General features: G+C 41.1%; 5 protein-coding genes and 1 non-coding gene across 9 annotated transcripts; 4 read left to right on the top strand and 2 right to left on the bottom strand.

Annotated features, from left to right (window-relative positions):
* Window positions 1–28,865: 28,865 nt before the first annotated feature.
* LOC122563695 (perilipin-2-like) lies at window positions 28,866–37,205 on the top strand. The gene is made up of 8 exons (XM_043717790.2): window positions 28,866–28,931; window positions 29,133–29,169; window positions 29,623–29,818; window positions 30,986–31,068; window positions 33,268–33,532; window positions 34,661–34,851; window positions 35,291–35,425; window positions 36,621–37,205. The coding sequence occupies exons 2-8, from the start codon at window positions 29,143–29,145 to the stop codon at window positions 37,014–37,016; spliced, it is 1,293 nt and encodes a 430-aa protein (XP_043573725.2). The 5' UTR covers window positions 28,866–28,931; window positions 29,133–29,142; the 3' UTR covers window positions 37,017–37,205.
* An 8,396-nt stretch (window positions 37,206–45,601) lies between these two features.
* On the top strand, window positions 45,602–105,975 carry haus6 (HAUS augmin-like complex, subunit 6). Its single transcript, XM_043717754.2, has 17 exons — window positions 45,602–45,855; window positions 51,570–51,665; window positions 55,414–55,492; window positions 58,976–59,105; window positions 65,980–66,124; window positions 68,180–68,245; window positions 70,975–71,020; window positions 72,027–72,200; window positions 78,308–78,495; window positions 82,082–82,211; window positions 85,157–85,259; window positions 86,422–86,530; window positions 89,486–89,543; window positions 89,927–90,115; window positions 94,089–94,383; window positions 98,086–99,189; window positions 103,541–105,975. Exons 1-17 carry the CDS (start codon window positions 45,719–45,721, stop codon window positions 103,597–103,599), a joined length of 3,108 nt encoding a protein of 1,035 aa, XP_043573689.1. The 5' UTR covers window positions 45,602–45,718; the 3' UTR covers window positions 103,600–105,975.
* Window positions 87,762–87,891, top strand: LOC122539755 (small Cajal body-specific RNA 8). Its single transcript, XR_006309175.1, has one exon.
* Window positions 105,976–109,132: 3,157 nt separating the features above from the next.
* On the top strand, window positions 109,133–149,923 carry LOC122563673 (stabilizer of axonemal microtubules 2-like). Of its 2 annotated transcripts, none has more exons than XM_043717727.2 (4): window positions 109,133–109,228; window positions 142,055–142,234; window positions 143,977–144,179; window positions 145,619–149,923. In XM_043717727.2, exons 1-4 carry the CDS (start codon window positions 109,191–109,193, stop codon window positions 146,668–146,670), a joined length of 1,473 nt encoding a protein of 490 aa, XP_043573662.1. In that variant the 5' UTR covers window positions 109,133–109,190; the 3' UTR covers window positions 146,671–149,923. The 2 variants fall into 2 exon arrangements, with proteins under 2 accessions (XP_043573662.1, XP_043573669.1); XM_043717734.2 differs by lacking the exon at window positions 109,133–109,228 and adding an exon at window positions 109,869–110,039.
* A 605-nt stretch (window positions 149,924–150,528) lies between these two features.
* LOC122563665 (ADAMTS-like protein 1) lies at window positions 150,529–722,256 on the bottom strand. 2 transcript variants are annotated; one of them, XM_043717704.2, is made up of 30 exons: window positions 721,646–722,256; window positions 599,066–599,182; window positions 413,789–413,916; window positions 377,542–377,587; window positions 361,274–361,510; window positions 355,941–356,067; window positions 347,085–347,159; window positions 344,353–344,510; window positions 341,040–341,151; window positions 336,319–336,457; window positions 319,310–319,360; window positions 310,992–311,196; window positions 297,754–297,901; window positions 292,786–292,870; window positions 273,909–274,210; window positions 265,066–265,195; window positions 241,783–241,993; window positions 228,180–228,359; window positions 226,804–226,957; window positions 223,849–224,989; window positions 204,865–204,992; window positions 204,383–204,511; window positions 191,380–191,562; window positions 189,952–190,086; window positions 174,042–174,254; window positions 172,719–172,902; window positions 167,282–167,489; window positions 158,441–158,550; window positions 156,835–157,055; window positions 150,529–154,949 (listed from the first exon to the last, which is right to left on the bottom strand). In XM_043717704.2, the coding sequence occupies exons 1-30, from the start codon at window positions 721,715–721,717 to the stop codon at window positions 154,843–154,845; spliced, it is 5,436 nt and encodes a 1,811-aa protein (XP_043573639.2). In that variant the 5' UTR covers window positions 721,718–722,256; the 3' UTR covers window positions 150,529–154,842. The 2 variants fall into 2 exon arrangements, with proteins under 2 accessions (XP_043573639.2, XP_043573649.2); XM_043717714.2 differs by lacking the exons at window positions 599,066–599,182; window positions 721,646–722,256 and adding an exon at window positions 434,653–434,800.
* Window positions 722,257–785,869: 63,613 nt separating this feature from the next.
* sh3gl2b (SH3 domain containing GRB2 like 2b, endophilin A1) lies at window positions 785,870–953,006 on the bottom strand. Of its 2 annotated transcripts, XM_087995375.1 has the most exons (9): window positions 952,735–953,006; window positions 820,916–820,984; window positions 810,454–810,526; window positions 808,046–808,189; window positions 799,928–800,061; window positions 792,112–792,270; window positions 790,326–790,429; window positions 788,782–788,903; window positions 785,870–786,614 (listed from the first exon to the last, which is right to left on the bottom strand). In XM_087995375.1, the coding sequence occupies exons 1-9, from the start codon at window positions 952,777–952,779 to the stop codon at window positions 786,415–786,417; spliced, it is 1,050 nt and encodes a 349-aa protein (XP_087851501.1). In that variant the 5' UTR covers window positions 952,780–953,006; the 3' UTR covers window positions 785,870–786,414. The 2 variants fall into 2 exon arrangements, with proteins under 2 accessions (XP_087851501.1, XP_087851505.1); XM_087995379.1 differs by lacking the exons at window positions 820,916–820,984; window positions 952,735–953,006 and adding an exon at window positions 819,001–819,019.
* Between the last annotated feature and the right edge of the window lie 74,541 nt (window positions 953,007–1,027,547).

A 1,027,547-nucleotide genomic window follows, 5' to 3' on the forward strand; every position in this document is an offset into this window, starting at 1 on the left:
AGGTTTGAAACACTCAAAGTTAAAAGACACCCAGGACAATTGAGGAAAGCAAGATTGCATATAGCAGAAAATCCAACAACAATTTTGAAGTTTCTTTGGATATGGTGCCACAGGACTGGAAAATTGTGAAAAAGATGGATAAATTTAGGATGGAAATTCAACAAGTTAGGAACTGAAAGCACAGCTATGGTGCAACAATTAAAATTGGAAATGTGTATAGGGCCAGATTTGGAGGAGCACAGATCTCTCAGAGGTTTCTGTGACTGGAGGTGATCACAGAGGCGGTGAGAGAATTTGACAGAAAAATTATGAATTTTAAAATTAAAGTATTTTTAAATGAGACCCAATGTAGGTGAGTGAACACAGAATGATGATTGAACTTGGTGCAAGTTAAATTACAAGTTTTAGAATGTTGGTAAATCTAAAGTTTACAGAGAGTAGAAGGCATTGGGAATAGTCAAGCCTCAAGACAAAAAAGGTACAAATGAGAGTGTCAGCAGTGAATGAGCTCAGGCAGAATTGATGGTGAGAAGCTGTGGGTTGAAATTTAACTCATGATCTGATATGATAACAACACTGTGGTCAATCTGGTTTACTTGCAGACAGTCCATCAAAACCAGTGATGGAATAAACTGCTAGAGAACACAATGCTGTAGAATGTTGTGGAAAATGTTATGCTCCAGAGAAACCTAATTATTACTTTGTGGCTGTTTGCATAAGGAAGATACAAGAAATCTCCGAGAATTAGAGATCCAAATGACGAGAGAGTGAGGAATTGAAGGAAATTAATATTAGTACGAAAGCTGTGCTGGAAAAATGAGTAGGGCTGAAATTAATTATTCCTTGAGAATTGATAGTCTATATCCCAGAGTGTTGGAAGAGGTGGCTATAGAGATGATTGGTAATCATCTTCCAAATTTCCATAGATTCTGGAATGATTCTTATGGATTGAAAGCTTGCAAATGTAACCTATTTTAGAAAGGAACAAAGGAAAATTAGGGATGTATAAACCCATCAGCCTTATATCAACAGCATTGAAAAAGCAAGAATCTATCAAACTAAAGAATTTGCTCAATGGCTATATGAATAAAAATGATTTCGTGGGGATAGCCTATATAGATTTGTGAATGGAAAATCATGTTTTAAGGATCTGCTGGAGCTTTTTTGAGGATGTTACTAACACAATTAATAAAGGAAAGTTGAAAGATGTAGTATATCTAGATTTTCAGAAGACTATTGATAATGTCCCCCACAGGAGGTTGGGCAGTAAAATTAAAAGTCCTGGTGCAGGCAGTAATATACTGGCATGGATAAAAGATTGGCTAACCGACAGAATACAGAGAATAGAAATAACTGGGTCATTCATGCATTAGCAAACTGTGACTAGTGGAATACTGCAAGGATCAGTCTTGGGGTCCAGCTGTTCACGATATATACACCTATATCAATTATTTGAAAATGGGGATCAAATGAAATATTTTCAAATATGCAGATGATACAAAGTTAAGCATGAATGTGTGTTGTGGGCAAGATGTAAAACATTTTCAGGGCCACATCTGGAGTACTATGTGCAGTATTGATTTCCTTATGTCAGGAAAAATGTTATGCCATAGAGAGAGTGCAATAAAGGTATGCCAGAAGTATTACTGTGATGGTAAGATTATCCTATGAAGAGAGAGCTTCAAACAATGAAAAATGATCTAACTGATACTCGCAAAATGCTTAAAGGGGTATACAGGATAGGTCCAGATAGGATGTTTACCCTGGTTAGGCATTTTAGAACAATGGGCATAAAAAAAGAGTGTTGTCATTTAGATTTCGGATCAACCTCTTTCATTCAGAGGTTAGTGGATCTTTGGAAATCTAAACCCCAGAGGGTGATGAAGCTCAATCTTTGAGTATATTTAAAGCAGAGGTTGATATGTTTTTGATTATTAATGGCATAAAAGCTCATGGGGATAAAGTGGGGAAAATACATTGAATTATTCGATGAGCCATTATCATGTTAAATGGCAGAGCAGACACAATCGGCTGAATAGCCCGCTCCCGTTCCAATGTCTCATGTTAGGGAGAATCAACTTACTTAGGGAGAATTAAAAAAGAAATCTGAAAACTTTCTTCTTCAATTCCAAGTGCAATGCTTGGTCTCGAACATTTTTGCCATTTTTAGCACCTGCTTCTAAAGCTAACTTCACCTTTTCTTCTTAATGCTATTAACCTAACTTTAGATAATGATTGCCAACCATTCAGTGATAAATCTTCCCTTTGCAGAAAAGTTTTAGAAATTGATAACACCAGAACTGCATCTCAAAAAATAAAATAAAGATTCCTATTGAAATTTTGTTAACTTAAACTTTACTCAAATTCCAAGTGCAACTTATATTTAGTTGCATGTTGGAAATCTTGCTGAAAGTCCCCAACCTTGTTCCATTCATTTTATATACATTTAAAAAAAACCTGCACACCTTGTCTTAACAAATACAACTAAGCCTCAAGATTGAACTTCTATTTCAAAGAAAACAACTTTTATTGCGTGTAAAATACTTAAACAAAATGAACACTATTAACAATATGGTTGATAAGCAGGGAGGTTATTGTCTTAGGTTTGCTTCTTGCCTCACCAAAAATCATCTTATATGACAAGTCAATCTTAAAGTTGTTACTTCTGCAGGGTCCATCCACATGTACTTCACAGAGATCTGGAGAATTCTCCTCAACTTCAGCTATTCCTGTAGGTAAAACTTTAGCCTTCATAGAGTCATCGAATCATACAGCATGGAAACAGACCCTTCCGCCCAACGAGTCCATGCCAAACAAGATTTCCAAAGTAAACTAGGGCCTGTGTTGGCCCACATCCCTCTCAACCTTTCCTTTTCATGTACCTCTCTAAATGTCTTTTAAATGTTGAAACTGTACCTGCATCTAATACTTCCTCTGGTGTTCATTCCACATATTAACTACTGTCTGTGTGAAAACATTGCCCCTCAAGTCCCTTTTAAATCTTTTTCCTCTCACCTTAAAATATGCCCACTAGCTTTGAACTCCCCACTCTAGGAAAAAGACCTTTGTTATTCAGCTTATCTTTGCCTGTCATGATTTTATATGTCTCTATAAGGTGGCCTCTCAACCTCCTATGCTCCAATGAAAAAAGTCCCAGCCTATCCAGCCTTTCCTTTTAACTCAAATCCTCCAGTCCTCAGGCAAAATCTGGTAAAGCTTTTCTGAACCTTCTCCAATTTAATTATATCCTTTCTGTAGCAGGGAAACCAGAACTGTACACAGTACTCCAAAAGTGTTTTCACCAACGTCCTGTACAACATCAACATGATGTCGCAACTCCTATACTAAATGGTCTGAGCAATGAAAACAAATATGCTAAGCGTCTTCTTAACCAATCTGTCTACCTGTGATGCAAACCATGTACCATGAACCCCTAGGTCTCTCTGTTCAACAACACTACCCAGGGCCTACTATTAGCTGTATAGGTCTTGTTAATTTTACCAAAATGCAATACCGTGCATTTATCTAAATTAAACTCCATCTGCCATTCCTCAGCTCATTGGCCAAATTCATCAGGATCTCTTTGTAATTTTGGATAACCTTCTTCACTGGAGGAGAAAGTGAGGTCTGCAGATGCTGGAGATCAGAGCTGGAAATGTGTTGCTGGAAAAGCGCAGCAGGTCAGGCAGCATCCAGGGAACAGGAGAATCGACGTTTCGGGCATAAACCCTTCTTCACTGTCAACTTTGGCACCATCTGCAAACTTACTGATCATGCCTTTTAAATTCTCATCCAAATCGTTCATATCAATGACAAACAAAAATGGATGCAGTACCACTGGTCACAGGGCTCCAGTCAGAAAAACAACCCTCCAACACCACCCATTGAGTCCTACCATCAAGCCCACTTTGTATCCATTTGACAAGCTCCCCCTGAATTCCATATGATCTAACTTTACTAACCTGCCTACGATGCAGAAACTTATCAAAAGCTTTACTGAAGTCCATGTAGACATCATGTAACTCTCTGTCCTCATCAATCATTTTGGTTATATCCTCCAAATATTCAATCAAGTTTGTAAGGCATAATTTCCCACACACAAAACCATACTGACTATCCTTAATCAGTCCTTGTTTCTCCAAATGTATGTAAATCCTATCTCCCAGAATCCCATCCAACAAATTACCCACCACTGATGTCAGACTCACAGGTCTATAGTACCCAGGACTCTCCTTACAGATTTTTAAAATTAAGGCACAACATTAGCTACCTTCCAGTCATCCAGAACCTCATCCCTGGCTGTAGATGATAGAAACATCTCTGCGAGGGGTCCCGCCAGTTTTTTCTTAACTTCCCAAAATATCCTGGGATAGATCAGATCAGATCCCAGAGATTTATCCACCTTTATGTTTTTCAAGACCTCCAGCATTTCCACTTCTGTCATGTAGTCTGTTTTTCAAGTCATCAATATTTACTCAGCTCAGTTCCCTAGCCTCCATTTCTTTCTCCACATTAAAAACTGGTGTGAAATATTCATTGGCATCTCTCTCATCTCATGTGGTTCCACAGGTAGACAACCTTGTGGATCTTTAAGGGGTCCGATTCTCTCCCTAGTTGCTCATTTGCCTTTAACGTACTTGTAGACTCTCTTTGGATTATTTTTAACCTTAAATGCCAAGGCTATTTCATAATCCCTTTATTATCCTTCTGATTTCCCTGTTAAGAATGCTGCAACATCCCTTATACTCTTCAAGAAATTCATTTAAACACAGTTGTCTATACCTAATAAATGACCCCGTCTTATTCTTAACCAGAGCCTCAATATCTTTATTCAGCCAATATGTCCTACTCCTACCAGCCTTACCCTTCACTCTATTGGGAACATAATGCTTCTGAACTCTCATTATCTCACCTTTGAAAGCATCCACTCGCCATTCACCCCTTTATCTGTGAAAAGTCTACTCCAATCAACTTTTAAAAATTCCTGTCTCATAAAATCAAAATTGGTCTTACTCCAATTAAGAACTTTAACTTTTATATAAGGTCCAACCTTTTCCATAACTGTTTTAAAATTAATAGAATAATGACCACTCGTCCCAAAGAGCCCTCCTGGCAACATTTCAGTCACTCATCCTGTCTTAGTTCCCAAGAGAAGGTCAAGTTTTGCTCTTTCTCTAGTAGGTACATCTACATATTGATAAAGAAAATTTTCTTGAACACGTTTAACAAATTTCTCACCATCCAAGCATCGAACACTATAGTAGTCCCAGTCAATGTTTGGAAGTTAAAATCCCCTATTATTCTTACACATATCTGAGATCTATCTAAATATTTGGTCTTCAATTTCCCTCTGACTATTTCCAATAATTCCAAGCTAATTAGCTTGAAGCTTTCTTTGACGTAAGGCTCTGTAGGGAACCATTGTAGATTCTTCTATTAGTTTTCAATGAGGCAATCTTCTAGTTTTCTGTGTTCCTCACAAAATTCAAACTAAAATTAACCACATCCATTATCCACACAGTTATTGACAAAGTTAGTGTTTTAATCTGCTTACAGTGTACTTCTATCTAATTGTCATTTACTTTATCTATTTTCTTTCTTTGAACTGTAGAACAGACAAGATTTCACTGTGAAGAAAAATATCCAACTTAAATAAAAATAGACAGCCTTCCCAAAATCCACCTATGTCTATCTTGATGTCGCATACTGTAGAATATCCTCAAACCTTTAAATTAATTATCCCTCATTTACAATTTCTTCTTTGAACTGATGAAGTAAATGAGTTTTACAACCTCTTGGGGTTTATTGAATGATTTTTATACTAATTTGGCCCTAGTGCAAAGACAAAAACATTTGTCTAGACTGCCCTCGTTCTTGGCAAGCATTGCACACATTATGTCTCCAGCTTTTATAGCTTTGTAAGTCCATCTTTAGTTTTATAGCTTTTTTCTCACAAACTGTTGGCCTCACAAAAATTTATGGGCATGTCACCTTAAGCTTGATAGACTCATGTTTGTATTAGTTGTATTTATTCCAATTTAAAACTTTAATGTCCAAAACTAAGAAATACTTTAAAATCTTAATATGTACCCTGAACAAGATATTTATAGGATATGACCGCTAAAGTGTGGGAGCAAGCCATTCAACCCATCAAGTCCACACTGACCCTCCAGACAGCATCCCACCCAGATACCCCCCCATCCCTGTAAATCTGCATTTCCCATGTCTAATGCATCCAGCCTGCACATCCTGGACACTTTGGGCAATTTAGCATGACCAATCCATCTACATGCACATCATTGAACTGTGGGAGGAAACCCACACAAACACAGGGAGAATACGCAAACTCCACACAATCAGTCATCCAAGGCTGGAATCAAACCCAGGTCCCCAGCACCGTGAGGCAGCAATACTGAGTCACCTTGCTGTTCCATAACACAGGAAATAAGACAATGGTTACCATGGTAATGCAGTAGCCAGTAAGTCTCAGACAATATTTAGCAGACACGACAATTAAACTGTTACAGTTCATCTCTTGTGATAAATCAGAATTAATTTTAATCGAAAATCTTGGACAATGAAGTAAACAGAAGTAAACAAGACACTTGACTGTCAAGTGCTCATGTGTTTTAATATGAAGGTTCTGAGTAACAAAATACTGTAGAACAAGTACTGAATCATGATAATGGAAGTGACCATAACATGTAGATCAGGTCTTTGGTCAGAGAGAGAAAAGAAACAGAATCACCCGGAGTGTTCAGAGTATATTCTGAAATGTGAGTTAAGCGTAACTAGTCCTGTTACACAAAATAAAGAAAGATTTGCATTTCTATAATACAATTCATAATCACTGGGCATCTTCGCAATCAAAGGTGTATGTTTTGAAATACAATGCCTATTGTTGTGCAGGAAATGCATTCAATTTTATGCATAATGAATTCCTACAAACAATAATTTGGCAATGACAATAATTTGACAAGGACCTGATCAGGTGTACCCGAGAACTCTGTGGGAAGCTAGAGAAGTGATTTCTGGGCTTCTTGCTGAGATACTTGTATCATCGATAGTCACAGGTGAGGTGCCAGAAGACTGGAGGTTGGCAAACGTGGTGCCACTTTTTAAGAAGGGTGGTAAAGACAAGCCAGGGAACTATAGACCGATGAGTCTGACTTCGGTGGTGGGCAAGTCGTTGGAGGGAATCCTGAGGGACAGGATGTACATGTATTTGGAAAGGCAAGGACTGATTTGGGATAGTCAACATGGCTTTGTGTGTGGGAAATCATGTCTCACAAACTTGATTGAGTGTTTTGAAGATGTAACAAAGAAGATTGATGAGGGCAGAGCGGTAGATGTGATCTATATGGACTTCAGTAAGGCGTTCGACAAGGTTCCCCATGGGAGACTGATTAGCAAGGTTAGATCTCATGGAATACAGGGAGAACTAGCCATTTGGATACAGAACTGGCTCAAACATAGGGTGGTGATGGAGGGTTGTTTTTCAGACTGGAGGTCAGTGACCAGTGGAGTGGATGGAGTTTTAATTCAGAAAAATGCGAGGTGCTGCACTTTGGGGAAGCAAGTCTTAGCAGGACTTATACACTTAATGGTAAGGTCCTAGGGAGTGTTACTGAACAAGGAGACCTTGGAGTGCAGGTTCATAACTCCTTGAAAGTGGAGTCGCAGGTAGATAGGATAGCAAAGAAGGCGTTTGGTATGCTTTCCTTAATTGGTCAGAGTATTGAGTACAGGAGTTGGGAAGTCATGTTGCGGCTGTACAGGACATTGGTTAGGCCATTGTTGGAATATTTCATGCAATTCTGGTCTCCTTCCTATCGGAAAGATGTTGTGAAACTTGAAAGGGTTCAGAAGCGATTTACAAGGATGTTGCCAGGGTTGGAGGATCTGAACTACAGGGAGAGGCTGAGCAGTCTGGGGCTGTTTTCCCTGGAGTGTCGGAGGCTGAGCTGTGACCTTATAGAGGTTTACAAACTTATGAGGGGCATGGATAGGATAAATAGACAAAGTCTTTTCCCTGGGGTCGGGGAGTCCAGAACTAGAGAGCATAGGTTTAGGGTGAGAGGGGAAAGATATAAAAGAGACCTAAGGGGCAACTTTTTCACGCAGAGGGTGGTACGTGTATGGAATGAGCTACCAGAGGATGTGGTGGTGGCTGGAACAATTGCAACATTTAAGAGGCATTTGGATGGGTATATGAATAAGAAGGGTTTGGAAGGATATGGGCCGGGTGCTGGCAGGTAGGACTAGATTGGGTTGGGATATCTACTCAGCGTGGATGGGTTGGACCGAAGGGTCTGTTTCCATGCTGTACATCTCTATGACTCTATGACTAGATAGCCTCTTTTTAAGGATGTTGATTAAGGAATACATACTATTTGGGAACCTTAGGGTAAATCCCTTGCTGTTGTTTGAAATGGTGCCCTGGGATCAATTTCATGCACCCAAGCAGGCAGTGGGACCTCTGTTCAGTCTGTTCTGAAATAAAGCACAATAATGATGCAGCTGACACTAATTATTCTGTAGCCAACAGCATATCATTAGATAGAGGACTTTTGTGGCACAGTGGTAGTATCACTACCTCTAAACCTAAGAGGTCTGGGTTCAAGTCTCACCTGCTCCATAGGTGTGTTGTAACATTAGATTAGGCTGATTAGAAATCAGCTGCTGTGTAATTTGATTTTGCAACATCTTTGTAAAATTTCTTTGATAAGTTGATAATGAGAAACATGGAAATAATATGGATCTTAGTAGTTGGTACTCCTATTCAGAGATTAATGTGGATGATCATAGTATTGCAAAAGGATAAAATCCAGAAAGTGCTGGAAATATATAACATAGCTTGTTTACTTCAGATTTCCAGCATCCATAGTATTGCATGTTTGTATTGCCAAAGATATAATCAGTTGCTCCATGAGTAGCGTGTCTGCCGATTTCTAATGGATTTCATAATGGTAAGTAATGAATTACGCTGGCACTTTAACTTTGGTCAATTTTATTATGGTTGTAAAATAGAACTGCTCATGTTTTCAGTGAACTACCACCCTAGCTGTATTTGTGATAATGATAATTAAATAAACTCACTAAAAGCTACTAGGTAAGCATGTAAAAGTCAATTCTCTTACATCACTGGTTTCACTGGTCACAAAGTTTTTATACTATCCTGACCTGTCCACTATATAGACTTGTTACGTCTGAGATTACAGTTACAATTGAGTTATCAACTTCATCCACCCTGCATTTCATTTTAATGTAACATTCTCAGTTTGTGCCATATGAATGGTTTTATTTTTCTACGCTTTTCAGTTTATATATAATTTTGTTTTATACATGGACCTTTCAGAGAATTCCAAGAAAGACAGAAAAGGAAAATACAAGTGAGAAATAAAAGTAAACATGACAGTAGGAGCGAGGGATTGATCAGCAGTTAAGAATGACATAAAATAAAAGGGGAGAAAACATTAGAGGTATTTGTGATTTACTTGGATCCAGAGTGGTAGCCAAACTCTATAATGGGAATGAACATGGGATAAAATGATATTCCCTAAGAGAATGTCTACTGACATCCCCAACACGCTTTCAGTTCATGAGCAAAACACACCTTCTCCTATCCCTGCCAGTACTGCCAGTGATGTCATTCTATCTTGTTCACTCATATTTATTATGCTTCTTTTTATTGGTAGGGCGTTTCACAAAATGTGCATATGCAGAATTTCCTGCTTATGCAACATGAACATTTTGGGTGTTTCAGATACACAGTCAGATTCAAGCAGTTAAAGCAATTTCTCTGGTGAGGAAACTTCTAGACACCACTACCAAGGACAAAAGCTCATTCTAACTTAAACAGGCAGGTGACAGTAATGGGCAACCAGCATGGATGTATTGAAGTAAAATTACATCTGAGCCATGATTTAGTTATTTGATAAATTAATAAAGAGGATCAAGGAACATAGTTCAGTTGATACTGTATTTATTGAGTTATTAGCCTTTCAAACCTTAGTACTTACAAACTTCCTCAGAATGTAGAAATATAAGATATTAAGTAGCTCATGGTTATTATATATGCAGTGGTGAAGGGAAATGAGGTAAACTGTAACGTCACTACAGTCCCACTCTCTCAATAAAGAGAGAGACAACTGGTGGCAAGTTTTACTTGACAATCCCACACCTCAGGGAAAGAATGATGTCAAGAAGACAAGACCTACATCGTGACTGCAGCAGGTGGGGAATTGAACCCACAATGTCAGCATACAGACCAGCCATCCAGCCAACTGAGCTAACTAACCCACTATGCTAAGCACTGATGGTGCACAGATGTTCTTCAGTTTGGAGAAAATGATGAGAGGGTGTTCTGCAGGTGTCAGTGTTGTGATCATTGATATTTCCATTGGTTTAAATACATGAATTTGTGTATGATGGGTCCAGTTCCAAAGTTTGTAGATGATATAAAACCTGTAAGCATATAAAATAATGAGGCAAATTGAAAAGTCTTCAGGGAGATTGAGGTCATACATCCTATATGTTCTAGAGTTTAGAAGAACAAGATTTGATCTCATTGAATCATACGAAGTTCCTGCATGACCTGACAGGGTGGATGAAGAATGGATGTTTTCAGTGACTGGAGAGTCTAGAACCAGACAGCATAGTTTCAAAATCTGAAGATGGTCCTTCAGAAGTTTCATCACTCAGGGGTTGGGGAATCTTTGAAATTGTCAACCTGGGAGGGTTTTGGATGCTCAGTCATTAAGTATATTCAAAGATTGATGGAATTCTTAATATTAAAGATATAAAGGGATGAGAAGCAGTGCAGGAAATTGAGATTGAGGTAGGAGATATACTAATATTTTGTTGAATGGCAAAGCAGGCTAAAAGTCTGAAAGGCTTACCCCTGTTTCTATTTCCTATGTTTCTAAGTGTATCTTCTTGTACTTGAAATAGGATATTGAAGATATCGCAGGAACTGTAAACCAGCTAGCTTAATGTCAGTAGTAGGCAAGATAAAGAAACATTAAATCTCAGACATAATAGCAAAGCATATAAAAACTGACAATATAATGAGCAGCAGAGATTTCATAAGAAATTGTGTGCTTGATCAATATATTGAAATATTTGAAGAATCAAAGGCGAGGGAAGACAAGACTAATGTGGATTTTCAAAATAACATTGATATAGTATTATATAATAAATGCATGACTAAGAGAGGATTTATGGTTTAAAGAAAGTTAACAGAACAGATAAGAAAGCTGGGAATCAAGGCTAGATACTCAGACTGTTAGAAAATGGGTTGATTTCACAGGGATCAATGCTTGAACCATTGTTGTTCACAATTTACATGAATAATTTGGAGCCAGGAATTGCTAGTATAATTTCAAAATTTATAAATGGTTCAACTTGAGTCTCACAGTTAGTACAGGTGAAGAACCTGAAAATTTTGCAAAAGAAGAGTGAAATTGGCAAATTAATTTCTATTTGATTAGCCTTAAATGGTGAATTATGGTAGGAAGAATCAGCAACGATGTACTGCTTGAAGCACAATCACATTCAGAGAGAGGATTACTAAACACAACAATGCAGGCTAATAAGTTTTTTAAAAAAGTTCACCTTTTACTGAGAAATAACATAACACAGAACTAGATCAGACTGCCAGCACTTGAGCTGTGAGGTTCATTGTACCATGAAAAATGGCCTGTTAATAGGAGGCATCTGACTGTCTGAGCATGATCTTCACATCCCTTTATTTTTAAGTTACACTAGGAAACTGGCTGAAGGAGAAAGTGAGGTCTGCAGATACTGGAGATCAGAGCTGAAAATGTGTTGCTGGAAAAGCGCAGCAGGTCAGGCAGCATCCAGGGAACAGGAGAATCGACGTTTCGGGCATAAGCCCTTCTTCAGGAAACTGGCTGAAGGCCTTTCGAATATAATAGTGGCTTCTTTCTACCTAAGTCCTTTCCCTCTCGTGATAAAGGCTAATAGCAACACACAGCTTTAAATTAGAATAGTTTTCTAACATGTTGTCCATTCAAGTACAATCAATAGAATAAGATATTTAAGACACCTTCTTTACTTATCTTTCCTGTTTCATCCAAAAATGACATCACTAAATCTGACATTAAGGATGAGTTGCTGCATGTGTCAGGAAATATCTTAAGAATCCTAATTAGCTATATTTTGTGACTAAGAAGTCCAAATTCTATAAGAATATAATTTGTACTTCTCATTCACATATGGAGATAAAATTGAGTATAAGGAACGAACATTTGATTTCAATTATTTATAGAACATAGAAGAATACAGCGCAGTACAGGCCCTTTGGCCCTCGATGTTGCGCCGATCCAAGCCCACCTAACCTATACTAACCCACTATCCTCCATATACCTATCCAATGCCCGCTTAAATGCCCATAAAGAGGGAGAGTCCACCACTGCTACTGGCAGGGCATTCCATGAACTTACGACTCGCTGAGTGAAGAACCTACCCCTAACTTCAGTCCTATATCTACCCCCCCTTAATTTAAAGCTATGCCCCCTTGTAATACCCGACTCCATACGCGGGAAAAGGTTCACACTGTCAACCCTATCTAACCCCCTAATCATCTTGTACACCTCAATCAAGTCACCCCTAAACCTTCTTTTCTCTAATGAAAACAGCCCCAAGTGTCTCAGTCTTTCCTCATACGATCTTCCTTCCATACCAGGCAACATCCTGGTAAACCTCCTCTGCACCCGTTCCAGTGCCTCCACATCCTTCCTATAGTATGGCGACCAAAACTGCACACAATATTCCAGATGCGGCCGCACCAGAGTCTTATACAACTAAATATTTATTATGTAATTTAAACCTCAGAGGTGTACATAAGGCTCGTGGCCATAATTTAAACCAATTGAAAAGGTTAATACAAGCACAAGAACTTTAAAAATTAAGAATGGATATCAAAGGATTCCATACATCTTTGGCACAGAATTACCGTCATGTCTGTGGTAACAACTGTCCTGAGCCACACCTCACATCAGGACGAAAGCTGTCAATAACTGAGAGATTACAGGTTCCTGGAGTGACTGGGGGCAGCATAGAGGCTCAGTAGTTAGCATTGTTTCCTCACAGCGACAGGACCTTGGGTTCCATTCCAGACTTCAGTGATTGTGGAATTTCTACATTCTCCCTGGGTGCTCTGGTCTCTTCCCAAAGTCCAAAGTGAAATAACTCCACAGAAGCCAGTACCCCGCCACCAAGTCACCCTTTATTTACACATGGAAAGTCGTTGAAACTGATCCAGCTTCTCAGAGCCAGCTCTTGGAGTGAACAGAACCTCTGACACTCCTGTTTATCTCTGTCAGCCAGGGCTCTCTGATTGGACTAGACTAACGACCCCAAACAGGGAACTCATATTCTATTACCTTGTTACAGTCACTACACAAAGATGTGCAGATTAGGCAGATTGACCATGCCAAATTGCCTCCTGTAGTATCCAGGGATGTACTGGATTAGCTGAGTGGATTAGCATGGTAAATGCAGAGTTATGGGGATAGGTTGGGAGGGGGCTAGGTCTGGACACGATGCTTGTCAGAGGGTTGGTGCACTCTCAATGGGTGCAGCCTCTATTTGCACTGTGGGATTAAATGAATACTAATATCCTTACTGCATTTTGTTTAATATATTTACCACTTTTGCTCAATAAGTTCTACTTTGAGTCACAACATTTGATTGTCTCCATCACTTACTTGTTCCTTATAGGTCAGTTCCTGATCCAGTCCAACATTCTGACCTCTCACCAAGCCCAACATTCCCTGTCCCAGACATGACCTGAATCATTGCCCCCTCTCCATGATGATCCAACATCCCAGCTCTCATTAGGTCTGACAGGCACACCACCCCCCCCGAAGTGACCTGTCACCCCAACCTCTAATTAGCCAGGACATCTACCCGGCAATCCAACCAACTTAACCTGGTACTCTATCCAATTAGTCCCGAAATCCTCAAAACGTCGACCTGATACACTAACTACTACCCCCTGCTTTCCCACTTCCTGGATCTGAAACTACAACACCCACCTCTCCGTGAGCCAAATTCGGTATACATTCATTATATTCATTCGCATTCATTGATATACACAACCCACCAGATATTCATGCCACCCAAGACCTGACACCCCCACAAAATATGACTGCCACCCACACTAAGAGACCTCCCTAGGAGGTGAGACAACCTGACACTGACCCCTGATCCAGCCCAACCTATCAAAATTACTAACGTGGCACTGTATCTACCCGGCATTCTACCCACCTCCCGATCCACCTCACACATCCATTTGGCACCATACTGTCTTTAGCCATGTGGCACCTGACCCAACTCATCCAGCTGACTCCCCAGCCATCAAGCACGCCACTCACCTCAGCCATTGACGCCCAGCTCCCTCAACCATGTCACACTCTAACACTCTCATTTACCTAACCGTATTTACATTAAGTCAGCTACTGTGAAAATGCCTTCTGGGCATGTGAAGTACTATAAAAGAGCTATAGTTTCTCTGATGATCTTCTGCTGGCTTGAGGTTTCATGGATAGGTTTGCGACAATATCCATCTGTTCAGGAATCTCCAGTACAGAAACCATCTAAAGGTATGTGGGTGGATTTTAATCCTGAATAACGGAAAATAGGATTTCTGACCCTGATTGGAACATGTGGGCCAATGTGGTAATCCAGACAGGATTGAAGATGGGTGGGAGGAAGCTTGCCTAGAGAAAAATGTCACACAGATTCTTACCCAAATTCACAAAAACCTCCATACCTAAGCTTAAAAAAAACAACTGACTCTCATGAATGAGAATCAAAGCTCCATGTAAACTACAAATCTGATCAAAACACTTTTATGATGACCAGTTACAAAATTAACTAAGTCACAGGAAATAGACAGTAATGGTTACTTAATGTTTCTCAGTCTATATGAGGGTTTGCAGTACAGTTCCCCATGTATTTTTCTTGCTGATGTATTTTAATGACCAAGACCTGGGTGCACAGGACACGATTTCAGAACTTGTGACTGGTGTTGTTATCATTTAGGTTGCTATTACTATTTGGCAAGTCAGAACACACACTGGCTTGATAGATCATATTTTGTTAGGTTTTTAGTTTTTAGCAAAGTGGGCGTTCACTGAAGCACAAATATGTAATGCTGCAGATTTGCTTAAACAATAAAACAGAAGTGAGAACAGGTTGAAAATAAAATAGGATAAATCAACCTATTTACATATGTCGAAAGCTAAAGGTTTAGAAACATTTACTAAAATACAATCCCATGTATCCCCACAGCACTGCCTTACCTAATGCATTGGGAAAAGAGGATCTGTCAGAGTATTCCTGTTTAGAGCTTCCACTAGAAAACTAACATATCAAAGCGCTGTAGATAAAGTTTAAAAACTCGCATTAATGCAAAGTTTTCCCTTTGTCTAATGGGACAAAACAAGCTGGGAAGGCGAGAAGTTAAAAAAAGCAATTATAACTGATAGAAAGTATTTTCTTTCAGGTCACCATTCACGACTCCTCAGATATGAAAGCAATCCATGTTCAAATACAACAACACCTAAATAATATCCAACCATGAACTAACATGTGGCAAGAAATATTTGGGCCATACAAGTGCCAGGCAATAACCATCTCCAAAAGCTGAGAACTCAAACTTATCTCTTGACATGACATTACCATCACAAAACCCCACTATCAACGTCCTAGAGGTTACCGTTGACTAGAAACCGAACTGGATTAGCCATACAAATGCTATGACGACAAGACCATGACAGAGAAATAAATTCTGAAGTGAGGAACTCGCTTCCTACACCTCTCCACCATCTGCAAAGAGGAAGTCAGGAGTGTAATCAAGTACACTTGTCTGGATTGGTGCAGGTTCAACAGACTTAGGAAAGTTGTCACCATATTCAAAAATCCACACCCTCCACTACTGATGCTCAATAGCATAAATGTGTACAATCTACAAGTTATAAAGAAATTAATCATGGTACTTTAGATAGTACTTTCAAACACAGAGCTATTACATTTAGAAAAACAAGAGCAGTGTGTATTTGGAAACTCCAATGTCCTGCAAGTTCCCCTCCAAGCCACTCATCATCCTGGCTTGGAAATATAACATTGCTTCGGTGTTACTGAGTCAAAAACCTGGAACTTCCTCCCTAACAGTCTTATGTGACTAACTACATCAAATGGCCTGCAGTGGTTCAAGAAGGCATCTCTCCACCACCTTCTCAAGGGCAACTATAACTGAGCATTAAATACTTGCCCAGCCAGCAATGTCCAAATTTCCTGATTTTTTTTAAGGTACTGCAGAGATCTAGGAAATGGCTAGATCAGCCCTTTAAACAACCCTGATGAAAATTAGAAACTCAGGAAATGAAGTTGGGAATGAGGAATTCTGGATCAAGTATCATACTCTATTTTCATTCTTCCACACAGTCTTCCCGAATCCATGAAAATCCAAGTCTTTATTTCAGATTTCCAGCATCTGTTGTATTTTTGTTTTGGACAGAGACTAGCAGCTGCTTATCAGATAATGGCTTCTTGCCATGGTTAACTTTGGACTCGAGTCCTAGTTCCAGATTTCAAACTCAGTTTAACAAGGTTGATAACAAAAGCAGTAAAAACAATAATTTATATATCCTTGCATTTTGCCAGTTTGCAAAAGTCAAGAAGGAAAAGTTACTAATCTAGATATGGCAAACTTAAAGCGAAATTGTTGGCAGAATTTTCTGGTAGTATTGAGGTTATCGGCATTGTGACCAAAAATACATTTCATTTCTGCTTGTAGGCAGCACTGCAGTCCACATGCGATCAGCCAATTAGCCATTGTCAAGGAGAAGCAGGCAGGAATTTGATGCCAAGTCCCCATCATTACTTCATGGGATCAAAGGTTTGGATGTCAAATTCAAAGAGCACCCAGACAGACAACACATTCCCTTTAAGCCTGGACAATCATTACCATTTTCGGAGAAGGTTTTGGAAACTGTGACTGCTGCCACCTGCCATCCAGGCGCTTGGAACTGCTTCCACCCCACACTGAAGTGAGAAATGTCTGAGTGCAGTCCTTGAGGAATGCTCCCATGGTTCATCGATGCTGCCGTTATTTCTCCAGGCTGCCTGGAACAATTGAAGGTCGTGTTTCCCAGGGACCACAGGCAGGGGATCTACCCATTTGATAAAGGCATCCAGAACAGAGGTTGTAACAGTTGTTAATAGTTATAGAATCCATGCAGAACCTGCCTGAAGTACAAGGAGAAGGATAAGTTTCTGGAGACCCTCTGTGGCGAGTGCTGCAGCACTCCGTCTGAGCAGACCAAGCAATGGAACTTCATTTTCAGCAGTCCAATGGTTTGTTCTATTATTGTCCTTATTATAGCTTACACAGAATTGTACCTTTCCTCTGTTCACCTTTCTGGATTCTGCATTGGCATCATGAGTTATGTTTTCTGCGGATATCCCCTGCAGTTGCTGAGAGGGATCTTACAGTTGTACAATCTGAGTGTAAGTAAGGATCAAAGAGTCATGAAAACACCCTGAGAAGTGAGAACACAAGTATTTGTTTGCAGTGATCATAGACTGCTTGGATGTTGACAGAGTGAAAGCCCTTTTAGCTTTGGACTGAACAAGATGTGGGAAATCAAGGGATGTATGGGGAAGGCCATAATGCCACAAGACATAGGGGCTGAAGTAGACCATTCAGGCCATCATTCACTTAGATCTTGGTTGAGCTGACAATTCTCAAATCTACTTTCCTGCCTTTTTCCTATAACCCTTAATTCCCCAACTGATTAAAAATCTGTTTATCTCAGCCTTAAATATACTTCATCACCTAATCTCTACAGCCCACTGTGGTAAAGAATTCGACAGATTCACTACCCTCTGAGAAAGGAAAGTCTTCTTTATTTCTGTCTTAAATGGGCGAGCGCTTACTCTGAGATTATGGTATCTGGTCCTAATCTCTTCCGAAGCAGAAACAACCTTTCCGCCTCTACCCTGTCAAATCCACTAAGACTCTTTCTTATTTCAATAAGGTAACCTTTCACTTTTCTAAAATCCAATAAATACAGGCCCAACTTTGTCACCCTCTCCTCATAAGATGGTTCCCCCATATTTGGTATCAGTACAATGAACCTTTACTGGGCTGCCTCCAATGCCGATACTCTTTCCTCAGATATGGGGTCCAAAAATTGTTCACTGTATTTCAGCTGTCGTCTAACTTGTGCCTTGTATAGTTTAAGCAAGACTTCTCTATTTTTAGACTAAATTCCCTTTGAAATAAAGGTCAACATTTCACTTGCCTTTCCTATTACGTTATGAATGTATATACTAGCATTTTGAGATATATGCATGAGGATTCCTAAATTCCTCTGTGCTGTAATTTTCAATGGTCTTTCCCCTCACTATCAAAGTACATGCATGTGCAAAATTGAGGAGTTCTATTTATGAATCACCTATACACTTTCAGCTTTTGTATGCTACTTGCACCGTAGTGTTTTGGATACATAACTTTATTCTTAGCAGTTGATCCACCTGGTCTATCTATTTTCATGTTTGAAGGCTAGTATCTAGAACACTGTGTTATGATCCAAGCTGATATTACTGTTGAACAAATCAGATTCTAAATTGAAATCTAGCTTCGTCGATTTTTTTTTCATTAGTTGTCTTTCACTAAGACTCATATGCACAATGATACAGATTTGGTTTTCATGGTAAAAGAGAAATTTGCTACTCAAAAGAATGGAGGATAAAATAGAGTAAACCAAGTTATTAACATACAACATAAGTTGAACAATTTGAAATGCATAGCAAAACAAAATCCCATCTATCCCAATTCTTTTACTTTACTGTAACAAAATATCATACAGTGTTTTTCTCTATCCCATCTTAGGGTTTTTTTGTGTTTGTGGGATGAGGGTGTCTCTGGCTGGTCAGCATTTATTGCCCATCCCTAATAACTTGAGAAGGTGTTAGTAGGCTGTCTTCTTGAACTGCTGCAGTTCACCTGCTGTGGGTTGATAGACATGCTATTAGGGAGGGATATCCAGTCTTTTGACATGGTGAAGAAACGGCAATATATTTCCAAGTCAGCGTGGCAAGTGGCTTGAGGGGAACTTGAAAGTAATGGTATTCCCATGGATCTTCTGTCCTCGTCCTTTGAGATGGAAGTGATCGTGGGTTTGCAAGATGATGTCTGAGGATCTTTGGTGAATTTCTGCAGTGCACCTTGTAAATGGTATACACTGCTGCTACTGAGTATCATTTTAAGCTAACTGGTCCTTTTAATTCCATTCTTGACAGCTTGATAGCTTCTTCCTTGATTATTCACACAACTGAACGTAAATCTTCTTACCATAAATAACCTCTTAGCATTCCTACCAAACACTTCTGGTTTGGAATTCACAGAATAAAACTGTTACATGTAGATAATGTAGTTCTGAACTAACTTCTTTTTCCAAGAAGAAAATGTTCCGACATCTGATACCTGCCAGGTCTTCTGCAAACTAAAACCCAAAAATTTCTATGTGTTTTGCGTAAGTAAAAAAAAAAACTCACTTCTTTATTCTTCTAAACCAAAAACTGGCTAATCCTTTCAATGTTTGCTCCCTGCAAATGTAAAACTCACACACAAACAAAATGTGGTTCCAGAAAGACTGACATGTTAATTTTTAAACTCCCTCATACACATTGACCAAAGCCGACATGCCACCTGTTCAAAATCCAAACCCAAACATTAATGATATTTAAGACACAAGTGATACGCATTGCTTTATCAAACTTAAAATTAACAAAATATCCATTGACATAGATTCTATGCAACTTGAGTAATTTGAGTCACTAAATTTATTAGCAGCTCTAATTTCCTCCATGAATGCTTTTGTTATAATTTTGAATTGAGTTATATTTATCCTTTGAGGCTTTTTATTCTTATTTGAGTGGCCTGACTTTTTTTCCTTGCATGGCTTTTTTTTTAAAAAAAATAAGCTTCTTTGGCTACAGTCTTAATAAATCTTCCTATTGAAATCACTTTAAATTACTACTATCCAATCTTATTAATGTAGTAAAATTCTGTTAACTTCCTTCATCTGTCAGAATCTTCCTTCAAATTTTCCTTTGCATGATTATTAATAAACTCTGTGGTCTTTACAATACTGCAGTCCCATATAAATTATTTTTCTGGTTCTTGCTCTATCATCATCTGCATCTGTATCATATGGATTCTACTCAGGATTGCAGCCTGCTCATATTGAGAGATGAGAACTGGTTTTACACTCCTGCCTAATTTTTACGCCAAGTTTCTAACCATCTTCCTCCTTTCCCTTAGGTATCTCTAAGTATACTGATGGAATCTTCAATTACTCCCTCATAGGCCACCTTCTCTAAAGTTCAAGTGTGGCCACCTACCTTTGCCCAGCCCATGCAGTTTCTCCTGTGACTCTTACCAGATTTGAAGTGAATGCTTTCTTCTGGGCAAACCACATTTGCCCTGCTGATCCTCCCTATTTTGATCCGTCAGTTATCACAGTTTGGCTGCTGAATGGCTCTGTGTTTTCCTAAAGCAGTAATATTCTTAAAGTGGTAAAGTTATTTCTTTGCTCATCATGAAATTGGAATCCACATTGCTGCTCAATATGTCATAATGGATTTTGGGTAACCCGCCCCCCCCCCATTGACATTTGGAGGTTGGGGTCATTCTCCTTTCTACGGCGAAAGTGAGGACTACAGATGCTAGAGATTAGAATCGAGAGTGTGGTGCTGGAAAAGCACAGCCAGTCAGGCAGCATCCGAGGAGCAGGAGAATCATGTTTCGGGCAAAAGCCCTTCATCAGGAATGAGGCTGTGAGCCGAGGGGTGGTGAAATAAATGGGAGGCAGGTGGGGGGAAGGTAGCTGAGAGTGCAATGGGTAGAAGTAGGCGGGGTAAAGGTAATAGGTTGGAGAGGATGGTGAAACAGATAGTTGGGAAGGAAGATGGACAAGTAGGACAGATCATGAGGGTGGTGCTAAGTTGGAAGATTGGAACTGGAATAAGGTGGGGGGAAGGAAAATGAGGAAACTGGTGAAATCCATATTGATGCCATGGGGTTGAAGGGTCCCAAGGTGGAAAATGAGGCGTTCATCATCCAGGCGTCGGGTAGTAAGGGAGTGGCAGTGGAGGAGGCCCAGGACCTGCATGTCCTTGGCGGGGTGGGAGGGGGAAGTTGAAGTGTTTGGCCATGGGATGGCAGGATTGGTTAGTGCTGGTGTCCCGGAGATGTTCTCTGAAGCGCTCTGTGAGTAGGTATCCTGTCTCCTGAATGTAGAGGAGAGCAACGGATAAAGTAAATTACAATGGGTGGAAGTACAGGTAAAATTCTGATGGATGTGAAAGACTCCTTTGGGGCCTTGGACAGAGGTGAAGGGGAGGTGTGAGTGCAGTTTTGGCAATTCCTGTGGTGGCAGGGGACGGTGCTGGGTGGGGGGTGGTTGGTGGTGGTGGTGGTGGGGGGGATGTGGACCTGACGAGGGAGTCGCGGAGGGAATGGTCTTTATGGAAAGCGGATTGGGGTGGGGAGGGAAATATATCTTTGGTGTTGGGACTGTTTGTAGGTGGCAGAGATGGTGGATAATGATGTGGTCTATACGGAGGTTGGTGGGGTGGAAGGTGAGGACTGGGAGTGGGGGGGAGGTTCTGTCCTTGTTGCGGTTGGAGGGGTGGGTTTCGAGGGTGAAGGTGTGGGAAGTGGATGAGATGTGCTGGAGGGTACCAAACAATGTGGGTGGGGAAATTGCGGTCTTTATAGAAGGAGGCCATCTGTGGTGTGTTCTGTGGTAGAACTGGTCCTCCTGGGAGCAGATGCAGCGGAGGCGGAGGAATTGGGAATAAGGGATAGTGTTTTTACAGGAGGCAGGGTGGGAGGAGATGTAGTCCAGGTAGCTGTGGGTGCCTGTAGGTTTGTAGAAGATGTCAGTGTTGAGTTTGTCACTGTTGATGGAGAGGTCCAGGAAGGGGAGGGAGGTGTCTGAGATGGCCCAGGTGAACTTAAGGTCAGGGTGGAATGTGTTAGTGAAGTTGATGAACTGTTCAACCTCCTTGTGGGAGCATCAGATGGCGTCGATACAGTCATCAATGTAGTGGGGGAAAAGGTGGGGAATGTTGCCAGTGTAACTGTGGAAGACTGTTCTTCAGAACCGACAAAGAGACAGACATAGCTGGAGTCCATATGGACACCCATGTCCATCTTCCTTCCCACCTATCCACTCCACCCTCCTCTCTGACCTATCACTATCACCCCCACCTCCTTCTACCTATTGCACTCTCAGCTACGTTCCCGCCATCCCCACCCACCTCCCATTTATCTCACTACCCACCGCCCAGCTCACAACCTCATTCCTGATGAAGGGCTTTTGCTCAAAATGTTGATTCTCATTCTCCTTTCTATGCTGAGTCCAAGTGTGTGTCTAATTATAAAGAATACAGAATGGATCACTAGAAAGTACTAATAGGAGACATATGTCTTGTGTATCAAAGTGTAGTTAACTACATGACAGAAATAAGTGCACAACCACAACCATTAGGATCCAGGTCTGTCATATTAGTCTTCATCAGGACCTCATGCAAGTCTACTATATTGCCATCCAAAGCCTGTGTTACAACATCAGAATGGGTGGAGCAATGCAACTTCAACATTAATGTTTTCAGAGTCATTAATTATACAATAAATGAGATATGATTGCTATACCAACAGCACTTTTACTCTGATAATTTTTCATTTTGATTTGAAGTATTAATATACCATCTCTGTAAAACCAAGCAATTGAGCTCCCAGCAATTACACAAGGATTGAGACCCCACTGAAATCGACCTCTGATTCTGCCAAAGTTCAAGAGGTCAGGAATGGGGTGAGGATGATGAGCCTTTAGCAGCTTGTCTGCAGCAAAGATTCACTGGATTGCAGGGATTCCCCTTGATTGGCAAATTGGTTTCGTTTTACAGGGGCACTGGATCCACTGGGTACAACAAATACTTCTAAGTTCTGGGAGAGATGATTAGGGTGTTCAAGAAAGCATATTTAAAAACTGACTGATTTTTCTCCATTTGAGACTCAGACTCTCCTCCCCTATCAAGTATAAAACTGAAAATTGTCACATATTTGACATTTGACACACTTACACAAGTTTATTGATAGCCAGCTTTGTTCATATCCTCAAATATATTGCATCATTTCCAACAAACATTGCGATAGTCAAGTACACTAAAAGTTAATCTCTACAAAGATTCAATTTGTTCAGTTATTTATTAGCTCACACTTTTACTTCTGTTAATCTTTTCTAGAACTGAGGTTGTTTTCCAATTTCATTTCATTACATTTATAATAAATTATATTTCTTTGTAGGTTTAAAAGCTGTGCACACAACACAATGAATCATTAAATTTGTAAATGGAACAGTGATGGATCTCAGTATATCATAGGAGAAAGTGAGGACTGCAGATGCTGGAGATCAGAGCTGAAAATGCATTGCTGGAAAAGCGCAGCAGGTCAGGCAGCATCCAAGGAGCAGGAGAATTGACGTTTCGGGCATGAGCCCTTCTTCAGGAATGAGGAAAGTGTGCCAAGCGGGCTAAGATAAAAGGTAGGGAGGAGAGACTTGGGGGAGGGGTGTTGGAAATGCGATAGGTGGAAGGAGGTTAAGGTGAGAGTGATAGGCCGGAGTGGGGGTGGGGGCGGAGAGGTCAGAAAGAAAATTGCAGGTTAGGAAGGTGGTGCTGAGTTTGAGGATTGGGACTGAGACAAGCTGGGGGGAGGGTACATTGTCTATGTCTTCATTTTATGAACATGCTGCCTATGCAGACCATTTCAAACAACCTTTACTACATCATGTCTGTAACCACAGTTTAATATGATATTTTTGGCTCTAAAATACTTTCAGACATCTGGCTGAAAATGCCATTTCCAAATTAATATGCAACAATACTCTTCTGTTTTGCAAAGTCAGATCATAATAACCTGTTGTGGAAGTCTATTTCCCCTAACTCTTACTGTGGATTTCCTTTTCTGCCAATCCTCTGGTTACTGGCTCTCTAGCTTGGAGAAATAGGGTATTCTTATTTATTCCCAATCTTGTACAATTCCACTAAATTTCCCTTTAGCTTTCTCTACTTAATGACGAACAATGTTTGACTGAAAATTATCCTGCCGTTAGAGACAGCCTACTCACTGACTATTGAGAGTGACATCTCCTGAAACCATCAGCTGTCTCTTGGCCACCGAAACACCAACAGTGACTTAATAGTTCTCCACTCACCTTTGTGCACTCCTCTCATAATGGTATCATAATGGAATGATTTCTGTCCAATTTCTGTTCCAATGTCCTATCCTAGAAACATGCACTTCAGATTTCTAGGTTGCTGCGTGTTTTAAATGAAAAACCTAGAACTGGTAAAATGGATAACCAATGTTAAGTGTATATACTATAAAGAAGACAAGAAGGTAACTACAGAAAGGTGGCATTGAGAAATAAACTTGACACAGAAGCTTGTTTAAGAGAAATGTTGGATCCGAGAAGGCAAAACCATTACAGAGCCAATCTTTTAAAGGGTAGAACAAAGTTGTTCCATATTCAGTAAAGGCTGAATGTTAAAAACTGATAATTGACAAATCAAATACGAGGTGCAATATAACTCAGTTTTACTGTAGTCTTGAGCTGTAGGACATATTTCCCATCATTTGAAGTGATTTCTCCTCAGTTTCAGATCAATGTGAGGAGGAAAAGGGCAGATTGAAAGACCATACCTTTCCTCATCAAGATGCCTATCCAAAGGTTCAAGTATCCAGTGATCAAGGGGGCTAATTGGCCTAACTGTCTGCCTTTTGTCGAGACATATTTCTGCTGCTGTATGGCCTGGAGCAGGAACATATAGTCACCAATGGAATTCTCAAGGTCTTCTCCAGTCAACGGGAAACTGAAATTTACAGTAGGCACAGTGGAATTCTTACTTAAGCTTCCTTTTTGCAGTTTGGGTTTATTGTTTCTGTCTTTTTTCAACATGGCACTCTTAATTTGGGTTGATGGCACCTGAAGAACCCAGTGTAAACCTAATTGACCAATAGGAAGAGTGGAATCAGCTCTGGATTACTGTTAATGAGCAAAATCTAAATGTGGCTCTGACATTATTAAATTTTGGTAGTGTCAATGATAATAGTTGCTTCAGCTGATTCTTGACCAAGCATTGACCTCCAACTTCCAAGGACAACATCAGCTTCTTGAGCTGGACAAAAGTTTGGGTTCGCTTCAAGAACAGAAATTGCTGCAAAACCTCAGGAGATCTTGTAGCATCTGTAGAGAGAAAGAAGAATTAATGTTTCAGGTCCAGTGACCCTTCTTCAGAACTTGATTTTTGATTCAGGTTGTTCTTTCTAACAGAGTGAGGGATTCATGAAGAGCACAAATGAAGGCAACCAAATGACTTGACCTCCATTGGTAGATGAAGTTTGACTGAGTTATTTGTTAAAATATTCTGCCCTTTATCCTTGAACTTGGGCTTTGTCTATGAGATGATTTGACCCATCAGCACCAAGGATTGGTGATGAACCAGTAGTTTGGGGTCTTTAATTGGATTTCACAGCATTGTAGAATTTCTTCCAGTCTCTGGTTTTGCATCTGACTGATGTTTTTCTGCTTTCTGATTTAGCCAAATTATGCCTTGCATTTCTCTGAGCTTGTCCTTTTGGGATTTTCATTGGACAATATTCTGGGGTGGTGGACAAAAGCAAAGTTAATCTGTCCAGTCAATGAGCTATCATGATGAATGATATTTATTTGAAACATTAACTCTGTTTCTCTGCACAGATGTTGCTTGACCTGCTGTATTTTAATTTTGTTGCTTCAGATTTCCAGCATCTGCAATGCTTTGCTTTAATATTATTGCTTGGATGATGATGACTTGTCATGAAAATAAACTCTGAAAAAGAGATTTCTATGGTAGTTTCTGGACTACCTCAATATTTTCATCAAGACAATGCTTAGGAGAGATAGGGCCAAAATGAAAAGAAGTGGTGTGGGTAAATCACCACAAATAACCTTTAATTTGGTGACTTATTAAGAAACCTCACAGACAATCAAGTACAGAAACAATGATTTAAACTTTATTAAGATTCATTAAATAAGCAAAGATAAGCCTGCAACTCAACTTAGCTATCACCCGATTAATGGTGAAATTTGACCAGGATTTCAGCCGACAGTGATCTATCTCAGGAATTTTCCAAGGCCTTGTGCAATGTTGTTCTTTGAAGGTCTGCTGTTGAGTTGTTCCACTGTTGGGTTTTTGTACAGTTTTCCCTCTTTCTAGTTTGTGGTGTGACGTTATTGATGATTCAATTGGTTTTGTTTTCATCCCCAACATTGATTACAATTCCAGACACCTCAAGTTGGCAGCTGGACTTCTCATCAATAATAGTTCCTTTGTTCATTGTTACACTTGGAGTTGGCTGTCTGTTAAAACACAGCCTTTTCCAGCAATTAACCCCTTTACTTCAGAACACTGTCTCTGCCGGCAGATCTTAACTGCCCAATTGTCACAAAAAGCAGATTACCAAATAAATGTTACTTCCTTTCTTCCAGGAACCAGCATGTTTATGTTGTTTCTGTAACTCCTTCTTTCTAGGGAGGGTTAATTCACATGTTGTTGCAACTCCTTTCATAACAGTTTCACATTTTTCTTTTCATCTCAACAAGCCCTTCTCTAAAAAGAATTATTGTTGAATCTTTCAATCCATGTATAACAGTTGATTTTTCTAACCCATGAACAGTTAATAAAATTCTGAAGTTTACATTGTCACAGAAGTATAATAAATCTTCATTACGGTGAGCATCTATTCTTACTGTAGCAGCTAATCTCAAGTTTCGCTTAGTAAGTTTCCTTCATGACTGCCGGTTTGAAGTTTGACATGTTGAAATGCTTCTGAATTTTCATGCCATAGTTTAAGAGATCTTGATGGTCAGCTTTGAAATGAAAAGAGATTGGTCAATGCAACCATCAGCATCTCAACACATAAAAAATTTGACAACATCCACGACAAAGCAACCCGTTTGATTAGCACCACATCTACAAATATTCAATCCCTCCACCACTGGCACTCAGCAACAGCAGTGCATACTATCCACACAATGCACTGCAGAAATTCACCGAAGATTCTTAGACAGCACCTTCCAGACACATGACCACTTTGACCTAGAAGGACAAGAGCAGCAGTTACATGAGAACACCACCAGCTGCAAGTTCCCCTCCAAGCCACTCACCACCCTGACTTGGAAATATACCAGTGTTCCTTTCACAGTTGTTGAGTCAAAATCTTGGAATTCCCTCCCTACCAGCATTGTAGGTCAACCCACAAGGGGACTGCAGCAATTCAAGAAGGCAGCTTACCACCACCTTCCGAAGGTCATATAGGGATGGGCTATCAATGCTGGTCAGCCAGTGACGCCCAAGCTCCACAAATGAATTTTTAAAAATCTCACATGGCCTTTGTAGCTCACACACCTTTTCCGGTCCTCTGTCTGATGATTAAACAATCAATTAATTGCAAATGCATAAAATGAGGAGGTAGTGAGGTGCAAAAGGCACAACTGGAGGGCTGAAACAATCTACTGATGATTAAGAACTTATGCTAAACACACGTCTTCAATGAAAGGCTGTTCCAGTTGGTTTCTGAAGACCTCTCCCCATGCTTCAACTAATCCATTGAAGTCACCAAGAATGATTAGCTTGTCTGAGTTTAGTACTGTAGTAGTCAAGGTTTGGAGTTCCTCCCAGAATTTATTCTTCACTCATCAGGATTGGTGATGTACATACCAATGGAGGTTGCTTACCTATTGCTGTGTGTGTGTGTGTGTGTGTGTGTGTGTGGGGGGGGGGGGGGGGGGTGGAAATATAGGTACGACCAGCTGTTCCTCACAGAATCCGTATAGTGTGGAAGCAATCCATATGGCTCGAGTCCACATTGACCCCTCTGAAGAACATCCCACACAGACCCACCGCCTAACCTATCCCTATAATCCCCCCATGGCTACTCCGACACATCCTTGGACACAATGGGCAATTTAGCATGGCCAATCCACCTAACCTGCACATATTTGGATTGTAGGAGGAAAACAGAACACCAGGAGGGGACCCTTGCAAATGGAGGGAGAACGTGCAAATTTTTTTTTTTATTTTTTTCTCTTTTAACCCCCACACTACCACCTAAGTGCGGTAGTGCTTATTTTATCCCCAGCACCCATGGTGTGTGTGTGCAGGTGTGAGACACAGTGAAAGACACAAAGTGCACCAATCTTTATTCAATTTCCACCACCAGGAAGATAGGAAAACACCCGGGTGGCCAGTGACAAGCACTGCCCTTGGAGAACGTGCAAACTCCACACAAGCCATGACCCCATTGGGCAGAATTGTACTCAGGAACCTAGTACCATGAGGCAGTAGCGCTAAACACTGCGCCACCTGCTCATAACAACACCTATAGAGTAGCAAGTCAACTCCCAGACAAGGTTGTGAGAGCAAAGGGCGGTGCTGGCTTTGTCTCGTTGTTCCACAGTCAATCACATCGATTCACCACCCTCACCCCCAGCCCTTGCACACTTTATTGGAGCTGTGAGAAGATAATTTCAATCTGGGAAATATGCCACACTTGAAACAGCGACAAGGGGTGAGATAGGCAGTGGAAAACAGTGACAAAAACCTTGCAGAGGGTGTTCCTGATTGAGGTGCTGATGACTGGGGTTTGCACTGGCTGACGTCAATGGGCAGGTTTTCCGGGAGCAGAGTCATTGCAGCCAGCGCCAAGTGCGGCGGAGGATCCGCGAGAGTCCGATAATCAGTGCAATCGGAGCAGAGAGAGAGAGAGAGAGGTTTAATCGGTGAGTGAAGTGCGTGTTAGTTCCGGATAAATGCTGGCTGCTTTCTGTTGTTAGACCACATCAGACACCGTTACTCTCTGTGTCCTGTTCAAGCTCCGATTCTAATTGAATTGTGAACACCGAACCAGGGTGAAGGGAATGGCCAATATAGCTTGACGCTCTTTTGTTCTGAAACTCGATTTCACTTTTTTTTTAATGTAGAGCGGAAGCCATGGCCTCAGCAGTGGAAGTGCCACAGGTACACTTTTCTTTCTGTTATGGGTTGGAATGAAATGCAAATATAACATTGACAATTCCGTATTCACGAATGCTGGCTAACTATAATTGAACCTGCTGATAAAATATGTTGGTTTTCACTAACAGCCCTTAATTGGTCAGTAAATTCTAGTAACGTCTCAATCAGGATTGATCCCTGTTTGCTGACTTTTCCCAGGTTAACAGTAGAATGTGCTTTGAACTTCTCCTCAGTGAGGATTTGGGTTTGGCTGTAGGTGATCTGAATATCTGGGGGAAGAATATGCTTTTTTTTGTTGTTGCAATATTTTCCACGCTACTAACAGAACTCTGGCAGATCTCACTTCCTCTCAAGTGACAGAAACTGAACTGGAATGTACATACAGTGTCTCAAATGAAATTTATTTGTGCACAAATAACATATTTTTCACTCTGGATTTTTAAAAAATCCTATTAGAATGTGGTTGTTCGCGTGGCTAACTTGCCATTCCTCAGCACTGCCTATGATAAGATGACATCTGTATACAACAGCACAAAGGAGAATCACCCCTATCTGAAGTCTTTGTGTGAAGTTGCAGAGAAAAGTGTGACTGTCATTTCATCCGTAGCCATCACCAGTGCTACACCAATACTTCATAAACTGGAACCACAAAGTAAGAATGTTCTCTTTTGCAGAGTTGGTCTTGATTTTGTTCCTTGAATTCTATTATAAACATACTAAAAATGAATCAAACAGAAGTAACTTCTATGATGCTCACTAGAATTGTATATTTAACAGATCCTGATCTAATAATGAAACTATTACTGTATAAGCAAGACATAAGCAAGCTATGACTGCTGTAATTGAGCATTACCAAGGGTGTGGTCAGATTGTACTATTCAATAAATGTTTATATTGGACATCAGTTGTCATTTTGTGACTCATGCCAGTGTTCAGCAAATCAGTTTCAGTACTGAAACAAATATCTTCTGAAAGACATTTTCAACTCCTGACCTTTTACCTAGTTGTGAAGTGGCGTTGCTGAATTGCAGTTGTTTTACCTTTCACCTAGTGCAGACAGTCTGTTCTATTTATATAATAAATTCCTGAGAAAATTGCTTGTTGAATGCAGTATAAGTATTCAACTCTGGCACAAGGCAAGCCACCAACTTCTTGAAGAGTTACCATTTATTCTCCAGACTTAAATGTAATCTTTTAAAAACTGCAGATTTAAGGTTTTGGTTTCTAAGAGCTGTAGACAAAACATTTTTTGCTTTTGATAATCCTTTGCATGAAACTAGGCTTAAAGTACAGAAAAATAGCTTCTATAGAGGATGCTGATTTTTTTTTAAAAAAGTGATTTAGAATTGCAACAGTGCGGAAAGAGGTCATTCAGCCCATTGAATCAGCACTGACCCTCTAACCAGCGTCCCACTATCTTTGTATCTCTGCATGGTTTTTTTTAATCCATGACTAACGCAACTGACCTGCAGATTATGGGGGAATTTTTAGCATGGCCAATCCACCTAACTGCCAGTCTTTTGGACTGTGGGAGAAAACTGGAATACCAGAGAAAATTCATACAGACACAGAGCTAACCTGCAAATTCTGTGCAGGTGGTTGCCCAAGGCTGGAATCTAACACAGGTTCCTGGTGCTGCCCAGTAAAGAGTCCTTGCTTTGATTAGTAATTCCTTTGTTTTCATATAAGTACACATTCCAAGAGTAGCTGCATTACCTTGGCTGATTGATATCAATATAGTGTTTAACATTCCTTGAATTGACAACTCTGCATGTTATGCTTTAAACATTATCTTGTATACACTCTTTTTATGTTTTAGTTGCATTTGCAAATGGTTATGCCTGCAAAGGGCTAGACAGAATCGAAAAGAAGTTACCTTTTCTCCACCAACCGACTGACCAGGTACTGACTTTATTATAAATTTACCAGACCTATGCAATCAAACTGGCTTGTACAAAATCAAACGAGCACAGAATGTTGAAGAAACTCAGCAGGTCTGGCAGCAGCTGTGGGGAGAGAAACTGAGTTAATGGTATGACTTCATACCAAACTCAAAACATTAACTTTTGTTTCTGTCTCCACAGACGTACAATACTACCACACCTGCTGAATTTCTCCAGATCGCCTTTCTCTTTTAGATTTCCTGCATCCACAGTATTATTTTATATAAAATCAATGCTTAGTTACTTGATGTTAATACCTGAGACAGCTTCATTCTTGCCCAATTTTTCACTGATTACACATGGAGCAGGATGATACTAGAGACTTGTTGCTCTGCTTAAGAATTGCTGAAAAGAAGGAGTGACATGCCAATGCCGAGTGAAATTTAGTGAAAGTTTATATGGCGAGAGAAAGCTATGCTGATTATTTGGCACTGACTGACTGACTGTATTCTCCATGCCAATAACTCAATCATTACCACCTCACCGAGCAGTCAGCACTCTTTCATTACACAATATGATTTGTTGCTCCTTTGAAATTTGGCATTCTTTTGTCTGTTCAGATGCGTGCACAATAAAAGGCTTCAGCAATGCCTATTTTTGCTTTCTTGATTTATGAGAAAGCTTTACCAATCTGCCTGTGGAGAAAGGTGATGGAGTGCATGGGTCCTGGTATGGAGTGCTCATCCTTCACAAAATTGCAAGGTCTATGGAGGTGCAAAGCTAATCTCCAACAGTTCAATTGTGCATTTACTTACCAGAACTTTCAAATCTTTAGGTGAGCATGGTACATTAACGGACAGTAGGTTGGTATTTTCAGGACTATAAAAGGAATAGATCTTGATCAGATGGGCTGAGGAGTGGCAGATGGAGTTAAAGTTAGATAAATGTGAGGAGCTGCATTTTGGAAAAGCAAATCTGGGCAGGACTTATACACTTAATAGTAAGGTTCTTGGGAGTGTTGCTGAACAAAGAGACCTTGGAGTGCAGATTCATAGCTCCTTCAAAGTAGAGTCGCAGGTAGATAGCATAATGAAGGTGGCATTTGGTATGCTTTCCTTTATTGGTCAGAGCATTGGGAATAGGACTTGGAAGGTCATGTTGTGGCTGTACAGGATATTGGTTAGGCCGCTTTTGGAATATTGCATGCAGTTCTGGTCTTCCTGTTGGAAAGATTTACAAGCATGTTGCCAGGGTTGGAGGATTTGAACTAATAGGGACAGGCTGAATAGGCTGGGGATGTTTTCCCTGGAGCGTCGGAGGCTAAGGGGTTACATTATCGAGGTTTGTAAAATCATGAGGGGCAATGGATAGGATAAACAGACAAGGTCTTTTCCTGGTGGGTGGGGGACTCCAGCACTAGACGGCATAGGTTCAGGGTGATAGGGGAAAGATGTAAAAGGGCCCTAAGGGGCAACTTTTTCACACAGAGGGTAGTGCATGTGTGGAATGAGCTGCCAGAGAAAGTGGTGGAGGCTGGTACAATTAAAAGGTTTTGAAAAGGCATCTGGATGCGTATTTGAATAGGAAGGGTTTGGAGGGATATCAGCTAGTGCTGGCAAACGGGACTAGATTAGGTCAGGATATCTGAGCGGCTTGGACGAGTTGGACTGAAGGACTTGTTTCCGTGCTGTATTTCTCTATGACTCTAAACTTAGATGTGTTTGTAATTCAGATCAACCTGCAGATGCTGAAAGGTGGCCAGGTGCATTGGCAGGATTATGCAGATAAGTTGCTAATTTGATATTTTGAGACAGATATGAAGCAAGTATTAAGATGCTTGTAAGTGTCCTGCTTTGTACCTTTTTTTAACTACATGTCTTGAGACTTGCTCCTATGATGACCAAGAGTTGTTTTTATTTCTCTAAAATTGTTGTGACCCTGTAAGCAGGTGGAGGTTGTGGGAAGTTGAAAAATCTCTTTTTATAGCATATTTAAGGCTGAAATTCCAAAAGGTGGGGTGCCAAGATACTGAGACATGGAGAGCAGGTGAGAAGGTGAAGTTAAAATCAGCAATCGGATGTGATTTCTATTAATTGATCAAACAAGCTTAAGCAGCTTCATGGTTTACTCATTTATTGTATTCCAGGATCTAATACTTGAAACTGTTGAAATTTTGGTAGTGCAAGGCTTGTGACCTCTGGCTGTTTTTTTTCAACAGGTTGTTGCTAAGGCAAAGGAAATTGTAACACATACTGTTACTGGTACCAGGGAGACTGTAGCAAGTAAAATTACTGGGGTAGTGGACAAGACAAAAGACACTGTCCATGAGAGTTTTGAAATGACCAAAGCTGTAGTGAATGGCAGCATGAACCAAGTACTTGAATCACGTATGGGTAAAGCATTGAGCAGTGGAGTAAATTCAGCATTGATCACTTCTGAATTACTTGTGGATCACTATCTCCCTCTGACTGATGATGAGCAAGGTGAGAAGCAATATGAATGCTCCCAATAAAATCTTCTGCATAATTTCCATATTTTCCTTCACTTTCTCTACTAATCCTACTGGTTATTCTTACCAGGAAGTTGCTTGTTAACTCAATTGACAATTGAAGTTGAGGAACACTGGGGTTTCTCTGTCCGAAGTAACATTAACATTCCATGTCTAATCTGGATTGGTATCTTTGGTACCTAATAGTTGACCAGGAGTAATGTAAGACTGGAATGTTGATACTTTTACATAATAGTGAGAACATTTTTTAAAGTTAAAATAGTTGTGACTAATTGGATACAGCATTGATGTGATTAATATTATGCAGTGAAGCAAATCATTCCATTCTATTTAGAAACATTTTTATGTAATAAGTATTATTTAACTGTGGCATTGCATCTAGAAAGCATAAATTTCATGCCTTTCCTACGTTCTTAACATTATTGGTATCTAAGGAATTTAGCATCCTTTTGCAGCTGGTCTGTGTGTAGGATTTTGATGCATGAGGCTCCTGTAAATCCTGCACAACCTTTTAAATTGTGGAAGAGGCAGAGAGAAACCTGGTCATGAAAGTGGAGTGCCTCAGCATCTCCTTGACTTCTGAAACAAATTTTAATGTCACTGCTGTTCTCTCTGAAGATGCTGGAAATTCTGCTGGTTTTAGCAACCAGCAGTGCTTCATCAGTGCCATAAATATAGGCTCAAACCAAGATGTTAAAATAACAAGTTTTTTTTGCTAACAAAACAATGGTTTTAGTGAACTTTCCAATATATTTTGCTGAGATGTGTTTAAAATGTGAGTTGCAAAGATTAGGCATCTTTTTCTTCTGAATACATGCTTGCCATCATTGCAAATGAACAAGATAGCCACACTACAATTTTGGGACACTATCATGAGTATTTAATGGAAATAAATTAATTGTGTAATCAGTGTGGATAGGCAAACTGTTACTTTTCCTTGGCCAGTCTCTTCCTAGCAATAATAGTATGGTTTTGAGTATGGACAAAGCTTCTTATGTTCTCACTGAAGCCATGGCACAATTTGCTCATAGTTTTGATACTGCAGTTGCCAGTTTCGTGTTAAATTGGGTTCTAATAGTAGACCAAATTTTGTGCTTTGCAGCTAAAGAAGAAGAGAACAAGGGAACTGATGAATTTGAAATTGATCCTCTGAAACGGAGTTATTTTGAGAGGCTGGGATCACTTTCGACCAAAGTACGACAGCGAACATATCAGCAGGCCATGGTCAAAGTTCACAATGCTAAGCAACGTGGTCAAGAGGCCATTTCTCAACTGCACCATACTATTGATCTAGTGAGTATACAAGTCAATGTGTTGGTTAGTAAGACAGGCCAATTTACTTTCTCCAAGTTTTTTAAGCCAACTGAATTTCAGCATTTCCAATGCAAAAGGATTTGCTTGCAAAAACTGAACATTTCAGTAAGTAGTTTTAATCTTTACCTAACAATGTATTTTCTGATCAAAACTCTCTCAACTTCAGAGGCAATATTAACTTGCTGGTAATTTACATAGGTTTGTAGTCAGTGAATCTAAAATGAATTGACATGAAGAGAAAAGTTGAGTCACAATGTGAAATGAATCTTAATTGTTATTTCCTAGGTCAAATTTTTGCACAAAACATTACTAAGTAGGTTGGGTGCATCAGTATATCCAGATTTTAATCCTGTACCTAATTTCAGATACAATATGCCTTCATTTTTTTTTCAATGCTAAACTGTCCTTCATGTTCTAGATAGAGTATGCCAGGGAAAATATGGGTACAGCAAATAAAAAAATCCATGATGCCCAGGATAGGCTATACCAGACATGGATAGAATGGAGGAAGTCTAATTTGGAATATGAAGACAATGAATCTTCTGCTGCAGAGGTGAGTGTGCATTGTGACAATCTCTTGTAAGTTATTGGCCCATAGAGTCAGAGGTTTACAGTACAGAAAAAGGTTCTTGGGCCCACCAAGTTTGCACCAGTCAAAAACAAGTACCTAATGATTCTATACCATATTCTCACACTTGGTGCATAGCCTAGTATACCTTGGCGTCACAAGTGCATATCAACATGTTTCTTAAATGTTATGAGGGTTTGTGCCTCTACCACCCTTTTATTGGCAGTAGATTCCAGGTTCCGACCATCCTCTGGATGAAAAGATATTTCCTCATGTCCCCTCTAAACCTCCTGCTCCTTACCTTAAATCTATGTCCCCTTGTTTTTGATGCCTTCACCAAGAACTACAACAGCTTTGGCTTCTGGCATTTTTTTTTTTTTTGCCTGTGTTTGTGTATCCAGTAAAACTTGCAATCATTTTATCCTTCAAATTTCATTCTTCATTGCCTGGCTTTTGTAGGACACCACAGCTTTTTTTTTTATTAAAAGAACTGAAATATACAAGATCAAGAAGGAAAAGGCAGCCAATTTATTAAGTCTTTCTCATTCCTGATGGGAGGAATGTGGCCGGACGCATGTAGTTACCTCCAGCAGTCATGTCAACTGGAAATAGCTCAAAATTGAGCACCATAAGGAGAAAAATGTTTGAGGAAATTTTCTCTCTAATGCTCTGGGGAGATGGATACTGGTCGAGGAGATTGCTTGGATTAAAAGTTCTCAGACACTTGTCTTTCATGTAATTGTGATATTGAAAGATGAATCTGCATCAATTACACATCAGCTGGTGACAAATTCTGGAGGCTCTCTTTGAAAAAATAATCACCCCCATCCAGACTCTCCCTGTTCTTGCACAGTTTAAACTTGTCACCTGTTCTACACATCTGTTGAATTTGATTAAACTATCACAACAGACACTGTCCACCTCTTTAATTTTATATACCATTATCTGGCCTTCTCCTAAGTCTGTACTGTGCAGTAAGTAGATAAATGCCCTTTTGAGCCAGATGTTCTTTTGACTGGGAATTATTGTCATGACTCTGGATCTCCTTGCAAGGCCATTTATATCTAGGAAGTGGAGAAGGAGGGATGTGTGGTAAAGAGATGAAGAATGTGTGCAGAATACTGAATTCCACGCGAAAACTCTGGGCTGTTCAAATGTATCTTTTTTTAATTATATATAGCAAGTTGAATCACGTACACTGGCCATTGCTCGGAATCTGAGCCAACAATTGCAGACAACCTGTGTTGTGCTAGTGAGCAGTGTTCGGGATTTACCACAGAATGTTCACGAACAGGTCCAGTACATAAATCTTCTGGCAAGGGAGATGTATTCCACATTCAAGTCTAAAACATCCTTCAGAGAACTTTCTAGCCAGATCCTCTCCACAAGCAAGGATCAACTCACAAAGATGAAGGACTCACTGGATGGAGTGATGGATTATTTGGTGAATAACACACCTCTGAATTGGCTGGTGGGTCCCTTTTACCCGCAACTGACTGCGTCCCAACAAGAAGGGGAGACTGAGACCATGGAAGGGATACCGTCTGAGCAGGTGCACACTTGTCATGATGCTTGATCATCCTTTGTTTGTTGTAGCATCTATTTCTGTTTAACCACCTTCTCTCCATGGAAGTTTCCTTTTCTTGTCTTTTGGGAAAGGGATAAAATACAAATCCAGATCTGAGGAGTGGCTTTTCACTTTCTTTTGGTGCTTTCTTTTAAAATTTGTTTCATTTCATATGTACTTAATAAATCCTTGAGCAACCATGGTTTCCACTGTTTAATCCTTTAGCTGTCAGTTGGCTTTTCCTTGAGGTTTTACTACAATAAACTTTAATGTTTCAGATTCATGGATGAAGATGGATCTACGCTGTTAAAATCTTAAAGCAGTTGCTGTTGATCAGTCTGATCTCTTGCTCTCTCGCACTCACTGTGATGTTTAACCACTAAATAGAGTTGCTGAAGGAGTTTATATAATACTAGCTGAGTCAAATTCAATTTGTTGTCTGTTTGGAATTTCATTTTGGGTGCATTAAAATGCCTGATCACAAGCCTGTCATACTTCCCAATAACACAAGATATGCTGATAGCAATTGCTAAGGTCAAGATTCTGAATCTGTTGTTATTTTCAATTTTTACAAGACTGATTGATTATGATCTAACTTGTAAGCCCTGGTCAAATCAAATAACATGTACTTCTTCTCTAAGTATCACTATAAACGTCAGGAAACTGGCTAAAGTTTGCAAAATTTGAACAACCATATTATTCCAAACGTGCTTTGATAACATGGGTTGGGATGTTGCCATGCTAGATGGTGACATAGATAGGATCACAGAAATTATGGATGATTATTATTTTCTGAAAAGTTTCATGCCCAAACCACAATTGAGATCCATCCAAATGAAAAACTGAATTACAAAGGTCTTATGAGTAAGAATGAAGAAAAGGAAAATACTAGTCAGTGTTGTGAACCAAGGCAAACTTGATGAATGAACAGTAAATTCAGATTGCAAAAGATGCTTATGGAGATGAGCTGCATACTTGTTTTGGGATACAGTGGGTTGGGGAACATCTGGTTGAAAAGAAAGGAAGACATATCTGAGGTGCTATTGTGGGAAGTTGCAAAATCAGAAACAGATGCAAAGTAGAAACTGAGAGAATGGAGTCCTCACAGGAAACTGGGTGTGAGCAAGTGCGGTCCATAAGATTTAGCAGCAAATGTAGGCCATTCAGCACATTGAATCTGTTTTACCATTCAATGAGATCATGGCTGATCTGGTAATCCTCAATTCCATTTTCTAGTCTTATCCCCATAACCTTGATGCCCTTACTGATTAAAAATCTGTCTGTTTTCAGCCTTGGATATATATAACCAGTCTTAACAGCCCTGTCTGGTTAGGAATTCCATAGATTCACCACCCTCTGAGAGAAGAAATTGTTCCTCCAACATAACTAGGCAACCCCTTTGAGATTATGCCCTCTAGTCCTACACTTTTCCACAAGGGGGAAGAAAACCTTTCTGCATCTACCTTGCCAAGCCCTCTAAAGTCACCTTTCAATTCTAAACTTCAAGTACAAGCTTGACCTGTTCAACCTCACCTAATAAGAAAATCCCTATGTACCCAGGATTGGCCCAATTAACCTACTCTAATGTCTTTCTTTACATGAGAAGATCAAAACTTCACTATGTTCTGGGTGTGGACTGATTAGTGCTTTGCATTATTTCAACAAGACCTCATTATTTTAATACTCTATTCCCTTTGAAATAAAGGCCAGAAGGTAACTATGAGTATCCGTGGGCTTATAATGAAGATTACTGGACAGCCCATCCCCAAAGAGAGAGAGAGAGAGAGAGCGCTTTCAAGGTAGGGAAGTGACAAAACTGGACTGTGTGAAGGTGGGAGAAGAATTGAAGAAGTTTTCCAATTCTGTTGCCAATACAAAGCTCCTTAGCCAGTACCTTCCAAATCCACCATCTCTACCATTTGTAAGGAGAGAGGCAGGAGACAAACGTGAATACTACCAGCAATAAATTCCTCTCACCATACAGTACATGATTTATAAACATTATTTCTTCTGTTACTGGGAGAAAAGTGTGATTACTTTACCTAACCATATATTTACAATCCAGACCAGCAGTTCATGAAGGTAGCTGTCCACTAGCTTCTCAAGGGCATCTCGGATGAACAATACATGTCACTCTTGTTGGGTGATTGCTGTATCCTGTCAAGTAACACAAAAGAAGTGCCAGAATTCCAAATTCTGAAGTAAAATGACAGTAAAGTTTCACATTGAAACTTTGTTCAATTTTTGTTTGTTCAATTTTTAATATACGACCCACACATACTGTACAGTTATCTATACAGTCATGCCCACTGAAAGCATAAGAAAGAGGATGAGGAAAACTCCACTAGGCCATTTAAGCCAGCTCTATAATTCAATCAGATCATAGCATATCATCTATTTAAGCATAATAAAACATGGAGCGCATGCTATGAGAGGTTTATTGGACTGTCTTTTATTTAAAATGGCTGCCAAAAGGTTGCATAATCTTTGCTTGTACAACTCAGAGTATCCCAAGTTCTTGGAAATGTCTTAATTGAGTAATTCTGGATAGGTCTCTTCCTCTGGAATGAACATGCTTAGAAACTAAAAACAGAAATTACTGGAAAAGCTCAGCAGATCTGGTAACATCTGTGCAGAGAACTCAGAGTTAACGTTTTGGGTCCAGTGACCCTTCCGTGGAACACAGGTTATAGTTTATTCCAACATCAAGTGGTATATGCAACCTCAGGCAATTACATATGCACTAATCCAGAAACATCATGCATATGATTCCAGACAGTATGGCCTCACATAGAATTTGTGTGCAGTCATATGCAAATACCACACCGCATGCTTTTAAAACTGGGTTCAGCAGAAGCAATGAGGACATGAGATGAGAGGAGGGAGAGCATCAGTATGAAGGGTTTAGGGATTCAGGAGGAGGAATGGGGGAGGGGGTTTTCAGGGGGAGGCAGGAAATCCGTGGAATGAGAATGGGAAGAGTGATGATGGGGATAAATGCCCTGACCCCTTTTCTCCCCAACCTGGTTTCAACCCCATTCCTGCCCTCCCCTCCCAGATCCCAGGCTGCATTTCCCAAAACCATTTAAATGCACACGCACAAATTAAAGTGGCGTATGGCACGTATTCACTGGTGTCCACAAACACAGCCATCATTATTATGTCAGATTAGTCAGTTTCACATCATTCCAGCTCTATTAGTCACCTCCACTGTAGAGCCATTGGAATTTTTCTGACCTTCCTTGCCATATTTAACAGTAATGTAATAGTCCCTTAATGTAAGTGTCTCTCTCATTCTTTCTTCTCCACTTCAACCTGTCAAGACAGGTAATTGCATTACGGTATTTGAAATCTCAAGCACATACCTAAGGTGTAAAATGTATGGGACTTACCATAGGGTTGGAGTATTCAAATATGTGACTGGTTACACCAATAAACCTGATTTCACTATTTTAGCTTGTCCATTTGACTGTTTATTTTATGCAGGGGCTAAACTTCAACTAGCAATCAATGGAGAATTTCTGAGGAATGGTTTGAACAAATATGCATGTCTCATCTTCTATTTTAAAGTCTTGTTGATTGAATTTAGAAATGTCCTTGTACTTTAGCTAAACTTTAAATGTTCATAAAACCTAAGTGCAAAATTCTTTGTTTCCTCATTGGTTTAATAACTAACATTCTTGATCTTATATTTGTAATCTGTAGAACTATTAACTAATAATTCAAATGACATCATGATGGAACTTTTGTTTATTGAACAAACATGTTTATTTTGAGATGAATTCAGAGGCCACATTTGACCTTTGCCTGCAGTCAGTCAGCATTCTTTGCACGTTATACAGCTAAGCTTCCCTGACAATAACTATGGCAACTGGTAAAAAACCAAGATAAATGCCAAGGCAGCAAGAGATAATCACCAACAACACTCAGCTCTCCTAAACTGAAGCCAACTGATCTTCAAAGCTCTCTGCCCCAAAGGTGCCAACTATCCCTATTTGAAGAAAAGCTGTGCAAGAATAATTCCTTAGCATTTCAAAATGATTCAGCTATTTAATCTCCATAATCATTTACAGCAAAAACCTTGAAGCAATAATTTCAAGGTGGATATTAAGTTAGTTACAACATGCCTTCCTCTTCTAAAAATTAATTAGGATTAGACTTTGTATTTTGTACAACACAAGTTGAATACAGCAAAGGATCAGGCCATTTGGCCCACCAGGCCTGCATTGATACCAAATCCTTACTTAGATTCACTACCTATTGCCTGTCTATCCCTCTGTTTCTGTGTCTATCAAGGTATGCCTTAAACATTGCTAAAGCACCTGCTTCCACAACATTCACTGGCAGTGCCTTCCAGGCACCTACCACCCTTTGTGTGAAAATGTTTCCCTGCAATTCTGCCCTAACCTTTTCCCTCTCATCTTGAATCTGTGTCCACTTGTAGTTGACCTTTCCACCCTGGGAAAAAGTCTCTGATTATAATTTTAGACCTCTATCAAGTCACCCCTCAGCTTCTTTCTTTCCAGTGAAAACAATCTTGAGTTTATGCAACCTCTGCTCATAACTAAAACCTTCCAGACCAGGCAACATTCTGGTAAACCTTCTCTGCACCCTCACCAAAACATCCACATCCTTCTGGTAGTGTGGCAACCAGAATTGCATGTAATATTCCAAATGTGGCCTAACTAAAATTTTGTACAGCTGTAACATAACTTGCCAACTTTTATACTTGATTCTATGGCCAATGAAGGCAAGCATGCTATATGCCTTCTTGACCACCTTATCAACATGTTTTGCCATTTTCACGGATCTGTGGCCCTGTACAGTCAGTACCCTCTGTATGTCAATGCAGAGGTTCTGCCATTTATTGTACAATTCGCACCTGAATTTGATCTTCCAAAATGTATCACTTCGCATTTATCTGGATTAAACTCCACCTGCCATTTCTCTGCCCAAATCTGTAATCTATCTATATCCCACTGTATCCTTTGACAATCCTCTATAGTATCCGCAACTCTGCCAATTTTGCTGTCATCTACAAACTTACTTATTAAATCACTGACATTTTCCTTCAGATCATTTATATACATTACAACAACAAAGGTCCCAGCACTGATTCCTATGAAATATCACTAGTTTCAGCTCTCTATTCCGAAAAGCTCTCATCCACTGCTATTCTCTATCTTCTGTGACCAAGCTAGTTTTGTAACCATCTAGCCGACTCACCCCAGATCCCATGAGACTATCTTCTGTACCAGCCTGCCATGAAATACTTTATCAAATGCTTTACTAAAGTCCATGTAGACAACATCCATCATCAATCATTCTTGTCACCTCCTCAAAAAAGTCAATAAGTTTGGTGAGACATGATCAGCATCAGACAGTGTCAGAGACAGTCACTCAGGTATAGTCATTTACTTTAAATGTCACTCAGAGGCATTCATTTTCAGCAGCAGTTTCATTGAGTCAGTTTCAGTCACAGTCACTCAGCAACAGTCAGTTTCAGACACAGTCACTCAGCAACGGTCAGTTTCAGTAACAGTTATTTTGAAAGACATTCACTCAGAGATTCAGAGACAATCACTTTTGATACACATAGTTTCAGAGACAGTCAGTCAGCCAATCAGTTTCTGTAACAGTCACTCAGATACACTCAATTTCAGAGGTAGTATGAGAGGCAATCACTCTGACAGGTGCGGAGACTGTACGTTTCACTGGCAGCCATTTTCATTGACAACCATTTAGATACAGTTTCAGAGATGGTCAGAGACATAAACTGAAACTTTGAAGTCCCCTTGCCACATTCTAGATCAGTCCTGTCCTCTTCCACTGGCTAGCCAATCAGACCAACTGAGATTTTGTAGTCTCTCTTTACCGAAATCAGGCTTGTGTGAAACCTGCAATTGGCCAGTGAGTGGATGTAGGGTTATGATTGGCAGCAGTGCTGAGTGGAGATGTTTATGATTATAATAAATAAAACAAAGATCTGAGGATGCTGCAAATCTGAAACAAAAACAGAAAATGCTGCAGAAATATCGAGAGACAGATCAGCAGATCTGGCATCATCTGTGGACTGAAAATAGAGTTAATGTTTTAAGTCTTGTGTCTTTTCTTCAGAACTGATAGCTGGGAAAAGGTGGTATACATTCTGAATTTAGGGGGTGAGTGAGGAAAGAGGAGTGAGCAGATAGCACAGATGGAGCTTGAGAGAGAATGACGGTTAGGGAGTGAAAGGTATGGAGGATGGTATGCCAAAGAGAGAGAAAAACCTGATAATGTGGCCCATAAATATGTCAAAATGGATTGGTTGTGCTGCAAGAAGCCCATGGCACAATAGGACCTGGAGTGTGGAAAATAAAGGACATGGAAGGACGTGTTCAGACCTTAAAATTATTGAACTCGATATTGAATCCTGAAGACTGCAGGGTCCCCAAGTGGACATGAGATGCTGTTCTTCCAGCTTGTGCAGAGCCTCATTGGAGTACTGCAGCAGACCTAAGAGAAATGTTGGTAGGAACGCGGTGGTGTGTTGAAGTGGCAGTCAACTGGAAGCTCGGTTACGTTTTGGAAGGCCAGAATGTAGACTTTCTCCAAAGCTGTCACCCAGTTTTGTCTCCTGGTGACACCACATTGTGAGCAGTAAGTGCAGTAAACTAGATTCAGAAAATTTCAGGTAAATTGCTTTTTAAAATTTATTCACAGGATGAGGGCATTGCTGGATAGGCTAGCATTTATTGCCAATCCCTAATTACCACATTGCTGTGGATCTGGAGTCACATGTATTCCAGACCAAGTAAGGATGGCAGTTTTCTTCCCTGAAGGGCATGCTTTAGCTGGAAAGCGTGTCTGGCGCTTTGGATAGTGAGGAGGGATAATATAACCAGGCGGGTGTTACACCTTCTGGGATTATATCTGGAACTATTGGGGTTTGGGGGTGGGTGGGTGTTAGCAACGGAGAAGGAGTGGACCAGGATATCCTGGATGGAATGGTCCCTGTAGAGTTCTGAGAAGGGAGGGCTGAGGAATATGTGCCTGGTGGTTGCATGCTCTGGTGAAAAAAGTCCATGTTGATTCTGTGTGGTTGAAGGGTCCTGAGGCAGAATATGAGGCATTCTTCCTCCAGGTATCGGATGGATAGAATCTGGCGGTGGAGGAGGCTATAGACTTGCAAATGGGACTAGCTTAGGTTAGGATAACTGGTCAGCATGAGAGACTTGGACCAAAGGGTCTGTTTCTATGCTGTACATCTCTATGATTCTATGAATTGGCCTCCTATCTCCCCAGTGTAAGGGAGACCACATTGAGATTTTCCTGCACATCCAGACACCTCATCTGTTGTGTCTGTTGCTTTTGAAGTGGTCTCCTCTACATTGGGGAGACAGGATGCCAACTTGCCGAACATTTCAGGGAACATTCCTTGGATACGCACCAAACAACCCCACTATCCTGTGACTGACCACTTCAATCCCCCTCCCATTCTGGTGGACATATCAGATAATGATCCTTTGGATGTGGAGGATGGTAGGTGAGGACTAGGGAAACTCTATCGCTTTTTTGGGAGGGAAGAGGAGGGGCTAAGGGCTAACATGTGGGAGATGGGTCAGACACATCTGAGAACCCTGTCAGCCTTGGTAGTGGAGAATCCTCAGTTGAGGAAATGGACATTTCTGAGGGACCATTGAAGAAGGTGACATTATCAGAACAGATTCGATGGAGTTGGAGAAACTGGGAGAATGGAACATAAAGGAAGTAGGGTGTGAGGATGTTTGTCAAGGTAGGAAAAAGTTGGTTTGTAATGGATATTAGTGGCCAGCCTATCCCTAGAATGGAAACAGAGGCGTGGAGGAAGGGAAGAGTCAGGGATGGACCGGGTGACAGTAAGAATAGGTAGAACTTGAATTTAATAAATAAAATTAAAAATTCAAATCCAGGTGAGAGAAGGAAAACCCAAGAGCAAGTGGACCATGTTAGGATTGGCTGTGTAGGAGACAGATTTGAATATTGTGCTATAATTTGGAGGTACTGGTGTTGAATCAACCACCTGATGAAGGAGCAGCGCTCAAAAGCTAGTGCATCCAAATCAACCTGTTGGACTGTAACCTAATGTTATGTGATTTTCAAATGGGTTATCATTGACGAAGTGGATCAGAAGGGGAGTACTGATTGGCTCAGCACGAGATAGGTCGTGATATGCAAAACGGGAATAGAGGCGGATTCGTAATTGGCTGAGCCGGAACTGGGTAATGATTGGCTGAGTGGAGGAGAAGCCAGGATGTGAATGGCTAAATATCGGAGTTTAGTTACGATTGGGCAAGTGACCAGAGTGGGTGTTATGATCGGGTAAACAAGAGGATGGTGTTGATTGGATATCCGTTGTGGATACGGGATTGTGATTGGCTAAATGGTAGAAGGCTTAGTTGCGATTGGCGAAGTGCTTCGGAGTCGTTGTTATGACTGGCTGAGCTATGAATGGTGATTAGCTCAGCGGGTGTAGGAGCGGGGTTGTGATTGGTGGATGGTATGGGGTGGGTGGGAAGGTAGAGGGTTTGTGTTCGTGCGCCGTCGGCGGAAAACGGTTGAAACGATGGAAGCGGGAAAGTGTGAATATTAAACAGAGCGAATAAGGGAGAGTGTGTGTTAGTGAGATAGAGAAACACAGGGGCAGTGTTACACAGAGCCGGGTCACGGCCGGAGAGCGGGTCCGAGGAGCCATGGCCGCCTCAGGGCCCGGTATCTGGCGGAAGGAGCGACTGTGGAGCGGGTTGTTGGCGCTGGGCTTCAGCCCGTCCGGGGATGAGGGCCGCCCGGGGGCACGCGGCGCCGGGGGAAAGCGTGTCGTGTTCAGCCGGTGAGAGACCCCGGGGCACAGCCTAGGCCTGTGGGCGGAAACGATTCCAGCTTCCAACCGCCTAACCCCCCCCCCCACCCGCACACATCACCCCACACATCACCCCCACCTCCCCCCACCCGCCCGCACACATCCCCCCCCCCCCCACCCGCCCGCACACATCCCCCCCCCCACCCGCCCGCACACATCCCCCCCCCCACCCGCCCGCACACATCCCCCCCCACCCGCCCGCACACATCCCCCCCCCACCCGCCCGCACACATCCCCCCCCCCCACCCGCCCGCACACATCCCCCCCCCCCCACCCGCACACATCACCCCACACATCACCCCCACCTCCCCCCACCCGCCCGCACACATCCCCCCCCCACCCACCCGCACACATCACCCCGCACACATCAACCCACACATCACCCCCCCACCCGCCCGCACACATCCCCCCCCCCCACCCGCCCGCACACATCCCCCCCCCCCCACCCGCACACATCACCCCACACATCACCCCCACCCCCCGCACACATCCCCCGCCCGCCCGCACACATCTCCCCTCCCCCCACCCGCCCGCACACATCTCACCCCCCCCCACCCGCCCGCACACATCTCCCCCCCCCCCCACCCGCCCGCACACATCCCCCCCCCACCCGCCCGCACACATCCCCCCACCCCCCACCCGCCCGCACACATCCCCCCCCCACCCGCCCGCACACATCCCCCCCCCACCCGCCCGCACACATCCCCCCCCCCACCCGCCCGCACACATCCCCCCACCCCCCACCCGCCCGCACACATCCCCCCCCCACCAGCCCGCACACATCTCCCCCCCCCCCACCCGCCCGCACACATCTCCCCCCCCCCCCACCCGCCCGCACACATCCCCCCACCCCCCACCCGCCCGCACACATCCCCACCCCCCACCCGCCCGCACACATCCCCCCCCCCACCCGCCCGCACACATCCCCACCCCCCACCCGCCCGCACACATCCCCCCCCACCTCCCCGCACACGTTCCCCCCCACCCGCTCGCACACGATCCCCCCCCCCGCCCGCACACATCCCCCCCCCCACCCGCCCGCACACATCCCCACCCCCCACCCGCCCGCACACATCCCCCCCCACCTCCCCGCACACGTTCCCCCCCACCCGCTCGCACACGATCCCCCCCCGCCCGCACACATCCCCCCCCCACCCGCCCGCACACATCCCCCCCCCACCCGCCCGCACGCATCCCCCCCACCCACCTGCCCGCACGCATCCCCCCCCCGCACACATCCCCCCCCCCCACCCGCCCGCACACATCCCCCCCCCCGCCCGCACACATCCCCCCCCCCCGCCCGCACACATCCCCCCCCCCCGCCCGCACACATCCCCCCCCCGCCCGCACACATCCCCCCCCCCCGCCCGCACACATCCCCCCCCCCCGCCCGCACACATCCCCCCCCCCCGCCCGCACACATCCCCCCCCCCCCGCCCGCACACATCCCCCCCCCCCGCCCGCACACATCCCCCCCCCCCGCCCGCACACATCCCCCCCCCCCGCCCGCACACATCCCCCCCCCCCGCCCGCACACATCCCCCCCCCCCGCCCGCACACATCCCCCCCCCCCGCCCGCACACATCCCCCCCCGCCCGCACACATCCCCCCCCGCCCGCACACATCCCCATCCCCCCCCCGCCCGCACACATCCCCATCCCCCCCCCGCCCGCACACATCCCCATCCCCCCCCCGCCCGCACACATCCCCATCCCCCACCCGCCCGCACACATCCCCATCCCCCACCTCCCCGCACACGTTCCCCCCCCACCTCCCCGCACACGTTCCCCCCCCACCTCCCCGCACACGTTCCCCCCCCACCTCCCCGCACACGTTCCCCCCCCACCTCCCCGCACACGTTCCCCCCCCACCTCCCCGCACACGTTCCCCCCCCCACCTCCCCGCACACGTTCCCCCCCCCACCTCCCCGCACACGTTCCCCCCCCCACCTCCCCGCACACGTTCCCCCCCCCACCTCCCCGCACACGTTCCCCCCCCCACCTCCCCGCACACGTTCCCCCCCCCCACCTCCCCGCACACGTTCCCCCCCCCACCTCCCCGCACACGTTCCCCCCCCCACCTCCCCGCACACGTTCCCCCCCCCACCTCCCCGCACACGTTCCCCCCCCACCTCCCCGCACACGTTCCCCCCCCACCTCCCCGCACACGTTCCCCCCCCACCTCCCCGCACACGTTCCCCCCCCACCTCCCCGCACACGTTCCCCCCCCACCTCCCCGCACACGTTCCCCCCCCACCTCCCCGCACACGTTCCCCCCCCACCTCCCCGCACACGTTCCCCCCCCACCTCCCCGCACACGTTCCCCCCCCACCTCCCCGCACACGTTCCCCCCCCCACCTCCCCGCACACGTTCCCCCCCCACCTCCCCGCACACGTTCCCCCCCCACCTCCCCGCACACGTTCCCCCCCCACCTCCCCGCACACGTTCCCCCCCCACCTCCCCGCACACGTTCCCCCCCCACCTCCCCGCACACGTTCCCCCCCCACCTCCCCGCACACGTTCCCCCCCCACCTCCCCGCACACGTTCCCCCCCCACCTCCCCGCACACGTTCCCCCCCCACCTCCCCGCACACGTTCCCCCCCCACCTCCCCGCACACGTTCCCCCCCCACCTCCCCGCACACGTTCCCCCCCCACCTCCCCGCACACGTTCCCCCCCCCACCTCCCCGCACACGTTCCCCCCCCACCTCCCCGCACACGTTCCCCCCCCACCTCCCCGCACACGTTCCCCCCCCACCTCCCCGCACACGTTCCCCCCCCACCCGCTCGCACACGTTCCCCCCCCCCCGCCCGCACACATCCCCCCCGCCCGCCCGCACACATCCCCCCCACCACCCACCCGTCTACCCCCGCCTCCCCACCGTCTCCCCTACCCGCCCAACTAACCCCGCCGTCTCCGCCCGCCTCCCCCCGCCCGCCCGCCCCGCCGCCTCCCCCCCCCCCCGCCGCCTCCTCCCCCCCCCGCCGCCTCCTCCCCCCCCCGCCGCCTCCTCCCCCCCCCCCGCCGCCTCCTCCCCCCCCCGCCGCCTCCTCCCCCCCCCCGCCGCCTCCTCCCCCCCCCGCCGCCTCCTCCCCCCCCGCCGCCTCCTCCCCCCCCGCCGCCTCCTCCCCCCCGCCGCCTCCTCCCCCCCCGCCGCCTCCTCCCCCCCCCGCCGCCTCCTCCCCCCCCGCCGCCTCCTCCCCCCCCCCGCCGCCTCCTCCCCCCCCGCCGCCGCCTCCCCCCCCCGCCGCCGCCTCCCCCCCCGCCGCCTCCTCCCCCCCCCCGCCTCCCCCCCCGCCTCCCCCTCCCCCGCCTCCCCCTCCCCCCCCGCCTCCTCCCCTCCCCCCCCCGCCTCCTCCCTCCCCCCGCCTCCTCCTCCCCCCGCCTCCTCCTCCCCCCGCCTCCTCCTCCCCCCCGCCTCCTCCTCCCCCTCCTCCTCCTCCCCCCGCCTCCTCCTCCCCCCCGCCTCCTCCTCCCCCCCGCCTCCTCCTCCCCCCCGCCTCCTCCTCCCCCCCGCCTCCTCCTCCCCCCGCCTCCTCCTCCCCCCGCCTCCTCCTCCCCCCCGCCTCCTCCTCCCCCGCCTCCTCCTCCCCCCCGCCTCCTCCTCCCCCCGCCTCCTCCCCCCCTCCTCCTCCCCCGCCTCCTCCTCCCCCCCGCCTCCTCCTCCCCCCGCCTCCTCCTCCCCCCGCCTCCTCCTCCCCCCGCCTCCTCCTCCCCCCGCCTCCTCCTCCCCCCGCCTCCTCCTCCCCCCGCCTCCTCCTCCCCCCGCCTCCTCCTCCCCCCGCCTCCTCCTCCCCCCGCCTCCTCCTCCCCCCGCCTCCTCCTCCCCCCGCCTCCTCCTCCCCCCGCCTCCTCCTCCCCCCGCCTCCTCCTCCCCCCCGCCTCCTCCTCCCCCCCGCCTCCTCCTCCCCCCGCCTCCTCCTCCCCCCGCCTCCTCCTCCCCCCGCCTCCTCCTCCCCCCGCCTCCTCCTCCCCCCGCCTCCTCCTCCCCCCGCCTCCTCCTCCCCCCCGCCTCCTCCTCCCCCGCCTCCTCCTCCCCCCGCCTCCTCCTCCCCCCGCCTCCTCCTCCCCCCCGCCTCCTCCTCCCCCCGCCTCCTCCTCCCCCCGCCTCCTCCTCCCCCCGCCTCCTCCTCCCCCCGCCGTCTCTCTCCCCCCCCCCCGCGTCTCTCCCCCCCCCCCGCCGTCTCTCCCCCCCCCCCGCCGTCTCTCCCCCCCCCCCGCCGTCTCTCCCCCCCCCCCGCCGTCTCTCCCCCCCCCCCGCCGTCTCTCCCCCCCCCCCCCCCGCCGTCTCTCCCCCCCCCCCGCCGTCTCTCCCCCCCCCCCGCCGTCTCTCCCCCCCCCCCCGCCGTCTCTCCCCCCCCCCCCGCCGTCTCTCTCCCCCCCCCCCCCCCGCCGTCTCTCTCCCCCCCCCCCCGCCGTCTCTCCCCCCCCCCCCCCGCCGTCTCTCCCCCCCCCCCCCGCCGTCTCTCCCCCCCCCCCCGCCGTCTCTCCCCCCCCCCGCCGTCTCTCCCCCCCCCCCCCCGCCGTCTCTCTCCCCCCCCCCCCCCCCCGCCGTCTCTCCCCCCCCCCCCCCGCCGTCTCTCCCCCCCCCCCCGCCGTCTCTCTCCCCCCCCCCCCCCGCCGTCTCTCCCCCCCCCCCCCGCCGTCTCTCCCCCCCCCCCCCCGCCGTCTCTCCCCCCCCCCCCGCCGTCTCTCCCCCCCCCCCCGCCGTCTCTCCCCCCCCCCCCGCCGTCTCTCCCCCCCCCCCCCGCCGTCTCTCCCCCCCCCCCCCCGCCGTCTCTCCCCCCGCCCCCCCCCCCCGCCGTCTCTCCCCCCCCCCCCGCCGTCTCTCTCCCCCCCCCCCCGCCGTCTCTCCCCCCCCCCCCGCCGTCTCTCCCCCCCCCCCCCGCCGTCTCTCCCCCCCCCCCCCGCCGTCTCTCCCCCCCCCCCGCCGTCTCTCCCCCCCCCCCGCCGTCTCTCCCCCCCCCCCGCCGTCTCTCCCCCCCCCCGCCGTCTCTCCCCCCCCCCGCCGTCTCTCCCCCCCCCCGCCGTCTCTCCCCCCCCCCCCCGCCGTCTCTCCTCCCCCCCCCCCGCCGTCTCTCCCCCCCCCGATCTTGTCAATCATGACCTCCTGTTGATGAAACCATGCTGACTTTGCCCTATCATTCCATACACCTCCAAGTATTCAGAAATATCTTCCTTCTCAGTGAGTTCCCATTGTCTTCCCAATGACTGAGGTCAGGCTAATCGGCCTGTAATTTTCTGTCTTTTGCCTCGCTCCCTTCTTAAACAGGGGTTACATTAGTGATTTTCCAGTCCTCTGGGACTCTCGTTAACTGCAGTGATTTCTGAAAGATCGCTGCTATTTCTTAACCTATTTCCTTAAAAACTCTGGGGTACAGTCCATCTGGTCCAGGTGATATATCCAGCTTCAAACCTTTCAGTTTTCCTAACAACTTCTCCTTGGTGATGATTACCATATTCACCCCTGCCATACGACACTCTTGAATTTTTGGGATATTATTCATGTCTTCCACTGTGAAGACTGAAGCAAAATACTTATTCAGTTCCTCAACCATTTCTTTGTTCCTCATTACTACTTTTCCAGTGTCATTGTCCAACAGCCCAATGTCCACTTTTGCTCCTCTTTTGCCGTTTAGATATCTAAAGAAACTCTTACAATCTTCTGGTTATTTTCAAACAGGGATATGTTTGACAAACCAAACATGGAAGCATTTCAAGTTGTCATGCATTTCTTGTTCTTACAATTGGACCAAAATCGGGCCAACTCTCTCTTCAGGTAAGCTGGATATTTTATTGTTACTGTGATACCAACTGACTGAAACTTTCTGTTCTCTTAGGTTTGTTTAGCTCACTTTTTACGTTGACGATAAGTATGATAAGGGCAATTCAATCATTATCATTGACATGGGCAGCTAGTTATAGTGACTGTCAAAAGCAAAATGTAAGACGTTCATGTTGCAAGCTAATGAAGATTTTCCATCAGCCAGACAGTTGTCATGCCAGTGTTGATAAGAGTTGCACATAGGGATTCTCTGAAAACCCCATCATTATAGGTTTTAAAAGAATTGAACAAGAGTTTTAAGATTCTGCATGGTAATTCCTATACACCTCGAGCTCTCCCAAAGTATCAATTTAAATCTATGGATTCTGATAATGTGTGTGGTTACTCAGGAAAAGCTCATTCCTGAAGTCCTTTTAAACTGATTACAATCTTTGCACACCTCCCTCAGAATTCTTTTATCCCCTCTATTCCTAGGAACTCAACTGATATGAAAATGCAGAGCTGAAAATGTGTTACTGGAAAAGCGCAGCCTGAAGAAGGGCTCATGCCCGAAACGTTGATTCTCCTGCTCCTTGGATGCTGCCTGACCTGCTGTGCATTTTCAGCTCTGATCTCCAGCATCTGCAGTCCTCACTTTCTCCTAGAAGATTTTAACCTGCTGTGAAAATGCAGTCATGGTTTGCCTTTCCCTAGTAATTCTACCCTATAAGTTATTTGTCAGATTTAGAAACAATTCTATGTTTTTACTGGAGTCCTGACAGGAATTTCTTAACATGGGAAAATACCTGGCAAGACAATGATTGTGATTTTCAATCTTGGAAAATCTGGACTATTGTTTTCGTGTCTTCTGAGGTATTAACTTAGTGTACAGTTCTTGCAAATTAATAACTGGAGGATTTTGAGTAACTTTTCCCAAAGGCTAGTTTTGGATATCTGACAAATTATGCTGGGTAGTTAGCTGCAGAAGGATACAGCACTTAAGAATCAAATTACTGTGCTTTCCTAAAGCTCACATTTTTTGAGTTCAGCTAAGAGCTTGGTGGCCTTGCTGTTTTTACTTCAGTTTCAAACTATGCAACAAATTTATATTAGATGTGACGTGGAGGTGTTGGACTGGGATAGACAAAGTTAGAAGTAGCATGATAGGAGCAGTGCTGTAGAACATTGTGATTTCAAATAAACCTGTTGTGCTATGTCCTGGTGTTGTGACTTCTGTCTCTATTAGATGTGGCTGGGCTCCTGAGATTTGATCAGAGGGATATGCCAAATTTGAGGTTACAGTTGAACAAAATTGTGCTTCTCATGGCCTACAAAGTCTTATGGATTCCCAGATAAGATACTGTACCTGTTGAAAATCTGCCCACATTTAGAATTGTAGTTATGCCATGCAATGAGTGAGTGCTGCATGTGGAAATGGTATGACATTGTCTTCAAAAGGTTCATTCACTGATCGTTGAACGGACAGGTGCATCTGTGATAGGTAAATTGGTGAAAATATGCCTAATAGCTTTTTTCTCCTCTTGGTGGTTCTCTCCCTATCTGCTTTAAGCCCAGACTGGTAGTGCTTGATCAATGGTGGTGCTGATATAGAGCTCTGTGATGGTTTGTGTGACCTTGTCCTACTGCTTTTTCCAGTTTATGTTCAATGTGGAGAAGTACTAATGTCCTCCCTCAGCAGATACATTACTTGTTAATTAACAGGTTACCATGCCCATGTTTAACCTAATGGTTGAGGACTCCGAGGTCAACTCCCTCATGACTCTGTAATACTATGTTACCCTTTCCACTGAGTCTGTGCTGTCAGTTGGTTAGGACATATCCAAGGATGGTCTGGGACATTCGTTATAATGTATAATTTCGGTGAGAATGACTATCGGGCTCTTGCTTGACTAAGGGTTATGCCTGAAATATTGACTCTCCTCCTTCTTGGATGCTGCCTGACCTGCTGTGCTTTTCCAGTGCCAGACGTTTCGACTCTGATCTCCAGCATCTTCAGTCCTCATTTTCTCCTAGTTTGCAGAGTAGTTCTCCCAATTTTGGAGCAAGTCACACCATTGTAAGAAAGGCTTTGCAAGATCAATGGGCTGGGTGCACTTTTTTCATTTCCAGTGTCCAGGTCAAAGCCAGTTATCCAATCCATTTTAATCTATTTTGATTTTTTTTTGTTGACACAATTGACTGACTTGCGACATTTGGAATCTTATTGATTTGAGCAGTTGAGATTGTCACATCATGTGTTGAGTCACATCATGTAGTTTTTTTTTAGAAGCCTGAAGATGTCATTTGCATCTATGGGCTATATATCTTGAAACCTTTCTACTCTGCCGCTATAACTTGCGCAAATTTTGGTGTGTCCAATTCATATTAACTTATGCCAAACTGCAGGGGAGAAAAGCTCTGAGGAAATTTATCCCTTTTGCCAATCTGTTTAAATAAATTCTAAATTTCTTGTAAATGTAGATATATTTCGGAGAAGGGCAATATAATTTTAAGATTGGAGTTTGCAATAAGAAAACTAACTTGTATGTGTAAATTGGCTTCTAATGTTTGATCATATATATCATAATTATGAGGTGAGCTTGCTGTTTAATTCTTTAGCTGGGTTAACTTTTCATGGTTGAAAAACTGCTGGGTCACAATCTACAATATTGAAGTCAGGTTTTTTTTAAAAACACTTTCTATTGTAATTTTGAAATTTAAAATGTTTTCTTTTAATTCTCAGAAGTAGAAGTAGTTGCTTTTGAGCTAATTTTAAGGCTGCTTGCACAACTTTACATTTTATCGGATAATATAGTTTATTTTTCAGATTTAGTGCAACTGTTAATATTTTTCTTTTTGAGGTACTCTTTTCACCATGTGCATTAATTTGAGTACCCTCTTAATTGGGTGTCTGACTGAGATTGCAACTTCAAGCTATGAGAAGTTGAACTTTGCCACTTTTCCTGCAAAAAAGGAATGTCCCATTAACCATTTCCTTGATTTTTTTTTCTGGAGGCTGCAAAATAAGATTTATTTGAATAGATTCTTTTGACTGACTTCTAAATTTGAGTCTTATTGCTCAAATCAAATATCATAAATCAAAGAGTTGCTTGTAATGGAGTAAATGAGTTAGCTGTTTTTAATCTCCTGTAATGAGTGGACAATCACCAACAAATTTCATTGTTAGTCACAAATGAGTGACACTATCACCTTCATCCCCTCCCCCACTCACCCATTGTACTCGATGCTACTTTCTCCCCACCCCCACCCTCCTCTAGCTTATCTCTCCACGCTTCAGGCTCACTGCCTTTATTCCTGATGAAGGGCTTTTGCCTGAAACGTCGATTTCGAAGCTCCTTGGATGCTGCCTGAACTGCTGTGCTCTTCTAGCACCACTAACCCAGAATCTGGTTTCCAGCATCTGCAGTTATTGTTTTTACCTCGATGACAGTAATTGTTTCCTGGGCTGTATACTACTAGACGGCAGAGTAGGGCGACACACGTTTTACCATTGCCACCCATAATGGCTTCTGGAGCATGCAGTGAGTTGGGCAGTAGTATGTTTGTTGAGCTTCCTTTTCTCTATTCAAACCTGTGTAATTAGCATTCAACTCGCTCAACTTCATGTCTAGACTTTAATGGTTCTGTTTTAAAATGTAGAACTTACTTTGTACAACTATTATAATTAGCTAATTTAAATTTGCTACAAATTTTAAGTAATGCTTAACTTTTTTTTGATGTCATTTCTTAATTTTTTTTTAAGGGATTGTTGGCCTATTTATGATAAGAAAAGTGCTGCATCCTTTAGGAAAATGTGCTTTGAGTGGATGAAGAAAATTGCAGTAAGTAAACAAAAACCTAATATAGGTGAAGGTAATCGCTTAGTGCTATTATTGTTGGACTATTAACTCAGACCCAGGTAACACTGTGGTAGGTTTGATTTCTACCATATCAGATAGTGAAATTAAAAAAAAGTCTGGATTTAAGACTCAAATGATGAGATGGTTCCTTTTGTCAATTGTTGGGAAGACCCTCTAGTTCATTAATGCTTTCTTATTGAAGGAAATTGCCATACTGACTAGCCTGGCCTACAGTTGACACTCAAGGCCCTTTGAAATGGCCAAGCAAGTCACTCACTTGTATTAATCATCACCTAAGCCTCAATCATCTGACATTGACCTAGGCACAATAAAAGACAATGACCCTGTAAAATCTTCCTTTCTAACATCTGGGGACATCCCAGAATTGAGAGAAGTCTCTGTCTTTCTCTCTCTGTCTGTGTCTGTCTATCTCTCTCTCTCTGTCATATCAAGTGGCAATTTGATATAGTCATACTTATGGAATCATACCTTACAGACAATGTGCCACACACTACCATCACCATTCCTAGATATGTTCTGTCCGACCTGCAGGAGGCTGAGGTGTGACCTTTTATAAAGGTTTATAAAGTCATGAGGCATGGATATGGTAAATAGACAAGATCTTTTCTCCAGGGTGGGGGAGTCCAAAACTGGAGGGCATTGTTTTAAGATAAGAGCGGAAATATCTAAAAGGGATCTACTGGGCAACCTTTTCATGCAGAGGCTGGTCCATATATGGAATGAGATGTCAGAGGAAGTGATGGAGGTTGGTACAATTATAACATTTAAAAGGCATCTGGATGTGTGTATGAATAGGAAGGGTTTTGAGGTATGTGGGACAAATGCTGGCAAATGAGACTAGATTATTTAGGATATCTGGTTAGCATGGAAAACTTGGATCAAAGGGTCTATTTCTATGATATATATCTGTCATTGACAGACCCAGCAGAGGTGGAAGCACTATGGTGTGCAGTCAGGAAGGGTTTACCCTTGAGTACTCCTTTTGACTTCGGACCCCATGAAGTTGCAAGTTTCAGGTTAAACATTGCAAAGAAACCATGCTGATTACCACATGCCATCTTCCCATGGCTGATGACTCCCTGTTCCTCTATGTTGAACAACACTGAAGAAACACAAAGTCCCAAGGGCACTAAGTATACTCTGGCTATGGGATTTTAATGTCCATAACCAAGAGTGGCTCAAAAGGGTAAGATTGATCAGGCTGGTTGCGTCCTAAGGACTGAAGTGTAACTCTGGGACTGTTAGGTGGTGAGGAAATAAACAAAAGGGAAAAAGATATTTAACTAATCCATACCAGCCTGCCAGCTGTAGATGCATATACCCATGACCGTGTCAGGAATAGTGACTCCTGCACTGTCCTTGTGGAGGTACAGTCCCATCTTCACTTTGAGAATACCCTCCATTTGGTGTGGTGCTATCACAATGCTAAGTGGGGAAAACTGAACAGATTGAGCAACTCTAGGCTGGGCATCTATAAGGCACTATCGGCTATCAACAGCAACAGGATTGTACTGCACATTCAGCAACCTCATGGCCCACTTATCTCTCACTCAGCCATTATCATCGAGCCAGAGAATCTGTAATAGTTCAGCAGAGAATGCAGGAGGATATGTCAGGAGCAGAACCAGGCATACCTAGAAGAGGTTCAATCTAGTGGAGCTACCAAACAGGACTATCTGCATGCTGCACAGCATTTGCACCATGTGAAAGACAGAAAAGTATCCGACGACCAAGGGAACAGATCTAAGCTCTGTAGTCCTGCCAAATCTGTTCTTGAATGTTGGTGGACAAATAAACAACTTACTAGGGGAGGTGTCTCCACAAATATACCTATACCTAATGATGGAATAGTCGAATATGTCAGTGCAATAGATAAGGCTGTAGCAATCAGCAAAGATCCATCTCTGCTGCCTCCAGTGGTCTCCTGCCAATTTGATTCACTCCATGTGATATCAAGAAATGATGGAGGCGCTGGTTACTGCAAAGTCTATGGACTCTGACAACATTCTGACAATAATATTAAAGGCATGTGCTCTAGAAGTTGCTCCTTTAGCCAAGCTCTTCTGTTACAGTTGCAGCACTGGCTTTGCCAATGTGGAAAGTTGTCTAGGTATGTCCTGTACACAAGATAGGGCGAGTCCAACTGGGCCATTTACCTCCCCATTAGTCTACTGTCAATCATTAGTAGTGATGGACGGTGCTATTAAGCAACACTCACTCAACAGTAACCTGATCAGTGATGCCCAACCTAAGTTCTGCCAGGGGCACTCAGTTGATCTCATTACAGCCCCAATTCAGACATGGGTAAAAGTGCTGAATTCCAGAGGTGATCTGAGAACAACAGCTCTTGATATTAAGGCTGCATTCAACTGTGTGGCATCAAGGGCTCTTATCAAAACTTGTGGGTATCAGTGGGGAAACTGTCTGTCGGTTGGAGTCATACCTGAAATGTAAGAAGATGAGTGTGATTGTTGGAGTTCACGCTAGGACATCTCTGCAGGAGTTCATCAGGGTAATGTCATAGGCCAAACCATCTTCAGTTGCTTCAACAATGACATTCACTCCATCCTGCTGTCACCAGAGTGTGACAATTGCACAATATTCAGCATGTATCCAGACTTGAGTGACAGTTGTAAGTAACGTTTTATGCTGCCCAAATACCTGGCAATGTCTCTTATTGGAGATGGTCAATCTAAACACTGTACCTTGACACTCAGTAGTGTTACCTTCTCTGAATTCCCCCACTATCAACATGTTTGGAGGTTATCATTTACCAGAAATTTAACTGTACTTGCTCAAACACTGGCTACATGTGCCAGTCAGAGGCTGGGAATAAAGCCGCAATTAACTCACCACCTGACTCCCCAAAGCTTATACACCAACGACAAGGCACAATTCAAGAGTGTGATGGAATACTGTCCACTTGGCTGTATGAGTGCAATTCCAACAATGCTCAAGAAGCTTGACACTGGGATAAAATCAGGGACCACAACAACTCTAGATTCTGTAGATTTTAGTTGTGGCATTGTTCGAGATAGGTATGGGATTTTTTTCAAATCTGAACATAGATTCCTTTTTGTCATCAAGTGTGACATCTATAAAATCAGCATTGTGCAGTTGCAAGGGAGGACAATGGCAATGTGTCGGAAATTGATGTTGTTCCAAAGAGACAACCTCTTACTATTTGATTGGAAATTTCTATTCCCCCAGTCCCATAGTCTGACAATTTAATATTGGAAGATGAAAGGCGATGTTGGTAAGGTAGAACTGTCTTTTTATTGTAGATGCTAAATATCACATTGTTTTCATGTTGAACAAGTGGTAAGCATTTCAGTCCTGTTGAAATGTAATTCTTAAGTGTTTTCTCCAAGGTATGAAATTGATCTGTATTTATAAGGAAGTTAACATCATAAATGAGATTATAATTCTTTGTCTCTCCTCCAGGAAGAAGTTGGAAATGATTTTCCTCAAGTCACAGCATCATTACTTCTGTCTCCTGGAGGCCCTAAATTTAGTAACTTAATATACCATTTTATAAAATATGTGCTCATGTGCAAGTTTCATGAAGCTGCAAGTAAGTATTTTTTGAGTGTTTTAAAATAGTATTTTTATTTTTGTTTGAATGATTGAGCTGTATTCACTTATTCTGTAGAGAATTATAAGTTAGTACATTGGCAAAGGAGGCCACTTAGTTCGTATGGCCAGTTAGCTTAACATCAGTGATTGAGAAAATGTTACAATCTATTATAAATGATATAACAGCAAAGCATTTAGCAGAGTCAACATGGCATCATTAAGGAAGATTGTGTATGACAAATTTATTAGCATTCTTGAAGTAACAAGCAAAATAAATGGAAATCAATAGATGTCATATTTGGATTTCCAAAGGTATTCCATAAAGCTACTTAAGAACCTGTGATGTTAGTGGTAGTATATTAGCATGGAGAGAAGAATGGCTAACTAATAAGACAGTGAGTTTGGGTAAAGGAATATTTTCAGGATGGCGACCTGTAACTAGTGGGGTGCCGCTGGATCTATAGCAGGGCCACGATTGTTCACAATATATTAATGACTTGGATAAGGGAAGAGAATTTGATATCCCCAACTTGTGGGTTACACAAAAGTAAGTGAGATGGCAGGGAGCGGGAATGACCTGAGGAGTTTACCGAGAAATATAGGCAATTGAGTGTTCAAATACCTAGAGATGGTATGTAACGTAGGAAAACTTGAAGTTGTGTATTTTGGCAGGAAGAATAATTGAGCTGAATTTTGAGTGCAGATAGGACAAGAAAGTTTTGGCACTCTTAGAGTCCTTGTGCATCACGAACTAGCATCCAGGTTCAGATGATAGGGAAGGCAAATGCTGAATTACAATAGTTTTAGCAAAATCTCCCAATAAGACATTAGTCAGTCAAACTTACAATACATTGAATATTTTTGATGTTTTGAAATTTTATTAATGAGATATGGGTGTCATTGGTTAAAGCAGCATTTAATGTCCGCCTCTAATTGGTTAGAGGACAGTTAAGACATTTCCACTGTGACACTGCTTATCCAAGAGAAAAGATACTGGTTTTGGAGGCAATTCAGAAAGCTTTCTATGTATGAAAGAATTTTCTTATGAGGGAATGTTGTGTAGTTTAGAATTGAATTAATTTTTAGAGTTGAGAATAAAGTGAGGAGATCTCAATGAAACATATCTGCAAGAATCCGATGTTTTTTAGAGTGAATGTGGAGAGAGAATTTCTCCTGCGGGAGAGTCTGGATCAAAGGGCACAATCTGAGTAAGGGGGCACCCACTTAAATGCGTAATGGATTGTTGAGGCTAGGTTGTTGAGAATATTTAGGCCTGTGATGGACAGATTTCTGATCATTAATAGAATTGAAAATGTGAAGAAGTGGAGTTGTGGATTTGGATTAACCATGATTTTATAGAACATAGAAGAATACAGCGCAGTACAGGCCCTTTGGCCCTCGATGTTGCACCGATCCAAGCCCACCTAACCTATACTAACCCACTATCCTCCATATACCTATCCAATGCCCGCTTAAATGCCCATAAAGAGGGAGAGTCCACCACTGCTACTGGCAGGGCATTCCATGAACTTACGACTCGCTGAGTGAAGAACCTACCCCTAACTTCAGTCCTATATCTACCCCCCCTTAATTTAAAGCTATGCCCCCTTGTAATACCCGACTCCATACGCGGGAAAAGGTTCACACTGTCAACCCTATCTAACCCCCTAATCATCTTGTACACCTCAATCAAGTCACCCCTAAACCTTCTTTTCTCTAATGAAAACAGCCCCAAGTGTCTCAGTCTTTCCTCATACGATCTTCCTTCCATACCAGGCAACATCCTGGTAAACCTCCTCTGCACCCGTTCCAGTGCCTCCACATCCTTCCTATAGTATGGCGACCAAAACTGCACACAATATTCCAGATGCGGCCGCACCAGAGTCTTATACAACTGCATCATGACCTCAGGACTCCGGAACTCAATTCCTCTACCAATAAAAGCCAGTACGCCATATGCCTTCCTCACCGCACTATTTACCTGGGTGGCAACTTTCAGAGATCTGTGTACATGGACACCAAGATCCCTCTGCTCATCCACACTACCAAGTATCCGACCATTAGCCCAGTACCCCATCTTTTTGTTATTCTTCCCAAAGTGAATCACCTCACACTTAGCTACATTGAATTCCATTTGCCACCTTTCTGCCCAGCTCTGCAGCTTCTCTATATCCTGCTGTAACCTGCCACATCCTTCCTCACTGTCAACAACTCCTCCGACTTTCGTATCATCCGCAAACTTGCTCACCCAACCTTCTAACCCCTCTTCCAGGTCATTTATAAAAATGACAAACAGCAATGGTCCCAAAACAGATCCTTGCGGGACACCGCTAGTGACGGCAGTCCATGAAGAAACTTTGCCATCAACTACTACCCTCTGTCTTCTTCCATCCAGCCAATTCCTAATCCAAACCTCCAACTCACCCTCAATGCCATATCTCCGTATTTTCTGCAGTAGCCTACCATGGGGAACCTTATCAAACGCCTTACTAAAATCCATATATACCACATCTACCGCTTTCCCCTCATCAACCTCCTTCGTCACCTTTTCAAAGAATTCAATAAGGTTTGTGAGGCACGACCTGCCCTTCACAAAACCATGCTGACTATCCTTGATCACATTATTCCTATCCAGATGTGCATAAATCCTATCCCTTACCATTCTCTCTAAGACCTTGCCCACAACAGAAGTGAGACTCACCGGCCTATAGTTACTAGGGTTATCCCTACTCCCCTTTTTGAACAAGGGAACCACATTTGCTATCCTCCAGTCTTCTGGCACTACTCCTGTAGACAAAGAGGACATAAAAAGCAAGGCCAATGGCTCTGCAATCTCCTCCCTTGCTTCCCAGAGAATCCTAGGATAAATGCCATCAGGCCCAGGGGACTTATCTATTTTCACCTTTTCCAGGATTTCCAACACCTCTTCTCTACATACCTCAAAGCCATCCATTCTACTTATTTGTGACTCAGTATTCGCATCGACGACAATGCCCTGTTCCTGAGTAAATACTGAAGAAAAGTATTCATTCAGTGTCTCCCCAATCTCTTCCGCCTCCACACGCAACTTCCCACTACTATCCTTGACTGGACCTATTCCTACCCTAGTCATTCTTTTATTCCTAACATACCTATAGAAAGCCTTAGGGTTTTCCCTAATCCTACCGACTAAGGACCTTTCATGTCCCCTCCTTGCTGCTCTTAGCTCTCTCTTCAGGTCCTTCCTGGCTACCCTATAACTCTCAATTGCCCCAATTGAACCTTCACGTCTCATCTTAAGATAGGCCGCCCTCTTACATTTAACAAGGGATTCCAATTCCTTATTAAACCACGGCTCCCTCGCACGACCCTTTCCTCCCTGCCTGACAGGTACATAATTATCAAGGACACTCAATAGTTGCTCCTTGAACAAGCTCCACATATCATTTACACTCTTCCCTTGGAGTCTACTTTTCCAAGCCACACATCCTAAGTCATGCCTCACCGCATCATAATTTCCCTGACCCCAGCTATAACTCTTGCCCTGTAGTACACACTTATCCCTCTCCATCACGAGAGTAAAAATCACCGAATTATGGTCACTATCCCCAAAGTGCTCACCTACCTCTAATTCTAACACCTGGCCTGGTTCGTTACCCAGAACCAAATCCAGTATGGCCTCACCTCTTGTTGCCCTGTCTACATATTGTGTCAGGAAACTCTCCTGCACACATTGAACAAACACTGACCCATCTAACGAACTTGAGCTATAGCTTTCCCAATCAATATCAGGAAAGTTAAAGTCCCCCATAACAACCACCCTATTACTGTCACTCATCTCCTGAATCACCTTCCCTATCCTTTCTTTAATGATTCTAGGACTATTAGGAGGCCTGTAAAAGACTCCTAACAGGGTGACCTCACCTTTCCTATTCCTAACCTCAGCCCAAACTACCTCAGATGGCAAGTCCTCATCCATCGTCCTTTCCACCACTGTAATACTATCTTTGACAAGCAATGCCACACCTCCCCCTCTTTTACCCCCACCTCTGACCCTACTAAAACATTTAAATCCTGGAACCTGCAACAGCCAAACCTGTCCCTGTTCTAGCCATGTCTCCGTAATAGCCACAACATCGAAGTCCCAGGTACCAACCCACGCTGCAAGTTCACCTACCTTATTTCGTATACTTCTTGCATTGAAGTATACACACTTCAAGCCACTTTCCTGTTTACAGGCACCCTCCTTGGAAATTGATGCCATGTTCCTAACCTCCCTACACTCCAGGCCCTGCACCCTGAAGCTACAATCTGGGTTCCCATGCCCCTGCAGAGTTAGTTTAAACCCCCCCCAAGAGCACTAGCAAACCTCCCCCCAAGGATACTGGTGCCCCTCAGGTTCAGGTGTAGACCATCCTGCTTATAGAGGTCCCACCGTCCCCAGAAAGAACCCCAGTTATCCAAAAACCGGAATCCCTCCCTCCTGCACCATCCCTGTAGCCACGCATTTAAGTGTTCTCTTTCCCTATCCTCTCCTTCGCGCTTTTAAAGGGGGAAAAAACCTACCCAGGTAAGCTTACACTAACTGCTTCCGGGTCTCGGCTGCCCCTCTGGTCGTCGTCACTTCCCCCTGGTGCTCCCGCTCTTTCTGTGAAGAGAGAGTGAAAGAGAAAAAAAAACACCGCTGCCCGCTACCGGTAAGCACTTTTAAAACCAAACGGTCTTACCTTCGCTGCTGCTCGCACTGGAAATTTTGTTGAATGGTAAGCATATTTGATGAGCCAAATGATGACCACCTTTTGTCTTATGATCTTTTTTCCTCAATTTTCTTTTGAGGGACAGTCTGAAATGATCCACTTCTTCCTTATGTCTCTACGTTTTTGGTCTCCTTTCTTTAATGTAATTCCCTACTGTTGACTTGAATCACCAATAGGTAGATGAATCTTCAAAACTGTTTTTAAGCAACAGAAATCAATTTTGAGCATTGTACAGAACTGATTTACCTTGCCAAGAGAATGGACTTTAGTCTTTGTATTTTTTGTCCTGTAGCTTCTGCAGTTAGTAGAGTTGATTCAGAACAACATTTTTGTTCTCTTATTCAGGGGATAGGTGCTAGTGCGTTATTACATTTCTTGATTGCACGGCACATAGTTTTTTTTTTGTAGATACCACAGAACAGATCCTATCTTGGACTGCTTAACTGGGTTCCAGATGGGTAATCTTCAAAATTGTGATATGGAAAATGAGGTTATGCATTTTAGCAGAAAGCATAAGGGATTTTTTTAAAATGGAGAAACTACGGTGAGGCATTTGGGACTGCTTGTCCATTGGTTTTTAAAAAGAAACCTAACATCTTCCCATTTAGTAGATGATCAGGCAAATGCTACATCGAAGTTTATTTTAAAGGTAATGGAGTATAGAATTAGGGAGATTTTGCTCAAACTGTCGAGGCATCAGTCAGGCAGTAGCTGAAATATGTCAGTTTTGGGCACCTTACCTATGGAAAGATATGCTGGCATTGGAGGAGCTCCAAAGAGATTCACCAGGTTGATACCAGGTAGGAAGTGACCCTCCTGAGACATTGAGTAATTTGGACCTGTGCTCGTTGGAGTATAGAAGAACGAGAGGTGACCTTATTGAAAAATGCAAGATTCTTAGAGGATTTGACAGGTTAGATATGGAAAAATAGTTTCCCCTTGTGGGAAAGTCTAGGACAAGAGAGCAGATGTTGGAACAAGGGGTTGCACATTTAAGACCATGATCAGGAGGAGTTTCTTTTGAAGGTTCCGAATCTGCAGAATATTTTTTACTGCAGAGAGCTGTGGAGGTTAAGTCGTTAACTGTATTCAAGGGTGAGAGAAATGGATTTTTGATCAGGTAAGGGAATCGAGGAGAATTAAGGCAGAAAAGAGGAGACTAAGATTCTGATTAACTGATCTCATTGGAGCAGACTTGCTGAGCTGACTGGCTGACTTTTTTTATGTCTTGTGGTCTGAATATAATTTGGGTATTTCTTTTAGTTTCCACATGTGTACATTATGGGCAAGTACTTTGTTTTGAATGTCATTACAGCTTCGGGGTCAAGTTTGCTCCTGGGAAAAATTCTGGATTGCTTGTGCTTGCTTCCATAATGAATATCATTGCTTACGGTAACATTAACCATGAGGCCCCTCCGGTCTGCTCCATTATTCAATACGATTGTGGCTGATTCATCCTCAACTTTCCTGTCTACTCCCTGTATACCTTGCTCGATAACATGAATTTGTCTCTGGTGTTAAATATGTTAAATGATAATTGAATCAACAACACTGGCATAGACTTCTAAAGATTTCTAACCCGCTAACTGAAAAAAATTCTGCTTGTCTTATTCCTAAATGATCAGCCACTTATTTTCAGAAATACGAAATATGAGCATCAGGTCACTTGAATGTTCATAATGTCATACATTAAGACTTTCATGTATTGTTGAAAATTCAAAAATCGATGTATATTGAGATGAACTGCCAGATGTATTTGCATTGATTAATAATAATTACTAGCTTCTGAAATTCACTACACCAAAAACAGCCAAGACCAAAACATTTCAAGATATAATTTCAAGAAGGAATTGGAATTAGCACTTGGGGCTAAAGGGATCAAAAAATATGGGGCAAAACAGAAGCAGACTATTGAATTAGATGATCAGTGACAATCATAATGAATGAACAGCACAGCAGACTCAATAGGACCCACGGCCTTTTCCTATTTTATATTTCTATTTACGGTACTTAAATCCAATTTGCAGGGTGTCCTGTGAATGTGTAAAGTGTCAATTTTAGAGTGAAACCCCTCTCATTTAATTGAATTAATGTTGTTTTTAATTTGTTTACCCCACCCCATGCTATTAATAAAAGACGACAGCACTTGGAAAACCATGACATTCAAAGGAAAACAAGATTCCCATTTATCGGCAATGAAAAGTTGTATTGCAGCCAACCAGTTTTTGGAAGGAATTCAGAGAGAAGCTTTTGTTGTTGGAGAGTACAAGAGAAGAGAAGAGTAAGTTATATTTATGCTTGAATTGAAGATAAGTACAGAAACTTGTACTTATGAAGCTTAAGGATACATGAGAGTTGTTTGCTTCCCTTGGCGAGTCAGTACAAATGTAACATTGGAATCTTAACCAGAAATATAAAGCACCTATTTATTTTCTTTTAAATCATATAATTTTCTTTTAGCTTTTTAGCTTTATACATCTCCAAGCTCCTTCTTTTTTTTTTAGTTTCCATGTTCGAATATTGGCTTCTTAGACATTTTCTCTACCTCTGCAACTTCTCCTGACCATTTGTGTCTTTCACCAAGCTTTTGATGAACCTAATTTTTGTTTTTGAGTGTGGCATTCACTTTATTTGTGCTTCTGTAAAATACCTTGGAGCACTTTATCCGTGTCATGTTGTGGGCATATTATGTCTCTCCTTGTTCTCATCACTAGATCAAGAATGATTGATTTTTAAAAAACTTTTCTTCCCTTTTTACGTAGATGAAGAGCTACAGATACTTTTTTGCTCTCAAATCTCAAGATCTTCTGAGGAATATTGCTGAAATGTAACTTCTTTTCAGAGGGAAAAAAAATTCACTTTCATATAGCACTACCACTAGTTATTGGTTGCTGTTTTACTGCTTTTTCTTGTAGCCTGGCATTCCAGGTTTTGAAATTGATTTGATTTATTATTGTCATATGTACTAAGCTACAGTGAAAAGTATTGTTTTGTCTGCTAACCAGAGTTGAGAGTGTGTTACTGGAAAAGCACAGCAGGTCAGGCAGTATCTGAGGAGCAGGAAAATTGACGTTTCAGGCCGGAGCCCTCAATTTGTCGATTTTCCTGCTTCAGTGATACTGGGCATATTAGCTGAGCTTTTCCACATAGTTTGGACTAGTCTCTTGTTATGATGTACTGTTAAAAGGGAAGGTTATCTAGCCAAAGCAATTGGCCATTTGGCCTGGCTTCATCAGAATTCAGAGTTTGTGCATGTGGGAACATTTGCTTGATTAGTCAAATGTACTCCGACCTGTTAATGACTTTCTCTTCCTTTGTAAACTTTTTTTGCCATTTTATTGCTGTTTATCAGCTTAAGGACAGGGTGTTTTTGTCATTTTAATACCAATTTCTGTATAAAGACAGCTTGTTTGCAGAGGAGTAGCCTGAGGGAGCTCTTTGGAGCAAAAGTTGGTGCTGCTCTCTGCTGATGGTTTTAAAACCTTAGCTCAAGACTGGCTTGTAGGTAATCCGAAATGCTCAGGACCAGTTGGTTTTCGGAATTCAGCATTTCTCAAATTTCAGAATAAGTGGCAGTTTGGTGAAATTTTTAAAGAATCATTCAAAACAACAGACTTATTGTGAGAAAAACTGGTCCTGAAACAAAATTGAAGCCTGTCAGTGCTGGACCACGCCCCCACCTGTCGCATCTGAGTGACATGCATTGAGTGGATGTCGACTCAGGTTAACTGTTTGTTTGCAAAAAAACTTAACAAAAAGACCTTTGGATTTTGGAGCTTTTCGGATTTCAGATAGAGGATTGTCAATCTGTGTCTATGCTATAGTGTAACATTGCCATTGGTAAATAAAGATAATTTAAATTTACTATCTATAAGAATTTTATATTCCAGACTACCACAGTGTATGATCTCTGATGAACCAGGAGAGGTTTACAGGTAGAGTCCAACAAGAATTCCCTGAGCTGTCCTGAATAGGTACTTTATAACATCAGATGTTTATTGGCAAACTTTGGCTCATGAGAAGCTCCTGCAAGGTTATTGCTAAGTCCAATGACACAATTATGACAGTCATCTTTGGCTTTTTGATATGCATTTAAAAGAAATCACTATGTTTTAACATTGGCTTGTAATCCTTTCATGATTATCTTCGAGAAGTACTGACTTGGTGTTATTAGGAGACAGACAGGAAAGAGAAGATAAGTCCATTGTTAAATCAGCCATTTTCAAATGGAGTCATTTCAAGCGACCAAATGGCTTACTCTGTTTCTTATGACATGCACTTAACTAGTCATTTGTTATAAACTCTCATTGTTAACCATTGTGATTTTTGTCTCCAGGTTAATGGTTAAAGAAAATTCATTTCTGAAGAAACAGAATGCAGAAATGAAGAGTCATCTGGAAAAGTAAGCCACTAGGGCTATTTTGATTTTTCACTCCATTGATGGATCTATACCAGATCACACAACTAACTTGCAAGAATCGTTGATCCAGAGGTAGTCAGTCTGCATATTTCAAAAGTACATCAGTAGTTCATCTGATCATCTGTCGTAATTTTTATAGATTCTGTGCAGCAAAAGGTTGTGAAACAAAAATAGCCTAAATCTCTTGATCTGAGTCTCAAACCATAGATCAGACAAAAACGTTGCTTACCTAATTTCAGGCTTTGTCGGCCTGACCTCCATGTAGAATCCATCCCGACAGATGCAGGCACTGAGCCATGTAGGCATTACCAGAGTAAATCTCTGCAGAAGCCATGCCCCTATTTTGTGATAGTTTCTCACGTTGCAGTTGGATATTCAGTTTAAAGGTCCGTGTTTTTCTGCCTGTTGCTAATAGAGTAAATGAATGACCAGGAAAGCTGGCAGATGACTGGGTGAGGAAGGGATGTTACTATTGGTGGCCGGGTTGGGGAATGGCACACATCGCTTGGTAATTATTAAAGCAAGTTGGAACCTTCTGAATCTGACTCCAAACTAGAGCTAAAGACTCTGGCAATTACCCAGTCAGAAGCTTCAATGTTTCGCGCAATTACCACGTAACTGCATCCAAAGTTCAGAAAGATTGATGCTTATAGATTGAGTTATACGGCACTTAAGCAGACCCTTCAGTCCAATCAGGCCATACCGATCATCATCTCAAACTAAGCTACTCCCAACTGCCTGCTCCTAGTCCCAATCCCTCCAAACCTTTCCTATTCATGTATCTATCCAAATGTCTCTGAAATGTTGTAATTGAATCCACATCAACCACTCCTCAAAGTTAATGCAATATGTGAACCACCCTCTAAAAGAAATTTCCTTGTCTTTTTGAAATCTCTTTCCTTTCAGTTTAATGAGCAGCCTTGTCCTGAAATCCCCCATCCTAAGGAAGCGACAACTACCATTGACTCTTAGCTATATGTCTCATTATTTTATCTTCCAGTCTTGGGTTGTCCAAAGATTGAAAGGTCTGGGCTGTCACCTTGCTTTGTTTTTGTTTCTCTCCCCCCGAATTGCTTGATATCCAAACCGGGTGAATGAGCTCTCCTCTTTCCTGACTCCTTGTTGGGTCACAGAAAGATTTGAATTTTTTTAGCACCAGGTTATGGAGCTTAACTGGAAGTAATTAGGAGCCAATCACAAGGTTTCCCTGTGTTTAAAAGCAGAAATTATTACTTGCAACACAAATGAACTAAAAGATGAATGAACTAAGATGAAACATCCAACATTTTGTCCTTTGTGCAGGACAAGTAGTGTAGGCTTGCATTCTTGCCTGTGTACATATACCCAGATGTAAAGCTAAAAACACAAATTAAGGTAAAATAATATATGGCATAAAGTCCTTCAGTTGTTTCTGACAAGAGAGTTGGTTGTATGGCTTTTTAGGTGCAACCAGCAATAGTCAATGTTGTAGTTAATCTTAAAATGATCTGTTCCTAATGTTTCTTCCCTGGTGTTTTTTTCCATGGCTACAAGTCAGTTCCTTAGAAAGAGAGATGAGAATGCAGCAGCTCAACTTTTAGCCATGTCCAACTTCTCAATATCCCTTAAAATTCTAGTTTTACTTGTATATCCAAGACGTTGTTTACTAGGTCCATCCATGACATCTGTGCTGTCAGTTTCCAGTACTTTTGTTCCAGAGTGTAATACATTTCAATACGTATAGGCTGTGTGGGGTATCTCCCTTTTTGCATTCTGCTCCAGTCCTGGGAGCAATTAGTTTGTGTTTTCTCCTCTATCTCGAGGTGACTTTACATTGTTGTTTGTCTTTTCTCATTGCAATTTGTAACAGTTGTAAGTGCTTAAAAATCATTTTTTCCAGAATTAAAGGCAAAACTTAATGACAAAGCTATAGCCTCATGCAAAATTGCATGGTTATCCTATATAATTCTCAATTGATAGTCTCAGGGATTATCTTGCATTGAGTAAGAAATGTTGTTGGGTAGGTTGAATATTTAAAATCAATTGATATTTTATGGTCTCTGTTTGGATATGTTTGAGATTTCTCATTATTGATTTCTCCTCTCACTCCAAGATATGACATTCCTGTTGGAAAAGTGATTCAAATAAGTCTTTACATGTTAATTGCTGTTGAGTGGCAGAGATTTGGGGTTATAACATATCAGATGCTTGATCTGTCAAAGGATTTTAATCTGTCATAATGCTTAGTCAAACATAAACTGAAATATGACATCTCAAAGTTTTGTGTATAGTGTGCAAAGCTTCTATGAAATAATGAAGTGCAAAAAGTCTAAACAATTGTGGGGAATGAATGGTGGCATTTTAGAATAGTGTTTGTAATGGGGCTGTTTACAACACTTAGGTTACAATCATAACAAGTTAGAATCTATTCACGTGTACATTGGAGAAAATAGCTGGCATTTTAAGTCTGGTTGTTTACCATCACTAAAAGGTCATTGCTCAGGTCCCTTGTCGTTTACCTACCACCCCCCACCCCCACCCACCAGTTCCACCACTGCCAAAAGGTCACTACTCAGGTCCCTAATAATTTTTTACTGCAATCTCTCAAATAATTCACTTGCTGATGTCAGATAGAAATGATGAATAAGAAAATTTTTTCCTGAAATGACTTTAATGAATTTTAGAATTTCTTAATTTTAACAAAATTCTTACAGTTTGACTTCTTTTGCTAGGGCTACTTATGGCTTTGCAGAAGCACGTAATCAGAAACAAGAGGAGGTTTGTACAAAATCTTTAGCATTGCATCTTTTGTTTTACTTTTATGTTTTTTGTTTCTTGGTTTAAATTAGTGTGTGCGGCACCCCGTACTGCAAGGGTAACTAATATTAAGAAGTAATGGTTACAGTTTTTCTTAATGTTTGAATGACTTCCAATAAATCTACAAGCTTGCTTACAACAAGCTGCCATGACCTTTTTCGATTTTAGAATTGTTGCCAATGTCTTTAAGTCTAAATGGCTAAATTATGTTCTATCTGTGCTACACCATGGACCATTGTATACTCTTTCTTGGAAAAAAAATCAGTGCTATCGTTGTGTGTAAAATCTCTTATGGACTTTTGTTTTCTTGCCAGTCTATCCAGTCAGTTTTTTCTTTGGAATGTATGGAAGTGAAAAAGACGTCTTAAAATTTGCTTATATTTCATATTTAAGTTTTTGACTTCAGTCAGGGTCACTAACCTTTCCATTTTGTATTCTGTTGGGTTTATAAGGCAAGTGTTTGCTTTCATTAATTTTTCAAATTTGTCTTCGATTTTCGTACAACTTCGAAGGCACTCCCTGATATAATATCAGCTAAGGAATCTATACCTGTTTGTCTGATACTGCTTTCACTGATTATATTTTTCCCAGACTGGTCAAAGGCTTGCGTAGAAAGAAAGTTTTCCTGTTGTGGTTCTGGCTGAGGTTATTTGAATTAAGTTTTTTTTAACTGAAGTACCTCTTCCATCATTTAACAAAGAAACTGGATTTTGTTAAAATGGTGCATTTCTCACAACTGGACATCCCAACATGTTTAACAAGCAATATAGGAAATATGGCAGACCAACTTGCATACAGCAGACTCTCAAATAGTGGTGTGATGAAGATTAAATCTCTTTTGTGATGTTAAATAAGAGGGACCAAAATGGTAGTTGCTCAGTTTAGAAGTTGTGCAAGTAAACATTTATTAATGTGAGCGCTGGTGAGACTTTATTAATTTATTCAAACACAAACCTTTGTTATTCAGGTCCGTGAAATGTGGAATATTGTAACAGACATATTGTCTGAATTAGAAGAAGAAAAGGAAGTAATTGATTCGTTATTGGAGGGGCGAGTGGATCTGTACACACTTGATGGAACAGATGTCACATTAAAAGTACCTAGACAACTCCTAATTAAAATTGAAGATGAAGCCGACCAAGTGAGTACATTTTATACCATCTCAAATGATAAGCTTGGTAATTAAGTTTTCCATGGCATTAGGATTCTACATTATATCCTTATTTTTGTAGAGTGTAGACGCTAATGGGTCATTTTTGAGTTGGCAAGCTTGAAAATGCTGTGCCGCAGGGATCTGTGCTACGGTCTCAACTGTTTATAAACTATATTAATAATTTGATTGAAGGATTGAGGCGTATGGTAGTTAAATTTATTAATCGCCAAGAATAGGTAGGAAAACAAGTTGTGAAAAGGACATAGGAAGTCTGCAAAGGTATATAGATTTGTCAAGTGAGTGAACAAAAATTTCTTTAAATTGTAACATGAGGAAAATGTGAACTTGTCTACTTTTGACAGGATGAAAGACCAGCAGAATGCAGTCTCTCCATTTAAATAACAGAACTCCAAGATACAGAGATCTGTGTCCTGGTGGCGCTCATAAAAGTTAGCATGCGGATATGACAAGTGATAGGGCAATTCTGGATTATTTTAGGTTTTGTTTTTCAGAAATGGAATATAAATTAGGAATCTTTTGCTAACAATAGTACAAATCAATGAGACCACATTTAGAGTATCATGTACAATTTTGTTGGGTTCGTTTAAGAGTGGACGTTATTGCATTAGGATCAGTGCAGTTTCCCTCGACCTACTTCTATTTTCCTCAAATGTATCAACAGTAACCTCATTAATGGCTACTGAAACTCTTCAATACAGAAAGCCTCTAAGTTGCTTTGTTTTAATGTTGTGGATGTAATGGGGTCATTATGCACATTTAGCATGTGAATTGCCACATTATCTGTCTGACTTGCTGACATGACTATGAAGCAGCCCTGCCCACTCCTCAACCTGTTTCGAAGACCTGGGGGTTCATTTCATTTACTGGTATAGAAATTCAGGAATGTACAATACCTTGGTTTTCATGATATAATGCTCTAAGTTTTTCTGAGAGATTTTGAAACACAACAGCTTTTACATTATTTGTAACAGAAAACTCCAATCCACGTGATTTCGTGCAATTTAAGTGAAGTTTCAGGAATGTTACTACAAAAATAAATGAATTAGTGAAGATTTGTCTGTGCTACACCATGGACCATTGAATGCCCTTTCTTGAAACTAATCATTACTATAGTTGTAATCTTAGTATGTAAAATCTCTTATGGATTTTTGTTTTCTTGCTAGTCTGTTCGTTCTTTGGAATGTGCGGAAGTATTTTTTGCAGGTGCGCATAAACTACCTTTTGTTTGAAGAGATTTCACAATCTCATTTTTCCATCCACCCAAACATTTACAATAGGGTTATCTGGTGGAAAGAGGAATTTTGGCCTTTATTGCTAATCATTGAATCATAACTGCTTTCCTTTTTAGATCCATAACTTATCTCAGGATCACACATGTGTCTGGGTTATGAGCTGTGCACTACAGTAGAACTGTGACTTTTGGAATTAAATTTTGTTGCTTTTCTGAGCAAATGTATAAAAGTAGCTTTGTGCTGATGAATTTGCTTGCTATTATTAGATCATTTGTCGGTTGAGAAAACTCATGAATTGGGAAAACAGAAACATGGATTCCATAGTTGGTTACAGAAAAGTAGGAAAAACAGGTTTTTTTTTTCTTGTGTGGTACGTTGCAACTAGAAGGGTGTGCATGAATTAACAATTAGTGATGTATGTCAATAACGGAAATTAAAATACAGTGCAGCATATCCAGGTTTTCATATGATCCAAATTAAGTGGTAAATTTAAGTTGTGAGAAGTCTATAAAGGGATATGGACAGATTGTGATTTGCTACTTGGTAGGAAGAAAAATGGATTTGGGGAATAGGCATCACAATCTCACATTTAAAGTCAACCATTTTGAACAAAGACGACAAAAATCTTCATATCGAACTTCCATAGATCAATCTGAGACGGGTACAGTTGAGAACAGAAGTGAGTCAAACAGAGCAGGCAGACACAAGGTAGGAACTAATAAATTAAACTGCATTTATTTCAATGCAAGTGGCCTAACGGGGAAGGCAGATGAACTCTGAGCATAGTTAGGAACATGGGACTGGGATATCATAGCAATTACATAAACATGGCTCAAGGATGGGCAGGACTGGCAGCTTAATATTCCAGGATACAAATGCTACAGGAAGGAGAGAAAGGGAGGCAAGAGAGGAAGGGAGTGGTATTTTTGATAAGGGATAGCATTACAGCTGTGCTGAGGGAGGATATTTGGGTGGAACTGAGAAATAAGAAAGAGATGATCACCTTATTGGGGTTGTATTATAGACCCCTAATAGTCAGAGGGAAATTGAGAAACATACTTGTAAGGAGATCTCAGCTATCTGTAAGAATAATAGTGGTTATAGTAGGGGATTTTAACTTTCCAAACATGGACCGGGGCTGCCATAATGTTAAGGGTTTAGATGGAGAGGAATTTCTTAAGTGTGTACAAGAAAATGTTTTGATTCAGTAAGTGGATGTACCTACTAGAGAAGGTGCAAAACATGACCTACCCTTGGGAAATAAGGCAGGGCAGGTGACTGAGGTGTCAGTGGGGGAGCACTTTGGGGCCAGCGACCATAATTCTATTTCTTTTAAAATAGTGATGGAAAAGGATAGACCAGATCTAAAAGTTGAAGTTCTAAATTGGAGAAAGGCCAATTTTGACGGTATTAGGCAAGAACTTTCGAAAGCTGATTGGAGGCAGATGTTCGCAGGTAAGGGGACAGCTGGAAAATGTGAAGCCTTCAGAAATGAGATAACAAGAATCCAGAAAAAGTATATTTCTGTTAGGGTGAAAGGAAAGCCTGGTAGGTATAGGGAATGCTGGATGACTAAAGAAATTGAGGGTTTGGTTAAGAAAAAGGAAATATATGTAAGGTATAGACAGGATAGATCGAGTGAATCCTTAGAGTATAAAGAAAGTAGGAGGATACTTGAGGGAAATCAAGAGGGCAAAAAGGGGGCATAGCTTTGGCAAATAGAATTAAGGAGAATCCAAGGAGTTTTTACAAATATATTAAGGACAAAAGGGTAACTAGTAAGAGAATAGGGCCCCTCAAAGATCAGCTAGGCGGCCTTTGTGTGGAGCTGCAGAAAAGGGTGAGGGGGTTTCTAAATGAATATTTTGCATCAGTATTTACTGTGGAAAAGGATATGGAAGGTATAGACTGTAGGAAAATAGATGGTGACATCTTGCAAAATATCCATATTACAGAGGAGGAAGTGCTGGATGTCTTGAAATGGTTAAAGATGGATAAATCTCTAGGACCTGATCAGGTGTACCTGAGAACTCCGTGGGAAGCTAGAGAAGTGATAGCTGGGTCTCTTGCTGAGATATTTGAATCATCAATAGTCACAGGTGAGGTGCCAGAAGACTGAAGGTTGGCATACGTGCCACTGTTTAAAAAGGGTGGTAAGGACAAACCAGGGAACTATAGGCTAGTGAGCCTGACCTCAGTGGTGGGTAGGTTGTTGGAGGGAATCCTGAGGGACAGGATGTACATGTATTTGGAAAGGCAAGGACTGATTAGCGATAGTCAACATGGCTTTGTGTGTGGGAAATCATGTCTCTCAAACTTCATTGAGTTTTTTTGAAGAAGTAACAAAGAGGATTGGGGGCAGAGCAGTAGATTTGATCTATATGGACTTCAGGAAGGTGTTTGACAAGGTTCTCCATGGGAGACTGGTGAGCAAGTTTAGATCTCTTGGAAGAAAGGGAGAACTCGCCATTTGGATACAGAACTGAATCAAAGATAGGAGACAGGGTGGTGGTGGAGGGTTGTTTTTCAGACTGGAGACCTGTGACCAGTGGTGTGCCACAAGGATCGGTGCTGGGTCCTATACTTTTTGTCATTTACATAAATGATTTGGATACGAGCACAAGAGGTACAGTTAGTAAGTTTGCAGATGACACCAAAATTGGAGGTGTAGTGCACAGCGAAGAGGGTTACCTCAGATTACAACAGGATCTGCCACAGTGGGCTGAGAAGTGGCAAATGGCGTTTAATTCCGATAAATGCGAGGTGCTGCATTTTGGGAAAGCAAATCTTAAGACTTGTACACTTAATGGTAAGGTCCTAGGGAGTGTTGCTGAACAAAGAGACCTTGGAATGCAGGTTCATAGCTCCTTGAAAGTGGAGTCGCAGGTAGATAGGATAGTGAAGTAAGTGTTTGGTATGCTTTCCTTTATTGGTCAGAGTATTGAGTACAGGAGTTGAGAGGTCATGTTGCGGCTGTACAGGACATTGATTAGGCCACTGTTGGAATATTACGTGCAATTCTGGTCTCCTTCCTCTCGGAAAGATGTTGTGAAACTTGAAAGGATTCAGAAAAGATTTACAAGGATATTGCCAGGGTTGGAGGATTTGAACTATAGGGAGAGGCTGAACAGGCTGGGGCTGTTTTCCCTGGAGCATCGGAAGCTGAGGGGTGGCCTTCTAGAAGTTTACAAAATTGAGGAGCATGGATAGGGTAAATAGACAAAGTCTTTTCCCTGGAGTCAGGGAGTCCAGAATTGGAGGGCATAGGTTTAGGGGGAGAGGGGAAAGATATAAAAAAGATCTAAGGGGCAACTTTATCACGCAGAGGGTGGTACGTGTATGGAATGAGCTGCCAGAGGAAGTGGTGGAGGCTGGTACAATTGCAATATTTAAGAGGCATTTGGATAGGTATATGAATAGGAAGGGTTTGAGAGGGATATGGGCTGGGTGCTGGCAGGTGGGACTAGATTGGGTTGGGATATCTGGTTAGCATGGACTGGTTAGACTGAAGGGTCTGTTTCCATGCTGTACATCTCTGATGCTAATACCCTAAATGCCACATGCTGACAGTATAGAATGCAGTTTGTTTGAAGCATGGTACAAGAGGGAGGATGTTTGATTGTTGGGAACTGGGAGCAACGCTAGGACCGAAGGCACCTATTCAAAACTGCTAACTTTAAACTAAACTGAAGTGGACTGGCAGCAGTATATCTTGTCATATCATCATAGAAATGTAGCGCATAGAAACAGACCCTTTGGTCGAACTCGTCCATGCTGACCAGATAGCCTAACCTAATCTAGTCCTATTTGCCAGCACTTAGCCATATCCCTCTAAGCGCTTTCTTTCTATTTATATACCCATCCAGATGCATTTTAAATGCTGTAATTGTACAAGTCTCCACCTATTCCTCTGACAACTTATGCCATAGTGTGACAAAGTTGCCCATTAGGTCCCTTTTTTTTAAATATCTTGCCCCCTTCACCCTAAACCTATGCCCCCTCGTTATGGACACTCTCTCTCTTTCCCCCTGCCTCTGAGGAAAATACCTTGTCTATTTATACTATCCATGTGCCTCATGATTTTATAAACCTTTTATAAGGTTACCCCTCAGCCTCTGATGCTCTGGGGAAAATAGCCCCAGCCTATTCAGCCCCTCCTTTTCGCTCAAATCCACCAACCCTGACAACATCCTTGTAAATCTTTTATGAATCCTTTTAAGTTTCATAACATCCTTCCTGTGGGAAGAAGACCAGAATTGCACACACTATTCCAACAGTGGCCTAACCAATGTCCTATACAGCTGCAACGTGATTGCATAACTCCTATACTCAATGCTTTGACCAATAAAGGAAAGCATACCAAATGCCACCTTCACTATCCTATCTACCTGCGACTTTACTTTCCAGGAGCTATGAACCTGCACTCCAAGGTCTTTGTTTAGCAGCACTCCCCAGACCCTTACTATTAAGTGTACAAGTCCTACTCTGGTTTTCCAAAATGCAGCACCTCACATTAATGTAAATTAAACTCCATCTGCTGCTCCTCAGCCCATTAGCCCATCTGAGCAAGATGCCATTGTACTGAAGTAACTTTCTTCGCTGTCCACTACACCTCCAATTTTGGTGTCACTTGCAATATGATGGAACAAAGAAATAGATATGTAGATAAGTCTAGTCAGTGCTAAAGAATTTAAGAATATGTAATATGGGCATGGACTAAAATGGATGGGAATGCAATGACAGGATTTAAAAGCTTGAAGTCCAAGCCCACGAAGCGTGTGAAAACATAGTGATGTTAATGGAAGTAGAAAAATAATTTTATAACACAATGCTTATTTACAGATTGGTGACTTGTACAAAGCTGGTAAACTGAATCTTGCAGCAATAATCCAGCTATGCAATTCATGTCTCGGTCTTCATGAAGATCAGCGTAACCAAGTGGGCCCAGCAGAACTCAAACAACATCATCTTACTTTGGAAAAATCCGCAGAGTTCCTGAAAACCGAATTCATTGCAATGAAGGAGAAAAGGTAATTGCACGGCTTAACCAATTAGGGGTGCATTACTTTCTCAGTCTAGTTGTTGGAGAAATGTGACCTGGTGCTACTTAGTGAGGAACATTCTTATTGTGCTCTATTAAAATCTGCTAAATGTGACTTGTTAGTTATTAAACCTAACTTTTGCATTTTGACAAATGTGTTTAAAGACTTTAGGGTGTAGGTTTGCTCGCTGAGCTGTAGGTTTGATATCCAGGCGTTTCATTACCTGGCTAGGTAACATCAGTGGCGACCTCCAAGTGTAGCAAAGCTGTTGTCTCCTGCTTTCTATTTATATCTTTCTCCTGGATGGGGTTCCTGGGGTTTGTGGTGATGTCATTTCCTGTTTGTTTTCTGAGGGGTTGATAAATGGCATCTAGATCTGTGTTTGTTTATGGCGTTGTGCTTGGAGTGCCAGGCCTCTAGGAATTCTCTGGCATGCCTTTGCTTAGCCTGTCCCAGGATAGAAGTCTTGTCCCAGTTGAAATGGTGGCTTTTTTCATCCGTGCTGAAGTTTAATTAAAACACTGTTAATTCACGAGTGTTTAGTTTTAAATAATTTCTCATCCTAATTATTTTCTTGTATTCATTGTTGAAATGGAACCACTCGAGTTCTATTCCCTACTCATAGTTTTTTCAAAAGTCTCCAGCTGCACACTCATGCACTCTGTCAAAAATTATTAAAACCAATGTGTATTTAAAAGTTTGAAAATCTGTTCCTCACCGGGATGACGTGAGCATGTTCTGCTCCTCTTCAGATGAAGGCCTAAGCATTCTCCATCTACCATATCCTCCTCCACTTAGTTGAGCTTGTATTTACTTCGAGTAGCTTCTCCTCCTTCAATTTCACTCACCTCCCCCAAATAAAAGGAGTTGCCGTAGGCCTTGCAACAATGCTTCAGTATTGTGGCATGCTGAAAATCAAGCCCTACTATTCCCAGAATAATCACAAGTTTAAAAAAGAATCAAAATATGCAAAATGGTGGATTGTATATCAGACACAGGCTAACAAAAACACAGACCAGATCTGTGCTTAATAATAATATCTATTAACAAATAATGGATTCTAACCACAGGTAAGCTACTGTCAGCAGTTGATAGATTAACTGTTGCCACTTACTAAACTACCCTCTGCGTTCTTGGGCCAAAATGATTAGTGTCATGGATAAATGCAAAAGAATCTGAAAAAACAGTTCTCCCAATCCAGTGATAACTGAGCTCTTTCAGATTACAAGGAATTTCTATACTTCGATCTCCTTCTTTTTAATTTATTGCAGGAGACACAGGCAATTGGTATACTAACTGCAAAATCTCATACTTTCCAGTTAAAGGCCACAAATGGTGAGGAAAAATAAGTAGGCATGTTGGGGATGGAAATACGTTTGTCGTGGGTGACTCACTCGTAGCCGTCCAATTTATATAAGTAATTGCACCACGCAAATCTTGAGTTATTGACTGTGTTTATTTGTGAGCTGAGAGGGAGAGACCAGTTGATCCAATGGTCACATGTCACTCCGAGTCACAGAGTTATGTGATATAGATTACAATCGTTTAACAATTAACAATCTGTTGATTGCAGGGTAATGAGCAAACTAGACACCCTGTCCAGTCACTAGCTTCAGTCACGTAGTGTCTGGACAGTGTTAGTATACAATGGGTCCTTGCAAAGAGAAGAATATTCCTATGCAAGGAAATAATTTGTCAGGTATCAATACAGCTGCAAGGCCAACCACCTCTGCTGAGCATGGGAAAACACAGGCTTTAGCAAGCAGGCACAAAATGAGAATCAAATGTTTTTCAGGCTTTTAGAATGTGACAAAATGGCTGTGCCAAATCAAAAATATTCTCAAGGCTGCTTCAGGCTTCCCCTTATCCTCCTCTTTCACTGTCAGAAACTGCATTCAAGAGATCATTCTCTGCCATTTTCACCAACTTCAGACTCCTCCTCCTTTTTTTTGAGGAGGGAACAAGCCCTTTCACATCCCTGCATTGTTTTTCAACTGCCTTCAACATCTTTCCCTCCTTATTTGCAGGAAATGTAGCATTTTGTTTTTTTTATTTCCCCACGCTTTACAACCCAAATATCTCTTTGAAATGAAACCTAAGTATACGCTAACTTCTGTTCATGTGACCTAGTCAACATAAGTGATGAAATATAGATTGGGTGACCACATGTGGAATATCTCTGGTTCAGTCCATTATTTCAGAGCTTCTGGTCAGCTGTGACATTTAATTCGTCTCTTTTTTTTTCTTTGATCTCTACTTCCTGCAGTGTTCCAAAGAAGCACTACCTAATCTTGAGCGGAGGTTGTAGTACTGTACAGATTTCCAAACCCAGCATTGAATTTAACAAATTCCGATCACAATTTCTGCCAATAATCATACTTTCTTTTAATTTTGCTGATTAGTTTTTCCCTTGAGAAAAATATTAGTTTTTTGAACACCGGCTTATCTTCATTCTGCCATTTACATCTCCAGTCTCCTTATTTTATATAAAAAATATATTGTGCTGGAATTTGGGCATTTCCAGCAATATGGTAACATTTTTTTGTTTCTTTGCTTATTCCATTGCCATCCAATTTGGTTCTTTATCACTAACTCTTGTGATGTAATCTTCCACCCTATCTTGTCTCTTTTCCATCTTTTCATTCCTCTATCAATTGGTTAAACTGCATTAGTGTTTCTAGCCTTTCCCCATTCAGATGAAAGATAATTGACCCAAACTATTAATTCTGTTTCTTTCTTCACTTAGTACCTGGTTTGCTCAGTTCTTCCAACATTTTCAATGTTGTTATACCAGATTTCCATGTCATTCGCCGTGTGCATTTGAGAATCTAATGTTTTGAATAAAAACTTGATTGTTAATGTAAAACTAATCAATTTATTTGTTTCATGAATGTGTTCTGGTGTAATAGTTTAAGGTCTGTTATTTTGGGTATTTTGAAGCCTTACGTTGAAGCTGCTTCATTGAGTTGTATTTGTTGGTCTCCATTGTTTTTTCAGTTGCACAGTCTGTTTTTTTTTGTAAATAGATATGTAATTACTGGACTTAATTTTTATTTCAGTTTGGGAGCTAAGACTTGACATAATTGCATCTATTAAATTTTGATCTATTTCTTTAGATTGAAATAATGGTCTGATACATTTTTAGTAACTTTCAAGAGTAAACGACCAAAAGTCTTGTACAGGAAAATGTGGAAATGTTCATCGGCAAACTTTTCCAGGCTTAGTGATCTTTCCTTTATAATTTCTTTGGATCATGAATATAATTGCTTCAAATGAAAATATGATGTCTTTGAAACCAAGTAGAGTTTTCGTTTGACTACTTGCAGTTTTACTTGTGCAAGTAAAATCCATCAAACATAACTAATCACAATTATTCATCGTGTTTTGAAACTATAACAGTGTGTAATTTTTTTGGTGTTCAGTTAGTCATAACTTTTATGTATAGCTAATGTGTGATCAAAGGATGCATTCAAATCACTGTTAACAGTAAGCATTTGTAAAATAATAAGTATATGAAAGATAATTTTATTTTATTAATGTTTAGCTGCTGAATTTTTGAAACATCTATTCTCAGCCAGAAGATAACACAAGAAATTTTGCCATCAGTGCAAGCTTCGATAGTTAAAATGGATACTGCATGGGATAAGAAATGGGAACAGTACTCCAATAGAACTGGTTATTCCCCAATGAGGAGAAAATATCCTGTGAGTAGTAAGATTTGAATACTTTCTCTCTTTTTTTTCAATTGCCAGAATGTTGTTGCATTTCACCACAAATATATTTTCGGTGATTGATTCTAAATATATAATGTGTGTGTCAGAAGAAAATGTAGAGTTTTGATGTAAGGAAGATCAGAAGACTTGAATATATTAACCTCACTAAAATTTGTACGAGAAGGGATATTGCAGTATATATGAGGGGTGGGGGAATAGTGTTTAAGTTTTTTGTTGGGAGAGTTTGATGCGGGACATTTTTTTAATGGGTTGAGCAGATTTCCCAGGAAGTGGTGAATGAAGAGAGCACCACATTGAGATTCTGCTCAATGCTCCCTCAAACATGGAGTCATATGTCCATTCTGACTGTACATTAGTAGCGCAGACTCAGAAAGACAAACCATGAGTCCTTTCACAGCAGCCTGCTGATGTATTCTGCACTTTTGTTATCAAAGGGTAACCAAATAATGTGCGATGTTGAGCTAGATCAGTAGTGTAAAGCTAATTAAGATGCTAAGTGGGAGGAGTTAAGGTACCAGTTGGTAAGAGGGGGTAGGTAACTGATAATATTTTTAGGGTAGATTATTGTGGACTAGAGAAATTTGGGTCTGGCAAGATTTGGGGAATGACTGAGTTGAGTCTGGAGGGGTTTGGATCCAGCAGTGGGATAGTTAGGAGAAAGTGAGGACTGCAGATGCTGGAGATCAGAGCTGAAAATATGTTGCTGGAAAAGCGCAGCAGGTCAGGCAGCATCCAAGGATCAGGAGAATCGACGTTTCAGACATGAGCCCTTCAGGAATGGGTCAGTGGGATAGTTCGGCCCAGCAGTGGGGTGGTTGAGTCATATCTGAATTAGAAGTTGAAGTTGGGGCTAAGAGGAATTCATGGATCGTGGAGGGAGGGATGTTCAGGGGTCTGGTCAGGCCCAAGGAGGTTTAGAAGGTTCGGGGATTAATTTGGGTCAAATCCAGTCTGGATCTGGGCAAGGTGTTACGAAGTTGAAAGAATATATGCTTCCTTTAAGATAGGAACTGTTTTCTGAATTTTAAAATAAATTTTAAGTACGGCCACACATGCCAGAACAGAATAGCTAAGAGATGTACTGTTCTAGAATAGATACATATAGCAAATGGGTATTAAATAGATAGCTGAGTTTTGGTGCTATTTTAACAACAATTCAAATCTAACCAATTAATTTCAATTATGCTTACGATACTAAGACTTAATTGAGTTTGAATTTATTGTATTGATAACATTTAGACCAAATGAGATGGAAAGATGTTGGGGGTATAAAAAAAAAATGCAGGCATCTTGAAAATTGGTCAGAGCAACTGCCGGAGAGCAGAGACCATCCAATAAGCATTTAACACTCAAAGAAATTTCAGAAAGCACTATCTATCAAAAGATACCCTTTCCTGTAAAAATACTCGCAGTAAAAAGAAAAGTCCCAGGGAGAAGACAGCAGAATTGGAAAACCAGAAGGAAGACCGCATAAGAGACTGTGTGGACTTGAGATTAGGATAACGTGATGTTTAATGATTGTGTTATTGGAAAAACATATTAATAGAATGGTGTTCAATTAAGGGATAGTGGTTGATTAGAGGCAAGTGTTTGGTTTGTTAATAGTTTGTTTAGTGTTCACTGTTAGAGTTAAGAAAATTATTTTTCTTTTTAAATTCTGGAAATTAGGGGTTCTCTTTCCCTTACTTTTTTAGCATATGCCGAGGTGACCTTTTTATGGATGTTTGGTTTTTCTTAGCAGTGGAGTTCAACCTCTGCGTTGTAATGAAGGGTTTGGGGGCATGGTCTGATCGATTCTGTTTGATCTGGTCCTGCTGGGGTCAGGGTGTTTGAGTCCCAGGATAGGTTGGTTTGGGCATGGTGGATGTAATCTGATCTGAGGAAGGTGTAGTTAGGGACATGAGGTAAGCATGCTTGGGTTGGAATGTGAAGAGGTGGCAACAGTGCAGTTGGTTTGGATCTGGTGGGTGGAATGGGAATGAGTCGTGTCCAGTGATGGAAAGGAGAGGTTGGGTTCATGAGTATAGTGTGGGTAGTTTAGCTCTGGTCTATTGGATTGAATCTGGGGTTGGGGTGTGTTGGAGTTCATGGTCTATTGTGGTGGGAAGGGCATTTGGATGCTAGAAGGTGGAGTATCATGGATTTTATAAGTGTAGTTTTAGGTCTGTGCAGGAAGGAGTCGGTTTAATAGTTATTTCAGGAGATAGACCACATATTTATAGTCCAATTTTTCCTGAATCATAATTTTTGCTTAATTTGATTGGAAATCTCAGATTTAAACAAAGATTTTTAAACTGTTTTGGCATAGAGAAATTGCCCTGGAGAAAATTCAATCGCTGGGGCAATTATTTCAGAATGTGCTACATTGGGAATTCTGTGTAGTCCCCATGTGCATCTGCTATCCAAGATGGAATAATCATCTGTCCATTGGAAAATCTACCATATTGTGTGTTTTTTTTTGCTCAAAGGCTATTCTAGCAACGGATCTTGAGAAATACAGAATGTAGTTGGACACTTATTTGAAGAGGAATAATTTTAGAGCTGTGGGGGAATAGGTGATGTGATGGATACTTGCACAGATTCAGTGCATTACATGTTCAGGCGAATGGCTGCCTTTGGTGTCTGATGCAGTGCAAAGATCAGAAAATTGTGGAATTCCAAGGATGAGCTTAACTGTGATTTTTGACAGTTCTAGAAATGATACAATTATTTTTGTTCAAACTGCTCGAGGTCAGATACTCCTCCTCAAAAACCATGTGTTTTTTTTTCCATATATTAACATGGAATGGAATGAATTAGGACTTTTTACCAAGGTAAATATTGAATCATGAATTGAAGGCAATTTTACTTGACACTTACTTAGTAATCTTGAATTGACTGTTCACTTAACGGGGATATTTTCATTTTTTTCATAGGTCCTTGATCTTTTCCCAAATATGCCGCCATTGTCTTTTGAACCATCTTCAGAAGAAGCTTACAAAAGTAGTATATTTTATACACACTTTGCTACACTTCCAGGTGGGTTCAGAAAATATATAAATTGCACTTTGGGCAATCCCTGTAGTTTGCTTCTAACATTAAAGGCAAAATGCTCCTGATTTTAAAATTAATGCTTGAAGATATTTCTAGCATTTTGGGGTTTTTTGTGCTTGTTTGTCTGTCTTGTGTTAAGATGCAATTTGTTTGTTTTTCTAATCCCTCATGGCATCCTCCTTGTCTGTTCCTAGTTTTACTCTAGCTCAGAATATTGTGAATTCATTGTTCCTCTAATTCTGGCCTCTGGAGCATCCGATTTTTTTATTCTGTCCACAGTTGGTACATGTGTCTTCCTAGAAATGTTATATTCCTGCCCCAGGTTTGGCCTCTTTCAATCCTACGTGCCAATATGCTCTTTTAACCCTTGGCTCACTTGTGCACATCCTCCCCAGTCCGTACCTTCCTTGAATGTTGCTATGGTGGCAGCCTGCAGAAATTGGGGTCCCAGTTTCTAGAACACTACCTAAACTATTCTATCCTAAACTATTCAGCTGACTGCCACTGTTTTCATTCCATCATTTAGACGAGAATCCAGAGTTAGTATATTCCTGTTAGGGTGAAAGGAAAAGCTGGTAGGTATAGGGAATGCTGAATGACTAAAGAAATTGAGGGTTTGGCTAAGAAAAAGAAGGAAGTATATGTCCGTATAGACAGGATAGATAGTGAATCCTTAGAGTATAAAAGCAGTAGGAGTAGACTTGAGAGAAATCAGGAGGGCAAAAAGGGGACATGACATAGCTTTGGCGAATAGAATTAAGGAGAATCCAAAGGGTTTTTACAAAATGCATTAAGGACAAAAGGGTAACTAGGGACAGAATAGGGCCTCTCAAAGATCAGCAAGGTGGCCTTTGTGTGGAGACAGAAAATGGGCAAGATACTAAGCTAGTATTTTGCATCATTATTTACTGTGGCAAAGGACATAGAAGATATAGAATGTAGGGAAATAGATGGTGACATCTTGAAAAATGTCCACATTACAGTGGAGGAAGTGCTGGATGTCTTGAAATGCATAAAGTTGGATAAATCCCCAGTAGAACTCTGTGGGAAGCCTGGAGCTGGGAAATGTTTAATTTGTTACGTAGACTGGAATAATCCTTTATGCAATTTGAAGCCTAAATCTTCACATTTTTTCCATTTTGAATAGGGCTTGAAGAGTCATGTGCAAGAAGTTCCAAAAAAGGTGATAGTGGTATAGAAAGTCTTACAAGAAGTTTTAACGACCTAAGCACATCAAAGTTGCAATGTTCTGGAAGGTATGGTCTGTAGTACTCTGAACTGTTAATTCAAACATGTTGTATTCTTGAATCAAAAAAAGGTTACACAGTTTGCATATTTTATTGCTTGTAGCTTTGTCTCAAATAACGTTTAATGTACAATAGTTCGCCCCCACCACCACTACCATTCCCATACCCGCGGGGGATATTTTTCAGGTCCTAACCACGTAAGCCCGAAACTGTGGATATGAGCGAACTCATCAAATTAAATGGGAAACACATCTTCCTGGCGGCCTCCTGGTCCCTGGTTCCAGAACTTACACTATAATATGTTCCAGCCATAGGAAACCATGGAAAACAATTCCGCGGATATGGGGCCCCCTGTACAATTTGAAAATTTATTTTGCTGTTCAATGATATGTAGTCTATACATTTTGTGTGAAGCACAACTAATAATTGTTTAGCTGCTTTCAGTTTTAGTGTTGATTTGTGCTGCTTATTTTGTTTTCAGAGAATACTTTTTTTTCAAAAGGGAGCAATCTTTATTATTTATAAAATCTGTAGTTTCTCAGCAGTTTCAATTTTGTGTTGTATATCTTGTGAACATTTCCCAACATCATTCCTTTTCTTTCTGCAAAGCATTCAGTCCTTCTGACGTGTATAATTCAGTTTTTTTTTGTCTACGAAGATGGTAGTTGTGGTGAATACAGCATGTAGGTAGAACATGAGAAAGGAGTAGAAAGCAGGTAATTTGGCACCTCGCAGATGCTCAGCTGTTCAGTAAGGTAATGTCTGAATTGACTGTGGCCATAAATGCACTCCTACCTATGCCCATAACCTTAGATTTACTTTCAGATCTAAAATCCACTTAATTCAGCTTTTGATTATTCCAATGACTCAATCTCTACTGTCTGTAGATATGCTGAATTCTGAAGATGTTCAGACACAGATTTTCCTCCTTTCTAGTTTGAGACCTCATTTTATTATCTGTAAATCAATTACCACTTAGCTTTGTTCTACACATTTGAATACTGAATCCCACTATCTGAAATTTAAGATGAAGTCAGCCTGCTAATGTTTTTAATGTATAAATTAAACACACTGATAATAAACATTACAACTTAGTTAAAAATGAATCCTGTAAATTGCAGTATGTGCCTTGCTGCTCTCAAACTCAAGAACAAAGTGAAAAGTTAACTCCATGCAACATTAATCCTCTTAAGGACTGAGTAATTCTGTATACTACATACGTTACATATTCCTAATCCACTGGGAGATTGATACGCAATTAGAATCAAACACACTCTAATTGTCACTAATATCTCCCTAAAATAAAAAGCCTTTTGATGACCGAGCCAACTTGAGAGAAATTGGAGCGGACAGATACGGGGCAAACAAACAATCAGTTGTCATCTGTATGTGGCAAATTCAGCTTTGCAGCAGTAATTTGATTCTTGTACAAGTTGTATAAGTGCTTTGTATTGGTGTCTGAAAGTAATGCTGTGTTGCCTTGTTTAGTTTTGGATATTTTCTGTGTGGCAATTGAGATTTCTGCTTGGCATGGTGAAACTGAGGTAGTCAATTTCTCAGATACTGTTAATGAAAAGTGAAAACGAATAGGTCAGATAAAGGTGTGTGAGGTAGTTCGGTGGCAAGCAACAGCTGACACAGGAAGGTTTCTTTTCATGTAACCTATTTTCTAATCAAGCTGTTCAAAAATTTTATTACACACTTCTGGAACAGTTGAGACTTGAACCTTGTCCTCCCCATCCAGGGGTAGGGATGTTACCAATATGCCACAAGAGGGCCCCACGCAAGAAAGTACTTAAAGCCTTAATGGCTTTAAACCTTGGCAGCTGGAGAACCCATGTTTTTTTTGAAGTGGGAATGAAGGCTGAAGAAATTCTTGCTGAAGATGGTTTTTAAATTGTTTTAAATAATGCAAATCTGTATGGAGTGCAGTTGATTAACTTGATTGAGAAGTGACATGGTGGGAGGCGTTTGCCTCTCTGACCCTTACTGGAAAAAGAAACATTTGCCTAAATACAATATGATGTGGAATGAAGACCAACATAAAGTATCGCCAGGTTATAGTCCAACAGATTTATTTGGAAGTACAAGCTTTCAGAGTGCTACTGTTTTGTCAGGTAGCTGGTGGGGCAGGATCACAGGACAGAGAATTTACCATAAAAGATCAAAGTGTCCTACAACTGACGCAATGTATTGAACAAACCTAGATTGCTGTTTAGTCTTTAACCACTTAGAATGGGGACTTAACAGCAATCTAGGTTTGTTCAATACATTGCATCAGTTGGATGACACTTTGATCTTTTATGGTAAATTCTCTGTCCTATGTTCCTGTCCCACTAGCGACCCGATGAAGGAGCAGCGCTCTGAAAACTTGTACTTTCAGATAAATCAATTGGACTATTACCTGGTGTTATTTTATTTAAACTTCAGCCCAGTCCAACACTGGCACCTCCACATCAAGATTTAAGTAAGTCAGTGCTAGTGAAGAAAGTTGGGAATACAGGTAGTGGGCAAGTGGAAAATGATGGTTTTAATGAAATTGAGAAAATAACAATTTGTGGACTGTTGATGTATTTTGATGCACTGTTAACTGTTCATGACCATTTTACATTGTGGAAAGAGAGAAACATTGTTGACCATGACCAAGGAGCGTCCCCTCTACTGACTAAGTTCTGGTTGGATTACCGTAGCCGCCTCATTTGCCGAGTTTATTGTTTGCACTCACTAAATAAAATGGTTAGATACAATGTGATAGTATTTGAGCTGGAATTCAAGTGGACTCAACTATAGGCCAGTTCTGAGAAGGGATTAGTGCAAATGTTGCTTATTATCTCAAAGTGCTGTTAAATTTGAACTTTTATTTTTTCTTTTATTAAATTTCTGATTTCACCTTCACTTAAAATACTGTTCAGTCTCAGAACTAGCAATAGAAATATTCTCTTAATTCAAACTTTAATCTTCCAGGTTCAGCATTCCGTTTAGAGATCCAACTGAGGGAACTCATTTTACATCTCTTGGAGAGGTAAAAAATATTTTAACACATGACATTTGTGAAGGGTATGATTGGAATCAGTTCTATTATGTTCATGAAAAATATAAGACTTCATTTAGCTCACTTGGCTGGATGACTGGTTTGTGATGCAGACTGAGGTCAACCATGCCGGTGCAATTCCTGTACTGTCTGAAGTCACCATAAAGGCCCTACCTTCTTGAGGTCACCCTTTGCCTCAGGTGTAGTGATCCTCCGGTTAAACCACCAGCAGTCGTGTCTCATGGGTCTTCTGCAACTTTGGTGACTTTGCCCTTTTTATTATATTCATAACTGTGCTAAGAATAGTGTTTCTAAAGATGGGGATGGGCATTTTTATCAGTTTTAAACTGAATTTGAAAAATGTTTGTTCTCAGGAATCTGTTGAAATCTCTTGGAATAAAAGACAATGTCTTGAAAGAAAGTCACAGAATTCCTATGCAAATGCAATGGAAAAACAGCAACATACTAAAACTCCAAGTTCGTCACATCTGACTAAACCTAAAAATCTCTCTAAGAAAACAGAAGAGCCACTTGAGAATGCTGTTGATCAGTTGGCAGAAGACGTAAGTAAGCATTTTTTTTTTTGTAAGAGCTACTGAATCATACAGTAGTCCATCCAGCTCGTGGACACCTCCTACTGCCCCCTTGACCATGACCCCACCTCCCACCACCAAACCATCATCTCCCAGACCATCCATAACCTCATCACCTCAGGGGATCTCCCATCCACAGCCTCCAACCTTATTGCCCCACAACCCCGCACCGCCTGTTTCTACCTCCCGCCCAAAATCCACAAACCTGACTGCCCCGGCCGACCCATTGTCTCAGCCTGCTCCTGCCCCACGAACTCATCTCTGCATACTTTGACACAGTCCTGTCTCCCTTCGTCCAAGAACTCCCCACCTATGTTCAGGACACCACCCATGCCCTCCACCTCCTCCATGATTTTCGCTTCCCCGGCCCCCAACGCTTTATCTTCACCATGGACATTCAGTCCTTATACGCCTCCATCCCCCATCACGAAGGCCTCAAAGCCCTCCGCTTCTTCCTTTCCCGCCGACCCAACCAGTACCCTTCCACTGACACCCTCCTTCGACTGACTGAACTGGTCCTCACTCTGAACAACTTCTCTTTCCAATCCTCCCACTTCCTCCAAACCAAAGGAGAAGCCATGGGCCCCAGCTATGCCTGCCTCTTCGTTGGATATGTGGAACAGTCCATCTTCCGCAGCTATACTGGCACCACCCCCCACCTTTTCCTCCGCTACATCGATGAATATATCGGCGCTACCTCGTGCTCCCACGAGGAGGTTGAACAGTTCATTCACTTTACTAACACCTTCCACCCCGACCTCAAATTTACCTGAACCATCTCAGACTCTCCTCCCTCCCCTTCCTATACCTCTCCATTTCTATCTTGGGCGACCGACTCAACACGGACATTTACTATAAACCGACCGACTCCCACAGCTACCTAGATTACACCTCCTCCCACCCTGCCCCCTGTAAAAACGCCATCCCATATTCCCAATTCCTTCGCCTCCGCCGCATCTGCTCCCAGGAGGACCAATTTTAATACCGAACAACCCAGATGGCCGCCTCCTTCAAAGACCGTAATTTCCCCTCCGACGTGGTTGACAATGCTCTCCACCGCATCTCTTCCACTTCCCGCTCCTCCGCCCTTGAACCCTGTCCCTCCAATCGCCACCAGGACAGAACCCCACTGGTCCTCACCTACCAACCTCCAGATACATTGTATCATCCTTCGTCATTTCTGTCACCTCCAAACAGACCCCACCACCAAGGATATATTTCCCTCCTCTCCCCTATCAGCGTTCCGGAAAGACCACTCCCTCCGCGACTCCCTCGCCAGGTCCACACCCCCCACCAACCCAACCTCCACTCCCGGCACCTTCCCCTGCAACCACAAGAAATGCAAAACTTGCGCCCGCACCTCTCCCCTCACTTCCCTTCAAGGCCCCAAGGGATCCTTCCATATCCGTCACACATTCACCTGCACCTCCACACACATTTACTGCATCCGCTGCAACCGATGTGGCCTCCTCTCCATTGGGGAGACAGGCCGCCTACCTGCGGAACCTTTCAGAGAACACCTCTGGGACACCCGCACCAACCAACCCAATCGTCATGTGGTTGAACACTTTAACTCCCCCTCCCACTCCGCCAAGGACATGCAGGTCCTTGGCCATCTCCATTGCCAGATCATGGCAACATGACGCCTGGAGAAAGAGCGCCTCATCTTCCCCCAGGAACCCTCCAACCACAAGGGATGAATGCAGATTTCTCCAGCTTCCTCACTTCCCCTCCCCCCATCTTCTCTCAGTCCCAACCCTCTGACTTTGAACCACCGCCTTGACCTGCAATCATCTTCCTGACCTCTCTGCCCCACCCCCTCTCTGACCTATCGCCCTCACCTTAACCTCCTTCCACCTATCGCATTCCCAATGCCCCTCTCCCAAGTCCCTCCTCCCTACCTTTTATCTTAGCCTGCTTGGCACATCTTCCTCATTCCTGAAGAAGGGCTTATGCCCGAAACGTCGATTCTCCTGCTCCTTGGATGCTGCCTGACCTGCGCTTTTCCAGCAACACTTTTTTCAGCAGTCCATCCAACCTGGTGTGTATATTTGCTGTAGCAAAGAACCATCCAAATGATAACTCTGTACAATTTTTAAAACCCTCAATTTCTCACCCTTTGACTTCTCTTCCCATTCTTAAATTTATGAATTCTGGTTACAAGCTCTCCTGCAAGTATATCTCTCACTCTATAAATGAAAATTTGCTCACCATCTACTCTTATTCAGACTGCTCAGTTTTGAATACTTCCATTAAATCTTGCCTTAACTGCTGCTATAAGGCAGCTATCCCACCATTCAATCTATTCTTGTTGAAAATTAATTCCTGGAAACATTTTGGTAAATCTCTACTGTAGCCTCAAGTCTTGACATCTTTGTTAATGTATGAGCCTAAATCTGGATGTACTGTTCTATCAGGGCTCTAACTTATAATTTGTGTAGCGTTGCCACCTCTTTCTGCCTTTTTTGAGTTCTATATTTCATTAATACCAAAGATTCCCTATGCTTCTGTTTTTATTTGGAGGCCTTTTCAACTTGTATTGCTACCCACATATGAACCACTTGGTCTCCCTGAAATAAACTGGCTCCTCTTTGTTCACCTACCCATTTGATTGGTTAGAACAATGTTAATTTAAAAATTCACCCTTCCCATGGTGGGACCTTTCTCCCAGATCGAAGAGAGCTTCTGCTTAAAAAGGGGCCAATTTAATCAGCCATTCTTGAGGTAATAAAAGTGACCTGAATTAGTTACTAAATGTGAAAAGAAATAATAATGCAACATGCATAAACACAGATTAGGAATGGGTAGAGTCCAATAAAAAAATTGATCCAAGATCAGTCTCTGGATTGTTCCTGAGAACAGATAGTTCAACATTGGTAGTTGAACAGTCAGTTTTGAGATTCTTGGCTTTACAGTTAGTTAAAATCCTTTCAGCCTGTTTTTCTTTTCATGGTAATTGGCTGGCAACACGAGTGCAGTTTTTGAACTTTTTGTATGTTCGTGCAAGGTCTGATGGAGATGACTTTCTGCTAAGAGGGGAGAGATGGTCAGTCTCCTCATTACCACCACCTGTTGAATCTTTCTTGAAATTTCCCTCCACTTTTCAGATAGAACATTGTGTTGGTCCCATGCAGGACTTTTGGTCTTTTCTTTTATCTTTATAAATTTAAAAAAAAACTTATTTTTTGTAATTGAGTTCTAAATATCCATAGTACTTTGGTTTCTGATCCATCATGACACAAATTAACTCCACTATCCTGTGACCATCTTTTTTTTAAATTACTTATATTTATTAAAGACTTCCACTTGTGTTATCTGCTGATCACTTAATCGATTCTCTCATTTGAATGTTTGCATTTCACTGCATTTTATCAATTTTATTCTCTACAATGGTATCAATTTAATGTTTTTATTTCATTACAGTCGGTTCTGCTATAACGCGGTAGTTCTGTTCTCATGCAATCCCGTGTTATGAGAAAATTTCATCATAGCAGCACCATTTAAACTAATGGGGCTGAAATCGCGTTATCACCAACACGCTTTCAAAGTTCATGCTTTAGAATAGTGCCCCCAGTTCATCAGTTGTGTTATAGCGAATTCGCATTAAGAGATGTGCGTTATAGCAGAACAACCTGTATGGGTTTTCTTAAGCAGCTCAAGACACTCCAGTATTTGATCCCCTTCCTTTCCCGATCGAGGAAATGTGGGTGGTCTGCATTCAAACTTTTTCTTCCCTTAAACAATGAGGTGCTTTATAAACACAGTCATCTCTCCCACTTCAGATGCATCATGAAGTGATCTTGTATTCGGAACAATTAAGATAATTGTAGTTCAGATCATCTGCATTTTCCCTGTAGAGGGATTTTACCCATTGCAATGCCAGTTGGTGCAAACGGACAACTTCGCACATTGAGAATGCATAGTAATATTTTCTCTCTTACAGGTAGCAGATACAGTCACCAAGGATTCACTTGGGTTAGCTGAAAAGACAAATGTCATCCTTGATGACCTATTTGTCTCACCAAGAAATCCTTTCACTGTACAAACAGAACTGCCAAGGACACCTGAAAGTTTGAATAAGCTTTCTGCTAATGGTCTTCGGTTTGTAGCAGATACTGTCACTAAAGAATCATCTGTATTATGTGCAAAGGAAGATGTTGCCCCTGATGACTCATGTATCACGTCGAAAAATCCTTTCACTGTACGAACAGAACTTCCAAGGACACCTGAAAACCTAAGTAAGTTTCATTTAATAGTCTTCCTTTTGCAATTGAACTCAACTCAACGTGCTCATTAATGTAGACTTTTGAAAACTATAATTGCCTTCTAATATCATAAATGTGTACATTTCTACAGCCGTACTTCTAAAATATTTGAAAAATTAGCAAACAATTTGAATGTGATGAGGAATATGATGGCAGTTTGCACAATTTTAGCAAAGCTTCATGTTACATGGGGATTGAGAGAACAAAGTTGCATTCATACCATGAAGACCGAATATTTCCCACAGCAGTTTATTTACTTCTAAAAGACTAATTCATGGAAGGAACATTGGTTGTGTACAATCTGCAGTCAAAATAACATGAGAATTTCCTTGTTGTTTTGATTCAATATTGTTGATTTTGAAAGTTTGTCTGGCAGCGCATTGGCTGTCTGAAGTATATTCAACTTCCATTTGGCATGTTACAGACCAGGCCAGACCCCTCAACATTTCAACAAGGTAACCCAGACCATAACATGGGTGGTTGTTTTAAGCAGGTATAAAGTGAATATTCCAGGAGAGATGCTGCTGGTCAAACCACTTAATTTTAAACAAAACAGAATTTATTTGCAAGATTGCCAAATGAAACACAGACGAAAGAGAACAGAATACAGACTAACAACCTATCAGAAAGTTCAACAAATGATTCCACCTTAGTGATGCTGTTCCCTATACTGATATCAACACCCCTTGGTACAAAAGGTAAAATCAAACACAGGTTCTTATAGGAGGGAAGTCAGAGAGATCAGCATGGAGCTGCTTCTTTGGGTCCAGCAGTTTTTGCAACACTACTGTACTAAAAGCCAAGCCAAACCAAACCAGAGAAAAGCTGAGCTGGGAGAACTGGACACTCCTGTTTCATCGTGCAAGTGTTTTTTCAAAAAACTTGAAAACCTATTGCCTGAGGCACTATCTGTTAGGTCTAATCAAATTGGCCCTGAAACTCTTCAATCCCAGATTTTTCAGAGTCTGTGTCTTTTACAACCTCTCTTGTAAATAAAAAGCAAGGGCAACATAACCTTGCTAAAGGGATGGCATCATCACAGACATGCCACCTGAATACAGTATGCCTTGTAGTACTGTATTCAGAATACTTTCTGGAGGACTTTGCTTAAGCAATGTTGACTGACTTTTGTTGAGTGCCTCTCTTGGACAGTAGAATACTGTAAAATATATTCTATTTAACTTTCATGAATAGCATATTAGTGCGAGATTAATACAACAACAATTTGCATTTGTAAAATGCTTCAGATTTTAAACTTTAAAAGAACTGAGCAGAAAAAGCTTGTTCAAAGGAAAACCAAATGCTTAGCCAGGAATGAAAGTTTTAAGGGGATATAAAAGTAATAATGGAGATGGCTGAAGGCTAATCCTCAAACAACAAGGCATAGGGTTGAGACTCCAGAAAATGTCATGGTTAATGGTACAATAGTTTAGACTTTGCTGCAAAATATTGTTTGAAATCTCAATGTATTAGGTGAGGACAAGATTTACCATCTGCATAGTCACTAATTGCACTCATTTGCGGTTTTTGGTTTGAAGAAACAAGAACTTGCTGACACAAGTGTGAATTCAGCTTAGCAGAAAGTTTGGACTTTTTCTTCAGTTGGTTTATGTTCCAGTGGCCTCCCACATTGATGGTGACTTGCTCAGCTCCCACCATGTAATCTATGCAGTCAAGATTGTGTTAAACTGGGAAAACAAATCCTTTTTGGGTTGGGGGCATGGGTGAATATATTTGGGAGTACATAATGTGAATGGAATGAAACAAAGCCACTTTTTAGTGGACACAGTTTTGTTGGTTTTTGAGAATGTGCAGGCTGCTTAACTCGCTAAGTCAGTGTTTGAGCACGAAGAACATCAAATATCAAATTTGATTTGTTGCTTCTAGGTCAGTGCTAAATTAATTTCAGCTGGTTTAGGTTTGATTGCATTTACTGCACTGCCTTCTGTCAATCTAGCAAACCTGTGTTTTTTTTGAATATCCATAAAGCAAGTTCTAAGAACATGTAAAGTCATGTTACTTTTGTTAGAGGGCTATCACTTAAATTTTGCCACCACTTGTAAAGAATAAACAATCTCCATATTGATTCCACAAGTAACATAATGATTGAATTGCGCGAAAAGTTTCACCTTCATGAGACTTGTGTTTTCTTTGAGGCTCATGAATCTGTGGAATTTTCTTCAAAAAACTGGATGCAAGGTCATTGAATATTTTTTAGGTTTTAAGAAATTAAGGGCTATAGGGAATAGACCGGGAGATGGAGACCACAGTTGTCTCGGCCATGATTTTTTTCAAATGGCTGGGTAGGCTCAAGAGGCTGAATGGCCTACTGCTCCCAATTTGTATGTCTGTGTAGGTGGCTGTGACTGAGTTCCTGAATTTGATAGACTGAACTTTGGGTAGGGGATACTAATTGATATTGTCATCTTAAGCAAAGTACTTAAAACTGAAGTTTTACTCTATTTAATGTTGTGTTTTCTATGTTGTTGGTGAGTTTTGAGAAGATTTGTAGCTCAGGCTCTGGGTATACGTTTGCTCGCTGAACTGGAAGGTTCATTTTCAGACGTTTCAGCGCCATACTAGGTAACATCAGTCAGCCTCCAGTGAAGAGTCCTGTGTGCTCTCGTAATGTTTCAACTCTTTAAACTTCACTAATTAAAATTATAGAGCATTATTCCCAGCTGTCTCATAGTCAACAGTCTGGGGCATATAATTTGAGACAACAGGCAAGAAAAGAAATCGTAGCTGGTGGCATTTGCTGCAGAACGCCTTGCTCTTAGAAATTCTGGCCAATTTGTTTGCTCAGGATTGAAGTACAATTGGATATGGTGAAGGACAAGTCCATGAAGGGATTTAAGCTCAAGCATGAAAACTTCACATTTGAGAAAAGCCAATGTGGGCCATTTAAGATAGGGGAAATATGTGAGAAGCCTGAGGCAGGAAAGCCTGCTGAGCTTTGGAGGAGCTGAAGTTATTGGACAAAAGCTGAATGAATACCTACAAAAACATGTAAATTAAACTTGCAATAGTCAGAAACTATTATACGTGAAATTAAGCTGAGGTGTTGCACCTGTCATTTTTTTTTTGTTTTCAGCGATTGCTCTGAAAGTAGCCGTTTGAGAGCCTTTGTGTTGGGAGCTACAAATCTGTTGACTTTGTCAATCACTTACATGTCTGGTCTGTATGGAACAATCAAAAGTTTATTTTAAAATATGGAGTGATCATTGTTATATCAGTGCAAGTCTGAGTCAGCTCTGATGTCCAGTGTTCTGTTTGTCTTTAGTTCAGCTTGAGCATTTGCAATGCTGTTTTCTTAAAAAAACAAAGTTCATTGTTGGTGTCGGAGGACTGAATTATATGGAAAAGGATTTCAAAACACTTTGCTTTAAAACCTTGCAAGTAACCAAATGAATGGAAACCAGTTGGAATTTTACAAGATGCTAAATTGTGGTTAACCCAGGGCCTTATTTCAAATTGGTTCCTAGCAGTATCTAAGCCAGAGAACTTGAGAACAAACTGTGAGTCTGACAAGATCAGAGTTGGTGCTATGGAAGACATTACACTGAATATCTTGGTTTGAGTAAGATTAATATGCTGAGAATCACATCTGTGTAAGGATATTATTTCCATTTTTACACGTTGATTTTAATTTTTGTTTTTAATGATTTGTTACAGTTACAGACATCAGGAACTCCTGGAGATGTGCAGTTCAGGAATCTGAACTTGAATTAAAGAAACATCAGGAAGAGTCTGTTTCGATACATCCAAAACATGGAAATCCTGCAAATGGCCAAGTTCTGTTGGAGGCTGAAGGATCTGCATCTGCTGCAAGTGAAAATCAAACAGGATCTAATGAGAATACACTCAAAAGCATTACTCCTCTGCCTTGTTCCAAGCAGAGCAATTGGGAGGAATCCAAAATCGATTGCTCAAATGTTGGATCAGAGAATGAGCCACACCACTCCAGTAATAAAGTTGCAGGTAGTGATGCAGCTGATACATTGATTCATAAAAATCAATGTCCTCATGATTCCCAAAGTTTGGGTGAGGATTGTGCCTTCACTTCTAAAACAAGTGCCACGAGCAATGCAACTATAACAAATGAGACTGTTTCTGATCACCTCCTACAATTCTTGGCACTTGACAGGTTAAGTTCCAAGTCTCCAATTAAGAAGGAAAAACTATCAAAAAGTTTTGTAATGGAAATGTGTAAATATGATACAAATTCTGAAAATGTTGGGTCCTTTTCATCCTCTGAGTGTGACTTAGACCGGACAGTACCTTGGAATGGATCACAAAATTTTGATTCTGATCTCTCCACCTCAACAAAGCTGAGGTTTGGAATTTTGCAGGAGACTATTCCTGATGTGCTCGATGATGAAAGTTTGAACAGTTCCAGAAATATGGAGGTTGGTCAGCTGGATGACTACCATTTGGACATAAAGAATTTGCGCAGTAGATTTGAGCGAGTGTGTAAAGGTTTAGCCACCACAGTGTATGATGGAAGTGAAGAAAAATGTTCAGTTGAACATACGGAGACTTCTGATTTCCATAGTAACGGCAATACTAAAAACGATTATAAGGCAGAACATGACAGTGAAATTGATTCTATCGATGATGAAACTGGTTCAGATAAACTCTTTTCCTTAGAAACAGAATTTTTGAAAGATCTTTCACTAGTGTCTTTGGAATTTCCTCCTTCATTGGGAGGCTCTCTTTTGAATGACCCAGTGGTTGAAGATGACGTCCTTGGTTTTTCCGAGCACAGTTTTTCCAAGAGTAAGTGTATGCAATTGTTTATCATAGATATAAATAGTTGTCAACATAAAATAGGTGACTGGAACTTTATTAATTGATGTTGGGTGATGGTTCAGTGTCCCTTTCATAGTTAACAAAGCTTTTCTGAGCACGGAGTGATCCATTTCATGCAGATTAAGAACAGGAGGCAACCATTTAGTCGCTGGAACCTCTTCCTCCATTCAAATTAAATACTAGCTGACTGACTTAACTCTACGTTCCTGCCTTTGCTCAATAATCACTTGATACCTTTTGACAAACAATTTTTGTAATCCTAACCAATAGCTTTTCAATCATACTAAAAATTATTTTTAACTTTTAGCTGTCACTTGTAGGTGAGTTAGGCATTTGAGCAACATGAGAGGCAAAGGAAGTTGGGGTTTTTTTTCATTCATGCATGGAATGTTGTTGCTGCTGGCTGGGCCAGTATTAGTTGCACTTAAGATGGTAGTGAGCGGCTGCCTTGAACTGCTGCAGTCCATGTGCTGTAGGTTGACCCAGAATGCCCTTTGGAAGTGAATTCCAAGATTTTGACCCAGTGTCAGTGAAGCAACAGCGTTATATTTCCAAATCAGGATGGAGTGGCTTGGAGAGGAATTTACAGGTGGTGATGTTCCCATGTTTGTGCTGCCCTTCTTTTTCCAGTTAGTAGTGGTCATGGGTTTTGAAGGAACTTTTCTTCTTTGGGCATTACCTTTCCACATAACTGTCACCAATGATTCGTGTTTGGTGGTGCTACCTCCACAATAATAAAGCTTGGATCTGTTAAACCAGTCCATCAAGATGGTTTACTTGCATTTGTATTCATGCTTCTACTATTAAAACCCTCTGCCTTGTTGGTCAAACCAGAAAAATGTGGTATGTTGTAAATGATCCATATCATGTGCTCATGTATCAACCTTTTTTTTTTGAACCCCAGTGGCTTTTGATGCTTTTTAATTTTCGAAATCCTAAATCCTAATTACAAGTCCCTCACTGCCTTGGCCACATACAAATTTTTTTTTCTCATTTGCTCATAGCATTTATTAATGGTACAAATCATCGCGAATGAATATGATTTAGTTGCCATTGTGGAGACATTTGCAGGATTGTCATGACTGGGAGTTAAATATCCAGGGGTAACAGACTATAACGTTGAATCCATTTGGGTGGAAATTAGAAATAAGAAAATGTCACTGATAGGTTTGGTCTATAGGCCACCAAATAGTCATATCACATTAGGGTGGGCAATAAACAAAGAAATAACTAGTGCTTGTAAAAATGGTATGGCAGTTATCCTGGGGGATTTTAATCTACATGTTTCTTGGTCAAACCAAGACTGTCAGGGTAGTCTTGAGGAATTCATTGAAATGTATCTGTGACTGTTGTCTTGAACAGTATGCAGTGGAACAGACGAGGGAGCAAGCTATCCTAGATCTGGTCTTGTGTAATAACGCAGAAATAATTAATGCCATAGTTAGGGATCTTCTTGGAAGGAGCAATCAGTTTGGTTTAATTTAGATGGAAAGCGTGAAGATAAAATCCAATACTAGGGTCCTATGCTTAAACAAGAGAAGACAATAGGATGAGGGAGGAGTTAGCTAAAGTAGACTGGAAGCAAAGACCATAAGACATAGGAGTGGAAGTAAGGCCATTTGGCCCATCGAGTCCACTCTGCCATTCAATCATGGCTGATGGGCATTTCAACTCCACTTACCCACATTTTCCCTGTAGCCCTTAATTCCTTATGACATCAATAATTTATCAATTTCTGCCTTGAAGACATTTAGTGTCCCAGCCACACAGACTTTTTATGGTGGGACAGTTAATGAACAGTGAAAAGGAAGGACTGTAGGAAAAGGAGTAATTTGCTATGGGTGCTTAAGAAAATAAGGGAGGCTATCAAATTGAAAGAGGCATACAAAGTGACCAAGATCAGCACAAGCTCGAAGATTGGGAAAGCTTTAAAGGTCAACAGCCACAAAAAGCTATAAAGAAAAGTAAGATAGATTATTAGAAAAAACTAGTTCAGAATATAAAGACACATAGCAAAGTTTCTAAAATATAATACAAAAAAAGTAGCTTAAGTAAACATTCGTCCTTTAGAGGATGAGAAAGGGGATTTAGTAACTGGATATAAGGAAATGGCCTCGGCATTGAATAGGTATTTTGTCGGTCTTCACACTGGAGGACACTAATAACATGCCAGTAATTGACAGAGAAGAAGATAGGTCAGGACCTGGAAGCAATCATTATCACAAAAGAGGTAGTGTTGGGCAAGCTAAGGGTAGACAAATCTCCTGCCCCGATGGAAAACCTGCCAGGGTGCTAAAAGAGATGGTGGAGGAAATAGTAATAGCACTTTTTTTTTTCAAAATTCACTGGACTCTGGGGACTCAGTTCTAGCAGATTGGAAAACAGCAAATGTGATGCCACTGTTTAAAAAGGGAGGTTGACCAAAGATGTGGAAATTATAGACTAGTTAGCTTAACATCTGTAATGGGGAAAATGCTTGAGTCTATTAGAAAGGAAGAAATAGCAAGGCAACTAGATAGAAATTGTCCCATTGGGCAGACGCAGCATGAAGGGCAGGTCATATTTAATTACTCTTTTGGAATTCTATGAATTCCAAGGTGGACAACTGGGACCCAATAGATGTGGTATATCTAGGTTTCCAAAAGGCATTTGACAAAGTGTTGCACAAAAGGCTGCTGCATAAGATAAAGATGTAGGGTGTGATGGGCAATGTAGTAGCATGGATGGAGGGTTGGTTAACAAACAGGAAGCCAAGAGTGAGAATAATTGAGTGCTATTGTGGTTGGCAATCAGTGACTAATGTGCCTCTGGGATCAGTGTTGGGACCACAGTTATTCACAATTTACATGATTTGGAATTGGGGACCAGTAGTGTATTGAAGTTTGTGGATGACACTAAGATGAGTGGTAGAGCAAAGTGTGCAGAGGACTGGAAAACTTTGCCAAGGGATGTAGTTTAAATGAGTGGGCCAAGGTCTGGCAGATGGAATACAATATTAATAAACGTGAAGTCATCCATTTCGGTAGGAATAACACTAAAAAAGATTGTCACTTGAATAGTAAGAAATTGCAGCACGCTGCTATGCAGCGGGACCTGGGTGACCTTGTGCTTGAATTACAGAAGGTTGGTCTGCAGGTGCAACAGGTAATTAAGAAGGCAAATGGAATTTTGCCCTTCATTGCTAAAGGGATTGAGTTTAAAAGTGGAGAGATTACATTGCAGCTGTATAGGGTGCTGGTGAGGCCACACCTAGAGTACTGTATGCAGTTTAGGTCTCCTTATTTGAGGAAGTATGTGCTGACACTGGACGGGGTGCAGAGGAGGGTCACGAGGTTGATTGTGGATTTGAGGGGATTGGCTTAGGAGGAGACTGAGTAGACTGGAATTGCCTTTGGAATTTAGAATGAGGGGAGATATTATATAAACAAACTTTAAGGGAATAGATAAAAGTAGAAAAGATGTTTCTCCTGGCGGATGAAACTAGGACAAGATGGCATAGCCTCAATCAAGGAGCAGGTTTAGGACTGAATTAAGAAGAAACTTCTTCACACAGAGGGTTGTGAATCTATGGAATTCCTGAAGTGGTTGAGACTTTCTCAGTAAATGGTCTTTAAAGCTAAGAATTTTTTGAACAGTAAACAAATTAAGGGTTGTGGTGGGAGGGTGGGTAAGTGGAGCTGAGGCCACTAAAAAGTCAGCAATGATCTTATTGAATGGCAGAGCAAGCTTGAAGGGCCAAATGGCCTACTCCTGCTCCTAGTTATGTTTTTGTTCTTATTTTCATCCTTCCATGTTATTTGCAATCTTGAACCAACTGTTGCCTCTACGTGAATATTTTTCTTGCAATTTTCATTTTGCCTTATCTCAACTTTTTAAAAACTGTTTTGGATGATCTGCCCAAAGCTTCTCCTCTTCCTCCCCAGCAGCCTGACTGTCATACAAGCTGTTTTTAATACTGCATTTTTGTGGATGGATATTTGCTTAGAATGAAACAAATTTATCCTGCACTGTGAGAAGAGAGTGTTCAAGTTTTTTTTTCCCTCCAAAAAGTCTAATAAATTAATAGTATCGCTCCAGAGGTTGAGGCAAGACCCATGAAGAAAGTTAGTGTTTCAAACCTTTATGGTAGAGTTGCAAGCTTGTGTATCCTGTATTTTCATCAAGCTCCAATGTACTCATTTCAAACTGTTCCAGTCACCTACAATTGATATGTTTTGTTTATAGCTTCACTGCTTATAGTGATGGTCCTTCTTTCTGGTTATGTTTTTGGTTTCTTTGTAAAGAATGAGCTTTAATTTTTATTCTTTCTCATTTTCAGATGACCAATCTCTAAGTGCTATTGATTGTGAAAAATCCTGTACCAGCGTGGGACAATAAGTAAACTTCTGGCAGGGCCTGAGTATTTCAATAAGAACTTAGGAAATAGCTGAAGAAACATAGGAGTTCCTCAAGCCCAGTATGTCATCCTGTATTTTCATCTTCTGCCTCCTTGCCACTTGTCTGCCTTCCAATTCCTTTACTGAGATCTGAAGTCTTGATCTATTTCAGCCTTTAATACATACAATGATAGAGCATCCCCAGTCCTCTGCAGATAGTTCCATAGATTCACAATCTTTTAATTGAAGAAATTTCTCCTAATCTCCGTTTCAAATGATCAATCCCCTTGATCTGAGATTGTACGCCTCTTTCTAGGTTCCCCAGCCAGTGGAAACTACAAAGAAACTAACAAAGCCTATGCTATATACCCCTTCAGGAATTATTTTGCACTTGCATTGCCTCTCATTCCAAACCTGGGGATTGTGTACAATCTATTTACTTGGCTATTCAGTCCTTTAATTGCAGGGACCAATCTAATGAATCTTTGGCTGTACTCTTCATAGTTTCGTTAAATATGGAGACCCAAAGATGTACAAGTAGTTTAGATGTCTCACTAAAACCCTGTGCAGCTGTAGTGAGATACCAGCATTTTCTTGATGACTGATGTCAGGTCGGCTGGTCTGTCATTTCCTGATTTCTCTGCTCCCTCTTTTTTTTTGAATAGTAAGTGTACATTTACTACCATCCAATCCACTGGAACCTTTCCAAAACCCCTGCGATTTCAGGAAATCTTAACCAGTGTATGTTGTATCATTGCAGCTACCTGAGTGCAAACTGACCTAGAGTGTTTGGATGAAAGGGAAATAGCATTGGATGGCCCAAATGCCCTACTGTTGTTTCTTTTATTTTTTTAATGGGTGGCGCAGTATTACTTTTTATATCTGCCTTGATTCTAGTTAAGAATAATGAAATGTGTCCATCCAAAATTACATTTTAAGGTCCCCTTCCCTCCAGTTTCAAGTATGAGTATAGGAAGACTTGTCGTTTTTAGTATTTGTTCGTAATCTTTAAAATATCACACTGGATTGAAACTTTCAAATTAGTAGTTTGGCATTCAGGCTATAGGAGCATAGATCGAGATTGCTCCTATCTAATTGAAACCCAACCTCTAGCTTGCATGGAAATGCTGAACACTGACATTGTATGAAAGTTGAAAATATACCCATGGTGATAACATCCTTCACATTGGAGGTGAATTTTAAAGAACGTAAACATCTTACAACCGGATCACTTTCTTGGTCACCATTTCTTCCAGATTTTGTGTGACTTGACTTTTGTACTTGTAATTAATAAATAAAGCATTTTATAGCTAATGAAGTAAAAGTGAGTAGAAACTAACTATTATTTACTTTGGTTTCTTTGTCTTGTTGATATTATGCCAGACTGGCCTTTCCTCACTGTGCCTTGGTAGCAGCTACCCCAAACTTTAATGCATCCCTCAGACTGGAATGTGCCAGTCTGCAAAATCCAGTCCAGGAAGGTCAATACGTTTCAGGAAAGGCAAGATCTTTCATGGAGTTGATGTTCCTTTACATGTAGTTTGTTTTTGTCCCAAGGAAAATGAAGATGCTGAGGAAAACCACTGCATCTCTCTCTGTACCTTCTTCACAAAAGCATATTCCAGAAGGAGACAGCCATCTTGAGCACAGCATACATTGTGATTCTGTGTGTGCATGAAAGATCTCGCCGCCAACCAAGTTGTCTTGTACTTATTGAAAAGTTTTTGAGATGAGGCATTCTGTCAGTCTGCTCAGGGAATTCTCATAGGACCCATCATCTTTCCCTGCAGGGCTTTGGAATGCTGTCAAATGGACTTTTGGTCATGTGTGTAAAAGCTTTTACAAAAAACAATGGACAGGTGATTATAGTTCAGTCCAACTTGAAGTGTCCTGTGGCAATATGGTCAGACCTGATAAAACTTTAGGGATTCAGGAGTCCAAAAATCCTATTATAATTGCTTACTGTAATGTTTTAGAGTATTCTGAATTCAGCAGTTTAAAATCTTATTATAGTGGCTTACTATAATGGTTGACAGTGTACCTGTCCATTGGCAGGCTGAGACCAGAAATCACAGCAGATGTCTGGCTATCTCAGAATTGTAGGAATTATCTGGAGCCATGCGTGTGTTTTGCTCCCAGCCCTCTGGCGAAGCTAATTGTTTCCTTGGATAAGACTGTCTGCCCCGACTCTCGCTTTACTGACTGTCTGTCTCCTTTCCTATCAACGTACTTCCTTACCTATTAACAAGAGTATGTGAATACTGACAATGACAACAATTCAAAATCCTATTAGCTACATTTTTATCTATTCACACAAAATTATGTGAATAACACAGTAACAGGCTCCTGTGAACAATTCAGTATTTAACAGGGGGGATTGTAAGTCATTGTAAGGTTAAAAAATTCCTGTTTTAATAATGTATTAGCAATTAACCATGTAATGTTAAAAAATTTGTATCAACCACACCCAAACGTGATAAAGTGTACTGCTTGCATGTAATGTTCAGATTCATCAAGGGATGCCACCACAAGAAGGCCATGAGTTTCCTTTGGTATCACCCAGAATCTCTGGCTGGCTGTCCAGAAATAAAGGTTTGTTCTTTTTACACTGAAATTTGTGCTGTCCCGAATTGAGTCTTCTGACCCAACTGTCACCTTTCTAGGGACAAGTAGAACCTCATCACGTAGTGACATACTGTATTGTGGGTCTATACACATATTAGTTGATGCAGCCAAACGTTCGGGGCAGCACGGTGGCTCAGTGGCTAGCACTGCTGCCTCAGTGCTACAGACCCAGGTTCGATTCCAGCCTCGGGTGACTATCTGTGTGGAGTTTGCACATTCTCCCTGTGTCTGCATGTATTTCTTCCGGGTGCTCCGGTTTCCTCCCACAGTCCAAAGATGTGCAGGCCAGTGAAATGGCCATTCTAAATTGCCCATAGTGTTAGGTGTGTTAGTCAGAGGGAAATGGGTCTGGGTGGGTTACTCTTCGGAGGGTTTGTGTGGACTTGTTGGGCTGAAGGATGTGTTTCCACACTAGGGAATCTAGTCATAAAGATGGCATTGAAGATTTTTTTTGAGTATGTTCTTTCCTCCCTGCGTATTCATTGATTTTTATCGCTTTTTTTAAGTTTGTTTGTTAAATTTTTAAAAATGGTGTCCCTGCAGATGTGATCTATTTCAGACTTCCAGGTAAAGTAGAAGGGGGCTCTGATGACTCCTGTGACACGGATTTGAGAAATGGGCCATACCTGCACCACACAGAGCAATACAAAGCACCTTGTTCCTAATTGTTTTTTCTGTCACTGCAGGGTGAGGGATTAACACTTCCACATGCCCAGTTCTGCCTCACCTCAGCAATACACTCCTTCCAAATTTTAATGCATGCCCTGGCCCCTGAATAATGTGCCCAGTAGCTTTAGATAATCTGACCTGATTCTGAAGAGGATAAGAATTGCTAGGTCCAGTTCCCAAAAACCATGGCTTAATTCTTAATATACCTTGAGTCCCTGAGGCCAATTGAAACTGATCACAGATGCTCATTCGATCTGAGCAGAAAATGGTGCTATCATTAATGTGCAGGTATGCCTTGACCTGCTGGCTGCCTCCCCTGCCTGGGTAAGCACCTTTTCTCAAGTTCATATCCTACCTTATGGACTCGGCAAAAGATTCTCATGCAACAAACCAACAAAGCAGGAGAAAAAGGATAGCCCTGCCTGACTCCATTTAATCAGGAAGCTTTTTGACTTCTACCCATTACTAATGTGTGGAGAGAATGTTCATCATTCTGTCAAATGTTTTCTCATGGTCAAGGCTGATAAGGATGGTAACTAGCCCCTGCTGTGCACATAGGCAATTGTATCCCTCAACCCTGCAACCACATGGCATCAGCATTGACTTAGTTTCCAAATCTCCCCATCCACTTCACCCCACATCCAACCCTCCAGTGTGGCACAACCCTCTTGACCTGTCCTATCAGTCCCATCTTCCTTCCCACCTATCTGTTCCACCCTCCCCACTGACCATCACAATTGCATCCCACCTGCATCTGCCCCCTTCCCCCTCCACATCCTGAAGGCCTTATGTCTGAAATGTTGACTCTTGCTCTTCAGATGCTGCCTGACGTGTGCTTTTCTAGCACCACGCCTTTCGACTCTGATTCCCCAGCATCTGTAGCCCTCACTTTCTCCTAGAAAGCTAAGATCTTTTTGGTACAAAACAGGTGTGATCAGGGCAGGTCACCAGCCCTAGAGCAGACCTAATCCAGTTGTCGATAACTTTAGACGAAACTTTAGTTTCGGTCAGCAGTGAGTTGCCAGTTCAAAATTTCCCCACTCTTTTCCCTCTTCTGCTTGTAGATGAGGTTGATGATGCCCTTGTGGATTCTCGCATTCTCCCAAAAAGTATACTCTTGTACTCCTCCAGCAGATTCTGGCTGGTCAGGTCATACAGAGTCAAATACAACTCCTCCAGTAAGCCATTGCTTCCTGGAATTTTCTCAAAGAGCTTGAGGCCCAAGGACTTCCAGACCATATTTGGTGTCATCTGGAAATGTTATTGTGTCCACAATTCTGTGCTTAAAAGAGTTGGTGTCAGCAATGAAGAGTGGTCCCAACTTGTTTGTGGAACTTCAGTTCCCACCTTTCACCAGTCTGATCACGAACGTTTTTTTTTATTTTGCAGCAACTTGCTGTCTATTCAGGTAGTTGGCCACTGACCCCACAATGTGGTAATTTTACCATCATGATGAATCAAAGGGTAGAAACCCTGAAGCATTTATGAACTACTTAAATGAACTACTTGAATGAAAGGTCATAACATGTAGGACCAAGTGTGGGGAAAATGGAATTAGAATAGGTAGAAGTTTGACGACTAGCACGAAGACGGTGAGCTGAATGGCTTCTTACTGTGCTGATTTTTAACCGTGTAATAGCCAAGATATTTAGGTAATCAAATTGGTCAAGTCCTTTTCATGAAATATGTTTTGAGTCACGTTCTCCTTATTCATAACAAATCTGTGGCGGAATGATTTTCCTGATGAAGGGCTTTGCCCGAAATGTCAATTTTCCTGCTCCTTGGATGCTGCCTGACATGCTGTGCTTTTCCAGCACCACTCTATTCTAGACTAATTTCCAGCATCTGCAGTCCTCATTTTGCCTGGATTTTTTCCCTTTTTTTTAGCTATATAATGGGCAACCTCAACCAATATCTTTTTTTTAAAAAAAAGTCTTCCCCAAGATAGCAAAGGTATTCCATGCTGCTTCATTTATCACCTGTGCCCGATGTTGGCTCAACTTCAAAGCACCTGGGTTTGTCGGGATTGGGCATTGGATTTTTTAAATTGCTCTTTTAGAAAGCTTTTTGTTTGGCTTTTGTGTTTTGGGTGAAAAGAGAATTGATTTTGTGACCACCAATGTGTTGGATCTATTTAATTTTCAATCCTAATTAAAAAGGATTACGTTCACCATGTGATAAATTCGCGGAATGCAGGGTGAGGTGTCCCTGTTATTAGAGCCAATTGCTTAGATACGCGGCGCGCATTTATAACCAATACAGTGCAGAGCAAGATTCACATTGACTGCAATCTACACCATGAAGAGGAAATGTATCTGTGAGCTTTGCACCTGTGGGTACGTATATAAGAAATTGTTAGGCCAGTGTTTAGTTCACAGCAATATTCCCCTTTGAGCTGCCTGAAGATTAAGTGCGGCAGCTAAAATTAAGCGGTTAATACGTAGCAACGACTTAGAGTGACATCATTTAGTTCATAACCTATAAAATCGAGCAGCAGTAATGTGCAAGTAAATTGCAGCTTTTTGCTAACATTGTGTGACCTGCAAATTAGCTACCGGTTATTAAGATTAATTTCCCAGATAACGCACGTCTATCTGATGGGATTTACGACTGGGAATTGTTTGAATAAACCTGTCGCCTCCCTTTTTAAAAACATTAGTTTCCAAGAGATTTTTTTTATAAATGCTGCAAACTACAAATCTTACATTAAATTGAAAACGTACACAGGATGGCGTTGGTAACTGAGTTACAAATAATCTCAAATGTAACCAGTCTAGTTGCTCATTTTTATACAAAAAAAGGGTATGGAATTCGTAACCGGTGAAACTGTAATGTAAGGGGATTGACTTTTATACGCAACCCGTAGCCATAGAAACACTTACATAGTTGTTGCTATTGAGTTTTATTTAGTATCAGTATCACAAATAGAACTAGCATGCTAAATCACTGATACCTAGAACAGTTTCCATTCGCAAATGCATTGAAGTCGATCAAAAGCCAACGTCCTTTTCATTGTTTACCGTTATGAGATCACCTGGAGATCGCCAGACACGGTCCACGTGTGGACCAACCGGTTGTATCCTTTATACTGTTGGTGTCAGCAGCATTTAATCTCCAAACTGGGACAAAGGGACACCACGCTAAAATGTATGTTGTTTTATGTGTTTCTAATTATCAACTACAAAGGATTCTGAAATTGCTGGGAGAACTATTTAAGTTGTATGTGTTAGTGATTATAGGATTCTTTGGAAAAAAATGAATTAAAATAAAACTTGAAATGGGGAAAAACTGATCTTCTGTAATACTGTGAGAATGAGGAATTTTTCGAATAAATTATTTTTCCTTACAACTATCCAAGAACCATGTGAAAATAGGGAAATTATGCTTGTGAATCTTTCATGTGCCGTGCTACTGGCAAGTAAGCAGTAAAGGTGACTGTTACAGATCATTCAGGAAGTCTAAGTTGCTGTGGCAACATGCATTTTTTACACATGTACGCCAGAGCTATGAATTGTGGGGATAGAAGCTCCAATGTTTTTTTCACGGTGTGACTGATCAGGAGTCTCACCTGCTCTTTGTATGTGTTAGCTTGATTTACACGTTGATACGCAACCTGTTTGGTCATCGAGCCTTGGGGTGGGACTTGAGCCCAAAGCTTCTGCCTCAGATGGAAGTATGCTCTTCTCCGTAGTACAAGACCTGAAATAAGCATAGCCATGTTATTCTCTGAATTTCTTTCCATTTTCCATTTGAGGCATTCCTTGATCTTGATGCTTCCTGATGTCATGTTTTGCTCTTTAGGCAATTGTTTTTTTTTCCATTTCCTGGACTATTACAGGTTCATTATATTCCACTGGACTTGTACACATGTATAGTTTTATAAATAAGTCAGTTTAATGTACTTTATAGAGATGGAATCTCCTAAAGGTTAAACTTTCCATTGCTCTCCAGCTGAGGTCTCAGATGAAATTACAGCGTCATTGTGTCATGTGATTCTAAGATTTTAACCAAGGAGGTAATTCAGTTCATAAACTCTGTGCCAATTCATTCAGTTGCCCAACTTGTCCCATTCCACTGCTCTTTCCTCAGTTCTGCAACTTTCCTCCATTTAGTTCTTTAAACTGCCTGTAAATTGAGTAATTTCTCCTTTTTTTTCCAATCACTTTAAATCTGGTTGCTGATTTGATAAACTACTGGAAATCATTTCACCTTACTTATCAAAACACTTAAAGATTTTGAATGTCTCTAAGCCTCTCCTTCAATGTCAAAGGAAAAAAATTCCCAGTTCTCCACTCTTTATGTAACTCTAGTTCCTCATCAGAAGTGTGCCTTCTCTAAGACCTTGACATCCTTCCCAAAATGTGGTGTTTAGAATTGAATACTAGCTGGTGCATAGCCAATGATTTTTATAAATGTTTAGATTACTTCATGCTTTTTCTTGTTTTTAAACAACATTCTCAAAATGTCAATGTTTTAAAGAAATTGTGATGCTGCAATGTAAATCAAATCATGTTAATTTAGTGGGCGGCACGGTGGCACAGTGGTTAGCACTGCTGCCCCACAGCGCCAGAGACCCGGGTTCAATTCCCGCCTCAGGCGACTGACTGACTGTGTGGAGTTTGCACATTCTCCCCGTGTCTGCGTGGGTTTCGTCCGGGTGCTCCGGTTTCCTCCCACTGTCCAAAGATGTGCATTTCAGGTGAATTGGCCATGCTAAATTGTCCGTAGTGTTAGGTAAGGGGTAAATGTAGGGGAATGGTTGGGTTGCGCTTCGGCGGGTCGGTGTGGACTTGTTGGGCCGAAGGGCCTGTTTCCACACTGTAAAGTAATCTAATCTAACACACATCCAATGGGAACAGTTGAGAAGGAGTATTTGTCAAGGTTGTGGGAGTGTTCCCTGCTCAAATACTGTGTGGGATTTTAAATGTGTTAGAACAAATTGACAAAGCAGCAAGGACTGGGTAGTGTAGTGCTTTCCAGCAAGTGCATTACAATACAAGTAAACAAACATATCAGGTGAAAGTATTGACCTTGTGTAGCTACTCTGTTTCTTAGAGAGAAGTTTATTTGATAGATGGAATAATAGAGGTATGGAGGTTTAATGTGTGTGTGTGTGCGTGGAATGGTGGGGGGTGGGATGAAAATTTAACTCCAACCTATTTAACATAAAAATATGAAGATCTGTAAGCAGTATTAAAAGATGACTTAAATTTTTAAAGTCAAATGGTTTGAAAAATTAAATAACCTAATATTAATTTTAAAGTTATTGAAGGGACCACTTGCCTTTATCTCTTTCAAATAACAAACACTAAAATCGTAGTCCAATACTGCTATGTAGCTTAAAAGAATCGAAGTTTTTGCAACTTGAAGATTGAGTGGGATTGCTTGGTGTACGTCTGTGGATGTACAACATTGCTACTTCCGTAACAGTGGCACCAAGTGTGTCTGAATTAAGGAAAAATTGTCTAGCAACCTTGTGGTCTGGACCAAATCTCCAGATTTTGCTGTTCCCTGTTTGGACTTTTCCAACTATAATACTTGTGTCAAGCTGTTTCTGGCTTATTGACAAATAAGCGCCAACCCTTTAAAACCCCAAAAAGCTCAGGTCGTGCAGTGCCTTGTTAATTTGTTAAAGAATGCACTTATAATAAATATTTTCCTGTTAATGATGAAACCTGCTGTAAATTATTTTTATCCTGAATAACATCTGTCGGACAAATTGATCAGCTGGATGGTTCAGTCGAATTGTTATGCATTTGATGATGACTTGTGGAATTATCAGCATACGTTTTCCAATTCAGCCATGACAGTTAAGTTCCATAGATAATATAGTAATATTACACAAGCATTCCGGTGCAGATAATATTCTGACTGAAAACTATAGTTCAGATTGAGGGATAGATTCACAATTCGAAGAAATAGAATGGAAGTTCTCATCACCCAGAATTGAAGTAATGCCATTAGTAGGAGAAGATAATTTCACTCCTTTTGAGCCTGTTTTGCCATTTGATAAGATCATGTTTGATTCAGTAGGAGTCTCAATTTCTTGTCTGCTTCCTATAATCCTTGATTTCTCATCTATTAAAATCATTATAATTTGGGTGGTCAACTAGAACTATCTATCTTCACCATTAGAGATGTTCAGATTATAGAAAGCTTGGATGCTTTCAGCACAGAAGATTTGTTTTGTATTTATTTATTCATTCATTCATTCTTGTGCGAGCTCTCTGCAAGAGTTACCCAGCTAGTCCCTTTCTCCTGTAAGCCTATGATTCTTTCCCTTCAGCTGTTTATTTATTCCTTTTGGAAGCTCTAATTCAATCTGGATCCACCCCACTATCGGTCAGTGAATTCCACAAATTTTAATAACTTGATGCACTGAAACATTATGCTTGTCATCTTAAATCAATGTCCTTTTGATTCTTTGCCTTTTCACTGTTATGAAGAGTGTCTCCATATGTTTGAACCTCTAACAGTTTTGAATGCTTTTATCAAATTTCCTCTCCATCCTTCACATCACTGAGGAGAACAGCCCCAGCCTTTCTAATCTATGTAGCTGATGTTCCCCATCCTTGGAACAACTTTCATCAACCCTCTTTACGTTCTCTGTGCCTTCACATCCTGCTTGAAGTGTGATGCTCACAATTGGACACATTGTTCCAGTTGATGCCCAGCCAGTGTGCTTTTTATAAAGCTAAACCTTTTACCCAAAATCCATCTGCCTTAATTCCCCATTTGTAGCCTGTCACTTTCTTCAAAATTCTGCACATGCTGTGAAATATCTTTTTCTTGTACCCTTTTTTTAAACAATTATATTCTTGTCATTACTCTTTTCTTGTTCTTCCTGACAAATGTACTATTTCACAGAACTCTGCCTTATATGTAATCTGCATTCTCTTGACATCTATTGCTGTCATTTTCAAAGTTCACAACATTTAGAAGTTTTGTTATCGACAGATTTTGAAATTGTCTTGAATTTCCAAGTTTACACTAATTATTAGGGACACTATTTGATCTATATACTGACCTCCGGAGAACACAAAGGGAAAGTGAACAGCCAGAGTTCATATTGATATTCACAACATGAGAGATGAGGTCTTGCAAAAGGAATTTAGGGAGTTAGGTTGGGACCACTAGGGATGTAATCTTGGGATTACTGTCTGTGCCACATGCTAGTGATGCCAGAAATAGGTAGTCCATGCATTTGAATACATGGCTAAAGAGCTGGTATAGGAGGAAGGGCTTCAGATATGGATCGTTGGAATCTCTGAATCCCAAACAGGGAGGTTTGCTAATGCACCTCAGGAGGGTTTAAACTAGTGTGGCATGGTGGTGAGAAACGGCACCAAGCCAGCATGTGGAGTGATTTGAGGAGAAGGTTGTTTAGCCAAGTAAGTCTAATAGGAAAAACAGGCAGGGCCAGGTTAACATAGCGAGATTGGCATTTGAAGTGTATTTATCCCAGTGAAAGGAGTGTAACAGGTAAGGCAAATGAGCTTAGAGCCTGGATTAGTACATGGGACTGTTGATGTTGTAGCCATTGCAGAAACTTGGTTGAGAGAGGGCAGAACTGGCGGTGAAAAGTTCCAGGGTTTAGGTGATTTCAGGTGAGATGGAAAGGATGTGAAAGTAGGGGGAGGGGGGAAGGGAGAGTTGCATTACTGATTAAGGAGAATATCACAACTGTACTAAGGACATCTTGGACGCTTCACCAAGTGAAGCAATATAGATAAGAATTTAGGAATAAGAAACATGTAGTTGCTATGATGGGGTTATACCATAGTCTTCCCAATAATCAGCAGCAGATAGAGGAACATATATGCAAGCAGATCATGGAAAGATATAGATTTTAAAAAAAAACAGGTTATAGTAGTGGGTGATTTATAACTTCCCAATTATTGACGGGGCAGAATTTTGTTAGGTGCATCCAAAAGGGTTTCTTCAAAGAATATGTGCATAATTCAACTAGGGAAAGCACCATACCAGACCTTGTATTGGGAAATGAGTCTGGTTGGGTGATTGAAGTTTCAGTTGTGGAGCATTTTGGAGCAGTGATCATAATTCTATAAATTTGAAGATGGTTATGGTAAGGAAAAGTCTCGTCCTTTGCTGCAAATGCTAAATTGGGGTAAGGATAATTACAACAGTATTAGGCAAGAACTGGAGAATCTAAGTAGGAGAGGGGTGTTTCAGGGTAAATCCACAACTGGCAGAGTCTTTTAAAGGCCAGTTGATCAGAGTTCAGAACCAGCATCTTCCTGTGAAGATAAAAGATAAGGATAACACGATTTATGAAATATTGAAAGATTAATCATAAAGGAAGCACATGAAAGGCCAAGGAAACAGACAGAAGACTGGAGAATAGCCAGTGTTGTTTCTTCAAGAAGGGCAACAGGGATAATCCAGGAAATTATGGTGAGCCTTCCATTAGTGATAGGGACATTATTGGAGAAGATCCTGAGGGATAGGATTTACAGGAAAGAATGACTTTTTGTGGGGGAGGCCTTGTCTCAAACTTGATTGAGTTTTTCTTTGGTTTCAAAAGTTATTTGGTCATAGAGGGTAATTGAGGGGTGTTTTTCTTTTCTGACTGGAGGTCTGTGACCAATGATGTTCCACAAGTGTGGAGTCCTCTGTCTGTAATATATATAAATGATTTGGATGAAAAAGGTGGTCTGATAAGTTGCAGACACCAAGAAAATTGATGGGAGTTGTGGATAATGAGGAAGGTTGTCAAAGGATACAGTAGAACATAGGTAAGTTGTAAGGTTGGGTGGAGAAGTGGCAGATGGAGTTTGATCTGGACAAGTGTGAGGTGATGCATTTTGGGAGATCAAATGCAAGAGGAAAGTAAATGGCAGTACCCTTGAGCATTGATATAAAGGGGGATTTTGCGGTACAAGTCCATAGCTCCCTGACAGTGGCAATACAAGTGGAAAAGATGGTAATGAAAGTGAACAAAAGCTTGCCTTCATCAGTTAGGGCATTGAACATGAAGATTGGCAAGTTCTGTTACAGCTGTATAGAAGTTTAGTTTGGTCACATTTGGAATATCGAGTGCAATTCTGGTCACCGTACTATAGGATGGATGTGGAGGCTTTGGAGGGGATGCAAAAGGGGTTTACCCAGATGTTGCCTGGACTGGAGTAGATAAGAAGAGGTTAGACAAACCTGGATTGTTTTTGCCAGATTGTCGGAGGTTGAGGAGCCCCCTATCGAAGTATGTTAAATTACAAAAGGTATGAAGAGAGTGGACAATCGGAGTCTTTTTAAAAGGATGAAAATGTCAATTACTAGGGGCATAAGTTTAAGGTGAAAGGGGATAAGTTTAAAAATATGGGAGACAAGTTGTTTTAGAGAGTGGTCGGTGCCTGGAACAGGCTGCCAGAGGAGGTGGTGGAAGTAGAGGCGAGTAGAATGTTTGAGGTGTTAGTTTAAAATGGCACAAAACTTGTGGGCTGAAGGGCCTGTTCCTGTGCTGTGCTGTTTTATGTTCTATGTAATTATGTATCTTTCTCCAGTCTGAACAACTGTTCATCACCCCTCTCTTTCCTATATTCAGCCAGTTTTGTATCCCTGTACTTTAGTCCTTTGCCAATCTCTATCTAAGACACATCAGAAATTATGTTGAATACCTCCACAATATCTCTGTTTGCTTTTCGTCTGCCTCCATGGATGCATCTATTCAGTCCTGGTGACTTTTAAACCTTTTGTAGGTCAACTCTTTTAATAACTCTTCACTTAGACCATCTCCATTACCCCTCTTTCTCTTACCATTACTTGGGCAGCATCTTTTGGGAAAAACAAGTGTAAAGTATTAATTTAATATCTTGGACGTGCCTCTACCTCCATGTGTAGTCTCCCTTTTGATCACTATTTGCCCCCTCTCTCCTCTTACCACAATTTAAAAACTTTTCACAGGTGGTTAAATAGTATGATCAATGCCAGTTCCTCCTTTTATACCCTCGCTTTGCCAACTTCCTTTCTCATTTCTTCTCTGAACTTTCTACATTCAGCCTGGTTCTCACTTAACCTACAACCTGCCATATGCCCCCTGCTCCTTGTTCTATTTAACCTTGCTTTCTCTAGACTTTTGGGATCTCTGGAATTGTTTATCTGATTAATGCCTCTAAAGGCAGCCCATTGTTCAGTCGCAGTTTTGCGTGGCAATGTTTCATTCCAAATTACCTGGGAAGGACAAGTCCATTCTTGCCCCACTGAAATTGGCCTTCCTCCAAACTCGTGTAGCTTTGTTAGATTCCTGCTTGACCTCTCTTTATGGCTTGTGATACTATGGTCACAGGCCAAGCTATTGATATTATCTAATCAACCTGTTCAGACTGAGATATTATTACAACTCTCTGGAACTGGTGGGTCTTGAGCCTGATCCTCCTGGCCCACTGCCACTGAACCACAAGGATCATCGCAAAACCATCATATCAAAAGCAATTTTCAATGGGCAACACATACTGGTCTCGGCAATATATCCTATAACTGAATTACAAAGATGAGCCCAGAAGAAGTTTTGACATTTTTCTCTTAGTGTCTCATAAAACACATTAAAACGTTAGCAAGCAAGTTGTAATTTGTATCTCCTTTTGTTTGAGGTAACATACCTAATGCAAAAATTGTGAGATACATATTGGATAAGCTGGGATTGAACTTCAAAGGTTTAACGGTAGTTGACAATAGCAAAGACACACAACTATTTCGTGGTTTTCAATTTAACACTGAACTGGATATTGGTTGTAGTTAATCTCTGTAAAGGTATGAGGAAATGATTATAGTTGCATTTGATTTTTTTATAAAGGGTGCATATTAATGTAACTCAGAACACAAGAACGAATTGGTTGTCTGCTCACTTTGCACCTGTTTGTAGCTACCAGCATTGAAGGGTTATATTAAGAAAGATTGTCAATGTATCTGAATAAAGGAACTGATGAATAACCATTCCAAAAATTGGATCAACTTTTCATATTGGTTAGAAAAGATTGATACAATTTGCACGTGTCGCATAGGTTAAATTGCTGCAGTACTGATTTTTAATTCAAAATGAACATAAATTTGGTTTATTAATTGAGATGTAGCTGTTGGTGGTTGGGCTAGCATTAGTTGCCTGTTAGCACCTTACCTAAAAGCTACAATGTTCAGAGAAATTGATTAATACTTGAAGCTTCTTTCCAGAAAAAAGTATGTTTTAAAGGTAATGCCCATGATGATAATGACCAGGTGGAAAATTGGACATTGCCAATCACAGGTGTAGCAAAACCAAGGAGAGAATTTGTGGATTATAAATCTGACATTTTGCTTTAAATTCAAGCAATATCTTTGTGGTTAATATTGATGATTTTTACACCTTGGATGTCATCCATAGTTTGTCAACACAACTTGGGGTATTAGAATGAGTTGAAGGTAACACTTTACAAATTGCAAGCTACTTTTCTGTTAGCTTGGATCAGTGTAAAACAAAGAAAAAGCAGTATTTTTTCCTTAACCATACGATTTTAGCTCAAGACAGAGGGCACAGTCTAGAACAGGCTTCAGGCTTGGACTTCAGTGTAATGTTATTTATTACACATTCATAAATACTGTTATACATGATGATAAATATATCAGGCTTTGATTTAAATTAGGTCATAGCTAATGCAACTACCTGCTTGATGTGCTCATGAATCTTTCTAGCCTAGAATATTCTAACTCCGTATCCCATTTATACTCTGTGACATGCACCTCCATGACAAAATCATGAGGGTCCTCCAGGGCTCAAAAGCCCTTGTAAAATAAATGATTTTGATATTTATTTTTGCAAGCCTAATCAATGGCTCATGGACGTAAACTAGACTTCATTGCTACAAGTGAGATTGTAAGAGTTAAAAGTTTTGTTTGAATTAACAAGGGAGTTGGAGAGAGTTTTTTCCTCAATAATTTGACATCCATTTTTTTTAACAAGTCTACAGTCCCAACAGTCTCAAATAATGATTGCAAGAGACTTGCACCAACTGACCAAATTACATGAATACCACCCTCTCAAGCAACTAAGATTCTAAAATGTCATTGATAGACATCCTCCTATCTCTAAGACAGCAGAATATAAAATCTGTCCCATTTTTATCATTTGAATTGCTAATTTGTAACCAAAAGTTTGCTGCTATATTTGTCAAAATAAATAAAATGCATTCGCAATTTGTATTAAAGTATAATTGAATAATGAGTAGGTGTTTCGGGAAGTAAATATAAACTGTGGCTGTACTGAATATCACCATAAGGTGGCAGCATATACTTTAAAATGGCATTGGCAAAAACCCTGATCTTGAGGGAAATTGAGTGGTATCCCAGGCAATTGTGATCCATCAATCAATGCTGGAATACTCAGAAGAGCAGGGTGGGAGATGGGTGAGTTAGAAGAAGTTGGGGCAGTGATGATACAGAATGCACTTTTCACAAAACAAAATTGTATGAATAAAAGATGCATTTAAGCAGCATCATTCTCTCTCCTGTTTCCATGTTATTTGGCTATAAAATGGTACTCTGCTCCGCTACTGTGCCTTAATTACACATACTCCTAGGACACAACACACACACACTGCTGTTTTATTTGAATATAATTTAGTAGGATCACAAAATGATGAATAGAACCTTTTGTAACTGTCCTACAAGCTGGATTTGATGCCAACATGGGAATGATTACTGCAACAGGTTGCAGCAATAAAGAAATGATTTGGTTTATTTCCATGTCATTCAGATACCCTCAGGCAGAAGGACTAAAAATATCTAAAAAAAATCAATGTGCAAAACAATTTGCCTGATTTATGTAGAAAAATAAAAATTACACTGTCCCAACTTTTCCCTTTTAGCTTTAACTTTTTCTCCCCATGAAGAATTAAAAGAACCCCATGTAAACACTGAGAATCGAACCACACGTCCTCTGTTGTGAATTATTTGCACCAAATTTGTTTCATTGAATCTTGTTGAATGAAAGACTATTCATGAGATGGAAAATGAAATATACTTAGTGATCGATAACACTTGATTTACCTTCTATTTCATAAAATGCTTTCAATTCCCATTCCTTCTATATACTCTATTGTTAAAATATTTATATTTCTACTACACAGCTGAGAAATTTTATACATAAAAATGCAGGTATGCAAATACTGCACAACAAAGTTTAAAGAACAGCACTCGTGAGGCATCTTACAGCTTACATAGCTCACCATAACAATAGTTGTGGAACTCAATAGTGCAGTTGAAAAATGTGGTGCTGGAAAAACTCAGCAGGCCAGGCAGCATCCGAGGAGCAGGAGAATCAACGTTTTGGGCATAAGCCCTTCTTTAGGAATCTGAAGAAGGGCTTATGCCTGAAACGTCGATTCTCCTGCTCCTCGGATGCTGCCTGGCCTGCTGTGTTTTTCCAGCACCACATTTTTCAACTCTGGTCTCCAGCATCTGCAGTCCTCACTTTCTCTGAACTCTATTGCAGTCAGTTCTGCTTATATCGTGGCAGTTCCATTCTTGTGTAATCCTACGTTTATAAGAAAATCGCGTAATAGCAGCACCATTTAAAGTAAGGGGGCCAGAATTGCAATATAATCAATACACACTTTAAAAAAGTTTACACTATAGAAACGCTGTCCCCAATTCATCAATTACATTAGTGTGAATCTGCATTAACAAAATGCGTGCTATAGCAGTGTGACCCATATGTGTCATGGTCAGGATGTCAAGATACCTTTTTAAGAAGAATGGTCATGATATCATCACTATCACACAGCATGTGACGTAAGGATATAATTACCTCATACTCCATTTCATCTATGGTCCATTGAAGCATGGCATGCTTTTGAAAGCATGCTATACTTAATTATAATCTAACAATTTAAGTTTAATCCAGACAACGTGAATGTAATCCTTATATATTTTGGTCACCAGTTTTTTTTCTAAAAAAACATCTGTTGTTCTTCAGTACCACAGTCTCCATTACGGTTTGTTAAAGGAGATAACATTGCCACATCCAGTGAAAACATCCTGCGGGAGGCAAATCTGTAGCAAATACAGATTGTAATCTGTCTTTATTCATTTTGACAATATTGAATATGCTTCTGCTATTTCCATTCACCCCTGTTATAGATTTTCTTTTCTCATTATTTGTCCTGGTACCATCCTCATTCAGCATGCATCATTGTCCTTTTTAGTTTGTCATTTGTTCCATTTAATCATTAGCCTTCCCCGTTCTTTCATTTCCTTCTTCACTCAAAATCTGTTAAATCAAACTCCTTCCAGTTCTCATAAAGGATGAGTTATGACCTGAAACGTTTCCTTTCTGTGCTGATTTTTGCCAGATCTACTAAGTGTTCTCAATGTTTCCTCTTTCCCTCTATCCAGTGACATGACTTCAGAGTTTGAAATAAAATTATCACTGCTTTCCTGCCTTTTATCCAAGTTTTAAAAGAGCATATTATATCACGTGGCACTTGATGTTATCTAAAATAACCAACTCCAATCACTCTGCTGGGTTTTGACTTGGTTTATTCATTAGCTCCATTGCTTTCAATTCATATCCATTCTAGAAAATTCTATTGTCAAAATATTTATATTTCTTGGATTGAACAAAATCTGAAGTAAAGTGGAATTGTGGGAAAAGAGCTGAAATGGTGTGTTTATCTTTTGAGAACATATATTATGCTTTTAAAACCTTTTACACAGGTGGTTGGCTGTAATATGTGATAAAATATGGCCAAGTCAATGCAATAGTAGAATATTGATTTAGGATAGCTTTCATCCAGATTCCTACTGGTAAAAATGTCACTGCACTATGAACTTGTACACTCCACATGTGTGTGAGAGAGAAAGACAGCAGGTGAAATGAAACCAAGCAGACTGGATCCCTTTACAGTTTTGGAATGTTTCACAATCAGGAGAATGTCTTTGGAATGTTCCAATGGAAAAGATGAATTGTCTGACTTTATCCCCAATTTCTTTTTTTATATATAATTTATAGCTTTCCCAGGGAAGAATAAAAGCTTTATTTTGATTACAATGAATTTAGCACCACAAGTCAGACAAAAGATATTGAAAATTTAATTTGCTGTTATTCATATTGAGTAACACTGGTTCCGATGACTGAATTCTGAGTCACTGCCTGTGTCTTGCTGCCTGTTTGTTGCAGATTTTATACTACCGTATCCTATCCTCCCCACTTCACCAGTTCCCTCCAACATTGGAGAATATGTTCTTTTTCTGCTTCAGTCTAAATAATCAGTACAAAGGAGGCTACTTGGCCTGTCATGACTATATAGTTATGATCTGATTTTTGGAAAAACTGCTTTAAAGATCTTTTTTAAAAAATGGAAAAGACTATTAAAATAGGTGTAGCCCCAGGACAGACTTGTGGATTTGGATGAATTTTGAGGGGGGAACAATCCATAATTTAATTACGTTTCACTGGTTTGATCAAGGAGTTAACGATTGTTTATAACCAGACCCCAGGCAAGTTTCCCCAAGTTAACACAGTTCCCAATAGACATCCTGGTGAGGAGGGATTAATTGGCTCCCCTTCTTTTATTCAGCCACTCTCTTGGTTGACTGCAACAAGGTTAGTTTGAAAAGGGTCCCCTTTGTATTTGTGCCATTCTGCCAAATCAAATGAATTTGTTTAAGAGGAGCCAATATGATCAGGTTTTGAGTTAACAAAATGAGTTTTATTAATTATGAAATGCACAAATAAAGTAACTCATAGAAATTAGGAATAACAAATGAGTTAAAAAGATAAATGTAAAAGATATACAGATCAGTCTGTTTGGGTGGTTATTGAGGAGTTAATAGTGGAATGTTGATATTTGAAATGTCTGTCTCATGGATTTTCAAGTCATTTGAAATATTTTTGTCTTGTTTCCTTTTGCTAGCGATTGGCTGGCTGCAATCAGTAAGAGTCCTTCCTGTTGCCCTGCATCCTTTTGACTGTCTTGTTAGTTAGCTGGCTTCTATCCTGAGTGAGAGAGTTATTACATCTGCAATGCAGGGGTGACTGATGAGAGGTTCTTAGACTGAGAGTCTTGAGGCATATTTTTCCCATGAATACTGCTTTTCTTTTAGCACACCTTTCTATCAGTGGTGCATACAGAACAGGGTTGCAGTCTTTTGGTTTAATCTCCCCCCCCCCCCCCCCCCCCCTTATTCCTAAAAGGGCAAACTACAACCAATGTTTTCAAGAGGTGGCATTTTGCTCTGTTGGGTTTAGTAGTCAGCACCTTTTATTATCTCTTCTTGTGTTTGTTTCTGTTTTGAACTTGCCCTGACACAAAGGTACAATATTCCCTGGGTCCCACACAAGACTTTGCCAGACAGCATTTATTTTTCAACTGTAGTCTTTTTTTTTGTTTTCTGTAGTAGTCTCCTCCTTTTCTTAATTTTAAAATTAGTTTTGCTTTTAAAAGTTTAAAGCATTCATATAGTACTTTTGGGAATCTGCTCTGTTATCACATGATGTGTTGTGAGTGTGTAAATTGGGCACAGGCTAAGATGAAAGTCTATGGGAAAGGGCTGATTTTTGAAGTGCTAGTGTCTTAATTGGAGCATAGCCTAGATTTTTGTATAGGTCACATTAACAGTAGCAAAGGCAAGCAAGCTATCTGCACAGGGAGATTTAACCTTCAACCACTTGAAAGAATTTCTTTTGGTGAGGAGAGAGAGAGAGAAAAATACATTCTCAAAATACAATGACCTGCTGTAGAACTATTGGGTCGCAAAAAATTACATCTATAGAAGCAAGTCATTAATCTAGTCATTTTGCCTTCCATTCATTCCAATGAGAGGTCACCAATGAACTGTTAAGTTAGTTTCTCACTCCATAGATGCTGCCTCACCTGAATGTTCTCTGTATTTTGTGGGTTCAGCACCAATCAGAATGTATTTTTCCACTTTGCATTTTTTTCTAGTGTTGATCTGATTACATCTTTCACTTTTTTTTTGGAAACACAGAAATGAGCAATGTAATAAATGTTGGACATAGGATGTAGATATCCTCTTCCACTCGAGAAACAGTTGATTCTTCTTGTAGTTCCAAGCCAGGTTTTTCCAATTCACTCTAGGGTTAGGAATTTTATGCAGTTGTTGCCAAGGGCTGGATTTGTTTCTAAAGATTTAGTGAGACCTATTATTACTGAAAATGTTTCCATTGCCTGAGAAGACTGGAGTAGTGTTTTGAGTTTTGCTTTACCACAGGGATTAAATGCTCATGATACAATGAATAAAACTGTCCACTATTTATAATTTGCTAAACCGCATGTGTTAATTATATCAGAGTATAATTTTAATAAAATAGTATGCACGTATTAAACAATTCCAACTTCACATCTATATTTTTGTTTTTAAATATGACATAATATGGAGTTGGAATTGTTTTTTAATATCGTTGTCTCGTTTGAGTGTGCAAATGTGAATGTGTTTACGTTAAGAGGTGGTTTTTAGTGTGTATTTCAAATGGAAATAAAGTTTGAAATACCTAGCAGTTCTCTTGTCTTAAATTTGAACCCAAAACTTTCAAACAGTTGCATCTCAATTGCCTGTCTGGGAAACACTGTGAATCCCCCAGAGTTTAGTTAGAATTGGAAATTAGATCATAAGACTGTGTACACTTGGATATATTAACAACTGCTGACTTTAACTTTTAGGTACCTCACATACTCAAGATGCATTTTAAACTGATGATCTATAATGTTCATTCCTACCAGAAACTTATTGAACCAGGAGTTCTCATAACTTAATGCCTATATATATATATAGGCATTAAGTTATGAGAACTCCTGGTTCAATAAGTTTCTGGTAGGAATGAACATTATAGATCATCAGTTTAAAATGCATCTTGAGTATGTGAGGCTACGTAAACCTTGGCCCAGAAATATACTACTTCTGCACTTGCCTCAGCGATTTGCTATTGGGATAGCCAGAATCTTTCCAAAACCTCATCCATCTGCTTGTGCACCTGCTCTAACTCAATGTTAACCACCAACAATCAATCTGTGAAGTTTAACTGATTTATTATTGTCTAGGTAGCTGATGTTCAGTGATGCATTATTCTGATTGGATACTGTTAAATATTATGCTACTATCATCTCTCTTGCTGAGGTCCTCTCCCGCTGTGACACTTCCACCTGACTGACCTCAATCCCCAAAATTAGATCCAGCAATTCTAGCACAGGGTAAAGATTCTCAAAGAATAGTCACCAGTTATTACTTGACTTGTGGTATTCTCTGGGCCACCAGTATAGTAGATTATCAAAATATTACTGAACAATACATGAGTGATATATTATCAATTGTGGGATATATGTTAATTGATATTGAAGCATGCCTTGTTCTTGTTAATTCCAGTACAAAATAATTCAAAAATTGTGTTTGACTGAAACCTGGTGCAAGAATGTGATTTATATTCTAATTTAGTAATAGTTGTTTGCAAAAGCAAGAATATTTCTGCAGCATTTTTGTAGATTGATAAAATATTTGTACTGTGTCATTTTGGTCTTTTTACTTCATTCAAGGGTGTATTCTATATTTGGAATTTCCCCCTCTAATGTAACTGCACAAAATTTCCCAGTAGTCAAATTGTCATAGTAGTCTGAAACATGAATGTTATTCTGTCTGGCCAAAGAAATGCCAATCAAATTGCCTAAAATTAAGCTTCAAGAAACCTACGTGAATGCTGATGCATGCCTCAGGTTTTCTGTTAAACTTGTATCCTCCTGAAACTCATTGACATTTGTTGTCACTCCCAGAATATTTAGTCGTGATCCAGAAATAAAGTTGCTCCATTTTAAATGTTAGTCTTTTTAAAGCAGGCGGAAGAACACGAACCCTCCTTGGTGAGTATTTTGGCTCTGATTTAGAAACTGTTGGCATGTCAGAACAAACATTTCTTGTCAGAAGTTCAAAACAGTTCCATGGTAAATTTCCCACTACTATGAAAACAAAACTATTCTTTATGAAAAGTTGTCATTCTACACGGTGTACTTTCTAGTCAAGAAGAAATTATTGGGGCATTTTTACATTGGAATTACTGAGAGGTGCATGGATCATACTGTTGTGCTAATCAAGAACTTTAACTTACCATAATATTAAATAGGGAAACTATTATTTTAAGAGCGGAGAAGGAAGAATTTCTAAAGTGTGTTCAGTAGAACCTCCTTAATATGTATAGTTCTTGTTCCAGGAAGGCAGTATTACATTGTCTCATGCTGGGAAATGGAATAGGTCAAAAGGAGAGTACCACAGTTGAGCAGCGTCTTGAGAATACTGATCATAGTAGCAAAAAGTTAACATGAATTATGGAGAAGTGTGTGAAATAATGTGGTATAAAATTCCCGGTACTTGGAGGATTAATTTCAGTAAATTGAGGGATTCGTCTTTTTGTAAATGAGTTAATAAGTGGCATGAGAGATATTGTGAGGCAATGGGTGACATTTTTAAGGAAGAGATGCTTTTGATACTGACCAACACTTTATTCTATTCTCTCCAAGGGGGAATGGATGACAACAAAAGATCAATTTGTGGTTGACAAAGGAATTAGATATTGGAATGAAAAGCACTGTATCATATTACAAGGGTGAATGAGATTGAATACAGGAAGTGCAGAGAAGGGAAAATGGAAATAAGCCAGAGCATTTATTCTAGCTTCCAAATTCATGCTAAGGAGTTGAATAAGTATATTGACAGTAAAGGGATTGTCAGAGGAGAAGCTGGACTGATTAGAGACCAAAATTGAATACTTTACATTTGAGTTTACTAAGGAAGAGGAATTTCTCCAATCTACAGTGTAAACATACAAACATATCAAATGGAGCAAATGAAGCCCACTCACCACCTTCAGCCTGTCTTACTATTGTTTTTTTAAATACCACATTCCCATTTACACTGGTAACCCTTCATTCCCCTGCCTAACAAGAATCAATCTAACTCTGCCTCTAGAGAAAACGGAGGCAAAGGGTGCCAGTGTCTTGCATCCCTCTGAGAGAAGAAAATTCCCCTCATCTGTCCTGAAAGGGCAACTCCTGATTTTATAAAGTGCCAACTATTTCTGGACTTGTTGACAGAAGGAAATGTCCATTCCATGCCTACCTGGTCTAAATTTTTTTTTTTGAGATCTTATTGGCTTCAATCAGGTCACCTCTTACTGTTGTAAACTCCAATGGAAACAAGCCAAGCCCAAAAGCCAATCTACTTGTTCTAAGTATCAAGCTAGTAAATCTCCTTTGAATCACTTCCCAATGTATTTACACCATAATCTTAAATAAGGAGACCAATGTTGCACACAATATTTGGGATGTGACCTCACCAACGTCTCATAACTGAAGCATAACATCCTTTTTCTATTCAATTCCTCTTGCTATATAGACTAGCATTCTATTAGCTGCCTGAATACTTGCTCTACCTAGATATTAATTTTATGGTTCATGCACTAAAACACAATTTTCCACACATTGGAATTCACAGTAATTCTCCATTTAAATAATACTCTGCTTTTCAGTTACCAAAGTTAACAATTTTGTGCTTTCCCACACTATATAATCCAAATGTGAGATTTTTCACTCAACCTATCTGTGTCCATCTGCAACTTTTGTCTTTTGCAACATACTTTTATACTATGGCTTGTGAATTAATCTAATGTGCCTTTATGTTTCTCACCCCATTTGATGTGCCATCTTATCAAATGCCTTCTGGAAATTCAAGTGTAGTACATCTATGAGCTCCCCTTTATTCACACCATCTGTTACTACTTCAAAGAGGTCCAATAAATTGGTCAAACCCTGATTTCCCTGTGATGATACCGTAATGATGACTCCTGATTATTTTGAGCTCGAAATATTTTGAGCAGAGAGCGGCGCGAGCTGGGCGGAAGTGAGGTTGGAGCGCAGAGCTGGTCAGGAAGGTAAGTGACTGATATATAAAGAACTTACCTCGACGCCAACGGTCTTCTCACAGCAGAGAGCGGCGCGAGCTGGGCGGAAGTGAGGTTGGAGTGCAGAGCTGGTTGGGAAGGTAAGTGATTGATATTTGAGTAGGTGTGTTCTAGACCCCAGGCCCTACATAGTAGGGCCTGGGGTCTAGAACACACCTACTCAAATATACATACTCAAATATACACACCTACTCAAATATACATAGGGCCTCCCTCCCATCCTCCTCCTCTAACCTAATTTTAAAGTCCACAGGTAAGCTACTCAGTGTTCTCGTTTTCGGAGACGAGGTGTAGAGTAATGGCAGCGCAGGCAGTGGAATGTTCCTCCTGCAGGATGTTCGAGGTAGGGGTGACCACCGATACTCCTGCCGACTTCATCTGCAGGAAATGCAGTCAGATCCTGCTCCTCACAGAACGAGTTAGGGAACTGGAACTGGAGTTGGATGAACTGAGGATTATTCGAGAGGCTGAAAGGGTGATAGACAGAAGCTACAGGGACATAGCTACGCCAGAGAACAGAGGTAGCTGGGTAACAGTTAGAGGTGGGAAGGGGAGGAAGCAGGCAGTGCAGGGATCCCCTGTGGTCGTTCCCCTAAACAATAGGTATACCGCTTTGGATACTGTTGGGGTAGCAGGGGTAAGCTGCAGTGACCGGGTCTGTGGCGCGAGGTCTGGCTCTGAGACTCAGAAGGGAAAGGGGGAAGAGGAGGAGAGCGCTAGTCATAGGAGACTCTCTAGTTAGAGGGACGGACAGGCGATTCTGTGGACATGGGCGAGACTGTCGGATGGTTTGTTGCCTCCCGGGTGCCAGGGTCCGAGACAGCTCTGACCGTGTCTTCAGAATCCTTAAGGGGGAGGGTGTGCAGCCAGAAGTCGTGGTACACGTTGGCACCAATGACATGGGTAGGAAGAGGGGTGGGTAGGTCATTCAAGAGCTCAGGGAGTTAGGCTGGAAGCTAAAAGCTAGAACAGACAGAGTCGTCATCTCTGGGTTGTTGCCGGTACCATGTGACAGTGAGGCAAGGAATAGGGAGAGAGTGCAGTTGAACACGTGGCTGCAAGGATGGTGTAGGAGGGAAGGCTTCAGGTATTTGGACAATTGGACTGCATTCTGGGGAAGGTGGGACCTGTACAAGCAGGACGGGTTGCACCTGAACCAGAAGGGCACCAATATTCTGGGGGGTAGGTTTGCTAGCACTCTTCGGGGGGGTTTAAACTAATTTGGCAGGGGGATGGGATCCGGACTTGTAGTCCAGCAAGTAGGCTAGCTGTTTGTCAGGATGGCCAAGAATGTAGGGAGGCTGTGAAGAAGGTAGCACAGACAGTGAATACTTGCAGACACAAAGATGGGTTCAAGTGCGTATACTTCAACGCAAGGAGTATCAGAAATAAGGTGAGTGAACTTAAGGCGTGGATCAGTACCTGGGACTACGATGTTGTGGCCATCACGGAAATGTGGATAGAAGAGGGACAGGAATGGTTATTGGAGGTTCCTGGTTACAGATGTTTCAGTAAGATTAGGGAGGGGGGTAAAAAAGGAGGGGGGGTGGCATTGCTAATTAGAAATGGTATAACGGCTGCAGAAAGGCAGTTCGAGGGGGATCTGCCTTTGGAGGTAGTATGGGCTGAAGTCAGAAATAGGAAAGGTGCAGTCACCTTGTTGGGTGTTTACTATAGACCCCTCAATAGCAGCAATGTGGAGAAACAGATTGGGAAACAGATTTTGGAAAGGTGCAGAAGCCACAGGGTAGTAGTCATGGGCGATTTCAACTTCCCAAATATTGATTGGAAGCTCTTTAGATCTAGTAGATTGGATGGGGCGGTGTTTGCGCAGTGTGTCCAGGAAGCTTTTCTAACTCAGTATGTAGATTGTCCGACCAGAGGGGAGGCCATATTGGATTTGGTACTCGGTAATGAACCGGGACAAGTGATGGGCTTGTTAGTGGGTGAACATTTTGGTGATGGTGACCACAATTCTGTGACTTTCACCTTGGTTATGGAGAGAGATAGGTGCGTGAAACAGGGTAGGTTTTACAATTGGGGGAAGGGTAATTACGATGCTGTAAGACAGGATCTGAGGAGCATAAGTTGGGAGCATAGGCTGTCAGTGAAGGATGTCGTGGAAATGTGGAACTTTTTCAAGGAACAGATACGACGTGTCCTTGATATGTATGTACCTGTGTGGTGAAACGGTTAAAAATTATGTCCCAATACATGTGTGAATCTAACCGGAATGGAGGTGTTGCTTAGTCCCGTGTGAATCTTATTACACACCTCCCCGTGTGAATCTTCTTATCTGTATGTAACCAGAATGGAATGTGTTTTTTAGCCTTGCTCTGCTGTTCACATGAATGTTTATATCTGGAAAAGAGTATATCAGCTGGAAAAGTCTCCAGTTCGGGGAGTCTGCTCCGGGGTTACGTTTAACCGCCGAGCGTGGGTTGTTGGCAACCGCTCTACGAGAACTGACGGCTCCCAGTTCCGGTAACATGTAGAGTGAGTATAAGCCAGACCCGGGAGTCTGCTCCGGGGTTACGTTTAACCGCCGAGCGTGGATTGTTGGCAACCGCTCTACGAGAACTGACGGCTCCCAGTTCCGGTAACATGTAGAGTGAGTATAAGCCAGACCCGTTGTAAGTATGAGACCTGGTTGTGGCGACGCTGCGGGGAATAAAATGCTCATATTCTAGCAGACTCGCCTCTTGGTCGTTTGTTCTGTGTCAGACTACTCTCCTACGAACCTGACCTTGAGAATTTTTTAAAACATTTGGCGCAGCGAGCAGGGTCAATCGCAATTGAGGAGAGATTTTGATACAGAACAATGTTTTGGAAAAAGACTAAGAAACCAGAAGAACAAACTGTGGAGGTCCCGACCGTCCCGGGATGGCATGGATGTGGGCATGTACGTGGCAGTTTGTTTGAGAAATGGTGGGGGGCGACCGGAGGAACCCCAGGGTCGCTGCTGTCCACCCTTGAGAGGATCCCAGTCCTGCCGAAGAACCCCTTGCCTGGGGTACAGCGGAGGATGTGGGCATGTCCAAAAAGCTGAAGCGGAGTTAACAGAATTGAATGGGATTGAACTGAACTGAACTGAGTGGAACTGAAGTGAATCAAATTGAACGGAACAAAATGGAACTGAGCTAAATTGAATTGAAATGGACGGAACTGAATTGAACACAATTGAATTGAACTGAACAGACCTGAACTGAGCTGAATTGAACTACACTGAATTGACTGAACTGAAATTAACTGAAACGAATTGAACTGAATTAAGCATAATGTAACACATGTATTGGGCCAAGCAGTGGAATGTGGTGAAACGGTTAAAAATTATGTCCCAATACATGTGTGAATCTAACCGGAATGGAGGTGTTGCTTAGTCCCGTGTGAATCTTATTACACACCTCCCCGTGTGAATCTTCTTATCTGTATGTAACCAGAATGGAATGTGTTTTTTAGCCTTGCTCTGCTGTTCACATGAATGTTTATATCTGGAAAAGAGTATATCAGCTGGAAAAGTCTCCAGTTCGGGGAGTCTGCTCCGGGGTTACGTTTAACCGCCGAGCGTGGGTTGTTGGCAACCGCTCTACAAGAACTGACGGCTCCCAGTTCCGGTAACATGTAGAGTGAGTATAAGCCAGACCCGGGAGTCTGCTCCGGGGTTACGTTTAACCACCGAGCGTGGGTTGTTGGCAACCGCTCTACGAGAACTGACGGCTCCCAGTTCCAGTAACATGTAGAGTGAGTATAAGCCAGACCCGTTGTAAGTATGAGACCTGGTTGTGGCGACGCTGCGGGGAATAAAATGCTCATATTCTAGCAGACTCGCCTCTTGGTCGTTTGTTCTGTGTCAGACTACTCTCCTACGAACCTGACCTTGAGAATTTTTTAAAACAACCTGTCAGGCAGGATAGAAATGGTCGTGTGAGGGAACCTTGGTTGATGAGGGAGGTTGAATGTCTTGTAAAGAGGAAGAAGGAGGCTTACATAAGGTTGAGGAAACAGGGTTCAGACAGAGCAGTGGAGGGATACAGGATAGCCAGAAGGGACCTGAAGAAAGGGATTAGGAGAGCTAAGAGAGGGCATGAAAAATCTTTGGCGGATAGGATCAAGGATAACCCAAAGGCATTTTATGCGTATGTGAGAAACATGAGAATGACGAAAACGAGGGTAGGTCCGATCAAGGACAGTAGTGGGAGACTGTGTATTGAGTCGGAAGAGATAGGAGAGGTCTTGAATGAGTATTTTTCTTCAGTATTTACGAACGAGAGGGACCGTATTGTTGAAGAGGAGAGTGTGAAACGGATTGGTAAGCTAGAGGAGATACTTGTTAGGAAGGAAGATGTGTTGGACATTTTGAACAACATGAGGATAGACAAGTCTCCTGGGCCTGACGGGATATATCACAGGATTATGTGGGAAGCAAGAGAGGAAATTACAGTACTGTTGGCAATGATCTTTTCGTCTTCACTGTCAACGGGGGTAGTACCAGGGGACTGGAGAGTGGCGAATGTTGTGCCCCTGTTCAAAAAAGGGAATAGGGATAACTCCGGGAATTACAGGCAAAGTAATGGAAAGGGTATTGAGGGATAGGATTTATGAGTATCTGGAAAGACACTGCTTGATTAGGGACAGCCAGCACGGATTTGTGAAGGATAGGTCTTACCTTACAAGTCTTATTGAATTCTTTGAGGAGGTGACCAAGCATGTGGATGAGGTTGGAGCAGTGGATGTAGTATACATGGATTTTAGTAAGCCATTTGAGAAGGTTCCCCATGGTAGGCTTATGCAGAACGTCAGGAGGCATGGGATAGAGGGGAATTTGGCCAATTGGATAGAAAACTGGCTAACCGGTCGAAGTCAGAGAGTGGTGGTAGATGGCAAATATTCAGCCTGGAGCCCAGTTACAACTGGAGTTCCGCACGGATCAGTTCTGGGTCCTCTGCTGTTTGTAATTTTTATTAATGACTTGGATGAGGGAGTCGAAGGGTGGGTCAGTAAATTTGCAGATGATACGAAGATTGGTGGAGTTGTGGATAGTGAGGAGGGCTGTTGTCGGCTGCAAAGAGACTTGGATATGATGCAGAGCTGGGCTGAGGAGTGGCAGATGGAGTTCAACCCTGCCAAGTGTGAGGTTGTCCATTTTGGAAAGACAAATAAGAATGCGGAATACAGGGTTAACGGTAGGGTTCTTAGTGAGGTGGAGGAACAGAGGGATCTTGGGGTCTATGTTCATAGATCTTTGAAAGTTGCCACTCAGGTGGATAGAGCTTGTAAGAAGGCCTATAGTGTATTAGCGTTCATTAGCAGAGGGATTAAATTCAAGAGTCGTGAAGTGATGTTGCAACTGTACAGGACTTTGGTTAGGCCACATTTGGAGTACTGTGTGCAGTTCTGGTCGCCTCACTTTAGGAAAGATGTGGAAGCTTTGGAGAGGGTGCAGAGAAGATTTACCATGATGTTGCCTGGAATGGAGAATAGGTCATACGAGGATAGGTTGAGAGTGCTAGGCCTTTTCTCATTGGAACGGCGAAGGATGAGGGGTGACTTGATAGAGGTTTATAAGATGATCAGAGGAATAGATAGAGTAGACAGTCAGAAACTTTTTCCCCGGGTGCAACAGAGTGTTACAAGGGGACATAAATTTAAGGTGAAGGGTGGAAGGTATAGGGGAGATGTCAGGAGTGGGTTCTTTACCCAGAGAGTGGTGGGGGCATGGAATGCACTTCCTGTGGGAGTGGTAGAGTCAGAATCTTTGGTGACCTTTAAGCGGCAATTGGATAGATACATGGATGGGTGCTTAAGCTAGGACAAATGTTCGGTACAACATCGTGGGCCGAAGGGCCTGTTCTGTGCTGTATTGTTCTATGTTCTATGAAATGTGCAACTACTACCTCCTAAACTCTCTCAAATCTGTCCCATTACAGATACTAATTTAATTGGCCTATTACTTTGTCTCCCTTCTTGAGTTGAGGTGTTATATTAGCTACATTTCACTCCTGAATCTAGGAAAAATAATACTAATGAATCTACAGCCTCATTGGCCACCTCTCTTAAAACCCTAGGATGAAGTTTGTATAGACCGGGAGATTCGTCAGTTTGCTGTTCCATCAGTTAGCTTGGTACCACTTCCCTTGTGATTGTAATTTTGCTAAGTTCCTCTCCCTCCCTTTCACCTCCTGATTTACAACAATTACTAGACAAAACATTCTACCATTTAAAGTGAAAACAAGCAAAATGTCGTCTGCTATTTTCTTTACTATTAACTCCCCATTCTCGCTCTCTGGAGGATGAAAATTCACTGTTTTTTGTTTTAAATAGCTGTAGAAACTCTTGCTATTTTTCTTTTACATTATATGTGGCGACCCCTTATTCTCTCCCTAATTTCTTCCTCTGGATTAATCTTTTAGTCATTATTGGTCAAGTGACCGAGAATTGACGTTTATTTTTGCACAGGGTTATGATTTTATTTTTCGTTGCTCTGATGCATTTTCGAACTATTTAGTAACCGCAGATAGTGGGTGCTCCTTTTAGACAACCATGAGCCAGTTCAAGATCATGATTTTGGACATATTAGATGAGAAGAAAGAGTTCCCATCAGCAAAATGATTGAGAACTAGAGAATATATAATTTCAGGAGAATGGCAAGGTAAAGTATCTGAAATGTTTAAGCAACAAGTGAAATGAACTGTTTCATGTTGTTACTATAAAACGTGATTTGCCACTAACAGGGTGCTGCTGTCAAACCAGAGATTATGATAACTGTAGAAATGAATACCATGGTGTATGAATTTCAGTTCTAGTGTGGTGCTAGGAATGTAGGCCAAATGTCCCAAAGACTGACGGGTCCCATCAAATGGTAACTCTCTCGCGCGCGCGTGCTCTCTCTCTCTCATGCGCTCTCGCGCTCTCTCTCTCACTCATATTAATGTATTTGGCCTGTTCTTCACATACAGAAAGAACAGACACAAATACTGCACTTGTTTCAATGAAAAAAAAGTAACAGCCATTTTCTGGCTCACCTTTCAGAGCAACAACTTGACCAATCACAGTCAACCTGCCTTGTTTAAAATGTAAGCAAAGCTTGGCAGTTAACTGTTAGCAGTCATTAAGTAGGACATTACCCACTCCAACAAATTACCCAATTTCCAACCAATCAGCACTTTTTTAATAGAATAAATGTTGTTTTCTTCTTTAAATGTTTTTTGCAAATTGTCTGATTGAGAGCAAGATAAAAAGCTTTGAAAAGTTGCCTTTTCTTCATTCCGTAATATTCCAGTTCTATTCACCAAACAAACATTAATTGTATTGTGTTTCTTTTGTTGCTATGGCTGCAGCTCTCAACATCAGAACATACTTCTGGATAATTTTGATTTCACATTTATCAACATAAAATCAAAAACATGTTGACACAGTATTAACCATGATTAGAAAAGAAAACAGACTCCACAACAATGCTGTATGTTTTGCCAAAGATGTGGCTTTCATAAGTGAAGTTAATATTTGCAATGCTTTACTTTATTTTTGTCTTAATTGTTGAATATAAACGCAATTCACTGATCGGTTTGGTTTTGCCAGTAGTTAAGCTTAATTATAAACAATATCAGTGCAAAAAATCTACTTGGAGCAATGATTCACCCACACTAGCTTTGTCATGTGGATTGATTGCCTGGAACATGGAGGGAACAGTTTCAATGACATTCAGATAATGCAGGAACTCAGAAATAGCCGCATACCTTGCAACCACCCATCATAAATGCAAAATTTTGCTTTGCTGATTTTAATAGGGAGAGAATTGGCATCACAGGGAAAGTCTTTTGAAACATGCCCAGTCCTAAAGTGAAGGAGTATAAGTTTAGGAGAAAAGGGAAAGTTTGAAGTTAGCAATGAGGAAATTTGAACAGGATGTGTGTTACACCATCATGAAAGGTGGTGATAGGGAGAAATTTCTTAACTACACTGACTAACAATGGTGCAGCCAACAAGTCACACTCCAATTGGACTTTGTACAATGAAGCCAGGACATAGAACATAGAACAATACAGCGCAGAAAGGCCCTTTAGACCTCGATGTTGCGCTGACTTGTGAACTATTCTCAGCTCGTCCCTGACACTATCCCAAAATCATCCATGTGCTTACTCTTCATCTGTTCTATTTACTAATACTTTGACTCTCATGGAAGGAAAAACTAAATCATTTTCTTGCTATGGGCTTGGCTACATCATTTGAAGAAAAATGGGTTATTTTCCCTTTTTAGTCAAAAACACTTCCAATTTCTCATCTACTCTTTTCTATTCTGAACCCTTAGCAGTGTTTATTTCTGGTTTCTTAGCTGTAGTTAAAATACAATTAATTCATGGCATTTTTTTTCTTTTGCGTTACTTTTTTGGACTCATTCTTATGAACCCATCCAAGTCCTATAGCTTTGCTTGCAACTTCCAGCATTCTTAATGAATGTGTCCCAGTTTGTACCAAAGGAAATACTTAGGCCTTTAGCTTTCATCTCTGTACTTTTGTTTTCTGATCTGAGGAGATCTTGGGATATTCCCAGCTTCTCGCTTCTTACCCTAATGACGACTTAGTTTTACACTTAATTTCTTTTTGGAATTAATGGGAATTTTTGGGAAAATTTTGATTTATGGATTAACTCACAATCAGCTATTACTGTGGCTTGTCTACCATTTGCAACCTTTTGATTTTCAACATGGATTGTTAGTACAGATGGTAAGTTTTTAAAACATTTTTCAGAGAATGATCTAAGAACTTTATGCTTCCAACTTCTAATGCTAATTAGTAATGAATTTTTAAAAATACAAATATCCATAAAATTGCCCATATATGTCCTGTACACAAAAAACAGGACAAATCCAACTCCGCTAATCACCATTCCATCTAGCTACTCTTGATCATGAGTAAAGTGAGGGAAAGTGTCATCAATAGTGCTATCAAACAGCACCTGTCCAGTAATAACCTAATCCACTAATGCCAGTTCGGGTTTTGCCAGGGCCACTCAGCTCCTGATCTCATTATAACTTTTGTTCAAACATGGATAAAATAACTGAATTCCAGAGGTGAGGAGAGAGTGACAACCCTTGACATCAAGGCCTCATTCAACAGATTTGGCAACAAGGAGCTCTAGCAAAACTGGAATCCATGGGTACCAGGGACAAACTTCCCACCAGTTGGAGTCATCCCTGGTACAAAGGAAGATGATTTGTGGTTGTCGGAGGTTCATAATCTCAGGGTGTCATAGGCACAGCCATGTTCAGCTGCTTCATCAATGGACTTCACTTCATCATACAGCCAGAAATGGGGATGTGCAATTATCAGTGAATGATGTCAGCACCATTTGCAATGACTCAGATTTGCGACATCAACCAGCCTTTTGCTGAAACATGGCAAGTAACATTTGCACTTCGCAAATGCCTAGCGATGACTATCTCCACTAGGAGACAATACAACCACTGCTCCTTGACATTCAATGGTGTTACCATCACTGAATTCCTCCACTTCTGCTGGTCAATATCCTAGAATCACATCCATAACCGCATTGTGGGTCAACCTACATCATATGGATTGCGGTGGTTCAAGAAGGCAGCTCACTGCCAACTTCTTGAGGGCAAATAGGGATGGGCAAAAAATACTCCCAGCCAGCAAAACTCTCTTCCTGTGACTGAACTTCTCTGTTTTTTAAAAAAAAAGCTGCAACTTTCAAATTCCCATCTGAAATGCATCTGCATCTGCGTCATGGTTGGTGGGGGGGGAGGGGAGGGGGTAACTGAATAGACAGTCCAAGTAATAAACATGAATTTTCAGTGGAGAAAAGATAATGGAGAAACCCAGTTCAATTAAACCAGTCCAAAGGACTGGATGAGGTGATCCTTCTTGCTTCCTTAAAGATCTTCTATTCTTCTATTCTTCCATTTCTTTATTTCTAGATTTGTTTTGGTGTTTTCAGTTTGCTGAAAACTCAAGGCAGTTAGCATATGAATATCTATCTCTCTCTCTCTCTCTCTCTCTCTCTCTCTCTCTCTCAAAACAAAATCTGGAGGCATCTGTCACCTGTATTGTTAACACACTTTTTATGTCCACCTGCCTAGAAGCCAGTCTGTGATATTGCCATGCTGATGACCTCTGCTCTTTGCAACTGGTTCTTACTGCTGATTTGCACAAACCAATCTCTCACTAGGCAAATCTGTCTGCACACCATCTCTCCCACCCAATCCCTTGCCATTGTGTTGTAGGCAACAGTGTAAACACAACTTGATGAGGTACAGCAACTAACTTATTTAAAATGTGCAGTAATTCCTTCCGCAGACCTTTTCTCTAAATCAGCCCATAATCCAAAATAATGAATAATAAAGAGTAGCTTTACACATCATCTGCATTTAATTGCGGTGTCTACAGTTCTAATATGTTACAGTAAGGATAAAAAACAGATTTAAAATGCCCAGCACAATAGTTGTCTTCGGTAACTTGTATGTTTGTAATCTTATTACTAAGATGTGTATATTTCAGTTTGGTGGTTAAGTTTAAGTTTTCATAAGCCACTACTTGATTCATTTGTTGACTTGACTCTGCCTGAAATAAATTACTTACTAATTGCTTAGAATTGTGGAAACAATATGTTCATAAGAGAACCTAGTTCTAGCCAAATGTTAAAAATAACTGTACATTTAGTAGTGTCTCTCAATCATTGCCTTGTGGTTCCAAGAGCCACTCCAAATAATATATTAAAGGGAGATTCTGACTTCAGGACTACACATTCCATGTTTATGATGCTTTTGAAGCAGAATATCCTGAATGTAAAAGCTTAAAACGGTGAATATAAGTGATGTCTCAGATATAAGTATGTGTGACATTTTATTTAAAAATAATTGGAATTAAGGAGCTGCACATTCTTTATTAGTCTAACTTTATATACTTTTGGCGATGTGAGTTTGAGTCTACACACAGAGGTTCAGGAAACTATGACAATGCTGCCACTTTTAAGAAGTTGTTTTGTCCTGTTTTTGTTTTGAAGAGAAGTTGTAATGCAGAGGTGCCGACCTGGCTAGTTAAGACCAGTGTGTAAACTGCTTGGGAGGCCTTGGGTCTTTCTAAACGGGCTGCATGAGTGTGGCCAGCTCTCTCTGACATTGGGAATTTTAAGTAACATCAGAAGCAACTGGGATCGCAAAAGAGTTGGAAGCTTCAGTGGCAGTCTCCTGGCTGCTGCTACTCTGAACTTTCTTGATACTTTTTCCTTCTGCACTGAAGAACTGCATGTAAGAATCTGTATCTGAATTTTCCTTTTTTTTTGCTGAGGAGTGTGTTTATGGGATGTTACTAAATTGAACAGTTAATTAGTAACAGTTACTGCATCTATTATTTGGTTAAGTTTACCAATACAGTTGTTCTAAATTCCTCTTTTGTATTTTAACTACAGTGTTTAAATTTGTGTTTTGCTTAACTCTTGAGTATTTTGACCAGTTGCATTGTATCTGGGATAGACACTTTACATATGCCTGTAAAATAAGAAAAAGTTAGGGTCTAGGTTTACCACCTTTAAAATATTTTGAGGGAGTCTGGTCAGGTCCATAACAAAACAATCACTGAAACTCAAGTCTAGTTGTGCCTGTTAGCAAATGTGAACTAAAACTAAGTATTTTTTAAACTCCCTGGAGGATGGGTGCCACTGACTGGGCCAGCATTTTAATGCCCATCCCTAATGCCTTGAGATAGTTGTGAACTGCCTTCCAGAATGGCTACAGCCAAAGTGCTATAAGTAGACTCACAATGTCATTAGGAAGGGAAGTCCAGGATTCTAACTCAATGACACTGAAAAACGGTGTTATTTTCTGTTAGAACCCATGCCGATTTTTCCATTTTTATAAAAATTACTTTATCAATTTTGCCTTGGAACTGAAGCTGATTTTTGGACTTTGAAATAGCTGTGATAACTGGAAAGGACCAGATCAAACAAGATTTTGTTTGTTTGTAAGGCCAGACCTGGAGGTTAATTATAAGCTGAATCTTGATTAAAAGGAGTCCAACAGAAACCAAGAAGAGCATTGTGTTTAAACAGAAAACAGATGTTGGTTATTAATAATGTTAGTATCTGGGAATTGGTTCCAGCAAGTCTGGAAGATACCTTATATTCAAGCAGATGACAGATATTAAATGATAATTGAGGCTTGGGAAAAGACAATTGTTCTTTGTCAAGCCAGAGTTGAATGGAGAGTTTTTGAAGCTGTTTTTCTGGGAGGTGAGCTTGGCTGCTGACAAGACAGCATGAAGATTTGAAATCTCCCTGACAAATCTTCCACACTGGTTTTTGGAAGTCCAGGGAGTAGAAAGCTGTGTTCGAAGTATTACTGCCTTTTACCTGAGTAGAAGAAGTGACCCTAATCGGTTCCAGAAAAGTAACCCCAAGGAGTCCACCTCTCTGCCTGTGAAAAAAACATATTGTCAAAGCTACTTAAGCAATCGGGCCAGTTTTGTTATCTTCTTTTTATTCCTTAAATGTTTGTTTGTCTGCCTGCCTTTTAAATGAGGGATGAAAACAAGGGTTTCAGGTTTTAAACCATAGACATTGATTAATTATTTAATTTTTCTCTGCTAAAGGTATTGTCTATTTAATAAATCATTAAGTACTTTGTTTAAGATGCAAAACTATTGTCTGGAAATTAATTACTCACCAAAGTCTGAGATTGGTTATTCAAAGGTCTGGTGGGGAACCATTGGAGTAAGTATCAGGGGTTTTGATGGTTTAATTTCACTGTGTTGTGAAATAGAGAGGTAGAAAGGCTGATTTTGTTTGGTTTTCTGTCTCCATGTCATAACATTTCCAAGTCAAGATGGTAAATACTTCCAGGTAGTGGTGTCCCCATGTATCTGCTGCCCTTTGACCTTGTAAGTGGTAGTGATCATGGGTTTGGAAGGTAACATTATCAGGTGGTTTACTCAAACTATGGAGACCAAAATGAATTATTTTGAAATATCCTGTTTCAACATCCAAAACAAAATTGAAGCCAGTGGTGCAGGAGAACAACAATCGTTCAATTTGAAATATCAGAAATTTCTAATTCAAGTTTTCTGATCCATTTGGTTCTAAACTGCTTCTATAAGTGGCATTACAAAGGAAATTTAAATTAGGAGAAAGGAGCTTCAACCTTAACTTGGACTGGTCAAATGAAACCATGAAATAGTCAAATCCCTCCTCCAGAATTGGGCATTACTTCCTCAATGAAGTCAAGCAGGGGTATTGACCTTACCTATATATGCATCATGACCTTTTTCCTTGGAATAACTGCTTGTGCTGGGTGACCCACCTGCTGACTTTATTTCCCTCTGGGCCTGAAGGAAAGCTGCTGGATATGATTTGGACTTTTATTCAGGCTGAACAGTCCTAACCAGGACCTATCCAAATGAAGAATTAGGCTCAACACACATGTTGACACTGAAGCACAATACATTGAACTAGTAAATATTGTTAACCAGTGGCAGAGGGGGTTTCAGTTAACTAGTGCTGATATTTCTGTGCAGCTCTTTCATTCTGTATCTCCCTGCTGCCTGTAAATGTATTTGTGAAAATAAATGCTTCAGTAATTAGTAATATAAATTTAATAAAACCTCATTTATTCTAGGAAGGTCTGCAGGATTTAAGTCTCTTGTTCATTAAAATAGACACCATTGCACAGTGTTTTATGGTACATAGTTTTGGTGATGTGTCTTACTTCTATGTTAGTATACCTTAAAAGACATGCTTGTATCACAAAATGTCAACTGAGAGTGTAAAATGTCTCAGACGCCATCTCAATTTAGGCCAATTAAAGCATGATATGGCGATGGAAGCATATAAGTCTGTGTAACTGAGCAGTTTAAATGTTAGCCCCCGGCAAGGATGTATCTGTGAATGTTTATATATATATATAATATATATATAGTGACCTACAATAAACTGATGGATCTGTCAATAATATTAATTACATGCTAGTTCCTTTTGTTGTGACAATAACTTAAGCATTGTCACATTGGACAAAGGTACTGTTCAGAGGCAAAATGCACATCAGTGGACTCTGATTTCCAAGTATTTCCATTTTCAAGGTCTGTTAGTTATAAACAACACTAATAGCTAACTAATTAGAGTTTAATTTTAGAAAAGAGACAAATGCCTCTGGTTTAAAGATTTTTGGGAGTGATCATTGTCTTAAATATTTTTTCTGAATAGGCGCCATCGGTGTCCACATCTTCCCACTGTAATTTATGAAAAGATTAATAAACCGTGCTTGATTACGGAGTATGTGGAGAAATATACTTCATATGGATATATTCAGCCCAGAGAATCCTACAAACCACGAGAGGAATATCAGCGGCATGAAGGCAAGATGCAAAGCATGACTACGTTCAGGTATTTGTTTAATCCAAGTCTGCTCAAGATGGAAAATGTAGTTGTTCTAATTTTAATGCATTATTTCTCCCTGCCAATGGATAGGATATGGGAAGGAGTTCAAAATTTACAAATTTAATAATGTTAGTGCCAGTTGGATTGTCTTTCAAGTTCTTGATGTAAAAGTGGGAGTTCAAGTATTGATATTTACAACAATGATGCTAAACCAAATTGGAAAGAAAGTCTTGATAATATATTCACATTAGATTAACAGCAACATATTCTGTGGAAAGAGTTTTATTTAAAAGGGTTGCTAATCTTATTACTTCATGTAACGTGTGAAATGGGCAGATGGAATTGTATACATGTGATACCTCCTGACAGGAAGATTGAAAAGGACCAGAAAATGAATGATACAATTTTAAAGGAGATTCAGGAACTCAGTTGAATATATAAGAGCAGGTCAGAGACTAGGAATCTTGCAGTGAGTAACTCATTTCCGGATTTCCCCAAAGCCTGTCCACCATCTAAAAGACACAGGACTGTGGATGGAAAGTCAAGAGTGTGATGTAGTGCTCTCCATTTATCTGAATGAGTGTAGTTCCAACAACACTCAAACATTGACACCTTCCAGCTCAAAACAGGACTTGCACCCTATCCACTTCTTCAACACCCAAGCTAAGCAGTGTGTACTGACTACAAGCTGCACTGCTGAAATTCACCAATGCACTATTCCTTCTTTTTAAACAGCAGTTTCCAAACCCACAACCACTACTATTTGGAAGGACATAGGTAGCACAGACGTAGGAACACAACCACCTGAGAGACACACCATCCACCCCCACCCCAAATCCTCAATCAAAGTTATTCACCAACCTAACTTGGAAATATATTGTCATTTTCTTTCAGTGTCACTGGGTCAAAATCCTGGAACTCTCTCCCTAATAGCACCATGAGTCTGTTTACACACAATGGACTGCAGTGGTTCAAGATGGGCTATAAATCTAACCACTGCCCCTAATTTTAATGGCTTTCACTGTTACTGAATTCCCTATTATCAACAGCCTGAGAATTACCATTGGCCAGAAACTCACTGGACTCACCACAAGCACAATGGCTACAAAAGCAAGTAAGAGGCTGAGAATTCTGTATCAAGCAATTTGCCTCCAGACTCTTGAAAGTCTGTCCACCATCCATAATGTGCAAATCAGAATTGTGATGGCATACTCCCCACTCACCACTCAAGAAGCTTGTCACTGTCTAGGACAAAACAGTAACCACATCCACCCCTTCCACTGATGCTCAGCGGCAGTGTGTACTATCTACAAAATGCACTACAGAAATTCACCATGGCTACTTGTACCTAGAAGGACAAGGGCAGCAGATAAATAGGAAGCCCACCAGCAGCAGGTTCCCTAGCAAGCCGTTCAATCATCCTGACTTGGAAATATATTACTGTTCCTTCACTGATACTGGGTCAAAAGCTTGGAATTCCCTCCCCAATGGCATTGTGGGTCAACAAGCAGTAGTTCAAGAAGGCAGCTCACCACTGCCTTCCCAAGGGCAACTAGGGATGGGTAATAAATGCTGGCCAGCCAGCAATGCCCATGAGTGAATAAAAGAAATAATGAGCCTATTTGATGGGTATTTATCAGAAATAAAGTGAAATTGTTTTTCCTCTTCTGTAGTCTGTCAATAAACTACAGGAAGTCAAAGTGTGTCTTATTTCAGTAATGTTTGTGTATCTTCTCTGCCATCAATAGGGCAGATTATACTCCACATGATAATCAGCCTAGACCATGCAGGCTGAGCGAGGAATTTAAACATTCCCATGGAGTTATGAATCTGAACACCACGTACAAACGAGATTTTAACATACTCCCAATCCAACCAGTAGCTCCAGCACGACCGTTAGAACAAATAAGCAACTCTACAGCAAAGATGGAAACAATCCCTACGTACAAAGGTATATCACGACTTTTATCTTTTGCATTTAGTAAAGATTTGAAACAGCAGCTTGGAAGTATACAGTACCTTTTGCTAAAGTGATTAGAAATCTGGGAGTGTGATCACACGCAATTTGACACTGGCCCTATGCAAACATGTTATTGCGAATGAACAAGGGTGAGGGAGATGAAGGCCTCCACCTGTGAGCTTGTCTAACAGGTTTGAGATTCTTGCTCAATGTGTCGATGAAGGTGGGGGCTGTAGAGAGGATGAGCAAACTGACCATAGCACCATGCTACAGTGAGCCATTCAAGTGGCGGAGAGGGGGGCGGGGGCGGGGGGGTGGAAGAAGAGAGAAGTGTAATTGCAGTTGGAGATAGTATAGTCAGCGGGAATACAAGCTGTTCTCTGGAGCTAGGATTGAGAATCCCAAAGCCTGTGTTGCCTGCCTCATGCCCAGGTTCAGGATACCTCATCTGGGCTGCAGAGGAACTTGAATTGGGAGTGGAAAGATCCAGTTGTTGTGGTCCATGTAGAGAGAAGACTGGGGGGAGGGGGTGGGGAGAGGGGGGGAAGAGGTGAAATGGGAGAGGAAGTGGAAAAAGTGAGAAATGGGGAAGGAGGAGAGGAATGAAGGGAATGGAAGAAAAGGGGGTGGAAGAAGAGAGGATGGTGGGGAGGAAGAGGTTCGAGGAGGTGGGGAAGAAAAGCAAGGGGGAGAGGAGGAATGTAGGGATGGGGGGGAAGAATGAGGGTGTAATGAAAGAAGAGGGAGGGATGAATGAGTGGACTTGCAGGAAGGGAAGGAAGAGGGGGTGAAGGTGGCAGTGGGTCTCTGGGTTAACGCACTGGCATTTCCGGTCTAATACTTTCTCAGGAGCAGCATCAGACTTTAGACTGGTGTAATTTTAAAAGGAAGCACATCCTTCTGGGTGACTAGTGTGGGAAATAGCTCACTCCAGTGCTGTCCAGGTCCCAAACTCCACCAGTTCAAAACAAAAGCCTTGCTGTGAATAAAATGGTTATCACCTACTTTCTGTAATTGGATGAAAGCAAGGGAGCGAGATGTTCCTGTTCCTATTTAATATGAAGCCTTGAAATTGATGTCTGGTTGCAGGATTATCCTCATTAGATTAGATTACATTAGTGTGGAAACAGGCCCTTCGGCCCAACAAGTCCACACCGACCCGCCAAAGCGCAACCCACCCATACCCCTACATTTACCCCTTACCTAACACTATGGGCAATTTAGCATGGCCAATTCACCTGACCTGCACATCTTTGGACTGTGGGAGGAAACCCACGCAGACACTGGGAGAATGTGCAAACTCCACACAGTCAGTCGCCTGAGGCGGGAGTTGAACCCGGGTGTCTGGCGCTGTGAGGCAGCAGTGCTAACCACTGTGCCACCGTGCTGCCCACAATAATAAAATATTAATAATTCTCTTTTTTTTTCAGATCATTTCAAACAGTGGGAACTTCCTAAAAGAGAAACTTCTAAACCAGAATATACATTCAAAGTACCGTCAGTCAAGTTCGCAAATAAAACCACATCTCACGATGACTATTCTTTTAAAGTGCCCATTCCCAAAGAGAGTGTTAGGCCTCCAAATTCTGCCAGGGTGTCAAATGTGCCCTTTGATGACATGACCAACTATCGGCAGCATTTTGTACCGTATACGTATGAGCCCCGGAAAAGGCATGAACACGAGCAATACAAACGAAATGATGAACCCTTTGATGATCTTACTACTCACAGGAGAGATTTCAAGGGGCAAACAGGAGAGCTTACGGTACCTATTCGACCTTCATGCATCAAACCTGACTCTGATCCGCAGTTTTGTGATTTGACTGAATTTCGTGACAAGTACCGAACTTGGGCAGTGGATCGACCAGCAATGCACAAGGCTGTGGAATTTGTGCCTCCTGGAGGCACGATTAATCTGAGCACCACTACTCACACAGACTACGTTGAACATAAAGTCCAACCTCTTGTTCCAGCCCGGCCTCTGCCCCAGAGGAGTAGGTTAAACATTTTGTTTGAAGGGCAGTCCACCATGAAGGCAGACTACAAACCTTGGGATTCTGTACGGGAGCCTATGATCAAGCCACGTCAAGAACTACAGAAAGCCACTGGCCAACTCGATGATATGACAACATTCAGGGCTCATTATGTACCTCACCCAATTAACCTGGTACATTCCTTCAAACCCCGAAACTCCTACAATCCCAACATAGTGCCACTGGATAATGGAACCACCTATCAATTTAGTTTCACACCAAAACCAGTTCAGCTCTGTCCTGCGTCATTCGCAGTACCCCCTGGTTATGAGTATGTGGAAACTGACCCTCAAGGTCATAAATTGTATTGCCCAGTGTCTGAAAAGGAGAATGTCCAGCCCAAATCACTAAACACCTCCACAGAATTGGTTCCAAATATTCATGGACATGAAAAACCTGCAAACGATTTGAAAACAGGTTTCCCAACGAATGGAATAGTTGCAGCCTGAAGAAAGCAAATATGGCCCCAACAACCCAAAAAATTATAGTCATTTTCTGGTGTTCTTTATCATGAATTACACATATATATCCTTTCTGCTTTACTTAGTGGAACTGATAAATAGGAAGAATGTTTTTTATGTTGATGGTTTCATTCCTGTACAAGTCTCAGCTAGTCGGCAATTCCTAAAGTTGGGAGACAAGTGGACTTTCCTTGCAATTAAACACAGCAAAACTCTGGGCCTAGCAAAAACTCCTAATCTGCATTTCCTTCCAGCTCCCTGTTTGAGAATGGAGTTTTTGACCTCTCCACAACTTGACTGGAATGTTCTATAATCAATGCAGTAAAATGAATTTTAAAATCAACTGCTTCCACTGACAATGCTGTAAACTTTATTCAGGCAATTCATGTTGAACATTTGTTCTGAAATTACAAAATGCAGTTCTATACCTTTTTTGCGGTATTACATCTGATTGCAATGTACGTTGTGAAGGCAGAGGATCGTGGATTTATTTAAAATTGTTGGATGTGGTCACCTAGGGGATGGGGGTTTTCCTGAGAATGAACAGTGCTGACACTAATCTTATCCAAGTCAATTTTGTGATCTTTACCAGTGTAAGATTGAGATGTCTAGTTTATTCAAAAAAACATTGTGAAGGTGCAAAACATCTATAACTGTATACTAATGTTCCTTGAAATGTTACATTCCACTACAGATGAAAACTAAGGGAATTTGGTCAGCAAAGAAATTAACATCATAATTTCACTTCAGAAATTATTTTTACTGAAGCAGATATAATCCTCCTGCTCAACCCGAATTTAAGAACCAGAAAGATCAATATTTTTGTATTTGGATCTTGTACTTTTTGAATATTGATAATTGATTTTAATATTTTGTAAAACTTGTCCATCTATTGCTGTCACAAAAAAATATAATTTTACATATGTCTCAACCCAAGTAACCAGTGAAGTTGATCAGTTGCTTAAAGCACCAATTGATTAGTTCCCTAAAACTATATTAAGTTATAAAGGCTGACATTCAAAAAAAACACTTACTTCAGTCATCTTATTTTAAAAGTGCAGATAAAGTTGCTATATTAAGACTAAGGTTTTTATGTTACACAACACTAAGTGAACCATAGCTAACACATCCCTAGCTATTTGATTTACTTTGTGTCCATCGTATACAGATATGAACTGACTGATTATGACATTCAGAAGAACGTTATAAAAGCTTGTATTAAGCATGATGTTTTAAAACCTTTTAACTCATTTGCATTCAGTGTAGCCCACTTTCTATACATTTGTAATAGATATTGTAGCTCCAATACCTGTAGTTATGCAGAACCTTAAGTGTAAGCTGTTTTGCTACACAAAATGTGTCCCCCATAATATTCTCAGGAATGTTTCTAAGTTTCCTATTATTGTTCATATTAAGACTAAAATTGTTTTAATGTGTACATTTTGTTGGATTTGTATTGTCTTTTTACAAATGGGTTGTTCTGCAATGTGACTCCCCCAGCATTTTTAAAATTTTAGCCTGAATTTTTAAGTGCATGATTGCATTGTCCTTTGTATTGTCTAGACCCTGACTTTGCTTTAGTTAATGGAGTTCAGTTTGTAGATGTGCTTGAGCAAAATAACAGAATTTTAAAAATATATACAGTGCTGCTACCAAATGTTTAACTTGGTTGTGAAGTCTGCTGTATCGGTGTTGTGAAATTTTAATACCATTCAATTTGTACATTTTTGGGTGGCTCTTGATAATTCTGTCAATCACATTCAAATAAATGCCAGGAGCGTGATTTTCTTAATTACCTATTACACAGCTGTCCCTCTACGAATGCACACTGGTCAATCTGATAAATCAGGACTTTACTGATGAATTTTATGATCTATCCTATCAATGCTAATTCATCTTTTCCTTTACACTGTATGGGCTAATCAGGTATCACAGTAATTCCTTTTAGAATTTTATACTGTTTTTCTAATTCGCAATACACCATTACTTGATGCCTGGTATTTCTAATCAAAGCAAACTTAATTAGGTATACAAATAAAGAGTAAAGGATTTTTTCCATCAAAAGTTCAGGGAGCTGTTTATATAAAAAAATTATATTAATCCCCCTCCATCTTGCATCTTGTCCCTAATCCACATGGTCTGTTTAGATTCCATTATAGTTCTTTAATAAAAAAGAATCTGAAATATCAATCCAAATTTTCTGATCAGCATTTTTGCAATCCACACTGATCACTCAGAAACCTATGTGCTTACCTGAATACTTCTAAAAAGATGTTAACTTCTGATGTATCATCCGGAAGCGCACACTCAGCACAATGATCCATGCTGAGACCTACAAAGATGATCAGCCTAAAAGATAACATATTATTTGGCAGGTAGTACCATTAAAGAAGTTTACGGATCAGTCTTTTACTGTAATTGAATGCATGAGTGGGTGCATATAGATTGAGGTTGATTTAGAAAGTGAGGTTAAGGGGATTACAGTGGGTTACGAGTTAAGTTGGAGAGGTATGTAAGTCGCTGGGACATAGTAAATTAGGAGTAGGAGAATAAGTGGATAGTCAAGTAGGGAAATTGATTAGGTTGGTTGTAGAAGGTAGTTACATTGGGGGGAAAGTTGGCTGATTAGGTCAAATCAGAAGGTGGTTGGGGCCAGGAGTGTACGGTTGTCAACTGTATTGTTACCGAGGTGTTAGACTGTTTTAATCGGTGTAACATTTCTCAATTGATATTCACGCCTCAGAAGTGGGTACTTTCTGGGCAACTCTCAAATCTATTTGCATGTTAAGACTTTTGCAGAAAGATGCAAATTCAATTGCACATCTGTCTGCCATGATCCAGAAATGTTAAACCATTATACTTTTTGTGTAGGCATTTGGCCCCATCCTCTGACCTGTTTCCATTTATTATTAAACATTACCCATCTTCTCAATTAGTGGAAATCAGAAGTTTACCATCTGGTTTAGTAGGTAGAAATGTAATTAGAAAACCCATTTGCAAAACAAACTTTACACAGGACTAATACCACATACCTTTAAACACTGCTAGATTAAAATAATGTGAAGTCTGCTTTTTCCTCTGTAAATTTTTTTTAAACCTTTTTTGAACATTGTTATTTAAAGCTTTTAGTGATTTCAATGCATCAATGACAAATTGATTTCATTTTTCTTGGACCAAAATATTTCTTTGCCAATAATTCAATATTTTCCTCCTTTGATATGGCCACAAAAGAAATTTTAAGAATTTGTATTTTTGATGCTATTTTTCCCTGAACACATCATTTCCTTTCTCCCTTTACCAATTTCTACAACCATTTTTTTTCTTCATTTATTCCCCCTTTTCACAGGACATACAACAAAATGTAATGACTATTTCCAAGCGTGAAAGAGCTTTTTCAATAAAAGTCTTTGGCGTATCCCTGCCTAATACAAGTCTCCTATATCCACCCCGCCCCCCCCCCCCCCCCCCCCCCCCCACCCCAAAGACTTACATGGCGAAGTCTAATGCAAACTTTTGTCCCATCCATTCCCAATGCAACTACTACCAGGGGCTTACATGATAACAGGCACCAGAATCTGCAATGCTCAATTCCTGGTGCATTGTAATCTTTATTCCAGTGTGTGGCAGCATTGTTCCACCAGTTAAAATACAGGCTATTGCCTTGTGATAATACCTAAAATTGGCAATCTGTCTTCAGGGAGGGAGGAATTTTCTGGAATGTCCCTTAACCCATTGCCATTAAACCTGGAAGAAGGCAAGTTGCAGTCACTTGGGAATGGAAACCAGTTTTTGTGAATGTATTGGAATTTGTGACTTGAAGAATGAGGTAACAGGAGAACTAGTGGCTGAGCTTCAACACTTTCATGTTGGTGTTTAAGTACTGATTTTACATAAATCAGAGAAAAGTGAAACACAATTAAATAAATATTGTACTTGAGTACAGCTGGTACAAAACAAATTACATACAGTGGCTTCTGGTAAGTAACATCAGACTTTATCCAGTAACACTGTTTAGAAAATGTATTACTGGGTCCTTGTCACAGACTAAAATGTAATGTACATTCGCAATTACTGTAGGAGTAGAAAATCAACTGATGAGTCTATGACTACACCCAGGCTGCACAGTTGGATAAGAAGCACAAAATGTTACTTTGATATTTAATTCATGTTTCCTCTGCCATTAGCTGAAGTAAAACACTACCAAATATTCCAATTGACCTCAAGTTAGTGAAATAAGCAAATTCTTCCCACAATATCAGGGAACATTTTCTACCACAGACTGTTTACTGATTTGCAGTGATCATCTGAGAGAAACATAATGTGTTTATCCTATGTACATAGCAACTAGTCCGCTGAATCAGTCATTAGAAGGAATGTAAGTGGAATTAATGGAAAGAAGGATTGGGAAAATCATTTTGGTTTTAATAGACCAGCCCTAACATATTAGGAATGCATCGCTTATTTCACACACCCCATTAGTTGGGAATGAAACTCTCTCGCAGTGCAGTGTAAGACAAATAAAAGAAAGAATATTCAATGGAAGTGCTATTAAAATGAAAAATTCAACTTCTTTTGCAAAAATAGCCAACAAAAAAAGCTTTGGTTACAAGAAATTTCCCCCAAAATAGTATTTTCTGGACAAGATAATATACAGTTAGAAGTATATTGCACTGTTCAACATAACTTTCTAATAAATAGATACAGAGCATATTTTACAAAGATCATATCTTAAACTATACATAAATTTCAAGATCTAAGTTGCTTAGATTTCAGACCCACCTTCGCTGAAAATGAGAACTGCTGTTCTATTCTGCATAAAGCTGTGGTAATAATTTTTCTTTAAATGTTAAATTACAATGTTGTAAATAGCCTGGTCAGCGTTTTTAGCCAGGTCATAATTATTAACCTACACTTGATCACATCAAGATGTCTTCTGGGACTAAAAGCCTATATATACCTATCTCACAATTACTGTTAAACAGCATGAGAATCCTATTCATTCATGTAAGCAGTATCTTAAGTTTTTTTAGCAATGCAAATATTATACAAAAAGAACAGCAAACTACACTGATGGAATCAGGAACCATATACATCCACCTTAACATGTTATTTGAACTACTTGATTGCGTATGTGGATGACATATTTCCAGAAGAGGGCTCTTGTGGTGCAGTGGTAGTGTCCTACCTTTATGCCAGGAGGCCTGGGTTCAAGTCCCATTTGCTCTGGAGGTGTGGAATAATGCCTCCGAATCAGTTGATTAGAAAAGATATATATTTCCAGAGACTGTGTGTGGCTCATGAAGACATGAATAAGCATGAACATAGCGTTAATGCAGTACAATGCCATTAACAAGACAATGCACTGTATCAAAAGATTGTTGGATGTAGCTGAAAACCCATTTTCCCCCCATTTAAAGTGAATTCTTTATCTGTGGGAAATGAAAGCAAGGCACTGGCTCCTCTGCACATTTTGGACTGGGAAACGGTATACGGCATGAGGAGATAGAAGCAAGATCAAGAATTTAAATGCCTGACGTGAATTGGATTTTTCTTTTCAAATGGTGAACTGTTGGTGTTCACAATCATTAATCAACTCTCTGACCGTGACCACAACACAAGGAATTAGCACATGTGTAGATTAACATGAGAAGCTAGTCTGTCACTCACTACTCTGCCACAGGTGGTGCTGAGGATTAAAGTACCAACTACCCTCAGCACCAACAATCAGTCAAATCAATTAATTATATGCAAGAATTTTCCACTTCAAATCTCATATCGCTGTTTGAAATCCTGCCATTGTATACCCTAGCAATGTCTATCTTTTCCAATTAAGTAAACTTCGATTTTTAACTTTGTTCATAGCAAATTCTATTGTTCAGCAATATTTTTATTCATAACAAAATATGTTAAATGTCTCTGATTAATTACTAGATTTCCTTAAAATTTAAATAATTAATTAAAATCTAACTTTAATTTTAAGCTTCTATCTTCATGCCACATTTACATCCCAAACTTTTTTTTTATTGTGGAACATTTTTACAAGTATTTAGTTTATATTCTTCTTTCCTGATTGGCCATGAGAGTTCTTAGCTTGGTTAAGAGTTTGGACAGCTGAATGATATTGCTGGACTCCATACTGAGAATTGACCACCATAACTGAATAGTTGAAAGGTGTAAATTGCTCATCACAGAGATTGTGAGATCTCTGAGATATATTCTTCAAGATCAGTGGCAAGTATTTTTGCTTCATTGTTGAATCCAAGCCCCAGAACAAAGTAATTATGTTGTTTCACAGCAGATTGTGATAACGAACCTGCAGCTGAAAAGAGCTCTGATTATTTTAATTCCACCATTGTCTCTGAACAGATCAGAGGATAGGAGGTTTCCCTAAAATTTGTATCTGATGTTACTGTTACTACATAACTGAATCATAGGACAATTTATACAACAGAGAGAGAGAGAAAGGCCATGTCAACCAAGATTAGGCATCGCTTTCTCTAGTTAATAGCAATACTAAAGTTCACGAGAAGGCACCATGTTTCCCCTTGTGATTGGGAAACAGTTGGTTGATTGGATGATTAGTTGGAGGAAGGACTTAGGGAATGGTTGGTAGTGGGACTATAATATATTGAGAAGGGGAAATGACTGGGACAAAATAGAGCTTTAAATAAATGAATTGTAATGTTCCTATTTTACAATCCATGTCAGAAACTCAATGATTGGCTATAACAGGTTCACAGAATTGCAATGGTATAGGATGAGACCATTCCACCTCTCATTACCTAGTGCCAATCTACTTCCTTTTCCCCATAAGCCTGCACACTATTTTTGTCCAAATAATCATTCAATTCCCTCTTGAATGCCTCATCAAACCCACCTCTACTACCTTTCCAGGCAGTACATATCATACCCTTAAGTTTTTTTTCCCTCTCACATCACCCTTGCTTCATTTGCACCTCACTTTAAATAGGTTAGCTATCAGGTTGACCCACAATCCGACATAAACGATCAAAAATGCTTGATAAAAGAGGGAGTGGGAGAGAGGTGGCAGAATGTTGGCGGGGATGTTTTGGAATTGGAGAGGAAGTCCTTGAGTGATTGCAATTGAAGAGGAAGAACTTTGTAATAAACCCCTGATGAATTGTGAGGAGTAAGGGGATAGGGTGACGTTTATTGTCCGAATATTGCTAACAGTGCCCAAAGACCTCAGAACACATTACTCCAAGAAGATGGATGTGAATAGACAGTACTAGCACTTGCATTAACTATTCATCCCATTTACCTTCCAGATATAATCACTGAATAATTACTCAGTGCTGATGCCTGCTTCTTATGCATTTAAATTGTTCCTGAATTCCCAGTCTGCGGACCTAATTTCAGTCAAAGAATCCCCTTCTTAATTCCAGGGCTATGTTTTGCCTGTGATTCTATACCATTCAAGTGGAACTGCGTTCAAGGTTCGGTAAATAATGCTCACTTGACTAGTTGGTTTTGATCTGAGACAGATGTTGAAAGAAATAAATAACAGGTTATTCTCCAATCCCTTTCTCTCAACAATACTGCAGATATTGTTTTCCCTTACAGTTGCAAGGGGTAAATTCCAACACCAATTGTCGTGTTGAAGTACATTTGCTTCTGTTTCCCCTTCGGGGACACAGCACTGTGCCTGCTGCTGGGAATCTGTCATAAAGTTGGATTTGTTGCAATATTCCACAAAAGGTCTGAGCAGAAATTCCCTCAAAATAAGTCAAAGTACAATATATTTACAGTTTCTTTGGGGCTTTGAACAAAGATAGTCAGTCTCATTCTAGAACTAGCCCTTCACAATCACTGTCATCCAGCATCACGTCAGTGCTATAAATAGCACTCGTCAAAACAACTGATGGATTCATCCAAAGTACAATAAGTAATGAAGGGGCAGACAGTGTGTCTAAACATATTGTAATTGCTCTACTACACCCAGAATGGCAGCTGTCAGATTCTTTCCTATTCAGATGCAGATTCTCTCTTCAAGCAGCCACAGAAATATTTGCCCCTCCAGAAGAAAACACAGGGAGCTGTAGAAATTTGAAAACAAAGCAACCACTTTAAGTGAGTTTCTCCCCCATCCCCACCCTTCATCCTTTCAACGTGAGGGGATAAATTATAGAATTATAATCTTCAGATGTCCCTGCAAGATTCACAACAGCGTAGTTTGTACTGGGACAGGAGGCACAGTTTTAGTCGCTTTACCATTTCACAGTATCTGGTTGTGTCTCTGCATTCCGCTGTGGGTGAGCAAAAACAAAACAATTAGACAATAATAAGTTTGCTAAAAATGCCAACAAATTTGTTATTATTACACAAGGGCATTGATCATTCACAAAAAGAGTTCATTCAATGTGAAACAAAGTTGATCAAATACCAGGATGATTGTCATTCTTTTAACTTTGTGGAATGATTGGTGAAATCAAGCGTGAATATATTAAAGGGAATTTATCTATTGTGGTTGTGCTCAGTGGGAGTGAGGATTGGAAGCAGGATTGTCTTCCCACTGGGAGAAGTTAGCTACAGATTATCCTATTGTCTGCAATTGTGCATACATTTTATTTGTAGTGGATTTTAACTCTGCTTTCTCTCAACAGATTTTATCAGACCTGCTGAGTTTCTCCAGCACTTTCTGTTTTAATATGTTTCAGATCTCCAACATCCACATTTACTTGTTTTATTTTACATTTATAGAGGATAGTGATGCACTGAAGACATTGTATGGCAAAGTAATGTAGATTATTCTGAAGCTTTCAAGGCAGATCTAAGATCCTTCCATTGAAGAAATAGGATGAAAAGAGACAAGGCTCGTGTCCTCAAAATGCCTGGAGTAGGCATGCTGTTTTGGTAATTAACTTTAAACTCCTAATTTTGCACTAAAACGTTACTTAAAATCAATCTTTCCCTCAAGAGATTCATTAAGTTTCATAACATACATGTTCTTTGCAAGCAACAGCCAAGATCATTTCTACCATTTTGAACTTTATGTTAGAATTTCTATCTGCCTGTTAATTTCAGTGATTCAAGTAAAGTAGCAACAGATTTAAGTAAATCTCAGAGTGCAGACTCCTGTCAATCATTAACTTTCAACAGTCATTTTTTAGAAATTCTGGAGACAGGAATAACTGTTGCTTCTTATCAGACACTAATGAATTTGACCAATAAAACTTTATCTTCTTTGTAGTTGCTGTTGGTCTATTACAGAGTCCCCACTGACACATCTCTAATATGCTGCACAGAACTCTGTGTTCTTGTGGCCTTGAACCTTTTACAGGGATGAAATTTGAGATCCTTCTGGGTCAGAAATTGAGGTGAGTGGGTCCAAAGCAACGGTATTAACTGCTGTTCCAGGCTTTTGGTTTTGTTTATTCTGCAGAATGTGGCCATTGATGATTAGACATCATTTATTGCCCATGACTTAATTGTCCTGAAGAAGATGGAGGTGAGCTGTCTTTTGAACTGCTGTAGTCCGCATGATGTAATACAGCCATAATGCTATTGTGCAAATTTTGATTCAGCGACAGTGAAGGAACAGTGATATATTTTCAAGTCAGGATGGTGTGTAGCTTGGAGAGGGACCTGCAGTTGTTGGCGTTCCCATGCATCTGCTGCTTACGTTTTTCGAGTTGGCAGTAGTTGCTAGATTAGAAGATGCTGCCGAAGAGGCCTGGTGAGTTGGTGCAGTGCATTTTGTATAGAGTGCTAACTTCTGTCATTGTGGATTGATGGTTCTTCCAACACTATTCCTACCACCATGTTCATCACGGTGGGTGATCTCACGATCTTGCCAAATTCACTATGCAGGCAAATACAGATGGTTAACAGACACATTAAGAGCTCATCAATAGGTCATGTTGCAGCTTTTGAAGGTGGCATCTTGGGCAGATCTGAATGGACTCTTCCCTAAAACTTTCCCTCCTGGGGAAAGCTTCAAATTGCAACCAGAGCCTTTCATGAACAGGAGGCATGATTGCTTTTCATGGTTTACTAACATGGTTAGTAAATAATTGCTGTGCACTAATATTCTACCATTTTATGTCAGTTTTCACTTTTATGCTACTGACAAACATCAGATTAAATACGTCTTTTTCTTACATTTTAGTTTGCTGTTAAGTTGGAACTTACATTTTTCACATGGGACAATGTTACACCTCTGCCAGTTCACTGGCCTCTGCTTCCAAGAACAGAATTGTTCTCTCACTTGTTGGCCTGTCTGCAGATGTACACACTCCACTCTTCTGGACTGAAAACCATAATTCCCACAGGAAGAGGTGCACGATGTCCAGGAACTAGTGCGCCATTGGACAGTACAAAGATCTGACGTACAGTTCCGTCTGCTGTGTGGCCTAAAAGCAAAGTGTGCTCATGAGAACATTATGATATAAGCAGAGCATATTTTCAGTTCAGTTCTGGGCTTTGCCACATCTCGTATATTAGGTCCTGCATCTTCAGACTCAGCACAGTTGCTAATTAATACAGTCAGTTCTGCTATAATGTGGAAGTTCCATTCTTTGGCAATCCCACATGTTATAAGAAAATTGCACAATAGCAGCACCATTTAAACTAAAAGGGGTCGGAATTGTGTTGTAACCAAAACATGCCTTAAAACGTTGCACTTTAGAATCAGTGTCCCCAACTCATCAATCGTGTTATAGTGAATTTTTGTTAACAAAATGCACGTTATAGCAGAACAATCCTTTACAAAGTTAGGCACAACCTTTTTTGTGAAATTTTGGGAACTCAGGAAACTCTAATTTACTTCCCATGGGACTTTTCAATCAACAAGATGGCTACTTCTTCCCCTGGTTATCTGACAGGACTTGAACTCAGGCTGAAAAGCCACTACCCAAACTACTGTCCCAAGTTACAAATCACACAACACCAGGTTATAGTCCAACAGGTTTAATTGGAAGCACACTAGCTTTCGGAGCACCGCTCCTTCATCAGGTGGTTGTCCCACCATCTCTTCCAAAGCATTATTTGAGTCCCAACTGACATATTAACTCTTTCTTACAGTTATGAATTGATCCCCTATGAATTGAAACAAAAAATGCAGGAAATGCAGAGTTGCATTTACTTTTCTGAAAAGATTCCATCGCCTTGTGTGAACTTGTACATGTGGTTTCAGGGTGTGACCAGAAGTGACCACAATGTGGGACCACAGACTAATGTGAACCAATGGTGATGCCCAACAACATAGAGTCTACATTCCAGGTCTGGGGCATAATTTCAACCCAACTAGAGATTCAATGTCGATAGATACTCCCTTGTTAAACTTTCAAGTTTCTTGAAGGGGAGGAGCCTTAAGTTGAGAAAAATATAGAAAACTCTGTCTGAGAGACTGACAGAGAAGACTTTTTTCTTTAAAAAGTGATAAACCTAATACTTTTTTTACATGAGGAAACAGCATAATAGCAAATAACAATGCTTCCAATGATAGGGTGCTGTAAATAATCTGATACCCGAGTAATTATGATAAACATTTGCTGCTTGTGCAATTGCAGCTTAGAATCTGTTTAAACATTAATCGGTAGAATTTGGAGTTTAGGCTGATTTTTTGTTTTAAAAATCACATCGGTCCCATTATATTTCAGATCTGTCAGATAACAATAAAATATGCATCACGTGGATGGTTTGTGGTGTCATTACTGAATGTTACACTACATTTTGATGTCAATTGCATTATCTTGTATTGTCACAAGGGTCTCATTACAAGTTGAGAATAAGGTACCTGGTATTACTGCTGCATTGCTGGGAGGGTAACTTGGTTCCATTCTGTGACTGACAGAAGACATGACGACGTTGGATTCCCAGCCTCAGTCCCACACAATGGTTAGTGCACTATTCAAGGGAACATTTTAAGCCAGAGTTTAATCTAATGATTTGCATCACTTAAACCTTTATTGTATTTAACAAGAAAAAAGTGAGATAATTCTCAAAAAGTCCATACTTTCCATTATTAGTTGAGTATCTTTTGCAGTTTAGTATGAAAATAATTTTAGTGGGAAGGGGAAATGGAGGGCATAACCTTTAATTCATCCAAATAAGCAGTACCTCTTAAGAGTGCAGTATTCCCTTCGTAACACATTATGAGGGTCAGCACTGATTTCATACATTTTGGGAGGAAGAATATGGTCACATATTTGCAAATAAGAATGGTAAAGGTAGAGGAACAAAGTGATCTGGAAGCACATATACTCAAATCACTAAAGGTAGTAAACTTTGGGAATGTTTCCAGCTTCAGTAATTCTAATTACTGCTGAAGACCCTGGGAAGTATCTTTAACTATGGAGCTATATAATCAGATGTCAGCTGCATTAGTGAGGGATGAGCAGTAGATTCCCCACGAGGTTCACATGCTGGAGCTTGGTCAAGCTTCAACATTACATTCTGAAAGGTTTCTTCAAGGACCCACGTGGAGCTGGAGTTCTCTGAGCCAGTTAGTGAAAGTGGAAATGATAGCTGTAACTCTTTACATCTACCAGGCATCTGTCCCTATTGCTTGACTTGGCATCCACTCCCAATCCTATTTTCTACAAACCCTCTCTTTGATCTCCCTTCCCCCCAAATCTGACTACCCAGGATGCTGGCCCACTCAGCTCCCACTCCTCAAAGTCCTACAGCCCACTTCTCACTGTCTCGCTGGTCTGTTTCCCCACCCCCACCCAACCTGGAACACCACCTCTTCTGCCTAAATCTCCCCAGCCCACAATTCTCAGGACCTCAGTAAGGCCAGCACTTGACAGTACCCTCACCCCACCCAAGCTCTCCTCAGCATCCAACCAACCACTTGCTCCACTCTCCAGCCAGGTTCCCCCCTCCTCCTGATGTCCCAGGTTCCTCTTCTTTCAGTCCTCCTCACTTTCCATCTATGCATGATCCCACTCAAAGTATAATCTGGTCACCAGAAGTATTTATGCGACTGAAACTTTATCATGTTAATCGCAATAGAGACCAGCCTTCACTGTACGTTTCGGACCAAGAGCTCCCTGGATAATGGAGAATATTACAGATGTAATAGACAATTTCATGACACTTACATCATCTATTTCAACAGACATGAAGCTAAATAATACGAGTATTGTGTTTAGCAAATGTTTAAAGATTTGACTGACATGACACAATTTTCAGAAGCTAGGTTTATCAGTAGAAGTCAAAGAACTGTCTGGTTTTATTAACATTCAGTGAGTGGTGGTGGGGGTGGGGACTTAATGTTATGTTTGATTGAACATCTTGTGCAGATGATATTAGAACGTAGGTGAAATCCAGGCTCTATATTTTACACATTAACTTTAATACATAAACACCCAACATCATTCCTAGAATGACCTGTGGACCTGGAAAGCTGCTTGTGGAAGAAGCAGATGCAGCAAATGTGATAGAAGTTAATTAAAGTCATGTGCTTTACTGGGAGCATTTTACTCGATTCATTTCCTTGTAGTTTCAGGTTGTCAACGTTCTGGCTTCTTGGTAACACACACAGAGTAAGTTTGATGAGTTTTATGCCCCATCCTTAATCCAGCACAGGAAATGAAGATAACGGATTGAAAAACAATTCCATCTTCATTGAAACCACCTTCACTACTTTGTTCAAATGAAAATAACTCACTGCTGTGGCCAGACTGCCGTCATGAATAACACTGTCGCAGCTATTGAGGCAAAGTTTTGGATCTTGCTGAGCTCAATGCAGGGAGTGGGATTTCAGGATCTTGTGTGTGTGTGTATGCATGAGAGAGAGAGAGAAAGAGAAAGAGTGTGTCCAGGATTCAATCTCACACTGAACAACTCCAGTTTGGTATAATAGAACATACAACATAGAACAGTACAGGCCCTTCGGCCCTCGATGTTGTGCCAGCCTTTTATCCTACTCCTATATTTTGGGGAGTTAATATTTCCTGATGTTTTGTAGCTCACTGAATGGAGGCCACAGCTATCTTGATCATTACCTGTTGAATCCTGGAGACACACTCCATAAAGGAATTAATAACGTGCTGTTGAATCAGAGCCGGCCATGGAATGTTTCTACTGTGCAATTATGTGATTTGGAAACACCAGGGGAATAATACCAGCATTCAAACTAGCAATTTAAAACACTAGGCTCACCTGCAAGTGGGTAATAGTTCATTTCATTTCAGTCACAACTGCATGAAATGATTAAATTCAAATTGACTTTTACATACGACAATGATTAAATCAATGCAGGTGGCAAAACAGAAAGAGGCATGGATTCTGGCTTAGATTTAAATTGGTATTAGGATACCGTACATAAATGTTCACAGAAATGCCGGAGGATCTTTTGTAATGTTAATATAAAAATAGATGTGAAGCAGCTGGCATCACAGGAGCTCCCACTGTTCAGGCAAACAAGAAACTAGATTTTACTGGTAGCCCCTGATTAGATTCCTGATTGTTGGCCTAATGTTACAAACTACAGGCAAAAATAATCATATTCCCCATTATAGCATTTTGATTTTTTTTTCTCTTTTACAAGTGAAAAATCAAACTAAGTGAGTATAAGTCCTTAAAATGTCTCTGTCTCACTTCATTTACTTAACAGCGTAAATTATTTATTTCCTTCCCTGATCATGAATATTTTGAACCCTTGAGTGAATCGTATGATGGTTAGAGCACAGGGAGGAGGACAATTATGGTCAAAAACATAAGAAGAAAGAATATTATGGCCGATTTAAAGTGAAACTCAGTAAACCATTCATGCATGCATTCCATTAACACATTTAATACTAAAGAGTTAATTATAGGTCCATAGTTTAGTGTCAGCTGTAACTATCATCAAATGTATCTGTTATTTGCTTTCCAAAAGCTTTGACACATCAATGATCTGAAGTCAAACATAATCATTGCCCGAAGTTAAATTCCTTAATCTCAGGAGCTCCAGCTTCTGATAGCTTAAGTAAGTAAATAACGTTTCCTAATTTAATACTGCTGTCTGCAGAATGATGCTGTTTAAATGTGGGTGAGTTTCAGATGTAATAATTAGCCATTTCTCCTTCAATAGTTTGCAATCTAACTAAGGTGCTCAAAATAGCCCCCATTTTTAGTAATTTTACTTTTCAATTGTGTTTCTTTTACTACAATGAATTGTTTAAATCTGTTCAACTCAGATATACTGGATTGGACTTTCACTTTATAACTGCACAGACTCAAGTTCAACAGTTAAAAAGCAGATCATTTTTTAAAAACTTTACGACAAAGATTGGCCCTGTAAAACTACTTGTCATTTGAAGCCAGGATGTTCAAATGCCAGGTTACTTAACTGGACTTCTAATCCTTCGATATGTTTAGAGAGATTGAAAACATTAAATGCTAATTGCTAAAAGACAAATACATAGCCAGAACTAATAAATGTGGGTTTTAACAGCACAGCTCAATTATCTATATATCACAGCTATTAATCAAATAAACTAGCTCCAGGTCAGTGGAAACATTAAGGAAACTTCCTGCACCTTCCCACAAAAACATTTCAACATCTAATATTTAGTTATCCTTCAGTAACCTGGTCAGTACCAGTAAGATCTAATTTCCTTGTTGGTTTGTACAGTGGGAGTTCGGATTATGCCAGCCATCCTGCATGTATTTTTAAATTAACATAAAAGACCCTTGTGCATGTCTGTGAACATTTTTGTCCAGTTATCCTAATACCAATTCAGCTATAACACAAGGAATGTTCCCGTATCTTCCTTGAGTGATAAGTTTTAACATAGCTCACTAGAAATATTTACTACAAATAGATGTAATGTTTGAACCCTTGCTGATTTTTCGTTAGTTTTATTTTATTCTTTGGAGCTATGAACTGAGAACTGTGAGCTGAAAATCCCCTTGGACTGTGGGTAGCAATTGTGACAAAAAAAAGCAAGCAAGCTATTGTTTGTCAGTGAGGCCTGGTCCGGAAGTTAATTGCAGGTTAGTTCTTGATCAAAAGGTTCTACAAACGCTTTGACACTGGGTAAGAGCAGTATGTTTAAACAGATAGTAGATGTTGGTGATTAATAAGGTCAATACATGGGATTGGCTCCAGCATATCTGGGAAAGACCTTATGTTCCAGTAGGTGTTTAATGATAACTGCGACCTATGGGGAGACAATCAGCCTGACAGGGAAAGGCCAGAATGTGATCTCGATGTTGGATTCTGCTTTCTGTGAGGAGGAGTTTGGCTGTTGAAATGACAGCATGAAGATTTTGAAAGCTCCCTGCCATTATCAGCTATTGGAAGTTTAGAGAATAGAAACTATGTTGTAAGTATTATTAACTTCCCTTGACTGAGCTGAAAAGATGGACCTGATCAACATCGTCAGAACAATGCATCATAAAAAATCACCTTAATAATTTAGCCAGTTCTGTTATTTTATTTATCCCTTAATTGTGTTTGTTTATCTGTCTGCCATTTGTGTGAATGGAGCTGGAAACAAAGGTTATTGGGTTTAAATATAGACATCAAATAGATCAAATTTATTTAAATTTGCTTTGCTAAAGTTACTATATTGTGAATAAATTATTAAAATCTTTGATTAAACTACAAACCAGTGTTGACAATTGATTATTCGTGGAGTCAGGGGTTTGTTAATCCAAAAAGAGGAAAATCAGGAGGGCAAAAAGGGGACATGAGATAGCTTTGGCAAATAGAATTAAGGAGAATCAAAAATACATTAAGGACAAAAGGGTAACCAGGGAGAGAATAGGGCCCATCAAAGATCAGCAAGGCGGCCTTTGTGTGGAGGCGCAGAAAACAGGGAGGGTGGGGGGGGGGATCTAAACAAGTACTTTGCATCAGTATTTACTGTGGAAAAGGATATGGAAGATATAGAATATAGAATGTAGGGAAGTAGATGGTGACACCTTGCAAAATGTCCATATTACAGAGGAGGAAGTGCTGGATGTCTTGAAACACAAATGGTAGATAAATTCCCAGGACTTGATCAGGTGTACCCTAGAACTCTGTTGGAAGCTAGAGAAATGATTGCTGAACCTCTTGCTGAAATATTTGTATCATTGATAGTCACAGGTGAAGTGCCAGAAGACTGGAGGTTGGCTAGCGTGGTGCCACTGTTTAAGAAGGGTGGTAAGGACAAGACAGGGAACTGCCCCAGCTACGCCTGCCTCTTCGTAGGATATGTGGAACAGTCCATCTTCCGCAACTACACTGGCCCCACCCCCCACCTTTTCCTCCGCTACATCGATGACTGTATCGGCGCCGCCCCGTGCTCCCACGAGGAGGTTGAACAGTTCATCCACTTCACCAACACCTTCCATCCCGACCTCAAATTCACCTGGACAGTCTCAGATTCCTCCCTCCCCTTCCTCGACCTTTCTATTTCTATCTCAGGCGACCGAATCAACACGGACATCTACTACAAACCGACCGACTCCCACAGCTACCTAGACTACACCTCCTTCCACCCTGCCCCCTGCAAAAATGCCTTCCCATTCTCCCAATTCCTTCGTCTCCGCTGCATCTGCTCCCAGGAGGACCAGTTCCAAAAACATACAACCCAGATGGCCTCCTTCTTCAAGGACCGCAATTTCCCCCCCGACGTGGTTGACAATGCCCTCCACCGCATCTCTTCCACTTCCCGCTCCTCCGCCCTTGAGCCCCACCCCTCCAACCGCCACCAGGACAGAACCCCACTGGTCCTCACCTACCACCCCACCAATCTCCATGTACAGCGCATCATCCGCCGTCATTTCTGCCACCTCCAAACAGACGCCACCACCAAGGATATATTTCCCTCCCCTCCCCTATCAGCATTCCGTAAAGACCACTCCCTCATGACTCCTTCGTCAGATCCACATCCCCCAGCAACCCAACCTCCACTCCCGGCACCTTCCCCTGCAACCGCAGGAGGTGCAAGACTTGCGCCCACACCTCCACCCTCACCTCCCTCCAAGGCCCCAAAGGAAACTTCCATACCCGCCACAAATTCACCTGCACCTCCACACACATCATCTATTGCATCCTCTGCACCCGATGTGGCCTCCTCTATATTGGGGAGACAGGCCGCCTACTTGCGGAGCGTTTCAGAGAACACCTCTGGGACACCCGGACCAACCAACCCAACCACCCTGTGGCTCAACACTTCAACTCCCCCTCCCACTCCACCAAGGATATGCAGGTCTTTGGACTCCTCCATCGCCAGACCACAACAACACGACGGTTGGAGGAAGAGCGCCTCATCTTCCGTCTAGGAACCCTCCAACCACAAGGGATGAACTCGGATTTCACCAGTTTCCTCATTTCCCCTCCCCCCACCTTGTCTCAGTCAAATCCATCGAACTCAGCACCGCCTTCCTAACCTGCAATCTTCTTCCTGACTTCTCCGCCCCCACCCCAGTCTGACCTATCACCCTCACCTTGATCTCTTTCCACCTATCGCATTTCCGACACCCCTCCCCCAAGTCCCTCCTCCCTACCTTTTATCTTAGCCTGCTGGACACACTTTCCTCATTCCTGAAGAAGGGCTTATGCCCGAAACGTCGATTCTCCTGTTCCCTGGATGCTGCCTGACCTGCTGCGCTTTTCCAGCAACACATTTTCAGCTCTGATCTCCAGTATCTGCAGACCTCACTTTCTCCTCAGGGAACTATAGACCAATGAGCCTTTTCTTGGTGGTGGGCAAGTTGTTGGAGGGAATCCTGAGGGACAGTATGTACATGTATTTGGAAAGGCAAGGACTGATTAGGGATAGTCAATATGGCTTTGTGCGTGGGAAATCATGTCTCACAAACTTGATTGAGTTTTTTGAAGAAGTAACAAAGAGGATTGATGAGGGCAGAGTGGTAGATGTGATCTATATGGACTTCAGTAAGGTGTTTGACAAGGTTCCTCATGGGAGACTGAATGGCAAGGTTAGATCTCATGGAATACAAGGAGAACTAGCCATTTGGATACAGAACTGGCTCAAAGGTAGAAGACAGAGGGTGGTGGTGGAGAGTTGTTTTTCAGATTGTGGAGTGCCACAAAGATTGGTGCTGGGTCTACCTCGTTTTGTCATTTACATAAATGATTTGGATGCAAGCATAAGAGGTACAGTTAGTAAGTTTGCAAATGACACCAAAATTGGAGGTATAGTGGACAGTGAAGAGGGTTACCTCAAATTACAACAGGATCTTGATAAGATGGGCCAATGGGCTGAGAAGTGGCAGATGGAGTTTAATTCAGATAAATGCGAGGTGCTGCATTTTGGAAAAGCAAATCTTTATACATTTAATGGTAAAGTTATAGGGAGTATTGCTGAACAAAGAGACCTTGGAGTGCAGGTTCATAGCTCCTTGAAAGTGGAGTCAGAGGTAGATAGGATAGTGAAGAAGGCATTTGGTTTGCTTTCTTTTATTGGTCAGACTATTGAGTACAGGAGTTGAGAGGTCATGTTGCGGCTGTACAGGACATTGATTAGGCTACAGTTGGAACATTGCGTGCGATTCTAGTCTCCCTCCTATTGGAAAGATGTTGTGAAACTTGAAAGGGTTCAGAAAAGATTTGCCTGGATGTTGCCAGATTTGAGCTACAGAGAGTGACTGGACAGGCTGGGGCTGTTTTCCCTGGAGTGTCGGAGGCTGAGGGGTGACCTTATAGAGGTTTACAAAATTATGAGGAGCATGGATAGGGTAAATAGACAAAGTCTTTTCCCTGGGGTTGGGGAGTCCAGAACTAGAGGGCATAGGTTTAGGGTGAGAGGGGAAAGATATAAAAGGGACCTAAAGAGCAACTTGTTCACACAGACGGTGGTACGTGAATGGAATGAGCTGCCAGAGGAAGTGGTGGAAGCTGGTACAATTGCAACATTTAAGAGGCATTTGGATGGGTATATGAATAGGAAGGGTTTGGAGGGTTATGGGACGGATGCTGGAAGGTGGGACTAGATTGGGTTGGGATATCTGGTCGGCATGGACGGGTTGGACTGAAGGGTCTGTTTCCATGCTGTACATCTATGACTCTACAACTGTCTGATTGGGAACTTTTGGGATGAATTTTGAGGGTCTTTGACAATATTAATTTTATAATGTTGTGAATATAAAGGTGGAAAGGGTGATTTGGTTAGTCTGTGTGTCTTGTTTTATTACAGTAAAAATCTCAAAATTACTTGAGCATGCTGGCAGATTTGTGCTGCAAGTTTGGTGAGGACCTATGAGCAATGGGGATGCCCTGATCCCAAAAGATTATTCCTTTAAAATGATTTGCTGAAAGAGGACAGAAGAGTGAGCTTTCTGGAGGGAAGAGAATCAGTAAAACCATCACAGAACCGAAGAATGAACTAACCTCAGGCTGAGAAGTATTGCAAATGGGATAAACGGGGTGCCAAATGCATACCCTCTCACTGGCAAAACATTTGCTGCTTTAATTGTGGGCCCCTGGACCTCTCAACTTTGGGTCTGCTCCAATGCAACGGTAGTGAGCAAACAAACTAAAAATCTTGTTCAATGACTCATAATATAGCACATATGCATTTCAGCTTGTAGAATACCATTTAGCAACAAATATAAAATTAATGAATCATGCACTATTTTCAATAGATTGCAGGTATCACTATTAGCATTAAGTTTCACAGCTAGTACAAACCTGTCCCCAGTTTGAAGTGAACCACTCTGAACAAGGTTGCTTGTTACAGGTCTGGGAATCTGCTGGTTTCTTTCCTGACTGAGCACAGAATCCAGGTGAGAGATCGACAAGTATTCCAGCTGCTGTGACCTTCTGACAACTGACCAGGCGCCTCCGTGTTCCTCCTCCGCAATGCTGGGTACATGGGGACCAGCTACTCACAATCCACCTAGCAAAATCCCATTACAAAAAATCAAACACTTTTTAACTAATCCAAGTTATGTCCTACCACACAATCCTGGTTTAGTTCTAAATAAAAGCAAAATTCTGTGGATGCTGAAAATCTGAAGTAGCAATAGGAAATACAGGAGGTTTGGCAACATCTGTGGAGAGAGAAACAAAAATTACTCTTTTATTCTCTTTCTACAGATGCTGTCAGGCCTGCTGAGTTTCTCCAGCATTTTCTCTTTCTAATTCTGTTAATTCTGTCATCTTCTTAACATTCCCATTTTCCCTTATAACATATTTCTCTGATCACAATTGCTGTCAGCTAGGAGACAGTCCCAAACTCCCTCTCTGTTTGTGTGCATTCCAGTTTCAGTAAATTTCAGTTTAACAGCTTAATGTTAGTTTCCATTCTGAATTCAATTGCCTTGCCAAATGTAACAACTTATCAAGAAGACCAGATGAAAATGTTCACATTGATCCAACTGAGTCAAACACTCTGAAGTAAAGTTACACTTGCACTCGAACATATAACCTCACATTAATGAGCTAAAGTTTTCTGCATTGCTTTTTCACCTGAAATTTCCTCCCTTCTTCTTGAAGGTACTAAGCCAGCTGGGGTGCCTGGGTAAGTTGCAGCAAGTTAGTTTGCATTTACACAGATGTGCTTCTTTTTAATGATCTGGTGAAGTACTTGATTACACTCGATCTAGGATGTAAAATTTTCATTTTCAAAGACTAAGCCTTGAATTTGAGATATGTACATGTAAGAGGTATCACATTTGACATTAAGTTCCCTGAAGATTCCTAGACATACGAGGGTTTATTTTAGATTAGATTCTCTACAGTGTGGAAACAGGCCCTTTGGCCCAAACAGTCCACACCGACCCTCCGAAGAGTAACCCACCCAGACCCATTTCCCTCTGACTAATGCACCTAACACTATGGGCAATTTAGCATGGCCAATTCACCTGACATGCACATCGTTCGGACTGTGGGAGGAAACCGGAGCAACCGGAGGAAACCCACGCAGACACGGGGAGAATGTGCAAACTCCACATAGGCAGTCACCCGAGGCTGGAATCGAACCTGGGACCCTAGTGCTGTGAGGCAGCAGTGCTAACCACTGAGCCCCCGTTCAGTATGGAAGTGCACCTCACCATCAAAATAACAGCAAGCCAAGGGAAGGACAAACTCTTGGAACAAACACAGAGATCAAAGGCAATAAAGATAGTCAAATATTAGGCATGGTATTAGCATTTAACCTAAACTATTCAATACAGATTTTTCTTTGGTGCCTTCTCCAATTATTTCCAAATCCTGGATCTTTGTACTTATTCTATGCAATCTAATTTAATTTTCTGCAGTGAATAGACAGTTTACAGTCTGAGGTTTCCTTCCCCTCCTCCCAAGTGAAACACATGGAAACCTCGGCCCTGCAAGCGGATTTTGGTCTTGATCATTACTGCAATCTCCCATCCTCTAAGTTACACAATTCAAGTTGAGAGAAAGAGAGAGATAGAGAGATACAGTTCTGTTTGATTTGAAGGGTATTTCTTTGGCACCATTTTTAAACCAAAATGTGAAGGGCAATTCCATAAGATGACTATTAGACCATGAGAATTCAGAACAGGAGTAGGCTAGTTGACCCCTCAAGTGTGCTCTGCCATTCAATAGGATCATGGCACTCGTCATATCTATTTTCCTGCCTTTTCCCTATGAAGCTCGATTCCCATATTGATGAAGAAGCATTCCATCTCAGTCTTAAACATACACAAGGACTCTGCCCTCATTGCTCTGTGGCACAGAGTTCCAAAACCACTCAAACCTCAGAGAAGGGATTCCTCTTTATCTCATTCTTAAATTAGTGCTTGTTATTTCTGAAACTATTCCCTTTTGGTCCCACAGTCTCTCAGGGTTTACCCTGTTGAGCCGCTTAAGAATCCAGCATGTTTCAATATGATCACCTCTCATTCTTCTAAATTCCAAAAGGTAGAGTCCCAACCCATTTGACCTCCATACCAGGAAGATTAAGACAATCCCTCAAACAGAGATCATCCCAGTGAACTTCCAATGAAAGAGGGCCAAAACTGCTCACAGTATTCCAGATGTGGTCTCACCAGCACCTTAAACGGGTGCAGAAAGATTTCCATACCCAGATTCCCAACCCCCTTCAAAAAAGGATCAACATTCCATTGCCTGCTGCACCTGTGCACAAGCTTTGTGTTTCATTCACAAGTCCCTTTGTGCTGCAGCTTTCTGCAGATTTTCTTCATTTAAATAATGTGATTTTTTGTTCGCTCTTCCAAAGTGAACAATTTCACACTACACACAATTTGACAACTTTTTGCCCACTTACTTAACCAATCAATATTTCTCTGTAAACTGTCTGTATCACTCCAGCAACTTGCCTTTCCATCCATTTTTATATCACCCGAAATGTAGTTATAGTTACAGTACATTTACTTCCTTCCTCCATTACTGAGTAATGTGTCAACAGAATCTGGATAGGTAACCCACTTGAGTCAGCTAACTAGGAGCCCAATTTTTAAAAATCTAATTATAAATAATTTTATTGCTTCAATTGTTATCAATTAGTGAAGATATTAGCTTTATTAAAATGTTGTTGAAACTTCCTGACACCAGAGCGCACTGTGATGTAATATAATATAAATGAAAAATATATTAATACAGAAGACTTAGCATATTTAAAATAGACAAACTTAGAACTTTCTACAAAACATGATTTGTCTGCTGGTTTAACTGCCTAAATCTCAGGAATCAGGGTTGGCCTTGTAACATTCTGTAAAGAAAGCTTATTAGTTTATTATTACAACTGTAAATATAAAGATGTGGTTCGCAACTTCATCCTGAATTGATAACTCGGGCAATCCTCCTCAGAATCTGCAGTAGGAATTAAGCTCACTCTTGCAGACTCTTAAGCCCTGGTAATAATTCAGATCTTTGGTTTGTTCCAATAAAGCATGATATTTTCAGGCTGGATTTTCACTATAGAAGCAGAAAGCCCAAGTCAAGAAATCTAATGCAGCAGATCCATCTCCATGGAAACACCTGTCACATGCATGATTCTTGCTCTAGGGAATGCGGGGCATGATTGATTTGGGCTTGCTGTTTCTGGAGGACGTTTGAAAGTTGCTCAGAGCTGACATGGTTTGGGAAGAAGCCCATCATGATCCTCTGAAACTTTGGCCCAGTTTAATAAAATGGGTGGTATGTGTAATAAAACGAGCTGCCAGACAAAGTGGTGGAGCTAGTACAATTAGAACATTTAAAAGACATCTGGATGGATATATGAATAAGAAAGGTTTGAAGGGATATGGGCCAACCGCTGACAAATGGGACTAGATTAATTTAGGATATCTGGTTGGTATAACGAGTTGGACCGAAGAGTCCATTTCCGTGCTGTATGACTCTATGCTGTTGAGCCCTCAGGCCCTCCTTCCACTCCTCCCCTATAGCATCTATGCAATTCATACCCTCAGAACTATCTCTTAAACCCACTATTCACAAAGCCGCTCATCCACTATCTACTGTAGGTATACCTCAGGAACCATGTAATGGATGATAGGAAAAAAAGACTTCCCTCAAAACCCACATGCCACTAGTTCAAAATATAAATTATGTAGTAGGCTGGGAATTTAAATCACTTCAAACTGAGATTTAAACACATTTCTGTAGCATTAATGTCCCCTCCATAATTTTGTAATTTCCATTATGTAGGTTAAGGCTTCTCATAGAATAGAATCATAGAATCCCTACAGTGTGAAAGCAGGTCATTTGACCCATTGAGTGCACACCAGCCTTCCGAAGAGAATCCAACCCAGACGCACCACCCCAACCCAATCCTTGTAACTGTACATTTCTCATGGCGAATCCACCTAACCTGCATATGTTTGGACTGTGGGAAGAAACCAGAGCACCCAGAGGAAACCCATGCAGACACAGGGACAATGTGCAAACTTCACACCGGCATTTACCAGAAGGTGGAATCAAAACTGTGTCAGTGGTGCTAAGAGGCAGCAGTGCTAACCATCGTGCCACCCTTGAAATAGCAAAAATAATGTCTGTTTGAGCTCAATGCTAACTTTTAATGGCTCTACTAAATTTGTATCTCGGGGCTTTGATTCACATTCAAATGGAATTTGCTGGAAATGGGACAGAACTTGCCATCCCTTTTGAGCCTGCCATTTTTCTAGACCTCCAGAGTCAGATTGGCCCTATAAAGGTTGGACATAAAGTGAGGACTGCAGATCAGAGTCGAGAGACTGGTGCTGGAAAAGCACAGTCAGTCAGGCAGCATCCAAGGAGCAGGGGAATCGATGTTTTGGACATCAGCCCTTCATCAGGAATGACGCTTGTGGGTTAGGGTGCTGAGATAAATGGGACTAGGGTGAGGTTGGGGGGAAGGTAGCTGGGAATGCAATAGGTAGATGAAGGTGGGGGAGAAGGTGATCGGGCAGAGAGGAGGGTGGAGCAAATAGATGGGAAAGACGATGGACAGGTCAAGAGGGCAGTGCCAAGTTGGAGGCTTGGGACTGGGATAAGGTGGGGGGAGGGAAATGAGGAGACTGGCTAAAAAGGTTAAGCCCTTTTTCTTCAGACAGAATTTTCAATTATATTTGATCAAAATATTACAAAAATCCAGTACTTTTTAATCAAGCTTGTTAATCCCAAACAGGAGGTGTTCAAGTGAGTACTGGGCCCATTGGAGACTGATAGAGAGATGCACCTGTGAATGACAGCACAAATCTGTGAGGCAACTCAGAGGGGAACCCCACTGAGGCTGGGCAGAGGGATCACCCATGAGTATTAGAGGGGAGGCTCATCTGGATTAGTGCCAACATCCAGCCCATTTTAATGGTTGAGCCTCATTAGAAAACTAATAAAACTAAGCAACAAAATACTAATGAGCCCGTAATGTATATCCATGAATTATTGTACTTTCAGACATGCATGTGTGGCTTAACTTGCTTTCAGTGAGAAGATCTGTGAAGTTTGTAACGTAGCATCAAGGCCAGGATATTGGATAACTCACTTTCTTTGCCATATTTCAGCAATGGACCAATTATAATGCTTCAGTATCAGAACATGTATCAAAAAATGAATATTAACTATTTGTCAAAACTATACAGAGAACTAGGTTTGGCTACTATCAGTGGAAGTAAATGGTAAGATGTTTCATGACCCTCAGATGTTCTGATTATTTTCTCACCGTGGAGAACAGTCCCTCACATTGCATGGAACTGTATGGATGTCTGGTTGAGGCTTGTCTTTGCAGTGAGACTTGTCAACCTCAGTGTTGTTATCCTGCAGACACTTCAGCTTCGGAACCCGCACACCCTTATTCCCACATGGTGCTGAGCATGGTAGGAGTTCGCCAATCAACCACTCATATTCTAACACAAAGACATGGAAACGGACATTTTCACCACAATGGAAAACATCTCAGTATTTAACAAAACAAATAAATATTCTAGAAATCTTCACTTTTTTTCTTCTTCACGTTAAACAATCTGACAAAGTTTCTGATGTTTCTCAAAGGACAGTGCTTTTTCATTTTGTTGATAGAAATATAATAAATATTACAATCTTTTAAATAGTTTTACTGTTTTCTTAGTCTCCATTCTTTCCTTACATCTCCCTTATGTTTTTATAATATTGATATTGAACGTACAATGGGCTAGATTATTCTTTAACTGTTGTTACCCTTTTCTCAAGTCAGATATTTGAAAGTGTACACTCCCTGTGTTTAAAGACTTCTGGTATCAGGGGCTGAGGTAGTTACCTGATTGGTAGTATACGTGCAGAAATGATCATCCAGCGAGATAAAATCTAATCAGTTCTCCTTGACATTCAATGTCAATACCACTGCTGAATCTCCCTGGTGTCAACACTATCATTGGGGATTACTATTGACTTGGAATTGAACTGAACTGGACTAGCCATAATAAACTGTATAGCTACAAGAACAGCTCAGAGACAGAATCAGCACAGAATAACATCTCCTGACATGCCTGTTCATCAGTCAATTGGATTCTCTTGTTAGAGAGAATTTAGGCCTGGTATCATGTGGTGTGAATGTTACTTGTCAATTATCAGCTTAAGTCTGACTGTTGTCTAGATTTTGTTGCATCTGGACATGCACTGCTTCAAGTATTGGAGGAGTTGTAAATGCTGCTGAACAATTTTTGTTTTCCTTTAACCAACACTGATTTATTTGATCATTGAGCACCTTGCAACTGGAAAAAGACATCACGTGTTATGACATAATACAATTTTGCCATTTCCTTAGCAAGGACAATGTACTGCTTTCTCCACATTTCACCACCATGACATCCCCAACCTATACCCACCAGACGGAAAAATCAATAATTTTCTGTTTTCTCAAATTCTCAATGCTTGTATGACAATCTGCTGACAAAGAAATTGAACAACTTCCTGTATGCTTTAGGGAATGTGCTGCAAATCCTGAGTAGTGAGAGGGAAGCACCATATTATTAATTTATGTTACTGTCATTAAATATAAGAAACATACCTGCTATCTCCAGTATGACCTTTAGTGTGAGGGACCCAGCATCATTTTGAGCTATACAGCTGTAATTGCCTTGATGTTCTTTGGTGATAATTGGGATTCGAAAGACCTGCTGTGAAGCTTGGATTTGATGTTTCTGTCCTAACCTTGTGCTTATGAATTTGCCATTAAAAAACCAGGTGATGCTTGGTTTTGGATAGCCTTTAACAGGGCAACCTAGAATGGGAAAAGAAAATTATTGGAATTAGTAGCATTTCATGCATAGAAGATGGTTGTCATATGATTAAGTTTTAGTCTTCCTAATCTCATTCAAATATAGCTAATCAAGATTCTTCACTCCTTAAGTTGTTCTTCCAAAAACACCTTAGTCACATCTAATATATAAAAGTGTGTGAGGTTGATCAGTATTGCAAGTCAACAAACAGTGGCTATTTGACATGATGTGTTGACAAATCCTTTATTCTGCAGAAATTTCCAAATCTTTGACAGAAAGTGGAATTTACAATAATATGACACTCAGCAGTTACAACGTGATTTATAAATATAAGATTATTCTAGTAATTGTGGTATTTTTCCAGATGACCATTTCTGGCAACTTGTGGTAATGTCTCTATAGGTTGTTCCGCTATGATACGACAGTTGTGTCCCTCTGCAACCTCATGTTATAGAAAATCACGCAATGGAAAACCACTATAGAAGACCACGCTATGGAAAACTATTATAGAAAAATATGCTGTAGAAGATTGCTATTAGAAAATCGCTATACCCTTTCAGTAGAAAGTTCATGTTATGCAAACAACATCTGCAATTCATCAATTGTGTTATAGTCAATTCACACTGACGAAATGCGTGTTATATCTGTATCTGTATGACTTACTGAGTAAAGGGGGATGGAGGTAATTCATAATGAACAACCATCGTTCTACTTCAGTTAGGTCTATCTAGTGATTAGTGGTAGAGGATATAATGACAAAGACAATTTATTTAAGACACAGAGGTTTTATTGCAATATAGCAATAATTGAAAAATGTTTGGACAGGTATAATGACTAAGATCTTAGGGAACTGGTACAGATACATTTGCTCCCTCTGAAAGGAAGAGTGAAGTTCCTTGCCTCCTTCTAGGACATCAATAGATTGGGTGGAGTCAATCCAGCATTAACATTAGCCCCTTCTTTCTACATTATCCTTTCACTCCCAGAATAAAACTACATATAGAATTCGGGAAGATGCAGAATACTGTTGGAAATACATATTGATGCTCTATGCAAACAAATGGAAGATAGAGAAATGTTTGGACATTTTCTGATGTGGAGGTGCTAGTGTTGAGCTGGTGTGGACAAAGTCAGAAGTCACACAATACCAGGTCCAACAGGTTTATTTGAAATCACAAGCTTTCAGAGTGCTGCCTCTTCATCAGATGAAGTCTGTGAATGTTTACCTGATGAAATGGCAGTGCTCAAAAAGCTTGTGATTTCAAATGAACCTGTTGGACTATAACCTGATGTTGTGAGACTTCTGACTTTGGACATTTTCTGGATTGGAATGGTTTTCACCATGTGACTTCTTGGAAATGAAGTCAACAGTTTAACATATGCTGTGCTTTACATGCTGATAACAGAAAGTTAAGGGACTTTAGAGAAAAAAAATCTATTTAGGGAGATACAAGATGGAATTTATGTTCCTTAATTGCTTAAAAACCTGTCATTAAAAATATTATCTGGGCTTTTGTGCTAAATGGTGCCTAGCAACACTTTCTGGACTTTGTTTTCTGTCCGACAAACATAAGCAGCCTTTCTACCTGTTTTGGTGGAGGCTTCAGGGAATCTGTAAGGTTCACTAATATCAATTTTTCTAACTATCTTATATACTCTGAAAGGTTTGAACTGTGGATACTTTCAAAAACTCAGATCCTGCTTGATTTCAGTCTGAACTGAAGGCCTTCCATCAGTCTATCCCTGTCATCAATTCAATATCATCAACATGAAACACAGTGGACTGTGGAGAATCATCACATCATATCCTTTGTTTTCAGATGCTTGGCCAACATGATTTTAATTTGTCCTTTCTTTTAAACATCCTCTCTGCAGACATATTGGCTTTTGTATTGAGTGTGTGTGTCTCTGTTTGGGATTTAGGGGATATATTTCCAGATTATAGTTTACATAATATTATCTGTTTGCCACTATTTTAGGAATAAGTTTTGTTTGTGATAAAAGGATTATTGAGAATCTATTAAAGAAGCCCGGTGAATGTCTATCACTTAGGGCAATAGCACAAGAGATAAGCAATTGACTATTTTGGAGACTGAACTGAAGCATTTACACTAACTATGTGACTGGTGGAGCAGTGAAGATTGAATCCAGCCCACTTCTCCCACCACAGTAAAAACAACGTGTCATTCAGATTAATTGGTGCTGGTGTTATTAGTGTGCAGATAATGGTGTATCAGCCACACATTCTTAAAAAAAAGTGCATAACACAACACATCAGTGACTCTGCTGTTTATGGCAGGGGTCTTTCTGAAGTGTTGACGTGCTGAATCACAGAGACTCTGTGGAGGTTTCATGATCTAATATGTGGGTAAAGAAACCTGTTCGAAGGGATATTTAAAAGATCTTAGTTAAAAATTACACCACACCAGGTTATAGTCCAACAGGTTTAATTGGAAGCACACTAGCTTTCGGAGCGACGCTCCTTCATCAGGTGATTGCACAATCACCTGATGAAGGAGCGTCGCTCCGAAAGCTAGTGTGCTTCCAATTAAACCTGTTGGACTATAACCTGGTGTTGTGTGATTTTTAACTTTGTACACCCCAGTCCAACACCGGCATCTCCAAATCATAAAAGATCTTAGCCATCCCCACCATGCTAAGGTATGCCCTCCATTCACTCCCAATGCTTACTTATATCCTCCATATCAAGCTATGTCCCATATCCAACCTCCAATATTCTTCCGACCCTCCATGCCAAGCTGTGCCCTCTACAAATCTCTTTTTGCCCCACAGGCCCATTCACACACTATAAACTCTGCACAGAACCAATTAACTCTGTTGAAACATTAACGTGCACAAAAGGTTTTACAAGTAATTCATTTATAACTCCTACTTTCTTTAAGAAACTGTTTTACTACAGCCCTATAAAGTGTCAATCATTGAGATGTCACCATATCAACTGCAAAAATGCATGAGTACTTGACACCATTTTATACAATGTAAATAAACATTATGAAATTGACAGACTATATCACAATGCAAAAACTGTCAATCAAGCACATGTTCCATGAGACACTGATGTTCCATTGGAGTAATAGATGCCTGGACTCTTGGCCACACTTTGCTTACCTCGGAATATGCAATAAGTAGGATGCAGAATAGGCTCTCTCTTCCTTACAAGCATCATAAACTATAACAATTGATCAGCAGTCAGAATCTAATAGTCTCATGACAGGTGAGGGTCTAGTGGAGAAGGAGCTGGTTTGCTTGTTAAATATTATAGATTTCTTTGCATTGGAAAGTCACTCAAAGAAAAATACTTTACTTCTGAACACTATATTTAGAAGTATGTGCAAGTTCTCTAAACATACCGACAGCAAACAAATATGCCAGGCTGCTTTGTGTGCAGGGACATATATGCATCTCTTGTGTTTGCATAGGATGCATTGTGTGTCTCTTCGCATGCTTTTTAGCACACACTCACTTTGGGATGACTTCTTTGTCACTGGCCTTGCTGTTCAGCAAAGAGAGATAGGAAGGAAGGGAGCTTGTCATAGTTCAGAACACCGAACAATAAAGGGGTTGGTCATGTGGCTGTCTTGCACTAGGCTACATCAATGTCAGAATTTAGCATGTATCAGCAGCTTATTGCATGTGCTTTAATTAAATGGCCATATCTGAAAGTCAAAGAGAATCAATCCTTATTGGGGTAAAGAGGGACTATGATCAGTCAGAAGCTGCTGCCACATTCGGTTAAGGGTCTCATCTGACCCCAGTTAGGATGCTGGCCACAATCAGCTGATTTGACCAGGTCAGGGATCGGAGTCCTTGCTGTTTGTGGATTCTGCTACAGTGAATTGTACAGGTCTAGTGCAACCATTTTGGGGCAAGCTTGTTGGGTTGCTGGAGAGACATCTTTCTGAGGGATGAGCCTGCTCTATGTGGGATGACATAGAGGGATGGAAATCTACAGTAGAGAAAAAGGGCCTTTGGCCCAATGTGTCCACACCAGTCAAAAACAATCACCCACGTATTCTAATTCAATTTCCTGGCACTTGGCATGGAGTCTTCCATACGTTGGCATCACAAGTAACCATCTAAATACCCACTGAATGTTTTTAGGGTTTCCACTTCTACCATCCTGACAGACATCAAGGTTCAGATTCCCACCACCGACTGGGTGAAAAAGGTTTTCCTCCTATCACCTCTAAACTTTCTGTCCTTTAGCTTAAATCTATGCTTCCTGGTCATTGATCTCTCCATCACGAGGAAAAGTTTCTTCCTGTCTACCCTCTCTATGCCTTTCAGAATTTATACATTTCAATCTCCTCTGCTCAGACGAAAGCAACCCAAGTAGATGTCAGGTGGGTGGACTACAATCAGTCCTGGGGCTTGAGATATTAATGGTCAGTGCCTTTAGCAATGACAGTCCGTGCAGTGTTAGGGAAAGTGAGATTGGACAAATCTGGGATTAGGATGAACTAGATTGGTTACTGAGGGAAGGCAATGGCTAAACAGGGTAAATTCTTAGAAGGGTGGCATCTCATTGAGAGTAGGATTGAATGGGGAGCAGTGAGAGTAAGTGCCCAACAACAACATAATTCACAAAACCATGGGCTCAGCGAGTAAATGCAGAACGTTAACGGTAAAACGGAGGAAGGGCAGAAGGTCATTATGTTAATGCGTAGACATTAACATAAAAGGAAATATGAAAGATGAGGGGAATCATCATTAGTTTCAGGCATAACCTGCAACTCCCTCACAACGACACCAAGCTGAGACTTCCATCTTTGCAACAAACTCAACTGCACAATGAGGAGACAAAAACTACTGCAGAAAGAGTGAACACAGTATGTTTTTGTTTTCTCCTCAGTGGCAGAACACAAAGTTTCACCTGGTTTTGTCATTTCTGAATTACTTTTCCTACCTGACACTGGAACACAAGTTTCAGAGGCATCCATGTTCCATATCTAATGTATTCAATATATTTCACACTATAAGTATTCAGTGACATAGCCTGTGAAGTTGAAGGGGGATTTGTTTGGGAGGGAATGTGATCACAGGGGAGACGTACACGCATCAATGTCAACCAATGTAGCATTAGCACTTCGATTCTGCAGTATACATTTGCATAAGGTTGCATAGCTGACAGCATGTTATCAGGGCATGACATTGGCCTTCTTGCCATGATAAGAACATAGTGGAGAACTCTCAGGTTCTGGACTCATCTAAGTTTTTTAGGCTTTACATAGAGGGTGGTTCGTGTGTGGAATGAACTTTCTGAGAAAGTGGTGGATGTGTGTACAATTACATTTAAAAGACATTTTGATGGATACATGAATAGGAAAGGTTTGGAGGGATATGGGCCAGGAGCAGGCAGCCAGGGCTAGTTTGGTTTGGGATTATGTTTTTGGCATTGGCTGGTTGAACTGAAGAGTCTGTTTCTGTGCTGTATGATTCAATGACTATGACTCTATGAAGCCAGTGAGCAATATCACAATATATACCATGCTGACTAAGGGGCAGATTTCACCATATACATCAGTGTCTTGGAAGGGGAATGAGCATGAATTTAAATTATGATAGCTTTCACCTTCTTAAACCTAAGACAGCAGGGTACTGTTTGATTTATTCCGCTCTCTTTTTGCTCCCTTCCCGGTTGAGTTAGGCCAAAGGATGTTCCCTAATTCCTAGTTTTTGGATTCCAATTTTGAAATAAATCTATAGAAAAAAATCCTTTAAGATGAAATAAAAGCTAGTGATTATTTTAAAAAGAACATTCCAAACAGTCAGGAAACTAAGGAAGACAGGGCAAAAGGGGTGAAGGATTACAACCTATGAGTTTTGATAAATCAGAGGCTTGAAAATCAGTTTGCATGAACTGCAACTTCCTGGAAGCTACTATCCAGTTTCTTTGGTGAAGTTTAGGCTTCTTTCTGGTGAGCAACTGGGAGACAGAGATGGAGGGTTTCAGACAGGCTGCCAACTCACCAGAAGTCTGGTTTTCCCTCTGGTAATCAAACAGCAACTGACTTCACTATTAGAGAATCTCCACAGTGTGGAAGCAGGCCATTCAGCCCATCCACACCGACCCTCCGAAGAGCATCCCATCCAGACCCAACACCCTGCCCTAACCCTGTAACCCTGCATTTCCCATGGCTAATCCACCTTTAGCATGTACAATCCACCTAATCTGCACATCTTTCGAATGTGGGAGGAAACTGGAGCACCTGGAGAAAACCCTGACACGGGGAGAATGTGCAAACTCCACACAGACAGTTGCCCGAGGGTGGAATCGAACCCGAGTCCCTGGCGGCAGCAATGCTAACCACTGAGCCACTAAGCCTCAGCATTATATATTTAAGTAATACAATCAGTTCTAATTTCAGTCATGTGACAAGGAAAGGTATTTTAGGTACTGATGTTGTCCTCAATGGGCTAATTGGAAGGTCATTAAATAAACAATGTAGCATTATTTCCCACATTAGTGTTTCCATTGCTAGGTGACAACATAGCTGTAAAACCATTGCTGCTCATTTTGGTATGGTGGATGTTGACATTTTTTCTTTATTTTAGAACTGGCTGGACGTTGGCTCATCTCCATGTTCTTTGTGTTAGCTTTCGTTGGAATTTCAATGCAATGGAAACATAGGAGTGGAGTAGGCCATTCAATCTGACCATGACTGATCATCCAACTCAATTCCCTGTTCTCACTTTCATTCCATTCCCTTTGATCATTTTAGCACTAACAAGAACATTAATTCTTTTTTGGAAAACAGTCAATATTTTGGCCACAATTACATTCTGTGGCAGATAATTCCACAGGCTCATCATTCTCTGGGTGAAGAAATTTCTCCTCATTTTAGTTGTAAATGGCCTACCCTGATTGTGACCCTTGATTCTGGACTCTCTAGTCATCAGGCACATCCTTCCTGCATTTAACCCTGCTTTGTCCTAGTGAATTTTATAGTTTTCTATAAGATGACCCCACCCTCATTCTAAATGCCAGTGGATATAAATTTGTGACTGTTTCAGCGTCTTTTTTCTTTAATCATTCATGGGATGAGGGTGTCATTTGCTAGGCAGCATTTATTGACCATCCCTTGTTGCCCAGAGGGCAATTAAGGGTGAACCATATTCCTTGGGTCTGGAGTCACATGTAGGCCAGACCGGTTAAGGATGACAGACTTCCTTCTTTAAAGGATATGAGTGAACCAGATGGGTTTTTCATGACAATTCACAGTGGATTAATAGTCATCATGAGATTCTTAATTCCAGATACTTACTGAATTCAAATTCCACCAGCTGTTGCAGCAGGATTCAAACCCAGGTCCCTAGAATGTTATCTGGATCTCTGGATTAACAGTCCAGCCAAAATACAACTTGGCCATCATCTCCCCTATATAGCTTTTTATATATCAGTTCTGCCATCCCAGGAATCAGTCAAGTATAATTTTGCTGCACTTCCTCTATAGCAAGACCATCCTTCCTCTGATAAGGAGGTCAAAAGTACACACAATAATCCAGCTGTGCTCTCACCAGGACACTGTACAATTGCAGGAAATGATCCGTACTCTTGTAGTCGACATACTATTTGCCTTAGTGGAGTTCAGAAGCTTCTGGAAATCTTGTGACCAGCCTCAGCCATTTTATGAATTCAGCAGGAATGTCCATTTTAAAAATAAAGGGAGTATAATTTTCTCTGGGACTTTTCTTCATGTACAATGGGTATAACACCATTGACAACATGAAACTATACAGATTCATTGAGTCATAACATGTTGAGAGCTTGGAGCTGCAGGGATCATAGAGACCATAGCTTTGGTTCTGATTTACAGATGTACTTGAATCAAGTTTCCTATTATCTAAAACTTAAATGTAATTGTTCAGCTTTTGATGCAACTTAATCAAAGCTATTTACATTTGTAATCTTAGTGATCAATTAACTTGTTATATTTTGATTGTTTACACAGCCACATAAAACTGCATCAACATTGAGCATAATTATTACTTATATTCCTTTGCTAGCTGTGCAAAAGCATGAAAGTCTTAGGCGTCAATCCAGGGTAACATTTTCCAATTTTAAATGAGTCTTCAAAGTGTTAAACTGCTCACATACTCTCCTATGTTTATTTCCCTCCAGGACATCCCATGTATGAAGCAGAATAAGATAACAATGAAGTCTCAAGCTGCAAATCATAACAACAATTTGAAATTACAAGCACAAAACTTTTATTACTGGCTATGAAGACAGAAGTGTGGAACAGAGTAACACGAGGGAAATGCTGACTCCAATTCTTGTTTAGTTGTATGATGTAAGATAAATGGCTTCATGCAGAGCTCCTTCTAACCTGCTAACTCTCAGCCTGATACACCATGGTGATTGAACATGAGAGAAGATTACACTTCAATTAATTACCAATATTGTGTCACTTGCCCCCATCATCATCCAGTTTCAATCATTATTTTCTCAGTTTAAGCTTGCAATTAGATTAGATTACCCACAGTGTTGAAACAGGCCCTTTGGCCCAATTAGTCCTTACCAACCCTCCGAAGAATAATCCACCCAGACCCATTATTTCCCTCTGACTAATGTACCTAACACTATGGGCAATTTAGCATGGCCAATTCACCTGAACTGCACATTTTTGGACTGTGGGAGGAAACCGGAGCACCCGGAGAAAATCCACGCAGACAATGTGCAAACTCCACACAGACAGTCGTCTGAGGCAGTAATCAAACCTGGGACCCTGGTGCTGTGAGGCAACAGTGCTAACCACTGAGTTACCGTGCCGCCATCACTTGGCTGTATACATTTGTCACCTTGCAGTCACTTCACATTCAAATATATATCAATCTGAGTTTTCAAACCGCACTGATATTCCTTTGCCAAACCAGGAGCAGCATGCAAATAGGGGGAGATATGCCCAACATGGAAGATTAGCTTGATCTGGCTCTGAGTACATTTGTCACCATGATTGCTTGGTTTGCTGATCATCAATGTAAACATGTAATGTGTAAAATGGAACATTAAAATTATTCGCAAAAACAGCACTTTTTAGATGTTCACAAATACAAATGTAACCAAATACAACTGACTGAAATATAAATTGCAAAAGCAACTGTTATTAATATGGTAATTTTGATCACATTTTAAACCTTTTCTTCAAAGTCAACAGCCTAACTTTCACTTAGTTAAAAATCACACAACATCAGGTTATAGTCCAACAGGTTTAATTGGAAGAACTAGCTTTCGGAGCGCCGCTTCTTCATCAACCAGCTGATGAAGGAGCGGCGCTCCGAAAGCTAGTGCTTCCAATTAAACCTGTTGGACTATAACCTGATGTTGTGTGATTTTTAACTTTGTACACCCCAGTCCAACACTGGAATCTCCAAAACATAACTTTCACTTAGCTAGTATGAATAAAAAGCTTAGGAAAAATTACCGAAGTCAACAGGTTGAGTAATTAAGCATTGAACCAGTAATTTAGAAATGATAGGAACAAGTTGGCTCTACATTATTCCTAGGCTGTACATCGAAAGAAAAGCTCTATGTATATATTGCAGAATTTGCTTAAGTCTGGCACTCCCCATTTCCATCCCCAGAGACTGAACTTTTTTTCTAATCGCTGGGAATTGTCAGCGCCTATTGACAAAGCATTGTGACTACGTACATGAGTGTCTGTGAGTGTACATGGATGGGTGAGTGAACACGACAGTGAACAAGACAACAAGTGAGACAGCAAGCAATCAGTCAGTGTGTTAAGTGAGAGTGAAAGTAAATGCACACATCAGAGAGCATGTTAGGAAAGCATGTGTTGGGTGAGAATGTGTGAGCAAAATTGTTAGTGAGTGTAATTAAACTTTTCTCCTCCTCAAAGTATAAATTGAGCAAATCTCATGATGTAATAGCCAGAAATAACTTAGAAATGTATTTTCTTCCTGCTTCTGATACTGCCTGATCAACGTATTCCCATCATACTCTACAGTATTTATAATTTTTAAACATGCATGTTTCTTTTTACCCTAGCTTTATTAGATAAATAGTTTTTTAAGTTAACATTTCAGTTTACAATAGTCTGAGATACATCGGACATAGTTTTCAAAAATATCATTCATAGGGTGTGTCACTTGTCCAGATATAATTGCCCTGGAGTATCAAATAACAAATCTTTGATATTCTTAGATTATGGGATGTTGATAGCTTGCTGGCAGTTACACTAGATGCTGATAGAGATCTTAAAACATTTGTCTACAGTCTTAATAATCCACATGGAATTTACACTTTAAAATGCATTCATCTAGAATACCATTTTGATTTGAGTGCACGTATGCGCCTAAATTAAAATATTAAAGCATGTCTTTCTGGTACCTCATCCAGATAAAGCTACATAAAATATTTCAAGAGAGATGTGTAAGAAATCAAATATGTCATAAACTTATTTCATGATATTAATTGGTTAAGCTTAGTCCCTAAAGAGAGGGTACTTTCTTATCATCAGAAGTCACAACAGAATGGTATAAACAAATCCTTGAACTAAAACTAAGATAGTTAATTTACAATGAGCATTAGAGTACACAGATGTTCTATAGGTCCCTTATTGTAATAACAGGAGAGGATGCAAGAACATTTAAGGAAAAATGACGATAGAATAATGGAAACCCATTTATGTTCATGGATGACAGTAAAGTTGGAAGCAACCTACAGTCCTGTCTGGAAAACAAAACTAAAATACAAGGATTCTGCAGATGATACCTACAGTTATCATGGATATAATGAATAAATTCTGAACAGAATGTAGAAAGAGAATTGCCTATGTTACATTTTTGAAATTGCAACAAGAATAATTATTTCAGATGGACAATTAGTTTGATTTTATGAATATTAGCTCATGGTAATCCTACACATGCCAATTTCGAGATATATTTTACTGAACTGCAGAAATATATACTAATCATAGGGTCTTTCGTGGAACTACTTCTTAAAGTGCAAAATAAATTTTTTCTAACAATGATGACTTGTTTTTCATTTTTGCATATTGGAAGATAATTGTGTTTAGTTGCAATATTATTAGAGATGTGACGTTAATTTTTATGTGCTTGTGATTTTTTTTTTCCTGAAGCTCAATTTATTCCTGTAAGTGATGATAGTTTACTATTTTGAGTTTTGACAGTTTCTTTTTAATTAAAAAATAATTAACTTGAATCATCACATATCTTATTTACATGGCTGCCATTTAGGTGCAAAGCTACACAGTAACTTAAAAGCATTCCCCAAACATGCTGATGGGTTTCAGTGACTTGTAGTTATACTGTTAAGTATGACTACAATTGAGAGGCAAACCTGGTTCCTCACTTGTCCATTCCACAGCAACAAGCTACTGGTTAAACTATGGGAGTTATATTATTAGTAGCCACACTGATTTTTTAAAAAATGACTGATGGGAATAACAGACAACCACTTGATGATCCTTGTGTGGTTTGACACTTAAAGTACAAACATATAATTTCAATTTTAAAAGTCCTGCAAATATTGCCAAGCCATAGTGTCATTCATTGCTATTAATACTTAGGGAAAAAAATAAAGAACATTATTCAAAATTATACCACTACTAAATTATTTTACCTGTATTTAAGACTAATCCAGTACAAGCATAGCTAATATTGCTTCAATGACAGTTTCATAAAGCATAACGATTTTTAAACTGTTATGATGCCTTTCAGAGCCAAGGTTTTTCAGGTAATATTTTAATACACTTAGGAATACATCAGTTTTTTCTGGAAAATGGAATTTAAGAAGTTAAAACTCCTGAGACTAAAAGGAAAATAAAATTTGAGCTTATTTATTGCATGTTAACAACATCATCTATTTCCTCTTCCTCTTCTTTCCAGTTCAATTTCACTGTTTACTGCCAAAGTCTGGGACTCTGAGCATTTCAATCTAATCAGAAAATATAACACTCTGGGAGAAAAAGCTCCACAAATAAAAACTAAAAATAACAAGAATAGTCAGGTATTGTCAAAGGAACAATGATAGTAGTCAATCTTGGATTATTTTACAGGTTTATTAGTCATATAGTATTGAAAAGAAATGATTTAAACTGAATAGCTAAAGTGACAGCTTGGAGTTCAGAGTTAAATTTTAAACAGATAAATTCAAAATTCAAGATGGGGCAGTGGTTAGCACTGTTGCCTCACAGCACCAGGGACCTGAGTTTAATTCCACCCTCGGGCAACTGTCTGTGTGAAGTTTGCACATTCTTCCTGTGTCTGCGTGGGTTTCCTCCAGGTGCTCTGGTTTCCTCCCATAGTCCCAAGGTGTGAGGGATAGGTGGATTGGCTATGCTTAAAAATTGCCCATAGTGCCATAATAGGGTTACAGGGATGGGGTGGGTGGGATCCTCTTCGGAGAGTCAGTTTGGACTCGATGGGCCAAATGGCCTTCTTCTACACTGTAGGGATCCTATGATTCATCCTTGTCAATATAACGTTTGCACTTGAATGTTGTGGTTACGTCAGGTGATAGTTCTAATTATTGAGAGTCGCAGTTAATACAGCTGAAATAAAACTTACTTCAATAAAACTGTTAAATCTGAAACTTACACAAACAGACTTGAAAATATCTCAAAACAAACATATCTGTTCTGGAACAATTAAATATTTAGGGATGCAGTGCCACTAATTACTGAGAATTGCCCCAATTTAACCCCCAACCCAATATTGTTCTTTTTAATAGTAAGTCTGATTCCCTCCCTTCACCTATTTCTCATCAACATGCATCTCTCGGTTTCATTAATTATACTCACTACTTAAATCCACCTAGTGACTTTTCATGCAGGACTTTATTTAATGCTCTCTGCAAGTTTCGGCATACACAATTGAACTTCTGAACAATCGTTCAAAACGCTCCTTGCTAACAGTAGGTTGGAGGAAAAGGCACAATCTCCTGTTCTGAAACCGTGCTGACTCCTATTTCTGAGACGGTTTTTCCAATAATGGTTACATTACTATTTCACTTTATTGATATGAGTAATGGGCCTGGACATTTGGTTTAACAGCTTGTTTGGTGCCAAGTTAGTCTGTCTATAATCCAATAGGTCTTCCTTACATTTAGCAACATCGCCATGATAAAATTAAGGAATAGGAGCAGGCATTGGTCACATGGCCCTTAAACCTGCTCTGTGCAGTCACATAACTGTCATCACATTATATATATTTTTGTAATACTGTTTAGGATCTGTGTTTATACATTGTCAGGCTGAGGAATTCATTAAAGAACAGCACAGCAGCTAATATCCCTGTAGCTGATATGCATGGTTTGGCATCTTGCATTGATTCTGGGAAAAGCACAGAAAATGAATCATTGGTGGAAAGTTAATTAACATTCCGTCTTGAAGCGGAGTGGAAGTGAAATGTTTCCCAAGGAACATTTGGGATGGCTCCAAACTGTATAAAGCAGGTGCCTGTATCATAAGGGCAAAAAGTTACAAATGCATCCATGAGAAGATCCAAGTACAAACAGGACAGTGACCGTTACTAATTAAATTCAGTGACCAGCATATGTGCAGTGCCTAAAGCCATTAACATATAGTGGAAAAGTTGAGAAAAGACAGGACAGCTGAGGAAGCTTCTGTCCTTTGACTGAGACATTAAACATCCCATTCCTGTATTTGAAACAAAATTAGATTAGATTAGATTAGATTACTTTACAGTGTGGAAACAGGCCCTTCGGCCCAACAAGTCCACATCGACCTGCCCGAAGTGCAACCCACCCATACCCCTACATTTACCCCTTACCTAACACTACGGGCAATTTAGCATGGCCAATTCACCTAACCTGCACATCTTTGGACTGTGGGAGGAAACGAAGCACCCGGAGGAAACCCACGCAGACACGGGGAGAACGTGCAAACTCCACACAGTCAGTCGCCTGAGGCGGGAATTGAACCTGGGTCTCTGGCGCTGTGAGGCAGCAGTGCTAACATGGAGAATTCTCTAAAAGTTCTATCATTTCTTCCCCAATCCAAAACAGATTTATTTGATTTTTTCACTCCTTGGCTGTTTGTCAGATTTTTTTAGGACTAATTAAATGGATATTTCGAAGAGCGGAAAACCTGGCAAAATGGACTCCAAGGACTCCTTCTGTGCTTTATGACTCTTTTAAGGATATGCTGCTCTGCTTGGCCTAGGCAATAGATTCAATTAATTAACTATATCTGAAGCAATTTGAGATACTTCACATGACAGACATACAAAGATTTTATTTCCAATAGACAGGAGCTCTATTTTATTTGAAACACCACAAATTCTACTTTTACGACATTTCAGCATGAGAAAACACACTTCTTTGTGAACCTCGATTCTTTTAAACTTTGGATTCTCCCTGCTGAGTTGCTATGTCCCAAACACTTCCAGGTTACCAGGAATTTTAATGTCTGGCATTTTTGCTTTCCGCTAAAGGCTGGAAAGATGATGGAACAGATGCTATAAACTGACCTGTTGACTCTGTTCATTTTATAGAAACAAGCTCTCACCCAGTCTTCTGTTTCTGATCACAGTTTCTTTTAGCATGAGTCTTGCATTTTGCCTGAGCATGAATGATAATTATTGCATGAACAATACTGTAAGTTGCAATGAAAGGTGCGTGATTTATTGGGATATTAAAATCATTATATTAATAGAATTTGGATTTCAAACTAGAGCCAAGTGGTGTTGTTTACTTTTGTGAAGGGTCTTCAAACAACAAAACTAAATTAGATAGCCTTTCTACTATATATCCAAGAGCAGGATATATAGTAGCACCCCCTGAAGTGTTAATTGAATAAATGCTGATATTGTTGGTGAAAAAGACTCCAAGAACGCATGTATCCCCTCACCACGTCATCCTTTATTTGACTAATACTTGACACAGGTCCAGTTTCCTCAGAGCCAGCTCTGAGAGTGAACAGAACCTATGACACTCCTGTTTATATCTGTCAGCCAGAGCTCCCTGATTGGACCAGGTTAACAGTCCTAAAAGAGAACTCATGTTCTATGAAGTCCACCTGGCTGACCTTGTTCCAATCACTACAATAGGTAAAATAAACATAAAAGTCCATCATCTTGTTTTCAATTCAGAGTAGTTAAGGATTGATTTTAGTTTCAAAAATCTACGGACTGAAACCTTTGAGGGCAGTTCACAGGATATCTGACTGTGGTCAGAAGACAGTATAATCAGGGAAAGCACAGCCATCACACTAATAAGGCATAGTTGGTAAAACTTCCAAACCAGGATTGTTTGATGAGAAATCAGTATTAAAAATTGAGAAAGTTAAACTTTCAGTTTTGATAGTATTCATGTAAGAAGACTTCATAGTTCACATTACAGAAACTGAAGAGATTCAGTTAAGTAGAATTGCAAAAACTTCAACAAATTTGGGACTCTATAAAAGACAGTGGTTGCAAACTGGTAAAACTTTGTTTTGAGCTGTGCTTTAAGAACTTTCTGTTTCCCTTGATGAAGAACTACTACAGCCTAATAGGACTATATTTCACCAATTGACCATCATGTGAACTAAAATTTTGAAAGAAATTACCTTTCATGTCAGACTTCATTCTGGATCTGACTTGCCCAAATAGATATATTTGATGTATTTGATATATTAAATTAGATGTATTTGATATGAAGAATCATTCCATTTCATAAAACGCAGCACTTACCAATCACAACACTGCTTCCAGAACCCAATACTTCTTTAGTTCCAAGAATAGTAGCAAATACTGTTTGACCATTAGACCCAGAGACTGCAAAGAGTGGGACTAAGTCTTTTGATTCCAAATAGCCTCTTGGGGGATCTGTAACACATTAAATTGTCGAATAAAGCAGCTAACTGAAAGGAATATTTAAAATATTTAAAGATTGAGGGAGAATCGGCATGACGTGTCTGAACTGTCCTACCCATCACAGGAATTTGAAAACTGCATCTGTACATTTTATATTAATATCGCAAGCTCATTAAGATGCTGCAGCAAGGCTGTAGTGTCTACTCAACACACTTCTTCAATATCAAGCTGACATAATAACTGTGGGCACATAGAAGAGCTTTCAACAGAAGCAATACCTTAGAGAATATGTAGAATCACTACAAAATAAAGGACTAAGAGCATTGTATGGTACAGCTTGAATGCTAATGTTAACATCGAATTTAATAAACGTGAAAGATGGTGGGGGAGGCAATTTGAGAACACAGTGGTAGCGGGAAAATAGACAGGGGAATAGAGGGAGGTGGGGAAAGATGAGAGTAGTGCATGTAGTGTGGGGAGGGAAATGACAAAGAAAACAGAGTCGGCGGAACGGGGTGAAGATGGGGTGGTGGGAACAGTGAGTGATGGGAAATGGGCCAGAGGATGTTTGAAGAATCCAGAGCAACACTGAAACAAAAATGAATGTTTATATTTTGATACGGACCAATCATGGGCACGTTAGGGAGAAATTAAAGAGAAACCATCAGAAAGCTTACAGGAATGAGCTGCCAATAGAAAATGAATTCTGAAAACAGAGATAATGTGGGAGAAAGCAACGACAATTTGTGTTTTTCTTTAATTCACTCATGGGGTGTGGGCATCACTGGCCTTGCCAGCATTTATTGCCCATGCCCTTGAGAAGAAAGTGGTGAGCTGCCTTCTTGAACTGTTGCTGCCTATGTGCTATAAGTGGACCCATGGTGCTATTAGGAAGGGCATTCCAAGGTCTTGACCCAGTGACACTGAAGGAGCAGTGATATATTTCCAAGTCAGAGTGATACATGGATTGGAGGGGAATCTTGCAGAGGATGATGTTCCCATGTATCTAATGCCTTTGAGAGGTCAGTGGTCATTGATTTGTATGATTGGGAACTGCCCTCCATGAGCAATGAAATTAATCATTGGAAAGCTGAACTGATAGGTAATTAATTACAGTTACAACATTTAAAAAGCATTTGACCGGGTATATGAATAGGAAAGATTTAGAGGGATATCGTCCAAACGCAGTCAAATGGGACTAGATTAGTTTGGGAAACTTGGTCAGCATGGACGAGTTGGACCAAAGTGTCTACTTCCATGCTGTATGACTCTATAATTAGTAAAACATTATGTGTTTTTCCTTACCTTGTAATAGCAGATTTGTCGTTGCCTTCACGTGGCCAAGAGCATTTGATGCATGACAAGAATATATTCCCTGATTTGTTAATGTGACATTTATTATTGAGAGAGATCCATTGTGGAGAGGCTGAACATTCTCATCAAGTTTCCCTTGGTCTCTTCTCCAGCTCACTGTAGGCTCAGGGACTCCTACAAAATTAGAAATTCATGAAGAATGAAATGAAAATAACATCGTTAATTTTTATGAAGATTAAAATATGAAGATATGTTACTGCATGGAAAAATTATGTTAAATGATCAAATACAAAGTTAATAAATTAATTAGTTCTGCCCTCTGAATTTATAGACTTGTGTTTCCTAAATAGCAAATGAATGACTTGGAATAATTCTTTTCTCTGAACTTGTTTATTGATAACCACTTACTCCATGTTTACTGTTGGTACTAACATTGTGTGTTATTTCCTGCACTTGATGAATTTATTACAAAGAAACTAAAATAAAGAATATACTGGCTGGTCATCTGTTTCTACATCTTGAGATTAGCCTATCTTCCTAGAACCTATCTGACCATATTTTTCTCTGTTCTTTCAAGTTTAAATCATCAATATTATCACAAAGCTGGAAATGTGAACATATACAACTAGAAATTATAATATATACTGTGATTACCATAGAATGTGATTTATAGAACTTTACTCATTCACAGTTTGAATTGCTGATATTTCAATACACAAATATGAGTATAAAATATGAAAATACAAAAATATGGAATACAAAAATATGGAATACAAATGTTTATCATGTTTTAAAGATTGAGATAAATTGGCATTGCCTGTGAAGACACATTTCCCACTTCCTAATTATACATTGCTTGCCTTCACATATGTAAAATTAACATTGTAAAGAAAAAATGGACTAATTTTAAGAGCTGAAAAGGTTATGGCTTAGGTATGATATTTATTACGTACTTGTATAAATAGAAAAATAAAGCTTTAACTATTTTGAAAAGCATGAAAAACATTGATTGATTCTTTACTTGGCGAATTGGTAACCAAACACACTATACCCTGAATGGAAACAGGGACAACGTGTGCACATAAGATTCACCCAGACCAAAGAGAAAGATGGAATCCAGAAACATTTAGCTTTATGTTTTTGAAATATTTGTTTTCCTTGGAAGAGTGTTGGTAAGACTAATCTTGGAAATTATTTGTAAAATATTCAACATTGTTTCAGCCAGTTAGGTTTGACTGACTTTATCATCAGGCATATTTCCAAAAAAGATGAGCTGTGCTTGCTCTACATTCCTGAGATACCAGTAGATGGAGGAAGCAGATGACACAAATTCACAGCTGCAGCTGTGAACATCTGGACAATAACAACACCTGGTTACAATGTACAATAAATTGGAGCTTAATTCATAAAGCTAATGTTTCCAGAGAGTCAATTTCCTGCTACCATGAAATTAGGAAGGAGGAGGAAGAATACAGTTCATGGGTCACCTTGTATGAGTTGATGCAGAACTAGGGAGGGAACTGCAAGCAGGTACTATAAATATGGTGTCAAGGACTCAATGTAGATGATTCACTTAGCATGGAAATATTGAATGCAAGAGTCAAAAAGATCATTCAATATTCTCATAAATCTCTTGTTCATTTAAGTTTAGTATCTATAATTATTTAGGTATTGGAATTAACTTTAACCCTAAAAAGTGGATAAATGCAATTAAAGCAAACTTAGAGTTCATTAACCTTCAAAGATTGAGTTATTTAGTATCATGTGGCTCATAACTAGCAAGGTAAGATCACTAAACAGTAAGTCAGTTCACTTGGCTGAAGATCTAAGAGTTTGATGTCTGCAATGCTCACGTAGAATTGCAGTTCAGAGAGATGATTTATTTTTCAAAAGTGGAGATAGATTAAGTTAAAGATATTGAAGAATTCTGAAAGGTTGTAAAATTCAAGTGATTACTTCATCAGATCAGAGAAAAACTATAAATGATGGATAATTACTGTAAAAGTTAGTTTGAGCAGTCAACTGCAGGCTATGTCCCCATTGAGATGGGTGGAGCCTGGATGGGTGGGGGTAAGATAGCAGGTGGGGTCATTTCTGCCTTCAATTTATCTGCATCTTGTTCCTAAGGCTTCACTTTCAATTTGAGCATCATATTTGAATTGCTGCTCACTGAGGGACATTAGCTAAAATAAGTGCAAGTTACAGACCTGTGTTGCAGAAAACAGTGAAATATCAACTTCATTGTTGACCAAGAGAAATATGGGTGAGATTCAGTCTCAGTTTGAATGAGATTATGAAGAACAGAAATTGGAAAACTGCACAGTTTGAAGTGAAAGGGAGAATTTAGTTGCTTCACAATTTCTTGCTGCAAAGTGACCAACAGATTAGCTTGAACCCTTTGGAAAAGTATGATGTGGAGGTGCCGGAGTTGGTCTGAGGTGGGCAAAGTCAGAAATCACACAACAGCAGGTTATAGTCCAACAGGTTTATTTGAAATCACAAACTTTCTGAGTGTAGCTCCTTCATCAGGTAAAGTGAAGGGAAAGCACGCATAACACAGAATTAATGGGCATTTTTGTCTCCAGCACCATGTTATTTTTAATTTATTGTAATTATCTGTCTGCCTCATTTAATAAGATTACTGTATAGGTCAGCCCTTCGGTTGTTATTCAGCTATTGACACTTTACTCACTCCATCTAGCACCCTTGCTCACCTGCAGAGAAATATTATTCAATACTCCATTCACACCATTTGTATGATCTTTTGATCTCTCTGCCCTTAAATTCTGTGTGCTTCCCTCTCACTTCACCTGACAAAGGGGCCATGCTCCATAGCTTGTGATTTCAAGTATACCTGTTGGAGTACAACCTGGTGTTGTGTCATTTCTGACCTTGGAAAAGTACTCAGAGCAAATCACAAAGGGAATAAAAGCAAAATATCGCAGATGCTGGAAATCTGAAACAAGTATAGAAAATAGTGCAGAAATTCAGCGGGTGTGGCAGCATCTGTGCAGAGCGAAACAGACTTAAAGTTTCAAATCCATTAGGAGCCTTCTTCAAAACTGAGTAGTCTGTTAGGATATTGTCACAATCGCATTCAAGGGTGTTAATTTTTTTTAAAAAATCCAAATGCCTGGCTTTAACCAGTAGAAGTGTACTGCAAGACTTCCCTTTCTGAATGGTTCAATTGTGAAGGAGAGTCATACTGGACTGAAAATATTACCTCTGTTCCTCTCTCCACAGATGCTGCCAGACCTGCTAAGTTTCTCCAGCATTCTCTGTGTTTGTTTCAAATGATTAAGGGTTTCACAGTCAAGGAAAAGTCAATAAATGTTTGGCCTCTGAAAATACTTGAAGTTGAAGGAAGTTTTTCAGAGAACTGCAGCATACCTATGGGTGGTCCCCATGGAAGTAAATATCTGAGATTGCTGTGTCTTCCAAGAGAATTTTTGCAGAAGCAGAAAATAGACCTGACTGCATAACATATGCCAAGTTAACAGTGGCTGTTTTGTTCAATTCTTTTATATTCTACAAAATTTGTGTTTGGTTAAGAAAGGAAGTCAAATCTTGTGGAATAGTTCTGTTGATTTAAACAAGGCATTTGGATTTTAAAAAAAATTGTTAACCATCCCGAATAGAAAAATGACAGTATTCCACCAGACTGTCAATGAAAGATTTCAGCCAATTCCTTTCACAAGGGATCCACTTGGAACAAGTTACATATTAGGTGCCTTCCATCAGTTTGAAGTAATTACAATAGAAAACACAATGTAATTTCAAGATTGGGGCAATTGCCTTTGTTTTGGATTTCCTTAGCAAACAGCTAGCATGTACAAGAGGCTGAGTGATCTCATCCTTTTTGCAAATGCCTATAATTCCATAGGCAACACAATTTGATGAAATTGTATTTCAGCACTTGATTTGAACATCTTTTTGGCTTTTCACTATTTATTCCAAGACCTTTCTTCATAATGTACACTGTCTAAATTTTTTTTCAAGACATGCTTGAAAGTGATTCATGCTAAGAACGCCCTCTATGTAAAGTATATTATAGTAATTCATTCAGCGATTGTAACAGGAAGAGCCCTATAGATCACAGCTCTGCAGACAAGCATAGATGGAATGCTCAAACATTGTCACTGTTCCTCATGTAACCCTTTCAGTCATCAGCCAGTCAATTAATGTACCACATGGTTATGGGTATCATTCCGTATCATGGACAACAGATACTTAAAAATAGAACATCATGATATATATAACAAAGTACAGTTTCCAAGAAACCGGGTGATAAAAAGAATATATTTCTGGTAGCGGAATATCAATAAATGAAAGATTAAATGACAAAACACCATCTTTGAAAAGAAAATCTGGATTCTAAAGTTCTTTACCATGGAATAATCCACAAATGAATAGCAGATGAATACGGACAAAATATATTAATTCCAACTGTATACCTATTACCATTTATAGATGGCTCCAGCAGAGGGCAGAGAAGTATTTGTAGAAATGAGAAAGGTTTTCGTGTGTAAATATTATATTATATTATACGTATTAAATACTTAACCTTATAGATACAGAAGGAATTATGTAAGATAATTCATAGATGCAAAGAATAATAAAAAAGGTCTTCATGTTGAATTGCACCAGTTTTGTTCAGCTGTGTTTCCCCGTCCAAATGCTGCATCTTTTTTCCTCTGTCACACTTTCTCACTATTGTTCATTTCTGTGGAAACTTACACATCAACAGTACAAGATCTCCATATTAATTAGCTCCATTGCTTCCTCGACTTCTTCCTGCACTTACAAAATGCTTGACTACTTCTCTCTATGCTACCCTTTAGTCTTTCTGCACATTTAATCTTAATAGTGTCATCCTTTTTCTCTTCACTTCCATTTTCTACATTTCACTTGATTTTTCTTCTGGGTTTCTGAGTTCAGAATGGGCCTTGGGCACTTCTTCAATCTGTCTTTAGAGGCAGACTTTTATAAAGAGGCATTTGGATGGGTATATGAATAGGAAGGGTTTGGAGGGATATGGGCCGGGTGCTGGCAGGTGGGACTAGATTGGGTTGGGATATCTGGTCGGCATGGACGGATTGGACCGAAGGGTCTGTTTCCATGATGTACATCTCTATGACTCTAAATGAAATGAGGAAGATTCTCTGCACGCAAAGGACATTAGAAGTTTGGAACTCTACACAAATGACAACTGACAATAAATCAATCAACTGAAATTGGTAGATTTTTGCGAACTAGAGATATTAATGGATACAGGAGAAAAGCAGGTGTATGGAGTTGATTCGCAGCTCAACTGCAAATCTTATTGAATAATACAACAGGATCAAAGGGGCAAATAGCTTCCACCTGCCTCAAGCAGAATCTTGTTGAGGCTGCAGAAGTCTTACCTGGCTGGAGACCTGTGCTGACTGCTCAACCAAAAGCAAATCAGGCCACGAGGAGGATACTAGTGGGACTTCTCCATGAAACAAGACCTGAGGGGGGATTTCTCGCCTATTGAGAATTGCCAGCCAATCAGAGGCTGGCAGAATTTGCTCAGCAACACCACAAGGAAGAGCACCCACTGGAGTCCTAGGGTCAGGGAATGACGCAGGGGCACTGTTAGATTAACAGATGGAGGGGTTTACAGAATCTGGGTCACAGGGTGAGAGAGCTGCAAATGCCTCAGTGGCTCTACGTTGCCCACTCCCACCTTTCCCGATCTCCAGTCTCTTGATCAGGAACTGCAATGCTTCTGAATGAGGAATCCCTGCTCTGGGAATGTGTTTCATTCCATCCTCCTCAAAATTCCAAACGTGCGAGTTGGGTGAAAAACCAAACCCACATTGGGTGGAGTTTTATTTTGAGAGTGAGGAAACTGTACTTGTGTGTGCTGTGAGCCTTTTTAAAGGCCAATAGCATTAAACAGACTCACATGCAGTAAAGTTGAAAGACATCAGGTATCGCAGAACATTTACTGTATGTGTACTTCAAGTATTGACCTACTGTGTCAATTAAAAAGCTTGACCCCCAAGCACTGTCCAACTGCATCATCTAACATTACAAATCAATCCTACTAATGGTTGTGAGGCACAAACAATGTGTTGCAACCTGAAAACTTCATCCCAATTGCCAAAGTAGCAATCACCTTCGAAGGTTCTATAGCCTGTATGAGGTATACCTGTAGCATATCACCAAATGTAATACCAGTCATTTATTGGGTACTGTGGGCATTGGGGGCTGGGCAGAGGCCCTCATTACTGTTGCCACATGTACAATCTATTACTCTGTGAGCGTCAAAAGGCTAAAATAATGTGTGTCTGAATCAAGGCAATGATGTACCAACACATTTTGTATTCATTCATGGGATGTGGACATACTCATTATCAATCTCTAATTGCTGGAGGAAAGTTGAGAGTCAACCACATTGCTGTAGGTCTGGAGTCACATGTAGTCTAGACCAGGTAAGGATGGCAGATCTCCTTCCCAAAAAGACATTAATGAGCCAATTTCTGGCAACAGCTTCATGGTTATCTTTATCAAACTCAAATTCCAACATATGCCGTAGTGGGATTTCAACCTGAATCTGCAGAACATTACTTGGGTCTCTGGACTAATAGTCGAGTGATAATACCACTCGACCAATGCCTCCCTTGGGGAGATCTAAGGAATGTTCTTTCACTGGTGTCTTCACCTGACCTGCATATCTTTGGAGGAAACTGGAGCAAACCCACACAGACATGGGGAGAATGTGCAAAACTCCACACAGACAGTTGCCTGAGGCTGGAATTGAACGTGGGTCCCTGGCACTGTGAGGCAGCAGTGCTAACCAATGAGCCACCGTGCCACCCTGTACTGAGCCACCGTGCCACTATATACTAAGCCACCTTGCAACCCTGTTGCTTCGTTTCTGATATTACCAAGATACAGTCATTAGAACCATCCCAAATGGAACCAGATACAAACATTGTCAGTACTCCTGCATCTGCTGCAAAAAAAAAAAGGCTGCTGCCTAATTGAACATGAGTCCGCAAGTCCAGGGCAAGCATCGACCTCCAGCCACTGTGGAGGTGCCCCTTCTGCAAACAGCCAACCATAGGTGTCCTCATGGCATAGCAAATAGCGACCCATAATCAATGGCCTTCCATTGAATGCAATGCAAATGAGGTGGGAGGGGTGTGTGGCAGGGTTGCCACAGAATGTCGAGAGGTGGAGGTCAGAACACCATGTCATGATGTCTAACAATGCAACCTCTTGTTTCACTGGGACCATGGGATGACCCCCTCCACATCAGGTTTCCATGCAGGTCATGTCTGGGCCTTCTCTGTGGTACCTGCCAAACAGAGGGTGCCACTTGATCTTCAGAATCTCCACTCCACACAATGAGAGGCAGAAAACTCACTGCATGAAAACGCCTGTCGGGAGGCTGCAGGAGTGTTCCATCTGCTGACGACCCCATCTGCTTGACTGATTCTCACCCTCTGCCTGCTTGAGCTGCTCTCCCCCAAAATGGCCCACCGAACACATCCCTTGGTATGCTCAACTGACACATCCTCCATTCTGGATTAGTGGTGCTGGAAGAGCACAGCAGTCCAGGCAGCAGATACATCCTCCAACCAATGCACTTGAAATGCCCCTCAGCCCAGTCTCAATTTAAAGGTCAAGCCTAACCAGCCTATCTTGCCCGAGGATTCCTGTACTGAGCACCTTCTTATCCTGAACATGGACAGAAACAGAGTGTACTGTACATCTTAACCTGCAAAATAAGTGTGCCTCTCACCTGCCTACATGTCTGTCATCAATGGAAGTGGTTTCAGGGAAGGACTCCCTCAGTAGGTGAGATGAGAGTGAGATAGTCACTTTTCGTGAGTCCATTGGGACTACTGGGACAGTCACTCTCAGTGAGTCTGGGGGGTGGGGTGGGGGGGGGGAGGAGATGGGGGAGAGAGTCACTGCCCTCTCAGAGTCTGATGGAGCAGGGAAGAGTAATGTCAACACTCTCAGTGGTTCTAGAGGGAGTGTAGGGGGCGACAGTCATTTTTATTTGGTTAGGGGCAAAATCACTCTCAGAGGCTGTGGAGCAAAACTTCTTCCCATGAATGGGTGGTACAGTGGTTAGCACTGCTGCCTCACAGCGCCAGGGACCCAGGTCCGATTCCAACCATGCTAAATTGCCCATAGTGTTAGGTGCATTAATCAGACGGAAATGGGTCTTGGTGGGTTACTCTTCAGAGGGTTGGTGTGAACTTGTTGGGCTAATCTAATCTATTTGATTAGTTGTTGCTTTGCTTCCTGCCATATCACAGCCTTGAGAATCTCCCCCATATGCTATTTTTCATATTAACATGCAAACAAATTTTTGAGCCATATCTGACAACTAATAAACATCATAATATAGGCTGCTATTTTACCGTTGTTAACAATTAACAAAGTGCCATTCATTTTTGTGCTGAACGAGAAACTCACAGGTGAGTTAGTGATACTAGAATTGGGTTGGAATGTAGTCCCAGGAACAATCTGAGAGCACCAAAACCATAATGCTTGATTTCTTCCAACAATATTAGAGCTCAAACGTCAGCTAACACGAAGGGTCTGAATTCAGTAGCAGTTTCAAAGAGTAACTGTGCTTTGAAAATAACCTCAGTAATAATCATCACTAGAGTACAGCAAAGGAGTGCAAGAAACATGATCTTGTGATGGAAATGAAAGATCTATTAGTTTGTGGCGTTGTATTATTGCTCTTTAAAAAGGATTAGAGGGTACAAACAAAATTTGAAACAATTCAAGTTCAAGAATCAATAAAAGAAATAAAATCACGCCTTTTGAATAGTTAGGCAAAACAATTCCCATTGCCAAGATCCTTATTCATTCTCATTCCATATAGAATTACACACAGATGCCAACCAATAACCATCTCCAAGAACAATAACTTGTGTTTACGCAGCACTTTTAGTGCAATAAAACATTCCAAGCTGCTTCACAGAGGTATTATAAAACAAAATATGACACCAAGCTGCATAAGGAAATATTCCGACAGATGACAAAAAAAAACTGGCTACAGGGCGAGATGAGAAGTGGGGGGTTCAGGAGAGAATTCCAGAGCTTTAGGCCTCAGCAGCAGAGGTTATGACCATCAATGATGCAGTGATTGAAATCGGGAAGGCTCAAGAGGTCAGAATTAGATGATTGCGGTGATCCCAGAACGTTGGAGCAATGAGGAGATTGCTCAGTTATGGAAGGGTGAGGCAATGGATGGATTTCAAAACAAGGTTAAATATGTTAAAATCCAGGCATTGCTCATCTGGGAGCCAATTTAAGTCATTGTGCACGGGGAATGATCAGGTGAGTGGTTAGGACACGGACAACAGAGATTTGGATGACCTCAAATATGGGTGAAAGGAAATTAGGTAGTTGGAAATGTGGAGTAATCAAATCAACTATAAACTTATTGAATGGGAGAGCAGGCTCAAGAGGCATATTTGACTCACTCCTTTGAAATCCTAAACTTTTCTGCTCAACAAGTCCATATGACATCATCGTAACAGGAAGTATTCCTGATTCTGAGACACTCCTTTAGTTTAACCTTTTCCAATACATTCAGACTCATGTAGAACATTTTCCCTCCCAAGCCTTATTCTCTCACTGTTGACATTTTTCTACATAATCACATTCACCATTTCCCTCTCAAGTCTCTCACTTTACATATTCAAGCAATCTAGCAGTTTCTCTATTCTTCTGACATACATCCTCTCTGAACTTGAAAATCTGGTAGTTTACAGGGTCAAAGATCATTAACTTTGATTTTCTTCCTAACAGTCTGAGGTTTGTCAGTCCTTTTAAGATAGAGCATGATTAATCGAATGGATTTTCTCTGTGGAAGACATCTTTCTTCTCGACTCAGGCAATTTCTTCTTTGCAGTGTCTCAGATCAATGGACATTGGTCATGTCTGCTCAGTGGTAATTTCCATGGAATTGTATGCACCACACCTTCAGTATTTGTCAACAAATATTTTTTTCTCAACCCATCTGTAGATTTGCTCTGATTTTATTGACCCATTTGTAGGTTTCTGCTGAAGCTTGCAATTATTTACTTCGGGCAGCACTTTGGCTCGTGGGGCGACACGGTGGCTCAGTGGTTATCACTGCTGCCTCACAGTGCTACAGACCTCGGTTTGATTCCAGCCTCAGGTGAATGTCTGTGTGGAGTTTGCACATTCTCCTTGAGTCTGCATGGGTTTCCTCTGGGTGTCTGGTTTCCTCCCACAATCCAAAGATGTACAGGTTACAGTGGATTGGCCATGCTAAATTGCCCATAGTATTCAGAGATGTGTAGGTTAGGTGCATTAGTCAGGGATAAATGTAGAGTGATGGTGTAGGGGAATGGGTTTGGGTGGGATACACTTCAGAGGGTTGGGGTGGACTTGTTGGGCCGAAGGGTCTGTTTCCATATTTTGGGATTCTAAGGATTCAATGTGTGACTGGATTTGCCTTCAGTGATTTCATTTTTGATGAAACCAACAAATTCATGTATTTTATTGGTAGGGTGATTGAGTTTTGGAGCCTTGAGGTCAAGCTTCAGCTCTATGAGACACTGGTAAGGCCGCACCTGGAATATTGCATACAGTTCTGGTCACCGCATTATAGGAAGGATGTGGAAGCTTTGGAAAGGGTGCAGAGGAGATTTACTAGGACGTTGCCTGGTATGGAAGGAAGGTCTTATGAGGAAAGGCTGAGGGAACTGAGGCTGTTTATATTGGAGAGAAGAAGGTTGAGAGGTGACTTAATGGAGATGTATAAGATAATCAGAGGGTTATATAGGGTAGACAGTGAGAGCCTTTTTTCCATGGATGTTGAAGGCTAATACAAGGGGACATAGCTTTAAATTTAGGGGTGATAGATTTAGGACAGATATCAGGAGTAGTTTCTTTACTCAGAGTAGGATAGACTCGCCAACGTTAAGGGCATTTATATGGGCATTGGACATACATATGGATAATAATAGAATGGTGTAGGTTAGATGGACATCAGATTAATTTCACAGGTCAGCGCAACATCAAGGGCCGAAAGGCCTGTTCTGCGCTGTAATGTTCGATGTTCTATGCTCTATGTTTATATACTCAGTTTTGCTATTTGAGAATGGCATTTGGATTGGTGCTCTCTCCGTCATAGTAAAGATTCTTTCGGGAAAAATAAGGAAGTCACTTCTCCTGATTGCACTTAATTCTTCTGAGTCACATCATCAGATTTGAGACTTGTTTTCTGAGTTACATCAGGTATAGATTTGTCAATTGCCTCAAATGGGGTTTGCTGTTCATTGACTCTCATGCTCATCTTTCCTCACAGTTCCACCTGATTTCCTGGATAATATGAAACAAATTTATTTTTCCAGCATAACAAAGCTCAATGAATCCCAACATGAGTCTACCAAGCCCTATGAATGATGCTGCCAGCTGTCATCTGACCAGTTATTCCATGATCAGTTTTTTCTTCACCATTGTATTGTTTGTAACTGCTTTGTCATTCGAAGATAATGACGATAGAGATGAGCCTTCCAATTCAAGATGGAGAATTCTTGATTGTGAAATACATACATGTTATCAACTATTTGAGAGTTGATTGTAGCATACTTTTGCCCTGTTGTTGGTAGTGGATAGTTTTCTTAACCATGGCTCACTATCTGATTATATAATTAAATGTGCTCCAATGCCTAACTTGAAATTTCTGAAAATGACCATAGACATAAATATTAGCTTGCCAAAATGTAATGGCAAGATTATTTATTTCCCCTATGAACACTTTAGGGGTTTCTGATGTTATAGACTTTCTACTTCATTAATATAACTGTGGGTATCAGTTCTTTCCTTGCTTTTCTGACAATGAATTATTGTGTGACAGATAAGGCATTTACCTTTAATAGCTTGACACTGTCTATATTTGAGAGATTTCTTTGTTTTACAACAGTGAGAAGAATTGAGTTTCTAGTTCCTGTCCCAATCACTGTACTCATGTCTCATGTGGGTCTTTTGAGGTTTTTATTCTTACCTCTAATGCCAAGATGTTCTCCTCTAAGGAGTGATCTATGTTGTTTCCAGACTTTCTCCTCACTCACCATCTGAACTTCTTTCTCAAGATTCAGGTCTTCTCTGGATTGCAATAAATCTGATAAAGAGTCATCAGCAACTCCTACAACAATTCTGTACCTTATGAGTTCTGACAAAGTCACCATAGTTGCATTTTGACAATTATCATTAACAAAATCATCTGAGGATTCCCCTAGATACTGAACTCTTGTAGTGAATCTTACTCTTTGAAGAATTGAGGTAGTTCTGTGGTTGAAGTAGTTGTCAAGGGCTTTCAGTATCTCCTTGAGTAAGTGCGTTTTTGGATGTATAGGGGGATGTCCACAGTGAACAGCACAATAAGGGCTCCCTTACTAAAGGACATGAAGAGAAAGTTTTCCCAAGCTGTAAATGCTCAAAGATAGCTTTCAGAATCCTTTCTTAGTGCCACAGCTGAGTGTGGATATTTGTAATGACTTCATTAAAAGCTAATACTTCAGAGAAAGTTTGTAGACAGAAAGCCTTTGAACTCCACCATGTCCAAGTATGTGAGTAAAATCATGAAGGTAACTCACTTAATGTTCTACCATTTCAACATCATTCAGGTGCAATTCTGATGTAAACATTAACACACTTTTCCCTTCGAAAGCTTAGAATTTCTGGACAACCTTCTTTGTCCATTTTTATCATACTATTTAACTACATTCCAGAAGCAACATCTCATTGAAAAGCAAGCTACAATCAGCTTAGTGTTTTGTGGAATACTATTCAGCAAGAGAGCATGTGTACACATTCTTTGGATACACTTAATATTTTCTTGTAATGTACAATTCATGAGAAAGCATTATTCCTAAGTCTTTAAAATGTAAAACAAAATCTCAATAACTTTCTTAATTATCACGTGAGATAACATGCAGTAATTTAATTACAGTCTTACCATTGACCTGACAGTTAATTGTGATATTGGCTCCCAACCTTGCTTTCACAACGCTTCCCACATCCACATTGACCGATGTTGAGTTAAAGTTGACCAAATCATGTTTGGACACTCTAATTACTGGCTTCCCTACACAAAATAAAATGGATGACACATCATGTAACTACTGTATGCTGGGGAATGTCCGTTAATGAACCATATTGTCCAAACAACAGCATTGAATTGAGTGTAGGTATCACCACCTGTATCAACAATTGTAGTTTTCATGATTCCATCAGTTGTAGTTTATTGTTTTGTCTACTACTGTTGTTCAGGTTCAATTGATCTGAGAACTGAAATCCTTGCTTTTGCGTTTTCATGCTCCATTAGAAAGTGATAAATTGTTACTGTCCACACTGGTAAAATTGTCAATTACTTCAGCAAACAAAGACAAATGTTTCTTTCCAAAAAGGGGAATATAATCAATTATAATTGCAACAAACCTGGTATGGCAACTTTGGAGGACAAGGAATCCCATCCTATAGGACTTGTAGCAGTGCAGGTGTAGACTCCCACATCAGACTTGTTTGGAAAAAATATTTGCAAGGCTTGGTCTGAAAGAAGTTTAATTCTGCAAGGGAAAACTGTACAATGAGGATTGCTGGCCTGAAAACAAAGTGTTTACACAGCTCAAGTTTCCCATCAATAGGAAGACAAATACACTCACAATATACTTGATGACTGAAGTTAAATTGTATATTTGTTATGACGTAAACAGCTAATCCTTTGTAAATTTCCTATACAATTGTGTAATCTGGACTCTCAGGGTCTTGTGACAGAAACCAGGGGTGCTGGGGCACAGTGCTAGAGTCCTCTCTTCTGGGCCATAAGGTACAAGTCCAAGTGACATCTGCCCAGGATGTATGTCATAACATGTCCAAACAGGTTGGTTAAATCAGACCGATTATCAATATGTTTAAAATATATTGTGAACACTACATCAGTGGTCAACATCTTCTGGAGTGTAGTCTGTTGTGGGAATTCTAGATCGGAGGCAGGGGTGCTACCTACTGAGACACAAGACCTCCATGTGTTACCTTTTCTACAAATTAAGAACTTTTTACAAAAGCCTATTTACCATTCCAAGGATTGTGGTTCCAACTTCAGCAGTGATCCATTTGAACCTCCTGAAAGTCTCTACCACTTTTCTATTTGCTAAATATTTAATTGTAAAATTGTTATCAACTGCTGTGTAATCTTGCATGTGAGTAAGGAAAATGAGCTCCACTATACAGCATTTTTGCTATGTCAAAACATCAATAAAAGCCCTGCTTCAGTGGTAGCATTTGTGTGACTATGTCAGAAGTTTGAGCCTTCAAGTCACACTCCAAGCACCAAGCACAAAAGAAAATCGCGGTTGACAGTTCTGTACATTACTGAGAAAATGCTGCATCGTTCGAGGTTTTCCTGGTGAGATACTAAATGGAGACTCTGTCTACCTTCTTAGGTGGATATAAAAGATCCCATGGGAATTTTTCGAAGAATAGTAGGGGAATTACAATACCCTGGTCCCCTCGTCAATACTGAATGGAGGAACAGGCTTCAGAAAATGAATGACCTCCCTATGTTCCAATATTGCTACTGGTAAATATAATTGCAGGAACAGATACCTCCATTAGTTACTAGCTTCAGTCTTCCCTGGTTAAAACAGATCTCAAAACAATAAATTTAGCATCATATTGTTGGTGCTTAGGCTTTTCATACTATCTTTTTGAAAATCCAAGTAAATGGCCTCTACCAGATTGCCCTCCTTCTCTAACTAATTTACTTCCCCAGAAGAATTCCAGACACTTCTTGGGCATCATCCAGTATTTCTCATTACTTCCTATGCTACCTCTGCTTCTCAGATATTATTTACAGCAACTCATTTATCAATCAGAAGTATGTCATACATGGTGCATTAACCGGCCTGTAATTGCAAAGGTTTTGCCTTACTCGTTTTATAAATATTGGATTACTTGCCATGCTCCATTACACAAATGCTGCGTCAATATTTATGGAACTCTGCTAAACTAGCAATCTATTTCCTGCTTTAATTCTTTAAGAGCACTAATCTATATCCCATCTGGCCTAGATGTCTTGTATATATGCACTTTTTCAATTTCTGTGAGACATTTATTATTAAGTTGCTTAAATGCTTAAATAACTAGCCCAAATTCCCCTGATGGCTTCACTGTATTAGTTAATGGAAATCCCTCAAAACATACAGCAGGAGGCCATTCCAAAAGGCTGGATAGGCTGGGACCTTTCTTTCACTGGAGTGTAGAAGGTTGAGAGGTGACCTTATAGAGGTTTATAAAATCATTAGGAGGATAGATAGAGTTAATGATCAGTGTATTTTCCCTAGGATTGGGGGATTTCACGACTCGAGGATATATTTTTAAGCTGAGAGGAGAGAGATTAAAAAAAGACATGAGAAGCAAATTCTTTTTTTTACACAGAGAGTGGTTCACATGTGGTTCACATGGAATGAATGTCTTGAGGAAGTGGTGGATGAGGTCACAGTTAAAATGTTTAAATAACACTTGGATAAGAACTTGAATAGGACAGGTTTGGAGGGATATGGGCCAGGAGTAGGCAGGTTGGATTAGTTTAGTTTGGAATTATGTTCAGCATGGATTGGTTAGACTGAAGGGTCTGTTTTCATACTGTATGGCTCTATGACTCAATACCTATACTGACACTTTGAAAGAGCTATCCAATTATTCCTAGTCCCGATCTGCCTTTAACTCCGTACCCCGTGAATTCTTGTTTTTAAGTATTTATCCATTTTCTTCTTCCAAACTATTATTGCTTTTTAGATCACACCCGTTCACTGTGTAAAATCATTTCTTTTCATTGCACCCTCAGGTTTATTCCCAGTGATCTTAAATTCATATCCTTGGGTTCCTGACTTGTCTGTCACAGGAAACAATTTCTGTTTAGCTATTCCATCCGTCACAACTGCAAACAACTCTATTAAGTCTTTCCTTCATCTTCTCTACACTAAGGAGAACAGTTCAGCTTCTTAAGAATCTCGATGTAATTGAAATTTCTCATCCCTGATACCATTCTGATAAAATAGAAGATCCAAAGGAGATTGAAAAAAAATGCAGTGCCCAGAATGCATCACAATATTCCAGCTGTGGCCTAATCACTAAGTTGTAAGGACTCAAGCTAACTGTGTTGTTTTTGGACTCCATGCCTTTATTCAATAAGGCATATCAACTTATTCTATCACCTTCTTTTTCCACTTATATCCACTTAAATTCAACCATTTAATTTCTGTTACCTCCTCTCATCTTTCCTTCCTAAATGCATCATTTGTATAGAACTTGCACCTAGCCGTCCTTTGTGAAATCAATGAAGACTGCTCGAATAATTAATATAAGTTATTCCTTCCATGTCCCTACTTATATCTAACATTATTTTAATGTTTATATGGTTAGAAGATGTTTGTTTTCTTTTAAAATTCATCTAACTCTATTTTTGTTTCGTTTCAAATACTTTCCTTTGCTATCTGTAACCGTGTCTTTTCCTGGAAACCTAATTGCATCATTTCATTACTTGCCATGTTTATAAACAATTCTGCTCTTTTTGAGATTAAATTGCCATAACTGTAATGTTTCTATAAACCTCTTTTGACAAACATATACACTCACGTTGCTCCCTTATAGTTACCTGAAGTACATGTCCCTCGTTCTATTTTTGAATATAGTTTCCCATCACTTTTCCCTGATGTTTTTCACAATTCTAAAAATCAGTTTTTCTGCAGTCTCTTGCCACTTTTTATTTTAGGTCTGGAAAACAATATAAAATCTAACAATCCTTTTCTGTAGCTAATCGAGTCAGGCAAACCACATACATCGAATAGAACTCGGCAAATTGAAATCTATTCATTTCAATGTATTCTGAGAGTGTGCATTCCACCCTATTCTAGCAGGCAGGAAATCTGCTCCAATGGATTATTAAATGCCCAATCCAATACATTTGGGTCCAAACCCATCATTCTGTTGCACAAATACTGCAAGAATCAATTGGTAAATAACACCATTTCTATCTGATACTTTGACATTTACTTTAAGGATAGAGAGAGATTCGAACAGATCTGATTTATAAAATAGATTATGATGAACACAGTTAACAATTTTGTACTTATGGAAATGCTCGTTGTTGGTGATGTGACAGACTGTACAAATACCATATTTGTCAGAAGTTTAACAGCTAGACAGTGTCTTGTTCCAGTTATTGTTCAAATTTTAAAATGTTTAATTTTTCAACCTTATTGTTGCTTCTTGGTCGGGAGGTAGCAAGTATCAGTAAGACTAATTCCAGCCAAACCCAAAAGAAGGGGCACCTGCAGGAACTAAACTACTAGCCACAACCAGTACGAGGTTCCCTTGATGATCAGAAATGTGAACTGACAATGCTTGTGTCTCTCCAGCTCTATTACAAAGTGCTCACTATCCTGGAATTGCACCCATACAGATTCTTACCTTGGGGAGCTGGTGGGAGAACCCAGGAAGTTTGATTGTAGCTGGTTTTGGTTGTTTAGTTGGTCATTACATTAACCATTTACTGAACAGCTTTCAAAGGATACCAGAGAAGGACAGGTCATTTGGTCCCTTGAGCCTGCTTCATTATTTTGTACAGGTGATCTAGTTATGGCTTCAATCCCGCTTGTCTGTCTGTTCCTCCACAGCACCCCCCTCTCCAATATGTCTTTGTAAAGTACAAGGCTGATACATTGGTATCCATTTTTCAGTCAGGTATGCTGAGTGGATCATATCCCCTTCATTATAGGATTGAAGGGTGCATGACGACACAATATTCAGCACCATTTGCGACTCCCAAGTTACTGAAGCAGTCCATGTTTATATGCAGCAAGACCTGGACAATATCTAGATTTGGAGTAATAAGTGCTAAATATCATTGTACACACAAGATTCAGATCTTACTCATCTCCAACAAACAATTACCCAACCATTATCCCACAACACAGAAACTGCAGCTAGCGACAGTTTGTAAATTGCTGAAAAAGAAAATGTGTGTTATTGTTTTTTGAAAGAAGAAACGAAATACCAGACATAAGTGTAAGTCGGGGCTGATATCATAAAGTAATATAAGTAAGCCAAAGTAGGATGAGGGAAGGAGAGTAAAGTTAACATAAGGGAGATAAGTTTAAGAATTAGAGTAAGTATGGCTGAGGAGCTCAGCCCCATGGCTTGCAGTATGTGGAATCTTAGGCCCTCCTTATAGTCTGAATGACCACATCTCTATGAAGTTCCACAGTTTGATCAGCTTGTGGTATCAGAGTTAGAACATCATCTGGAGGTAGAGCAGTGCATCTGTTCGGCTGGGAGTTTCACGAAGAGCACATTGTGAAACATAATTACTCTGCAGCTGAAGGAGCACAGTCAGAGAAGGAATGGGTGACCACGCAGAAGAAAAGTGGCAGACAGGAAGTCAGGAAAGCCCCAGAGCGCATCTCACTCAGGAACTGATTTTCTGTGTTAGTAAATGATGAAAGTGACAGTTCCTCTGGAGTGTGCAGACAGAGCCCAGATGCACAAGGGGATGAGCAGAAAGAGAGAGAGAGAGAGAATAACAGTTGCAGGAGATTCAAAAGTCAGAGGCACATCCAGGCCCTTCTGTAGCGACAGACATGATTTCAGGATGGTGTCTTGCCTCACTGGGACCTGAACAGCTGAAGGACATTCTGAAGGGGAAGAGAGAACAGTCAGAGATCATGGTTCAGACTGCGATCAACAAAAGGAGGATAAGATCCTGCAACAATAACTGAGAAAGGCAGGAGGCAGATTAAAAAGTGGGATCATGGGTTGTAATTCCTGGATTTTCCCTGGTGCCAAATGCTAGTGCATATAGGAATAGATAGATGGATTTGATTTATTATTGTCACATGTACCTATATACAGTGAAAAGTTTGTTTTGCATGTAGTACAGGCAGATCATACCATGCAAAGACTATTGGGGTAATAGAACAGAGTGAAAAGTACAATGTTATTGCTGCAGAGAAGGTGCACAAAAAGCAAGATCAACATTTGAATTTAAAATGTAAGAGGTCCATTCTGAAGTCTAACAATAATGAGGAAGATGCTGTTTTTGACTCTGTTCATATGTATGTTTAAGCTTTTATATCTTCTGCCGAAAGAGGTTGGAACATATGGGATAACCGGGATGGGAGGGATCAGTGATGATGCTGGCTGTCTTTCCAAGGCAGTGAGAAGAATAGATGGAATCAATGTTGGCTGGTGTGATGGACTGGGCTGTACTCACGGCTCCCTATAGTTTCCTACAGTCCTGGACAGAGCAGTTGCAACAGATGTATGCATGGCTGAAGAGTTGCAGCGGGGTGGGGTGGGGGCTTTAGACTCCTGGATCACTGGGTCCATTTCTGGGAAAGGTGGGACCTGTGCAAGTCCAATAGATTGCACCTGAACTGGAATGGGTCCAACAGTCTTATGGGGAGGTTTACTCATGTGATTGTTAAGGGTTTAAACTAATCTAGTAGTTGGCTGGGACAAGGAGTGGAGGTACAGCAGGAGGTAATGCATGTATAGAAGAACCATCAAGTCAATTTAGAAGGTAGCATGAGTACAGTCAAGTTAACATGAAGAAACACAGCAAGACTGGATAGTATTAATTTTAACTCAAGGAGTTTTGCAGGTAATGTAGATGAGTAGAGGGTACTGATTAAAATAAGAGGGAGGGACATGACTGACAGCTCAATATTCTAAGTTATGAGTCTTTAGGTGAGACAGGTGTTATGGATCAGGTCAGATCCCCTCAAAACATTTCAAATAGGTAGCCCAGACCCTAACTTTTCCAGTTGTTTTGAGCAGGTATAAGTGGATATTCCAGGAGGGATGCAGCTGGTCAACACCCCACTGTTTTAAACAAAACAGAATTTATTTACAGAGTACTGAATGAAATACGAACAAAAGAGAACAGAGTACAGAATAACTTAACCTAATTGAAAACCCAATAGTCTGATCCAACTTAATGATGCTGTTCCAAAGTCCTGCAACGATCCCCATAAACACCCCCTGACAAAAAAGGTAAAATCAAACACAGGGTCTTAGAGGAGAGAGAGAGAGAGAGAGAGACAGACAGAGAGACATAGCAGAGAAATTCAGCATGGAACACCTTCTTCCATGTTGCTGGTTTTTTTTGTCCAGGAGCCTCAAAATCTGACTGCTTGTTAAAACCAAACCAAACCAGAACTAAGCTGAGCTGGGAGAACTGGCCACTACCCTTTCATTGTACTATTTGTTTTTAACTTGACTGCCTTTTGCCTGAGGCAGTATCTGTTAGCGAGAATCAAAGTGGCTCTAAAACCCTTTCAAACTAGACACCTTGGAACCTGTGTCTTTACGACCACTCTGGGGAAAAAAACAAAGACAACATAATCTTGTTAAAGGAGCAGCATTACCACAAAGGGAGGAGTGTGAAAGAGGAGAGAGTGTCACAATATTGATCAAGGAATCAATTACTGCAGTAAATAGGCATGTTATCTTTCAAGCCTCCACAAATTAGACCATATGGATCAAACTTAAACACAAAAAGCTGCCAATCACTTTGTTGACAGTATCCTGTAAACAAGTTCACCTTGAACCCACATGTCATCCTGACTTGGAGCTATATCACTGTTTTTTCACTGCCAGTAGGTCAAAATCCTGCCACTTCCTTAACAGCACTATGGTTGTCCCGACACTCCAATGACTGCAACAGTTCCTAATGAATGCTTAACACTGCCTTCTCCAGATTAATTAAGGCTGGGCAACAAACATTTGCTTCAAGATTAGAGTGCTGCTAGAAAAGTGTAGCAGGTCAGGCAGCATCCGAGGAGCAGGAAAATTGACATTTCAAGCAAAAGCCCATCTTTCCTGATGAAGGGCTTTTGCCCGAAACATTGATTTTCCTGCTCCTCAGATGTTGCCTGACTTGCTGTGCTTTTCCAGCATCACTCTAATCTTGACTCTAATCTCCAGCATCTGCAGTACCCACCTCCACCTCACAAGATTTGCTTGGTCAACTATTCTCATGTCTTATGAAGGATTACAAAAAATAAGTAGAATTCAATAAGTCCATTAATCTAACATACATCATCAAAGAATAGCCAGACTCAATGAAGGTTTTTCTCTTTTCGAATCTAGTTAGTGGACAGAATAATACAAGAAATCACAAAGTTTGGCAGTTTTGTGTGGAATGCCTCAGGGTTAATATCATACTGCCTCAGAAAGGCTTAATTGTTAAACAGTCTGTGAATCATTTGAAGGATTCTGCTATTTTGAGGAGTAGAGTTGGCATTTTTTTAACGAATTCTGAAAGACCACAAATTAATTAACACCCTTCCGATGATACTTTTAAACATCTTGATCTGGTTAGTTTTTCACTGCATATGTAGAAACATGAAATTAATGCTAAGAAGTTGAAAGTATTCAGTAGCTATGAACACCACAACATTTTACTATTAAATTGATACAGCACATGAATCATCACTTGCAGTTTCTAAAGGAAACTGTTTCATTGTCTGGTTAAGACTGGGGGATATTTGTAATTTCCTGCATGTTTAACTTTTAAATAACCCTGAAATACACATGGAGAGGACCAAAGAAACTAGGAGATTGTCTCTATTACATTAGGTGTATATTAATCAGTTCAAAGCCCCATTAGAAAGGCTGGACTTTATTACAGCAGAAAACAAAATAACTTTTTATTCAAATGTAAAACATACGATAATTCCTAAATCATTAAAAGTAGCAATACAGGTAAAGCCACAAAAAGCAAACACTGTAGTTCGTTTCTAAAGTTGAATAGAGAGAAGCTATTTAAACTTACATGGAACATATGTAAATCACCTTGTTGAGAAAGGGACTGGAGAGACTTGAGACAGTGCAAACAAGATTCGTGGAGCGTCGGAGGCTGAGGGGTGACCTTATAGAGGTTTACAAAGTTATGAGGGGCATGGATAGGGTAAATAGGCAAAGTCTTTTCCCTGGGGTGGGGGAGTCCAGAACTAGAGGGCATAGGTTTAGGGTGAGAGGGGAAAGATATAAAAGAGACCTAAGGGGCAACCTTTTCACATAGAGGGTGGTACGTGTATGGAATAAACTGCTAGAGGAAGTGGTGGAGGTTGGTACAATTGCAACATTTAAGAGGCATTTGGATGGGTATATGAATAGGAAGGGATTGGAGGGATATGGGCCGGGTGCTGGCAGGTGGGACTAGATTGGGTTGGGATATCTGGTTGGCATGGACGGGTTGGACCCAAGGGTCTGTTTCCATGCTGTACATCTCTATGACTCTATGAGGGACTACCAAATTAGAGGTCTTTAAGATTATGGAAGGGAGCATAGCTTCAGAATAAGCAAGTTATTGAGATGTTGGGATGATTGAGGTGATGTTAATATAGTCATAAAATCAGTGGACTACTAATTCAGAGCCTAGGCTAATAATCCTGAGGTATGGGTTCAAAATGCCACCATAGCAGCTGGTGACATTTACATGCAATCAATGAAATGTGAAAATCCAAAGCTCATCTCGGTACTGGTAACCATTGACTGTTGTAAATGCCCATCTATTCACTAAAGTCCTTTATGGAAGGAGACCTGCTGTACTTACCTGGTCTGGCTGAAATATGTCTCCAGACCTACAACAACATTAACTGCCTTTAGAAATGGTCTTTGGAAGCTAGTCAACTCAATTGGGAATGGGAAACAAATGCTAGCCTTAGCAATAATGCTCACATCCCATGAAACAAGGTGATAAAATCTTTGGAGCTCTCTCCCCAAGGGCCTTGCAGCTGCTCCATCATTGAATGTAGTTAAGAGATGGATGTTTGGTCTTCCAGAGAATCAAGGAATATGTGGAATTAATGGGAAGGTGGATTAAATTGACAGAACATTTACAGGATATATAGTTTAGTCCTGCTCTCATTTCTTGTGTCCCTGTGGTTCATTAGAATAGAGGCAGAAAAAATAAATCACCTGCTGGGAGATAAAAATTGGGCCCATAAGGATAAATTGCCATAAACATCCCCAGTAGTTAATTCAGGACAAACTTATTTACCCAGAGAATGGATAAAATGTGGAACCCACCTATTGAAGGGAGTACTTGAGGTGAACAGCATTTATACATTTAAAGAACAAGGCAGTAAATATATTTATGAAAAAAAAGAGGAAAATGTGATAAAATTAATCGAGTAGAGCAGGAAAGGAATTGTGTGCTGTATAAAAACTGGTTTGAATAGAAAGCCTGGCTATTTTTCAGCATGCACAAATCTGGTTTGAGAACACAACTTTGTTGCAACAGGTACATTTCACAAAACTAATAAAAGCTGAGGAAAATAAAGAAAAAGTGGACAAGAAGCAGTTTGGGGAGCAATGATGTTCACATTTTGGATCACATTCCATCATTTAGATTTTGGAATCAAAAAATATATAAGTTCTAAAGTTGTGGATTACAGCAAATGGGGTTGAGGTGTGGGTAACAATTCTGAGAAGGACTTAACAAATAAGACAATATTCATCAACTTGTAGAATGGGCAAGTAATCAGCAAATGAGAGTCAACAATTAGGTAGTTCAAAAAGGGAGGTCACTTATTATTTGAAAGATCTAAGTCCAGATGGGGTGAAGGAACAAAAAAAAACCGTTAAAAGTTGCTCTACAAGTTAGAAAGACCTTAAAAAGTCCCACCCAAGCACTCAGCTTTATTTCTAAAATAACAGAATAGAAAAACAGGAATATCATGCTGAAATGTATTGAGCACTGATCAGATCACATTTGGAGTTCTGTGCGGAGATCTCGTCACCATATTATTAAAAGAAATAAATACACTCTGGACTAGCTGCAGAGAAGATTTACAAAGATGATATCAGAAAATATGGAAATGATGGACAACTGGGCCTCTTTTGTCTTGAAACCACAAGGCCAAGGGGTGACCTAGAGAGTTATTGAAAACTATAAATAATTTTGATAGAGTGGATGCAGACAGAATGTTCTCTCTTGTGGGGAAGAGCAAGAGGCCACCAATGTAAGATAGTAACCCTAGAAATTCAGTAGGGAATTCAGAGGAAACATCTTCATGAAAATAGTGATGGGGCTGTCGAACTTGCTTCTGCAGAGAGTGGTTGAAGCAAATAATTTGAATCCATTCAAAGAGAAACTAGACAAATTCATAAGGGAGAAGGAAACAAACGGTCATGATGTCAGACATGGGAAGCCACTCAACCCCTGCTGAGGGCATGGAACTCAAAAATGTATCAAACTTCCTGTGGAGGAAAGATGGAAAGAGGCTCAAGAGAAACATAAATACCAGCATGTACTGGTTGGACTGAATGACCTTTCTTTTTGTGTTGAAATCCCTGGGTAATGCTATGTAACCAGGGCCTATCTGAACTTGATTGTTCAGTGAGTGGGCATTTAGAATCAATGACAATACTCAATGGCTAGGATTCCTCAAGAATTCCACCATCTTTAATCTTCATCAACTCCATTCAGGAAGTAGCATCTCTTGCATTAGTAAGAGATATTGAAATACATTCCATTTTTTTCTATAAATGTATGATTGGTCATTGGGTATAACCATAATTATAACCAGGGGCCTAAATTGATTGGACAATGATTTTGACTGTTTGGACTTCAACAAGGCTTTTGATAAGGTCCCACATGGGAGACTGACAGCAAAAGCACGAGTCCATGGGATCCAAGGAAATTTGACAAATAGGATCCCCAACAGGCTGAATGGCAGGAAGCAGAAGCTGATGGTTGAGGGATGTATTTTCCAACTGGAAGTCTGTGTCCTGTGGGTTGCACAGCAGCCAGTGTTGGTCCCTTGCTGTTTGTGGTTTATATGTATGATTTAGATTTGGATATAGGAGGGTGGATCAGTAAGTTCACAACAGTACAAAAACTGGTGAGGAGGATAGCCTTAGACTACAAGAGGATATAGAAGGGCTGGTTAAGTGGGTTGATCAGTGGCTAGATTTATCATGCAGGTCCTTCTAAGAATGCTTTGGCCTTTAATGGCCCAAGATCCCACCATCATCTTGCGAGTTGTCCTCAAATCTCTCCTGGGGATGTTGCAAGGGGACATTCACTTGGTGGTTACTGATGGTTTCACTACCAAAGTTCCACTCCTGCAAATACTTTCATCTCTCACTCACCTCCCCTTAGGATCCATTTACGTCTGTTTCGCTGTCACTGATATACATTTTTGAGTTCCTTGCCCTAAGCAGAGGCTGATTGCCCTCCTGGGATGATTGGAAACTGGATGAAAAATGTCACTGTTTCACCACATCCTATTACAGTAGGGAGTATGTATTAATTCATTAAAGAAGAATATGGAATGTCTGCTGATGCTCCTCTGTTTAGACAGGTTTGCAATTGTGACATTCTGCTTCAAAGATACTTTGACTGGGTCACGTAGTCTCCAACCCACCATCTCCACTGAAAGCCATGTGCAAAATCTACTTCAGGTTGCATCTTATCATCAGCTATTTCAAGAAAATGTAATACAGTGATAGGATGTGGCTGAAAATCATTAAAAATATACAGGTTACTTCCTTGACAGCCTTTATGTTCAACATTGTCACTGAAACCCTCTCCATCTACATCCTGTAGTATGCCATGATTCAGTTATATCAACCACATAAATAGTGTGGCAACAGGAGCAGGTCAGGGGCTTGGAATTCTTTGGCATGTAACTCATCGCCTGACTTCTCAGTATTTGTCCATCATCTACAAGGCACAAATCAGGAGTCTGATGGAATTCTGTCCACTTGCCTGGATAAGTGCAACTCCAACAACACTCAAGCAGCTCAATCACATCGAGCTTAGAATGGCCACATGAATAGCACCTCACAACATTAACTCCCTTCTGTTCTGCAGCATTTGCCAAGCCTCTTTTCTTCCTACTTCCCAAGTCCACAATCTTTACCACCTTGAAGAACAAGAGCAACAGATGAATAAGAACACATTATGTGCAAGCTTCCCTCTAAGCTACACACCACCTTGACTTGGAATTATAATTACCTAACTTCAGTTACATTGGGTCAAACTCCTGGAACTCCCTTCCTAACAGCACTGGCTACATCAGTATCTGCACCAAATGGACTACAGCTGTCCAAGAGGTAGTTCACCATCATTGTTGTCAAGGGCAACTAGGGATGGGCAATAAAGGCTAGCCAGCTAGTGAAGCACAATTCTTGGGATAAAAATTAAACATGACAGCAAATAACTCTCTTCTAAAATAAATTAAACTGCAAATTATGCAAAAGTAACTTGTATTTATATCATACTTTTCAAAAACATTGGGTGTATCAAAACAGTTTGCAGCCACGCAAATACTTTTTGAAGTGTAATAACTATTGCAGCGTTAGCAACACAGCAGCCAATATCTATATCGTGAACTCCCACAAGCAGAGACAATATTGTATTGGTGATGCTGATCGGGGGATAAATATGAGTAATTACACCAGGGATAAATTCCCTTCTCTGCTTTGAAATGCTGCCATAGGATCTATTACTTCCACTCAAGCAAATAGTAATCTTGGTTTAACATCTCATCTTAAAGATGGAATGCTGGAAATTAGAATAAAAATAGAAAAAGCTGATAAAAATTGAGGAGGTCACCTTTGATCATGAAGAAAGGCAGGTTATGACACATATGTAAAACTCTATCGGAGCATCATCTCCTTTGAGTTAACTTTACTTCACCTTATAATTATGTTTCTTAGTTCTCTTCAACCCTGTCAACCAGAAAAAGGTCAATGTGACTAATCCTAATCACAGTTTAACTGGATACAATATTTCAAGCATGGTCTTACAGCGTACCTGTATTTCTGTTCAGTCCAGCAATAGCAGACATATTAAGGGATGCCAATATCAGATCCTTTGGACTCTTTGAGGAAAGATGGGATGATGATTATAAAGGGTCCCTTCTTAAACCTAAACACTGAGAACTTTCCATTTCACACTGATACTTGGCAAGTGGAATGTACAGCAGAAACAGGGAGCTCTCCTTCTCAGAAGATCAGTTTTGTCATTTTTGTTGAGAGGATTCTATGATTTTATAATTTTCAGCCAGCAAGCAACCTTTAAGATATGCTACTGCACATCATGATACTGCACTGAAGTAAAACAACAGAAATATTCTCTGAATTATGCCATTTTGTAGGAGTACAGTCTAATCCAAACCACATACATAAATCTCTGGAAAAGAAAAGATACATAAAAATAATTTTGAACATGTTCTGTGTTTCAGTTTCTTAGTCAGAGATTCTGTTAAAGGTGACTGACCCGGGAGAACAGATTCCTGACTGTTGGTAATCCAAGGAGCCTTTCTTTTTATGCGAACTGAAACAGTGAGCATTGGCAGTCTGTTCAATCACAGGGGACCGCAAACATTGATTCTGGCCTCATCCGATTTCTACATTTGTACACATTCTGGCATAGATTGCTACGTAGCCATCAGGAATTGAAAGGCTTACTTTTTTTCCGTTCTGTAGCCCAGGGGCATGGAGACCAATTATTGCAGCCCCACCACTGTTCTAGTGAAGATCAACTAACTCAACAGAGACTTAGGATTGAACTTGAAACCTTCTTGCATGGTTCATTGCCAGATTTTACGGCGCCCTTATTGGGGGGATCTCTCTCATATTTAAACAAGTGACAGGCATGCGTGTGGTTTTGGACTCAGTCCAATTGAAAGGAATAACTTTTCACCTCCCAATGTTGCTATTCCGAAGACCGGGGAAAATTTAATTTGTCTTCATTGTCATCTTGTGACCTTTTGTGCAGCTGTGGAGAGGCTACAGAATAGCACATTTAGGAAGGGTACAGGGCTGCATCCTTTACAGAGTGCAGAGGACATTTACTAAAATGGTTGCAAGGATGATGGATTTTAGCTACAAGGTGAAACAAACCAAACTCCTTAGAGAAAAAGGAGATTGCGGGGAGATTGAATAGAGCTGCACTGGATGGTGACAGATTTTTGACAAGGTCGATGAGGGAAACCTGTTGCCACTAGACGATAGCAGAAGGTCAAGGGGACATAGATTTCAAGCTCTGGGCAAAAAATGCAGGCGATGTGAGGAAGAGCTTTTTTTTACATAGTCAGTGTTAATGACCTGGAAACTGCGGTGTAGGAGACGGAGACAATTAATGATTGCAAAAGGGAAGTGAAAAAGCACCTGAAGAAAATAAACTTAGAGGGTTACAGGAAAGAAATGGGCAGAGGAGAAGAATGCGAATGACTGAATTGTGCCATCAGAAAGTCGAAGCAGACTGATCGGCTGAAAGGTCCCCATCTATGCTTTAATAATAACCCATTCTATTCATTATTATCACAGCCTCAAGAAATGTACTATTTTATAACTTGTATCTTGATTTAGCTCAAATACTTAGCTATGAATTTTACTATGACGTTTTCCCGGCTACCAATGACATTGTACGACAATTAGATGTGGGCAAGAAGAGAACTCTGAAAAGAAGTACAGCATTCTATGAAAGTTGCAATTTAAAGTGTTCTCAAAGAGACAACTTGTGTAACAAAAGAATATTACCTTGTGAATCTTGCCATTAGAATAACAATTTCATCCTCTGAGGTGAATTGCACTTACCAATGGGGCATATGCATGCAGCAAGTTGACAGGAACATGGTAAATATGTAAAACTATGACCTATGCTTAATCATTTCTACTGCAACATGATTAAAATTCAGGGAACAAAGCGAGAGAAAACCAACTTGACACCTGGTTTATTCTAAAAACCTCCATTTTGGTTCTGACTTCACAAAAGAGGACACAAATAATTTCCCAGAAATGATTGGGAACCAAGGATCTAGTGAGAGGGAAGAAAATCAGTTTTAATAAAAAAAAATTTCATGGGGTTAAAGGTTGCTGATCTCCAGTGCCTAATAAACTGCATCCAGAGTAGTAAAGGAAGTAGCCCTGGAAACATTGAACTTATTTCTGGTCTTTGTCCAATATTCTACAGTCTCTGGGGCAGTTTCAATGGATTGAAGGGAGTCAAATGTAATGGCACTAGTCAAAAAAGGGAGAGAAAGAAAAAACAGTAAATTAGAGATCAAACATTAGTAATGAGGCAACAGCTTAAGTCTATTATGTAAGACTTAATAACAGAACACTTGCAAAGCATTAGGGGAATTAGATAAAGTCAGCATGGAATTGTGAAATGGAAATCATGCTTAACTAATCTATTGGCATTTTCCGAGAATGTTTCTAGTAGAAATAGATAAGGGAGAATGAGTGGGTCTGTGTAGTTGGATTTCAAGAAGGCTTTAATAAGACTAGTGGGAAGAATTAAGAAACACAGAATTGGGGCAATATAGGGGAGGCGACAGTGTAGTGGTATTATTGCTGGACTGTTAATCCAGAAACTCCAGTAATGCCCTGGGGAGCCAGATTAGAATCCCGTCATAGCGGATGGTGGATTTAAATTCAATAAAATCTGGAATTAAGAGTCGAAAGATGACCATGAATCCATTGTCAATTGTTGTAAAAACCCATCTGTTTCACTAATGTCCTTTCGGGGAGGAAACTGCAAACTTTACCTGGTCTGGCCTACATGTGACTCCAGACCTACAGAAATATGGTTGACTCTTAACTGCCCTCTGGGAAATTAGGGATGGGCAATAAATGCCGGCCTGTCCATTGATATCCTCATCCCATGAATTAATAATATACTTGCATGGATTAAGAATTGATTGACAGACTTGAAACCAATAGTGGGAATAAATGGGTATATTTCCAGGTGACAGGCAGTGATTAGTGGTGTACCACAGAGAACTAACTTTAGACAAATAACTTGGATGAGGGAATGAAATGCAATGTTTCCAAGTTAGCTGATAACATGAAACTAGGTGAGATTGAGAATTGTGGGGAGGGTGATCTAGTTGAGGGCATCCCATGGCAAATGCAGTTATAGCATGGATAATGTGAGGTGATAGACATTGGTGTGAAAAAGAGAAAGACAGTATTAAAGAAATTGTGATACACTGAGAAATGTGGATTTACAAATCAATCTGAGTGTCACTCTATCCTAGTCAATGAAAGTTAACAGGCCAGTGCAGTAAAGAATTAAGATGGCAAATGGTACATTGTTCTTCATTGCAAGATGATGAGAGTTCAGAAGGTGGAATAAGACCACACCTGGAATTATGCAGTTTTGGTCTCCTTAGCAATGAAAGGATATACTTGCCACAGAGGCAGTGTCAGCAAAGGCTCACTAGGTTAATACTGGGGATGGTAGGACAATGAGGAGGGATTGGTTTGACAGGCCGAAATAAACAAGAGTTTAGACAGAAACATACATAACTCTAACAGGAATGGGCAGGCTAGATGAAGGAAAGACATTTCCCCTGATTGGGGAATTTAGAACCAGAGGTCATAGCCTCAGGATTTGCAATCGGCCATTTCGCACTGAGATGAGGAGACTTTTCTTCGGAGGGTGATCAACCTGAGGAATTGGCTACCACAGAAAGCTGCAGAGGTTGGATCACTGAATACATCCAAGAAAGAGAGTGATTTAAAAAAAAGGTATTAAGATATTAAGGAAAATGGAGAGAAAGCAAATATGGAAATGGGCTAGGGGATTAGCCATGATTATTTTGAAAGGCAGAGCAAACTTGAAGGGGTAAACAACCTACTCCTGCTCCGATTTTTTAACAGTTTGATGTAAGTTTCTGTAAATGCCAATAAGAGAGTATGCACTCAAGAAAATTCAAAAGTAAAAACATATGTGAAGTTAAGCAACATTTGCCTTATCTGTCAAACTGTTATAAACAAGATATTTTAAAGCACATTTTATGGTAATTATTTGAATGTGGCCAGGTAATTTAACTAACATCAATTCCCAACATCTGCAGTGCAATTTAGTTATTATCACAGGATCTGCTGAGTTTTCGAACTGGCCTAAAACATCGAGGGATTATTCCTCACCACAGCCAAAGTGTATGCACTGGCTTGTTGAAAATCTATTTACTAATTGGGAGTGAGTACATAAAATGGATCACCTGAATAAATAAAATTAAAGTCATTAATACCCATAAACCAATGCCACACTTGTCTCAGAAAGCTGATCGTATTGTGTTAATAATGATAGAGTATCAGAGAATTTATATCTTACTGGATCACATGGCCCCTTTGATATGAATAAGATGAATAAAAAAAACTCATTTCCGAAATAATTATTGCATGTTTTCCTCCAGTTCGACGTCACTAGATAGTCCACATATATAGGCATAACATTGGATCTCAGTGACACAAGGTGAGTCCCAAACAAAAAGTGGCAATTAGGTTGTTTGTGGTTACACTATTCAACTAGGATCTAACTTTCCTAATTTAAAACAGGGTTTCTGCCAAGGTGCAAAGTGTCACATCTGCAAGTTCCAACTCCCAATGGACAATTGAGGAAGGTGATTGAATGTTTAAATACAAGATAATATATATAACAAAAAAAAGATTGAACACAGGTTGAAATGTTGTTACAAATGAAAGTAAAGAATATGAAGTGAAAAGGAATAAGAAAGAATACAGTAAACCTTTAGAATCGTTAAGTCAATCTAAATGTTTTATTATTTAGTCATTTACAAAAATTCCAAAAGTCTGAGCTACTAATTTCAATGTTGTGCCACCTCAATAAAGGCCATTATTGTATAATCACTTTTCACCAATGAATCAAGCCTTCTTGCACATATTTCTATCCAGTCACCTCTTAGCTAGTTCAGCAACATTTCACCAGATCACATGCTGGGGCTGAAGCACTTACATCATGAGGGTAACACTATTTCCTTAGGTGTGAAAACTGTCTCGCCAGGCACTAATGCTCAGATTTTGAGTGTGTCTAGTGTCTTTAACTAAAAGGAGAGCATGTGAAGTGTTTTTTTTTTAAGAAAATGTCTATAAAATACTGTATGATGTTGCTAGATGTAAATACAACAACTTAAAAAAAATTTTAGATAATGATTCTGAAGTTGAAAGTTGAGAGCTTAATGTGGATATCTAATAAAACACATTACGACAAAATACTTCCAACTATCCAGAACTGGCTTTTTTCTTGTTTGCACCGACTGTTGGCTATTTGCCAAACATGGTAGAACAGATATAAAAAGTGCTGTAAAAAAATAATTTGACAAAATGATTGCTCATTTTACATTTTTGTACAGTGTTAGATTTTCTTCAAAAACATTATTCCTAACATAAAATTACACTATAAGCCAACTTCCTGATTGTAATTATAATGATTCTTAATGATTGGAAAAATCACCAACTTAGGGTGTGGGGAATTCTTAGAAGTTATTAGTTCCTGAGGATTAAGATACACGTGTGAAGAGAATGAATGGTGATGCATGCATCAACACATTTACTGATGACCATAAACATATTGAATAAAACTGATCATACCTGTGGCTGTATTTCAACATTTGGCCATTCATTGTCCAGCTAATGACAGGTTTTGGGTTTCCCTTTGCTTCACACCTCAGCACCAATGTGTGGGTCCAGTCAGTCAGCAGTACTGTATGGCCCACATTAGCAATCACCTCTGCCGACAGAGACAATCCTTTGTCATTGGCCTTCTGCAGTATTACTGGTGCCTTGAATGGCTCTTTAGATGTATGAATAGACTCCTTCGAATTGGACCGATCTACTGGGTATAATTTTGATACTCCATGGCCATTGGTAGTGATTTTATGGAAAGAAGGTTTCACTGAACTGGTATCTGAGTTTCCCTCTTCATGTTTCAGTTTAGATTCAACAGCATCTAGTTGGCTCTTAGAAATCTCAGCAACCAGTTGGCCAATAGCGTGAGTAGCAAAAGCATCCTTTAGGTCTTCAGTCTGCTGTGATATAGCCTGACTAATTTCATCCAGTCTTTCCTGATCAATTACATACGTTAATGGAATAATAGATTCCACGCTCGCATCCTCCAAAGAAGTGAAGTCCTTCTCTATGGACCACTGTGACTCTCTCGAATCTAGGCTCTCACGAGACCAGCCTTTTATCTCCAACAGTTTATGAATAATTCCATCATACTGATTTTGGTGGTTTAAGAAGAATCGATTTTTGTCTGACTTGCTACCGTTCATCTTCAAACCTGGCATGTATTTGTCCTTTGGACTTACTGCTTCATTTGAGATTCCTTTCCCTATGGCTTCTTCTTGTTTACTGGATGGGGGCTCAATCAGTTTATTATTATTTCCAATTATTTTAATCACAAAATCATCACGTACAAGTCCTGCTATACATGTATAAGTGCCAATATTTATTGGTTTAAGACGATTTATTTTGATATAACCAAAATGAGTAACAGTGACATGTGGTGAGCTTGACAAATGTTTTCCATCTTTCTCCCATGTTATCATGGACTTCCGGAATCTTCTGACAGGACACCTGATGACCACTGATGTTTTGGGAAGCAGGTAAGCCTGCCCACCAGTTGTGAACTGCAGTTTCCTTTCTTTCTTTAATTGAATATAAACTTTTCGAAGACCGAGTATGTAAGGTCCTTGGCGTTCAGAAGATTTGTACTCCTTTCCATTCAATCCTACAGCCAAAAAAATACATTTGACGCTAATTAAATTTAAGCAGAAAAATGGGGCATTGTCTTGTCTGAAAGCTTAGTGGTTTGAAATGTGACCCCACAATTGGAAATTTGTCTAAATGAACATAGAGACAAGTAGGAATAATGGATTCAATACTAAAGCAATCTCAAATCTGAGGAATGGAGTCCTTGGCTTCATAAATGGGCTCAAATCTACACATTCACAAGATCTAACACTTGGACCCCCGCTGAAATATGAGCCAGATCTGCTCACTCACCATCTCGCTGTAACCCAAAGTTTTTTTTAGTGTAGGAAACCACTTTCTCTGGATCTAGGTGTAACCAACGTTTGATGGATTCCAAAGGAGTTGAGATCAGCATTTTTTACTTCCAAAAGCCTTTAATGGCGAGGTGCTCTGGTGCAGGCAGGTGGTGGTATGACCAGCAGCTTACTATTTTCAGATGAGGCCTGACAACTTATTTTCAGATACTTTCATGCCTCTTGCTTAGGGCACGTGCTCCCTTGACAGCTCAGGGCCTGGGTCCAGACAATGGACTAATTTCTACCCCTCTCCCACCCGCTGCCAACTTTGTGAGAGAAACAATGAGTTCAAATAGACAAGTTTGAATACAGTTGCTCAAAGTTAGCACTACTGCCCTGCAGCACCAAGGACCCAGGTTTGATTCCAGTCTCAGCTGTGTGGGGTTTGCACGTTCACCCTGTGTCTGTTTGGGTTTCTACTGTGGATTCCAGTTTCCTTTCACAGTCGAAACATGTGCAGGTAAAATGGATTAACCACACTAAATTGTCCATAGTGTCCAGGTATACCTAGGTTAGGTGTATTAGCCATGGGAAACGCAGGATTACGAGGATCGGTTGGGGGCTGGGTCTGGATGGTATGTGCTCCAAAGGGTCAGTGCTTCCACACTGAAGGATTTCTGTGATTTCCAAATGATACAAAATACAAATGTACAACTTGTCAGACACTCATGAGACAACTAAAATGGTTTTGTAGTTGAAAAGGGTGGCACTGGAAAAACACAGCAGGTCAGGCAGCATCTGATGAGCAGGAGAGTCGACGTTTCAGGTAAGCCCTTCATCAGGAACGTGTAGGGGGAAGGGACATGATAGGGGGTGTGGGTGGGGTGGGAGTGGGCCTGGGACGTAAGGTAGGTGGGAAGGTGATAGATGGATGTAGGTGGGGGTAATTGTGATAGGTCATTGGGGAGGGTGGATTGGATACATAGGAAGGAAGATTGACGTGTAGAATAGGTCAAGAGGGCGAGATTGGATCTACCCTTTTCGACTCTGACTGCAGCAGTCCTCACTTCCTCCTAATTAAAGTTGTTTGATAAGGCAACATACAGGAATATTGATTTGGCTGAACAAGAAACTGGAATGCTTGGTATCTCCAACTGATAAATCAGAAAATAATACAATAATGATCACAAAATAATTCATAATCGAGAGTGTCCTGAAGGATTGAAAGCAGAGTTGGTTTGAAAGTAAATAACGACTGTAAAATGATGCTTGATTAAAAATATCAAAACAGTTGCAAAGTCTAAACAGTTGAAAAACATAAATATTGGGGCTTGAAGTTTGAGATTAATAAATAACTTAATGCTTTAGGAATTTTTATCTTCTTGTAAATAAAGCTACTGAAGAGAATTATCAGAACTGAATTAGAACTGAATAAAACATTTTTTGCATATTAAGTAAGATAGCAAATTATTAAACCTTTGAATTTCAGTTTATATATTAAATGCAACATTTAAAGTTATTCCAAAATGGTTAAGCAGAAAATCATTAAACTTACTGGCACAGGGTGGGAAGGAACAAGATTTGAGCAATGGTGGGTGAGGTAGGTGCGAGCAATTAGCCTTGTGTAGAATGTTGGAAACACCATCTTTACCCACTTTCCTGCAAAATAAATCACGCCTCTGTGTGCCTTCCCCACAGGTTGTTGAACACTAGGATAGATAAAGGGTATTTCTCAGTTAGGTCATCAAGAAAAACTGGATGTCTGTACCAACATGATCTGTTTACAGGCTGTAGTCACTGCAACAAGGTTGATACATCCCAATTAGGAGAAAAAGCCATATTAAAATCAGTGATTCAAATCAGTCTTTCAAAATGATTAATGCACCTAACACCATGGCCAATTCACCTGACCTGCACATTTTTGTGCCTGTGGGAGGAAACCCATGCAGACACGGGGAGAATGTGCAAACTCCATACAGACAGTTGCCCAAGGCTGGAATTGAACCTGGCACCCTGGTGCTGTGAGGCAGCAGTGCTAACCACTGAGCCATCATGCCACCCTATTATTGAAATAATACAACTGAGGTCAATATCCATCACTCAGCCACCCTTTATTTACATGTGGAAAGTCTTTGACACTGGTCCAGCTCCCTCAAATCCAGATCTCAGAGTGTCTGAATGTCTGACACTCCTTTTTTTCTTTTTTTTCTCTTTTTTAGGCAGCTCTCAGAGTGTCAGGATGTCTGATACACCTGTTTATTTTTTTCATTTTTATCATTTTTCTTTTTTTCCCTACACTACCACGTGACAGTAGCAGTGCTTATTCTTCCCCAGCACCCGTGTTGTGTATGTGCAGGTGCAGGACACAGTAAAGAACAAACTCCTCTTCTTTTTATCTGTCAGCCAGGGCTTCCTCATTGGACCAGATTAATAGCCCCAATCAGGGACCTCGTATTCTATGAGGTCCCCCTGGCTGACCTGATCACTACAATTATCCCTAACCAACATTAACACACTGATAATCTTATATTACCTTACTGCCAACTTGAGCACCAGCATTTGCCTTTGTACATCTTAGTCGTCATTGATTACAGAAGTGCCAACACCTTCCGCCATTAAGACTCTGCTAATCCTTTAATCTGCCTCTTTGGGTAATGCTTTGTTGTTTCCCTGAATGCTGAGTTGGTGCGTCAAGAATGTCACATGAAACAAAATATCGCCACTGTGAGAATATATGCCTCTCAATTATTTACAATTCACATAAGCCTTCTCTGTATTCAAATAGTGACCACAGACAATGGCCATTCTCAATCCTAGAATTGACTTTATTTGAGTGAATACATGCTTGCTATAATTCTTATGTAGAATGAATCCCAATTCGAAGTCAGAAGCTCAAAATTGGTTCATTACATGAGCAGTAGATGATCCTACCTCTAGCCATTGAGAAGCCAACCACTCGGCCGGACAGTCCACATCCCCACAGATCCGATGGTCGTTTGGCTTAAGAGAGAGGCAGAGTTCCTCTGCTTGATCCATAAAACTCCCATCTGCCAGTCTCTGCTTGCAAAGGACCTGTCGAACCTGCACACCACCTCCACAGCTCTGTGAACACTTCAAGATGAAAAAGATAGTTATTTCACAAACATTTTTGCTGAGAATATGCAGAGATGCATTTCAACCCCATCATTACTGACATTTGGGAAGGTACGTGCAGGTGGACTGGAAGAAGACCGGTTGAGAGATTTTAAGTGCACAGGGAACATATATGTGCAGTGCACAGTCAGAAAATGTGTCTGTTAAATAACAGGTAAAATAGAATTAGTGCAGAAAATAACATATTTAAATCAGCCATAATTCTCTTGATAATATGAACACCATTGAACAAAGGGGAACAGTTTTCAAAACCTCATAAAAAACCATAATAACTATCAAAGGCACAACACATAAACTGGTAAACGTGCCAAAATATTATATCAGAATAAAGCCAGAAATCATGCTTTCAAAATAGTGATGAAATTGCATTTGTCCAAGCTTGTTTAATTAGACTCTTCCACTAATGCCACTTTATCCAAACGCAATATGTAATTTCAACAAACCTATGCAGATCCACTTGAAAAACTGAAATTTATATAAGTTGTATAATGTCTGCACCTCCTACCCTTATTTCTATTCTAAAATTGTATCCCTTATTAGGTCATGAAAACATCTTGTGTAAAACTGTCATGTCACTGTGATATCCTTCCATGATAGAAAACAACACAGCAGTTCTAGTTTTATATTTCAATTTCAAAGCATGTACTGTAGAGAAAGCCAATTGTACTCCTTTGCTTCCGAAATTATTAAATATTTATATATTTCACCACTAACCACAATCATTAAAGAAAGCATTGCAAGATAAAAAGAAAGAAATGTGCGATTTTGAAATGGTGACTACACTTTTTATTGCACACTTGGGATATGAATCTTGGGATGTGCTATACTGAGGTGGGGTCTGTGGATTTATGTGAAGTTGCTGATAGGGGATCTTGGGGATACTGAGGTGTCTCAGTTCACCAGATCAAGAGCAGACAGATTTGTCAAAGAAGATGAACTATTGCTGTCCCTTTTTGCACGCTTTATATACGTTGAGAGTAACAAACCAACATTTACAGTCAGTACTTTACTTTCCAAGTGGAGCTTCAAAAGAAAGTAAGTTATATTAATCTACATGAAAAAAAATTGCCAAAGAATTGGGAGTCAGCCAAGTTATGTGATACCAATAACCAGCATCTGAGTAACAATAATCAGGAACATAATTAATTTCCAGATGTTTTGGTCCTACTGTTTTGTCTTTGTCTTCCTAAATCTATGTTGGTAACTTTCCTGTGCTTTGTCATGATATTTTGGCAACAACTAAATTCCTTGCCATCTTTCATTTCACAGCTGGATAACACCCATTACCTCGTACTGTGAACATCAGCCTTGGTTAATCCAGACAGTCAGTCAGTTATCTACTAAAGTCAGTCATCAGATGCCTTTTAACAATTTCCAAAGATGTTGCGCTCTCATGGTTAATAAAAGCAGTCACTCCAGCTTTTTAATGCTTGCAGGAGTGGCTCAGTTTTAATCAGCCATGAAAACATCTGATGGGGCCTGTGATTGAAAACGTCTGTAAGGAGCTGTAACATTCCAAAATGACAGCTTATGATAAATTCTTATAGCTCCTGTGTTACAAACAAAACCAGTGCTCTTGGTAAGCAACATACACGAGACTCCCCTCAGCAGGAAGCTTCTATAATGAGTAACACTTATCTTTTGTTTCATTTTTAGATCTTCTTTACAAACAATATGTTTGGATTTTCATGTGCTCCACTGTATTTAATATTCTACTTATTCATGTGCAAGTCCCCATAATATATAATGATAGATTTAATGAGGTCAAAGTTGAGTCGGTCTAACAGACTATTGAAAACTGAAATGACCTTTTCCAAAAATGATGTTAGTTTTTTCTCCTTACCATGAGGCTTGGCTTGCGTCCACCATATGTCTTCATATGTCAGAAAGTAATGGAGTACAAATTTACTAGAAATTTTTGAGGCTTCACTGCATTTTTCCACTCAATCCCACAGTACCAGAAGTAACAATAAAATAGATCTAGCATTTTTTTTAAACAGATATCCATCTGTGGGAATTCTCCATAATCACAGTATTTCAGTTCAAAATAGATGTTCTCAAGCATTTTCTATCAATTAAGACAGACTTGCACTGTTATAGCATTGATAAAAGAATTAAATTGATTGAGTGTGGTTAAGTGATTGAGTGTGGTTAAGGTGTGAGCAGCACTTTCTAACATCTGGCTTGATTTAGAAAGTTTTGTCTCCCTTATCCAACTGCTCTGTAAAGGATAATATGGGGGGGGGGGGGGGAGGCGGGAGAAATACACTTGCATTTCTATAGTACATTTAATAAACTCAGCACATTTTGAAACATGCTATAGGTAATTAAACACTTGTGAAATATAGTCATTGTGTTATGGAAACTGCAGTCATCAAAGTGTGCACAGTAAGATCATACTTTGCTTTGTGATAATGATCAGATTATCTGTTTTAGTGAGGCTGATTCAGGAATCAATATGAGTCCAGGACAACCACTTCCACATGGCTTTTGCTTAAAAAAAATGTTCCTCCAAGCAGGAGCATTGAGTTTGCTCTGGAATGAAAATGGATGGTCTCTGAGCTAGTGAAGGAAACCATTATCCAACATGGTATTTGATAAAATAATGGTAGTGAAAGAGTCTGAAAATATGGACTGAATGAAGGAGATTTGGGAGGCTGGCAGACGTTGTGCAGATATGAGCCTGTCTGTCCACATTTATAAATGTCCACCGTACATCTGTAGTTGTAGCTGCACAAGTGCTTTAATGTTCCTGCTGGATTTGCAGAAGTGGCAAATTGGGCTAATGTAGCAGAGGAAAAGCACTTACTGTCTAAGTAGAAGAGGATCTTGAATTGAATTAGTAGTCATTCGTTGCATATTAGTAACCAGTTTCATTGAGATGATGAATAGAGGCTTACAAAATTAAAAATCACATAACACCAGGTTATAGTCCAATAGGTTTATTTGGAAGCGTAGCTTTCAGAGCGCTGCTCCTTCATCAGGTGGTTGTGGAGTATAAGATCATAGGACACAGAATTTATAGCAAATGTTTACAGTGTGATGTAACTGAAATTATATGTTGAAAAAGACCAGGATTGTTTGTTAAGTCTCTCATCTTTTGAAATAGGCATGTTGGTTTCAGTTCTTTCATATCCCAGAACTTTCGTAAAGTTACATTCTCAAATGAGGGCAGCACAGTGGTTAGCATTGCAGTCTCAGTGCCAGGGACCTGGGTTCAATTCCAGCCTCTGGTCAATGTTTGCACATTCTCCCTGTGTCTGCTTGGGTTTCCTGTGGGTGCTCCGGTTTCCTCCCACAATCCAAAGATGTGCAGGTCAGGTGGATTAGCCATGTTAAGTTGCCCATAGTATCAGGTGCATTAGTCAGAGGGAAATGGGTCTGGGTGGGTTACTTGTTGTTGGGGCTCAGTGGCTTGTTTCCATACCGTAGGGAATCTAATCTAAAAATAGGTGTCATGTCAGCCCAGATAATGCATTGAAGGTGTGAGGTTGTGTGTGCCCCAGTTCAGACTGATTCTAATCTAAAACGCGGATTTACAGAATCTTATATGGATTCATGCAGTTTTTGAGGAAAATAAAATGTAATTCTGCAGTACAAATTCACCTCACAAACTTATCTGGGTGTATGTGTGCAGTGGGGGTGGATGAGTGTCTGCGAGAGAGTGTGCATGTGTGTGAGTGTGAGTGCAAAGGGGTATAAGTCTGTAAGAGGGTGCGTGTCTGAGTGTGGGAGTGTATGTGTGAGCAAAAGAGAGAGAGTCTATGTGACAGAGTGTGTGTGTATGGGTCTGAAAGCCAAATTCGGTGCCCATGGGGATGGCCTCAACCAGAACCTTTTTTCATGTTACACTACAGGTGACCCCACTGCACTACACACACACACTCACACTCACACTCTCTCAGAAACTCATACCGCTCTCCACCCCCTCCACCATCACCACCCACACACACACAAGTTTGTGGGGTGAATTTGGACTTGCAGAATTACTTTTACTTTGCTCAAAAACTGCATGAATCCATGTAAGATTCAGTAAATCCCTTTTTTAGATTAGAATTGGTCCAAACATAGGGACACAGACAGTCTCACACAGGGCACCTCACACCTTCAATGCATTATCTGGGCCAACATGGCACCTATTACTAAAGCTCACTTGAGAAAGATCTGGAATTTACATATGAAAGGACTGAAACCAACATGGTCATTCGACAAAATGAGAGACTTAAACAATTCAGATCTTTTTCAAAACATAATTTCAATTACATCACACTGTAAACTTTTGCTGTAAATTCTGTGCCCTATGATATTACATTCCACAACCACTCGATGAAGGAGCAGTGCTCCGAAAGCTACGCTTCCAAATAAACCTGTTGGACTATAACCTGGTTTTGTGTGATTTTTAACTTTGTACACTCCAGTCTAACACCATCACTTCCAAATTGTGGTTCTAGAGGCTATGAGCATTATTTTCCCCTTTTCAGTTGTAGTGTTTTATGCAGCAAGGTTCATACTGCCTGGCCTACCATAACTCACAGGCACTTTTGTCATGCAAGCTTCAATTCAATAATTGTGCAATTGTTTTCTCAAATGCCCTTCTTGTGGGATCATGCATCAGGAATGGTGGAACTGCTCTCCACAGCTAGGACCTTACAGCATTCATGCCTGTTAAGACATTAGATCCAGCAACTCCTCATTTCAGATGCTGGAAGTCAAGAACTGCCTATCATAATGTTGTGTTCTATCATCATCACTGAAGGCATGGACCGAAAGAAAAGTTAGCTTCCTACTTTGTGGGCAGGGATCTGGAGGTTCTGTTAATTCAGGCAGCTTTAACACAGACTGCAGCCCAGCTCATTGCAGTGCCTCAAGTTAATGATCTACTGTCTTCAATCAGACTAAGTCCATACCTTCTCTATACTACCTCATACTCTCAGGGCCACTACTTAATTTAACTTTGCCACTGCAGGCGCATATCACCAAGGCTCACAGACTACAAAACTCACTATTGCATGCATAGTGTCAACTTGATGGCTTTCACTCACCCCATCCTCCAAAACTAATAAGCCTTCCCAACTATTGCATTTCCTACACACTCACTTCGGACACCTCAGCAGCTCTCCTGCTTTTGCATTGTCACTAGCTGCTCTTCCATCCACTCCACCAGACACAGTCATTCACTTTGTCTCATTGTGAAGGGCAGGTCGTGCCTCACAAACCTTATTGAATTCTTTGAGAAGGTGACTAAGGAGGTAGACGAGGGTAAAGCGGTAGATGTGGTGTATATGGATTTTAGCAAGGCGTTTGATAAGGTTCTCCATGGTAGGCTACTGCAAAAAATATAGAGGTATGGTATTGAGGGTGAGTTGGAGGTTTGGACTAGGAATTGGCTGGCTGGAAGAAGACGGAGGGTAGTAGTTGATGGTAAAGGTTCATCTTGGAGTGCCGTTACTAGTGGTGTTCCACAAGGATCTGTTTTGGGACCATTGCTGTTTGTCATTTTTATAAATGACCTGGAGGAGGGGCTAGAAGGTTGGGTGAGCAAGTTTGCGGATGATACGAAAGTCGGTGGAGTTGTTGACAGTGAGGAAGGATGTGTCAGGTTACAGCGGGATATAGATAAGTTGCAGAGCTGGGCAGAAAGGTGGCAAATGGAGTTCAATGTAGGTAAGTGTGAGGTGATTCACTTTGGTAAGAGTAATAAAAAGACGGGGTACTGGGCTAATGGTTGGATACTTGGTAGTGTGGATGAGCAGAGGGATCTTGGTGTCCATGTACACAGATCTCTGAAAGTTGCCACCCAGGCATATGGCGTACTGGCTTTTATTGGTAGAGGAATTGAGTTCCGGAGCCCTGAGGTCATGTTGCAGTTGTATAAGACTCTGGTACGGCTGCATCTGGAGTTTTGTGTGCAGTTTTGGTCGCCATACTATAGGAAGGATGTGGAGGCACTGGAACGGGTGCAGAGGAGGTTTACCAGGATGTTGCCTGGTGTGGTAGGAAGATCGTATGAGGAAAGGCTGAGGCACTTGGGACTGTTTTCATTGGAGAAAAGAAGGTTTAGGGGTGACTTGATAGAGGTGTACAAGATGATTAGGGGTTTAGATAGGGTTGACCATGAGAACCTTTTTCCACGTATGGAGTCAGCTATTACGAGGGGGCATAGCTTTAAATTAAGGGGTGGTAGGTATAGGACAGATGTTAGGGGTAGGTTCTTTACTCAGCGAGTCGTGAGTTCATGGAATGCCCTGCCAGTAGCAGTGGTGGACTCTCCCTCTTTATGGGCATTTAAACGGGCATTGGATAGGCATATGGAGGATAGTGGGCTAGTGTAGGTTAGGTGGGCTTGGATCGGCGCAACATCGAGGGCCAAAGGGCCTGTACTGAGCTGTATTTTTCTATGTTCTATGTTCTATTGCAAGAAAATCTTGGGGCTAACACCAGTGCTGGTGGTGGTGGGGTGGGCATATTCCTTTGAAAGAAAAACTGCTCTGTTAGATTGGAGACCGAACACGACCACTCAAATGCAAATGGAGAATCCTCAGATATCAACTAACAGAATTAACCTAATTGTGCAGAGCTCTCTCATTATCACCACTGCTACTTCATTTTTAATCAGCACAAGCTTTCATCCCTTTAAAACTACAAATTCACTTCCTTCTCTCAGGCAGGCAGTGATGACTCTGAGCGAATCTCTACCTCAAAGAGTAAACAGTGGAGACCATTGCCTCTACCTTGAGGAGGAAACAACTGAATCTTCAGAGAATGCACTGGCAAGCCTTTCACCTCCATGTTCCAGGAGCTCCAAAATGGTCACTGCGGAGGGTACCCTCTCTAGGATAGACAAGAGCACAATCTGGTGAGCATGTCACTGGTGTATGTCCAAGTCTGATCAAGTTGTGTGGTCCATCTTTGCATTCTCCAGGCATGTCCAATATCCTAGGTACTAATCTTTAGTGATTCAAATCACTCCACATGATATCAAGAAACATTTGGAGGCACTGGGTACTGAAAAGGCTATGGGCTCTGACAACATTCCAGCAATAATACTGAAGACTTGTGTTCCAGAACTTGCCGCTCCTTTAGCCAAGCTCTTCCACTATAGTTACAACACTGGCATCAATCTAATAATGTGGAAAATTGTCCAGGTATGTTCTCTGCACAAAAACCAGGACAAATTCAACCCAGCCAATTACTGCCTCATTAGTTTACTACTGATCATCAGTAAAGTGATGGAAGATATCAATAGTTCTATCAAGCTGCATCTGCTCAGCAATAACCTGCTTAATGATGTTAAAAATCACAACACCAGGTTATAGTCCAACAGGTTTATTTGGAATAACTTGATGTCTGTGTCGATACGTGCGATCTTCTTGGAGATTCTCTCCACTTTGAGCCGGCAGTTAGTTAATGATGCCCAGATTGGGTTCTGCCAGGGCCACTCCATTCCAGACTTCATTACAGCCTTTTATCAAACACGGACAAAAGTGCTGAATTCCAGAGGTGAGGACAGAGTGACAGCTCTTGACATCAAGGCTGCATTTAACTGACTGTGGCAAGAAAAAGCCCTAGCAAAACATGTGCCAATGGGTATCGGAGGCAAACTCTCCACTGTTTGGAGCCATAGCTGGCACATAGGAAGACTATTGTGGTCACGGGAGATCAGCCGTCTCAACTCCAGGACATCTCTGCAGGAGTTCCTCAGGGAAGTATCCTAGGCCAGACCATCTTCAGCTGCTTCAACAATGACTTGTCTTTTATCATGAGGTCAAAAGTAGGAATGTTCACTGACGATTGTGCAATGTTCAATAGCATGTGTGACTCCTCAGATACTGAAGCAGTCAATGTTCAAATGCAACAAGATCTGAACAATATCCAGGCTTGGGCCAATAAGTGGCAAGTAGCATTCATGCCACACAAATACCAGGCAGTGGCCATCTCCAATAAGAGACCATCTAACCAACGCCCCTTGATAATCAATGATGTTACCATTACTGAATCCCCACAATCAACATCTTTGGGGTTACCATTGACCAGAATCTCAGCTGGGCTCACCACAAACACAGTAACTACAACAGCAAGTCAGAAGTGAGGGTGGCACTGGGTAACTCACCTCCTGATTCCCTAAAGGTTGCCCTCTATCTACAAGGCATTAGTCAGGACTGTGATGGAAACTGGGATAGCACCTTCCAAACTCATGATCACTCCCATCTAGAAGGCCAAGAGAAGTAGATACATGGGAACTGTCATCTGGAAGCTCCCCACCATCCTGACTTGGAAATATATCATTATTCCTTCACTGTCACTGGGTTAAATTCCTGGAATTGACTCCCTAATGGCATTGTGGGTCTACCAGCAGCACTTGGACTGCAGTGGTTACAGGCAGAGGCTCACCATCACCTTCTCAAGAGCAAGTGAGTACAGGCAATAAATGCTGGCCATCCAGTAATATCTATGTCCCATGAATGAATAGAAAAAAGGAAGAAATCCTCAAGGTAACAGGTACGCGGAGGACCTCCAGACACCAGGCACTGCTTATCGCTAGGGAGAAGATGATTACATGGTCTTGGCCTTCTATGACTTTGTGGAAAATGCACAGACCAGAAACACCAGCCAGGTTTGTCCGAGGCTATCACTAAGCTGGATCAGAGGATAGAAGAATCCACCAACATTATCAACGCCATGTTGGCACCAGGACACCTGCATCGATCAGTCTCCAGAGACAGATTGATGACAGCCATGGAGACTAAGTACACTCTGTTCTTGCTGGATGTGTGCATAGATTTGCACTCCATCCTCTAGTCACAGAATGAATCATGAGGTGGAAGTGGGTAGGGGAAACAAACAAGTTCAGACTTAATCAAAGTGCTCCATTCTCTCTGGGAGAGTTTGGTACCAGAGGGCACAGATCAGAAGTAGCAACCACATATTGGCCTCCCCTAAGGCTTCTTTACAGTAAAGTCAAGAGGTGCCAGACAATGGGGCAAAGGGATGGAAAAGGTCATTGGAGGCCACCAGACAGCAGCAAAGGATGACAGAGAGAGGCTGACAGTGAAGGTACGGTGTACAATGGAATACCGAGGGGATCAGTAATATGGCTCAATCATAGCAATGTGACATCAGGTTGGATGGAAATTGGGATGGAAGTTATTTTTTCATTAATTAAATGCAGGCTTGAATTTCTGAGGTCCTTTTTCTTAGGATGAACACACCCTCGCATTAACCGTGTGATTAGTCTTGACAGCCTAAAGGTGAAAGTTGCACAGGTATTTTAATGTTACATCACCATAAATCCAACTGGTTTTAGATCAGCATTTTTTCACTTGTCACAATGAATCAAAAGCCATTAAGGTTATCACAAAGCCATTCTGATAATGCAAAGGGGGTAAACCATGAAATGCAAGACCTCAATTGTAAACAGGAATAGGTGAAGACTGTTCCGCTGTAATGTACAGTGATACATTCTTGAAGTTTCAGTGAAAATTTAAAATTTATTGTGGATGGGAAAAGGCCGTTGATCATACAAGTCTATCCCTGTCCTGTGCATCACTTCAGGCAGCTACCTTTAGATTGTACTCCTCAAATTAATGCTCTAGAATCATTGAACCATTTATATGCATATGCTGGAGAATAATTCCAATAATGCCATGGGATATTTCTATTGCAGAAAATTGGGACTAGTGTAGGTAGTAATGTATCGTTTAGTGGTATAAATTCGATGGGCCAAAGGGCCTATTCTATATTGTATAATTCTTTGATTTTAATGTTTTATTCTGCATGTGCACCAAGGTTCTCTGTGGACTTGATTAACATTGAGCTTGGCTCTTCATAATTGATGATCTTTATACAAGACAAATATCTGGAATGTGAAGATTCACACAAATTGGTACCTCTGAAGGTGTATTCAAACTAACAGAGTTCATATTATAATTGTTGGGTCAATGTGTTACATATTTGTTAACTTAATTACATGATAGCCATTTTCCTAAAACATGAAACCAAAAGATCAAGAAATATGCATTTAGATGCGAGAAGTAGATTAGCAGTTAACCTGCATGGGCAGGGAATCAGTTTGATTGTGTTGACAGCAGTACTCTGAGCTATGAGATGACTCCATCCATGGAGTTTATTTTCGGCTGGGGCAATCAGTGATGGGCAAAAAATGCCAGCTGGGCTGATGGTGGCCAAACCCAATTAATGAGCTTGGAAAAAAAATTGTTCCATGAGACTGACATTTTAAAAGCAGAGATAAATATGAGAAATATATCAGTTCTGTAAAAACGTAGAGCCTTGTGATCTAAATCAGCTCATGAGGACTTGTTCTAATTCAGTTCCAGAGTTTACTTTATCAACTGGCTTTCGATTTGGGGTCTAAGGTTTAACTCAGTGCCCTTAGGAAATGAAGATAAATTTGTCATGCAAAAACATCAATTTCTAAATCCACCATAACTACTATTTACAAACAATGAATAGTTAACATTATATAAATATTTCTCAGGATAAACTGCATTATTTTCATCGAATAAAGTTTAACAGGTCTAAAGTTGTTACATCTGTCATTTTGAATACAGATGTTATACATGCCTGCATCTAACTTACCAATAAGTCCCCAGTATCTTGCCAAAAATGTATCCTCCAGTCAACAGCATGAGAACAGATTATCTGCTTTTAATATCTTATTGCTGTTTATGGGAGCTTGCTGGGTGCAAATTGGATGCTACATTTCCTACATTTTAACAGCTATTGCATTTATAAAGTAATTAATTGCATATGAATGGTTTTGGATGCCCAGTGGCCAATTAAGGAATCAGTGAAATTCAAAAAACTGAATGCCATGAATCAACACAAATCTCAGTGTCACTGTCACTCTGCTCAGTTCCTGACCCAAGCTCTATTTCATGGGGGATGCTAAGTGGAAGCAACTTTTAGCAAGAAGTAGTAAAATCCTTGGCAGCATCTCTAGGTTACAAGGGAAGTATTGCGAAGGATGTGGATCTGCCTGTACGCCTCTCTTTTCAACAGCAGGTACACTAATCCAATGATACGGGATAACTTGAAAAACAAGCAAGCACTTAAAAAGAATTGTTATGATCCTAGTTGATATTACTAATGGTTTAACCAGATCCCAGAATAAAATCTGGCTTGATAGATCACTTTTGTTTATTAATTTAACCTGGCAGTCTTTCATTGAAACTGAAACACGCAAGGCTGCAGATTTGGATATAACAATAAAACAGAACATTTAATGCACAAAGGAAATTAAAATAAAACAAATCAAATCAAGTTATCTAAACATGACAGTTGAAAGGTTACAAAATACATAGCAAAACAAGATGCCCAAATTTCTCTGCAACACTGTCACTTTGCAGGTAATCAAAACCCAGGGAAATTTTCCTTCTCTGTCCAGTCTATGGGTTTGACTGAACTGCTTCTTCTCAGTTCCTGTCCTGCGAACCTTTTTCACTTGACTGGCCACAGGGCTGAGATCTTAGACTTTCTAGTCTGTTAATAATCTGCAGAGTTTCAATTAAACATTCCTGAGACTGGAAGTTTCACAACTAAACTCTTTTACTGACATAACGTATTCTCTTAACTGATCCAACCAAGATGAGAGACAGCACTTACTTCAGCCAGCTTTCCTTTGAACTGAAACAAAAAGTCTTTGAGCTTAGTAAGAATTGTTTTTAAAAACTTGCTCATCCGAAACTCTGCTACAGCTAATAGCTGAATGTTTACTCGAACCTGTCATAAACCTACATATTATAAACAAACCTGCATGAACACTGTTGGAAGCTTTGCAGTCACCTGCTCTCTGACGCATACTGGTTTTAAAGACTGATCTAATTAACATTTAAAACCCTTCACAAAAATCAACGAACATCCAAATATCTTTATTTTGAAATCCAATGGTTTCAAAAAAATGTCTATATATATTTGCATACATATAAGATTCACGCACTGTTTTTCAAAGATTCCAAAAATATATTTTTAACTTTTAACATTTATCTTTCATGCATTACAAACAAAATTGTTCATTCTATTTGAGCATTAAATGTTAAAAGTTACCAGGGAAATATACAGAACTGAAAGCTAATCATATGCCACAACTCTTGGATTGACTTGAAAGCAACTTTGTAATTTTATATCGGCAAGCCAACTGAAAGAGAGATGTAGAAACATCTGGAGATATAGAATCCCTACAGTGGAAAAAGAGGCCATTCAACCCATCAAGTCTACACTGACCGTCCAAAGAGCAACTCACACTGACCCCATCCACCTAACCTACACATTCCTGAACACTACAGGACAATTCTTAGCATGACCAATCCACTGAAACAACATATCTCTGGTCTGTTGGAGGAAACCCAAGCAGTGATGGGGAGGAATATGCAAACTCCACACACACAGTCACCTACTGCTGGAATCGAACCAGGGTCTCTGGTGCTGTGAGGCGGCAGTGCTAACCACCGAGTCACCATGCCATCTTCTGTTTTCAGATGCGAGCAGCAGTAAACGTGGAGTATATAAAATTGACCATAGCGTAATATTTAGGCCAATCCCATTAGTAACTATGGTATATACATCCATAGATGGATTTCTAGAGCATGCATTTTCTTTTTAGTGAAACAGCTATTACCTTCATAGATCGCTGGCTTTGTGTCCAGTTCTAGATATCAAACTTCAGGAAAGATGAAACGGGTATAGATAAGGTTTATCAGGCTGATACCAAGAATCAGGTGATTGCATACGTGGAGAGACTAGAATAGCTGAGTTAATTTTCCTTTGAGCAGGGAAGTCTAAAGGAGACTTAATAGATGTATCGAAAAATATCGACGACTTCTTATGGAGCAAGCAGGAAGAAATCATTCCTTTCAGCAAGTGGATCAGTAACATTAAAGATTTAAATAATCAACAAAGATTCTGAAGGGAAGAAGTGAAGAATATTTTTAAATGCAGAGAAATGTTAGAATTTGGAATAGACTACTGAAAAATATGATAGAGTCAGATTCAATGGAAAATTTCATTAAAAATTTGGACATGTAATTGAAGAAGATTAATTTGCAGAGTTTGGCAGATAAAGCTGGGATGCAATTTTAAATTAGGAGACATTGAGGTCTGCAGATGCTGGGGATCAGAGTTGAGTGTGTGTTGCTGGAAAAGCACAGCAGGCCAGGCAGCATCTGAGGAGCAGGAAAATCGATTTTGTTCCTGATGAAGGGTTCTGGCCCAAAACGTCAATTTTCCTGCTCCTCGGACGCTCCCCAGCAACACACTCTCAACTGCAATTTTATATTGTCTAGGTCTTTCAGTGAGCCAATATCAGGTTGATTGGCCTAAATTCAGTGTCACATGATACAAAGTTCGAACAGATTGTAGGGAGTACCTGTTGCCAGTCTTCAGAGTGCCAGTCTGGAGGGCAGTTGAACTGATTGCAGGCTTGCACATTGTCAGGTTTTGGCTGAGGACAATTCTTCTCACTGAGGATAACCGTTTCACGACTTTCACGAACTAAAAGGTGCATACAGTACACATCCCTGGTCTGTAGACCTACTCCACAGCTGGATGAACAGGTACTCCATTTTCCAAATTCCCACCTGTCGGAAAGACAACACACAAGTATTATCAATTTGCTTTAAATTGGAAGATTAATGGCAAGTGTGCATTTCTCACACTTCTTGGAGGTAAAAACGTAGTTTTCAACAAGAAAATGTGGCTGTCTTGTCAGAAGTGGTCACCTGTAAGTCTAGTATTCTATGACTAAACGTAAGTATAATGATTCTTGACAAATTGCAGTTGTGGTCTGGCAGGATATCACAATATCTTAAAGCCTTTCAGCTTATTGGCCCAAGCAGTGGCAAAGATTACGGATTGTCAACCTTAAACAGAAATTTGTGGGCAGCGCAGTGGCTCAGTGCTTAGCACTGCTGCCCCACAGCACCAGGGACCCAGGTTTGACACCAGCCTCGGGTGACTGTCTGCGTGGAGTTTGCACATTCTCCTCCTGTTTGCGCAGGTTTTCTTTAGATGCTCTGATTTCCTCCCACACCCAACTTTTTGCAAGTTAGGTGGATTGGCCATGCTAGATTGCCCTTAGTGTTCAGGGTGGAGGCTAGGTGGATTAGCCATGGGAAATGTAGAGCTATGGGGATCCAGTAAGGAGCTGGCTCTGGATGGGATGATCTTCGGAGGATCGGTGTGAACTTGATGGGCCAAATGGCCTGCTTCCACATTGTAGGAATCCTATGATTCGCCAACTCAACACTGCTGTGCATTTCTGCTGGGATCGTTGGAGCCAGAATTTCACAGGGATGCTGAGCCTCTGTGGGGGAATCCCCTTCAGAGTAAAGTCACGCAGGATGGGGCACATCACACCCTACCCCTTCCTACGGCCCAAGTTGCTGTATGATGACTTTAAAGGTTCAGTTTGAGTGTTAGTAAACAAATGTTAGTGGGTGAAGTAGACTGCGGGGTAGCCAAGTCTGAGGGTGAGGTCGCCAGTGAGGTAGGGTAGGGATATCTAGGGAAGCTGAGAGATGTGGGGATAGGCAGGTTGGGTGGGTCGGTAGTGCAATTAGGTTGGGTGTGGACAGATCAATGGGAGTTGACAGTCTGACTAGGGGTAGCTGGGCAAAATTGTGGGGGTATTCAAGACTGCTCAGGGAGGTCATCGGGTCAGGAGGGCAAGTCTTATCAAGTCAACCAGGTTGTCAAGTAGTCACTTCACACAAGGGTACCTCAGAGATTACGTGCATTTCAAGTGCAACCTTTCCAAACACTTTTAGAATAAGTGCTTCAAAACTTAGTGGAAACAAATTGAATTTGACCTGAATGCGTCTCACCTAAACCAGTCCAGAGTAAGACACCAAAACTAAAAGGTAAGATGATGTTCACAGTTTACATGGTCGTTGGGGCGGGTGTGGTAGTCACGTTTGAGGGTGATATCCATGTCAGATTAGCAGAGTAGTTAGGTCAAAAAGTTGGGATGTGAGTGTGGGATGATGGTGGGAATCAAGTATGTAACTTTCCAAATTATATATTAGGTTTTAGTCTGTCTGACGTTTCCTGGATGATTATCGAGGTAAATACTGTGAAGCTCTCTGAAATTTCTGAATCTTGGATATATCTGCGTAGGGTCCCAGAAAGCTGAAAATATTGCCTATTGGAATCTGAATCTGTCCAGTTAATTCCCACGAAGGTGCATGCATTAGGTATTCCACAGAATCATGTTGTGCATCTTCAATTGTACATCTAGTCTCTGATAATCTGAGAATTTAAAGATTGGATGCATTTTGTGTGATTCCAAGGGTTTAACACTAATCTGTGCAATGAAATCCTGATGTGGATGCTGTTGGAGTCTGTCACGTGCAAGTTCTGCTAACCCTTCACTGTAATGAATGAACAAATTTATCAGCCAATTCTGGTCACAAGGCATTAAAAATAAGGCAAACATTGCAGTTAAGGAAATCATTGTTGCAACACATCTGCCAACAGAATAGTAAATTCCTCATCACTTGGTAGATAGAGAGAAAGGAAGATATGATTGGGGATATTTGAAAATTAATTTATTTTGAGAGAAATTAAATCTGGGCAAACATTTCATTTTCAAAGTACAGATAAATCAGACATAGATCCTTTAGTCAAGACTGATTGGTCTATATCAAACTCTGACAGGGCTCCGAGGAGGTGAGAGTCAAAAAATATGGCACTAAAAAAGCACAGCAGGCCAGACAGTATCTGACGAATTGAAGAATTGACGTTTCAGGCATAAGCACTTCATCAGGAATGCATCTGCAATCCTCACTTTCTCCTAGCCATTAAAGAGGTGTGATAACTTATTAAGTAATATTAAATAATTATTTTTACATTGTTTTAAAGAGATGTGGTCATCATCGTTGAACATGAATGCAATGCAGTGCAATGCTGTTCACATTCAATGATGCATTCTTGCCCAATGCTGTTAGCTAAACCCATCAAGTCTGACTTCCCAAACTTCTCCAAATCTCAGATAGTATTATGGAAATGTATTATTTCAGTTGGAATGTGGTAAATAGTTTTAAAAGGAAATTACTATGAATTTTATTTGGTTATTATTGATGACAAAAGTGACAGTTTTTAAATTACTCTGCACGTACTAAAGCTTGACAATTAAGAGGTGTTTTGGGCTAGTATTGCAACACAACCGTTCCTTCTAAAATTATAAGAAAGCCCGTTAGAAACCTTTGATAAATCAAGTCTATACAAATCACTATGTTTTGTTCACAGCACAAACTAATTGAAGGTGATGACAGGCGGTTTCCTCCCTGGTCTCTTCTAAGCAAGCTTAGAGTTGACCATCAGCAGCTTGAGTCAGTTTTCATTATTTCACTTCATGGATTTCTTCTGCTAAGCAGATTGATTGATTTAATATTTTGATGCGAATACAATTCATCCTCAAATTCATCAGTGGATTGCTTCAAAAATCGATTGGTGTCTAGAACAGTAATGTATCTAAAGGTGTGTTTACTGTGATTTTGTATTTAACTGTATTTCTTTGCTACTCAACATAAAGGTAGCTGCGATCTGGCATTATTGAATTTGCCCACATTTTTCACAGCTCTGAAGTCTCAAGCTCCGACAAATTTGGTCTCTGTTCCTTTCATATATGAGATATATGAAAAATTGCACAACCATTGCCCATGATAACAATGGCTGTGGAATATTAACCACCTTATAGACAGAGTTCATTGGAATTCCAATTTGACACGCATTTCACAACAGCTGTAATCTGCATTCTAGTATTTCTAAGTGGCTGAGACAACAGTTGAAGGTTTGTGGAAAAAAACCAAACTCCTTCAAAGCTTAACATTTATCACCATATTAATTGCTGCAGTTCTCTAGATTTATCTGCATTAACACATACCTTCTAGGTGTCAGATTCACTTTGAGGTAACTGAATCTTCCAATTTTTACACAGGTAAGATTACTGCTATAATACCCAATCATTTTCATGTCAGATTATTCACTCTCATGTCAACTTATGTTAATGTAATTTAATATCAGCTTATAACATCTCAAAACAAAGCCCTAATATACAGTATCACACAGCAGGCCTCAGCTTATATCTTTAGAGTTCTAGCTATTGTAAATTAGGTTGATAGATCATACAGAATTAGCTGTGAATAAAACATCCACTTTTCTTTTAAAAAATGATATCAAAATAATGTCCTCACTCCATTTTTAATGGTTCAATCTACATGATCTGTTGCAGCAAATCCCAATCCTTGCATTTCTCCAGAAATACTATGCAAGTAACAGAAACATCATGAAATGTCTTGGCAGGTTAAAAACTGTAAATTACCTTTTTTTTGATATGCATGACACCAGTTGCATGATAGTCATTTCAAAGCTACTTTTGATGAGCAGGTTTATTCAGAAAGAAACCCCACTTTGATTTTAAGTGGTGTAGTAATATTGTAAATGTTTTTGTAAAGAACTGAAGTCGCCACTTGCTTTATTTTTTCATATTAGTACGAGAAAATCAGGATGAGGCGTCTTCCTGTTGCTTTCTTCCCAACACTTCCACAAAATGGTCTTCAAAATTTTACTCTTAAGCACAGCTCCATTGATAATTATAACTGACACTCAGCCTGCCTAAAACAAAGTTCCAGTCTCCATTACCGAATGTCCCAAGCTTATGCTGGAAGTGCTGAGCATGCCAAACTGCCCAACTGCATGTTTTCAGAGGAGTGAGGAAGCTTAGCTGTTCTTCCAATTTTAGCCAATTGGAACATTAATTAACATTGGTAAATATCAGTATTAAATTGGCAGTAGAAGCAACTCAGACATTCTGTGGACAGGTACCAAAGTCAATTGTTTGAAGACATGGGATATTACTGGAGGCCTGGCTGAACATACCCGCCAGTATTCAAACTTAAAAATCATACAACACCAGGTTATAGTCCAACAGGTTTATTTGGAAGCACTAGCTTTTAGAACATTGCTCCTTCATCATGATATAACCTGGTGTTGTGTGATTTTTAACTTTGTACACCCCAGTCCAACACAGGCACCTCCAAATCCAGTATTCAACACCTGCAACAGGGAGCAAGTTTAGTGAAGAGTCTAGAGTCCAACCAATTCAGCAAACAATTGGGATGGTAAGTACCTCCTTTCAATTGGGACTGAATGGGACTGAAGCCGAGGCCAGCAAAGGTTTCAAAAGTACTTATTTTTAGTTGTTTGTTGTATAACTACGTAACTCAAAGAGTTACAATGACAAGACAACAATGAGGACTATACGCAAGAGGGTGAAGGAAAGGATCTCTATGCAAAGGTTCTCCAAATTGGTTAAGGGGAGTTACTGAATAACCCATTGAAAGTTTGCTAGATCAGCAGAGAATCGCCTGTAAAGTGTGGAACATTAATATTAGATTAGTTTAGATTACTTACAGTGTGGAAACAGGCCCTTCGGCCCAACAAATCCACACCGCCCCGCCGAAGCGCAATCCACCCATACCCCTACATTTACCCCTTACCTAACACTACGGGCAATTTAGCATAGCCAATTCACCTGACCTGCACATCTTTGGACTGTGGGAGGAAACCGGAGCACCCGGAGGAAACCCACGCAGACACGGGGAGAACGTGCAAACTCCACACAGTCAGTCTCCTGAGGCGGGAATTGAACCCGGGTCTCTGGCGCTGTGAGGCAGCAGTACTAACCACTGTGCCACCGTGCCACCCAAATATGAAGCAATAACAAGGTGAGGAAGTCACATAAATAGTCTTTTTCCAAAATAAAGTATCAATAACAAAGTTGAGTCTGGGTTACATTTCAGAATTATAACCCCAGATTTTCTCATCTCCACCCACGTGGTCCAACATCAGTTCCTGTTCCCCATCATAAAACAAGGGCAATAGAAGGCGAGTATTTTCAGTGACAGTTTTACTATAACATCAGAGAATTGGGATAACGTATGCTTCAATAACATTAGCCTCTCTCAGATTACTGCCCATTAGTATAGACTGCTACAGTCTAGAATAAAGATCCCACAGGAGGAGGTTTGAGAGAGAGAGATACAGCACTCAGCTGATCCAGATGGAGATGGGATTGCTGTTCGCCATCCCAGCTTAAGCCTCACCAGAGCTTGGAGGGAAAGGTTCACAGCTCATATATACATACATTTTGGTTTATGAATGGAAGTAGTTCACATTTTTGGCCAATATGATTACACCTGTGAATACAATTCCAGTAGCCTGGGTGTTAATGAGTATTCATGATATGCTAATGAATGCAAAACATGACAGTGCTGTGCCTTTGAGAGAGATTTGTGCTTTCTCTCTTGTAGGGAGGCATTGCTACAGTGATACGGAATGTCTGCTTCAGAAGCAATGCGTAAACAGCTTTGAGCTCCCTGACTGTTTTTTAAAAATTTGATAAAAAAAACATGGGTTGTTGGAGTGAGACTCACACAGAGCCAGGGTTTTAGCTGTGGTTTCAGTTGGGGTTTAGAGTTGGCTGCTGAAGCTGTTAGATATAGTTCGCTGTCTGCTTCTAGATTGTTTCTTTTGGTGTTCCTTTCTTCTGGACTGGAGGAGATAGCTCATGAGAAAAATTGCTTTTACTAAATATGCCTTTGCCAAGGGTATGTTAATGGGATGCTATTATATTGGAACAGTCGATGATTCACAGTTAAATAATATATTATTTTATTAAGTCTTTCAACTGAGTTTATGTTTGCCAATTTTTGGGGTTTTTTTGTTTGCATTTTAATTGTGTTATAAGAATAAAGTATGTTTTGCTAAAGCCTCGCAATGGATTGATCAAATCATATCTGGAATTTTCCTCTAAATAAACTAGAAGTTTGGGTCTAAGCTGTCTCCTTGATTTCGAAGGGGTTTGCTCAGGTTCATTACCAAAACAGGTTCCCACCAACAACTATTAGGAAAAACAACCCACCTGCAAAGTTCTCAGAACCAAATAGTAAACATGCAATCTGCCATCTGGGAGCAGAACCTGTGTATGCCATCCATTACATTCCTACACCTGCCCTTCCAAACACTCTGGGAAGGCCTGGGAGATTCTGCCCATCATCTTACACTTAGAAATAATGTAGCCAACATATTTCTGGTATAAAAGATAATAGGGTTTGATTAATAGTAGATTAGTAAAAACTGAAGAATTACTAACATGAAAACAACTTTTTATATAAAAAAAAGTGTTTCAGGTATCACAACAGGTATTTGTATCCATTCCCCTTCTGGGAGTTTCTAATCTGAATGCCCCCACCTGCAATCCTCAAACTTGGAGCTCTCAATCCAACCACAAAGGAGTTCTCAACTGATCTTCCTTGGGAATTCCAAATCTAATGGAGTGCTTTTCTCACAGAGAGTTCAGTGCGTTGTCAGCCCAGGAAAGCAGGCAACACTGTCAGCTTCGAAACCAAAATCAAAGCCTGAATGCCTGACAGGTACAAACTACATAATAATCTATCCAGTGTCCTCTTCCTTCCTCAGGGATTACCTACTGCTTGTGTTGTACATTTAATGTACTGGGATGAATTGACATACAGGGACAACTTTCATAACCCATAAACTAATTGTCTAAGCAGCTGAACCACAGAGTGAATAACCGAGATGAGTCACAATGAGTCTCATAAATTTCCAAGTAATCTAAATATCTTTTCAGATGCTGAGAGGTTGGTCGTACTTTTTCTTTCAGTTTACTTTATTTCAACTTCTGGTCTGCTCTCTCAATGTGATTTATTTTGTTTGGGACAATTTCAAGTCCTAACATTTAGGCTGGAACATTCCAAGCTTAATTCGACAGTATTAAGAACTCATAACCATCTTACTGATTCTACAACAGACTCCTGTTTCATAAATATGTAGCTTTGGGCTTGTGTTTTATTGTTCACATTTAAGTCTATACGGATAAAAGAGGATAACATTAGGAAATTGAAAATTGTGTTCAGGGGTTTAAATAGAAAATGTCCAAAGATAAGCCCAGGCTGATACAGCTATGCACATGTCAAATCTATTTTCAATTTAAAGCTTTACTATCACAGTCAACATCAAATTTTGAAATTTGCACATGAGTCACAGTGATCATCATTAAACTCATTGTTATTTTAGCAGCAAAATCTGAACAATAGTCTTTCCATTTTTTACATCGCTAGAGTTGGTATCACTACCAGCAAAATTGGCCACTAATTTGTTTTGTAGCTCAGACTAGGACAGTAGAGATGAACAGTTTTCTAAGCAGGCACGCTGGTCAGATGGTATTGTAGCCACTATTAAAATTACTTGAAAAGAAGAACATTTTCAGTATTGATGGGAAACTGCAGGAGTACTTTTCACCCCCACTGCCATGCCATAATTTAATCACCAACTTACACTCTTCATTACATTGCAACTTTCCAGTTCAAAGGTCTTGTTTCCAATAAGTATTTACCTTTCTCACTTTCATAAGTTTTAATCCTCTGAATGCAGCAGAAACAGTGACAGCAGAACTTCAGGATTTGTTCAAGGACATTAAAGTGGCACCAAATAGAAATTGAATGAAACATATTTCCATACTCAATTTCTACCTTCATTAGTGCTGGGAGAAGGAAAAGATTGCAGAAGGATTGGCAGGGGAATGAGGTTGCAGGACAGTGGGGGATAAGAGACTGCACAATGGTGAATGGTAGGGAATAAGTTTGGAATGGGAAAGTCCATTGTTTGAAGGGTGGTGGGGGAGGAAGAAAAGGTGATTGCACTTTTGGAGTTAGAAACTGCAGCACCAGAGAGAGACTGCAGAATGGGAGGAAGTTATAATGGATGAAGGGGGAAGAAAGAGGTGAGAAGGTCTGGAAAGATCAATCTTTCATTTTCTGTTTCATGAACCTCTCAGAGAATTCTACTTTGAACACAGCAGTAATTGATTCTGAACTCAAATTATTTAGCACACATATGGGACAAAACAATCTGTCTCCTTTATTTGGGTTTCACTTTTCTGCTTTCAGTTATTCACAAGAAAGAATTTTTACCTAGTTTGGCCTAAGGCTTTGGCCTTTTATTGCTCTTTAACTCATACATGATGTAGAGTAATTTCTTTGTACCCAGCAGTTAGCTTGAATAAAACAGTGGTGGGTTGATGGGATGGTGGTGGTGACCTGGTAACTTTGCTGGTTCACTCAAAGTTCTTCTGGAGAAAGCGGACAAAGAAACTTCCTGAGGTACTGTTCCCTGCCAACAGAGGCATGTAAATCACCTCATTGGTAATACAGTGTTGGTTTTTTTTTGATGTTGAGTTCTTTTCCTTCTTTATCACATTTCAGTCAGAATCTTTCTCAAAATATATAAGACTTCTCTAGAATAATGAGGGCTTTGTTAGGATTATTCACGGTACCTCATTCCCTAGATATTTATAAATAATATTTTTTCAAAGGTTTTGGTAACATTAATCTCTTAACTGCAGGTTCTGACTACATGCATTGTGTTTGCTGATAGATTGACTGAAAGGCCAGACAAATGGAGACAGACTTTGTAACGAACAAAAGTCTTTACACAATGCAAGTTCAATATAAATTTCTCAGTGGTTCTATCATTTTTCTGTGCAGCCACCCAGAAATACAAACATTATTATAGAATTTGCTGCAGTTGATAGATATCGAAGGCCAAAATAAATTTCTCAAAATGGAGTATCGATTTTGAAATCAGTCTATTCTACGTTATTCCCAATTCATAGTTGCAAAATATAAAATCATTCTCTGCTCTGAAATTTCCTCATTAATATTAAATTATGGATCCCAGCAGATATTTTGGGGTTTTTTTGCACATAAGAAATGCAATGAAAACAAAAATCACCAAGTGGTACTCCTACGTGCTAAGTTACGGTGAAAACAAATGGATTGCCGAAAAAGTTAGCAAGAGGAGTGAAGAATCTAGAGGAGCATCACCCAGAGACAATCCCAAAAGAGGTGGTGGCATTATGGTAGAGTCACTGGATTAGAAATCCAGAAATCCAGGCCAAAAATATGGAGACGTTGACTCGTAACTTACCAAGGTGGATGATGAGATTTAAATTCAATGAAAAAATCTAAAATAAAAAGCAAGCCTCATGTTAACCATATAACTTATTATTTGTGATAAGAGCTCATCTGGTTCACTAATATCTTTTAGGGAGAAAATATGCCCCCCGTAAGAGGTCTAGCACACATCATAGCTCTCGGTAGTGTGTTTCACTTCTGGACAATTAGGGATGAACAATAAATGCTGCCCTGGCTTGCAATACTTGAATCTCATGAATGAATAAAGGGAAAAATAAACTTATGCACTGTCTTTATATCAATGTTGCATGTAGGGATTCATTCTCTTGAGTCTTTCCCATTTGTCTGTAAGATTTCTACCAACTGTACTTATCCACCCGCTTCCATAAGTTTCAAATCCCTGCAAGTCCAAAGGTCTGTCAATCTCAGTCTTGAATATACAATAATTAAGGACTGAGCTTCAAGAGCAGTCTGCAGTAAAGGTTAACTACTTTTTGAATGAAGACATTTCTCCAATCTCAGTCCTAAATGGCAGAGCCGTTATCCTGAGACAGTGTCCCTGTTTTCGAGAATCTCCAGCTAAGGGAAAACAGCTGCGTGGCGATTAATCTATTAAATCACTCAAAAAATCTGACATGTTCCAATGCTGCCTATGTTCCATTAAACTTCAACAAACATAGGCCTTATTTGGCCTCACCCCAGGAATCATTTCAGTGAAACTTTGTAGCACTCACGCTCAAGGGTAATTACTTCCTTCCTTAAATAAGGAGACCAAAACTGTGCACAGTTCCTCAAATGTGGTCTCACCAAAGTCCTGTACAATTGCAATATGACTTCCTTAAACCTATATTTCAGCCCTCCTGCAGTAAAGGCCAAGATACCATGCATTCTCCTCAACACAAGCTGTAACTTTACAGCAAATTCCTGTGTTTTAATCAGCCGCCTCACCCTCTTCACACTCTTTGCCTCACCCAACTTCCTCCTGCCCTAGCCCTGAATTCGTATCATTCTCTAGATTCTCTTGTGCATTCCCTTATGCCCTGTTCAATCTCATTTGCTCCCTCAGACCTACATCTGTTTCCTCAGCACTGTTCCCCAAAACTGCTGCTGACTCCAACTTCTATTCATGATTTCCACCTTGACTGATAACGTTCATCATTCTCTATTCTTATGTAATGTCTCACTTTCCTACAAGTCTGCTGATATTACTCTTCCCCCGATTGACCATACTATCTTCATACAATGTCTCTCCACTATCAAACAGCTTGGTAGGATTGTTCACACTTAGTTCCATTCTTATCAGTCCAAGCATAGATAGATTATACCATGCAGTGGCTTCTCTTCTTGCTTCTGTATCTGATCTCTGATGTTTCCCCAGGAGCAGTCCTTGGCTCATTCTATTTCTCAATTCCTATTATGCTTTATAACATCATCTGAAAGCATAATATCAATTTCTACATATATATTTACACCCAGTTCTACTTCACCACTACCTTTCTCAACTCCTCCACCATTTCGAAATGATCAGAGTGCTTATCCAACATCCAATATAAAATGAGCAGAAATTTGATTCAATTAATTAATGGAATACTGAAGCTGTTGTTTTCAGGGCCCATCACAAGTTCCACTCCCTAATGACTGATTCTCTTCATCTCACAGTGACCTAACTGATGCTAAACCAAACTGTTTTCAGAACTGGCATCAAGCTTGACCTCAAGGAGAGATTTGGACCAGATATCTACACCATTTACTAAAATCACCTTCTGTTGCTAGAAACCTCTCCCATGCTTTTCGCACTTCCTTACTGGTCTATTCCAATGACATCTTTCTGGCCTTCCATATTCCATAACATTGAGGCCATCCAGAAGTCTGTTACCTGCTTCCTTACTTGTACCAAGATCTAATAACTCAGCTAATAATGTGATTGCGTTAAGCAACTTCTTGACCTTGATATTCTTGTCATGTTTTCAAACCCCTTGCTTTTTCGCATCTCTGTTATCTCCTCTTCCTCCACAGTCTCCTGAAGTGTTTGTGCTCCTCCAATTCTAGGCCACTTGAACATTCCCAATTTTTACTGCTTAATCATTGATGGCAATGTTCTAAATACTGAAGTTCTGTCCCTGTACCTGTATCCCTCACTTTCCATCTTCAGAACACTCCTTAAAACTTGCTTCTTTCTAAACAATTATTTTTACATCCTTCCCATTTGTAGAATACTCTATCTGTAAGCAGGAGGATTCTACCATTTAAATTTCTTCATTTTCAGCTAGTGCTCAGTGGAGGCAGTTTACTGAATCAAATTACGTCCAGAAGTGGTCATCCAATCTCTCAAACACAGATCTCCAGGAAGACAAAAAGGCTCCTCTGTTCCTTCCCTCCAACCACTGACAAGTTGGTGCTCCTTGATGTTCTTTTACCTTACCATTTTCTGTTCTTTAACAATCTGCCCTTTCCATTTTGAGAAAAATATCTCCAAGAAAACTCAGCATGTAAGCACTAAACAAAGGGGAAATCGTGCTGTGTAACACAAATGCCTTTACATCAGACTGGTACATAATATGGCTCTGTATAGCTATGGCCCTTTGAAGGATCAGAAAAGAACTCAAAATAGAAATATCAAATGGAAGGAGATGATAGCACAGTAGTATTGACCTGGGACAAGTAATCCAGAGGCCCAGCTATTGCTGTGGGTATATACCATCTTTATCTAGCTCCGTAAGCAACTCTAGAGTGATAGCAATGCAGTTGACTCTTAACTCTGAAATGTCTGATCAAGTCATTCAGTTTCAGGACAATTAAGAATGGGAAACAGATTTTGGCCTTGCCAGCTTTATCCCATGCAAGAACAGAATAGAAAGAACTTTCAATTAATAGTGTTGCTTACAGATATCATATTTTAAAATGATTTCAGTCATAGCTAATGAGAAGTGTCAATATAATATCACTATATTGTATGTTTTCAATACATACAATATTTTCAAGCAAAGCATAATATTAAATCTCTCATCTGCAAACCCCACCAGATTAAGGGACACTGTTATATTTACTGAGTCACTGCATTTTAAAGTTACTGAGAAATATTTATATTCAGATATAACTGTACAAACATTTGGAATTTAGATCATCTCTTCAGGATATTAAAAACAACAACTACAGGGATACATTACCTGGGGATACAATACCTTAGTCAAAGACTGAATCATAAGGCCATCAGATTTAGGAGCAGAATTTGGCTTTTTGGCCCACTGAGTCTGCTTCACCAATCAATCATATTTGATACCTTTCTCAGCCACATTCTCCTGCCTTTTCTCCATAACACTTACAAAGCAAGAACCTATCTTTATCTTAAATACACTCATTGTCTTCTGTGGCAATGAGTTTCACAGATTTGTCAGCATCTGGGTATAGAAGTTCCTCCTCATCTCAGTTCCCAGTGCCCTCAGGTCCTAGTCTCTCCTATGAGTGGAAACAGCCTCTATATGCTCGCTCTACCCAGGCCTCTCAGTACTCTAAGTTTCAAGGAGATTCCCTCATCATCCTTCTAAACTTCATAGAGTACACATCAGTGTTCTCAACAATACAACTGCCAACTAAAGCTGCATGTAAACCTTAAAAGAATCCCAAACTAGGACTCTTAAATCACTTTACTTTTCAGATTTCTAAAGCCTTTCCCTATTTAGAAAATAGTCTATGCCTCTATTCTTCCTACCAAAGTACATAACCTCACACTTTCCCACACTGTATTCCAGTTGTCACTTCTTTACCCACTTTCCTAGCCTGTCCAAGTCCTACTGCAGCCTCCACAACAATATCTATCCCTCCACTGACCTTTGTATCATCTTCAAAGTTAGCAAGGTTGCCTCAGTTCATTTGTCCAGGTCATTAATGTATAACTCGAATAGTTATGGTCTCAACACTGATCCCTGTGGAACTCCACTAGTTACTGGCTGTCATCCTGAAAACGTCCTCTTTATACCAACTCTCTACCTTTTGCCAGTCAGTCAATCCTCTACCCATGCCCATCCCTTGCTCCTATCACCATGGGCTCTTGTCATATTTAACAGTTTCCTGCAGGTCAGCTTGTCAAAGGCCTTCAAGAAATCCAAATAGATCATGTCCACTGGCTCTACTTTGTCTAACTTGCTTGTTACCTCCGTAAAGAATTCTAAGAGATTTATCAGGCATGAACTCCCCTTGATGAAGCTTACTCAGGCTTATTTTACCATGTACTTCAAAGTACTCTGCAGTCCCATTCTTAATAATGGACTTTCAGATCTCATCTATGACTAAGGTCAGGCAAACCAGCCCATGGTTTCCCATATTCTGCCTCCCTATCTTTTTTTCAGCAGGAATGTTACATTACTCATTTTCCAGTCCTCCAGGACCCACCCTGACTCCAGCAATTCCTGAAAAATCACCACAACGTCTCCATAACCTCCTCTGCTATCCCCTTAAGAACTTCCAGCTTCCACAGCAGCTTCTCTTTAGTGATGGCCACTACACTCACCTCTGTCCCCTGACTCTCTTGAAGTTCTGGTGCGCCGGTTTCTTCCACTGTGAAGATGATGCAAAATACATGTTAAGTCCCTCTGCCATTTCTTTGTTTCCCATTACTACTTCTCCAGCCTCATTTTCCAGTGGTCCAATGTCCACTCTTGCTTCTCTCTCTTCCTTTATATATGTCTTTAAAAAAAAACTCTTGTAATCTTGTACGGTATTAGTTAACTTAGTATTGTATTTACCTTCTCCCTCTCTTATTGCTTTTTTAGTTGTTCTCTGCTGGCTTTTAAAAGCTTCTCAATCCATTAGCTTTCCATTGATCTTCATCTCATTGTATGTTTTTTCATTTACTTTTATGCTGTCCTTAATTTCTTTTATTAGCCATGGCTACCTTGTCCTCCCCTAAGCATATTTCTTTTTCCTTGGAATGAATTTCTGCTGTGCCTCGGAAATTACCCCCAGAAATTGGCTGCTCCACCATCTTCCCTGCTAGGTTCCCCTTCCAATCAACCCCGGTCAGCCTTCTTCCACACCTTTGTAGTTACCTTTACTCAATAATAATACCATTACATCTGATTCCAGCTTCTCCCTCTCAAACTGTAGGGCGAATTCTATCATATTATGGTCACTGTTCCCGAGAGATTCCTTCAACTTAAGCTCCTTATTCACAGAGTCATAGAGTCATAGAGATGTACAGCATGGAAACAGACCCTTCGGTCCAACCCATCCATGCTGACCAGATATGCGAACCCAATCTAGTCCCACCTGCCAGCACCCGGCGCATATCCCTCCAAACACTTCCTATTCACATACCCATCCAGATGCCTCTTAAATGTTGCAATTGTACCAGCCTCCACAACTTCCTCTGGCAGCTCATTCCATACACCCTCTGAGTGAAAAAGTTGCCCCTTAGGTCTCTTTTATATCTTTCCCCTCTCACCCTAAACCTATGCCCTCTAGTTCTGGACTCCCCGACCCCAGGGAAAAGACTTTGCCTATTTACCTGATCCATGCCCCTCATAATTTTGTAAACCTCTGTAAGGTCACCCCTCAGCCTTCGACACTCCAGGGAAAACAGTCCCAGTCTGTTCAGCCTCTCCCTATAGCTCAAATCCTCCAACCCTGGCAACATCCTTGTAAATCTTTTCTGAACCCTTTCAAGTTTCACAACATCTTTCCGATAGGAAGGAGACCAGAATTGCATACAATACTCCAACAGTGGTCTAACCAATGTCCTGTACAGCCGTAACATGATCTCCCAACCCCTGTACTCAATGCTCTGACCAATAAAAGAAAGCATACCCAAACGCCTTCTTCACTATCCTACCTACCTGCAACTCCACTTTCAAGGAGCTATGAACCTGCACTCCAAGTCTCTTTGTTTAGCAACACTCCCGAGGACCTTACCATTAAGTGGATAAGTCCTGCTAAGATTTGCTTTCCAAAATGCAGCACCTCGTGTAAATCTGAATTAAACTCCATCTGCCACTTCTCAGCCCATTGGCCCATCTGGTCCAGATCCTGTTGTAATCTGAGGTAACCCTCTTCGCTGTCCACTACACCTCCAATTTTGGTGTCATCTGCAAACTTACTAATTGTATCTCTTATGCTCACATCCAAATCATTTATGTAAATGACAAAAAGTAGAGGGCCCAGCACCTGATCCTTGTGGCACTCCACTGATCACAGGCCTGCAGTCTGAAAAACAACTACCTTTGTCTTCTACTTTGAGCCAGTTCTGTATCCAAATGGCTAGTTCTCCCTGTATTCCATGAGATCTAACCTTGCTGATCAGTCTCCCATTGGGAACCTTGTCAAATGCCTTACTGAAGTCCATATAAATCACATCTACTGCTCTGCCCTCATCAATCCTCTTTGTTAATTCCTCAAAAACCTCAATCAAGTTTGTGAGACATGATTTCCCAAGCACAAAGCCATGTTGACTATCCCTAATCAGTCCTTGCCTTTCCAAATACATGTACATCCTGTCCCTCAGGATTCCCTCCAACAATTTGCCCACTACTGACATCAGACTCACTGGTCTATAGTTCCCTGGCTTGTCCTTACTGCTCTTCTTAAACAGTGGGACCACATCAGCCAACCTCCAGTCTTCTGGCACCTCATCTGTGACTATCGATGATACAAATATCTCAGCAAAAGGCCCAGCAATCACTTCTCTAGCTTCACCTGATCAGTTCCTGGGGATTTATCCACTTTTATGCATTTCATGACATCCAGCACTTCCTCCTCTGTAAAATGGACATTTTGCAAGATGTCACCATCTATTTCCCTACAGTCTATATCTTCCATATCCTTTTCCACAGTAAATACTGATGCAAAATATTCATTTAGTATCTCCCCCATTTTCTGTGGCTCCACACAAAGGCCGCCTTGCTGATCTTTGAGGGACCCTATTCTCTCCCTAGTTACCCTTTTGTCCTTAATGTATTTGTAAAAACCCTTTGGATTCTCCTTAATTCTATTTGCCAAAGCTATCTCATGTCCCCATTCCCCCACCCCCCTCCCCGATTTCCCTCTTAAGTATACTCCTACTTTCTTTATACTCTTCTAAGGATTCACCCGATCTATCCTGTCTATATCTGACATATGCTTCCTTCTTTTTCTTAACCAAACCCTCAATTTCTTTAGTCATCCAGCATTCCCTATACCTACCAGCCTTCCCTTTCACCCTGACAGGAATATACTTTCTCTGGATTCTTGTTATCTCATTTCTGAAGGCTTCCCATTTTCCAGCTGTCCCTTTACCTGCTAACATCTGTCTCCAATCAGCTTTTGAAAGTTCTTTCCTAATACCGTCAAAATTGGCCTTTCTCCAATTTAGAACTTCAACTTTTAGATCTGGTCTATCCTTTTCCATCATGATTTTAAAACAAATAGAATTATGGTCCCTGGCCCCAAAGTGCTCCCCCACTGACACCTCAGTCACCTGCCCTGCCTTATTTCCCAAGAGTAGGTCAAGTTTTGCACCTTCTCTAGTAGGTCCATCCACATACTGAATCAGAAAATTGTCTTGTACGCACTTAAGAAATTCCTCTCCATCTAAACCTTTAACACTATGGCAGTCCCGGTCAATGTTTGGAAAGTTAAAATCCCCTCCCATAACTACCCTATTATTCTTACAGATAGCTGAGATCTCCTTACAAGTTTGTTTCTCAATTTCCTTCTGACTATTGGGGGGTCTATAATACAATTCTGGATTAGTGGTGCTGGAAAAGCACAGCAGTTCAGGCAGCATCGGAGGAGCAGTAAAATCGACGTTTCGGTCAAAAGCCCTTCATCAGAAACCGAAACGTCAATTTTATTGCTCCTCCGATGCTGTCTGAACTGCTGTGCTTTTCCAGCACCACTAATCCAGAATCTGGTTTCCAGCATCTGCAGTCATTATTTTTACCTGGTCTATAATACAATCCCAATAAGGTGATCATCCCTTTCTTATTTCTCAGTTCCACCCAAATAACTTCCCTGGATGTACTTTTGGGAATATCCTCCCTCAGGACAGCTGTAATGTTATCCCTTATCAAAAATGCCACACACCCCTCCTCTTTTGCCTCTCTCTCTATCCTTCCTGTAGGATTTGTATCCTGGAACATTAAGCTGCCAGTCCTGCCCATTCTTGAGCCATGTTTCTGTAATTGCTATGATATCCCAATCCCATGTTCCTAACCATGCCCCGAGTTCATCTGCCTTCCCTGTTAGGCCCCTTGCATTGAAATAAATGTAGTTTAATTTATTAGTCTATCTTGTCCCTGCCTGCCCTGACAGTTTGACTTACTTCTGTTCTCAGCCCATCTCAGATCGATCTCTTTCCTCACTGTCTCCCTGGGTCCCACCCCCCAACCTTACTAGTTTAAATCCTCCCAACCAGTTCGAGCAAATTTCCCTGCCAATATAATAGTCCCCTTTCAATTTAGGTGCAATCCGTCCTTTTTGCACAGGTCACTTCTACCCCCAAAGAGATTCCAATGATCTAAAACTGTGAATCCTCCCATACATCAGCTCCTCAGCCATGCATTCATCTGCTCTATCCTCCTATTTCTACCCTCACTAGCTCGTAGCACTGGGAGTAATCCAGATATTACTATCCTTGAGGACCTCCTTTTTAAATTTCTGCCCAAGTCTCTGTAATCTCCTTTCAGAATCTCAACCTTTTCCCTTCCAATGTCGTTGGTTCCAATGTGGACAATGACCTCCTGCTGCCCCCTCTCCCCGTGAGAACATTCTGCACCTTCTCTGAGACATCCTTGATCCTGACACCAGGGAAACAACACACCATTCTGCTTTTTCTCTGGTGGCCACAGAAACGTCTGTCTGTACCTCTAAGTACAGAATCCACTAACACAATTGATCTCTTGGAAGCCGACGTACCCCTCGTTGCATTAGAGCCATTCTCAATACCAGAAATTTGGCTGTTCTGCTACGTAAAGGCTCTCCCTGTCCACCCTATCTAACCCTCTGATTATCTTATATGTCTCTACTAAGTCACCTGTCAACCTTCTTCTCTCCAACGAAAACAGTCTCAAGTCCCTCAGCCTTTCCTCGTAAGACCTTCCCTCCATACCAGGTGACATCCTAGTAAATCTCCTCTGCACCCTTTCCAAAGCTTCCACATCCTTCTTATAATGTGGTGACCAGAACTGTACACAATACTCCAAGTGCGGCCGTACCAGAGTTTTGTACAGCTGTAGCATAACCTCATGGTTCCGGAACTCGATCCCTCTATTAATAAAAGCTAAAACACTATATGCCTTCTTAACAACCCTGTAAACCTGGGTGGCAACTTTCAAGGATCTGTGTACCTGGATACTGAGATCTCTCTGCTCGTCTACACTACCAAGAATCTTACCATTAGCCCAGTACTTTGTATTCCGGTTACTCTTATCAAAGTGAATCACCTCACATTTGTCCGCATTAAACTCCATTTGCCACCTCTCAGCCCAGCTCTGCCACTTATCTATGTCTCTCTGTAACCTACAACATCCTTCATCACTATCCACAACGCCACCGACCTTAGTGTTTCAGCATTCAAAGCTTGAACTGCAGCTAATCAACTTTGAGTCAAAGTTCCACAAGCACCAACTCTTGCTGCTTGGGTCACTCTGAACCACAATGGGATCCACCAGTTCCTACATCATGCAGGTACAACACAATCATCTGGTTCTGCATCACTATTTTATGTACTTAGTTCTTAATTTGTTTTTAAAATATCCTGCTAGTCTTTTAGCTTATAGTCTGTGAACATTTCTCCCATTAACATTCAATCAGAAAGTAACCGATCATAGGTTGTCAAATTAACAGCTGTTCGCAACCACTGAACTTACAATTTTCCTGCAATGTCCATTTAATTTATGCTTATTCTGGGCTTCAATTTATCCTGTTAAAACCTTGCAAACTATGTGCCAAAAAAACAAACAGCATCTCTTTCCCTCTGCACCAAATTCCCATGCAGCCTCGAAAGTCTGCAAACAACGTACTCACTTGGACCATCTCTTACTCTGAATGTGAACTCTCCTTCCTGACCATGCAAAGCATATTGAGAATCTAACGTGTCCTTATCCCAAATTTAGATGAGTGAGTCTTTGTGTTTTATTGAGTAACTCACCTTACAAAAAAGCTATCCGCTTTGCTAGTTCAATTGCACTCAGCATTTCAAGTCTTTATCACAGCACAACTTTCAATAGCAACCATTGACAGCATGCAAAAGGCTGCAAAGGGACTGCAGCAAAACGTTGCCAGGGATGGAGCAGTTTAGCTATGAAAAGAACTGGATAACTTTGTATTATCTCTTTGGAGCAGAGATGGTTAGTGGTGGTGGTGGTGGGGGGTGTCGTGTGGGTGGGTTGGAGAGAGGCAAAGGTATGTAAGATCATGAGGGGCATGGACATCGTGAATGGAAAGCAGCCTTTTCCCTTAGTTGAAGGGTCAATAACAAGGGGGCATAACTTTCAAGTGAAAGGTTGGAGATTGAGAAGGGATTTGTGGAAAACCTTTTTCAATCAGGGTTAGTGAGTACTAGCATATACTGTCTGAGAGGGCAGTTGAGGTGGGAAACCTCAATGTTTAAAAATTACCTGAATGAGCACTTGAAGTGTCATAATATTCAGGGCTATGGGTCTAGTGCAGGAAAGTTAGACTAGTGGAGGTGATTGTACATTTTTGATGGTATAGGTCTAAGTGGGCTAAGGGCCTCTTCTACGCTATAAGATTCTGTGATTCTATGGGATCAGAAATGCAAAGGAATGTGGGATTAATTGGATAGTTTGCTAAGAGCTGGCACAGGTACATTGGGCCAAATGGTTTCCTTGTGTGTGCTGCAAAATTCAATGATGGCAGAAAAAATAAATATACGTGAACACTTAGTGTAGATTAAACTATTAATAAGGCTAGAAATAACTTCAACTTTTCATTCATTCAAAACTTGTATTTAAATCACGAATTCATCCCCATACAGCCCAAGAAAAAATTGATGAAGTATTGTCGTTTTGATACATTAGCTGTTTCCAATTCAGACATTTCAGCATATTAGTTCTTTTTTTGTATATCCTTCTGGGTACTCACAGCTGCTTTAGGCAGTAAAGTGTTAATTAACAATTATCTCTGGCTTCACTTCACTCTTTTTAACAAAAGGAAAAACAATCCACCAAATATAAAATACCCTAATTGAAAGGGTGACGCCACTTTAATCAGACGGAAAAAGATTCTGGACGAAGAACTGAAGATTCTTACAGACTCAATGACAACAAAAATAAACATTTCATAAATTGTGATACTGCTCCAAACTGGCAAAGCTCCAGTCCAGCAAACTGCTGCACAGCAGAGATAGAATAATGAGAGGCAGTGCAGACATATAGATGACTGGGATCATATGCTGTTGACACACATTCGATGAGTGATTTGAGTGCCAAAAGTGGAGTTACAGATACATCTCAAACTCTGATCTCATTGGAATCTTCAGCTCCATTATTCTGTAGTATGCAGCACTTAAGCATACAACCATTAAATAAGAAACATAAGGAAAACTTAGGATGATAGTTTATAGCATCTAAATTCTGAACGCATTTTCTTGAATCCAACATTTTCACATGCATTCTTACAAGTAGTTTAAAATAGGTGAGTGGGTTCATTTAGTTCTAATGTTTCTACTTTATATCAAAAATGTAATTCACCCATAAGAAATACAAGCCTCCTGCTCTCTGAATGCACTACTTTTGATTTTTAAATTATGATACAGAATGAGGGATGTCTAAAAGTACTTAGTGAACAGTCATTTGACAGAGATGTACAAGTGTCATCACAAATCAGAAAACAAAACAATATAATTTCTGCTTGTTCTGAAGAAAAGTCACTGGACCCTAAACATTAATTCTGCTTTTTCTCCACAGATGCTGCCAGACCTGCTGAGTTTTTCCAGCAATTTCTGCTTTTGTTACAATTTCTGCCAATGCTTTCAGACTCTTGTTCACCCACAGCAAGCTACAGGTACAATAACCTTCTTATCTTCTCAACCCTTATATACCTATACTTCCGAGAGTGAGTATCATCAGGCAATATTATCAGAATTACTCCTTAGTCACATCCGATCCTTAGACAATTTCACACATTTTCTGCAGTATCATCAAATTCTGTGCAGAAACTGGGATCCTTGGCTGATCTTCTCAGCACATACACTGAGCCAAGCTATTATTACACTGTAGCTGCCATCAGCAATCTCAGAACATACCAGGAATTTTATAACAAATTTTCATAATGTCATTAGCTTCCCATTTCTTTCCTTAACGGATGATGCAGATATTGCATATACTGCTAGATGGCATAAAATTAGCTACAGAGTTAGGTAGAGTGGTTATTTTAGCCAAAAATGCTGCAAACCTAATTGACATTCAGATTTTTAATTTTAACTGTGGTTGGTTGAGATATCCAAGTCTTACCACATCCAAATGAACATTATTATATTCAGGAGGTGAGGCCTACCTGGGCAACACCTGAAATTGAGGATCCCACCAACATTACTACAGTCCTATTTAGAATGATGAAGTGGCGCTCCGAAAGCTAGTGCTTCCAAATAAACCCGTTGGACTATAACCTGGTGTTGTGTGATTCTACCTGGGCAACACCTGAAATTGAGGATCCCACCAACCTTCCTCCATGTCTCCAATTCTCCTCTATCCCCTTCCATGAGGTCTCCAGACATCCATCTGAAAGTCCCCAAACTCTCCACCCCAAAGATTCCCTTGCCCAATATTCCCAAGGAAATAATAGGCAGCCTAGGATTTCACACTCTCTGGCTCCACAATTCCCAATCAAACATCCATTTCCTTCTCTCTTCAATGACATCGTTCTCTGCTGAGAACAGACCAGTGCCTGTTCATCCTTCCCCTTCCCCCAAATGCAGTGTTGTCCTCCCTGGTCTTGCAGCAGGCATTATCCTGCTCCACATCTGACAACAAACCAAATCGATCAGGCTGACTTCCAGATAAGGAATTGAGTGGTTGCATTACACTTCACACCGTGTGGAGATACAACTTTATTGTGTTCAGGGAAGATGCAGATTTCCATTATCATCATCTACTAATGCCTAGCAAGAATGCCAAAGGCTCAGTGGAAGTAGGAGACAGTTCATATGTCAGTCAAGGATAATTGGGAAAGAACTGAACGGTTGTATACAGTAGAACTTCGATTATCCGAACGAGACAGGCGGGGAGTATTTTGTTCGGATAGTTGATTGTTCTGATTGTAAACAAGTGGTAATTTATGAGTGCCAGTTATTGAACAGTTCTTGGTTATCTGGCAATGCATGCCATAATGCCGCTTAACTGATAACTGAATGCTGAGTTGCCAGATGCTGTTTTTACGGGACCTTGAGATCTTGTCCGGATAATCCAAAATGTACTGTATATCAGGGAAACAAGTAATCAGTGGAGTTGGAGTTGGTGGCATGCAAGACTAGCATGCACTGATGAGCTAGCCAACGCACAAGTAATACGCATTTGTTTTGATAGTTAAAAACAAACTAAACAAACTCATAAATGAACGTGAGATGACCTTGGATGAATTGTGGATGCTGCCACAGGTCACAACGGCCAATAGTGAAAGATGGAAGCTTATTACAAAACAGAACAACTTTGAAAATTAGTTACCTTGGAGGACATGGTCCTAGGTTGCAGCCTTTAAGGAGCTGTGGGGGATGGCGATGCATGACACAAAGACTTTCATCTGCTTTCTCTCGAGTTTGTTTATTCAGGCAAACCACATTCGCTTCTTGGACACCTAGTTAGAATTTAAAACATCACATAATTTTCAGTCAAAGTAGTAACATGGGAAGGAATTATTGACAAACGTAGATTACTTATCAAAAGCATGTAATCAAGGGTCTTCTATCGAGCTTCCTTTCACAGATCATAAGAAGTGTTTCAAAGGCATATTCCTTGTATTGCATTTTGAAAAGCACATTTTAAGCAACACTGTATATAACTTCTCTTAGCTTACTTTCTTTAACTTAACTGTGTTTCTGTGTTATTTCAGCATGCTGTCTCTCTTTTTTTTGAAAATGTCAAATTTGACACAGAGATAGTGGAGAGTAACAGGTCTGAAGCTTCCCAGGAAACACTAATTGCATGGGCAAAGGAGTATGAAGGGGGCCTGATGTGCTTGGAGAACTTCAGTGACAAAGGTGGAAATGAAGAGGCATGCGCCATCTTAAAGCCATATTGTTTGATTTGTTCAAAATAAGCCACAATTAATAACATGCATCTTTTCAAATAGTTCTGCACAAATACCTGCCAGTTCATTAACAGACAGTTCAGCAGGCTGCTGGCAACCGGTATTGGATGAAGACTGCCCACATCAAGCTCAATATAAGTGTCTTAAGGCCAGTAGATTGATTTAGTGCACCTTGATTTATTCAAGGAAGTCAGAAACCAAATTGACAGCAGTAAAATCTATAGTACTGTGTACTTGGATTTCTTATAAGCATTTTTTAAAAGTGTACCTAAAAGCTTTCTGAGTCATTAAGCTCAAAGTAGTTCGAATTGATGGCAGTTTTTTGGTATGGACAAGACTTTGCCTGAAGTTATCATGAACTGGTTAGATGGATGATGTCCAATGGGATATCCCAAAAGCACTTAGATCAGTGACTTTCTTTTGGAAACTTAGTGTTAACCGGTTAAATTTTCAGGTGATACCAAACAAGAGGCAAGAATATTTTTCAAAACTGCACAATATAAATAAACACATATGTTATGCAAAGTTATGTTGTACTTACAACTGTCAAGATTATCTCAAGTATTTCAACATTTTAAGCTATGGACTATTTTATGACTATGAATTTTATATCAACTGAAATTCTAAGAGATCTGACATAAAATAAACTTCAGATCAATTCCAAAGAGTGAGGCCTCTAATTTTCATTTGGTTTTAATCAAAATATATCCAACTTACATACATAGTACAATTCCATTGCAAATTCTGGTTAATTGCACTGAAACTCAGACCGATAAACAGTAATTTCAGTTTGTGTAACTAATAATGCCTGCAACAGTAGTTCCCTTACACCAGCAAATGCAAGATGCATTATGACTTGGACAGGACGCTGTGCTTCTGCTAGGATGAGTAATTCATCTCAAAAGTCATTCTGTTTTGTCGTAAACTTCTTCACTCCAGTATTGGCCTGATGAATTGTCATGAATTCTGGGAAAGGTGTAGCATACAGCAGAAAAGGGTAGATAATTAGCACTGGCCTAGTTCTTCAAGGATCAGGATCTGAACTCAAAGCAAGTGAAATTGGCCTTAAGGCAGATATATTGAGCTCAATTTAGGCTGTCTTCACCCAATACAGCCTGCCAGAGCTCTGCTGAACTGTCAATTCATGAACTGGCAAATATTTGTGCAGAATCATTGTGAAAAATTGAAAAAATAGTCAACATTCTGCACGATTAATTCTTCAAGTTATTCATGAGGAATCATTTCAGTGGCATGTTGTCCTCCCAGGATGAAGAACTGTGTTTTGTTTGGCCTAAATGAGATAGAAGCCCAGAAGAGTTGAAAAAGTTTGATGCATCTTATACAAACTGGCAGTTTGAAGCATCTTTTAATGTCTCATCTCTTCTTTGATCGGCTTTTGCCATTGCACTGCAGAACATTTTTGGTGCTGTTCTTCCACAAATATCAGCTTGTCTCTTAATGAAATCATTTACTAATTCCAAACTCTTAGGGATTTCCCCAATTTATAATTGGTTAATTAAAATCAACAAACAAAATAAGTCTCACACCCTCTATTTCTTTGCAAATTAAACTGTCCGTTATATTCTGACCTGGACCTATATTTGGTTTCCACCCAAAGTTATTTTCTCTACCTAGCACCTCCTTCAGGAACAACTTTATTTAACTCAAAACCATGCTTCTCTAAGCTCATTTCTCAATTGTCCTTACACTTTAACAATAATTTCCTTTTTCTGAATTTAGCCATAGCAATCCTGTTAAAGGACACAGAAGGAGGAGGAGGCTATTCAGCCCATTGAGCCTGCTCCACCATTTGTTATGATCACGCCTGATGCATCAATGCCTCTTTCCCCACAGTCCCCTCATTTGTTTGTGTCACTAAAATGTAGAAATCTGCTAATCTTTACTTACATGCAACTAATCCTCCCATACCTCTATTATTTTGTAAGCTTCAAGGTGATTACCTCGCATTCTTCTAAATACTCCTTTTAGGACTGTCTTGTCATCCCATGAACCAGCAGTAATCTCCTTGCTAAGAAGACCAAAATTACTCACACAACTTCAGGTGTAGTCTAATCAAAAGGCTATACAATTGAAGTAATACTTTGCTACTCCCATACTCAAATTTTCTAGTTAAAAGGTTGACAAACGATTAGATTTCTTAATTGCATACTAACCTTTTTGACTCATCGATTAGGACATCCAAACCCTTTGTACATCTACACTTTCTAACTTCTCACCGTTTAAGAAATATTCTCTACCATCTGTTCCTCCTACTCAAGTTGATTACCTCTCATTTTATGACAAGGTAGTGCATCTGCCAAATTCTCACTCACTAAGTTTGTGTAAATCTTCTTAAAGCAGCTTTATATCTTTCTCACAACATACATTCCTACTTAACTTTGTGTCATATGAGAGCTTGGAAATACATCATTTGTCTCCAATATGCAAATCATTAATATTATATTGTGAATACCTGGAGTCCAACTATTGATCCTTGCAATACTTCACTAGACACAGTGAGAATGGTGTGAGAAGGACCTGTATATTTCAAATGACTGTTTTCTGCCTTGTGGCCATTCTTAATCCATACCAATATATTACATCCTATCCCATCTGCTTTAATTTTGTTTAACAAACTTCTGTGCAGTTTTATCAAAAGCCTTCTGAAAGGCAATATTTATTATGGCTACTGAATCCCCTTTATTAGTTCTATTGATAACATTTTTCCATGGGTTATTCAATTTGAATTTCTCATTCTTAAATCCATGCTGACTTTGCCTGATCAGATTATCAATATTCAAGTGTACTTTATCTCATCTTTTATCATAGATTCTAGTATTTTCCTTTTTACTAACACAAGGCAAACAGTCTGAACTTCAGAGATTCCTCTCTCCATTCCTTCTAAAAGAGTGAGAGTGAGAGACATTTGCTACCCTCCAATCTGCTAGAAACATTCCAGAATCAGTAGAATTTTGGAAGATTATCACCAATGTGTCCATCATCTCAATAGTTACCTCTGTTAACATTCTCAGATGTGAAGTGTCAGATCTTGGAACTTAACTTTCAATTCCAATAATTTCTCCAATACAATTTTCTTACTAACATTAATTCCCTTAAATTCCTCAAACTCCCTATTTCCTTGGATTTCTAATTTCTGGAGATTTCTTTTATGTTCTTTAATGAAGACGGATATAAAATAATCATTCAACGTCTCTACTTTTCAATTCCTCCCATTTTATTTCTTCTGACTTGGCCTGTAATTTGCATCACATTTGTCTTGGTAAATGTTTCCTTTTTGTATGTAAAGTACCAATGGAAGTTTTTACAATCCACTTTTTGCTTTTTACTTCATAATCTATTCTTCCTTTATCAGTTTATTTGGTCCTCAAATGCTGTATTCTAAAACGTCCTAATCCTTAGATTTAATACTAGTTCTGACTTCTTTTTGGCCTTATGTTTTAATGTTATACAACTCTTTACATCTTTATCAGCCACAATTCAGTAACTTCTCTTTACGAGGTGTGGGGTTTGTGCCCTGAGCAATGTACAGTTTTGTAAACTAGATAATAATTCTTTGTAGTCTCAGCATTACTTATGTATGATCCTACTCTTTAATGTATTGTCCACCTCAGCTAATTTTCTCCTCACACCTTCATCATTTTCTTTGATCAAATTTATTACTCTGGCTTCAGATTGAACCACCTCATTTTCAAACAAAGTAAAATTCTAGTAAATAATGATCACATGTTTTTATTGTGTCTAGAATTTATATAGGCGTACCTACTTCTATGACTTGCCCCTAGTCAGCTTATTCCAAATCTCTTGCAGTTCATTCAAGGCCAGTGTTTTCATGGCTAAATGTTCCCTTGATGTTGAGAGGCTTGTGATGACACTTTGGGAATTCCTCCTTTCACTATACGGATAACTGCCAGGAGGTTGTTAAGACAACTATCAGGTAAACATTTTTGTAGTTCTAAACATGTTAGAGTCATGTTCCATGTTCTTGCATAGATATCATTGTTGACTCTACTGAACAGCCTGGCTGAGGAAACAGCAAGATTTGGTTCCTGGATCTTCAGCGTTCTAGTTGCCCTGATACCAAGGCTGTCAGCCATTGTCCAGTGACATGAATTACAATAACTAACAAAGGCATTTAGGCCTGGAGACAGACTGAGGGAGGTGAAGACGCTGCCACATGCTTTGCCTGAGTGCTGCTGCTGCGACCTATATAAATGTAAAGGTAAATCCACCATAATCTCAAAGGGGACTGGGCTGTTCTCTCATTTGTGAGTGACCTTTGTACATACACATGTTTAATTACCTTCATTTCACCAGCTTGCCTCCTGAGCACCACCTTTTAGGAATTATCACAGAACAGACAGAAATACATTCCAGTGCAGGACTGCTAGAAGTTCTTGATGGTCTTTGCAATATTTGTATTATCTGGAATTATATATCTCCATTCAAGATAACATCTATTTTGCAAATGAGCCAGCAGTATTTAATCTACATAAAGCTTCCTGTGCAAACATCGTACCAGTGAAATGGACTAAAGATAGAATGATCGAGTTGTGGATATTTCATCACATTCCCTCTGCAAAGAGAGATTGCGGGCATCTGCACACTTCAGAATAAAAAACTAATTGTTTTGTGACATGTGATGACAGTTGTAACTGTTCTAAACACTAAGTGGATGCCAAGTGAGTAACTAGTTCCTTCTGAACAGTACCTCCTTGAGGTCAGAGACTGTCTCTGGAGACAGTATAAGAGTGTGATTACACTAACATGTTCCTGCTCACCAGTGGCTGTGTTACATCTATACTCTTTATACCACTTCCACTCTCCAGAAAATATTCAGATAATAAAAGGAAGAATCACATCTAATAGGAAAATTTTACTGACTGAGTGACCTGTGCAACATAATGGGAGCTTACTTGGAGAATTCTGAATTAATCCATGTTTCCTGCTCAGTTGAACACAACTTCAAATTAATGATTGCCTTTAAGTTCTGTGTGAAAACATCTTTTCTGAATAAATTTGATTCCTCAGTTAACAATACTTACTGTGGAGTTTAGACTATGTTTCACTCAGCAAACAGTTTTTGTTTTGGTTAGCAGTTTAAAATTACTTCAGTAATTAAAGTACATTTGACTTTCATTAGTTATTAGTTATTAAGCAAGGCTACTGAATATTTACCAATTTAGTCAGCGCTTGATTCTTTATTGCTGGCATCACAATACTGTTTACAAAGTAATGTCACCACAATAGTCACAGCTCCATCCCTGCTAGTCAAGCAAAATAATTTGCAAATCTGAACTTGCAACAAAATTTTGGAAATACTGAAGAGATCTGGAAATATTGCCTGACTAGCTGAGGATTTCCACATTTTCTGTTTTTATTCTATTCGCTCATTGTTGAGCATCTCTCTTTAGTTAGATTAAGTGAGGAATTAATTCACATAGGGCAAGGTACAAAGCACATTATAGACCAGTGAGCCTTACTTCTGTTGTCGGAAAGGTTTTGGAAAGGATTACAAGAGATAAGATTTATAATCATCTCGCAAGCAACAATTTGATTTCAGATAGTCAACATGATTTCGTCAAGGGCAGGTCATGTCTCACAAACCTCATTGAGTTTTTTTGAGAAGGTGACCAAGCATGTAGATGAGGGTAGGGCAGTTGACGTGGTATACATGATATTCAGTATATGGTATTCAGTAAAGCCTTTGATAAGGTTCCACATAGTAGGCCGTTGGAGAAAATGCAGAGGCATGGGATTGAGGGTGATTTAGCAGTTTGGATTAGAAACTGGCTTTCTAAAAGAAGGCAGTGAGTGGTGGTTGATGGAAAATATTCAGACTGGAGTCTGATTACTAGTGGTGTGCCACAAAGATCTGTTTTGGGACCACTGCTGTTTGTCATTTTTAGCATTGGTGGATGGATTAGTAAATTTGCAAATGACACTAAAGTCGGTGGAGTAGTGGACAGTTTGAAAGAATGTTACTGGTTGCAGGGGGACTAGGATAAACTGCAGAATTGGGCTGAGAGGTGGTAAACGAAGTTCAATGCAGCTAAATGTGAGGTGATGCACTTTGGGAAGAATAACAGGAAGGCAGAGTACTGGGTTAATGGAAAGATTCTTGGTAGTGTGGATGTGCAGAGGGATCTTGGAGTCCCCGTACATAGATCCCTCAAAGTTGCCACCCAGGTGGATAGAGCTGTTAAGAAGGCATACGGTGCATTACGTTTCATTTGTAGAGGGATTGAGTTCCGAAGCTGGAATATCATGCTGCAACTATACAAAACGCTAGTGCGGCCACACTTGGAATATTGTGTACAGTTCTGGTCGCCATATTTCAAGAAGTATTGGAAAAGGTGCAGAGGAAATTTACCAGGATGTTGCCTGGCCTGGAGGAAAAGTCTTATGTGGAAAGGCTGAGAGACTTGGGTCTGTTCTCATTGAAAGAAGAAGGCGAAGACGGGATATGATAGAGACATACAAGATGATCAGAGGATTATGTAGGGTAGACAGTGAAAGTCTTTTTCCTAGGATGATGACGTTAGCTTGTACAAGGGGGCATAACTACAAATTGAGGGGTGATAGATTTAAGACCGATGTCAGAGGCAGAAGGTTCTTTACTTAGAGAGTGGTAAAATCATGGAATGCCCTACCTGCCAATGTAGTTAACTCAGCCACATTAGGGAGATTTAAACAATCCTTGGATAAACACATGGATGATGATGAGATAGTGTAGGGGGACGAGCTGAGAATAGTTTACAGGTTGGCGCAACATTGAGGGCTGAAGGGCCTGTTCTGCATTGTATTGTTCTATATTCTATGTTCTACATAACAGGCTAACAGATTGAAATGTTTTGGAATCAGAACTTGACAGCTACCAAACAATATACTTGTAAGATGATTGAATAGTTTACTGTTTTAATCTATTTTCCCAAATGACTAAAGTTATTTGGTGTTACAGAACTTGAGCACTGCTGTAAAAAAACCTCACATTTTCATCAAAGCGCTCTGTCTCAAACAAATCAGGACATACACAAGAATGAAGAGGCAAAATGGAACAACATTTTGTACCACATTTTCGTTGGTAAGCGGATTCTATTTGGTAGAGACATTGCCATTGAGAATGAACCATTAGATGATGATTGAGTGTTAAATGAAGTTTAAACCAGGCAGGTTGACTATGATTCATCAAGACATTGCTCTAAGCAATGAACTAGAAACTTGCTGCAGACTATTTTGTTCAATTGTAACAGTTGCAATACTAGTACATAGTTTTTGCTGTCTAAAAAAGCAAGGCCTTGCTTTTCAAATATATTTATACACCTTTTAAATATATGTAGTGAGGAAGATTATCAAATGCAACAGGATATAGATCAGTTGGAAAGTGGAGAGAAATGTAGCAGAAGGAGATTAATCCAGACAAGCATCAGATGATACCTTTTGAGAAGTCAAATGCAACAGGAAATTATACAGTAAATCATGTGATCCTTAGGAGCATTGATAATCTGAATGATCTTGTGGTGCAAGTCCATAACTCCTTCAAAGTAGCAACACAAGCGGCGAAGGCGATAAAGAAAATATATAACATACTTGCCTTCATTGGTCAGGTCACTGAGTATAAAAGCTGGCAAGTCATGTTGTAACTGTGTAAAACTTTAGTCAGGCCACATTTGGAGCACTATGTGCAGTTCTCGTCACCCCACACTATAGGAAGGATGTGAAGGTTTCAGAGAAGGTACAGAAGAGGTTTACCAGGATGTTGCTTGGATTGGAGTGTATTAGCTTCAAGGACAGGTTGAACAAATTTTGACTGTTTTCGCTAAAGCATCGGAGGCTGAGCGGTGACCTGATAATGGTATGTAAAATTATGAGATGCATAAATAGAGTGGATAGTCAGTGTCATTTTCCCACGGTGGAAATGTCAAATACTAGGGGACATAGGTTCAAGGTCAGAGGAGGAAGTTTAAAGCAGATGTGTGAGGCAAGTTTTTTTTTAAATAGAGGATAGTAAGTGACTGGAACATGTTGCTAGGGGAGGTGGTAGGAGCAGACATGATAGCAATGTTTAAAAGACATTTAGACAGAGATTAACTGGCAGGAAATAAGGGATATGGATCCTATGCAGACAAATGTGATTAGTTAGAATGGCACAATAGTTGGCACAGGCATGATAGGCTGAATGGCCTGTTCCTGTACAGTTCTATGTTCCACTACTTGCAAGATATGTTAGAGTGCTTCTTACCTCCTGCACATGATTCTGAACATTCCGTGAAACCCTCATAATCCCAGTCATACAGCTCATCAAAATCCTGCAAATTGGTGTACAGTAATTCTGCATCTTCAAGGTCATATTCTACTGCTTCCCCACTGCATGGTCCAGCATAGCAGGCTCGCTCCATCGGTGGTTTTGTACCTTCACACTCATCATCTGGCAGGTCTTCCACTGACTGAGAAAATGCCAGAAGCACTTGGCATTTGACCTTGCGACTCTGATTGCCAGCTCCACAGGTTTTGCTGCATGGAGACCAGGACTGTGGAATAAACCTGAGCACAGAATTTATTGAATGCATCAAGAGTCAGCCAAAATAATAAAATTCTTCTAACAGTCTTAAAAGAAATGGTAAATAATTTTATTTATAGAAACAAAAATATCTGCAGTACTTTTGAAATTACAACCAATACAACAAATCTCAGGTGCACGATTAATAACTTAAACATTTGGAAAAATAAGTGCATAAAATTATCAAATATTCTGTAATAAAAGCCAAATGCACTCATATCGTTAGTTGTGTCTTTGAAACCAAAGTGTAGATTTTGTAGAGACTCTGTGCCGTGTTCATAATTCAGAAGTCCCAGCCACATTTCTGACAAATCCTATTTTTGCTGGCAGAGGTACAAGGAATGGGATGTGACTTGCATAATGTGGAAACCCAAATCCAGGAAGGCCATTTGAACTCAGCGTTGAGTTCAACAGACCTCAATTTCAGTGGAGTGTGGGCTCGAATTTTTTCGTGTATACATAAATGCTTATAAAAGCAGATAAAGTACATGTAAGCTGTCTGGCTGTGAATTATGGACATCCTTGTTCTTTAAATATTGAAAAGGGGACAACCTGCCTATATCTGAGCTGAGAAAATGTAGGGCTTACAGTTTAAATTACTATTTATTGACAAAACCAATTGTGCTATCACTATAACTGCTTAACTTCTTCTATAATCTGTCACTGTCATAGTGAATAGATATAAAATTCCCAATTTACTTCACAAGTCCAAAATGTTATGATGGGATGAGCTGACTGATGTGTGTTTCTGAACATAAACACTTGTTTTTATAAGGAATTTAAGCATGGATTTAAATCTATTGAATGGCCGTTCATCAATGACTTCAAAAATTTGGTGAAGTTTATAACACTTACATGAGATTTATTTTACTTCATCTTAGCATGGTTCTTGAGATCTGACCATCATGATAATGTTGGCATGGTGTGTGGAAAGGCAAAATGTGGTGCGTGTAGAATTTTGGTTTTCAGATGAGTTGGCACTAAATTAACATGGGCAGCTTTGCGCCCTGAGAATGAGTTGGTGGGGGGTGGGGGGGGGGGGGGGGGGGGGGGGGTGGAGGGGATGTTATGGGTTGATCATGAGTTTGCATAAAGGACTGGGGTGGGACTATTTGGAGGCTCATGGGTGGCTTGGAGGATATTAAAGTCCACTGGGGTGGGTGGACCATGGGTTGGCTTGAGTTGGCATGGAGAATGGGTGAAACAGTGAAAGCTAGAGATCCTAGCACTGAACAATGCAACGAGGATGACCTCCCAGAGAATTGAGCCCAACTAGACTTTTGGCAAACCCTTTGCCTCCCGCCACACTATTCCTGGGGGTAATGGACCAGACTGGAGAACACGGTCAAAATGTCGATCTCACTATTCAGGGCATTTTTATTTCCACTGAGGCAGGTGCAGTGAGCCAGAATATTTCCTAGTGTTGTGCATCTGCCCAGGGAACAAAAACAGAGACATTATTCTGACTTTGGGTATAGTGATTAATGATTGCAGACAACATTATTTTCTTGAGTACCAGTCAGTTTTGGGTACCACCCCACATTTCCATTTCTCACTGATGCACCTAGTTGGCAATTGCATCCACAATGCAAGGCTAATCCTCAGTTGAGGCCCATACATGCTCCAGAAATGGTTCGTGCAAATGACCAGGGCTTTAGCTATATTTCCTTTCGTAATCTAAGGATATGAAGGATAATTTTTACTATTATTCCCTGGGAAATACTCTGGTGAAACAATCATGATATAATTCCAAAAAAGCCTTACTTTCCAACCATTATGTATGGCAACTTGTACAAATGGATGAAATAATACCCTCTCTGAAAATACTGTCCCTGAATTGAGATTGAACCAAACTGTATCATCTCGCTTTACTATGGATGAAGACAGCTAATTCACACAGATTCAAAGGCTATTTATAACATCTCATTGCTCACTATCATATCTTATAGTCAAACTATCCATTGGGATGCACCTTGATGGTGCAAATCAGGGATTGAAAGAGCTGAAGTAGAACAGTCAACCCCCTTCCTATCTCCATCTGACCAATTGCAATTTTAACATTCATTCCTCAGCCACAAACACCCAGCTGAAATAGTCAGCACTATTTGTTGAAGGTCACAGGTGAAGTTTGCTTTCAACTTTGTCCATATCATAGTCACTGCATGTTAAAGTAATTAATCATGGGTGGCATGGTGGCACAGTGGTTAGCACTACTGCCTCACAGCGCCAGAGACCCGGGTTCAATTCCCGGCTCAGGCGACTGACTGTGTGGAGTTTGCACGTTCTCCCCGTGTCTGCATGGGTTTCCTCCGGGTGCTCCGGTTTCCTCCCACAGTCCAAAAATGTGCAGGTTAGGTGAATTGGCCATGCTAAATTGCCCCTAGTGTTAGGTGAAGGGGTAAATGTAGGGGGGTGGGTTGCGCTTTGGTGGGTCGGTGTGGACTTGTTGGGCCGAAGGGCCTGTTTCCACACTGTAAGTAATCTAATCAAAGAGAACATTTGTGCGAAAGTAGCAGAACAGAACAACATATTAAAGGTACTTTTTTAATAATGATAAGTAAAATAATTCTATTTCAACTTCTTTACGTTATAAATGCTTTTGCAGTAAAAAATCAAGTCCACACGTTGTGTGTGAAATGATTCCAGTTTTGCTAACACTGGGAGAGTAGTAGTCACACGCTCAGACTGGAGCTATTCAAACCTTTTGATAAAGTCAGTGAGAGCAATGTGTTCTCTCTGTGCTCTGGATTTCATTCTCAGACAGAGGGCAGTAACAAAACAAAACCACAGAAAAAAAAATTACTGCAATTCTGAAACTCAAGCTGCGAAAACTTTTGTTTATTCATGTCGCAACAGGCAGTAATCTTTTTTTCTAATCAACTTGTTCAGAGATGTTAGTACACACAAGACTCGAACCCAGGCCTCTTGGTTGAGGAGTAGAGGCACTACCATTGCACCAAAAAAGGGATAAGAAAACAGGCAGTAACAGTAATAGGCAGCATTAGTTTCAACTACATGTAGTCTACACTTAGCTCACATTTACATGGGGTAGCCAATATCCTTGATCATAGAAATTCCACAGAAATAGAGCATATGTGTTCCATGTAAAAAGTGAGCACAATGAACACTTCCACATTAGTACCTGTAGTATTCAACTAATATTAAAAAAAAGTGAATACTATCATATCATATTCACAAAAAATTTAATTTAATTGCAGTTTTTATAAACAGCTCAACAGAGGTGATTTTGTTTGTGTTTGATTATGAATGAATATCAATGCAGATAACAATCTTAAAAGGACATATTTCTGTTGGTGATGATGGAATTAGTAAATACTTTGTTCTAAAGGTGAGAGACCCATGCATATGTTTGGTTATAATGGTGTCATTTGGATTTGATAGGTTATATCTCAACTTTGCATTTGCTATATTTACTAATCCATTGACTTTAGGAAAAGGTTACGGCTTTCTACAACTCTGAAACTACTTGAAATACTTGTTAAGTAAGACATCCAATTTTTAAGCATCCAATTTTTAATCCACAACCTACAATTCTGATAATTAGCCATTGCTGAACAAATTATCCCTATTGCTATGTTTTTTTAAGATATATTTTTGCAAAACTATTCTGAACATAGAGCTAATTACCAGTATGTCTTTTAACAAGGCTTGTTTAGTTTCAAAGTTGTATTTTAGTCAAAGTACAAAAAAGTTGCATTGTATAACACTGTTGTTTTATATTGACCACGTATACAAAATAAAATTTGCAAACAACTTTAAATGATTATATTCCACCCTCTTTCCATGCCATTGGAAGCCAAGTGCTTTCTATGTAATAATGAGGTGCATACTGTAGTCAGAATTCCCCTACACAGCATGAAATGAAACTGGAAACTATTGGAAACAATGACCAACAGGCCTGGCACAGTGTAACGCACAGCATTAGAGAATGGGAGCATCAAATTTTATATTTCTTCCTCGCCATCTTCTGATACTGTGTAAGATAGAACCATTAAATACACAAAATAGTGGAGGTGCTTTTGATAATATTATGCCACTATTTTCTCCCAGTTTATATCTAACCCATTCAGGTTAGACATCACTCCTTATCGCACTCAGAATAGGTTCAAATCACTCCATTCACCCACTGCCTGCTTGACAATTATACAGTTCTGAGACAAAATTAGAGGTGAATTGAATGGATGCAGATGACATGGGGAGGAAAATATTGCGCATGAGAATTGTGTCGGTCTCATAAACATTGAAAAGAAAAGAAGAATCCTATGGGCATCAGGCAGACAAACCTTATAGGATCAGAGTGGAGAAAGTTGGTAAATTTTCTTTCAATGGGGTCAAAGTGTAGATTGAAAAGAGCATCATGGGGAACAAATGGCAGCCGACTGTCTCTCCCATATCACTGACAACATTGATCCATTCTGGTCAAGAGAAGGAAGTGGCAATTACAGAACAGATGATGTAGATTTTCACATAGTGCAGTTGCCATGGTGACAGACTACCTCACAGGATTATGGAGGTTGGACCACATAGTTGTAGCTGGGCACTAAGGTCCCTGCAGCAACTTGTCAATTCCAGCACAATATCACATGACCTGGCTTCTGAATGTAGTGGGTGAACGGGGAAACTGGAGTTAGTTAGAGAAGGCCAGGATGGAATTGTGGGGTCTGGGCGTGAATTCCAGTCTCCCCGAACCATATAGAAGAAGTGAATAGTTTATATCAGTTTTATTTTTGGCTCGGGCAGAAAGTAATGGCCAGTGAACAGGTCTGTTGCTCTATTTGCACTCTGCATAAGACAGAGTTAGAGAGATGAAGAGTAAAAGAGAGCAGCAAAGGGAGAGAGAAGACAACAGACATAGAGGATGGAAGTTTGGGAGAAAGAAAGAGACTGTGTTGGGGGTGGGGGGGGGGGGGTGTTTGTGGGAGTGTGCCTGTGCATGAGTACATGCTTGTGTGTGTGTGTGCAGATGTGTCAATGCACATGAATCAACTAAGAACATGAGAGTAAGTGGATGCACGCATGCACGTACATGCAAGCATCTATCGTGTGTGAGAACTTCAGTATAAGTTTGTGTTCAGGGAGAGTGCTAATGAGAGCATTAGACTGGACATACAATGGAGCAATGTCTGGCCTGAGTTAATTGGATGTCAACTGGGAGAAGACAGTGGCTTAACATCAGCAATATTATCAAAAACACCTCCAGTATCTTGTACCTTTAATGCTTCTATTGTGCACAGTATCAGAAAATAGGGAAAGGGATCTGAAATAAATACTTTACTTTGTGCCAGGCCTGTTGGTCATTGTTTCCAATAGTTTCTTGTTCCATTTAGACTGTGGAAAAGAGAAACATATCCAGAAGAACATATCAAGATGCAGGGAAAACACAATGGTTGGGTCAGATTAGGTGCAGCTGTTTTTCTCCAAATAAACTGGTTGAAATCAGAATGAGAATTGTTTCCAAAGGAATAACAAATTCTTACATTTATCAAAAAACTGAATTCCTAGCCTCATTATTTTTGATGTATGCTTGTGGTTTTGAAGGACCTGTTTTTCTGTGGGTTTGTTAAAATATTACTGCCATCTATACACATTGCTGGTCAATATAACACATTGTGTATGACAACAAAACTGCTGTCCCATTTTAGCATCAACATATTTCTGAATCATAGTGGAGTTTAAGGATCTGTGTTTTGCTTTTATTCATGTGTATGGATATCTGAGAATATATTTCAATTTCTTTTCATTAAAGAGCTAATAATATCCTACATATGGTTTCCAGATTTAAATGTTAGTTTAATGCTTACAGCACAGAAGCGTAGTGTTATTTATTGCTCTGCTCTTGCCAAAACTATAACAATTTGAACAAAAATCTTAAATCACTTATAGTCAAGAATTTAAACCATAGAAATTATTTCTAAAGATACCTGTTTAGTAACATGACTTCTGAATGCTGTTGTGACATGAAGGGTTCAGATAGATTAAGGAATACAATGTCTGTTTCCAATCAGCAAATAATAAATATCTATAATCTAAACCTCTTGCATTGCACACATACCGCAACTAGTAATACTGCTCTGAGCATCCTACATCAGATATACATACCAAAAACACTGTACTGAACATACCACATACTGCACTTGGCACACTGTACACACAATGTTCCATATGTTGGCTTCAATGATTACTGCCTCAAGTCGCTCAATAGAAATCAGAGATCACATGGCTACTGTAAGTCACAATTCACAAAGAAATGTATTTCTCTTCAGAGAGCAAACAACAAAACATGCATTATCATTTGCATTAAAAGTTGCTCCAAAATACATACTAAATTATTAAAACGAATTCATGAAGAAAAAGTAATTATTCTATCATGTTCCACTTCCATCCATCCATGAGTGCACATTGCATACACAATCTTTAAAAAAATTTAGATCTTCTAATGGCATGCCTGTGCATTGTTGTTGGCTGTTTATTTGGAGTCTGCTCATTACTGAAGTGATGTACCTTCTCCAGGAAATGATATTGCCAAGTCTTGTTGCCATGGTAATTGTTGTTGTTGATCCATTGCCCTTTTTGGGGAATGGCCAACCTCTGGGAATATTGTCATTCTGTACCCCATGCACTTGGTGACCTCACATCTGCTTCATCAGTTGTATGCAGTGAAGTATCATTTTTCCAGTTGTACGTTTATTTTTGCGAAGACGATACAGCTACTTGTTTATGTTCACAATTTCTGATAAAGCTGACAACTTCACCAAAAGATTGATAAATCTGCAGTTCCAGATGAAATGAATCCCAAGCTACTGAGTGACACAATGGAGGAAATAGCTGGGGCACTGGCACTAAACAGAGCATCTGGGGCACAAATGCTGAGAACTATTGCTGGAACACTGTCTGGGTCCCTTGCCTTTGCAGTATCCAGTGCCATCAGCTATTTCTTGATATCACATGGAATGAATCAAATTGTTGAAGATTGGGCATCTGTGAATGCAACCAGAGGTCTTATCTTATGCTACATTGCAACTTGTATTTTTGTCTGCTTATGTAGGTCACAGAAGTCAGGTCAATTGTTTATCTTTTGTCATTTTCCACATCTTTACCTGAGTGAGTTTTAAAAATAAAAGTAACTGCTTGCTTATCTAGCTTACAGGACTTTGCTTATTTCCATACATTGAGTTACTCATAGTTAAGCACATACTGAATTGATAGCAGGTCATCCTTTTAAAACACTCACACTTCATTATAACTAAACCAGCGTGGGACAATGAGGGGAATCTGTTCACTCCTTCTTACCTGGTCGTAACAATCCTTTGGTGATGTTCACTCTTGCCTCAGCCTTTCTATTTAACTGGGGCTACTGTGGAGATGATGTGTGGTGCTAAATTGCCCAATCATTTATGGAACACCTGAATCCTTCACGAATAAATTTCATTGTCACTTTTCACAATGTCTAAAATACGCTTTTAAGCATTTACTATCCACCGATAGCCAATAACGTCAGCTGCTCCAATTCTTTGTGGTTATTTGAGATGAGGTCATTAATCCTGTGAAGAGATCTTCTTCATCCATGATCTTTCTGGGATGATGTATCAGAAGAGGCTCTTTAGCTTGCTTCACTTTATATGCATTGCACTGAATGAAATAATTGATCATCCTTGACCAGTAGAGCATTTTTCTTATTTCCTTAAACAGGATTTGTTTCCTTGACTGTTTGCAATGGATACACTTCAGCACCTCCTTTCTTATCTCCTTCAACATAGTGAATCTACAGTTCCTTTACACAATAACCTTTGTCAATAATTTCATGCCTTTAAGTCCAATACTGTCCGGCATCAACAGTGTGTCATTGATGGTTGTGGCCATCCTTTCATCACTACTTCCTGTAGCATAACATTGTATTAATTTGTTTGCATGATCTGGGCATAACACTTGTTGTCAGATTCAATATTTCTACTGGATTGATTAATTCCAGACAATCTTGAATCTGAAGATTTCACAATCTGTATTAGCATCCTAACTTCCTCCATCGGGAATATGGCTCTCAACAGCATTTTGGTGATGACCTTCTGCTTCCCTCGCTTGTACATCACTTCCAAATGATATATTTCTACAAGTGAAATGACATTCTTTGCAGATGTACTGGATCAGGTAAAAATAATTTGAGGTACCTGGTGCATAGACTCTACCATCATTTTGTTTCTCTCAAATAAGTACAGCCCAACATTCTCATGATCAAAAAATAATATCCAGACTCTCTTTCTCAATCTTTGTATTGTGTGGCTCAGTGTGTTCATGCTCTACATACAAAAAACAACTAATTGACTTTGCTGCATAAGAGTTCCTTCAATGTCTTGTCTCACTAACAGCATACTGCAGGGCAACTTCTTCATCAATTTTATAGTGGCTAAGCACTGGCATTGACATCACTACTTATTTGATGCGAGTGAAAATTGTCACAGTTCTATGCCTCAATACCGCTGGCTGTCCTGTGAAGTGAATTTGCATAGCGGACTCGGATGACAATTTAGGCAAGGCAGTTCATATCTTATGATACTTCATATAGCAGCATTGTCCATCTGACATTTCACATTCATTTGATTTTCTCCTTCTGCAGTTATAATTCTAAGGGTCATACATTATTTATCACTTTGTCTTACCACAATGTCCATAAGATCATAAGACATAGGAGCGGAAGTAAGGCCATTCGGCCCATCGAGTCCACTCCGCCATTCAATCATGGCTGATGGGCATTTCAACTCCACTTACCCGCATTCTCCCCGTAGCCCTTAATTCCTTGTGACATCAAGAATTTATCAATTTCTGCCTTGAAGACATTTAGCGTCCCAGCCTCCACTGCACTCTGTGGCAATGAATTCCACAGGCCCACCACTCTCTGGCTGAAGAAATGTCTCCACATTTCTGTTCTGAATTTACCCCCTCTAATTCTAAGGCTGTGTCCACGGGTCCTAGTCTCCTCGCCTAACAGAAAAATTTCCTAGCGTCCACCCTCTCCAAGCCATGTATTATCTTGTAAGTTTCTATTAGATCTCCCCTTAATCTTCTAAACTCCAATGAATACAATCCCAGGATCCTCAGCCGTTCCTCATATGTTAGACCTACTATTCCAGGGATCATTCATGTGAATCTCTGCTGGACACGCTCCAGTGCCAGTATGTCCTTCCTGAGGTGTGGGGACCAAAACTGGACACAGTACTCCAAATGGGGCCTAACCAGAGCTTTATAAAGTCTCAGTAGCACAACAGTGCTTTTATATTCCAACCCTCTTGAGATAATTGACAACATTGCATTCGCTTTCTTAATCACGGACTCAACCTGCATGTTTACCTTTAGAGAATCCTCAACTAGCACTCCCAGATCCCTCTGTACTTTGGCTTTACGAATTTTCTCATCGTTTAGAAAGTAATCCATGCTTCTATTCTTTTTTCCAAAGTGCAAGATTTCGCATTTGCTCACATTGAATTCCATCAACCATTTCCTGGACCTCTCCTCCAAACTGTCTAGATCCTTCTGCAGCCTCCCCACTTCCTCAGTACTACCTGCCTGTCCACCTAACTTTGTATCATCGGCAAACTTCGCTAGAATGCCCCCAGTCCCTTCATCCAGATCATTAATATATAACGTGAACAGCTGCGGCCCCAACACTGAACCCTGCGGGACAATGCTTGTTACCGGCTGCCATTCCGAAAAAGAACCTTTTATCCCAACTCTCTGCCTTCTGTCAGACAGCCAATCCTCAATCCACACCAGTAGCTCACCTCGAACACCATGGGCCCTCACCTTGCTCAGCAGCCTCCCGTGTGGCACCTTATCAAAGGCCAAAACTGGACACAGTACTCCAAATGGGGCCTAACCAGAGCTTTATAAAGTCTCAGTAGCACAACAGGCAACCAGTTCTAAGATATAGAGTGATTTTTCCAAATCATCATCTGAAATCATCTCATCAACCTGCTCCTTTCCAGTAAAACACTTGCATGCCAAATGATTCAGCTTCTTTCAGTTAAAGGATTAAAAGGACACATTTCCTTTTCTTTTATTGGGTGACTGCAATATTTGCATTGTGTACTCTACCTCTCATCTTCCTGCTGGCCCTTCTGGAAACCTTTCTTCCTGAGTTCCAATGCTTGAATACACATTGTTGAGAAATAGCATAAGATGGTACAAAATGAGCCTTCAAAGCCTTCAGAATTTCTCCAGCTTGAATTTCTACTCCTCAGCAAAGTCTAGAGGGTGGTACTGTTTGTCACACGTCATCCCCTGCACTGATAATGAAGTTGCTACTCTGATTGTTTTTAGATTTTCTGTATAACTTTGTGGCTCCCTCATAGTTTTGCTTTTGAGACTTGAAGACGTTTCTGGTAAAACAGCATCTTGTACCAAATTTAAGCTTATAACACAACGAGATGAGAAGGACGGCATAATTTGACAGTGGAGTTACGATTGCATTTGTTTATTAAAAGCAGGATGTTTAGAAAGTTATTATTGCTATTACCTCCTGTATTGAACAAAACTGAGTTATCTTTAGATATGCAAATGCCAGAAAATTTCTGGCAAAAGTTTCTCCTCAATCTAATACACCAATGTCAATGTAGAAAATCTATAATTAGAAAAAATGTATGGTGTGTTTTTTTAACCTTCATGGGAATTGACATTTTATACATTTCCTCCATAAATCCATTTGGGAGACAGGAATCTTAGAACAGCCTGAAGCAGGGACTTATGATCCAACATAACAATTGCCTTGTCTTTATATATATAATAAATTGTTCTGTGGCACGTAACAGTAACATTCTGTGTCCATGGGATGGGAAATCAGTAAAAACAGTAGGCTTTAACAAGGTTGGCAACAGATTTATGAAAAAAAGATTTAAGCTTTTTCTACACTGAACCTGCATATATGTTCAGCCTGCCTTATCCAGTAGTCTCTTAGAATGGAGGACATTGATCACCTCATCTCAATATGGATGAAATTTATTAAAAAGAAAACCATGTACATTCTCCAGACTTGAATCAGCTCAATTTAATTCTCACTGAACAATCTGGGGAGCAAGACTTTTTTCATGACTTCTCTCTTTAAAATGATCTGGACACTCCAAACATTTCAATATAGGAATTTCTGTCCAGTGTAAAACTGCTTTTTCATCTATCAGGTTCTGTTTCACAGCTCTAACAATCAATAAACCTATTATCCATCTTTAAACAGACTGTTTTGATTTTTTTCCCAATTTTTTTTAAATAAAGGTATATGTGAAAAGCTGGCTTTGCTAATTACCAAACCGGTGAAAATTGTTTTGTGGACAGGAATTGTGAAAAAGGAAATTTAACCCTGGGTGTTTTACTTCCTGACACTGAATATATGGATAGGATTTTACAGATTGGTGTAGAGTGCTGGTTGTGCGAACAGACTAAATAATGCCTGTTCCTGTTCAGTGCAGGAATAAATACAGCCTCATTATTTCAAAAGGTATAATTGGAGGCAGCAGCTGGACAGAGTAACACAGTAGCTATCCTTATGCTGCTGCCTTAAGCAACACAAGAGGTTAAATTGCACCATCTGCTGTTAACACACTTTTTTTTTAGGAGATTTCTACTCCTCTTATTGGTGTGAGAAATGGTGTGAGATGGAGTTTGAATTGATTACTGTTGTGCCACCTGATTCCATTTCTCTACCACCACTACCGTGACTCAACTAGTAGGAATGCACTGATAATTGAGCTCCAATATTCCACTAGCTGTCACAAATGTGTAACGCCCCAATGAAAGCAGCACGATGAACAATTTGTCTGACAGACTAACATTCAGAACAAAGTCAATTCACACCACTTTCCATCATGAAAAGAAAAATGACTATCATTTTGAAACAAACTGATTTTTTTAATAATTGGCAAAAAAGATTACTAACATGCAACTTAGAGTCATAGAGATGTACAGGATGGAAACAGACCCTTTGATCCAACCCATCCATGCCAACCAGATATCCAACCCAATCTAGTCCCAACTGCCAGCACCCGGCCCATATCCTTCCAAACCTTTCCTATTCATATACCCATCCAAACGCCTTTTAAATGTTGCAATTGTAGCAGCCTCCACCACTTCCTCTGGCAGCTCATTCCATACACGTATCACCCTGTGTGTGAAAAGTTGCCCCTTAGGTCTCTTTTATATCTTTCCCCTCTCACCCTAAACCTATGCCCTCTAGTTCTGGACTTCCCCACCCCAGGGAAAAGACTTTGTCTATTTATCCTATCCATGCCCCTCATAATTTTGTAAACCTCTATAAGGTCACCCCTCAGCCTCCGACGCTCCAGGGAAAACAGCCCCAGCCTGTCCAGCCTTTCCCTATAGCTCAAGTCCTCCAACTCTGGCAACATCCTTGTAAATATTTTCTGAACACTTTCAAGTTTCACAACATCTTTCCGATAGGAAGGAGACCAGAATTGCACGCAATATTCCAACATGACCTCCGAATTCCTGTACTCGATACTCTGATCAATAAAAGAAAGCATACCAAACACCTTCTTCACTATCCTATCTCCCTGTGATTCCACTTTTAAGGAGCTATGAACCTGCACTCCATGGTCTCCTTGTTCAGCAACACTCCCTAGGACCTTACCATTAAGTGTATAAGTCCTGCTAAGATTTGCTTTCCCAAAATGCAGCACCTCACATTTATCTGAATTAAATTCCAACTGCCACTTCACAGCCCATTGGCCCATCTGGTCAAGATCCTGTTGTAATCTGAGGTAACCTTCTATGCTGTCCACTACACCTCCAATTTTAGTGTCATCTGCAAACTTACTAACTGTAACTCTTATGCTCACATCCAAATCATTTATGTAAATGACAAAAAGTAGAGGGCCCAGCACCGATCCTTGTGGCACTCCACTTGTCACAGACCTCCAGTCTGAAAAACAACCCTCCACCACCACCCTCTGTCTTCTACCTTTGAGCTAATTCTGTATCCAAATGGCTAGTTCCCCATGTATTCCGTGAGATCTAACCTTGCTAACCAGTCTCCCATGGGGAACCTTGTCAAATGCCTTACTGAAGTCCATATAGATCACATCTACCACTCTGCCCTCATCAATCCTCTTTGTTACTTCTTCAAAAACCTCAATCAAGTTTGTGAGACATGATTTCCCATGCACAAAGCCATGTTGATTATCCCTAATCAGTCCTTGCCTTTCCAAATACATGTACATCCTGTCCCTCAGGATTTCCTCCAACAACTTGCCTAGCATCGACGTCAGGCTCACTGGTCTATAGCTCCCTGGCTTGTCCTTACCACCCTTCTTAAACAGTGGCACCACGTTAGCCAACCTCCAGTCTTCTGGCACCTCACCTGTGACCATTAATGATACAAATATCTCAGTAAGAGGCCCAGCAATCACTTCTCTAGCTTCCCACAGAGTTCTAGGGTACACCTGATCAGGTCCTGGGAATTTACCCACCTTTATGTGTTTCAATACTTCCAGCACTCCCTCCTCTGTAATATGGATATTTTGCAAGGTGTCACCATCTATTTCCCTACATTCTATATCTTCCATACTCTTTTCCACAGTAAATACTGACGCAAAATACTCATTTAGTATCTCCCCCATTTTCTGCGGCTCCACACAAAGCTGCCTTGTTGATCTTTGAGGAGCCCTATTCTCTCCCTAGTTACCCTTTTGTCCTTATTGTATTTGTAAAAACCCTTTGGATTCTCCTTAATTCTATTTGCCGAAACTATCTCATGTCCCCTTTTTGCCCTCCTGATTTCCCTTTTAAGTATACTCCTACTGCCTTTATACTCTTCTAAGGTTTCACTCGATCTATCCTGTCTATACCTTACATATGCTTCCTTCTTTTTCTTAATCAAACACTCAGTTTCTTTCATCCTCCAGCATTCCCTATACCTACCAGACTTTCCTTTCACCCTAACAAGAATATACTTTCTCTGGAATCTCGTTATCTCATTTCTGAAGGCTTCCCATTTTCCAGCCGTCCCTTTACCTGCGAACATCTGCCCCTAAACAGCTTTCGAGGTAACTTAAAGTATGCCTCTTAAAAAATCCAAACACTGCTCTTTACAGGAATTACATCTGCTGCTACACAGATCAACAACCAACCCTATCCTCAGGTCCACCCTCGTTTTCCATTATTCCTTCATGGAATGCAAGCATTGCTGGCAACACTAGCATTTGTAGTTCATCGATATATGCCCTTGAGCCGAGGGGCCTGATTGGAACTTTCAAAGGATTGGTAAAAATCAGCCACGTTACTGTGGGTCTGGAGTCACCTAGGTCACAGCAAATAAGATGCCCTTTCCTGAAAGACATTGGTGAACCAGATGGGTTTACATAATAACAGTTGTCATGGTCACCATCACCGAAACCAGCTTTCAATTCCAGATTTACCGATTGACTAATTTTAAATTGTAGTTGCCAGCATGGGTCTTGAATTCTTGACCCCATGACATAAACCTGGATTTTAAAAATAGGAGTACAGTCACATTGCCAGTAGATCATCATCTTCCTCTACCGCTTGCAGGCTCCCTGCCCTGTCCACAATATCGCAATGGCCCACAACTGGTGACCTACCATGAGACATCTGCTTGAAATGTGTGGCTGATAGGGGTAGCACAGCTCTGGAAGTGGGCCAAGCTTTCCTTGCCTGAGGGCTTGGACTACTTTCGTAACGCACTATAATGTTTACCCAAATACAGCAGTACGAGAGTCATATGACAGAGCCGTGCCTGGAACACTGGCCAGCTCAGAGAGGCTGTCCACACCTGTATTGAGCTGGTTATGATGATATTTCAAATCTCATTGACTAATCTCAAAGCAATGATTGAGAGAAATACAGTTAATAATGGGCTGTGACAATTCAAAATGGCAGAAGTCACCTGACATGAAAATAGCTAATCTCTCAGGAATTTCCAGTGGAATTTCTCAATATCGTGACTGATGTTCACACTTGGAAAAGTCTATCCAAAATGTTATTAAACAGACATTTAAATTCATTATCTGGAATGTTCAGTTCACAATAAGATTTACAAACCTTTTGGGGACAAGAAACTTTCACTACACATATTTCAGGAACAAAGACTTAAATCTGAAACTGATTATGCTAAGAGAAGGATGGAAACCCTATCTATCTATACAGGGGGATACTTGAAAATGGACTACCAAAACTCTTTACAAAAATGGACTGTCCACATTGTGGGCTAAGAGACAGTTTTAACATGTAAAAACTCCCCATCACGTATGAAGCCATGGTTACAAGCTTGATGTTTCTGCTGCAAATGCACATCCAAAACTGATCTATTCAATAATGGCAACATTCTTAGTGACTTAACATAACCAAAATAAATTACAGCCTATCCAATAAAGGTCGCAGCTTAAGAATACATACACCTCAAAAACACCCAAAGAATTGTATGCACGCTACTCTTTTATTTCCTTTTTATTGGACAATCGCCCTTCAGGTTTGTACTTGCATAAATTTCAATGGAGAGTGCAGGAGAACATGCTAGGAGCAGCACCAGGAATATTTAAAAATGAGGTGTCAACCTGGTGAAGCTACAAAACAGGACTATGCACATGCTAAGTAGTATACACAGCAAGCGAGACAGAATTAAACAAATCTACAACCAATGGATCAGATTTAAGCTCTGTAGTCATGAATGGGTGAAAAATTAAACAACTCATTGAAAGAGTCTCCACAAATATTCCCATCCCATTCAAGATAAAGCTGAAGTCTTAGCACTGATGAGTAGCTGATCCATCTTGGCCTCTTTCAGAGATCCTCAGCATCATACATGTCAGTCTTCAGCCAATTTCATTCATTCCACATGATATCAAGGAACAGCTGAAGCACTGGATGCTGCAAAGGCTGTGGGCTTTGACAACTTGTGCTCCAGAACTTGCCATATACACAGCCAAGCTATTCCAGTTAAGTTACAACACTGACATTTACCCAATGATGTGGAAAATTGCCCAGGTACATCTTGTACGCAAAAAGCAGGACAAATCCAACCCAACCAATTACTGCCCCATTAGTCTACTCTTGATCATCAGTAAAATGATGGAAGATGTTATCAACAGTGCTATGTTGAGCAGGTGCTGCTTGAATAACCTGCTCACTGATGCCCAGGGTTGGGTTCTGCCAGGGCCACTTTGCTCCTGACTTCAATACATCCATGGATCAAACAAGAACAAAAGAATTCTAAAGGCAAGAGAGAGTGACAACCCTTGACATTGATGTTGTATTTGACAAGGTATAGCATCAAAGCGCCCTAGTAAAACTTGCATCAATGGGAATCAGGGAGAAATCTCTTCACTGGTTAGAGTCATACCTGGCACACAGAAAGATGGTTGAATTCTGAATGAGGGTCACTCGCCCCAAAACATTAACTCTGGTTTTCTCCACAGATGCTGCCAGACCTGCTGAGCTTTTCCTGCAATTTCAACTTTTGTGGCTGATTTACAGCATCCGCAGTTCTTTCGGGGTTTTTTTTAAGATAGTTGTGGTTGGAGCAAGTCAGTCATCTCAGCAGGAGGTCCTCAGGGTAAGCACATTCTAATCAACCAGTCCAGAGATACTCTTACACACCTCTGAAGTAGATGGCGCTTGGTGTCAAGCCTCCTAGCTCAGGGGTACAGATACTATCATTGTACCACAAGAGCTCCTCAGAGAGTTGCTTGGGTATATATTTTTAAATCAATCTTTCTGACATGTTACAACACACCTCTTCAGCAGGTGGGAATTTCACCAGCACTGTAGCAAGCACCTTTGTAGCTCCTCAGGATAGTGTCTTAGGCCCAAATATCTTCAGCTGCTTCATCAACAACTTTCTCTCCATCATAAGATCAGAACTGGGATGCTAACTGGTGATTGCCTAATGTTCAGCACCATGATTGCTCATGTCAAAATGCAGCCAGACCTGAACAATATCTATGTTTTGGCTGAAAAGAGGCAAAGCAATATTTACACCACACAAATGCCAGACAATCTCATCACCAGTAAGGGATAATCTACTATTGACCCTTAATATTCAATAGCTTTACCATCACAAAATACCCCACTATCAACATGTTGGAGTTCCTATTGACAAGTAACTGAACTGGACTAGCAACTATATAGTATCTGCAAGAGCAGGTCAGAGGCCATGCTGCAGTGAGTAACTCACCTCTTAACCCTCTCCTCAAAGTTCATTCATCATCTACATTGCCGAAGTCAGGATTGTGATTGAATACTCCCCATTTGCCTCGGCAAGTACAGTTCCAACAACACTCAAGAAGCATGAAACCATCCAGAAAATAACAACCCACTTGATTGGCACCATATCCACAAGTATCCACACCTTCCACCACTGATGCTCAGTAGCAGCAGTGTGTACCAGCTACAAGATGCACTACAGAAATTTATCAAAGATCCTTAGACAGCACCTTCCAAATCCATAAATACTTCCATCCAGAAGGACACCAACAGCAGACACAAAGGAACATTGTCACCTGCAAGTTCCCTTCCAAGCCATTCAACACCTGACTTGGAAATATATTGTGTTCCTTCAGCACTACTGGGTCAAAATCTTAGAACTACCTACCTAATGGCATTGTGGCAATATCTGTAGAACACAGGCTCCAGAAATACAAGAAGGCAGCTCACCACCAACTTATCAAGAGCAACTAGGGATGGGCAATATATGCTGGCCCTACTAGTGACTCTCCCCATCCCATGAGTAAATAAATAATAAATATATACATGCGCGCAGGCCGAGTGATGATAGGGAAGCCATGCCTGACCCCAGTTAATTGTTACTTTTTTCTTGTTTAACAAGTGATAAATCTGAACTCTCTTTGAATCAAGAAAACTCTGATTGGCACCTTGCTGCTCACAGCAAAACATCATTAACTCCATTTTTAATTGTGGAGAAGTGTTGCCACATGCAAAAATGAAGAACGTAAATCTTTATTGTGAACAACTGAGGAGAATGAACAGAGAGGAATGGGTTTAAATCTTTTCACCTGGCCCTAACAGCATGCTACAATGACCGTTAGTAAGATTGTTTGTCTCACATATCCTGTATTCAGATATTCCATTATTCCAGTCACTGTGTGAATGGTTAAACATGAATACAAGACACATAGGTGGTATTCTGGAGTGTGTCAGCATTCACTGAACAGTCACAGCAAAGCCTCAGGGGATAGAGAGAGTAAATGGGAATTTAAACAGCAGCAGTGCTCTGTAAGAAGTCAGATGGGACTATTACTTCTTGTTAGTTGGCTGATTCAGAGAGACAGCCAATTGGTAATGTGTGCTACTTTGCAGAAAGAGAAAATGGTTAACATGAATAGTCTACCCACGCTGGAAAATTGGAATGTGACTCTGGCTTCCTGTAGAAGCATGTCTGGTTATACTTGTTAAACCATATTTACATGATCTGTGTGACAGGCAATTTTCAATGCAATTTAAGGGCCCCATTCTTATTCAATTTGATGCTTCCTGCAAAATTCATATAAAATTTCAAAAGACTCACGAAGGTTCTTCAGAAACAATCAGTAATTCCTCCAGCTCTTGGGCCTGCTTATACCACGGCAACTTAGCTTCCACGGGGAGTTTCTCTGCAAACCAAACAAATACAATAGATTCACCTGATGGGTTTAGAAAGACAGTCTTAGTGAGCAGCAACACATTTTGACAAGATTACAGCCCTTAGACCAGATCAGTTGGTATAATAAAATTAGATGATTTATATTCAAAGATAATTTATTTTTCATTGTCTTTTTGTGCTTCTAGTTGGTTCTTTATTTCATAATTGTTTGATGAGCTGCAAATTGTCAGATCTTATGTTTCAAAATGTATTTACATCTCTGAACTAACCAAAAATTCAGCAGTAGGGTAAAATAACTTGGTATGTGTGCATTTACTTCACAATGGCAATGCTTTATCTAAACACTTTCATTGTCTTGCCCCTTTGTAGGTCTATAACATAATCTTCCCACCTACCCTCACCTCACTGTTTCCCCAACACAAGATGTTTTTTTCCTCTCGTCTTTAACCCCACTTGCCTATGTCATTCAGGCAGAAATTTTCTCCAAAAATCTCTCAATCACTTCCTTTTCCATTAAAGTCTAGAACCACCTCTTGTATTGATTGAATAAGACAAACTGAGACTTTATTCAATAATAACATTCAACAATTGAGACAATATAGCATTGGTTAGAGAAATTTGCGGCCCAGAACTCCATGGATTCTCAAAAACTTCTGAGATAAGTAAGGATGGAACTTTGAGCTGAAACATTGGCTACATTGACACTGCATGTTCAAACAATGTAGTAAAGCTCATGCTTGGAATGGCTACCTAAAGGATTATTAAGGGGCTGATAAAGAATTAAACTACCTAATATTGCTGAGGTCGCATAGCACACTAGTAGAGAGCACTTGGTATAATGCCATCTCCCAATGACCACTTGATCAGGTGTAAACTAGTTACTAAGGATTGAATGCTAGTTGAAGGTAAATCACCTTTTACTTCTCAGTTCCTCCTTGAAGTCTGAAATGTAATTTTGAAACTCAGCAGCAGAGTTTTCTTGGAGAGTGTGTGTATATTTATCAACAGTTGACATTCTATCAGCATTTAGACTGGCAATTCTCTGATGATTTTACCTAAAATGAGTGAGTGTTGATCTGCCTTATAGGAGTCACCAAGAGAAAGGGAGTATGTGGTGATTGGCATCTTGAGGGCCCCTGGTCTGGATGAGGAATGGCGTTGGGGATAGGGGGGATGGAGGGAATGAGGGGTGGGGGGGGCAGGCGCATGAGGCCAAGCACAGCTGCACTAGTTGCTGTGGAGTTCTGGCCCGCAAGGAGGCCTGCTATCACCCTCAGACTATACCCCAGCCCTCTTCAGACATTACTGGCAGATTTATCTCCAATACTGGCTTCCTGCAATAATATAAAATAAAAAGAATTGCAGATACTGGAGGTCTGTAACAAAAACAGAAAATGCTGGAGAAACTCAGCACATCTAGAGCTTCTATGGGGAGAAAAGCAGAGTTAATACATTGAGTCCACTGACCCTTCACAAGAACCGTTTTGACAAAGGGTCACTGGATTCAAAGCATTAACTGTGTTTTTCTCTTTCCAGGTGCTGCCAGACCTGTTGTGTTCTTCCAGCACTTTGCCTTTGATTCATTGGCTTTCTGTGCACTGCCTGATGTAATGGGTTGCCATACTTTCCATCAGTTGGTTGCATAAAAAGCAAGTTGGATTCCACTGCATTTGTCAGGACAAAATGATTAACACGGTGATCAGACCTTTGCAGCTGCTGATATATACTTATTACATAGACATTTGTGTACAGGACATTTCAATTTGGAAGTATTATGAACCAAAAGGATGATGATGTAGATTGAGACAGGTTGATGGAATGGGCAGACAAACGTCAAGTCAAATTTAAGGTGGCTAAATGTGAAGTGATTCATTTTGGTAGGACAAACAGACAACATAAAATAAAAACTACAATTCTAAAATGGTGCTGGAGAAGGTGGATGTATATGTACCCAAATCATTGAAAAATAGGTTGAGAGAGCAGTTAATAAAGTACACAGCATCCTAATCTTCACTGATATGAACATTGCGTATAAAAGCAGGCAAGTTATAGCAAACCTACATAAAATACTTGTTCAATCTCAAATGGAATATTATGTCCAACCAGGGTATAACTCTTTTGGATGGATATGAAGACATTCAAGAGAATGTGGAAATAATAGATAACACTGATTCTAGGAAGTGGAGCTTAGTTTATAAAGTTTGAAGAAGAGAAATCTGTCTCAAACCCATAAGAGAGATAAACTGTTCACATCGATCACAAAAATCAAAAGTTGTTTTAAAAGTTAAAAGATAATTAGTTTATATTTTTAATTGGAACACCCACAAATATGCCAAATTACCATGGAGTGGGGCTAAAGGTGAGTGGAGAGGTTTTGTTTCTTAAATTCATCTTTGTGTCTTTGCTCACAGAAAGTAAACAGATCAGCTTCAGTGTGGGAACTCACAGAGAACAAGATGGAGTCGATCAAAAGCTGACTGAGGGAAAAAAAACCTGTATACAGCCTGTCAAAAAAAGTAGTCCTTATTAGGAAGCAGTGATTTTCCTAACAGTTAAAACACTAAGCACAAATGCAGTGAGGCCCAACTTTATGCTTAGTTGTCCAAAGCTGTGGAATTTTGAAAGAAAATTGGAGAGTTGCTTAGCTGAAAGCTAATGGAAAGATCTATATGAAATCTCACACCTCCAAAAATAATAGGGTTACTGAGAAATTATCATGGATTTCAGGGCCATAGTTCAATTGCTTAACCACAAGTGAGAGAACTTTGTAGATACCAATGTTTAAGGCAACTTTTGGGTGGAATTAGAAAGCAAAAGGGTATTGGATTTATACTTCTGAGTTTTGACAAACTCAGAAAAGGGCAGTTATTATTACTTCTTTATTTAGTTCATACATACAGTAAAGTTTGTTATTTGTTTAATGACGGAGCAGATGCGATGGGCTGAATGGCCTAACTTCTGCTCCTATATCTTATGATCTTATGGTCCGAAAATGTATTTGTGGCATATTTCTTTCAGTTAATCAATGGATGTTTGAATTTCTCCTTGTATGTTAATACTCTCGACAGAAATCATAGCACCATACATTGTGACACTGCTAAAACTCAGCAAGAGCCCAGTCACTGCTTGGTTTGGATATCTGGGGAGTCAGGTAACTCTAAGTAGCTCGCAGACATCTTCTCATGTATAAATTAAAGCTCCAATAGAGACAGTTCATGTTCTTGACCCTTGTGTGATGTGAATGTGTGATTGGGAAACCTGAAAGAAAACAGAGGAAAATATTTCAAATCTAATCTGCTAAAGGATGTGAGGATAGGTGTGATAAGTGGGGGAAGGTGATTGGTAGGGTCTATCATACATTATCGCTTATACCCTGAAATATAAGTTTGTACATTGCTACATTAACCATTTATTTCTATCAGTTCTATTTTTCAATGTTATTTGCCGTCTCAAGGTATTTGCTAACAACAATGGATTCCAGACACAGCTTAACTCATTTAGGTGAATTCCCAAATTACACAGCATGATGCTATAATTGCATTTTTTTAAAAAGCTTTTGGAACAACTTATTAGAAAAACAAAAATGTAGCTTCTATTTTAGAATAAATAATAGTTTTTCCATTCACATTCTAGTTCAGAGTACTCTAAGATCAAAACATTTCCATGGTAGATTGATCCCAAAAGTCTGCAGGGACCAATTTGGAAATATCTTACTTCATACAAATTGAATGACAAATGGATGTACATGGATAGGAAGATAATCTTAGTTCTCAGGGTGAATTTTATGATTTTGTTCTAGCACTGAGATTGTAGTCATCAGAAATTCAGGAATGAGATCACCAATGATAGGTCACAATGTACATTTTTTTCATCTATTGTGAAATTCTTCTACACTGGAGGCAATATATAAACTCACTGTCTGAACCCCAATGGTTGGGCTGCAGTTAGCTCACTCCTAAGCAATATTGAAGCAAGCTTCAGGCTTCAAATTGGTGTCCCAAAACCACTCACTGAATTCAGATTTTTGGCTGCGCAAAACAATTTCTCATTTGAGGCTTTTGGCATCACCATCAATAAAGGTGGTCAGAGAGGAGCCAAAGTCACACTGATCAATGGCCAGAGAGCAGACAGAGTTACATTGACCATTGGCCAGAAAGGGGACAAAATTACTTTAACCACTGGTCAAATAGGAGATGAGGTTTCACTGATGCACTGGTTAGAGGGAATGGGGTCTCATTGAGCAGTTACGTCTTTAAACCAATGAAAGTCTCTGTGAAAGTGGCAGTTGGCTGACTGCTGACATTAACAGAGCTGAGGTCATCTCTTTAAGGCCAGGGTGTTAAAATTGAACTCCACCAATATGCAAAACTCACTGGATAAATATTTTATGGCACATATACTCGAACATGGAGCATTATTGTAAATACAGTTTTATCATATTCCAAGTTTTACGGCAGATTTCTTTTCAATAAAATATAAGGTAAGTAGACAAATGTCTGTAGGAATAAACGAGTGTGTGGAAGTGAGACACACAGCTTCTTGAACTGACTCTTTGGCCGAAATCGCTCTCCTGTTGGAATGTTGTGGGAATTGTGGTAAAACTCTGTTTACATGGGAGCAGCTCCAAGGAAATTCTCCACATGTGTAATCACACTGATAAACTGTTCAACAAATATAACATTACCTCAACATTTCAGTCAAGCAATTGAGGCATGCAGTATTATTGTAAGGCCACTATGCATCTTTGTACAGCGTTTCTCAGCACACAGTGTTAATGGGGACATTAACACATTCTTTAAAATCTATTAAAGCATTTGCTAAGCTAAAGACAAAGGAATTTGGTTAATGAGTCAGGTAGAATCACTCAGCTTTACCACCAAACAACCATTTTACCTTTTGGTTTATAACAAGGTACAGTGACAATACATTCTTCCTTGATGTGTGGTTTTGTCTTTGCATTACAGCCGCCTGCGTGGAGTCCTCTGTGGTCAATACACAGGACCACTCTATATCTGAGGCCCTGTCCACATGTTACAGTGCACTAGAGAGAGAGAGAGACAACAAAATACACATGATCAGTGATCATACCACAGTGATCAACAGCGCAAATAGAAAGTGAATTAAGTAAGCGAGTGTATTCAAAATAAGTTGACATGAGTCAATGCGTATGATTGTTATTTCAATGATTCCTGCCAAAGAAAAGCACTTAAATATAAATTAAGCAGGGTACGCCATACTATTAAAATGTCACGGTCTTACATAGTCAATAAATTATGTGGCTTAATAGTGTATGAGCCTGAGTTATAAATTCTACATGTTACTGTCTTGACTTTCATTGGAAGGGAATACTGACTCAAGTAATGCTGCAGTTCCGAAGGTAGATGAAAAGGCAGGATGAGCTAGGAAAGGAATTTCAACATTCATAACTGAGAGCTTCTTAAAATCAAAGGACCATATGACAAAGAACAAAGAATCTTGCAGCACAGGAACAGGCCCTTCAGCCCTTCAAGCCTGCACCGACCAGATTCTCTATCCAAACCTACCACCTATTTTCTACGGATCTGTATCACTTTATATCTTCATGTCTAGATGCATCTTAAATGATGCTATCATTCCTGCCCCTACCACCTCCGCTGGCAATGCATTCCAGGCACCCACCAACCTCTGCATGAAGAACTTTCCATGTATATATCTCCTAATTTTTTCCCTTTCACTTTGAACTCATAAATTGAGTCCTCCAATCTCGGAAAATGTTTCTTGCTATCCACCCTGTCCACACCTCTCATGATTTTGTAGGCCTCAATCAGGTCCCCTCTCAACCTTCATCTTTCCAATGAAAATAATTCTAATCTATTCAACCTCTCCTCATAGCCAGCACCCTCCATACCAGGCAACATCCTGGTGAACCTCCTCTGCACCCTCTCCAAAACATCCACATCCTTTTGGTAATGTGGCGACCTGAATTGTACGCAGTATTGCAAATGTGACCGAACCAAAGTCTTGTACAACTGTAACATGACCTGCCAATCTTGTACTCAATACCCTGTCCGATGAAGAAAAGCATACTGTATGCCTTCTTGACCATTCTACTGACCTGCGTTGCCACCTTCAGGGAACAATGGACCTGAACATCCAGATCCCTCTGTACATCAACTTTCCTCAGAGGTTTTCCATTTACTGTACAGTTCGGTCTTGAATTGCATCTTCTAAAATGCATCACCTCACATTTGTCTGGATTGAACTTCATCTGCCATTTCTCTGCCCAACTCTCCAACTGATATATATTCTGCTGTATTCTCTGACAGTCCCCTTCACTATCTGCTACTCCACCAATTTTAGTATCATCTGCAACGTGCCAATGAGGCAACCTATACTTTCCTCCAAATCATTTATGTATATCACAAACAACAGTGGTCCCAGCATGGATCCGTGTGGGACACCACTGGTCACAGGTCTCCATTTTGAGAAGCTCCCTTCCACTACTACTCTCTGTCTCCAGTTGCCTGACCAGTTCTCTATCCATTTAGCTATAACACCCCGGACACATGAAACTTCACCTTCTTCATCACCGTACTATGGGGAACCTTATCAAACCCTTACCAAAGTCCATGTATATGACATCTATATCCCTTCGCTCATCAATCAACTTTGTCACCTCTTAAATTAAATCAACTTTTGATAATAGCACAAATAACTTTGTAATACATTCAATCCAAATGCTAAATTGTTGTTTCCTTAAAGTTGACACAATTGCAATTATTGAACATACAAAGATCAGCTGAACAGATGGTAAACATGGGCATGAACAGAAATGCCCAGGAGTATGAGAAAGTATTTAAAAGTCAGCAAAATAAGATGCGAAGGCTGTTAAAAGAATAAACCATCTGAAATTATTGCCTTTATAAATATTAAGCAGCAGTCATACAGTACCGAAACAGCCCCTTCAGCTGAACTCATCCATGTCAAACAGGTTTCCTGAACTGAACCGGTCCCATTTCCCTGTGTTTGGCCCATTTCTTTCTAAACCTTTCCGATCCATGTATCCGTTCAACTGCTTTTTAGATGTTGTAACTGTACTTGCCTCTACCAGATTGGTCATATATGCATCACCCTGTGTGAAAACGTGGCTGCTCAGGTCCCTTTTAAATCTTTCTTTACTCACCTGAAACCTATGTACGCAAGTTTTCGACTCCCTTACCCTGGAGTGTAAATACTTTGACTATTCAGCCTATCAATGCCCCTCATGATTTTGTAAATCTCTATAAGGTCACCCCTCAGCCTCCGATGGTGGAGGGAAATGAAAGTCCTTATAACTCAACCGTCTAGTACTCCAAATGTGGCCTTACCAATCTCTTGTACAGCCAACTCCTGTATTATTTATTTCCCAGAGTTCCCTAGCTTCCATATCTTGCACCACAGTAAATACCGAAGTGAAATATTCATGTAGAATGTCACCCATCTTCACACATAGATGGCCTTGTGCATTCTTACAGGGCCATATGCTCTCCCGAATTATTCTTTTGCCCGTAAAATAATTGTACAGTCTCTTTGGATTCTCTTTTATCCTGTATGCCAAAGCTATCACACGTCCCCTTTTTGACCTCCTTATTTCTCTTTTCAGTGTTCACATTCCATCCTCATCAAGGGATTCACTTCAGACCTTTTTCTTGACCAAATTCTCAACATCTCTAGCCAAGCAATACAGAACCTGCCAAACTTACCCTTCACACTAACAGGAACATGCTGTCCCTGAACTTGCATTATCTCACTATTGAAAACCTTCCACTTGCCAGATATCCCTTTAACCGTGAACAGCCTCCCCCAATCAACTTTTGAAAGATCCCATCTAATACCATCAAAATAGGCCTTGCCCCAATTTAGAACTTTAACTTGTAGACCAGGTCCATCCTTTTCCATAACTACTCTAAAACTGATACAGTTATGGTTCCTGGTCAGAGGAGGCAGAGGACTAACTCCAGTGCTGTCGGGAATCGGCTGATTGGGTCATGTTCAAACAGTCCGCAGGTACCTTGGACGAGTACGCCACCACCGTCACAGACTTTATCAGCTAGTGTGTAGAGGACTGTAAATCGAGGAAGTCAATCCGGGTGTTCCTCAACAGGAAACCCTGGATGAATTAGGACATACAGAACCTGGCAAAAACCAGGTGTGAGGCCTTCAGATCAGGAGACCCACTCAAATATAAGGAATCCAAGTATGACCTTTGCAGAGCCATTAAGACAGCTAAGGACCAATACAGATGCAAATTAGAGTCCCAGACAGACACCCGGCAACTATGGTAAAGACTGAATGACATCACAGGTTCTAAAAAGAGACAGTGCATGATAGCAGATGATGACACATTCCTCCCTGATCGTCTCAATGCCTTCTATGCTCGCTTTGAGCAGAATGATCGGTGGAATTCAGACTAGTCCTAATGAACCTATCCCAACAGTCACGGCGTCAGAGGTCAGATTAGTTTTCCTTTGTGTGAATCCAAGGAAAGCGATGTGACCAGACAGAATACCAGGCCTTGCATTCAGAGCATGAGCAGATCAACTGGCAGAGATCTTCTTGGACATCTTCATCCACTCTCTGCAGCAGGTCACTGTCCCTGCCTGTTGGAAGAGGGCCAACATCAACCCTGTGCCTAAGAAGGCTCATGCAGCATGTCTCAATGACTACCGCCCAGTGGCCCTAACTTTGGTGGTCATGAAGTGCTTTGAATGGCATTAATCAACTCCAGCCTCCCCATTCCTCTTGACCCACTCCAATTTGCCTGTTGGACCAACAGATCCAAGTCAGATGCCAAATCACTGGCCCTTCACTCCTCCCTAGAACATCTGACACCAAGAACAGCTATGTAAGAATCCTACTCATTGACTACAGTTCAGCCTTCATCACTATTATCCCCTCGAGACTGATTACTAAACTTAGTGATCTCGGACTAAGTCCCACACTCTGCAACTGGATCCTCAGTTTCCTGACCCACAGGCCACAATCAGTGAAGATTAGGGACAATATTTTATCCTCACTAAGACTCAAAACTGGAGCTCCCCAGGGGTGTACTCAGCCCCCCACTATACTCACTGTATACCCATGGCCAAATACCAGATTAATGCCATTCACAAGTTTGCTGATGACATCACCATAGTTGGTCAAATCTCAGATGGTGACGAAACAGACTATAGACGAGAGGTGGAAGACCTGGAAAAATGGTGTACTGAGAACAACCTAGCTCTCAATGCCGGCAAAACCAAGGAACTCATTATTGACTTTCAGTGGGATGTTACTCATGCCCCCCCCTGCACATTAACAGCACAGATGGGGAAAGAGTGGAGAGTATCAAGCTCCTGGGAGTGATCTTCCACAACAAACTTTCTTGGACTGTTCATGTGGACACACTGGTTACAAAGGCCCAACAATGCCTCTTCTTCCTCAGGCAGCTGAGGAAATTTGGCATGACAGCGAATACCCTTGCCAATTTTTATAGGTGTGCCATCGAGGGCATTCTTTCTGGATGTGTACCATTCAAGATTGGAGATGGTTACAGAGAGTGGTGGACTCAGCCCAGACAATCACAAAGGCCAACCTCCCACCTATAGAATCCATCGACCAGGCCCGTTGTCAAGGAAAGTCCACTAGCATTCTCAAAGATTCATCCCACTCTGACAGTGTTTTTCTACAATTTCTACCATCAGGGAGAAGGTACAGAAGCCTGAACATATGCACCAGCTGGTTTCAAAACAGTTTCTATCTTCCTGTTTTTAGAATACTAAATGGACTCACAAACTCTGAACATTCACCTGTAACCTGTGTTTTTGTTTTTGCCTCTGTTTACCTATTATTTACTTATCTATGCTATTTAATCTGTAATCTGCATGTATTGCTAACAAGACAAAGCTTTTCACTGTGCCTTGATACACATGACAATAAATTCAATTCAATTCAATTCAAATCTTAGCAGGACTTATACTCTTAATGCTAAGATCCGAGGGAGTGTTGCTGAACAAAGAGACCTTGGAGTGCAGGTTCATAGTTCCTTGAAAGTGGAGTTGCAGGTAGATAGGATAGTGAAGAAGGCGTTTGGTATGCTTTCCTTTATTGGTCAGAGTATTGAGTACATGAGTTGGGAGGTCATGTTGCGGTTGCACAGGACATTGGTTAGGCCACTTTTGGAATATTGCGTGCAATTCTGGTCTCCTTCCTATCGGAAGGATGTTTGATTAGGTTCCCTACAGTCTGGAAATAAGCCCTTTGGCCCAACAAGTTTACACCGATCCTCCAAAGAGTAACTCATCCAGACCCATTTCCTTCTGACTGATGCACCTAACATTATAGGCAATTTAGCATGGCCAATTCACCTGAGCTACACATCTTTGTCCTGTGGGAGGAAATCGGAGCACCCGGAGGTAACCCATGCAAGCACAGGGGGAATGTGCAAACTCCATACAGACAGTCACCTGAGGCTGGAATTGAACCTGGGACCGTGGTGCTGCGAGTCGGCAATGTTAAGCATTAAGCCACCGTGCCGCCCTGGAAACTTGAAAGGGTTGTGAAACTGGAAAGGCTTCAGAAAAGATTTACAAGGATGTTGCCAGGGTTGCAGGATTTGAGCTGTAGGGAGAGGTTGAATAGGCTGGGGTGGTTTTGCCTGGAACATCGGAGGCTGAGGGGTGGCCTTATAGAGGTTTATAAAATCATGAGGGCATGGATAGGATAAATAGACAAGGTCTCTTCCCTGGGGTGGGGGAAGTCCAGAATTAGAGGGCATAGGTTTAGGGTGAGAGGGGAATGATATAAAAGAGATCTATCGGGCAACTTTTTCACACAGACGGTGGTACATGTATGGAATGAGCTGCCAGAGGAAGTGGTGGAGGCTAGTACAATTGCAACATTTAAAAGGCATCTGGATGGGTATATGAATAGGAAGGGTTTGGAGGGATATGGGTCAGGTGCTGGCAGGTGGGACTACATTGAATTGGGATATCTAGTCGGCATAGACAAGTTGGACCAAAGGGTCTGTTTCTGTGCTGCACATCTCTATGACTCTATGACCCTATAATCAAAATGCCATTCCTCCTCCTCCCTTGCCTCCCCCTCTATGCTTACTATAGCATCTGCACCTTAGACCATTGAGCTGCCAGTCCTGTCAAAACAAGGAAGTTATTGTAAATCTTTATAAAACATTACAGGAATAAAACACAGAAAAACAGAAATTGCTGCAGAAACTCAGCGTGACTGGCAGCATTTATGAAGAAAAAAAAGTTAACATTTCAAGTCCAGTGACCCTTCTTCAGACACACTGACCTCAGAAAAAAATGTCAAGGTCTTGGAGAGGGTGTCGAAGTGAGTTACTAAAATGATACCAGGGATGAGGGACTTCAGCTATGTGGAGAAGGGAGAAACTAAGGCTGTTCTTAGACCAGAAAAAGTTGAAGAAGATTTCAAAGAGGTGTTCAAAATGATGCAGGTATTTGGTAGAGTAAAAATGATTTTTTTTTCAGTAGCAGGAGGGTCAATAACCAGAGGACATACTTAAAGGTAATTGCCAGAAGTCCTGGGCTGGAGGTGAGGAGCAAATTTTGAAACAGTGATTTATGATGATCGAGAATATGCTGTCATGGTGACAGTACAAGTAACTTCAATAATAGCATTTAACTCGAAATTGGATCAGAGTGCAAAGAAAAAATTTGCAGAGCTCTGGGCAAAGAGCCGGGAACCGTGGGGTCTTTTCAAGAGCTGGCACTGGAATGATGAGCTGAAGAACCTTCATCTACGCAGCATAACTTCACGATTTTCCATTTGCCTTCACTAAATTAACAGAGAGGAGTTGTATAAAGGAAAATCTGTATGGTAGCAATGAAAATGCAATTTCATCATATTGCTGCCATATTTGCATGTGTAGATTGTAAATGCAGAGGGCTGATCTCTCATTAGAGACAGAGGCAGAGAGAGAGAGAGAGAGAGAGAAAGAGAGACACACAACTGGTAGTAGTTTAAATTGAGACTGCCCACGTTGCAAGTAAGGGGACAGTTTGAGAAAAAGAGTCTTCATGATAACCTCAGGCAGTGGGGGAATTAAGCCCACACTGTTAGTGTCACTCTGCATCATAAGCTAGCTGTCCAGGCAAGTGAGCTAACCAATCTATGGACTTAACCACTTCCTGAAGACAGAGAAATTGGAGCTGCATAGGTCAATAAAAATAAATTTAGAAATAATGAATGAGAAAAACTCCTAGTATATGTGATTGAGCAGAATTCAAAGTCTCTGGCTACTGCATCTTCAAACAAAGACAATGCAGGAAGAGTGATGTGCCAATTATCCATTGTTTTAGCAGGTCTGCTAATATTTGCCTCAGGTTTCAATATTTAAATAATTGGCCCACAGACACCTTTAAAAAGCTACATTTTCTGATTGCATGTTTTGCTAAAGGTTTATGATTATTTCCCGGATTTCCTCATTTAAGATTCAATGGAACTCAGTAAATAATTTGTAGGAAAAAGGTAAACATTGTCAAATGAAAGTCAGAAGCCCCCTGTTCATACAAAATCAACTTTAGAAGAGATTTGAAATTAATATGCACTTTGAACCTATATTGGAATCAAATCTGAGTTGAATGTCAGGGCCAGCAATGGAAACAAGCTGGCAGTGAATGTTGGAATGTTATTTGGATATCTAACACGTAGGTGCAGATTTCAACAGCTGGCTACTTGAGTGGTTTATTTCTCCCATGTGCTGTTGCTAGAATTTCCACTAAACTATGTAACTTGGGCTGCATAAACAATCCCTCGGTAGCAAATTGCAAAAACCATTATGAGACCTCGCTACATTAATTATCCAGCCTCAAAGCCGTTGTGAGTTTACTCTTAACCCAATGGGTCATTTTCACTCTTTAGAAGTATGCATTTGAAAGTTTTCATTTCTGTGTACATGGTTGTCCCATCAGGTCATGTTTAGGCAGATTTACGGGCAATTAGTAAGAGTTGTTTTGATGGGTTGAGCTGTCTAACAGAGTGGGGTAATGATCTTTCAATAGCTGTGACAGTGTTGCTTAGGAAGCCCTGGTTATTAGAAGGATATGACTAAGGATAATCTGACTAAGGATCACTGGACTGAAATATTAAATCTGTTTCTCTCTCCACAAATACTGCCACACCTATTGAGTTTCTCCAGCATTTTCTGTTTTGTTTCAGATCGCCAAAGTATACTGTTCTTTTTAATGTTACTAAGAATACCCTTGGTAATATAGCACCAGAGCTAATTCAACCCAGGGATATCTCACACTTAGCCATGACCAAGTTTCATGATGGTTTCCGATCCAAAATATTATCAAGACACGACACAAATGATGAGGATGGGTTAGAGTTGATAATGTCATGCTTGAATATTCCAACAAATGTACACACACAAATCGAGAGCAAAGACTGGATATGAGACCAACTTGTGCTGCAGTGGTAGCGTCTCTACTCTTAGATCAAGATGCCTGGGCTCAAGCCTAGCTGCTCCAGTGGTATGGAATAACACCTCTGAACAGGTTGATTAGAAAAATAGGTTAATTAAAAATACTGCACATTTTTGATACTAATTCAACACCAATTATATATAGCTCAAGATAAAGACCGGTAATGTCATCTAAATATACAGTCATACTCTAACCAACCCTGTTCAGGGATGTTATTATATACCTTGAGAGCAGGTGGAACTTGAACCTAAACCTTCTGGCTCAGAGGTAGGGACACGACCATCGTGCCACTATCCAAATGTACAGAGCTCCACATGTAATTATATATTTTTTAAAAATTATCTTATTTTTCTAATCAATCTGTTCAGAAATGTTATTACACACTTCTGGAGCCTCTGGACACTACCACTGTGTCACAAAAAGACCCTCACATCCAATTATGAGCAGTCCCATTTAATTACCCAGTTACATCTAATTACATAGAGTATAACCCTATTCTATACAACTATGATATATTGTAGACAGCATCCACAATTGGAACTAATTACATGCAACCATACGTGATTGCACATAATCTTAAATGATTACACATATGCTTGCATGTCATCGCTTAAGGTTAAGTGATTACACGTGATCTAGGGGGTGACACAATCCCATTTCTTTTCTATCACACCCCCGTTTAGATATTTCTATGCAACCTGTTCAGAAGTATTATTACACACTTCTGGAACAGGTGGGACTGAACCCAGGCCTTCTGGTCTGAAGTAGGGACACAACCTCCATGCCTCAAGACCCCTTTTCCTGATCCTTTGATGCACAATCCTGTGAGACACATTGCTGTTTAAGTTTTTCCCAATCTAATTACAGTAGCACTTAATTTCTCACTGTTTGAATTACAGTTATGAATTATTGCACATAACTTCTAAATAGTTATGTACAATTTAGAACTAATTACACACACCTGTAGATAATCCTCCATCATGTTGTGGAGCACTACCACTGAGCTAAATAGGATTCATTCAGAACGTATCTAACAACCCAACATTTCTCATCCACAAGACCCTAAACTGTCAACAACAGCAGATTTATATTCAAGTACGATCTGTGACATCATGTCCTGGCATAACCTCTCTACCATTACCAAGAAACCTGAGGTTCAATCTTGCTTTAAGAAGCATGTAGGACACTATTATTCAAAACAATTTACAATACTAACCATACTGTTCGAATACAGTTAAACAACTGATATCTATTTGACTGTATGGAAAATTGTCCATGTATGTTTAGTCACAAAAAGCACAACAAATCCAACCCAGCCAATGTTGCTTGATCAATCTACTTCCAAGTCTGCACTCAATCATCAGCAAAGTTGTGGAAAGACTCATCAACAGTGATACTAAACAGCACTTTCTCAGCAATAGCCGGCTTGCTGGCATTCAGTTGCATTCCACTTGCCCACTCAGTTCCTGACCTCAATATAGACTTGGTCCAAATTAACTGACCTAAAGAGGGGATGTGAGTGACCGCCCTTGACATCACAACAGAATTTGGCAAAGTGTGACATAAAGGACCCCTAATAAATTGGACTCAATGAAAATCAAGGAGTGGGGTAAACTCTTCTTTGATTAGAGTCATACCTAGCACAAAGAAAGAGGGTTGTGGTTGTTGGAATTCAGTCACGTCAGTCCTAGGACATCACTGCACCATTCCACAATGTAGTGTCTGGGTCCAAACATCTTCAGCTGCTTCAACAATAATTTTCCCTCCATCTTAAGGTCAGAGCAGGGATGTTCACTAATGATTGCCTAATGCTCAGTATCATTCACAACCCCCAGAATCATTCTACACCTAAGCACAGCAAGACCTGGACAACACTCAAACTAGGACCCATGTGGCAAGTAACATTGTATCAGACAGGTTCCTGGAAAAGACAGAATCTAATCATCTTCCTTGACATTCCATGGCATTATCAACACTGAATTCCCCACTATCAATATCCTGAGGATTAAAGCTGAACTGGACCAACAATATATGTACATAATTAAAGAAAAGTGCACAAAATTAGTTATTTTCAATTGTCTCATTGTAGATATTCCTTGAAAAGCTGTTTCTTCTAGCTGAGTCCAATAGTTAACTGGAACCGATTAGAAATGTTAATTAGTACAGGAAGATTCAAGACAATGGACCAAAGTTTCCTGGGTGAATTTAGCTAGCAGAGAAAGCAGGTTAGAAGTCAAACTATAGTTTATCATGTGTATTTTTCACTGAAGCGAGGAACCTTACTGTTTTAACATTTTCAGCTATCATTCATGTGTATAATGTTTAACATTGAGTTTGAAACGAATAGTTTCAGAGAGAGCACTGGTTATGGCATAGGCAAAACCACTATTCTGTTTCAAAGTCACTACAGTGAACGTTTTACAATTTTCAATGAATTTTGGACAAACTGAGTTTCATTAATGCATATGGTGCCTTTCTTCTGAACATGAACAAAGATTTATTTTGCAGGATGACTACTTTCACCTGGATGTTTCTGTATTAAGTCGTGCCGAATAATGATTCTTATATGGGAAAGTCAGAAAGTAGGAAAGAGTGAGCATTGCAGATGCTAGAGATCAGAGTCAAAATGTGAGGCACTGGAAAAGCACAGGTCAGTCAGCAAGGATCAGCACAGGTCAGGAGCAAGACAGTCGACGTTTCAGGCATAAGCCCTTCATCAGGAATGTCAGAAAGTAATCAACCTGTTCAGCCTGTTTTAACTACATTTCTGGCAGGATCCTAGCCAGTGTTCAAAAGGCTGCCTGAAATCAGAAATAAAGGTGATGTCGGCTTCCCACAGGCCATACAATGGGAATGACAGTCTCTGATATTGATGTCTAGCTGTCACACTAGGTAATTACAGATTGGGTGCCTTTATACCTTTGCCCAGCACTGCCCATTTTAGAGAGGCACTAGCAAAACTCTAGCAATTCTGTCCAAGTGCTTGCCCTGTGAATAAGTTCATAGAGTCATACAGCATGAAAACAGGCACTTCAGTCTAATTCGTCCATGTTTCTTAAATTAAACTCGTCCCACTTACATGTGTTTGGCCCATATCCCTCAAAACCTTTCCTATTCATGTACCTATCCAAATATCTTTTAAATGTTGTAACTGTACTGGCATCTACCACTTTCTCTGGCAGTTCATTCGACCCTAGAATCACAGAATCCCTGTAACTTGGAAGCAGATCATTCAGTCCATCGAATCCACACCGACACTCTGAAGAGCATCCCACCCAGACCCATTCCATCCAATGCATTTACCATGGCTCAACTACCTAGCCTGCACGTTCCCAGACACAATGGGCAATTTCCCATGGCCAATCCACCTAGACTGCTCATCTTTGGACTGTGGGAGGAAACTGGAGTGCCTGGAGGAAACCCACACACAGACATAGGGAGAATGTGCAAACTCCACACAGACAGCCACCCAAAGGTGGAATTGAACCTTGGTCCCTGGCGCTGTAAGACAGCAGTGCTAACCACTGAGCTGTGCTGCCTATGACCAACACCCTGTGTGTGGAAATATTTCCCCTCAGGTCCCTTTTATATTTTTCTCCTCTCACCTTAAAAATATGCCCCCTAGTTTTGAACTCCCCTACCCAAGGGAAATGGCCTTGGCTATTCATTTTATCTATGCCCTTCATGATTTAATAAACTTCCAATGCTCCAGAGAGAAAAGTCCCAGCCCATCCAACCTCTCCTTATAACTCAAACTCTCCAGGCCCGGCAAAACCCTGGTAAATCTTTTTGAACCCTCTCCAATTTAACAATATCTTTCCTAAAGCAGGTTGACCAGAACTCCAAAGGTGGCCTCACTATGAGATATCAAACTTGACTGGACTAGCCACATAACTACTTTAGTGACAAGAGCAGGTCAGAAGCTAGGAATTCTATGGTGAGTAACTCAATTCCCAATTCCCTAAATCTTGTCCACTATCTAAAAGCCAGGAGTCTGATGAGTGCCTTGATGATTGAAGTTCCACCAATGCTTTGGAAGACCAACACAATTTGGGAAAATGCAGTCCATTTAATCTGCACCCAATCTATTATCTTGACAATCTATTCCCTCCACCACCAATGCATAATGGCAACAGTAGTTGCCATCACTCACCAAGTGATGCTTTAACAGCATCAACCAACTTATGAGCTCCACTGCCCAGAATAACCAAGGCAGTGGTTATGGAATGGAACACTGCACTCCACATGTTCTCATCCAAGTCAACACCAACCTGGCACGACATTCCACGCTTCTTCACTGCGTCGGAATCCTGGAACTATATTCCTAACAGGACTGTGGGTGCACCTATAACAAAGGACTTCAGAGGTCCAAAAACATGGCTCACTATCATTTTTCAAAAAGGGAATTAATTCTGGCCCCAACAGCAAGGCTACCTGTCAAACTAACACATGAATCTACAAGTAACAGAATTAACTTTACTTAAAACAGGATACGTTCTTGCAAGAAACTTGCATGAAAATGAATGTGATTTTCTATGTGCTGCCAACCATGATGTCAGTAAATATGAAGTTTTACTGTATTGATTGTCTCTGCTGACTCTATTAGGAATTCTGCTGGACTTCTGTCAACACAATCTAAGATTATCATATTAAAGTGTTCCTTACGGGAGACCATTCCTGCGCCAGCCATTTTGGGCAGTCAAAGAGGTTACAGGGCTGCATGACAGGAAATTTCTGTATATACATGCACTTCCACTCCTCGACGGTGTTGACTTGTCCATTAATGTCTTCCTCCACACAGGAGACAGTGCGGAGTTGAGCACCTCCGCCACACGAGCTGGAACAGGCAGTCCAGGGGCTACTATCCCATCTGATAACACAGAACAACAGTCAGTGTCTGGCAAACAGAAACTCCAGGTAATGCACAATATTACACAATGCAAGGAATACAATTTCTTTTGTGGGTTGTGAGGGACATGCACTCTCTTTTGCGTGATACATAAAGCAGTTAGGAATTAGAGTTTGCAAAACAGTTAAAGAACTTTAGTTTCCAGGAGATAAAATGAAGAAACATTAAATGCTGGAAATTGGAAACAAAGCCAAAAATTGCTGGAACTACATAACAGTTGGAATGGATTAGTGTTTTGGTTGGACTTTCCAACAAAGCTCAGAAGCCGAAATCTATCGCAGCGTCACACTTAAAAGATTGACCCATTTTTCTCAGATGCTGAAATGACCTACTGCACATTCCGAACATTCTCTGGTCTTGTTTTTCCATCTTCCTCATGTGCTAGAAACTATTTGCCAGAGAATAATGTTATTGTGATATCTAAGAGAAGCAAACGAACAATCCAGATGTCTGTAACAGCATAACAGACACTGTGGCAAACTACAAGGTGATTTTTGCTACATACAATAAAGTAATAATACAGGAAGAAATTTTGAAGCGATTGTTTAAAAATAATAAACTCTTGAAAATTCTAAATTTTGCAAGAGGCGAGACATATTGTGCGAGTGCGTGTGTGTTGGGGATTATGTCAGTGTGTGCGAGTGACTGGGGTGGGCGGTGTGTGTGTGTGTGTTTATGGAGAAGTTCTGTCCATGTGGAGAAGTGTATTCATGTTTGTCCTTGTTTGCCTGCCTGTCTACATGTCCCTGTCTGTGTGTCCTGACAGTGGCCATAACTTCAGTGTTTCAATCTTACAAACAATGAATATCAGGGGTTCTGGGAATATAAAATACATTTAAACTTCAGGCAGACCCAAGTTAGGGCATACTGTTAGATTGTTGACATCATGATTTAAAAATAAGAAATTATTGTGCCGCTTGTGTCATTATTATTTTAAATTGTTAGGAGTCGAAGGAAACTTTGAAACCTGCTAAAGAAATTGTGGCTCAGATGTCGGTCATTCCATCCATACTGCATTACTAATCAAAGCAATATCTAAAATATAAGCACTACCACAGTTATGCGGTAGTGTGGGGATTAAGAGAAAAAAAAAACAAAGCAATTTCTTTGGTATTAGTTGTGAAGATTTATTTATGTACTTGTTAATATGGAAGTTTTATGGAATCCTAACCAATCACACATGCTGACAAGACAATTATAAAAGGGAAGTCTTCCATCTCAGGAACACAACCGCATAGTGATATCAGCTACACAAGTGCTGAGAAGCTTTGAGAAATTCAAACAAAAAAATAATTTTTGATGTGCAAGTCCAGACACTGAGTGACAGTAGATGATTTTCATCCCCTGCAACTCTTCTATTCAACAAACCTTGGAAAATGAAATGGATATTTCCAAATATATCAATTAAGGAGACTTTCCATATCAACAAATATAATTTCATCTGATTTTGGAGTAATTTAAAGATTTTTGTTTGTTACACAACAATTTATCAAGGGCTATCTAAAATAAAACGGTTTTATATGCAATCCTGGAAATGAGCCTTTGCTCAAACTATCAGAGCCAGAATTAGATCTTAGTTTTAGACTCACCAGAGACACAGTTCCAAAGTTTAAATCTTTCAGTTTATCTACCATTTTTTCTAATTTATGATCTATAATCACTTTTGTAAAGAATATAGTGGTTAACAAAAAACATGAATTAGTCATTCTTTTACTCAATTCAGAGGACAGGATGCAACCAATTTCCTTGGAATATAATGTTCTGCATCACTCCCAGAGCAAAACCTTCATCAGAATCAGTGTGGAATGCCATAGAACACAAACATTCTTCAGAGAACATTATGGGATTCAATGACTGAGTAAAAGTGTCTTTGAGAATTCAGTGGTGAGCTGCCTTGTTAAACTATTGCAGTCCACATAGTATAGTTACAGGACATGGACCTCAGCAGTTCAGAAGGGAAATAAAGGATTTTGACCGAGTACTTGTGAAGGACCAGCAACATATTTCCAAGTTAGGATAGCGTGTGAAGAGAACCTACAGATGATGGTGGTATTCCCAGACATCTGCTGCTCTTGTCCTTTTAGATGGTAGATGTTACAGGTTTGGAAAATGCTGCTAAACAAGCCTTGTCAAGTTGTTGCAATGTATCGTGAAAATGACATAATACTTCTACAGGAGAAAGTGAGGGTTGCAGATGCTGGAGATCAGAGCTGAAAATGTGTTGCTGGAAAAGCGCAGCAGGTCAGGCAGCATCCAAGGAACAGGAGAATCGACGTTTCGGGCATAAGCCCTTCTTCAAGAATGAGGAAAGTGTGTCCAGCAGGCTAAGATAAAAGGTAGGGAGGAGGGAATTGGGGGAGGGGCTTTGGAAATGCGATAGGTGGAGGGAGGTTTAAGGTGAGGGTGATAGGCTGGAGTGGGGTGGGGGCGGAGAGGTCAGGAAGGCGGTGCTGAGTTCGAGGGATTTGACTGAGACAAGGTGGGGGGAGGGGAAATGAGGAAACTGGAGAAATCTGAGTTCATCCCTTGTGGTTGGAGGGTTCACAGGCAGAAGATGAGGCACTCTTTCTCCAACCGTCGTGTTACCATGGTCTGGCGATGGAGGAGTCCAAGGACCTGCATGTCCTTTGTAGAGTGGGAGGGGGAGTTAAAGTGTTGGGCTACGGGGTGGTTGGGTTGGTTGGTCCGGGTGTTCTCTGAAACGTTCTGCAAGTAGGCGGCCTGTCTCCCCAATATAGAGGAGGCCACATCGGGTGCAGCGGATGCAATAGATGATGTGTGTGGAGGTGCAGGTGAATTTGTGGCGGATATGGAAGTGTCCCTTGGGGCCTTGGAGGGAAGTAAGGGGGGAGGTGTGGGCGCAAGTTTTGCATTTCTTGCGGTTGCAGGGGAAGGTGCCAGGAGTGGAGGTTGGGTTGGTGGGGGGTGTGGACCTGGCGAGGGAATCACAGAGGGAGTGGTCTTTTCGGAACGCTGATAGGGGAGGGGAGGGAAATATATCCCTGGTGGTGGGGTCCGTTTGGAGGTGGCGGAAATGACGGCGGATGATACGTTGTACATGGAGGTTGGTGGGGTGGTAGGTGAGGACCAGTGGGGTTCTGTCCTGGTGGCGGTTGGAGGGGTGGGACTCAAGGGCAGGAGGAAGTGGAAGAGATGCGGTGGAGGGCATCGTCGACTACGTCTGGCGGGAAATTGCGGTCCTTGAAGAAGGAGGCCATCTGGGTTGTACGGTTTTGGAACTGGTCCGCCTGGGAGCAGATGCAGCGGAGACGAAGGAATTGGGAATATGGGATGGTGTTTTTACAGGGGGCAGGGTGGGAGGAGGTGTAGTCTAGGTAGCTGTGGGAGTCGGTCGGTTTATAGTAAATGTCCGTGTCGATTCGGTCACCTGAGATAGAAATGGAAAGGTCTAGGAAGGGGAGAGAGGAGTCTGAGATGGTCCAGGTGAATTTGAGGTCGGGGTGGAAGGTGTTGGTAAAGTGGATGAACTGTTCAACCTCCTCGTGGGAACACGAGGCAGCGACGATACAGTCATCGATGTAGCGGAGGAAAAGGTAGGGGGTGGTGCAATGTAGCTGCGGAAGATGGACTGTTCCACATATCCTACGAAGAGGCAGGCATAGCTGGGGCCCATGCGGGTGCCCATGGCTACTCCTTTGGTTTGGAGAAAGTGGGAGGATTGGAAAGAGAAGTTGTTCAGGGTGAGGACCAGTTCAGTCAGTCGAAGGAGGGTGTCAGTAGAAGGGTACTAGTTGGTACGGCGGGAAAGGAAGAAGCGGAGGGCTTTAAGTCCTTTGTGATGGAGAATGGAAGTGTACAGGGACTGGATGTCCATAGTGAAGATAAGGCGTTGGGGACCGGGGAAGCGAAAACCATGGAGGAGGTGGAGGGCATGGGTGGTGTCCCGAACGTAGGTGGGGAGTTCTTGGACTAAGGGGGACAGGACCATGTCGAGGTATGCAGAGATGAGTTAGGTGCGGTAGGAACAGGCTGAGACAATGGGTCGGCCGGGGCAATCAGGTTTGTGGATTTTGGGCAGGAGGTAGAAACGGGCGGTGCGGGGTTGTGGGACTATGAGGTTGGAGGCGGTGGATGGGAGATCCCCTGAGGTGATGAGGTTCTGGATGGTCTGGGAGATGATGGTTTGGTGGTGGGAGGTGGGGTCATGGTCAAGGGGGCAGTAGGAGGAGGTGTCCGCGAGCTGGCGTTTAGCCTCAGCGGTGTAAAGGTCGGTGCGCCTCAGCGGTGATTAAAGTAATTACAAGTGATTAAAGGAGTGAAGGTGGTGGATGGCAATGACAATCAAGCAATAGTTTTGTCCTGGATGGTGTTGAACTTTGAGGGTTGTTGGAGTTGCACTCTTCCAGTTCAGTGGATAGCATTCCAAAGCACTTCTGACTTGTATACCTTGTACTTGGAGGGGCAGACTTTGGGAGTTACTCACTGCAGGATTCCTAGCCTCTGTTTCACTCTTGTAGGCACAGTACTTATATGGTTGGTCCAGTTCTGTTCCTGGTAACCCCCAGTATGTTGATAGTTGGGAATTAAATGATGGCGATGCCGTAGAATATCATGGAGTGATAGACTTTTGTCATGTTGGAGATGGTCATCCTTTGCCATTGCGTGGCGCACATATTACGTGGCACTCATCAGCACAAACCTGAATGAGATCCAGGTCTTCCAGCACATCTGGGAAATCATGAATAGTGCTAAACATTTACAGTCAGTAAACATCCCTACTTATGATTGAGATAAGATCATAGATGAAACAGCGAAAGATGACTTGGGTTACTGAGCAATTCCCATAGTAATGTTCAGGACTGAACAGGCCAAGTGTCTGCATGCATTTCTGGCTGACAGCCTAAGCATCCATTAACCTTTAGAAACAGTCGTGCCCAGGGGAATACAGTGTTTGATGGACAGTTTGTTCACATATATCAGTTTTTCAATTGCTCAGCATTTATTTACACAAGATAAAGGGTTATCAATGCTTGCATTTTCTCTTGTTACTTTTGAGGTCTAGTTGATTGGCACTTCTGTAGCACGCGGCAGAAGTAGGGCAGTTGAAAAAGCAATCTTTCCCAGAGAGACATGAATGAATGAATGAATGAATGACTGGTTTATTAAAGATTTAACACATGATATTTTTATTACATGGTTTGTTTATTCTGTACAGAGTACATTCTGGGTCCACAGGCATGGTACTGCAGCAGGTTGCTACGGAATGCATAAGGGGCCATGACTGATAGAGAAGCATAATTTGGCATTGAGGATATCAGGGGATATGGGAGGGACTTCTGGGGGATAGGTTGGCATGATGTGGATGATAGTACATCGGTCACTTTTGTGAGTGGGATGGGGGGAGCTATAGGTGGGGGAGGCCTTAGCTAAGATGTCTTGAACATACCTTACCCAAAGCATGGATCAATACCCTTCCATGCAACTGTGAACCATGACTTAAAAGGTTTGCTATATATGACCAGCAAAACTGCTTGAGACGAGCAGATCCTTATCCTCACCACAGAATCAGCCAGTTTGGGAATGCAGGACATGTGATCACTGTTCCCTGACCTTATTAAAATCATGTTTGACCATGTCTGCTGTAAACTGTGCCGGGGGAAATGAAAAAATAATGCAAGTCAAAGTTAAACAGATGGGAACAATTAAATAAAAGAAAAGAAAAGGTTCCTGAACACTTCAGAAAGCTTCTGGAGAACATAAAAAAAGTATTGTGTCAATACAATGGCTTTAAGAGATGTGTTTTGTCCAGTTTCCTTTTCCTAATGAAGCAAGGTTGTGTCAGAGGTTTCGAGCAGTCTGCTCAAAGCCGATAAAGTAAACAGCTTGTGAGGCCGTGGGTTTTTTCCCCCCAAAGTTTGTAACAATAGAAGGAGCCTGAATGGGTGAGTGGTCAAGCTCCTACAGAACCAGGATTTTAAATTTTAGCTTTCAGCAGTTGCTGGGGTATTGAAGCTGGATGTGGAAGGTCTTATTCCTCTTCCTGTTACAGCTAACAGCTGGAGTTTTCTTCCTGCTACTAGAATTGCATGTGAAACAATCTATTTTACTGAATTTGTTGTTGCCAAAGTTGTGTTTATGGGAAGTTGCTATAGTGGAACAGTTAATTAGTAGTAGTTAATACATTATTTTGTTAAGCGTTTCAATAGAGTTACAGTTAAGCCAATTCTTTCCTTTTATTTTATTTTGTCTGTATTTGTAATGTAAAGTAGTGTGTTTTGCTTAAAATCGAGTAGTTTAACCAATTGAATTGCATCTGGAATGCAAGACTTATGCTTACCTTTAAATTATGAAAAAAGTCAGGGTCCAGGCTCTCTTCTTAATACATTTTGAGGAGTTTGATCAGGTCCATAACAGTTGCTCAGTCAATTAGTGACCTCAGCAGAAGATGAATGGGATTGAGAAATGGCCAGGAGGACATTCTTTAAGGACAAAACAGTCGAGCATATGGATCCTCAAGTTAGTGCTACAGGAGAAGCCTTTAAGAAAGGCAGATTATCGCAGTCATGCTCATTCTGGTTTTCCTGCATCCGGAGAGATGGTTGGTGGTATGATGCAGCTCAAAGTGGAAACACAGGCTACCTAGAATCCAGCATTACCTTCTTCCATGCTGCATTGTAAAGGCATGAAATGCAATGAGCGGCAACTGAGGGACCTTTTAGTAGAAGAGTAATACAGGACTTCACCTCTATGGACACAGATGCCTCAATTAGCATCACCTCAAATACAGGAGCTTACAACACCCATCCCAGGTTTGATCCAAATATCAAACTGGAAACTTAGCAAATTTGCTATCTGCTGGATTTCTGGATTTATGAACTATAGGGAAAAATCAAATGAGCTGCAGCATATCAATATCTATCACAAAAGAAAATGGTCTGTTAGGGTAAATTCTTATTTTAAAAAATGTATTTCTGACTCATCAGCTGTGTCTAGCCAAGTACCTGCATGCTTTTCAGTGACTGGTCACAAAGGAGGAAAGTGAAAGTGACTGCTGAAGATTGGTGGGTTAAATTTCAGCAGCTAAAATTTGGGGCTTGGGGGTGTTGGGTAGAGAAAGAGGAACAAATAGGCACATTTATAATAGTGCGAATTATAACTAACTGTCTCCTGATGATGGATAATCTGAAAACTAAAGCTTTTACACTATCTTTATAAGCATGTTGAACACCAACAGCAACTTGTTTTGTATTACATCTTCATTGCCGCAGACAATTGAGCGTGGGTGAAAAACTTCATGGACTGGACAGTAATAGCGATTGTAAACAGAAATCAAGACAGCTATAAGCATTAAATCCTGAGACACATTGTGAACAAATGCAGAGCAATGCTTTACAAGTCTGTGCGCAGCACCATGCATCAACTGATGGGAAAATGAACAACAGAATGATAATTATACTGTGATAACGAAAGCAGAAGACAGATGAGGAAAGCAGCACTGGATCAGTCACATTTTGACAGCTTGTGCCAAAGCACCAGCAACCTGTAATAGCCAAGTGCATGATTAACAATAAGAACAGCCGACAGCTTGAATTGGTGAATGAGACATTTCATTAATTTGTTGATTAAGCTCAGCGGCTCATTGCTTTCTACTAATTTGCTTCCTCCACGGCAACACCACTGCTTGTTTAGAGAAGTGCATTTCCACAAAGCAGTGGCATTTCATGAGATGGTCTCATTGTACTTTGCCTAATTACCAAGTACATACATAAATTTGGTAGGTCATTAGCCAATTATTCAACAATCAGCACAATGCACTAACAAAAAACACTTGACAAAATCTCCATGGAAGTTTTGCTCAATACAAAAACTTTCCTAAGATTTTCTTAAGTTCTGTTTCAGCATTTTAAATTCAAAGCACTTTCAAGAAACTTGATCAAATGCTTAATTCACGGCAAAGCAATATCTTCTGCACCTTTGTTGGTTCCCACTCTCTCTCACAATCTGTCATCCACACTTACTCTTTCAATCTCTCACTTTCTCTCATTTTGTCCAGGCTGAAGCTGTCTCACCAATTGTATCAGTATCATTGATTTTAATCAGCTGTATTACGTACCGAGGAAGAGGATGGAAGTGGTCGAAAGGGATGATCTGCTTGTAGCCATCACTGTGAGGAACAATAATGCCAACTGTCTGAGTGAAGGGTATACACAACAAAACAGACACAAAATAATTCAACGTAAAACATCAGTGCATTCAACTGTTGTTCTCTGACTAGAAAATAAATTGGAACGCAATGGAATTATTTCAATTATTTAAGTAAAGACATCAATGGAACAAGAACATAATATTGATACTGATGGTCAAACTTTGTTTCGTAAAAACAATTGTTTGAGTATTCATCAAATTGAGAAATACTAGAATATATTATTTTCCAAAGCTTACTGAAATTCTCAAGATGGTGCGAACTTTGCTTTGAAACAGATGAAGCTTATGGTCCAATCTGAGATTCTGCCTCTAAGCTTTGAAAATATTTATCATGATCATTCAATGCAAGTGGAAGTAGAGGTAAATAGCCTTTCATTTGTAACACTAGACAGTTCATCAATACCCATTAATCTGATTGCTACCATATATATCATTTGGATTGTACTCTGCTCCATACTGCATTGTAGGATATTAACTGAATGTATATACACATACATGATCAATTCTGCAAGTATATCTCTGTGTAACATAAGAGCCCTTTCTCATAGCATTAACCAGAGCAAAGACAGAGAGTAACTATTTCACCTAAAGGTCAATTTGAGGACAGTCCAAACTGATCAAACGTGATCAATGCTTCTAAAATTATGGTAGGCTCTGGGAAGTATTATCAAAGCGAGAGACCTAATGGTATAGGTACTTTGTACCTTGGAGGTGGCATCACAGGTAGACAGAGTGTTGAAGATGATGTTTGGCACACTTGCCTTCATCAGTCACAGCATTGAGGACATGAGCAGGATGCAATGTTACAAATGTAAAAGACATTGGTATGGCCACATTTGGAGTACTGCGTACAATTCTGGTCACCCTGCTATGCAAAGGATGTTATCAACCTGGAAAGGGGTGCAAAAAAGATTTACCAGGATGTCACTGAGATTTGAATTATAAGGAGAGGCTGGATCAGCTGAGACTTCTTTCCCTGGAGCGTCAGAGGTTGTGGAGTGACACATGAGGGGCACAGATTAAGCAAATAACCAAGGTCTTTTCCCCAGGATAGGGGAATCCAAAACTAGAGGACATAGTTTTAAGGTGAGAGGGGAGAGATTTAAAGGGACTTGAGGGACAACTTTTTCACACAGAGGATGGTGCACATATGGAATGAGCTGCCAGAGGAAGTAATAGAGGTGGGTACAATTACAACATTTAAAAGACATACCAGTAATGCCACCAGATGAGTAACTCCAAAGTCCAGGCTAACATTGTTGGAATATGTGTTGGAATCTGACCATGGCAGATGATGAAATTTGAACACAAAAACATGGAACAGAATGTTTGCCAACTGATAACTCTCTAACTACTGTCGATTGTTGCAAAACTCATCTGATTCACTCAAACCCTTCAGGGAAGAAAATCTGCCATACTTACCCAATCTGGTTGACATATAATTCCAAAACTACCGCAATGTAGTTGGCTATATGGGCAATTAAGGATGGGAAACAAACAGCAACCTAGCCAGCAATACCCACATACATGAACAAGTTTTTTTAAAAAATTAGTTGGGAGCTGCAGCCAATCAAATCAGGAGTTCAGTCTTCATCATAACAATGCAACTCAGATCATATCTGCTGCATCCAATTTGTTCTTATTTTGTTGCATGTTTGGAGTCAAACTATTTATTCTCCCTCAGTAATATTGCTAAAGAACTATTTACTTACAGCCTAATCCAGATAGATATCCTCTTCACATCAGGTTACAGCTTCCTATCCCTTCCAGCTCTTCCTAATTAATCACTCTGACCATTACTATATACTCATCATGTATGGTTCTGATGTTAATGCCATTATTCTCCATCCTCCCAAGTCTTTAACCCCATGATATTTATATTCTGAATACCTCACCCTGCAGTTTCAGACTTCACAAGGTTAGTCACTGCGGTGGTTAGTCTAAACTCCCTTATCTGGTTGTGGTTTCATTCTGAGGTTGGGGATGTTCGCCATTATCACTTCTGTTGGGTGGTTGGAGATCTTTCTTCTTCTTCTTCATCTGAGAAATAGATCTAGGTTTCTTTTGGTTTCAGTCATGTTAGATTTTAATGTCTGAGTCAGAAATGAAAGTTGTGTTCTCATCCGTCTGCCCATAGTGATTCTGATGGCGATAGCACATTCTGTAACAGGGAGGATCAGTAATAGTGGAAGATGCTTTTATTGTTTACACTCCTTGCTTAGCTTCTCCATTTATTTGGAAACAGTGAGGTGAAGTGGTAGCATGAATGAATAAAAACCTCAAACCGCTCATTTGCTAATTGGGATCATTGTCTGATATCAGAATGCCTGAAATTCCATGCATGTAAATCAAGTAGTTTTCTTTGGATTGAGTTTATTATTGCCGACTGTGATACTGTGTAAACAAATGACTTCAATCCACCCAAGTAACAGTTCATGAGGATATGAAATGAGAATATCCTTTTTGAACATGAATAAATCCATTCTGAACACTCCCATGACTGATGGAGAAGATTAAGATAATAATGATTCTTCTTTCTCTTGGTTATTTAAAGCACACACAATGCAATTAGTAATTATTTATGCTCCTTACCACCACATTGGTAATGCTTTCAAGACACTTGTAATTCCCAGTTGTCCTTGATAAATTCTTTGATAAATCTCAAGTTGAGAGTTAATCATTCTACTAATCTCTTCTTCAAGGGTAGCAAATCATCAGTGACAGTGTCGTGTTTACATTGTTCCAAGTACTGGCATAGCACAGGATAGGTGGGTACATTATCTCCTGATAATACTTTCAGGTTTGGATACATTCTTCATCCTGTTATTGGGATTCTTACATCTCTTACACTTCCTTTAAGTAGCTGGTGATTACTACCTTCTGATGTGTAGGGTTCAAATTCTTCAATAGAGTCTAAAATCCTAATGTTTTGTTCCACTTGTGTGTTTCCTTGAGAGTATCTGTTTGTTGTTGTTTGGTATATACCCTGCATGTATTCTATAGTTTAGTCATACCTTAATATGAACCAACGAGTTATGGGAAGCACCTCAGCAATATATTTTGTGCTCACAAACGTAACCAATGGTTTATGGTCATTTGCAACTTTGAGCCATAAGCCCACTACAATCTGAATGTTTTTTCACAAACCCCAGATTACTGCAAAATGTTCTTTCTCAATTGTGGTTTAATTTTTGTTCCCAATCTAGAGACATAGTAGTCCGGTCCACCCCTTCCATCTTTCAGCTCTTGAAAAAATATTGCCCTCAATTTGTAGGGAGATGCACTGACTGCAGTGAAAGTAGACAAAAACAGTGGTGATATTTCTGAAGAGATCTGGAATTGATTGATTCTTTCAAATGCATTTTAATGGTCTCATTGCAGCACCTGGCAAAAGGCTTGTTCACCTCTGCCAAGTCTGGTATAAACAAGTCCTCTTCATTTACAATCTTGAGTGTTTGAAGATCTGTGATGTTCCAAGGCAGTGAATTTTTTAAAAAATTGTAGATGAACTACGAAACTAGTAACTTGAATAATATGCACAAGATTTATTGTAAGGTTTGTAAACTCACACTTCAGTGTTTTACCTGCATTTCATCACTGTTCTAAATTTGTGGTTATATTTCTGTTTAGTGGATCCATATGTTGGTATGTTGTTTATTTGGTATATTATACTATTGATGCCTTCCAACATGTTCAACATCATTCTCTAAACTATTCCTGCAGCAAATGCTCTCCAAAAGATAATCCATTAAAATAATAATGCCCAGATAGGTGTAATAAATATAGTTAACTTTGTGGTGTCATCACTCAGTGTTAATTGCCAAAATCCACAGTTAGTATCCAGTTTGATCAATAGTGTGCTCTCGGCTAGTTTTGCTAGGCTCATCCAACGAAGCCACTCGATGAATTTCACATTCCACTATTTTGTTTAACTGAGTCCAATCCAAACAGATTCTTTCAGAACAGTTTTGTTATAGTGTTGTAACCATACCAGAGCACCATTCATTTTTGGTGTGTCTGTAACATCTCTCCTTGTCAGTGACAAAAGTAAAGCAGAGATAGAAATGATACTAAGAGTGGGTAAGGCATGTAATAACAGAACGGTTTAGTATCATCTCATTTGGCAATCCAATACTCCATCTTCAACTTCCCCAAACCAGAGAACAAGACTTAGAACTCTATTAAAAAGTAATTTGCTCACTCTGCACCTGCAATTACATCAACTTTACAGATTAAATCTTAAGGATGCCTCTCTGCTCAGTAGAGAATTCTTTTGAATGCTGAGTGACAAGTAGTTTCATTTGCCATGAGTGAACCCTTTATTTTTAATGGTGTTCCTCCAGGACCTTGCAACTTCATACATATGGGTTGCAATGCAATTTTTTTTAGTCATTTAGATTGATTTGATAAAATTGAAACAGACTGCTGTGTTGAGTTGAAACTCTGTGGGGTGTAAAATTTAGTTCCAGTTTTACACTCCAATATTTATCATTCAGAACTTCCAAAAGGTCAATTATCTGATCTTGAGTTTTCAACACCTTACCTTCAGGAGTTCTCCCTTTGTTTTCCAGTTGTAGATGTTTTAAAATGACAGGTTGCTTTAAGATGGCCTAGTTTTCCACAGTTCTGGCACAGTGCTCAACTTGTTAGACATTCTTCCTGTTTGTGTGGCTTGTTCCTGTCACACCAGAGACATTTCAAAATGATGGTTGGCATGATTCTCTCCATTTTGGCAGGCTACGGTTTTCGTGTGATTTCCTCTTCTTGGCCTACCAGCTAATATGTCTCGGTTGATTTAATCCATGACACATTACTTTTCCCCTCAAACAAATACCCTGTTTCATTTCTGAAGTTGTGTTTGCCTAACGATTTGCACTGGTTTTCCTAATGTGAAAATGTTTTGCTAACTGTCTCTAGCTTATAAAAAAGGTCTGACAAAGCCAAACTGGCCATCACAACAATGATCGTCTTTAGGTATGTGTCTGATGTTGATCATATTGCTCTTTACATTTTCTCCTGCTTTTCAAGCTAGAAGAGATTGAATAACTTCTCACTGATTTCCCTCAGCATACCCAAGTTTCTAAGCAATTTATTTCTGAATTCAAAAGTTGCTTCACTAGAACTAAAGCAGCAGTAAAGTTCCACTTTGTCTGCTATTTCTGTTATTTCATTCAAATTCTTAGGTAATTCAAAATGTTTACTACAAAAAAAATCAAATCAATCAGTAGACGGAAGTGGCCTATCTGTAATGTGAAAGAGGGCGTTTGACATTGAAAAGTGTTCTTTACAATTTACAGTGAGTTTTAGCTGGCTGTAATATAACTACTACTGTTCCACAGGATCTCAAGTTTACTGATGGGAAGCTGAGCTAAGCAGTGTTAATTCTCCTCTCTCTGTGCAATAGTTAGTTTTGGAAACAGGAGAAAAAGGAAAATGAAAACGAGAAGAGTGTGGTTCATATAAAGTTCCACATATTTTAAGATGAGAACAGTATTGGAAATTGTCAAGCTCCAAACAACAGGGTATTTGTATATATATCTCTCTCTCTCGTTCTCTCTCTACTTAACTCTGATTCAGCTCAGTCAGAGAATATAGCAGTAGTTGTGCTGCCACTCATCTGCTGTTAAACTTATCACTGCATCCCAACATTATCCATTTTACATCAAATCAGGCCCAACCATACAGAACATGGGCAACTCTCTAAAACCACATCACTCCATCTTACACTTACAGTCAGCAGCATACATTATCTTATTCATTTGTGCAATAATATCGCTGGCTGGTCAGCATTTATTGTACATCCTTAGTTGCCCTTGAGAAGGTAGTGGTTCACCTTCTTGAACCACTGCAGGCCATGCTAAAGGTAGACTCTCAATATCCTAAGGGAGTGAATTCCAGGATTTTGGCCCAGCAACACTGAAGGAACGATAATACATTTCCAAGTCAGGATGGTATGTAACCTTGAGGGGAACCTGCAAATGGAGGTGTTTCCATATATCTGATGACCTTGTTCTTCTAGATGGATGTGGTCATGGTTTGGAAGGTGCTGTCTGAGGATTACCTATGACTATACTGGCCCGAAAACACCCAATCTTGTCTAATCTTGGAAACTAAACAGACTTAGGCTGAGATAGTACTTTGAATGGGAGACCATGTGCAGTAGGCTTTAAAACAAAATTAGGTCAAACAGTATACTTAAGTTAGAGATAGATAGGTTCTTCGTTGTCAAGGGGATCAAAGGTTACAGGGAGAATGGGGTTGAGAAGCTTACCAACCATAATTGAATGGCCGAACAGGCTGGTTGACCTAATCTCTGCTCCTCGGTCTTATGGTCTTATGATTTTCTGCAGTGCATTTGTGGACCATCAGTGGTGGTGGTGGCAGGGGGTGGTAAATATCTCTAGATGTGATGCCAGTCAAGTGGGCTGCTTCTTCCTTGGCAGAGTCGAGCTGCATGAGTGTTGTAGGAGCTGGACTCATCCAGGCAAGAGGGGGAGTATTTCATCACATTCCTGATTTGTGCCATGTCAATGATGACCAGGCTTTGGGGAGTCAGGAAGTGAGAGAGTTACTTGGTGCAATATTCCTAGCCTCTAACCTGGTCTTGTAGCCATTGTATTTATGCGGTGAATTCAGTTGAGTTTCTGGTCAATGGTAACCACCAGGATGTTGATAGTGAGAGATTCAGTGATGATAACACCACTGAATGTCAAGTGATGGTGATTAGATTGTCTCTTATAGGAGATGGACATTGCCTGGCATTTATGTGGTGCGAATGTTACTTGTCTCTTATCAGCCCAAGTCTGGATATTATCCATGAGTTGTGTCATTTGACCATGGACTACTTTAGTATCTAAGGAGTCAGGAATGGTGCAATCAATCAACTATCAGTGAACATCCTACTTCTGACCTTAAGATGTATGAAAGGTCAGTGATGAAGCAACTGATGATTGGGGCATGGTACTACCATGAGGAACTCTTACAAAGATGCCCTGGAACTGGGATGACTGAGCACCAACAATCACAAGCATTTCCATCTGTGCTAGGTATGACTCCAGCCAGAAGAGTTTGCCCCCTGAAACACACTGACCCAAGTTTTGCATCGGCTCCTTGATGACACACTCAGTCAAATGTAATCTTAATGTTAACGGCTCTCACTCTAACCTCACCTCTAAAATTCAGCTCTTTGTCCATGTTTGAACCAAGGCTGTAATGAGGTCAGGAGCAGAGTGGCCCTGGTGGAACCCAAACTGAGAGGCACTGAGTTGGTTATTGCTGAGCAGGTGCTGCTTGATACACAGCCAATGTTCCCTTACATCACTTTATTAATGATTCAGAGTTTACTGATGGAATGGATGCCACAGTGGTTAGCATTGCTGCTCCACAACATCAAGGAGCCAGGTTCAAATCCAGTCCATGTGGATTTTGCACGTTCTCCACATGTCAGCTTGAATTTCTATCTGGTTTCCTGTTACAGTCCAAAGATTTGCAGGTTATGTGGATTGGCCATGCTAAATGTGGTATTACAGGGATCGGGTAGAGGGCTGGGTTGGATGGGATACTCTTTAGAGGGTTGGTGCAGACTTGATGGGTTGAATGGCTTCTTTCCACACTTTAGGATTCTATTATTCTGGTAATTGGCTGGGTTGAGTTTATCCTGCTTTTTGTGCACAGGACATACCTGGGCATTTTTTCACGTTGTTGGTTAGATGCCTGTGTTGTAAATGTACTGGAACAGCTTGGCTAGAGGAACTGCAAGTTCTGGAGCACAGATTTTCCAGTAGTGTTGCTGGAAGTGTTGTTAGGAGCCATAGTTTTTGCAGGATCCAGTGCTTCCAACCATTTCTTGATATCACATGGAGTGAATTAAATTGGCTGAAGACTGGTATCTGTGATGCTGGGGATCGCTAGAGGAGGCCAAGGTAGATTATCTACTTGGCACTTCTGACTGAAGATTGCTGCAAAAAAGCTTCTGCCTTATCTTTAGCACTGACGTGGTGGACTCTTGCACCACAGAGGATGGAGATATTTGTGAAGCCACCTCCTGTACTCTTTTGTTGATGTCTTGGCTTGATGGTAATGGTTGAGTAGGAGATATGTCAAGCCATGAGCTTGCAGAGTGTGCTAGATGCGTTTGACTGAAAATCCAGTTTTGAGTGGCTGAATGTGTTTGAAGTCTGTCCCATTTAGCACAGTAGGAGTGCCATGTAACACAATGGAGAGTATTCACACTGTGAAAGTGGGACTTGATCTCTACAAGGACTGTGCGGTGGTCACTCTAACCAATAACATCATGGACAGATGCATCTGCAGCTGGCAGAATGGCAAGGATGAGGTCAAGAATGTTTTTCCTTCAAGACCTGTTACAGACCCAGTCCAGCAGCTATGTCCTTTAGGACCTGACAAGCTTGACCAGTAATGCTGCTGCCGAGCCATATTTGGTGATGGACATTGAAATCCCTCATTCAGAATCCTTGCATCCTTGCCACTCTCTGTGCTTCCTCAGAGTGTTGCTCAAACTGGAAGAGCACGGAGTTGTTAGTTGAGGGAGGACAGTATATGGTAATTAACATCGACTGAACATCAGGAAGTCTCAAGGTTGAGGACCCCAGTGCAATGTTTCTCGACTGTAAACCAGCATGTCGTCACCTCTGCTAAGTCTGTCCTGGGACAGGACATATTCAGAGATGGTGACGGTGCTTCTTGGGCCATTGACTCTAAGGTATGATTCCATGAGTATGATTATGTCAGGTTGTTGCTCGACTGGTCTATGAGAAAGCTCTCCCAAACATGGGGAACTTACTAAAGTTAGAGGAGTTGAAACTCTGATTCACTGGACATGGAATCGTACAACAGGATGAGCTGGCTCAGCAAACAGGTGACACTGGGCCAGCTCATGCTCAAAATCTGCTAAAAGGACAGAGTTTTAAAGTTTAGGAAATCAACCTTCTGTACACCTGAATTCCTGAATATACAGTATTGGGTAACATGTCAGGGATCTTCTAAAACATGGCAGAATGAGGGAAGGAGTCCATAATCATCATGCAAAAAGATCTGGTGCATGGCATCGATCCCACACAATCAAGCAGGAAGAATACAGTCACATTAAAAGTTGCTGCAGACAGGGTTTCCCTGCAGGAGCCTGTAACATCCAGTATAACTTTTCTGTGTATTCAGGTATATCCTCGATTATGTTTAGGGAACTAATTGAAAAAGGTTTGGCAGTATCAAGAATATCATATAGCCTGCTCACTTGATAGAGTCTGACCACTGTATTTGTGTGGAGAGTCCAGTTGCATTTCTGTAAGTATTAATCATCATGATGTTGATAGTGGTAACACCACTGAATGCCACTTGGCATCACTCAATCAACATCTTGGGGGTTGCCATTGACCAGAAACTCAATTGGACTAGTAACATCAATACAGTGGCAAAAGGGCAGGCCAGAAGTTAGGAATGCTGCACTAACTAACTCGCTTCCTAACTTACCAAAGCCTGTCCATCATCTACAAGGCACAAGTCAGGAGTGTGACGGAATACTCCATATTTGCTTGGATGAGTGCAGATCTAACAATGTTGAGGATGCTTAACACCATCCAGGACAAAGCAGGCCACTTGTATGGTGCCATATCCATAAGCATCCAGTCCCTCCATTGTCGATGATCAGTAGAAGCAGTGTGTACTATCAACACGATGCACAGCAGAATTTCACTAAAGATCCTGAGACAACACCTTCCAAACCCATGACTAATTCCATCTAGAAGGACAAGGGCAGCAGACATCTGCAAGTTCCCCTCCAAGCTACTCAGATCCTGAGTTGGAAATGTATCATCGTTCCTTCACTGTTATTGTGCCAAATTACTGGAGATCCTTCCTTAATGACATTTAGGCTCCATGAACTGCAGCGGTTTAAGGAGGAAGCTCACTACCATCTGCTCAGGGTCATCTAGGGACAGGCAATCAATGCTGGCCCAGCCAACAAAGCCCACATCCCATGAGTGAAATAAAAAGGGTAAAAAAAATTGGTGCCAGAAATGCAAGGGAATGTATCATATCACCAATGACAATTGTCGACCATGTACCACCTCAATTTGTTTTGATCTAAGAACAGTGTTTACCAAAATAATCTTTTTCAAAATACTGAACTATTATGATACAAAAACACTCAGTTGAAATTAGGCACAAGAGAGTGTGTACTACTCACCAAACATAAAATGAAAAAATGTTACAAAATCTTATAAGAAAATGCATTCTTTTAAATTCAATTTTGTGAAGAAACACAAACAATCTGCCAAATCACACTCATTAAAAAGTGTTCCATAAAAATGAATAGAATATTTGTACCATTCAATCACAACTGAGCCTCCTTCTCCTGCAAAAACAATGTTGGAACCACCATTATTTACAAAGAAAATTGTCCCAGTCAGAATTAATTTATTCTCTCCATTAATTATATTCTTCCTTGCCACCTTGAATGCTCGTAACAAGCCGCATTCAAAGACTCACAAACCATTGCAATTAGAGAAACAACTGTTTCTCAGCATATCCCAAATGTTCTCACTCGGTGCTCAGGGAGCAGTGTCTTTAAAACCCACCAATAATCTACTGCACACCAGCACGCAAATATCACAAAGCTTAGATCTTTTGTGCAAGAGGAGAACAGTGAGAGTGAAGCTGCAGAATAAATTGCAGAAAAAAGGTGACTGAATCAGATAGCGAATATGGTTTCAACAGGCAACTTTGTGAATCGCTAAAGGGAAAATCCAGCTGAGCTGATGGTAGGAAAACGGACAAATGGAGTTTGGATTAACCGGGATGGGGAAGTGGTTTATTAAGCCAAATGGTCGTCTTCTAAAAGTGCTAATGCTCTTTCTTGTACATCAATCTGCTTAGTTTTATTATCTGTTTTGAACTGTTGACTCCCTGACTCAGGTATTGTGAACAGCCGTTAAAGGCAGCATTGAAAGATAAATGAGAAGCAGGAAGGAAGGGCAGGGAAAATGGAGAGGAGTAATGTAAATTTTAAGAGACAGATTATAAACTAGACATTTATTGTTGTTGTAATATCCTGCAAACTAAATTTATTGTATAGAAAATTGGCAAGTTTGCTTTAAATTGTTTGCACCCAGTGAGCAGAAATGGTCTTGTATTGTTCTGATAAAATGGTTTCAAAGCCTGTTCTTGTTTAAAAATGCCCTTAGCTGAAACAGACAGTGAAGGGCTGTTTTTTGCGATCACAGCAGGTAGTTTAAGTTGGCAAGTTTCCATAATTGACAAAACCACCTGTTTGAAAGGGGCTGTCACATGGTATTTCAAACTAGGGATACAAGGGACAGGAGATGCTGGAGATCAGAGTTGAAAATGTGTTGCTGGAAAAGCACAGCAGGTCAGGCAGCATCCAAGAAGCAGGAGAATCGCGTTTCGGGCATGAGCCTTTCTTCAGGAATGAGGCCTCATTCCTGAAGAAGGGCTCATGCCCAAAACGTTGATTCTCCTGCTCCTTGGATGCTGCCTGACCTGCTGCGCTTTTCCAGCAACACATTTTCAGCTCATACAAGGGACAGGGTCAAATCAGGTCTGTCAAACCAGACAGCAGATCCTAGGTGGCCAGGAACTGGTGAATGCCCAGTTAAGCTCAATTCTTTGGGAGCTTGTCTCTGTTATTTTAGATGTTGTTCGACTATCTAGTCCCCATCCCTCACACACATCCTCATCCCACATTCTCACCCACTCCTCAAGGCCTTCTTACCAGACCTGTGTCACCTCAATGTCCATATTGCATCTCAAACCTCCTCACATGCAACTTTCATGTCATCCACTTATTCCCATAGTCCTTGATACATCCATGCCCACCATTCACCCTCATCACAAATTCAAAACCAAAACGTGCCTTCACCTACCACATGATTCCTCATATCCCCTTGCCACCTCCATAGTCCCTCACCCAGTATTTATCTTAGGCAGAAGATAGGATACAAGCACTTCAAAAGTGTAAACTTCCAAATCAGATACTTCTCACATCATTGATCATGAAAACATCCCACTTAAGGGACCTATAAATCTTCCCAAGTGGTTAATCCCTTTGAAAAACAAGCTTCCATATATTGACCTTCCAAGCACAGCATCTTCAAACTGTCAATCAAACTATGAATTCAGAAGCCTGTGCTGAGAAAACCTTTGAAACTAATGACATTGTAGCATCTATTGGGGCAATGTCAACAAGTATCACTATTGAAACCACACCTTGTGCAGCAAATAGCCTGTGAATCAAAGCAATCCAGAGGAGATTCTTGATTTTAGCTCTCACTGACAGTTTAAAATTGTTTCTTCATACTGCAAGAGTGGGGATTTAACATATTTCAGATCTTCAGACTTAAACAAACCTTATCTGCCCTTCAAAAACATTTATGTCTAGTCAGTTTCAGACTCCCAAATTATAGGTTAAGGCCCTGGGAACAACCAAGATGGAGCAGACCTTCACACCATGTTTAAACAGCCTGCGGAGTTCAGGTTTCTATCTTCCATGAACCATATACTGTCCTTTTCCTCCTACTGGCAAAATTGGATTCGATCAGAAATAGGAATGGAGTTTCTGCATGTGGACCAAAGGATCTTTTCAACTATACAAAAATCCAATCTTAGGCTCAGGTTTCGGAGAGACATTTGTTAAGTGGCTTTCCTGACTTTAAGGAGAAAGTGAGGACTGCAGATGCTGGAGATCAGAGCTGAAAATGTGTTGTTGGAAAAGCGCAGCAGGTCAGGCAGCATCCAAGGAAGAGGAGAATCGACGTTTCGGGCCTAAGCCCAAAACGTCGATTCTCCTGTTCCTTGGATGCTGCCTGACCTGCTGCGCTTTTCCAGCAACACATTTTCAGCTTTCCTGACTTTAACCAACTTTTGAGAAAAGAAAATGAAACCATCAGTGGGATGCAAGGGGAATGGAAGGTAAGTCAAAGACCAGCCTTCAGCTTGTAGTCAGCACAGTCAGAGGGGATCTTGAAAGATGTGCATGTAAGCCACCTGAAAATGCAGAAACCTCAAAGACTATCTGTCCAGCCCAATCCTGTTGAGGAGCTGAGTATTCATTTACCAGAGCCAACCATTTTGTGTCCTTGAGTATAATTGACTTGTAACTCTGGGAAAGCCATGGTATCGAGACTATCATGTACCAAGTGGAAGAGGTTCTTCAGATATACACCATGTTGTTGATAATCATAGCTGTGGAACTTGGATAGAGTAAAGCTGATGAGCAAGTGGTTTCCAACAAAATGTCATGAGTGATAAAGAGAGTGTGAACTCTACCAGAGAAAGACAGAATGATGAAACACTATGTGGCGACATACGTGCTGAGAGCACTTCCTGAGAAATCAGAAATTTTTCTTTATTGTATCAACTACTTAAACTTTATTTTTACTTTCTATTGAATACAATGTGCCTGCCAATTTATATTCATTTTGGTTTCGTTGTTACAGTAAAGTGAACTCATTCGCTTGGGATCATTTGCAAATTCAATTCTTTCAAATTGTGATCTCCACAGGGAATCATAACATTATTCCAAATCTCAAAAGGAATTATATGGAACTGTTCAATGTATTTCCACAGTAAAGATGTCAGCACAGAAACCATTTATCTCATGATACAGCACAAAGCCTTTATCGAGTTATAGTCATACAGCACATAAAAAGGCCCTACAGCCCACTGGGTCTATGTCAACCAACAAACATCAAACTACACTAATTCCTTTTACCTCTACTTGGTCCACAGCCTACTATGGCCCCAGCATTTTAAATAGTCATCCAGGCGCTTCTTAAAAGTTGCAAGACTACCTGCTTCAATCACCCTTTCAGTCAACACGTTCCATTTTTTGTACCACCCTCTGGATGAAAAGAAGTTTTCTTCTCAGATCTCCTCCTAACTACGCACTGCTCACTTTAAACTTGTTTCTAAGCCTAGAAGACATATCTGTCATGAGGAAGAGATTTTCACGATCTATTCGGTCTATGCCTCACAAAATTTTCTGTACTTCAATCAGGTTTCCTTCCAGCGTCCTCTGCTCCACAGAAAACAAACCCAGCCTATCCAATCTCAGGGTTCAGAGAAGATTTACCAGAATGCTGCCAGGAATGGAGGGTTGGAGATATAAAAGTAGGCTGGGATTTTTTTTCAAACTGGAATGTAGGCTGTTGAGGGGTGATCTTATAAAATTTTATAAGATCATGAGGGGCATAGATAAAGATGGAAAGCAAGGGTTTTTGCTCTAGGTTGGGTGAGCTCAAAACTAGGGGAGCACATTTTTGAGGTGAGAGGAGAAAGGACATGAGGTGCAACTTTTGTTTTTTTACACAGAGGAGTTCATGTGTGGAATGAACTACCATAGCAAGTGGTGGATTCAGGTAGAGTTATAATATTTACAAGACACTTGGGTAAGTACATGAATAGGAAAAGTTTGAAGGAATATGGGCCAAAAGCAGGCAAATGGGACTAGTTTAATTTCAGAACATGGGTGGTGTGGATGAGTTGGACCAGAGAGTATGTTTTCACATTGTATCATCTAAGAGGCTTGTCAACCTGGGCAACATCCAGGTGAATTGCCTCTCCGCCATTTCCAGTGAAATCGGATCCTTCAGTGAGTGTGGCAATCAGAACTGCACACAGTATTCCATCTGTGGCCGAACCAATGTTTTCTAAAGTTGTCACAAGACTTCCCTGCTCCTATATTCTATGACCTGGTTAACGAAAGCAAACATCCCATCACCTTCTTCACCACTCTATTTACCTGTGCTGACACATTCAGGGATCTATAGACTTAGACACCAAGGTTTCTCTGTTCTTCAATGGTCTCCAGGGAACTAACATTCATTGCGTACATCCTTCCCTGATTACAGCTTTCAAAATGCATCAATTTGCAATTATCAGAATTAAATTCTATCTGCCATTGTTCTCCCCAATTTAGCAGCTGTTCAACATCATCCTGCCCACTATCAATACCACCAATTTTTGTGTCAACTGCAAACTTACCAATTATACCGACTACATTCACATCTACGTCATAAATGTTTATAAAGGAAAAATCCCATCACCAATTCTTGTGGTTCACTACTGGTCACAGGTTCCTAATTACAAAACAAACCTCCTTCATCACCCTTGGCTCTTATTTGTAAAGCAATTTTAGATCCAGTTTTCCAATCTGCTTGTATCCCTTGGGCTATTGTCTTTTGGTCCAGCCTACCATGTGGGACCTTGTCAAAGGTCTTACTGAAGTCTATGTAAATCATAACAATTGCACAACGCTCAATGTATTTTGGCACATTTTCAAAATATAAATTAATCAAACAGGATCTCCTTCCAAAAAGTCTGTGAGACTATCCCAGAGTTGTGAAGCAGTTAATGACCTGGAGGGGAGCAGAATGGCCAAAGACTGACGGACTAGTGCAGAGCGAGGCAGCCAGTGGGCTGGGGGCTGGGGGCCGCGAGTGGTGCAGCCAGCGGGCTGGGGGTGGGGCAGGGCACCAGCTGGGGGCTGGGATCTGGGAGTGGGGCGGCCAGTGGGCTGGGGGTCGGGGCAGGACAGCCGGCTGGGGGCTGGGAGTGGGACGGCTGGCAGGCTGGAGGCTGGGAGTGGCGCCCCTGGCGCACTGGGGCTGGGAGCTGGGAGTGGAGCCCCTGGCACGCTGGGGGCTGGGGGATGGGGTGGTTTGAGGGGAGTCTGGTGGCCAGGAGCAGCCCGTTACAGATAGTGGTCAGCAGCTTGCCAGCCCAGTGGCAGTAGGCCCAGGTGAGGAGAAAAGCCCCCAGCGTGGAGCGACTGCAAGCTATAGAAGAACTGCAATGTTTATTTTTAAATTGTTTACTTTCCTAATTTATACAATGAAGAACTGTAATGTAGAACTTTTAACTTTTATTTGTGTATCTCATCTATTTTAGTACCGAAGACTTGTAATTAGGTATTTTGTACCTAAGGTTGCACCGTATGTGGAAGTACTGTACATTTTTCACTATAATCCTGTACTTTTGTACTAATTAAAGAACTTTGTCAGCAACATCTCAGTTCTTATTCAGCATGAACCCTCAGCCCTGAAATGTTGCTCTTTCAGAGAGAGCTTATAGAAAGGTTGATATGGCATTGGAGAAATACCTTATTGGTGTATTAAAGGAGTCTCCTCAGATTGGGGCTGAAGGAGATTGTAAGCAGGGAGAATGAGCTATGTTATAACTGACCTGGCACTGCCTGATACCAATACTGTAATGGAAAGTGATCTATTCTTCAGCAATCACAAAAACAAGCAATAAGAAAACGTAAAATCAGAAAGGAAAATCAGAACAGAAACACTGACTCAGCTTTAATAGGGTTCATGCCCAGCATCTAATGCACTCATTGGTCAGTTAGAATGAGTTAACTACCCAGAATATTATAACGTTACTCTTCAGATTTTGCCAATAATGCAATCTGATCATAGAGATATGAACAATGTGCTAGGTATATTGTATAGTGTCAAATAGCCAGCTCTCATACAAGGTCCCTTGTCTCATCAAAAAACATCAAAAGTCCTGCAACAGAATCCCAGGCCTGAAATGATCCTCACTCCGCAATGCCTGTTACTCAAACTATTGTTAATTCTGCCAACATTATCAAATGGCATTATTCTGCACAAAAAAAAAGACAGGGAAACTAATGATGAAACCAAATCCTGCTGTAACTTCAATCTGCTACAATTGAAGCAGTTGAAACAGGAAAGGATTTGCTTTTTTTGGCTCATTCACTGACCACTTTATACATGTTGAGACATTTATTGGTAAACTGGGAATCTACATAGAAACAAACCAGATACTTGTGGAGAAGTGGTGTATCATTGTGAAGAAAATAGTGTGGCTGTTTGACAGTATAGACTGCCTTATAAGTAGCTAAGTCACACTAACCTGGCTGGACAGGGATCCATGCTGCACTCTTGCAGTTTTGGTTTGGGCTTTATGTTTTCAGGATAATAATGACAGTACTGATCCGACACCACACGACCACTCCGCAGATCATAGCATTCAGCAGATGTCAGCTGGTACCCTGGCAACAGACAGACAGTAAGAGAAAACAAGCTACCATAAAAGATTTCAAAAAATTAACGTGTCCTCTTCAATTAAATCCATCTCTTTTGAAAAGATGTTCCACTACTCAGTGTGAATATGCAGGCACTTTAACATACATAAATATATGCAAAGAGAGTCCTCTACAATATGTTCACTCATTCCTTTGAGTTCTGCATTTTATTCAATTAAAAATTAGCTACCTAGCTCTGGAAAGCTCTGTAATCCCATAACTAACCTCTCCACTGCTCTCAAGCTTTTACTTATCCATTGTCCCCTGCTTTGGCTCACTGTCATATTTTGCTCATGGGCTGAGGTTCCTATGAAGCATGTTGGAACATTTTCATATGCTAATTGTGCAATACAAATACAAATTGTTTTTGAAACGAGCCAAATTGCAGCTAGGACAACAAACAAGACAGGAACCTGATCATCTTACTCTTTTTTAATTTTCTGAACATTAGGGTCAAATGATGTGTGATTTTGTGGATCTCACTTTGCATTATCTTATTTCTATTTTACCAAAAAAAAAGCAAATTACATTACATTTGAAAATGTAATGTCAAAGGCAATCTTCACTGTTCACTGGAAAGTGACAATTGTGCTCAATCAAAAAATGATTATTTGCTTGAATCCAGACAGTATGTAAATATTGTCCACTGAAGTTCCAAGACCAGGCACATTTATCAGGCCTCCTCTATATTGGGGAGACAGGCCGGCTACTTGCGGAACGTTTCAGAGAACACCTCTGGGACACCCGGACCAACCAACCCAACCACCCTGTAGCTCAACATTTCAATTCCCCCTCCCACTCCACCAAGGATATGCAGGTCTTTGGACTCCTCCATCGTCAGACCACAACAAAACGACGGTTGGAGGAAGAACGCCTCATCTTCCGGCTAGGAACCCTCCAACCACAAGGGATGAACTCGGATTTCTCCAGTTTCCTCATTTCCACTCCCCCCACCCTGTCTCAGTCAAATCCATCAAATTCAGCACCGCCTTCCTAACCTGCAATCTTCTTCCCGACCTCTCCGCCCCCACCCCAGTCTGACCTATCACCCTCACCTTGACCTCTTTCCACCTACCACATTTCCGACGCCCCTCCCCCAAGTCCCTCCTCCCTACCTTTTATCTTAGCCTGCTGGACAAACTTTCCTCATTCCTGAAGGGCTTATGCCTGAAACGTCGATTCTCCTGTTCCCTGGATGCTGCCTGACCTGCTGCGCTTTTCCAGCAACACATTTCCAGCTCTGATCTCCAGCATCTGCAGACCTCACCTTCTCCACATTTATCATGCTTCACAAGTAGATGCATTGTGAAGTGTGTTTAATACCAGTTGGAACTTGTAATGTTGTATTTATATCTTACAACAAATTATATGTCCTCCTTCTTCTTAGGTAGTTCCCTGGAATGGAGGTTGACTTATTTCCACTCTAGTTTGATGGGTTCCAAAGTGACTGATGAGTACAATACATTGTCTGAGGCATTGGTCACGTGAAGTGGATGCTACTCCAATGATTGGACAAATAGGTTAGTCGGAGATTTGAGAGATTTCTCTAATTCCTCAACCTGAACCTTGTGTGCAACTGATGAAGTCTCTCTATGCCTTTCCAAATAAGCCACAGACAAGCTTGGGACTCTCGTGAGCTGGCAGGGACACTTGACCTCTTCAGGGACGCAATGATGATATCCCAAAAGATTTTATGCTATCCTCTGAGGAGTTTCTTCCCACAACCTAGTCACTGACATTTTAATTCTTTACAGTAGGTCCCAGCATTGGTCAAAGACCTCTAGTTTTAATAATACCCCTCCATACTATGCTCTATCCTCTACAACCAAGCCAATTTTGTATCCAACTTGCCAACTCAGCCTGGATCCCATATGTTTTAACCTTCTGGACCAGCCTGGCATGAGGAACCTTATCAAATCCTTCAGTAACGTCCATTTTAGACAGCACCCACTGTGCTATCGTCTTTCTTATTTCCTCAAAAGACTCAATCAAGTTTGTAAGACTAGGCAGCACCCACAAAGTTATGCTGATGACCTGTAGCAAGTCCATTCTTGTCCAAATCTGATAAATCCTGTCTCTAAGAAACTTAAGCAATGATTTCTCCACAACTGGTTGCAAGGCTTACCAGCCTATAATTTCCTGGATTATTTAACCCCACCCCTCACTCCACCTACCCTCCAAACCTACTGGTTTTCTTAGACAAGGAGCAACATTGCCTAGTCATTGGAAAGAGGGGTTGTATAACGTAAGCTAAATGAAGGAAGACTTTGGTTTTTTGCATATTTCATGAAAGGTCCATTTCTAAAATGCCTCAGAGAGGGAATTGACAATGATCTGCAACTCACACAATCCAATATATTGAAGCTCATTTCGTGAATGTGGATTCAATGGAACTCTGTTTATAAAGAAATATGCAAGTTTTTTTTAAACTTTAGTTTTTTTCTGATTCTGAACATGATAAATATTGCTGTATGAATGTCATCATGTTGCTGCATTGTCATGTTTAGATTCTGAATAAAACACAATTTTCGTCTGAATGCAGTTACTGTTTTTGTTAATCAATAGCAATTGGGCAACAGCTTAAAGTGAGACCAGGTGTGATTCTTTATTTTCTGTTCATTTTTAGCTCATAAGTATCCTGGTATTACCACAATTTTATTTTGCTCAAAAACTGCATGAATCCATGTAAAAATCTGTAAATCTGTTTCTTAGATTAGAATCAGTCTGAACGTTGTGGCACAGACAGCCTCACAAGGGCACCTCACATTTTCAATGCATTATCTGGGTTGACATGACACTAATTGTTAAAGTTCACTTGAGAATGTAACTTTTAAAAAGTTCTGCAAGTTACATATGAAAGAACTGAAACCAACATGGTCATTCCAAACGATGAGAGACTTAACAAACAATCTAGGTATTTTTCAATATATAATTTCAGTTATATCACCTGTAAACTTTTGCTATAAATTCTGTGTCTTATGATCTTATACTCCACAACTACTTGATGAAGGAGCAGCGCTCCAAAAGCTACTGCTTGCAAATAAACCATTTGGACTATAACCTAGTGTTGTGTGATTTTTAACTTTAAACACTCCAGTCCAACACTGGCATCTCCAATTCATTCCTCTAAGACTCTTTAATATTTCATTTGGTCAAATGCTGTCTTAATGTCAACATCACTGAAATTCACCTCTTCTGCCTACAAGAGGTCAGAGCTGTAATGAGCTCTTGAGTTGCATGTCCTTGGCAGACAATAAACTGAGCATCAATGAGCAAATTATGACTGAGCAAGAGCCCTTGATAGCACTGTTGGCCACATGATCCAAGTAGAAAGTGCATTGATGGGCTGGTAACTGTCCTTTTTTAATTTATCTGGTGCTAGAGTTGTTGTGTAGTGCAATAAACTGACTATTAGCTCACAGCTGGTTCTGGAGAAAAAAATCTTTAGTACAACCACTATGACATTGTCAGGGCCCATAAATACTTATGCCTTTGGTGACTTCTTGATATCAGCGAGAGTGAATCACGTTCACTGAAGATGACAAACATGTGATTTATGAACAGAAATAAGCCGTTCACCATTTCAAGTCTGCATTTATTCAATAAGGTCATGGTTGACCTGATTGTAATGTAAAATGTGGATTCCCACCTACCCCTGATAGATCATCATTAAGCAAGGGGGTGAAAAGTTATCTACCTCTGCCTTACAAATACTAAAGGCCTCTGCTTCCACTACCATTTCAGGATGATAGTTTAAAAGATTAATGACGTCAAACTTCTACCTAATCTCTTGTTCATGTTTGACCTCATGGTATGAGACTGGAAGAGTTTGCCATGTATGTTGAGACCATGGAAGACTTGTTCCTTTCAACTGTTTACCATTTCCTTTCACTTCTGTGGACCTTTCCTACCAATGGGATAGAATACACCCTGGGATGGTACTGATAGTCTCTGGGAAATTTCCTGAAAGATAAGATTGTGAAAGTATGACTATGACAAGTTCTGGCTCAGTTAGATTGTGGCAAATTTGGACTTAATCCATATCGGTTAACGAGAAGCATTTTGCAGGGTCACCCGAAGTGGGCATGCCGTTTTTTGTATTTGAATCTAGTGTCTCCATTAATGTGGGTGGTTTACATAATAATATGCTGCTTTCCTAATTTAATCCAACTGTTAGTTAATACTGTCAGCTGAAAGGATGCCAATATTTCTCCTCCCAAAGCTGATCATATGAAAACTGAGAATTCGTCACTTGGGAGACTGTCAGTGTAGCAATGGGTGGCCTTTTGGCACTGAGGCAGTTATGAAATAATATTTCTGTTATTAATAAAACATTCACAAATTTGGTATCTTAAACATTCAGGCAAATTGTTTGCACTCAATATATCTCACCTCGTGCCTCAGCTAAAGTACAGAACTGTAAAATTGGTTCCAACATGTTGTATAAATATTAAATATGTTCTACAGCAACCTCTTCTCTATATTGAGTACTTATATTAATTGAGGCAGAGTTGTTGTAGTAAATGAATATAACAGAAATGAAAATTACCTCCACCACAAGTGACGGAACAAGGAAAGAAATCAGTTTCTCGCCATTGATGTATGATAGGCTGGTAAAAGAAAAACTGGACTATACTGTCTGCTTTTCCCACATATTGTATCTGAAAGAGACAAAAACACAGTTACTCTCCTTACATCTTAGGAAAACGATTCATGTCATCTCCTCAGTTACCAGGTATAACTTTAATACTGCAGTACAAAGACTGAAAGACCGAGATAACCCTTAACAAGGGTAACTCCCGAGTGCACTACATGTTGTATGCTCACACATGTGATGATACTGTAGAGCATGAGGAAACAATATATCTGAATAGTGGAAGTAGAAGCAGAGCATTTCAGGCATGGAAAAGCATGGTTTCATGTTCTATTGTGTACAAAACCTGGTTCGAATAGCAGGTTGTAACACAACTTGTGGCTCAAACAGCTTTCTATCAAGATGCTATCTGGACAATTGTGCTCCAATTATTATTCTATGAGCTTCTGAATGCTGAGCTGCATCAGAATATCTCAGAGATTTATGGAAATTTGATCATTCATTCACCTTCCTCAGAGAACAACAGAAACCTGTTCCCTTTCTGAATGTTTTGAAATAATATCATCATGAGAGGCACATTTTAAAATGTCTCTCAGGAATGCTTCTTAAAATTCTGAAATACAGTGGAGGCCCACCATTCCCCAAGTAAACAATTCCTTTAAATAAGTACATCAGATATTTTGGCAAGCCTGCTGTTAATATTGGCATTTCATTGTTCTGTTTGTGTGTCAACGCTGCTCACTCTATCATTGCTTGGATCCAATGTCAGTTACTCAAATCTCTTAAATGCTTTCTCTCATTTCTTTTTTGCATACACTTTTAATGGAAATAAGATGGCAAGAAGCAAGAAAAACAGAAGAAAGTAAGGTGCTACAGGATAATTTTTATCTGACTATCCTGCAACTGTTACTTTATCAAGTAATTAATGGTGAAGCAGTTTGGCCTGGGGTGGGTAAAGTATCTTCCCAACCCAATTTGTTTTAATAACTTTAACCACAGGAACAGGAAATATTGAAGAGTGTTAACCAAATTAAAATGCTCAACGGTATGCAGCCGCTCCATTTTGATAGCTGCATATTTCTGAAATTGATTTGACGTCCCATGTCAATATAAAACATTATTCCTGGTTCGGATAAGTGAGCGTGTCCTGGTTCAATGAAGCTTTCTACATTCTGGGTTGGGCTTGTACAATAAGAAATTAGAAAAATGAGTGGTGACCTTACTATGACACCCAGGTTTCTTAGGAGATTTGACACAGTCAAAGCAGAGAGGTTGTTTGCCCTTGTGGGAAAGTCCAGGACCAGATGGTAGAATCGCAGAACAAATTACATCACACACTTATGACAGAGCCGTTTCTTCTCTCAATGTAATAAATCTGTGGTGATCTTTTCTACATGGAGCTGTTGAGGGTGGGTCATTAAGTGTATGCAAAGCTAAAATAACACGGCACGGTGGCACAGTGGTTAGCACTGCTGCCTCACAGCGCCAGAGACCCGGGTTCAATTCCCACCTCAGGCGACTCTCTGTGTGGAGTTTGCACGTTCTCCCCGTGTCTGCGTGGGTTTCCTCCGGGTGCTCCGGTTTCCTCCCACAGTCACAAAGATGTGCAGGTTAGGTGAATTGACCATGCTAAATTGCCCGTAGTGTTAGTTTAGGGGTAAATGTCGGGGTATGGGTATGGGTGGGTTGCGCTTCGGCGGGTCGGTGTGGACTTGTTGGGCCGAAGGGCCTGTTTCCACACTGTAATGTAATCTAATCTAAGCTAAGCTAAACGTTTTAATCAGTAACTGAGTAAAAGGTTATAGGGAAAAGACACGGCAAAAGTGAGTACTGCAGATGCTGGAGATTAGAGTCAAGAGTATGTTGCTGGAAAAGCACAGCAGGTCAGGCAGCATCCGAGGAGCAGGAAAATCAACGTTTCGGGCAAAAACTCTTCATCATGATGGAAGCTGGGAGCCACACCCTAACCACACGACGCCTGGAGGAAGAATACCTCATCTTCCGTCTCAGGACCCTTCAACCCCATGGCATCAATGTGGATTTTACCGGTTTCCTCATTGCCCCTCCCCCCGATCTTATCCCAGTTCCAACCTTCCAGCTCAGCACTGTCCTCAGGACCCATTCCATCTGTCCATCTTCCTTCCCACCTATCTGCTCCACCCTCCCCTCTGATCTATTACCATTACCCCCACCTCCATCCACCTACTGCATTCTCAGCTACCTTCCCCCAAGCCCCACCGCCCTCCCATTTATCTGTCCACCCCTGGGGCTCTCAGCCTCATTCCTGATAAGGAGCTTTTACCCGAAACATCAATTTTTCTGCTCCTCGGATGCTGCCTGACCTGCTGTGGTTTTCCAGCAACACACTCTTGACTATAGAGAAAATACAGTCAAGTTGAGCTGAGGATTATCAAATCATCCATGATCTCAATGAATGGTGAAGCAGACTGAGAGGGCTAAATGGACTACATCTGTTTCTACACCTAATAGTCTTATTAACATGATACAATCTGTGTGAGAGTAGTAGAAAGTCAAAGATTATCTTGCAATAAAATGCTGACACACAATTTGCTGAATCTTCATTATTGGCAAAGATTGAAAAAGGAAATTCTGGTCATTTCAGCCAAAGTTGATAAATTCAGACAATATCTATGAATTCAGGGGCTTTTCAATCACTTCTGACTTCGGGAAGTCATCTAAGTAATCTACCTCTTTGTATACTTAACTTCACCAGGTATATTCTGACTCAAAAATTGGATTTTCTGAAGGATAAAATGGGATCAGCATGATCCCGTCACTTGTCCGCCCTCATCTCCCACAGGAATCTCGTGTAGATTTTAAGAGTGCAAGTCTAGTGCATCTAATATATCTGCAAACTGTGTTTACCATCACCCCCCCACCGAACCTGACCCAAGAAGTAGCCCAGCTATGTTCAAAAAAGAAGGCAGAACTTATAGCTTCTTGTTTTTGACAAAAAAAATTACCCTGCTGAACGTAAAGGGAGATGTTTAATGGATTCATATTTAATGACAACCTCTGTGGGCAAAATTGCAAAACTGAATTGGCACATATAAGAAATGAAAGCTTGGATGAATTTTCATGCTGAATGCTTAAAATTAAAGCATAGACTTTTTAAAAAATGTTTAAAATTAAAGTACAGAAAACTGGAAGATAGTTAGATCATATTCAACTTGTAAGAATAAAATCAGTTCAATTAATAATTAGTGTTACTATTAATAGAGCTAACCATAAAAAAACAATGATTCACCTTTACAGTGAAATCTGCTCCAAGAGGGCCATTTGCTCTCAATATCTCCTTCTCTGAAAATTTCTGGAACTCGATGCTGGTATTTTCAATGGTAAAGGTTCCAGAAGAGCTCAGGCTGTTTTCTCCTCTTTGGCCCAACAAAGTCTTTGTTTCCAAATCTTGATGACATAATTGAAATAATTTAGGAGAAAGTTTAGCTCCAAATTGTGTTCCAAAACCTAAAATACATCACATCTGTCCCCCAGTTACAAGATAATTATATCATTACTATGGAGACATGAGAAAAGAACAAACATTGAAACCTTCCCTTACTACAACTTTGTCTTTGGTTTCCTGCCACCTTTGTTACTAAATTTTTCCCACCCTCTACACTCACCCAGATCTTCTAGTTTGTTTTCCTTCTCCTCACCATTTTCGACAGTATAAAATCCAACACATTTCCACTTCCTTTCAGTTCTGTAGAAAAATCATACTGACTGGAAAAAGACTTCTTATTGTTTTATTCCTAATTAACTATAATAACTACTACAGTCACAAAATGGCTTCTATCACTGGTACTGAGCGTGTCCAGCTTTTATGAGATGGGCTGAAGATGATCCAATGGCTTCTTTTTTTAATCCTCAAGCTACAGTTCCTAAATGTTAGAGGGATAAAATCTGTTGTCCTTCACATAGCAGGGTATGTTCCTTTTTGTTTAAAATGGGACTGGATCTTGCCATAGTTTTGGAAGTGGTGAACTGCAGGCCAAAACAGCCCTGTTAAGTTTATAATTAATTAGGTTGCATATTTCTGCCTCAGTTTTACAATCTCACTCCTTATTACACTGTGCTAATAAATTCAAGATCACAGTTTCTTTTGTCTCTCATTGGAGATTAAAAAAGCCCAAAAAATGATGTGGAGTCAAGGCTACCTCATCATTCATTGAATTAGTGAAAGAGCTCTTTCAAAACGATAGCTAACTTTCTTTCCATATTTTTCTAGTGCCTCAGCATTGGTGTGACTGGTAGCACTGTTGCCTCATTCAGAAGTTTACGGGTTTAAAACGGCTTTACGCTCCAAGATTCGAGCACAAAATCGGGCTGATACTATTGTGCGGTACTGAAGGAGCATTGCACTTTTCAAGGAGTTGGCTTTTAGATGAGATGCTAAACTGAAGCTCCATCTGGATTTTCAAGTGAATGTAAATGTCCCATTGCACTGTGCTAAAGAACAGCAGGGTGATTATCACCAGCTTCATTAGCAGCATCAGTCAACAACTCAAAAGCACAATATCTGAGCATTTTCACTTTGCTAATTTTGGAAACTTGCTGTGCACATGTTGGCTGCAGGAGCCCCTAGTTTACAGCAGTGACTACATTTCATTGTCTGTAAAGTGCTTTGGGATGTCCAACTGTTGGTGAAGGAAGAGGGAATCTATCGAAATGCAAGTTCTTGTTTTCTTAAATGGAGTAAATTATGGAACGTACAAGATGAATAAATTGGAGAGGCTCTGCTCATTTGACAATTCCTCAAAGTTGGAAATTTTCAATTACCTTGTAGCTTTAAACTCACTGGCTCACTTTAAATGGAACCCACAATGACAAAACTATATTTTTTCAATGTTTTCAGAAACTTATTACGAAACTTCCAAACAATGTTTAATACATTTCCCATAGTTTTTATTAACCTTCTCCACTAAACGTTTCAACAGGCTGAGCTGCTGCTGATTGACCCAGAGAAGTTCAGTCGGAGCAAAGTATTCCCAAACCTACTCGTAAAAAAAAGATGAAACAAACTTCAGGTGCTTCCTCTGAATACATGAAGATGATGTGAGGAAAATCCATTTGTTTGTGCTATTTGCAGCATTGGAGAGGAGGGCAGATGTGTGAGTTTATGTAACTTTGACATGCAAGTTTCTGTGGACAGACTCATAATTGCTTTTAAAGAGATTGTCATTAGTTTATGACTATCTGGGTATTTGGATGCCTTTGATCAAATATGTGCATAATGCTGTATACAAGGCAATCTCAAAACTACAATTAGATTTTAAAATAAAGCTATGAGGAAGAAAATATATTCCAATGATACACCATGGTTGAAAAAAAAAGCTAGCACAAATACAAATAGAATCATAGAATCCCTATAGTGTAGAAGCAGACCTTTCGGCCCATTGAGTCCACACTGATCCTCTATAGACCATCTCACCCAGATCCACATGCCCACCCCATCTCTGTAAGCCTGCACTTCCCATTGCTAATCTACCTAGCCTGCACATCTCCAGACACTATGGGCAATTTAGCATGACCAATCCACTTAACTTAAACTCTTTGGACTGTAGGAAGAAATCCACACACACCCAGGGGGAATACCTGTGTGGAATTTGTTCAGTCACCCAAGACTGGAATCAAACCCGGTCCTTGGTGCTGTGAGGCAGCAGTGCCAACCACTGAGCCACCATTCCACCCCTCATAATTACATTGATTTGATTATTCAATCTCCTGTGACTGACACACATTTACAACATGAGTCAACCCAAGTCTATTATTATCACAATCACACCCACAAACAATTCTGACCATAAAAAGATAGCTAAGATGTACATTTCAACAGATGTTATCGGATTACTGCAGGTGAAAGATTATTTCTAACTACTGTTAAATATTTCCATAATATCTTTAAGGAGGTTCAAACAAAAACACAGCAGCAAACAGCAGATGTAAAGGAGTTCAGTCATAAAATTGGTGTCTACTTACACAGATGGTCTGGGCCTTTGAGTACTATTCGGACATGTCGACTTCCATATGGAATGGCAATGACCATGTCGTCCACTGGGAAAAGAAATTTGAAGAATGAGACATTTAAATGAAAAACATATCTGGGAGAATTCTCCATGGCATGTATTGTATTGATGGAATCCATTTAAAAAGTATTTTTTCTACTTTCCAAAGGCTGCATTGAAACATAGAAACTGCTCAATGCTATTGTCCACCTCACCAGAGTGAGTTGTGTTTATTTATTTCTCCTTTATTAAGACACTGCCAAATATGGTTAATCTTTATTTTTCAGAACAAAGGTGTTATGGAAATTCTAATTCAAATAGATTAAACACATGGCACCTGTTTTAGTAAGCATGTCTGGTCTTCTTGCAAATTTAAAATCAATAACGCTCATCAAATTTAATAAGATAATCTTCAAAATAACAATTGCAGAGTTGTAGAATTTTTGTCCCTGAGTCAGAGGGCACACAGTTAGAACAACTCCCAGTTTTGCAAACCTGTCCTGGAATGAAAAATGCAACTGGGGGCAGGTGGGGGGTGGCCGGGTGGAGAGATGTGGTCACGCTTTATGGGAGTCATGGTTACTGACCCTGAAAATGCGTGTGTAGGCTTGCAAGCTGCACAAAGACCAGCCTCAGTGCATTGGTGTTTTGCTGAATTTATGGAAAAGAACAACAACAAAAAATACACTCCAGCCCCACACAATACCCAAGTCCCATTCATATTAACCAATGTTACATCATGCCACCCATTAGCCCTCAAACCATCCAAAACCAACATATGGCCCTCTAGATACCCTTCATCCCTCATATTCCCATGCCAACCTATTCCCTTTCACACATTCTAATGGTCCAATTATATCTTTCATGCCAACCTGAGTCAATTCACCAATCGCATATTGACATTCATACACTTGCTAGCCGTTAGGCCTCTACGTACATCTCCTGACCTTTATAAGCAACCTCTTCACCTACGTAGCATTAACTTAGATCAACCAATCCTCCCACCCATACCCTTTCCCCTTACATGGACCATACCTACTCAGTCAGTATGCATCATTGGGTGACCTCAGGCAGAGATTAAATAAAATGCTTAAAATGTCTATTGATTAATTGACTTTTTTATTAAAAAGCAACTCCTTGATTAAAATCCATTCACTACAATTAACTTCCTTTATTTCTAATTGAATATCAAACATTGGAATTCATCGTCCCACCTCAAAGAGTTCGCCAAAACTCGGAACCATCAATCAAACTATTCATCCTACTCTGATAACCAAACGTTATACAGTTGTATAGAACTAGCCCTGCATTTGGAGCCTTTTGCCTTATTTCAACAGTCAACAAAATAGCAAGCACTATCTTTTTAATAATGAAAGCAGATTTCTTTTCAAAGAAATGACAGTTTTAAAATGTCTTAACATCCTGGCAGTACCTTGATAGTTTCAATGCCCAAAGTCATTCTCCCAAAGTGCATTTTACTCCCGCAAAGGTTTCCTAGGGTCAGAGTTTCCAAAAAAAAGCCTTTAATTCTCCTAAAAGTATGCTAACACTTCAACAAATTCCAGATGCTTTGGACCTTTTCCTCACCAGGTCCAAAGCGCATAGATCATAATTTGGTCATTTCATTAATAAAAGTTACATCAGTCCAAGACAGCTGCACTTTTAAGTTGTGCAGTTGCCTCTGTGAACCAAGCCCCATTCCCATCCACTCTCCTTTCCCACACATGGAAGGCTCTGCATTCACGGTCAGAATTTCCGTGCTTGGGCCTCTGCCATCACTTTTATAATGATGAAGAAGCCACCTGCACGAAAATTCAGACCAAAATTTTTGACAACCCATAAACAAATGCTCATGAAACATAAACAGAAATGGCTGGAGAAACTCAGCAGGTCTGACAGCATTTGTGGGCAGAAAGCAGAATTAACATTTCAATTCCCCAGTGACCTTTCTTCAGAACTTCTATTTCTCAGTTGAATTTTGCTGCCGAGTCCCATTGTTTAGTTTAAAGTTCATTAGGATTTATAGCTTCAAATTTTCACATTTTATGGTCCTCCTGCTACAGAATCTGATGCAACTAAAATGTTCTGTGGATGTTTTAAGATTCCTTTTTATTTTGTGTAAGTAACATGGCAGAAGACATTTTGTTTCATGTTTAATTTACTTAAGAAATAAAGGTATATCTATAAAACACTTCAACATTAATTGACTGTGAAGCATTGCAATCTATGTCATGAGGTAAATGACAAGTTAATCTAACTTTGAGGAAAAAGTGAGGTCTGCAGATGCTGGAGATCAGAGATGGAAATGTGTTGCTGGAAAAGCGCAGCAGGTCAGGCAGCATCTAGGGAACAGGAGAATCGACGTTTCGGGCATTAGCCCTTCTTCAGGAAACTGAAGAAGGGCTAATGCCCGAAACGTCGATTCTCCTGTTCCCTAGATGCTGCCTGACCTGCTGCGTTAATCTAACTTTGGTCATATTGTTTAACAGAGGCATCTTGTCCAATGCACTAAGTACGTACTGACTTTTCTAAAATTAAAACCTTCTTTTACTGGAACAGACAAACAGGAACTTAATACATCCTTTTATGTAAAGGGCTGTAGCTCCAACAATGCAGCACTACCTTAGCAGTATGTTAAAGCACAGGACTACATCATATGTGAAAGGAATGGAATAGGATTTGAACACACAATCTTCTGATGCAAATGCATGATTTCTCCCAAGTGGAGTAAGCTGATATTGTGCAGGAAAATAACGGAAATATTTGTGGTCGATTACGAAGAAAATCTAATTCTGTTCATTTTTTAAAAAGTCAGTAGCAATTTCAGTATTGTAGCACCTGATATCTATAGCTGTCAGACCTCTACTCTTATTGCTAGCTATTATCCTGAAGAAATTGTTCACAATCATGATGGTTGGACAAGAATAAATTTGAACATAAGTGTGACACTCTCTATGTTTAACTAGCCACAATCACTGGACAAACACAAAGAATACATGGTGAGAAATTAAAGGATCACCAATTACAAGAACGTAAATACTAGCATTTTCAATAACATTATATGAACTGTTGTTCAAATATATTTGAGTCATGAAGAACTAAAAGGCTGATTCAAACCAAAGATGAAACAGTAATCAATACAGAATCCTGATTGAGGAGCAGATTAATTATATGTTTGATGATTGGGTTTGCCACAGATATAAACGTCCAAATGTCTGGGCTTATTTCCAAAGTTTGTGTATTTCTGAATGATTTTTTCCATTCCTTTATTCAGATGATGGCCATCAATTCACAAAACAAATCCGCAGTGCATGTTTTATAATTGTAGAAATACTATCTGTTTGTTCAGCTGCACACAAAAACATGAGAATAGAATGGGAATATAACACTGTCGCGGGTCTGTTCTGCCATTACATTTTTATAATTCATTGCTTTCATTTATGGAGATGTGGGCATTACTAACAAGGTCTGTATTTATTGTCCATTCATTAGTGCCATTGAATTTGCTAGTTGAGTAGACAATTAAAAGACAAACAACTTTGCTATGGGTCTGGAGTCACAAACTCCACAGCAGGGAGTGATGGCAGATTTCCTTCCTTAAGTTATGTTGGTGAAGATGTTAAATTTTACAATAATTGATTTTGGTTATCACCATCACCATTACTGAGGCTAGCTTTATATTTCAGAATCATCAGATGATAATCAATTCCACCACCTACCATAGATAGATTTAAATCACAACTCCAGCTTGAGCCTCTACAGTACTTGTCCAATGACATACCACAGTACCCATATGCCATCATCTCTCCATCTTCAACATTGACCAGGGGCTTTAACTCCAAGTTCTCCTCTGTTTCCCATATCCCTTGATTCTCTGACAGAGCAAACTTCTGTCTATTTCAGTCTGAACTTCATTGAATGACAGAGTACCCACAACCCTTGATAGAGAATTCTAAAGGTAAATAAACCTTTGAGTGAATAGAATTGTCTTCATCATAGTCATAAACCATCAAACCCTTGTTCTGAAACTCTGCCCCCATGTTCTAGTTTCTTAGTCAATCAGTGAAAACAATCTTTCTGTGTGTTCTGCAAGACTCTTTAGAATCTTGCACACCTCAGTCACCTCTTTCGTCTGATCTCCATTATCTATAGGACCAATAGACTGAAGCTGAAAATGTGTTGCTGGAAAAGCGCAGCAGGTCAGGCAGCATCCAGGGAACAGGAGAATCGACGTTTCGGGCATAAGCCCTTTTTCAGGAAATGGATGCTGCCTGACCTGCTGCGCTTTTCCAGCAACACATTTTCAGCTCTGATCTCCAGCATCTGCAGACCTCACTTTCTCACCAATAGACTGAAGTCTATCATAGAACAACCTTCTCATCTGAGGCATCAATCGAGTGAACTTTCACTGTATTGCCTCTAATGCATTATTAATTGTACTTTTTAAAAATTGGCATTGTTAAATATATAGCTACAAAAGGATTTAATATTCAGAACACTCATAGCTTCGGATTTATTTCCTGAGGAATATAGTCTTATTTTTTTGCAAAGTAGTTCTGTGTTTGTAAACATTTTATTGCCACTTAACCTTGTGTAGAGATAAGTATACACTATTCACTGGCAATGATACATTTTGACAGGTCAGGTAAATCTAGTCAGCTTTTTCCATTTATAGTGTTATGACATGGGATAAACCCCTCTGCTAATCTAAACCTGACACACAGAGAAGCTCACCTCGCGCTGTAATCTGTTAAATTTCGAGAGGCAAAGAACTATCCCAGATCTCACTTTTAAAGTAAAAATTAACAATTTTGTTCTTTATTATGTCCAAAAGAGAACATTAAATTAACAAGTATTTGCAACTCCTTTCTCTTAAAACTATCTTTTACCTCCCGCTCTACAACACTGGTCTGATTAAAAAAACCCTGATTAAGATTTACAAACAAAAATCACGTTTCAAAATCAGCAATCTTTGTCAATTTTCCTTTGTCGATTTTCCTCTGTATTTTCCAGGGTGTCTTTTCTTCGGACTTCTGCTGCACAACTTTTCTTATGGACAGGTACCTTTCAGAGAGCTATTCAGCGAGCAGTCTGTACTTTCTGGTTCTCCCCCTAACTGTTCAAAATGTCCAATTTTATATCCCAAAACATTGGATTATTTCATTGGTATGATGTAATCCCAAACAGTAAAATTCAAATTCGATTGGATTTTGGTATCCAGGGCATAATTTAAACTGATTGGCCAAATTTGAATTTGGTTTTGTTCCATGGCAACGCAACTCCAGCTATTTGTTTCAACCAAATGTTACATTTTTAGATTGTTCAGCACACTCTGTGCTTGCAGTCAGTCCTTGCCAGCTTCCTCTCCCTCTTAAAAAGGCACAGTACACCTACACTTTCATAACAATAGCTACTTCAATTATTTTAAAACATAATGCCATAATTGTTCAAATGGATCAGCACAGTTCATTAGATATTACACCACCCCAGTGCGTCCCAGTAATTTGTAGTGAGAGCCAGATGCAATGCGGAGTTGAAGAGAAGTCAGTGGTTCAATCTTCTTAGTCAACTTTAGTTTTATTGCTTTTGACTCCTGACAGTAGAATGGTTCCACCTAATGTCTTAGAAACAGTATGCAGCACATAGAAACATAGGAATGACATGCCAATTTGCACAGATTATAACGACCATAAATATCCTCTAAAAACCCATACAACCAAATAAGGCAAGTGAAAATCTGCAAAATAAAGTAAGCAATTTAAGTTTGTCCTGTCTCCTGAAGGACTCACTCACATTGATACACCATCATGACCTGCTGGTGTTTCAAGAGGTCACTCATGGAGTTTGAACCTCAACATCATAGTATGAGTTCATCACAAGGGAGCATGATATTCCTTGCACATTTTTCAGTTCAGACATCAAAAATGTGAATTTCTCTTGAACTCATTGGCCTTAAGCTGTGCCCCCAACTGGATCAACTTAATCAGGACAACCAAGCTGTAAAGATGGGACTTTCTGTTAGTAACACTAAAACAATTCTCTTTTGACTGGAGCATCAATATTGTACTCTGAAGAAAGAACATCATTGTCTCTTACTCCACTTTTGTGGAATTGTAAATTTGGATTTTAACCTTCTCATCCTTATTTGCAAAACTCTTCTCTAGATTTACCTCCCTCGTCCTAAAGTCTCCTCAAGCTAGAAGACCTGTAATATCTATAATTCTCCAATTCTGTTCTCTTGACCATCCTTGACATTTCACAATACAACAACCATGCTCGCAACTGCCTAGACTCTAAGCTCTAGAATCTCCTTTTGAAGGCACTCCATTTCTAACCTTCCTATTTTAAGAAGCTGCAAAAAACTTCTCTTTGTCCAAGCTTTTGTAGCTTCATATCAAATTTTGCTTCACAAAACTACACTGAAGTCCTTTGGGACAATTTTTAAAAATAAATACCATTTGCTATTGCTAATAAAATTGGAACCAATTAAACTTAGTAAAAACATAATTAACAGACAGCAACTAGAGCAGTACTCCGTTGAATGATTGCCTTTTTTGATATGGTTAAATCTGCTTAGTTTGATTGGTATCTTTCAGTTATTTTGTTCATGCATTGTTTTCCTTTGGCACCTGTAAGTGCAGCTAGAACCACACTCACAATGTGGTTTGTTTTAATATTGCTTAATATCTAACTACATCAACATGTCTGTCTAAACTCTGAAAAATCACTGGTCAAAATCACCTCTGTATTCTGTAAAGTTGAAATGATTACCAAGTTAAGTTGCAAGTTTATGAAATGCACATTGAATTCTTAGCATGCTTCCAGGATATCATGGTCAAAACTGAAAGTATTAAAAGCATTATTATCAGATAACTTTACAGCTATGGCCAAGATTGTTTAGAAGACTGAACAAACTAATCTGCACTTGCTTGGATGGGTGCAGCTCCAACAACATTCAATAAGCTTCACACTATCCATGACAATGCAGCCCACTTGATTGCCACCACATCCACAAGCATTCACTCCCTCCAGCTCTGATGCATATTAGCAGTGATGTGTACCATCTACAAGATGCACTGCAGAAACTCACCAAAGATCCTCATCCAACTTCTTCCGAACTCATGACACTACTATGTGGAAGGACGATAGCAAGAAGCTGCAAAAGCTTGGTTAAAGAGATACTTGGGAATACTACCACCTGTACATTTCCCTCCAAATTACTCACCACCTTGACTTGATAATACAGAATATCACTCTACTTTCAGTGCCATTGAGACAGAATGCTGGAACTCCCTCCCTAATGGCATTGAGTCTACTGACACCAAATGGATTGCAGCAGTTCAAAGAGGCACTCACCACAACCTTCTCAAGGGCAATTAGCAATTGGCAGTCAATGTGTTGCTCACATTCCTTAAGTGAATAGAAAAAAATTAACAGCAATGATAATGAATAACATGTTTTAGAATGTGGTAAACAGTTAAGCTTCATTTGTCCTTTTATAGATAAGTTGCTGCAGCATCTAGCTTAGTAGGATAACAAAGCAGATTGCATGCATGCACAAATTCCTATGTGTATTACATCTACATTTATAGTATCGTATAAATACAGAATTGGATTCATAGAACACCTCAGCATCTTTTTCCCCAACTAATTTGCATTAACAAAAGAGAGGAACTCTGACCAGGAAACAGAGAGAACTACATTTTTTTTGAAATTGTGTAATCATATTTTTAACATTCTCTGTTTACCTCCTCAGCTTCTGCTTAAATCATCCAGTACCATCATCCACATCCTATCTTGTCTTATTTCCGACTACCAACCACCCTATGCTAGTCCCTTCCATGTCTCTTCTGTACTTCATCACATCAATTTGAAGATCCTTTCCTTCTTTCTCAGTATTCCTTATCTATTTTATCATGGATGTTGCTGGCAAGACCAGCATTTGTTGCTCTGTCAATATTTTTCTTCAGGAGGTGGTGGTAAGCTGCCTCTTGAACCGCTGCTGTCCATGTGGTGTCAATACATTCCCAGCGCATTGAAAAGGGACTTCCAGGATTTAATTCGGCCACAGTGAAGGAACAGTGACATGACTTTATGCCAGCTTGGTGTGTGACTTGTGGAGAACTTGTTAGCAATGTCCTCCACTCTGCCATCATTTACAAACTGTGTTTTCTCTTGCTTCAGGCTCTGGTGGAGCCTCTAGCCATCTTGTCAATACTCTCTCACTAAGCACCTCTTACCTGGTTACTCTCTCCCTACCTTTGCAAGATTCCTTAAAGTCTACTTTAGGGCTGTAAGTGACAGTGGTCATTAATCTTCCTTCCACTATAATGTCAGCCCTTGAAATAAGAAATGACTATCACAAATCATGAATACTGGAGAAGATCAGTTAGGATAGAAAGCCAATTGCGACGAGATTCCATTCTAGATCAGTGATTACATCTTTTTCATTTCAGGAACACATGACTCTCTCAAAAGGATCCTTATGTTGCTGCTGCCACGGGCATGTTCGCTGATGACAGGATTGTTTGACAATCTAGATTAACCTTAGAAAGCTGCTTAAATTGCTGATCAATTAAAAGAAACTGTATTCAGTGGATGTGGATTATTTGGGAACTTGCCCTATTCTCATGTGCACTGTAACAGGCTGAAAGACAGCTTGTTGGGCTTGAGTGGTACACAGATTTTTTAAAAAAGCTTGTAAATTTATAGTCTCTGCTTCTGTAGCCGTTTCCATCTGGCTATCAGAACCCCAACAAACTGAAGCCCAGTAAACAAATATTATCTGATTTCAAGTATTCAGCAAGATAGTTTTTCCAACAATGCTTACGCTTGTTCGATGATCCTTGAGATTTATGTTGTCCTCGTACAAGTCTGCATGTTGAACCATTCCCATTGCAGACTCCACAGTTGTCTTCCTTGGCATTACTTCCAAGTTGATGGTCACAGCCAACAACCTGCCAAAAAGCAGCATTGGGAGGAGAGCATTGGTACAGATTGATATGTTGCATGTGCACTGAAAATTACAATCACATTTACAGGGAAGCATGACATCCAAGCAAAGTAGACATCCTAGACATTTTCCTCAATATGGATATAATAGTTAACTTTGTGAAGTATAATGCGAGAAAATGGGAAGTTGTCACTTGGCAGAATGAATAGAAAAGTACAGCATTATTTAAGTGGAGAGGGATTGCAGAATGCTACAGTAACAGATAGCATGGGAAGAGCTCTTGTAGTGCAATGGTAGTGTGCCTAGGTTCAAGTCCCACTTATTCTAAAGCTATGCAATAACAGCTTTGAACAGGTTGATTATGAAAAGTACCTGAAAAAGAATGAACCTGGGTGTGTTCTCAAAACATTAGCATGCAGAAAGAGCAGATAAATCGACAAGCAAATAAATATTAGTATTGATTGCAAGGCAGGGGATTAGTGTCTAAAAGTAGGCAAGTATCCTCTAGCTTTTGTTCACTTTACTGAAGGAGGAACATACTTGCATTGATGGCAGTTCAGAGAAGATTCACTCAGCTGTTTCTTAGGATGAAGGGTTTGTCCCGAGCCAGATTTTAGCAGGTTGAGTCTACATTCAGAGTTTAGAAGAATGCGAGATGATTCTATCAAAACCACAAGATTCTGAGGGGGGCCTGACATAGTAGGATATTTTTCCTTGTGATAGAATCAAGGACTGGTTGGCAGAGTTTTAAAATAATGGGTTTCCTATTTAAGACAGTGATGATGAGGAATTTATTCTCTTGGTGGTTGGAATTCTCTTCCACAGCTAGAAGTGAAGAGATTTGAATTTATTCAAGCCAGAGTCAGATATCTGATCAATAAAAGATCAATGGTTGTGAGGAACAGGCAGGAAAGTGGAGTTAATGCCACATCAGAACAATCCTGATCTAATTGGCTGGCACACTGGGCTTGAGAGGCCAAAGGGAGGTAACAAGAGCTGGATTGGGTCATTCAACCCCATGAAACTTGTACACCATTCAACTTGATCATAGCTAATCTTCTACTTCAACATCATTTTCCTGCACTACCCCTATATTCTTTGAACACTCTAACATCTGGAAATATATTGCTCTATGTCTTGAACATAATGGCTATACCTCTACAACAGCATCAGGTAAAGAATTCCAGAGATTCACGATCCTCTGAGTAAATCAATTCTGTGCCTAAACATTCTATCCCTTATTCTGAGACTGTGGATCCTAGTTCTACAACTCCAAGACAGGGAAGATATGTTTCCTGCTTTCCCAAATTGAGTCCTGCAAGAATGCTTTATGTTTCACTAAGATCGGCGGAAACATAAGCCTGGTGTCTTCAATTTCTCCTTAACTAACATCCCACCCTGCCAGGAATTAGTCTAATTAATCATCATTATGTCTCCTTTATAGTTCTGCAAGAGAATTAGAAGCTGAACTAAGCACCATCTAAATGATGTTATAGAAACATTGTAGCACGAGATCACAGTGTTGACAGACACATTACCTCTGCTGTTATTCGTCTTTGTAATTATGCCTAACTAGTCAATCCAACTTGTCCAGCATCCCGGAGAATTAATAAACAATTTCATTCATGACCTCTACAGATTAGTAGAGAACTGTAATTACATAGTCATGAAATCAGAGCTCAGGATTGTTGGAATTATTGATGAATTTTTGTTAGAACTATTATGTCCAATGAAGATTTAACTTTGGAGAAAGTTATTCAAATTGTGTTAGAAGCAGAAACCAGGAAGACTCTCACACAAATATTGAGAAGAGGAGTAGAACAGGAGGAGATCAAACCTATTCAATTTACAAAGGTGTAAGCATTCTACAGGTACATTTGAAAAGCCAATACAGTATCTCCTGTTTGGCCTACTCCAAGAGTTAATGTTAGTGCTTTGAAACAATAAAGACTACACAAGCACAAGCAGTACTGAGCTGTGAAAAAAAGAAATGCTATATCTCTAAAGCTATATGTCAGCTCAAGAATATGAGTGGAATTAGAATAATTTGAGGACAGAAAAAAGACAAATGCTTTCTTGTGCAAAGAGGTTAATGCAATAGAACATCCGCATTTAAAAGATATATCTTCATTAGAAATAAATCTTCATTCAAAAAGATACCAGAGGCATGCTTGGGGGTAATTCATGCTCTAATCAATTTGAATGGGACAATTTGTGGACGTTAATAGACATCCTGTTAATTTTAAACTTGATATACATGCATATATCACTGCCTCAACAGATCAAATACCACAGCTGAAGAATCAAAAGTTACAATCTTTGGAGAGACTGCATGATTAAAGTGGAACAGCTCTCAAGAGCAACTGTATGCTACAACTTACAAATGGAATACAAATGACTGAAAATGGTCACAATAATTTGCAAGCAAAAGTTCTCACATTTGAGACTGTGCATATCTTGACCTCAAAATACTTAAGGTGGCAGAAGGAGTTCAATTTGTTGCAGGAGAAGAATTGGTTGATAAACAACCACTATCAGTCAGTCAGTGAAGGAACAGTAGGTAGAAGATATTACTGGGGGTTCTAAGCCATGGCAGAACCAAAACAGAAAGGATCTAATGAGATTACCATTGCTGACATCAGAATTGTTTCACAATTTACTTTAGCTCACTTAAGGATTTTTAAATTCTTTAGCTAGCAAGTCATTTTCAAGCTCGAATTGACATAATTGATTTGACTTTGATACTGGAAATGAGCTGACCAAGTCAGAATTCAATTCTTTGCCTTCTGAAGTAGGATTTTACTCCCAAACTGAGCAAAATCTTCTTTACAGTTTAATGTTGGGTCCCAGTCCTGGCAACGGATTTCCCATAGTCCAGCCTATTGGCATTGAGAATTAGGCCCGCAAAACATTTTTAAAAAAACTTTCATTATGGCTGGCACAGGGCCAGAAGAACAGAGTTTTCCCCCTCTGTTGCACAAGAAAAGCTTGAAACTCTCTGCCACTAGCTGATCCCTTCCCACCCTGAAACGCAGAGGTCCCACAGGGTAGCCCATGGCTAATATTGAGTCCTGATAGCTGTCAGATGGAAGTATGGAAGTGGGTGGGACAGAACCACTAAGCCAGGTAGTTTTCCTTATGCTGCTGCAAAGTGCCTTAGTCCATGAGTTCAAATCACAATTTAGATACTAGAGCACAAACATCAAGATCAACACTCCAGTTTGATACTGAGGGAATGCTGCATTGTTGGAGTTATTGTCATTCAGCTGAGACTTCAAGCTGAGACCAATGAATAATACACAATTCAATCTTTCAGTCCCAACTTACTAGCACTACACTGATCTCCATTTCACAAACCCTTCAATTTAAATTCTTGCTTTTGCCTTTAATTTCATCCATAACATTGCTCCTCCCAATCCCTGTCATACCATCAGAACCTTAACCTCTTTGCTTCTATTCCTTCAACCCGCCATGCCTTTATTCGCCAGTTTTCCACCATCTGGGATTCTCTCTCTTCATTAAAGGCATTCTTCAAAATGCAATTTGTCACCACTCATTTTCCTTTGTCATTATTTGTTGAGTACCATGTTGAATCAAAATGCCTCAAGATTTTTTCCACATCAAAGATAGGTTAATTGTTACTTAATTCCAGATATTAATTCTTGTTAAAATACCAATATTTAATGAAATTTACTTTAACGTGTTATACAGTGTCCCACTTTGCTAGTTTAATGGGTTGTTACTTTCAGGAGAGGGTAGGAAAAAAAGGATGAGATTTGGAATAAATGGACCAGTGGAATATATGGTAATGTGACATTAAAGGTAAACACCATTAGACTGAAAAATTGAATTACTCAATAAAGATCTCAATTAAATAGTAACTTAAATCACTGACTATTATTAGATTAGATTGAATTTAAAGATTTCAATGTTTTATTTAAAATAAAGTGGAAGGGAAATTACAGAGAAAACAGTGTTAGTACCAACAACTTCTATTAAAAGAAACCTTAGAATACATGGGTATGTTCTTAACTTCATACTTTAGGAATGACTAATATTCAAATATTCCTCTATAGTAAGTGTATGTTAATAATATCAAATTGCAGGTGAATGACTAGGTGGGGAAGAGTCAGTCGTGGAATGCCACAGGGATCAATGCTGGGGCCACAATTAATTACAATTTAGATTAATGAGAATTGAGTGATGGAAGTGAATGTATGATAACAAAGGTTATGGATGACAAAGGTGGAAAGGTAAGTGGTGAGGATAACAAAGAGTCTGCAGAAGGATTTAGACAGGTTAAATGACAGGTAAATACTTGGTCGATGGATAATCATATGGGAAAATATGTGTTATTCACTTTGGCAAGAAGAATCAAAAAGCTGTATTAATTGAGAAAGATTGCAGAAAGCCACAGCACAAGGAGGATTTGGGTCCTTATGCATAAATCATTGAAAGCAAGCATCCAAACCCAGCAGGCAATATGGGAAGGTAAATGGAATGTTAGCTTTTATTTCAAAGGGGATTTGATGTAAAAATAGGGAAGTCTTGCTGAAACTACATGAGGTACCCATCAGACCACATCTAGAATGCTCTGAATAGTTTTGCTCCTTATCTAAAAGGAAAGGTATACTGGTATCCCAGACAGTCCAGAGAAAGTTCACTAGATTGACTCCAAGTGCAGAAGGACTGTCTTGAGGAGAGGTTGAGTAGGGGCCTCTATTCACTAGAGTTTAGAAGAATGAGAGGTGACTTTATTGAAACATACAAAAGGTTCTTGAGGTGCTGGATAGGGTTGATGCAGGAAAGTTGTTTTCCCTTGTGGGAGATTCTAGGACTCAAGGGAATAATCTCAGAGGAAGGAGTGACCCATTGAAGTCGGAGATGAGGAAGAATTTCTTTGCTCAGAGGACAGTGAATCTGTGGAATTCTTTACTGCAGAGGATTAAAAGTATAAGTATATTCAAGGCTAAGATAGACATGTTCTTAATCAGTAAAGAGATCAAGGGTTATAGGAAAAAGGCAGGAAAATGGAGTGGATAATGATGATTGAATAGTGAAGACAACTTGCTGGACTGAATCTCCTACTTTGCCCCCACGTCTTATAGTCTAAAAAGACAAAACTAACAGATTTTACAGCATATTATTAAATAATAAAAACAATTGTTCATCATATCTCTTTTCTTCCAGTGTAGGCTCTAATTACTTACTTGGCAGTTTCCACTAATGCACATGTGCAAAGTCTCTGTGTAACATCGTGTGCCATCGAGCACTTTAGGTGCCAGTTCCACAACTAATGCTGTCCCTTTCGCCAAACACTTCAGTGCACAGGGTCTGTCAGGGTCATTGTAGATAGGTAGCCATTCATAGTATTGTCCTTGGTACTTGACATCATTGTGAGCAGAGCATTGCTGAGCACGGAAGTCACCAGCTTCTGGAGGGCATTCCTCGATGGAAATGGAAAAGACAAGTAAAAAGCACTGACTTGCATAAAGTTATGAAATTTGAATTCACTGAAAAGTGATCAATTGATGGAAAAGTAGGAAAAGAATGTTTCTGAATGCATTGACTTAATCGCTTAACTAAACACTCAGGTACATGTAATTGCAAATTAGATTAACTTGATAGAATTCACGAGTGTAATTGAACACTTTGCGTTTACAAATAATTGGTGAAGGGAATAAATTGAGAGTGAATACATTTATAACTGACTGTATAGTGATCAACCATTATTAGTAGAGTGATCAAAATAGTAAAATTAGAATTTGACTTATTTCTGATTATTTTCACATGACTAAAGTGCCATATCTTTAGAGATTTGTAATTTCTGCACAAAGTATCAGATTTTGCTGAAGTGGACAAATGACCTCTCACAATACCTCAAGTGAAAACATATTAAAGTCACTGCAGATAGTTGGTTGTCGTGTGATGCTCATTCAAAAATATGCAAGTAGTCCCAAGTTCAAAACTTGTAGAAACCCAATGTGACTTCATTGTTGTCTGAGTCGCAGGTTAAGGTTGACTGTGGTCCTATAATGTACATGCTTTTGTATGTTGTCTAACACAAAAAAACCTAGTTCAGTACTGGCCAGGTTTAACTGGTGAGATTATACTTTTATACTGTTACCAACACTGATTATTTTGTTAATGAATTTGCACTATTTCCAGCCACAGAAAACAGCGAGAAATTATCTTTCATTTCCAACCTAAGGACGAATCAGTTAATACTTGATGTGTGTTGACAATGTTTCCCACTGCTCACACTAAGGTTGGAGGCTTTATAACCATAATATTTATCCATTCGTGGCCAATTTATTCAATCAACAGTGGCTGTTGGTTCAAAAATCTGGAAAATCTTGACATCAGTGCCAACCAGTGAAAGTAACATGATCTGCTATAACATTACAGTGAATATCCTCAGGAATAATTCAGCAAAGAAATGATAAATGCCTCACAGATAGAGGTGACAGGAAGCATAGCTGATCTAATTCCAGCAAGTACCTAGCCATGATTACAAACATGAAAGAATAGCAATTATTGTAGACTAAATTTATCATAAATTCCATGGTATTCCAGGTGTAAATCTCACTCAAACTGAAGAATCAAACTTATACATCTGTACTAATGATTATAGAGACAAAAAATACTCAATTCAAAGTATCCCTACAGTGCAAAAAACAGGTCATTCAGCCCATCAAGTCCACACCAACCCTTGAAAGGGCACCCCACCCAGACCCACCCCTGTAACCTTGCATTTCCCATTACTAATCCACCTAGCCTGCACATCCCTGGATAGTATGGGCAATGCAATGGCCAATTCACCTACCTTAGTCATCTTTGGACTGTGGGAGGAAATTGGAGCACCTAAAAGAAACCCACACAGAGATGGAGAGAATGTGCAAACTCCACACAGTCACCTGAGGCTGGAATCTAACCCAGGTCCCTGGTGCTATGAGGCAGCAGCGCTAACCACTGAGCCACTGTGCTGGCCCATATTGGGTAAATATGTCATTTGTACACTTCAAATTACATAGGCATTAACATTTCATTTTACAATTCAAATTTTAAAGCAATTTCATAATGCTGTATAATGGCATAATGTTGCATTTAATTTTACAACAATTCCATAAAATGGTCAATATAATTTCCAGCAAGATTAAGTTTTACAATTGCATGATTGGGTCTTGGCAACAATCATAAATCCTGATAAAGTAAACACCTTAAACTCTAAATTTTAGTTGCCACGTCTCTTTGGCATTTGGAAATAATTATTTTAATATCAACTATTATACTAAATTCAATACCACTGTCACTGTTTGAATCCTGCCAGTGTCAGGCACTGATTAACTCGATGTAGAAAGATTTTCTGTGCTCAGGCTATGGAAATACTACAAAATCAGAAGTAAGCACTAACTCAGGAATGTTTAAAATATAATTCAGAACTTGCATCTGGACTTAATGTATATTAGTGAGTCTTGGTTGCCTTACAGCTATTTATATTTAAAGGGGTGGTGTCTCTACATTGGGGAGTTTTCAGGAAGGTTGAGTCTCTAAAACAAACCGCTTTGAATATCCAAGGTTTTGGTTACTATGGTCACCAAGGGGAAAAGGCTGCATTCCAGAACACGCTACGCAAACTAGTGCAGTAAAGCATGTGTAACTTTATATGAAGAAAATCATTTTAGGATGGCCCTCAATAGATCAGTGGGTAATTGTGATGCCCAGACGTTTGGACCTGATTTGTGATAGGTTAGCTGATCCCAGCTGTTGAGGCAGTGAACATGCAACAATTAGTCTCATAGGCTATGGAGTACAAAAAGGAAAATCATCTGGGATTTCCACTCCAGCTTTTGAGCTGGAAAATATGGATTTATAAACATCAAGCAAGAGTGTACTGCCTGCCTATATTGGCCCCCATGATTGAAAATTCATCGACTTTCATTATCTAGCATGGCATAAGAAGAATGACCATTTGGACTAAGGACTTCCCAATGGATTTACCCTCAAAAGATGAGAGCAAAAATGTGGCATAACAAAACATTCCAGCAGCAGAGAAGCCAACAATGTCAGTATTTTAACAACTGCACCACCATTCTCCTTGGGAATAAACAAATGTGAGCAAAGGCTTCTTTGGAATTAAGCAACCCCAGACAATGCAGATTTGATGGAAAATTGGAAACAAATTAACTCTATCAGGCAGATTCTAATTGACTATCTGAATCTAGGAGATCTACATTATGCCAAGGATGTCCGAGCTAAGGATCATTGGACAGTTTTCACTCATAGGAAGAGTATACAAATAGAAGAAGCGTATCAATCTCTTAAACTTGTTCCACCGTTCAGTGAGATCATTGCTGATATGTATCTTATCTCCATTCAGCTGCCATGATTGAATATCCCATCATATGCTTCTTTAGCTAAAAGCTACCAACCACAGATATAACATTATTAATGAGGTGAAATGTACATTTTGTGCAGGAATTGATGCTTCACTTTTACTACCTCTTGCATTAAGAAGCATTTAATTTCTCTTTCAGTTTGCTAGCTTTAATTTTAAGAAAATATTGCCTTGTCTTGGGCTTCCAAGTGGAAACATTTTATCTAAATAAATTCTATCAATTCCTTTCAAATGCCCAACAATTATAAATCATAAAACCAAGACAATTATGTTCTACATGTGCTTTCATTATTCATTTGCTTTTGGTGCTAGTTGAATGGTCTGGACTCAGAACTTCATAAAAAGATAATTTGTTGAACGTAACTAAAAGAAGACACAATGTTGAAGCCTTTCATGTAGTATCCACTAGGACTAGGAAGTAAGAAACCAGAATTAACAAAAAATAACATATCATATGAGACCAGGGTGCTGATTTGTTAGGCCAACATTGGCAAACTGATGTAACAGGAAGCAAGAATCAATCTTAGCAATTCAACTCTCATTGGTCAAGGTGGTTCCATAGAATGCAAGGATTAGCAGTCTCTATGACTGATTTTCCAATGAAAAATGTGTAAGTGGGACCTGAACACTCACTTTCACTCAAGAGCCCTGAAAATGTCTAACCAATTTGTTCAGCAATATTATGACACACCTCTGGAACAGGTTTGACTTGAAATAAAGCCACCTGTCTCAGAGGTAGGGACATTACCACAGGGTCACAAGATCCATTTTGGAATTTTCAAGGTATTTCAAAACCAACTTGCTTAGGGATGTTAATACACACCTCTAGAGTAGGTGCAACTTGAACCCAAGCCTCCTGGCCCAGAGATACCAACAATACCTCTGTGCCACAAGAGCCCTTCTTGAAATTTTCAACCTATTTTTTCAATCTACCTGTTCAGAGATGTTATTACAAACCCCTGGAGCAGGTGGGACTGGAACCCAGGTCTCCCAGACCTCTATTAGGGACACTAACACTGTACCGCAACAGCCCTTTCAGAATTGTTCCACATTTGATCATATTGAGAGGAGGTGATGTTCTCATTGTATTGTCATTGGACTCTTAAGCCAGAGACCCAGGTAATGTTCTGAGGACCCAGGTTCAAATTCTACCAGATGGTGGAATTAAGAGTCTAATGATGACTTTGAATCCATTGTTGATTGTTAGAAAAACCCATCTGGTTCACTAACATCCTTTAAGGAAGGAAATCTGCCATCCTTACATGGTCTGGCCTACATATGACTCCAGATCCACAGAAATATAGTTGATTGTCAACTGCCTTCAGGGTAATTAGGGATGGGCAGTAAATGCAATGCCCTTATCCTATGAATGATTTTTTAAAATTGAACCTGTTTATTATTGATTTTTGCTCTGTTTAACTGGTTAAGTGTAATGCAGACTCAGAAAAGTACAGAGGAACCTCGATTATCCAAAGGACATGTGTGGCAGTATTTTGTTCAGTTAATCGAATTCCGGATAATCGAATGCCAGATGACATAATTTAGCCGAGCATCGGAACCTTGCGATCTTGCTGGATAATCCGATATTCGGATAATCAAATGCCGGATAATCGAGGTTCTTCTGTATGTAAATTATACAAGGTACTATAATTTAGAGCTTCTGAAAGTTTGCAGACATTTTGTGATTACAGAAGTATTTTAAAACTCTTATAAATCAATATCCTCCACACAAAAATTTGGGGTGCATAAGCCCTGGATTGCACTGAGATTTTAAAAAGTACAAAACAATGCAATGAACATAGCATCAGTGTGCCACATTACTGGGTTTTTGAGGTGGAAAGCTTTCATTGAGAGTTGGGGTATTGCCACTCAGGTCAAATGAAAGCCAGTGCTGACCAAGTCTGATTAACTTTGTTGGGCAGCAAGTGGTATCTCGCATCAGTCCATCCGGCCAGCTAAATAGCTGTTCCACTGTGGGATAAATGTATTTCCTTTTTGGGAAGAGCAAACTCTGACCTGTGTGCATCTCTCAGTTGTTATTATTTGAGATAAAGAGCAATAAGCAAGTAGATGGCCACAAAATTCCTATGTTGTATTTCTCACTATTTAGAACCATGCAATATCCAATACACACATTTCACAACAACTGTTATAACTAAATGAAAACAAAAATATCCAAAGCACTGTAGTTTAAAGACAAATTAAGGATGTATTAAATCGGGAGTTCTTTTCATTGTTTTAATAGTTTTACAAATTGTGATGTAGAAACCATATTTATTTTGTAAAATGCATATCCCTTCCAAAGTATGTAATAGATTCCAATTGTATATTTTCCACAATCTCTGATCGGTACCTGATGCATAGATGGTTTATTTTTAAATTAATATCCATTTTGTTAATGGACCCAGATTGCCATGTCACAGCATCACTTTGGTATCTCTATGGTTCAACACCAGCGACATCAACATTCACTCATGTGTAGACAGTTTTAGGGGAAAATTTGCAGATCCCAGAGATACTGTGGGTTATTGTTTATAGTGTTATAATTGCAGCTGAAACAGGTGATTTGGGATGGAAAAGCAGAAATCTCAATTTAATGTTTGATACCATAGAAGAAAATGAAAGCCTTAGTTTGTGACAGGCTTCCTGTAGTCAGTCCACAACAATTCTACAAATCTAACCCCAAGAACTGATATATGCTCCAAGTGGAGATGTGTGCAGCTTATGCAGGAATGGTGCCAGCAGCAAAAGATATTGAGTCTAAAGATGGCAAGAAACAGATGTCTCGGCACATCGAAGAACCATTTCCACTACAACTGGTTTTCCAACATAAACTGTCCATTAGGAAGCTTAGGAGTTTCCAAAATACACATCTCTTTATCATACGCATAGATGAAATTTTCCTAAAATGCCTTGATATTAATATTACAAAATGAAATGACAGTGTGTTATATTTTAGTTCAGTTTTGCAAAAGACTTAGAACTCATTAACCATTAATGTTTTAACAGACTAAACGTTAAAATCAGCATCACCACCTCAGTAAAATGAGATTATGGCTGTGATCCTTTCCTTAACAGATCTATACTTCAGTACTCATGACAAACTACAAAATAATCAAAGATCTTCAAGATCTTACAGCTGTGAAAACCTTGGCACTAAACAGCCTCATATGTAGTTTTATGATAGGGGAAAACAGTCAGTCATATTGAATTGTAGCACAACACAGGTTTACTGTTACCTGCACTCCAAGTTACTCAGCAACAAAAACAAACACCTGGTATGACTTCGAGCAGTGAACAGGCTCCAGCAATACATTCCAAGGCAGCTTTACTTGAAGACCCAGAGTTACAGATTTTTAACGTTTTGAGGCCTGATCCCCGAGCAAGCATAAAGCCAGCACAAATAAATAATTTTTTGATACATATTGCATCATGAATTTGGTATGCAAGGGAGACAAGGGAATAATTTCAGCTCCCAGCAGCCTGTATAAAGAAGAAGTTTTATTCTTATGGAAATGATCGCCACTAGCTGTCCTTTCCATGCTCAAATAAAACCTTGCCTAGCATCTTAACATTATTATCAACTGCGATTTTACGTAGTCACTTATAGAACTTTAATCATCTTTAATCAAAATCCGAGCATAGACTCCCTGATCCCAATCCTCAGTTCTATGTTAACGTCCTGGCTGTACACACACATTAGATCCCAGTTCAGGTTATGTTTGGCCTTGGATCTCCATTTCCTGAAATTTCTGAAATTATTATTGGCTTCTTTATTGAGTATATTTTCCAACAGCTTGCCTCTAAAAAGCAAAACGTACATATAGAAGAATTAAAAACCCACAGCACAGAAGGAGACCATTTAGGTCCTTCCACCAGCTGACAAGTAACCATCCAATTGAATCCCACTTTCCATCCCTTGCTCCATAGCCTTCCAGGTTATAACTCCTCGAGGAACTATCCAAGTACTTTTTAAATATTGAGGACTCCTGCTTCTACCCATCCTTTCAGTGAGGCAGTGGGATCCAGACCTTTAAAGTGAAAGAATTTCCTCTAACACTTACCATAAATCTCTGGAAGGCTTACAGACAGATCATTTTAATTAACCTGTTTAGACATGTTATGACACAGCTCTGGAGCAGGTGAGGCTTGAACCCAACTCTTCTGACTTGGGGAAAGGGACACTAACACTGCAACCCAAGATTTCCAGAGTTACAGATATCTTGAATGTGATTACAGACTTCAGTACAAATTTACAGGGTCCTGCTATTGGAAATCAACCCCAGTGATTTGTTCCCCTAACGTGTGAAATCTTCATAATGTGTAGCTGGAATAAACACATCTAGCTTGAGCCAGATCAGAAGCAAGTGAGCAGGATGATCTGATTTTCATTCTGGTGATTGAGGATGGGGTTAGGGCGTTGGGTGGTGGGGGGTGGGTGGTGAGGGGAGGAGGAGGTGGTGCTTCACAGAAGTCAGATCTATCGCCCCGGAAACAGTGCAGAGGCAGTACCTAGAGGTGCTGAGGCAGTAAATAAAAATCCCAATTCAGCTCCAGCAGTTAAATTAAAAATAAATCTCTAACACTCATACCCTCACACATTTCCAATACACTACCCATGCCACCTCACCCAAGGCCCTCATATCCTCTGTGCAAATCTATGGACCCTGTACCAGCCTCCATAGCACTTTACAGCTCCTATGCTAACTCACTGCCATGTCTCACCAATCCATTTTCCCTTTGTCCTTGCACTCTTGATGTAAACTCTCACAATACCGCATACGGACAGACCTCAAGGGTCATGCAGAGATGAAATAAAGATTTAAGTGTCCAAAAGCACACTCATTCAATGAAATACATTTAAATTCTTTCATTTCATTCATGTAATTGATCCATTATATGTAAAAATAACATATGAATGGTAGGACCCAGGGAAGTACTGAAGATCAGAAGGATCTTGTTGTGCAAGCCCCTCATAATTTTATATATCTCAGGTGGCCCACTTTGTATACAGAGGGCATTTCTGTCCGCACCTCTTTTCTTCTCTCCTACAACACCAATAGGATTTCAGTTTCCACCCCACCGGTATCTGCATCCAAAGCACCATCAGCTGCAATTTCCGCTTCCTCATATGAGATGGCACCACCAGACACATATTTCCCTCCTCTCCCTTGTTAGCATTTGACAGGTACATTCCTCTGGGACACCCTGGTCTACCCCTCCTCCATTTCCAACAACTCTCCACATTCCTATGGCACCTTCCACGCAATTTCAGAAGATGTAAAACTTGCCCTTTATATTCTCCCTCCTTACTAGTCAAGGCCCCAGTCACACCTTCTAGGTGAAACAGCGATTTACCTGCACTTCATTCAACCTAGTCGACTGCATTCATTGCTACAATGTGGTCTTCTCAACCTTGAGGAGACAAAGCGTAGATTGGTTGACCACTTTGCAGAACACTTACATTCTATCTGCAAAAATGACTCTGAGCTTCCAGTTGCCTGCCACTTAATTCCCAAGGCTAATGCAAACTGAAAAAACAGTATCTCATCTACTTGGGGACCCTGCATTTTCAGGACTCAATACTAAGTTTAATAATTAGAAAGCCTGAAACCCTCCTTCCACGTCCTTTACCCATCCTCACACCCCAGGCTCTGACATGCCATGGACTGCTTTCAGCATAGCCAATTCTTTTATCATTGCCTCTGTTATCAGTTCCTTTCCTTCTATGTCTTACTATCAGCCATCCCTTTGTCAGTCTAACTTTCTTTTTCTCTCTCTCCACCTATCCGCACTTTCCTTTTCCTCCCCATGGCCAGTCATCAGCATAAAATACCACCTTTTCCTAGCTACTATCAGTTCAGAAGAAGAGTCACTCAACTCAAAACATTAACTTTGCATTCTCTTACAGATACTGCCAGACCCAAATTTCTCCAGCAGTTTCTGTTTTTGTTTCAGATCTTCAGCACCCAGAGTTCATTAATTTATTATTATGTCATGGAAAGTGCTCTTTTCAGTTTCTTTCTACTATATTAATGTAATAATCAAGCCATCATCATGGCAACTGTGGGTGTGTTCTAAGCCCCAGGTCTGACACAGTACAGCCTCCCTCCCACCCTCTTCCTCTAACCTAAATAAGAGTCCACAGACTTGCAGCAGGGAAGAGCAGGAGCATTGATCAGGGGTCCTGCAGGGAAGGTGAGTCACCACTTTAAGGTTTCAAAAAAACTTACCTCAACTGGCGGAACCCTCCATTTCTGTTCAAGCAGCAAGAAGAGTGGGAGCTCTAACTAATAAGGACTCTCGTGTGTTGTTAAGGTAAGGCTTTTCAATTTATATTTCTTGTGTATCATGTGATTCTTTAAAGCATTAATTGGTTAATTTATTAAGACCACAGCAGAGAAGTACTAGAAATTATTTAATATATAAATTGTAAAAGTTAATTAAGTAAGTAGCTATGGCTGGACAGGTGATGTGCTGTAGCTGTATGATGTGGGAGCTGGCCGATCCCACTGTGAACGGCAGTGACCACACCTGCAGCAAGTGTTGGTTGCTGGAAGAACTCCGGATCAGAATTGATGATCTGGAATCTGAGCTTCAAAATCTGCAGCACATCCAGAAGGGGGAGAGTTACCTGGACACTTTGTTTCAGGAGGCAGTCACACACAGTAGATTAAGTAAATCAAATTCAGTAAGTGTTCAGGGACAACAAAATGTGACTGTATGTGAGGCAGGTAGGGGGATTCTGAGTTCAGGAGTGGAGGAGCCTCAGCCCTTGACCTTGTCCAACAGGTATGAGATTGTTGCTCCCTGTACGCATGAGGAAAAGGGCTGTGGCCAAGATGAGCCAGCTGACCACGGCACCATAGTGAGAAGGCCATTCAAGGGGGGAGCAAAAAGACAAGTAGTTGTTATAGGGGACTCTATAATTAAGGGGACCGATGGTATCCTATGTAAGCTGGATTAGTAGTCCCACACAGTGTGTTGCCAGGGTGCAGGACATTTCCGACCGGCTTGATAGGATATTGGAGTGGGAGGGAGAGGATTCAGTTGTTGTGGTCCATGTTGGGACTAACAACATAGGCAAAGCTAGGGTGGAGAATATGTTTGGGGATGATAAAGCACTAGGAAGGAAATTGAAGTACAGGTCCTCAAGTGTCATAATTTTCGGATTACTGCCCGAGCCACATGCCAATTGGCATAGGGATAAGAAAGTTAGAGAAGAAGTAAACACGTGGCTAAGGGATTGGTGTGGGAAAGAGGGATTCCATTTCATGGGGCATTGGCATCAGTTTTGGAAAAGGGGGGATCTGCACCATTGGGATGGTCTCCACCTAAACCGATCTGGAACCAGTGTTCTGGCAAAAAGGATAAATAGGGTGGTCATCAGGACTTTAAACTTCTGAGTCAGGGGGAAGGGAAAGCAAAAGCGATGGCGAATATGGAGTTAAATTGAAAGATATGCAGCAGGATAGCATGTGTGCAGGTGGGTTTAAACTCGAGGCTGACTAGGAATGCAGCAAAAAGGAAGGATAACTTAGGACATCTTATGATTTCCAATATCTGTAATATTGATAAGAAAGTTAGCATTAAGGCACTTTACATGAATGCTCGTAGTATTCGTAACAAAGCAGATGAATTAATGGCATAAATTATCGTGAATGATTATGATGTGGGTAGGGATCACAGAGACATGGTTGCAGGGAATCCAGGACTGGCAGTTAAATATCCAAGGATTTACAACTGATCGAAAAGACAAGGAGGTGGGCAGAGGGGTGAGCTACTGGCATGAATTGAGGATTGGCTGTCTGACAGAAGACAGCTAAGTGACAAGTGGTTTCCCACAGTGTTCAGTGTTGGGGCCGTAGCTGTTTACTTTATATATTAATGATCTGGACGATGGGACTGGGGGCATTCTGGCAAAGTTTGCCGATGATACGAAGTTAGGTGGACAAGCAGGTAGGACTGAGGAGGTGAGGAGCCTGCAGAAAGATTTAGACAGTTTAGAAGAGTGGTCCAAGAAATAGCTGATGAAATTCAGTGTGAGCAAATGCGAGGTCTTGCACTTTGGAAAAATGAATACAGGCATGGACTATTTTCTAAACGGTTAGAAAATGCATAAAGAGATCTGGGAGCGCTAGTCCAGGATTCCCTAAAGGTCATCTTGCAGGTTGAGTCCATGATTATGAAAACGAATGTAATATTGTCATTGATCTCAATAGGTTTGGAATATAAAAGCTGCAATGTGCTCTGAGATTTTGTAAAGCTCTAGTTAGACCCCATTTAGAATACTGGTTCCAATTTTGGGCTCCACACCTCAGGAAGGACATACTGGCACTGGAGCGTGTCCAGTGGAGATTCACACGGATGATCCCTGGAATGGTAGGCCTAACATACAATGAATGGCTGAGGATCCTAGGATTGTATTCATTAGAGTTTAGAAGTTGAGGAGAGATCTAATAGAAACTCACAAGATAATGCATGGCTTAGAAAGAGTGGATGCTGGGAAGTTGTTTCCATCAGACAGGCATACTAAGACCCATGGGTACACCCTTAGAATTAAAGGGGGTCAATTTAGAATGGAAATGAGGAGACATTTCTTCAGCCAGAGAGTGGTGGGCCTGTGGAATTCATTACCATGGAATGCAGTAGAGGCCAAGTCATTAAATGTCTTCAAGGCAGAGATCGAGAAATTCTTGATCTTGCAAGGAATTAAGGGCTACAGGGAGAGTGCCGGTAAGAAATGCCCATCAGCCATGATTAAATGGCAGAGTGGACTCAATGGGCCAAATGGACTTACGTCCACTCCTATCTTTTATGGTCTTATGGTCTTAACTCAACAGGACATTCAAAACCAGTAAACTACCACCCAGAAAACCAAGGGCAGCAGATGTATGAGAATATCACTACCTACAAATTCCACTCCAAATCAAACATCATCTTGACTTGGAAATATATTTCCCTTCCTTCACCGCGCTGGGTCAAAATCTTGGACTTAAGCTCTTAAGGAGAGGAGCATATCTACAGCATAAGGACGGAACATCTTACAACATTCACATCAGTGAGCAGTGCAGCAAATAATTTCCTAGACTGTCAGCTCACAGTGAGTGTAAACAATTGGTCTCGTGTTCTCTATACTGTGTTTCAATGTGTTATTGAGTAAATGTAGAGAAAGGTCTATACGATGAAATAATTTAATATTTGCTGCATTTTCCCACCATTGGTATTAAATAATTTCTCCTTGAAGTGTAAGGAGACGCTAAGGACACTCACCTGTCACAACATTCTTTTCCTGACACTTTCAATTCAAGGAGAATTCAACTTCCCCCAGCTTAAAGAATGCATAGTTTGTGCAAATATACCACTGACCCTGTTCCTGACTGCAATGCCCTTGCCAATCATACAATCACAGTCCAAGAGTGGAGCGAGGAAGAAGGGGTGTGGAGAAAGGGCAGAGATCAGAAATAAAAATGCAAACTGGAAGATTCATAAATTGCTTCCTATTGTGAAAATTTCCAGTGAGACCGCAGCAGTGACTGTTTGTTTATAAGAAGTGTAGGAAGTGGGTATTCCAAACTTCAAACCAATTCATCAGAAAAGAAACAAGCAACAAAAGTTTTCTTGTTCCTGGGATGGAGGTATGAGTGTCATTTATTGCACATTTCTAGTTTCCCTGAAGACATTGAGGATCTACTCTTGAGCATGGCACAAGAGAAACATGTAGGCTGAACCACAGCTCATTAGGAAAGCATTCATGAACAAGCTGCTTTCATACACATCTACATTCTGGGGAAGTTCAGAAGTGATTCTCTTTCATTGGATTTACTTTCATAAGTAGCTATGGGGGAGACTGAACCCACAATCTCAGGATCACTTGTTTACAGCATTAACACACTCCCTTTATAATAATCTCCAGGAGGCAGTGACTTTGAGTAATGATCGCACCAGCTATCTATTGGGAAGTTTATTTCAGTGCAATTCAGCACTGTCGGAAAAAAAGAGAGAGAAAATTGTTGAGGAGCTGGGGTCACTTTGAAAATAAAGAATACAAGTGTTGGACTGAAGCTTGACAAACCTTAGAATTGCTCGCAAACACTCTGTACACAGTAACAACAGGAGGACAGAGTGTCACAGTATGTTTCTTTCACTTCAACAAATGCTCACTTCTGAAATTATAACATTTGATGGCAGAGATAACCAGGAACATAGCAATAAAACAGTCACCATGGAAATTAAAGGCTGAACTGCAAGACATGCGGACACTGCATCATTAACTATATTCTTCCAGATTCCATTTAGTAGCCTGGTAAGGAAGGAATAGATCGTCTAATGTTTGAATGAGGAAAGGCAGTTTCCTGAATTATCAAGCAAATGCATAGCACAATCAAACAAGCAGCAGCATTAAATAAAGGCAATCCAGGATCAACAATCTTTCACATCTGGTGAAAATTCGGATGCAATCCCAGCTGTCATGCATAAATAATTACGTCAGTATCAATGCATACCGAAAGGTCACAGAACACACAAAAAGATGCAAGAGATTCCAGTGGCCATGCCTGGAGATTCCCACAGGAAACCTGCATGCTCATAAGAATTAGGGAAAACATTTAGAGCCCGGCTACAGCATTAAAACAATGAAACCTGACTTGCTCCTTTAAAAGCATTAACTTCAAAAGCTTATTTCCATTATTTTTGTGATGAGGAGATTTTTCACACAAACAGTCAGGTGAAAGGGCAGTTTCTTTTGAATTTACAATCAAGTTTAATTGCAAATATTATTCTATTAAAAACCTATTTCAGTGTGTGGTTCAAATTTCAAACATCAAGATGGAATTTTGCCTCAGTGACAAGGGATCAGATTTTTATTCTGTGGAAATGAATGGGCTTCATGTTGGTTAAAATTTTGCTTGGAATATGAAAGTCTCTGTGAAAAATTTTATATTTATTGTAATTAGTGGTCAGAAGAGTCAAATGAAGTTTCAACACATTACAATGCTGAGATTTTTATTTCTTTTAAGGCATTTTGGGATTTTGTTTTAAACTTGAACCTCTAATGAATACATTAATTGAAAATGCAGGATTTCAGTAATATACAGAATCTGGATAAGATGGAGTTGTTCTTCTTGAAGCATGGAAGGCTAAGGGAAGATGTAATGGAGGTGTTCAGAATTATGAACTGTTTTGATAGAGTAAATAAGGAGCAATTGGCAGAGAGTTTACAATCTCAAAACACAGATTTAAGAAGATTTGCAAAAGAACCCGAGGGAGAAAGTAGATACTATTGCCTTGATCTGGAATGTGCTCTGTGAAATGGAGCTGGAAACAGACCCCAAAGTGCCAAGAGGGAATTAAACACATGAAGGGAAATGTTTACAGGACTATGGAGAAAGAGCAGAGGAGGGAGTGATCCTAATCAGGTAACTCTTTCAAAGAACTGGCACAGCCACAATGGGGCAGATGGTCTCCACCTATAGTGCAATTGTGGTTGATGGATATAAATCCAAGATTAATGTCAAACATATTGAACTTCAAATTACAACATGTATATTTTTAAAGATGCGTATCAGCCAAAAAGTTGTAAATTTAAAGTTATTTGTGTGTTTAAATTCGATGGCTATCTGGTTATGCTGTGTGTGGAGCAATGGAATGTTACACCTGCAGAATCTCATGGAAATGTCAAAGAGAGGAACTTAAAAGGGAGAAACACAAGGGTTGACCATTCCCTATGACATAAAACCAAATCCTAAGGGTTAGGTCCAAAATTGCAGGCACGTTTGTGTTTTACCCTTCCCAAACATACAAAAGAGGTTGCTTAAAAAAAATTACAATCCCAGGCAAGTTTGCGTTACTGGCATGATGTGTTATTATGGACTGGTGCGCTATGAAGGTCTCAGCTTGAGGACACAGCCATTACAAACCCCAGTACTACAAGGAGAAAGAAAAACAATCTGTCTCGCTCAGATTGCTGGAAGGCAGGCTAGCCTGTGAAGTCACCATTTACTTTTCATTGAACCCAGAGACTGATTTGTATATCTTTTTAACTATTAATTTTTAACTGTAATCTGTATTTGTTTATGTGTTCTATTTTATTTTCTCATGATTAATAGCTAATAAATTCTTTTACACAAGAAAGCTTGATTAATTTGGCTCTTTTTAAAGCATAAATACAGTTTGACTGAAAAAAAGGTGTCCATGGGAGAACAAATGCTTTCTAAACAAAAATTAACCTTGTTGTGACTGAGATATGGGTTGTATTATAGAAGGAAAGATTTACCCCTCCTCACCCAGGTGGATAACCAGTTGGAGTATACCATTTAGAATCATAACATGTTGGAGATGCTCATCTGGGGTCTGACTGTTAACATTAAATTATAAAGAAGTGTATCAAACATTTATAAATTGGTACCAACAGCTTTCTAAGCCTGTAGAAATGAATCCAAATATTATTTATTTAACAATCATTGAAAATAAGCATTGAAAATTAATGTTAACCTCATCCAAAGCTCCAGAAGTCTCTCTACTTAAAAAAAGACACAACTAACCATGTGTTATTATCAATCACTTTATTGATTTCCTAATGTCACTTAGCATTGCTGTGAAAGGAGATACTTTATAATGCACATAACCCTCCCCTCATTTGAATTGCTAGAAATGAAAAGATATCTGAAATATTATATTTCTATGATGCAATATTTTATTGGATGATATATATTTTCATTTTTTCTTTTTTTTTGAGATTGAGTTTGGGAGTGCACTTTGAGTAAAACAAGTATTCACTCCAGACTCTGCTCAGTGAAATCATTGATTGAACACAAGTGACTAGTGTGAATTATTCCTAATTTGTTCTGCTCATTTTCACCACAGTCAGATAGAATAGCAACTTCAGTGCCTGTCTATCTCCCTGCTAAAACCCAGTGAGAGCCACGATTGACAGTAGCCCCAGAACCCTTGTGGATAGCAGAAGCTAAAGGTTGCATGTAACTATACAAAGCTGGTCACTGTGTTTTTCATTATGGTGTAGTTCACCAGAGGGGAAAAATACCTAAAAAAAATTTGTTGATTTCAAAGTCAAAGACTTACCACACTGCTACAAGTCCTGTACCGTATATTTAGCCCTTCACAGTTCCTGTTGGAAAAACAAAAGACATCAATTAACTGCAACAGGATGGGGAAATAATAGTGACCTACCAAAATGATTACTGTGCATTAAACGCTGGATACTGGGTTACATTTGAGTAAACATCTTTAACCCATTTCATAATAATTTATTTTATCTAATCTATCCTGCTTTTCAGATTGCTAAGTGTGGTTCCTGCTTCCACATCAACATCAACAGAGTGGTAGATTGCTTTATTAGTGTCATCAATGAAGGGTCAATAAGACAGAGACCTGGGCCATACTAGCTACAGTATATTGAAGGCTTTAGAAGGATTTTCGAGTTTTCTTTTTCAGGCAAACACTTTCTATTTCCAGATTGTCGTGATAATGGTAAGTATGGACTATCAACTTTCAACTTTCATCATTTGAATTTAATGCCCAGGACCTTAATGGGTTAAAATGGTTTTAGAAAACATGGACCTGAAAGGACTGCAATGTTTACCTGGCCACATATTGAGGCAGGTTCAAGAAAGCAAAGTGGAATGTACAAAGTTGCCCGAACTGAAATCACCCTTTCTTCTAAAGACATAATATATCTAGTGTTAATTAATAAATGCATTAGAAATTGCACATATTGGACGTGGCAGTGCTGCCTGCAAACATCCAGCTTGGAAAGGCAATGGAGCCAGATTCAGGATTCCACAAGTGAACATATTTTAGTAGTTGCTTTAATAGAGCAGCAGAGAAGGGAAGAAATATGGATTGATAAGAACAAGAACTGGAAGCCTCTCCGTCTCTCAGTGAATTAGAATTAGAATCCCTACAGTGTGGAAACAGGCCCTTCAGCCCAATGAGTCCACACTGACCCTCTGAAGAGTAACCCACCCAGACCCACTCCCCTACCCTATATTTACCCCTGACTAATGCAATTTAGCACAGCCAGTTCACCTAACTTGCACATCTTTGGATTGTGGGAGGAAACTGGAGCACCCAGAGGAAACCTACGCAAAGACGGAGAAAGCAAATTGGAGAAACAACTATTCATCGAGAACTCTAAAATATCTATAGATTTCACCATATTTGAGGATAAAAGTCAATCTTGAAAAGTTGGGATCGCAGTTTAAAACATAAAACATCAAGGATTCTAAGGATTTTTAAACTGCATAGCCTTCATTCTTCCTGTCAGTACCAGAAACACTGTAAAATTTCCAATCTATGTTTGCAATGGGTTCAATGTCACATTTTACTATTTTCCTCAAAGCTATTAAGACCATTTTCCTTACTTTCAATCAAGACAACCTTGTAATTGACTCCTAAATTTTGATTAGTACATTTTAATTGAAGTATGAGAAACTTGTGTGCTAACAAGAATTCAATTTTTTTTTGTGACCATCTGAGAGGGTTAAATAGAGGACAGGTAATTTCCTTCTCACTTAGTTGTAACAAATTCCTTATCATGAACTACCCAGCTCTATCCCCTCCCAAAAGGTTGGATGTTGGTGAATCTCAATGATTAGATATTGGTGAATATCAGCATGATAGAAATGGTATAACGGCTGCAGAAAGGCAGTTCGAGAGGGATCTGCCTTTGGAGGTAGTTTTGGCTGAAGTCAGAAATAGGAAAGGAGCAGTCACCTTGTTGGGTGTTTACTATAGGCCCCCCAATAGCAGCAGAGATGTGGAGAAACAGATTGGGAAACAGATTTTGGAAAGATGCAGAAGCCACAGGGTAGAAATCATGGGCGATTTCAACTTCCCAAATATTGATTAGAAGCTCTTTAGAGGAAGTATATTGGACGGGGCAGTGTTTGTGCAGTGTGTCCAGGAAGCTTTTCTAACTCAGTATGTAGATTGTCCTACCAGAGGGGAGGCCATATTGGATTTGGTACACGGTAACGAACCGGGACAAGTGATGGGCTTGTTAGTGGGTGAGCATTTTGGTGATGGTGACCACAATTCTGTGACTTTCACCTTGGTTATGGAGACAGATAGGCGCATGCAACAGGGCAGGTTTTACAATTGGGGGAAGGGTAAATACGATACTGCAAGACAGGATATGTGGACCATAAGTTGGGAGCATAGGCTGTCAGGGAAGGATGTCATTGAAATGTGGAACGTTTTCAAGGAACAGAAAAGACGTGTCCTTGATATGTATGTACCTGTCAGGCAGGAAAGAGATGGTCGTGTGAGGGAACCTTGGTTGACAAGGGAGGTTGAATGTCTAGTGAAGAGGAAGAAGGAGGCTTACATAAGGTTGAGGAAACAAGGTTCAGACAGAGCGTTGGAGGGATACAGGATAGCCAGGAGGGAGCTGAAGAAAGGGATTAGGAGAGCTAAGAGAGGGCATGAAAAATCTTTGGCGGGTAGGATCAAGGATAACCCCAAGGCCTTTTATGCGTATGTGAGAAACATGAGAATGACGAGAACGAGGGTAGGTCCAATCAAGGACAGTAGTGGGAGACTGGGTATTGAGTCAGAAGAGATAGAAGAGGTCTTGAATGAGTACTTTTCTTCAGTATTTACAAATGAGAGGGACCGTATTGTTGAAGAGGAGAGTATGAAATGGACTGGTAAGCTAGAGGAGATACTTGTTAGGAAGGAAGATGTGTTGGATATTTTGAAAAACTTGAGGATAGACAAGTCCCCCGGGCCTGACGGGATATATCCTAGGACTATGTGTGAAGCAAGAGAGGAAATTGTAGAGCCGTTGGCAATGATCTTTTCATCTTCACTGTCAATGGGGATGGTACCAGGGGACTGGAGAGTGGCGAATGTTGTGCCCCTGTTCAAAAAAGGGAATAGGGATAACCCCAGGAATTACAGGTGAATTAGTCTTACTTCGGTGGTAGGCAAAGTAATGGAAAGGGTACTGAGGGATAGGATTTATGAGTATCTGGAAAGACACGGCTTGATTAGGGACAGCCAGCACAGATTTGTGAGGGGTAGGTCTTGCCTTACAAGTCTTATTGAATTCTTTGAGGAGGTGACCAAGCATGTGGATGAGGGTAGAGCAGTGGATGTAGTGTACATGGATTTTAGTAAGGCATTTGATAAGGTTCCCCCTGGTAGGCTTATACGGAAAGTCAGGAGGCATGGGATAGTGGGAAATTTGGCCAGTTGGACAGAGAACTGGCTAACCGGTCGAAGTCAGAGAGTGGTGATAGATGGTAAATATTCAGCCTGGAGCCCAGTTACAGGTGGGGTTCTGCAGGGATCAGTTCTGGGTCCTCTGCTGTTTGTAATTTTTATTAATGACTTGGAAGAGGGAGTCGAAGGGTGGGTCAGTAAATTTGCAGACGATACGAAGATTGGTGGAATTGTTGATAGTGAGGAGGGCTGTTGTCAGCTGCAAAGGGACTTAGATATGATGCAGAGCTGGGCTGAGGAGTGGCAGATGGAGTTCAACCCTGTCAAGTGTGAGCTTGTCCATTTTGGAAGGACAAATAAGAATGCGGAATACAGGGTTAACGGTAGGGTTCTTAGTAAGGTGGAGGAGCAGAGGGATCTTGGGGTCTATGTTCATAGATCTTTGAAAGTTGCCACTCAGGTAGATAGAGCTTGTAAGAAGGCCTATGGTGTATTAGCGTTCATTAGCAGACGGACTGAATTCAAGAGTCGTGAGGTGATGTTGCAGCTGTACAGGACCTTGGTAAGGCCACATTTGGAGTACTGTGTGCAGTTCTGGTCACCTCACGTTAGGAAAGATGTGGAAGCTTTGGAGGGGGTGCAGAGGAGATTTACCAGGATGTTGCCTGGAATGGAGAATAGGTCGTATGAGGATAGGTTGAGAGTGCTAGGCCTTTTTTCATTGGAAGGCAAAGGATGAGGGGTGACTTGATAAAGGTTTATAAGATGATCAGGGGAATAGATAGACTAGACAGCCAGAGACTTTTTCCCCCGAGTACAACAGAGGGGACATAAATTTAAGGTGAAGGGTGGAAGGTATAGGGGGGATGTCAGGGGTAGGTTCTTTACCCAGAGAGTGGTGGGGGCATGGAAATGCGCTGCCTGTGGGAGTGGCAGAGTCAGAATCCTTGATGACTTTAAGTGGCAATTGGATAGGTACATGGATAGGTGCTTAAGCTAGGACAAATGTTCGGCACAACATCATGGGCCGAAGGGCCTGTTCTGTGCTGTAATGTTCTATGTTCTATGTTCTATGATAGAATGTCTTATATGCACTTTGTTTGGGCAATTTAGCAGTTTCTACGAAGAACTTTAATTTCTCTGTTAATTCATCAACTAGTCTAGACCTTCAATTCCTTGTTTGCAAATATTTCCATTTATAAATAGTATTCCATGTTGCTCTGTGTTCCCTGTACATTATAAATGTTATTATATAAAATAACCTCTCTGACCTGAATTTGTCAGCACCAGCCAGACTGTACACTTTGAGTAACCAAGCAAGCCAGTGATTAAGTAAAATAGAAATTGCTGGAAATATTCAGTAGATCTGACAGCTGCAGGGAAGAGAGAAGTAGAGTTACAAGAACCTAATGCTCAACATAAAGGAAGAAAGTCTGACTTTCCCCTTAAGGTTTAAAGAGCAAATTCTGAACCTCATCTGTCAGTGATGACCACCATATTTGCATGCACTTGTATCTCATTAATAGCAAAACTCAAAAGATAGGCAATTTGTCCCAGTTGCCAGCACTAAACAATCAAGGGGGTGGATAAGGCAATGTGCAATCTTAATGTCACACCACTTACCAGCAGCTTACACAGAAACACACTGCATGTGCATCAATGAAACAGCTATGACTAAAAGTCAAAGGGGAATAGTCCTTAGTGGATGAAGGGAGTCTATGGTTGGCCTGGGGTGGCACTTACATTCAGTCATGGCATCATTCAGCCTCAATCCATCGAGCTGATTATGGTCAGTCAGGCAGTTGGTCTGGCCAGGGTCCAGAAATCTTGCAACTCAGGGATTCAGCCATCGTCAGTCCTGCAGTCCATGTCTAACCAGCTCAGGGATCACAGATAAGATAAGTGGGGATCTAGGGAGACATCAGTCAGGCCTGTACTCACTAGTCAATCTGAGGTGTGGGCCACAGTTAGTTCTCGGAGTTTGGACAGCCATAGCCAAAGGGGGCAGTCCATGCATTGTAATGTAAACTCCAAAGCTCAAGCTTGAGGACAAGGTCTTATGATAATGGCAGTAAAATGGGCAACTCAAAATGTAAGGGTAGGATCTGATACAGTGTAACAGGGTGTAGAAAACTGTAAAATTAATAATAAAAACTGGCTCGCCAGTGATACCATGCCCCATGGATGAATAAAATAAAGGGACTATTTTTTCACAAATCACTCCAATGGATGGTCAGTGGATTGCAATAGGTGGGCATGGCAATGAGTCAAACCAAAAGCTAAGAGGGAAAACTGGGAATATTAAATGTAAAATAAAAGGATTGGATGGAAAAGTGGGGAAATGCTGAAGGGGTTGATGGGAACAGCTACACAAATCAGTACATGAAGGAAGGAGGGGGTGGAAACTCTGATTATCAGATGGAATTCACTCATAGGACCATGACCTGGATAGAGTCACATCTTTGATCAAGCTTCAAATACACACTAAGATTGAAAGCCTAGCAGCCAATACATTCACAGTGGGTGGACTAACTTGCATTTTACTTCTTGGAGTCTGGAAGGGTATGCACAATGATGTGTCACCCTTACTGCCTATGTATGCTCAGAGCTAGTTTTTGTCTTGGCCCCCCACTATGTCTTGCTGCACTCCCAGAGTCAATAGTGACAGAAGCCCAATCTGTAGTAGACCTTGATGGTCTGGAGGGTTTGGATGGGTCACACTAGGGGAATTTGTGGCTTTAGGACCCAGACAATGAAGCAAATGTCCTGCCCAGATTCAGGCTCACCTTCCTCAGGTGCAATATCCATAGGGTTGGAGATTGCAGGCAGGGTGCCGGTGGAAGGACCAGGTGTCTCTGATCTGTCCTGAAGAGAGACTTCTGAGGGTCCTGCATCTAGTTCTTCCTTTGTCAAAGTGCATCTTGACACCACTCATTTTCCTCGAGAAGAAGGTTAACCTCGGGTGGTATCCAGGTCCTGAAAGACCTTGTCACCTTGCCATGAATGCTGAGCATCAATATCTAATGCAATGGAGTGCAGATCTATGAGCATTTCTTGGTGCTGTGTGATGGCCACCCATCTGTCCATGGAGACAGCTAGGTGAACGTCTGCCAGATCCAGTATGGTATTGATAATGTTGGTGGGCTCCTGCAACCGTGGAACCAATTTGCTCCGTATCTCTGAACCATCTACCCACTGTTCCTGTGACTGCCTGTGGATTTGTACGAAGTCACTAATGGTTGACACTATGGGGTCATCTTCTACCTGGAACTGAACAGGTCTCTTAGTGTCTCTTGCCCTCATAAACATAGAGTCATAGAGATGTACAGCACGGAAACGGACTCTTCAGTCCAACTCGTCCATGCCAACCAAATATTCCAACCCAATCTAGTCCCAAGTGGAGCCAGTGATTTTGCAATAGGCATAGAATCTCCAATATCTTAATAATACTCTCACAGTGGTGATAACGGAGGAGCAGCACAGCACATTGACGTCCACTGGCTGCTTTGGCATGATGGTCTGGGCACCCCTACAAGCAATCTCAGCCTTCTCCAGTTATGAGAATCTCCTCCTCATAGGGATCAATGAGCCACACTGCTGCCCATCTTGTCCCCCTTCTCCCAATTAGGAGACAGTTTCTCCTGCAATGATACAAATGGAGGGATTGGGTAAGATGAAAGATTATGGAAGAGCTGTTAGTTGTGGCACAGGAGTAACAAAGGCAATGTTTCTAGGTTGAGTGAGTAGGAAGCGCAGAAGGGTTAGCAGTTTATGAGGTAAGGTGAGTGAAAGCCATCGAGTGGTCATGCTGCATGCAACAATGGTAGACCATTAATCTTGGTGGTGTTTGGAGATATCTGTCTCAGAAATGGGAACTGAGAGCTTGCAGATCATTAGTGTCAGAAAAGGTGACTGAAGATAAAGAAATGGGAAGCTGTAGTTATACAATTAAGGACTGGAATTTAGAAACATCTTCATAGACACAGTTGTGAGGCTATGTGATTCACTCCCAGGATTAATGGCTGAAACAAAAATACTGTCAATATTTAACATTAGATGGTGGACATAGATGAAGGGAGATAGAAATAGAGTTGATCACAACTGTTCTATCATTGGAAAGGGAAATGCTAAGATGGACCAGTTTAATTGAATGACATTCTGCCATGCTGTAACTTCTACTCATTTGAAGTTTAGCAAGATCACCAGTACAGGCTGACTGAACAAGAAGAACAGAATTACATTCTGGTTAACAGCAAAGTAAACATGAGGATGTCGTACACACCCAAGTACATTTTCAATAAGCACTGCCCTGTATATATAACTTGTTAAAGTGAATAGTTCTGTACAATAAATCTATTACATACACAGCTGTAGCACAGAGATTATCCAATTAAGCTGCTAGTGTCTGTTTTTGTACTATTTTACATTACACAATGGTATTGTTGAATGAAACAATACATGTGGGTCCAATAATCCAGCTGGTCATGGAACATACATTCACTGGCTGCTCTAAAAGCTGAAAATATGGCTATTTCACCCATTTTCCATAAGCAGCAACTATTTAAATATGTATAGCACCTTCAACCTATGAACACAGTTTAATCCCACTGCATAAGAGCGCGATAAAACAAAATGTCACCAAATGAACACTAAATGAACCAGGTTTTTTGCACTGTATAATGATTACAAGTAATTCATCAATTACATCTGTCAGAATTTCAAGAATTTAAATAACAATCATTTGTTTTAATTTGACATAAATTATACATATCATTAAAACAAGTTGGTGCTTTGGGAAACCGGGAGCATCAATTAGGGACCTTTCGTGAAACGACATTACTTTCTAATGTGTAAGACTATGAAGTAAATTTAGAGCTGTCAATGCCAGCACTGTGAAATGTAAAGTTTAATATAGGCTGTAAATCATATTTAAGCATAGTTTTCATAAAGCAATAATTCATATGGTGTGAATTCAACTTTAACTTAAAGTAGATCCATGCAGTGATTTACATTCAAATATGTCGGAGCTGTATCCCTGCATCCTAAATTTCACAATTGCCCAAATGGTGAGAGGAAACCACAATTCTGATCAGGTAAGTTATAGGCCCCATTGCAATTCATGGACCTGCTTTAAAGTGACTGTCAATGACATGGAGTTTTGATACAATGCACCCCACCCACCCCCATTTCACTTCAATTACCGAGCCTCACTTTGACTCTTTCAACTAACCAGGTTACTGCCCTGATGTTTTGCTGCCCCTGCCTTTCCATTAGATTAAAATTCAATATATATTTTTAAAATTATGTCAAAAGTGAGGAATGCACCTAACCTTTCAATCTATTTATTTCTTCCCCTCTCACTCTTGAACTTTCTCAACCATCTTCTCTCTTAACATCTCTTCCCTTCCAACTCCCTTCAATTAAATGGAATTCTCTCCCAATGGACTGTGAGTCTACCTACACCAAATGGAGTGCAGCAATTTAAAGTGGCAACTCAATATTTCCTTCTCAACGGCAACTAGGGATGAACAATAAATGGTCAGCTCAGTTAATGATGCCCACATCAAATGAATTATTTTTTTTAAAGAAGTATTTTGGCAATTCACCTCTATCTCTCCCAAATCCCAAGATTTCCTCTCCTCCTCAGTGACTCTTCTATCTGTCAAACCCCTTTTTTTCTCTCTTCCCCTTAATGCCAGTTTCCTCTATATTCCCAGTCAAATTATTTCCTCTATGGTTCAAATTCACCATTCTCTATGAAATATCCCCTTTCAACCCCTCACTTCAAATGAAAGCATAATATTGCAAATGCTGAAAGTCAGAAACAAAAAGAAAATATTGTAATGAAACTCATCATGTTTGGCAGAATTTGTGGAAGGAAATAGTTGACACTTAAAAAGCAACATTCATACCACACAAATGCCAGCTCATAACGATGACCAATAAGAGACAATCTAACCATTGCCCCTCGATTTTAAAGGTATTATCTTCACCGAATCCTCCCCTATCAACATACAGGGGGTTACCGTTGACCAGAAATTCAACTGGACTCACCATATAGTTACAATGGCTACAAGACCAGTTACTGCCCCAAGTAACTCTTGTGTGAAGTTGTGTTGAAATTCATCTTTAAAGAACCATGTTCTTTGGTGTATCATATTGTTTCCCTGCTCACTTCCACAACAAAATAAAACTTAGACATGGTCAAAAATCAAACTCTCTACAAAAGCTCAACCTTTGACTTCTCAAAACAGAACAAAAATGTTGTCAGCTACAACAGACATACCTCAACTCAACTAACTCGGAACGAATGTTGACTGAGCTGCAACCAGGTTCAGCTTTTGCAAAAGGTAACCTTTATCTCATACTGAAAATTTTGATTAGGGTGGACATAAATACTGCTTACCATCTGTTCACATCTTTTGGTATTAGTTACTACGTAAGATAAACTGAGAGGAGTGTTATAGGGCTACGACTTGGTAAAGCTATAGTTTTGTTTGGCTCTTGCAGTGCAGTGATAATGTCCCTATCACTGACCCAGAAGACCTGAGTTCAAGTCCCACCAGCTCCCAAGGAATGTAATAACACCTCTAAATAAGTTGATTAGAAAATGTAAAAATGGTTTAGTTTTGTGTGTAGTAACACTACTGGACATAAAAAGAAACAAAACATGGTTTGCAATTTTAACATCAAAATACGTCTGCAAGTTTTAGACACATAATGCTACTAGGAATAATTTTGCATTTTAAAAACTAACAGAAGGGTAAATAGTTAATTGTAATGATCAAACAAGACAAAGTAGATAAAGCAATGTCCACCAGTATTTGATTGTTAAACCACACAATAAATTAACAGCACTTCGCTTGGCATAGTCTTTGATTCAATTGCAATCTTTGCCCAAAGGTACATTAAAAGTAGAGGTGGCAAATTCCAACGAGGTCTGTTACGTACATTGCTTCAGAATAGTAGCAAATTGGGATAATTATTCAGTTATATGGAAAAGGGTTATTGGTGTCAAGTAGTTGATTAAAAATGTAATCTGACCCTTCTGTGGAACATTACTGAATAAAAGAATTTGAAGTACTTGACCCTTTGATGCAAGGAACCTGAGTGGGGGTGCGTGAACAATTCGACCATTTCAAGGAAAAAGAAAACAATGGCATTATAGTTTATTACCTCACCAACTCTGCTTTGTTGCAGTTGTGATTGTATGTAATTAACAGATGTTATACTTAATGACATAGGAAATGATCAACGGCAGTAAATGATCAAGAAACTAATTCTTTCATTAAGATAAATACTGCAGAAAAAAGGTCAGTACCTTCTAGCAAGGAGTCTATTTTAAAGTTCAACTTGTAACTTTAAAATTCTTGAGTTTGTACAAGTGACCACGGTGTCGTAATTTTGCACATAATCTACCATGAAAGTAGTGCAAAGCCAACACTTTAAAGTAGTCTCTGTCAATGCCAGCACAGATTCAGCAGAGTAATGTCAAAAAACTTTAGTAATTTGCTGCCAAAACTGCAGCGTACGTGGCACAGAAGATGTTTCTCAAGATGTTATAAAAGGATTATGGGTTGAATAGTCATATGCAAATACTCTCACAGAATGTTTCTGAAGATTTATCACTGAAGTTACAGTGGATGACAAAGAGATGTGCAGCAGAAGTTAATGATGCCCAATGATCTAACACAGCCATTAAATCAATACATCCATGAAACCAACATACATAACACACCAATACACACAGCAAACAACAGCAGGGGAAAAAAAAATCAAAATGCAAATAGAATGCCTGTCAAGAGAATCGGAACAGGAAAAAAAAGTGTAAAAGTGATTTTTCAGCTGTGAGGGAACTTGGTCAGGCTTAATTTAGATAATGTATTTATTTTGGGGCACTGTACCTCAAACAGGGTTTGCTGGCTTTGAGAGGGTACAGAACACTGACTCCAAAGTCATCAGAATTAAGCATTAGATTATGAGGACAGATTACATAAACTTGACGTGTATTCCTTCAGTTTAGAAAATTGACAGATGATCTATGATGAGGTTTAAAATTTTAAAGGCATTCAATGAGGTAAATGCAGATAAATGTTTTCTGTATTGGGAGCATTCAGAAGATGGGGAAAATACAGCAAATTGATTAAGGAGTGACATCAGAAAACTCTTCTGTGCAAGTATAATGGAAATCTGGACCTCATCCCCCAAAGGGCTGTGGATACTAAACATTAATTAAATTTAATGATGGAGATAGCAAGATTCATTTTGGGTAAAATCATTAAGGGAATATTGATTAAAAAGATTAAAAGATTTGAATTTACATGAAATATTTCACAACCTCAAGATGCTCTAACATGTTTTGCAGTAAATGAAGAGCTTTTGAAATATAGTCCCTGCTGTAATATGGAAAATGAAAAAAAAAACTAATTTCTGCACAGTAAACTCTCACAAGCAATGTGATACTGATTAGATAATGTATTTTGTGATATTGATTGAGCAACAAATACTGACCAGCACTGGAGAAACCTTATTTGAAATAATGCCAGTGGATCTTCTACATGCATCCTAGTAAGTTGGTGAGTCCTCAGTTTAATATTTCATCTGAAATGTGGGATCTCCAACAATTAAACAGCCCTCTGTACTGCATTGGAACATTAGTTTTGATTTCCATAATCAAATTCTGAAGTGGGTCTTAAACCCATGCCCTTCTGGTTTATGGAGAAGACTGATACCAAATGAGTCACAGATGAAAAACACACAAATAAAGATTAACTATGACCTCAGTGAATGGTGAAACAAGCTGGAGAAGTTGAATGGCCTCCTCCACTTGCCCTCAGCCTAGGTTTCAATGAATTGTTGCTCATCTTTTATCTAACTGAATTGATTTGCTGGATAAGAAAAAGATTATGATCTCAGTGTGAGGACCTCGTGTTTACTCAATTCAATTGCTTTTTGGAAGTTTCTCTGGAATCTGTTTTCACCACACTTACTGGTGTTCATCCAGATTTTATCAAATCTCTATAATTTTAATAATTTCCCATCTGGAGTTTTTTGTTCATTATTATAAAACTCTCCATTTTGTTTCCATCCCACTTGCCAGAGAAAACAGTTTCTTCTTATTTATTCGATCTAAACTCAAAAGTTTTAAGTAACTCTATTAGGTTGCCACCTAATAGCTTCTGCTGTAAGGAGCATAATCCCAGTTTCTCCAGTCTCCCAAAATAAATATTTTCCAGGCAATGTCACATTTATTCAATGTCACATTTTAACCAATATACTTAGGGGACATCACTCTTTAGCGTATTGTGAATGTTGTCATATATATTTCAGTTGCCAGATCCTCGGCAGGAGATTTACCAGTAATGTTCTGCGTTTGAAAATTATGGAGTTATGTACTCCAGTCATCTGCATTTTCACACAAATCCACTAATTATCAGGAACAGTTGAAATAAATTAGTTCCTCATGTCTCTCAAATCAATGCACGGACATGTATGCAATGTGTAGTACCTTTTATGTCCATCCAGCTCCAAGTTACTCCAGCACTTGGTCTCATAGCTTTCTCTCAGTGCCATCACACAACATGCAAGGACAGCAGTGAATCTTTTAAAAAATACAGGTTCCTAAAAACAAAACAGCTAAAGGAACTGGAGTTCAAATGAAGCACACAAAGGACGGACTGCTTGGTCATTTTAACTCAGGATTAATCCTTGTTTTTCTAAAGTACAAGCTATATGGCACTCAGCTGTTTTGCCAAATGACACAATGCTAATAATGAGTTGCACAGCTGTGCCTTATTAAGCTTTCGAACAGCAAATAACTTCTCCCCACAATGCATTTCAATGTGTTACTGAAGCAGATTCGAATCCACACTGTGTAAGTGGCAGTTTGAAACTTGAATTATTATTCAACCACAGAACTGGACACAATCTTAGAACAAGATTTTTATTTTATTCATTCATGGATGTGGTTGTCGCTGCATGGGATAGCATTTATTGTCCATCCCGCTTCATCCTTGAGAACATGATGGTGAGCTGCCTTGTTGAATCACTACTGCCCATGTGCTGTAAGAAACCCATAATGCCATTAAGGTGGGAGTTCCAAGAGTTAACCCAGTGACAGTAAAGGAATGTCAACACATTCCCAAGTCAGGACAGTCAGTGCTTGCGAGGTGAACGTGCAGGTGATGTTCCCATGTATCTGTTGCCTTTGTCCTTCCAAATGTTATGGTTTTGGAAGGTTCTATGGACCCTCGATGAATTTCTGCAGGGCATCTTGTACATGGTACACACTGCTGCTGCTGGGAGTTGGTGATTGAGGGAATGAATGTTTGCAAGTATTGTGCAAATCAAGCGGGCTGCTCTGTCCTGGATGGTGTCAAGCTTGAGTGCTGTTGAAGCTGCACTTATCCAGACGTGTGGAGGTATTCAATCATCCTCCATACTTGTGACTGGAATTTGGGAAAATCAGGAAAGGAGTTACTTGCTGCAAAATAACTACCTCGGCTTCTTGTAATTATTGTATTTATATGGCTAGTATTGTTCAATTTCTGGTCAAGAATAACCTCAGCATACTGAAAGAGTGAGAATTCAATGATGGTAATGCCATTGAATGTCAAGAAACAATGATTATATTCTCTCATGTTGGAGATGATCATTTCCTGGCATTTGTGTGGTGTGAATGTTACTTGGCAATTTTACATCTTCAGGAAAAAGTGAGGACTGCAGATGCTGGAGATCAGAGTCGAGAGTGTGGCACTGGAAAAGCACAGCAAGTCAGGCAGCATCCGAGGAGCAGGAGAATCAACATTTTGGGCATAAACCCTTCATCAGGAATGGTTCAATCAGAGGGTCACCATGCCTCAGGTGAGGGGAAAGGTTGACAAAGAAAGTCCTTAATGCCAGTGTGAGAACTGAACTCACAGTATTGGCATCACACTGATTTGGATATCTGGTATGACTCCAAAACATGAAGAGTTTTCCCCGGATTCTCATCAACTGCAGTTTTGTTATGAGTCCTTGATGCCATGTCAGTCAAATGCAACCTTAATGTCAAGGGCTGTCGCTCTCACCTTACCTCTGCAATTCAGCTCTTTTATCCAGGCTTGAACCTAGGTTGTAATGAGGTCAGGAGCTGAGTTGTCTTGGCAGAACCCAAACTGTCCATCACTGAGCAAGTTTTTGTTGAGCAAGTACTGTTTGATAGCACTGTTGATGATGCCTTCCATCACTTTACGATGATTGTGAGTAGACTATTTAATTAAAATCCTCAATATTGATTCCAAATCCCAATTGGAGGAAGCACTGAGGTGGCAAGAGTGCAGAACGTACTCTGGGTGGGGGATTTTTACATGCAACACCAAGAGTAGATTAGCAACAGCACCACTGATTAAGTTGGTTGAGTCCAAAGAAAACATTGCCCTAGACTTGGTTTGTGATAGGTGGTGAGGGAATCTGCGATCCCATGGTCCAGCATAAACCCAATTCTTCCATTACCATCATGCGAGAGGACCAATCCTGGTTCAGTGCAGGAGGATATGCCAAAAGCAGCAACAGGTGAAACTACAAAACAGGACAACTTGCATGGCAAACAGTATAATCAGGGTGTTAGAAACAGAGCTAAGCAATTCCACAACCAATGGGTCAGATTTAAACTCTGGAGTCCTGCCACATCCAACCATAAATTGAAGGGACAATTAAACAACTCACTGGCGGAGGCGGCGGCTCTACAAAAACCCCCAATTTCAATGCCAGAAGAACCCAACACATTAGTGCAAGGGGTAAGGCTGAGATATTTGCAACAATCTTTAGCTAGAAGTGCAAAGTGAATGATCCACCTCCGCCTATTCCAGAGGGTCCCAGTGTCACAAATGCCAATCTTCAGGCTGTGGGCTCTGACAACATTCCAACAAAATTACTGTTTTAAGGAAATAGTGATAAAATGGATAAATATGTGATCACGATAGATCTAAACTTTTCAGATTATAATCATTTTTTGTAATGGTTTGGGATAAATTTACCACATGGTGGAGCTGCACCATTGTGTCAAGGAAATTGGGGTGGGGGGTTATTGACCAATCTGCATGGTCAGCTCTGAAGGTTCAATATGATGATTCCCAGAGGAATGAAATCAAGCAGAGTATCTCTTGTCATCACTACGCAGTGACACCTGCTTCTGTGTAATTAGCAGGTGAGGACAGAATAGAATTATTTTATGCCTCACGCACTTCCTTATATTCACACAAAGTATCGGAGAGCTGTGGTGTTCACCTCTGATGAAACCACCTTCAGGAGAAAAGCAGAAATGGATAGTTGAAATAAAAAAAATCACTCCAGCATCTCCAAATCTATTTTGTCATTGTAAATATTTGAAGCAGACAATAGGATAGAGCTGAAACTCTGACCATGACCAATCCAGCTTAGATGTAACCCTTATTGACAGAAAATCGCCCTCATCTGATGTAAATATTTGGTTCTACAATCATCCAGTTCACAGACAAGGTGGGAGATGAATCAAGCTCAAAACAATAGGCTCAAAACATCCTTCCTTAAATGAATTCTTTTGTGTCATTTAATCACAAACAAAGAGATGTGGGTCCAATGTGCTTCCCAGAATCATTCCATAATTCAAACTGTGTTGATATCTCTGTGGTTGAGGGAAAAAGAACCTTTCCAAACCCAAGACGACCCATGTAGGGGAATGGGTCTGGGTGGGTTGCACTTCAGAGAGTCGGTGTTGACTTGTTGGGCCAAAGGGCCTATTTCCACACTGTAGGGAATCTAATGTAATCTAATCAAAAGACTGGTCCCACAGTGTGGCTGTCTGATGTTGATGATGCTTAGCCATGAAAAGAAAGAGGAGAAAAGTTGGCCAGAATTACTGTTTTGAATGCATGTTCCATAGAGCTCAAAGAAATGTGTTCAGAGTTGCTGCAACTTCTCCAGAAGAAAATAAGCCATTAGCCATGAGACTCAAGCATTAAAAACTGGCCACTTCAGTGAGGCCTCAGAGGCTAGCTAAAAACTGAAGTAACCATTATTTCCTGATGAGTCTGTGGCATATATGAATGAAAGTACACACTGGACTTTTTTGTTCTTAAAACAAGTGGTGTGTTTATTTAGTGCAAGTGTTCACTGTCACTTGTTCATTGTGTTTATTGAGAGGAATGTGGAAATGCTTCAGGGAGTGGGATTGAGAAAAATGCCTCTTAAAATCACCTTAAAATCTAAAGTAGTTAATAAATTTAAGATTTTGAGAAAATACCAGTGTTGCAGTCATGTTTGAAATTGTAGCTCAAGAGTATAATTATATAAAAGTATTAAATTTATTTTAATGTCACAGTGATAAAAAGGGGTTCCCCGAGATTTAGAGTACTGGCTGGCTGCATAGTCCTGGACCTTAAGCCAAATCTTTGCAATTTTACGGCAAACTTGAGGTTACTGCTTTAACTCGACAGGCAATATATTACAACTATATAAAGCTCACATGTAGTCAATATGTGCAGTTGCACTTCACCACAATACCCTCCAGTACTGACAAAGGAAGGTCAGCTTCATCCAGAGGGCTAACATTTATTTGTATTCTTCATTAACTCAGTGTTGAAGTGGATTCTGAGACTGGCATATAACTCACCTCAGTAACAACAACCAATTACTTATACACCAGCCAATAGCAACTGCTGTTTAACTTGGGGCTTGATTTCTGACTTTATTTTTAAACATTGCTTTCTTGTCACTTCTTTCTTCTTCCAGCCTGACTCCCATACAAAACCTTCTGTAAATGGTATGCACAATAACACATCTGTACTCATCAAAACTCAAACAACCAAGCATTGTGCATCAATATTGACATGTAGAAAATGTAATATTTTTTAATGGCTCCACACAGGAGTATAATGAAAGCAAATTCATGGAATCCATGTTAGAAATGATGAAGAAAAACAACATTAAGAAAAGATAATGGCTTCACAGAATAACAACTTGTATTTATGTAGTATCATTAATGTAGTATCGTTAATGCAGTAAGACACCAAGGCTCTTCCCATGGACTTTACCAGTTACATTTGATTTTGAGTCACATTAAGACCCGACTGATTGTTTGGTCAAAAAGGTTGGCTTGAAAGGATATCCTTAGGACAGAGAGAAGTGAGAATGAAGAGAATTCTGGCATGAAATCCAGAGCTTATGATTTAAGCTGCTGATGACATGATCACTAATGATAGAGCAATTGAAATAAGGATGCTCAAGATGCCAGAAGTAGAGAAGGGCAGAGATCTCAGGGGGTGGTAAAGATGACAGAGATTGTTAAACATTAGCTCTGATTTTGCTATGGTAATAAGATTGAGACTATCAGCATTGTCCCTCAACAATGGGTAAATTGTATAATAACGTCCAAACAGGATCCATGTGGTGAAATGCAGAAATCTGGAATGGACTTCAAGATCATTGTTAACAATCACTTGCTAATGAGTATGATTATCTGCCGAGGAAATTCTATGTCACTGGTCATTGGTTCTGTGGATCCTTCTGTGTGGTTGGTGAAAGGCTCCAAGATAGCCACACAGAGAGGTGCTGACATCTACTTCTAATTCTGAAGTCAGGGACCTTGGCCATAAATTTCCAATTAAAGAAGCCTGAAAAAGTTGGCACTTCTTCCAGCAAGATTGAGTTTTTAAACAGTGATATAGTTGATAGTCATAACTGTCAACATCACTGGCCATGAAATGTAGTGTTAAAGCGTAGAGTCCCATTCCTTCAGACCTTTTTTCAGTGTGACTTCTTTAATCTGATTAATTAAAAGTAGCTTGTGGTTATCTGCCCTGTCCATACACCACAGATGTCCTGTAAAAGGTGCTGTGCTATGTCAAAGAGTCCAAAACTTTACAGCCAATCAAAGAGTACACCATTGCAATGAAGGAAACTCAACAAATGTAAACATAGCAAGTTCCCACAGAAAGAAATGTGACTAGACCGTGACCAGGTAACCTGTTTTTGTGACGCTGATGACAGCATATGAAAGAATCATGGCACAATTTGAAGCTGGATATATTTTGGAAGCTTTTTGCGCACAGTGACATGTGTTGTGAATTGAATACTCTTTAACTCTGTTCTGCACTTGGAATATAACTTGAGCAAGGTCTGATTTCTCAACCACAATGCTCAAAATATTTTCTCTCCATTTTCTCTCCTTGTCTGAATTCCTTAGTATCAAGTAAGTAATTTATTTTAAATCTGATTATGCAAATAGAAAAAATAATTCAGGTCAGACCTGCATTGTTTAAGCTATTTCTGCTCTGTGCCAGCTGGTTTTGTGGCATAGTGTGGAACTCCCTGACTCAGAGTCATAGAACTGTTGTGGCACAGAAAGGTACCATTTGGCTTATTATGATTGCACCAGTTCTTCAAATGGCATTAATTTATAATACAAATTCTCTTGTCTTTCTACTATTTCTATTTAAATAATCAGTTAATGTTCCCCTAATTCCCTAGATTGAACCTGCCTCATCATACTTGCAGACTAGTGACACTTATTTCCCTCAGATCACATTTAGTTCTTACACCTTATCGTTCTTCACCCTTTTACAAATGGAAATAGTTTCTCCCTATCTACACTGTCCAGACCCCTCATGATCTTGAAAACTTAAAATCTCCTCTTAACCTTTTCTTCTCAACAAATCTCAACTTATCCAATCTATGTTTGTAGCTGAAGTTTTTCATCCCTGGAACCATTTTTCTGCACCCTCTCTGATTAGTTCACACCCTTTCCGAAATATGGCACTCAGATGGTACAAAATACTCTCACTGAAGCCCATCTATTGTCATATACAAATTCAAGCTAACCTTCTTGCTTTTATCAATGCCCTATTGATAAACCTTCAGATACTGAATGTATTATGCATGTCCGCACCCAGGTCTCTCTGTTCCCGCACATCCTTTAGAATAGCTTCCTTTATTTTATACTGTCTCTCCATATTCTTTTGACCAAAATGTATCACCTCTCATTTCTCCGATCATCTGTTATTCATCTGACCACTCCACTGATTTGTCAATTACATTTTAAAGTTCAACATTGTCTTCTTCACAGTTTACTTCAAGGTTTTGCATCATCTGTGATCTTTGGAATTGGAATCAGCAAAATAAATCTATACATCATTTATACTTATCAGGTAAAGCAATGTTCACAACACCAACTTCTGGGGCATTCCACGACAATCCCTCATGCAGTTTGACAAATATACATGAACTATTATTCTATTTCCTCTTAACAAAAATTTTATTCAAGTTTTAGTCCATGAGCTGCAACTTTGTTTACACATCTGTTAGGTAAAAACAATGACGGCAGATGCTGGAAACCAGATTCTGGAAAAGCACAGCAGGTCAGGCAGCATCCGAGGAGAAGGAAAATTGACGTTTCAGGCAAAAGCCCTGCATCAGGAATAGAGGCAGAGTGCCTGAAGGGTGGAGAGATAAATGAGAGGAGGGTGGGGGTGGGGAGAAAGTAGCATAGAGTACAATAGGTGAGTGGGGGTGGGGATAAAGGTGATAGATCAGGGAGGAGGGTGGGAGAAGGTAGCAAAGAGTACAATGGGTGGATGGGAGTGGGATGAAGGTGATAGGTCAAAGAGGAGGGTGGAGTGGATAGGTGGAAGAGAAGATAGGCAGGTAAAACAGTGCTGAGCTGGAAGTTTGGAACTGGGTGAGGTGGGGGAAGGGAAAATGAGGAAACTGGTGAAGTCCACATTGATGCCCTGAGGTTGAAGTGTTTCGAGGCGGAAGATGACGTCTGTTGCACAGCACAGTCTCACATGCCTTCTGATAGTCCATATACCCATCCATAGCATTACCCTCATCAACACTTACTGTTACCTCTTCAGAAATAATCCATCAACTTTGTGAAGCATGATTTTCCTGTACCGAAATCCAGTTGCTCTATTATTATCCCACAGTTGCCCGTACGACTATTAATTCTAGCTTGAATAATTGAGTTCCTAGACACTGAGCCAGAAGCTCAGGGTCCATGTCCCACTCCAGCACTGTTTCCATCTATACAGATCCTGCCAGACTTGCTGAGTTTCTCCAATACCTTTTTTTTTCAAGTTCTCCAACATCTATAATATTTTGGTTTTATCGACTCTAGCAGAAGAGAAGTAACCTCTTACATGGAACATACACACATGCTTTGTCTTCCTGTTCTGTCATTACATATGGGTGAGAACCAAAGAAGGAAGGGGTCTATGCCTTAGGTCTATCTTTTGATGTAAACAAATAATGTCATTAACATTCATAATGTTGTGTTAGGGCCTCAGCAACAACTCATTATGGGTGTATCAGTGACCTGGATGGCATTAACAGTTAGTCATAATTTCCAATTCAATACCATCGCCTCAAGAAATAATGGAAAAACAAAGGAATGAATTAGGTCTTTGTCTGAATGAAGCACTGTATGAATTTATCACCAACCTTAAAACAGCATATAGCAGCTGGAAGATTTCAGAGCAAAGAAAAACAGCCTATAATCAAGAGAAAACCAATGAAACAAGAGGCTGCATAACATAAACATTTTCCCTTCTTTAATGCAGTCTTCTTTTGGCTTTGAAAAAGAACATTGTGAACACGTTCATGAGCTATTAGAACAGATCACATTTGGAAATAATACTGAAGTGAATTAATTAATTGTGTAAAATTGAACGGGTATAAACTCAGTTTTAAGCAATGGATGTTAAGCCACAATGGCACCTTCTTTAGATGACACGTACAGTATAAAATATTTGCTAAAGTATGAGAGGATAGAGGCACTGGAGAGGGAGCAGAGAAGATTTACCATGAAGATTTCTGCTAGAAATATATGCACATACATACCAGAAAGTATTGACAAAACTGGGATTCCTTTCTCTTAAAATAAAAGATGGGTGATGTAGATGAGGTCTTAAATTATGAAAAGGTTTTGATATATTGGATACAGACTGAAAGGTTCAAGACCATATGATGTCAGAGCAGAAGTAGGACATTGAGTCTTCTCTGCCAATCAATACAATTATGGTCAATCTGATAATCCTGAATTCTACTTTCCTGGCTTTTCCCCATAATCCTGGATTCCCTTATTGATTAAGAATTTGTCTATCACAGCCTCTATAGCCCTTTGTGGTAAAGAAATTTCATCAATTCAGCACTCTTGCAGAAGAAATTCTGCTTCACCTCCATCTTAAATGGGCGATCCCTCACTCTGAGATTATGCCACTGGTTCTAATTTGTCTAAAAAGGGATAACAACCTCTCCGTGTTTACCCTCTCAAACCTCCTTAGAATTTTATAAGTTTCAATGAGGTCATCTCTCATTCTCAACTCCACCGAGTGCAGGCCCCACCTGCTCAACGTCTCCTGTCCAGACAGTCCCTCAAAACCCAAGACCAATTTAGTGAACCTTGGCTGGACTGCCTCCAATGCCATTATCACTTTCCTTAAAAAAGAGGTCAAAAACTGTTCACAGTATTCCAACTGGGATATGACTTGTGCCTTGTATAGCTTTAGTAAAGCCTCCTTATTTTTATACTTCATTCCCTTTGAAATAAAGAGCAACAGCCCATTTGCTTCCTTATCAGCTGCTGATCTGGATGCTAACATTCTGAGATTCATGAATGAGAAATCCCAAATTCTTCTGTTCTTTAGCTTTCTGCAGTCCTCAATTTAAATAAAATTAAGGTTCTCTATTCTCCTTGTCAAAGTTCATAACCACACATTTTCTTACATTATATTTCTACAGTGTAGTAGATTATCAATACCTTCTGAAAATTCAAATACATTATAATCATCATTTTCCCTTTATCTACTTGGTTTGTTAGCTTATCACAGAATTCAGACAAATGTGTTTGGAAGGATTTCCCCTCTTTTAAACTACAATGACGCTGCTCAAACATATAACTTATTTCTAAATGTATTGCTTCCATTAGACTCTTATATTTTCTCAATAAAGGGTAAAGTCACCCTAGTTTAAGAGGACCATAGGGACTGCTCTTTTATTAGAGAGAGATGACTGGTGGTCTTTAAACCAAAGGTAACCACACCTCAGGTGAGCGGAGAGGTTGAGAAGGAGTGTACTCATGATAACTTCAGCTGGTGTGGGAATAGCATTGATGACACTTTGCATTGAAAACCAGCTGACCAACCAACTGAGCTAACTGACACTCCGAGAACAGATGTTAAATTAACTGGTCTATAGTTAGCTGTTTTTATTTTTGTCTCATTTTCTTTTAATTAAATTTGTTACATTGGCAGTTTCCAATCCTTTAGGAGTTTTCTGGAACCTAAGAATTGTTGGAACATTACTATCAGTGCATCTTCTATCTCTGTATCTGTTTCATTAAAATTTCAGGATGCATCCCATCAAGTCCTCTTGTAGGAAGGCAATTGAAACAACATTGTCACCAGGAAATCCAAAAGGGAATTTAAAAGAAACTTATTTGGACAAAGAATGGTGAGAACATAGAATGAATTGCCATTGGAAATAGGGAATAGCATGGATGCTGCTCTGGGAAAACACTGGACGAGCACATGAGGGAAATGGGCCCAGGCAGTTACAATAGGAGATTTTGAAGAGGAAAGATTAAGCTGAACTGGTGCATTATCAATGAGACACAATGGTTAGGCTAAATGCCTGTTTCTGCAGTATATCCTATGTAATCTAGCAAAGTGCAGGAAGCAGGGTGAAAGCAGTAATCTGCTCAATCAAGGAGATGCTTTCGGGAGGAAAGGTGTGTCATGTCAGAAAGAGACCTCATAGAGAGAGGGAACAACAAAGACAAGATTTCCTGTACTAGTTGTGAATAACATACTTAATTCCAAGTAAATATCAAGTCATGCTTGGAAAGAACTGATATCAGTGGAATAAGGAATCTCTATTTCATGACCTTCTGGGTGCCTGTGTGCTTAAACCTCCCATTACATTCCTGAGAATAGTTGACAGTTGCTTCAAGTGGTGACAGATGAGGTTGGAATGCACCTGGTTGAGGTGCAGCAGCTAAGGGAATACTTGAAATTGGCAATCCCATGAATGACGCTGATGCTGCTCTGGCATCGTTTGAGACTCAGACATTGACATGGGATATCAAACCTTTAGACCAAGCTCAGGCAGAGACTTCCGATGTACATTCCTTTGTTGCTATGGCGAATGGAAGTGGTACTCCTTATTGGTATTCTACTTGCTGATAAGTTGGAGGATGGATATATTTGGGGAAGTCCAGAAATACTCAATAATCTTGCACTTGAAGACTGGATTGAGGAAGCATATTTCGTTATAGTGTTCCAGGGATTCAACATGTGTTGGCTGGCAATGTTCACATTGGAGCATCTGTGCGAAAAGGCCAGGAGGAAACACTGCGAACAGGTGTAGATGTTAAAGTAATCTATTTCAGATCTCTGAGGTACTGACAATGGTTGAGGGAACAGCAATAACCTGACACAGTTACAGCACACATGTAAGTCAAAGGAGAGGATCTCCTCACTTTTGTATCTTGGAGCTGATGAATTTGTTTAATTGCATTATTCAACCAGGGATAAGCAGCTGAAGGACTGTCGAGCTGAAGCATAAGGGACGTTCAGATGGAGTTGAGGAGGACCAGGGCCTCTCGTGATAAGTCTCTCCTGCCTTCTTTTAACGTGTGGATCACATTATTCAGATCAGGGGGAAGATTGGACTCTCAAGACCAGGAAAGAGGCTAACATCAGGGAGGTGAGATTAGAGTGGTGTTGGAAAAGCACAGCAGGTCAGGATGCTGCCTGACCTGCTTTGCTTTTCCAGTACCATTCTAATCTTGACTGATCTCCAGCATCTGCAGTCCTCACTTTCGCCTAACATCAGGGAGGTGCCTATTGATGTGGACAAGAATGGAGATCTCAAGCTGAAGAGTTAGGCAGAACCGACTACTGCACAGCAAGAATAGATCCAATTCTTGCTGCCAATCCTGCCTGAGGGATGCTTTAAAGTAGCATTGGAATTATGACAGGGCTGGGAATTTCAAAGGCGACTCCCTCAACAAGCACAGCCCCCACAGTCATCAGGCATCAGATTCTATCCTCTGCAATGGCCTTCCCTTCACACCACACACTAAAATAGTTTGGTCTCTCACCATTAGCCAGCATGGGGCGAGGTTCCTTCAGAAAGAGGCTTGGGTTTATTATAGAGCAATGGATACAGAGCAATGCCCTGCAATGTGGCTTAAATTTGGCAAGATAGTAGCATTATGCTTAATTGACACAAGAAGGGTGATGTCAACCATCACTCACCAGATTTTCCGAGACCATCTTGCTAAGGTGTATGATTGATCAATGTCTCTTCTCTCACCCAGCTCTCCATTTTGCAGGGATTGGCCAACCTGCACAGTGTAACCCCAATGCCCTACTGTGAAAGTTTTTTCTTTCACCCTATGATCTGTATGCCCTTGCTACTATGATTTGCCTGTACTGCTCATTAACAAAGCTTTTCACCATACCTAGGTACATGCGACAATAAATAAATCCACTTAAATCAAATCAAAATCCTTTATTATCACTAAATTGAGCTGTCTATGTTCTCAATCACACTTTTCAAAGTCTGGGGATTCTGGTTGTTCTTGACATGATTAACACTACAATGGAAGTAAATAAGTTGAGAATGCCTATGGGGTTGAAAGCATTAAAAGATATCTGGCAATCCATGAAAGGCTGTGAGGTAACCAACATTGGCAGCATAATATTCTGTCAGCCTTGGGTCACAAGGGTCTTTGACATGACTCCTTGCACTCAAGGTGCATCGGATTATATGGGACTCTCGAATTGTTCAGGTAGAGGAAATCAGTTTGTTCTTTTACCCATCAGTTTCATCACTGTTCTTGATGGCTCATGCTAGCTATCTCCTATTGGTCAATATGGGGGACTTTAACTTTCCTGATATTGATTGGGAAAGCTATAGCTCTAGTTCGTTAGATGGGTCGGTGTTTGTCCAATGTGAGCAGGAGGGTTTCCTGACACAATATGTAGATAGGCCAACAAGAGGTGAGGCCATACTGGATTTGGTTCTGGGTAACGAACCAGGCCAGGTGTTAGAATTAGACGTAGGTGAGCACTTTGGGGACAGTGACCACAATTCGGTGACTTTTACTCTAGTGATGGAGAGGGATAAGTGTACACTGCAGGGCAAGAGTTATAGCTGGGGGCAGGGAAATTATGATGCGGTGAGGCATGACTTAGGATGCGTGGCTTGGAAAAGTAGGCTTCAAGGCAAGGGCGTAATTGATATGTGGAGCTTGTTCAAGGAGCAACTATTGAGTGTCCTTGATAAGTATGTACCTGTCAGGCAGGGAGGAAAGGGTCGTGTGAGGGAGCCGTGGTTTAATAAGGAATTGGAATCCCTTGTTAAATGGAAGAGGGCGGCCTTTGTAAAGATGAGGCGTGAAGGTTCAATTGGGGCAATTGAGAGTTAAGGTTGCCAGGAAGGACCTGAAGAGAGAGCTAAGAGCAGCAAGGAGGGGACATGAAAGGTCCTTAGTTGGTAGGATTAGGGAAAACCCTAAGGCTTTCTATAGGTATGTCAGGAATAACAGAATGACTAGGGTAGGAATAGGTCCAGTCAAGGATAGTAGTGGGAAGTTGCGTGTGGAGGCTGAAGAGATTGGGGAGACACTGACTGAATACTTTTCGTCAGTATTCACTCAGGAACAGGACATTGTTGCCGATGTGAATACTGAGTCACAATTAAGTAGAATGAATGGCTTTGAGGTATGTAGGGAAGAGGTGTTGGAAATTCTGGAAAGGGTGAAAATAGATCGGTCCCCAGGATTCTCTGGGAAGCAAGGGAGGAGATTGCAGAGCCATTGGCCTTGATTTTTATGTCCTCGTCTACAGGAGTAGTGCCAGAAGACTGGAGGCTAGCAAATGTGGGTCCCTTGTTCAAGAAGGGGAGTAGGGATAACCCTAGTAACTATCGACCGGTGAGTCTCACTTCTGTTGTGGGCAAAGTTTTAGAGAGAATTGTAAGGAATAGGATTTATGAACATCTGGATAGGAATAATGTGATCAAGGATAGTCAGCATGGTTTTGTGAAGGGCAGGTCGTGCCTCACAAACCTTATTGAATTCTTTGAGAAGGTTACTAAGGAGGTGGACAAGGGAAAAGCGGTAGATGTGGTGTATATGGATTTTAGTAAGGCGTTTGATAAGGTTCCCCATGGTAGGCTACTTCAAAAAATGCGGAGGTATGGCATTGAGGGTGAGTTGGAGGTTTGGATTAGGAATTGGTTGGCTGGAAGAAGACAGAGGGTAGTAGTTGATGGTAAAGGTTCATCTTGGAGTGCCGTTACTCGCGGCGTTCCGCAAGGATCTGTTTTGGGACCATTGCTGTTTGTCATTTTTATAAATGACCTGGAGGAGGGGCTAGAAGGTTGGGTGAGCAAGTTTGCGGATGACACGAAAGTCGGAGGAGTTGTTGACAGTGAGGAAGGATGTGGCAGGTTACAGCGGGATATAGATAAGCTGCAGAACTGGGCAGAAAGGTGGCAAATGGAGTTCAATGTAGCTAAGTGTAAGGTGATTCACTTTGGTAAGAGTAACAAAAAGATGGGGTACTGGGCTAATGGTCGGATACTTGGTAGTGTGGATGAGCAGAGGGATCTTGGTGTTCATGTACACAGATCTTTGAAAGTTGCCACCCAAGTAAATAGTGTGGTGAAGAAGGCATATGGCGTATTGGCTTTTATTGGTAGAGGAATTGAGTTCCGGAGCCCTGAGGTCATGTTGCAGTTGTATAAGACTCTGGTGCGGCCGCATCTGGAGTATTGTGTGCAGTTTTGGTCGCCATACTATAGGAAGGATATGGAGGCACTGGAACGGGTGCAGAGGAGGTTTACCAGGATGTTGCCTAGTATGGCAGGAAGATCGTATGAGGAAAGGCTGAGGCACTTGGGGTTGTTTTCATTGGAGAAAAGAAGGTTTAGGGGTGACTTGATAGAGGTGTACAAGATGATTAGGGGTTTAGATAGGGTTGACCGTGCGAACCTTTTTCCACATATGGAGTCAGCTATTACAAGGGGGCATAGCTTTAAATTAAGGGGTTGTAGGTATAGGACAGATGTTAGGGGTAGGTTCTTTACTCAGCGAGTCGTGAGTTCATGGAATGCCCTGCCAGTAGCAGTGGTGGACTCTCCCTCTTTATGGGCATTTAAGCCGGCATTGGATAGGCATATGGAGGATAGTGGGCTAGTGTAGGTTAGGTGGGCTTGGATCGGCGCAACATCGAGGGCCAAAGGGCCTGTACTGCGCTGTATTCTTCTATGTTCTATATCAGGTTTTGCTGGACGGTCACACCTCAAATGTAGCAGAACTGCCACTTGATGTAATTCGGAGTTCCCCTCATCACTCCTGGAACAAGGTAGCCACGCAGTCTGTCAACTTCACCAACAAATATGTTTGCCTCCAAACAAAAATGCCCAGAGGTATACTTAAGCCTACCTCATTTTTTTTTCTGAGGACCAACACCTTGAAGCTCATCTCAAAGATAAACATTGTTGTGTTGGAGGAGACCCTTCAGAGACAGTTTGTTTTTACTCTTGCCAAATCCAGGGCAACTTTCACCAAAGATGACCACAGGACTGTAACTGAACATCCCTTATGTCAAACCTCATTTCATCACTGGGACATACTTCAAATCCATCTGCAGAAGTCTGTGGAGCAGTGTGATATCAATTGAACTATCAAGGATGGATTAATTGATGTTTCTTCACAGTATCAGGGCATTGAGTAGGACGAGATGCCTAATTAACATAATTTGAAGATTCATTTAAAATCTGAAGTTTTACTTCCACATTTCCTGTGCTCCAATTTGTTACACTTCTAATCGGGTTTCTATATAGTTACTAAACCTCAGTTTGTGTACACTGAAGCTCACTTAGAATATGAGACCTGCAATGGCCAGTTTCTCTCCTAACACTTGGAAACAGCCACCAGTTTCAGGGATCTAGCCATATAAACTCACTGTTTACTTTCACAGGCTGTTGCTGAGGCCAATGCAACTGATCATGATCAGGAGGTGTGCAAGAGGTAAAAGCACAAGAGAGTTACATTAAGTAGTCAGCTCCATGCTGTCTTTGTATGGTTGTGCTCAAAATAAGGGCTGTTAATTTGTAGCCACCTATCCACTGTCAACAGTCATTCCTGATTTACAGGAAATATTTCACTTCCTGTATCACAATCAGAATTCAACATGATTCACATTCTCAGAGAAGCTCCCTCTGCTGCATCAGCACAATAATTCTGATTTCCATTCTGATCATCCTTGGGTCCACTTGAAATCATGTGGACAAACTTGTACCAAATTTTTCTGAATTATTGCCGAGGTCAGTGATTTATAATTTGTATCAAAAATCCAAAATGTTGGTTCAAATCCCAGACCTAATGGGAATAAAACAGAACTTGTTTATGAAGCTACTGAAAATGCTGGGTCAAATCATAAATGATCAGAATTACTGCCATAATCTGCAAACACTGGTAAGAATTCGAGAATCTCTTGTTAATATTCTGGCTGATCTTTCTGGTACTGGCTGATTTTGTCACAGGAAGTCAGCGATTGTATCTAATCATTGTGTCCAATAATGGACAAGAAGTTGGTCAAAGTTTTACTTTGAACTTTAATATCAATTAGAAAAGCACAGACTGAACATGATCTCACATAGGTAATGGTCCTGACATGTTGTCTGAAATTTAAAGTCCTCTCCCATGGAGAATTTGGTGGCGGGGTGGATAATTGGGCAGGAGAATTGCCAGTTAGATCCCACTACCTTCCCTGCTGACTAATGGAAGGCTATTGATGTCATTCCAAACAATCACTCGGCTTTTATCTGGCACCACTAGTAGGCAAGGGAATCGTCATGCAGCGTGCTGGAGAGGTAAATCTTATTGAGGTTGCTTATAGGTTTTGGGGGCAGGGAATGGGTGTTGACACGTTATTAGGCATGGTGCCTGATCAAGGGATGCAGCAGCTGGAAGGGAGTCCCCGCTGACAGCAAATCCCCTAATATGGCTGCAGATCCCATTACTTACACTCTCCCTACCACCAGCACTGATCTGCAGCCTGGGATTCCAGACCTCAGGCAGACATAGTAACAGCAGTAACATTAACATTTCGGGTCCAGTGTATCCTCATCTGATATGGACCTGAAACATTAATTCTGCTTTCTTCCTACAGATGCTGCCAGTCCTGTTGGGTTTCGCCAGCAATTTCTGTTGTGGTTTTAGATTCTTCAGCATCTGCAGTTCTTTACTTCATTACAGCGCTATAAGTATTGCCTCGCCAAGCATCCTGTAAAGTCCAAACAGGACTTCCCTATTTTCAAACGCTAAACTCCTAGCAATAAAGGCCAAAACTCCATCTGCCTTCTTAATGACATGATATACCTGCATGCTAACTTTTTGTGTTTCACACACAAGAACACCTAGATTGCTCTACATAGCACTTTTTTTGGAGTGTCTCATTATTTAACTATGTGTTTGCCTTTTGACTCTTCCTACCAAAATGCATGACCTCACACTTTCCAACCTGAAACTCCATCTACCATATTTTGCCCACCCAGTCAACCTATTTATATTCCATTAAAGTTTCCTTATCTCTCATCACAATATGCCCTCCCATCTAATTTGGTACTGTCAAAGTTTGAACCTTATTAAATGCCTTCTGGAAATCCAAATACACTACATTCATCAGCTCCCCTTCATCAACTTCAGTTATATTCTCAAAGAGCTCGAGAAAACATGTCAAACACGATTTTGCTTTCACAAAAATATGTTGATTGTGCTTGATTATATTAGCTTTTCTAAATGTCCAATTTTGTACTTAATAATGGATGCTCACACTTTTCCAATAACAGACTTACTGCCCTGCTTTCTCTCTTCTTCCCATCTTAAACAAGGTGATGTCACATTAACAGTTAGTTTTATAATCCATTGGAAACTTCCCAGAATCCATCGTCTTCTGGAATATTTTGAACAGTGCCTCCAACATTCTTCAGCTAATTTCTTTCAAGCATTGTCCATGGTGGCAAGTGGAGTCCTTTCTATGGTCCTGGTGAGGATGGTAGGTGGGGGTGGTCAGACAGATGGCGATGAATACTGATATGATCCTTCTGTTGATTTATTATACTTAAACCCCTGAGCAAGCTTTACAACTGTTATTATGAAAAACTCTTCATAAATCTGTACAAAAACCAATGTAAGTATAAGCTAATTCTGCATGATTCTGAATGTCTGGTCCTGTGGTCATTGGAATCAAAGAGTATTTCAGGCAAGGCAAGATCAGCAGTCAGATGTTTAAATTTCTTGTGCAAGTACCACAGACATACACACATCAGAAAATGTCTCATAGACCCAACTCACATCAGCAATTTAAGTAGAGTGGAAGAACTCTCTCCAAACAGAAATATTAAATTTAATAATTAGTGTCATTCAAACTTGGAAGGATAAACAATAACTTGCACTTCGATCATCTTTAAAGTTGAACATGCTCCAAACCTGTCAAGCCCAGTACAAATTCTGCATGTTTCAATCAGACCAGCTCTCATTCTTCTAAACCCTAGAACAACAGAGGACCATTGGACATAGCATAATCCTGCCAAGTGAGGAATCAGTCTGGTGGATATTTGTCACATTCCCTCTATGGCACATATATGGTTTCCTAGGAAGGGAACCAAAGCTCTACTTCAAATGTGCATTTATTGAGGCTCTCATATACCTTTTCTCATTCCGTTGTGCAATAAAGGCCAACTTACCATTTGCCTTTGTATTTGCTTGCTCATGAACAAGAAAAACCCAGGCCTCTTTACACATCAACATTTCAGAAATCCTCAGCATTTCTGTTTCTCCTACCTAGTGGATTATTCTATATTTTTCCACATTACATTCAATCTGCCATGTTTTTGCCCAACTGCTAAGCCTGTCCAAATCATTTTGAAGCCTCTTTTCACCCTTCTCATAACTCACATTTCCATTATACATTAGGTCATTCGTAAACTCAGATATAATATACTTCATCCCTCCATCCAAATCATTGATATAAAATGCACTTTTAATCTTTCCATTTCCTTTTGCATAGTCCTGGTTCCTTCTCTTTTTTGAACATTTCCATTTCTTTTATAATAACTATGTGCTAACATTTTTCTATTTATTCTATTTATTTTATTTGTCCCCTTTCACGTTGATATCTTTATTTTATCTTTTTTTAAGTTGAATTGTCCCTCTCCCTTTGCCTTTCACCTTCAATATAGCTTTTTCTGTAAGTTAGCTCACTGAGCTTGAAGGTTTGATTTCAGATGTTCCATCACTTTACTAGGTAACATCATCAGTGCGTGCCTCCAGTGAAGTGCTGGGGCTAGGTCCCACCTCTCCATTTATAGGTCTTGGTTTCTTAAGGTGGGTGATGTCATTTCCAGTTCTTTTTCTCAAGGGAAGGTAGATAGGAAGGACAGCACTTTGACTGGGAAAACACACACATCCGAGGACAGGTGAAACAAAACATGCATGAGAATTCTTAGAGGCATGGCATTCTAACCAGAACTCCACCAATAAACACATCAATTTAGATCCTACCTAACATCCCTTGAAAAAGGAAATGACATCACCCATCTTAAGAAACCAAGACCTATAAATAGAAAGGCGGGACATACCACCAGTACTTCACCACAGATTCTCACTAATGAAGTTACCTAGCATGGTGATGAAATGTCTGAAAACAAACCTTCAAGCTCAGCAAGCTAATGTACTGACTTATCATCAACCTGAGCTACTAATCTTCTCAAAAGTCACTAATATAGCTTTTTCTTCTAGCCCATCTCTAAATCCATCCTCTCACGGTTTACTTCACCTTTTGAATTTCATAAAGTCCCTACAGCGTGGAAACAGGCCCTTCGGCCCAGCAAGTCCACACCAACCCTCCAAAGAGTAACCCACCCGGAGCCATTCCCCTACCCTATTACTCTACATTTACCCCTGACTAATGCACCTAGCCTACACATCCCTGAACTCTACAGGCAATTTAGCATGGCCAATTCACCTAACCTGCACATCTTTGGATTGTGGCACGAAACCAGAGCACCCAGAGGAAACCCACGCAGACACGGGGAGAATTTCCTCTTCCAATTCTATCTCTATTTTTGTGTTATTTTCTTATCAAAAGTTAAAAATCCAGCATTGGAGACACCAGCAGACACAGACATTTAAAAAGCAGACAAAAACAAATAATTGTACTGAAAGGAATTCATCTCAGTAATTACAGAGATTCTACTGAAGTAAATTGTACTTCAGATAAAGGAATCAATTTTTTTTTACAACTAATATATCATCACAACATTAACCATGCTGACACAAGAACAAATTAAACTAGTAGCATAAATGAAGACAGACATCAGATGTTGGATTCCTCTCTCAACATACAACTAATGGGCATTTAAGAGGGCATTGGATAGGTATATGGAGGATAGTGGGTTAGTGTAGTTTTAGGTGGGCTTGGATCGGCGCAACATCGAGGGCCCAAGGGCCTGTACTGCGCTGTATTCTTCTATGTTCTATGTTCTATGTTCTAAACCTGCTCGTCGACATAAATTATGACATACACAGACAAGATGCAGACAAGCACAAACAAATAAAGCCGATTAGACAACAAAATATACATCCCACAACAAAATTTCAAACACAAAATTAGGGAACAATATGAGACAGGGTGGGGAGGGGAGAGGTGCAGGGAAAGGGTGTCAGCATGTGTGATGAAACGAGTATCAGATGGTGTTTGGTGCAGAGGATAGGACAGAAGAGGTTGTCATAAAGTTGGCTGTGATTAACAATAAATGGGAGCTACTAATTGACCATATTGTTGGTAAAATCACCACTGCTGCGAAGTTGCAAATTGTCTGGCTCACTTAAACTGCCAGTCCAGAAACAGGGATTTTAATTATTATTAATTGCCAACAGCAAAAATCACATAGTTAACTGGAAGGAGGGATTTACCATTGACTCTGGGGAGGGGACTGCTGGCATTATGCACAGGGCAAGCTGGAGTCCAGTGGAAGCTGATACGTCTTAATAGCTATACATTTGGAAGCAATTTTCACCAACAATAAGATACGTAATTGTATATGATCCTTATTAATAAATACACAATGCACATTTTGAAGTTATCTGAGTAACTTTATAACATGAAAGAAATTGCAGTTTAGGCTATTAATTTTAACAGAATCCTCACAACCTTTAAAAACATAAACAATCTTGAGCACCTTTCCCCATATTTCCCCCCATTAAAACACACCCAAGCCTTGTCTTTCCACGATCTGCTGCCATACGCTCCCCCCCACCCATTCTCAGCCACTAATTATCCCCATTAACAGCTACTCATTCCCTTAAACTGATCTTTAACCACTCCTTTGGCTATCCAACAGCTTTTTCTCTCTGTCTTTGAGCTCTATCTTCACCTATCATTTACTCTTGCCCCACCTCCACCTCATTGTCTGCATAAAACCATCCTTTTCCTGGCTACCATCAGTTTTGAAGAAGGGTCACTGGACCAGTAATGTTAACTCTGATTTCTCTCCATAGATGCTGCCAGACCTGCTGAGATTTTTCCAGCAAATTTTGTTTTATTTCAGATTTCCAGTATTCACTGTTCTTTTTGTTTGTAATCCTTAATTCTGCCTCCTTTGTGGAAATAATTTAATTTATTCTCTTCTTACTGTGCAGGCTGAGGAAAGCCATCCTCACTCCCACCCCCCACCACGCCACCTCATCCTCACCACATTCTACAGAGGGTTCATTGAGAGTACCCTGAGCTGTTACATCACTGTCTGGTTCAGGAAACACACCATCTTGGATCGTAAGACCCTACAACGGCTAGTGAGGACAACTGAAAAGATCATTGGGGTCTCTCTTCTACCATGACAGACAGTTCCACCACATGCTGCATCCAAAAGGTGAAGAGCATAGTGCAAGACACCACACACCTCTCACTCAAGCTCTTCTCCCTCCTGCCGAGATACCGGAAAAGATACCGGAGCAGATACCGGAGCAATCGGTTTCTCACAGCCAGGCTGTGCAACAGTTTCTTCCCCCAAGCCATCAGGCTCCTTAACACTATGATCAGACTATTTTCCATCTGAAATTCTTTCCACGACTTTGAATTACTGATAGAAAAATGTCTATTATTTATCATTCTTCTATTACAATGTAACTTGCATGTTTTGCACTTCTTATGCACTTAATGCCACATATGATTGTTTAGTTTGTGCTGTCCATGTAGCACCCTCGGTCTTGGAGGAATGCTGTCTTGTTTTTACTGTATCAGTTGTATCTGGTAGAAATGACAAATAAAAGCTACTCTACTCTACAAACCCTACCTGCAAGGAATTGCATGTATCAATGATCAGAAATGGACAGTCAATACAGACTTCAAACACATCCAATAATGCAAAGACACAAACAGAAGTCACTCATTATAGCACATTCAATACCCAACAGTTTACTTGCTTATGTCAGAATACTGCATTTCAAATATATTTGCCCTATGTCAGCACAATAAAGTTCCCAACATCTCTCAATGCAAGGAAAGCCTCCTGTCTTTCTGCCTAAATAATGTGTTACTTTAGTCAACTTCAGTTTGGCCACATTTGGAATATTGTGTACAGTTCTGGTTGCCACACTACAAGAAGGATATGGAGACTTTGGAGAGGGTACAGAAACAGTATCAGGATGTTGCCTGGTTTGGAGGGTATTAGCTATGAGGAGACATTGGACAAATTTGGTTTGTTTGCACTTGAATGTTGAAGGATGAGGACAGACCTGGTAGAAGTATATAAAATTACGAGAGGCAATGTATGGACAGCATTAATGTTCATCCTCGGGTAGAAATGTCAATTACTAGGGGGCATAGGTTTAAGTTAAAAGAGGGTAAGTTTAAAGGAGATGTAAAAGGCAAGTTTTTTTGTACAGAGGGTGGCAAATGCCTGGAATACACCCCCAAAGGAGGTGGTACAAGTGGAAACAATAGCAGTGTTTAAGAGGCATCTTGACAGGTGTATGAGTAGGCATGGAATGGAGGGATAGAAACTGCACAAAGGCAAAAGTTTTTTAGTTTAGAAAATCATCATATAAAGGAGCTGACTTAATGGGCCGAAGAGACTGTTCCTGCACTATACTATTGTTTGATCAATGCTGTAAATAACATATTGTACAAGTATCCACTTCCAATTCTTCTTTCTGACATTGAGGAGAAAGTGAGGTCTGCAGATGCTGGAGATCAAAGTTGAAACTTTATTGCTGGAACAGCACAGCAGGTCAGGCAGCATCCAGGGAACAGGAGATTCGACGTTTCGGGCACAGGCCCTTCTTCAGGGCCTGTGCCCGAAACGTCGAATCTCCTGTTCCCTGGATGCTGCCTGACCTGCTGTGCTGTTCCAGCAATAAAGTTTCAACTTCTTTCTGACATTGCCATTTATTCCCAATATGTGGGCATTTGCTCCCCGCAAGTTTGACTTAGCTTTTTAAATGCAAACTGTTTATATCCTAAGTCAAACTTGCGGGGAGCAAATGCCCACATATTGGGAATAAATGGCAATGTCAGAAAGAAGTTGAAACTTTATTGCTGGAACAGCACAGCAGGTCAGGCAGCATCCAGGGAACAGGAGATTCGACGTTTCGGGCACAGGCCCTGAAGAAGGGCCTGTGCCCGAAACGTCGAATCTCCTGTTCCCTGGATGCTGCCTGACCTGCTGTGCTGTTCCAGCAATAAAGTTTCAACTTCTTTCTGACATTGCCATTTATTCCCAATATGTGGGCATTTGCTCCCCGCAAGTTTGACTTAGGATATAAACAGTTTGCATTTAAAAAGCTATCAGGGGGGTCACTTTGAATCCAAAAGTGTGAATATTGAGGTTTAAATGCTTTCCTGTTCATTGAAGAATTGACAATCTCAATGACAGGCCTCAGACCTGACTGAAACAGTCACAGTAGTGAAACTACGTGTGGTTGAGGCTATGGGATACTGTTGGGACGGAGCAACTAGTTTTACACCTGCTCTGTTTTTCACTTGCAACACTGACATCACGGTCACGAGATAAGAGAACAGACGATGAAGTAGAGGAAAATGTTTACCGGTTGCTGAGGCATCGTCGCAGAGAGTATGATGCTCCCCCTGCACAGGTCCTTGAGCACTCACTCCAAGGACCCCAGGCATCCCACTGAGAGTCTCCATCCTCCTCAGACCGAGCTATCCGTGAACTCTGCAACACAAGTTAATCTTTGTCTGAAAATGCACTTATACATTCAAAGCAATTAATTTAAAACTCTACAGCATCAGCAGACATGACATCTTCTGTTTTAAGTAAGATTGAGTGTAGTTTAGTTGGTGGGGTTTTAGCCCCAAAGGTAAATTAAACATTATTAAGAATAATATGCGGTTATTTATCTAAGGATAAGTGAACCTTTCATATTCAACTTCAATCCTTTTAATGTGTAAACTTTGATCTTTTTTATTAGATTAGGCTCCAATGTTACATGTCAGTATTTTCTTGGGAATTATATTCCTTGATGAGGGCAATTTAACTTTCAGAAGTAAAAATTTACCTGACGTTTCAGAAAGAAATGTTTCTTTAAAAAGTAGCATCAACTCACAACTGTTGAAATGTGAGTCATTGCTGGATTATTTCCTCATTTCAAAATGCCTTCTATTTGTTCACATTCCACTCTCTATCATTCATTCTGTCTCGTCCTCCATCCGCTCTCTAGTGCAGCAGGTAGAGAAGTGATGGGGATAATCCTCTCGTTTGTACTAATATTTGAATTGGAATTGTTCTGCAACTTCGCAATAAAGTTACTGAAGCCTCAGATTCTATCTATTGTGCTAACCTGCAAGGTTAGATGGTAGATTACACATTAGTGGGGCCCATTATATTATTCTAGAATCTCCAGGATACTCCTACATATTAATGCGCCATCCATAAGAACAACAATTAACATGAACATTGACCTGTGTACCTTCTTGCACAGTTTTTAAATTACTTGAGGTCATCAGATTTAGTTCTCTTTATGGCCTTGTACCTCAGCCAGATTTCAAATGGGGTGTGAATATGGTTAGTGTGAGACTACAGCAATGAGGGAACTCAGTCAAGAGATGAAGGCCAAGTGAATTACTGATTGAATCAGATTTCCAATTGTAGGCAAAGTGTGAATTTGGTGTATAGGGAGAATATAGTGCTTCAACTGGGGTTTACTGCAAGAAGTAAACGCTCCAGAGAAAAAAGGGGAGTGGGAGAGGATTAAAGGTGTGGATCAACAAATTGATCTGCAGTGAGACCAGTGCGGAATGACATCACAAATAGCAGCATGACAGGAGTGCATGGAAAGAAATGTCTTGGTGAGTAAGATTGGAGAATATTTTTAGTTTTTAAAAGTAAAAGCAAGCTCTTCACTTTGCACTTACAGGTCCAAAGTTTTTCTTCTTTCTTTACTTAAAAGTAACTGTTTAAGTATGACATTGATACTGGTGATTTTTTTTCTATTAAAAAAAGGACTAATTTGCCAGGTCCACTGCTTTAGTGGTGCAGTGAACAGTGAAGAAGGTTTACAATGGGTCCTTGATCATATAGGCCGAGACGTGGCAGATGGAGTTAATTTAGATAAATGTGAGATGCTGCATTTTGGAAAGGTAAATCAACACTGGACTTATACCTTACCTTAATGGCAAGGTCCTGGGGAACAAAGAGACCTTGGAATTTAGGTTCATAGTCACTTGAAAGTGGACTTGCAGGTAGACAGGATAGAGAAGGCGGCATTTGGTACACTTGCCTTTATTGGTCAAGGCATTGAGTATAGGGTTTGGGAGGTCATGTTGCTGCTATACAGGACATTGGTGAGGCCAATTCTGGAATACTGTTTGCAATTCTTGTATCCGTGCTATAGGAAGGATGTTGTGAAACTTGTAAGGGTTCAAAAAGGATTTACAAGGATGTTGCCAGGGTTCAAGTATTTGAGCTATAGGGAGAGTCTGAATATTTTTCCCTGGAGCATCAGAGACTGAGGGGTGACATTACTGAAGTTTATAAAATCATGAGGGCCATGAATAGGGTGAATAATCAAGGTTTTTTTCCCCAAGGTAGGGGAGTCTAAATCTAGAGGGCATCTGTTTAAATTGAGAGGGGAAAGATTTAAAAGGCAACTAAGGGGCAACGTTTTTACACAGAGGCCAGTGCGTGGATGGAATGTGCTTCCAGAGGAAGTGGTGGAGGCTGGTTCAATTGCAACAAATAAAAGGCATCAGGATGGATACATGAATAGGAAGGGTTTAGAGGTATATGGGCCAAATGCTGACAAATGAGACAAGATTAATTTGTAATATGTGGTCAGCATGGATGAGTTGGACCAAAAGGTCTGTTTCCATACTGTACAGCTCTATGACTCTAATACAATGAACTGTAAAGAGCAGGAAGTCTTGTGTGCTTTATTTAAAAGTTATTTCAAATAAGATAGTGATGGCAGGCTAGTTGCTGTGTCATTGCTACAACATGGATAAGCTGCTGAACACCAATGTAACACAGGACAAACACCTCTGTAGGAAATACGTGAAGCTCCGGAAACCTCAGATCCAAGATAAGGACCTGGAGTCTGTGGCATGTTCACTGCTACATCAGAGAAGGGGAGGTTAACTGGTCACTTTGCTGCCGAAAGCAGTCATGTTCTTCAAATTAGGTAATTCAAAATTGGCCCGTGATCTGAGACAGGAGAGTGTGCCTGCAGGCAAAGCAGGGTATGAGGACTCAGCAGTCAAAATTGGCCCCTGGTACTGAGATTCTTGCAAGCTGTGTGAATAGGAGTGGAGACTGCAGGGAGGATGAGCAAATTGACTTTGGCTTAACCTTGGTTCAGGGAGCTATTCAAGTTGAGGAAGGAAATTGCCATCCTTACTTGGTCTGGGGGTCAACATGTGATTCCAGACTCACTGCAATGTGGCTGTCTCATAACTGCTTTTGGGATAACTAGGGATGAGCAATAAATACTGGCCTTGTCAGTGATGCCCTCATCCTGTGAATGAATAAAAAAGTCAAGGAGTTAAATATGTGCTTCAAAGGTTGGTTTGGATGGAATAGCTTTGAGTTCATGGGACACTGGCAGAGTACTGGGGACTAAGAGAATTTGAGTACTTCAGAGTCTTGGAGGCATTCAGACAGCCCCTAAGCCTTGACTTTAAAGATTACAAGATGAAAACTTTGCTTGTCTGTGTCACATTTGACTTACCTCCACATATTAGTGTGGAAAGCACCAGGGAGTGGGGACACAGTTTAACATGCACAGATAGGTTTCAGCTAAGCAATCCTACATTTACTGCAAATACCTTCAGGTCATGGCAGTACAGGTAAACATAGCTTTCCAGAGGTTGCCCAACTGTGTAATCCACATTCAGTCCTTCAATTCACTTCTGGCCAAATCAGGAATTATTTTCAGCAGAGACAGAATCATCAGCGGTGAAAATGATACTCACCCTTTGTCAAAGAAAAATGTGTGGATCAATCTGCAGTGAAATATTTCCAAAATTTGGACACATTGTTCAATGAATACCTTTGTGACTATACAGACACTTCAGTTTTCTTGATTATTGTTCATGAAATTCAAAATACTTCAAAGCACAGAGAAAAAGCCTATTCCATCACTCTTTCCTCCAAAAAACCTCAAAATATTGTCCAAGAACAATCCATAATTTAATTACAAACAGCAGTGGTACCCTGTCCCGTGTAACGTGCCAGCATTTCTAGCATTGCAGAAAGGCTCCTCAACTTTGTTGAGAAATGAACCCTTTTTTTCACTTGTATGTTCTTTGTAGTAAGGTTGTGTGGGGCTCCGGGTACAGCTGGGAAAAGGGGGTGTGATGTGGTCACTGTAGGGCTGTGGGTGAGGCACAGGGGATGGGTCAATGCGGGGCTCTGGTCAATACTGAAGATGTTACTTCTGTTTGGGACTCAGCTTTCTTCAAAATTGTGTTGTTCGATTTGTATTTAAACTATTTCAGAATTAATGAACAAGAACATTTCTCAAACGCTGAAGTCATTCACTGGTCTTTTATTTCATATTTAAGTAGTACAATATATAAAAGGACAAATTACAGTATTTTAAATTCACTACTCTAATTGTCCAAAAACTGTTATTCAGAACAGATGAAAAATAAGTTGATGTTTAGTGCTCTTGATGTGTATAATGATAATTTGGTTCTAATTCTGAAAGGTATGCAATGAATAGAGAGAGCTGAAATGTGATCTCCCATCTTGGCATGTTAAAAATATGCAGCTACACGCCAACACTTCATACTCTGTACTTAGAAAAGCATTCACGCACCACATGATTCTTTTCCCCACTGGCCATTTCCAAAGCTTTAGTGAATCGTAATTACCCTCAATACAGTCTTCAGTCATGGTCATTAACTGCCTCAGTGGTTATCAGAAGATGCTCCCTCACAATCCATTGCCTCAGGGCACTGATTCACCCTCACTTTCTCCCACTACATTCACATCATTCTCATGCTTCAACTGTGCTAATACAGCTCATTGATGCAGCTGCTCCTGAATTATTTTAATTCGGTCAAAAAGAAACGTCTTTGATTTAAAGAGACACTGCGTTTTTCTAACAGCAATTATACTATAAACTACAAAATGCCCAGTTTTTTTGTTCAAATTCCAGGTGGAAGCACAAGTACTGATTGTCTCAGACATAAGGCAATCAGAGGACTGATGTCCATGGGTGTCCTAAACTTGGATGATTGGGACTGTAGTTTTCAGTAATTTATCAGCAGGCTAGCCACACTCATGGCACTACAAATGATCTGAGTGACAGTTCAGGGAAGACAATGCAAAGAACTTTTCAAAATCTTTGTCACTGTGCCATAAATCATGATTCCTGTGATATTGAGAAATTAAAAAAGCTTGGTGAAATATTTTTATTACTGTATGCTTAGAATATAGATTTCAGTAGCAGAATTATCATTTTATTGTCTTTCACGGGGTTCAGGAAATGGTAATGGGTTGCCTTTTAAAACTGTTGCAGTAGTGTGTATTCAACATTAGTGAGTGGCTTGCTGGTTAAGGGTCAACCATATGGGTTTGGAATCACAGACAGGCTCAGACCAGGTAAGGATGGGAGATTTTCTTCTTCAAAGTTGGAGTTTTACTACGACTGACAATTTAATTTGCAGATTTATTAACTGCATTCAAATTCCCAAATTGCTTTGACAAGTTTTGTTGGATAATTGTCTAAAAGGGTTAACACTGAGGAATGTCATAAGTACCACCCACTATGATGACAGCATACAGACCTGTGGACAAAACAGCTTGGTCATTTTCAAAGTCTGTGACAATACCCATTATCCCACGTAATGTATAGCTAGTTGCTAACATGCAATAAACAGTACCTGTCAACTAGAAGAGATCCTAGTTAAGTGAAGAAGTGTTTTCCTTCTCCCATACTCCAAGGAAGAGAGCCTGCAGTTTCCTATATTTAAAGATGATGGAGGAGGCAACCTTCATCTTCAGCAGTTATGTCTCACAATTTAATGAGCTAGCCTCCACACCCAACAAGATTGGGAAGCAGTAAGGTTATGGGCAGAACTTTCATTGTCAGGGGAATGATGATGCACCTTCAAGCTGAAACGCAAGGCTGATGACAGATCTGCCACAATGGTGAGTGTTTTGCCTCCAACAGCATCATTGTACCTAATGCAGCAATGCTTATGTTCACTCTCTTAACAGAAGGATCAGACATGAGTAATATGGGACTGAAAAATTCAAAAGATGCTTCTTACAACTCCATATAAATGGCAACCATGTGCACTTCAGCATCAGATCTGATGTTAAGTTATTTAATTACGAACACTTTCATCAATATGTCATGTTTGAAGTAGCCCCTGTCCAGATAGAGTTTGACATCTGGTCACATGCTATGATACAGTTATGAGTACATCTATAGATTTAGATTAGATTAGATTCCCTACAGTGTGGAAACAGGTCCTTCAACCCAAAACGGCCGTCCGAAGAGCAATGTTTTGGGTTGAAGACCCATCACCCACAGACTAATGTGCCTAAAAATATGGGCAATTTAGAATGGCCAATCCACCTGACCTGCATATCTTTGGACTGTGGTAGAAAACCAGAGCACCTAAAGGAAACACACACAGACACAGGGAGAATGTACAAACTCCACACAGATAGTCAGCTGAGGCTGAAATTGAACACAGGTCCCCAGCAGTGTGTGAAGCTGCAGTGCTAACCACTGAGCCACCATGCTACCCTTTCCAGTCATACTGTATATGAACTGAAACATCACACAATGTCTCCCTTTCTCTAAAGATTAAAAAAATGCCAAACAGATTTACATGGGCACCTGTTGTCAATTTAATGATCATATGTATAGGTAAACACAAAGCTAACAAGATTAATAATTCAAGCTTCAATATAAAGATTTGGAGATTTGGAAACAAGACCATTTCTGTACCCTAATGGAGAGGTACATGCTGTGCTTAGTTGCTGTTGGTTGAGAGATTGGTGGTCTTTCTGCCTGTTGTCATCACACTATAACACTGCAGAATCATTCATTGTTAAGAGTTTTCATCCTCACTCTCGATGCATGATTATAGCACCATACATTGGCTTGAGCTGATTTCTGTTCTTTCACAATGTAAAACCATGCTCAGTAATGACTGCATGATCTGGGATGAATGCATATTTGAGAAACCTTTGCTGGTGTCCAAGTATTTGAACTTGGATTTCAGACTCAGTTCCAGTAGTTCTTTACATATTCATTGGAAAAAAGGAAGAGAGGGGACCTAATTGAAATGTACAAGATAATGCGAGGCATAGATAAAATTGATAGCCAGAGACATTTTCCCAGGGCAGAAATTGTTAAACGAGGGGTCATAGTTTTAAGCTGTTTGGCGGAAAGTACAGAGGGGATGTCAGAGGCTGATTCTTTATGCAGAGAGTTGTGGGAGCATGGAATGCATTGCCAGCAGCAGTTGTGGAAGCGAGGTCATTGGGGATATTTAAGAGACTGCTGGACATGCATATGGTCACAGAAATTTGAGGGTTCGTACATTAGGTTTACCTTACATGAGGATCAATGGTCGGAACAACATCGTGGGCTGAAGGACCTATTCTGTGCTGTACTGTTCTATGTTCTATATTCACTGATTATGTATCCCTTCATTCTCCCCCATCCTTGAAGCTGAATGTCCTGTGTCTTAGAATTGTTCAGCAACTGGTGGCTGGACAAAGTTTTCACACCTGAATAGATGCTGTGGAACTGTTATTCCTTCTCCATTGGTGTTACCCAAAAATGCAGGAATGCAATGTAAAAATACCACTTTTCCACTTTACATTTTATGACCAGTGAATTGATAATCTTGCAGAGAGTATGCAATGCACTATCAGAGTGAGGATAGGGGAATGACAATATGAAATGGGTCAGTCCTCACATTGTGTAATGCTTAGCAGTGAAGTGTGGTCTTTGCCAGACACTACCTTTGGTGAGACAATGAATAATCCGAGAATAGTGGCTACTGGATCAATGTTGGCTGCAGCACTCATGGTACTATCAATGCTGCAAGGATGTAATCTTCCTCTCACACCATCAAGAAGTCTGTTGTTATTTTCATCTGAGAAGCTTCGAGAACATTGTGTGGGTGTAAAGTTTTCCTTCACTGATTGTGTTGAGGCACACCAAATGTAAAATGAATATCCTGATTCATCTCTGCTTGTACATTGATTCTTGCAGAAGACATGAATTTGCATACAATAACTGTGTGTACCTGACATAAAATGGTCATGGTACCATGGCATAATGCTTTGAATATTAGAACTTGAAAATCACTAGCCATGATATACCAAGTTTGCTTTGTATGTCTAAAATGAATCAATCTTCCTGGGATTTTGTTCAATGCTATCAGGCTATCCTTGGCTAACACAGCTCTTGGTAACTGCTTATCTTCTGGCACTTGTAGATTTTAACAGTCAACACTGGCTCTGGGCAAAATGCAACAGATCTGTCCAAAGAATATCTTCACCCCCATAGTTGCCAGAATCTATGTGTAGATCAAGAGGAGTATATTAACCTGCGTGAATTGGGAACCTGCTCAGAGGGTCAGATGGAATTTTCGACAAGTTTTAGTAGCTTATGAACTATTTCATCATTAAATGCCTTGCTGGAGAAGCAGGTGGGAAACCATATGATGTTCAATAGCAGAGTTAATGTCTCACAACATCTACTCAGAGGCAAGTGCAAAAACCTTGCCCATCAACCAAGTGCTGAACCAATCTAAGGCACAGGACATGCAGCCTCAATGACATGGGAGAATGAAGCGATACACAATCAGTGAGCAAGAAGAGAACATGGGTAGATCACTTGTGCAGGCGGCTGGGTTTTGTAACCAAAAGCAATAGGTTTCTCGGCTCAAATCAGTCACTGCCAAGGCCTTTACATAATACATCACATCATGAATCACAATTTCCTGGAGTTCACAGTGTTGTAACAAGCAAATTTTCTTTTTTGACAGAGTCTGCTTGAAAGAATCAAAGATGTATTGATGATCATGTTGCCACACATCATGCACATCATTTAGTAAATTTCGTAGTGAAGATAACTTGCCACATGTTGGACAATATGGTGGGAAGTTGCAAAATCTGATGCAATGTTGCAGATCTCCTTTATCATGCTGAGCTGACATTTGCTTAACATCCTCAAATTATCTACACCAGGAGAGGTTCCCTGGGCTTAATATCTGGATGCAAACTTGCTAATCATGGTAACATTTATCTGATACATTTTGCTGCACCAATCCATGTTGTTATATCACTACTATCAGCCAGTGAATAATAGGGTCATGCTCTGCCTTTTTCGCAACCATAATCACAGTATCAGTAGCTGTGAAAATATACTCAGGTACATCTTTAAGAAGGAGGAGAAAGTAAGAGCTGCAGATGCTGGAGATCAGAGCTGAAAATGTGTTGCTGGAAAAGCGCAGCAGGTCAGGCAGCATCCAAAGAACAGGAGAATCGACGTTTCAGGCATAAGTCCTTCTTCAGGACCTCTTTAAGAATGAATCCATTTGTTACTGGAATAGCCAAAATGGCAACCATCAGAAACAGTACCATCCAAACAATGTTTGTAATGATGTGAGCGCCTGGGATTCTTTTACAAACATGGATAGACATCTAGCCGTCCTTTACGTCTAACTTGGAGAAGAACATGGCTCTGAAAACTTCAGGATATAATTCCTCTAGCATCAATATTTAATGTGGATACAGTATAAGTAAAGTTGAGGTGTCTTAGACATTGGCATAACCTTACGTTGCGATCTTTATGTTGCATGCAGTGGAACCATATAAATCAGTATGGTGGTCAATTTTTCAAATGATTCCATTTCACCCCACCTTATTCAGTTCCACTTCAAGATTCTCTTCAACGTGAGCCCACTTACTTGAAGGAACAATAAATGAGGCATCATCCCTGAACTGCAATATTGCACCATTCATAAAATTGCTAATGATGTCAAAGCACTGGGTAGATTTGTTTGAGAGTGTTGATGAATTCTTTTGTGCTACATCTAGTCTATTCTCCCAGAGTGGGTGTTGTTTGAAACGGAACTATTGTGATGTTTTGGAGTATATAGCATGTAGAAGATTTCAGGAAGCCAGCAGCAGCTCACATATTGGCACAGCAGTGTGATTCTGACAATGCACACAACTGGTGATGTTATACTCTGGGAGACAATCTCTTGTAGGTTGTACCATGAACTATCAGTATGCTGCGTTTCATGACTTTCAGGATGTGCAGTGGTAATACAATGGTACCACTTGCTGTGTTACTTCTAGTTTTCAGGATGTGCCACTGATCTATTCAGCACACATGATATAAATGATCATAAAAGCTTCTGATCAACTTATATTAACAACATGGTGTGAGGTTAACAATATGAAAAACTTAGACATCTTCCAAACTTTATTGTTCACTCAGTCAACTGTACACTTCCCTTTTGTGTTGATGGTTATGCAAGCTCTTAATACTTTGCTTGCTGCCAGCATCGTGATACTGCATTGACCTCTTGTCACTTGCATTTGTCTTGGGGTCTGGCTTGGTTTTTCAAGCCAGATTTCCTGCGCACACACACACATACCAATTATCTTTTGGTGCAACTGTGAAGAAAAGCTGAATAGCTTTTGGGTAGTTGCATCAAAACACATCTTGTTAGTTTGGCGTGCTTTGCCGACCATAGCAATAGTGTTGGCTGCCCCTAAAGCGTGTAATCTTTGCTGGAATAGATCTTGAATTATTGATAGCCAAAATTCATGCTTGCATGCATCTTCAAGTAATGCATTAATGAATGGCTGTTTTTTTTTCCTTGCCAAGAAGATTCGTCCTAAAGGCTTTAATTAATGCAGAGGTGATCATTGATGAGTGTCTCAATGTTCTTTTTCTAAAAAGTCTAACTCATCGTTTTTGTCACATCTTTTGAAAAATCCATCAAAAGACTCTGGGGTTGCTGTTTCAATGACGAGTTGGGGATGTGTTAATCCTTGAAATTAAAAAATTCTTACCCCAAATTGGTGTTCGAGTACATCCAAATCTTTTCTGTATCTTGCTGATCTTCCACAGGAGGAATGCATATATTAAATCTGTAAAGTCCTTTCTTGCACTTGAGTAAGTAAAATTTTTAGAGATCTCTTCTTCAGGTCATTCCTTTCTTCATCGGAAAAATAAAATGGCATATTTTATTTGAATTTCAGTAATTCATTAATGGTATCAATGACAACCCAATTCAAAAATAAATAATTTTTTTTCTCCATTTATTGTTGGTTTTCTACTTTTAAAAGTAGAGTGCAGTATATATTTTTAAAAATTGCTTTTTCCTGCTTTATTTCTGTTCCACTTGAATTTTCACTGTTGCTGCACCATCTTGATTTTTGGTCACTTTTGACTATTCGTTCAAAGTATAACCAAAGACTTCCCTCTGCATTGGTGCGAGCTGAAGCCAGAACAATGATGTCAATGAATCTCTGTATGCAGCTGAGTTGGGCAATGTAAAAAAAAAACTGCAGTTTATTGTTTGAATAGCTGAATTTCTTTCAGGAGAGCTTAATGCTTTTTCCATAAGTAGCAGACTGTCAGTTCATTCGTTTTTTTCAAAAAAGATAGACTGAGCATCTAGATTGGCAGAACTTCTATTTTAACCAGAAAAATGTAGCTCTGCCTTTTGGTTGATAAATTTACAGATCCCTACTCAGAAATCTATGCTAAGTCCAGGACTGCCATCTAGCTGATGTTCAACAATATTTCCAAGTGTCTACCACTAAGAACCTGGATTGTTTTATAAATGGCCACGATTTCTTATAATGATCTGCCATCATGATGTGAGCTTTGCCTTCAGCTAGGCAATTGCACCTGATGCAGAAGTGCTGATGTTAGGTCCTGTGAAATAAAACCCGAATGCAATATTAAAACTATCAACGGATGCGGATCACAGTTTCTGCTAGATACATTTGTTACAGTCAAAGACACTTCAGTTCAGGGCTAATATTGAACTATTCAGTTACCAGTAGTAACACACTTCCATCAATATGTGATTCTTTTAGCAACACCAGTTAGGATGGAGTCTGACAGCATGTGATCTGAAGATTAAAAATAAGACACAGTGATCATATCTTGAGCATATTCCTTCGAGGAATACAGTATACTTGCTGAGAACATAATACAACAATAACTGTCACACCAACAGCCCTGAGAGTTTCTTTTCTTCATCCAGATAAAAAGTCAAATATCAGGAATACCAAGCAATACAAATAAATACAAACAATTATTTATGGGACAGAGTGTTCAGTCAGTGTGTGCTCTCACCGTACTCTTTTAAAATATGGATTTGGGAGGAAACAACAGAAATGAATCATCGGAAATTCATAGGTTCATTCATCTTGTTCTCTTTACATAAATATTCTCTTACAATTGACTTTGAGTAAATCAAAATTTATGGAAATATTAAATATTCAGTATTTATTTTGAATAAATATAGCATACTTTATACACTACATAAATACAATTGATTATCTGCTACACAAATACTGCACAGTGGCTTTACCACTTAGCTGCAGAACATTAATCCTTTCAGCCAGTAATGTGCCACAATCCTTACATTGATTACTGACTGCAGTTCACCTCCCTGTGCTAATTCAGATCAATTCTCCAGTGATCTTAATGTCCAATAACAATCAGAGGTTGTACCACATGGTGAATTAATTTAGGGGAGTTTGTTGCCAAATTAGCCATTCCAGGAAATTGCCATGCTTTATTTTGGTTGACTATTGTCACAATCCATCTAACCCAACCTTATCCTAACACATCCACAGAGGCAATTGTAACATCTCAGAGATTACTGACTTAAGACAGACACAGGGTCAACCTGGAAATGCTCAGCTAGAAGTTTAAGGGAGTAGGAATCCTAATCCTAGTCCTAATTATTTGAGGTGGGAGGATATAAACCCCCAGATTTCATTTCAATTTTCTTCCCAGCTGCATGGATTGCAACATGTGCAGTCATGTAGCTTAGAGGGAATGTTGATCAGACACCTAGGTGACTGTAATTCTTATCAGTCAGTAATAAGTAAGAAATAACAGAGCATGCTAAAGCTATTAAAGTCCCCAGCAGAGTTTGCTATATTTTCCTCTGTGTAGTACAAAGTTAAATTTTGTTGTTCCCTCCCTAAGAACTCACCTGGCCACTTCAGACCACTAGCCTGACCTAAGATTCTCCATTTCATCCTTATGAGACTGGAGAACTCACCCTTCCACCGCACCACCATCACACTCAAGATCTTCCTCCCTCAAATACTAAACTCAAGACTTCCTCCTAAATCCTATTCAAGTGCTCCTAATACATTTTCTTGTTATTTATACAGTCACAAGATGAGGACATTGCTGGCTATGCCAGTAGTTGTTGTCCATCCCTAATTGCCCAGAGGGCAGAGCCACAATTCTGTGGCTCTGGAGCCACAAGTAGGCCAGACCAGGTAACGATGGCAGTTTCCTTCCATGAAGGTCATTAGTGAACCAAATGGGTTTTCCCAACATTTGGCAATGGATTATTTTCTATGAATCCAAATTCCACAGTTAGCCATGGTGGGATTTGAACCAAAGTCCCAGAACATCATCTGGCTCTTTGGATTAACAGTTCAGCAATAACACCACTAGGCTGTCTCCTCCTTTCCCCTCTTGAACACCCCAGCACCTTGTCAATATCCCTCTGCCCAAAATATGATACATGTGATTTGTCCTGCCTTACCTGACCATAGAAATACATGTAGATCCACTTCCACTGCTTGACCACAAGACAAGACCCTCCTATTAGCACCCCCGGCTCTGTCACTTGCAAGCATTTCCTGGAAGTGGCAGCTGCATTCAAACCATTCTCTGATCGCTAACTATTGGAGTTAGACACATTAAACACATGGTTTAAACTCCAATGAGTTTAGCTGGACACTGGCAGAAGTCTATCTGAAACCCATGCTCAATTAATGTCATATGAACAAGGTTGATAATGGACAGCTTGTTTCATAGGGTCTGGGAGCCATAGGATGTACAGCACAGAAACAGATCCTTTGGTCCAACTCATCCATACAGACTAGATATCCCAGCCTAATCTAGTCCCATTTTGCCAGCACTTGGCCCATATCCCTCTAAACCCTTCCTATTCATATACCCTTCCAGGTGCCTTTTAAATGTTAGAATTGTACCAGCCTCCATTGCTTCTTCTGGCAGCCCATTCCATACATGTACCACCTTCTGCTCAATACAAGTTACTCTTATGTCCCTTTTATATCTTTCCCTTCTAGCTCTGGACTCCCCCACCCCAGGGAAAAAGACCTTGTCCCTCATGATTTTATAAACCTCTATAAGGTCACTCCTCAGCCTCCAAAGCTTCGGGGAAAACATATGCTCCTACTGCTTATCGTGAATTACCAGCTAGCACCAACTTCTATTGTTATTTTTCAACACGCGTAAAACAACACTGCCTTTTTAAACATGAAGGGCATCTCCATTTGGCAGGGAATATAATTATGGTATCAATACTTTAGGCATAATTGATAAATTACAAATTAATAAATTGGCAGATTACTTCACATTACTAAAAAAGATCTAATCACTTTATTTCAGATTACTCTGGCAATATCTTTCAAGTTAAAATGGTTGCAACCCATTTCCCCAATACTGATGCAAAATAAAAAACTCAAGGTTAATAAATATCAAAAGTACCTGCAAGTTCTTCCATGAAAAAAAGCTGCAAGATTAGTTTGACTTTTCTCAACTCTTGCATGTTAAAAAAAATGTGTAAGAATTGTAGTTTGTCACATTCCTAGCTCATTACTCAATGCTGAGTATAATATTAACCTGAATTATGTCATGCACTTCATTCCTCATTCCAAATGATAGGGGCAGAGACTAGGTCACCAAATTGCAGAAGCTATAATTTCATGACCTGAGGTGGACGGCAGGGAAGAAATCATAAATTGGAATTTCTTAGTAACGGAGCTATAAATAAGTCATTGGATTGTCACAGAGTGCAAAGATTAATGGGGCATTACTTCTACATACAAGTTCAAACTAGATGATCACATCTCCTTGTGACTTTCATTGGAACAATGTATGATTGATCATTCTAGTCACTCAAATTATTGCATTTTTGTAATCATTGGAAGACCTCCATGGAGAGGCAATTCCTGAGAAAATGTATCACAGTCTTTAGTCACAAAGACTTCACAGCAGTATCTCATAACAAGGCTAAAGGTAAATCTTTTGTGTTTGTCAAACTTTTTGAGGTATTGTATCCTGCCTGCTGCCAGCAAATCTTAGAAAATTTCAGGCTGCATGTTCGTGATTTGCTGCCTTTTAATTTGAATGGATTTCCAATAGACAGTGAGACAGGTATCTCAGCGTTAAGACATACTTGAAAGATTTGTAGTAATTAGTTTCATGTGCACTGCGAATCTTGCAAGAAATATATTATTCTGATCCTGTAAGGCACTTTGCAATGGAAATGTCGCATTTTAAGACCCGAAGCAAATATATGAAAGAACTGCAAAAAATTAAGACAAAGCCTAGAATTTTAAAATAAAATCAACCACCTTTACAATTCTCTACAAAATCAAAGGAAGCAATTAACTTGATTTTGCTACATTAGGCAATGGAACAAATTAACTGTACTTAGCATCTTAACAGCCAGTAAGAAATTAACAGAGTAAAGCTGCAAAGTAATTTAGTGAGCTGTAGAGTAAATTGAGACCATTTTCCTTTCCATACAACTCCTCAACAATCATTCTAAGTTGAAACCAAGCAGGTCTATAACTATTTCATTTCACAGCAAGGATCAACACAGGGAAGCCACTTTTCAAGATTGAACTACAATCAGGTCCCTGGGCACAGTGACCTTGCCTAACATCACACATTAATTTTGAGATATTTGCTGTTGAAATTACTATATCTGTTGGCCAGAAATAAGTTTAGCAACAAAGTCATTCTTCTGTACCTTTTAAATGAAATCACAAACTTAACAAAAGTTGCAGAAAACCTATTTTACAAATCTATCTGAAATGAATCACTTTCCTTAAATAAAGCTAGCTTTTCTATCTATTTGCAGATGAATTATGAACAAGAAATTTCATTTCAAAATTCAGTAAAAGCAAACAATTGGTATCAACTATATGATGGAAAAAGGAAAAAGGAAAAACATTTGATGCAAACTTAGAATATTTGAAATGATACCTTAATCAATAACTCTCGTACCCTAAACGTGTGCTTTGTCACAGCTGAAAAGTTTATTGTGTATTTGTTGTGCATAAATTTTCTGCACAGCACGAATTCCTTTTGTTTTTAAATGAAATACAGCCTGATACTCCTCATCAGTTCCATTTCTCTCAGGGCAGTTGCACTACAACATGGATCCTTAAGATGGAGATGGCCCATTGATGCCAGGTGCAGTTTGATTTCTCACTATATCGTTAGTTTTAATGTCTGAATTTCAATACTAAAATACAAGGGATTATTTTTACTTTCCTGCATCAGCACAACCAGTCACGGCAGTCCAAAAATGACCAATCCTTTCACAGCTTATGTTATAGAAAAATCAACGTCTTACCCTTAAAATATTTATATCAGACATGCTACGTGGCATCTGCGAGAATTCAAATATCAGAAGAAAACTGACAAAATTGCAACAAATCTGTAAATATGTGCCATCAAGTCCCTCATTAATCACACAATAGAATTTCCTGAGAGCATGGTGGAACAAGCTCTCCTCAGCAGTACCCCTACACACAGTATAGACAGTGTACAGTGTCATTCTTCAACAGCGAAGAAATTGCATGACAGAAATGGGATCCTGAGATTTCTTTGCCTGCAGGTGCTGTCAAATATAGTTTTCACCCATGCACACCCAGCCCTGCAGAGCCACATCAATTGCCTGTCATCCAGGCATAGTGATGTGTCAATGTGCAAGTATGTATGGAGTGATTTGCATGATGTTTAATGAAACAAAAATATTGTAAAGTTGTCTTTTGCATATAAACATGTTGATCATTGAGACACACATTAATGTTGGGAAAGAAAATTTGTTAACTCTTCATGCACAGAAGAATGCAATAATTATTTTTCTGAATTTTCTTCCTCAGAAAATGCTTTATTTTTGCAGGAATCAAGGGGTAAATCCATGTTCTTCTGTTCCTAATGGGGTACCACACTTGAAGTGAAAGAAGTTGTTGAAGGTTCAACACAAAGTTGCTGTTGGGAACTAATCACCCACCAATCCTTCACTAGAGTAATCGGTTGTCAATTTGACAGAATATCATTAGGCAATTCTATCACTTGTTAAATGAAAGCTGAATGTCAAATTCAGCTGACAGTCCGTCCAAAATGATTCCACATTCGCCAATGTAATTAACTCAAGGTCCTAATTGATAGTTCAAAGTAATGATATAAGAAGTGAAGAGTAGTGCAAAGTTCTCTCTGTGTCTCAGCCACCATTCCTCTTCATAAAGGTCACCAAACATTGATTAACAAGCCATTCCTCATACTCTATATGGGATATTTACCATGTTGTCTACATAACAATAGTCACTGCATTCCAGAAATGATGTATTGTATATGTCGCTCTTAGGTATTTCAAGGCACATTATTATTCAGTTCTATTGTAAAGATTCACTAATCCCAACATGGCACATAATGCAAAATCTAATTATGCAGTTTCTGCATTGTGTGCCTTTTTTGAATATTCAGTGCATTAAAGGCAAAGTTAAATAAATTACATGAAATAGTTCAAGTACTAACAAAAAAATCTATTCAGCTCAAATGATGCATGTGTTTATCCTCTATGAGCCTTATTACTCAAATTCACCTATCCTATCTCCCTCTCTCTCTCTCTCTCTCTCTCATGTTTATTTAGCTTCGCCTGAAATGCATTGGCAGAATTCACCTCAACCATTCCCTCAAGGTACTGGATCCATTTTCTCACCACTGTCTGGATGAAATTTTTTCCTATTTTTCTACTGGATATATGATGATTAGTTTTGGACTCACCACACGTGGAAACACCTTTGCTGTATCCACCCTACAAAACCATTTCAAAACTTTGAAGTTCTCAATTGTGTCACCACACAGTCTTCTCTTTTCTAGAAAAAGAGTGACCAAGCCTGTTCGATCTTTGCAGCTTGCATGACTCACCATGTGCCAATCCCAACTTTATACAAGTGTAGATGTTCTGTTAGTATCTGACCTTTGGCTGTGAATGTCAAATAAGAGAGGGGGCTTGATCAGTGCTATGCTGTTGCTGTCTCTTTATCCCCTGCAATGGCTGAGCAGGTGGCCACTCTTGGGTGCCTGAAAGCAAAGAAAATAAATCAGCAATGTGGCGGAAGGAGAAAGCAGGGGATGAGTGGAAAACAAGAAGTCCATGGTTACACTTTATGCCAGATATCACAACGTGGGCAAAGTAGGAGTGAAGAAGTCTCATAGGAACATACCATTATCTTCCATGTTCTCACTGACTTTGGATGTCGTAGCTCTGTTGCAGATTTGGTGAACGATCTTCTCTCTATAACTCAAGAGATGCAGGTCTCCTTGTCCACTGCTATTAAGTGCTACTTTGAGGGATAGAAATTGTCAGCAGGTTTGTAACACTGGGTGAAATCTTACTGTTGGGAGCTGGTCATGGTGTCTCTCTATGGGAAGGCCCTTGTGCCACAAGCCAATGAGGCAGTGGCAATCCTATTGGTAGGCACTCCCTTGGAACCAAGAGTGCAGAGGCACAAAACTCACCCACAAAGGGAGGCACCTCTAGTGCTCAGCAGCACCACTAAGAAGTCATGGCTGCTGTAGGAAATGCACCCCTTGGAATCCCAGGATCACAGCAACCCAGCCATAGGTGGGTAATGTGGCAGGTGATTTTACAAATGGTGGTGGGGGGGGGGGGGGTGGCACGGAAGCAAAGGCAAGTTTCTCAGCAGCAAGGCCAGGCACTGGCTCTGAGCGGTGCCCCTTTCTCAATGTCCTGTCCTTGAATCAAGCTGGGAGAGAAACTGCCTGCATGGTTTCACCTACCACGGACGCTACACGTTGACACAGCACATGCACCTCAGTTAATCCTAATTTGGGAAAGTGGTGACTAGGTGGTCATTGAAGAGCCTCAACAGGTGGCAGGATGGGAAGGTCAAACATGGGCCATCCCACCAAGAGCTTTGTTCTGACTGAGGCAGGAACCAGAAGGGAGGTGGGATGTGGCTATCCCTCTATCACACCTAAGTGTTTTTTTCACTGCCAAGCTCACCATTAATCAAAGCAGAGGATTCTGCCTGCCACAATTGAATGGCTAGAGATGCAGTGAGAGTTGGACATAGAGTGGGCACTCTTGGAATGTACATATGTGGATGAAGTGGAGTACCTGAATGTTAAGCACAAATCCGGAGCATTAGGCAACATTAAGCAAAATGGATGACTGATGAGGTTGGTGTTGCATTAAGCAGTGCAAGAGGTTCTTGGTGCAGTGATGACAAGTGAAGATGCATTGACTGACCTTGACGGGTCTGTCGTTGATGTCTTTACTGCTGACACAGCTGTGGGTAATAAATTTCTGTCTCTGCACTTCCAATTTCTTGGGTTTGGAGTGTGCATTCCTTGACTGGTGCAAAACCACTGTCCTTTACTGGGTTTACACATATGTGCCCACTCATCCAGAAACAGACACCTTTCAGGCAGGAGTCGAAAGCAGAAATTCTCAGATTGTCTGTAAAGCCCCTGTTGGTGCCCAGGCTTTCACCCAGTTAATTCAGCAAAGGACAGGAATGAAAATGAGGACTGCTGTGCTCTGTGTAACTCAGTTCCACATTCAGCCATGGGGCACTGTCTGTTTTTATATTAAGTTTGTAGAAATCCAGACTTTAACTATATTCTTGATCCAAGTATAAAATTCTTGGCAAACTGGTTACATATTGATTGCAGTTCTCTTCTACATACTTGTTAAACCACAATTTCTTTTTCCTCATTGGACTGTAAAGGAGGGGAAAAAAATACCCTTAACGATTTCCTAAATAAAGCTAGATTTCTCAATGCTGACTGCTGGATAGCAATCTTGACACCTTTACAGGTAAGAAAACCTATCATTGATATATTTGGCCTCACTATTGTAACTAATTTCTATCAAAAAGGCTTGCCATGTGTTTCTTTTATTTTGTCTAGTCAAATCCCAGTTTCCCTTCACTTTCTCACAAGTTGGTAATGTCTAGGTATAGATTAAACGATATGACTTCACTGACACAACCTTGCCAATCTCTTAGCCACTCAGAAAAAAAAACAAACAGAAAAGGTAATAGATTGGACAAGAAAGACAGTTTCGCTTTAGCAAACACTAATTAATGAATTGTATTTCGCTATTTCTCTTCCTGCCAAGGACAGATGAACAATGCTTGCAGCCTGCTTCAAACGTCGGCTAATATTACGCTAACAAAGCTCTCCAGGGGAAAGCTGTCGGCACCAACTCTGTACAACATTATTAGCTTCCGTGCAAAAAAATTAAAGGGTGGGGCTAGACTGAGTAACTTGACATTGCAGCAACAACAACCTGCACTTATTTAGTGCCTTTTACGCAGAAGAATGTTCCAAGTCACTTCACAAGAGCACAGCTCTTTCCTCACGCAGCGTGTCAGTTACGCAGTTACCAGACGTTAGCTCTCCAGAGGATGGAAAGGATGCAATGAAAGACTCCCGGAGTAGCAACTATCATATTAAAACAAATTGAAAGCAATAAATTGTTCAACAACCTCAACAGTGATGCCACTGATAGCAAAACAGTTAAACTTTTTTTGTAAAGTATCACTAATTAACTATTAAGCTTTTACAAAGTTTGTTGTTTTCGTATTATTCAAATATACTTCGCATTAAGCCACCTTTAAAACATTCAAAGGCAGGGTCCAGTCTTTTCGAAAACATCAAAACCCAGCACAACAAATGATTAAATGAAAACAAGAGTCAATCTGCTGTTACTTTGGCAAATACCTCAGTAAGTATTTGTAGGCTATGCTGTTGTATGTATGGAATGTATGTGAGATGTACTGTTATTCAACAATCCGATTCTGTCTTCCTCACTCTCCCCAAAAATCACAAAACCCATGTATCCCATAAAATAAAAGACGTTCACCGGGAAAAACATTTGCACTTCTCTAAACTATCAACAGATGCCAGTTGCTTAGTAACAATTGCATTTTAAAAGGTATAATAGAAAACCTGCTCTCATTTATGGAACAGTACCAATGCTAAATAAATAATTCTTCTACGCATAAAGCTGGTTCCAAACTCCAGGAACTAAACGATACGATAAAATAAAAAGTCCCCTGAAGACAACTGAACTCAGGAATTAAATTAAAATAGGAAAATAATGCTGTGATTTAATTTACCATCGCAACACAGAGCAGGATCGGAAGAAATGTAGCAGTTGCTGTCCAATGACATGGGTCCATGACTGGAGATGCTCTGGCGTCCCTGCTATCTGGAGTCAATTGCACACTGTTCCACTATGCACTTTCACAGAAGGCTCTGCTCACACACTACGTCTCTGTCTCTCTGCTCCCATCAGCAACACTCACGCTTCCTGAACAACGGACTGCACGCTTCTCTCAACTTGGAAATTCAGGCACAGCGGCTGCCCAATCAGGTTTTACCTTATCAGACATGCAAATAAAGGAAAGAGGGGCGGTGAAGGGAGGGGGGAAATTCCTGAGCTGGAGGCAGCGTGTGTGTGTACAGTCCGCTTGACTAACAGACCATCAGTGAGCACGAGGCACAATAACTGCTGCCGCAGCTATAGTAACCTTTGCCCCATAGGGTCCTCTCTCATCTGCACTGCCCCTCGTTTGAACATGACAAGACTCTTGAGTGACTTCAGTCATCAATCAGACATGCCAGCTGCTCCAGGGGTATTGCTAACACCCAGGTAGTGGGCAGCCTGTGTATAATTCTGTTATGCCATGTTCTAACACTAGGGAAAATAATAGAAAGCTGTTAAAATCAATCTTGCCTGACAGTCTGAGCTCCTGCTGTGTTTAAGCAGTGTTTTTTTTTCTCTCCAGCCCTTCAGCAACGCATTTGTATTAACCAAAGAAGCTCATTAGCCACTTCTAAGATTAAAGTGATTGTTAGCAGCAGATTTGACTGCTCTAAATGTTCTAATGATACAAGTTGTCCATTTCGCAGTCTTTCATAACTTTCATCAAGTTGATGTGTATTTTATTACCAATGACCAGCTGAAGACAAGTTTGTAGTTGCTGATTTTAACTGCTCAGAACTTTCCTCGGTGAGATGGTGCTAATGCACTGCATCTCGGAGGATCAAACGTGTTATAAATAAATGTGAAATTTGGTCTGATCACTGTTTCACATTGTATCAGAACAGTTAGCTCGTTTTTGTTGCATCTTAAATTCAAACCTATCTAAATAATAATATTAACTGCTAAACACTTCAAAGACTTCTTTTCACAGATTAACCTAATAAACACAACTAATTTAAATGTAGCAAAAAGTTAATAATTTTAAGTTGCATTTTTGTTTCACACACTTTTATTAATGGAGACACACAGACATACTTCTCATAGTTTTAAAAGATGTGCATTTCTCCAATGCTCATTTTCTCACTGAATGGCAGAATTATGAGGGAAACAATAGAATCATATTTTCCATATGCTGGATTTGTATTTCAAAAGAAGGTTCAAAATATATTTTCTATTTAATTTCCTGATTGTGGTCATACTTGCATTTGTACATTAACAATGATGTTTGCATTTTATACAACTCTTTCCTTCATTGTCATTTTTCTCCTTCCATAAAGGTTCCTCTTCTCTAATGCTCAGTCCCACATGAACCGTGAATATTTCATCCAAGTCGTTACTTCACATGTGTGAACCCAATCAATGTACCTATCAACCAGTAGACAGGGAAGACAGTAGAGGTTTTATTGCAATGTCCACACATTTTCACGCTCAGCATGAGTGGAAACTTTGGCTGGTTTTCCCTGCATATGTGTCTCAGTATTTCACTGAATAAACCTCCCCACACCATTAAGGACAAAAGTTCGCTAAAAGTAAGTTCTTTAGAATGGAAATTTTTTTATACAAGATGAATTGTTTTTCTTATCCATTGATTGTATTATTTTACTGTTTTCTCTTGCTATCGCTCAGTTTTCCAAATGATTTCCAAAATCAAATAGTGTGGCACTGGAAAAGCACAGTAGGTCAGGCAGCATCTGAGGAGCAGGAGAGTCAATGTTTCAGGCATAAGCTCTTCATCAGGAATGGGAATGGATTTCCAGTCAAGCGACAAATTCATTTTAAAATTCACAACCTTGTATCCAAACTCCTCCACAGTCTTACCTCTTCCCATCTTTGTTATCTCATCTATCCCTGCAACCCTCAATGATGAAAGTGTTCTGCTAGTTCTTGCCTCTTGTACATCTCCAGTTTTAAGCATTCCGGTATTTGTGGACATGCTTTAAGCTACCAAGGTCCCAAAATCTGTAGTTTGATTCAAAATCTCTGGAAAAGCACATTTCATCAACGTGCAGCTCACAGATACCAATTTACCAGGACAGGCAAGCTGTTCAGAACAATCTGAGAGAATCACAGGGGTGATCACAATGTCCTTGCTGTTCCTGTGTTTGCATTTAGTAATGGTGTTTGATATATTCATTCATACAGTGGTTGTAATGTTGGGTACCTGTGCATATTCATGATTGGAATGATAATTTGCTAACATTTACAATTGATCAGAAATTTCAAATGAACTTGAATAATATATTGGACCAAACTGAATTTAGAAATTGTAACTCTGGCCCACAGAGGAAGAGGTACCTTCTATTTTCATCATAACTGTACCATTCTCAATGGTGCTAAACAAGTTTTGAGAGAGCAATTTAATTTAATTAAGCGATGAGAGAAGAAATTTCCCAATGATTACTGAAAAGAGAATGAAATGTTTTATTTTACTTAGGTATTGGGTAGAAATTGTGAGGCCTAGTTCTTTAGTTACATACACGATGCCAGGCAGCATGGTTACTTTTTGGCCCACAGCCTCATGGTCCTGAAAATAAATAGTCCTATAATTAGTTAGCGATTATTTTTAAAAGTGCTTTTTAGAGAAATCCATTACTGGAGATCTCAACCAAGTCATGGAGGAACCAAAAGAAAGGAACCACTGATGTTTCTTCATAAGGATAGTATGAGTACTGTAAGATGTTCAGACTACTACATACTCACATCTTCCATAGGACTGCCTCAGAAAATAGATTGCACATTTTCTCACTCTTCGTTTTATAGCCATGAGAACAGTAATTTTCAGAATCAGGCCAATGACAGAATAATCAAAGTTAATTCACAAATTATTTAAAAGATGTGATTAACTATAGCTCTTCACACCCACATGCTGACCACATGTTTCTATTACAACCTTCCCACTGGGAGAGTGGGAGACAGAACCATGGAATCCTGCTTTTCAAAATTGTTCATGTAGATTGAATAGTCATGAAAAGGATGCTTGGCAATGCCTCTCTCTGTATGAGGGTATTAGCTACAGTAGTAACATGCTGGGAACCTGTAAAATCTGACTGGATAGAGGGTCTTCTACTTGCAAATATAGAATAGGAAGGAAGGTAGGGGAAACAAAAAGGCAACAAAAGGACACCTCATCACTGACAGAAATGCTGGCCTTTATTGTAGAAGGACACATAATAGGTGGCCCTGGGCCACTGGTGTGAAAGCACTTACCTTAAATTAGGAGGTCACAGGACTGCCTGTCACTCAAAGCCTTTCACCTCACTCAGCTGCTTGTTGGCAGGGCAATGTGATGGAATGCTATGGGAAAGTGAAGCTTTCTACTTTGGGATAATGAGCAGACATATAACTGTAATTATTCAGTGTGGCCTCAGTAAAACATACATTTTGCTAGCTGATAACAAATAAGAATTGGAAACAAATTCAGGGATATATCTTCTGTCTAACAAAACTCACCAACTGCTAGCAAGAGATGTACAGACATTAGAAAGCTAGTGGGAAGGAAAAAATGCACCATAGATATATGATTGCCATGCAACAATATCTTGAAGAGTCTATAGGCTTGTTGTTAGCTCAGTGGTAACTGCATTGCATATTGCAGTACTGAAGCAGATAGATCATTAGGATCTGAAGTCAAGCCCCTGACCTGTGCTCAATGACCTGATCTTATGACAAGCAATGATAAAGGCAATATCAAACTGTGCTTTACATTTCCAGGCAATGGAATGAGAACAAAAAATAACTCAGCTAGAGTTCTTGCTTCAGTGAAGCTAATTAATAGAAGCAATCAAATACCAATCAATGCTGTTGAACTAGCCCAAGATCTAGTGCAAGCTAGAGAGAAAATAAACAGAAATAACAACATAAAAACAAGTATGATAAAGATTTCATTTAAAAATTCACATTGCTCAATCAAATGGACAAGAAAGAGTAATGAAGCCAAATAATGTGGCCCTCCAGGTACAGGTTCAATTTGTATTTTGAGGTATAGAAGCCTGGAGATAAGTTTAGTTTTAACCTCTGCTGGCTCTGTACCTAGTAACTGGTGAGAGAGTGATCTTGTGGTAATATAATTGGACTAACAATCAAAGATAAAAAAGGTGAAAATCTGGAATTACAAGCAGATCTCAATAATGAAACACTGAAACCGTTAATTGTTGCCTGCTCCTTTCAGGAAGGAAAGCTGCTGCTTTTACCTGGTTTGGTCTATATGTGACTCCAAACCTACATGAACTTGGTTGATTCTTAAATGCCCTCTGAAATGGCCTACTAAGCCACTCAGTCACAACAACTGAAACCCGATGGACCATCAAGTATCTCAAGCCACTCAAAAGGGCGCAGTGGTAATGTGGCACACCGGACTCTACACGACTGAAGCCAGGTGCCTATTCGTGGACACCTCCTCCTACTGCACACTTGACCATGACCTCACCTCCCATCACCAAACCATCATCTCTCAAACCATACACAACCTCATCACCTCAAGGGATCTCCCATCAACAGACTCCAAGCTCTTTGTCCGTGAACCCCGCACTGCCTGATTCTGCCTCCTACCAAAGATTCACAAACCTGACTGCCCCGGTTGGGCCATTGTCTCTGCCTGCTCCTGTCCCACTGACCTCATCTCTGCATACCTTGACACTGTCCTGTCCCCCTTAGCCCAGGGACTCCCCACCTACGTTTGGGACACCACCTGCACCCTCCACCTCCTCCACGACTTTTGTTTCCCCAGCACCCAAAGCCTTATCTTCCCCATTGTCATCCAGTCCTTGTACACATCTATCTGCCTTGACGAAGGCCTCCAAGCCCTCCATTTCTTCCTCTCACGCTGACCCAAACAGTACCCTTCCATTGAGACTCTCGATCAACTGGCTGAACTGGTCCTCACCCTCAACAACTTCTCCTTCCAATCCTCCCACTTTCTCCAAATCAAAGCGGTAGCCACGGGCAACTATATGGGCCCCAGCTATGCCTGCCTCTTCATCAGGTATGTGGAACAGTCCAGCTTCCGCAGCTACACCTGCACCATTCCCCACCTTTTCCTCTGCTACCTTGATGACTGTATTGGTGCCACCTTGTGCTCCCACGAGAAGGTTGAATAGTTCATCAACTTCACTAACACCTTCCACCCCGACCCCAAGTTCACCTGGACCATCTCAGACACCACCCTTCCCTTCCTGCATCTCTTTGTCTCCATTTCCAGTGACCAACTCAACATGGACATCCACTACAAACCCATGGACTCCCACAGCTAACTGGACTACACCTCCTCCCAACCTGCCTCCTGCAAAAATGCTATCTCCTATTCCCAATTCGTCCGCCTCTGCTATATCTGCTCCCAGGAGGACCAATTCCACCATAGAACAACACAGATGGTCTCCTTCTACAAAGACCGCAATTTCCCCTCCCATGTGATCGATGATGCCCTCCAGTGCATCTCCTCCACTTCCCACACGTCTGTCCTTGAACCCCACTCTTCCAACTGCAACATGAACAGAACCTCCCGGTCTTCACCTTCACCCCACCAACCTCCAGATATACCTCATCACCCTCTGCCATGTCCGCCACCTACAAATCGATCCCAACACCCCGAGATATATTTCCCTCCCCACCTCCATCTGCATTTTGGAGAGACCATTCCCTCCGCGACTACCTTGTCAGGTCCATGACCCCACCAAGCCACCCTCCCCGCCAAACCTGCACCCATACCTCCCCCCTCATCTCCGTCCAAGACCACAAAGGATCCTTCCACATCTGACAAAAATGTACCCATTTCCACCAGTGTCATCTACTGCATCTGTTGCATCCGATATGGTCTCCTTTATATTGGGAAGACAAACCAACTTGCAGATCGTTTCAGAGAACATCTCTGGGACACCCGCACCAACCAACCCCACCATCCTGTAGCTGAACACTTTAACTCGCCCTCCCACTCTGCCAAGGACATGCAGGTCCCGGGCCTCCTCTATCCCCAAACCCAAACCACCTGACGCCTGGAAGAAGAATGCCTTATCTTTCGCCTTGGGACCCTGCAACCACATGGATCAATGCAGATTTCACCTATTTCCTCATTTCTCCTCCCCCAACCTTATCCAAGTCCCAAACTCCCAAGTCAGCACCAGCTTAAATTGTCCTACCTGTCCAACTTCATCCCACCTATCTGCTGCACCATCCTCTCTGACCTATCACTTTCACCCCCACCTTCATCTACCTATCATATTCCCAGTTTCCTTCCCCCCCAGCCCTGTCCCCTTCCCATTTATCTCACAGTCCCCTTGGTCCACAAGCCTCATTTCTGATGAAGGGCTTAAAACATCAACTCTCCTGCTCCTTGATGCTGCCTGACTGGCTGTGCTTTTCCAGAAATACACTCTTCCACTCAAAAGGACCAACACAAACCCTGCTGACTCTGAAAAATCTTCCTTATCATCTGCAGGGTTTGTGCCAGAATTTTATGTTTGCGGTCAACGGTTTAGGAACCAGTAAGAGGGGAAATCCTAATTAACTTCATTCTCACCAACAACCTGTTGCTATAAATATGTCAATACCATGAGTGACCACCACTCAGTCCTTGTGGAGACAAATCTTCATGTTGAGGATACCGTCCATCATGTTGTGTGACACCACCATCAAGCCAAATGAGATAGGATTTAAACAAATCTAGTAACTCAAATCTGGGCATCTCTGAGGTGCTGTGGACCATTAGCAGCAGAGGAGTTGTATTTAACTGCAATGTGTAACCTGGCATAATCCCCACTCTACTATTTTCACCAACATAGGGGAAAAAAAATTAGCTCAGTGCAGTTAGGCATGTCAGGTACAGTCCAGGGAGAGTGAAAGGTGAGACACTAACACAAAGAAGTTACAACACTGGATTATTTCTTACATGCAAACATTGGAAGCAGCATGCGATAAAAAGAGTTAAGCAATCCTACAACTAACGGATCACAGCTAAGCTCTGCAGCCCTGCTACAGTCTGGTCAGAAGAAGGACAATTAAGCAAGAAACATCCCTGTCCTCAAAGTTAGGGCAGCCCAGCACATCAGTATAAAAGGCAAGGCAAAAGCATTTGTAACCATCTTTCAAATAGACATGTCCGGTGTATGTTCCATTTCCACCTCCTCCCACCATCACAGATGACAGTCTTCAGCCAATTCGATTCACTCAGCATGACATCAGCAAATAGTCAAAGGCATAAGATACTGCAAAGGCAATGGGACCTGACAAAATCCAGCAATAGTATTACTACTCCAGAACAAGCTACAGCCCCAGCCAAGCTGTTCATGTAGAGCTATAGCACTGACATCTACTGACATTGTGGAAACTGTCCAGGTAAGTCCTGTTCAGTCAAATTAAGACAAATCTAACCCAGCCAGAAAAATGATGCAAATGGTTAATGACAGGACTGTCACTCAGAGTTTGCTCAACAATGACCTGCTCACTGATGTTCGGTTAGTTTCTGCCAGGGCAATTCAGTTCCTGACCTTATTACAGCCTTGACCAGACTTCACCTGATGAAGAAGCAGTGTTCCAAAAGTTTGCGATTTCAAATAAACCTATTGGACTATTATCTGGTATCATGTGATTTCTGACTTTGTCCACTCCTGTCCAACACTGGCATATCCAAATCATGGCTGTCAAATATTGACAAAAGAGGAAACTAATGCACCTAACACTATTGGCAATTTAGCACGGCCAATTCACCTGCCCTGCACATCTTTGGACTGTGGGAGGAAACCAGAGCACCCGGAGGAAATCCACGCAGACATGGGGAGGATGTGCAACCTTGCATGGCGGCTCAGTGGTTAGCACTGCTGCCTCACAGCACCAGGGTACCAGGTTCAATTCCAGCCTCGGGCGACTATGTGGAGTTTGCACATTCTTCCAGTATCTGCGTAGGTTTCCTTTGGATGCTCCGGTTTCCTCCCACAATCCAAAGATGTGCAGGGCAGGTGAATTGGCCATGCTAAATCACCCATAGTGTTAGGTGCATTAGTCAGAGGGAAATGGGTGTGGGTGGATTATTCTTCGGAGGGTAGGTTTGGGCCAAAGGGCCTGTTTCCACACTATAGGGAATCTAATCTAATCAAATCTTATGCGGTCAGTGTGACTGCCCTTTGCATTAAAGTAGCACTGAATAAGTACGGCATCAGGGGGACAAAGGAAAATCAGAATCAGTAATAATTAGGAGGAAACATTCCACCAGATGGAAAGATATCTAACAGAAAGGAAGATTTTTGTGGTTGTTGGAGATCAGTCATCAGAGTACAAGGATATCACTGCAGAACTTCCTCAGGGCTTTGGCCCAATCATCTTTAATTGCTTTATAAATGCCATTCCATGCTTCATATGATCAGTAGTGGGGATGTTCACTGATCACACCAATCATGACTTCTCATATGCTCAAGAAGGCAACATCTATGCTTAGGCTGATAAGTTGCAAGTAATCCTTGCAGTACATGAGTGCCAGGCTGCACCCAACTCCAACCAAGAGAATCAAACCATCTCCCCCTGACATTGCATCTCCCCCTGACTATTGCTGCATCTCAACTGTCAACATTTTGGGGTGCCCTTGACTGGAAACTGAATTGCATCACTTTGCGCATACTACAGCGATAAGGGCAAGTCAGAGTATAGAAATCTTATGGCAAGTAATTCACTTCCTTAGTCCCAAATGCCTGTACACCATCCACAAGGCACAACTTAAGAACATGATGTAATACTCTCAATTTGCCTGGAAAACTGCAGTTCCAACAATAGTCAAGGTGCTTGACATTATTCGAAGTGAAGCTTTCTACTTGACTGGCACCTCATTCACCACCTTCAATATTCACTGGCTTTGCCACCATTGTTCACCATCTCAAAGTTGAAACTTTATTGCTGGAACAGCACAGCAGGTCAGGCAGCATCCAGGGAACAGGAGATTCGACGTTTCGGGCACAGGCCCTTCTTCAGGAATGAGCAGAGAGTGTTCAGCAGGAGAAGATAAAAGGTAGGGAGGAGGGACTTGGAGGAGGGGAGTTGGAAATGTGATAGGTGGAAAGAGGTCAAGGTGAGGGTGATAGGTCGGAGTAGGGTGGAGGCGGAGAGGTCAAGAAGAAGACTGCAGGTCAGGAAGGCGGTGCCGGGCTGGAAGGATCCGGCTGAGACAAGGTGGGGGGAGGGGGGATGAAGAAACTGGTGAAGTCCAAGTTCATCCCCTGCGGTTGGAGGGTTCCCAGTCGGAAGATAAGACGCTCCTCCTCCGACCGTCGGGTTGTTGTGGTTTGGCGGTGGATGAGTCCAATGACCTGCATATCCTCGGTGGAGTGGGAGGGGGAGTTGAAATGCTGTGCCACAGGTTGGTTGGGTTGGTTCGTCCGGGTGGCCCAGAGGTGCTCCCTGAATCGCTCCGCAAGTAGGCGGCCTGTCTCCCCAATATAGAGGAGGCCACACCGGCTGCAGCGGATGCAGTAGATGATGTGGGTGGAGGTGCAGGTGAATCTGTGGCGGATATGGAAGTTTCCCTTGGGGCCTTGGAGAGAAGTGAGGGGGGAGGTGTGGGCGCAAGTGTTGCACCTCCTGCGGTTGCAAGGGAAGGTGCCGGGAGTGGTGGTTGGGTCGGTGGGGGGTGTGGATCTGACAAGGGAGTCGCGGAGGGAGTGGTCTCTGCGGAAAGCTGATAGGGGAGGGGAGGGAAATATATCCTTGGTGCTGGGGTCTGTTTGGAGGTGGCGGAAGTGACGGCGGATGATGCGCTGTACATGGAGATTGGTGGGGTGGTAGGTGAGGACCAGTGGGGTTCTGTCCTGGTGGCGGTTGGAGGGGCGGGGCTCAAGGGCGGAGGAGCGGGAAGTGGAGGAGATGCGGTGGAGGGCACCGTCGACCACGTCGGGGGGGAAATTGCGGTCCTTGAAGAAGGAGGCCATCTGTGTTGTGATGCGGTGGAGGGCACCGTCGACCACGTCGGGGGGGAAATTGCGGTCCTTGAAGAAGGAGGCCATCTGTGTTGTGATGCGGTGGAGGGCACCGTCGACCACGTCGGGGGGGAAATTGCGGTCCTTCTTCAAGGACCGCAATTTCCCCCCCGACGTGGTCGACGGTGCCCTCCACCGCATCTCCTCCACTTCCCGCTCCTCCGCCCTTGAGCCCCGCCCCTCCAACCGCCACCAGGACAGAACCCCACTGGTCCTCACCTACCACCCCACCAATCTCCATGTACAGCGCATCATCCGCCGTCACTTCCGCCACCTCCAAACAGACCCCAGCACCAAGGATATATTTCCCTCCCCTCCCCTATCAGCTTTCCGCAGAGACCACTCCCTCCGCGACTCCCTTGTCAGATCCACACCCCCCACCGACCCAACCACCACTCCCGGCACCTTCCCTTGCAACCGCAGGAGGTGCAACACTTGCGCCCACACCTCCCCCCTCACTTCTCTCCAAGGCCCCAAGGGAAACTTCCATATCCGCCACAGATTCACCTGCACCTCCACCCACATCATCTACTGCATCCGCTGCAGCCGGTGTGGCCTCCTCTATATTGGGGAGACAGGCCGCCTACTTGCGGAGCGATTCAGGGAGCACCTCTGGGCCACCCGGACGAACCAACCCAACCAACCTGTGGCACAGCATTTCAACTCCCCCTCCCACTCCACCGAGGATATGCAGGTCATTGGACTCATCCACCGCCAAACCACAACAACCCGACGGTCGGAGGAGGAGCGTCTTATCTTCCGACTGGGAACCCTCCAACCGCAGGGGATGAACTTGGACTTCACCAGTTTCTTCATCCCCCCTCCCCCCACCTTGTCTCAGCCGGATCCTTCCAGCCCGGCACCGCCTTCCTGACCTGCAGTCTTCTTCTTGACCTCTCCGCCTCCACCCTACTCCGACCTATCACCCTCACCTTGACCTCTTTCCACCTATCACATTTCCAACTCCCCTCCTCCAAGTCCCTCCTCCCTACCTTTTATCTTCTCCTGCTGAACACTCTCTGCTCATTCCTGAAGAAGGGCCTGTGCCCGAAACGTCGAATCTCCTGTTCCCTGGATGCTGCCTGACCTGCTGTGCTGTTCCAGCAATAAAGTTTCAACTTTGATCTCCAGCATCTGCAGACTCACTTTCTCCTCACCATCTCAAAGGCACACTCACCAAGGCTCCTTCAACAACATCTTCCCACAACCTCTACCAGTTAGACTGACAAGGGCACTAGATGCAAGGGAACACCAGCAAGTTCCCAACTGAGCAACACATCATTCTGGCTTGGAACTATGTCACTATTTCTTCACTGTCACTGGGTCAAAATCCTGAAAACCCTGCCCTAACAGCACTCTGGATATTCCCAGAACATAAACTACAGCACTTCTATAATGTGCTCAGCACCACCTTACAGATGGGCAATATCGAAACTGAAAGAATTGTGGACTCTGTAAATCAGAAACAAAAACAGAAGTTGTTGGAAAAGCTCATCAGATCTGGCAGCATTTGTAAAAAGAGATCAGAGTTCACGTTTCGGGTCTGGTGACCTCTACTCGGATGGGCAACATATGCTGCCCTAACCAGCAATGACTACGCCTTGTGAAAGAATAAAGTAATAAAAACAGTAACTAGGGACAGCAAGGGTTCTGGATCTGCCTGATAATGAGATAATTCCAAATCTTCATGGAACCATGACTTCTACTGTACTACACAGCCAGTGAATCAAATATTTGCATTTTCAGAACAAAGTGATATCTGATCTGGTCAAAGAGGATGTTAAATGCAAGTAAATTGAAATATCTCTGGTCTTTAAAACTAATCTGACTAGTTAAGATGCAATGACGACAGCTCAGCAAAATTCACAACTGAATTAAATGTTATTTTATGAACAATAAACTCTTGTAACTTTTTATTTTTCTAAGCATTGCAAATAAATGATCTCTATTTATATATGTAGTAATGGAATTTCTTGACAAAATAGAAAGATCATCTTTCATTCTGACAAGGGTTTATACAGCGTTCCTCTGCCTCAGTGCATTTTCCAGTGTTTCACATTATCACCCCACTTTTGCATATTGAAATAAATAATGTACAATTTCTGTGAAAAAGATGATAACCTCACACGCCCCAATGCTCCTAACAACACTAAAGTTTTTCATCTCTTCTTACAAAATAGAAACTTAGAAAATTACCATACTAATATTTAATAAACTGAATAGCAATTCAGGAGACCATTAACCCTTCTGTTTCCACCAGATTGTAGAATGTCATCTATGTGGGAAATGACTGAAATTATTAAATTCTGTTAGCCATACACAGGAATCACTCAAACCTTTTCAGGCCTCATTGAAAAGCTGCCAACTGTAAATGTTTAAAAAAAGGATTGTGCTGAATCCCAACATTTTATCCATGACTGTTTCTTTTGATTTAGGTGCAGATAAATATCTGCAAAGGGATTGATCCCCCAGAAATGTCAGTTTATCTTTAATTTGGGTCTGGATGCTCTCCTGGCATTTCTTTAATTTCATGTGACATGCTCTTTCATCAGTGAAAGCAGTTTATGACATCTAAAATGATGCACAGATGTTAATAATAGAAAAACTAAATAAAAATCTTTTCATCTTCTTCTTGATATGTTACAAACTATTTTTTAAAAGTTTTACTATACACTCTCAAACACATAGAGGAGCAACAATACTAACAGGACAGTCTGACCTAAATGGTGAATCTTGTTAAAAATATTTGAGTGCTGAGTAACAATATTCCATTAACAGCAAGCAAACAGTGGAGTGAACACAAGAAATAGGAGCAGGAGCAGAGTGCAATCTATTCGAATAATTTTGACAATTCATTCTGATTGACTAAAATGACCATATATTTTAATAAGTAGTGTAAATTAAGATTTATAAAAAGCCATAATGATACTTAGTCTGCACACCTTACTGAAAACAAATGGATATGCCATTACCTCAACAACAATGGTTTCAATGGTTGTACAAAGGGACAACTTAAAGGCATTAGAAAGTCAAACTTCTTCATAATAATAAAAATATTAATAACAATGTCAAATTTATTTTATGTTTCTTCAGTGACCCTTGTATTGTTTTGAATGGCCAACTGAAAACCCGTATGCCCAAACGTTGTTGAATGCAACTAATATTTTGGAACTGTTAAATATAACAACCAGCAGTTGCAACTGCAAATGTAACAACTCCTTAAAACTATCCCCTGAATGTTACAGCATTCACCATAGGCTGGATCTGACAGTACTAAGTGCACATTACAGTCGGAGCAAACAGGTCTGCTAATAACTACAATCTAACTATTCAAATATCTCAGATGTATTCTTAGTGGAAAGTAAAGCTCCTTTGCTGGAAAACTGGTAAAAATAAACTATGAATGCTATTTTCTACTCTTGTCTAATTCAATTTTAAAAGCCCTGACAATCAGAATGTAAAGTTTACAGATGTTACACCTGATTTTCAATCACAACTCTAAAAATCCCATGATTGATAGGCAATCCAGAACTACCGTGCAGTCTAGGAATCTGCTGAACTTTTGATTTCAAGTACTTACCGCTTTAGAGAACTAGTTTGTTGAATGTATTAACATCTTTTATCTCACTTGAAAACCTAGACTGATCAATGAAAGACTTTTGAAAACCACTGATATTAGGATTGGATGTGAAGTGAGTTTGGGTTTAGCTTGGGTTTGACAATGCTACTTGGTGAAGTCACTAGTTTGTTGTATAAGAATTTTGTAGGCAATTAACAGAAAGTGTGGACTTGAAATAAGGTACATTGTAGGGATAGACACATACAAACAAATGTTTTGGGGCAGGAAAAGCAATTCAGCCCCTTGAGCATCCTCTGTCATTCAATAAGATTGGGTGGCACAGTGACTCAGTGGCTAGCACGGCTGCCTCACAGCACCAGGGACCCAGGTTCGATTCCAGACTTGGATGACTGTCAGTGTGGCATTTGTACATTCTCCCCGTGCCTGTTTGGGTTTCCTCCAGTTTTCTCCCACAGTCCAAAGATGTACAGGGTAGATGGTGTGGCCATGCTAAATTGCCCATAGTGTCCAGGGATGTGCAGGCTAGATGGATAAGCCATGGGAAATGCAGGGTTACAGGTAGAGGGCGGGGGGGGGGGGGGGGGGGGGGGGGGGGGGGGGGGGGCGGTGAGTCAAAGTGGACTTGTTGGGCAGAATAGCTTGCTTCCAGACTGCAGGGATTCTATAATTCTATGATTCATTGCTGATCTGATTGTAATCTCAAATCCTGATTCCAACCTGTTCCTAATAACATCTCAACTTCACACTTAACAAAAATTAACAGAAGAATGGAAGATGTTTTACCCTCACATGAAATATCATGGTTATATTAAGAGACACACTGCAGTAAAAGATCAAGCATACCCAGTAATAAGGTTGTGGCATGCACATCTATATATAACATGGATAGAAAACTTTCAGCCCATCAAGTCCATGGAGGTCATCAAATATTCATCGAATCAATCTCAAATTTTCAGAACTTGGCTTGTAGCCTTGTATGCTACAATGTTTCATCTAAGTAGTTGTTACATGTCTCCAGGGTCCTGGCCTCTACCACCATTTTAGGAAGGGATGCCTACAACTCTCTGGGTGAACATTTTTTTCTTAAATTCTCTCTAAATCTCATGCTCCTTACCTCATCGCTGAGCCCTTGATTATTGATTCCACTACTCAAAAGTGAAACTTCTGGATCCAATTAGCTAAACTTACTTGAATCCCAAGGGCTCTTACCTTCGCTATCAGTTTTGCATATTGGACCCTATCCAAAGATTGAGATGTAGAAAGTTATAAGGGGCACAGACAGGGTAGACAGGAAGAAACATTCCCCTTGGTGGAGGGATTAATGATCGGGGGCATAATTTAAGTTAAAGGGCAGAAGGTTTAGATGGGATGTGAGGACTTTTTTTCAGAGGGTGATGGGAATCTGGAACTTACTGCCTATAAGGGTGGCAAAGGCTGAAACCCTCATAACATTTGAGTAGTTGTTAGACATTTGCTTGCACTGCCAAAACATACAAGTCTATGGGCTAAATTCCCGAAAATAGGATTAGAATAGTTAAGCGATTGTTTTGACTGGTGCAGGTCCAAAGGGTCATATGGCTTTTTTCTGTACTGTAGACATCTATGAGTCCATGATCTGCCATATCTATGCCTCTCAGAACTTTGTGCACCTTATAAGATGTCCCCTCTGCTCTAAGAGCCTTTTATGCTCTAAGGAAAACAACCCAAACCTATTTTGTCTCTAGTCATAGCTGAATCATTCCAGCCCAGGGAACATCCTGGTGAACCTGCACAACAACACTGCCTCTTCCGCGGAGGTGAAGAAAATTCAGCATGTCCATAAGGATCCTCACCAACTTTTACAGATGCACTATAGAAAGCATTCTATCGGGGTGTATCACTGCTTGGTATGGCAACTGCTCTGCCTAGGACTGTAAGAAAATACAGAAAGTTGTGAACATAGCCCAGACCATCAAGCAAGTCAACCTCCCATCCACGGACTGCATCTACACTTCTTGTTGCTGTGGAAAGGTAGCCAACATCATCAAAGACCCCTCCCACCCTGGTTATACTCTCTTTCAACCTCTTCTGTCAGACAGAAGATACAGAAGCTTAAACACATATAATGCTTCTTCTTTGCTGTTATAATACTGCTGAATGGACCTCTCTAATTTGAAATCTAATGTTGATCTTGATTTTGTGCACCTCCTGTGCAGCCACAGCCCTGTAAGCCTCATTCCGTCTAAACTGATTGAGGATGATCAGCCATGATCATAATAAATGGTGGTGCAGGCTCAAAGGGCAGAATGGCCTACTCCTGCACCTATTGTCTATTGTCTATTGTCTATTGTCTAAACATTCTATGATCTGTATGTCCCTGTATGTTATGATGAGCCTGGACTGCCGCACAGCAATACTTTTCTTCATACTTGGTCACATGTAACAACAATAAATCAAATCAAATTAAATCAAATCTCTTCTGCACCTTCTCCAGTACATTTACATCTCTATTATAACGCGATGATCAGAACTATACGTAATACACCAATTGTGGTCTAACTAACATTATATACATCTTCATCATAATCCCCTTGCTTTTGAATTCAATACCTTGACTAATAAAGTATCCCATAGACCTTTTAACTACTTTACTTATCTGACCTGCTGCCTTCAAGGATCTATGGACATGCATACCTAGGTTCTTCTAATCCTCTGTACTTACCATGGTCTCTACCATTCAACATGTACTCCCTTGCCTTGTTAGTCCTCCCAAACACATAACTTCACACTTTTCAGGATTAAATTCCATCTGCTATTGTTCAGCCCAACTGACTAGCTCATCTATATGAGCCTCTGGGACACCCGGACCAACCAACCCAACCACCCTGTGGCTCAACATTTCAACTCCCCCTCCCACTCCACCAAGGATATGCAGGTCTTTGGACTCCTCCATCGCCAGACCACAACAAAACGATGGTTGGAGGAAGAGCACCTCATCTTCCGCCTAGGAACCCTCCAACCACAAGGGATGAACTCGGATTTCACCAGTTTCCTCATTTCCCCTCCCCCCACCTTGTCTCAGTCTAATCCATCGAATTCAGCACCGCCTTCCTAACCTGCAATCTTCTTCCTGACCTCTCCGCCCCCACCCCAGTCTGACCTATCACCCTCACCTTGACCTCCCTCCACCTATCACATTTCTGACGCCCCTCCCCCAAGTCCCTCCTCCCTACCTTTTATCTTAGCCTGCTGGACAAACTTTCCTCATTCCTGAAGAAGGGCTTATGCCTGAAACGTCGATTCTCCTGTTCCCTGGATGCTGCCTGACCTGCTGCGCTTTTCCAGCAACACATTTTCAGCTCTGATCTCCAGCATCTGCAGACCTCACTTTCTCCTCAGCTCATCTATATAGCCTTACAGTCCAAGACCTTCCTCCTAACTATTCACCACACCACTAATTTTCATGCTCTATATTAAGTTACAGATTACACCTCCTACACTCATATCTAGGCCACTAATGCATACAAGAAACAATAATTTCTCAGACCCTTTATCTTCATCAACTGATAACTCATCTCAGCTCAGTGGTGTGGTAGAGGCTACAGTTTTAGACATGTGAATTTTTGTAATTATACTTGTGAAGAAAAAGGTATAAAATTATACCCAGAAGTTTAGGCAAAGTAGGAAATAGTAATTTTTAATTTGTAAATTCAAGTACAAAAAAAAAACTTAGCCAAGATCTTCTTTTTCATTCAATGCTCTTCAAAGTCATGAATGCAAGTTACATGAAAAATGAAATAGCTTCCCTGACTGCATACTTTTAAAGTCTCTGTGCCAGTCAGCATGGAAGTTGGTTCAATAGCATGTAAACTTAACTTAGAACATAGAACATAGAACATAGAAGAATACAGCGCAATACAGGCCTTTCGGCCCTCGATGTTGCGCCGATCCAAGCCCACCTAACCTACACTAGCCCACTATCCTCCATATGCCTATCCAATGCCCGTTTAAATGCCCATGATGAGGGAGAGTCCACCACTGCTACTGGCAGGGCATTCCATGAACTCACGACTCGCTGAGTAAAGAACCTACCCCTAACATCTGTCCTATACCTACCCCCCCTTAATTTAAAGCTATGCCCCCTTGTAATAGCTGACTCCATACGTGGAAAAAGATTCTCACTGTCAACCCTATCTAAACCCCTAATTAACTTCTATTTAAAGTGGGAATATAGGGTGGATTAGCAGGCTAGCCTGATTCTGTTGACATTGACTGCACTTTATATTCTATGTTGTTTATGATATTGACAGTAAATGGGCATGAATAGAATTAATCCATGATCGAGTGTAATTTTCATGTGTCCCATCCCAATTAGAGCCCCTGCAATGGAAATAAAGTCTGCCTATCCCTCATCTTGCTGGACACATAAATTCACAATGGAGAGAAAATTAACAGAACTGGATGTGTAAAATAAGTTCTTTAAGATCTAAAGAAAATATCATGGGTGACCCATTCCAAATTGCCATTATTAAATCCTGCAATTTGGTATGGATCTCAGGATTCGTCACAGGATTAATATGGCTCTGGCAGGTTATGCATCTAATGACCAACCAAACTTCTTAAAAATAACTGGGTGAGGACTGAGAGAGATTAAATGGGGATTATTTGGATCCCAGAGACTCCAAGATATTGCAAAAGTAAATTAGGACTGAATCACCCTCAAATGGTAGGCTTCGTAATTCAATCAATACTTAAGCCAAAGCACTGCTAAATAATTAACCAGCCATCCTACATAAGTTCCTTCATCGGTCCTGAAGGCTGCTTCACGTCTGGATTGGTTCCAGGTAACATTGCTAGTCAGCATTCCAAAGGCTTGTATTGGTTGAACAGTGAGAAATAAACTTTTGTCTGATCCAATAAATTGGTGTCCTTGTATTTCCTCATTCTCAATATGGGAGCATCACTGCCAAGGTGGTATTTACTGCCCATCCCCAATTTATCTTGATGTGGTACAGCTGAAGGTACTAGATACTGCAAAATTTATGGGCCATGACAACATTCCAGCAATAGTACTGAAAACTTGTGCTCCAGGACCAGATGCTCCACTGGACAAGCTGTTTCTATGTAACTATATCACTGACATCTATCTGGCAATGTAGAAAATTGCCCATCTTTGTACTGTCCATTAAAAACAGGACAAATCCAACTCGTCCAATTACTATCCCATCAGTCCACACTTGATCATCAGTAAAGTGATGGAAGTAGTTATCATCAGTGCTGATGCTGTGGAACTTGTGAGAATGCTGACAAGGAATATTCACTTGGCATTTCTGACAGATGCAGACTGCCTTGCCTTTTACACTGAAGTGCTGAGTTCTGCCATTTTTGAGATTGTTAAGCTTCCTTCTCCTCTTGGTTATTTAATTGCCCACAAACACTCATGACTGGATGTAGCAAGACTGCAAAACCTGTATCAGATTTATTAGTTATTGGATCACTTAGCTCTGTATATCGCAGCTCAGTCCACCATTTAAAATGCATGTACTCCCTGTGTTATAGCTTCACCAGTTTGACACCTTATAAGTCTGCTGCTGCACTAGGCCCACAGGACGTCGTAGATGCACAAGTTTGAGCAGCTGATTCAGTTCTCAATCTATTCCATTTAGCTTGATGGTACACACACACACACAGAGACACACACACAGTGTGGAGATGAGACTTGGTCTTCAAAAGTGGTCATTTTTGACCAGTATTGATAATATCATGTTCAGAAAGAAATACCTTTAAACCAACATTCTATGCTCCTCCATCACCATCTGAGGGTATGGCTTTCTGGAAATTTTTTCTCCTGTGTCCAATAGATTTTTCTGTTGGCTCACGCAATATTGGGATTAGAAAGAGCAGGTAAGTGTCTTTGGATTGGCATGGACAAGATGAGCTGATTAGCTCCCTTCTGTGCTGTATGATTTCTATGGTTCTGTTAAGCAATGACACCCACCATTGAAAGGTAGGATTCTGAGTATGCAACTACAACGTGACTAGTTTGTGGCACAGCTCTCCCAATATGACAAAATTTATCATATGTCAGTGAAGAGAAATTTACAGAATCACCCAGACAGTTTGTATAATTTTTGACGAGTGCCAGGGATAATGCTGGGTAGTTCATCTAATTTTACTCATTTAATGCGATGGCCTAGTTGTATTATCATGAGACTAATACTCCAGACAACTAGGTAATATTCTGGGGACCCAGGTATGAATCCTGCCATGGCAGATGGTAGAATTTGAATTTTCAATAAAAATCTGTGATTAAGAGTCTCAAGATGACCATGAAACTATTGCTAATTGTCAGAAAAACTCATTGGATTTACTAATGCTTTTTAGGGAAGGAAATCTGTCAGCCTTACCTGTTCTGGCCCCATGCAATTCCAGACCCAATGTAAAATGATTGATTATCAATTTGGTAAGTAGGGATGGGTAGTAAATACTGGCCTGGCCGGTATCCTGTGAATAAATGAAAAAAGTAACTTTCTATAGCAATGTGACATTACTGAGTGCCTTGCTCGAGCGACAAAGGACTCTGTGGTGAAATGTTAACCTCATTTCTGCAGGCTTGGAGTCTCACATAGGCTGAACCAGGAAGATTTGGAGAGTCATTTCTCTGAAAGGACACCAATGAACTAGATTTTTATGACAATCCTGTAGTGGTCACCATTATTGCTACTAGCTTTTAATTCCTGACTAAGTTAACTAACCAATCAAATGTAAATATTCCAGCTGCCATGGTGAGATTTAAATTTGTATATCCTGGACACTTATCTGGTTCATGAGTCCAGTAACACTGTGTTACTGTACCCTTGTTTCATTTGGCTGAATATCCAACAGTTTCAGTGGAGATTTTTAGGGCTACACAAATGTTAGCTTTGGCCAATCTCAAGCTGACCATATGTGATTAGAAAATTGAACTATGATGATTTCACAGTGACTAGTTTGGTAAAACAGTAGCAGATTTCTTGGTATGTTCAGCCCATGGCTGACCAAAATTATATGCACCCACCACCCCCCCCCCCCCCCCCCCCCCCGAGGTATTAATATTTTGGAATGTGAAAAGATAAAGTGATGAATAATAAAGGCTATATTTTTCAGAGATACCATGGTAGATATTCATCCAGTAGCTAGATAGGCATAAAGGTAACCACTTTTCTCCCCATCCCACACATACACTGAAAATTGCAGCAAAAACGCATAGAGTCATAGAGCCATACAGCAGAATCAGACTCTATGGTCCAACTCATCCATGCCAATCAGATATCCCAAATTAATCTAGTCCTATTTGCCAGTATTTGGCATATATCCCTCTGAACATTCCCTGATCATATACACATCCAGAAGCCTTTTAAATGTTATAATTGTACCAGCCTCCACCACTTCCTCTGGCCATGCCTTCCATACACACACCACCCTCTGCATGAAATTTGCCCCTTAGGTTCCTTTTAAATCTTTCCCCTCTCACCTTAAACATATGCTCTCTAGCCTTTGAGCTCCCTGACTCTAGGAAAAATACCTTGACTATTCACCCTACCTATGCCCCTCACAATTTTATAAACTACTAATAAGTTACCTCTCAGCCTCGGAACCTCCAGAGAAAATACCCCAGTCTGTTCAACTTCTCCCTCTAGCTCAAAGTATCCACACCCGGTAAAATCCTTGTAAATCTTTTCTTAACCCCTTTAAGTTGAACAACGACTTTCCTAATGCAGTTTTCCAAAAAAGGCCTAACCAGTGTCCTGTATAGCTGCAACATGACCTCTCAACTCCTATACTCAATGCACTGACCTATAAAGGGAAGCGTACTAAATGCCTTCTTCACTACCCTCTCTATGTGCAACTCTACTTTTAAGGAACAATGAATCTGAACCCCCTAGGTCTCTTTGTTCAGCAACACTCCCCAGGACCCTAACATTAAGTGTGTAAGTCCTGCCCTGATTTGCTTTAGCAAACTGCAGCATCTCACATTTACCTAAATTTAACTCTATCTGCCCCTCCTCAGCCCATCGGCCTATCTGATCAAAGTCCCGTTCTACTGAGGTAACCTTCTTCGCTATCCATTATACCTCCAATTCTGGTGTCATCTGAAAACTTTCTAATCATTCCTCCTATGTTCACGTCCAAATCATTAACGTCAATGAGAAAAAGCAATTGGCCCAACACTGATTCTTGCTTCACACTACTGGTCAGATTCCTCCAGTCTGAGAAACAACTTTCCATTCTCTGTCTTCTACCTTCAAGCCAATTTTGTACCCAAATGGCTAGCTCTCCTTGGATTCCATGTGATCTAACTTTGCTAAACAATCTACCATGCAGAACCTTGCCAAATAAACATTGCATGGTTTAACACATTGAGGTATTTTGTTTAAAACTGATTTTGAGTGGATAAACAATACAGTAGAATCTATAAGATACAGAAGTTGACATGTTAGTTTTTTTTGATCAGTTTAAAAATGTTCTTCAAGCTCATTCGTTCTAAATTGAGCAGACAGAGGAAAATCTTTCTTCAACCTCACAGCTAGGTCAAGGACGCAGAACCTAATACTTCTGCTCACCAGTCTAAGCAATAGGAAGAACTGTCATGTAGTTTTGATTGAAAAAAAAGCAGATTGCCTTTCAGCCATGTGTTTGGCTTCGCCCTCCAGGCCTGGCTATCATCAAGATATTTTATATTGAGGCTTTCGTCAGAATCAAAGCATTCAGGCTTACAACCATCTTGTTGGGACCTGAAGCTTCTTTTGCTTTCTTTCTAATTTCAGCTCCATGGCACTTAAAGGAAAAAGAAACTACATGTTTACTTCAGGACACTTTGCCTTTAGAGCAGAAAAAAAAAAATCAGTAACTGAGTGTGCTGATTTTGCAACGCCAAACCATTCTGGAATTCTGATGATGGGCTGCAAATGCTCCATATTATTTGTTCCCAATCTCAACTGCACTGCTGGAAAAATATTGGGGAATTTCACAAACTGCTCAAGTGCTCTTTTATTTGTTCACAGTCTTAGAGCATCAACATTTATTGCCAATCACTGATTAATTTTAATTTAACAAACAGATGGTCAAACCATTTTAGAGGGTGGTTAAGATTCTGTGGCATTGCTGTGAGCTTGGAATATAGAGGTCAGACCAGCTAAACACAGCAGATTTCCTTCCCTAAAAGACATGAATGAACAAGATGGGTTACATGGCCACCATTACTGAGATTACCTCTTTTTTTCCCAAATGTATTAAATTAACTGAAGTTAAATTCCTATCTGCCATTGTGGGGTTTGAATTCTAAGTGCTAGATCATTAATCCCAAACCATTAGGTTACCATTAACACAATTAAGATGCAACTGCACATTGTACTCAAAGGTATGAGCTGCAAATTACCGGAAATAGATTTTGCTGATTTTCATATTTGCTATTTTTTGCGATTTACAGTTGCCATGCATGGCTATAATGAACAATTCTGCTGGATTATATGAGCAAAGGAAATCTCCAAATATTGCACGATAAGCTCAACAATATCGATGAGTTCAAAATCTATTGTTGCAAATGATAATTCAGGTCAAATTTTGTAAATGCTTGAGAACTCGTACAGAAAAACAATGCAGAATATCTACCCTGAGATTAGGAAATATCCCTTGCATGGCACTCACTATGTAGCTCAAAATCAGATATAATATTTAGATTCTCCTAACCACACTGTCTCAATGAAACATTTACACCCATAATTATTTATCCTGAAGGAAAGATAGAGCCACCAGGCAGGGTACAACTTAAAAGGAAATAGTCTAGTAGAAGAGTTATGATAGGCAGATTGAAAGAAATTAGTGGAAGTAAAAATGAGACAATATCAATGCTGGATGGTTTGAAACTTGAACAAAGTTATTTGGAAACTAAAAAGCCTGGCACAGAAAAGACAGGCATGGAGAAGATCATGAGCCAAGGACCTGTCTTCAGAAAGATCATTCACAATGATAATGATGGGCTCATGCAGTGCAGAAAATGGGTCAAAACTGTCCTGACTCATTACTGATAGATTCCTAGCAGTTAACAGAGAAAGGAGACTATCATTTCATCTGTTTGAGATGAAATGAATCCAGGTCAAGGGGATAGAGATAAACAGCATGACTGCTGTGTAGAAGTTAGTAGAATGGGACAGTTAAGATGAGAAATAATAATGATCATCTGGTGAAATTCCATTTTTCCCTCAATATGGTTATTGTAAAAGACTGGTTACAAACCAACAGAGACATGTCAAAAATGCCCTTTTGGACAGAAGTTATGAAAATAACTCTTTATTTATCCAAGGTGATAATGAAAAACATTTGTAGGGTATTTTCAAACTGGAATGATTAAGCAGTTTCTTTTAAAGAAAAATGGAATCTGGCATCATTGGCTAAGCCATCATTTATTCCTTACCTAACTATTCTTGCAAGGGTGTGGTGAAGTGACTTCTTGAAATGCTTCAATCTTTCTGGTGTGGGTTGCAGGATTTTGACATCAAAACACTGAAGAAATGGTAATGTAGTTCCAAGTTAAGATGGTGAGGTGCTTGGGGGAGAACTTGCGGGTGGCAGTGTTTTCATTAATCACTTTTCTTTCCATGCAAGAAGAATTTGATAAAGGGCCATATAAAAAGTTATTGCACAAGTTTGGATCCGAAATTGACTGAGTGACAGGAGACAGAGGGTGGTGGTAGAAGGCTGATTGTGTAACAAGAGGTTGTGTACAGTGGTGTACCACAGGGCTCCGTGCTGGGTCACTTATTAATTGTAATATATATATATATATAAATGCTGTTGATGAGAGGGTGTGTGTCTGTATGCAAAGGGATACAGATAGATTAAGTGAATATTCAAGAAGGTGTCACAATATAGGGAAAAGTGAAGTTGTTTATTTTGGTAGGAAGAATAGAAAAACAATGTCTTTTGAATCATGAGAAGTTATTAAATATTAGCTCTCAGAGAAATTTACATGTGCTAGCATGAAAAACACAATGGTGACATGAAGGTATTACAAACAATTAGGAAGAAAAATGATTGAGCTTTATTATAAGGGTGATGAGGAAGACTGCATAAGTCTTGCTGCAGTTGTATATAGTTTTAGTGAGATCACTCTTGGAATTGTTCTATTTTGGTCTCTGTGCAAGAGAAAAGGTATATTTGCCTTTGAGGGAGTACAACAAAGGCTTATTACATTGGTCCCTGGGATGAGAGGGTTGTTTTAGGTACACAGGTCATCCTGCTATAACACGACAGTTGTCTTCCTCTGCAACCTCATGCTACAGAAAATTGCACTGTGGAAAACCACTATAGAAAATCATGCTGTCGAAGATTGTTAATAGAAAATCACTATTCAGTAGAAAGTTTGCATTCTCCAACAATGTCCACAAATAATCAATCATGTTATAGTCAATTCGCACTGATGAAAAGCACGTTATAGCAGAATAATCTGAAGAGAGTGACTAGAATAGGAATACAGAAGATTCTGTATTCTGGTTTAACAGATTAGATGTCTGGTTGGAGAATATGGAAGATGGGGGCACTGTGTCAGGATAAGAGATTGGTCATTTAGGACAGAGTGAGGAGAATTTCTTCACTGATTTGGATCAAATTGTCTCCACCAGAGAACTTGGAATATTCAGACACTAAACAAATTCAAGAGCAAGATGGAAATGGAAATTAGCACCAACTTCCAACAGAGCAAATTCACTCTGGGTCCACCTGGGGAGAGGAACCTACTGCCTGTATAATTTTTTCGTAATAAGTATAAACAATTGAGAAACTGAAGTTGTGCTGAACACAAGTTTATATATACAGAACAGCCCCAGATCAATGAGTTAATCATTCAAACAAAGCTATCTGGATTTTGGCTGTGTTGTAACTCAGACTGGAGGACAGCACTGTTGTCATTGTTGATTGAAGCAAGGATCACAATCTTCAACAAACATACTTTTAACTGTTACCAAGATGCCTAGTGAAAATACTCTATCCAAATCTCTCTAAATACCCAAAAACACATATATCCACACATATTTTTCAGGAAAAGAGAAATAAAAGCTTTTTTTGTGGAGATTGGCTTTCTGAAATCATAAAGAAAAATGCTTTAGCCGATGGATTATTCTTGAAGCCCAAAGGATGAAGTATAGGCTGTTCTAAAGTCTGTAACTCTAATGTTTTATCTGTTGTAATTAAGTCACAAATCATGTATGTTCATCTTTGATATCTTGCAGACATGGCTTGCTCAGAAAATGCAACTGAAAACGTTTCATCATCCACTCTTTTAAATAACAAACAGGTCTCAACAAAGGAGTCTTCTATTTTTAGAAATGGCATCAGCTGGGCAACTTGTCCTTAACAAGCTCTCCTCCAATTCAGTTTGTTCTTTGCAGGTTTCCCTCTAACTGAACTGATAAAAAATGAAACATTCCAAGATGTGGAGTCAAAAACATCCCAAACAGACAACAAAAGCAAATCAAGCAGCTATCACCAGTCATATGATTTCTAGGTCATCTTGCTTTCAAATAAAATCAAAAGTCCACAGTGAACCTTCAATGACCTCTTTAAAAAAACATTTCTGCTATGCCCACAAAACTTGAAACAAATCCATTCTTCATAATCCTTCAAAATGTAAGTCTTCCAAGCAACATTATATATAAAGCATCTTTGTAACAGCTGTGTGTTTATGTGTGAGGACGAGTTTCCAATATTTGAAACCTTAGCCTCTCCTTCTTTGGCACAGGAGAAAGAATGCATTCAGAAGGAGGGCCAAGAGTTCAACTTCTCAACTCTTTAAAATGGCAGTAACAATAGAAAATATCACTGGGTCCTTTTCACACTGTTACTGCAGTGAGGGAGTAATATCTTCCACTGGCAGGCTGCTATCAATCCAAAATGATGCTCTTCTTACCACACAATTAAATAACTGATACTGAATTTCAGTACCAGTGTGATGCCAACTACATAGAACTGCATGTCCCAATAATTGGCCGAGTAAATCCAGCAGCATGTAGGAAAAGTACAAACTACAAAAATCAAATCAAAATACTTACTGTTGGATGTGATTCTGTGATTGCACAGCACTAGCTGAACAATCCAGAGTATACCGTTGGCTATGCTCACAACCAATTTAAAATAATCTGTCAGTCTCAAAGTCTGGCTCATTTATGCTACTAGAAGCAACATAAATTCCTTTGATGCGACTTGTTCTCTGTAAACAAAAGGAACACATACAAGCCTTGTGAAATGTTTGAATTATACAGGAGCTTGGGGCACCTATAATTCCCTGAGTATTGAAGTGAAATTCTTACAGATTCTGTGCTATAGACTCTGGGCCAACTGATCATGTGTTGTGTTAAAGACATGAGAATCTGATGGAAGTAATGTTCGAATGATGACTTAGAAACAAAGCTATATCATATTTCATGCCTTAATCAAACTGTTCTCCTCTCCTAAAGATACCTGCATTTCTTAAGATAATATTCATAAGCCTGTAATCCTCTAGGACATGAGGTCATGCTTTATTTTGGGGTCAAGATAGTGATCCTGGCCAGTTTTAAATATATAGGACTATACTAAACACCCTGATTTGTGTTTTTCTGCAATCATTGTGCAGACCTGCATTGTCTACCATGGAGAGTGATGTGGATATGCTATACAAATCTTCATTCATTTTCCTCTTAAACATATCATTTCCCTGCTGTGGAAGATGTATAAAAATGATTTACAAGGATGTTACTGAGACTAGAAGATTTGAGTTATAAGGAGTGGCTGGATAGGCTCGGAATATTTTCCCTGGAGCGTAGGAGGCTGAGGGGTGACCTTATAGAGGTTTTCTTAAATCATGAAGGGTATAGATAAGGTGAATAGCCAAGGTCTATTCCCCAGAGTAGGAAAGTTCAAGAGTAAAGGACATAAGTTTAAGGTGAGAGGGGAGAGATTTTAAAGAGTCTTGGGGGAAACCTTTTCCCATGGAGGGTGGTGCATATATAGAATGAGGAAGTGGTAGAGGTGGATAGAATTACAAAATTTGGACAGGTACATAGATCGGAAAGGTTTAGATGGATATGGTGCAAATGCAGTCAAATGGAACTAGTTCAATTAAGGAAACCTGGTTGGCATGGGCGAATTTGGTTGAATTACCTGTTTCTATACTGTATGAGGCGAAAGTGAGGACTGCAGATGCTGGAGATTAGAGTCAAGAATGTGGTGCTGGAAAAGCAGAGCAGGTCAGGCAGCATCTGAGGAGCAGGAGAATCTGATGAAGGGCTTTAGCCCGAAATATTGATTCCCCTGCTCTGCGGATGCTGCCTGACCTGCTGTCCTTTTCCAGCACCACACTCTCAACTTTGTACTGTATTACTCTATGGTCACATACTTGGCTGTCACTTTCAATCAAAAATATACAAATCTAAACTTGTGCAATTTTCTCTCAGATTCTCAGAATGTAGGATACATATACAATATCTAAATAATTAATAAAACAACTGTCCAAACTTCAAAACAACAATGCATTAACAACCAGAATAACTGTATCCTGAAGCACTTACAGTAATGTGAATATTTTTAGGAAGTTGTGACTTTCAAAAATGAAATTGTAATCTTTCATACACTGATAAAAACACTGTAAAATCCTAGATTCCAAGATAGTAAAATTAAATTTGATATTCTGTTGCTGTGAATTGCTGCCTCTGGATAGAATTCTTCCAGCATAGGTTTGTTTGACTGCCGAATTTGAAGAATAGGTATAAGTGGTCTGACTCACAAGTGGAACAAATGTAAGATAATAGCTACATGTAATGGGGCATAACAATCTTGTCAATGTTCTAAATGTTGCTCTTACAGCCTAATACAAATAAAACCAGGAAGATTAAATTACTACCTTGTACCTCACTGTCAGACAATTGTTATTCTTTACATCATAGCCTGTCCATTTTATATTCTTTGGTAAATTTTAATTATGTGCCAATTACAGTGGAGGCAGGCATGTCACAGACAAATGGACAATGAAGATGACAGTAGTACATAAACTGAAGGTTTACCTTCATCTCTGATGTCACTATATTACTGCTGTCAAGCTTCTTTCAGCAGTAGATGTCATTATCTTGCTTTGTATGTTAATAATCAATCTTTGATAGCAAGGAGGAAGTGGGAGAATGTGAACTCCCTCTTACCTGTCTCTGGTGTCTGTGTATTGGTTCCTTGTCCCTTCTCAGTGTAATACTTATGCAGTCAAACCATGATACAAAGTAATTTCTAACAATAGTGAATCACACAAAGAAACTGAAAATACTAAAAGCATCACTGCATAACTATAATGTCATATCTAATGAGTTTAAACTAAGCCGTAGCTCCTGTACCTAATTTATTACATAATCAACTCTGATTTAACTCCCTCTCTACAGGAAACTGACTTCTGCCCTTTGCCCATTATAAAAGTGCAATAAAAAGTCTTTTAGCAGTCTTACTCATAATCTTTGCTCATAATTGGTAGGAGACTTTTCAGGTGTCTTAAACATACTGTCCGGAATTAACTGTCTAAACCCCTCTCTATCCAACTTGTCTCTGATGCTTTAATATTTTTAAAAGTCCAGTTTTCACTAATCCTTCAGTCACCTTGCCTAATCTTTTCCTCTATAGCTCTGTATTCCATCCATTTTCACTTGAGAAATGCCCGCAGACATTTTCTACGTTCCAGCTGTTACCGAACACAGGTTTGTTATTATGCCCTCATTATATGCGGAGTTTTTATTTGAGTCTGTCCAAGTGGATGCAGCCAAATAGCTTTCCACGATGTTATGCATTCTTGCATTATAAATAAATGAATTGTCATTTTAAACACAATAGTACAATGAGTATATAATTATAGCAAGTTTCACCATGCTGACAGCTGAGCGACTTGATTCAATGAGTATCTGAACAATATAGAATAGCAAGATCCAGTCTACAGACTGTATAGGTTACACAGTATCAGTCAGGAAGAGAGTGGGATCAGGGTGAGATGGATATCAATCCTCTAAATTAGATCTATATTGTCCTGAGTTCCCACTCAGATTTATAGAGAAGTACAGCACAGAACAGATCCTTCAGTCCAAATCATCCATGCTGATCAGATATCCTAAATTAATCTTAATCCCATTTGGCTCATATCCCACTAAACCCTGCCTATTCATATACCTATCCAAATGCCTTTTAAATGTTGTAATTGTACCAGTCTCCACCACTTGCTCTGGCAGCTCATTCCATACATGCACACTCTCTGCGTGAAAACGTTGCCCCACAGCTCCATTTTAAACCTTTTCCTTCTCACCTTAAATCTATGCCCTCTACTTTTGGGCTCCCCTGACTGGGGAAAAAGACTTTGACTAATCACCCCATCCATGCCCCTCATAATTTTATAAACATCAATAAGGTCACCCCTCAGCCTCCGACTTTCCTGGAAAAATAGCCCCAGCCTGTTCAGCCTCCCCACATAGCTCTAACCTTCCAAACCTGGCAACATCTTTGTAAATCTTTTCTGAACCGTTTCAAGTTTAACAACATCTTTTCTATAGCAGGGAGACCAGAATTGAATGCAGTATTCCAAACAAGGCGTAACCAATATACTCATTCTCATTACTATGTAAAACGCCTTCTAGGTGCACATAAGGTGCCGATATGATTGAGCCTTGCTCCCTTATCTTCTGATCAATAGCATGCCTATACTGACACTATAGAACAAGCATGAGAACCAAGTATGAACAGCAACAGCTGACTATGAAACTACAATCCAGAAAAGATCAAAATATGCTGGACGAGACAGAAGAAAAGTCATGAGGGAAAAAAAAACTGTGTCTTGGTCTTGTACTTTGAAAAGAATTCAGAAAATAAAAATTGTTGGCAGTCCTTCATTTGTTTGGCCAGAAAGCAAAAGTAAAAGTGTGCCAATTTGATTTTGATAATGTCCAAGTGATGCATCCATACAATGTGCCTCACTGTGTAATCTCTTTGGAAGAATATGAATAAAATAAGTACAGCACCTTTAAAACAATATCAAAGTATTCAGTAAGTTCTCTTTGTATGAATTATTTTACAATATTATGCAACAGATTAGCTTTAAAGGAGCTAAACATGCAATGAAGATTTAAAAAGACTTATAATTCTTCAGCTATATCCAGTCAGTAAATGTAGCACAATGCCAGAAGTCACCAATTGCACTTGGCAGGTCTGAGAGCAATGACATATGATTGAAATTTGCAGAGTTAGACCATAGTTTTAAATTAGAAAGTGATGAGTGTGACATACAGTTGATTTTTGCAATGATTCTCTACTATAGCTAACTGTGGGGTCAGAAGAATAGACAGTTATCGATTGGTAAATTACTTGTGGTTGCAGTGAGAAAGCTACATTTCAGTAGTTACAGTCTGATTAAAGCTGAACATTAGTGCAATTAGTTTAGCAAATTTTATTGGTTATTCTTAGTACATCTTGAAGTTATGACACTCATTAGGGAACTATTAGTCAGAGATTTTAATACAGTTCCTTTTTCAAGAAAGGAAATTCTGTGAGATCATGAAAATTAATTCTCATTTTATTTGGTAATTAGAACATTGTTGAATCATTAAAAAACTGAAATTAAATGAACAAAAACAAAGCATTCTGGATGCTGGAAATGTGAAACAAAAACAGAAATTGCTGGAGAAACTCAGTGGGTCTGGCAGAATCTGTGGAGAGAATGCAGAGAGCAGCATTAACTCTGCTTTCTCTCCAAAGATGCTGCTAGATCTGCGGTGTTTCTTCAGTAATTAAATTAAAGTGTCTTGACAAACTTTACACATAAAAATGAAAGCTAATTGCTGCAATTTTTCTAAAAATTATGATGTACTATCAGAGGGCTTTATTTTCAGATACTGACAGACATCTCTTTTAATACTGGTTGGCTGTTACTTTCTGTTACGAAATATTTCACTTAATTATATTTCAGAGTTCTGATCAACCAAAACAATTAATAGTTTCCTGAGTGAAAATGTCTCAATGATATTTGCATGCGTATGTAATAATGGAAAGCCTTTCTGTAATGCCTCTTAATTATTACATGACATTAAAAATATGCTGGTGAAATGAGAAGACACATGGCAGATAAATAGGTGATGCTTTTTACTAAGAAGAACAAAGAAAGACAGTACAAGCTAAGTAGAACAATTTTAAAATGGGTCCAAGGACAGTGACACCTGGGCATATTTGTGCAGAAATTATTGATGTTAATAGAGCACACTATAGAAGAAAATTGATCCTTGCATTTTATTAACAAACAGCGTGCAAAACCAGGACGTTATGCTCATCTATAACCATTGCTGCAGCCTCAGCTGGGATATCATAAGCAACCCTGGATGTCACACTTTCGAAAGGATGCAAAAGCATTAAAGGAGGCAAATGAGATATTTCAAAAGGCTGCAAGGATTATAGTGCACAGTCATGTGAACAGATTCTTGTAACATAGATGTTCATCTCATGGCAGTTAAAGTTAAGGGGACATTTGATAGAGGGTTTAAATCTTTGAAGGGTTCAGATGAGGAGGCAAATGAGATATTTGAAAAGGCTGCAAGGATTATAGTGCACAGTCATGTGAACAGATTCTTGTAACATAGATGTTCATCTCATGGCAGTGAAAGCTAAGGGGACATTTGATAGAGCGTTTAAATCTTTGAAGGGTTCAGATAGTGCAATGAAAATAAATTATTTTCAGTGGTTGAAACGTTGCTTCCAGAGTGCAGACACTTCATTAGCAAAAGAACCAGAAGATCATGATTTGGAAAGGCGCTGCCTGATAAGGTGCTGCACACAGATTCAACAGAAGACTTCAAAAGGAAATTGGATTGATACTTGGAAGAAAATATTGATAAAATATGCAGAGAGAATGGAGGGAGTGGCACTATCTGGAATGCTCTTCAAAAGAGGTAACATGGATTTGATGGACCAACTTGTCCTTTTGTGCTGTATTGCTGTATAATCCCATAAAGGACAGACATTTTTCTCTGCAAAGCCCTAACAAAAGTCTTAACAGTGTCAGGTTGGTAAACAGAGTGTGGGATTCTTAGAACAGAATAGGATGTCTTACAATTCTGATCTGTGTTAGATTTTGAACTATGATGTCAGTTTATTTAAAATCTACATTACAGACATGCAGCTGATAGACTGCATAAGAGGACTCCAAATGTTATGATGGATACATTAATCCAACGTTATGAGTTCTATAATTCAATTATATTTCTGAAACTTTAATAAAAATGCAGAGTCAGTAAAATAACAAGCTATCATATTTATTCTTAATAACTTACTGAGTCACATCTGGAATAGGCTGCCTTTAAACATCAATGCAGAAGAAAATGCATGGATGGATAGAGATTGACAGAGAGTAGGGTCAATACTAACCTGCTGAAAACTTCAGGCTGGAGTGAGCATAACATTGGACTAAGCTTTAGATATTTTAACAAATGACACAGACGCAACTGCTGACAACTTGCAACTAAATGAATGGGAGAAAGTTTCAGGATTTAGAACTCTATCAAGCCAGAATATGGCTCTGTATTTTGCATTAAGTAAAGTATTATGTTCAATATATCCCATATTTAAAAAATGAGCCTCCAGGGTATATAATCAGGACATTTCCTTCTTTAAACTATGAGTTATTGTAATCAATGCATGCACTAATTTAAGTTGCAGCTACTTACCTTTAAAGTTGCACATGGACAGAAATCATTGTTTAGCATGTGGCAATAGACTTCATTAATTATCTCAAAACATAACTGTAACAAAATACTGCATGAAGTTTAAATTTTATTTTAAAATTCTTTGAATTTTGCATTCATTTAATTCAAGGCTGTATAATGCTCAATACCAACTACACTTTCCTATTGGTTGCTCATTTTGAACTTAAGGCAATCTGAAGAATGTTCTACAAATAGAGTAATTAGCCTTTTTCCTGTTCAAGTAGTAAACTCACTTCACCATTAGAATAATATTCCTCGCTGACTCAATGTGAATGCTTGCAATATTAGCTAGCCCCCTGGCCTTCTGTTTAACTTATCAAATTATGTGATCCTTTGCATTTTGGCCTTATACTGATAGTAAACTGAGTTGAACATGCCTACATTTATTCTCTTATAGGATTCTTGTGGCTCTCAGAAAGATTAGGCTTTATTGCCCGCAGTCTGAAATAGATACTGTTATGACGAGACCCTGGGTGAGGTTGCCCAACTCATCACATTCCAGGTAAAATACCCCAAATCACTAAGCTCCCAGATGAAGAGGGACGAACTGGCTTCCCCTCAGTTCATTGCAACAAGATTAATTTAAAAAGGATCCCTTTCATTGGGGCACCATTCTCCTAAGCCACATGAACTTATTTTTTAAAAGAAGCGAACTCAAACAGGCTTTCTTGAGTTAATGAAGAATAAGTTTATTAATGATTAAACATGAGAATAATTAATAATGCACACAAATTAGAAATACGAGGTGAATCTAATAAGATTAAAAGGCTATTATAAGAAATATATGAATCAGTCTCTGAATGGTTCACAAAGAGTGGATAGTTGAATATTGCAGCTGTTTCAGTGGATGTTACCAGTAGCATTAATGTTAGTAGTTGAACAGTCATTTTTACAATCCTTAGTTTTACAGATTGCTTCAAGTTCTACAGTTTTGATTCCTTTCAACATTTCCGTGATTGAATATCAGCATTCGGGTGCGATAGGGTACTTTGTGTCCTGATTATCTTTGCGTGGTTTGCAACTCCCAGAGTGAGAGAGGATCTTTACCAGAGGATAGTTTTTGACTGTGAATTTCACAGCATACTAGCGCTCTACCTCAAAGCATGAAATCATTCAATCCCACTAGCCCACTCCTGTAGAGTTGAAACTGGATTTTTAGCACATGTCCTTTAGTATTCTTCAAAGGGAGAAATACTAAATGGTTTGGAACATTATCGTCATGTGGAGGCTTGCTGTCAAGCATGGGCTCATCAGCCCCTTGTTATTGTTGTCACCACGAGCGATCACAACCCCTGTGTGTCTTTTCCCACATTTTGATGGGCAGTTATTTGACATTCTCTTCAAGTCCAAAGTTGATATTCCATGGGGCTCTTTCTCCAGACAGCCACTTCATTTACATCCACAGCTGCTTCTGGCAGAAGTGGCCTTTCATCTTTCAAAAAACATATTTTGGAATTACAAGATAAAAACCTCCACAGTACTTTGAGACTCTGACTCCTGGGCATGTCAACTCCTCAGAAGTGGAAAGCCAATGAGCTAACCCATAGCAGAGCCAAGTCTTTGATACATTCACTTTTGACAAATGCATGCAAAAATTTAAAAGCAATAAATACAATAAAGGAATGCAGTACAGTATCTACAAAAGTTTCTGCTATGTAAGGTAACATTCAACTAATCACTACTTCAATACTTACAACAATCCTTTTAGTCTATCTGAATTAGTTTCCTTCTGACTGCATACATGCCAGTTCTCTCTCTGACAGTTCCACAGTTCTGCCTTCTGTTAACTGTATAACAATTGAGTTAATTGTTTTTATGTGATGGGTATTATTTGGTGAATTTGCTGTGCTCATGCAAAGTGGGAGTCTGATTTTAGCAGGTCTAGAGTTGCAGAGGTTGTCCATATCTCTGAGTCAGAAGGTCCAGGTTCAAGCCCCACTTGGCATTGGATTCATAAAAAGTGGGTAACCATAGGGTGCTTACTCTAACGCCTATTGTAGAACAAATATTGCAACCAATTATTAAGGAAGTACCAGCAGAACACGTGGAAAATCATAATCTCATCAAACAGAGTCAGCTTGGCTTCAAAAAACGGAAATCACATCTGACTAATTTATTAGAGTTTTTTGAGAGCATCTAAACCAAAGTTGATTGAAGAAAACTAGAAGATGTGTTGTATAAGGACTTACAGAAAGCTTTTGACAAGGTAGCTCGCAGAAGATTAAGTCCTAAGATCAGTGGCCATAGTGTTGGAGGTAGTATATTGGCATGGATAGAGAATTGGCCGACAGGCAGGAAACAGCAGGGTGGAGGGAGGGGATAAGGAGTTCCTTTTACCTTTTCAGATAACTTGTAACCAGAGGGGTTACACAGTGTTGCAAAATATATTAATAACTTGAAAGAATGAAGTATATGTACTGTAGGCAAATAGAATCATAATCATAGAAATGTAAAGCATGGAAACAGACCCTTCAGTCCAACTCTTCCATGCTGATCAGATATCCTAATCAAATCTAATCCCATTTGCCAGCACTTGGCCCATTTCCCTCTAAACCCTTACTATTCATATACCCATCCAGATGCCTTTTAAATGCTACAATTGTACCAGTCTCCATTACTTCCTCTGGCAGCTCATTCTATACACACACAATCTTCTGCGTGAAAGTGTTGCACCTTAGGTACCTTTGATATCTTTCCCCCCTCACCCTAAACCTATGCCCTCTAGTTATGGACTCCCCCACTCCAGGGAAAAGACTTTTGCGATTTATACAATCCATGCCCCTCATGATTTTATAAACTTTGATAAGGTCACCCCTCAGCCTTTGACACTCCAGGGAATACAACCCCAGCCTACCCAGCCTCTCCCTAGAGCTCAAATTCTCTAACTCTGAAAATATCCTTGTAAATCTTTTCTGAACCCCTTCAAGTTTCGCAACATCCTTCCAATAGGAAGAAGACCAGAATTGCACGCAATATTCCAAAAGTGGCCGAACCAATGTCCTGTACAGCATCAAAATAACCTCCCAACTCCTATACTCAATACTCTGACCAATAAAGGAAAGCATACCAAGTGCCTTCTTCTCTATCCTATCTACCTGCGACTATACTTTCAAGCAACTATGAACCTGCATTCGAAGGTCTCTTTGTTCAGGAACACTCCCCAGGACTTTATTATTAAGTACATAAGTCCTGCTATGATTTGCTTTTCCAAAATGTAGCACCTCACATTGATCTAATTAAACACCATCTGCCACTTGTCAGCCGATTGGCCCATTTGATCAAGATCCCATTGTACTCTGAGGTAACCTTCTTCGCTGTTCACTACACCTCCAATTTTGATGTCATCTACAAACTTATTAACTACACCTCCTATGTTCACATCCAAATCATTTATGTAAACGACGAAAAGTAGTGGACCCAGCACCGATCCTTGCGGCACTCCACTAGTCACGGGCCTCCAATCTGAAAAACAACCCTCCACCACCACCCTCTGTCTTCTACCTTTGAGCCAGTTCTGTATCCAAATGGCTAGTTCTCCCTGTATTTCATGAGATCTAACTTTGCTAATCAGTCTCTCATGGGGAACTTTGTCAAACGCCTTACTGATGTCCACATAGATCATTTGCAGACAACACTGAAGTAGGTAGAAATGCAAATTGTAATGGAGATGCAAATGGTCAGAGATGTTAAGTATGTGGGCAAAAACTTGGCAAATGGAGTATAATGTGGAAACACGTGAAATAGTTCACTTCATAGAATCCCTCCACTATGGAAGCAGGCCATTCAGCCCATCAAGTTCACACCAACACTCCAAACAGCATCCCTTCCAGACCCAACCCCTGAACATAGTTTCTAGGAGTTTCAGGCTATGTAGATTAGCCATGCGAAATGCAGGATGACAGGGATAGGATGGGATGCTCTTTGAGGGGTCGGTGTGGACTAAATGGGCTGATTGACCTGTTTCCACACGGTAGGGATTCTATGATCCCTGGACACATTTGGGAAGTTAGCATGGTCAATACACCTAACCTGCACATTGTTGGACTGCGGGAAGAATCCAGAGCACCGGTGGAAACCCATACAAACACAGGGAGAAAGTGTAACTCTGCAAAAAGAGTCGCTGGAGGCTGGAATTGAATCCCGGTCCCTGGCACTATGAGGCAGCAATGCTGATGACTGAGCCATCATGCTACCCATTTAGAACAGAGAACAAAGGAATATGGTATTTTAAGTTGAGAAAAACTACTGAAAGCTGCAACACCAAGGGACTTGGTGGTGGTGGGTGTAGGCTTGAGGGCAGGGAGGTAGAATTGTGCATAATATACAGAAAACTAGTACACAAGTGCAGAAGGTAATCAGGAAGACTAAGGAATGTTGGCTCCTAATCCAGAGGGTTGGAGAAGAAGAATAGGGAAGTCTTACTGCAACTGTATAAGGTGCTGGTGAGAGCAGATCTGGATTGCTACGAGTAGCTTTGGACCCCTTATCTGAAGGGAGATATAACATCATTGAAAGCAGTTCATAGCAGGCTCACTATGATGTCACACAGTCTGTCTTATTAGTAAAAGCTGCGACTCTACTCTATGGAATTTAGGCGAATGACAGGTGATTTGATTGAAACAAGTAGGATTCTTAATGGGCTTAACAGGGTAAATGCTGAGAGGACTTTGTCTCAGAATAAAGGGGCAGTAATTAAAGACAGAAATGATGAGGAATCTCTTCTCTCAGAGGATTCCATGTGTTTGGAATTCCTTGCCATATAGAGCTGTGGAGGCAGAGTTTTTGTATATATTTAAGGCTGAGGTAGATTCTTGACCATTAAGGGAATCAAAGGTTATGGGGAAAATGAATATGAGGAATCTTGGATTAGCCACAATCCTATTCAATTGTGGAGCAGGCTCAAGTCGCCAAATGGCATACTTCTGTTCCTATTTCTCATGGTCTTGTGGAGTTCATTGAGTCATAGAGATGTACAGCACAGAAACAGACCCTTCGGTCTAACTCGTCCCTGCTGACCAGATATCCCAATCTAATCTAGTCCCACCTGCCAGCACCTGGCCAATATCCCTCCAAATCCTTCATATTTATATACCCATCCAGGTGCTATCTAAAGGTTGCACTTGTACTAGCCTCCATCACTCCCTCTGGCAACTCATTCCATACACGTACCATCCTCTGCATGAAAAAGTTGCCCCTTAGCTCTCTTTTTTTCCCCTCTCACTCTAAACCTATGCTGTCTAGTTCTGGACTCTCCCACCCCAGGGAAAAGACTTTGTCTATTTATCCTATCCATGCCCCTCATAATTTTAGAAACGTCTATAAGATCACCCCTCAGCCTCCGACGCTCCAGGGAAAACAGCCCCAGCCTATTCAACCTCTTCCTATAGCTCAAATCCTCCAACCCTGGCAACATCCTCGTAAATCTTTTCTGAACCTTTTCAAGTTTCACAACATCTTTCCGACAAGAAGGAGACCAGAATTGCATGCAATATTCCAACAGTGATCTAACCAATGTTCTGTACAGCTGCAACATGACCTCCCAACTCCTGTACTCAATACTCTGACCAATAATGGAAAGCATACCAAATGCCCTCTTCACTATCCTATCTACCTGCGACTCCATTTTCAAGGAACTATGAACCTACACTCCAAGGTCTCTTTGTTCAGCAACACTCACTCAGACTGTGTATAAGTCCTGCTAAGATTTTCTTTCCCAAAAGGCAGCAACTCACTTTATCTAAATTAAACTCCTTTCTTGAAATGTACTCTTTTTCACTACCACACCTGCTGAGTGTCTCCAGCACTTTGTTTTTATTTCAGTCCAAAGGCAATTAGATGTGGACAACAAATGCTGGTTTTACCTGTGTTGCTCAAGTCCTATAAAAGAATGAGAAATAAATAATTATCTTGGTTTTGTAAGAAGGAACGCATTAAAAAAAACAAGGTACGCCTAATTATAAACTCTAAATCATAAATGCAAAGACAACAAGGAACAGAATTGCAAAGATTTGGCTGTTTGTGATTGTTCAACGAGCCTAGATTCAATGATATTCCCCCCTTTTCTGTACATAAAAAAAGTTGCTTTTCATGAGGAAAATTATGTGAAATTTTAACACAGAGAAATTTTAATTTGCTACAGTATTTTTATTTGAGAAAACAGGGTACTAAATATTTGGGATGGACGTTTCTTCCTAAAAGCTCTCATGTTTAACATATTGTTTATATTTTTCACTTTAATTTTTCAGACACACAGGGCCATAACCTGAAAGAGTGATTCTCCAGTCTCTATCAATGACAATTAGATGAAGTGATAAAGGCTAAAGAACAATTTAATTTGTTTCTACTGTTCTTTTTCAATGCATTTCACCAATGCAATAGATAGATTGATTTTCTGATGTGATACCATTAATAATAGAGTACTTTGTTCATCAAATGTTTAAACCTCTCTAGACATTTACATGGTAATTTAGTTCCATGCACACTCAGCACAAAATGAAGTCTACCGAGGCCAGTATCCTGTCACCAAGTCACCCTTTATTTACACATGAACAGTCCTTGCTTATAGTACTGCGTCATACAGAGTCCGACACCAGGGTGTCAATACTCCTGACACTCAACTTTTTTTTTTCTTTTTTTTATCCCCAGCACCCATGGTGTGTGTGCACAGTCCTGTTTGTTTTTTTTTCTTTTTTTTTTCTTTTTATTTTAACCCCCACACTACCACCTAAGTGCGGTAGTGCTTATTTTTTCCCCCAGCACCCATGGTGTGTGTGTGCAGAGGTGAGACACAGTGAAAGACACAAAGTGTACAAATCTTTATTCAAATTCCACCACCAGGAAGATAGGAAAACACCCGGGTGGCCAGTGACAAACACTGCCCTTAACACTCCGTTTTTTTTTTGGTTTTTTTTGACACCGCGTGCTCCTGGTTATTTTTTTTTTCTCTTTTTTTTCCTATCCTGTTTTTTTTTATTTTAACCCCCACACTACCACCTAAGTGCGGTAGTGCTTATTTTATCCCCAGCACCCATGGTGTGTGTGTGCAGGTGTGAGACACAGTGAAAGACACAAAGTGCACCAATCTTTATTCAATTTCCACCACCAGAAAGATAGGAAAACACCCGGGTGGCCAGTGACAAGCACTGCCCTTCACATCAAGGGACAGTGCTGTGTGATCAAAACAGTGAAGGGGAGGGGAGGGACTAAATCAAAATAGAATTGGAGGGAGAAATGATGCACTCCACTCCCTGCGGCGCCCACCTCTCCCTGAACGACACTCAACTTTTATATGTCAGCCAATTGTCCCTGATTGGACCAGTTTAATAGCCCCAATCAAGGAGCTGATATTCTAAGATGTCCAGCTAGCTGACCTCTTTACTATCACTACAGATAGAGATTTAAAGAATAACATATCTCAATTCATTTATATTGACAAGTCTTCATCACCTGGTACAAATGTGGATCTACCTATAAATGTTCACAGGGTTAATATCAACTTTAAACATTATGTGAACATCTTTTTCATAAATTCTGGCTAAGTTCTTGACTTCTATTCAAATATTTCCTTCTCATAAAATAACTGAAAAATATAATGATATTTTGGAAGTCACTATAGTCCCAGAGGACTTCCAGAATTGCATGGCCTTCTTTAGGTTGTAACTTTAAAATTCTCTTTGAGCTCCAGGATTTAAACTATCTAAAATCCAAAAAGTCCAGTCGATTGGTGTCTTTTCAACATTGGAGAAATTTGATAATTGCTTTGTCACATAGTTCATAGAAATGGAAATGTACTCTAAAACTGGACAATTATAAGTTGCATCCTGCTTCCTTAATAAATGAAATTAATAGGGAGGAAAATGAAAATGGAACACAAAGCAGGTCCTATTAAGGAAACTGGAAAAACTTCAACAAAAATGATAAGAGTTCCCTTCCATATTTGTTTTGCAGAGGCAGTGATATTTATTTCTCCATGTGTAAGGCCACATGTTTGAAAGTGATGCACAGCCTTAATAATTTGGCATCAGCAACATGTGGATATTTTTTGTATTTATCTGAATTGTCCAGTGGTTTGAGGGTGGGGGTGATCCGAATGTTGAAATTAAAATATCTTCTCCAATTCTATTCGATGTCAGCATTAAATAATATAAGAATGAATGCTTTCATGTTGAATAATGTTCCCTTTTTATCCAGTTATTTGATTATTAATATCTTTCATGAAATCAGTTAACATGCCTAAAATGTTTATAATGATGAGGAACTGAATTAAATTATTTCTTGATGAAATGATCATTGACCTATCTAGTAAAGAATGATGGCAGGTTGAAAACTGATGATTTTTCATTGTGTAATATTCAGTCTCTTGCCTAAGGGTGGAAATAAACAAGAACAAAAACTTTGTTTGTGAAGATCTTACATGAGTCTGTATGTACCAAATGAAACTAAATTTTTACTTAATCCTTAAGACCAAAACTGAATCCAAGCTGTCAGGCTGTATTTGCAATTTGCTGAATTAATTTATAATATTAAACGAGCTTAGGAACAAATGCACTTCAAGCAAAATTTGAAACATGCTTCCTATACTAAAAGTAACTGGCACATACATATGAGTACAACATTATATTTAGTATTTAAGACGTTTTTCTTCAAGGTTCTTGTGTGAAAATGTAGTAGTACTGATGTGCTAAAGGAGGTTACTTAATTGTCTGCTATCTTATCAAAGTAGTGTTATTTGTTAATTTGTGTACTGCATGTGTGGTCTCTAAAGACGCACAATAAAGTTAAGAAAGTACTAAGAATTTGTAATATTGACTCCAAGCTTTATTTTCAATGTTAAATTGGTCTCAATATGAAAATCATTAAAATAGAAACAGACATTAATTTTTCTTCTTCTGCAGCAACTCAAGAGCCAACTTGATGAAAAGAGCAAGGTCAATTCCAACATTACCTAACAGAATCAGATTCATTCAGCAACAAGGTCAACAACTATGTAGGTAGTGCTCTTGTGGTACAGTGATTATATCTCTTCCTCTGGACCAATAAGGTCTGAGTTCAAAGTCAACAGATGCAAAGCTGGAAAAGCACAGCAGATCAGATAGCATCCGAGGACCAGGAAAGTCAATGTTTCAGCCTGAAACGTTACCTTTCCTGTGCCACGGATGCTGTCTGATCTGCCTTGCTTTCCAGCTTCACATCTAATGATCTGGCTTTCAGCATCTGCAGTCCTTACTGTCACCAGTTCTGAATTCAATTCCCACTTGCCAACAAGTTGTGTCATGAAATGTCTGGTCAGGTTGTTTCAAAATGCTTCTTTTTCCATATGTAGGACCCAAAACTGAGACAATGATTTGAATTTTCTTGACTCTGGGTGGGCAGGTGTGGATGGAAGAGGCAAACCAGATAATAGGAGAGCCCTGTCCCCATGCCAGGAATAATTTCTGGACACGGGCTGAGAGTTGCTCATGTCTAAAGAAGCTGACATCAGTCAACATTAAATCAGGGGTGAACTTTCAACCCTGCCAGCATTTTGCTGCAATGGAGCAGCTTTGGTTCTGACGACCATGATCTTAATGGGGACAGCTTCCCTTTAGCACGTAGGCTGGCTCTTGGAGCCCCAATGACAGACTGTGGGCAGGAAAGACCACACTCCCGGTCAAAACAATTCTCCAGGGTAGGTTTCCCTTCACTTTTCACGGGCTTAAGGGCTTCAGTGTTCCACATGTTTGATTTGAATTCCTGTCCCCAAAGTGCCTCTAGTTCGTAGGGTGCCCTCTTGCCCTCTTACTAGTGCCCACCATCCCAGGCCAACAGCATCATAGATTACCTGCAGGATCGCACATGATGAAGTTGCCAACTATAAGCCTATTTATGGAGGACTGCACTGTTAGGTACACTGTTGAAAAATTCAGTCTTGGGACCAGCTGTTGGAGTTTTTAAACTCCAACCTAATATCTAAATATTTTAGCATATTTAATACTGACTGCTAAGTGACCTTGGATTTTATTCACCAACTGAGTGGTCCAGCAAGCATTTTTACATCAGAGTGGCACATTGAAAAGGGTATTGCACCAAAAGACTTCACAGCTTTTGATCACACCAATTCCTGTTAGTCAACCACTCCTATAACCACAATGTCTCCGACCTGCAGAAACTCATCTAGCACTCTTTCCAGAACTTTGAAGGATTTCACATTCATCTCAAGTTCTGAATACCAATGTCAGAAGTTGAAGACTCTCTACTTGTTCACATCTAACTCAGCTCTATGCTATTTTGGCTGACATCCAGTGTCATTGTCCAAATTTTCAGGATGATTTCACTGATAAGTCCAGCAAATTCTGAAAGCACTAAAGTAATGAGTTAGTGAAGGAAAATCCAAAAGATGTAAAAGTGACAATAACCTGTTGAGATCATCATGTCGAGAACATACTTCCAATGTCTGAAACTCAGCACTGCCAATTTCAGATTTTCCTGGATTTTCAATTAACCATTACCCAACCATCACACAAAACCCCAATAGAGATCTGTACCTAACTCAAGCATTTTCATTAAGGTGTGTGAAAATGCAACCATTTTGATTAGTTTAACTCTGTATTCTTTAAACACTTGCCCCTACTTTCAGCTATAACAAAAAAATTCCATCTTTGGTCTTACTCTTGATACAAAGTTTGACAAGAACAGACTTTTACAAATAAAAGTGGATGACAGAAACAAGGAATGAAAATGTCGAAATGGTGCTGTTTTAATTATAACTCACACCACCAAGTCCTAATTACAGGGTAGTGCTGAATACTGGTACTTGGGGCACATGTTATTCGATGTGATAACATAGAAACGGACAAGCTAAATGATGTAAATGTTGTAAATGTTGAGCAGTACTCATTTAAAGGAAGTTCTCTTTTTGTCTGAATAATTCTAGTTCTCAGACAGGAAGGTTTGAGCTCCGATACCTGAAGTAGGAAGAATCCCCAAGTATATTGAGTGGGGGACAGTTGATCCAATTTAAAATTCAATTTTATTCCTATTGGTACAACAAAGTAGATCAATGTGTAAAAGATTATTAGATCTAAAAAAATTGTGAAGCCAAAACCTCGCATTGAATATGAGAGAAAATCACTGGACCTTGAGAGTGGAATGGAGCGGTCAGAACATTTCTGAGAGCACTGTGATTCATCAGTCAGTGAACCTCTTCCATGACATTACTCAACTGTTTTTTATAGTGCATTTACAGAGTTAAAGTTAATTGTGGTATTTGAAAACCCTGGTCTGAGTTTACAAGACACAACAACAGATATGGGTGAACCAGGATCCAAATCAAGCTAACGGAAAGGAGAGAGTAAGATATGAATATCTGCCTGAAAAAAGCAATGATCAGTTATGGCATTTACTCCAACAACTCGAAATAGTTTCTTTATCACAGTGTCGCCATAATGCGGTGGTACTAATTTCAATCCACAGACTGCTATTAATAACAATTATGCACATTGACAGTTAACGCCTCCAGTCTTGGGACTTGCAGTATATCTTTCTAAAGCAACTGTTTGGAACTGTTGTTGTAAATGTGAAATAATCAGAATAGTTTTGTGATGTTGTTATGCAGATGATGGAAAGTAGCCAGTGAGATCAATCAGTCAATTAATGGAAGTTAACTTCAATTTCTTGGTGTGGTCATAAAGTGTGGTCAGGGGCCTAAGGGCTTCAGCGTTCCACATGTTTGAGTTGAATTCTCTGCGGTATGGTGTGAGCTGGTGTATCCTGGAACAGCACACTCTCTCTGCGGCACAGTGTGAGCTGGTGTATCCCGGAGCAGCACACTCTTTCTGCAGCACAGTGTGAGCTGGTGTTGCCCGGAGCAGCATACTCTCTCTGCGGCATGGTGTATCCCAGAGCGGGCTATTCTCTCTGCGGCACAGTGTGAGCTGGTGTATTCCAGAACGGGACACTCTCTCTGCGGCACCATGTGAGTTAGTGTATCCCGGAGCGGAACACTGTCTCTGTGGCACGGTGTGAGCTGGTGTATCCCAGAGCAGGACACACTCTCTGCGGCACGGTGTGAGCTGGTGTATCCTGGAGCAGCACACTCTCTCTGCGGCAGGGTGTGAGCTGGTGTATCCCGGAGTAGCACACTCTCTCTGCGGCACGGTGTGAGCCGGTGTAGCCTGGAGCAGCACACTCTCTCTGCGGCACAGTGTGAGCTGATGTATCCCAGAACGGGACACTCTCCCTGCAGTATCGTGTGAGCTGCTATAGCCCAGAGCAGCACACTCTCCCTGCAGCATGGTGTGAGCTGGTGTAGCCCGGAGCAGCACACTCTCTTTGTGGCACAGTGTGAGCTGATGTATTCCAGAACGGGACACTCTCCCTGCAGTATCGTGTGAGCTGCTATAGCCCAGAGCAGCACACTCTCCCTGCAGCATGGTGTGAGCTGGTGTATCCCGGAGCAGCACACTCTCCCTGCAGTGCAGTGTGAGCTGATGTATTCCAGAACGGGACACTCTCCCTGCAGTATCGTGTGAGCTGCTATAGCCCAGAGCAGCACACTCTCCCTGCAGCATGGTGTGAGCTGGTGTATCCCGGAGCAGCACACTCTCCCTGCAGTGCAGTGTGAGCTGCTGTAGCCCAGACCAGCACACTCTCTCTGCGGCACGGTGTGAACTGGTGTGTCCCGGAGCATCCCACTCTCTCTGCGGCACGGTGTGAGCTGGTGTATCCCAGAACAGCACACTCTCTCTGCGACACAGTGTGAGCTGGTGTATTCCGGAGCAGCACACTCTCTCTGCGGCACGGTGTGAACTGGTGTGTCCCGGAGCAGCACACGCTCTCTGCGACACAGTGTGAGCTGGTGTATTCCGGAGCAGCACACTCTCTCTGCGGCACGGTGTGAGCTGGTGTGTCCCGGAACAGCACACGCTCTCTGCGACACAGTGTGAGCTGGTGTATTCCGGAGCAGCACACTCTCTCTGCGGCACGGTGGGAGCTGGTGTAGCCCGGAGCAGCACACTCTCTCTGTGGCACAGTGTGAGCTGGTGTATCCAAGAGCGGGACACACTCTCTGCGGCACGGTGTGAGCTGGTGTAGCCCGGAGCAGCACACTCTCTCTGATGCACGGTGTGAGCTGGTGTATCCAAGAGCGGGACACTCTCCCTGCAGTATGGTGTGAGCTGGTTTATCCCAGAGCGGGACATTCTCCCTGCGGTACGGTGTGAGCTGGTGAAGCCCAGAGCAGCACACTCTCTCTGTGGGATGGTGTGAGCTGGTGTATCCCAGAATGGGACACTCTCCCTGCGGTACGGTGTGAGCTGGTATATCCCGGAGAAGCACACTCTCTCTGCAGCACAGTGTGAACTGGTATATCCTGGAGCAGCACACTCTGTCTGCGGCACGGTGTGAGCTGGTGTATCCCGGAGTGGGACACTCTCTCTGTAGCACGGTGTGAGCTGGTATATCTTCGAGTGGGACACTCTCTTACTGGCATGGCATGGGCTAGTGTAACCTGGAGCAGCACACTCTCCCTGCGGTACAGTGTGAGCTGCTGTAGCCCAGAGCAGCACACTCTCTCTGCGGCACAGTGTGAGCTGCTGTATCCTGCAGCAGCACACTCTCTCTGCGGCACAGTGTGAGCTGGTGTATCCCGGAGCAGCACACGCTCTCTGCGACACAGTGTGAGCTGGTGTATCCAAGAGCGGGACACACACTCTGCGACACGGTGGGAGCTGGTGTAGCCCGGAGCAGCACACTCTCTCTGTGGCACGGTGTGAGCTGGTGTATCCAAGAGCGGGACACTCTCCCTGCGGCACGGTGTGAGCTGGTGTAACCCAGAGCAGCACACTCTGGCTGCGGCACGGTGTGAGCTGGTGTATCCCGGAGTGGGACACTGTCTCTGCAGCATGGTGTGTGCTGGTATATCTTCGAGTGGGACACTCTCTTACTGGCATGGCATGGGCTGGTGTAACCTGGAGCAGGACACTCTCTCTGTGGCACAGTGTGAGCTGGTGTATTCCGGAACAGCACAGTCTATCTGCAGCACGGTATGAGCTGGTGTATCCCAGAGCAGGACACATTCTCTGCGGCAGGGTGTGAGCTGGTGTATCCCGGAGTAGCACACTCTCTCTGCGGCACGGTGTGAGCTGGTGTATCCCGGAGTAGCACACTCTCTCTGCGGCACGGTGTGAGCTGGTGTATCCCGGAGTAGCACACTCTCTCTGCGGCACGGTGTGAGCTGGTGTATCCCAGAGTAGCACACTCTCTCTGCAGCACGGTGTGAGCTGGTGTAGCCCAGAGCAGCACACTCTCTCTGTGGCATGGTGTGAGCTGGTGTATCCCGGAGTAGCACACTCTCTCTGCAGCACGGTGTGAGCCGGTGTAGCCCAGAGCAGCACACTCTCTCTGTGGCATGGTGTGAGCTGGTGTATCCCAAAACAGCACACTCCCTCTGCGGCACATTGTGAGCTGGTTTATCCCTGAGCAGCACACTCTCCCTGCAACAAGGTGTGAGCTGGTGTATCCCGGAGCAGCACACTCTCCCTGCGGTACAGTGTGAGCTGCTGTAGCCCAGAGCAGCACACTCTCTCTGTGGCACGGTGTGAGTTGGTGTATCCCAGAGTGGGACACACTCTCTGCGGCACGGTGTGAGCTGGTGTAGCCCGGAGCAGCACACTCTCTCTGCGGCACGGTGTGAGCTGGTGTATCCCAGAATGGGACACTCTCCCTGCGGCACGGTGTGAGCTGGTGTATCACAGAGCGGGACACACTCTCTGCGGCACGGTGTGAGCTGGTGTAGCCCGGAACAGCACACTCTCTCTGTGGCACGGTGTGAGCTGGTGTATCCAAGAGCGGGACACTCTCCCTGCGGTACGGTGTGAGCTAGTTTATCCTAGAGCGGGACATTCTCCCTGCGGTACGGTGTGAGCTGGTGTAGCCCAGAGCAGCACACTCTCTCTGCGGCACAGTGTGAACTGGTGTATCCCGGAGCAGCACACTCTGTCTGCGGCACGATGTGAGCTGGTGTAGCCCAGAGTAACACACTCTCTCTGCGGCACAGTTTGAGCTGGTATATCTCCGAGTGGGACACTCTCTTACTGGCATGGCATGTGCTGGTGTAACCTGGAGCATGACACTCTCTCTGCGGCACAGTGTGAGCTGGTGTATTCCGGAACAGCACAGTCTATTGCGGCACGGTATGAGCTGGTGTATCCCGGAGCAGCACACTCTCTCTGTGGCATGGTGTGAGCTGGTGTATCCCGGAGCAGCACACTCTATCTGCAGCATGGTGTGAGCTGGTGTATCCCGGAGCAGCACACTCTCTCTGCAGCATGGTGTGAGCTGGTTTAGCCTGGAGCAGCACACTCTCTCTGCAGCACGGTGTGAGCCAGTGTAGCCTGGAGCAGCACACTCTCTCTGAAGCATGGTGTGAGCCAGTGTAGCCTGGAGCAGCACACTCTCTCTGTGGCACGGTGTGAGCTGGTGTATCCCAGAGCAGGACACACTCTCTGTGGCACGGTGTGAGCTGGTGTATCCCAGAGCAGGACACACTCTCTGTGGCACGGTGTGAGCTGGTGTATCCCAGAGCAGGACACACTCTCTGTGGCACGGTGTGAGTTGGTGTATCCCAGAGTGGGACATTCACCCTGCGGTATGGTGTGAGCTGGTGTATTCTGGAGGTGCACACTCTCTCTGTGGCACGGTGTGAGCTGGTGTAGCCCGGAGCAGCACACTCTCTCTGTGGCACAGTGTGAGCTGGTGTATCCCAGAGTGGGACACTCTCTCTGCAGCACAGTGTGAGCTGTTGTATCCCGGAGTGGGACACTCTCTTATTGGCATGGCATGGACTGGTGTAACCTGGAGCAGGACACTCTCTCTGCGCCACAGTGTGAGCTGGTGTATCCCGGAACAGCACAGTCTATCTGCAGCACGGTATGAGCTGGTGTATCCCAGAGCAGGACACTCTCTCTGTAGCATGGTGTGAGCTGGTGTATCCCAGAGCATGACACACTCTCTGTGGCACGGTGTGAGCTGGTGTATCCCAGAGTGGGACATTCACCCTGCGGTATGGTGTGAGCTGGTGTATTCTGGAGGAGAACACTCTCTCTGTGGCACGGTGTGAGCTGGTGTAGCCCGGAGCAGCACACTTCCTCTGTGACACGGTGTGAGTTGGTGTATCCCAGAATGGGACACTGTCCCTGCGGTACGGTGTGAGCTGGTATATCCCGGAGAAACATACTCTCTCTGCGGCACAGTGTGAGCTGGTGTAACCCAGAGCAGCACACCCTCTCTGCAGCACAGTGTGAGCTGGTGTATCCCAGAGTGGGACACTCTCTCTGCGGCACAGTGTGAGCTGGTGTATCCCGGAGTGGGACACTCTCTTATTGGCATGGCATGGACTGGTGTAACCTGGAGCAGGACACTCTCTCTGCGGCACAGTGTGAGCTGGTGTATCCCGGAACAGCACAGTCTATCTGCAGCACGGTATGAGCTGGTGTATCCCGGAGCAGCACACTCTCTCTGTAGCATGGTGTGAGCTGGTGTAGCCCAGTGCACACACTCTCTCTGATGCACGGTGTGAGCTGGTGTATCCCGGAGCAGCACACTCTCTCTGATGCACGGTGTGAGCTGGTGTATCCCAGAGCAGCACACTCGCTCTGCGGCACAGTGTGAGCTAATGTATCCCGGAGCAGCACACTCTCTCTGCAGCACGGTGTGAGCTGGTGTATCCCGGAGCAGAACACTCTCTCTGCGGCACGGTGTGAGCTGGTGTATCCCAGAGCAGCACACTCTCTCTGTGGCACGGTGTGAGCTGGTGTATCCAGGAGCAGGACACTCTCTCTGCGGCACAGTGTGAGCTGGTGTATCCCGTTGCGGGACACTCTCTCAGCGACACGGTGTGAGCTGGTGTATCCCGGAGCAGAACACTCTCTCTGCGGCACGGTGTGAGCTGGTGTATCCCAGAGCAGCACACTCTCTCTGTGGCACGGTGTGAGCTGGTGTATCCAGGAGCAGGACACTCTCTCTGCGGCACAGTGTGAGCTGGTGTATCCTGTTGCGGGACACTCTCTCAGCGACACGGTGTGAGCTGGTGTATCCTGGAGCAGAACACTCTCTCTGTGGCACAATGTGAGCTAGTGTATCCTGGAGCGGGACACTCTCTCTGCGGCACTATGTTAGCTGGTGTATCCCGGAGCAGGACACTCTCTCTGTGGCACAGTGTGAGCTGGTGTAGCCCGGAGCGGGACACTCTCTCTGCGGCACAGTGTGAGCTGGTATATCCCCGAGTGGGACACTCTCTTATTGACATGGCATGGGCTGGTGTAACTTGGAGCAGGACACTCTCTCTGCGGCAAAGTGTGAGCTGGTGTAGCCCGGAGTTGGACACTCTCTCTGCAGCATGGTGTGAGTTGGTATATCTTCGAGTGGGACACTCTCTTATTGGCATGGCATGGGCTGGTGTAACCTGGAGCAGGACACTCTCTCTGCGGCACAGTGTGAGCTGGTATATCCCGGAGTGGGACACTCTCTTATTGACATGGCATGGGCTGGTGTAACCTGGAGCAGGACACTCTCTCTGCGGCAAAGTGTGAGCTGGTGTATCCCGGAGTGGGACACTCTCTGCAGCATGTGGTGAGCTGGTATATCTTCGAGTGGGACACTCTCTTATTGGCATGGCATGGGATGGTGTAACCTGGAGCAGGACACTCTCTCTGTGGCAAAGTGTGAGCTGGTGTATCCCAGAGCGGGACACTGTTGTGGCATGGCATGGGCTGGAAAGCCCGGAGCGGAACTCTGGCAGCGTTATGCTGTCGCAGCAAAGTGGAAAAGTTGGACTCTCTAAGTTATCATTGTTCATTTTATTCTGTGAATGGTGCTCATTTATGAGCGACTGTACACACTTTTCATTGTATTTTATATTGAATGCAGGTGACAATAAAATATATTCAATGGTCAGACCCTTTCTCAGATGTAAAGAGCTTGGTTTGATAATCAACATACTTTAAATGAATGTCATAGTCCTAGATATTGCCATACCACTATCTGTCAGCATTGTGATACCACAGGTTGGTATTAGCTCTACAACCACTATTAAATGATGTCAAAGTCAGTACACAAATCACAAATGTTGCAGCTGTTATGTCCTAGCTGCATAAAAGCACATTAACCTGACTGAGGATATCAAACTAACAGTCTACCAAACCTGTTTTCTCAGTGCAGTCCTCCACAATACTGGGAACTTGACTACACATGTTTATCTGGAGAAAAGGCTGGAAAGTTCCAAAAAATGCTGTCTCATGTATCCTGGGCATCTCTTGACAGGATAAGGTCACCAATGCAGAGATTCTTTTGGATAGCGCTAATTTAAGTATGCACTCAATGGTAAGCCAACGACTTCTGCACTGCCCGGGCTATGTTCATCTAATGGATGACAGTCTTATGGTAAACATACCTCTGTGTGATGAACTGGTTACACAAAGTCCTAGACATCCACATTCTGCTGCAAGGGCACCTGCTAGCAAGATATTGCACATTGACAATGACAAATGGGAAAGTGCCACTGACAGCTGTGACGGCCATAGGCTCTTTGTTCAAAAGAGCATTGGAAGAGGCAAACAGACACAAAAAGCTGAAAAGGCAGTGAACCAAAGACCAGAGAATTGTGTATGTTATCAGCACACTATCTTCTTTGCAGCAAATGAAACAGGCAATGCTATATCAACGTGACACTCTAAAGCCACACCATATGATGATTAACAGAATGAACATCACAAGGTAAACGGTTGTCTGTGGATGGCAGAAAGTGGCCAAAATTGTGGTAAATTATTTTAGTTTCTTTTCTCTCTAAAATGCTCTCTCATCAACGTGTGCAACTAAAGTGGCAAATCCACCCAGAAACCTGCTGAGGAGGCCAAGAGGTCTTATAGCAATGTGATAAATATTTAAACACTGAAATACTTTAGTGCCTTTTGCACAAAGATGGAAATACGTTTCTCTGGAGAGGTCAGTCTCAAATAAAGCACTTTTATCAATTAATTTAATATGCTCAGCTTTATTCAACTTACATGCTGTCAAAGGCATAGTAGAGCAAAGATACAGAGCAAACTCCTCCTACTTATTCCTAATATTCATGTTTAATATTTCGGCATTAATCTCAGAGAAACAAGTTGCACTGTAATAGTTACTTTCTGCATCACACAAAGCATCTTCATGAGGATGTTAATAAAATGTCAATCCAGTACAAAATTAATTTAAGAGCTGGAAATTCCCCAAATCTCAGAAAACATTGCTACATAACATTACTTTTGAAAGATCTCCTGAAGATGATTGCATCACTGCCAAAACCAGCATTTTGTTTTACCCAAAGCTTGAACTTTAACCAGCAGTTTGATTTTTTTTTCTTTTTTTTTACACTCACTCACACTGATCCAACTCTCAAAAGGGAAAACACCCAAGTGGCCAGTGACCAGCAGTGCCCTTTACATCAAAGGGCAATGCTGTGTGATCAAAACAGTGAAGGGAGGGTAGGGACATCACCTGTTTATTTCTTTTTTTTCTTTGTTTTCGCCTAACTGCGGTAGTGCTTATTTTTCCCCAGCACCCATGGTGTGTGTGTTCAGGTGTGAGACACAGTGAAAGACACAAAGTGCACAAATCTTTATTCAATTTCCACCACCAGGAAGATAGGAAAACACCCGGGTGGCCAGTGACAAGCACTGCCCTTCACCTCAAAGGGCAATGCTGTGTGATCAAATCAGCGAAGGGGAGGGTAGGGACTAAATCAAAATAGAGTTGACCAGCAGTTTGATACAAGTGATTGACTCGTTAGGAAATTAAGGGTCAATTCCATTGATGTGGCAGTGCAATCAAAGTGGCTTACCACCATCTTCTCAAGTGCAAGGACCTCTGTCAGTTGTCAAATCCAAACTATTTAATTATAGTTCCTGTGCAGCAAGACAATAGCCTGATACAGAAAATAAGCACCATTGCTATGCATATAATATGTTGTCAATGGCATATTTTTGTTTCATGTTTATGGAGAAGTTATTGATTCCAGTAACACAGTTTAGGGAACTGCTTTGGAATAGTGATTGTATTTTTTTCTTTACAGTTACTCTTTCCAATATGAGTTGAATGAAATCATGGTCAGCACCTACACCATGCTCTTAATCATCCAAAACTAAAATAATAACTAATGTGAGGGTGTTACTCTAAGCATAATAGGGTGATGGAACTGACTTTACAATCAAGGAATGTTTATTGCCCTCACGTCACTATTGATGTTATTTGATAGCAGACAAATGGCAGAGCTAAAACAGTCTAATTGGGCAGATTCTTGAAAAGTGTCAAGAAGCACCCTTTGCTTAGTTCTCCTGTCGCCTTGATAACAATTTTTAAAACTAAAATGTGCCATTCTGACTTTTTTCTTCAAACTTTCCACTGCAACTGAAAAAAAAAACAGGCAAACAATAAAACTGTGTTTTCAGAACTCCTTTGGATTCATATCAATCTCTTTGGACTATTGAGATTATTTTTAGGCGTATGATATTTGCAACAGTTTCCTCCAAGAAATCTTATCAATGACCACAAGAATGCGCTTAAACAAAAACATCAGTAGTTCTGAATTAAAATTCTGCACTCAATAACATGCTGCGAAATATTTTGAATTGTCAGCTAAAACATCAAAGCTGAATAAAGAATAACTTGATTCCTTATTATTTTGGCGACACACACTGCCTGGAAATATTTTCATTATACAGCCTCTGTCTGAAAGCCAAGAGGTTTGACTGCAGTTTTAATGGGGAAAATTTTTGAAGAAATTGCTGAGGATCACCATTTACTTTTTTAAAACATATTGTAGACTAGGTTTTGACAGTTATTTTTATGTATCATTCAATAATTCAAAGCTTTGATAGTGAACCAATAAGCCATAAATATTTCAAAAATATTATTTTTCTTACAATACTGATAATAACAACACATAACAACAAATACTAAAGTCTTAATTTTCAAACATTTCCATTGCTTTAGATTGCAGGAGTAGACAATACAACACATTTCTTTTTGAATTAACTTCTGCCATAATGCAACAACAGGATTACACATTTATATAGCACTTTTGACAAAACAGGATGGCACAGTGATTAGCACTGCTGACTCATAGTACCAGGGACCCAGGTTCAATTTCAGCCGTGAGTGACTGTCTGGGTGGAGTTTGCACATTCTCCCCGTGTCTGCAGGGTTTCCTCCAGGTACTCTGGTTCACTCCTATCGTCTAAAGATGTGCAGGTTAGATGGATTGGCCACACGAACTTACCCCATAGTGTCCAGGGATGTGCAGGCTAGTTGGATTAGGTAAATGTGGGATTACAGAGATAAGGTGGGTTTGGGTTGAATGCTCTTCGAAGGATGGGTGCAGATTTATTGGTCCAAATGATCTCTTTCTGGATCCCAGTTAGTATATTAAACAATAAACTGAAAAGTAGTGCACACCTTGCGTTCTTACACCCATTTTGGGTTCCTCCTCAGCCACTCAACTCCTGATTTCATTACAGCCTTGACTCAAACATAGACAAAAAGCCTTAATTTCAGAGGAGAGGTGAGAGTGAATGCCTTTGACATCAAGGTTGTGTTTCACCAAAAGCCCGAGAAAAACAGAAATTAATGGGAATCAGCTGGCAAACTCTCCATTGGTTGGAGTCATACCTGGCACAGAGGAAGGTGGTATGGTTGTGCTCCAGGATATTTCTACAGAGGTTCCTCAGATTAGTATCCTTAGGCCAACTATCTGGAGCTGTTTCATGAATGACTTTCCCTCCATCATAAGGTCAGAACTGGGGATAATGGTTGCACAATGTTGAGCATCACTTGCAACTCCTCAGATACTCAATCAGCCCATATTCAAATGCAACAAGTCCAGAATAATATCCAAGTTTGGGTTGACAAAAGACAGGTATCATTTGCACCACACAAATGTCAATGACAATTTCAAAGAGAGAATCTAAATATTGCCACTTAATATTCATTGGTACCACCATCACTGAATCTCCCATTTACTAGAAATTGAATTGAAGTCATCATATAAATACAGTGGCCACAAGAACAGGTCAAAGACGAGGAATCCTAGCACATATAGCTTGCCTCCTAACTCCCAAAGCCTGTCCACCATCCAGAAGGCACAAGTCAAGAATGTAATGAAATATTCTGCATGCCTAGATAAGTACAGTTTCAATAAAACTTAGTAAGCTTGACACCATCAAGACCAAATCAACCTGCTGCATTAGCGCCACATTCAGTCACTCGATCACTGATGCTCAGTAACAGCAGTGTGTACTAGACACATTGCAGAAATTTACCAAATTCCTTCGACAACACCATCCACGTAAAAGGACCAGGGATGAGATACATGGGAACACCAACACCTAAAAGTCCCCTTTCAAGCCTATCACCACCCTGACTCAGAAAAATATCACCTTTCCTTTAGTGTCACTGGGTCAAAATCCTGGAATTTCCTCCGTCATGGTATTGTGGGTCTACATACACCAAATCAACTGCAAGAGAGTCATAGAGATGTACAGCATGGAAACAGACCCTTCAGTCCAACTCGTCCATGCCAACCAGATATCCCAACCCAATCTTGATACACATGCCAGCACCCAGCCCATATCCCTCAAAACTCTCCCTATTCATATATCCATCCCTTCTAAATAATGCAATTGTACTAGCCTCCACCACTTCCTCTGGCAGCTCATTTCACACACACACCACCGTAAAGTATGTAATACAGGCAGTATTGCTTCACCAAATATATTCAATTTGCTGCTACTCATCCAGTCCATTTCCATTACAATGTGGCATACCACTGTACATTAAGTAACAAAAATGAAGTATTTTCTTGACTACCAGATAATCCTTTTAAAATGTGGATTAAATATCGCTGTACTTTCCAACCTAACAAAATCGCAATTATGTACAAAGTATGGTGTTTCAGGTTTTTAAAAAAATTTACAAAACTCTCAAATTTCACTGATCCAGTTGATAGGATCATCAAAAGGCTGACCCGATTATTCTCTGCTGCCTCCTACTCTTGTAGCTTCATTCACAAAGATGGACAAAAGCACCAAGTGATTTTGAAATGTTTAAATCATCAGTGACTTGAATCTAACAAACTGAATCAGCCTTCTAGTTTGCTGTTTATGAGGATGAGGTTATTTGGGGATTACACTGAACAAACAATATCCTACCTCCACAAGGCATTAAGTAAGGATTGCCAACACACTGGCAGGTCAAGGCTCAGAAACCTGTTCCAATAAAGTTCACTGAAGAGACAACACAATAGATGCTATTTTTTGCAAATATCTTGCAAAAGTTATACTTCAATTTTCATTGGTGTAGATAGGTTAGGTGGCATCAGCAGTTTGTAAAGTTGAGAAAATTTTCAATCTGGGTAATGAATCTCCAAAGATAAATTACAAGAGGATAAACTACAACTGTCACTCAAAATATGAATTGAAAGTTAGTTAAAACAAACTAAGGAATTATTAACATAAGCTGATATCACAAAGGACTCTTCAGGAAGCTTTGCACTTTTTTAGATTAGATTAGATTACTTACAGTGTGGAAACAGGCCCTTCGGCCCAACAAGTCCACACCGACCCGCCGAAGCGCACCCACCCAGACCCATTCCCCTACATTTACCCCTGCACCTAACACTACAGGCAATTTAGCGTGGCCAATTCACCTAACCTGCACATTTTTGGAGTGTGGGAGGAAACCGGAGCACCCGGAGGAAACCCACGCAGACACGGGGAGAATGTGCAAACTCCACACAGTCGGTCGCCTGAGGCGGGAATTGAACCCGGGTCTCTGGCGCTGTGAGGCAGCAGTGCTAACCACTGTGCCACCGTGCCGTGCACTGTTTGGGATTCAGTATTGAGAGACTGCTACACAGTCAGAAGGTCAATACTGATGAGTGCTGTGCTGTCAGAGAGACAGTATTGAGGGAGTGCTGGGCTACTGGAGGGGCAGTACGGAGGGAGTACTCACTGTCAGGGAGTCTGCACTGTCAAAGGGTTACTGCTGAGGAAGTGCGGCACTATCAGAGATGCAGTACACAGGGAGATTTGCATTGTAAGAGGGCCATATTAAAGGTGCATTGCACTAACAGAGGAGTTATCTCTAAGATGAGACATTAAACCAGGATCCCATTATGTTTTTTCCAACAGGTCCTGGAGAAGAACCTTAGCCCTGATCTCTTTGGTGATGGGATCCCACTGCCTTCAGAGTGTATGCCTTGAGGGTCTCTGAGAACTTGCAATGCTACAGCTCCCCCCTTTCTTCTCATTTTTTGTGTTAAGTCTACTAGTACTGCACAGGAATACCTAGAAGTCTATTCTCTGACCTACTGTTGCATCAATCTGATTTACTGATGCTCAGAAGCTGTTTCTAAGCCACTTCCAGTACCTGCTTCAGCCAGAAATGCACATCTCCTTGAGGAGGGACAAGTTGTTTTTAAGTAATGCAAACTGATGAATTGATGCTAACCTCAATTGTACCTGGAGCACATCACTCTAATTCCATTGCCATGTGCTCGTGATGATTTAAATTACTGCATTAAAATTTAACAACATAATTTTTAATGGACATTATTGACAAAGCTCTGTTAAAAACTGTTGTAAAATATATCTTCCTTTCACTGTTTTTATTTGAAGCATGTCTTTTATAAAAATAATTGATTTAAATCTTCAGTGAGGTATCTTGTCACAAAGCTGGTCCTTTTCTCTAAAAGCTGTTCCTTTTCCCAAGGATACTGTGTCCTTGATTTTTTCAGAGGGGTTGTAAAGCACTCTAGGCTGTGAAATGACTTGTTCAGAACAGAGATAAAAGGATATTGACAGGCCTTTTTGTTTATATGTAAAAAGATGAGACTTTCAGCCACAGCTTACGTTTTAGAAGTGACCTGTATAATGAAAGAGGAGTGGTCAGTCCTAGAAATTGAAGTCTTGGCTGAGTCAGTTCAGCAGTGGGTTGTGTAGAAACAGGCTACTGGACCCTCTCTCCTTCTGCCCTTCTAACTTTGACCTGTAAGCCTTTGTTTCATTTTTTTTGCTCTGTGTTTAAGGGATTTATTTATTGGGAGTATTGTGTATGTTCGGAACAGCATAATTGAGTCTAATGTGAGATAATCTGCATTCTGTGGGAATTTTATATTTTGTTCTTTGTGGGTCATTCCGTATTTTTGTGAATGAATTTTCATCTGTTTTAAAACCTGGTAGTCAACCTAGCTAACTTACTCTGGGTAATTTTCACTGACTGAAACAAATTGCAAAGTTACGGTCTGGGCTACCTGCTTAAGAATGTTTTGACTAGTCCATAACAATCTCATCTCCCTGATTTGAGCCACACTGTCTGAGGTTTACTGTTTATATTAGCAACTAATCCCACCCTCCCATTGCTTCGGCTGCTGTTGTTGAAATAAATGGAGTGTCTCCCTCAGGTGGCGAACATCAACATACACAGAGGTTAATGGTGATTTATTTTAAAAACAGTTCTCATGATTAGCAGCAAATGATGGTTGTCACCGCTGATCTTGAACAAAGCTGTCAAGAGAGATTTGGTGATCTCTGTGAAATTTGTTTCGCTTGACTTGAAGTTAATTTGTATGTGGAATCAAGGGAATCTCCAGGCCATTCGATAGCCGTCATATCTTCAAACGGAGTAAACAGTCAATCACACTGAAGTATTCTCACAGAGAGGAAAACTCAATTTTTTACCTTTAATTACATGTGTGCCAAGAGTGGAAGAGGTAATCATAGCATTATTATGAGATTAATCTAGAATCTGAAAAACCAGAAGCCTTGAAAATTGTTTATAAAATGTTTGGCTTTTTGAACATAGAGCATTATAGCCCAGGAATGGGCCGTTTAGGCCACAATGTTGTGCCAAATTAAGCTAATCCCTTCTGCCTGACCTTGATCCATATCCCTACATTACATGTAAATTCATGTGCTTTTCTAAAAGTCCCTTAAATGCCCCTATTGCATCTACCTCCTGCTGCCCATTACGGACTCCTACCACTCACTGTGTAAAACAACTTATCCTTCACATCTCCTTTGAACTTCCCCCTCTCACGTTAAATGCCTGCCCCTTAGTATTTGCAAAATGAAAATGGAGAAATTTGTCAATTCCAAATATAAAATTAGCTTTTCAGGGTTAATGAGGTTGTCCATAAATGTCGTAAGCATTAAAAATGCAGTGCTTTCTGATGAAACACCACATAACGTTTCAAAGTTTTTTTTAATGGTAAAACTTATAGCACTAAGAGTGAGAGCTTTCACTAGTTCAACAACTGATTGCACCATAGGAAGACTCAAACACCTTGTGGAATAGAATCACTGACAGTAACTTGTTTAACTGCATATGAAGTTGTTGCTGTTTGAGGAGTGATAATGATGAATGTTGACACTGTCATTATTTTGCTCAAAATTAAGCAATTGTTCATTCTAGCTGGAGCTGTCAATGTTATTTTGAGTATTTGTTTATTTACTGCATTAAAACATTCAACCAATGTATCATATCTCATTGTCCACATATGTGCAACAAACAAATTCAATCATCAGTCTGTGGAGGGGATGCCTTTTCTATTAAATTAGCTTAACGTCGGTGCTAGGAAAAATAATTGAATCCCTACTCAAAGAAGTAATAGAAAAGCAGCTTGAAACTATAATCAAGTGTAGTTAGCCTGATTACAACATGGAAAAATCACTCCTCACCACCTTCAGTAAATTCTTTGAAGTAACAGCAAGAGTAATTAAGAGTAACATGGTAGACATAATACACCTAATCTCTCAAAAGCCTTCAATAAGAAACAGGATTGTAGACCCATGACATATGGAGTCAGAGAATAATTAACAGAATGGAAAGCAAATTGGCAACAAAACAAAGAATGGGTTAAAGCTAAGGATTCAGACAAGTAAAATATGTTTTACAAAAGTCAATGCTGCATTTCCTCAGGTACAATTTGGACCCACAAATCAGAGGAAAATTTCAGAATTTGCAGATCACAACAATTTGGTGGATGCTGTTAATACAGAAGACGACTGTAACAAAATATGGCAAGACATTATTAAACTTGCAGAAGGGAGTGTAATTGATAAATTAGCTTCAACTATTATGAGCAGTCCCCAGGCGAGGTTCCCAGTTTATAATGTTTCCATACAGGATACCCCAAATTGTCAACCAGCACTGACACCCCATATTCATTCCCCCACAACCTTGGTTGGTCACTACAAAGTTAAGTTAAAAGTAATCCAGTCCTTAAGGATGTCTTAGTCATGGAAAGTTTAATTTATATTTTAAAAGGAGCCAAAATGCCTAAGCGTTTTTGAGTTAAAAAAAGATTATTAGTTACTAAATGTAATAAGAAATAATATTGTAATAAACATATCCATTATTTGCAATGATAGGTGACTCTAAAAGTTAATTAAAGATATATAAATCAGTTTCTGAGCTCCAAGAAGTGTAAACAATGGAAAATTGCAGCTATTACATTGGGTGGTACCAAAAGCATTTAGGTTAGGAGGTGATGAGCTTATTTCAAGATGCTTGCTTGCAGGTCTACTGAAAGACTTTTGTACTCTTTCATTTAGAATGTGGTTTCCCATGCACTTCAGATTACAACAAATGGGAAGGGACTTTCTTTATGCTAATGTAATGCAGGGATACCACAGGTTATTATAACTGCTACAGCACAAATCTTTGCCAATGAATACACACAGTCCAGGGTTGAGACTGGCTCTTATCCATGTATTTATGTATTCTCAAAAAATTACCAATATGTCTCTGGTGTAAACTCTTCTTTTTTCTTCTATCATGTCCACAGTCTAAGATAATTCTCAGGAAATTACAGTTCAGTTTGCGGTGCATTTCTACCTTTGAAGTCCTTCTCTTTGAAGCTTCCTTGACACCATCAAGTGTGACATTCCAGGGTCTCCATTGAGGCTGAGGATAATTCTCACAGGCTTTCCAGACAGTCACTACATTACACCGCTCTGAACTTACATTCTCAGTCATTTCCTGGCAGTAAAAATATTTTAAACAATGAGCAGTGTAATTAACAAGTCAATTAATGATTCAATGTTGTGATTGGTGATTATGACATAACATAGATAAATATTGATGGTATACCTTCACAGGAAGATGGTGGAAGCCATATAATCTTTGAATAACAGAAGTCTAAGTGGGGCAGAGGAAATGGGAAGGATAGAGATACAAAATCCACTAAATGAAGTGAGATGGGTGTGTAAAGTTCTAAACCACGTTCACCCACAGATGGCCCTACTGCTGAGAAGTCCAGGGCAGGCCTTCAAATCATTGTCTGAAGAACATGTATGTATAACAGCATGAATTTGACAGGATATCCTCCTCCAATCAGAGGCTGATTGGTGAACCTACCAGCAGTAAATGTAGAGAAAAACAGTTTGTGATTGAAGGACCAGCAAGCAGTACAGTGCGAACATTTTAACACAGCCTGAGGCTTAGAGCCACATTTGAGTCTGTGTGATGGGGGCTGTGAAGTTTTCAGCAAGATTCCAGTTTGGGGAAGAGAAATGGCATGCTGTTATACATACATGTTCTTCAGACAATGGTTTGAAGGGCTGCCCTCAACTTCTCAGCAGTAGGGCCATCTGTGGGTGATCTTGGTTTAGAACTTTACACACCATGGTGACCTGCTTCTAGGGCTGAGAATTCAGTGGGTCATTGGTAAATGGGTGGGGGGGGGGGGGCTTGAGCATTATTTGGGCCACGGCGAGGGCAGACTAAGAGTTGGGAGGAGCATCAATGGTGGTGGGGGGGTGGGATGTGGATTGAGATCAAATGAGTGGCAGTCAGGTGGTGTGAGTGATGGGCAAAGCGTGGGTGAGTGAGTGACTGGGCTGACGATTGGGTGAGTGAGTGACTTGGGGCAGAGTAGATGAATGGGTCAGTGAATAAATGATGAGCAAGTCCTGTTGGGTGCTCTCTCTCTATCCTCCTCTTCTCCCCACACTTCCTATTCTGCAAAACCCTGTCAACAAAGCAGACTGGGAGAAGGGGAAAATCCAGTGTGAAAGGCAACCGACTTCAAACTCCTACCTTCACATCATTTTTGCTGAGGTCAGCTCAGACCGTACCCCACCAGATTTGAATGAAGATCAGCGTGAGTTAAACCCAACTGCTTAGCTGAGCTCCAATCCCCATTCCCTCCAATGGTGGTCAGGACTTGAGATCTTTAGGAGAAAGTGAGGACTGCAGATGCTGGATATTGGAGTCAATAAGTGTGGCACTGGAAAAGCACAGTTGATCAGGCAGAATCCGAGGAGCAGGAGATTCGACATTTCGAGCATAAGCTCTTCATCAGGAATGAGGGGGTGGTCCAAGGGGGCTGAGAGATAAATAGGAGGTAGGTGGGGCTGGAGGAAGGTAGCTGGGAATGTGCTATGTAGGTGATGGTGGGGATGAATGTGATAGATTGGAGAGGGGAGTGGAGCGGAGAGATGGGAAGGAAGATGGACAGGTAGGACAGTTCAAGAGGGTGGTGCTGTGTTGGATGGTTGGTTCAGGAATAAGATGAGAGAGGGGAGATGAGGGGAGATGTGTTCCTTTAAAATTGTTGGAGGAGCTGCCTACTCAATATGTGCAGTTTTCAAACTAGTACAACTCCACCTGTTTTTGTCTTTGGTTTCTTGAAATAGTCCCATGTGATTGGAGGGTCCACATTGATCCCATGTGATTGGAGGGTCCCAAGGCAGAAGATGAGAAGTTCTTCCTCCAGGCATGTGGCAGCTAGAGTTTGGCATTGGAGGCAGCCCAGGACTTGCATGTCATTGGCGGAGTGGGAGGGGGAGTTAAAGTGTTCAGCCACAGGGTGGTGGGGTTGCTTAGTGCATATGTCCCAGAGATGATCTCTGAAGCGTTCCACAAGTTGGTGTCCTGTCTCCCCAGTGTAGAGGAGACCACATCAAGAGCAATGGACACAGTAGATGACATGTGCGGAAGTGCAAGTAAATCTCTGTCGGACGTGGAAGGGTCCTTTGGGGCCTTGAATGGAGGTGAGGGGAGAGGTGTGAGTGCAGGCCTTGCACTTCTTGCAGTGGCAGGGGAAGATGCTGGGAGTGGAGGGTGGGTTGGTGAGGGGCATGGAACTAACAAGTGAGTCGCGTTTGTAGGTGGCGGAAATGGCAGAGAATGACAGTCTACTGGAACCTACTGGAGTAAACAGTGTGGGAGGCTTTGGGTTTTTTGAACAGACTGAATGAGTGTGGCCAGCTCTCACAGATCAGGATTTCTGGGAGGGTTATTATGTTTATCTTTAAGCAGAAGCTATTGGGATGTCAACAGAGTTGGAAGCTTCAGTGAATGTCTAATGGCTACTACTCTCTCTGAATATTCTCTTGATGTTTTTCCTCCTGGATTGGAGAACTGCATGTGAGAATCTGTGTATGAGATTTCCTTTTAACCAAGGGGTGTGTTTATGTGATGTTACTTTATTGGAACAATTAATTAGTAACACTTACTGTGTCTATTATTCTGTTAGGTTTTCCACTAAAGTTAAGTTATTCTAAATTCCTCTTTCTTTGGTTCTATTTTAACTACAGTGCTTAAATAAATTGTATTTTGCTTAACTTTAAGTAGTTTGACCAGTCACATTGCATCTTATGTTTGCTTTTAATCAGAAAAATAAGGAACAGTTAGAGTCTGGGTTTCCTTCTTCAAATAGTTTGAGGAGAGTCTAGTCAGGTTCATAACATCATTCAATAAAAAGCTTGCCAGGTCTCTGCTGATACTGAGGCCCCAAGAAATCTAGAGCTTTGTCACAAGACCAGAAGATAGAGGAGCAGAATTAGGAGAAAGTGAGGACTGCAGATGCTGGAGACCAGAGTTGAATAGTGTGGTGCTGGAAAAGCGCAGCAGGCTAGGCAGCATCTGAGGAGCAGGAGAATCGATGTTTTGGGCATAAGCCCTTCTCCCTTCAGGAGCAGAATTAGGCCACTTGGCCTATCACGTCTGCTCCACCATTCAATCATGGCTGATCTGTTTATCAACCTCATTCTCCTGCCTCATGTTCATTATCTTTAATCTCCTCACTAATGAAGATCCTATTGATCGCTTTCTTAAATACACCCAATGACTTGACCTCCATTTTGTGTAGAAAAAAAATGAAGCATTAATTAGTTGCTCATCATAACTTTTAAAATGTGAACCTTCCCTGAGATTAACATTATTTTCCTTCTAAATCCTGTCATCATGGCTGCCTATAAAATGTATCAGATGTTTTAAAGGGAAGCTGGACAGATAAATGAAGGAGAAAAGAATAGTTGGATTTGTGGATAAGGGAAGATGAACAGGGGATGGTGGAGGTTTGTGTGCAGCATATCAGCACGGACAGTTGAACTAGATGACCTTTTCCTGAACTGGAAATTCTGTGTAAACTTACCCTAAATACCTCTAATATCACTGAAGATTTACAAATCAGCTGATGACTTTTGATTTCCCCAATCTTTAAATAGTCCACACAGAAGTCATATCCCCAAATTTGTTTTATAAATAAAGCTAGATATGGTTCAATTAGTTCCTATTTATCCAAATAAGCAATGAACTTAAAAATATAGTAAACTTAATCATGTACCTTAATAAATTCCAGCCAACTTCATTGTTGGATTTATGATCCGATAATAATTCTCAGGTTAAATTAAAGATGTGTCAAAGTTTAAATACAGAATATACTTTTCTTCAAACTTATAAACTTGTAAACATGAACAGCTCTTCTGAATCCTGTTAAAATAAATTAACATCCTATTGATTCTCTATCCACTGCAGCAGCTAATGATTTTCATAGGGCTGGGTCATACTTAAACAGAAAGTCTCGAGATAATCTGGCAGACTCAAAAATACATTATGCATGGTATACCAAACTATCTCTTTTAAATTTATTATTAATGTTGGCTACATAATATTAGAATGTGTAAATATTCAAACTCTATGCTGACAGCTCCAGTATAAAGCAAGAGTTTCTGACACTGTGGCACAGTTGATGACATCCACCTCTGAATCTGGAACAAGGTCTCATCCCAGGTGCAGAAATCTTACTTTTTTTTATAACTGAACATGGCATCAGACCTGTAAAAGGATAACATTCCACTTGGGGGCAGGTTGGGTTTTCTTGTATGATTTCATTTCTGTCAGTTCACTACACATGCACGCATGGACAAAATGCCAAACTTTATCAGCTGTTCTGGACTTTCTGAACTTCAACGTCTTGATCCTACATTTAAAAGGCATCCAGCCAGCACTGCACTCTCTACAGCTCAGGAACATTATTCAACCTCTGCTCATCACCTCATATCTACTGCTGGAGATGTCTGGGCCCAGGCAGAAATTGGTGCCAAGCTTCAGTCTCACTACAGATTCTGCTCAGTAATGTGCAGGTGAGAAGCACCATTCTTTTCCTTTGGGATCACAAAAAGGGGACATCCCAAGTGGCAAAGGCAACTTGGACAGAGGTGACTGTGGAGGTCAGTGCCTTGGCAGCTCAATAGAATCTGATCCGATGCTGCAAGAGGATGAATGATCTGTTGCTTTCTGGCAATGTCTATTCCAATGCTTCATCCTTCGATGAGTGTGAATTCGCATTATACGATTGCTTCTTGACTGTCACTAATTGGGTGCCAAGCATCTCCATCAGATACTCAATATCTGCCAATTCAAGTCACTGACCATTCAAAGCTAGGAGAACATACACTTCTGACAGCTTTTCATGAAGGCTTGCACAGGATATGGACACAGCACAGGAGATGTTCTCAGGATGAGCACCTCATGGGTACCTCAAGCACATTTATCATCTAATGGCTTTATTGTTTTTCATCAACGGAAGCTTTCATAACACTGAAATACATTTTATTCACAGCCCTATTACACCTAATCCCCATACCACAAACACAATTTTGGGGACTGACAACGCTATCTATACTTATCAATACAGGTATAATGGTCACATGCGTTCATGTTAAGAATTTCTCTCCTTCTGTGGAAGAAATATGTATGCAATGAGCTTTAGTTTGTACCTTCCTGGGAGGACTGTGGGGGAGGTGAAGAGTAATATTTGACATAAGACTCCTGACCCTTTTGAAGAGCAGGCAAACAGCAGGACAGTAAGGAAATGTGCCTGTGCTGAAGGCAAGATCTGATATCATGAGTTATCTTGAGAAAAAAGGCTCTAATCTTCTTCCCCTAGTTGCCCATCAAGCACCCACATCACATCAGAACCTTGGGTAAGGGTGGGAATTCATAACACTAACAAACCTAAGTACACAGCCTGCAGATACCACTCCCAGACATGAAAAAAATGGAAGACTCAGCCCCACCTCTCCCAACCCTTCAAAACAATCTGTGGAGAAAGAATGATAACAAGCCTCAGCCAATGTATTTTCAAGATTTTCCTTCCACCCTCCACAGGCCTTCACTTCAATGAAGTCATGTTTCACATTCTAGCGAGCACAGCACTGAAATGGTTCCACAGCTGGGAGGAAGGAGATGTGGCCGAGGTCTCTAACACGCAGTGGACTGCTGGAGAAAAAAACGTTGCGTGACAAGGACAGAATGATGAGCCTCAAAACTTGGCCATTAATAGACTCATGGAACTTTACAGTGCAGGCCATGGATAGCATTCAGACGATCATGTATGCACCAGTCTACAGAGATCCGACTGCACCAATCCCAGTTTTTAGTCCATGGCTCATAGTTCAGTGGTGATGGTAACACAAGTAAATATCTAAACATTGCTTCAATGTTATGAGTGTTTCTGACTTAGCCATTCTTTCAGACAGTGACTTCAAGGCTCCCACCACCCTCTGAGTAAAAAACGTTGTCCTCAACTCCCCTCTTAGCATTCTATCGCTTCCCTTAAATCTATGTCCCTGGTTATCAACACTTCTACTATTGGAAAAAGTGCCTTCCTCTTCATCATATCCACATCTCACATAATGTTAAATATGTCTCCTCTCAAGTTTCACTGCTCCCAGGAGCACAGCCCCAGTTTATCCAAACTTTCCTCATGTATCATCCCTCCATCCCAGGTTGCATCCTGCTCAATCTTCCCTGCACTCTCTCTAATATAATCAAATCTTTCCTCTAATGTAGTGACCGGAAATGCATGTAGTAATCTAGTTGTGGCCTGACCAGCATTTTACAGTTTCAGAATAACTCTTTGCTCTTGCATTCTACACCTCAGCTAATAAAGGCATGTAGCCCATTTGCCTTCTTATCCATCTTATCAATCTGCTGTGCAACCTTTGGAAATTTGTTAGTATGAATACCCTTGTCTTCAGTACTTTCCAGGGTCTGACCATACTTAGTGTAATCCATTGCTTTGTTAGCCCTCCCCAAGTGCATTGCCTCTCATATTTCTGGGTTGAATTCCATTTTCCAGTGCTCTGTCCACCTGGCTGCTCCATAGATAACTCCTGCAGTTTCTAGCCATCTTCCTCAATATTCAGCACGTGATCAATTTCACGTCATCCGCAAACCTCTCTATACATTCCCTATATTTAAGTCCAAGTTATTAACATATTCCACAAGCAGCAAGGGCCCCAGAAATGAGCCATCCACAATCTCACTGGAAGCATATTTCCCATCACAGAAACATCCTTCTACCCATGATCTTCTGTTTCCTGTCTCTCACCAATTTTAGATCCAACATGTCACTTTGTCTTTGATCCCAGGAACTCCAACAATTCAACTGGTCTGCCTTATCAAAAGCATTGCGAAACTTCACTTAGGTCACATTAAATACTTTACTTCGATCAACACTCCGCGTTACCTCATCAAAAAATTACAGCCAAATTCATCAAACATAACTGCCATTTAACATATTCATAGAGTCATAGCATCAAAGAGATGTATAGCATGGAAACAGACCCTTCGGTCTAACTCAATCAGATATCTTAACCTAATCTAGGCCCAATTACCAGCACTTGGTCCATATCCCTCTCAACCCTACCTATTCATATACCCACCCAGATGTCTTTTAAATATTGCAATTGTACCAGCCTCCACCACTTCCTCTGGCATTCCATACACGCACAACCCTCTGCGCGAAAACGTTGCCCCTTAGCTCCCTTGTATATCTTTCCCCTCTCACCCTAAACCTATGTCCTCTAGTTCTGAACATCCACACCCCAGGGAAAAGACTTTCTCTATTTATCCTATCCATGGTCCTCATGATTTTATAAACCTCCTATGAGGTCACCCTTCAGCCTTCAACCCTCCAGGGAAAACAGTCCCTGCCTATTCAGCCTCTTACTATAGCTCAACCCTCCAACCCTGGCAACATCCTTGTAAATGTTTCGGATCCCTTTCAAGTTTCACAACATCCTTCCGATAGGAAAGAGATCAAAATTGCATGCCATATTCATAAAGTGGCCTAACCAATGTCCTGTACAGCCGCAACATGATTTCCCAACTCCTATACTCACTGCTCTCATGCTGACTATTCCTGCTTAATCAATGTGTAGAAGTATATGTGTGTGTGTATAGTGCAATGGTGGTCACCTATAATGTGACATGAACTCAAGTTCCCGGTTGAGGCCCTCCCTGTGGGTACCAAACTTAGCAGGCAGCAGTGAAAAGTGGCCGAGCAGAGGCTGCTGGCTAAGTTCGGTACCCATAGGGATGGCCTCAACCGTGACCTTGAGCTCATGTCACATTACAGGTGACCACCATTGCACTATACACACACACACAAATACTCCTACACACACACACTCTCTCACACACACAGGCACTCCTATACACACATACACATGGACACACATATACACAGACGCGCACACAGCCACCCACATACACCCTTACAGAGACACACATACATTCCCACACTCTCACATGCACCCCCTCACAGACTTAAGACACTCTGCACTCACTACACACACACATACACTTTCTCACATTCAAAACTACCAACCCAAACAGACACACACACACACAGACAGACAAAGCTCCACATGCACACATATATTTTGTGGGGTGAATTTGTACTTGCAAGGTTATATTGTACTTTGCTCAAAAACTGCATGAATTCATGTAAAACTCCGTTATCTCACTTTTTAGATTAGAATCAATCTAAACATCATGGCATAGACAGAGAACACAGGGGGCCAACACCTTCAACATATTGTCTAGCTATCACCCATTGTTAATAGATAACCTGAGAATGCAACTTTTTTTAAAAAAAAAGATTTTGTGATTTACACATGAAAGAAGTGAAATCGTCATGGTATTCTAACAGATGAAAGGCTTAACAGACAATCAATCTTTCAATGTATAATTTCAGTTACATCACACTGTAAATTTTAGCTATAAATTCTGTGTTAGGATTGAGCCCTCCACTATCACCTGATGAAGGAGCGATACTCCGAAAGCTAGCGTGCTTCCAATTAAACCTGTTGGACTATAACCTGGTGTAGTGTGATTTTTAACTTTGTCACACTGAGTAGGTTGCGCTTGCGTCTGTGCAGCGGATCCTCTGGAGGTCGGAGCCTTTTGGGACCCAGATTACCAGAGGCATCTGCGACAAGTCAGCAAAGCACTCTGAGTGTAGGTGAGATGAGGTGAGAGTGACAGCCCTTGACATCAAGGGTGTATTTGACTGAGTGTAGCATCAAGGAGTCTTAGTAAACCTCAAATCAAAGGGAAAGCTCTCACTGGTTTTAGTCATACTTAGCACATTGGGAGATGACTGTTGGAGGTCAGTCATCTCAGCCACAAGAAATCTCTGCACGAGTTCCTCAGGGTAGTATGCACAACCATCTTTCATTGCTTCATCAGTCAACCAGAAGCAGGGAAGTTTGCAAATGATTGCACAAGGTTCAGTGACCATTTGAGACTCCTCAGATACTGATGCAATCCATGTTCAAATGCAACAAAATCTGGACAATATTCAGACTTGGGCTGACAAGTGGCAAGTAACATTTGCACCATTCAATTGTGTTACTATCACTGAATCCCCTATTATCAATATCCTGAAGGTCACTATTGACCAGAAACTTAAATGGACTCACCATATAAATACAGTAGCTTCAAAGCAGGTCAGAGGTGAGGAATACTGCAGTAAGTAACTCACTTCCTGACTCCCTAAAGCATATCCACAATCTACAAGACACAAGTCAAGAGTGTGATAGAATACTCCCTATCTGCTGGATGAGTGCAGCTCTAAGAACACTCAAGAACACGAAAGTCGGTGGAGTTGTTGACAGTGAGGAAGGATGTGGCAGGTTACAGCGGGATATAGATAAGCTGCAGAGCTGGGCAGAAAGGTGGCAAATGGAGTTCAATGTAGGTAAGTGTGAGGTGATTCACTTTGGTAAGAGTAACAAAAAGACGGGGTACTGGGCTAATGGTTGGATACTTGGTAGTGTGGATGAGCAGAGGGATCTTGGTGTCCATGAACACAGATCTCTGAAAGTTGCCACCCAGGTAAATAGTGCGGTGAAGAAGGCATATGGCGTACTGGCTTTTATTGGTAGAGGAATTGAGTTCCGGAGCCCTGAGGTCATGTTGCAGTTGTATAAGACTCTGGTGCGGCCGCATCTGGAGTATTGTGTGCAGTTTTGGTCACCATACTATAGGAAGGATGTGGAGGCACGGGAACGGGTGCAGAGGAGGTTTACCAGGATGTTGCCTGGTATGGTAGGAAGATCGCATGAGGAAAGGCTGAGGCACTTGGGGCTGTTTTCATTGGAGAAAAGAAGGTTTAGGGGTGACTTGATAGAGGTGTACAAGATGATTAGGGGTTTAGATAGGGTTGACCATGAGAACCTTTTTCCACGTATGGAGTCAGCTATTACAAGGGGGCATAGCTTTAAATTAAGGGGTGGTAGGTATAGGACAGATGTTAGGGGTAGATTCTTTACTCAGCGAGTCGTGAGTTCATGGAATGCCCTGCCAGTAGCAGTGGTGGACTCTCCCTCTTTATGGGCATTTAAACAGGCATTGGATAGGCATATGGAGGATAGTGGGCTAGTGTAGGTTAGGTGGGCTTGGATCGGCGCAACATCGAGGGCCAAAGGGCCTGTACTGCGCTGTATTCTTCTATGTTCTATGTTCTATGTAAGCTTGACACATCGATGCAAGATGCCCTACAGGAATTCATCAAAGGTAAATTCTAAAGAAAGCACCTTTCAAAACCTCAACTACTTCCATCTGGAAAGACGAGGGTGTCAGATAGACAGGCACACCCCCATTTGTAAATTCCCATCCAAATGTCTGCCAGCTTCCTCAAGCTCAATGATGGCTGCTAAGATTGTACAATAATGTAGCCACAGGAAAAGAAATTTTAAACAATATCAAAGTAATTTAGGGTGCATGGGTATCGACCTTGGCATAACCCAACACTTCAGAATAATATAGCACTTTTTTGCCACAGTCATGTCATGTCTTTTGATATGTTAAGTCTTCTGACTATTAATGTTTTCCTTGCAGACTACCTGGAGGGGAGCATATTTTCTACTGCCCGCTGGGAGGAACCTAACCTCTGAAAAACAGAAAGCTTCATTATTTGTTTCAGTTTCAGGAGTCAATCAGCATCATATAGTCCCTGCACAGCCGTATCATAGAGAAATTTCCCTTGCAAACTGAGATTTGAGTCACGTAAGCACTGCTCCTATGTAATTCTGCATAACTCCATAGTGTCGCTCTTGTCAGGAAATTAAACAGGAGATTATTGGTACCAAAGGAAACAAATGAACTTACAATTAGTGTCAAATAAAGTAACTTAAAATTTTAAAGATAAATTACAAGCACTCCTTTCTGGGTAGGAACACTTCTCAAATTTAATCCTATTCATACTCCTTGATTATACCAAATAGCATCGGAGAAGGAAAGAACCTCACCATCTATGTGGTACACTGTATTACTATCTGAGAGTCTGGGATCACTTCCCACCTGACTATAGGCGTGCCATTACCCATCTGAACAAGTTTTTTAGATATGTATTAGCAAGTCCATGGAGTGGCTTCAGTATACCAATTGTATTTTCAAACTGCGTGTCAGAAAATCACCAGTTGAATGCATCTATAAATTAGCAAACTCAACTTTATTGGCTTAATATTGCAATTTGATTAAATGAAAGGGAAGCTGGATAAGCATATGAGGGAGAAAGTCATTGGGCTGAATGGCCAGTTTCTGTACAGTGCAATCGATGCAATTTCAATAACATTTTTTAAGGCATCAAGTTATAACACAAGTTAGCTGCATATGATAAAGGCTTTGTTGCCAAATATAAATGATGCAAATTTTGTTTAATAGTCCAACTGAGGGTTCAAAATCAAGGGGAGGAAGCCGGTGTTTAATGTGGTCAAGGAGTCAAGTACCAAAAGCACAAAGGATAAAAAAAATCTATGGAATGAGTTTGTAAGATTCAGTTGAGGATGAAAATTGGTTTAGCAAACAATTAGATGTGTTTTTGGTTTATTGGGATTATTAAATCTGTAAGGGAATACATTTATTGAGTTTGCTCGTTCCAGTGACCCTTTCCCTGTATGAAATCTTTTTCTGTCCCTGTACGATTGCAGAATGCATTTAGCCAAGCATTGTTTTAACGATATAATAGGTGGTAAGATGAGCTCTACAAGCATTTATAGTAACAACTCCCGATAGCTAAAGGCTTACATATAATGAAAGAATCTTGCAGATCTAACAGAAGAAAAAAAATAATGAATATTACATTTGATGATGGAATGTCAGAACAATCTACAGCCAATCCCAAGGCACACAGGCAAAAACATTGAAGGTAACAAAGTATCTGGCTTCCTGACTCCACCTCATGGAATTCAATTGAAAAAATTCCTGTGGGATGTGTAATCCTGAGCTAACTTGCATATTTTTACACTTCTCCTACACTTGAATATCATTGTCCTAAAAGATTTTGAAGCACTCGCTGCCATTTGGTTCTTGTGTCAATTAACTGGAGTATTCTCAACCTTGTTGCCTCTGAGGCCACCTCTCCAGTTACAAAACCATTCACAGACCCACTCTGATGCAAGTATTTTTACTGCATCAGCCAGTTATATTTATATATATTTAGTACCATTTTTGTTTTACGTAATGTGAAACCCATCACAGGTGCAGAGTAACAATGCTGTCAAGTCAAAGGCTGTAATTTGCCAGACACAAGTGTCATGTTCAACATTCATCCTGGCTCAGTACGTATAATAATGTCAATCACTTAAGTATGTTGTACAGTATCAGAGCAACAATTTTGGTGGTGCAGAACAAGTAGTGCTATACCCATTAGAGAAATCATACACACAATGCTGAGTGTCTCCGGTTATGTGAGCCTTTGTTGCCTCTGATCACGGGGGCCTTACCATCTTCAATACCAGGACCATTCAGGCCTGTGATACCAGGAACCTCACTGTCTATATTATCTGGTGCCCTCCCTGCTTCCAATACCCAAAAGGAGAAAGTGAGGACTGCAGATGCTGGAGATCAGAGCTGAAAATGTGTTGCTGGAAAAGTGCAGCAGGTCAGGCAGCATCCAAGGAACAGAAGAATCGATGTTTCAGGCATGAGCCCTTCTTCAGCTTCTTCGGGCTCATGCCCAAAACGTCGATTCTCCTGCTCCTTGGATGCTGCCTGACCTGCTGCGCTTTTCCAGCAACACATTTTCAGCTCCAATACCCAAAAGTCTATTATGATTTGAGAATTTGGACTTTTTAAAATGAAGACAAAAGGATTTCGTTCCAGCTGTATGAAACTCATCCTTATTTTAAGATTCATAAAGTCATTTGGAATAATGAGGCAAATACATCATTTCTAAGAAAGCATGAGATTCAGTTATGTGTCTAGCGAAGTTAGTTAATAAAATATTTGTCCTGCTGATATAGAAAACAGACTGGGACCATTAATCCAATTTCAATTTTAAAAAAGAGTTAACTTCAATTCAAGAGAATAATTTCATCCCAACAAAACGATTCTAGTTTGTGAAGTCTCCATGCTGAGGGGATCTGCAAAGAATGTTTTCAAGTTGTCAGAACTGAAACAAATCAGGTTCAGGCGAACAAAATTAGAAATAAGTCATAAAACTCGCCATTCTTGACAGTCCAAAAAGGAGAACAGGGAAGAGCCAGTTAAGTAAGAAATGGAGGATTACTATTTCTTTGGGATTGAGTATCTCTGAAGGATATTGTTGGGAAATAGGGTGAAGCTTTGTTTTACGGTTTATACTAAGATTTCTCTAAACCATCTTACATATATACCTTTATATTCCTTTGCATATTAAACTTGTGTTCTTGTGTCTCTGACACCCAGAGCTTTCACTGTCTCCATTACTCTGGAATCCTCACAGTTTATCTAAGTTGGACTCCATAATTTCTCCCATATTAAGAGCCCACAGTGGGCTCTGTTTCCCAGAACAGTCACTGTCCCTGATTCTCAGAGCTCTTACTGTCTCTGATTTCTGGACCCTCGCTGTGTTTGATGTATCAGAATTCTCAATATATGCTATACATTGGAAATCTCACTGTCCTGGCAGCCTGTGTGCCATCAATGCCTACAATATCCAGAGCATTTCTCCATTATCTGCAGCCCTCGCCACTTCTGATACCTGGACTTTGTCTTCAATACCCAAGAATTCTCAGCATAACCGATACCCAGAGCCCTCATTGGTTCGGATACCCAAAACCCGACACCTATTACAGGGGCTTTTACTCACTTGAATGCTCTATCCCAGCATGCACAAATAATTCAAACTGCACGTTGGGCTTATGACATCCAGAATCATGCTCTGGTGGCAGAAGAGAAGCAATTGGAAAGAACTATAATAAATATCACACCACCATAAAGCTACCATTCATCATTCAACTTAAAAACAGAAACTATATGTAAAACATTGTCAGATATTCCGTTCTAAAATCAATCTTCACTTTTGAATCTATCACTCATGAGTGAGTGATGTGCGATCAGGCAGGTCACATGTCAGCAATGGCTCCAACAGAGAGCACATGGTCAGCTATGGGTGTCAGTTGTGCCATTGGTTGGTTGGAGCTGTAGTCGAGGATTTGGGTTTGAGAAGGCAGTCTCAGTACATCATTTGGATTTGAGAAGGCGGTCAGGGATTGGTTTTGAGAGGGTGGTGACACTGTAGGAGATACAGTCAGGGATGGGTTTTGAGGGGGTGATGTCACTGTAGGAGAAGCAGTCAGGGTTGGGTTTTGAGGGGAGGGTTTCGCTGTAGGAGCTGCAGTCAGGGATGGGTTTTGAGGGGGTGGGGACACTGTAGGTGCTACAGTCAGAAAAGGGTGTTGAGGGGATGGTGTCATTGTAGGAGCTGCAGTCAGGGATGGGTTTTGAGGGGACGATGTCACTGTAGGAGATGCAGTCAGGGATGGGTTTTGAGGGGGTGGGGACACTGTAGAAGCTGCAGTCAGGGATGGGTTTGGAGGGGGTGGGGATATTGTCGGAGCAGCAGTTAGAAATGGGTGTTGGGGGGCTGTCATTGTAGGTGCTGCAGTCAGGGATTGGTTTTGAGGGGGTGGTGTCACTTTAGAGCTGCAGTTAGGGATGGGTTTTGAGAGGGAGGTGTCACTGTCGGAGCTGCAGTCAGGGATGGATTTTGAGGGGGTGGTGTCACTGTAGGAGGTGCAGTCAGGGATAGGTTTTGAGAGGGTGGTGTCACTGTACCAGCTGCAGTCATGGATGGGTTTTGAGGTGGTGCTGTCACTTTAGAGAGGCAGTTAGGGATGGGTTTTGAGAGGGAGGTGTCATTGTAGGAGCTGCAGTCAGGGATGGGTTTTGAGGGGGTGGTGTCACTGTAGGAGCTGCAGTCAGGCATGGGTTTTGAGGGGACAGTGTCACTCCAGGAGATGCAGTCAAGGAGAGAGTTTGAGGGGGTGGTGTCACTGTAGGAGCTGCAGTCAGCGATGGGTTTTGAGGGGATGGTGTCACTTTAAGAGCTGCAGTCAGGAATGGGTTTTGAGGGGGTGGTGTCACTGTGGGAGTTGCAGTCAGGGATGGGTTTTGAGGGGGTGGGGACACTGTAGGAGCTGCAGTCAGGGATGGGTTTGGAGGGGGTGGGGACACTGTAGGAGCAGCAGTCAGAAATGGGTGTTAGGGGGGTGTCATTGTAGGTGCTGCAGTCAGGGATTGGTTTTGATGGGGTGGTGTCACTGTAGGAGATGCAGTCAGGGATGGATTTTGAGGGGGTGGTGTCACTGTAGGAGATGCCGTCAGGGATGGGTTTTGAGGGGACAGTGTTATTGCAGGAGATGCAGTCAGGGATAGTGGTGGAGGGGGTGGTGTCACTGTAGGAGATGCAATCAGGGATAGGTTTTGAGGGGGTGGTGTCACTGTAGGAGCTGCAGTCAGGGATGGGCTTTGAGGGGGTGGGGACACTGTAAGAGCTGCAGTCAGGGATGGGTTTTGAGAGGGTGAGTACACTGTAGGTGCTGCAGTCAGCGATGGGTTTTGAGGGGATGGTGTCACTGTAGGAACTGCAGACAGGGATGGGTTTTGAGGGGGAGGTGTCACTTAAAGACCTGCAGTCAGGGATGGGTTTTTTAGGTTGAAGTGTCACTGTAGGAGCTGCAGTTAGGGATGTGCTTTGAGGGGGTGGGGATACTGGAAGAGCTGCAGTCAGGAATGGGCTTTGAGGGGGTGGGGACAATGTAAGAGCTGCAGTCAGGAATGGGTTTTGAGGAGATTTTGTCAGTGTCGGAGATGCAGTCAGGGATGGGTTTTGACAGGGTGGTGTCACTGTAGGAGCTGCAGTCAGGCATGGGTTTTGAGGGTGTGGGGAGCTGCAGTCAGGGATGGGTTTCGAGGGCATGGGGACACTGTATGGGCTGTAGTCAGGGATGGGTTTTGAGGGGGTGGTGTCACTGTATGAGATGCAGTCAGGGATAGTGTTTGGGGGTGGGATCACTCTAAGAGCTGCAGTCATGGATGGGTTTGGAGGGGGTGGGGACACTGTAGGAGCTGCAGTCAGACATGGGTGTTGAGGGGTGGTGTCACTGTAAGAGCTGCAGTGAGGGGTGGGTTTTGTGGGGGTGGTGTCACTGTAGGAGCTGCAGTCAGGGATGGGTTATGAGGGTGTGGGGTCACTGTAGGAGCTGCAGTCAGGGATGGGCTTTGAGGGGGTGGTGTCACTGCAGGAGATGCAGTCAGGGATGGGTTTTGAGGGGGTGGTGTCGCTGTAGGAGCTGCAGTCAGGAATGGGTTTTGAGGGGGTGGAGACAATGTAGGAGCTGCAGTCAGGGATGGGTTTGGAGGGGGTGGGGACACTGTAGGAGCAGCATTCAGAAATGGGTGTTGGGGGGGGTATCATTGTAGGATGTGCAGTCAAGGATGGGTTTTGAGGGGCTGGTGTCAGTGTAGGAGATGCAGTCAGGGATGGGTTTTGAGGGGGTTGTGTCAAAGTAGGAGTTGCAGTCAGGGATGGGTTTTGAGGGGATGGTGTCACTGTAGGAGCTGCAGTCAGGGATGGGTTTTGAGGGGGTGGTGTCACTGTAGGAGCTGCAGTCAGGGATGGGTTTTGAGGGGGTGGTGTCACTGTAGGAGATGCAGTCAGGGATGGGTTTTGAGGGGGTGGTGTCGCTGTAGGAGCTGCAGTCAGGGATGGGTTTTGTGGGGGTAGGGACAATGTAGGAGCTGCAGTCAGGGATGGGTTTTGAGGGAGTGGGGACACTGTATGGGCTGTAGTCAGGGATGGGTTTTGAGGGGGTGGTGTCACTGTAGGAGATGCAGTCAGGGATGGGTTTTGAAGGGGTGGTGTCGCTGTAGTAGCTGCAGTCAAGGATGGGTTTTGTGGGGGTAGGGACAATGTAGGAGCTGCAGTCAGGGATGGGTTTTGACGGGGTGGTGTCACTGTAGGAGATGCAGTCAGGGATGGGTTTTGACGGGGTGGTGTCGCAATAGGAGCTGCAGTCAGGGATGGGTTTTGTGGGAGTAGGGACAATGTAGGAGCTGCAGTCAGGGATGGGTTTTGACGGGGTGGTGTCACTGTAGGAGATGCAGTCAGGGATAGTGTTTGAACGGTGGGGTCACTGTAAGAGCAGCAGTCAGGGATAGGGTTTGAGGGGTGGTGTCACTGTAACAGCTGCAGTGAGCGATAGGTTTTGATGTGGTGGTGTCACTGTCGGAGCTGCAGTCAGGGATGGGTTTTGAGGGGTTGGTGTCACTGTAGGAGATGCATTCAGGGATGGGTTTTGAGGGGGAGTTGTCGCTATAGGAGCTGCAGTCAGGGATGGGTTTTGAGGGGGTGGTGTCACTGTAGGAGATGCAGTCAGGGATGGGTTTTGAGGTGGTGGTGTCACTGTAGGAGATGCAGTCAGGGATGGGTTTTGAGGGGGAGTTGTCGCTATAGGAGCTGCAGTCAGGGATGGGTTTTGAGGGGGTGGTGTCACTGTAGGAGCTGCAGTCAGGGATGGGTTTTGAGGGGGTGGGGACACTGTATGGGCTGTAGTCAGGGATGGGTTTTGAGGGGGTGGTGTCACTGTAGAAGATGCTGTCAGGGACAGTGTTTGGGGTGTGTGGTCACTGTAAGAGCAGCAGTCAGGGATGGGTTTTGAGGGGGTGGGGACACTAAGAGCAGCAGTCAGGGATAGGTTTTGATGTGGTGGTGTCACTGTAGGAGCTGCAGTCAGGGATGGGTTTTGAGGGGATGGTGTCACTTTAAGAGCTGCAGTTCGGGAAGGGTTTTGAGAGAGCTTTCACTGTAAGAGCAGCAAACAGCGATGGGTTTTGAGGAGGTAGTGTCACTGTAGGAAATGCAGTCAGGGATGGGTTTGGAGGGGTTGGGGACAATAGGAGCTGCAGTCAGATATGGGTGTTGAGGTTGTGGGGTCACTAGGAGCTGCAGTCAGGGATGCGATTTGAGGGGGTGGTGTCAGTGTCGGAGATGGAGTCAGGAACGGGCTTTGAGGGGGTGGTGTCACTGTAGGAGCTGCAGTCAGGAATGGGTTTTGAACGGGTGGTGTCACTGTAGGAGATGTAGTCAGGGATGGGTTTTGAGGGGGTGGTGTCTCTGTAGGAGATGCAGTCAGGGATGGGTTTTGAGGGGGTGGTGTCACTATAGGAGCTGCAGTCAGGGATGGGTTTTGAGGGGTGGGGACATTAAGAGCTGCAGTCAGGAATGGGCTTTGAGGGGGTGGTGTCGCTGTAGGAGCTGCAGTCAGGGGTGGGTTTTGAGGGGGTGGGGACACTGTTAGTGCTGCAGTCAGGGATGGGTTTTGAGGGGGTGGTGTCACTCTAGGAGATGCAGTCAGGGATGGGTTTTGAGGGGGTGGTGTCGCTGTAGGAGCTGCAGTCAGGGATGGTTTTTGAGGGGGTGGTGTCACTGTAGCTGATGCAGTCAGGGATGGGTTTTGAGGGGGTGGTGTCACTCTAGGAGATGCAATCAGGGATGGGTTTTGATGGGGTGGTGTCACTGTAGGAGCTGCAGTCAGGGATGGGTTTTGAGGGAGTGGGGACACTGTATGGGCTGTAGTCAGGGATGGGTTTTGAGGGGGTGGTGTCACTGTAGGAGCTGCAGTCAGGGATGGGTTTTGTGGGAGTAGGGACAATGTAGGAGCTGCAGTCAGGGATGGGTTTTGACGGGGTGGTGTCACTGTAGGAGATGCAGTCAGGGATGGGTTTTGACGGGGTGGTGTCGCTATAGGAGCTGCAGTCAGGGATGGGTTTTGTGGGAGTAGGGACAATGTAGGAGCTGCAGTCAGGGATGGGTTTTGACGGGGTGGTGTCACTGTAGGAGATGCAGTCAGGGATAGTGTTTGAACGGTGGGGTCACTGTAAGAGCAGCAGTCAGGGATAGGGTTTGAGGGGTGGTGTCACTGTAACAGCTGCAGTGAGCGATAGGTTTTGATGTGGTGGTGTCACTGTCGGAGCTGCAGTCAGGGATGGGTTTTGAGGGGTTGGTGTCACTGTAGGAGATGCATTCAGGGATGGGTTTTGAGGGGGAGTTGTCGCTATAGGAGCTGCAGTCAGGGATGGGTTTTGAGGGGGTGGTGTCACTGTAGGAGATGCAGTCAGGGATGGGTTTTGAGGTGGTGGTGTCACTGTAGGAGATGCAGTCAGGGATGGGTTTTGAGGGGGAGTTGTCGCTATAGGAGCTGCAGTCAGGGATGGGTTTTGAGGGGGTGGTGTCACTGTAGGAGCTGCAGTCAGGGATGGGTTTTGAGGGGGTGGGGACACTGTATGGGCTGTAGTCAGGGATGGGTTTTGAGGGGGTGGTGTCACTGTAGAAGATGCTGTCAGGGACAGTGTTTGGGGTGTGTGGTCACTGTAAGAGCAGCAGTCAGGGATGGGTTTTGAGGGGGTGGGGACACTAAGAGCAGCAGTCAGGGATAGGTTTTGATGTGGTGGTGTCACTGTAGGAGCTGCAGTCAGGGATGGGTTTTGAGGGGATGGTGTCACTTTAAGAGCTGCAGTTCGGGAAGGGTTTTGAGAGAGCTTTCACTGTAAGAGCAGCAAACAGCGATGGGTTTTGAGGAGGTAGTGTCACTGTAGGAAATGCAGTCAGGGATGGGTTTGGAGGGGTTGGGGACAATAGGAGCTGCAGTCAGATATGGGTGTTGAGGTTGTGGGGTCACTAGGAGCTGCAGTCAGGGATGCGATTTGAGGGGGTGGTGTCAGTGTCGGAGATGGAGTCAGGAACGGGCTTTGAGGGGGTGGTGTCACTGTAGGAGCTGCAGTCAGGAATGGGTTTTGAACGGGTGGTGTCACTGTAGGAGATGTAGTCAGGGATGGGTTTTGAGGGGGTGGTGTCTCTGTAGGAGATGCAGTCAGGGATGGGTTTTGAGGGGGTGGTGTCACTATAGGAGCTGCAGTCAGGGATGGGTTTTGAGGGGTGGGGACATTAAGAGCTGCAGTCAGGAATGGGCTTTGAGGGGGTGGTGTCGCTGTAGGAGCTGCAGTCAGGGGTGGGTTTTGAGGGGGTGGGGACACTGTTAGTGCTGCAGTCAGGGATGGGTTTTGAGGGGGTGGTGTCACTCTAGGAGATGCAGTCAGGGATGGGTTTTGAGGGGGTGGTGTCGCTGTAGGAGCTGCAGTCAGGGATGGTTTTTGAGGGGGTGGTGTCACTGTAGCTGATGCAGTCAGGGATGGGTTTTGAGGGGGTGGTGTCACTCTAGGAGATGCAATCAGGGATGGGTTTTGATGGGGTGGTGTCACTGTAGGAGCTGCAGTCAGGGATGGGTTTTGAGGGAGTGGGGACACTGTATGGGCTGTAGTCAGGGATGGGTTTTGAGGGGGTGGTGTCACTGTAGGAGCTGCAGTCAGGGATGGGTTTTGTGGGAGTAGGGACAATGTAGGAGCTGCAGTCAGGGATGGGTTTTGACGGGGTGGTGTCACTGTAGGAGATGCAGTCAGGGATGGGTTTTGACGGGGTGGTGTCGCTATAGGAGCTGCAGTCAGGGATGGGTTTTGTGGGAGTAGGGACAATGTAGGAGCTGCAGTCAGGGATGGGTTTTGACGGGGTGGTGTCACTGTAGGAGATGCAGTCAGGGATAGTGTTTGAACGGTGGGGTCACTGTAAGAGCAGCAGTCAGGGATAGGGTTTGAGGGGTGGTGTCACTGTAACAGCTGCAGTGAGCGATAGGTTTTGATGTGGTGGTGTCACTGTCGGAGCTGCAGTCAGGGATGGGTTTTGAGGGGTTGGTGTCACTGTAGGAGATGCATTCAGGGATGGGTTTTGAGGGGGAGTTGTCGCTATAGGAGCTGCAGTCAGGGATGGGTTTTGAGGGGGTGGTGTCACTGTAGGAGATGCAGTCAGGGATGGGTTTTGAGGTGGTGGTGTCACTGTAGGAGATGCAGTCAGGGATGGGTTTTGAGGGGGAGTTGTCGCTATAGGAGCTGCAGTCAGGGATGGGTTTTGAGGGGGTGGTGTCACTGTAGGAGCTGCAGTCAGGGATGGGTTTTGAGGGGGTGGGGACACTGTATGGGCTGTAGTCAGGGATGGGTTTTGAGGGGGTGGTGTCACTGTAGAAGATGCTGTTAGGGACAGTGTTTGGGGTGTGTGGTCACTGTAAGAGCAGCAGTCAGGGATGGGTTTTGAGGGGGTGGGGACACTAAGAGCAGCAGTCAGGGATAGGTTTTGATGTGGTGGTGTCACTGTAGGAGCTGCAGTCAGGGATGGGTTTTGAGGGGATGGTGTCACTTTAAGAGCTGCAGTTCGGGAAGGGTTTTGAGAGAGCTTTCACTGTAAGAGCAGCAAACAGCGATGGGTTTTGAGGAGGTAGTGTCACTGTAGGAAATGCAGTCAGGGATGGGTTTGGAGGGGTTGGGGACAATAGGAGCTGCAGTCAGATATGGGTGTTGAGGTTGTGGGGTCACTAGGAGCTGCAGTCAGGGATGCGATTTGAGGGGGTGGTGTCAGTGTCGGAGATGGAGTCAGGAACGGGCTTTGAGGGGGTGGTGTCACTGTAGGAGCTGCAGTCAGGAATGGGTTTTGAACGGGTGGTGTCACTGTAGGAGATGTAGTCAGGGATGGGTTTTGAGGGGGTGGTGTCTCTGTAGGAGATGCAGTCAGGGATGGGTTTTGAGGGGGTGGTGTCACTATAGGAGCTGCAGTCAGGGATGGGTTTTGAGGGGTGGGGACATTAAGAGCTGCAGTCAGGAATGGGCTTTGAGGGGGTGGTGTCGCTGTAGGAGCTGCAGTCAGGGGTGGGTTTTGAGGGGGTGGGGACACTGTTAGTGCTGCAGTCAGGGATGGGTTTTGAGGGGGTGGTGTCACTCTAGGAGATGCAGTCAGGGATGGGTTTTGAGGGGGTGGTGTCGCTGTAGGAGCTGCAGTCAGGGATGGTTTTTGAGGGGGTGGGGACACTGTATGGGCTGTAGTCAGGGATGGATTTTGAGGGGGTGGTGTCACTGTAGGAGATGCAGTCAGGGATAGTGTTTGAAGGGTGGGGTCACTGTAAGAGCAGCAGTCAGGGATGGGTTTTGATGGGGTGGGGACATTAAGAGCTGCAGTCAGGAATGGGCATTGAGGGGGTGGGACACTGTAGGAGCTGCAGTCAGGGATAGATTTTGAGGGGGTGGGGACACTGTTAGTGCTGCAGTCAGGGATGGGTTTGGAGGGGGTGGTGTCACTGTAGGAGATGCAGTCAGGGATGGGTTTTGAGGGGGTGGGGACACTGTATGGGCTGTAGTCAGGGATGGGTTTTGAGGGTTGGTGTCACTTTAAGAGCTGCAGTTCGGGAAGTGTTTTGAGAGAGCTTTCACTGTAATAGCTGGAGTCAACGACGGGTTTTGAGGAGGGAGTGTCACTGTAGGAGATGCAGTCAGGGATGGGTTTTGAGGGTGCTGTGTCACTTTAGGAGATGCAGTCAGGGATGTGCTTTGATGGGGTGGGGACACTGTAGAAGCTGCAGTCAGGGATGGGTTTTGAGGGGGTGGGGACACTGTAGAAGCTGCAGTTAGGGATGGGCTTTGAGGGGGTGGTGTCACTGTAGGAGCTGCAGTCAGGGATGGGTTTTGAGGTTAAAGTGTCACTGTAGGTGCTGCAGACAGGGATGGGTTTTCAGTGGGTGGTGTCACTGGAATAGCTGCAGTCAGTGATGGGATTTTAGGAGGTGGTGTCAGCGTCGGAGATGCAGTCAGAAATCGGTTTTGAGGGGGTGGTGTCACTGTAGGAGCTGCAGTCAGGGATGGGATTTGAGGGGGTGTTGACACTGTAGGAGCTGCAGTCAGAGATGCGTTTTGAGGGGGTGGTGTTACTGTAAGAGCTGCAGTGAGGGGTGGGTTTTGAGGGCGTGGTGTCACTGTAAGAGCTGCAGTCAGGGATGGGTTTTGAGGGTGTGGTGTCAGCGTCGGAGATGCAGTCAGGAATCGGTTATGAGAGGGTGGTGTCACTGCAGGATATGCAGTCAGGGATGGGTTTTGAGGGGGTGGTGTGAGTCTCGGAGATGCAGTCAGGGATGGGTTTTGAAGCGGTAGTGTCACTGTAGGAGCTGCAGTCAGGGATGGGTTTTGAGGTTGCTGCGTCACTTCAGGAGATGCAGTCAGGGATGTGCTTTGACGGGGTGGGTACAATGTAAGAGTTGCAGTAAGGGATGAGTTTTGAGGGGATGGTGTCACTGTCAGAGCTGAAGTCAGGCATGGGATATGAGGAGGTGGTGTCAGCGTCGGAGATGCAGTCAGGAATCGGTTTTGAGGGGGTGGTGTCACTGTAGGAGATGCAGTCAGGGATGGGTTTTTAGTAGGTGGTGTCTCTGGAATAGCTGCAGTCAGTGATGGGATTTGAGAAGGTGGTGTCAGCATCGGAGCTGCAGTCAGGGATGGGTTTTGAGGGGGTGGTGACACTGTAGGATATGCAGTCAGGGATGGGTTTTGAGGGGGTGGTGTGAGTGTCGGAGATGCAGTCAGGGATGTGTTTTGAGGGGGTGGTGTCACTGTAGGAGCTGCAGTCAGGGATGAGTTTTGAGGGGTTGGTGTCACTGTAGGAGCTGCAGTCAGGGATGGTGTTGAGGGGGTGGTGTTACTGTAAGAGCTGCAGTGAGGGATGGGTTTTGAGGGGGTGGTATCACTGCAGGATATGTAGTCAGGGATGGGTTTTGAGGGGGTGGTGTGAGTGTCGGAGATGCAGTCAGGGCTGGGCATTGAAGCGGTGGTGTCAATGTAGGAGATGCAGTCATGGATGTGCTTTGAGGGGGTGGGTACAATGTAAGAATTGCAGTCAGGGAAGGGTTTTGAGGGTGTATGGACACTGTAGGTGCTGCAGTAAGGGATGGGTTTTGAGGGGATGGTGTCACCATTAGAGCTGCAGTCAGGGATGGGATATGAGGAGGTGGTGTCAGCATGGGAGATGCAGTCAGGAATCGGTTTTGAGGGGGTGGTGTCACTGTAGGAGATGCAGTTAGGGATGGGTTTTGAGGGGACAATGTTACTGCAGGAGATGCATTGAGGGATAGAGGTGGAGGGGGTGGTGTCACTTTAAGACCAGCAGTCAGGGATGGGTTTTGAGGTTAAAGTGTCGCTCTAGGTGCTGCAGACAGGGATGGGTTTTCAGTGGGTGGTGTCACTGGAACAGCTGCAGTCAGTGATGGGATTTTAGGAGGTGGTGTCAGCGTCGGAGATGCAGTCAGAAATCGGTTTTGAGGGGGTGGTGTCACTGTAGGAGCTGCAGTCAGGGATGGGATTTGAGGGGGTGTTGACACTGTAGGAGCTGCAGTCAGAGATGCGTTTTGAGGGGGTGGTGTTACTGTAAGAGCTGCAGTGAGGGGTGGGTTTTGAGGGCGTGGTGTCACTGTAAGAGCTGCAGTCAGGGATGGGTTTTGAGGATGTGGGGACACTAGGAGCTGCAGTCAGGGATGCGATTTGAGGGGGTGGTGTCAGCGTCGGAGATGCAGTCAGGAATCGGTTATGAGAGGGTGGTGTCACTGCAGGATATGCAGTCAGGGATGGGTTTTGAGGGGGTGGTGTGAGTCTCGGAGATGCAGTCAGGGATGGGTTTTGAAGCGGTGGTGTCACTGTAGGATCTGCAGTCAGGGATGGGTTTTGAGGGGGTGGTGTCACTGTAGGAGCTGCAGTCAGGCATGGGTTTTGAGGTTGCTGTGTCACTTCAGGAGATGCAGTCAGGGATGTGCTTTGACGGGGTGGGTACAATGTAAGAGCTGCAGTAAGGGATGGGTTTTGAGGGGATGGTGTCACCATTAGAGCTGCAGTCAGGGATGGGATATGAGGAGGTGGTGTCAGCATGGGAGATGCAGTCAGGAATCGGTTTTGAGGGGGTGGTGTCACTGTAGGAGATGCAGTCAGGGATGGGTTTTGACGGGGTGGTGTCACTGTAGGAGCTGCAGTCAGGGATGTTTTTTTAGTGGGTGGTGTCACTGGAACAGCTGCAGTCAGCGATGGGATTTGAGGAGGTGGTGTCAGCGTCGGAGATGCAGTCAGGAATCGGTTTTGACGGGATGGTGACACTGTAGGATATGCAGTCAGGGATGGGTTTTGAGGGGGTGGTATCACTGCAGGAGATGCAGTCAGGGATGGATTTTGAGGGAGTGGTGTCACTGTAGGAGATGCAGTTAGGGATGGGTTTTGAGGGGACAATGTTACTGCAGGAGATGCATTGAGGGTTAGAGGTGGAGGGGGTGGTGTCACTGTAAGAGGTACAATCAGGGAGGGGTTTTGAGGGGATGGTGTCACGTTAAGAGCTGCTGTCTGGAAAGCGTTTTGAGGGGATGGTGTCACTTTAAGAGCTGCAGTCAGGGATGGGTTTTGAGGGGGTGGTGTCACTGTAGGAGCTGCAGTCAGGAATGGGTTTTGATGTGGTGGTGTCACTGTAGGAGATGCAGTCAGGGATAGGTTTTGAGGGGGTGGTGTCACTGCAGGAGATGCAGTCACGGATGGGTATTGAGGGGGTGGTGTCACTGTAAGAGCTGCAATCTGGGAAAGGTTTTGAGGGGGTGGCGTCACTGTAGGCGCTACAGTCGGGGATGGGCTTTGAGGGGGTGGTGTCACTGTAGGAGTTGCAGTCAAGGATGGGTTTTGAGGAGGTGGTGTCAATGTAGGAGCTGCAGTCAGGGATGGGTTTTGAGGGGGTGGTGTCACTGTAGAAGTTGTAGTCAAGGATGGGTTTTGTGGGGGAAGGGACAATGTAGGAGCTGCAGTCAGGGATGGGTTTTGAGGGGGTGGAGACACTGTGTGGGCTGTAGTCAGGGATGGGTTTTGAGGGGGTGGTGTCACTGTAACAGCTGCAGTCAGCGATAGGTTTTGATGTGGTGGTGTCACTGTAGGAGCTGCAGTCAGGGATGGGTTTTGAGGGGATGGTGTCACTTTAAGAGCTGCAGTTCGGGAAGGGTTTTGAGAGAGCTTTTACTGTAAGAGCTGCAGTCAGCGATGGGTTTTGAGGAGGTAGTGTCACTTTAGAAGATGCAGTCAGGGATGTGCTTTGAGGGGGTGGGGACACTAAGAGCTGCCGTCAGGAATTAGCTTTGAGGGGGTGGGGACAATGTAAGAGCTGCAGTCAGGGATGGGTTTTGAGGTTGCTGTGTCACTTCAGGAGATGCAGTCAGGGATGTGCTTTGAAGGGGTGGGTACAATGTAGGAGATGCAGTCAGGGATGGGTTTTGAGGGTGCTGTGTCACTTTAGGAGATGTAGTCAGGGATGGGTTTTGAGGGGGTGGTGTTGCTGTAGGAGCTGCAGTCAGGCATGGGTTTTGTTGGGGTAGGGACAATATAGGAGCTGCAGTCAGGGATGGGTTTTGAGGGGGTGGGGACACTGTATGGGCTGTAGTCAGGGATGGGTTTTGAGGGGGTGGTGTCACTGTAGGAGATGCAGTCAGGGATAGGGTTTGAGGGGTAGTGTCACTGTAACAGCTGCAGTCAGCGATAGGTTTTGATGTGGTGGTGTCACTGTAGGAGCTGCAGTCAGGGATGGGTTTTGAGGGGATTGTGTCACTTTAAGAGCTGCAGTTCGGGAAGGGTTTTGAGAGAGCTTTCACTGTAAGAGCTGCAGTCAGCGATGGGTTTTGAGGAGATAGTGTCAGTGTAGGAAATGCAGTCAGGGATGGGTTTGGAGGGGTTGGGGACAATAGGAGCTGCAGTCAGATATGGGTGTTGAGGTTGTGGGGTCACTAGGAGCTGCAGTCAGGGATGCGATTTGAGGGGGTGGTGTCAGTGTCGGAGATGGAGTCAGGAATCGGTTATGAGGGGGTGGTGTCACTGTAGGAGCTGCAGTCAGGGATGGGTTTTGAACGGGTGGTGTCACTGTAGGAGATGTAGTCAGGGATGGGTTTTGAACGGGTGGTGTCACTGTAGGAGATGCAGTCAGGGATGTGCTTCGATGGGGTGGGGACATTAAGAGCTGCAGTCAGGAATGGGCATTGAGGGGGTGGGGACACTGTAGAAGCTGCAGTCAGGGATGGGTTTTGAGGGGATGGGGACACTGTTAGTGCTGCAGTCAGGGATGGGCTTTGAGGGGGTGGTGTAACTGTAGGAAATGCAGTCAGAGATGGGTTTTGAGGGGGTGGTGTCACTGTAGGAGCTGCAGGCAGGATGGGTTTTGAGGGGGTGGTGTCATTTTAAGACCAGCAGTCAGGGATGGGTATTGAGGTTAAAGTGTCACTGTAGGTGCTGCAGACAGGGATGGGTTTTCAGTGGGTGGTGTCACTGGAACAGCTGCAGTCAGTGATGGGATTTTAGGAGGTGGTGTCAGCGTCGGAGATGCAGTCAGAAATCGGTTTTGAGGGGGTGGTGTCACTGTAAGAGATGCAGTTAGGGATGGGTTTTGAGGGCACAGTGTTACTGCAGGATATGCAGTAAGGGATAGAGGTGGAGGGGGTGGTGTCACTGTAAGAGCTGCAATCAGGGATAGGTTTTGAGGCGGTAGTGTCACTGTAGGAACTGCAGTCAGAGATGGGTTTTGAGGTTGTGGGGTCACTAGGAGCTGCAGTCAGGGATGGGCTTTGAGGGGGTGGTGTCACTGTAAGAGCTGCAGTCAGGATGGGTTTTGAGGGGGTGGTGTCACTTTAAGACCAGCAGTCAGGATGGGTTTTGAGGTTAAAGTATCACTGTAGGTGCTGCAGTCAGGGATGGGTTTTCAGTGGGTGGTGTCACTGGAACAGCTGCAGTCAGTGATGGGATTTTAGGAGGTGGTGTCAGCGTCGGAGATGCAGTCAGAAATCAGTTTTGAGGGGGTGGTGTCACTGTAGGATATGCAGTCAGGGATGGGTTTTGAGGGTGTGGGGACACTAGGAGCTGCAATCAGGGATGCGATTTGAGGGGGTGGTGTCAGTGTCAGAGATGCAGTCAGGAATCGGTTATGAGAGGGTGGTGTCACTGTAGGGGATGCAGTCAGGGATGGGTTTTGAGGGGGTGGTTTCACTGTCGGATCTGCAGTCAGGGATGGGTTTTGAGGGGGTGGGGTCACTGTAGGAGATGCAGTCAGGGATGAGTTTTGAGGGGGTGGTGTCACTGTAGGGGATGCAGTCAGGGATGGGTTTTGAGGGGCTGGTATCAGTGTAGGAGCTGCAGTCAGGGATGGGTTTTAAGAGGACGTCTCACTGTAGGAACTGCAGTCTGGGATGGGTTTTGAGGGTGTGGGCTCACTGTAAGAGCTGCAGTCAGATACGGGTGTTGAGGGGGTGGTGTCACTGTAGTAGCTGCCGTCAGGGATGGGTTTTGAGGGGGTGGTGTCACTTTAAGAGCTGCAGCTAGGGATGGGTTTTAAGAGGACGTCTCACTGTAGGAACTGCAGTCTGGGATGGGTTTTGAGGGTGTGGGCTCACTGTAGGAGCTGCAGTCAGGGATGGGTATTGAGGCGGTGGTGTCATGGTAGGGGTGGCAGTCAGGGATAGGTTTTGAGAGGGAGGTGTCACTGTAAGAGCTACAGTCAGGGATGGGTTTTGAGCGGGTGGGGTCACTAAGAGCAACAATCAAGTATAGGATTTGAGAGGGAGATGTCAGTGTAGGAGATGCAGTCAGGGATGGGTTTTGAGGGAGTGGTGTCACTTTAAAAGCTGCAGTCAGGGATGGGTTTTGAGGGTGTGTCGTCAATGTCGGAGAAGCAGTCAGGAATTGGTTTTTCGGGGGTGGTGTCACTGTAGGAGCTGCAGTCAGGGATGTGTTTTGTGGGGATGGGGTCACTAGGAGATGCGGTCAGGGATGGGTATTGAGGGGGTGGTGTCACTGTAAGAGCTGCAGTCATGGATAGGTTTTGAGGCGGTGGTGTCACTGTAGAAGCTCCAGTCAGGGATGGGTTTTGAGGTGATGGTGTCACTGTAGGAGCTGCAGTCAGGGATGGGTTTTGAGGGGGTAGTGTCGCTGTAGGAGCTGCAGTCAGGGATGGGTTTTGAGGGTGCTGTGTCACTGTAGGAGCTGCAGTCAGGGATGGGTTTTGAGGGGGTGGGGACACTGTATGGGCTGTAGTCAGGGATGGGTTTTGAGGGATGATGACACTGTAGGAGCTGCAGTCAGAGATGGGTTTTGAGGGGGTGATGTCACTTTAAGAGCTGCAGTCTTTGATGTGGGTTTTGATGATGGTACATTGTTCTGTGGCTAAAGAATTCCATGCACACCGTACTCTAGAATCATTTATGATCTCTGCTGACCTACGAACCACTGTTTGAAATCCCTAGAAATAAGTGACATACAGTACACATGCAAGACTGATCCTGAAACATCAACAATTAAGAATATAACATTGGAAAACAGCAATAGAGGTGCAACTGCTGCTGACCATGTGCTTGGTGCATGATTTACATTCATAAGCGGCAGATTGTCAAAACCTCTGGCTGTCTTAATTCTGCTGCTGCTAACGCACAGAGATTACTTTTAATATTCAATGGTGCTGCTTAATCTAATGCCAGTGTGGTAAAACTCTCAAAACTCATAGTTTACATTAAAACCTGTATGGATTTCCAAAAAAATCAATAAAATATCTCACATGAGATTTATAACAAACCTCAAGTGTTAAAGAGAGAATGGAGCATGAATCCAAAGTTTGTTAATGGAGAGAAAATGTAAGGCTAATGTCAACCACTGCTCAGTTTGAAGGAATTTGGATGTGGTAGATCAAGGGGCCAGTTTTAGGTCTGTGCATTTATCGTCTGATTTAGATTTTGACAAAGGGAGCATGATATTGAAATCTGATAATAATACAAATGTAGAAGTTTGGCAAACACCAACATGGAGAGCAAAATATTTCAGGAAGATCTTGCAAATGGGTGTGCAGGTGGCAGATAGAATTTCATGTGAAGAATTATGAGGTAATATTCGTTGGACGGAAAAGCACGTAATGCGAGTAGACACTCACTAAAAATATTTTGCATCATGTTCAAGAACAATGAGTCTCAAAGATTCAAATATATAACTTGCTAAAAGTAATTTGAGACAATAAGTACAGGCGTAAAAAGCTACTTTTCTATATTAATTATTCAGACACATTCTATGCACAATGGGTAGTTTTGGATATTCCTTTGCATAAAACACATGAAACACATAAATTGGTGTGGCTTCAGTAGGATGATGGCAAGAATGAGAAACTACAATTATGGGAAAAGACTCAAGAATATTGAATGCACAGTGGCTCATTGGTTAGCAGTGCTGCCTCACATGACCAGGAATTTGGGTTTGATTTCAGCCTTGTGGAATTTGCACAATATCCCAGTGTCAGTGAGGGTTACTGTCAGGTGGTCTGGTTTCCTCCCACAGTTCAAAGATGTGAAGGTGAGGTGGATTGACAATGCTAGATTGCCCCATGGCGCCCAGGGATCGGTAGGCTAGCCATGGTAATTGCAGAGTTTTGGGATAGGGTGCAGGAGTGAGTCTGGGCGGCATGCTATTTGAAGGGTCAGTGCAGACTCAATGTGCCAAATGGCCTCTATCTGTACTGCAGCGATTCTACAAATATTTCTTCTAGAGTAGGGTGAGAGCAAATTTAACAGATTTTTGAAGTTCTGAAAAGTTTGTCAGTGACTATGAAGAGGAAGGATTATTTTCCTTGATTGAGACGTCAATGACAGGACTCAATATAAAGTTAAGAAAGCAAGGAAAGACAATAAAATTACTTTGAAGACAATTTTAAAGCAGGTAACATTTTGCTGCAGCAGGAGGTTGAGCCTGAGGCTCCAGAAATATAAGAGACATATGGTCAAATGTTTGAAACAGAGAAAAATAGGGTTAAGGAGAGTGCATGAAGCACTGGAATTAGTCTTGGATTCCTTTAATAAAGAGTTTGCATGGATATGATGAGCCAAATAAGCCCTTGACAAGGTTCCACATGGTAGACTAATTAGTAAAGTTACACCACATGGGATTCAGGGTGAGCTTGCTAATTGGATATAAAATTGACTTTATGGTAGGAGCAAAGGGTGATGGTGGAATGTTGATTTTCAGATTGGAGGCCTGCGATCAACGGTGTTCCACAGGGATGGGTACTGGGTGCATTTTTGTTTGTCATTTATATAAACGATTTGGATGAGAACACAGGAGGCATGTTTAGTAAGTTTGCAGATGATACAAAAATTGGTGGTATAGTGGACAATGAAAAAGGTTATCTCAGATTACAAAGACAGTTTGATCAATTGGGTCAATGGACTGATGGAGTTTAATTTGGATAAATGCAAGGTATTGCATTTTGGTAAAACAAACAAGGGAAGGGCTTATACAATTAATGGTAGGCCCCAGGTAGTATTGTAGAACAGAGATTCTCAAGGGTTTAGGTACATAATTCTTTAAAATTATCAGAGCATGGGCACACTCTCCAGTATATTGTATATCATCTATTCTTTATGCGTGGTTTGTACAATGTGTATAGGCAGGCCATTTAATCACAATGCATCACAACAAGATAGAGTGGTTAACATGCTTGCTTTCATTGCTCATACCTTTGAGTATACAAGTTGGGATGTCATGTGAGGTTGTACAGGATGTTGATGAGACTTCTCCTGAAGTACTGTAAGTAGTTCCGATCGCTCTGCTATGAGAAGGATATTATTACATTGGAGAAGGTTCAGAATAGATTTACCAGGATGTTGCCAAGAATAGAGGGTTTGAGTTATAAAGATAGGCTTAGACATTTTTCACTGGAGCATTGGAGGTAGAGGGGTGACCTTAAGGGGGTTTATAAAATCATGTAGAGCATAGATAAGATAAATAGCAAGAGTCTTTTCCATAGAATGGGGGAGTTCAAAAGTAGGGGGCATATTTTTAAGGTGAGAGGAAAAAGTTCTAAAAAGGACATGGAGGGCAACTATTTTACTCAGAGAGTGGTTCATGTGTGGAATGAACTGCCAGAGGAAGTGATGGATGCAGGTACAGTTACAACATTTAAAGACACTTGGGTAAGTACATGAATAGGAAAGGCTTGGAAGAATATGGGTCAAATGCAGGCAAGTGGGACTAGTTTGGTTTGGGAACATGGTCAGCATAGACTAGTTGGACCAAAGGGTCTGTTTTTATGCTCTATGATTGTATGACACTAAATGGCTTCCTTCTCTGCTGTAAAAATTTATGGTACCAACACATTTTGGAAATGGAAACTAACCAAACATATTTATTTCATTGTGTTCCAAATACTTTATAAATCAATTAGTCGCAGTTGCCTGATCCAAAGAGAAGTTCTAACAGTAGGGTGACATTCTAAAGGAAACTAGAAATAAATTATACCTCAATATTAACATTTTTCAAGGTCATTCATTGTTCATATTTGAATAAAATGTATTATTATACATGATCAGGATTGGGTAATAATAACCCAATTGCAAGTTGTCCTGAGCTGGTAGTGATAGGATTTGCTCAAACTGCTTGACTTGTGGTTCGGTACAACTGAGCAGCTTTCTGGTCTATTGCTCAGGGCAGTAAACAGTCAGCTAGGTTGTAGTGGGACTGGAATCATGTAAATTTTACAATGGGAGAGGATGTCAGATTTCCTTCCAAAAGGGCATGAGCCAATTTTTCTTTTAAACACAGTCTAACAGCTTCCTTGTTACTTTAGACTGAGCACTGTGGATTGCTCAGCCAGTAACATAACCACAGCACTACAGAACCCCAAAGCTATTTCTTTTCTCAATTTCCTGGCAGGTATTGGATGAATCATCAGAGCATATGCACACTCTTCAGTATATTGTACATCATCTATTCGTTATGCATGGTTTGTACAATGTGTGTAGACAGACATTTAATCACAATGCAAAATCAAAATTGAAACTGATTGGCCTTGGTCTCAAATTCACACAATGGAGAAGATCTTAACCATTTATCCTCCCACAGTGCAGTGCTCCCTCAGTACTCACCCACTGATAGTCCAGCACTCCCTCAGAACTGCTGCTCTAGCAATGCAGCACACCCTGGGTATTGCTACTCCCAAAATGCTTTCTGGACTATACTTAGGTGTTTTACTGAGATATTGACTTGATGGGAGTGATTAGGAGAGGGACTGGAGTGAACAAGGAATGCTGTGTTGAAATGTAACATGTAACTTTCAAAGAACAAAAGCTTTTTATTCTTACTTGTGAAACTGTATTGTGTACAAGGTTAACATTTTCTGCACAGTGTTGAGAGTCTGCTGAAACTGTCTGAAGCTTCACAAACTCAACTTACTGTTTAAAACAGTCTGAATTGCACAAGGAACAAGTATGGGAACAGATGCAAGAAACTGTTCAAAACCACTTTGGTTATTTATGTTGGCTGTGATTTGTTCTACTTCTCTTTGTTTTTATGATTTATGAAAATACACACATTGAATCCAGTCTTTGAATCATTGAAGGTGATTTTTTGGGGAGCATCAAAAAAATATTAGATAGTCACTTCCATATTCTCATGCAGCCCCAGATTTCTTCATAGTCGATATGTGCTGTTTATAGGAAACCACAAGCCAAATTTTCATAGTCATGAGGTGTAGGTGTCACTGGCTTGGCCAGCATTTATTGTCCATGACCAATTGCCATTGAGGAGGTGATGAATAACTTTCTTAAATTGCTGCAGTCCTAAAGGTGTAGGGACACTCACAGTGCTGTTAGGAAGGCATTTCCAGCATTTTGACCCTGAAGAATGATGATGTAGTGCTAAGCACAAGTTGTGGGAGAAAGTGAGGATTGCAGATGCTGGAGATCAGAGTCAAAAAGACATTCCTGATGAAGGGCTAATGCCCGAAATGTCGACTTTCCTGCTCCTCGGATGCTACCTGACCTGCTGTGCTTTTCCAATGCCACACTTTTTGACTCTAAGCACAAATTGTATCAAGTATTTTGGAAGGATACTCATTCAAGGTCCAGTGAGATTTCTCACTGTATCCTATCAAACCCACCTCATTAACTGCCTACCCCACCCCTGTGGTGACCCGCATGTACAATTCTAGACTGACCTTACCACACACCATTCCCAGAATACCACATCACTCATCGGATATCCACAAAACAACCAGCATCCTTTGCACCTGTGCCATCTTCAAAAGGCCACTGTGCACCTGAACAAGCAGTGATAGTTTGCCATCACTCCTCATTGACAATGTCATGGAACAGCAGCCACAACCCTTGTGGCACATTGCTGACTCTGTGATGGTACTACGGTGTGAAGAGTTATATTTTGTCCTGCTTTCTTTTATGGAGAGAGGTCAAGACAGAGGCGCCGAGAGGTCTGTTCCAAGCCAATAAAGTAAATAGCTTGTGACGCCTTGGTAATTTTAATAAAACTTTGAACAATACAAGCAGCATGAATGGGTGGAGTCAGGCTTCCACAGAACCTGGGTTTTATTTAGATGTCAGTAGTTGTTGGGGATTTGATATTGGTTATGGAAGCTGCGGCATCTCTGCTACAACTAAAGCTTGCGTTCTCTTTGCCAGAATCACAATTAGTGTTGCTGACTTTTCCAAGGCTGTGTTTATGAGATGTTCCAATATGTGTAGTGTAACCAATCAAATTACATCTGGAACACAGTACCTTACACTTGCATTTCAATGAGATAAAAGTTAGGCTCTAGGCTATCTCCTTGATATATTTGAAGGGGGTTTGATCTGGTCCATAACACCCCATTCTCTCAACTCTGTTTAAGCTACTTAAACACAATGCCAAGTATGTTCTTAGCCACACCCCATCAAAACACCCTCTTTACGTTGCCACTACTCTGTCTCCAGTACCCACTGAAGACCAGCTGCTTGTTTAGTAGGAGAACATCCAGGCAAGCAATCAGACAATTCTAAACATGAGCTCTTTTTTTCATAGCTATCAAAAGCAAACAGGAACAAAACCAGCAGACACTGGAGCTTGTTCCCACTATGCCAACCAAATGCTGGCCAAAGACTTGTCAAGAGTCCATGATGGCCTTCTGCACTCAGCTCTCCTCAGCTAGAACTGGATGTCAATCATGTTCTGTCTGGCTTGTGGAGACCAATGCAGCAGAGCTCTGCCATACACAAGGAGATCTTTCTCAAGCTCACAGTATTTATCTTTCTACTCAGAAGGCTCACATGTTTTCCAGCTTCTCAGCATCTATCGCATCACTTCGATATCTGCTTTAAATGTGCAGAGCAGTGTGCTCCAGGGTGATGAGGAATATTCTGTCTGCAATATAGAAGGGGAACTTCCCAGACAGGTCTGAGCAGAGGAACTAGATTATCAGCCATTGTTTGCTCCACAATGGTCAAAATCAAAGCAATGAGCAGAATCGTATCTGTGCTCTACATGTTTAGGAGCTGTGAAATGGTGTCATGAGCCATGGCTGTAATGGATGAACCTTGTCCCCCAGTAACCAGCTTAATAAGGCACATGGACCCTCAAACGTACCACGTACACCAGAGTACTTCAAGATGTAGGAGTCGAGCCAGCTGCCAAATAAGTGGGTACAAATCTGCAGGAAGTGATAATGGTCAGCACAGAGTTTCCTGAGCATCGATGGAAAGGAACCATTCTTGATGATAAATGCCACAGCTTGTGGTAAGGCCTTCTCAATGTTACCTGTGTGCAGTCACTGGCACCGGAACCTAGCTATGTTCCTAAATCCTACTGCACAGGCTGCCGTATTGACTTTGTCATTGAGAATATAATGAACTGACGTGATATTGCATAGATGACATTGGTCACTATCCCGATGCTTTTGTGTGTGAGATCCCACACAATTCACCTATCATCCTCTGGAAGGAACCAGCAGCACTAAAGTTTAAAGCAGCTGCCAACTTCCTAGCCACTAGGAAAGGAATGGTCTCCTGCTGTCCTCAGTTACCACCCCCTGCATCTGGCATAGTTCGGTCACAGTTTCCTGGGATATACAAAGTTTGCACCGATGCTGTACCCCACACATTCCAGGAAATGGAGACATGGCTGAAAAGCTCTGCCTGAGCTGGATGCTCCTCAGGGGGTTCTGCTGTTGTTTCTGGAATGACAATTGACCCTGGTCCTCCTACATGCATCTTCACCTTCTTAGGAAGGCAGCCACTGTCACTAACATCTCACTGGTGGGCAGACGCAAGGCCCCTGCTGGAAAGGACCTATATTGAGACCTTAAGGAGTTGAAGAGGTTCTTAAGTTTCAGAAGAGCCAGAAGTGTCAGGTGAGGGTTGTACACACTCCACCATTCAATGAGACATACTGTACCCCAATAATGATAGCCATATCTCCATGAATCATTGAACCTCTGCATGTGCAGATTCTGTGCCCTTGATACCTTCAGTGCTTTTTCCAGTTGGTGCTCAACATGCAGGAGTAGTGATTCATCAGCAGAGGGGCTGGCCAGTGGTAAATCAGCAAGAGGATTCCTTGTTCACATTTGACCTGATGCCATGAGACACTATGAATTCAGAAATCAATGCTGTGGACTCCCAGGGCAACTCCCTCTGAAAAGCTTACATATCACTGTGCCTGCCCCGTACATGGCATATACTGAGATGGTGAAGGTAGTGTCCGTGACAATGATAATTTTTGGCTGTTTTTGACTAGTTTATATTGTAGTTCAGTGCTCCCAATTTTGTTGTGAGCCTCCAGATGTTAGTAAGGAAGATGTTGCAGGATCCGCAGGGTTAGGTATCATTGTTGCTAGTTGATGCCAGATGGTCAGTCTGGTTTTATCCCTTTTCTAGCATTTCATTGCAGTCTGGCACAATGAATGACTTGCCAGGTCATTCTCGATGTCATTTCGGAGTCAACCACATTGCTGTGGGTTTGGAGCCACACATAGGCCAGACACAGTAATGACAACAAATTTCCTTTCTACAGAACATAAGGAAATGCGATGATTTTATTAACAATTGACAATGGTTTTATGGTCAACATTAGAATAACTTTTAATTCCAGATTTATTAATCAAATTCAAAACTCACCATCTCCTATGATAGGATTAATCTATGTCGCCAGAGAATTAGCCTGCAAAAGCCACTTTGCTTACAGTACAACAATGAAATTATCCATTATTTATTTTTTGGAAGTATGAACTATAGAATAGAGAAGATTTTATTTGTAATTTCTACCATATACAACTGATACAGTAAAAGAACGAGACAGTGTTCCACCAGGTTCTGGATTAGTGGTGCAGGAAGAGCACAGCAGTTCAGGCAGCATCCGAGGAGCAGGACCAAGGTGCTACGTGGACAGCACAACTACATGATCATACAAAGGATGGCATAAAGTGCATAGAAGTGCAAAACATGCAAATTACAGTGTAATAAAAGAATGATAATTAATAGACATTGTTCTAGTAGCAATTTGAAGTTGTACATAGGATTTCAGATGGAAAAGAATCTGATCATACAGTGATAAGGAGCCTGATGGTTTGAGGGAAGAAACTGTTGATCAGAACCCTAAAGCTTTGCTCAAAATCATGGCACACGGGTCTTTTATATACAATTGATGAGGCAGGCAATGCAATGGGTAGGTAATTTTAATTAACCCCTTACCCCACTGTAAATAGTAGCAAGGACATTATGATATTAATGTACGCATCATTGTTTCAAAACAGGCAGCATACCAACTTTGTGTTGCCTCCTCCTAGACATGATTGTAATGGGCAGCTAACATGAATTGCACTGTTGCAGGCTGCACTTAGAGTTTCCAAAATCATAAAAATTTAACACTAATTGAAGGTAACTGCACTATCTAAAACAAAGATACATTGTGAGAAAGAGCAAGTGGAAACTGTAGAACACATTCTAGCATGGGAAAAAAACCAGAATAATGGCACTATGAAGGTGACAGTGGACACCAAGATGTTCTGAGAGTTTGCACAGGAGGCAAAGATGTTGTCCCTCCTCAGGAAGTCAGGACACTGGTTCCCAGAAGGCATGGAAATTGACACAACGGCAGACAGCTGAAACAAATCAGGCTTCCGACTTCTGTGTTTGCAATGCAGTAAAATTGAAACCTTTGAATACCCTCAGAATTGATCCCAATAATTCCTAACCAGATATTTTTGAAAATCTAATCCCAAACTCTATAAATAATCAATGCTTGACATTGGTTTGTAGCTTAAACAAAAGATATAACAATTTATTAACAATGCATTAAATTTAGCTGAGCATTACAAAGTAATCTAATAAATGCCTATGTTTAAACCTTTGTTTTCAACACACAAAAGACCAACAGACTAAACACGCACAGTTCAGGGATAAATAAAAAAATTTCCAAAACTGGCCAGATTACATAGGTGGTTTTCACAATGTGTTGTTCCACAGGCCTGTTTTTTTTTCTTTAGCTGATTTTCTGAAGATGTCGATCAGGCCTACCTTTTCAGTTTACTCAGGCAAGTCAGTGATACATTTTTGATTTCATTTATCATTGTCACACTTACCAAGATACAGTGAAAGGTATTGTTCTACGTACTAACCAAACAAATCATATGTTCAGTCTGTTTTTGTGCTGGATGATTTAATAACCCGATCAGCGTACCGGAACGGAATGCAGAATATAGTGTTACAGTGACAGAGAAGGTGCAGAGAAAGATCAACTGTAATATATCAGAGGTCCATTCATAAGTCTGGTAACAGCGAAGAAGAAGCTGTTCTTAAATATGTGTTTTCAAAGTTTTGCATCTTCTGTAGAGGGTGGATGGGAGCATCACTGGAGTGGGAGGAGTCTTTGATTATGTTGGCTGCTTTCCCGAGGCAGTGGGAAATGTAGGTGGAATCAATGTATACCTTAGTTTCTGATCTCTAAACTTCCAATAGCTGAAAATGGGAGGTCATGTAGACAATTTTCAAAAATTCATGCTGACGCATCAACAGCTAAACTCATTCTCACAGAAAACACAGTTCAAACCTCTGTTCAAAATCTGATCTCCCTGACAGACTGACCACCTCCCCATGAAATGCCAGTTACCATTCGACATCTACTGGAGCTTAAGGTCTCTCCCAGACTTGCAGGAAATAATGTCATCAATAACCAACATCTGTTATCTGTTTAAACATACTGCTCTCCCTCATTGTCAAAACACCTGTAGAACATTTTGATCAACAGTCAACTTCAATTAATTTCTAGGCTAGGCCTGACAAGACAAACCACAATTTGTTTGTGCTGTTATTTTTAAACCAAGCTACTGCTTATAATCCAGAGGTCATCTTTAGCTCACAGTTCTCAGTTCAAAGCTCCAAACCAAAATTGATCAAAATAGTAAAATATGATAATGAAAAATCAGCAAGAGTTCTAACAATGGCAGCAGATGGTTATGGAGGTCAATGCCTTAATTTAAGCCCTAAGAACATGGATGCAAGTCACAAATAGTGCATTTATCTCACACATTGCTGCCATTGTGCATTGATGCTGGTGGAAGGGAATGTTTAAGCTGGTAGATGAGGAGCATTTCAAGTGAGCTTCTTTGCTCTGCCATTGAAGCTCGACCTGTTCAAGAAAGTGGGCATTATTCCAGCACACACCCACTTGCATTTTGTAGATAGTGAGCAGGTTTTGGCGACTCAAGAAATGAGTAATTTTCTGTGCAGTTCCCAGTTTTTGATTGACCTTGTAGTTGCATTACTTATATGGAGAAAGTGAGGTCTGCAGATGCTGGAGATCAAAGTTGAAACTTTATTGCTGGAACAGCACAGCAGGTCAGGCAGCATCCAGGGAACAGGAGATTCGACGTTTCGGGCACAGGCCCTTCTTCAGTCATTCCTGAAGAAGGGCCATTACTTATATGGCTGATCCAGTTAGGGGTCAGATTAATGCACAAGACCCTAACAGTGCTGGATACAACTCAGCAAGCCAATCAATGTAAAGGAAAGATGATTAGAAATTGTCATGATTGAGAATAATAATTGCCTGGCATTTCAGTGGTGGGAATGTTATTTTCTATTATCAGCCCAGGGCTGAATATTGCCAGGTCTTGCTGCATATTGAAACCGATTGCTTCAGTATCTGGGAGAGTGCAAAGAATATTGAACATGTTTGCTAATGGTTGCACAATCTCCCCCTCTGACCTCATGATGGAGGGAAGGCCATTGATGAAGCAGCTAAAGATAATTAGGCCCAAGACATTACCCTGAGGAACTCCTGCAGTGTTGCTTTGGAACTGTGATGACTGACCTCCAACAACAGCAACCACCTTCCTTTGTGCCAAGTATGCCTCCAACAAGTCGAGAGATTTCCCCCGATTCTCATTGACATCAGGGCTCCTTGATGCAACACTCGGATAAGTGCTACTCTGACGTTAAGGATAGTTATTTTCACTTCGGCTATGAGTTCAGCTCCTTCATCCATGTTTGAACCAAGGTTGTAATGAGGTCAGAAGCTGAGAAGCCCTGGCAAAGCCCAAACTGAGTGTCAATGAGCAGACTATTGTTATATAGCTGCCGCTTCATCAAAAATCGAGAGTAGACCAATGGGATGGTAATTATTTCGACTAAAGTCATCTTAGAGTCATAACTGGAGCAGCATGGCTTGGAGTGCAGCTAATCTGAAGCTAAGGTCTTTAGTACCAAAGCTCCGTTCAGTGTTTTCAATTGTTTCAGTGACTGAATTGAATTGGCTAAAGACTGGAATTATGATGTTGGTCACAAGAGGTGACCATGTTGGATTTTCCATACAGCACTTTTAGTTAAAGACATTTACAAATTCTTCAGCCTTGTTTTCTTCACTGATGGCTGCAGCACCATTGAGGATGGTTTTTTTTTTATGTCGCTTCCTCCTCAGGTTAACTTTCTAACTATCCACCTAGGGACCCAGATGAGAATCAGTTGGAAATTGAGGTCCCCTTTAAAAAGCTGGGCTCGAAATACTCCATGTTTAGTATATTCCGTGTTGCATGAAAAATCATCCAAATGTATTGGAACAGTAATTGGCCTTCTAGAGCGAGTAGACTAAACATGAGATTTATTGGGAACCAACAAACTATTATGAGAGTAATATTTTTGAAAATAAGAAGGTTTTGTACATAGAAGAAATTAAAAGTAAGCTCCAAATGCAGGTGGGCAAGGGGATAATTGTCATCTAACGTCATAAATAGCTGACCCATTGTCATTGGCCAAAAGGATTCAGGCAATTGTTGGACACAGCTATTTGCTGTTCGAAACAGGACATTTCAACTAGTCCTCTGGAGAAGAGAGTGGTCCTCACCAGGCAGACGTTGTAGCAACAGTCCTCACCAAGTGGTCCTATCCAAACTGAAGACAAACCTGAAAAGGAGGAGGAAGACCCAGATAAGAGCTTCCTAACACCTTGGCCTAGGAGGACAGCATTCTGCTCTCCATTTTAACAGAACTTAAATGTTCCACACGGACAGCCTGTTTGTCCTCTGATACCATTCCGAGTTGTCTCTGGTGTATACTTTTCTTTATCTAATTAGCTAATGCATTATAACTCAACGATTGCTCAGCAAACTCAGTAAACTAATTGCTAAAAATAGTCAACTGGTTATTCTGGGTAACTGTGATGGCCAAACCTCCAAATTCAACAGATCTGATCAATTAAAAACTGATCAATTCTGAGGAAGGGTCATTGGACCCGAATATTTAACTCGGATTTCTCTGCCATCTGTGAAGGTTTTTCATTGCTGAGTTTTTCCAGCAATTTAGAGTCATAGAGATGTACAGCATGGAAACAGACCCTTCGGTCCAACCTGTCCATGCTGACCAGATATCCCAACCCAATCTAGTCCCACCTGCCAGCACCCGGTCATATCCTCCAAACCCTTCATATTCATATACCCATCCAAATGCCTCTTAAATGTTGCAATTGTACCAGCCTTCACCACATCCTCTGGCAGCTCATTCCATATAATTACCACCCTCTGCGTGAGAAAGTTGCCCCTTACGTCTCTTTTTTATATCTTTCCCCTCTCACCCTAAATCTATGCCCTCTAGTTCTGGACTCCCCGACCACAGGAAAAAGACTTTGTCTATTTATCCTATCCATGCCTCTCATAATTTTGTAAGCCTCTATAAGGTCACCCCTCAGCCTCCAACGCTCCAGGGAAGACAGCCCCAGCCTGTTCAGCCTCTCCCTATAGCTCAAATCCCCCAACCCTGGCAACATCCTTGTAAATCTTTTCTGAACCCTTTCAAGTTTCACAACATCTTTCCGTTAGGAAGGAGACCAGAATTGCACACAGTATTTCAACAGTGGCCTAACCAATGTCCTGCACAGACGCACATGACCTCCCAACTCCTGTATCAATACTCTGACCAATAAAGGAAAGCATACCAAATGCCTTCTTCACTATCCTATCTACCTGCGACTCCACTTTCAAGGAGATGAACCTGCACTCCAAGGTCTCTTTATTCAGTGACATTCCCTAGGACCTTACCATTAAGTGTACAAGTCCTGCTAAGATTTGCTTTCCCAAAATGCAGCACCTCGCATTTATCTGAATTAAACTCCATCTGCCATTTCTCAGCCCATTGGCCCATCTGGTCCAGATCCTGTTGTAATCTGAGGTAACCCTCTTCGCTGTCCACTACACCTCCAATTTTGGTGTCATCTGCAAGCGTACTAACTGTACCTCTTATGCTCGCATCCAAATCATTTATGTAAATGACAAAAAGTAGAGGAACCCAGCACCGATCCTTGTGACACTCCACTGGTCACAGGCCTCCAGTCTGAAAAACAACCCTCCACCACCACCCTCTGTCTTCTACCTTTGAGCCAGTTCTGTATCCAAATGGCTAGTTCTCCCTGTATTCCATGCAGTAGTGAGTATAGTGGATTCTTTCTTGATTATATGTTCTTGGCAATAAGTCTCTTGATTAAACTTAAAATATAAGCCATAGCTATTAATTTAACCGAGGGCAGTGTTTGTAGAGAAATAATACGGTGTTACTTTCTGGGTCTGTAGATTGTGAAGAAGCAAAAATGGCCTTTGCAGTGATGTGTACTTCTTGTCAGATGTGGGAGTTTAAAGAGAGCTTAAGGGTTACTGCGGATTATATCTGCTATAAATGCTGTTGGATGCGAATCTTATCAGATTGACAGATAGAAGTGATGAGGAATTTGCAACAGCAACAGTATGTGATGGATGGCAGTTATAGGAAGGGGGAAAAGTCTCAGATACAGTCACATAGATGGATTTACTCCAGGAAGGGTGAGAGAGGTCGACACCTAGGGCAGGAATCTTTTGTGGATATACCCATTTCAAACAGGTATGCTGTTTTCGAAAATGTAGGGGGTGATGGATTCTCAGGGGAACGTAGCACGGACAGCCAAGTTTCTGGTATTGAGACTGGCTCTAATGCAACGAGGGGTATGTCAGCTTCCAAGAGATCAATCGTGTGAGGGGATTCTGTACTCAGAGGTACAGACAGACGTTTCTGTGGCCACCAGAGAAAAAGCAGAATGGTGTGTTGTTTGCCTGGTGCGAGGATCAAGGATGTCTCAGAGAAGGTGCAGAATGTTCTCACGGGGGAGAGGGGCCAGCAGGAGGTCATTGTCCACAATGGAACCAACAACATTGGAAGAGAAAAGGTTGAGATTCTGAAGGGAGATTACAGACAGTTAGGCAGAAATTTAAAAAGGAGATCCTCAAGGGTAATAATATCTGGATTACTCCCAGTGCTACGGGCTAGTGAGGGCAGGAATAGGAGGATAGAGCAGATGAATGCATGGCTGAGGAGCTGGTGTATGGGAGAAGGATCCACATTTTTGGATCATTGGAATCTCTTTTGGGGTAGAAGAGACCTGTACAAGAAGGACGGATTGCAGCTAAATTGGAAGGGGACTAATATACTGGCAGGGACATTTGCTAGAACTGCTTGGGAGGATTTAAACAGCTAAGGTGGGGGTGGGGGGTGGGACCCAGGGAGATAGTGAGGAAAGAGATCGAACTGAGGCAGGTACAACTGAGAACAGAAGCGAGTCAAATAGTCAGCGCAGGCAGGGACAAGGTAGGACTAATAAATTAAACTGCATTTATTTCAATGCAGGGGCATAACAGGGAAGGCAGATGAACTCAGGGCATGGTTAAGAACATGGGACTGGGATATCATAGCAATTACAGAAACATGGCTTAGGGATGAGCAGGACTGGCAGCTGAATGTTCCAGGATACAAATGCTACAGGAAGGATAGAAAGGGAGGCAAGAGAAGAGGGGGAGTGGCATTTTTGATAAGGGATAGCAATACAGCTGTGCTGAGGGAGGATATTCCTGGAAATACATCCAGGGAAGTTATTTGGGTGGAACTGAGAAATAAAAAAAGGGATGATCACCTTATTGGGATTGTATTATAGACCTCCTAATAGCCAGAGGGAAATTGAGAAACAAACTTGTAAGGAGATCTCAGCTATCTGTAAGAATAATAGGATAGTTATGGGAGGGGATTTTAACTTTCCAAACATTGACTGGGACTGCCATAGTGTTAAAGGTTTAGATGGAGAGAAATTTCTTAAGTGTGTATAAGACAATTTTCTGATTCAGTATGTGGATGTACCTACTAGTGAAGGTGCAAAACTTGACCTACACTTGGGAAATAAGGCAGGGCAGGTGACTGAGGTGTCAGTGGGGGAGCACTTTGGGGCCAGCGACCATAATTCTATTTGTTTTAAAATAGTGATGGAAAAGGATAGACCAGATCTAAAAGCTGAAGTTCTGAATTGGAGAAAGGCCAATTTTGACGGTATTAGGCAAGAACATTCGAAAGCTGATTGGAGGCAGATGTTCGCAGGTAAAGGGACGGCTGTAAATGGGAAACCTTCAGCAATGAGATAACAAGAACCGAGAGAAAGTATATTCCTGTCAGGGTGAAAGGGAAGGCTGGTAGGTATAGGGAATGCTGGATGACTAAAGAAATTGAGGGTTTGGTTAAGAAAAAGGAAGCATATGTCAGGTATAGATTAAGTGAATCCTTAGAACAGTATAAAGAAAGTAGGAGTATACTTAAGAGGGAAATCAGGAGGGCAAAACGGGGACATGAAATAGCTTTGGCAAATAGAATTAAGGAGAATCCAAAGGGTTTTTACAAATATGTTAAGGACAAAAAGGTAACTCGGGAGAGAATAGGGCCCCTCAAAGATCAAGAAGGCGGCCTTTGTGTGGAGCCACAGAAAATGGGGGAGATACTAAATGAATATTTTGCATCAGTATTTACTGTGGAAAAGGATATGGAAGATATAGACTGTAGGGAAATAGATGGTGACATCTTGCAAAATGTCCAGATTACAGAGGAGGAAGTGCTGGATGTCTTAAAACAGTTAAAAGTGGATAAATCCGTCGGGCCTGATAAGGTGTACCCGAGAACTCTGTGGGAAGCTAGAGAAGTGATTGCTGGGCCTCTTGCTGAGATATTTGTATCATCGATAGTCACAGGTGAGGTGCCGGAAGACTGGAGGTTGGCAAACGTGGTGCTACTGTTTAAGAAGGGTGGTAAAGACAAGCCGGGGAACTATAGACCGGTGAGCCTGACCTCGGTGGTGGGCAAGTTGTTGGAGGGAATCCTGAGGGACAGGATGTACATGTATTTGGAAAGGCAAGGACTGATTAGCGATAGTCAACATGGCTTTGTGCATGGGAAATCATGTCTCACAAACTTGATTGGGTTTTTTGAAGAAGTAACAAAGAAGATTGATGAGGGCAGAGCAGTAGATGTGATCTATATGGACTTCAGTAAGGCGTTCGACAATGTTCCCCATGGGAGGCTGATTAGCAAGGTTAAATCTCATGGAATACAGGGAGAACTAGCCATTTGGATACAGAACTGGCTCAAAGGTAGAAGATAGAGGGTGGTGGTGGAGGGTTGTTTTTCAGACTGGAGGCATGTGACCAGTGGAGTGCCACAAGGATCGGTGCTGGGTCCACTACTTTTCATCATTTATATAAATGATTTGGATGTGAGCATAAGAAATATAGTTAGTAAATTTGTAGATGACACCAAAATTGGAGGTGTAGTGGACAGCGAAGAGGGATACCTCAGATTACAACAGGATCTGGACCAGAAGGGCCAATGGGCTGAGAAATGGCAGATGGAGTTTAATTCAGTTAAATGCGAGGTGCTACATTTTGGGAAAGCAAATCTTAGCAGGATTTATACACTTAATGGTAAGGTCCTAGGGAATGTTGCTGAACAAAGAGACCTTGGAGTGCAGGTTTATAGCTCCTTGAAAGTGGAGTTGCAGGTAGATAGGATAGTGAAGAAGGCGTTTGGTATGCTTTCCTTTATTGGTCAGAGTATTGAGTACAGGAGTTGGGAGGTCATGTTGCAGCTGTACAGGAGTTTGGTTAGGCCACTGTTGGAATATTACGTGCAATTCTGGTCTCCTTCCTCGCGGAAGGATGTTGTGAAACTTGAAAGGTATCAGAAAAGATTTACAAGGATGTTGCCAGGGTTGGGGGATTTGAGCTATAGGGAGAGGCTGAACAGACTGGGGCTGTCTTCCTTGGAGTGTTGGAGGCTGAGGGGTGACCTTATGGAGGTTTACAAAATTATGAGAGGCATGGATAGGATAAACAGACAAAGTCTTTTCCCTGGGTCCGGGAGTCCAGAACTAGAGGGCATAGATTTAGGGTGAGAGGGGAAAGATATAAAAGAGACCTAAGGGGCAACTTTCTCACGCAGAGGGTGGTAATTATATGGAATGAGCTGCCAGAGGATGTGGTGAAGGCTGGTACAATTGCAACATTTAAGAGGCATTTGGATGGGTAAATGAATATGAAGGGTTTGGAGGGATATGGGCCGGGAGCTGGCAGGTAGGAATAGATTGGGTTGGGATATGTGGTCAGCATGGACGGGTTGGACCGAAGGGTCTGTTTCCATGCTGTACATCTCTGTGACTCTACCTAACCTTGCTAATCAGTATCCCATGGGGAATCTTGTCGAACGCCTTACTGAAGTCCATATAGATCACATCTACTGCTCTGCCCTCATCAATCCTCTTTGTTACTTCTTCAAAAAATTCAATCAAGTTTGTGAGACATGATTTCCCATGCACAAAGCCATATTGACGATCCCTAATCAGTCCTTGCCTTTCCAAATACATGTACATCCTGTCCCTCAGGATTCCCTCCAACAACTTGCCCACCACCGAGGTCAGGCTCAACGGTCTATAGTTCCCTGGCTTGTCTTTACCACCCTTCTTAAACAGTGGCACCACGTTTGCCAACCTCCAGTCTTCCGGCACCTCACCTGTGACTATCGATGATACAGATATCTCAGCAAGAGGCCCAGCAATCACTTCTCTAGCTTCCCACAGAGTTCTCAGGTACACCTGATCAGATCCTGGGGATTTATCCACCTTTAACCATTTCAAAACATCCAGCAATTCCTCCTGTGGTTTTGTTTGAGATTTGATCAATTGTTTGCTTTGCTCTGCCTATTGCATGCTACTCCCACATTTTAACATGGAAGTTGTCCTCTGTTGGAGCTTCATGAGTTTGGTACCTCGATTTTATTTATTCATGGTGCTGTTCTTGGCATGACCTTATATTCCACAATGAACCAGGGTCGATCACTTGGTGGGATCATAAGTCAGTGCTTTAAACTGAGTATAGTTTGGGCCCATGCCACTCAATATTTAATCATAGTACAAACCTCTCATCGGACAAAAGTTAGATAAATTAGAGGGGTAATCCTTGATGGGGAGTTTGCAGAATGTGATTGTTTTTGTCATAAACCTGAGCGACAATCTGTTAATGTAGCAGATCTGGTTGACAATATGTGGTCTTGCATTCTTAGTCTAGCAATGTTTACACCATTATTTTTAACTTTGATCTTCACTGCATGACTTTAGATTTTAAAAATTCATAAACAGAATGAGGCCAGTATTTATTTTCCATCCTTAATGACTCTTGAGAGGGTGGTGGTGAAATGCTACAGTCCATTTTGTGTAGGTGCACAAATAATGTTGTTCGGGAGGGAATTGAAGGATTTTGATTAAACAACAGTGAGAGAACAGAGATACATTTGCAAATCAGGGATGGTGAAAGGTTTGGAGGGGAACTAGCAGGCGGTGGTTAACTCATGTATCTGCTGCCCTTTTCCCTTCTAAGTGAGAGAGATTATGGCTTTGAAAATAGCCTTTATGAGTTATTGCAGAGCATCTTGTAGATGGTACATATTGCTCTCACTGTGTGTCAATATTAGAGGGTGTGAATGTTGAAGGTGGTAGATGTGGTGTCAATGAATTGGGCTGCATTGGATTGGATTGTAGTAAAGATCTTCTTTTAAAAAAAGTTTAACCTCTTGACCTTTGGAAACTATTTCTCATTTTTGGCTCAGGAGATGTTAAATAACCTAAAGAAAAACAGCTTGATTTATCTTTAACAAAAAGCCTCAAATTGTGCCTATTACAAACATGTTGTTGGAAAATAATACATTGGGAAATGTTTTTGAAAGATGGTTCCAATTTGCAATTAGTCATTTTAAAATGAGAAGATCCTTGTATTAATTATAGTATGTCAGTATTTATTACATCAAACGCATTACACAAAGAATTGATTATTCATTAATAACCTTAAAATAGTATGTAACATGAAAAATTCTTGCCACAAAAATGCTTTGATAAACAACAACTCTTCAAGATTCCTTGATTTGCTGTTGGGAATCAAGCACTTTCAATTAATGATGATCATAAGTCTGGCATTAATTGTCCTGACATAGTTTCTACCCAAAGCTATCCGTTACAATAAAAAACAGATTAGTGGGCAGACTGCATGTAAGCTAAAACTAGGCCACTATTAAAAACCACAAGAAAGCAGAACTGCTTTGTAAAACCATGTTATCAATTACACAAGCACTTTGACAGAAATGTAACATGTTTGAAGTCATTGAGTATAGAACCTGCTTCAAAGAAAATGACTGAAACTGCAATTCGATTAGACCGAATAGATCGAGGGATAGAGAGGTACAGAAATATATTGATAGATAGAATAGTGAGATAAATAGAACAAAAGAGACAGAAAGATAGAGCAGATTTCCTCAACCTTTTCAGTTGAGATCTCCCATTTGTATTATAAAAGGTCCATGGATCTACTGTAATACAAGCAATTTTTTCTGCAAGATACATAATTCGTACAGTTAATCAGAGATATTGATTATCTTTATGTTACATACTGGAAGATTGGTCAAAGTGCAGCTTGTGAGGGAGTGTTAGTTCAAAGGTTTGTGTAAGAAGTGAATGTTGAGTTTACATATCTTTCCAGGAAATGGATGGTGGTCTCAAAATCACTACACATAACAAACATTGTTGGACTAGTAAGCTACAATTGATAGGCATTGTGGATTTCCCTAAAAGTTCTGTTTGTGGCTGATGCAACTAAGGCGACTAGCATTTCAGAAACAATACTGCAATGAACATTAGCATTAGGCCATCCAAGAAGATTTTCCATGAGTGTGAATTAGTGAAGTACTAATTAGTAATGTATACAGAGTCATTAATTCTAATTATCCTACAGATTATTTCAAATTTATTCTTGTACTAGCTCCACTTCCCTTTTAACTGAAATTTGATGGAATATTAAGTTTACAATTTTATTAGGTAAACCAATGCTCAATGACCTGATCATGGCTTTATGCCTTAGTGTTACTGTTACACTTTGGAGTGAATTTAGTGGAGTGAATTTAGTGAAGAAGCTTTCCTTTAGTGACTCTATTGTTAACAAATAATCTCAGTATTCGATGTACTTCACCTTGTAGCATAAGTTGAAGAAATTCTACACCTTTATTGATGATATTGATAATCTCAACATCTTCCCTGTTAGTTCAGTTCTGCTTTGGTTCCTCTGAAATATAACAACATTCCTTAGCCCAACTCAAGCAGACCTCATAAGTAAATCGATTGAAAAGACTTTTTTTTAAACTTTCCAGTACTTTTTGTTGTGGATTGAAATGAGAAAAGGGCCATTTTAAAAACCAAGATTATGAAAGGGATTACAGCACTTTTAAAAATTAACCTACCAGCCCATATTCTAAATGTTTGTACAACCAGCAGGAAATTTAGATGTAGATAAACTGGAGTGAATAGGTGAAGAAGAGAAGTCTAAAGCAGCAAACCCTTGCAAGCTAAAAGGATAATTTCAGTCAATCCTGGAGACAGGAACCATTGAACAGCCTTCCCAAGATTTCACTCCATCTGCAACATCATTTTGCTTTCCATCTATTGTATCTGTCTGTTTGGGACAGCACTGCTGCGTCACAGCTCCAGGGATTCAGATTCAATTCTACCCTTGGGTGACTGCCTCTGTGGAGCTTGCACATTTTCCCCGTGTCTGCATGGGTTTCCTCCCAAAGTCCAAAGATGTGCAGGTAAGGTGGATTGACCATGCTAAACTGTACATATTGTCCAGGAATCTATAGGTTATGTGGATTAGCCATGGCTAATGAGGATAGGGTGGGGTGGCTCAGTCTGGACTTGGTGGACCGAATGGCCTGCTTCCACACTGTCAGGATTCTATGATTTTATTCTATTCTATGAATGCATGTGCAGTGAGAGTTTGCAAGGGGTTAGAGGTTCAACCAGTGAAGTTATATGTAAATAGTTTATAATTGTTTACCTGTCGCTAGAACCTATTTAATTATAATAAATAAATAATATTACTTGTTAAGTACAGAAAACTAATCAGTGCTTTCTGTCAACTTGGGTCTAAATTGGGGCAGGGAAATTTTGCATAACTTAGGTGAAAACTCTGAGAACAGAGGGTGCTGCCCCAGCGAGACATGGCATCAACCATTTATTTGGTTGGGTGATGCACAGTCAACCAAAAGATAAGGTTGGCTACATCTAACCTCAAAGAACAAAGATTATTGATCAGAAAAGCAGTGATTTGACAGGACATTATGAAAATGAAAGTTTCTAGTGGCTATTTCTGGCTGGCCCCTTGCTACATTTTGCAGAGTCTTACTGAGATACAGAGATTGTCTGAGAGATACATTAAGAGAGATGAATAGAAAATATTAGCTTGAGCAATGACCCTGTATTTCCACATGAAATAAATGATAGGAGGAGGGAGGTTACACAGAACATCTCTATGGTTATCAGCCTTTATGATGTTCCATGCAACTTTGTCTCTGGTATGAGATGCAACTATCATCAGTCTACAAGACATATTTCTTTTTTCCATATTCAGCTCATAACGTTACAAACTTACTAAAATGAATAAAGCTGATGGCACAGAAGATCAATCACAATTTTGCCAGCATTAGGCACCTGAATAAAATTGACTGAATTCCAGTAAGTTATATTTACTTTCAGAGTGTCACAAACACAGGATCACAATACAAAGGATACACTGAAACAAAAATGTCAAACTTAAATCCAGTCAGCAAGATAACAGTAAAACACCATGGTCAGCATTTTGTTTTGCTGAGACTAAATAAGGTAGTACCCTAACAGCAGGCGGAAGGAGGGGGGGTGGGCGGGGTTCATCAAAGATTACATTTTATTCCTATTAAATGTCCACGTGCAGGTAAAACATCAAATTTTATGGGTAGGCAGTTCTGCAACCTTCCAGCCACCATATTTAAAAGGCATCCAAACAGCAATCCTCTCTCTGCAACCCAGGAGTATTACTCGGCTTCTGCTTGTCATTACCCACACCCACCACTGGAGACATCAATGTTCAGGCATAAAGTAATCAAGGAGAGAAAGGATGTTCTTTTGCCCGTGGTATCCTGAATGATGAAGGCAGTTCTGAACTGAGGTGGCTGGAGACGTCAATGTCCAAGTGTACCTACTGCAAGAAGACTAATGACCTGCTGCACCAAGATATATACTGCTGTGTATCAATGCTCCCTGCCCCTCTGAGTGAGTGTTAGCACTCAATGTTTGCCACTGCTCAGATTTATCACATCCACCTCCATCAAATGCATCATGTGCAATCAATGTCTTCCACTTCATTGCAGCTGTCAATTTGGCATAACTAACATCATATTGATACTGCCTGTCACACATCTGCCAAGGTTAAAACATGAAAACATGAACTGTGTGGAGTTTGCACATTCTCCCCGTGTCTGCGTGGGTTTCCTCCGGGTGCTCCGGTTTCCTCCCACAATCCAAAAAATGTGCAGGTTAGGTGAATTGGCTATGCTAAATTGCCCGTAGTGTTAGGTGAAGGGGTAAATGTAGGGGAATGGGTCTGGATAGGTTGCGCTTCGGCGGGTCGGTGTGGACTTGTTGGGCCGAAGGGCCTGTTTCCACACTGTAAGTAATCTAATCTAATCTAAAAAAAGAACCATAACATTCAGTAGCTCATGCACCATCAGTTTATTGATCTTTCTTCATAACCAGGAGACCATACATATCTATTTGTTTTTCAAAGGTTTGTATGGAACCAGAACACAAACACAAGAGACAACTCCTAAATGGAAACTTCATGGGGATCTCCAGAACGCACATATTATAATGTTTCATTGGTATTCATCAATTCTAGCTTTTTGATGACGTTGAACCACCTACATTAAAAACCCTTCAACATCTAACTTGTGCCATACTACATTTTTCTTAGTAGTAACACACACAGAAAGTCACAGCATTGGGGATTGATATCTCTATGTGAATTTGTCAATGCAGGAATGGTGTATATGCATCCATGCTAATGTCTCTCAATGCTTCTCTCCAGTTGCAGGAAAAGACCATAAGACATTGGAGTGAAAGTAAGGCCATTTAGCCCATCAAACCTACTCATGGCTGATGGGCATTTCAACGCCACTTCCCTGCACCCTCCCTGTGTCCATTAATTCCTTGCAAGATTAAGAATTTATCAATCTCTGCCTTGAAGACATTTAACATCCTGGCCTCCACTACATTCCATGGCAATGAATTACACAGGTTCACCACTCTCTGGCTGAAGAAATGTCTCCTCATTTCTGTTTTAAATTGACTCCCTCTAATTCTAAGGCTGTGCCCACAGGTCCTAGTATCCCTGCCTGACGGAAACAAATTCCCAGTGTCCACCCTTCCTGAGCCATGCATTACCTTGTAAGTTTCTATTAGATTTCCCCTCAACCTTCTAAACCGTAACTCTAAAAGAACACATTAGATTAGATTATTAGATTACATTACAGTGTGGAAACAGGCCCTTCGGCCCAACAAGTCCACACCGACCCGTCGAAGCGCAACCCACCCATGCCCCTACATTTACCCCTTACCTAACACTACGGGCAATTTAGCATGGCCAATTCACCTTACCTGCACATCTTTGGACTGTGGGAGGAAACCGGAGCACCCGGAGGAAACCCACGCAGACACGGGGAGAACGTGCAAACTCCACACAATCAGTCACCTGAGGCAGGAATTGAACCCAGGTCTCAGGCGCTGTGAGGCAGCAGTGCTAACCACTGTGCCACCGTGCCGCCCACAATACAATAAGCACAAATATGTATCATATGGATCAATGCAAATAGATCTAAGTGTTGTCCATTGCTGCTCCCAGAAGGCATAAAACTTCTGGAAAGCTGAAACCGAAGCTAGATGGGCACTTCAGAAGTCAATTAGCATAGTTTAGCCTCCGTACATCCTTAGAACCCAGTAAGGTGCCTTTCAAGCTAACCCTGCACTCATCCCTGGAACATCTGGACAACAAGGACACGTACGTAAGACTCCTGCTCATTGACAGCTCTGCCTTCAACACCATTATCCCCTCCAGACTGATCTCAAAACTCCGTGACCTTGGTCTCTGCTCCGCCCTTTGCAACTGGATCCTCTGCTTTCTGAGCCACAGACTGCCGTCAGTGAAGATAAATAACTGTATTTCCTCCACAATAACAGCCAACACTGGAACCTCCCAACGCTGCATCCTCAGCCTCCTCCTGTACTCCCTGTACACCCATGACTGTGTTGTCAAATTCCAAATGAATGCCATCCACAAGCTTGCTGATGACACTACCATGGTAAGACAGATATCTAACAATGAGGAGTTAGAATACGGAAAGGAGGTAGAGGGCTTGGTGATGTTGTGCAATAATAACAACCTCTCCCTTAATGTCAGCAAAACTAAAGAACTGATCATTGACTTCGGAAAGAAAGCAGGAGAACACACTCCCAACTACATCAATGGAGCTGAGCTTGAGAGGGTGGAGAGCATCAGGTTCCTTGGAGTGATGATAACCGACAACCTGTCCTTGACTGCCCATGTGGACACGATGATCAAGAAGGCACAATAATGCCTCTTCCTCAGGTGGCTTGGGAAATTTGGCAGGTCCACAAGGACCTTCACCAGCCTTTACATATGCACCACTGAAAGCATACTGTCTGGGCGCATAATGGCCTGGTATGGCAACTGCGCTGCCCAGGACCATAAGAAGATTGTCTGCACAACCCTGGTCATTACGACAATGCTCATTACCATGGAAAGGCTGGCAACATCATCAAAGACACCTCCCACCCCAGTAATGCTCTCCCACAACCTCTTCCGTCAGACAGAAGATCCAGAAGCTTGAACACATGCACTAACAGGTTCAGGAACCGCTTCTCCCTGGCCATTATTAGACTGAAGAATGGATTCTCTAACTTCAAATGATTCTGATCTTGCTAATGTTGATCTTGCCGAGTGCATGCCCTGTCAATGTAACCGGTATGCCTTTGACTAAGTATTTTTTTCACCCTAAGATCTGTATGTCCTTGCTTAATAAGCTCTGCATGTACTGCTCATAAACAAAGCTTTTCACTGCACTTTGCTAAACGTGACAATAAATAATTCAAATCAAATCAAAGCTATGCCATAATGATGTTCTTGCCAGAAAACGGTTCTTGCCAGAGAACAAATTAACTTACAATTAAGGGCAGATGAAGTAACTTAATGTTGTAAAAGCTAGAAAGCAAACATTCCTTTGAAGGTGGAAATGCCTCTGAGCCAAAAAATATCTTGTAGTTCTGGATTTCCCTATATGTTAATACAAGTTCATTCACCCTTAAATCTAGCTGTTGTCTGTTTCTTTTGGACCTTCTGCCTCACCTCAGAACTTCCCTGAATTCATCACCTTCCTCATCATCATTCCTGGCTTCATCAGTAGCTGCACCAAAGTCCCCTCCTTCCTCATGAGAAGACAGCTGGCTGGTCTACCTTCCCTTACTCTACATTCTCAACCTGTCATTGAGCTTAGTTACGCAGACCTCAGAAACAAGTGCAATTCTGAAAACCTTGCCTGGTGATTACTGCAATTCTTCTCCTGAGTGTCCCAGTGAATTGAAGCTTACCATTAGAAAACCAATCATCTGTGCAATAATGTCTTAGTGGATGTATGGTCTGAAATGTAGTGCAGTTCACCACTCTGGGAATTTCACATTGGGTTCATGCCTTTCAGGGATATCGTTTGATGCCAACAAGCCAGCCATGGAGATAACATGGGGAGGCGCAAACATCTGAAAAAACTAGTTATGTAGAATGGAAATGTCATGCCAATTCTACTGACAGCAGGCACCCTTCTATAGGAAGTGTTGCCCATGGTCACAAGCACGCTGGATGGAGAGGGAATGAAATCACTATCGGTTCAGGGATCTGCCAGGGGGCTTGGAGTATCACATGCTTGTTGTCAATGGCCTATTTATGTGATTGAACCACTATTGGCTGCAAATCTGATGGCTCTGGCTCTGGCCTCGATTCTCTAGGCCCTGGTGAAGTGGACAAACTATTGTCTTCTTCTATACAGGCATCAGTGAACTCATTAATGAACTGGTGGATTGCCATTTGGAAAAGGTCACGTATTTTCCAAGTTGAGGTTAGATAGGAGCTGAAGGACATTATATGTATCTCAGACATAAGTTTCCTTCAAAGCTGTCTGGCTGTGGGCCTGCCTGTAGGTGGCATCAGATATAAATCTTCCCTAGTTCAAGGTTTGTGTAAAGATTTGTAGCTCAGATGCTGGTTGCAGTTGTTGTGGGTTTGTTCGCCGAGCTGGGAAGTTGGTTTGCAGATGTTTTGCCACTTTTCCAGGTGACATCCTCAGTCCTATGGAGCCTTCTGTGAAGCACTGCAGTACTGTGTTGGTTGGAAGTTATGTGGTTTAGTTCCCGCTGCTTCTGGTTGCTAGTTCCAGTTGTTCATTGTAGTAGTCGGTATATTGGGTGTATGTGTTTATTGATGGAGACTATGGACGAGTGCCATCCTTCTAAACATTCTATGGCTGTCCTCTGTTTGGCTTGACCTATTGTTGTTGTGTTGTCCCAGTCAAATTTGTGGTCCTTGTCATCTGTGTGTATAACTGCTCAGGACAGCTGGCTGTGGCATTTAGTGGCTAGTTGATGTTCATAGGGACATCTCTTGCACTGCCTTTCACTCAACTGAATGTAGCTGCAATGCAATCAGCAGACTCTTTCTAGGTGTACACCTCGGCAGTTCTGAAGGTCCTGGTTCTTTTCTTCAGGTGTTGCCTGTTCATCCACAGCTGCAGGCAGCACAGATACATGGTTGTGTTGGCACTGGCATTCTTCCTTCTCTTCCTCTTCTTCGTATTTTATTCAATCATGGCATTTATGAGAAGGGAAAACCACATATTGCAGAAGTCACAATACTGAACATGATAATACTCAGTGAAGCTTGGAGGAAGACGTCTACACCACCCAAAAGATACCACTCATACAGAACTGGGTTTGTGAACACATATCCCTCATTTGCCCATGAGCATAGTTCCAAAAGCATGTGTGTTAATCCAAAAGATATTTTGAATTCTCAAGGTCGTAAAAGCTGACCCACCCGAAAGGTTCTGAGAACCTAATCCCAAAACTTTAACCCACCATTAGGAACCTGAATTTTTATCTCCCACACAACTAACTCCACGATGTACCCTTCTAAAAGTTCCGGGCAGGCCCAGGAGCTTCCCTGCCATGCATTTGATCTATTGGGTCAAAGTGCTGAGGTGCCAGTGAGGGTTAAAAGGTTCAAAAATAAATGTGTTGGGTTGGCTAACCAATACCTTCTTCCTCTGAGTGATCTTATTGATTTTGTCTCCATTACCTCAGCATGGACCCTCTGGGATGTGATGGTTACAATTTCATTGCTGGTCAAACTGCGCAGCAGATACCCCAGTACAATGATGGCTTGACAGCTGTAGTCAGTCATGATGTTTTCTTTCCAACTTTTCCCAAAGCAGCAGAGGTCATCTCCACTTTTCAGTTGTTCTCACCGTCTCTCAGTGGGGCTCTCTCAGTGGGGTCGACAATTAGGACAGCATGTAGTAAAAGGTGGAGGATTGTTTTTTGGACTGGAGACCTGTCCCCAGGCATTGGGTTCACTTTTGTTTGTCATTTAGATAAACAATTTGGAGACAGTTTAGGAGGCATGGTTGGTAAGTTTGAAGATGGCACCAAAATTGGTGGTATAGTAGACAGTGAAAAAGATTATTTAAGAGTACGAAAAGATTTTGATCTATTGGGTCAAAGGGCTGAGGAGTAGTAGATGGAGTTGAATTCGGATAATGTGAGATATAAAACAAACAAGGGCGGGACCCATGGTAGTATTGTAGACAGTGGTCAAGAAATTCAACTACATAATTTTTTGAAATTACTTGTAGACAGGGTGGCTAAGGGGGCATTTAGCACGCTTGCCTTCATTGCTCATGCGTTTGAATGTAGAAGTTGGGATGTCATGTTGAGGTTGTACAGGATGTTGGTGAGGCCTCTTTTGGAGTACAATGCACAGTTCTGATCATCCTGCTATGGGAAAGATGTTATTAGATTAAGGAGGGTTCAGAAAAGATTTACCAGATGTTGCCAGAAATGAAGGGTTTGAGTTGTAAAGACAGGTTGGATAGGCTGGGTCTTTTTTCACTGAAGCATAGGAGGTGGAGTGGTGATCTTAGAAAGACTTATGAAGTCATGAGAGGCATAGATATGGTGAATAGAAAGGGTATTTTCCCATGGTGGGGGAGCTCAAAACTAGAAGGCATATTTTTACAGTGAGAGGAGAAAGATTTAAAAAGGACATGGGGGTCAACATTTTTATACAGTGGTCCTAATGTGGAATGAAAGCAGGTACAGTTGCAATATTTAGAAGACATTTGAATAAGTACATGAATAGGAAAGGTTTGGAGGGATATGGGCCAAATGCAGGCAAATGAGACTCTAGGTAGTTCTTCTACTACACGTGTTTCGTCAATGCGAATTGGCTATAACGCAATTGATGAATTGTGGACATTGTTTGCATAATGCGAACTTTCTGCTGAATGTGTCTTGTGGTTTTTCCTTAGCGTGATCTCTATAGTGGGAGGTTGCAGAAGATCACAACTGGCGTGTTATAGCAGAATGACCTGAAGCATGGTTTGGGAATATGGATGGCATGGACTAGTTGGACCAAATGGTATTTTTCCATGATCTATGACTGGATTCTATGAATTTGGCTTCTCAATTCCCTGGTACCTCCAACAACCTTAACTGGATATCCTCCCCCTCCAAGGGTCCACCTTCTCAATGATTGCAACCAGTGTCACACCACAGCCAATTCCAGTTTTCTAATCGGATTTGTGGCAAACATCTTGATTGAGACTCAACTAGGAAAATTCAGTCCTGTCTCTGTCTTTTAATCAACTACAGATTTGTTAAATATTTTAATGCTAGACATTATAATTTAAACACTATTGATAGAACTAAAGTTTGTAAACTCTTTGCATATGTGGACTTTAAAAGTTGTACATATTTTTAGTCCTGGTTGCGTTATGAGTGTTTCAGTACTTTTGATGGTAACTATCACTACATCCAGTTACTGCTGAGCTATTGGTATTAAATTGTTGGGCTGATAGATTTTTGATTTATCAGTGGTAGGATTGCATCTTTCTAATTACTAAATATCAGTCATATCCAAGGTTAATTCTGAGAATTAGATGTGAGGTAGTGGAACTGTGTATGTTATAAAGTGGGAGAGAGATGATTGAATTTATTCAATCATTTTCCACAGATTGGTGCAGGGCTAATGTCAGAGTAATCATGTATGAATTGATCTCCAGAGGAAAGTATTACAACAGCAGCACATCATCACCCTAGGCTACTGTTGGTTCAAAGAATTAAATAATGATAAACCATATATTTAAAAAGCTGATGAAATAAATCCCATATTAATTTTTTTTGGTTTCATTTCATTTCTGTGAAGTCTGTGTGTACACAGAATAATAGAGCAGCATGGTGGCTTAGTGGTTAGCACTACTGCCTTGTAGCACCAGGGTCCCAGGTTTGATTCCACCCTTGGGGAACTGTCTGTGTGGAGTTTGTACGTTCTTCTCATGTCTGTGTGGGCTTGTTCCAGTTTCCTCCCACATTCCAAAGATGTGCAGGTTTGGTGGATTGGCCATGTTAAATTGTCTGTAGTTTCCAGGGATGTACAGGCTAGATGAGTTAGCCACAGGAAATGCAGGGTTATGGGAGGTGGGTCTGGGTGGGATGCTTTTCTGAGGATTGGTGTGACTTGATGGCCTACTTCCAAGTGTAGGGATTCAATGAATACCGACTGGCCGTATTTGGGAAAAACAACAAAACTGGCCTTCTCTTTCCCCCTGCACCACATACTGGTTCGTTTTCGCCACCCCCTTTTCCCAATGCATCTGAAGCCTGTGTTCTTATCACTTTGAAATCCAGCCTTATTCCTGGTGCCCTCCCTCCAAAACATACAATTTATTCACGGGAAAATGTGACTTCTCATTCCACCGTGTTTCTAGCTCCACCAGATTCCCATGTAATGTCACAATCATCTCAAAATTTCCTTTCTCACTCTTTCATCCATCCATTGCAGTATTCCCTTCTATTTTCATTGTCTTTTCCATCCTTTTGTTCCCAAACAGAGGCCCCAACTTGTGCCCATCCCTCCTTTTTCTTCCCTCAATCCTTTGCGCCGTCACCTTTAAAAGCTCCTCCACCCATTACATCCCTGGGAGGTGATTTCTAATTGGCACCTACAGTGCAATCATTGGAAATGGATTAGGTGCCTAAAGACAAATGTGATCACAAATTACTTTTAGAAAGCCAGTGTTTCAGTATAACTTTTGGCAAAATTCCACATATGATAATAGCATTGAATTTAAAGATATGGAGCTGTAACTCATGAAATGTGATAATAACTATTTTTAATTTATTTGGATGATAGGATTACTTTCTGTTCTTTTAGAAAATGATCAACAAGAGTTGCTGCTGATAGCGTAGTGTTCCACTTCAGCTTTTGCAGTCTACCAGCACTGTGATTGTGTCAAATGTTAAATGATGATGGGATAAGTGCCCCGCTTGTGTCAGCTGTGTCTCACTATGTAATATTCTTACATCTGAATCAGAGGGTTTTGTGGACAAGACCCATTTCACAGACTTGAGCCAGAATTCTAGACCAACACTGCCCATGCAGAGTACAAGATCTACATAGTCAGAGGGTCACTACTGAGGGAGTTTTGCACTGTTGGAGAATCAGTTCTAAGAGGGAACTGTACTGTTAGAAGGTCAGTATTGAGGGGACACTGCACTGTCTGAGAGTAAGAACTGAGAATTACTGCACTGTCCGATGGTCAGTTTGAGATACCATGACAGTCATGGGAGATCAGCAAGTGTCAGATACCAATGTCTGTGGAGGAGAGATGCTTGTGGCTGGTTCCCATGGATCATGCCCTGAGAGGCTGTTTGATGCTGAACAACTTGGAGTCAGGTCACAGCCATCAGCAAACTGAAATCGCCAGATAGCCACTCTGACTTCCAAGTCGAGTCTTCTCAAAGTCCACTTTGAGAAGTTCAATTTCAATGAGCCAAGTCAGGCCATTAGTAAGGTGTTTAACATGATTGAATTCACCTCAGCTGACAACTCACAGCAGCCAAGCAAGAAAATTGCCTGACTGCTCAGCAAAAACATTATAAAAAGATCAAAATCGTACAACATCAGATTACAGTCCAACAGGTTTATTTGGAAGCACTAGCTTTCATGGGGCTGCTCCTTCATCGGGGGACAACCACCTGATGAAGGAGCGGTGCTCTGAAAGCTAGTGCTTCCAAATAAACCTGTTGGACTATAACCTGGTGTTGTATGATTTTTTAACTTTGTACATCCCCCCAAAAAAACACCGGCACCTCCAAATTATAAAAAGTTCATGACACTTCTCATGTCACAGTAAGCCCTGTAGACTTTTTGTCTGATTTGCCACAAATCTCACTGCAGCCCACATTGCTCAGATCCCAGTAAAATTCCACCCTCTACCCATAAGACAATAGGATTTTTGAGCAGAGTAGGCCATTCAGCCCATCAGTTTAATCTGCCATTCGACAAGATCATGGTGACCTGATGATCCTCAACTCAACTTTCCTGCCTTTTCACCATAATCCTTGGGTCCCTTACTGATTAAAGATTTGTCTATCTCAGCCATGAATATACATAACAAGTCAGCCTCAACAGCACTTTTCAGTAAAGAATTGGACAGGTTCACTACTATCTGAGAGAAGAAGTTCTTCATTTGTTTTAAATGGGTGATTCCTTACACAGAGATTATACCTTCTGGCCCTACACTCTCCCACAAAGGGAAACAACCTTTCCACATAATCGACTCAACCTTTCTTCATAAAGCAGTCTCTTCATTACTGAGATGCCTCCAATGCCAGCATATCTGTCCTTCGATAAGGGACCCAAAACTGTTCACAGTATTCCAGCAGTGGTCTAACCATTGACTTGCACAGTTTTTGCAAAACCTCTTTATTATTTAATCAATGTTCTCAGAAATAAAAACTAACATTTCATTTGCCTTCCCTTTTACCCATCAAACTTGGACTTTACTTTTATTTTATGACTCATGGACAGTGTTGTAGCTTTCTGTATTCAAATATCATTCAGCTCCTCCATTCTTCCTACCACAGAGCATAACTTCACGTATTCCCACATTATATTACATCTGCCAAGTTTTTGCCTTATCACATAATCTGTCCTATATCCCTCTGCTGATTCATTGTGTCATCCTCACCACTTGCCTGCTCACTTATTTTTGTGTCATTCACAAACCTGGTACAGTACGCTCACTGTCCTCATCAAGTCATTCAGGTATATTGTTAATAATTGTGGACCCAACATTGACCCCCATAGAGTTCCACGGTTGTAGGTTGCCAGCCTGAAATTGCCTTATCACAAATCTTTCCTTATCAAGGGTGGTAATGGGGAGAAGAAGTGGTTTCTAACACGGTCAGCTTTAGGACTTCAGCAGAGCTATAGGAGGAGTTAGGGTTACCAATGTAGGCAGATGAGCAGGATGGCATCTCATCATGGAAATCTCTTCAATTGTCTGCTAAATAGTGATAAACTAAAGAAACCTGAAGCTTTCAGGGGCATTGGAGTTGAGCAGAAACCACTTTGCTAAGGTTTTTATGGATTGGGCTATGACAAGACTTCTCGAGTGGGCCGGGAGTCTTCAGCTCAAAGGCCACTGGCCTGTCACTGGGAGCCCACAGCTTAAGCTCTGCACACAACAACTGCCATTCCTCTTCTGCTAAATATAAGTATTGACGCATAGTAGACAAGAGGAGTAGATTTAACTGTCTTAATTGACTACCCACTTCTGTACAGTAGAACAGCAGATCTTGTCTCTAACCTGCTCCCAGAAGTTGAAATGCTTTGGGGATCCATCCTGTATGGCTAACCTTCTTTTCACATCTTGTCCCCGTGATATTTCCAAGTTCATCTTCATAATACTGGGAAAATTCAACTCTATCCCCCTTAAATATTCCATTGACTGTGAAGTGCTTCAAGACCGCCTCCAGTTGGGAAAGGACCAGAGAAATGTAGGTCCTTTTTTTTCATTCTGTCGACAATTTTACAACTAAAAAAATGTAGATTTCTCCAGCTTCCTCATTTCCCCTCCCCCTACCTTATCTCAGTCCCAACCCCCGGATTCAGCACCGCCCTCTTGACCTGCAATCTTCTTCCCGACCTCACTGCCCCCACCCCCTCTCCGGCCTATCACCCTCACCTCCTTCCACCTATCGTATTCCCTGCGCCCCTCCCCCAAATTCCCTCCCCCCTACCCTTTATCTCAGCCCGCTTGGCACACCAGCTTCATTCCTGAAGAAGGGCTTATGCCTGAAACGTCGATTCTCCTGCTCCTTGGATTCTGCCTGGCCTGCTGTGTTCTTCCAGCACCACATTTTTCAACTCTGGTCTCCAGCATCTGCAGTCCTCACTTTCTCCTCCTTCAGCTGGAACCTGGAATCATCCTATTTGGATGAACTGAAGTTGATTTCCATTGTGTTGTTGCTATTGATGTAAAGTAAAACTACTTTGGCACAGCAGTGATAATGTGCTGTAAAGCTTGGCCTGTTAAATCATTCAAATTCAATCATATGCATAATCAATTAGAGATTTGTTTCTGTGCACTTTAAGAGGTAATGTAAGGCATGCACACATATATTGCTGTGATAGACTGAGTTTGTAGTGCACCTCTAAGTGCAAATGGAAGTGATAATATCAAGGAACAAAACTGAATTTCCCCCCGGAACTTTGTTTATGCTAATATACCTGTACTTCATTAACTCCCAGCACAGAGCAAATGAGCCAGATGTTTTTAGGACACTTAATCCTTTAAATATTTGTGGGACACAAGTACTGCTGGTTAGGCTAACATGCATTCTCCATCCCTGATGATACTTAGGGAGGTGATATGTGAGCAATCTTTTTGAATTGCTGCACTCCACGTGGTGGAGGTATACACACCCTGCTGACAAGTAGGCAAGTCCAAGTTTATTATCAGATAAATACTGACCTCAAAAGAATTACATTCTGGATTAGTGGTGCTGGAAGAGCACAGCAGTTCAGGCAGAATCCATGGAGCTTCTGCTGTGCTCTTCCAGCACCACTAATCCAGAATCTGGTTTCCAGCATCTGCAGTCATTGTATTTACCTCAAAAGAATTACAGACCAGCGTCAGCCTGAGAAAGGAGGAAAGGAAAGTCAGATAATTATAAGGGTAAAAATAGGTCACCAATGTCCTTTTGGTAGCCAATAAAATAATTCACACATTTAACTCTTTATGCATCTCTTGCAACCGTCCAAGTGAAACATTGCAATAAAAAAATTCATGTGTTTCTGGACAGAACACATGAGTGAATGGTAAAATCATTTCAGAACAAGTAAGAGACATGCTGCAGCAAGAGAGTTAGTGAATCCGTGAAGAAGGTGAATTAGTAGCTCCAAAGCAGAAGCAGTTTGAGTTGTGAGTTGGTGGTCTGTGCGAACAGTCTCAAGTCAGAGCTCAGGAATGAACGAACAAATGTTGGAAGCTCAAAATCCCTGGTGAACCAGGGGAAACATAAAAAAGGTGCAATAATCCAGGCTGGGAAAACGAGAAGTTAAAAACTTCCTTTTGGCTCAGACCGTTTGCTGTTGCCGTAGTGAATGAGCACAACGAGGAATGGCTACAGAAGTGGAGTAAAGGACCATGAAATATTAATCTGAGGTCACAGGACTGGGAAGATCATATAGCATATATTTAAAGCGATATGATTGGGCAGATTAGAAACCTAAATAAACCAGATCTAACAGGGACAGAATGTTTGGAAGACTTTATTCAGACCACCAAGGAGGTCATAGAGCCATTCTAGGAGATGAAATTGGGTGGGAATGATTTATTTAAAACACAAGGGGAAGGAATCATTCAGTAAAGCTGTAATGAAAGATAGAATTATCTGTTAAATCAGCGACAGTTGAATTCATAGAGTTAAAGCGCAGAAAAGACAGAAGTTGATTAGATTAGATTACTTACAGTGTGGAAACAGGCCCTTCGGCCCAACAAGTCCACACTGACCCTCCAGACAGCAACCCACCCAGACCCATTCCCCTACATGTACACCTTCACCTAACACTACAGGCAATTTAGCATGGCCAATTCACCTAACCTGCACATTTTTTTTGGGAGGAAAACCGGAGAACCCGGAGGAAACCCACGCAGACACGGGGAGAATGTGCACATTCCACACAGACAGTTGCCTGAGACGGGAATTGAACCCGGGTCTCTGGCGCTGTGAGGCAACACTGCTAACCACCGTGCTGCCGAGCTGCCCCTAATACAGTAATACAGTAATAAAGTTTACCCAGGAAATGTGGAAATCCTCCACTGTAGTTAGAAAATGCAGCAACTGCCATGCCCTAGCATATAAATCATATCAGGAGGACATTGCATTGGACTCAGCCCCCAATTGACTCACTGTATACCCATGACTGCATTGCCAACTACCAGACTAATGCCATTTACAAATTCGCTGATGACACCACCATAGTCAGTCGAATCTCAGATGGCGATGAAACAGGTGACAGACGGGAGGTGGAAGACCTGGAAAAATGGTGCACTGAGAACAACCTAGCTCTCAATGCCAGCAAGACTAAGGAACTCATTATTGACTTTCGGCGGGATGTTATTCATGCCCCCCGACATATGAACAGCACAGAGGTGGAAAGAGCGGAGAGTGTCAAGCTCCTGGGACTGGTCTTCCACAACAAGCTTTCTTGGACTCTTCATGTGGACACATTGGTTACAAAGGCCCAACAACGTCTCTTCTTCCTCAGGCAGCTGAGGATATTTGGCATGATGGCGAATACCCATGCCAACTTTTCTAGGTGCGCCATCGAGAGCATTCTGTCTGGATGTATCACTACCTGGTATGGCAACTGTACCATTCAAAATCAGAGACCATTACAGAGAGTGGTGAACTCGGCCCGGACAATCACAAAGGCCAACCTCTCATCTATAGAATCCATCTACCAGGCCCGCTGTCAAGGAAAGGCCGCCAGCATTCTCAAAGATAAATCCCACCCTGGTAATGCTTTTCTACAACCTCCACCATCAGGGAGAAGGTACAGAAACCTGAACACATGCACCAGGCTGTTTCGAAACAGTTTCTACCTACTGTTGTTAGAATACTGAATGGACTCACAAACACTTAACATTCGCATGTACCTGTGTTTTTGTTTTTACCACTGTTTACCTATTATTTACTTATCTATGCTACTTAACTTTGTCATTAGAATAGATTACTTACAGTGTGGAAACAGGCCCTTCGGCCCAACAAGTCCACACCGCCCCGCCGAAGCGCAACCCACCCATACCCCTACATTTACCCCTTACCTAACACTACGGACAATTTAGCATGGCCAATTCACCTGACCTGCACATCTTTGGACTGTGGGAGGAAACTAGAGCACCCGGAGGAAACCCACGCAGACACGGGGAGAATGTGCAAACTCCACACAGTCAGTCGCCTGAGGCGGGAATTGAACCCGGGTCTCTGGCGCTGTGAGGCAGCAGTGCTAACCACTGTGCCACCGTGCCGCGTCATCTGCCTGTAGTGCTCGCAAGACAAAGCTTTTCACTGTGCCTCAGTACACATGACAACAAATTCAATTCAATTCAATAATGTTGCCAGGAATACAACTGTTTTTATTCAAGAATGGGATGTGAAGTTTGCTAGCTGAGCTTATTTGCCCTTGAGAAGGAGATGGTGAGCTGGCTTTTTGATGTAGATAGAATTGTTGTACAAATTGCCAATGAGCCTTTATAAGATTTATTATTTTCCAAAAAAAGATCTGACTCTTAAAAAGAGCTATTCAGAGAATGAAGCACATCCTGAAACAATGCTGACCAATCTTCAGAGGAGAAAATCAACCTTGGCACAGTAGATCAAAGCCCACACAATTATTGATTAACACAATCACAGACAGCACTTGTAAGAAACCAATACAGTGATTAAGACAGACAGCAGACACTAAGGCTTTTGCAGCTTGTGGTGCAAAGAAAGCTCAATGGCACAGATAACAACCAGCTACTGAAAGTGAATGCTTTTGCTGTCACACAATAGATCATTTCAAAGATTGCGGAACAGTGTTTCAGGATGGCAAGAAATCAAATACCTACCCACACAAGGAGGCTAAAAGACACATTCTATCACATACAAATGCACACACAAACACAGTGATTCAGTAACTAACATGCAAAAGCATTTCACTCATACATATAGCTACACACATTCATTCAAACACACACACATACATACACACTCTCTCATTTAGTGTCAAATGAATACACAAACACACCCCAAATCATTTTTTTAAAGAGTGAATGAAAGAGGATAACTAATGCTGCAAATAATGCCAATGCACCTGCCATTGCATATATTACATATGTACAAACCACATTCAAAATGGATAAACCTTTTTTAGTTTCCTCATTCCTATTCAGCTCAGTTAAAGTACTAGAATAACAGTAAACAAAAATATAACAGGACAGTGTGTGATCACTTGTACTCCACAGACTGTCAGAATATTCATGCGTTCCTTCTTTTGTCTCCAAAGCTTGGGATGGGCATGGACATAATTTGTCATGATTAAGTTGATTATATAACATTATACTGATTGTAACAGACACATAGACTGACACTGTGCTATAACATTAAAGAAATTGTATATCTCTTTATCACATTAGCTGTATTTTTTTTGTTGCAAATTCTGTTTTCTGCAAGCTGAAATATTTTCAAATCTTATCTATCAAGCCCTTGTACATTTTTCAATTATTTTGGTGAACCAGCATATCATTGTGACCACAGAAATTTAGAAAATAGGAGCAAGAATGGGCTACTTAGCCTTCCAAGCCTGCCTCACCATTCATTATGATCATGGCTGAACATCCAACTTCGAAGCCTGGTCCCATTTTCCCAGTTCCCTGTATCCTTGGATCCCTTCATCCCCAAGTGGAGAGCATGGTGGCTCAGTGCTTGCACTGTTCTCTCACAGTACCAGGGACTCGGGTTCAATTCCAGCCTCAGGTGACTGAGTGTGTGTGGAGTTTGCACATTCTCCCTGTGTCTGCATGAGTTTCCTATGGGTGCTCCAGTTTCCTCCCAAGGTCCAAAGATGTGCAGGTTAGGTGGACTGGCCATGCTAAATTGTCTATGGCATCCAGGGATGTGCAAGCTAGGTGGGTTAGCCATGGAAAAGGTGAGCTTACAGGGTGACAACTGGATCTGGTGTGGGATGCTTTTTGGAGTGGTGATGCAGACTTGATGGGCCAAATGGCCTCTTTCTACAGTAGGGTAATTTTATGATTCCATATCCAAATCCTTCTTGAAATCATACAACGTTTTGGACAGAACTGCTTTCTATGGTAGTATATTCCATAAGCTCACCACTCTGGATGAAGAAACTTCTCCTTATCTTAATCTGAAATTATTAACCTCAGATCGATAGATAGTGATCTGGATTCCAGAGTATGGGACTCCCTTGCCACCAGGAACATCATTCCTGCAACTGTCTTATCTTGTCCTGTTAGCATTTGATAGGTTTCTGTGCCAATCCAGAAAATAAAAAGGACGGAAAGGCATCTTTGCTCAGACTGTGTGTCAGTCTCTTACATATCAGGCAATCCCAGTCTGTGATTTTCCAACTATTAGGTTTAATGAGTGGTTGGTTATGGTGACTGGCCTGTGACTCGCTGTAATTCACTGTTGGCACACAGTGTAAAAACTGGCATTCAGTATAATCCTCCCTCACAATTTCCTTGTGGAGCGAAAAATACAACAGATTCTACCACAGCAATATTAGATGACAGCTTAGAATACGAGTTAACAGCCTAACTCAGCACGCAGCAATCAAAGGATTAATGCTGTGATTTGGTGGTCATTCATTCTTCTCTGGTGCTTTGTTTTACAGTATTAGACAGCTGAATTTAATATGGCTATGGAAGCCAAAGTATAGAACAAACTATTGCACATAGCTATATTACTGATAGAGCTCATTCACCAAATTGTGAATGTTTTGAATGGTTCCACACTGTACATTTACTATATCACTTGCAATTATGGATTATACTTTCTCATAAATGACATGTTTAAGAATTAGCTGCCCATACAACACACTTAAGCTTATTATTTCAATGGATAACTTGATGGTTTGATGGATAAAATGATGATTTAGTTCTTCATTATTTTCAACATGAGCCAATAGGAACCAATTTCACTCAAGACCCTTTGCAATTCTTTCTCATATGGGATTAAAGAGATTTTGTCAGTTTACATTAACACAGCCCAGGTTCATCAGTATTAACACGAGTCATCCACTGGTATTGATGCTCAGTCTAGATCCATTAGTATTAGGACTCATAGAATAACTCAGACTGGACCTATTAGTATAAGCAGTCCTTGTTCAGTGAGAAGCATAACCAGCATCATTAGTATTAATGTTCAGCAATTGACTGAGCTTGGATCTATTAAATGATGACTCAATAATCAAATTCTAAGATGTCTGAATATAGGGCCCTCTTGTGACACAGTGACAGTATCCCTACCCCTGGACTGAGAGGCTCACTTGCTCCAGAGATGTGATTAGAGTGGTGCTGGGAAAACATAGCAGGTCATGCAGCATCAGAAGAGCAGGAAAATCGACGCTTTGGGCAGAAGCCCTTCATCAGGATTCCTGATGAAGGGTTTTTGCCTGAAATGTCGATTTTCCTGCTCCTCGGATGCTGCCTGACCTGCTGTGCCTTTCCAGCACCACTCTCATCTTGATTCTAATCTCCAGCATCTGCAGTACCCAACTGCTCCAGAGGTGTGTACAACATCTCTGAACAGGTTGATTAGAAAAATAGATTCAATAAAAAAAAATGTCTGAACATATGCATGACTTTATCCAAAGCCACTAAAACAGAGTCAGGCTTTCAAGAAGAACCCATCAGAAGCAATCACCTTAGAGGAATGTCAATGACATATCTCTTGATCCATTCACACAAAAAAAAATCCAGAGAGCTTAAGTATTCAATGATGTGGAATAAGCCATCAGATCCAATCAATTTGGACAATGGACCCTGATTGAAAATGGATCTCTTCCAGCCATAATCTAATCATTTCTAAACCATGGTCTGGAATCAACTTGCTCTGGCCATATTTGGGTCACTGGTGAGTTTGTGAGGGGAGATCATGTGATGAGCCAAACAGCCCTCTTTGGTATCTTAAGAAAATGTTTTTCTCCAGGTCAGTGAAACAAAAAAAAAACAATATCCTGAATGGACAAGCACTCTCTCTCTCCAGCCAGCCTCAAGGTTGAGGCCTGCCTGTTGCTTGACCAGCAGGAGACAGTGTCTAAACATTAATACAGTGTCTGCTGACCCCAGGAAACTGAACAGAAATTATCTATATTCTTAAATCATTCCATTACAGAATTCAGAATAACCAGTATGAAACCATCCAAGGCATTCTGGGTAATCCAAGATGGAGGCCGGGAAACTTTTCTGGCTGTAACAGCTGCTCCATTTTTTTTGAAGTGTTTTAGGTGTTGGAGGTGATTTTCTCGAATTCCAGGAGCAGCAATTACTGGTTTATATGCTGTTGCGTTGTTTTGGAAACTTTGGGAAAAAAAAGGCAAAACAACAACAGTGTTAAAAGGGAGAAGAGCAGACAAAGGAAGTACATGGTGAGGACAGCGCAGAAGAGAGAGAGAGAGAGAACTTGCAGAGTTACTGCCTTTGTTGTTTTTGAATTCAAGTATCGCTGGACATCAGAGTGTGTCTGGGAAAATTAACAGTGAATTTCACAACTAATCTTGGAGGAACCTGTTTGGCAAAGTTCACAACACAGAACCAGATAAGTTAATCGTTGTTTTCAGGAGAAAGTGAGGTCTGCAGATGCTGGAGATCAGAGCTGGAAATGTGTTGCTGGAAAAGCGCAGCAGGTCAGGCAGCATCCAGGGAACAGGAGAATCGACGTTTCGGGCATAAGCCCTTCTTCAGGAAGGGCTTTTCCAGCAACACATTTCCAATCGTTGTTTTCAGTCTGTCCAATAGTAAGGCTGCAGTAGTGAGTACAGTGGGTTATTTCTTGATTATATGTTTTTTGGAGACAAGTCTCTTGATTAAACTTAAAATATAAGCCATAACTATTCATTTAAACTGGTGCAGTGTTTTGTTGAGGAATAAGACGGTGTTATTTTCTGGGTCTGTAGATTGTGAAGGAGCAAAAATGGCCTTTGCAGTGAGATGTACTTCTTGTCAGATGTGAGAGTTTAAAGAGAGTTTAAGGGTTACTGTGGATTATATCTGCCATAAATGCTGTTGGATGAGAATCTTATCGGGTTGAATGGATCGGTTGGAGAGACTGTTAGAAGCAATGAGGAATTTGCAACAGTATGTGATGGATGGCAGTTATAGGAAGGGGATAAAGTCTCAGATACAGTCACATAGATGGGTTAACTCCAGGAAGATAAAGAGAGGTAGGCACCTAGGGCAGGAGTCTTTTGTGGATATATCTATTTCAAACAGGTATGCTGTTTTTGAAAATGTAGGGGGTGATGGATTCTCAAGGGAACGTAGCACGAACAGCCAAGTTTCTGGTATTGAGACTGGTTCTAATGCAACGAGGGGTACGTCAGCTGGAACTGACAACCGGAAGCGGCAGATACAAATCACTATAAATGCTGGAGGAAACATCACAGAAGCGCTTCACAGGAGGCTCTCAAGCACTGAGGATGTCACCTAGACAGGGGACAAAACATCTGCAACACAAATTCCCAGCTCGGTGAACATAACCACAACAACGAGCATCCGAGCTACAAATCTTCGCACAAACTTTGGGGGCTACGTCGGGCTTCCAAGAGATCAATTGTGTGAGGGGATTCTGTAGTCCAAGGAACAGACAGACGTTTCTGTGGCCACCAGAGAAAAATCAGAATGGTGTGTTGCTTCCCTGGTGCCAGGATCAAGGATGTCTCAGAGAGGGTGCAGAATGTTCTCACAGGGGAGGGGGCCAGCAAGAGGTCATTGTCCACAATGGAACCAACGACATTGGAAGGGAAAAGGTTGAGATTCTGAAGGGAGATTACAGAGAGTCAGGCAGAAATTTAAAAAAGAGGTTCTTGAGAGTATTAATATCTGGATTACTCCCAGTGCTATGAGTTAGTGAGGGCAGAAATAGGAGGATAGAGCAGATGAATACATGGCTGAGGAGCTGGTGTATTGGAGAAGGATTCACATTTTTGGATCATTGGAATCTCTTTTGGGGTAGAAGTGACCTGTACAAGAAGGACGGATTGCACCTAAATTGAAAGGGGACTAATATACTGGCAGGGAAATTTGCTCGAACTACTCGGGAGGATTTAAACTAGTAAGGTGGTGGGGGGGGGGGGGGGGGGGGGGGTGGAATGGGGGTGGGTGGGACGCAGGGAGACAGTGAGGAAAGAGATCAATCTGAGACTGGTACAGTTGAGTACAGAAATGAGTCAAACAGTCAGAGCAGGCAGGGACAAGGTAGGACGAATAAATTAAACTCCATTTATTTCAATGCAAGGGACCTAACAGGGAAGGCAGATGAACTCAGGGCATGGTTAAGAACATGGGACTGGGATATCATAGCAATTACAGAAACATGGCTCAGGGATGGGCAGGACTGGCAGCTTAATATTCCAGTATACAAATGCTACAGGAAGGATAAAAAGGGAGGCAAGAGAGGAGGCGGAGTGGCATTTTTGATAAGGGATAGCACTACAGCTGTGCTGAGGGAGTATATTCCCGGAAATACATCCAGGGAAGTTATTTGGGTGGAACTGAGAAATAAGAAAGGGATGATCACCTAATTGGGATTGTATTATAGACCCCCTAATAGTCAGAGGGAAATTGAGAAACAAACTTGTAAGGAGATCTCAGCTATTTGTAAGAATAATAGGGTAGTTTTGGGAGGGGATTTTAACTTTCCAAGCATAGACTGGGACTGCCATAGTGTTAAAGGTTAGATGGAGAGGAATTTCTTAAGTGCGTACAAGACAATTTTCTGATTCAGTATGTGGATGTACCTACTAGTGCAAAACTTGACCTACTCTTGGAAATAAGGCAGGGCAGGTGACTGAGGTGTCAGTGGGGGAGCACTTTGGGGCCAGCGACCATAATTCTATTTGTTTTAAAATCGTGATAGAAAAGGATAGACCAGATCTAAAAGTTGAAGTTCTAAATTGGAGAAAGGCCAATTTTGATAGTACAAGGCAATAACTTTCAAAAGCTGATTGGAGGCAGATGTTCGCAGGTAAAGGGATAGCTGGAAAATGGGAAGCCTTCAGGAATAAGATAACAAGAAACCAGAGAAAGTATATTCCTGTCAGGGTGAAAGGGAAGGCTGGTAGGTATAGGGAATGCTGGATGATGAAAGAAATTGAGGGTTTGGTTAAGAAATAGAAGGAAGCATATGTCAGGTATAGACAGGATAGATCGAGGGAATCCTTAGAAGAATATAAAGAAAGTAGGAGTATACTTAAGAGGGAAATCAGGAGGGTAAAACGGGGACATGAGATAGCTTTGGCAAATAGAATTAAGGAGAATCCAAAAGGTTTTTAAAAATATATTATGGACAAAAGGGTAACTAGGGAGAGAATAGGGCCCCTCAAAGATCAGCAAGGCGGCCTTTGTGTGGAGCCACAGAAAATGGGGGAGATACTAAATGAATATTTTTCTGGGCCACTTACTGAGATATTTGTATCATCGATAGTCACAGGTGAGGTGCCGGAAGACTGGAGGTTGGCAAATGTGGTGCCACTGTTTAAGAAGGGCAGTAAAGACAAGCCAGGGAACTATAGCCCAGTGAGCCTGACCTCGGTGGTGGGCAAGTTGTTGGAGGGAATCCTGAGGGACAGGATGTACATGTATTTGGAGAGGCAAGGACTGATTAGGGATAGTCAACATGGCTTTGTGCGTGGGAAGTCATGTCTCACAAACTTGATTGAGTTTTTTGAAGAAGTAACAAAGAGGATTGATGAGGGCAGAGCAGTAGATGTCATTTATATGGACTTCAGTAAGGTGTTCGACAAGGTTCCCCATGGGAGACTGATTAGCAAGGTTAGATCTCATGGAATACAGGGAGAACTAGCCATTTGGATACAAAACTGGCTCAAAGGTAGAAGACAGAGGGTGGTGGTGAAGGGTTGTTTTTCAGACTGGAGGCCTGTGACCAGTGGAGTGCCACAAGGATCGGTGCTGGGTCCTCTACTTTTCGTCATTTACATAAATGATTTGGATGTGAGCATAAGAGATACAGTTAGTAAGTTAGCAGATGACGCCAAAATTGGAAGCGTAATGGACAGCAAAGAGGGACACCTCAGATTACAACAGGATCTGGACCAGTTGGGCCAATAGGCTGAGAAGTGGCAGATGGAGTTTAATTCAGATAAATGCGAGGTGCTGCATTTTGGGAAAGCAAATCTTAGCAGGACTTATACTCTTAATGGTAAGTTCCAAGGGAGTGTTGCTGAACAAAGAGACCTTGGAGTTCAGGTTCATAGCTCCTTGAAAGTGGAGTCGCAGGTAGATAGGATAGTGAAGAAGGCGTTTGGTATGCTTTCCTTTATTGGTCAGAGTATTGAGTACAGGAGTTGGGAGGTCATGTTACATCTGTACAGGACATTGGTTAGGCCACTGCTAGAATATTGCGAGCAATTCTGGTCTCCTTCCTATTGGAAAGATGTTGTGAAACTTGAAAGGGCTCAGAAAAGATTTACAAGAATGTTGCCAGGGTTGGAAGATTTGAGCTATAGGGACAAGCTGGACAGGCTGGGGCTTTTTTCCCTGGAGCGTCGGAGGCTGAGGGGTGACCTTATGGAGGTTTACAAAATTATGAGGGGCATGGATAGGATAAAAAGACAAAGTCTTTTCCCTGGGGTCGGGGAGTCCAGAACTCGAGGGCAGAGGTTTAGGGTGAGAGGGGAAAGATATAAAAGAGACCTAAGGGGCAACTTTTTTACGCAGAGGGTGGTACGTGTATGAAATGAGCTGCCATTTGTGGCGGAGTCCGGTACAATTACAGCATTTAAGAGGCATTTGGATGAGTATATGAATATGAAGGGTTTGGAGGAAATGGGCCGGGTGCTGGCAGGTGGGACTAGATTGGTTTGGGATATCTGGTCGGCAAGGTTGGGTTGGACCGAAGGGTCTGTTTCCATGCTGTACCATCTCTATGACTCTATGACTCTATCAATCTGTAAAGCTTGTATACAACTGATGTTTTTGAACTTTTAACCAGTTTTAATTCAAAATAAATACAATTCTTTCTCCTCTTAAAAAGCTTACAAGAAACTTGTCTGTCTTTTACTATCATAATTCTGAAACAATCGAATGCCCACTGAATTGTTTTCTTTTATAATTAAAATAATACTGCAATCAATTGAGGGAAGAAAGAAGGAAGCCATTGTTCCACTTGCCACTTAGCTCTAACAATGTCTTTGATTAAAACAGATGTAGTGAAAATATTTGCATGAAGAGAAAACCTTTTCTGCCTACTCCAATTGTGCATTGTCCCTGTATGTGCTGGGTGAGACAATTTCTCCCCTCCCCCACACCATCCCCACCCCAAATCCAAGAGCAAGATAGTGCCTTCTGTTTACCTTTCCATGAGTTAATTTTGCTGAAGGTTGTTAATGTACATGATACTTTACTGCAGAATACAATAAGGCATCTCACATTTACATGTAATAAAAATGAGAATACTAAAAGGTATCATAATAAATCAAGAAGGTATCTTAATGGCAATTTGAAAGGACCAAATACAGTCACAAAAGCATCTCATTCAGACATATAGAATATTTACTGTTAACTTCACTATGAGAAGATCTGCACAAGTTTGTTTGATGCAGTGCTGCGTAGGATCTATACTGTACACATAATGTGCTGACATCAATTTGTCAGCAAGCCAGTGGTATTTGATGAAATAGTAAAAAGTATGGTGCACAGCAACTAGTTCGCAGAACCTACAAGGAGAGATGGGTTTAGTCCTTGTAGTATGTACCATGATGAATAGGCGTATTGTTAACTCACATGGTAAGTGAATACCTTGAGTATCTGGGAGTTATGTAGTCACACTAAGATTGCAATTGTCTGAAATTAAGTGGAAAAGTAGAGAAACTTTTCAAAAAGTTTGAAAGGCTAACATTATTACAAACCAGAACACTTCATGTATTATGCTCCATGTTAATGTTTCATCCAAGTGAAAACAGGTTGGATCTGTGAAATAACTCCACAGAGGCTGGTATCCTATCACCAAGCCACCTTTTATTTATATATGGAGTGTCCTTGACACTGATCCAACTCCCTCAGAGCCAGCTGTCAGAGTGAACAGAACCTCTGATACTGTATACATTTTCTGTCAGCCAGGGCTCCCTGATTGGACCGGGTTAATAGCACCAATCAGGCAATTCATATTCTATGAGTCCACCTGGCTGACCTTGTCACAATCACTACATTTGTTTTCTCAATCTTGATTGATGAATAATCTTTACATAGATTTCAAATAAGACATTATTCATTTGACATTGTGTTAATCAGAAGAATCTGACCATTGGTAGAATCTTGCAATACAAAAGGGAAATGGACAGCACGCAATAGATCAAAACCCACTTGATTTTTTTTCTACATAGCCAATGGAAACTGAGACCAATCATAGGAGCAAACCAAAGAAAATTGTGTGTGCCATCGCTATGCCAGTACTCAAGTTCTTCAGCAAAAAGCAGGAATCAATTTTGGATCTTTCTCAGTCTAGCTAGGACCACTAATGTCAAAACTGGAAAATCATGAGCAAATAATTGCTCCACAAATCATGTTCTTCAACAAAGACGCACATTTTCAAAATCTACCCATGTGGCGGCACGGTGGCACAGTGGTTAGCACTGCTGCCTCACAAGGCCAGCAGACCTGGGTTCAATTCCCGCCTCAGGTGACTGACTGTGTGGAGTTTGCACATTCTCCCCATGTCTGCGTGGGTTTCCTCCGGGTGCTCCGGTTTCCTCCCACTGTCCAAAGATGTGCATTTCAGGTGAATTGGCCATGCTAAATTGCCCGTAGTGTTAGGTCAGGGGTAAATGTAGGGGAATGGGTGGGTTGCGCTTCGGCGGGTTGGTGTGGACTTGTTGGGCCGAAGGGCCTGTTTCCACACTGTAAAGTAAAGTAATCTAATATCACAAGCTTAGAAAATTCTTAGTACATAAATACAAAAGCAGAGGTAATAGTTGACCAGCTTAATTATACATAACAATTCTGCTTCCTCATTTAAATGAGCAAGTGTTTGCTTTCACAGATCTTGAGGATTCAAGGGATGGACTGATTTGCAATTAGATTAGATTAGATTACAGTGTGGAAACAGGCCCTTCGGCCCAACAAGTCCACACCGCCCCGCCGAAGCGAAACCCACCCATACCCCTACATTTACCCCTTACCTAACACTACAGGTAATTTAGTATGGCCAATTCACCTGACCCTGCACATCTTTTGGATTGTGGGAGGAAACCGGAGCACCCGGAGGAAACCCACGCAGACACGGGGAGAACGTGCAAACTCCACACAGTCAGTCGCCTGAGGCGGGAATTGAACCCGGGTCTCTGGCGCTGTGAGGCAGCAGTGCTAACCACTGTACCACCGTGCCGCCCAATTCTCCAGTCAGAACTGTGCCTAAATCATTTATTTTATTACTTTTCATGGACAGGTGTCAGTGTTATTTAACACAAAAGGGTTGATGTAACCCTTATTTATTCTCAATATTAATGACCTGGACTTGGATAAATAAACTCAATAGCTTGTAGATGATGCGAAACTCACAAATAGTGACATTCTCCCAGTTTCCCTGCTAACAGCCATCCCTCTGTTAGTGTCATTCCTGTGGGACTTGGCTATGTGCAAACATTGATCACGTTTCGAAATTTGCCTATTGAGGATCAAATGCTATGGCATAGTCAGAGAACAAGCAAGTGCTTTCTACTGAGAATACTGACCAGTTTTCAGTGAGAATCCTTCCAGAAAAATATATTTGTTTGAAAATTATTGAAAACGTAACACAATTTTTCAAATATTCTCTACAGGAAAATCCAAACTTGGCTCAGTAATAGGAAACAAAGGGTAATGTCCGGTGAATGATTTTGCGAATGGAAAGCAGTTTCCAATAGTGTTCACAGGGCTCAATGTTAGCTTCCTTGCTCTTTATGGAATATATTAATTATTGGGGTACAGGTTAATGATTAATGTGGGAGGCGGGATTGGGAAATTTGCAAATGGCACAGCAAGTTGCCAGGCGGTTGATAGTGAAGAGGATGGATGTTGACTGCAGGTAGATAGCAATGTGATTGATTCCGTTGGTCAAAATGTGGCAAATGGAATTAAATCTGGAGAATGTGAGTCTATGCATTTGTGGAGAGCAAACTAAACAATAATTGGGAGGGTACTGAAAGGAGTGGGAGACCTTGGAATCCAGGTCCAAGATATCTGAAGGTGGCAGGATGAGTAACATGATGATAAAAAGGCACATGGAATATGCCTTCAATACCCCATCAAGCGTGGGGTATTGAATATAAGAGCAGGAATGTAATGTTAGATCTGTATTAGAATTCCTACAGTGTGCAAACAGGCCTTTCAGCCCAAAACATTCACATCAATCCTCCTAAGAGTAACCCATCCAGATCCATTAATCTACATTTACCCCTGACTAATGCAACTACCAAGAATAATATGGACAATTTAGCATGGCCAATTCACCGAACATGCACATCTTTGGATTGTGGGAGGAAACCATAGCACCTGGAAGAAACCCACACAGACACAGGGAGAATGTGCAAACTCCACACAGACAGTTGCTCGAGGCTGGAATTGAACCTGGGTCCCCGGTGCTCTAAGCCACCATGCCACCCCTAGCTGGTTAACCCAGAGCTGAAATTTTATGTACAGTTCTGGTCACCATGTTAATGGAAGGACATTGCTGTTCCAGAGGCAGTACAGTGGAATACATTGTCAAGAATAAAAACTTCAATTACGAGGAAAGATTGTCGAAATAGGGTTATTTTCCTTAGGACAAAGAAGGCAGAGGGATGACTTAATTGAGATGTGCAAAATAACGAAGAATGTCTGGGATACAGTGAGCATGAAATATTTGGACTTCCCTTAGAGGAGACATAGTCATAAAGTCATAGAGATGTACAGCATGGAAATAGACCCTTCGGTCCAACCCGTCCATGCCAACCAGATATCCCAACCCAATCTAGTCCCACCTGCCAGCATCCAGCCAATGTCCCTCCAAACCCTTCCTATTCATATACCCATCCAAATGCCTCTTAAATGTTGCAATTGTACCAGCCTTCACCACTTCCTCTGGCAGCTCATTCCATACCCGTACCACCCTCTGTGTGAAAAAGTTGCCCCATAGGTCTCTTTCATATCTTTCCCCTCTCACCCTACACCTATGCCCTCTAATTCTGTCTATTTATCCTATCCATGCCCCTCATAATTTTGTAAACCTCTATAAGGTCACCCCTCAGTCTCCGACGCTCCAGGGAAAATAGACCCAGCCTGTTCAGCCTCACCCTATAGCTCAAATCCTCCAACCCTGGCAGCATTCTTGTAAATCTTTTCTGAACTCTTTCAAGTTTCACAACATCTTTCCGATAGGAAGGAGACCAGAATTGCATGCAATATTCCAACAGTGGCCTAACCAATGTCCTATACAGCCGCAACATGACCTCCCAGCTCCTGAAGTCAATACTCTGACCAATAAAAGTCAATTACCAGGAGGCGTAGATTTAAGGCGATTAGTGGAAGAATTACAGAGGGTAGAGAAGATATGAGGAAAAGGTTTTTCACCCAGAGTATGTTGGGCATCTGGAATTCACTAGCCATGCATGGTGGTTGGCGCAGAAATCCCCAGCTCACTTAAGAGGTATCTGTATCTGCATCTGAAGTGCAAGTCTGTAACCTGTAAGGTACTGAAAAATGAAAGTAGAATAGGCAGTTAGTTTATTCATATGGTGCAGGTATAACAGGCTGAATGGCCTCTTTCTGTGCTGTAACTTTTCCATGGTTCTAACGGTCAAAAATTCATAAATATCTTGCATACCACCACAGATAAGTCATGACATGATTATTCCTTGCACAAGTAGGTGACAGGTTTTACGCCTGGAGCGTCGTCGGAGGCTGCAGGGTGACCTTATGGAGGTTTATAAAATCATGAGGGGCATGGATAGGATAAACAGACAAAGTCTTTTCCCTGGGGTAGGTGAGGGCATAGGTTTAGGGTAAGAGGGGAAAGATATAAAAGAGACCTAAGAGGCAACTTTTTCACACAGAAGGTGGTACATGTATGGAATGAGCTGCCAGAGGAAATGGTGGAGGCTGGTACAATTGCAACATTTAAAAGGCATTTGGATGGGGATATGAATATGAAGGGTTTGGAGGGATGTGGGCCTGGTGCTAGCAGATGGAACTAGATTAGATTGGGATATTTGGTCGGCATGGACGAGTTGGACCGAAGGGTCTGTTTCCATGCTGTACACCTCTATGACTCAATTACTCTATTTAGCGGATCTATTGAAGCCCACATCCAAGTCTATTCCAATGCTTTTCTGGTGAGTCTCCCACATCACACTCTCTATAACCTTAACTTAATCTGTAATACTGCAACCCTTTTCCTAGCTCACACCAAGTCCTGTTCACTCATCAACCTCCGCTGGCTCCAGTTAAAGCAATGTCTTGATTTGAAGACTTTTGTCCTTATATTCAATTCTTCCCATGGCTTGACCATCTAATTGTCAAAACTGATGACTGATAATTCAGTGGTCAGATTCTATCTGCATACTAATTGAGGTTGACCTATTTCGGTTGAGGTTTCATGGAGTTTGTGTGAGGTACTGATTCTCTGACCTGTGTCACCCACAATCTGCGCATTCAAGGGAACTGTGCAAGTTTAGTCTTGGGCTCTGTCCAGCCAGTGGTTCCACTTCACAGGCTATATGTTTTTCCTTCAGAAGCAGCATCTGAAATTTGTTTAATATTCTGCAGAATGCTTTATGGCACACAACGTTTCTGTCATTATTCAAGTGGTCATCTTCATTCCAAGGCAAGAGGCTGGCTAGTTCTCAATGTTAGAATTAGAATTAAAATCCCTACAGTGTGGAAACAGGCCCTTAGGCCCAACAAGTGCACACTGACCTTCTGAAGAGTAACCTACCCAGACCCATTCCCCTACGTTTACCCCTGACTAACTTACCTAACCTACACATACCTGAACCCTATAGGCAATGTAGCATGGTCAATTCACCTTACCTGCACATCTTTAGACTGTGTGAGGAAACTGGAGCACCCAGAGGAAACCCACAAAGACATGGGGAGAATGTGCAAACTCCATACAGACAGTCGCCCGAGGCTGGAATTAAATCCGGGTCCCTGGCACTGTGAGGGAGCAGAGCAAAACACTGAGCCACTGTGCCGCCCTGAAAGAGTCTTCATGATAACCTCAGCCAGTGTGGGAACTGAACACACACTATAGGGGCTTCACTCTATCATAAACTAGTTATCCAGCCAAGTGAGCTAACCAATCTGTATACTAGCTAGAAGTAATGCTGCAGTAGCTGATAAGGATGCTATCACTGGCTCTCCATCTGTCAGGCTTTGCAAAACCATAATGTGTTGATGTGTTTTGCAATAAACAGTGTTCAACAGGTATCTTTTGCACTTCTTTGTGATTTTCTTCACTTAAAAATGATTATTTTTCCATCGTTTGATATCTCAAGTAGTGATTAATTGATATCATTAATCAACTGGCATCAATTGAAATTACTCAGTGCTCAAGCAGCAACTTTTGTAAATATTTGGCATCATTGAATTACCTTCCATGGAAATAGAAGCATTCAATTGCCATCAAAAGCGATCAGAGCTTGCTAATGTGAAAAAGTTCTAAGTTTGTGCAATCATGACACAAGTTGACTTTGACAATATCTTGCCATGGATTCTTTTAAATTCCATTTGATGCTATATGTGAAGTAAGAGACGTGTAGATTGTACTCATCCAGAGCAGCTTGAGGCACTCTGCAATTTTTGGATTTTGGCATAAGTGAGCATGCCAGAATTTACAATATCATTGTGGACCTCAATGGCAAGAAATGTCCCAATATTCACTGCTATAGGGAAAGGAAACCTAAGCCATTAACAATTATATAGCCACAAAATTATCCTGACTTCTGCATCCAGGTCTGGACACTGTCAACCAATCTGATTATTTGAACTGTGGCAATAAGATGAAGATTATGCTTATGTTTTTACCTTTAGATTCTCTCATAGGCTATAACATCTTTGACCCAATATGCTATCCACTACCACGTCACAAAACATGTTCACATTTTATTTCTTGACACAGCCATCCTTGTCCAAGACATCAAAAATTGGCAGCAATGAGAGAGACATATTTAAACAGAAGAAAACTCAACTTTTCAACTGTATAAGCACACAAGGCAACAAAAAAGTTATATTTTCAGCCCCTAAAACACTTCTTCACTTCTAGTAAAACCTTACTAGAATTGCACATGTTATAGACATATACACATAGACACTGGTATTGCTAGTTAAGTTTGAAGCATGATGAGTTTTATTATAGCACAGCAGAATACGTATCTCTCTTGCTGCACGAGCTCTTCTATCAGTGCAGGAGCATCTTCTTGTCAGAGTTGTCTGTTTTGGATAAAATTCAATGGTGCATCAAAAGTACCTCCGAGCTTATCATAGTCACCAGACGTCTACCACGAGACTGGAGGCATTCAATTTGTAGCTAGTTTTAATACAGTCACAGCACAGGCCAGATTGCTACCTTGTGGAAATGCTACAAGGTCCAGTCCATGTATTCAATGCCTGACGTTAGTCAATCCCACAGGTAATATCACAACGATTTCAATCAGCAACAAAGTTGAGCAGCATAGATTCAGTTGTCAATCAGTAGCTGAGAGTTTTGATTTAACAAGTCTTGATGTCTTTGTTGGTTTGAAATGTTTGCTTTGGTTGCCACAGGCATGCAGGTGAGTAATGGCTGATAGATTGTTCACAGAGCCAAAACTTGACAGGGTCACTAGCTAAAAGGGGAGGAGGTGACCGACAGATAATCAGAATCAACAGAGTTGGAAATGACTATGGGGTGGGTACACTGGCAGCACAGCATCAGAATCCTGTTCCAGTTGGTCTACACCAACAGCTCTCTCAGTATATCGAAAATAAATGGAAAATAGGCAGGAAAACTGGTCTGGAAAGTTGGACTAAATCACTTTAAGTTGAGACAGTGTTGACAAATGTCACTTCTTCAACCTTGTGCTCGTGCTGTGTTGGGGATTTGATGTGTTCAGTGAGCTGGACCAAGCTGAGGTGAACATTACTTCTTGTCAATAACAAGGGGACATAGTTTTAAAGTGAAAGGCAATCAGTTTAAAGGGGATTTGAGGAAAATATCTTTCACCAGACAATGGCAGAAGCCTGGGATGCTGGTTGAGACAGGAAACCTCACAACCTTTAAAAAATACTTGGATATACACTTTATGAGCCTAGTGCAGGAAAGTGGGATTAGTGTTGGTAAGAGTAAACTTTTAGCAGTACATGATGGATCGATAAGTTCTGGACTGTACAATCCTCAGCAAGGGAAGAATGAGGGTTTGGGGGTGAGAAGAATTCCAGTTCCTGACTGATGACTGTTATACTTCTAAGTGTAAATGAACCAGATTAGCTGGTCAAAATCAGCTACTCTGCAGAACCAACTTGTTCAAATATCAGATGATCTCGCAGGTGATTTTGCAATAGTGATGCCACAGGGTGATAAAAGTCCTCTTGATGTAGTGATTTTGTGTCTGGGTGAAGGGAGGCAGCACGGTGGCTCAGTGGTTAGCCCTGCTGCCTCACAGTGCCATGGACCCAGGTTCAATTCCAGCCATGGGTGACTGTGTGGAATTTGCACATTCTTCCCCATGTCCATGTGGGTTTCCTCTGGTTTCCTCCCACGGTCCAAAAATGTGTTGGTTAGGTGAATTGCCCCTAATCTCCAGGGATGTGTATTAACTATGGGAAATGCAGGGTTACAGGGATACAGTAGGAGGGTGGTTCCAGGGATGCTATTCGGAGGCCAGTGTGGACTCGATGAGCTGAATGGCCTGTTTCCCTAGTGTAAGTATTCTGCGAAAAAAGAGAGGGTCTGTGGCTTGGGATGGAGATCAAGGCCAGAGTGATGATAGTGGTCTAGAATTCACCATCTGAGGGTGGGGAGCTCAGGGTAATCTCCTACATCCTAGCAAAGCAGAGATATCCCAATGGGGTTGGGCTGGAGAAGGAGGGGTTTGACTGAGTGATTGGGAGCCAAGGAAGGAAAGAAAGACATAAGTGAAGGAAGGTGTGTGAGTGAGTGGGGACTCAGGGACAGAGGCAGACAGATGATGTTTGAGAATGTTGGGGAAGAGGTCCAATGATTGTTTTTAATGCCTTGGTCACTTTTGATCATATTTGAACAAAATGGGAAGACTTCTGATGACAGATGAAAACTCATTCCAATATATGTCTTTTGACCTTAGATGAAGTTCAATGATTAATGATAATTTTCAAGTGCATTTAAGTTCACTTGAATGCTAAACAATGTTGAGATTTTTCTGGTAGAGGGGTCAGACACTATTAAGTTGTATAAACCTCACTTCTACCAACCTTCTCAAAGACAATTATAGTGGGCCACAAATGCTGGCTTTGCCAGCTATGTTTACACCCCATGAAAACGTTAGGAAAAATGTCAATGGGTGAGTTGGAGACTAGTTCTCAGTGTTAACCATGCAAAGCCACATTAAAAATGGTGGGTGGCACAGTGGTTAGCACTGCTGCCTCACAGCGCCAGAGACCCGGGTTCAATTCCTGCCTCAGGCGACTGACTGTGTGGAGTTTGCACATTCTCCCCGTGTCTGTGTGGGTTTCCTCTGGGTGCTCCGGTTTCCTCCCACAGTCCAAAAATGTGCAGGTCAGGTGAATTGGCCATGCTAAATTGCCCATAGTGTTAGGTGCAGGGGTAAATGTAGGGGAATGGGTCTGGGTGGGTTGCGCTTCGGCGGGTCGGTGTGGACTTGTTGGGCCGAAGGGCCTGTTTCCACACTGTAAGTAATCTAATCTTAAAAAAAAATCTAAATTTAATCTGACACTGCTCATATACTATAATCTCACTCTAATCACAAACACTGGGCATACAGAGAAGATGTCAGTGCTGGTTATAATCACAAGTAACAGCATTTTAAAAATTGATTAATAATTAACTCAACATTGTCAAGGGAACTGCTGATTATATTTTGATGCATATATATATTTAAAAAATACTGTCTGAGGGTAATGATGATGTGGATAAACTGCCTAGATTGCTTTGCTGTTATCAATTCAATCTACAATGTTGCGTTTTGTGCAAGATGGCAGTGTCATTCCGTAATTAAGTGAAGTCAGTGTCTGCAGAAAGTACAGACAGCAAACAGCATCACCTACTGTCCAAAAGAAAAGCTGTTACATGCAAAACTACTCGACCAGGTCCAGCCTAAAATCATTTTCCACTGCTGAGATACCGATGACACATCTTGGAAAATACTTTTTTCAGATTTCACCCGATTCATGTACAAGCTTCCAGCAAGATGTGCAACAGCATAATTAATTGTTACACCAATACAATGTCAACTTCACCCAAATAAACCATGATTTGGAGATGCCAAATTTGGACTGAGGTGTAAAAAGTTAAAAATAAAAATAAACCAGGCAGTGTTGTTTTATGCACATTGCTGATGTTCAGTGAATGGATTTTAAGACAGCAACCTGCTGGATTTAATGTAGAGTCACCACTGATCGCATGCATATAATTTGCATGTTGGACTGCAAATCAGGGAAGCAATTCCTCATCAACCTGTATTTCATTTCTTGCTTTCCTGGATTTTTTTAAGCAGAAAATTCAAACTCTGGATGTGGAAAGTATTTTGTATGTTTGTTTATTAAGGGTTGTTTTAGGTAAATGAAGAATCCAAACTTGAGCTAATAAGTGGCAAGTAGCATCCACACCACACAAGTGCCAGGCAATGACAACCTTCACCAACAGAGAATTCAATAAACATTGTCAACCCAGACATCATTGCCATTGTTGAATTTCCTGCTTTCAATAACTTGGGTTACCACTGACCAGAAACTGAACTGGACCAATACTGTGGCTACAACAGCAATGTCAGAGGCTCGGAATTCCACAGTGAGTAACTCACCTTCTACCTTCCCAATTCTGTTCACCAACCACAAGACACAAGTCGGGAGAATGACAGTGTCCTCCCCACCTGCCTAGATGAGAACAGTGAGAGCAATATTCAAGAAGCTTGACATCATGCAGGACAAAGGTGCGTGCTTCATTAGTACCCCCATCCACCACCCTGAATATGCATTCCATTTACCACCAATACACAGCGGCAGCAGTGCATCTCGTCTACAAGACGTACTGCAGCAAATCAACCAAGGGTGTCTAACAGCATCTTTCAAACTACAATCTCTACCATCTAGAAAGATAAGGGCAGCAGATGCATGAGAACACCACCTGTAGGCTCCCTCAGGCTACACACCATTCGACTTGGAACGATATCACAGTTTCTTTGTTGTTGCTGAATTGAAATCCCAGGTTTTCCTTCCTAACAACACTGCTGGCACCATGTACCAACCACACCATGAACTGCAGCATAACTAGAAGGCAGCTCAGCATCATCTTGTCAATTGCAATTATTGATTGGTAGTGAATGCCAGTCCACCCAATGATGCCCACTCTCTTTCAACAAATATTTAAAGAAATGAAAGGATGGACAGCTGACTGACTGATTCACTGGCACAATAAGCGACTGCTCACAACTCCCTACTCATTTTGCTGTGCTTAAAGCCTGTGTTAATTCACTGGAGAACCTACAAGGAAGGTGACATCACTTGGCTGCCACTGGATGTGTATCTGAGTGATCTGTAATACATTACCATTACGCTAAGGAGCTGCACCATATGCAGGTGCCATCCTCTTCAGGTGAATCACTCTCTGAAGAAATACTCAGTTTCATGAACAATGTTAATCCATTAATGATGGGTGAAAGCGGTCAATCTCCATTTGCTGTTGGTAAGAACTCACCATCTTCACAGCAGTCGGAATTTTACTTCCTCCTTATAAAACTTGATGCTGGACTTTCAAAGCAGTATCAGAAAAATAGTCAGAAACCCAATGCCATTCTTGGAGACTCTGGCACCTCTGGTCACAAGTTTCCATTTTTGAGATGAAATGTGGGGAGTGAGCATGAGGGGCACCAAATAACTCACCTGATCATGTGTCAAACAACTTGTTCAGAGGTGGAAGGTGGGCTTTGTGGCTGATTATTATTTCTAAAAATATGCTTTGAGATATTATCAGTTATCTCCTTTACAACGCTGAACTTATTATTCACCAATTTTTAAAACGTTGCTACTTGTGATAGCATCTTGGTCCCTCAGAAGCTAGCTGGCAACTTTTGAATCCTAGAGATTATTTATTGAGACCCATCTCTCAGGGATCCAAAATTGAGAAGGTAGCTCTTTCCCTTCTCACATGGTGGAAGCCATGGAGGGAGGGGTCTTGGAGGCAGCAGCAGGTGATGGCTTTCAGAGGTCACCCCTTTTTGTGTCTCTGATTGATCCCAAAATTGGGCAATTGCAGATACACACTCCCACCTTTCCAATCAACCCAGCAGGCAGGTTATCCTGGTTACCCAGTTGTGAAAGCAGTCACTTTTCTTGCCTGCAGAAAAGCAAATAATCGGGGGGGCTGGTGGGTGAAGCCCACATGTGGTTGTTAGTTGGCTACTCATGGCTGCTCATTGGTGGCAGGTCAGGAAAATGCGCACTGACCCTTCTCACACAGAAATCAATTAGTTAGGTGGCAAGGACAGGGTGAGTTTCTCTCCAGAAATAATTCTCTCAATTATTTCTCATTTTCATGAATGTTAATCTGTGCCACTGATTTGATTTGATTTGATTTATTACCATCAGATGTAACCTAAGTTTTGTGTGCAGCACAGGCAGATCATGACATACGAAGATCATAGGATGATTGAACAGAGCGAGGAATACAAGTTATGGTTGCAAAGGTGCATAAAAAGCAAGATCAATATCAGATTTGAAATTTGAGAGATCCATTCAGAAGTCTAATAACAGCAGGAAAGAAGCTGTTCTTAAACTTGTTGGCGCGTGTTTAAGCTTTTATATCTTCTGCTTGATGGAAGAGGGTGGAAGAGATTATAACCGGGGTACGAGAGGTCTTTAATGAAGTTGGCTGCCTTTCTGTAGCAATGAGAAGTGTAGATGGAGTCAATAGATAGAAGAAATAAATATGAAATAGTAATGTGGCTCAGGGGTACCACAAGTGTATTAGTGGGAGATGGAAAATGCTCCATTAGTGCCATAGCTTCTCAGAATAATAAGACAGAAGCTGGCCATTCAGCACATTGTGCCTGTTCCATAGGGGATACAATGTGAGACAATATGGACAGGATGTTGCTCCACAAAATGCAGAGAAGTTAACTTTGCATCTAACAGGAGGTGCTTATATATATCTTTATATATATTATATGTGTGTGTGTGTATATATATATATATATATATAAAATGTACTGCCAACTGGAATTAGTAATGGAGGCTAACATCCAAAAACAATGCAAATCACAAGAGTGAATATTTAGATGATAACACCAGTCATAACTTGAAATTTTTAAAACTTCTCATATAATGAACACTTCATTGGCATAGAACTGTTAATTTAATCTGGTACCAATGATCACTTTGATTCAGCCAATTCTTACATCAACTAAAGTGTCCCTTTTATAGATGTCAAATATGAAATCATAGCTTCCTCTCTCTCAGTACCTTTCCATCTGATTGTCTACCAGCTGTCTCTCTCTCTCTCTCTCTCTCACTCTCTTTATAAAAGTCCAAACAAGCAATACATTCATGAAGCTCTCGGATCCTAAGGACTGACATTGTTAGCAAAGCGAACCCTTGGCTGAACAGATTTGAAAATAATAAAGGTAAACCAAAATGTCACATCTTCCAGACAATGTACGGGTGCAGATAAAAGTGACATAGTATCTGCATTGTCAGATAAAAGGGATGCCATTAAACATGAGAATAATATCATTTGTTATAAATTAGGAGATGTCACCAAGTATTAGTGATAATCACAACCATGTGATCTGCCACTACAATGCACCTGTAAATTTAATACCTTCTAATGTCACAGGATCTGAAATTGTAACTTTTTTGTTCAAATACCCATTTACTTCTAAGTCTAATGGAATCATTTGTTTTGTTGTCAAATTAAACTTCATGTCTTCAAGTTTTAAATATCTCGACACAATCACCCTCTTCGATGCTGGTGTAGTTTTGAATGTTAGAGGGATTCATATTCACTTCGAATAAAGATCGTGTTCACAGGAGATTGCTGCTTCTCAGATATTTCTAAGACTCATCTCAAAAGGCCAAATTTTCAGGAGTTATTGTTACAGTAAGATTTCCTTTCATTTCCATCCTTTTTTCCACCTAATCATATGAAACTAAAAGATTCAGAAAGCTTAGTAACCCATACCTTGTGGTGACTGATGCCAGATAATCTGTTCATAACCATCAGGCTGGCCATTTTTGTTTATAACTAGGTCACCTGTTGCTTCCTTTGTTCTTACAGCTCAGGAAACACAATGACATATTGTTAATTGTGGAAGCCCTATCACGAAGAATTGGTGACCTACTTCAGTCTCCATACAAGAGAGAGTGGGACAACTACGACGTTTGGAACTGATGAGGCTAAGCAGCTACTTCCAGAACACAATATTATCAGTTGTTGTGCCCTCGGGATTTGCCTTTTCAATGGACTAATTTTGGCTCTTCTTCATTTCCCTTCAACAAATCAAATGCATAAAATGTCACAAGCATAAAAGTCCTGAATTGATATTATACATAGTGAATTTTACATTACTAAAGATAATGGAGAAAATATTTGATGGAACCTCAAAGATTGTAGTCTTTTATTAATCTTGTGCCCATTCCTGTGAGCTGTGCATTGTTGATGATTTGACAGTAAGATGTAACTAGTGTTAAATGAGTCTTTCAATGGCAGCACACCTCAACAGTGGGCCCACATTTGAGAGAGGCTAGCACTGCTTAAAACTTGCTGGTACCTTTTAAAGGGGTGAGTGTTCTGGTTGCAGCAAAGGCTGCAGCAAGAGGAAAATTACTAACTAATGGGGCAACAGGCAAAAGATATGGATACAGTGCTTCAAAAGTTCAATGCCCTCATGAAAGTCAAGTTCAGAAAATCCATCTTCAAATATCAAATTCTATCATACCACAAACTTCAGCCATCGCTCTATGCACCACACCATGTGAACTCAACTATCAACAATTTCTCTCAATCATGATACAAACCTTACAATCACTCACTCACCCTCACATACATGGCATTTCGACTAACCTCTCATTCACATCCTACATCTTGCCCACACACAAGCCATTTAACCCTCATAGAGATATCAGCAAATCCATCGGATTAAAACCTATTTCTGTATTTCCCTCTTTTTTTTGTACGACATAAAAGCAAATAACCAGAGGAAGCAGCTAACCGGAGGGGAGTAGGCATGGCTACAAGTTCTCAGCCTTCACGGAGCAGATGGAGCATTCAGCATCAATACAGCAACTAGGACCATTTAGGATGATGGTATTCTCATACCTAATCATGAGAATGCTGGTGATGCAGTATTGTGTCCTTACCTCTGGCGTGGATTTAGGCCACTCCTGCTTTAGAGTTGAGTGATAGCATCTCTGTACATGTTGATCAGAATATTTTCTCATGCCTAATATGCCCTCTCACATCCCAATTCTCCTTTAACCCAACAGCTCTTCTGATCTCTAAGATGTAAATGGTGTCAGCAAGTACTTCATGCTTTCCTCTTATCCCCACACCCCTTACCATGAACTTAGCCTTGTGTCTTTCCCTTTAAGAAATCTGAGGGCTACAACTTGACCAGGTCATGATGGAAGATGAAGAGGTGGTCAAGCAGGAAAACAATGATAAGGAAGAAACACAACCGCTCTCCTTACCACATAATGGGCACCTTAGAAATGGTTATTACACGCAGTGGCGCACTGAACAGAAGACTCCACACTTCAAGAGAATGCTGGTTCTAGATGGTCAGCAGGCAAGATTTGTGGGATTGACATATCTGTTAAGATGAAAGCCATATTTCACACTTTGTTAACTTCAACAATTGGAAAAATTGGAAAATGTTGGTTGTGTGTAAAAGCAGTGCTACATGTAGCTGACAGATTGCACTCTGCTACAAATATTGCCCACCACTTGATTGAACAATAAGCCAATTGAACATTGGTAAACTGGAGTACAATGGCTATCTTTAGCTTGTCATCTATTTGTGCAGAAGCTACATAAAGCTTGAGATGTCAGCTGACATGCCTTTTGCAGGAAATGAAAGTGTGAACAATCTTTCTGTTCATAGATCACAAACTTTGCTGCTCAGGCAGATGTTTTTCCAGGTTTCCAGATGATAATTCATCTCAGCAAAGGATTTCTGGCGTTCCAATGCCCTGTTAATCCCTTCAAATAAAGTTATAGGTTTAACAATAGCTGGAATAGAGAAGGATAAGACCAGGCATTGTAAAGAAAGCAAGGGACAATCTCTAAACTGTTAGTAATAGCACACTTTGTGCAGCTGAAGACAGCTATTTTTGACATGGTGTACAAAAGCAGGTGCGGTATAACTATGGACCATTGTCTGATTTGCTTTAAAAGACTGTTCTTTGCATGCTGCTTAAATTACAGTTCTGCACGGTGATTTTCCAATTACCTTCACTACAATGAAAGATTGCATGGTAGGAAAAATTGAAACGTAAACTTATCAGACATCTGGGTCGATCCCAGGGTGGGTGTTTTATCACAGGGAGTAACTCTGAAGGTCTATTCCTCCAACCAAGCTGGTCCAGTACTCGGTTTCGCAGGATTTTAACAATGACTTTTGATCTTTCAAAATAGTACCTCAAGTTTCTTTTTTTTTCATCCCTGCGTAGCTTTTTGGTTGGTTAGCAATAAAGTCTTGTAATGTTCAATTAGGTTTGATGAAATTGTTAGCCTGTGGAATTCAGTACCACAGAAAGCAGTTGAGACCCAAACAGGATGATTTCAAGAAGCAGTTGGATAGAGTACTTGGAGCTCAAGGGATCAAAAGAATTTGGGGGGGGGGGGTATGAAAGCAGAATCAGGCTAAGAAGTCAGATGATCAGATATGACCATAAGGAATGGTGGGACAGGCTCAAAGTGTTAAATGATCCTATTTTCTACATTCTACATTACTACATTTTTTTCTATACGAGCATTATGTTGTTAGGTATACGATTGGTCAGTCATACTAAAACTGTCAAGGCTCATTTGATTGACAGACAAAAAATGTTCTAGATGAGTGTGTAGATCAAAAGCACCTTCAATTTGCAAAGAGTAAAATAAAGGCACTCAAATTTGAAATAAAAATGGAAAATGCTGCAGACACTCAGCAGGAAGGCAGCATTCTGGGGGAGAGAAAAGTAGGGGTTAATGATTGGTTCTGATAAGGGATAATCAAACCAAAGTATTAATCCTACTACAGCCACTGCGAACGCTGGAGAAACTTAGCAGATGTGACATCACCTGTGGAGAGAGAAATAATTAACATTTTGATCTGGTATGATTCTTCAGAAGTGAAAGGTGTTAGAAAACTGGCTCTTTTTTATACTTTTGACAGAGGCAGAGGAGAAACAAGACAGCAGACATCACAGAGTCCCCAGTGCAACAGACAAGGGGGTTGTTATCAGTGGAGAAAGGGGCAAAAAGAGCTGTCCATAGGCTGTAAATTGAAGTATGAAAGGAAAAGAATGAGTCCCCGCTTCTAAGTGCAGAGTAGACAAGATAAAGCTGTAGGAGAAAGGAGGGAGGAGACAATGTAAGAAAGATGGAAGGTAGCCTTAAACATCCAAGCATCCTGGCTACATATACAAACACGCAAATTAGAAACAGGACAAGCCATTTGGCCCTAAAAGCTTTCTCTGCTGTCTTGCATGTGGCCTCAACTCCACTTTTCTGTCTGACCACATAACTATTCTTTAACAATCAAGAATTGCAAATGCTGCCTGCATTTGCTGGATTTATTTTGGATTTCTTTTATCTCATTCTCTCTTCATTTTATTTTTCGCTTCTTTTCTCTTGCCTCTTCTCGTTCAAATTTTCTTGAGCCTTTCTTAATATGCTTGTAAGAACATGTTCACCACTTTATCTTAACAGTTTTCTTTCATGCTTGCTCGACCACAGATTGACGTAAACCCACAGTGCGTGCCACATGAAAAGGTGGCAATGAGCAGTGGAAATCCATGAAGACCTATGACAAGAAGCTAAACAGAAGTTGCTCTAGCTAATGAAGGCACTAGTGGTACTTAAGTATAGGAGGAATTTCCAAAAGCATTTCCGCAAGCAATACAATTTTAGAAAAGACAGGACTGTGCACCAAGAATAAGATGCACACGAACAATTGATTTGCTGAGCGAAGGAATTCTGTAGGATTGATAGAAGGGATACCTGTTGGGCAGTTGTAATAATAGTGAAAGGACCACAAGATCTTTAGGGATTCCAAACACTGGTACATGTATCCCCAGGGCACAAAATGCATACACCTGATGGGAGGGGTGAAGGGATGTGGGAGAAATTGTCTCATAGATCTTTTCTCAATCCTTACACTTGTGTGTGCTCTTGCATACTTGCTTTTTTTCTCAAATTTTCACAGTAACTTGTTGGATTTGCATGAAAGTAGGAGCTGAAAATTCTCAATCATTAACATTAACAGCACTGTGGGTTAGTTAAATGAAACAGGGCTTTTGGTTTGGCAGCAGCATTTAACTGGGTTTAATGGGAAGGTGATGGCCTAGTGGTATTATTGCTAGACTATTAATCAAGAGACTCAGGTACTGTTCTGTGGAACCATCTTCAAATCCTGCCATGGCAGTTGGTGGAATTTGAATTCAATAAAAATCTGGAATTAAGGATCTAACAATGACCATGTTGTCAACTGTTGAAAAAAAACATTCTAGTTCACTGATGCCCTTTAGGGAAGGAAACTGCTATCCTTGCCTAGTTTGGACTACATGTGACTCTAGACCCACTACAATGTGGTTGACTCTCAATTGTCCTCTGGGTAATCAGGGATGGCAATAAATGCTGACCCAGCCAGTGAACCCCACATTCCGTGATTGATTTTTAAAAAGTCCTTTTGATAAATGCCACTGCAAATTGCTTTGCCAAGTGTGTTTAATATTAAGAGAAAGACTTGCAATTGACATTACTAACAAGATCAGTATGACTGGACTTTATAGGAAGCAATGGGGTAGTTCACAATCAAGCTTGAATATTCCTTGGTCCAATGTTCAGTTTTTAAAAAGTCGTGCTTTCTGCCGTCCAAGTATTCTTCCCCTTTAGTAGTATCCATTCTGCTATCTTCCAAGCTGTTACTTTGGTTTTTATACAATGTCTTTTGGAAGGAATTCAAATTTCTTTATGTTTTGAAAGTCGATATTTTATTGAGAAAGTCCTGATTTATCATCAGTAACGTTAGAAACTGAGTGGTCTAAGTTGATAATTGGCATTAAATCCACACTGATCCCACTTTAGATTTGAAATACACAATTTGAGTAAGAAACACATCATTAAAACGTTAAACATAATCTAAAATGTTACAAGAAATCTTACAAGAAACAAAATGTTCAAAACAACTGTTAAGCAAACCTATTTTTAGGTGTACCTGACATGAAGCATAATAGAATATCTAAAAATGTGTAAAAGGAAAGAAAACTCTCTTAAAAAGACAACATATTGTCAATAGCAGATACAATGGTTACAAGCCTGAAAGACAGTCAGTTCTGAGAATTGCGGTCACCAAAACCCACTTGGGATAAATTGGCTCCTGGGAAGAAACATTCTTGTATATTAAATCTTTCTAGGATAGGTAAAATCGGAGAGGGTTATCAAAATTGCAGCAGTAACTTGACTGTTAATAGGATCCGTAGTTCAAAATGACATTTCAGGCTTCATAAATTTAAGTGAAATTGGTGGTAGAGGTACAATCTATACAAAGTGAATTATTAACAGTTGAATCTGCTACTTTCTGACAGATGTTGTTGTCCATTCCACAGATCTGTCTTAGGCATCATAACAGATTGTGCTCCAACCAATATCCCCTTTAAAATGCTTATGTGTGAAAGTTGATTTTCACATGCATTTATTGAAATTAAATCAGTCGAAGAAATATTCCCAGCACCAAACATACATGGGCCATGGCAAGAAAAGTTTGGTGTTATGTCCAACAATGAGCTTCTCAAAATCAAGAGCACAGAGTCCCACTTTCCAACTAAACATTTGATGGCGAGTGAAGATTCTCACTTGTGAGAAGCAAAAGCCTATCTACGTTGATTATCACTCATTAACAGCCTCATTATTATGTAATTTCATCTCATTGTCATGCAGAAAAATAACAAAGATCTGCACATGCTGGAAATCAAAAATAAAAACAGAAATTGCTGGAAAACTTAGGAGGTCTGGCAACATTGTTTTTTAATAGAATTCTTACAATGAGGAAAGAGGCCATTTGGCCTATCGGGTCTGTACTGACCCTCTGAAGAGCATCCCACCCAAATCCCTCCACCCCATCTCCATATTAATCATGGTTAATCCACCTAGCATCCCTGGGCACCAAAGGGGCAATTCAGCATGGCCAGTCCACCTAACCTGCACATCATTGGACCGTAGAAGGAAATCAAAGCTCTTGGTGGAAACCCACACAGACATGGGGTGAACATGCAAATTCCACACACAGTCACCCAAGGCTGGAATCGAACCTGGATTCCTAAATCCATGAGGCAGCAGCACTAACAATTGAACTATCATGACTCCTGCGAGAAGAAAGGTCACTAGACCAGAAACATTAATTCTCCTTTCTCTCCACTGATGCTGCCAGGCCTCCTGAGTTTCTCCAGAAATTTCTGGTTTTGTTGCATCATTATGCAATTTCGTATTCTCCCACCTGACAGATTAAAGAAGCCATCAACAGTTCTTGACGTAAAAGTCAGAGCAGTTACTAGTGACTCTAGCTTATCACTTGCTCCTCCACCAATTGCAATTCAGGCAGCAGCCAACAGCATCTCAGGTACCCCATGGCCACAGATATTGGCATTTGACATGTTTCAGTCTCATTGCATAATCATAGCATATCTTAAATCTATTTATAGTGTATGTCTGCATTTTAATGCTGATCTTTGGAGCATACTAGCATTTTTCATTATAATGCTGCTCCCTCAAAACTTCAATAAATATGAGGTGGTGCATTTTGGAAAGGCGAGTCAGGGCAGAACTTATATACTTAATGATAAGGTCCTGATCAGTGTTAGTGAACAAAGAGACCTTGGAGTGCAGGTTCATAGCTCCTTGAAAGTGGAGTCACTGGTTGATAGGATAGAGAAGAAGGCATTTGGTATGCTTTCCTTTAATGGCCAGACCATCGAATATAGGATTTGGGAGGTCATGTTGCAGCTGTACAGGACATTGGTTATTTTGGAATATTGTGTGCAATTCTGGTCTCCCCCTATCGGAAGGATGTTGTGAAACTTGAAAGGGATCAGAAAAGATTTACAAGGATGTTGCCAGAGTTGGAGGATTTCAGATATAGGGAGAGGCTGAATAGGCTGGGACTGTTTTCCCTGGAGCATAGGAGGCTGAGGGGCCACTTTTAGAAGTTTATAAAATCATGAGGGGCATGAACAGAGTAAATAGATAAGGTCCTTTCCCTGTGGTGGGTGAATCCAGAACTAGAGGGCATAGGTTTAGGGTGAGAGGGGAAAGACTTAAAAGGGACCCAAGAAGCAACCTTTTCATGCAGAGGGTGGTGTGTGTATGGAATGAGTGGCTGGAGGAAGTGGTGAAGGCACCCGAATGGGTAAATTAATAGGAAGAGTTTAGAGGGATATGGGCCAAATGCTGGCAAATATGACTAGATTAATTTAGGATATCTGGTTGGGATGGACAAGTTGGACCTAAGGGTCTGTTTCTGTGCTGTACATTTCTATGACTCTATAATTTTGCACCCACTGCACACAATTTGCACCAAACTCATGGATTGGACCAGATGCATCTCAGAGTTCCTTGCTTGCCCTCTTAGAGCTCACTCACTTTGTGTCTATTTCAATGCTCACGACATCACTGCTTTCCTTGTGTCTTTGTGTTTTGCTCCCTCAGCCACTGTTTGGAGTCTCACAATTCTTCTGCTTTGCATTGTGTTTCAGTGCAGACCCAAAGCCAGGTAGCTTGTCATGGTCCATCAGCAGTCCATAGTCAAGTGGGTTGAAATGTTGCTGAATGTCAGCATATTACTTCAGTCTGACATCTCACTATGTGCCTGTCACATACACAGCAAACTAACTGAATTTGCACTAATCGAATAGCTGTGCCTCAAAGTCTAAAGGGAGTGCTCCTCAGTCAAGAGAAGGGAGTCATCCTTCAGTGAAGGGGCTGTGAGACACAAGTCATGGGCAGTCTTCAATATGTAGGGTTTTGGGCACAGTCAGCTGACTGATTGGGGCGTTCAAAGTGAGGGCCTGTATTCTACAGTCCAGAGAATGGACCACAGTTAGCAGTATGAGTCCAGTGCAATCAGTCCAGTTGGGGAGCTTTGGGCATGGTCACTCATCGTTCGGGGCTGTCCATCGTTATTGCTCAAAAGGGTGGACATGATCAGCCCTTGCATCAAGGTGTGTTATCGGGAGTCAATGCTGCAGGAAGGAAACTAGAGAAGTTAATTATGGAGTTTGGAGGTAGCATGATGAGATATAGAGGGGATTACAATTGAGCAAAGAGGGCAACTCAATAGATAAAGGTGGGAGACAATAAAGCATTGAAAGAAAAGGGGGTAATGTGGGAGGGGTATCATTGGGAGTCACCAACACCACGGATTCCATTGCAGAAATAGTGCATGACTGAATCTGGCATGTTTACTCGATATGCCTCAGATCAGGGATTGAAGTGTGGAGATGAAGACTTCAGTAGATGGGGTTGGGTGAGGATTTGGGGAGGTTCAAAGCCTAAGACATTGATTAGATTAGATTAGATTACATTACATTACAGTGTAGAAACAGGCCCTTCGGCCCAACAAGTCCACACCGACCCGCCGAAGCGAAACCCACCCATACCCCTACATTTACCCCTTACCTAACACTACGGGCAATTTAGCATGGCCAATTCACCTGACCCTGCACATCTTTTGGACTGTGGGAGGAAACCGGACCACCCGGAGGAAACCCACGCAGACACGGGGAGAACGTGCAAACTCCACACAGTCAGTCACCTGAGGCGGGAATTGAACCCGGGTCTACAGGCGCTGTGAGGCAGCAGTGCTAACCACTGTGCCACCGTGCCGCCCACATATGCCACCGTGCTGCCCACAGGGAGGGATCCCAAGATGGGAATATATATATATATATATATATATATATATGTGGGGGGGTTCACCAATTGAAGGAGGTTAAGCCTGAGGCTCACTGGTTTCGTTCCATTGTGCTGAATATAACGTGCCCATTGGAGCTAAAAATGGTTGTCACCATACCTGAGTAAGTGCTACATTTTGAGAAAGAGGGGTCTTAAATTTTGAGTGATGTGAGGCCATTCAAAGGGCAACAGCACTATACAATGACCCTTACTTTGAATTAGAATCACTCCTCTATATGCTGTATCGGTATCTGTATCCTCCTGTGTGCAGTCCAAATCTTTGCCCTAAGCACTCTTGATCACATGATGCACTGTGAGGAATCAGTCCCATTAATGGCTGTGATTTGCATTGCAGTTCAGATCGATGAAGACCCACCAAACTCAAAAAGTTAACTCTTTTCTTCTCGCAAATGCTGCCAAACATGATGAGTTTCACCAGCAATTTCTGTCTTTGTTTCAGATCTACAGCAACCACAACTTTTGCTTTTATTTTAGCATGCCTGAGACAGTTGGGCCCCAATGGTGTTACTGCAGTTCTATGGCCTTTGTGTCAGTTTGCTGAGTGCCCCGAAAACATGCCAGTTGCTCCTGTATCTGCCCACGCATGTCAATGTTATGTATTGCCAACAAGACTGGATCCTCGTGTTGTTGGCAATTAGTAACAGGTTAAAGGGTGATGGGGAGCGAGCAGGCAAATGGAGCTGAGGTCAAGATTAGATAAGTCATGGTCACAATAAATGGCAAAGCTGTCTCAAGGGGCTGAATTGCCTACTCCCTGTCCTAGGTCTGATGGTTTTTTTTTACTATAGAGATAAAGGAAATGCTCTTTTTACCTGCAGGTTGTAAATGAGAGAATACATCATGAACAAGGAGTAGGAATTGTAGCATGTTAAGAATAATTCAGATTAGAGATAATAGGAGAGTGCCACAGCAATGGACGATGTCTCTTGGTTGGCAATATAAGGATGTTTCAGGAAGTCCATAGGACCAATGCTGATCCTTGTTGGCAGGTGCCAGAATCCTCTCTTTATAGCGGGAGAGCAGTTGAATGTCAGACACCTCACCACCTATCCTGTCTCTTTCTAGTGAAGAGGATGGCCCTTCTCTACACCTTCCCTTTCTCTCAGACCACCAGATCTCTGCCTACAAAGTCAGGTGTCAATTTCTCCTGAGTCAATAAATGGTGGAGCTGGAAAAAGCATACAATTCAAGCAGCATCAAAGCAGCAGAGTAGTCGACATTTCAGGTCAGAACCTAACATCAGGATCTTTCAGTACTCCAGCTAATTTCTCCTGGACTACCATATCCAAGGCAAAGGTCTCAAACTATGCAGGGCGGCAATGGTACGTTCATTTGGGTGCACAGCAGCCTTTTAAAGATTTGGCTTTGGTGGCAGGGATCCTGGGATATCCCGGTAATAGCAAACAATTCTGCCTACAGCACGTGAGGGTATCTGGCTAGTACCAGTGGCATAGTGACGTGGCACACATCAGATAAGGTGAATTTAGGACAATAGTGCAAGAAACGCTCGCCAGGCCTCATGGAGAGAAACCCCCTCCATGAAATCTAACAGAAATGACAGTTACCTGATTCATGCTAAGATTCAGCCCAATATATTGTCAGCACCTTTGAGTAGATAACAACTTCAAACAATCACCTATAACCACAAGCATTACACTTTATTTATTCCTTCATGGGATATGGGTGTCACTGGCCAGGACAGCATTTGTTGCCCATTCCTAATTGACCTTGAAATGAATGACCATCCAGACCATTTCAGAGGGTGGATAAACCATATTACTGTGGGTTTAGAGACATAGGCAAAAGTGAGGGCTTAGAGACATGTAGACCAGACCATGTAAGAATGGCAGATACCTTGCGTAAAATGAACATTAAGGAAACTATGTGGATACTTACAACAATAATTCAACGGTCACCATTACTGAGATCAATTGTATATTCCAGACTAGTTAGCTTAATTTATATTCCATCATATGGAATGAAAAATGAGTAAAACCTGCAAATTCTGCACATTGCCCGAAACTCATCTTGTGTACTTCAAAATGGAGTGCAGTAATCCATTTCCAAGCATTCCTGTTTTTTTCTCCCCATCTGGGTAAATGCTATGGTGGAATTTGAACCTATGTCCCCAAAGTATAACCCCAGGTCCCTGGATTGTTGGTCCAAATGCATAGCCACTGCATCATCATCTGTCTCATGTCTATGCTTGAGCACATAGCCACATCTATAACTTTAATGACATGTAGCACTATCAAGTCATTATTTAAGATATACACGTACATTGTAACCTGTACATTTTTCCACAATGTTTGGAAATGAAAGGGGTTAAAATTTAAGCTGTCTGTTGGTAGTGGTATATGGACAGCTGGTAGCTCAAGAAGAGTTCACGAACTAAGTTAATTTTGAGAACCTCTGGCCTGTATCACTTACAGCACTTCATAAAAATATGAAACCTTTTCTCCAGTTCTGCTCAAATATTAAAAATTTCTTGCCAAGAGCTTGAGAAAAAAATCCGAGTACATTCACACACTCAGCCCACATAGCCGAAACTTAATCTCAGGAACAACATTTAAATAGAATATTGTTACTTCAGACAATTTGCCAAAAGTTATTATTTGGGAATTGACACAGCAAAAATGTTTGGGGTGGATTTGATGGCTTCCTCAATTGACAACTGTGCCTGAGGAGACAAAAAGACTGTGTAAGTTATAGAATCTCTTTTTCAGGATAAATGACAAGCTTGTCTCTCTCCAATGATCTTTGGATTAACACTTCCCAACTCTGATGGCTGTTCACATCCAGACATTTTTCTCTTGATCTTGTAAAGATGAGGGAAGGGATGGTAGTCAATGAACATAAATAATATACTAATTACATCACCATAGTTTAATTTCAAATTCCCAGTCACAGTACCCTACAACAATAAGCATATATGTGGACTTCAACCTATCCTAGTCCCACAAAGCTGAAGGGTTTTAAATTTTTATGAATAGATGGAGTTTGAGGATACTATTTTCAAGGCTAATTCATCTGCAATGCTAACAATTCAGATCTGAAATACCAGGCTGATAAAGCAAATCAAAGACACTATGCTGCCTTCATTAAGCACATTTCCAAATTCCAATTCCAAGTGCATATGGTATTCCCCAACTGGTAGTTGGTATAGTATCAGCAGATGACTATATGCTATTTATATTTTGACAGTCACAGACATCCCAATGACAGTAAAATTCCTCTTTTTTTTCATCTCTGCAAGCTGGGAGGCTCAACAACAACTGGAAGCAAAACTTGTCTTGGGTAATGACATAAATGACTGAAAACAAATTGAAGCTAGTCTTGCTTCATGCTCAATTTCTTTCTCAATTAATTGAATGGAGAGCAAAAAAGGCTTACTGCTCATGATGAACTTAGCCTCCATTAAATCGAATATAGAGTTGCAAAGAGTTCAATAATTATTCAAAACATAGAGCAGGAAGAAACGTGGTACTAGAAGCTGGTGATTAACATTCTAAGAAAATGTTTTCTTATCCACTACAGAACAGTGAGAATGTTTGATTCCTTAAGTTGCTTAAAGTATATTTTAATCACCCTTTCCTTGTAGATGGGCATTGCCCATTTAGGGCCCATCCCTAATTACCCATGAAAAGTTGGTAGTGAACCATCTTCTTGATCTGCTTCATTCCATGTGGTATGATTATACACACAGTGCTTTTTTGGGAGGATGTTCCAGGTTTTTTGTTCAATGACATTGAAGGAATGATGATATATTTTTAAGTGAGGATGTTGTGAGACAACTGCAGGTTGTGGCAATGCCATGGGCTTGCTGCCTTTGCCCGTAAACTTTATGGGTTTGGAAAGCACTGTCTAAGGAACATTGGTGAGATGCTGCAGTGCGTTTTGTAGATGACACACACTGCTGCTACTGAGCATGGTGGCAGAAGGAGTGATTATTTGTGGATGTGGTGCTAATCAAAGCAGACTACCTTGTCCCAGATGGTATCAAGTTCTTGAACGTTGCTGGAGTTGCACACATTCAGGCAAGTGGGAGTCAGGAAGTGAATTATGCACTGCAGGATTCTTAGCCTCTGGCCTGCTCTTGCAGCCACAAAACTTATGTAGGTTGTCCAGTTCAGTTTCTGGTCAATGATAACTACCAGACGTATGAAGGGAAAGCTATTAATTTGATGTATTTATTGTCTCATTTTACTTTATCACCACTTTGAACAGAATAGCCAACAACTGTCACAGAGACATTTCTTCAGTGGCAAATTATTTGCTTTTCGCCATCTAACAAACTAGCACTGTTGCTTCATGTTAGATTTTTCAACCTACTATTGAAGTTACTCCTCCGTGCTTCATAAAATATAAAATCAAATACAATGAATGCAAAAAAAAGTTTGATTGACAGAATGGAATATTTAAGCCAATAAGAATTCAAGAATTGCATTCCTGGGGCAGAAATTTGTTGGAAGATCTTGCTTTTGCTTTGGGCAATCAGGTAGCTCAGGCATTCCAGCCATCACTTTTCATTTAAGTTCCAAAGCAGTTTAACACTCAAACTTTCTTTCTTTGGTTGGATGAATCTGATTGATTCTCACTGAGGCTATACCTGAGAGAAGCATTCCACTGTAGACAGAAAGAAAGTGGTGAAAACAATGACTATGGAATTATAGTTCAGGTTGACCAGAAACAGACTAGCATCAAAAGGAGCTAGGGAAAAAAAGTTAATTATCCAGCTCAGAATACTTTCAATGTACAAGCCAAAAAAAAAAGCATTGTTTTAATATTTATTAGAAATTGCAGTAATATCAGTGCATATCATTGCTGCATGCTATCTCATCACTTGCTAACCTGATCTTCAGATTTGTGGTTCAAGACATCTCCCAGTGGCTCCTCAGGATAGCTTTCCCGACGGATTAACGTGAATTCAGGAAGAAACTCTGCTCCTTCTACCAATACTGCAGGTCCCTGTAATCCAAATGTTTAATATAAGGTTAATGTTTATCACAGTAAGGATCATCCCTTGTCAACTGCAAACATCAAACTCCCAATTGTCAATAACTTCTCTTTTTATACAAGATGACACATTTTGCTTTTGTTCATTCATGGGTTAGGGATGTCTCCTGCAAGGACAGCATTTTTTGCCCATCCCTAAATGCCCTCGAACTGCTGCTGTCCGTGTTTTGTAGGTACACCCACAAGACTGCGAGGAAGGGAGTTCCTGAATTTTGGCCCAGCCACTACATCAGTCAAGTGGGGGTATAAATAGCATATAAAACACAAAAGAAAATGTCTTTGTGCTTGTAGAAACTTGGCAATATTTCCAACAGCCTTGCATCAATTTTAAATTATTTTGTATTCCTTTTCCAATCTGGGAAGGAAGTAGCCTCTTTATTTTCCCTTTGACATGTAAAGTGTCTCTAATGACTAGATTAGATTCCTTACAGTGTGGAAACAGGCCTTTTGGCCCAACAAATCCACGCCGACCCTCTGACAAGTAACCCACCCAGACCCATTTCCCTCTGACTAATGCACCTAATGCCACAGGCAATTTAGCACGGCAAAATCACCTGCACATCTTTGCGATTGTGAAAGGAAACCAAAGCATCAGGAGGGAGCCCATGCAGACAAGGGGAGAATGTGCAAACTCCACACAGGCAGTCGCCCAAAGCTGGAATTGAACCTGGGTCCCTGGTGCTGTGAGGTAGCAGTGCAAACCGCCAAGCCACCATGCTGCCCCTAATTCTAAAACTAATCTGCCATAATTCTAGGACATTAGAAATTCATGCAATTTTCTTCAATCACATCAATTTAACAGTTCTGCAGCTTGATGAATACAACATCTGTGAGTGTACAATGTTACACAACAGCTAGAAGAGAACAAGATTGTGCTTTGTAATGATATTCAACTAAGAATCTGTAATCTCTAGATGGATAAGCTCTTGCACAGTCCAAGTTTCAACATGTAATTACTATTTTCTACAGATTGGATATAAGGATATACATTTAGTTAGCCTTTCAAACAATTATAAACCCAAAGAAAGTGGTTCATATCAGTGACATATCAGTTTAAATAACAGTAATGCACATAAACATATAAGAGTACTGAGTTGGGAGTAATTCAAAGCCTCAGCAAAAGAAAATAATAAAACAAAATAAAGAAGCACTTCAGAACTTACCAGTTAGCATAAAGGTGTTCTACCTTGGCAGTAAACATTATGGATGAAGCTCGTACCAAAATTATATCTATCATGCTTACATATGTCAGAAGACACATGACACCAGGGTATGGTCCGAAGGGTTTAGTTAAAATCACAAGTTTTCAGAGCACTGCTCTTTCACCACCTGATGAAGGAGCAGTGCTTCAAAAGCTTATGATTTTAAACAAATCTGTTGGACTATAATCTGGTGTCATGTGACTTCTGACTTTGTCCACCCCAGTCCAACACTGGCACCTCCACATCATGGCTTACCTATGTGGTATGGGATTTCATATTTCATACAAATATGCTGTCATAGCTTTAGAGTTTTGAAAATTCTTAAAGACTGAGTGGAAGAAAGTTTGAAGGACATCTGCTCAGATCAACAGTTTATCTGATGATTAATCTCTTTGTGAAACCACTCTGCTGTTTACTACTGTCCATATTCAGCCATCACAAATAATATTTCAGCTATAAAACAACAATTTGAATCAAACTAGAGGTGGAACCATGAATCAATTCTACATTTATTTACAAGGTAATTACATGGTATCTCCTCAGGGGTCAGTTAGGTCAGTTGGCTGGAAGGCTGGTTTGCAATGCAGATTAATGTCAGCAGCGTTGGTTCAATTACTGCACTGGCAGAGATTACCATGAAGGACTCTGTTTCTCAACCTCTCCCTCACTGAGGCATGGTGACCCTCAGGTTAAGTACCACCAGTCATCCCTCTCTAATGGGAGAGTAGCTCTCTGGTCTGATATGATGGTAGCAACTTTCCCTTTTACCTTGCAAACAAACAACTGAACTAAGACATCACCAGATCTTCTCATTTATTACCTTTACAATATCAATCAGATCAGTTTGATTTCTGGGAATCCCTATCAAACAAATGATTTGTCGAAATTGCATTTTGTTCAAGCCCTATACAAGTTACAGTCTATAAATAAAAGTTCAATCATACCATATGTGCAGAAACAAGATTCCATGTTATACAGAATGACAAAATAGGAGGGGGTGAGGGAGGTAAAGGAAAATCAATGCCATTGAAAAGAAGTAAAATGGATAGAGTGAAGATAATAGTTGCTGAAAATGAATGTTGAGTTGGTGCTAAATAAAAAGGAAGAGTGGCAGAATTGGTTGGGGGTGGGGATAAGCAGTTAAAGTGCTATGACGGTGTTGTAAGGTGAGAATGGACAAACTGACAGTAGCTATGTAACCTGAAGTCTCTGTGACCAACCAACTTGTCATCCTTTCCCTTGTACATTATCTTTGCAAAATGAGACAGGACACTGTGTTTCTAATGTGAGATGATTGAGGTAGAATGTAGATGTTCTTTCATGGTCACCGGGTCAAAATTCTGGAATTTCCTCTCAAACAGAACAGTGCATGTATCTATGCCAGATGAATTGCAGCAGTTCAAGAACGTAGCTCACCACTATCTCCTGAAGGGCAGTTAAGGGTGAGCAATGAATACTGGCCCAGAGCTAACAACAGAAAACATGAGGAATTGAAACCATCATTGAAAATTGAAAGAGGATGTGACTTTTATATGAGTGTTGTCCAGTTTACAGTACTGCATATCCAAGGTAGTCACATAATATTCAAGGGTAATCAGCTATGATCATTTCCAAGGAGTTAATTCATACTAATTCAGTCTCATAACAATTGTTGTTACAAACAGACTGATGTTTTAAAATATGAAGAACAATTTTTATTGGTGATCCAGCTCCAATTTGTTCATACTGTTGCTACCAGAAGGTTCACAGAATTTGTACTGTACGCAGATCTCTAATTGTTTGAACATAAGTTTGCAGTGCAGGATCATTGGTTTTGCAGGTACAGACACACTAACAGGGACCGAGGTAAATTGGAAACATTAGAATCTGCTGGTGATGGATTACTTTTGCATGGAATTTGGATTTCAGAGTGTACAGGTCTCACTCTATCTGGATTCCTTTGCTGCACATTGTATAAAATCTACAAGATTTAAGTTATAGCAATTTACTGTTTGTTTGACCTCTTTAATCAATTTAACAAAGATAGTGATCTATACTTTTTGCATTCTCCAATAGTTTATGGCTTACCACCAATTTAAAAGATTAAAAAAAGCATTAAAGTGTATAGATTTATTAGGTATTTGACCCCAAGTTCTGAAAAAAACATTAACATTTTTTGTTTTGTGACTTATTTTGGAATTTCAAAGTTTATTCATATTTAGCTTACTTCATTGTTAATCAGTATGAGAGAGTGTGAAGTATGTGATTGAATTATACAGTTCAATTATACACAGTCAGTCAGCTGTGTCTCAGGGAGTAGCAGTCTCCCTTCAGAGACACAAACCTATGGGTTCAACCCTTCTCCAAGGACTTGATTGTGTAATTCATGATGACACTTCCTGTGTAGCACAGAGATAGTATGTTCTCCCTGGTGTCCTACCCAATATTAATTCCCTCAAACAACATCACAAAGTAGACAATCTGAACATTATCATTGTAGCTCGCTGCAAGCAATTAACTGCCACACTTCCAGCTTTATAGTGTTAAAGGTTGGGTATTGCATGCCCCCAACAGGTGTGCTTTTTTGAAGCAGAGGTATGTAAAACCATGTCAGGATCCCAGCCCACTACCTTCCCATCCATCCCTGAGCTCACCCCTCCCATAAGACAAGGAGCTATATTGACCATCCGCCACCAAATGTGAAGACATAATCAGGGGTTACTTGAGCCTGCCAAAAGCTCAAGTGACCCCAGTATTGTACTGGACACACCATAACATTGTCAACATTGCCAAGCAGGCATGAATGGACAGGCCTAGTTTTTATAAACATGGGTAAAAATATCTGGGCTCTTGTGGCCATGCCTCTGGGACATATGTCCGGGTTCAAGTCCCACCTGATCCAGATGTTGGGGATTAAAAATATCTAAAGGTGGTTAAGAAGTGAGTTACAATCTTTGGAAGGTGCTCTTTACCAAAAGATGACAGCATGCCCTTTTCTTCCTATATTCTTGGCCTTTAAAACCACCTTAGTGGCTAAAGTGGCAGAATGGGCAGAATGTAGTCATTGGCCATCCCCCGCCACCCCATATGACCCTGTTATACTTCCCTTCCACTTCCAAAGCAACTCACCGAATTGTCACCATGGGTAAACTTCAGGAGTCTTTGGAGGATGAAAAGAAAAACTTCTAACAACCGAATACAACTCTTATTTACGCACACTTAATATGAAACTAAAAACTCCCTATTCATGAAACACATTCAAAGCTTTCAAATCTCCTCATAAAAACATACAATCTTCAATTCAGTAGCCATCAAAAACAGCTAATCTTTCAAAACTGTCTCTAAGCTGCCAATCAAACTGAACTCAGAAGGACAGAAAGTGAGGACTGCAGATGCTGGACAGTCAGTGTCAAAGAGTGTGGTGCTGGAAAAGCACAGCAGGTTATGCAGCATCCGAGGAGCAGGAGAGTCGACGTTTCGGGCATAAGCTCTTCGTCACGCATTAGTCCTTAATTTCTGTTGAAGGGCTTATGCCCAAAACATCGAATCTCCTGCTCCTTAGATGCTGCCTTACCTGCTGCGTTTTTCCAGCAACACACTTTTCCACTGTGAACTCAGAACATCCTGTTAAGATAACTGAAACTTTGGAAAATCTGCTAAACACTCAATGATATTAGGAAACTTCAAAAAGACCTTTTACAAAATTTTAACAAACTTCAGACCAAATCATTTAAGCAGATCTGTCCTTCAAGAGCATATCCATCAACTCCCTGTATTTGTAGGTCACGCATTGCAGGTTAAGGGCACTGCAATGGCCAAAATGGGATCTGTTTTAAGACAACACAGAATTCAACTGGTCCTGCAAAGTGCACGTTTCCAGTCTAGGTGAATCATGTCAAAAAACAAAGTAATGTATCAGAAATATCTGCAATGTTTAAAGGTTCACAAATTGAAGTTTGCTTCAAAATCACAACGAGAGAAAAAAAATCATTTAAATGGCAGGCAGCAAAAATCAAAGTTTTGAGAACAATCCAGCAAACATAAGGAGAGCAATCTACACCAAGTTAAGTGAGACAGTTCTGATATAATCAGGGAAGCCTGCAAACATGGAAACTTTGGACTCGGAGACATCAGAGGATTCTGCTCCTCCAAAATAACAGGGCAACCTTTAAAAACAAGACTACTTAACCTGGTTGTGAAGCGGTTGAAGTTTTATTTAAAATTGGTTGTAACTGATACAAAGGCTATACCACTCGAACACACAGAAAATTCTGTTTTCACAAATAGTTAATCAATGAGTCGGTTGAACGATTGATAAAGAGGTGAAACCAGTGCAAATAGCTGCTTTTTCATTTGATAATGCTTATGTTTTGATTATTTTGACAGTTATGAGAGAACAATGACTCACAAGCAATCTTTCCATTTGGAATATTTTTCAAATGTATGTTCTACACATGGATTAGATATTAAACACAGAATTTTTAAATGTTATGATCACTCTTTGATAAAAGTGCATACTATAGAGATCAACAAGGAGTCAAGCAAATTGATTTCAGTTATGTCAGTGGTAAAGCCCATTACAATTGCCAACCACACCCTGGCAAACACAGCTTGCGGAAGGAAAATTGTAAATGTTTGAAGAAGCACCATAGTTCTCAACCTAACTAAATCTCTATTAGGTAGGTTATTGGAATAAAGGAGTTGTTTCTGATATGGGCTTATTTAAGACAAATACAGTATGAGAAAATGGAAAATTGTTAACAAATCGTGATCCAGGAAATAAGCCTATTCATTCGAAATCTATGAGAGCAAAAAAACTATTAGAAAGGAAATACTAAAAAGAGCAAAGTCATTAAATTAAATCTGCATACTTCCTAGAAACATTGTTGTCTCTAATGAATTTCTTGGTATTCCTTTGGAGTGTAGCAAAGTTTTCAGAGGAGAGTAATTTAGTGAGTATTTTATATCTTAATTTTCAGAAGTTGCTTGCAGAGTTTTCCAACCAGAATCATGTCAAATTACTTGGAATCTCTGATGACATTTTAAAATTATACAATTGATTTGCCAGCCAATTATAACTAGAATACTTTTTAATTCAATAACACGAAAGGTTATTTTTGTGATTATTCTTATCAGTTTTTTAATTACCTGGACCATTGCTTTTTAAGATCCAATCTGCAGATGATACAAGCTTATTTGGATATAATGTTGTGGCACAGATGTTTAAAGGTATAGTTTAAAGGGTGAGAGTGACTGAGCAGCTGGGCTGATTCATATCAAATGGTGTTTCATATTTTCTTCACGTGACTAATTTTTGACAGTGTTGGGAGTTATCAAGTGAAAACAAAGTGGTTCCTCATGGTGCTAATGATTGGTTGGACAGGTAGGAGAAATAGAGATGCCCCTAGACTAATGTAACCATCTTTCAAGGGATGAAATCAATATTAGTTGAGGCATGGGAGCATCTCAACTAAAATGGAATATACATATTTAAAATAAAATAAAATCAAGTTTCCAAAAGTCTCGTAATAGGTGACATATAAAAGTCCCAACATTGGCACTAAGTAAATAATCATTAACATTTTCAATAATGATCATTGGTTCACAATGCAGTCATATTGTCTTTTGAAAGATAAGGAGAACTTTAAAAGTATGAGTGTTAGCATGTTTTACCTATCATCTTTCATTTTAGCATGTAACTTTAATTATGGTTACAGTTCCAGCTCTTGATGGTCAACAGGAACACAATGAACCGAAAACCCTCCTTCAGTAACCAGTCTACAATTCTAAGTAGTTGAAATAAGCATAGTGGACTCAATCTTTGAGTGACATTGAGTGGTCTGATTACTTCTCAGTACAACGATGTGCTGTTTTTAGTTTGATTTAACCCACAGCAAATCAAAAAGAAATGCTGACTATATGTGAACTAGCACTTGTAACCAACTTAATAGTTCACAATTTAACACACAAGGCATGAATTAAGTTGGAGGTGCGTTGAGGAAGGTGGTACATCTGTTGTGAAGCAATTGCTACAAATTACAAATTGTGACAATCCTTTCTGTGACACAGACACTAAATTCGTGCTCATTTTCAAAATAAATCAGTCGAGCCGTGGAAGGTAATATAGTTGCAATCAGTTTCAAACTGTTGCACTGATCTTGAATTGAATCAAAGAAGTGTTTTTCATCTTGACCCATAATGGATTTTCTCACACTATTCTCTGCAGCTCATCAGTTCTGGTTCATGCTATCCCTCCTTGGAGTCTCCCTCTCACTATCTTCCAATCAGAAATGGTAGAATTACTTACCACTGCTGGGACCTGCTAGAATTCCCAGTGCCAGCCCCATTTTTAATGACCAGCTGTCCACCAGGCCCAACGTTGCCAGCCCAAGAATTGCCCTTCCCAGCGCTTATAGTTGAGAGGGAATTAAAAATAAATGTTTCTGAGGGCACATAGCTGGCACAGCTGACACATCATTGCAAAAACTAGTACAATAACATTTGTATATGGATTGCTATTTAAGAATCGAGCTACACAGGTTACCATCCTTAGCATCATTCTACCTTAGAACCCTATCTGAGGGAGTGTTACTCTTTATCTCATGCCCAGTGTAATCTAATATGTTCTCATTGTTTAGTTCCACTTGAAAGGAGAACCTGAAGTGCAAGAAGTGAACTTGTTTTTCAAAAAGAAGTCAAAGAACCTTTCAGAACCACTTTCTAAATTACATACTAAGTAGAACTGTGTACTGTGTAATATACACCAGTTTGTTTAATACAGTGGTTTTGTACTGTACTATATTTAAACAATGGAGCATCACACACTGGAAAACCTTCATATGGTTGAAAATGTTTATTTTCATTCAGCAACAGTACAAGATGGCGGACGAGAGGAACAAGCAGTAAGCTGGGGACACAAGGTACCTGCTCTGATTTTCACATCAGGAGTAGTTGCCATCTAGTTTCTTTGCACTGAGTGGAAGAATGGGAAAAAGCACATTAACGAGGTGAAAATAGGTCTTTTCCTGCTGATTAATGAGATTCTCATCTCACCGTTCAAAACTTGGTTGCAGAATCAGAATATTCCCCTTAACATTGAAACTCTCATTACTGCTGATCTTCCATATTTTCCCAACTACCCTGTCATTGAGGGGCTGGGAAGATTCCGCCCATTGAATTAACTCTCTGCGAGAACAATTCAGCTAGTTTCACTTACCAGCCCTTTCCCTATAATCCTACAATTAGTTTACTCTGCAGGTGTTTAACCAACTCCCTTTTGAAAGCTCAATTAAACCTACCTCCATCACACACTCAGGCAGAGCATTCCAGAACCTAACCACTTATTAGACTGAATGCAATCCCTCAAAATTTATACTGACTGACGTTGAGATTGAGATTATTCACCTGGTTTTAAATTACAAATCCCATGCAAGTGTTGAGTTTCTGTTTCCCAAGGAGTTTGACAGACTTGCCTCAGCATTCTATACCAGTGGGATTCAATCCTCTGCCTTAACCCAGGTAACATGATGGGAGTTCTAAAACTCTGAAATGCAATGGGAATTAATACCTCCTTGTGGCTTTTTAGTTGTCCAAATAGCATGGGTATATCACTTGTCAATTTTCGTCACCCACAACTCTGTAGCTTAAGTTTAACAAGACTGGGGATACACTTTACAGCTGGTTTCCATGTGGAAACATTAACGCATTGCGGAATACGCACTAGACTAATCCACAATTTACAATTATTCATATTTCAAATCACAATGTTTATTACAAGTTTTCTAATCCCATATATTAATGGAGTATTGTGGCCATGGGATAATAAAGTAGCAATATTCTCTAAAACAATAGCAGCCAAATTGGAAACTCTGTAGGTCACTGATGCTGATGTAAATACCGTAATCCAGCCATAACTATTGACACTAATAATACCAGCAATATAGCATTAGTATGACACTGGCTGCCTTTGTCAAGAAGCTGAAATTGAATACTAAATATTTAAAGATCTTCAGGAACACAGCTACGATGCAGAATTGAACCCGTATCCACTGTTTGGTAGACCACAACTTCTTGTCATCCCAGAGTGCAATAGTCTGCTCATGTACCAGCCTGGGAGTTCCTATTCCACAAGCAGTACTACTCCCTTCCATTATATTTGCAGAGTAAATGGTATACTTTCAAATATGCTCAGTTATAAGATGAACTTGGTTTGATATAATATTGTAATGACCAATCTGTACCCTGCTATCTTGCTGCACTTCTCATTTGTACAAAGTGTATTGGAAATAATATACCAAAGACACCGACTAAACTACACTAAAAATAGCCTTGTAGAATGTTGCTGTTTATTGACAGAGAGGGAAGACAGGTGAATAACTTTCCCACATGAAGGTTGAAAATAGAGGCAGCAGTAAATTCATAATATTTCTCATGGCACTGATCGCAGGTCCTAAGTGCCAAACACCATGATTTGATTTCCCTGCTCAGTTATTCGGACTCCCTGCTGAAGGTCGTCCTGAAAAAGAGTTACCTGGACCTTGACAGAACCATCAAGTCTCTTCTGTCCATCTCCACCATTAATGCCTCCAGCACCATTTCACTCAACTTGAAACCTTCAATTGCTTTGGTGTTCCATTTCCATATTTTGAATTGCAGCAATATTCTTCAGGATAGTTTCCTTTTAAGAGGGACAGATTAGCTTTAAAATCAGAGGGCTGATTGCACCATATGTTATCAGAGCCATTGAACATTGAGGCAGCCAACAGTGAGAGCCATCCAGCCTCATGCTCCAACCTTGATACTGAGGCAAGAACACCACTTTACACATGGTCTGCATGTCTGGGTAGGTCATGAATCATATTGGTGAAATTCCAACCTTAATTGTGATATAAATTCAGTGCTATTCTCCTAGTCATAAGATAATACCAGGAGCACTAATGTACAGCATGATTACTGATGGAGAAAGCTGTTAACTGCCATTCTGCCACTGATTGTGACTTATGAGAAATATCTATTCTGAGAAATGGAAACAGAGTAGCTGCATATATGGCAGGCAAACTCACTTAACACTTTTACTTTCCCACCCTCTCATCCTCTGTAATGCCTATATTCTGGAATATTTGTCTGAAAAATACATTGTCACTTCCGATGTTCCTGTCAGCTTATGGCATTTGGAAACAAATCTTCTGTGGTAGTTGCACTCTTCATGACAGTTATCAATTTTGCTCAATTTCTGGGACAAGTCATAAAAACCTGATATTGTTCAGCATCTCTGCACCTTTCCGTCCCAGGATTCATTGCTTCCAGTGGAGTGGGGAGCAGGCGCTGCTACATAAAATGGAGTCACAATGTGTTATGCTTATCTTTTTCAAAAAAATTGCTACAAATATAGGCAAAGGAGACCAGCTAGGTGCATTTTTTTTTAAGTTTAACTTACTTTTTAAAAATTGATCTTAACCAGTTCATATGATTCCAGTTGAAGATAATATGAGTCAAGTCAGATCTCAGAGTGAAATCTGATTTGATAGATCATACAGTTTGGTTACGATGGTGATCAGTTACTGAACATATATAAATGATGCTGCCAATATTCTTTTAACTTTAAATTTGATTACACAAAAGAAAAATAAACAAAACCATATGAGATTTTAACAAATAACAAAAGGAAAGATTCATCGCTTTTAACAGCAATGTATCAATCCCAGCAAAGTTTCACTCCTATCCCAACATTTTAATTACTTATGTAAATGGCTCAAGCCAACTCTGCTCCTTGGATTGCAGAAATAGTTTAAGACTTTCTTTTTCATTTCTGCTGGTCTGAAAACCTCCTTTCAGCTCTGATGACATTTCTATTCAAATTTGAGACTTAAATAAAAATTATCTACTAGGGTGACTTCTCCTTTTCTGAACTCAGCCTACTGGTTCATTCCCATAAACGGCCAACTTCATGAACATTCAGCAGTTAATGTCCAGATCATTGACTGGGTTATAAAATTTAAATTACGTGTTTCCTTGGAAAAGCTATCTTAAATTCACTGCTCAAAATTGCTTTGGTTTAAATAGAAAGTCCATGAGAAAAATTAAAACCCATCTTCTGCCATTCTTGAATCCAATTTTTCAATTAAACCCAACATACTACAAACCTACATCACAGGATTTGTTTTTCCACAATCCAAAGATGTGCCAGTTAGTTGGATTGGCCATGCGTTGCTCCCGATGCGGTCTCCTCTACATTGGGGAGACTGGGCGCCTCCTAGCAGAGCGCTTTAGGGAACATCTCCAAGACACCCGCACCAATCAACCAAATCGCCCAGTGGCTCAACATTTCAACTCCCCCTCCCACTCTGCCGAGGATATGGAGGTGCTGGGCCTCCTCCACCGCCGCTCCCTCACCACCAGACGCCTGGAGGAAGAACGCCTCATCTTCCGCCTTGGAACACTTCAACCCCAGGGCATCAATGTGGATTTCAACAGTTTCCTCATTTCCCCTTCCCCCACCTCATCCGAGCTTCTAACCTCCAGCAACTCGATCCCCTGACCTGTCCGGACTTGTCCGACCTGCCTAGCTCCTTTTCCACCTATCCACTCCACCCTCTCCTCCCTGACCTATCACCTTCATCTCCTTCCCCACTGACCTATTGTACTCTATGCCACTCTCTCCCCACCCCCACCCTCCTCTAGCTTATCTCTCCACGCTTCAGGCTCTCTGCCTTTATTCCTGATGAAGGGCTTTTGCCCGAAACGTCGATTTTGCCTGTCCTCGGATGCTGCCTGAATTGCTGTGCTCTTCCAGCACCACTGATCCAGAACATGGTAAATTGTCCATAGTGTCCAGGATGTGCAGACTAGGTGGGTTAGCAATGGTAAATGTTGGCCACAGAGATAGGACGGGGATCTGGGTGGGTTGCTCTTCAGAGAGTCGGTGTGGGCTTGATGGGCCAAATGGCCCATTTCCACAACTCTACAATAATTTTATGATAAAGCCATTGCAGAATCTTAACCTTGAATTTTGTCACAATATCTTCATGGATGTAATGTATGTGAAATCTTTATATAGGGAGAAATATTTTTGTTCTTTGCTTATTGAACAAGAAAGGGCTTGAAAATATTAATTGCCTGTTCTTTAAAGACTGAAAAAGAAACCTTCTTCACAAACAGATCCATCATGCTAAGTTTGTTCACCTCAAATCTGTTCCAATCATATTCTGGATAAGGAAGATCTCTTGGAACTGCTCCACTGAATATAATGGGGCTGTGAATCAAGAACAAGATGGAAGCTGCCCAATGATACCTAGCCTCAGGAAAGCATGGTGCTGACAATGGACAAGAAGCCAATAATTCCATCATAAAGAGCACCACCCTCCCCACTTCAAGAAGAGCATTCCTTTCCATTGAAGCTAAATTCTGACAAATATCAGCATGTCTGTATGATTGATGTTGATCAGCTGAACTGGCATAGTTCAGCATTCAGAAATACAAACAAAGCTATGCCTTAAGCTAGGGCAAGACTTTGGGGTAAAACTGTAGATTTGAAATTGTGCAAGAGGAATAGAAGTGGATAAATGGCAGAAGGTGACAATTTTAGTCAAAGGTTATATACAATAAGCAGTATAATGTACAGAATGGAGAGAAAACTGTGCCTGTTTCATTTGAGTTAAGGAATAGAAAGAGAACTGTTAATTGCTGAGAGTATGTTCTAAGCTACCAAAACATCTCCTGGACATAGGAAAACATATGTAGCCAAATTAATAGAAACATGTCCATAATTGCCAATAACCTTACCAAAGACAAGCTTGACTTGGAGTAATGAAGATCACAAAGAGGGGAGTTGTATTTGAGTAAATTCACTTTAAATTGAACTAGGATTAAACAGTACTGCATTTAATTCATCTTCTGGGCAAGTGGGTAATCTTATGCACATCATGCACATATCAGCTGTAACACAATGAGGTTCAACATATTGAAAAAGACTGGGAGCAAGAAAGACAAATGACTGGAAAAGAATCGCTACAGTAAAACAAAGAAGGAAAGTTCTCCAGCATATAAAACAATGCAAACATTCAAAGCATGAGATGAATACAGTCTAAAGTGAACATGTTAATAAAAGTTGGGGTTATAGAAAAAGGAGAAGAAGCTCGGTAGATAACTGAAAATGAAGTTTAAAAAACAAAAGAGGCAATCAAATCAAATTAATCATTACTCTATAATACAAAGTAAAATTAAATATAATAGAGGGAATGCAAGATCTAGAAAAGACTGGAGAAGATGAAGGAAATTGGTAGAATGAAATTGCAAAGAATTTTATAAATACATTAAAATAAAAGAATAGTTTAAAAGATGTAAAGTCAATTCAAACAGCAAACAGAAACCTGATGGAAGAATGTAAAGATGCAAACTGAATATTCCATCTCTTGTTCCTGAAAAATACAAAATGAGAGGATCAGATAATTGTAGGTGAGTGAATATTACTGAAAAATGGATGGAATACAAAATAAAAAAGGTAGTGAGCCCTGTTGCCAACCATGCTGGAATGCTGACAGAGATGGGTGTACAGTTAGCAAGAGGAGCTGGCCATAATCTGCCAGACATTCTTAAATATGGAAGTTGGACAAGAAGAATGTATAATTATGAACACTATTTTTCCATTCACAAGGAGATAAAAAAAAGTAATTTAAATGACGACAGGTCAGCCAAACTAACAGGATGAGTAAGTAATCTTCTCAACACTATCACACAGGATCAAATTAATACTCCTGGATTACGGGTTATTATGGGCTCATTAAGCAAAACCAGCATGTGTTTGCAAATTGAGATGACTACAACTGTTGCAGCAAAGGAATCCATGAACTTTTCACCAACATTGTAGCGGAAGAGGGCAAAGGAAGCAGGGCGAAGGGTTTAAAGAGACATTAGGTAGTGAAGAGGAGAGAATTTCTTTTTGCAGTTCAATATTCTGGACAAATGAGGATTTTAACAGAAGTCAATCATGACCACTAATCTAAATCAGATAAAATAATTGATTAATACGAAATTAATTGTTTACCAGAAATACCACAGTCTTTGCCTGGAAGGAGACAACCATGACTGAAAGGAGAAAGGTTAGTACCTGTAGACATATTCTTGTGAATGGATTGACAGACAAGAATCTGAAGGTGCTAGTGAAAGTGATTGCAGTGGGCCAAAGTTATTTCAAAGACAGATGCTGAAGCACATGGTGCTGAAAGGGTATAGTAGAATGCAGGTAGTCAGGGAAACAAATAACTGATTGTCATCTCAATGACAGACGATGCAATGTCCAGTCATTGCTCCAGATATGCAAATCCTTAAAGCCAAGCCATAGTCTCCCAATTTTGTTTTGAGTTTAAGATGAATAGTCTATCACTTATTCTGCAAAGTGGACATGCCTAGGTAAGTTACACTATAAGCATAGAAGGGATTTGTACTGAGGTCCCAGAAGTGGAAATTGGTTGCGCAGTGGCCCTAGTTTGCCCTGAATCTCTGATCGTTCAAAGTCTGTCACACAACAGATGGGGTTTGTCATATGAAACTTGTTAGTGACTTCCTGCAATTGATTCAAAGGATATCTGCTGGTAGATCTTGCTCAGGAATGTTACTCCATACAGAACACTGAGATCGAAGGTGGGCAGTGGCTGAGATGTTGAATATCAGCACTCGAAATCCATTCACCTTATTAAGTTGCAGACACAAAAATTCATTCCTTGATAAAATGGTTATAGCATAGAGGGAGGTTAGTCAACCCACTGTATCTAAGCTGGTTCTCCAAATCACTACATAATTGTCACTTCTTCATTTGTGAAATCAGTCAGGTCCCGTTCTTAGATATATGTGCCCAACAATTTGCATTTATTGGTATTGTTCTGATAATATAATCACATGCACACAAACAACGCCTCCACCCCCACCCACCACATCATTTCTACACTGCTGTACAGCCCATGGACACTCATATGGTGAGTATTCAGATTCAGATGGACAATTAGAGCAGGGGAAAGAAAGTTATTGGTAATTCTCTTCAAAGCCTTTATGCAAACATCCTGATGATGGATAGGGTGAGCAAATGGTCAGTGTGAACTATGGGAATTCAGTGGTCAAATCAAGACAATGGTCAGGGTGAGACAGTCATTAGGATGTGCCACTAGATGGAATGAAACAGTGCTCAGAGTCAGTCGGTGATCAGAATGAGACGATGGTGAGCCCAAACCAGTAGTCAGAAATGGCCAGCAGTAAGAATCAGTATCAGAGTGAGCCAGTGGTCAGTTTTAGTTGAAGGATGGTCAGTGCATGTCAGGGATGGTAATATATTCGCATTTTACACCTTCAAGGGTTAGTCTGATCATTTTGAAATTCAAATGTTAGAACTGTAATTGCAAAAGTCAGCAAAATATGTTGATGTTCCTTTCCCAAAGATTTCATTCTCTACCTTTTTTGGTTAAATGTACCCCTCATACTCCACTGGCCAAAGTAATGTTGATTATTTCAATAATCAGTGAACTCAATGTTCCCTTATATTTAATTAACTCTGATTATCTTCCTGAAGTCACTTCGTTTCAGCCAAATGCAGGAAGTGGTCCCACCCAGAGCAGCTATAGGAGTTTGGCGAATGTTTCGTTTATGGGGCAGGGATTTTTCCTGCTTGCCAGTAGATAATTAGTTTATGAATAAAATCAGACTGCACCCATTTTATATAATCAAGTTCAGCATATCATTGTAGAATCCTTAAAGAAGCAATGTTGTCTGGCAATGTGTTTAATGAGGATTGTTAGCATGTGCAACAGATGATGTTTTAAATGAGCCAAATGAAATCCAGTTTATGTGCAGGTTTTCAAATAAGTATAGTACATTTAGTAAAATGGGTTAGAGAACAGTACAGGAATGAACATTAGTTATAACTGGAAGAAAGAAACATTATTTGTGATTTGGTGGTATAATTAACTGATTTAAATTAACATAATTTAAATGCATTCATAGTATGTGGGCATCGCTGACTAGCCAGAATTTATTGCCTGTCCCTAAGTGCCCAGAGGGAGTTAAGAGTCAACCATATTGCTTTGGGTTTGGAGTCACATCTAGGCTAGACAAGACAAGGACGGCAGACTTTCTTCCCTAAAGGAGTGAATAAAGGACATTAGAGAACCGGATGGGTTTTTTTTTTCCCCAACAATCGATTCATGGTCTTCATTAGACTCTTAATTCAACATTTCTTTTACTGAATTCAAATTCCACCATCTGCCATGGTGGGATTTGAACCCCAGAACATTACCTGAATCTCTGGATTAACAATCTATCGTTAATACTACTAGCCATTGTGTTTCCAGGTTGCATAAGTTACTTTATATGCCAGCACATCAGATCTTTTGAAACATTCAGCCATGATATGGAGATGCTGGTGTTGGTCTGGGGTGAACAAGGTCAAAAATCACATGACAACAGGTTATAGTCCAACAGGTTTATTTGAAAGCACAAGCTTTTGGAGCACTGCCCCTTCATCAGGTGAAGTGAAGACAGCATCCATGCACAGGCTATATAATCAGAGATCAAAAGATCATACAAATAGTGTGGGTGGAATACTGACAGGTCAATTAATAGGTCTCTGCAGCTGATCAAGAGTGTCAAACAGTGTGAGTAAAGTGTCAACACCTGAGTACCAAGTGAAGGATTGATATATAATCTGATTAACTGAGACAGAGAAATAATTACAAAAAAAAAAGCTAATGCTGGAGACAAACTAAATGACTGGAATAACATGTTAGGTATAAGAGTCGCATGCTGAGGGTCTAACCAAAGTAATAAGTAATCCAAAACTGTACAAACTAACTAAGGTAGACAGATCATAAGTTATCAACGTGATGGTGTCAAAACAGACAGGAAGGTAGATTTCACAGAACAGTACAGTAGGGTCACATGTAGTGAGACATCATGATTGAGGCTGTCTTCATGGGTACAGAACATGGCTGTCAGTTTCTGCTCAGTGATTCTGTATTATTGTGGAACTCGAAGGCCACCTTGGACAATGGTTACCCAAAGACCAGAGGCTCAACGTCCTTGATCATTGAAGTGTTCCCTGATTAGGAGGCATCATTCAACAGCAGATCACAATATTAGGTTCAGTTAATTTATATTTAAATAAAGCAAAATGCAGCATAAATATAACTAATTACAGATATTCTCTTGTTTTAGGTGCTACTGTATTCATTTAAAGTAGCAATTAAAAGTGACAATTCCAAATTAATGGTTTCAGGGAACATAAAGGGAAATTGTGGCAATTACAGGAATATCAAAAGTGATCCAGAAACCGACACTAATTCTCTGCAGACAGGGACAGAAAACCCACCACAATAACTTGTGGAATCTAAATATAATTTAAAAACAAATGTGGAATTCATAGTCTCAGAAACAATGACTGTGAATCTATCCTTACATTGTCAGAAAAACCAATTTGACTCATAAATGTCCTTTCGAGAAATAAACCTGCCATCCTTATATAATCTAGTCTACATATGACTCCAGAACAGTACCAGTGAGATCAACTCTTAACTGCCCTCCGAAATGACATGGCAAGCCATTCAGTTGAATGACAATTAGGGATAGGCAACACATGCTGACTTGCCAGTGGTGTCCATTTTCAATGAATAAAGAATAGAAATGAAATCGCAAGTGTATCACTTTGAGTAGCTGTGTGTTATGCATTATGCATTCCCTACTTATTGCTTTCGATATGCTTGCAAGCATTTGAAACTTTAACCAAAATACATGAGATAGAGATATGGAGTGGGAGAGGTGTCAAGGTTGATGGTGACATCTGGTCCTGTTGAGGCAGGTATCAAGCAGACTTTTGCTCACTTCTCGTCTAAATTATTCAGTGTGTAGTCAACCTCAGAACCTGTTGTTGACTGGCTGCTTACTCAGGAAGACTTCCAGCAACATTTGTGGATACAATGATGAACAGCTATTCTGGGTTCCTAAAGACATCATGTGCCTGTGGAAGACTTAGCTGAAAGGATAGCAGAGGAAGTGCAGCAACAAAGCGTAGAATGGATTCCCAGTTGCCTGATCTAATGCAGGAAATATTAGTGATGTAGGTAAAAACAGATTATATTCCTATCAGGGCCAAGGAGATCCTCAACGTATGCTCTGCAAAGGGAAAGTCAATTACCAAGGTCTCGCCTCGAGGGCCTGGATACAGTGCTGAAAAAAAATTAAATGAGCTCACACAAATTGTCAAGATCAGTGAATGTATCTTCTCGAGACATCTCTTATTTAGCACCATACTAGCCTTTCCTACTACTCAAAAAAATTACGCCCTCATCTATTATCTGTGAGCAACCTCCAATAATCAGCACTGAGGCCTAATATTCCATTTCAACTGAACACATACAAATGCTGTCAGTATCATTCTCCTGATGATACCTTTGGGATACAAGAACTCCCATTTGTGAAACTGGCCAGCATCTCTTAAGGATGCTTGTCTTATCTGCAAGCTGTTAAATTGTCTGCTCAATACCGAAATGTCGACTTCTCCACCTTCTGATGCTGCCTGACTTGCTGTGTTCTTCCAGCCTCCTGCCTGTTAACATAAAATTCAGCCAGGAGGGATCTTAAGGCACGAAGTGTTCCATCTACTCCAAAGATACATCATAACATTTCTGAACGTGTTGGTTAAAAATAATGAGTGAAATCTTCTCAACCCCCTGAATGTTGAGGGCATTGGAAAATCTGGCGAGATTAGCAGAATTGAGATAGAATCACAGAATCATACAATACAGAAGAGGACCTGTGGCCCATCAAGTCTGTACTCCAAAGCTACATCAGTCCCACTTTGCAGTTCTAGGCTCTGAATGTGAACGATATTCCAAGTGCTCATCCGTGTACTTTTAAAAGTTGTGTGGATACCCACCTCAATTATCCTCTTTGGCCAATGCATTCCAAAACCACATCACCGTCTGGATATTTTTCCTCAAATCCTCTCCAAACCTCCTGGCTTTGACCTTAAAACTATGGCCCTTTGTTGTTGACCCTTCAACTAAGATTAGCAACTGCTTTCTATTTACACTCTGCATGCCCCTCATACTCTTATACACCTCGATCAGGCCCACCTCAACCCTCTCTACTCTTAAAAAAAAAAGAGCTTATCCAGCTTCTCTAGAGCTAAAATACTCCATCTCAGGCGACACCCTGGTGAGTCTCCTCTGCACCCCTCCAGTGCAATCAAAGCCTTCTTACCATGTGGAGACCAGAACTACACACTGCACTGCAAGTGTGGCATAAACAAAATCCCACAGCTCCAATATACCCTCCTTGCTCTAATAATCCATGCCTTGACTAAAAAAGGCAAGTGCCCTGTTTACCTTTTTAGCTAATCCATTAACCTGTCCTGACATCTACAGAGATTTGTGCACAAATACCCCAAGATCCCTCAGTTCTGAGTTTTCTCGTATCTTTCCAAACATGAGATATTTGACATCAAGACAAAAAAGTCTAATTTACCAACTACATTTTGAACAGATGAACATAAGAATTTTGCTCATGAGCAGTGAGAGGTCTATTTGCATGCGTGAGAATGGCATTATTACCTAATCTCACCTCATTGATATCCACTTTCCCGTTCTCCTAGTGAACCCAGCTTGCTATTGCTTCTCCAGGTCTTCATCTTGGACAATAATCACCAACATCAAGGCACACTCCATGACCATCCAACTTACCCCATGTATGGATGTTGGCATCAGACACATACCAACCTCATTGCAAGCTCACTGCATAACTGTGACCAACTTACAATACAGTTTTTGCAATTTAATGCTGCACATTGGAGTGCACCAGCACATCTCATTGAATGCTGCTGTTGCTAGGACACTTTGCAAGCAGATGTGCAACTCATGGATTGAATCAATGTACATCTCAGGACTCTTCACTTGCTCTCTTAGCACTCACTCATCTTGGAAGCTCACAGCACCTCTGTCTTGCCTTGACTTTTTTGCTTTCTCCCTCAGCCAGCGTTTAAACTCTCACAGTATTTCTGTCTTGCCTTGCTGTTTAATGCAGACACAAATCCAGGCGGCATGTCATGACTGTCAGCAACAATCTGTGAATATGTTGCTACATAGCACTATGCTCACACCTACACATGTGTCAGCAGCAGACATGGCAAACACATTGTGTGTGCTTCAACCAGATAGCCATGACTCAAAGTCTATAGGGAATATTTCCTAGTGAAGCCACTGAAGCTGGCCTTCAGTCAGGGGTTTATGGCACAATAAGCAATGGGTAACATCTGCTTTCAGCCCAGGACATAGTCATTCAGCTGCCTGGGGAAGTCAGTGTCAGAGAGTCCATACTTTCACAGTCCAGAGTCATAGTCAGTCCTGAAGGTTCAGTTCAATTTTGGTAAATCAGTCAGAGAGCTCACAAAGATCAGTCAGTGTTTTGATCAGTCAATGGTTGGGGCTGGCCATCCAAGTTGGCCAGGAGCAGTTGCCAATCAGTCCTGAGGATAGTTCAATGCAAGTCAAGGGGGTTTATCAGGGAGCTACTATTGTGATAGGGAAGTTCAGAGAATAAATTCTGGTGATTAGAGATAGCATAATGGAATGCTAAGGGGACAATAATTGTGAAGGAGGGAATCGCAACATATAATGGGGAGACAATGGTGCATTGGAAGGGGTGGGTTACAGCAGATGAGGACATCATCAACAGTCATAACCACCCTGGCTTTGACAGAGTCTACAATGCACTACAATGGTGGCATGACTAAGCTTTAGGCTACACTAGACATTGAGGGAAGAGCAGCCATCCATTAGGCAGAGTTTTAAGGTGGAATGATGCTAAGGATGAATAACCTGTGTAGCTCGGTTCTAAAGTAAGGATACATTTCTGAATGCGCACTTCCACTTCTAGTAAAATGTCAGCTGTGCCACGTCTGTGCCACCAAAAGCATGAAATGCAACTCCTAGCTGGCAGCACTTGTCCGGGTGTAAGGCTGAATTTTCAAAAACGATGCCAACATTGGAAATCCTGTGAGGTCTCAGGATTGGGGAATAATTTCACCTCTGGCAAGGGAGAAGGTAAGATAAGTGCAGCACAGGTAATGAGATGGGGTTTCAGAGGATAACATGAGATATCCTGCTTGGCCTCAGAGAAACCTTCCATGAAATGTATAAAAATTGGTGCTTAGCAAAAGATATCAAAATTGGCACAATGTTTGGTAAACCTTCAGCTCAATTTTTACGAAGAATTCAAACAGTGCTGCCATTGACTTGCAAAGGTAGGGTTGCTCTCAAGTTTCTATCCCTAAGTATGCTGCCCCCACCCCATCCCACACCCCGTCTCCTTCTTCCCCCTCCCTGCCCTCCTCAAACAATCTTGACAAGAAGACTGCTTGCCTTCAAAATATTCAAATCTATGTTGTTTAAGAGGAAGGTGGTGGCTTAGTGGTAATGTCACAGACTAATGATCCAGAACCCCAGGCTGATATTCTGGATTTGTGTTCTCATGATCAATTTTTTAAAACATCTCTTTTCCATACATTACTCAGCTGACTTCAGAATGTATAATCCATTACAGAGTACACAGCACACCATATACAACTAATAATCGCAAGGAAAAGCCTCTATTCCAAATGTTCAATGTAAGTTGCAACATTATACTACACTTGCACATGCTGAACTGTAGTTGTCAAAATATAAATGTATGCTAGGGTAATTTTTCATTACATCATATTTCCTTAATTAAAAGCACATATCTAAACCCTGTGGCTTAATGTCTAAAGGCACTATGCGAGTTCTAACGATCGACAAGATGCTTGATTGAGTTAACTTATCAAACCTTGGGGCAATGGGAGGGAAGGATGAAGGAACAGTAATTGGTCTCTGCAATGATGTATTCGACATTCCATGAACACTGTCTAATATTACACATGAATAAACATTTGGCTATGGCATTGGAAAGCATCAAGATCCATGAAATAACACACCAGCGTGAATCACTGCATTCAGGAACAAAACTAGGATTAAAGCAAAACACATATTTGAAAGGTTTTGTGATGGGAGTATCAATGTGCTGTTGGCCCTGCAGCATTTCTTAACACTGAGTGAAACGCCTAGTTAGTTCAATTCACCTCAATCATAGGATCCCTTCTCTGAGGAATAGGCTTTAGCCAGGACTGGGTGGGGCTCCCCAGATGACAGTTTGGCAAACAGCATGTACATCTGCATTTAGTAATAATACAAAGTATTCAAGTTTCACTGATCCCTGACATGGGAAGCATATAGATTATTAACATTATTTTGTTTTTGAACTGCCTCTATTGGTTGTAATTATTTCTGACAGTGATGAATCCTCCCATTGCTGCAGCAAAGCATAGTGAGAATTGTGTGCATATATAGATACTGTACAGAATATGTTCTTTTTTTGCTCTGTGCAAATTGTGTCTCATTTTTGCTTATTTTACAGCAGAGACTTCACTCAAAGGTAATTTATAGGGAGTAAATCACTTTCAGGGCCTGAAGATATGAAACACACTAAATAAATAAAAATATATTTCTGTTGTTTAACTTTACACATTGCTGATGTATAGGAATGGACCGCACTTTTGACCACTTCATGATAATCCTACTTGGATCTGAGAAAATTGCTGCCCAGTGGCTTAGGGACTCATTAAGGAACTCAAATGGAAGCAGATTGGGAACGTGGAGCTTGAGACTTATTCCCACCCAGAACTTCATTCAGATAGATACATGAGGATGGCCACATTCTGGTAAGCCAACACCCCACCTAATTAAGTTGCCTTCATGTCCACAAATTCTTCACCTCCAGGGCAGGAAGATTCCACCCTCAGCTTTTAATTCCTGCTGTGGTACATTTGAATCCATTGTGACTCGTGGTCACATGTTTTGAAGAGGCATGCTCATGATACGATCACCGTCTCATAGCATGTGACCTGAGGGTATAAAGGCTTCATGCTCCATCTTGCCTCAGGTCAACTGAAGGATTCAGCCTCTCCCAAAGCTCAATCCCTCCAACTCTGGCAATATCCTTGTAAATCTTTTCTGAACCCCTTTAAGTTTCACAACATCCTTCCGATAGGATAAAGACCAGAATTGCACACAATATTCCAAAAGTGGCCTAGCCAATGTCCTGTACAACATGACCTCCTAACTCCTATACTCAATGTTCTGACCAATAAAGAAAAGCATACCGTACACCTTCTTCACTATCCTATCTACCCATAACTCCACTTTCAAGGAACTATGAACCTGCACTCCAAGGTCTTTTTGTTTAGCAACACTCTCCAGGAACTTGCCATTCAAGGTATCAATATACTTCAAGGTATGGTTTTCAAACCACATTACTCTGCTCTGAAGTATCTGCAAAAAATATGCAGAAATCTGCAAAAATATGTTTTGAATCCAGTAGGACCAAGGTTAGAAGATGATACTAGCAGAGTGTGAAATCTTCCACATTCATCAAGAAATTCAACATATTCTGTAAATCATCAAAACTGAAACTGACAGGCAAGCATCTGACAGGAAAGATGTCTGGAAACCATCAAGGATACATTGTAAGAAACTATTGGGCACAGAGAGACAAAGTGACTTCTCAAGATGGCAATTTGAACTAAGGAGTAGAGACAGTATTCCTGAGAATATGAGAAAACAGCTGAAATATAGACAGGTACATGAAAGTCATTAAGAAATCCAGTCTTGTCTGAGGAATGCAAACCAAGTGCTCTACTGGACAAATATAAGCATTGAGATCAAGGATCACATCAACCGGGACAGTATTTTAAATAAACATCCAGCTAAGCAAGCTAAAGAGCTGCTTATGACACTGTAGACAGATCATGAATGCAGCCTGGAGTAGATCTCTGAGGTTATGACATTACATCTGGTCATTCATTTTTACTGTCTACAATTAACTTTGGTACTGAGGTTCACAGGCTGACCAGGCTGTTGGCATCACCCACCAGTGAGATTGTAGGATGCCGAAAAGCAAACTTTATTTCAACATTGTGATGAGTGACAATGTCCCACAGTTCTGGAGTGAAGAATTCAGTCACTTCCCGAATGATTGGGAAATTCAGCACTACATACCATCTCTGAGCTATCCCTTGTCAAATATGAATAACTCAGGCAGTATCGAAAATTACCACAGAGATTATCAATAAATCAACGAGCTGTGGCAGAGATATATGCAAGACAACCTTAGAGTGGTGAAATATACCTACTAAAGACAGGGAACTATTTCAGTCCAGCAAACAATGTCGTGTCTCACACAAACTACTGTTCAAGTAGCTTTAAAAAAAAGTTGCTGAAGCAAGAAGTGATATAACATGAATGTGTGATAAAATCAAAAAGCAAACTTTTGCACAGAGAAAGCTGCCAGATCATTGCCAAAGCTGTACAGTTAGGGAGCTGGTCACAGTGCAAATATTCTATACACTCAACAATCCTACGTCCACTTGGCAAATTATAAAGTTAATTGTAGACAGTAAAAATGAATGACCAGATGTAATGTCATAACCTCCTACATGGGTGCACAACTACAGAACCCATTCATTCGCATTAGGTAGCTAAGATAATTTGATTTCCAACTGAACAAAAAACCAATGGAATGACTATCAGTCCCAGAGGCCAACTGCTCCACAATAACACTCATGAAGCCAATGATATTCTCTGAAAAGCCAATGTCACCCCATGAATCAGCAGACATCAAATAAACAGTGGCTTAGTTATTAGCACTGCTGCCTTACAGCACCAGGGAACTGGGTTTGATTCCAGCCTCGGGCAACTGGCTGTGTGGAGTTTGAACATTCTCCCCGTATCTGCGAGGGTTTTCTCCGGGTGCTCTGGTTTCCTACCACAGTCCAAAGATATGCAGGTTAGGTGAATTAGCCATGCTAAATTGCCCATTGTGTTCAGAGATGTGCAAGTTAGGTGCATTAGTCATGGAAAATGTAGGGGAATGGGTATGGGTGGGATACTCTTTGGAGTATCGGTGTGGGCTTGTTGGGTCAAATGGCCTGGGTCCACACTGTAGGGATTCTATGAAACAACCAGGATCAAACCATACACACACCATTTGAAGACCCAATGACTCTGCATGTAATGCATGTGTAAAGACAAATGAGCATGAGGCATACTAGAATGAATAGTGTTCACATGCAATGACTCTGTTCATAAATCATGCCTATGGGTAACTTACCACTGCAATTTTCTTTTAAAGAAAAGGGGAATGTTTTGAGCTAAACTTTCAAAATCACTGAGCATCCTTTTGTAAAACTGATTGGAAAAAGTCAGACGTATGTAATATGAAAGTTTATTAACCATTTTCATGCAAATCATTCCATTCAAGGATTGTACTTCACTGAGTGGCTTTTCCTAACAGATGATTATTAATATGTAAGTTACCAACATCAATCCATAGTATTATCTTCCAAGGAGATTGGGAACAAATCCTTTCAGTCTTTCCATGATCTGGCCACAGCTTCACACCAACCAGTTAATGCAACTCCTCATAACACAGTATGGGTGTGGTTTCCCCACAAGTCTAAGCAGCATTTGTCCTACAACTTACAATTACTCTCTTTCCAGCATTAACTGTAGAAATGGGCTGTGTACAGGTGTTATAGTTTGCCTCTGGTTCAGAGCCAGTGCCAGGATAAATGGAGGAACAAAAACCACAAGGAATAAACTCTGGCATCTTCTTATCCCTTTTCAAGATAGAGGGGCAAATACAAGTTTAACCTTTATGCATTTCAGCAGGCTTGATTTTTTAAAAAATTGATTTATTCTATTCAAATCTCATTATTCTTAATCAACTCTTTGTCAACAAAGTGGTATTTTTTAAATATGTAAGTATTTTATCATAAGTATCTTCTAATTTCTGGTGCTATTGCAGTAAATTTATTGCACCACATTCAATGCACTATTGTGTTAAGAACTGAAGCACTTATTTTGACCAAAGTATCATTGCTTCAAATGCTTGTTTCACAGTTTAAATTATGTACCATTGGCTATATATTGTGGCATCTGATTCTCATTCTATCCCATAATGTCTGTAATACAAACAAAGGCGAACATGCTGCTTTCCCATTGTCCCCAGTGCTTTGATCCTTTTCCTCTGCTCCCTGGCAGGGAAACTATTGTTGTTGTAGTGTAACCTCAGATAGAATCCTCCTCAACTCCTATCGATTTCCTTCCTGAAACTTTGCAACTCCCAAAGAGATTCAAAAAGCTTTTAGTATGATATTGTGTCAGCTGAAACTCTGGCACATCTTGCTCTTAAAAATGGGATAATCCATTGCATTAGGATATTCATGACAACAGCTGTTTAACCTCATCATTTCCCCCAGTCAAACAAGATTATAACAGTCAGTGTTTTGACAGAGCTACTGTTCTTTTAAGCTTGTATCTATTATGAGGGCACAGGAGAATAGGCCCACCCAAATTTCACACACAACCTTTGACCAAAAGACAACCACAGCTCAATTGATAACTATGATGACAACTTAGAGCATTTGAGACCCTCCCTGTTGTGATCAATACAGATACACAAGTGCTTGGCGACAATGTGTATGTATAAGACTGAAAACAGCTGTGCATATCAGATGTCTGGAATTAATCAGAAAGATGTCAGGATGAACAAAAACTTCAAAGTATTCATTTCCAGCTAAATGAATGGATCAAAAATTTCATTCTCAGTTTATTCTACATAATATGGACAATGGCTGTGAGGACCCACCTCCTCTGTGTTTGCATGACACCATTGTGCATTTGAAATTTATGGCTGATTAGTTCAGAGACATCTCTGCACCCATTTCAAGGGAAAAAGGGAGTGTTTACGTGTGTGTAAATGTATGTGTGAGAGAGAGACAGAAAGACAGAGAGAGAGAGAGAGTGAGTGAGTAATCATAACTTTTATTTGGGGTAACTGTCATAAAGCATCTTCAAGGAAGTTACTTGTTAAGATTGTTACTATCATCCAAACACAGTTATTGCACCTTTAGTCAAAGAAGGGAAATGACTCAATGGAGGTAAATTAGATAATTCACATTTCAGAAATAGTTCTTTTAAAATTATTCGAGGAGAAAGTGAGGTCTGCAGATGCTGGAGATCAAAGTTGAAACTTTATTGCTGGAACAGCACAGCAGGTCAGGCAGCATCCAGGGAACAGGAGATTCGACGTTTCGGGCACAGGCCCTTCTTCAGGATTCCTGAAGAAGGGCCTGTGCCCGAAACGTCGAATCTCCTGTTCCCTGGATGCTGCCTGACCTGCTGTGCTGTTCCAGCAATAAAGTTTCAACTTTTAAAATTATTACCATGTTTATAAATAAAAAACAGCTTGTTCATAATTAACAAGCTTTTTTGGCTAGATTGCTATCACCTAATTAGGGAATAAGGAAAGGTGCAGTGTGAAATTCTCAACAAGGCAAAAGATATGTTATCTGTACGTAAATCAGATTGCTTCAGCAATCTTGTGATAATGTTTTTTCTGTACTAACAACAGGAAGATAAGAGCTTAAAGCAATATAGAAATATTTCAAGCTTATTTAAAGAGAAAACAATCAAAACTATAATCAAAACAATCCCAATTTTTTTTTGCTTTTTTTTTTATGATGCTAATTCAATTGTCAACTTTAAATCTGAGGTGGATATTTTTTATATCAAGCAAGAGTATCAAGGTTTATGGGCCCAAGGCAGACACATGGCATTAGGCCACAGATCAGCCATGATCTTATTGAATGGTGGAGCAGGCTCAGGGCCTATGCCTGTTCCTCTGTTCCAAGCTGCCTCACAATTCAGACCCGCTAACATGGTGATCTCTTTCATCATAAGATCAGTTTTCACCACTTCAACATCAAAAGAAAACAGTAGAATTATATAGATGAATTATAGTTCTCCATCTCACTTTGCTGTACTCCATGCTCACAGACTGCTGCAAATTGAAGTTCATGGAGTTTTAGATCACATATTAGAGGATGGGCTCAAGGGACTAAATGACTTACTCCTGTACCTATATTCCTAAATTACTATCATCCTAATACACTTCTACCTAACGCATGTCCAACAAAGAGGAACATCAGGGTTGAAAACCATTACTCATAGTAGAGGTCTGAAACAGTTAATAAATCTCTGGGACCTAGATCAGCTCATAGACATGGGAATGAAGTAATATCTTTATTAGTTTTAAAGGCTCTCTCAGGAAATCTGAATTAAATTCCTCATGGATTCTGGTGAAGAGTACAAAATTGTCAGTTCAACTTCCTAATGTCACACTGTTTTTAAATGGGAATGTTGCATTGGTTAAGATCTATTACTGAGACACAATGGAAATCCTTAAGCTGTGCTATACTGACCAAGGAATGATACTTGACATTCCTCAATTTGACAAGTTCTTCATTTCCTAAAAAGTGCAAATTTGCAAAGTACTGTGGAATGCTTTCTCAATCTGCCACTTATTTTGAGTAGTAACGGCCATAGATCTGATCCTAAACAGGGTGACCAAGCTGTCACAGTTTGTAATTCACAGCAATTTAACTTTAAAATATTTTAAACCAAGATCATTGTGAATCAATCAGTTCCTGCTAAAGATCTCACTGCACAAACATTACTCCAGATTTACGTTTATGCTGCCAAAGGGAGAGTACAAATTTAAAATGTTGTGAAATGCTTCAATAGTGTGACACTGTATGTATCAAAGTGCCAAATACTAAGCCTTAATTAAACTGAGACAATCTAAAGCTGCAGTGCTTCTTGAACATTCTCCTTTTATTGGCAGTAGGTTTCATTGGAATTTTCACACTGTCTGAGTGAAAGGGAGAGTCCCACAAGACATTGCCTCGTCTACCTCTGAGGAAGAAGCGACAGATGCCTCACAAGATGCACTGGCAAGGTTGCCTTCTGCACTCTCCACCCATTCAGATACTGAACCTTGATGGGTACATTAACTAGATGGTGATAGACACCATGATGGTGGCAATTCATAACTTCATACAAATGCATTTGTCTAGGAGCAGCAGGTAAGTTGGTTAAAGGCACTTGGCATACTGACTTGAAGTTTGGAAGACTCTACCAACACAATTTAGACCACGCTGCTTCTGACATGTGATTGCCTGACTGCATCTATGGACAGATTGACAGCTGCCATGGACAGCCCAAGTTCTGCCCATTCTCTATCTGCTAGATATGTTCATAGATCTCTAAACATTGGTGTTCAGCATGTACAGAAAGAAGACAAGGAATGGGGGACATGGATCACACTCCAGGTGCCCTTTCCTCACAAGGAGACAGGATAGTGCCAGTAGGGACTCAGCCAGAGGAGGAAACACATAATGAGCCGACAGAGTTCTCTTCTCAGGGCACTCCAGAGGTAGCCGGCCTTCCACCTCCAACCAGTGTACCATTCTCAGCCCTGTAGGCGTTCAAACTGAGGAGGATACATTTGCATCTGAGCAGGGTATGTGCAGCAAGTCTGGGCTCTCTATTGACAAAAGCCCCGGATCGCTTGACCAGGACTCCAAAGCCAATGTGCTCCATTGTAAGGCAGGCTACCCCAATGACAGCTGCAGAGCCAGGGACTGTACTCAGAAATGGAATGATAGAAGTAAGATGACCCTCTGAGAGAACATTGGTAGAATGGGTGACACTTTGTTGTAAATATGTTCTCATATTTGCGACTATATGTTTATTTTTCATGATCAGCTGTGTCAACAAATGTCATTCTAGCCAAAGCTACAAAAGTGAGAGTACAGAGCCTAGCCATCCTGAGCACTACACCAAAATATGATGTGAGCAGCCTATGCATGTCACTGGCAAATGGTGTAAATGTGAGACTGATGTGGCAAAATGACAATGTCCACCTCCATGACTGATCATTGCTGACAAACATCCTAAGTTACTTAGTTTTGGGACTGTGCTAAAATGCAAGTCAAGACAAAATTTATGTGAACCTTTAAAAGCTTGATGGGGAGGTAATTGCAAAAAGACAAGACATGGTAGGGTAAGGCAAAGATGGCATGAGCATCAAAGTAGGCACAAAGTAAATCAGTGTGAAGAAAGCAAACCCAGAGTCTGGAGAAGCAGCCTGGTAAACTCCATGAGAGGATACCTATTGTGTTCCAAAAGCAGCAAGAAGTTCAGAATCATTGGCTCAGATGCACAGGAGCCATGCAAAGACTGGTGCGTGAGCCATGCAAATATCTGTAGCCAGGGGGTGTGGGCAGTCACTACCCATGGACCATGCTCTGAGATGATGGTGACTGCTGTCCAAGATGGAGGACTGGAGGAGCAAGCATCAAGCTGGAGTCACTAGGTAACCACTCTGACCATCACATCTGGAATTATCACTGTCTACTTTCTACTTGGAAGGTGGGAATGGGGAAACTCTATTTCAATAAGGTGAGCATAACAAATCCTGAGATATTAATGAGTAAAAATACATGCAAACAGGCCATGTATCACTCATGAATGAGATTAGTTCTTGCCATTCAATACTTGGTCAGAAAATGGGACCTTTTACTCTCGACATCAAAAATTTAATTCCCTCTGCTCTTAGCCAATATTCCCAACTTTCTCTTTGTCACCCAAATTGTTTATTGCAGGTGCATGAAGTGGCGTAATCTCTATTAACACCTATTCATTGGTCTGTATGGAAATTATGACACTGTATAAACTGGAAAATGAAAGTAATATTTCAATTTAATATAACAGAAGTAATTTTTGGTCAAATATCTTTCTAGTCAAGTATTAAGCCTGTTTTCTCTACAGTTTGGAAATTTCAGGTATGATCTGATAAGCCGTCAGGATATTAACAGGAAAAGATAGGGTAGATAAAAATAAACTATTTCCACTGGTTGGAGATTCTCGAACCGGGGGCACAGCCCAAGAATTAGGGCCAGACCATTCAGGTGAGATGTTAGGAAGCACTTCTATTCACAAAGGGTGGTAAATATTTGGAACTCCCTTCCACAAACATCAGGGGATGGTGGATCAGTTGTTACTTATCTATTTCATATTTAAAAATGTATGTTAAGCAAAGGTATCAAGGGAAATGGGCCAAAAGAAGGTATATGGAGTTAGGCCACAGATCAGCTATGACCTCATTGAATGGTGAAACAGGCTTAAAGGCCTACTCCTGCTCCTATGTTCCTATGTGGCTCCATCTGCAAATAGTTTTTGCAATTTATCTGATTACATAATTTCCACTGGCAAATCAGTTGACTCGTTGGGATTCAGCTATTATGATTAAATAATTATGTTTAAATAATTGAATTACATTATCAGGATTTAATATTGGAAAGTAAACTATTGGGATTCAATGATGGAGATTCAGTTGTGATCATCATTTTAGGGTTAAATTCCATTTTCCTCTTGGCCATTGCTTTTAACATCATTCTGCAGGACGATGAGTAATCCCTAGAAAAGCTCAGAAGTGGATACAGAGGGCCTGAGAAAGAGATCTCACCTACTTTTGTTATGTCCCCACACATGATGAGCCATCATTTAGAATTGCTTTGGGCTGATTGCTTCTTTGGGTATCTTTCAAATCCCTTTAAAAGGTGCAGTGTTGAAGCCACTGCTGTGTCACAGTAGGTTTTCTAGGAGCCAAGGGCAGCAGGAAAAAATAACTCTTGACCCAGGAAATTGGAATAGATTTAAACTTACAGGCAATGACCCAATACTCTAAGGGCAGAAAAAGGGAAGTGTAATCCAACTCCTCTGGGAATTGTAATGATTGAATAGCATTACTGAAGCTGTTTCTTGCACTTCATCATGTCACCTTTGCACTCAATGTGTTGCAGTTTTTTTTTCAACTACGTCCAACGGAATAATATTGAAAGGAAGTTTTGTCAACAGTAGATGACAAGAAAAATGAGCAAATTCTGGAAATCTAAATTAGAAACAGAAATTTCTCTTCAGCCTCCCCAATGTAGAATGCTTGGATAGTGTTCAGCGCTTGAATCTTTATCATTATATAGCCACTTCTATTCCGAATGAGTTGCGTCACCTTATTTCATGTTATTTGTGCATATTTCTCCATTTCTGACCCATACGACCATTATGAATGGGTTCCCCTATGCAGTAGAATAACTTCCTTGCATTCCACAATATATACACAAATGTAGAATTTAATATTCAGATGCACAAACTGTGGGGTTACATAAAACCTGTGAATAAATTATGATAAACCTCCACCAAAATCAATGAAGATCAAAAGATCAAAACAAGGCTTGTGGGGTGGAACTAGGTGTCAATTCATTACTGTCCAGCTGTTTCTCATGCTGCCATGATGCCTTTCACACTGTGCCACACTCATGTGCCTTCTTTGCATAACTACTATACCTCACCAAGACAGATAAAATAAACACCCACATAGATTCAATCCATTACAGGATCCTGGGTGGTGTGCTTGAGAGCTGTCCCCACTCTGAAGCAGAAGTTTAAGCCCCATTCTAGAACATGATGGCCACAGAAGAACCCAGCCACTGGAGCAGACATGCCAGCATACGTGATATAGTCTGCATAATTGGGGATGGTGGGTGGCAGACAGGACTTCCAGCTATAAAACCACTTACCAAATCCAAAAATAACAGTCGATCTGAAGAATAATCAAGGAACATTGTGATGACTCCATGTAATATGGGAAAAGCTAAGAGAGGAAGGAAAGGAACCATTACCCAAGCATGTGCAAGCGGGATTACTCCTACTAACTTGTATTTATATAACTTCAGCTGCCAGCAAGGGATCATTTCCGTTGTTATTAGCATAGAAATCAGTCTTTTTCCTGAAATTCACAGATTCACAGAATGGTTACAGTACAGAAAGAAGCCATTCAGCCTATTGAGTATCTGCTGGTCCTCCAAAGGAAAAATTCCCTTTGTGCCTCTCTCTTGCATTGTCATCGAAGTACTGCAAAATGTTTCCTCTTTAGCTAGTGATCTAATTCTCTTGAAAACGTCAACTGAACCTGGCTCCGCATCACTCTTATACAGTATGTAATGTTATGCCCCAGTGAATATTCAATACATACGTTCATGGTATCATCACTTTATTATGACATAATCTGTCAGTATAAACATCTCACATGCTTTCTTACAGGGAAGCACTTGAAGCATGACATGCAACTATTGGCATTTTGCTTAATGCTGCTCTATGTAAACTATTAACTTAATATTAGTCCAACACTGATGCGCCCACAAATGTAATGCTTGAATGTAATGGCTGGCATGCTGTTGAACTCTTCAATAACATGACATCATGCTTGGTCTTATGTTACAAGAGATATTATAAGCATTGCCACATCAAGTAAGCAACCCGGCTGCGGGAAAAAAAATCACATCATAACACATTCCAGACCTTAAATATTTGATGCATGAAAATGTTTTACTCATGTCGCCATAACTATTTTTGCCAGTTACCTTAATTCTGTGCCCTCTGGTCTCAACATTCCCATCAATAGGAACAATTTCTACCCATGTAATTTGTCCAGAGTTCTCACAATTTTTAATCCCTCAACCAAACATCATCTAAACATTCTCATTTTGAGGGAGAACAATGCTTGTTTTCCCAATCTGTCCCAGGAAACATTCTCACAAGTCTTTTCAACACTCTCTCTATTACATTTACATCCATCCTTAAAGTGGTAGCCAAAACTGGATGCTATACACCAGTTATGCCAAACCAAATTTTATACAGTTTTATTGTGGCTTCCTTGTTTTTGTACTCTACACTCCTGTTGATATAGCCAGGGATATCATGATCCTGCTGGCAAAATCAACCACTTTGCACTTTGCTCTGTGTTAAGTTTCAATTTGATATTTGCCAGTTTTTTTCACCAACTTGTCTATATCCATTTGAATTTCAATGTTATCCTCATAGTACACACTGATTTCTGGGAAACACCACTGTAGGCTTTTCTTAAATCACTTTAAGAATCAACCATTCACCTCTAGTCTCTTTTTCCCCGTCATTCAGTTGCCACTGTCCCTTTCTCCAAAAACTATCACTTTCCTGAAAATTCAATGCTGCAAAGATAGCACAAGGCACTTTTGAAAACTGCTGGAAAGGATATTTGTATACCACATAATTCAGAAGAAGATATAACTTGTCTGTATGTCCAGCCCATTTCTTTGTACTATGGCTTCTTTCTTTGGTTTTGATGAATCCATTCCATATAACTTCAGCTTTATCTTTGCACCATTACTATTGAAGGCCTTTTGCCGAACATAGGTTATCCACCGTGACCACATCCCCAAACCCAGCCTTTGTGGAAACCAATTAACTCTGGTCTCATCTCCACACAATACCTGCACCAGAAATGAACCCAATTCAAAGTATGCTACTGTAAATAATTAAATGCTGTTGTAAGGAGTTATACACCTACTTGTATGGCTCTCGTTCAGAAAGTTATGTGTTGTTCTTCCTTTTGGATTCTGACACAGCAGCACATAAGTATGAAAGCACAGAATTTGATGATTCAATTCACCATGCTCTAGATCTGCTGTATCGATCTAAAACTAATTTAATTAAGCCCCACCTTCCCATTACCCCTTTTATAGTTCTTTGTAAAGAGATTAAGGAATGAAAACAAGAGGTGGCCACTCAACCATTCAGTAAAATTATATTGATCGACATAAACATATCTTACTTTTAGCAATTTTTGAGAAGATTTGTAGTTCAGGTTGATGACAACTATGCAAGTTAGCTCGCTGAGCTTGAAGGTTTGTTTTCAGACGTTTCGTCACCATATTACGTAACAACATCAATGAGAGTCTCAGGTGAAGTGCTGGCGGTATGTCCCACCTCTCCATTTGTAGTCTTGGTTTCTTAAGATAGGTGACGTCATTTCCGTTCTTTTTTTCCAAGAGAAGGTAGATGGGATCAAAATTGATGTATTTATGCATGGAGTTCTGGTTGGAATGTCATGCCTCAAAGAATTCTCATGCACATCTTTGTTTCACCTGTCTTGGGATGTGTGTGTTGCTCCTGTCAAAGTGGTGTCCTTCTTTGTCAGTATGTATAGAAACTAGTGATAGTGGGTCATGTCTTTTGGTGGCCAGTTGGTGTTCATGTGTCCTGATGGCAAGTTTCGGACAAACAAGCAGGAAACTAGCCACCAGGATACATGAACACCAACTGGCCACCAAAAGACATGATCCACTGTCACTAGTTGCCATACACACAGACAAGGAAGGACACCACTTTGACTGGGACAATACACACGTCCTAGGACAGGTGAAACAAAGACATGCATGAGAATTCTTAGAGGCATGGCATTCTAACCAAAACTCCATCAATAAACACATTGATTTAGATCCCATCTACCTTCCCTTGAAAAAAAAAATCAGAAATGACATCACCCATCTTAAGAAACCAAGACCTATAAATAGAGAGGCGGGACATACCACCAGCACTTCGCTGGAGACTCTCACTGATGATGTTACCTAGTTTGGTGATGAAACGTCTGAAAACAAACCTACAAGCTCTCGAGCTAACTTACATACATATCTCACCGTCTTATTCTCATTTGCCTCAACTCTGTCAGTGGCCAAAATCTATTGACCTGTCTTGCATATAAAAAATCAATATGGTACTCACAACACAGTGCATAGAATTCTGAAGATTTAAACATCCTGAGTAAAGAAATTTCTCTTCATCTCAATCCTAAGTGTCCTACCTCTGAACCCTAATTCTGGACAGTTCAACCAGGTCAAACAGCCTCTCAGCATCTATTTATCCAATTTCCCCTTTGAAGCTGCAATCATCCCTGCCTCCTCTACTTCTTGTGGCAACACTTTTCACACTGTAACCAATTTCGATAAAGAAATTCAGTGCTCTGAATCATTCATCTCACTCTTTTCTAGAGAATGATGGTCCATCCCTCAGAGTCCATAACCATGAGGAAATAATTCATTCCTTATTCACTTTAAAACAATTCAATTAATTCCTACTTCCCTATTACTATGGACTTAACCTGTAACTTCCACCTCAAAGCTTACGGTTCTCCAACTTTGACACTTTTTCCTGGCGTCAGGCATAAATGACCAGACCTAACAAATACAATTCCATAATTTGCCATGGCGAAAGTTAAACTTGTGGACTCTCGCCTGTAAATATTAAATGGCAAAAAGGTATGCAGTAGCTTAATGAAAAGTTGATTCCACCCCAGCTTGTTTTATGGCTTGAGTTCTATGATTAGGCAACTGCCTCTCTGAGTAATGCACAGCCTCAAGCTATTAATCCTCATGTTACAGTTAACAGCTGTAAAGCTTCAGTTGCAAAGTGTACAGCCCAAAGACTTGCTCAGTGCATTGGATAATTACACCAACAAGGCAGCACAGATCATCAGACAATCCACTGCCCTGCTATCTTTTCAGCTACCTCTGCACATGTTCTCAAATGTCCTCTCAGCACATGGATATGTAAAATACTCTGGGATCAAGGGAATATTGCAAAGCTGCTATTAAGTCCACAGTGAGCACTGTGAGAAAAGCTATGCATAACACAGAACATTAGAAAATCAGGAATCTCGAGATGATAAATAGAGCCATACAGACTGCCAAAATAAGGAATTAAAAGTTATTTTGTTGTCAATATAAAATTGCTCATTCATTTTATAATTAGTAACCTGAAAAATGCACTTGTTCTAAAGTTTTATTTAACATAGTTTATTAATAGGGATGAAGAAGTAAAAAGATTCAAAATGTTTTGTCAGTCACAACATTTTTGGGAAGTCAATCAGGCTTACACTCAATGGGCTGCTACCCCTCCTCTCAGTCTGCCTCCAGTGGTGCAGAATAAAATCTCATCCTGTCTGTTATTAAAGTCTACCCAGGTTGTATGTCTCCTGCATGCTTAGCCATGCTGGGAGAAGGGAAAAGAGTGGAATTAATAAGGATTCCTGCTCCTGATTAATGTTATGTGTCCTGACAAGACACGCCTATGTTGATACCAGTTAGAAAGCTGGCGAAACTCTATGTCACTAACATTACCAAAATGCAGTAAACATGAACCCTGTGTATGGTGCATACTTACTGGTAAAATAACTCTGAAATTAGATAAGAAAACAATTTTCCCATTACAGGGTGTGATATGGCTATGTTACTCTGTGCTGCTGTGTTGCAGAGGTTAACAAAACTCAGTTGGTTGTCACAGTGAAAATCATTTCAATTTCAGTCCTCTGATATTTATCATTAACATAACTACAGGTCAGAACTCTGAATTATGGTGAACATTTTTAACAAACAATTCCACAATTGAAAAGGGGGCAGTTGTTACTCAAAGTAGCTGAGAATGTAATTTAAGTGGCTCAATAATATGACCTTCCAGTTGATTATCATTTCAATTTGATAAGTTTTGTGGAGTGTTTTAAAGATTGTTTTCTAGGTCAATATGTTGAAGAGCGAACTGGATGGCATGTTATTTTGTAATGGAAAAAGGCTAGCTAATAATTTAGTTGTAAAAGGATCTTCAGGGATAATAAGGAAAACTAGACTAGAATATGAAAGCAATCTAGAAAAAAAACATAAACATTGGACTGTTACAGCTTTGTAAAATGGAAACATTTTGGAAAAAATGAATGTGGATCCATTAAAAACAGAGACAGGGCAATATATAATAGGAAGTGGAGAAATGGCAGAGAAGTCAAATTATTATTTTGTGTCTATTTTCACTAAGAGTGATATGAGAATTTTCCCAATATTGGAAATCTAAGTGATTAGGAAGAATGAGGAGTTGAAGGAAATTTGTATGAGCAAGAAATTTCCACCGGAGAAATTAATGTGGCTATAAGTGGATAAGTCCCCAACATGTGATTATTCACATCCAAGAGTGCTAAAGGAGATCGCGATAGACATGGTTGATTTATTGGTAATCATCTCCAAAATTCCATAGATTCTGGAAAAATTCCTACAGGTTGAAAGCTAACAAATTCCACCTGTTATTTAAAAAAGCAATAAGAGAAATATAGGGAAGAACAAACCCTTTAGCTTTACATTAAAAAGCAAATATGCAAGAAGCCATCATATACAACATGATAAATGGATACTTGGATAAAAATAATCTCATTGGACATAGTCAGCGTAGATTTGAGAATGGGAAAATTGTATTTGACAAACTGGAAGTATTTTGAAGTTGTTGCTAACACAATTGAAGGGGAGTTAATAGAAGTGATATATTTTGATTTGCAGAATGGTTTCGATAAGGTCCCCCACTGGAGATTTTGTTAGCAAAATGGTATAGGAGGTAACAAAAACAGAAATTGCTGTGAAATCTCAGCAGGTCTGACAGCATCTGTGGAGAGAAATCAGAGTTAATGTTTCTGGTCTAGTGACACTTCTTCAAAAGGTTCTGAAGAAGATGTACAGAGTATTTCAAAAATGGTGAGGGATTGGAAAGTGTAGATGTGCATAGGGACTTGGATATATATCCTGAAGGCTAAGATGCAGGTGCAGCAAGATATTAGGAAGGTTAATGGAATGTGAATCTCTCTCACAAGGTGATATGAGAAAAGGTGTAGTGAAATCTTTCTTCAATCATATGGAAATTTGGTTAGATCACACCTACAGTTATATAGAGGTACACTATGGAAACAGATCCTTTGGTCCAACTCATTTATGCCGACCAGATATCCCAAATTAATCTAGTCTCATTTGCCAGCATTTGGCCTATATCTCTGTAAACGCTTCCTATTCATATACCCATCCTGATGCCTTTTAAATGTTATAATTCTACTAGTATCCACCACTTCCTCTGGTAGCCCATTCCATACACATACCACCTTCTGCGTGAAAAAGGCCCTTAGGTCCCTTTTATATCTTTCCCCTCTCACCATAAGCCTACACCCTCTACAGTTTTGGACTTTCATACCATGGGGAAAAGACCATGACTATTCATCTTATACATGCTCCTTATGACTTTATAAACCTCTATAAGGTCCACCCTCAGCCTCCGATGCTCCAAGGAAAACAGCCGAAGCCTATTCAGTCTCTCCCTATAGCTCAAACCCTCTAACTCTGGGCAAAATGCTTGTAAATCTTTTCTAAACCCTGTCAAGTTTCACAACATCCTTCCGAAAGCAGGGAGAACAATATTGAATGCAGTATTCCAAAAGGGGCTTAAGCAATGTGCTGTCTAGCTGCAACATGATCTCCCAACTCCTATATTCAATGCACTGACCAATATAGGCAAGCATACCAATGCCTTCTTCATTACCCTATCTACCTGAGACTCTACCTTCAAAGAACTATGAATGTGCAACCCAAAGTCTCTTTGTTAAGCAACAGTCCCCAGGACCTTACCATTAAGTGAATAAGTCCTGCCCTGATTTGCCTCACCAAAATGCAGCACCTCACATTTATCTAAACTGAACTTCACCTCCCAGTCCTGGGCCATTTGCCTATCTCATCAAGGTCCCATTGTACTCGGAGCTAACCTTCTTTATTGTCCACTACACCACCAATTTTGGTGTCATCTGTAAACTTACTAACCATACCTCCTTTATTCACAGCCACCTGGAGTAATCTGTGCTGTTTTGCTCTCCTATCTCAAGCAAGTTATTATTACCATAGAGACAGTTCAACAAAGATTCAGCTGACGCATTTTCAGCATGGTGGAACAGTACTAGGAAGAAAGCTTGGCAAAACTGGGTCTGTATTCTCTAGATTTTCAAAGAATAACAGGCAGTGTCCTTCAAACTTACAAAACATTTAAAGGGACAGACAGGGTAGATATAGATTAGATATTTTCCTTGCTTGAGAAGTCTTGAATCAGAAAACACATTCTAAAAATAAAATTGGGAAACTATTTAGGACCAAGTGGAGGAGATTTTTTTTTCTTTACTCAGAGGTTGTGAATTTTTGAAATTCTCAATCCCAGAGAGTTGTGAAAGCTCAGTCTTTGGAGAATATTCAATATAGATGCTGATCATTTTATTCTAAATGGAGTAAAGAGTATGGGAAGAGCGTGGTAAACGGCATTCATAAAAGGTTTGACCAGCCATGTTTGGATTATTTGGCAAAGCAGGCTTGATGGGCTGAATGGCCTACACTTGTTCCTATGTTCCTCAAGAGGCAAGTCAAAACAGATTGGGCTGTGATCTCTTCTGACTACAACGTTAACACATGGCTAACAACACCCTCCTCAACAGCAAACCACCCACGGTCAATTATGTCACATATTTTGTTTTTCCTTTTGAGGCATTCGCAAACAGGCAGGTTGAAAAGTCAGTTTCAACTGTACTCAAGTGTACTTGTAGGACAGAGGAACTCAGGTGCGTGTATGGTTTTGAGCATTAGCATGCTATGAGGGTCACAGTAAAAGAACTATTCTGTAGTCAGCACCTGTTTCAGGTGAAGGGAGAACTGCCAGAGGAAGTGGTAGATGCAGGTACAGTTACAACATTTAAAAGACATTTGGACAGGTACATGAATAGGAAAGGTTGAGAGGGACATGGGGCAAATGGGACTAATTTAGTTTGGGAAACCTCATCTGCATGGACAACTTGAACCAAAGGGTCTTTTTCCGTGCTATATGACTCTATGACTATCTTGCTCTGGGTGCTTGAAGTCAGCCAGTGAGCAAGCAAGACTGAAGGAAACAAAAGGACTCTCTCTCTTATGCTGGAATGCTGGAATTCAGTCACAGTCGAGAGGAATTAGAACATCAGAATCTCAAACAACTTGCAAAACAAGGAATCTCAAAATCGACTGTGCAACTGCCAATGTCAATGCTACGGATAATCTCCAGTCCAACAGTCACAGTGTTCAACAATCTGCTCCTCATAAACAATTCAAAGACTGATCTGAATTTTTTAAAAACATTTGTCTTTTTCTCTCACCTCTTATACATGTCGCTTTATTAATTCTTCTCACCATTTAGTAATCAACAAACCCACCTTTTTTTGTTAATTCAAGAAAGCCTGATTAAATCAGCTCCTTTTAAAACATAACCACATTTGAATCTGGGAGAAAGGCATCCGCAAGGGAAGGGATCCATTTTTAAAATAACTTTATTGCAGCCTACCAAGGGGGTGAGTGAATAAAGAAGGGGAGTTAGTTTATCTCTCTTCATCTGGGAGCTCAATGATCTGGGGTATCTCATCTGGAATTGTAATAAATTTGTGATCTTTTTCTGGATCTGGATATAATACAATGCCAAATGCTCAATTGGAATCTTATTCCAACAATGCAAATTGCTTTCAGGAGGGATACGCTTTGAAAAAAAAAATCACTTGTTGCTGAATGGTCCTGAACGGCTTGTTGAAAATGAGGGTCATCTTGTGCTTTCCAGTTAGAGCCCAGTCCTCCTTCCAAGCTTTTAATGATGCACTCCAGCAATGAGAAATATTGAAAGGAATGCCAATGCACTGAAAAAAAATGTATTGCCTATAGATATTTGTTGCTAACTCTCAGTAAATCCCATTCACCTACCACCCCTGTGGTCACTACAATGACATCCATTCAAACAATACTACAGTTTCAAAACTCTTATTCACAATTTCAAATCATTCCAGGAGCTCACCTCTACATTTCTGTCCAGCCATACAATACTCAGAGACAATGGCACTCATCTACTGTCCCTAATTTTAACAGTTTCCTTTACGAAATCACTCTGCTTCTCTTCCTTTAAAAAAACCTTAAAATGTCTCTCTTTGATCAAGCTCTTAGTAATTTGCCCTAATATCTCCTTACTTGGCTCAATGTCAAGTTTTGATCTTCATGCCTGTTATAGATAAACCACAAGGCATACCCTCACTGTCATTGATTCAAGAGTATAACAATTAAACTTGTTAATGTGAAAGAAACCGTGTGATTATATAATACATCATCTTACTGTTGTAACATACCAAAATATTTCATCTCAATTTGTATTTTGGAATACAGTAGAACTGCATATTTATGAGAGATCTACATTGAGAGGAATTCTTTTAATCCTGTTTATCCTGATACTATTAAGAGGGGAACACAAGTTAGGGTAATATGAGAACGCCTGTTTTCTCTTCTGGTAAATACTTAAGATTTACATGTGAATCAAGAACAGGAGTAAGCCGTTTCACCCCTCGTGCCTGTTTTACCAACCAACAAGATCATGTCCTAGACCCCTACCACACACACCTGACCTTGTTATCACATTCCTGATGAAGGGCTTTGGCTTAAAACTTCGACTTTCCTGCTCCTCGGATGCTGCCTGACTTGCTGTGCTGTTCCAGCACAACACTCTCAACTCTAATCTCTAGCATCTGCAGTCCTCACTTTCGCCTTGTTATCACAGAGCCTGCCATTACACAATACCTATTGTTAGCCACTAACAGTCTCCATTTACAGCCATTCACCCTCCTAGCCAGATTGGTATCAACTCCTGTATCAGTCTAACCTGTCATTCTCTCTATAGAGGAGAAAGTGAGGACTGCAGATGCTGGAGATCAGAGCTGAAAATGTGTTGCTGGAAAAGCGCAGCAGGTCCGACAGCATCCAAGGAACAGGAGAATTGACATTTCGGGCATAAGCCCTTCTTCAGGAGGATTCTCCTGTTCCTTGGATGCTGCCGGACCTGCTGCGCTTTTCCAGCAACACATTTTCAGCTCATTCTCTCTATAGAGCCCATCCCCATCTATCATTTACTTCTTACGTCCCGTCCCCACCCTATCTTCTGTATATAAACTGCATTTTCCTAACAACTATCAGTACTGAGGGTCACCGGGATCCAAAACATTAACTGTGATTTCTCTTCACAGATGCTGCCAGACCTGGTGAGCTTTTCCAGCAACTTCTGTTTTTGTTTCTGATTTACAGTATCTGCAGTTCTTTTGGTTTTGAAGATTATAACTGATGCGATTATAACATCAGATTCACATTGTTGCCTATGTCTGACAATCATTCACCTTCTTGCTTGACACAAATGTATCTACCACTGCCTTAAACATATTCACAGACTCTGCTTCCACCACCTTTTCGGAATAAGACTCGAGACTCTCAGCGTTTAAAAAAAAGTCAGGTCTCTGTTTTAAATGGGCAATCACTGATTTTAAAATAGGCACCCTAAGTTCTAGATTCTCACGAAAGGAAACTTCCTCTCCGCTTCTAATCTGTCAGAATTTTATATGTTTCAATAAAGTGACCTCTTACTCTTCCAAACTCAATGGGATATACACCTAGACTTGTCACTGAATATTTTTAAGGCAAATGGAGATATACAGAGGAGCTTGATTATCTGGCATTCGATTATCCGGCATTCGATTATCCAAATTTCGGATTATCCGGCAAGATCACAAGGTCCTGATGCTTGGCTAAACTGTGTTATCCAGCATTCAGTTAATCTGAACATTCGATTATCTGACAAAATACTCCTCGCCTGTGTTGCTTGGATAATCGAGGTTCCTCTGTATTCTTAAAAAGCAAGGGACTCAAAGAGATAAGCCAGAGTGTGAAGTTGAGACCACAGTCAGGCCAGCCATGATCTTACTGAATGGCACAGTAAAATGAATGGAAAATGGCCCAAGTCTCGCTGTTAATTAGTATGTTCAGATATGTACTTCTATTATTAGTATCAACCTGATTGATTAACATTAATTATTATGCATCTATACAAGTATGCAAAATGACACCACAGCAGTTTTGTTGAATACTTCAGACCTTCACAGTTCAGTAAGAAAACAAAATCAATGACGTCTTTATTAATTTATTTATGATTAAATGAGACCAAACTGTCTCAATGGTGAACCCACAAACTATTTAAATGAAAATGCTTTTTGAACAGAATTTATACTCATCTGTGGGACCACAAGTGCTCTATCCCTCTCCAGATGTTGCTATCAGTCTACTTTACTTTTGTAGCTGAATACTGATAGCAAGAGGAACTTGTTTTCATTGCAGTGGAACATTCACAGTTGTCAACAGATCATAAAATATTGTTCACTCTACTTTCTCAGAAAATATTGAACAATTCAAAACTGATTTGGAGTGGTCTTTTGAAAAGGTTTGAGCACAAATTCTTGGTGAAAAACATTTACTTTGGCAATTAACCATGCTGCATGTGGCCCTAGATATCCTGACTAGACTGTCCCGATGGGAAACCACGTGAACTCCCCCGAAACTATAGGCATCGAGAAGTGACAGTGATTAATTGGGGAAAATTAGCAAACAAAGCTCTTGCAATAACATGTGCACACAATAAAATAATGAGACCCTAATGCTTAAATTATGCTTAAATTTTGATTTTTTTTCTAGAATCCAGTGTGACAACTTATTGTTATAAAGCGGAGATGATAACAGGAACTCAAATCTGTAATTAAACATCTCATTGAAGAACTAGTCAGAACAGTGGGATACAATGTATTACATAAAATACTGTTCACTGCACATCAAAATGAGTGAAATTGGTAAATGAAAAGTCCTTGCAATGGACTTTCTTGATGCTTAGTATTTAGTTCTCATATTGGAATAGATAATACTCATAAATGCTGTGATCTCCACAGGCATGGCTACCAATTGTAAAGTTACCCTAATTGCATAAGCAAAATAAAATGCACCATTTTTAAAAAAGAGTTATCAAAAAAAAGAATTCATTTACATATTCGCTTCCACAAATGCAGACAATTAAGTAGTTTTGAAACAAAGAAGCCAAATTGACCCAAAGACCTCGGTGTGACCTGATGATCACTGCTATTAGTAAGTGGTAGGTGGCAAGTGTTGTTTGAGGTAGTTCACTGCTGCCAATCCTCTTTTTAAACTAATTAATGGGATGTTGGCCTTGCTAGCTTGGCCAGCATTTATTGCCCATCCCTAGGTGCCCTTATATTTATGTTATCTTGGGCCTGTCTGACGATCATTAGTTAAGAGCATGCTACTGTGACTTGGAAATATAATTAACTTTCCTTCACTGTCACTGGGTCAAAATCCTGGAATTCCCTTCCAAATGGTATTGTGTGACTACCTGCAGCACATGGACTGCAGTGGTTCCAGGAGGCAGCTCACTACCATCTTCTCAAGGACAACTAGAGACTGGCAATGAATGCTGGTCAGCCAGCGATGCCCATGTCCTATGAGTGAATAAAATAACTGATTTGAATTTGTATTTATAAAACATCTTTGTTGTTGTACATTTTAAGGAGCTTCTTAAAGGTGGACAGAAAGCCAGAGAGTTGGAGAGGTTTTGGGAAGGGATTCCTGAACTTCAGGCCTAGGCAGCTGAAGATGCAGCTACCAATGGTGGAGTGATTAAAATGAGAGATGCTGAAGTGGTGAGAATTTGAGGTAAGGTCAGAAGTCACACAACACCAGATTATAGCCCAATAGGTCTATTTGGAATCTATTTTGTAGCACTGCACAGTCATCAGATGGAATGAGCAGTGCTCCGAAAGCTTGTTGCTTCAAATAAACCTATTGGAGTGTAACCTGGTGACATGTGACTTCTGACCTTGTCCACCCCAGTCCAACACCGGCACCTCCACATCAAAATTTGAGGTGGGCAGTCATCTTGGAGTGTTCGGAGTCTGAAGGTGATGACAGAGGTAAGGAAGAGGTGGTCATAATTAAATGTTAATGAAATCAATTTCTCTTTCCTAACTTCTCATGTTGCACAGGAACATAAGGTGGGTTCAAGGGTGGGGATAATTCATGGCTACCCACAGGAATGTGCAACATGTGTGTAATTGGCATTTTAATAGAGCCGCCACATTGTCGTATAACCTCCGAATTTCATAGCTAATCAAAATCAGTGGATGCGATGACAACATGCCTATGTAATCTTAATGCCTGTAGTGAAGTTGAAATAATTCAAAGGAGGGTTTCCTGACACAATATGTAGATAGGCCAACAAGAGGTGAGGCCATACTGGATTTGGTTCTGGGTAATGAACCAGGCCAGGTGTTAGAATTAGAGGTAGGTGAGCACTTTGGGGACAGTGACCACAATTCGGTGACCTTTACTCTAGTGATGGAGAGGGATAAGTGTGCACTACAGGGCAAGAGTTATAGATGGGGGCAGGGAAATTATGATGCTGTGAGGCATGACTTAGGATGTGTGGCCTGGAAAAGTAAGCTTCAAGGCAAGGGTGTAATTGATATGTGGAGCTTGTTCAAGGAGCAACTAGTGAGTGTCCTTGATAAGTATGTGCCCGTCAGGCAGGGAGGAAAGGGTCGTGTGAGGGAGCCTTGGTTTAATAAGGAATTGGAATCCCTTGTTAAATGGAAGAGGGCAGCCTATGTAAAGATGAGGCGTGAAGGTTCAATTGGGGCGATTGAGAGTTATAAGGTAGCCAGGAAGGACCTGAAGAGAGAGCTAAGAGCAGCAAGGAGGGGACATGAAAGGTCCTTAGTTGGTAGGATTAGGGAAAACCCTAAGGCTTTCTATAGGTATGTCAGGAATAAAAGAATGACTAGGGTAGGAATAGGTCCAGTCAAGGATAGTACTGGGAAGTTGCGTGTGGAGGCTGAAGAGATTGGGGTGATACTGAATGAATACTTTTCGTCAGTATTCAATCAGGAACAGGACATTGTTGTCAATGCGAGTACTGAGTCACAATTAAGTAGAATGGATGGCTTTGAGGTATGCAGAGAAGAGGTGTTGGAAATTCTGGAAAGGGTGAAAATAGATACGTCCCCTGGGCCTGATGGCATTTATCCTAGGATTCTCTGGGAAGCAAGGGAAGAGATTGCAGAGCCATTGGCCTTGATTTTTATGTCCTCGTTGTCTACAGGAGTAGTGCCAGAAGATTGGAGGCTAGCAAATGTGGTTCCCTTGTTCAAGAAGGGGAGTAGGGATAACCCTAGTAACTATAGGCCGGTGAGTCTCACTTCTGTTGTGGGCAAAATCTTAGAGAGAATTGTAAGGGATAGGAATTATGAACATCTGGATAGGAATAATGTGATCAAGGATAGTCAGCATGGTTTTGTGAAGGGCAGGTCGTGCCTCACAAACCTTATTGAATTCTTTGAGAAGGTGACTAAGGAGGTGGACGAGGGGAAAGCAGTAGATGTGGTGTATATGGATTTTAGTAAGGCGTTTGATAAGGTTCCCCATGGTAGACTACTGCAAAAAATACGGAGGTATGGCATTGAGGGTGAGTTGGAGGTTTGGATTAGGAGTTGGCTGGCTGGAAGAAGACAGAGGGTAGTAGTTGATGGCAAATGTTCATCTTGGAGTGCCGTCACTAGCGGTGTTCCGCAAGGATCTGTTTTGGGACTGTTGCTGTTTGTCATTTTTATAAATGACCTGGAGGAGGGGTTAGAAGGTTGGGTGAGTAAGTTTGCGGATGATACGAAAGTCGGAGGAGTTGTAGACAGTGAGGAAGGATGTGGCAGGTTACAGCGGGATATAGATAAGCTGCAGAACTGGGCAGAAAGGTGGCAAATGGAGTTCAATGTAGCTAAGTGTGAGGTGATTCACTTTGGTAAGTGTAATAAAAAGATGGGGTACAGGGCTAACGGTCGGATACTTGGTAGTGTGGATGAGCAGAGTGATCTTGGTGTCCATGTACACAAATCTTTGAAAGTTGCCACCCAGGTAAATAGTGCGGTGAAGAAGGCATATGGCGTACTGGCTTTTATTGGTAGAGGAATTGAGTTCCGGAGTACTGAGGTCATGTTGCAGTTGTATAAGACTCTGGTGCGGCCACATCTGGAGTATTGTGTGCAGTTTTGGTCGCCATACTATAGGAAGGATGTGGAGGCACTGGAACGGGTGCAGAGGAGGTTTACCAGGATGTTGCCTGGTATGGTAGAAAGGTCGTATGAGGAAAGGCTGAGGCACTTGGAGTTGTTTTCATTGGAGAAAAGAAGGTTTAGGGGTGACTTGATAGAGGTGTATAAGATGATTAGGGGTTTAGATAGGGTCGACAGTGAGAATCTTTTTCCACGTATGGAGTCAGCTATTACAAGGGGGCATAGCTTTAAATTAAGGGGGGGTAGGTATAGGACAGATGTTAGGGGAGGTTCTTTACTCAGCGAGTTGTGAGTTCATGGAATGCCCTGCCAGTAGCAGTGGTGGACTCTCCCTCATTATGGGCATTTAAGCGGGCATTGGATAGGCATATGGAGGATAGTGGGCTAGTGTAGGTTAGGTGGGCTTGGATCGGCGCAACATCGAGGGCCGAAGGGCCTGTCCTGCGCTGTATTGTTCTATGTTCTATGTTCTATGTTCTAAAGATGAGATGAAGCATTCAGACCCATTGATATAGATTTATGAAGGGAAAACATTTGACACAATTCAAATAAATCTTGCCACGAGACAAGCCATTGGAGAATGTGAGGATGTGGCAGGACAGACCTTTCCTTAGTGATGGGAAGAGGAAACCTGCTGGGCACACCCAGGAAGCGAGGTTCCACAGGAAATCAGTGACAGACGTTTAGAAATAATCTTGTAGATTCAATGCAGAAAGCAGTTTAATGGCCTCACCAAGGCAGGAAAGGCAAGCACAGAGCCCTATACATTACGCCCTGTTCATCTTAACCCCTTTCCCAGCCCACACCAGCAAATCAATCTTCACACCAACTTACTTTTCTGTCCCCCCAACCTCTTTGTTTATGCAGATCAGGAACTAGTTCAGATACTCACCGCTCAGTGGGACCTTCCAACTTCTTCAGTCCAAATCATTGTGTTTTGCCTTCTGGTTGCCTTGCTCTAGGAAGGATGTTAGTAAACTGGAAAGGGTGCAAAAGAGATCTACAAGGATGTTACTGAGACTAAGTTATAAGGAAAGGTTGGATCAGCTGGGACTTTTTTCCCTGGAGTGTAGGTGGCTCAGGGTTGACCTTGGAGAGTCCAAAACTAGAATGAATAGATTTAAGGTTGGGGGAGCAAGATTTAAAAAGGACTTGAGGGGCAATGTTTTCATATAAAGGATGGTGTGTATATGGAATGAGTTCCCAGAAGTGGTAAAGGCAGGTACAATTACAACATTTTAAAAGATGTTTGGACAGGTACACGGATAGGAAAGCTTTAGAGGGATATAGGACAAATGCAAGTAAATGGGACTAGTTCAATTTAGGAAAGCTGGTCAACATGGAAAAGTTAGGCCAAAGGGCCTGTTTATGTGCAATATGATTCTATGACTGGCTGTCCTGTTTACTGCTGATCAATGATCAGTCAGCAGAAGTCTCCTGCTGCTGTTAGCCATCTTGGTCCTTATTTGGTATCCCTTATCAAATGGTAAAGCAGGATAGAAGAGCTGAGTAGTCTATTCCTGCTCTTAATTTCTATGTGCATATGTGTGTCTAATACAAAACAGCATTAGTAGCACCAAAATGCAGTTATGATCTACAAATATCCTAACTGTGCAAGATACCTCTGAATTGTGTAATGTAACTTTGGCACAAGACAGTAAACAAACATTTTTTCACCATCAGGTAAAAATGCAGCAATTACCCTTCCTGTATTGCCACTGCATTCTCAACTTGCATTCACAGCCACATTCCAAGAAGCCTGGGCAACCCATATCCTCCACAGTTAAAGGAGTTATGGATATGAAGTCTAACAAACTGTAACGAAACAAAAAGAGAAATTGTTGCAAAAAACCCAGCATGTCTGGCAGCATCTGTGGAGAGAAAGCAAAGTTTATGTTTCCGTGTCCAGTGACCTTCCAGCCGAACTTAGAAAAGCGGACATCATTAAACTGGAGTCAGCTTCCTGATGCATTCAGAATTGTTCCAGATTTAACTCCTAATCGCATCCAATTTCATATGCTCACCGGGATTAACCTCATTCCTCCCCCAAGTTAGTATTTAAAGCACAGACACAGGTCATTCAAGTTCATTGGTTTCTGTCAGATTTATACTGACTAGTCATTTAACACTGTTAACAAATTGTTATCATCTTTTGTCCCGAACTGGCTTTCCTCAAGTACACAAATGCTCTTTGGCTCTAATATTTCATATGGAAGCAAGTTCCACAATCTTACTGCTTTCTGAATGAAGGCATTTTCCCCCCAAATACCCTATGATATTTATGATTGAATATCTTACATTTAGGGTTTTTAGTTTTGGATTTCCCAATTGGAACATATACCTCTTCAGCTACCTTATCAAACTTTGTAATAACCTTAACAATCTCAAATGACAAGTCAGTCTTCTACCCAAAAAAAACCTAGTCTAATAATTCTTTCCTGATGGGTATGAATTCTCGGTTCTGTTATTATTCTAGTGAAACATTTTTTAACACCTTCTCTAGTGTCTCTGCATTCTTTTTATAATTCAGACCAGACGTTTCCCACAAGGTTAACATAACTTTGTTGCTTTGCATCTCGATTCCTTTAGAAATGAAATTCAGTGCTTTGTTCGCTATTTAACTGGGCTTAATAAGTTAATTTCTGTGATTGGCACCTCTGGATTCCTCTGCTCCTCTACCTTCAAGATGAAAGAAAACAAATTACTCAAAAAAAAATTAGACTCTACTCACAAAAAATGAACTGTAACAGGTCCTGGAGTGAGTTGAGAAAGTGAGATTAGATAGGTGATTACATGGTAGCAACAAGAGCATGGACTAGATAGACAAAATGCTCTGGTTTTGCTTTCTTATCTTCTGTGATTCAGTGTAAAGAGATCTAAAAGTTGAAGTTCTAAACTGGAGGAAGGCCAATTTTGACGGTGTTAAGCAAGAACTTTCAAAAGCTGATTGGGTGCAGATGTTCGCAGGTAAAGGGACCGCTGGAAAATGGGAAGCCTTCAGAAATGAGATAACGAGAGTCCAGAGAAAGTATATTCCTGTCAGGGTGAAAGGAAAGGCTGATAGATATAGGGAATGCTGGATGACTAAAGAAATTGAGGGTTTGGTTAAGAAAAACAAGGAAGCATATTTCAGGTCTAGACAGGATAGATCGAGTGAATCCTTAGAAGAGTATAAAGGTAGTAGGAGTATAGTTAAGAGAGAAATCAGGAGGGCAAAAAAGGGACATGAGACAGCTATGGCATATAGAGTTAAGGAGAATCCAAAGGGTTTTTACAAATACATTAAGGAGAAAAGGGTAACTAGGGAGAAAAGAGGGCCCCTCAAAGATCCACAAGGCGGCCTTTGTGTGGAGCCACAGGAGAGGGGGGAAGATACTAAGAACAAAGAAAATGTACAGCCCAGGAACAGGCCCTTCGGCCCTCCAAGTCTGAGCCGATCCAAATGTACTGTCTAAACCTGTCGGTCAATTCCTAAGCATTTGTATCCCTCTGCTCCCCACCTACTCATGCATCTGTTCAGATGCATCTTAAATGAATCTACCGTGCCTGCCTCTACCACCTCTGCTGGCAACGCATTCCAAACGCCCACCACCCTCTGTTTGAAGTACTTGCTGCGTGTATCACCTTAAACTTTCCACCTCTCACCTTGAAAGCATGACCTCTCGTTATTGAATCCTTCACCCTGGGAAAAAGCTTGTCTCTATCCACCCTGTCTATACCCTTCATGATTTTGTAAACCTCAATCAGGTCCCCCCTCAATCTCCTTTTTTCTAATGAATATAAACCTAACCTACTCAACCTCTCTTCATAGCTAGCACCTTCCATATCAGGCAACATCCTCGTAAACTTTCTCTGCACCCTCTCCAAAGCATCCACATCCTTTTGGTAATGTGGTAACCGGAACTGTACACAGTATTCTAAATGCGACAGAACCAATGTCTTGTACAATTTTAACATGACTTGCCAGCTCTTATACTCAATACCCTGTCCAATGAAGGCAAGCATAATATATGCCTTCTTGACCATCTATCCACCTGTGCAGCAACCTTCAGGGTACAATGGACCTGTGCTCCCAGATCTCTCTGCCCATCAGCATTTTCCAAGGCTCATCCACTCATTGTATAATTCACTCCAGAATTAGTCTTGCCTAAATGCATCACCTCACGTTTGTTTGGATTGAAAGCCATCTGCTACTTTTCCGCCCAACTCTCCAGTCTATCTATATCCTCCTGTATTCTCTGACAGTCCCTTATACTTTCTGCTACTCCACCAATCTTTGTGTCATCTGCAAACTTTCTGATCATACCAACAGTGCCCTCTTCCAGATCATTTATGTATATTACAAACAACAGTGGCCCCAGCACTGATCCCTGTGGAATACCACTGGTCACCTTTTTCCAATTCGAGAAACTTCCTTCAACCTCTACTCTCTGTCTCCTGTTGCTCAACCAGTTCTTTATCCACCTAGCTAGAACACCCTGCACACCATGTGACTTCACTTTCTCCAGTAGTCTACAATGGGGAACCTTATCAAACACCTTACTAAAGTCCATATATATGACATCAACAGCCTTTCCTTCATCTATCAACTTGGTCTCTTAAGTTGGTAAGGCACAATCTCCCCCGCACAAAACCATGTTGCCAATCCCTGATAAGCTCATTCCTTTCCAAGTATAAATAGATCCTATCTCTCAGTACTCTCTCCAGCAACTTCCCCACCACTGACGTCAGGCTCACTGGCTTGTAGTTACCTGGAATATTCCTACTACCCTTCTTGTACAGGGGGACAACATGACCAACCTTCCAGTCCTCCGGCACCTCACCTGTATTTAAGGATGCCACAAAGATATCTATCAGGGCCCCAGATATTTCCTTTCTCGCCTCCCTCAGCAACCTGGAATAGATCCCATCCAGTCCTGGGGATTTGTCTACCTTAATAACCTCCAACATACCGAACACATCTTCCCTACTTATGCCAACGTGATCCAGTCTAATCAAACTTCTATCTCTAATCTCAACATTCATCATGTTCCTCTCCTCAGTGAACACTGATGCAAAGTAATCATTCAGAATCTCACCCATTCGCTCAGGTTTGGCACACAGCCTTCCTTCATTATCTTTTAGTGGACCAATCCTTTCTCTAGTTACCCACTTGCTTCTTATATAAGAATAAAATGCTTTGGGATTTTCCTTAATTCTGCTTGCTGAAGCTATTTCATGAGCCCTTTTAGCCCACTTGATTCCTTGTTTAAGACTTGTCCTACTCTCCCGATATTCCTCCAGGGCCTGTTCTGTTCTTAGCTGCCTAGCCCTTATGTACGCTTCCCTTTTCCTCTTGGCTAGTCGCACAATTTCTCCTGTCATCCACGGTTCACAAATCTTGCCCTTCCTATCCTTTGCCTTCAACCGGACATGCCTATCCTGCACTATCTTTGAAAGCCTCCCACATCTCAAATGTGGACTTCCCTTCAAATAACTGTGTCCAATCCACATTTCTCAGCTCCTGCCTAATTTTGATATAATTGGCCTTGGCCCAGTTTAGCACTCTTCCTTTAGGACCACTCTCTTCTTTACCTACGAGTATTATAAAACTTACAGAATTGTGGTCACTGTTCCCAAAGAAATCCCCCAACGCAACTTTTACCACTTGTCCTGGCTCGTTCCCCAGTACCAGGTCCAATATGGCCCCTTCCCTCGTCGGACTATTGACATACTGCTCTAGAAAACTCTCCTGGATGCTTCATACAAATTCTACTCCATCTAGACCTCTGACTCTAAGTGTATCCCAGTCAATGTTGGGAAAATTAAAATATCCCATCACCACTACCCTATTGCCTCTAAATCTATTCATAATCTGTTTACCTATTTGTTCTTTTACCTCACGCTCACTGTTGGGAGGTCTAATATACAGCCCCAACAATGTAACTGCACCCTTCTTATTTCTCAGCTCCACCCATAATGCCTCACTATCCAAGACCGCCATAGTGGTATCGTCTCTGACCAGCAATGCAACTCCACCCCCTCTTTTACTTCCCTCCTTGTCCTGTCTGAAGCGTCTATATCCTGGAACATATAGTTGCCAATCATCATGCCTTTCCTTCAACCAAGTCTCTGTGATGGCAATAATGTCATACGCCCAGGCACCAATCCAAGCCCTAAGTTCATCTGCCTTGTACACTATACTCCTTGCATTAAAGTAGATGCATTCCAGGCCACCAGTCCTTTTGCGCTCATTTCCTCTCTGCCTATTCTTCCCTTTATTAATGCTATCTTCATAATTCTTACAGTCTCCAGTCTCCACCTCACTGCCTACTTGTTTTCTCTTCTGGTTCCCAGCCCCCTGTCACATTAGTTTAAAACCTCCCCAAAAGCAGTAGCAAAAAGTCCCCCAAGGACATTGGTTCTGGTCTGGTTCAGATGTAGACTATCCCTTTTGTAATAGTCCCACCTTCCCCAGAACCGGTCCCAATGTCCAACAAATCTGAACCCCTCCCTCCTAACCATCTCTCAAGCCACGTGTTCATCCTCCCTATTTTGTCATTTCTACACTGGCTAGCACGTGGCACTAGTAGTAATCCCGAGATCACTACCTTTGAGGTCCTTCCCTTTAACTTCTCTCCTAGCTCGCTGAATTCTTCTTTCAGGACCTCATCCCGCTTTCTACTTATATCGTTGGCGCCTATATGCACCAAGACAACTGGCTGTTCACCCTCCCCTTTTAGAATGCTCAGCAGCCGATTGGTGACATCCCTGACCCGAGCACCTGGGAGGCAACATACCATCCGGGAGTCCCATTTACAGCCACAGAACCGCCTATCTACTCCCCTCACAATAGAATCCCCTATGGCCCTACGAGTCTTTTTCCCGACCTTCTGAACAGCAGTGCCCACCACGGTGCGATGATATTGACAACTGCTGCCCTCTCCTGGTGAGTCATCTCCCCCAACAGTATCCAAAATGGTACACTTGTTTTGGAGGGAGATGACCGCAGGGGATACCTGCACTGCCTTCTTACTTTTTTTCTGTCTTTTGGTCACCCCCTCACTGTCTCCCTCAGCAACTCTAACCTGCAGTGTGACCAGTTCACTAAACACACTATCCACGACCTCCTCAGCATCGCGCTTGCTCCACAGTGAGTCCATCTACAGCCCCAGAGCCTTCATGTGGTCAAACAACAGCTGCAGCTGGACACACTTTCTTGCAAGTGTAAGAGTCAGGAACGTCAGACATGTTCCTAAGCTCCCACATCAAGCAAGAGTCACATGCCATGAGTCTGGGGTCCACTGCCATTGTAAGCTTAGCTTTATATGAACTAACTAAAACCAAACAATGCACTTAAATAAATGAAAAAGAAGGATAAGAAATAAAAGCCTTACCTTACAGGGTCTTTTTCTTCCGGTTAGAGGAGGGGAGCAGGAGGGAGATAATACACGTGTACTATCTCGGGTTTTGCCACTGCCCAAATATAAATTAAGCCCTTACCTTCCCGGCAGCCCCCGCTTCACTCCTCCATTCTCTCCTCGCCGCTCTGGCAAAATGGAGGCCCGACTCCTGAGGTAAGTCCTTTTTTATGTGGGAAAACGTCCCTTCCCGGCAGCCCTCGCTTCACTCCTCCTCTCTTCGCTGCTCTGGCAAAATGGAGGCCCGACTCCCGAGGTAAGTCCCTTTTTATGCAGGAAAACTTACCCTTCCCGGCAGCCCTCGCTTCACTCCTCCTTCCCTCCTCACCACTCTGGCAAAATGAAGCTAAATGAGTATTTTGCATCAGTAATTACTGTGGAAAAAGGCATGGAAGATATAGAATGTAGGGAAATAGTTATGGTGACATCTTGAAAAATGTCCATATTACAGAGGAGGAAATGCTGGATGTCTTGAAACGCATAAAAGTGGATAAACCCCCAGGACCTGATCAGGTGTACCCGAGAACTCTGTGGGAAGCTAGGGAAGTGATTGCTGGGCCTCTTACTGAGATATTAGTATCATAAATAGTCACAGGTAAGGTGCTGGAAGACTGGAGGTTGGCTAACATGGTGCAACTGTTTAAGAAAGATGGCAAAGACAAGCCAGGGAACTATAGACCGGTGAGCCTGACGTAGTGGTAGGTAAGTTGTTGGAGGGAATCTTGAAGGACAGGATGCACATGTATTTGGAAAAGCAAGGATTGATTAGGGATAGTCAACATGGCTTTGTGCATGGGAAATCATGTCTCACAAACTTGATTGAGTTTTTTGAAGAATTAACAAAAAAGGATTGATGAGGGCAGAGTGTTGGATGTCATCTATGTGGACTTCAGTAAGGCATTCAACAAGGTTCCCCATGGGAGACAGGTTAGCAAGGTGAGATCTCATGGAATACAGGGAGAACTAGCCATTTGGATACAGGATTGGCTCAAAGGCAGAAGACAAAGGGTGGTGGTGGAGGGTTGTTTTTCAGACTGGAGGCCTGTGGCCAGTGGAGTGCCACAAGGATCGGTGCTGGGTCCACTACTTTTCATCATTTATATAAATGATTTGGATGTGAGCATAAGGGATATAGTTAGTAAATTTGCAGATGACACCAAAATTGTAGTGGACAGTGAAGAAGGTTACCTCAGATTACAACAGGATCTTGATCAGATGGGCCAATGGGCTGAGAAGTGGCAGATGGAGTTTAATTCAGATAAATGCGAGGTGCTGCATTTTGGGAAAGCAAATCTTAGCGGGACTTATATACTTAATGGTAAGGTCCTCAGGAGTGTTGCTGAACAAATAGACCTTGGAGTGCAGGTTCATAGCTCCTTGAAAGTGAAGTCGCAGGTAGATAGGTAGTGAAGAAGGCGTTTGGTATGCTTTCCTTTATTGGTCAGAGTATTGAGTACAGGGGTTGGGAGGTCATGTTGCGGCTGTACAAGACATTGGTTAGGCCACTGTTGGAATATTGCGTGCAATTCTGGTCTCCTTCCTATCGGAAAGATGTTGTGAAACTTGAAAGGGTTCAGAAAAGATTTACAAGGATGTTGCCAGGGTTGGAGAATTTGAGCTATAGGGAGACGCTGAACTGGCTGGGGCTGTTTTCCCTGAAGCGTCGGAGGCTGAGGGGTAACCTTATAGAGGTTTACAAAATTATGAGGGGCTTGAATAGGATAAATAGACAAAGTCTCTTCCCTGGGTTTGGAGAGTCCAGAACTAGAGGGCATAGATTTAGGGTGAGGGGGGAAAGATATAAAAGAGACCTAAGGGGCAACTTTTCACACAGAGGATGGTACGTGTATGGAATGAGCTGCCAGAGGATGTGGTGGAGGCTGGTACAATTGCAACATTTAAAAGGCATCTGGATGGGTATATGAATAGGAAAGATTTGGAGGGGTATGGGCCAGGTGCTGGCAGTTGGGACGAGATTGGGTTGGGATACTGGTCAGCATGGATGAGTTGGACTGAAGGGTCTGTTTCCATGCTGTACATCTCTATGACTCTATAGCAAAGGTGGAGGGATTACCAAATACTCTTACAATTAAAACAGGAGAGTTGGGAAGCCATAGAAAATGTTGGGAGGTATGATAGCTGCCGTTAGCTCAACTCCTACATTCCTTCCTCCTTTGCACTGAGTACTAAGATGCATGAGTGCCTCTCAGGAATCACTTTACTGCTACAACAATCACTTTTACACATGCAGCCTTCAATAGAAAAACGTGAGATTTGTGTGCAGACACAAATCAGCTACCTTAGCTTCTAAATGACTTCCTGTACTCGCCAAGAGGGAAAACCAGGAACGTGATACCATGGAAAATATAAAATATAAAGTGAGAAGGAAGTTTAACATTTAACAGGTCACCACCTTTTTTATAAACTCCCTGGGCTACAATAAAACAATAAAGTATGTCAGAAATTAAATCATCTGCATCCTCATTGACTAGCCCATTATACTTCCCATCACGAACTTCACCCACTTTTAAAATGAGTTTATTTATAAATGTGTGTTCAGCTGTTTTGCAGTTCCCAAAGTGTTATATTTCTTTTTCAAATAATTTGTCGTGCTCAACAATGTCAGGTAAAATTTTGACACTTGAAATAAACCAGCCTATCACATCCTACTGAGAACTGGATTGCCAGTAAATAGATATCTGCGATAAAATTTAAATCATTTTATAGCATTTCTTCCTAAAGCTTCATTTACAGTTTATATCATGGGGTGCATACATAAGTACAATCACTTTTTGGCCATTAGCAGATAATGAAATAAATTTTTATTGCCTGGATCACCAAAAACTATATTGCCAGATGTGCGATGTATCTCAGTGGGGAATAAATGAAGTTGCATTGTCGATAATGAAGCATACAGTGTAACTAAAGGGTGGAGCTGTTTCTTTGACCTTCAGAAACTACTATGATACCAAAGCGGAGCACAAGCGTGCAGTCGCCGGACTTAAAAATGAGTCTGCTCCGCCATTCAATCATGCCTGATAAGTTTCTCAACCCCATTCATCCACTTTCTCTCCGTAACCCTTGATCTCCTCGATACTCATGAACCTAGCTATCTCAGTCTTAAATGTATTCAATGGCCTGGCCTTCACAGCCTTCTGTGGTAATTTTTGTATCATCTGCAAACTTAGCCAGAATGCCCTTAGTTCCTTCATCTAAATCATTCATGTCTAAAACACTGAGCCTAGTGGAACATAATTTGTCACTGGCTGCCGTCCTGAGAAGAACCCTTTTATCCCCACTCTCTGCTTTCTGCCAGACAGCCAAGCTTTTATTAATGCTAGTAACTAACACCTCCTGTGCGGCACCTTGTCAATGGTCCTCTTGAAGTCCAGGTCGATAACATGCATTGGCTCTCCTTGGTCTAACCTGCTTGTTACTTCCTCAAAGAATTCTAGCAGATTTGTCAGGCATGACCTCCCCTTGATGAAACCAAACTGACTTTGCCCTAGTTACCATACACTTCCAAGTATTCAGAAATCTCATCCTTCACAATGGACTCCGGGATCCTACCCATGGCCGAGGTTAGGCTAATCAGTCTGTAATTTTCTATCTTTTACCTTACTCCAATTTTAGCAATTTTCCAGTCCTCTGGAACCCTCCCTCATTCTATCAATTCCAGCAAGATCATCACTAACGCCTCTGCTATTTCTTTAGCTATCGCCCTTAGAACTCTGGGGTGTAGTCCATCTGGTCCAGATAATTTATCCACCTACAGGCCTTTCAGTTTTTCTTGTACCCTCTCCTTGGTGATGGCCACCATACTCAGCTCTCCCCCCTCACACTTTTCAATTTTTGGGATATTACTTTGTCTTCCACCATGAAGACAGACACAAAGTCATTATTCAGTTACTCAGCCATTTCCTTCTTCCCCACTACTATCTCCAGCATCATTTTCCAGCAGTCCAATGCCCACTTCTGCCTCTCTTTTGCCCTTTACATATCTACAGAAACTGTTACAGTATTCCTTCATATTACTGGCTAGTTTACCCTCGTATTTAATCTTCTCCTCCTTATTTCTTTTTTTGTTGCCCTCTGTTGACCTTTGTAAGCTTCCCAATCTTCTGGTTTCCCACTGTCCTTCGCCATATTATATGCTTTCTCGTTTGCTGTTATGCTATCCCTGATTTCCCTCATCAGCCACAGTTGCCTCATTCTCCCTGTACCATGCTTCTTTCTCGTAGGGATGAATTTTCGCTGTATCTCCTGAATCACTCCCAAAAACTCCTCCCATTGCTGTTCACTGTCTTTCCTGCTAGGCTCCTCTCCCAGTCAATTCTACCCAGCTCCTCTCTCATGCTTCTGTAGTTGCCTTTATTCAGCTGTGATACTGCTACCTCTGATTTTATCTTGTTCCTCCCAAATTGCAGACTCTTTGTCAGGTAATGTTAACAATAAACAGCACATTAAAAAGGGATAGAACAAGGGAAGGCTTGGTGGGGTTAATATAATAGACACACATACACACATTCACATTTACATTCATACTGATAAACAAAAAATAAAATTGACAGACCTGCAAAATGCCAGAGGCCATTATCAATATATTCATCACTTGAAAAAACATGTGTTAATAAGGCACAACCAGTATGGATTGTTTAAAGACAAATCATATCTTGCTAATATGGTGATGATTGATGATGTTTGTCCAGTAGATGTTGTGTATATTGTCTTCTAAAAGGCATTTCATTACTTATGACAGAGTAAGGTGAAGTGCCTTACACACAATAAAGATTCAATTCCTCCTTCTGGGCTAAAACTCATACATTTTCATCTTGACTCTCTTTCCATAAGACCATGGGCCATAAAAGATAGGAAGTTAGGCCATTCAGCCCATCGAGCCCACTCCATCATTTAATCATGGCTAATGGGCATTTCAACTCCACTTGGTGGGCGGCACGGTGGCCCAGTGGTTAGCACTGCTGCCTCACAGCGCCAGAGACCCGGGTTCAATTCCCGCCTCAGGCGACTGACTGTGTGGAGTTTGCACGTTCTCCCCGTGTCTGCGTGGGTTTCCTCCGGGTGCTCCGGTTTCCTCCCACAGTCCAAAGATGTGCAGGTCAGGTGAATTGGCCATGCTAAATTGCCCATTGTGTTAGGTAAGGGGTAGACGTAGGGGTAGGGGTATGGGTGGGTTGCGCTTTGGCGGGGCGGTGTGGACTTGTTGGGCCGAAGGGCCTGTTTCCACACTGTATGTAATCTAATCTTACCCGCACTCTCCCCATAGCCCTTAATTCCTTGCGAGATCAAGAATTTATCGATCTCTGCCATGAAGACATTTAACGTCCCAGCCTCCACTGCGCTCCGTGGCAATGAATTCCACAGGCCCACCACTGTTTGGCTGAAGAAATGTCTCCTCATTTCCATTCTAAATTGACCGCCTCTAAATCTAAGGTTGTGCCCACAGATCCTAGTCTCCCGACCTAACAGAACAAATTCCCAGCGTCCACCCTTTCTAAGCCATACATTATCTTGTAAGTTTCTATTAGATCTCCCCTCAACCTTCTAAACTCTAATGAATACAATCCCAGGATTCTCAGCCGTTCATTGCATGTTAGGCCTACCATTCCAGGGATCATCCGTGTGAATCTCCACTGGACACACTCCAGTGCCAGTATGTCCTTCCTGAGGTGTGGAGCTCAAAATTGGGCACAGTATTCTAAATGGGGCCTAACTAGAGCTTTATAAAGTCTCAGAAGCACATCACTGCTCTTATATTCCAACCCTCTTGAGATAAATGACAATATTACATTCGCTTTCTTAACCATGGACTCAACATACAAGTTAACCTTTAGGGAATCCTGGACTAGGACTCCCAGATCCCCTTGTACTTTGGCTTTATGAATTTTCTCACCATTTAGAAAATAGTCCATGTCTGTATTCTTCTGTCAAAAGTGCAAGACCTCGCATTTGCTCACATTGAATTTCATCAGCCATTTCCTGGACCACTCTCCTAAACTGTCTAAATCTTTCTGCAACCTCCCCACCTTCTCAGTACTACCTGCCTGCCCATTTAACTTGATATCATTGGCAGACTTCACAAGAATGCCCCCAGTCTCATCATCCAGATCATTAATATATAAAGTGAACAGCTGCGGCCCCAACACTGTACGCTGCAGGACACCACTTTTCACTGGCTGCCTTTCCTTCTCATACTACATTTGATCTGCTTGCCTTGCCTCAATGTGGCCAAAACATTGATTTTGAAATGAATTCTAGAAATGAATCACATATACCAATAGACAATTCACTTCTTGCTCTTTAAGGTATTATTCCTTCATGTGCATGATCTCGTGAGTCCAAGATGTACTTCCAACCATATAATCACACCATCACTTAGGCCACCTATTTCCTCCCCTTTAGTACAGCTTGGTTTCAGCCCTATCTCAGTCTATGTGCTACTTAAACTCTCCAGTGATACAATTGTTACCTCCTTACTAGATGATTCCAGCAAAATGCTGGCCAGCTTCTTATATTCTACTCTCCATGAACTCACGGCACCCTTTAAGTCTTAACTTGCACGAAGTTCTATTCACCCATCATCCCTTAGCTCACTAACCTACATTGGCTCTGAGTCAATGTGTTGCATTATTTTAAAACTCTCACCTTTGTTTCCAAATACCTCCATGATCTCACATCCTTGTCCCTATAATCTCCACCACACCACATTCCTTAGATTTGTCAATGCCTCTCTTGAATATCGCCAATGTTTGTCACTCTGCCATTGGTGACCATGCCTTCTATAATGCTAAGCTCTGAAATTCCTTTCCAATACCTCTTCAGCTCTCATAAGAAAATGAAAAAAAAGAATAGGACATTAGTTATCTCAATATGCATCAATATGATCATGGCTGATGTAAGACAATATTAACTCCACTGTCCTTCCTCTCTATATAATCTTTGACTTTTGTGTCCATCAAAACGCTGTCCAACACAGTCTTAAATATATCCAATTACCAGTCTCCTGCACTGCTTGCTAAAGAGAATTCCAAACAATAACAATTCTCCAAAGATAAATTCCCTGTCTTAATTGGGAGACCCCACATTTCAAAACTGTGTCCCTAGTTCTATAATGCTGTTGTCGCAATCCAGAGAAACCTCACTAATAGAAAATGGCTTAATAGAAATAATGGGGCCTATGGAAGTGGGGTTATAGGCAGATCAGTAAAAATATCACTCACAATTGTTCAGAAATCATCCATAAGTCTAACACAAAGTATAGAACAGCCTGAATAAAGGTATAAATTCAAATTTATCAATGAAACAAAAGTAAATTTAACACAGTACATTTAAAAAACATTGTTAATGCAGGGACAAAGTAAGGTCGACTCCCTTGTTCCTGTTAAGTGAGCTATATCACATATTCTTTCCTTATGCTCAAATACTTTATAATATCTAACTTCTCTTCTAGTATTATAACCTTTCTTTCGCACTCACCACCTGCATTTTTATCACCAGGACATTTCTTGCTAACATTCTTATCACTATGCCCCTCCATTTTTTCAAAAAAAGGGGATAATATAAGAGTTTTGTACCTTTCACAGGAAGCTGATCAATGTATCTCTCTCAGAAAGCTGCTCTCTGGACAGTAGCTCTCACAGAAAGCTGCTCTGTCGGCGGCTGACACCAGCGCATCCACAGAACAGCACAAAGACTGGCGCTGACATCAGCACAAGTGCAGAATGAAGCATGCAAAACGATCACCGCTGAAATCATGCTATTGCAAACAGAGGTAAGCATTCTCAAAAATATCGTTTCCTGATTCTTCACTATCATTATAAGCAAATTACACAGCCGGAGCATGTGTTATCCGAGAACTATCTGTAGAGGGAAACCACATTTAAACATTTACACTGTCAAGCCACCTTAGAATCTTTCATGTTCCAATAGGCTGTGGGGCAGCATGGTGGCACAGTGGTTAGCACTGCTGCCTCACAGTGCTAGAGATCTGGGTTCAATTCCCACCTCAGGTGACTGACTGTGTGGAGTTTGCACATTTTTCCTGTGTCTGCGTGGGTTTGCTCCGGTTTCCTCCCACAGTCCAAAGATGTGCACGTTAGGTGAATTGGCCATGCTAAATTGCCTGTAGTGTTAGGTGTAGGGGAATGGGTCTGGGTGGGTTGTGCTTCGGCAGGTCGGTGTGGACTTGTTGGGCTGAAGGGCCTGTTTCCATACTGTAAGTAATCTAATCTAATTCTTCAAAATGCTAATGCATATAGGCCTAAACTGCTCAAACTCACATTCCGTCTTTAAGACATTCTATGAACGCTAACTCTTGGACCAATCTTTTGGTCATCTTCTTCCCTATCTCTTTTTATTGTGGCTTGGAGGTGTTTTTTTTTGCTTTGTAATGCTCGATCAAGTTTCTTAACATATTTTAGCATACTTATGTAATATTGTTAATCTAAGTTTATGATTTATTGCCCACTGCATTTTGTTACAACTTCCATAAAATTACAGTTTCCATGACAATGGCGTAGACTAAAATTATTCTAATGTAGTGCAGGCTATCATGATGCCATATTGTAAATATTGCTCCTAATTTTAAGCATTTTTCTTTCGAAATGACTGATGAAAATATGGGAACAAAGGTGAAAACTCACGTGGATGTGTATTCCACTCTGGTAAAATCTCACAAACATCAAATGTAGCTAAATAGGTGAGCACAGCAAAAAGAAACTGCAATTGTAGAATTTCCTTCTATATTTACTGCTGCTTGCTAGTTTGTTCCCATCACAACTGTCAATGAACATTAGCACCTACTGAAGGAAGTGTTCATCAAGGATTCTGAAATCCACAAATACTAAGATTAACTCTTGCAGCTTTGCTCAAGTGATGAAAAATATGCAGATTGACTTCATTGCTGCGATTTAGATGTTGAACTTAGTTTTACAAAGGGAGGGTAGAAGGCAAAGTTTAAGCAGAGAACTGACAGCAGCTCTGGGCTTGAGCAACTGTAGATAGATCCCCTTATTAACCCGACTTAACCCATCAATCCTGAGCAGCTTGACATCTACCCAACTATCACTCACAGCTAGAATCTAAGCATAACCCGAATTACAATCCATGTGTTCAACTGAAAAACCCTTTAGCTCAAGATCTACCAAAGAACAATTCAACTCAATCTTGCAATTTTTATTTATTTCTTATGCAAGCATCAATTCTGTACTTTCTTATCAATTACCTCATCACAAGCGGTGGGCTACTTACGCATAGCTTCAGTAAGTGACATCAATCATTGGATCAGGTCGGCCATACAGTGCAGCAATTCAAGCAGGCAATTAGGGACAAGGAAGAAATGTGACCCACCCAGAAGTGCCCACACCCCATCAATGGATTAAAAAAAGGTCAAGACTTGTGATTGGAATCTAATTAATAAGTGGATTATGATTAACATTCGCCAATAAATCAGCAATGTCGATAATGGCATTGAAAGCGTTAATGTTGGAGACAGCATCAAGCTTCATCCAATCTGATGACGTTATACAGTCATGGTTAGGGAAATCAAGACAATATCTTCAGATCTTAAAAGGGACAAGCATTTCATTAATGTCTCCAAAAACTCTTAGTCAGTAATAATGTCTAAATAGTTAATGTAACTGTAACATAACTACTATCATGTTATGAACTACTTCTTGTTAAGACAAGAGCCTGTTCTTAAGTCTCAGTCACAGTTGTTCCTTTCCTACTGTGAGCAAAACAGGTCCTTGGATCCAGTTAACAAAAAGTAATCACAGCAGCCTTAAAACCACAAATAACGCAAAATCTATGACTGATTGCTGCCATGTTGTGTTTATTGATTGTTTTCTGCCTAAGAATGTAATCATGTATTTTGATCACACTTCCAAATCAACCCTGAATTCCAATTTGCAAAAATCAAGATGTCGAAAATCGTCACTCTCACACACACACGCCACTCTCTCACACACATCCCACTCACACCCCCCACTCTCTCACACACACCCCACTCTCTCACCAACCCCCACTCTCACACCACCCCCCGCTCTCTCACAACATCCCCCACTCTCTCACAACATCCCCCACTCTCACACAGCCCGCACTCTCTCACACACCCCCCACTCTCTCACCACCCCCACTCTCTCACACACACCCCACTCTCTCACACACCCCCCACTCTCTCACCACTCCCACTCTCTCACACACACCCCACTCTCTCACCACATCCCACTCTCTCACCACACCCCACTCTCTCACCCCCACTCTCTCACCACCCCCCACTCTCTCACCCCCCCACTCTCACACCACCCCCCCCACTCTCACACCACCCCCCCCCACTCTCTCACACCACTCCCCCAATCTCTCACACCACTCCCCCACTCTCTCACCCCCCCCCCCCCGCTCTCATATCATTATTAAGGTGTGATTTATTTAATATAGGTCTGAAGGAGTCTGAAAAGGTTATTCCTTGTGTTACTATGGCAGTTGATGTTATTACTGAACAATTCAAATCCCAGTCTGAAATACCACAAATCCATAAGACATAAGAGTGAGAAGAGACTAGTTGGCCCATTGAGTCTGACCTACTATTCAATGAGATCATGGCTGATCCAATAACCCTCAATTCCATTTTCCTTGATAACGCATAACCCTCGATTCTTTTACTGAAAAGAAGACTATTTTATCATTGAATATACTTAGTGATCCAACCTCTACAGCCCTCTGTAATAAACAATTTCATAGATTCCTTAACCTTAGAGACAAAATTCCTCCTCATCCATGTCTTAAATGGGTCATACCCAACTCTGAGATTTTGCTCTCTCGTCCTGGACTCTCATGCAAAGGGAAAGAGCTTCACCACGTCTGCACCGTCAAGCGTCCTTAGAATCTTGTATGTTTCAACAAGGTCACTTCTCATTCTTATGAACTCCAATAAGTACAGGTCCAACTCCCTTAACTTCTTCTCTGAAGAAAATCCCTCCATTCCCAGGATCAACTTAGTGTACTTTCTCTCAACTGCCTCCCAAGCAAGTCTACCTTTCCTTTGAAAAAAAGGATAAAAACTGTCCAGCTATGGCCTGACCTGTGCCTTGTATACTTTTAGCAAAACCTCCCTATTGTTTAAACTTTGTTTCCTTAGAAATAAAGGCTGACATTCCATTTGCCTCCCATATTTCCCACTGAACTTGGTTGCTGGCCTTTTGTGATTTATTTATGAAGATGCTAAATCCCTCTGTTTTGTAGCTTTCTACATCTTTTCTGCATATGAATAACATTCAGCTCCTCCATTCTTCCTGCCAAAAAGCATAACCTCACATTTTCCCACATTATATTACATCTAACAAGTTCGTGCCCACTCACTCAATCTATCTATATCCCTCTGAAGACTTTATGTGTCATCCTCACCACATCCCCTTTCACTTATTTTGTGCCGTCAACAAACTTGGCTATAATACATTCACTTTCCTCATCCAGTTCATTAATACGTATTACAAATAACTGTGGCCTCAGCACTGATCCCTGTGGCATTCCATTAGTTGCAGGTTGCCATGCTGAAAATAAACTCCTTATCACAACCCTATGTCTTCTATTAGCTAGCCAATCCTCAACCATGTTAATGCAATAGCCCTGCAACACACTGGTTTCTGCATGGTTCTTGGAATAATAAGAGTTGCTATTTGATCATGTTGTCACAATACATCTATGTGCACATAAGTAATTAGAAGTTCAAAACCATTACTATACCAACTTTTCATTTTTTGGCAATCTGTCAGGGTTAAGGATAACTTGCTTCCACTCGGGGGTGGGTGGGCAGTTCTGTAGTGAATGAATAGTCTGATTGTGGAGCTGCCAAGTTAGGGGGGGGGCTATGGTGCTTGATGCTGTGAGTGGGTAGGAAACTCAGGACTCTGAGCACTCATTCGGTTGGTGCGTTCTCAAATGCTTCTTGTTCAGTTTATATGTTCTAGGGCAAGCAATTCACACCTGTCCGGAGGGGGTAGATGTTTCATTTGTTTAGCGAGGCTTTCAGCATTTCCGGCAACCACATTTGGAAGGCAGAGTGCCCACTTTTAAAACAAAAAGAAAACTCACTTGCAAAAGGTCCATTTAGGTTAGAGTCCATTTCTTGAGTTAGGAATATGATATCTTTACTGGTCAGGACACTCTACATCTCATCCTCAATGATTTCAACCTCCATCTCCTTGAATTTACCACTCTGTGACAACCCCAAACCTCTCTCACCATAGAATCTTTCCTATGTATTCACAGCCATTACTTGTGAATGATTTTGATCACTGCCAAGGCCATCTCACACTCTTTCCTTTCATTATTACTCCTGCATTTGTGTTCCACAGTAACAAGTCCTTTCCTTTGTATAGCACCTGGAAAATTATTGTCACCAAGTTCAATTGCAGCTACACTTTCAAAGTTTGAAATACTCAAACCCTGGTTCTTCACTCAATAAGATATGTTTACTGCTGCCAAGTTATGCAATTACTCCTGTACCTTGGCCTGAGCAAATCCTTTAGTCTCCCATTTCCTCGTTGCTCCCCTTGTTTGATCAACATCTTCATTAAACAGTTACAAATGTGCATATCTGATGGACGTCTTGATTCATTAGGTCTGACTGAACCACATTAAGTTTCAGGTCTCACCCCTCTCTGCCAAAAGCAGCATCTATTCCAGGGTTAACTGACTAAACAGAGATAAATCCTAAATTCTCTTCTCAACTACAAAGCATCTCCTTAAATCATTGCCTCCTCCCTCCACCCATAGTTTTTTTTTAAAGGTATCAGTTAGAAGGACTAAGTAAATACCTGGAACTAAGAATGGTCATTGTGCTAAATGCAGCAAAATTGTAAAGGCATGAGGATATTCTGGAAAGCATTGAGTGGGTTTGAAAAGCTGCGATGGCATACTGATCCTATATTTATTCTTGGTTGACCACAAACTTTTTACACCATGCAGTGCCGATCACTATACTATAAAAAAGATATAAAGGCACTCAGAGAGAGTGCACAAATGATTTACCAGAACGACACCAAAAATGTGTTGATAAACATATCAAGAAAACATTGATAGGTTAGATTTATTTTCTCTTCAAAACAAAAGGTGAAGGTCATTAAAATTGGGGAAGGTTTTGGCAGAGTGGATACAGAGAGACAGTGTTCCCTCTTGTGGACAGCAACATAACTGGAGATTATCAATGTAGGTTAATCGCCAAGAAATTCAATAGGGAATTCAGAAGAACATTTTCACCCAAAGGGTTATAAGACTGTGTAATTCATCCCCACAGGTACTGACAAAAGTGAAAAACATAGATGATGCATTTAAAGAGAAGCTAGTCGCATATAGGAGGGAGAAGGGAATACATGGTTACAATAATAGAGGTAGATAAGGAAAGATGGGAGGCGCCTTGAATGGAAACATAAACAGCAGCATGGAGTAATTGGGCTGAATGGCCTCTTTCAATGCTACATATCCGCTTAATCACCCATATTCGTGATGGATAAACAAGCATGTTTTTCCCCAGGTGACAGGTCTTAAAAACGTCCTATTCTTTTTTAATTCATTTCTCATCAATTTCATTATACATATTGACTGCACCATTTCTCATAACTGAGGTAAGGTTAGCTGTAATGGCCCTAAGCTTCAGAGAAATATTGAGGAAAAAAAAATTGGTTCAAGAAGTCTAGACACAGAATCAAGCTAAAAAGCAGTAAGCATTACTGGGAGTTGTCTCTTCACCTCTGAACAGTGTGGTATTGGCAATAATATGGCGGCAAACAAATTCCTCGCGTGCGTACAAGATGTTTATTTTAGATCATTACATGAAGATCATTCTCCTATAACGCGACAGTTGTATTCTTCTGCAACCTCATGCTATAGAAGGTTGAAGATTGCTAATAGAAAATCGCTATATCTGTTCAGGAGAAAGATCACATTATCCACACAACGTCCACAATTCATCAATCGTGTTATAGCCAATTCGCCCTGACAAAACGCGTGTCATTGCAGAATGACCTGTAGAGATCAGGCTGTTCTACACTTGAAATTGTACAATGAGAAGGGGTTAACTTGGAATCTTGCGTGTAAGGCAAAAACCTTAAGTTCAGACTGATCATAACATGAGAGAATTCTTATGGGAATGGAAAGTGAAGTCGTACAATCTGAGACTAGAATCCCAAATATAAACAAAGGTATAAGCAGGGAGCTAACTTTGATTGATTGGGTAGATTCATGAACAGGCAGCAGAATGGACAGGCAACGGCTATTATTTAAACAACAGATGCATGCATTACAACAGTTATACATTCCTTTGTGGAGTGAGAAAGCAACAGCTTTCAGGACCAATTATAATTAGCAAAATAAAGTAGGATAAAATTAAATCCATGGAGGAGACATAAAAACTTGCTCAAAAATGGAGGAAACCTGAGGACTGGAAGCAGCTTCTAATTCAGTAAAGGAGGAGTTACAGGCGGTTCCCAAAGTGGAGGGCAGGACCCCAAGTGGGGTCTTGAGCTGATACTTTGGGGTTAGAGTTCAGACGTGGCAATGGCCAGTATGTACTACCACTGATTCACGGGTCTTACCACTAACCCAAACCCCCTCCTCCCCTACAAAACCTTCAGCTTCCACAGTAGGGTTCTGACAGTTATAAACTATGAAATGGGATCACAGTGGGGAAACATAGGGGAAGCATTAGACTAACGATCATTATGAGAGGAAACAAAAAAAAATATGCAATAAACTTGCAAGACACATAAAAACATACTGCAAAAGTTCTATAAGTAATCAAAAGAAAAACAATTAGCGAAGACAAATATTGGCCACCTACAGTCCAAAATTAGAGAATTGATGATGGGAGCAAGGAAATAATTAAACTACTTTAGTTCGATCTTCATGGAAGATAGCTTTCCAGAAGCGTCCAAGAACAAAGGGTTCAGTGAGGAGGAAGAATACAGTAAAATTAGTATTAATGTAAAAATAAATTGGAGAAAATAATAGGAGCAAATGCTGCTAAGTCTCCAGAGCTTAAAAATCTATATCCCAGGGTACTAAAAGTGGTGGCAATGAAAATAGTAGATAAGCTGGTTGCCATCTTCAAACATTCTGTGGATTTTAGACATATCTCAGCAGAACAGAGGCCATAGAAATCCCACCATTTAAAAAGAAAGGGAGAAAACAGTCTATTATAAAGGAGGTAATAATAGGGGACTTTAAAAATATAAACAGGACTCAACAAGTTGACACAGATTTACGAAAGAGAAATCATATTTGGCAATCTATTAGATTTTCTAGGACATAACTAGTAAAATAGATACGGCAGAACAGGTGGATGTGGTACATTTGAATTTTCAGAAGGTTTTGGACAAAGTCCTACAAAAAATGTTGGTGTATAAAATTAAAACATATGGGAATGGGTGTATGATACTAATATGGATTAAGAATTTGTTAGCAGGGATGAAATAGAGGGCAGGAATAAGTGGATCTTTTTTAGAGTTCCAGTACTAGTGAAGAACTGCAGGTATCTGCAGGTGTCTGGGTCCTGCTATTTATGATACATTTTTCATATCAAACATTTGGACAAGGAAATAAAGTGTAATATTCCCAATTTTGCTAATGACAAAATACTAGCTAGGATTATGCGTGGTAAGATGTCAAGAGGCTCCAAGGCAACTTAGATAAGTTGAGTGAGTAGGCAAATACACTGCAGATGCTATATGTGACAGATAAGTGTAAAGTCATCCACTTCGCTATGAAAATAATTACAGAGTGTTACTTAAGTGGTGATAAATTGGGAAATGTTGATTTTTCAAGGGACCTGGGTGTCTTGTATACTAGTCACTGAAAGCAATCACGCAGGTGCAGCAAGAAGTTGACCTTGTTTGCAAGAGTATATGAGTACAGGTGCAACTATGTCTCACTATCTAGTTTTGGTCACCTTACCTAAATGAAGATATTCTTGCCATAGAGGGAGTACAGCGAAGGCTCACTAGATGGATTTCTGTATTCGTAGAGATAATATTTCCTCTGTCCAGATCTCTCATACAAAGGATCACAGCCTCTTGACATGAGGTAGCCATTTTGAGTTGAGATTAGGAGAAATTCCTTTGCTCAGTAGATGGCAAACTTGTGGAATTCTATACCACACAAGATAGTAGTGCTCAAGTCACTGAATACATTAAGAAATAAATAGATTTCTAGACAATGAAAGGTGTCAGGGGCTAGGGGAGAGAACAAGAGTATGGCATCGAGGTAGAAGATCATACTGAATGGCACAAGATGCTCGATGGCCAAATGATCTAGCCCTACTTGTAAGTTTCTATGTTTCTATCACATTCCATAGCAGACAGGCAGTGTACCTTTAAGGCAGTCAGGCGATATCTCAACATGTGACACTGAATTATAAAACAGAGCTACCTCACCTTGAGTTGTCATTAGCAATAGTCTATCTGCAGTTACTGTAGCTTGGACCAGGTCACCGGCCTGCTCCAACTCCTATTTTCTATGTCTGTGCTATAATGAGAAATACAGGGAGAACTGATGGAATGCTATGTGCAATATGATCACTATTGAAATTATTGATACCAAACTTACTAACATAAATCACATAATTTCTACTTTTAACCATACAGTTGGAAACAAATTAACTGATTATGCATTTTATTGCTGTTTTTGAGGTCAACAATTGACTACTTCTAGTCCTTCCCAAAATAGATTTTAAAGAACTCCTCTGAAGCTACCTGTTCCAATTTTAGTGATTAGTTTCAACACTGATTTCAAACTTTATGATTTCCATTTTAAATCCCCCATCCTGTCATGCCACTCAGCGAGAATGATGAGAAGCAAGTGTTTATTTTTTAAGATTAGCTTAAATTTATCTTTGGCCATCGTCCACCATATTCCATCTGCATCACCCTTTAGGTCAGCTAAGAACCCCACTAAAGGCTCACACAAACTCACTTTGAGTTCTAAAGCAACGGCAAGTCATGGGTTTTGAGATAGTCAAACCCAATAGAATCTAAAAATGACAGGTTGCCTGAATTCCATTAGCACAAAGGAATGGTTAGTGAGAAAGCAAGCAGGCTCCACCAAAGGATTTCTGCTCAGTCACAAATAAAATTATGTAAGCACCATAGCTTCAACTTGCCAAGCATTTGGCTCCTGCCTGACTATAATTGTGTCATACTCCACTGCTTTCCATCTGCAAACTTATAAATATTATTTGAAAATGTCAAAGGACCAGCATTTCAACAACTCTATAAAAATCTCCAGTGCATATGACACTTATGCACAAATCAGGTGACAGAAGTTGCCTGAGGCAGAAGGTAAATAGCCTCATGCCTATAGCTACATGTTTAATATTTTACTAAGTAAAAACTGGACACCCTTCGCTAGTAACAGTGAAAACAGATGTGCTGTTATAACACATTTCAGCTTGTTGTATTACATTTATTAGCATTACTTTTGCTATGTATTTGTAATAATCAACATTTTTTTCTGTCATTTTCTACTAATATTTCTGCAAGTTTCTTTTAAAACATAAATCTAGGCTATAGATCTTTTTTCAAAGGCAAATCAAGATGCTGTTTTATGTCAACGTGAGTGTTTACTGCAGTGAGACACTGAGAATAGACTTCTCAGACAAACTGGCCAAGAGGTGGGTCTCCTCAGTACTGCCAATACATCTGCTGACATAAAACAGTACCACCATCAACCTTGGAACCCATCAACAAGGGTAAAAACTTAGAAACATCAGAGCGCAATATAAATAAGCAACTCATCTTGGAAAGAGAGACGACTTACAACCACACCTCACTCAATAACATTTCTAAAAACTAAGGTCAAGCTAGTACAATTCTATAAAAGAACCTGGACTTTACAACCACAGGCAACTTAGGTGTGGACACTGTGACTTAAATCAATACCGACAAAGTATTTCCCCTGCTGTAAACTGCTAGTGCTGGCATTACGTTCAGGAAAGGTACTGTTTACAGTCAATTAATCTTTAGATTCAGATTTTCCAGAGGATCTGCCCGTCTATATTCCAATGTTCCAAATAACACCCAAATAACTGAATAGCAGCTTCCAGTTTTATAGGGGACACCAATTATCATGATATTCATTTTCTATCAATTATAAACAATAGGAAGGTGAATTCCTGCATGGAGTCATCCGTGGGAGCTTGTGAAGCCCTAGGGAAACTGTGCAAACAGAGGGTCTCTACCATCAAGCCACAAAAAACTATCATTAATATTTTAGATCATAATTATTTGACGAACCATTTGGCATAATTGCAAGCCAAATCAAAAAATTACCAGAGTGCACTGTTGGATTACAGGAGTAAATAATTTAAAGGAATTTTGTTTGCATCCATCTTCAATCTCCTCCTCCTCCTCCTCCTCCTCCTCCTCCTGAAGTCCCCAACATCATAGATTAAAGTCCTCAGCCAATTCGTTTCACTCCACATGATATGAAAAAGCAGCTAAATGGTGCTGGATACTGCAAGGGTGATGGACTCTGACTGTTGTGCTCTGTCTTGCAGCGGATGTGCAATATACCTTTAAGGGACATGCTCATGATGCCATCAATGTTGTGGCATATGGCCAAATGGAAGAAACATGCTCATGTCTCCATCTTACTGAGTCCCTTTGCAGCATGACAGACAGATAAAAGTGCTGCAGTACATCCAAAATGCTTAGTTGAAGCCCAGCATCTATGATTGTAGTGCAGTACATATATTAAGTACAAGCAGCTGTAATAAAATTTCATTAAATGATCACTTCACCTTTGTGTGTCATAGGAGCTAAAATAAATCAGCAAAAGTTAAAAATTGTCAGCTATCGTATCTTACTACTACATCATGGTGGCAGCATGGTCATAAGTACCAGTTACTGCTTGTAAAAGAATTTCCCCTGAAGATTAAACAATCTTGGATCACAAGGCATTCAGTGGTCCAATCACAATAACTTTAGTTGAGTACAGATCTCCATCTGAAACCAAGAGGTTTCTACTTAAAGCTTTAGGACCCATTAAGCTAATAGCTCTTTAATCTCACTTGCAAAATGAAAAAAGAAGATATTTCAAGATCAGTTTCTTGATCCAAAAGTTAAGGTACAGCAGTGAAAGAGACTTTAAAACATTTGAAAGAAAAACTAGAAGCCATAAGCGTCACTAAGCGTTAAAATTAACATCAGCAGTCAGAAGAATACTGTCAGTTTAACTCCATAGTAATGATTTTTTTAAAAAAAGGTTATTTGCTAAGGACTCTGCCCTACAGCTCTCTGTGGCAAGGCATTCAAAGACTCACAATATCCTGAGAGAAGAAATTCCTTCTCATCTCAGTCTTAAATCGGCATCTCTTTATTCTGAGACTTTGTCCTTCAACAACATATAGATATTTGGGGCCTAGATAAAACTCTTTTTCATATTTATATTGATTGCTTTGTTTTGCAGTCCCTCTTTAGTTTTTTGAAAGGACTGTTCTTAAAATTTCTGGTTGCACTTCAGCCCCATATTCCTAATCTCAGAGTACCCCATGCAGGAAGGGGGGAAGATCTTCTCATCGGCCTGCTCTTGGGCTTGGCCAAAATGCCGTTAATCGGTAGAGGCAATGGGCCATAGAGAAGGTCATTAGTCCTGACTGCCCTCCCCTCTTCTGCAGTTACATCCATGCTCAGATATCCGGGGACAGGGAGCATACAGTGTCCAGAGGGATTTAGAGACCAATGGGCAAGACAGGGGCTAGGATGCTTCGTCACCATAGATAATGATATTTTGATTTAATCTGTTCCTGTTCTAAAAGTTTCCATTAACTATTTCATTTTGTTTCTGTCACAGTGCACCAGCAGAGACTGTTTAATAAGTTAAAGTTTGATATTTTAAGAGAGTACAAGAAAGGATTGAAAACTGTTGTGATCCAGTGGTAATTCCGTGCCTCTGGGTCAGAATATCTTGGTTCAAGTCTGACCAGCTCCATACAATATATCTGAATAGGTTGATTAAAGATATTTAGAAAGGAGGATTATTGGTAGCACAGTACCTCAACCATCCAGAGCCAAAAGTGATAGAAATATTCCCCTTTTGCTGAGATAAGGATAGTTCAAACAACAGCTGCCCACAAATTGCCCACAGTGTTAGGTGCATGAGTCAGGGGTAAATATAGGGTAGGGAAATGGGCTTGTGGGTTTCTCTTCAGAGGAGCAGTGCGGACTTGTTGAGCTGAAGGGCATGTTTCCACACTGTAGAGAATCTAATCTAATCTAATCTAACACTCAAGAAACTCAAAGCCATCCACTGCCTAGCAATCCTCTAGATTAGTGCCTCAACCACTACCTTCAACATTCACTCCCTTCAGCACTGACACAAAGTAGCAACAATAGCACACACTGCATTAAATCACCAAGGTTCCATCAACAGTACCTTTGAGTCCTTGGGATCATCATCACTTAGAAGGGTAAGGACAACACATGAATGGGAACACCAACACTTGCAAGTTCCCTTCAATTGCTAGAAGGTGAAGTGCATCTAATGTGTTACACTTGCCAGGTAATGACTGACTCAGGTTCTCTTCCAAGATGCACACGATTCTGATTTGGAATTATATCTCACTTCCTTCACTGTCATTGGAGCAACAGGATAAATAGGCAAAGTCTTTTCCCTGGGGTCAGGGAGTCCAGAACTAGAGGGCATAGATTTAGGGTGAGAGGGGAAAGATGTAAAAGAGACCTAAGGGGCAACTTTTTCACGCAGAGGGTGGTACTTATATGGAATGAGCTGCCAGAGGAAGTGGTGGAGGCTGGTACAATTGCAACATTTAAGAGGCATTTGGATGGGTATATGAATAGGAAGGGTTTGGAGGGATATGGGCCGGGAGCTGACAGGTGAGACTAGATTGGGTTGGGATATCTGGTCGGCATGGACGGGTTGGACCGAAGGGTCTGTTTCCATGCTGTACATCTCTATGACTCTATCTTGGAAGTTCATTTCTTACAGCACTATTGGTGTATCTATGCCAAATGAGCAGCAGCTCATTATCACCTTCTCAAAAGCAATTATGAATGGGCAACACATGATGACCTAGCTGCGGATACCCACATCTTTTTTTAAAGAACTGGACAATGGGGCACAATGGTTGGAAAGTAAAATGGATGGTCAAGTCAGAGGCTGATGAGAAGATGAAGAAAACTAAAAGGAATGATAGTTATAGTTGAAAAGAATGCTGTTTATAAAGCAAGGAGAATTTAAATATGATATTGGTTGATCCACCATCCAAGTACTGTGTAGAGTTTTATTATATCAAAAACCTCATTACCTGACCTTTACATTTATTAGTTGGCCAGCTAATATGCATATAGATGCAAAAAAAAACTAAACATGGAATTTGTGGTCAATCAGTGCACTCAACGAAAGAGATTTCTACAATTCCTCCAATATTTAAACAAAGAATCATGAATTTCTAACTGTGAAGTGATCTTCAAGACTGCACTCTTTGGAACTCTATATCCCTGAAGACTTCAGATGTTCAGTCACTGAGCAAATTCAAGGCTGAGATTAAGAGATTATGACACTAAGTAATGAGGAGGACCATAGGATCAAGTGGGGAAGTAGAGCTGAGATAGTACATAAGCTCCACAAGTTCAAGGGGTTGAATGACCTGCTCCTGCAGTTATTCCTTAAGTTCTTATAATGAGCATCAATGATAACCAGGAAAAAATTGCAAAGTTTAAATCTCCTTCTAATCATGAGATTAGGTTAAAATCTTTCAGTAATTTTCATTCTTTTAAAACATTAGATTCTACCCAAGGTCATTAGCAATTGACCTTAAAGTAACAGAAGCATTTTAAAAAGTTTTTGTAAATTAATTGCTTTTTTTGGAACTTGAGTCTGGAGCACGTATAGAATTCCCAAAATTGCTATCAGTTGCACCAAGAGTCAATTTTAAGAGTTCTAATAATAGAACATTTGATTAAAACTCCAGACTGTGCTAATGGATATGCATTTACAAACATGACTTAATATATTAAAAGAAATGTGTTCTTTTCCTAATGCTTAATATACTGTCCAAATTTCGTTATTCATTGATAATGCGGTTGAAGAGCAGATGAAGCCCACAACACTGTGCTAAACCACCTACAACTCACAAAGTAGTCAAAGCCTGATAGAATGGATGATTCTCAAAGTTCCAACAATGCCAAGGCAGCAACATTCATCAATTCGCTATGTAACATGGACATGTGTGTTGGTCCTATTTCATGGCTCTCAAAACTATCTATGGCTGAAGCTCACTGCCCTCATCAGCTTACTGCAATCCATAACTCAGTGAAAAGAGACAGAGTCAATGGGTGGCGAAACATTATTTGCCAATCAGATCCTGCCTACTTTTTAAGGTTGATTTTCTCACACAGCACACTATTCATTTCCGATTCCCACACAAATGAATCACTTGCACCCCTGCAATTCATCTAAATCTTAACTGACAAGAAAACAGCTACTCCCAGAAAATAAAACAAAACGTGCAACTCTTTGCTGAAGAGTTCAGTTGGCAACAATCCCACTTGCAGACTTGGGACTGAGACTCAGAGAGAAGGGGGGGAAAAAATCCAGTAATTGATGGAGATGTGAAATATATGGTGTGAAAGTGGAAAGGTTAATTGCAAAAGGAGAACTAGTACATGAACATTTAGACAATGAGTCCTTGATGTTTGCTCTGAATTTAATTCAGGGTCACTCTTAGAACAAAATGAGATTTTATTTATTTTGCAAAGCCATTAAATAGCATTAAGATGATTAACAGCATGACTAAAAACAAGATACTTATTCTTCTTGCCCATTCTCCTCCCACCATCATGCTGTTTTTTTACTAAGATGGCAAGAACAGACATGCCCTCAGCCATAAGCATTTCCATCACTATATTTGTGTATTCTGATATTGCATGGTACTTTATAGCTTGATGGAAACACAAACATTGGCGGTTTTGTTTTTAAGAAGTAACACTGAACAAGACAGACAGCTCAGATTAACAGTGCTGGAATCAATGTGACTTTTATGCTTTTTGATTCTTTTTTTTTCTAAAAATTGTGGAGCCTAAGTGATTAACTGGCAATAATCCACAATGCAGAATTTTGACTGTGATGTTCACAAGCTAACTTGAAATTGATTGGTGTAAAGAGTACATTAATGTACTGAGAGTTCCTTAACTGAGAGAATAATCTTGGGAAGGAGATAATGAACTTCCATTGCTATACTAAGAACTCAAACCTGTAGAATTCCTTTCCATTATGCACTATTTTGTCTCAGGCTTCAACTAGAAGTAGTTTGTGACATATTCATGATCTTCCATAACTTCCTGCATGTAACCAAAACCAAAGTAGATTATTGCCCCATGTTCTAATTGAGTCTCAATGATAATTAAGAGTAGGTCATCAATAGTTTTCTGTGAAAACTGGAACAAGCATTTTTGGGTGACCATTTTTTAAACTCATTTTTTGAAGTGCGTATTTCACTGTTAAGAGCAGCATTTGTTGCCTATCCTGTTGTGTGAAGTAATGGTTCTGATGGGTTAAGTGTTCAAGACTGTATTAAATGCCACTCAATCTGATGATGCCATTACTTGTTGGGTGGGGAAATCTCTGGACATTGAAGGGGACAGATGTGTCATTTATGTCTCCCAATATTCTTAGTAACAAGTTCGTACTAACTAATGTAGAAATGTTTAATCAAAATGTTCAAAGAAGTTATGACTCGTGTGGGGCAGGTGAGACTTGATCCTTTTCGCCCAGAGGCAGGAAAACTGTGTCTCAACATGCTCCAAAAATTCTGAGTAACAATGTAGATTTAAAAGGGACTAGAAGGCCAACTTTCTCACGCAGAGAGTGGTTTGTATGTGGAGTGAATTGTCAGAGGAAGTGGTAGATGCAGATACAGTCAAAATATTTAAAATGACATTTGAACAGGTGCATGGACCTGTTCAGAGGGATCAGGGCCAAACACAGGCATACAGGACTAGTTCAGTTTGGATAACTTTGTCGACAGAGATGAGTTAGGTCGAAGAGTCGGTTTCTGTGCTGTATGACTCTATGCCTAATGCAACTAGTACCTGATTGCTATCATTGATACCATTGCTAGGCAGCATGATGGTTCAGTGGTTAGCACTGTTGTTTCAGAGCACCAGGGACACAGGTTCAATTCCACCCTCAGGAGTGGAGTCTGTTTGGAGTTTGCACATTCTTCCCATGTCTGTATTGGCTTCCTTTGGGTGCTCCAGTTTCCTCCCACAGTCCAAAGATGTACAGGTTAGGTGGGCTGGCCATGCCAAACCAGAGGAGGATTCTGAGAGGAGTCATCTCAGTCACTGCCCAAGAGTGAATAAAAGGAAGGCAAACTATGGCAGAATGGCCATTTTGAGAATTACTGCTTTGTGGTGGATGTGCTGCTGGAGATTTAAGTGTAGGCTTAAACAAATACCAGACTTCGGTGAGGAGGGTGACCAGCACTGAGGTAAGGTAGTCAGCAGAGGATCAAACTACTGCAGTTTCTGAAGACATAAGGTTAAAGGTAAAGTTGAAACGTGAAGTCACAGGCAGCAGGTGAGAGTGTGACTGGTGAGTAGTTTTTCTTCTCTCTTATTTTCTCATGACTTTGATACTGTTGTTATTAAGTTAACCTAAGGGCTAAATCATGGCAGGAGATGCCAGACCCATGACATGCTCCTCCTGTGTGATATGGGAACTCATAAACCCTTCAGCATCCTTGAGGCGGAAGAAATCGTGGGTAGTGTGTTAACTACATTGGTCACACTGCAGATAAAAATTACTGACAAAGAAAGAAAATGGGTGACCAACAGGCAGAGGAAGAGTTGGAAGACAGTGCATGGGTCCCCAGCGATCATCTCCCTCCAAAACAGGTATACCGTTTTAGATACTGTTCGGGGAGGTGGCTCACCATGGGAAGGCAGCAGTGGCCAGGCTCATGACACCGTGGCTGGCTCTGCAGCGCAGGAGGACAGGACAAACAGAGGCAGCACTATAGTGATTGGGGATTCAATTGTAAGGGGAATAGATAAGTGTTTCTGTGGTCGCAAATGAGAGGGCAGGATGGTATGTTGCCTCCCTGGTGCAAGGATGTCTTGGAGCTGCTGCAGGACATTCTGGAGAGGAAGGTGAACAACCAGCTGCTGTGGTACATGTAGGCACCAATGATTCAGGTAAAAAAAATGGGATGAGGTCTGACAAGCTGAATTTAAGGAATTAGGAGTTAAACTAAAAGATAGGACCTCAAAGGTAATAATCTTGGGATTGCTACTTGTGCCACATGCTAGTCAGAGTAGGAATGGCAGGGTAGCTAAGATTAATATGTGGCTTGAAAGATAGTGTAAAAGGGAGGGATTCAAATTCCTGGGACATTGGAACTTGTTCTGGGGGAGGTGGAACCAGTACAATCCAGGGGGTCTGTACCTGGGCAGGACTGGAACCAATGTCCTCAGCAGAGTGTTTGCTTGTGCTTTAGGGAGGGTTTAAATTAATATACCAGGGGACTGGGAGCCAATGCAGGATGTCAGAGGGAAGTAAAGTGGGAATGGAAACAAAAGACAGTAAAGGGTAAAAGTGAAAGTGGAAGACGGAGAAACCAAAGGAAAAGATCAGAAAGGGCCACGTTACACCATGATTCTAAAAGGACAATAAATGTCAAAAAATTTGACTGAAGGCCCTGGGTCTCAATGCAGCGAGAATTTGACATTAGGTGGATGAATTCACTGCATAGACAGTTTTTAATAGATATGATGTAATTGGGATCACAAAGACATGGATGACCAAGGATGGGAACTCACCATCCAAGGGTATTCCATTTTCAGAAAAGGTAGTTGGAAAGGAAAGTTAGCATTGCTGGTTAAGGAAGAGTTTAACACAATAGTACAGGATGACGTAAGCCTGGACAATGTGGAATCTGTAGGGTGGAGCTGCAGCACACCAAAGGGAAAAAGACAATAGTGGGTGTTATGTACACCAAACAGTTGTTGAGAGGTTGCGGATCAAATGGAAATTAGAAATGCATTCAGTAAGAGTACAGGAGTTTTTTTGGGTGACCTCAATCTACATATTGATTGGACTGACCAAACTGATAACAATATGAAGGAGGAAGATTTCCTGGAATGTGTGATGATGCTGATCCTTTAACAAGGTTATGTTGTTCTTGGTTTTTTGTTCAGAGATCGTAAAAGCCACAGACTCCAAAAAGTCTGGGTTTTGATGGGTCTTAGGGCCAATTTCATTATAGCTAGCAGATACTGCTCGGATAAATGGCTTTCAAGTTTAACAAAAACACTTGCACAATGAAAGAGGAGTGGCCAGTTCTCCCAACTCAGCATTTCTCTGGTTTGGTCTTGCTATTCACTGAAAGCAGTCAGGCAGTTGCAGCTAGAGCCATAGAAGCAGATCCAGGCTGATCCTCCTCTCTCTGACATCTCTCCTGTAAGACCTAATGTTGATTTTGTGCCAAGGGGTGTTTATGGGGATTATTGTAAGTATTGGGAACAGCATCATTAATTTGGGATAATCTGCTGGGTTTTCAGATAGGGTAAGTTATTTGGAATTCTGTTCTGTTTTATTGATGTTTCATTCTGTAATCTTGTAAATAAATTCTGTTTTGTTTAAAACTACATAGTTTGACCAGCTGCATCTCTCCTGGAATATCTCTCTGCTTTACACCTGCTTAAAACAACTAGCAAAATTAGGGTTTGGGCTACTTTCTTAAAGGTTTAAGGGGGGTCTGGCCTAATCCGTAACAAATATGTGAGGGATAGTTTACTTGACCAATATGTTGAGGAACCAACTAGAGAGCAAGCCATCCTAAGCTAGATATTGTGTCATGAGACAATTAATTAGCAACAATGTGGGGAAAAGTGATCATAATACGGTAGAATTCTTCATTAAATTGGAGAGCCACATGGTTAATCTGAGACTAAGATCCTGAACTTAATAAATGTGAAGTCATCCATTTTGGAATAACAGTAAAAAGGACGATTATTTGAATAATAAAAAAATTGCAGTATACTGCTGTGCAGAGGGACCTGGCTGTCCTTGTGCATGAATCACAGAAAGCTGGTTTGCAAAATGCAGCAGGTAATTAGGAAGGCAGATGGAATTTTGTTCTTCATTGCTAAAGGTATTGAATTTAAAAGCAGGGAGGTTATATTGCAGCTGTATAGGGTGCTGGTGAGGCCACAGCTAGAGTACTGCACGCAGTTTAGGTCTCCTTATTTGAGAAAGGATATGCTGACACTGAAGGGGTGCAGAGGAGGATCACGAGGTTGATTCTGGAGTTGGACGGGTCAGCTTTTAAGGAGAGACTGAGTAGACTGGGATTATATTCATTTGAAATCAAAAGAATGAAGGGGGACCTTATAGAAATATAAAATTATGAAGGGAATAGATAAGATAGACTTGGAGAGAATGTTTCCACTGTTAGGTGAAACTAGAACAAAAGGGTATAGCAGCAAAAGTTGGGGGAGCAGGTTTTGGACTGAATTGAGAAGGAACGTCTTCACCCAGAGGGTTACGAATCAATGGACTTCCCTGTCCTGTGAAGTAGTTGCGGCTTCCTTATTGAATGTTTTTAAAGCTAAGATAGGTATGTTTTGAACAGTAAAGGAATTAAGAGTTATGGTCAGAAGGTGAGTAAGTGGAGGTGAGGCCATGAAAAGATCAGCCATGATCTTATTAATTGGCGGAGCAGGCTCAAAGGGGCAGATGGCCAACTCCTACTCCTAGTTCTTATGTATGTTCTAACTTTGATGGTATGAAGCATGCATTGGCTAGTATAAGCTGCCAAGAAAACTTAAGGGATTGATGATGGATAGGCGATGGCAGATATTATACTGTACACATTGATGAATTTCAACAATTGTACATCTTTATCTGGTGTAATAGTAAATGAGGAAGGTGGCTCAACTATGGCTAACAAGAGAAATCTGGGAAAGTGTTAAAGCCAAAGCAGAGGCATATAAATTGGCTAGAAAATGCAGCAAACCTGAGCACTGGGAGAAATTTAAAATTCAGCAGAGAAGAACAAAGGATTCAGGAGAGGAAAATAGAACATGAAAGTAACCTTGCTGAAAACATAAAAACTGACTGCAAAAAAAATCTATATATACATGAACAGATAAAAAAACTGTTGAAGGCAAATATGGTTCCCTTGCAGCTACAATCAGGTGAATTCATAATAGAAAAGATAGCAGACCAGTTGAACAAATACTTTTGATCTATCTTCCCTAAGGATGACATAAATAACCTTCTGGAAATGCGAGGGGACAGAGGGTCAAGCATGAAGGTGGAACTGAAGGAAATCCTTATTAGTCAGGAAACAGTATTGGGGATATTATTGAGGAAATTGATGGGATTAAAACTTGATAAGTCCCCAGGGCCTGATGCTCTGTATCCCAGAGTACTTAAGGAAGTATGCAAGCCATTTTACACAGACATTATCAGCCATACAAATCCTTTACACAGGTTGCAGCATGAAGCAGATTGGACATGACAAAAAGGACAATTTAAGTGTTAAATCAGACAGTATCCAATAGATAAGGTTAGGTAGAAGATTTTTGAAGCCACGATGAGGTGAAAAATCCATTATTTAAACTACAGTTCTGGCAGGAAGAATTTATTAAGGCCACATACACAAGGATTTATTGGAGAAATCATGCAATTATATAAGCTCAGTGTAGATTGTGAAGAATGGAAAATTGTTATTTTGAGAGAGAGGTGGGAAACTTACATTTGATAACCAAAACTCGAAGGGCAGAATGGCCTACTCCTGCTCTATTGTCTATAAAACATGGGAAACCACGCAGTCAGCATCAAATCCAACATCATTACTATTTAACAGATTTCAAGGATTCACTACACTGCATAGTGATGCTACATAGTAAGCATCACTACACTACATAGCTTAAAAGCTTTAAGACAAAGAAAATAAAACAGTGAATCACTATTTACAAAAATTAAAGGTCTTCAAGGGAAAGAGGTTAGAATAGAATTGAGACACTACAGAATTGCAAAGCATTAAAGCAAGAATAGATAATCTCATCAGGATATAAGAGAAAAATAATACTATCCAAAAGATTTTATATCAGTGATGGGTTAAATAGAACACAAGATTGGACAAAATAGATTTAAAACTATAAAGTTGCTTCAAACCTATAAACTAAATTACAAACTAAGCACATACACTATCATATTCAATAGAATCTAAAGCTGACCATTGGAAAATATAAAACAGCAAAAACCTCTAAGTATATAAAAGAAAAAGAGTAGCTAAAGTGAATGTTGATCCTTTAGAGAATGGAACTGGAGAATTAATAATGGGAAACACAGGAATGGCAGAGACACTAAATCAATACTTCCAGCCCCATTTTCAAGATAGAGGAACTGAAATCATCCCAGTAGTAACAGGTGATAGAGAGGTTATAGAAAAGGAGGAACTTGGAGCAATCATCATTGATAAAGATCTAGTGCTGAACAAGTGGCTAAGGCCTGATGGCTTACATCCTAAGGTCTTCAGGAAAGTGGTAATAGAGATACTCAATGCATTGATTATAATTTTCCAAAATTCCCTGGATGCAAAAAAGATTCCATTGGATTGGAAAGATGCTAATGTAATGTCCTTAATCAAAAAGAAAGGGAAACAGAAAGTAGGAAGCTGTACATCATTTAGTTTAAAATCTGTCATTGGGAGATTATTGGAATCCACAATTATAGAAGTAGTGACAGGATATTCAGAAAGTTGAAATCCATCAGAGTCTGTATGGTTTAATGAAGGGTAAATCACATTTGATTAATTTACCAAAGTTCTTTGAAGATGTAACAGGACTTCCAGAAGACATTTTGATTAAAGCTCAAACAAAATGATAATACACAAGGCAAGATCACATAGGATTGGGGTAACATATTAGCTTTGATAGAAGATTGGCTAACCAAGAGAAAGAAGACAGTCAAAATCATTTTTTTGTGATACATAAAATGCAACAAGTGCAGTGCCACATGGTTCAGTCCTTAGGCTCCAACTATTTACAATCTATCTTAATGACTTGGATGCAGGGATAGAAGGTATTATAATCAAATTCAGATGACACTAAAATAGGCAGGAAAGTGAGTTGCAATGAACAAATAAGAAATTTATAAATGGTATAGGAGAAAGTGAGGACTGCAGATGCTGGAGATCAGAGCTGAAAAATGTGTTGCTGGAAAAGCGCAGCAGGTCAGGCAGCATCCAAGGAGCAGGAGAATCAACGTTTTGGGCATAAGCCTGAAAGAAGGGCTTATGCCCAAAATGTCGATTCTCCTGCTCCTTGGATGCTGCCTGACCTGCTGCGCTTTTCCAGCAACACATTTTTCAGTTTATAAATGGTATGGATAGGTTAGGTAAATGGGACAAAATTTGGCAGATGGCATTTACTGTGGAAATTGTGGTATTATCCATTTTGGTTGGGATAATGAAAAAGCAATTTCTTATGATAGCTTTTAATTCTTCTCAAAATATTTTGGTGCTGAGGGATCTGGCTGTCATTTTGTGTGAATTGCTGAATGCTAGTATGCAGATACAGCAGATAATAAAGGCAGGCAAAGAGAATTTTGGCATTTATTGCCAAAGGAATAGAGTGCAAAAGTAGAGAAGATTTGTTGCAACTGTGTAAGGCATTGGTGACACTGCATCTGGAGTATTGCGTACAGTTTGGGTATCCATACTTGAGGAAGGATGTTATTGTATTAGAGACAATTTAGAGAAAGTTTACTAGATTAATTCCAGATATGAAAGCTTATGAGTAGAGATTTAGCACCTTAGGCTGATACGTTCTGGAGTTTAGAAAAATGGGAGGAGATCTGATTGAAGTAGATAAGATGCTAGATGGGACTGACAAAGTAGATGTACAACAGATGGTTACCACTATGGAGCAACTTAGAAAGGCCATAGTTGTAGGGTAAGGTAGGTGCAGATTTAAGACAAATGAGAAGGAATTATTTCTCTCAAAGTGTCATCAATCTGTGGAATTCACTACCCCAAAATGCAGTGGACTTTGGAATACTGAAGAAGTTTGAGGAGGAGATCAACAGCTTTGTTCATTAGTAAAGTGATGAAGGGTTATGGAGAGGAAAGCGAAGTTGATGTTGAGAAAAGATCAGCCATGATTGTATTAAACAGCAGAAAAGGTTTGAGGGGCTGAATTGCCTACTCCTGCTGCTAGTTCATGATGTTGTAAATATCCAAAACAAAAGACAATGCTGTTACTTCTGAGGAAGTTCCATAAGCTTTTGGCAACTACTTTAATCTGAGAACAAATACAATTCTTGAACAGCCAAATTTAAAACATTTAAGAATCAAGGAAAATCTGTAGATAGTTTCATTCATCACCTCAACAAATTATTGGAAAACTGTGACTATGAAACATTGAAATCAATATTCACTAAGGACAGATTTGTTCTTCCCATTACTGATGACTCTGACACCATAGGATATAGGAATAGAATGAGGCCATTTGGCCCACCAAAGCTGCTCTACCATTCAATTATGGTTGATATGTTTCTCACCCTTTTTTTTCTCCCGTCTCATTTCTTTTTACTTTACTTATTCACCTTATCCTGAGCTTGGACGGCATTGTTGGTGGTGAAAGCGCAGCACGTGGTTCTCAAGCAGGCCCAGGGTACGGATCTCGAGCAGTCTTGAGGGGCCCAAGGCACAGATCTCGGTGGGCCCACCGTGGACCTTGATGGGCCACAGGGCACAGATCTCAAGCAGGAGGAGAATAAGCCCCTACTTCCTTTTTTGGAGCAACCACAGAACCTGAAATTGGCAGCTGCCACATCAGCAGAGGGGACATCGGTAAGGTGACCCAATGGCAAAAGATGGCACCTGTGGATCAGCGACCTTGTTGTTAGGAGTTCCTTTACCTTGAGCTCCCTAATCAAGTCTGCCATCAGTAATGGTGCCAAAGTCCCATGAATTTGAACATATTTGATTAGATTACTTACAGTGTGGAAACAGGCCCTTAAGCCCAACAAGTCCACACCGACCCTCCAAACAGCAACCCATCCAGACCCATTCCCCTTTATTTACCCCTTCACCTAACACTACGGGCAATTTAGCATGGCCAATTCACCTAACCTGCACATTTTTGGACAGTGGGAGGAAACCGGAGCACCTGGAGGAAACCCACGCAGACACAGGGGGAATGTGCAAACTCCACACAGACAGTTGCCTTTGGCCTATAGCATTCTTTGATCCAAGTATTTATCTCTTCAATCTTGTTGACACTAGGTGCCAATAAATTTGTGTTTGAGGTAGTAATCCAAAGATTATTACCATTTTGATTCTGGTTTCTTAATTGAGCCCCTAGCTGTTTGTATTTTCCCAGTAGAATCTCTCTTCTCTTTCTATCAATATCTTGGGCACCTACATGAATCATAACAACTTTCCCCTCCCAATCCAAGTTCCTCTGCAGCCCAGATGAGATATCCTGAACCCAGCAACAGGCAGACAACAAAGCTTTTGGGATTCTCGATCCTGGCAACAGAGAACAATGCCTATTCCACGGACTATACGATTCCTGATTTCAAATACATTTCTCTTTTCTCCCACCTGTTGAATGCTTCCCTACACCATGATGCTGTGGTCAGTTTGCTCATCTTCCCTACAGCCCCTGCTCTTGTCCATGCAGGGAGCAAGAATCTCAAAATTGTTAGACAAGCTCAAATGCTGAACCTCCATCAGCAGTAACTCTTGAATCCCTCTACCTGCCTTGCTTATAGTCACACCCACCTATTCATAGAATCATACAGCATGGAAACAGACCCATCAGCCCAATCAGTCCATGCCAAACATGATCCCACAATAAACTAGGGCCACCTGCCTGCTCTGGCCCACATCCTATTCTATCGCATTCCCAGCTACCTTACCCCCAGCTTCAACTCTCCCCCCCTCCCATTTTTCTCTCAGTCTCCTTGGAAGCCCCCACATTCCTGATGAAGAGCTTATGATCGAAACATCAACTCTCCTGTTCCTCAGATGCTGTCTGACTGGCTGTGCTTTTCCAGCACTACACTATTTAACTCTTATCCCTCCAAAACTTTCCTTTTAATGTACTTATCCAAATGTCTTTCAAGTGTTGTAATTGTACCCACATCCACCACTGCCTCAGGAATTTCATTCTACTCACAAATCAGCCTCTGTATAAAAATTTACCCCTCATGTTTTTCTTAAATCTCTCTCCTCTCACCTTAAAATTGCGCCCCCAGTCTTGAAATCTCCAATCCTGACCAAATTTGAGAAGGTTAATCTAAGGGGTGTGACTGACTCCTGAAATGCTGTGGCCAGGTAATTCTTACCCCCTCCCACTGTTGCAGTGTTTGATGCTCAATCTCCAACTCTGAGCCAGAATTGCTCAAGAAACCAATACCTGCTACAGAAGTGGTCACTCTGAACCACAATGTGGCTCCCACATCGTGCAGGTACAACAAAATTATCTGGCCAGGCATCTTTATTTTGTTTGCTAAGGTTCTTAATTAGTTTCAAAAGTATTTTAGTCTGCTCATTTAATTTGTAACCTGTAAATATATTTCAATCTGAAAGCAACCTGTAATAGATGGTCAAATTAGTAGCTACTACCAACCATTGAACTTGTGCTGTCACTCTTTCTTTTGCACTTGGCCCCCGATTGTGGTCTTCAGTTGATCCAGTTCTATTCCTACTCTGCCTCCAAATTCCATGAACTATATACTCACTCAGGGCTGTGTCTCACTCAGGATGTGATCGCTCCTTCCTGACCATGCGCAGCTTACTCAAAAGTAAACACTGTTACCTCTCACAGTCATCATAGAATCATAGAATTCCTACAGTGCAGAAAGAGAGGTCATCCAGCCCATCGAGTTTTCACCAACCCCACGAACAGCATTCCACACAGAACCAACCTTCACCCTACACCCGTAACGCTGCATTTACCATGGCTAATCCACATAGCTTTCATTAAAGGCTGAATTGCAAGAAAAGCATTGCTGAGAGTCTTTGTCAGATTGATTATGGTCCAAAGAAAACCTGACTTTGAAGAAAGGTTTTTCTGGCAAAGTACAACAAGAGTCCATTCAGTTGTCAGACTGTCTTGTTTGCTCAAAATGTATGTAAATAGTACCCTGCATGTGTAAAAAAAATGCCTTTATTCGCAACTGCAGAGAAACCCTGAGGAATGCTTGTTTTTTGCCTCTGCAAAGATTGTACACAACTGTTTTAGTACCTTAGGTACATGAAGCTTTTTTTTAATGAATAAAGGATATTTTTGCAACATAAAAAATATTCAGATTGCATTGCAATTAAAGGTCTCAGATGAATCACTGAAAAGAATTGCAAGGACAATCTTATTATTGGACAGCATATGAATCCATCCACTTCCTAAGATAGTAACAAAAGGATCCATGATAATCCAACACACAAATTCTGCCAAATAGCAGAGGCTAAGAATCAGCTGCAGAACAAAATAGCTTCACAGACACTGGCAGTGCCCACCTATAATAAAGAATACCATATCTACAAAACAATAGGTCACATTCAGAGGATGTACAGAATGAGCACACAGTTTCAGAGGAGCAAGCAGTCCAATGCCTACTCATTTACAGATGTCAATGGCATTAAAAAAGCCAAAGCATTCCTTAGGGAAATTGATGATCCAACCAACTCAAGTTTGACAGAACCTGCTTATTTCAATGAACTGTTATTTTAACCATAACATAGAGGTTTGTAACTGGTTTATCTTATCAACTACCATAGCTAAAGAAACAGAAGTTCCAGTCCACAGAGATGAAACTATATGGTCCAGGTGGCAGCACTTTCATGATTAAAGGTATACTACAGCAACTGTTAATTACAAAGTGCGTAAGGGAGTTGAGAAGATGATACACACTTTTGAGCCTGCATACATACCTTGACGTCAACAACCTTTTAGGTAGGAGGAGGTTTCCAACTACAGCAAACTTTGTTTTAACTGACACCTTATCAACCAGTACACTAGATAAACTGGCGAAAATTAAATACCTCAAATACTGCAATCTAATGTGATGTCAGAGTGTTTACGGTATAAACTAAGTAAAACAATGATGTATATACCCCTTGCATTGCATTTCTATTATTTACTGTGATTTTAGGAGGTGTGTTGATGTTTTTACAGAGTTTTGTTTGAGGGATGTTATTGTGCAGAAGCTTCATTTGATCAGGGTTTACTACAGTTATGCATACCTCTTAATTATTTGGAATATTTGATCTACTGGCACACTCCTGGTCCCCTTGGTGCCAGTTAACAAAAGCCTGCTGTAGTTCCAAGACACAGTGATAACATCAAGAGAATCCAAGTTATGTCAAGTCGATCCAAAGAAAAGCCAGTCAGAAATCAAGGGCACAGAAGGGTTCCTAAATTGTTTTTAGAAGAAATTTCTAGAGTACTTCATGTCCAGTACCAAAGAAAGCTTGTACTGCTTTTTTTGGAAATAAGATTGGCCCAAGTTTATTAAGTGTCAGTGGAAGAATCTTTAGAGGACAGAGACCATTGTATCATAAGGTTTAGACTGAAGATGGAAAGGAACAGTGGGAAATCCAGAGCAAGAATAATTAATTGCAGGAGAGTTGACTTCAATGGGACAAGAATCAATCTGGACCAGATAGACTGGAACCACTCAGCAAAGGTAGGGGAGGCAAATCTAAAGCTTATTTGATTAAAAGGGAAAAGAATTTAAAGATAGAGAATAAAATGTGTGTTTATAACAAGTGTCAAGTAGAAAATACAAATCAAACTCAACCTGAATTTCAAAGGTTCAGAGGGAGGAGGAAAAGCAAAATAGAGAAGCAATGAGGAATTATGAGAAAAGACTGACAGCTAGTACAAAGGGGAATCATAAAATCATAATCAAAATCTTCCTTAGGAACATAAATATTAAGACAGGCAAAAGAGGAGATGTAGGGACAATTAGGGACAAAAATGGGAAGATTTACACATGGAGGTAGTGGATTTGGCTGAGATGTTGAACACATATTTTGTATCTGTTTTTTTACCAAAGATGCAGGTAACAGAGGAGGAATCTTACCACTAGACTTAAAATTGATGGGTAGGGAGCATTGGGTAAACAGTCAGAAGGGCCAATGCATCCAAAATATTAACTCTGATTTCTCTCTACTGATGCTGCCAGACCTGTTGAGCTTTTCCAGCAATTTCTATTTTTGTTGTTGGCTATTAATGAGATCATGAGGAGTTGGTTCTGGCAAGTCTGGAAGAGAATTTATGTTCAAGCAGATGGCAGTGTTCAGTAACAATTGAGGCCTCAGGAACAGGCAATCAGGGTAGAACCAGTTTTTGAACTATGTTTTCTGGGTGATGTCTGATGCTGATGCAGCGTGAAGATTTGAAAGCTGAATTAGAAGTATTGCTGCCTTTGCTTGGATGAACTGAAGTGATTCTGGTCAATGTTACTGAAAAAAACAGCCAAGGACTCCACGTTTATACTTGTGAAACAAGTAATCATAAAAGCCATTGAAGTAACATGGCCAGTTTTGATATTTTGCTTCACCCTTAACTGTATTAGTTGGTCATTTTGTGTGAATGGAGGTTGAATGGAGGCTTAAAGGATATTAATCAATTTAACATGCTGATTAATTTTCTCTCTGGTAAAGTGTTGGTATTTGACAAATAGTTAAGTCCTTTGTTTAAGATACAAACCCAGTTTATGGACGTTAATTATTCATGAAGTCTGGCTTTAGGCATTCAAAGTCTAGTTAGCGACTAATTTAATTTCAATGTGTTGTGAATAGCAAGGTAAAAAGACTGATTTGGTTCGGCTGTCTGCCTCCATGTTGTAACAATATTCTTAGCTTATCTTGCTCTCAAAATCTGCGTTGTGCTTCTTTAACTTTTTAATCATTTTTTGCTGGCTCTTAAACCTGTCCAATCCTCTGACCTACTGATTAACTTTGCCGATTTAGAGTCATAGAGTCCTACAACATGGAAACAGACCCTTTGGTCCAACTCGTCTACACCAACCATGTTCCCAAACCAAACTGGTCCCACCTGCCTCCATTTGGCCCATATCCTTCCAAACCTTTCCTACTTATGTACTTATCCAGATGTTTTTAAATGTTGCAACTGTATCTACATCCATCACTTCCTCTGGCAGTTCAATCCACAAACCAGCCACTCTCTGTGTAAAACAATTGCCCCTTATGTCCTTTTGAAATCTTTCTCTCTCACTTTAAAAGTATATCCCCTAGTTTGAACTCCCACGCGAGGGAAAAAGACCCTTTCTACTAAGCTTATTCACCTCATGATTTTATAAACCTCTATGAGGGACATAGATAAGGTGAACAGCAAGGGTCGTTTCCCTAGGGCGGAGGAGATTTGGTACAGTGTTTATTTTAGTTTAGAGTTATCTTTAACTATGATATTTAGTCACATTTGTGGTGGAGGCAGAGTCAATAGTAGCTCTTAAAAGGGATTAGCATAGAAGATGAAATAATCTAACACGATTACAGGAAAATGGCAAGGTTAGATGGTTGGGGTTTGCAGAGCACCACAAGGATACAAATGGCTTAATGGTCCCCTTCTATGCTGTAAGCAGATGGAATGCTGATGCTTTCTGCAAAGGAGTGGATTATAAGAATAAGGATACAATGCACTGGTGAGAGTACATCTGGAATACTTCATACAGTTTTTGTCTCCTTATTTAAGAAAAGGACATAATTGCTTTTAAAATGGTTCAATCAACTGATTCCTGGAATACTGAGTTTTATGAGGGAAAGTTGGACAGGTTGGGCCTGCTTCCGCTTTTAATTTACAAGAAGAAAAGGCAATTTTACTGAGACTAATGAGATCCTAAGGGGACTTAATTGACAGGGTGGATGCTGAGAGAATGTTTTCTCTTACAAAATTCACAAGTTAATTTGAAATTGACTGAAAATAGTGAGGGGGCATTAATATAATGAGAATTATGGTGAGAATTATTAAGGGATAAGCATAGTGGACATGCATTATTGTACAAAGAGCCCTCTATCTTATAGAATTCCTTAATTTTATGTTCTATTTTGTCTCATATTTCAGTTGAAATAAGTTTGCTTTACATCAGATTACTTTAGGTTAGATTAATTACTTTACAGTGTGGAAACAGGCCCTTCGGCCCAACAAGTCCACACCGACCCGCCGAAGCGCAAACCACCCATACCCCTACATTTACCCCTTACCTAACATTAGGGACAATTTAACATGGCCAATTCACCTAACCTGCACATCTTTGTGACTGTGGGAGGAAACCGGAGCTCCCGGAGGAAACCCACGCAGACACGGGGAGAATGTGCAAACTCCACACAGTCAGTCGCCTGAGGCGGGAATTGAACCCGGGTCTCTGGCGCTGCGAGGCAGCAGTGCTAACCACTGTGCCACCGTGCCGCCCATGCTTCATGTTCACCATCTTCCAAACTTCCTGTGTTCCATCACTACTGAGCCAATTGGATAAAACTATGTGGTCTCTAAATGACACTCAACACTAAATGAGAGAAAGTCATCTGTAGTTTGCTCTAAAGACGTCCGGCTTTCTTCGATGAACTTTATTTTTGTACTATTCTTTGGAGTATGAATGTCACTGGCAAGACCAAGATGTAAAGTCCATCTAACCGCTCTCAAATTGAATGGAGTGTTAGGCCATTTCAGAGGTGAGTTAAGAATCACCTAAATTTCTGTGGATCAGGAGTCATGCATCAGCCAGATTAGGTAAGATTAGGACATTAAAGTAAAAATGGATTTTTGTCAGTTAATAATGGATAACACTTACTTTTTGTTCTAAATTTATTCATTTAATTTGCATTCTCACAAGTTGCTGTGCTAGGAATTGAACTTATATCTCAAAAGCATTATCCCCACTTTGAGGATCACAATCCAATAAAATTATATCAACACTACCAATCAACTTGTGCTTTCAAGTTTTCATCTCTGTTCTGTTAAAGCACGATTGAATTTAATTAAACAATAATTTAATGAAAATAATCTTTTCAAAATAGAACGCAACCTCAAGTTTCATTAAAAACAAATTGCTGGCACACTGTGCTTACAGAATGTTAAATCTGGATTGTCCAACATACAGCCCGTGGGCAAGAATCCAGACTACCTCTCAACTCCAACAGCTAAATGTTCAAAATACTGGTAAGTAGTTGTGACATATCTGGAAGAAGCTATTCCTCCCATCACAGTCCAGTTCCCTTCCATGTTTACTGCTAATGGACTCACAACTGAGTCAATCGGCAGCAAGTACAGGAGAGAAATACTCTGTGATTTGAGTTTCAATGAAGCTGCGAAACAAGACATAGTGTGATCAGAATAAGCCTCAACATTTGCCAAAGCACATCTCTTGAATTTCAAGATAATAGACTGGGAACTGGCAACTTCTCTCCCACCCAAAACTACCTACCTCCCACATCTCAGCCTCATCTGAAGGAAATCAGAACATTCCCAAACTACTTGGGTCGTATTAGAAGGAGAAGTTGCATGTTCAACATACTTAACATTTACCCATTAAGAATGATAACCCTGTGGCTTGATTTCCCTCAATTAGCAGGAATAATTTTCACCATGATCATGTAATGTCAGTCAACAATTGACATTTCAATGCCACATTACCCATTGAGATGACCAAATTTACAATTCAGGCAAGTCTTTTGCACTCATGCAAAAATTATTAAAACTGACAATAAATAGAATGAAGTTTAATGTAGGCAGTAATTTTAGGATCATCAGCTAAATCCTTTTGGAAGTTGTATCCCACAAAACCACAAAAATAGTTCTTTATTTCAAAAGCTGCCTTTGACAGATTTGTTCTGGCAAAGTAAATAACATCTCCTAATAGCCTCCCTTGATAACTAAACATTGGAACAGGATTGGAGTTCAACCTGCTCCAATATTTAATACAATCAAAGCTGATCAAATATTTCAATGCCTTTATCCACACTGTCAAATGTCACATGACACCAAGTTATAGCCCAACAGGTTTATTTGAAACCACAAGCTTTTAGAGACCCATTCCTTCTTCAGGTAGCTAGTGAGAGAGAATACATCGGACACAGAATTTTTAAGTAGAAGATCAAAGTGTCATTAGCTGATGTGAATTATCCACACTATTCCCCTAACTCTCAGACTGAACTTCCTTAACCCTATGTAGTAGAGAATTTCAAGAAATCACAATCGTCAGTCCTATAGAGCATCTCCTTAATTGTTTTTTAATTGTTCCCCACTTGTGTTCCACCTCTATTTAAAGATTGTATAAAAAGGTTATTAAAATATGATGATGGTGAGAATTAGACACTTCACATTTCCCTTCCTTACACAACCATGTATACATTCAACATATTGGGCTGAAAGAAAATAATGATCAGAGTTACAATGGAGCATCATTCAATAAGGTTTATTTACATCAACTCTGGCAGTAGCAATTTGTCTTTAAATCATTACATGTATAGGCATTCCAACCAACTTGCTCAGACATGTTATATCAACCCCTGGGGCAGGTGGGAATTGAACTCGGAACTTCTGGAGCACTGTGCCAAAAGACCCAAATCATTATACATCTTCTTCAGTTCACTGCCTAAATGCAGGTCTGGCTCAGAACCATTACCACATGCCCAGCAAGGAGACAGACCCCAAAGTTCCCGTCAGCTGGTTTTTTATCCCAATCTGACCAACACCAGCTATCCAGCCAACTGACAACACCACTCTCCATACCCCCCAAAACCATTTCAATCACTTCCTCCGAGCTCTGACTAATGATGGAAAAAAATTTGAAGGCTCTCCCATCTCATGGTGAACCAAGAATCTCTCCAATTCCCAACACCCACCATTGACATATGTTAGAAAGATTTATTAGCTGCATCATGACCATAACTTCCTTGGCCATCAAAACCCAACAGTAGGCCTTGAGCCTGGAGCTTCTGACTCAGAGGCAGAAATACTACCATGGCACCACAAGACCATCTACATGTTTGTTATATGTCAACTTATTTTAAAATTCCTCATGTCCTTTTCCTCCTAATACAACCTAAGTAGTTTGGGAATGTTCTGATTTCCTCAATGTCCTTGTGAAAGTGACGGTGAGCCATCTTCTTAAACCATTTATGTAGGGACTAACACACTGCTGTTATGAAAGGTGTACCAGGATTTTGACTGACACAATGGTGAATGAATTAAATTAAGGGTTGCTAAAGGTCAGAATAAGAGAAGCACAGATATATTGGAAATTTGTGTGACCAAGGTAGAGGTAGAGAAGGGACAAGTCTATAGAAGGATGTGAAAATGAGGATGGGAAATTAAAAATTGGTCAGGACTTAGGATTGGGCAGCAATGTCAGGTTTATTTTGCAAAAATATACTTTGAGAGTAATCACGTTTAAAGGCAATAGACATGAATGAGAGTTTCAGCAGTAGGTGAACTGCTGCAGAGCCAGGTTAGGTTAGGAATTAGAATTAGGAAGACTAAGTGATTGCAAGTATTGTAGTCCAGCACTTAACACCAAGGAGGCAAATTGATTGGTGCCGGCTCAGACCACTACCAGAGAAAGAAACATGACAGAAACAAGGGGGAATACAACCCCCTTTCCCTATCACAGGAAAGTGATGACCTTTGTTGGAACCTGGAGCAATAGGCTAAAAGGTAAGAAAAATAAAGAACGGAGCGGATAGAATGTGATAATGTCTGCGTCATGAGTAATAATTCTACTCTTTATTCTGTGACCACTCCAACTTCTGAGTGAATATTTGTCATCTATACATAGCTGACTTTCTGCAATGTAAATTATATTGGATAAATATATTTACTATTAGGAAAATGCAGCAACAACTATAAGAATTAGCATGAAATTTCCATTGATCTAATTAGTAACAAAAAATCAATGCATCATTTATTACCAAGAATAGTAAGTTCCTTTCATGTTTTTTGGGCTTTTAAATATTTATCATATTCAAAGGGTAATTGTAAAAATGATGGAATTAGTTTAACACTTATACTGCCATTGAAACAGCAATCAAAAGCAAATGATCTCATCCTGAATCTATACAAATGTGATATTCAGTGATTAGAGAATTGAACATTTGCACCCAGATTCACCACCCAGTATGTGTAACAGTAAAGATCTCTCAAAATTGAAAGGACAATTTTGGCAATTCCAGAGAGTCTCTCAAGACTATAAAGCCGCTCATATGAAGGCCTGAAGAGGAAATATGGTCATTATCCTTTAAGTTCACAGCAGCATCACTTTACTTTTTAATTGCAGTTGAGTGCAATGCTGATTGCAGTGGTTGATGAATGAGTGTATACTCATACTGGCAGTAGATTCTTTCTCGTTATGTTTAGTGGTAATGATATCATACTGAGTTGGCATACAGTCCTTTGACCCAAGATCAGAATCTGAATCCAGCCTTGAACAGATTTCAATCAAGATCAAAATTTACCAATATGTACTGTCTGCAAAGGAAATACAACAGGGAATTACTAATAATTTCATAAATCCTTACTCAAAAATATAGGCAGACAATAAAACTAACAGAATAACAAGAAATAGTGACAATGGATTATTAAACTGTGCTACGCATTCTTACCAATCAAAACAGCTGTTAAAATGTTGGGAAAACATATAATTGACCATGCTAAGGGTCTGTGAAAGACTACAAATGAGCAAGAAGAATGTAGCTTTCGCCACTCTCAGTAAACATAATACTAAACCAATTGAACTGTCTTTTAAAAAAAGATTTCTGTGGCATTGCTTGTGAGTCGTGTGATGTTTAAAACACAGAGTATAAAAGAATGGCCACTGTTCAGTCATGCCTTGTGGGATTTGAGGTAATTGTAGCTTGTATAGACTAAGTTAGTAAATTACTTATAAATTGTAGGCTCCAAGTCAAAGCCCACAGAGGTTCATTTCGAAACAAAAACTATTTTGCATATGTAATAAAGTTAAAAATCTAGTGCGTAATGTCAATTTCTTGCCAGTACATAATGCATGCAAGATATCAATTGACAGATGGTTTGCACATGCATGTAAGTCTCAAATTGCACTGTTACAATGGGGAGCTGGCATGAGATAGTGGGCAAGGCTAAATATGACCACAGAAGATGATTTGGAAAAGGCTTTGGGTGGTTCAGGCTGACAGTCAATCAAATAAGTATATTTTGGTACAAGTTAAATGTTCACGATGTCTCCATACAATCTGGAATGAGAGATGTAGACAGAATACTAGACAACAAAGCAACTTTTAAATCCCAAATGGACTGCAGTAATCAATACTGCTGTGGGGCTAGAAAATACCCAGAAGAAAAGGTTTAACTCTAATGCAGCTGTAGACAAGGCCAATGTAGGCATGAAACACACTTGGTAAGCCTGTGGGAATTGGGCCTGCATTTCCCCAGAACAAAGGTCCAGAGCTGAAGGCTGTTTGCTGAACAAGAAACCCAAGGACTACAGCACAAAAAAGGCTCTTTGGCCTATCGAGTCTGTGCTGGTCAAAAAAAACCTAACTATTCTAATCCCATTTTCCAGCATTTGACCCATCACAGCTGTGTATGCCTTGATATCTCAAGTGCACATCTAACTACTTCTTAAACGTTATGAAGGTTTCTACCTCCACCACTATTATAGGCAGTGAGTTCCAGATTCCCACCAACCTCTAGATGAAGGTGTTTTTCCTCACATCCCCTCTAAAAGTCCTGCCCATTAGCTGAAACCTAAACCCTCTGGTCATTAAAGGATAGTGGTGTACATTCTGCTAAGGCAAGTGCCATTATAGGACTCCAGTTCCTCAGGTTTGAGAGAGTGATATATACCAGGATGGAAGACTAGGTGGAATTAAGGACATAATAGACATGAGGGAGCCATTGAGAAAATTAATCTTTACATTATTTACGTTCTCACAAACTGATAGAAAATTACATCTGCAATTATTTAAAATTACTGTTCATGTGAAAATAGTAAAAATAATCAACAGCTACCACCGTAAACGTTTTATAAGTTGTCACACTTCTTTGATTAACTAGAAGATACGTGAAGCTCTTACTCAGCATGACTTGCCTTTTAGCTTTCCTGCCAGTAGACCCACTTATTAAGCAGCTGCTTTTAATATTCTTACATTAAAAGTTTGGAAATTGACAGGTTGACTAATTTGCGAACAGTTGGTTGTCAGTAGCGACTGATTACTCTGCAACAACTGTTGATGCAGTGTAGTTTATTCAGGGCTCATTCATGCAATTTTTCTGCTTTATGTCAGAGTTGCTCAGAAATGTCCAATCAAAGGCATATTTGTGAAAGATTGATCAATGGATTGGTTTCCAGGTCAGAATAGTTAAATAAAAATGGAAATGTCAAGCCAAATATCTCAGGGTTCACATTTATCACCATTTCGACTGCTGGCTCACTCTACACTTCAGCACTGAAGCTGAAAATTGTGTCCTCACAATTTACTTTCTGATTGGCAGAAAGTTGAGAAACTCCAGTTGGATCAACTCCAGATTTTAACTTGGCTCGAAAACTAAATAAAATCCTCCCAGACAAAGTAAATGTTGGGAATTTAGATAATATAGAATCTTTCACGTGTTTTCTTTTCTCGTATATGATCATTTTTCTTATTTTGTAATGGGATGGTGTATTTACGGTGCTTAAGAATGTCACAGGGATACGCAGGTGTGAGGTCGTAGAGGGATCTGAAACGTAATGAGAATTTTAAAATATTATTACTTAACTGAGAGTCAACTTACGTTAATAAACATATATCGGTGATGACTGAACGATAAATGATTAAGACATGGGCACAAAAGTTTTAGATAATCTCAAGATTACTGCGAGTAGAAAATGGGAAACCAGCCAACAGTGCAGTGAAATACCCGAGTCAAGAGATGAAGGCATGGTCAAGAATTACAGCAGTAGATAAGGTGAGGCAGATCGAGAACTGAACAATGTTACAGAGATGGAGATACGCTATCTTGGTGACGGTGAGGATACGTGCTTGGAAGCACATCTCAGCATCAAATGTGACACCAAAGGTTGAATATTTATGTCCCCACTACATGTGAGGGCATATAAAATAGGTCAGATGGATAGAATACCACCTTCCCACACATCCCTGTGCTCAATCCTTAATACAAAAGGTGCGTGTTCACTGAAAATGGCCATCAATTTACCGTCTGCAAATAAAAAGGGGTTAATTGAGCTTGTAAGAAATTCAATTGACCTCAATGTTATTGTGACTATACCAGGATATTATGTTTGGTGTGAGAAAACTTTTTTTAAACCTTTTAAAATGTCAGGAAGAGGGGTATTATTTTTGGAGGGAGCTGTTTACCCATTATTAAGCAACAACTAGCAAATAGCAACCTTCACCACTGTCCATTCTTTCTTGCTTGCACGACTGTTAAACTCCACCTTTCCAACACTCCCGTACCCCTTCCTTAAGAGGTAAAACCAGTCTTGCCCATTACCTCAATTTACATTGATCTGGTATCCATGGGGCCTCCTCCCTGCACCTGCATGCAGTCCTGGCAATGCCTGGTAGAGAACTTTGGCACTGTCAGGTCTATTGGAGCTCCTGGCAGATTGGTCAACAGCTCCAGAGGATGGAGCTTTTTCCTGTCAAGAGCAAAGGTCACACATGCAATAATTTAGCTGCCTGCAATCAATTATAGGCATGGTGCAGGCTTTTAATCCATTTCACTGCTGACGTTTCTTCTGGGAAGGGTAGGTCAACATATTTCATTCCCTATAAATTGCCCCAAGTTTGCAAACCCACTAGTTTAACCTCTGAGAGTTACCAAATTGAGCCAGTACATTCGGTTCTATTATAATGCAATAGTTCCATTCTCGCGTTATAAGAATATCGCGCAATAGCTGCGCCATTTTAACTAAAGGGGCCGGAATCTCGTTATAGCCAATACAGGTAAGGAAAGTTTACATTCTACAAATAATGGTCTAAATTCTTCAATAGCGTGAAAGCAATTTGCGCTGGAGAAACATGCATTATAGCAGAACCAACCATAGTTAGAAAACAAAGTTTGTCCATAGTTATAGAGTTTACAGTTATTATTTGTATGAATTTTTATGTTTCTATTGCATATTATACAATAAAACTGCCTTTCCAAAAAGGATGTATTTCCAATATGTCATTTCTTTGCATCTCTTCTAAACTTGTAACTTCTACAATACAGTTATGTTAAACTATCTTAACATTCTTGATCCTGAATTTCTGTAGCGTGCTTCAAATCAGTCAGGGAATGTTCTGCTGAAGATATGTTGAGAAATTGGGGAACCTCTTAGAGAAATGGTGACTTCTTATTGCAGTTCAGGATTTGAAATATGTAATTAAAGTGGGTTCAGATCATAACATTGACCAGTAACTTTGATGATTGATCAGAGGGAGGTTGGTACTGCAGAATAAAGCATTACAATTGTTGTACATGCATTGTCAGCATTAATCACTGATATTAGGTAACAGCACAGACTAGACCCCATCTACATTTACCCATTTCATGCACTTAATCAGCTGCCCTGAAGAGACTACCAATCTCATGTTGAACGATTAACTCATTTTCACTAAGAACTGAGATGTGTTTGCTCTGAATTCTTAGAACAATTATATCCATTAGGGCAAGGCTTTCATGCTATTAGCCTGAAATCAATTTAAGTCCAGATCCCAAAGGTAGATACTCGTATCCTACTACTCATTCATTTCATGCTTCCCACATACATTTGCCATTTTTGACAGCTAAAATTTGTGTTTGCACAAATTATTCTTGTCTCTCTTTAATCCTCGCTAAAAATAAATTGCCCCAAATTGTGCATAAGATATCCAAGTTTCCATGTGCTGCGTCTGTTTTTAGCAAGAGATTAAAATTTCCTTATCATTGTAATTGTGATGTAGACAATGGGTTTAATTTTTTTTTAGATTAGATTAGATTCCCTACAGTATGGAAATAGGCCCTTCGGCCCAACAAGTCCACACCGACTCAGACCCATTCCCCTATATTTACCCCTGACTAATGTATCTAACACTATTAGGTCTGTTAGCACTGTGTCCTTTATATAAAACCAAAGATCCCCTTGGTTTTACTCATATAGTAATCTGCTGGGTGCTGCTCAAGGATGTTACCTTTGATAAATGGCATGCTTATATATACCTTCATGCATCGGAGTTAAATTGTTTGTACCAAACAGCTGAGAGTTACTGTTTTGTGTCAACTTTTTCTTTATTACTTACATCAATATCTGACTACATTTACAGGGACTGATAGTATTCAGTAAAACATTCTGCACATTTCAAATACACAGCAACACAAAATACAGAAGTGCATGAAATTAGAATACTCCACTTGCAGTATCTACAATGATGGATAATACAATAAGTTAAATTTCAATTATTTGCTAGATTTCAGTTTATTAATCACAGGCTTTCCACATTAGAGGTGACAAGGATTATCAGCAGTGGCTCAGCAGACAATACACTCATCCCTGAGTCGGAAAGTTACCGGGTCAAGTCCCACTCTAGAATTTAGGTGATGTGGGCTATGGTGAAATCTATAATAAAATTGAACAAGTTGTCAAGCGAAACCTATTCCAATGTTGAGAGCATCTTGCTCCAGCTTTTGTGCCTTTGTCAAACGGTGTACTGACTTTCTCACTGGGCAAAAATGGAGGATTATTGCCCATCTTACCTCATTAATAACTATCCAACAAGCATGTCAAACAAGTTGGATGTCAAGAAAAATTGCCATGGAAATCATTCCGAAGGACCTCAATGTTGCTAAGCATCAATTAATACCTCCCGTTATGATTCATGGACACCAATTACACACATATCTCTCAATCAAAGACACTGGCATCTAGTGTTTGCCAACTATAGCATTTCTCTAAGAGAATCGCAGGCCATTCAGAAAGCACAGATTTACATTGCAGATGGCACCACCAATGAAAGGCTTCAGCAAGGCCACTCTACATACATAGACTGGCACACAGCTCACCAATTGGACCAGGCTGTATCTCAAGTTTCTTAGTGCTCAGCCTGATTAAGCACCTACCTGCATGCTTGCAACATTCGTGACTTGCAGGCTTTTAGTGTGTTGGCACTTTAGCCACAGGAATTTCCAGAGGTGGGGACAAGGATAGTGATGCGGGAAGGTAGGGAGAACAGCATCAGCTGCATGATGGGCTACAGGATGGGTATTAAGTGCAACCACTGTGGCTTCCAAAGGGGACAGGAGCAGATTTTGCATCATTAAGGTGTAATGCAACATTGGGGTGGGACGGTGGCTAAGTGGTTAACATTGCTGCCTCACAGCGCCCAGGAACCCAGGTTCGATTTCAGCTTCAGGCAACTGTCTGTGTGGAGTTTGCACATTCTCTCCGTGTCTGCATGGGTTTCCTCTGGGTGCTCCGGTTTCGTCCTACAATCCAAAGATGTGCAGGTTAGGTGAATTGGCGATGCTAAATTGCCCATAATGTTCAAGGATGTGTTAGTTAGGGTAAATGTTAGAGTAATAAGTAAGGGGAATGGGTTTGGGTGGGATACCCTTCGGAGGATCGGTGTGGACTTGTTAGGCCAAAGGACCTGTTTCCACACTGTAGGGATTCTATGATCGCTGAGGGGCAGGAAGGTCAACTGAAAGAAAAGTTCAATGTAGTTGGTCTTCACATTGAGGGAGGAAATGGGTGGAAATAAGTCATTGGGGTGAGGTAAATGGGGAAATGGAGACTCCAAGGGGAATCTGGTGACCAGACTGAGCCCAGTGCTCACTTTGTTTCCTGCCATCATATGACCTTCTCCAGTTGTAAACTGCCACTAGAAAATGGCTGAGACAACACCCAGAGGAGAAAGAGTCAGAGTCAGTTTGATGTACAAAAGCACAGGATCCACATTTGCTGGGTGCTAGAACTTTAAAGGTGCAATACATGAAGAAGTCATTTGCAAACTCCAGCAACATTCCATTTGCAATCATTCCTCCGCCCATTTGTTATGCACGCAGAGTTAAGCTGCTGGTCGAAGCCAATTTGCACCATGACATTGGTCCTTGCAAATTCAACAATTGGGCATCTCAATAATCATGAAGTTAACAGCAATAATTTATAAACAAGCCAATGCTGGCCAAAGGCTGGGCACTGTGGGAGCCTCCCACCATCACTTCATTGTCTGTCATGTAAGTTTAAGGAAGGTTTGCACTGAATACGATGAATGATTTATCTGGCTCTGAGATTGTTTCAGAACACTGCAGGGACTCCTTCTTCGTTCAATGTGCTGTTCACTCAGCCAATGCGGCACATGCAGAGGCTGAAGCTGAATGAATTATAGAGACATGGTCCTTGTTATCAGATTCCTTCCAGCATGTCTCATCTGAGGAGTGGCATGCTCAGCCCTCATCTGCAGGCTTACCAGTGACACTATTCTGAGACCCAAGAACCTCTTTCACTCCCCTTCTTCCCAAGGTCGGTCATTTCCATTGACACTCTTGTACCTTCTCACTGGTGACATATTGGCCACTGTCACTGCCTTCCGAAGAAGGTGAAGGCAGATGCAGGAGGAATGTGCAGATGGAAGGTCCAGGAATGGCAGCAGACCACCAAGAAAGACAATCAGCACCCAGATGAAGGAGAGACACTGCCGCAGGGTCCCTCAAGAAGACTGGGCTCCACAGAAGGACCAGAGATCTTTGGTCCCAACTCTATTTCCTGGGGATAAGTGAAGTGCAGTGCCAGTGCAGGAATTATTTGTCCCCGAACACTGTGATGGAATTGTGCCAGATGCTGGAGTTGGGACCGAAGAATAGAAAGCCATCCTCTCCCAGTGGCTGTGCAGGTGACAGCCAATATGAACCTCAATATGAATGGTTCCTTCCAGGGAACAATTGCTGACCTGTGTGGGACCTCTCAGGCATGCACCCATAAATGCATAAGTAGAGTGACAGGTGGCACCTATACAAGGTCACACACGTTTACATCATTTCCAAATGATGAGGTCTGTAATGGGCAGGAGGTTTCAGGAACATAGCTGGCTTCACCCCTGGTGCAGGATGCCATCGAATGTACATACAAGTGGCACTGAGTGGGCCATATCATAACACCGTGGAATTCATCAATAGGAAGCTGCTTCATTCAGTTAATATTCAGTTGATTTCCAATCACCATTACCATTTCATGGAAGTGTGTGCCTTTTATCCTCATAGCTACCTAACTCCTACCTCCAACAGCACTCTGGTGTTTGAGCATCCAGATGCCTAACAAGTTATAGGTTAGTGGAGAACAAAGAAGTATAGCTTATAACACCTTTGCACAACTCCATAACTGATAGAGAGCACAGACACAATGCTGCCCATGCATCGACCAGGGCTGGATGGAGCAGAAAATGGGGCTGCTGAAGATGCAGTTCCATTATTTGGACTGGTCTGGGAGGTGCCCTCCAGTTCATCCCGGACGGAGCATGCTGCATCATCCTAGCATTAAGCGCCCTACATAACTGGAGTAGGCAATGAGGCGAGGTGCTGGATGCTGAGATGCAGCTCCAAGTAATTTGTGGGAGCATAAATCACTGCTGCATTTCCCATGTTACAACAACAAGGGCCCTTCAAAGTACTTCATTGACTTAAAAGGCACACTGGGATGTTCTATGGTGTTATATCGTTGCAAGACTTTCTTTTCTGTTCTTTTGAACTTTCCATCACCAAACCAGCCAATGTGTCAGTTTTCCTCCTCAATCATGCAGTTATTGTAAATTGGCTCAGTCAGCCATTTCATATAATACTCCAGTGGGTGGCTGTCTCCACTGTTGTCCAGCCAAACCTGAAAGTGAAATTTAATCCCCTTGTTTCTTTAGTCGTGATGTTTTCTTCAAATAAATAGGAAGTAAATTCAAAAATATTAGACCTGAACCAAATAGTTCCCAGAAATTCTCTGCGTTTGGTATTATTCGTAAAAGTCAAATATTAATAGAATACACTGAGTTAGTTCCAGCAAACAAAGGAGGTATGTAAATATACTTTAGAGAGTTACAAAATTAAAAAGCTACTTTTACGTAACTTATTTAAATATTCTACTTGATATTTACAACATTCATTCATTCAAGGAATACAAGGGAGCAGTCATGCTGAGAAATGTCAGAAATGACACTGGTGCACAATCATGCGCTGTAGTCATGCTCCACTGCACTTTGCCTTGCACAGCTTCAGTGCCGATACTCAACATGCACAATTCCAGTCAGTTTGGTTCAGTCAATGATACCTTTGCATTTGAGCAAGCACAGTTGTGGATTCAAGGCTCAGTTGATCAGATCATCTAAGCTGCCACTTCAATATTGTACTATACTCTTCTTCAGAAGTCTGCAACAGGAAAAGTCTGGCAACATGAAGAATGTCTTGACAACCAGCATATGTCCAAAGATCACGCTTTCTGATGGCCATTTGTGTATTCACATTTGTTATCCCAAATAACATACACACAGTCAGGTCCTCATGGGTTAGAAGTCTATAAGTTTATTTATTAAGCTTGCTACTTACAAGTTTATGATATCACAGTCTTTAGACACATATGGGCAGATTTACCACTGGCCAGATGGTTGTTATTCCAGAATAGATTGGAGTTGTGCAGGAATAGACCAGGAAATTGAATTTTCCACTGGGCATTTCCTCTACACCTGGAATCAACTGAAAGTTCTATTTAAATTGGAGACATTGAATGGTTCTGATGAAATTACACAGGAAAAGTTTGTCCAATACCTGAGTTACTATGAAACTAATTCTATACTTAATTCATACACACCCAATTACACTACCCCTAGTCCACTTACATCCAGCTCCTCCAATTCCAACCTATTCCCTGGAACCTGACTCCCTTTCCACAACCTCCTCCCCCACGCCAACACCACCACCCCAGTGGACCCAATCCAATTGTCTCCACAACCATGACAGCTCTATTCTCCACCTCCTTAAAACTGATCATCCCTTTCCGTCCCAGAATCTGACCCGAGCCCACTCTTACTTCTTCTGCTAGACATAAACCCTCCCTACCTGAAGCTCTCCCTCTCCGGATCTGCTTTCTTCCACCCACCCGACCTATCCTGAACCCTACATCTGGGCCCAACCCTTCCCTGCACCCCTTCCATCCACCTTGGACCTTGGCACCCTGACCCGTTCCCATGGCATCTCACACAGCTGAGACCTACCCCCTACCCACCTGGTATCCTACCAACTGGCACTCTATACACCTGATACCCTAAGCCCCTCAAGCACCTACCCTCCTGGTATACTAGCATCACACTTACCTTACATACTCACCCTTCAATAGCAGCTGTCAAAGTTGCTATCAGGACCTTCAAAGTTCAAAATAGGCAGCTGACTGCTTCAAATGTGGCATGTTTTGCCTTCATCTGACTGTTCTACCCTATAAAGACTATCAGAATGGAAGTACAGTTCCACAATTCAGAAGAAATCCTGAGCGGAAATGTGCAATTCCCATCTTTTGTTTAAAAAAATGGCCAGAGTGGGAATCTGTGAGAGATTTCCATTCCTTAGAAAATCTCCGATAGTTTGGTTTCTATTCTTACTACACATTACACACACACACAAAACCGACTGACTAGAATGACTCCAGTCTACAGGCAGAATGACTGACAGTGAGACAGGTGTCTCTACACCAGAACATCACCTGTCACAATGTACACTAACTGTTTTAAAGAGACAAGTCTATAACACCATGCAACACAATTGCTCCTGCATTACTGCAGCATAGCTTACATAACAATGGTAAGTCACTAAAGCAGTTATAAAATGAACTGCATAAAACCCACTGTACGACATGCTGCATGTGTACGTGGGTGTATGCACACTCTGCTCTATATTTTACAGTTTGATTATATTTGCTCCAATAATTTAACAGTTTCTCCTATCACTAGTGGAGTTCAGTAAAATAAACTCAGTAATCATTACTGTTTCAGTGAAGAAAATTCTTAATTTATAGCCCTTCAAAGTATTTGCTTTTAAAGTATCAGTTAGCTTGGTGTTGGCACTTTCGCCTGTGTCAAATGGGTTCCAGTCCCACTTTAGGACTTAAACACAACCTTGAGCAATATTTCAATCTCATTTAAGTTAGTGGAAGTGTTATCCTTCAATGCTAAAGTGTAGTCCAAAATGTCTGTTCAGATATTCATCTTTTACAAAGAGGAGCAGAGAATATGTTTGATGCCTTAGACAATATAGCTCCCCAAACTAATGTAATCAACTGGTAATTGATCTTTTTGCTTTTTGATCTTGCGCACATACTGTCTATAAATCAATAGTGCCTCCACTCCAAAAGTAAATCAATGATTGTGAAACTTCTTAGGATATCCAAGCACAAGAAACTGCAATTTGCACAAGATGCAATTTGCACAAGATGCCCTTTCCCCTCCTCTCTCCTCAGTATCCAAGGCACTTTCTAGATGAGGCAGCAATTCACATGTGCATTTTTTAGTTCGATATTATTTTCTAATAATACGTTATTCACAGCTTAATCTGCTCCTCAATGTGGAGACTAAACAAGAAATGGGTGACCACTTTGCTCACACTTCCATTCAGTCCACAAGTGTGATTGTGAACTGCCAGTCACCTCACATTGCAATTCTCTATTTGCTCTCACATTGTTCTTGGCCTTCTTCATGTCCCATTTAAGTCCATTATAAGCATGGGAAATGATACCTCATCTTCCAGTTAGTAGCTCTACACTCTTCCAAACAATTGTGGACTGTAATCTCTGCTCCCGTTTTATTTCCCTTTTTTTTGGACATTTTCTTTTTAGTTTTATTTTCTTACTTGGCTTTTGGACAGCAGTGTTGATAATTACCGTATTTCAAGATATAATCCACTTTGAAACAGTTCCAATGGATTGGAGGGTAGCTAATACAACCACACTTTTTTAAAAACGTAGGTAGAGGTAACAGAGGGCTGGACTCATACACTTAATGGTAAGGTCCTGGGGAATGTTGTTGAACAAAGAGACCTTGGAGTGCAGGTTCACAGTTCCATGAAAGTGGAGTTGCAGGTAGATAGGATAGTGAAGAAGGCGTTTTTGGTATGCTTTCCTTTATTGGTCAGAGCATTGACTATAGGAGTAGGGAGGTCATACTGCTGCTGTACAGGACATTGGTTAGGTCACTTTTGGAATAGAGTGTGCAATTCTGGTCTCCCTCCTATAGGAAGGATGTTGTGAAACTTGAAAGGGTTTAGGAAAGATTTACAAGGATGTGGCCAGGGTTGGAGGATTTGAGTTATAGAGAGAGTTGAACAGGCTAGGGCTGTTTTCCATGGAGTGTCGGAGGCTGAGGGGTGACCTTATAGAGATTTATAAAATCCTGAGTGGTGTCGATAGGATAAATAGACAAGGTCTTTTCCATGGAAATGGGGTGTCCAGAACTAGAGGGCATAGGTTTAGAGTGAGAGGGGAAAAGATTTAAAAGGGAGTCAAGGAGCCACATCTGCACATAAAGGATAGTACGTGTATGGAATGAGCTGCCAGAGGAAGTAGTGGAGGTTGGTACAATTGAAACATTTAAAAGGCATTTGGATGGGTATATGATTAGGAAAGGTTTAGAGGGATATGCACCAAGTGCTTGCAAATGTGGCTAGATTAATTTAGAATATCTAGTCAGCATGGACAAGTTCGACGAAGGGTCTGTTTCTGTGCTGTACATCTCTATGACTATATGGAATTGACAGACTATTTAATCTGATATAACTATTGCGAATAAATGCTGGAGTCCATTCTGAAATAAATAATAGCCGATCACTTGGAAAAACAATGACAGGATCGGACAATAAATGCTGGCCTAACTAGTGATGCCCTCATGAATTAATATAAAACATCTGCTAACCTTACCAGGTGTGGCCTGTATTTGACTCCAGACCCACAGAAATGTGGTTGACTCTTAACTGCCCTCTGGGCAATTAGGGATGGTAATAAATGGTGGCTTAACCAGCAACGCCCTCATATCATGATTGAATTTTTAAATATTCACTGGAGTTTTAGAAGAATGATGGAGAATCTCATAGAACGCTATAAAATTCTAACAGGTCTAGACACAGTCAATACAGGAAAGATGTTCCCAACGACCAGAACTCCAAAACTAAAGGTCACAATTAAGTTATGCCATTTGCAATTACGATAAGGAGAAATTGCTTCATCGAGAGAGTGGGGAGCCTATGGAATTCTCTGTCACAGAAAGCAGTTGAGGCCAAAACATGGAATGTCCTCAAGGGAGTTACATATAGTTCTTAGGGCAAGAGAGATCAAAAGGTGTGGTGGGAAAGCGGGAACAAGCTACTAAGTTGGATGATTCGCAATGATCACATTGAATAATGGAGCAGGATAGAAGGGATGAATGGCCTATCCTGCTCCTATATTCTATGTTCCTATGTGTCTATTTGAATTGCTTTTGACCTTGTAATGTTCTCCTCTAATTTCGCAATGCAATGTATTTAAATTAGGAGTCTGGATGAAAATAACATCTATCACATGGAGCTTTCTTTTTAACACAGAGTGGCTTTGAGATTAGCATCAAGATTAATGACATTATAGTTCTATATGTGAATATTTCATCACCTGCAGAGCTCCGCTTGAGTCAAAATATTTTTAACTCAGCAAAGTCCATTAGGATTATTAGCATTTTTTCACTCTTGAAAAGATGTTTTTATATGTTGTACAAGTATCGATAAAGTCAGTACCTTTACAGTAATTTGGAGTTTCATCAGAGCAAATTTATATTCAAAGTGGTAGAATCATCCCTTAACTAAAGTCTCAGGCCATTTGACATTAGTGCACATGGATACCTTTCTCTCACTTCAACTTACTTTTAACTGCATAAGCAAGTGTATGAATTGATTTAATAAGAGTCATTGCGTATATATCAAACTATTGACAGTTTGTATAAATCTGCCATTGAGGTATGATACTTTATTAGTAAATTGCCTGAGATTGGATGATTATGCAATTCAATATTAATGACACATTACTCTCTTTTATGAAATATGCAAAGAATATATATTCTTGCAAAATACAGAACAATAATAGAAGTGAATTTAAACAGTTATTTTGAATTGGCTATATCAGGTGATCTTTTCTCTCTTGCTCTTAGATAAGTTATACAACTGACTTAACTGATGTATATACACAATCTGAAAAAGACTACTTTTGATTTTAAAAATTTCATGCTTCTTAAAAATTGCATTTATATAATAATTTTCTTAAGCACAGACATTCCAAAAGATTTATGTTAAATACAGCACTTTCGATATGTAGTTCTGGTTGTAGCATAGTAACCAGAGCAGGCAATTTACACATGGAAAACTCCCGCAAACATGATAATGGCCATTGTTTTTGATTGACGGCTACATATTGTCCAGGATATCAGAGATAACACTCCTGCTTGCCTTCAAAACAAAATTGACTGCATCTACACTTTTTGATGCCTCAGGAAGGCAGCCAACATAATCAAAGCCACCCTCCCACCCTGGTTACTATCTCTTCCAAACTCTTCCATCAGGCAGAATATGCAAAAGCTTAAATATATGTACCAACAGTTTTAAGAACAGCTTCTTCCCTGCTGTTATTAGACTTCTGAATGGGCCTCTCAAATTTCAAATCTAATGTTGATCTTGTTTTTGTGCACCTTCTTTGCAGCCATAACTTTGAATTCCACTCTATTCAATCATCTGATGATCCTTGCATGTTATGATCTGCTTATACTGCATGAAAAACAAAAACGCTTCACTTACTTGGGTGTATGTGACAATTATAAATCAAATCAAATACAATATCCCATTCATCCAAACAAGGGCTGGATTTAACATCTCCATAAGACTACAAGAAGCAGAATCAGAAGGCTCACTGAATGACAGCAGATCCACGCAGAGGGTTATCAGGCTGATCTGACAACCCTCAGATCCACTTCCCCCCCTTCTTCCCCTAACCTTGGATTATCTCACTGATTAAAAATGAATATACCTAGATAGCCCTCTGCAGTAAAGAATTTCTCAGATTGACTACCATCAGGGGAAAAAAAATCCTCCTCTTCCCTGTGTTAAATAGGCTACCCAACTCTCTGAGGTTATGCCCTTTGGTCCTAGACATCCCACAAAGGGAAACAGCCTCTCCATACCTCTCTTGTCAAGTTGCCTAAGAATCTTATTCATTTTGATAAGGTCACCTTTCATTCTTCTAAACACCAATGAGACAGTTCCAACTGACTCAACCTCTCCTCATAAGAAAATCCTTTTATTCCTGCAGTGAATCTAGTGGGCCTTCTCGGACTGGCTCTGAAGCCAGTACATCTTTCCTAAGGGGATCATAACAGTATTCCAGGTGTGGTCTGATTAGTGCCTTTCCATAATTTTAGCAAAACCTCCCTATTTTTATACTTTATTCCCTTTGAAATAAGGGCCAACATTCCAATTCCTTCCTTATTACCTGAACTTGGATGCAAGCATTTTTGTAACTTCTGCTTGAGGATCCCTAAATCTCTCTGTAACTACCATCTCTGAAGCCATTTCTTGAAAATCCTAGAATCGTGTATCGTCAGGCCCAAGGAACTTATCAGGTTTCAGGGCTATTTCTTTCCCTCGCACTTTTCTCCAATGGTGGATATCATATTTATTTTCGGCCCACTTTACACTTCTTGCTTATTTAGAATTTTGAAACACTGTTGATGCACTCTACTGCGCAGACTGATGCAAAGTACTACTTCAACTGCTCATCCAACAGGCAGACATATAGCACCCCCATGCCATTGTACTGGTATGTCTGCCTTGTCAGTTGTACTGTTAGAAGATTGGCTGGCTGGCAGAAAACAGAGCATAAAGAAGTCTTTGGTTGAATTGCTGGATGTGATGAGTGGAGTCCATAGAAGTCTATGCTGAGGCTTCAAGTTTTACAATTTACATCAGTGATTTGAATAAAGGCATGGTCGCTAAATGTATAAACAATACCATGACAACTAGGAAGGTATGCTGTAAAGAAGGCAGAATGACATTTTAGGCAGATCTGGATAAAGTTGAGAGAATGGACAAAACATCTGGCAGATGGAGGATAGTAATGTGGGAAAATGTAAAGGTGTTCACTTTGGCAGGAAGAGTTGTGCTTGTGTGATGAGAATGGGGGAGGAGTGTATATTTTTGTGGAGTACTCCTGGAGCTCTCTGATGTAGAGTGTGGTACACCAAAATGATCATCATCACCTCCTGAGTTGATTAGGTTCAATTCAAATTCAGCTATCAGAATCGTCCGAATAAAGGGAAGGCAAAAACTATTTTGGTGCAGGGGTACCAGGCTTTACTAGTGCTTTCCAAAAGGACTACGGTGGCCCAAATAGATCATCATGAGTTCTTACATTGATTAGACCAATGAAAATGTAGCTACCATAATCCCCTGATTAAAAATAATTTTCTTTGTAGGGTTTAGAGGGATATGAGCTAAGTGCTGGCAAATGGTGGCACGGTGGCACAGTGGTTAGCACTGCTGCCTCACAGCGCTGGAGACCCGGGTTCAATTCCCGCCTCAGGCGACTGACTGTGTGGAGTTTGCACATTCTCCCCGTGTCTGCGTGGGTTTCCTCCGGGTGCTCCGGTTTCCTCCCACAGTCCAAAGGTGTGCAGGTCAGGTGAATTGGCCATGCTAAATTGCCCATAGTGTTAGGTAAGGGGTAAATGTAGGGGTATGGGTGGGTTGCGCTTCGGCGGGTCGGTGTGGACTTGTTGGGCCGAAGGGCCTGTTTCCACACTGTAATGTAATGTAATCTAATCTAAATGGGACTAGGTTAGGTTAGGATATCTGGTCAGCATGTTTCTGTGCTGTACACCTCTATGACTATGACTCTATGACATGGTAAGGATGTTCCCTTTTGTATGTCAGTCTAGAACTAAGAGGCACTGTCATAAATTAGGGGGCACCCTTTCTAGACAATTCTTTTTTTCAGTTGGTTTTGTGACTTTGGAACTCTCTGCCTTTAGGAAGTCAACATGGTTTTGCAAAAGGGAAATTCCATGTTATTTGAGAAAGTAACAAAGTATCCAAGATGGATAAAAGAGAACCTGTAGAAATGGTGTGCTTGGATTTCCAATAGAAATTTGCTTAAGTGTCATATCAAAGCTTACTAAGAGAAAAAAAAGATAACTTATCAGCATGGATAAAGGATTGGTTAGCTAACAAAAATCAGACAATCCATAACTAGTGGAGCATCACAGGAATCAGCAGTAGTGCCTCAATTATTTAGAATCTATTTCAGTGACTTATATGAAGGGATTGAATATACGGTATCTACGGTTTCCAACAATACAAAGATAAGTAGAACAGTATGTTCTCAAGAGGACATAAAGCATCTGTTAAGAGACTAACTTAAAGGAAATGTGAATCTACACCCAAAGTAGTGTAACTTGTAAGTCTACAGACCAGATTTGGTAAGTGGGATTAGAATGGATTTGAAAAGTGTGGAACTGGATAAGCACAGCAGGTCGGGCAGCTTCCGAGGAGCAGGAGAATCAATGTTTCGGGCATAAGTCCTTCATCAGGAATGTGTGGGAGGGAGGAGGGGAAGGACGCTGAGGGATAAATAGGAGGGTGGTGTGGAAGTGAAGTAGCTGGGCAGGGGATAGGTAGGTGCAGGTGGGGATGTTGGAGCGGATGGGTGGGAAGGAAGATGGACAGGTAGGACAGTTCAAGGGGGCGGTCCCGAGTTGGAGGGTTGGATCTGGGATAAGGTGGGGGCAGGGAAGATGAAGAAATTGGTGAAGCTGACATGGATGCTATGTGGTTGAAGGGTCCCAAAGTGGAAGATGAGGTATTCTTCCTCCAATCGTCAGGTGGCTTAGATTTGGCAGTGGATAAGGGTAAGAACTTGCATGTCCTTGGGTGAGTGGGAGGGGGAGTTGAAGTGGTCAGCCACAGGGTGGTGGGATTGTTTGGTGCATGTGTCCCACAGAAGTTCCCTGAAACCTTCCCAATGTAGAGGAGACCACATCAAGAGCAATGGGCACAGTAGATGACGTGTGTGGAAGAGCAGGAAAATCTCTGCCGAATGTGGAAGGAACCTTTGGGGCTTTGGATGGAGATGAAGGACCCTTGGTGCAGGTTTTACACCTCTTGCGGTGACAAGGGAAGGTGTTGGGAGTGGAGGGGGGGTTGGTGGGGGCGAGAGGAACTCACAGAGGGATTAGAATGGATGAATAGTTTATTTAGCTGATACAGACATGATGGGCTGGGAGGTGTCCTTCTATGCTGTAACCTTTCTATGATTTTATATTTACATGTTAGTGAGCAGGTATGTGGTAGATGCCGCAACTGGGAAGAGATTTTATAGTAGTATGGTAAGGAATCTGGGTAACCATATGCATGAATCACAAAACGTTAAAATGCAACATAGCAAATAATTAGGAAGGCTCGTGGACTAATGACATTTATTGCAAGGGGAATGAAATATAAAAGGAAAGTTTTACAGAAGCTATACTGGACCTTGGTGAGGTCAAATCACTCTGAACAGCTTTGGTCTCCTTATTTGAAAAAGGATACACAGTAACACATTAGAATCAGTTCTGAGAAGGATCACTCAATGAATTCCTGGAATGAAAGGCTTATGTTATTAAGGTAGATTGAATAGGCAGCAACATCCTATGGTCATCACTGACCAGAAACTGAACTAAACCAGCCAAAAGCAGATCATACACTGAGAATTTTACGTTATTAACTCAGTTTCTGAGCCTTCACAGTCTATCCACCATCCGGAAAACATATGTCAGGAGTGCAATGGGATACTTTCCACTTGCTTGGATGAGTGCAGTTTCAACAATACTCAAGAAGTCCAATCCAATTCAAGACAAAAAAAAAGCCTGATTGATACTTCATTCACCCGCTCCTTTACCACCTACTCTCCATGGCCGCAGTGTCTGACACCAACCAGAACACTGCATCAACTCACCAAGGCTCCTTCAACAGTATCTTGCCACACAATCACTGAAGTTATAACACTTGCCCATTCACTACCTCCCACCTCACAGTCCAAGGCATCAAACACATCTTCCAGGCAAAGCAGCAATTTACTTGTACTTCTGTATATTGTTGAGAGCAAACACAGACTTGATGATTGCTTTGTAGGAATGACACCCACCTTTCAGTTGTTTGCCTTAAAACACCTTAAAAGGATTCAATATTGAATTCCAAAATTTCAGAATATGACCTCTGTTTCATATTTTTCTGACAGGGGGCGGCACAGTGGTTAGCACTGCTGCCTCACAGCACCAGGGTCCCAGGTTCAATTCCAGCCTCGGGCAACTGTCTGTGTGGAGTTTGCACATTCTCCTCGTGTTTGCGTGGGTTTCCTCCGGGTGCTCCAATTTCCTCCCACAGTCCAAAGATGTGCAGGTCAGGTGAATTGGCCACGTTAAATTGCCCATGGTGTCAGGTGCATTAGTCAGAGGGAAATGGGTCTGGGTGGATTACTCTTCAGAGGGTCGGTGTGGACTTGTTGGGCCGAAGGGCCTGTTTCCACACTGTAGGGAATCTAATCTACATGTTAATTTACACCCATTTTATATCTATCTTTCTTTCACTGACATTAAAAATCACATTGCCTTGTGCTCTGGATACCTACAAAATATTCCATTCAGTCCTCCTCCGCCTCTGTTGACAACATAAATCCGTCATTTTCCGAACACTCAGTCTGAAGAAGTGCAAAATGGATTCTAAACATTAATTCAGTTTCTTTCTCCAGAGATGCTGTCAGGCCTGCTGAGTTTCTCTAGCAAATTCTGCTTCTATTTCAGATTTCCACAGCCACAGTATTTTGCTTGCATTTCTGTTTACATGGCAGATTCACAATCATATGTCATCTCAGCCGAAATTATTTACAGCAAGGTGTGTATACATCAAATGTTTCATGCAAATCTGTATCAAATATTGAGAAAAGTTTACATCTTTACTCTGATGTGTTGTGTATTGAAATTCAGATGACATGGTGCGTAATTTTCCAATTATTTTAATTAAGAACTAGAAGATTGCCCACTAAGGACACCTGTGTTCTGAGTAGGTACTAACAGTGGTTATGTCGACCATCAGATCCACAAAGGTTAAAACAAACATAGAACAGATACCAAGGAGTGAACTGAATTTATGTTACATTGTTCCAGAATTGGACAGTAAGAACTCCATACCAAAGATGAGTTTATTATTCATCAAGACAAGTTCAAAATATTTAAACCTAAAGCAACATGCCCATCCGGCATCGGTCAATTGTAAGCAGAGCTCAGGCCGATTTAACCACCAATTATCCATACCAGACAAACAAGAAACTTAAATCAACTGACTGTATTACATTCATCAAGTTACTGTGTGCAAGAAAATGTATGATGTAAAAGACCACAATATATAATAATACTCTAAAATGATACTCAAAACTTTATCACCAAAAGCAGGTCCTGCTGTCTAAATATTTCCAGAGCAATATTTCATCAAGACGGAAGAGTCCAGGTACATTCCTTGGTCGTATGCCATCAGCTGGGCTGGGATAGAAGGAAGGAAACTAGCAAGATTTCCTGTGTTTAATCAAGGCTATTGAAATCTATGATTGGTGAGTGAGACAGAAACTGGTTTGAATTTTAGTGTGATCCCCTTCCCCTACATGGAAACCCTGTACTCTGGGACAGCACCTGTCACTTTGGTACAGTATTCTCATTCAGTATGTCATGACCAATGAGATAACAATAGTTAGAGCAATTCCTCTCAAACCCACCGAAGGACCAAAATGTTCAGGACAAACCAATGAATGAGATGCATAAACAGAAATAGGAAGGAGCTGCCTCAGCTGCAAGGGCTAGATTATCTCAACTTGGTGACCCCTCATGAGAAACGATTTGTTTGCTTCATCTGTAAAAGAACCTAATTGTGCTTGAAGTTTTCCATTCCTGTATTAATCATCAATGTCACGAGAGAAAATAAATAAATTACAGAGCATCTGGAAGCACAGTGCTTGTATATAAAACCATACCAATGTCATTTGATTATGAGGGAATCTTAGACCTAGATTGTGAAGAGACTAAACCAAATCAGGACAATGACAGCTCTTCATTACTGTTATCTGAAATTAGGAAGTTATTTTTCAGATACATTTTAATATGCTTTTGTGATTTGTTTGGACATTCTTTTCAACAGCTAAGAAAATGGGCATGTCATGCTTGTCAAAATATCCGCTCTCTGAAGAAACATATTAAATTTTATTCCTATTACCAATCATAACTAACAATAACAGTTCATACGTATATAAAGTGTCCTTTAAAGAGTAAAACATTTCACAGGAGCATTACTAAACAAAATGTAACACACAAGATGAAAGAAAAATACTACAGACGCTGGAAATTTGAAATAAAAACAAAGTGCTGGAAAAGCTCTGAGTGTGGCAGCTTCAGCAGAGTGAGAAATCAAATGAACATTGTGTTAAATGTGGCTCTTCTTCAGAAACCTGCTGAGCTCTCAAGGTAATAAACTATATGAATGTACAAGCAAAAACATAATTTAGAAGCAGGAATAGGACATTCAGCCCCACATACCTCCCCCACCACGTGATTGCTCTGATTGCAACCTTAACTCTACTTTTGTGTCAAACCCATCCACGCTTTAACTGCCTTGTCAATCAAGAATTCTGTTGAACTCAGCCTTAAAAATATTCATTAATTCAGCCTCACTAGTGGAGAAAACATCACAAGCCAAAACCCTCACAGAACAAATTTCTCCTTACCTTCTTGTTAAAAAGGATGCCCCCTTTTAAAAACTGCTCCCTAGTTTGTAGTTTCTATCACAAGTGGCAGAATCCCCTTCACACCCATATTGTTGTGGTCCCCTCAGAACGTTTTTCCAAGATAGGTGATGAAAGGGTTAGTTAAAAAAGAGAGGTTGTGATTGGGGAAGAGTTTAGGGAGGGAGTTCTCGAGTTTATATCCATGACGTAGCCACCAATGATGGAGCAATTAAAATAGTGGATGTTCCAAAGACCAGAACATCTGAAAAAGCACAAAATATTTTGTTGTAACTTTAATGCAAACAACATATTATAATAATGCTAATGGTACAAGCAAGCTGTTAGTCAATGGACAATAGACAATAGGTGCAGGAGTAGGCCATTCTGCCCTTCGAGCTTGCACCACCATTCAATATGATCATGGCTGATCATCCTTAATCAGTATCCTGTTCCTGCCTTATCTCCATAACCCTTGATTCCACTATCCTTGAGAGCTCTATCCAACTCTTTCTTAAATGAATCCAGAGACTGGGCCTCCACTGCCCTCTGGGGCAGAGCATTCCACACAGCCACCACTCTCTGGGTGAAGAAGTTTCTCCTCATCTCTGTCCTAAATGGTCTACCCCGTATTTTTAAGCTGTGTCCTCTGGTTCGGCACTCACCCATCAGCGGAAACATGTTTCCTGTCTCCAGAATGTCCAATCCTTTAATAATCTTATATGTCTCAATCAGATTCCCTCTCAATCTTCTAAACTCAAGGGTATACAAGCCCAGTCACTCCAGTCTTTCAGTGTAAGGTAATCCCACCATTCCAGAAATTGACCTCGTGAACCTACGCTGCACTCCCTCAATAGCCAGAATGTCTTTCCTCAAATTTGGAGACCAGAACTGCACACAGTACTCCAGGTGTGGTCTCACCAGGGCTCGGTACAGCTGCAGAAGAACCTCTTTGCTTCTATACTCAATTCCTCTTGTTATGAAGGCTATTAGCCTTCTTCACTACCTGCTGTACCTGCATGCTGTACCTGCAGTCTCCTTTTTCTGTGAGCAAAATGTTTAATTTATCCTAGAACACATAGGATTGTCATTTTTTTAATGAAAGGAACTGCAATTTTCAAGCTAATCTAACTAATCCAACTTTGCCTTTCTAAAGTAACATTCAGCTTAGCTATGGCTCTGATTGGATATTCACAAAACAGACTAATTTTTAAGCAGCTGACAGTCACCACATCAAGGAGTCCTGTAACCACAAGTCGCCTGTTGAAGCGGGAACATTGGCAAATCATCTTATTCTCACCTATTCTGAATTGGCTATTAACACATTCCAAGGCTTTTGTTAGAGGACTACAGACGATTTGTATGTGATTAATGAGCTCGACTATAGAACAAAAAGAGGTGCAAGGTCACTTTAAACCATGAAGGTTACACACAGCAGCTCGTCTTTACCAAGAATGGGATACTACAAACTTAAAGAGGAAAAATATTTGCAGGTTGTTCAACTTTCATACATTTTTTGCTGAGATTAGTTCACCTGTGTTTACTGATTTTCAACAGTACAACCTGCAGCAGAAAGTCACAATCTCAGAATGTACTGCATCAACTCTAATATGACTAATAACGTCTGTAGTGTGATGACATATCACAGAAAGCACTCAAGTCATGTTAACTGGTGCACCTGTAACATGTCAGCATGGTACTGAATGCACCTTACACCACAGGTGTTCCTGCTATTCATACATTCAATTGGCAAGAATTAAGTTCAAGCATTTTACTAATCACATGCATTTCAAAATTGTCTGAAAGGCAGTTTAATAAATTTTTAAGATTATCATTTATTCTTCTATGTTTCAATATGCTTTGTCTAAAAATATACCCTAGAAGAATCTTTAAGAGATTTGCCTTGTTAAAGCATACTGTTACATTTGCTCTTTTGCTCTACATTTAACCCTATCAGTGCTTCAAAGCTTTAAGGAATTTCCCTCCCCACCACTTCCCCCCACCCACTCACCACCATCACCCCCACCACCCCACACCAACCCCCCACTACCACCACACCCCCACCACTACCACCCCCCACCACCACCACCACCACTCCCCCACCACTACCCACCCACCACCACCACCACCTCCCACTCACCCACCACCACCACCTTTGGAATGGTCAATGCAGGACAGGATCAGCAAAATGTACTCAGGGCAGCAAAAGTTGATTGCATACACTATTTGCATTTCTTGGAAACACAGAAAGTTAAAAAGAGAGAGCAGACTGAACATTGATTTAGGACTGTGAAAAGAATTGACAGGATGGATTAAAAAGGAACTTTCTCACATACAGGACAGGGAGCCATAAGAGCCAAGCCCTTCAGTCGAGAAACACTTACAGGATAGTGGTAGCGTGGAACTCCTTCCTATTAGTCCTATTGGATTCTTGTTTAAGGACACCTCCTGTTGAGGTGCATCACCTGTCCTACATCCTTCACCACTGGAAGAAACTTCAGGCGTTTCCAGACAGTTTCACCAGTGGGACGGATACACATACATAAGTAGTTGCGGTAAGAATACAGGATGCGACTCACCCCACCAATAAGGCCCTAACTTGACAAGGCTTGGACCTCAGCAATTCACGCACAAGCCAGCTCAGTCCTGCCACTTTAAAGTCCACTCGCTTCAAAACTAAAACTACGCCTTTCATCCATCATCAGGCCAGTAGCCTGCCCCAATTCAAAGAGATGCTTCCGAGAACGAAGGTTTTTTTTAAAACAAATCTTTTTGAGGTAGGGGGTCATTTCAAAGGACCTATGCGGGGTAAGGAACATAATTCTGCTATATTGAATAACAAATACATTTCTGTGATGAGCCAGGAATCCTCTCCATTAGAGGCAATGTCAACCTTGGTGTAATACAGAGATTCTGCTTTTCCAAATTTATTCCCCTGACAAGCCCAAGGATTTTTTTTCTCTCGAAGAGCTCCTTCATTGCCCTCAAGACTAAGATCCTTTTTTTTAACCACCTCTGAACATAAAGATTTTACAATTTTGAATTCAGGCAGCTTTCTTTTAATGAAACCATGTGTTAAAAACTAAACAAGAGTAAAGTTCCCTGTCTGCTGCGATCGAACACCTGTCCGCTCAGTGTACATCTGTAAAAAAAAAATTTACTCTTCACTTTCCGATTCCTAATAAGATGAGATTCCTGTTCAAGGAGTGGTGGGTGAACCGTGATGGGTCCGATCCCGCCCGGCAATTAAGAAACAGACCCCCGCAGACATTCACTCACTCTCCGCACCTTCGGGGGTTGAGGGGACTTTAGAAATGGCTCACCTTAACTGCTGAACAAACCAGCAGAAATCTGAACAAAGTCCACGCGGTGGTCTCGAAAGGGGACCCAGGCATCTCGCGATTGCAGATAGTATATATTCTGGGGTGTATTTTTGTCCACAAACGTATTTTCTTCTCCAGTGTTTATGTGTGTGTGTGTGTTTTATCCTCTAAAGTCACCGTCGAGAATGTCAACTGGAAAGTGCTTGCAGTTCACTCCGGGGGGAACTGCCCCCCCAGGTCACTCCCACATGTGTCTCTCCGTGACTGGCATCATTCCCAGAAGAATCGCACCTCCTCGGATGTCTGTCCGAAACAGCGCGGACAGATGAGCTGCTCTCGGGATACTGCCTGGACACTCCGACTGATCAGATGGCTGGAGTTATCGGTTTCTGTTGCTGTCGGAGGGGGTGTGTGTGTGTGTGTAGGGGGAGGCTTGTGACGGAGCGGCCGTGCTCTCTCAGCTTCTATCACTACACACAAAACACATCAACGTGGTGCTTTAGTGGGCGAGGCCCCTGGTACGCACTCCCTCCCTCCCCCCAGGATCTTCATTACACACCAATCCCTGGGAGAGACAGAATTACAGCCAATGGACAGAGCAACACAAATATTGATCTGGGATTTCACGAACTTCACCGCTCTCCTGCCTGACTTTCAGTCTTTCAATAAAAAAAAACACAGTAAAATACTCAAGTAATAATAAGTCTCACGCCATATCCCCTTAATTTCTGCAGGCGGGGTGAACGGACAGGTGGAAAGAGTCCCAAATATTAGTAGGAAATCTTGAAGGATAGTTTATATTCAGCATCTCTTCTACACACACGCCACTCCCATCTCCTAATGTTTTTTTTCCCCAGATGTTTTAGCGCCTGTGGCCATTGGAATGCTTTAAGAAAAACAATCTACTCCTAGTTTCAGAGACAGAATCAAAGTACAGTGTTCTATTGTTCTCCAAGTTTTTTTTTGTTAAACTCAGTTTATAACACTGACAACACGTTTGATGTTAATGGTACGAGGAGGTTTTGACACCAAAGATATCGCTTTTGAGGTAGAGGTCGCAATGATAAAGAGAGGTATGTCAGGCATGGAGTATCTGTGTGCAATTGGCTCGCTTTGAGAATGAGATTCCGCTGTCGGCGCAGTCTAGGATTACTGGGACAGGTACAAGAATGTAAAAGTGCGCTTCGTTTCTGACCCCGATATTCTATGCTGCGAGTGAGGAAGTTGTAATCTCCAGGTTTAAACTCACTCAGGATTCACAACCCGTCTCTTCGAACTTTAACCCTCACCCTTCTCTAAACAGTTCCCCCAAATATCCGACACCAGGCGTTCAAGTTAAGTGTTCTGTTTGCGAAGCGCTGCACTGGTAGGTCCAAGACGTTCCCGCTGCTATTCTGACTGAAGATTTTTTTCTATATATTTTCTCTCTCTCTCTCTCTCCCCCTGTCCCGTTTGCTCAAGTCCACTTGCTGCTGACGTACCTAATTGTGAGTAACTGGTTTAGCTTTCGGCCGCTTTCCAACTCGCGACCCAGTTTAGTTTAGTTTTTTTTTAAAAAAATGGGTTACTTTGGCTAAATTTGCAACTTCGCTTCAAAACTTTGCTGACGACGTTTATTGACGTAAGATACACATCGTTTGTAAGCTAACAGACTGATTAAAGGGTACAATTTGCAGTGGCCTGGGAGAGACCAGGGTGAAGGTATTGTTACCAGCAAGATAGTGACAGATAACCTTCATTCCTTTAATCCACATAGATTATCATTTCCTACTTAACTGCAGAATTGGTGCAATATCACAGATGAATTTAAATTGCATATTTACCATCTAGTAGATATTTTTACTGAGAATAAAATATAGTTCAGGTATTTAAAGACCACAGGTCTCAATACTTGACTTGTTGTTTTCTAAGGGGAAATGTTGGAGATCAGAGCTGAAAATGTGTTGCTGGAAAAGCGCAGGAGGTCAGGAAACATCCAAGGAGCAGGAGAGTCGACATTTCGGGCATGAGCCATTCTTCAGGAAGGGCTCATGCCCGAAACGTCGATTCCCCTGCTCCTTGGATGCTGCCTGACCTGCTGCGTTTTTCCAGCAACACATTTTCAGTTGTTGTTTTCTAACACCAGGCAACCAAATTACCCACTCAAATCCTTCACCTGGTGTTCTCTCTCCATCTTGGCTGTTACCACCCTCTTGATCTTTTCACTGAGAAACTAGCCTTGTGGCATCATTCAGCTCAATTTCTCTAGTCTCCCCACCAGTCTAACCTGCCTTCGTCTGAACCTGCTGCACTCTATTCTCTCAGGTCTAATCCCAACATTGTTGTTGAACCTGTCAAAAAGAAAGTGTTATTATACTGACCGCGACCTAGCAGAGGCCAAATACCCACTCTGACGCTTTCTCTTTCATTGCCCTGGGTCAAGACCCTGCAACAAACACCAAACCATTACATCCAGGATTGTCACTGACCTCATCTCCTCTGGAGATTTTCCTTCTGCAGCTTCCCAACCCATAAATTCCCCCAAACCTGAACTTCTACCTCCTCCCCAAGACCCTGCAAATAAGATTGACATTGTCGATCCATTGTTTCAACCAGCACCTTCCCCCACCGAAGTGATTTCTGCCTGTCCCAATTCTAATTTTTTCCTTTTTCTCTTTCTCTTCTCCACCTGTATCTACAACTCTTCCCAGTCCCTTCACCCGTTTAACAGTTTTCAATTTTCTAATCCTCACTGTCCCCTCTTCACCATGTATATCTAATCTGAAGCCTCCAACAAGATAGGTTGAGTGTTCTCGGTTTCATCTTTGAATGGACCAACCAATCTTCATTCACCAGCACCGGCTGAGACTTGTTCTCAGATTCAACAATATGATCAACATCATTCACTTTCTCCAATGAAAGGTGTTGCTAAGATTACCCTGCATGGGTCTCAGTTATGCCAGCCTTTTTGTGGGGTGCATGGGACTTTACTTGTTCCAGTTATTCATAGGGCGTACTCTCACTTCAGGTACATGGATGACTGTATAAGTGCTAATAGAGATGTCAGGATGGCTCAGTGGTGAGCACTGCTGCCTCACAGTGCCAGGGACCAGACTTCAATTCCACCCTTGGATGACTGTGTGGAGTTTGCATATTCTCCCCATGTCTGAATGGGTATCTACCCAGTACTCCGGTTTCCTCCAACAGTCTGAAGATATGCAAGTTAGGTGGATTGGTCATGCTAAATTGCCCCATAGTGTCCAGGGATGTGCAGTTTAGGTGAATTAACCAAAGGAAATGCAGGGTTAAAGTGGGTCTGGGTGGGATACTCTTCAGACGTTTGGTATAGACTTGATGGGTCGAATGGCCTACTTCCACACTGTTGGAATTCTATGATGATAATTCATGCCTTTACTTTGAACTGGAAAACTTCATCAAATTTGCTTCCAACTTCCACCCTTCACACAGTCAATCTCTGACTCTTTCCTTTCTCAATTTTTCCATTTCAAGAGACATTAACCAATATTGATTCGATACCCAGTCTCCCTGCAGCTATCACCACAATACTTCCTCAAGCCCCATTTTCTGCAATGACTCTGTACTTCCATTTCCAATGATGCAACCTTTCATGCTCATGATTCTGATACTTCTTCTTTTATCCTCACCCGACAATTCAACTTGCAACTGCTTTTCAATATAAAGAGCCCAATTGCACTGGGGCATGTTCAGTATTCAGTTAGCAGCAGTGGAAACAGCTTGGAGTCAGAATGCAGGGCTTTTTGAAAAGGCTGTAACTTGTCTTGCCAGTCACTGTGGAGATGGCATCGGCAGGTTCAGAGATGACAAAGGTTCACAGGACTGATAAGAATCCTTTGAAGCCTATCTTGACCAAGAGAGTCACTGACAGGCAAAATATTTTGTGCCCAGCATCAGGTAGAAGAAATTTGTCCACCCCACAGAGTTAAGAAAAGAAGTAGTGACAGAGGTCAGGGGTGGATGAGTGAGCAATAAAAGAAGTCCAGTGTAGTAAAAAAAAATCAATGATCTTATAAGATCCAAAACTTTTGACATGGTGAGCTCAGCACACTGCCTGTTATTACCTCTTTCATTGTTCGTGCAAGTGGCCAATTACATCAGAGAAGCAATTCACAGGAGGCATCATTGAGGAGCACAACATTTCATATTAATGTATTGCTAGAATATGTAACATTGACCTGACTAGTCATAGATCATTCTCTCCTCATCCTGTAGGAAAAAAAGGATGCGCACATCATGTCATGACTCATACTGGAGGTGATAAGTTGAACCTTCATTAACTGGACTCTATATTGTGGGACAGGCAAGAGTGGGCATCATGGTATGCCATCAGTGATGGTGAGATATGAGATTTAAGGTTGTGAAGATCAGGACCATTTTATAGCTCTATCTTTAGTTAAAGGGTATGCATTGTGGCCCTTTGATCGCTGTAGTATATGGTGTTGGATGTGTTGAGGCACCTCCTTACTAGCCAAATTCAAATCACCATCCTATGCTTCCCATGAGAGTGCAGCAGAGGTAGAGCTGAATGGTTCTGCACTTACCAGCTCCATGTTGCAGGGAGCATGCCATAATCCCTGTTGTATCATGTCATGCTTCTGCACTCACAAGCAGCAACAGGACTAGAAAGGTGAGGCAACTTACCTTTCTAGGTGAGGAGGTGGCAAATGAAACAGAATCAGCGGTCGCCAGTCTCACTCAGTGGACAGATAGTGAGATGTTCCATTCAGTGGAGATTCTGGGCTTAAGGCATCACAAATGAAGATGGTCTTGCTGGAGTATCAAGGCAGATGAGATACTCAGGCATTGTAGAACCATTGCAGAGAACAGAGATGTCTATGCTGCACATGTACTCCACTGGCAGTGTGACCATATTGTTGGAAATTCAGACACAACCCTGTTCTGGGTGGGAGGAGGAGCAGCATTTTAACATTTATAGAGACATTGAGATAATCTATTGTCTGGCATCAAAGTCAAATGCTTTGTGTCTGCAGTCCCTTGTCTCAAAATAAATGTATCCTCTGCTCTTCAGAATATGGTATCCATGATCTGCCAGATGGCCCGATGAGCTGCCAACTCCACAGTGCCACTATGTTTGCTGTAGATCCCAGGAATGATCCAGAGTATTAAAATTTAGGTCTGTTGTGACCTCATTGGCTGCAGGCAGAGAACTGGCATGGGGCCAAAAGGCATCAGTTCACTGTGGACCAAAGTACAAGTGTCTTAGACAGTCTGCCTGGATATGAGTAGCCTTCTGCCCAAAACTGAGATGCTTTCATTTTTAGGTAGCTGACTCTGGGGTGGTACATCCAAAATCTTAGGCAGAACTTTCTTCCTTCCGTGCCTCTCTGGTCGCATAATCATGAGGATGCCTCTGCTGAGGCTCTTCCTTGCCACTTTGTCCAACGTCAGAGAAGTCTGCTCCCATTTCTACTCCCTCAGCTGTCAACCATTCATTCACCAGGGTTTCCTCCACCAGTCTCTGCTGTCCAATTGATGCCAGTGGCCTGAAATCCTTCAGGATTCCCAGCACTCAATGTCAACAAATACACACTCTTCAGCACTAGCATTGGCAACACTATCACTGGTTCAGTCCCACTTCTTAATCTCATTGACGAGGAAATCCATCAATCTTCATAGCTCCTTGCTATAGTGACAGCAGCTACACCCTGACGTATCTCAGATAATGTGCATCCCATGCCTTCCAATTGAAAATTTTATATTTTTCTCAGATGCTTATTTATTAGCTCAACATGTAGACATGTGCATTTCTACCTTTCCTCCCATCTGTTTACATCATTTTTTACAATATCCTCACAAGGCACCGAATCCAACGGTTCTCTCCAGGAACATAGATTACAAATCATGGCAGCACCAGCATTTGAAATTCCAACCCCAAATGATCCAGAGAGTGGTAGCTAACTGAAACTCTAGCTTTAAAAGGTGGTAAAGACAGGAACCCTTTACTTCAAATCCTCTCAGTTGTATTTTAGATGACCAGAAAGACCATAAGATATAGGAGTTGAACTAGGCCATTCAGCCCATTGAGTCTGCTCCACCATTTAATCATAGCTGATACACTTTTCAATCCCATTCTCATGTCTTTTCCCCATAATCCTTGATCCCCTTACTAATCAAGAACCTACCTATCTCTGTCTTAGATATATTCAATGACTTGGCCTCCACAGCATTCTGCGGCAATGAGTTCCACAGATTGATCATTATCTAGTTGAAGAAGTTCAACTTCATTTAGTTCGAACAGGTCATCCCTTCACTCTGAGGCTGTGCCCTTGGATACAAGTCTCTCCTACTCATGGAAACATCTTCTCCATGTCCACTCTATCCGGGCATCTCATATTCTGTAAGTTTCAATCAGATCCCCCCATATCCTTGTAAACTCCACTGAGTACAGACATAAGAGTCCTCAACCACTCCTTATATAACAAGCCTTTCATCCCCAGGATCATTCTCGTAAACCTCCTTTGCACTTGAAGTACAAGGATATAGGGCAAATATTAGGAAATGGGATTAGAGTAGATAGATATTTGATGACTGGTGTGGCCAGACTCTATGACTTGTGAACTTACTAACAGATGAAAAGTTTCAGCAATAATCTGTTGCTGCTGAGAGAGTGGAAAGGAAAGCTGTAATGAAAATAGCCTATTTAAATGTCATGACACCAACATGTTGAATGACATGATATTGCAGATTACACTGTGATGTTTTAATGGTATTAGGTTTAGCAAACTTCAGTCCTTAAAAACTGAGTTTTTTTAAAAATCTGTCACTATTTAATAATGTCAGTTATTTTGCTTAAAACATCTTTAACTGTTTTACTACATTACAGCTGAACAATTTTTATAGAATGAACATAACGAGTAATCTGAATTGCTCGACATGTTAATACTTTAATTAGATTTTTTCTTAGTAGTGGTGAAATTAAACAAGTGTTTAGTACATTTCCTTCAGAAATTATTTGCAGAAATTCAGAAATGAATTAATTTCCATAGTTCAGATTTTGTCATCAGCAACTCTTATTTCCTGAACTATACAAGGTCTTTGAAGTACGAGTTAAGATCTACTTACTTTATGCGCAAACATAAACACACTTCTGGGTCAGAAAGTCTGAAATAGAATCCCACTTTATTCTCAATTTAATAATGCACCATCAAAAATAAAAACAAAGTGTTGACAAAATACAGAGCACTTCAGTCAGCCTCTGGAAGGAAGATAATTAGAATTGTGAGTGTGATTTTTCATCAGATAAAGCCAATAAAGAGTTATTGTCAAAATATTAATCTTTCTTTTCAGTTATTGATTGTTTTCCATTCTCCTCCATTTTCATCCAAGGTACCTGTCAGTCATGACTCAATAGGTAGTCCTCCCTTGAGTCAGAAGGTTTGAGAATTTAAACCCTACTTTGAAATGTATAGATAAAGTTAAGACTGCTGCTTAATAGCCTGTATTAGGGAACGTGGTACTGTCAAAGGGGGATGTATTTCAGATAAGGTGCTAAACTGAAGGATGCTGAAGGTCACGTGGTAATCAGAGTAGTGGTGTTGTCTATCCTATGTTGATCAATACTCAATCAGGTTCACAAAAATAAAATGATTAGTCGGTAATCATGACTGTTCTGGGAACTCGCTTTGCACAATAACTGTGGTCCTTCTGACATTACAATAGCAACTACACTTTCAAAGCAATTCTTTGACTATAAACTATTTTGGATACTTTGTGATTATGAGAGGTGCTATATAAATGCAAGTTTTTCTTTTGTCTTATCATAGCATTCTGTGTTACATAAATTGGTTGGGAGAATTTTGACCCTGTCTTCCTGGATGGGAAATTATGTGGATGTTGATTTTACACCCATTCTGATTTAATCTCTATTGATGGGAGCAGATTATTAGACTGAATGGGATGGATATTTGATATGTTACAGAATCTCATTAAATTCCTGCTTGCTGAGTGAAATTAATATTTTAGTTTCTTATTTGATGGTGAGATATACAATTGCTCAAGCTATATCAAAATATCCAAAAATATGTCCGTGTGAATTTGTTTAATTGCCAAACTTTATCTTAGTTGATGGCCCATAATTTGTGATCAGGTATCACTGTTTTAGTATATATAATCTGACAGCACATTCTGGAGTATGTGCATATACAGTTATGTGCAAAAATCTGAAAGCTGCTTTTGGAGATCACTTATCTTCCACAAGGTGCATATGAACAGGTGAACAAAGGAAAAAGAATAGGCCTCTTGGCCGTTTGAACATGCTCTGCCATTCAATAAGCTCAGTGCTGACCTGATTTTAACTTAAATTCTACATTTGTTCTGCAACACTTGTGAAGAGAATCGCCAATTGAGACAGACAATGTTGTCAGCTTTAAGACCTCAGTCCCTGGTTTCTAGTCTAAAATTTATTGAAAAAATATAAGGTTGGTGCACTGGGAATTGAATGAGTGAGAGATCTTAATGGAATGATAAACAATAATGCTGATGAATAATCTCTCTGGCCCTGAAAAGAAATGATTTGACAATTCTTGAGTCTTGCTTCCTCAGAAGGAAATTAGTGAAGCAGGTAGAAAAAAAAATCCAAAGTAATTTTTTTCAATGTCTCTTTTCTTAATCGCATCTGCATTTCAAATCTGTACTTTTCATTTTGAACATGACTTGTAAATAAATGTTATCTCATTTATTTAGTCTGGTTTACTCTATATCAGTGAGAATCTTTCCATCTGATTGGTTGATGGGACATATTCATTGTTTCCTGCCCTGCCCTGATGATGTCAAAAGTCCCCTGCAGAGGGTGTTGCATTATATCAAACTCTCAATGACAACATGTCCTGTTCAAAAACTCAAAATTTATGGGCACCCAGAAACATGTGAACAGTGAATACCATTCCTTTCCAACTAATGGTTAAAATCTGTGCTACTAGCTTTTCAAGAGTTTCAAAATGTTCTGCATTCCTTACTATTTCATACGAGTACCTAGGACACAAACCCAAGCAGTATTGGGAGCGATCAAAGAGTAAAATTGGGTCAAAGATTTATGAACATTCAGAACCTGAACGCTTGCTAACACAACAGTTGACTTCACAGATTATGTACATTGGTATGCAGAATTATCTGCTGTAACAATTAGAATGTTTTTCTGTCCTTGCGAGTGGATTAGTCAGACAACTGTGAAACAAAGGAAGACCACTGGTGAATCATGAAAGTGCAAATTGGAATTGGAGAGGTCAGTCAGGAGGATATTGTGCAGTTGGGGAGTCAGCTAGCATTCACTGGATGGCAATGAATAAATTGTCGAAGAATATGTCAAACTCTTGTCCAATTGAGTTCTGATGTTCTTTTCTAGTCTACAATTGAATCTGTGCCTAACTCTGCTTGAGTACAGAGAGCTCACTTATCAAACTGAGCTGTAATCATAGGCAGATTCTTGAAAAAGGAATTCTTCAGCTTAGAAACAAAGTCTGCATACCTTTGATTTCTTTTCCTTGTCTTGTACTGAAAAGCTTAACAACATAGCAAAGAATGTGGTTTAGGTGTACATTTCAATCTTGATAAAAAACAGTAAGAATCACGAGACACATTATCACCAATTTCCATCAAATGCTGACAGTTGCTTGTAAGAGAATCTGAACTTTTGGAAATTTACTATAGCTTATACAAACAGGACTGACAAGCAATCAGTATTGAGTTTGAGGGCACTTGGGGGTGAGAAAAGGTTCTATTTGCACTGTCACTGTAGAAGCTTTCAAAATAAAGCAGTTTACCATGGTAATATGAAATACAATTAACTGTTTTTGCTGATCCAAGATGATGATAGGGTAACTAGATTTTTGATGGAGTAGAAATGTTATCTCTAACTTCACTTTAGTTATATGTTGGATCACAATAGTGAAATAAAAAGAGAGGATGAGTTTTCCGAAACCTTAGAAACCACACATGCCTTATTACCACTTATATGTGGGATGAAAACAATGTTTTTTTATTTGTGCCACCACTAACCGATGTCTTGTCATCACATTATTTCTCAAACAGTACCTCTTGTCATCACTCTTCTTGCTAGCATGTACCTCTCAGCACTGGCTTTCTCTTTCCAACCTGTTGTCTACTCATGCTGACAATCAGTAATTTTTCATTACGAAAGTATATTAATTTGAAGTTGTGAGATGCTACGATAAACTGTAGTAAAAACCAGTTACATAACACTACTCAGTGACTTCTGGCAAAACTAACCACCAAATGCTTGAGCATCGAAGCTCATTTGGCCTCAGTCATGTGGAGTAATAGGTTAATACTGGCACAGACCCACAAACATTGGCAGTGCAATTAATCTCAATATTGCAATAGTGCTCTTAAATCCTCATCCTCCTCACATCATACCCATCCCCTTCCTTTTATTTCTCTCACATCATCCTCATTTTATTTTACATCTAATGTCATCTTCCAATACCATCTCCCATTCAATGTATTCCATTGTAATCCCTCCTCCTATGGAATTGCATTCCTAATTCAATTCTCACCTTACTATAGCCACCACTTCCTCACCCCAAACAACCAATCTCCTCCACAGCCATTACATTATTTCTCACCACCAGCAATCCCTCTAATGAGGCTGACTTTGTTCCTGGCATTGCCTTATATTCCATGCTTTTTTGTTTCCTCCACTCTTCCCACCTCCTCCATGGAAGGCAGTCTCATTCTCACATTTCCAAGATGATATTTTAGGGTTTGTGTTTGCAAATATACTTTCCAAAGGTTAAGTTCTTCATAACTTTATGAGGCTCATGTCCTTATAAGAAAATTATGTCATTTGCTTCCCCAGTCCTTCTATGTTAGAAGTATAAAAGGAGTGTTTGTGAAGCAGATCATGGAATAGGACATGGAACCAATCATTAAGAGTACCCTGTATAGACAACATGGCAGCATGGTGGCTCAGTGGTTAACACTGCTGCCTTACAGTGCCAAAGACATGGGTTCGATTCCAGCCTCAGGAGACTGTATGTATGGAGTTTGCACATTCTCCCTTTGTCTGTGTGGCTTTCCTCTAGGTGCTCCAGTTTATTCCCACAATCCACAGATGCACAGGTTAGGTGGATGAACCATGCTAAATTGCCCACAGTGTTCAGGGATGTGTAGGTTAGGTGCATTAGTCAGGGGTAAATCGAGACTAATAGGGTAGGGGAATGGGTCTTGGTGGGTTACTCTTTGGAGGGTTGGGTGTGGACTTGTTGGGCCAAATGACTTGTTTCCATACTGTAGGGATTCTATGATGTACATGATTAAAGGTTTAACTTAATAAAATGGATGGAATTCTGTTTTTTTTTAAAGCAAATCTCTTTCCTGAAGCAACGTTTTTATAGATTTGTTACACAATATATCCAACTAAATAAATTTCATTTTCACCATTAGCCTTTATCCAATCGAAAATGGTAGAGAAAAATCAGCAAATATGACCCACCAAATGTTGCAACCTTTCAGACCTTATTACATTTTAACAATAAGGTACCAAGTGTCATGAATGAAACAATTTTGATTCATTTGATAGAATCAACCTGAATAAAGGATGTTCCTAAACCAATCAACACAGTCAGGACAAATAAAATCTGCATGATGTAATTAAATATTCTTCGTTGTAGAAAATGATTGATTTCTGTGTGTGCAGTATAGATTATTTCTAGACTGTTGGTTTCTGAAAATCTCCAATAAAATGCAAGAAAGGAGTCTGTCATGCTGGTAATATATGTAGTAGTTTCCAAAGTCTTAAATGATTTCTGAACCAATGCTCCGAGATGGAGGACGGGAAAATTTTCTTTCTGTAACAGCCTGCTCCTTTTTTTGAGGTATTTTCGGTGTTAGAGGTGACTTCCTCAAATTCCAGGAGCCGCAATTATTGTTTTATTGTTTTATATGCTGTTGCATTGTTTTGGAACTTTTGAGAAAAAAATATCAAATCAACAGCACTTTTGAAAGGGAGAGGAACAGAAAAAGGCAGCACATGGTGAGTTCAGTGCTGGAGAGAGAGAGAGAGAGAGAGAAACCCACATTGCCAACTGACACAGCAGTGAACCTGTGCAGTTACTGCTTTTGCTGTTTGAATTCATGTATCGCTGGACTTCCGAGTGCACCTGGGAAAATTAACAAACAGTGAAATTCACAACTAATCTTGGTGGAACCTGTTTGGGAGAGGTCACAGCACAAAAACAGCTAAGTGAATATTTTTAAGTGTGGCCTTACAGTGAGTCTGCTGTAGTGAGTAGAATGGGTTCTTTCTTGATTATATGTTTTGTCAAGATATGTCTCTTGATTAAACTTAAAAATATAAACCATAAGTAATAACTTAGTCTGGAGCAATGTTTTTATAGAGGAATAAGACAGTGCTATTTTCTGGGTCTGTAGATTGGAAGAAGCAAAATTAGCCTATAGTAGAATGACATGCTCTTCTTGTCGAATGTGGGAGTTTAGGAAGAGTTTACATGTTACTGAGGATTTTATCTGCAATAAATGCCTGGGTTGCGAATCTTATCAGATCAAATGGATCAGTTGGAGGGACAGAGGCAATGAGGAATTTACAAGTGCAAGGGGATGTGATGGATGGCAGAGAGGGTGCAGAATGTTCTCAAAGGGGAGAGGGACCAGCAGGAGGTCATTCTAAATTGGAGGAAGGCTAATTTTGACGGTATTAGGCAAGAACTTTCAAAAGCTGATTGAGGCAGATGTTCACAGATAAAGGGACGGCTGGAAAATGGGAAGCCTTCAGAAATGAGACAACGAGAATCCAGAGATGGTATATTCCTGTTAGGGTGAAAGGAAAGGCTGGTAGGTGTAGGGAATGCTGGATAATGAAAGAAATCGAGTATTTGGTTATGAAAATACAGTTAAGGAGAATTCAAAAGGTTTTTACAAATACATTAAGGACAAAGGGTGACTAGGGAGAGAATAGGGCCCCTCCAAGATCAGCAAGGCGGCCTTTGTGTGGAGTCGCAGGAGATAGGGGAGATACCAAATGAGTATTTTGCATCAGTATTTACTGTGGAAAAGGACATGGAAGAGATAGAATGTAGGGAAATAAATGGTGACATCTTGAAAAATGTCCATATTACAGAGGAGAAAGTGCTAGATGTCTTGAAACACATAAAAGTGGATAGATCCCCAGGACCTGATCAGGTATACCCTAGAACTCTGTGAGAAGCGAGGGAAGTGATTGCTGGGCACCTTGCTGAAATATTTGTATCATCGATAGTCACAGGTGAGGTGCTGGAAGACTGGAGGTTGACTCACACGGTGCCACTGTTTAAGAAGGGTGGTAAGGACAAGCCAGGGAACTATAGATCAGTGAGCCTGACATCGGTGGTGGGAAAGTTGTTTGAAGTAATCCTGAGGGACAGGACGTACATGTATTTGGAAAGGCAAGGACTGATTAGGGATCATCAACATGACTTTGTGTGGAGGAAATCATGTCTCACAAACTTGATTGAGTGTTTTGAAGAAGTAAGAAAGAGGATTGATGAGGACAGAGCAGTAAATGTGATCTATATGGACTGGAATAAGGCATTTGACAAGGTTCCCCATGGGAGACTAGTTAACAAGGTTAGGTCTCATGGAATACAGGGAGAACTAGCCATTTGGATACAGAATTGGCTCAAAGGTAGAAGGAGACAAAGGGTGGTGGTGGAGGGTTGTTTTTCAGACTGGAGGTCTGTGACAAGTGGAGCGCCACAAGGATTGGTGCTGGGTCCACTACCTTTTGTCATTTATATAAATGATTTGGATGTGAGCATAAGAGGTATAGTTAGTAAGTTTGCAGATGACACCAAAATTGGAGGTGTAGTGGACAGCGTAGAAGGTTACTTCAGATTACAATGGGATCTTGATCAGATGGGCCAATGGGCTGAGATGTGGCAGATGGAGTTTAATTTAGATAAATGCAAGGTGCTGCATTTTGGGAAAGCAAATCTTAGCAGGACTTATACACTTAATGGCAAGATCCTAGAGAGTGTCGCTGAACAAAGACACCTTGGAATGCAGGTTCATAGCTCCTTGAAAGTGGAGTCGCAGGTAGATAGGATAGTGAAGATGGCATTTGGTATGCTTTCCTTTATTGGTCAGAGTATTGAGTACAGGAGTCGGGAGGTCATGTTGCGGCTGTACAGGACATTGGTTTGGCCACTTTTGGAATATTGCATGCAATTCTGGTCTTCTTCCTATCAGAATATTGTGAAACCTGAAATGCTTCAGAAAAGGTTTACAAGGATGTTGCCAGGGTTGGTGGATTTGAGCTATAGTGAGAGTTGAATGGGCTGGGGCTATTTTCCCTGGAGCATCGGAGGCTGAGGGGTGACCTTATAGAGGTTTATATTATCATGAGGGCATGGATAGAATAAATAGACAAAGTCTCTTCCCTGTGGTGGGGCAGTCCAGAACTAGAGGGCATAGGTTTAAGGTGAGAGGGGAAAGGTATAAAAGAATCCTCAGGGGCAACTTTTTCACGCAGAGGGTGGTACATGTATGGAATGAGCTGCCAGAGGAAGTGGTGGAGGCTAGTACAATTTCGACATTTAAAAAACATCTGGATGGGTATATGAATAGGGAGGGTTTGGAGGGATATGGGCCAGGTGCTGGCAGGTGGGATTAGATTGGGTTCGGCTATTTGGTCAGCATGGACGAGTTGGACTGATGGGTCTGTTTCCGTGCTGTTACTTCTCTATGACTCTATGCTGCAGCTGACTGGCTGATTGTATGTGCAGCTGAGGCTAGTGAAGCACTGTTGTTAAAAACTCAAAAAACATGTTGTGTAATAATTTTTAACATTGTTTCATTGTTTTATATGGATAAAAGCTCTGTATATTAATTGCATCTGTCATGTGACTGCCCATCCCGCCAATCTATCCAAGTCTTTCTGAAATCCTTCTCACTATTTACACAATTCCAAGGTTTATATCATCTGCAAATTTCCAATTTTTTTGTGCTTTATTTGCTTTTTGTTTCCAGTTTAGCCAGTACTCAGCAAAAAAAACTTGCTAGCGTTCAGATGTAATAGGTTAGAGATAGGATTATCAATCTGTATTCCGAAGGGCAGGTACAGAACCACATTGCAAGGGTCAGACTGTTTCAAAACTGTGCCTCGTATGGGGTTAAATGCTTGAGGCTGTTGGTTTTTGGAGTGTCAGATGCTGACACGTCACAATTTAACAACCCTTTTTTTCCTGGGGCTATCTTCTGGAGTTGGGGAAAAATAGCTTTTCTGAACAAAATCTTTGTTCCTTTAATTTCATAATAATAATTATATTCTTGAATTAAAGCAAGCAATACAAAAGTAAAGCGTGAAGGCCAATAATTCTGAGTTTAACAATGTCCTGGGCAGGCATTATTTGAGAGGGAATTCGAGAGCAGCGGGCCTAAGCAGCTAATGGTACAGCCCCAATCGTGGCATGATTCAATTCAGGGATGGATGAAAGGTTAAACTTGTTGGATAACTCAGAGGGCTCGAAGACGTTGAAAGTTCTAGAAGTACAAATGCATGGAGGGATTTGAAAACGAGGGTGAGAATTTTAAAATTACGCATTCAAAGAAATATTAAAATAAATCAGAATATTGGGTGGCCTTTGCCTTTCCTAACAGTGTGATGAAAACATTGCAATGTTAATGAAACTGTTAACTGTTCCCAATGCAACGAACCACAACATGTACAGGTATCTATTTCATTGTTATAAACCCTTGGCTCTGAGCCTGTGGAAAATCCACATAGAGCATTGTAGACAATAGCTACTTTGCGGGTAAGAGTCGCTGAGAATTTTCTTTGTTGATAATTCCTCTTTGAGGCTCCACTAATTTCTATTTTGCATTCCTTGTTCATTGTGCAGGGAACCTTGTGGTTGCTATCATATAAAGTGATATTTAATGGCAAACATGCAAGGGCTGGATCACTATACATGGGAAAGCACGTCTCACTGCAGTAGCTACACAAGGGACATAAAGGCTTATAACTGAAAAGTATGTCAGGAATTCAGGTGCTCTGCTGCACAGAATAAACTTATCAGGCAAAATCTTTGAGGCAAAATACTTTCAAATGCTTACCTCATTAAAAACCTGTCAGACATTTACCTGATCTTTATTTTATTTAATGCAAATTATGTATATTTGTGAATAAATTTAGGCTTATGATAAGAACTCTGAAAGCCATTGGTGTGTTTTTTTAACTCATTCATGGATGTGGGCACCACTAGCTAGGCCAGCATTTATTGCATTTTCCTAGTTGCCCTAAAGAGGACGATGAGCTGCCCTGTTGAACCTATATTCCGTTTGATGTACATACACCCATAGAATGGATAGAGATGGAATTCCAGGATTTTGATCCAGCAACACTGGAGAAATAGGAATCATATTTCCAAGTCAGGATTGTGAGTCACTTGGAGGGGAACTTGCCAATGGTGGTGTTCCTATATACAGCTGCCCTTGTCAGGATGGATGGTAGTGGTTGTGAATTTGGAAGGTGCTGTCCAAGGAGCCTCGGATGAATTTCTTAACTGCATCTTGTAGATGATACACACCGCTGCTACTAAGCTTTCATGACTGGATGTGACAGCACTGCAGACCATATATCTGATCTGTTGGTTGTGGAACCATTTAGCTCAATCTATCATTTGCTGCTTATGCTGTTTGTCATGCAAGTAGCTCTGTTTTGCAGCTTCACCAGGTTGACACCTCATTAGGTATCTCTGGTGCTGCTCATGGCATGCCCTGCTTGGAGCTAGAATTGAACCTCACGGCTTGTTGATAATGGTACAGTGACCGATGTGCCCACTCAAGGAGAACAATTTTGATGCTACTAATTACTCTCAGTACCTCATGGGTGTCCAGTTTTGAGTTGCTAGGTCTGTTCAAAGTCTAGGAGAATGTGAGGACTGCAGATGCTGGAGATCAAAGTCGAAGAGTGTCGTGCTGGAAAAGCACAGCTGGTCAGTTAGCATCCGAGGAGCAGGAGAGTCGACATTTCGAGCAAAAGCTCTTAATCAAGAATGTGAATTTTACCAGTTTCTTCATTTCCCCTCCCCTCACATTATACCAGAATCAATGTGCATTTCACCAGTTTCCTCATCTCCCCTCCCCTACCTTATCCCAGATCAAACCTCGGCACCACCCTCTTGAACTGTCCTACTGGTCCATCTTCCTTCCACCTGTCTGTTCCACCCTCCTTTCCGACCTATCACCTCCATCCCCACCTTCATCTACCTATCGCATTCCTAGCTACCTTCCCGTCAGCCCCAACCCCCTCCCCATTTATCTTTCAGCCCCCTTGGGCCATTACCTCATTCCTGATGAAGAGCTTATGCTCGAAACATTGATTCTTCTGCTCCTTGGATGCTGCCTGACTGGCTGTGCTTTACCTGCACCACATTTTTTGACTCAGTTCAAAGTCTATCCCATTTAGCATCTTTATAGGGTTATACACAACACAATGTAGGATATTCTCAATATGAAAATAAGACTTCATTTTCACAAGGAGCAGTCACGGTTTCTGGCAATGGACAGATGTTTCTGCAATAGGCAGATTCATGAGGCTGAGGTTAAATATGTTTTTCCTTTTTTTTCAATTCCATCACCATCTTCTACAGATCCAGTCAAGCAACTGTGTCCTTCAGGAGTTAACCAGCTCTGTCAGTAATGATGCTACCAAGTCACCCTTGGTGATGAGCATTGAAGTCCCCCACCCAGAGTACATTCTTCACCTTCGCCACCCTCAGAACTTGTGTGACCCCCTAAGGATTGAAGACTGTTAATTTTATTTAAGAATATACCGTTATTGGTTATTCATGTACTTCTGAAATACAGCCATTTACTGACATAGGACTCAAAGATATCATGAACAAACTTGAGTCAACCTATTTTAATTTAGACAGATATTCACATAGCTCTAACAATTCTTGGACTGCCCTGCTGAGCATCTTTAACAAAGCTATTTCTCCATTGCTTTCTCCTGATAATATTGTAACACATCTCTAATTGTCTGCTGCCAAACTGATCAGCAACATTAGATTAGGGTGGGTGTACATGTGTGCCACGCTTCATCAGGATGTTGATGTGGTTTCCAATGGCTGGGCTGGGATATGAGAACTTCTGGGAGTGTTAGCTCTCTAAATTCAACAATAGCTGATATTCCACATCACTGGGTATGGGGAAGGGGAGGAGATGAATCATGTATCACAGAGAAATGGAATTGATGATGTTGGGTTTGACTGCCAACACAGAATAAATAATAAGAGATGACTTGCTCACCTTTGGGTCGACTTATCACAAGATAAATAGACTCAGGGTCCCAGTCACACCTCAATAAACTCAGCTAGCCAATAAATATGGCCTTATGTACAAACTGATGTGATGCTATTATTGTTTTACCTCTTCCAGAATTGACTGTCACCATTAGATCTGAAAGCACATGACTGTTTACAGACTTAGCTGAGGAAATGCCTGATACTTTTAGACAAACATTGGCTGTGGAACACGCCTGTTTACAAGGGTGGGCAGAGGAGGGTATTTGCAGATTACACATTCATATACAATCCAGATTTTCCAAACTAACTAGGTTAAAAGGAATTATTACATTTTCACAAGATAATTATAGTTGAAAAAGACCTTTTAGCTCATCTTAACATCTGATTACGGTGCAAGCAGGTTAGTTGAATAATCTTTTTGTCAGTATTGTAAAACCTATGTGTTTAGCTAAATATATGATATCTCCTGGAAACCCATATCATTAAAAGGGAACTCTGCTTGTTTGTTCTCAGAGGCCATCTATTGGGATACTTATCTTATAAGCTTCCAACCAACCAAACCTACTGGTTGAAACACTAACTATTCCAAATAGCATCTCAAGTCAATGGCTCTCACCCACCAAACATTTTCAAACAACTAACCCTCCTTGTGCTCTGTGTTTCCTATTCACTCACTCAGGACACTTCACCACCTTCCCTGATCCCCCATCACCACTAACAGCCCATTCAGCCATTTCTATCTCATTCAATCCCTCCTCATTGCAAGAAAAAATGCCACCCAATCTGGCAGAGAGGGCCCAATAGGTTACTGTCATGTCTTTGCTCCCTGTGATGTGAAGAAGCTGCAAATGTCTGGAAAGAATGTGACTGCTCATCTGCAGATGCTGAGATTGCCACATTGACGTGTGCCACTAAGCTTCATTGTGCTGTGCAGCCTATTCTACCATCACTGAAAGTTCTAAAATCTCCAGTGCACAAATAATGGCCTCTGTTCCACCCTGCAGGCACAACACCCACATAATCTCTGTCCCAAAGAGAAAAACCCCCATAAGCCTTCAGCTCCTCCTCCAACTCCAAGGAGGATCTCTCAACAAGGCTTTCTCCAGCAGTGTCCGCCAATTTAGAAACTTTCACCACATTAGGATTCTCAGTGAAGATTCAATTTAGGAGTACATGCTGGTGAGCACATTGGTGGCACGTCTGTGCAGCTGGTCATGGAAGAAACCCACCAGATCTCTTGCACTCAAACAACTGCAAGGCACCAGTTTAGAATTCTGCAAGCAGAATTTGTGTCAGCCATTAACAAATTTGTGCATGTGCTTAGACAGTCACAGTAACAGATTTATCAAAAACATTCCATAAACTGGATCAAAGGCACGCCATCCATGTCATGGTCCTGTGAGTGTGTTCCAGGGTCTGCCTGAAAGTCAAGACTTGCCCTCCTCTACCCTTAATGTACCCTTTTGTGTAGCTGTCCCTGTCTGTTAAGGGCTGACAACTAATGACAAACTGCCTGCTTTTCTGTCCACGTTAAAAGCGAAGCAAGATAGAGATGCAGTGAGCTTCCAAGTAAATATAAAGAGTGGTCCTTAAAGCTAAGAGCCTTTAAGATGCACCCTATGTAGAAGTATGAGACAGATGTGAATTCCTTCATGCAGAACAACCTGACAAGAGCATTGCAATATAAGATGTCCTTGAGCTCCAAAGTGCAGTAATGCAATGCTGCAGTGCATTATGAGTTAGCACAAGGCTAGCCGTAATGATATGGTGGGGTGGGCATTTTGCTGATGGTGATATGCTTGGATAAAGGATGGAGTATGTCATGATATGTTGGTGAATGGATCTGACTGTGGAAAGTCAGGAACTGCATCCACCAAGCAACCACTCCAACTTTCAAGTCAGGAATTGTCACCATTGCATTTCTAACCAGCACTGAGGGCAATTGTGAACTGCATATAACTAAGGCAAAATGACCCGAATAATTAGATGCAAGCATGGGCATAAGATGCTCTTGACTTATGAGAAAGATTCTTATCTAGCCTTAAAATAAAGGGTTAATCAGACCTTTCTCCACATTGAGAATTCAGATTTTTAAAAAATTTTCACCATATTCTCCCACATTTCCTGCCATTGCTGATGCTGCTCAAGGCTGGGAAAATTCCACCCACAGAAGCAGGATGCTATTTATCCCCATAAGCCTGATCTCTGATGTGATATAGATTAAGGGTTATCTGTGACCCGAGTCCATTTATCCACACATATTCCTCAGTAGTTTCCATTAGCAAAAAAAATCAAAGTCTTATGATAAATAACTGGTTTATCATCAATTCATATTTGCAAAAGAGACTTCCAGATTTCTACCAGGCTTTGTGTAGAGAAGGCTTCTATCGTTTCACTCCTGAAAGATTTGGTTCTAATGTTTAGTTCTGTTCTAGTTAGTCTTAGACCCTAAAGTGACGATGCTGTCACTTTAGAAAGGTTAGTTTGTCCTATGATTTTTTTGAGAGAGATTGTAAAGGCAGAGGTGCCAAAGTGGCTAAGGTACTAGCCTGAATCAGTGGTTTTTTTAAACAGTTTAACAGTGGAAGGGAGTGGCCAGTTCTTCCATTGGGTTTCTAGTTTTTCTTTAGCTGTAGTAGTGACAAGATATTTTTAGTAGCAGAAGGGTTGCATCATCTTGGGTAAAGGATTCCTGACTGACTTTCTCTGAAATCTCTCTGGATGTTATTCCCCACTACCTGTAAGAACCAGTGTTTGAATTTACCTTTTTGCTAAGGGATGTGTTTATGGGATGTTGCCACATTAGAACAGTTACTTAGATAAATTGCTGTATCACGTTAGTTAAGTTTTCCAATAATTTTCTAAATTCCGCTTTCTTTTGTTTGAGTTTCAACTATAATGTTTAAATAAATTCTGTTTTGCTTAAAGTCTAATTGTTTACCATTTGCATCACACCTGGAACACCCACTTCACGTCTTGTTTAAAATAAGAAAAGGTTAGAGTGTAGGCTACCTTCTTGGTCCATAACGCTCCTCAACCACCAAAATGGTTCCTATAGTTAACAACTCACTACAATACAAAACTTTGATAAAATCAATCTTTAACCCTCCAAATCTAAATCTTGAGCCACCTACATGAGCATTACCTTTTAACCCTTTTTTCTGTCACTTTGGAGGACAATAGGCTTGAAATTATGTCATAGTTTCTGCCTCAAGGGTAACATGTAACCAGGACTTTTGTGCTTTCATTAATTTTGTTTTAGAGAAACATCTTGTAGTTTTACCCTGACTATCTTTATTGTTGCTGCTTATTTTGCGATTCCTATACATTACCATTAGGTCTGAGTTTTAGGACTGGCTATTGTTGATGCAGAATTGAAGGGATAGTCTCAGTTCCCAAGGTTATACAATAAGTGAGAACTTTGCAATTTTGTGCAGAGACAGGGTATTTTCCTTCGGACTCTTTTTACCTTGCAGAGTCTGTTGGTGTGAATTCTGATTGATCAGGATTTTGACTTCTCTAGTCTTTATCAACAAAATTTCCATAAGTCAAATTATATTTTCTCCCTTTTTGATTGAGTAGCTGGTACAAGCTGTTCTGTGATTAACATTGTATTTCTACATCGCTCCAGTAAAGTTGCCTTATTCCAGGTACAGGTTTATGCGTTTTTATATAAAATCCTTTGAAAATCTGCAGGAATTGATTTTTATTCCTGGTATGTTTTACTTTTAAAGCTCTTATCACTGGTAGTGACAGGAGGCCTGGGAAACCTCTGGACAATGTTTAGCATCAAGATTTACAAATCCATCTGGGGAGCAACTGAGAGAAAAATATATTTTATAATTATATACCTAACTTGATAAAGGGCAGAAGAAAAGACAACAAAAAGCATTTGATTAAAGAACTTGTACCATAAATAAACAGAGGAAATTCATTGTGGGAGTTAAATCTCAAAACAAGTATTTGATGTTTAAGAAGTGAGAAGATTAAAGATACTATTTGATATTAAGCAAGTTTTGGTAAACAGTAGTTAAATAGATTTGTACCTTTTTTGAGTCTGGTTTTCTCTTTGAGTATCTACAAAATATTTAGTATTTCTAATTACACTAGCTATGTGCTGTCAGCAACAGGTGAACTGTGTTATACGTCCACAAGGAGGATAGATAAAGATAACCACCTATAAAATATGTATGTAATGTTCATATGGATTTTCAGGCCTCATATTTTCAGCTTTTGCTCTGATTGAATGTTAACTGTAGGGATCACCAGTTATTGCTGGGAATACAGCTATGCCAACTGGGAGGAGGGGGCACTGGGGTGGGGGAGGGACACATGTGAACACTGCTTTTTTTTAAAAAAAGTGGTCGGGGGAATCCAAGATGGTGGCGATCCCAAAGATCACGTAGCAGAGCTCTGCACCATAGTGCATACGGGACAAACTTTTTACTTGCCCCACCTGGACCACTCTGGGAAGGTCATGGAGTCCCAGGAAATGGTTAAAAATCAACTTACCTTGGTTCTCGCTATCCAGGGATGCGAAGAAGGGAGGAGGAATGTCCGAGACTGGGCCCATGGCCCAGCCTGCAGGATCCTCAGACTCAACTTCTTACCAGGCCCTGGGTGAAGGAGCTCATGAAATCTTGTGAGATGTTGGATGAGCAGATAGAGGAGAAGCTGGCCCGGTCACTATCATGCTGCAGATGTGTGAACAGCAGCTGGGAGACCTGGAGAAAAAGGCAGATGAGGTAGAACACAGAGTCGCAGTGATGGAAGCTGATACTGGTTCCTCCAAAGATAGGATCCAAGCCCTGGAGACGCAGGTCCGTAAGTTGCTTGACCAAGTTGATGACCTTGAGAACAGGGGAAGAAGAAGAAATATTCAGACCCTCAGTCTGCTGGAGGGTAAGGAAGATGAACGACTAGTGGAATTTATTGAGGATTGGTTGCCGAAATTCCTTAACTTGGAGGCTGGAATGAGAGGCTTGAAGATCAAGAGGGCTCACTGGGTCACGGTGCAGAGGTCAGGTCTGGACGAATGTCCTCGTCCTATCTTGGTGCGGTTTCATCACTATAGAGATAAGGAGAGAATTGTGGAAGCTTCCAGAATCCAGGGGAAGGACCCGAAGTCCCTAGTTTACGAGAGCTCTCAGATCATGTTCTTCCAGGATTTCTTAGCGGTGGTGATCCGGAAAAGAAAATCCTATGACAGCGTCAAGAGAAGACTGAGCGAGCTTGGGATCCAGTACTCTCTGAGGTATCCGGCGGAGCTTTGGTACACCTTAGATGGATCTGTACATTTCTTTGACATGTCAGAGAAGGCAAGAGACTTTGTGGACAAATTAACTTCATCTGAACAATTTAGTATGTACAAATAATAGTGTTGATTGGGTATGTCTCTGTTTCTCTTTCAAAAAAAAAGAGGAAGTCCGGTTGGAGCTTTCTTTTTCTATCTTTTTTATTGGCAATAATCTGGTCTAAACTATGTTTGGTGACTGTTGAGATGTGTACTTCTAAGGTAAGCTTATACCAAAGCTTGGGTGGGGTACTTCCCCTTTTTTTTCATAATTCCTTTATCCACAGTGTTATCTCATGGTGTATTTTCTTTCTTTTCAGCTTGTGTTTGTGGTGCGGCTCTAGCTAGGAGGAGCGAAAATGGTTGGGATAGCTGGATGCCTACTTACGGGCAGTTTACGCTCAGTTCAGGTATTTAAATGCACGGGCTGCAGTATTGGCAGCGGGATAGGAAGTTGGATTTTGAGATGTGTAGTTGCCCCCTTTGGGCAGGGGGTGAGTTCCCCTATTCAGCACCATTGGTGCTTTATATGTTGGGTTTTTTTTGGATTTTGTTGTATATAATCTTTGATAGCTTTGGAGGTTTGTTAACTGTGGTGGTTTTCGATTATGTAGTTTTTATTTTCGATGGATCTTGCAACACGAAGGCTTGGTGGTTTGTATTTTGAGTTCATCCTCTCTGGAATTTATATGTTACTGTAGAAGGTTATGGCTAATTAATTGATTAAATGGTGTACCTGGAACATCAAGGGCAGTCACTCACCAATTAAAAGGAATAAGGTACTTTTGAATCTTAGAAAGGAAAGGGTGGATATTGCTTTGTTGCAGGAGACACATATGGATGATAGGGATCATTTGAAACTACAGCAGAATGGCTTTGATTGGGTTTACTTTTCATCTTTTTATACCAGAAGTAAGGGAGTGGCTATATTGGTTAGAAGGAATTTCTCATTTAAGTTATCAGAGTATGTTAAAGACACAAATGGGAGGTTTGTCATTCTCAAAGCCCTGATAAATAAGGAAAGATATGGTATTTAAATGTTTATTGCCCTCTGGCCCATCACCTCAAATTTCTGGTAGATGTGTTCTCTAAATTGATCAGTCTCAAGTCCCAGCATACCATTATAGGGGGAGATTTTAATTGTCTTATGGATCCCTCAGTAGACAGATTGCCCAAAGACCCCCTGATACCCTCTGTACAAACTAAACAATAGTGGATGTGTGTGTGAAATTAGGGTTGGTGGACGTCTGGAGGCGTCTCCACCCTACAGGCAGGGATTTTATAATTTTTACCAATCCACACAGATGTCACACCAGGACTGATGTTTTTCTGACCCCCCATGGCAACTCTGGACTTGGTGGCATCTTGTATAATTGGTAATATTACTTTCTCTGATTACACTCCAGTGTACATGTTGGTTACGATTAAGGATGTTACAGGGTGCCTGAGGCACTGGCAAATGGATCCCTTTATCTTTAAGGATAATAAATTTGTGGAGTACGTCTCCAGGGAATTTTGGGCGTTCCTAGACATTAGCTCAGACTCAGTTAGTAGCCCGTTCATCCTTTGGGAAACTGCCAAAGCCTAGGCCAGGGGGTTAGTTATTTCCTACTCTGCCAGTAGGAAGCGGCAGAAGGGTGAACAGCAACATCTCCTTGAAGGACGGTTGAAGGCAGCCGAGAAGGCTTACTTTGACAGGCCTTCATTGGCCAAGCTACAGAGTATTACAGCGCTGCGGTCTGCATTGAATTCCTTGCTCATGCAGACAGCAAAGAAGGAGCTTACTTTCGCAAAGCAAAGGTTATATGAGCATGATGACAAGCTGGGCAAGTACCTAGCATAGCTCGCCAGGAAAATGAGTGCCCCTCAAACCATTATGTCGATTAGGGAAGGGTCTGGGAACCTAACATGATTCCAAAAATATTAATGTGGCATTCCAGAGATTTTAGTCTAGGTTATACCAATCTGAGGGTTGTGAGGATGATTGGGCCAAGATGGAGTCCTTTTTCAAGGATCTGGAGCACCTGGGTGTGAGCCCTGAACTAGAGTCTTTTCTCAATGCCCCCTAAGCAGAGCAAGAGGTGCAGGAGGCAGTGAAGCAACTTCAGAATGGAAAGGTGCCTGGTCCTGATGGACTTCCCAGCAAATTCTACAAGGAATGTATGGACACATTATCAGGCCTGATGCTCAACATGTTCAATGACTTGTACAGTCATGATCATCTCCTTCCATGTCTAAAAGAGGCCAATATTTTGCTTATGCTTAAAAAATGGAAGGTCCCGGAGGACTGTGCTTCGTACAGGCCCATTTCACTCTTAAATGTGGACTTCAAAAGCCTCTCTAAGACTCTGCGTTAAGGCTGTAGACTGTGTTACCTTCTATTGTTAAAGAGGACCAGACAGGTTTCATAAAGGGCCACAGATCTTCCAATAATGTGAAGAAGCTGCTTAATGTAATTCAAGCATGTCAACAACAGTCAATACAGGAACTGGTGATTTCTCTAGATGCAGAGAAGGCAGTTGATTGAGTTGAGTGGCCGTACCATTTTTTATACTCTGGAATGGTTTGACTTGGGCGAAGCCTTTATAAGATGGGTAAAGGTTCTCTACAGTGAGCCTCTCATTGCAGTCATCACCAATGGGGTACAATTAATCAATTCTAACATTTATAGGGACAGCCGGCAGGGCTGTCCCTTTTGTCAATGTGTTTTACATTGTGACTGAACCATTGGCGAACGCCATTCATCGGGATCCTAAAATACCAGCTCCAGAAGTGGGGTCAAAATTGCATAAGATTTTGTTGTACATGGACCGTGTCCTCATTTTTTTGTCAAACCCAGCAGTTTTGGTGCCTTGCCTGATACAATGCATCAACATGTTTCGCCTTTTTTCGGGTACAAGATTAATTTTGCAAAATCAGAAGCAATGCCTTTGGCTGGTCTTCGGAAAGTGCTAGGTCTTGAGGGTGAATCTTGATTCCCATTTAAGTGATCACAGATGGGTTTGTGTGTTTGGGCATAGTCATCACTCCAGTTCTTGATCAGTTGTTTAAAGCTAATTTTGTTCAATTATTCAACAAAATCAAACAAGACTTTTAAAGATGGGAGGCACATCCGATCTCATGGTTCGTTCGGATAGTGCTTATTAAGATGAATATTCTCCCCCGTTTGTTGTACCCTATAAGGATGCTCCCCTGATTTTTGATAAGCAAACGTTTAGGAGACTGAATGGCTGGTTCTGCTCTTTTATATGGCATCATAAGCAGCCCTTTATTAAATTAGCTAAGCTGCAATTACCTCACAGATTTGGGCAAGTGGATCTCCCGGACATTAAAAATTATCACCTAGGCTCGCTTAGTTGGGCCTGTGAGGACCTTTTTCAATATGGTTAGATATGAAAACCTCTCAGGCAAAATGCCCCCTTACTAGCTTGTTGTTTTTGGACAAAATGAGGACAGTTAGGGAATATTGCCATAACCCAATAGTTATCAATATTGTTCAAGCTTGGAGGGCAATTCGGCAGAGGGAAAGCAATATTGGCAAAACATCATTCATAGTGGGTATGCCAGATTTTCAACCAGGGATGATGGATTCAGGATTCAAATATTGGGCAGCTGGGGTGTTTCTTGCATGGGCAATTTATTTGAGAGAGGTAAAATTATGTTCCTTGATAAGTTCGCAAGGAAATATGAGCTATCTAACAGGGACCTCTTTCGTTTTTTTCAAGTTAGGGATTTTATTCAAAAAAAGACTACACTTTTGACTGATCCCTACAAATCCGACATAGAGAGGAGGGTGCTCAGTGCTAAGAGTACACTTTCTGTTCGGACTTTATATCATCAATTGGGGGTGCCCCCTCAGATGAGTTCAATCAACTCTGCAGGGTGTGGGAGAGAGAGGTAGGCATTGAAGTCTCCTCAGAGGCATGGGAAGATATTTGGGAAAACACAAGAAAGGTATCAATTTGCAATAGGACCCATGCTTTACAGTTGAAGATTCTCCACAGGATCCACTTGGCTCCAGGTCATTTGTCAAAACTTAAACCAAGAGGATCTTCAACATGTCCCAAATGCAAGGTTTGTACGGGCACTCATATCCATCGTCTCTGGTCCTGTCATAAGCTTCAACATAGTGGAGCACTGTGGCAGGTGCAATAGAGGAGATTTTGGGTGTAAGGTTGGAGAAGGACCTGATCTCTCCTCTTCTTGGCCTGCCCAGAATCGATGCAGATGCGCATAAGAAAAAGCTTTTCAACATCCCCACTTTCTGCACAAGAAACAATATCTTGTTAGGTTGGGTATCCAAAAATCCCCTAGGCCTGTCGAGTTGGTGGAAGATTATTATCGAACATATCCCCCTTGGATTTTCTCACAAGTATGATATACCACAAAACTGAGAATTTCTATAAGATATGGTGGCCCTTTTTGGAATACCTGGGCAGAGATTTATCTGCCACATTAATAAGGGCTTTTATATGGCCGTAATGACTGTGCTTTACGAGTCCAATATCCAGAGAGGGGGAACTGCAAACATATGAATATGTAAAAACTAATGCTCTCGATATTCGATAGTGAGTGTTTTGTTTGGCTGATCTGCGTTATTATTATTTATTAGTTTGTTCTTAGTTATTATTTATTTAGTTAAGTAGTTAGTTTGAGTTTTTTTTTACATATAATTTTCTAAACATATTTATACATTGGTACATGAGGGTGATTTGGGATTTTTACATTTTTTTGGTGTTCTTTCTTTGTATTGTTTTGAATTGTATTGTTTTGTATTTGTTGTAATATTTTTAAAAGTGGCCAGTACAAGTGCTTCCAGAATTACTTCTCTGCACGTTTGCCCTGACCTGTCTCACTATCGCTTTCTTATGGGCTAGATTTGCCAAATAGTGATCTCACACAGATTGCCACATCATTCCTTTTCTGTGAAATGAAAGAGCTCTGCATTTCCCATGGGAGATTTTGATCAGGGCTCCTTCAGAAATATGTAATAGTGTTTCCATACTATCAGGATCCCCTATAATATAGAGCAAATAGGAGATGACAAACCATACCCGCTTTGTCACAGCAATCAGTTGTTGCATTCTGTAACTGAAAGGCCCAGCATGACATACTGATGCTTTTCGTTAACTATGTAAGGCTAAGTATGAGACAGTAGGGTACCAAGTAAGTAAGGGATGGGCAAGGTGCCACCTAGGTAAGGGTAAAAGTGCCAGGGTGCAAGTTGACAATAAAACCAAGTAAGAGATGGAGTGTTTAGCATAGATGAGGGTGTGTGGGAGATGTCAGGTATGACGGGGAGTTGGATGTGGTTGGGGGTGTAGGAAATAATGTGGTTAAGCCTGATTGTAGAGGTTGGACATGGTTAGGTCCAGAATGGGAGATGGGGCTTGTGTCAGCAGCAGCAAAGGATGTGTGTGTGTGTGTGTGTGTGTGTGTGTGTGTATGTGTGTGTGTGTGTGTGTGTGTGTATGTGTATGTGTGTGTGTGGTATGTGTGTGTGTCCTTTCCAGTGGCAGGGCAGGTGCGTTAGGTCCAGCAGCAGAGGAGAAACTTCAGATCCCAGGGGTTCTGTGGTCCAGGATGTATGTGGGATCATTGGGCATGGATAGGATGTGGTCTGTTCAAAGTCTGTTGGCTAATTACTCAAGAGTTAGACTGGGTTTTTAATAGTCTAACTATTCCTGACAGCTATTTATTTAACTGCACCAGATGTTTCCGAATTCCCTGATTTATAATGGATTATTTTGGAAGATTCCAGGTGTAGAGAAATTGCCCAGTGGAATATTCAATTTCAAGGTAAAGTTCTTTAGAATGTGCTATGATAGCCTGCATGTGCATTAGTTCGGGTTGATGTGTGCAACTCTTCAGGATGTTGATATGGTTCCTAGTAGCTGTACTGGGAAGGATGTGACCACTGACTGAATTCTTAGCTCTCAAATTTTAGCAGTAGCTGGTGTTCCATATCAGGGCAGACTCAGAGAAGGAGTTACACTGAGTTCATTCATAAAGTTAGTATTCATAGAAGTGTGTTTTCCTATTGATGATTCTACCTATGAAACTGAAAAGGTGAAAGCCATTGTCAATTAGGACTCCTAACTACCTTGAATAATGAAACAATGCAGCCACATTTGTGGGGGAAATGATGCAAATGTCTGTGGTTTTATCCCTACGAACATTTTAATTAGGAGCAGGAGTAGCCATTCGACTCCTTTAAGCTTGTTGCACCATTCAATAACATTATGCTGATCTGACTATGACCTTCACTCCACTTTTCTCCCTATTATTTATATCAATAACTCCTTTGTTAGTCAAGAATTTATCTATCTCTTGTCTTAAAAGTTTTCAATGTCTTATCTCCATTCCTGTCTGAGAGACGGAGTTCCATAAAGTCACAATCTTCTGAAAGAAAAGTCGTCTCTTTTCTGTTTATAGAGAACCTAGGTTTTAATTTGTGTCTCCAAACATTCATCTCTCTTGCCAGGTGAATCATCCTTTTGGTATCCATGCTTTCAAGTCAACCCAGGATCTTGTATAATCCTTTAGAATCGTTTGATTCTTGTAAAGTCTCAATACAGACCCTGACTGTGTAATCTTTTCACAAAGGATAAACTGCAACTTTATCCCCAGCATCAATCAAACCCATCTTCTCTGGACCACTTCTACCAAATTTATGTCCCTTTTTATATACCAAATATTGGATTTAATACTCCAGAAATGACCTCATCTACGCTCTATCTAACTGCAACCACATAGCCCAACTTTAATACTTCATTCCCCTTGCTATGATTAACATATTTTCCTTCATAATCACTTGCTGTATCTCCACACTAATGTTTTGTGATTCTGTACCAGAACACACAGTGTATTAAAGTTCTGTATTTTCCCTGCATATAAATAATATGTTGCAAGATTCTAGGATGAAGTCTGTCAAGACTAGGGACTTGTCAGTTTCCAGTTGTACTAAATTTTTCAGTACTGTTTTGCTGGTGATTGTAATTGTTTTAAATTAGTCCCTGCCTTTCATCTTCTATTTTACAATGACTTGGGATGTTATTTGTATCCTTAACAGTGAAGATAAGTGCAAAATATTTGTTCAATTCATCTGTTTTTCCCTACTGCCCATCATTAATTCCCCAGGCATCCTCTCTAAAACGTTAATACTTACTTACTATTTTCCTCTTGCAGTCAATTTTGCAAGGCCTGTGGTAGAAAGGGCCATTGGCAAGGATAATGCACTGGAGCAAAGGCTGATGCAGCTACAGTGAGCCATGGAACAGACCATGCACAAGGTGTATCTTCAAGCCACAATAAAGACCAACTTATATCCACTAGATGAGAATACATGAATTGAGCCACAAGCCAAAGCCCGATGTACATGATGAGACAAAGAGCAGTTACTTTTCACATTGTCAATTTCACGGAAACATCAATGTCATCCAACCATTTGAAGTGTTTCCAATCATGCAAATGCTGTCCTCAGAGAACTGGTGACTCTTCATTTTTGCCAAGATTGGCACAGGGCTTTTAGAATTTGCAAAGATAGTATTTTGACAAATGGGAAGCCATGACAAAATCCATGTTCATAAATGTTTCCGTGTGCAATGGTTCACCTATTCTAAGTTCACGCTTTGTCGTGCTGGAGTGTAAGTACAATTGGCCTGCCTGGATATCCACATTATACCATTGCTGTACCAGCAATTGCAGATATACCAGTATACATCCATGGGATCAGGCAAACATCAGGGATATGACAGACTATTCTAGAAACACTTTCAGAGTTGAACAAGGAAGAAAAGCAGCACACATCACTCTCTCTTCTGAACTTTTGTAGCCAAAATTTCATTTGATTGCTGTAGAGGAATAAATGAAAGTCCAAGAAGAAAAGGCTGAACTTATTATCTCGAGATAAACCCAAATTTCAGGACAGCATCACAAAAATGACATTTTTGGGGGCTATCTCCACTCTGTTCACAAAGAGGAATGAAGAGCTGGAAGTAAACTAAAGGAAGCAGCATGAACCACAAACCCTGCATCATCAATCCAATGAAAATATTATTGGATTACAGGAAGATATGGAGCATAAAACAAATCAGACTTAACAGATACATCTACAGATACAAACTTTGGCTTGAGCACAAAGCAAATGCTGGAGAAAATGATAGACCTGCAAAAATAACCAGAGATGCAATTCACTCTCAAGACATTACTTTCAGATACAAAAGCCACAATGACGCATGAGTTAAAGAACATGAGCAAGGCATGGAGGAACTCAACCAATCATTAAAGTAACAACTCAAAAAGTTCCAGGTTTAAAAGAAAATAAAAATAACAAAGTTGGAGAGGCAGCCGGTTATTGGAGCAGGTAATGAAAAAGAAAACAGCAACAGAATAGTCAGAGACCTTTTCCCAGGGCAGAAATGGCAATTAGAAGATGGCATAATTTTAAGATGATTGGATGAAGGTTTAGGGGAGATGTCAGAGGTAGGCTGTTTACACAGAGAGTGGTGGGTGTATGGACTGCCAGAGGTGGTAGTAAAGTCAGATACATTAGGGACATTTAAACAACTCTTGGATAGGCACATGTATGTTAGTAAAATGAAGGGTATGTAGGTTAGTTTGATCTTAGAGTAGGGTAAAAGGTCGGCACAACATCAAGGGCCGAAGGGCCTGTCCTGTGCTGTACTGTTCTATGTTCTATGTTTTATGTTATTGAAAACTAAAACCTGAATACAATTAGAAGAATCCATGCTGTAAAACTAAAAGCTTAAAAATGAGCTGGAAGATCTTAAGGAATAAACAATAAATGCCAAGATCTGAACTGCTAAAAACAGCTTGAGGAACATGATCAGTCAGTCGCTAATTTGGAACAAACTTTCACTGTAGTGCATCAGGATAAGCACATCCTACAACAGCAACTGCAGCCAGTGAAGGAAAATCTCGACAACACAAACAGGAATGACAAACAACATTGCTGATTTTGGAAATCAACAGCACTTGAGATAAAGTCACCACCTGAGATCTGGACACATCAACAAATTACCAATACATTGTAGAGATTCCATCGGCCTACTCATTATTGTAAATAGTTGAATGTGGTTTTAAAAAGGAGGACAACTGTTTTATATGTACTTTGTCTTTACGTGTGTTCTTCTTTAAGGAATCCATGAGTTGTGTGAATATAAACCAACAATACAATCTAAAAGCTGTCCATGCAGGTTTGCTGTAATTTCTCCTGCACAACTTGTAATGTGTTTTAAATATACTGAGCTACACAGTTAACAATCCCTGATGAGTGATTGATCATTAGATGTATTTTTATGTGACCTCTTTGGACATGTTATGCTACACCTCCAAGGTAGGTGAAACTTGAACCTGGGCCTTGTGACCCAGAGGAAGGGACACTACCATTGCACCACAAGATCCGAAGGTTAAAAAAAACCTTCAAATATTTTTGAATTAACCTATTCAGAGAAGTTATTATACATCCCTGAGCATGAGGGGCTTGAACCAGGGACTCCTGGCCTTTTAAACATCTCAGGCTCTTCCCACTCATGCTACTTAGCTCCTCTTTGGCCTCCCCCTTTTTCTGCTGTTCTCACCTTTCAGCCTGTTCTGAAGCTTTCAGACCTCTATCCAGCAATGTTGTTTTGAAGTGTCTTGGCATCTCCTCTTTGCACTATTTTGAAGTTCTTGAACAATTTTTTTTGAGCTATTTTGAAGGCTCCCTCTCATGCTGATTTCAAGGTCATACATCTCCCCCTTATCAAATCACTTCCATGTTCCTTGCTCTCAACCTCTTGTGATAGTTTCAGTCTCTTTTCTATTTGAAAGCAATAGTTACCTTTTTTTATTTTAAGTATTATTTTCCTGTCATTTGCTGATTGTTTCACTTGTCTTGGTTATGATTCATGTGAAAGTAAAAGCTACAAAAATTATAATCTTGTTAATTTATTTGTTTGGGGGTGTGATGTAAAGTCTGTGATAAATATACTTTCAAATGGCATTTGTTTTTGAATTTTGACGAAGTGGCACCAAGGTTTTCTATGGTTATTTCTCTTCAAAATAGTATCAGAGAGAGACTACCAGAAGAGTAATGGGGATTTGTATACTCTGGGAGAGTTTACAACTGAACAAAGATAACAGTGTAATGCATAATGCTTTCAGATAGAAGATTTCTTTTTCAGACTTAGGAGAAATATACACAGCTTGGGTAAAAGCATTTTTAGTTTCATCTGGAGTAGGTTTACAAAAGTCTTGGCTGAAGCTAAATGTGTAAACCAGTCACTCCTAAGAAAAGGAAGTAGTTGTATGACTGTTAAGAGAGTGGTTGTCAGTATAAGAGTTAAAAATCACACAACACCAAGTTATAGTCCAACAGGTTTAATTGGAAGCACACTAGCTTTCGGAGCGACGCTCACAATCACCTGATGAAGGAGCGTCGCTCCGAAAGCTAGTGTGCTTCCAATTAAACCTGTTGGACTATAACCTGGTGTTGTGTGATTTTTAACTTTGTACACCCCAGTCCAACACTGGCATCTCCGAATCATCAGTATAAGAGAGTTTAGTCTAAACATTCCAGAACAGAAGTGCTTAGTTAAAGCCCTAGAGAAGTAATTTGAAGCTGAGAAACTCAAAACTCAATTGTGTGAAGTCTCCAGGAAGATGCTATCAGATTCTCAAGATGGGGAATTGGCGACACATTTAAATTAAGTCTTATAGATGTAAATAATAAGGAATTCTCTTTCTCTCCCATGAGACAATAAAGGGATATCATTAGAATTTATGGGTTTTGTTTACTGTGTTTCAAACTTTAAATTTGTGTTATATGTAAATAAGTTGGGGTTATTCTATTTTATCTTCATTTATTATGCATAATAGACTTTGTTTTACTGTTAAACCTGAATCTGCATCATTGTGGCTTGCGTTTCAGTGAAAAAAAACCCATCTCATTAACTGCAAAATAAAAAAAACTATGGTCTACCAAGCCAGATTTCAGTCTGGAATCTGAATTGTCCAGATGTAAGATGAGCAAGGAATACATCAGATGTCATTTAATAAATTTTGATTATTCTGACTTACTATTTCTCCACAGGGACCATAACATAGCACATTCAGGAAAAATGGATTAAAATCTGCCTTTTATGTCTATAGTTTTACATTTTTGAATGCCCTCTGTATTGGACATTCTTACTTATATGCATCAGAGTAGATTAATATTTGTGCAAGTTAACCCTATTAGAGCTGGATGGAGTACAATATCACAAAATGTAATTAACTCATTTGTCAGCATCATCAAAGCTGAAGTCAGACATAAGAATTCATTCGTGAAAAACTAACATCCATGCCAACACAATTCACTTTTACAAAGTCAAGTGTCAAGGACTCTAATAAGTGCTTGTGACATTATTATTGTCTCCTAATACAAAAGCAAAGGCTACAGTTGCTAGAAATCTGAAATAAAAACAAAAAAAAGCCAGAAAAAATCAGGTCAGGCAGCATCTGTTGGGAAGAACAGTTAACACTTCTGTCCCTGATTATTCATCAGAAATGAAAAGAAAAGAAAGCAAGAGTTCCTCCTGTTAACAATTTTTTAGTGGATTGGTAAAGTTGAGCAACCTAATTAAGTTATTCCTTCTTGATAATCTCTAAGACTAGTACAACTTTTCCTTGATCAGTATCTTCTTTAAACAGATATCTAGCCAGCAGACATTGGAAAACCTGGTATTCCCCGATATGTAGAAATCCTCTCTGAGTTTCAGTTCCACAGAGCTCAAGGATGGACAATTTTCATTATAGGATTTGTATAAATTGGATGGATTAGATTGGGTATCTCTGCTACAAATAAAACATAATTGCCATAAATATCAGAAATTGTTCTGCAGATTTCAAAATACCCATCGATAAGACAGGCATTACACAGATAACAAGATAGACCTATGAGTCTGCTTCCAGTTGTGGCTAATTATTGGAGGAGATTCTAAAGGATATGAGTTATAGACATTTCAAGAGGCAAAAAATTGCTTAGGGATAGTCAGCATGGTTATGTGTGAGGATAATTGTGTCGCACAAAGTTGGTTGAGTTTTTTGAGAAAGTCACCAAAAAGATTGATGAGGGCAAAGCGGAGACATTTACTTGGACTTTAGTAAAGCCTTCAACAAGGTTCAGCATAGTGGACTAATTAGTAAAGTTAGGTCACATGGGATTCAGGATGAGCTACCAATTGGATACGTAATTGGCTTAACGGCAGGAGGCAGTGATGGTGGAGGGTAGCTTTTCAGACTAGAGGCCTGACACCAGCGGTGTTCCACTGGGATTAGTTCTGGGTTCCCTTTTGTTTGTCATTTATATGAATGTTTTCGATGAGAATACAGAAGGCATGGTTAGTAAGTTTGTGGATGATACCATAATTGGTGACATAGTAGAAAGTGAAGAATGTTTTCTAAGATTACAAAGGGATCTTGATCATATGGATCAATAGGCTGGAAAAACAGATGGGGTTCAATCTGGATAAATGCGAGGTATTGCATTTTGGTACAACAAACAGGCACAGGACTTATACAATGAATGGTAGGGCCTTGGGTAGTGTTGCAGAACAGAGGGACCTAGGGGTTCAGGGACATAATTCTTTTGAAGTTTGCATCACATACAAATAAGATGGGTAAAAAGGCATTTAGCGTGTTTATCTTCATAGCTCAGTCCTTTGAATATAGGAGTTAGGATTTATGTTGAGTTGTACATTACATTGGTGAGGCCTTTTCTGGAGGACTGTGTCCAGTTCTGGTTATCAGTTACAGGAAGGATATTATTAAGTTACAGAAAATGTTCAGAAGAGATTTGCCAAAATATAGCCAGATATGGAAGGTTTGCATTATAAGGAAAGGCTGGATAGGCTGAGATTTATTTTTGGTAAAAACAATGACTGCAGATGCTAGAAACCAGATTCTAGATCAGTGGTGCTGGAAGAGCACAGCAATTCAGGCAGCATCCGAGGACAGGCAAAAATCGACGTTTCGGGCAAAAGCCCTTCATCAGGAATAAAGGCAGAGAGCCTGAAGCGTGGAGAGATAAGCTAGAGGAGGGTGGGGTGGGGAGAGAGTAGCACAGAGTACAATAGGTCAGTGGGGAAGGAGATGAAGGTGATAGGTCAGGGAGGAGAGGGTGGAGTGGATAGGTGGAAAAGGAGCTGGGCAGATCGGACAAGTCCGGACAAGTCAGGGGATCGAGTTGCTGGAGGTTAGAAACTAGGATGAGGTGGGGGAAGGGGAAATTAGGAAACTGTTGAAATCCACATTGATGCCCTGGGGTTGAAGTGTTCCGAGGCGGAAGATGAGGCGTTCTTCCTCCAGGCGTCTGGTGGTGAGGGAGCGGCGGTGGAGGAGGCCCAGCACCTCCATATCCTCGGCAGAGTGGGAGGGGGGGTTGAAATGTTGAGCCACAGGGCGATTTGGTTGATTGGTACGGGTGTCTCGGAGATGTTCCCTAAAGCGCTCTGCTAGGAGGCGCCCAGTCTCCCCAATGTAGAGGAGACTGCATCAGGAGCAACGGATACAATAGATGATATTAGTGGATGTGCAGGTAAAACTTTGATGGATGTGGAAGGCTCCTTTAGAGCCTTGGATGGAGGTGAGGGAGGAGGTGTGGGCGCAGGTTTTACAGTTCCTGCGGTGGCAGGGGAAAGTGCCAGGATGGGAGGGTGGGTCGTAGGGGGGCGTGGACCTGACCAGGTAGTCACGGAGGGAACGGTCTTTGCGGAAGGCGGAGAGGGGTGGGGAGGGAAATATATCCCTGGTGGTGGGGTCTGTTTGGAGGTGGCGGAAATGTCGGCAGATGATTTGGTTTATGCGAAGGTTGGTAGGGTGGAAGGTGAGCACCAGGGGCGTTCTGTCCTTGTTGCGGTTGGAGGGGTTGGGTCTGAGGGCGGAGGTGCGGGATGTGGATGAGATGCGTTGGAGGGCATCTTTAACCACGTGGGAAGGAAAATTACGGTCTCTAAAGAAGGAGGCCATCTGGTGTGTAGGAGGCCATCTGGTGAAGGAGGCCTGTCCTCGGATGCTGCCTGAATTGCTGTGCTCTTCCAGCAATCTAGAATCTGAGACTTATTTTTACTGGAGTGTGGGAGGTTGAGAGGTGACCTTATAGGGTTTTATAAAATCATGATGGTTATAGATAAGGTTAATGGAAGTTGTTGTTTCCCTAGAATGGAGGATTTCAAGACCGGGGGGCATATTTTTAAGATGAGAGGAGAGAGATTGAAAAAAGACATGAGGGGCTTTTTTTTACTCAGTTCATGTGTGGAGTGAACTTTCTGAGGACGTAGTGGATGTGGGAACAGTTAAAGCATTTAAAAGACACTTAGATAAGTATGAGAATAGGAAAGATTTGGAGGGATATGGGCCAGGAGCAAGCAGGTGGGACTAGTTTAATTTAGGATTGTGTTTGGCATGAACTGGTTGGACTGAAGGGTCTGTTTCCATGCTGTATGATTCTATGACTCTAAGCTACAACAGATTGATTTCAGAGTAATTGTCAAATCTTGGATTCAAATAGTGGTCACCAACTTCTTAAAATTCATTCTCATAGTTCATTATGTCCTCTGAATCACTTCAGAAGATTACTGCTTTATGTTGGATAGAATCATAGAATTCCTACAGTGCAGCTACAGGCCATTTGGCTCACCAGGTCTGCACCAGCCCTCCAAAGAACATCCCGACCAAATTCCACGACCCCACATTTAGCATAACTAATCCACGTAACCTGCACATTTTTGGACCGTGGGAGGAAACCAGAGCATCCAGCAAAAAACCCACACAGATACATGGACAACGTGCAAACTCCATGCAGTTCCAGATTGGAATCAAACTCAGATCCCAGTTAGTATGAGTTAGCAGTGTTAACCACCATGCTACCATCCTTGGTATTTACTAATCTCTCACACACCAGCATTTTGTTTTGAAATATTTGTGATTGTCCCTAACTCACAAGCCTTCACGTAGACTATAATATGAATTCAAAAAGCAAGCATTTATGACAGATAGCTACTTAATAAAGGAAAACAAAAAGTAAAGAATTGTGGATGCTGCAAGTTTAAAACAAAATCAGTAATAGCTGGTGAAACTCCGTGGAGAGAAGGCTTCTCTGGATCTGAAATGCTGATTCTGATTTCTGTCCATAGATGCTGTCAGGCCTACTGAGTTTCTCCAACTATTTTTGTTTTTGTTTTAGTAAGGGAATAAAAACAGCTTCTGATAGAGAACACAATGCCGGAAGGCACATTTGAAAAGACATTAGCAAATATTTTAAATAGAAAAATAATTGCCTACACTGATCAACTCGGTGCTGAATGTAGTTTGAATGCTTTGAATAACAACAAAAAACTATCACACCATAACACAAAGAAAATAATTAAATGAATTCATAAACTAAGCCTTTGCAATTTCTGCAAAGAACCTAAAATAATTATTAATTAAAAGGCATGCATTAATTTGCTGTAGAAGTATTTACTTGTGAAAGAGCAGTCCAGTTCCCAATAATCTTCAGTATTTTGAGGGATCATCTGATGTAATTTAAGCACACGTACCTGATCTTCACATCTAACAATGTTTTTTAAAAAGTATTGTTAACTCGTTATTAACATGACTCACTCAGTAATTATCAAAGTCGCCATCAGCTGAAAGATTGCAACATAAAAAGCAAAAAGCAAAGCTTACAGAATGCTGCTTAAGGATTTATCAGCCCTGGAAGAGATTTGTTCTGATTTTCACATGTACAGAAGAGGTTTTACCTCCATTTGGCCCTCCTTTTCTGAAAATGATAATGAGATTTATTATTGACATACATAAACAGCTTTTTTTAAAAACACGTACTCCCATGCAGCAGTTGTTAGCATCACTACAGTGTCCATTTCTCACTTAATATATATTCTCATTTCCCAGAAAAACATGGAAGTATCATCATCCTACCAACAATGTAGTGTACTTTGAGACATCTCATCCAGCTGATTGATTTGTCACCTTTGCAGCCCCTGTGGAGATTCATCCAATTACCCCCTCAAACATTGACATCTTGCCCGTAACATTGATTTATCAGGTTACGTTTTGACTCTGCTTATGTGAAGGCAGTGTAATGAAAGCTGCATATTACATTATATTATTCATCAAATGTGTTTTCTTGCCACAATCATCCCCTATTGTATTCTATCATCATTCATTTTGTGTGAGTATGATGAATCCCCAAAGTCAGATATTCCACATTCTATACTGTTGAAAGAGGTAGCTGTGGAGATAATGGATGCATTGGCAATCACCTTCCAAAACTTGATTGATTCTGGAATGATTCCCACAGATTCAAAGATAGCAAATGTCAGTCCAACATCTGGGAAGGAAGGGAGAGAGCAAACATGAATTACAGACCAGTTAGTCTTCCAGAAAATGCAGTTACCTAATGTAAAGGATGTGATGAATAAACACACAGTTAAGTAATGATCTGAATGGTTACAACCAGAATGAATTTGTATGCGGAAAACCATGTTTAATGAACCTGTTGGAGTTTCTTTTGAGAATGTTACTAAAATAATGGGGAAAAGCAATGGGTAGATTTGCGATAATTGGAAGTGAGGAACACTTTTGATAAAGACTTCCACAGGAGGTTGGTTCATAAAATTTAAGCCTGTGGGATAGGAGGTAATAGATTGGCATGGATTAAGGACTGGTTAGCAGGCAGAAAACAGACAGTAGGAATACATGGGTCATTCTCATGTCGGCAGTCAGTGATTAGTGGATTACCACCCAAATCAGAATTGAGCTATGCACAGTATAAGTTGATGATTTGGACATGGGACAAAAGTTAATATTTCCAAGCTTACAGATGACTGAAAGCCATGTGGGAATATGTGCTGTGAGGAAGATACAAAGTGGTTTTAAGAGGATTTGAGCAGAATTAGTGATTGGACACAGGTCCGAGATTTCTCTAAAATCTCTTCATAGCACAATCACACCAGCCCAGGAAAAATCTGGTGAACCTTTGTGGCAATTATACTGATCTGAATCGAAGGGAACCAAAACTCCATACGTAGTCCAACCAACATTCTACACAATTGAGACTTTGCTACTCCTGTATCAAATGATCTTGTGATAAAGCTAACGTGCTATTAACCTTCCTAATTGCTTGCTACATCTACAGATCAGCCTTCATGGAAGCTAGATGGGAAAATGTGCTGTGTGGAAGATACAAAGTGGCTTTAAGAGAATTTGAACAGAATTAGTGAGTGGACAAGGATGTGGCAGTTGGAATATTGGTAGTAAGCATAAGTGGACAGAGAATTTCTCAAAAGGTATGAGGTTGCAAAATGTAGATGTAGAAAGGGATCTAGGAATTCTTGCCAATACGTTATTGAAGGCTAACATGTAGATGCAACAAGCAATTAGGAAGGCTAATGGTATGTTGGTTTCATGCCAAGATGATTTGAGTACAGGAGTAGCAAAGTCTTGCTTTAGTTGTGTAGAACGTTGATTGCATTACATCTGGAGTTTTGGTCCCCTTACCTTAGCAAGGATATCATCGCCACAGAGATTCACCAGATGTATTCCTAGGATGATGTGACCATCCTATGAAAATATTTTGGAGATACTGGACTTGTGTTCTTTAGCAGTTAGAAGAATGAGAAATGACCTCATTCAAATTTACAAAATTACTTAAATGGATAGACAGGCAGTTCAGGTGGTTTCCCTTGGTTGAAGGGTGTATAACCATAACACCATTAGACCATAAGAGATTGGAACAAAGAGTAGGCCATTTGAGTACACTGCACCATTTAACAAGATCATGGCTGATCTGATAATTCTCAACTCCATTTTGCTATACTAACTCCTAACCCTTGATTCTCTTAGTGGTTAGAAATGTGTCTTTGTCAGCCTTAAATATTCTTAACAGCCCAGCCACGACAGCCCTCCATGGTAAAGAATTCCACAGATTTACCACTCGCTCAGATATAAAAGTCCTCCTAATCTCCGTATTAAATAGGTGAACTATTACTATCAGGCTATGCCCTGTGTTACTAGATTCTCCCACAAGGAGAAAAAGGAACCCTCTCCACATCCATCCTGCCAAGTTCCTAAGAATTTTCTATTTTCAAGTAGGTCGCTTCTTATTCCCCCAAACTCCAATGAGTACAAGACCTCTCCGCATAAGAAAATTACTCCATACACAAGATCAACCTAATGAACCTTATCTGGGACTGTCTCCAAAACCAATATACCTTTTCCTTGATTAAAAGGATCTAAACTATGCACAGTATTCTAGCTGTGGTCTCATTAGTACCTTGTATAGTTTCCACAAGACTTCCCTATTTTTTATACACCATTCTCTTTGAAATAGTGGCCAAATTCCATTTGCTTTTCCTGTTACCTGCTGAACTTGAACGCTTGCTTTTCTTGACTCATACACGAGAAACCCCACATCCCTCTCTGCTGCAGCTTTCTACAGTCTTTCCCAATTTAAATTAAATTCATTGCTTCTATTCTTTCCGCCAAAGTTCATTAACTCACATGCTCACATACTGTATTCTATTTGCCAAGAATTTGCCCACTGACTTAAATTACTTGTATCCCACTTGTAGACTCCTTATGTCATTTTCACTTGTCTTCCCACATACTTTTAGTATGATCCATAAGCTTGGTGATACCACATTCATTTCTGTCATTCAAGTCATTAATATAGTGAACAACTGAGGCCCACCACTAATCCTTGTGACACTCCAATAATTGCAGGTTACCATTCTGAAAATGCCAATTTTATCCCAACACTCTATTCATCCTAAATCCTATTAGTTAGCCAATCCTCTAACCAGCAAATTCAGTTTCAAAATAAGGGGAAATCCAAATAGAACTGAGATGAGGAGAATGGTTTTCAACTCAGAAGGTTGTGAATATTTGGAATTCTTTACCGCAGACAGCAATGGAATCTCAGTCATCAAGTATGTAGAGATTAACAGATTTCTAAGTACTACTGACATAAAGACATATGGGAATAGTGTGAGAAAAGGCATTGAAATGGTTGATCAGGCATGATTGTTAGTGAATGGTGGAACAGGTTCAATTGGTTTAGTGGCCTGCTCCTGATCCAATGCTCCTTTGTGCTGGATGATTTAGGACTGTGAATGGGTTATTGTAATGTTCAGGACAATCTTAGAACTGACTTTGTTTAAGTTGCTTTTTAACATACAATGGTCCAACTTTCATGGAACTATTGCTCCTTTTACTGACAGTAAGTAGTTACACTTCTCCGTGGGATGGGTTGTCAAGGATTCTGAGCTACAATCAATAGAAATTGCGATGTCAAGACCTTCTATTCGTACAATATTAGTCTCAATGTTAAAAACCCTCAAAAATGTTGCATCTTGTTGAATGAGATGTGACTGGACTTTAACAATGTCCTAAGTTTCCAATTACCACCAAATAGCCAGATTGAACAAACAATAAATTACTCTTTAAGGCCCAATAACAAATTTTTCCAATATAAGAAAAAAAGTAAGTTACACAAATTTAAAATTTAAAAGACGTTTGTGACATTTTGTGTACCAAAAAACAAGACATTTTGAAACTTTTTTATCTTACTCACGCCAGGACATTGTGCAAGAATACCAATTCAAGGAAGCATGTTTGCACTGCATGGGATAGCAGATTGATTGACAGGTAGGCTCTGATTGGTAATGACATGGTCATGAGGAATGCTGACTAGGAGTTACCAGCTAGGCTGTGTTTACATTTTATACCAGGCAAGTTGACTCTGATTAGTCAGGGTGTTTCCCTGAGAAATTAATGTGTGAATGGCTGTCACCTATTTTGTCAAACTGAAACAGGTTCAGTATGTCCAGATGCTCTGTCTGCAACTAGCAGGGCCCTGTGAATTAATGTTTGTAACTCCCTGTCCATGCAAATACTCCATTCTGCAAGCTCAGTTGACAATGCTAAACTGGTTGTCAGCATAGAATAATAGAATCCTTACAGTGACAGGGAGATGTCATTTGGCCCATCATGTTTGCACTGACACCCCCCCATCCCCACAACTTTGCATTTACAATAGCTAACTCACCTCACCTGCATCAGCCAGACCCACAAGGTAGAGTAAAAGATCATCTGATCAAAATGCAAAGCCTTCCATGCTATCAAAACCAATTACAACATTGTCATCAAACCAGCAGATAAAGGAGGAGCCATCGTCATTCAGCATACAACAGATTACTGCAAGGAAGTGTACTGACAGCTGAACAACCAGGAACACTACAGGCAATTACCGGCCGATCCAACCAAAGAACATATCTGTGAACTAAACAGATTTTTGATCTAGTCCTGTGGCATTCCCTATGCACTCTCATGCCACATACTTCTCGAATAGGGAATTTCTACTGCCTTCCAAAAATACACAAAGCCAACACACCAGGACGTGCCATCATATCAGTCATTGGGACCCTATGTGAGAACCTCTCTAGCTATGTCAAAGGCATCTTGAAACCCATTGTACAATAGGCCCCCAGCTTCTGTCACGACACTACAGATTTCTTACAGAAATTCAGCACCCATGGACCAGTCAAACCGGGAACATTCCTTGTCACAATGGACATCTTGACACACTACACCAACATCCCCCACAATGACGGCATCACGGCACCCTCAGTACTCAACACCAATAATTACCAATTTCTGAGCAACATCCTGCAACTCATCTGTTTCGTCATTGACAACCAGTTCTTCATTGAGACACACAGAACAGCCATGGGGACCAAATTTGCACCCCAATATGCTAACATTTTCATGCACAAGTTCAGACAAGACTTCTTTGCTGCACAGGACCTCTAACCAGCACTATGCACCAGATACATTGACAACATTTTCTTCCTCTGAACCCATGGTGAGGAGTCACTGAAACAACTAGACAATGATATCAACAAGGTTCATCACGCCATCAGACTTAGCATGAACTACTCCTTAATATCTGTCTCATTCTTGGACACACAGTTCCATCAAGGATGGACAACTCAGTACCTCACACTGCTGCAAACCTACTGATAACCTCACAATGCTCCACTTCTCTCGCTTCCACCCTGAACATATCAAAACAGCTATCCCTTGTGGACAAGCTGTACGCATGTACAGGATCTGTTCAAATGAGGAGGAACATGACAGATACCTGAAGGTGCTGAAGACGCCCTCATAAGAACAGGATACGATGCTCAACTCATCAATCACCAGTTCTGATGTGCCACGGCGAGAAACCATAATGACCTCCTCAGGAGACAGACACAGGATGCGACCAACAGGATACCCTTCACTGTGCAGTACTTCCCGGGAGTGGAGAAAGTGTGCCATGTTCTTCGCAGCCTGAAATACATTATTGAGGTGGATGACAACTTCAGCAAGACCTTCCCTACACCACCAGTTCTCACTTTTAAACAACGGTCAAACCTTATACATACCATTGTTTGCAGCAAATTTCCCGGCCTTCAGGACAACATCGACCACAACACAATACAACCCGGTCATGGCAATCACTGCAAGATATGTCAGAGTGTCAGCATGGATACCACCAATACAGGTGGGGACACCAACCACCATGTATGCGGCAGGTGTTGTGTGTTGTATGCGGCATGCACCATGTATGACTCAGCCAATGTTGTCTATCTAATACGCTGCAGGTAAGGATGCCCTGAGGCATGGTACATTGGCGAGACCAAATAGACGCTACGACATCAGATGAATGGACACCGCACAACAATCACCAGACAGGGATGGTCCCTCCCAGTCAGGGAACACTTCAGCGGTCAGTGACATTCAGCCTCCGATCTTCGGGTGACCATCCTCCAAGGCAGACTTCAGGATACGCAACAATGTAAAGTAGCTGAGCAGAGGCTGATAGCCAAGTTCAGCACCCATGAGGATGGCCTCAACAGCGTTCTGGGGTTCATGTCACATTACAGGTGACCCCACTATACTACACACACACACACACGCAGATTGTCTCATACACACACACATACACCCCCCCACTCACACTCATACCCTCTCACAGGCTTATACTCCATCATACTCTCTCTCTCTCTCACACACACACACACACACACAGACACACACACATGTCTACGGGGTGAATTTGCATTTGCAGAATTGTATTTGTAGATACATTCTATTTTGCTCAAAAAGCTCACAATCTGCAGGCAGTCAATGCAGGCAGGCAATCCATGTAACATTTTATAAATTTCTACTTTGGAAATAGAACCAGTCTGACTCAAGATTGAAATACAGACAGACTTAAACCTCACACCTTTAATGCATTGTCTGAGCTGAGCTGTCATCTTTTTTTCATAAAACCTTAAGTTATCTCAGGAATATGACTTGAAAGAAATTCTGGGATTTACATATTAATTAATCGAAACCTGCAACCCCATTCTAAAAGACGAAAGACTTAACAGAAATCTAGGTTTGCACAATATATCATATCAGTTGCCCGACACCATGATCTTGTGCTATGAATTCTGTGTCTTATACTCTTGCCTCACTAGCTACCTGACGAAGCACTCCAAAAGCTAAACCTGTTGGACTAAACTTGGTGTTGTGTGATTTTTAACTTTATCCCTGGATGCCACAGGGCAATTTAGCACAGTTAGTCCACCTAACCTGCATATCTTTGAACTAGGGAGGAAATCATAGAAATCATAGAATCCCTGCAGTGTGGAAACAGGCCATTAGGCCCAAAAAGTCCACACTGACCCTCTGAAGAGTAAACCACCCAGACCATTTTCCCTGTCCTATTACTCAGGAAACCAGAGGAAACCCATGCAGACATGAGGAGAATGTGCAGTCTCCACATAGGCAGTCATCCAAAGCTGACATCGAACCCGGGCATAGTTCTTTGTTCATTTATCCAGAAAATGTCCAAGTTTAGAATCATATCTAATGTTGGATACTTTGTTGTGAATTTTGCAACCATGGGTTGGTTAGGTATGATCATTACCTTGTTTGCTATCAATAGCCAAAGGGATATGTTTGATAAAGCTGCTTAAAATAAAGTCTAGCTGTTAACTGTCAATTTACATTAATGGGTGCATTCTCCATGGCAATGCCACTACCATTTAGACTCCACTGTCCAACTAATCAGCACTCACAGACATGGAAAAAGCCAGCTTAGTACAAGGGTGAATATCAACCACAGGGACGCGGATAAAAAGGACTTCCTAGCAGCACTGGAATCCACCCTGAAAGACAATGGACTTCTAGAAGAAACCCAGCAAGCCATCAGACAGACATTAGCATTAACACTAAGCAGAAAGAAAGAAGGGAACACCCTCAACACACGGAAAGGAAAGCCATGGAAGGACTCAGAAAAAACAGAAATACCATAATCCTACAGGCAGACAAAGGGTGCATGAACCATTATCCTGAACAGAACATAATACATTGAAAAATCACCACACTACTCGCTGATACCAACAAGTGGTGATGAACCCAACTCCACAAGTCGAAAACTGCATTCCAGCAAACCAGAGGATAATACACAAAACAAGTAACATTAACAAGACAGACCTCCAAAGAATGAAATCTGAAGGATCCAACACACCCCGTTTCTGCAGATTACCAAAGGTAATAAACAATGGGCTCCCCGCAGACCGACAGTCTCACTTTCTGGCACACCGACATACAGACTAGCAAAGAAACTCCAACATAAACTGAAACACCTGGGAGAAGACACAACCTACTCCATCCCCTCAATCCAGGAATTCCTTAACACCAAAGACACCAAGGTAGAAGACAACAAGGTCATGGTTTCCTTTGATGTGACAGTCTTATTCAAATCAATAAACATCACCCTGGCCAAAGTAACACTAGCCTCACTGCTAGATGAACAGAGGACACAAATACCTGACGACATCCTCAAACTCGTAGACCAGTACCTCACAACCCACTTCACCTTCAACGACAAGATCTACAAACAAATCAACGGGATACATATGGGATCACCAATATCAGGACTTTTAGCAGAAGCAGTTATGCAGAGGTTAGAACAAATGTCCCTTCTCATAATCCAGCCCAAGTTTGTGGATGGCACCTTTGTCATCATGAAACACAACAAAATAAGACAGGACAGGTGATTGAGGTGACAGTGGGGGAGCACTTTGGGGCCAGCGACCATAATTCTATTAGATTTAAAATTGTGATGCAAAAGGATAGACCAGATATAAAAGTTGAAGTTCTAAATTAGAGAAAGGTCAGTTTTGACGGTATTAGGCAAAAACTTTCAAAAGCTGATTGGGGGCAGATGTTTGCAGGTAAAGGGACGGCTGGAAAATGGGAAGCCTTCAGAAATGAGATAGCGAGAATCCAGAAAAAATATATTCCTGTTAGTGTGAAAGGAAAGGATGGTAGGTATTGGGAATAGTGGATGACTAAAGGTTAAGAAAAAGAAGGAAGCATATGTCAGGTATAGACAGGATAGATTGAGTGAATCCTGAGAAGAGTATAAATGCAGTAGGAGTATACTTAAGAAGGAAATCAGGAGGGCAAAAAGAGGACATGAGATAGCTTTGGCAAATAGAATTAAGGAGAATCCAAAGGGTTTTTACAAATACATTAAGGACAAAAGGGTAATTAGGGAGAGAATAGGGCCCCTCAAAGATCAGCAAGGCGGCCTTTGTATGGAGCCACAGAAAATGGGGGAGATACAAAGCGAGTATTTTGCATTTACCATGGAAAAGGACATGAAAGATATAGAATGTAGGGAATAAATGGTGACATCTTGAGAAATGTCCATTTACAGAGGAGGAAGTGCTGGATGTCTGGAAACGCATAAAGGTAGATAAATCCCCAGGACCTGACCAGGTGTACCCTAGAACTCTGTGGAAAGATATGGAAGTGATTGCTGGGACTCTTGCTGAGATATTTGTATCATCGATAGTCACAGGTGAGGTACTGGAAGACTGGAGGTTGGCTAACATAGTGGCACTGTTTAAGAAGGGTGGTAAAGACAAGCCAGGGAACTATAGACCATTGAGCCTGACATCGGTGTTGGGCAAGTTGTTGGAGGGAATCCTGAGGGACAGGATGTACCTGTATTTGGAAAGGCAAGGACTGATTCAGGATAGTAAACATGGCTTTGTGCATGGGAAATCATGTCTCACAAAATTGATTGAGTTTTTTGAAGAAGTACGAAAGAGGATTGATGAGGGCAGAGCAGTAGATGTGATCTATATGGACTTCAGTAAGGCGTTCGACAAGGTTCCCCATGGGAGACTGGTTCGCAAGTTCAGATCTCATGGAATACAGAGAGAACTAGCTATTTGGATACAGAACTGGCTCAAAGGTAGAAGACAGAGGTTGGTGGTGGAGGGTTGTTTTTCAGACTGGAGGCCTGTGACCAGTGGAGTGCCACAAAGATCAGTGCTGGGTCCACTACTTTTCATCATTTATATAAATGATTTGGATGTGAGCAGAGGAGGTACAGTTAGTAAGTTTGCAGATGACACCAAAATTGGAGGTGTAGTGGACAGTGAAGAAAGTTACCTCAGATTACAACAGGATCTTGATCAGATGGGCCAATGGGCTGAAATGTGGCAAATGGAGTTTAATTCAGATAAATCTGAGGTGCTGCATTTTGGGAAAGCAAGTCTTAGCGGGATTTATACACTTAATGATAAGGTCCTAGGGAGTGTTGCTGAACAAAGAGACCTTGGAATGCAGGTTCGTAGCTCCTTGAAAGGGGAGTCATAGGTAGATAGGATAGTGAAGAAGGCGTTTGGTATGCTTTCCTTTATTGGTCAGAGTATTGAGTACAGGAGTTTGGAGGTCATGTTGTGGCTGTACAGGACATTGGTTAGGCCACTGTTGGAATATTGCGTGCAATTCTGGTCTCCTTCCTCATGGAAGAATGTTGTGAAACTTGGAAAGGGTTCAGAAAAGATTTACAAGGATGTTGCCAGGTTTGGAGGATTTGAGCTTTGGGAGAGCTGAACACGCTGGGGCTGTTTTCCCTGGAGCGTTGGAGGCTGAGGGGTGACCTTATAGAGGTGTACAAAATTATGAGGGGCATGGATAGGATAAATAGACAAAGTCTTTTCCATGGAGTGGGGGAGTCCAGAACTAGAGTGCATAGGTTTAGGGTGATAGGGAAGAGATATAAAAGAGACCTAAGGGGCAACCTATTCACGCAGAGGATGGTACGTGTATGGAATGAGCTGCCAGAGGGAGTGATTAGATTAGATTAGATTACTTACAGTGTGGAAACAGGCCCTTCGGCCCAACAAGTCCACACCAACCCGCCAAAGCGTAACCCACCCATACCGCTACATTTACCCCTTTACCTAACACTACGGGCAATTTAGCATGGCCAATTCACCTGACTTGCACATCTTTGGATTGTGGGAGGAAACCGGAGCCCCCGGAGGAAACCCACGCAGACACGGGGAGAACGTGCAAACTCCACACAGTCAGTCGCCTGAGTCGGGAAGTGGTCGAGGCCAGTACAATGGCAACATTTAAAAGACATTTGGATGGGTATATGAATAGGAAGGGTTTGGAGGGATATGGGCTGGGTGCTGGCAGGTGGGACTAGATTGGGTTGGGATATTTGGTCGGCATGGACTTGTTGGACTGAAGGGTCTGTTTCTGTGCTGTACAATTCTATGACTCTATAAATTAGAAAAAAACCACAAACACATAAACAACATCCTTACTGGTATACAGTTCAATAAAGAGCAATAACAAACCTCCCTTCCTGGACATCATAGTAGAACGAAAAGCCACTGGAGAGCTGCAGACCAGCATTTACAGGAAAGCCAAACACACTGACCAGATATGAAACTATAGGAGCAATCATCCCAATGACCACAAACGGAGTTGCATTAAGACATTATTTAAATGAGGCACAATATACTGCAGCACCCAGGAACTATGAGAAGCCGAGGAGAAACACCTATACAATGTATTCAGAAACAATGGGTTCCCGATAAGTGCAGTTCAATTCCTGCACAACAGACTTAAACAGGAAGACACAACACACCCAGTGATTCTAGCCACACTACCGTACATCACAGGAAGCTCAGAGATGACAACTAGACTACTCCAGCCCCTAGGCATCATGGTCGCCCACAAACTTAACACCAGACTGAAACAGTTCCTGGTGAATTTAAAGAACCCCATACCAACAACCAGCAGAATGAACGTGATATACAAAATATCCTACAAGGGCTGCAACAAACATTATATTGGACAAATGGGCAGGAAGCTAGCCACCAGGATACATGAGCACCAACTTGCCACCAAAAAACATGACCAATTTTCACTGGTATCCATATGCACAGATGAAGAGGGACACTAGTTTGACTGAGACAATACATCCATCCTGGGACAGGCTAAACAAAGACACACAGGAATTCTTAGAGGCATGGCATTCAAACTGGAATTCCCTTAACAAACATATAGATTTGAACCCCATTTACCAACCTCTCAGAAACAGACCTTGTAGTGCTATCACCTACCAAAACAAACCAAGACAGATAAATAGCAAGCGGGACAGAACATCAAAGATTCACTGGAGGCCCACTGATGATGTTACCTAGCATGGTGACAAAACAAATGTACCAGCTCAGGGAGCAAACTTACAACCTAATCAGCACTCTCCTTCCATGTAGTACATACGTTGGACTACCCTTGGAGTTGGCATTCTGGCATAGTGTCCAGATGGTGGAAGATGAAAAGCTTCAACAAACATTTCTCTCTTTCCCCTAAAAAGGTTCTGGGTGGGTTCAGTCTGGAGGAAATGAGTTACTAGCGTAGCACTGTTTCTTCCTCAGGATACACTCTCAAAGCCATCAAGACTTTCTTTATCCAAACATGGAGCCACCTCTGAAACATGATTCATACAGACAAAGATTTTTCAGCAATACTCATGCTCTGTACTATTACGTTTAGTTTCTTCTTTAATCCCATGGGGAAATCTCAACCATTTATTTCCCTCTCAGTAAAACAGTGAAGTACAGAAATTTAAATATTTAGTACTTGTGAATTTAACTTATTTATAATGCTATTAAGTCGGGTCTCTACATGCCTGATGAAGTAAATGAGAGAAGTAGCAGAGCTGGTGCAATCTTTTGGATTATCAAAAATACTGTTCTCATATTTTATCATACATTTACATTTTTAAAGTACAAGTGCTTTCTACATGTACACAAGCAGTTGTACTTGATACTTTCCACCATCGCTTTCATTGATGGAATTTATCCTTGTAACTTCCAACTTACACCAGACTTTCCTCTAATTACGACGTTGTTCTCCCTGAATGAGTAATCTGCTTTTGTTTCCATACAATCTGATAAAATTGCACCCAAATGGTAGATGGTCAAAAGCATTAGAAAGATGTTTCTGAAACGCTATATTCCTGTGATTTAATCAGCATGTCTTTCATTGATGTGATATTTTCCTCAGATTATAAATGTTCATTCAAATTTATCATGGAGTGATGCGCCATCTAGAGGTATGCTTAACAATGATCAATAAGTTCAAAGATAACCAATAGCTGGGGAGACAATGGTAATGTTAAAAATGTGACCTTTGTCAAGTGGTGTTGGATTTGTAAGTTTTGACAGAAAGTAGAGGACTTGGTTTATGCTGGTAAAAATCTTGCTGCGGACTCTTATGCTGCGAGATCATCTGAACAAACATCTGGCCCTGGTGGGTGGCATAGTGGGTCAATAGTTAGCACCGCTGACTCAGAGTGCCAGATTCAACACCAGCCTTAGATGACAGTCTGTGTGGAGTTTGCAAATTCTCCCCAGTGTCTGTGTGGATTTCCTCCCACTGTCCAAAGATATGGAGGTGAGGTGGATTGGCTGTGATAAACTGCCCTAGTGTGTTCAGGAATGTGTAGGCGAGGTGGATTAGACATGGGAATGCAGGGTTATAGGGATAGAGTGGGGGGTAGTGGCTGAGTGGGATGCTCTTTGGAGGGTCAGTGCAGACCCAATGGGCTGAATGGCCTCTTTCTACACTGTGTGGATTTTATATTGCACTGAAGGTTGAAGCAGTAAATAGAAGCTTTCAAAAAAAATAACGTCTGTCAGAATTAATTCTTTGGTACCTGGTTTTGGTTGCCTTGGTGATGCACCATGCTGCTGACCATTCTGATCTTTGATATCCATTGTCCATTGCCAGGTGTGTGATTCACAAGTGCAGAGAGTTGAACACTGAAATGGGTAGTTAAAGCCTGGTACGAGACAGAATCTCTATCTGTGTGAGTCATGTTTCGGAGCAGGGTCCATGTCTGATTAAGAAAAGTCTTGATGAATTTGCGAGTGTGTATTGAGGGAGAAACAGTACAAAGGTAGTAATTTACTTCTTCCAGTTTGAAGCCACCAAGAACCTCTTGAGGAGAAAGGAACTAATGAGGCAAGATAAGCGGATATAGCACAAGAGCTGCCTGGCTTTGTTCTGGTGTCTGTTGGCTGGCAAGGTCTTAAGATGGCCAGCAGAACATAATTTCATTCCCATACCATGTAGTTCTATGCCATAGACTATAACATGGCTGCAGTATTTCCCCAAACCTACCTTCTTCATTCATGATTCACAAATTTCTTAGTGTTCTGTAACAACCAAGGGGTACAGATCATTCGAGGAAATTATTTCACTTTTACTCTTCTCAACTTGCATTGGTAATGGACATCTAATGCTGTCCTCATTTGGCAAAATGTCCCTACTTCTGGGCTAGAAGCTGTACATTCAATCATCACCCTGGGACTTACCTGAGAATGACCTTAACTTTGAAACCTGGTTGTTTAACTCTCTCTCTCTCTCCATGCCCCCATCTGTCTTCATTAATTCATGTGCTCATCTCTCTTGGCACCAGAAAATGCCAAGAGATTCTTCCTCTGTCTCTCTCTCTCCTTGTAGTCTTTCCTCAGCTCTCAGGCACCTCTCAGAACCATGCCTTGCTCAGACTCTCACCCTCAGCAATGTTTGAAATTGACCTGAAAGTGCTTTAATGCAGCCAACACGTCTCACAGCAGATTAAACATGCCCAAGAAGAGAGAAATTAGGGCAGAAATTAAGAATGGGCAAGAGAAACATACACACTAAGGAGCAATAAAACAAGAGTGAATTTAATTCCAAGATGGTTCTACTCCATGAATTAAAGCTTTTGAAATTAACATAGGGAGGGCAGGCTCCTCAGATGAGTAACCATTGAAATTACTGCTTTCAGCTTAACATGCAGTTGGAGACAAAGAAGTGTTGATAAAACCTTCTCCCATGTTTATTTCATGATGTTGAGGTGGCAGTGTTGGACTTGGGTGGACAAAGTTAAAAATTTATCCCAGTCCACCATGACACAATAAAGGCTGATTTCTACAAAAGTGGTGCTTTTCTTACCGAGCTGGGACTTGCAAAACAAAATAATATTGACTCCAGGCAAAGCAGTCTCATTTTGTCACTTTCTTCAACTCCTCCACAGGAAATTCAAATCCAGAATTCCATCCAACCCTCATTTGGTTGATCAACAGCAACTTATGCTGCTAAATGATTGGCTAGTAGACATGCAATGGGACTTCTACCAGCCAATAGCGATGGTAAGGGAATGTGCTGAGTAAGAGAGGTGAGTAGTTCTCCAAGACCTCCACAAGCAGGTGGCAACAATAAGTGAGGGCAACTCAGCATTCAAAATAACTCTCACTGGAAAGAAAGGGTGTCCTTACTGGGGAAGGAAGAGGAAAAAGGTAAAGTAATTCCTCAGCCCACTGTAGCCCAAAAGATCATGCAATGTATAAAGAGTATATGGTTCTGATTAATCATTAATTTCCCTTGCTGTTTGTAATGACATAACGCTAAAGGAATAAATATTCCTTGCTTTATGATCTTTGGGCAGTCCAAATGTGATGTTGCACATACATTTTAAAAGCCTGGCTGCATGATCTTGATGTCATGTTTGGGGCAAGGAGCTCTGAAAACTCACAACCTTACCTTCTGTGAGAAGAAATTCCTTCTCATCCAAGTCATAAGTTGATACTCGTTTATTGAGAGATTATGTCCTCTGATCCTAGACTGTCTCATGAGGGGAAACATCCTCTCAGCATTAACCCTGTCAAGCCCCTTAAGAATCCAATATGGTTCACTTTTTATTCATCTATGTTCCAGTGAGTGGAGTCCCAGTTTGGTTAACCATCGCTAATAAGACAACTCCTCCATACTGGGGAACAATCTCAGAACTGCCTTCAATTAAATAATATATTTTCTTAAATAAAGGGACCTAAACAACTTTTAGTACTCCAGATGTGGTCTCTCCAGCATTTTGTACAATTGGTGTTCCTTGCTCTTATACTACAATTCCTTTGAAATAAAATATAACATTTTTCTAAAATCAACCCATATAGGTATATTATAACTGACTTCTTGAGCAGGTATGACTTGAGCCAAGGCCTTCTGAATCAAAGATAAGGACACTACACTGCACCAGAAAAGCCCTAGGCCAACATTCCATTAGCCTTCCTGCCGCACCTATCTGTTAGCTAACTGTGTTTCATGCACAAGTACCCCCAAGTCCCTTTGTGTTGCAGCTTTCTGCAGTTTTTATCTATTTAAATAATATTCCGTTCTGCTGTTCTTTCTGCTAAAGTGACAACTTCACACTTTTTCCACATCATATTCCACTTGTCAACATTTTGGCCACTGACCTAACCTCTCAATATCTCCTTGTAAACTGTTTGTATACTTTCACAACCTGTCTTTCCACCTAATTTAGAGTCGTCTGCAAATTTGGCTACAGCATATTCGCTTCTTTCCTCCAAGCCATTAAAGTATGTTGTAAACTGTTGCAGACACAACACTGATCCCTGTGGAATCCTGCTGGTCATAGGTCACCAACCTGAAAACGAACCCCTTATCCCCATTCGTTTTCCTGCCTATTAGCCAGTTCTCATGTCAATATACTACCTCCAACACTGTGGCTCTTATGACTTAACCTTTGAGTTATTTTATTGACTGCCTTCTGGAATTCCAAGTTCACTCTGATAGTCATTGCTTAAGTCATCAGAGAATGTTAGCTCTTTGGTCACATTCGCTCCATGGACATCTAGGTAGTGAGTCCATCCTATTGATGATTTTCATCTTAATGTTATTAATACACTTCGACTTCATCTAACAGTGTTATTATCTGTTTCAATAGACAATAGGTGCAGGAGTAGGCCATTCTGCCCTTCGAGCCTGCACCACCATTCAATATGATCATGGCTGATCATCCTTAATCAGTATCCTGTTCCTGCCTTATCTCTATAACCCTTGATTCCACTATCCTTGAGAGCTCTATCCAACTCTTTTTTAAATGAATCCAGAGACTGGGCCTTTACTGCCCTCTGGGGCAGAGCATCCACACAGCCACCACTCTCTGGGTGAAGAAGTTTCTCCTCATCTCTGTCCTAAATGAGAAGTGACTTCAGTTGTTGCATCTTCTCCATGTCCGTGCTTTCCCAATGTTGATCTTGGATCTACATAATGTAATTACTCAGGTAGCATGACTGGGAAGGAACATAGTTTATTGTCAAATACAAAAAGCGAGCCACTACCCAAGGTATACATAAGCTAGTCCTAGTCCAAGGCAGACAGTCTGCAGATCATACTTGGGTCTGCCTCATTTTTCTTTTATTTAACCTATTTTTCCTAATCTTACTGTTCAAAGATGTTATTACACACCTCTGGAACAGGTGGGACTTGAACCCAGGCTTTTCAGTCTAGGGGCAGGGACACTATCACTATGCCACAAGAGGACCCTTTAGGTCTGCTTCATTGTTTGTTTTATAACATTTTTAAATGTACATATGGTGAGACAGAAAAAAAGGCACCATTATGACTAGACTTTATATTTTTTTTTGGTTTTCACCACCAAGAAAACACTTGGGGTCAATTATATATTAACAAACAAAGCCTGCTAAAGGCAATGCTGTCATCAAAAAAGTGAGGGGGGGGATGGTTATGGTAGGGAAAGAATCAAAATGGAGTTGGAGCGGGAAATAAATCACTCTATGCCCTGCAGTGCTCATCTCTCTTTAAAATCATCAGAAACACTGGTAAATACCGCATGTTCCTTCTCGAATGACATTCGGGTCTGACCGTAACTGCGGAAGGGAAGCAGCGAGTCTGCTTCATAAAGGGCTCAGGTAATTTATTCTTGTCACCAAGGAAACTCATTCTCAATGAACTCCAAGAAGAGATTTATTAGAGCTTCCTAATGGGCATTATAGGGATTATTTCATCCTGTCCTCTCTGAGTCCTAGGGCTCCCTTTCACTCGTGTGATGATTGGATCTCTTGTGTCACTTTGCCCTTATTCCTGTTGACTTCTGGCCATAGTTGGTGCTATATATCGTCTCTTCCATGAAAACTGTTGAAGAGCCTCTGCAGGGAATTCATCCTCTGCTTGAGCTTCCACCATCTCTATCTCCAAGTTCGAGTCCTTGTTGTTCTCAGGACCTCTGCAGGGAATTCATCCTCTGCTTGAGCTTCCACCATCTCTATCTCCATCTCCAAGTTCGAGTCCTTGTTGTTCTCAGGACTGGCTCTCGAGGTTTTTGTGAGCTGAGTTTCTGGTCCACTGAATGCCAGTAGTGACCTATCTTTCAAAGCAATCGCTTCTCTGGAGGGTTCTGACCAACCAGAGGTGGTCATCGTGCCTTTTTGCAGTCCTCTACCCAGTTTTATTCATGCACGATACTGCTCCCCTTTTTTTAAGGATAACTCCTGGAATCCATGAACAACCATCACTGAAACTCCTTACATGAACTATATCTCCCAGTTTAAAATCTGTCTGGCCTATGCCTATGGTATTCCCTTTTTTGAGCTTCCTGTTTTAATTAAATCTTGCCAACCAAGTTTGGGAAAGCCAGGCTCTGCCTAGACCAAAGGCAATGCCAATCAATAGTTGTGCAGGGGCTACCCCTGTCATCATGTGCAGCATTGTCCCGTTATTAAAGAGGAAATGTACAAACTTCGTTTCAAAGACACTCTAGTTTGCTTTCTTGGCTACTTTTGAATATCTGGATTGCTGGCTCAGCCAGACCATTTAAGGATTGGTGGTGGGGTGCCATGAGAATTTGTCTTACCCATCTGTCTTCATAAAGGTCTGAAATTCCCTGATGATAAATGGGATTGTGTTGTCTATTATAATGACCTCTGGTATACCATGCATACAAAAAGATAGGGGAAGATTTCTATGGTGTTGTAAGAGGTAGTAGAGGTCATTCAGTGCACAGCAATCCATTTTGAATGGGTGTTGATAAGGAGTAAGAGAGTAAAGCCCTGTGAAAGCTGTATATATTCCCTGGCCATTCCCATGAGTGCAATGAGGCTGCTGGTGTGGCCTTCTGATTTTCCTGGCAGGTTTTGCACCACTTGACCAGGTTTTCAATATCTGTGTCTATGTCACCAAACATAGTTCCTTGCAAGTATTTTCATTTTCGAAATTTCTGGGTGGCCCATTGTGCAATTCTTGATACTATGATTCTAAAATAAGTGGGAAAGCAGGCAGTGATGAGGAGGTAAAGAGTTTACAGATGGTTATTGATAGGTTAGGAGCATGGGGCAGAACGTGGCAGACAGAGTTTAATGTGAATAAGTGTGAAGTTGTCCCTTTTGGGCTCAAGACTAAAAGAGCAAATTATTAAAATGGGAAGCAGATTCAAAGTGCATCAGTGCAGAGGATCTAGGTGTCTGTATATGAATTGCAGAAAGTGAATATGCACGTGCAGCATGTAATAAGAAAGGCAAATAGAATCCTGGCATTTATTGCAAAAGGACTGGATAATAAAAGTAGAGTTGGTATAACTATATTGGGTGTTTGTGAGACCGCATCTGGAATACTGCGTCCAGTTTTGGTCTCCATACTTGAGGAAGAATGTGTGGCACTGGAAGCAGTTCAGAGGAGGTTCACCAGATTGATTCTAGAGATGAAAGGGCTATCATATGAGCAGTGGTTGAATAGCTTAGGCTTGTACTTACTTGAGTTCAGAAGAATGAGGAAGAATCTGATTGAGATGTATAAAATCCTAAAGGGGATTCAAAAGGTGGATGTTGAAAAAAGTTCCCTTTTTTTCCTCAAAAAAGAGGGCATAGATTAGAGCGAGAGGATGTAGGTTCAAAACTGAGATGAGGAGAAACGATTTCTCTCAGAGGATTGTGAATCTGTGGAACTCAGTACAGGCAGAATCAATCAACAAATTTGAGACAGCAATAGGTATGTTTCTAATGAAAAAGCAGGAAAAAGGGTATGGGGAGCAAGCAGGAAACTGGAGTTGAAACCAGAATAAGATCAGCCATAGAGTATGGCAGAATGGAAACAGCCCCTTCCACCTAACCATTCCACGCTGACCATGGTCCAAAACTAAACTCATCCCACCTGCCTGTGCTTGGCCCATATCTCTCCAAACCTTTCCTATCTATGAACTTATCCAAATGTCTTTTAAACATTGTAATGGTACCTGCATTCACCATTTTCTCTCGCAGTTCATTCCACATATGAACCACTCTGTGTAAAAACATTTCCCAAGTCCTTTTTAAATTATTCTTTTCTCACCTTTAAAATATGCCAGCTGGTTTTGAACTTACCACCCTGTCATGTACCTTAGCTATGCCCCTCATAATTTTATGAACATGATGAACAAGTCATGATCATGTTACATGAGTTTTAAGCAGGTGTAAAGTGGATATTCCAGCAAAGATGCAGCTGGTCAAACCACTTCATTTTAAACAAAACAGAATTTATGCACAAGCTTACTGAATGAAACACAAACAAAATAGAATACTGAAAAACCTAACCTATCTGAAAACCCAACAGATCATCCCAACTTAATGATGCTGTTCCAAATACTTGCAACAATCCTCATAAACACCCCTTGGCAAAAAAGGTAAAAGCAAACACAGGGTCTTATAGGACAGAGAGAGAGAGAGATGGCAGCATGGAACACTCTCTTCCATGTAGCTATTTCATGAAGGGCCTCAAAAACTGCATGACTGTTTTCCATGAATACCAGACTGCCAAAACCAAACTAAACCAGAGAAAAGCTGAGTTGGGAGTGGGTTTGAAGGGCTTAACTGTCCACTTTCGCTCCTAATTCCTATGTTCCTTCATCAATGACTTGGATGAAGGGACCAAATGTATTATTGCTAAATTTCCCAATGACATCAAAATAGCTGCGAATGTCAGTTGTCAAGAGGATTTTGAGAGTTTTCAAAATGAATACAGATAAGTTTGATGTGTGTGATGCTGCTGCTCCTTTAACAAAGTTATGTTGTCCTTGGTATTTTTTTTCAGAGAGGTTTGAAAAAGCAGTGATTCTGAAAAGGCTGGCTTGGATGGGTTTTAGGGACAGTTTGATTATAGCTAACAGATACTGCCTCAGACAAAAGGCTTTTACATTTTTATTTTTTTTTAAATTGCACAATGAAAGGGGGGTGGCCAGTTCTCCTGGCTCAGCTTTTCTCTGGTTTGATTTGGTTTTGGTAGTCTGGCTATTCACTGAAAACAGTCATGCAGTTTTTGAGATTGCAGTTCCAAGAAACAGCTTCGTGGAAGAGAGTGTTCCATGCTGCGAACTCTCTCTCTCTCTCCCCTGTAAGACCCTGTGTTTGATTTTACCTTTTGTGTTTATAGGGATTGTTGCAAGTATTTGGAACAGCATCATTAAGTTGGGATGATCGGTTGGGTTTTCAAATAGGTTAGGTTTTTCAGTATTCTGCTCTCTTTTGTTTGTGTTTCATTCAGTAAGCTTGTAAATAAATTCTGTTTTGTTTAAAACTAAGTGGTTTGACCATCCACATCTCTCCTGGAATATCCACTTCACACCTTCTTAAAACAACCAGCAAAATTAGGTTCTGGACCACTTTCTTGAAATGTTTTGAGGAGGTCTGTCCTGGTCCACAACAGACTGGAGCCTCTTTGCAGGATTTGTCCCATAGTTCCAAATTGGGATTAGGATTGTTGGACTTGAAGGCAGCGAGTGGTAGGTGTTAGAGTCTTTTGTTCCGGGTGTTGAATTTGGTTGGTTTAAACAGTGTTTGGGATAGCAATGGCTCTTTCAGTCATCACGAGTTTTCTGGGGGTGGAAGAAGTGACTTTGGGGGTTTTGCAAAAAGTGATTATGGCCCAGCTGCTGGAATTAGCAGATAAACTGGAGTTGGAGCTACCTCCTATGAGGAAAGAAGAGATAATCACAGCAATAGCTCAGCATTTAAATTTGCTGGAAAGGCCATCAGAATCTTTGGAGATGGCTAAAATTCAATTGAAAATGAAACAACTTAAGTTAGAGGCAAAAGACAAGGAAAGGGCAACAGAAGCGACACAGTTTGAACTACGATTAAAAGCAGAAGAGAGAGTAAAGGAGAAAGAGAGGGAGTTTGAACTTCAGAAATTGGCATTTAGACAGGAGTTCAAAATTTCACTTTCTGAACTAGGGAGAACTCATGTGGATGACCAAGGGGTTAAATTAGCATCCGAAATAGCTGATGATTATGAGGTGGTCCATAAATAAAAGTTTGGCTTCCAAAATCAATTTCAATCATGAGGGATAGAAACTGGGGAAAAGAGAAATCCTCGTGTGGAAAGAGAAAGGTAGATCTCAGTGAATATCATAAGGTTAACTTACCACAGGATAAAAAGGAAACCACTGAAGGGGAAAAAGAAGTTAAAAGGCTCCAGTGTTTTCACTGTAATAAAGTCAGCCACATGAAATCACAGTGTTGGTGGATTAGGAAAAAAACTGGGAAGCCAGATGTTGGAAACAGGATAAGCCTGTGAATTTTGTTGGAGTGGTAATGGAAAGCACAGTTGAGGCTGGAAAGCTGTACAGGAATGTACAAGCTGGTCAAAGGTTGGTTGAGGAGGAAGTGCCAGATCTTCTTAAACCATATATCTGCGAAGGTAACGTTTTCTTACAGAGACCAGGATCAGCAGGTAAAGAAGTTACAGTATTAAGAGGTACAGGTTCCTCTCAATCTGTGATGTTGAAAGATAAGGATAATTGTACTTCTGAAGGACTATTGCCAGACAAGCTACTAGAAACTGGAATTCATGTTGAGACAAGAAGCGCTGAATTATGTAAAGTGTCCATTGAAGAGTGGAGAAGTCATGGTAGGAGTACTGGACAAACTCTCAGCTCCAGGAATGCAATTTGTCCTTGTCAATGATATAGCTGATTCACAGGTAGGAGTGCTGCCTACTGTGGTTGAAAAGCCAGTGGAAACTCAGGGAACGGAACTATTGCACGACACATATCCTGGGAGTTTTCTGGACTGTGTGGTAACGAGGTCACAAAGTCACCAGTTGAAACAGGAGGGATCAAAGAGTACAGATAAGAAAGCTGAAGTGGAATTAACAGAGACCGTGTTTACTCAGCTGGTGGAGATAAACCAGGAGAAGATAACTGACAAATCAGACATCTTTAGCTCAGGTAAATTAACTGAGTTACAGTAGAAAGGTAAAAGTTTAAAACAATTGTATCAAAAGGCATACACAGAAAAATAACCTGAATGTATCCCTGAATGTTATTATCTTAAAAGTGATGCCTTAATGAAGAAATGGACACCATCAAATATTCAGGTAGATGAGAAATGGGCAGACGTTCATCAAGTTGTATTGCCAGTGGGTTATAGAAAGGAGGTGTTGCAGGTGGCACATGAGCTACCATTAGGGGGTCATTTAGGAGTGAGGAAAACTCAAGCTAAAATACAAAAACATTTTTATTGGCCTGGTCTGTACACGATTGAGGTGAATTTTGCCAGACACGTAATACATGTCAGGTAATTGGAAAACCGTAGGCAGTACCATCCAGAGTCGCAGGATGTGCTAGAAAAACCATGTTGAGGGCTTATGGTCAAGGCTATCCAGATGATTGGGATAAGGAAATTTTGTTTGTACATTTTGTGATCAGAGATGCACCAAATGAATCGACCAAATTCAGTCTGTTTGAATTAGTTTATGGGCATGAAGTGACAGGACCACTAAAATTGATTAAGGAGAAATTGGTAAATCAGAATTCAGAGACCACATATTTGGACTATATGTCGAATGTGGAACAATTAAACAGAGCAGGGGAATTGGCTAGACAGTATTTAAAAGGATCACAGCATACAATGAAACCAGAAGCAGACAAGAGATCAAAAACTTGCAATTTTGCTATCGGAGATAAGGTGTTAGAGTTACTTGTAGTAGTAGGTGAAACTTTAAAGGCAAGGTTTAATAGACCTTATCAAGTCGAAAGGAAATTGAGTGAGGTGAACAATTTGATAAGGACTCCAGACAGAAAGAAATCCCAGAGTGTGTCACGTGAAAATGCTGAAAAGATATTTTGACAGGGAAGGAAAGCAGCTTGCGTTAGAAGCAAAAGACAAGGACAGGGCAACAAAAATGACACAGTTTGAATTGCGATTAAAAGCAAAAGAGAGGGAAAAGGAGAAAGACAGGGAGTTTGAACTTCAGAAATTGGCACTTAGACAGGAGTTCAAAATTTCACTTTCTGAAGTAGGGAGAATTCATGTGGATGAGCAGGGGGTTAAATTAGCATCTGAATTAGCTGATGATTGTGAATTGGTCCATAAATCAAAGTTTGGCTTCCAAAATTAATTTCAATCGTGAGGGATAAAAATCATCCACAAGTTCTCCCACCCAGACAGACACACACACACACACAGACAAAAACCCACATGCACACATATATTTTGTGTGGTGAATTTGTACTTGCAGAGTTACATTGCACTTTGCTCAAAAACTGCATACATTCATGTAGAACTCTGAGCTCAAAAACTGCATGAATTTATGTAAAACTCTGTTATCTCACTTTTTAGATTAGAATCAATCTAAACATCAGGTCATAGACAGAGAACACAGAGGGCTAACACCTTCAACATATTGTCTAGCTATCACCATTGTTAACAGCTAACCCGAGAATGCAACTTTAAAAAAAAGGTTTTGTGATTTACACATGAAACAAGTGAAACTATCACTGTATTCTAACAGATGAAAGGCTTAACAGACAATCAATTTTTCAATGTATAATTTCAGTTACATCACACTGCAAATTTTTGCTATAAATTCTGTGTTACGATCGAGCCCTCCACAATCACCTGATGAAGGAGCGTCGCTCCGAAAGCTAGTGTGCAATTAAACCTGTTGGACTATAACCTGGTGTTGTGTGATTTTTAGTTTTCTCTTTTGGGAGAGATTAAAACTAAGGGACAAAGTTTCAGAAGATATCTCCCTTTTAGTCAGAAATGAGTAGAACTATTTTCCCTTAGCAAGTCATTGGCATATGAATTATCCTTCCACAGAAAGCAGTGTTAATTTTTTTTTGATAAATAGGGGAGTCAAAGGTCATCAAGGCAACAGGAAAGTGGCATTTTAGGACACAAGCAGATCAACCATTGTCTAATTGCACGATAGCAGAGGCTGAGATGCCAGAAAAGCCTACTTGTGCTCCTAAGTCTTCTGGTCCTTTGCTCCTGTGTAGCATAACCTGTTGAGCTGAAGAGTAAAAACAGTTTCTATCACATTTCCATTAGATAGGCAGTCAGAATATCAGTTATGGAATATGAAACAATTGTCCCCTTTAAAAGAAAGTCCACACTTACAAATTGACTTTATTGAACAGTTTTAATATACTCGGATTCACCACATTAAGCAATCCAACATTTTACTCTGTGGTATTCTTGGATCCAGCACAGATAGGAGGAAAAACAATTCATATAACACATATACTCTCTCTTTTTTAAATTTAGATAAATATATTCTCCAGAGCCAAGCTGTACAGCTTTACGACTGTTACAAAAATAAGGAAAGCTAGGTGCAGCACTATCCACTTTGACATAATAGACCAGAAAACAGGAGAAAAGCTTTCACAGATTATACCCACAACTTGATTGTGTGTTGCTTAGCACGATGACATCTTCGAGTTTGCACTGATGATGGAATCAGCAACATTTCTGCCTACATTTACTACAGATGCAAATGAGTGTGGTTGTTAGGGATTATAATACATGTAAACTGAAGACTTTACATCAATGGAATTGTTGATAAACAGTGTCACTGCATCAGACAATCTCACAAACTGAACCACCTTCACCTGTGGCACAAATATAATGACAAGTTGAGTTACAGCAGTCACTCTAGTGTGGTAATGGAACTAAAACTTGAACATAATTGATGGGAAAAAATCCTGACTGTCCATGGAGCATCCCTTCATACCAGTTGTCATCAATTTGATTGGTGAGCGTGATGACATCTCCCTCCTTAAATCCCAGTTCTCCCTCATTCTCCGGTTCAAAATCATATGCAGCCCTGCAGCATGGCTGATCCAGCGGTGTGCCTGCATTTTACAAATGACTATTAAAACCTGAAACTTTTACATAAATTAGTCACCTAGAAAATAAAACTTGCAATTATCTTAAGATGTGGCGCTTGAACGCAAGGAAAATAAATGTTACAATTTTTGGTGCAGTTAGAAAAAAGGCTGGGTTAAAACTGATAGCAGAAACACCATGATCCAAAAATTCCACAGTCATGAGCGAAGTTCCAATACTTGTTGCTTACTTTAAAGTCTTCAAGCCTCCAGTATTCAAATATATATATTATATATATATCAAGCAGATCTGAAAACAAAACCCCAAATAGGAGCATCTAAAATAATGCGCATGTTTTGGAGCTGAGTGAAATTGATGAGAAGATTGACTTATCTATCCTTCAGGTAAAAACAATGACTGCAGATGCTGGAAACCAGATTCTGGATTAGTGGTGTTGGAAAAGCACAGCAGTTCAGACAGCATCCAAGGAGCAGTAAAATCAACATTTCAGGCAAAAGGCCTTCATCAGGAATAGAGGCAGAGAGCCTGAAGGGTGGAGAGATAAATGAGAGGAGAGTGGGGGTGGGGAGAAAGTAGCATAGAGTACAATAGGTGAGTGGGGGTGGGGATGAAGGTGATAGGTCAGGGAGGAGGGTGGGGGAAGGTAGCAAAGAGTACAATGGATGGATGGGGGTGGGATGAAGGTGATAGGTCAGAGAGGAGGGTGGAGTGGATAGGTGGAAAGGAAGATAGGCAGGTAGGACAGGTCATGGGGACAGTGCTGAGCTGGAAGGTTGGAACTGGAGTGAGGTGGGGTAAGTGGAAATGAGGAAACTGGTGAAGTCCACATTGATGCCCTGGGGTTGAAGTGTTCCGAGGCGGAAGATGAGGCATTCTTCCTCCAGGCGTTGGCTGGTGAGGGAGCGGCGGTGAAGAAAGGCCAGGACCTCCATGTCCTCGACAGAGTGGGAGGGGGAGTTGAAATGATGGGCCACAGGGCGGTGTGGTTGATTGGTCTGGGTGTTCCAGAGATGTTCCCTAAAGCACTCTGCTAGGAGGTGTCCAGTCTCCCCAATGTAGAGGAGACCACATCGGGAGCAACAAATACAATAAATGATATTGGTGGATGCGCAGGTAAACCTTTGATGGATGTGGAAGGCTCCTTTAGGGCCTTGGATGGAGGTGAGGGAGGAGTTGTGAGCGCAGGTTTTGCAAATCCTGCGGTGGCAGGGGAAGGCGCCAGGACGGGAGGGTGGGTTGTAGGGGGGCGTGGACCTGACCAGGTAGTCACAGAGGGAACGGTCTTTGCCGAAGGCAGCAAGGGGTGGGGAAGGAAATATATCCCTGGTGGTGGGGTCCGTTTATCTATCCTTTAGCTGATCATGAGTTCATGTCGTGCTACATGTAACCCCACCATACTGTTCTGTGTTTGTAAAATCTTCTTTACTGTTCTGTTTTGACACCATTACCTTGATTACTTGTGATTATCTTTCTACTTAATTAGTTTGTACAATTTTTGATTACTTTAGTTAGTCCCTCGTCATGCAAATCTGATACCTACTCATGTTATTCCAACTATTTGGTTTGTTTCTAGCACCATTTTATTTTAGATTATTTGTAGTTATCTTTCTGCCTTAATTAATAGGTTCATAAGTCATCCCCTCACTTGTTATTGACACCGTTTGATCACATGCAAAGACTTGTTATTCAGCCTGTTGACACCCTATTCACACTATTTGTACTTACCTGTTGACGCTCACAATTACCTGGAATTATCTTGCCAATATCTCTCCACCTATATATTCGGTGATGTGGAGGTGCCGATATTCGGACTGCGGTGTACATAGTCAGAAGTCATGTGACAACAAGTTAAGTCCAACAAGTTTGTCAGGATCAGCGCTCCGAAAGCATGTGATTCCAAATAAACCTGTTGGATTATAACCTGGTGTCATGTGACTTCTGACTTCATATATTCTGTGCTTGTGTGCTCTCTCTACTTCATCTGCTGAAGCAGAAATGCTCCAAAATGTTGTGATCTTAAATATACCTGTTGGACTATAATCTGACATTGTGCGACTCCTGACTTTGTCCACCCCAGTCCAACACCAGCATCTTCACATTCCGCTGGCCACTGATATCAAAGCAAATTGTTGTTCAGAGACATATTCATGTCAACTGTATGCAATATTTTACCTGGTGTCTTTTGCCCACTGTGAGTCACTCCACCATTCTGTTGAGTGTCATCTGCAAACTCGTAAGTCAAACGGGGCTTTGGTTTATATTCCCTTCGAGGGCAGGCAGTCGCCTCCTTCATTCTGCAAAGAAACATGCTATCAGTTTTGAGTGAAAGGAGTGAAATTTAGTGAACAATTTCATGCATCGATTGCAGTAAGGCATTAAACTCTTTACCCATCAAACCCAACATACTAGGAAGTACTGGAGCTCAACTTAAGTATTGTTCAATTGTTCAAATAGCAGACTCCTGGACTGAAATTCGAGCTGGATGCAGAAACAACAATGTAGATGTAGTATATTTCATGATGGCCTTCTGACTAAATCATTGTGGAAATGAAAAGGCAGTATGCAATAAAATAATCTATACAAATATTAATTTGTTTTACAAATGTACCAAAATCCTCTCAGAAATAGACTCTTAAGGAATGAAATCTGATTGCAGTGAACCCTCGACATGTCCAATTACAGATCTTCAATGGTGGAAAATTAAGCTCAAGAGAGCATTGAAAATGATTCAGAAGTATTATTGTATGTAGGTAACTTGGAGAAACTGTCATTTCCACATATTTTGCAAATGACTCAATGAAACAGTTTCACATCTGTTTTGGCATTGAGCTCATATAGTAATGAATATTATTTGAAATGTTAAAAAGTATCCTATTCTCATTTGTTTATCATTTAGTGGATATTGCCACTGTTGCTGTTAATTTGAGATTTCACTTCATTTACCAACCCAAACCCTGCTTCATATTAATCACTGTCAGTTTTACCTGTCTGAAAACCATATAACAACTGTAGTTTTAAATCAGGCACAAGTTGTAAAGGATGAACTGCAACATGTGGAATGTCCTTTCATTCACCATGTTCTCTCACTAGACAGATTAAAGTTATGTTGCCTTTTTAAATTCAATTCCTTAAGCATGGTATCAATATGAGTGTGAGTTGATAATATTTGCCATTTTGACTCATGTTGTGACATGTACATTTAAGGAGTCCTTACAAAAACATTGGTCAAACACTACCACCTCAACAAGATGTGGTTATTAGTCCCATGACTTGTATTCTACTTCTGTGAAACATCTAAATTTTTCAGCTCAGATAACAATGAAAATCAGGCTTTCCCATCAATCAAAAAGAATAGAACTGTATTGATATGAGACTCTTCAGCTCTTCAATAGTGTAATGTAGATACCAACGTTTAACTGTTAAAAGCAAATAAACTGGACAACATTTCAAGTTTCACAAACACTTACTACAACATAAAGTAAATTGTTGCAGCTATTTTGGTGCTTTGACACTGTAAATTATACAACTATAATTTTAAATAACAACCAAACAAATCAATTTCCAAATGGTTCTTCTTTTCTGGAATTACTGAGGGAGAATTGTAATTTAATGGGTTGGATCTTTGATTAAACGATTCAGGAGTATGATTTGATGTGAGTTCATTTTCTTTATTGTTTTATGAAAAGAATGCTGATGTACCTTTGTTTCAGACTTACCGCTGCTCCAACTGTACTGAGAGTTCTTGATAAATCTGTGCAGCTTGTCTGTGATATTCTAGCTGAGCTTGCACAAGTGCTGTAAGCTGGCTCACTTGCTCAATCTACAAATATCAACAGAAGAAAACAAATATAAACCTATTACATTCAAATGTGTTTGGGGACTTCTTTCTCAGCACTACGTGCCGTCATCACATCCATGTGGGAGAAGGCAAGTTCAGCCTGACCAGCCTTGGGGGAAACTGATGGGACTGGATTTGGAGCTGCTACCTGTTATATACTCTAACTAATCTTGCATTCAGTGGATCTCAGGGGAGGGTGAAGGAAACATTGCAAAGTCACTCTGAAGCTCTCCATGAAACATGGCAATATTAGCATTAATGACTGGGAAGAACAGTTGTTCAAAATAGCAGGAGTTTGTCCATCAAAATGCATCATGCTTTGAATCCCAACACCTTAATGATAAGACAGTATGGTGGAAAAGAAAGCATTCCTGTAATCCAGATCCCATTACCTTGTGGGAGACCTTGCTCTGTGCATCTAAAGGTCTGTGGGTCAATAATTGATCTATTCTGTTGCATGAAGACCCACAGTATAAAATCATGACACTGAGTAGACACCATCCTCAAATTGATGGATAGCTGACAATGGAAATTAAAATCATATTGAATAACGTAAAGTAGCCTAGCTGGCCCCATGAGGTGCCATTTTGCAAATTTGACTAAAGTTACTCCCAGTTGCAACTAAATACACAGTGAGCCTTGCATTCAGTGGTGGAAGTGGTCAATGTCATGTCAACCACCAGATGGCACAAAACCTCTAGTTACATTTGCTGCACAAGTTAAGGTGTTTTGTCTGAGCACTGAAGAAGGTTTATTCATTCAAAAGGGGGAACTGTATTGCACCTAATATTCCTCAATTAGAGATTCAAATTATTTGCCAATGCCTTTCAAAACCATTCAGCAGCAAGAACAAAAACCTTTATGTGAGGCTGGTGTTTCAGGTTCAAAGCACAGAATTTCATCTCATTACAATAGAAAGGCACAGTATCACATCACTGCTTTAAACATATGTTTCCAGTCAAGATTTATTTGCTACATCTGGTGGTTCAATACATTACAGGAACAAACTGACTGGCACTGAAAACCTTACTGAGGTATGCAAAATCAAAGGTTATTAATGCAGTGCATTTTTGCAAAAAGATAGGCAGCCCAATTTAGCAATTAAGTGATCTGTATCACCAGGGCTGTGTTACTTTAGCTCCTGAAGAGGTGTTGAAACAACAGCATCACGTACAACCAGTTTGACTAAATAGTGAAACAGAAATTGTGCAGATTCAAGAACCAGTCAATGAGCATTCCTTTAATCATTGGGATGTTATATCAGCCCAAGATAGTATTACTGTCGTTTTGGGAAAACCGTCCTAAACCTGTTGACCACTGAGAACAAAGGGAAAAAATTCCTACCTAACGAGTTCAGTCACATCTCAGCAAGATTATCTAATTGCAACACACAGTAAGCATGGTCTTATTGGCAGCTCAAAAGGCACCATTGGTAATTGCAGTCATGGAGGGAGAGTACATCTGTGCCTCTCCCAAGGGTGCAATGGTACATGGAGTGACAGCAGATGCGAAATAAATAGGGCAGAAGGATCAAATACTGAACACTTTCGGGATAAAAAAAATTACGTGTGACATATTAAGAATAAAATCTTCAGATTAAGAACTTTTCGCCATTTCTATAAAAGAATAAATCAAATGTTGCAGCTCAGAATTAGCATCCTTACATCACTCTCCAGCAGGTTAAACATGCTTGATTCTGCAATTTCCTTTGATTCATCAAATTTCTCCAGTGCCTGTCGAATCTCCTCTTCTGGAATCTTCCCTTGCCTCTTCTTCTTGTAGTCAAAATCTAATCTCCGCCCCTCCATTTTCTTCAGATGATGCTATCAATAAATGAATGGTAATCTGAGTAAGGAAGGAATGCTGGAACTGAGACTTCTCCCTGAATCAGGGACAACTGGCTTAATCAATGCTGATGACATTTAATATAAAGGTGAAGGCATTAGTTCAACAAATACTATTTTTAAAATGGTAATTTAATCGCTAACGATTGAAAGACTAATTTATTCCAATTACCACCCCAAAGGCAAATTAATTTATAAGTACTCAGTTTTTGAAGAAAAGACAGCTTCTTAAGCTTCATTCTCAGGTTCTGTTTGTATGTCACATTAAATAAACATAAATTTTGGGCCAATAAGAATTTCCAACTCATAATTAGAAAAGGCTATGAAAACTAACAAATGGACTTTCTTGCTACACCTACAATTTGATAAATAAGATACATCTCTTTGATGCTAAAACCTGTATACACATATCAAAGAGTCATAGAGATGTACAGTATGGAAAGAGACTCTTCAGTCCAACTCATCCATGCCTACCAGATATCTCAAATTAACCTTGTCCCATTTTCCAGCACTTGGCCCATATCCCTCTAAACCCTTCCTATCCATATACGTATCCAGATGCCTTTTAAATGTTGTAATTGTACCAGCCTCCACCACTTCCTCTGGCAGCTCATTCCATACACGCACCACCCTCTGCTTGCAAACATTACCCTTTAGGTCCCTTTTTAATATTTCCCCCCTCACCCTAAACCTATGTCCTCCCCCACCCCAGGGAAAAGACCTTGTTATCTTTAGATTTGGCTACTCTTTTGCTCTCCTGACCAGCCCAACATCTTAAATAAAATTCACGATATCCAAAATTGTGTTTTAACTCACATCAAGTCTCACTCAGTTCTCAAGCATGTTCGCTGCCTCCCATTTAAGCAACACGTCAATTTTAAAGTTCTCAACATCATTTTCAAATTGGGCTAATTTCTTCCAAACCCTCAGCTCTTTGAGATTTCTGCATTCATCTATTACTGACCTTCTTGCATTTTCGATTGTTCTACCACTGACAGATGTGTCTTCAGCTAACCGAGGCCATAAAGCCTCTGGAATTCCCTCCCAAAATCCTTTGCTCCTCTCCCTCTCCTTTAAGATGCTTCTACATCTGTCACCCTGTCCTCTTACCTCATCATGTGGCTGTGTCAAATTTTGTTTGGTGACATTCCTATAAAGTACCTAGAAATGGTAACTACATTGAAGGTGCTACATAAAAGCAAGATTTCAATTTTTAAAATAATTACTAAACATCAGTAAACAGGGTTACCTGTCCAAATGTTCCCCTCGGCTCCCTTGTCAGCATTCCACAGGTACTGTTCCTTTTGGGACATCCTGGTCCTCGCTTCCTCCACTCCTAACATCTTCCACACCTCCATAGCACCTTCCCACATAACTGCAGAAAATGCAATACTTGCCTGTTTACCTCATCCCTCCTCGCCATTCAAGATCGCAGAGATTTACTTGCACTGCACTTGATCTAGTCTACTGTATTCGCTGCTCACAATGCAGGCTCTTTTACACTGGGAAGAACAAACACGGACTGGGTGACTGCCTTACAGAACACCTATATGCCCTCCATAAAAATAAATCCGAGTTTCCAATTGCCTGTCACTTCGATACACCACCATGCTCTCATGCCAACATTACTGTCTCAGCCCTAATGCAGTGCTCCAGTGAGGCTCAACATTTCATTTTCCACTTGGGGACCTTGCCACCTTCAGGACTGAATACCGAGTTCACTAATTTTAAGAGTCTGAACACATCCTTCTTTGTCTTTTACCCACACCCACACCCCAGATCCTGTCATGACACTGCATGCTTTTACCACAGCCTATCCATTTTTACCCACTCATAGTCCCCATTGTCTCCTATCTAGCTTTTCTTCTTACCTGGCTTACTATCCACAATCCCTTTTTGTACCTAACTATTTTCCTCTCTCTCTCTGGGCTCTGTCTTCACCACCCACTCATTCCCTTACCCTAACCCCTAACATCAGCATAAATACCATACTTTCCTCAGGGGTGGCATAGTGACTAGCATTGCTGACTCACACCACTAGGGTTCCTGGGTTCGAGTCCAGCCTTGGATGACTGCCTGTGTGGAGTTTGCACATTCTCTCTTTGCTTCTGGTTTCCTTGCACAGTCCAAAGATGTGCAGGTTAGCTGGATTAGCCAAGTAAATTTCTCAGTAGTGTCCAGGATGTACAGGCTAGGAGGATTAACCGTGGTAAATGCTGGGTTACAAGGCTGGATAGGATAGTCTTCAGAGGGTTGGTGCAGATTTGGCAGGCCAGATGATCTTTTCCTATACAATAGGGATTCTATGATTCTATCCTAGATGCTATCTGTTGTGAAGAAGGGTCACTGGACTCAAAACATTAGCCATTTTCTCTCCACAGATGCTGCCAGTTCCTCCATCAATATTTGTTTCTGAAATCTGTTTACCTCTAGGGGACATAGTGCAAATTACAAAACGGGGAGGAGACATGAATTTTATCGAAGAATTGTCTTAATTCCTTAACCCTGAAAGATTTTAAGGTAATGAACAGTCAATTTTATTTTAGTTATCATTTTTTTATTGGAACTTAAGTAAATTTATGTGTTAACTTCTTTGTTTCTGCCTATTGACATATGTTGGCCAAAAATGAACTGTTTAGTTATGTTGGAGCAACTAAAGTGCAATAAAATCAGTATTAATTAAGATTTCCAGACAGGAATTCCAATCAGTGAAATGAATGGGTGACCATTTGCCCCTTTTTGTAAGCAGACATTAAACTGTTTATTTTAAATGGATTAATACCCAAGTAAAAACAGACAGAACAGAATCCAATTTGTGTGCTCTGTTTTGTTAATAGGCTTCATCAATTAGAATTTTTAGCTTCTTAATCTTAATTGTATAACAAAAGCTGTTGCTATTAGCATCCCATTTTAATTCTAAAATCTTTGTAATCTTTACTCCTCCACTTAACCCATAGTTTTGTGATTTAGAACCTTTTCAAAATTAGTTACACAAGCTATAACAGGCTGTCCTGTGAATATGAGGAGAAAGTGACGTCTGCAGATGCTGGAGATCAGAGCTGAAAATGTGTTGCTGGAACAGCGCAGCAGGTCAGGCAGCATCCAGGGAACAGGAGAATCGACGTTTCGGGCATGAGCCCAAAGAAGCTGAAGAAGGGCTTATGCCCGAAACGTCGATTCTCCTGTTCCCTGGATGCTGCCTGACCTGCTGCGCTGTTCCAGCAACACATTTTCTGTCCTGTGAATATGACCATGAGACTTTTAGATTAGATTACTTACAGTGTGGAAACAGGCCCTTCGGCCCAACAAGTCGGCACCGACCCGCCGAAGCGCAACCCACCCATACCCCTACATTTACCCCTTACCTAGCACTACGGGCAATTTAGCATGGCCAATTCACCTGACCTGCACATCTTTGGACTGTGGGAGGAAACCAGAGTACCCGGAAGAAACCCACGCAATCACGGGGAGAACGTGCAAACTCCACACAGACAGTCGCCTGAGGCGGGAATTGAACCCCGGTCTCCGGCGCTGTGAGGCAGCAGTGCTAACCACAGTGCTGCCCACTGCCCACAATCTTCTGATTGTAAGAGAAATTAAAACATATGCTGGGATTTTTGGATTTCCTTTATGGCAGGCACCATAATATACATGACACTCCCCATAACACAAACTGGGGATTCCTGAAAATCTTCAGCCTTTCAGGCAACATAACTGGTACCTGTTACATTTTTTCAGCATTTCAATTCCTGGGACACCACTGGGGGACGGTTTCACCTGTAGTTGTAAAATAGTAACCTGTCTCAATGAAATCTGGATCTCATTAGAGTTAAGGGTCATTGCACATTTTTAAATGGGACAGTTTAATTACTTGATGATGGAACAGAATGGGCTAACTTAACAATTCTGTTTTGATTCTGTTAAAGAAAAAAAGATTAAGGTCTAGTCTGTTAGTTATTCTGCTTTTTAATGCCAGTTGACGCCAGTGGAAGTACTAAGCATGACTCCATTTGGGCAAGTTGAAGTGGCCTGGGTTTAAAGCCAACTGGTGGGTACATATCCAAAATGGGCCAGATTTAGTGTAGGCGATGAAGAATTCAGCTGTCTGGTGGGGAATCTGAAGGGAAACACATCACCCTTACCAAGACATGGTTGAGGTTGATGAACGTTATGAGTAATCAGGCATTTACTGACCAGCATTAGGCCTGTCACAGAATTAAGTCTGCAGTATGGCAGGGACTCTCCCACCCCACACCATAAGCTGGTGGTCGATCAGCGTCTTCATGAATAGTGGGTGTTGATGGTAATTCACTGAGGCCTTCACCAGAGGTCTCCGGAAACAGGGGAGTGTGGGCAGTGTAGGGGGTTTTGTAGGGTGAGACAAGGGGGAGAGATAGATGCAAGGGCAGGGTGATGACTTGCAGTGGGCACACCTCAATCTGATGTCAGTCCTTTGATTGGGAAATTGTGCCTTTGAAAAAAAGCCCCCAATTTCCCAATCATGAGAGGCCACTGGAAACACGGGAGATCTGGGATTGGCCGGGGTGGGGAGGGAGGGGGTGGAGCAGTGGTCTTTGGGAGCATTCCTGAGTCATCACTAAATCCCAGTATGTCCAGGGATACGAACCTTGAAATTGCTTAATAATAAATCCTGCTAGCCAGTGGGTGAGAAAGGGCCACTGGACTGAGAATGTTAAGGCCGTCTCTCTCTTCTCCCACAGACGCTGCCAGACTTGCTGAGTTTCTCCAGCACTGTCAGTTTTTGTTTCAGGTCTCCAACATCCGCAGTTCTTTGTTTTCTTATAGCCAGACAGTGATTTTTCCAATTCAACCAATTCCCTCTGCTCAGTACATTTACATAAGGAAAAGGAGCAGAAAGTAGGCAGTTTGGTACCTTGCACCTGCTCTTCCATTCAATCAGATCCTGGCTGACCTGATTGTGGCCTCAACTGTATTATCCTGTTTGCTCCCAATGACCTAATAAATGGAGCCAGTTAACTGACTAGAGAGAATTGCTGCACATACTACTCAGTGAGAATACAAATCTGCCTGCCACTGAGCACACTCTGAATGATCCCCTTAAATCCATCCAATACATCTTTAAGGCACTATTCATTTCACTTCTTCCTCTCACTGGGGACTAGTGAGTGGATGGAGGAAATGAAATGAAGCAGGGAATCAGGATGGGAAAGGGCAGAGAGGGTAGATGCAGAGAGAAGAGAGATGGGGAGTAGAGAAATAGTGAATGAACAGATGCTGTGAGCAGACAATCAGGGTGGGGGGAGATATGCAATATTTAGCCATTTTAGAAACATCCTTTGTTGAAGGACATCCCAGAATGATGCAAAAACACAGCTTTCAAGTACACCGATGATATTGCCAGAATGAGAGAATTTTCATGGTGCAGAAAGAGGCTACTCAGCCCATTAAGCCTGCACTGGTTCTATTACTTAAAGCCAATCCTCTGGCTTTTCCCCATATCTGTGCCCACCATTTATATCCAAATAATCATCCAATGCTTTCTTGAATGCCTCAACTAAACCCACCTCCACACATTTTCAGGCAGTCCTATTCACTGTGTGAAGCTTTCTTTTTCACATCACCCTTGCTTCTTTTGTATATCACTTTAAATATGTACCTGCTCAGTTTTTTTTTTATTTTACAAGTGAGGACAGCTTCTCCCTAACTATTCTATCCAGCCCACTTATGAGTTTGAAGATCTGTAACAAATTTCCATTCAGCCATCTTCTTTCCAGGAAGAACAGTCCCAATTTGTTCAATCCATCTTCATATTTGAATGTTTCTCATTTCTGGATGAATTCTTGTAAATTGCTTCTGCACTCTCTCCAATGCATTCACATCTTTCCAATAAAATAGCAGCCTAAACTGTACACAATATTCCCACTGAACTTTAACAAGTGTGTCCGACAAGTCCAACATTACCTTCCTGCTCTTGTACTCTATGCCTCTATTAATAAAGTCAAAATTACAGTATTCTTTATTAACTGCTCTTTCCAACTTTCCTGCCACTTGCAATGATCTGTGTATGTATACACCCAGGTCCTCTGCTCCTGTACACACTGTAGAATTATTTATATTGTCTTTCAATGTTTCCCAATCAAAATGCTTCACCTCACACTTCTCTGCATTGAAAATCATGTGCCACTATCGCCCACTCCAGTGACTTATCAATGCTCTTTTTGGGTTTCTTATTGTCTTCCTCACAGCTTACAATTGTTCCCAGTTTGGTGTCATGTGCAAATTTTGACATTGTTCTCTACAAACCAAGATTCAGATCATTAATATCAATCCGAAAAGCAAGGGTCCCAGTACCGACCACTGGGAAACTCCACTACAAACCTTCCTCCAACTTGAAAGATATCCATTGACCATTACCCTCTGATTCCTATCACCCATAGGATTTTGTTTCCATATGCTACTGTTCCTTTTATACCATGCTCTTTAATTTTTCTTACAAGTCTGTTATGTGGGACTATAGCAAATGCCTTCTGGAAATCCATGTATACCACATCAAAAGTACTGGCCTAATTGACTCTTTCTGCTATCTCATCAAAAAACTCTTGCAAGTTAGTCAAACACAATTTTCCCTTTAGAAATCTGTGATGTCTCTTCCTAATAAACCCATTTTTAGTAATTATAACCTGTATAATTGTTTCTAGAAGTTTTCCCACCAATGAAGTTAAACTAACAGGTCTGTAATTGTTGGGTTTATCCTTACCTTTCTTGAACAAGGCTGTAATGTTTGAAATTGTCCCATTCGTTTGGAAATTCCCTTGAACAAGGAAGATTATTGCCAGTGTTCCTGCAATTTCTACCCTCAATTCCTTCAAAATCATTAGATACATTTCAACTAGTCCCAGTGTCTTGTCAACATTAAGGTCCAACAATCTATCCAAGATTTCTTCCTTTATAATTTTGAATCCTTCTAGTTAAAGAGTTCTTTCCTCTGCTACCAGGGATTTGGCAGCATTCTCCTCTTTTATGAAGACAGATGTTAAGTGTTCATTTAATAGCTCAGCAGTGTCCCTTACCTCCATATTAAACCCCCCTTTGTGGTCTCTAATTGGCCCAAGTCCCTTTTAATTTCTCTCTTACAATTTACATGCTTATAGAGAACTTTGCGAGTTCCCTTATGTTATCTGCAAAGTTTCTCGTTGTTTCTCCTGCTTGCGTTTTCAACTCTGTAAATCTTCAGTAATTGATCCTCTGTTGTATTTCTGCCTTACACCTGTCATTTCCAATGTTATTTTCTACTCCTTTGCCATTCAGGGATTTCTGAATCTGTTTGTCCTACCTTTTCCCATCCTTCCTTGAGCCAGGTCTCTATATTGCTACAGGTCTCTTAATTCTACATTGCAATCCATGTAACTCCCAATCTTATTTTCTGTACTCTATACATTTACATACATGCACATTAACTTTGTTTTGGACTTCTTTTCCTTTTCCCTTACTCTAACTTTGTCCAACATATTATTCTCTGTGCTACTGCCTGCTGTGCTCCTAAGTATTTTACAAGCCCTGGTATTCTGCTCAATATTCTTGCTTGGTTCCCAAACACCTACCGAGTTAGTGTAAAGCCCTTCTAATGGCACATGAAAATGCCCCACAAGTATACCTGTATTTCTTTCAGATCTTTATCATGTAGGTTCTGTAGAGGATCAATGAAGTTTTGTTTTACTTCCATATCAAGGGCGTCTTTCACCTCAGCAAGCTGCTTCATGGCTTCACCAGCATCCATCAGTGCCTGACCTTGAAGAGAGTTCAGGGATATATTTTACAAAAGTAAGCTTTGAAGTTTTGCATTTTTCTTTCTACAGAGTTCCCAGACATTTTTTTTACCTTTCTAATGTAATATTCCACAATGCAAATACCAGATACATTTCTAGTCTTCGTAGTTAAATCATCCCAGAATTAATCATGTCATAAATTATACGTTAATGAAATGTATGCTTCTAAACAGAGACAAATTACTAGGTAATAGATGAAAATTTATAGACAACAGCAAATTGATCAAAAGTTTACCAATTCAAATGCAGGTAATTCTGATCATTTGCAAAGCAAACACGCATAATAAGTTGGAATTGACTCATGCCATGTGACATTGTATCATCAACTACTAGAATCTGCCAATACCTTCCAACTTTGTGAACTTTTCTCATATTCTTCATGGGACACTGACAAGCTCAGTATTTATTGTCCATTCTGCCCTTGAACTGAATAAATATGAGACCATTTCAGAGAGCACTTAAGAGTTGAACATATTGCTGTGGAACTGGAGTCACGTGTAGGTAATTTCAGTGGCAGGCACAGGCACCTGATTGGTGGAATTTCAGAATGCTGTGCTCAGATCTGAGGAACGACATATTTAAGGACTTGAGATAAAAGGCAGACTAGCTGCAGTGATGATGGCTGATGAGGATTTTTTTGACAAATGTGGATGATGAGAAATGTGAAGGTGAGGCAGAAACTATGAATAATATCAGCTAACATGGCAGTCAGGAAGACAAGATAGAGATTAGCAATGAGAATCGGGTCAAAATAGAAGGTACAATAGGCCATCCTTTCTGCGCAATATGAGCATTTAAGTAACAAACCAATCGATTATTAACTGGCTTGTGTAAACTACAGAACTTTAAGACAAAGAATTGAGCTTATAATTCTGTACAGTGATTTTCCAATCTCAGTGTGCTGCTTAGTTTGGAATGAGCAGTGACTAAGTGCTTCCCCAGAGAGAGGAGAGGGACCCCATGAGCCAGTCACTCTGCTCTGCTCTTATTCACTATGAGCAACGAGCACTTTACTGGGGTCAGGCAGAAGTCATCTGTTAACTGCTTCTCGGCCAGAAAACAGCACATAGCCCAGGGAGATCTGCAGGAATGCAGACTGGTCAAAGAACTTATCAGAAGAATTTGAAGTCTTGGAAATTGTACAGCATAGAGAAAAAAAAATTACATTCAATATGACTTTAACGCAGCATAAATAAATTGAGGAAATTGGAAGTTATCAAAACAATTATCCTATAGTGTTATTTAGCTATCGTAATGATTAATCAAAACATTTCTCATCATATAAGTTATTAGAGCACAGAATTCTTATCACACAGGATGAAGATTACTAACAGAACAACTAAACATTCCAGCTCAAAATATTAGCATAATCAGTGTTTATATGCATGTAAAGCACATTGCATTTAGTGTTGCAACTGTTAATTATAATGTTTCTGTTCTACTCATGTAAATATGTAGAGATGATTTATCCACAGCAAAATGTTATTCAAATGCTTGGTAATTTCATGGTTGAACACAAAGTTATGAATTAACTGTTAGTAATTTCTAACAGGATTTGGTTGCTTCCCGTCTCTACTTCCTTCCTTTTCCCTGGCTTGTAATAGATCCAGCAGGATACTAAATATTGTGAAAAGCCAAGTGACAAACAACGTTTACTGTGTTCAGATGCCAGTTGATGTTATTACTGGACAAGTCAGATCCAAACTGAAATTTGGTTTGATGGAGCATAGTTTGTTTTATTTTGGTTTTATTGAGATGGTTTTTCATTGAAACAGAAGCACTCAATGTTGCAGATTTGGTTTTATCAACAAAACACAAGTTTATTTTACAAACACTGGAAGATAAATAGAATAAATACAAACTACTTGCTCTTAATGCAGGCTTAAAGATTTGAAATACACTGTAAAATATTATCTCATTAATTCCAAAAGCACTCCTTTACAGATTTCAAAAACACACTATGCAGTACTTACACAGCACAGAACTCCTTTGTCGGTCTCCAGAGCATGTTTAACTTGACTGTGACTTCAACAGTCTAGAAAATCTGATAGCCTTTTCCTGGAGATTTCATTCACCCAATTTTAAGTATTTTCAGCACTTCATAACCTTTTGAAGACTTTCTTTTATCCCCAAATACTTTTGGTCTGGGATTATTACTAAATTTCTTACTCTAGGTAATCTATTTTTACTACCTTCTTCTTTTCTCAGGAGTACTAGTTTATACAATCATCTTCATCTCAAGGCTTTTGCAAATCTCTCCCGAACCAAAAACCAATATTTTTTTCCTCCCAAGCTATGGGAATAAAAAAATCTCTAACTTTCTAACAGAAACCTCAATGCACAATTATTTATTTTGCTCAATCGTAAACTCTCCAAACATAAATAAAAGCTCATTCATTGGGAAAGTTACTCCCTCAAGATGCTTCAGAAGAAGTTACCAAGGCTACAGAAATACTTACAAGTTAATCATAACTCTTCAACATGTGATTCCCGTAAGGGTAACCACCACACAGTCCTAAAACAAGTCCCACCCCCACATTGAGAATACCCCTTCACTGTGTTGTGTTGCAGTATCACCATACTATACCATAGAATCTTGACAGTGTGGAAGCAGGCCATTCAGCCCATCAAGTCCACATCAACCCTCCAAACAGCATTCCACCGAGGCCCACGTCCCTACCCTAGCCTATCCCTGTAACCCTGCATTTCCCATGGCCAGTCCACCTGGACACTATTGGCCATGCTAAATTGCCATCCGCCTAACCTGCACATCTTTGGACTGAGGGAGGAAATTGGAGCACCCGTAAGAAATCAATGCGGACATGGGGAGAATGTCTGTGTGGAGATTGCACAGTCATCCAAGGCTGGAATTGAATCCAAGTCCGTGGCGCTCTGAGGCAAAAGTACTAACCACTGAACAACCGTGCCGCCCTTACGGGACATGACTTCGAACAGATCTAGCAATTCAAGACTGGGCGTCCATGAGGCGCTGTGGACAATCAGCTGCAGAATCATACTCCAACCTAATCTGTAACTTCATTACCACCCACATTGCCCCGCTCAATCATTACCATCAGTCAGGTAATCAACCCTGCTTCAATAATGAGTGCAGGACGGCATGCCAAAAGCAGCTCCAGGCATACTCAATAAAGAGGTGTCAACCCGGTAAAGCTACAAAATGGGACTACAGATAGACAGAGTGAAATAATCCCATGACTAACAGGTCAGAACCAAGCCCTGCAGTCCTACCGTATCCACTCAGGAAAGTGGTGGACAATTAAGCAACTCACTGGAGGAGAAAAGTCCACAAATATTCTCATGCTCAATGATGGAAGAGCCCAGCTCCTGTGCGAAAGATAATGTTGAAGTATTTGCAACAATCTTCAGGCAGAGGTGTCAAGTGGGTCATCTACCTTGGCCTCTTCCAGTGGTCCTGTCTTCAGCCAATGCAATTCACTCCACAACAACCACACTGGCACTTACCTGACAATGTGAAAAATTGCCCAAATATATCCTATACACAAAACGCAGGAACAGTCCAACTCGGCCAATTGGAGCCCTGTCAGTCTACTCTCGATCATCAGTAAAGTGATGGCAGGTGTTATCAATAGTGTTATCAAGCAGCACTTGCATAATAATAGCCTGTTCACTGATATCTAGATTAGAGTGGTGCTGGAAAAGCACCTGATCTAGGGCTTTTGCCCAAAGTGTCAATTTTTCTGCTCCTCGGATGCTGCCTGATCTGCTGTGCTTTTCCAGCACCACTCTAATCTAGACACTGGTTTCCAACATCTGCATTACTCACTTTTACCTGTTCACTGATGCCAAGTTTGGGTTCTGCCAGGCCCACTTAGTTCCTGACCTCATTATAGCTTTTCTTCAAATATAGACAAAAGAGTTGAATTCCAGTGGTGAATGTGGCATAAGGGAACCCTAGCAAAGCTGACATCAGTGGGAATCAGTGGGATAAACTGTCTGCTGGTTAGAGCAATACCTGGCAACATTGAATCTTCCACAATCAACATCCTGGGAATTACCGTTTTCACTACTTTAAAAAACAAGAAGAAAAATAAATCCCTCTATCCCTCATCCTCTTCCTTACAGGTCATTTTGAGGATTCCTCAGCATAGACCACAAGGACTACACTGTTGACCCTCATCAATGCTAGTGCACAAGCTGCATAATAACTGCCAATTGTTGCAAAAGGTCCTCTTCAATCTGAAGACGACTTGAATATTCTGGTCTCAGACAATGATTTTGTCAATCTGGACAAGTTCAATTTCTTTGTAGTCTGATGAGGGGTAAAGTCCACTTGATCAACATAGCTTCAAACATGAAGTCCCCAACAGAGTGCATATTAACATGATAATTAGATTACATTACAGTATGGAAACAGGCCCTTCGGCCCAACAAGTCCACACCGACCCGCCGAAGCGCAACCCACCCATACATTTACCTCTATACCTAACACTACGGGCAATTTATTATGGCCAATTCACCTGACCTGCACATCTTTGGACTGTGGGAGGAAACCGGAGCGTCCGGAGGAAACCCACGCAGACACGGGGAGAACGTGCAAACTCCACACAGTCAGTCGCCTGAGGCGGGGATTGAACCTGGGTCTCTGGCGCTGTGAGGCAACAGTGCTAACCACTGTGCCACCGTGCCGCCCACTAACTATACAGAACTGTATCATTCCCTATTACAGGAGAGTAAATGAAATTGTCATGCTTTTTACATAAGTGTGTTGATTTTACCACTTTCACAAAGTTTAAATTGGTTGCCGTTTGCATTCTGTGGCTGAAGCTGAACCAGTTAGGAACAGATGGTATCACTGTGCAAACTCAGTACAGGGCGGCTCCCATATCTGCAGAATCATTTCAGTTTCCAGCGGTTTCCGGCGGGCTGAACATACAACAGGGAACCTTCCGGAACTGGGGACCATGAGACTGCCGGGAAGGTAAATTTCCCATTTAAATGAATGGGGTCGTTCCTATCCGCAGTTTTGGGTTTCCGCTGTAGGTCAGGGAATGTATCCCCCGTGGGTACGGGGGGACTACAGTATTTCCATAGATATCAAACCTAATCATTGCACAATTTAAAATTCGTGAAAATTATGTATCAACCTTAAGGCAGTCAACAAAAACCATCATTCCAGACAAGTACCCACTTCCAGTGATCCAAGAACTATTGGCATAATTTAATGATCCCACAATCATCGTGAAGCCCAATTTGTGAATGGGCTACCCACAGATAGAACTAGTCAAACACAGCTGATATCATAAGCTATTGTTACTCAGTACGGTGTCTTTGAGTACTGCAGAGTGTGTTGTGTACTAAGTTGAGCATATAGTGCATCTCTGAAGATTGTTTCTTCAATCTTGTCAGATGTTCAGTGTTCAACCTGCTCGATGACACCATTGCCCATGAAGGTTCAAAGCAGAACACAGCCGACCATTAGCAATCGTGCTCACTCAACGTGAAAACACAATTTGACACTCAACAAAGACAAATGCACATTTGTGGCATCTAAGATTGACTTTGTAAGAGTGACAGCAGCTGGAGGAAAATCCATACATGCCAACAGCAAAGCCATTCATGTGCTTCTGACCCTGTGTAACATACAAACACACAAACAAGATCACTTGGCCCTTCAAGCCTCCTCTGCCATACAATAACATCATGGCTGACCTGATTTTTAGCCTCAACTTTACATTCCTGCTTATCCCCAAAAATCTTTCATTTCCTTGGTAATCAAAAACCGACCTACCTCTGGATTTAAAATATTTAAATATTCTGCAATCACTCACTGTGTTTTGAGAAAGGGAATTCCAAAGATGGCAACCCTCTTGGAGAGAGAAAAGAAAATCCTCACCTCTGTTTTAAATGATCAATCCGCTTCTTTTCAAACTATGACCCCTAAGGTCAGTCATCATTCCTCAGTATAACCAAATCACGTCACAAATTTGTACCTAAGCATGAAAGATTGCAGTCCCTCTTCAGATGAAGCTATTACATAAAGATATATATAATAGGAATAGATCATTGCACAGCAAAGAGCCATCAATGAGTTAAAAGCAAAGATAGCATCTCAACCAGACTCCACTCATTTCAATCCACATGTAGACGGGGAGATGGTGTGACAGTGGAATGCCACTCACCTAGCAATTCAGAGGCTCAGGCTAAAGGTCCAAGGGAATGAAAACAATCCCAACAAGAGATTTAAATGGAAATAATAAATGTGGTATTGAACCTAATCCCAGTCATCGTTACCTTGAATCTGTCATGAATTGTTGTTAAAAGCCCATCTAATTCACTAATGTTCTTTAGGGAAGGAAATGTGGCAGTTGGTCTCTGAAATAACAAAGGAAGCCACCCAATTCAAGGGCAGTTAGGGGTGGGCGACAAATGCTGGCCTTGCTAGTGACAACCTTGTCCTATGAAAAAATGTCACACAGGTGTCAGGAAATGCAATTGAAACTGTTCTTACAGTACAGTGAAGGAAATGCTAATGTGTCACATCCATTGTCAGAAACTAAATATAATAATATACTGGAGAATATGAAGCACTTATGCTGGTGATTATGGGATGTGTATCTCTATGGTAGAAAGTTCACTCTGCACCAATCAATGAGCACTTACTACATTATTAGCAATGTTTGGATCTGGTCATTGATCTTAACGCCTCTAGAGTTGCCTTGGAGGCTCACGCAACAAAATTGTTGACATGCTTAGTCATATCACTTTCTCAAGACAGCATTTACAGCAACCTGTAACCTTGAAAACTATTTGATCACAGTGATTTTGCACCACTGCCACTGGGCTGAGATAGCATTCTCATTGGAGAACATGCTGCACTCCACAGTATGGGACCAGTCAGCAGATCACCAACCTCACATAATAACAACCTCCCTTCTTTAAAGGCATAATATTAGGAGGGTTAGTGGAAAGTTTTGCATTGAACTTTTGGCAGCTGAATGAAAATCACTTCTCTTCCTAGGTCTCATTGACACATCTCTCCAATTGTAACTGTGATATCTACCTAAAACAGCCATCCCTGGCTGGATAAATTAATCACCTTCTGTCAACTCAACCCTGTGGTGTGCAATTGATTCTCTGTTCAGAACAATGAATGTTCACACCACATAGACGGTCACATCTGTACAAAGGAAATTTTAAACATCAAAACTGATCAACTGAAACTCTCCTCTAAAATTACCCCAACATATAAATGATTTTTTTTCTCTAACTGAGCATTTTAGATTTCTGATTTTTTTCCACTCTCATTCCATTCTTGTATTTATAGTTCAAACCATGAGTTTGTCATAGTTACAACCTAGCCCTTGCAAATAAGTTAAAGCTTTCCAGAGAGTTTTTCTTTCTAACTGCAAATGACATATAAATAATGAGCTGTGATTAACTGCCAACACTTGGGGTTAAATTCCACACACTTCATTCAGAAGCAGTTTTCAAGCTTTGATCACTCAGCTATTACCATTTTTTCTCAGCCTGCTGTTCATTCCAAAGGACTGAAAGAAAATTGGAAAGACTTTGGATGCAGGCAAAAACTTTCAAGTTCTCTGTTGTATGATACATTGTCAGTACTTCACACAATACGTAAAATTTAAGTACATTTTCAAAGACTTCTTTGTTGGTTATATGAAGACTATTATAATGAACAGCCTCAAACAGTAATATAGCACTGAGGAATTTCAAAGTGTACACCTAGTGTGCTTTCTCTAGCTCCAGCCAAACTTGAATGATTCTAATCAGCATGTTGAATGTTTTATTCTACAACTTTGTGGTCACCATATCCTGAGGTGCTTTCCTCTTCTAGCCCAGAGACAGTGACACTATCACTGCATGTGCATTAGTGTGTGTGTGCGTGTGTATCTGAGTCTGTGTATATGCATTCTAGCCTGATCCATTGATTAGCTATAACTCACCAAAATTGGATTCATCACCAAGTTCCTTTCCAAACTTGATCATACTCTCCCCCAGAAGCCCCTCAGCCTGAGGATAACCTGGTCCTTTCTCCTGCCCTCGAATCTTTGACATTGTGTTGATCATTGTCAGTTTTGCTCTGGAGGCTAGATATACAAAAAAAACAGAGGTACACCAATCATTTCACTTTCTTAAACTCTGATATTTTGTTACAGGCATACAAAGTGAAATAACAGCATTTCTTCAGACCCAGACGTTGAAGTACATCATGGAAATAGAAAACAGAGAAGATCATCTCCTCTGTTGTCACATCACATCAAGAGGTATAGTTTCAGGGCAGCCTCCTCCTTTAAAACATTGCACATGGTTTTCAAGAGTTGCTGGTGTTGAGTTTCCAATTGATGGCCACCCAGAAAAAAGTAGGTGTCATAAGTTTGGGTCTCGTTTCGTCTGGTGGGAGTACATGTTTTGATGTGTACATTCTGTTATAAAGTCCTAGGCTACAATTTAAATGCAGCATTATTTAAAAATTATTTACAAAGTCTCAAGCCTCTTTAAGCCACATTTTTAAAAACTTTCTTGTCTACTTGAGGGGGTAGGTGGCAGAATGTCTAACAAAATATTGAAGTATATTGTACAGCTATTACATTGCTGCTTGACCAACTTTTGTAAAATAAATTGGCTCAATAATTTACACTTCAACAAGGAGAAACATAGTGTTCGACTGCTTTTAAAAACTGGAGTACCATCTTATGGGAGCAATAGGATAAGTTCACTAAACATAAGCAATTAAAAACAGAATGCTTGGGAAAAACCTAACAGGTCAGATACATCTGTGGAGAATGAAACGGATTCATTTCAATTCAAATATAAATCTCATTTGGAATTGTTACTTGAATTAAAATGTTAATCTGTTTCCCTCTCCACAGGTGCTGTCAATCCTGCTGGAGAACTGTTTCCAAAAGTTCTGACAAGGCATATTTGACTTGAAGTGCCAACTCTGTGTTTTTCTCTCTCCAGAGATATTTGCTTAGGTTACTATCATATTATGTAGTTATCTGACTGACTACTGATTGACTAGTTGCCTGCTTCTCAACAAATGAGCTGCTCAGTAACAGCCTGAATGCTGACTGAATGTATAAAAACTTAGCATTTTTGTACACTTGTCATGTCATGATATCATCTTGTTTTCTTTAATGTATAATGTCTTTCTGAGATCTATTTAATACAACTGGCCTGTTAGAAGGAGGAGATGTATCTTCAAGGAGTGACTTATCACCAATATTGATCACAGGAGTTACGAGCACATATGTAGTGAGATCCATTTTTACAAAGGCTTAACGTTGGCAGCAGGGCCAGAGAAACTCCCAAGGAAGGGTGTAGATAGGCACTGTGCCAGTTCCATGGGGTCTTGTTGTTTTGCCAAAGTTAGTGCAGTTGATCAATGAGCCCTGGATGGGAATTCTCCCCAAGTATATTCATTCTTTCCCCGCTCCCTACCCATGACTTCAAAAGAACAAAACCTCTTCTGAAACTTGCAGCACAACTTTCCGTGTCTCTCTTGCTAAGGAGCTTCAGCTAAGACCCATCAACACTCAAATCTGCTTGCTCAGTATGTATCGATGTTCATTTTCCTTTCCCTAAATTATTCCTTACTGAAATATCTCACTCCCTGTCTTTCTTTGTCATTTCTATCAGGTATACATATATAATACACCAGGTCTCCAACACTAATTGGTTATAATTGATTGGATAATGCAACCACACTGACTCGCTTGTTTATGTTTCAATCTCCATCTTCATATTTAGCTCTCAGATAGAAATACACTGGTCTTGATTTTAGCCGAGGCTTTATCTAATTTAGCACATTCATCATAAACACTGCATTCTGCTGTATCTCTCAGTCTACACAATAAGATAGAAGTAGATATAAAACACAACTAAAAATAATTTTATGTCAGGATTACAGATCAGGCAGTATCTGTGGGATGCACAAGTTGGTTGGAGAGGTTTACATGTTAAATGCTTTATTATGCCAGGGATCAGCATCATTCAATGGGTTGTGCCTTGGTTATTTGTTCCATTGTGTGCTCTATACAATCTGCACTAAGCAGATCAAAGTATGCAATGTGCAGAATCACATCCGAGTGAACGGTTCAGTCTTGCTATTTGAATTAGCAAGTCACAGTAAAAAAGCACTAAGATTAAGAGAATTTTTGCTGTCACTGTCATTTTAAATTGTTCTGTAATATATTTGGAAGCATTTTATGAAGCAGGGTACAGGAAAAGAAAAGTCATCCCAAAAACAGCTTGAATATTTGTGAATTTATTTTCTCATAGTGAAGCCAAATTAATAGAGTAGGATTGCCCTATAATGTCCACACAGCGAAGACATTTAGTGATAGTTTACCTGGATTGGGCTGTAGATATTCTGTTGTTTTGGTCATTATGTCCATCACTGCTCGACTAGTAACATCCACTTTCTGAAAACAGGAAGAAATCAAAGGAAAATAAACTCTGAAGCTATGTAATAACGCCCTGCATTCTCAGTATGTGTAGAATCTACAATACAGCAACAAGAGAAAAATACACCTGTATGGTGAGATGAATAGGCACAATGTTTTCTGTTATCTCAACAAATTTAGGTAGTACAACATGAAGCTATTCGATCAGTCAAGTTACACTGGTTGGCTGAAACAAAATTATGAGAAAATGAGGACTGCAGATGCTGGAGATCAGAGCTTAAAAATGTGTTGCTGGAAGAGCGCAGCAGGTCAGGCAGCATCAAAGGAACAGGAGAATCGACATTTTGGGCATAAGCCCTTCTTCCGGAATGAGGAGGGTGTGCCAAGCAGGCTAAGATAAAAGATAGGGAGAAGGGACTTGGGGGAGGGGCGTTGGGAATACGATAGGTGGAAGGAGGTTAAGGTGAGGGTGATAGACCAGAAAGGGGGTGGGGGCGGAGAGGTCAGGAAGAGGATTGCAGGTCAAGAAGGCGGTGCTGAGTCTGAGGGTTGGGACTGAGAAAAGGTGGGGGGAGGGGAAATGAGGAAGCTGGAGAAATCTGCATTCATCCCTTGTGGTTGGAGGGTTCCTAGGCAGAAGATGAGGCACTCTTCCTCCAGGCGTCGTGTTGCCATGGTCTGGCGATGGAGGAGGCCAAGGACCTGCATGTCCTTGGCGGAGTTGGAGGAGGAGTTAAAGTGTTCAGCCACGGGGCGGTTGGGTTGGTTGGTGCGGGTGTCCCAGAGGTGTTCTCTGAAATGTTCCGCAAGTAGGAGGCCTGTCTCCCCAATGTATAGGAGGCCACATCGGGTGCAGCAGATGCAGTAAATGATGTGTGTGGAGGTGCAGGTGAATTTCTGATGGATATGGAAGGATCCCTTGGGACCTTGGAGGGAAGTGAGGGGGGAGGTGTGGGCGCAAGTTTTGCATTTCTTGCGGTTGCAGGGGAAGGTGCCGGGAGTGGAGGTTGGGTTGGTGGGGGGTGTGGATCTGACGAGGGAGTCGCGGAGAGAGTGGTCTTTCCGGAATGCTGATACGGGTGGGGAGGGAAATATATCCTTGGTGGTGGGGTCTGTTTGGAGGTGGTGGAAATGACGAAGGATGATACGATGTATCTGGAGGTTGGTGGGGTGGTAGGTGAGGACCAGTGGGGTTCTGTCCTGGTGACGATTGGAGGGGCGGGGTTCAAGGGCGGAGGAGCGGGAAGTGGAGGAGATGCGGTGGAGAGCATTGTCAACCACGTCTGAGGGGAAATTGCAGTCTTTGAAGAAGGAGGCCCTCACTTCCCTCCAAGGCCCCAAGGGATCCTTCCATATCCGTCAGAAATTCACTTGCACCTCCACACACATCATTTACTGCATCCGCTGCACCCAATGTGGACTCCTATACATTGGGAGACAGGCCGCCTACTCGCGGAACATTTCAGAGAACACCTCTGGGACATCCGCACCAACCAACCCAACCCGTGGCTAAACACTTTAACTCCCCTTCCACTCCGCCAAGGACATGCTGGTCCTTGGCCTCCTCCATTGCCAGACCATGACAACACGACGACTGGAGGAAGAATGCCTCATCTTATGCCTAGGAACCCTCCAACCACAAGGGATGAATGCAGATTTCTCCAGCTTTCTCATTTCCCCTCCCCCCACCTTTTCTCAGTCCCAACCCTCAGACTCAGCACCGCCTTCTTGACCTGCAATCTTCTTCCCGACCTCTCCGCCCCCACCCCCTCTCCGGCCTATCACCCTCACCTAACCTCCTTCCACCTATCGTACTCCCAACGCCCCTCCCCCAAGTCCCTTCTCCCTACTTTTATCTTAGCCTGCTTGGCACACCCTCCTCATTCCTGAAGAAGGGCTTATGCCCAAAACGTCGATTCTCCTGTTCCTTTGATGCTGCCTGACCTGCTGCGCTTTTCCAGCAACACATTTTGAAACAAAATTATATCTATTTGAAATTTTACAGGGAGATAATGATGTAAATCAGCAATAGTTGAAACATAATTATTGCATTTAAAGAGCAAGTTTTGATTTCCTGCACCTATCTTTGCATGCCTAGTGGCATTTTGTTTTTCTTTCATCTTCCTTGCCTCCTTTCTCAAAGCGACAGATTCAGTTTTGGGTCTGTTGAATATTCTCTAGTCCTTCTATTGCTTCCCATGGTTTAGGAGTAAGCAAAGACTCTAATCACATTCTTTGGCAGTGGATTTTAACTGAGTCCTTTCTGTCTTCCTCCATGTCTCCACAAATGCTGTTCCCAGCAGAGGTCAAAGGGTAGCAATTAATTACAAAAACTGGCTGATTTTGGATTGTTTGGAGAATGTCATATTCACAGGAACATCAGATAAAATAATTCCATCAGATCTAATGAGCTTACGTGACTTGGAGTGCAATGAAACCATACCCATCAAATCTCAAATGCAGTAAAATGAATCTTTGGCTTTTCAATATTATACAAGTGAATTATACACCTTGCAAAACTATAAGGCCATACTCCCAAAAAGAAATCATGTATTTGGAAATCATTGAATCACAGAATCACTACAGTGCAGATAAAGGCCATTCAGCCCATCAAGTCTGCATCGACCCTCTGAAGAGCATCCCCCCAACTCTATCCCCATAATCCTGCATTTACCATAGCTAAGCCACCTAACCTGCACAGCTTTGAACTGTGGGAGAATATGTTATGAAATCGAGCCAGATGTTGCCTTATTCTTAACAAACACTCCTTCTCAACACAGCTTCTCAATTGCAAGCATTAGATTAGTTGGAGCATTCTGTGAAAAATAATAATACTTTGAAAACACAAGTCATTTTGTTGCAAAATATAAGAGTCAACTATCAAAATAAATAAGATTGTTTTTGAGTCTTTTCATCAGAAGCTATCTCAAACTTCCAACTGTGATAATTCTGGATCAGACTGTAAAGGCTGTCATTGCAAGTGAGTGGTTTCTAATGTTTTTTTCATATCTGAAAAAGAGGTTAAAATATAATGTAAACTGTCACAATTGCATAATTACACTGTCATACATTTTGTAAAAATGGTTAATCTGATTTTTTTAAAAAGGATACAGAAGAACAGATTTTTCCCGCAATGAAGATCCTCTCTGTTGTGGTAAGAATGGCAAAAGGCATTAGAATTCAATGCCCACTTCCTAAGCCCAGCATTTTGCCTTTTCACAGGGTTGGAACTGGGTGCATTTTGTAGTCTGTAGAGGGAGATACAACTGATGGTGGTTTAACCTGACAGTCACCTAACCTCAGGCAAGGGGAAAGGTTGAGAAGGACGGCCTTTCACGTTAACCTCAGCCAATGTGGGAACTGAAGCCATGCTGTGGACGAAGAGATGCATTTCGGAATACCTGCCATTTGAAACACACAGTGTGAAGATTAAATCAGGTAAGACGAGGTCTGATCTCAGTGCATTTGTTCTGGGTTGCCATGGTATCCCTTTGGAGAGCTGGGCTACTCCTGTGGATATGGCCCCAGATCGTGTTCCCTCTACTTGTCTTTCCACCTCCACTGCCCATACGTAGTGGTGATATCTGAGGCCTATGGGACGGCTGCACAGGCCTACAATGTACAGGGGACTATAAAGGCCAACTCACAGACACAGACACACACACACACTCACACTCTCTCTCTCTCTCTCTCCCCCCCCCCCACCCCCTTCTCTGTGGTCCACGAGGACCCCCACCTCTGCAGAGTTGAAGCAGGAATGGAAATTGAGACCGGCAACACCTACAGTTACACAAAGCAAACAGATCGATGTGTTACCTTACAATTAATTATAACGGGAACACTTAGAATTTGATTAACCTTTGAAGAAAATAATGGGCTCTTGTGAAGATGCAAGAATCCAAACCTTCTGAGAAAACAGGAGATTGGAAGGACACCACAGGAAATTGGACCATAAAGGATTTTGTTTTGTGGAACAATGATGCACCAAAATTAATAGAGCTGCCATTTTGCTTTGGTAGTGATTATGAAAGAGGCATTACAGGAGGAACATGCGCTGTAAATATAGGGGAGCTAGTTGATGTTCTTTCCTTGGATATCCAGACAGCATTTGACAAGGTGCCACATAAAAGGTTACCGCACAAAGTAGAAACACATGGTGCACAGGGAACAAAACAGAAATTGCTGGTAATGCTCAGCAGATCTGGCAGCACCCACAGATGCTGCCAGTTTTGAGGAAGGATCACCGGTCCCAAAATGTTAACTCTGACTTCTCTCCATAGATGCTGCCAGACCTGTTGAGCTTTCCAGTAATTTTTGTTTTGTTTATGATTTCTAGAATCCACACATCTTTCATTTTTTAATTTTGTATAATAGCATGGATGGAAGATTGGATGACTGTCAGAAAACAGTGAGCATGCAAGTTGGCAAGATGTGAGAAACAGGCTCTGAAAGGTGTCTATGGTGGGCCATCAAATGCTTCAATTTGTAACAGGTAGGGAACATAGGGTACAGTGACTAAATTTGCATGTGACACAAGGATGGGTATGAAAGTATCTTTTGAAGATGACCAAGTTGTAGACTGTTATACATACGTAAGTTAAGTGAGTGGGCAAAATCTAGCAAATGTTGTATAATTTGAGAAAATGTGAAGTTGTTCGCTCCAGTGGGAAAAATAAAAACTAAACAGTCTAAATCAAGAATGTCTAGAGAATTCTGTAGTATAGAGGGATCCAGGTACTGTACTGCACACATTATAATAGGTTAGTATGTAGGTTCTGTAAGTGATTAAAAAGGCAACTATAATACTATACTTTATTATAAGAATTAAGCATAAAAAATAAGGCAGTAATGCTTCATTTATACAGGGCATTGGTGAGATCATGTCAAATACTGCGGGCAATTCTGGGCTCCTTTGTTAAATGACGCAAATGCATTAGAAGCAGTCCAACAGAGGTTTACTAGATTGATATCTGGAATGAGCAGGTTGCCTTATGAGGAAAGACTGGAAAAACTGGGCTTATTTTCAGCAGAGATTAGAAGAGTGAGGAACAATTTGATTGAAGTTAATAAGATTCTGACTGGTCTTGACAAGGGGGATGAGAAACAGATATTTCTTCTTATGGGCATGTCCAGATCTAGGGGACACTGTCTTAAAATTATGGCCTGCCTTTTTAGGACAGAGATGAGAGAAAATTTCTTCTTGAAAGGTTTCTGCGACTTTGGAACTCTCACTCCCAGAAGGTGGTGGAAGCGGGGTCATTAAATATTTTTGTAAGGCAGGGGTTACGTAAGGGACCCAACGGTTATTGAAGGTAGATGGGAATGTGAAATCAGAACACAAACAGATCAGCTATGATCCTGTTGAATGGCAGAGCTGGCTTGGAGGGCTGAGTGGCCTAATTCTTTAACTTGTTTTACAGGCATTTTGTCAGAACTCAACAGGAAATTCTGAATGCAGCAACATTACCAGTGAGGAACAAGAACCTTTCTAACCCAAACTTTACTGTAGCTACCATGCCCACCAACACAAGCAACCTCCAACCATTCAACGACAGAAGCCTTCAGAACTGTGGAATTCATGTATTCAACCGTCTCATTTGGAAAAAGAATCTTCAAGCAAGTAACAGGCCTGCAATGATAATGGACTGATCCGACAAGTATATTTTGACCATGCCTGTAAGCTTTATATCTGTATTTTAGTGAATAATTATATCACATTTTATTAAGTAACTTTCATGCAATGTTGTGCAATAAACTTGCATTTATCTTGGTGTTAAGATGAATGCTTTGCTGCTGGTTATTTTTAAAATTGGAATATTTGGTAAACTAAAAAAATGGACTATACAAATTTGTAGTTAATGGACCATTTCTACAGACAACCCTGGTGTGGTCATGACACAAGAATTTACATTACGTGGAGACTGAGATATAATCTGTTCTGCTATCTGGCTGCCCCAGCAGCGCAACAAGATTCTTCTGTGTGCAACTATGTCACACAGACCAGTAAGGAAGCAAGTTGAAGCTTGACTTGCCTTACATTAGCTGATTTCAAGGTAGATAGAACAGCTGTTGATAGTTTGGTTTGAATATGTTTTATTTATTGTTGTTGGTAAATTAGTTAATTTCTCCAGTTTGTTGCGGAGAAGAATCTCCTGTCATGTGTTCTTTGCTGATCTACAGGGTTTAGAGTTAACTGTAGAGATTGAATCTCAAGATTTAGATTCAAGCATACATACACCTGAAATGTTAGACCTCAAAATGTGGTGAAACCCAAATATCAGTGGCATGCATTCTTTCATTCATCCATGCATAGCTCCAGTTTTAGTATTTTAATGATCTTAACAGCCAGAACACCAATTAATTATATTTCATTTATGAATAAAAAAGCATAATAACAGTTGTCCAGAAACCAGGCCAGAAGCTAATGTATTCTGCCCACAAATACATTACTCAAACATAGAAAATATATTAATTCACACCTCATATAATAATATATGGACAATGTCAGAGTTAATTTGAGTGTTTTCACTGTATTGTAGACTACACCAATCCGGGGTTTCTGCCCATCTTCAAGATTTTGGATGTCTTTCAGAAATGTTGTAATAAATTACGTTTTAAATTTTTTTGTGCAGAGAGCCAAGTCAATTTATATGTCAGAATATTTTTAACAAACCCATAATACTGGCAGAAATTTCAGCTGATTTACAGAATAATAGAAATTTTTGACAGGTTTATTGCTCAGTGATGTATAACTCTAATGGTTAGCACTATATTATGTTCGACTGTGTTTTATTCCTTCATATTGCTGCCTGAATCTACATATTGGGTTGGATTTTAGTGTTAAGTTAGCGTAATTGAAAACAGGAGCTGATAAAATGAGGCATTTGGTCTTCCATCCACCTTTCCATCCAAACCTGACCTGTCTCCCATATTACACTATTTGGGGAAGGTGCCAGGGGCAATTAATGGCCATCTAAGGGGTCATTCTGCCATTGCCACTATTCAATATGCAGTAAAAGCAGAGATAGGCAAAGCAGTTACCCTAGCAGCATTCACTTTAATGCTATCAGGAAAGGGCAGTATGCCCTCTCCAAGTGCCCTGCTGTACCGATCAGAGGCTCTGTCCCAAGATAACACTTAATGTAACATTAGTTAAGCAGTGATTGAGGTTCATTGATAACATATTTGCTGGTGTGATAGAAGGGGGGAATACGCAGGAATAGGAATTGGAAGGAGCTGGAAAACTGAACAGCTAACAAACTCTATGCACAAAGAATGGTGCCTGAGCTTCTGTTGTCGATCCAAATTAAGAGATCCTCCATTAACTCTTGTGCCTCCAGCTTCTGTTACCTTGGTGCCAAACCCTCCTCAGTTACTTCTCCTGAATCTGCTGGGCAGGTTTGTCCAAGATACCAGTCTTACATCTAAGACCAGGATCCATTATTCTTCTTCATCCGATCAGATTGGCCAGCATGTTTCCTGGATGGGGCTTCCTCCCAGATGGAGGCAGGAGTACCACACTGTATAACACTGTATTAGTTACAGAACTAATACAAAATGCTTAATAAATCGCTAGAGGTATATGAAATTGGAGCTTTATTGGAACACATCTCGCTGCTCTGTTTTACATCTTTTATGAGACTGCATAGACCAAGTCATGTGAAGTTGCACCACTTACTGTGATGATATACAATTAACATATTAACAATTGGAATCAACACATTAACAATACAATTTTGAATAGAACAAGTTACACTCCATTTGGAATCAATTAAGGTTGCTTGCGGCCGGCAGTCAGCTTTTGAGTCAGTGGGAGCTAGACTATTTCTGTCAGGGATGTGAGGAATATGTCTCTAAGTATGATCTAGCCCATTGCAAGTCTGCACAACACATAACAACCAACACAAGTTTGATGATAATATTTAGAAATAGTTTGAGTGATTGGTTCAATCAATGATTTACTAAGCTTTACATTATTTCAAATTGAAAAAAAGAAATAGTTTTACTTAAATTTTCCCATCACAGACCTTCACTTTGTTAACAATAAACAGGAGTGTAATTAGAAAGGAAAAACATCACTTTTTCAGCCACAGAACAAATACATGAACAGTAAATGTGTGAAGAAGTGGAGAAACATTAATATTAATGAGTAATTACATTCAGAATGTTCAGTATTTTAAAGTGATTTATATCTTTAAAAACCTGAGGCACAACAATCCTTAATGCAATCTAAAATATCCCCTCTGATTGATCACCTCCCTTTAATTCAGAGATTCCCAGTGTTTGACCTGCTCTTTAACTGTATGTTAATGACTCCACAGCCATCTATTCCATTACTTGAAACTCCATTCTTCCAGATCACACTTACTCAGTAGGAATCACCTCCAATTTTCTTCCAGAGCAACAATTAAATCATATTTTGATTTTTTTTCCATGCTCTACAAAATGCCCTTTTCTCTCTAAATCTTTAGTTGAATGCTATCAGCATTTACCATTCATGTTTTCACTTCATTTCCTGTTTGCCAATCTGCACTAAGCACTGGGTTAGAAGTTCAGAAGTGAAGCAAGCCATGCACCTTAATGGTGAAATCCACAGTGAATGTGATGTTGTACCTCATGTGGATTGATTCAGTGATGTCTGGACTGTAGCAGACAGATTGCTGGTGATAGAACAACATCAAAATACCAGCAAAAACCCTCAGGCCAATGTAGAATGCAAAACACAGCTGCAGTCAGGAATGGGGAGATAAGCAGAATCAGAAAGAAGCTCTTCTAATCTCTTCTGTGTTACAACTTCCCTTGCATCCTCAAACTCACTCATTGAATAACCAAATGAAATACAATCAGTAACAACATTCCATCAAATCATCGAAATCAAGGTGGCCTCTGTCGGACTTAGCATTTCAATTTAATGTTGATGCAACATTACAAAATTAATTGAACAGTTCTACTGAACTGCGACTGAGAAAAACTAGCATAATATTTACAAGTTGTATCAGTGACACGCCAGAATCAGCAGAACATTCTGACTATGGTCCAAGACCGCCTGATTCCATTAGTAGTTATAGTGAAATCACTTCAGAAAAAAATACAGTTTGCTTGTAAATTACATTAAGTAACTTGACTGTAATTAGACTTCTTCCTTGTCCTTACATTGGCTCCATACATTGTTACACAGTCCTCCATTCCATTCCAACTGATTCTCTCTTAAAGTTAGAAAACAATGTAATACCTGACCTCTGCCAATCCTTTCTCCCTCCTTCATATTTTACAACCCAAAGCTAACATTTCCCTTTATTTTCTCTTTGATTTATTGGCCATCCCTCTTGTACACATTTTATAAAACTGCAGAAGAAATCGGTAATGCAAAATAATGAAATTCACAGCAGTTTGGATTAAGTCATATTTTAAACCTGATTCAGCAAAGCACTCATTTTAATATTTCAAAAACATAATAATAAAATTAGTTTCAGCTATGGTTCAGTGACTGTCTTCAGTATATCACGATTAGTACACTTGGTCTGTGCATTTCTGTTTAAAGATACAGCCTTGAAAATGTGATGGCAAATTTGATTTTAATTTCATGATTTGACCTGATTTACATCACAACATATCACTGCTTCCTATAAATATCTTGTTGTTAGAAAATAGAAAATATCAGGTGTGAGTTGCTTTACCACCTGTGGTACAGTGGCACAGTGGTTAGCACTGCTGCCTCACAGCGCCAGAGACCCGGGTTCAATTCCCGACTCAGGCGACTGACTGTGTGGAGTTTGCACATTCTCCCCGTGTCTGCGTGGGTTTCCTCCGGGTGCTCCGGTTTCCTCCCACAGTCCAAAGATGTGCAGGTCAGGTGAATTGGCCAAGCTAAATTGCCCGTAGTGTTAGGTCATAAGGGGTAAATGTAGGGGTATGGGTGGGTTGCGCTTCGGCGGGTCGGTGTGGACTTGTTGGGCCGAAGGGCCTGTTTCCACACTGTAATGTAATGTAATCTAATGTAATGTAATGTAATCTCTCCAGGTTTCTGTTATAATTTTGATGGAAAAAGCGCTGACGCCAATTAACCAGGTTTCTGATAAAGTCATGACAGAGAAAAGGGAGAAACTCCAAAGAAGTTCACCTTCTTAACTGCAATGAAAATCCTCTGTAATTAATGGTGGATATTGTATTTGTTTTAAATCTAATCCAAAGAGTTTTGTATGTTTTGTTTCTGTGATCTTTTGCTTGTTAATTATGGGTGATATCCTGAATCTACCTTTCGAATAAAACATCAGCACATGACCAACAATAGTATACAGAGATTTCACATAGGACACTGTCCAATTCATCATTTTATGATATAATTGAAAGACATAGCCAGGAATATGAAAAGGTAAATTCATTCAGAAGAATAGATGCATCACTTACTTTTTCCATTTCTTTGAAGTCATCATCTAGTTTGGTCCCTTCCGCACCACCAACCTTTTCACTGACACGCTGTGAAAACATAACATATCCAAAGGTAAGACTGCATTAATACATGCATGGAAAGATTCCATCATAAACTGACAACATTGACATGGCTGAATCTATTCTTTAGAAATTAACAAATTACAAAGAGATAAAACTGTTGCAATGCAATACTGGACCAACAAATTGGACTAGTGAATTTTAAACAGCTCTCCTCCCTTCACCTATAAAGTCTTAATCAAAAGGAAATTAAATGGGAAGCAAGCGAATCTCAAATTGGCACCTGCTGAGGAGGAGAATTGAAGAAACTGCATTCACTGAGTTGCTTCTAAATATTTCCAGGCTGCTTTTCAAACCAGTATCTTCTCAGTTTCATTAGTTAGTAATAATCTTCCATCTAAGAAGGTTATAAGTGCAATGCCCATTTACCCCGACCTAGCATGTGAACACACAACGCAGACTACCATTGAATGTAATATGCTTGCATGATCAAAATTAACATTAAAGATCATATGCCAGAAGTTGAAGCTGCCCAAGCCATTTTCCTGGTTTCTTAGCCAAACATTTCACCAACAACCAAAACAGATTAAATGGTGATGTACATCATTATGGGATCTCACAATGTGCAACTGACTTCCAAACTTGCCCAGGTAGCAAAAGTAATTCAAATTAATCAATTGTCTTTTGCGACAGTACAAAAAAACGAAGCACTATGGGCAGAAATGTTTGGCTATATAAAATAACAATCGAGGTTTGTTAAATATATCATTTTACTTGCATGACACTGTAATCGTTTGCAATAAATTCCATGTCTATGGTCCTACTCCACAACCACCTGAAGAAGGAGTGGCACTCCAAATGCTAGTGCTTCCAAATAAGCCTGGTGGACTATAACCTAGTGTAGTGTGATTTTTAACTATGTAAAATAAAACATTTTAAAAAAGTATATTTGTGCGAACTTCAGTATTTGGTCATTGTTTGAGGAGTAAGGACGTGCTTACATAGCATTTGCACTTCAGATTGAACTTAGAAAGCCAGTTGGCTCAGTTACTGGAAAGAAACATCAAAATACTTCAGGGCAGAGGGATCTGGGTGTCCTCATGCATGAATCGCAGAAAACTACTATGCATGCATAGCAGGTACTAAGGAAGGCAAATGAAATTTTGGCATTCATTGCTGAAGAAATGTAATGTAAAAGTAGGGAAATGTTGTTGCAACTGCTCAAAGCATTGGCGAGATCATGTCTGGAATAATGCATCCAGTTTTGGTCCCCTTACTTGAGAAAGGATATAATTGTATTGGAGGCAATTTAATTCCAGTGATAAAATGCTTGACTTATGAGGAGAGACTAACCAGTTTAGGGCTATATTTTCTACAGTTTAGAAAAATGAGAGAAGATCCAATTGAGGTACTTAAGATGCTACAGACGACTGACAAAGTTGACATAGGATCTATGTTTCTACTTGTGGGGCTATCCAGAATGAGAGGTTATAGTTTCAAAGTATTGGGTGGCTGACTTAAAGCAGAGATGAGGAGGAATTACTTCTCTTAAAAAAGTTATGAATCTGTGTAACTCACCATCCCAGAATGGACACTGGGTCCCTGAGCAAAGAGGAGATAGGTTTTTAATTAATAGTGGGTTAAAGGTTAAAGGGGGGGGGGGGGGGGGGGGGTTGAACAGGTAAGTAGATTTGAGGCTGAGATGAGATCAGTCTTGATCACTTAATTGGCAGAGCAAGCTCGATAGGCTGAATCACCAGCTTTTACTCTTAGCTCTTATGCTGTGTATATTCAATGTTTGTGCCTCACTGACTCCTACACTACCAATATCCCAATTGTTCTTTGGGTAATAATTACTTATCATCTTGGTATTTCTCTGTAATTTCCCTGCAGATTTATTCCTTTACATTTATCCTAATAATCTGTGTGCTATAGACTACACTAAGAAAAATAATTTTACCCTTTTTGTTCTTTCACTTGAATCAAATTGTTTCCATCCTTAAACCCTCTGGGACGGTCATCTATCTCCCACACTGCAATGATCTCCTTAATCAATAATGCCTCCCCTCCTCTTTCCTTCCTCTTCTATCTTTTCTGAACACCTTGTCCCCAGGTTTATTTAACACACAGTGCTGCCTTCCTTGAGCCAGGTCTCTGTTATTGCTACAACATTGCATTTCCACATTGTAATCTATACCTGTAACTCCCCAAAGTTACTACATGTAAGCATGCACAGTAACCCTGATTTAACCTTTATTGCTTTCTTCCTTACTACAATTTTAACTTATTCTTTATATGGTGGTACTATCTGTCTCTCCAAACTTTAGTGAAGTGCATCACAATAGCTCTTCCTTTCTTTTTCATCTTCTCCTATATAGTCCAGCCACTCATAGTGCCTCAAATGTAATTCTGACTGTACTCTCTCAAGGAACCAGTGCTCTCATCAACTTTCAAAACAGAAAACTGATTTGTAAGTGGGTTCCACTCACCAGGAAGCTCCTAGACTGCTTGCCTGTTTGTCTTAGATTCAAGGCAATCACCTTTCTAACTCTTAAGCTGCAATGTGACTCCCCTCTCTGAATGTGCTATCCACATAACTCTCAGTCTCACGGAAGAACCACAGTATCCTGAGCCAATCCTAGAGTTAAAATTCCTGCACATGTGGTCATCTAAGATACCAGCAGGGTCTATTACTTTCCACATATTACAGGCTACACATTCCACTTACTTAAACTGCACTGTTAATTAGGTGGATCGTGTAGCCTGTAATATGTTTATTTCTCTTATGTTAACTTTATTTTGCTTTTGATTACTTACGTAACTTTATTATATTAGTTCTGACATTCCCTCCTTCTTGGTGTTGTTGAGTTAAATCCAAGTATGCTATTTGCATAATAATTAGCTTTTCTAATTTACAGCAATTTAAAGAAAGTCCTGAATAACAGTCTTGAACTGACAATGACATTACTAAAAAGGAGTAGAAGCAATAAAGCACATCCTCCTTGGTCTTTACCAAAATCCACACTCAGCACACTTTGCTTGAAGTAAATATGACTTAAATATGGATTTACCCCCCTGCATTGAACGCCCATTTGAATCAAATGCCTAGATATACTCACTCAGCCTCTGCTTCCCTCAGGCAGCGCTCCCTCACACTAATTGTGCATCCTTTCTTAAAAACAAAAACGTCAAGGACTAAATTAAAAATGTAATAATTAGAATTTAGGTAGAACTGCTATGAAAGAGATTGTTGCCTCACATGGCATTAGGGTATTAGCAAAAATGGCTCCATTTTCAATAAAGGTCTGCACTACCAAGTGACTATTAGCAGAATTCAGAGCTGTCCTGAAAAATCACAGACAGCAACATCAGGTGATATAAACTGATGACAAACACAGATAATTTTAATAGAACATCTGTCTCCACTTAAATTACAGTCTATCTAGCTACTGAAGTGGAACATTTTCCTGAATGATTTGATGAGATCAACATCACCAGAGAATCTACATAAGGTGTCACATCAGACCACTGTCGATCAACATCCAAACCGATGAACACTTTCAAAATCCATCTGGTCACTGTGCGATTATGGTTTCTTCAGTAGTAATGAGGGTGCCAATGGAACAACAGACATACCTTTCCAGTCAAAGCATTATTCTAGTAATTAGCGAGCATGCTTCTGATGTTGGTGTCTTTAAGTACCTACATAGTAAGCCACAATGTTAGAAATTATTAATGTGAAGCATTTACTTTACCAAAATTGGCAGCATTATATGTTGGTACTTTGGAAAACACATCAAAATCAAGAGAATTTTACAGGGGCATTTTATAGGGGCACTGTAATCTGATTCACATTACCGAGGATAAGATAAATAGTTGAGAAAATTCAAAGAAAGATAATAGAAAGAGTTTGGATCGATTTTACTCAATTAAAACAGTGCTAGCAGAACACTCAATAGCAGAATGGCAGCCAGACATGAACTCATGACCTGCATTGATCTGCTATGCTATACCCGTGTGTACAAGGCAGCAGTGTCAAGGCTAGAATGTAGCATGCACCTCAATGACTCTTTTGTGAAGAAGTGACAATGTTGCACAAGGAGCAGCCCACAGGGAGGAAATGCAACAGCCAAATACCCTGGAAGCTTCTTCTCAGGGCACTCGAGAAGCACCCTGCCAACTCATATCTCCTTTGCTATTGATTCCATTGTTCCAGCAGCTGAGGCAGTGTGCTCGTGGAAGACACTCAGAGCTGGCCTGGACTCTCTAGGTCCTGAGCCCCCAGAAGGCACCCAAAAAAGTTTTCAAAAACACCAGAATGTTGACAGTTCTCAGGTTCCCTCCACACCAGCTAATGATGTAAGGCCCACAACTAGATGCATTGGTAGAGAGAAGAAAATAAGATCTTCTAAGGGTGTATCAGAGGCACAACTGTTCAATCATTTTCTATGATATGTATTTGTGTTTATACATATTCACTCGTATTGTTATATGTTGCAATTTTATTGTCTCAATGGGGCAATATGTTTTCTGAAGTGAAAGATGTAAAGTATCTCCAACCAACAAAATTATGTATTGCATTTCAATCTTTGACAACATCAAGGACAGAGCAACCCACCTAATACTCACCACATTCATAAACTCTCACTCTCTCTGCCACCAATGTTCAATAGAAATAGTGTGCACCATCCACAAGATGTACTGCAGAAATTCACCAGGGGATAAGTCAGAAGACAGCACCTTCCAAATCAATGGGCAATCATGCAAGAATAGACAATGCACCAGGAGAATGATTCCAGCCTGTTGGGTTTGGTATTTCACTGCAGAATGTTAATTTGCAGCTTGGTTAGGATAGGTAGGTTGATAATTTCAATACATCAGTCACTAATGAATTTAATATGGGTTTGAGGTTAACTATGGACTTCCCAGAATTCACTTGTGCAAGCTGAGCAAAGTAACAATGAACGAGATTGATGCTATGCTAAGCTGTGCTGGAACCTCATAGCTGCTTTCTTGCCTTATTGAGTGAGACACATTGTTCACAGTTATGCTGAGAGGTTACAGCTACAACTTTTAACATTGCTTGCTCTACTTTGGAGGCATCCCTAATTCACAAAACATTAGAGAAGATGGCACAGTCATGCATATTGAGGAAAATTGCGTTTTCCCCAAAGTGAAGTGTGGCCGAAACAGGCTCAGACAAAAAGTTGGCCCAAGCATGGAGGCAGTAAAACTGTCAGAGTATTTTCTCAAGATTCAGAACTGCGTAAAACAGTTTAGTGAATTGATAGGTTTGATATTGGTGTATTTGTTGCCTGGCTGACAAGATATAAACAAAAATAGGTCTTTTTCTGTTTGGAAAGATGTAACTAGTCGGATGCCACAAGGTTAAATTCTTAGGGCCCAACTGCTTACAACTTATATTAATGACTTGGATGCAGAAATTATAGGTACTACAGTCAAATTTGCAGATGACACTAAGATAGATGGGAAAGTAAGTTACAATGAGAAAATAAAAATGTATAAATGGATATGGTTACAGTAGGTGAATTGACCAAAATTTGACAGATGATGTTTAACGTTGATAAGTGTGAGGTTATCCATTTTGGTTGGAGGAATAGAAAGGCAACATTATCTAAATAGAGAGAAACTTCAAAATGCTTTGGTACAGAAGGATCTGGATGTCCATGTCCATGAATCTCAGAAAACTGGTGTGCAGATACAGTAGATAATAAAGAAGGCAAATAGAACATTGGCATTTATTGCTAAAGGAATGGTGTATTAATGTAGGGAAGTGTTGCTGCAACTGTATAAGGCATTAGTGAGACTGCATCTGAAATATCGCATACAATTTGGTCCCATTACATAGGGAAGGATGTAGTTGTTTTGGAGGCAATACACTAGATTGATTCCAAAGATGTAACTTATCTTATGAAGAGAAATTGAGCAGTTTAGGCTTACACTCTCTGAGGTTTAGAAGAATGAGAGGAGATCAAATTGAGGTATTTAAGATGCTAACAGGGATTGAAGAAGTTGAAGTAGAGAGGATGTTTCCTCGTGTATGGCAATCTAGAATGAGAGATCATAGTTTGAGGATAAGGGTTAGCAGAATCAAACAGAGATGAGGAGGAATTACTTCAAACGAAGAGTCATGAATCTGGAATTCATACCCCAGAATGCAGTGGATGCTGGGGCATAATCTACTTAAGGAGGAGATAGACAGATTTTTATCTAGTAATGTGTTGAAGGGTTATGGAGAGCAAGAAGGAAACTGAAGTTGAGGCTGAGCTGATCTCAACCCTGATCATATTAAATAACAGAGCAGACACAAGGGGCTGAATTGCTTACTCCTTCTCTTCATTTTTATGTTCTTGTTGTCTCAGATAAAAGGGGCTGCCATTTAGGACTAAGATGAACAGATGTTTTTTCACTTTAAGGTCATGCATTTCTGAGGACATTCAGGGCAGAAACAGATAGATTTTTGGGCACTGACGGAATCACAGAACATATGGATATAGTATGAAAGTATAGATGATGGAGAAGTTTGATCATGATGTTGAACAATAAAGCATGCTTGAGAAGTCCAATGATTTACTCCTGTTCATTTTTCTTATGTTCCTTCTGTTTTCAGTTCCTGCAAAGAATGCTTTGGGCACAGAGCTGATGGATGGATCGTGCAATGTTAAGATATAAATCTGAGTGAAGAAATTGCAGAATGGCATGTCTTATAGTCTCCTACTGAAAGACTGGATGTTCTGTTGTCGGCAGTGGGTGTGGGAGACTCGCCTTGTTGGGCTGTCCATTACCAAATCACGTCTTCGACCACATTGGTACAGATTGATTATTGGCTGCAGAGACTGAGGGAGATGAGAGCACGTTGTTGTGGTTCTGTTCGCCGAGCTGGGAATTTGTGTTGCAGACGTTTCATCCCCTGTCTAGGTGACATCCTCAGTGCTTGGGAACCTCCTGTGAAGCGCTTCTGTGATCTTTCCTCCGGCATTTGTAGTGGTTTGAATCTGTCGCTTCCGGTTGTCAGTTCCAGCTGTCCGTTGCAGTGGCCGGTATATTGGGTCCAGGTCGATGTGCTTATTGATTGAATCTGTGGATGAGTGCCATGCCTCTAGGAATACCTAGATGATAGCACATTTAATGAGACAACATACCCATGAAATTATTACTCTTTATTTCTGAGAAATAAATATTACTTTTTCTCTTGTAAGCGGCTAGAAATAAGTTTGAAATATTTCATTAAGCTGCCTTATTCAGGAGATTAATGGATGTTTTAAATGGATTGACAGCACCCAATGGGAAGAAAAATTTACAATATTGGTTATCTCATATTATTGCTGTTCTCAAACTTAACAATGGCTGCACATGGAAGAGGGAACAGCAAATCATAAATATTTAAACTATTGCCCCACTGAATTGTTAGTTTGCATGTTCTGAGTGCTTTATTTTATGAAGGACAAATCAGTTTTGATTCCATTTCACTTTGTAAAAGATATTCTTCACAATCTTTGTCAAACAATATCTATCTTGCATTTTTGTCATGATTATTCCATTCATTGTACTTGCCTCTGATTAGGGCAAGGAACATACATAGGAACAGGAAAGGATATTGAGCTAATTGAGGTTATATCTCTATTCAATCAGATCATGGCAGACCAGTAATATAGGGCTGAATTTTACCAAACATCAGCTAAGTGTCAATTTTGGGGAGTTGCATGGAAGGTTTCTTCTCCATGAACTTAGTAAGTTTTCTCATTCAATTTTAAACTGCTCACCTTATCTCATATGCACCACATCTCTACGATGTGCCAATTATTCTCTCTCTCGTACTCACTGGTGGTGGAGGTACCCACCACTGTCAGGACCAAAAGAAAATTCCAATGCTGGCACCATATTTAAAGGCTAGCTGCTGCAACACTGCCAGCCATGAATAATCCTTCACAATATGTACAAGTAGGAGAAAAACAAGAAAGAGGGCATATAAGTGGAATAAGTGACACTTCATGCAAATGCACTTGCACACTTGCAACCAGAATCAAGCTATACAGCTCAGCAATTCATTGCACAATATAACCCTGTCTAAATGATGCCCCTCCTTCCCAGATGGCCAGTGTAGCACAAAATCCTGTTATTGGGAGCATAACTTTCTGGGACGCTTTCAAAAGATTTAAAATGTTTATTTTTTTACAGAACAATAGAAAGACAAAGGAAAAAAAAACACAAAAAAACACATTTGCGTCTTGTATGAAATAGGCATTGCTTGCCTTTCAGGCAACAACAAATTCACAGTCAGTGAGTGAACAATAAATCTAGCTCAGATCTATTGGGATTGGGTGTCAATTAAGACCTGTCTATCTCAGTGTGCTTGATGCTGCAGTAATCTCGCAACCCAAATGCGATGTCCCTCCTGCACAATGTCCTCATTTTCCTCTGCAGAAGACTGCCGGCAAGCTCACAGCTCTTCAGTTTCCATCACATCCCCTGTATATCTGCTCCAGTTGTGTGATGATTTTGCAGCACATTCTTCCTCGACCATACTGCAAGACCAAACCGAGACCAATCCAAGTATCAAAACCACTTCTTTCAGCAACTTATCATCTGCTCCACCGTGATCTTAGTGGAAGAATAAGGCTGCATTAATTCAGCCTCAGTCAGGGAGTTGCAGAATGATATCAATAGCTGTGTTTGCAGAGCATAGCCCTTGACTCACAGTAACCACCCTTGTAAAGCTTCTGACGCTTGAAACGAAGCAGGAACATTAGAGTTCACAAGGATATAAGTTACATGGCAGCTCCAAGGGTGTCTGGAGGATGTGGTACCAATCATCACAGATAACTTGTACATTGATGGAATGGAAGCTTCTTCTGCTGCATTACAATATGTCTCTCTTAGTGCAATGTGTTTACAGCATATAGTAGTTGAGGGAAGCCAGCTATTTTGGCAAAGTCTGCTGCCTGGGCCGCAGCACAGAACTCTGGGAAATGAGATGTAGCGGGGAGATCTGGCACAAATTGCAATGGTAAAAGCCTTGATACATTTGTGGGTTGAGGATTGTGACATCCCACAAAAGTCTGCAGTGGATCCTTGGATGCTGTGAGATACATAAATATTTACTGCAATTGTCACCTTGACAGTCACCAGAATAGGATGGCCACCCACTCTTTTAGGCCATATGTCCACGCTTTATTAGCTGGCAAAGTTTTGTGACAATATTTGAGACATCTGAAGTCCTTGACAGCAATACACCTCATTCAAGTGGAGGAAATGTTATTGAGCACAATAGTCTCTCAGCCTCCTATACCTCTTCATTGTCCTGAGGGGACCTTCAGCAGCAACTTCTTCAAATGAAGGATGTTTGGTAACCGCTGGAGATTGCTGTTGGTCCTCAGCTGGCTGAAACATCTGTTCCACCTCAAGATCTCCGCACCTTTTGGGGCATTTAGCTGCAGTGATGGTGACCCTTGCTGTGGCTGGATCAATTGGTCAGAGTTCCAATAAGTCTGTGTGGGGAATATCAGAAACAGAACACGTCTTCAGTAATAGGAGCAGTCAACATTCACATCATACACAATGAGGGTTTAGCATACTCCTCAATGCAGAGGAACATGGAAGACTCCAACAAGGAGGGCCATGGAAAGCTTCTAGATGAACCTTTGACATAGGGACCTTATTCTGGTGAATGCAGCGCAAGGCATATTGCATAAATAAAATAGAAGATTGTAGGTGTGGTAGGATTACTGAAATCTTCTCCCCCTGAATCTCCTATATCACCCACGAAATTACATTTCTTATAACAGTATGCTGGAGTTACGTAAGTTCAAGGTGAGGTAAAATCAGTGCTATGCTTTTGTTTGCCTGTGGGATCTTGGAATGTCTCTGTGAATTGTGGCTTGTAGATGAGACTTTTAAAGTTACATGTGATTACCCCTGCTTCATACAGATGACAATAATCAATCATAGAGTCATAGAGATGTACAGCATGGAAACAGACCCTTTGGTCCAACTTGTCCATGCTGACCAGATATCCCAAACCAATATCGTCCCACCTGCCAGCACCCGGCCCATATCCCTCCAAACCCTTCATATTCATCTACCCATCTAAATGCCTCTTAAATGTTGCAATTATACCAGCCTCCACCACTTCTTCTGGCAGCTCATTCCATACTAGTACCACCTTCAGTGTGAAAAAGTTGCCCCTTAGGTCTCTTTTATATCTTTCCCCTCTCACCCTAAACCTATGCCTGCTAGTTCTGGACTCCCTGACCCCAGGGAAAAGACTTTGTCTACTTACCCTACCCATGCCCCTCATAATTTTGTAAACCTCTATAAGGTTACCCCTCAGCCTCCGACGCTCCAGGGAAAAAAGCCCCAGCCTGTTCAGCCTCTCCCTATAACTCAAATCCTCCAACCATGGCAACATCCTTGTAAATCTTTTCTGAACCCTTTCCAGTTTCACAACATCTTTCCGATAGGATGGAGACCAGAATTGCACGCAATTTTCCAGCAGTGGCCTAACCAATGTCCTGTGCAGCAGTGGCCTAACCAATGTCCTAACATGACCTCCCAACTCCTGTACTCAATGCTCTGACCAATAAAAGAAAGCATACCAAATGCCTTCTTCACTATCCTACCTGCCTGTGACTCCACTTTCAAGGAGCTATGAACCTGCACTCCAAGGTCTCTTTGTTCACCAACACTCCCTAGGACCTTACCATTCAGTGTATAAGTCCTGCTAAGATTTGCTTTCCCAAAATGCAGCACCTCGCATTTATCTGAATTAAACTCCATCTGCCACTTCTCAGCCCATTGGCCCATCTGATCAAGATTCTGTTGTAATCTGAGGTAACCTTCTTCGCTGTCCACTGCACCTCCAATTTTGGTGTCATCTGCAAACGTACTAACTGTACCTCTTATGCTCGCATCCAAATCATTTATGTAAATGACAAAAAGTAGAGGACCCAGCACTAATCATTGTCGCACTCCACTGATCACAGGCCTCCAGTCTGAAAAACAACACTCCACCACCACCCTCTGTCTTCTATCTTTGAGCCAGTTCTGTATCCAAATGGCTCGTTCTCATTGTATTCCATGAGATCTAACCTTGTTGATCAGTCTCCCATGGGGAACCTTGTCGAACGCCTTACTAAAGTCCACATAGATCACATCCACCACTCTACCCTCATCAATCCTCTTTGTTACTTCTTCAAAAACCTAATCAAGTTTGTGAGACATTATTTCCCACGCACAAAGCCATGTTGACTATCCCTAATCAGTCCTTGCCTTTCCAAATACACGTACATCCTGTCCCTCAGGATTCCCTCCAATAACTTGCCCACCACCGACGTCAGGCTCATTGGTCTATAGTTCCCTGGCTTGTCCTTACCACCCTTCTGAACAGTGGCACCACATTTGCCAACCTCCAGTCTTCCGGCACCTCACCTGTGACTATCGATGATACAAATAACTCAGCAAGAAGCCCAGAAATCACTTCCCAACTTCCCACAGAGCTCTAGGGTATACCTGATCAGGTCCTGGGGATTTATCCACCTTTAACCATTTCAAGACATCCAGCACTTCCTCCTCAGTAATATGGACATTTTGCAATATGTCAACATCTATTTCCCTATATTCTATATCTTCCATATGCTTTTTCATGGTAAATACTGATGCAAAATACTCGTCTAGTATCTCCCCCATTTTCTGTGGCTCCACACAAAGGCCGTCTTGCTGATCTTTGAGGGGCCCTATTCTCTCCCTGGTTACCCTTTTGTCCTTAATGTATTTGTAAAAACCATTTGGATTCTCCTTAATTCTATTTGCCAAAGCTATCTCATGTCCCCTTTTTGCCCTCCTGATTTCCCTCTTAAGTATATTCCTACTTCCTTTATATGCTTCTAAGGATTCACCCGATCTATCCTGTCTATATCTTACATATGCTTCCTTCTTTTACTTAACCAAATCCTCAATTTCTTTAGTCATAAAGCATTCCCTATACCACCCAGCCTTGCCTTTCACACTAACAGGAATATTCTTTCTCTAGATTCTCGTTGTCTCATTTCTGAAGGCTTCCCATTTTCCAGCTGTCCCTTTACCTGCGAATATCTGTCCCCCAATCAGCTTTTGAAAGTTCTTGCTTAATACTGTCAAAATTGGCCTTTCTCCAAACTAGAACTTCAACTTTTAGATTTGGTCTATCTTTTTCCATCACTATTTGAAATCTAATAGAATTATGATCACTGGCCCCAAAGTGCTCCCACACTGACACCTCAGTAACCTGCCCTGCCTTATTTCCCAAGAGTAGATCAAGTTTTGCACCTTCTCTCGTAGGTACACCCACATACTGAATCAGAAAATTGTCTTGTACACACTTAATAAATTCCTCTACATCTAAACCTTAACACTATGGCAGTCCCAGTCTATGTTTGGAAAGTTAAAATCCCTTACCATAACCACCCTATTATTCTTACAGATAGCTGAGATCTCCTTATAAGTTTGCTTCTCAATAATTGGTAATGATCAATGACAGTGTCAAGGCTGCTTGTAACTAGGATTTATATGGATACTATATACATTTCACATGTAGGGTGCAATGACTACAGATGTCTTCAACCTGAACTGTGTAATTGCTTGATTAATGTTATTTCCTCTTGAAGGACATCACTTCGCTCAGAGGTAAAGGCTGCAGACTTTACAGATGTGGTTGCAGCCAATTTCCATTTCCATTGCTTTTATGTAAAGTGGATGAGGATGGAAGGCATCAGAGATTGCAATTGACAGCGTGAGTTGCAGGGTCAACCAGGTTATCAAAGCCCCAATCCCCTTCACCCATGAACCTCTATATTCCTTCCTCCCTTGAACTCCCTGCTGACACCATCAGAACTGAACTTCCACATTTCCCCACCTAGCTCTTTCATTAATGTCTTCATCACTAAATAGCTCTGGTCTACAGCTTAGCTGTACCAAATATCATGCTGTTCTGTTGTCCTATCAAAGCTAAGGTGATTGTGACTGTCAATGACCGACACCCTCCCCAGCAGCAACCCATGTCCTCCAGTACAGTATTGTCTCCTACCATTATACATTGTGCTGCCTCCCATCAAACCTCCTGGGCTGAGATTGAATGCTGTCCTTGTTTGGCTTTATGTCAATGCCAAATAGCAGGGCAAGACAAAATACCATGCGCCTTTAAACCTAAATGAGCTGACAAAGCACTAAAAGGCAAGGCATAGATGATGTGAGCATCCAAAGTAGGCGCAAAGGGATCGATTGCTAAGAAATCAAGAAATCAGCCCTGACATACATCCTGCTCAATGCATGAGATGGTGCCTATTCCTGCATGCAAAATGGCTTTGTGACTGTACTACAATCCAAGGTGTCAGTGCACTGCAAATAATGGTACTGGAGAACTGCTATCTCAGTAGGTTGGAGTTGTAACATAAAATGCAATGAGATTGGCATGTGTCCAGTGCCAACTGCTATGGACAGCATTGATGCAGTTGGTCATTGCCCGTGGAGTGTGCGCTGAAATTTTGGAGACTTTTATCCGAACAGAAGCCTGCAAGAGCAATCAACGAGCTAGAACCACCCATCAGGTACTTCCTTATAATCCTGTTACAAATTATTAAGAAGCTTGACAGTATCCAGAACTAAGCAGCTCACATGATTGGTACTGCCATCCATCATTTTCAACATTCACTCCCTCCACCGCTGACCCAGAACAGCGGTGTGGATCATCTACAAGATGCACTGCAGTAACTTACCAAGGCTCCTTGCAGCTTATAACCCATGACTCAAACACTTAGAAAGACAAAACAGCAGATGCTTGGGAACACCACCATCTGCAAGTCCACCTGCAAGCCATATATGAACGTGCCTTGGAATGATATCTTTGCTGCTTCACAATTGCTGTGTCACAGTCTTGGAACTCCCTTCCTAATACTATTGTGAGTAATTCAGAAGAAAGCTTGCCACCAACTTCTCAAGTGATGAGCAATATATGTTGACCTAGCCAGTGACACCCACATCCCTTGACAGAATAAAAACCTTCAAGCCGAGAAGGTGCTCTGGTAAACTTATGCTGCATATCCTTGAAGGCTAATATATCCTTTCTAAGATGTGGCTTAGAACTGCTCACAGTTGTTAGCGTAGCCCAATTAGGATTTTATATGGATAAAGCACAACTTCTACCACCTTGTATTCTAATCCTCTTGGCTTTTTGAAATTATTTTCTGTACCTATTTATGAGATTTTGATAATCTGTGCACCTGAACTTTCAAGTCATTTTCAATTACAATTGCTTTTAGCTTCCAGCGGTTGGAGACAACATTCTACCCATTTTAGGTCCAAAATAAATAACTTTTAGATTAGATTAGATTAGATTAGATTTGATTAGATTAGATTATCTACAATAAGATTCACATGCTACAATTTTGTCAATTCATTTATCCTATCAACAACTCAGTGATTCTACCCTTCCATCTACACAGTTTACAATAGTACACATAGAACATAGAACGTTACAGCACAGTATAGGACCTTCGGCCCTCGATGTTGCGCCGACTTGTGAAATTAATCTGATGCCCATCTAATCTACACCTTTCCATTATTATCCATATGTATGTCTAATGCCCATTTAAATGCCCTTAACATTGGTTAGTCTACTACAGTTCGTAGTAAATCTGCATAAATCCGCCAAGGTGAATTAGTCGCCCTCAGTTAGGACTTTACTGGTTTGTCAAATCTTCAAATGTGTTTTCTCACCCTTGAAAACTCTGGGTGCTCTGTCACTGGATATATTCAAATCCAAGATCAGTCAAGTTTGGGCACTAAAGGAACAAAAGGTCAGGGAAATGTTAATCTTGTAAAGGTTCAGACATGATCTTAAGGAATGCCAGAGCAGGCCGGAGACGACACACTCATCTTTCTATTTCTTATGTTCCTATGACACAGGAGCCCACTGGCGAACAAAAGGAAAACCAACAAAAGAGCAAACAATGGATAGGATGTTCTAAACTTACTTGAGTTTTTCCATTTTGCAAACTAGTTTTCATCTCTGCAGCCAGTTAGAATTAAAAGGAAACATGAGACTAACAATCGACAGTTTGAAACTAGGGGAATTCTCACCTTTTGACAGAAGCTTTCACATTGCCAATCTGTCATCCCAATAAGCTGCAGAGGGCCATAAAGGACCTGTTCTGATTTCCCTAGTGAATTTATTTCTGACGATTGATGAAGACATCTTTTTCCCTAGGGATGTAACTTCAGCTAGAATCCTACTTTCTAGTGTCTTGACTTCTAGTCTGTCCAGTGACTAGTAATTACATAATCACTGAGAAATTACAGAAACAGATTTCATTTAGAAATTGCAGCAATGACATAAACAGTAGAATTCAAGTTCAGTTTCAGAAATCAGAATATCAGATTTCTTCACTCTCTGTCCACTTTAGTGTCTCAGGTTATTAGTTCTTTCACATCTGTCAACAAAATCCTGAAGTTGCTGTTTCTTAACCCAGCCATTATTGGAGCTTAGTGAAGTTCACAAACTGTTAAGCCCTTTAGTAAGGTCTGTGGAGAACAGAATTATAATCTAACTTTGTAATATTTTAAACTCTTTTATCTATTTTTGGAAACGTTTTGAATTTAATGGAAATGATCCAATCACGTTCTGATTAACTGGAGATTTTCAATTAGACCTTTAGATTTTTGGCCCCAGTCAATATAATCTTTCACCAAAAAGACATCATCTTCAACTCAAGCCTTTGCTCCCTTCCTGCCAAAAGACTAAGGTAATTCAGGGATAAATGTTTCTCTAAGTAACAGAATGTTGCATTGGACGAGTTCTCTTTATAAAGTAAAGGAGATTACTTTCTCACTGATACTTAAATAAATTCAGCGGATGCCAAATAATAGTAAAAGTAAAATATTTGCTATGCGTAAATATATTGGGATTAATGTGTTTAGAAATGCAACTTGATGCGAATTCAAATCTGAAATGCTAAATTCTTGATAAATCCTTGCTCCCCGATTGAATACCTGACCAGCCCTAGACTCTCAGTCAGGAAATGGATTGGTCGTAAGGAAGGGCAATGGGAATGCAAGCCATCTGTTACCCACAACCTTATTATTTATTGGCTGGACTTCAATGTATACTCCAGGAGTACCCAGCACATTAGATCAACAGCATCACAACTGGCAACTGACAATGTTTCACACTGGGTTAACTGTTACAGCACAAACCATCGTGTTATGTGATGGAAGGCTGCCTTCATTCCTTCTAATTAGAACAAGCTTCACAATTTACATTTTCATCTCAATCTTTGGTCAAATCAATCTTCACTGATTGAAGGTTCTCTGTACAGGCTAACAAATGAATGAACTGAGCTGAAACTCTTTCCTCTTTCCAATTTTTGACCTTTCTTTTCCCCTTTACAATACTCCATCTTGAACACTTGATTTATATACAGGAATTAATTCCAATATTCTTTTGTGAAAATATTTGACTTGAAGGATGAATGTTTTCAGTCACCAATTGAATCACTGGAAAAATATTGCCAACACTCTCTCAGTGGGTTCCTTTGGTCAAAAAGTTTGAACATTCAGAAAAAAGCCTGAACAACAACACATAGTCACTGAACAAACTGGCCACTATAAACAATTGAATAAAAATGTTGATAGTCAGAAAATACAGTGAATTCACTTGCAAAACCTAACACCTTGCAGCAGCACGAAAAAAAAATCACCATTCGACCTATCAAAAACAAACCTGCTTTTTCCAATACAAACCTATTCTATTATTAATATACCTCAAAAAACAGGGTAAAAGATCAGAAAATCTCCACATTAATCAGAATTTAACCAATTAAATTAATCAAATTTAAAATTGAGCTCATTCCCCATTTTTCGCTTTTGGATCATCAGAAAAATCTTTAGTCATTGCAACCTGCTTTGATATTGGGATTTGGAACAAACTTGGGCCAGCAATTTGTGACAATGTGCAACAATTATGAAGCTCCACGTTGCATGCACAATATCGTTGATCTAGTCCAAGTACCTGTAGAGTTTTTGATGGATGGCTAAATCATGGATATTCAGGTATGTTCAACTCTGCACTCCTTGGGTTTGGAGATTGCACAGGAAATGTTACACAATGTGAAAAAAAGTAAGAAGAATGCTTACTGGAAAGAAGCCTTGTGTCCTACGACTGAATTTTAAAAATGTAAAGGAGAGAGAATGGTTGAAAAGAATCAGTGGTGAAAATATTGTGGTGAGTGGATGTCCAGATGATAGAGAGTTGGGTGTTTGGGTAAAGAAGTTTATGCAAAGAATGGTTGCAGGACAACGCGAGGTTAGAAATGGATGCATGAGATGCAGTCTTGAGGAATTGGTCACAGATGGTCTTGCATATTTGTCACCAAGTTTATGGAGCTGTGGAAGCCAGTTATTTTGCATGAGCAGAGAACTTTCTTCATAATCAGCATATTAACATATTGATTTAAGCTTTTTACTGTCAGAAAGGAGAATAGTCTTCTTGAAGGTTGCTGTATCACAATCTTGTGATCTCTCCTTGAATCTATTTATATTTGAGGTTCAAATGAAACCATCAGCCTTATGAAGAATTTGATGCAAAAGAATACTTCACAATTATGATACAATAAGATCACAGTCAATGCTACTAATACACTAGATATGCCCAAGTAACCACCATAAATTAACATTAGTAAATACATCAAGAGCTTCTTATTTTAATCACACCACCATTGGTAAGTATGCCTTCAGTTGCCTAGGTCTGTGACAAACCTGGATCGAGAAGTTTTTTTTTTAGATTAGATTAGATTACAGTGTAGAAACAGGCCCTTCGGCCCAACAAGTCCACACCGACCCGCCGAAGCGAAACCCACCCATACCCCTACATTTACCCCTTACCTAACACTACGGGCAATTTAGTATGGCCAATTCACCTGACCCTGCACATCTTTGTGATGTGGGAGGAAACCGGAGCACCCGGAGGAAACCCACGCAGACACGGGGAGAACGTGCAAACTCCACACAGTCAGTCGCCTGAGGCGGGAATTGAACCCAGGTCTCTGGCGCTGTGAGGCAGCAATGCTAACCACTGTGCCACCGTGCCGCCCACTATTTTTAGATTAGATTACTTACAGTGTGGAAACAGGCCCTTCGGCCCAACAAGTCCACACCGCCCCGCCGAAGCGCAACCCACCCATACCTCTACATTTACCCCTTACCTAACACTACGGGCAATTTAGCATGGCCAATTCACCTAACCTACACATCTTTGGACTGTGGGAGGAAACCAGAGCACCCGGAGGAAACCCACGCAGACACGGGGAGAATGTGCAAACTCCACACAGTCAGTCGCCTGAGGCGGGAATTGAACCCGGGTCTCTGGCGCTGTGAGGCAGCAGTGCTAACCACTGTGCCACCGTGCCGCCCGTGTAGCATACAAAAGATCATTGGCATCAATAACTGTACTTAAAACTGCCTGAAACGGGCTTGACAATAGAGACAAACTCTTAAAAGTGATCAAATGGATTGTTTTGAATAATGATAGGTCTACGTGAGTGAATAACTCTTGATCAGGAAGCAATGCTAACAGGAAGGGAGCTAACACAGGGAAATTATGTTGCTGTCAGCAGTATTCCAGCTAATTTTGTTTTTGTCTGCTTAGATCTCTCAGGTGATAACCAGCTCATGGTATATTGAATGAAATACAGCTACTGATGAACTCAATTCAAGGCTCAAATTGATCAATTAGGAAAGTGAGAGATTCTACATGCCCAAGGCTGAGTTGGAGAAATTTGGAACTGCACATGGCTGAAGAGAATAATACCAGGTAGTGTAAGACATAGCTTTGATGTGTCAACAGTTTGAAATGAAATTTACTTTATTATTTGAAACATCATTCATCGTTCATAACAGCCCTAAGCTCTGGAATTCCCTTCCTAATATCTCCTCCTCACCCTCGCTATTTCAGACACTTAGCAAAACCAATCTCTTTAAATAAGGTTTTGGTCATCAGTCTTAATATCACTATTTGTGCTTCAGTATCAATTTTGATTCACAATGCTTCTGTGGTTTGTGGTTCTACAAATAAGAGTTGTAGTTGCTGCTGGCTTACTGGATAGTGCTTTCAAAGATGAACTGAATGGTCTCTGTTCAGTAAAATATTAACATTTGAGTTGAGCTGACAGTGAGACGACAGCAAAGTAATATTCCCCAAAGTTGGTTTACAACAAACTAGTTAATCCAAAATTCATAAAATTCATCACAGTTTGATGCTTTCAACCGCTGCTCAGTGGCAGAGATCATGGAATCATCAGCCATTTTTGTTTTTGTTCTTTTGGGATGAGCGCATTGCCGGCAAGTTCAGCATTGTTGCTCATCCCTAATTGTCCTTCAGAAGGTGGCAGTGAGTCACCTTCTTGATGCCTGCAAACCACAAGGTCTGGTTATAACCACAGTGCTATAGGACTGTAGCTTCAAGATTTTGACTCAATCACAAGGAAGGAACAGCCTTAGTTCTAAGTTAGGATGCTGTGTTACTTAGAGGGGAACTTTGAAGTAGTGGAACTCCCATGGGTCTGAGGTCCTTGTCTTTTTGGGAGGTAGATGTCAATGGCTTTAGAAAGTGCCAGCAGAGAAGGTGAATTTATGCATTGTCGCAGTTCATCTGGTCTATGGTACATATTGCTATCACCATGCACCAGTGGTGGAGGAAGTGAATGTTGAAGGTTGTGGATGCAGTGCCAATCAAATGGACTGCTTTATCTTGGATAGCATTGATCTTCTTGAATGTTGTTGAAGTCATGTTTCTTCAGGGAAATTATGAGAACTCGATCATACTCTTGACTTGTGCCTTGTAGGATATTGACAGGCTTTAGGAGGCAGAAGGGGCCATAGAACTCATAGCTTTTGATGTGCGTTTGTACTTTTAGCATTTAAATGCTGATTCACTTTATTTCCTGATGAATAGCAATACTTGGATGTGGATGGCATGATGTTCAGTTATAGTCAAGCCTTTAAATACCAAAAAGGAGATTGTTATATTATTAGATGTTGGAGATGTGCATTGCAAGTTTTCAGCTCATACCTGGTTATTGCCCAAATATTGCTGCATACAGTCTACTTCAGACTTTATATTGCATACAGCAATCAAAAGCAAAAAAAGTATTTTTTTCAATGCCATGTTTAGTTGAGGATGGTGTACTGCATTTAATTACGCATACACACAATGTCTACTTGTTAAATGGTTGATTAGCAAGCTCCTCAGACGACCTTGGGCTAATCTTGACTAAACCTAGTGTAATGATACATTAGACAAACAGGTATGTTGCAGGGAAATTGACATCTTGCCACACCCACAAAGAGAGCTTTGGCTGTCTACCATGTGATCCCACAGCCCTGCCTACTCACTGACCCCACTGATAGTACAACATAAATGTGTTTTATTGCCAAGGAAGCAGGTTCAATTCCAGTCTTGAGTGATTGTCCATGTAGAGTTTACACATTCTCCCTGTGTCCGCATGGATTTCTGCCAGGTGTTCTGGTTTCCTCCCATAGTCCAAAAATGTGCAGATTAGGTGGATTGGCTATGCTAAAATTGTCCCATAGTGTGCAGGAATGTGCAAGTTAGATTGATTAGCAATGGTTATTGTAGATTAGCGGGATAGGCTCGGGGAGCAGGTCTAGATGGGATGCTCTTTGGAGGGTTGGTGCAGACTCAACGGGCCGAATGGCCTCTATTTGCACTGTAGGGACTCTATGACCTTAACTATATCCTTAACTCCAAAAAAGAATGTGATGAACCTCTGTCAAAAACCCCACTTTTTTGTACTTCAATTGTTTTATTATGTCATTTTATTTGCTTCCTATCAGTCAAGTTCTGAGGCACTACACATTACTTGGCCAGGGAAAGTAGCAGGAGGTTTACAGAGGCTAGAGCCAAAATGTTGACAGAGAGCAACAGAATGCAAGTACCACAAGTGCATCAAATAGAGACCAATGCTCTTTAGAGAAGCTTTCATCTTTGATCCTCATTACAACTGAATTGGATTCAGAATAGATATCTACAGTCAAACAGAGGCATTTAAATAAATTGTTTTGCTTTTATGTGAATAAATCAGTGTGTAAATGTTTGTTATGCATACAAAGTACAATTGTCACCTTTAAGTTTGAGCCACTTGACACAATGAATGCTCTTATGGGAGCCATAATAAAATCAAAATATTTCTTGAAACATCAGAAAATATAACAGTTGAATATGAATGCCAGTAAATCTCTTCACCTTAACTCAAGAAGGAAGACTTTTAAAGTGGTCGATCGTGAAATATTGAATGTTCACAATGAAATAGCACTGAAAAATGTAGACAGATCCTGCAAATGACACTGATGATGAAATATTCAGAGTATTAACAATCAGTGAGGAAATTAGTGTAAATGTAAATTCTGATCCTGAGGCTTTGGGAGTGATGCTGAAGATCCAGAAAGTAATTAGTTCAAATCACATGGCAAAAATTTTGAATCTAATTAAACCAGAGTCAAGGCAAGTAAAGCAAATGAAAGCATTGTGAAAAGAAATGCACTGTCAAATAATTTTAAGTATTGTAACTGAACATTTAGCTGTATTTGTCAGATTAAAATTGTTAATTAAGTTATCTGCATGGAAGAATAAATGAGTTGCTAAATGAAATCTGCTGAAGAAAAGAAATGCTTAAAATAAATTACTTTACAGATACTTTTGATGGCTGGATTTTCAGCTTAAATAACAGCCTCATTTAATTTAAAATGCCCAAAAGGCAAATGTCTCAGCATATTAATTCTTAAAAGTATTCCAGTTGATTTTTAAATTTTCTCTTCTTTATTCCCAAATATAGGTTAACAAGAATGTAACTGCTATATATGTATTGAAAAGGAATACAGTGATAATTGGCAGTAAGAGTATTTATGAACATTTATATATGAAGACAGAATTAAGATAATGTTACTTGAGAAACAGAAATACCAATAACTGAGCACCGTACTCCAGTTATTAGCACTGCTGCCTCACAGTGCCAGGTACCTGGGCTCAATTCAAGCCTTGGGCAACTGTCAGTGTGGAGCTTGCACATTCTCCCAGTGTCTGCATAAGTTTTCTCCGGGTGCTCAGGTTTCCTCCCACAGTCCAAAGATGTACAGGTTTGGTGAAACAGGCCATGCTAAGTTGCCCATAGTGTTCAGGGATGTCTATGTTAGGTGCATTAGTTAGGGGTAAATGTAGAGTAATCGAGTAGGAAAATGGGTCTGGGTGGGTTACTCTTCAAAAGGTTGGTGTGAGTTTCTTGGGCCAAATGGCTTGTTTCCACACTGTAGGGATTCTAATTAATTCTAAGTTGGTCATTCACAGTTCTCAGAGTTACAAAATTCCAAAAACACTTTAAGTGAATAAATTTCTCCTCATCATAGCCTTGCAATTGTGAATCCTAATTCAAGAGTCCAACATGGACAAACATCCCCTTAGCGTCACCCCTGTAAAGCTCCCTCAGAATTTTATATGTTTCAGTGAAATCATCTCTCATTCTTCCTAACAAATTAATGTTTAAGTATGTTTGTACATGAAATCTGAAACAACCATTCTTTCCATTGCTCCCTGATCAATGATTAGAACTAAGCTGTGAATCCTCGTGGTATTGGCACAACTCCTTTGAAATTAGATGAAATTGTTGGAGCTTCACTGAGCTTGAAAGTAAACAATTGTCATACCTAATCACAGCATGATAACTGTGCTATAATGTGAGGTATAATCATATAACCTGCGTCAGGGGGATCAAGCAGAGGGTGGAAGGGCAGCATTGAAGGAGCCATCCGTTACGACTGAGGAAGCTGTTTTAGCACTTTCTCCAACCTCGATCCATTCACAGTTGGCAGAGTTTTGTATTTCCTGAGAGCAGAAGTCCCGTCTGTCATAATATACACCCTTGTTCCTTCCAGTGGCTAAACACTGACGTAAAATATATTCATGTAGCTGCCAGTGTTTCATATAATATTCCAAAGGCAACTTTGATATCTTTAAGGCCCATGCATATACTCACAATTTGGAGAAGCCTTCTCAATTTAATCTTCAACAAACCATTGGATTTTACAGTGCAAAAGCAAATTATTCAACCTATTATACCAATGTTGATTCATAACAATCTACTCAATTATTCCACCCTTTCCATCTTCTTTCCCCATTGACCAGTATTTTTTCTCTTTTAATGTATCTATCCAATTCCTTCCATAAACTATTTAAAATTCTTCCACCACTCTCAAATTTAAGATCAGAATTTGCTGTGTGAAATTTTTTCGCCTCTTCTCACCTCTGGTTCTTTTGCCAATTACAAAATTTTCAAAGTGACCGTGATTTGGCTATAAATACCTTTGGAAATGAAGCAAAGAATGAAAATAAATTTGACATCCATCTGAGTTTTCCCATCTTTTCGAAAAACAAAATGTTGTTTCTGCTCAGATTTGCTAACAACATAAGAGACAAAACTCTTCTGGTCTTAATATGTAACAATGTCAGAAACATAACAACAAAAAGAGAACAGGAGCAAGCCAGCCATTCAGCCCTTCAATCATGTTCCTCTATTCAATATAATCATGGCCTCAACTCTCCTGTCTTTAACTCCCATTGCATTAAAAAGTCTATTAACTTCCATTTTGAGTATACTCAATCTTGGTCTTAAATGGCTGGCTTTCTGTTCTGAGACTTCCAGGCAGGGAGACATAGTCTCAGCATCCACCTTGTCAAGATACTTGAAAACCTTTTGTTTCAATGAGATGAGCTTCCTTTCTTCTCACCTTCAGGGGACTAGGTGACATAACTGAACAGAGACTGGTATCCTGTCAACACATCACCTTTTATTTACAGGTGCATAGCACATGGAGTCTGACCAGCCAGCTCAAAGCTAGTCCCTAGACCGAGGAGACCTTCTGAATCTCCTGTTTATTTTTTTCTTTTTTCTCTTTCTTTTCCTTTTACACTCCCCCCTTTTAATCTCCTGTTTATTTTTTATATATTTTTTAAAGTTTTTTTTCAGAGTGAGCAACATCTCTGACACTCCTATTTATTTATTTATTGTTTTATCTTTCTTTTCCTTTTACACTCCCCCTTTTAATCTCCTGTTTATTTTTCTTTTTTCTCTTTTTTTTCTCTTTTTTTTCACCCGAGTGGCCAGTGACAAGCAGTGCCCTTCACATCAAAGGGCAATGCTATGTGAAGAATATCTGTTTTTTTTAATTTTTTTTTCAAACGCTCCTTTTTTTTTCCTTTTTAACCTCCACACTACTGCCTAATTGCAGTAGTGCTTATTTAATCTCCTGTTTATTTTTTTTTTACAGGCTCACTCCATTTTATCCTTCACTCCATTTTTTTTTGGACACTCCCCTTTTTATTTTTTTTATAGAGTTGGAAATCCCCTGTTTATTTTTTTTTCTTTTTAAATTTTAACCCCCACACTACCACCTAAGTGCGGTAGTGCTTATTTTAATCTCCTGTTTATATGTCAGCCAGAGCTCCCTGATTGGGCAAGATTAACAACCTCAATTAAGGATCTCACAGTCATTGAGACCCACCTGTCCCTGATTCCAATCACAGCAGTGGGCCTATAGTCTACTCAACACAGGTCAATCCTCTCATCTCATCCAGCAAATAATATCGTCAACATTCAGCTCCTTGAACTGTAAATACCTGCCAGTCTCTCACCATGCAAAAAAAATCTGCATTTTGTTTATTTTTCCACCCAAAGTGGATTATTTCATAATTCCCCAGTCATGTATATTCTTGTCCACTCACCCAACTTGTCTAAACGTCCCTGCAGCCTCTTTCTAAGCTCATTACATCGTACTTGCCACCTAACTGTGTGTCATCAGAAAACTTGGATACGTTACTCGCAGTCATTAATATGAAGTCTAAATAGTTGAGGTCCCCATGTCAAACCCTGTGAAAATGTTTGGTTTTCATAGGATCCCTAGTGTGGAAACAGGGCATTTGGCCCAACAAGTCCATAGTGACCTGCCGAAGAGCATCCTCCCCAGATCCATTCTCCAACCTTATTATTTTACATTTCCCCTACTGATGCACCTAACCTACACATCCCTGAACACTATGGACAATTTAGCATGGCCAATTCACCTAACCTGCACAGGACTCTGGGAGGAAACCCACACCGACATGCGGAGAATGTGCAAACTCCACACTGACAGTTACTTGAAGATGGAAATGAACCCAAGTCCCTGGTGCTGTAAGGCAGCAGTGCTTACTACTGAGCCACCATGCCACCCTTAAATTTGCCAATGACCAAGTGGCCCATTTATTCCTACCCTCTAAGCTATTGACGAATGCTCAACTGTCCTAATATATTACCCTATCCCATGAGCCCTAACTTGTGTGTAACAGTCATGTATGACACTTACTGAATACTGTGTTTGCAGAGAGGTCATCCATTTAGCATTTGCAGCAAAATCAAAATTATACCCTTCCAGCACATTTACAATTTAGTCAGAGTGTGGGGCGCTGGAAAAGCACAGCATGTTAGGCAGCATCCGAGGAGCAGGAAAATCGTCGATTCAGGCATAAGCCCTTAGATCAGATTCCCTACAGTGCGGAAACAGGCCCTTCGGCCCAACGAGTCCACACCAATCCTCTGAAGAGCAACCCACCCAGACCCATTCCCCTACATTTATCCCTGCACCTAACACTACAGGCAATGTAGCATAACCAATTCACCAAACTTGCACATCTTTGGACTGTGGGAGGAAACCAGAGCACCTGGAGGAAACCCATGCAGACACAGGGAGAAGGTGCAAACTCCACACAAACAGTTGCCTGAGGTGGGAATTGAACCCTCGTCCATTGCGCTGTGGAGATCTTCACAAGCATATCTGAGATGCTTCTAGCAGTAGCAACCAAAGAAGAATCTTGCCAGGTAATTGGATTTATGGGCTTGGAGCAGCTTTTCAGTCAGACAGTGCAGGGATCATCATTAATGTAATCTGCAATCACAGATGTATTCTCAAACTAGTCTTTTAAAATCTGTGCATTAACTTAGTTCTTTATCAGGAATTGCTTTATATCCACAGAGGACAACAGAGATTTGAACAAAAGTTGGTAGGTGGGAAAATTTCATAGAAATGGCAGTATAATGGGTTGGGGAGAAATTATTATAAAATTGATCAGATTTCTCCTCGGTAGTTAACTGTTAAAAATATATTAAGACTCCTACTGACTGATTAGCCAAAGTGATAATCTGGCTTCCATGTCATCTAAGGATATAAATTCAACACCAGTTAAAAAACAGGTTCACAATGTACAATTAACTCACTTAATTACGATGTAGGCAACATGTTAACTTAATGTTGTCTGCTCATTTCAATGATGACAGTTACCTACCACTACTAATGGCGATGTTGATTGGCTGCCTGCATCAGCAGGAGGACAATATTGTGTGCGGCTAGCATCACTCAAATCTAAACTTCCCCCCTTTAAAAAGGGGAGGTGTGCTCCAGCTGGGGTAGATTGGAAAGTCATACAGGGAAGTGTTAACAGTGAAGAGTTGCACAACACAGGAAAAGTTCCAAGACTTTCGAAAGCTGCACTGGACGTTCTTGGAAAGGAATGATATGCAGGGGGCATAAGAGGCCCTACAGACACATGCTCAGAAGGAGATGCAAGGATATTTCTGAAGGTCAGTCCCAGGAATTTAGTCCCAAGGACATAAAATTAAATTGATCACAAGAAATTCAATAGCCTTACCAAAGTATTCAAGGTCTGTGAGCGCAGTTAAAATGCCATAGCCCACGAGATGCACCACCACCCTCAGCCACTGTTTAATCATCTCCATAATCAGGACTCATACTTAACATGTATCATGCCATGATCCCATCTGATGCTGATACCAGGGCAAGTCAGATCACACAATGAAAACTGGTTTGATAAACTGTAAGTTTTATTTTCCTTTTGTTAACCAAAGAGGACAGTCACCAAAAATATTCATAAGAGTCTGCCAATGTACATTTAACAAAGAACATAAATGTTACTACACAAACAAAAAACTCAAACTATCTAACATTATACATGAACTTTTGGAGCAATCTAATTACAATATATTATAATGAAAAATTAATCCCTTTTATCTTAACAATCTCCTTACTAACCTTTAAACCTCAGTGAAGAGTCTTCCCCAACTCCATGTTCAAACTTCATATTTAGCTTGCACTGATATAATCAGTTTTCATTCAGCAACTTTCTGAGGATTCACTTGATGCTACTTTCTTAATAGGATGTCTCACATATGGATTCTTAAAACAAGGTGTGAACTCGGCTCACATTTTTACTTAACATGGGTTCCCTAAACTCATGACTTCAATAGCTTTATAAGGTATATTCACTTCTAACAATTTCAAAGCTTTCTGCTTTTGGAGCTTTCTTCCAAGTGCATGACTCCAGCCTTGACTGCTTTGAACTACAGATAATAGCACCTATGCTGTTATGCACAACCTTTCTCTCAGTGTACCTATATGTGGGCCCCTCTTTCTGTATCTTTCCCTGGATAGTATAAAACTCAAGTCAGCAAACAGAGTAGCTGCTATTTCTAAGACAGCTCGCTGGTCATTTACCTGAAGTAAGTTCTTTTGTAAATACTGTTTTAGTCAAGCGTTCAAAATGACATTTCCTTTTTTAGAAAAGATATCAAATCCTCTTAGAACTTAAAGCTAAAACCTAATTTTCCTCTACATTAGAATCTTCAATTTCTCTCATAATAATAATGATGAACCTCGCCTCACTCTCATGTACTTGGCACTGGCCTCAATTCTCAGTGCACATACCTTGCCAGTCATTTAGCCATCACAGCCACATCAACGACATCTATTAATGCACATTCCTCTCTGTAGCAGAAGAAACTACTAGACTCAGCAGAAGCTAGCCAAAGGGGGAACAGACATGTCTGAATTTCTCCTCCTGATATAGGAGTCAATGGGAAATTTCACAAAAACAAGAACAGAAATTTCTGGAAAAGCTCAGTAGGTGTGGCAGCATCTGTGGAAAGAAATCAGAGTTAACATTTCAGGTTGAGTGACCCTGCCTCAGAAGGTTAACTAGCAGGACAGGGATAGAGCAGAGGAATTTGACTAGATTGTTCCACAGAAAGTTGAGACTAGCTTAATGGGCTGAATGGATTCCATTTTTTGCTTTAATGACTTGATGATTGGCTGTAAAACATGCCCTTTTTCAGTGAGGCCATCCATTTTGAAGCACAGACGTCATTCATTGTGTTATCTGGGGTTCAGGAAGAATCGTTGAATACTCTGGACAAACAGTGTGGTTGATAGCTCTTCCCTCCTCCATTTCTAGCTGCTTGCTGTGCTCAGCTCGAAGCAAATCAAATAGTAACGAACCTACAGTCATTGATGCTCCATTTGGATAGTGCTGGTGTGTTCCTTCCAGCTGATCAATTTGCCCTCAGTGTTTATGAATAGGATTGGGAAATGCCTGAAGTATTGAGGTCGAAAATGGCTCTGCCTGCATCTACAAAGCATTGATACCCTGACTGATATCATGAGATGCTTGTTCTTATAATTCCAACAAATATTTACTGTCCATACACAAACATGCTTGGAGTGTGGTATCCAACACAACTTGTCCCAAAATAGTGCACACACTATGGTGTCATTATGGAACTCAAAGTATAATTGTAGCATCAAAAAGCAGTACAAATGATCTTGATTCTCATCTGCAATTTCTACAATTTGCAGTTTTACCAATGTGATTTTCAATGACTAATAGGCAATTGCTTAAACAGAAATGTAAAATAAATGCTAACCAGGTCTAGTACATGGATTTGGTAATATTTAATAAGGTTTAGAAAGGTTTCTTGGTATTCATATATAGCAACTTTTACTGAAGTCACATGCATTGCCTCTCTAACTTGTTACAAATACAGGTCTCAGAATTGCAATTATCCTCAATAGCACAGCAGGGATGGGGATTAACAGGGAGGGCAGTGGTGTGGAGAAAACCCACCCAGACACATGGAGAATGTGCAAACTCCACACAGACTGTCAATGCAGGTGCAGGGTCTAGGTGGGATGCTTTTCAGTGTGTTGGTATGAACTTGATGGGCTAGGTGACCTGCTTTCACATTGTCGAGATTCTATGACATACGCTGGTTTATACATGTGCCCAAGAGTGCTGGTCTAGCATTCTTATTAATATTGATTATACATGTTATTAGGCATATCAGGCAACATGCACATGCCTATTATGATGAAAATATCTTATTTTCTAACTCCCTGGCTATTAGGTTACAGAATATTATCCAAGATAGCCGAAACAATCTTTATCAAAATATATTTAAAAATTAAGATTTATGTTATTTATTTGAATGTGGTTTTCATGATTGCATTCAAAAGATCACAGACTGCAATATCAAACAGAACAGCATTGAGGAGTGAATGAGATCAGCTGCAGAGATTTTGCTGCTGGAACTCTGCATTCTAGTCAAGCATTAGATCCTTGTCACCGTTACAAGGTCAAATTACATTTCACATAATGAGAACGCAAGCAGAATAGTTGGCCTCTAATTGGATGAAAATTCTTTTAAACACAAGCAAATTCTTAAAAAATACAGCAACCTAAGAAGTGTAGTGGAAGGAATTTTGGGACTGAGTAATACTGAAAATACAATGTATGGAACCAATGCAATTCATTTTACTCTGTGATTACATAGCATGGTAAGGATTTGAGAAAAGATAGGAGAAAGCAGTAGTTCTAATAGATGTGTGCAGAAGTATTCCCAGTTGCAGTGTAGGAGCTGCCTACAATGTGCTGTGAAGTTGCATCTAAATTCAACACATTACAACCTAATAAATATAAATAAATCATATTGCAATATTGTAGAACTCTCTCATACTCTCTCCCACTTCTTTTTTATTGGGCAGTCTGCCCTGGCACAAAATTATCCTTCACTTGTGTGGTGCGTGCAGGAAGTTGGCACAATGTTAGTTTACTGCACACTTTCAAAGTGAGTTGCAAGATTATGATGCAGGGAAATCGCACAATGATATTGTCAGAATTTGAAATGCGCAACAATCTGAGGCAGTAACTAGTAACCATTTGGACTTTCAGTTGTATCATTTGCCTTTTTTCCATTCTCAGGAAGTGGTACTGGTGTCAAGTATGCTGCTTTTTAATGTCAGTTTGTCAAAGTAACAACAATCCACAACGAGGTAGATTGGAATGATGTATGAACCAGACCAGGCTAGGAGATCAGACTCAGTAAAACATCATTAATGATCCAGTAGAGTTATTTTTTAAAATCTGGTAATTTCATCGTCAGTGATACACACTTTTTATTACTAGACCATTTAAAACATTAAAAATTCCCATGATGGAACTTAAATTCACACATCAGACTAGGAATCTGGGTAATCAGTTGATTTAAGCAGTACGCTATAAAACTATATCGGAGCGGAATGAGGCTATTCTGCCCATCGAGTCTGCACTGCCATTCAATCGTGGCTGGTGTTTCCCTTGCTAATCAAGAACCTAATGTCTCCTAAATACACGCAATGTCTTGGCCCCCAAAACTGTGGCAGTGAGTTCCACAGGTTTACCATCCTCGGGCTGAACAAATTCCTCCTCATCTCAGTTCTGAAGGGTCATCCCTCACACTGAGGCTGTTACCTCGGTTCCCACGGAACCCAAACATACTCTTGCAACTATTACAGTGACATAACTTTAGAGGGAATAACCATCCAACTTGTTTAAATAACAACGTAGTCCAGCATTTCATTGAAAAAAGGGATATAGGCCCAGATTTGGGAGTGACAATAATAAGATGGTCAGCCTTCACAGCCATTACACCACTGAAACTGACAGAAATTACTGAAACCCACACACGCAGTACAACTCAGAGGTTTCTGCCACAGGTTGTATGCTTCACAGTGGTTATACAGTGGAGGCACATCAGACTTCAATCCATTGTAAATCTTTGGTCTGAGAAGAACACACCAACTTATACTCTTAGTGCTGTTGTGGAGAAAAAGTCTGGAAAAGTTACATTTTGTTCAATTAAGAATAGTTGCATTTTCAATAGTGCTATAAGTTTATAATTACTACTGAGCATCTTCATTATTCCTAAACAAAAGCTAACTTTGCATTTAGAATCCCTATATTGTGGAAGCAGGTCATTCAGCCCATCAAGTCCACATCAACCCTCAAAAGCATCATACCCAGACCCACCCTATATCCTTGTATTTCCCGTGGCTAATCCAACTAGTCTGCACACTATGGGGCAATTTAGCATGGCCAATCCATCTAATCTGGACTATAGGAGGAAACAAGAGCACCCAGAGGGAGAAACACCACATAGGCAGCCACCTGAGGATGGAATTGAACCTTGGTCCCTAGTGCTGTGAGGGGGCAGTGCTAACCTGCTGCCTTTAACTTTGCAGAAATTAAAATTACAATGAAACAACATTAAGCTTGATTTCTAATTTGTTTATATTTGTTTTAATCTCTTTCATATTCCATTTACAAATTATTTATTTCACAGAAATATTTGGTGCTTTGAACATCCTGCGATGTTGTCTGTATGAAAACATCAACATAATTGGCTGCTTAACCTAACATCACTGTTGCTGTAAACCTGGAGATCCCCTTGAATTCACACCTGATTGAAACCACCACCAGGAAAGGGAAAACCCATGTCACAGGGATCACTGGATCTTTATGTGCATCTCTCTTTGAGGGTGGCAGCAAGTACCAGTATTGATCAAAGATTCTGAATGATTAAAAAGCTTTACATTGAAATAGCATCTTTCATAACCTCAGGACATACCCAAAAGACTTTACAGGCAATGCAGCACTTTTAAAGTACTGTCCCTAGTCATAATACAGGAAACATGGTAATAAATTTGCACACAAGACCCCACAAACAACAATGTGATAAATTGTCAGATTAAAGGTTGATCAGAACATTAGAGGAATGTCTGCTGCTGTACTTTGACTAGGTTACTAAGATCCTCCTTCATTTCCACTCAAGCGCAAATGGATCCTCAATTGAATTCATAATCCAAATAGTCAGAAGGCAAGTCACTTGGGTGAGATTATAATGACGGAATAAGTCAGTTATGACTCTCTAGTCCGAGGTACAGACAGACGTTTCTGTGGCCAGCAGCGAAAAATCAAGGTGGCACAGCGGTTAGCACTGCTGCCTCACAGTGCCAGGGACCCAGGCTCGATTCCAACCTCGGGCAACTGTCTGTGTGGAGGTTGCACATTCTTCCTGTGTCTGCGTGGGTTTCCTCCGGGTTCTCCAGTTTCCTCCCACAGTCCAAAGATGTACAGGTCAGGTGAATTGGCTATGCTAAATTGCCCATAATGGTAGGTGCATTAGTCAGACGGAAATGGGTCTGGGTGGGTTACTCTTCGGAAGGTCAGTGTGGACTGGTTGGGCCAAAGGACCTGTTTCCACACTGTAGGGAATCTAATCTAATCAGAATGGTGTGTTGCTTCCTTGGTGCCAGGATCAAGGATGTCTCAGATGTTCTCAAGGGGGAGAGGTGCCAGCTTGAGTCATTGTACACATTGGAACCAAGGATATTGGAAGGGAAAAGGTTGAGATTCTGAAGGGAGATTACAGAGAGTTAGGCAGGAATTTAAAAAGGAGGTCCTTGAGCGTAGTAATATCTGGATTACTCCCAGTGCTATGAAGTAGTGAGGGCAGGAATAGAAGGATAGAGCAGATGAATGCATGGTTGAGGAGCTGGTGTATGGGAGAAGGATTCACATTTTTGGATCAGTGGAAGTGGTTTTGGGGTAGAAGCGACCTGTACAAGAAAGACGGATTGCACCTAAATTGGAAGGGGACCAATATACTGGCATGGAGATTTGCTAGAGCTGCTCGGGACGATTTAAACTAGTAAGGTGGGGGAATTGGACCCAGGGAGATAGCGAGGTAAGAGATCAATGTAAGACTGGTACAGCTGAGAACAGAAGCGAGTCAAACAGTCAGGGCAGGCAGAGAACAAGGTAGGACTGATAAATTAAGCTGCATTTATTTCAATGCAAGGGGTCTAACAGGGAAGGCAGATGAACTCAGGGCACGGTTAGGAACATGGGACTGGGATATCACAACAACTACAGAAATATGGCTCAGGGATGGAAAGGACTGGCAGCTTAATGTTCCAGGATACAAATGCTGCAGGAAAGATAGAAAGGGAGGCAAGGGAGGACATGGAGTGGCATTTTTGATAAGGGATAGCATTACAGCTGTACTGAGGGAGGATATTCCTGGAAATACATCGAGGGAAGTTATTTGGAAGGAACGGAGAAATAAGAAAGGGAGGATCACCTCATTGGGTTTGTATTATAGACCCCCTTATAGTCAGCGGGAAATTGAGAAAGAAATTTGTAAGGTGATCTCAGTTATCTGTAAGAATAATAGGATGGTTATGGCAGGGGATTTTAACTTTCCAAATGTAGACTGGGACTGCCATAGTGGACCTATGCCCACTGCCATAGTGTTAAGTGCTTAGACGGAGAGAGGTTTGTTAAGTGTGTACAAAAAAATTTTCTGATTCAGTATGTGGATGTACCTATTACAGAAAATGCAAAAATTGATCTAGTTTTGGGAAATAAGGCAGGGCAGGTGACTGAGGTGTCAGTGGGGGAGCACTTTGGGGCCAGCGACCATAATTCCATTAGATTCAAAATAGTGATGGAAAAGGATAGGCCAGATCTAAATTTGACGTTCTAAATTGGAGAAGGGCCAATTTTGATGATATATTCCTGTTAGGGTGAAAGGAAAGGCTGGTAGGTGCAGGCAATGCTAGATGACTGAAGAAATTGAGGGTTTGGTTAAGAAAAAGAAGGAAGCATGTATCAGGTACAGACAGGATAGATTGAGTGTATCCTTAGAAGAGTATAAAGGTAGTAGGTGTATACTTAAGAGGAAAATCAGGAGGGCAAAAAGAGGACATGAGATAGCTTTGGCAAATAAAGTTAAGGAGAATCTAAAGAGCTTTTACAAATACATTAATGACAAAAGGGTAATTAGGGAGAGCATAGGACCCCTCAAAGATCAGCAAGGTAGACTTTGTGTGGAGCTGCAGGAAATTGGGGAGACAATAACAGGTATTTTGCATTAGTATTTACTATGGAAAAGGACATGGAAGATTTAGAACGTAGGGAAATAGATGGTGACAACTTTAAAAGTGTCCATATTAAAAAGGAGGAAATGCTGCATGTCTGGAAACACAAACATGGATAAATCCCCAGGACCTGATCAGGTATACCCTAGAACTCTGTGGGAAGCTAGAGAAGGGATTGCTGGGCCTCTTGCTAAGATATTTGTATCATCGATAGTCACAGGTGAGGTGCTGGAAGACTGGAGGTTAGCTAACGTGGTGCCACTGTTTAAGAAAGGTGGCAAGGACAAGCCAGGGAACTATAAACCAGTGAGCCTGACGTCAGTGTTGGGCAAGTTATTGGAGGGAATCCTGAGGGACAGGATGTACATACTTGGAAAGGCAAGGACTGATTAGGGATAGTCATCGTGGCTTTGTGTGTGGGAAATAATGTCTCACAAACTTGATTGAGTTTTTTGAAGAAGTAACAAAGAGGATTGATGAGGGCAGAGTGGTAGATGTGATCCATATGGACTTCAGTAAGGCGTTTGACAAGGTTCCCCATGAGAGACTGGTTAGCAAGGTTAGGTATCATGGAATACTGGGAGAACTAGCCATTTGGACACAGAACTGGCTCAAAGATAGAAGACAGAGGGTGGTGGTGGAGGGCTGTTTTACAGACTGAATGCCTGTGACCAGTGGAGTGCCACATGGATCAGTGCTGGGGTCCATTACTTTTCGTCATTATATATAAATGATTTGGCTGCGAGCATAAGAGGTATACTTAGTAAGTTTGCAGATGACACCAAAATTGGAGGTGTAGTGGACAGCGAAAAAGGTTAACTCAGATTACAACAGGATCTTGATCAGATGGGCCAATGGGCTGAGAAGTGGCAGATGGAGTTTAATTCAGGTAAATGCGAGGTGCTGCGTTTTGGGAAAGCAAATCTTAGCAGGACTTACACACTTAATGTTAAGGTCCTAGGGAGTGTTGCTGAACAAAGAGACCTTGGAGTGCAGGTTCATAGCTCCTTGAAAGTGGAGTCACAGATAAATAGGATAGTGAAGAAGGCATTTGTCATGCTTTCCTTTATTGGTCAGAGTATTGAGTACAGGAATTGGGAGGTCATGTTGTGGCTGTACAGGACATTGGTTCAGCCATTGTTGAAAGAGTGCAATTCTGGTCTCCCTCCTATCAGAAGGATGTTGTGAAACTTGAAAGGGTTCAGAAAAGATTTCCAAGCATGTTGCCAGGGTTGGAGAATTTGAGCTATAGGGAGAGGCTGAACAGGCTGGGATTGTTTTCTCTGGAGCATCAGAGGCTGAGGGGTGCCCGTATAGAGTTTTATAAAATCATGAGGGGCATGGATGGGATAAACAAACAAAGTCTTTTCCCTGGGGTTGGTGAGTCCCGAACTAGAGGGCATAGGTTTAGGGTGAGAGGGGAAAGATTTAGAAGAGACCCAAGGGTCAACATTTTCACGCAGAGGGTGGTACATGTATGGAATGAGCTGCCAGAGGAAGTGGTGGAGGCTGGTGCAATTGCAATACTTAAAAGGCATTTGGATGAGCATATGAATAGGAAGGGTTTGGAGGGATATGGGCCAGGTGCTGGCAGGTGGGACTAGGTTGGGTTGGGCTATCTGTTCAGCATGGACAAGTTGGATCGAAGGGTCTGTTCCATGCTGTACATCTCTATAACTCTATGCTTTGAGCCGCAGCACTCTCATGAGGCGCAATCCAATTTGGACCACTGATCTTAATGGCCATAGACGACAGATGATGCTGGAGGGAGGCGCCAGGCTGAGAGAATGGATAAGGTCACTGAGTCAGGGCTACCAGTGGCCCACTGTACCTTTAAATGACTGCTGCTCTGCTTTGGGTGGGTAAATGTATCCATGAAACCGATCAAGATCCTGCTTTTCCGATTGAGACAAAGTCAGCATCAGTTTTCAGTACACTGCCATCTATAGGGGAAATGGCTTGTGCTCCTCTGCGAATCATGATACCTTCACACTGCCAGATGTTATCTTCTGAAAACTGGTGCAATCCCTGCAGCAGTCTCTTTTATGGAGAGACATATTAAGTTGCATCACTGAATTACAGTGTCCCTGGTATAGTGTATCAGGCATAGCATAAACGCAATAATGGTACCTCATCTGTCAGTGCTTCAGACCCATTCTGCTTTAATCTGAATTCAGCTCTGGCTTTAACTGACCATTTGTCAGTGAAGACCAGGTTGAATCTCATCAGGAAACCAGCCAGAACACTTCACATTACCAGACTGGCCCTGGTTCACACTCGCTGCTTTCTCTCATGTATCTGCAGCTTTTACACAAAGATCATGGATGTGCAAATAAACATGGCATAAACATATTTGGATGAGCACTTGAAATGTCATAACAGTAACAAAAATGGGCTGAATGCCGAAAAGTGGGATTAATGTAAATAGGTCAGTGTAGATTGATAAACCTAAGGGCCTATTCTGTCTTATATAACTCTTATTGCCATGAAGTTGGGGAGGCTCCTGATGCTTACACTGTCTACTTGCCATTGAACACAATATCATTATCCTCAAACAGAAAAACACAAGCAATTAATGTGGACTTGAAACACCCACCAAGGAAGTATTTAAAGTTGCAGTAAACAGAAAGAGTGGACTCTCCTCAGTTTTAACCTCAGTTCCATTCCTGTGAGGAAAGAGTCTTGTTCTCTAGCAAGGTTTGATTGCTAATATTTCTAGCTCTGGCACACCAGTCAGGGTAAAAACACAAGAAAGCAGTTTTTAAATTTGGTTTTAAGGTTATGGATTATTATTTTCAGAAGCTGTACATCATGTCCGAATGTTGACACCTCAGTGAATTACTCCAAGAGGAATAAATGGACTAATCTTTATCTCTGCAGCCTCTGCTTTACTTCGCATTGTTGATCACACACTCCTGTGAGTGACAGATGATGCGGTTTCACCTTGCCAGCAGTTTGAGAGAGAAAAACCAGCTTTGTGAAGGACTATTCCAAAAGCAACTGTTTGGAGTGGGAGACGAGCCAGGAGAAACCAGCATTAATTTTATTCATAAAATAAAACTGGATTTGCTGATGAAACTCAGCAGATCTGGCAGCATCTGTGAGAAGTAAAGTAAAGTTAATGTTTCAAGTCCAGTGACTCGTCATCAGAACTGATAGTAGCGGGAACAATGTGGTTATTTATGTAGAAAATGAGCTGGGGGTGAGTGGAGAAAGAGGCAAGTAGATAGGTAGAGACAGAGTCCAGAGAGAGACAGAAAGATATGAAAGGAGTATGCAAACAAGGGGATTATTAACATTAGGCCAGGACAGAAGAGGAGCTGAGAGTAGTATAGGTAATCTATATTGAAAGCAACCTGTGTCATGTGATAATACATAGGAGCAAACAACTTGAAAACAACAAATGCTGGAGATCACAACGGGTCAGACAGCTTCCATGGAAAAAGAGAGAGAGAGAGAGAGAAAGCTAACATCTCGAGTCTAACTGACTCTTTATCAGAGCTGATGGGGAATGATAGAAGGGGGAGCATTTATGCTATAGTTTAGGTGGGGGGGGAGGTGGGGGCTAGTGGTTGTAGAGTGATGGTGGAGAAAAGATGTTGCTGGTGCAGATTAAGTGATCGGAATGAGAAAATAGCAGAAAAATGGTGTGTCTCCTGCCAGACTTGAAATGGTAGACAGTCCCACTGGGGGAGTGGGATCAAGAGGACATGATAGCAGAATGTAACAAGGTAAAAGAAAGGAAGAAATGGTTCACAATTTGAAGGTGTTGAACTCCATCTTAAATCAGAAGGTTGCAAGGTGCCTAGTCTGAAGCTGAGTTGTTGTTTCTCCAGTTTGCACTATGATTCACTGGAACACTGCAGAATGCCGAGGACAGACATGTGGGCATGCAAGCAGGGTGCAGTGTTAAAACGACCAGCTACAGGAAGGTCGTGGTCATGTACAGATTGGAGGTGGTCCGCAAAGCTGTCACCCAGTCTGCATTTGGTTTGTCCAATGTAGAGGAGGCCACATTGGGTGCAGCATAATCCAATACCCTTGATTGAAGGAGGTACAGGTGAAATGCTGTTTCACCTATAAGACTGTTTAGGCCTTCAGATGTTGAGCAGGGAAGAGAAGCAGGGGCAGGCAATGCACCTTCTACGTTACATGGGAAGGTGCCCAAGGGAATAAGCGGTGGTGCTCTTAGAATCATAGAATCCTCACCATGTGCAAAGAGGTCATTCGTCCCAACAAGTCCATACTGCCCCACCAAAGAGCATCCCACTCAGACCCAACCCTCTACCCAATTCATGTAACTCTGCAGGACCCATGGCTATTGCAGCTCACCTACACAGCCCTGGACACTATGGAAATTTAGCATGGCCAATCCACCTAACTTGCACCCAGAGGAAATCTATGCAGACACAGGGAGAATGTGCAAACTCCACATAGACAGTCGCCTGAATCTGGAATCGAACTCGGGTCCCTGGAGCTGTAAGGCAGCAGTGCTAACCACTGAGCCACTGTGTCATCCCTTTTCTGGGAAATAAACAGGTAGTGGTTGTGTTGGTGGTTGTGGATTGGCCAAGGTGTTCAGGAGGTAACGATCCCTGTGAAATGCAGATAGGGGAGTGAGGGGATGATGTGTTTGATGGTGGTGTTCTGCTGGAGTTGTCTGTAATGGCAGTGAATGATCATTTGAATGTGGAGGCTGGCGTGATGAAAAGTGAGGACAAGGGGGACCCGATCACACTGTTGTGAGTGATGAAAAGGGGCAAAGGTGGAAACGCTGATGATGAGTTGGATGAGGTTGAGGGCCCTGTCCACCACAGTGGGTGGGAAACCACAGTCATGGAAGAAGAAAGCCACGTCAGCCACATTGTTTTGGAAGGTGGCATCATCCGAACAGATGTAACATAGGCAAAGGAACTGGGAGAATGGAATAGAGTCCTTGCAGGATGACAAGGTGTAGTGAAGGTAGCTACAGGAGTCAGTGGCTTTGTCGTGGATGGCAATGGACAGTTTATTCCCCGAAAGAGACGGAGAGGTCAAGCAAACGAAGGGAAGTATCGGAAATGGACAATGTGAAAGTTAGAGAGGGGTGGAAATTGGAGACAAAATGAACAAAGTTGTCAATGACGTGGCAGGAACATGAAGTGGCACCAAAGCAGTCTTCAATGCACTGAGAAAAGAGCTGTGGGAGGGGGCCAGTGTAAAACTGGAGCAAGGATTGTTCCGCATACCCGATAAAGGGGCAGGAACAACTGGGACCCAAGCAGCTGCCCATAGCCACTCCTTTGACTTAGCAGAAGTGAAATGAATTAAAGAAGAAATTGTTCAGTGAGAGAATAAGTTCAGCCAGGCAGAGGAGCATGCTAATGGATGGGGATTGTTCAGACTGCTGTTCGAGCAAGAAGCTCAGAGCTCTTAGACCATCCTGGTGGGGGATAGAGGTATAGAGGGATTGGGCATCCTTGGTGAGCAGGAGGCAGTTAGGGCCAGGGAACTGGAAATTGTCAATATGGTGGAGGGCATCACAGGAATAGTGAATGTAGGTGGGCAGGGTTTGGACAAGTGGAAAGAAGATGGAGTCAAGGTAGGAGGAAATGAGCTCAGTGGGGAGGAACAGGCCTACCAGGGCCGTCTGGTTTGTAGATTTTGAGATGCAGGAGGAATGGAATCAGGAATAAAGTTATTGAACTCGATGTTGAGTCCTAAAAGATGCAAGGCCTCCAAGCCAGAATTGAGACATTGAGCTTGCACTGAGGCTCACTGGAACACTGCAGTAGGCCTGCCACAGAAATGTTGGTATGGGTGTTGAAGTGGCAGGAAACTAGAAACTCGGTCATTTTTTTCTGACAGAACGTCGCTTTCAGCAAAGTGGTCACCCAGTCTGCATTTTATCTCTCCAGTGTAGAGCAGCGAATGCAGTAGACCAGATTGAGTGAAGTACTGCTTCACTCTGGAAGGTATGTCAGGGGACTTAGATGGTGAGGAGGGCAGAGGTAGACAGGCAGGTGTTACACCTTCTGTAATTACATGGAAAGGTATCGTGAGGAGATGTTGGGAGTGAAGGAGGAGTGGACCAAGGGTCCCGGAAGGAATGGTCCTTGCAGAATACTGGAAAAAGGAGGGGAATATACAAAAATCAGAAGAACTGCAGATGCTGCAAATCAGAAACCAAAATAGAAATTGCTGGAAAAGCTCAGCAGGCCTGGCAGTATCTGTGAAATCAGAGTTAATATTTCGGGTCCAGATTCTGAGGAAGGGTCAACGGACCCAAAACATTAACTCTGATTTCTCTTCACAGATGATGCCAGACCTGCTGAGCTTTTCCAGCAATTTCAGTTTTTGTGAATGTGGGCCAGGAATGTGTGTCTGGTTGTACAATTTCACTAGAGATGACAGAAATGGTGGCTTAATAATCCTTTGGATGTGGAGCCTGGTGGGGTGATGAGAACCAGGGGATCCTAATGTCATTATTGGAGGGAAGAGTAGGGGTGAGAGCATTAGTGCAGGAGATGGGTTCAACACAGTTTAGAGCCCTGTTGACCAGGGTAGGGAGGAATCCTCAGTTGAGGAACAAGGTGGACATTTAAAGACCCTCTGCGGAAGGAAACCTCATCAGAATAGATGCGACAGAGACAGAGAAATTGAGAGAAAATGATGGAGTCCTGACAGGAAGCAGAGTTTGAGGATGAGGACTCCAAATAACTGTGGAAGTCAGTGGGATTTGGTATGGATGTGGGTTTGCTCACTGAAGATGTTCCCTAGTAGGGTGACGAAACGTCTGGAAATGAACCTTCCAGCTCAGCGAGCAAACCTACAACCAGAACCTCAACTTGAGCTACAAATCTTCTCAAAACTCGCTGGGAGTTGTTGTGCATATCAGTGGCCAGCCAATCCCCAAAAATGGAACTAGAAATGCAGAGAATGAGAAGGGAGGAGTTGGCGATGGATCAGGTGAAGATGAGAGCAGGGTGGAAATTGAAAGGGAAATTGATCCATTTGCCCAGTTCTGAACGAGAGAGGGATACAGCACCAATAATGCACCAGAGAAAGAGTTGTGGGAGGTGCCCTGAATAGGGCAGTTTTGTCACACTACTTGCCATTCATGTGATAATATACTTCTCTGGAAATGCACCAAACCAGCACAACTCAGGAATGGATCGTTAATTAAAGAAATTTTATTTGTAACACTGAGGTTAATGATACATAAGTGAAAGCCATTGACTGATTAAGTATTTTGAGCACATATAAGGAGACATTTTCAAAGGGCATTCAAAAAGACATCACTCAATGTGAATGATAGCAGGAAGATCAGAAAACCTCGTGGCTGTGCGTCTCAGCCTGTCAAGATCGTCATTAACAGGCCCGGTCAATGGACCATGGAGGTATATTTTGGCCTGACTGTTTGTGATCCATTTTGCGATTTTAGCTGTTCCCTGGTTTCGCTGGAGGAGGAGCATGCTGTATCCACTGGTGAACGTGTGGCACTCCATGATCACTGGGCAGTGCAGGGGCTGGAATGTATCACATCCCTCCAAAATATAATCTTCACTCAAAATTTAAGTTTCTTTGATAACTTGTTTGGAATGTTTTGGTGCCTATTTAAGGGCTGGTTCTTTCAGTCAAATATTCAAATTGTTTATTTATTTCTTTGATCAATCAAAAGAGACTTCACTCAATGTTGATGGGTGCAGAAAGATCAGAAGTCCTCCTCCTGGGCCAAGAGGCAATTATCTTGGGAAGGGATGTTTCTGAAGAGCTCACACCCCCCCCATTGCACAGATTGGCAAAGAAGAAACACATTTGGCAATTTGCACTTGAAGGAGTACCAGTGACCGGACACTTGCTCAGCTGGTGGAAAATGTCAAAATAGACCCAGCAATGAGGGACTCCTTGGGCACATTCAGAGATGAACAAGGTGAGAAAACAGATGTTTGGGATGCTATGGTTCTCTTCAATGCCAGGCTAGAGCAATGCAGCCTGTCTAGCAATTGTCTGGCTGTTTCCAGGGTCAGGTTGGCTGCTGTGAAGCAAGAGACTGGTGCAGCATCCATAGGGATTTGCTGGAGAGTCATAGACACAGCTCTCCATTGCCCCCCAACATTCGTCCTGAGGACCAAGGCCAGGGAGGGACACAGAGCCTTGGGGAATGGCACCAGTGTCCCTACCACACATGGAGACAGGGTAGTACCAACTGGAGAAGGAACCATCTTGATAGCATACTCTCAGGAAATAGCTAGGAGGGGCTACATTGCATCAGGCAAGAGCCTCTCAGTATGTGAGAACTAACTGGACATCACACCCCTGGGGTTGCCCCACCAAATCTCCAGGGCCAACACACCAGAGCAGATTCCCCTCCACCTATCTCCACAAAAGGGGTGGTCAGTGAAGGACAGTAGGACGGAGAGGGGTAAAACGTTCTTGTGGGAGTATGTGAGACCCATGAATTACACTTGTGTCCATAGTTTGAGTTTGTGATAAAGCCTTTTTTGCCACCATTCCTATAGTTGTCAGTGTCTCTGTATAGGGCCTAGACTGTTTGTTGCACCGTTTTAGCATCATTCCTTGGTTCTCAAGGATGTGAGATGTTACAGGATATACAATGGACACTGTGATATCACAGGAGAGCAGGGGTGTAGCAATGAGTGTACACAACGTTAGCTCACTACGATGCTTTAGCCTCCACCCTTGCCTTTTCAACACTGCCCACTGTTCAGCTGGCTTTATGTACAGAAGTGTCTATCTCACATAGATTCCCAGCTGTGACAGTGCCTTAAAGGTTCAGCACACAGTGCGAGGGTCAATGCTGCATGATGGTCATGTTATGGACCAGACAAAACCCATTAAGATAGCCTAGTCCCTAACGTTTTCTTATTTTAATGACTTTGCAACTGTTACTGAAAACTTAAAACTAAAAATCCTGGTACTGTGGGAGTTTGATCATACCCATTCAGGCTGCTTCTATTGTTCCTTATTTAGAAAAGAACTCCCAAGGCCTCACAAACTGTTTATTTTATATGCTTTGAAGCAGACCAATTGGCACCCCTGTCTCAATCTTTATTCTCTTAAAGCCAGACTATTGTCACATGAGGGTGTACATAACCTGCATACCTATGTCGTCAACATCTCATGGGTGCAACATCAATACCCTTCCCCTGTGGGAGCACCCAGTGACCAATTGTAGTTGAAGCTCCCTGCTCACACCTCGGCTCACTGATCCCTCTCTTGCTCAATTACCTTGACTGCAAGTAGTCTTCCCCCGCTTCAGGCTCAGCGATTATATGGTGAACATCACCCTCACTCTCTCCCCTCCTGCATCCCTCTCATGCCTCCAATGTCACCTTCACTTTCCTGCCTCACACATCACCCCTATTCCCACCAACACCACCACCCATCCATGCCAGGTGCCCATCCTGTCAACACCACAGGCTTTACACTTCCCAAGGTCATCACCAAAGCTGGATACATGTGTCTTCACCTAACTGTGATTGCCCCCAAACCCTCCCCTTTTGCCCTTCTGTGAACAGTGGGTAACCATGGCACACCCCTTGGGTGACTTGATCCAGTCAGGCTTAGCCGATACCTTTACAGACTTCCCCCTTGACATGTCCTCACCTGTGACAGATCTATCCCTTGGCCTGACCCCCTCCCAATGACACAAAGGATCAACTCCGAAGGACAGAGGCATGGTCCCATGTGCACTGCCACCCAAACAGAATGCCTGACCATTGGGGACTGAGATGGGGGAGGCTGCCTTTGACTAACTGAGCTGGGTCCCTGGACTGATATGACTCCAAAGAATTTCAGACATGTCCCACAGTGGCTACACTGGGTTTGGCATGAACACTGCTGCCACATGGTACTGATGGTATCCTGATGTTGCTCACTGACATTCAAGAAGACATGTTGGATTGTTAATAAGCCTTTTAAGGAGCAAACAGCATCAAATAGGAACTGACCGCTCCCTGGTGAGAATTTCATCACAACACTTCAGCAAATGGGGAAGGTGCAATGAGATAATCTCCATGTCAAGTCAACCATCTCACCCGATTGTACCATTCATCTCACCACAGCCCTAGCTGTTCAGTTCTTTATAAGATTCTACCCAAGGTTAGACATAAGGTATAGGAGAAGAATTAGCTCATGCAGCCCAATGAGCCTGCTCCACCATTCGATCATAGCTGATATGTTTCTCAACTCAATTCTCCTGCCTTCTCCACATAAGCCTTGATCCTCTTATCTATCTCTGTCTTAAATAGACACAATGAGTTGGCTTCCACAGCCTTGTGTGGCAATGAGTTCCACAGATTAAACACCCTCTGGCTGAAGAAATTTCTCCTTATCTCAGTTCTAAAGGACCGGCCCTGCACTCCGAGGCTGTGCCCTCAGGTCCTGGTCTCTCCTACAAGTGGAGGTCCACTCTATTCAGGCCTCTCGTCAGATTCCCCCCTTATCCTTCTAAAATCCATTGAATACAGACGTGGAATCTTCAACAGCTCCTCATAGGGGCGGCACGGTGGCACAGTGGTTAGCACTGCTGCCTCACAGTGCCAGGGACCCACGTTCAATTCCAGCCTGGGGCAACCGTGTGGGTTTCTGCTGGGTGCTCCGGTTTCCTCCCACAATCCAAAGATGTGCAGGTCAGGTTAATTGGCCATGCTAACATGCCCATTGTGTTAGGTGTATTAGTCAAAGGGAAATGGGTCTGGGTGGGTTATCTTCGGAGGGTTGATGTGGACTGGTTGGGCTGAAGGGCCTGTTTCCACACTGTAGGGAATCTAATTGAATATGTCAAACCCTTCACGCCTGGGATCGTTCTTGGAGCCCTTCAATGTCAGCACATTCATCGTTCTTGTATTCTAGCCCTCGTGAAATGAATGCTAACATTGCATTTACCTTCCTCACTGCCAACTTAACCTGCATGTTAATCTTAGGAGTTCTACTTCAGGATTAAATAAGTCCCTTTGTGCTTCAGATTTCCAAAGCGTTTCCCAATTGAGAAAACAGTCTGTGCTTCTACTCTTCCTCCCAAAGTGCATAACCTCACACTTTTCCAACACTGATTCCATCTGCCACTCCTTTGCCCACTCTCCTAGTCTGTGCAAGTTCGTCCTCAGCCTTCCAGCCTACTTGTCCCTCCATCTTTCGTGTGTTTGTTGAAAATGGTGCCTTTTTAAGAAAACACATTCTAACTTGATCTATCCCAATAATCAATTATAAGAGCTGTCCTGTACATGTCTTGGATTGCATATCCTTGCTCATTGTTTTCTCACTCTAAGATTTGAAGTTCCAGGCAATTATATTTGTGTTTAGAAATTCCAACAAACTGTATGCATAATTTTAACTCTGTCAGTGAATGAATTTTGAACAAGTTAAAATTTCATCCTTACATTTATGTCATGTCAATTAGAATACTTAATTGCTCCCCCTCCCCATATCTCTATGGAAAACAGTCCAGTCAGTGGCACTATTATCAAAGAAGGAAAAAGGTTTGAATTTAAGCCCTATTCTAGGTTTTGAGCACAAAATATAGGCTAACACACCAGACCAATGCAATGAATGTTTTACAGCTGATCAGCCATCTTTTGGATAAACCAAAGTCCTGTCTGCAACCTTAGATGAAAGTAAATGAAACACTGCATATCTAGTGCATGGGAGTTATGACTAGGCCAATACTGATCCCTCAATCAAAAATCAGAAAGTAAAATTATCCAGTTATAATCATTTTACTGTCATTGGCATCTTGTAGTGCATTATTTATTTATCAAGTTCTGTGCATTACAGTTAATCATGTGCAAGCAATGTGGCAAAATGCCTCGGGACTAAACATACATATCTCTTTTCGCATCCTTAAAATTACCTGGAGTGATTGCTCAAGACATTTCCCAGAATTGCCAGCTACAGAAACAGCTCCAGGACAGGAGCAGAATACCAAAATGAGACTTAAAACAAAATACACATAACATGCAAAATAGGTTTCAACATACAAGATATTCTTCTGTATTCCCTCAAGAGCTCAATACATGATATACAAGCATACCTCTGTCAACCAGTGATTGCTGTTATCAATGAATGAAAGATCAGGGATTAAAAATCATTGCAAGGTCATTTCAAGATGCTTTTCCTCTGCTTCAGTGAGAACTCTCACATGGATAACAATGTGCTGCTGTCTCTGACAGACACGTGTGCTGTCAGAAATCGTTACCATTAACCAGAATTCCTCTCTGCCCACCCCACCAATATGCACACATTGCCATCTTCTCATTAACCAGATGAGAAACGTGGAGCACACTGCCATATTATTATTTATTCTCACAATCAACCCCTTACGTTTTACAAATATCAACACTTTAGGATTAAGTCATTTACAGTTTAAATTAGATTAGAGAGAGCCGAAACAATGTACATTGGACAATAAGGATGTGTCGAATGATTTTCTCCAATTATTGTCAAGTTAGAGGGCATAGAGTATTCATTGTAACCATGCCAACCACAAATGCCACACGATCTGGTCATTTGAAATTTGCTCTGCAAATTCATCGAGTCGTTGGTTAAATCTCACTCCTCAGTCCAAACACTAAGGTTAGTTTGTGAATTAAATTGGAGGTGTTAATATTTATACAAGAAATACATGAAGTATTTCAATGTTTTATTCATTCCATGAATAATTATCATACTCCGAAAAATATCGTATCTAATCCAGAACTCAGATTACCATTGCCAATTTACAGAGGGGAAAGATGAGTCATTCACCAACCATATGGCATTAGAATTTCCCAAGACAGTACACACTTGCTATCTGAAATCTTTCAACTAAGTAAGTGTGAAGTCAAAATGTATTCTTTTTTTTTAAAACAACAAAGGTTAAAGCATAAGGTACTGAAGTTTGCCAGACTTCAGAAAGAGCTTGATGTTAAAATGAAAGTCCTGCTTTCCTGATCCTCTCAATTTGACAATCAACGGAATACAAAGCTGACAAAATATAATTATCCTTATTTAATCGAGTCAGAATTGCAGTCCTATGTATCTAGTGATAAAGTATCTACTTCATAAAATCTCCCAGCAGTTCAAACTACACTCATCAAGCACAAACAATAAGCTCCAGTCCAGGGGCGACCTTGCAATTTGAAAATAACTGGTGCTCTCAAATCTGATGAAAATGAATGCTCTCAGAACTGAGAATAATGTTTTAGGATTATAGTTTACAGCATTCTGAGAAGATTTAAAAATTTGATATTCTAGTGAATGAAAACATGAATAACAGTTCGAGCAATGGATGAGTGGAATATTATGTTCTATGTAAAACCGTATTGGTTTTTGAATGCCACTGACAAATTTTAATTTAGCAAGTCCAGTAAATACATGGTGCCTGTGGCAGAGTGTTTATGACAGGACAAATCGAAAGATTCAGCTGTATGGAGAAGTGGAGACATTACGAAGATGGTGCTGCATTATAGATGAAGCTTCCTCTACTGTTTTCAAATCTAAGACTAGTGTATTAAAACAAAATTACAATTAGCTGTAGCTCAGTGGGTAACATTCCTTCTCCCAAGGAGGAAAGTTGCAGGTTCAAGTTCCACACCAGATGCTCAGCTGCAAAATCCTTGGACTACACTGTGGTATAGAGGGAGTGCTGCACTGTTGGAGGGTCAGTACTGAAGAGGTCTGCACCAAAGAAATGGACTCGCTGTAGGAAGGCTGCTACACTTTGAGGAGTGTACAAGCATGTGTTGCGTACTTAGAGAACTGTAGTGAGAAAGTGATGCAATGTCAAGGGTCAGTACAAAGGAAACCCTGCACTCCGTCAAAAGGTCAATACCCAAGGGAATGCCTCATATTCCAAAAGGCAGCAGCTCTGACAAGAAGCTGAACAGAGAACCCAACTGTCCTCTCAACTCAGATGTAAAATGTCCCATGAGCAATATTTGAAGAGGAGCATGGGAGGGCCCTCTTGTGTTCTGGTTAAATGTTTATTCTTAAAACAGGATCTCAGATTACCTGGTTCATACAATCATAGAATTCTCTACATTATGGAAGTAGGCCAGTCAGCTCAACAAGTCCACACCGTTTGTGGGCAGCACGGTGGCACAGTGGTTAGCACTGCTGCCTCACAGCGCCTGAGACCCGGGTTCAATTCCCGCCTCAGGCGACTGACTGTGTGGAGTTTGCACGTTCTCCCAGTGTCTGCGTGGGTTTCCTCCGGGTTCTCCGGTTTCCTCCCACAGTCCAAAGATGTGCAAGTCAGGTGAATTGGCTATGCTAAATTGTCCGTAGTGTTAGGTAAGGGGTAAATGCAGGGGTATGGGTGGGTTGCGCTTCGGCGGGTCGGTGTGGACTTGTTGGGCCGAAGGGCCTGTTTCCACACTGTAATGTAATCTAATCTAATCATCCCTCCAAAGAGCATCCCACCCAGACCAAACCCCATACCCTATCCCTGAAACCCTGCATTTTCCATAGCTATTCCACTCAAAAAGCATGTCCCTGGTTAACATGGCAAAAAGGTGTGGTGCTGGAAAAGCACGGCCAGTCAAGCAGCATTTAAGGAGCAGAAGAGTCGATGTTTCGATCGTAAGCTCTTCATCAGGAATGTGGAGGGGTGGGGTGGGGGTCAAGGGGGCTGAGTGATAAGGAAGCCAAGGGGGAGGTGGGGCTGAGGGGAGGGAAGGTAGCTGGGAATGTGATAGACAAATGAAGGTGGTGGGTGATGGTGATAGGTCAGAATGGAGGGTGGAATGGATAGGTGGGAAGGAAGATGGACAGGTAGGATAGTTCAAGAGGATGGTGCTGAGTTGGAGGTTGGATCTGGGATGAGGTGGGAGGGACGGGAGATGAGGAAACTGGTGAAATCAATCCCCTGTGGTTAGAGGGTCCCAAGGTGGAAGATGAAGTGTTCTTTCCCCAGGCATCAAGAGGCTAGAATTTGGTGGTGGAGGAGGCTCCTCTCTGGCCCATCCCCATTACCCCCCACCGTCATCTCCCTATCACATTCCCCGCTACCTTTCCCCTAGCCCCATCCTCCATCCCATTTATCTCTCAGCACCCTTGTCACCCAGCCCCCCCCCCCAACCATTTCAGATGAAGAGCTTATGCTCAAAACATTGACTCTCCTGCTCCTCGGATGCTGCCTGACCAGCTGTGTTTTTCCAGCACCAAACGGTTTGACTCTGATCTCCAGCATCTGCAGTCCTGGATACCATGGGCAATTTACTATGTCCAATCTGCCTAACCTGGACATCTTTGGACTGCGGCAGGAGACCAGAGCCCACAGAGGAAATTCACACAGACATGGGAGAATGGGCAAACTCCACAAAATCACCGGAGGCTAGAATCAATCCTGGGTTCCTGGCACTGTGAGACAGCAGTGCTAACCACTGAGCCACCATGCCATTTTGTTCATGGGCTCCTGCTATGTGCAAATTGATTGCTGCTTTTCCAAGTTGTAATACATCTACCATTTAAACAATTAAATCATTCTGCTAGCTCTAAAGTGTTTTGTGTAACCCCAAGATTTCAAGTGTTAAATAAATCCAAAACTTCTTTTCAAATAAATGGTATTCTGGATTATAAAGGTCCAAATGAACAACAATGGGGACAAGTGCAAATGGCCTTTTCCCCATTGGACAAGTCAAATTCAGAGAAGGAAAACTAGGATAAGGTAGGATCATAGAAATAATCTCCACACATTCTTTAAGTCTCACCAAAAAGCCAGATTCTGACACACCCCACTATAAAATACTGCACCTTTGACATCATAAATTTGCATTGCTCTGATGGAACACTGACAATATGGAAAACAATTCCAGCAAGAAGGAATAGATGAGGAGCTTGGAATGCAATGCCCTAAGATTCCTTAGACAGCATCTTCCAAACTATACATGTGCATTGTGCTCCTTGAAACCTCCAGCTTTTTATGAGCATTTACAATCTATCAAAAAGGTTATGATTATTGTTGCTCGAAATGTCCTTGCAGTCAACAAACAACAACAGACAGCCTCCTCCTCCTCCAGCTACCTTTTTATACAACGCTCACTGTGTGCCCTGATTTATTAGTCACTGCAGGAGTATAACCAGAAAGTGAATCTGTTGCATGACAGCCTAATATAAAGAAAATTTATCTCCATTTAGCAATTATCAACAACCATAAGCAAAGGAAGTCAGACATCAACAATAATCTATTAAACAATTTAAAGTATATTGTAATAAGATGACAGCTAATTATCTTTACTATCTGAAACAGTGTTATCACTGTGATGCAGAACATTGCTTTGAGGCATCTGAGAAGAGATGGTGTAATGAGATGATTCATGGGCAGGCCCTTTCAACAAGAGATATTGCCCTGGAGAATTTGTTGGTGTCACAACTATTCAACAGACATAAAATGGTTGAGCCTAATTGACCAAAATGGTGGACCATCACTCCCATACATCACCTGGCATATTAGTAAAACAGGGAAAGTGGTATTTGAGGCCAGTATATGCACAAAAGCAACTCACACATGTTTCAGGCACAGTTCACAATATTGGTCTGCCTAAACTTAAGCAGCATTATTGAGAAAAGTGTGATCTGGGTGTAGCTTAAACACCGGAAAGGGGCCGTACCAGTGAATTTCACCTAATACCAACCACATACATTTAAATTAATGCAATTAAATATAAATAAATATATATACCAACATGTATATCTACTGTGTGGCTAAATAGGCAAAAATACAGTTACCAATAAAGAAGAATTGATCACAGACATGTCAATAGAACATAAACTCATTGTAAGAGAGAGTGGCTCCTGCTGAAGCACAAGTGAAGAAGATAGTTAACCACCAAGGACCTAAGATAATCAGTGGACCCCTTCCTCCTACATGTTGGGAATTGTCTGGGAGCTCTCCTCTGATGCAGACTTACTGCCTCAGATCCTATCTCTTGTATCCCTCCTTATCCAGCACCCACCTCAAGGCAAAGGGAAGTCTCCACAGTGGGAGGGGAGGGCACTGACACTGGCACAGAGGAAGACAGACATTAGTTTGTGATGGCAAGACAAAAGCAGAAGGAGGGGGTAAAATAGCAAAGGAAAAGAAACCTGAAAACTGGACAACAAAGAGTTACAAAGGAGGACCAACAAAAGTGAATAGATCGATTTTCCCAAACAAACGACACTTTGCTGTCACTTGTGTACAGGTTATCAGGCTTAAAGCACCTATGCTCGAGAAGGCAGAAAGCCGCATCTACTTTAAAGTGATGCAATACAATGATGTTAATTTGGGGAGTAAGACATCACAATGCATGGGATGGAAAACTCCACCTGAACTTAACATAATAATTTGCCCCACTGTGGGACTTGACATGTAACATAACCTGCTGAAGAGAAAATGAGGTCTGCAGATGCTGGAGATCAGAGATGGAAATGTGTTGCTGGAGAAGCGCAGCAGGTCAGGCAGCATCTAGGGAACAGGAGAATCGACGTTTCGGGCATTAGCCTGATTCCTGAAGAAGGGCTAATGCCCGAAACGTCGATTCTCCTGTTCCCTAGATGCTGCCTGACCTGCTGCGCTTCTCCAGCAACACATTTCCATCACATAACCTGCTGAGCCTTCAAACCTGTCAGAAGCATAGTAGCATGCTCCACTTACTCTGCTCTCCACTTCTCAGGAGAACACAAATGGCAACAAACATTTATCATTCAATATTGGAGATGGGCTTTCCCTGATCCCTCAAAAAGGCAAGGTGGATTGATCCAGTTAGTGGTTTAAATCTGTTTAGAAATATTTGATTCCCAAGCCTTTGAGGAATTAGTTGTCATCTAATGTTCATATTTAAAAGGATGTCAGGTTAGCCATCTGGAACAGGAATCATGGCTGATAAGCCAAAGTCACTAAATCCATGTCACAAAACCATCTTTACACTTACCAGCTAACTCAAACAGGAAGCAGAAGTGGGCCATTTAACATGATCTTCCTGGTCCTCTATCTTAATGCCATACTCCTGCTGTCTCCCCATACTTCTTGACACCTTCAGCTTCTATAAGTGTCTCTTTTTTAAATACATTCAGTGACTTTGACTCCATAGCCTTGTGGTAGAGAATTCCTCAGATTCACCACACTGAGTGAAGAACTTCCTCCTTAACTCATTCTAAAATAGCCGCCTGTATATCCTGAGAATGGGACACCTTGTTCTAGAACACCCCACTCCCTGGGCATGGGAAACGTTATCCCTGAACTCCAGAATTTGTATATGTTTCAACAAGATCAGCTCACATTCTTCTAAACTCCAGTGAATGCAGGCCCAGTCAACCCACTTACTCCTCATAAAATATTTCAATCTCCATTCCAGGAATCAGTCTGGTGTAACTTTGCTGCATTCCCTCCAAAGCGAATATTGGTATCCAGAAGTAAGGAGACCAAAATTGCATATAATATTTCAGGTATGATCTCACGAAAGCTCTGTACAGCTGCAGTAGGACCTCCTTGCTCCTGTACTCAAACGTTTTTGCAATGAAGGCTAACACATATTTGCCTTCCTAACTGCTTACTGCACCTGCATGCTTGTTTTTAATTCAGTAATCCAAGGGATAAGATGGAGTTATTTTCTGGGTCTGTAGATTGTGAAGGAGCAAAAATGGCCTTTGCAGTGATATGTACTTCTTGTCAGATGTGAGAGTTTACAGAGAGTTCAAGGGTTACTGTGGATTATATCTGCCATAAATGCTGTTGGATGCAAATCTTATCAGATCGAGTGGATCAGTTGGAGAGACAAATAGAAGTGATGAGGAATTTGCAACAGCTACAGTATGTGATGGATGGCAGTAATAGAAAGGGGGCAAAGTCTCAGATACAGTCACATAAATGGGTTAACTCCAGGAAGAGTGAGAGAGATAGGTAGCTAGAGCAGGAGTCTTTTGTGGATATACCCATTTCAAACAGGTATGCTGTTTTGGAAAATGTAGGGTGTGATGGATTCTCAGGGGAACATAGCACAACCAGCCAAGTTTCTGGTATTGAGACTAGCTCTAATGCAACGAGGGGTACATCGGCTTGCAAGAGATCAATTGTGTTAGGGGATTCTGTAGTCAGAGGTACAGACAGATGTTTCTGTGGCCAGCAGAGAAAAAGCAGAATGGTGTGTTGTTTCCCTGGTGCCAGGATCAAGGATGTCTCAGAGGGTGCAGAATGTTCTCATGGGGGAGATGGGCCAGCAGGAGGTCATTGTCCACATTGGAAGGGAAAAGGTTAAGACTCTGAAGGGAGATTACAGAGAGTTAGGTAGAATTTTAAAAAGGAGGTCCTCAAGGGTAGTAATATCTGGATTACTCCCAGCACTACGAGCTTGTGAGGGCAGGAATACGAGGATAGAGCAGATGAATGCATGGCTGAGGAGCTGGTGTTTGGGACAAGGATTCACATTTTTGGATCATTGGAATCTCTTTTGGGGTGGAAGTGACCTGTACAAGAAAGACGGATTGCAGCTAAATTGGAAGGGGACTAATATACTGGCAGGGACATTTGCTAGAACTGGTTGGGTGGATTTAAACTAGTAAGATGGGGGGGGGGGTGGGACCCAGGGAGATAGTGAGGAAAGAGATCGATCTGAGACGGGTACAGTTGAGAACAGAAGTGAATCAAAAAGTCAGGGCAGGCAGGGACAAGGTAGGTCTAATAAATTAAACTGCATTTATTTCAATGCAAGGGGCCTAACAGGGAAGGCAGATGAACTCAGGACATGGTTAGGAACATGGGAATGGGATATCATAGCAATTACGGAAAAATGGCTCAGGGATGGGCAGGACTGGCAGCTTAATGTTCCAGGATACAAATGCTACAGGAAGGTTAGAAAGGGAGGCAAAAGAGGAGGGGGAGTGTCATTTTTTATAAGGGATAGCATTACAGCTGTGCTGAGGGAGGATATTCCCGGAAATACATCCAGGGAAGTTATTTGGGTGGAACTGAGAAATAAGAAAGGGATGATCACCTTATTGGGATTGTATTATAGACCCCCCAATAGTCAGAGGGAAATTGAGAAACAAACTTGTAAGGAGATCTCAGCTATCTGTAACAATAATAGGGTAGTTATAGTAGGGGATTTTAACTTTCCAAACATCAACTGAGACTGCCATAGTGTTAAAGTTTTAGATGGAGAGGAATTTTTTAAGTGTGTACAAGACAATTTTCTGATTCAGTATGTGGATGTACCTACTAGAGAAGGTGCAAAACTTGACCTACTCTTGGGAAATAAGGCAGGGTAGGTGACTGAGGTGTCAGTGGGGGAGCACTTTGGGGCCAGCGACCATAATTCTATTCGTTTTAAAATAGTGATGGAAAAGGATAGACCAGATCTAAAAGTTGAAGTTCTAAATTGGAGAAAGGCCAATTTTGACAGTATTAGGCAAGAACCTTCAAACGTCGATTGGAGGCAGATGTTTGCAGGCAAAGGGTCGGCTGGAAAATGGGAAGTCTTCAGAAATGAGATAACAAGAATCCAGAGAAAGTATATTCCTGTCAGGGTGAAAGGGAAGGCTGGTAACTATAGGGAATGCTGGATGACTAAAGAAATTGAGGGTTTGGTTCAGAAATAAAAGGAAGCATATGTCAGGTACAGTCAGGATAGATCGAGTGAATCCTTAGAAGAGTATAAAGGCAGTAGGAGTATACTTAAGAGGGAAATCAGGAGGGCAAAATGGGGACATGAGGTAGCTTTGACAGATAGAATTAAGGAGAATCCAAAGGGGTTTTACAAATATACCAAGGACAAAACTGCAACTAGGGAGAGAATAGGGCCCCCAAAGATTAGCAAGGCGGCCTTTGTGTGGAGACACAGAAAATGGGGGAGATACTAAATGAATAATTTGCATCAGTATTTACTGTGGAAAAGGATTTGGAAGATATAGACTGTAGGGAAATAGATGGTGACATCTTGCTAAATGTCCAGATTACAGAGGAGGAAGTGCTGGATGTCTTGAAACGGTTAAAGGTGGATAAATCCCCAGGACCTGATCAGGCGTACCCGAGAACTCTGTGGGAAGCTAGGGAAGTGATTGCTGGGCCTCTTGCTGAGATATTTGTATCATTGATAGTCACAGGTGAGGTGCTGGAAGACTGGAGATTGGCAAACGTGGTGCCACTGTTTAAGGAGGGTGGTAAGGACAAGCCAGGGAACTATAGACTGTTGAGCCTGACCTCGGTGGTGGGCAAGTTGTTGGAGGGAATCCTGAGGGACAGGATGTACATGTATTTGGAAAGGCAAGGACTGATTCGGAAAAGTCAACATAGCTTTGTGCGTGGGAAATCATGTCTCACAAACTTGATTGAGTTTTTTGATGAAGTAACAAAGAAGATTGATGAGGGCAGAGCAGATGATGTGTTCTATATGGACTTCAGTAAGGCGTTCGACAAGGTTCCCCATGGGAGACTGATCAGCAAGGTTAGATCTCATGGAATACAGGGAGAACTAGCTATTTGGATACAGAACTGGCTCAAAGGTAGAAGACAGAGGGTGGTGGTGAAGGGTTGTTTTTCAGACTGGAGGCGTGTGACCAGTGGATTGCCACAAGGATCGGTGCTGGGCCCTCTACTTTTTGTCATTTACATAAATGATTTGGATGGGAGCATAAGGAGGTCCAGTTAGTAAGTTTGCAGATGACACAAAATTGGAGGTGTAGTGGACAGCGAAGAAGGTTACCTCAGATTACAATAGAATCTGGACCAGATGGGCCAATGGGCTGAGAAGTGGCAGATGGAGTTTAATTCAGATAAATGCGAGGTGCTGCATTTTGGGAAAGCAAATCTTAGCAGGACTTATATACTGAATGGTAAGGTCCTAGGGAGTGTTGCTGAATAAAGAGACCTTGGAATGCAGGTTCATAGCTCCTTGAAAGTGGAGTCACAGGTAGATAGGATAGTGAAGAAGGCGTTTGGTATGCTTTCCTTTATTGGTCAGAGTATTGATTACAGTAGTTGGGAGATCATGTTGTTGCTGTACAGGACATTGGTTAGGCCACTGCAGGAATATTGTATGCAATTCCGGTCTCCTTCCTATTGGAAGGATGTTGTGAAACTGGAAAGGGTTCAGAAAAGATTTACAAGGATGTGGCCAGGATTGGAGGATCTGAGCTACAGGGAGAGGCTGAACAGGCTGGGGCTGTTTTCCCTGTAGCGTCGGAGGCTGAGGGATGACCTTATAGAGGTTTACAAATTTATGAGGGGCATGGATAGGATAAATAGGCAAAGTCTTTTCCCTGGGGTCGGGGAGTCCAGAACTAGAGGGCATAAGTTTAGGGTGAGAGGGGAAAGATATAAAAGAGACCTAAGGGGCAACTTTTTCACACAGAGGGTGGTACGTAAATGGAATGCCAGAGGATGTAGTGGAGGCTGGAACAATTGCAACATTTAAGAGGCATTTGGATGGGTATATGAATAGGAAGAGTTTGGAGGAATATGGGCCAGGTGCTGGCAGGGGGACTAGATTGGGTTGGGATATCTGGTCGGCATGGACGGGTTGGACCGAAGGGTCTGTTTCCATGCTGTACATCTCTGACTCTATGACACCCAAGTCCCTTTATACAACACAATACAACACAGACTGGGAAAAGAATCCATCACCTCAATATTCACTGTCTAAACCAGTAAAGCCTATAACATTTTTATTCAATGTAACATACAGACAACCTCAACTCTCCTCATTCTTTTATCATAATGCCACTGTAAAGAAATGAGGAGAATCGTATTGAAGTAAGCAGTCAATGTTGAGTTTAAAGGGAATAGGAAGAGATTTGTATACATTTTAAGCAAGAATTAATTCTTCATAATAACCATTTCACACAAAAAAAATCAAATAAACTTTCAACATCTTTTTGGAACTTTTTCAAGTTATATCTCCAAAGCTTGCGATTGTGCAAATACTGGACATGTTACCCTCCATGTTTGGCACATGCAAAAAAAATTGTATCATTCCTGATCTTCTTTATCCATCACCTGGAGTTTTACAATAAGGTTAACACAGTGGGCATTGATTTAATTCCTCCACCAGCATGATATAACATCACGGTTACTCATCTGAACAAATCAGCATGTTTTTAAATAAGTAAAATAAAGTAGATGGCAATAATAAAATCCATCACTGTTTTAGTTCCCAGCTTTCATACAGTAAAATTCACATTATGGATATTAGCCTCATGTCCTATTTACTGAGCTCAGAGACAGCTGGGTGACAAGGGGCATTTACAGAGATCAAGCAGTTCTGATAACTTGAATTTCTAAATTAGATGTGTGTGAAGTAATGTGCCCAGAATTAGATTACACAAGATGAAATGTCTAAGTTAAGAGACTCTTATGGCACAGTGATTGTATCCCTGCTTAGGTACAAATCCCACCTGCTCCAGGAGGTGTGCAATAACATCTCTGACCAGATTGATTGAAAAATGTCTAAGTTATGTTTCTATCAATGTTGAGTCAGCTGCTTTATAGAAAGATACTAGCATTGTGTAACAGATTTACTGCATGGCTTGCAAACGTAATTTAGGCAGAACTTCAAACCCCTGAGCATTTCCATCTGAAATGACAACAGATGCAGGTCCATGGGAACACAAGGTTTCCTCTAAGCCACATACTATCCTGACTTGAAAATGTCGCTTCAGTGCTGAGTCAAGATCCTGGCACTCACTCCCTACATTGAGAGTGTACCTACAGCACGTGGACTGCAGTGGATTAAGGTGGCAACTGCAGCACCTTCAAGGTAGTGATCGGCAGAAAGTGCTGATCTAGCCAATAATGTCCACATACCATGAATGAATGTTTTTTTCAAAAGGACTAGCACCTGTTTTAAATTAATAACTGTAGTTAGATGACTCACTCCATGGCTTTTGGGTCTCAGCTTTTGCTGAAATGCCCATACAATCCAGGAAATTCAGAAGCTTCTGGAAATATGCGCGTGTGATCAGCCTCAGCCATTTCAGGAGTCCAATGAGGGTGCTGTATTTAAAAGAATCACAATTTAAGTGTGAAAATATACAGAATACAGTTTTCTTTGGGATTTCTCTTCAGGCCCTTTGGCTTTAGGATTTTATAACATTCAGTTGTAGATTCATGTTCATCATTGCTGAGACTAACTTTCAATTTCAGATTTATTATTGAAATTTAAATTTCACCAACTGCTATAATGTAGTTTTATTTGTTGACCACAGTGAATTAGCCTGACATACTGTATTACTCATCCAGTGACACTATCATTGCTCCACTGTCTCCGCCCAATTGTTAAATGGGATTCTCAGTCTTGTGAAAAGTAAAAAGGGGGAAATTTTGATCAGTAATTTTAAAAATACTTACCTACACAAATTCAGTTTAGTCAATGCTTGTGGTTTGCGTGCAACAGTAACAGTCTTAAAACAAGGAATCTTGTGTCATACCTTCAGCTATTAACAGAAAGTTCAAATTTATTTTTCAGTACGTTGTTGGTCTTTACAAGAATCATAATAGAATAAAGCAGCAGTGAACATCTTTCAGGCAATGGGAATTAATTGGGCTCATTGTCAGTACACATGCTTCTGTTGACAGATGTATATTAATGGCGTATAATTGGGTATACAGGGCAAGATATCAAAATTTGCAGATATTGTCAAAACTGAGAAGTACTTCGAACTGTGTGAATAGTGAAAACTTCCAGGACGGACAAGCTGATGTAATGGGCAGTCTACTCCCAGATGAAATTTAATCTAGAGCAGTATGAAGGTGATTTATATGGTATAGGAAGAATACAGACAGGCAGTATAACAAAGGATGCAATTCTAAGGGGAGTGCAGAAAGAAAAGGGAACATAGCGTTCTAAGGCACAAATGATTAAAGAAAGCTGAGCCAATGGAGAAAATAATCAATAAAAGATACAGAATCTCTGGTTTATAAATAATACACAAAAGCAATGCACTGACTGAGTGTGGTGGAAGCAGATTACATTGAGTCAAAAGAAAATTGGACAATTTACCTCATGCAACATTTGCAGGACTGTTTGGAAAGTACCAGGGGATATGAAAATAGTGAGATGAGTTATTCTTGCAAAGATGTGTTATGGACACAGCAATCTGAACAGATTCCTTCAGTTCAATAAGAACACTAGGATTCCATAAACTCTTTAACCACAACCAAACTCCAGGTCCAACATTATTTCCTGCATTGTTGCCATAACCCTTAATTCTCTGGATTTAAAATCCTTAGGACTTAACTCTATCCAATAACCTCACCTTTACAGTCCTCTGCAGAGAAGAATCGCACAATTTCACAAACCTCAGAAGAAATACCTTCCAGGCAAAGGGCTTATGCCCGAAACGGTCCTTATCCTCGGATACTGCCTGACCTGCTATGCTTTTCCAGTGCCACACCTTGACTTATATTTGCAACCCCTTACTTTGAGCCCACTGGTCCTAGACTCTCCCCCAAGAGGAAACAATCTTTTCACATCTGCTCTGGCAAGCCCCCTAGAAGTTTCGTGTTTCAATGTGATCTCATCATATTCTTCTAAGCTCCAATGAGTACAGACTCAACTTGCACACCACTCATCAGAAGACAATCGCTCCCTACCCAGGATCAACCTTGGGAACCTTTTCTGGACTGCCTCCTATGCCAGCATATCTTTCCTTAGGGAGGGATTTTCTGTTACCTTATCTAACAGCAATGTGGGTCTACCTACACCAAATGGATGGCAATGATTCAAGGCAGCAACTCATCACATCTTCGAGGGTAACTAAGGACAGCCAACAAATGCTGGATTAGTCAGCAATGCCCCTCTGCCATGAAGAAAATAAATTGTTCGCAGTAGTCGAGATATGGTATTATTAGTTCTGAAGAAAGGTCTTCTGGCCCCAAAATATTAACAGTTTTTCTCTCTACAGATGCTGGCAGAGCTGTAGAGTTTTCTAGCAAGTTCTGTTTTTGGTGTGGTATGAGGAGTACTTTGCACAGTTTTAGCAAAACTTCCCTATTTTCATACTCCATTCCCTTTGAAATAAAAGCCAATGTAACATTTGCCTTCCCTATTATCTTGGAGAAAGTTCCCAATCTTCCCTCCCCCAACCTCATCCCAGATCATACCCAACACAGCCCTTCTTGAACTGTGCTACCTGTCCATCCTCCTGACTTATACACTCTGACTTATCTACCTATCACCTCCCAGTTACCTTCTCCCCACTCCCATCCCCACCCTCCTATTTATCTCTTAGCCCGCTTCTCTCCTCACCCTCACCCTCTTGACATTCTTGATGAAGGGCTTATGCCCATAACATTGACTCTACTGCTCGTTGGATGCTGTCTAACCTGCTGTGCTTTTCCAGTGCCACACTTTGAATTCTTCCCAATTATCTACCGAGCGTGGATGCTCGCATTTTTTTTATTCACACACTAGAAACAACAAATCACTCTCTGTTGCACCTTTCTGCAGTTTTTCCCTATTTCAATAATATTCAGCTCCTCTGTGCTTCCTTCCATAGAACATAACCTTGCATTTTTCCACATTATATTCCATGTGCCCAAGTTTTTACCAACTTGTTAACCTGCCTACATCTCTCTGTAAACTTGTGCCATTCTCCCCACTTAATAATAGATCATTCACTTCCATCATTCGACACAATTACCCTCAGATCATTTTTCTCTCTATTTTGTTCTTTGGCCATCTTTTGATGGCTTTAAATACTTTCCAAGTCCTCTGTTTTAACACAAATCTTTGTCACATTGTCTGTTTTTTTGGTTTCAATTTGATACGATTCTTCAATTCCCTGGTTAATTATGGCTGATTAATATCCCTCTGAGGATCAACCTTCCTCCCTGTGGCATATCTTTGTTGTCAGTCATGAACTATTTTCTTGAACATCGTTGAACATCTGACATGGTTGATCAACCATTATTTCTGATAATCTTTTCTCACTTCAGTCAGATATAAAAGGGACATAAGGGGCAACATTTTCATGCAGAGGACGGTGTGCGAATGGAACGCGCTGCCAGAGGAAGTGGTGAAGGCTGGTATATTTATAACATTTAACTTGTATCTGGATGGATATGTGAAGAGGAAGGATTTAGAGGGGTATGGGCCAAATGCTGACAAATGGGACTACATTAATTTAGGATATCTGGTTAACATGGATGAGTTGGACTGAAGGTTCTATGCTGAAAATGTGTTGCTGGAAAAACGCAGATCAGGCAGCATCCAAGGAACAGGAGAATCGACGTTTCGGGCATAAGCCCTTCTTCAGGAATGAGGAAAGTGTGTCCAGCAGGCTAAGATAAAAGGTAGGGAGGAGGGACTTGGGGGAGGGGCGTTGGAATTGCAATAGGTGGAGGGAGGTCAAGGTGAGGGTGATAGAGACATAGAGTTGTACAGCAAAGAACCTACGAACCTTGCCCTTATTCCCATGTAATTACCCTTATCTAAATTATCCAATTTTCATGTCAACATTCGAAGCAGAGCATTAAAATTCTTTTTTTATATATAGATATTTTTATTAGAAATTTAACATTTTTACAAGTTTACAAAAATAAACAAAACTCTCAGATATAAACATTGTTATACAATTAGCTCAAATATACAATAGCCAAAATGTAACAAAAAAAAAACAAAAAAAACAAAACAACAAAAAAAACCGAAAAGAGAAAAAAAAAGAAAAAAAAACAAACAAAACTCAACTATCTACTAATCTAACCTACAACTAACCAGAGTGTATATTTAAGTCTCTTACATGCTCGGGATGTGTTAACATCAGATATAATAAAACCCGTATTCGTGCGGGATTCCTCCCCCAAGGAGCCCCGGAACAGCCAGGTTTGTAATCGCAATTAAATAAAAGCCCTTGTTAGGATAGCAGAAATATCTGTATTTATGTAATTCAAAAAGGGCTGCCATATTTTATAAAATAATTCGGTCTTTCGGTGCACCATATTTGTAAGGAAGTCAAGGGGAATACATTCCATAATTAGTCTGTGCCAATTTGAAAATCCAGGGGGGCCCTCAGCCGCCCAGTTCACCAGAATATTTTTCCTTGCACAGAAAGAAAGAATAGAAAATAGTCTCTTCCCGTACGTGTCCAGGGAGGGAAAGTTCGAAAAGCCCAAGAGGAGAGATACAGGGTCCACTTTAATTTCCGTTCCTAAAATTTCTGTCAAGGTACTTGCTACTTTAGTCCAATATCTACGGATCTTATGACAGGTCCATAAGCAATGTACAAGAGTGCCCACCTCTATTTTGCATTTAGGACATATTGGAGATGCTCCTGCCTTAAATTTTGCCAATCGAACCGGTGCTATATGGGCCCTATGAAGTATCTTCAGCTGGATAGCCTGGGTTCTGTTACAAATAGTAATTCTTCTAGCATTTTCCCAAATATCATTCCACGTTTCTGTGGAGATTTCTAGTCCCAGATCCTGATCCCATGTTTTAAGCAGATTATTCATATCTCCCGATACCTCATCATGTAGTAAATGATAAATAGTACTGACGGAAGATACCCCCACTGGTCGTAGGACACTACATTCTCTATCGGATTTATAAAGACTATCTAATAACGTAGTCTTCTTCTGTATATAATCTCGAATTTGGAAGTATCGAAAGAGGTCTCCATTGGGTAATCCGAATTTCTGACGCAGCTGTTCGAAAGACATCAGGACCCCATCTTTAAATTGATCCCCTAGACATGAGATACCCCTGGATCTCCAGAGTTTAAAAGTGGCATCTGTTAACCCCGGTTGGAATCCCCATGCTCCCACTATCGGTGCATAGGGGGATGTTTTATGTGAATTGCCCTCATTTTGCCGCATTATATTCCAAGCCTTGATTGTATTTAGTATTATAGGGTTTTTACAGTGGTCTGTAATGATTTTCCTCTTGTCTGAGAATAAAAGGTTAATTAGTGGGTATTTTACTTGAGAAGCCTCGATGTCCAGCATTAAAATTCTTAACACACTGGCACCTCTTTAAATGTTTTAACCAGTTCTGGATTCTGAAAGCTGAGACATCCAAATCTATCTGTAATCAAACTAAGGAGAAAGTAAGGACTGCAAATGCTGGAGATCAGAGTCGAGAATGTGGTGCTGGAAAAGCACAGCAGGTCAGGCAGCATCCGAGGAGCAGGAGAATCAATGATTCGGCCCACTTATCCGCTCCAACCTCTTCTCCGACCTACCACCTTCTCCCCCACCTCCAATCGATCTATCGCACTCTCAGCTACCTTCCCCCCAGACCCACCCCTCCCATTTATCTCTCCACCCCCTTGGCCCACAAGCTTCATTCCTAATGAAGGGCTTAAGCCTGAAACATCGATTCTCCTGCTCCCTGGATGCTGCCTGACCATCTGTGTTTTTCCAGCACCACACTCTCAACTGCAATCAAACTAATACATGCCAAAAGCAACTGTTAGTCTTTTTGGTGGCCTTACCAAGTATGTTGCCTGAATGTGCATCTCTACTGGGCGAATGTCTACATTAAAGTGTTCTTTAAGTGTCACTTCCTGTAAGTATTACACAGAATGCATGCAACACATTCTACATTACACTTTCCTGGTCACATTTCATTGTTATTACACCTACTGGAGCAACAGGAGGTAGTATAGTATCTTTGGAGTTTTAGAAAGGAACAAAAAAAAAGGCTTGATCAAATAAAAAAAGCAAAAAAAAAAGCCAAGACTGCAGATCTCTTAAAATCCACAGTGTGAAACTATTTTCAAAGTCATAAATAATTTCCATCCTGTTCCTAAATCAATTCAGTTCTCTGACAGTAAAAAGTGTATATGCCCCTACATTTAAACATTTAATGTGGGCACCATTTTCAAATATTGGCGTACTCACAACAACTTCAATTACCTTACAAAATGAAGTGTCATTATTTGTAGGAAACATTTACTGGTGTCAACCTCGTAGGCAGATTAGATCAAAACACAGAAATTTGATGGAAATTGCTCTGGTAGACCACAGTTTGGAGACATGCACAGCACCGTCCACCCCCACCTCAGAAAGCAGAATGCATCATAAGGCATTCCATATAAATATTAATGAAGTTCAGCTGGAATTCTGTTTCCATTGATGCAAAACAAAAATTAGAAATGGAAGAGTCAGTAATTGTTGCCTAGGTTACAAAATAAAAAACTGGAGATTCAAAATGGATATGTGTGGGTGTGGAAGAAAGGGCATTTATCTCTTTGCCTCTCAATATGCCACCGCTAGGCAGCTGTAGTGTTCAATGTCTAGTCTTTAGTGTTCACTTTTAATGTATCCATGTTCATAAGCAGCATTGCAGCCAGCATCAATTCAGACTTTCTATGCAAGGAAGCTCAGAATTTGCACTAACTCAATAGCAGCAAAGCACAGAAATTACACAGTTAAAAATCACACAATACCAGGTTATAGTTATATCAGTTGAAGGAGCGGCGCTCCGAAAGCTAGTGCTTCCAATTAATCCTGTTGGACTGTAACCTGGTGTTGTGTGATTTTTAAACTTTGTACACCGGCATCTCCAAATCAGAAATTACACAAACATCAGTAGACAAGAAAGCCACTTGACCCCATTGTAGTTATGCTGCTACTTGTTTTAAACCAGTAGTATCTATTCTGATTCCATGCTCTATCATTATCATTTATCCTACACTTTGTTACCTGTGACTTATGAGTTTACTAAGTTAAATACAGTGAACAGATTGGTTTGTGACTTCTCACTCTTCAGAAGTCAGGCCTTTGTAAAGCATTAAAGGTTTAAGGGACTGCAGTCTTAATGGCGACAATATCCTTAAGTGGTAGATGTGAAAAAATTAAATTAGATAATGTTAAGTGAGTTTAACATCAGTTTGATTTATCAACACAAATAGGTTTGATACTTACTTCTCAAATGGTCAGTAATATAGCTAAACAGAAAGCAATGAAAACTTTAGGCGTTAGGAAAGTAAATGATCCAAGTCAAAACAGATATTTCACATAGTCATGGCTTAGGTAGAAGCACTCTTGCCTTGGATTTTTTCAGGGCATGCAAAAAAAAACCTCAAAATTTGTGGAAAAGGGTCACTGGATCCGAAAAGTTAACTGTGATTCCTCTCCACAGATGCTGCCAGACCTGCAGATTTTCCAGCAATTTCTGTTTTATTTTTGATATCCAGCATCCACAGTTCTTTTGTTTTATTTTAAAAACCAAGTCTGACACTGCAGTGCAGAAATGAGGGACTGCCCCAATGTCAGGGGTGCTATCTCCAAATCATATCATTCATCCATTGCAGTATTGCAGAGATGTTTGTTGACAGTAAGATCGCTGGCGAAAAAAACAATTGAATCATATACATTCATTGATAGATCCAAACCAATTAAAAGTTTCTGGTGTCATTCTTGAACAGATTTCTCCACCTTGAATGTGAGATCCGAAACCAGTGCTTTCAACATCTGGACTACTGTTAAGTCAGGCTATATGACATCTCCCGTACTATTTACAATCTCGCAACATTGGTTATTGATATTTTCTAAATCAACTCGTTCAGAAATGTTGTTACACATCTCTGGAGCAGGTGGGACTTAAACTTTGCGTTCAAGCTTAGAGTAAGAGATTTGGAATCTAGTGAAGTCCAAATCTCTCTTCCCCCGACCTCACCCCCCCTAACTCAGCACTGCCCTCTTCATCTGACCTACCTGTCCAGGTTCCATCCCGCCTATACTCTCCATGCTCCCCACCAACCTATCACAATTACCCCATCACCTGCATCTACCTATTGCCTTTCCAGCTACGTTCACCAACCACACCCACCCAGCACCAGTCCCACCCGCACCCTCCTATTTATCTCTCAGCCCCCTTCCACCCCACATTCCTGATGAAGGGCCAATGCCCGAAACATCAACTCCCCTGCTCCTTAGATGCTGCCGGACCTGCTGTGCTTTTCCAGCACCACACCTTTTCAACTCAACCATAATTGGCATAGTAACACAGCAAGAGCAGTTTACCGTAAATCTTAATTCTCCTACCAGGCAAGTAGATTCCTTATTGGTCAGGGTATTCCCATGGGGATGCAGCAGAATTTGGCTGTCTTCATAACCCCTCTTTTTGAAAAAAGTTCAATCTATGTACAAATTCCTTTAGCTTCAATCAAACAGTGACCTGAATATCTATGCAGGAGATTATGCATGTATCTAGCACAGGAGAAAGTGAGGGCTGCAGATGCTGGAGATCAGAGCTGAAAATGTGTTGCTGGAAAAGCGCAGCTGGTCAGGCAACATCCAAGGAACAGAAGAATCAATGATTCGGCCTACTTATCCGCTCCAACCTCTTCTCCGACCTATCACCTTCTCCCCCACCTTCAATCGACCTATCGCACTCTCAGCTACCTTCCCCCCAGACCAGAACACATTTTCAGCATGTATCTAGCACACTCAAGTGCATCACACTATCTGATGAACAAACTGAATTCTGGTGCAACTCTTAGCAAAGTCTAGAATATGTGAGAAATTATTTTCAATATCGGAACCACATCTAATGGTGGGTATAAGTTTTGAGGCTTGCAAGCATGGGCTGGTTAAGCACAAGTGGCATGCTGACAGCTTAGAATGGTCAATGGGACATGGAGCTTTACAGGGTGTGCCAGTTGCTGAAATAGAGCCTACATACCTGCCAACATATCAATATTAAAATTCATATCATATTACTCATTTGTATGGTAGAAAATACATCTTTTTGGCTGGATGGCAGCCAGGGAAAACTACTTTACTTCATAGCAGCAGTGCGAGAGAGTTAGCTTCACCTGTTCACTTTTTGAGACATCTTCTCCTTGCAGGTAAATCTGATGTAGACCAGGGCAACAGTCTGGATGTTTGTCCTTTGAGTTTTTTAATGAAATCCTGAGTGACAGTTTGATCAGGGTATCATTAGCATGCAGAATAATTTTGATAAGCATCATCTCAGCCCTGCATGCTCCATCAACAAACACATAGACCTGGACCCAATATACCGGCCACTACAGCGGACGGCTGAAACTGACAACCGGAAGCGGCAGGGACAGGCCACTATAAATGCCGGAGGAAACACCACAGAAGCGCTTCACAGGAGGCTCCCAAGCACTGAGGATGTCACCTAGACAGGGGACGAAACGTTTGCAACAAAAACTTCCAGCTCAGCAAACAGAACCACAGCATGCTCCACCTCTTATTGCAAGTCTACTTCTTGAACTCTTGGTTCAATGACTGCAAGACGAAAAGCTTCCACTTCTAATCTCCTTTCAACAGTATAATTATCACACAGTGCTCAAGGAAATACTGAATAGTTAGAATTTACATGCAGAACTTCATTAATGAAATAATTATGGTCATTGCAATGCGAGTTAGCTAAATATTACTGCATTATTATGAAACAAAATTTGATACAGAGCAATATAGGAGATATTAGGGCATGAGATTGGTTGGATTTTAAGATGCATCCCAAAAAGAGGCAAGTGAGGTAGTAAGGTTTATTTGATTTATTATTGTCAGATACACCACATATTGTCAGATACAGTGAAAGGTATGGTTTTGCATGCTACACAGGCAAATCTATGTAAGCACATCAGAATAATAGAACAGAATGAAGAATACAGTGTTGTAACTACAAAGAGTTTTAAGTGGCTTTCCAGAGATTTTAGGGTTGAGTAAATAAAGGCACAGACATCAATATTGGATTGATGAGTGATGCAGAAAGGACCAAACCAATCCCAGCTCTCAAACAGCAAGCACACAAAAAAGATTATTCCTCTGTATACATCAAAGAATGACTGAAAAAATGGCTTTCAAAAGTGGATTACAGTATTCTTAAATATCTACAGCGTATTATCTATAGTACGATGCAATAATGTGCTTCAATCATGCTAGGTTGAAGGAACATGATACATTGATGAGTAATAGCTTCTTTTTGTATTGTCATCGGTTAATTAAGTGTCCCAATGGGAAAAACATTGAGTGAGACAGTATGGGAGATAATCCTCATGTGTTCAAGACCATATACAAATGTTCCCCAGAGATTAGAACTAATGACATTAACAAACCATTAGTCATTAATTTAACAGATGCTAAAAGTCAACATGAAACAACAGACAATTCAGGAATTCACCAGAACAAAATGCCATTAATCAAATATATGCAAAATAGAGTCACAGAGTCATAGAGAAGTACAGCGCGGAAACAGACCCAAAAGTCTAACTCGTCCATGCCGACCAGATATCCCAACCTAATCTAGTCTCATTTGCCAGCACTTGGCCCATATAGCTCTAAACCCTTCCTATTCATATACCCATCCAGATGCCTTTTAAATGTTGTAATTGCACCAGCCTCCACCACTTCCTCTGGCAGCTCATTCCATAAATGCACCACTCTGTGTGTGAAAATGGTGCCCCTTAGGTCCCTTTTATATCTTTCCCCTCTCACTCTAAACCTATGCCTTCTAGTTCTGAACTCACCCATCCCAGGGAAAAGACCTTGTCTATTTATCCTATCCATGCCCCTCATGATTTTATAAACCTCTATAAGGTTACTCCTCAGCCTCTGATGATCCAGGGAAAACAGCCCCAGTCTATTCATTTTCTCCCTATAACTCAAATCCTCCAACAGTGGCAACATCCTTGGAAATCTTTTCTGAACACTTTCAAGTCATCTTTTATATATAATGATTTGGAGTACGAACACAGGAGATATAGTTAGTATGTTTACAGATGACACCAAAATTGAAGGTGTAACGGACAGCGAAGAAGGTTACCTCAGATTACAATGGGATCTTGATCAGATGGGCCAATGGGCTGAGAAGTGGCAGATGGAGTTTAATTTAGATAAATGTGAGGTGCTGCAATTTGGGAAAGCAAATCTTAGCAGTATCATTACACACTTAATGGTAAGATCTTAGGGAGTGTTGCTGAACAAAGAGACCTTGGAGAACAGGTTCATAGGATAGTGAAGGCGGCATTTGGTATGCTTTCCTTTATTGATCAGAGCATTGATTATAGGAGTTGGGAGGTCATGTTGTGGCTGTACAGGACATTGGTTAGGCCACTTTTGGAATATTGCGTGCAATTTTGGTCTCCTTCCTATCGAAAGGATGTTGTGAAACTTGAAAGGATTCAGAAAAGATTCACAAGGATTTTGCCAGGGTTGGAGGATTTGAGCTACAGGGAGAGGCTGAATAGGCTGGAGCTGTTTTCCCTGGAGCATCGGGGGATGAGGGGTGACGTTATAGAGGTTTATAAAATCATGAGGGGCATGGATTGGATAAATAGACAAAGTTTTTTTTTCCTTGGGGTGGGAGCGTCCAGAAGTAGAGGGCATAGGTTTAGGGTGAGAGGGGAAAGATATAAACGGGACCTAAGGGGTAACGTTTTCATGCAGAGCATGGTGCATGTATGGAATGAGATGCCAGAGGAGTGGTGGAGGCTGGTACAATTGTAACAGTCAAAACGTACCTGGATGGGTATATAAATAGGAAGAGTTTAGAGGGATATGGGCCAAGTGCTGGCAAGTGGGACTAGATTGGATTGGGAGATCTGGCATGGACGAGTTGGACCGAAGGGTCTATTTCTGTGCTGTCCAACTCTATGCCTCTATACATTTCATGACATTCTTCCAATAGGAAGGAGACCAGAATTGCATGCAATATTCCAAAAGTGGCCTAATCAATGTCCTGTACAGCGGCAACATGACCTCCCAACTCATATACTCAATGCACTGACAATAAAGGAAAGCATACCAAACACCTTCTTCACTATCCTATCTACCTGTGACTTTACCTTCAAGGAAATATGAACCTATACTCCAAGGTCTCTTTGTTCAGCAACACTCCCCTGGATCTTACCACTAAATGTATAAGCTTTGCTCTGATTTGCTTTTCCAAATTGCAGCACCTCACATTTATCTAAACTAAATTCCACCTGCCACTCCTCACCCCACTGGGCCATCTGATCAAGATTCCATTGTAATCTGAAGTAACCTTCTTCGCTGACCATTATACCTCCAGTTTTGGTGTTATCTGAAACTTACTAACTATACCCCCTACATTCACCTCTAAATCATTTCTATAATGACGAAAAACAGTGGACCCTGCACCGATCCTTGTGGCACACACTAGTCACAGACCATCAGTCTGAAAAACAACCCTCCACCATCACCCTCGGTCATCTCCCATCGAGCTAGTTCTGTATCCAAATAGCTCGTTCTCCTTTTATTCCATGAGATCTAGCCTTGCGAACCTTGTCGAATGCCTTACTGAAGTCCATATAGATCACATTTACCATTCCGCCCTCATCAATCTTCTTTGTTTCTTCTTCAAAAAAACTCAATCAAGTTAGTGACACATGATGTGCCATGCACAAATCCATACTGACTATCCCTAATCAGTCCTTGCCTTTCCAAATACATGTACATCCTGTTCCTCAGGATTCCCTCCAACAACTTGCCCATTACTGACGTCAGGCTTACTGGTCTATAGTTCCCTGGCTTTTCTTTAACACCTTTCTTAAATAGTGGCACCACTTTTACCAACCTCCAGTCATCTGGCACCTCACCTGTGACTATCGATGATACAAATATCTCAGTAAGGGGCCCAGCGGTCTTTTCCCTAGATTCCCACAGAGTCCAAGGGTACACCTGATCGGGTCCTGGGGATTTATCCACATTTATCGATTTCAAGACATCCAGTACCTCCTCCTCTGCAATATGGACATTTTTCAAGACGTCACCATCTATTTCTCTACATTCTATTTATTCCAGGCCTGTCTCCACAGTAAACATTTGATGCAAAATACTCGTTTAATTAATCTCCCCCATTTCCTGTGGCTCCACACAAAGGCCGCCTTGCTGATCTTTGAGGGGTACTATTCTCTTCCTAGTTACCCTTTTGTCCTTAATGTATTTATAAAATCCTTTTGGATTCTCTTTAACTCTAATTGCCAAAGCTATCTCATGTCCTCTTTTTACCCTCCTGATTTCACTCTTAAAGTATACTTCTACTGCCTTTATACTCTAAGGATTTATTCATTCTCTCCTGTCTATACCTGACACGCTTCCTTCTTTTTCTTAACCAAAACCTCAATTTCTCTAGTTATCCAGCATTCCCTATACCTACCAGCCTTTCCTTTCACCCTAACAGGAACATACTTGTCTCTGGACTCTCGTTATCTCACTTTTGAAGGCTTCCCATCACTACTTTAAATTGAATAGAATTATGGTCGCTGGCCCCAAAGTGTTCCCCGACTGACACCTCAATCACCTGCCCTGCCATATTTCCCAAGGGTAGGTCAAGTTTTGCACCTTCTCTAGTAGGTACATCCACACACAGAATCAGAAGATTTTCTTGTACACACTTAACAAATTCCTCTCCATCTAAACCATTGACACTGTGGCAGTCCCAGTCTATGTTTGGAAAGTTAAAATCCCCTACCATAACCAAGCTATTATTCTTCAGATAAGTGAAATGTCCTTATAAATTTGTTTCAGAATTTCCTGCTGACTATTAGGAGGTCTATAATACAATCCCAGTAAGGTGATCATCCCTTTTTAATTCTCAGTTCCGTCCAAATAACCTCCCTGGGTGTATTCCCAAGAATATCCTCCCTAAAACAGCAGTAATCCCATATCAAAAACAGCACTCCCCCCTCCGCTCTTGCCCCCCTTTCTATCCTTCTTATGGCATTTGTATCCTGGAACATTAAGCTGCCAGTCTTGTCCATCCCTGCGCCATGTTTCTGTCACTGATGTTAATTAAACAATAAAATATTCCTGAAAAGTCCAAAACATGCTGTTCCTGTGCACATATTCAGGGCTGTGACTTCACTATGTCACTAAGCTGGTTTCTTTTTTCTAAAAGCTGTTCCTTTTCTCAAAGATGCTATGTCCTTAGCTTTTTCAGAGGGGCAATAAACCCCTCTTTGTGCCAATTAGACTGGTTTGGTACAGAAATTAAAGCATATTGAGAGGTCTTTTTGTTTATAGATAAACAGATGAGACTGCAGGCCAAAGTGGTCATGTTTTAGAAGTGACCTGTATAATCAAAGGGGAGTGGTCAGCTCTCTAGCTGAGAAGTTCAGTTCAGTCCAGAACTAGTTGGGAGTTCAACAGTGAGCTGTGTGGAAACTCTCTCTCTCTCTTTCTGCTCTAACTTAAACCTGTAAGCATCTGTTCCATTTTTTATATTGTTTTCAAGAGGGTTTGCTTATTGCAACTGTTGTATATATTCGAAACAGCATAATTAAGTCTAGTTTAGATAGACTGAGTTCTGTAAGGGTTCTTTATGTTTCATTGTATAATTTTGTGAGTAAATTTTTGTCTGTTTTGAAACCTGGTAGTCAACCTCACTAACTTACTCCGGGTAATTTTCACTGTACACTTACCGAAATAAATTGCAAAGTTATGGTCTGGGCTGCTTGCTTAAGGGTGTTTTGAGTGGTCTGGCCTAGTCCATAACAACTATCAACATAAAGTTTGAAGAATATTTCAATCATCCTATTTTGCATCCTGCTCAAAATATAACTTACATTCCATTTCCAATACGAGTTGAGACTTACCAGGGTCCCAAGTTCGATTCCAGCCTTGGGTAACTGTCTGTGTGGAGTTTGCACATTCTCCCATTGTCTGCGTGGGTTTCCTCTGGGTGCTCCGGTTTCCTCCCAAAGTCCAAAGATATGCAAGTTAGGTGAATTGGCTAAATTGCCCGTAGTGTTAGGTGTGTTAGTCAGAGGGAAATGGGTCTGGGTAGGTTACTTTTCAGAGGGTTGGTGTGGACTGGTTGGACCGAAGGGCCTGTTTCCACACTGTAGGGAATCTAATCTTAAAGCTGACCGAAAAGAATAAGGGAGTCACTTCATAAGATTGCTGGATGACCTCAGCAACAAACATGGGATACAAAACATATACCTATATTTTGCATCTTAACATAAGAACAAGACAACGTCATTCAACCCTTCAAACCTGTTCGGAGTTCTTCAGATTACCCAGTTCAGTAATCCTGGTGGATGACAATATAAAAAGAGTTCGAATTTACCAGTTCATCTTTTTACACACAAAAAAAAACAAATATTGCAAGAAGAGGAAAATATGAATCAAAAAGTTGAGATTAAAAATTCAGTTCCTAAGCATGACTGTAAATGCATGAAAAAGCATCCCAGGGCTCACCTTGATTGTCAAAAGTACAACGGTAGTTAGCACAATTGCCTACGAAGGCTCAAATCCCACTCTGCAAATGTGAGCACAAAATTCTGATTATTGCTTCAGTGTAGTACTGAGGGACTGTTACATTGTCAAAGTTGTGATATGATTCATTACACCGACGTTGCTTCCTATTGCCTCAGTATTGGAACACACTGGGAAATATTCTGCTGCTGCTTCATGTGTTCAATGCATTACTGTCTTCTGGGCATGGGAGCCAAAGTTTGATGGTCAGGATAAAGAGGCATGATTGAGAATTTTAACACTGATTTTAAAAGTAGGGATAGAAGTGGGGTGCATAAAATGGTGAGTTTCAAAATAGCAGATTCAAAAGGCATTTGACACATAATTACACGATAGACTTGTTGTGAGAAATGCTACAGTTCATGGAATAAAAGAGACGGTGGCAATTTGAATACAAAACTGGCTGACTGGGAACAGAGAGTGTAATAGTTCACAGGAAATTTTCAGGCTGGAACATGTTTGCAGTGGAGTTTCCCAAAGGTTGGTATTGGCACCTTTTGCTTTTCCTAATATATTTTCATAATCTGGATCTTGGTGTACAAAGAGCAATTTTGAAGTTCGCAGATGATGCAAAACCTGGGAGCATTGCAAGTATGGTAAAGACAGTGTTGAACCTCAAATGGGGCATTGACATGTTGATGGAGTGGGTATCTAAGTGGCAAATGAAGTTTAATGCAGAGAAATATGAGTGATGCAACTTTGGAACAAAGAACATAGAGACAGAATAGTTAAGTGATCATCCAACATGCAGAGTTACATAAGAAGGCAGGAGATTGACATGAGATTTAGATGCTCAGAGAGCAGTAGCAGACACAATGGCCAAATGACCTCTCTCTGCATTGTAACATTTCTGTGATTGTGTTAAAGGTGGGGCAGTGGAGAAGAAGGGATGTGTTATTTCTTCCCTTGTTGTGGCTTTTAAGGTGAAACACCACTGCCTGCATGATAATGGTTCAATGCTTTCCCATGTGCAAGCCCTTGTTAAAAAAAGAGGACCAAGAAAACTGGGTTCTTGTTGAGATAAGGCTCTTGAAACTTATTAGCACAGGTCTAATTAGTGCCCTTAAAATCTCAGGCTTCTAGGTGGTCTTGATTCTGTACTGACTAATCTTAAATGGTTACATTATGTGACTGCAAAACTATGTATGGCTGATTGACTACACAGTACTACTGATGTGAGGTGAAGAACTATTTTACTGGAACATCACATGTCATGGCAGAATCAAAATGTTTTAAAGATTTACCAACTTTCGTGGTCCTATATAATATTACAAAAATATTCCGAAGCAAGCTCTAAAATAATGGAAGTGGATGTTGTAGCATTGACAGAGATTCAGGGGGGTACTTGGGGTGGGGACAAAGAGGAGCTAGCAGATGTAGTGTACCCATCCCCTTCCTAATTCACCAACATTAGGTGAGAACAGTTGTCCTACCTGAAGGCCTATTACGTCACTTTGGGAGGAGATTAATTAATTGCCTTTTCAGTGCTTTGAACTACCACTGCCTGCGTTCAAACAATTAAAAGTCAGGGCGTTCCGTGGACCACGTGTATATTGGGTGTGGGCGTTTGCACTCCCTTTTTGACTTTCTTAAAAACCTCCTCCTCTGCTTTTGGTTGCACTTCAGTCCCACGCTCCTGATCTTTGGGCAGCCGGTACGGAGGAGGGAGGGCAGGTCTGAAGACCTCCTCGTGGGTCTGCTCCTGGGCCTGGCCAAACTGGCCATCAACAGTTCCAGGCAGCGGGCCGTGGAGGGGGTTGTTAGGGCCGACTGCCTGCCCCTCTTCCGCGGTTACGTTAGAGCCCGGGTGTCCTTGGAGAAGGAGCACACGGTGTCGACCAACAGCCTGGAGTTGTTCAGGGAGAGGTGGGCGCCGCAGGGAGTGGAGTGCATTATTTCCCCCTCCAATTCTATTTTGATTTAGTCCCTGCCCTCCCCTTCACTGTTTGATCACACAGAATTGCCCTTTTTTGTGAAGCGCACTGCTTTTCACTGGCCACTCGGGTGTTTTCCTATCTTCCTGGTGGTGGAAATTGAATAAAGATTTGTGCACTTTGTGTCTCTCACTGTTTGAACACACCTGCACACACACACCATGGATGCTGGGGAAAAAATAAGCACTACCTCAGTTAGGCGGTAGTGTGGGGGTTATATAGAAAAAAAAAGAACAGGAGTAGTTGATCACAAAAAGAAAAAAAAACAAAAAAATAACAGAATTAACACAAAAAAAAAGTCAGGGTGTTTTGGTGGGAGGGGAAACAGTGTTGTACAACACATGGAGAGACCACCCAGTGAAAATTGGTGGCCTCCCTATTAGTCTGATTGAGCCTTATTTAAGAGGATCTCTGCAGATGCAAGTGCCACCTATACAGACACACTTCCCCTGCTGAAATAACAGGTCAGCATACCATCACCAAGCCATCCTCTATTTACTTGTACAGTGTACACTGGCTATGGTCAGCCAGCGCAGAGTCTGTCCTCTGAACTGAGGAGATTCTAAATTCCCAAGTTAATTTTTTTTTCTTTTTTTTTTCTTTTAGCAGTAGTAGTGGTAGCTACTTGTGCAGCTCAGCACAGTTCAAATTAAAAGGAAAAACAAATACACACAGAGGACAATAAAAAAAAAGAACAAATCCTCTCCGGAAAAAGGGGGAAACCCAAGTTAACATCGGTCAGCCAATGCCTCCTAATTGGCCAAGGTTAACAATCCCAATCAATCAAGGACCTCATAGTCAATGAGGTTCACCTGGTTCCAGTCACTACACCACAAAAAAACCAATCAGTTCCTTCCCTGCCCCTTTCACTAGACCCTGCCTGACCAACAACAGCAAGCCCACAAACTTACCTGCAGTTCAGGAAAGGCAAGAACTGGTTAGGGATAGTCAACATGGCTTTGTGCATGGGAAATCATGTCACACAAACGGAATTGAGTTTTTTGAAAATGTAACAAAGAGGATTGATGAGGGCAGAGCAGTAGGCGTGATCTATATGAACTTCAGTAAGGCGTTCGACAAGGTTCCCCATGGGAGACTGGTTGGCAAGGTTAGATTTCATGGAATACAGGGAGAACTAGTTATTAGGATACAGAACTGGCTCAAAAGTAGAAGCCAAAATGTGGTGATGGAGGCTTGTTTTTCAGACTGGAGGCCTGTGACCAATAGAGTGCCGCAAGGATCAGTGCTGGGTCCAATGCTTTTCATCATTTATATAAATGATTTTGGTATAAACATAGGAGGTATAGTTAGTAGGTTTGCAGATGACATCAAAATTGGAAGTGTAATTGACAGCGAAGAAGGTTACCTCAAATTACAACGGGATCTCGACCAGATGGGCCAATGGGCTAAGGAGTGGCAGATGGAGATAATTTCGATAAATGTGAGGTGCTGCATTTTGGGAAAGCAAATTAGAGCAGGACTCATACACTTTATGGTAAGGTTAAAAGTTTGAGAGAAGATTTGTAGCTCAGGTGCTCGTTGCTGTGGTTCTGTTCGCCGAGCTGGAAGTTTTTGTTGCAAACGTTTCGTCTCCTGTCTAGGTGACATCCTCAGTGCTTGGGAGCCTCCTGTGAAGCGCTTCTGTGGTGATTCCTCCGGCATTTATAGTGGCCTGTCCCTGCCGCTTCTGGTTGTCAGTTTCAGCCGTCCGCTGTAGTGGCCGGTATATTGGGTCCAGGTCTATGTGTTTGTTGATGGAGTTTGTGGATGAGTGCCAAGGTTCTAGGAATTCCCTGGCTGTTCTTTGTTTCGCTTGCCCTATAAATGGTAGTGTTGTCCCAGTCAAATTAATGTTGCTTGTCGTCTGCGTGTGTGGCTACTAGGGATAGTTGGTCGTGTCGTTTCGTGGCTAGTTGATGTTCGTGGATGCGAATCGTTAGCTGTCTTCCTGTTTGTCCTATATAGTGTTTTGTGCAGTCCTTGCATGGGATTTTGTACACTACGTTAGTGTACAAAATCCCATGCAAGGACTGCACAAAACACTATATAGGACAAACAGGAAGAGAGCTAACGATCTGCATCCACGAACATCAACTAGCCACGAAACGACACGACCAACTATCCCTAGTAGCCACACACGCAGACGACAAGCAACATTAATTTGACTGGGACAACACTACCATTATAGGGCAAGCGAAACAAAGGACAGCCAGGGAATTCCTAGAACCTTGGCACTCATCCACAAACTCCATCAACAAACACATAGACCTGGACCCAATATACCGGCCACTACAGCGGACGGCTGAAACTGACAACCAGAAGCGGCAGGGACAGGCCACTATAAATGCCGGAGGAAACACCACAGAAGTGCTTCACAGGAGGCTCCCAAGCACTGAGGATGTCACCTAGACAGGGGACGAAACGTTTGCAACAAAAACTTCCAGCTCGGCGAACAGAACCACAGCAGTTATGGTAAGGTCTTAGGGAGTGTTCCTGAACAAAGAGACCTTGGAGTGCAGCTTCATAACTGCTTGAAAGTAGAGTCATAGGTAGATAGGATCGTGAAGAAGGCATTTGGTATACTTTCCTTTATTGGTCAGAGCATTGAGTATCGGAGTTGGGAGGTCATGTTGCACTGTACAGGACATTGGTTAGGCCACTTTATGAATAGTGTGTGTAAATCTGTGAAACTTGAAAGGGTTCAGAAAAGATTTACAAGGATGTTGCCAGGGTTGGAGGATTTGAGCTATCGGGAGAGGCTGAATAGGCTGGGGCTGTTTTCCCTGAAGCGTCAGAGGCTGAGGGGTGATCTTAGAGGTTTCTAAAATCATGAGGGGCATGGATAGGATGAATAGACAAAGTCTTGTCCCTGGGGTGGGGGAGTCCAGAAGTAGAGGGCATAGGTTTAGGAAGAAAAGGGTAAAGATATAAAAGGAACCGAAAGGGCAACGTTTTCACACACAGGGTGGTGGGTGTATGGAATGAGCTGCCAGAGGAAGTGCTTTACGCTGGTACAATTACAACATTCAAAAAAGACATCTGGATGGGTGTATGAATAGGAAGGATTAGGGTGCCAACACTTGGCCCAACACTGGGCCAAGTGTTGCCAAATGGGACTAGATCAGGTTGGGATATCAGGTTGGCATGGACAAATTGGACCGAAGGGTCTGTTTCCGTGCTGTACATCTCTATGACTCTATGACCAGATCTGTAGTGGCTGGTCCAGGCCTTCTGCCACTCCAAGTATCACTTATCAAAACTTTGATTATTATGTGGACATCGCTAGTTAGACCAACATTTATTGCCCATCCATTATTACTCTTCAGTGGGTCATGGTGAACCACCTTCTTGAACCACTCCAGTCCATGTGGTGTGGGTACACCTACAATGTTGATCGGAAGGAGTAAATGGCAGTTCCTAGAGAAGTGGCCTCCATCTTCCAACAACACCAACAGTAGCCATTACCAGTCTGATCACTATTAAATTTCATTGAGACTTCTAAAAATGACCATTCTGGATTAGGCCTCAGTTTTCCAGTCATGGACGAGGCCACTAAGTTGTTCCCACTTCATGCAGTTGAGGTGACAATGGCAAACTGAGGTCAATGAGAATTTTAATTTGTTGGACAGGAGAGAGGCAGTAGAAGAAAGCAATGAGTGTGCAAGTCGATGGGATGGGATGCAGACAGTTGGAATTTGGAGATCTGTTCGGGTTGGAAGTTCAGACACCTGGGAACAGCAGAAGAGGAGACATACTCGAGGCAATGGCAGCATTGATAAGAATTTCAGCAATGGAAGATTTGAAAGTTAGGGCAATGTTATAGTGTCAGAAATAGGTGCTGTTGGTGATGTCCAATATATCCCATTGTATGGCTACATGCATTGAAATGGATTAACTTGCGCTGGTACTTTGAATAAAGGATGTGGCTGCAGTACATACTCTGAAACATTTTTATTTCTTTGATTTAAAAAGGATTAGTGTGCATTCACACACATAAATTAAGTGGAAGAAAGTGAGGACTGCAGATGCTGGAGATCAGAGTTGAGAGTGTGGTCTTGGAAAAGCACAGCAGGTCAGGCAGCAGGAGAATCAAACGTTTCAGGCATAAGCCCTTCATCAGGAATGTCCAAAACGTTGATTCTGCTGCTCCTTGGATGTTGACTGACCGGTTGTGCTTTTCCAACACCACACTCTCGACATAAATTTTGTGCAATGAACTGCTCGACATTTGAAGAAAAATGTAGCTCCATTGACTGTGAAAACTAAATTTGCTTTTTGTGCCAGTGCACTTTCTCCCAGTATGACAGAGACTGTACTAGAAATGACTGCTGTTCTGATGCCACTATTGCATAATGTTTATTTCAATGACAGAAGCTATGAAATGACAGATAATTTTTTTCTCCTCCTCCCCCAACCCTTCACAGCAAGGGGAATATTCTGATTGCTTGTAGAGTGATGCTGCAGTCACCAAATTTACTGTTGGACACGGATCATCCACCTTAACAATAGCCCAGCAGCAAAACTAGTCAGATTGAAACTCCATCTGTACAACCTTAGCATACAATAACATTTCATTCACTGACAGACTGAAACATTAACCACAGAAGATTTAAGCAATGGTGTCAATGAATTGTCATCAGTTGAAGAATGGATCTCAAACCGTCTAACACAATCAATCACTCCTGTATGTGGCACAAACAAGTGCCCAAAGAACAACAGTGTTCTCTTACTTTAGCAGAGCCTCGAATTCAAAACACAGACAGCAAACAATCTGCAAAGTTCAATCTAACAAAGGAACCGAAGGGGCAACTCTTTCACGCAGAGGGTGGTGCGTGTATGGAATGAGCTGCCAGAGGAAGTGGTAGAGGCTGGTACAATTACAACATTTAAAAGGCATCTGGATGGGTAAAATTATCAGAAGGGCTTAGAAGGATATGGGCCAAATACCAGAAAAGATTTACAAGGATTTTGCCAGGGTTGGAGGATTTGAGCTATAGGGAGAGGTTGAATAGGCTAAGGCTGTTTTCCCTGGAGTGTCGGAGGCTGAGGGGTGACCTTATAAAGGTTTATAAAATCATGAGGGGCATGGATAGGATAAATAGACAAAGTCTCTTCCCTGGAATGGGGGAGTCCAGAACTAGAGGACTTTGACAAAGGGTCAGTTAGACTCAAAACGTCAGCTCTTTTCTCTGCTTACAGACCTGCTGAGATTTTCCAGCATTTTCTCTTTTGGTTTCAAATTCCAGCATCCGCAGTAATTTGCTTTTATCCAGAACTAGAGGGCATAGGTTTAGGGTGAGAGGGGAAAGATATAAAAGAGACCTAAGGGGCAACTCTTTCACGCAGAGGGTGGTACGTGTATGGAGTGAACTGCCAGAGGAAGAAGTGGTAGAGGTTGGTACAATTACAACATTTAAAAGGCATCTGGATGGGTAAAATTATCAGAAGGATTTAGAGGGATATGGGCCAAATGCTGGCAAATGGGACGAGATTTATATAGGATATCTGGTCGGCACGGACAAGTTAGGCAAAGGGTCTGTTTCTGTGCTGTACATCTCTATGATTCTAATATGTTTTGCCTCCTTCTGTGACAATGCTTAGGTTATCCCTCGTAACATAAGAAAGAAACAAAATAGGTTTTGGAAGATCCAAACAACTCCCGAATATATGTACAATTATTATGTTCAAATGTATGTCAGTGTCTGGACTACATTAAGCTAGTTGGTTACAAAGAGAAGTATGCTACCATCAGTGTGCCATACTTCAAGTGGTCTGAATTAACATAGAATGTTACAGCGCAGTACAGGCCCTGCGGCCCTCTATGTGAAAATAATCTGATGCCCATCTAACCTATACCATTCCATTATAACCCATATGTATGTCCAATGCTCATTTAAATGTCCTTAATGTCGGCAAGTTTACTACTGTTGCAGAGAGGCTGTTCCATTCCCCTCCTACTCAGTGATAGGGTATGAGACCTTTATATCCTCAGGTCATATGCTAAGAGAGTTATGGTATCATGAACATGTGACACCTAATACAACGGAAAGAAACTACAATAGTCAAACTATTACTAATAATACTGTACACAATGAAATAAATTCCATGAACATTCTTTTCAGAGCCTCACGCAGGACGGTTTGATCAGGAGGAACCACAATATCTACTTATACCTACACAGTCCATTTGAAGCAAGAAAATGACCAGACAAGAATAACAGGCATGCTACAAATTTGACATAAGCCATGTAAGAGGATATTCAAGCCAACAGCCAAAAATATATTCAAAGAGAAGAAACGTGAAGTAGAGAGTGGATTTTGGGTCAAGATTTCAGCCAGTTCCTGGCTCAGTTGTTGAAGGTGCAGCTATCAATGGTGGAGCATTTACATTTGTGATGCTCAAGAGATCACAGTTGGAGGAGACAGATATCTTGGAATGTTGTGGGGTTGGAAGAGATCACAGGGATAAGAAGCAGCAAGGTCATGGAAGGATCGGACCATGAAAATTATAAAATTGAGGCAATATTTAACCAGGAGTCAGTACTCAGTGTCGGCCCTCCAGCGACGGCCAGCACTCCTCCGTCCTGCACTGTGAGTGTAAGTCTGGAGATTGTGGTGAAGATTCCATAGTGTGAATTCTGACTGAGAAGTTTAAGTGCTACCCACTGAGCCAAGGCCGGCCCCCTGAAACAGTTGTCATTTTATTTTGGGCAGACTGTAGAATCTTCCTCTGAATCTTCCTTAGATTCCCGATTCCCTTTTAATCCTGAGCGTCACAACTAAGATTTTTGTGGTGAGGGTATAGATGCAACATGTTTGGTATAGGTGTAGCATTTTAGACATTGAAAAGGTATTTACTCTCTGCTGCTATATTGCTTCAGCTAAACATACCTGGAAGACATATATATTCCTGTATTACATCTTTTCTAGATCTGTTCATCTTTATTTCAAACCTTCTTTACAGAAACAATTCCTATTTGGAGCTTTGCTTTTGAATGGTTAATGAAATATGTGCACAAAGTAATACAGATGTTGGAAATGTGAAATCGACTTATTCATTTGAATTACTAAGCCAGGCAAGACAGCATCTGTGGAGAGAGAGTGAGAGAGTGAGAGACAGACAGACAGACAGACCCATTGTTCAGGTGATTGACATTTCACTCCATAATATTTCCAAAATTTCAAACAATAACACAACAGAAAATTATCTGTCTGTTTGTGTGAGAGTGTGCGAGTGACAGTGAGTGATGGGGTAGATTTTCTTTTTGTTTGATATCCCAATTAATCAGTGCATACAGTTTAGTTTAATGGAAGTGAAAATACAGAAAATCTTTAGAGTGATGGGAAAGGGAAAGATTCAGAACTGATTACACAAGACTAGAAAGATAATGAAATTGGAGAGAAAAAGAGTTGGGAAATGGAGGAAGCGACAAGTTCAAAGCAATTGTTTCATCACACACTATTGCCTACATTCTAAAAAGTGAATAGAAAAGTGAAGCAACGGTGAAGGACAAGAGGAAATGATGCAGGATGAATTCTTTTTAAAGCAGTTATTGTGATCTGGAACCCATAGCCTGAAAAGGGCAGTGTAATCAGATTCAACAATAACTTGCAAAAATGAATTAGATAAATACTTGAATAGGGGAAAAATTTGCAGGACCATGGGCAAAAAGAACAAGCGAGTAGATGTTAGTTAGCTCTTTCAAAAAACCTATCCTGGCACAATGGGCTAGTTCCTTCTGTTTTATATCATTCTAAGAGCAAAGATACAGAAAAAAAAACTTTAACCTGTGAATACCAACCAATTTGAGGAAAAAGGAAATGGTGAAAACCAATGAATTAAAAAAGGTTTTTTTAAACTTCCTCTTGATGTTGATTACCGCTACATTTCAGCATGCTCAAAGTTGAGTTTGGCAAATTCCTCAATATCTGCATCCATCTCTCATTGCAAAAAGACTTCCTGTTTGACTCCACTGGCATAATTATGCAGGAAGTGTGAGTCATTATGGCACAGAAGGAGACCAAGTGGCCCGTGAAAGACTGGATCCTAGGAATTTCACAACTGATTACCAGTCATATTTTACTGTCAGTATATTTGGTGTTTTAAATCACCAACTAAAAAATGAGCTTTGCCAGTTTTATTTTCATTAGGTGAAAGGGAGGACTGCAGTTGCTGGGGATCAGAGTCAAGAGTGTGGTGCTGGAAAAGCACAGCAAGTCAGGCAGCATCCGAAGGGCAGGAGAATTGATGTTTTGGGCATAAGCCCTTCATCAGGAATAATATCAGCCCTGATGAAGGGCTTATGCCCGAAATGTCGATTCTCCTGCTGTTCGGATGCTGCCTGACCTGCTGTGCTTTTCCAGCACTACATCTCGCCAGTTATTTTCATTAGGTGCAGGGATATGCTGCAAGAACACTTAACCTATCTAAGAATTCAGACTTCAAGTCATTCTTGTAGTTTGAGAATTGGAATCCAAATAATGGATTAACAATTCTGCAACCATAAAACACTGAATGAAAGCACTTGCATGAAAAAAGTTTTCCCTCAACCTTACATTCAATTAAACTTAAACAATCCATCCAAACACATTACCAAAACTAATTAGTATTTCTGACTTTCCTTCAACCATAAAAAGACAGGTTTCATGCTGGGAGATTAAACTCAATGCAATTGCTGGAAAGCAGAGAATAGGGGTTTGTAACGAACCCATCTTGCCTTGCTTGAACACATTGTCCTTTAATATGCAGAAATAGCATTTGGGTTGGAGGGATACTGATATGAAACCATGTAAACCTATTCAATTTCAAGCAGTAAGAGTAGTTGGGTATTTTCACAACATCAGAAGTATTGAAATGAAATATTCAAAATGTTTGTATACGACAGGTAAATCCAGATATGGAAATAGATGTCAAATGTAAAATTAGATGCAACTCCCACTTCATTTGCAAGCTAATTGTCACTTTCCACTCAAGTGGAAAGTTACATTATGTTCAGCCTGCTCCGTGTATCCATCCTTGTGCCTAACGTGAAAGGATCAACAACTTACACAGTATATTATTTCAAGGAAATCTGGAAAATGTGTCCTAAATTGCAGACATAACGTAGTATACCGATGTCAACAAACAAAAGGAAGAAAATTCTGAACTGAATGGATCATGCTCTGCTCCTCTTTGACCCAACCTGCAGTGATATGTTTAGAGTTTGAACGTGGGTATGTTTTCATTATTTATTTGTCGTATTGACACGTACTAACACTCACTGATGGAGGAGGTCTGCAAGTTCTGCACAAGATGAGTGATGGTAAATTTTTCATTTATGTCTATCCACGGCATTGTTGCAAAACAGCAAATGCATTCACTTAAATTTACTCAGCATCAATTGCTCAGTTGGTTGCTCTGGTGAGGAGTCCAAATATGAAGGATGCAAATTAAAAACAACTCGCAAGGAGGAAGTCAAGTGGAATGTTTTCTGCAGAGGGATCAAACATTTGTCAAGTAATTTACAACAGGAAGTCATTAAAACATTTAGTGCAAATAGGTTTAAGAAGAATGGAAAAAGTGAGGACTGCAGATGCTGGAGATCAGTGCTTAAAAATGTGTTGCTGGAAAAGGCACAGCAGATCAGGCAGCATCAAAGGAACAGGAGAATCGATGTTTCGGGCTTAAAGAAGGGCTTATGCCTGAAACGTCGATTCTCCTGTTCCTTTGATGCTCCCTGACCTGCTGCGCTTTTCCAGCAACACATTAAGTTAAGAAGAATGGAATTCAGTTCTGAAAGAAGACTGCATTAACAAACATGGCAAGTGGGTAGGTAGGCAGGGTTTAAATCCACCCGAGAGTGTAAATGGACTCTTTGGAATTCAACTTTCATATGTTACAAGAAATTCTTCTGTTTTCATCTTCCAAACATCCAGAGTGGAATCTTTAGCAAACAGGACAAGGCATCTGTATTTTCTACACTGCTACTGGACATTGATTTTTCTGAAACAGTAAGGAGCACACATGCGTATTTCAAGTACAGAATTTTTTTTTGCATGGACTTTAAAAATGTTAACAATCAAGGGTCAGGATATAGATGCACTGGTATGAGATTGGAAACATATAAATAATAACAATACAATTCACAAACTCTCATTAAATTTGCACATTCTCCCCGTGTCTGCGTGGGTTTCCTCCGGGTGCTCCGGTTTCCTCCCACAGTCACAAAGATGTGCGGGTCAATTGGCCATGCTAAATTGCCCGTAGTGTTAGGTTAAAGGGGTAAATGTAGGGGTATGGGTGGGTTGCGCTTCGGCGGGTCGGTGTGGACTTGTTGGGCCGAAGGGCCTGTTTCCACACTAAGTAATCTAATCTAATCTAATCTAAATGAAATGCTGTTCTTGCAAGAGTGACTGTTCATCGTTCAGTTTACAGTGTTATTGCAGCAGAAGTAGTTCAGCAATTTTAAACAGAAGTAGTTCCTCATCTTTAAACCCACAATCAAACTGGGGAAACTGCCAAGTTTCTGACTCAACCAGGTACGCATTGCAGGGGAGGAAGAGCTTTAGCAGCAGCATGTCCAGACCCAGATATTTGGGGAGCATGGCCAAGGACAACTAGACAAGTCAAAGCCAATGGTAATGTGTGCAGATATCACCTTCGCTGTTTGCCACTGCACCAAGCTTGGCATCATCAAAAAATGTCATAAGTTTATTCTGCACTCCAGCACCCAAATTATATATACACATATATTTATATCAAACAAAGCAGGTGTTCCTATACTGACCCTTGGCAAAGACTACTGTTAATCATTCTCAGTCTGAAGAAGTTATTTAACATTGTTTTGTGTTAAATTGTAAACAGCAAAGCCAACTATTTTATGTCCTTTTTTAAAAAACTTCATTTGACACAGATCTTCCTATTCCATGAGCCTCAGATTTGTTAATCAGCTTTTATATTGTACTTTGTCAAGTGATGTATTAAAATCCAGACAGACAATGACCCACTATCAACAGTTTCACAATCCTTACCCCCGGCCAGGTAAAATTATCCAGTTGAACGTATTGTTAGGCTAAAGCCTCAACTAAGAGAAATTTCAAATCATGACAGGAACTTAGCATTCCTGATAATACATATGGTCCTAAACTGAAATGCCTGCTTCTTTAGGAGTCTTCAGACTAGCAAACTTATCTCCTATAAGATATAACCATACACATATATTGTAGGAGATAGAATTCTTTTGAGTTAATCCACATCAGTTTGTAGAATACTGATATAAAAATTCGATGATGTACTTTTCCAGACAGCTGGGTCTTTGAAACATCCAAATGAGAGTCTACAACTTTTTAAAATGATTACTTAACAATATTTTATTATCAATCCTGGATTACATTATAGTAATCATGAAATTATATAGAATGAGATAATTAATGTAGTCAATTAATCCAAAAATAACCGTTGCAGTCAAGCATCCACCCGGAGAAAATGTTGGTTACATTCATCTACTGAGAAGGAAATGTAATGTGACAATTTTACTTAAAATCCACCGAAAAATAAATTCAAATATACAAACTAATATTTTATGAACATTGTACATACAAATCACAGCATAAATGTGGAGGTTTCTTTTGTCTTATCTCAGCCAAAGAAGAATCCTCCTTTCAAGAAAATTCAACACTGCTTGTGGCAAAGATAGCTAATTCTGCCTTTACCTCAAGTGAGCTTTAAGCAAAATCCGTCACATCTGTGGCTGTAAAGCTGTTCCAATGCTCAATGTTAAGAATTCTGCTTTGCAAAAGAGAAGGATCAAATTATGTCAGTGTCTGTTTGTTTTTAGGTGTCTTACCTTGAATGTTTTGCAGGTGCTCCACCTGCTCTCAAGGAATGTATTTACCAGTTTGAGAATACTACCTTGATGATGAATCAGATTTTGAAAAAAATATATACTCAAAAAGTAATTTTATATTAAGTACTTTAATTTCTGCACAAATGTGATGATTGTTTTCACACCATTGCACTCTCATCAATCTTCTGTTACTCCATCAAAATAGTCATTGGATTACTGAAGAGAATAGGCAGTTTACAACTCCATACTGACTATGATTAATTAGCTTAAATCTCTTCAAGGTACTATTGATACTGACCCTGACTATTGTTTCCAAAATCTTAACCATTACTGACGTTAGACTGACTGGCTTTGAATAACAGGGTCATGGGGATGATCTGAACCTCAGCATGTATCAAGAGTGAATAAAATGTAATGGTTCTCCATGAACAAAAACAATCTCTGCCTGTTTAAAAATTCTATGAATCTATGTAATTGTGAGGTCCATCTAATCACTTATTTTCAGTGCGTTTGTTCTGCACCAGTTCTAGATGAAGCTTTATGATGTTCCCATCCTACCCCAATTAATATAGTTTCTAATCCCATAGCAGAGATTTGTAATGAACCAGGAGAGATTTTCCTTTGCAATCTCATCAGTGGTTGTGAAGTAAATAAAGACCAAAAACTTCCCATTCCAGTGCCTGTTTATTGCAAAATATAAAAGCCTCTCCTTCCAGTGGTTAAACTGATGAGACTGTTGCAGATATGTCACACAACCTGCGAGTGACAGTGGACTCTATTTCATTTTCAAAGCAAAGCAAAGCGAATTGTAAAATGGCATTTTATGCAGTGATTAAATAACAATACTAATTTCAATGCTCAATGGAAGATCAGCTGTCACCTCTTGTTCAAACAACAAGTCAGTCAGCAGGACTGACATTAGAAACACGGGTTCAAATGAACTGTCCGTCCTTTTTATGAAAAATATCATCATGCAGAAAAAACAAGCTGTATAAAATTGGATCATTTCCAGCACATGGTAATCAACCAAATCTCTTCTCAAAAAAAATTACAATTCCTTGTTTTCTATTTAAAAGATGATGAACACACAATAACTTGACATAATCCTTTAACCATAAGACAATCGATAATAATTCCCGTTTTCAGAGATCAACTCCATATTAGTCGATATTACATCTTCACATCTTGTCACAGAAATACCAAGAATAAACAAATCAGTTATATTGCTATCAATTCTGTGGACCAACCCAGTTGCCATAGTAACTAGAATATGCATCATGCCTGCTTCTACAGCAGATTCCAGCTTTCTCTTATCCTTTTACGATTTAAAGTTTCTATCCCTCTCACTCAAAAATCTTCTGTCTTGAGTGGAACTGCAAATCTGGGCAAAATTCACAAGAGGAAAAATGTCAATTCTTTCCCATCCTTCCATAATTGTATTTTCTAAACACGCACTTGTTTCTTAGTCAATTTAAGATGCCCCTAAAATTCAGATGTATCTACACAAATCCTTGAAGGTGTGTGAACAGGAAAATTATTAAAAGACATATGGGATCTTTAAAGAGGAATAGGAGGTAGAGGTTAAAGCAAACAAATTATATTAAAATCTTCACAAAACACTTCTTAGACAAGAGCTACGGTGTTGTGTTCAGACACCATACTATGGGGAGGATGGCAAGCCCTTCAAGAGGGCACAGAAGAGATTTACTAGAATTATCATTCTAATAATTAGAATTACTGGAGTTCTAGCATTCTACTAGGTTTACAAGTAGAATAACTGCTGAAGCAGCACAAGTTGTTCTCCTTAGAGCAGAAAAGAACATAATATTGAATAAAGATTGTTAAAATTATGAATGATCTTGATAGATTTTCCATATTTATTCTATTTTCAGTGGCAAAACAAACATTCGGGAACCAGAGGACAAGATTGAAAGCAATTGGCAAAAGCTTCAAAATGGGAAATGAGAAAACATTTGTGATCTGAAATTTGATGGAGATTCAATATCACATTCTCTTTTAAAGGAAACATTTCAAGGCTATAGGGAATGAGCAAAAGAAGCCACCTTAATTGAATAGCTTTTTCAAAAGAGCAAATACAGTAAGGTGAGCCAAATTGTCTCTTACTATGCTGTCCTATGATTCAAATGGCAGCAAAGTGAGAGGGAATATCAATGAGGGATTCTTAAAATGGATAAATATTATGGTTGAATAAGACAAGAATTGTAGAGATCCGGGATTTTTAGTTAAGTCTATTAGCTGGTTGAAGTAAGGTTCCCAAACTTAACTCCAGGGCATATAGGAATTGTAGAATGGAGAAAAGAGGTCAAGGATCTGGTTCAGTTATCATACTCCTTCAACTTATAAACTACCACTACTTATTAATACGTAATACCCAAACCAAAGAATGACCTTGTGTGAGAGAGAGAGAAGGTAAATGCCATAAAATGGCATGTACTTACAGAACTGGAGAGACACGGAAAAAAAACTGCAACATCAGATCCTCTTTGATATCAGACATGATAACAGTATCTTCCATAGAGAGTGGATAAACTACTGACAGGAAGTCAGTGTCAGAAACTTATGGAAGACTGGCTTCTCTCCAGAAACAGTAGCTCATCCTTTCTTCTAAATGTTGACTGGCCATAGAAAGATTTTCCAAGGTTTCCTGCCTTCTTTCCCAAAGAAGTAAACCAGAGGGGTCAATGTAGTAGAGCTGAAAATGTGTTGCTGGAAAAGCGCAGCAGGTCAGGCAGCATCCAAGGAACAGGAGATTCAACATTTCGGGCATAAGCCCTTCTTCAGGAATGAGGAAAGTGTGTCCAGCAGGCTAAGATAAAAGGTAGGGAGGAGGGACTTGGGGGAGGGGCGTTGGAATTGCGATAGGTGGAGGGAGGTCAAGGTGAGGGTGATAGGCCAGAGTGGGTTGGGGGTGGAGAGGTCAGGAAGAAGATTGCAGGTTAGGAAGGCGGTGCTGAGTTCGAGGGATTTGGCTGAGATAAAGTGGGGGAAGGGGAAATGAGGAAACTGGAGAAATCGGAGTTCATCCCTTGTGGTTGGAGGGTTCCCAGGCAGAAGATGAGGCTCTCTTCCTCCGACCGTCATGTTGCCATGGTCTGGCGATGGAGGAGTCCAAGGACCTGCATGTCCTTGGTGGAGTAGGAGGGGGAGTTAAAGTGTTGGGCGACGGGGTGGTTGGTCCGGGTGTCCCAGAGGTGTTCTCTGAAACGTTCGGGACACCACCCACGCCCTCCACCTCCTCCATGATTTTCGTTTCTCCGGTCCCCAACACCTTATCTTCATCATGGACATCCAGTCCCTGTACACCTCCATCCCCCATCACGAAGGACTTAAAGCCCTCCGCTTCTTTCTTTCCCGCCGTACCAACCAGTACCCTTCCACCAACACCCTCCTTCGACTGACTGCCACACCCCCCACCAACCCAACCTCCACTCCCGGCACCTTCCCCTGCAACCGCAAGAAATGCAAAACTTGCGCCCACACCTCCCCCCTTACTTCCCTCCAAGGCCCCAAGGGACACTTCCATATCCGCCACAAATTCACCTGCACCTCCACACACATCATCTATTGCATCCACTGCACCCAATGTGGCCTCCTCTATATTGGGGAGACAGGCCGCCTACTTGCGGAACGTTTCAGAGAACACCTCTGGGACTCTTTCTCTTAGGCATCTGTTGATGAAATTGCGCGAGTATCCGTTTTTGGCGAATACCTTGTATTCACCACAAAGGTATACAGGAAAGCCACACACAGACCAAGTCCTGAACTATGAAAGCAACCCCAACACACACAAACGAAGTTGCATCAAGACACTATTCAAAAAGGGCCACAACACACTGCAGCACACCAGAACTGCAAAAAGAGGAAGAGGAACACCTATACAAGGTATTCGCCAAAAACGGATACCCGCGCAATTTCATCAACAGATGCCTAAGAGAAAGACAACGGAACGAGGACATGCCGCAACCCAAAGGACTAGCCACACTACCATACATCAGGAGCATTTCAGAACTGACAGCCAGACTACTGCGACCACTAGGACTTATAACAGCACACAAACCAACAGCCACACTCAGACAACAACTCACCAGAACGAAGGACCCGATACCCAGCATGAGCAAAACTAATGCAGTGTACAAAATCCCATGCAAGGACTGCACAAAACACTATTATAGGACAAACAGGAAGACAGCTAACAATCCGCATACACGAACATCAACTAGCCACGAAACGCCACGACCAGCTATCCTTAGTAGCCACACACACAGACGACAAGCAACATGAATTCGACTGGGACAACACTACCATTATAGGGCAAGCGAAACAAAGAACAGCCAGGGAATTCCTAGAACCTTGGCACTCATCCACAAACTCCATCAACAAACACATCGACCTGGACCCAATATACTGGCCACTACAGCGGACAGCTGAAACTGACAACCAGAAGCGGCAGGGACAGGCCACTGTAAATGCCGGAGGAAACACCACAGAAGCGCTTCACAGGAGGCTCCCAAGCACTGAGGATGTCACCTAGACAGGGGACGAAACGTTTGCAACAAAAATTTCCAGCTCGGCGAACAGAACCACAACAATACTGAATAATATAAAGGACATACATCAAAAGGAAAGTCTTCTCAGAATGTTGCAAGTATTTACAACCAATTTGTGATGAGGACTTCTCATGTATTTTTATTTGGGAACTTGCATTCTAAGGGAGAAGTAAATGGATATTTGGTTTTTAGTTCTATGAAGATATCCTCCTTTTAAAAGGTTACAGAGTAATTTGGAATAGTGAGTTCTAAACAGCATTGAAGAAGGCGGGAGATAATCGAAATGACTAGTTAAATGACGTGCTGAGATAATAGCTCAGGATATTTCCTAAGTTGAGCATTTTATGACCCCGCACGAGAGGCTGGAGACAGAAGTAGGTTGTAGAAATAGAAAACGAACCCTACTAGCAATAGGGCAAGTTAGTTTCAGCGGTCTTTATGCAAGAGCTGAAAAGAAGCCTTGAGCTGTGCTAGCATCCCTTAGGTTTTTACTTAAAGTTGTGAGAAAAGTCAGTGAGCTAATAGATTTCAGCATCCCACAGAGGAAAAGATGGTAATGGAGAGAATCACATCTGGTGAATGTGCAGAATGTTGCCAAAAGAAACCACTTACAACTTTGTTAGGTGAGTAAGAAGTCTTAAAGAGAAGATAGGAGTGATACATTGCTGGCATTGTGTCTATAAAGAATATTGCTGGGAATAAAAACAAGGGTTTTTACTGTCTATAAGAAGATATTACAAAATTTTCTTTATAGCTTTTTTGTGTGCAATGAACCGTGATGTTCATTTGTTAAAAGTACAAAGTTAAAAATCATACAACACCAGGTTATAGTCCAACAGGTATATTTGAAAGTATTAGCTTTCGGAGCACTGCTCCTTCATCAGGTGGTACACAAGATGATTGTAAAGATTGAGACCTTAATGAGGCAGGAGATTATAATTTAAATTACAGTTCAGGCAGGAAGATCTTCAGGCTGCAGGTTTTATTTGTGAAAGTCATTGAAAAGAATAATATGGTTTGTTAGCTGTGAAAGGCAGGAAATCATGCATTTTAGCCTCTGAAGGCACAAAAGCTCCAATTTGGCCACTGAAGGCAGGAAACCTCAATTTTGTTCACAGAAATACTACCTGGTAATGAGCCAAATAAAATACAGCATTGTACATCTTTGAAAAACCACCTGAAGTAGCAGCGCTCCAAAAGCTAGTACTTCCAAATAAACCTGTTGGACTATAACCTGGTGTTGTGTGATTTTTAACTTTGCACACCCCAGTCCAATGCCGGCATCTCCAAATCATTGTTAAAAGTACTTTGACAACCTCTTATGAATATCTTCAGGCGACCGACTAACCAATGGTAACCAAATTGCAAAATTTAATTTATGGTCTATGAAACCAAGTTTCACACAGGATTGGACTTATCCAATATTATCATCAGTTGGGATCATAACACAATAAAATGGCATGGTTTACATTAAAACACACCTCTTATTTTAGTTACTGCAGATTCAATGATAAAATTAGTAATCTCAAAAAGTTTGTGACCTTTTGAGACAAGTATTTCACATGACACTTTAGTTCACATATTTTTGAAGGAGATTAACTTGGTTGGGGGCGGGGTGGTCCTGGTAAATGACTACAAAGTAAGGGTGAAAAACACATGATCAGCTGTGAAGAATGGAAAATATATGATCTATTTCTCAAGGTTGCAGTTCTGTAACTCACTATAACGTGCAAATGGCATCAGAGTGAGAAGTGTGAATGCATGAAATCAATGCAGGAATAAGCCATTTGGTCCAGTGAGTGAGTCAAGATTAGAGTGGTACTGGAAAAGGACAGCAGGTCAGGCAGCATCCGGGGAGCAGGAGAATTGATGTTTCGTGCAAAAGCCCTTCATCAGGAATCTCCAGCATCTGCAGTACTCATTTCGCCTAATAGGCCCATTGAGCCTACTCTGCTGATCAATAAGATCATGCCATAATATGGCCTCAACACCACTTTCCTGGCTGCCTCACAAATCTCGACTCACTGATTATAGATCAAAAGATTATGGATTGAGGTTAGGTGGATTCTCAACTCTTGACTGATAAAAAAAAACTATAAACAATTACCACTGCACTACAGCAGATCCAAGAGGTTGACAATGTCTTGATCCAGAAACAGTGGAAACTTGAACGGATATATCAGCTGTCTCTTCAATTCGGAGCACAACTCTTGGTCCAAACACGGTCATGATAGCTCTGCTCAGGTCAGAACCCTACATTTCACCATAGTTGAGAATTACCACAAAACAACATTTCAATTAATCAATCAGAGCAATTCGGGTATGGACAATAAAACATTGGCGAAAGAGAAAACTCTAAATAACAGCTAAACATGGGCCGAGAAGGATAGGGGTTAAAAAGGAGCCTTTACACTCCCAACGAAAATTGCCAACGTGGCAACATTGGCACAGTGAGGCACAGTTATCGAAGGAAAAGTTAAAGGCTGCAGAATATTTCAAATGATGGTTGTAGCACTCGTCACATCGCAAAGGCAGAATTAAGGCAACAAAGGAGCAACTTAAATGACTAACAGAAGATGACTGTAGAGATTGAGATCTTAATGAGCACAGGAGATTATAATTTAAATTACAGTTCAGGCAGGAAGATTGTAAGGCTGCAGGTTTTATTTGTGAAAGTCATTGAAAAGAATAATATTGTTTGTTAGCTGTGAAAGGCAAGAAACCATGCATTGTTAGCCTTTGATGGCAAAAAGCTCCATTTTGGCTAGTGAAGACAGGAAACCTCAATTTTGTTCACAGAAATACTGCCTGGTAATGGGCCAAATAAAATACAGCATTGGATATCTTTGAAAAAGAAACAGTTCTTAACATATAGAATTTCTACCAAGCGAGACAATAAACAACAAGCTAAACAGGTAATCACTACTGTATTCAATAGGGACCCTCAGCTGTTGATATTATAGGAGAAAGTGAGGTCTGCAGATGCTGGAGATCAGAGATGGAAATGTGTTGCTGGAAAAGCGCAGCAGGTCAGGCAGCATCTAGGGAACAGGAGAATCGACGTTTCGGGCATTAGCCCTTCTTCAGGCATGAGGAAAGTTGGTCCAGCAGGCTAAGATAAAAGATAGGGAGGAGGGACTTGGGGGAGGGGCGTCGGAAATGTGATAGGTGGAAAGAGGTCAAGGTGAGGGTGATAGGTCAGACTGGGGTGGGGGCGGAGAGGTCGGGAAGAAGATTGCAGGTTAGGAAGGCGGTGCTGAATTTGATGGATTTGACTGAGACAGGCTGGGGGGAGGGGAAATGAGGAAACTGGTGAAATCCGAGTTCATCCCTTGTGGTTGGAGGGTTCCTAGCCGGAAGATGAGGCGTTCTTCCTCCAATCGTCGTTTCGCTGTGATCTGACGATGGAGGAGTCCAAAGACCTGCATATCCTTGGTGGAGTGGGAGGGGAAATTGAAATGTTGAGCTACAGGGTGGTTGGGTTGGTTGGTCCGGGTGTCCCAGAGGTGTTCTCTGAAACGCTCCGCAAGTAGGCAGCCTGTCTCCCCAATATAGAGGAGGCCACATCGGGTGCAAAGGATGCAATAGATGATATGTGTGGAGGTACAGGTGAATCTGTGGCGGATATGGAAGTTTCCTTTGGGGCCTTGGAGGGAGGTGAGGGGGGAGGTGTGGGCGCAAGTCTTGCACCTCCTGCGGTTGCAGGGGAAGGTGCCGGGAGTGGAGGTTGGGTTGGTGGGGGGTGTGGATCTGACGAGGGAGTCACGGAGGGAGTGGTCTTTACGGAATGCTGATAGGGGAGGGGAGGGAAATATATCCTTGGTGGTGGGGTCCGTTTGGAGGTGGCGGAAATGGCGGCGGATATGCGCTGTACATGGAGGTTAGTGAGGTGGTAGTTGAGGACCAGTGGGGTTCTGTCCTGGTGGCGGTTGGAGGGGCGGGGTTCAAGGGCGGAGGATCGGGAAGTGGAAGAGATGCGGTGGAGGGCATCGTCGACCACGTCGGGGGGGAAATTGCGGTCCTTGAAGAAGGAGGCCATCTGGGATGTGCGTTTTTGGAACTGGTCCTCCTGGGAGCAGATGCGGCGGAGTCGAAGGAATTGGGAGAATGGGATGGCGTTTTTACAGGGGGCAGGATGGGAGGAGGTGTAGTCCAGGTAGCTGTGGGAGTCGGTTGGTTTGTAGTAGATGTCCGTGTTGATTCGGTCACCTGAGATAGAAATAGAAAGGTCGAGGAAGGGGAGGGAGGTTGATATTATAGCCTGTCAAGGCATAAAGGGCAGCACAGATACTTTTGGTAATGTTTCGCAAGCTTTTAATATGTAGTTTAAACTGAAAAACAAAATACTCAAAAGAGCTAGATTTAACAGTTTAATTTTCTACTGGTTCCTCTGGATGCTAAAGTAATCATCTCTTCAGATTTGTGGAAAACTATGACTGTGAAACTTTAAAATTAGAATTTATGAAACACAGAATTGTTGTTGGAGTTGCGATGAGTCTTTGTCAGATCTCTTGTAGTCTAAAGAAAGCTATTCAGATTGTGCTGGAAGAGCACAAGAAACTAGGAAGAATCGAAATAAATCCTGAGAGACGATTAACCTTATCACAAGAAAGCAGGAAGTATCTATTCCATTTGTTAAAAAAAACACACATGACAAACCAACATAAAGATTGGATTAGGCAGCAAATACTACCAGGCAGCAGCAGCACTTTGGAATGAAGAAGCCTCAAGGGCACAAACAGTGCCCAGTTATTTAAAACAAAATGGTCTAGCTGTAAAACTATAGATCATTCGAATGAATATACAGATGTAGGACACAGTTACAGAGCAACATATGTCAAATAGTTATTCATACAAATGTTGTTACTGTCACCAGCATTACAATTCCTGGAAGAAACTGGTGATCCAAACTCCGGTAAGACAGAGCCTGTTTAGGTCCATGGTCAGCTTATTAAAGTTAAGTTCAATGCAATCACTGTCTCATCAAATCTTTAGCAGTGGGGAAAGAACAGAGATACAGCCTACTGAGATAAGACGACATGGTCTAGATGGCGCAGCTATCATGTTTATGCTACAAACAACACAAAGATTGAAGAACAGTAGGGAATGCGTATATAATTTATAAATTAAGCAATCTCACTCCTGAGCTTGCACTCATGTCACCTCAACCTCCTTGGATGATCTAAAGGACTTCAACTACTGAACAGTGAAAAGGTCAAGTAAGACCAAGTCATGCTGAGTCAATCCAAAGACAAGCCAGTCAGAAAACAACTGTGCTAGGAACAAACAATTGGCAAACAAGGTCATGGGGAACTGAAACATTTAGTTGGGTTTTCTAGACTCAAGGCAGAACACAAGAAAGAAACAATCTATTTGCCCCACCAAATGCATCTCATCCCACCTCGACTCCATCCTCTTCCCCTTGGTTCAGGCACTTCCCACTAACAACTGCGACACCAACCACGCCCTCTATCTCTTCAGTAACTTCCAATTTCCCCAGCCCTCAGCACTTCCTCTTAACTAAGGACGTGCAGTCCTTATACATGTCCATACCCCACAAGGATGGCCTTCAGGTCCTCTGTTTCTTCCTCTCCAACAGACCCATCCAGTCCCCTTCCACCAATACCCTCCTCCACCTCACCCTTAATGACTTTTTCTTTAACTCCATCCATTTCATCTAAATCCAGGGGGTGGCCAAGGGCACTCGGATGGGCCGCAGCTGCACCTCCCGTTTTGTCTGCTATGTCGCACAGTTACTCTTTAGTACCTGCACAACTCTTCCACCATTACATCGATGACTGCACTGGTGCAGCATCCTGTATCCAGGCTGAACTGGATCAATTCATCGACTTTGCCCACAATATCCAACCCACCCCCTCAATTTATTTGGTTCATCTCAGATACCTCTCCCCTTTCTTGACCTCTCCATTCCATCTCCAGCAACAGTCTCCAGATGGATGTTTACTACAAACCTATGGACTCCCATAACTACCTGGACTGTACCTCCTCCCACCCAGTACCATGCATGCACTCCACCCCTTTCCCCCAGTTCCTCTGCCTCCGTTGCACCTGCTCGGAAGAGGATTCATTCCACTCCCAACTATCCCAGATAGTGACCTATTGCGAACAACGTGCTTCTCCTCCATATGGCATCCAGACAGCTCTCCACCGACCGCCTCCATTCCCCGTTCCACTGCTCTAACCCCCTCCTTCCTCCAAATGCAATAAAGACAGAGACCCCTTGTCCTCAACTACCACCCCACCAGTCTCCGCATCCAACGCGCCATCCTTAAACACTTCCACCAACTCCAACTAGACCTCACCACCAAGAACACCTTCCCCTCCCTACCCTTCTCTACTTTCCACAAGGACTGTTCACTTGCAAGGTCCTTGGTTTGCGTCTCTCTCCCCACCAACCCCAAGGGCCGACAAGGGGGGAGGCCACACTGGATCTGGTGCTTGGTAATGACCCAGGCCAGGTGTTTGATTTAGTAGTAGGTGAGCACTTTGGAGACAGTGACCATAATTCAGTTATGTTTAGTTTAGCGATGGAAAGGGATAGTTACATGCCACAGGTCAAGGGTTATCGATGGAGCAAGGGCAATTATAATGCAATTAGGCAAGAATTAGGATGCATAGAATGAGGTGGCAAAATGCAGGGGATGCAGACAATGGAAATGTGGAACTGGTTTAAGGAACAGATATTGCGTGTCCTTGATAGGTATGTTCCTGTCAGGCAGGGAGGAAGTGATAAAGTAAGGGAACCGTGGTTTACAACAGAAATTGCATCTCTTGTTACGAAGAAGGAGGCTTATGTGTTGATGAGGCAAGATGGTTCAGATGAGGAGATGGAGAGTTATAGATCAGCTAGGAAGGATTTAAAGAGAGAGTTAATAAGAGCAAAGAGAGGACACAAGCAGTCTTTAGCAAATAGAATAAAAGGAAAACCCTAAAGCTTTCTATAGGAATGTGAGGAATAAAAGGATGATTAGGGTAGGATTAGGGACAAAGACAGAAGTGGGAAGTTGACTGTGGACCCTGTGGAGATTGGAGAGGTGCTAAATGAACACTTCTCATTAGTTTTCACTCAGGAAAAGGAGAATATTGTTGAGGAGAAGAATGAGGTACGAGATATTAGACTAGAAAGGATCGAGGTTAGTTACGCACAGATGTTATCAATTCTAGAAGAAGAAGTGAAAGTAGACAAGTCCCCTGGGCCAGATGGGATTTATCTGAGGATTCTCTGGGAAGCTAGGGAGGAGATAGCAGAGCATTTGGCTTTGATATTTGAGTCATCATTGTCTACAGGTTCGATACCAGAGGACTGGAGGATTGTAAATGTTGTGCCTTTGTTCAAGAAGGGCAGTAGAGATGACCCAGGTAAATATAGACCAGTGAGCCTTACTTCCGTTGTAGGAAAGTTGTGGAAAGGATAAGAGATAACATTTATAATCATCTAGCAAGCAACAATTTGATTTCGTCAAGGGCAGGTCATGTCTCACAAACCTCATTGAGTTTTTTGAGAAGGTGACCAAGCATGTAGATGAAGGTAGGGCAGTTGACGTGGTATACATGGACTTCAGTAAAGCCTTTGATAAGGTTCCATATGGTAGGCTGTTGGAGAAAATGCAGAGGCATGGAATTGATGGTGATTTAGCAGTTTGGATTAGAAACTGACTTTCTGAAAGAAGGCAGCGAGTAGTGGTTGATGGAAAATATTCAGCCTGGAGTCCAGCTACTAGTGGTGTGCCACAAGGATCTGTTTTGGAACCACTGCTGTTTGTCATTTTTATAAATGACTTAGACGCAGGCATAAGTGGATGGATAAGTAAACTTGCAGACGACACTAAAGTCAGTTTAGTAGTGGACAGTGTGGAAGAATGTTAAAGGTTGCAGGGGGACTTGGATAAACTGCAGAATTGGGCTGATAGGTGGCAAATGGAGTTCAATGCAGTTAAATGTGAGGTAATTCACTTTGGGAGGAATAACAGGAAGGCAGAGTACTGGGTCGATGGAAAGATTCTTGGTAGTGTGGCCATGTACATAGATCCCTCAAAGTTGCCACCCAGGTGGTTAGTGCTGTTAAGGCGGCATAGTGTTAGGTTTCATTTGTAGAGGGATTAAGTTCCGGAGCCACAATATCATGCTGCAACTATACAAAACTGCTGTGACCACACTTGGAATATTGTGTACAGTTCTGGTCCCCATATTTCGGGAAGGACTGTGGAAGCATTGGAAAAACGTGCAGAGGAGATTTACCAGGATGTTGCCTGGTCTGGAGGGAAGGTCTTATGAGGAATTGCTGAGAGACTTGGGTCTGTTCTCATTGGAAAGAAGAAGGCGAAGAGGGTATTTGCGAGAGGCATACAAGATGATCAGAGGATTAGATAGGGTAGACAGTGAAAGTCCTTTTCCTAGGATGATGACATCAGCATGTACGAGGGGGCATAGCTACAAATTGAGGGACGCTAGATTTAAGACAGATATCAGAGGCAGGCTCTTTACGCAGAGAGTGGTAAGGGCGTGGAATGCCCTACCTGCTAATGTAGTCAACTCAGCCACATTAGGGAGATTTAAACAATCCTTAGATAAGCACATGGATGATTTTGGGATAGTGTAGGGGGATGAGCTGAGAATAGTTCACAGGTCGGCGCAACATCGAGGGCCGAAGGGCCTGTTCTGCTCTGTATTGTTCTATGTTCTATGTAATCCCACCGAACCCCCAGGTACCTTCCCCTGCAACTGGAAAAGATGCAAAACCTGCCGGTACACCAACACCGTCATCTCCATCCAAGGTCCCAAACAGCTCTTCCAGGTGAGACAGAGGTTCACCTGCCTCTCTTCCAACCTAGTTTACTGCATCAGGAGCTCCCGATGTGATCTTCTCTACATTGGGAGACCAAACATAAACTAAGGGAATGGTTCGTGGAGCATCTCAGCCAGATCCACAGGGGCCGAGCAGACCTCCCAGTCATCGTCCATTTTAATTCCCCTTCCTACTCCCTATCCGACATGGCCATCCTTGGCTTCCTCCATTGCCACAATGAACCAAACCATTAATTGGACAAACAACACCTCATCTTCTGCCTGGGTAGCTTGGAGTCTGGAGGGCTCAACATTGTGTTCTCCAATTTGAAATAACCTCAATTCCCTTCCGAATCCCTTTCCAGCCCCTTCCCCTCCCTTCCACTCTTCCCAGCCACCTCCCAGATTCATTCCACCCATTGGTCATACCCTCTACCGGACTTCACCTATCCCCACCTCACCACCTTGTCCCCGCCACCCCCTTTACCTGAAGCTCCCCTTTCACCCACCTCTGTTCCTGAAGAAGGGTTACATCCGAAATGTCGACTTCACCACCTCCTGATGCTGCCTGGCTTGCTGTGCTCTTCCAGCCTCCTGCCTGTCTATTTTGGATTCCAGCAATTTTTTTTCTGTCTCTAATCTATTGAGGTTAGCCGTGATGGCTTATAAATGTTTGACACAGGGCTGAAATAATCAATAGCTAGTAAGCCAATACAGACTAAAACAAATTCAATGAGAACAAAAGACAGTTGAGAGTATTGTAGAGAAGGATGATCAGACGAAAGATCTAATGAGTTGGCCGATAACATGTACTTTGAGCACCGACAGCATTTTACGATCATACACAATGTATTGGTCTGTCATAGAAGACTGGTTATTTCAGTTTCCCTGCAGGAAAGACACAGTAGGAACATGTGGTAATTGTCAGATATATAGCCAGGGCTCAGTCGCTAGTGTGTGCTGGAGAGAGATCAAGAGAGATTGAAGATCTCATGTCTTGTAAAATTTGTGATTACACATGATTACCCCCAGGACTGGATAATAGTCCTATTACCATTGAAAGATTTAGATGACAGAAACCAGAAAGGTTTGCACCAGAATGCAGATGAGAAGCAGAAGAAGGAGCAGGACTGTTTTGGTCTGAGCTGATGTTATTACTGGCCATGTCAGATCCAAGACTGAAATCTGGCCTGATAAATCACATTTTGAATTTTTCAGTTTTCACAAGGAGATCTCTCTCATTAACAAAACTGCAATTTGGAGATTTGGATTTAACAAATAACAAAAACAAGTTTATTGTGCAAATAAAAGATAAATAAAGTAAATGATTTAAATGGCACTCAAGTTTAATTTATAAATACACCAGAAGATGCAATCTCATTAAACATATCTTACAGATCCAAAAAATATTCCTTCATAATATTTGCACCAGTGAGATTCGCATTCACTATCACCTCGATAGGTTTAATTTAACAGTGATTTTAACTCTCAGTCTTGAGAATCTGATAGCCTCTTCTTGGAGTCTTCATACACCGGAGTTTAAACTTTCTCAAACACAGATAACGTACTTAACGTACTTGGGTTTTAACTCAAAATGCTAAACTCCTTACACAAAGGTACCCTTTTTCTAAAAAAATAAATAAAACTACATTGTCTCTTTCTTATAAGAAAGTGCTTTAAACAAATGACCAAAACCTTGCACCATCAGAAACCTAATGAAGTACACTGTGTACTTTGTTCACTCAAATGCTCCCAAGGTAAACAAGCACAACATTATTTCTTGGAGATTGTTTCTCAAACTGTTAAAATGAAATCACCATGGCTACAGAGATATGTGGAAGTTAATCATTAATTTCTTTCAAGCATAAAGAAAACTAGTCCAAACATTAAAAATCCAAATTCAAAAATAAATGGCACTGAAATATATGTAAATAGAACATCTTGTAATGTTAATAGATTAAATGGGAATATCTCCCTGGACAATAATGTAATATGAAAGGGTTAAACTACACTGTCTATGGGTGGGGACGACAATCAAGAAAGAATGAGGATGACTATCCATCGTAATTTACCCTTCCTTTAGACAGTCATTTGTTATTATTCCCCTGCTATTGTCAAATTAAACTATAATTCAATCCCTTCCATCCAGAAATGCTTTCTGGCCAGAAGTATGTCACACCTGCATTGTCTTGAGAAATAACGGAGTCAGAAAATCATCTGTGTAACGATTCCCCAGGATTAGGGCATTAGCATTTGCATTATCTCGGAGGATGATCTCATCCTGCCATTGTACCTAGAGTAACGTGTGACTGTGAGCGACTGGGGGTTGTTTTGAGTGGCATGTGATTGTGGAGGGGTGGCCAGAGCATCTGTACTCATTGTCAACTGACCTGTATAAAGGGAATGTGTTTTCTTTGTTCAAGGCCTCATTTTGACCTGATTTCGCTTGCCTGTGAAGAGGTTCAAAAGGGGTCATCTAGCTTATATAAGCTTTAATAAACTATAACTGTTTGCAGATATTGGTGTGTGTAAGTTGCATCAAATGTGTAAGAATCTCAAGAGAAAAATAACTTAACCTTACATCACACAAATGAGCTCACTATTCAATCTTTAACTGAAATTGTTCAAGCGCTAATTCAGCCCAGTGAGCAAAGTGTTTTAGCGGGTCAAATTTGATGTTGGATGATATAAAAAGGTAAGTTCATGAGGAATATTTGCTGTACCAGTGACAGAGCTAAGCCAGCACTGGGGAAAGGCAAAACACCTCAGGACCTTGAAGGCTATCTGGGTCTCAATCTTTGTGAAAACATCCAAGCTACTGGTGTGACTTGAAGTTTATTTTCACAATAAACAAGATGGATCAGATAACGAAAACAAGAGACTCCACAGTGGTCTTGCTCAGCTACTGTAAATTAAGGAAGCCCTCAGATTGAGTCAGGGCAAAGGAATGGAGGTAACGAATTACTACAACCACAATCTGGTCATGATGGGCATTGCAGCATGTACAAACCTAACGAATATGCTTAATTTATAACAAATAAAAACAAACATGTTCCTTTTTCCTCAAGCCAATTTTAAAAGAAAACAGCTATTTCTGGGAATGAATAAAAGTTTTTTTTAATCCTGGATTCTCCAACTTAACTATGTATTGTCAACAAGCAAACATTCAAACAAAGCAAATTAATCCCAAGCTTGAATGTTTTATTCATCAAGTATTTGGCTATATATTTCAACACTTCATTGATATTCTGGCACTAGTGTACATTGGCTGCATGCAAAGCAACTTGCAACATTTTAAAGCTATGAATGTAAATAAAGGTGCCCAACAAAATTGGAGGCAACATCCGCCTTTGCAGAAATATTGAACATTATTGAATACGAATCTTCAAGGTTTTGGCCATGTGCGAGCAGAGTTGAGCTTTTTGAGTGTTGTTTTTGCCACGAGGCCTAGTATTTTCTCACATATCTTAACAAACTCACCTCGTTACCTACCTACTCCATCGCATGGCATCTATCATGTTCAATTCTAGTCCCATCTTACCACACGTCATTCCCAGAACAAGTACCGCTAAGCAAAAGACCGGCATCTCTGGCACCCACATCATCTTTATAATGCTTCTGCGCACCAGGACAAGCACTGGCATTCAGAAGCTGCCCTGCTCAGTCGGGGAAGTTTGCAGATGATGTTGGAGAAGGATTATGGCAAGTGTGAGAGGTATTAAAAAGGAGAATCCTCTTCCTGGAGCACCAGCATTGGAGGTCATGCCACCAGGCCGTAGCAGACAGATTGGAGGTTGCCACCCTGGTTAATGCCATCTTGATGGTCCAGAGGAATGGCTGGCATTGTCATGAGAAGGTTAATGTCTTTCTACACTCCACCAGGATAAGTGCAACACTATTAGAACATAGAATATTACAGCGCAGTACAGGCCCTTCAGCCCTCGATGTTGCACCACCCTGTGAAACCAATCTGAAGCCCATCTAATCTACATTATTCCATTCTCATCCATATGCCTATCCAATGACCATTTAAATGCCCATAAAGTTGGCAAGTCTACAACTATTGCAGGCAGTGCATTCCACGCCCCTACTACTGAGTGATGAAACTACCTCTGACATCTGTCCTATATCTATCACCCCTCAATTTGAAGCTATGCCACCTCATGCTAGCCATCACCATCCTAGGAAAAAGGCTCTCACTGTCCACCCAATCTAACCCTCCAATGATCTTGTATGTCTCAATTAAATCACCTCTCAACCTTCTTCTCTCTAACGAAAACAGCCTCAGTTCGCTCAACCTTTCCTCGGAAGACTTTCCCTCCATGCCAGGCAACATCCCAATAAATCTCCGCTAAACCCTTTCCAGAACTGTATGTAATAATCCAAGTGCAGCTGCACCAGAATTTTGTACGGCTGCAGAATGACCTCATGGTTCCAAAACTCTATCCCTCTACTAATAAAACCAATACACTGCCTTCTTAACAGCTTTATCAACCTGGCTGGCAACTTTGAGGGATTGATGTACATGGACACTGAGATCTCTCTGCTCATCTACACAACCAAGAATCTTATAATTTGCCCAGTACTCTGAATTCCCGTTACTCCTTCCAAAGTGAAACAGCTCACAGTTTTATGCATTAAACTGCATTTGCCACATCTCAGCCCAGCTCTGCAGCTTATCTATGTCCCTCTGTAACCTGCAACATCCTTCCGCACTATCCACAACCTTCGTGTCACACGCACATTTACTAACCCATCCTTCTATGCCCTTATTCAGGTCGCTTGTAAAAATGATAAACAACAGTAGACCCAAAACAGATCCTTGCAGTACACCACTAGTTGGGTGCCGGGGTCTTACACGCAATGTGCTTTTGACTGGTCTCAACAGACAGCAGACTTCACAGAAAACTCCGAGTCCCAGAGAAAATCAATTATCCGAATGGAATAGTGTCCGTCCATCTCGTTCAGATAATCAAGGTTCTTCTGTACACCACATCAACAGCTTTACCCTCATCCACTTATTGAGTTCTTTGAGAAGGTGACTAAACAAGGTTTGTGAGGCACAAAGTTTTTTAAGTTTTTTAAGGCACAAAGACCGGGTTCAATTCCCGCCTCAGGCGACTGACTGTGTGGAGTTTGCACGTTCTCCCCGTGTCTGCGTGGGTTTCCTCCGGGTGCTCCGGTTTCCTCCCACAGTCACAAAGATGTGTAGGGTCAGGTGAATTGGCCATACTAAATTGCCCGTAGTGTTAGGTAAGGGGTAAATGTAGGGGTATGGGTGGGTTTCGCTTCGGCGGGTCGGTGTGGACTTGTTGGGCCGAAGGGCCTGTTTCCACACTGTAATCCAATCTAAAAAAAACCTCCCCTTCACAAAAATGTGCTGACTATCCTTAATCAACTTATTTCTATCAAGTTGATTATAAATCCTAACTTTTCCAACAGTTTACACACAATCGAAGGCAAATTGGTCTGTAATTACTAGCATTGTCTCTAATCCCCTTCTTGAATAAAGGAACAACATTTGCTATCCTCCAGTCTTCTGGTACTATTTCTGTCGACAATGATGACATAAAGATCAAAGCCAAAGGCTCTGCAATCTCCTCCCTGGTTTCCCAGCGAATCCTGGGATAAATCATATCCAGCCCAGGGGACTTATTTATTTTCACACTTTTCAGAATTTCTCACTCCTTGTGAACATCAATCCCATCTAGTATAGTAGTCTGTTTCTCAGTATTCTCCTCAACATCATTGTCTTTTTCCAGTGTGAATACAGACAAAAAATATTAATTTAGCGCTTCTCCATTTCCTCTGACTCCATGCACAACTTCCCATTACTGTCCTTGATTGATTGGAGTAAGATTAGGGCCATTCTTTTATCCCTTACATACCTATAAAAAGCTTTAGGGTTTTCCCTGATCCTATCCGCCAACAACCTCTTATGTCCCCTCCTGGCTCTTCTTAATTCTCTCTTTAGGCCTTTTCTGGCTACCTTGCAACTCTCAAGTGCCCTAACTGAGCCTTCACATCTCATCCTAATATAAAGCTTCTTCTTTCTCTTGACAAGAGATTCAACTTCCTTCGTAAAACATGGCTCCTGTGCTCAACAACATCCTCCCTATCTTACAGATACATACTTATCAAGGTCACATAGCAGCTGTTCCTTGCATAAGCTCCACATTTCAATTGTGCCCATCCCCTGCAGTTTCCTTCCCCATCCTATGCATCCTTAATCTTATCGAATCACATCATAATTGCCTTTCCCCCAGCTGGAGCTCTTGCCCTCCAGTGAATACCTATCCCTTTCCATCGCTAAAGTAAACAAAACCGAATTGTGGTCACTATCAAAGTGCTCACCTACCTCCAAAATCTAAAACCTGGCTGGGTTCATACCCAGTACCAAATCTAATGTGGCCTCGCCCCTTGGTGGCCTGGTTACATACTGTGTCAGAAAGCCCTCCTGCACACAATGGACAAAATCTAAAGTACTTAAACTATAGAATTCCCAGTCAATATTTGGAAGTTGAAGTCCCCCACAACAACTACCCTGTCATTCTCGCTCCTATCGAGAATCATCTTTGCTATTCTTTCCCCTATCTCGCTGGAACTACTTGGAGGTCGATAGAGGAAAAAAAAACTCCCAACAGGTGACCTCCCCTTTCCTGTTTCTAAACTCAGCCCAGTGCCCGAAACGTCGAATCTCCTGTTCCCTGGATGCTGCCTGACCTGCTGTGCTGTTCCAGCAATAAAGTTTCAACTCTAATCTCAGCCCACTCTACCTCAGTTGACAAGTCCTCAAATGTCCTTTCTGCAGCCATAATACTGACCTTAACTAGCAATGCCACACCCCACATCATTTACCATCTTCTCTGTTCTTAATGAAACACCTAAATCCTGGACCATGCAACAACCATTCCTGCCCCTGCTCTACCCATGTCTCTGAAGTGGCCACAACATCGAAATCCCAGGTACCGAACTATGCTGCAAATTTACCCACCTTATTCCAGATGCCTCTGGCATTGAAATAGATACACTTCAAACCAACTTCTTGCTTGCCAGTGGCCTCTTGCGACCCTGAAACCTTAATTCGGACATCCCTACTCTCAACCTCCTCTATACTTGAACAACAGTTTGGGTTCCTTTCCCCCGCTGAAATAGTTTAAACCCACCCGAACGGCATTAGCAAATTTACCCCCCGGCCAAGGATATTGGTACCCCTCTGTACCCTGTTTGCAGATGCCCCACCTACCCCAGAAACAGCCCCAATTATCCAGGAATCCAAAACCCTCCTTCCTACACAATCCCTGTAGCCATGTGTTCAACTCCCCTCTCTCCCTATTCCTTGCCTCACTAGCACGTGGCACATGCAACAAACCAGAGATAACAACTCTGTTTGTCCGAGCTCTAAGCTTCCACCCTAGCTCCATGAATTTCTGCCTTAAATCCCCATCTCTCTTCCTACCTATGTCATTGGTGCCTACGTGGACCACGACTTGGGGCTGCTCCCCCTCTCCCGCAAGGATCCCGAAAACACAATCAGAGACATCACAAACCCTGGCACTTGGGAGGCAACACACCAACTGTGAATCTCGCTCATTCCCACAGAACCTCCTGCCTGTCCCCCTAACTATGGAGTCCCCAATGACAAATGCTCTGCTCCTCTTCCCCTTCCCTTCTGAGCAACAAGGACAGACTCTGTGCCAGAGACCTGTGCCCCATTGCTATCTTTTTGTTAACTCACACTCACTATCTCTGCTCCCACCAAGGTTCAAGCTCTGTCATTCTCACTACTGCTTGCACGGTCTTCCTTCACCTATCTTGCATTCCTCTCCCCACAACTTCTCATGCCACTATCCCTTCATGTTCTCTGCACTGCCTATTCACTCACCCACACTATCTTAGCACCTTTTACCCATCTGTATGAGCACCAATAATTATTCCACCAACTTTCATCTCACTCAATTCGTCATTCTCTCTCATTATTGGAAAAGGTAGCCCAAAATAGGTCAATGAGAGCCATACAGGTGGAAAGGTCCTTGATACTAGCCTTCTCACCTCCTATCTGGAAAGAATACAGTACAGATGAGGCACTTGGACCCCTCAAAATATTTATACTACTTTTTATATTAGTCCCATTTTCCCGCACTACATCTATCCTCTTGGAAGTTACAACATTTCAAATACTCATCCGTGCACTTTTTAAAGCTTGTGAGGTCTCCCGCCTCAACATCCCTCCCAGTTGTGCATCCCAGACTCCCACCATCCTCTTGGTGAAAATGTTTTTCCTCAAATCCACTCTAACCTTCCTGCCTTTCACTTCTGAATTATGCCTCTTTGTTGTTGACATTTCAACGGAGGGGAATAGCTGCTCTTTATTCTTCCTGGCTGTGCCCCTCAATCTTACACACCTCTGGCAGATCCCCTCTCAACCTTGCCTGCTCCAGAGAAAACAAACTGAGCTTATCCAGCCTCTTTTCACAGCTGAAATGCTCCATTTAGGCAACATCCTAGTAAATCTGCTTTACACCCTTTCAGTGTCATCACATTCTTCCTATAGCATAGTGACCAGAAATTTCACCATGTCCACATCACTTAGACTCTTTAAGAGTCAGCCTATTATCTGTTTATAAAAGAAAGAGAATTCTAAATGTTTTAAATTAGGGAAGAATTACTTGCTCAATTTATGAGGACAACTTTGTCCTTTAAACATAACTTAAGGTGTTGCAATGCTTAGTTTGGCTGAAGTGAAAAGAGTTGGTTTTGAATTTGGATCTTTTTGGTGCATTGCTGTGCTTAACATGGACTCTTCCTGCAAATAAGAGATTTACCTGTGTGTGCAGGGTGTCTGTAGAACATGGTGTTAAATAGTCAAGAACGCAGAATTGTAATTCAAGGAGATGCAGCAGATCCTTGAATGCTCCTCTCAGGACAATGCATCAGTTGCTTTGCTAGAGACAGCAACACCCAGAATTGATGTTGTGGCCCCAAAAAGAAATGCTACACAGCAAAGCTCTCAACAAGAGCTCTCAAAGTTAGAAGTTTCTCAAAAGGGTACAGTTCACCAATCTGTTCACAAACATAATTCATAAAGCTAAGAACAAAAAAGTGAAATTCCTCAATTCCACTTGGCCACCCTAACTGCAGCAGAGTGGAAATCCTGACGCGTTACTGACTTTGCTCCTGATCCACCAGAATACCTACTGCCAGGTAATTCTGATCAGTTTTGTGGCTACATGGGATTACATTATACATAAAGATGAAACAGAAAAAGGCCATTGGCTCAACCAACCCAAACGGCTATTCATGCTTCATCTGAGTCTTGTCCAACCCATCCTCACCCATAACAACATAACCACCCATTTCTTTCTTCCTCGTGCTTTTCATGCATCCACTTAAATTAACTCAACCATACACAGTGATCAGTGCCTGTGTGGACATGCAGAAAGAGGAGGTATGGACAGACAACAAACTTGGGAGGTCAGAATCAAAATCATCTGTTTACAAGAAAAACAATTCTATGACTGTTGTCTTGTGTCACAGGTGATGATAAAGGAAGGCTCAAACTGCACTAATCATATACAGCAACTACACAACATGATTGTGTCAACATTCAGGGTTTCAGCCAAATAGAGTTGGAACAGCACAAATGTGGAGAGATGACACCATCTCATCAGCCAGCCCTCATACTTGCTATATCACATTTTCTACTTCTGTCTTCCCACCCTACCATGGCCATCATTGGAGCAGATGTCTTGGTAGGCAAGTCTCACTAAGAGGCTGAGGTGCATGCTCTGGTGGCATGGGTTAAAATCCCACCACAGCAGCTGTCGAATGTAATTTGAATGAATAAATCTAGAATATAAAACAGGCTCACTAACAACTTTAAAGGGAAGAAAACGTGTATTCTTTATGTGTTCTGGCTGTTAGGATTGCAGATGTGACTTTGCAAAGCAGTCAGACATCCATGAAAAGCAAATTCATAATCACGTCTTTAAAGGTGTAAACTCAGTCGGTCAAAGCCTCTACAGTTGTAAACCAAAGTCACTAGCAGTTTAGGAGCTGGACCTCTCACCTTTTTTCATTTCACAATCAGAGTAACTCTTTTTTGGTAAGCACTATATGATCAAGTAGCAAGGATGACTGGATTCCTTCTGTGCTGGGCTATTGTATTCCAGTATGATAAGATCCACCAACCCAAGTTGGTACCCATCTTCCTTTGCCAATTCAATGAACCGGGTAAAAGGCCCTGGTTCTCCAGTCAGACAGGTGTAAAACTCTTGGCCCCACCTATGCCATCTGCTTTCCTCTGAGCAAGTGGTTTCAAATTATTCTGAAAACTGCCACTCTGAAAGACGTGGGAATGGGAGACATTCTACTGAACTGCTGCAGTTCCCAAACAAGCCATATCTGAATCAGAACAAAAAAAAGGGAAGCGATAAAACTGCACCTTTGGGACAGTAATTTTTCATGTCACTCAGGTAAGAATGTCAACAAAGCATGATATAAAATAGCTTACATAAAGTAATGCTGAATCTAGAACAGTGACACTGCATTGCAGAGGCTGCAGGCGCAATTTGAAATCAAGCAGAAGGATTTGTGCTGAAAAAGAGGGCTCAGTGTGTACAGTCTGTGCGAGCAGCTTCATCACAATATGTCAAGGACAAAAATGACAGTCTTTAATTTCACTGCTGACTACAGGAAAAATCACAACAATGAATAAAGCTGTTCTGATTAAATGTCTCCAATCTCAACACTGGGGTCACTTTCCAATAATTGAGTCCTGTCCCACGGTGGAACTTAATTATCTGGTCATGACAAGAAAATTGTGCAAAGCTCTTGGTGAAATGTCCAACTCTCAGTTGAGAAGTCAGAAGCTAATTCTCATTTTTTTTTTAAGCTGATCCATATGCAGGGTCGGGCCATAATGGCACAAGTGTAACTTGACCTAAGTGGCATGGAATGACCAGCTCCAGTAAAAGAGACCTTCCCTTGACATTCAATTGCATTAGCACTGAATTCTCCACTATCAACATCCTGGGGAAGTTACCATTGACTTGATACTGAACGAAGCCAGTCATATAAATACTCTGCTACAAGCGCGAGTCAGAGACTGAGTGTTAGTGCTGGGTAGCTCAACTCCCGACTCCCCAAAGCCTGTACACCATCCACAAGGCACAAGTCAGAAATGTGGGAGAGTAATTCCTGTATGCCTAGATGAAGACTGCAGTTCAGCAGCGTTCAGGAAGCTCAACATCATTCAGGGCAAAGCTGTTCATCCATTGGCACCCTACACACAATAAACATTCATTCCCCTCCATCACTGACATACCGTAGCACCAGCATATATCATATACACAAGGTGCACTGCAGCTACTTGACAAGCTGCTCTGATACCTTCCAAACCTTAAACCACTATGATCTAGAAGAACAAGGGCAGCAGATGCATGTGAGCATCATTGCCTGTACATTCCCCTTCAAGTCACACACTACCTTCTCAAGAGTAATTGTGGATGAGCAATAAGCACCAGCCTTGCCAGCTGCCCGCATCTCAAATTTCATCTTTAAAAAAGTCCAGATACCTTTTATTTTAAGCAGGTCAATGTCACAGACTTCTTGGTATTTATAAATTGAAATGTATCTTTAAGTGTTTAATAGCCAAATAATTTGTAACAAAACAAGGGATGGTTGTACTGGCCGATGGTACCAGGACTCAGGAACATTCAGCTCCATGTGAATTTTGACAATTTGAATGAACCTATGAAAACAGGAAAGATTAGTTCTTCCCACACAGCAGAACAATTTTTCAAATTTGTTGGCACATTCACCTGAACCTAGTGTCCAGCTGAGTATTGGCAAATGCCACTCTGTCCATAGTGTTCCCAAAAATTTAATTTGGGATGGAACACCACCACAGTGGGTTTTGTTTTCGCTGAGTTTGGGTTAGTGTTGTGCGAGGCCAGCACTATTTCCATGCAAAAATGACTTAAAAGGTCAAGATGGTACGTTAGCAATCATTTATATTTGGCAACAGTTCATAATGTAGATCCAAACACAACCTGAATATTGCATTGCATTAGGACATGGAGCGAAGATAAATTGTCATTACATAATCCGAGGGTTGGACTATTTCAGACACCTCAACAAACATGGAACTAGAGAGGATCAGAGAGACATTAAAGTTATTAGGAGTTAGTTTCCTTCTCTTCCTATGTAGCTGCACCAAGAGCTATAACAAAGATTAACTGTTAAATTAGAAGTTTTATATCATATGTAATCAAGGGAACATTATCAGGGAGATAACTTTCTTTGTTATTTATAATTCACAAAGGAAATGGTAGAAATTAGCAACAGTGCTGACATTGTGTTGAAATAGAGCAGATAGAAGCAAATCGTAGCTTTTAGAGAAAAAAATGCTCTTTGGTGTATTGGGAATTTTCAAACTGCATTTTCAATGTCACTGTGTATGTGACAAGTCCAATTATCAGCATATTTTGGAAACTTTACCCACGAGGAAGACAGTAGCTCATGTTTTACATCAGGATGAGAAATGTACTTCAAGAATCTGCAACAGCGCGACATAATGGGTTTTGCAGTAGAATTCTAATACAGGATTTTGATGATTTCACAATCTTCCCTATAGTGGCAGCCTTGAACACAATTTGAGTGCAAAACATTTGCAATCCAGAAACGCAGATTTAGGTTCTGGGGACAGAACATAAACATGGCAGATAGTGACAATTTGAATTCAGCAAAAATCAGGAAGAAAAAGCAAGACTGATGGTAACTGTGTCGCCAATGTCCATTGTGCTTGTCTATCAAACATGTGACTCCAGACTATGTGGTTGACTCCTAACTGCCCTCTTGCAATTAGAATAGGCAATAAATGCTAGTTGTCCGCCACATCCATGAATAAAAAAGCTAAATAAAATATCCATTGGAGTGGCACGGTGACTCAGTGATTAGCACTGCTTCCTCACAGCACCAGAGATCCTGGTTTAATTCCAGCCTTGGGTGACAGTCTGTGTAGAGTTTGCATGTTCTCGGTGTCTGTGTGGGATTCCTCTGGGTATGGCAGTTTCCTCCCACAGTCCAAAGATGTGCAAGCCAGTGTGCATAGCCATGGGAAATGCAGGGTTGCAGGGACAGGTTAGGAATGGGTCTGGATGGGATGCTGTGCAGAGGGTCAGTATGAACTTGATGGGCCAAATGCCTGCTCCCACACTATAAGGATTCTATTTTATTCAGCAATCAAGTAAAGGGTAAAGTGAAAAATGAATCTGAACAATCAGGCCACTTACTTCAATAACCTAGAAATCAACTAATAGACCATGTGATTTAAATATTAAACTATAAATGTATTAGCAAGCACCAGGTGTTCTAACAGCCACTTCCAGAACAATCCTCAAGAGAATACCTGAAACAGAGACACTGAAATTGTCCAGGAGCAAGAATTTCTATAGCTGTAGAATGTTTGCCCACTGTCAATGGTTTGGTAATTATTGAAGCAAGAGTCAAAAAGTGCAGTGCTGGAAAAGCACAGCCAGTCAGGCAGCATCCAAGGAGCAAGGAGAGTCGACATTTCAAGCATAACCTCTTCATCAGGAATGCTGGGTGGTGTGGGCAAGAAGGCTGAGAAACAAATGGAAGGGGGTGGGGCTGGGGCTGGGGCTTGGGAGTGCAATAGGGAGCTGAAGGTGGGGGATGATGGTGATAGGTCAGAGCGGAGGTGGGATATGTGGAAAGGAAGATGGACAAGTGGGACAGTTCAAGAGGGCATTGTCAAGTTGGAGGGTTGGATTTGGGATAAGGTGGGGGGAGAGGAGATGAGGAAACTAGTGAAATCTTAGTTCTTCCTCCAGGCGTCTAGTGGCTAGACTTTGGCGGTGGAGGAGTCCCAGGACTTGCATGTCCTTGACGGAGTGGGAGGGGGAGTTAAAGTGTTTGGCCAGAGGGCACAGGGTGGGGTTGTTTAGTGTGATGTTCTCTGAAACATTCCACAACTGGGCGCCCTGTCTCCTCAATGTAGAGGAGACCATATCGAGAGCAACAGACACAGTAGATGACGTGTGTGGAGGTGCAAGAAAATGTCAATCGGATGTCGAAAGATCCTTAGATGGTGATGAAGGGGACCTGACTGGCTGTGCTTTTCCAGCACCACACGTTTTAACTCTGATCTCCAGCATCTGCAGTCCTCACTTTCTCTCGATTATTGAAGCAAACCTAGCACATGTAAGCAATTAACAGCTAATAGATACAAGCCTAGGCCCTTCACACACTCATGGTCTCCTTTACAGGGCTCAGACTCACTGTAACCAAACACAGTGCTGCAGGTGATTAAAAATCAATACAGAATGGCTTTGGGGATATGAAGCAATACACAAACATAATGGCTGTTTCAGCAGCAAAATCAACAATAAGGCAAGAAGCCTGTATGATGAAAAATAGCTAGGTTTCATTTCGAACATCTACCAGTAAGAATTGGCACAAAGTGTGAACAGCACCACATGTTGAATTAAGTGTCAGGTTGTCAAGATAAAGAGTGCCAAAATATTCATAAATTATGCTTACAAAGCATTCCAAAATACTCATGTGTGATTTTGTGACCTTAACACTGATCTGACAATGCAGGAATTCTCAGAAATGCAGAATCTAATTCTTTCACAATTTAATAGTGCAGGAAAATTCAGAATGTAACATGAATACTTTGGTTTTTCCAGCAATATAAGATGTAGAAAAGATTTGTTATAAATGCATAAGACATAGGAGCAAATGGTCTGTCGAGTCTGTTCTGCCATTCAATAGGACCACAGCTCATCTTGGACTACAATTCCAAGTGCCCACCTGTTCTCAAAATTCCTTGATTCCTAACATACCAAAAATCTATCTTTTCCCATCTTAAATATTATCAGAGGAACATCCAGAATCTCTAAACTGAATAATCTGAGCCATTTTCTGCAGGGCGGCAGAGTGGTTAGCACAGCTGACTCACAGCGCCAGAGACCGGGATTCAATTCCCGCCTCGAGCCACTCTCTGTGTGGAGTTTGCACATTCTCCCCGTGTCTGCATGGATTTCCTCCGGGTACTCCGGTTTCCTCCCACAGTCACAAAGATGTGCAGGTCAGGTGAATTGGCCATGCTAAATTACCCGTAGTGTTAGGTGAAGGGGTAAATATAGGGGAATTGGTCTGGTTGGGTTGCTCTTCAGTGGGTCGCTCTTCGGTGGACTTGTTGGGCCGATTTCCACACTAAGTAATCTAACTCCCTGTCCTGTTTGTTCAAAATGGTGTCTCATCTGGTTGCAACGCTGAATAAAAAATTACCAAACTGGCTAGGCCTGACAGAATGCCTTGATATTGATAAGACCATAAGATACAGAAGCATTAGAAGGCCCTTCGGCCCACCAAATGTGCTCCACCATTTAGTGAGATCATGACTGATCTGATAATCTTCAAATTTACTCTCCTGTCTTTTCCACTAATCATGACTATCTTTATGGATTTAAAAAATTGTCTATCCCAGCCTTGAATTTACTTAAATGACCTAGCCTCAATAACTCTCTGTAATGCAGAATTCCATAGATTCATAACCCTCAGAAGAAATTACTCCTCATTTTTGTCTTAAATTTGTGACCCCTTATTCTGATTTTGTACCTTCTGAACCTAGACTCCTCTACAAGGGGCAACAATCTTTCCAAATCTACGCTGAAAAGCCCCCTAAAAGTTTTATGTTTCATTATGATCGCCTCTCATTCTTCCAAACTCCAATGAGTATAAACCCAACCTGTTCAACCATTCCTCAGAAGACAATCTCCCCATATCCAGAACAAACCTAGTGCACCATCTCTGTACTACCTCTAAATGCTAGCATATCTTTCTTTAGATATTGAGCCAAAACTCTTTACAGTATTCCAATTATGTGATGATTAGTGTCTTGTACAGTTTTAGCAAAACTACCTTGCTTTTATACTCCATTTCCTTTTGAATTAAGGCCAACGTTCCATTTGCCTGTCCTGTTGCCCAAGGAACTTGAATGCTAGCTTTTTGAGTGTCATGGACAGGAACACCCAAATTCCTCTGTGCTGTAGCTTTCTTCAGTCTTCTTCCATTTAATTAGTATTCAGCTTCTCTGTTTCTCTTGCCAAACTGCATAACCTGAAATATGCCCATGTTATGTTCAAAATGCCATGTTTTAGTCCACTTGCTTAACCTGCCTATATCCTTCTACAAAAATCTTCTAGGAGAAAGTGAGGACTGCAGATGCTGGAGATCAGAGTTGAAAATATGTGTTGCTGGAAAAGCGCAGCAGGTCAGGCAGCATCCGAGGAGCAGGAGAATCGACATTTCGGGCATGAGCCGTTCTTCAGGATTCCTGAAGAAGGGCTCATGCCCGAAATGTCGATTCTCCTGCTCCTTGGATGCTGCCTGACCTGCTGTGCTTTTCCAGCAACACATTTTCAGCTCTACATCCTTCTACAGACTCCTGTCATTTCCCACTGCTTGCCTTCCCCTTATTTTTTGTGTCACCTTCAAAATTTGTAGATTGATGGGACACACTGAATTACCTTGTAGGACATAGAGAAATGAAGACAGCATGGTTCTGTCTGACTGATCCTACACATTGCCTTTATCTTTAGAGGTTAGGAAAATTCCAATGGACTGATCACCAAAAGGCAAAGCTGCAGAGAAATAAGAAAATATGATTCCTAAGCATTCACTTCTATAGAAACAAATGGGGAACCTGATTAGGCTATTCACTCCTATGAGCCTACTCCACCATTCAATAGGATCATGACTGATCCTTTACCTCAATGGCATTTTCTGACTTTCTCCCTATAGCCCTGATGCCTTTAAAAATCTAAAAAGAAACTCTCTTTCTTGAACGTTATCAGTGACTTGGCTTAATCAACTTTGAGGTAGAAAATGACACAAGTTCACTACGCTCTGAATAAAGAATATTTTCCTCATCTTAGACCTAAATGGTCTACCTGATATCCTAAGTCTCTGAATCCTGATTCTGGACTTCCCATCCAGAGAAAATATCCTCACTGTATCTAATCTGCCCAGCCCTGTTAGAATTTTATGCTTTACAACCAGAAGCTCTCTCATCTTTCAAAACTCTAGTGAATACAGACTCAGTCAAGCCAATCTCTCCTCCTAGGACGGTCTTGCCATTCCCAATATCAGCTCTGTGAACCTCCTTTGCACTCCCTCCATGGCAAGCTTAACCTTTTTTAGGCAGAGAAACCAAAACTGCATGCTATACTCCAGGTCTTACCAAAGCCCTGTATAACTTCTGTGATACATCCCTACTTCAGAATTCAAATCCACGTGCAATGAAGGCCAATACACTATTAGCCGTCATAAGTGCATGCTGCACCTGCCTCCTTACTTTCATTAACTAGCACACAAAGAAACTCGATCCCTTTGTACATCCACAGTTCTCAATATATCACCATTTAAATGCTACTCCCCTTTCAGTTTTTCAAACTGAGGTGTATAACTTCACTTTAAACTATGTTGTATTACATCTGCCATGAGTTTGCCCGCTCACTCAACTTGTCTAAAACATCTTGAAGCCTAGTTGGCTTCTCCTCAACTCAAAATCCTGCCCAGTTTTGTGCCATCAACAAACTTGGAAATATTGTGTTTGGACCTTCTTCCAGATCATTAATGTTAATTGCGAAGAGCTGGTCCTCAAGCACTAATCTTTGCAGTACCCCAATAGTCACTTCCTGCCACTCGGAAGAAGACCCAATTTTCTTCACTCTCTGTTTCCTGTCTATCAACCAATTCTTGACCTATATAAATATATTACACCCTGTCTCACGCGCTGCAACATTGCCAACTAACCACTTAAGAGGAACCTTATCAAAAACTTTCCACTGGCTCTCCCTTATTTATTACACTGGTTAAATTCTCAGAAAAACTCTAGCAGATTTGTTAAGCATGTTTTGTCTTTTACAAACACAGGTTTTGTCCAATCCTATTAATGCTTTTCAAATGTTCTGTTATCACGTTTTTTTTGTAACAGACTCAAGCACTTGACATTAGACTGACTGGTCTATAATTATTCATTGTTTCTCCCCTTCCCTTATTACAGTAGTGAGGTTACATTTGCCACCCTCCAATCTGTATGAATTGCTCCAGAGAGACCAGAATTTTAAAGATGATGACCAATTCCCCTTTTTGATCAAAATTTTTGCTCATTGTTTGCGGAATTCTTCATGCTCCCAATCCTTAGGATTGCTCCTTTTTCTGGAAATTTTGAGTGCCTCTTCATTGGATCTAATACTATCCCTAAATTTATTTTGTAAGCCATGGTTGAAGCACTTTAGTTTCTATATGCTGCCGTCTCGTGGGATACTGCAAGGATTAGTGCTTGGGGCCCATTTCATCACAATGTGTAGAAATGACTTGGATGAAGGAACCAAATGCAACAAACTCCCCTCCTCCTCTGATGCTGCTTGACCTGCTGTGCTCTTTCCAGCTCCACTCTTTACCAACTCTACACACACACACACACATTGGGGTGAAAGCAGCAGAAATTTCATCTCAGCTCATTCATTTCAGTGTAACCTTTTACATTATAGAAGTACAGGACAAACATAGATTCACTCAAAAGTAACAAAAAGCAATTACCAACAGCCAATATTTATACAGCATTTTAAAGGTCATGAAACAGAGCAAGGTGTTTCACAGGAACATTTGAAAACAAAGTATGATGCTGTTAAACATATGGAGATATTGGGCACAATCTTCGAGGCATCGGGGTCTCACCTGCTGGCCTGTTTAGAGAACCATGTTGCCTCTTTACTGGAAGGTTAATGAAATCCCAAGCCAGTCAGGCAGCACCCCTGCAATTAAGACCCAGGGTGTGGATACCTCGCCTAGAAAGAGCTGCTGGACAATCAGAAACTAGTGGACTGTAGAGGTGATGGTTGCTGCAGGAAGAACACTGAACAGATACTCTGGATCATGAAGCCATTCAGGATGCAAATAAGTAATATGGGAAGATAGTGGATTCACAGAAAATGTGAACTGAGGTATCAGCTAACCATTCTATTTCCCAAATGCCCAGGCTCCCATTTCAGTCACCAAATGCCTCTGATGATTGTAAACCACCCCACTACTACCAGAGATGACAAGTCACAGATTTCAGATGCCATGGTGACAACGCTTGCCACAAGATTAATCTAAGGAGCAGTGGGATAGACAGCGGAAGTGATCATTAGTTGGTTAACCAAGGGCCTCAACTGGTTGTTAAGTACGAAAGTCAACATGGGCCTTTAAACTCAAAATAATGCAGGTGGCATCAGGAAGATTGTGGAGTTTAGGTACACCACTATCTTGCCTGATCTAACGCTTTTCCCCAATCTAAGCTCACCATTGGGGAAAGCAGAAGACTGATATTATTTTATGTAGTGATTGGGACCATGTGGACCTTGTTGACTACAAGGTTCTTGGTTGCCCCAGGTTAACAAGCCCAATCAAGAAAGCCTTGGCTGACCAGTAAACCAGGAGATTAGAATCTCCTCAGCTGAGGACAGACTCCGAGCTGTCCTGTGCGCTAGCAAACAAAGGGTGACTTGGTGACGGGACCCAGTCTCTGTGCAGTTATTTCATGTTAGATGATTAGGGGCGGCACAGTGGCTCAGTGGTTAACACTGCTGCCTCACAGCTCCACGTGTCCTAGGTTCGATTCCAGACTTGGGCAACTGCCTGTGTGGAGTTTGCACATTCTCCCCGTGTCTGCGTGGGTTTCCTCCAGGTGCTCCGGTTTCCTCCCACAGCACCAAAGATGTGCAGGTTAGGTGAATTGGCCATGCTAAATTGCCCATAGTGTTAGGTGCATTAGTCAGAGGGAAATGGGTCTGGGTGGGTTACTCTTCGGAGGGTTGGTGTGGACTGGTTGGGCCGAAGGGCTTGTTTTCACACTGTTGGGAATCTAATCTAATCTAAATGCTTAGTTAAAAGAAGAGATTTTAGGGAATGCTTCAGTGAAGGAGAGTAAGGTGGAGGGGTGTAAGGAGAGAATTTCAGAGTCTGGAGGCTGAAAGATAGACAATACAGCCAACAGTGGAGTATTATTTCCTCCCATGTTTGAATGCCCCACAAGAGGCCACAGTCAGAGGAGTATAGATTTCTTGACGAATTGGAGGGCTTGAGGATGGTTGCAGAACAAGGAAGGGACAAGGCAATGGAGGAACTAAAAACAAGGTTAAGAAGTTTCAAAGCAAGGGGTGTCAATATGGGTCAGTGAGCATAGAGAAATGACAGTGAAGCAAGACTTGATGTCAGATAAGACATGGGCAGAGTTTGGGATACCTTCATGTTAATGGTGTGTCGCCAAGATGGAGACTAGCCAAGGCCCTGAGTTTGCTTGGGGTTCTACTAGGTGCTCTGGTTTCCTCTCAGTCCAAAGATGTTCAGGTTAGCTGGACTGGCCATGCTAAATTGCCCTGTCGTATCCAGAGATATGCAGGCTGGGTAGATTAGCAATGGTAAATATTGGGTTTCGGGGATAGGGTGGAGGGCTTGTTGTGGCTGAGATGCTTTTCAGAGGGCCTGTGCAGACTTTGGGCACATTTCACGGAGCATCCCAGCCGGGCCTGCAGGGGCCAAGCTGACCTCCCAGTCATCGCCCATTTTAAAACCCCCTCCCACTCCCTTTCCAACATGACCATCCTTGGCCTCCTCCATTGCCACTGCGAATCAGACCACAAATTGGAGGAGCAATTTCACCTCATCTTCCGCCTGGGCAGCCTACAACCCGGAGGACTCAACACTGAGTTCTTCAATTACAAATAGCCTCCCTTTCCATCACCTGATTCCCTTTCCAGCCCCACCCCCTCCCTTCCATTCCTCCGACTGACCTAAATTTGAGGAGATAGACAGATTTTTATTTAACAATGGGTTAAAGGGTGAGAGAAGAGCGCAGGGAAGTGGATTTGAGGCCAAGGTGAAATCATTCATGATTGAATTAAATGACAGAGCAGGCCCGAGAGGTTGAACTGCCTACTCCTATCTAAATTCTTATGTGCTTATGAATGCCATTCTTGAATCAGAAAAAAAAAATGCCTATATAGTACTGGATATTAAATAAGCTTTCTCAAAATGTAGCAACAATGGAGTGAAAACAAGCAGTAAAAAGACATAGCTGGGTGTTAGCGTACACGCAAAAACTAATGCTATGCTTTTGGATGATGCACAAGGAGGACTTGAACAGATGCAGATACTGTCAAACACTTGAGGCCAGTTTTGTTTAGTATAGAGGTGGGTAGTTCAAGTCAGGAAATGTCCTGTTACCAGCATGAGAAGAATTTCAAATCAGACCATCTTTGTTACAGAGTTTGTTTCACTCCAGAGGGAAAAGACCCTGGAAGCAGAGCATTGGCAGCCACAGGTGCAGGAGAACACTGAAGTGGCTTCAACCCAGTTGGTTGAGAAGCTGTTAGGCCCTTGAACCTTCAACGACACCCCACCTGTCTCCATTCCCATGGTCCTTCACATCTTCCATCACAACTCAAACAAATGAACATGCGGTTGGAATTGATTAGTCGACTGATCAGATCAAATGGCTCACCGTCCAATTTCTCATAAATAACTAATGTTTGTCACTGAGTGTCGAAGTAATATTGGTGTAGAAGGTAAGTTGAGTAAAGAAGCTTGGCTTAAAGTTTAAATATTTAATGATCATTGTACTTTTAAACCTCTTTTAGCAAAATTAATGGCTCTTTACTTAAATGCATGTAGTGTTTTGAAAAAAATAATTATATTAATGGCACAAATAGAGGTTAATGTATATAATCTTATAGAGATATGGTTACAAGGAGATCGAAGTTGGGAACTAAATATTCAGTGATATGTGACTTTTTCAAAAGGATAAACAGAAAGGGAGAGGTGATGGGATAGTTTTGTTAGTACAAAATGGAATAAGCATGACAGCATAAAATGATCTTGGATCAAATGATGTAGAATTCATTTTGGTGGAGGTAACCAGGAGATACTGAAGGCGTGTGAAAAAGGTAGTATATTAATCATGAAACCATCACCATCTTTCAACTTCTATTAGCAACACACAGATTGGGGAAATCCCAAATTGGCAAAGATAGCCACGAGGCAAAATTCAGACACTATTCAGGAGAACTTCCTGGAACTGTATATTGTTGGTCTCTTTCTCAAAGCAAAACTATATTGGCAATGTAAGTGGTCCAGAGAAGTTTTGCTAGAGTGATTTCAATTATGGATGGATTTTCTTTTGAGAAGTTGAGTAGTTTGTGCTTGTATTTGTTGAAGTTTAGAAAAATGAGTGGATACCTTATTGAAACATGCAAGATTCTTAGGGGGCTTGATAACGTAGATGTGAAGAGGTTGTTTCCCATTTTGTCCAAAGACCAGAGGACATAATCTCAGAATAAGCGGTTCCCTACTTAAGACTGAGACAAGCAGGAATTTCTTCTCCATGGTTAGTAAATCTGCAAATTCTTTACCCAGACAAGGCTGAGTTGTTAAGTATATTCAAGGCTGAGATAGGCAGATGTTTAATCAGTAAGAGAATCAAGGATTTTGGGGATATGGTAGTAAAACAGAATTCAGGATTATTAGATAAACCATGATTTCATTGAATGGTACAGCCCCTATGGACCAAATGGTCTATTCTGTTCCAACACTAATTGCCTTAATGTAATAAACTATTTAACATAGTGTCCATATTAGCAATCTTGTTCTTTAGTATAGTAAAATTATATTGTTTTAAACTGTGAAATCTGTGCATTTTTAAAAAATAATTCAGACAGCCATAAAAAAAATGAAAAATGCTACTTGTCTCTTCTGAGAGCATAACAGGATAAAGATAAATGATTTCCATTGGTCAATGGGCCTCAGACTGTAGACAGACTGTAAAAATTAGAACCGCACCTTTTAGGAGTAAAAAGAGCAAACAATTCTATAGCAAAACTGGTCATATAAGTTTGAAACTCTCTTTATCAATGGAAAGTGACACTAGATTTTAGACTTAAATTTGAGACCAACTTATTTAGCCAAATAGATTCAATGGAATGAGGAAAGGCAAGTATATAGAGTTAGGTCAAACGTCAGTCATTAATGACCTCCTGTTCCTATGTGTGAGAAGAACTGCCAGTCTCTGTCTTTTGATCAGCTGCTGGAATTTCTGAGGCCAAAACAAAACACATCCAGTTTGTACTGCCTGCGTTGCTACGTGCATGGATGACAGCCATGTGGCATCACTAACTGCAATTACAGCTATGTTAATAAGGTCATACTGGTTGATACATCTCTAAATCAAACTTCATTTTTGATTAAGTTCTCAGTTAGAAGGTTATTTCACTTGCACTATGTTTCATCTGTTACCACACTTTGGATTTTAAGATTGTTCAAATGAAAACAGAATTAATTGTTAGTCTTACCAATGTTGGGAAGGAATGATGATTCTTCAACCCAACTGAAGGGATTACAGATGCATCTGATGCCCTTTTAACTGATATTCCTTGCACAGTTTGGTTTTAAATTTTGAAAATACTTTTATAGGATGCAAGCACATTTGGCAAGACATCTATTTGTTATCCATGCCTTATTACCTTCCAACTGAATGGATGACCAAGCCATTTCAGTGGAGAATGAAACTACATTGCTTGGTGTCTGGTGTCACATTCAAACTCGGTAACAATGGCTGATTTCCTTCTCTGAAGGAATGTAGTTAACCAAAGGGATGTTAATGCCAACTGAATATAGTTTCCTGTTCACTATTATGGAGATTAGCTCAACTGAATTTATCTTCCACCAACTGCAATGGCAGAACTTTAACTCATGTCCCCAAAACATTAGCCTGGACCTCTGGAATACTGACCACTGACATTACCGCAATGCCACCATTACTGGTGTTATTTATAATTGCATAATTATGATGCTACTTTAAATTAATTATCACCTTGCACTGAAGATTACATCCAGTAAATACAGCAAAAGATCAGTTGGTGAGAGAAACATGGCTCATTGTCAAAAATGGCTTTCAGCATTCAAATCAATATTTGGCAAAGATCTAAAATTAGTCAAGAAGATAACAGATTTACATTAGTGACAAGAAGCGATACTGAACTATTATGTTACTTGGGCTGTAGGGTGTGAATCTTTGTCTTTATAAAAAAAATTCACATCTTTGAACAGAGTTCCTGAAATATCGTCCGTTGTTCTGTACAGCAGCATATCTCCAAGCTATCAATATTTTAAAAGCCTGTCTGGTTTCAGCCAGACTATGGAACAGCACAGAGCTAGGGCTGACACAGAAAATAGCTTTGAAACTCAAAACAGAAATGGCTTCTGCTGCAACATTTCATGAACAACAACAACAAACATCACAAAGATAAACTCAATACAAAAATAAAGTCACCTTTTGGTTTTCAGTCAGCCAAACAGACGTGCACAGAAATCCAACATTATGTTTTTGGAGCATTTTTCTTGCTGAAAGCACTAACACTATCCATGTCCAAAGAGATTACAATGCAAAGCTACAGTACAGGACATGACAATACCTAGCTACTATCACACTACAGGTGAGCAATCTATTCTCTATGTTTAAATATACTTCAATTTTGCATTGCAAGTTCTGACATAAATGATTGCTCACTCATCTCCATTAATCAGAGCCAGATTTGCATTCCTGAAGTGGGCATCTTGATTTGGGAAAATTTCCTTACATGGCAGATCAGTTTAAAGGGCCCTGGCAGTCCCAATCTTCAGTCTAGGGAGGGAGGAGCTGGACAGAGGTGGGCCTGCCAATCCCTGAAGCAGATACTGGGAGTGATTAGGGAGGGGGGCACATGGATGCGGAGTGCTGAAGTGGAGAGGTAAGAAGGCTTTCACTAAGAGATGTGATGTGGTTAAAGCTTCTGTTACTGGTACTACAATTGCCTGCTCTGACTGACCCTTTAACGTTGTAAAAGAACGAAAAAAAGCTTTTACGGAAGAAGATTTCTGATTTGATGTTTTTCTTTCCCCCTCAGTATTTCAAAACTTGGCATTGTTATTATATGGCTCATTGGTTCTGCACACAGTGCAAACTGGGTCAATGGAAATGGAGGGGCTGGAGGGCACAGAGTCAGAGTTAGAATTCACTAGTGTAGTACAATGGAAATCAGGCACAGTTCCCAAACCTGTTACAAATGTGAAAATCCAATTAAACTACCAAATTACCCAATTCTTCCTAATTTTCTAATTCAGTTTAAAAAAAAAATGCACACCTTGTTTATTATATACAAGAAAATAACTTTATTGTAATCAAGCTTTATTTAACCAATGGCAAGACCACAAGTCAAAGTGCACATCTATAAATTCAATGTAAGAGCAAGGGTCGTGAGCCAATACCCTGCATTCCTGACCTGGCAGAGCTCTCTGTAGGATGACCATCTCCTAACGTTCAAATTTTCGTGACATTGGCAAGCTTCATGTATCTTTAAAACTGTGATTTTTCTTAACATTCCCATGCACATGCAAACACATACTCAAAGAGACAAGTCTCAAATACTGTTAGTGAGGCAAATTTCAATTACTTCAATAATGAAATGAGGTTGTGAATACTTTCATTCTGTAGTTGAGGATTTGTCCCTTGAATGAAAGTAGAGATAGAGAGAGAAACACATACGGACAGATAGAGCAAAAGAGACACAGGCACAGAGTGAAAGAGAAAAAAGGAGAGCAGAAAAGAGAAAGAGAAGATGAGAGATGAGAAAGATTCTCTCTCTTTGCAGACTGGATGTTTCTGCTTTATTGTTCATACCAGTCTGTAGCCACCTGTCCAGGAACTGGTCAAATGGTCTTTACTGCACGAGAAAGGAGGTGAAGCAAGTCTGGGTTTGAACATACATTTCAAGAGCTTGCCACATGAAAGAAAGTCATGGAATTATACAGCCCTTCAGCCCACTGCTTCTATGCTGACCAACTAACACCAGACATTTATTAATCCTATTTACCTGCACTTGATCCATTGCCTAATACACCCTGATATTTTCAGTGCTCATCCAGAAACTTTTTAAATGTTGCGAGAATAATTGTCCCCACCATCCTCTCATTCCATATTTTGACCACCATCTGGGTGAACATTTTATTTTCCCCTCAGATCTCCTCTAAACCACATAATCCTCACCTTAAACTTAATGCACTCTGCTCTTAGACACGTCTGCCATGCAGAAAGACTATCATGATCTACACTCTCTATGCCTTTCAGAATTTTGCATATTTCAACCAGATCCCCTGCTCCAAGGAAAACAAACTCAGCCTATCCAGTTCCTCCTCATTACAGATATTTCATCCCAGGCAATTGGCAAAATCTTGGTGAGCATTTTCTGCGCCGTCTCTGGTACAATCATGACCCTCTGATAGTGTGATGACCAGAAATGCACACAGCATTCCATCTTTGGCCTAACCAATGTTTTATAAAATTGTAACAATACTCCTTTATTCTGTGCCCCAGTTAATGAAGGATTTAAGCTTGCCAAGGTCACACAAAAAAAATAATAAAACATTTAAAAACAATTCCAACATCAGGTAATATTAATCCTATGGTGAGCCCTGACAGGTCAGGAAAGCAGGGTGTAAGCTCATGACCCATGCTCTTAACCAGCTTTTCTGGCAAAAATACTTAGCATTGGGAATGGAATGGAAATTCTCACTCAGGTCCTGCTTACTATTTTTAAATGGTCTGGGGCACACACACAAAGACAAGCATACAGTGCATGCACACAATATAAAATTGCCATTTCTCGCTGTTCGTCAAATCTCACAGAACACTACCACAAGAGATTAAAATTGGTCACATCTGATGATGAATGCCTGTGCAGACCCATTGTGAATAGAATTGTCATAAGATGCTGAATGTGTAAATAAAACTCAGTTTGTTTCAAAAAAAAAAAATGGCACATAAAGCCTTCAAGCATAGCTCATAAACTGCACCACACAGATGCATACACAAAATTACCTGCATCCCAGACATGTACAGAAATACTGTGATGTTTTGTTGATTTATGATAAGAGGCACTTAATATCTATAACTTAAATGGCAATTAAGCATCACCTCTAAAAGCAGCTAGTTTAAGTTTAGTGTGTTATTATTGTTAAAATGGCAACTGGAAACTAAATTATTTTATTAAACTATTAAAGAAACATCATGAAACCTATCGTTGATCTTACATTAATATGAAATCCTTCATTGTAAATATTCACTGCGTCCACAGCATAGTGGTAGCAGTGAGTTCTGTCAACAAGGTGCACTGCAGCAACTCACCAAGCCTCCTTCAACAACAACTTCCAAAACAGCAACATCCAAGGGAATGGAGCAGATCGTCCTAACCCCAACAGGTAACCCTAACACTATTGCACCAAATTCCCCTGCAAGGGACATGTCATCTACTCTTGGAAACCTTTCACTGTTCAATCAATCATCTGGGTCAAAATTCCAGAAAGGACTGTAGGACCATATAGGACATATTTTGCAGCGATTCAAGGAGGTGTTTCACTACCATCCTTCTCAAGGCCACCAATGAGTGATGAGCAATAAATCCTTGGCAATGTCAGTGCATCCAAAATCATTTGTTTAAAAAGCTATACCTTATTAATTTGTTTTAAAAAAATCCGAAGGAGGAATAAGAGTAGGCCATTCAGCCTATCAACTTATGGGTGAACCAATGCAGACTTCAATCTACTTTCCTCCCTGTTCCCCCCAAACCCTAAACTCCCTCAATCAAATCTAACCAATTCAGCCTTCACTAAATTCAAAACCAAACCTCCACTATACACTACAGAAGAAAGTTTTAAAGCCTAATGACCCACTGAGAGAAGAAACTTTGTATGTTTGTCTTAAATCAGAAACCCCTTACTCTTAAATCAGGCCTCCTACTTCTGGATTCCACCCTGTCAAATACCCTCAGAAAGTCAAGTGATTCAAATGATTATCCCGCAGTCTTTCCTTCCCTAAGTGGCCTGAGTGAACTGAATTGGTTCTAACAATTATCATTGAAACTTTCATGATCATCATTATTGAGACTTCAGTTACAGGTTTTATTAGTCAAATTTAAATTCCACCGATGGCTGTTAGGGGATATATAAACCAGTTTTCCCAGCACATAGCCAGAGCCTCTGGAGTTCTTCTGAGGTTGCCGCAATGCTTCTGTCTGATGATTACTATCCTTCAATTTATGTTATTTTACACCTTGACATGAACATTTCTTACTTTGTCCCATGAAATAATTTCATTATTACAGGCATCTAGAGCAAAGAAATGGATTACTTCTCCATCCCATCACACCCTATTGATCTCTTTATGAATTATTTAGCTTAGCCAGTATTCAGGGCATTTATTTTCACTTGTCAATTATTTGGACTGGTTCAGTTGCTGCAAACTAATTTTAAGAGTTTTCTTTTTAAAAAACAGAAAGAAGAATGGTTGACGTGCAACCCAAATCACAACAACCATCAGCATACTTCACAATGCCAGTTTTAAATAGCTGGCAATTTCTACACTACGGGATGGGAAAAAGAGCAATGTTAGAGTAGCTCACTTGAGCCACTGAATCATATAATCGACAGGCAGCACATTTTGAAAGCTACCATAGTAAGAAGAGATTTGTAGTTGGCTGTGATAAACATTACCTGGGATATATGAGAGACTGAGTCATGAGGGAATTCTAACTTAGAATCCCTATAGTATGGACGCAAGCCATTCAGCCCATTGAGTCCACACTGAACTCTGAAGACCATCCCTCCTAGACCCACCCTCTATCCTATAACCCTGCACATATCTGGACACTATGGGCAATTTAGCATGGCCAATCCACTTAACCTGCACATCTTTGGATTGTGGGAGGAAACCAGGGCACCCGGATGAAACCACACTGATACAGGGAGAATGTGCAAACTCCACACAGACAGTCACCTGAGCTTGGAATCACCTGGGTCCCTCGTGCTTTGAGGCAGCAGTGCTAACCACTGAGCCACTGTGCTATCCCAATGGTTACTGATGGGGGGGTGGGGGGAAGAGAACGGGGCAGGGGGGAAAAAGGAGGGTGAAGAGGAAGGAGGTGGGGATGTGGGTATCAAGACATTAATCAGCAGGCTAATGTGGGACACATATTCAAATACAAAAGAGGATTCTATATAACCACAGGTATCTACAGATGCCGTTCAATTCCATGTGTGTTAATCAATGGGTCTTCTGTGACACAATAGCCGACTTAACAGCTGTCAGCCACAATGTGGAACTCTTTTCTGATCAACTCCCCCGATAGCTTTTGAGTAAATGTCAAGTATTGCACAATAAGCAGTCCCCAGGTGTGGAGTACCTCCAGTTCTCCACAAAAAAAATCAAAACTCGGGGGGGGGGCGTCCAGGTAAGTAGACATTGCATGAGGGTAGGGATCAAAATGGAATATGGGTCAGACTGAATGCTCAGTGGGCACCCTGGGGGTTCAGTTATGTTTCTAATTGACCTTAATGATGCTGGTCTTGCTGGTCATTAATGACTTGCTGGTCTGATGAAGTCAAGTTCACGTACGAGTACACGCTAGGGAGAAGAGGTGGAATCGTAAGAGACAATTTAGAAATTGTAGAAAAGTTGGACAAGATGGGAGATGAGATTTAACACCGACAATTGAAACTTGTCAAGCAAGGAGGGAGCAACGCACTCTCCATCCATGTCGCGGGGACAGCACAAGATGAAACAGAATTTAAAAAAAACACGATACGTGCAACCAAAACAGGGCAATCCACAAAAGGCATCTGGATATTAAAATACATGGTCCCAGAGTCTCAACACAGCTGCAGTGTGCTCTAGTCACGCTGCATCTTGCATACAGCATACAGTTCTAGTTAACTGTACACATTCAGTGCAGAGAAAAGCTGTCCGTTTCCTGCCTGGAATCGGGGCCCAGAGTGAAGTGGGAAATGCTGGAAAAGAATTCCAGCCTGCGACGGAAATGCTTCAGGAGGTGGTTCCAAGATCGTCAGGGTGATTGCAAAACGTTAACCCACAGCCGAACTCCGAGAGAGAAAGTGGACATCGTGTTGGGGGTGAGGGAGGGGGGTGGTAAGTGAGCTTCGGAAACAGCAGAAGAGAGGGTAGAAATAATTCAAATCGAGAATCAGTGATGCATCTCTGATGAGCCCAGGACCGTCCCATCCTTAATATTTCTTGTGACCTGCTGAAATGCCTGCAGCGTCTCTCCTCAATCTCCCTTGATTCACTGCCCACTCCTCAGCCACTTCCTTCCAACTATCCGCCAGTCCTGGACTTAGGTGAGACTTCTCACTGTCATCGCCTCCCCCCTCTCGCCCCCTCTTCCTCCAACGCTGGGACCCTGCAGGTCAGTGACACTAACAGGCGAGAAGACTTGCTGCACACATCCAGGACAGCCGGGGGTCAAGGGCTAAATCTTGAAATGGTCAGCCCAGCTGATATGGAATGAACACTGCTACCAAAGTAGATAAGGCGAAGGTAGTGTGCTGAGAGAGGGAGTGTGTTAGTTCAAGAGAGAGACACACACACAAAGAATATTGCAGGTAGAGCCCAAACTAAATTGTTGACGGCGGTCCCACTCAATGACTGACTCGAGCAAGATCAAATTAATTATTTTCACGGCATTTTACGTGTCGAGATTTTATAATCAACATTTTCCGAGGTGCAGCAGCAGCAGCAGCAAATTGCTCCTGTTCACATCAGCTTTCTCCTCCTTGATTCTGGGAGCCGGGGTCAGGGACATTGGGGTCAAATCTCCAGCGGCAACGACTGGACTTCAGCAATAGCGACCCCCAAGCCGACTGAAGGCATTGGGAAGCCACTCTCAAACCGGACCCAAGCAAGAAGCTGCGACGCGGATCACTCCGGGACTAAATAATAAATGATTTCCGCAACGATTCCGCAAACATCCCGGGGGGGGGGAGCGGAAACTCGAACCCCTTCTCTCCCACCCCCACCAGCTTAAAAAAAAAGCATCTCATTGTCAAATCAAGCCCCACACTCTCTAAAACCTCAGAGTTCCCAGATTTCCTCGAAGGAATCCGATTCAACCTGCTCAACCCTCAACAATGACATTGTTGCATTCATCAGCGTTCTGTAGCGCCGGAGGGTTTGAGGGATGAAGTGAGGCGGGAATTCGCAGCCAATGCACTGCCTCTTGGAGGAAGGGAAAGGTGTTGGGAATAAAGAGGCACGGCAGGAATGAAGCTTTGCATTCCTGATGTCAGACCCCGCAGCCGCTTTGGTGCAGAGAGTCAGAGCTGCAGCCGCTGTCCCCTACCTGAGTGGCTTTGTGGAATTGCTTCTTCAGTCCTGCCACAGACATGGTTCCCGTTCAAAGGAAGCGGTCCTGGATAGCCGCCTATTTGGAAATAGGTTTATTCTCGCCTCCCTTGCAGCTCCTTCTCATCTCACTCCAGGATTAAATTACTATCTGCAAAACCAGGATATCCGGACCCAACCTGACGTCAGCTTCTCTTAAAGAGACAGTCACGTTTCGTCAGTGTTGATGAATTAATCCGCACTGACAGCTAAAAATAGAGGCAAGCTATTTTTGTACTGTCATTACTTCCAGCGGTGCACAATGCTTGGTGTCTCTATTGTATAGACATGGATACTGTATGCAATCGCACATACGCATATAGGTCGAAACATTGAGAGAGCTATCCCACAGGAGAAAGTGAGGGCTGCAGATGCGGGAGATCAGAGCTGAAAATGTGTTGCTGGAAAAGCGCAGCAGGTCAGGCAGCATCCAAGGAACAGGAGAATCGACGTTTCGAGCATAAGCCCTTCTTCAGAGCTATCCCACAGTCTAGCCGAGCAACTAACTGTTGTAGTAAAACTCATTGAACCTGACCATCAGAAGTGATGGCACCGTGCTATGGGGTCAAGACAGTGTGGCTCTACGAGTTATAGAAATATATTTAGGACCCCATGAAATCTCACGACGTTAGATGAGGTTTGACAAGGAGACCTCCTGTTGATTGCACTTAGCACCCATACAATCTACCCCTCACGCAGCCCTCCTCCCCCATGTTGAATGTCAGACGAAAGATATGCTGCAGGTAGAGGGGCCCCAGAATGTGGTAAAATTGGGTGTTAAAATTCTAACAACAGCATTGACGAAAATGGCCTAATCCTGAAGGAGATAGAAACCAGATTGGATTTAGCTAAAGTGAGAGAAACAACAAGAGGAAAACATCTACCTGTCCACAACTTCACCCCTCCACTTCATTTCATAGAAAATGAAAAGAACCCCAGGTAACACAACACAAACATTGTTGTTATACATTAAACACTTATATTGAAAATTGATCTGCCCATGATGCTATTGGTCAGAGTGACACCACACCGTCATTGCAGTGACAAAGTCCCATCTTCACATTGAGGATGTGGCTGTACAGGACATTGGTTAGGCCACTTTTGGAATATTGCATGCAATTCTGGTCTCCATCCTATCGGAAAGATGTTGTGAAACTTGAAAGAGTTCAGAAAAGATCTACAAGGATGTTGCCAGGGTTGGAGGATTTGAGCTATAGGGAGAGGTTGGATAGGCTTGGCCTGTTTTCCCTGGAGCATCGGAGGCTGAGGGCTGACCTTATAGAGGTTTATAAAATCATGAGGGGCATGGATAGGATACATAGACAAAGTATTTTCCCTGGGATTGCGAAGTCCAGAACTAGAGGGCATAGGTTTAGGTTAAGAGGGGAAAGATATAAAATGAACCTATGGGGCAACGTTTTCATGCAGAGGATGGTATGTCTATGGAATGAGCTGCCAGAGGAACTGGTGAAGGCTAGTACACTTGAAACATTTAAAAGGCATTTGCTTGGGTATATGAATAGGAAGGGTTCAGAGGAATATGGGCCGTGTGCTGGCAGGTGGGACTAGATTGGATGGGGATATCTGGTCAACATGGACGAATTGGACCAAAAGGTCTGTTTCCGTGCTGTACATCTCTATGACTGTATATCCCCCATTCTGTTGTGCATCTCCACCACCATGTTAAATGGAATAGATTCAGAACAGATCAACAGCACAAAACAGGGCACTGTGAACCATTGTCAACAGCAGAATTGCAACCAACCACAATCTGTACATTTTTGGCCTGGCATATCTCACTACCATTACCATCAAACCAGTGGATCAACTTTAGTCAATTAAAAGTGTAAGAGATTTTGCCAGTAGCAATGCCAGTTATATCTAAGAAAGAGTTTTCAACTTGTCCAAGTTGTAATACAGGAATAGATACAGGCTAAACAGCAGAGGGAACATTCAGAGACAGATTCAAGCACCCAATATTAAAGCGATCAGATCAAAGCTCTGTACTTCTGTCACATACAGGAATGAACATGCCTAATTATTTCCAAAGAAGAGTTGTTTGGTTCAAAATGTTAACTTTGTTTCCTTCTTCACAGATGCTGTTGGACTTGTTCAGTTTTTCCAGCAATTTGTTTTATTTAGTTCGAATTTACAACATACAGCAGTACTTTCCTTTTATTATAGGCATTGCCCAATTAAATGACAAAAAAAGGAAGAAGCTCCACAAAAACACTCCATCAGTATTAGACAGTCGAGCATGTGAGTGTGAAAAACAAGGTTGAATTGTTCACAACTATCTCCAGTCAGAAGTGCAAATGGAAGATCCATCTTGACCTTTTCCTGAGGTTCCTATAAAAAAAAAGGGCAGGGTGCATTAAATACAGGAAAGTCAATGACATTGACAAAATTTCAGGAGTAGTACCAAACACTTGTGATGTAGAAATAGCTTTGTCCTTAGCTAAGTCATTCCAGTGCTGGACAGCTAGAACACTGGCATCTATTTGGCATTATGAACAATTGCCCAGAATGTTCTGTCCACAAAATAAAAGCAGAGTAAATCTAACACAACCAAATACTGAACTATCAGTTTATTCTCAACCATTAGCAAAGTTGAGAAAGGTGTTAATGAGGTTGGATTGTGTGAAAACTGATGCTGTGCTTTCTGATGATGTTGCTGAGGGGCAGCATGCAGATAAAAATGGACAGAGCAAGGATAGATCCTTGGAGAACACTAGAAGGAATTGTGCAGAAGTGGGAAGACAAGTTGTGACTGTTATTTCCAATAACTTGGTCATGGAAACTCAATTTGGCCCTCACAGGGGCAGCAATCCTAAAGCTGAAAATGTGTTGCTGGAAAAGCGCAGCAGGTCAGGCAGCAAGCAAGGAACAGGATAATCGACGTTTCGGGCATAAGCCCTTCTTCAGGAATTCCTGAAGAAGGGCTTATGCCCGAAATGTCGATTCTCCTGTTCCTTGGATGCTGCCTGACCTGCTGCGCTTTTCCAGCAACACATTTTCAGCTCTGATCTCCAGCATCTGCAGTCCTCACTTTCTCCAGCAATCCTAAAGCCCTAGAATTCAGCTTTATTTTCTATCTTGGATCAATGCTGTAATGAGGACTGGCACCAAAAGGTCCTGGTGGAAACCAAGCTGAGCATCAGTAATTGGGTAAAAGTTATTGGTGGGTAAATGGTGTTGGATATTACTATCCTCACTTTCCATCCCACCAGTCTCTGCATTCAAATGATCATCCTCCACCATTTCTGCCACCTCCAGCAGGAAACCAGCACTAAACATATCTCCCCTTTCTCTTTACTGTCAGCAGCCCCCAGAGATATTTCTTCTGTGACACCCAGGTCCCTTCTTCCATCCTCACATTTCCACAACAATCTAAACACACACTCAATGCCCCGTCGCAGCATCTTCCCATACAAAAACATAAAGTGTAATATTTACCCATTTCCCTTCTTTTATCCTCATTGTCCATAGTCCCAAACACATGTTCCAAGTAAAACAACATTTTACTTGTACTTCTTTCAGTCTAATTTACCATATTCACTGCTCACAATGTTGTCTCTTTTATATTGGCAGGAGCAAACACAGACTGGCTAAAGTACAGAAAGCCTTGCAGAATAAATCAGCTTTGCCTGGAGGAATGAACCTGACCTTCTAGTTGCTAGCCAGCTTAACAAACCACTTTGCTGCCCTGTTCACGTTTGCATCCTGGGTCTGCTACAATGTTCCAACGAAGCTCAGTGTAAGCTCACCTCATTTTCCATTCAGGCAGTTTAGGATTTTCATATCTTCAGAGTTTGACCTCTGTCCTCCATTTTTCTTACATTCCCTCAAAAACCATAATTTCCAGATGTGTCTTGTTGGCTTTGTACTCAGCAGAGTAGACCCACTTTCTCAATTCCACACCTTCACAAACTCATTTTACATCTCTATCTCTCCTTTACCACTATTTGCATTGCTGCTGTGTTTTGCTGTGAGCACCCTCACAGTCTGTTTGACTCACAACAGCATGCAAACCACCATTTCCCATTTCAACTCCTTTCACTTCTGAAGAAAAGTCCATAATGGACTTGAAACATTAACTCTGTTTCTCTCACTAGAGATATTGTCAGTTTGGCTGAGTTTCTCTGGCATTTTCTATTTTCATTGGAACAGACAGGGAGCAGAGACTTTCTGAATGCAGGGCTTTAAAAATAAGAATTAGATTTAGCTTTTAATTCTTAATCACTGATCAATATCCACGTACTTCAAGCCAGCTGCAGAGAAGGATTGATTGAAACACTCTAAAGGTTCTCTGCTACTGTTTCAAACTAAAATGTTTTGATCTATTTTAAAGCTTCTAACTTCTTGGTTTTAAATATTCAACTTCAAAAACCTTTACGCTACCATCACACTTTCAGATAGAAGTGAATGAGATTAAATTAAATTATTGTGGAGCATTTCACTGCAAGTCAGTTTGCCAAGTCAATCTGTGGAAGGTGTTCAAAACTGTTAATAAATTCAGCAGACAATCATTAAAGGATACCAAATTTTGTTTTATTAACATCTGCACATCTAAATATTTCTAGAAAATTTCCTTAAACATATTCAACTTTAATAAGAGGATGGGTCAGGAATATTTTAATCCAACTGAAAAGGAAAAGCCTACTACCTGTGACTGAACTTTGATTTCCATCCAGATAACAGCAGAATATCAATTTGGTTTCCCCAAAGTTGTTGAACTCACAGCTCTGTGTACTGGCCTATTCAGGAACCACCATGAAACAGTTTCCAATTTCCACAAAGACAGAGAAGGATCTGAGAACAATTATTGTGAATGGGTTGTCAAGTTAGCAGAAAGACAAATGTGATCAAAAAAAGCTTCAAAGTAATTGTGTGCAGTAATGGTTAGGATCCTAATTGTTAAATCTGTTTAATCATTTTCAGAGGGAGATGAGAATCCCACATGCTCCAGGCAACAAGAGGTGATGATGCAGATCAAGACAATTCCAACCCTGACTGAAACTTAACAGTGAAGCAGATCAGACCAAGACACCGTGGAAGTCAATAATAGCAAAGAATATCTCAAATTTACTCCATTTTTTTCTCAAATATGTTGAGAATTTTATAATAATTTGTGCCTAAATTGATCTGTGACAATTAAAGGCACTCCTGAAAAACACATTCTGCTTCAAACAATTCCAAGCTTCTCTAAGGAAAGATATACTGGAATTGTAGGTAGTCCAGAGAAAGTTCACTGGCTTGATTCCAGATATGGAGGGAGTTTCTTATGAAGAAAGGTTGAGTAGGTTGGGCCTGTACTCACTAGAGCTTTGAAGAAGCAGAGGAGACCTTCTTGAAACAGGGTAGATGAGTAAAGGTTTTTAAACTTGTGAGAAAACCTAGGACCAGAGGGCATAATCTCAGAGGAGTCATCCAATCAGGGCAAAGGTGAGAAGGATCTTATTTCACAGTGGGTAGGAATCTGTAGGACTCTTTACTGCTGAGGGCCATGTATTAAGTGTATTCAAAGCCAAGATAAATGGATTTCTCACAATAAAGGGAATTGAGGTTGATAGTGATAAGGCAGAAAAGCAGAGTTGAGGATTATCAGCTCACCCATGATCTCATTCAATGGCAGAACAGACTCGATGGGCCAAATGGCCTAATTCTGCTCCTATGTCTTATGGTCTGTGTTACCATTTGAGTCTGGATCTTATCTCAGTTTTAGAAATGTTATGATGCTTCATTAATACCTTTCCTCCATCATAAAGTCAGAAGTGGAATATTCACTGATGATTGCACAATGTTCAGCACCATTTGTGACTCCTCAGATACTGAAGCAGCCCATTTTCAAATGCAACAAGATCTGGACAATATCCAGGCTTGGGCTGACAAGTGGCAAGTAACATTCATGCCACAAAAATGCCAGGGAATGACCATCTCCAATAAGAGACAATCTAATCACCAGCTCTTAACATTCAATGATGTACCATCAATGAATTTCCCCATGAACAACATCCTGAGGGTTACTATTGACCAGAAACTCAACTGGACTCAACACATTAGCACAGTAATGACAAAAGCAGGTAAGAGGTTCAGAACACTGTGGGGAACAACACAGCTCTTGACTCCCCAAAGCCTGTCTACTATCTACAAGGAGAAAGTGAGGTCTGCAGATGCTGGAGATCAAAGTTGAAACTTTATTGCTGGAACAGCACAGCAGGTCAGGCAGCATCCAGGGAACAGGAGATTCGACGTTTCGGGCACAGGCCCTTCTTCAGGAATGGGCCTGTGCCCGAAACGTCGAATCTCCTGTTCTCTGGATGCTGCCTGACCTGCTGTGCTGTTCCAGCAATAAAGTTTCAACTACTATCTACAAGGTACAAGTCAGGAGTGTGATGGAATACTCCCCATTTGTCTGTATGGATGCACTCCAACAATAGTGAAGAAGCTTGATACCATCTAGGACAAAGTATGCCGCTTAATTGGCATGACATCCGTAAGCATTCATTCCCTCCACCACCAACGCTGAGTAACAGCAGTGTGTACTATCTACAAGATGTACTGTAGAAGTTCACCAAAGATCCTTAGACAGCACCTTCAAATCCACAACCACTTCCATCTAGAAGGTGAGGGCAGAAGATGGGATCACTACAATTTGCAAGTTCCCCTCCAAGCCACTCACCATCCTGACTTGAAAATATATCATTGTTCCTTCACTGTCACAGGATCAACATCCTGGAATTCCCTCCTTAAGGGTATTGTGGGTCAGCTTACAGAATGTGGATTACAATGGTTCAAGAGGGCAAATCATGACTGCCTTCTCAAGGGCCACTAGGGACAGGCAATAAAATGCTTGCCAGCCAGCATTGTCCACATCCCATGAGTGAATAAAGAAAAAAAATACAGTTAGTCTTGGCTTTGTCTGCAGAAATTTAATTTTATTGCAAAGAAAGGTAGTCAATTAATGAAATAAAATTGTCTTCACAGATACGACATTTACTTTACCTTAACCTACATAAAAAAATAACACTCACATTATCAAGGTTTGGTTGAAAATCCTACAGTTCTTTTGAGACTAGATCATATATTTTGTTGATTATACATAACATGTTTAATAGAAAATATCAGTGAAAGATGAGTTAATTTAAGCAGGTTTTGGAGAATGGAGACAATACATTTAACTTACACATATTTCACTGTGCACACATTTAGAGAGCAAAACATTGTGCAAACTTCTAAGCTTGTTTATTTCAACAGAGTTTGCCTGTTGATTTGGTTGATTTGGCACTGATAATGTGACTAATTGGGGAATGTGCCGTGTTTCCAATAATCACTGTATTAGTAGGAACATTGCAATAATGTCCTGACATCTGAACCAGGAGACCTAAGACCAAGCCCCACCTGCTCCAGAGGGTTGTAATCATATCTCTGAATGGCTTATTTCAAAATATCAAGCAGTGCTAGAAAACAACTGCTGGATTGCAGCAAACAGCCCATGACATTGGCACCAACAGTGCTATTTTACTTGTAATGCCAGAGATTATATGTCACACCAATAAGACAACCTATATGTTGAAAGTCCCCAGGCACTTCACATGAATGATATCAGGTCAAATTTGAGACTGATCTTCATCTGAAGCTATTAAGACATAAAAAAATTATTTTGGCAAAAAGTGTCGATTTTAAGAATGAAAGCGGGATAGAAACATATGGGTTCAGGGGAAGAAAAACCAGATCTTAGGACCCAAGCGATCATTAATGGCAAAGTGACTAAAATCAGGAATAAGCAAGCAGGCAGAGCTGGAGGAAGGCAGAGACCCTGGTGTGAGGCTAAAGGATGCTATAGTGATAGAGAGTAGTGAGATCATGGGGCATCTGAAAGCAAATGTGAGAATTTTAAATTGAGATGTTGATAGATTGTGAGCCAGTTATGTCAGCGAGCATGCAGGTGATAGGAGACTAGAACTCAGTCAGAAGAATACAAAGGAATATTGTAAACCTTGAAGTCTGGAAGAGTTATATTGGAGTGAATTAGGAGATTGCCTGATGACATCTATGTATCTATTTCACCTTTTTATTTGCATGGAGATAAAGTAACTTTTAATATTTTCAGAGTGACAGCTTTAAAGAGCACTTTAGTTACATTTCATACTGCCCTGGAAATTCTAAAGTACCAGTGGGATGATAACTTTGTATGTTTAACAGGAATGTGGGCTACATAATTCCCAGTCTTCCAAGATGGGGCGACATGTACCTACAATAATGTTAGATGTGATAAGACTGCATCTTTTCAGTTATTTTATTTAGGACTGTGGACTTAAAAAAGAGTTACTGCTTCAAACTAAGGAAACTGCAAAACAGGTGGCTGCAGTTTTAATAAGCATGTTTACTGGAAGGAATGGCCTAGTGGCATTATCGCTGTACTGTTAATCAGAGACCCAGATCATGTTCTGCTGACCCTTGTTTGAATCTCATCATGTCAGATGGTGGAAATTGAATTCAATAAATATCTGGAATTAAAAGTCTTTGACCATGAATCCATTGTTGATTGTTGGGAAAACCCCAACTAGTTCACGAATGTCCTTTAGGGAAGGAAAACTTACCATTCTTATCTGGTCTGGCCTACATGCGACTCCAGATCCACAGGAAATGCTGGCCTGGCCAGAGAACCCTCATCCTGTGAATTAATGAGTTAAAAAAAACATTGTGAGTAGTATACAATGTTGCCTTTTCCTGTTAGAGTGAGAGCAAAAATATATAGAGTGGAGCTGATGGGTTCCAAACTAAGGCTTAGTTGCTTGGCAACGGTGTTCTGATTTGCTCCTGATGAGGTGACCATGTCTTGTATGGGACCAGTGCAGCAGAGTCATTGAGACTGTAATGAGAAAGCAACAAAAATCCTGATTTCTGTTTGGAGGTACCAGAAAATCTACAGTAATAGTTAGCTGGCTTCTATTCACTTCCTTAAATTCCCAACTGAAGGAAGAATAAAATGCCTTCAAAGACTGTGAAAGGATGCCTACTCAACCAGTGAGCAAATGTAAGTATGCAAATAAACTTGTGGCATTATCAAAAATTAAAGAGAAGTGAAAGAAGCCAACTAGTCGAATCCTGATGACCCAGCTAGTGCTATGAACTGTTTCCCCTGAATTTTTTTCCGTTTTCCAACTAATATCTGTATATTGTCTGAATGGGGAAGGGCTAGAATTTAGAAATAATTAGCATTCAAATTACAGCAATTTGTAATTCATTTCTCCAATTCAGATCCAGACATAGTCCATGTCCAAATGCAACAAGATCTGCACCATATTCAGGGGTGGGCTGGTAACATTCATGTCACGCAAGTGTCAAGCAATACTATCTCACAAAGGAGAGAATCTAACATTGAAATTCAGTATTACTGCATTAGTAAGTCAACAGTTATAAACAAACTGGGGGCTACCATTCACCACAAGCTGAAATGGACTGGCCATATAAGTAATGTGACTACAAGAACAGGTCAGAGGCTAGGAATCCTCAGCAAATAAGCATGTCAAAAGCCTGCCCCAAAGCCTGGACACCATCTACAAGCTACAAATAAGAAGGGCATTGGAATACTCCATACTTGCTTGGATGAGTGCAGTTCTGACAACTCTTAGGACATTTGACACCATCCATAACAAAGCTGTCTGCCTGATTGGCACCAATTCACAAACATTCAATCCCTCCGCCATTAACACTCAGTAGCAGAACAACAAGATGCATTGGAGAAATTCACCAAAGATCCTGAGACAGTATTTTTCAAATCCATGACCCTACCATCCAGAAGGACAAGGACAGCAGATAAATATGAACATCACCACCTGCAAGTTCACCTCCAAACCACACAGCACCCTGACTTGGAAATATATGGTTGTTCATTCAGTGTTATTGGGTCAAAATCTTGGAACTTCCTCCCTAATGGCATTGTAGGTCTACTTATTGTAAATGAACTACAGTAGTTAAAGAAGGCAGCTCATCATTTTCTCACAGTCAACGAAGATTGGCAATAAATGCTGACCCAGGCCACTACCCACATCTCATCAATGAATTTAAAAACAGTCAATTTCTTGTTAATTATAGAAGCCCGGTGACTGCATACTTTTAGCCTGAGTTTGTTAGTCAAGTAAATTGGAGACTTTGGATAGTTTGACTAAATGTTTCATGACAATTCTGGGATTGGTGGGGCACAACACTTCTTGTGGGTCATGACAGTTAGACCAGAAAATACGATGTCATTTTCACCTTTTTTTAAATTCATTCGAGGAACATGGGATATGGGTGTCATGACCTGGCCAACATTTCTTGCCTGTCCCTAGTCACTGTTGAAAAGGTAGTGGTGAGCTGCCTTCTTGAACCACTGCAATCCACATTCTGTAGGTTGACCCACAATGCCCTTAGAGAGGGAATTGTAGGTTGTTGATCCAGCAACAGTGAAAGAAAGATGATGTATTTTCAAGTCAGGATGGTGAGTGGCTTGAAGGGGAACTTGCAAGTAGTGGTATTCCCATGTATCTGCTGCCCTTGTCCTTCTAGATGGAAATGGTCATGGGTTTGGAAGGTACTGTCGAAGGATCTTTGGTGAATTTATCCTGTGCGTCTTGTAGAAAGTACACACTGATTCTTCTCAGCATTATTGGTGTAGAGAATGGATGCTTGCAGATGTGGTGCCAATCAAGTGGACTGCTTTGTCATGATTGGTGTCAAGCTTTTTCAGTGTTGTTGGAGCTGCACTCACACAGGCAAGTGGGGAGTATTCCAACATACTTCTGATTTGTGCCTTGTAGATATTGGACAGGTTTTGGGGAGTTAGGAAGTGAGCCTTTTGCCACAGTACTCCTAGCCTCTGACCTGCTACTGTAGTCACTCTGTTCATGTGATGAGTCCAATTGAATTTCTAGTCAATAGTAACCCTCAGGATGCTGATTGTCAGGAAATTCAATGATGGTAATACCATTAAGCATTGGGGGTGGTGATTGGACTATCTCTTATTCAAGGTGGTCATTGCCTGGCATTTGACTGGTGCAAATGTTACTTGCCACTTATCAGCCTAAGCCTGGATATTATCTTGTTGCATTTGAACATGGACTGCTTCAGCACCTGAGGAGTCAAAAATGGTGCTGAACATTGCGCATCCATTGGCAAACATTCCCACTCCTGACCTTATGATGGAGGGAAGGTCATTGATGAAGCAGCTGAAGATCCCCACCTCCTGGAAAATAGAGCAATAACAAATTCAGTACATCACAGTTTAGCCTGTCAAATCTAAGCCACTTCTCTGCAGAAGTAATTCACCTTGCCTTTTCCCTGATGCACTGCTGTTTCTTCAGAGAATGATTCAGTTGCCTTGATGATTAAATCTGCCTCCACCACAATCTTAGACATTGCATTCCAGATCCTAATGACTTGCTCGACAGAGGAAAAATAAGTTCTTTGTCATGTTGCTTGCTGTGGGTTACCTTGGCACTCCCATTAAATCAATGTCCCATTGTTCACAAATGGGAACAGTTTCCCCTTATTTATTTGTCCAGACCTCATAATGAATTGGTATCATGAGTTCTAACTTAAGATAGAGTAAGCCTGTCAAGAGAACGATTGGTGGGTCAGACTCTCCCTTAAGTGTTTGTCACTCAGGGGAAAAAGGAGGCTCACTTGAGGTCATCAGCCTTGCACTATGGGGGTCCGAAGCTGTGACTGGCTTTACTACCATTTGCCATTTGTCAATGTTCCAATCATTAATGCTCAATGTGATAAATAGTGTTGCCAAAATTGGCCAAACTTCAAGGTGTCATGGCATTGTTCATTCAACATGTCTATCATCATAAACTCCTGTCTTCATACAGCCAATCCAAAAACAAGTAAATTTTTTGATATGTGATTAAATGATTCATGCTTCATTGCCTGATAATTAATGACCAGACATATCCAAAACAAATTAGAAGGATAACGAGTTTTTGTTGCTCCTTGTATTTCTTCACCATGGTTTTGTGGGTAACAGTAGCCTGAAGATTCATTTCTAATTCTGGGGGATGACAGGTCAATCCTGGAGATTTCTAACCCTAACTATCAAGGTTCCTATACTAAATATAGTCTTTAATAAGGTTCAACAATTCTGAACACACATTTGTCCATTCTATCTGTTCTCTGTTAAAATGTTCTGAATTTTCTTTACCAGCAATACTGAATCACACAAGAGAAAGAAAGGCTTGCATGTATACATTTATGTGACCAATGGTCATTACAGAGCACTTTTTGGAAAATGAAGTACATTTTAAAATGTTGTAACATGGGAAACACGGCAGCGAATTTGTGCTCAACAATCCCCCACAAACAATAATTTGATAATAAGTTGCTCTTCATTGAAATAAGCACCACTGAATCTTTTACATTCACCAAGCTGGTAGTAAGGCCTCAGTCAAAAATACTATCTGAAAGACAGTACTTCCAACAATACAGCACTCCTTTAGTATCACACTGGAGTGTAAACCTTGACATTTGTGTTCAAGTCTTATAGTGAGATTTGAACCGAGTGCTTTCAAGGGAGCTACGATTGCCACAATAATACAACTATTGACCTGCATCTAAAAAATGTAATTTATTTCATTTTTGAGATTGATAACCTGAGCAGAAATGTTTTCTAGCAATGCACCAAGATTAGTGAACAAAGCAAAAACAACAGCTGTTTGTTCCCTCTCAGATCAGGAAGCTCCATCTGTAACCATGGCAATGCTAGCCTTCTATCTGCCACTAAGCTGTGTGCAGCATCAATCCTGCAGGCCAAACATGCCGCCAGCAGAGCCAAAATAAAAATCAAGCCAAATCCGATAAAACCAACTGTCCATCTGCTTTTATTAATCTACCCCTGACAAAACTGCAATGCTCCCAACAAAATATGGTCAAATATATCGTTGGGCTTATGGTGTTCTGATTGTTTGCCAGCAAACAATCTCCTTCATCCTCACATCATTAAACCATTATGTGAATAGGGTACAGAGCCATGAATGAGAGACATCATTGTTAAGAAAGGATTGTATGCAAGCACACCAGTTGCCATGGTCCGTTAAGCCCCATCACAGGTCAATGGAATATACGGTAACATATTTCATTTCACTGTCCTCCCCTTGCTGTGGAGGGAATCAGATTTCATGGGGAGAAGACCATCCCTTCTTGGCTTTTGTTCACCTTGAAACATTTGGTTGTCAGTGACTGAGTCAGAATACCAGAAGCAATTTCTTCAATGTTGCAGGAAGCTGAAGACAGAAAGAGGAGTGATGTGTTCAATCAAATTTCACCAATGAAAAGCAAATCGTTCTACATTTTAACAAAATTCAAAGTTCAATTGCAAAACAGGGGCATATTTTCATGACCAGCGCTCTTGAAACTATTAAACATGAATGTTTACCTCAACATCCAAGTGCATGGAAAAGGCAAGAACAGAGAGAGATGCACCTCCCGAATGCTCCACAAATCAAATGCAATCTATCACAAATTACAATGGAAGAATTTACGTCCTTGTGAAAATACTCCCAAACTGTTATAACAAATCTAAGATAAATGATTTTTTTTCTAGTATCACAATTCATCATGTAACCATGGGACTGTCGTCTCCAGACAGCATTCCCTCCCCGCTACTGCTTTCTGCATTATCTATTCACATTGAAAATTGTGACTAATCAACAGTTAAAAGCTGAGATGAACCATGTCAGGACAGCAAAGCTAACTCGATTGTTACACATCAGCCTATTTACTTAATTATTCAGCAGTCTGTGTTCAGGTTGTGACATGTGCAGGTAGTATTGTTTATAATAGGAGAGAAAGAATTCAATGCACTCTCTATTTGAAAGCTAAAAGAATGTGGGGGAACTAGAGGACAAAGACTTTCACTGTATTTTCTAAAAGAGGCAGGAAGAAGGTTGAACTGTGATAGATAAAAGTGGAGGCTATGGGATCTCACACAACTTTGTAGATGTGTCTCTGAGGGGTTCAGCTTTCAATTCTGAGGAAACGATGTACTTTCCACGTCGAATGGATAGAAACTTCCCCCAGGGAAATGTCAGTTGCTTAGTTTGGTGACAGATTTCCTTAATTATCAAATATCTCGCTACCTATAACAAAAAAAATCATATCTGAGGATAAACAAAACCAGAAGAAAGATTAAAAGAAGGAGGCGGAATTAGGTTTCATTTTTATTGGCCATCCAACATTAAAAAACAATTACGTATTGAGGGACAAAATGGATGCTATTGAATTTGGACTCTCAAAAGGTGTGAAATTGCAGTCAGATCTCTGTCACATTTGGCACCACGTCATGTTCAGAGCACTGTCACCCTCTGCATTGTGTCATGCTTGACATTCTTTCACACTTGTCATCATATCACACTTGGCACTGTCACACTCTGGTCTGATACACTCAACACCATGTCATTCTCAATGCACTGTCACACTTGGTACTTGATTATACTTGTGCTCTGTCACACATCCACCATGTCACACTCAGCACTGGGTCACACTCTGTGTTTTGTAATAGTCGATGCTCTGTCACACTCAGCACTGTGTCACACTTTGCACTGTGTCACACTCAATATTTTGACACACTGAAGGGAGAAGTAACTTCAATGACCTCAGCTTGGAAAAGGGCAGCACCTTTACAGCAGTTTTTGCCCAGTTTCAGGACCATTGCTGATCTGACAGCTTTCAATTCTTCATGCTGCATACACTCCCTCAAACTGCTGACTTGCAATGAATTTCCTATAAAAACATGTTGAGAATACCAGGTCTGTATCAGTATATATCTTGGAAAGTAAAATGCACAACATACAGGTAAAGATTTTGATGCTGAATTGGTCTCAACTGTGGCTACCTTTGTCTGTCTCTGTGCTAAAAAAAAGTTTAACAAATTATGAAACTGCAGTCTTGATTCAGCTGTGTCCTGTGAGGAGTATTACCAGCTGGTGCTGTGACAGAAACATTTTTATGCTAAGATTCACATCCATGATAAACTGGGCCCAAGTGCCCAAGCACATCCCACTCACAAACAGAAGGTGCAACATCAATCTAAGTCAGATTTAAACATAACTGTAAAGGTAAACATATTGTTCTAAACTGTTAGACAGCAAAGAAGCATAGAACTGTTACAGTGTCAACATCGGACACCTTCTAGGTTGGCACATCTCTGCTTATTCCTTGTAAGAACGAGTCATTTAGTCTCATACCCCCACTCAGCCTCTCCCATTTTCCTTTCGATAATTATCTCACTTCCTTTAGAAAGGAGCCATGATTGAATCTGCCCTCAGCACATTCCCTGACAGTAAACTCCAGATACTGACCACTCATTTGTTTTTCTTCACAAGCTTCTAAACCTCCCAATGTAGAGTTCAAGACCTAGTGATGTCCTCAGCTGAAATTTTGGGGTTGTGAGCTCCAAGACAGCAGTGGTCACTGTGGGAGCTCTGTTCCACCTCCCACTCACCTCATGGGGCCATCTCTCTCTTCCCTCTGCTCTCATTCACTTTCTCACCTCCACCTTCAGCTGTCACAATTCTTGCAAGCATCTATGACAATGTTCAAACCTTGAAATGGTGTCACAGTGGGAAAAAGTTTGGGAACACTATCTTAAGAGTTATGAGGGCTACTCTTGATTTCTGTTACATTCTGGAAATAAATGTTGAATGACCAGATGAGTTACAGTGGACCTTTTTCCATGTTTTGCAAGGCCCCTTGAGTTCAAGTTGGGGATTGTGACATTGCTTCTATTAAAGTGGGTTCAATATTATGAACCATTGCAATTATCAATGAAGAGGTACCTCTAATGAGAAGCAGAATCTTTAGTTTATCCACGTCTGGGTTAGGTGTCTCAAACCTCAGTGGGCGAATCCTGCTCAGTGTGATTTGGTTTCCTGTCATCAGGAGCTGCATATTAACTCTCGTCCTTGGAGGAAGAATATGTGACAGTTTTCAATGGTCTGTCAGGCACTAAACAGTCTCAGAACTTGCCAAAGTGGAGCCTTGAGCTAAAACGTTGGTTTAACACAGAGTTGGGGAGAAGTTATGTAGTAAAGGATTTGAAGCTCAAATTAGAACGGCCACTCAGAGATTCTGTAAGGGGTTGACTGTAAACAAAAGAGCACACTAGTGCTCACTGACAAGACTGCATAGAAATTTGCTGGAGACCATTTGTTTTTTTTAATCTTTTTTTTTCAAGCAGTGCCCTTCACATCCAAAGCACCACACTTTGTTTTGGCAATGAACACTCCGAGACCATTTGTTTTAACTGTCTCTGCTGACAGCTGATTGGATGGAAACTTATTGCTGAAGACTGAGAGCCGTTTAAAGGTAATCACCTTTATCTGTTCACTTCTTCCTGGAGGTTTGAGGCAGAATTTTGAAACAGACTTTGTCTGTTGTGTTAGTATTGCCTCACGGTTTGTATTGTCAGTATGCTTTTGGAAACATGCTCATGTCATCATCATGTATCCCAGCATGTGACCTGGGGTATAAAGATCTCATCTGCTCTGAAAATGTGTTGCTGGAAAAGCGCAGCAGGTCAGGCAGCATCCAAGGAGCAGGAGAATCGACGTTTCGAGCATGAGCCTGAAGAAGGGCTCATGCCCGAAACGTCGATTCTCCTGCTCCTTGGATGCTGCCTGACCTGCTGCGCTTTTCCAGCAACTCATTTTCAGCTCTGATCTCCAGCATCTGCAGTCCTCACTTTCTCCTATAAAGATCTCATCATCTATCTTACCTGAAGCATGACACTCTATTGGAAGGATGTTCCTTTGTTGTACCTGACTTAATGTCAGTCCAACATTTATGTGTCTGCAGAATATACTGTTTATACATAATAGTTGTAATAAGCATCTATTGGATTCTTCAATACCATAATATCTGCTCAGTTTACTATTTTACGAGAGGTAACATAAGCTTTGCATCTGTGGGTAACACACACTGCTAGCAGCAAACTCACATCAGCAACTCTCTACTAACATTTACTTTGGAAATTCTCTGAGAATTTCACTGAGAAGTGTGAGTGCTGTGATGCTCCAACTTAAATGAGTCACTGGGAGAAAGGGATTGCTGAGGTTTCAGAGCTGATGAGTCTCTGATGGGGACACTAACCTCAAGATCCCACCCACTGTTCTTAATTGGATGGGGGGGAGGGGGGGCACTGACTGATGGTCAATTAATGAACGAGTCACATGCGGGCTTTTTAGCCTGAAAGTGGAATACAGATCACATTGTAAAATTCATTTCTTTATTCTGTACCTGATTTGAAACTGAATTCACCTACTCAAAGGTACATTTACAATAGTAAGTTGGCAATTCTTCAATTCCATTTGTATAGGAGATACTCTAATGAAAGATCACAGTCCTGAACTATTAATTCTGTTTCTTCTTCATTTGGTATCCTCAAACCTGCTGAGTATAGAGTCATAGAGATGTACAGCATGGAAAGAGACCCTTTGGTCCAACCCATCCGTGCCGACCAGATATCCCAACCCAATCTAGTCTCACCTGCCACCAACCGGCCCATATCCCTCCAAACCCTTCCTATTCATTATGGTTTTTTTATTTCATGATATATCTTGTTGGTCAATTCAACATATTTGTTCAGGGCCTAGGGTTTTGTTTCGTTTCAGTTTTCTACTCTTTGTTAGTCAAGACATGGTGGTTAAAAAGGCAAAACTCTGAGAATCGGCCTACCAGAGGAAATTGTGAGCTTTTCCACCCAGTTTTATGGATTTTCCACTTTCCTATCACTGAGAAACATGCCTCCCCTTTAACAAGATGCTGCCCTTTTAGATTTCCTGCCTTTCCACACAGCAAGTAGATAATAAAGAGGCCAAATACACTCTGGGATTCAACTACTCAACACAAATGAGGCCACCTGCCAATTTATTCTACAAGTCTATTATCATGTGAAAAAGTCCAGTATCACCTCTCTTTCATTCTGAGTTTCTGCATATCAAGCTGTGACCTTGTTACTTGAAACACATTTTCTGAAAAGATAATAATTGATTCTTAATGCACTATGTGATTAATTTTCTGCAGAGTGGCTCTTGCCTATTCTCACATTTCTCATTAAGCAACAAGGAAAATGTCTGTAACCACAGGTTTCCTGGTTTCCAAGCACCAACCCCCATTGTGGGACTCTCGAATCAAATATGCACTAGCTACCGAAACCATATCTTTAAAAATAATATCAATCTATCGTAATCTCATTTATCCGCTGGAAACCAGTCAGCAGTTAAAATGCCATCTCAACTCAAATATCTAGTATGTTCCCTTGAAGTGGTGTCATTTCACTATAAGGAAGATGGTATCACTGTCCAATACACCCGCTACCTGCAGACAATGGACAGACAATTAAAGCAGGTGGGAAATTCATGGCATCTATACAAATTCGGATTCTATAGTTTTTGTTAATGGATTTTCACAAAAGGGATAATAGAGAATTGATCTGACACATGGATCACCCTATGATCCTGACTAAATTGGAAACTCCAGTGTATGTCAACAATCAAAATCAGACTGAAGAGATAGTGGGAGGACAGGAAACATGGCCAGTTCAACATAATTTTCTCCCTGAAGGGAGTAATGAGTCCGACTAGACTGAATGTCTCCGTGTTGAACCTTGCATGGCCTTCCATATCTTTCCTAAGCCAACTAATTCCCTTCTCTGTGAAAGTTAATGTTATTTTATAAGCTTCAATCTATTGATCATTCATCAGTATGTTCTCATCAGGTGAACATTGTCTCACAGAAATAAAAAATCCTTCACCACACTTTTGACAACACTCTCTTACATAGTCTGTGCTAATACAAAGCTTGGCCTAGTCTGCAATAACAAATCTCTTTAAAGAGTCCCACCAAAACTGGAACCAATTTTTCCAATGGTAGGTGAACTCCACAAGTTAGATTTCCAGATTTAGAAGTAGTTTTGCTCTGTGGGAGATGAAATAACCTACCTCAATGGAAATTTCCTGCTTTTAGCAAAAACGATTGAAGAAATAATAACTACAATGAACATTATGCTGTCCTTTAGCCACAACAATTTACTGTTAAATTAACCACAGATTTCAATATGAAAATTTCAAGGAATAATGTGGATGTTTTGTCCACAAGTTTGACTTGTCCAAGATTGATTACATGGAAGTTCAATTGTATGGAAACCATATCCAACGTAAGCCTTAACATACCGATATAATTGTGTTAAACCAAACTCAAAGTTAAGTCAGTAGAAGGACATAAAGTATTTCTCAGCTGTACAGAACACACAGACTCTTGAACCTTAATAATATTTCCACTGCATGTCAAAGATCAAACTGGACACAATGATAAAGTTTACAGTCTTCACGAACTTGCAAAGTATAAAACAAGATTGCTGAAGCTTCAGTAAATAAACAGATCAAAAATCATTATGGAATTGTCATGGACTAAACAAATAACCTGGTCAAAGGGAATCAGGGAAAATTCTTCATGTGTTGGAGTCATTGCTGTTACAAAGAAGGATGGTTATGGTTGTAGAAGGTCAATCATCTCAGCTCCAGGACACTTCTGCAGGCAATCCTTTGGGTAGTGTCTTAGGTTCAAACATCTTCAGCTGCTTCATTAATGACCTTTCCTCCATTCCAAGATCAGAGTGGGGATATTTGCTGATGATTAGGTTTGTGATTCCTCAGAGAGTGAAGCAGACCGAATGAAATGCAGCTAACCTGGACAAGTCACATGTAATGTTTACACCACACACATGCCAGGCAATGATAACCTCCAAGAAAAGAGAATCTAATCATCATCTCGTGGCATTTAATGCCAGTAACATCACTGAAGCCTTCATTATCAATATCCTGTAGGTTACCATTGATCAGAAACTGATCCAGGCTAGTCATATGAATGGAAGAAAGTGAGGACTGCAGATGCTGGAGATCAGAGTTGAGAGTGCAGTGTTAGAAAAGCGCAGCAGGTCAGGCAGCATCCGAGGAGCAGGAGAATTGACGTTTCAGACATAAGCCCTTCATCAGGAATGAATGCAGAGGCTACAAGAGCAGGTCAGAGACTAGGAACCCTGCAGCAAGTAACTAATCCCGATTCCCCAAAACCTGCCCACCATCTACAAGACATTGGTCAGGAGTGTGATATAATACTCTCCAGTTGCCAGGATGAGTGCGGATCCAACAACATTAAGTAGCTTGACATCATTTAGGACAAAACAACCAACTGATGGGCATCACATCCACAAACATTCAAACCTTCCATCATCGCTGATCTGTAGTAACAGCATGGACCATTTACAGGATGCAATGCAAAAATTCACCAAGTCTCCTTAGATGGCACCATCCAACCCCATAACCAACACCAACAAGAAGGAGATAGGCATCAGTTGGGAAAACCACCACATACAAATTCCCCTCTAAGCTACTCATAATTCTTACTGTTCTTTCAGTGTCAGTGGGTCAAAATCCTAGAACATCCTAAAAGCATTAAGCTATAAATGCCCCAGGTGGCATGGTGGCTCGGTGGTTAGCACTGCTGCCTTACAGTACCAAGGACTTGGTTTGAATTCCAGCCTTGGGTGACTGTCTTTGTGGAGTTTGCAACTTCTTTCTGCGTCTACATGGGTTTCCTTTGGGTGCTCTGGTTTCCTCCCACAATCCAAAGTTGTGCAGGTTAGATGAATTGGCCATATTAAATTGCCGATAGTGTGCATGGATGTGTCGGTTAGGTGAATTAGTCAGGGATAAATGCAAAGTAATAGTGTAGGGGAATGGGTCTGTGTGGGTTACTCTTTGGAGTAAACTAAAATAATAAAATAACTAAAATAACTTCAGTTGAAGGAGCTAACCACCACCTTCCCAATGGCAACTAGAAATGGGCAATAAATGTAGGTCCAGCAAGGGACACCCACATCCCATGAATGAAAACAAACTCAGAAAACGCTGGAATTAGTCTGTAAATCAGGCATTCATTGTGGAGTGAGAAACAGAGTTAATGCTTTATGGGACTTTGGATTTTGTTGTTCAGGCCTTCTAACCTACATCAGGTCGATGACATTTCAATGGGAAAGCAACTTCAGCCACAATATGGAGCATTAAAGTCAGTTGAACCAGTAAGGAGTCAGTGCACAGGGCCTGAGGGAATAAGGGGCAATGGAAAGGAGGAAAGGGGCAGGAGGAATGACAGAAAAAGGCAAATTATTGGAATCCAATTAGCCAAGGCTTGAAGGTTAGAAACTTTTTTTAAAGCAAAGACGCATAATGTTTGTCTAGCTCTACCTACACCACCTACTAGCGCCAATACAAAGGAATGCCTAATTAATGAACACCACTGAAATAAATTAAACGCCCAATTAAAATACCATTAACAGTTGGGATGTTTTACACCCTTGGAGCTTGTGAAAACAGGATGAGTCATCTAAAACTGCACTTGTCTACTTGTTAACAGTTAGTACTTAAGCTAGAGTGACAATCTGCAGAGTTTCATGGACTGTGAGGTGTCATATGGTGCAGGTGATAGAATGGAATAGAAAACACATTCAAGAATTGATTTTAAAGAGTGGAGAAGTAGCCTTTTTTTAACCTTTCACACAAGTATGTGTTGAATGGTTGTTGCGGATGTTTGCTAAGTTGGCATATTGTAAAACCTTTCAACTGTTTCACTTCACATAAATCATATTTACCATGTCTGGTAATCTTACATTTAAAGATTTTCCTAAAATAATCTTCACAATCTTTCAATTTGCTTCAGAGCAGTTGGCCATTGAGCAATTTGGCAGAAAACATATGCAAAACTGAAACAAAAAGCATAAAAAGGTGTACTTTAATTTATTTTAGACTTAATCACTAAAGCTAGCTCTTTAACAAATATAATTTAAGGTTAAAAAAAAATGAAGCAGCAAGACCAGTATTTAACTTTCACATTTATCTATCAGCAACAATTGAGCTTTTACTGTCCCCTGGTGGGGGATGTGGAAAGGACAATTCTCAGCCTTTGATGAATACAGCCAAGCTGGCCCTCCTCACAAAGCATACTCCACATCAATACTTGTACTGAGCAGATGATGACACAATTCAACTCACAGGGATTTCATTATGTAATAACATCCAAACAATTTCTAGGACTACCTGTAAAAGCAAATTGTTAGAAAGTAATGCTGGTGATGAAATTCACAAAGAAAGACTTATAATTCACCGTGAATTTAGTCACTTTGTAAACCATAAAACCATCAAACTTAGGAGCAGAAGTGGGCTATTTGGACTATCAAGTCCCCTCCGCCATTCAATGAGAGCATGGTTGATTTCATAATCCACAACTTGCCCGCCATATCTCCATAACCTTTCATTCCCTTGATGATTAGAAATCCATCTATCTCACCATGAAGATACTTAATAACCATTTGTGGTACAGATTTCCACAGACTACCACCCTTGGAGAGACAAAATTCCTCCTTCTGTCTCTATCTTACTCTGAGATTATGCTACCTGATACTAGACTTTCTTATAAAGGCAAACACCCTTTCTGAACCTACCCTGTCAAGTCCCCAAAGGATCTTATATACTTCAAAAAGGTCTCCTCTCATTCTTCTAAACTCCAATGAGTCCAAGCCCGACCGAGCAAACATCTTTCCACAAGAAAATCCCTCCATCCCTCAATCCAGTGAATCTCCTTTGAACTGCAACCAATGCCAGTGCACCATTCTGAGATAAAAGAAGCAAAACTATGTGGTCTGACTTGTGCCTTATATAGTTTCAGCAAGATGTCCCATATTTATCCTTCTTCTCATTTGAAATAGAGGCCATTTCCCTTCCCTCTTACTCACTGAAATTGTGATTTTTGTGATTCATGTACTTGGATTCCCAAGTCCCTCTGAGCTATAGATTTTTGAGTCTTTCCCCATTTAAATGGTATTCTGCACTTTTTTTCTTCCTGTTAAAACACGTAAGCTTAATTTTTCCCATATTATATTCCAACTACCGAGTTTTTGCCCACTCACTTAATCTGTCTATACCCCTCAGTAAACATCTTGTGAATTCCTCACTACTTGCCTTTCCACTTATTTTGTGTTACCTTCAGACTTAATCAAGTCATTAATACATATTATAATTGATTGTAGCACAAGCACTGGTTACTACAGTAGTCTGCTAGTTACTGGGTGTTACCCTGGAAATGCAAACTTTATTCCAACTTACAGTCTTCTATTCGTTCGTCCACTGCCTGCAGTCTGTAGATGTGTTAGACAGTTATACCATCCTGCTTATCCATGCTGATATGCTATCCCCAATACCTCCTATCTTATTAAGTAACATTATGTGTGATACCTCATCAAATGTCAGTTGGAAGTCCTAATATACTATATCTACTGGTTCATCTGTATTGATCTTGTATGTCACTTCTTGAAAGAACTGTAATAAATTTGTCAGGCATATTTCCTCTTCATTAAGTCATGTTATCTCTGCTTGATTATACTATACTACTATATGCTTTGCTATTACATTCTTTATCATAGACTCTAACATTTTCCCAAACACAGACATTAAGCTAAACAGCCGATAGTTACTTGTTTCTTTTCATTGAGTCATAGAGTCATACAGCATAGAAACAGACCCTTCAGTCCAACCAGTCCATGTTGACCATTATCCCAAACTAAACTAATTCCATCTGCCTGTGCTTGGCCTATATCCCTCTAAATGTTTCCTATTCATCAACTTATCCAAATGTCTTTTAAATGTTGTAACTGAACCCACCACCTCCTCTAGCAGTTCATTCCACACACAAACCACTCTCTGTCAAAAAAGGTTACACCTCAGATCCTTTCTAAATCTTTCTCCTCTTACCGTAAAAATATGGCCCCTAGTTTTGAACTCCTCCCACTCTAGGAAAAAGACCATTATCGTTCATCTTATCTATGGCCCTCATGACTTTAAGTCCAGTCTTTCCAGTATATTTTCTTTCTTAAATACTCCATTCCTGGCAATATTCTGGTACATCTTTTCTGAACCCTCTCCAGTTTAATAATATCCTTCCTATAACAGAGCAACCAGATCTGCACACAGTGTTTCAGAAGAGATCTTTCCAATGTGCTGTACAACTTCAATATGATGCCCCATTTCTATACTCAAAGATCTGAGCAATGAAAGCAAATATGCTAAACACCTTCTTAACCATCGTGTCTATCTGCGATGCAAATTTTAAAAGAATTATGCACCTGAATCCCTGGATCTCTTTGTTCTACAACACTATCCAGAGCCCTACCATTAATTGTATAAGTCCTGTCCTTGTTTGTATTATCATAATGCAAAAACTCAGATTTATCTAAATTAAACTCCATCTGCCACTCTTCAGCCCATTGACACAATTGATTAGATTAGATTAGATTACTTACAGTGTGGAAACAGGCCCTTCGGCCCAACAAGTCCACACCGACCCGCCGAAGGGCAACCCACCCATACCCCTACATTTACCCCTTTAACCTAACACTACGGGCAATTTAGCATGGCCAATTCACCTGACCCGCACATTTTTGGATTGTGGGAGGAAACCGGAGCACCCGGAGGAAACCCACGCAGACACGGGGAGAACGTGCAAACTCCACACAGTCAGTCGCCTGAGTCGGGAAATGAACCCGGGTCTCTGGCGCTGTGAGGCAGCAGTGCTAACCACTGTGCCACCGTGCCGCCCCTGATCAAGAAATCTGTAATCTTAATTTTGATGTCACCTGCAAATTTACTAAATATGCCCCCTATATTCTCATTTATATAAATGGCATCTCTTTCCCTTTTTGAATGTGGATGTTACATTGTCTGTTTACCAAGATTCTGGAATCTAAAGAACCACAACCAATTTTTTAAAAAAGTACATAAAGCGTCATTAGATTACTGAGTCAATTTGACTTTGTATGTTTGGTTTTGATTATGTGAGCTATCACCCCATTGTAATCCCGAAAATTGCAGTCAGTAAGGTGGCATTAGCCTGTTTGAAATACTGTGATCTAAATCATTATTTATCTTTCTATTACTCGCAAAGTCTCAACACAAGCGTGTTATTTCAAAAATACATCGAGCTAAATTTTCTGAGGAATCACAGTCTATGTGTGAGCTAGTACCTAGGTACAATCTTGGATACAACAGAGGAATAAAAGTAGTTTCATTACTTCACAAAGTTGAAAAATAAGTTAAAAAAGGACATCATTGACAATTACAGTAAGGTAGGAAATTTCAAATATACATTACATTATAGCAGCTTATCACAGGGTCTCTGCACATGGTCTGACCACCTGTGCCATACCCCGGTGACATGTTTAGAATCACCTGAAACTATTTCTGCTTCACAGAGATGACTAAATAATGATCAATTACATGGTCAAGATTGCTGGTGGCTGGGATTTGTAATCAACATTGTTTGCACTACATACAGTTACAGATAGCTACAATCTGGCCTCACATCACGAACAAGTGCATTCTTACACAAAAATGAACACTTACTCTGAACACACTCAATCCAAGTGTGGTCACAGCTATTTGCCATTTCACATTGCACATGTGTGACTCAGATAAGGATGGAAGGTAACACAGTTTGTGCTTTGCATTGAGTTAAAGGATCAGTCTGGTCATCAAAGAGACTCCCCACAAATAATCATGTTCCCATCCTCCTTGCAAACCCTGTCAACCGTATCAGTTATAAACTGTCTCTTATTCCCACCCAACTTTTTCATTTAGGTCTACATCTCTCAATGTTATCTCCTGAGCCATAGCCACACATTTAGCAATACTAATCACAGTGATTGTTCTATTAGAGCTCCCTCACTTTGTGCCAATGTAGGTGCTCACTGCATCCCTGCCTTGCTTTGTTTCCCCATCATAGCCCATCAGGGTAATGGTGACTGTCAGTGACCCTCCTCCATGGTATTCCATTTCCTCCAATGCACAGTCATCTTCTATCCCTACATGTTGAGTTGCCTGCCAATGTAATTATTGCTCTCTCTCTGCATCCCAGTATGCTGCCTCCAGTTTGCAGAATTGATTTCTCACCATAGCAGGGGTCCTAATAACCTGCCTTGACCTTCAGTGAAGTGATCCACAAGATTCAATATGGCCCAGGCCTCTGATCAACTTGGGCGAACAGCCCATACTGATGAATCCCCAGACTCTTGATTTATCTCTGTGCATGTTCCTGACTAACTAATCACCAATAACCAGTCTGCTGGCATTGGATTTTCACAACTGACTGTGCTCACTTCCCATACCATAATAATATTGAATTCTTGATGCTGACCAACATGTTGATTGAACATGTCCAAGCCCCTGGACTGAGATCCGATGCTGGCCTTGACTTGGTGGGACTTTCTGCCTGACAACTTTCCATGTTGACTTGACCAAAGACAAGTTTTCTTTGACTTTAAGACATGGCCATTTGTGTGTGAAGCCCATTGAGTGTGTTTGCTGTGTAAGTGGCTGGCATATGTTCTTGGTGTGTTTTGACGTAAAATGGTGTCCAATAGTAACATTTCCACCCTCTTGAATGATAACTGCTGGCAAACAGTACAAGCATTGTGTCTTCACTAGATGGCAATGTACCATGAGCCTGCAAGCTCTGAATGAGGTGGCAGTGAGCAAAAAGGCCGGGCAGGGATGGTGAGCATCTACATCAGCACAAAGTGAGGGAAATCTAATAGAGCAAGCAAAGAGCCTTGAGATGCACCCTGCTTTGATGCATGAGATGGATGCCTGTCCCTGCAAGCAAAGCAACCTGTCAGTTGTATTGCAAATTAATGTGATGCATTTCGCAAGATCCAATTCAAAAGCAAACTAAACAGTAAATGGAAAAGCCCTTGGAAAAATTGATGTACGGAGAGATTTGAGTGTTCAGGTCCATTGTACCTTGAAAGTTGCAATGTAGGTAGATAGACTGCTCAAGAAGGCATATTGCATGCTTTCCTTCATCGGACGGGGTATTAAGTACAAGAGTTGGCAGGTCATGTTACAGTTGTGTAGGACTTTAGTTCGGCCACATTTGGAATACTGCATACATTTCTGGTCACCACATTACCAAAAGGGTGTGGATGCTTTGGAGAGGGTGTAGAGGAGATTCACCAGGATGTTGGCTGGTATGGTGGGTGCTAGCTATGAAGAGAGGGTCAGTAGATTAGGATAATTTTCATTACAAAGATGGAAGTTGAAGGGGAACCTGATTGAGGTCTACAAAATCATGAGCGGTTTAGACAGGGTGGATGGCAAGAATTGGGGACTCAATTAATCAGGGTCATGAGTTCAAGGTGAGAGTGGAAAAGTTTAAGGGAGATATGCATGGAAATTTCTATACGCAGAGGGTGGTCAGTGCCTGGAACAGGTTGCCGGTGGAGTGGTAGAGGCGGGCATGAAAGCGTCATTTAAGATGTATTTAGACAGACAGATGAATGGGCAGGGAGCAGAGGGATATAGGTCCTTAGAAAATAGGCAACAGGCTTACATATAGGATTTGGATGGGTGCAGGCTTGGAGGGCTGAAGGGCCTGTTCCTTTGCTGTAATGTTCTTTGTTCTTTGTTATTGAGATCCAAAATGTAGCATTGAAGTGGTGAACTGCAAAACAAGTGAATTGGAGATGTGCCATGGTGCGTGTTTGACACCAACACGCAGGGGCAGGGGTTGCAGGCAGTTACTGTCTGTGTAAAGTGCCCAGAGATGTTGAGGAATTCTAACCAAAATGGAAGTCTGGAGGCACAAGTGGCAACTGGAAGCACCAGATACACACTCGATCTTTCAAGTCGAGAAATTGTTGCCACCTAGGTTTTCTTCACCTGGTGGGAATATAGAAAATTGCACATAAATGGGACAAAAAGAAGGTAATAATGATATGTTAATATATGCAAATAGGACACCCACTGCTCACTTGTGAGATTATTGTCTCACTGATCAAACCTATGTCAAAAATCTCAATTATTTTTCTTTATATTGCGAATCTCATTTTCCAACCTTGACATTTTTCCAAAATGACTGTCCATTTTCCATATTATCCAGTCTGGAGTGATTCCATCCAATATGGCTATAATTGGCTTCATAATAGGTTTAAATTATTAATTTGGTCCCAGATCAAAGAAAGGTTTGAGATGAAAGGAAAAAAAGAGTATTTCCTAAAGTATGCATATACTTTTAAGATCAAAGAACAAGTTTCAGAATGGAAGTGAATTTATTTAAATTCTACCTGAGAAATCATAGGTATGCAAATTTTGTCTAAGGATTAGATTGTTGGGAAGCAGTTGTGATTTTATGTTTATCAATATGTACCCTCACAAACATAGGCAGAGAGAAATGAGGCCATGCGGCCATAATGAGGTCATCAGGGGCCAGAGTTTTCCTGGTGTAGAGTTACTAAACAGGAATTGTGCATGTTTAGAATGGAATATTCAAATTCATAAGGATTTTAAAAAATTAAAATCTGCTTGGTAAACTTAGTAGAACAGATTGGCAGTTAAAACCTTGGAGACAGTGAGAGAGTGAGAGAGAGGGAGGGAGAGAGAAAGAGAGAAAGAGAGATATAATCTTTAGGTTTAAAGTAGAACAATTTATGAAAGAGTGTTATATTAGTAGCCTTGTTTAATTTAACTCTCGCACAATTAAAGTTTTAACTCTTGCCTTTTTATTAGTAACTGACTGTTCAAATTTACTTTTAAACATTAATTATAAAAGATAATAGTCTTCCGCAGGGTTATAATGCCATCCTGGAAGATTTGTTTGCTGACTATTAGCACTGCTCATGAGCATCTTTTGTATAAAAACCGAAAGAACTGCAGATGCTGGAAATCAGAAATATAGAAATTGCTGGATAAGCTCAGCAGGTCGAGCAGCAACTGTGGAGGAAATTCAGAGTTAACTTTTCAGATCCAGTGACCCTTCCTCAGAACATCTTTTGTATTTCTGGTTGAACTGTTAGATTACATTTGGAAATAATCCCTCCAACTGCTGAGATAGTTTCTAGAATGGATCTGTATTTTGTGCAATGCCATTAGATATATTTAATTACCTTCACAGCTCAGTAAAAGCCCAGGTATGCCAAAATGCATTGTGCATTTCCTATTCCAACTGCTTCACCTTAACTGTCTCCTTGCCTGGTTCCGGTCAGATCAGTATTGACCTGGCTATAGCAGGGGGATTAACACTGAGGCCAGGGTCCCTGAAACCTGTGGGATTCACTAATCCCCAGGAGAAACCCTGGTGAAACCCTCACACAACAACACAAGTGGCTTGAAAATGCCTCTTTACTCTGTTTCATTGGGACTTTTGCCAGTTCCCCCAAAGTTATCATGCTAGAGAGGTAGATGCGTTGGAGAATTACACGAATGAAATTATCCAGGAATTCTTAGCAATGATCTAAAAGAAAGTTACAAGGAGAAAGTGAGGTCTGCAGATGCTGGAGATCAAAGTTGAAACTTTATTGCTGGAACAGCACAGCAGGTCAGGCAGCATCCAGGGAACAGGAGATTCGACGTTTCGGGCACAGGCCCTTCTTCAGGAATGAGCAGAGAGTGTTCAGCAGGAGAAGATAAAAGGTAGGGAGGAGGGACTTGGAGGAGGGGCGTTGGAAATTTGATAGGTGGAAAGAGGTCAAGGTGAGGGTGATAGGTCGGAGTAGGATGGAGGCGGAGAGGTCAAGAAGAAGACTGCAGGTCAGGAAGGCGGTGCCGGGCTGGAGGGATCCGGCTGAGACAAGGGCCCCCCACCTTGTCTCAGCCGGATCCCTCCAGCCCGGCACCGCCTTCCTGACCTGCAGTCTTCTTCTTGACCTCTCCGCCTCCATCCTACTCCGACCTATCACCCTCACCTTGACCTCTTTCCACCTATCAAATTTCCAACGCCCCTCCTCCAAGTCCCTCCTCCCTACCTTTTATCTTCTCCTGCTGAACACTCTCTGCTCATTCCTGAAGAAGGGCCTGTGCCCGAAACGTCGAATCTCCTGTTCCCTGGATGCTGCCTGACCTGCTGTGCTGTTCCAGCAATAAAGTTTCAACTCTAAAAGAAAGTTAGCTGTACCACAAAAATGATGCCACGAAGGAAATTTAAGACACATTAGGGATACATTATACCTGTCACTTTGTGGATTCCAGCACATTGTGATTGTAAAACTCTTAGTGCAATTTGGCATTAAGTCTGATCCTTGCTCCAAATGACCAAAACTTAATGGTTTAAGCAAAGATTGAAAAAGCAGATTATTCTAAAGAGTTGCCATTCTATAACTTGATAAACAGCCAGTGTATTAAGTATCAGTTAAAGATCTTAGATTAAATCATTCTGGCAGCAACAGCATTTCAATTCTTGTTCCATACCTAAGTGGGTCACATTCCCCTGGCTCTGTCTCGTACCAATAATTCTTTGGTAAGCACTAAGAACATCACAATTCATGGGCAATTGGCCTGAATGTCAAATTCTTGACAGGGTTCCAACAATCTATTCTCACTTTTGTCAAATGTTCCAGATATTTTATTGTTTCATTTCTTTTTGAAAGAAGTACATCAGCAGAATCTTATTGGGATCTGAACGATATAGGCTATGGTGAGAAATGTGGCAGAATTGTGCAAGACGTCCAGCGAGGTCTACCTTGACATAAATAACAATTCACTGCATCTTTTATCTGAGTTCCGGCCATCAAGGTGAGATTCTCATTTCAACATGGATGTCAGAGTGGGTACCGGGCAACTTCAATCCTTCACCAGCCGCGAAGAGTCTCCATGTTGATCACCAGACAATGGTACCTTATTGCATGGTTCATAAACACCAGCCACATCCACTTCCCATTTACCAATACTGCCATTGATAATTGCTGAACCCTCCAGCTCTTCATGGTGCCTTTCTGATCCACGTGCAGGACACTTAGGAAGCTCAGACCTTCACTGCACTGAAAGACTGCAACAAGATACTTGCATCCAGGGACAAGCACCTACACATGGATTGGCTCAGTTTGAATCTCAGGGTTACTCTTCGCACTCACTCGTTGCATGCATATCTAGATACTCACAGCATCCCTGCCTTTCCTTGCCTTTCCTATTCGGGCAATCACATACCCAAACATCTTGCTTTGTTGGTCAGTAGTTCTCAGTCAAAGGAACTTATATCTTGATGTACAACAGTATATTGCATCAATCTTACACCTGCACTATGGGCCAGCAGCTTATTCAGCAAAGATACTGTAGGTGCAGCAAGGAGACAGGCTTGTCTCTAAGCCTCAAGAGAATTTAGAATTCAGAATGAGCTTTATTGTCACATGTACACATGTGAGTACAGAGAAAAGCTTACAAGTCACCACTTATGATGCTATCTTAGGAACAAAGATACCTAGATACAGACACTGACGTACAAATTCTTTGGTATAAAATAGAAAAATTAAGAAATAACAAGTCCAACTGAGGAACAAAATAGAAAAAAAAAGAAACAAAAAGTACACAATTTTCAGTCCACCCACCCCAGTCAGCGTAACTCCAGTCCATACCAGACCTTGCCTCAACCCAACGCTAGGGATTCACCTCCAGGCCATGATGGGGAATCATCTCCATCCGGCTCCGGGGCCTCGCCTTCAGTCCACAATGGGGATTTGCTTCCAGTCTACAATGGGGTCTTGCCTCCAGTCCACAATAGGGATATGCTTCCAGTCCACAATGGGGTCTCGTCTCCAGTCTACAATGGGGCCTTGCCTCCAGTCTACAATAGGGATTCGCTTCCAGTCCAAAACGAGGACTCGCCTCCAGTCCACAATGGAGTATCGTCACCAGTCCACAATGGGGAGATACCTGCAGTCCACAGTGAAGGACTTGCCTCCATTACACAACGGGGCCTCACTTCCAATCCACAATGGGTCCTCGCCGCCAGTCCACAATGGGACCTCGCCTCCAGTCCACAACGGGGTATCGCCTCCAGTCCACAACGGGGACCTGCCTCCAGTCCACAATGGGGTATCGCCTCCAGTCCACAATGGGGCCTTGCCTCCAGTCCACAACGGGGACGTGCCTCCAGTCCACAATGGAGTATCACCTCCAGTCCACAATGGGGCCTTGCCTCCAGTCCACAACGGGGACCTGCCTCCAGACCACAATGGAGTATCGCCTCCAGTCCACAATGGGGCCTTGCCTCCAGTCCACAACGGGGACGTGCCTCCAGTCCACAATAGGGACACACTTCCAGTCCACAATGGGGCTGCGTCTCCATCCACAATAGGGACTCGCCTCCAGTCTACAATGGGGCCTTGCCTCCAGTCCACAATAGGGATACGCTTCCAGTCTACAATGGGGCCTCACCTCCAGTCCACAATAGGGATTCACTTCCAGTCCACAGTGAAGGACATGCCTCCAGTCCACAATGGGGCCTCGTCTCCATCCATAATAGGGACTCGCTTCCAGTCCACAATGGGGTCTCGCCTCCAATCCACAATGGGGCCTCACCTCCAGTCCCCAATGGGGATACGCTTCCAGTCCACAACGGGGACTCACCTCCAGTCCACAATAGGGATTCACTTCCAGTCCAAAACGGGGACTCGCCTCCAGTCCACAATGGGGCCTTGCCTCCAGTCCACAATGGGGCCTTGCCTCCAGTCCACAACGGGGACGTGTCTCCAGTCCACAATGGGGACACACCTCCAGTCCACAATGGGGTATCATCACCAGTCCACAGTGGGGAGACACCTCCAGTCCACAGTGAAGGACTTGCCTCCATTACACAATGGAGCCTCACTTCCAATCCACAATGGGACCTCGCCTCCAGTCCACAACGGGGTATCGCCTCCAGTCCACAATGGGGTTTTGCCTCCAGTCCACAATGGAGCCTCACCTCCAGTCCTCAATAGGGACTCACCTCCAGTCCACAAGGTATCTCACCTCCTGTCCAGAATGGAGTCTCGTCTCCAGTCCACAATGGGGCCTTCTTTCCTGTTCTCATGGGGGACATGCCTCCAGTCCACAATGCTGCCTCACCTCCAATCCACAACGGGGGCCTTGCCTCCAGTCCATAATGAGGCCAAGCCAACAGTCCACAATGGGGAACACACTTCCAGTCCTCAACGGGGCCTTGCCTCCAGTCCACAATAGGGACCCACTTCCAAACTACAATGGGGCCTTGTTTCCAGTCTTCAAGGGCGAATCGCCTTCAGTCCACAATGGGGGACATACCTCCAGACCCAAACTGGGCCTTGCCTCCAGTCCACAATTGGGGCCTTGCCTCCAGCCCACAACAGGGACCCACTTCCAGTCCCACAATAGGAACTCGCTTCCAGTCCTCAATGGGGGACTCACCTCCAATCCACAATGCGGCCTCACCTCCAGTCCACAACAGGGGACGTGCCTCCAGTCCACAATGAGGCCAAGCCAACAGTCCACACTGGGGGACACACTTCCAATCCACAAAGGGCCCTCGCCTCCAGTCCACAATGGGGCCTTGTTTCCAGTCTTCAAGGGGGACTCACCTTCAGTCCACAATAGGGACCCACTTCCCATCCACAATTGGGGCCTCCAGTCCACAATGGCGACTCACCTCCAGTCCACAATGGAGTCGCAACTCCAGACCACAATGGGTCATCGCCTCCAGTTCACAATAGGGACACGTCCCCAGTCCACAATGGGGGACACACCTCCATTTCACAATAGGGACACACCTCCAGTCCACAAGGGGGGGGGAACACCTCCAGACCCCAACGGGGCCTCACCTCCAGTCCACAATTGGGGCCTTGCCTCCAGTCCACAATAGGACCACTTCCAATCCATAATGGGGCCTTGTTTCCAGTCTTCATGGGGGACTCGCCTTCAGTCCACAACAGGGGATGTGCCTCCAGTCCCACAATGAGGCCAAGCCTCCAGTCCACAATAGGGACTCACTTCCAATCCACAACGGGGGACGTCCCTCCAGTCCACAATGGGGTCAAGCCTCCAGTCCACAATGGGGTTTTGCCTCCAGTCCACAATGGAGCCTCACCTCCAGTCCTCAATAGAGACTCACCTCCAATCCACAAGGGTTTCTCACCTCCTGTCCAGAATGGGGACTCACCTCCAGTCCACACTAGGGTCTCGTCTCCAGTCCACAATGGGGCCTTCTTTCCCGTCCTCAAGGGGGACCCGCCTTCAGTCCACAATAGGGACCCACTTCCAAACAACAATGGGGCCTCACCTCCAGTCCACAATAGGGACTCGCTTCCAGTCTGCAATGGGGGACTCACCTCCGGTCCACAATGCGGCCTCACCCCCAGTCCACAACAGGGGACGTGCCTCCAGTCCACAATGAGGCCAAGCCAACAGTCCACAATGGGGGACACACTTGCAGTCCCCAACGGGGCCTTGCCTCCAGTCCACAATAGGGACCCACTTCCAATCCACATAGCGTCTCGCCTCCAGTCCACAATGGAGTTTCAACTCCAGTCCACAATGGGGTATCGCCTCCAGTCCACAATGGCGACTCACCTCTTCTCCACAATGGAGTCTCAACTCCAGTCCACAATGGGGTATCGCCTCCAGTCCACAATGGGGTATCGCCACCAGTTCACAATGGCGACTCACCTCTAGTTGACAATGAAGTCTCAACTCCAGTCCACAATGGGGTATCGCCTCCAGTCCACAATGGGGTATCGCCACCAGTTCACAATGGCGACTCACCTCTAGTTGACAATGAAGTCTCAACTCCAGTCCACAATGGGGTATCGCCTTCAGTCCACAATAGGGACTCACCTCCAGTTCATAATGGAGACTCGCCTCCAGTTCACAATAGGGACACGTCCAGTCCACAATGGAGACTTGCCTCCATTTCACAATAGGGACACATCTCCAGTCCACAATGGGGGACACACCTCCAGACCCCAATGGAGCCTCGCCTCCAGTCCACAATTGGGGCCTTGCCTCCAGTCCACAATTGGGATCCACTTCCAATCCACAATGGGGCCTTGTTTCCAGTCTTCAAGGGGGACTTGCCTTCAGTCTACAATAGGGACTCACTTCCAGTCAACAATTGGGGCCTCGCCTCAAGTCCACAATAGGGACTCGCTTCCAGTCCACAATGGGGCCTTGCCTCCAGTCTGCAATTGGTGACTTGCCTCCACTCCACAATGGGGACTCGCCTCCAGTCTACAATGCAGACTTGCCTCCAGTCTACAATGTGGACATGCCTCCAGTCCACAATGGGGTACTTGCCTCCGGTTCACAATGGGGCCTCACGTCCAGTCCACAATGGGATCTCACCTCCAGTCCACAATAGGGACTTGCCTTCAGTCCACAATGCAGCCTTGCCTCCAGTCCACAATAGGGACTTGCCTCCAGTCCACAATAGGGACTTGCCTCCAGTCCACAATAGGGACTTGCCTCCAGTCCACAATGGAGCCTTGCTTCCAGTCCTCAAGGGGGACTTGCCTCTAGTCCACAATGGGGACTTGCCTCCAGTCCACAATGGGGACCCGCCTTCAGTCCACAATAGGGACCCACTTCCAAACAACAATGGGGCCTCACCTCCAGTCCACAATAGGGACTCGCTTCCAGTCTGCAATGGGGGACTCACCTCCAGTCCACAATGCGGCCTCACCCCCAGTCCACAACAGGGGACGTGCCTCCAGTCCACAATGAGGCCAAGCCAACAGTCCACAATGGGGGACACACTTGCAGTCCCCAACGGGGCCTTGCCTCCAGTCCACAATGGGGACTTGCCTCCAGTTTACAATTGGGGTCTCGCCTCCAGTCCACAATTCATCAGTCCAATAGATCTGGAAAGCTTATTGAAAGCTGACTTTCAAAATAGAAGCATAATAAAAGAACTTGTCATAACATTTTAAGTAATTGCAGTCATAATATCAAATATTGAAATAGAGTGTGTGTAGTTCTTCGAAGTAATGGTTGCTAAATTGTTGATGCCAGTCAGAATTAGAATCTGATATATAAAGGAGTCAACATTAGCTTTGTAAAGTATCAAAACTCACTTCCAGGACCTTTCCATTTCCTCCTCCCTAATATAATAGCTTTCTCAGCAACATTGCGAATGTTGCGGGTAGTTTTATGCTGAAAAGCTAGGTTTGCTGACATCCTGATTAAAATGAAGGAATGTAATAATGTAGAAATATAATCGTGACTCAGCCATGGCTGCAAGTGACCTAAAAGCTTGCATGTGGAATCTCTTGCCTTGCTTCAGGATTTACGAAGAACAGAGCAAAGTATTTGGCTCAGGATATGGGTGATTTTAATCTTTATCCTTGTCGTTTGGCTTGCCCTTTTATAATGTACCAGTTCCAGGCAACTATTACTGGATACCTGTGCAGATCCACTCAAGAATTTCTATTGAACAGAAGCCAAACTAATCAGCCTTAATGAGGAAATGATGAAAGCTGGCTTCAGCCTACACCACCTCTGCCATTTTATCACCAGATTATTATCTCCTCCTATAAATGGGGTGTGCATGAATGAATGGCACGTTGCCGATTTCCTCTCTTTTCAACATCAACCCCCGATGTTATTTTGCTCAAGATTAATTTCCTCTTTGATGAGGAGTTCTTATGCAAGTGTCATAACTTTAGCCTCCCGTACACACTGTGCCAGCTTTGTGCAGACAAAGGTTTTATTACCAAAACAATGTCAGGATTGCAATTGAAAGTACTGGCACTTTGGTGGGATCCTCTGGGAATTTAACCAATTAAAAATTGCACACATCCTGTGCATGAAACAAAACCTCTTACAAATCTAAGGGTACTTTGCAGTGCAAGACTAACACTGAAATGAGACTAAGAGTGGATCCTGAATCAGTTACAATTTAATTACAGTAAGCTCTCATAGAGAAAGAAAACATGAAGAAATTGTAAAATCATGGGAAGCACCATCAGACATTTTAATTCTTTAAAGGTATGAAATATAAATGCAAGTTATTGCTGATAAAAGGAAAAGTGAAATGAAAGGAGATTTGGGGTATAAATGACATAAGGAATACCATCAAAACTCAACAACCAGATTGTGAAGGAAGAGAACGGATGGAGAGTCATGGAGGAATAGTGGGGCGGAAAACGGAAAATGCAGACACATTAATTTCTCAGAAATGCGAGTGTAGCAAAACTAAGCTCTCAAAAGCTTGATCGCACATTATGTTTTCTGAAAGCATGAAAGACATAATGATAAATCTTTATCAAGCACTGATTTGACTACAGTGAAAGGGACAGAGTGCAGTTTTGCACAGCCCATTGTATTCAGGACATTGAAACCAATGAAACAATAAAAGGGTACAATGTAAATTCAGCAGTGCAATATCAGGGATGGGAAGTTGTATGACAAAGGGATACTTCTGACATAGGTATTGACCCCAGGGCAGCACAGAAGGCTAAAAGAGATTTAGTTGAGGTTAATCAGGTGAAATTTTTCTCATTGAAGACATTGTGCCAAGGGGATGTCATCATTTAAATAACTCAGTAATTAATGAGAGATTTGGTACAATTCCTTAATTGAATTTGTGTGATAACTGGGAGGGTAAGCTTAGGCTTGCCTGTGGAAAATGGGTTGATCTTGCTGGTCATTGATCGGCCACAAATACTTGAAAGTAAATCAAAGATGCCAAAGGGAAAACTTTGACCAGTTTCCCAAGAAAGGAGATCTTGCACCCTTCATGATAAATTGCTGTCTGCCAAAGTCCTATTGCATCAGGGAAAAAATTACATTGGTCAATTTGCAGTAGTTAAATATTATTACATGAAGTCTCACAAATGGATTGTTATTGTGGGAAAGGGTACCTAAGCTGTTTGTATCTGTTGGAGCTATCACTCATTCTATGTTTCTGTGTCCTGTATGAAAATTCTACACATACCAACTGTGGACTACCACATACCAGCTACTATGAGTTGAAAGCTCCCAGGTGCCATTACTCTAATTGGGTGGTGGAATCATAAATGTGCTGCCAAGAAGGAGAGTGGAATAAGTTTCAACACCAATTTTCAAAAGATATATTTGATAAATACTGGAATATTTCTGAGGAAAGAAGGGAGAGGATTGAAATCAATCAGAAATCATTTCAAAAGAGTGGGCACGGAAACAATGGAGTGAATGTCTTCCTTCTACACTTTACCATGGTCCAGTTCCAATTATCTTGCATTCCAGAATAAATCTCCTCAAAAGAGGAGAGGAGAAGGAGCACTCCCTCTTTACGGTGAATTGGTCACCTCCCCCTTCTCCTGTCAGGATGCCAGAGAACATCCTGATGATCCAAATCTGAATCACTGAGAGGCTGCCTCTCCTGTCTGAAAAATCTAGAGCACAGGGATAAAGTCTTAGGACAAGGACACTATCATCTGGGCCTGAGATGAGAAAGCATTTCTTCACATAAAGTGTAGTAAATATTTTAAAATTTTGTATCCTAGAGACTGATAGATGCCACATCATTTAAGGTGGGGAATAGACTGATTGCTGGACATGGGGAGTAGGTTGGAGAATGGATTTGAAGCCAAAGATCAGCCATGTTTGTATTGAATGAAGGAGAAAGCTTGATGTGTCATGTGGTCTATGCCTACTCAGATATAAATGTATGCATTAGAAGCAGAAATGGGCCATTTGCCCCCTTTAGCCTGCTCTGTCATTCAATAAGATCCTGGTTGATCTGATTACTTGATGTTCCTGCCAAACCACGATAACCTTTCACCCCCTTGTTCATCAAGAATCTATGTACCTCCACCTTAATGACTTCTGTTTCCATGGTCTTTTGAGGAAGAGAATTCTACAGGTTCACTATCCTCTGTTTGAAAAACATTCTCTCCAATTCTGTCTTAAATGGGTGAACTCTTATTTTTAAATAATGACTGCTGTGTTGAGATTTTCCCAGAAGAAGAAGCATAATTTTCACCAAATCAAGATCACTCTGGATCATATAAGTATTCAATAAAGTTGCATCTTACTCTTCTAAATGCCAGCGAATAGAAGCCTAACTTGCACAACTTTCCTCAGAAGATACCATTCCTATTCCAGATATCAGAATCAAAATGTGTGGTGCTGGAAAAGCACAGCCGGCCAGGCAGCATTCGGGGAGCAGGAGAGTTGACATTTCAAGCATATGCTCTTCATCAGGAATCTGGTGGGGGTCCAAGGGAGCTGAGAGATAAATAGGAGGGGGTTTGGGGCTGGGGGAAAGGTCACTGGGAACGCAATGAAGATGGGGGTGATGGTGATAGGTCAGAGAGGAGGGTGGAGCAGATAGGTGGGAAGGAAGATGGACAGGTAAGACAGTTCAAGAGGGCTGTTCTGAGTCGGAGGGTTGGATCTGGGATAGGGTGGGGGGAGACGAGATGAGGAAACTGGTGAAACCGGCACTGGTCTCGTGTGGTTGGAGGGTCCTAAGGTGGAAGAGGAGGCGTTTTTCCTCCAGACATCGGGTGGTTAAAATTTGGCGGTGAAGGAGGCCCAGGACTTGCATGTCCTTGGTGGAGTGGGAGGGGCAGTTGAACTGTTTCGCCACAGGACAATAGGGTTGTTTAGTGCTTGTGTCCCAGAGCTGTTCTCTGAAATGTTCCACAAGTTGGCATCCTGTCTACCCAATTTAGAGGAGACCATATCAAGAGCAACAGACTCAATTGATGACATGTGCGAAAGTGCAGGGGAATCTCTGTCTCTAGCATTTGCAGTCCTCACTTTCTCCCTGTTGATTAGCTTCAGCATCTGAAATCCTCACTTTCTCCTCATGCCAGATACGAATCCTTTAAACTTCTCTGAACTGTCTCCAAATCATTTACACCCTTCCTTAACTAAGACCACCAATACAACTCACAACACTTTCAGATATCTTTCTACTAAAGCCCCGCAGAACTGAAACATAACCTCCCTCCATTTCTATTCAATTGCCTTCACAATAAGCAACAATATTTTATTAGCTTTCATAATTACTTGTTATACATGCATCAAACTTTTTGTTCCTCACACCTCTGCATTTCAGAGCTCTGCAAGCATTTAGATCTCAACACTGGAATAATAGATTAGTTTTTAATTCTTCCCGAAAAAACAATTCCACATTTTTGCAAATTACACACTATTTGCCAGATCTTTGCCCACTCACTTCACCATTCCTGTAGCTTTATTATGTCCTCAATACAGCTTAATTTTTTGATCTTTGTGTCATCAGAAAGTTTACCAATCATTCTTTGATCCATTTATTCCAGACATTTACATAAATTGTCAAAAGCATGTCCCCGCATTGTTTTCTGTGGCACACGACTCATTCCCACTTGCCAAACAGAAAATTACACATTTAATCCCATTTTATCAGTTTACCAATCTACAATCCATTCCAATATCTTGTTTCTTACATCATGAGATTTTATTTTCTGCAATGATCTTTGATTTGATATCTTGCCTCCTGAAAAGGTAAATATAATATATCTACCTGTTCCTCTGAGTCTATAGCACATGATACTTCCTCAAAGAACTCAAATAAATTGTTTAAACATGATTTCCCTTTCACAAAACCATGGCTCTCCTTAATTACCTTTTTTGTAAGTGTCCTGCTGTAACGTCTTTAATAATAATTTCTAACAACGTCTTATGACAGGTACAAAGCTAAGTGGCTTGTAACATCCTGCTTTCTGTCTCTGTCCCTTTTGAATACAGGAGTTACCGCATTTCCTATTCTCGTGGAACATTTCCTCTGTAGAGGTTAGGCAGGTGGACCTCATAGAATATGAGTTCCCTGAATGGGGCAGCATGATTTTCTTTTGTTACCACTGAAATAACTCCAGAGGCTAATATCACACAAACAAGTCCCCCTTTATATATATGTGGAGTGTCCTTAACACTGATCCAGCTCCCTAAGAGTGAACAGGAGGTCTGACACTACTGTTTATATCTGGTGAAGAATTTTGCTCACAACAGTCATCTTTGGGTTGAGGTAAGCATTTCTGGCACCATATTGTTATTGGGAAGTTTAACTCACTCGATTCTGTTGTCAAGGAATGGGCCCATGGAAAGAATGCCTTATTTTTTTCCAGGCAAATGCCTTTGAGGAGATGAAAAGCAAAAAGTAATTCTCCTGACAGCTTGTGGACCCATAGGTTTTTCGGCTATTAGGAGCCTAACATTCCCTGAGGCACCAGATAGTAAAACCTGACAAAAGTTGATGAATTTAGCTAGGGAAAATTATGACATCAAGCCTCCCTTAATTTTGCAACACTATCAGTTTTATTCAGCAATTCGAGGACCAAGGGATCCGTATCAGGATTTTTGACTAGGTTAAGATGATCAGCAGAGGCATGTGACTTTGGTTTAACCCTTAATGAGAATGCTGAGAGACCATTTAGCATGTGGGATTAATGATGTAACCATGCAAAAGTACCTAAAAGGTGAAGCCCAACTGGACTTCAAACAGGCACCAGAACTGGCTTTTTCGTTGGAAAATGTGGAATGTCAAACATATGATTTGTAGGGTATTCTGATGGAAGTGGACACCTTCACCAATCCACCTGAGCTTGGGGAGCACCACTCATCTGAATGCAATTGCATCGTCTCACTCAGGACTTATACTGAACAGAGGGACTCTAGGTCAGCCCACAGCAAAACCCCAAAACAAAGCTAAGCCTTGTTCAAATGGTTAAAATGTTCTTCAGGATATGGGCCAGCAAGACACAAGACAGCAAGAGAATCCCACTCAACCTAAATTGAGTAAGAGAGCTCAGAGGCTAGTATCCAGGGGAGTGTGCGCCCTGGAAGGTTCACCTACAGCTGGTTTGGAACAGTTGAATTGCTTAGCAACATCTAAATCAGAACCGATCAAAATTACTGTCTTGTTAAACAGGGGATTTAGAATCTCCTCAGTTCAGGGACTGACTCCAAGATGACTCACCACAGCCAGTGTACTGAACAGAACAAAAATCTTGTTAAATGGTCACCCAGCTCTAATGGAAGTCAATACTGGCACAGTTGTTTCACTGTTTGCAGAACCAGTCTTTAACACAATTTCCTGGACTCCAACCCTTAAGTTTGAGACGATTCATCAAATTCCTGCAGTGATTGAACAGTTTTCAAACAACTGACCTATTGCTCTTGTGTTAACATTGATGTCAGGGCAATGATGTTTCTTTTGTACAAGTAGAACCTTCTGTTCAGATATACTCAGAACAATGTACAAAAAATTTGAACTGTGCTAAAACTTTAACTCTGTTTCTCTCTCCACAAATTCTCCCAGACCTCCTGAATTTCTCCAGTTCTTGTGGTAGAGTTCGGGTTATTTCAGATTTCCAGCTTTTGCAATTTTTAAAAATTGTCTTTCATTATCAATTCCTTCATCTTATTGCTATTCATTGGAGTTTATAGTGCACAATCTAGCTGCGTATATTTTTGTTGCTATGTGCTAAAATTAGTTAACTGCCCATGAAACACATTATGAAGCTTAAGGTTGTGAAAGGGCTATAGAAAAAGGTGCTCAGCATGCCTGCCTTCATTGCTCAGATCATTGACTATAGGCGTTGGGACATCACATTGAGGTTGTACGTTGGTGAGGCCACTTTTGGAGTACTGTGTACAGTTCTAGTCTTCCTGCTATAGGAAGGATATTATTAAATTGGGGAGGGTGCAGAAACGTTTTACCAGGAGGTTGTCAGGACTGGAAGGTTTGACTTATAAGGAGAGGCTGAATAGGCTGGGACTTATTCACTGGAGTGTCGGAAGTTGATGTCTGTTTCACGGCAACCACAAGATTGAAGGTCCAAAACCTAGCCATCCCTGAGGATTTACACTCCAAGATATGAAGTGAGCAGCTCCTGCACTATGTGCACAGTGTGGGACCTTTGAAGGTGATAGCTACTTTTGACAACTAAGGTTCTATTTATACACAAGAAACATCATTGCCCTGACATCAATGTTTACACAAGAGTAATAGATCAATTGTTTGAAAACTGTTTATCACTGCAGGAGTTTAATGAATCATCTCAAACTTGAAGATGATTAAATAACAAAGTGCTTAAAAAATACCAGCTTCCTAAGTGTGCATTCACTCAGAGGAAGGAAGGGAATAGGAACTTTATCAGGCAACAGATAACAGATTACAGCACCACCTGCTGGACCACTCATTGTGTTGCACATTGAAAGAAATCTCATATATAAAAAAACACCACTGCTAAACCTGTTTTACTTGCTTCATTCCTGTGCACCCATGCAATTTTAAAAAGGCTACTGTGCACTTGAAAGAAGACTGGCATTCTAAAGCTGTCATTACCCAATTGGTTGGTGTTCCACAACCCAAAGAAATAGCATCTGCTTCAGGAAAAATTTCCACAGGTCAAATTGTAGCAGTTAAATATTATAATAGGTCTAGCAAATGATTGTTATTGTGAGAAAGAGTACCTGAGCTATATGCATCTTTGGAATTATTACTCATTGCAGGATCTCTGTTAACTGCATGAATATCAACTCTGGACTGCTACATACCAGCTACTATGATTTGAAAGCTCCCAGCTCCCTTTCCTCTGATTGGGTGGTGGAATTTTACATGTGCTGCCGAGAAGGGCAGTGGAATCAGTGTCAACGACAACTTTCAAAAGATAAATTGGATAAACAGTGGAAGGATTCCATGGAAAGAAAGGAGAGGATTGGAACAAATCAAATATCCTTTTGAAAGAGTGAGCGCAGGTACACTGGACTAAATATCTTCCTTCTGCACTCTACCCTGCTACAATTCCCCCAATTATCTTGCATTCCAGAATAAGCTCTTTCAAAGGAGGAGAGGAGGAAGAGTTCTCCCTCTTTACAGTGAATTGGGCGAGACCTTAGCCTCCAAGTGGGAGATGCTTTTGTTCCTCAGTCTCCTCCTCCTTCTCCCATCAGGACGCCAGAGAACATCCAGTGTGAAACACTGAGAGGTTGCTTCTCCTGGTTGGAGAATCTAAGGCACAGGGGCAAACATACAAAATCTGCATCAACCAAATTGCGATGTCTCAAATTCTACAGGGAGTAGTCCTCAGTCAAGTCAATAGAAACTGCCTTCAGCCAAGGAGCCCTCGCACAGCAAGTCAAGGGCACTCTCCAATATCAAAACCCAGGGACTTGGGAATGGTCATTTGGCCATTTGGGGCAGTTAGTGTCAAGGGATCTGTATCACTACAGTCCAGAGTCTGGGCCATGTCAGCCCTGTGGGCCCAATACAACCAGTCCAGAGAATCACAGAAAGTAATTTGTGGAGGTCTACAGTGATCAGTCAAGGGACTATTCTTTCATTAATTGGGGCTCTCTGTTCAAATCAGTCGTGAGTAGGCTATGGCCAGTTCTAAGTTCAGTTGATTAAAAGTCAGGGGGCAGAGGTTAGCAGGGGCCACTGCTGCAGGAGGGAAACTGGGCAATGCAATTGTGGGGATTGGAGGCAACATATAGATTGGAGGCAACGTACAGATTGGAGGCAACATAATTGTTGTAGGGAGAGCAATTTGATATACATAAGGGGAGATGACAATAGAGCATGGAAGGGAAAAGGATAATGCAGAGTGGAAATCATCCTCAGTCAGCAACACTTCAACTCGATGGCAGTGGTGAGGGGAGGGGAGCAGTGGGGAGAAGGTGGTGCTGGGGATGGAGTGATTACAATATAGCATGTAATGTAATCCCGATATGAGCCAGGCGATGTATTTTTGGAGGTCTAATAAGGGTAGGACGTACACAATGAATGATTAGGACCTTAAAGCAGTACTCAGGAACAAGTCTCTTAATGTACAAGTCTGATGCCTGAAGGTGTCAGCACAGGTAGACAGGGTGGTGGAGAAGGTATGCAGGATACTTGCTTTCATTAGCCAGGAGCAAGGAAATATTATTACAACTTTATAGAACAGTAGTTATGCCATAGATGGAATACTGTGTAAAGTTCTGGTCGCCACACTATCAGAAGGATGTGTTTGCACTGGCGAGGGTGCAGAGAACATTCATGAGGATGATGCCCAGGATGAAAAGTCTCAGTTATCGGGAGAGACTGGATAGGCTGGGTTTGTTTTCCCTGGAGCAGACGAGGCTGAGGGGAGACCTGATTGAGGGATCGAAAATTATGAGAAGTAGGCATGAGCATCTCTTCCCCATGGCAGATGTGTCTAAAACCAAAGGGCGTCGGAGGGGAGCAAATGGTTTAGAGGAGATATGAAAAAATGTTTTTCACCGAGAGTGTGGTAGAAATGTGCTGCCTGAGAGAATGGCGCATGCAGATATTCTCACAACATTCAAGAAGCACCTGGGTCCATACTTAAAAAACCTGGGGCATAGTAGGCTATGGACTAAGGGCAAGTAAATGGGACAAGTGTAGTTGGATGTTTGTTGGTTAGCATAGGCATAGTGGCCTGAAATGCAAGATGCCATACGAAATGACTGTGATTCTATGTTGACTCGATATGTCTGAAGCTGGCATGGGGTGAGGTGGGGAGATGAAGAGTTAGATAGATGTGTTGGTTGGGGATGTGAGGAAGTTCAAAGACAATTAGGTCAATGAAGAGGACTACCAGAAAGGGAACTTGGAGATTCAGGGGTTCACCAACAGTAAGATGCTGAGCCTGAAACTCACTGAATGAAGCACGATTGCTATTTCCTTCCAGCATGATGTAAATAGCAGTGCACAATGGAGATGAAAATTGTTGGCACCTCATCTGGAGTGGGCGGGATACATGTTTCACTCAGTGACAGAAGGGGCATTACCCTTGAGTGATAAGACGCCCTTCAAAGCGTATCGGCAGTAAGCAGAGACCCACTCTGTACACGTGAAAGACACTAGCGAGCACTACATGCTGTAAGTGACTCTTAGGCATTAACCTCTTGTGATGGATCCAAATGCATGACCACATCATGCAGCATCAGAAATCAATTTCATTAATGGCTGTGTTGCACAAGCAATGTATTGCCACCCATAAAGATTTATCTTAGTTGCCAAAGTAGCTATCACCTTCCAAGGTCCCATACTGTGCACATGGTGCAGGAGCTGCTCACTTCATATCTTGGACTGTAAATCCTCAGGGATGGCCTTGCTTTGGACCTTCAATCTTGTGGTTGCAGTGAGACAGGCATCCACTCTCACAGCTGATGATGCAAAGTTAACAAACATTCCCAAACATGACAATGTATTTACAATGAAGTGTCTCTTGTGCCACCCATCAGAAAGTCTTCTTAGTTTCCTTCTCACCAGCTGTTACCCTTTTTATTCACCTTCCTCACACGTCTGTTGCGTAGCACTGTATCGTTTGGAAATCCAGGTACATCACATTAGCAGCATTTCCCTTTTCAATCTTTTCAAAAACCTCCAGCAAGCTAGTTACATATGATTTTACCATAAAAAAACCATGCTGGCTCTTCCAAATTAAGCTTTATATTTTATTGTGACTAATAACCTTATCATAGATAATTATTTTGACAGGTTTCCCCATCACCAAAGTTTAACTGACTGGTCTGTAAAGGCTGGGCTTATATTGATGACCTTTTTTGAACAGGGAATGATGCTTGTGATTCTCCAAATCCACAGTTGAGACCAAGGAAGATAGAAAGATTATTTTCCGTGACTGCAATTTCTACTTTCACTTCCACAGATGGCACCTGCAACAGTGCAACTCTGCCTTCGCACTACGTCACTTGTGCTTAAGTCTCTAAATTGGAGTTTCAACCTTCTGAGTCAGAATATAGGGTGCTACCACTGAGTCACAGATGTCACAACAAGCTTCTGTCTCCTTCGCACTACCTGGGAGTCTATGGTACCCTGCTAACAGCACGCTGCTCCTTTTGCTATTCTGTGCTTGACTCATACTGTCTCATTTGACGATTCCTTTAGTGTATCTATCCTCCTCGCAGTTGTGATCGATAATTAACTAATAATGTTACATTCCCAACTGTTCTTTATTCTTCCCTCCTGCTTGGCAACTCTGTATCCAGGGATGTTGAACTGTGACATTTGCTACTCTTCAAGCCAGGTTTTTGTCGTTGCAATGATATTGTGCTGTCACTTGTCAATATTTGCCCTTTATTCATCAGCTTTATTCACTATTCTTGCTTGCATTTATACCTTTAGACATTGCTTAATTTGCTGCGCTATACACTTGCTCGTCATTGCTTTTTCTAGTTTTCAGTCATTTGTTAGTTTTCTCATTCCCTGCTCTGAATTTGTCCAATTGAAACTGCTCTCAGATTCCCATTCCCCCTTAACAGAGGAGCAATAACCCAGTGAGTAATGGAGAAAATGCCATGTTTGCATGTGGAGAATGCAAGCATAGAACGTGTGATAAATGATGTTACAGTGGATGTGGCAGCATTAAACATTTACATTGTCCCCCTTTTATGAATGACCTTAAGGCAAAACAAAGTTAACTGAACTAATATTCTGTGGGTATTGATTGTAGTGGGAGACAATGTTTCATACAAACCATCTCCAAGGGTGAATACTTGTTACCTGAATCTTTAATTGGTGCCCAGACTCTGGTATTAGAGATAATGTGTAGTTAGTCTGTTGCCTTGGAGCTGATATAAGATGCTGAAATAAGAACATAGATTGATATGAAAGACAGCTTTATTAATTAATAACATTAATTAAAATAGATTAGATTCCCTACAGTGTGGAAACAGGCCCTTTGGACCATCTAGTCCACACCGACCCTCCGAAGAGTAACCCACCCAGACCCATTCCCCCTAACTAATGCACCTAACTCTACGAGCAATTTAGCATGACCAATTCACCTAACCTGCACATCTTTGTGGCTGTGGGAGGAAACCGGAGCACCCGGAGGAAACCCACGCAGACACGGGGAGAATGTGCAAATTCCACACAGTCAGTCGCCCAAGGCTGGAACCAAACCCACGTCCCTGGTGCTGTGAGGCAGCAGTGCTAACCACTGAGCCACTGTGCCGCCCCCTTGATATAGGAAGAAAGATTTCTTTCAAGTTCAGGAACATTTGAAGGATGAAGAACTAACCAAAACTTTGTTAACTGCTAAAACAATATGTTGCTGATAGTCAATTAGAGGAGAGTGTTCTTGTTTTCCAGGACTTGTAAGGACACTGAAGTCTACGTAAGGTGATGGCTTGTTACATAAAAACAACAAGCAGGAGTCGATCATTCAGCCTCTCAGAATTACTCCAACATTCAATGTGATCTTGGCTGATCTGACATTAACCTCAAATCTGCACTCCCATCCACCCTCATAACCTTTCATGCCTTTCTTAACTAGCTATCTACCACTTAAAAATATTCAAAGACTCTGCTTCCACCATTTTTTCATGAAGAGAGTTTCAAAGCCTGACAATCCTTGAGGGAAATAATTTAACCTAATCTCTATTTTATATAAAGTACAAAGCTTCCAACAGTACGTTGTCCCTTTATTACTGACCCTCTGAAACTGCAGCAAGGCCTTAATAATGTTCTTCTGACAAAATTCTACTCCATCAGCAATGACATTCTGACTTTCTACTTTCGTGCTGACTCTCTGACAGTGTCACTCTCTTCGACTGATGCTTAGTCAGTGCTGCACTCTTGCGGTACTAAGTTTCTGACAGTGTAGTGCTCCCTCAGTTCTGACCAGCATCTCCTCCTCCACCACTAAAAATGCAACTTTCCTTCAGTTAATGATCCTTGGACAGTGCAGCAATACCTCCGTTTGGACCCTGATCTTTTGACAGTGCAGCACCCTCTCAGTATTGACCCTTTGACAGTGTGATGCTACTTCTACTCTACTGAGATTTTCAGGCTATATTAAGTGTTTGAGTACTGGAGTGGTGTTTGAATATGATTTTCTGAGTAACAGGTGAAGTGCTAGTCATTGATCCAGAGCTAACACAATCATTTAAAATCACATACAAATAATCTGTGTAATCATTTTATATTGAAATTACAGTTGGTTCTGATATTACACGAAAGCTCTATTCTCATGCAATTTTATGTTATTAGAAAACCAAGTTATAGCCACACCACCTAACAAATGGGGCCAGAACTGCATTATAGCCAATACAGATAAGGAAAGTTTGCATTCTACAAATAACGGTCTAAATTCTTCAATCGCATTAAAGCCAATTCGCGTTAAACAAACACGCATTGTAGCAGAACCAACTGTATATTTAAAAAAACTGTTTTGACTTCAAGCCCCTATCAAAATATGAGTCATTGCATTTTATAAGTTGAGAGTTTGACATGTTGTTATTTACTTAATTTTGGTTTGTTACATTTTCTGAGTTAACCCTCCAGAGAATTGTCACTTATTCTACATAGTTTGATAAATCCATGAGCATTGAATCTACTGATCTGACCGGCACTCCCATCCACCCTGATAAATTTTCTTAACAATCTATCTACCACTGCCTTAAAAATATTCATGGACTCTTGGTTCTGATCCTGGTAAACATGCTGGAGCTGGATTGACCATCTGGCTTGTGGACCAGTCAAGGTGTTGATAGGTCTGCCATGTTCTGACTCACACCAAATGTCATTCATTCATCATCCATTTGCACGCTGATCTACTTTGGCTCCCAAGTTTACCAACTGCTCAATTTTAAAATTCTCAGCCTGGTTTTCAAATTCCTCCATGGCCTCAACCCTCCCATCTCTGTAACCTCCAGGAGCGGTGTTCCTTGACTTTTGGCCTGTTGCAAATCTCCTGTTATAATAGCTTCACTATTGATAACAGTTCCTTCAGTTACCTGGCCTCTGAAACTCTCTGCCTTTGCACCTTTGTCTCTGATCCCCTATTTGACACTCCTTAAAAGCAACTTCTTTGAATAATCTTTCAGTTTGGCCTCATACTTCCTATATGCCTTTGATAATATCCTGTGTTCCATCTTCAGTTGTTTTATCTGAATTATACTGAACAAATGCATCTTACTGAAACAGCTAGTAAATTGCTTTTCTGTCATTTTTAGTCAAAGCTCAGAAATATATCGTTTGGGAATGGATAATGTTCAAATTGAATCACATCCACATTACATTTTGGTATAGTGAGACCTGACTTTCTGTTCCACTATACCACCAATTAATTGATCTGATGGACTCTGATTCCGCTTCTGGGTTTGTATTCATTGTGTTAGCATCATAAACTGATATCCATACTGCAGCAGTAGCTTCATGGTTAGCTTAAGGCAAACCAGGTATGTCCTGATAAGATGGTAGCTTGAATTATGAAAACCTTATGAATCAAAATAACTTAAAAATGGGTCTTGAAGATTTCAAAGAATGGGGGTCTGACTATTTAACTTATCAGTTTTTGAGAAGAAAGAAGCGTGTGAATGGCTACTTTGCATTTTGTCATTGCAGGAGGGCAATATCCACTTATTTCGGTCAACTGTTGCTTGTCCATTTCATATTTTATCAAAATGTTCAGTCTATTCTTTTTCCCTTTTTTTTTTGCTTTTGTGATTCTCATTCCAAATCTTTGATAAAGGTGTGTAGAATAGTACAGCATTATGGACATTTGATCACTTCAATCTTGCTTACTTACTTACTCTGAGGAAAGTGGGAGTCTGAAAGAGACAGGGATACTGGGTAAGCTCAGTACTTTGCAGAAGAACTTCCTATTTGTAATGGAAGTGCAGAGTGAGCATGAAGAATTTGTTAATAAATCTTAATACAAGATACCCACTCTGGATGAGAGACGAAGAAGTGAATGAACTAATGGAACCACAGTGCAAGCTCTCTTAATAAAACAATTTTAGCACAGAGCACTTGAGAAGTGTTTCCGTCCTATATATATATATCCATTCATTTAGATTTTGGACTCCAGTTGATGACTGGGTTCATCAACGATTCAAAAGGGAACTTTCATAAATATAGGTTCTGATGTTAATGTGCATTTGTTGGTGTTTGAAGGATTTGGAATACTATTTCAACATTCCAAATGGTGAGAGGCTATTCATTCTGCATGATTCTGAATGTGCTAGAGCAGACAGTGATCCGTGGACAAAGTGTCATTCACCATATGATATGCTAAATCAATGATAATAGAAAGCATCTTGTTGATCTTTGAGAATGAACTCTGAACAGCAACACCTCATTTCAGGGCAGTTATCACCACAAGGTATCATGATGTCACCCATGACCTGGATAGACAAGACCTGGTCATCACTAGAAGGTAGGATCTGCTCAGGCTTCTCCTTATCACAACTACCACACTATAGATTGTGACAATAACCTCTTGCCAGCATCAGAGTAAGGAATGTTCCCAAATGTTTCATAATTCTAAATGTTAGGGTCTACCATCTATCAACATCCCTGCATAAGCAATGATGCTATCTATTATCAATCCACACTGTTATAATGATTGTTACCCACCAAAGGTTTATTAGGAAGAACTGATACTAATTTTAATGAAGCTTGGAAGTCACTAAGCTTAGTCATCTATAAAGCAGTAGACCATCAATTGCTAAAGGTGGAACTCATATAAGGACTAGTTTGAGACTAATTTATTGAAAATGACATCTGTTGTTGCTGCAAAGAATCAAAATTTACATGCTGCACAGGTATACCCAACAGCTACAACACTGTATGACCTTAAACCATCAAAGATAACCATGCAAAATACTGAGATACTGAGCAAACGAACATAGTTTAACTAATGATAATAAATCCAAATGCCTATGATGATGGAAATCGGCAAGGATCCAAGATGGCACTTGATCCTACCATGACTCAAGTTACATACAAATATGTGATTCAGGAGCCGGAGTAGGTCATTCACCTCCTTGAGTTTGATTTACTACTCAAAAGAATTATGCCTGATCTAATAGTAACCTCAAAGCCACGTTCCTGTCTTTTACTGGCTTACTCAACAAGGATCGATCTACCTTTGCCATAAAAATATTCAAAGACTCTGTTTCAGGGAGATAGTTCCATAGACTCATGACCCTCAGAGAAAAGAATTTCATTTATTCTCTGTTTTAAGTAGCCAATCCCAATTTTCAACGGTGACCCCTAGTTTTCAATTCTCCCATATCTACCCTGTCAAGATCCTTCTGGATTGGATATGTTTCAATCCAGCCCACCTCTTACTCTTCTGAACTCCAGCAGACGGAAGCCTAATCTGACCAACCTTTCCTCAGAAGACAACTCGCCAATTCCAGCTATTGGTCTAGTAAACCTTTTTTAAACAGCCTTCAATGCATTAAGTAAGGTGACCAATACAATGTCAATACTCCAGAGGCAGTTTCACCCCCTGCTGTTATTAGACTGCTGAATGGACCTCTCGAATTTCAAATCCAATGTTGATCTTGCTTTGTGCACCTCCTGCGTGGCCATAACCTTGTATGTCTCACTCTGTCTCAAATCCCAATGATCTGTATGTCTTTGTTTGCTATGATTTGCCTGCACTGCTCACAAAACAAAACTTTGCACTTTACTTAGGTATATGTGACAACAATAAATCAAATCAAATCAAATCATCCTATATAACTGAAACATAATCTCCCTCCTTTTGTATTTAATTCCCCTCATAATAAATAACATTCTATTAACTTTCTGCATTATTTCTTCTAGCTGCAAACAGTTTGCAATTAATTGATAAGAGTTCTTGGCAAAACTGAGGGCTGCAGATGCTGGAAACCAGAGAATTGATTAGAGTGGTGCTGGAAAAGCGCAGCAGGTCAGGCAGCATCTGAGGAGCAGGAAAATTGACGTTTCGGGCAAAAGCCCTTCATCAGGAATGAATCAGGATAAGAATTCATGCCCAAAACCCTCTGAACCTTAGAACTCTGCAATCTGTTACTGTTTAGATCATAAGCTTCTTTTTTATTCTTCCTGCTGAAATGGACAATTTTACATTTTCCTTCATTACACTTCTTCTGTCATACCTTTGCAAAATCACTTCACCTATCTATATCTCTTTGTAGCCTCATGTCCTCTTCACAACTTACTTTCTTACCTATCTTTGTGCCACCTGCATATTTGACAACCATACCTTCTGATCCTTCAGTTATACATGGTTCAGGTCCCAGCACTGATCCCTATGGCATACCATTGGTTACATTTTGCTAACATGAAAAAGACCCATTTAAACTCATTCTCTGTTTCCTATTAGCTGGTAGGTATTCTAACTGGACCAACATGCTATCCTCTATCTCATGAGCTTTTATTTTCCACAATAACCTTTGATGTAGCACCTTATCAAATGCCTTCTGGAAATCTAACTACAATGCATCCATTGGTTCACTTTTTGCCAAAGCATGTGCTAACTCCTCAAAGAACTCCAACAGATTCATCAAACATGATTTCCTTTTCATAAAACTATGTTGACTCTATTTGATTACCTTGAAGTTATTCAAGACTCTTGTGATAATTTCTTCAATAACAGCTTCTAACATCTTCCTTTTTGTAGACATTAAGCTAACTGGCTTGTTTTCTCTCTCTCTCCCTTCTTGAATAAAGAAGTTATATTCGTTATCTTCCAATCTAGTGGAACTGTCTGCGAATTAAGGGACTTTTGAAAAATTAAAACCAATGAACAATGCTTTCTTTTCCATTTTTTTAATTATAAAAACAATGCTCATTGTATTAGCTGTTTTCTTCAAATATTTATAGAAAACTCTTGTTATCTTTTTTATTATTAAATATTTCTGGCTAGCTTTCTTCCATATTCTGTTTTTTTCCCACCTATTTAAATTTTTCAGCCATTCTTTGCTTTCTTAAATATTCTATCAAATCTTCTGACCTGCCACTACCTTTGCATAATGATTTACTTTTCCTTTTAGGTAGATAATCTTTTTTTCTACTGAACCACTGATGATGAGTCTGCTCCTTGGAATTTTTCTTGTTCATGGGAATGTATCTATTCTTTAACCTAATTTGGCAATCCACTTTCCCAATTGCCCTTACTTAAACTTTTCAACAACTTAGACTCAAATCTACTCTTCACCCACTCAACTGAATGTAAAATTCAATTATATTATGGTTTCTCCTATGTAAGGGTACCTGCACTATGAGATCACTAATTAATATCAAGCCTAGAATATCCTGCTCTTTGGTCAGCTTCAGAATATACTGTTCCAAGAAATTATCCTGAAAATATTCCATAAGTTCCTTATCTATTGTCAATAGTCAATATGTAGATTAAAATATTCCATGGTAGTTACCTTGCCTTTCTGATAAACTCTCATTATTTCCTCCTTTAGACACCACCCTGCTGTGTGGTTACTGTTAGGTAGCCTGTACTGCACTATACTGCTTGCCTTGATAAATTCTCGTTTCTAACCAAACTGTATCCACATCCTGGTTTCCTGAACTTAGGTCTACCTTCTCTTTTTTGCTACTACCATCATTAATGAACAGAGTCAATCCTTCACCTTTTCCTAATTTCCTGGGATTCCTAGATGTCTTGTATCCTTCAACAGTGAGGTCCCAATCCATGCGATCCTGTAGTCTCTGTAATAGCTATCAGACTGTACTTATCCATTTGCACTCTCAGTTCATCATGTTTTGTTGTTTCAAATGCTATGTAAATTCAGACACAAAACTTTCAATTTTATCTCTTTACTCTCTTCGTAAATGCTACGCTTGTCTGTAGGTTGACTCTTAGATTCATGGTCTCTATTCCTTCCTGTCACAATCTATTTAATATTTTTGATATTAATAACTTTCCCCTTGGCCTTGACTCTACTGTTTAATTTATTGCATTTTGATGAATTTAATCCCTGGCACTGTTCAGTTTAAAATTCTCTCTACTTCTCCAATTATGCAGTTAATAAAAACATCAGTCCCAGCACAGTTCAGCTAGAGAAGGTCTCAATGGTACAGGTTCCACTTTCCCAATCTTGATATCAGTGTCCCATAAACCAGTACCCACTTCTCCCACACCAGTCTTTGTGCCACACAGTAATTTGTCTAATCTGATCAGACCTATGCTAATTCACATACAGCGCAGGTAGTAATGCAGCAGTTATGACTTTTGAGGTTCAGTTAATTTAGGTTCTAGCTCCTCATATTGACAATGCAGAACCTCCTTCTTGTTCTATGTAATTGGTAATTACAAGAATGATGATAACTGGATCCACCTTCTTCCATTCCAAGTTCCTTTCTAGTCCAAAGGAGATAGTCCAAATCCTGACATTGGAAAGGTAACAGAGCCATTTGAACCCTCACACCTTGTTGCTGAAAACAGTGTGAATTCCTTCCCACTAAACTGTCCCCTACTACCACTCCATTCCTTCTTATTCCCCTACTCTTGAGTAGCCTTCTGTGCCATGGTCAGTCAATTCATCAACTTCACTCTCCTCCAGACAAGCTGAAAGAATGTCAAACATGTTGGATAATTGCAAAGACAGAGGTGTTGGTCTCCTTACCGATCTCATTCACTTGCATACTATCTTGCTGAAATCAGATCACTCAAGCCAATGAGGCGTGACTCCCTCCTGGTACAAGGAGTACACATGACTTTCCCTCTCTTGCTATGTTGCAGTATCTATAGTTCAGCCTCATAAACTCTGAGCCAAAGATGTTCAAACTTCAAACATTTGCTGCAGATATGTTTGCTCTGGAAGAAATTAATACCCATGAAATCCTGCATGCTACAACTGCGACACATTTCCTGTCGTACCATCTTTAATATATTCTAAGGAACTACTTAACTATTATATTCAACTTTATATTTGATTATGCTTTTATATATTTTGTAAACAGTACAAAGCGTCCCTTCCTCTATTCAAAAATAAAGACAGAAAAGGAGACAGGAGCAATTGCAGTAACATCTCACACTTTATCAGGGAATGTCTTTGCTAGGCACAAACTTGAATAGTGATAGCAGGAATCACAGTGTCAGGTCAATCATGGACATGATCTTCATTATACATCAGCTACAAGAGAAATGTAGGCAAAAAGGCATATGTCTTTCAGTTACTTTCATGGATCTCACGAAGACATTCAACACTGCCAGCAGAGCAGGGAAATTGGCTGTCCACACTAAACTTCTAGTCATATCTATTCCTTCCTTGACATTGCACTATACAGTTTGATGTCTCCACTTCTGACAGTTTCAGAGCAAAGTGTAAATTGAAACAGGGCTCTTTCCTAGCACCCCCACCATTCTGTTTGGTGTCTTTTTTCCCCATGCTCTTGGCCTTTACCTTCCCTGCAGATATGTACGAGACTGAAAGTGAAGATAAGAAACATCTTCACTTGCTCAGAGGACTCCTCTGCACTGATGATGCTGCCATCGTCACTCAGACAGAAAACCAGCTCCAAAGTCTATCTCCCCTATTCCTCTAACTTATTCTGTGAGTGCCAAGGAAACCTTGAGTGGTTATGAGCCAAAGAGTTGTGTCACTGCCATTGATCACACCCAAGAACACCCCATTTTGAAGGTTGAGCAAGTTCTGCTAATTTGAATCTAGAGTGTCAATCCGTCAATTGTTACATGTCCACCTTCGGTGGATGAATAAAAAATACATGGGATTACCTTGACCTGAACCCTTAGGACCAAGGTTGATAAGGCCTGTGCTCTCAGGAATTTCCTCAATGACTGCGAAACATACAGGTATCAGGCAAAGAAGCTCAACAATTTCATCTTTGCCGAATGTGGTGCATTATTGATATATCCTAACAACACAAAATCACAAATGTGGTGGTCCTCAAAAGGCAGAACTACCAAGCACTAACCAAAATGAGCAGCTACAGTGGATCAGACACATTCGCAGGATAGAAAACTAAGGGCCTTCTGTATGGTGAGATAGCCAGAGCCTGATGGCCAATGGAGTGCCAGGAGCTGTGCTACAAGGGTGCTAGTAAATATGGCATGAAGATCATAAACATTCAATACTGCTGCTTGGAATCTGACTATTTAATGACCAATTTGTCAACGTCTCCTGTAGGCAGACATGCACACCACTAGAACCTGTAGCTTCAGCAGTTTGGGGCCAATGGTGAAAACAACAATTCACAATGTCACATCGCAACCATATGTGTGGCACTTGTGGAATAAACTGCTTCTCAAGGATTGGCCTTCACAGTAGAGATGCACTAAACAAAGATTCTAAACTAAATGCTGCGTGACCATCAGCTCTTGATAGAAGATGACAATAGTGATGTTCCAGGGACAAGGACACAAAATATTTCTCAAAGTGTTTATCCTCTGTCATTACATTATTTGTCTCGGACGAGGTGGTGGTGAGTCATTGGACTTGTAATCGAGCAAACCCAGGCTAATGTTCTGGAGACAAAGATTTGACTCCTACTATGTCAGATGATACAATGTGAATTCAATTAAAAGATGGTGTAATGCTAACCATGTAACCACTGTATCCAATGTTGTAGAGGAACGGATCTACATGGATCACTAAATCCTTCAGGGAAGATAATCTGCCATCCATATTTGTCTGCATGTGATTGCATAACCACAGTAATGTGGTTGACTTTTAATTGCCCTCTGGGCAATTAGAAATGGCCAATAAATGCTGGTCTAGTTAGTGAGGCCCACATGCCAGGAATGAATAAAAAGTATACAAAGTAATGCAGGTTTTAGAGGCATTTCAGTATCAGGAGAAAAAGAGAGGCAACAGGAAAGTGAGATTGAGTAAAATGGTGTGTAAATTCATACAGGCAGGAACAGAATGAATGGTTTTCTTCTGTGTTAACACTTCCATCTTTTCATTTCCAATTGCTGTGCTTCATTGATGCCCCATTCCGCACTGCAAATCTTTGAATAGAATTAGAACGGTTTAATTAATAGCACTGAATCAAATTAATGATACTGAACCAGAAAAATCACTCATCTTATGCCTCAGGCTTCAGAAACCAAAATGGACAAATTGCAAAAAATAAATTACACTGCAGAGTGCTGAATAATTATGATTCTGCTTCTCTGCAGCACAATCTTCTGGCAACGTTTAAAATTCAAACATAGCAACAGAGAGAGTCATAGTCATAGAGATATACAGCACAGAAACAGACCCTTCGGTCCAAGTCGTTCATGCTGACCAGATGGCCTAAATATACCAAGTCTCATTTGCCAGCATTTGGCCCATATCCCTCTCAACCGCTCATATTCATATACCCATCCAGATGCCCTTTAAATATTGCAATTGTACGAGCCTCCACCAATTCCTCTGGCAGATAATTCTATATATGTATAATCTGCTGTGAAAACATTACCCTTTAGGTACCTTTTAAATCTTTCTCCCTCACCATAAATCTCTGCCCTCTAGTTTTGGATTCCGCCAGCCCAGGGAAAAGCCCTTGACTATTTACCCTATTCATGCCCCTTATGATTTTATAAGCCTCTATAAGGTCACCCCTCAGCCTCTGATGCTCCAGGGAAAACAGCCCCAGCCTATTCAGCCTCTCCCTATAGCTCAAATCCTTCAACTCTGGCAAAATCCTTGTAAATCTTTTCTGAACCCTTTCAAGTTTCACAAAATCCTTCTTATAGCAGCAAGACCAGAATTGCACACAGTATATCCATAGATGGCCTAACCAATGTCTTGTACAGCTACAACATGACCTCTAGACTCCTGTACTCAATACTCTGACCAATAAACGAAAGTATACCAAACATCTTCTTCACTATCCTATCTACCTGTAACTCCACTTTCAAGGAACTATGAGCCTGCACTCCAAGATCTCTTCATTCAGCAACATTACCCAGGACCTTACCACTAAGTGTATAAGTCCTGCTCTGATTTGCTTTTACAAAATGCAGCACTTCACATTTACATAAATTAAACTCCATCTGCCACTCCTTATCCCATTGACCCATCTGATCACGATCCCATTGTACTCTGAGGTAATCTTCTTCGCTGTCTACTACATCTTCAATTTTAGTGTCATCTCCAAACCTATTAACTATGCCTCTTAAGCTCACATCCAAATCATTTATATAAGTGGCAAAAGGCAGTAGACCCTGCACCGATCTTTGTGGTACACTTGCTGGTCACAGGCCTCCAGTCTGAAAAGCAACCCTCCACCACCACCCTCTGCATTTTACCTTTGAGGCAGTTCTGTATCCAAATAGCTAGTTCTCTCTGTATTTCATGTGATCTAACTTTGCTAACCAGTCTATCATAAGGAACCTTGTTAAACGCCTTACTGAAGTCCATATAGATCACATCCACTGCTCTACCCTCATCAATCTTTTTTGAAACTTCTTCAAAAAAAACACAATCAAATTAGTGAGACACGATTTCCCACGCATAATGTCATGTTGATTATCCCTATTCAGTCCTTGCCTTTAGAAATATGTGGTCTGACTTATCCAGTTGTTGCATGATTGCCAACTTTTGTACTCAGTCCCGACCAATGAAGACAAGCATGTCAAATGCCGTCTCCCTTTTCAGACAGCCATCGATTTGCACTCCTCAGTATATCATTGCTCCTTCAGGTCCAGCTATTGTACTGTAGTTATTGGAACCAGGTAGACCTTAATAGCCAAGAGATGACTGATTGAGATCGTTAACCTGAGCCAATCAGGAAAGTCTTGGCTGACCAATATAATTCAGAGGAGCATGGGGTGGACCGAGAACCAGAAGGTGGGTAGGGGCGGGCTGCCTTAGAGTGGTCGGAAGGTGGGAGGGGCGGGGGCTTGTTGGGTCTGTATTGTCTGCACTTTTGTATGTAACGGTATTGTCTAATGTACAAATGTCATTGTCACTGTCTTGTCATATGTCGAACTGGGATTTGAGGTTTGTCCTCCTCTCCCTGTAAATTGGTTGAACGGTAGGGTTCAGGGCCTAGCTTTGCTGCTCCTTTCCCTTGTAAAATTGCTGTCTTTTGTGTACAGCTGTCAATGTTTTTTTTTGTAAACTGTTTTGTAATTTGTTTAATAAAATAAAAAAAAAAATATATAATTCAGAGGAGCATGGGGTGGACCGAGAACCAGAAGGTGGGTAGGGGCGGGCTGCCTTAGAGTGGTCGGAAGGTGGGAGGGGCGGGGGCTTGCTGGGCTTGTATTGTCTTCTCTTTTGTATGTAACGGTATTGTCTAATGTATAAATGTCATTGTCACTGTCTTGTCATATGTGGAACTGGGATTTGAGGTTTGTCCTCCTCTCCCTGTAAAATGGTTGAACAGTAGGGTTCGGGGCCTAGCTTTGCTGCTCCTCTCCCTTGTAAAATTGCTGTCTTTTGTGTACAGCTGTCAATGTTTTTTGTAAACTGGTTTGTAATTTGTTTAATAAAATAATATAAACAGGAAAAAAAAATAAAATATATAATTCAGAGGAAGGGCAGTGCTTGTCACTGGCCACCTGAGTGTTTTCCTATCTTCCTGGTGGTGGAAATTGAATAAAGATTGGTGCACTTTGTGTCTTCCACTGTGTCTCACACCTGCACACACACACCATGGGTGCTGGGGGAAAAAATAAGCACTACTGCACTTAGGTGGTAGTGTGGGGGTTAAAGAAAAAAAAAGAAAAAAAAAAAATTAACAAGGAATTCCCTCCCCTTCACTGTTTTGATCACACAACACTGCCCTTTGATGTGAAGGGCAGTGCTTGTCACTGGCCACCCGGGTGTTTTCCTATCTTCCTGGTGGTGGAAATTGAATAAAGATTGGTGCACTTTGTGTCTTTCACTGTGTCTCACACCTGCACACACACACCATGGGTGCTGGGGATAAAATAAGCACTACCGCACTTAGGTGGTAGTGTGGGGGGAAAAAAAGAGGAAAAAAAAAAGAAAAAAAAATAATTCAGAGGAAGGGCAGTGCTTGTCACTGGCCACCCGGGTGTTTTCCTATCTTCCTGGTGGTGGAAATTGAATAAAGATTGGTGGACTTTGTGTCTTCCACTGTGTCTCACACCTGCACACACACACCATGGGTGCTGGGGGAAAAAATAAGCACTACTGCACTTAGGTGGTAGTGTGGGGGTTAAAGAAAAAAAAAAAATTAACAAGGAATTCCCTCCCCTTCACTGTTTTGATCACACAACACTGCCCTTTGATGTGAAGGGCAGTGCTTGTCACTGGCCACCCGGGTGTTTTCCTATCTTCCTGGTGGTGGAAATTGAATAAAGATTCGTGCACTTTGTGTCTTTCACTGTGTCTCACACCTGCACACACACACCATGGGTAGAAAAGAAAAAAAAAAACAAAAAAAAAGAAAAAAAAATATAATTCAGAGGAAGGGCAGTGCTTGTCACTGGCCACCCGGGTGTTTTCCTATCTTCCTGGTGGTGGAAATTGAATAAAGATTGGTGCACTTTGTGTCTTTCACTGTGTCTCACACCTGCGCGCATACACCATGGGTGCTGGGGATAAAATAAGCACTACCACACTTAGGTGGTAGTGTGGGGGTTAAAAAAATAAAAAAAAATAAATGGGACATTAGAAAAAGAAAAAAAAATAATAATTCAGAGGGGGGGCTTGCTAGGTCTGTATTGTCTGCACTTTTGTATGTAACAGTACTGTGTAATGTACAACTGCCATTGCTGTTGTCTCTTTATATCTTTATGTGAAACTGGGATTTGAGGTTTGTCCTCATGTCCCTGTAAACTGTTTGTTTGAATGGTAGGGTTTGGGGCCTGGCTTTGCTGCTCCTCTCCCTTGTAAAATTGCTGTCTCTTGTATGCAGCTGTAAATGTAACTGTTTGTTGTAAACTGTTTTTGTAATTTGTTTAATAAAATATAATTGAGGGGACAAAATAATTTGGGGATTACAATCTCCTCAGTTGGGGGACTGATGCTACGTTGGTTGGTGTTATAGTCAGTATGTTACTGTTAGTTTCTGCTTTTTTATTGGGGAGTGGGGATAAACCTGATTCCTGAACTGGCTGAATTATTTAGCCAGTTTGTTAACTGGCATTCCTTTTTGTGAGGACTGATTGTTAAACTCCTGATGCACATAATGTGTTTCAGGTGTAACTCAGTTCTCATTAGGGGATTGTTATTTCACTGGCTGGTTACAGCCTGTGTGTTACTCTTTTCCCTTTTTGAGAAAAGGATAATGTTAATTTTGTGGTAGGGCTTAGCCCTTGGACTCTAGTTTCCTTTGTTTTTTGTATGTGTCTTCACTTTTTATTGGTGTTTGGACTGAGCCCTTGTGGAAGACATACATTTCACCAGAGGAGCTGTTCCTGTGGGGAGGCCTAGCCCTGGGACTGGGCTTCTGAAGATTGCCACCTGTGTGTGTGCGCGCTGGGAGGTGAGCACTTACTATCCTGCAGTTTGGGTGAAGACCTTTCCTTTAGGAGTGACCAAACCCCTGTGAGTTAACTGCACCTGTACAATGTACTGTTCCTATGAGTGGGCCTGGTTTTCCAAGGCTGGGCCAGGACTCTTGGAGACTGAACACCTGTGTGCTGTGCATTTGCTGCCTTCAGGAGTGGACTCTGTCCTTGGTTACAGACTCTGTTTTTAGCAACGGACTCTGCAGTTTGGAGTGGACTCTCTCTTTCTGACAATACACATTGTATACTGGAGTGGACTTTTCCTGGGAATGGATTCTATATCTTGAAGACTGTGTATAGATTTGGACTCTGTACCAGAAAGGACTCTGTTTTTTGGTAACTAACTACATTGTGGTGTTTCCTGGGTCTATCACCTATACCTTCTTGCATGTCCCTGGGTCTGGCAGGCCTTGCTGTGAGCTGGGAGGTGAAAGCTGTTACCTCGAGAGCCGGAGGGTGGATAGGCTATCCTGTGAACGTGAAGGTTGGTAGGCTGTCCTGAAAGCCAGAGGGTGGGTAGACCACCCTGATGCCAGTTGCCCTGAGAGCCAGATGGTGGGTAGGCCGTTCAGAGCACTGTCGTCCCGAGAAGGGGTAATCGGGACAGGCTGCCCTAGAAGTGGTTGAAAGGTGTCAGGGCAGCTGAGCACCAGAAGGTGCATAGGAGTGGGCTGAGATCCAGAAGGCTTGTGGGCTACCCTGCCTGCTATCGTCTCAGGGAAGGGGATGGGCTGTCCTGAAGGTGTGCCAGGATAGCCCACAGGCTGGATGGTGCATCAGGGTCAGTGAGTGCCCAATGGTACGTAGGGACAGACTGTGAGCCAGAAGAGGGTAGGCCATCCTGACCACTGTCACCCTGGGCAGGTACTGGGGTGGGCTGTCCTAGAGGTGATCGAAAGGTGTCAGGGCGGACTAAGACCTGGAAGGGGCATAGGGTTGACCAAGAACTAGAAGGTAGGTAGGGGTGGGCTGCCTTAGTGGTTGGAAGGTGGGGGGGGGGGGATGGGAGCTTGCTGGGTCTGTATTGTCTGCACTTTTGTATGTAACAGTATTGTCTAATGTACAAATGTCATTGTCACTGTCTTGTCATATGTGGAACTGGGATTTGAAGTTTGTCCTCATCTCCCTGTAAACTGGTTGAACGGTATGGTTTGGGGCCTAGCTTTGCTGCTCCTCTCCCTTGTAAAATTGCTATCTCGTGTGTACAGCTGTAAATGTTTTTTGTAAACTGTTTTGTAATTTGTTTAATAAAATTATAATTCAGAGGAAAAAATATAACTTGGAGATTACAATCACCTCAGTTGGGGACTGACTCTATGCTGGCTGGTGTTAGTCAGTATGTTACTGTTAGTTTCTGCTTTCCCTTTTTTTTTGGGACGGGAAAAACCTGATTCCTGAACTGGCTGAATTATTTAGCCAGTTTGTTAACTGGCATTCCTTTTTGTGAGGACTGATTGATTGATTGTTAAACTCCTGAAGCACATAATGTGTTTCAGGTGTAACTCAGTTCTCATTAGGGGATTGTTATTTCACTGGCTGGTTACAGCCTGTGTTACTCTTTTTTATCCTTTTTTTTTCTCAAAAGAGAAGTTAATTTTGTGGTAGGGCTTAGCCCTTGGATTCTAGTTTTCTTTGTTTTTTGTATGTCTTCACTTTTTTTTATTGCTGTTTTTGGACTGAGCCCTTGTGGAAGACATACTTTTTACTAGAGAAGCTGTTCCTGTGGGGAGGCCTAGCCCTGGGACGAGGCCTCTGAAGATTGAACACCTGTGTGTGTGCTGGGAGGTGAGCACTTGCTGTACCTGGAGTTTGGGTGAAGACCTTTTCCTTTTGGGAGTGGATTAAACCCCTGAGCGTTAACTGCACATGTACTGTGGGCCTGGTTTTCCAAGGCTGGGCCAGGACTCCATGGAGACTGATCACCTGTGTGCTGTGGGGTGTGCATTTGCTGCCTTCAGGAGTGGATTCTGCAGTTTGGAGTGGACTCCATTTTGGACAATGCACCTTAAAAACTGGAGTGGACTCCATTCCTGGGAATGTACTCTATTTTTGAAGACTCTAGATTTGGAATGTGCACCAGAAAGGACTTTTGTTTTGTTAAACACAACAATACAGTTAATTGTTGGGTCTATCACTTGCACTGGATTGTGTCCCTGGGTCTGGCAGGCCTTGCTGTGAGCTGGGAGGCTCATGGGTCATCCTGAAAGCTGTCACCCCGAGAGCTAGAGGGTGGGTAGGCCATCCTGTGAACCTGAAGGTTGGTAGGCTGTCCCGAAAGCCAGAGGGTGGGTAGGCCGTTCTGAGTGCTGTTGCCCCGAGAAAGGGTAATCTGGACGGACTGCCCTAGAGGTGGTCGAAAGGTGTGTAAGAGCAGCAGAGAGCCAGAAGGCGCATCGGGGCGGGCTAAGTTCCGGAAAGCTTGTGGGCTACCCTGCATGCAGTTGTCCCAGGGAAGGGGATGAGCTGCCCTAGAGGTGGTGCAAAGGTGTGCCAGGATAGCCTACTGGCCGGAGGGTGCATTGGGGTGAGTGAGAGCCCAATGGTACGTACAGGCAGACAGAGCCAGAAGGCAGGTAGCTGTCCTCAGCGCTGTCACCCTGGGCGGGAACTGGGGCAGGCTATCCCAGAGGTGGTCAAAAGGTGTGCCTGGGTGGACCGAGAACTGGAAGGGGCATGGGGTGGACCGAGAGCCGGAAGCTTTGTAGGGGTGGGCTGCCTTAGTGGTCGGAAGGTGGGAGGGACAGGAGCTTGCTGGGTCTGTATTGTATGCACAGTTTTATGTAACTGGATTGTCCTTTTATGTACAAATGTCACTGTCACTGTCTTTTTATGTGAAACTGGGATTTGAGATTTGTCCTCATCTCCCTGTAAACTGCTTGAATGGTAGGGTTTGGGGCCTGGCTTTGCTGCTCCTCTCTCTTGTAAAATTGCTGTTGTATACAGCTGTAAATGTAACAGTTTAATAAAATATAGGGTGGAGATTAGCCTCCTCCATTGAGGACTGACTCCGAGTTGGCTAGTGACAGCCAGTGTACTGTGGAGAAAGCAGCTCTGCTGTTTTGGACTGTGGTGTCAACTCGGTCCTTTCCTGGCTGTATAAGCCTCTATTTCTGCTTCCTGGGCCCCTGGTTCTGGTTGTGGTGCTGCTGCTGCCTGGGCACATCACCGCTATTGCTTGGGGCTTCCACCTCTGCTGTTGCTATCACTTGGGCTCCCACCTGGATCTGCTGCTACTGCTGCCTGGGCCCTAAAGAACTGGGATTGTTGTTGGCTGGGCCCATCCACAGAAAATATCGTGGACCACCTTACAGTACAACATAGCCAGTCTCAAAGCGGCAGGGCCTAGCTGCACTTGTTCCAGGGTAGCCATGGCTTTAGGCTGGCTTGCTTGAGCCTTAGCTGCAACCCCATTCCCCCTTTAGGCTCCTTCCCAAGGGTCTAGGGGTTAAGGATTACCCCCATCCGGACATGCCCAGTGATACCTGCAGCAAGGCCATGGCTAGTGTAGTCAGCCCGCTAGCCATCACTGTTGTGACCAAAATATATGGGAAGGCCATATTCTTCCTGCAGTCGGAGCAGGTGGTGCACCTGGTCGTGGAGAAAGGGCTCACTGTAGGTAGAACATATTTATCTGTTGAACTGCTGGTGGCCATGGCCCAGAGGGTCGTACTTTCCAGCATCCTGCCCTTTATTGTCAGTGAGCTCCTCCTACCCCATCTCCAATCACTGGGGGAATCTGGTCAGGTGTCAACCTGCTCTGGCTCAGATTAAAGGACTCCTCCCTGAACCACATCTACTCCTTTCACCATTGGCTCTTTGTTTGCTTGGCCTGGGAGGTGATGACCGAGGGCACCTTTTACTGTGATCTACGAGGACTTGCCAACTGTCTTCTGGATGGCAAATGGCATGTGGTGCTACCTCTGCCAAGAGGTGGGACATATGAGGAATAACTACCCTACCCTGAAGGCTGCCTAGCCCACACTGGTGGCAGCAGGTACCACTGCTGCACCCACACCCCCCCCCGTACCCCCCCAAAACAACACCAGGAGCTCTGCGAATGTGACCTGAGCCAAAGTTGCCATCACTGTGTCCTCTGGCAGGGAGTGGGTATCTGGCCTGGGGGAAAACAAACGCTGAGAGGCTGCCCCTTTGAATGCGTTCACCCCCTCCACCCACCCATCACGGTTACCCCATCATCCCCGTGGAACCGGAACCTCAGAACCCCCACTCCATTGTGATAATGCCCCCATGACCATGCCAGCATTCTGGTGCAGGATTCCTGAACCTGCGCCAGAGATATCCCCCACACCCTGACTTACTGACCCTTGGGTGCTCCAAGCCTGATCCTTGTCCTGCGACACCAGACCACGGAGACTCTGAACCCGACCCATGCCCCACATTACTGGACTCCAGCTCCGACTCAACGACCCGCGGACGCTCCGCTGCTGGCCTCAGTCCCATGGTGGCTGTGACTGGGGGATTCTGGGTCAGGAGCTGGGCCCCTGCCCCACCCACTATATGGGAATTATGAAGCATAATTCTAGATTCTCCAGTTAGAAGTAACATCTTTTCCACCTACACCTGGTCAAGGCCTTTCAGGATCTTATCTGCTTCAATTAAGCCAACTATGACTTTTTGAAACTCTACAGGATTTAGGCCTAGCCTGCCTAACCTTTCCTTATAAAGCTATCCACTCATTCCAAGTATTAGTCGAGTAAACCTATGCTGCTTCCATCGCAATTAATGTTAATATGGTGACTGGTACTGTACACAGCACTCTGTATCTGGCCTTACCAACATCTTGCATAAGTATAACCTCAACACTTTTGCATTCAGTTCCTCTCACAAGAAAACATGACAGTCTATTAGCTTTCCTGATTACTTGCTATACCTCGATATTAACCTTCTGTGACTTATGCAGTAGGACACCCGAATTTCTCTCCATTCCCAAACTCTTCAACCTAAATATTTACATAGTATGTTTACTACTTATTCTTTCTGCCAAAATGGATCATTTCACACTTTGCCATATTATACTCCATTTGCTAAAGCCCTCAACTCATTTTCCTACCTCCCTTTATGTCATTAGCAAATTGATTCTTAACTGCCCTCTGGACAATTAGGGATGGACAATAAGTGCCAAACAAACTACCAAACAGGAGTACCGGGGCCGTGGGACCTTAGGATTCATTTGTACAATTCTCTGAAGGTGGCCAGGCAAGTTGAAACAATTCTAACTTATTACTAAGTTGATTCATTTACTTTGATAACTCTCTGTTGACCTCATTAATTCTACAAAGGAAAATTGTGGTTTTGGAAATTATGACCATTAAGAGCTGAGGTTTTGCACACAAGCATCCACCTCTGGAGAACAAGTGGCCCAAATGGATTTGGAGTGTTAGGAGGTGGGGACACAGTAACCGGTAAACCTATTGGTCTAGCGCAGTATGGTTTTGGGCCACGGCTTGACAGTGCACTTACTTTGGAACAGGCAGAGAGGGACGTTGTCATCAGTCACCTTAGAAACTGAGTGTGATGCCGACTCGGGCTTGTCTTCCCAGGGAACTTAGCTTGGAGCAGTAGCTGCCAGGATGCTGGAATGGATATAATAACAGGTGGACTGCAGGAAAGTGCAGGAATCTGCTGGCCCATGGTTTTAATTCGCAATGCCATTTACTAACTTCTACACTTTATGAGCAATGGAAACTCAGGCAGGTTGAAATGGAGGGAAACAGAGCACATCAACAACAACAGAGTGGTAAATACTTGCAAGTTTATCTGGCCTATCCCACATAATTGATATCTCGACCACCGCAATATGCATTCTTCACCCCATTCAAAACCACATGATCGTTTAGCAAAGGTGATCAATCCGTTTAAAACTCAGGCCAGTCTGGTGAATCAAAATCTGCAAGTTCCTCTCCAGTTTCCCCAGGCGACTAAAAACTAGTTCAAGAAATCTCCTTGGCCCCCTGAAATCCTGAATTACTGGCTCTTCTGTGCAAGATAATCTCTGGCCCAGCCAGGAACAGGTTCACGGCTTTAAAGAAGTGAGTTAATCTGTGTCCACATGGTACCAGAGAGCCACTGCTCTTCAGGAAAAAAAAACAATTCCTGACCTGTAATTAACCTGGTCAGGTCTCACACGATAAGAAACTGTGTTCTGATGGAAGGTCATTGATGTGGAACATGGGGCAGAATCTTGTGGGATTTGGGACCCACTGTAAATCTCAAAAGGGAGTCAGTAGCCTGCATCATGTGAGTAACAGTCGCCCAGCAGTGATTTTCCCTGAACTGATCAATTAAATTAATAAAGGGCAGATTTGCTGTCCAATGAAGTTTTGTGACAAGGTATTCAACAAAGTACCTCACAAAAGGTACTGTCACAAGAGCCTACAGTGTTTTAGATAGCATACTGGCATGGATAGAGAATTAGCTAATGGACAGGAAACAGTGAATGGGGTTATGGGGTTCTTTTTCAGGTTCGCGAACTATGATCAGTAGGGTTCCAAAGTGCTGGGATTGCAATAGTTTACAATATATCGTAATTTCTTGGAGGAAGGAAGTGAATGCTTTATAGTCAAATTTGAGTTGATACAAAAAAGCTAGATGGAAAGGCAAGCAGTGAGAGGGATATAAACAGATTACAGAGAGATGTTGATGGATTAAGTAAGTGGACAAAAACTGGCAAATGGACTATAATGTGGGAAAGTTGTTCATTTTGGTAGAAGAACAAAAGTACAGAGTATTATTTAAATAGAGAAAAACAACAAAAAACTGCAACGCAAAGGTATTTAGAGGTACTTGTACAGGAAACACATGCAACAGGTAATCAGGAAAGCTAATGAAAAATTGGCCTTATTTCTAGAGAGTTGGACTGAGTGTAGGTGGTCTTACTGTAACTGTACAAGGTGTTGATGAAATCACATCTGGAGTTCTTGTCCTGTATATAAGGAAAAATAGCATTTCACAGGAGACAGTTCAGAGAAGGATCACTACGATGATAGGAGGCTTGGAGGTATTGTCCAAAGAGCAAAAGTGAACCAAGTTGGCACTCTACTCCACTGGAACAAGAATGAGACGTGATCTCATTGAAACATTTAAGATTCTTAAGGGGCTTGACAGGGTAAATGCTGATATCTCCCTTCATGGGAGTGTCTCGGACCAGACAGCATAGTCTCAGAATTCAGGGGCACCAACTTAAGACTGAGATGAAGATGAATTTCTTCTTTCAGAGGATTTTGAGTCCTTGGAACTCATTGCCACAGTCTGCTGTTAGAGCAGAATCCTAATGTATATTTAAGGCTGAGATAAGGTCAGCAGACAAATCAAGAGAATTATGGGTGAAATTGAATGTAGGATCAGCCATGATCCTATTCAATGGCAGAGCAGGCTCAAGGGTCTGAATGGCCTATTCGTATATTATATGGTGATAGGGTTCTTAAAGCTGGTAGGTTAATTTAATCAAAAAGTTGAGGTGACTGCAGTCAAGTTCTCCATTGTTTGCATATGTGTGTATGTTTTGGAGGAGGAGGTGGGGAAATGGGATTTAGAAATACCTTCACCACTTTATGCCTCCCTAAAGCACTAGCACTAGCATAATTTCAGGCTGAGCCTAGGAGATCCTTTCCAGGCAGATACCCTTTTCTGTGCCACCTCTAGGGACCAGCAGGGTGAGACAAAATTCCTAATGCTAATTGTCTTCCAACATGGGCTTTCACACTTTGTTAGTTATCTGCCTTTCATCAGTGGGCAGCTCATCATAAATCTATCCTGCATCCCACCTCTGAAAATAGCTCAGGGATAGGATGGAGGTCTGACCTGACAGCCCATGCCACAAAATTCCTTGCCTACCTCCCTCCATCTTCAGCTCTAATGGGTGCTAAAAAATCAGCTCATTAACTTGTTTTCCCTCTCTACAGATGGTGTCAGATCTGCTATTTCTACCACTTTTTGCTTTATTTTAATATTCTGAATCTTTGGTCTTCCCCAAACTATTTTATTGGAACAAACCACCAACTGCAATGGAATCAACTCCTTATTTTATAAACCTAAATCAAACTTTGCTTCTCCTGTGAATAATCCCAGTACCTGTAGCCTCTCTTGATAACTACAACGCTTAGTCTATAGAAGTTGTCAAATGTCTTGTAGTGATTTGGAGGTATTTGAATTGAATTGGAGGTATTTGTCTGGATGATGTACTCCTATAGAGAATCTATACTATCTTAACCTGGATATTCTCATTCTGATGGGAAAACAAGCAGTGCTATCAGCAACACTGTACAACCTGTGGTGATATTGGCCCTCAGAATTGTCCCCTCAAAACACAAGTTCAAGAATTTTATTCATAGCAAACATGAGATAGAGTGGTGTCATTTTCTTGGTGACCATTAAGTCGGATGAGTTGTTTTTCTGGCTGAATGGAACCTACGCAGCAAACTGTTCAAATTTATCTTTGCAAGAAATGTTCAGTTGATCGTCAAACAGATGTTACGCCCTCAGAAAGAAAACCATAAAGGAAACATAACTGTGATCTTTGTTTCCAATAAACTGGTAAAATTTCTGCTGATCTGCCATATGAAAATTGTTGAAAATATCTGTGGACCATGGACAGGCAACACAATCCATGAATCATTATTAGCACTTGGATACGGAATTACCTTTATCACTTCTGTCTAAACCATGCATAGTACGTTGCCTTGGCAGTTAACACTGCTGCCTTACAGCACAAGGGAACTGGGCTTGATTTAGTTGCCCAGATTCATCCTCAGGCAACTGTCCATGGGGAGCTTGCACATTCTCCCCGTGGCTGCATGGGTTTTCTCCGGGTGCAGCAGTGTCCTCCCACAGTCCAAAGACATGCAGGTTAGGAGGTTTGGCCATGCTAAATTGCCCATAGTGTCCAGGGATGTGCAGGCCAGGTGGATTAGCTATGGGAAATGCAATGTTGAGGGGATAGGCTAGGGGAAGAATGCTTTTCAGAGGGTCAGTGTGACTCGATGGGGTGAAAGGCCTGATTCTATGCTGCAGGGATTCTATAAGGATCTGTTTCTTTTAAACTCAAATGCAAAGGAAGAGAGGCAAGTCAATAAACTGCACCTGGAATTGCATTGCAAATGCTTCGAATGTGAAATTATTAAATAGCCACAGCACACCAAAATGAGTGATAAGTCAATCAAATGACCTATCCCCACAAATTCATGTGTTACACTCAAGAAAGGTGCAAGAAACACCAGACACGAGCTACCTGCTTAATATTTGCAGAAAAGGTTGGGAGATGTTACAGGAAAATCATGCATCAAGAATTTATGTACTTTTGTTCAGCATTTATTGTCCTCTCCTCCCTGCTCTGTCAAGTTCTATGAAAAGATTGTTCCTGCATTATATTTATTAATTCAAGCAGCGGGTCAACAAAATTATCCTTTTTTTTTCCATTTCCAGATCTTCCTTCATCATTTTGTATTTCCAGCATTTTAGGTTTTGATTTAGTGTTTTCACCACTCTCATTTTTCATTTTTATTGCCCACCAAAAAGTACATCTTTTCAGCCTTAAATATCCCAAATGGAATTTCCATTCCAGTTCCATTCCCAGAACACAACATTCTGCCAGTGCAGAAGTCGGAATGCTATTCATGGAAAATTCCATTGGTCTGTTTCTTTAAGAAAAATAATTGAATCTGGAACTATAATGTGGACATCAGGTAATAATGGGATTGGACAATGTTGCTATGCCTTTCACAGCCAAATAGCTGTCCAACAGATCACAGGTGAATAATGACCAGTAAAGCAAGGTATTACAGGGTAATTGACCCCAAAATCAGTGACAGCCTTCATAACAGAAAATTGAAAGCTTAAACAGAAGCCGATCAAGAAAAAGTTAAAAGCATTTTTGAAAACAGTTTCCAACATTTTGAGACTCTTTCTACTACCTAGGTATGTAGGAATTCTGACAGAAATATCTACTTAATATAAGTAAGAGATGAAAAAAATGTCCAAGGAAACCTTATCAACATTTAGTTAATGAGCTTTAGCAATTCTTCATCATCTGCTGAAAATTATTCCCATTTCACTGATAGACATCACAGTTTACAAGTCACTCAAGACTTCATTATTTCGAAGCAGTCCAATTGTCTAAGAAGTGTCTAATATCTACGGTATAATCTCCGTCATCAAACACATCAGCTTTAAATACACCCAACAAAACCAATGATCATCTCTCATAAATTGTGCAATTATTAATTCAAATAAACAATTTGACCTAAACTGTTATATATACACACACACATACACATATATAGTCTGTGATGTAATTAGAATTCCAGGTAATAAATACATCAAAGGTTCCCAAGCATCATTTAACATGATTAAATAATGAAGATAACCATGTGCTACTGACATTAAACTGAGAAAACCATCATATATATGCAAAGATTTACAGAATATATGCAAATATTAATCAATTTCACCTTGATTAAAAGAAAAGGGTTGACTTCTCTCAATTCCTTTCATTAATTTAAAATGCTCTATATAATTCAGCAAACTCAAGAAATCTTAGCATAAAGGAAAATAGCTTTCATTTTAAGCCATTCTCTGTGAAGTTGCAGCGCACACTTCATTACATTAGCATAATTGTCGAATGTGATATTTTCATGAATTTGTTATGAAGGTTGCATGGACATATCCTTAATTCTTGTACAGGGCATAGAATTAAATTTACTTTCAACATGGCCTCAAAGATTTGCCTCCATCAGGTGCTTGTTTGAGATCTTTTTAACCTGTTCACAGTACTTCAGTATATAGGGAACAGGTTAATTAAACCTCTGGGATCCAGAGAAAGACTTGAATGCATCTTGTCACATAGAGAGTGGTGTGTCAGCATCTTGCTAAAACCTAGAAGGCATATTGATAAGACAGTACTTTAGTGACAAAAAGTAATACTTCGTATGGATTACTGACTCCATTGCTGTTTGTCATTCATACCATCTGAAAACCAGGCAAGTTTTTAAAAAATGGTTATACACTTGTAGCCACTAGCATACTTAAAACTTTAATGTTTAGATTGGAAAGGAAGACTGAGGAATTTGTGCAGTTGCATATTTATAATAGAATGTTGATCTGGGGAATAGATGGAAACCATGTTAATTAATGTTAATTAACCACTTGGGGGAACCTTGCTCAATCCTGGGTAAATTAGTCCCTGTGCTGTGAGGGCTTGAGATCTCAGCTAATCCTTTATTACATTAAAGGAAGGAAAAAATGACATTATTAACATAAAACTGCTGTAAAGCATAACTTGTCATTTCTGTATGGTACTGGAATGTTAAAGGTGGCTTCATAAATGTGAATCCGATTAAATATAAAAATACTTCCAAAATGTGTTAAATAATTTCAAATTTTGTGAAATAATTTTATGGGACATATTTATGTACTTTTCTAAAGACTATACTAGAGGTCAGTGCTAATGAAAAGCTAGCTGTCTGAGAGAGAATGCCTAAACTCAAAATTTTAGTTTTGAATTCCGTGAAGAGGTCCTGAATTCTGACCTTTCAATATCCCAATAATTACCAGGGCATATAGATTCATATAGGTTTAACTACTCTATTTCTCATTTAAGGAAAAGGGAAAGAGATGACAATTGTTACTGAGAGGAACCCTATTGCACTTTTGTTAGGAGTTACAGATGAAGTAGTTCCCAATAATCTTGAAAAGACAGTAGTTAAAAATCATTTGTTTTTCTTCTACTTGGGTAAATGAGAAAGATCTGAAAACAAGTTGGAAGCAACTACATAAACTTAATCCCAAAATATTAAAAAAAATTGACTGCATGCTTGACGGATGTGCTAAAACTGAGAAAATATTTTGAATCAATTGCTCACCTTTGCATAAGGAGGGTAGCATCAACCTAGAAAGACTGGCCTGAAAACAATTATGCAGTGCAGTAGTTACTAAACAGCAGGCAGATAGTGGTGGGATGTGAATAAAACAATATTTCCTGAACAAAGCAGACCTATTAGAGCTGTGTTCATCTCTTCTAATTCTGTCCAGTCCAGTTACTGCTCCAGGCACAGCATCAAGGATTCTGGCCAATTTCATTAACAACACCTTCTGCACCTGAAATTCTGCACCTGAAATTCTGCACCTGAAATTCTGCACCTGAAATTCTGCACCCACTCAGCAAGTCTGAAAGCATCTGTGCAGGAAGAGACAGAATTTGTGGACTGAGTCTTTCCAGCTGATGAAAGATGTGGATAATGATGAGTCAGTTGGAAATTAAAATGTCCTACTTTTCACCCAAGGTGTTAATGACGAGGTGAGAACCTCACTCGTGATCAGTAAAATATGTATTTGCATGCACTAACATCTCATTATTCTCTGTATTTGCTTTATCTTTATGCAGTTTGCTATTCTCCAATGCAGGGGGGAGCAACTAAACAATGACAGTTCCTGACATGAATGTCAGGGTGGATATCCAGTGACTGGCAGCTTACCACTTGGTCCTTTGTGCCTCTGTCTTGGACAGTAGTCCTGAAAATGTCTGGCTGCAGGGAGCTTTTCACGTTCACCAACTGTGATCTCATTGAGCTGGTTGAACAGCCAATGATGTTGAAGAATTCTCACAGGCAACAAATCAGAAAGTAGCAAGGTGGCTTCAGTGTTCATATTTATAATCCTATGAAAAGCATGATATACTAGGGCATACACATGAGGCAAAGATAGAAGTTGAAACATAAAAC

The sequence above is a fragment of the Chiloscyllium plagiosum genome, unplaced genomic scaffold (assembly GCF_037043375.1).
Source record: "Chiloscyllium plagiosum isolate Xiang-an unplaced genomic scaffold, Cpla_swu_hap1 HiC_scaffold_2, whole genome shotgun sequence".
In the NCBI taxonomy this organism is placed as follows: Eukaryota; Metazoa; Chordata; class Chondrichthyes; order Orectolobiformes; family Hemiscylliidae; genus Chiloscyllium; species Chiloscyllium plagiosum.

Coding starts and splice junctions, on each gene's coding strand:
- LOC122563695 (XM_043717790.2), top strand. CDS start 29,143: ATGGCCTCAGCAGTGGAAGTGCCACAG. Junction 31,069..33,267: donor TCCACCAACCGACTGACCAG/GTACTGACTTTA, acceptor TTTTTTCAACAG/GTTGTTGCTAAGGCAAAGGA. Junction 35,426..36,620: donor ATGAATCTTCTGCTGCAGAG/GTGAGTGTGCAT, acceptor AATTATATATAG/CAAGTTGAATCACGTACACT.
- haus6 (XM_043717754.2), top strand. CDS start 45,719: ATGGCCGCCTCAGGGCCCGGTATCTGGCGGAAGGAGCGACTGTGGAGC. Junction 55,493..58,975: donor AGTGGATGAAGAAAATTGCA/GTAAGTAAACAA, acceptor TCTCTCCTCCAG/GAAGAAGTTGGAAATGATTT. Junction 72,201..78,307: donor TTGAAGATGAAGCCGACCAA/GTGAGTACATTT, acceptor GCTTATTTACAG/ATTGGTGACTTGTACAAAGC.
- LOC122563673 (XM_043717727.2), top strand. CDS start 109,191: ATGAAGAGGAAATGTATCTGTGAGCTTTGCACCTGTGG. Junction 109,229..142,054: donor TGTGAGCTTTGCACCTGTGG/GTACGTATATAA, acceptor TTTTCTGAATAG/GCGCCATCGGTGTCCACATC. Junction 142,235..143,976: donor CAAAGCATGACTACGTTCAG/GTATTTGTTTAA, acceptor TGCCATCAATAG/GGCAGATTATACTCCACATG.
- LOC122563665 (XM_043717704.2), bottom strand. CDS start 721,717: ATGCCTGGGTCCCCTTTCGAGACCACCGCGTGGACTTTGTTCAGATTT. Junction 336,458..341,039: donor TTCCGTCACTTGTGGTGGAG/GTAATTTTCATT, acceptor GTCTGTTGCCAG/GGTACCAGCTGACATCTGCT. Junction 154,950..156,834: donor CATTGTCCCATGTGAAAAAT/GTAAGTTCCAAC, acceptor GCTCACCCACAG/CGGAATGCAGAGACACAACC.
- sh3gl2b (XM_087995375.1), bottom strand. CDS start 952,779: ATGTCTGTGGCAGGACTGAAGAAGCAATTCCACAAAGCCACTCAG. Junction 808,190..810,453: donor ATATCTACAGCCCAATCCAG/GTAAACTATCAC, acceptor TTGTATATCTAG/CCTCCAGAGCAAAACTGACA. Junction 786,615..788,781: donor CAGTGGGCAAAAGACACCAG/GTAAAATATTGC, acceptor TGTAAAATGCAG/GCACACCGCTGGATCAGCCA.